General features: G+C 40.0%; 16 protein-coding genes and 4 long non-coding RNA genes across 33 annotated transcripts; 11 read left to right on the top strand and 9 right to left on the bottom strand.

Annotated features, from left to right (window-relative positions):
* Positions 1-81,639: 81,639 nt before the first annotated feature.
* Positions 81,640-84,101, bottom strand: LOC117817665 (homeodomain-interacting protein kinase 2-like). Its single transcript, XM_034690417.1, has 8 exons — positions 83,820-84,101; positions 83,527-83,718; positions 83,187-83,368; positions 82,944-83,067; positions 82,711-82,830; positions 82,506-82,589; positions 82,246-82,418; positions 81,640-82,143 (listed from the first exon to the last, which is right to left on the bottom strand). Exons 1-8 carry the CDS (start codon positions 84,015-84,017, stop codon positions 81,744-81,746), a joined length of 1,473 nt encoding a protein of 490 aa, XP_034546308.1. The 5' UTR covers positions 84,018-84,101; the 3' UTR covers positions 81,640-81,743.
* Positions 84,102-100,459: 16,358 nt separating this feature from the next.
* LOC117817784 lies at positions 100,460-110,969 on the bottom strand. Its single transcript, XR_004632211.1, has 3 exons — positions 110,841-110,969; positions 102,142-102,211; positions 100,460-102,033 (listed from the first exon to the last, which is right to left on the bottom strand). It is a non-coding gene; the product is annotated as an uncharacterized LOC117817784 (long non-coding RNA).
* A 26,043-nt stretch (positions 110,970-137,012) lies between these two features.
* On the top strand, positions 137,013-139,607 carry LOC117817885 (E3 ubiquitin-protein ligase TRIM21-like). Its single transcript, XM_034690684.1, has 2 exons — positions 137,013-137,126; positions 137,271-139,607. Exon 2 carries the CDS (start codon positions 137,273-137,275, stop codon positions 138,905-138,907), a length of 1,635 nt encoding a protein of 544 aa, XP_034546575.1. The 5' UTR covers positions 137,013-137,126; positions 137,271-137,272; the 3' UTR covers positions 138,908-139,607.
* A 4,048-nt stretch (positions 139,608-143,655) lies between these two features.
* Positions 143,656-146,118, top strand: LOC117817886 (homeodomain-interacting protein kinase 2-like). Its single transcript, XM_034690685.1, has 8 exons — positions 143,656-143,946; positions 144,048-144,239; positions 144,398-144,579; positions 144,699-144,822; positions 144,936-145,055; positions 145,177-145,260; positions 145,348-145,520; positions 145,623-146,118. Exons 1-8 carry the CDS (start codon positions 143,749-143,751, stop codon positions 146,020-146,022), a joined length of 1,473 nt encoding a protein of 490 aa, XP_034546576.1. The 5' UTR covers positions 143,656-143,748; the 3' UTR covers positions 146,023-146,118.
* A 9,107-nt stretch (positions 146,119-155,225) lies between these two features.
* LOC117817887 (homeodomain-interacting protein kinase 2-like) lies at positions 155,226-157,698 on the top strand. Its single transcript, XM_034690686.1, has 8 exons — positions 155,226-155,518; positions 155,620-155,811; positions 155,970-156,151; positions 156,271-156,394; positions 156,508-156,627; positions 156,748-156,831; positions 156,919-157,091; positions 157,194-157,698. The coding sequence occupies exons 1-8, from the start codon at positions 155,321-155,323 to the stop codon at positions 157,591-157,593; spliced, it is 1,473 nt and encodes a 490-aa protein (XP_034546577.1). The 5' UTR covers positions 155,226-155,320; the 3' UTR covers positions 157,594-157,698.
* Positions 155,813-156,524, bottom strand: LOC117817890. Its single transcript, XR_004632250.1, has 2 exons — positions 156,276-156,524; positions 155,813-156,200 (listed from the first exon to the last, which is right to left on the bottom strand). It is a non-coding gene; the product is annotated as an uncharacterized LOC117817890 (long non-coding RNA).
* Positions 157,699-169,353: 11,655 nt separating the features above from the next.
* LOC117817889 (homeodomain-interacting protein kinase 2-like) lies at positions 169,354-171,833 on the top strand. Its single transcript, XM_034690687.1, has 8 exons — positions 169,354-169,653; positions 169,755-169,946; positions 170,105-170,286; positions 170,406-170,529; positions 170,643-170,762; positions 170,884-170,967; positions 171,055-171,227; positions 171,330-171,833. The coding sequence occupies exons 1-8, from the start codon at positions 169,456-169,458 to the stop codon at positions 171,727-171,729; spliced, it is 1,473 nt and encodes a 490-aa protein (XP_034546578.1). The 5' UTR covers positions 169,354-169,455; the 3' UTR covers positions 171,730-171,833.
* Positions 171,834-267,240: 95,407 nt separating this feature from the next.
* On the top strand, positions 267,241-436,065 carry enox2 (ecto-NOX disulfide-thiol exchanger 2). Of its 8 annotated transcripts, none has more exons than XM_034689708.1 (17): positions 267,266-267,417; positions 284,525-284,623; positions 303,664-303,751; positions 348,025-348,171; positions 378,028-378,159; positions 392,970-393,125; positions 401,194-401,400; positions 405,166-405,399; positions 406,677-406,889; positions 411,291-411,397; positions 417,091-417,205; positions 420,249-420,436; positions 422,186-422,326; positions 428,445-428,501; positions 429,254-429,359; positions 431,705-431,790; positions 435,257-436,065. In XM_034689708.1, exons 3-17 carry the CDS (start codon positions 303,709-303,711, stop codon positions 435,386-435,388), a joined length of 2,064 nt encoding a protein of 687 aa, XP_034545599.1. In that variant the 5' UTR covers positions 267,266-267,417; positions 284,525-284,623; positions 303,664-303,708; the 3' UTR covers positions 435,389-436,065. The 8 variants fall into 8 exon arrangements, with proteins under 8 accessions (XP_034545594.1, XP_034545595.1, XP_034545599.1 ...); XM_034689709.1 differs by having other exon boundaries at positions 267,274-267,413; positions 435,257-436,064; XM_034689706.1 differs by lacking the exon at positions 267,266-267,417 and adding an exon at positions 284,203-284,214 and having other exon boundaries at positions 435,257-435,388.
* LOC117817188 lies at positions 407,362-408,701 on the bottom strand. The gene is made up of 2 exons (XR_004632102.1): positions 408,501-408,701; positions 407,362-408,300 (listed from the first exon to the last, which is right to left on the bottom strand). It is a non-coding gene; the product is annotated as an uncharacterized LOC117817188 (long non-coding RNA).
* Positions 436,066-448,198: 12,133 nt separating the features above from the next.
* On the top strand, positions 448,199-477,544 carry wu:fb13g09 (multidrug resistance-associated protein 5). Its single transcript, XM_034690112.1, has 29 exons — positions 448,199-448,638; positions 450,794-450,979; positions 451,474-451,629; positions 457,119-457,266; positions 459,011-459,244; positions 459,566-459,739; positions 460,438-460,585; positions 461,744-461,892; positions 462,128-462,235; positions 463,012-463,362; positions 463,468-463,539; positions 463,725-463,849; positions 463,959-464,031; positions 464,647-464,850; positions 465,022-465,147; positions 465,467-465,578; positions 465,683-465,867; positions 466,269-466,415; positions 467,360-467,489; positions 467,898-468,051; positions 470,743-470,871; positions 471,060-471,246; positions 471,877-471,966; positions 472,358-472,550; positions 472,663-472,822; positions 473,486-473,564; positions 473,662-473,775; positions 474,143-474,307; positions 476,308-477,544. Coding segments are annotated over exons 1-29 (4,194 nt in total). The 5' UTR covers positions 448,199-448,636; the 3' UTR covers positions 476,401-477,544.
* Positions 477,545-479,600: 2,056 nt separating this feature from the next.
* med12 (mediator complex subunit 12) lies at positions 479,601-507,014 on the top strand. 2 transcript variants are annotated; one of them, XM_034689679.1, is made up of 43 exons: positions 479,601-479,791; positions 481,569-481,673; positions 481,780-481,971; positions 484,440-484,599; positions 484,803-484,978; positions 485,133-485,243; positions 485,526-485,798; positions 485,912-486,058; positions 487,156-487,255; positions 487,488-487,624; positions 487,803-487,934; positions 490,540-490,666; positions 490,877-491,106; positions 491,200-491,259; positions 491,435-491,608; positions 492,969-493,113; positions 493,882-494,000; positions 494,565-494,708; positions 494,809-494,972; positions 496,075-496,206; positions 496,408-496,635; positions 496,737-496,881; positions 497,435-497,555; positions 498,427-498,537; positions 498,645-498,758; positions 498,962-499,098; positions 499,285-499,464; positions 499,718-499,789; positions 499,887-500,050; positions 500,138-500,299; positions 500,473-500,674; positions 500,854-500,963; positions 501,100-501,235; positions 501,732-501,881; positions 502,246-502,608; positions 502,712-502,850; positions 502,957-503,162; positions 503,366-503,440; positions 503,777-504,006; positions 504,117-504,312; positions 504,609-504,848; positions 506,414-506,495; positions 506,608-507,014. In XM_034689679.1, the coding sequence occupies exons 1-43, from the start codon at positions 479,690-479,692 to the stop codon at positions 506,643-506,645; spliced, it is 6,531 nt and encodes a 2,176-aa protein (XP_034545570.1). In that variant the 5' UTR covers positions 479,601-479,689; the 3' UTR covers positions 506,646-507,014. The 2 variants fall into 2 exon arrangements, with proteins under 2 accessions (XP_034545570.1, XP_034545569.1); XM_034689678.1 differs by having other exon boundaries at positions 502,957-503,171; positions 506,608-506,672.
* A 1,081-nt stretch (positions 507,015-508,095) lies between these two features.
* mars2 (methionyl-tRNA synthetase 2, mitochondrial) lies at positions 508,096-512,572 on the bottom strand. 3 transcript variants are annotated; one of them, XM_034689683.1, is made up of 4 exons: positions 512,506-512,570; positions 512,004-512,069; positions 511,309-511,643; positions 508,096-509,343 (listed from the first exon to the last, which is right to left on the bottom strand). In XM_034689683.1, the coding sequence occupies exons 1-4, from the start codon at positions 512,516-512,518 to the stop codon at positions 508,165-508,167; spliced, it is 1,593 nt and encodes a 530-aa protein (XP_034545574.1). In that variant the 5' UTR covers positions 512,519-512,570; the 3' UTR covers positions 508,096-508,164. The 3 variants fall into 3 exon arrangements, with proteins under 3 accessions (XP_034545574.1, XP_034545573.1, XP_034545571.1); XM_034689682.1 differs by having other exon boundaries at positions 512,004-512,337; positions 512,506-512,551; XM_034689680.1 differs by having other exon boundaries at positions 512,004-512,572.
* Positions 512,573-513,580: 1,008 nt separating this feature from the next.
* zgc:101583 (uncharacterized protein LOC494104 homolog) lies at positions 513,581-517,504 on the top strand. Its single transcript, XM_034689684.1, has 6 exons — positions 513,581-513,694; positions 513,972-514,104; positions 514,440-514,496; positions 514,819-514,909; positions 515,600-515,760; positions 515,879-517,504. Exons 2-6 carry the CDS (start codon positions 513,972-513,974, stop codon positions 516,511-516,513), a joined length of 1,077 nt encoding a protein of 358 aa, XP_034545575.1. The 5' UTR covers positions 513,581-513,694; the 3' UTR covers positions 516,514-517,504.
* A 22-nt stretch (positions 517,505-517,526) lies between these two features.
* timm8a (translocase of inner mitochondrial membrane 8 homolog A (yeast)) lies at positions 517,527-520,698 on the bottom strand. Its single transcript, XM_034689685.1, has 2 exons — positions 520,452-520,698; positions 517,527-518,205 (listed from the first exon to the last, which is right to left on the bottom strand). The coding sequence occupies exons 1-2, from the start codon at positions 520,566-520,568 to the stop codon at positions 518,044-518,046; spliced, it is 279 nt and encodes a 92-aa protein (XP_034545576.1). The 5' UTR covers positions 520,569-520,698; the 3' UTR covers positions 517,527-518,043.
* Positions 520,699-521,223: 525 nt separating this feature from the next.
* On the bottom strand, positions 521,224-531,498 carry btk (Bruton agammaglobulinemia tyrosine kinase). The gene is made up of 18 exons (XM_034689695.1): positions 531,317-531,498; positions 527,722-527,880; positions 527,479-527,583; positions 526,778-526,859; positions 526,453-526,578; positions 526,296-526,360; positions 526,027-526,214; positions 525,534-525,596; positions 525,342-525,396; positions 525,132-525,211; positions 524,686-524,813; positions 524,424-524,495; positions 523,407-523,578; positions 522,985-523,204; positions 522,743-522,807; positions 522,062-522,180; positions 521,818-521,975; positions 521,224-521,656 (listed from the first exon to the last, which is right to left on the bottom strand). Exons 2-18 carry the CDS (start codon positions 527,860-527,862, stop codon positions 521,585-521,587), a joined length of 1,911 nt encoding a protein of 636 aa, XP_034545586.1. The 5' UTR covers positions 527,863-527,880; positions 531,317-531,498; the 3' UTR covers positions 521,224-521,584.
* rpl36a (ribosomal protein L36A) lies at positions 523,527-535,824 on the top strand. 2 transcript variants are annotated; one of them, XM_034689699.1, is made up of 6 exons: positions 523,527-523,547; positions 531,800-531,913; positions 533,402-533,507; positions 533,589-533,656; positions 533,861-533,983; positions 535,747-535,824. In XM_034689699.1, the coding sequence occupies exons 1-6, from the start codon at positions 523,542-523,544 to the stop codon at positions 535,765-535,767; spliced, it is 438 nt and encodes a 145-aa protein (XP_034545590.1). In that variant the 5' UTR covers positions 523,527-523,541; the 3' UTR covers positions 535,768-535,824. The 2 variants fall into 2 exon arrangements, with proteins under 2 accessions (XP_034545590.1, XP_034545589.1); XM_034689698.1 differs by lacking the exon at positions 523,527-523,547 and adding an exon at positions 531,662-531,691.
* On the bottom strand, positions 535,606-543,236 carry gla (galactosidase, alpha). 2 transcript variants are annotated; one of them, XM_034689697.1, is made up of 7 exons: positions 542,787-543,236; positions 540,294-540,468; positions 539,331-539,505; positions 538,251-538,342; positions 537,636-537,797; positions 536,612-536,683; positions 535,606-536,390 (listed from the first exon to the last, which is right to left on the bottom strand). In XM_034689697.1, the coding sequence occupies exons 1-7, from the start codon at positions 543,017-543,019 to the stop codon at positions 536,076-536,078; spliced, it is 1,224 nt and encodes a 407-aa protein (XP_034545588.1). In that variant the 5' UTR covers positions 543,020-543,236; the 3' UTR covers positions 535,606-536,075. The 2 variants fall into 2 exon arrangements, with proteins under 2 accessions (XP_034545588.1, XP_034545587.1); XM_034689696.1 differs by having other exon boundaries at positions 536,612-536,809; positions 542,787-543,233.
* Positions 543,237-544,375: 1,139 nt separating this feature from the next.
* Positions 544,376-722,899, top strand: LOC117816771. 2 transcript variants are annotated; one of them, XR_004632010.1, is made up of 5 exons: positions 544,376-545,032; positions 703,366-703,416; positions 717,202-717,300; positions 722,088-722,183; positions 722,531-722,899. It is a non-coding gene; the product is annotated as an uncharacterized LOC117816771 (long non-coding RNA). The 2 variants fall into 2 exon arrangements; XR_004632011.1 differs by lacking the exon at positions 703,366-703,416.
* glra4a (glycine receptor, alpha 4a) lies at positions 564,187-624,113 on the bottom strand. The gene is made up of 9 exons (XM_034689090.1): positions 623,719-624,113; positions 587,256-587,386; positions 585,366-585,433; positions 582,892-583,115; positions 581,241-581,323; positions 576,316-576,453; positions 575,846-576,060; positions 572,600-572,749; positions 564,187-564,988 (listed from the first exon to the last, which is right to left on the bottom strand). Exons 1-9 carry the CDS (start codon positions 623,784-623,786, stop codon positions 564,686-564,688), a joined length of 1,380 nt encoding a protein of 459 aa, XP_034544981.1. The 5' UTR covers positions 623,787-624,113; the 3' UTR covers positions 564,187-564,685.
* A 2,488-nt stretch (positions 722,900-725,387) lies between the features above and the next one.
* diaph2 (diaphanous-related formin 2) lies at positions 725,388-1,101,859 on the top strand. The gene is made up of 29 exons (XM_034690901.1): positions 725,388-725,431; positions 726,600-726,752; positions 727,397-727,782; positions 747,927-747,959; positions 750,965-751,141; positions 758,171-758,275; positions 764,776-764,796; positions 844,561-844,700; positions 864,655-864,729; positions 864,824-864,893; positions 865,595-865,731; positions 869,477-869,585; positions 873,789-873,899; positions 875,617-875,729; positions 880,541-880,657; positions 886,687-886,805; positions 888,819-888,883; positions 889,729-889,833; positions 894,494-894,556; positions 897,882-898,259; positions 904,503-904,617; positions 975,381-975,482; positions 980,025-980,119; positions 999,562-999,663; positions 1,005,133-1,005,372; positions 1,014,239-1,014,368; positions 1,050,858-1,050,982; positions 1,096,300-1,096,464; positions 1,101,750-1,101,859. The coding sequence occupies exons 3-29, from the start codon at positions 727,699-727,701 to the stop codon at positions 1,101,849-1,101,851; spliced, it is 3,198 nt and encodes a 1,065-aa protein (XP_034546792.1). The 5' UTR covers positions 725,388-725,431; positions 726,600-726,752; positions 727,397-727,698; the 3' UTR covers positions 1,101,852-1,101,859.
* The last annotated feature ends 51,574 nt before the right edge of the window (positions 1,101,860-1,153,433 follow it).

The following is a 1,153,433-nucleotide window of genomic DNA, read 5'->3' as shown; positions in this document are numbered from 1 at the left end:
CACAACCCTTACCCTAATCCTAATCATGACCCTAACCCTAACCCTAATCATAACCCAAACCTAATCCTATCCCTAACCCTAATCCTAACCCTAATCACGACCCTAACCCTTACCCAAACCTTAACCCTAATCCTAACCTTAACCCTATCACAACCCTAAGAATGGTTTTGTAGCATTATTTTCTTTTACCTGTGCTCTATATCTGATGGTTTATTGTTGGTCTTTAAAAAAAAAAATCTATACTCTACCTTGAGGCCTAGTGTGCAAAGAAAGCTATAAGTTATTTACAGAGTTTGGTTTGTCTGTTTGTTTGTGTGTTTGTTTGTCAGTGTGTGTTTGTCCAGCGGGGGACAGTTTTTAAGCTCATAATATAGTTTGGTTTTTGAAATATTGCAACGAAACTTCAACTTCTATAAGAGTTATTCATAAGTATACATAAGATATGTGTATGCACTTTGCAGTCATATCATTAAGACACATCCTGAAGCTCAAATCTTTACTGCACTGTTCATGTATTGAAACAAACTGATAGAAAACTTTTATTTTGATGCGAACAGCTCCACGAGACAGGAGTTGTGTTTGAGTATGTATGTTCACCCTCTCATCACACCTGTTTCCACAAAGACAACTCTGCACTCTGGTTCTAGTCAATTTTATGATTGATTGCTCTCTGTTGGGATCACCCAAATTTTGTGCTGATGTAGTTTCACTTTCCTGGTTGTGCTGATGTCTGTAGGTGAGGAGGAAGTATAAACGCACCCTCACACACACACTCACACTCAGTAAGGTCAAAAAGCCATCCACTACTAGAGGGCAGTTTTGCAGTCTTTGCATTTTATTGTGCCTGCTGTGTGTTTTCATGATTAAGATGCACATATCCTAACAGCTTGAGAGGTTTGTGTTTGCATGTAAATGATCAGATGTCACCTTACATACATCACACCTAAATTAAATAAGACTGCATAGAGAGCTACAACCAATCTTAATTAATTTTTTCATGTTGTCCTCATATGAAAACCGTGTAGTGTCATCATAAAGTAATGTTCTTCTTGTTTTCGGGCACTATAGGTCGCTAATATACTATAACATGTAAATTCTAATATCCTGTTATCTTCTATGTATTATATGTTCCTTTTTACATTCTTCTCACATACCTGATCAGCTTCTTCTTTTCTTTCTCCACCAATCTCAGTCCAGCTTCACCCTCGCCTTTCCCTTCAGGCTGGTAGTTAGCTGTTGAGAGCTCACTCATTGTGAACAAAATGGTCCCATGCTTCTCTCTCAGCTGGGAGGTTTATAACCGATACGCCTCAAAATGGCTTCATTTCCCATCAGCCCCAGCACCCTGAGGGAGCATTTAGTGGAGCTAAAGGCCAATCAGGAGAGTCCAGGAGATCAGTAAAGCCTGGGTCTGAAATCAATCCTCAGAGTTCATGAGCTCATGACTGTGGGGCACAGGAGGAATCAACTTCCCATCGACAGACTCATTCTGACCAGAGAGTCCCTTTAGTAAAAGACCAAAAACCAGTCCGTTTTTGAAAGGGGAAAAGAAACCTTGTTTGAGACCTTGAAAGAGACAAAAACAAGAGAATCTTTAGTGTTTCTAAATGACTTACTGCTCTCAATTTATTAATTAAACAATATAAACTGTAAAATGATGACATTAGGATGAAATGCTGCTGATTTTTCTCAAAAGATCAATGAATGCAAGCAATTAGACTCACTCCAAGAGTTGTCATTTCACAATTTCTGACACAGCAGGAAGTGTTAGTTGTAAAGAACCCAAAGAAAATGACTCAAACTTGTCTGTGCTTAATTAAATTTGCAGCATTATTTGACACTACAGGCACATGTAGCTCCTCATTTATTATAAATATTGTGACATTCATTGAACAGAGCTGAAAGCACTGAATTGCTTTGTGCTGTGTCTCTGTGTTCATTTCCAGAGGGGGAGATGAACAATTGAGTCACTGCAGCAAAGGGAATGACGGTGAGAATGAAAAGTGGCTGATGGTATGTCATGGCATGCTCCATCGCAAAGCTCAGTAATAATAAGGTTTCAGCCCAACGGTCTCCATCAAGTGATTCCTTTATTTTTATTTTTTGGGGGGGCCACACTTGTATGTTTAGATTCATACACCAATAGGCGGATGGGCACTAGCAGGTGTGGTTAGCTTGAAAACTGGCTCAAGGGGACCAAAAAACACATCCATCATCACTCAAGAAACTTAAAATGTATGTACCTGACTGGTGGTCTTGTTTCTTCATTCTGTCAGTTATTCAAACATGTCCTTAACTTCAATCAATGGCTCTGTCACTCCTGCTGAGTTTAATATTCACAAATTAATTCCAGCTCTCCTAATGACCTGGTCATTGTCTAATCATGAACTACATTTGGACTCTACCCTTTAGGTCTCACAGGAATAATTGCATTGACCATCATGGTGCCACATGTTGAATTCTCCTTCGGACAAACCAAACTCAATCAGGGACAACCAGCTGAGATTAATCACATGAAATCTCCCTGAAGCTTTCTGACTCATACTCAGCAGTTCTGATACCAGGAAGCGGGTTAGCTGCGGAAAGGCTTGATTAGGTGAATTCAGACCACCAGCGTGAGTTATGTAACTTGCGTGTGTCTCATGTCCACACACTAAAACACTTGAGAACAGAAGGCTCAAGTATGTTTTCTGCAAGCCACGGATGGACCTCAGCCAAAATTAACTGAAAAATAATAAGTTGAGGGCTATATCCGCTCTGTATCAGCTATATGTCACAAGCATGACACATCTAAGATGCCAAATGCTTTTCAAATCAATTGCCAAATCTGTTCTTTCTGTGGAGAGACTCCACTGTTTTCACACAATGCAGTTATTTGGAAGCTGCGTCCAGGACAGTTATTCAGTAAATAAAGTGACATGCAAAGCTCTTCATTTGAGTCTCTTTTGAACTTATGTTGGCTGCACATAAGCTATGTCAATTACCAAATAATATCAGGTTACAGGGAATAATTCCTCCTGTGTGATCTCCCTCTCCTCTGCATGTATCTTTCTGCCCCTCTCTCTACTCAGCTGGTGTCTGTCGTTTTTAATGTAAATAAAACCAACCCTTAACACCTGTATAGCAGCCGAAACATCCCCTGACATGAAAAACAAACATAAAGAAAACTGAATCATGATTCACATGGGTATATGATTTTACCGACGTAATAACATCAAGTTACTAGGGTGTTATCTCCTCCTCCACCCTCTCCATCACTGTGTGTCTTTGTGTCGGTGGTTCTGCTTGAGGTTTCTGCCTGTTAAAAGGAAGTTTGTCTTTCCCGCTGTAACTTGCTAAATGCTGCAAAGTGCTCTACTCTCTGTGGGTTAAGATAAGATCAGACTGAGTCCTGTCTGTCAGAAGGGACTGGATCTTATCCTGTCTTGATGTTGGGTCTTTGTTTATAATGTAACATAGAGTATGGTCTAGACCTGCTCTGTTTGGAGAGCGTCTTGGGATAACATATGTTGTGATTTGGCGCTATACAAATAAAGAGTGATTGATTCTAATTTACAGTAAAAAACACTCTTCTTCACCCTTTCCTAGAAATAACTAATCTTGATGATAACTATATAGACAAGACATTTTAATAAAAGAGCCTTAATTTGATTAAACTTATGGGACAAACATAGTTGTCAGCGAGATTTCATACAGCCAACACAAAACGGCCCGTGCCATGGCCGCACAAGCCATAGCAGTCATGTCACACTTCCAAAACACGTCCTGTGTGAAGCGGGTGAAAGACTCTGTCTTAACTTTGACCTTGACAAAAAAAAATCTCCTCTTGAATTGCTTTAAAGGTGACATATCATGCATTTTTCATCAATATATATTGGTCTAAGAGGTCCCCAAAACATGTCTTTAAAGTTTATGCTCAAAAAAACACTTTGAAATCAGATTTTGGCATGCCTGAAAAGCCCTCTTCTTCAGTCCTCCTCAGAACACTCTGTTTTCCCTCTGACCCCGCCCCCTCAGGAAGTGGATGTGCCTCGGCTCTCCAGCACGTTGATCTAATGTTTACATGTTGGCTGAATATACAAGGCTGCTCAGAGATCGCGTTACTTCAACCCTCTGAATCTGATCCAGAATCTTATCCTGACGGAGAGGCGCCTGTTGCAGGACCTTTCTGAACGATTGGTCATAGATTTCGTGTTTCTTGTTGTTTTATTTATCAGTAAGTAGACGTGTGTCTTGGGACACAGCTACGAACATGTAGCTATGTAGCTATGCTAACTAGCGCTAGCACTTATCCATGATAAATAAAAATCATCCACTAGATCTTCAAATCTGCAGACGTGGGGAGTAAAACCGACCTTTGTGTTTATTAAGACAGCCTACAACTAGCATGCCTCCCTCCTAAGCTCCTTCTTAGCACACATTTGTGCAGGTAATGAAAAACGGGGGAGGGATTCAGTATTATTTTATACAGTCTATGGGTTGAACAAGCTCTAAGCTCTGACTCCGTGACAGACCGGATATTGTTGTTACGTAACAAAAACACGTCTGAAACGGCTCATTTCACACACATTTACAGAAAGGTGTAGAAATCAAAACAGGGGCAGAATGGATTTTTTTCATTCTTGGGGGGTTTGTAGACATGCCAGGGACACATATTTCAGGTAAAGAACCATTATAAAGTCAATTTTGCATGATATGTCACCTTTAATAATAGGCAGAGAGTGAGTATGTGAATGAGACAATCAGCTTTTGAGTGAAGGTGGCTCTTTAAAGAGAAGAACTTTCATTCAACTGTGGACGTCTATTGTTTATGACGGATGATGTGAGCGGGGTATGAGCATGATGAAATGAAAAGCAAAACTCTTTAAAGAGATAACCAAGCTGGTGCGATAAATTTGTTTGTAGTTGTATAGTTTAATGTCTGTGGTTACTGTTTTAGTTTTATCTTGGTGCAACGGCTTTTGTGCAATCTGTTCCAGCTTTGTTCTTTGTATTCACACAGAACTGCTGCTGTTCCTCATCAATAGTTCAACAAACATAAAGAGCTCCTTTAAAATTGCAGTAATTATCACTTCAGTGATGTGTAAAATTATTTTTTGACTTCAGCTGAAAGGCAAATATTCTTTGAATTATTGCAGAGCAGGGAACAGAATGAATCCGGTCTGTAACTGATGCTAATCCTTGCTTTGTAATTCAAAGTAGCTCCTCCCTCACAAACACACAACACTACTCTCTGACTTACTCTGAGCTGGCACACATCTGATTAGTTAAAAATAAGAAAATAAAGTGTAGAGTGGGCTGATCACAAGAACAATAACAGCATCACTGAGTGGGAAATAGCACTCAGGGTTTTATTTCTAGGCTCATTCCCAACTAGGCCGATTTCTGACCTCTTTTCTCGTCTAAATCAGCTTCTTTCTGCCAGCAGGACAGCAGGCCGTCTATTGTTCAACACTGAAATTGTCATAATGACTCTTGTGTTGTTAACCTGCTAATCACTGCTGTGTAGTAATCCTTTATTCCTCCTACTGAATCACCTCTCCTGTGAGTGTGCTGACAGTCAGCAGGACAGCTTACGTGGCTGTAAGCAGCAAACAGGCCTGTGAAGCTTTCGTCGGGAACATTAACACAGCAACAACTTGACAATGTGTGTGTTATCAGGCATCGCCTTGGCAACATTCAAACAGCTTTTAATAAGTGGGTCTGAGCAGGGAGACTTTTGTGTGCATTTTAAAAGAATATTAATTAACAAGATGAAAGAAAACAAGCTTGGCAGCAGGCTGGAAGGAAGGTTTCCTCTTTGACAAAGCCTGTTTACAAAATGAAAAGCCAGAGCAGCCTGAATATCTTCAGTTAAATGTTTAGAGTCAAGCTGTGAGCAGTCTGTATGAAATGTCTGAGGTTGAAATGTCATCATAATCATACATTTGATTTTAAAGTCATGTACAAAAAAGTGATAGCTGTACCTTAAAACTTATATTTAAAGCTCCAGTGAGGAACTTTTGCACCTCCTGTGGACAAAGAGGTATCTGTTGTCTCTTTGCAGATCTTGTCCTGTAAATCACTTTAGTGTCACAGTTGTTTCATGTCAAAAAACAAAAGAATACTGTTTATCTTGCACTTGTTCAAAGACGGGTCCTTGGACAAGACAAGAGACTGAACCCCAAATTGCTCCTGCTGTTGTTCAGCTGTGTGTGTGAATGTGTACAAATGAGATTCGCTAATACTGATGGTGCCTTACTATAGCAGCCTCTACCATCAGTGAGTGACTGCGATGTGAATGGGGGTCGTAACAAGCAGTGTAAAAGGGCTTTGAGTGGTCAAAAAGACTAGAAAACCGCTAAGTCCATTTTACCATTTTAGGGGATTAGCTTGATTCTTAAAGCATTTCATCAGTGCTCAAAGTCCACCTGGTTTTTGATGGAGCTATCCACAGAGGTTCCATTAAAATCAAAAAGTGAAAAAGTTGAGGTTAAATATCTACCTCTCATCAATGCTCTTCATGTCAGATTGGGAGGCAGCTAATGAAGCTGTTGCCAACATCCAAATAATACTGTTTTTACATTATTGTTCAACAATTTCTTCATCAATGAAGATAACAGAAGTGTCAGTTTCATGCCCTCTGTTTTGCTGCTCCTTTTTTGATCTTTCGTAGACTACATGCTCTGATATGCAAGCGGAAAACTAAAGTCTTACAAGCTGTCAGCACTATCTCTGCCTCTGATGGTCTGCTTGATCCATCTGTATTCGGTTAAATGACAAAAGTGTGTCATTGTTTTTGGCAAAGATGTTATCAATTCTCTATCAAAATTGTTTTAGGACCCATACCTAGCTCTTGTTGTTATGCAGACAATTAGAAACAGGCAGTGTGTCATGAACAGAAACAAACAAACACTACCAGGCACATTGTGAGAACGTCTAATCCTTAACCAACAAAGACATCTATTCAGAGTTAGGTACTGATACAGTTAAAAAGGAAGAGCAGGACAGGCTCGTGGCTCAGCCAGCAGCAGCTGCTTGGTAATATTCAGGTCTGCCAGTGAGCGCTCACACAGTAAGTGCTGTAAAAGCACTTACTGAAAAGCCTTGAAATGAACTCCAGATGAGGAGAATGAGCCTCTGGTGGATGTTATGATGTGTTCCTGTTGACTTTACTACAGGGGTTCTTCTAGGGGGATCTGAATGTGTTTGCTTTTCTTTGAAAGACTTAGGACTTGGCAGAGAACCTCAAGCAGCTGGAGGTTTTGTGTGGCAGCTGATGTGTGTGTGTTTGCAGTAGTTTCGAGGATCTTCAGTGTTTTATACTTCAGAAACAATGTGTGGATTTGTACTTTACTCTGAGGTAATGCTTTATGTGTACTGTTTTAAGACTTTATCAAGTTAAAGTTCAGGTCAGAGATAACATATCAAAGTTATGTGATCACATTACAGGAACAAAAATCTGATGTATTGCTCAACCTAACACATTTACCTTTGGACCAATAAAATTGAACAGATTTACTGGGAAGTTTGTCTCAGAGGATGTTTGCTTTCCTCTGGCTCTGCAACCTTCAATGATCTAATTTGAGGCAATTTAAGGAAACGCTGGTTTAGGCTGGAAACATTTACAGCTTTTGTTCTTAAATTTATGAACAGCCGAGTAGAAGCTTAGGGAGCTTTAACTTTCAGAAAGTGCAGATGCAGTATGAAGAGGTCAGGTTAAGGCCAGGAAATAATCAATTTTAATGTTCAATCAACATTTTGAGCTCCAATGATTATAAACACAAGAAAATCAAGTTACAAAATGATCAGTGGGACTTAGTCTTGTTTTATGAGCAGGTTTAGGGAAGGTGTAGAAGGGTAAGGATGCAGATCACAAAGCCGTCAGGTCACTAAGGCACACAGCTCTTGTCACAACAGGAAGCCCGAAATTTGACACCCATAGAAAATTATTCTGATTTTGATCTGGACTTTCTTTAACACATCCAAATACATATTTTGGCTGCACATGAATAACTACTGAAATATAGGGATTTAAAGTCTAACTCATTCCTCTTGTGTGTCTCTCTACAGACCTGAACCACTACATGACAGTGGCCTCTAACTCCATGACGATTTCCATGTCAGACCCCAGCACTGGGGCAGCAGCCATGAACAGCACAGGGATGCCTTTGATAAGCCTGAATGGACAGCTGCTCACGCCAGGTACCACTGAAAACATGCTACATGCTGCCAAACAGGTCCCACTGTGCCAAACAAAAGTGAACTGTATCATACTGTGAATATATTGATGTGGGAATTTCTATCCCACAGCTCATAAAAAAGCTTTATATGTTGTTCAGTTGAAGCTAAAGCTGCCTACATGTTCAGAGGTGGGAGAAACAGCTGTCGTGAGTTACAGAACCTTTCTCAGTTGTTGGCTTGAATTCACAGAGCGACTGGGAAACTGTGTAGGAGGAGCGATGAGTAACATTGTTTCCTCCCCCTCTGATGCCCCCAAAGTGCCCTTGAGCAAGTTGGTGAGCAATGAGCGTCAATACTGGAGCAGTTGTACTCATCTCACTGGGCACCTCCTGATGTGTCAGTGTTTGAATGTCTGAAGACCCCCCTCCTCTGCATCCTCTGCATCCACTCCCCCAGGCAGTTCTAATTAAGGAAATGCTGTTCGCTCATTTTCCTCAAGTAAAGGCTTAAAAACACCAAATGTGTCCACAGGATGATGACTTGTGTGTTTTCATACCTGTGTGAGTCTGTTGGGGCGATCAGTCATCCTTGTCTGACTGTACAATGTGCAGCTGGAGCTCAGAGTGTTTACAGTGTACTGAAGGATTTCCCTCATTGTTTGCCTTTTAACTGAAGAGTTAGTAATCCTCATCCAGCCCCTTTGTGGTTGATGAATTTAATCCTGACTGTCTGAGAACATACATGGAAGCTTCACTGTAGGTTTGAAGGTAAGCATTTTGGGACATATTTCATTACAACCAAACAGTTGGAGGAGGAAAATGACACCTCTCTTTGGTCTGAACTTTAAATTTGGTGCTAAAAGTCGTTAGCTAGTTTAGGATTAAACTGCTATAGGTGAGCAGTTAGCTAGTTGTATCCAACATCAACATAATACGGTACTCAACGGTACCAATTTTCGGTACTTTTGTGTGTGTTTATGTGGTAGTAAATGTTAATTTGTTTAATAATAAAATCTCAACCATTTTAAATTTAATATATTTATTTCATTTAACATGAAATGAACAGAAACAGGATTATATAGGTGAATAGATATATTAGCTGATACGTGCTCGTGGCACAGTTTATCAATTAACACACATGAATGCCTGCGGACGGGAAAAAGTCAGTTTTCCATCTCTTTATAATAACAGGACACACAACTTACTTGTTGGGCATTTACGCACACAGGAACGGTTATAAACAAGGCAGGTAGTCGGAGCGAGAGAGTCCGTCTCAATTTAAGCCTCCTGCAGCGCTGACTCGCGGTGAGTGCTCGCGCCCGTCAGCTGCAGGCTCCGTTTGGCGCGCTCCTGCGCAGATGCAGATGCAGATGCAGATGCAGAGAGCGGAGAGCAGAGACGTCCACCCGATCAGTCTCGAACTTTATAACAGGGCGAAAGTATGGAAGATCGCCTCTTCCACTCCCTCACAGTCACAAGGATGCGTTTAGGTACCGAAACATGGACGTTTGATTTTATCGTACTCAGTAGTACCGACAGAATACCGACAGAATGAAAGAGACCTTTGACAGTGATGAGCCTGTGTTTATAGAGTTTTGATTCATAGTGAGGGGTTGCTTTGTTTCGACCATGTTTGATCAGCAGCTGAAAATACGCCAGCATGTAGTGTTTGTGTGTTGGGATGTCAAATGTTCAAAGTTTACAGCATCAGGTTTTGGGGACGATAATATTTGTGTACACTGAACTTTTCTGTATGCTAAAGTCAAGATGTGTAAACACATCAACATCCATATAATCCCTGAGGCCTGCTTTCTTTGAGTGAGGTTCACAACCCCAGCTGAGGCATGAGCAGACTGCTGCTATTGAAAAGAGTGAGAGAGAGAGGAGACAGCTCTGCCCTGAAAACACAAATGCAATAATACAAATACATAAAAAATAAATGATCTTTACAACAACATAAACTTGATGTGGTGGGTGGTTTATGTTCATCATCTTAGACTGTGATACAGAAACAGCTTATAAAATAAAAATACAGTCCCTGTGTTTATGAAGAGACTGAAATGCTGTTTTCTATTAAAAGCTTGTTTTTTATTTTTCACTTTACTGAATTAATTTAAAGTTATTACATCTCCAGAGTGGTCTGTTTGTACAGACAGTCTCAGACTTAAAAAGGCAGTGAATGCAACACAGCAGAACTGGGTGTTGATTGGCACTCTATGCTAATAAAGTGCTGAATTCCTGTTAATGAGATGTTTTTACAGCGTTGAATTCAGAGGAGCTGACTGTTAAAAACTCCTGTGAGGAGTTTTTAGATGGTTATGAAACAAACTTTAAGTTAATGCTGATTGTTTTATATGACATACAAAATCAAACCAGACCATTAGGGACAACATCATTACAACCTCAGAAAGAATGTCACTGCTTGATATTGTGCATTAAGGAAGTTGAATTTAGTCTTTTATAACATAATGTTAGCCTCCACTGTTTCACCCTCCTTCAGGGAAAATTTGTTTCTCTCCTGGTCGATTTTGTTTCCCTTATTTATGGGACCAGTACATGCTTTTCATCTGAGTCTATGCATTCATGCATATGATTATCTGTAAGTCCATATTGAAGATAAATGCATGTGGTAGATGCTGCCCTTCATTAATGTAGTTCATCTATTGAATTTAATGTGTCGTGTTTACAGCTTTGCACCCTGAGCTGCCTCTGCCAGCTCTCCTTTCAAGAGCATCATAAACATCAGTGACAGAGTGTGAAGCTGTCCAGCATGATGGAGAGAGGGGGAAACTCTCTTTTATACACACTGAGAGGGGGAGGTGTGTGTGTGGAGTGGGTGATCTGTGTGGCTTATAATGTAAAATAAGGTTAAGGATGAGGTTTTTAAATGTAACTTAAACAAGCGGTTTGTGAATGGTGACGTAAAGATGTAAAGGGAGGAGAAAGAGGAGGAGAAGTGGGAGAGTCAGGTGAAAAGGACAGCTGTGTTTCCCCTCGTGGATCATCTGGAAAAGCAGCTGGTGTTTCCCTACCTTTTCCTCTTCCTTCCTCCCTTCCTCTCTCTCGCTCTCCCTTGTCACCCCAAATTAGCCAACATCTTCATTAATGTCTCATTACAGCTGAGTCAGCCACGCTAACACACAGTCACATTAGACACTTGCTGCTCATTTGGTTTTTAGAGCTGAATGTTTTCACAGCTTCAGCCTCTTCACAGTCAAAATCTCAAACAGTTCATGTGATAAAGTGCTGCTGCTGAAAACTGAGAGCAAATCAGTTCAAGAAATTAACAACAATTAAAGCATCAGTGTCATGCTCATGATCGTCAAGCTGTAAAATTAGGATCATGTGTTAAATGACAGACTGGAAATAAAATCTTCCTTTTAATGACTTCAGTCTAAACATCGGCCCATCTGTGTCAGCTAACATGATACTTTGAGATTAACAAGAGGAGAACTGTGGGTAACCTATAATACATCCTGAACCTTTAATAACACATGTAATTACACGGTAAAAAGGGTGTGAATAGAGTTTAATATTGAATTCCGCCTACACCTTTTGATTCACTCTGTAATACAGAGTAACAAAGAGGGTGACAAGAGGAAAATGGGATAACTACACGGACAGACTGGATCACATATCTAATGTTAATGAGGAGATAAGAGTGGATACTTTATTACACCTCCTGCCTTCTTAACATAAACACAGAATAAGATAAACTAGAGGAGATGGTGCTACTTGATAACACAGCCTGTGCCTCTCAGTACAGTATGTATTGACAGGATAGTAAACAGGATATAAAGGGTCGCACAATGGACTCTCCATGATACTTACTGACCTACTAGTATTATTATGTAAGTACATAGTAATAAAGGTAGACATATCGATGCATGATATAACAGCCTGCAACCCTCATAAAGCTTGTGTAATGGTAGGTTAAAAATACATGATGAGAGGAGGGGATCATTGTTTATATGGAGCAGGACATACTTGTGATATTACTGTGTAATACCATTAATATACAGGGTAACAAGAAAAAAACAATATATATTTAATAATACATTTGTGCCACTAATAGTGCTGTGTAATTATAAATTAAAATGCAGTGTAACAGGGGCAGAACAGGTGTTATAAAGCCTGCATCCCTCATAAAACTTGTGTAATAACAGGTTAATAGACATGCTAACTACAGGAGATTATTGGTTATTTGATGCAGCACATACCTCTGATAATAACTGGGGAGCAGAGAGAGGGCAGTGGGCCCTTTAGGATACAGCTCACACCCTTAATATCACTGAAAGGATCTCTATTAGTCTCTGTGCTCATCAGTGAATCAGTGAGGTACCTCAGTCTCTTCAGAGCGCAATGTTATCCACCTGCAGACAGACAGAGACTCTTTGTCAGACAGAATAAAGTACTTCTTTTTGAAGTCTTCCTACATGTTCATTTTCTCTGACTCCTACCGTCATGGTCTGTGTCTCCCCTCGTCCATTTAGAAAGAGGAGATCTCAGGTCAATCAGAGTTGACTGCTAAGTGCACTCTGAGTTATGACTGTGTGTCTACACTCTCTGTTCTGCCTGCACTCACACAGGCAGCTGAAAGGAGGCCTGCTCACAGTAAACCTGCCCTCTGCTGAACTCCTCATCTATAATCCACAGATCCAGTCGACTCTGAGACACATGCACACTCAGATTTCCAGTCTATCAGCTTTGACCCTACTGAACCATTAAGACGATCTGAACACAACACACACTAACACATTTCTTTCTCCTTAGCCCCTCACTTACAAACACAAAGCAGAGAGCACATGCTGTAAAACATGCAAACATACACTGGTCACATTATGTTGATTTTGTAACTAATTCATGCTCAAGGCCAAATAAACCTAAAAAAAGACAGCATGTATGAGACATACAATAACTGGAGATCCATCACAAAACAACAGGATCCTAACACTATTACACAAATTATAACTTGAGCCAGGCCTTCATACTGGTACAGTGTCCTAACAGTTAGGTCTAAAAACACCCACCTTGTTTCAAACCAAAGGTTTGAAAAGTTAAAATAGCACTATGTTAGACCTCCAGACTCCATCTATCCATAAGAGCTGATAAAGGTATAATTTGTCTCACCCCGGAGCCACAAAGCTTTTATGAGAGTGATGGAGGCGTCAGTCATAACAGTCTGTACCTGTATATATAGTCCTGAGAAAACATCTAATCAGACACAATAATCAACACCTGTGTGGGTGTACTGATGCAGAGATGGGGCTTTATGAATGCAGCAACATGTCTGAGAAGCAGCAGGCAACCAGGCAGTGAACGAAACACCTTCAGGACTCAGCTATCTGCACATTAAACTTTTTCACTTCTTCTGCTTATATGAAGGCATTAGAGCAAGTCAGACTGAACTCATGTTGAAAATGAATATTGATCTTTGCATTGTTCTGCTCACAAAGAGACAATGTGTTCCTAAAATCTTACTTTTTATCCTTAAACTCACAGTCCTTGTTTTTCAACCTCCATTATTGAACCAGCAATGTTCTGACAGCTGCACCAATAGACTATGAGACTCTCAGTTAATTACTCTGAATTACTTCTATTAAAGTGAAGGTGACTGTTTTTATTATTTAGCTATTGCTGGTGTTAACTGAAATGATGTAATGGAATAATGTGACAGAATGATTAAGAGCTTTGTCTCTTATTCCAAAAAAGAGGCATAATTTGATTCAAGTTGTACAGTTCCTGTAATTTTTCTGGTATCATTAATCATATTTAATATTTCAGAATGACACTGTTCTTGTTAATATGGCAGCAGACATGCACATGCATGGGATCAGTCTGTTTATGTGTAATGTATGTTTTTTTCTAGTCAATCACTTCAGTCGTCTTGATATGATGAAGAGTGATACTACTGAACGCCATGATGTTTGAATTGATTTTTGATTTTGTAAGCAGTTTCTGGTCACATCCTCAGCCTCATTTGTGCAGCTGATCAATCACTTCAGCTTCACAAAAGCCCAAATATTCACTACCAAACTTCCCTGTACACACAAAGACCAAATTACATCAACACTTTATTTTTCTCTGGAGTCATACAGCTATGTGCAAGCAACCATTATTCTGGAACTTGAAATGTTATTATTAATTCTGAAAGGGTGAAAGGGTAGTCAATATGGAGCTCCAGTCAAACCAAATTTTGCACAAAGGGATACAAGAAAAAAGGACAGGGAAGTGGATGATGAGAACAAAAAAAGGACAATAAAACTGACTGGGGCAATATTTTATTTTTTAACAATACACATTTTGCTTTTCTGAAATAGCCGTTGTATGAGTCCTGAAGTATTTTTTGTCAGCAGAGTTGACAATACCGAATTCAGGTCAACTTATATCGAGCTTGAGTGGTGCTAAGCATAAATATCTTTGAGGTCAGATTGGTGAATACAGGTTGTGTATGTTGCTGATGTTATTATCAGTGTGTTGAATGGGTGTTGTTATATCTCTGGGTCACACACACAATGTGATGACAACAGGACACTGTGGAATAGAAAAATGTCTACTTGATTTCTCCTCTGTCTCTTCCTCTCTATCAAATACTGTATGATAACATCTGTTTTCTGCTCTCTCTCTCTCTCTCTCTCTCTCTCTCTCTCTCTCTCTCTCTCTCTCTCTCTCTCTCTCTCTCTCTCTCTCTCTCTCTGACCTCACAACCAACCAAGCCACTATCACAGACATCCACCTCCACACACTCTCGTCTCTGATTCTGGTAGGATTTATTCACCCTGGCAGCTGTGTCTAAGACTCTCTGTCTCAGCGCTGAGTAAACGTTATTCAGATCAGTCCATTCATTTAATTATGGTAATGATTGCTATGACGGAGAAGGATGATGATTCTCTACCTTAGCATGGCCATATTTTAAGGTTTTTCAAATAAATAATGATGCGTATTGCTATAAATCTCTGATCTGTTTATCACAAAAACTTCATCACAGCCTACAAAAGGATTAGATTAACATTTTAAACCAAGTTGTCTGTGCTTGTTGTAACTTAGTCTGGTATACTTTTAAGAATCGAGGTAATGTTTTCTAGATAAACATAAGGCAGCAGAATGTACAACCATGCATTCTTGACTGCACTCATGCTTTGGACATTTTTTTGATATGCTTTTAAAAGTACGTTGAATACTTAAAGCTGGAGTAGGACATCCTGAGAGAAAGCCGCAGCAGTTAGCTTGATCTTGAAAGCACACAGCCGAACAGAGCCCTCCCCCTCCTTCAGGGCAGCCTGTAGGGAGAGGGGAGGGACACGCCTCCAAACACATGAACACGCTGTGGCAGACTACAGCTGGAGGATGACGTCACGATAGCTAGCTGTGGAGCGATTTACTTTATTTTCATGGAAGGAAAACATGTCTATCTCCCATGTAAGTAAACCGCTTATATTACCACATTAAAAAATAATGTAATTAGTTAGAATGCACAGCATAGCCTGCATGTTAGCTTTACTTGTGTGTTTTTATCATCTGAATACAGGGCTAATAACCCCCGGCTAGCCATGTTTATTTTGATTTAGCATCACATGTCATGATGTTTAGTTACTAGACGGCTACAGTGCCTATATATTTATTAGCATTCACCATAGTTGACATTCTTCATTTTCGTGTTGGAACTACAACATATTGACTGCTTTTTGTGCTTGCTAGAGCTCTCATGATGACTGCTGATTACGATCCTGAGCCAAGCACCTCAGGTCGGAGAGGACGAGGCCAGGGTCGAGTGCAAGGCAGAGCCAGACGAGCGAGAGGGAGAGCAACGACCGGGGACGAGCTCCAGATCCTGGGGACAGCAACAGAAAGTTCTGACATGCTGCATTGACAGGTTGTTGTCTGGCAGCATGGAGCACTTGGTGCAGGTCATAGAGCAGTAATACCTTGTTGCTGTATCTGGAAAATCTGTGACCCTTGCCCAGATCCACATGGACAGTATAAAGGTTTCAGTTGGGAGTGAATGAAACTATGACATGATTACATACAATACTTTTATGGTGACCCTTTAGTTCCTTTGTATATATTTTATATTTATCTTCATGTCAAAAAAATACTTTAGTGTGCTGTGTATTCATTTGTTAAATAAATCTTTAAATTTACACTGGCCTTCTCTCTTCAAATTGCAAAATAATTAAATCCATATCAAGTAACATACAACATTATAAACAAATAATTGCAATATCAAAGAGTTGCTTTACATTTACTTTTATTAGAAAATGTATTTACTACAGAAATAAAAATAATGGCTGTTGAAGGTAAACATGTTGGCGTGGATCATCCGGCCTCCTGGTTCTCTTCTTTGGCATCCCCCCAGCTCATGCAAGCCTCTGCGTGTGGACGTCGATGTTTCCCTTTCGTTGCTATGAAAACACAGACAAGACAGCATGTAGACTTTATACAACACCTCGTTCATGCTGATACAGAGCAACAGAAGAGCTACCAGCTATCAGACTGTACACAGGTCTGATAAAGAGCAACAGAAGAGCTAGCAGCTAACAGACTGTACACAGGTCTGATAAAGAGCAACAGAAGAGCTAGCAGCTAACAGACTGTATACAGGTCTCTATAAACAGAGCTACAAGCCGTTAGCTGGCCGCTAGCGTTAGCCGAAGTTATCGCTAGCTGTCTCATAGATGAACAAAACCATGAACACAAAGACAATGAAATGACATGATTACATGTCCAGTAGAAAATCAGCAACCATGGCGTCGCTTTAGAGACCCTTCAAATCATTCAGCTGTCTCAGAAATGCATCCCGAATATTGACTCGTGTTTGTATCTTCATCCAGCGTTTTTAAGTCGTCTCCTTTTCCATCACAGTCTTCCTCTTCTTGCTCTGCGTAGCGGAAGAACTTGAGGGCAGAAGTTGGGCTAAAATCGTCGGTTTCTCTCTCTCTTACATGTTTGTCAGGTGTTCTGTTAGTGAACAGCCTGTTGATGACGATCTCAGTCAGGTTACGCGCACTCCTGTAAACAGTAGGTGTGTCTTTCGGCAGGTCACAGGTCATCCGGCAGGTCAGCCAATCATTGCGCTCGGTGGCGAATGAATGATTGGAAGAAACTTATTGCAGTCTAGCTGCTGACACAGACAACTGAGATTTCTCATCTCAGTGTTAGATCACTTTGTGTATTACTCCCTATCGATGTATACATTGATTTTTGCTAGTGGTTGATAAAAATGTATCAAAATAACATGTCCTACTCCAGCTTTAAGTATTTTTAAAAGCAAGTACTCCAGAACTTAAACTCCAGAACAACTGAAAGCACAGTATGCATGCCAGACCAGTAGTTGGCAGTATAACCTTCTAAGGATATACGTACCAACGAAGATCACCACGCATCTGTTTATAAAGCGGATCTTCAACAGGGCGGTGTGGACAAACAAAAAGACTATGGGCGAATGCAGTCTGGAAAACCATTAACTTTGTCTGGAGAAGCATTAATAAACTCAGTCAGCTGAACAAACACAGCTCAGTAGTCTGCCATTGTTGTAATTGTCCTCCTACTTACACAACACACATGTGCAAATGGGGCTGTGACGCCACTGTTTAGGAAAGGTCAGTGGATAACAGCTTTCTTTGATCAATACTGAATCTGTGGAGACATCTTGTATTGTTAGCCAGCTGCTATCAAAGTAACCATTCCTCTCCCTGCATCCACCAAACCTTCACCTCAGGAGGAGAAGAATGATGAGCTATTAACCTTTCCTGAAATTAAATGAAAGGCCTGATATCCATCTCTCAGAGCCACCAGACTCCTGCCTCACTTGTTCTTTCAGGACCACCTTACAGGTGGATGAAAGATAGAGGGATGGATGGATGGAGAGTTCACTGCAGTCCTTCCAGATTGTTTGGAAGTGATCTACACAGGGTATAAGACTGAGAAACAAGAGTCTGAGAGCAAGAGAATGGCAGAATGGTTTTGTGATCATTTTTCACCAAGCAAACTGGAAACTGAACTGTCCCTGACATTAAATACACACTGCTGCAGTCTGCTCCTGGTGCATACATCCTCTGTTGTGTAAATGGAGTAGATTAACTGTGTTTTAACAGGTCAAAGTGTTTGTGCTCCCTCTATCATGTGTAAAAGATCCTCTACATAAGAGAGAAATCAGGCAGAGTTGTAAAAGTCAGAGCTGCATGATTGTAACTTAAACATCCCTGCCTCAATGAACATGAACACCAATGAAGTGAACAGTATGACTGGCTTAAACTTGACATCCAATTGATACAAGCTGTTAATCCCTCACCTGCAGTAGGAATTAAATACAAGACTAATGTAATGTTTAGGATGAGGCATCATGGCTTCATTATATACCATTGAGTAATTGTGTTTGTCCACTTACTAACACATCAGCGAGCAGCACATGTCGTTGAAACACATGTGTTATATTTAGGTTAGCTGTAATTAACCTCAGTCATTACGGATAGGTGGTTACAAGCATGAATTATGTGTCTACGTTCTTTTATTCACTTTTGTGGAGAGCAGTGTTTTTCATAGGAGTTTTTCTCTCATAGGCTACAGTTACTGGTCAAGGAGGCTTCTTTTCACTTTCATTTTTTTCACGGTTTGTATCCTGTTACCTGTCCAAAAGCATCTAAGCAATATTAAAACTTCTGGTTTGAAGTGAAATGCAGCTAACTCATGGCTGAAAATGTGAACAAGCTTCACAAACAGACAGAGGTTGTTTTATGCTAATACGAGACTTATTCCTGAGCCCAGTGAAAGCTGTGTTACAATGTTTATGTTTATATTCATTTATAGCATTTAGAAATAGAAAAGCAGAAATAACACCAGCATAATAAACAGCTTTGTTGCGTTAGCTCTGCAGCATCCAATACAGGCGTGACGCACATGATTAACTCTTTCTAACTTATGTACTTTCTGACTGTGTGATAAATTGGAGGATGTAAATATCCTCATGTTAAAAATGCATACACTTGCATACAGGTCTGTTACAATGCTGTAACAATGGAACAAAGTTAAATCCATCAGGAGAGCAAGCATCCAAATAGAATTTGATCAGTAGAACTAATATGCTGATTATACTGTTATTTGAGTTACTGGTGTAAACTGGTGTTTTCTGGCCTGCAAGATGACCATGTCTATTCACTTTTAGCAAATGTTAATTCAAATGTTTCAAATAATGTTTCAAAAGTTATAGAGCAACACAATGAATGTTTCATTCCATCGTTCTCCTCTTGATGTCAACATGGTCTGAATGTGTCTGTTAATTACTGGTCACTTCCTGAACTGGATCATTGCCACCAGGGGTTTGCTACCAACATATTATGAGATGTAGTAATGGTGGCAGAAGAAAGCTCTTCACCTGCTAGCTAATTAGCATTATTCCCTCTTGATGTACATGTTCATTAAGACAAATGGTTTGCTTGATGTTGTGCATGCTGCCAGCTTTAAAGCAAGCCTAATTTTGGTTTAATGCATCACTACACTTAATGTCTTTGTGCTTCTTGTTTTCTTCTGCAGCTCATTCACAGGTATCACTGTAGTCATTAGTCATGCTCATATCAGGAAAAGGCTTTGTTTACTGTGAGTTTAGCCTTAAGCTAAATAACATAAATCATTAAGAGGCCTTGAAAGGTGAGACGTGGTTTTCTGAAGTTTGTCAAACAAACTGTAATGCGTAGTTTGGTTTATAATATCCCTGTTAACTTTAGGTGAAACCACTTTTCCTGTTTACAGATGTTACGTTGATTCAAGAGGCGGGTTCAGCGCTCACCTGCTCTGCTGCACCGTGAGGTCAGTCTCAGCTGAAGCGGGATAAGTTTTATTCAGATCTTGATTCTGCTGCTGCACGTTCACACCAGCTGCCTTTTAGTAAATAATGATGTTAAATCAGTGCATCTCTACTTTATTATTCACTGCAAATGACAATCTGTTAACTCACAGCACTGCAGGACAACAAGGGCATTTATGATAGGTTCTCATCTGAGAAATAGATGTTTGTCTATTACGAGCAATAAGAGCATTGATTGGCTGGTTTGGACTCTGATTAGAAAGGTTATTGGATTGAGGCCACAGAGCCACTGCTGATAAGACTACAGAGGATATGTGGGGGAATTATCTCTGCATATCTCTTGCTGTTTAATGCATATAAACACATAGTTTTATAGTTTAATGAACAAAAATGTTCATAAGAGAATATTCTTCTCATTCACTCTGCTGTGTTAGCTTTACAAGCATACTAAAACATGAACATTCACACCAAAACATGACTTCACACTCTGGTTTAAGATTTATTGCAGTAATAATTGAGAGATTGTTTCAATTGGCTGAAGTTAATGTCCTGTACGGTACAGTGAGGGGGAAAAATGAAATGTGTAAAAACAGGTGCAGTCTGTGCAGGACAAAAGTGAAGTGATTCAAGTGATATTGGTCACAATAAAGAAAATGAGATAAAGAATGTTTCATGGATATTATAAATTGATTGACTCTGCAGAGATCTCTGCTGGACAAAAGGAGGGAAATGAAATGCAGATGAAAAGAGGGTTGGCAGGATGAGTAAAAAGTTTGCATTCATGGAGGTTTGGGCCTGTCTGTTCATCAGAAATTATTACCCATACTACCCAGCATGCCTCACAGCTGCTGTCAGTGTCCCCCTGACCCATGGCTGGCTCTGCTGTGAGGGAACATTTAGTGTGAAAATCACAGTTTGAGGATGAAGGAAGGGGAGGAGAGGTTGTGTCAAGGCGGAGAAGGTAGTAAAGCAGAGATAGCTGGGAGCTTTTCGTGGTTAAATTCATATTCTTGAATTAAAATGTAATGTCTCTGCTTCTCTGGAAAGCTTTCACAATCCCACAAATGATTTTACTGTAGAAATGAATCAACAACATGAGCTTCAGAGCAGTGTCATTAGCAGTATTGTAGGAAACAGATAAAGGCATTTTTGTTGCAGTGAGAGATACAAAAACTGGCGGGTGGGTGTGTGTGGGCAGGCGGAGAACTTGTAGGCTTCTCTTGGTGTTTTTGTTCGAGGGCATGTTTCCTGATCTTTGGGTCTCAGAGGAGTTTTTCACTAGACCTCTATTTTTACACTAAAACTACTCCATGTCACCGCAGCGTTGATAATGAAACATTAAAACCTGATTTCATGACTGGAACGACATTGTTGCAATGGCAATGAGAAGGTCAGTGCAGTGAAAATCCCCAGAGAAGAGATGGGAAATAATAACACACATGTTTCTGTGGCTGCTCTACATGATAGACTCTTACATGATAATCACACTGTGAACAAAAGGACCGTAGTTTCTGCTCAACACTTGGAAATGTATTTTTTGTCATGCAACAGCTGCATGTGGACACTTTATGAAATAGTTATCACTTATTGTGACATTTGGTGTCAAAGCAGGGGCGGTTCTAGGATCGGATGTTTAGGGGTGCTGAGCCGTGCAAGATCAATTTCACTGTTTTGTACATTTTAATGCAATTTCATTCCAACATTTGTGAAAGAAAAGTATAACACTTTTTGGGAAAGTCTGTGACTAAACCATCAAATCTGATAAAGGTTAATTAAATGCTGAGCCACAACAAAAGAAAAATTGATTGGAATCATAAAAGAAACATATGGTAATCCTAATTTCTGGGGAAAGACAACTCATTTTGATACAGCAGCTCCTCAACATATACATGAACAGTATGTATGTTTCTGGAGTAAACCAGCCCCCTATAGTGAGTGCCAAAAATACCAAAAATTGACATTGGAGTTATTTTTTTGGACTTTCATTTCAAATGCATGTAAAACGCGGTGGAACTGCTTTTTTTTGTTGTTAAAATATTATGTTTCAACCAAGTACTGTATGGTTTTGAAAGTTTTGTAGCTTGTTAAAATGGATATTGTAATATCAGCGGGGTATTTGCTATCAGGCGATGCTTAAGTGTCTATCTCAAAAAGAAAAAAAAGACTTACAGCTGTCAATCATGAGTCAGTGTATTTGTCTTGTTATTTTTTAAATGACAGCCAATGATTTCCCACTCTCACAAACCTCAGTGTCAGATCAAAAAAGCTCAAAATGGCATTTTACTGTCGAAGTGAAGAACACCCAGACCTACACCAAGTCATGACTAAATTAATTGTATGGAGAGACTTCCATCCGTCCATCCATCTATCCATCCATTCATCCAAATGTTCACCCATCCTTCCACCAATTGATCCATTTACAGTATCAGCATGGAAGCCTGTCCATCTATCATTCCACCCGTTTGTCCATCATTTTTTTCCTGTTTATTCAGGGTTGTGTTGTGTTGGAGGCCGGCTCAGCAAATTAGGCCAGACATCTCTCTCCACAGTAATATTTTGCAGTTTCTCCCCAGAGATCCCAGACTGTTCTCAGGCCAGATATGTTATTCCTCCAGCTAACTCTGGGTCAACCTTTGACTCTCCCCCAGGTGCCCAGGAGGCCTCCAGATCAGATTCAAGAACCATCTTGCCACCCTCAAGATTTCTAAGTCGTATGGCTGAGCCCAGACACCTTGTGAGTTAAACTAATTTCAGTGGCTATTACCAACGATTTTATCTTTCCATCACACTCCAAACTATGAAAAATCCTTTTTCCTAATAAAACTTCCACAGCAGACAGATCTCAAGAACTGTCACACTAAGTAATGGGTTCCTCTTGAGTTGTACTATTTCTATTTGGCGTTGTGATTAGTGGGAGTCGGTAAAAAGAGACAGTCCTTCGCCGTATATGAGTGGATGAAAGATGAACTCATGACATTTACTTTGACTTTATCTTCAGCAACAAGACAAACAATCATATCCACAAAACCACCCCCAGACATCTAATCTGCTTCACCCACACACATTTGATATTGATATTCTATTTTAATCATTTTGCTGTTTATTGTGCTTGTACTGTGTCCTGTTTATAACTATCATCCTGACCCATCAGTGACCTTTTGTTGTTTTTAAACCTGATAGAGGAAAGAATATTGAATATTTTTATGAAAACAAATATTGAATACAAACCCACAGGGTCTCATGTTAAGTGACACAGCCATGCTCCCATCAGATTATCTCCTGCTCTGAATACAAACTTAATTCACCCTCAATCAACATTTGCATTGTGAACACAACAGAAAAAATAAACAGGATTTCTGTTTGCACATGTAGAGGCATATTTGCTGGGTGTCTGATAGGATTACTGTGGCAGAGCAAATGAAGACAAACAGATAATCAAAGTAACGACATAGAGATGTGCAGGCGTAGAGGAGGCACAGGAGTAAGTGAGCCCTGAGCAGTCAGATCATGTCTGTCTAATGGTGCATTCACACCAAACGCGAACGATCGCGCTAAACGCGCGAAGATGGACGCGCAAATGATTTGTGTTTACTCGCGCGAATGACTCGCTCAATTTGCGCGTAAAAATCGCGTGTAAACGAACTGTGAATGAATTCGCTTCATACGCGCGAACGATACGCGCTGTACGCGCGATTCGCACAAATGATGCGCGTCGTTCACGCGAATGATGTATCAGTATTGGAGAGGGCTGAGGGACTCGTCATCCCCCTCAGAAAACTCACTCTCTCTGTGTTCCTGTTGAGTGTCAGCAGCCAAACATAAAATCTGGACTGTGACACACAGTCTCAGGACATGAATAATAAAGACGGTTCTGAATTCTTAAAAAGTCTCAGCCTCCGAAGAAGAATCTGGTGACTGACAGAAAAGTGACAAAATAATTATTTTATGAAATTCAGCTCGCTCAAACTGCACAGTCACTCTTACAGTCAAGAAGAACACCTTCACTCTACCCTTTGTTTTGAGTAATTGTAAGTTTGGCTCACTGTTTACGTGTATTACTGTGAAATTGGCTTAAGTGTTACTATAACTTTTAAGACTTTATAAGTGTTTCAGAACAATAACAGAAAAGGAAGCCTGCTGAAACAAAACAGTCATGAAATAGTTAAACTTCTGACTTCTGACTTCTAAATAAATTAGTTGTGTAACTGTGTGCAGACAGAGTCTTAAAGTTTTAACCATATGTTCTTTAGTTGAAAACTCCCTCTGCTACTCTTAACAATCTGACTCTCGCTCTCTCTGTCAGCTCGGTGCTTTGGGTTTTTATGACCCTGTTTCTCTGTTGATGCATCCCTCCTGCATCACTTCCATCTCTTCCTCAGCGTTATCCATCTCCCTCTCCTCCTCCTCACTAGAGGATGTCATTCATCGCTGCAGCAACCAAGCAGTGTTTTCATTATCACCTGCCACCTCTCCCTCTGTCACCTGGTTAATGGCGGGGTCGACAACAGGAGACAGAGAGAGCCAGAGGAACTATACGAATAACACTGTTCTTTATAGAGTTAGCTCATCTGCATCATGTCATGGTGAACTTTTTGATCCCTCCTAGTGCTCTACTAATGCTTACTAATTAGCTTTCTTACTAGTCACCCAGCTGTGTTAAATACTTGATTCTGATTGGTCAAAACTCCATAACAATGGTTATTTATTCTGAATTAGCCTTAATAGAGAATCTTTAGTTGGTAATAAGCATGAGCAACAAAGCGACAAAAGTGAGTACACCCCTAAGTGAAAATGTCCAAATTGGGCCCAAAGTGTCAATATTTTGTGTGGCCACCATTATTTACCAGCACTGCCTTAACCCTCTTAGACATGGAGTTCACCAGAGCTTCACAGGTTGCCACTGGAATCCTCTCCCACTCCTCTACGATGACATCATGGAGCTGGTGGATGTTAGAGACCTCGCACTCCTCCACCTTCCGTTTGAGGATGCCCCACGGATGCTCAATAGGGTTTAGGTCTGGAGACATGCTTGGCCACTCCATCACCTTCACCCTCAGATTCTTTAGCAAGGCAATGGCCTTCTTGTGGATGTGTTTGGGGTTGTTATCATGTTGGAATACTGCCCTGTGGCCCAGTTTCTGAAGGGAGGGGATCATGCTCTGCTTCAGCATGACACAGTACATGTTGACATTCATGATTCCCTCAATGAACTGTAGCTCCCCAGTGTCAGCAGCACTCATGCAGACCCAGACCATGACACTCCCACCACCATGCTTGACTGTAAGCAAGACACACATGTCTTTGTACTCCTCACCTGGTTGCCACCACACACGCTTGACACCATCTTAACCGAATAAGTTTATCTTGGTCTCATCAGACATGGTTCCAGTAATCCATGTCCTTAGTCTGCTGTCTTTAGCAAACTGTTTGCTGGCTTTCTTGTGCATCAGCTTTAGAAGAAATGTGAGGGGTGTACTCACTTTTGTGAGATACTGTAATTCCCAATTTACAGTTCAACAAACTAGATTGAATTAGATTAGATGTACTTTATTGTTCTGGGAATGAATTTGTCCAGGGCAACAGACAACTCAGTGCAACTTGATTTAACATAAAAAAAAACAATACAATACACAGAAATGTAGAACTTTTAATTAATTTCTCCATGTTTCTCTCTTGACTCCATTTGAGCCCCATCTCAAGCTGTTGACTGGCATTTCCCCCATAAATCCCATGATGCCTGGCTCATGAAATCCATTTGTTTTAAAGCAGGGAACGCTGCTTTAACTTTCCAGAAACACTGCAAGCTGACCTGTCATCAGACAGCCCAGGGCATGTTTTATTTATCAATGAGCATTGTGACTTATCTGTTACTCTCAGACACCTCTGCAGCAGATATTATGTGACAGTGAAGAAGAGGGTGAGAGCATTTCTTCCTTAATGTCACCTTTAATACCTCTCAGTACCTCTGCCCAGGAGAGAGGGACTAATTTACATTCATGTTTCATCAGGAGAGAAAGAAGTGAGGGAGGGAGGAATGAGAGGATGTGTAGTGCGTGTGTGTGCATTAAGGTGTGTACTTCTGTGATGTCTGTGAATGTTATAATTAGATGAGTGACCTCTGTGAACAATCAGCACAGTGCTGCTGTCTTCAATATGTCGGGCCAGAGAGGCGATGGACTCTGTCCTCCTTTGAGCTGCATTATCACTGAATCTTCTCTTAATGTGCCTCCTCCTGCTCGATCTTAGACATACATAAATCTCCCTCTCTCTTTTTCTCTCTATCATATACTGCATCTCATCTCCTCTCACCTCATGTTCCATTTAATTACCTGAGCACATCTGAGGCTTCCACGTACCAGTTCCAGGTCAAAAGGTCTCTGTCAGGCCCTTACTAATACATATGTATAGGTACAAACTGTTTCTCTCGTTTGCACTCAGTCACACCTGGAAGGTTATGTGGAGAAGGTTTGCACCCAAAATTTACACCGAATTAAGCTCCAAGTTTCTAGCAGCCACAACCTTGAATGTCCAGAAAAAGGTCTTTGAAATCAACCATCCCAAAATATAAAAATAAGTCGTACATTTCATGATCAATTGAAGATATTAAGAATAAATCAATGTTTTACTAAGTGATAAAGAAGAAAGATGTGAATCCATACATAGGCCTTCATAACCAGCTGTTCCTATAGTGCACATGCACAGATAGCAACTGCCCTTTAACTGAGCATAGATGTTATCAAATCAAGCAGCATCTATCAGCATTATAACGACACTTAATCAAACAAAGAAGCTTCATATTACACACAGATCAGAGGCATGTGTGCGTGTGTTTGAGACAAAGAAGGGAACAAAGGAAGCAGACTACATGGCGATGCTATCAGTGTGTGGTTATATGACGCCTTGCTTAAAATGCTGGATGCCTAGTTTGAACAAAGAACAAAGGGAGTGTGAGTGGCACTCGGCCTGGTGAACTCCACATGAAGGCATGGACCAATTTTAGCTTTGTACCCCACCATCTGTGCCTTGAAGGTGGGTGTGAGTTACAGGCGGGGGGATGTTTGTGTATGTACAGTATGTGCTCGTGTGAGAGGTAAGTTTGAGAGAGAGGGGAGAGAGATACTGTGAGGCAAACATAACAGCTCAAACTACTCAGTGACTGTAGCTTTATCACACAGAAATCTAGCCACTCTAAAATTAAACCGCAGTGATGCTGGTCTTTCTGGGGATTAGAACAGTTAACTGATCTTTAAAGCAACTTTATATTTTGTAGAAATATTCATCATGTTAAACATTTCTTAACCCAAAAAAATTAGCTTCACTTGAATGTTATGCTTTAATGCATTTTATTTTGTAACTTAGAAGTCTTTGGGTTTGAACTCACCTCTCTTGGGATCTGAAAATTATGATAAACATTTGTTAACTCTTGACTAGAGGTTTAAGTGATTGATCAGAAAAAAACATTAATGAATACATTAATTAACAGATTAATTAGTATTAGTCGCCAGATTGGCCCCAAGTGTGGGCCAGAAAGACCAAGAGCTAGAACTAGCAGGAGAGGAATACAGACTGAACACTCCATACACACTGTGCTGATTCTGAGAAGGCTCCTAAAGGTATTATCTCCTATAAGACAAGTCGAGTCTACCTTAAAGCCTCTATAAAATATCTCTGCAACTTCTTCCTGGCTGCAGCTGAAATATATGATTTTTATGTTTCAGTGTATCTGTCCCTACAGAGCATCTGTTTCTCCATACATTTATCCTGATGTATATCTGCCTGTAATATATCTGGTTGTATGGGGCCGTTGTGGATAATATAACAGAGTTATTATCAGGACTGTTTGATGATGGGGGTAATGGGATTTATAGTACTTAAATTTCCTTACATTAAACAGTAATAAAACCAAGGTTCTCCTCATTGGCACCAAATCCACTCTATCCAAATCCAACAGCTTCTCCCTCACCATTGATAATTCCTCCGTCTCACCCTCCCCCCAGGTTAAGAGTCTGGGTGTCATCCTTGACAGCACATTATCCTTTCAATCACACATCAATAACATCACCCGGACTGCCTACTTTCACCTTCGTAACATCAATCGTCTCCGCCCCTCCCTCACCCCCCACACTTCCGCCATCCTTGTCCACAGCCTTGTCACTTCCCATCTGGACTACTTCAACTCTCTCCTCTTCGGCCTCCCTCACAAATCCCTCCATAAACTCCAACTGGTCCAGAATTCAGCTGCCCGTATCATTACCCGAACCCCCTCCATCCACCACATCACTCCTGTCCTCCAACAGCTCCACTGGCTCCCTGTTCAGTTCTGTATTCAATTCAAAGTCCTCCTGTTAACATTCAAGACCATCCACAACCTCGCCCCCCCATATCTGTCCGACCTCCTCCATGTTCCCACTCCCTCCCGCTCCCTCAGATCCTCTTCCACCATACACCTGTCATTCCCCTCCGCCCGTCTCACCACTATGGAGAGCCGAGCATTCAGCCGCTCTGCTCCCTGTCTCTGGAACTCATTGCCACCTCAACTCAGAAACACAGATTATTTCCCCCATTTCAAATCACAACTCAAAACACATCTGTTCAAAACCGCCTACTCCTTCTGACTCCAATTGCACTGTCATTTTGTTATTGTTTCTATTTTTCCTTACCACTTTGTTAGTTTATATTGTTTTCATTTTGACATTGATTTCGTTTTCCTTTAATGTAAATTTGTGTATGTATATATATGTATATATATATATATCTGTGCGGTGTCCTTGAGTGCAGAGAAAGGCGCCGTTAAACACAATTTATTATTATTATTATTATTATTATTATTACTTGGCATCATAATGTTCCAGTCTTCTCTTTATAGAAGCTTAACTCCTGACAATAATGTATGAGAGACAATTCAAAGATCAAAGTATTTCAGATCAGTTTAGAGCCTGTGGTAAAACTTCCGCCTCTCTTATAGGTGGTCAAATGATTTGTTATGTTAAAGTAGAGTGATTTTATTCTGGTAAAAAAATATTTTTATGACACCACATCTTATTGTATCTGATTTGTTTTTAAATCAGAATCTTTAAAGGGATATTCCAGTTTTTTGAAGTGGGGTTGTATGAGTTTTATGTCACTAGTAAGTGTACTAGCAACAATGGATGCCGGTCAGCTCGGTCCTTTTAATGAGAAACTGCAGGGAGAAACAGCATGGAAGAACACCTCTGTGTTGTGTCCGCAGATAATGCAAAAACAAATAGGGTTTCTGGTGGCAAAGTGAAGTGCTGAAAAAATCCCAAGTAGAGCGTACACCTAAACCGAGATGAGTGTGTGGGTCGGAGTCTTTCAAAATTGGCTAAATTACGTGACAGAACTGACCCATCTAACTGTAGCCTAGCTTCCATGCTGTGTTTCCCTGCAGTAGCCCCAAGCTGAGTGGCATCCGTTGTGGCTAGTACACTTACTAGTGACATAAAACTCATACAACCCCACTTCAAAAACACTGAAATATCCTTTTAGTAAGTACCCAATGACTTTGGCTGTGAGATAAAGGACGTTGGGTATAAGGTTTGATATTATTTGCATAATTTCCTGGAATAAAGGGATGAAAATTAAAGCTAGGGTTGGTAGTCTCGGAAAACCAGCATGAATTTGAATGTAGCTTTTCCTCATGACTCCGTCTAACCCCTCCCCTCCTCCCTTGGAGCTCCTCCAAAACGACCCCCCCCCCCCACACACACATGCACGAGTGAGCGTGACTGATTCAAAACCGGTCCTCACCAAAACATTATCATAGTGAAAGTTAAAAACACAAACAAACATGGCTGCTGTTAGTACTCACAACTATCATGCTAGCATTATCCAGCTGTACCGGTGACACGATATCAGGAGAAAAGTTATAATACATATAATACTGTAACAGCTCTACTGTTTGTTAAACCTGTTCAGTGTAGATGTTCTTAATTCCTACAGTGTTGACGGTCAGTGAAGGCATCAGGAGAGGTGTAGAGTGTGCGAGTGGGAGAGAGGAGAGGAGAAGTTTTTCATTCATTCAAACATTGATTGTTGCTTTGTTGGTTGGCGTGATCACAGCCGACAGTGACCGGTTATTAAAGCTCAACGTGTTCACGAATCGGCTCGTCATCACTACAGCGTCGGGACGGACGCTACAGTAGATATATATTTTCTGTAGGACTTACTGAACGTCATTAATTATTCTGCTTGTTGGTGAGAGCTTTTTAGACTCTGATCCGGACTACAGTCCTGAGCAAAGCACCTCATCAGGTCAGAGGGGACAGGCCCGAGGACGAGCGAGAGGGGCAGTCAGTAGAGTCAGGGGAAGTAGAGGCAGGAGACGGGGACTCGGAGGAGTGCACGCCGGGGAAATGTACGCGCAGGAGGAGGGCAGAACGGCTGGACAGGATTTGATTGGTTTAGAATTTGGGGACCCGAAAAACGGTGATTGGTTAGTGTTTTCCCAGGTTTACTCCGGCTGTAGATAGCAGTTTTTTTTCACTCTTTTTTAGGAACACATCATGTATTGATTGCCATCAGGACATAAAGATCATTTTAACCAGTATGACAAAAAGTGTATCTAAATCTCATTACCAACCCCAGCTTTAAGATACTCTATTTCAAAATAGCTACAGTAAGTACTGTCCAAATATAGATGTTCTGCTCTTTTTCCAGATCATGTTTTCTTTATCCTAAGAAACCTCACAGCAGCTTGTTCAGTGGTTTACTGTAGTGATTTTTGTCTTTATTCTTGTAAAATATCCGATTTAAATTACATTTAATAAGGTCCAGAATATCTGCTCTCAATCTTAGATGTGGGAACTCGTTTTTTGATGTTATTCAGTTCATAAAAAGGCCGCTTTTCATAGCTATTAGTGTCATTTGATTGATTTTAATCTAATCTAAAAGTGGAATTAACTGCCATGTCAATTAATTTTCTGTTACTGTTTTAAGACATATCAACACCCAGAATTAAATAGAAAAAACAACCTGAAAATTATACATTTTCTTGCGAGTGTGGTCCGCACTCACACTCTCCTGTCACACTTTCTGTCTATAAATAATTAATCACAATCCTTCTGTTCACCTCCTCTGGGAGGAAAATTCTGTCTCCCCTCAAAGAATAAAAATCTGTGAGTGTCTGAAGGTTTTTCCAGCAGCCTCACACGTCAGACAGAAAACACATCAGATTCAGGTAGTCGACGAGTGAGAGCTCCTCATTACAACGACAGTCTTTGATACAGAGTGTGTTCCAGTTAGTGTTCAGCCTCAGTTTAACGCATCCTGCTGTGGTTTGATACAGACAGAAAATGTAACATGACTTAATTTGAGAATGTGTCCCCGCCTCACCTGAAGACCTCAACACGAGCTGTGTTAGTGACCATAGCACACAGAGAGGAGAAACAGTGAACCTTACTCAGAGTTCAGTCTGATCCTGAGGCTGTGTGAGGAGTCAGGCTGTTATCAGCTCAACATTACAACACAGGAATCTGTCATAAACTCTCAATGTATGACTCAAGGTTAGATTCTTTACCAGTTTGAACACTTTTTCACTCCTTTATCTTTTTAGCCTCACATATTCAAAGCCTGGGAGCTAACAAAATAGAGTTATTCTTTAATTCAAGCCTTCACTCTGACCTCAGAGCCCTCTTATTGTGTGTTTGACAAAAGACTGAAAATAAACAGCAAAGCAGCTTTGATGAGATCTGAAATAGAACAGACAGAGAGTCAATGGGCACAGATGGCACGTACAAGGCTGAGGTTAAGGACTCCATCTCCTGTGGGCCACTCATACACAAAATGTAAGCACTCAGGCTTCTTTTGCAGCACTTTAGATAAAAGCATACACCCTGAGATGTGTTAAGGTCCAATGCAAGATACACATTAAGACAAATCTCTCACTTCAACCCTTTCTCCTCATCATCTCTGCGAACATTTTGGGGATATTTTCTGCCACCATTTCATCCTCACTCACTTCTTCCTTTGCACCGTTCTTCTCCTGCCATTTATTTCCTTCCCTTCATGTCACCTTAAAGGAAAGAAGTGCACCACAGACAAGAGAGGGTTGAAAAGTTAGCTCTCAGACGAAGCCAATTTACTCCCAACATGACAGAGAAACACTTTTCCTACCTTTGAAAGAGGCTGCTGATGCTTATTACAATAGACCAAGAGGGTGTCAAACTGTCCTTTGAAACCAATATGAAGACTTTCCTCAGTAACAGACATTTGTTACAGGGGACAAAGGATAATAATGCTTTCTGAGTAACAGTATTTCAGGGCTGGAATTTAACACAGCACTTTATTTGAACAGATAGGAACACTTTCAGAGTCAATGCAGAATTTATTTTGGCCCCCTTTGTTAAGCTTGTGCTCTAACTTGAGCCTCTGGGCTTCATCTGAAGAGTCACAGCATGATAAAGCCACCACCACTGGGGACAACACAGGGGGTCAAGGTACTAGCTGAAAAGCACCTTTTTTATGAATGTGTGTGATAGAAATCAAAAGATGGGAAGAATATAGTAACATGCAGAGAAAAGCTGCTTTCAGCTGTGTCTTTATTTGCACTGAGCATGCTTATTGAGAGGTCAAAGGGTGATTGTGAGTCAGAGCTCTGTTTCCTAAGGGACTCTTTATGTTTTCCCCAGGTAATGGGGGGGATAGAGGTCAACAGATTACATATGGTGGCTCTCACAGGAAGCAGGACCTGCAGCTACTCCATCCAGCTCTAACATTATGCACAGCTTCCTCCTCACTGACCTTCAAATGAAAAGCGCTGAACCACATTTCTTTTCAGTTTTATGTGATTTATTAAAGATATGATAGAGATCAAACTGCTAAAGACTCAAGTGACTACATAATGGGGGGGGGGGGGGGGGGTGTTAAGAATATCAAATTTTAACAACGAAAAACTAAACAAAGGCACGTAGAGTTCAGGTCCATCAGATCTCTGTGGCCAAGTTTTGCTTCAAGCAAGCCACAAAATGCAATGGTAGCCTCTATTTGTGTATTTTCCCTGAACGTCCAACCACATCTCCTGCAGTTTATGGGACATTGATTGACTATTTTGGTGGTGTCTGTGGAATTGGCAGTTCTGGCAGTATTAGCAGCTTTGAAGGCAATGAGCGTTTTGACATTGGTGAAAATGGAAGTTTTGGCAGTTTAAGACGTTTTTTTTGGCAGCTATTTGTGGTTATTGGCGCTCTTAGAGCTGATATTGGTGGTATTGGTGATCTTGCTGGTATTGGTGGTATTGAGGATATTGGCAGTTCAGCCCTAATCTGTGTCCTCATATGCTTTGTAGATTAATAATTTACTAATTGAGGAATATGTATCACAAGCATTTCATTTAACATGGAAACACTGCCAACCTTCTCTTTTTATGCCTCTTCTATCATTATCATTTATATTGTAACATTTAACATTGGTTTATCTGTTTTGATGGTTACCAGTGTAAATAAAAGAATTACTGCAACAGCACACTGTTATTAATGAACACATCTGCCAAAAGCCACGGTTTCCCATAGAGCTTGACCTTCTTGTCTTTTCACAGAAATATTACAGACTTGATTAAACGTTATCTCCATCTTCTTCTGACTTTTTCACTATTTCCACCACTTCCATTCACACAGACAGACACACGAACACACCCATTTTTGTCTCTCGCCTTATAACACAGAGAAACTACATTTTATTTTAAGCTTGAGGGGGTTATTCTGTGAGTGTCTTTAATGGTCATCACTTCCTCTGGCTCATCTTTTCCCAACACCTTTTCATCCATGTCAGGCCTGTCTGTCTGTAATTACCCTCAAGTCAGAGACCTTCAGATCCTCCTCTCTACGTGCACGCATTTCTAAAGAGTCTCCAGTATGGATTTCATCCTCCTTTCAAAGCTAAACATTTGGTAATACAGTCACATCTCCAGTGTGTCTGGATAAAGAAAATGTTTTTTAAAGACAGGCTTTTATGAAGCAACAATGTCAGATTGTTACCTTGTTTTCCTTTGGTTTTGTCCTCTCAACTCGTCAGCAGACGTCTGTCAGAAACTGTAATTTAATGCTGAATGGTGCAATGAGCCGCTGCATGTTTTAGCTGACTGCAAAGCAAAGACAGGGGAGCTCTCACCTTGCTGCTGTCCTAGAGCTGGTGTGTCTCCATGTGTGTTTGTTTGTGTGTTTGTTTGTGTGTGTGTGTGTGTGTGTGTGTGTGTGTGTGTGTGTGTGTGTGTGTGTGTGTGTGTGTGTGTGTGTGTGTGTGTGTGTGTGACAGCAGCCATGAGTATGTGCCTGCTCTAGTTTTAATGCCCACATCATTACCAAGGTCGGCGGACGAAGGCATTTGGGCGGTGTGCCAGAGCGAGCTGTGACATGAGGAGGACGAAGCCATAAAGCAGCTTTGATGTGTTTTACCATAACTGTGCTTCAGGCTCTCCAACACGAGACACTGGATAATGGTTCCTCCTGGGCTCATCATTTAAAACCTTTTGAGCTCTGAGTGAAAATGTCACTATTTATTTATTTAATTATTTATGCCGAGGATGATTTATGGTAAGTCTTGTGATTTAGGCCTCATGGGAAAGTGGTTTAACTGCTAACAGTTAACATGACTGAGTCTGCTTGACATACATAACTGCTTGTCTATATACATGTCACTTTATGATGGCTGCTCTTAGAATATACTACACCATCTCTGGCTTTATATTGAGCCTGCAACATAATAGTAAAATGTATTTGAACATTAAATTAAATTATTTAGTTATTTTTCTATTTTAAGATCTACAAGTCCAAGTTACCGAACTAGTAATCAGTGATGATGTGGTTCATGAAAATCATGACGATAAATATTCATCAACCACCTCTTTTCAATGGCTAGGACGAGTAAATTATAATCTAAAACTACTAATAATAACTACTAATAATAAAAACTCTGATGAACATATGTTTAGTTTTTGTAACAAGACGGTCATGAGACTAAATTGTTAGTGGTAAGGCAGGCAAGGCAAGGCAAGGCAGCTTTATTTGTATAGCACATTTCATACACGAGGGCAACTCAATGTGCTTTACATTAAAACATTAAAAGCATTGGATACATTCAGACAAGCATAAAAGAACATAATTAAAATGACAAATATAATAAAACGGAAAAGAAAAGGAAAATTAGAAATATATTAAAAATGACATTAAAATTTTAATTTAAAGTGGGTTTAAATGAGGTTAGATAGGAAGGCAGTGGCAAATAAAAAAGTCATAATCTTTGATTTCAAAGAGGTGAGAGTTGGAGCAGACCTGCAGCTTTCAGGGAGTGTGTTCCAGATATGTGGTGCATAATGACTGAACGCTGCTTCACCATGTTTCGTTCTGACTCTAGGGACTGAAAGCAGACCAGTACCTGATGACCTCAGAGGTCGAGGTGGTTCATAAAGTAGCTGCAGATCAGCAATGTATTTTGGGCCTAAACCATTCAGTGCTTTATAAACCATCAGCAGGATTTTAAAGTCTATTCTCTGACAGACAGGAAGCCAGTGTAGAGATCTAAGAACTGGAGTGATGTGGTCTATTGTTTTGGTCCTTGTTAGGACTCGAGCAGCAGCATTCTGTATGAGCTGTAGTCATGTCTGCAGTGGTGTCTGACATTCAAATTTTATAATATTTTCCCCAACTGTGAGTCTATCATAATACTTGCAATGCATTCCTGTGACAGGCTGTGTTAGCTGCAAGGCGCTATCTTAATTCATTCACTCACCTTCAACAAGTGTGCAGGTGGTATAAATTCTCCCTGCCTCCATGCATCTTTCCCATTTGCATTGATGATTTTTTTTCTCCAGTTGGAAGTCAGTGACAAAACCACAACCTACTACAGGATGACACCAGTTTAATATTTGACATCTGCCATTTTTTTGCGACTATTATGAATTGCTCAGTGTCAAAACCTCCATTTATCCCAGTTTGGTGACACATTAGAGAGCATTTATAGTAAGATGTTTAAGAGTTTAGTATAACTTTTAATCATCAAACATAGAAAAGCAGGTCAGATTGCTGAGTTGACTGTCCAGCGTGTATCTGCAGGTATAGCCTGTTGTAAAAGTGCAATACAGCCCTTTATCATGAACACACCTGTGTTGGTTCAAAGCACTTTTATTTGAATTCAAGGCTTAAAGTAAAAAAAAATAATAATAATCCTGAGCCTGAAATTTTGTCTGGCTCTTTTTTGGCTTTTTCAATACGTTGCCTCTAGAATAATGTAGTCCAGATCTGACAAGTCAAGCTGCTGTGGTTCTGGATCGGGACCGGGTCCTGAAAATGCTGCCAGGTGGTGTTTTCTGGAAATTTAATTAAAAGAATAAAACGTTTGCGAATCTGAAACCATGTTAGGCACCGTCGGTTTCTAAGTCCTTTGTCGACTATTATGATACCTTCACCAGAGCCCAGCATAACATGCTACAACGTGGCTAAAACCAATACCTCCACCCCTGCCAAGACCCACTCTACTCTGTTTCTGACTGACTAGTAACATTTGTTAGGTTGAGAGCTAGAGCTGCACCACTGCATACCACTGGAAGGTGAAGTCCATTGACTGGAACAGGATAAACCGCATCCACAACAAAATGTTCTGTTCAATTCCCAAAATGATTTATTTGAAATGTGTTTATCTCCTCCCCTCACAGCCTAATGCTACCAGAATACTTTAAACCCATGATAAATGTTTAATCCCTAAATAAACAGAAATTAAATTAATGTCAGTGTTTGGCAAACATGATGAAACATTTCTCTTTTGGGTTAAATAAGAATGCCAACACTGAAGCTCTGATGGTTTAGCATGCATCAGTGTCCCAGTTTCCTCTGTGCAGACTGAACCAGTCACTCATGTCATCCATGGAAAGCTGATGTTACTGAGATTAGATCAGTCAACATTTATCTTTGTTCTCTCAGTAACGTCCTTCATGCTTCAAACTGTCAACACAAAAAGATCAAACTCTCTCTGTCCTGAAGGATTTGATTCCATGCAACTGATGGTGTGACAAACTAACTCTGTAATAAAAATGTCCCTTAAACTTTGATTTTCAAAGAGTTTATTTCGAACATGTAACGAAAGAAATACAAATAAACAAAAAGACATACCTCCCTGTCAAAAAAAGCAAATGTTACAAACTGTGTATGTGTTTTGAAATTTCTTTAGTAAAACCCCTCTTTTAAACATTTTCAGCTAAAGCGATAAATTGCTAATCAGACAGCTGTAATCTAAATGCTCTGGGTGGATTTCCTGGAGCTAAATAATGAACATACATTTCTCTTTTCTTTCCTTGTTAATATTTTGTTGGATCTCTTGCCTCTAGCCAGGAAAAGTTCCCCCCAGGGTTTAAGACCAGTTCATTGAAAAAAGTACCATTGAGCAGCTCATCATGGAGGTTGGGATATTGTTGCTGTCAGTAAAGAAAGACGAACTTATTTTGTCTCTGATCTGCAGTGAAGTTTAGATAAAGCTCTCCTTCCCTTTGGTGAGATATCTTGTTCATAAAACCACTTCAAACTGTTCTGAAAAAAATTGTGTTGATGTCTTGATTATGGTCATAAGGAAAGGAATGTTGTAGACCATCAAACATATTGTTCCTTGAGTTAATATCAAACCCTCCCTGCTGTGCAATGAAATCCCTAATAACCCCCCTGCCTTATTTTAGGTGCGTTTGAGCTTACACTGAGCTTAAAGGTCAGAGGATAACAGTTTTCTTCTTACTCCTTCTTGAACAATATAAAATATGTGGAGACTTCTTGTATTGTCAGCCAGCTGCTATCAAAGCAGATGTTTCTCTCAATGCAAACTAATCATCCACCTCAGGAGAAGAAGAATGATGAGCGGTTAACCTTTACTCTGATGGAAATAAAAGGCCTGATATTCATCTCTAAGAGCCCCCAGACTCCTGCCTCAGCCGTTCACACAGGACCATCTGACAGGTGGATAAAACGATAGAGGGATGGATGGAGAGTGTGCTGCAGTCTTTACATATTGTTTTGAAGTGAACTTGATTTAAGATTCAGAGTCAGGTCGGAGAGCCAGAGTGGAACAAAACGAATGCACTCCTGCACTTCTCACTAAGAGGTTGAATTCTCTAGCTCTTTAGCTATTGCATCCCTTTTAACCATGACAGCTGGCAACTAAATTAGCCTGACTGATATAATTTCACTCATTTAAATACACACAGCTGCAGCCTGCTCCCGGTGCAAAAAAAAATCCCCTGTTGTGTAAGTGGAGTAAATGCATTGTGCTTCCTTTATTTAAAGTTCCTCTTTCAGATGAGATGAATGATATGTGAGGACAGATGTAACTTTAAAGTCATGTAGAGTTATTGTAAAAGTTAGAGCTGCATAACTTAACCTGAAACAATAACTGCTTCAAACCTTTGCTTCATGAACACCAGGGAAGTGTGTTTTAGTAATCAATGTAAAAGTAAAAGCTTAGAATGTAAGGTGTTAATCCCTCACCTGCTGTAGGTATACAATACAATACAATACTCATGATGTTTATAATGATGAATCATGGTTTCATTACATTCCAGAAAGTGTTGTTTTTCACTTCCTTACTCGACAGGGCATAGCACATGTATTTTAAATACATGTGTTACATTCAGATTAGCTCTAATTAACCTGTTATAACGGATATAAAACCAAAGGCATGTAATTATGGGGTTTCTCCCGCTAGTATGGAGAGCAGTGCTCATAGAGTGAGTTGATTTTCTGTACATGTGTTACTGAGAAGAAAAACACTGCTGATCTTAGACCGTTTGACTAAATATATATCACATCACATTACCAACAATCCAATAAATTACCAAGAAACATATTACTTTGATGAAGTTAAAGAAATTGTTAGATAACTTTTTAAAATGGTATTTAGAGATCTGTTAACTATACAAATTTAAAAGTATCCTTTCCAACTCAACATTTTCATGGTGAGTCTCAGACAGTCTCTTTATAAGTCCAACAATTATTCCATTATTCTGTTATTTACTTGACTCACAGTGTCACCTGCTTCTACTCCAACAGCAGTGGCAGACAAAATAATTTTCTCACTCTTTTCAACCAATGAAACAACGTGAGAAAGACTGCTCATCATGCTGTCATGTGACACCAGTTTCTCCTGCACAGATGCTTCAAGCCTGGATCTCTGGCCATATATTCCCTCTTCACAAAGCTCATTTAAAACACCAGCCCTGGAATAATACCCTCTGCATTATTTAACGTGTGTGTGTGTGTGGTGAGGTGTGATTTCATCTTCCTCTTCCCTGCAGAAAGGGTGGAGCTATGAGTCCATATACTGTATTAGCCAGAGGACAGACCTCTGCAGCTTTTTCAAAAATGAGGCTTCTACCAAAACACCCACATGCACATTCACACAGAAACATGCACACACATACATGTTATGACAGTCTTTGCACACTAATATCTCCTTTAATGAGATATTGAAACAAATCAAGAGTCTTAAGAGGAAAACGCAAAATCAGGAGTCGATCTATAGCTCAGACTCATAACCCTTCTTATCTTCTGTTTCCTCTGATGAAAGCATGCAGTCGTTTGTTTGGAGTGAAGTCTGGCTGATGTTTTTCTGAACTTGTTTCCTGACCCGTCCTCTCACATATCTCTAAGACCAATTCACAAAACCAGTGTGACTGCTCTTCCATCCTTCACACAGGAAGTGTGATGAGCTTTGAGTGTCAGATGGAGGATGTGGAACTATCACTGTAATTAGTGGCTCACTCTCAGTGTGAAAGTGAAGTGAATGGCTCAGCGTTTGTCAGTGCATAAACTTGGACACATTGTGTGAACAAAGATGACGTGCAGATCAGGTCTTTCGCTCGTATCTAAAGGATACCGAAGACAAGCTGATAATTTCACCTTGTCAGGAATGTGTTAGTGTGGGTATGTTTCCTTTTGTCTCTTATCTGTGTACATCAGCCTGGCTGTGCTTATCGCTGTCTATCTGCTGTACGTCTGAATCAGAGCAGATGTTGATAGAAATTGATATTTCTCCCTGTCGTCCAACCAATGAAATGATTCAGCTATCTGTCACGTCCTCTTTTTTCTCTTCATTCCTACGGTCTGTCTCATCATCCCAAGTGCTTCCTCTTAATCTGCCCTTCTCCTCTGTCCAGGTCACCCTAGCTGTCTATACGTGGTCCTGGGAGACAACAAAGACAAAAAGATGTGAGTCATTCTGAGTGGACTCTGCCCAGCCACAGACGACCTCTGGGTGTCGAGCTGAAAGGTCTGTGGATAAACATGAAACATGCATACACTCTGAGGGAACTTTCAAACTACATGCTCACTTTGGCTGACTGAGCAAAAACACGGACTAGTGCTTATTAGTATTAACTAATCCAGTGTCTACAGTGTCTTGCACAAGGACACTTCTGCCTGTGAAGTGTGGGACCTGGGATCGAACCGCCAATCTCCCATTCAGGGACAGCCAACCCTTCGACTGAGCTTCATGACATTTATAAATGAGGATGTGCAATGAGTTTTTATTTTCATTTTGGGCTTCAGTGCCTTTATTCAGAGAGGACAGGACAGTAGATAGACAAGACACAGGGAGAGAATGGGAAGTGACATGCGGGAAGGGGGCCACAGGTTTGAAGAAACCTAGGCTGCATGCTTTCGGATGGCAGCCTCTGTACATAGGGTGCATGACTTAACCACAAGGCCAAACCGGCTCCCTGAAGTGGCAGATTTTAGCTACCTGATAACTTCTACCTTGAAATCCCCTTCAGGATGACTTATTACAGCCTCAATACTCACAAGAAAAAAAAGTGGAAAAAACATGTATGTTTATGTATGTTCCGTTGTTGCTGTGACCTTGTCAGCATTCAGACATTAGCATATAGCCAGAGGCCTGCTTACAATCACAGGTATGGAAACTGACAGATCAAGTACACTTATGTTTATGGTCTATCGACAGTCTTGGTTCAAGAGTCACCATTGGGACTTCAGATTTTGTCTTGCTACACAGGTGTATAACATCAAACATGTTAGCCCACTTCAACTACTCACTCCTCGTCACATTGATTGTGTGTTGGACTTTGAACATTGTCAGAACACAGAAGCATGAAGCTGCTGATGCTTTGCTTCAGGATTAATTTACATCAATGATTAATAGATGGTCAACTTTTTGTTTCTGTTGGTGGACTCATTGTACACTGAAATGACAAATTGTCAACTCATCAAATATAAAATATGAATAATAATAGAGAGCACTGAAACATAGATCCATGTAGGGTTCACAATGTGTTAAAGCTGGATCTAAATGTAAGTAGAGCCAGCAGTGACAGTCATTTAAACACACTTGACATTTCATTAATGTTTCCTCAGTGCCTGCAGACTTTTTCTCATCTGACTCTGACACTTCTTCCTCCAGAGGATTCAACGTGACTTTAAAACTTGTCAATCATTTCCTGACTGCGAGGAGTTGTAATTTAATGTGAAATATTTAAAAGCTTTGTGAGGCTGGGGGTAGAATCGATCAGTGCTCAGAGCACATGTAATGCACGGACAAGCTGCAGGGGCCTCTGGGATGTGAAAATATCTTGTTGAGCCATGTGGATTTTTAATGCAATCATACATCTGAGGCAGGAGATTCTTGTTGATCCCCAGGTTCGCTCCTTTCCTCTCCTTCACTCCTAAAGCTGGAAACACTCATCCTGAAATCCTCAGGGAGGCACCAAACCTACACTGTTGCTGATTTTCAGCAGGTGAAAGCTTCAAACCTTAATTCAAATAGATGATTTGCTGCTGTTTGACCACTAAACAACCCCCACTCCCATCTTTTTGTCAGATGTGCAGCACTAAGAACATATTTTCATGAACTTTCCCCTTATTCTGTTGACTGGACCAGATTTGATTTAATCGTTTTATTCAAAAAACAGCCTGACTGAACAAAATTAATTCAAACTCAGGCAGTGAAGGATGGAAGAATAAAGTTTTATTTTAGCATAAAGCACCAGCAGAGATATTTCTCAGATTTACAGCGAGTGTCTTTTCCTCCTGCTGCTGTTCAAATAGCTCCTTGGGCATCACTGTTTACGAAATGCCACTCTGCTGCCAGAAAGTTGGCTTTCATCTGCTAAAATTTATATTTTCTGGTTCATATCCTCCAAGTTTATATTGCCTATCCCATCTGTTCTTTGTCATAAAAGATCTGACTTTTGAATTAAAAGAAAAACACAGAAATTAAGAGGGAAAACAGTTCACACTGTGGTGTTTATTTCTCATAAACCAAGCTAATACATATTTAAACTTAAATTTGTGTATTTGTGTGCCAGTATCGCCTCAGCTGCAGCGCCATTAAATACGAATCTAGACATCTCCATCCTCCAGTCACTGTCAGTGATTGAATACAGCTAGTATCCCTCCAGATTGTCTTTTAATAATGTCACTGCAGGCCATAATGTATCATGAGACCTGAGTGTGCCTCTAAACAAACACAGCACGTCAGGTATTCATGAGGTAACACCTTGATTCAATATCTGTGGCTGCAATACATCATCATTAATGTGAGCTGTCTGATGGACCCTACCGTGTGTGTGTGTTGTCTAATGACGTCTGTGTGTGGGTGTGTGTTCTCCTCTGACTCTTAACACAGTGAGGTAGCAGAGGACAGGACAGCCACCACAGAATAACAACAATAGAGATCAATAAAGTCTCCAGACATCATCTGATTATTCAGCAGACAAAGCGGGAGCTCTGTTAACCACCCAGAGATTTGTAAACAGCAGCTACGTGACACCACGTTCACCTTTTTGAACACATTTAGTGAGAGTTGTTTACCACATGAAAGACTGAAGCTGATTGATTCTTCACAAACTGTTCTTATTTCACCTCCTGCCCTTTCTGTTCAGCCTATAGATATGATTAATTTATTTTATCCGTTCTGCTGTTTTCCTGCCAAGATGATGGTAAACTGGTGGAGTTATTTTCATCTCATCATCTTCACGTCCTCATTCTTTCCACCCAGAAGCTCCTGCATGTGACCTGGAGATAACCCAGCATGCAACTCAGGAGAGATCTGGTACAAACATTAGAGCAGATCAACTTTAATTTATACAGATACAAATACAGAGGTCAGATGAGCTGAGAGCTGAGATGATCTTTGCATCTTTCCTTCTACTGTGAAACTTTTATTGTGAAATGTTTTCATCATTTGAGTTGATGTTGAACTTTTTTTGGCTCCTGTGAGCCCCTGATCATCAAATACACTCAGAGAAGATTTGAAGATGCAGCTTTTTCTTTGCTTCTTTTGACCCTGAGTCTTTCCTTTGTCCCCTTTTGACAGACAAAACTTAAACTGGCAGAGATTGTTCTGTTATTGATTCTGGCTGCTTTACTTTCTCTCCTTGCCTCCTTTTATACTATCTATGTTTCTCCTATTCTAAAATGACTGAGAGTTTGTAAAGGTTAACCTTCCTCATATTGACTTTGTAAATATACAGTCCAGATGTCGGTAAATATACATAGGGAGAATTTCTTGTCTCCTATTTTCTTACTGACCCAGATTCTTGCTCCTCACATTTTCCTTAGACAGACAATTTCATGAAGCTGTGCATGGGCTCTTGATCCGGCTGGTACCATTTTAAGTCAAACTCAAACTTCCTCTCCATGATCCAACGGCCACATATGCTAGTTGATGATTCATAAGAGTCAGAAGAAGACGGAGATAAAAGAGGCCAATTTGACTACTGGACTTTGAAATTACAATAGTTACATGTAAAGATGCATATATGGAGCATTACATTCCCCTTAGCACTCCCAAACACATTTACAGCCGACAATCCATGTAGCATGTAACTTCTGTGCATCAAGCATTGTCTTCAAAATAAGATAGCAAACTAGTAAATCAAACAAAATAAAGTGTGGTGCTATTTCATATAAAAAATAACTTAAAGTCCCAGTAATACATTTCAAAGGTGTTAATGGATACAAGGTGATCACAGCCTTAGAAATTGTATTGACTAGGGATGCTTGGATCGATCGGCCACCGATCATTATCGGCCGATTTCTGTGAAAAAGTATGTGATCGGTGTATGCCAATCAATTCCTTTCATTGCCGATCACAAAAAACGATCATCTGTGGCTCATACTTTGCAGCCTGAAAAGGACCTGTGTGTAGTGTCCCCCCTCCCCCTTTCCTTCAGACTGCGCAGGCGCTCAGCGGCAAACCACAACAAACATGTCTGCCGTGTGGAACTTTTAGACAGTCTAAGAGTGATGTAAAGTTTGCATCCTGCAACACATGCAACGAAAAAATACCTCGCAGGGGAAGCACGTTAAAAAAGTTTCAACACAATCAATTTAATAAGACATTTAAAGAGCAAACACTTGGCGGAGTATGGTGAGTTTTTGAGGCTCACGGCAGTGAATGAAAAGAAGACAGCCAGAGCAGCATCAGTCAGACGGCAGCTAACACAGCCCACGGTGGCAACACCCGCCCGTATGAGCGTGACAGTCAGAAGGCTAAGCAAATAACCCGAAAAATAATTGAATTCATTGGGCTAGATGAGCCTTTCTCAGTGGTGGAAGACACCGGGTTCCGCCGACTGCTCTCTCACTTGGAGCCCCGCTACGTGCTACCGGGATGTAAATATTTCATAGACGTATCGCTGCCAGAGCTCCACCAGACAGTGTACTCTAACATCAAACGTCTCCCTAAAGAGGGAATCTCATTCTCTGTAAGTTTCACGAGTTTCAAACATGGCATATTCAGAAAGACAAACTTGAGATATATTGTCTTTCATTTATTAGACTTTGTGCACTATTTAGCCTATTGAGAGCCTTAATGTTTCCAATCTGTTAAAGATTGGGTTACTTATAGCAGGTAAATTGAAGTGTTTTTCAGTTGTCCTTTTGACTGAATAGTTGCTGCATTGTGCCTGCAAGGTTTTTGTATTGTTTCTCTTGAAGAAGTAAGAAAAACCATGTTTTTTTTCTCTAAATTAAGGTGATTTTATGGTTCCTTTTTCCCAGATCATGTAGCACTCGCATAACTAAATAGAAAAATTTACAGAAAGTCCATGTGATCGGTATCGGTGATCGGCAGTGATCGGCACTCATGGCTGATCGGTATAGGAATCGGCAGCATAAAACCTGATCGGAGCATCCCTAGTATTGACAGCATCAAAGTTTTATTTACAGCAGTCAGCTGTGGTTGTTCATGTATTATAACACTCAGACTTTTAGAAAGCAGTACATTTTATTGAAAGGTCATCAAAACAGAAAAAGGACCAGATACTTGCAATGAAACTGTTGCACCAGAACACTAGAAATCACATCAAGATTAAACAATAAGACTGAAAGCACAGCTTACATACTGAATATGAGTGACCAATGTGTGGAAATTTGATTTGAGCACACTGAGCTATTTTAGGAAGAGATAAAAAAATATCTGATTTCAACCAGTGCACCTGTTCTTCTTCACTCCACGATACAAGCTTATGAAGAAACTCTTTGACCAACATGAATGCTACAATGAGAATATAATCACAGGGGGTATAGTAAATATTTCCTCTATTTTCTCATGATTTCCCTAAATATGGGATTTTTCTTTCTTATCTTTCTTTGTCTTTCATCTAACTGCAGAAATATTACCTGTTGGCTGTGAAAATAATAATATTTTGATTTTAATAATATTGTTTCTTTTATTTCCACTACACTTGTGACAAAGACTTAACTTATTCCAACTATATCCTATGGTGGCCGATACTGACAGAGGGTCTGCAATGGCTCAAACCATCTTCACTGGGAGAAACGTGCCTCAGAAAGGCAGACATGATCCAAACTCCAGACTTTTATGGAAGTGCTCCAGGTCTGGTGCTGAATTGTTAGATTTCGTCCCCAGCCCCAGAAACAAGATATAACCTGAGACTTACAGGTGAAGGAGCATATGTCTCTATCAACAGCACATACATACATTCAGTTCTCATTTATCCTATGTCACATCACCCGGAGAATGTCACCATCCTTCAGAATTCAACACTCAGTTAGTGCCACACTTTGGTAGGAGGTGCAATTGACCACGCTACGCTGCAGTGATTCCCATGACCCTCTGCAGGCTGCAGTTTTATCACAGGTCACTGCTCTATACATGGCATATGAAATGCACAAATACCCATAGAGAAATAGCAGGACAGAAACACGCTCCAAACCACACATTTTCACACACACACACACACACACACACACACCCGAGGGCTTTCTCACTCTTTCTCTGTCACTCAAAAATTCAAGCATGAAGAATGCATTTTACTCAAGATCAATGATTGTTAAAGATTTTGTCACACACGACCTGTTAAGGGTAAGACCTCTTGACAAACACAAACGAATATTGCAGAATTCGATGCAGAATATTTTCCCTGATATACGATGGATTAGATTCTAAACACAGAAGAATGAGTGGACTGTACTGTTAAGAGCCTCACTGTCAACACTTTTATTTTCCCTGCTACTATAATCATAACCATAACAGAAAGTCTATCCAGCAATTTATGTATCATGAATTTACAGTAACTCTTCTACCGTAGTCTTACCTCATAATTACCGCCCACATATCAGTTCTATTCAGTGATTCATTTAGGGTTGGTGCTGTGCCCACTGACAGTTGTTTCCTGTTAACAATGGAGGTGTCATCTTCCCACAGGACTCACTGCTTGTTTACTACATTAATATAATAGCAGCAGAAAGTAGAAACAAGGTTTTTGGGATCACTGAAGCTTCATAAGTTGTTGTTAGTTAACTTATAGAAAAAAAAAACTGTCACAACTCAAATTCAAAAAAGTTGGGACGTTGTATAAAATCCAGACAAAATGTGATGCTTTGCAAACATTTGCAATCCTATCTTTAATTTAAGATAATGCAAAGACAACATATCAAAAGCTGAAACTAAAAAATGGAATTGTTTAATGGAAAAATATATGCTAATTTTCAATTTTTCAAAAAACTTGAGGCAAGGACAACAAAAATGGGAAAGGTTCAGCAGACTGTGAGAAACTGTGTTAGCAAACAGTTCAACATTTTCAGAACAATGTTCCTCAGACTATAAATGCATAGAATTTGAATTTCATCATCTACAGTATAATATCATTAAAAAAACAGATAATCTGAAAAAAAAAAAAAAAAAACACATGTGAGACAAGGCAAAAAAACAATACTTGATGGTCTTCAGGCCCTCAGCTGGTACTGCATTAAAAACAGACATGGCTGTAGTGGAAATCACTGCATGGGCTCAAAATCACATGCAATCACATTGTCTGAGAATTAAGTCTGTTGTCACTCCCTGCCTTTGGTTTATACGTTTGTTTGCTTTCACACTTCAAACAACATTAGAGTTAGTTTGGAAGTGAATCAAGACCTCAGTTTTTAGGCAGAGAGTTTGCTTGTTTGCAGAACATAATAAAATATCCATGTTGGTCAGCCAACCATTTAGCAGCTGATGGAAACTTGACATTTTTCCATCAGTGTTAAGAGCAGAAGTAAAATGTGCCAGAACTCCTCTGTGGATTGATTTGATATGATATGGTTGTTTGCTTATTTCTGGTGTTGCTCTTGTTATGCAGAATTAATTCCCCTTGTCAAGGAGGTTTGACGAACAGAATCAAGTATTTCACTCAGCCGGGTGATCAGTCAGAAACCTGGGTAATAAACTTATTGAAAAAATATCTAAAGAAATGAGAAAAAATCTACAGTTCTCTCTTACAATTGTTCCTATTTTTCTAACCAGATCTATTAATGTATTCAACATGTAGGACACGAAAAGAAGCCAAACAAGCTACTTCCAGCTGGCAGGAAACAATAATAGTGAGGATCACTGAAATAAGACCGTCTTTGTGCTGCTTTGTGTGATACATTTTTCATAAACAGGCTTACATTGATACAGAAATGTGTTGTGTTGCTTTCAAAAGGAAAGATTGAGGGAGATTACAGCCTCTGAGGACGTTTTCTTTCTGTGCCTCTCTCTCATTGTACATCTCTATATCACTTTGTCACTCAGCCTCTCTTTCTCTTTCTCTGTTTGTCTCTCATTAAAGGCCGTCCACATCCAACACAAAGATCCATACAAACACTTATTTCTATTCATGAGTTTGTCTTTGGCTCATCGTTTTACCACCCATGCAAATGTCAACATAGAGATTGGTCTCCCATGAGGCCGTTTTATACCTCTCATCTGAACAAAAAACACATCCATATTTACCAGGCTCTGCTTTTGTCACACACTGCTGTCCAAGAACACACCATTACAGGCATTCACAGCTCTGTCACGTTGAGCTGGATCACCTGCATTGAAAGGCTGAGAACATTGTGTTTTGTTTCTTTTAGTATATGGTGAATGTAGTTTATTGAATATCAAAGAGACACATCACTGACCTCTCACAGTTTTGAGTTTTGGTGTAGTCTGATGCATTTTTGTTGATGTGATATTGTTTCATAACCAGTTAAAAATCCCGTCATATAACTTTTCATTTTCATGTTTAGTTCCATACAACAACTTTTGTAGCTTTCAAATACCGAACATTAGAGGTTTCAAGCTCTCGTTTTGAATCCCTACTATTTCAATGAGTCGTGATATGTAAAGTATAACACTAGGAGACAGTTTAAAAAAACAAATTTATTATTTTGTGTATTTTTGTGTATCTTGCACTTTCATGTGGGACTACAGATGGAAATTAGCGACTTGCCAAATCTGGTGCAACAACCTTTTATTTTTCTTTGTATAAATGATTAATATCATTGCACACTGTTGCTGTTGAATACAAAAACAACTATTGGCCCCAATGACAAATTATTTTTCATAACCTTCTCAAATTTATGTTACCTTCTTACCTTCTTATTTTTTTATTTTGTGTTTAACCTTTATTTAACCAGATGAGACCCATTGAGATCAAGACCTCATTTACATGGGCGACCTGGCCAAGAGGTCAGCAGCACACGTCAAAATAAATAGCACAACTCAACAGCATGGAGCATAATATGATGTACAGACAGTATGTAGAAGCAATCAAAAATTTAAAAGTGCAACTTATTTTCAAATTAAATGCAATTTGTGATTACAAAACAGCATTTAGAAACACAGGCACTGTTCTGGGGTCTGTCTTTCATTTAAGATGGACCCAAAAGCGTCCAGTGAGATAAGATCTGACAGATTCAAATCCTTCTGGAGCGTATTCCAAGCAGTAGGAGCAGCAAAACCGAACGCTCTCTTACCGAACTCTGTCTGAACACGGGAAACACACATTTGTAAAGTGTTGCAGGAGCGCAAGGCATAGTGGCTTTGATCTTTGAAGATACACACATAAATACATTGGGACCAATCCAAGAAGACATTTATAAATTAGACCTAACCAATGTGTATGCCTGCACACACTCAGGGATGGCCAGTCAGCTTTGCTGTAAAGTTCACAGTGATGAGTGAGGCGTGTGCAACCCGTGACAAACCTCAGAGCACAGTGATACACACTATTTAAAGACAACACACATTTAGCCGATCCTCCCAAATACAACACATCACGATAATCTAAGAAACCCAGTTTCACCTTAAGTTTGGAGACCAGGCTGGCTATATGAGTTTTAAACGAAAGCTCCCGATTGAAAATAAAACTCAAATTATGTTTTGCCACTGTCTCCTCTTTGTTGTGGAGACTTGCCTTTTACTGGATTTGCAAACATTTTATTGATCTACATCCAAAGAAACAATGTTAACTGGAAGGCTAAGTTGAACTGCCACCATAACGTGTTCAGCTGACTACATGCCATGCCCCCAAATCCCAACAAGCATACCATCACTGGAACGTGATGTATGCCACAGCTCTGTAGACCTGCTGGGTCTTTTATGACATTTTCCCCCCATTTGGAAAAAGTGCTGACTTCTTTTTTTATGGCTGTTTCTGTTAACTGATCAGGGAATATGTGACCTTTTGTTTGTCTCCCTGTTAGCAGGAGAAAATGAAAAACCTGACTCCTACCACAGCTCTGTTGTGTTCCTAACCACAGCCAGTTTCTGACATGTCTTGATAAGCTTGACTGCCCTCCATCAAAAACACAGGGGGGATCTGCTGGGTGCTTTACTCTCACCAGAGGAAATGTTTCACCGTTCAGTGCTTCCAGAGAGGAGGAGGAGGAAAAAGTTCAGTCAGAGCATCCTCTTCCTCTGTTGTCTGAGACTTCTGTCCATTATCTGTCAGGGAAGAAAGTCTGTTCTATGTTCAGCCTGTATGACCTGTCTCCACTGAAGCAGAGACCAGGACTTCTCTCCTGGAGGCTTACATGTTGGTGTTGTATAAAAACTCTGTATATCTTCAGTTTCTGTAATTCAGTTGTTCTTTTTTTCCGTCAGTATTTTGGCCACTTAAACGTGTCAAATGAAGCTATTTATGTGTGTCTCCACCAGCTGACAGAGTGTTTTCAAACCTCTACAACCAGCCAAGAGTCATCAGCTCTTATTACTAAATGAAGCAATTTTCACAGCAAATTCTTATTTTGTTCTTTTACCATACTTGACAATTTATTTACTGTGGATTAGTCACAGGATTACATAAAAATGAGATGGCCTTACTGTCATTTTGTAGTGGTTTTGAAAGGATGAGAGTGACAAAGCCCTTCAGCTTGAGCATTACACACACATCTCGTATTGATATTTTCAATTTCAACTTAGCTTTGATATATTACACCTACACATCTGAATGTGTATTAGAGAGAAGACTGGCAGAAATTGTAGACACTAGGCGTTAGACTGCATACTTTCACACAGTCACAACGTTGTTCCCTTGCTCTATTCCTCATTTAGCAAAGAGACCGAAGTTATTCCTGAGAGCAGTTAATAATACAGAAACCCAAAATAGACACACATCTTTAAACACTCAACTTTTCCAAGTCTAAATGGATCCGCTCAAGATGAGACCTCTTCTGAACCTTGAACATATCAATAGTGTGTGAAGAGACACAGAGTTTTACTGTGTGCTTGTTGTTTTTGATGTTATTTCACAGAGTGATAGAGAGAATCTATCTGATGAAATGCTGAGCTCACTGTCCTCAGCTACAGTCCAGCGGGATTACTTTTAGAATACCATGACAGTCCCTGCAGAGAAGGAAGGACAGCAGCCAGTCAGCAAAAACACATGAAATAGTTTATCTTGGCACCTTGTGGATGATGAAGTATGTATGATTCTAAATGAATGCCTGCTGGCTTCAACCCAGCAGCCTTTACTAAAGTCTATATAGCAGATATAGCAGGATATGTAGAAAATAAAATGTCACGGTTCCTCCTCTGTGACCTCTGTGTGCCTTTTAAGTGTGTGTTTTTGTTTACTTTCAGATTTTTAGTGTGAGTGAGGAGTGCCTGGTGTATTTTTGTTTCCCCCTCCCCCCCCCTGCTCTTTCTCCTTCACTATCTGCTCACCTGCACTTGATCTGCAATCAACACTCCTGCAAGCCATAATCCAATCACCTACAAGAACCCTGCACTGACATCCACTCCCTGCCGGATCATTGTGCCCAAATGGTTTGAATGTCTAGTGGCCATGTACAGCTCTTATTAAGATCACTTTTTGCATAGGTTTTTGCCAGTTTTGTCTGTTTGTCTTCAACCCACCTTACACCTGTTTGTCATATCTCCAGGACACATCTGCATCCAGCTCTGCCACCTTTCTCACTCACCTGCCTGTTAACCACTGTCTTTAGGAAAAAAAAGACCTGTCTAAAGTCTGCTTTTTGGGTTAAGCTATAACACGTGACAAAATTATCAGATTTCCTCTGCAGTTGTATCTTTGCTGGTCTTATTTCATTATTTGAATAATTTAATAATTGTTATACATAATTATTATATATGTTTTAAATAATTGTATTTAAATAAAAATGTGTTGAGTTTAGTATGTCAAGTCTGAAAGATAACAAGAATTGGGAATCTTTATATAAGTAGACTGCATGGGTGACATGGACAACCCAGTGAAACATCTTGTTTCTGCTGTGTTTTAATATCTAACTCCTCCATAAATAATAACACTTCATAAAACTTTGAAGACACCAAAAGATAAATGCCACTTGCACTTTCTTCAAAACTAGATTTTTTTCATCATATACCTGTCGTTGAGAAAAGAAAACACGTCAAAACTGATGAAAAATAGAAAAAGAAAATACATATTTATGTATATGTATGTGCATTGTATATATGTATATATATATATATATGTGAAAATAAGGCAGTAGTTTTTATAAATCTGAATTAGGACTTAATTAAAATGAGAAACTATAAATGATGATTTTAATTGTGCTTTGCCTATCAACTTCAAATTTACTGAGTAAAAGAGTCTGCCCTGAGAAGGCCTTTACAGCAGGATAAAAATTAACAACAGGTTTCTCTTTGTGTGCTGTTTTGTCTTTGTTTCATATGAAGAGAAAAGTTCAAAGACTAAGTAGCGTGGTTCATTTACATTCACTGTGAGGAGGCAAAGAGGTTAAATCCTTTGCTTTCTGATGAAACTTCTACCTTGAACAGTCAAGTGCACTGTTTTTCCTGCAGTGTTTACCCTAAATCAGCATCAAGCTCAACATCAGAAGAAGTGATCATGACAGGAGAAGGTGGCAGTATTTTAAACTGTTGTCCATCTCCACCTCAAAGTGGGCATGAATGGAGGAAAACACCACTGACTACCTAACAACATTTAAACCATTACACAGCCCTCTTGAAGCCTTAGGTGCAGGTACTCCAGTTGAGGTGGAATCAGATATAAAGAACATTTTATGATTTCATAAATGCAACCACAATCTGCATTTCCTTTCTGCAGCATTCAGAAAGATTCATCTTCTATGCTTTAAGCTGAAAGAGGCGCTTGACAGTTGACAGGTTAAAATGCAGCGTGTTGGAAAACAAGACAGGAAATAGGACAAGGCTCTGTTTGTTCCTATAAATAATGTAGTTAATTGCACACCCGGGAGAAAGATGTTGGCCATATTCTCCATGGAGTCAAACTGTGTTATGATATTTAATGTACAAACAGGTTCTTTCCTTCCTCCTCTCTTGCTGTAAGGGGTTGCAGTTATGAATAGTTGTCATCAGAGCTAATAAAGCAAGTCAGAAAATTAAACTACAGTTGAGGTGTCTTCTGTAGTTCATGTTGACATACAAGAAGTAGAAATTAAATTTTTTTTTTTAAAAGGTCTGAAAAAACGACATATTGGAACCCAATACATTCAATTTGTTGGAAGAACTCACTGTGAAACTAATGATTACATTACTTTCCTGTTGAGATCCTTATCTGTAAGGTCAGGTTAGCACAGAATGGTTACTTGCACACTCCTGTTAATGTTTTGCTGGTGGCCCAATGCCAGAACAAACAGTCCTGTACTCGCATCATTTGCAAATACTTGTTAATATCTTACAATGCCATCATATACATGTATTAATTGCAAATTCATTTTGAGTCTGTACTGCTATGAACAATGCATGTGCATATGAGCTACATGCAAACGTCTGCAGCCTATAACATGAAGACATTAAACAATGAAGGTGTCCATGATGAGCAATTAATGTCCACAACCCCATCCTAGTTTAACATCATGGTATTATTATTATTCTAAATAGTCATCTTACTTATATTAATATTGCTATTGCTTCACATTGTAACATGGCAAAGACTACCACAGAGTAAATGACAACTTGTGGTTTTCTAAGGGGCTTGATAGCACCAGCTTGAGCTCAAAGTCTGAAACTGTGAATGAAAAGTGAATGAAAGATGAAAACTGTCAGGAAGATTATACTGCAGCTTTTCTCACACAGTCCTGACTGTTACATTAACCATGGGGCTACCTGACTGCACACTCAGCAATGATATTCATGTGTCCATCAACATGTATGTTTCCTTTCAAAAGAAACTCTAAAGGCTAAACCAGCTCAGCTTATCTGGACCACGTTGCATAGGTAGATCATTAAAGTGCATAAAGATGAAGTGTTTATGTTTTTTAAACATGATAATGTGGAAGAGGAGTAAAAACTCTTCCTCTTTCAAGTGAATATACCTGCATGTATTAGGAGTATATGAATCATTTTATGGAGTGGCAAACGGCCTTCATATTCTAACCCAGTTGTGTCAGGGTGATTTATTCAGTGACAAGCACAGTCCCTGTGAGGATTGGCTCTTTAATGATATGTCATGTCAGAGGAGGAGTTAAGAGAGAGGGGAAAAGGAGGAGAGGAAGGGAGGAGAAATAGCTTTGGGAACATTAGTGTGGAGCAGCGAGGTCTCTGATTTGTTCCTCTCTCACTCTGACTTGATTTTCTCTCTCTTCCCTTCCTCCTGCATCTCACTTTTACCTCTCCTGATTGAGTCAATCAGAAGAATTAGTGGCCAATGAGAGACAAGACAGCCACTATTATACTCAACATACACAGAATTATGAATGCATTATATAATGCAGCACTGACAGCAGCAATACAAGTACAGTGCATGAATGTCTGCATGGTTTTATCATTGACTTTATGAAACATAGACATGGTCTCGGCCACATCACATTGGTTTCTTAAGTGGAGCTCTTAACCCTATCGACAGTGGTCAACATGTTGGAAATACAAACTCAACCTAACTAATGGAGACTTGGCAGGCCATGATCCTTGTGGCTAACAGCTACATTATGCCTCCCTGTCAGTCAAGTCTGCCATGCCACGACTATGCAAAACTAATAACCTTAAGATCTTCAAAACTAGCCTCAAGTAGCCACTTGAGACTGGCTTCTGCACTGGCTTCATTTCTTAATGTTGGAAGATGCCACTTGGATTTTATATGTAATTGGCCACCCAATGTAATCACAGATCTATTCTGTCACATTGTATGAGCATGTGCTTATATAACTTGCTGTAGGTCTTATTGCATGTATAAAATAATGTTTTTCTCCACATGATGAATGCTAAAAGGATAAATAAAAGGACCTTTGGGGGATGATGATAAAATATGTTGACTATTACAGCCTCAGATACCTCACACACACTGACGTGACCATTATAACCACTTACCTTCAGGCTGTGGATTCAGGTCACTGAGATTGAAAAATTAGCGTGTCATGTCCGGCTTCCTGCCTGCTCTCGTCAGACTCATGAATGCCTGAGCTCACTTTGGTTCTTGACCCTGTTTAAGATGTTTTTGTGGACATTTTCAGGCTCACTTGCTCTTACTGGTGGACATCTTAACCTTAAACGTTGAACTTGAATCTTCACTACACTTTATTTTTTTGTTTGTTACCTGTCAAACTATTTGTTGTGTGAAACAATACAAAGTTCAAGTTGAATTCTGATGGAAAGAGTCACAATTTGAATGAGGTTTCAGTGGATAAATGCACACATGGATGGAAGGAAATATTTCAAGCTTTGTTTTAGCACTCATACTTATGCTATAAATCTCTGTCTAATTCAGAATGGGTTTTTTCCCTTTATTTTGATAGAAGAGCTTTAGAGAGACAGGAAACATGCTGAGAGAAAGAGGGGAGAATAACATGCACCAAATCATGGTGAGACAAGGAATCAATCCCACAATCAGTGGGATGAGGACTCTAGCCACTGCACACTGGGTGTCCACTCCACCAACAGAGCCAAAATGGCGCATCTGTTAAGTATGTTTACATGCTTTAACGTAAACTCTATGACAGCTATTCTTCCAGATTTAAAGCTTTAAACTGGCAAAGCATGGGCTAACGACTCAGCAAGGAAGGACATGAGTAAATAAAACTGCAACTAACAGTACAAAAGATGATGATATGGTATGAGAAAAATGACAGACCAACCTTTTCTTTTCACTCAGAGGAGTAATGCATTGTGTTTTTTCTCCACCTACTGCCTCAAACCAAACATGCTGTTTCCACAGTGGGTATGACCAAGTGGGACTCTAATATGAAGGAAACTAACTTAATTCCCAACCTTGACATGGTACTTTGATTTCAATCATATTGTCTCCTCTGTTATTGTGTTTTGTGAATCTCAGTCGTCTCTCTGTAAAATCACAACCAACACCAAAGATCATTGATTACTTTCTTATTATCAGTGTTGTTTATAACAAGGTATCTCATTCATTTAGTGCCTGTTAATCTCCTTCAGACACATATCTTCATAAAAATGTAAATGAGGTGTAATGAATAGTTTTCCCAACATGTACTGTGTTTCATTCTCTGAGTCTCATCGTGAAGCCATTCCTCACTTTTTAACAAGACTGGGTGTTTCACCAGGGGGGTAATTTTTCCCTTCTTCATCTGAGTAAATAGGTGAATCTGGTGCAGCGAAAGCATTAACTTTGCAGAGTCTCAAACATTAACTCTGGTAAACACAAAAGGTAGATTCTGGTTAAGAAAGTTCCATGACAATGAGTTCTCATTCGTCAGTTTTTTTTCTGTGGTGCTTAATAATTCCTGAGTTACAGCGGTGCTGTGCAGAGTCAAGAGAGGTGAAAGATGAGCTCTGTTCTGCAGACAGGGAGAGACTCAGCTGGTCAGTAAGGCAGACCTGAACATAATGAGCTCCTCTGCAAGTTTGGGACCTCATTCACAGCCAGCATTAATAATACATTTCCTGTATCTAGATAATGATGCATGTTATTCTTACATCAGTCATTGTTGAAGTCTGTGTTATGTCTATTTGTTGAATAATGTTTAGTGTTATTTGCACTACAGGTAAAACGAAGTGCTTGGTATACTGTACATCACCCGGTAACAGTGCAGTGAATTTTATGCAGCTCAGCACTACTTATGCAGATCAGAGTCAGTTTATGTATATATGCAGAACAACTCAAAGCCCAAGGCACTTTCAATGTGTTTTAGGTGTATTAAAAATAATTTTACAAAAAGAAATACTGAAATGTTAACTGAAGATCAATTCACAAAGTCTTGCATCAATGTCGTTAATAGGCAGCAAATGCTAATGAAGGAAATCTATGTGATCTGAAAAATCACACTTAATGATCGGATAAGGTACTAAAGCTTTATGTTACCTTCAGTAATTTTGATTCAAATGTATAATTGTATTCATATGAAATAAGGTTAGGTTGGCTCTGCTTAGCATGTAAGTGTGCCATCCTAAATAACAACAACAATAATAATAATAATAATAATAATAATAATAATAATAATAATAATAATAATAATAATAATAATAATAATGGAGGGTAATTTTTTTACTTTTTCAGACAGTTTTTTTTCTTTATTTTTTTTATCTGCACCTCTACCCCTTTGTTGCAAAGCTGTACAGAGAACAGTACAGAACACTGTGGGTAATTTATCAGTCACAGCATGTATTTAAGTGTGAGTTTACCCTATAGTTAAGAAAAAGAGTTAAAATGCCCATCTGATTTTTGCACTATCCACACAGCACATGTTCATCTGCATCTTGGGGCTTCAAAAGAGTCAAAAAGTATAACCCAAACTAAGACATGCTGTATTTTGACAGCGACAGTGACAAGAGGACACCTTTGGAAACCAGAGTGTGGAACAAAAGAGGGAGGGGAGAATGTGAATTGGTGTCCAAACTAATGGGCTTCTTGGACAATAAAGCAAAGCACTGAAAATGTCCTAGTGAAGCTTATACTTACGCCCGTTAGAAGCGGTTGATAGACTAGCCTTTACAGACGAGAGTTGGTTATCTGGCTCCTTTCTCAACCAAGGGGCTGAGCTAACCAGGATCCCCTGTGGGTAATACACTTACTATCGGCAAGTACCTAATACAACCCCACTTCAAAATCACTGAACTATTAATTTAATGTAAAAATGATGAGAATCATCAGTACATTAATCAAACCAACTTCTGTTTTTATTGGCAGAGTTTTGTTATTGAACCTTGATAATTAAGTGTTGATTGCATTCTGAATCTGAAAAAAGTGTTAATGATAAAATGCAGAAAAGTTTTCTGTGAGAGCTGCTTTCAACCTTCCCTGACTTCTTATCAGATCTCCCATCTTTGTGCAGACATTCTGAAGGTTACGACAAATACTTTATATGTATAGATGAGGTCATGACCTGATAATATCTTAATACTATAGAGATTTTATCTACAATGTCAGATGTAAATGAAACTTCACACCTTGGAAATATTCTCTCATTAGGGACCCAATCATTGACGTGTTGAGGTCACTGCAGACTGCTTCTAAGGTCATGCAATCCAATAGCTTATCAAGCTCAGGGTTTATGCCTTAGATTAATTGCTGCTTAATGCAGATAAGACACAGACTGAATCTCAGAACCTTGAGATGGTTTTGACTTTTAAAAGACAGAGTGCCGCACAGAGAACTGAAAGGTTAGAGTGGTATCAAGCTAGCCAAAAGAGGAAAGACTAGTTTGACTGAAACCATTTAAATCCGATATACTGTAAACATCAGTGTCTGACGCACTTTTAATACCTTTTTTTGTCATCTAAAACGTGACCTGCTTCCTATACACCAATACGACAAATGTACCAGACTGAAGTGCAGGGAGGGGTTCTATTGAGTTTGGGTTCTTTCCTCAGAAGATGGCTCTGGGAGAAGTAAGTGACCACTGCCCAAAGCAATCAACTTACATACTGAGGCAGACCAGTCTAGCAGCGCCCCGTTTTAACCCTTTCCTCTCCTCATTAGGTCATAATCATGCATTTGACGAAAACAGTAGTAAACTATTATGAACTATTAAGTAAATAAACCTTGTAGAGTGCTGGTTTAATTGAAAAGACTGTTGAAATGACAAGTAACCAGTCTTAGTGAATGGTCCGTCTGGACCTTACAGCTACCAATACCAACAGGAGCTGTGCTCGGCTGGCGTTCAGTTAGCTGGCATGGTGGTAATAACTACTAGATGGTACTGTGGTGTCTGTGAGACATATGTTTAACATGTTCCAACTCATATGGATGTTGTAAAACTATATGTCACTCATTTATCACTCATTTAAAGATTTATTGAATTAAAATAATTAGTGTAATTATGTTATTCATTGGAGCACCATTGTGTTAGTCATTAAAAGCTATAAAAAGCCTTAACCTGAACGCCATTGATCACAAAAACAGGGTTTCCTCTGACTGAAGGCGGACTCCATTAAAAAAGGATTTCTGAAAGGTATAATACATCTGGGACACCATTAAAATGTGATGTCCAAATGTGATGATACTAATTCGACATCATTAGAAACTGACACAACACAAGAAAATTAAGGTAAATGAGGGCAGAGGGAGGCATCTCTCTCTGCTCATTGCTTTATGACTCTGTGAAGAAGAATACAGCTCTATAATTGTACTTTGCTGGACTCCTTTGCTTTTCCTGAGGAGAGTCTGAAATTTACACCAAAAGACTCATCAGTACTTAGAAAGAGCTACATAGAAACTGCATACTGCTGAACAAACAGGAAGTTTTCATGCAGGAACATAGTTTAAACCTTTTCTTTTCTCTGGGAGCCCCCCAGAAACAGACTGCATTTTATACATCAGTGAGACTTATATTCTGGATTTAACATTAAGCTTTATACACTTTTTCTAACAACTATTACAGTGCTCTCTTGCAAATGAGCTAGCAATGCAAAAAGCGTGTCTTCCTTAACAGTAATATTTTCTTTGTCATCTCTTAAGAGAAAGTATCTGCAGGCTGGGTTATTTGAGCACACAGCAGGTGATCAATGAAGATGCCTGCCGCCTGAGGATGTTTGCTTTTTTAACAGGACTACAAAATGATCCTAAGGGTAATATTTTATTGAATTTGGCTTGAAGCATCTTCAGGATAGAAATAGTCTTTAGTTTCACTCTGCTCACTTCACTTTAAGGCTGTAATTTCTATTTCTGTCAGTTTCAACAAAAAAATGATTCACATCCTGTCTGCTTCCAAGATAGCTGTCTGCAGCTGTCAAACATTGGTTAGATTAGGTTAGAGTGATAAGCATTAAAAGGTGAAATACAGTCTTTTCAAGTACTTCATTTCCAGTTTGAAAAATATCCCTGACAGTAGAGTTGATTCATTTTGGTGTGGATGTAAATATATTATTCATGACTCTTAAAGTAGCAGAGGATTCAGAGAATCATCACACTGCATTTTACTGAAACAGCATGACTAGTTATGTAACACGACTGATATTAAAAGTAAATGAGTATGAATAAAACAAACCCTTGATCGAAGCTGCTTTGCAGTGATAAAACTACATGGTTCTGATTGGATCTACAGAAGAAGGCTCAGGAGTCTTGTCAGACTGTTTCAAAGAACCTCATGCGTGACAGGAACAGAGCTTTTGTTTTGCATCTTGATTCTCTGATCAGTGAATCATATCTGAGGGTGATTGAGGCAGGATAATGTCACCCGATTTCAAAGCAAAGCAACCAAGCAAAGCAAAGCAACCAAGAATTAAGTGCTAGCACATTACTCGAGCACTCCCTTTGTATTCTTTTAGCAGAAAACTCCTCAAGGAGGAAATGTTACACAAGACTGCTTTAAGAAAAAAAAACACTTAGTTGCAGATACTTTTTCTATTAGTAACATATTTACCAGTAATATACTATTTTTTTTACATCAGTCAAAGTCATCTGCTCAGTAGTCTGATGTAAATCAAACATATATATCATGAGATTATTGATAAAAGTTAATGCTTACTACAATATGTCATATTTTCAATTCCATCCAATTTTCAGAAGCATTTTTTACCCATGTACTCTGAAGTTAAAGCTGTGTGGTGTGTTTTGCAGTCCTTGTTGTATTCCCTCCATGGTTTGCTGCACCACTAAAACCTGATGTATGAGGTGTCATATCTTTAGTAGGTGTTTATGTTACATATCACCTTCTGCGTGCTCTGCAGAGTGTGCTGCAGGAAGCTGAGCTGCTAAGAGTGTGTTGTCCTCCTCACTTCTCATTGGTTGGTTCTTGCCCTGCTCCTTTTTCAGCAGCTCCTATTTGTTCCTGTAGACAGTGTAGGGACTCATTCTCCTCCTTTAAGACTTCTACAAGGAAAAAACCCATGAACTCACACTATATATGAAAGCAAGAGCACAAATGTAATCAGACTGCCTAGGAAACTGTTCAATATTTCTTCTTTTGGTTTTATATCTTCATTTCTTATGCTTTGTACAGTTGGAAATATGCTGCCCACGTAAATTTCAAGAAGAGCAACATTCATTTCAAATGTTTTGAAAAAAGCAGATTGCTGTGTCTATTTCCTGTAATTCCTCTGTGATCCTTTATTCAAAATCTCTTTCAAACAAAAACAAATTTCAGAGCTGTCTTTTCACAAATCAACTGCACTGCTATGTTGAAGCATCATTCAACATCACACACTTTGAACACCCCCCCTTTACACAGTAACTATGTCTGAAGTTGTTATCCTTTTCCTTTATGTTGTCACTTAAAGTATACAGTGACATTTTTCACAGATGCAAATGAATTCTGTTTCATCTGGAGAGGTGCACAGAAACCCCCAGCAGTTTTTAGACAAAAATTCATTCTCATCCTGTTACATTTTTGCAACAAACACAGAGTATGAGAGTCGCTAAAAAATGATGTTCCGACGTAAGGGCTGAAATGAAATCCTTTTTGAAAAATTATGAATGTGTCTTTTGTCTTAAAATTGGCCCTTGACTTCAATAGGATTCTTCTTTTCCTTTTCTTTTGTCCACCCATTAACTTATCTGATGATATTCAATAGACACTGACCTCAGTGAGACTGTCAGGAGAACAAAGCAGATTATTTGATATTAAGCTGAATTATGCTGCTAAATTGGTAGAAAGTGTCCACATTTACTTGGTTTTACAGTGAATTAACGTTACTCTGCAGATGTCCCCTTGTTCTGTGTTGCGTTTTGGAGCTCAAGTTGTCATTTGCTAACACTGGCTATAGCTCTGTGTTGGACTGACCAGCTCATGCAGCTCCTGCAGCCCTGTCGACACTGATTCACTTGCTAGCTCATTCTACTCCAGACTAAATAAATATTTAAAACTACCTCACATTTCAGCAAAAAGAAACAAAACATTTAATGCACAACAGACTGATTCTAAACCTGATTAGAATTTTTGATACATTTCTACTTTCAGGTACAGTTACCTCTCCACTTAATAGGCTATGTGATGACATTCAGAAGTTACATGTATTAACTAGGCTGTTTTCTGATAAGTATGTAGTGAGAGATGAGGATGAAACATTTTCAGGGGTAAAAAGAGAAAATCAAGAGTGTCACCCACAGTGCTCCCACAGGAATGGGACTTCATAACAATGAAAATAATCAATTCCAGGATTGTATGAATCGATACTGAACTGGGAACAATTATATTGCAATGCATTAAATGGTTTTTTTCTCAGCCCTCCTCAATTTCATACACGCTGAAAGGCAACACAATATATAGAAACACGCTTCAGAATCAGGCCTTTAGCAAAGACTGCCCATGTTATTTTTATCATTAGGACTTCAACCAATGCAAGAGCAATGTAAGAGTGCAGCTGCTCTTCAGGGACTACCATACTACCTGAGAGAAGATCCCTCTAATTTATAAGATCTTTGTTGTACTTGAAGAAATGAGCATGGATAGCCACTGTGCTATTACTATGCATATTTTAATCTACCAGTAATGAAATGACCATAATACAGTGGGCAGTAGTGACTTTGGTTGAGGTTGTGAACCTCACCTTTTTGACATCAAAATATAAACTATAAAAAGTTTTCTTCTTCACATTTCAAAGCTCCTATGCAATAAGCTTTACCTTCGAATTCCTCTGTGACTGAATCATCTCTCAGAATAAGATAGCAAAATGGAAAAAATAAATAAATAAAACGTAATGCAGTTAGATAAAAGGCAAAAGCAGTACATACAAAAAAAACCTAAAATGAAGCCACTCTTAGTCATATTTGAAGTCACCTAATACAGTTTATCTAAAAGGGAGAAACATGATCATAGCTCTTATTATATCTTAACAGTTTCACAGCTTCATTCACAGCAGCTGACTGATTGTTTAAGGATTACAACACTCACTGAAGCTGTGAAAAAGCAAATATCAAGTATCATTTAAAGGTCATCAAAACACAACATGTAAAATTGTCTCTGGCACTCTGCCACTAGCCCCAGAAACAGGATATTACCTGAGACTTACGGGTGAGGGAGTGTATGTGTCTCAATCAACAGCACACACACACACTCAGTAAACATGTATCCTATGTCACATCCCTTGGAGAATATCATCATCATTCAGAATTCAACACTCAGTTAGTGCTACACTTTGGTAACAGGTGCAATTGACCACGCTACGCTGCAGTGATTCCCATGACCCTCTGCAGGCTGCAGTTTTATCACAGGTCACTGCTCTATACACGGCATATCAAATGCACAAATACCCACAGAGAAATAGCAGGACAGAAACACGCTCCAGATCACACATTTTCACACACATACACACACTGGAGGGCTTTTTCACTTTCGTTCTCACTCACACAGATCGGCACAAAGATGTATTAAACTTGATACAATATTTTACTGAACCAAACGTGTTAAGATTGCAAACCTGATGGACCTGAATTCAGTGCAAAATATTTTACAGTGATAAGATGGATTCAATTCCTAACACTGAGGAATGAGTTGTCTGTTCGAGCTGCAGCTTCAGCACTGCTATTTTCCCTTCTGCTGTAACACAGGAAGTATATCCAGCAATTAAAGAATCATGAAATTATAAATAACTGTTCTTTCCTAGGTGCTGTGCCCTGACAGCTGTTTCCCATCAACAATGGGGGCGTTATCTTCCTGCAAGACTGACTGTTTGTTTACTACATGGCATTGATAGTGACAGAAAGTAGAAACAAGGTTGATGAGATCATAGCTGCACAAGCTGTTGTCAACTTATAGAATGAAACTCTAAAACTCTAATATATGTTTGCAGTAAGTTGGTTAATGCAAAAAAGAAACGTACAACAACAAAATAAGCACTCCACTTTGCATAAAACTGAAATGAACAGGAGGTCAGGCTGCATGAATATTTTTTGATAAACAGGCTGCATTTTACAGCATTAGCAGATGTGCAACATAAGACATCAAGCTCCTAACAGCCCTCCTTTATTTACTCTATCATCATTTATTCAATAGCCAGTCGTTTCACATTTTTCTTTATAGAAGAGAAAACAGAGACATAATGACCACAGATGAAGTGGGACTATTTAGGACTGTAAATTAGGCCGGTAGGGAGAATATGGCCACCATGGTGTATCGGTAAGAATGCCAAAATACTGAATGTTATATTTATTGATGAACCTTGGGTGTGGGTGCGTGGGTGGTAATACAAAAGGGAATCAGTAGTTTCAGCACGCTATAATAACAGCACTGATATGATGCAAACAGCATACTTTATGCTCTATAGTTAGCCTGCACACACAGGTAAGGTAAAGGATAATTAACAGATCACTTCACTCACAATAGAACCGGGCAAATGACACCATAAGCTCTGAGAAAGGTACTGTTCTAGTAGGCTCCCACGAACAACACTCAACAATTACATTCTGAACCCACAGTACACCTATACATGCACACACATTACTGTTGGCTTCTGATTAGAGTAAGCATGCAGCGGGCAGACTTTATGCTAACTGCAGTCCTGCTTGTCTCAACTCAAAATTTTACTATGGCAATATAAGGCACACTGAGGCACATCAACTATATCTGCTGACTACTTGTGTATTACCTAGCTGCTTCCACCGACTGTATGACAAAGCAGCTATGGTGTTAGGTCAGGGCAATAACAAGGGCCCTGATTTGCTGGTTTCAGCCACCAAAGACTCATGACAAAATACAATTACATACAAGTGCTTAAGTCTGTCATGACAAGGATAATACTCGGACTCAATATCTGAATTTAACTTCAATCATTGTGACAAAAAACTATAGGAAACCTTGGAAGTAAAAAAAAAACAAGGGAAATAGAAATGAAAGTTTATGTTAAAAATAGATGGGTAGAACTTTAACATTCTTAAATGCATCTGGATTTAGTTAACTGTTAATACGGGTCATGTTGATCTTTTAAATCTTTGATTTTAAATGTATTTAACTAGGAAGCTTCAGTAAGATTAAAATCTTTTACATGAGTTTGCAAGCCAAGATCAGCAGCAGCTCAATCCAACAAACTTACAGTCGTTCAACTTGTAACAGATTTAATCACACGCCAACAAATCCTGGTTCACATAACAGACAGTCCATCCAAAAGGTCATTTTAATCACATTTTAATCTTTACTTTTCATGAAATATACTTGGGGTTAATTTTAAAATATTTTCTATGTATCTGAATTTTCTCTTCAGGTTTTAATAAATTAAATAAATATGGACAGGAATTTGTGTCACAAAGCTTTCTGCACCACTTTAATTATTAGAAACATTTTAAGTGAAAATAAATAATTCAATACCATGTTGCATTTGTACTTAATTGGAAAGGTAACGACTACATATTTGTATCCTTGTGTCATGCTGCTTTTCTGTTCAACGTTCATATTTTTCCATTTGATCTGACGCATTAAAGTTTATTCAACATGCAAGATATAAAAAGAGGCCCAGCGAACGATGAATGTTTGGTTTAATGGCAGGAAACAACAATAGTGGGGATCACTGATATGAGACCGTCTTTGTGCTGCTTTGTGTGATACATTTTCATAAAAAGGCTCACATTGATACAGAAATGTGTTGTGTTGCTTTCAAAAGGAAAGATGGAAGGAGATTTCAGCCTCTGAGGACATTTTCTTTCTGTGCCTCTCTCTCATTGTACATCTCTATTTCACTTTGTCACTCAGCCTCTCTTTCTCTCCGTTTGTATCTCATTAAAGGCTGTCCAGATCCATCAAACACTTATTTCTATTCATGAGTTTGTCTTTGGCCTGCCGTATTACCACCAATGCAAATATCAATGTCATGCCCCAAAATCCAAACAAGCACACTATCAGTGCAATTCAATATATTGCCACAGCTCTGCAGAGCTGCTACGTCTTTTTAAGACATTTCCCCCCATTTGGAAAAAAGGCTGACTTCACATTTTGTATGACTGTTTCTGTTAACTGATCAGGGAATATGAGACATTCTGTTTGTCTCCCTGTTAGCAGGAGAAAATGAAAAACCTGACTTCTACCACAGCTCTGTTGTGTTCCTAACCACATCCAGTTTCTGACATGTCTTGATAAGCTTGACTGCCCTCCATCAAAAACACAGGGGAGATCTGTTGGGTGCTTTACTCTCACCAGAGGAAATGTTTCACCACTCAGTGCTTCCAGAGAGGAGGAGGAGGAGGAGGAGGAGGAGGAGGAGGAGGAGGAGGAAAAAGTTCAGTCAGAGCATCCTCTTCCTCTGTTGTCTGAGATTTCTCTCCATTATTCTGTCAGGGAGGAAAGTCTGTTCTATGTGTTCGGCTTGTATGACCTGTCTCCACTGAAGCAAAGACCAGGACTTCCCTTTCTTGGAGGCTTACTTAATGTTGTATAAATTGTGTGCGTGTTGTTTGTGATGTTATTTCACAGAGTGATGGAGAGAATCTATCTGATTAAATGCTGAGCTCACTGTCCTCAGCTACAGTCCAGCGGGATCACTTTTAAAATATCACGATAGTCTCTGCAGAGAAGGAAGGGGAGCAGCCAGTCAGCAAAAACACATGAAATAGTTTATCTTGGCACCTTGTGGATGATGAAGTATTTATGATTCTAAATGAATGCCTGCTGGCTTCAACCCAGCAGCCTTTACTAAAGTCTATATTGATATCTACCACAAATGAGCAGAATATGTAGAAAAAGAAAGTGTCATACATCTTCTGCTGTTGTGTCTTTGTTGTTGGTTGTTATTTGTTTTTGCAGAATTACTTTTATGAATTTCATTTTTTTACCACAAGATGCAGTATTGGTGTTAGTATGATTTGAACAAGTACTTTGAAAAAAGATTTATAACTTGCACATACAAAGTTTTATATTGTATCTGGTCAAATACATTCACTGTTTGCACTCTACGGACATTTTCCTCTGATGTCAGGCTGAGGCTTGGAAGCTCAAACACTGTAAAATGATGACAAATTGTAACTATCCTACAAACTCATGGGCATATTCACTGTCATAACGTATGCTTGTATGCTTCATGCTACACAAAGTTTTTTTGTTGTTGTTTTAAATGATGTCCTAATTTTACTCCCAAAATGCTCTACACTGCACATTTAGACAACATTTAAAATGCATTAAGGGAAGAGAAAATATGTTTCATGTTATATTTATGTTCTCGGTCTCTTTTAAAGTGAAAAAGGGTTGGTTGTACTTGCACATCACAGAGGTACAGGACAATTAAAAAAACATCAGCAGCACACTTTTTTATTTCATTTTTTTTTACAGTAAAAAAAAACAATAAAAAAAGAAGAAATATAGATAATATACAGCACAGGATATTACAGCACAGCAGATATAACAGACGTACATTAGATCTGTCTGTGCAGCTGTCATTAGGTGCTTTTTGGCAGCAGGAATATGGCCTTTCTGCGCATAAATGCAAATGAAGCTTTGTCCAAGTTGCTGAACTAATGTCTCTGTTGAATGAGAATGAGTCCTTATTCTTTGTGAATATTCATGTACAGTATCAAAAGAGAATAGTGTTCATCCCCTGCAGATCTACAGTATGAAAATGCTAATAACTCCCCAGAAATAGATCTATGACATTAACAAGCATTCATAGCCACTGCTCTGAGCAGTGGCTATGGATGAGCTGCTCTCACATCACACTGTTGTTACATTCATCACACTTTACACTCTTACCCTGGAGCATTAATCTGCTGTTTCGCAGAAGCCTCTTCACATTGTTGTTAACCCCTCAGGTTAACAGCAGCTGCCTTCACATCAGACATAGTAGCTCACAGGTTGAGTATGTATTTAGTTCTCCATGTTTGTTACTGCTCCTGTTGTTCAGCCTCGTGTTCAACATGAGTGTAAATAAGCTCCAGAATTGTCCTCAGACTGCATGTTGTAACACTGTATCTGTAATAAGACAAACTGCTTAACCATCTGTGTGCTAGACAGCACAGACTGCGCACAAAGTTACATAAAAGAAAAGATGAATATGAATTTGAACAACAGTGAGTGTTATAACATAAGGAGATGAGTTAATTGTATTCATGGTAGGAGGATGATGAAGAATCTGTCAAATTGCCATTCAACATATCACACCAGCAGCTATGGCAATGTGTCCAATACTTTGGTTTTGACTGAAATATCTTAAAAACTATTGGATCACTTGGCATGGAACTTGATGTTCTCAACCAATTACATGACATTCATGAGCTGTACCAGGAGTTTAACGCTAATTTCCAAAAACGCTAATACTTAAACTAAGATGATCATCAACATTTGAGCATTTGCTGATGATGTAAGCATTTTGTCCAAAACCCTGATATCCACCATAAGTCAACAGACATCAAAGTCAAGTTCAGTTTCAAGTTACAAGCTCTAGTTGCTGTAACGACTTTTACACGTTTTAAACTGGAGCAAAGCAAGATGTAGTCTGATGCTGAAATAGACCTATCAGACTTGGCAGTTCATTTCTTTCCTTTAACTGACTGTAAACTCTGGCCACTTTTATATATGATGATAAATGTTGTTCAGTGTTGGCAAAGTGTCACTTATCTCAAACTATGATTGTGTCTTACAATTTCTTAATTTTACAGTTTTAAGTGTTACACCAACACTTAAAGATATGTTACGTATTTGAAGTAGGACACTGTTGAAAGGGTTCATGAACTGAAGACCATGGAGATATAGTTGAAGTATTATATTACTGTGTAGATTTCTTCAGCTCAGTAAATCATCTGCAGGCATAATGTCACATCTTGCCTTTCTGTCTTTAAGGTGGACTTGATCCATCTCTGAAGGGACAGCAGCTTTTCCTCTTTGGTTATTGAAGTTATTGCACACCATTCATCTTGTTGTTTCATTATACGATTGAATTTGGTAAGAAAATCTCTGACTGTGACATATTTGTCCGTCTGTTCCTTTTCAAAAGACATCAGAAAAGTTGTATTTTCATGATGTATTGTACTCAAGTTCTCTGAAACATTTTAGGATGACATTTAAGTTAATTCTCATCATTTTAGTCTTGACATTCGATCCCGGAGGATTACAGTCCTCTTTGATCTTTAGTTCTTTAACATGCTCAGTTTCCTCTTTTAATCCCTGTCTTTTATCTGATCTATACTTTCACACTGCATTAACCAGAGGAGAGAGGCTGTGTGCCTTTTGATGTTATATTAGACCAGATGTCTGCTCTTTTCGATATGTGTGGGCTCTCTGGTATCAAAAGGAGGGTTAAAGTGTTTTCACACTTTTTGAAATGTTTTCAGATAAACCACACATTCACTGCAGGGGCTTATTTTTTTGTTACTGGTGGTTGAAATGTAACATAAGAGGTTGACATGTTACCTTCATCCCATTTATTTTCTCTTTAAATTGCAGGATAAGAAGGTATCCTTCATTCACACTGTCCTTCAGCCCACCTGGTCCAGATGTGTGTATATTTAGAGGATACAAGTCTGCATGCCTGGCATCTGGAAACCTTGAGCGAGACACCATCAAGAGACAGATGGCTGTTTGTTTCGAATGTGTGTTTCAAGGACGTTAGAAACTGCTTTGAATTGTGTTTTGTAATAAGCATTTTTTTTTAATGAGGTTTGGAGAATACATCTTAACCAGGTACTACATTTGTGTTGATGTTTTTTTTCAGATATCAGAAACAAACAGCTGATGGCGATCAGGGAAGAAGAGGAGATGATGCCTCATACGGACATGGAGGACTCCTCTGCTGCTGCCAGCAAACTTCAAGGATACATGTAAAAATATGTGGACACGCAGCGAGCAGAGTTTACCTTAGTGTTAGTGTGCTGACAGTAACAATATGACTAACAGCTCACCACACACCAACAGATTCCATTCAACAACAACCAGAGAACAGAGCGTCACAGCTGGAAATCTCACAGAGACCTCTCACGGTCACAGTACTTTTGTCAGTAGGGGAGAATTGGGCTCAAAATCGTCCCCATTAACTTGTAGTGTGTGCCCCGCCTCAATCTTTATTCAAATAGTGCCAAATAACAACAAACATTATCTCAAGATGCTTTACAAACAGAAAAGGTCTAGACCGTCTTCTATGTTAAATTATTAACAAAGACCCAACATAAAGACAGGATAAGGTTAAATCAATAAATAGTCTTATATAAGTTCCATTTTAAGTTACATTTCATGAAACTTGTGGCCAGCTCATACGCCAAACTCTCAACATGCAGTTAAAAAACACATTTTAATTCTGCAAAATGGTGGTTCTGCAAGTCCAGATCTGTCCCTGCTGTTGGCTCTCTGTTTTCAGCATCAATCTGTTTCAGCTTAATTTCCAGCTGAAGACTTCCAATAAACAAGTGCTGTCTTAGTCACAAATGATGTTGTGGTAATGAAGTTTGAGGGCATTGCTTTGGCCGGTCCATCCTTTAATCCTCTTCTCTGGAGCACAGTTTGGTTCCTTCGTGTTCAATAACACATGACCATAAAACTCTGGGAAATGTAGGAAACTGAGCAGTAAATTGAGATGAAATCTGCGCAATCATATTTATTGCACTAAAAGGGATTGTAACTCATTCAGCAAGGCATCTCTGGAAAGCATAAAAATCATTGAATCTTAAATCATACAAACACAGAGAGAGAGAGAGAGAGAGAGAGAGAGAGAGAGAGAGAGAGAGAGAGAGAGAGAGAGAGAGAGAGAGCACAGTAGGCCTGCAGTACCTCTGCAGAGAGCCTGTAATCTGATATTAGAGACGAGCAGCACAATAAGAGATAAGTCCGCTGAGCAGAACAGGAAATGGAGCTAATCTTTAGAAATCTCTTTCATGAAGGAAAAGCGCCCTTTAGGTTTTGTATTGGGAGATATTTTGTTATTATTAGTTCTACCGAGACTGCGCTGATAAAACTGATACAAAGCGGAAAAAAACACTGAAAAATAAACTCCAGTATTGCTAAAGCTTTCTCCAATAAAAATATGTCACATTAGGAGCATGCTTTGTGGATGTGATTAATGATGCAACAAGGTGTGCACAGTGTGCAAACAGACATATAAGCATGCCAGGGCCTGAAAAATAAATCTCTGGTCTCAGATTATAGCTGCAGGTTTGCACTGCACACGGATTAATGGCAAGAGAAACTGTTTGCTTTCTTTCCCGCAAGCAGGGTGCGTCTGTGTGTGCTTGTATGTCTGCCATTGTTGATAACATGTCTCAGAAAAAGAAGTCAGGGTAAATATACAGGGAGGTGGACCGAGTCTGGTGGAACTGTTTGCTTTCCTTGGGCGGCAAGTTAATAAGACTTTGTACAACAATCAATACTGTCCTCAGCTACTCTTTTCTCACTGAAAACTGCTGGGAGAAAACCCACAAAAGCACACCCACAAAAGCACAAAAATATACACACACACACACACACACACACACACACACACACACACACACACACACACAAACAAACATAATTTGGCAGATAGGCATACAAGCTAGGGTCTCCTTATCCAGCTTTATACAGCCACAAGTCAGTCATTTTATCATGTTCATCTTGCTCTATAGTGATGTGAAAACTAAGCACAACTACAGGAAACAAAACCATCCATCATAATTTAATCATCGTCAACAGAGTTTTCTGTAGAGACTATGGTGTTACTTAAGGCTGATTTATACTTCTGCGTCGCCCCTACGCAGCAGGGGCTGACGCGGACATGAGCCCCACATACTTCTGCGTCGATGTGTCCGTGTCGCGCAGCAATTCTGCTCCGAAACGCTTGAGGGCAGTGTGGTCTCTCTGATAGCCGGTTGCCTGCTTCCGGTCCTGCTACGATCTCTGTTTACTTTTCCACATCGATTCAGAGCGTGTTAAGTTAATCTACAGCTGATACATGTTGCTGTTTATCATACAGACATGATTACATGAAGAATAGAGAAGAGGAGATGAAATACACGGCCGATGTGTGGCCGATGTCCGGGATCCCGGAAGTGCTGTGAATGCGGGAAAGACAAAGCCGTCGAGCGGACCAATCACAGAGCTTGCGGTCCGCGTTGGCTCTACGCGTAGTTACATTTTGGAGGAGGTGCACGTCAGCTACGTGCGTAGGCCTCTGCGTAGGTACGGGAGCTATGCGGACCTACGGCGTAGGCTACGCCGTCGATTCGACGCAGAAGTATAAATCAGCCTTTAGTGTCATCATTCTACATTAAATACTGGAGGGTGGACTTAAGTCTACCCATCACAACTTTCTGCATTTTTGCAAAGTTTGGTGACGATGATGCAGCCAGGCTGAAGCAGTGAGTAAAAATCACCATTGAATATCTCCTTTTTATGTCTTACGGCAGGTTATATAACTTTGTACAAAGTATATAACATGATAGCAGTATCAAAGGTAAAGTGTATAATTAGACATTTAGCATTTGACTTTATTCCTTATTTATGCACTTTTTGACTGAGCACATGGGACTCACACTGAGGCAGTATGCCAGCCATATTGAGCTCATCTGTGGCCTCCTCCATTTCCTCTTTATGCTTCATCTTTTGTAAGTTAGCAGACATTGCTGTGCAAGGCCTAGATCATGGAGTAGAAGATGCTGTTTGACATTAATTTCGCCCAGCTAGGTCAAGAGCAAACACAGCGCTTCATAAAACATTCTGTCATCGAAGAAAGACATGAGGAGAGGGACAAGAGTCTGAGTCAGTAAGAAAACATTAGAATACAAATAAATCTTCCTCAGTGTATTTACTCTCATCTAGTCTGTTTATATACAGAGTTGAGGAGGGCTAACCTTTACAAACTCTGTCATTTGAAAATAGGATAAAGTAGAATAAGTTTGAAGGGTAAAAAGATAAGTACGAAGGGGGCCAAGGAGAGAAAGTAAAGCAGCCAGAATCAATAACAGAACAATCTCTGCCAGTTTAAGTTGTGTCTGTCAAAAGCGGACAAAGGAAGGATTCAGGGTCAAAAGAAGCAAAGAAAAAGCTGCTTCTTCAAATCTTCTCTGAGTGTATTTGATGATCAGGGGCTCACAGAAGCCAAAAAAAGTTCAACATCAACTGAAATGATGAAAACATTTCACAATAAAAGTTTCACAGAAAAAGGAGAGATGCAAAGATCATCTCAACTCTCAGCTCATCTGACCTCTCTATTTTTATCAGGATAAATTATAGTTGATGTGCTCTAATGTTTGTACCAGCTCTCTCCTGAGTTGCAAGCTGGGTTATCTCCAGGTCACATGCAGGAGCTTCTGGGTGGAAAGAATGAGGACGTGAGGATGATGAGATGAAAATAACTCCACCAGTTTACTATCTTCTTGGCAGGAAAACAGCAGAACGGATGAAATAAATAAATTAATCATATCTATAGGCTGAACAGAAAGGGCAGGAGGTGAATTAAGAACAGTTTGTGAAGAATCAATCAGCTCCAGTCTTTCCTGTGGTAAACAACTCTCACTAAATGTGTTCAAAAAGGTGAACGTGGTGTCACGTAGCTGCTGTTTACAAATCTCTGGGTGGTTAACAGAGCTCCCGCTTTGTCTGCTGAATAATCAGATGATGTCTGGAGACTTTATTGATCTCTATTGTTGTTATTCTGTGGTGGCTGTCCTGTCCTCTGCTACCTCACTGTGTTAAGAGTCAGAGGAGAACACACACCCACACACAGACGTAAAGAGCAAAGTGACGTACATAACTTTGAAATGCAAGGGAGGTTCATATTATTAAATCTGGTTGCTGAGGGTGCTGCCTATTTCTCTCTGTAAATCCAAATCACACACATGCACACTTTCGCACACACTGGCCCTTATTGATGAAATGTGCCTACGACTGAAAACTGGGTGTTAAGTCATTTTCATCCAAGATCGGCGTTTATAAATCTGGACATGGGCGGAGGATACGCTCAAATCCAACGTCAGGTCTCAGCTTATGTATGCAAGTTTTCATGTCAGTGTGGAGCACAGTGCAGGAAATAAATCTGTCTGTGGCTGAGTATTATTACATCACATCAGTGAAGTGCATTTTCAGAAAGAAAAACAGAGGTTCACAGATGCATATTTACATAGTTCAAATAGATATGACACCTAAAATGTATTTTACATTCCACTCCACCTCATTTAAGCCCTGTGGAATACACTGCTTTAGAATTATGCTGAGCAGCGTTAGCTTTCAGCTGAGTTCTTCCTATAAAAAATGCATTTTATCTTAATTGATTTCCATTAAAATTCAGAGAGACTGCTTTCAGTCGCCATATTATAATCATTCCAGTCAAATATCTGCAGAAAATGTGGGAGATTTAAGCAGAAAAACAAAAAATGGAAATTCACCAGAGGAAACTGAATTCAACATTTAGTGTATGAAGATTTGAAGAAGAATGTTTTTATTGTATGAACCTGGACTGTGTGTGTGTGTGTGTTTGGCAGTTGAGTATTTAAGAACATTCATTTACATGAGATCATAACCTGCTTTTCTGGAGGTATTAAAAAATGAACATAACATGCTGCTATGCCTTGTGCGCACAAGCGATACACTTCTAGGCCAGGCTACATGATGGGCCAAAATGAACACACTTGGAGTTAACTGAAAACAATGGGCAAGTTAACCAGGCTGCGGTCTGGGATATTGAATATTTACCATCATGCATCATGCAGGTTTGCCTGTGTCCCCTTGATACTTATGCATGAAATTGACATTGACCCACTAACTACTGCCACTCGCTCCTAAGTCTGACAATGTCAGGCTGGGGACTGGCCAGTATCCTCCAGTGCAGCTTCCTTTTAGAGTGTTTGGTGGTGATTTTAAGGTCTGATGACTTGTTTTTTTACAAGAATGTAAAGATTTAACTATGTAAAGGCCTTTAAAAGTTACATATCAGATGAATAAATCAATATCTAAAGACAGGTGTTTGAATTAAATACTTAAACCTTTTTTAGCACCCACGCTGTTGACTGCTGCAGTGATTTCCTTCCAGGCATGTTTTTCCTGACATCCTTTAATGCCACTTTTCAGGCTGGCAAACCAGATAATTGTATGTCTCTCTACCTCTGTTGCTATGGTGCTGACCTCCAGCTCAGAGAGGTTTCTCTGTTTTTACCTTAGAGCATCCCTCCATGTCATAAATTCTGTGGGTGATGCCAGCTGAACCGTGAATATTTAGTGGCGTGATATTAAAATGACGATTGTTTTCAGCAACCACATTTATCAATGTCTGATAATTATGGACGCTGAGATTGGCCTAGGTTCGCAGGTTTCATAGATCACACGTGAACGCTGTCGTCCGCTGATTTCTGCACCCAAATCTGCACTGAATTCTGCACCACTTTGATAAATGAGGGCCACTGTGAGGTCCATCAGACAGCTCATATGAGTGATAGTCTATCATAGCCACAGATATTGAATCAAGGTGTTCCCTCATGAATACAGAAGGTGCTGTGTTTGTTTATAGGCACACTCAGGTCTCATAAAACATTATGGCCTGCAGTGACATTATTAAAAGACAATCTGGAGGAGTATAAGCTGTATTCAATCACTGACAGTGACTGTAGGATAGAGATGTTGTGATTCATTTTTAACAGGTCTGCAGCTGAAGCATTACTGTAACGCTTGCAGGGGCGACTGGTCATTGGGGTCAGGTGGGGGCATAGACAAAAATGTATTATATCATTTATTTTAACCTCATCGGCAGTCATCGGGCACCTTAAGTAAACCCGTATCTTCTTCAGAGACCTGGGGAGGCTGGAGGGATTTTGGTAAATTTTGGATTTCCCGTTGACCCCCTGCTCAGTGGCCCAGATTACCCTATATTTTAATAAAGATTTTAGATAATTTTAAAGGGGAAATTTGAATATCCTTGCTGGATTTTCATTTAAGGGACCGTAGTGCTCCTCTGGGAGCGCTGCATCTTAACCCAAACCTAACCCCAACCCTAACCCTAGTGCTACTATAACCCTCACCCTAACCCTATCCCCAACCCTAACCTTAACCCTAGTGCTACCATAATCCTTACCCTAACCCCAACCCTAACCATAACCCTAGTGCTACCATAACCCTAACCCTAACTCAAACCCCAGCCATAACCCTAGTGCTACTATAACCCTAACTCCAACCCTAACCCCAACACCAAGCCCAACCAAAAACCTTGTGCTACCATAACCCTAACTCTCACCCCAACCCTAGTGATACCATAACCCTATCTCCAACCCCAATTATAACCCTAACCCCAATCATAACCCTAACCCTAATCATAACCTTAACCCTGATCCTAATCATAACCCTAACCTTTATTATAACCCTAACCCTTATTATAACCCTAACCCTAATCATAGCCCTAACCCTAATCATAATCCTAACCCTAATCATAACCCTAACCCTAACCTGAACCCTAACCCTAATCATAATCCTAACCCTAATCATAACCCTAACCCTAACCTGAACCCTAACCCCAATCATAACCCTAACCCTAATCATAACCTTAACCCTGATCCTAATCATAACCCTAACCTTTATTATAACCCTAACCCTTATTATAACCCTAACCCTAATCATAACACTAACCCCAATCATAACCCTAACCCTAACCTGAACCCTAACCCTAATCATAACCCTAACCGTATTCATAACACTAACCCAAATCATAACCCTACCTGAATCATAACTCTTACCATAATCATAACCCTATGAATCGATACTAACTACTATTAATTGTAACATCCCTGATAGGCACCTGAAAACACATTACAATCACAGTCGTAACATAGGATTCAATAATAATTCAATTCAATGCATTTCTAGGGCTGGATTTAGGACAAGAGCATTACTAGGATCAACAAATTCAACTTAATATGTTGGTTTATAAGAAATAAACACCACAGTCTGAAAAGCATTCTCTTTATTTCCATGCTTTTTTTTAATTCACAAGTCAGAGCTTTTTTGACAAAGAGCAGATGGGATAGGCAATATAAACTTGAAGGATATGAACCAGAAAATACAAATTTTAGCAGATGAAAGTCAACTTTCTGGCAGCAGAGTGGCATTTCGTAAACAGTGGTGCCCAAGAAGCTGTTTGAACAGCAGCAGGAGGAAAAGACACTAGCTGTAAATCTTAGAAATATCTCTGCTGGTGCTTTATGCTAAAATAAAACTTTATTCTTCCATCCTCCACTGCCTGAGTTTGAATTAATTTTGTTCAGTTAGGCTGTTTTTTCTTTGTTCAAAAGGGTCCAAAATGTGTGAATTAAATTAAAGTTGGTCCAATCACAAGAAACACAGGGAAGTTCATTTAAATGTGTTTGTTCTGCAAATCAATGAAAAAGATGAGTTGGGGTTGTTTAGTGGTCAAACAGCAGCAAATCATCTATTTGAATTAAGGTGTGAAGCTTTCATCTGCTGAAAATCAGCAACAGTGTACAGTAGGTTTGGTGCCTCCCTGGGGATTTCAGGATGAGTGTTTCCAGCTTAAGGAGTAAAGGAGAGGACAGGAGCGAACATGGGGATCAACAAGAATCTCCTGCCTCAGATGTACGATTGCATTAAAAATCCACATGGCTCAACAAGATATTTTCACATCCCAGAGGCCCCTGCAGCTTGTCCTTGCATTACATGTGCTCTGAGCACTGATTGATTCTACCCCCAGCCTCACAAAGCTTTTAAATATTTCACATTAAAGTACAACTCCTCGCAGTCAGGAAAAATGATTAACAAGTTTTAAAGTCACGTTGAATCCTCTGGAGGAAGAAGTGTCAGAGTCAGATGAGAAAAAGTCTGCAGGCACTGAGGAAACATTAATGAAATGTCAAGTGTGTTTAAATGACTGTCACTGCTGGCTCTGCTTACATTTAGATCCAGCTTTAACACATTGTGAACCCTGCATGGGTCTGCATGTTCTCTACCAGTTCATATTTACAGCAAAGTGCCAATTGTGCCTCTGAAATCAAGACTGTCAATAGACTTTGAACAGAAGTGTACTTGATATGTCAGGTTTCATACCTGCGATTGTAATCAGGCCCCAGGCTGTATGCTAAAGTCTGGATACTGAAAAAGGTCACAATGACAATGGATGGCAGTCATCGGTCTGTTAAAAGTTGCAACCATCAAGCTGTTATACTGGGCGGTAACAATAGCGATGGACAGTTGGATTGATGGATGGATGGATGGATGGATGGATGGATGGATGGATGGATGGATGGATGGATGGATGGATGGATGGATGGATGGATGGATGGACGGATGGACGGACGGACTGACGGAGGACGGATGGACAGACGGGTGAATGGACAATTGGATAGAAGGATGGATGGAATTATTGTCCCTTTACAAGTACATTTATTGCCACATTCTGTACAGAGCACACATTCATAGAAAACATAAACACATAACATGCATTACCTGAAAGCCAAACAGTACATATCTACACACATATCCCAGGTGAACCCACTTATATACACACACAGCAGCTACTGGGGTGTTTTGTTTAAGAGTGCAATGGCAGAGGGGACAAAGCTTTTGCCAAACCGAGCTCATTCCCAGGCCAGGGATCTCTATCTGTGGCCAGATGGGAGCAGTGTGAAAAATGAGTGGAGGGGGGTGACTGGGGTCAAGTGTAATGGTGTGTGCTCTGCGTGTGATGGCTCTCCTGTTGAGGTCGGACAGGTTGGGTGTTGGGAGGCCAATCATTTTGGGGGCACTGTTTGTGGAGCATGTGAGCTGTTTTTTATTGGAGGCAGTTACTGGAACGGTGGTAGCTGTGAAGAACCTAATGTTATCTGTGGGGATGAAGAGCTTCCACTTTATTTAAACTGCTGTCAAAACTGTGCTAGTCTGTACAGGTGAATGAGCCCTGCAGTTGTGTAGTAGCATGCTGCAACCACGGCCTAATGCTGTAGGTATGGGGCTTGTGACATTTTAGCAGCTGTGTATTTATGTTCTGTACTGGATGAAAATAAATGTAAGTCATGACTTTCATCTGAGACCGTTCAAGCTTTTTCATCTTTTGGGTTTGTCAGCCACAGTGAGCAAGCAGTTCTTCAGTTCTCCGTTCAGTGTATATGCATGTTTCATGTTTATCGACCAACCTTTGAGCTCAGCTCAGCTCTATCGAAGTATTGAACAATGAGACGAGGAGAGGGCAGCGGGAACTGAACATCTATATTGTAAAGTAAATTCTCCTCTCTTGCCAACACCTGCTGGTGACACATAGAGGTCATCTTTGGTTTCACAGAGGTCAAGTCTGACTCTGGCCGGGTCTATGTGGAAACAACCGTTTACTTTTTGTGTGGGTTTGAGATTCTGGTTAGAGGAAGGACAGGTTTGTGAAGAGAGTGAATAAATTTAGAAAAAGCTCAGGTCTTGTGTTGAAGAGACAGACTGTAGAAATGAAGAGAAAATAGAGGACGTGACAGATAGCTGAAGCTTTTCATTAATTGGACAACAGGGTGAAATATCAATTCCTATCAACATCTGCTCTGATTCAGATGTACAGCAGATAGACAGAGATAAGCACAGACGGGCTCATGTACACAGATAAGAGACAAAAGGAAACATTCATACATATGCTTGCATGTGAGGCAAGGTTAAATGATCAATTCGTCTTCTTGTACCCTTCAGATAGCAGATCTACTCATTGTCCAGTCCCTCCAGGATTTCGCTGGGTTTTTTGTGATTGTTGTGGCCCGAAAAGCCTGATTTTTGCAGAAAATTTTCGGTGGAAGTTGCGATTTTTTTCTTTTTTTTTTTTTTTCCCCCAGTAACATCTCATGGGGCAAGTAAATACGGTAAGTTATAGTTGTTTTTAGAAAACATTCTTGATGTTGCCACTGTGACTGTGTTTTGATTCTCTTGACTCATAGAAAAATGCCATGAAAGAGCTGTTTTGCACATTTACGACGGTCCTTGAATGCACCTGCAGTGACAGGCGCACTTGACACAGTACGTTCACGGCACTCTGAAATGCATCTTCATTTTCCAACAAGGAGTTGATCAACACTTACTAAATGTGTCTGATGTATCACCAAACTGGAATAAATCAAGCTGTAGGCGGCAAAAACGTCAAACCTCAAATAGTAAAAAGACGTCCCCCGGTTGTGTCTTTGTCACTAACGCACACCGAGGGTAAAAATCATCAATGAAGATGAGACAGATGCATGGAGGTGGAGAGAGCTGGTTCATAAAGCACACCTGCTGCAGGTAGGTGACCAAGCGAACACTGTGCCCCTCAAATAATAACTCTAGTATCTATAAATGACAATGTTGTCATCGTCACTTGTCCTGCCTGTTGTCCTCGCTTTTCACCTATTCTCCGTGCGTGTTTTGCTGTAGAAAAGTGCCCATCAAGTGAAGACTTACGTTTATGTTCCAAGGAAGTGAAATTGATGATGAAACCGATGACGTACAGGGGCTGAGATTAAGGTTATTGGTCAAATTTGCGGGGAAGTTGCGGGGATTGCATAAAATTGCAACTTCCTGGAGGGACTGATTGTCTTTGTTCTCAATATGTGTCCAGGTTTATACGCTGATACTTAGACAAAAAAGTGAGCCAGTCCCTTGAGCTTCTCACTCTGTATGAACACTAAGAGTGAGTCTCTAATTACATTGATAGCTCCCAATCCTCCATCTGACACTCAAAGCTCATCACACCCGGTGTGAGGGATTGAAGAGCAGTCACACTCATTTTGTTAATTGGTTTGAGAGATCTGTGAGATGATGGGTGTGTGTGGTAACATGTGCAGGTAAAAAAAAAATCAGGAAACAAGCTCAGAAAAACATCAATTAGACTTCACTCCAAACAAACGACTGCATGCTTTCATCAGAGGAAACAGAAGATAATAATACTGACACTTGTCTGAGTTTAAGATGAACTCTTTATTTAGCTTTTTCCTCTTAAGGCTCTTAATTTGCTTCAATAGTTTATAAAGGAAGATCACAGTGTGCAAAGGCTGTTATGACATGTATGTGTGTGCATGTTTCTGTGTGTGACTTTGTGTGTTTTGTGAGAAGAAGCTTCACTTTTGAAAAGCTGCAAAGGTCTGTCCTCTAATAAATGGACTCATAGCTCCAGACTTCCTGCAGGGAAGAGGTAGATGAAATCTTACACACACATGCATGTGGGCACACACGTTATATAATGCAGAGGGTATTATTGCAGGGCAGGTGTTTTAAATGTGCTTTGTGAAGAGGGAATATATGGCCAGAGATCCACACAGAGAGGCTTGAAGCATCTGTGCAGGAGAAGCTGCTGGAAAGAGTTAACGAGAATCATAAACTGGTGTAACGTGACAAACTAAGTCTTCCTCACTTTGTTCCATTGGCCACAGGGTTTTAACAGTGAGAGCTGTGGGAGGCACTGTTGAAGACTCACCTTGAAAATTTAATGTAGTGTTTGAAAGGATACTTTAAATTGTAATATTTACAGATAACTATCAAAACATACAATAAGTTGTTATTGTTAGTATTTCTAACTTCCTCAAAATAAAACCATTGAATATGTTTCATTTCTTCTCTTAAATTGTTTAATATAAATCATAAGTCCAAAAAACCCAACAAGCTTTACACTCAGCTTTAAATGTAAGAGGCTCTTATGTGCATCAGAGCACAAACATCACTTTATTACTCTTCACGTGAAAACTTTACACATCTGTTTTTGATATTGAGTTAATCAGTAAATCAAATGTCACACAAACAATTCAAGTCATTTTTTTTTATTGACTTCTTCAGCTTGAAATATAAAAGCTGTATTTCAGTAATGCTTAATAGAAGAAGAAGCAGAGGCTGTCGGAGGTGTTTGGTCTAGGATTTCTTCTTTATCCGAAACACAGTCCTTATGGCTCTGCTAAAGAACTTTCTTATCCTTCTCAGTGAGCTCTTCTTCACCTTTGCAGGTGCTTCTTCAACGGATGGCCCATCAGTAACCAACCTCAGCTCCTCCTCATTCTCCTCACTGTCCTCCTGTGCTGCACAGTGGTTTACAGCTGATATGTCATCAGCTGAGCCATCTTTAGTGCCATCAGATGTTTTTAAAATGTTAATGCTGACAAAAATGTTAGCTGGGGTGGATTCTTCAGGATCTGGATGAAAGAGGGATGGAGTTTCTCCAGCTTTCATCTCCTCTTCTATTTCTATCTGAATAGTCAGCTCCTCATCCGAGTCGTTGGTTTGGAGGATCATTTTATCAAATGAGTCTTCGGCGCTGAGAAAAACATGGAAGTTAGACAATGATTAGTATTCAGTGTCAAGTTCGTTACGGCAAGCATCTATGCAACCTGACTGGCACCATTACACAGTCACTTACTACATGCTGGTGTCCAGCTCCTCCTGTAGGTGCACCATGGATATAAATGGGTGCTTTAGGGCCTTGTCAGGACTGATTCTCTTTTCATGATCAGTATGAAGGAGACATTTTAAGAGGCTCAGGAAAGCTCTCAGATCCTCTAGCTGGATGTCCTCCTCTAAGGCAGGATAGAGCTACATTTGAAACCAAAATAGAAGTTTAGTTTATGCAGAGAAAATTATCAACAACTCTTTCTTTACTCGTTAAAATGTCTCACTTACTGTAACAAGCTCATCCAGATTATTGAGAGCCCTCTGGCATTCTTTAGGCTCAATACCAGTAGTCAGCCTGTACTCCATTGGAGTCTTCAGGAACAAAACATACTGTACATGTCAGACACTTTGTCCTTAAAGCTTATTCTTACAAAAAAAACTCTTGTTCAGTTACGGTTGAAATAATGTGATAGTGTAGGGACAAGCACAATACCTTAAGCCACCACTTTGGATAGTCATAGTGCCGGTTCAGCTTGAAGAATTTATAGGTGAAGCTGCCGGCATCGAGGAGGTGGTCGGCTGGCTGGCCGAGGACCTCAACTATGTTTCTCATCTAAGAAAGAACATAAACAATCGTGCTACATCAAGTCTGTGGTTGGGTTTTGAATTATCTGGGACAATATTTCACTATCTGTACATCAAATGACAGTGTAATGAGTGACTTACCTGCTGGTACTCACAACGTATCCCAAGCAGGTGATTGGAGAGGTAGAGCACTGAGAGGACACAACCCAGACCCCACATGTCGATCGCCTCTGTGAAGGGGAGACCCAGGATCACTTCAGGTGCTCTGTTTGAAAGAACATCATAACATACATGTGTCATAAAGTTTGAAATAACCTTGGCCTTGTCATCCACAGCTGGAACAAACATCTGTACAAACATGAAGTTTGCAGAATGTGTGCCTACCTGTACCCGGTAGCCTGTGTCATCAGACCCGGCCTCACTTCACTGGTGTGAAGTGACAGACCAAAATCTATGAGCTTGACTCTGAAGGGCTGGTTCTGATGGTTCACCAGCATGATGTTATCAGGCTTCAGGTCAGCGTGGATGACACCAATACCTTTGAGAGCATCAAAAGCTGTGAGCAGCTGCAGGAAGAAAGAGGAGGACATGAAGAGGGTTACATACACTATTCACAAGTGTGCAGGGGTTTTCAGGTTCATAGCACATATTATCTGTATCTGTATGAAGTACAAGTTTGTTTTACTTCATGATTTTATTAATCTGTTAGCCACACATTCTTTACCTGATGTGCGATTGGTCTGATTTCATTGAGCGACAGCGGCTTCCCCTGCCTGTCCATCAGAAGCTGGAAGAGGTTTCTGTCCAGATTCTCAAATGCCAGACAGGTTAGACCTCTGTGCTCAAAGGTTTCAAGGAAATGCACAACATTTGCCTTGACCGGGTCAAGAGCACTGATAGCCCGGAGCATTTTGAGCTGTTAAAGAAAAAGAAAACAACAGTACGTTAAATACAGCTGTTTAAAATATATCAAAAAGTCCAAAACATCATTCTCTAAAAGACTTGAAGGATCTGTACCTCTCTTTTTGAAGCTCTGTTGTCCTCAGATGTGACTATCTTTAGAGCCACGTCCTTTGCTGTGGCTATATTCACAGTTTTGACAACTTGGCCAAAGCTTCCTTTTCCAACATACTCCAGGACAAGGTAACAACTGGTGCTGCTGGAAATTGCTTCTTGCGGTTGCACCACACAATCTGAGGCTGGATTCTGAGACATTCTGTCAACTAAAAGGTTTTCCAAGCAACTGTACTACAATGAAGATCTTCAACTAACTAGGTCAGTGAATAGTTTTGCAGTGAAGGTTTAACTGATCAGTGGTCTTATTTATACCCCCCGGAATTCTGCATGTATTATGGTGTCATAATAGGCCCTATAACATCAGTTCCATTCCAAACAGCTCCTTTCTACAGCTAACATGATGATCACTAATGCTATACCACTTTATGCTAACAACCACTTTCTATCAAACAAAAGGAATACATATATAATTTAAGTGGTTATTATAACATTATCACATGACAAACATAACTCAGATTTGGAAGTTGTTAAGACAATTAAGCACAGGTTCAGAAATATAGGTCAAAACAAAGAAATCGTACCGGTACAAGTAATAAACTGGCTTGCAATGTGACGTTTTTAAAAACACAAAGGGCTTTTATTTTTTTATGGGGCTGTTCTGTTTCTTCTTGACATATGTAGAGCTGATTTAGTTCAACATCTTCTCCCATCTTATACTGATACACTGTGGGGCTGCAAAATTTGCAGTGTGAGACTCATAAAACCATACCTAAGAGAGTAAACTCAACACAGTGTCACTATATTGCTTCAAGGGCTTAAAAAACCTGTGCAGGGAATGATATCCTCTATCCTCTGGACCTCAGAGCGGAAACTGATGTCTCACAATCCCCTTAAACTCAGGAGGAGCGACTGAGGAGGGATTGCTCATCCAGGGTGCATAAAAACGTTGATGTCCCACAGCAAAGTGAAAGTTTGGACAAACATTTCAAGAACATTTTAGACTAACGTTAAATATGTACAAGGACAAATGATCCTGGGGTAAAGTTAGTTCAAGGTGAAACAAAACAGATCAGAGTCACACTTTTTCTGCTAACATGGCAGCTCCTGAAGTAACCAAATAAAATTAACAATCCTCTAAAAAGTGAAGGTGAAATACTTCATTGTGGATTTTAAAGTCCCTAAGAGTCAGCAGAAACAAAAGAGAAAATACTTCAATATGAACTGCCCTAAGGTAACAAAGAATGAGCCTTAGTCAAATGAAACAACTCGTTTGAACATTTTCTTAACCACACTGATAGTTTTGTTGCACAATCAGTAGCATGAAAATCAGATAAGAAGAGAGTTTGATCCTTTTCTGTTGATGATCTGAATCATGAAGAACATTACTGAGAGAACAAAGTTGAATGTTGACTGATCTAATCTCAGAAACATCAGCTTCCCATGGATGTCATGAGTGACTGGTTCAGTCTGCTCAGATGAAACTGGGGCACTGCTGCATGCTAAACCATCAAGGTACCTCATTTCTTCTCCGACCAAACAGAAATTTAAATTCAGAATAGCCAACCCGTTGAAAGGCGAGAAAACACAGAGAAAACAGCCAAAACTGAGCAGCTGTACATGACATGGCTGTGCTGGTTACATATGGCTCCGAGTTATTATTTCTATCATTTTGTATTATTTTCTTATTCATTATTATTTTAATAATTGCTTTAACATTTATTTATCTTATTTAATTATTTATTTATCTATTTATTTCTTGTATTCATCGGATCTTGTTAACACTACCTTATTTTAAACTTTTCTTTCCACTACTACATATTTTATTAATTTTACTGTATTGATTTTATTTTATTTTTAAGTATTTGGTTTATAATCCTGCCTTTTATAATTTTACCATTGCTGTTGTTTTCTGTCTCTCTGTTATTCTGTGAGGCACTTTGGGCTGCATGTTTTTATGTATGGAAGGTGCTATATAAATAAAGTTGAGTTGAGTTGTCATATGCCATTTTAACCAGACAGTTTTCCAGATCAAAATGCTGTGCCACACCATGACATACCATCTGTCATCCGTGCTTGTTTACATCCTGGTAGAAGAGCATTATAGTATTACAGCAGTAGCCATTTACTAGGGACAATGTGACAAATTGTGACTGAGTCAGCATTCTTATTTTCCTAGAAAATAATTAGTAAAAACATAACTAAAGTCTGGTTTTACCATGTTGGAATAATGTTTTCTTTGTTTATTGATTGATTTACTCAAAAAGTGCCAATATAGAGTTGAAGCTTTGAGTATGAACATTCACAGTCTTTGGTATGGCTAAGGACAATGCTGCTACTGTGCTGAAAGATATTACCTCTAATGTTTAGAGCAAAGGAAATAGTTGACCTAAAAGTTACTAAAAAGGACTTAAAATAAAATAATAACCATCGTGAAGCTTAAAATCTATTGCGTTTTATAAAAGCACACTGCTTTACTTTTTAAAGCTATGTAACCTGCAAGTGTATAAACTGGAAACTACAAATTATAAGATAAGATAAGATAAGATACTCCTTTATTAGTCCCGCAACGGGGAAATTCATGGAGTTACAGCAGCAAACAAAAAAGTGTACAGTATAAGAATTTCAACAAGAATATAAATATGTATATATATATATATATTTTTCAAAAATGTCCATCAGAGACAACAGCTTGGCCATAATTCATCTGTCAGCCACCACCTCCACAGGGTCCAGGACTGAGCTTGCCTTCTTCACCAGTTAGTTCAGTCTTGCTCTCCTGTATCCTGTCCGCCCACAGCAGGTGAAATCCTTCCAATGTGGCGTTCGTGTCCGGTGTTAGCTCTGTTAGCATAATGCTACTCTGGTGCTTGGTTAGTTCGCACACTTTATCGTAGATAGATCTTACATTCATCACAATGGTGGATGGAAGGACAGGTTGATGTTGTCTTTTTTAGCTTGCACCTCAATACCAGCACATCATCCTTACCTCTTTCTCCTCAGCTCACGGGGACACATCGGGCCTAGTATTGTTTAGCATCAACATGCTACGGGCTGCTAACAGCTGATCTCGTATGTAAACAATGTTACCATGGATACACGCAGGATCTCCGGACACATGCAGGAACAAAAATAGCAAAAACACCACTGCAAACTTAGCCAGTTTGGTGTCGATGGCCAACAAATGAGTCATTAAAAGTCATGACAGGCTCCAAATACAAAGATAACTAAACAGATATGAAAAAAGAACAATGAAGAGAGAGCTGCTGTAACACTCAAGCAGCTCTAAGCAACGGGAAAAAAAAAAAAAAGGCATGGGGATCTAAATAAATATATATAACACTCAAATTGTACAGCAGCCATTGTACAGAAAAGGGGAAAAGGGACATGTGCTGAGTGACACACAGAATAAATTAGATGAGCAGTTATATTAAAATGCATCAAAATGAGCAGAAAATTCAGAGTCATTCATGTCCACTGTGAGCAGCTCAACCACTTTCTAATGAGGCCAAAATCGTATGACCTTACATCAGTCATCCTCTGAATAAGAAAAAACACACTGCACTTTTCACTCAATGCTTGAAAGGTTAGACATGAGCTTTTAAATGATGAGCCCTGGAGGAGCCATTATCCAGTGTTGTAGCTTTAGTGCTGGAGAGCCTGAAGCAAAGTTATGGTAAAACACATCAAAGCTGCTTTATGGCTTCGTCCTCCTCATGTCACAGCTCACTCTGGCACACCGCCCAAATGCCTTTGTCCGCCGACCTTGGTAATGATGTGGGCATTAAAACTGGAGCAGGCACATACTCATGGCTGCTGTCCAACTCACATACCCAGAGATAGTAAACACACACACAGACACAGACACAGACACAGACACACACACACAGACACAGACACAGACACAGACACACACACACACACACACACACACACACACACACACACACACACACACACACACACACACATATATAGACACACCAGCTCTAGGACAGCAGCAAGGTGAGAGCTCCCCTGTCTTTGCTTTGCAGTCAGCTAAAACATGCAGCGGCTCATTGCACCATTCAGCATTAAATTACAGTTTCTGACAGATGTCTGCTGACGAGTTGAGAGGACAAAACCAAAGGACAACAAGGTAACAATCTGACATCGTTGCTTCATAAAAGCCTGCCTTTAAAAAACATTTATTTTATCCAGACACACTGGAGATGTGACTGTATTACCAAATGTTTAGCTTTGAAAGGAGGATGAAATCCATACTGGAGACTTTTTAGAAATGCGTGCACGTAGAGACGAGGATCTGAAGGGCATCTTTGGTCTTTGACTTGAGGGTAATTACAGACAGACGGGCCTGACATGGACGGAAAAAAGTGTTAGAAAAAAATGAGCTGTGTCAAGTGAGGACCATTAAAGGCAGTCTCAGAATAACTCTCTGAAGCAGGAAATGAAACGTAGGTCTTATATATTAAACAACCTGGGACAGAACTGGATTAGTGATTGTGTTTGTCTGTCTGTGCCAATAGGAGTCGTGGGGAAAGAATCAGAAGAAGTTGGAGAGAAGTTCAATTAAAACTCAAGTTTTTATGTTTAAAGAAGAAAAGAAGTCAAGACTTAACCAGGGAACAAGGGCTGTTTCTATGTGTGTTGTTCACAACCTAATTTGCAACGCTCCTATCACAGCCTTGCATCATAGATATAAGTACATAAGGACATTGAGATATGCTGTACTCCATCGTTCATTAATGCGTATAAAATATGTAATTTATATAATATATAATGAATATATATGTAATGAATATAATATGTAATGAATATAATATGTAATGAATATATATGTAATGTTATGTATGTGTGTGAATTTTAAGTGCTTTGGCAAAAACATGTCTCTGTTCATGCCAATAAAGCAAATTGAATTGAATTGAATTGAATTGAATTATAAGTAATAAATGATGACCATATTGGTCCGAATAAAACACAGCTTTTCTCTTGAAATACATGTCTGACTTTTGTTCACTTTCACCCAAGCGTCACATGTCAAATCAACATAGCGATGAAGAGAAAACTGTAGCACCTGGATGCTGTCTGGCTGTCAAATTTGCTCAACAAAAGCAGCGGGACTACACATGTCTGACGAAAAAGATGAGAGGAAACAGAGCTGAAATTAAACTTCAGTCAGAGAGAGATGGTAGAAAAGGTGACTCCTGTGTTGAAGGAGGAGGAATAACGATCAACAGGAGCGTAATATATGCGCATGATTCCACAGTGCACAAGCATGTCGTCAATTTTTCTAGTATAGCATCATGGATCAAAGCAATGTGAATGTTGTATTAGCAGGTGATGACATTATGTACAAGAGGTATACGCCTCGTTGTGCTCAAGCCCGGTTGGACCTGGATCAATGTGAGTGAAGGCCAGCAGGGGGCCGCTGAGGCTGGACAATCGTGCTTTGGCACAGTACAGGGCAGCTGGGCCTCCTGTGAGTACACCTTATTATCATTTTGACCACTTTTACTTTGATATCAATAAAGCAGAGTAAATTGAATTGTGTTGAGGTTCAGTGTTGTTCAGCTGAAGGTCAGCAAGGAGGAGGCTGTGTGTAATGTAAGAGGTTGAGTGGCTTCAGGTTCTGCTTCCTGTGAGAGCCACCATATGTAATCTGCTGACCTCTATTCCCATCACTTTACAAATACACACACACACACACACACACACACCTACACACACACACACACACACACACACACACACACACACACACAATGCTATTACCTTGGGAAACATAACTAGTCCCTCAGGAAACAGAGCTCTGAATCACAATCATCATTTGACCTCTTACACAGAACACTCAGTGCAAATAAGAACACGACTGAAAGCAGCTTTTTCTCTGTACATCTTACTATATTCCTCCCACTTATTTGTTCTCTAACACACATCATGTAGAATATTTCATAAATTGCGTGTCAGCTTGTACTGTGACCCCCGTGTTGTCCCCTATGGGGGTGGCTTTATCATGCTGTGACTCTTCAGAAGGAGCTCAGAGGCTTCAGTTAGAGCACAAACTCAACCAGAGAGCCAAAGGAAATTCTGCAAAGGCTCTGAAAGTGTTCCCATCTGTTCAAATAAAGTGCTGTGTTAAATTCCAGCCCTGAAATGTTACTCAGACAGTGTTATTATCCTTTCTCTCCTGTAACAAATGTCTGTTACTGAGGAAAGTCTTCATATTGGTTTCAAAGGACAGTTTGACACCCTCTTGGTCTATTGTAGAAAGCATCAGCAGCCTCTTTCAAAGGTAGGAAAAGTGTTTCTCTGTCATGTTGGGAGTAAATTGGCTTTGTCTGAGAGATAACTTTTCAACCCTCTCTTGTCTGTGGTGCACTTCTTGCCTTTAAGGTGACATGAAGGGAAGGAAATAAATGGCAGGAAAAGAACGGTGTAAAAGAGGAAGTGAGTGAGGATGAAGTGGTGGCAGAAAATATCACCAAAATGTTCGCAGATATGATGAGGAGAAAGGGTTGAAGTGAGAGATTTCTCTTAATGTGTATCTTGCATTGGATCTTAACACATCTCAGGGTGTATGCTTTTATCTAAAGTGCTGCACAAGAAGCCTGAGTGCTTAAATTTTGTGTATGAGTGGCCCACAGGAGATGGAGTCCTTAACCTCAGCCTTGTACGTGCCATCTGTGCCCATTGACTCTCTGTCTGTTCTATTTCAGATCTCATCAAAGCTGCTTTGCTGTTTATTTTCAGTCTTCTGTCAAACACACAATAAGAGGGCTCTGAGGTCAGAGTGAAGGCTTGAATTAAAGAATAATTCTATTTTGTTAGCTCCCAGGCTTTGAATATGTGAGGCTAAAAAGATAAAGCAGTGAAAAAGTGCTCACACTGGTAAATAATCTAACCTTGAGTCATTCATTGAGAGTTTATGACAGATTCCTGTGTTGTAATGTTGAGCTGATAACAGCCTGACTCCTCACACAGCCTCTGGATCAGACTGGACTCTGAGTAAGGCTCACTGTTTCTCCTCTCTGTGTGCTATGGTCACTAACACAGCTCGTGTGGAGGTCTTCAGGTGAGGCGGGGACACATTCTCAAATTAAGTCATGTTCAAGCGGCAACCTCCGGTCTAAAAATATGAGTCCAATGCGGAAGTGTTAAAAGCTGCAGTTCATCGAGGATCCGCTTGAGGCTGGCTCCGGAAGTACCGGAAGTCACATACACATGAATGGGGAAAAGATGATCTTTGCAGCATTAATAAACATGTTTACAGCCTGGTACAAAAGACGAGTGTAGTCTGAATAGCTAATTTCTCGATGTCCTCTCACTGTGAGGGGGGTGAATTTTTTTCTAATTCGGCAATTTCGAAGATATTGAGATTACCAGTCTTCCAATGAGAGGCACAGCTGCCTGTGGGAACACTGCAGCTGTTGGCTAGGAGGCTCAAAGCCCGCCTCTTTACGTCACACTGGCTCGACAGAAGCAATATGGCTGCCGCAGCCGATTGGTCTCAAAACAGCTCTTCAGAAACAGATGGGTGACGTCACGGATACTACGTCCATATTTTTTACAGTCTATGGTCATGTTACATTTTCTGTCTGTATCAAACCACAGCAGGATGCGTTAAACTGAGGCTGAACACCGACTGGAACACACTCTGTATCAAAGACTGCCGTTGTAATGAGGAGCTCTCACTCGTCGACTACCTGAATCTGATGTGTTTTCTGTCTGACGTGTGAGGCTGCTGGAAAAACCTTCAGACACTCACAGATTTTTATTCTTCGAGGGGAGACAGAATTTTCCTCCCAGAGGAGGTGAACAGAAGGATTGTGATTAATTATTTATAGACAGAAAGTGTGACAGAAGAGTGTGAGCGCGGACCACTCTTGCAAGAAAATGTGTAATTTTCAGCTTGTTGTTTCTCTTTATTTCTGGGTGTTTATATGTCTTAAAACAGAAAATGCATTGAGACCTCTGTTAGTTTCACTTTTAGATTAAATTAAAACCAATCAAATGACACGAATAGCTATGAAAAGTAGCCTGTTTATGAAAAAATGTGCTATAAATCTCACATTTTACAAGAAAATAAAAAAAAAATCACCACAAAAAAAACCCTCTCAAGATGTTTAGCAGGGTGTTTCTTATCTTTCTGAGCTTACCTGTAGCATCAATAATATAAAAGTGACTCTAATACTTGTGCACTGAAGTCATTCCACCACTAAGCTGAACACTATCATCTTTAAAATGTTCTAATACATTACTGTCAGGAGTTAAGTTCCTCTATAGAAAAGACAAAAACAGAGATGATGTCAATTTCTATAAATCCCATCATGTCATGAAATAGTCCTGATAATAACTATGTTATATTACCCACAATGGTCCCATACAACCAGAGATATTACAGGCAGATATGGAGCATATGGAGAAAGAGATGCTCTATAGGGACGAAAGCATTGGAATATGAAATCACACATTGGAGCGGTGTCATTTCACAGAGGCAATAGCACCTTTAGGAGCCATCTCAGAAGCAGCAGAGTATAAAGGTGTTCAGTCCTTATTGCACTCCTCTCTTAGTTTCATATCACACTGGCTGTTTAACTATTCACGATCCAAATATCACTTGCTACCAATCTGGCTACACCTAATGATTAGATTATTAATTGATTTATCTATAAGTTATTTTCATGAAAGAAAGAACATTTACAGACATAAGTGGCAACATATAAGAAGGTGAAAACTGGGGAATCAGTTTGGCTAGGTTGGGCAACCCTGTACCGGTACGATTTGGTCACCCCACACTGTACATTTTCCGTCTCTCTCAATCTAATAAGGGTTAAAAAAATAAGGCACCCCTCCCAAAAAAAGAAGAATTGAAAACCAGTCAAAGCTTTGTTTGAAAATTCACCAAAATGAATTATCTATCAAAAGATTCAGCAATTCAATTTTCCTTTGATTAGAATACTTGCTCAAAAAAGAAATCCATCTATATTTCATTCCTTTAAACTGCAAGTACAGTAATGACTCCATTACTACCCATTGACCTATCGAGGCACACAACTTTCCAGGTGTGCATGCTTGTGCTTGTGTGTGTGTGTGTGTGTGTGTGTGTGTGCGCAAAAGTTTGTACCTATACATATGTATTAGTAGGAGCCTGACAGAGACCTTTTGACCTGGAACTGGTAGGTGGAAGGCTCAGATGTGCTCAGGTAATTAAATGGAACATGAGGTGAGAGGAGATGAAATGTAGCATATGATAGAGAGAGAGAGAGAGAGAGAGAGAGAGAGAGAGAGAGTGATTTATGTATAGCTAAGAGCGAGCAGGAGGAGACACATTAAGAGAAGATTCAGCAATAATGCAGCTTAGAGGACAGAGTCCATCCCCTCGCTGGCCCACAAATTTGAAGACAGCAGCACTGTGCTCTTTGTTCACAGAGGTCACTCATCTAATTATAACATTCACAGACATCACACAAGTAAATACACACACATTCAAACACGCACAATACCTCCTCTAATTCCTCCCTCCCTCCCTCCCTCCCTCACTTCTCTCTCTCCTGATGAAACATGAATGTAAATTAGTCCCTCTCTCCTGGGCAGAGGTACTGAGAGGTATTAAAGGCGACAGTAAGGAAGAAATGCTCTCAGCCTCTTCTTCACTGTCACATAATATCTGCTGCAGAGGTGTCTGAGAGTAACAGATAAGTCACAATAATCATTGATAAATAAAACATGCGAGGGGCTGTCTGACGACAGGTCAGCTTGCAGTGTTTCTGGAAAGAAAAAGCAGCATTCATTGCTTTAAAACAAACTGCATTTCATTCAAAAGCATGCCGTTTTTTGAGTGGATGATCTCTCTGCAAACAGCCCCATGTGGGAAGGAGGGGGCAGTCTCAGGCCAGGCATCATGGGATTTATGGGGGCAATGACAGTCATCAGCTTGAGATAGGGGTCAAATTCTGGAGTCAGGAGGAATACAAATATCAAGTTCCACAGCAGCATCTGGGGCAAGCAGTGACATGGAAATGGTAGAAAAATTAGATCGCTACATTTTAATAACTCAATTTTAGCAGAGTAGCGTACAGACCAGCAACAGATACGTTTCAGCACAGAACCTTCCTCAGTGTTGCAGGTAATTAGCCCCTTGTAAACAGGAAGTCATTTACATATTTTCACAATAAAGCCTCGACAACTTTGTTTAAAGCTTGAATGTAAAATGTGAACAGGAGTACATACACATGCTGGATATATTTGTTTGAGCACTAAAATGTTTATTTATTTTTTAAATGTGTCTTTTTAAAATAAATGTGTAATATGTTACACAAGTTATAGATAAGTGCATTGATAAATACATTTATCCTGTTCTTTGCTTTTTTTAGGGGGATTTTATATTCTGTAGTTAATCAGATATGTTAATATACCATAATATGATTGTTATGTCACTTGACATTTCCCTGACCATCCTACTTTGATGAGCTATTATGCATTATTAGAGTCATGGGAAAGACAGTTAAAGTTATCATTAACATTGCAGCTGAGTTTAATGTGGTGGTTCACCTGTCTCTCTCTGTCTCCCCCTTGATAACCCTGACATCCATCTTTAAACAGGTGATGGAGGCAGAGGAGGCAGGTGATAATGAAAACACTGCTTGGTTGCCACATAGATGAATGACTCCCTCCGGTGAGGAGGAGGAGAGGAAGATGGATACAGTTGAGGAAGAAAGAGAAGCAATGCAGGAGTGAAGCAGCAACTAATAAACGGTCATAACATTTCAATAAAATTTAGGATAGCTCCATTAAATCTGTATTTCTGTACAAGTCTGAGGTGTTCACAGAGCTCACTTACTGTTTTGTTTATCTTCACGTCACTATCTAAAGAACAGTATCTTTTATGCTCTGTATGCTTGCCACAAAATCCATATTTTTTTCAGGGGCTGTTTTTCCGGGTGTGATGTTTTATGGCCAGCTCCCTCACACACCTCAGAACCAGAGGATCAATAGGACACAACTCTCCCAATACAATGCAGCAGGGGCAAGTTTTGTTTTTGTCAGACAAAGACAGCCTTAGCAGCGGCACTGGATTTCATTTACAAACAAACTGTACTGAAGTTGCCACAAAACAGAGGGAAGACAAAGAGGCAGCAGCAGAAGAAGACTCAGGAACCAGCTAGCTATCATGTGTCGCAGTGTGTGTCTTCTATAGCAGCGTAAAATATGTCGGAAGATATAACAGATAAAAGAACACACAATTTCAGGGCTGGTAGTGTGGATAAAACATTACTTTGAACTTCTTTAAAAATGGATGATGACATGAAAGTTTTGACACTTCTGTTAAATTTAGCTCCACTCTTGTCTTACCTTTCCTTAATTTGATTGAAGGCATCTTTTTTATATTGAATACTTTTTTCAATAAATATTGCATCAATACAAAAAGTAAGTCAACAAAATTAGACTTTCAGCAGTGTAAACACCAAACTGACTGTGAGAGCAAGGGTAAGGTCATTTAGAAAAGACTAATCTTCACACAGTTGCACAACTAATTTACATGAAATTTATCGGTTTCACTTTTTGGATAACTGTCTGTTTGCTTATTTGCAAACTTCACCCTGTCTTGAACTCGTACATTTCTGAAATATTCAAAAGGTTTTAAAAAGTTATGATTATATTAACAGTAATATAATTCCAAGCCATTAAACTGCAACAAGCCACCAGTATCATTAAATAATAATCTGTTTGGCTGTCAGTCATCAGATTTCCACTGAAGGAGGCTGAGGTTTATCAAGAATTTAGAAAACAGCTATATCATTCATGTCCCCTTCCCAATTACACAACAGTTCACAGCTCCTATATCCTTCATGTCCCCTTCCCAATTACACAACAGTTCACAGCTCCTATATACCAGACAACCCACTGAGAGTAAGCTCCTGTAACATCACACCTGTCAGGTGTCAGATTGGATCACAGTCCTAGAGAGAAAGTGTGTGTCAGAGTTCAGTTTTTCTGTTTCTGACACTTTGGACAGCAACAGAGAAAGGAAGAGCTGAGAACATCTGAAGAGAGACTGGGTGTAATAAAGATCCCCCAGCCTTCAGTCATATTCACTCACCTTCTTATTTTAAAGGTAGTTTAGTTTTTTTTTATTCAACAGTATGTGAATAGTGTTTTGAAGAGTTTGTGTGATGACACAGATTAGTTGTAGTACTTAAAACGTAAAAGGATCCCTGAAGAATATTCTACTCTTAACATTAAAACTGGATCTGGTAACACCGACCTTACCTGCTTTTTTATGACTTGTTTCTTCAGTCACACTGCCTAACCAAATGTCCAATTAATTTCCTCTCCTGTATGATACCATGTTTCCTAATAAACAAAAAATCTGTGCTGCATGGCCATAGTTCCAATGTAGCTCCCGAGAGTGACCTCTGTGCACACTTTCGACCTGATAGGACCCTTTAGGATTGCGCACCTCTTGCACTGGCTAAACCAAATGTGCCAAATGATACTGTCGAATTCATAAAGCATGTGCAATGACCCAAACTGCGCTGCAGAAGAAGAAAATAGCCCCACTGGGCATTGATGCTGTTTGCATACATTGAAATGAGTCATTCTGCATTCATTTCTACGCAAATGAGCTTCAATGCAAAACAACCCAAACTTAATTCTATGGGCGGCTGTGGCTCAGTGGGTAGAGTCGGTTGTCTTACAATCAGAAGGTTGGCGGTTTGATCCCAGCTCCGGCAGTCACATGCCGAAGAGCAAGACACTGAACCCCGAATTGCTCCCTCTGTTGTTCAGGGGTGTGTGAATGTGAACGAATGAGATTAGCCAATACTGATGGTCCCTCATTACATAGCAGCCTCTACCATCAGTGAGTGAATGGGTGTGAATGGGTGAATATGACGAGTAGTGTAAAAGCGCTTTGAGTGGTCAGACAGACCAGAAAAGCGCTATATTAGTACAAGTCCATTTACCATGTCATCAGTGGTTGCAGCCACCTGCAGTAAGAGTGAAATATTTAACGTCTGTTAAGAGTTGGTGGTAATTGCGCTGGAGTATTTATGAGCGCAGTCTCGCTCAACGTTTTCAGTAATCATGACAACAATTTCATGGCTTACCTGAAATAATATACTCAGACAATTGGTCTGTTGAAATTACTTTGAAATAACTATTGTTACATTAATCAGGAGCTGTCTGTAGATCAACCCCCACACATACAGGCTCTGGCTTTACGCAAACCAAAGTTTTTTTCATGAATCTTAACAAGCTGCTTTTTGCTAGCTCGCTCCAGGGAGAAAGCTGGAAATGTAGTTAAACTGCACAACTATGACACAGGTAAACTATGTCCCATCTGTTACAAATGGACTCCACAATGACCTGGTAAGAGGTGTCCCACTCCATCCATCTCATCATCTGTATGTGGATAGAATTTAGTGCTGTCAGGATGTGAGCGCACTGCACAGCAAAAGGTGGAGATGCTGACAGCTCATCTCAGTCACAATGAGATGCAAAACTGATGCAAACTACACAGAGATGCAAACTACACAGAGATGCAAACTACACAGAGATGCAAACTACACAGAGATGCAAACTACACAGAGATGCAAACTACACAGAGATGCAAACTACACAGAAATGCAAACTACACAGAAATGCAAACTCTGTGGGTGTTTTTGTGTTTGATTGTCATTCATGCAGTTTACATTTTGAATTGCACCTCAGATAGCAGGGATCATTTAACATTTGAAGTATGAGCAGCTTTATCCATTCACTGTCCACCTGCTGTGGATACACCTGTGTATTTATCATACATGTGATCATCCTTTTTTTCCGTCAAATTGTGATTCTGCCAGTGTCAGTGCGAGCTGTTTTCTGTTACATTTTGTCCTTTCTTTACAAAGGATTAAATAAGGCTCCATCTGACTCAGGAAACCATTAAGGCAAAAAGTCACCTGCTTCCAGCACTCTGAACTCAGATCAGCAGTGAATCCTTGGACGGACATGATCTGACTGCTCAGGGCTCAGTTACTCTGTGCCTCCTCTACGCCTGCACATCTCGATGTCATTACTTTGATTATGTGTTTGTCTTCATTTGCTCTGCCACAGTATTCCTACCAGACTCCCAGCAAATATTCCTCTAAGTACATTAAGTTTGTATTCAGAGCAGGAGATAATCTGATTAGGAACATGGCATATTTTCTACTTAATTTGATTAAAAAGATGTAAAGGTCAAAGATTTTTGATATTTATATTTGTATTTATATTTTTACATGTATTACTATGTCTTCCCTTAATTGTATGCTCTTTTTTTGGCTTAATGCGAGACCTGAGAAACGGAATTTCATTCCATATTATGCAACAGTTTGTATTGGTATGACAATAAAAAACCTTGAATCCTTGATTGGCGGTATTGAAAATTATAAACAGGAGATGTTATACATGCTATCAGTATAAGTGCAAAGGTATTCAAAATAACTCCAAATTTGTGTGAGTGAAGCAGATTGGATTTCTGGACATGGTAAATACAGTTGTTTTTGTTGATGTTTAAAAAGATGAAATCAAACACATAGTCCTCTTGTTCACTCATCTCCAGAAGAACAGCTGGGGTCCAAAAAAAGACAAAAGATAAAGCAGCATAAAAAAAATCAAAGTAAATGTCATGTGTTCATCTTTCATCCACTCATAGGTTAGAGGGTCTTCATTTTCACAAACATCAATCACATTGTCAAACGCCAAACTATCATATGGGACTATCACATAGTGTGAAAGTTCTTAAGACTTGGCTTCAGTAGAAGTTGTCATGGATTTTTACAATAAATTTATAGAGTGATTTAAAGATGAGACCGTTGATTCAAGCCACTGAAATGAGATTCATTCTAAATGTGTCTGGCCTCAGCCATGTGATTTATGGATGCAAAGATGGATGGATGGACGGTTGGATGGTCAAAGGATGGATAAAGTATGGATGATGCAAAGATGGATGGATGGACGGTTGGATGGTCAAAGGATGGATAAAGGATGGATGATGCAAAGATGTATTGATGGATATACAGTCAAAGGATGGATGATACAAAGATGGATGGTCAATGGATGGATGGATGGATGGATGCAAAGATTGATGGTCAATAGAGGATTGGTGCATAGATGGATGGTCAAAGGATGGATGGATGGATGGATGGATGGATGGATGGATGGATGGATGGATGGATGGATGGATGGATGGATGGATGGATGGATGGATGGATGGATGGATGGATGGATGGATGGATGGATGGATGGATGGATGGATGGATGGATGGATGGATGGATGGATGGAGTGTTTGTTGTTTGTGACCAGTTGAGTTCAGGGTCTGATTGGTGATAGTGTTGGATTAGAGCACTGATTGCCACTCATTGACACCTGATATAACATTTATCGTGCCAAGTCAACTGAAGTTGTTAGTAACATCATGTTTCAGGTCAACTCATTTTTTAATCATTGATTCCTCTTTTAGTAATATCAGACATTATCAGTAATGAGACCAAAATCTGTCAGTAAAATATCTCTATTTAAAAAGTAAGTATGCACATGTTGCTGTGATTGCCATGATAAAAATACATGTTACAACCTTGAGCAGAAACAACAGTCCGTTTTTTCCATTTGGTTATCCTCTAGAAATAGTCTTGAGTGATGTTATTATTTTTCTCTTTGCCCAGGGGATGTTCATCCATCCCAGCTCTCTCATTGCCATGGCAACAATGGCCCACTAGAAGCCATGATTTTATGTTTCATCACTTGCAATGTGATGACCCAGAGTTTGAGTGGTTTCAGTGTTGCAAAAAGGAAGAGGTTTATGGTGAGAAACTCTTCTGGGACCCAGAGATCAGGAAACGTGCCCTCAAACAAAAAAACCAAGAGAAACCTTCTAGTTCTCTGCCCACACACCACAGCAGTCTCAGTGTCAATTTGTCTCTGATCTCTTTTTTTATTCCTCACTGCAACAAAAATGCATTTCTCTGTTTCCTACACTACTGTACATGACACTGCTCTGAAGCTCATGATGCTTCATTATTTCTACTGTAAAATCCTTCCTGTAGGTTTGTGAAGGGTAATCAGATTTCATCCCTGTAAGTGCAGGAGAAGCAGAGACATAAAATTTAATACAAGATTATGAATTTAACCACAAAAAGCTCCCAGCTATCTCTGCTTTACTCCCTTCTCTGCCTTGACACAACCTCTCCTCCCCTTCCTTCATTGTCAGACTGCGATTTTCACACTAAATGTTCCCTCTCAGCAGAGCCAGCCATGGGTGGCGGTCAGGGGGACACTGACAGCAGCTGTGAGGCATGCTGGTAAATATGGGTAATAATTTCTGATGAACAGACAGGCCCAAACCTCTATGAATGCAACATTTTACTCATCCTGCCAACCCTCTTTTCATCTGCATTTCATTTCCCTACTTGTGTCCAGCAGAGATCTCTCTAGAGTCAATCAATTTATTATAACCATGGAAAACTATTTATCTCATTTCCTGTATTGTGGCCAATATCACGTGAATCACTACACATTTGTCCTGCATAGACTGCACCTGTTAAACTTTTATAAAGCACAATTTCCATCATTCATTTTTACACGTTTTATTTTTCCCCCTCACTTTACCGTACAGGACATTAACTTCAGTCAATTGAAACAATCTCTCAATTATTACTGCAATAAATCTTAAACCAGAGTGTGAAGTCATGTTTTGGTGTGAATGTTCATGTTTTAGTATGCTTGTAAAGCTAACACAGCAGAGTGAATGAGAAGAATATTCTCTTATGAACATTTTTGTCCATTAAACTATAAAATGATGTGTTTATATGCATTAAACAGCAAGAGCTATGCAGAGATAATTCCCCCACATATCCTCTGTAGTCTTATCAGCAGCTGCTCTGTGGCCTCAATCCAATAACCTTTCTAATCAGAGTCCAAACCAGCCAATCAATGCTCTTATTGCTTGTAATAGAAACATCAATTTCTCAAATGAGAACCTATCATAAATGCCCTTGTTGTCCTGCAGTGCTGTGAGTTAACAGAATCTCTCATTTGCAGTGAATAATAAAGTAGAGACAAACTGATTTAACGTAATTATTTACTAAATGGCAGCTGGTGTGAACGTGTAGCTTCAGAATCAAGATCTGATTCAAACTTAACCCGCTCCAGCTGAGCACCTCACAGTGCAGCAGAGCAGGTAAGTGCTGAACTCCACCTCTTGAATCAATACATTCTTTACATCTGTGAACAGGAAAAGTGGTTTCAACTAAGGTTAACAGGGATATTATAAACCAAACTACACATTACAGTTTGTCAAACTTCAGAAAACCACATCCAACCTTTCAAGGGCTCTCAATGATTTAATAATTTAGCTTAAGGCTAAGTTAAAGCTCACGGTACACAAGGCTGGAAAACTGTTCTATTCCTGATATGAGCATGACAAATGACTATAGTGATACATGTGAATGAGTTGCATAAGAAAACAAGAAGCACAAAGAAAATAAGTGTAATGATGCATGAAACCAAATTGAGGTTTGCTTTATAGCTGGCAGCATGCAGAACATTTAAATATCTTTCAAAATGAAAATACACTTTCTGGGGGGATTATTACTAATTAGCTGGCAGGTGAAGAGCTTTGTTCTGCCACCAATGCTACACTTCATTATGCTGCTTTTGGAAACACCTGGTGGAGATGATTTAGATCAGGAAGTGTCCATTTAAAGACAATGTAATTTTGTCTTTTTATGACCTGATACTGTATATGGCATTTTGAACTTCTAATCATGGATTGGATTTATAATAGGATGTGGTCTGTAATTGACATGGACATTCTCAAAGCCATAAATTAATAGTTAATAGAAGTAGATGACAATACAATGGTCTATTAGATGTGATTAAATGGGGCTTGATGGTTTCAGTTTGCTTTAATTGGTTTCCGGATAGGCAAGTACTTTAGTTTAAACTATGGCTGTATATAGAAAGGGCAAGGCGCGGGCATTGGCTTGGCCTAATGGTTAAGTTGCATGCCCATATAGCTAGCGGCCTGGAAATGATTCCAGCCTGCGTCCCCCTTCCCTTCATGCCAATCCCCCTCTCTCTCCCAGTTTCCTCCTCTATCCAGTGTCCTGTCCAGGAAAGTTCCATGACTCCTGTGTCAGTATTCATGTTTTCTCTGGCTGTTCCTTCTCTACTCTGCTAATTCAGTAAAGAGCGCTGCAAGAAAGAAGGAAGAAAATATTGAAGTGAAAATATAGAGCAAAAAGTTTGCACGACTAAAAATGAAAAACAATCTGTTACAGTTTCAGGGATGAAGTGTCTTACCCCGGCTTGTAGAGTGAATAAATCCTGCCAGATTCAGAGATGAGAGTGTGTCTGTATGCCTGAGATTGGGCTTCAGGGGTTGTGAGGTCACAGAGAAATAAAGTGAGAGAAGAAAACTTATAGATAGATGTTATCATATTTGACTGAGTGGGTAGAGATGGCAGACATTTTTCTAAACCATGGTATCCTGCTGTCATCATGTGTGTGACTGTGACTCAGAAATATACAACATCCATTCAATATACCAATAATAACAGCAGCAACTTACACAGCCTCTATTCAACAACCTTGACCATGAAGAAATCAATCATACATCCATCAATAGAGGTCTCATCCTTATGCTGAACACAGCTCAAACTGGATACAAGTTTTCCTGGATTTGAAATTGGGGCAATGTCCTGCATTTGATTGGTAAATGTTTCCAAAATTTAAGACGGTCACCCTCCTAAAATCTGGCTTTTATTCAGTGGCTGTGTAGAAAGCTTGAACAGCCCATCACCATTGCATAATGTATGTCATGTGACAATCAGTTAGCACACACTTGGGGTCAGCCATGTCAACATCTTGCCAGCATATCATCATCCTTGTTGCCCTTTTTTTCTACATCCCACTGGCACAAAACAAAGGTAGAAGCTACCAGAATGCACTTTTTTGGCAGAATGTGCTGGAGCCCACATCAAAGAAAATGAGATGCAGCTACAACAAAGTGTGTGAAATACTTACTGTTGGGTGAAGCTGGTGGAGGATGATTTCCAAGAAGTTGTTTGCAACATTTGCTTCATTCATTTTTTTAACTGCACAAGGAGGATGATAGGACTTGGAGTGACACAAGGTCATGAGACACATCAGGCTCATAAAGGGAAAAGCAGCAGCTATAGTTACATATGTGCTTCCACCTGCCTATCCCATAAGAACGTTGAAACTTCTGCTTCCTTTAATAACTGCATTTGCTTTGCAAAGGAGTTTAAGAAATGCATTAAAATGTATTTGTTAAATCCTTTCTATGCAAAAAAATGCCAAATGTGTGACCAAATCAACCTGTGGTAAAACATTGCTGTTGATATTCCGCCTGTTTTCCACATATATGTTTATCTTTTAGGGTTAGATGGACATTGTATCAAAATCAAAACTGCCTCTCTGCCAAGCGGCAAACTCCGGTCTCAAACGATGAAGCCAATGCGGAAGTGATATAAACTGCAATACATCGAAAATCCGCTTGAGGCTGGCTGCAGAAACACCGGAAACCACATAGATATGAATGGGAAAAAGACTATCTTTGCAGCATTAATAAACATGTTTGCAGCCTGGTTCAAAAAACGGCTTGGCCCTACAACGCTAATCTCTCTAATGGCACACACTGTACGGGGGGGTGAATTTTTTTCTAACATGACGGTTAAGAAGATATTAAGATTATGAGTTTTGCCCAAATAAGGACATGACTGACGTGACTCCCGGTCGGGAACACACAGCCATTGGCTAAGAGACTCACACTACGTCACACTCTGCCTAGTTGAGTTCCGCATTACCAATATGGCTGCTGCCGTCGATTTGCTTCAAAACAGCTCTCAGGAACAGATGGGTGACGTCACGGATACTACGTCCGTATTTTTTACAGTCTATGCTCTCTGCATTGGGGTAACATGTCTCACATTGTCCCTCACTTTTTGTCCCACTTCTTTTTTTGCTGGCTCCTAGTCACCATAGCACCAATAAGAGAAGCATATGTTTTGACCTTTACTTATTGTGCTACTTAGTTAAAATGATAACAGTGCTGAAATGTATCATTCTTTGTTAAATCCAAATGACTGATGTGATTGGCAGAAAAACCCAATTAAACAGAGTCTGATCCCACTGTCTGGCGCTTGTCTCCTTCTGCCACATTTAACACAAAACAATGTCTGCCTAAAAACAAAGATGGCTGCGTTAAATGACTAATGACATCTGTGAAATTACAGAATTTTGCAAATTAATCAAATAAAGGGATTCTTTTTGAGTTGACAATGAGATTACTCTTTTGCAGAAATAGTTCTTAATCAGTCTGTCATGAAATTGTTAAATTATATCAGTCAACACCAGTAATAGCTAAATAATTAAGAGTATCTGTAGCTATATGGCGCTTATCTATAGCAGAATTGATCAAGTGTACCACAGTCTGTTTGTGCAGCTGTCTGAACAGAATTGATTAAATAAGGAAAACATGAAATCTCAGGAAATGCAACTATTTTTGTAAAAGCAATTAGATCAAAAGATCAGTATAAATTCTGTTCAGCATTCATAAACGTCTAACATGATTTTAGTTTGCCTAAGTACTATACTTCGCTCTAACACTGTCCTTTACCCAGAGAAAATGACACATTGTGGTCTCATGTACCGGTCACTGAGAGTCTTGTAGGTGTTTAAGTCACCCACTGGTGACCTCCTGCTTCTCAGACATCCTGTCACTGTTGCAGCATTTGAAGGCCACAGCTCAGCCTCAGTACACCCACACAGGTGTTGATTATTGTGTCTGATTAGATGTTTTCTCAGGACTATATATACAGGTACAGACTGTTATGACTGACGCCTCCATCACTCTCATGAAAGCTTTGTGGCTCCAGGGTGAGACAAGTTATACCTTTATTAGCTCTTATAGATAGATTGAGTCTGGAGGTCTAACATAGTGCTACTTTAGCTTTTCAAACTTTTAGCCTGAAACAATGTAGGTGTTTAAAGAACAAACTGTTTTTGGGACAATCGTTAAAGCAAATTGTACATCATCTAACTGGGTCAGAATCCTGTTGTGCTGTGTGTTGACCTCAAGTTTTTGAATGCCTAATACCTGCCGTCTATCCTGGGTCTTATCTGGCCTCGAGCCAGGATTAGTTCAAAGACAACCAAACATAACATGTGACGTGTGTGTTTGCAAAGTCTATAGTTTGTGCCAAGGTATTGTCCAAGAAGAAAAACATGTATTTGTATGTGTTGTTTCAGATCGTCTTAAAGGTTCAGAAAGTTCAGAGCTCACAGACTGGAAATCTGAGTGTGCATGTGTCTCAGAGTCGACTGGATCTGTGGATTATTATTATAGATGAGGAGCTCAGCAGAGGGCAGGTTTACTGTGAGCAGGCCTCCTTTCAGCTGCCTGTGTGAGTGCAGGCAGAACAGAAAGTGTAGACACAGTCATAACTCAGAGTGCACTTAGCAGTCAACTCTGATTGACCTGAGATCTCCTCTTTCTAAATGGACGAGGGGAGACACAGACCATGACGGTAGGAGTCAGAGAAAATGAACATGTAGGAAGACTTCAAAAAGAAGTACTTTACTCTGTCTGACAAAGAGTCTCTGTCTGTCTGCAGGTGGAGAACATTGCGCTCTGAAGAGACTGAAGTACCTCACTGATTCACTGATGAGCACAGAGACTATATAATAGAGATTTTTTCAGTGATATTAAGGGTGTGAGCTGTATCCTAAAGGGCCCACTGCCCTCTCTCTGCTCCCCAGTTATTATCAGAGGTATGTGCTGCATCAATAACCAATAATCTCCTGTAGTTAGCATGTCTATTAATCTGTTATTACACAAGTTTTATGAGGGATGCAGGCTTTATAACACCTGTTCTGCCCCTGTTACACTGCATTTTAATTTATAATTACACAGCACTATGAGTGGCACAAATGTATTATTAAATATCTATTGTTTTTTTTCTTGTTACCCTGTATATTAATGTTATTACACAGTAATATCACAAGTATGTCCTGCTTCATATAAACAATGATCCACTCCTCTCATCATGTATGTTAACCTACAATTACACAAGCTTTATAAGGGTTGCAGGCTGTTATATCAAGCATCAATATACCTCCCTTTATTACTGTGCAATTACATAATAATTCTAGTAGGTCAGTAAGTATCATGGAGAGTCCACTGTGCTACCCTTTATATCCTGTTTACTATCCTGTCAATACATACTGTACTGAGAGGCACAGGCTGTGTTATCAAGTAGCACCATCTCCTCTAGTTTATCTTATTCTGTGTTTATGTTAAGAAGGCAGGAGGTGTAATAAAGTATCCACTATTATCTCCTCATTAACATTAGATATGTGATTCAGTCTATCCTTGTAATTATCCTATTTTCCTCTTGTCGCCCTCTTTGTTACTCTGTATTACAAAGTGAATCAAAAGGTGTAGGCAAAATTCAAAAGTAAACTCTATCCACGCCCTTGTTACCATGTAATTACATGTGTTATTAAAGGTTCAGGATGTATTATAGGATACCCACAGTTCTCCTCTTGTTAATCTCAAAGTATTATGTTAGCTGACACAGATGGGCTGATGTTTAGACTGAAGTCATTAAAAGGAAGATGTTATTTCCAGTCCGTCATTTAACACATGATCATAATTTTACAGCTTGACGATCATGAGCATGACACTGATGCTTTAATTGTTGTTAATTTCTTGAACTGATTTGCTCTCAGTTTGCAGCAGCAACACTTTATCACATGAACTGTTTGAGATTTTCATTGTGACTGTGAAGAGGCTGAAGCTGTGAAAACATTCAACTCTAAAAACCAAATGAGCAGCAAGTGTGTAATGTGACTGTGTGTTAGCGTGGCTGACTCAGCTGTAATGAGACATTAATGAAGATGTTGGCTAATTTGGGGTGACGAGGGAGAGCGAGAGAGAGGAAGGGAGGAAGGAAGAGGAAAAGGTAGGGAAACACCAGCTGCTTTTCCAGATGATCCACGAGGGGAAACACAGCTGTCCTTTTCACCTGACTCTCCCACCTCTCCTCATCTTTCTCCCCCCTTTACGTCACCAGTCACAAACTGCTTTTTAAGATAAATTATCAAAGCTCAGGCCTCTGACAATATACGTCACAGAGATCACCCACTCCACACACACACCTCTCCCTCTCAGTGTGTATAAAAGAGAGTTTCCCCCTCTCTCCATCATGCTGGACAGCTTCACACTCTGTCACTGATGTTTATGATGCTCTTGAAAGGAGAGCTGGCAGAGGCAGCTCAGGGTGCAAAGCTGTAAACACGACACATTAAATTCAATAGATGAACTACATTAATGAAGGGCAGCATCTACCACATGCATTTATCTTCAATATGGACTTACAGATCATCATATGCATGAATGCATAGACTCAGATGAAAAGCATGTGCTGGTCCCATAAATAAGGGAAACAAAATCGACCATGAGAGAAACGACTTTTCCCTGAAGGAGGGTGAAACAGTGGAGGCTAACATTATGTTATAAAAGACTGAATGCAATTTCCTCCATGCACAAAACCGAGCAATCACGTACTTTCTGCAGCAATAATGTTTGTGTGTTTATGTGTGTAGCCCTATAGCAACAAATTAATGGCACAAACTGATTGGTTTCAGGTTGCAGCCTCGTTTCTCAGTCTGTAGGGCAGTGGTGCCCAACTAGTTGATAGTAATTGACCGATCGATAGTAAAATATATCCATTTATTTATTTTTTAGTTTTCAATCTTCATTGTTAAACGTGTGTTATAGTTTCCCCATCAGCACTAGCTTCCTGTCATGTCCTGTCAGATACGCTTAAATGCATCACAGAAAAAAACTAACTAACTTTATAACAGTTTTCTATTGGCAGCTGTCTGCACTGTGGCTATTAAATAAACAGCCAGTTAGCTTGCTATACTTTCAAAACACCAAAATAGCTGATAGAACAATAGCAAAAAGTGGGAGAAATATATATTTATATTAGTATTAGTATTACATCTCATTAACAGGAATTCAGTACTTTATTAGCATAGAGTGCCAATCAACACCCAGTTCTGCTGTGTTGCATTCACTGCCTTTTTAAGTCTGAGACTGTCTGTAAAAACAGACCACTCTGGAGATGTAATAACTTTAAATTAATTCAATAAAGCAAAAAATAAAAAACAAGCTTTTAATAGAAAACAGCATTTCAGTCTCTTCATAAACACGGGGACTGTATTTTTATTTTTTAAGCTGTTTCTGTATGACATTCTAAGAAGATGAACATAACCCACCTACCACATCAAGTTTATGTTGTTATTATGTCATTTATATTTCTGTGTATTTGTATTATTGCATTTGTGTTTTCAGGGCAGAGCAGTCTCCTCTCTCTCTCACTCTCTTCAACAACAGCAGTCTGCTCATGGCTCAGCTGGGGTTGTGAACCTCACTCAAAGAAAGCAGGCCTCACAGGGATTATATGGATGTTGATGTGTTTACACATCTTGACTTTAGCATGGTAGGTTACACAGAAATGTTCAGCATGCACAAATATTATCATCCCCAAAACCTGATGCTATAAACATATCTGCGCAAAAAAACCAAAAACCTGATACTGTAAACTTTGAACATTTGACATCCTAACACACACAAACACTACTTGCTGGCGGATTTTCAGCTGCTGATCAAACATGGCCGAAACAAAGCAACCCCTCACTATGAATCAAAACAGAGGCTCAACACTGTCAAAGGTCTCTTTCATTCAGATAGTTTGGCATTTTGGTGACTTTTTTCCCATCAAAGATAGATTAGAAGATTGATAACATAAAGGGCTGTAACACAGGGAACTACAAACACTAAACATAGCTTAGCTTAGCATGAATGGAAACAGCGAGCAACGTTTTGTCAAAAAGTAACAAAAATGATCTTCAAGTGATGTGAAACTCGCAAAAATTCACTGCTATTTTTTTCCCAAATGAAACATCACACTTAAAACTTCACCTTGTAAACATAGCTTAGGACAACAAAAAGCTAATCTAGCCTTATCTTCAAGTCACATAATAAGCTTCCAAATGTTTCTAAAGTTTGTCAATTAAGATACTATTTCTGTTTGTGTTAACTACTAATATAGAAGGGTAAAAACAGATTGTGTGGCTTTACAGGATATCAAGAGCAAGATCATTTTACTTTTTAGATAGTGCTGTTATTACTGTGATATCCACAGGTAACAAACCCGACCTCATGAAATGAAGAAATACCAGACAAAAGTCCCACAGCGAGCCTCAGAGCTATTTAGAGAATTATGTTGATGTTGGATAAAACTAGCTAACTGCTCACCTATATCAGTCCTATGCTAAGCTAGCTCACAACTGCTAGCATCAAATTTAAAGTTCTTACTAGGGATGTACATTTTAAGTATTTTCCGTGATCGATTTTTGGAAATGTTAACGATCAATTATCGATTAATTAATAAAAAAAAAACATTATTATTCTTATGTCAAAAACAATGCCAAATAGGTTGTTTTACCCCTAAATTATATTTTCTACAGCAACAAAATGCATATCACTGATGGGATTGAATACGGGCACACGTTTGACACGCAGAATATCAACGATCAGGCTCATTAAAATATTCTCCGCGGACATAATCTTATAAAGTGAAGGTTCATAATACTAACAGAAAAGTACTTCAGACTCACAGTGTCCACTTTTCTGCCTACTTGTTCTTATTGAGAAAAATAAACATGTGTATTCGGTCAGGTGTCAGCCGGGAGCGCAACCGGGTCATAATCAGTCCCGCTGGAGAAAAGCCCAGACGGCTCTGATGTTGCTGGTCTGTAAACGTAGCGCACCAGATTTTCACACCTGTCTGTTGCCTTCGTATCTAAAGGTGGGAAATATCCTGTTTAAAGCTGTCAACCTTTGTGTCCGTCCAGCAGTTTTGTATAGATCCTCTTTTAAAAAGCGCACATGGAGACCTGACGCACAGCCGCCAGCTGAGCGTCTGCGCTGTGCACAACACCTTTAACAGCTGAATCACATCCAAACATGCTTTAGACCACATGATGTTTGTTCCACGTGATGGAAAATTGATAACAAAAATGTGTGTTTTGAATAATTTCTTATCAATCAATTAATCGATAATCGATTAATTGTGGTCATCCCTAGTTCAGACCAAAGAGAGGTGTCATTTTCCTCCTCCAACTGTTTGGTTGTAATGAAATATGTCCCAAAATGTTTACCTTCAAACCTACAGTGAAGCTTCCATGTATGTTCTCAGACAGTCAGGATCAAATTCATCAACCACAAAAGGGCTGGATGAGGATTACTAACTCTTCAGTTAAAATGCAAACAATGAGGGAAATCCTTCAGTACACTGTAAACACTCTGAGCTCCAGCTGCACATTGTACAGTCAGACAAGGATGACTGATCACCCCAACAGACCCACACAGGTATGAAAACACACAAGTCATCATCCTGTGGACACATTTGGTGTTTTTAAGCCTTTACTTGAGGAAAATGAGCGAACAGCATTTCCTTAATTAGAACTGCCTGGGGGAGTGGATGCAGAGGATGCAGAGGAGGGGGGTCTTCAGACATTCAAACACTGACACATCAGGAGGTGCCCAGTGAGATGAGTAAAACTGCTCCAGTATTGACGCTCATTGCTCACCAACTTGCCCAAGGGCACTTTGGGGGCATCAGAGGGGGAGGAAACAATGTTACTCATCGCTCCTCCTACACAGTTTCCCAGTCGCTCTGTGAATTCAAGCCAACAACTGAGAAAGGTTCTGTAACTCACGACAGCTGTTTCTCCCACCTCTGAACATGTAGGCAGCTTTAGCTTCAACTGAACAACATATAAAGCTTTTTTATGAGCTGTGGGATAGAAATTCCCACATCAATATATTCACAGTATGATACAGTTCACTTTTGTTTGGCACAGTGGGACCTGTTTGGCAGCATGTAGCATGTTTTCAGTGGTACCTGGCGTGAGCAGCTGTCCATTCAGGCTTATCAAAGGCATCCCTGTGCTGTTCATGGCTGCTGCCCCAGTGCTGGGGTCTGACATGGAAATCGTCATGGAGTTAGAGGCCACTGTCATGTAGTGGTTCAGGTCTGTAGAGAGACACACAAGAGGAATAAGTTAGACTTTAAATCCCTATATTTCAGTAGTTATTCATGTGCAGCCAAAATATGTATTTGGATGTGTTAAAGAAAGTCCAGATCAAAATCAGAATAATATTTTATGGGTGTCAAATTTTGGGCTTCCTGTTGTGACAAGAGCTGTGTGCCTTAGTGACCTGACGGCTTTGTGATCTCCCCCCTTACCCTCCTACACCTTCCCTAAACCTGCTCATAAAACAAGACTAAGTCCCACTGATCATTTTCTAACTTGATTTTCTTGTGTTCATAATCATTGGAGTTCAAAGTTTTGTTTAAAAATAATAAATGATTGTCGCCAGGTCCTTACCCGACCTCTTCAAACTACATTCGGACTCTCTGAATGTTTAAGATGGAAGTGAAACTCCTTAACTTTCTGTTCCATGGCTCATAAATTTAAGAACAAAAGCTGTAAATGTTTCCAGCCTAAACCAGCGTTTCCTTAAATTGCCTCAGATTAGATCATTGAAGGTTGAATAGCCAGAGGAGAGCAAACAACCTCTGAGACAAACTTCACAGTAAATCTTGTTAAAGGTAAATATTTTAGGCTACAATACATCATTTTTTTATTCCTGTAATGTTATCATATAACTTTGATATGTAATCCCTGACCTGATCGTTTAACTTGATAAAGTCATTACACATAAAACATTACCTCAGAGTAAAGTACAAATCCACACATTGTTTCTGAAGTATAAAACACTGAAGATCCTCTAAACTACTACAAACACACACACATCAGCTGACACACAAAACCTCAGGCTCGAGGTTCTCTGCCAAGTCCAAAGTGTTTCAAAGAAAAGCAAACAAATTCAGATCCCCACAGATAAACCCCTGCAGTAAAGTCAACAGGAACACATCATAACATCCACCAGAGGCTCATTCTCCTCATCTAGAGTTCATTTCAAGGCTTTTCAGTAAGTGCTTTTACAGCACTTACTGTGTGAGCTCTCTCTGGCAGACCTGGAAATTACCAAGCAGCTGCTGCTGGCTGAGCCAAGAGCATGTCCTGCTCCTCCTTGACAGTGTTTAACCGTAGCAATACCTTAGTGAATGCTTTATTTACCCAGCAATGTCTAGTTCAGATTTTGTCACTATGTGTCTGTTTTACAGTTGATTGTGTAAATACCAAAACACACTACCAAAACTTGAACCATTCAATACTGAGGATAAGAACTGTGCAATATACTAGGATCATGTAAAAATTATGTATTTTTTTCTTTGTAAAATCTCTCCTTCTATATTTGTAGTATGTATTAACTTATTCATACAGCTTTATGATGCTTGCACTTTACTCTTTGCACTTGATAGGATTGCACCCAATCTTCACCATACATGTATAATGACAAAATATTATATTCTCTATTCTATTCTAAAATAAAGATACACCTTAAAGCCACAGTGAGAACGTTTAACTGTCAAACTAAAATAAACACTGATGCCTCTGAATGACCTCCAAAAGCAAACAAGACCATCAGAGACCAGACTAATAAATCCTATAGTATATTATATAGTAAATTGTAAATTATGCCTGAAACTGCTGCCGGGGGTTAGGAGTCAGACATGCTTCATGTACAGACTCTATTTTTTACTTATGTCACAGTGAAGATTATTGGTACGGGATACATTTGATTCTTAGAGTAAAGTAGGATAAACAAAAATCTCAGGTATAGTACAAGATCTTCAAAGAGACAACAGATACCTCTTTGTCCACAGGGGGCACCAATTTCCTCACTAGATCTTTAAAGATGTTCAGTTACAGCTATCACTTTTTTGTACATGACTTTAAAATTAAATGTATGATTATGATGACATTTCAACCTCCGACATTTCATACAGACTGCTCACAGCTTGACTCTAAACATTTAACTGAAGATATTCAGGCTGCTCTGGCTTTTCATTTTGTAAACAGGCTTTGTCAAAGAGGAAACCTTCCTTCCAGCCTTCTGCCAAGCTTGTTTTCTTTCATCTTGTTAATTAATATTCTGTTAAAATGCACACAAAAGTCTCCCTGCTCAGACCCACTCATTAAAAGCTGTATGAATGTTGCCAAGGCGATGCCTGATAACACGCACATTGTCAAGTTGTTGCTGTGTTAATGTTCCCGACGAAAGCTTCACAGGCCTGTTTGCTGCTTACAGCCACGTCCGCTGTCCTGCTGACTGTCAGCACACTCACAGGAGAGGTGATTCAGTACGAGGAATAAAGGATTACTACACAGCAGTGATTAGAAGGTTAACAACACAAGAGTCATTATGACAATTTCAGTGCTGAACAATAGACGGCCTGCTGTCCTGCTGGCAGAAAGAAGCTGATTTAGACGAGAAAAGAGGTCAGAAATTGGCCTAGTTGGGAATGAGCCTGGAAATGAAACCCTGAGTGCTATTTCTCACTCAGTGATGCTGTTATTGTTCCTGTGATCAGCCCACTCTACACTTTATTTTCTTTGTTTTTTACAAATCAGATGTGTGCCAGCTCAGAGTAAGTCAGAGAGTAGTGTCTTTGTGAAGGTGGAGCTACTTTGAAATACCAAGTAAAATAAAGGAATCAGATTGATCAGTTTTAACAAGTTTTGTACAGTTTTTAGCAGTTCAGTGATCAGAGCTGACCAAGATTTTAGAAACACCAACATTCCTCACTTGCACATGATAAAAAATGCCACAAAGTTAAGAAAGAATAGTTATATGAGCAATTACAACAGTGATTAGTCATCTTAGTTGGCTCTTATCACACATCAAACCTTTACTCTAAAACGACTTATCCTTCATTTTTGTCTATTGCGTATAGGTCACAATATTATTTTCAAAGCTAAATACTAAGGATTCAAGTTTTCTTTATCATGTCTTGTTTTAAAACTCATCCTAAAGTGTCCTTAATGAAGTGCTGTTAAAGTTTATTCAGACTCAGTCAGATGTTACACGGCTGGACTGAGACGGGAAGAGGAAATTAAATGAGGAAGTTGATCACACAATTGAGAAGAATGAAAATGAATAACAATTAACACATACAAAAAAAGGGATGATTTGTAATTCACATGTGATAATGTATTGGCTAACTATAATCTATTTCCTATATTGGATTGGTGTATTTCAATGTGTTTGTGATTTTGTTGGACTACTATCTTCACCAGTTCTCTCTTGTAAAATATGTTACTAATCTCAATTAAACTTAAAATAGAGAAAAATAAAAAAAACTGACAAAAAATTTAAAATGAGGGCAAGTAAGTGAACAAACTTAGCCTTGAGAAGTAATGAGTGTACATTGAAGTGATATTATTTGCTTCTGTTCCCGGGACCTGAGGTGGACCTCCCACATAGACACAATCAGAAAAAAGGCCCAGCAGAGGATGTACTTCCTGCGTCAGCTCAGGAAGTTCAACCTGCCCCAGGAGCTGCTGATCATGTTTTACACCTCCATCATCCAGTCTGTTCTGTGCACCTCCATCACTGTCTGGTTTGGATCTGAAACCAAACTAGACAAACACAGACTGCAACAGACTATAAGGACTGCAGAAAAAATCATATGTCGACCTGCCCCCCATCCAGGACTTGTACCGATCCCGGGCCAGGAAACGGGTAGCATCACCACTGACCCCTCACACACTGGACACAAATTACTCAAACTCCTCCACTCCAGCAGGCGCTATAGATCACTGTGCGGCAAAACAACCCGCCATAAGAACAGTTTCTTCCCCCAGGCTGTCACTCTGATGAACACTAAACCATAACAGTGTCATACCTGTTGGATCAATACTCTCTGTAAATATACATGTAAATATACAATGCAACAATTATCCAAGCAGAATTCCATATTTCTATTTTTTGTATTATTTAACTACTATTTTTATAATGTAAAAACTACCTCTGCTTCTCACCACTGCACTTTATCATATTATTTTAGCCTGTACATATTCGTCATGCCTATTTGTTTTTCTTTTGTATTTATAGCTGTTATTGTTATTATTTTTATTTTATTTTTATGCCTTGCACAAAGAGAGCACAGTTTACCAAAGTCAAATTCCTTGTGTGTTCAAGCATACCTGGCCAATAAAGCTGATTCTGATTCTTCTGAACTACAATGATTTAAAAAATATCTGCCTTCCAGCTCAAGTCAACAAATGTTTAACACATCTGTAAAGTCATAACTGTAATTTTAAGAGCCTTCATTCTGATTGTTCAACTCTGGATGAAGAGCGGCAGCAGCTTTGTGTCAATAGAAACAGCAAAGCTTGTTAAATTGCACAGTTTGCATCAAAAGCCGGTGCTCCTCGATTAAACTGAGAGAAACAGCAACCACCAACAGACATAAACCTTTACAGTCCTACTAAAAGTTAAGTATCACACCAGCATGGTTATCTCCTTAAAGAGTTTATATGAATCTATTTGATGTTATTTGATCTGTAAGATGTTTTCTTTTCATTTCATCATGCTCATATCCTGCTCACATCATCTGTCAGAAACAATACAAATTCACAGTGCTTCTCTTTAATGAGCCACCTTCACTCTCTGAAGCCGTGTGTCTAATTCACAGACTCAGTGTCTGACTTTTTATCTGGAGATTCAAGAGGAGACTTTATAACAAGGACAAAGTTAAGACAGAGACTTAGAGCTGCTGATAACGAGTCAGAAAGCTTAAGAGAGAGACAATTCATGTGATTGATCTCAGCTGGTCGTCACTGGTAAAGTGACGTTTGTCCAAAGGTTAGTTCAACATGTAAGCATGTATGTACGTAGAACCATACAATTAGTCCTGTGAGTCTGGATTTAGTTCAAGATCAGAGAATGAGCGAGTCATTAAAAGAGCTGACATCAATTTGTGTGAATTAAACTCTGCAAGAGTAACACAGCAGCTGATTGAAGTTAAAACACTTTTGAATAACTGACAGATATCTAGCAACAAGAGCATCAGTCATGACTATGGATCATAGACTGTATAAAATATGGACGTAGTATCCGTGACGTCTCCCATCTGTTTCTGAAGAGCTGTTTTGAAGCCAATCGGCAGCGGCAGCCATATTGCTGCTGTTGAGCCAGTGTGACGTAAAGAGGCGGGCTTTGAGCCTCCTAGCCAACAGCTGCAGTGTTCCCACAGGCAGCTGTGCCTCTCATTGGAAGACTAGTAATCTCAATATCTTCGAAATTGCCGCGTTAGAAAAAATTTCACCCCCTCACAATGAGAGGACGTTGAGAAATTAGCTATTCAGACTACACACGTCTTTTGTACCAGGCTGTAAATATGTTTATTTCTGCTGTAAAGATCGTCTTTATCCCATTCACGTGTATGTGACTTCCAGTACTTCCAGAGCCAGCATCAAGCGGATCCTCGATGAACTGCAGCTTTTAACACTTCCGCATTGACTCATATTTTTAGACCGGAGGTTGCCGCTTGCTATGGATTTAAAGTTCTCGTAGCCTATGAGTGTGCAGATGTAGCCTCCATTAAAAAAAATATCCTGAAAATGAGCGTAGGGTTAAAACACTGAAACTTTTGCTGATGCAGTTACAACCACCCCTCTTCATTCAAAAAGTTCACCTTTAACAGAAAATGAACACAGAGACACAGCACAAAGCATTCAGTGCTTTCAGCTCTGTTCAATGAACATCACAATATTTATAATAAATGAGGAGCTACATGTGCCTGTAGTGTCAAATAACGCTGTAAATTTAATTAAGCAGATATATTTGTGTCATTTTCTTTGGGCTTTTCACAACTAACACTTCCTGCTGTGTCAGAAATTGTGAAATGACAACTCTTGGAGTGAGTCTAATTGCTTGTATTCACTGATCTTTTGAGAAAAATCTGCAGGATTTCAGCCTAATTTAATCTTTCACAGTTTATATTGTTTAATTAATAAATTGAGAGCAGTAAGTCATTTAGTACCACTAAAGATTCACTTGTTTTTGACTCTTTCACTCAAGGTTTATTTTCCCTTTTCAAAAACTGACTGGTTTTTGGTCTTTTACTAAAGGGACTCTGGTCAAAATGAGTCTGTCGATGGGAAGTTGATTCCTCCTGTGCCCCACAGTCATGAGCTCATGAACTCTGAGGATTGATTTCAGACCCAGGCTTTACTGATCTCCTGGACTCTCCTGATTGGCCTTTAGCTCCACTAAATGCTCCCTCAGGGGGCTGGGGCTGATGGGAAATGAAGCCATTTTGAGGCGTATCGGTTATAAACCTCCCAGCTGAGAGAGAAGCATGGGACCATTTTGTTCACAATGAGTGAGCTCTCAACAGCTAACTACCAGCCTGAAGGGAAAGGCAAGGGTGAAGCTGGACTGAGATTGGTGGAGAAAGAAAAGAAGAAGCTGATCAGGCATGTGAGAAGAATGTAAAAAGGAACATATAATACATAGAAGATAACAGAATATTTGGATTTACATGTTATAGTATATTAGCGACCTATAGTGCCTGAAAACATAAAGAACATTACTTTATGATGACACTACACGGTTTTCATATGAGGACAAAATTGACAATTTGTATCATACGGCCTTCTGAATGAACAGTTTGTAAAGTGTAGACTATATCTGCATGCCTGAATTAATTAAGATTGGTGGTAGCTCTATATGCAGTCTTATTTAATTTAGGTGTGATGTATGTAAGGTGACATCTGATCATTTACATGCAAACACAAACCTCTCAGGCTGTTAGGACATGTGCATCTTAATCATGAAAACACACAGCAGGCACAATGAAATGCAAAGACTGCAAAACTGCCCTCTAGTAGTGGATGGCTTTTGACCTTGCTGAGTGTGAGTGTGAGTGTGTGTCTTCAGAATGAGGCTGTAAATGCATATACATGAATCTCTAGCTGTGTTTCACAAACAAAAACAGGAGTAGGATTTGAAGTTGAAGTTTCACAGCAACTTTTCTGAAACCAAACTGTATTATGAGCTCAAAAAGTCTTCACTAGTGCACAAACACACAGCCAGACAAACATGATATCTTTCCTTTCTTATAAGGCTAAATTAGAGATAACAAGAGGTATTTTTTAAAAGACCAATGAATTCTTCATATATAGAGCATAGGTAATAGAAAAATAATGCCAAGAGAATCAGACAATGATTTTAATGGAATCTAACCCAGGACCTCATGGGGATACCCACCTCGGTTATTTCCATGCTGAAGTTACAGTATACTCGCACAAATGAGACCCCACATTGTAATTTAGTTGCATTAAGACTTACAGATTACTGATCGTGTCTGACTATCTGATGCAAAAAGCATAGGTATCACTGCAACCAGCATGCTTGCACATACAAAACAGGAATTGCATCTGGTGGCTCAACCTGCAAACAATTGTTTGACATCCATTTTGTACAAAACTAACAAAACACAATAACAGTCTGTGTGACAGATTGGGATCATTGTTGACTACTGACTGCTTTCTGTCAAAACTAAACTTCCACAGCAAGGAAATCTTGTTGGTGTCTGAGTTTTGTGCCACCTGGACACTTTTTTAAATGGGATTCAACCATTTTAAATACACTTTACAAATCTGAAGTCGGGCAAACTACAGACAACCCTGAAATATGTAATGTGTATTATCCATCAAACTTCAGGTCTGCAAGAGAGGAATCAACTGCTGAATAAATGTATATATCTATATCTATATATAGATATAGATATATATACTGTATATATTAACCCTTTTTGTGTCTGTCTGATCATCATCAGATTATTCAAACCCGCACTTTCTTTTTGCTTAGTGTTGTCATGGTGCATCATTTGTTCAAACACTAGCGGGGTCCCTTTGTCTCTCGGCCTGGAGAGGCTGAGAGGTTCAAGTATGTACATTAATTAAATGTGTGTGTTTATGTCTGTGTGTTGGTGAGAGACAGATAATAGAGACTTGAAGAGAAAAGACTGGGTTACATTCAAACCTCCTCCAGCTCTGTATGCTTCGAACAATCAGCAGTTCATTATGTGGTGTGAGATGAGCACAGCTGATTGATGCATTTTCTTCTACCTGTAAACATGTCTTCATCCTCTTCACTTAAACTACTCTGGACTTAAAAGCACTGAAGAAGCAGCATCCACAGGCAGCAGAAGTTTTACTGATGAATTATCAAACACAGGAAAATACCAGACAGCCTGCTGATCCAAACTAACCTCAAAGCCTCCACATCACTGATAATGTTTTCACCAGTTTTCTGTCAAAGGACCTTCAGCCTGTCAGAGTGTTATCTTCATCATCCACAGCCTTTAAAACAAACATAGCAGAGTGAACATGAAACTGTATTTGGCATCACCCTGACCATTTTTACAGCTGGACCTTTGGAAGATTTTAAAGTGGTCTTTGTTTTTGCTTTGCTAGCATCTTTGACTAACCATATCTTACTGCTGGTGTGACAAACTTCAACACAATCATGAGCTGTTGGCAAAACCAACATAAACCAGACTAATTTGATGTAACACTGTAAAACCTCTGACAACTTACCCATAGTAACCTATATTACCAGCAAACACTAACATCAACTTGTACAGCACTGTTGGCCTTATTTTCTCACACACAACAAGACTTAATCATTTGTCTTTGTCCCTCATTCCTTTTTTTGTGGTTTCAACATATGAAACATGCTTTCCAATCCCAAGTTATCACAAACAAAACAATTGCTTTATTTATATCGTTTCAGATTGTACACAAAAGAAATGTTGATATGAACAAGACAAATGTGGTATTCTCAACTTGTGCATAGCAGTTGTTTACATGTATTGCGCATGTGTCAAGATGAAGGGCCACTTGTGTATATTTTCAAGAAACCCTAGCTTTACCACATCATTACACAGTGACTGGAAGGCAAATACAAATATCACACTCAATAGTTGTTAATATCAAAGTTTGAAGAATTTTTTTTACAATTGGTCAACAAGATGCATGATGCACATAATGTCCTTCGATGGTGTCTGATGACAGACTGACCACACATTATCGCCACCTACTGGTTATGTACGCATTTTCAACCATTTCTGCGTTGTCGTGGGGAAAGAGAAATATTCATTAACACCACTTGTGTCGACTGGATTTTTTTTAAACTGTGAAAAAAATCTGGTTTTAGAAACATCTGTATATGTGTGGACATGGCCTCAGGAGTTCACAGTGTGATGAAGGTACTCTGTGATTTAGAAAAAAAATCTCTGAGCTACTTTACCGTAGAAGAAAAGGTTTAAAGCCTTTATTCAGCCTTTCTCAGGTTGTAGCAAAGTGCTGGTTATTACCAAGGTTGCTTTTTTCATGCACTCTCCATAGTTTCAGGATTTCGCTACCAAGTGGCAATCTAAGTCAAAGCTTTCATTGTTTTTCTTTAATGACTTGAATTTTCAAACACCTGAACTCACTGCTCTTTCTTTGTTTGAAACTAGATGAGCAGGTGAATGCAGGCGGACACTTTGAAACCTTTGTGATTCTGTGAATCATTTAAACCATGTAAGGATGATGAGATTGAGGATGTTTAAAGAAACTCTTGAACCTCTTGATAATTGAGACCTTGATGAAGCAAGACAGCGCAGTGCCATAGTGTAATGCAGTTAACATTGTGTTCACTTAAAACAAGTTGAGCTTATTGTTCTATTGTTACAAATTACACAGACAAACCAGTAAAACCTTTAAATGCTCTCATTATCGTGGCTCTATGAGAGCGAAAAGCTGTCGAGTAGAGGTCTGTAGACAGCCGTCTGTTCAGAGGCTTGAAAGTGATTCTGGGGTCACAGAGGTGTTTGGTAATTAAGACAAGGAGCTCAGAGGTCCTGGAGCTGGTCAGCATCCAGCCTGGCAGAATCATGACACCCAGCAGCAGAAAAAATAAGAACAGGCTGGATAGTAGAGACAGAGACTTCCTGCTCCGGTCTATCAGCGTTTAATGAAGCAATGAATCGGCATCCACACACACACTCACATATTTCCATGTTGTCCTCCAGATTTAGTTTGTTTGACTCGACTCAAATCCTCCAGGTGGGCTCTCTGTTTGTTTTCTTTTCATTTTCCTCACATAAAGATGATGGACAAGGGAGAATGAATTTATTTACAGCCAATGAAAAACTCCTTCAACTCATCTCTCAGCAGCCAACTCTAAGCATATGGTACATCAAATACTAATCAAATCCTGCAGAAGAGCAATAAAAGATGGTTTCACTATAGCTATTAAATATGTCACAGCTCAGTTTGAGGAGGTATCGGATGAACAATGATGGGCATTCAGTTAATTACTCCAGCATTGACTAGAGAGGCCTCCTCTGGAAAAAGTAATTGGAGAAAGTTCCTGTGGTGTTTCTATAATCAGGCCTGAAATATTCGGGAGTGTAATGGAGGAAGTACGCCTCACATTTGTCATTAATAAAGAAAAAAAAACAACTACATGTGAGCCAGGTCTCAAACCGTTCCGTGTGAAGTAAGGTTTCAGGTGACATGATGAATTAAGCAGCTTAAACAGTTTCCAGGTTATGACTGTGCCGGATGGTGCATTCAAAGACATTTAGCTATCCTGCACACCAGCCAGTCACTCATAAAGACTGGGTGGATTTCAGCAGAGATGATGACAGGGAGAAAAAGAAGGCTGAAAGGGAGAAAAACAAACTTAGAGACAGACACAATAAAGATAAAGTCAAATTATGTCAGTCAAAAAAATCTGCCACAGTTTTCTGTCAGTCAAAACAATCCCCAAATGACGTGTGAGAGGAAAAAATCTGCGTGTCACTCAGAAGTACAAGTCTTCAGAGATGAATAAGAAATAAACAAGCTGTTGTTGATTCTGTGTTCTGTTGGGAACAAAACAAAACAGCAGAACAGGCAGACAGATTGGTCAAAGGCTTACTTGTAAAACAATCTGGCAATAAAAGACGTAACAAGATGAAAATATGTTCCTCTGAAGGCAACTTTCAACAATGATTCCTTGTCGTTAGTCTAGGTTTTCAAACATTTGAAGGGGAGGCACTACCAAACTGATCAAAACTCCAATACCATGCCTCTAAACAGCATTATCACATTATTCCTGAAATGCTGTATTTTGAGATTTCAACAGATTAAAAACTTCATGTCTGCCAATTTCTCTATCAGTTTGTTTTATTCACATGGATTTCCAGGTTAAAAAAAACGAATACACATTATTCTAAAGGTTCCTGCAGCCAAGTTAAGAGATGGTAGAAAAACTCTGTTAGGTCAGTTTTGCTTAAAGGCCTAAGTCCACTAACACGGTTTTTTGTTGTTGTTCATCCCTACACTATTTGTGAAAAGTCCTTTTGAACACTGTGGGGCTTGTCAGTCTTGTTTCCCTCTTCCTAACAATAAGAATCTTGAAGGGGCAGGACTTGGGGTATCTACTTTGTCAACAACTATGGCAGAGGATCTGATGCATCCAGACTAGTTATATCAGGGTTTCAATTTCCTGGTCTAGAGATGCCCATTGTTTTTATGTATTCATTGTACAGTGCGCTTGAATAAAAGTAAATGCCAAGCAAACAGAGTAATAAAAACAGACCCAACTCTCTCAACTGGGGTGGGAGAAGAAATGGCGTGTGACATTTTTCATAAGCCAGTAAAACTGAGTGACAGTGAGAAGCTTTTAAACACAAGTCGTGGAAGCTGCAAGCTTAAAAAACACAGTCAGTGAACACAGCCCTTAAACAACATGTGTTTGAATTTTTGGCTCAAAATAAAAAAAATAATCGTTTTCGATATCAAAGTCAAAATTCTAATAAGCATTCGCTTAAATCTGAGTGAACATAAAGGTCAAGAACTTTAAGAAAAACAAGTTCAGGAACAGTTAGAAAACACATGCACCGCTATTTGCTCTCAACACTATGACATTCAATGCTCAATGACACATTCGTTGTTACCAAACTATTACAGTTTCAACACACATCTTCCACCAAAAATACAGCAGATCATCAACCAGGTCAATACTTAACAACTGCTCATGGCTTACCTTGGGTGTATGCAGCCGAGTGTGGCCTAAACTAACAAACAGGCTTCATGTTGACTAGAAAAGGTTTTGTCCTCTTTCTCAGTGTGTGTCTAAGGAGAGGAGCAGCCTATGAGAGGTGGGCATATGTTCAAACATATTTATCTCCTAGCCTCTTTGTTTCCCCTTGACTCCTCTTTTCCTGACTTCTCTTTGAACACATGAAGATGCTCTCCTCAAGTCAGACTTTATTTGATTCAGAAAAGGCCAGTGCTATCAAAGTCTGTAAACTATGGCTTCCTCGCTCATGTCTGAAAATTAACAGCAGGAAGTTTCACAGAGGATGAAAGAAGCATGCCTGTGATGTGTTACCTACATGTAGTGCATGCAGAGAAATAACACACCAAACACACACAGTGATGTTAACGTGGCAGTGTGCCTCCCAGTGCTGCAGATTCTCAGTGAGTGCATCATCAGTGCTTACTGAAGTGAAGTGTATCATTGCTAGAAAGCTTACTTTACTTTTCAGTGGTGAAATGAGTCTGTGGATTATTTATGCATGGCCTTCAGCTATGAACTCAGAGCTTGCTATCATTTTTAAAGAACCATTCAATCCAAAAACATGCACCACACTGCAGCAGGGGAAGCTAAACACACTACAACATGTGGGTGAAACTTAATATTAACTCTCATCTCTCATCCATCTCACTATCAGTGAAGCTAGTCTGAAGCTAAATACCAACTCCCTGCATTAGGTGTCATTGAGATGAATGGATGATATAATTACTATGGAACAAGTAGAGATAGAGGGACTGAGCAGCATTTGTTTTCTCTCCCTGCTCTCTCTACTTTAAATGATGTTTCATTAAACAGCACGGCTTTACTGTTAAAACAGAAGAGAGTGCTTCACAGAGAGAGGAAATAAAGGGGAGAGAGAGAGAGAGAGAGAGAAAGAGAGAGAACATTATACAATTGCATAAAAAAAATTAAGATATGACTTAAAATGATGAATAATTTCAAGATGCAAAGCTATTTAAAGAAACAGAGGTCACACTAAGTTTTAACAAAACATCAGAAAGATTCCAGGCTTCTAACACATATCAGAGATGGCTGTGTGACGCTTTCAGAGGCAACATTTTGTAAACAAATCTGATGTAATTTGTGCCCTCTTTTTAGTTTCTTACTTTCAGAGATATAAATGCTTTTCTAAGGCAAACAGAGGAAATTCCATAATTGATACATCTTCTTTAAAATAATCTTCATATCTCTCCATACGTGTCAGCTTTAAATTCATGCAGCGCTTCACTAGCTGTAGCAGAGCAGTTCAGGAACAAGATTCAGATTCTGAAGCTAATGAGACATCCAACTGTTACAGCTTTCACTTTGATTACTGCTGGTTTGATTTAAGAAGTCGCATTTCTAGAGCAAATGTGGAACTAAATACAAGATCACAAATCACTCAAATAATTTAATAAATCAATGGTATCCTCAGAAAGTGATAGAGAGCAATGAACTCATGTTTGTGTCTTCATCATCAATGCTGAGATTTTCACTTAGCTCTCTGAGGATACATTTGAGGAAGACGTGTCTTGGAAGATAAAGAAACCATTCAACAGTTTAATCAAACATGAAGCAGGCAGAGGGAACACAAAAAGTAATCATAGTTTCTGAAAAAGAGTGAAGCAGAGAGACAGAGCTTCGTTTCACTGGAAATGTAAGGTGGCAGCCCGAAATCATTTTAAGTCTCAAAGGAAGCAATGACTCATGTTTTTGTTGAAATGTAATAAAAAGATTGAATAAAAGTCAACAGGTGTGTGGGAAAGAGTCGCTAATTAATTAGTCTCATCCAAAATGAATAAAAAGAATAACAAAAGAATAAAAGTCCACCTAATGAGGTCACAGGATGGTTTATTACAGCCGCATTTGCTGTTTTCAGTTTTCAGTACTGCAGCACGAACCCATAAAGTGTTTTTATGAGTTAATGTCACTACAGTAATTGTCTGAATTTAAAGCAGCGGTCTATCACAGCTGTCTTTGCACATACGCCTGACAGGAGAGCATCTTTTCTTCAGTGTTCAATGAGTGATGTATGCCGATAAAGTAAGAACATAAAAATCAATGTTTATGACAACACACAGCGAACATCAGCCTCAAAGAAAAAATAAACTCATACACATGCTACAATAACTCTGTTACAGAAACAACTCTTCCTTCAAGGCTGAGAAGCTGTTATGAGGCTGCAGGCAGGTTCATGGTTCAGTGAGTGCTGATATGCTCTTGAAGGAGTCCAGCTGCAGAGAGGATGACCCTGTCTCTCTCAGATCGCCACCTCAAAGAACAGTTAAGGTCCACAAGTTATGGCTTCCCACACCAGGACAGAAAAGTTCAGACAATGTTCAATTAAAGGTCTGGAGAACCAGCTATTTTTGTTTTTGTTCAGTGAATCAGACTTGTGTTTCTTGTGACTGTAACCCTTTGTCAGCAGGACGACTCAGTGAGTAGAAACACTGTCCAACTGATAGGGGAACATGGCTCAAGACACAGTGTGAGCAAACAGCAATTCTTCAGTGCAGTAAAATAGTAATTCATCCACACAACGAGAAAAGTGAAATGGGTTTCACGATGTAGAACATGACCCAGCCTTAACTGAGCTTTGGGGAAGACGAGGCTTTGCCCTGACTGGTCAGACCATTCTGGTTGGATACAAGTTGGAACAGGGACTGGGAAAAAGAAACAAGTAAGCAAGTAAAGTGCATTTTATGAAGCTGCTGAAGCATGTTTTGAAAGTAAAAGAACTATGCTCATGCCAAAGCAACATCCATTTCATTGAACAAAACTTCACCAGGTATTGATATTTGGGGAATTTTTACACGGTTGTTGCATAATAAAAAAAAACAGAGACGGATGCAATCTCCTTTTAAAGATAGGTACTCAGTCTCACAATAACTAAGAGTACAAACAATATCCAGTCACTATAAGAGCAGTCTGTTTTTGTCTGACAAGCATAGAGAGTTATCTGACCCATTGCACATCCTCCACTCAGAGTATGAGCTCTTACCATCAGGCGGATGATACATGATCCCCCAGAGTAAACTGAACTGCTTTGAAAACTCCTTTGTGCCCACCTCGATCAAAGTTTTATACAATGTTACTCGAGGCAGTATTGCTTCTAGGGGTGCAACGGATCAAAAAACTCACGGTTCGGATCGTATCACGGATTTGAGTCACGGATCGGATCATTTTTCGGATCAACAAAAAAAAAAAAAAAGAAAGAAGACGACAAATACAACTTTGTCCCTCTATTTATTTTGTAAAACACTTTGCCCATTAAATAAAAACAACATTCAACAAAAATTTACTGCATGTGCAAAGCATCTGTGGGCCCAGTCCTGCCTCATTCACTGCATTTCATGGCATGGCAAGTGAAGGAGAAGAGGAACTTCAAAAGTTTCACTATTCTTCTTTCATTTGCTGATTTTCACCGTCCACTTTTCTTTGAGCAGCAAACTGTGAACAAACCATATTATTCTAGGGTCCTACAGTTGGCAAAGTTCAAACATGCGTACTGCTCCATAAACAAAAGTGAAAGTTAAAAATTGCACTCGCAGCATTGGACTCTAAGTGACCCATTAACAGCCTGTCTGCGTATCGTTGACATGGAGAAAAAAATCCCGGTAAACACGCGGTGACCCGACCAAAACACAGAGTGAAGGAGTAACGGTTCGGGGGCCACAAATAGGCGGCCGGATGCTCTCTGGTCTAGTGGGTGCGCGACGGAATTTCATAACGTGGCTCAAGCACATTCAGCATTCACTGTATTTCACAGGGAAACCAAAATGCTCCAATACATGTGACTTCCAAGATGCAGGAGGGTTATAATGTTCCTCTGCTCCTTCACTTGCCATGACTACCACTGCGCTTGACGAGTGACTTGACGCGCAACCTTTTTTTTTCATCAACCGATCCGTGGACCACGTCCGTGCCGAACCGTGGAGAGGCATCCGTACGGATCACGGATCAACGATGATCCGTTGCACCACTAATTGCTTCTGCAATGGAGTCATGATGTTCACATCTTCTTATGGGTAATGTCCAACATGTGTTTTTTGTGGTTTCCAGTGTTTCTCTGTTTGCATGGAGCTTGTTGTTGGTCTTAATATTGTTTTATGAATTGATACAATTGTGGAGGCAGTTAAGCATGTGCAGCACATGAGCCAAAGATACGTTTACGCGAGGGGACAAAGTGTATCGTATTGTTTCGTATCATTTGGTATTGAACATACCTTACAGTATTGAATCCTTTCATACCCTACCCTACTGTTTCGTAGTGATGGGAATTCCCGCTCTTTTAAGAGCGGGTTCTTTTGGCTCGGCTCACTACAAAGAGTCATCTCTTTCGGCTCTCAAGTGGCTCCTCAGATTTCTTCTTGTTTGCATGACTGTATTACCTAAAATAATGTTAAATTATATGTCAAATGTATTACTAATGTAAAAAACATACATAATATCAAATGTTTATCATTTAAAAGGCTTTATTTATATACTCAACATGGAGCAGAGTGCTACAGAAATGAAATTATAAAGTACAAAAAACAAGACTTTTCTCAGTTAGACAAAAAGGTCCAATCTCTGATGTCTGTATATTATTTATACACTTTCAAACACCTTACATTAACAGCAGGTTCCTTTCACTGTCTTTATTCTTCATATTGCACTGATGGATAAACAGTTCGAATGTCCATGACCTGGAGGACTGAGAACCTTCATAGACAGTTCTAATGTGCCTTTGCAGGTTTTTTGTGGAGCCTGATTGATAACATTTTCACCTTGCACAGTCTACACTCTGCCTTTAAACAGTCTCTGCCGTTTAAATGTGTCTAAAGCTTTCTGTGTTTCTTGCAGTCACTCGTTTTCTCACCTTTCCAGTGGGTTGTCTCTGTCGCACATGTTCTCCCTCTCGTCTCCCTCCTGTTGGTGTGCTCATTGTGTGTCTGGAACCCCTCCCCTCCCCGTTCTGCTCAATGTAGACACGTGATTGGTCGAGACGCCGCCATGTCTTGACCGATCACGTGAGGCTGTAACAGAAAAAGACGAGAGAAAAAAATGAATAAATAAAATACAGCTCCCTGTCAGGAGCCGGCTCCCATCAATCACTTCAGAGAGCCGGCTCTTAGACCCGGATTGTTCGCGACCGACACATCACTACTGTTTCATGTCAAATGGTACCATACCGTATCATATTGTACCCGTCTTTACTGTGCCCATCCGTTTGGTATCATATATTGTATTGTGTCCTGTTGCTTCATATTGTGTCGTATGGTATCCTACTGTATTGTATCCTATCATGTCATGTCGTGTCGTATCGTGTCATGTTGAGTCGTATCGTGTCGTGAGGTAACAATAAAAATGAGTGCAAGCAGAGCTAATCAAAGGACAAGCAGGGACAATCTAGGTGCAAAGGCAGGGCTTTCATAAGAAGCTTCACAAAATCTGTAACCATTGCTCTAAAAACTGAAACAACATACTCTTGAATAAAGACAAACTAAAACTATCCTGATTTAATGTAAGCAGGAAAGAAAGACAGAAAGACAGAAAGAAAGAAGGAATCTTTCTCACCAGAGTTTTGGTATCCCCACAGTCGGAGTCTGCACAGTAAAATGTAGAAAACTCTTTGTGAGAGGCCTCCATAAGTTTGGTGCGATATTGCCTCATCAAAGGTGAGAGCAGCATGAATCATCTTTTATCAGTAGTCAGTTGGATAAATGTGTGACACCTTGAAGAAGTGAAATCAGCAGGAGTATTCCCCATCTTTTAACGTCAGACATGAAGGTAACAATGCAGATTGATGCTGAAACCGTGTGTAAGACCTTGGGAAAAGTTACTTTCACTTTGGTGTTCATCATGTTTCACAGTGCAACTTCAGGAGGAAACACAGCAACAGTACAGACTGAATATCTGTTTGATACCATCCATCTCCAGGTTTTTCCAGTTCCCAGGAGTTTGCAGTGAAAGACGAAATCAGACGTGAGAAATGAGATCCTGCCTCAAATATTGATTCATTACGAAATACGAGTCCACTGGAGCCTAATAGAGGAGCTGGCATAGAGGGAGCCCCCACACACACTGTATATGTTAATACGCAATGGGCGGGTGTAAAGTTAGTAGTCAGGGAACATCTTTCATCTGTCACAGAAAGGCGGAGAAAGATAGATGTAGACATTTACACTGCAGAGGATGTCGTCATGTAATGGATCTGTCTCCTACATGATAGCTGCTCCTCAAACAACAGTTCTTTCACAATCTCAACTAACTATTTATCTGCTCATCGTATGCAACCAAAATGAGTTGGCAAAGTTTTTTATTTATTAAGAGATTAAAGTTCAATGAATAAAAGAGATGAAAACATGTCACAGAAACCCAACAGAGATACTCCCTCTGCAAGTCCAAAGTCATGAACTTTTGAGCTACTTTCATCGGCAAAAATATCTTTTAAATGTAGAAACTCAGAGTTGAAAACCAAAAGAATAGAATGGCTACTTAAAGGGATAAAGCCCTCTGGTTTCAGCAGGCAGCGACATGGAGAAACTCAAAATGGGTCATGGTAAATAACTGATTCTCTGGGGAGTAGCTGGTTGCCTCGGGGGCCACGATATACCACAATGTACCAGAATACAATGACACAGAGACGGAGGAATTAAGCAGCCGCATGAGGGCAAAAGTAAAGCAAGTAAGTAAGGTGTGCTGCAGCAAGCTCTCCTGCTCATTTATAACCTGAGGTACAAATGTGTTCCAGAAAACAAGAGCATTCAGAGGCTTTCATTTCCATTCAGGTCAGCTTTGATTATCCAACTCCATTGCTTCAGCACTTTCAGACAATTACAGCACAGGAGCCGACCTATCAGAGGAGGGTGGAGAGATGCTATGTGGGAAAATGTCAAGAGCTAGAGTGAACAAGCAGACCTTTTATCCTGCCACACCTCTTCTGGCAGATGTCATTCAATCCATCATAAGAGGAAGTGATGGGAAGTTGTGACTGGTAGGGTTGGAGCTGTCAAGAGTGATAAACTTACATATGACAAAATAAACTGCGAACATATAGAAATAAAGGGAAGACAAGGAGGGATCAGCTCTGAAACAACAGAAGTTTTTCAATGGATAACGGCAGATTTAAAAAACCTTTTTCTGCCTCTAAAATGTGAAGAAAACTTTATTAATATGAAAAAAGATGAATGTTTGAGGATTGGGTACAAGGTCAGGTCCCATTGCAGTCAAGCACAGCATCAAAGTCATTCTGGTCATATCATATCAAATTTGATTCTACTCAATAAATGGGAAAACAAAAAATTGAAATAGTTTTGAAGCCGCTGCCTGAGGTTTCCATTTCTCTTGCACGCTATGTTGACAAGCCAAGGTTGGACAGCCAGAGTGAGTGGCACTTTATGGTCCCTGAGGGCAGCATCGGCACACATGGTCACACACAAAGTGTCCATCAACAGAGACAGGCGTGTCACGGACTGTCAACAAAGCTGATGGAGGAACCCGACAGCCTGACCTGAACACAGAACTTATGTAGTCCTTACCTGTAGTTGGCCTTTAAGAGAGTACAGGACTACATATATCTCAGCAGTGCATCACTACCAACACAGTGATGGACTACTTGATTCCCATGAGGTAAGTTAAAGTCGCAAGGTATGTAGCCTGGATGAGCTCCTCTATCCATTAAACCCATCAGAAACAAGGTCCCTGTCTTTGTTTTAATGGCTGATCTTTCTTCTGGCGGCGGCATGGATGACTGGAGCTCTGACTGAAAGCTGGCAGAGACAAGGGGAAGACATTGATGGAGGGATAAGACAAGATCAGAGATAAAATATCACTAGAGTAAGGTTTAACACAGGACTAAGAAATGGTGGTCTGTGGGCTAAATCTAGGTTCAACAGCTGTGACCTTGTAACATCGAATACTGCTCCTACATGAATAAGGTCATACTTCTGTAACAATGAGTATGATGACATGGGTTCTTATACACTATGAAAACACTTTATAGTTTTAATAGTTTATTATGGCATTTTTCTTATGGTTAATTTAACATGACTGCAACCAGGAGATGATATGAAACATGGGGGAAGACTGGTCAGATATTAAAAAGGTCAAGGGTCAATCTTCACAGCATTTTTTTCATGGTAGAATAGTTTTTTTTAATGTATTTTGTGTTTTAGTGTAACTGTTCAGACATGTTCTTCATTCCTTCATTATGTTGAAAATGTAGCTTGTTAAAAATTAGCTGTAAACAACCAGTGTTTCTAGATAAAGAGGTAGATCTTCCTTTCTGATGATAGCTTTTACAGCCCTAGTTAATACTTCATCAGTACACCAGCACTCAGGAGTTAACCATCCAATCATTTGCTGTAGTGAGCTCAGATTAAATGAACACCCCCCTCTTAATTACACAAAGACCTGAGGGCAAAGGAAACCCATAAACTGTAGCGTGGGAATGTTAAAAGGAGCTTAACAAAGTGACTGCCGTGTTGATGCAAGCATGGTGATGCTACAATACCCCATGGCACTCACTATATACAGACTGACACTTCAAAAAGACAAGATTTGTTACCACTGCAGAGGAGCCCCTGAGATAAGATGATTAGTCGACTGTAAAATGTGACCACAAACCATCTACATGCAGTTTGTGTGCTGGTATATTACTTTATCAATTAGTCAACTCATCATTGAGGCTTATGGGAACCAGGCCACAAAACGTTCTTTCTGTGGTCCAGATGTATTTCTACCAAATCAAAATATTCACTTTCAGCAGATACTGTATGAGCTTTATCTCAAAGACAACCACATCCATATTGGTAATGCTTTCCAGCAAGCATGCATGAAACCTCTGATGAACTATCAATAATACATATGTATTAATGGTGTCTTCATAGATAACCTTCACCTCTACTCCTGTATAAAAATATTAGAAATGATAAAGGCATTATGCTGCAGTTTTACGGACGTCAACAGAAAAAGCAGCACAGAAAAAAATGCAAATATGTTTATTCCCAGCAGAGTGAGTCTTACTGCAATAATGAGAGGGGCTGGTAGACAAACGTAGAGCCACAGGCCAAGAGCTGGCTGGCAAACAACAATAAAAAGCACTTATGTGTGAAAGATCAAACTGTGAGAGGAAGACGAAGGGCAGGCCGGGTCAGAGAGATAGGAATCCTCTGTGATCTCCCCAATCTTTCACAAAGAGTGTCTGTGGCATTACAGGGGACACAGTGAGGAGACAGATGGCACAGAAGAGATATAGCATAAAGCAAGGAAAAAAAGAGGAAAATAAGAAAGAAACAGGGAAGAAAGGAAGCAGACGTGGATGCATTATGAGATGAAGGGCCCCTGGGTACAGACGTGTAAAACATGCCACAGCCTGCCTACATCAGAAATAACGTGTCTGCTTTGTTTTACATTTCTCTTTGTAGTCATGTTGTGTCTGTGTGGTTTGCTGTATTGTTTATCTTTCTAAACATATCTCACATCAAATATGAACAGTCACTTCTAAATGGGTCTCCTGTCTAATGACCCTTTTGGCTCATGTATGCTGTACATGTGCTCTGCAGGCCCATTTAGTCATTTTAACGCAGAACTAGAGGGTCTAACAGGACGTCTGGGAGATGCTAGTTGACCTCTCGAGCTTCTGCACAGCTGGCTGAACATTACAATACACAGCTGAACCCACTGAGGGAGGGACTGGAGGTGATGGGTGGGCCCACATGGGCAGGGTGGAGTCGCTCTGGTTTCGGCCTCTCTCACATTAATCATGGTCAGGTGGGACACTGAGTGAAGCTCAGGTGGGACACTGAGTGAAGCTCAGGAGTGGGCCGTCCTGCTCTTTACTGAAGATTAAATGGAGCACCAGAAAGCACTGAAGCTTTCAAGGAGAGCTCTGTCGGACAATATAGATTAGTAGACAAATATTGAGAGAAATGAACAAGAGCATTCAGACAAACATTCAAATACTAGAAAGTGTTTGTAACATCTCTTTAAGCGCTGGCTTTTTCCTCTTTCCAAAAATCAATCAAAGATCTGTTTTGCCAAACCAGGAGGCATCTGATGAGATACTCAGCCTCTCTGAGTGTCTCCTCTGCTATGGATCAACAATTCCTTTATACTGCCTATAACTGAAATGCAAGGGGCTTGAGGTGATTGATTCTAATTTAATTTCCTGGTTGGTTATGAATATAAATTCAAGCCCAAGGACATCAGATCTCCACTCATGTGTATAAACACAAACACATTCCTGCTATGCTGACTGAGATATACCTCATTGATATACATCCCAACAGTATCTATCTATAAACACATTAATGCTTTTAATCTGGAGTTTATCATCTATAACAACTTTTCCAAAAATCATGTTGATCATTAGTCATTGATTATTAGTGAAACCAAATCCAAAGTATTGGAAAGTTTAGTTTTTATTTAGGAATGACCTAATACCAAACGTTGTCTTTAAGTGCATGTCTGTTTGAAAAGCTCTCTGTACTGAGACCTGAAGGAGGATGAGGATTGTTCCAGGGTCCTGTTTGAGCTGAAAAAGGTACAGCCAGCCTCTCTCTACTTTAGTCAGGCATCTGTTCACTTTTCCCCTAGAGAAAGGTGAAATTACTGGGAGAAAGAGGGGAAAGTGGTGGCAGCATGGTAAAATGAGGAGGAAAGAGCGAAAAGAGTGCAGGACCTTGTTAAAATCCCCTCTGTGACAGCCATGGAAAGGCTGCAGCTCCCAGTCATTAAATGTGGCTGATGTTGGAGAGAGGGAGTGAGAAAAAGAGGGAGAGAGGCATCAGGAAGAGAAGGTTTCAGAGGTGATTGCTGAAAATGAGGAGAGGGTGCTGGTTTGGAAAAAAGAGATGAAGGAGCAGCTTGATAAGGCATATGATGTTGGGAAAGTGAAGATGAAATGAGAATGAGAGAGAGGAGAAGAGTCTATCATTATAAAGAAACTTCAACATTCACAATCAGGTTTGTTATTGGAGTGCCAAAAATAATTAGGATTATTCCGGCCTTAGTAAATAAATGACATTGTAGTGCTCTCCTAAAGATGAAGAACCAATATTGAACAGTATGCATTTTAAAATGTACTAAATTACCAAGATGATGGAACAATAAATCTGCTGTTTTTGGCTTTAAGCTACAGAAAAGTGAACTCATACTGTCAAAGCTTTTAGCCTCTGAAATATTCACGTATTTTACCTCACCAAGTCTTCAATCTTTTAATCTTTGTTGAAATGTTCCATCACAGACTCTGAGTCTTCCAAACAGCACAAATGAATGATTCAGCAGCTTTAGCAGCCTATCAGAGACACTAACTCCTCTAGTGTTCAGAGGCCATCTCAGACAGTAGTTTAAATCCAACAGTCACATCACCCTTAATGAATAACAGTGAAGATAAAAGAGCTTTAACAGCCTCTACATTTAGATATAAGCTCTGTGATCCTTTAAATCTACAGGCTCCACTCAGGGTTCAGCTAAAATGTCCAGTTTGATTTCACTGTGAGAAGGAAGCACCAATAAAACTCAATAAACACTCAGCTTCTAAAGAGTTACCTCACACATTGACATGATAAAATAAAACTTGATATATTCCTCCACTCACAGGCTTTTCCTGTTGTGTTACTCAGGTTGGAATTCAATATTTATGATACACTTTGTTTCTTAATGATCCTCCCAAAACTCCTCCACTGCTTGTGTCCCACATTTATCCTTTCCTCCTGAAATGACTTAACACTGAAAATCTTCCCCCTGCTGTCAAATTCTCAGAGACAAACAATAATAAAATAACAAAGAGAGGATGATACTTTACAGGTTCAATTTTAATGATGTAAACTTCCTCAAACTAGATGTGATCTGAATTGACTTGTAACTCAAACTCTGTGTTTCTACTTTACCTGTGAATTGATGATTTGGATGAAAAAGGACAGCCGTACCTGCGCTCTTTTTTCTGATGCTTAAAGCAGCTTTAAGAAAAAAACAAAAGAAGAAGAGAAAAGCTTTTAATCTTGCACACCTTGACAAAGATGGAGTCATCATTGCAAGTGTTTGAGTGTTTCAAAGTGGTCCTATAAAAGACGGAAATCTAAAGCTGAGTGTCTGGGGAACAAAAACACTGCAGGGAGAGTACTCTCATTTGGCAGCCCTCTTCCTCAGGCTGAGGGATGAAGAGAGGAACTCATCTCATGACTAATTATTTATCTTCCCTCCAGAACGGCTGTGTCTGGAGGCTGGAAATAACACAACTCTCCGCTCTGACCAGGCAGTAAACAAAGCAGGATGATAGAGGTGATAGAGGTGAGCGTCCTCTTCCTCCCTCACTACACTGTACCATATGGCTGATGCTCACAGCCCACAGACACTACCTGACATGTGTTGTTTTCTCTCTTTGGTTGTGCTCTTTGTTAAATCAGTTCTTTTAAAAAAGGAGGGATGATACCATGAGGTTGAACTTCAATGTAAGTTACAACAGATTTTTGCCATAATAAATACTTCTTTGAGTGAGTTTGTCTTTGTCTTATAATGGTGCCATTTGTATTTGTATCTTTATGCTGAATCATCCAAACGCTGATAATAATATCTGATGAAGCAGTTTATTATAGTCCAGATTGATAGCGTACAGTTTTAACATGTGGGCTCTAGGGTAGACCAGGCTTAACTCCAGACTTGTACTCCATTTAGAACTGAGCAGACACCTCGCAGGAGGCATTCAATTCCAAAAGAGGGAGATCAGTGTCCTCTAACACTTTGAGCTCCTCTAATCTCTTATTCATGTATTCAAGGTGAGAGGAGAGAGGAGCAGAAACAAGACAGAGCCCAGTGGGTCAGAGAACAGGGATGGGAGGAGAACGCACAGCTTGAAGGATGGAAGGAGTCAGGAGAAGAAGAGGGGAGGAGAAAAAGGCCTGACTCTCTCATCTTCTGATGAACCTATCAGTGGATCCTGCTGAGGAGAAGAAGGGTTCAGGTTATTCAGCTCCACATAGACCAGGATCAAAGGGAATCCCCTTCTGATCCAAAAGTCATTTGAATGTTTAATGGTAGCTGAGTCATTGAGGTGAGTTCTGAATGAGACGTGGCTCGACACTCTGATCATTTCAGATGAGAACGTCACACACAGGAGCTTTTTATTCAAAGTACATGAACAGTAAAGAACATTTATAATTCAACATGCTGAAGTAATATACATCTTGGTGTTATATAATTGAATTTACAAAGGCCCATTCCCTTTACATTATGTCTTGTCCAGTAATGGCTTTGAAGGTTGAACAAGCTTTTCACATTTACACAGATAAGACTTGAGCAAACACTGTTACATATCTGAGGACTGAGGAGCTGAGACATGATACATATGGCATACACTCACCTTAACATACAACGCTTATATCAGGTTTGACTGACATATTGAATTACATCTAATTGAATTGAGTCAGTAACGGGTTAAAAATATATCCATAAGCCAAATTCATCATGCTTTTTTTTTTATTTTTTTTTATTCAATTTATTTGTAAAGGGACCATGTACAATATTTAACATAAATGTCACCATCTGATGCACCCAGTCTGACTTAAATCTCTTGCAAATACAATTTGTCACATATGAACACTGCTGATGCACAGGAACCTACATGCAGCATTATTTCAGCCCTAACAAAGCCCTTCAAATATACAGGGGAGCTATTGTGTTCAAAGCTGTGTTTCCTCTAAGGATGGGTGTATTTATAGTTTATTTATTCAGATGCCATCACTAAGCACTCATTTAGCCTGTTTTGCTGTCTTACAGCTCTCTTTCCATAATACTGTGCATGAAAGAAGTTTCAAAATGTTGTGACTGCATCAACAAGCAGAAACTGACTGCAAAGCATTGCGTAAATAAAGCACACCTGAAAGAAGTCACTGCTCATGTGGCTGTTTAAAGCCTTTGATGAGAAGATTAGGGACACTTTTATTTCTCTAGCTGAGCTCTGAAGGACCAGAAAAAAAAAAAAAGATCAAACATGGGTCACAAGTGCATTGAGCTTGTGAAGGGTTAACTTGCTTCAGTCAGACGAGGAAGTGGGAGGGGACTCACACTGAGCTCAAAGGCTAAACAGGCACAAAATGAAACCAAAAAGAGTGCGAGCACTGTGTCCTTCAACTTCTCTTTTAGAGGTCTAAAGCTACAAAAACAGAAGGTAAAGTTGTCATTTATCATATCTGTGGGCTTGTTTTTAGTGTTTACTGACTGATTTAAGTGGTTTTAAACAAAGACAACCATGAGGCTCGATAAACTCTTAGCCACTCTAATTTTTTTTATTGTTCCACTTTGTGTTTTCTAGACATGGCTCATCGGAGAAGTCTGACAATAGTGGACAATTTCTCTTGCTCCATATGTTTGGATGTCTTCACTGAGCCTGTAGGGATTCCCTGTGGTCACACCTTCTGCAGTGCCTGCATCACAGGCCACTGGGACACCAGTAAACCTGTATTCCACTGTCCACTGTGTAAAAAGGAGTACTTGAAGATACCAGATCTCTGTGTAAACACGGTCATCGCTGATATGGTTGAAAAGGTGAAAAAGGTCAGTCAAGAAGAACCTCATGACACCCCTGATCAAGCAGGAAGTGGATACATGCTCTGTGGTATCTGTACAGAAAAGAAGCAGTTAGCCACCAAGTCTTGCTTAACATGTTTCATGTCTTACTGTAAAGCACATCTGGAGCCTCATCAGAGAGTTTTAACCTTAAAGAAACACAAGCTGATTAACCCTGTCGAGGACCTCGAGAGCAGGATCTGCAAGGAGCATGGTGAGCCTTTAGAGCTGTTTTGCAAGAAGGATTTCCTGCTTCTATGTGAGGCCTGTGTAGACAGTGACCATAAAAAACACAAGGTGGTGAATGTGGAGGTGGAGGCTGAAATGAGGAAGGACCAGCTGGGACTAGAAAAGAAGGACATAGATCAGATGTTCCAGGCGCATCAGCAGAAGCTCCAAGAGATCCAACACTCAGTGGAGGCCAGCAGGAAGAATAAAAAGAAAGCACTGGAATACAGCAACCCTGTAATGACTGAACTGGTGGACTACATCAGGAGAAGCCAAGCTGAGCTTAACGAGGTAATTCAGAGGAAGCAGAAAAAGATTGAAAAAGAGGGGGAGGGCTTCATTAAAGAACTGGAGGAAGAAATGGTCCAAATAAGGCAGAAAAACTCAGAGCTTGATCAGGTCTGTGGCATCGACGACCCCTTTGAATTCCTTGAGCATGCCCTTTCTCTTACTTTCACTCCACCACTGGTTAAGGACTGGTCTGAGGTGACTCTTAACAGTGACCAGTTCACTGTGCAGGAAACCTTGGTGAAGCTGGAGACAACAGTGATGAGAGAGATCAGGCTGCTGTGTGATCCTGACTTGAAGAGAATGCAGCATTATGCTGTGGATCTGACTCTGGATCCTGAGACAGCACACCCTGCCCTCATCATTTCTGAGGACGGGAAAGAGGTCAAGTGTGGAGACAAGAAGAGGAACGTCGGAGACAAGCCAGAGAGGTTCGATCATGTCCTTAACGTCCTTGCCAAAGAGAGTTTCAACTCTGGGAAGTTCTACTTTGAAGTCCAGGTACAAGGGAAAACACAGTGGGATCTAGGAGTGGTAAACGAGTCCATCAACAGGAAGGGTGATATCAGAGTGAGCCCCAAGAGTGGATACTGGACCATTTGGCTGAGAAAAGGAAATGAGTTCACAGCCAATGCTGGGCCTGCGATCAACCTCCATGTGAGGGACACACCTCAAAAGGTGGGGGTGTTTGTTGATTATGAAGAAGCACAAGTTTCTTTCTACGATGTTGACTCCAGGGCTCACATCTTCTCCTTCACTGGATGTAACTTCACTGAGAAACTTTATCCATACTTTGGCCCCTGTGCTATTGAGAGTGGCAAAAAATCAGCCCCACTGATCATCACTCCCGTCAATTGCAGCAGATGAGTTTTGTTTTTTTGTTTTTGTTTTTTTTTGGGGGGGGGGGAGGGGGGGGTCGTTGTAAAAGAAAGGGTGAGGACTCAGGGTTAGTGTGAGTAAGAGTAATGAAACTGCAGTGTGTCATTTTTTTTTCTCTCATCCATCAGTGTCAGCTGATGCTACTATGAGCCACCTGTCGTAAAGACAACCGTTTACAGAGCAGAGGAATGTCAAGGCTGCTTGTTTGCTTTATAGAACCTAGTGTCTTTAATTTTGAATGCTGTATGTATCTATGTCATACACATTTATGCTCAAACCTGACCGTTAGTAAATGTGTCCCTGTTCTCTTTTCTAATTTTTCTTTTTTCTTCTTGAATGTTAATGTGTCATGATAAAATCAGAGCTGAGAGAAACAGTGGACGTTTTGGGACTCAAATCTTGTACTGTATCTACATTAAGTTTTCATAATAAGCAACTTTTTTCCATTGATAATCATGTAAAGTTGTATTTGGAGACTTCAGTTGAGATCTGGGAGATTTCAGAGTTCTATTTTAGCTTTATTGCACAGCTTTTTTCAATGACTAGAGAAGTTTTGTTGTTACAAGAATGCAGCCACAGTATGTGCACTACACTCTTGTTTGGTACATTGCACAAAAAAGATGACTAGTCTCTAGTTTAACTGAACTGTTACTAGTGTGAAAAAAGAATAAAGGTGACTTATAAGGATGATTGTCTCTTTGATATCTTTTTCCAGACCACACATGCTAAACACCTACAGTAACTAAGAAATAAGCCAAAGGATAACTACACCTAACACCGAACACTTCTGCCTCTAAAATATAAACCAAAATTTAAGATTATTCAGAAAGCTTGAGATCCTCACAACATATACTTAGCACTTCGTAGCCACAGTTTGAAATTCATCCAAGTCAGTTATTTCCTGGTGTGAAAAAAAAATATCAAAAGTAATTTTCACAAACAGGGGAATTTGATTTAAATGATCGGACACAATAATTGCACACCATGTCTCATGTGAAAGCCAGTTATCTGCCAAGTGTGGGGACAAAAATGCAGAGGATGTCTCATTAAAAATGTAAGGTGCCTCACACTTAAACACAGATTTATTTGTGTACAATTCAACAAGTAGAAAAACTATGAAAAACACATTTTGATGAGTCTGTTCATTCTATACCAGTGTCGAAGTATTAACAGCAAAATGAGCTTTAAGAGCCAGGAGGAGAAACACTCATTGTGCAGCAGAGTGGATTCTCTCAGGGTTATATTAGCACAACACACTTTATTGCAGTGGGTTTTATATGTGTGCAGCCTTAAATTAATTATCACGTTTGGTAAAAAGATCCTGAATCTGCAAAGATACTGGAAACAATATCTGTCATAAAGGTAGTGGAGGTAAAAAACTCAACGTTTCTCAGCACAATGTAGAATAGTAAGAGTAAGGAGCAGCATAAAATTGAGGTAACCTACAATACAGTAGTCAATTACTAATAATATTAACAGACAGACAGACAGACAGACAGACAGACAGACAGATAAACGGACAGACAGACAGACCTTATAAATCTCAAATTATACACTTAAGCTCGGTAACCCTAAAAGTCCTTTCTTACAGTGGCTCTTCTAAACAGTGTTGTGCTTTAGTCAGTTTGTTCTGTTCTCTGTCTTTACATAACTTTCTATTTCAGTACAATAAATAACTTAAATTGTTTTTTTAATGGATGTTTCGAAGTGACTAATTTCACCATATAGTTTTTACAGAAATTTAAATTCATACCAACCGACTCTAAAATTGCAGAAACCACTCATAAAACAGTCAGAACTGAACACAATTTGTCTATCATGACTAAAAAGGGGATCACAGTCTGCATGTAAACAATGTCAACAATTGGTTTGCAGAGTGTGGCTAAAGTTAGCAGAGCTAGCACCACCAGCCTTTTGTCCTTTTTGCAGATTAACGTTCAAATGCTGCAAAGCTGTAGCTCCAGCTAAAGACAGGTGGACGGACGGCAGCTTTTATACAGTTAGTGACTGGTATTTTGGACCTATAGTGATAAAGATATTAATAAATTTAACCGACTACAAATTCTGGTGCTGAAGAGCAAAGGGGAAGATCATATGTTAAGTTGATTAAATGCACACATCACTTGTCTGTATTCATCCACCGCTGAATAAACTGAGGTTAAAACCTACTTATCATCATTTGCAGTTCAAATAGAGAACTCCATCTGTGAAATATGCTCCTGTTCATCACCAAATAATATATGGAAACTCATTACAATGCCTTTAACTTTGCACTCCTGGTTCTTCTGTCGTGCACAAATACGGGGGATGATTTTTTTTTTTCACTAACCAAGAACATGAACAAGAACATGTCAGATGTAACAGCTTTTGTTACAGCCAGCGAGAAAAATCATGCTCCTCAAACACCAGCAGCTTTTAAACGGCTCATTCTGCTCTTTTACTTTAGTGTAACCAGAACAGAGCTGCAAAGAAAAGCCCTCCTGTACTGCTGTGAAATCCTGATATCTATAGAAAAAGGACCATTTAAACAGCTTGAACGCGGCCCTCAGGCAGTCTGTGTTATGAACTGTCTGAAAGGAGACATTTGAGAGAAGAAGTGCAAAGCTACAGACAAAGGAAAAGTGTAACTCCTTTATTATAACATTCTTTGGGAGGTATATGTTGCCACAGAGCAGAGCTTGGTTCAAATGTTTGCATCTCACTTCTTATGATCTCATTGCTGATGTTTGTGAATTGACTTTATATTTCTTTTGAATGTTCAGATGATACTCAATGTTTTAAAATCTCAGAAGCACTGGAAACTCAAGTATATTATTGACATAATCTAAGTAATATCAATTTAGTTGTTTCACAGTATTGTTCAGGATAAGAGAGGGCCAAGTGACTGTAATAAGTACATCAAAGTGTGGCAGTGTTTGATTGATCCATGTCTCTACCTGCTGTCTGAGCTTAAAGAGACGGTTCACGATTCTTCACTTATGAATGTATCCTAACCCAGAGAGAATATTTTTTATTCAGGCTGAGGAGGTTTATAAGACACCTATTTGCACCGCAAGAAATTTAGTTCACTTCCCATCCGTGTAACAATCAATTTAAACTAAAAATGTGTGCTCATGTTTACATATGTGCATTCACCTGTGGATTTTAGACGTTTTTTTGTGTTTAATATTTCATGGCAATGTTCGATCACTTTAATTTGCTTGTTTACAGCAGTGTCTTTGATGCCAGTGGTGCATTTCACAAAAAGTGAGTTTGGTCAACTGCTCTTAAAGAGAATTGTTGCATGCTAATTTTGTTTCCTGTTGCGGTAATGATTGTTTTACAGTTTGACTAAGGTTGAAAACATGGTTAAAATATGAGCAGTTTTTATTGAAGTGGAGTGGATTTAAATCTGTATTGTCACTATCAAACTGATCTGGCAACATTGCTGTGAGTTGCACTGTGTCAAAGTGGTCTCTAAATACTTTGCATCTTTATATTCTGTCTCCAATCAATGCAAAGCAATCACCCAGACAAAATAAATAGTGTGGTGTGTGTGTGGGTGAGTGTTTTCCACAGTAGCATGTGCTTTTGTTCTACAGTATGTGCATCTAATGAAGTGCCAAATGTAATGGGATAAATCTATCCATTAGGGTCCCTGAACGCGGCTAAATCCACATGGCTGCTAATGAGTTGGTGCTCCATCAGTCGTCCTCAGAGAGCTGGAGGACTAAACTAGAGACGACCTGGAGCAAGACACACTCAGAGCCTCTAAGCCTCTAAATCCATGACTCCAGATGTTGAAGAGAGCAATCATTTAGCTACTGGTCCTTCAGGAGATGCCTTCAAGTTAGCAAGCAGCTACAGTAGACAGAAAGAAAAGACGTAGCCAGCACAGAGAAACACTAATCATCTGTAATCATTGATCTGCCATCACAGGGCCGTGCTCATTAGCGCTTTAACATTAATACTCTGTAGATCTCTGTTGTTAAAGCGCTAATGTTAGCTTTCAACCTGTTGCTGTGCTATACATGTGTTTTTTCCTCTCTGCACTTCATGCTGTGCAGCAATATGTGGCTAATGGAACAGCAAAGACTGAAGCTATCAGTGAAGAAACTGGAGTTATTCAAATGCAGAAAAACTTCAGTTCAAATTCTTCTCTTCAACGCTTTGTTTCATCCATGGAAGTGTTATACAGTGAACACGTTCATGGACATTTATCACTGTCGGACTACAAACAGATGTGCTTTACTGACTCTGCAGATAGACAATAAGGGAAGAGAGTAAGAAAATCAGACACAAAGCAGTTCCCAAGCAGATACCTATATACTGTATGTGGTGCATTTACTGTGAAGGCTGCTGTTGTCAATCAGCTCTACATATGTCAAGAAGAAACAGAACAGTCCCATAGAAAAAGAAAAGCCCTTTGTGTTTTTAAAAACTTAACATTGCAAGTCAGTTCATTACTTGTACCGGTATGATTTCTTTGTTTTGACCTATATTTCTGAACCTGTGCTTAATTGTCTTAACAACTTCCAAATCTGAGTTATGTTTGTCATGTGATAATATCATAACCTCTTAAGTATGCATCCCTTTTGTTTGATAGAAAGTGGTTGTTAGCATAAAGTGGTATAGCATTAGTGATCATCATGTTAGCTGTAGAAAGGAGCTGTTTGGAATGGAACTGATGTTATAGGGCCTATTATGACACCATAATACATGCAGAATTCCGAGGGGTATAAATAAGACCACTGATCAGTTAAACCTTCACTGCAAAACTATTCACTGACCTAGTTAGTTGAAGATCTTCATTGTAGTACAGTTGCTTGGAAAACCTTTTAGTTGACAGAATGTCTCAGAATCCAGCCTCAGATTGTGTGGTGCAACCGCACGAAGCAATTTCCAGCAGCACCAGTTGTTACCTTGTCCTGGAGTATGTTGGAAAAGGAAGCTTTGGCCAAGTTGTCAAAACTGTGAATATAGCCACAGCAAAGGACGTGGCTCTAAAGATAGTCACATCTGAGGACAACAGAGCTTCAAAAAGAGAGGTACAGATCCTTCAAGTCTTTTAGAGAATGATGTTTTGGACTTTTTGATATATTTTAAACAGCTGTATTTAACGTATTGTTGTTTTCTTTTTCTTTAACAGCTCAAAATGCTCCGGGCTATCAGTGCTCTTGACCCGGTCAAGGCAAATGTTGTGCATTTCCTTGAAACCTTTGAGCACAGAGGTCTAACCTGTCTGGCATTTGAGAATCTGGACAGAAACCTCTTCCAGCTTCTGATGGACAGGCAGGGGAAGCCGCTGACGCTCAATGAAATCAGACCAATCGCACATCAGGTAAAGAATGTGTGGCTAACAGATTAATAAAATCATGAAGTAAAACAGACTTGTACTTCATACAGATACAGATAATAAGTGCTATGAACCGGAAAACCCCTGCACACTTGTGAATAGTGTCTGTAACCCTCTTCATGTCCTCCTCTTTCTTCCTGCAGCTGCTCACAGCTTTTGATGCTCTCAAAGGTATTGGTGTCATCCACGCTGACCTGAAGCCTGATAACATCATGCTGGTGAACCATCAGAACCAGCCCTTCAGAGTCAAGCTCATAGATTTTGGTCTGTCACTTCACACCAGTGAAGTGAGGCCGGGTCTGATGGCACAGGCTACCGGGTACAGGTAGGCACACATTCTGCAAACTTCATGTTTGTACAGATGTTTGTTCCAGCTGTGGATGATAAGGCCAAGGTTATTTCAAACTTTATGACACATGTATGTTATGATGTTCTTTCAAACAGAGCACCTGAAGTGATCCTGGGTCTCCCCTTCACAGAGGCGATCGACATGTGGGGTCTGGGTTGTGTCCTCTCAGTGCTCTACCTCTCCCATCATCTGCTTGGGATACGTTGTGAGTACCAGCAGGTAAGTCACTCATTACACTGTCATTTGATGTACAGATAGTGAAATATTGTCCCAGATAATTCAAAACCCAACCACAGACTTGATGTAGCACGATTGTTTATGTTCTTTCTTAGATGAGAAACATAGTTGAGGTCCTCGGCCAGCCAGCCGACCACCTCCTCGATGCCGGCAGCTTCACCAATAAATTCTTCAAGCTGAACCGGCACTATGACTATCCAAAGTGGTGGCTTAAGGTATTGTGCTTGTCCCTACACTATCACATTATTTCAACCGTAACTGAACAAGAGTTTTTTTTGTAAGAATAAGCTTTAAGGACAAAGTATCTGACATGTACAGTATGTTTTGTTCCTGAAGACTCCAATGGAGTACAAGGTGACCACTGGCATTGAGCCTAAAGAATGTCAGAGGGCTCTCAATAATCTGGATGAGCTTGTTACAGTAAGTGAGAAATTTTAACGAGTAAAGAAAGAGTTGTTGATAATTTTCTCTGCAAAAACTAAACTTCTACTTTGGTTTCAAATGTAGCTCTATCCTGCCTTAGAGGAGGACATCCAGCTAGAGGATCTGAGAGCTTTCCTGAGCCTCTTAAAATGTCTCCTTCACACTGATCATGAACAGAGAATCAGTCCTGACAAGGCCCTAAAGCACCCATTTATATCCATGGTGCACCTACAGGAGGAGCTGGACACCAGCATGTAGTAAGTGACTGTGTAATGGTGCCAGTCAGGTTGCATAGATGCTTGCCTTGACCAACTTGACACTGAATACTAATCATTGTCTAACTTCCATGTTTTTCTCAGCGCTGAAGACTCATTTAATAAAATGATCCTCCAAACCAACGACTCGGATGAGGAGCTGACTATTCAGATAGAAATAGAAGAGGAGATGAAAGCTGGAGAAACTCCATCCCTCTTTCATCCAGATCCTGAAGAATCTGCCCCAGCTAACATTTTTGTCAGCATTAACATTTTTGAAACATCTGATGGCACTAAAGATGGCTCAGCTGAGGACATATCAGCTGTAAGCCACTGTGCAGCACAGGAGGACAGTGAGGAGAATGAGGAGGAGCTGAGGTTGGTTACTGATGGGCCATCCGTTGAAGGAGCACCTGCAAAGGTGAAGAGGAGCTCACTGAGAAGGATAAGAAAGTTCTTTAGCAGAGCCATAAGGACTGTGTTTCGGATAAAGAAGAAATCCTAGACCAAACACCTCCGACAGCCTCTGCTTCTATTAAGCATTACTGAAATACAGCTTTCATATTTCAAGCTGAAGTCAATAAAAAACAAAAGACTTGAATTGTTTGTGTGACATTTGATTTACTGATGAACTCAATATCAAAAACAGATGTGTAAAGTTTTCACGTGAAGAGTAATAAAGTGATGTTTGTGCTCTGATGCACATAAGAGCCTCATACATTTAAAGCTGAGTGTAAAGCTTGTTTGGTTTTTTGGACTTATGATTTATATTAAACAATTTAAGAGAAGAAATTAAACATATTTAATAGTTTTATTCTGAGGAAGTCAGAAATACTTAAACAACTAATTGTATGTTTTGATAGTTATCAGTAAATATTACAATTTAAAGTATCCTTTCAAACACTACATCAAATCTTCAAGGTGAGTCTTCAACAGTGCCTCCCACAGCTCTCACTGTCAAAACCCTGTGGCCAATGGAACAAGTGAGGAAGACTTAGTTTGTCACGTTACACCAGTTTATGATTCTCGTCAACTCTTTCTAGCAGCTTCTCCTGCACAGATGCTTCAAGCCTCTCTGTGTGGATCTCTGGCCATATATTCCCTCTTCACAAAGCTCATTTAAAACACCAGCCCTGCAATAATACCCTCTGCATTATTTAACGTGTGTGCCCACATGCGTGTATGTGTGTAAGATTTCATCTACCTCTGGAGCTATGAGTCCATTTTTTAGAGGACAGACCTTTGCAGCTTTTCAAAAGTGAAGCTTCTTCTCACAAAACACACAAAGTCACACACAGAAACATGCACACACATACATGTTATAACAGCCTTTGCACACTGTGATCTCCCTTTATAAACTATTGAAGCAAATCAAGAGCCTTAAGAGGAAAAAGCTAAATAAAGAGTTCATCTTAAACTCAGACACGTGTCAGTCTCCTTATCTTCTGTTTCCTCTGATGAAAGCATGCAGTCGTTTGTTTGGAGTGAAGTCTGATTGATGTTTTTCTGAGCTTGTTTCCTGATTTTTTTTAACTGCCAATGCTAATGTTAGCTTTCAACCTGCTGCTTTGCTATACATGCGTTTTCTCCTCTCTGCACTTCATGCTGTTCAGCAATATGTGGCTAATGGAACAGCAAAGACTGAAACTATCAGTGAAGAAACTGGAGTTATTCAAATGCAGAAAAACTTCAATTCAGATTCTTTTCTTCAACGCTTTGTTTCATCCATGGAAGTGTTATACAGTGAACATGTTCATGGACATTTATCACTGTCAGACTACAAACAGATGTGCTTTACTGACTCTGCAGGTCGAAAATAAGGGAAGAGAGTAAGAAAATCAGACACAAAACAGTCCCAAAGCAGATACCTATATACTGTATGTGGTGCATTTACTGTGAAGGCTGCTGTTGTATGTGACAGCAGAAATAGCAGTGTTAGCAAGGTGACACAGTGAGAAGAGATACTGTAAAAATAATCTTTCCTGCAAGGCAAACCAACAGTTTGATTGTGGTAAATGATGACTGCAATGACCTCATTTGGTCAGATTTGTTTTTGAGCAATATGAATCTAGTCCAATGTCGTGGACCAACTGACCAAATGAAAGGTAGTTAAAGCATCAGCAACAGAATGTTTGGTTCAATAAGGAATTAACTTTAAGTGCTGCCTTAAATCACATAAAGCACAAGATCATGGGCATGAAGAATCTTCTAAATCTGGATTTTAAGTTCAAAGTTTGAAAAGTGTTTTGTGCAGAGACCTTTGCAACCAACCCAGTCTCTGTTTAAAGCCGAAAGTTCTCATCATGTATAAGATTTAGTTCTGATGAAAAACCTCATGAGCTACACCCTTTTTGTGGTCAGAGGGTGCAGAACTGAGTGAGACAGAGGTCAGTGTTTTGTACTGTATGCTTTTAGCACACTTCACTAAGTAAACTAGGCATCAATGCATTTTATTCAACAAACATGAAATCCACCTGTGAGAAGTTTTGTTTCATAAAACTCTAATTTGATGGAACAATTTGGAAACATCTTAATTAACTAAAAAACTTGAACTCAAATACATCAAACCATATTTACATATAACTGGACCTTTTCATCCTGCTTTCCCTTAAAGCTGTGGATACATACAGATGAACTATGAAGAGAGATGTTCAGGTTAGAAATGCTCTATACTTTAACTGTACCTGTGTTATAGAAGCATTCATAACTTAAATAACAGTCTGAGAAAAGTAATGGATGAGTGACGGTGCTCTCTAACTGTAAATGGAAAAAAAAACTGTGTCTTTTCCAGTGACAGATCAGATTTGTGCTCCACGAAGGCTTTGATCTTAAGGCTTTATGACAGGCTTTAATCTGAGCACACCGTACACACACACACAAACACACACACCCCCACGCACGCACACACAAACACAGTGTGTCATTGAAGACACAACATAAAAAATGGACTTCATCTCTTTCCAGCCATCTGTTTGGGGATTTGAGAAGAGTCAGTACAGTACGGAAGTGAACACATCCAAAGGACACTGAGGCTGATGAATAAAAGAACGTCTTCAAAAGAGAAAATAAAAAGTGAAAACCATGCTAAGCTCATCTGTTTTCCTTTATGCATGAACTGTGGAGATTCACACTTTGGTTCTGTCACTCTGAGACTGTTTTCTCTTCACACTGAAGCTACTGCACAAAGGTCTTTTTCATAAATGTTCCCGTTACACCTTTTCAGTTTTGTCATTTTTATACTGGATCTGTGGCGGCAGGTGTACGTCTCCTCCAGATTCATACTTCTTTACAAAGGGAAATGGGAAGAAGCTGCTTTAAATCTTTTTAAAGAACCCTTGGCTGCATCATCAGCGCATGACTACAAAGAAAATACCAGAACCTGAAGTGAAGGCAGCAGCCTCTGATGTGAGACACAAGAAGGGATGAAAGACTAAGAGCAGCTGCAGACCTCCAAGATAATCATATTCTTTCATATTGTACTCAATGTTATTCTGCATCTCATCATTTTCTCATTTTGTACAGTTGTATTTACATCACAATGGCAAAAAAAATCCAAATGTCACCGTATTAAAATAGATTTTATAATAACATATTTGTTAAGTACAGTTTTAATATTTGCTATATTCTGGGGTTATTTTGCTCATTAATAGCATTTGGAGCACAAGGATGTATTTTAAAATTAAAAATAAGTTCAGCTTCCTATTGTTGTTCAGCTGAGAGAGTTATTATAGGCCCACAATAACACTAGCCAGCGGTGGCCCTAAAAGACAGCTGGGTGGTTTGGCGGGGCCTTAGTGTTTGGCTCGGCCCTACTCGTTGGGGGTCCATCGGGGTTGGGTGGGTGGCTGGTGTCCCTGGTGTCCCCTTGCTGTCCCCTCCCCTGCGGGGGCCTGGTCCACGGCTGCCCTCGGGGCCGGGTTTCCCGGGGGTTCCCTCGCGGTCCTCTTTGGGGGGGTGGGGTGGGATGGGGCGCAGCTGGGGGGGTGTTACAACAGCAGCCATTGGGGTGTCCCTCCATGCCCCCGCGGCCTGTTCCATCAGTCGCGGGTGGGGGGCGTGGCTGGGGGGAGTGGTCGGGCGGCTGGCGGGAGCGGGGGGATTGGCCCTGCCGCCTCCGCCCTCCCCCCGCTCTGGCGCGCCGGTTGGCGGGCTCTGGTCCTGGTCCTGCCCGGCTGCCTGGCTGTCTGCTCCTGGTGCTGGGCCCCCTCGGCCCTGGTGGCTCCTTTGGCTCTGTCTTGGGGGGCTGTGGGGGCGGTGTTGTGGAGGTGTTCCTTGGGGGGGCTGTGGGATCTCTCCCCCCTCGCCCCCCTTTCCTCCTGCTGGGTGACCTGGGGGTCACCCTGGGTGCCCCGGCGGTACCCGTTTGCTTCCGGTCTGGGTCCTTGGCTTGTCCCCTGGCCTGGGTCTCCCGCGGCGCGTTGGATCCTTCGGCCTGACTGCTCTCGCGGCCCGGGTGCTGGGCTGAACCGCTCGGCTGATCTGACCCAAGTGGTATCATCTGCACCAGTGGTGGTCTTGTTACACAAATAGAACACAACACGGCGGCAACCCTCTGCGACCCAAGCTTCAGTAATGATTGTGGACACTAAGGGTTGCTTAATCATTAGTATCACTGCACAGAGTTTTTTTTTTGGCGTCCTGGTGAGATGGTCCCTCTCCATCTAAGTGTCTTAGGTCTCTCTCTCCTTCTCTTTCCCTGTCCCTGTGTATATCCTTATTGTGATGGAATTCAGCAACAAACTGGACACTGGACACAGAAGACTCAGGAGACTCTGACGGCTTACGTTGAAATAGTTTATGTAGAACTTGGCCAAGGAGAAATAACATAACAGTACACAGGCAGGAGAGTGCAGTGCAATGCCAAGTCAGTTCTGACAGACAAAACCCTTGGCATGGTATTTATTCCCTCTGAAGACGACACTAAAGTTAGATAACCATGTTTGGAAAATAGGAACACAACAAGTGGGAAGAAGACCTGTGCTCTAGTTCTGGAGACAGTAAGTCGGCCATAACACATAGATAAAGACAGGAGCAGGGGGAGAGACCTTGACTACTACCCTGACACGATCTCGCCCGTAACAGATGACATAGGAAACAAGTTACTCTAAACATGACATTTAGACTGAAAGAATACAATAGTTAAACATTCTTATATACATATATATAAGACTATGAAAATTCCACGACACTTATGTAATCCTTCTTTCACTTTCTCTTATTTTATTTATTTTTTTGGGTCCACCTAGGTGTGCACGTCCTCTTTTACAGAACATGATATTAGCTGTCAATAAAAGATAGGCCAGAGTTCTAAGAGGGATGGTGATGGTTGCATGCACACAGTCACAAGCACAGAAGAAAAAGGTTTTCTTTCTTTTCTTTTGATGCAAGAATAAATTGCATTAATATATGACAGTTTGTGACAAACATGACACAAACCAGAAATATATATGCAGACAAGATAAAAGAAGAAAGAAAGAGAGAAAGAAGAAAAGAAGAAGAGAAGAAGAGAAAGAAAAAAAAGAAAAGAGAGAAAAAAAAGAAAGAGAAAAAAGAAGAAAAAAAATAAATAAATAAAAGACAGCTGGGTCATGGTGTGCAGATTCTCCTCAGGTGATCCACCTCACCTCCTCATCTGGAATTCAATCTGTAACAGCATCAAGAACACACAGTTATTCTGCCTTTGATAGAGTTGTTGCTAACTTTCTTTGCCAGGAGATAAATGACCCATTAAGCCGATCAGTGAGAGATTCCACAGACAAACTAAGAGTTCAACTGGGAGCTCCACCTGAGTTACCTCGGCCCAGTAAGTTCTGGTATCAGTTCATTTAGAGTCACTCTGAGTCTCTGCCAGATTGTTAATCCAGACCAATTAAGCAACACCTCTCTGTCTCCAGGGTCATCTTCATTCTACTGCTCGTAATGTGATTAATAAGTAAGCCCTCCTTTAATTAGACTGGGCACTGGCCCTGATTAAAACTAGACTAATTGGGTGAACGTTTCAACATCACATAAACACACAGGCAGAGACACTGCAGAGCATGAACGGTACATCACACACAGGCAGAGACACTGCAGTATTCTGTTAGAACAGGTCAGATTATGTTACAGAGGCGAGGGTATTTGAGTTTTTGATTGGCGGTACAGTTTTCATGCTTGAGAAGCAGACTGATGTAAAATATCTTCCATGCTGCTTCCTGGTTTCAGCCGTGTGACCTCCAAACAGTCCACACAGAGCCGCCTGCCACAGCGAGCTGATCAGAAACAGCTATGAGTGAACAAGGCATCTTCTTTTAGACCGTCTCAGAATAACAGGATTATAGTTTATCTCTCTCCAGCAGTTATTTGATGCTGGTCGCATTTAAATTACATTTCAACAGGAAACATCCAAACAGTCACAGTTGGGGACTGTAACACAAGGTTCACACAATGGTCCTGGAGTGCTTTTTTTTAGAACAAGACAGGAGCCTTTTCTAAAAGTATCAAAAGTGACATGTCGGTATTAAAAGGACATGAAGAGCTGGTTTAAGCTGAAAACTGGTCACTTATGCTGTGCTTTCAACACTACGAATGTGTCCCATTAGATTTTACGAGAACATCATATGAATGTTCTTTTACTCAGTTTGGCAATGGGCTCTGCTGGTCCTTTGCTCAAAAAGTCAGAGTTGAACCCTAAAAAAAAAATTTTTAAAAACATTGAAGTTAGATGAGATCACTCAGCCTTTTACAATAGAGGTAGAGTCAAACACTGCATTATGAGTCCAGAAGGTTCCAAAGGATTTTGCTTCCCCATGTAGAGTATTTTTAATATTGCTTTCACATTTAGGGATGAGCTGAAGCTACTTGATCTTACTGGCCATTTCCATTTTTAATATACTGAAAGATTTCTGTCTGAACCAAACGTAATCCCTTTCAATTAATGATAAACATACTTTTCCCCCCCATGAATACCTTTCTTCCTGTAACCTTTTAAAATAAAAGATGCTAAAACATCTTCAACATCAACAGATGGTGTCTAAAAAGCAAACTAAAATATCTGATGAGGTTTAAGTCATGAGATGAGAGATTGAGCATTTTTCTCCCAAAGGTATCCTTAAAAAGTCCTTTTAAAATAGAAACCCATAGATTCAGTAAACAACAACTGAGAAGATCTTGAAAAACATAAACACTGTAGTCACTCTGAATCCCAATCAAATATTTCTATCCTGAGACGCTTGGTTGAACTTCTTGATCTTACCTCTGATGAAGTATTAATGTGGACAGACCATCTGCACACACGAACATGACTCACCACCACAATATAAAAGATTCTGAGCTTTTACACAAATCAACTCAGTCTGCCTAAAGCCTTGAGCCTGTATTCTGATCTATATATAATCCAAACTTCACATGCTCTCTTTCTGATGTTCATCAAATGACTCAACAGTTCTGAACAGAAGAAGAGATGAGTTGATGAGTTATATCTTTAAATAATGGCTGTTGTTGCAGAAGTTATTTAAATAAATCTAAAGGAATAAGACGAAAAAACGGCCTAAATGTGTCACCTATTGTCCTTTCTAAGACAACTTAGGGAAACTAGTCTGTCTGCATACAGTTATTTTAAGGAGCATTCAGAAGACAACAGGCTATTATTACATATAATATATGTCAAGCTTCTTATTCATACGCGTGTCTGTGTTTTTAATGGGATATAACAGATCGAGATGATGGCGAGTGATTCATTCTCCTTCAGGCTGTATCACTTTTATTGATCACTCACAGACGGATAAACGCAATTTCAGGTATCTAACTCAGACATCGTCCTCCGCTTTATCTCTTCACATTCTTTTGTTTATTTTTCTGTCCTCTGCATTTAACAATAAGTTCTTCAGGTATGATTCTTGTCACTCACAGATTGCAGACACAGTTTAGATGTTTAATCTTTAAAGACTGGTTGTTTCTCTTATTTTTTTAGTCCTCCTCATCCTCTATTCATCAGTGTAAATACTTCCCATCAGAAGTCAATCAATAAACAAAGAAAACATTATCCCAACACGGTAAAACCAGACTTTACTTTAATTTTTAGGAAAACAAGAATACTGACTTAGTCACAATGTGTCACACTGTCCCTACTGGCAACTGCTGTGATACTATAATGCTCTTCTACCAGGATGTAAACAAGCACGAATGACAGATGGTATGTCATGGTGTGGCACAGCATTTTGATCTGAAAAACTGTCTGGTTGAAATGTCATATGACCACTCGGAGCAATATGTAACCAGCACAGGCATGTGGTTGATAACTTGCAAGGAGGACCGGAGGCCGGTGGTGCTAGCTTTGTAGACCTGGAGACTCTGTGATCCAATGTTTAGCCATGTCAAGTACAGCTGCTAAGTTTTGGCAGTTTTCTGTGTGTTTTCTCACCTTTCAACGGGTTGGCTATTCTGAATTTAAATTTCTGTTTGGTCGGAGAAGAAATGAGGTACCTTGATGGTTTAGCATGCAGCAGTGCCCCAGTTTCATCCGAGCAGACTGAACCAGTCACTCATGACATCCATGGGAAGCTGATGTTTCTGAGATTAGATCAGTCAACATTCAACTTTGTTCTCTCAGTAATGTTCTTCATGATTCAGATCATCAACAGAAAAGGATAAAACTCTCTTCTTATCTGATTTTCATGCTACTGATTGTGCAACAAAACTATCAGTGTGGTCAAGAAAATGTTCAAACAAGTTGTTTCATTTGACTAAGGCTCATTCTTTGTTACCTTCGGGCAGTTCATATTGAAGTCTTTTCTCTTTTGTTTCTGCTGACTCTTAGGGACTTTAAAATCCACAATGAAGTATTTCACCTTCACTTTTTAGAGGATTGTTAATTTTATTTGGTTACTTCAGGAGTTGTCATGTTAGCAGAAAAAGTGTGACTCTCATCTGTTTTGTTTCACCTTGAACTAACTTTACCTCAGGATCATTTGTCCTTGTACATATTTAACAATAGTCTAAAATGTTCTTGAAATGTTTGTCCAAACTTTCACTTTGCTGTGGGACATTAACGTTTTTGTGCACCCTGGATGAGCAATCCCTCCTCAGTCGCTCCTCCTGAGGTTTCTCCCATTTGTTTTATCAATTAAATGTTTAAGGGGATTGTGAGATATCAGTTTCCGCTCTGAGGTCCAGGGGATAGAGGATATCATTCCCTGCACAGGTTTTAAAGTCCTTGAAGCAATATAGTGACACTGTGTTGACTTTACTCTCTTAGGTATGGTTTTATGAGTCTCACACTGCAAATTTCGCAGCCCCACAGTGTATCAGTATAAGATGGGAGATGTTGAACTAAATCAGCTCTACATATGTCAAGAAGAAACAGAACAGCCCCATAAAAAAAGAAAAGCCCTTTGTGTTTTTAAAAACGTAACATTGCAAGCCAGTTTATTACTTGTACCGGTACGATTTCTTTGTTTTGAGCTATATTTCTGAACCTGTGCTTAATTGTCTTAACGACTTCCAAATCTGAGTTATGTTTGACATGTGATAATGTTATAATAACCTCTTAAGTTATATATGCATCCCTTTTGTTTGATAGAAAGTGGTTGTTAGCATAAAGTGGTATAGCATTAGTGATCATCATGTTAGCTGTAGAAAGGAGCTGTTTGGAATGGAACTGATGTTATAGGGCCTATTATGACACCATAATACATGCAGAATTCCGGGGGGTATAAATAAGACCACTGACCAGTTAAACCTTCACTGCAAAACTATTCACTGACCTAGTTAGTTGAAGATCTTCATTGTAGTACAGTTGCTTGGAAAACCTTTTAGTTGACAGAATGTCTCAGAATCCAGCCTCAGATTGTGTGGTGCAACCGCACGAAGCAATTTCCAGCAGCACCAGTTGTTACCTTGTCCTGGAGTATGTTGGAAAAGGAAGCTTTGGCCAAGTTGTCAAAACTGTGAATATAGCGACAGCAAAGGACGTGGCTCTAAAGATAGTCACATCTGAGGACAACAGAGCTTCAAAAAGAGAGGTACAGATCCTTCAAGTCTTTTAGAGAATGATGTTTTGGACTTTTTGATATATTTTAAACAGCTGTATTTAAAGTACTGTCGTTTTCTTTTTCTTTAACAGCTCAAAATGCTCCGGGCTATCAGTGCTCTTGACCCGGTCAAGACAAATGTTGTGCATTTCCTTGAAACCTTTGAGCACAGAGGTCTAACCTGTCTGGCATTTGAGAATCTAGACAGAAACCTCTTCCAGCTTCTGATGGACAGGCAGGGGAAGCCGCTGTCGCTCAATGAAATCAGACCAATCGCACATCAGGTAAAGAATGTGTGGCTAACAGATTAATAAAATCATGAAGTAAAACAGACTTGTACTTCATACAGATACAGATAATATGTGCTATGAACCTGAAAACCCCTGCACACTTGTGAATAGTGTCTGTAACCCTCTTCATGTCCTCCTCTTTCTTCCTGCAGCTGCTCACAGCTTTTGATGCTCTCAAAGGTATTGGTGTCATCCACGCTGACCTGAAGCCTGATAACATCATGCTGGTGAACCATCAGAACCAGCCCTTCAGAGTCAAGCTCATAGATTTTGGTCTGTCACTTCACACCAGTGAAGTGAGGCCGGGTCTGATGGCACAGGCTACCGGGTACAGGTAGGCACACATTCTGCAAACTTCATGTTTGTACAGATGTTTGTTCCAGCTGTGGATGATAAGGCCAAGGTTATTTCAAACTTTATGACACATGTATGTTATGATGTTCTTTCAAACAGAGCACCTGAAGTGATCCTGGGTCTCCCCTTCACAGAGGCGATCGACATGTGGGGTCTGGGTTGTGTCCTCTCAGTGCTCTACCTCTCCCATCACCTGCTTGGGATACGTTGTGAGTACCAGCAGGTAAGTCACTCATTACACTGTCATTTGATGTACAGATAGTGAAATATTGTCCCAGATAATTCAAAACCCAACCACAGACTTGATGTAGCACGATTGTTTATGTTCTTTCTTAGATGAGAAACATAGTTGAGGTCCTCGGCCAGCCAGCCGACCACCTCCTCGATGCCGGCAGCTTCACCAATAAATTCTTCAAGCTGAACCGGCACTATGACTATCCAAAGTGGTGGCTTAAGGTATTGTGCTTGTCCCTACACTATCACATTATTTCAACCGTAACTGAACAAGAGTTTTTTTGTAAGAATAAGCTTTAAGGACAAAGTGTCTGACATGTACAGTATGTTTTGTTCCTGAAGACTCCAATGGAGTACAGGCTGACTACTGGTATTGAGCCTAGAGAATGTCAGAGGGCTCTCAATAATCTGGATGAGCTTGTTACAGTAAGTGAGAAATTTTAACGAGTAAAGAAAGAGTTGTTGATAATTTTCTCTGCATAAACTAAACTTCTATTTTGGTTTCAAATGTAGCTCTATCCTGCCTTAGAGGAGGACATCCAGCTAGAGGATCTGAGAGCTTTCCTGAGCCTCTTAAAATGTCTCCTTCATACTGATCATGAACAGAGAATCAGTCCTGACAAGGCCCTAAAGCACCCATTTATATCCATGGTGCACCTACAGGAGGAGCTGGACACCAGCATGTAGTAAGTGACTGTGTAATGGTGCCAGTCAGGTTGCATAGATGCTTGCCTTGACCAACTTGACACTGAATACTAATCATTGTCTAACTTCCATGTTTTTCTCAGCGCTGAAGACTCATTTAATAAAATGATCCTCCAAACCAACGACTCGGATGAGGAGCTGACTATTCAGATAGAAATAGAAGAGGAGATGAAAGCTGGAGAAACTCCATCCCTCTTTCATCCAGATCCTGAAGAATCTGCCCCAGCTAACATTTTTGTCAGCATTAACATTTTTGAAACATCTGATGGCACTAAAGATGGCTCAGCTGAGGACATATCAGCTGTAAGCCACTGTGCAGCACAGGAGGACAGTGAGGAGAATGAGGAGGAGCTGAGGTTGGCCACTGATGGGCCATCCGTTGAAGAAGCACCTGCAAAGGTGAAGAGGAGCTCACTGAGAAGGATACGAAAGTTCTTTAGCAGAGCCATAAGGACTGTGTTTCGGATAAAGAAGAAATCCTAGACCAAACACCTCCGACAGCCTCTGCTTCTTCTTCTATTAAGCATTACTGAAATACAGCTTTCATATTTCAAGCTGAAGAAGTCAATAAAAAAAAAAAGACTTGAATTGTTTGTGTGACATTTGATTTACTGATTAACTCAATATCAAAAACAGATGTGTAACGTTTTCACGTGAAGAGTATAAAGTGATGTTTGTGCTCTGATGCACATAAGAGCCTCTTACATTTAAAGCTGAGTGTAAAGCTTGTTTGGTTTTTTGGAATTATGATTTATATTAAACAATTAAAGAGAAGAAATGAAACATATTCAATAGTTTTATTCTGAGGAAGTCAGAAATACTTAAACAACTAATTGTACGTTTTGATAGTTATCTGTAAATATTACAATTTAAAGTATCCTTTCAAACACTACATCAAATCTTCAAGGTGAGTCTTCAACAGTGCCTCCCACAGCTCCCACTGTTAAAACCCTTATGGCCAATGGAACAAAGTGAGGAAGACTTAGTTTGTCACGTTACACCAGTTTATGATTCTCGTCAACTCTTTCCAGCAGCTTCTCCTGCACAGATGCTTCAAGCATCTCTGTGTGGATCTCTGGCCATATATTCCCTCTTCACAAAGCTCATTTAAAACACCAGCCCTGCAATAATACCCTCTGCATTATTTAACATGTGTGCCCACATGCGTGTATGTGTGTAAGATTTCATCTACCTCTTCCCTGCAGGAAGACTGGAGCTATGAGTCCATTTATTAGAGGACAGACCTTTGCAGCTTTTCAAAAGTGAAGCTTCTTCTCACAAAACACACAAAGTCACACACAGAAACATGCACACACATACATGTTATAACAGCCTTTGCACACTGTGATCTCCCTTTATAAACTATTGAAGCAAATCAAGAGCCTTAAGAGGAAAAAGCTAAATAAAGAGTTCATCTTAAACTCAGACACGTGTCAGTCTCCTTATCTTCTGTTTCCTCTGATGAAAGCATGCAGTCGTTTGTTTGGAGTGAAGTCTGATTGATGTTTTTCTGAGCTTGTTTCCTGATTTTTTTTAACTGCAAATGCTAATGTTAGCTTTCAACCTGCTGCTTTGCTATACATGCGTTTTCTCCTCTCTGCACTTCATGCTGTGCAGCAATATGTGGCTAATGGAACAGCAAAGACTGAAACTATCAGTGAAGAAACTAGAGTTATTCAAATGCAGAAAAACTTCAATTCACATTCTTTTCTTCAACGCTTTATTTCATCCATGGAAGTGTTATACAGTGAACATGTTCATGGACATTTATCACTGTCAGACTACAAACAGATGTGCTTTACTGACTCTGCAGGTCGAAAATAAGGGAAGAGAGTAAGAAAATCAGACACAAAACAGTCCCAAAGCAGATACCTATATACTGTATGTGGTGCATTTACTGTGAAGGCTGCTGTTGTATGTGACAGCAGAAATAGCAGTGTTAGCAAGGTGACACAGTGAGAAGAGATACTGTAAAAATAAGCTTTCCTGCAAGGCAAACCAACAGTTTGATTGTGGTAAATGATGACTGCAATGACCTCATTTGGTCAGATTTGTTTTTGAGCAATATGAATCTAGTCCAATGTCGTGGACCAACTGACCAAATGAAAGGTAGTTAAAGCATCAGCAACAGAATGTTTGGTTCAATAAGGAATTAACTTTAAGTGCTGCCTTAAATCACATAAAGCACAAGATCATGGGCATGAAGAATCTTCTCAATCTGGATTTTAAGTTCAAAGTTTGAAAAGTGTTTTGTGCAGAGACCTTTGCAACCAACCCAGTCTCTGTTTAAAGCCGAAAGTTCTCATCATGTTTAAGATTCTGATGAAAAACCTCATGAGCTACACCCTTTTTGTGGTCAGAGGGTGCAGAACTGAGTGAGACTGAGGTCAGTGTTTTGTACTGTATGCTTTTAGCACACTTCACTAAGTAAACTAGGCATCAACGCATTTTATTCAACAAACATGAAATCCACCTGTGAGAAGTTTTGTTTCATAAAACTCTAATTTGATGGAACAATTTGGAAACATCTTAATTAACTAAAAAACTTGAACTCAAATACATCAAACCATATTTACATATAACTGGACCTTTTCATCCTGCTTTCCCTCAAAGCTGTGGATACATACAGATGAACTATGAAGAGAGATGTTCAGGTTAGAAATGCTCTATACTTTAACTGTACCTGTGTTATAGAAGCATTCATAACTTAAATAACAGTCTGAGAAAAGTAATGGATGAGTGACGGTGCTCTCTAACTGTAAATGGAAAAAAAACTGGGTGTCTTTTCCAGTGACAGATCAGATTTGTGCTCCACGAAGGCTTTGATCTTAAGGCTTTCTGACAGGCTTTAATCTGAGCACACCGTACACACACACACAAACACACACACCCCTAAGCACGCACACACAAACACAGTGTGTCATTGAAGACACAACATAAAAAATGGACTTCATCTCTTTCCAGCCATCTGTTTGGGGATTTGAGAAGAGTCAGTACAGTACAGAAGTGAACTCATCCAAAGGACACTGAGGCTGATGAAGAAAAGAACGTCTTCAAAAGAGAAAATAAATGCTAAGCTCATCTGTTTTCCTTTATGCATGAACTGTGGAGATTCACACTTTGGTTCTGTCACTCTGAGACTGTTTTCTCTTCACACTGAAGCTACTGCACAAAGGTCTTTTTCATAAATGTTCCCGTTACACCTTTTCAGTTTTGTCATTTTTATACTGGATCTGTGGCGGCAGGTGTACGTCTCCTCCAGATTCATACTTCTTTACAAAGGGAAATGGGAAGAAGCTGCTTTAAATCTTTTTAAAGAACCCTTGGCTGCATCATCAGCGCATGACTACAAAGAAAATACCAGAACCTGAAGTGAAGGCAGCAGCCTCTGATGTGAGACACAAGAAGGGATGAAAGACTAAGAGCAGCTGCAGACCTCCAAGATAATCATATTCTTTCATATTGTACTCAATGTTATTCTGCATCTCATCATTTTCTCATTTTGTACAGTTGTATTTACATCACAATGGCAAAAAAAATCCAAATGTCACCGTATTAATATAGATTTTATAATAACATATTTGTTAAGAACAGTTTTAATATTTGCTATATTCTGGGGTTATTTTGCTCATTAATAGCATTTGGAGCACAAGGATGTATTTTAAAATTAAAAATAAGTTCAGCTTCCTATTGTTGTTCAGCTGAGAGAGTTATTATAGGCCCACAATAACACTAGCCAGCGGTGGCCCTAAAAGACAGCTGGGTGGTTTGGCGGGGCCTTAGTGTTTGGCTCGGCCCTACTCGTTGGGGGTCCATCGGGGTTGGGTGGGTGGCTGGTGTCCCCTTGCTGTCCCCTCCCCTGCGGGGGCCTGGTCCACGGCTGCCCTCGGGGCCGGGTTTCCCGGGGGTTCCCTCGCGGTCCTCTTTGGGGGGGTGGGGTGGGATGGGGCGCAGCTGGGGGGGTGTTACAACAGCAGCCATTGGGGTGTCCCTCCATGCCCCCGCGGCCTGTTCCATCAGTCGCGGGTTGGGGGCGTGGCTGGGGGGAGTGGTCGGGCGGCTGGCGGGAGCGGGGGGATTGGCCCTGCCGCCTCCGCCCTCCCCCTGCTCTGGCGCGCCGGTTGGCGGGCTCTGGTCCTGGTCCTGCCCGGCTGCCTGGCTGTCTGCTCCTGGTGCTGGGCCCCCTCGGCCCTGGTGGCTCCTTTGGCTCTGTCTTGGGGGGCTGTGGGGGCGGTGTTGTGGTGGTGTTCCTTGGGGGGGCTGTGGGATCTCTCCCCCCTCGCCCCCCTTTCCTCCTGCTGGGTGACCTGGGGGTCACCCTGGGTGCCCCAGCAGTACCCGTTTGCTTCCGGTCTGGGTCCTTGGCTTGTCCCCTGGCCTGGGTCTCCCGCGGCGCGTTGGATCCTTCGGCCTGACTGCTCTCGCGGCGCGGGTGCTGGGCTGAACCGCTCGGCTGATCTGACCCAAGTGGTATCATCTGCACCAGTGGTGGTCTTGTTACACAAATAGAACACACCACGGCGGCAACCCTCTGCGACCCAAGCTTCAGTAATGATTGTGGACACTAAGGGTTGCTTAATCATTAATTTGAAGTGTTTATCAGAGGAACAAAAAGAGGAACTCAATAAAGAATTGACTTGGGCAGAGATTAAAGATGCTATTAAAACTTCCCCCTTAAAAAAAGCTCCAGGACCGGACGGCCTTCCAGTTGAATTTTATTCAACATTTTGGTCAAGTATAGACTCTCTGTTTATGGATATGGTAAACTCTGCCCAAACTAACCAAACACTCCCACAAACAATGTACTCTGCAATAATCTCAGTAATACCAAAACCTGGCAGAGAATGTGATACGCCTTCTGATTTCAGACCTATTAGCTTAATTAATTGTGATAAAAAAATTATTACCAAAGCTTTAAACAACAGACTAGCCCAGGTATTACCAGATGTTATCCATCATGATCAAACAGGTTTCATGAAAAACAGAGACTTAAAAACTAATGTCAGAACATGTATATCTTTGATACAGTATGCAAAAAAATTTAAGAAGGATCTAACACTAATGGCGATCGATGCAGAGAAAGCTTTCGACCGACTTGAACTGGATTATTTGTTTAAAGTACTAGAGGTGTACAACTTCCCCTTAAGATTTATTAATATGGTCAAAACAATTTACAAGTCTCCAAAGGCACAAGTATATACAAATGGAATTATTTCAGAGCCCTTTTCCTTAAGTAGAGGCACAGCTCAAGGATGCCCCCTCTCACCTTCTTTGTTTGCATTGGCAATAGAACCTTTAGCTCAAAAAATACGACAAACTGAACCAATAACTGGCATTACAATTGGTACAAAGGAGTATAAGCTTAATTTATTTGCAGATGATTTATTACTTTACTTAAGCAATGTTCACAGCTCTATCCCATATGTTATTGAAATCATGAAGGACTTCTCAAAGATATCAGGATATAAAATGAATGTAGGGAAAACAGAAGTTATGGTTCTAGATCACAACACAAAAGATTTGGGAAAGCTAAAGCAATTTAAAGTACAAACAAGGAATATTAAATATCTTGGTTGTTATATTAGTGCAGACAAGCTCCAGCTATACAAGGACAATTACCTCCCATTAGTTAAAGACCTGAAAAAAGACTTGGACAGGTGGTGTGATTTGAAGATAAATTTAATAGGTAGAATACATCTCTTTAAGATGATGTGGTTACCAAAATTTCTGTTCGTATTTCAGACATTACCTATTTCTCCTCCAAAAATTTTTTTCAAAGAAGTGAACTCTCTCCTGTCATCCTTTATTTGGGCTAAGAAAGCTTGCCGACTGAAGAGAAAAATATTGCACTACCCAAAAGAAGAAGGAGGCCTTGGTCTACCCGACTTAGAACTGTATCATAGTGCAGCTCAGATGTTTTATATTGATCAGGTAATAAACCACACAAACAAGGAGCCTTGGATACATATAGAAAATCAACAGTTACAGCCCAACAACTTACTTTTAGCTCTTTTTTCCAATCACAAAATGAAAACAGTAAATTTTGTAATTAACAGTACCATAAATGCTTGGAAAAAAATAAAAAAAAGAATAGGGGAAGAAATAGGAGTCCCGAAACACATTAAAATTTGGAATAACCCATTCATAACTATTCAAAACTCCCAGCTCCATTGGGAGACATGGATTAACTGTGGAATTCAGAATTTATCAGACATTATAAACCAAAATTGTGTTCTTTCCTTTCAAGAATTGAAGTCTAAATATCAACTAATAGACACTCAATTTTTTAAGTATTTACAATTGAAAAACTGGATAACAGGAAACCTCAACCTTGAAAATGGAATATCAACAGAATTAGAGGAAATTTTAAACAAAAAAAATAAAAAGAAAAGACTAGTAGGTGCTGTGTATAATATTCTTATCAGGGCCAAAAGCAACGAAGAACTGTTACAAAAGTTATATGATAAGTGGAATGAGGATCTCAACACTGTAGATGCAAAAACAAAATGGAAGGATTGCTTAAAACTAACATATAACATAAGCACTAATGAAAATCTGCGCCTAATCCAGTATAAGTTAATGACAAGAATGTATTATAGTAGAGATAAAATTCATAAATTTGACCCCAGCTGCTCAGATAGATGTTTAAAATGTAACTTCCACAGCGACTCCCTGATACATGCTTTTTGGTATTGTGCCAAAATTAGGAAAACTTGGAATGATATTGAAATATGGATGTCTAATATATATGATTACAAAGTTGAGTTCTCACCCGTTGTTTGTATTTTCCAAAACTGTGACAAAATGAGACACCCGTCTGGATGTCACATTCTGTTTTCATCATTAGTTTTTAAGAAACTTATTTTGAAAAATTGGAAAAATAAGGAAGCACCTACGCTTCAAATGTGGAAAACACTCATGAAATATTATTTGAGTATTGAAAGGACAATATCGGAGGACAGCAATAAAGGAAAACTATTTGACAGTATATGGAGCAAGATTTATGAAGCTCTGTAGACGAGAGAAGCCACAAAGTCACCCGAGTACCATAAACATTAAGGAACCCCCCTCAGACTTGTTGTATTAGCGCACGTGTGTGTGTGTGTGTGTGTGCGTGTGTGTGTGTGTGTGTGTATGTGTGTGGGTGTGGGTGTGGGTGTGTGTGTGTGTGTGTGTGGGTGTGTGTGTGTGTGTGGGTGTGTGGGTGGGTGTGTGGGTGGGTGTGAGGGTGGGTGGATGTGGGTGTTGGTATTAGTGTTGGTGTGAGTCTATATGTCGGTGAAGGTGTATGGTGGACAAGTGTAAACATGTCAGAGTGGGTGTAAGGGATACCCACTACCTGTGAGATCAAATTAATATAACTGTAATGTGAATGAACAACACAGAATCTATGAAATGAAATTTGATTTCTTTGTTTTGTTTCTGTCTTTTGCTTGTTTGTTGTGTTTTTATTTGTATTTTATTTTTTATTATTTGGAATCAAGACAACTAATTATTTGAATCACAGGATGTACTGATGTATTTGGACCTGTACACTCAATAAAATAAAATTATATAAAAAAATAAAAATTAAAAATTAAAAAAAAAAAAAAAAAAAAAAAAGGGTTGCTTAATCATTAGTATCACTGCACAGAGTTTTTTTTTTTGGCGTCCTGGTGAGATGGTCCCTCTCCATCTAAGTGTCTTAGGTCTCTCTCTCCTTCTCTTTCCCTGTCCCTTTTTATATCCTTATGTAATCTTTCTTTACTTTCTCTTATTTTATTTATTTTTTTGGGTCCACCTAGGTGTGCACGCCCTCTTTTAAAGAACATGATATTAGCTGTCAATAAAAGATAGGCCAGAGTTCTAAGAGGGATGGTGATGGTTGCATGCACACAGTCACAAGCACAGAAGAAAAAGGTTTTCTTTCTTTTCTTTTGCTGCAAGAATAAATTGCATTAATATATGACAGTTTGTGACAAACATGACACAAACCAGAAATATATATGCAGACAAGATAAAAGAAGAAAGAAAGAGAGAAAGAAGAAAAGAAGAAGAGAAAGAAAAAAAAGAAGAGAAAAAAAAAAGAAAGATAAAAAAGAAGAAAAAAAATAAATAAATAAAAGACAGCTGGGTCATGGTGTGCAGATTCTCCTCAGGTGATCCACCTCACCTCCTCATCTGGAATTCAATCTGTAACAGCATCAAGAACACACAGTTACTCTGTCTGATAGAGTTGTTGCTAACTTTCTTTGCCAGGAGATAAATGACCCATTAAGCCGATCAGTGAGAGATTCCACAGACAAACTAAGAGTTCAACTGGGAGCTCCACCTGAGTTACCTCGGCCCAGTAAGTTCTGGTATCAGTTCATTTAGAGTCACTCTGAGTCTCTGCCAGATTGTTAATCCAGACCAATTAAGCAACACCTCTCTGTCTCCAGTGTCATCTTCATTCTACTGCTCGTAATGTGATTAATAAGTAAGCCCTCCTTTAATTAGACTGGGCACTGGCCCTGATTAAAACTAGACTAATTGGGTGAACGTTTCAACATCACATAAACACACAGGCAGAGACACTGCAGAGCATGAACGGTACATCACACACAGGCAGAGACACTGCAGTATTCTGTTAGAACAGGTCAGATTATGTTACAGAGGCGAGGGTATTTGAGTTTTTGATTGGCGGTACAGTTTTCATGCTTGAGAAGCAGACTGATGTAAAATATCTTCCATGCTGCTTCCTGGTTTCAGCCGTGTGACCTCCAAACAGTCCACACAGAGCCGCCTGCCACAGCGAGCTGATCAGAAACAGCTATGAGTGAACAAGGCATCTTCTTTTAGACCGTCTCAGAATAACAGGATTATAGTTTATCTCTCTCCAGCAGGTATTTAATGCTGGTCGCATTTAAATTACATTTCAACAGGAAACATCCAAAAAGTCACAGTTGGGGACTGTAACACAAGGTTCACACAATGGTCCTGGAGTTCTTTTTTTTAGAACAAGACAGGAGCCTTTTCTAAAAGTATCAAAAGTGACATGTCGGTATTAAAAGGACATGAAGAGCTGGTTTAAGCTGAAAACTGGTCACTTATGCTGTGTTTTCGACACTACGAATGTGTCCCATTAGATTTTACAAGAACATCACATGAATGTTCTTTTACTCAGTTTGGCAATGGGCTCTGCTGGTCCTTTGCTCAAAAAGTCAGAGTTGAACCCTAAAAAAAAAATTTTAAAAACATTGAAGTTAGATGAGATCACTCAGCCTTTTACAATAGAGGTAGAGTCAAACACTGCATTATGAGTCCAGAAGGTTCCAAAGGATTTTGCTTCCCCATGTAGAGTATTTTCAATATTGCTTTCACATTTAGGGATGAGCTGAAGCTACTTGATCTTACTGAAACCGACTTTGTAATGAAGGGGTGGCCATTTCCATTTTTAATATACTGAAAGATTTCTGTCTGAACCAAACGTAATCCCTTTCAATTAATGATAAACATACTTTTTTCCCCCCATGAATACCTTTCTTCCTGTAACCTTTTAAAATAAAAGATGCTAAAAAATCTTGAACATCAACAGATGGTGTCTAAAAAGCAAACTAAAATATCTGATGAGGTTTAAGTCATGAGATGAGAGATTGAGCATTTTTCTCCCAAAGGTATCCTTAAAAAGTCCTTTTAAAATAGAAACCCATAGATTCAGTAAACAACAACTGAGAAGAAGAACTTGAAAAACATAAACACTGTAGTCACTCTGAATCCCAATCAAATATTTCTATCCTGAGACGCTTGGTTGAACTTCTTGATCTTACCTCTGATGAAGTATTAATGTGGACAGACCATCCGCACACACGAACATGACTCACCACAATATAAAAGATTCTGAGCTTTTACACAGATCAACTCAGTCTGCCTAAAGCCTTGAGCCTGTTTTCTGATCTATATATAATCCAAACTTCACATGCTCTCTTTCTGATGTTCATCAAATGACTCAACAGTTCTGAACAGAAGAAGAGGAGATGAGGTTATATCTTTAAATAATGGCTGTTGTTGCAGAAGTTATTTAAATAAATCTAAAGGAATAAGACGAAAAAACGGCCTAAATGTGTCACCTATTGTCCTTTCTAAGACAACTTAGGGAAACTAGTCTGTCTGCATACAGTTATTTTAAGGAGCATTCAGAAGACAACAGGCTATTATTACATATAATATATGTCAAGCTTCTTATTCATACGCGTGTCTGTGTTTTTAATGGGATATAACAGATCGAGATGATGGCGAGTGATTCATTCTCCTTCAGGCTGTATCACTTTTATTGATCACTCACAGACGGATAAACGCAATTTCAGGTATCTAACTCAGACATCGTCCTCCGCTTTATCTCTTCACATTCTTTTGTTTATTTTTCTGTCCTCTGCATTTAACAATAAGTTCTTCAGGTATGATTCTTGTCACTCACAGATTGCAGACACAGTTTAGATGTTTAATCTTTAAAGACTGGTTGTTTCTCTTATTTTTTTAGTCCTCCTCATCCTCTATTCATCAGTGTAAATACTTCCCATCAGAAGTCAATCAATAAACAAAGAAAACATTATCCCAACACGGTAAAACCAGACTTTACTTTAATTTTTAGGAAAACAAGAATACTGACTTAGTCACAATGTGTCACACTGTCCCTAATGGCTACTGCTGTGATACTATAATGCTCTTCTACCAGGATGTAAACAAGCACTAATGACAGATGGTATGTCATGGTGTGGCACAGCATTTTGATCTGAAAAACTGTCTGGTTGAAATGTCATATGACCACTCGGAGCAATATGTAACCAGTACGGGCATGTGGTTGATAACTTGCAAGGAGGACCGGAGGCCGGTGGTGCTAGCTTTGTAGACCTGGAGATTCTGTGATCCAATGTTTAGCCATGTCAAGTACAGCTGCTCAGTTTTGGCTGTTTTCTGTGTGTTTTCTCGCCTTCAACGGGTTGGCTATTCTGAATTTAAATTTCTGTTTGGTCGGAGAAGAAATGAGGTACCTTGATGGTTTAGCATGCAGCAGTGCCCCAGTTTCATCCGAGCAGACTGAACCAGTCATGACATCCATGGGAAGCTGATGTTTCTGAGATTAGATCAGTCAACATTCAACTTTGTTCTCTCAGTAATGTTCTTCATGATTCAGATCATCAACAGAAAAGGATAAAACTCTCTTCTTATCTGATTTTCATGCTACTGATTGTGCAACAAAACTATCAGTGTGGTCAAGAAAATGTTCAAACAAGTTGTTTCATTTGACTAAGGCTCATTCTTTGTTACCTTCGGGCAGTTCATATTGAAGTCTTTTCTCTTTTGTTTCTGCTGACTCTTAGGGACTTTAAAATCCACAATGAAGTATTTCACCTTCACTTTTTAGAGGATTGTTAATTTTATTTGGTTACTTCAGGAGTTGTCATGTTAGCAGAAAAAGTGTGATTCTGATCTGTTTTGTTTCACCTTGAACTAACTTTACCTCAGGATCATTTGTCCTTGTACATATTTAACAATAGTCTAAAATGTTCTTGAAATGTTTGTCCAAACTTTCACTTTGCTGTGGGACATTAACGTTTTTGTGCACCCTGGATGAGCAATCCCTCCTCAGTCGCTCCTCCTGAGGTTTCTCCCATTTGTTTTATCAATTAAATGTTTAAGGGGATTGTGAGATATCAGTTTCCGCTCTGAGGTCCAGGGGATAGAGGATATCATTCCCTGCACAGGTTTTAAAGTCCTTGAAGCAATATAGTGACACTGTGTTGACTTTACTCTCTTAGGTATGGTTTTATGAGTCTCACACTGCAAATTTCGCAGCCCCACAGTGTATCAGTATAAGATGGGAGATGTTGAACTAAATCAGCTCTACATATGTCAAGAAGAAACAGAACAGCCCCATAAAAAAAGAAAAGCCCTTTGTGTTTTTAAAAACGTAACATTGCAAGCCAGTTTATTACTTGTACCGGTACGATTTCTTTGTTTTGACCTATATTTCTGAACCTGTGCTTAATTGTCTTAACAACTTCCAAATCTGAGTTATGTTTGTCATGTGAAAATATTTTAATAACCTCTTAAGTTATATATGTATTCCTTTTGTTTGATAGAAAGTGGTTGTTAGCATAAAGTGGTATAGCATTAGTGATCATCATGTTAGCTGTAGAAAGGAGCTGTTTGGAATGGAACTGATGTTATAGGGCCTATTATGACACCATAATACATGCAGAATTCCGGGGGGTATAAATAAGACCACTGACCAGTTAAACCTTCACTGCAAAACTATTCACTGACCTAGTTAGTTGAAGATCTTCATTGTAGTACAGTTGCTTGGAAAACCTTTTAGTTGACAGAATGTCTCAGAATCCAGCCTCAGACTGTGTGGTGCAACCGCACGAAGCAATTTCCAGCAGCACCAGTTGTTACCTTGTCCTGGAGTATGTTGGAAAAGGAAGCTTTGGCCAAGTTGTCAAAACTGTGAATATAGCGACAGCAAAGGACGTGGCTCTAAAGATAGTCACATCTGAGGACAACAGAGCTTCAAAAAGAGAGGTACAGATCCTTCAAGTCTTTTAGAGAATGATGTTTTGGACTTTTTGATATATTTTAAACAGCTGTATTTAACGTACTGTTGTTTTCTTTTTCTTTAACAGCTCAAAATGCTCCGGGCTATTAGTGCTCTTGACCCGGTCAAGGCAAATGTTGTACATTTCCTTGAAACCTTTGAGCACAGAGGTCTAACCTGTCTGGCATTTGAGAATCTAGACAGAAACCTCTTCCAGCTTCTGATGGACAGGCAGGGGAAGCCGCTGTCGCTCAATGAAATCAGACCAATCGCACATCAGGTAAAGAATGTGTGGCTAATAGATTAATAAAATCATGAAGTAAAACAGACTTGTACTTCATACAGATACAGATAATATGTGCTACGAACCTGAAAACCCCTGCACACTTGTGAATAGTGTCTGTAACCCTCTTCATGTCCTCCTCTTTCTTCCTGCAGCTGCTCACAGCTTTTGATGCTCTCAAAGGTATTGGTGTCATCCACGCTGACCTGAAGCCTGATAACATCATGCTGGTGAACCATCAGAACCAGCCCTTCAGAGTCAAGCTCATAGATTTTGGTCTGTCACTTCACACCAGTGAAGTGAGGCCGGGTCTGATGGCACAGGCTACCGGGTACAGGTAGGCACACATTCTGCAAACTTCATGTTTGTACAGATGTTTGTTCCAGCTGTGGATGATAAGGCCAAGGTTATTTCAAACTTTATGACACATGTATGTTATGATGTTCTTTCAAACAGAGCGCCTGAAGTGATCCTGGGTCTCCCCTTCACAGAGGCGATCGACATGTGGGGTCTGGGTTGTGTCCTCTCAGTGCTCTACCTCTCCCATCACCTGCTTGGGATACGTTGTGAGTACCAGCAGGTAAGTCACTCATTACACTGTCATTTGATGTACAGATAGTGAAATATTGTCCCAGATAATTCAAAACCCAACCACAGACTTGATGTAGCACGATTGTTTATGTTCTTTCTTAGATGAGAAACATAGTTGAGGTCCTCGGCCAGCCAGCTGACCACCTCCTCGATGCCGGCAGCTTCACCAATAAATTCTTCAAGCTGAACCGGCACTATGACTATCCAAAGTGGTGGTTTAAGGTATTGTGCTTGTCCCTACACTATCACATTATTTCAACCGTAACTGAACAAGAGGTTTTTTTGTAAGAATAAGCTTTAAGGACAAAGTGTCTGACATGTACAGTATGTTTTGTTCCTGAAGACTCCAATGGAGTACAAGCTGACCACTGGCATTGAGCCTAAAGAATGTCAGAGGGCTCTCAATAATCTGGATGAGCTTGTTACAGTAAGTGAGAAATTTTAATGAGTAAAGAAAGAGTTGTTGATAATTTTCTCTGCAAAAACTAAACTTCTACTTTGGTTTCAAATGTAGCTCTATCCTGCCTTAGAGGAGGACATCCAGCTAGAGGATCTGAGAGCTTTCCTGAGCCTCTTAAAATGTCTCCTTCATACTGATCATGAACAGAGAATCAGTCCTGACAAGGCCCTAAAGCACCCATTTATATCAATGGTGCACCTACAGGAGGAGCTGGACACCAGCATGTAGTAAGTGACTGTGTAATGGTGCCAGTCAGGTTGCATAGATGCTTGCCTTGACCAACTTGACACTGAATACTAATCATTGTCTAACTTCCATGTTTTTCTCAGCGCTGAAGACTCATTTGATAAAATGATCATCCAAACCAACGACTCGGATGAGGAGCTGACTATTCAGATAGAAATAGAAGAGGAGATGAAAGCTGGAGAAACTCCATCCCTCTTTCATCCAGATCCTGAAGAATCTGCCCCAGCTAACATTTTTGTCAGCATTAACATTTTTGAAACATCTGATGGCACTAAAGATGGCTCAGCTGAGGACATATCAGCTGTAAGCCACTGTGCAGCACAGGAGGACAGTGAGGAGAATGAGGAGGAGCTGAGGTTGGTTACTGATGGGCCATCCGTTGAAGAAGCACCTGCAAAGGTGAAGAAGAGCTCACTGAGAAGGATACGAAAGTTCTTTAGCAGAGCCATAAGGACTGTGTTTCGGATAAAGAAGAAATCCTAGACCAAACACCTCCGACAGCCTCTGCTTCTTCTTCTATTAAGCATTACTGAAATACAGCTTTTATATTTCAAGCTGAAGTCAATTTAAAAAAAAAATGACTTGAATTGTTTGTGTGACATTTGATTTACTGATTAACTCAATATCAAAAACAGATGTGTTAAGTTTTTACGTGAAGAGTAATAAAGTAATGTTTGTGCTCTGATGCACATAAGAGCCTCTTACATTTAAAGCTGAGTGTAAAGCTTGTTTGGTTTTTTGGACTTATGATTTATATTAAACAATTAAAGAGAAGAAATGAAACATATTCAATAGTTTTATTCTGAGGAAGTCAGAAATACTTAAACAACTAATTGTACGTTTTGATAGTTATCTGTAAATATTACAATTTAAAGTATCCTTTCAAACACTACATCAAATCTTCAAGGTGAGTCTTCAACAGTGTCTCCCACAGCTCTCACTGTCAAAACCCTGTGGCCAATGGAACAAAGTGAGGAAGACTTAGTTTGTCACGTTACACCAGTTTATGATTCTCGTTAACTCTTTCCAGCAGCTTCTCCTGCACAGATGCTTCAAGCATCTCTGTGTGGATCTCTGGCCATATATTCCCTCTTCACAAAGCTCATTTAAAACACCAGCCCTGCAATAATACCCTCTGCATTATTTAACGTGTGTGCCCACATGCATGTGTGTGTAAGATTTCATCTACCTCTTCCCTGCAGGAAGACTGGAGCTATGAGTCCATTTTTTAGAGGACAGACCTTTGCAGCTTTTCAAAAGTGAAGCTTCTTCTCACAAAACACACAAAGTCACACACAGAAACATGCACACACATACATGTTATAACAGCCTTTGCACACTGTGATCTCCCTTTATAAACTATTGAAGCAAATCAAGAGCCTTAAGAGGAAAAAGCTAAATAAAGAGTTCATCTTAAACTCAGACACGTGTCAGTATTATTATCTTCTGTTTCCTCTGATGAAAGCATGCAGTCGTTTGTTTGGAGTGAAGTCTAATTGATGTTTTTCTGAGCTTGTTTCCTGATTTTTTTTAACTGCAAATGTTACAGTACACCGGCCCTCTCACAGATTTCTCAAACCAATTAACAAAATGAGTGTTACTGCTCTTCAATCCATCACATGGGGTGTGATGAGCTTTGAGTGTCAGAATGAGGATGGGGAGCTATCAATGTAATTAGAGCCTCACTCAGTGTTCATACAGAGTGAGAAGCTCAAGGGGCGGGCTCACTTTTTTTGGTCTAAGTGTCAGCATATAAACCTTGACACATATTGAGAACAAAGACAATCAGTCCCTCCAGGAAGTTGCGATTTTTCGCGATCGCAACTATCAACGCAAATTCAAGCAATCAGCGTGATTTTTGAGCGGCCTTGTAATTTTATGCAATCACCGCAACTTCCCCGCAAATTTGACCCTGTACATCATCGGTTTCGTCATCAATTTCATTCCTTGGAACATAAACGTAAGTCTTCTGTTGATCGGCACTTTTCTACAGCAAAACACGCACGGAGAACGGGTGAAAAGCAATTACAGCAGTCCTCAATCACCACAACTTCCCCGCAAATTTGCAAGTTTCTATATTCTTAGTATTTCATAGTTCTATCTTTACTATCATTAAAAAATAGATACATTTGGGGTTTTAATGGACTGTTGGCAATGTTGTCAATTTGAATATCTCCCTTTAGGCTCTATGAAATCACTTATTCTGACAAATAACTCAAAAATGAGTTAAGAAAACAAGAAATGATAATAAAAGGAGTAAGCAAGGTATTCCAAAATCAAAGTAATCATTATTTCAGCCCTTGTTTTAGTCACATCTTATCCAAACAACCTTCTGATCTGATATCCAGGATGAAGGACTGGAATGACATCACATATTCAACAAACCACAGCATGAATTTTTCATTACTGTGATGACTAATTTGAGAAGCAATATCCCACTGCAGTCATTTCAGGGCCCATTTTCTGGAAGCACTGGTTGCTTTATTACACTCTGTGGCGTCAAAACTGGGGACTGAGTGTTGGTTTTGATCACCAGACAAATCCAGTCAGCACTGCACATGTTCAAGGAACAAGTGCTGGTCTGTTGCAGCAGGTTCTCTTGCCTTGATGATGATGATGATGATGATGATGATGTTTGATGCTCACAGTCCACATTGCCCTCCCTTCTGCATAATTTTGTAGCTTGTTAAATCATTTCTCTTGGAGTAAATAAGCCGTGCAAATACAGAGATCATCTTGTTAGGAACATATGAGCATGCTCAACGGGAGAAAATTGGCCACATTAGCAGGTGAGCTCATGCATCTGGGAGTCCAGAAAGAGAGAGAGAGAGAGAGAAAGAAAGAGAGAGAGGTAAACATAATTGATTAAATTTGACCTTTTTTCACATATCTTCCTATAGAACCTCTGTGCTTATTTTCCCATGCAGCTAAGAGGATTGGTTTACTGAGACAATAAAGATATCGAGGACAGTGGGGAAATTTGAATTCATGCATGACTTCTTTGCTCTGCTGTTTGAAAATATGAAATGGAACATGCTTTATGCGCGCAGTGCTCATACATATACCATAAATCTATTAAATCCCACTTTAATGGCTACATACATTCTGATGGTAATGTGCGTCCACAGATAATTGCATGTTTGGCCATACTGGAGCCGTGCAGGGAGGAAAAGCTGTCAACACATATTTACTTCAACGCTCTTGAATGTTCCTTTTACAGTATTTCTGTAATGGAAATGTTGAATAATACACAGCAGAGATCCTCTTAACTGCTGAGTCAACCAAGCTATCTTCTGACACTTTTATTCTAAAGGGAGTCCTTTGTGTTTGCAAGGTTAAAGCTTATATTTGCCCTCAGTATTAACATTAATAAGCAACATTGTCTGTAAAGCCTGAAATCATGTCCTATACTTTGTTGAATATCATGAAAAAAAGTTCATTATGGAGCTTTGTCTTCTTGTTTAGAGAGCAGTAATGGAAACAGTTGAGTTCCTGGTAAACATACAACCATTTTAAGCACCTCAATAATGAGAAAACTTCAGAACTTCAATAAGAGATTGAAGTCTTTGGAAAAACCTCAAGTCGCCTACGGACTGTGTGATTCAAAGTCTTAATTACATAAAAGTAAGCATCTAAAAGTATTTAAACAAGTTTTATTTAAATTATGTGTCTGGGATTTGGTTTCAATTGGTCATTTTTCAGCCAAGGATTTTTATTATCAATCAATCAATCAATGCAATTATCTAATCATTACAACAGTCACAGGCCAGCTGTTTGCCCATTAACACCTAGATTTAGCATCTTCTACAATGACTATCATAGCCTCAGCTGTTTATTGATAGCTGTGGGTGTACATTTAGTGACAGGTGTTTTCTGGCACTCGAAGGGGTTAAATTCTGTAATAACATGGCACTACCTTACACTCGGTAGGCATCATTAACAATGCATACAATGCTATGACAACTGATGTTGTATTTGGGAAAACTGCTTTTGAAACAGTTATCTAAGCTTTATGCAACTTCCAGTCAGAGTCTAAATGAAATGCATCACTCTCAGAGCTTCAATGTCCTGCTCTGATTCTGACTCAGACAACTCAAATCCTCTATTTTAAAAGCTACAGAACACAGCAACAGTAACAAGCGTCAATGCAGTGCTTTAAAGCTGAGCAGATGTCAGTCAAAATAATCAGAACAGCAACATTTGCAGTTTTTCTAAATGTGTCTTTGTAACAGCTTAACCTTTTTCTTAACCATCATGTTTTTGAGGATAATCAAGAAGGTTCTCAAATATTACATATAGCATTTTCATTATTAAAAAAAATTCCTAAGTGGCTTTGTAGCAGACCGACTTGTACTGTCTTTGCTCATTTCATTAAGGTGGGCAATAACAGGATCTTACCTTCACATAACGTAATCACTGGGACATTAACTCCTTATTTTAGTGACATATTAGAAAAAAAAGCAAATAATTAGCTCCTCTCATGTCATCTTTAATGGGTAAATTTTCTGAATACTGTTTGCCCTACAGTCAACTCAGGGGTCACAACCTTTAATAGACAGGCTCAAATGAAACTCAGCCATCTATGACCTTTCTGTCATCAGTTGAATTAGCTGCTTCCTGCTCACTGAACAAAGATATCCAGGCAGATAGTGACAGCGCCAATGACAGACGTGCAAAATTACACCGGTCATACTGGCTGTAAGTCACACTTGGTCAGGTCCTCAGCGTAATGTAACCTCTCACATTAATCTGCTGGCTGATAACCCATTTCCAATGTAGGCTGCTATCGGTCATATTCAAGTGACACATTTCTGGTTGCGTCACATGTAGCACCGAGATTAGCTTCATGTCACCAGCAGCAGCAGTAATGTTCCCATATCTGGAAGTTTGCCCATGCATCTCATTTATAAGACCTCTGAAAAGTCTGGAGAAATCATGCTGATAGTTAAATCAACCACTGGAACAAGTCATTACTTAGTTTATAGATGGGAGTGTCCGGCTCAATGACACAACACCATCAAAGGTTATGAGTGCTTTGTTGTAAAACTAAAATGCTGGGGGATATATGAGATGAATAAACATGATGCCTGGTATGGATAAGCACAGCTGGTGCTGCACACTGAGCATGGGATCATCTTAACAAGGTTATAAACATATATGTTTATGTATGCAGAAATATTTCAGCAGCAAAATCTGTAGAAGTGGAATTTTAAACTAAAGTTGACTAACGTAAGACCTTCTTAATATCTCAGACTGCTTCCCGTAGATTTTCCCTTACCTTGAAAACCACAGCAATCCTGCAGAATGAAATATGCCATCTCTGAAATAAGTGTGTGTTATAAAAATGAATAATTTCATTGGTAAGTGTTGTCCCACCTCAAATTAATTAGTCAGTGTTTAAGCTTCAGATTTACAAACACAACCAGGTGGACAGTCTTCATCCTGTCTCTCAACACAGTGGGTTTCTATTTTGTGCCACAAACCAATGAGGACATGTGAGGGAGCATTCATCACTGGTTTCTCAGTCTGCCCACACAACATCTGCCTCGAGTGAGACATAGCCATATCACAGATAAACAAATCGGAGTCAAAGCTGTGCAGCAAAGGACAGTGAAATATGAAGCAATAGCTGAATACTATGTCTTTGTAGTTTTAGTAAGCACTCATCCCTGAATATGGAAAGGAAAATGAAGTTTCCTTCCGTACAAGCTGACTTTGACATTCTTAACACAGCCTTTCAAGGCAATTTCATCATTCCTGCTTTTACAGACTGTGCCCATAACAGTACCAATTAAACTATATAGTAAAAGGAGCTCATGGAAAATTCAGAAAATAATTATTTTAAGAATTTAGGGGTATTATCACCTTGAATGTAGTAAAATGGAGAAGTAGATAGAAAATGGGGGAAACAGAAGGGGCATAGCAGCTCCTGTGCTGTGTGAGTTTGGCTACCATGGTGCAGAAAATAATAATGAAAAAGTGATCTGATGAATGGCCATAATTTTTTAGAGCAGACGCTTGCCTTTAAAACTTCAAGCTGCTTGAATCGGCACTTAAATACAAACAACTATATTTTTGAATACTTACATGGATCACATTTCTGTATGTATAATGATAGGGGTCACATGTCACATGCTGCCAGATGACGTCAGTGTTAAAGCTCTAACGATGAACACACTGTACACCTACCAAATATCTGACAGATTTAGGAACTTGATGGTTAATCCACTGTAATATTTAGTTGATAAAGAATCCGGTGTTTCGTCCAGTTGGAGAGCAATACAGAGCTTAAAGGTTGAACTTAAGTTGAACCTATAACCATCATATTGTTCGGTTATTGGCTGTTCCAACATGACAAATTAGGAGGTGGTATTTATCAGCTTTGTGTTTGCAGCTTGTCTATGCTGCCTGCTACACAGAGAGACAACATCCTGTGCATTTAACACCATCAGCTTAAAGCATGGTTGTATTCAAGATACAATCAAATGATCTGTCCTCTGACAGACTTTAACCAGTACAAATTAAAACTTGCCATGAGGTCCTGAGAACTGGCTGCAGAGCAGGTCATCCGTGGTGACACTAACCCAAGGTGACAGGTATCTGTTGGTGATTGTAGCAGCTGCTGTTGTTCAGTCTGACCGTTTCTACAGAGATCTGAATGCAGCAAAAGTGAAGATCTCAGCTGCACCAGCTGTCAGCTCCATGTTGTACACACACAGTGAGGCTGCAGGAGAGGCATTACACACACAGTCACGCTGGTACACACAGACACACATTCGAGCATCATACAAAGCACTGAGCCATACAAGTGCACACAGGCGTACCTAAACACAAACACACGCCTACACACTCTCTTTGTTGTGACTGTATCACATTCAGCCACATGCACTTTCTCCTGAAACACTGAACACAGACGCTCAGCTTCAACGCCAGCAGAGCGGACTTATCAAAAGCACACCTCTCTGTGAAAATGGGCTTAAAGAGGACAGTGAAACCACTCGGCCTGCTTCTCTCCAAACGGAGCTTTGTGAGAAATGTTTGTTAACACTCTTGTTCAGAGAGAGCGGTCACAGATTTTATGTTATCAGGCCGTTTGTTGAGATAGCCGAGGCTGTGTGAATGAGATTGGTGGAGTGAGAACGCCTCATTTGTTCAGCTTTAGCAGAAGCAAAGAGAGAGAGAGAGAAGTAGAAAAGGCTGAAAAAGGCTTCTGTTTTCATTGACAATATTACATAAAGCTGCTGCTGCTCTGTGCTGTGGAGATATCCAACACAAAGAGGACAGAAAACACAGGATAGAGACTTTATCTCATCAGCAATCAGGTCAAATATGAAAGTTGAAGCTTTAAAGTAACACAAGAGGATCGTAATGACTCTTTCATCAGCTCATGAATTAATAATAATAAAAACATGAACAGATAAGAAAATGAAATCATAGTTTTGGTGCAAGGAATGGAACAAAGTATGTGACATTTGAAAATGAAGCTTTGTTCATTCAGTACCACAATGTGTCTTAGAGTCGTTCAAACTTTTACTACTACCAGGATAAAAAGTATTTTTGGTTGCGTGTTAGAGTGCTACCACATCCCCACTGACATTTCACACTTAGAAGGTCACTCTCTGATATTCTACATTAGTGCTTGGTTTTACTCAAGTCTCACTCTCTGGACACACTGTGCCGTCTCTTCACCTCTCTTTGTGAATTGACTCAAAGTCATCTCTAGAAAACGTCTGTATTCGTGACGCATTTCTTACTTTTTTTAAGGTTTTCGAAGTAATATAAAGTGCCAAAATCCCTTGTATGTATTTTCCACTGTCCCCTTCATCATAAGGTTTGTTTATGTCTCTCTGCACGTTACTTATTGGCAGAAAAAAAACAGAGCATCCAAGCCAGAATCAGGTCATCAGTATTCATAACGTTGGTGACAAGGAGAAAATTCCCTCTCCTTCGCCTTCAGTCGTTCCCTCAGGCCTCAGGGAATCCACTGAAGGTTAATTTATTTAAATCTCACACCCACTCATCTCTATTCCATTAAACTCTACTAATAAATCTTTACTTTGCCGTGAAATTTGTTTTCCTCTGTCAAAGACCAGAGCTGCAGTTGTATTTTAACTCATGCTGGTGGATGTGATTTTAAAGATAACATGGCAGCAGATAAGGTCATGTTGGAATCAGTAGATGTCTTGTTCTGTGTGAGTGTGTTTGAGTCTGCAGATATGTGTGTAAGTACGGATGTCTGCCCTTTAATGTGGTTAAAAGCCTGCTTTAATTAACCTAAGTGATGCTCATGGCAGGAGGCTTTAACATCAAGTGTCCTCACAAAGTCTCCAGAGTCCCAGAGGTCACATAAAGTCCGAACTTAGTTTCCCATCAGCCCTTTCTCCCGTTTTTATCCCGTTATAAACGGATGCGGTCACACCTCTCTGTCTCTAGTCATGATGACAACCGTTCGTCAGAGGTACAAGGGGACCTTGGTGATGTGGACCAGCACTGTGTCATTATTACAGCATGTTATGTCAGCGTAACACACATGGTGTTATGATAATGAGAGTCAAAAAGCTCAGCTGTTGGTTTAATAGAGGGTGAAGCAATTTGCAGTCTGTTAGAGGACACGTTTCAGTGAAGTCAGAGTGGTTTTGTGTTCATGAGGATTTACTCATCAGAGGCTTGAAAGGAGGAGTAACGTGTCCGTGTCACAATCTGATATATGCGTGTACATGTGTAATGGTACATTGAGCCTTCAAGATACCCTCTGTGTAACGTCCTGGTGTTGGATCCAGTGTAGAGTGTCATGGTGGAAGACAAAACGGTATTCCTATTCTTATTCATCCTAATGAAATGCTCTCTAGGAGCAAATACTGCTGCTTAATAAAGCTGCTCTACTGTTTGCTTTGGGCTATTCTTTTGTTTAAGTCTGTTAATATTAACAAAGCACAAGTATGGTAAAGAAAGGGACAAAATCCATGAGCTGTTCATGATGGAAAGCGATGGCACTCGAGTCCTACAGACACAAGCTTCATTTGCCAACAGACGTCCTGTCAGTTCATCAAGAGACAACACATTAGAGGGTCAATCTATTCCTCAGTACAACACTCTGTTTAAAATACAGTTATCATGAAATATGCTACACGCTTCTTTTTTTTTTGTCACCCAAACAAATCAAATATCTACTTTGGAACTTAACTCCAGGGATTGAATGATGCTAAGCTAGCACTTAATGCTGGAATTACCAGTATCTCTCATATTACCCATCATGCATGTAACACTACCTCTGAGATTTGTCTTTTTATATCTCTCTCTCTACCTCTGCTGCTGTGCTAGCTGTTTCTGACAGCTCCAGAGCAACAACACCATTTCCATTGTTAAAAAGACAATAAGTACCCCACACACACTGAGCCTGACCAGCCCACCCTGCAGCCTGCCACCAGCACAGCTGCTGTTGTTTGAGTTCTTCTTCATCAAAGTATTAATCCTCCTCTTTAGCAGCTCTCCCTCTCTGGACCCATCATTTCTCTTTAATCAGACAGGAATCACAATAAGCTTCAGTTCTTTTTTTCCCACATATGTGTGATGATTGCGTATGATGGAGTCTGAATCAAAGTGAATTCTAACCCCTGAGCGATGACACAAAGGGGAGTTTTAAAGCCCAAAGCTTTCTTTCACAAGGAGAGGTTTTCTCTTTTAAAGCTTATGTGGAGCTATTGAATCAGCCCAGGGAGAAGAGGAGCTAGATGGCTGCTTGTCATTCTCTATCAGTCCATGAGCTTTCACTTCTGCAAATCTACAGAGAGGCTGTGACATCAGAAATAGAAAGGTGTTCTAATTTTACATTTCCACTTGACCTTTGGTTGTATTGTAACTTAAAAAATAAGAACATTAGAGGAAATGAATGAGTTGTAAATCAACATGCAAACAATAAGCGAGTGTTGAAGACATTTCAAATTTTGTGAATTCATTGTTTGTTGGAGATTTCTTTGGAAGCTGCCAAAAAAGTTTGGAAATCCTGCAAGCTAAGCAGCATATTTATGGTTGCAATTGATGATGTGCAATAGGTAAAAAAAAAAAGTACTAAAATGCGCATATCAGCTATGACTATGGTTTCTGTGTACCCCTGTGTGTAACCCATGTCTATTCTGAATCAACAATAACTCTGAAAAGCATGTTATACATTTTAACACCAAAGTTTAATCAACAAACCACATTTCCTCTCTCTTCTCTCAGTGCTCTCACACAAAATTGGCCATCATTAAATTGACACCTCTGGGGTTTTATCTGGTGTGAGTCATGGTGTGAGTCATGGCCCATGTATCCCAAGCTGCACCTGTCACCTGCACCTATCACCATGCTGATGACAATGTTAGTTATTGTGCAGCTCTAGTTAAGATTATCTGTAACCCAAAGGTTGGTCCAGTATGCCAATATGTCCTTGGGCGAGACACAAAACACTAAATTGCTCACAGTGATATAATCAGCGGTGTGTGAATGTGTACCACTGGGATTAGGCAGTACTGATGGTACCCTATGATAACCTCTTCGGAATGAGGTGTGAATGTATAAAAAGTGCCTAAGTGGTCAGTAAGACCACAAATGCCCTTTAAAATAACAATTCCATTACCCATTGCATTATTTCAAAGGCTGAAGAATGATGAGTAAAACGTTCTGAACTAATAAGTGATTCAGTACCAACCCAGAGAGGAGTGCAGCTCAGTCCACGAGTAATCATGCACACACACTGAGATGCACAATCATTATTCTGATTATTCAGATGACCTACTTTTTGAAAAATAAGTGCTGAAGTGAAGCAGTGAGTCACTACATGACGACAAAAACAAAAGGCAGGCTGAATCATTATTTGAGTATTTCTGTAACAAAGAGAAACAAACTATGTGATGTGTTGAATAGTACTAATACCAACTGCTACTGCTGGATTAAAATAATTTCTGAATCGTTTTTCTCTGCATCCTCAGATATCCTATGATAAATTATTGATATTTCAAAAAAACGAGCAGAAAAACATCTACAGAAAATACCTTTTACAATAAATATTACAAAGTGGACACACAACGTATTTTCTTAGTCAATTTCAGAGTGTTTTTTGCATCGACAGTTAAAAGTAATCCTTATTTTTTGGACTTCAGTAAAATCCAAAGACCAATACAGCTACACTAGGGAACACTTTTCCCAAAAAATCCAGATGATCTCATTTATTTTTGTTGTCACTTTGACCTGTAAGAGAACAGCCAGTGCAGTAGGCTATCTCTCAAAAAACACCTGTTAAGACAACAAGACTTAGTGTTCTCAGCATTTTGCACCGTTTCTTGCCTTTGAATATGAGGAACAAGATAAATGCCAGGGGGAAGAAATTAAAACAGACCTTAGTGTGGAAATGCATTTTAAATTCAACACAGGCAAGACAAATGGTATTTAAATTGATGGCCACATTCGCAGGATGGCAAGAAGAGAATCAACCTTTCAAGGCAGGAAATGACCCGGTCACAGACACCATTACTGCGGTAAAGGAGACGGATAATCAGCCTGTCCAAAGATTATAATTTGACTGCTGAAGAAAAGACAACCAAGCCAGTCAGAGCTCATTTAGCTCACATTACAAAAGGACCCTGCAACACCAATATTTGGCACCTCCAATATCCTAGAGTGGATGGACGGGTTCACACCCACTGATGATAATAGCTGTCATCAGGGCCAGCCTGACATTTCTCACCTGCTTAATTTGATTCTTTGGAAACAACACTGGGCTTCAAACAGACCTATTATCAAGAACAAATTAGCATTATACTGGAGTGGGATTCCATTTAGATGTCAGCCCAAGGATATACTCATGAGTACGAGTTGTGGACAGTGACAAAAAAATAGCAGAACTTATAATCTACTCATGATAGAAACGTTAGCGCAATAGTGCCTCGTAAGCTTCACATGCTGGCCCCTCTGTGGAAAACAAAGGTTCTAATGAAAATAGTAGCCGATTGAATTAAACTGTACACAGATAACACTGTTGGACCCATGATGAACAGCTTTAATAAAAAAAAAAAGATCAAAATCAATACAGCAGTACCAGAGAAATTTTATTTTATTTTCTCATTGTGAAGACCTGGCACCATCATTACCCACAGATCAACTCAACTCACAACAGTGTTCAGTGCTGAAATCAAGGCTGGTTTATACTGATAGAAGTCCTGCAGAGCAGACTAACTGTATCATTGATTTTTCTCTCCGGAGGCAGGTTTTGAATAGATGACTGAGTACTCAATACAATACACCACTTGGCCCTGGATATTGTACTACGGTACAGCAATATATCAATACAGCCATACTTGTAATATTGTTAAACAATGATACATTGCGATATCTAATAAACTGAAGAAGACTAAGTGCCAGAAAAAAAGGAAGGTGCAGGTTTGATGAATGTATGTTCTGCACTCTGGATAGTTTGCACTAAGATTAAACAAGGTTTGTGTGTTTAGTCTTTAAATTAAGAGAGAAAGAGGGGGAGAGAATAATCTTTAAATGTTCTTTGTAAATCTTGATATACTAAACCAAGCTAGCTTGCCTTATTGCATGATCCAAATGTTTGTCAAAATCTGCCATGTTTTTGCCATTGGTCATGCAAGGACAGTGATTTCAGAAAAGGTGACAGAAAAACAGAGGAGCAGGAAAAAATGTATTTCTGTGACAAGCCGCAAACAGTAGGCCTTTCCAAAAAACAAATCCTATTGGTCAATAAAACAGCTCATATAGAGGCTGTTAAAACACAACCACTCTTGACGACCCATCTTCTTGTTTTAATTTAAAAACATACATTTACTGGCTCGAAACTGAAATTGCAAAAGTGAAAGCTTGTAACCATCCAGCACCACCCAAGTGTTTGAACAGAGCTGTCTCACATAAAACATAGTTCTACTAAAGCCATCTAAAAAGAGATTTATATGTAAAGTTCACTTTTAATCATGTCAGTATTTGTTCCAGTGCTAATCCTTTGAATCAGATCAGTGCCTCTCTGTTTGTCATATGATTAATCCCAACTCTGACATCACATAATAACCGTCTTCTAGAGAAAAGTATTCATGATTTATTAAAAGCTTTTCTGGGACATTGCCAAAAGCAAGCAAAGAAACATCCATACCACACTAAATGAAAATCCCCCCCAAATGTTTGGATTTAATCTGCAAAAATGCATTTCTTTTTAGAAATATAAATTGCCATCAAAAATAAATTACAGTAATGTTAATCAGGAAAATCCTGTGCTTGGTGTTTGGCAAAGAAAGGAAACTGAGATTAGCAGTGGTAATTATTATTGGGGTTACTTGAGGTTGGTTTCTCGTCTTATTTAAACTACATAATAGAAGTGTTGATGTAAAAAAAACAGGCTTAAGCAGCTTAACCTCTTTTCACTGGGAAAAGAGCAGCCAGGGAATAGTAAATTACACAAGATGGTCATGTTGGTTAAAGGAACATAAAGCAACACCAATTAAAAATACTTAAACAGTATTTCAGGATAATCATAATTATATTTGTGGAGAGTTAGTCAACCAACTTCAACACAGAGTTGATCTTCTGAGCTAAAACATAAAGAGCCTGCAAAACATTCCCTGCAGCAAACACTAAAATGGCTCTATGAGAGTTGTGAGGGTCAAATTAAATGAATGTAGCAGTGATTTATGGGGAAGCCCAACATGGCAGCTCCCAGTGCCATTTTCAGGCTGTGAAAACTAAAGACTTCAAAGCTTCACACCTTTAAACCAGACAAAACCAGATGTATACGAGGAAATATTAAGGACAAAAAATAATTAAAGCTGTTAAAAAGTGAAGGGACAGTTCAAAGATACCACCACAACACGTTTACCACCTAGGTACACTTTCCACACACGTTTTCAGATGACACCATGCTTTCTGTTACAAAGTGTATACAGTTTTATCGTGCTTCAAGCCTGTTTAGATTGAAGGTATAACGTTGCATTCCCAGTGTGAATGCAATATTACCCTGCATTTGTATTGTTTGCAGTTCTTATATGTTGGTATTCCTCTAAAATAATCTGACATGAATTGACCTAACAGATTTATTGACGGTGGGAAAGAAACACAATTTAAAAGAAATGAAAGGAAGACACTGAGTTAAATGATTCATGGCATGGCCTAATGAACCAGCAGTGTTTGAGAGTTTGTTTATTTTCAGATGGTTAATATCATCAAAATAAATGGGATGACTGAAAACTGAGGCAAAATCTGAATCTTTCTCACATTGCAAAACAAGATAATGATACTGTCTAATATAATTCTCACAGTACTGTTTATGGAAGAAAAGCTAAAAAGCAAACTATCACATTCCTTAATATGTCTGAACAGAGAGTAAAAATAACATCTCATTTCTGCTCCTTAGAGGCAGTCGTAGTACACTGACAAAAAACTGTTCATTTGGGTAACCACAGCAGGGACAAAAAGGAATTTGGGCCCTTCAGGCGGTTGTAGGCAAAGACAAGAAGAGCAGCATTTGGCATTGAACCCCTTTTTCTTTATTTTGTGCGGCATTGCAGCAAGAAAGCAAGATAATTAAGAGTGACAAAAAGCCATCTAAATAAGGAGATGACACGGAGGCTTGTCAGGTCTGAGCTCACTTGCCCGACAGCTTCTTTTTCTTTCAAAACACGCTCCTCCCTTGAGTCTGTCTAATCAAGCCAGAGGCAGAGCAGTGTGAGGTCCTGTGACTGCCACAAAGACATTTAAAATGAGTGAAAAAACAGGCGAATGCCCCAGCCAATTATAGAAGGGACTGATGGTGGATGTAGCAAGGCTACAACAAAGCAAAACATAGGAGGAAAAAGTGGCTTTATGTGCGACAGTCTGCTGAATATCATAAGGCTAGAGGACTTGAAGAAGAGCTAGTGTGCCAATTTGTCAAAGTAACAAGGTCCATCCTTTTTTTCCAACAAAAGCAATTGCTCTCTCCAATCACTCTCCTATAAAAGTCTGCTGAAGAAACACAAACAAATAACCTTCTCCTTGGTTTTTTTAGAGTGACCAATAAAAAAGCACAGGATTCATCGCTCCAGATATTTTACAAGTTGGTTACAGATTCTGACAGGCCTCATACTATGATTTAGCTGTATTCAGAGGCATACATGAGCCTTTACACCAAATTCTAAGCGCTTCCTTATGTAGTTTTCAAGATCTGTGCATTCTCCTGTCTTTCAGATGTGTAGGGGCTAATGTAAGGGTGTCAAAGTGTCTGACAGCTCATCTAATCGAGGGCTTTTGTCTGTCAGAAGGTCTGCAGGGGCATTTGACAGCAAGATTCCCACAGGAACAGGTCTGCCCTGGTCACATCTCTCATATCCACACTGGTTTGTTCACCTGCTGGCAGCATGTCAGACTAAAAGGAGTTCATGACATTGTGAAAGTAGCTTGAAATGAATGCTACCTTAAATAATAGTTAACTGAATGAATGAATCATGTCTGAATATTTATTGCCAGGTATTTACAGCCATCTGGGTGTAGTTCTGTAAAACAATGATAGTAACGAAGAACTATACAGTATATATGTTTTCATTCCCTAATTCTGTCACTTTGCAGCCTCCAGCCCACAGAGAGTCTGCCTGCATGTCATCATGTATACTTAATGATCATTATTCCTTTCCTCTCTGATGCCACAGCCCTGGTCCAGCCCAGGTCTTCTGACTTTTGTATTAGGTAGACTTTACTCATGATGCTACACATGACAAAATTGATCAGTTATACCTTTATTTAAGCTTTGAGCCTGTTATTTTTTCAAACATATTAATTCAACACTGTTGCACTCAATGTCACTTCCTGATCACCAACCAATCAAAATCAAGAAGGGTGGAAATTCTGATACCAACTTTGTCAACAGCAATTGCAGAGACGAAGAATGTACAGTGGCTCCAAACTATGAATCCTGAAGTGAACTTATGTCATGTGAGTGTCCTTTAGATAAGATAGTATGTCTCTACATCGTTGTAGTGAAAACTCCTTCCATCTTTCCACTGAGCAGAGGGTAATATAGGTGAACACAATATTTTATTAATCATAGTCAGATGTAATTCAACACATTTAATAACAAACACTGAGTATTTATCTGTTGTTGATAAAATCAATATGGAGGTGCATGCGTTTTGTAAAAGACCTTTTGCAAGACGACCTGAAAACGCAGCAAGCATATTTTATATCAACTAAATAATAAATCACTTCGGCCCTGTGGTCTCTAAACAATGCTGCCTTGGCAGGCCTCTGCCTTATTATGTACTGGTTCAATAGTTTCCTCCTTTGGAGCTCTGTTATTTTCTTGTTTCATTTTTCCTTGCAAAGTTTAGATAGGGTTCAGTTAAGGTAAGGTTAGATTATTTTTTCTCATATACTTTCAAAACTGTGTGTAATGTTCAGCAATAGTGAATAAATGACAGGGCAAAGAGGAATTAGATATGCTTGGAAATGACGGCTCATACATAACACATAGTTTCTTTATAATGACCCAAGCTTTACCTCAGGAATCCTATTTTCTGGCTCCACGGCAATCTACTGTGACGGCAATGAGAAAACTGATATGACCCAGGCAACCGACTATACACAGTTTTGACAATTTTGGCTGAACGAATTCTGTTTTCTTATCAAGACTTAGATAACATGAATGCCAGTCATGTTCTGATAGCAAATGTGGATCAGTTCTCGTAGCTCGGCACAAAGACTAGATACCCTAACCCAATTCTTTATCAACTTTAATGTATCAAAACAAGACAACAAACAACCAGGAATAAATTTAGCTAGCAGCAGCTATTTTAGATTCAGTTTTAGGATTTAGACAAAAATGCCAATTAGTTTTAATCACATTTTATTCTCTAATGCCCTCTATGGCTTTAGTCTAGTTTCATCTGACAAAAACTCAAAACATTTCAAAATAGTTTCATTCAATAAAAAGTCATTACATTTTAGTCATTAGTTTAGTAAAAACCTTTTTCTCTCTTAGATATTCAAATAATAGATACTCAATCAGGGTTTTACAAGATGTTTTAATCTGAGTTAATCTCTCTAAACTCTTTCGTTTGTATAATATCTTAGTTAAATAGACGAGACTAGACTGTCCCACCAGTGTAATGCTGCTGACCCTGCTCATGTACAAGGTCATTGCAGACAGATGAAAGTGGTAATATAGAGGAATGATACAAAAAAATCAAGTTTTCTGTGGACACTATGGCTATATTTTGTTTATTTTTCACTTCAAATAGAAGTGCTACCAACACACACCTGTTCATAAATGGCTGTATTGCACTTTTATGGCAGTCCCTAAATGAACCTGCAGTGACAGGCGCATTGGACAGACAGTAAATTCACAACCTTCTGAATTGCATCTTTATCTTTGATGATTAAGAGTTGATCAAAACTATGAAGGGTCTCGCTAAATATTCTGCGTAACATATCGCCATACTAAGATAAATCAAGGATTTTACACACAGTTGTTAATGTGGCAAAAACTGCAAACATCAAACAGTAAACTGATATCACCCAGTAGCTGGTTGTGTGTTGGACTGACTTTATGAATAAATAAAAGATGCATGGAGGCAGTGAGAACATGCACCCACAGCACACTTGAAGTGACCAAATTAACACTAACACCTTAGTCTTATCATCATCTTGATAATGAAAACAAAACATAAATTTGTCCAAGTTTTACTATCAGTAATGTATTTTAGCCCATAATTTTCACGTCTTCTCGTCATGAAAAAGGTCTTCAACTGGCATTTAGCGTCACAATTTTGAAAATGAACACTGCACACAACACAGCTATTACAGCATAAGTGTACGGTGAAGGTTGTCTGTATGTGTGCGTGTTTGTGTGCGTGTGCATGTGCGTGCATGTGCGTGTGTGTGTGTGTGTGGCAAACACAAATTTATTTGAATGTAAGGAGCTGTATGAATACTGATGTACCACAGGGAGTAACAGATGTGAGACTTCATTCCAAAGCTTCAGTGTGAAGCTGGGAGTGAAAACGTACTTTAATTGGAAGGATGGGTTCTGCCATATCCCGCTGACAATGAAGTCTGATGTTCTCGTTCTTCCTCTCTCTCTCTCTCACTTCTACAGACACACTGTGTTGGCTCAGCTTTGACGTTGTCATTCTTTAAAAAACTTGCATTGGAATTTAGTAAAGATCTATTAAACAAAGAAAAGTAGCTTTGTAGAGCAAGGGTATGAATGCTTTTGTCACATTCAAACAAAAGACAGAATACATTTTGCATGCACTTCTATTGCAGTGGAAGTTCTTACTAACATCTGTATGCTATAGAGCTGTTAACAGATATATATATTTTTAGGGACCCCTAAAGAGATTCCTATGCAACCGATGTCATGCAGAGATAAGAGGAGAATTTCATTAATGAGTTCTTTGATGTGAATAAAAAGGACAGCGTTACATGTTCAAGCTGAACTGAAACAATCTGCAGCTTTCAATATTTTAACGACTGGACATAAATGTTCATGAGCTTCAAACTGATCCAATAATGTTTTTACCATAAATTTAATTTATTTCCCATTTAGAATATGAATCGTCTGCTCTGAACCTCACCGAGATCTGAGTTAGTGTTGGCAGGGATACGTAAATAGTCAGCAAATGGAAGCAGGTTTTAAGCCTCCACTCAATGCTGTTAGAGAGCTGTTAAAGAGATATACGCATGCTGGGATCAGTATGAATGAGGAGAATGATTGACTCTGTTTCTGGAAGCTAAATGTTTTTGCTTGAATTGTAAATCCCACTGGAAGGGGAATTTGTTATTTGTATCTTCCTCTTTTTGCATTATCTTCAGACGCACTCCATCCAATCAGACGATCGCACACAGTGACATCAGTCCTCCATATCAGCCAGCAGCAATGGCAGATATCATTCTCAGACCCATCAGTAATGTAACTCCTCCACTCAAACTCTGTTTTGTCTTTAATAAATCATCCTGGCAACACCCACATATTCCTGCAGCCCTCAGAGAGGAGATTTATCATTCAGCTGTTGACCAAAGCTGGCACACACCAAGCTGTGCTGGCAAACAGCCGGGGAGGTTACACACATACTGTTGATTTATCGGCATGATATACAGGACAAAGCAAAATAAAATATGTTCCATAAGACATAGGCTATTTATCTCGCAACTGTCACAAACCAATCTTAAAGGCAAGGTCAAGCAGAAACTGAAAAGGGGAAACACAGTTGACCAAGTAAGCAAAGCAGGGGCCTCTCTGTATTCAAGAAAACAGATACCTTGAGCTGGAACTGCTGCAATACCATGTTCTTTACTGACTTAAAACTCAGTCTCCTTATAGCAAAAGATTCTCCTGAAGAAAAGATCAGACTTGCCACATGACAGAATGATGAATCACAGCCCAGTATTCCAAAATTCATCAATATGTTATTCAGATGTTTCACATTTGTTTAAGCCAAATAGATGGCATGATTCCTGTGATTGGACGCCTGTTCTTTCCTAGGATGCGAGCCAGACTGTGCTAGCCTAGAGCTCTTTTTCGATCTATGGTACAGACCAGCACACTGAAGTCCACTCATCGGGAGACAAGGAACAGATTTCACCCAGCATATGGAATCTCAATGGGGGCAGACTGCTAGGTTTGCCCTCTGTACCTGCAGATCCTCACTCCTCCCCGCCTGGGTGGAACCAATGACGGCAACTCAGAGAAACAGAGGGAAAAGCCTTGAAAAATGAAGCTGGACTCTTTGGTGGCTTCCCAGATCTAGGAATTTTCTTTTCTGATGACCCAGGAGAGGTATCATTGTTTCTCTAGCAGCAAAAAAAAAGCCTGTTCACTGTGCCATAAGAAAGAGCATGAGACAGAGATGGCAGTGACAAAGGGGTCGTCTCACACTGTGTCAGGCTATATCCTCTGACCTCTCTATCCAGTTCTTATCGCCTCAGCTTGAAGTACAAAAACTCTGCAGAATGCATCCATCTTGATCACATCCATCTTCTCAGCTCAGTCTTTTAAAACTGCCAAAGCTCAGTTTTGTTGTGCACTTTGAGGAAACTACCTTTACTTGCAAATTACTTATAAAATCTTGCCAACATTACTTATCAGATCTTGTGGCACTTTGTAATTAGATCCAAACAAATGAGTCAACTAATGCAGTTCTAAATGCTATTTCATTTGAAAAGGTTTAGTAAAAGCCATCAGAAATTACTCAGCCTGGGTTTCATTTAGGACAATAAATCAAAAGCTAAATTTCCTTTAAAAGCATACATCATTCTTGTCAACGATGCAGAGCTAAGTGGTTTAAGTGGCTCATTGCTCACCAGTGGTTGTCACTCAATAAAAGTTATACAAAACTGTAAAAAAAATAAATGACGATGCTCTCCCAGTGCACCTTTCTTGTGTTAGTTTCTTTCTACCTGCAAAACACCTCTGACAAACTGCCTAACACTACCTGAAATAAAAAGCCCTATGCCTCTGTAAACCAGACGCTGTCAGCTGATCTGTGAATCAAATTAATTTCCTCTCTGTCATGGGTTTGATCAGTGCAAAGGTGAAAATGAGCTGCTACTGAAACCTGTCAACAAAGATTCAGCTTGCAGAGACAACACGCAACACCTTGAGTTGATAGCTTGCTTTATTGTACTTGCCGGTCTGTACGTTACTTGGCCCAAGTTAAAAGCTGTTCAAGGACATTTAGTGTGCTCATTTATTTACCTTTTAAGTAGCCTCTGTGTAGTCACACATCTGAAGAAGTTTAGTTTGAGTGTGCTCCCTTTTTGCTCCTTTGAACACAGAAGGCAATGCAGTGAACCAACAAAGAATGGTGGAAACAGAGAGACTAAATACACACCAGGTAATCAGACTCAGGTGAAACTAATCAGGGTAATGAAAGTGGTGGAAAACACAAAAGAGCAGGAAGTAAAACTAAACCAGACACACAGGGAGCAAGAACTACAAAATAAAACAGGAAACACAATGAGAACACACACACACACAAACACACAAACACACACACACACACACACACACACACACACACACACACACACACACACACACACACACACACAAGTAATGCAACACAAACCAAAAGCAACTTATGACACTGGAAGTGCAGACTGAAGGTACACAACAGTTGACATTTGTGAGGAAGACAGGCTGCTGACAGGGAGATTATCTCCACCAGAGCTGCAGCACAGTGTGAGCTGTCCACCTTAACTGTGATGCTCCTTGGGGAGCTAGGACCCTGAAGTCTGCTTGGTGACACTTTTACAGACACACTGAAAATTACAGCGCAAAGTGTCTCATTGTATTCCACTCACTTCGTACTGATTGTCACACTGAAAGACACAAGAGAGGTGGAGAGCACATCCATCAAAGGGCTGGGGAGATGATATGCATGAGTGCTGCGATGATGACTCAGATCCCATGGGCATCTCTCACCTGTGGGAAGCCATAGGCAGGTTACTTTGATGTAAAAAGCTCAATGTGGTAAAATAAAACAGAGGAGCAGACTGACTGCAGGGGAGAGGAGAGGTGGGAAAAAAGGAGGGAAAGACACATTCCTACAGTGTTTGTGTCGTTGTTCGTTAGCGTTCCTCTCGCCTCTGGGATGTGCTGGATTATTTTAGCTATATCTAAGTCAGATATAATACACCTAATTAAATGCAAGCCGGATAGAGGTGTGTGATATTTTTATCATAGTTTGAGCTGTCATGAGCACCAAAAGTGAAACTTGACATGAGAGTTTTGAAGCTGCTGTTTCCTCCACCTTACTTCCTACTGAGCCAGTGGAGGTCTTGTCAAAAGGGCAAATGCATTGAGAGAGATATTGACAGTTTGTCCTTGTACAGTGAAATAATAATTCATCACACTGTTTTTATTATTGTTTTTGTTTTTTTATTATTATTTGAACAGTTTGAGGCCTGCACCCTAAAGAGGGATTCAGATTGGGCTGACCAGGTGGAGGTCTCCTCAGTGCACGGTCAAGGATAAATCAATGAGGGATGCAGTGGAATGCAGACAGCAAAACCCCACAGGAAGGGTGTTTGGATGCAGAGCCACAGGCAGAGGAGGAATGTGAATGAAGATGAGAGTCCTCATGGTGAGCAGGCTGCAAGGACTCACATGAGCATGAGAGGTGAATAAATGAGCCCTGGCAGAAACTTTTGGAGTCCGCATCCCTCACTGATTTTTTGTTGCTTACATCTTTGCTTTACTTTAAAAATATATTCAGTGTAAAATAATCTCAATGAATCACTTTGGGAGATGATCATAAACTTTTTGTTGTTCCAACAATAAGAGATGTTTCACAGCGAGCTGCTTGAAAATAATTGCGATCACATAACCAAGAAATGTCAATTTTTCTCCACTAATCAACATCTCTATTTCTCAACCCATAATTTATGCACAGCATAGACTCAATACATCATACAGCCACCTAATGATGAAACAAGAACTTGAACAATTATTAAAACTTTCTGCAACAAAGGGGGAAAAATTCTAATGAGTTAATTCATTTTTAGCTGTAGTGTTTCCTCATTCTTTTAGATTAAAACTGTGCAAAGATAGGACAAAACAAAAATGTCTCTTTTTAAAATATGACATTATAAATATTCATAAACACATCCTGGGCCACCACAGCTTGACTAACCACCGCCTCCCGCAGCTCCAGTGGTTCAAAGTAACACTAGCCCTTTTAAGGCATACTGTAGATCAAATGTCTACATGGCGGCATGCACACTGCAGGTCAGGATGGCGTTAGATTCATAAACACTGCAATGATGCAACAGTTTACTTGGTCTGTGATTCGTCGTTGTGCCTTGAAATGCACAGTTAGAATCATGGTTTAGCATGGCTTGGGGTTGATCCTAAAAATGTACCTAACTGAAAACTTGATCAGTGAACCAAACTGAACCATACGATTTGTGATTGGACTCTTGTTTTCTGCAACTCACACCATGTGACTGTTTTTCTGACATCCTGCTGACTTCAAAGTGCAGAGAAACAGAGAAATACATTATCGTCTCAAATGAAAGCTGTTTTGCTCTCCTCTTAAAACGTTGCACCAGTGATAAATCACTTTCCTGTAAATGCTGACCGCAGTTCAGTCAATGAGGCGACTTAAAAAAAAACGCAGCTGAACAAATTTTGGTCAGTTTGATGTGCTGAACGCACAAAAATGCACAAAGTTATCCAACCAGTAGAAGTCTGACTCGGGCCAAGTTTAGAGCGGCAAACACTCAGGTACAGAGTTTCTTTTGAGCTCACACAGTGGAGCCTTCTTCACTGCTATATATGACATATTAGATAGAGCTTCTTCTGTGTTTATGAAGGGGTTTCTGTACAGAAGAGATCTGTCAGAGAGCGAGGATGTTTACAGCAAACACAGGACGAATTCCAAAGTGATCCCCAGAAAAATCCTCTCAGGTAAATGGAAAATTACCCTGCTGCCTTTAGGTTCCTCCATATTTCAGTGATCTGAGCTTCTTATCTGGTGTAGCTCTGATTCAATAAACAACACCTCTACGCTGCATTCACTTCCCTCAGGAAAACAGAAATTCAATCTCATGCAGTGAAGCGTACAGGGATGTTCTTCATTCAGTGCTAGACGGCCCCTAAGGACATGGATAACCCCACCAACAGAGCTTTAGCCACATTATTCAGAGTATGTTTGGTTCAAAAGTCTGCATCCTCACCTTCGCCAATATGTTTCAGCTATTTATGTGTCATGCAAGTGTTTGTGTCCCTGTTAATCCTCAAGCTGACATCAGTGGCCCTGAAGGCCTTGGATGTCTATTAAGTTGGAGACATGGCTGCTTCAGACAAAACATCTCAGTGGAAGCTGCTTTTTTTTTAATCAGGCCAAACCATCGAACCATAGCGTCAGTGTTCCAGCAATGTCTCTGCAGGGAAGTGTTCAACATATCAATGTCTTCAGGAAAAGGTGTTTTAGATAAAAAAAATTAAAAAAAACGGTTGCAATGGAATAGATAGAAGGAGCAGTAGACTGATGAAAACATATCTTGGTGGCTCTTTATCTTTTCTTAAACAGACAAGTGCCTGTAAATTACAAAACATGATATGATGGTCTCTCTCCAAGAGAGAGAGGTCTTAATGTTTGACAAAAAGCCCCCCGACTGCTCTGACACCCTCATGGTGAAATAAAGAGACAAGAGAGGGAGACATCACAGAGGGAGTGACCCGACTTCATAAACTCTACAACGGCTATTGACTTCCTTACATGTGTCAGTAATTACTGACAAAGCTCTCAATCTGCGTCACAAGCCTCATGAGAGAACTTCTAATTAAAGAAAAACTCACTGTCTTCTCCTGCTGTGATCCTCACAACACTACACTGTCTGAAAATCTGTCTTGTTTATTGAGCTTTTGCCGGGATATTTGTGATGGCAGAAGCGTTTTATGCATGTTTGCACATTGGTCATTTCTCTGCATGTTCAAGTGAGATGCAGCATCAAAGTGATATGGATCAGTCATGGAAAATGAGAAACTAGTGACAGCACAATGTCTTTCAGGTCATATAACTATCGCTCATGCTCACATCACAATTGCAATGGTCCAACGAAATATTGTTCAGCCCAAGTATCAAATCCAGCTTCAATTTGCAACTTACAACAAAATGGTTAAGTGAATTTGACTTACATGCATTTTTATTTGCAGTCTAACGTAGATGCAATGCATTCCTACATATATAGAGTACAGTTTGTACATTTACAAAAGAAGCAGTGGAGACAGGCACCTTCTGATGTAGTGTACTTCATCCCTACAGTAATCCATCACAGCCCGTGTTGTGCTGTTGCACTGCTGGAAAGAGAAAAATGCCGGAAACAAGGCAAAATCTCAGCAACACTTTGTTTTTAGAAAGAGACCACTGTGCAGTGAAGGTGATAGTGGCAGTAATACTGCCTACAGCTGAGCTGCCTCCACTGCGACCACCGCACACCCTACGTTTTAAAAGGCAGAGAAACAGGGGGAGGGGAGAGGCTCTGAATTTTAGTCAGGGCTGTCACTTCTATTCAAAAGAGCAGAGTCAACAGGAGGCCTGATGTTTGGTGGGCACACAGCTGTCTTTATTCACAATTCAAGCTGAATATTTTCCTCCATCTCTGGCTCAGTCTGTCCTTCTTTCAGTCAGGAGCTTAAACTGTCAGGGTGGGGTGAAGCCTGATAATGTCATAGCAGGTTGAAGGCTTCATTCTTAAGGATGATGCGACAGAGAAGAAATAAAAAGTCTGGAGATGTAATCACAGAGCAGCTCTGTGGTGAACAGTATAATCCTGCTTCTTCAATCTAAACCTGTCCCTTCTGCTCATTCTTCTATTTCCACCTCTTCATTTCCATCAACATGTTCCTATCATGAGTTTGCTTTTTTTAATCCCCTCTTCTCTCACTGTTTTCATCTGCCTCCTTTACATGAATAGCGAGTGTTTGCATGCACAACATTTCTGCATGGGCAACTCTTTCTCATGTATTGATTCACCACTCAGGCTCTCTAACTGAACTGATACCAGCTTCACTATCATAGATTTTTGCGGGGAATTAGATCGGTTGCCAATCAAATCTGATTGTTCAGCTTTCCTGAACATCCAAAAGATCACAAAGCTGAACAATCAGATTATCCCAAACAAGGTTTCTGTCAAACACAGATACCTGGGCATGAGTGGCAGGCTAAAGTAACAGCCATTATTCATTAACAACACTGCACAGGGAGGGACAGTGTGAACTGAAAAGCCATGAAACTATCTGAAGTTATCACCTAAACTCTAGAGTAGCTCCTCCACATGCTGCTGCAGGGTCTCTGGATCAATTTTCAACAATCTTTGTATGGTGCTTTATCTCTGAAGTGATTAGGAACAAACAGCTCCATCAATCAAGTGCTGGAGCCTGATGAGCTCCCTGAATGATCCAAAAGCACCTCCAGGCTGCCAAGTTTGTTGCAGATACTGCTGATGCTCAGCGTTTCACCGCACTGCTCTTCAAATGAACTGATCCTGGTATTGGTGAAAATCTCACTTATCTGCTAAATGACTCACCTGGAAGACAGGGTGAGAAAACAAGAGCAATCTAACAGATACAAGCAGAAACTAAACTGACTGTGTATGTAGAGGGAAATATAATAAACATCCTTAACCATGATTCAGTGTGAAACATCAGCAATCATGACAAACACCTCTTGAACAGGGTTTAAAGATGAATAAAGATTAAACTATCACATTATCGCAGAGTGATATCAATATTAAATTACAGCTCAGGGTACCGTTGGCCTAGCGGTCTAAGTGCGCCCCATATCCAGAGACCAAAGCCCTCACCACAGAGGTTGCAGGTTCGATTCCAGCCCCTGCATGTCCTCCCCCAATCTCTGCTCCCCTCATATCCCTCTCTCTTCAGCTGTCCTGTCCATTAAAAGAGGCAAAAATGCACCCCCAAAAATAATATATATATTTATTACAAGACAGTTAGTAATTTACATTGCAGTGCACTTTGCATGGGCTTTTAGTTTTCTGGCCACATATTCTAATCTAGAAATACTCTGAGGTATGAGACAGTTTTAACATCATGCAATTAAGGGTTTACAATTCCAGTAAGGTAGCCAACACAGCCAGTAAAGCAGCACTTTCATTATATAAATTTAAACACAATATGAAGTGACAGCTGTAGTTATAATTTAAAGCCCCTGCGGCATCGGAAAACTTCCACTTTCATTATTGTATTCATTATTTACTTTACTTGTTTATTGGCTTCTTTGTCAAAGGATTTAGCAGCCTCTAAAAGAAAGGTTTCAAATTATCTGAGATGATGAAGACTTCCCAGTACGTCTAAATAAAAGCTATCTGACTTTTTTCCTGCCACTCCATAGCAATCTTTAGCTAAAATAGCAATCACAGCAGCATAATAAATTGCCTCAATTTATTTTATTGTCGCCATGTTTAATCTCATTTCCACTGGGAGAGCATGAAAATTGATGAAATGTAATTTTTTTTCATCACATTTTTCAAAGCACAGCTTTGGATGAAAAAAGAGACTTCCATCTGATTGACTAATTACAGTCAAAGCAGAAATCTTACTTAATTTTAATGAGCTCAATATTTAGACTTTTTAATGTTGTCCTTCATGCTGCTACTTTACAGCAGAAAACACACAAAACTCAGATTACTGGTAAAGTTCTCTCGTCCATTTAACCTCTCCTCACTTACGTAATCAGCAGATGCCTGACCTCACCTCCATTCTGTGGGGATTTGTTTTTTATTAGGTTGAATACAGTCCTTCGAAGCTGTCTGCTACCCTTTTATTTTTACTTCTAAAACTGAGAGACATTAGTAGTGTGGAAACTGTTGCCAAGTTGTCGCATCAGTAACTGAAAAATCTGAATATGATGGATAAATGCAGAAACCTACTACAAAGGATTTTTTAAAACCATTGAAACGTTTTGATGTACAGTTCTCTTTCAGAATTCTGTAGCTGCATGAAACCACCACATAGATGAAATCAAAGCCACTCACACCACCCACAGTCAGACAAGAAAAAACAAAGTTATCAGCAGAGGAGCCAGCAGTGTGTGTGCACAATGACAGCACTCAGCAGCACAGTGCTGGTAATTGTGGAAAACTAAATGTATGCACCAAATTCTGATGTAAAAATGTCTCTACAACTGTAACACAAACATTTCTTCATCCCTTCAGAAAAATGCAAAAAAACAAATAGATGTTTTGTGTATGTTTAAACATTATGCCAGATGTGCACAAGGTGCCAAAATCCAAGAGGGGCAGGGTGAAAATTAAAAACTTGTTTAGTGCCAAACAGAGTGTGAACATGCTTTCCTGCCTCATTCTAAATAAACATGTTTCTTTTCACCAATTTTTTTTGCAGGAAGTCACGCTAACATGAGGACTATTACAAGCATTAATGTCAAAATAAGACTTAACAAGATGAGATCTGTTTAGGGATTCGCTTCAGCTCCTTGTCAGGCCGCCCATTCAAGAGACATGTCGCAAATGAGATGCAAATGGTTTCAAAGTAAATCTATCAATACTGCCCTCACATGTAGGCAAGGCAAGGCAGCTTTATTTGTATAACGCATTTCATACACAATGGCAACTCAATGTGCTTTACATTAAAACATTAAAAGCATTGGAGACATTCAGACAGGCATAAAAGAACATAATTAAAATGACAAATAGAATAAAACAGAAAAAGAAAAGGAAAATTAGAATATATTAAAAATTACATTAAAATTGTAATTTAAAGTGGGTTAAAATGAGTTAAGATAGGAAAGCAGTGGCAAATAAAAAGTCTTAATCTTTGATTTAAAAGAGGTGAGAGTTGGAGGGGACCTACAGCTTTCAGGGAGTGTGTTCCAGATATGTGGTGCATAGTGACTAAACGCTGCTTCACCATGTTTCGTTCTGACTCTTGGGACTGAAAGCAGACCAGAACCTGATGACCTCAGAGGTCGAGGTGGTTCATAAAGTAGTGTATAAAATACATTATGAAAAAGCATCCTCAAGAAACAAATCTGAAGACGCCTCTGCAGTTTCCATGAGACTTTTTAGTTCTGAGATATTCCTAAGTGTCTGCTTAAAATAATTACCCTCTGCCTGGAGGGGGGAACCCACTAAGAGTTGAGGAGAAAATGTTCAGACACAATCAAAGAAAGTTTGAATGAGACTCAAGTGTGCAGTTAGAGTCATAAAGGCTGGGAGTTTCAATGTAGAGAGACTAATCTTTCATCACTCCCTCTTCTGACTTTTGTAAAACTTAAAATAAAATGTTGGATATTGGAACTTGTTACTTTGCCAGATGATGGCAATCACTGGTTTCTGAAGTGGAGTTTCAAAGCCCCATAACGATGGGCTATCTATTTTGCATGCGTGTGTATGTGGCTTCTGGTGCTTTTGGAGACAGCCTCAAGTGCACACTCTATGAACTGCAGTTTTTGCACTTCCACATCTCATTCATTTCTCAGCCCAGTCACTGTTTTAACAGGTTATGTTAATGTAATTATTATTAAAATTCTGCCAGTGTGAGAAGCAGAAATGGTATCTACCAAAGGCAAATCGTGTCAATATCTTAATTATGTAAGTCATTCCTTTCTGTGATTGTCAAGCACATGTCTACAGGCATAACTCTCAAAGATCTCAGTGGAAAATAACAGGTTTAAACTGGTTTGTGGCACACAGTTTATCAGCTTTATTTAATTAGCCTCACTCTTTGGCTCTTGATAACAGCCCAATAGCAAAAATCAAAGATAGGTCCATAATACGCACAGAGCTAACAGCTGAAGAAGTCAGCTTGGGAGTTAAACTGCCTGAAGACACATTTTGTCTTCCTGAAGCATCAATGATCCATAACCAGGTAACTGATGCTGAGCATCTCCATGTACTGAATCTTTCTGCATGACAGTTATACTGCTGGTAGTACTGACTTAACGTGAGCTCTCTTTATCTCTGACTCATGTTTTCACATTTAATTATCCTGCCTCCTCTCCCCATGGCCATTTTTACTTCTGAATTGTGAGGAAAAACTGAGCTTTCCTCATTTAAAAGGGAGATTTTTTTCCACAGCCTACAAATCTCTTCACACTCTACAATCTCATACCCTGCTTTTCTTTTTTGCTCTGATGTAGCTTTACTGTCATCGTTATCCACAGAGCCCCTGCAAACTCAAAACAAAGAAGACAGAGCAGTCTCTCCATTTTTCTACCAGTACTCTCTGATTGCCCCTGCCTCCTGATGGCAATCCAACAATGTCTGCTGCTCATTGATCAGAAAGAGCAGCAGGTCCTCATTGGTGCAAGTAAGGGTGGAGGTAAATGGCTGTCACAGGGAATGACAGACCTTAAGTGAACCATGACTGCTCTTGAGGCCACTGAGCTGCCAACTATTGTGATGGATGCAAGACTGTTGCCCGCCACACTTGGTCCCATCTCCAGAAGAGCAAGGAGACATTACACAGTACTCCTGCTGCGAGTCTCCTGTTGAGTGTATGGCTGGGTTAATGTTTAACAGAAGACTAACTTTTATGAGTATCTACTGTATTACATTCTAAAAAGGGCTTAAAGGTAAAGAATGTAGAAATTATAATATTTATGATCAGATTCTAGATTGAAAAGCTCCCCTGCTCACCCCTCCTGGAGCGACGGTGGCCTTTGATGCATGACAAGTATAATCCTCCATTTGTCAAGTTTTACTATCAAAAAGGTCTATTCATACAAATTCTTCTGTGCACAAGAAACACTCCCTTCATTTTCTTTGCCTTCAAACCAGCGCATTTCATATGACCTCTCACTAAATACAAATGTGCATATGTATCTGGTTTGTCCATTCTGTGCTACCGTAGAAAATGGTGGTGCAAAATGGAAACCTCCGTGGAAGGGGATCAATTCCTATGTTGATATAAAAGGCTCATTCTTCATTAACAAGATGATTTTCATATCTAAACGATTATGCACTAATTTAAACAAACTTACATTCATGTTGTTTCATTTCTACCAAGTTTGTTCTGCCAAATGCTGCTTATTACTATACACTAAACCTTTGAGAGATAAGTCAAACAATTACAGTGTCAAAATCAACAGGAGATTGATAGGCAACAAATTCAAATTTAAGTTATAATGGGTTCCCAAGCCAATATGATTACAGCTTCTAAATAGGAATGCTTCAATCCAACTTTTTGAGCTATAAAACAGTGCAAAGTGCCAAAGTTTAAGCAGCGTTTAACGACTGAGCTAAAGGAAGATATTGGGATCAATCTTTTGTATTAAAGGACAAAATTTGGATTGACTAGAAGGCGAAATTATTAGGACTTGTCACTGCTCTTTGTAACCTAACCAATAAAAGTTAGCCCCTGCTTCCTGGTTCAACAAGCAAATGTGACAGCAATGGACAGTGAGGACCATGGTGGTCAAGAAAGAGAGAGAGAGTGAATGCTAAGAGGGGAGTGAGTAGAACCTCACAGTAAGTTTGCTAAATACCACATCTGGATCTTGCGAAATAAGTACCCCAGTATGTATCACAGGTTGTCTAAATAAATCTAAAGCTTTAGCAGCAGAGAGCATACCATGCAAACTAAAATAATGTTAATAATAAGTGTCCTATGTCAAAATGCACTTTGCCAGCTGAATAACAACAGGTCACTCATGTGACCAAGACTGCACAGATGTGAGAAAAAAGCTTGTCGCTCCCATAATCTGTCCTGTTCTCATCACTCAGCTTACTAGTTACTGAAAGAACAAATCATCACATTATGAGCACTTATCCATCATTATGCTTTCCTTTGAGGGACCAGCCAGTTCGAAATAAATCACAGCAGTACAAAAGAGATGCAATAAAAACCAAGTACATTATGTTTCAATGAATTGATCAATTTAAATCTGTTTGTGTGTGGTTCTTTGAGTGCATAGTCCACCAATTGCTCAGTGTATGTGATGAACCTTTATCTTAACTACCGTTTAGAGATCATAATAAATACAAAGGCAGCTGCACTGAAAACGAGTTATCTGACTGTAAGTATAAAGCTGTCTGTTTAATTCATGTTTTCCTGTTCCCATTACAAAATACTATAGCGCTTCTCACTAGAGAAATGTCCGATGTAGATTGTTGTTATTTTGAAGTGTGGGCCTGCCTCCTCAAGAAAAAAAGTTGGCTTCTGATCCTCCAGCCATGCACACCTTCATCCAAAATATGGCTGGAGATTCCAATAAAGTGTTCATTCTGTTTATCCCTATCCACATCAAATGGTTTTTCAACAGTTCGGTCACACTTCCCACAAGTCGCCCATCACTCACAGGATGAGAGGAGGGATAAACCACATCATAAAGTCAAATGAGCAAGATGAATTTCATTACGCAGAGAGGTAAACTAATCCTGTAATGAAGTTTTAGAGGGACAGAAACTTTTATATAAAGTGCTGAAAATAGTTTAAATTATACAGATAGCGAGGAAAACCTTATAGCCTTTATTTACTCAGTTACAACTGAGTTACATCTCATACTGAAAAGCTCACAGCAATGAGTCAAGGGACAGAATTGTTTGAGAGAGAAGCTATAAAAAGTTTCCACAGTAAAGTTCTTTGAGTTCATTAGGAGACAGCATGTCCTGAAATTGAGCAAAGTCTTGAAAAGTATTTACACTTTTTACACTTCAAACAAATGTTGTTTTTACGTGGCCAAAGGAACTTCTAGTTCTGTGAAGTTAGTCAGACCAGCCTAGCTGTGTTCTACAGGTGAAACATTGCCCTCAGTTGCCGGTTTTTAGATTAAACGGTCCAACAGAATGTTCAAGTCTTACAGTGTGGAATAAGTCCTTTGAGTCATGGTGTTTCCTGACTGTGTGCACGTTTCTGTGTATTTGCTGGGAGATAGTTTGTCACCTGCATCATTGCACACGCTGTCCAATTCAATCTAAAACAACTTCCGTTTATGACTTCCAGAATGAATCCCACAGGGACGCTCAGGTATTCTACTGACACACCTGCTTAGATTTGTACAGCCAGGTAACAGCTGGGGGCCTGTAACAACTTGGGCACAAGCCGCACACATGTGGTACTTACTTCCCATTTTGTCATCAAAGAAATATTGTGATTTTATTTTTAAGGCAGTTGAAATGTTTTTTTCCACTTTAAAGTAAAGCACTTGCAGACACAATGTTCAATGAGCTAAAATGAAATGCAGAATGTTATCTTCCTCAACATTTTCCATAATAAGATGAGTTGAGAGGACGATAAGATAGCAAATGTTAAATTTAAGTTATGTATTTAGCCATATGCAGCAAAGTAACATAAAAACATAACAAGGCCTACAAAGTAATGCCTGGACTTAAAGGGAAATTTTTAATATACTTAATATACTTAATAAAAAAAAATGTCATTATACTCACTGCTAAAATTGCATTCCTCACAAGTAAATCCACCAAATTTCAAAGACTGCATAAATGTTGACACAGCAATTTTGGCTTGTGTCTATTCAAGCATACATCAAGTAAGTCCCATCAAGGGCAGAGCTTTTAGACGCATCCCAGTCTTCCTCAGCAGATCATGCAAAGGTGTTTGACAAACTTATTTAAAGGCCTTAAATAAGCTAGTGCTTGCTGAATGAAAATAAGAATGACAATCAAATAAGGGTAATTTGAATTTCTAAGGAATAATCATGTTAAATTTAAGAAATGTGTGTTTTTTCAAAGTGTGTGCTAGTGTCTATGCACTGTAATTTACAACAGCAGTCGATAACCCTGTTGTTTGTCCCAGTCGTAATTAGCATTGCTAATTTAGTCCAAGATTGGAGGAGAAGCAGTGATCTATTTTTGTGGCTTTGCATAAAGATTGAGGCCATAAAATCAGCATTTTCACTGTTTATTCAAATCTTTCCCTTTCTTGGGCCAGCTTGGTATTTTATTGTGTGATGTTTGAGTTTACAAGTATCTAAGTTAAAGAAATATGCATGTAGGAACAGGCTTGGCTTAGAGCAGAATTTGAGCAAACATTTCTATGTTATAGGATTAACATGTGCACTGTGAAGGTGGTCTCATCCTCCGCAGAAGCCAGATGCAAGCTGGTAGATGAACTCCTCCACCCAAGCTGTCCCTGTGCTCCACCACTAATGTCTGGTTGGCTCTGTGCCTAATAACACTGAGCTGTTTTCTACCCTGGGAAACATTTCTCTGAGCACCTCAACAACACATGTTAACTGAACGTGTTCTCCTCCCAAGTTAGGCTAACATCGTTTCCCCTCAGCGGCTCATTTCATGCTCTGGGTATTTGCTTGTAGCCAGTCTGCTCCTTTAGTTTAAGACACTTTTGTGGGTTCTTATATCAACATTAAAACCACACATGTTGTTGCAGCCAAACATTAACAGATCAAACTGTTGGTGATGATCATATTCAACTATCACTTTCTTTTGAAGTCAGACCTAAAGGCTGATTTATACTTCTGCGTTGAATCAACGGCGTACCCTACGCCGGGGGTCCGCGTAGCTCCCGTACCTACGCCGAGGCCTACACATGTAGCTGACATGCACCTCCTCCAAAATGTAACTCCCCGTAGAGCCGACGCGGACCGCAAGCTCTGTGATTGGTCCGCTTGGCGGCTTTGTCTTTCCCGCATTTACAACACTTCCGGGATCCCGGACATCGGCCGCACATCGGCCGTGTATTTCATCTCCTCCTCTCTATTCTTCATGCAATCATGTCTGTATGATAAACAGCAACATGTATCAGCTGTAGATTAACATAACATGCTCTGAAACTCTGTGGAAAAGTAAACAGAGATCGTAGCGGGACCGGAAGCAGGCGGCTGGCTATCAGAGAGACCGCACTGCCCTCAGGCGTTTCGGTGGAGAATTGCTGCGCGACACAGACACATCGACGCACAAGTATGTGGGGCTCATGTCCACATCAGCCCCTGCTGCGTAGGGGAGACGCAGAAGTATAAATCAGCCTTTAAGGATGATGCGACAGAGAAGAAATAAAAAGTCTGGAGATGTAATCACAGAGCAGCTCTGTGGTGAACAGTATAATCCTGCTTCTTCAATCCAAACCTGTCCCTTCTGCTCATTCTTCTATTTCCACCTCTTCATTTCCATCAACATGTTCCTATCCTGCTTGTTTCCAGACCGAATATCTGACAAGTTTGTCATCATTTCACTCTGTTGAGATTGATCGGCAACTGAAAAGACAGTGAGCATTAATATGGAGAAAAATCTGTCGATATTTCAAGTACATATCTAATGATACATTAATAACTCCTGACAACAGCTAATGCTAGCGGCCAGCCACTCACAAGCCATCATTGAAGTTAGCTTGGAAGTGGCCCAGAGCTTTCATGTTTGTGGGGTTGTATGTTACTAACTATTTGGTGCAAGTTTCTTGCTCCGTAATGTTAGCTAGGGAGTTGCTGAATGCTAACTTTAGCTATAGTCCTAACATAGAGATTGGGTTATCAATTTTGTTTACTTTGAAATATTGCAGGCTAAATGATGGCAGACTACTCAGATACTCTACATTTGTATATCTGACAAACTGGAACATACAAGTAACATAAGCTTAGAGACGTTTCCTGGCTAACAGTAATAATATCAAGTAGTAGGCTATAGCCAATTTATTATAAAAAGTGTTGTCTAAACATGAAATATAGCCTGATTATCGTCCAGATTTTCACTGTGGACTTTATTTTCAGCTGCTGATCAATCTTTAGACACAGTGAAGTTATAACCACTTGTCTGACAACCAAAAATCATTTTAATAGTACGGACTTCCCAGAGTAGAGGTATGAATGCAAACTAAAAGCCCTAACATGAACAGTGATATCAAACGAGAACAAAAGGGATGACTGATTCTCCGTGGGGGAAACTGAAAAAGGATCAGCTCACCTGTGCGCCGGTCCACCGGGATATACTGGTTGGCGTGGATTGTGTAGGGGGGGAGCCCAAACTTCTTTGAGGAGTTCAATAGTTAGTTTTGTTTGGTTGGGACAAGTTTAAAAGCGTTTTTGGTTCTCCAAGGGTTTTCGGACGTCTCTCTGGTTGAGGCTCATGTTGATCTGTTGGCGTCCTCTTCGCTTCCCAGGTGCAGCTCATCACCTCAATCAGGCGACGTCATACAAACAAGACCAAGCCCCTTTCATTGGTGGAACCTCAGGCACAGAATGCAAACTCAATCCCAATTTCCCACGAGAACCAGTCAACACAAAATAAAGAAAGAAAAGAAGAGGAAGTTTAAAGTACCCCTTTGTCCTAACAATAGAACTCAGTAGCATAATATTATATCTGAGCTCGGGGTGAGCATGGCGTCCGAGGAAAATGCCTGTTGTGCGAATGCGGTTATATTTTTACATAAAACCGACTTCCTGTTTACTACGAAAGGTAACCAGAGAACATGTACAAAGAGAGATTCAGCAGTTTAGCATAAAGACTACATTGATTCTCCTCTATACTATATTACTTCAGGGGTGGTTTATTTCAGTGATGGGGCAGTGTCGTTTTTTTTCTGCCTTGTGAAATTACACACCATTGACAAACACAACAGTGTTGGCAAAAAAAATTCCAAGGTCTTACAAAGTGAAAAGTCAGATAAATACCCGAGCAACAGTTGACCCTCAGTTTTCTCTTTTATTCCTTTTTCTGAAATGATGTTTTTTCCCAGGGTGATACCCTGCATTTACCAGCTGACACAAATGTCTCCTTTATAAATGATTTTGAATTGCCGTCCCTTAGCTCTGGAAAAAAAGGTCAGAGATAAACTAAATGTCAGACAAATCCTGAAGAGAAAAAGTATTGGGGACAAAGTGCATCCATCACTGTGTTCTCACCATGGATTTTTTTAAACAACTTTAGAGCACTCTGTGAAATAAATGAGGCGAACTCTGTCCATGGAGCACTTAAGTTGATTTCTGAATCCACAAAGCCATTTTGTCGAGATGTCAGCTGCATAATTACAGTCACACTCAGCAGTGACTATCAAAGCAACAGAGCATAGTAAATGCATTTAAGTAAGAAGCCTGATGTATGAATGAATTAGCAGCCAAAGTGCTCCAACTTATCTTGTTATGGAAACTGCAAGTCGTTTCTTTTAGTGCCATGGGACAATGTGAAATTGAAGAAGAGTGCAAAAAAGAATTTGAAAAGAGTTTTAGAGCCTAAATGGTATTTTTCTAAACTGTTTTATGAACCCTATGACCTTAAAATTTGGACCCATCTCTTTCAGGAACACCTACATACATAAGCTAGACCTCCTCTCTTCTCCTCTGAGGAGTACCTCTGCAGAGCCCAGTTCTACATTTCAGCAAGTTCTACACTCAGGTCTTTGTGAACAACTTCAGTCTTGGTGGTTTGGTGTTGGAGATGATGTTGATGATGATATGGAGGTTTCATAAAGATGATGATTATGTTGATGCTAATGTCCAAAAAAGATGTCCAACAAAAAGAACTGCTGCTAAACTCCCTGTGCATTGTCTCTAGAACTGCATGTCAGCAGCTATGTCTGACTAGACTTACTCATGTGGTTTCCCTCTGTTTAGATCCTTGCTTGTGTTTTACTTACTCTCAGATTTACGTCACTTTGGAAAAAAACTTCTGCTGGATAAAATTGTAACATTGTAATGATTGTAATGTTGACACAGAATGTCTTGGTGTCAAGCAGCTAACCAAGAGTTCTTGAAATCGACAGGAGAGCATGACTCACATGTTAGAGTTAAAGGCCTTTATCAAGAAATCTACCCTTGAGTATTTAACCTTAATTACTTTTTTCCTCAGTAGGCCTCTTACTCTGTGTGATCAGGTCTTTGCAGAAAACACTGTTTGGTTCTCAATGAGTTTTTAATGATTTAAATGGGTGCAACCAAGTGGGATAAAGGTGATGTCACATATTAGCATATAAGAATGAGTCAGTTCATGCATAATATCTGCACAAACTCGCATACGATTTTGAGTGATACATTTTGATACAAAGTTGCACCGCTACATACATAGGTGTAAGTCAGTTAATGTAATGCTGAACAATGGCGCCGATGAGTGTCATAAAAACCATTAAAGTATTGGATTTACATTTTTGAACAGGTGCGTTCATGTCTCAATGTATTTTATCTTTGTAGTTTTATGATGAAAAGCTACTTTTAAGATTTTTGAAAGCTTAGCATTAGGTTTGAGTGCACAATTATTCTTAACTTTTGAAGCAGTTTGTAGCCATAGCTTTTTTTAAGTAGCAAAGAGGAAAAAGTACAATTCAAAGAGAAGTTGAAAGTCCAAGAGTAAAAACTACTGAAATGGAAATACTTCACAAAGCATAAGTATTGCATATAATCTAGGTAATTGCAGTACTTGAGGATAAATTGCACCACTTTCCAGCACAGAATTTTTTTAGCGTAAAACTACAGGATAAATATGCTTAATTGAGTGAAAGTGTTAAGGAGGCCAAATTTAAACACCGGTATTGATCATGATGCTTTTGTCACTGAGCAAGGCCAGGTGGGATTTGGCTGTCTTGACAGAAAGGCAAATTGAAAGCAAGCACTAAGAAGATCAGAGCTTCCCTTTTTTCTGCATGATATTTTGAAGTCATAGACAATCTATTTTTACTCAAAAGAAAAGAAAAGGAGGTTTAAAATCTCCCACTGGGTGAGCTGGATGTGCTTCCTGCGTTGGCTGAGAAGGCCTTTGGTGGTTGTGAAGAAACGTACAGCTACACACTGGCCTTCTCTCTCTCTCTCTCTCTCTCTCTCTCTCTCTCTCTCTCTCTCTCTCTCTCTCTCTCTCTCTCTCTCTCTCTCTCTCTCTGTGTCACTGTTTGTGCTTCCACTGAAGAAAGGCAGTCATAAATAATTTGAATGTTTCTCCGACTGAATTCAATCACCTGCGTCACCAACACAAATGAATAAAAGCTGGTATGTGCTCTCTATTTGCATTTCCCTGAAGGATGATGTTTGCATTTCCTCAATTTTCATACAATAGTTTGCTTCTCATGGCTTGCTTAGTCAGAAAATTCATTTAGTTAGATGCTAATTTGACATAATACCTAACAGATGCAGGAGACCGTCTGTGGCTGTTCTAGATAGCACAGTGCTTTACAACACAACAGTCCTCAGTGGCAGAGGGAACTGGATGGTTTGAATGTGGGGGTGTTATAAATCAAAGTGATTCCCACCAGAATATTTCCTCTCCTTTTAGGAATGAGGCAACATTTTACCATCACAGATAAACTCACTGAAGCTGTTTCCTTGAAGAGGCATGAATTTGAACCAGCTTATTCCAATCCTAAATTTATGAATCGGCTGATCAGCTCTTTTATCTAACCCTCAGCGAGACTGATGAATAACTCTCTTCATCAAACCATCCTGGTGTGCTCTCATCGCTGATTGAAACATTTCTTCATGAGAGCCGACCTTATTCTAAAAATGGGAATATGTGATATAAAAGATGAAGATCCGGGATTCATACATATTCTCTTTGAATGTGGTGTAGCTCAAATGAAGCCACTTATTGTACCTGCACACATAAAATCTGCTTCAAAACACAGCTGGGTTCCACTCTCTCCTCAGGATCCCTACATCCTTTTTACACCCTTTTCTGAGTGGGGAACACACTCAGGATTTCTGTGCTGTTGTCATTCTGTGCTTCTGTATTTAGTAGACAATGTTTAACACCTCCCGTAGAGAAGTAGTTGCAAAGTGCAAAGTATGAAGAGGAAGAAGCCAGTATGTTAAAATTGTTGCTCTTCCCATCTAAATTAGAGGGTTTTATTAATCTAGCAGTCTGAAAATGTTTTATAAAACGTACACCATTTAAGGATTTTAACAGCCTCTTTAAAGCTCATTTATCAACACATTGGATTTATAAAGTGTGTAAATAAAACAAATCATAGTTTTATAAGGGATAACCTTTGCATAGTGCAAGCTCACCATGTCCAGTCTGCATGCTAAGCTCACTGACTATTAGCTGTAGCCTCATACCATGACAGGGGGATCAATCTTCTGAACAAAATCTTGGTGAAGAAATGAGCCAATTTCCCCAAATGTCAAACTGTTTTTTCACAAACTTTGGTGGTATTTGCATCTTAGATTTTCAAACTAATGATCAGTGCTATTGTTGCTCAGCCGGGAAGCATAAATGTCACACTTGACGCTTGATGATGTTTCATTAACTCCTCTTGACTCTGCTGATTATAAGACAGAGAGCAGATGTTTGTGAGTCCACACTGTTGTCTTTCTGTCTTTTATTTATTTTTTCTTGAATCTCTGGTGGTCGTCTTGTTCACTCTTTCCTCTTTTTCCCCCTAACTCTGTCTCTGTGCGATCTGTCCTTCATGCCTTGTCATTATTAATTCTCATTATTTCCCATCATCTGTTCTCCGACGCCTCTTCAGATCTTCCTGTCATGAGTAATTATTGAGTGAACATGTGGACGGGGAAGGTTGAGGCTTTTCTCCAGCCCATCAGAGCCACTCGTCATTAACCTACCACCACACTGTCACTCTGTACCACCACTATCTGACATTAACCAGTTTGACTGACGTGATGTGATGCAGGATAAGTTAAGAAATGAGGATAAGAAAGTGAAGAGTGGCTGTGAAATTTTGCTTCAGCAGTCTTGTGTTGAGGTCACTTATTTTGTCAGAGGGGGTGGAGAGAGATTGGCATTTTGTCACTGGCAGCGATCGGTAAATTGGATTAAATCCACACGGAAGCCTGCTGGTCTCTGAGGGTTTCCCCCAGCATGAATATTGATGTGAGGGTTTCACACAGAGAACATAATAAGAGCCTCTAACTTCCTTCTATCACTGAATCCCTCCAACCATCAGTCTGGGTCTGGAGGTCACTCAGACATAAAAGCTCATCAATATAGCGACAGAGGCAGGCTAAATGATTTCTTATTATCACAAGGCCATTACAATGCCACAAAGATCATTCTCTACAGTGCAGCAGGTCACTGGCCGTAGGTGATACTTTATCTATGTCGTGTAGCTAGCTGGTCATGATATCTGGCATTGTATGTGGTACCTGTGCAGACAGGATTTATAACTCATATAAATATATATACAATACATACAAAATTGATTTTTATCAACTTATTGAAGTCAGTTTATTGTCTTCCCTGCCAAGTCACAAAAACTGATATTGAATCAATCTGTCATGAGTTGATGCTTGGTTCGGTTTTTCCGTGTGTTTCATGCCTTGGTTTCTCCTGTGTTTAATCGGTATCAGTTATCCTTTGTGTCCCTTGTGTGTTTTGTGATCTATGTCTCTTTTTGTACTTTCTGGTGTTTCTTAGTTTTGTCTTGTGTTCTCTGTTTTGTAGTTCTGAATCCCTTGTGTTTCCAGGTTAGTTACTTTCTGCCGTTCTGTTTCCCTCCTTGTTGATTTACCTCGTTAGTTTCACCTGTGTCCTGTGCTTCACACCTGTGTTAATTGCTCTGTGTATTTCGTTCCTCTGTTTCCCCTGTCTTTTGTCAGATCATTGTATGCATAGACATAATATAGAGTAGACACCACATCGTTCGCTAGGACCTATTGGCGCTGACGAGCCGTGGGGCCACCATCTTGGTCTGGTCACCCGCTCCACTCAGTGTAATCTGTTTGGCAGGCGCATTTAAGTGTGAAAGCATTTAATCAATCATAACTCGCTGAATACTAAACTGATTTTCCTGCAGGGTTTTCTTCTGCAAACATCATATATGTCGGTATGATACAGAACGCATGGTTCGGTGTATTTTAATATTCATAGTGGGCTTAACGGTAATAGAATCTTCTGATATGTGATATATGTGATGTATGATAGGTATTTTGCCGCAGAGTGCTCTGGCATCTTGAAGTCTCTGCTGCTTAAGTTTACGTTTACAGGTAGGATCATGGGTAAGATGACCGGACCAAGATGGCGGCCGTATTTCTTGCGCCCCAGCAGCCAATGCGGCATCTACTCTTTATATGTCTATGATTGTATGTCTACCCTCCTATGTGTTCTCCTCATTTCTCCCCATACATGACACAATCAGCATTTTTTGTTCTGAGGCTTATTACCACCAAAATAGACAATGTTGCAATACAATTTCCACTTACAGGAATCAAGTGTGTGTTTGATTTCCGGGGCTTCTACAGCGAGCCTCGAGTGGATGCTCGATGAACAGCAGTTTTTAGCACTAAAGCTTCATATTTTAAGACCAGAGGTTGCAGCTTGGTTGCAACCCAACATTAAAGAGAAGAAGAAGATGACTACAAACAGCCAATCATGTCCCAGGGCATGTCTCATTTTGTGTTAACATGCTCATAGTCCTGATCAGGCTCTTAGTAGAATGACATCAAAGCTGCAAGACACCAAAAAGGAGATGGAGATCCACGTCAGTTATATAGATCAGAAGATTACTTCAACATGTGTAATCGAATTGCTTGTAATCAGATTACAGGGCAGAGTAGGCCTAATCGTATTACTGTATCATCAAGTAAATTTAATTAGAGTAATCAGATAAAATTAACTCCACAGGCTGGCTGGGAAGCAGAGTAATACCAATAGCATGCAGAGACATACTTTGAGAGATAAATCTAAGAAAAATCTTCTAATGTTGTTGAGGAAATGTTTATTAAAGTAGACCCAATTTCCTGCTAAATAAAGCTAATGCTGAAAATGTGCTGAAAATGCTTCACACCATGTTTATGATGTTATCATTACTGACAGAAATGATGACCAAATATAAAAACACAGGACCCAATTTTTAACAAGGCTGAAATATATTTTAAATGTGTGAAAATATCACCATCCTGATCCTGAATATCACATGAGCTTATTTAAACCCACATCATCTCTTTGCTTATGGCTCGGCATGCTTATTCTCTCGTCATTATGCATCAGACACACTGCGGCTTCATTACCATCACTTCCCTCCACATATATTGTTCAAGAGCAGACGCATTTGATCGAAGCAACCGCAGAGGCATTCAAATTCAACCAATCCTTCCCCTCTCTGAACTGCCCCCCACCTCCCACTCTCTCCAATTAGCAGGGTGTGGTTAGAAGCCCTGAACTTGATGCCTCCTGTCTCTCTGCTTTAATTATGTCTGAGTCCCTGAAGGCTACAGAGAGGACAGAGTCCAATTAGTCGGCAGAGACAGAGGGCAGGGGATGATGTCACACACATGCCAGAGGAGAGGAGGAGAGAATCAAAAGAAGGGTGAGGGCAAGGTGGGAAAAGGGTTATTTTGTAATGAAATTAATTCATGGAACATAGTATGTTTTATATACTTCTTGAGACAAAAATATGACTTTCATTTATGAGAAACTTGTCAAACTGGTCTGTTTTGTCCAGTGATGGTTTCACACCCCTGCGACTGTGCCTGTGCATGTAAAGTCTGTTATTTTTCAGGGGGCATATCATAAGTTTAAGCCAGGCATTAAGAAAATATGAGCACAGCAGCAGCAACATATAAGAGCTGTGTGAAGCTCTCCAAAATATAAAGCAGTGCAAAGAATTGTGGGAGAGATAGAGCTGCAGGGGTTAACACAGATGAAAAGCAGCTCTTCTCAGATCCAAAGGAAAGACCTCCTCATGGGGGGGACAATGACACCATTATCTGGAGTGTATAGCAGAAGTGTTGCCAGCAAAATCCTCTTTGTGTTCAAATCTGGACTATCCACCTGTAGCTGGGGAATGTGCCTCTGGTGAAGCGGGACCTTTCCTCCTAATCAGTGTACCAGAAACACACACACACGAAACCATATATACTTTACTCTTGAATCTCTTCAGCTTTCCCTTGATCCCCTGCTGTAAAATGTATGAACTGTGGATATTCAATTTATCTTTAGTGCTACCAGTCCAAGGACACAGAGATGTGTGGTTAATAAGGGTCATAGTTTTCTCTTTAGCATGTCAAAAAAACAAAAACAAAGGGGTTTTGTACGTTATCTGCTGAACTGTAAAGAACAACCTCTCTCCTGGGTGTTGCAGAACTAAGTGAGCCAGATTTAGCTTCAAGGCTTCAAGAGACTCTGGGACTTTAAAATGAGCAACGGAACAGAGAAAAATGACCTAGAATAGGTTTCAAAAGGCTTCCAGGAGCTGGTTAAAAGAGAGTAAAAAGAAAAAAGAGGGGCCATGGAGGTCTTTTGATGATGAGAATTATTGGATTTACAATGTTTTTTCAATCTGCATCACTATGTCACTGCTAACATATTCCAGCACAAAAAGAAAGGTCACAAGTAGAAGGCTCTCTCCTCTATCTTGTAACACAAATAATATCCGCCTTTGAAAATTACACTGCAGTGAATGAAAGCTGTCTTCAAAGAACCATACTGTGTCAGAAGTGCTTTTGTGTTTGCAGGAATCCTTCTTCAAAGCACTCCAATACTAGAGCGCAGCCTCAGCTAACTGCTAGCAAAGCCGTAGCCTTGGTTTGATCAGCGTTTAATGTCACGTTTTAGTTACAGCTCTGTTAACTGAATGAAAATCTTTTGTACAAATTGTTTAGGGAGTGGGCCTGCTCGGTGGTGTAGTGGTTAGTGCTGTTTCCTCACATCAAGGTTCTTGGTTCAAATTCCTGTATGTACGTCTCCCTGCACATGAGAGGGTTCTCTCTGGTTGCTCCAGATGCATTCTCCCACAGTTCGAAGATCTCCTTGTCAGGTTAACTGCTGACCCCAAATTGCCCTGACAACAATGTGCGTGTGTGTGAATAGTTGTTTGCCCTGTGGCAGACTGGTGACCTGTCACGGGTGTGACCAGCCTCTCACCCAATGACAGCTGGGATAAGCTCCAACCCCTTGTGACCCCGAATACGACAAGCGGCATAGTTAATGGATGTTTGAACAGTCTTTTAAGATTCAGGGCATGTGCTTCAATCTGACTCAAATGTAATGCTAAATCATGCTAGCTATTAACTGAAGGAAGCACATCTGCAGACTCCTCATCCTGCTTCTATTTACCTCTCCTTTGTCCCCCATGATGTGATGCTGCCTGCTTTGTGAAACCATCTTGATTGTGTGAACATAATTAACTTTGTGCTGCTGACCAGCAGACCTGTCCAATTTATCCTCACCGTCCTCGCCTTCCTTTCTTCTTGCATCCTCAGCATCCTGACCATCCTATCTGTCCCAAACCAGAAATCCAGGCAGAGCGTTAACAGTTTGGGAGCATTGATCAATAACCTTTATCTCAAATTAAGACAGGCCTAGCTCCAGACCAACACAAGAACAAAGTTGTTCATTACCTGTAGCTTCATTTTCCACAGTGAATAATAGCCCACAGGAGAGGAACACAAGCAGGGCTGTCAGGTCCTGACCCTACACAAAGAGGAGGTCAGAGGTACAAACTGAGAGACTGACAGTCTTTAAAGAGAGAAAATGTCAGGAGGAAACGCTGAATCATTTCACAGTTGTTGTTGTTAATGGTGATGATGCTCTGAGAGACTTACTGCACCAGAGCCTGTTTAACGTGATGAGAGGAAACTGCAAAAATAAGAGCATCATGGGAGAGGAGAGGACTTTAAAGCTTTTGTCTCAGTTAAGAGGAGGACCCAGGAGGATCTAATTATAAGAGATAAAATGTGAAACACTTCTCTAAACAGCAGGAAACATTTATAGTAAAACAGGATTTTATGTTTTGAATTTTCTGACTGCTGCTGTGTGCATGCAAAAAGAAAGTGATGTCTTGTTTGATGCTTGGTGTCCACAGATTCAACCATGTCTGTATTGTTATGCTCTAATCACCTTGTGACTTCTGACATGCACACTAACATGTCCTTCAGTTCTTCAACTGTTCTGATGGTGATTTATTGACATTTGCCAAAGAAACACATCTCTCCTGGTCAGTGAGAAGGGGTGCTGATCATGCTCTTTACAATTAATGAAGACCAGATTTTGAATCAGACCACAGTTAACATTATCATACTATTACCAAGACTGTATCTTGACACTCGCCTGTCTTTTTAACACAGGTTATGCATCAAAGTGCAGGACATTCACAGCCAGTGGGAGATGCTACAACATCCACATGGCTTTTCTTTTCTCCTCTAACAAAATATCCCTTTATGTTTACCTCTGATTACTTTTTATTTCAACCATTTAACCTCCTTTCCCAGGTCAGGGTCTACCCGCCACATCAGCCATGCCTGTGAGTGGTTTATACAAATACTTTCAACCCATGTTCTCATCTTCTCAAAATCCCACCTTCACTGCAAAGTGATGATTTGTTCCAGATACATTTATGTGCAAACATTTGTCATCATAAAATATAAACATGGATGTTAGCTGCTGAAGCAGTGAGGTCAACCTCTGCAGAAACACAAGGGGGAGTGATAGTATGATTAGTTCAGGCCTGGCAGGTTGTCTGCCAAGTCTTTTAGTCAAATCAGAACAAGGGTTTATGATCCCCTCATCTGATCCAGTGACCTGAGAACAGAGTCAACATATTATGTAAAGTCATCCTGACACAATTAAAACTACAGATATGTCAAATGTTCTGTATTCAGAGACCTTGCAGGTGTCTTGTAGAATTTTCTTGTAAGCAAATGAAAATTATGTTTAAATGCTTTATTAAACAAATCGTGTGTGTGTCCTTGTGGTCTGACAAACACACTCAAGGTATTCCTTTTATACAAGCATTTGAATAAGTTATTTTAATGTCATTGGACTACCTTCAATATTTGCATTCATTTGGCTATTTTTTTTTTATGTCATCTTTACTTTCATAGAAAGGGTATTGTGATCCTTTAGCTAGGATAGAGTGCAGCCAGTTGATTGGTCAGCTAAAGAAACTTCTCATTGCAAGGCTGTGTGCTCCTCAGTTTCATTCCTTATCAATATAACAATACGGGAGAAGAAAGCTTTGATTCCACCACTAATCTTAAACAGAATCTGTGTTATTATGAGGAATATGGAACTTACTGTGGCACTCACAAACATGGGGGCATTCTGTTTGACATTTTTTGCTTTAAATGAATAAAAGGTACAAAAAGTTTTGGCTCTGTTCTGATGTTTCCCCTCAAACAGAAGCTGTAAAATCGTATTCTTGCAGACATCAGTGCCTGATGAAAGTATGTCCATTAAAAGCGCCTGTTGTTCCACTGACAGACTCAGATTGTTAATCAGACTATTGATCGGAACATGAGTCAGAGCTGGCGAGGGGAGATCCTCTCCATAATGTTGTCAGACACTTAAAATAACAGTCTGAGCCTCTATGTGGCGACAACAAGCACTTAGAGCGGGCCGCTGTGATCTGATACAGTCGTCCACGGTCATGAGGTTAGCTAAGGTGATCCTCTCTCTCTGAAATATTTGATAATAGTTTTTTAAAACACCAGAATTTCACTTATAGTAGAACCACCATTCAGAAATCAATCACTCATAGCATCTGCCCTTTTCACTTAAAGCAGACACACAATGCGCTGTTTGAGTGAAGATGTTTCCATTAAACTCACAACTGTTCACAGCTTCTTATACAGTTTGGAAAAGAGGAGTGCCATACAATACCACATGGTAACGAAACCCTTTTGAAAATCACAGTTTTCACACGTTGAATAAGCACATGTAAAGCTCTATTATAAAGGCAGCAAAGGATGAAAGAAGCCCACACAAAACAACATCAGCAGCACCCATTCATCACCGCCAAAACAGCAATTTTCTCTGCACATATGCAGCTGAGATATTTCATCCCTTCTTCTATTACGAACATCCTTTTAAATGACTTCTAACAGGCCTGAAGTAACAAATGCGTGCTGATTATTAATGGTCTGGGATATAGGAAAAGAAAATTCCAGCATGGGGATGTGATTCTGTAATCTGTCTCTGACTGTCGAGTGCATGTTCAGGTTTAAGATTACACATGAAAGTGGAGCACATGCAGACTGAAGCTCCATTTACAATCCTCTAACAGCCTCCATTAAACGTGAAAATTAACCATGAGAAGAGGATATAACTTTACTCCTGAAACATAAAAACATCACATTTATTCTGCTTTGAAGATAAAAAGCTGTTACATAACTGCAGGATGTGTTTTTTGGGTTTCAGCTCTCTGGTTTAAATCTACTTAAAGTGCCAACACATGATTTGATTTTCAGAGTTTCCCAACAAATGTACAAGATGGAAAGTGGGTCACAATTCAACATACATTTAGGATTAAAGCTGTCAAGAGAGTTGCACAAAGCTTATAAAATGTAAGGAAGAGCTGTGGAGAATGCCCGACTTTTGGATCTTTGTACCTTTAATTCTTTAATGCAATCCAACAGGTGAGACAGAGATTGGTCCTGAATATTAAGTGCAGAGGCCAGAATTATCCTTCAAACACAGATCAGACAAACCCCCTACATACACAAAGAACAACCAAATACAATCAACACGTATAGAGAAAGGAGATTCAACCACTCAACACATCCGAGTCCATTCCTCTCGCCTGGTGGCACAGCAGGAAAACCGCAGCGCAACGAGGTGCAGACACACTGACTCCACACCGGTTCCCCAGCATTGGATTAATCATAGCAACTTTACCAGAACTAATCCATACTTCACAAGCAGCTCTCCGCTTCCTTTGCTTTCCTGTAGCCGAGCCTCAGTCTGCATTCTTATCTGTGTGATGAAGAACCTCATCTCTTTCACTGGCAGCTGGAGAGAACCTATTATTTACTTCATACTGAGACCAGAGGTTGGTATGGGGAGTGGAAACGCATGTTTGGACAAAATGTTCTTCTCTGGTTATCTTTGCTCTCAATGGGATTAATATGCATCAGGAGAAACAGTAGTTCTAGATAGATTCATACCAGGCACACTTTGGCATAGTGTGAAGGAAGGAACTGCAGTTTAAGTGTGTTTAAACTGAACCAAGCAGCTGTAGTGTAACAGGACTAAGTTTATGTTGTTGTCTGTTGACTCTCACAGGTATAACATCACACTTGGCCCAAATATGAAGGAATGAAAAGTTTTCAATCTATCTTAGTCGAGGGTTTGTTTGTTTGACCATTTCTTCCTTTGTTTACTCTCCTCTGCTTCTCTGGGGTTGGATCTCTCGTTGGACTGCACGCTGATGCCACAGATTTGTTTAGTTAATGAGTCCCCGCTGACACATTGAAGACATGACGGGCTCTGTCATGCTATCATTCGCTCAAGGCACCAACAACCCAGAGCCAGAAGCAGGCGTCTGCCTGAAAGCTGGCAAAGGCTCCATGCTGCAGAGCAGATGCCCAGACTTAACAAATGGATCCCATCAAACGTAGCATGACAAAGGCTGAAATGGTCTGAGGGATAAATTCATGCTTTGACAACAATTCAACTGTCTCCAGGTTTTAATGAGAATAAGGCTGATTGTTTGTGAGCAGAAAAACATTTCCAAATAAGAAGTGACTCCTTGTTTACATGCTGAATAATGCAGAGAGGACGGAACAAAGCCTAACTACAGCTGTTTAAATAACACTAATAATAAATCACAATGATTGATATCGAGCTAAAACAAACTTTGGGAGCAAGATTCAATGAATCAGTTGTTCAGACAAGAGCTGCTTCCTTTGGAGAGAGAATAACCAAACATGTGATGTTCATCTGTAACTCCTCAAACAAATTGTTTATGTTTGACAAACTCATCCTTTATGTTTTCCATTTTTAATATGGCTTTCATTGTGAACACTTCTTTTTAAAAAAGAGGACACCAATGACCCAGAGAAACAACCCTTCTTTGTGAAACCATCATCTGTGAGGGCCTTCATGAAAAACCAAGTGATCAATCATTTTCTGGTCAGCTCAGGTTCAGTCTCGAGTACCTGAACATCCAGAAGAATTTCATTAGGAATGTGGACAAACCTACAGTGGTGTTAAATCTGTGATGAAAATAATTAAAACTGTAGTAATGGATTGGTCACACAGACAGATGACAGTCCTTGCCTTGGCTGCAGGACTCGTCGTCCTCGGGGAAACAGCTCTCCTGAAGTGTGGCCCGGAAAATACTTTCTCCTCTGGTTATTTATGAGAGTGCTGGGAGCCAGTGCACCTTGTTTAACAGCCTGCAGCCACATGTTCTTTTTGCATCCAGGTAGTGAGACGAGGATTCATTCCAAACCTTCTCTCATTTTCACACATGCACACAAACATACATGAGGGAGCGCCACAGACACAGGGATGAAGTTTGGCAGCAAATGCCTGAAAATCTCTGAAAAGAAAAGACGGAGGTGAAATAGTGGAAATTATTCCTGACAACAGCTCTGAGGTAACAATGAGGAAAGAGAGAGGAGCAAAAGAAGGAGACTGAAAATGAAGCTGCGCTTGACAGCTTTAGTTTTCTGAAATAACCTCTGTGCAGAGTTTCAGTTTGATTACTCAGAAACAATAAAACAATGGCTCTTAATCCTTTGTGTGACATTCTGATGTTTCCCTGAAAACACACTTTGCATGTGATGAAGGACCGCTCTAGAGCGGTGACAGACCAATTCACAAAGGACAAGAAGTAAAGAACTTCTGTGTTCACTTCCAATTTTTAAGCATTGTTATTGATAGATGTCGACCAACATACGTCTAGAAGCTACCAACAGTCCATAACATGATTAAAGAGCCAACAGTTACCATTCGTATGCATCATAAGGAAACACCCAGTTTGTTTAATACTGAGCTGACTGCAGACGTCCAGTATAACTCTGAACTACAGGAGGACCTGAGGCATCTGTTTAATCACATAAAGCAGGAGCTGTCAAAATCAGTGTCACGTCTACCGGTGATTTCATCTGTTCTGTCATTCAAAGCTTCAACCTGAACATTTCTCTCAGCCTGACAGACAATCAGCCGTCTCTGTCACCAACTGTTCTCAACAAAGAATCTTCCCTAGCCTTCATTAAACTCAGATACCTTCTTCCCATCTCACTGAAGGTCTGAGCTAAGGTTTGTTTTGCAGCAGAGTTTTCTGCTGCATTGATAAATTGGCATGAACATCTGAGTGATTGTTTCCACAGGTTCCAGCACAATAGATGTTTCTTTGGGCAGAGGATAGCAGAGAGCTGTGAGCAGGTGGCTGTTCATACTGAATCACTTCGACTCCCCACACCTGTGCACAACCATTATGCCAGGTACTTTGGCACAAACAAACTCTGTCCTGAACCAAAAGATGACAATTGCAGGAAGGAATAATAGAGAAGAGGGGCAGGGAAATGCTAAAATTAACCACAACTGAATGTAGCTGGAATCACTGAAAACATTTTCTATGATTGAGTTCCTTTGTTACTGCAAATGAAGAATCTACTCAACATCAGGTTATTTAAAGCGCAGTAATAATGGAGGTGAAGGACTTCTTTCAAAGTTAATGCTAATCGACAAACGAACAAAAAGGAATCACTCCTTTCTCAGACTTTAACATAAAACTTACAGCTGATTTCAACACATTCATATCTGTTCACTCAGAGCTGGAGAACAATGAGCTGATGAAATATAACACAGTACATGTAAGAGCTCTCAGAGGAAACAACAGACCTTACATCACATCTATGTCACACCTAAGTATCAGCTCTCAGTGAGAACAGTGACAGTTTGTTCTTTCACTTTGAAGTTACACCTGTACTGAGCTAACCAGGAAGGCAGCGAGGTGAGAGGTGGACCTTAGTGTCAGTAACACTTTGTACGAGTCTCTTGAGATTTTTTGACAAAGCTCTTGTTGTTCTGCAGTCAAGGCTCAACAACAAAGTCAAAGACAAACTAAAGTTTTTCCAGAAATAAAGTCAAAGTACTGGAGCATCTGTAAAAGAAGGGAGTCAGTACAGTCAAACAAGATCCAGTTAAAGGTTATTGATCTTCTTGGGGAACTATACGTGTACACATAACAACTTATCTCAACATCCTACTTTTGCATGAGTTAAAGCTGAGGAACTACTTCTTCAAAGCTGGGGACAGTAAGTCTGTTAGTATGATGTTTTTATGATTATCTTACAGCTCAAGACATGCAGAAATTATTCAGGGAACTGATGCTGGATAATGTCTCATCTCTGATCTAGCATAAATCATTTAGTCACTAACTGCAGCTGAGCTGTGTCACCATTTATTCAACAGTCATAACTAGAAGACACCAGGCTTTCTCTTTCCTCTAACATCCTGTCTCTTCTCTCAGCCCCTCTCTCTCTTCTGAAGTCGTTCCTCTACACAGCAGACCAGCAGCAGCAGCAGCAGCTTCAAGCTAACCATACATTATTCATTGTTTGAAACCAACACAATGAATACAGATTCTCTCATATCACCCAGCACCATTATCAGGGCTGATTGATCAGCCTGAGGTCATCAGTGTTATTAGTGACAGTATGTCTGAAATATAAAGTGGTCCATTTGGACTGTTGACACCTGATCTGGAAGCAGTTTGCTCTTAAATGAAGTTAGCTCAGCTCTTTGAAACACTTTAAGTTATCCAATAAGAGTTACAAGATGAGTCTATGTGGAGTCAGTGTATCATTCCACCTGTCTGCTTCACGGCAGGTATGAAATCATTTACTGATGGTTACTTTTATTTAAACTGTGGGCTCGCTGCCAGAGGTGAATTTGAGATCAGTGACAAGATTAACATCATCCAGAGAAAACACAAAACAGACCTGGCATTGTGTTATACAAGACACAAGCTCAGAGCCATGTAACATTATTCACAGATGTTTAGTAGCAGCAAGGATCTACTGTAGCATTAAAACTGACATTAACACATCTCATAAGTCATTTAAGGGAAGGTTTTCACATCACAGATCCAAGTGACACAAAGAAACACGAGCTGTCAGAGCTGAGTTTGTATCTGTCTGATTTAGTTTCTCCAAGTCCTCAGGGAAATATCTGGCTCTAAAAGGTCCTTTTATAATTATCTTTGAAGATGTTGATTACATTCAGTCATCTGAACCAACATATCACTCATTGTATTGTTTTGGATTGGAGAAAGCTGAGTTCCTCTACATGCTGTCCGCAGAGCATCAACAAGCTGCAGCATTAGCATCGCACTGCTACATTTGGACTTTATTCAGGCTACCAACTACATTAAATGAAGACTTTGAAGCTCCTCTCCAGTAAACTCTCAATCTAGCCAAGCTCTCAGCCAGTGTGCACAACACAGCATGAGTAATGACTGATTCCTGCTGACTGACTTTCATGTTACTTATCTGAGACTCACTTTTGACTTTTTGTTTTCACGACATATGTAAAGTTTTTGTTGCAGTATTGGCACTTAAATATGTCTCTAAGTGTGCTTCAGTTGTAGACAGACCTTTATATTTCAATCTGGTTGTGCTTCGTTGTGGTGTCTATATTGACATTTCAATTTTACCCAGCAGATATGTTAAAGTTCATAGTTTTACAATATTATCTGTGCAAAACTATCATTACTGTCAGTGTTTAACAAAAAGACTGAAATGAGTTGTTTGGCATGTTATTTGTTGTTAGACACAAGTTCACACAGCAGTGTATTTCACAGTCCCAACATATTTTGTTTGTTTTTTCAGTCCTGTATGTCTCCATATCCAGACAAGATGATAACCTCTATTTGCAACATGTTGACATGACAGAATACTCAGACATCGCTCAATAACAGCAGGATACAATAACACACATTCTGCTTTTCCCTCTGCAATATGAATTTCTCTCTGCATCAGCTCCCGCAGAGACTGAAAGGGACTCACAAAAACACACACATACACACACATCCTCAGGCAAAAGCTCTGTCAGCTAAAAGAAACAACAGGTGTCCATGTGCCCGCAGAGCTGGAGCAGCTGGGGTTCGAGCAGCAGGTCAAAAGGTCATGGGACTTTTAAACTTTGAAGGACTTTATTTTGAAAGAAACTGCAAAATCTACCCTTCAGGATCTCAGAATTTCACTTATGGTTTAGTTTTTACAAACTCAGGAGAATCAAAACTTTGTTGAAGGCAAATGAACAAAAATCCAAATCTAAGCAGAGGTCTCAGTGGGTACAAAAATACCAAATACTGAATATTCATCACCTTTAGGTGAGGTACACCCAAAAAAACAGGGTCTTTGGGTGAAAATATGAACAGCTATTAATGCATTTATAGTTTTGAGACTAAAAGTACTAAAATCGTATCTATAAACAACTCAGATCAGCCTCTTTGTTGTGATTTCAAGCTGTGAGGTGTCAATAAAGCAACTATCACAAGCAGTTTAGGGCTAAATAAAAGACAGCATAAGGCCTGATTCATAATGAAGGAAATCATTTAACAGCTGATGTGCACCTTTATGAAACTCAACTTTACAGCATCTGCAAGAGTTATGACTTGTCCATTTGATATCTTTGCACAGAAACTTAAGTCACTGTTAATGGTGCTAGCCTGTAGCTGCTGCTAGCTAAAACTTTAGCAGTGATTGCAAGTCTTAATGTCCAAAGACGTGTTTTTCCATATTGTAGTAAATCTAGTAAAAGGAAGTACTGTTAAGGATTTAGTTGCTTCAGTTCTCCATCAATCCACTAACTTTTAGTCACCATTTTCAGCAGTACTCAAGAAAGCTAAACACACTAGCACTGAAACTCAGCAAAAATGCAGTGCTAATTTAGCATACAAAGCTTAATACACAGAGCACATTTCAGACTATACAAACTGGAAAAAAATGCTGCACCAATCCCTCATTCCAATGTGATAATAATTCAAAGTCTAAAGTCAGAGTTCTTGCTCATTATTTCAGTTTAATTACTTTATTTTAGTTTGTTGTCATAGTTTAATCCCAGAAATGTAATTCTAAGTTAGAGGTCTCGACCCTGAATGACCTAAACTCATGATGAGGCCAAGATCCAATGTTTCCTCACCCACTGCTTGTGAAGTTGAGCGTGCTGTTCATATCAGTCTGGCCCAGTTGACTGATGGATTTCCAAACTCTGCATCAGCCAAAGCTATTAAGAGGTCTGCTGGAGCGAAATGGTTTTACTGTTGCAGAGGTGCTGCAAATGGCTCAGCAATTCTTGCCTGCTATTGTCTCAGAGCTCTGTGACTAAGTTAATTTCTTGCCAGACAAGCACAAATGTGTGTGTGCTGACACACAACAAACTAGCAAAAAATACAGAGAAACCCATTCCCAGCAAGGTTCTTTGTTTCCCCTCATTATCAGGACTGAATTCAGATAGAGGAGTTGACCCAAACCGAATAAATCTCCCTCAGGGACGCTTTTCCCCCTCCTCTTATGCTGTAACAGCTTCTTTTATTATGAATCTGCTTCATGCCTCATCCATCATGTGTCTGAAATCTCCCAGCTCATGATGTTTTTTGTTGATTTGTGATTACTATATTCCACTTTCACTTTGAGATGATAGCAGTAAATAAGTGCCGCTGACTTAATTTAAAAGAGGCATGGAGTTGTAACGCTTCTTTGATTTCTCTTCAATACTTGCTCTACCTGCTTCTACATTATTCATGGTCATATTCAAGTCTTAGGAGACAAAGCTGGTCTTTACATTCATGGTGACAGGCTGGAAGGGCCCAGAGGGATTTAGGCTTTCAGTGATTTAAGTGCCTGACATGGTTGGTGAAACACAGGACTGGATTTCCCAGTGCAGACCTTACTGAATGCAGTCGTTTCCCATGAGACCCTGTGCTCACTCCAGGGACCTGCAGCAACAGTAAGGTGAAGAAGAGAAGGGACTGAGACAGATTTTTGTATAAATGGGGTGGAATGTTGGAATAGTTGTTTGTTCTGGTACCTCACAGTGGAAGGGTAGTAGTTCTTCCACGCCTCAACAGATAGGTTGAACATTTCAATGAACATCAGAGCCCAAATGGAGCTGGACTGATAGAGCTTTCTCCTACTCAAGTTTGATCAATTATCTTAAACATTCATAATGAATTGGGAAGTAAATATACTCTTCACCCTAAAGTTGGAAATTCTCACACTTTACAGATGTTATGACAGCTGCCTTTCGATCCAAGGGTTCTGGTTTCAAGACCCTGGCATGGATTTTTGGTGGAGATGGGGATGAAACACTTTCGCCACACTGCACACACTTTTGAACAACTTGAATGAACGCTGGAATGAAAAGACCAGAAAAAAGGCACACTGCCAAGCAGCTCTGTGGTGTGGTGCATAGGCCTGAAATGGCATGGAGGGAGAAGGAGAAAACAATGCAGACAATAATAGCAATAATAATAATAACAATGGACCCAAGGTATAAGGTGATGTATACTGCATTGAGAAAGAAGGCTGACTTTGCTGCAAAAGGACACAATGGTGGCGGTGAGAATGAATATGAATATATTCTTTCTCCCAGGGTACTACTGTGCTGTCGTAGGCATTACCTCGCCTGCTGAGTTGGATGAAAATCTGGAAGTTGTTGGCTATTTGACGTAAAGTAATGAAGAACAAGTAATTTTAAATTCCCACATGTTCCCACAGTGGTCCCAACAAATCAGGTATTATATCACTATTCAGTGGAACATGGGACAGCATTAGTAGTGTTGCATGTATTGTGATATCGATACATGCATCTTTGTAGTCATGCATGACCTTTACAATACTTCAACCGTCATATAAGAAGTAAAATGGCTCAAATTTTGGTTGATGGTGCTTCACAAGATTCATTCATACATACTACTGAAAGGAGCAGTTTAGCATCCTCTGTGCAGGCCTGGACATTTGCATAAAATAAAAGTTATGTGTCTTGTCCAGTGCCACTCCAGTATGAGTACAAGTGGGTGGTGATCACACCAACATTACTTTAATCAGAGGTGGACCAACTTTGAGCCACAGCAAAACAGCTCTTCAGCACTACAAGAGACCTTAATCCTGCTCGGACCTTTAAACAAGAAACCTGCCAAACTTGAAAACTACAAGAAAAGCTTGTGTTTTTTGGTTACCCTTTTTTGGTTAAACTGAAGACATTATTTATTGTATTTTGTCTGTGAGTATGCAGCTTCTTTGATCTTCATCCAAAAAGCACAAAACACCCACACTGACAAAAGTATCACAACACTTTGTCAGGTACTATGGGAAATAACATTTCCTTAAATGTGTCAGAGTTGAACAGAGGACAGAAGAAGGAGGAACTGTCAGAGTTGTTGGTCACATACGGTCTCTGTCCTGTCTCGTCCATTGTAGTGAGAGTGTGCTGTGTGTCTGGGGGTCTTATCACTCTGTGCTGCTGTCTCTGTTGGCATGGTGATAGAGCGAAGGCCTGCCTTCCCAGATAAACCTCCCTCTGCTCTCCCTGCAGGCCCGCCGAGCTCCCTGTTCGCTGCAGGAGTTGCAGAGAAACGCTCCCACAACCATCAGACATCAACACGTCTGCTGGTGACAAATAGGCCCCCATGACCAGTGAGGAGAAACAACGGGAGGGAGGAGAAATGTCAGCCTGCAAGAAAACAGGTTTGCAGAAGGCAAGGGGGAAAGGGAATAGAGAATTGATGAGCCCATAAGAATAAATCTGCATTTAACCAAGTTATTTAGCTTATTTAGAGTCAAAAATGTATTTGTTGTGACCAGGAGCTACTCTGAGGTAATTTGTTGGAATGTCCCTAAACTTTCTAAAAAAAATTCTGCACATAAGCCATCTGATTTACTTAAAGGTTACCTTATGAAGTTTTGCTGTGAATAAACAAGTTTTGTTGACATTCATCATTTCTGTGAAAACTGTGTTAAATCCCTAAACTTTGACAAGCCTAGTGGGTGCACTGTTACGCTGATGACTCACAGATTCAGGTCAGACCAAATAATCTACATCATCCCTGTTTCCCCCATGAAACTCAGCTGCCTCATCTATTCCATGGCAGAACTGAAATCCTTTAATTGGACCAGATGACTATACTACCAGCTGAGTTTTTGTCTGATGCCAATAAGTATCTAATGCACCACTCAGCGTCTTTGTAGTATTTTCTCCCAGCAGGCTAAATTAGTTTTGTAAACATGGCCCTCAGCATGCCTAGACCAATTTTTCTTCATCTTAGTAATATATTGAATATTGCAAAAATCAGTTGTTTCTAGTCCAGTATGACTAATTATTAATTATTTTGTGTTTGTCATGTTGTATTTTTTGCTCCATGTGTGTCTGGTTTGGTCTTACTTCATGCCTTTGTGTGTTTCCCTCCACTTGATTGCACCTCATTAGTTTCACCTGTGTCTTATGTCACACTTGTGTCTGATTACCTTATGTGTATTAAGTCTCTGTGTTTCCTCCCTTCTGTGTTGGTTCATTGAGTCTTCCCTGAGCCTTTTCTCTAGTGTCTTTTCCTTAGAATCTCTTGTTTTTCTTGTGTGGATTATCTTTTGTTGAATTTTAATTTGGATTTTGTTGAATGTACGTTTTTGTTTATCTCTTGTCTTTTCTTTAACAAACCCTTTTTATTATATCTCCTCCTTCTGTTTTCATCAAATGTGATAATATTTACCCCTCTATAGATCGTGGTGGTTTCCTTCCATTCATTCCTCACTCAAACTGATTTAATATTCAGTCATAGAATCAAGAGCCAGATATAGTAAGCTTGCAAACAAATGCCATCCCACATGTCGAAGATGCCCTAATCAGAGAGATTCTTCTTCCCTCTATTAAATGTCTTCCACGATTACTAAGCCACCACCAGTTTTGGGATTTCTTCACCTAAACACTGCAATAACAGGAGTTCCTTTAATTAAGACACACAGATGAGAAATATATTGATTGGTCAATTATTGGTTGCTAAAATCCTCACATATTAGCTATTTTCTCTTGTTCAGGGTACATCTAACACCAGACAGAGTTATTTATCAGCAGCACAATGTTGAACTTTTTTAGATTTTAACCACTTGACAGGATCGTCACAATCGGCAGGCTAATACCTTTAAATGTCAAGAGGAACAACAGCCACATGATTTCCTGCATAAATTATCTTAGGTAGGCAGAACCTTTCTTATTGATGCTGCTCATTCAAATTAGTTTGTTAAAATTAGAATCATAAAAACCAATGTCTTTGTGTGTTTATGTGTTTTAACTTGTTTCTGACATGACCCTTACGGTTAACCACCTTGTTACAAAAACATATGTGAGAGGGTTTGAAGTGTTTTTAAAGCCATCCATTCATTCAAAGAGCTGCATTGTTACACTTTTCCAGGAAACTGCATGGACGATCTGAGGTCATTATGAATGTGAGGAAAACAACCACTTCAGTGCCACAGCGCTGTGCCAGGCAGCCGGATCAGACAGCCCGGTCCTGCCAAACTGTCAGCTTATTTATACCCAGGACAATGATTTGCTCTGGGGCGGCTCAACACCATTGACAAGCAGATCCAGAGGGAGGGATGTTACCATGGAGATGTAGAAAGTGATCTAATACAGATTAAATTTGACCTTCAGCCATTATCCCTCTCTAAGTCTTTCCCAGAGGAGTGAACTGTGACAGTGTTTACCTCTTTGTCTTCTGTCACCTTCGCACCAAAGAGATAAGAGGGACATTAATGATGTTTAAACAAGATTTTCGAGACAACTAAACAAGGACACACAGGACTTTTGTCTCTACTCCCACATGTAGGCATGACCTCCTGGAGTCCATGATAATACCTTCAGATGTTATCCTGGTTGTCTGTGGCTGTCACCTTAGATTGATGATAATGTTTCATGTGCACTTAAAATAAAGGAACAAAAACTTTTCACAAGTCTTTGCATCTATGCGCTTTGTAGGAAAGCTATTCAGTACAACAGAAGCAAACAAAATTAACGCATAGTCTTTCATTTAGAATTTTTTTTCCCTCAGTTGTCCTTAACTTGCTTTTCTGTTATCAATTTGGTTATAAAATCCTATGGAATTGTGTGAAGTCAAATTGCACCAAATCACTTTAATAAAATTGTCCCTTGCTTAGATCATAGCTAGAGGTGTGAAAAAATATCGATACAGTAATATATCGCGATACTTTGACCTCCGATATAATATCAATATTTTAACTCTTAATATCGATTTTTTTGTCTCAAGAAAAATTCATATTTTAGCCGAGTTGGTACTAAAATACGACTTCAGTATTTCAAAAACAATAAAGTGGAAAAGTTGTTTTCAATCAAATAGTTTTGACTTAATTTGTCCTTTCAATTTTGAGTAATATTGTGTGATTTACATATAGCTGTGTGGAACTGTGTAGAATATCGCAATATATCTCAATATTGTGATATCGTGATATATCGTGATACTATCGTATCATGACCCAAGTATCGTGATGCGATGACTCACCCCTAATCATAGCCTTTCTGGGATGTTTTACTCAGGTGGACCGTAGAGTAATGCACAGACAGGCTGTAGGTGGTAATGGGGATTTATAACAAAAAAACAAGGTGACTTAACAGGGATCTCAAAGCAGAGCTTTTCCAAAATGCTGTGAGCCAGTGGAGGTGTTGAGGGTTATGTGGAGAGCACTGTGGAGGCAATGAAAGCAGAGTGAGCAAAAAAGACTGAGACACTGGGAACACTTAGAGAAAGCTTGAGCATGAGAGAGCCTTGATGCCACTAGTAGCTGACACAAACTGCCAGCTTGCAGGAAACAGATCTGGAGAAGTAGAGCAGTCACTGATTACCACTGATGATGGACAGCTATGAGTAATTAGTGACATCTCACACACCTCACCTCCAGCCACTAGGAAACAGAAAACTACACTCATACTAAGACATAAGAGTCCAAACCATGACACTATCAAGGTTCAAATTGGTTGTGCATTTTCTGAGCCACTTGTGGGTGCACTTGACTCTAAATCAAGTATTCTTAAAGGTATAAATAACAACTGATGAGTCACAATTTAATGGTCCAACAACATCGTAGGTGGATTTATTTTAAAAAAAAGCAATGTTGGCTGGTTGGACAGAAAATGCTAACTTAGATTTTTTTTAAATGCCCAACTACAAAAGCTAAATTCCTTCCAATAATGTTGAAGGGATTCAACATCATGTTAGTTTCCACTTTGTTTTCAGGAGACAATTCAATAAATTCTGTGGTACATACAGAGGCAGAAATTCTGAATAATAGCTAAATCATGACACAGAGTTTCAACAATAACTCTTTCAATTGTGTTAGTAAAAGAACAGTGCATGTCTAACAAGCTTAATATAATTGATGCCTCAGATCAAATACAATTGTGTCTGAACTGCAGGCCCACTTACTGTATGTGTCAGAGAGCAATTTTACGGGAGTGACTATTAGTCAGCCTTTTAATTAATCCACATCCTGTCCTCTGGCTCTGCTTTGAAAAGAGGAAAGGCTGCAGGTAGAGAGGAGGCTGAGGAGGCTAAACGCAATGTGATTAGTTATTTAGAGGGAGGGTCTGCTGTAGTTAAAATGTCAGCCAGTGTAACATGAGAGATTCACTGGGTTGGTGACATTAGTATGGTTGCTTTCTGTCTCCTCTGAAAACACCTGTGGCAGTTTGAGATAGTGTCAGGCTGTCTAGCTTTGGCCGTTCATCAAGAACAATCTCAGGGCTAAACAGAGAAAACAGTGCTTAACCTTCAGATCAATACAACCTTATACCTCTGTGATAATAAATCAATACTTCTCTGGTGGCAGAAGGAGACCTTTTGGATTTCACAGACCTCACAAACAAGACATAATAATCCCAAATATCTGTATGTCATGAGGTCTGAGAGCGAGGAGTTCAGAGTTCCTCACAGAGCTACAAAAGAGTGATGTCTAATAAACATGATTCCAGAGAAAGAGCAGCTTATGTTCAAACACATTCATGTAAATACCAGCAGTGTAACACAGAGCGTAATGTGCATACAGTGTGGGGACCTTTTGGCAGCCATGCGTGTGGAGCAGTGAGAACAAATGGGAGGCTTGTGTTCATGCATGCATGGATATATGTATAATGTGTGTGTGTGTGTGTGTGTGTGTGTGTGTGTGTGTGTGTGTGTGTGTGTGTGTGTGTGTGTGTGTGTGTGTGTGTGTGTGTGTGTGTGTGTGTATGTGTGTGTGTGTGTGTGTGTGTGTGTGTGTGTGTGTGTGTGCTCGAGCTTGTGTTTGTCTGAGGGGTCCCGGGGTGAAAAAGTGAAAAGGAGAGAGAGATGAAGTGTTGGAGGAGTGGATGTGACTAATGCCTGATACTTGGACTCTTGTAAAGTTTGTGTTTCCCTTCTGGCTCAGCGCTGAACAAAGCTCACAGAGAACAGCCGAGGCTTCAGGAGTATTACATTTGTTACAAAGCAGCTGCTGCATCAGCTATCTATGGACAAGCTATCTTTCTCTCACTCTTAAACACTTTTTAAGGTTTCCTCTCTTGACCAACAGCAGAGGCCTTCAAAGGGCATCTTATTTGAAAGTTCAAAAAGACTCTAGGTGTGAATCAGACCATGCACTCAGTTGTGTAATCCACTTTGACTGTAAGTGACTGTCTCTAGTTTTACTGTAACTAAATTCATCACGACTGTATGTCTCACAGCTGGTGAACCAAAAGTAAACCTTGATATATCACGCTGGATTTTTTTGATAACTTGTTAAAACATGTCTGCAGGTTTGTTGATTGAGTAAGAAGGATTTAAAGAAAAGGAAATGGAGACCTGCACAAAATCCCGATGACGTGAGGTGATCATTTTCTCTACAGAGCCACTCCTGTGTTCTGATTCAGACTAAATCAAAACCTTCTTCACTTGAAATTCTTTAAACCTCCATGATCTAACACTTTAATTTCAGGGGTTTACTCTAATCCTGTTCCAAAAACTCTCCCACCTGTGGAAGACATGTTGGTTTGGATTTTGCTGTGGGAGAGAGAGAGTCGGTCAGTGAGGGGAGCTCTAATTGAAACACACCATAAAGATCAGGCCGCAGGAGAAGTGTCGAGTTATTAACTGATGTGAAGATAGACTTGTTGGCGTTTAAATTGAGAAGTAAAGGAGCAGACCTGATGTTAGATAATCCATTGTTCCCTCTGGACACACGGCGGCCTGTCTGACTTCATCCACAGCTTGAATATAGCCAACAGGCCCCATTTCACCCAGATGAACCAGATAACAAGTTGGAATGAGAGCGAGGAAATGCTACCAGAAGTATTCAACAGCATTGACTTTCACAGCTTTAACAGATTAAAGACTGATGGCAACTCCTGCAGGGATCTCCAGAGTAAATTCCAACTGATAAGTTGACAGTAAATAAGGTCTACTCTGTAACAGATGAGGGTGTTTGTGTCCCTCTTTTCTAATGTATAATGAGATAAGTACCTTGCTGCTCTGTGCCAGAAATGTACCCATGTTGTTGTTTTTCCCAGGGGTGCAACAATCACACTGACTTATGTAGGGTTGAAGTATTTGAGCACACACATGTGAAAAAGTAGCATTCAAGGACCAATTCACAAGCTGTATGTCCAAAAGTCAAAGTAAAAAGTATCAAAAATAAAATGTGCCGCACTGAAATGCCCCAAAAGTTAATAGCTGTCTGCTGCAACAAAGCCTGAAATGTAGGTTTGAACTTGAGTCCCACCCTGACAGGATAAAAAGCAAGCTGTTTTTAGGATTAATGATTGGCTACTGGGCTGGCCAATCAGGAGGGAGGTATCCCTCAAGCCACCACTTGGAGAAAAAAACCCATGCTGCGCTACAGGATGTAGATGAGAGTGTATTTTGTTTTTGAGATATTACATCGACTCATGGTGACAGTTGAGCTACGGAGGCAGACTGGGAAATTTGAGCTCAGTGTGACACAGATGAGACTCCAGTTCCTTTAAGACAGGACCCATTCCCCCTTCAAATTCTCCCCAACAAGGGGATAAAAGGAGAAAAAGGAGAGTAAACAATTGCAAAACAACCCTCAGACCAGGATCCATGAGCGTAACTTACTCAAGCTCTAATTTCTCTCCCTGTAAAGCCATGAGTTTCAGGACATCACAGTTTAGTCAATATAATATTGAAATGTATCCAGGCTAAAATTGGAGTGTGGAATTTATCAGTAACAAGCCAATATGCAGCTCCCTGATTCTATTTTCTGTACATAAAGGAACATAAATCATCGTGAACCTCATTAAACGTCCAGCGATCGTGAGGTAATTTACCCAGGAGGCCGCTTGGCTCGAGACCCCTGAATCCACATGACTGTCTCTGGCCTCAGCAGTAACCTGGCAGTGCAGAGAGAGGGAGAAAGAGAGAGAGAGAGGTGGATACAGAGTGGATCAGATGGAGATGGAGGGAGGGAGAGATGGATGACTGAATCTTGAATGATAAGCTCTCCTCTATCTCTCTTCAGCGGCTGATAGTGACCGAGGGAGAGCTGAACTCCAGAGTGATCACACTCTGCTCCAGACTCATCTTACATCACAAACACTTCACACCATCAGCACAGTTTATACAGTCACATGCTTTGTTTCTTTTTTCTAAAGGCACATTTGGATATTACTGTGCTCAGTTTTATGCCAATTTCAGTGTGTGTCATTTTATTTGAAGGGTTTAAATGATTGTGAATATTTTGTTTCACAAATTGTGACTCATATCAGAACTATTCATTGTTCAACAACAAGAGCTACATCATGCTCTGATAGCATGCATGAAGTGTTTGAACAATAGATAAAGATGTTCTGCTGTCTCACTAGTGTTACTGAAAAAAGCTTTGGAACAAATCTGTAATCCTTTTTTTCATCATTGTGTGAATCTTGATTTGTGCTTGAATGTTTTTAATCTCCAGTATTTGTTTCTGACTAAATCCTGATTCCCTGCTGTGCAGCTGAAATGTGAAATGTATGTCTCACTACAGCTAAAACACAAATTTCTTACTAGATCTACTATCAGTCCTAAAATCCTCCTTTTTTAATGAAGCACTCCACAGCTCACACATTGTTGGTCAGACTTCAACAGAGTCTACTGAAGCAGTTTTAGAAGCATGAAAACTCTGAGAAAATTTGATCCAATCTAAAATAAAAACACAAATGTGCTTAGAGTTAACCAAAGATCAAAATATGATCAAAAAAAGACATCTTGGGAAATCACTGTATTTGAACATTTTTAGGGCACAGCAAGTCAAATAATGCCTCGCTCTGTTTCAGTTTCTGTTTCTGCCTCCTCTGTGATTCATCATTAAGCTTTGGCCGGCCCATTCTCACTGGATGTCAAAGGTCAGCTTTTTAGCCCACAGAAAAGAAATTGTAGCTTTCCCTCAAGAGCAGATTATTATTAGAGAATGCAAATACTGAACTCTCAGGTCATCTATTATTAATCTACATGTACTTTATATTTTCAATCCCTTTCTCGTCCATAGGGTGCTGTGTGCTTATGAAAATAACTGCTGAAACCTTGCACCTCTTATGTATAACCATTAACAAACGTCAAATTGCTGCAATAGATAAGAGAAACCATGCCATTAGGTGACAATTATTCATCACTGAATCTAAAAGCAGTTTCAATTCCACTGAGGCTTCATCAAAGAAACATCATTTCACAGCCGAGCTCAGTTAATGTCGGATTCCTGAACTGATTCACCACAAGGTTATATCAAGGATGTGTGTGCGGGTCTGTGTGTGTGTGTGTGTGTGTGTGTGTGTGTGTGTGTGTGTGTGTGTGTGTGTGTGTGTGTGTGTGTGTGTGTGTGTGTGTGTCAATTACCATGTGAGAGTGTGTTGGTAATAGGCTGCAGAATGGTCTCTAGAGATATTAGAGAGAACCAGTGTTCCCAAATGACTTTCAATAAGACAGAAATTCAAACTCCCACGTCTGCTCTATTTTTCCTCACTGTTCAATCACGCAGAGGTTCACTAGTATCGTTTCCTACAGTTTGGTACGGTAATCCTTAATCTTGCTTTCATTTCCACAGCGAACTGTACCCTTTGATGCTTCACAAAGGAAGCCTGTTAGCTGTGGGACAGTCCAGGAACAGCTTGATGGTCATTTTGCCGTGTATGTTAACGGACCGTTCACTCTGCTAGCGTGAACAGCAAATCTCACCTGTGTCTCAAACACTGAAAATCTAGACAAAATTTGTGATTTCTGTCTGTGAGCCGCATGTGGATCTCTGCCAAAAGACAGAACAACAATACATTGTAGTCTAATTTGGCTTGCTATAAGCTAAACTTACATCAAGAGCATGCATAATATAGCATGACAGCACTTCTGGAATGCTTTTCATAGCAAAAGCCTGATCTGTTTTTACTGTAGAGAGACTCCCCTTGATTTCACACAATGCTTTTATTTAGAAGTTGTGCACAGGACAGTCATTTTAAAAAGAAGTACCTTGCATTGTGCAGGTGTGATCTTCCTCTCTCTTTGCATCCATCACTGTGCCCCTCTCTCTGCTCAGCTGGTGTCTGTGTTCAGCATTATTTTTGTCTTAACAAGATCGTTTCCTCATTAGAGGATAGATTAAAAAAAAACATACCTAAAGTAAGGTAAATGCCTGCGGTAATGTTTGTGTTATTCTTTGGATTGTATGTAAGGTTAAACGCCTTGAAATTACCTTAATGTAGGGTTATAATTGTTTGGGAAAAATTATGTAATTTCCAGCGCCCAGTGGGAGGGGCTACACACTTTTTAAGAGGGCCAGTTTTGGCTCTCTTGGAACTTGAGCCAAGTCACTGAGCAGGTAACCTTGCTGTGTGTTTTTTTGATGAACAACTGCTGTTTTTAGTGATGGCAAGATGAAGCTTCGTGAAGCTTTGAGGCTTTCCATCCAATTGGTTCACTCATGGGCCGAAGCTTCATGGTGCTCCATTTGCTCTACTGCGCCATCAAGACAAGTGGACAATAAATATAAAATAAACGCAGTGATTATAATGACACCATCCCTTTGGTGTGTGAAGCTTTGAATTGAATAAATGAATGGATGATGTTTGTGATGCCAATACATAAATAATGAACTTCTAAATATGGTGTCTGTCTTTATGATACAATGGCCGGGTCAAAAGGGAAAGTGGAAACAAATTTGGGATAAGTTTGGGACTGTGCACTCCCCCTTTAATTTCGAAACGCGCACCAAACCCGCGAACCGGTTCCTGAATCAGTCATGTGGTACAGGCGGCTTCGAACGTCACCTCATACGTCATCAACACAAGCCTTGATACACACTTCACAGGAATCTTCCTGAATTACTCGGCACACACTTGGAAGCCTCAACACGTGAGGACACATCACTAGCTGTTTTCCTTTTTTGTCAAGTGAGTAACTGTGGTACTCAGACGACACTGACGAGAACAATTGTAAATTATCTTCGTTTTTTCACTTTTTTTAATATTTTCTTCCATTGCACTGGGAAGGCCTGCAGCCAATAAAACTATCAAAATCAAGTCTTCCGACTACGCCTGGGTTTTTCCCACATTATTTTGAGTCTGGAAGGAGAACCCCACAACAGTCTGGGTCAGTTTTGGAGTCAAGGGCTTGTTTTTACATTAAAAGTGATAAACAAACAATGTCAATTTGTAAATGTCATCATTGAACCAAAGAATTAGAGTATACAGTTCAAGGTTAGAACAACATGCTGATCGTTTGTGCTTGTTCAATGACATATGATTTAGTAATAAATCCACAGGTATCCACCTCATGCATTTCTTAAAGAGACTGAAATATAGAATTGAATTCCAGGTTGAACATTTCGCTCGATGTGAATTTTTCAGTGAATCAATACATTAGTGATTTTCAATAGGACAAAGGTGATTAGTACTTACATCAGCAGTCATCAGGACAGAGGGTGAATTATCAGCTTATTGATGAGAGTTTGGTGTAATGAGCACGGGTCATTGTGAAGACTGAGTACCCAACATCTGCAGCTAATAACAGAGCGAGAGCATAGAGAGGTAATAAGAGAGGGAATAAAGAAAAAGACCCGATCTCTGAGGTGATGAGACGATAATTGAAACAGGAATACAGTTAGCATAAATCTATTAACGTGAGGAAGATGGAAAACTAAATATTCCTATGGCAGGATGAAAGGTGATGCAGAGTTAAATGACACTGTTTGGCTCAGCGACCATCGTTCTCAGTGTGCTTCACAGGCACAGGGGAAATTAGTGGAGACAGTGCTGCCAGAGTTTCAGTGAAAATGCGTTACAGCAGCCTTAGAGGAAATCCCATCAACTCATGTACACGATGATATCCTGCGAGGTTGGCAGCAGCAGAATTCTAAACATTGTCAGTGGAGAACTTTTCTAGAGATGTACTGTGGTGAAAAACACAGCAAGCTATTAATTGAGTCAGAGATATAACTTGGTGTTTGAGTCCATCCTGTAAAGAAATGTCTGCTTTGTTTTGCACTGTAGCAGAATTAGAAAGAGGTTTATTATTGAGTTATGTCTTTTCAGAAGACAAGTGAGGGTCGTGTGAGCCTGTGAAAGGACATGCGTGTCACTTAGTGTGCCATTGATTATGTATTTTAGGTTCTATTATGAACCAAAAGAAAATGTATTATGAAGAGGACAGGAAAGGGTGAGGGAAGAAGTCTTGGCATGCCAAAGGGTTCAATTTAGAAGTGGCATAATTGCATACTGGAGCATTTTAGCCTGCTTAAAGCAGGGGTTCTCAAACTTTTTGGAGCCAGGGACCCCTGACAGGTGAGAAAATTGTCCAAGGACCCCCTCATAATTGTAACACAGATTAAACACATTAGTGATGTGTCATGATCAAAGGCTGCGGCTTGAGAGCCGATGCTTTATAGTGAATCAGAAGAGCTGGCTCCCAGTTTTTTCCTTTCCCTGCTTAGCTCTCTCAGTGCTCAGCCCCAGCTCTGCTCACGGCAGAACTTTGTTTTGATTGGTCAGCATGGCGGCCATGCGGCCAATCACGTGAGGATATAGGATACAGGTGATGGAGGGGAGGCTGTGTATCGTGGCTTCATCTGTTCCTTCTGAGAGGGTTAGCGTTAAATTTAGGGTTCTTCTCAAAGACCGGGCAAATTCTCACTGAGAGGAGAAATCGGATCAGCCCATCGAATCTGAGGCATCTGATTTTTCTCAATGCCAACCTGAGGACATTAATAATGTTTGCTCTAGTTTGGTTCTGGTTCTGTTCCCATGCGTTGTTTCTGGTTCTGTTGGCTTGAGTTTGGTTGTGGTTCTGTTTGCTTGAATTTGGTTCTGGTTCTGTTTACTTGAGTTTGGTTCTGGTTCTGTTTGCTTGAGTTTGGTTCTGGTTCTGTTTGCTTGAGTTTGGTTCTGGTTCTGTTCGGTTCTGGTTCGGTTCTGGTTCAGCTTTGGTTCGGTTCTTGTTCGGTTCGGTTCTGGTTCGGTTCTGGATCGGTTTGGTTCTGGTTCGGTTTTGGTTCTGGTTCGGTTCTGGTTCGGTTCGGTTCTGGTTCGGTTCTGGTTCGGTTCTGGTTCGGTTCTGGTTCTGGTTCAGTTTGGTTCTGGTTCGGGTTCGGTTTGGTTCTGGTTCGGTTTGGTTCTGGTTCGGTTTGGTTCTGGTTCAGTTTGGTTCTGGTTCGGGATCGGTTTGGTTCTGGTTCGGTTTGGTTCTGGTTCGATTTGGTTCTGGTTCGGTTTGGTTCTGGTTCGGTTTGGTTCTGGTTCGGTTTGGTTCTGGTTCGGTTTGGTTCTGGTTCGGTTTGCTTGGGTTTGGTTTGCTTGGGTTTGCTTGGGTTTGGTTCTGGTTCTGTTTGCTTGGGTTTGGTTCTGGTTCTGTTTGCTTGGGTTTGGTTCTGGTTCTGTTTGCTTAAGTTTAGTTCTTGTTCTAACCCTAACCCTAACCCTAACCCTAATCCTAACCCTAATCCTAATCCTAATCCTAATCCTAACCCTACTCCTAACCCAAATCCTAACCCTAACCCTAACCCTAATCCTAATCCTAACCCTAACCCTAATCCTAACCCTAACCCTAACCCTAACCCTAATCCTAACCCTACCCCTAACCCTAACCCTAATCCTAACCCTAACCCTAATCCTAACCCTAACCCTAACCCTAACCCTAATCCTAACCCTAACCCTAACCCTAATCCTAACCCTAACCCTAACCCTAATCCTAATCCTAACCCTAACCCTAATCCTAACCCTAACCCTAACCCTAATCCTAACCCTAACCCTAACCCTAATCCTTACCCTTACCCTAACCCTAATCCTAACCCTAACCCTAATCCTAACCCTAACCCTAATCCTAACCCTAACCCTAACCCTAATCCTAACCCTAACCCTAACCCTAACCCTAACCCTAATCCTAACCCTGCTCCTAACCCTAATCCTTACCCTTACCCTAACCCTAATCCTAACCCTGCTCCTAACCCTAATCCTTACCCTTACCCTAACCCTAATCCTAACCCTAACCCTAACCCTAATCCTAACCCTAACCCTAATCCTAATCCTAACCCTAACCCTAATCCTAACCCTAACCCTAACCCTAACCCTAACCCTAACCCTAATCCTAACCCTGCTCCTAACCCTAATCCTTACCCTTACCCTAACCCTAATCCTAACCCTGCTCCTAACCCTAATCCTTACCCTTACCCTAACCCTAATCCTAACCCTAACCCTAATCCTAACCCTAACCCTAATCCTAACCCTAACCCTAACCCTAATCCTAACCCTAACCCTAACCCTAACCCTGCTCCTAACCCTAATCCTTACCCTTACCCTAACCCTAATCCTAACCCTAACCCTAATCCTAACCCTAATCCTAATCCTAACCCTAACCCTAATCCTAACCCTAACCCTAACCCTAACCCTAACCCTAATCCTAACCCTAATCCTAACCCTAACCCTAATCCTAACCCTAACCCTAAACCTGAAGGAAATGTAATTTCTGACTCAATTATGTACTGTAAACTGAGAGTGTAGTGAAATGAGTGTAATGAAATGATTATAGTGTGGTTGAGTTAGAAAAACATTACTCTTGTTTTCACTCTAGAGAGAAGTGTTAGTGTTGAAGTTCAGAGATCAGGCAGACACATGAGAGGAAGAAGAATAGTCAGAATCATTGTGGCAGAGAGAGGGTTAATCTGACTTTAAGTCCTTCATATGCAATCAGTTAAGCTCCAGAGACACTGGATCCTCGTTCTTCAAAATGTGAGCACAATATTATCTTTCGTTGGACTAACACTGCTTGTTAAATGCCCACATATCTCAAACTTCATGCCCTGATTTATTACCATTATTTTTTAAAAACAGTGTGCAGACATTACTCTGATAGAGTTTAGATCACTCTCTTTTGAGGCATATAAGAAATTTAAAAAACGCTTTCTCAGTCTGGGAACAGAAGATGACAAATAAACCAAACTTCACGTGTAACATCCGTTTAGAGCAGCTTCAAATATTAACAAATAAAAACACTGTCTATGAGTCACAGTTTAATTAAGAGGACGGCCTTTTCTGAACCATCAAGGGGCTCCTCTGAGTTTCCAAAACAAGGCCTTAAAATGGAAGGAACATTTTTTAGTTGTGTAGGTCTGTTCATAACAAACAATTAACTTGTATTAGAAAACAGTATGCTAAATTCAGGAGGCAAGAATACAAAGAAAGTCTAAAGGTCAGACTCACAGGTGCACATCCAGACGAGACAGCTGGATCTTCAACAGCTCACAGACAGACGTGAGGACAGAGAGATCTGCTGCTTTGAAGACACATTTCTTCCCAGCACACATCAGGATCCTGTCACAAACAGAAACACACATCAACATATCAATCGAGCAGATCCTTTCAGTAAACACATCACTCATCAGAACAGTACAGCTGTGTCCTCACTGAGCAGATTTACAGCTTTAACCATGGGTACCATGATGGGCCGTGATGATGCTGTGATCCAGGACTCTGGATGTCCAGTAGTGATGCAGACCTCGGATTTTAACTCAGAAGCTAGATGCCACAACAGTAGCTGTTCCTCTCTCAGCGAGTCACAGACAAAGGGACGGATGTAACACTCAGCTTCACAGCTCAGTAAAATATGCACAGCTATTTATTACAATACAATCTGGCCAGAACAACAGCACCACAAATCACTGCAGAGGAGAGTACAGACTGTGGATTCAAAAGAGGGTGCTGCTCATTTTCATTTTCTTTTAGTTAGCATATCACTCTGGCAACAACTCTGAGGAGTGTGGTGAGGATTTGGTTTGATAATCCGGCAGAATTTCAAATATCCAGGCTGCTGTTGTTATTCTGAAAATGATTTTACTACTGCCACATATCTAGGATCTGGTCTGGAAGCCATTTCAAGTGGTCTCCAGAGGCATGACCTGTTGCATTATTGAGCTTTACAGTTTTACCTGACCAGTTCAGCTCTCCAAATCTCAGTTTGTACATCTGCCAACCTGTTCTGCACCGAAACATCAGCTTAAACTGAGCAGGGAGGAGAAATGATGTGATGTGAAATGCTCTGATAGTCCATCTCAGATGATCCTCTCTGTGCTCCCGGTCAGAGCCGGCTGAAGGAGCACAGGTCTAAACTGGCAGCTCCAAATGTCATGGAAACAAAGGTCAGACAAGACTGGATTAAATCATCTGAACATTCACTGTCTCCTCATGTTTAAACTGATACAGCTGTGTGTTATGCTATTACCCTCCTCTGCAGGGGAGCAGTCGTTGTGCTCCCCAGGCCGGTGGGACATTCATCCATCTAACACAGCAACAGCTTGTAGCCTGTGCTGTAGTATTCAGAGGTGAACATAGACAGTATCCTGCTCTGTCATGACAGCCACACATGCTTCACCTTCTCACAGGAGCTGACAGTCGGTGTGATGCGTCAATCTCTCTACTGTGGCTTCAACATTCCTCCATCGAGGAAAGAGGAAAACAGGTCTAAATCTTCAGCATATGAATCCAGATGGCTCGATGTAATTTCAAAAGGATTCATTGTCATTCTGTGACATTTCACAAACCCCCCTCTGTGCCTTTGCTTATCTGAGTCATGCTGACTGAAATGAAGACTGGAAAAATATGGAATTTAGAAGCTTTACTGATGATCAGCACTGACTCATTCTGCAAGCAGATCATTTTTCTCTGCTGATTGTTTTTAAATGCTCAGTGTTTCAAACATGAACAACGAGAAGCAAACCAACACACATGTGAACATGAGTTCTGCCTAATTTAACACAAACACTTTGATGTATTTACTAAAATATGCTAGGGCAGACTTCTAAGGACTGATTTCACCAATTCCTGTTTGAAATTCAGAGTCAGAGTCTAAATTAAGTTGAGTAATCACAGCTTTTGACATTTTGCCTTTGGTTCCCCGGTAACTAAACTCTGAGAGGTGCTTTTAACATTCATTCAGCAGGCTGAAGGACACATCACCTTTCAGATGCTCATAAAGAGAGGAGGATGCCTGTTGAAAATATTTGATCATCAGCAGGAACAAGCTTTTCTTTATATATTATTCAATTTTGGATTTTAAGTCAAGAGGTGTATAAAGGTCACATCATTAAAGTTAGCTGGGGTCCACATTCACAGCTGACATTCTGAGTTATGATTGGATGGATCACAGTGGATTCTGTCATTATTGACACAAAGTACAGCACACAGTGGACATGTTTGCATCTCATGGTCACATTCCTCTCATTAATACCCATTTGAGAGAACAAGTGTGGAGTTAGGAATGTTAAACTGTGTGTTACTTTAGGCACCTTTATCTAGAGCTGACAAAGCAGAAGTTATAGTGAATAAGTGAAGTTTGCTGGTAAACATTGTTTTGTGGTACTTCCTTATATTTTGGGAAACAGATTAAGTATACCTTTTTGTGCAGTTTGTGCAGATGCTTTTTTCCACTTTCTCACAGTAAAGAAAGCACCAATGTGCACACATCAGACCATAAGGGCATGAGGTGTCAAAACATGTATTTTCAAATGATTTAGCTTAATTTAGTAATTAAAAACCAGAAACCAGGTGTTTAATAAGTGAGAGAGGATGGGCACCATCTGCACCTCTTTACAAAAGGGCAGTGATCATCCCAGGAGACCTGAAGTGTTTCCAGGATGATCCAAAAAAATAAACCAAAACATTTTACACTATTAGACTGAGAGGATCACTCCAGTGTACCAGGAGTGACCTTGTAGTCATTCTTAGAGATTGGACAGATCTCCTCCCATGTGGCTTAGTTTGAGCTGAGACGATGTACTTCATATTATTTTCGAGCATTACGATTGACCAAGGTGAGATCCAGCAATGATCTCCTTGTCACTTTCACTGGTTTATATCAAATGGCTCATGCTTCATCACACAGCAACTGATGGCTTAATTCCAGCAGCAGAAATACAATCAGTGCAGCATTGACCAGCTGTCTGTGTGAAAAATACGCTGTTTATGAGAGTGAGGCCAGAAGTTCAGTTGAATGGTGAGGAGGAACTCTGTTAAATAGCTCACAGTGTTTAGGTTAACTTAGTAGAAGAGAAAAAATGGAACATCGTGAACATCTGAGTGCAGTGAATTCAACCATGTATGGGTGTGAATAACAACACAACAGGCCTTTTTGCAGTGCAGGATTAGCATACAGCACAGTTACCCACATGTCACCCTCCATCAGAGAGACTGCTCAGTCTGAACTGAGTTTTCAGGCTTACTGGTGTATGAAATGTATTTACTTCACACCTCTTCTCAGACTTCATCTTGAATCAGCGGCCATCCAGCTCTGATGGGAGGACTTACAGCATGTGGCTGCCTGCAGCAAATTCAACAAAGAACCTTGAGCTCCAGAGAGGAAATAATGGCAGAGCTGGATGTAAGGTTTGCAGAATCAGATGTGTCTGCTGCGTCGTCTTTGGAATAAAGATGCACAATGCTACTGAGAGTGTGCTGTGCTGATGCCAGCAGCAGAGGCAAAGAGGACAGGATGAAAAGAAACTCTAGTTTTAGTCTTGTCAGTGACATGTCCATGCCAAAATGTTTTTGCATTGGAAAGCATTTAACATAGTATTTTTATCTTCTTTGCTTGTTTCCAATTTACTGCCTCTCCTATGGGCTCTGAATGAGCCTATGTATTGTTCTGTGCTAAAAACAAACAAACTGGTAGGCCCTATAAACAATACTTTCTGCAACATACACAGGCACAACAACATTGAAGGGAAGAGAGGAAGATGACAGATTGGCTTATTTCAATGTGAAATTACTGTAAAAAATCCAAACAATGATTTTCTTGGTGTAAATATTTGAGTCCAGAAGATTTTGTCACTGCATGTTTGTTTTTATCAGATAGACCACTGCACACACATGAGACATAATTTGCTCTCAGTCATTACTATAAAACCTGGTTTATACTCACTGTAGTGGCATACGCTGTTGTGAGCTGTACATGCTGTGTGGCACTGGAGTGTCCACATCGCTGTGAAATACTCCGCCTAAATGCTATTGGATGGTTCAATTTCTATGCTCATCATATCTCCAAATCTGGGTTCCGCTATATTCTAAATGAATCCAAGTTCAGTTCTCTCTTGGTGGAATCAACTTGAGCCTTTAATGAGATGAAGCTGACCCAGAGTCACTGTTGGTACAGCCCAGAGACGAGATATCTGGGTACACCACAATGTCGCCTGCGTAAAGGTGCATTGTTGGAGTTTACATAAATATTTTGTTCTGCAAAAATAGGAAATAGAAGCTAAAATCAAACCCAGAGGGACACCTGGGAAATCTCTAATCTCAGCTCTGTCACTCAAGCCATGATCATTTAATATTTTGGGTTGTGTAGGTGTATGTAAGTGTGTGACAGACCTGGGGATGTGAAAAAGGTTTACAGGTTGTTGGTCGAATCCCCAGGAATCACTTTTTGTTTTATTCTGTCCACTGTTAAGCATTTACGCAGATTCACTTTGGTCTTTTGTCAGACTCAGCAGGTTCAGAGCTCTAGCTTCCAGCCAATGAGAAGGATACTAACATGAGTGAGATGCTCATATCTGCTACACCCTCCTACACTGAGGTCCAATGATAGAACTGAGTGGCTGCCACAGAGCAACATACTGCACTTCAAACTGGAATATATTTTGGAGGTATAAATATCAAACAGGATTTTGAAGTTACAGAACTGTAAACCTACGCTAGCTATCTGAGAGTACATCTAAGCGGTGAAAAGGTGCCTATAGTGTGATCCACACGTCATGCTATGATTCAGCTGTGTGTCAGTGATGTTTTTGTGAAGATAAAGATGCTGCACTTCTGACGGACATGCGCACCCTAAAAAAGACTGGAACAGACTGGTGCCCTTGAGGGTCAACACAGTGTCTAGGGTAATTAGAAATGCAGGCCAACCCTTACAGTGAAGGGCAAAAACAATTTTGGCCAGGATGGGTAATAAAAGGGACTAATGTCTGCGCCGCTGATGCTGTCTGCGGGGCTGAGTTTTGTGTTTACAGCCTGCGGCAGTGGAAGTGTTGGCCTCCTAAGTTCAGCTCTGACAAATCTCTAAAACCTGCCCAGTGTTAAACCTGGAGGCAAAATGAAACAGCGAGCAACAAATATAGAAATAGGCCCTTTGAAAGTAACTTATATCAATAACATTGACTAAAACGTGGAAACACACAAAATGTACATCTTCAAAAATATCAAACTGCACCATTTCTGTATCCATCTGAGAACAGCTCCAAAGAAAACACATCATGACCGTCACTGCTGAGCCGGATGGATTATGTACATACGTAATGCTGCTTTATGTTTGCGGCAACCCTTGAGACTCAATAAACCATATGATAATAAAAGACAGTGAGTGTGTCCCTGTATTTACAGGAGGTGGATTTAATCCTACAATCCAGAACAATCATGAGTAAACAGCCTGGTGATTGTCTCTATTTACTGCTGGTCATAAAATCCCATGACAGTACACAAACAAGGAATGAATGATTTTTTTAAAAGCCTGGCAAACACTGAAATATTTTTGAAATCGCAACAGATGTTGAAAATATGAGACACCCCACACATGGCGACCAATAATAATAGATCTAACAGTTTTCTTCTTATATAATTCAACTAATGAATCAATCTTTATTTGTATAGCGCTTAAGCACAACAAAAGTTATCCCAAGATGCTTTACAAACAGAGCAGGTCTAAACTGTACTCCATGTTAAATTATTAACTAAGACCAAACATCAAGACAGGATACGATCCAGTCCCATCTTACAGGAGGGACTCTGTCTTATCTCATCTTAATCCACCATGCACTGAGCATTTTGCAGCATTCAGCAATTTACAGCAGCAAAGAAAAACTTCCTTTCAACAGGCAGAAACCTCAAGCAGAACCAGACTCGTATTTAACAGCTATCTGCCTCAGAAGGATAGAGGGATATGAGGAGAGAGATGATAGCGGTGAGACAGATATTAGCTGTAGTATCTACAAGACAAGGGAGCTCAGGGACTCTACAAAGGTCTATGTTTAGTAACTTTATTGTGCGTGAAGTGCAGCTATATAACCAACACAGTACATCACAGACTGACAGAAAATTTGGAAAAATTGGAAATCTTGCAAAGTCTCTCACTGTAAAACTTTAAAGTACACAAACATGTAACACTGCTGTCCATGGTTCTGATCACTGGTTTGGATGAGAGTTGCACTCTTCTGCTTTGTTTTGAGTGGTTGTGTGTCGGTGCTTGTATATGCACATGAGCATACACTTCTGTTTAGGGCAAGATGGAGGGCCCAGAAAAAGACTTGCACTGTGGCCAATCATAGTTATGTTGACTTGCTATATGAACCCTTGTGTTTTTGCCTCAAATCAACAAATTGGTCACCCATTTTTGACATACATTAAACTTTGTGCTTCAAGTTCACTGTAGTCACTATGGCTGTGTTTGTTGTGCATAAAGGCTCTTCAGAAAGCTTGCTTCCTGATTGGCTATTGTTATGTTCTCAGTCCACAGTGCATGCTTAATGTACCTCACATCACAGAAAAATCAAGCAAGACAGCATTGGAAAGTTGGGCCCAAAAGCGTTTTCCCTGCTTTATAGGTTAATGCATGCCACTCCTTGTGTTACAGAGTGGGCACCATGGAAAGTGAAACATTTGACTTTATTACCCCAAACAAACATATTTGCTGTAAAGATAGATTGTACAGAGCATGCATACGCTCATAGAAAACATAAATAAATAACATCCACACTACATAACAGCCATACAGGACCACACATCTACCCTCACATCTCACATGAACCAAGTTGTGTATACAGTACACACAACAGCTACCAGGGTGAGTATGCAGGGAGGCAAGAGTCTGTGTCTTTAAAAAAGTCCCCCAAAACTAGACTGTTTAATTCAGTTTGAGATATTTTTGTTAGAATCGACAGTGTCTAAGTGTTGAGAAAACCTCTGAGACTTTAGGTCATGAATTTCTAGCCTTATTTTCAAAGAGATAAATGAAAGACCCTGTAGCCAAGGCTGAAGGACAGAGTCGATAAAATATTGTGAGACTAGCTAACTCTTGCTTTTGGTCTTTTAATGGATATTTTTGACTGAGATATAGTGTAGTGTTCTTTTCCAGCCTTATCTTGTAAGTGAATAGTGCTCACTTTTTGTTGAACTGGTATCACAGAAATGATTTCCACCCTACAGGGGCTTGTGTTGGTGTGCTTTTCTGGCAGTAGTTATTTATTTGCTTTCATTGCAAATTTGTATCCCGTACATCTCACCCAACTACACTTATCATGCACAGAATGAGCACCAACACCCTATAAAATCCCTGCTGAACAACTCACAATCCCCTATCCATCAATCCATGTCCAGGTACTTATTACTCTGGGCAGGATTGCAGTAGCAGCAGCAGGGCAAGAACAGCAGTTCAGGCCTCCTTCGCCCTCAGAGCTCTCTCCACCTCTCTCTAGGGGACCCCAAATAGAGACGTAACCCCTCCAGCATGTCCCAGTCTGCTCCCTGGCTGCTCTCCTCCCATTAATCTGCAGCTCCATACACGTCCAAGGGGAAATGTTCAGAAGGGGCAATACAACCTGGTGACTGAACTACCTCAGAGCCCTTTCTTGTAATGTTCAGTGTGTACACAGGTTGAAATTGAACCTTATGGTGCTACCTGATGGTCCTGTGTAAAGTCTACATGATTATATTGTGTCCAGGTTTAGACTTACAATACAGTTTTTAACAAGGGAAGCCAACCTGTCTGTTTGGCAGGCAAAAATCTGACATATTGGCGACAATTTAAAGTTCTCCTGCTGAGAGTTAGAAGGAAAGCTGAATTAAACAGGGACAGTGAAGCTACAGCCAACAGCCTGCTAGCTTAAATTAGCACAAAATCTGTCCTGAAGAAACACAACTCCTCTGATTATAGCACCAAACCTTGTTTGGGCTGAACAAAGAAACAACTTGTAAAAACGTATTTAAAAGAGGAGAGGGTCCCAATATTATCTCTTGGTCTGTATGTCACCAGCACAGGAAGTAAACAGCAGCTAACCAAGAAATGTAAAAATGAGTACAGCACTCAACGTTGTAAAAGCTCAACATACCGTGATAGCAAATAGATTGTAAACAAATTAATCCCTCTCACCCCCTGCATGAGACTGTGGGGTCCCTGAGCAGCTCCTTCAGCAGCAGACTGAGACTCCCACCCTGCAGGAGGGTACACTACCGCAGGTTCTTCATCCCATCTGAAATCAGACTGTTTAACACTAGCACTGCTGTGTCCCGTTAATCATATGTTCTCATCTTTCATTCCACTACATGGAAGTAACTATGTGACTTGCACATTTCACAAATAACTACTGTATCCATCTGAATCGCATTGTTCTTCATACTATGTATGTTTCTTTAAATAACCTGGTGCAATTTTATCCGTGCAATAACTTACCGTATGTATTTATAAGATAGAAGTGTACATACTGTGTATACATCTGAAATAGTTGCCATATTTTATTCTATTTTATTCTATTTCATTCTATTTTTACTTTATTTTACCTTTATCATTGCTATTATTATTGTTATTATATTTTAACTATGTTAGCACATTGTTGTATTCCCCTGCCCGTGTTGTAAGCTGCTGTAACAGAAGAATTTCCCCCAATTGAGGACCAATAAACTCTATCTATCTATCTATCTATCTATCTATCTATCTATCTATCTATCTATCTATCTATCTATCTATCTATCTATCTATCTATCTATCTATCTATCTATCTATCTATCTATCTATCTATCTATCTATCTATATTCTTCAAGGCATTATGCTAAGCAAGGCTCACAGCTTGGGGGTCACATCTATGGATCAGACATGCAGATGTCTCACTTGTCATGTACTACATTCAGCAATAAACTAAAAACTATACATGTAAATAATAGTAAAGAAGTCTGTATTTACATGGTCTATGATATTAGCACAGAGAGTTTCTGACATATCTATATAGAGGAAAAAGGCAAAAAGCTTAGCCTGAGACTGCAGTTTCAGGACCACATTTCTACAACTGCTACTGTTTTCTGTTGTGTTGTGATTAGGGTTAGGGTGAGACAGTAAAAGTGGTTCACACAAAAAACACACGGTTACACCCTAATAACTGTGCTCTCTGGCGAGCACCAGGTGGTGCCATCGCAAACAGGTCATAGAACTGTGGTCCCAGAAATGCAGTCCTGGATCTGCAGCCTCTGTGTCTGCAGACAATTGAAAAAAAGGATTAAAGTGATCCATGAAAATCAGGTGAGAACTGGATATCCACTAATACAACTTCAGTGTGGATGACATGTGACTGGTGTTTTTTCTCCTCACAGCCTCAATCTACAGCCTGAGCTGAGTGTCAGCTACAGAAAAACACAGGGCACAGCAGGTTATGCATTAGGAATGCAAAGAGTACATGTTCTATTGTATCAGTCTCTGTACTCCAATTTCCACTGAAAACCTGCTCTCTCAGACCCAGTAATACAGTTATCATGTTGCTGAATGTGTGCTCTGTTCTATTAGTGCCAGTATGTCATCATACAGCTTAATATAGATGAGAGAGGGGGTTTATCTGTAATCCAGAGGCAATGATTGTAAGATTAGATTGTTTATTCAGTCTCGCTGTGTTGGCTTATATTCTGGTTTTGCAGTGAGAGTGACTTTTGAAATTACTTTGACAGAAAACTAAGTTATCAGCTGTAGTGGAAGGTTTTTATCATTTCAAGAAAAAGCTTTGCAACTCTATTGTATTTCTGCAAGTAAGAGGTATGTTGAAATGCACTGCAAATTTTGAAACCCAAGATTACAAGAAATCTTTGACATCTTCTGACAGAGGCATTTAGAAAAGTAACTGTTTGGCTGAGGTTGATTTATAATATTTTATTTGTTATTTAGAAGTTTCAGACACATTTTCAGGCCATCAACTTTTATGTTTAGACACACTGCATTCCAGTTTGTAAAACTCATGCAGGTGTTGTCAATAAAAAGGCAGATCAGATGACAGAGATATGGATGCAGGTGTCAGAGCAGTGCAAGGTCATGGCATCACATATGGGGATCAGTCAGAGAGATTAATGAACCTCCGCCTGCTGACACGACAAATTTAGACACCACTGCTACATCACCGTTCTCTGATCATGGATAAATGGTTCAGTGACTAAAGCTACATCGACATTTTAAATAGTCAATTGATAAAGGCCTTTTTTTTTTAGATGATGCCTTTTAGTGAAAATATTTCCTCTATTTAGAACACAGAATCACTATTGCTGTGAGTCTTTGCTTTTCTCAACATCAACTGTCCTGCCTTAATTTCTGCATCCCTTATAATGACCAAATTGATCATCAGGACTCAGAAATAAACCTGCAAATACGTGTTTCTGCAGTATTGGGGACATCATAAAATTTCAAATCTTGCACCAAACTTCAGGCTGCATTAAACCATCTTTAGCACAATTCTCTTCAAAGTCATCGCGCTGTAGGTGGAACTCACCTCACCATGAGCCCACTTGTGTATTAAAGCGGGGGCTGCACAGGTAATGATCTGTCATGTTTTTGTCGAGGTGTGAGCTCTCAGCTTTGGTGTCCTCATCAAAGACTTTTCCTGAAGGAATTTGGGGGACGTTACATCTTAGAGCTCTCTGCTCTCAGGTTCTCATATTCCCATGTTAAGCTCCAGCACATTATTCATGATCCGTCACATAGCTTAACAACCCTGATATATTTATAATTGTGCTCTAGTGATTTATTGCAATACTGTACTTTTTACCACTCATTTTACAACATTGCTGAATCCATCTGCACCATTTAATTCTTTCAGGATTCATATGTAACACATCTAATGCATAAGATTGTTCATCAAGGATATTTATAGCTGCTTGTTTCCACTTTATGCTCTCTCATGTGGGCTCTGAATGGGAACAATTGTACTGTTCTGTACTAAAAAATAAAACTGGTGAGCCATTTAAACTATGCCTTCTGCAATTTACACATGAAAAACAACATTAAATGGAAAAGGGAAATAACAGGAAGTTCTTTGCCATCCTATCAACACTAGGAAGCACACATCACTATAAACAAAATGTTCTCACAGGATTTTCAATGTGTACTTTGAATGAAAACATCAAACTTTATCACATTTGGGACACATTTGGATTTTAGAGATGTGCCACCACGATATTGAGCGACAAAAAACGAAAAGTCATCAACTATGTTCCCAAGCATAAAGAGGTGGCATTATGTTTTGTTCACATTTAAAAAACAAAGGTAAAGTTGAAATGTTCAATGTCGATACTAAATGTGTGCAAACTTTTAAAATGTGAGACCATCATGTGTTTGAGTAATCCCAGGGTGAGACTACTGGCTGCTCTCAACGGCTTGCTTGAAAAGTCACAAGAATTATGTAAGAGGCACACAAGTTTTCCCTAATTCATGAAGTCACCAATTAGTGAACCCCCTTAAGAGAGCATAATAAACATAATACTTAGCGAACAGAAACGTCCTGCTCTGTTCAATATTGCTGGGGATTTTATTGTTGTCCCCTTTTCAAACTTTCTGAGTCAGATTCAGGGTCCAAAACATGTAGCAATATTTCAACACTGTTAACTGAATGAGGATGACTTTGGAGCTTGGAGCTTAAAAAGTGTCTCAGATAAATGATCTTGGGAAATCTGACTGTAGCTTTTGAAATATTACAGGATTAATTCAGCTGTTATCACAAGACAAGTAACTTCTATCTCTTGATACAGAAATAATCAACTCATGACTTCTGAATGACCTCATTTCAGAATAACTGCAACCACAGCAGGATCTGGCTTCAATACAGAAGCTTCAAATTGTGAGAACTGTTGTTCCAACTCTGATAGTATGAGGGCAGCTTAATCTGATGGAGCATCCACAGTGTCAGACTTTGATGACTCTGAGTTGACTGTATAACAGTGGGCAGAATATGTTTCTGTTCAGTTTTGTTCCAGTGAAATGATGCAGAAAATGCCTCCCCTAAAATTTAAAAATGCTTTGATTTTCAGAAGCCACAAATCTTTTATTCTGTCTGCTGTATGAGCATTGACCAGGATTCACTTTGGTCCTTTGTCAGACTCAGCAGGTTCAGAGCTCTAGCTTTCAAGTAATTAGCCAGCCAATACTTGATCAACCAATTAAAAGGCTTCAATAATAAACAGCAGGATACTAACACGAGTGAGATGCTCATATCTGCACCAGGTTTCACCCTCCTGTACTGAGGTACAATGATAGAATTGAGTGGCTGCCACAGAGCGGCATATTTCTCACTTTTAAACTTAAATTCATGTCAGAGGTTGAGCATAGGCTATGTATTCAGAGATAAACAAATGCTGTATTGTAATCCAAACACGTTATGCTATGATTCAGCCGTGTCTCAGTGATGTTTTTGTGAAGATAAAGATGCTCGTCTGATGGACATGCGCGCCCTATAAAAAAGCATATTGATTGAAAAGACTGGAACCTCCTCACATCTACATCTTTTCTCATCTCACTGGTGCCCTTGAGGGTCAACACAGTGTCTTCGGTAATTGGAAATGCAGGCCAACCCTCACAGTGAAGGGCAAAAAACAATTTTGGCCAGGATGGGTAATAAAAGGGACTATGTCTGCGCCGCTGATGCTGTCTGCGGGGCTGAGTTTTGTGTTTACAGCCTGCGGCAGTGGAAGTGTTGGCCTCCTAAGTTCAGCTCTGACAAATCTCTAAAACCTGCCCAGTGTTAAACCTGGAGGCAAAATGAAACAGCGAGCAGCATATATAGAAATAGGCCCTTTGAAAGTAACTTATATCAATAACATTGACTAAAACATGGAAACACACAAAATGTACATCTTCAAAAATATCAAACTGCACCATTTCTGTATCCATCTGAGAACAGCTCCAAAGAAAACACATCATGACCGTCACTGCTGAGCCGGATGGATTATGTACATACGTAATGCTGCTTTGTGTTTGCAGTAACCCTTGAGACTCAATAAACCATATGATAATAAAAGGCAGTGAGTGTGTCCCTATATTTACAGGAGGGGGATTTAAATCTACACACCAGAACAATCATGAGAAAACAGCCTGGTGATCGTCTCTATTTTATACTGATCAGAAACCCCAATTAAAGTTCTGTTATGGCTGTGAGGCACGTTTCCAGCTATTATAATGTAAAAGTGTGATATCATTTTGTTCAGCCTCCCTGCTCGCACACTAGCAGCCTGGGCCCAGCAGCTGGTGTGCTTTTCTAGTCAAATTTAACCAACTTTGAATAATTCCACTGAAGTGAGGGAGGCCAACAAACAAATGTATAATTTGCACATTGATTTGCAAAGACACTGAGTTTAAACAAGATGAGTTCAAGTTGATATTTCGTTTCCATTAATGAAATGTGTAAATATATAATATGTTCTGTATTTGTTTACTAAATAAATAAAAAAATAATCAAGAAGCTAAAGGAACAGCTGAAAGTTTGTAGCAGATCATATGTTATATCGTAGATAATATTTCAATACCTTGATGCTATAAGTAATACTTATACTTCTAATACCTCTGAGAACTTCCCCTTATAAAACCTGAGGATAACTAGAGGGGGTGTTGAGTTATTTCATGGACATCTAGTGCTGGTAAGTGTGTCTTCTTTTTAATCAGGGCCCAAGCACTAAAACGGTGCATTGTATTGGAGCAGGGTGCCTGGGCATGGAGCGGTGTGAGGCTCTATTGTACCTGGCCCATGCTCAGAAACAGTGTGAGCATCTTATCTGATGTGCTCCTTACATCAGGGACTCAGCGTCAAGCAGAGAAGTTATCAAAATCAGTGGATGATGAAATTCTCCATTTTTTGCAAACATATGCTGAGGGGCAACAACTTGAAACTGATGAAGCATACGTTTTAATTAAGAGTGATAACACTTCATGAGGTTTTGAACACTATGTCAATAAAAACTATTTTTATATATAAGGGATGAATCTGCAGAAATGTTACTGCACCATCATCATTTTCATTTAAACTTTTTATTATTATTATTTGAAATGTATTTGTTTTTACAAACATTCAAATAAAGACACACAAATAATGACAATACACTAAAACTAAAAAAAAAATACAAATAGAATAAAACAAAAGACAAAGCAGAACAGACAAACAACAAAAACAACAACAACAAAAACAGACAAAACAAATTCAGCCAAAAAACATAAATTGACGGATTATTTACAGCAAAAAACAGTGAACATAACAGCTCGTCCAATGGAGAGACATATCATACCATACACATACCGATATACCAATTTTCATTAAATCTTCAATCACACAACTTTGTGCGTAAAGAGTGTCTCAGGACTGAACTGTGTCGGTATCACAACAATGAGGGTGGATTGAATTTACCTACATTTGCTTATTATTTGTTTCAGTGGCACCAACACATAAAGTTCCTTCCGTACACTGACTTTCCAGTGAAGGGAGCACCACCATGATGGAAAGGATCTTGATGAGTCTCTTGTGTCTCTCAGGTTAGTGAACTCTCTCTTGTACTGGCAATGAATATAACAGAGTACCTATTTTTGGAAAGTGTCTTGAGCTTGCATTAAATAACTATATGTCACATTAACTGATCAGCGTGGCGGACAGGAATGCTGTCAGTTTGTTGGTCAACAAATCAGGATCATCATCAGAAAAAACATCATGTCCAAACATCCTCTAAGAGAACAAATACAGCTGAACTTCAACTTCTGTCTGAGCAAGTCCTTTTAAAAGCTAGTGTGAGTGGCAGTGATGCAGAAGGTAAACAGTCAGCTGGTGTTTTAAATGTTGAAGCAGGTTAGCCTAGATGTACTGCCTGTCAGAGTAAGATCAAATTATTGATTTGTTATTGGTATGTTGTTCAAAAGCCCTTTTTTTGTTTACAAGTATTTATTGTTTCTATAAACTACTAGTCGTAAAACATAATGTAAAAGATTTCAACCGGTTATGAAACTGAATTATCACTGATGCCTCTTTGTTACCTACAATATCAAAGATTGGCTAATTATATAAATAGAATACAATAAATCTGTGTTATCTGTATAGTCTAGTTTTTTTGAGTCAGCTTTGTTTCCTACGTAGCCCTCAGTAAAACTTCTGCGTATGAGCAGCAGACTAAGTCTTGTGCATCATTCTAGTTTGAAGCCCATGGGAATGCATACACTCGTTAACACCACAGTCCAAAAGGTTGGCAAAATGTTTGATACTTTGAGACAACATGCTTTACAAAGATACAATTGACATAATTTTATTTATAAATTATAATTGAAGAGTACCAAATATTATGAAAAATACAAATCATCAGTTGTATCTTCAGCCCAAAGCTGAGTCAAACTGGCATATAATGGCTTAATAATTGTATTACACTAGTCAGGATGATGATATATTGCTGTATCAGTATTTTGTCCCATCCCTAGAGGGAAACCAATAAGACACTGAAAAACATGCAAATGAGTAGGATGTGATCATCCCATCCACAAACTGAGACAGTCTTATGACATTGAAGAAAACAGATTACAGAACACAGTTTTGCAGCGCTATGAATTATGGGAAATCTTGGCTCTTCTCCTCACAGGCTGGAACATCTCCTTGTGCCTCTCCCGTCAATACCACTATGTTGCTGATCCTATGACTTGGACCGAAGCTCAGACCTACTGCAGAGAGAAATACACAGACCTGGCCACTATCGAAAACACAGAGGAAACAGACCAACTTCACGGCACAGTTTCACCTCTTCATAACTCTTACACCTGGATCGGCCTGTACAGTAAAATTGAGTGGAAATGGTCAGACGGCTACAACGGAAGTGGGGCTGATTACAGGAACTGGGATAATATTGACAACGACGACCCTGAATTTTATTCAGGTCAACATCTCTGTGTGGAGATGGAAGGAAATGGAAGATGGTATGATTATTACTGCCCTGAAAATTATACATTCATCTGCTACAGAGGTAAGAGGAGAAAAATAATCAGGGGTGTGTCTAGACATTTTTAACTGGGGTGGCGATGACTTGTGCAGCAAAAATATTTGACTTTGGCCCAAGTCCCTCCTTAGACAAAACTCAGATCAAGGGACTTGGTTGCACAAAGTGTGGCTTGTCAGATTTTGGAGGGAGAGGGGGTCATGCCACCCCTGGAAACCTATTGAGACACACCCCCAGCAAGAAATAATATGGTCCAAAAACAGGTTTGTTTACAAGTTTATAGTGGACTAAAAATTTGCAATTCCCTTTTCAAAATCTTAATGCAGGAACACAACAGGATCCTGAATTTGTTTTTGTCAATGAAAAAATGGATTGGTCCAGTGCACAGAGGTACTGCAGGGAGAATTACATAGACCTGGCCACTGCAAGGAATGACTCTGAGAACCAGGAGATCCATCAAGTCCATCCAAATCCAAACGAGTGGGTATGGATTGGTTTGCACAGAGATCCAAACATTTACTGGTCTGATGGGAGTAGCTCCTCTTTCCAGTTCTGGGCCAGCGGTCCAAATCCTTTGGGCTCCATGAGTGTGGTATGTGGCGTTGCAAACTTGGCAAGTTCAGGGAGATGGAGAGTACTGCCCTGTGACCGTAAATTCCCATTTGTGTGCTACAGCAGAACCCCGACTGGTAAGTGGTTAGTCTGAGAGAGATATTAAAGTGTTCATTGAGAAACTATACATAAACCTCTATGTAGTCACTGCTTCTTTATTTTGATAAGTAAGGTTCAAATTGTAATTCAGTCTGATTTGTTTCTCTCTGTCTGCACTCCAGAAAAGAGGCAGGTAATAAAGCTGAGGATGAAGCTTGAGGACTCCTCTGTGGATCTGAATGACCCTGCTGTGACAGCTAACATACTGAAAGAGGCAAGTCTTCATTAACATTAGAAACATGTTCATTAGTGGTGTGTTTCTTTTGTGTTTGATTTGTTTGACTGTGTTTCTATCTTGTTTCCTTGTAGATAGCAGGTCAAACTAATCCTTGGTTCTAATTAACAATGCAGATTTGTGTTAAGGCTAAGAAATGGTTTCCATTTTTGTTTCCCAGCTCCAGAGAAGATTAAAGGACAGTGGAGTAAGTGGAGTCACCATCAAGTGGAGAGAGCAGCCGGATGGGAAGGTGTTCCACAAGGAGCAAAAAACAGTCTTGGAGGAAAAACAGAGAAATCCATGTTAAGTCTGATTTGATCTGATGCATTTAATGATGATGATAGGGGAGAAAATGGTAAATGTTTTGTTACTGGTCCTTATTTCTAATGCAACTAGTTCTCAAACAAGGATCCAAAGCTAATGATATTAATTACAATAACTTTACTAGATCAGATAAAGAACTTCATACAGTCACAGTCTAAAATTACAGTTTAAATAAAGTACTTTGAGTAGCTTTGACTATTGCCATTTTGAAATCCTATCATCAGATATTAACACATTTTATTTGTAGGTCATCCAGAGGTGAGATTGCTGTTTTGATCACTAAAAAAAGTGAGCTTAAAATGCTTTTATAAACACTGCGGGGCAAACGGTAAATATTTCACTCTAACTGCGCAGGCTCAGTGTTAGTGAATTAGGTGCTATTTGAAATGAGACTCATTTTCATATATAAGGGCCTGATTTGCTCCAAATGAATGCCAAACCGCTCATTTAACAACGCTGGTGAGCAGTGACGCTGTTTGCTCTGCAGAGCAGTTTATTTAGAACCAAACCCTTTGCATATACTTTGGGAATTACACAATGTCTCTGTGGCTCATTTGCACAGGATTTGTGGGCCCAAAAGCTGTGCAATCCTTTAGTTAATCAGGCCCTCAGAGTGCTATATCCTTCCTTTTTGCACATATATTTCTATATATAAAAAATGACAATGGTTTAAACCAGTAGAATGCAGTGATTTATGTACATGTATAGTACTAAAATGTTAATCAAACTAGCATAATTTTAATTATTTGGGTCTTTATGTCGGTTTTCTGTAAACTAATCTTAACCTCTTTCCCACTTCTACCACACTTTGTTCAGTCCTGTGACGGTGTCTCTGACATGGAGAAGTATAGACAGCATGTAAAGAGAGATCAACAGGTGCCTTTATGAACATGGTTGGGACAAAATATTGATACAGTAATATATTGTTGTTGTGACAACTATACTATCGCTGGCTTCAAATATCAACATTTTACTTTATAAATAATACAGTGCTCTAAACAGATTTTCACTATTTCATGACAACTCACTTTGGCACAAATGACATTAATCCTGCGCTTTACCTTTTAGAGGAAATTTGTGTTCTTCAGTTAAAATGGTATCGTGATCTATCATCATATGATTGTCTTGTAATTCATCAGTTATCCTAGAATCGTTGTATAGTTGATAAACTGATACAGTTGCTGTGATGTATTTACAATGCTGTCTAGCAAAATTAAACTAAGCTTATTACAATGAATACACATGTTTACAGCCTTTCTATTTTCCTGTAGTCTAGCAGTACTGGCCCCCGATTAATCTGAGTACATTGTTATTGTTTTATCAAGTGCTTAACTTGTCATAGGAGAGTCAATTCCTCTTTGTCTTTATAACTGTGTGAAGTGTACCCATGAAATGTTGTAGTCTTCATAATAAAACATTTTAGGTTGTGGTGTTGGCTTCAAGGTGGCAGTTTTTGGATCTGATCAAAGCAACACAGAAGTTGCAGGTATGGTGGACTCTAGCAAAGTTGATGCTCTGAAAATGAGACTGCTTGAGGTGGACAATATGACCACTGACTCCCGTCAAAGGATAATTTCAACATTGTATTTAACCAACACTCTGCTGCTGGTACAGTCCTCGGCTTTCTTGTTTGTGTGTACGAGTGTTTGTTTATTTGTGGTCTGAAAGAAAGGGATGCAAATTAAGCATTAACTAAAGACAATGCTCATTATGTAATGAAACACAACACACAGGGTTAATATGGGTAATAGGCAACAACAAGCAAGAGGAATATGACAAAGTTGTTCTGTTAAACCCATGAACATTTTGGTGTTACCTGATGCTGCTGTGTAAAATCTACAGAGAACACAGCAGTTTATGCAGTACAGTAAGCAGTGCATGTTCAGGTAATATCTTCTACTGTATCAGTCGCTGTGTGCTCCAATTTTACACTGAAAACCTGCTCTCTCAGACCCATTAATACAGTTATCATGTTGCTGAATGTGTGCTCTGTTCTATTAGTGCCAGTATGTCATCATAGAGCTTAATATAGATGAGAGAGGGGGGTTTATCTGTAATCCAGAGGCAATGATTGTAAGATTAGATTGTTTATTCAGTCTTGCTGTGTTGGCTTATATTCTGGTTTTGCAGTGAGAGTGACTTTTGAAATTACTTTGACAGGAAAATAAGTTATCAGCTGTAGAGGAGGGGTTTTATCAGTTCAAGAAAAAGCTTTGCAACTCTATTGTATTTCTGCAAATGAGACCTATGTCCTGGCTTTATCTATCTTTTCCTCAAAATAACAAAACTAATGGTCAAGTTTCTGAATTAAACATAAATAATAACATGTTTTCAAAGACATGTAAGACTTCAAAATTTCCACCAAACTTCAGGCTGTATTAACCATCTTCAGCATCGGTGTAGACTTAGCCTAATGGTTAAGTTGCACTCCCATGTAGTGGGCAGCCCGGGCTTGATTCCAGCCTGCAGCGCCTTTCCCGCAGGTCATTCCCCCACTCTCTCCCATTTTATTACTCTATCCACTGTCCTCTCCACTATCAGTAAAATGTTTAAAAATATATATATATACATATATATATATATATATATATATATATATATATATATATATATATATATATATATATATATATATATAAAACTTAAAAAAATTAAATTAAAATAAACCTGCATCTTTAGCACGGATCTCTTCAAAGTCCTCATCAAGGACTTTTCCTGCAGGAGTTTGGGGGACGTTACATCTTAAAGCTCTCTGCTCTCAGGTTCTCATATTCCCATGTTTAGCTCTAGCACATTATCCACGATCCGTCACACAGCTTACGAACCCTGATACATTTATAATCGCGCTGTAGTGATTCAATACAACAACACTTCTTATCACTCATTTTCCAACATTGCTGCATCCGTCTGTATCATTCAATTCTTCTATGTAACACATCTAATCCACAAGACTGTTAATCAAGGACATTTATAGCTTCGACACTGATTTCCTGTAAATGCAATCCAATGCAATCACAGAAATGAACATTTAGCTAATTGAAAACAATCATGCACACTTTTAAGCTGAGCTGAGCGGAGCTGATTATCACATCAGAAGTACAAGGACAGAACATTTATTTTCTTCCTGCAGGATATAAGAGGAAGAAATAACGCTCTACTGTTTCATATGACTTCAAAAATCATGCACTAAGTTATTCTTACAGTTAGATTCCCTCATGTTGCATATAATAAGTAATTATTCCTATTCAACAAATGAACCAAACAATTGAGTCCCTAATAATGTTCAACCTTTTTGATCTCCAATTATTTCCATTACTTTGCTCTAATTGAATGCACGTCATGCATAACAAGTGCAAAGAGAAATGTGAATGTCTCTTGATAGCCAATTATACAATTATCTAAATCACAAGTCAAACTTGTGATGTGTTTGGTCATTTGAAAATGATTGCATCCAGGGTGGCAAATTACTGCTCCATGGTTTCAAATCATCCAGAGGAACATGAGTTCTTCTTCCAGTGTGTCAAATCAGTAAAGCAAAGAGGTGTGTGAAATCTACTGAGAGCTGTATGTCTGAAAAAAAGAGGGAAAGGGGAAAAATGTGAAGTTTTATGTAACCGGGTTTAATAATTCTCTTTAACAGAGATGAAGCATAACAAACTGACTCGAGTCTTTTCATATCCTCATGTTTTCTTTTGTTCTTCAAAGTTCTGATTCAAACATAATCTGTGAGGAATATGTTTTATTGTGATAAAACTGAAAAGGAAGAATTATAATTTCATCATTCTTGTCATTGAAGTGCTCTGACCTTAAAACAAATGTGTTAGGGGACGTTTAGTTGTGATGAACAGAAGATAACTTAAACAATCATGTGTTTCATGGTTACTTATTTCTTCTTATTTCAATTAATTAACTTTTAAATCTTTCAGACAGTTTCTTCTTTTTCATGTAAACAAGCAGAATTAATTTGTTCGAACATTTCAGGCTTCAAGAGTTTAAACAGATGGCATGGGACAATCTTCTTCCCAGCAAAATATTTGTGATCAAATCTGAGAAGGAAAGTTTAATTTCATGTAAAGAATCACACCAGGTGGAGATTAAAGTCAGAAAACTGAACAATCCAGAGCCAGCTTCCCTGAATGATAAAATGATCTCACTCTTTCTCTCTGAGGCTTGTTGCACACTTACAGCACAAACTTCTTTATGGCTTTTCCATGTAAAAGTTTTAGTCTCATGATAAATTAAGTGCTGGATGTGTGAAAATGATACAAATGGAAAGTGAAATGGTAAAATATGAATTCGGACTGAAGGAGTCTTCAGGGTTTGGTTCAGTAGTCTAGAGGGTGTGATAAATCCACAATGAGATACGCCATTTATTATGAAATCATTCTCACTCTGAACGCTGGTAATCAGTAACACACACTGAAACACAGCGAGGAGTGTGACCCTCCAGTGTGAAAGACAGTCGGATGGTTTGATTCAGCAATCACCTCCCTGCTCAAACACCTGATTGGGTCTGTTTTGTCTGCGCTCGTGTAAAAATCAGCCGCTTGGTAGGAAGGGATTACACGCTCTTCAGCTCACACTAACAAGAGAAACCCATTATTCGGTGTCACACACACTGCTGTGAATGATTAAAACAACCTTTGATTGCTTGTAAACACTTAAAAGCTCAAAGAGAGGCTATCCGGCGCACTCTTCAGTTAGGACGCCACATTCAAAGCCGTCTGTGATTGGCTGTTGCTAGGATTCCAAACTTCCCATATGTGAATCACCCTGGACATGATGAGATTGGTGCAGGCTTGACACTTGAATGCATTGCACCATTCCACACACTATGCACTTCAAAAATACTCAGGATGCAAAGAGGAGGAAATCTAATGAGAAAAGTTGAACAGACTGGCTGTGGGACCTCAGACAGCAGCTTGGAGGGAGATTGGATGCCTGCAGGAGGGCTGATATTGAATGCTCTCACATACACTGTGAAGAAAAACGACATGTTTTCTCTGGTCAACAGGAACATACACTGTGGAGGTAATCTCTTTTTTCTTGTCTCCACTGGGATATTTGCCCATCAAAGCTCCGTGGCTGACAGAGAAATCTTTTTAACAACAAACTGACAGCAGACTGTCCATCATTAGCTTAAATCAGTGTCCTAGAAACACCCTGCAGTTTGGGTAAACGCTTTCTACTACTTTCATTTCCTCGATGCAGAGTGAAACTACTCTTTACATAGCAAACAATATCCTTTCAACTGTGTGAGACATTTCTTATGGAAATGGAGTTCTGCATGTATTTCAGAGGATTGCCATATTATGAACCAAAGTTAACTTTGGACAAAGAAGGTATTTATGTATATTTAACATTTGCTTGAGCCACCCACAGTGAAAACAACACACAGCTGTTTTCATCACATAATAGACTCAGAACTTATGTTTAAGATGCATGTGACATATAATCAGGACTGGAGTGGACGGAATTGAGAGATGAATGAAGATCCATTCATTATACTGTATATCACATATCTGAGGTTCTTGGGGGCTGGAGTCTACCCCAGTGGCGGAGTAATCCCTGGACTGGTCGCTGCTGGTATATCACAGGGCTGACATGAAAAAAAACAGACACATTTACACTCCCACCTATGGGTATCAGAGTCACCAAATATCCTGACGAGCATCCCTTTGGACTGTGCGAGGAGGCTGGAGTCCCCGGAGTGAACCCGCACATGCAAAGGGAGAACATGTGAACCCAACAAAGAAAGGCTCTTATTCACCACAGGACATCATGATCAGGAACCTCGTTGCTGTGAGAAAACAGCTGTCACCACTGCACCCCAAGGCAGCCTGTAAATAAAAATAAGATGACATTTGATAGTTTAAAACTCTTTCTATTTGATACTGGTTTATATACAACATATTGGGAATAGGAACTGAATTCAATGTTCAAAGAGTTCTAACATTACTGCAAACAAAGATGTACTGGACCAGGTAAGCTCTACGTTTGGTGTTTGGTGGTATGGTGGTTATTACTGCTGCCTCAAAGCATGAGGGTTCAGAGAAGATAACATGGTTGTCCAATTCTAACCTGTGCAACAACAAAAGTCACATTTCCAGATCCAATATCAGTTGTGTCTGCTTTGTAAGAATTATGTAATAATAAAATACATTAAAAACTCTACATGGTCCCTTCATGCAGGGCGAGCACGTAGCTTAATGGATAAACATTACACTCCTGTGGTGTGCTGGTTCAGTTGAGATCTGTGCTGTAAGATCAATGACAATGCCCCTTGCATTACAATGACATTGTTGTTCTATCGCATAGACATAATGATTCTTCTAAACGGTGATAGTTTCAAAACCACACACTCGATTGAACAAGATTGAGCACTTCTGAGTCAAAGCCTGTGTCAGCCTGTGTGGAAGTAGTCAAACTGCCCACTCTAGGACAGTCATCATCCATTGCATCGTTGTTAAAATTATGCAAAACATGATAGTTTCAAATCACAAAATATTCCCTTTAAGGCAGGGAAGGTCAACGATTCACAGGGCAGGTGGCAAATCTGCGGCAAATGTCAATCAAACTGTAGATTTCAGAATCTTAACCAACATCAAAAACTCCAGCTGAAGGGCTGAGTGTGGAGCTGCATCCTAAGCAACAGTGGAATAGAAGACCTCAAATTACTGTAATGAACCAATCAGAACCAAGCGTTTAAGTAGTTGTGTACTAATGGCTCATTAGTTGATCCCTCAGATGAGTATTTACGTTGGACCACTTTCTCTGGGGTTTATGCAAGAACTGTAATAAGACAGATGTTTAGTCAGACGGAAGAAACAACATGTCTGCAACGGAGCAAACAGTGCATCCAAGTACTCTCATACAAACGCAAACAAGCCAAGGCAGATAAATTCGTGCTTAGTTGTCAGGATATGTCAAATATCAACAGAAGCCTGAGGGAGAGGGTGGGCACAAGAAAAAGCATTAGCAATGGTGTAATTGTCTGTAAATGGTCCAAAACACTTAATGATGTGGGAGTGGAATGCATGCTGGCACGATTGATAATCCCCTTGTAATGAGAATTCACCAGATATCATAGGCTTTGTTCATGGCCCTGCATCTTAAAGAGCTTAGCCACCAGAACAGTTACAATAAGCCAAAGAGCAGGAGATGGCACAGAGGGAAACTGAGAGAAGTTCAATCAGGCACAAAGATAAATTAAAATAATGTGATATAAGAGATTTCAAAATGTCTCTTGTATGATTTAATAACAATATCTCAGCCTTTAAGCTTGCAAGCCCTCAACAAGTTGTTCTTTAAGTGGTTAGAGCATGACAGAATCAGCTTTAGGTTCTAGCTGTTAAAACTTAATTTGAAGATAAACTAAATCTCACAAATCCCATGACTCTGGTGTGACAAAAACAAAATAATAAATCATTCTAACTCTCAATTTATGGGTGATAAACATCACAAATACAAAGAGGTTAACAGCAGGGCATGTTCAGACTTTTTAAACTGGGGTGGCTGTGGTATGATGCGTTTGCTCACGCACAAATTAACAACATTAACTTTTCTGTCTTCATATACAACTATCATAGAATCATTGGTGTTGTGGTACACATGTCTTCTCTGTATACTTCTTTGAGGACAGAAAAGAAAGACGCGTGTCTAAATTCACAATTTAAGAAATTGACAAAAGAAAATTGATTTGATTTATTTAAGCTGTGCTAAGGACTGCAGAACCAAGATGTAATAGGGGTGTCAATATTGGTCATGTCAGCAGGTTGTGCTTCATTGCACTGTAAACAAAGATAATACCAGCATTACACATCCCAAATAGTTGATTTTACCACAAGTTCTGCCACTGAGAAGGCAAAATAAACAATCATCATCTAGGTTATTTTGGTGGTACACGGATGGCCAAGAGGGACCAACCACCCCTTGCCACCCCTCTGGACACGCCCCTGGTTCACAGCCCAGCTTATTTAACTTGGAATTTCTTAATAAATACAGTACACTCTATTCTATTCTATCTCTCTATTCTACTTACAAGGTGAAGTAAAATCCCATATAAATATCTAAATGTATCTTCCACTACCTCTAAGTCTGTTTAACACTCTATTTCAGACAGTAATTTAGTGTTAGAATCTCAGCCAATAGAGACCACTTCAAATGTGTTGTGATTCGCTGAAAAAACGTCAACAAAAAGCACGTGTCGGCCTCTCGCTTGCCGTAGTTGGTTCCGCCATTATTTGACTGGTGCTAACCGGAGTTTCCTGGTCCCTCTGGTTATCCGCTCAGCGAACACGACAGAGAGAGGACTTCCAAGTGGCACCTGGACTACAGGGGATAGTTTTACCGACTGAAAGAGCATGAAGGGAAACAGACAGTGCAGGCAGGTACTTGCATTCTTCCTCTTCGCTTTCCTCTTTTTATTTACAACCTCATACAACTGTAGTTAGCATTAGCTTCACTGAACGTGTTTCATCTGCAGAAGTTTACTATGAGGAACACAGCATGGCGGTATATCAGAATCAGCTTTATTCGCCAAGTATGCTTGAACACACAAGGAATTTGACTTTAGTAAACTGTGCTCTCTTTGTACAAGGCGTAAGAATAGGAATAAGAATAAGAACTACAGTAAAAAATAAAATAAAAATATAATAACAATAACCTTAGCTATAAATACAAAGAAACAACAAATAGGCTTGACTAATAATATAATGAATCAGTACGATATATACAGCGTTTATTTGGAAACATATGGAGGGCCATGTTACCACGATTGTAGTTCTCCCACGTTTGACAAATATAATGCGTTTAGGGACTTTTAATGGTACAAGCAGAGTGCTCCTTTCAAATGTGTAAACAGAGCAGTGTGACAGGAAGAGGCGAGGAGGAGCGTCGAAAATGCAGAGCTGCAGAAGTTTCGATTTACACCAGGGGCGTCAAACTCATGTCGGTTCAGGGGCCACATACAGCCCAAGTTCATCTGAAGTGGGCCAGACCAGTAAAATAAAAATAAAAAAGATAATAACCTATGAATAACAACAACTCTACATTGTTCCCTTTGTTTTAGTGCAAAAAAGTACATTCTGAAAATGTTCACATTTAATGAACTATCTTTCTGCAAAAGCAGCTGTTGTATTTTTCACCATGATGAGTCTCATAGTGGGGCTGAATGTTTGACTCTTTAAGCCCTGAAACATGCTGCGAACACACCAAACACACAGGTTACCCATTCACCTGATGCAGAGTGTAATGTTGACTGCAAAATAACAGAGATTATAATAATGAGGAAGGTAAAGTTGATTATTTTGTACCCCTCAGCTCCAGCATGAACAGTTTGCTTTCTGGACAGTGTTGTATGCAGGGGTGTAGTTAGGGCTGGGAATTGATAAGATTTTATCAATGTCAATGCCATGTCGATTCTGCTTATTAATCCAGTTCCTTATCAATTCTCCTAACGATTCCTGAGTATTTTTTGCGGGGGGAAAAAAAGTAGTTTGAAACAGTCTTCCGCAACAAAAGGAACCATTTAATTTTTTCCAAAATGATGTCTGCACAAGACTGAACATGAACATATTCAACTTGAACATACTGAACAATAGGTTGACCTCATTCTCGGCCGCGTGAGTCCGGATGTGGCCCCCTTGAGCCTGAGGGGAGGCGTCCTGAATCTGAAAGGGGAGAGGTAGGCTGGGGTTTGCCTCCCTGATGCAAACATGTTCACATGGAACCCTTCTCCACTTCGGCCCGACGCAAAACCCAAGCTTCGAGGCCGAGTCGGCACATGCTTAAGCATATTTGAGGTATTTGCGCCTAGGAGTTCTGCGTTGCAGGGTGTGTGACGTACTGCAACGTGACGTCGTGCTGGGAAATGAATCGTTAAGAAAAATCGAAAACATTTGAGGTGTACAATTCCGATGGAATTGATCAATTGAAACTGGTTCTAAGTCGGATCTGGTTTTCGATTCCCACCCCTAGGTGTAGTAGTGGTAGTGTTAGTAGTTAATGGATCATCTTATAGTGCTCTAAAAAGTCTTTATGAATCTCAACCAGATTATGCAAACAGCAAGTCATCTATTTTCTCACTTTGAGAAAAAAAGTCCTGAAAAAAAGGGCCGTTCAGGTGCGCTCTGTCAGTGATATGATTATATGCGACCCCCAGAGGACTAATTTAAAATAGTGGTTACCTCTATTGCAAAATTGCAGTTAATGTCTTCCCTGTAATTTCTCACTTTGCAAAGTCATTCCGCGGGCCGGATCAGAACCTCTGGCAGGCCTGTTTTGGCCCGCGGGCTTTAGTTTGACACCCCTGAGCATTTTTAGTCATTTTTTTTAGCACAGCGGGCAGACGATAACCCCAAATACAGCAAATTTAAAGGCTACGTTTTGAAGACTCGTATAGGATGTAAGCAATGTTAATGCTGAGCTTAACAACTTAGTGTTTTAAGAGCCACCATTTTTGAGGAAGCCTTAATCTTGGCTGAGAGAGTTTGTTTGACATGTATAGAGGTTGAAATGTTTCACTGCTGAACCTTGACTGACCCTCTTATTTGGTAAAGCGGTGAGTAAAGCTGAGATCATATTGTTGTGGCCCTTGAATAGTCGTGCTGCTTTGGTAACCTGGTCCTGATCTGGACCACCAATGACCAGCCAGTACTTGCTGTAAGTTTCTCAAGGGAAAAGGAAGGTGATGTTGTTAGAAGAGGCACTTGTCTGCAGGAAATAGTCATAAAACTGCACCACTTGTGTATTAGGCATTAGCACTGAATAAGCAGCTGCATTTGAACAAATATTTCATACAGTTAAAATGTTGTACTTTTATTTGTTCATGCAGTTGTACAAACAAAAGGAAAATATGTATGAAAGAATGACAAATTTGTTTGTCATTGTTATAGTTTACCTGCCATATAAAGAACATAAATTCACTAAAGTGATTATATGACTAGAATAACTTGTTGTTTTTAAATGAACTGCATCATTATGTTGAGCAATGGGGGTCAAATTGTACACTGCTCCTGTTCAAATTATGCCTGCTATGAGAAATATGATAAACTCAGGTTTGCACTCTGCAGTTTGACAGTTTAATGAGCGCTGTGTGAGTGATAAAGAAATAATAAAAATCAAGATGGTGGTGTTTATCCGACTGCTCAGAGACCCAGCCTTTGATGAGGGCAAAAATGAGAGCTTACCTCTGAAAATGTAAAGGTCCATTACCGAAGACGCCCGGGAAATTAACTCATTTTGATGCTGCTTATGATGAGGTTCATTACTTTGCAGAGATTTGCAGGATTACTGAGTCACTAATGTTTACCTAATGTCCGTGATATATATGGTGGCCTTCAGGTCTAAGGATTAAAGTCCAATAATGTCCTAATGCATGTTTTCAGGGGTATTATCCTAAATCTTGACTGCACATTTTGCAGTAAGAGGCACTGCTGATGGCAAAGGTTAATCCTCCAATTCATTAAAAAGAGGAGATGCTATTTGTTCAGGTCATTGGTGTCAGGGATACAACCTGACTCTGGGCTGGATGATGTTTTAGGTGCTTTAAGCTGTAAAACGTCTGCAGTTATCTCTGTCTGCTGCAGGGCTGCTGTACAAATTGCATCATGTATTGTCAGATTTCAGAGGCATCACAACAATGGTAATCAGTTGGTGACATTTTTTTTGTTATTGTTATATTAACTAGTTGATTATTTTACCAGTTATGCAGCTCTAATTTGCTGAATTCATCTTCTCAAATCTGACAGTTTTCTGCTTTCCCCTGTTATTCTGATGTAAAGAAAGAGTTTAATCCAAGCGGCAACCTCCGACCGTGAGAATTGGAGCCAAGGCGGAAGTGTCAAAAACTGCAATTCCTCAAGTGCGGACTTGAAGCTGGCTCTGGAAGTACCGGAAACCACATACACAAATTCAAAAAAGACTATCTTTACAGCAGAAATGAACATGTTTACATTCTAGTACAAAAAACGAGTGTAGTCTGGATAGCTCATTTCTCTATCGCCACACACAGGGGAGTGAATTTTTTCATATCAAAGCAACTTGGAGGATATTTAGATTACGAGTTTTCCATTATGAGAGGCACAGCTGACTTGACTGACAGGCGGGAACACTGTAGCTGTTGGCGAGGAGGCTCAAAGCCCACCTGCTTTACCTCACACTAACTTGACAGAAGTTAGGTTGAGTCCAGCATATCCAATATGGCTCCCGTCAATGATTTGCCTCAAAACAGCGCTTCAGAAACAGACAGGTGACGTCACGGATACTACGTCCACTATTAATACAGTGTATGGTTTAAACGAAGTGTTTCACAGTTACAGCTGTTGAGATGATTTTTTAATTCTGAGACAGTTTGAGGTTCACTTCCAGGTAAAGCTCTGTCTCTGATATATTCACACTCCTCTTGTATTCTGTTTATGCTGTGAAGGATTAGGTTCAGGAGTTTACCTGCCTCATTCTTCTTGTGCCTGATTTATTTAAGCTGTGCTAAGGACTGCAGAACCAAGATGTAATAGGGGTGTCAATATTGGTCATGTCAGCAGGTTGTGCTTCATTAATCTGCCTGATTGATCCAGCATCCATGTTGTTCTGTGACCTTGCTTTGCACAAATAAGAACTGCAGCAGTGTCGGTGTTACCTGATCTACTGGCTGGCCTGGTTGATGGATCTGTGCTTGACTTATTGAAGGCTCAGGACAGAGACAAATGGACACTGATGCTGTGGGTGCTGAGGAGATGTTGGACGAAAGAAGAGGTGTGTCTACTTAGCATCACATTTCATAAGAATTAAATAAGTTGTATACTCAAAAACACAGACCCAGTTGTTAGTGAAGATTATTTAAAAGTACCATTGAACAACTTACATTGAGGTAGGCTTGTTATTATAGGCTGTCATTATTTCTCGAGGGCACTCCTTGTAGTTTTGTGTGCTTAATGCTCATTCTTGTCCACTCCCATTGGATTGTCTTGACATTTCTTGGAGAAGCTTGCCAAATTAGGAGCTGGAAATTCTGTTTTTATCAAATTATTGACTAAACTGTGTAGTGAAACCCACAGGAGACCTCACACCTAATGGTACCTTCAAACACCAAAGAGTTTGTATTTGTTTATGTCCATTGAAATACAAAAGTACACTTAGATTTCTCTTCTTTTCATTTTACTTCTTGCCTCGGTGGAACTGCAAGAAGACTTATTTTGATTATTTTGAAACATTTCTAAAGATCTTTTATTCCCTTTCTGTGGTTTTGAGTCCAGCACAGATCCCTGGTCTTGCCACCTTAGAGAGACTACAGTATGTTTCAAAGTGTTCTTTCATTCTCCATTCTCAAGCTTGCAGGGCTATTCTGAGGCCAGCGTTTATTTATTTATTTTTAATCTATATATTATATCTGCTCAGGCAAAACTTTGGTGTGCTTAAGTTGTCACTGACGATAGAGCTGGGGGATATTGAAAAATATGTTCACAATAACATATACAATAACAACATATATCACAATAACCTTTTTCATATCAGTCGATATCGATAATTATCACGAGAAATATCAATCATTATTTCTTTTTTTTTTTTACTTTATTTTCTTAAACAGGCACAGGTAGCTCAGTGAAACAGAAACAGTAGGTCATCTATACATCAATGTGTTATAATAGTGGAAATACAGTCAGTTCATACAGTGATGGCTTATTAATCCTTCAACGCTATGTACACAGTCCATTTTTCCCAGTAATGCAAACATTTTTCTGTTCCTAGGTTTAGTGAGTTAGTCATTCTCTCCGTATTTTCAATAGTAGACACAATGGGCCTCATTCACTAACAGTGCGTACGCACAAATACGTGCTTAAACTGTGCGTATGCACGTTTGAAGCACAAATCTGGGATTCATCAATATATTCTTACTAGAAGACATCTAATGACCCCTCATTTGTGTCTTGCAACCCCCACTTTGGGAACCCCTGCTCTAAGAAACTGATGGCTAGTTGGTGATGGCTAGTTGGTGATGGTTAGTTCAATGAGCATATTTTTTTGTTTTATTTAGATTAAGTCTCTAGTGTACCCTCCAAGAGGTGCGCTATAACAACATCCATGCCCACACACTGCTGAAGGCTCATTGGATGTGTTTGGGCACAGCTGGTGGCAAGTTACTCTACGCCCCTTAGGCGACGGTTGAATATCATCACTTTATCCCTCGTTTTGGGAACATATTCCTGATATGGAGGTGTCTCCTATAATCGCAGCCGTTCTTTAATCCTGAGCTGTCAGATCAGGTGGTCCTTGTCCTCCTCCAGTTTCCTTCCTCCTTTTCTGCTCTGCTAGTCTTTTATTTTATGTTTTTTGCGTCCACTTTAATATCAAACAATTATTTCTTAACCTGAGCCACGGTGGCAACCTCAAGAGACACAGTATTAACAGCCTCAGTACGAAACCCAGGCTTCATTTTTTTGGTCATGGTGACTCCTGCTCTGATACGCTTCGGAAAAGTGTTGATTTTCTTGCCTCGACCTCCAAAACAACAATCACCTCTATTTCTGCCGAGGTGAAATTCAGCGTCCTGATGCACCGAACAGATGTCCTTATATGGATGAATTGGGGCGTGGTAGTATGCTGATTGCAGGTTGCGGGCACGTGCCTGTCAATTTAGAATGATTCTGATTCACTAATATACGCACAGTGGTGAGAACATAATTGGCTGGTACGCACGTGTCAGGAATCCGACAGTGATTTTGCGTAAGCACTTATTTTATGCGCAGAGTAAGAACATCTCTACGCATTTATTAGTGAATGAGGCCCAATGTCTATCCACTCAGTCTCTGATCAATCATTAATCCCTTTTAAATTTAAAGGCAGATTTTTGGTCCTGAGTGAAAGCTGGAGAAACCAGACGGTTAGTAAGCTTGTGTCTGGATTCCATTCTCTGATAAGCTTTTTGAATCCATCATTTTTGACTTTGTTAATAGGAGGCAGGTCTTTTTTTTTTTTTTAATCTCTTTATTGGGTTTTTTTCTTTTTCCACATACAAATTGCAAAACTCTGACACATTATTATCCATGCCTCAAACTTAACATACAAAAAAACTAAATATTGTATTAATGAAAACCAAAGGAAATACAAAACACAAAATAAAAATAAAATAAAATACCAAAGCAACAACATAAAAATTTGATTTAAATAGTAATAATACACAACAATACAGCTTGACAGGAAGCAGGTCTTTTGTGTAAGATGAGATTTATGTCAAGTTTTAGTTTGTAGATTCTTATCTTTCTCAGATAATTTCCATAATTTGATTTAAATTTACAACAAATATATATCAAATGGTGTATAGTTTTGAGTAATGCACTCCACTGTAAGGTTACTGCGTGTTATGGGCGTAGTGATATTGTTTCCCACAGTGCAGTGAATGCATCATGGTTATTCACGATGGTCGCAGTGGACATTTGTTTTCTTCAGTGTTGATTTTGCTCGTTCCAGCTGTGTTTACACTCCAAATGCCTGTAAGCCTGCCTACCTCTTACCCTGCAACATGATTGGCTGTTCACTGACCTCTTCTTCTGTCTAGTGTTGGTGGCAACTAGCATTTAAGGCACGTTAGCGCCCCTCCATTTCTAGTGGTTGGGGGTGTAATGACAGGTTTAAATATATCTTAATATTAAAATATATATTCTTTTTTATCGAGCATTTGCTATATAAATATATTTATATTGTGAAAAAATACATCAGGAATTATCGCCCAGCCCTGACTTACAGATTTAAGTTTAAAATCGTACATTCTTTAGTCACTGTCTCATTTGTAGTGTAATGGACAGGCCATATCCATGCTACTTCCTCTCAGGGCGCAGTCTGCATTATTAATGAAAATACCTCTGCCTATAAACGTCCCATTTTTGTTCACAAAAGGAGAAATATGTGTCCTTCTGCAATGCCAAGTCAGTAAATGCATCAGCATAACAGCACACTCACTCTCCACCACCATATGGTCAACATTTTCATTACTTGAAATTAAAATGAGAGTGCTGGGCAGTTTGTCTGCTTTCAAAGCCCCAATGTACTGTGTGTGTGTGTTTGTATGTGTATGTGTGTGTGTGTTCTTCATTACCAGCGTCCAATGTTAGAGAGGCTGAAAGCTTGTTCAGGAATATTAATGAAGTATACAGGCTTAGATACACAGAGGCTGGATACATAGGATGCAATTAGAATGTTACATGTTAATGACTATTTTTCTACAGCACGTCTGTCATAAGCTAGAGAGACATTTCACAGGTGTGTCTTTTTAAATTGAGTTCAATAATGTGCTCGTGCTGAGAGAGGATGGAAGACTTTAAAAAAAAACATGATGCATAAGAGAGGAGCTGGTGGAAGTGGCCGGGGAGAGGAGTGTCTGGGCTTCCCTGCTGAGACTGCTACCCCCTTGCCACCCAGAGTCTGATAAGTGGAGGAAGATGGATGGATGGATGATGCATAAGAGAGCTATTTCTCAGCCGGTACTGATAACTAATGATTACCTTCATTTAAAAGCTGATAAGGGAACAAATCATTTCCTATTCCTTTATTTGTATATTAAAGTTATATACTTTTTTGGCTTTGACACCTTTATTGATAGAGGAAAGGAAGTGGATAGTGGAGGAAACCGGGAGAGAGTGGGGGAATGACATGCAGGAAAGGGACCACAGGCCGTAATCGAACCCAGGCCGCTCGCTATAATGGTGCGCAACTTACTCATTGGGTGAAGCCCCAATTCCTGTATTTTTAATATCTGCATAACCAGCAGTTTACATGAGAACCAAAAAATGTACTTTAATCAGACAAGCAAAGATAGATGCTGTGATATTCCTGTGGTCTTGAAACCTCTGAGGACCATGCATTACATATTTTAATCACGTTATCTTCTTTAGAAAATGTAAACATGACAGTGACCACTTATTATCACAATATAATTCACAATGACATCGTAGTGTGCAATGCAGGGTGAAATATGTCTCCCGGCTTGTTTAACAATGTATCAAGTATCTTCTGCAGTGTGGTGTATATAAAAGAAGAGGTACAAGGATACATCATATCATGCATCACTATAAATGATCATCAGTGCAGGCCGACTGTCAATCTGCCACAGGCTCATAATGCAGCTGTGTGATTTGGAAAGAACACATGTTTAATCTGGCGTTTAAACAAAGTAGATTGGGGCTTGTCTCTCAATCTGATCCCATACAGTTACTATGGTTTGGAGGTAAGGAGCTGAGGTTGTTTACATGTTGTTTAATGCTGTGAGTGCTGACATGTGTTATTGTTATAATGGGGTTAATGCCTATGACATAATTAGCCTCACTAATGCAGCTGAGTAATTGGCTGCACTCAGCGCTCTTTAATACATCAAGACACAATTTCAGGAGCTCAGAAGCTTTCAGATGACTGCTGAAGGAAGGTTTATATCTGCTAACAAGTACTGTTCAAACAGCGTAGGCCTGCTATGACATCAGCTCAATTATTAAAATGAGTCATCAGCTTATGACCTGGTTTTATAACCTGTCGTTTACTCTTGTTTTGAGTCAGTCTGAAAGCTTAAAGTAGCAGAAGTGTTCCCTTCTTCTTGAGGTCTAAGTCTACTGATAGGTTTTCAACACTCCTGGATATCCTTGCCAGATATTTGAATGCTGCCAAAGGTTTTTTATTACTGCAATCTATTAATAGGACATAATACTCGTCAGTCAATACAGCCCTTAACCGACCCTGTGCTTCTTGATATCAGTGTCATGTTTCTGTCCTCCTGAGTTATTTTCTGCTTGTTTGTTTTTCATTGAATGCTGGGTCTTTAACATTTGTCTTGTCTGCTGTAGAGGTGCCCCAGAACTATTTTGATTTTGTCTGCTAAATCTGTCTGACTAGCCAGAGGCCATCTTTCTAAACTTAGCTCAGTGGATGGCACCACGTTCAGAACATTTCCAGTGTTCTGCACTAAATAGTTTTTGTCCCTCTTGGGTTGAGGAAAGGTGATGTTTCTCATTATGAGCTGTTTCATCGGCCCTCAAGGGAGTTTGGGAAGAGGCAGGCGGTGAGAGGATGTCATCTCAACGAAGCAGTACGTTTTTTTTCAGGGTCAGCTTCTATAGAAGTTCATGACACAGAATAACACAAGTAAGAGAATAGAAAATTGAATTAGTGAGTGATAATGTGTTGTCAGCTGGTAGTTCTGCCAAATAGAGTCCTGATAGGGTGAGACAAGACCCCTCTGCTCTAATACACCCTGCAGGATATAATATTGGCATAACACACATTATACTGCTTATTACCCCGTCACAGACTAAATATATGAACCAGTTGACACTGAGTATTGATCTAAAGATGATTCAATTGACTTCAAATTATGATTTAATACAGCTAAAAAGATAGTCCCTTAGTTTTGAAAGTTGGTAGAACTTCCATTGTATTCTTATCAGCCAACTTACAGATCAAATTAACGTTGAATTAAACATTTTCATTTATGGCAACATAAAACCGTCAGTGATTTTACTTCACCTTAACAGATACAGAAAATAACGGCAGCACCAATAATAGGTCTCCTTCCTCTTAACTTTTAAAGTCTGTTGACATTTTCTTCTCTCCCACTTAACCAGTCCTGTAACACTACCAAACACCAAACCATGCTGCAGTTTGTTGTTGCTTCAAGTCTGTATCCTTTGGTTAATGTCTCTTTCACTCTGCAGCACCTTGTGTATTTTAGCATCCCTTTCTAAATTCAGTGCTGCTTTTCGTCTTCTCTTCTTCTTTTCTCCGCTGGAGACTGGTAAATCTAAAGTTTTGTTTTCTTTATGCAAATACATTGAAAGTTATATTAACAATACCCTCCATATTGTCTACTAGAACTCTGAAAAAGTCACATTTTTGCGTGTGATCAGGTTGTCTCCAGTGTCGCTTTAGCTATCTGGAGTTAATAACCGTTGCCAAGTGGTTTTGACCAAGCAGCATCCAAGCAGTGACAATCTAAAGTGCTTTATTGTGCAGGGAGAACAAGCGGGAACCTCCGGCCGTGAGAATCGAAGCGTGAAGAGTTAAAACTGCAGTTCATTGAGCGTCCACTTGAGGCTGGCTCCGGAAGTACCGGAAACCACATACACACTCATTCAAAAAAGCTGATCTTTACAACAGAAATAAACATGTTTACAGACTGGCACAAAAAACGAGTGTAGTCTGGCTAGCTCATTTCTCTATCGGCACACACTGTACGGGGGGTGAATTTTTTTCATAATGCAGCAATTTTGGATATATTTAGATTATGAGTTTTCCATTATGAGAGGCACAGCTGACTTGATTGACAGGCAGGAACACTGTAGCTGTTGGCTAGGAGGCTCAAAGCCCACCTCTTTACCTCACACTAGCTCGACAGCAGTTAGGTTGACCTCAGCATTTCTGATATGGCTCAACCGAAGGTTGGCTTCAAAACAGCGCCTCAGAAACAGATGGCGTGACGTCACTGATACTGCATCCATTATTTATACAATGTATGGTTTTGACCAATCAGAATGAAGTATTTAACACAGCCAATAAGTAATGGTAATAACGATGAAGGATGTCTATGAATTAGTGCACAAGTATTTTAGTAAATGAAGCACTTCACCCAAAAGTGATAGTTTCCTTACACTGAGACCCTTCCTGAAATGACAAGTTTGTCTTATTCGTAACTGTGGCTTCCACAGAGAAGAAAACATCCTCCAGCCAGCCAGTATAATACCTGTGGGCACATAAATGAGATCATTTCACATTTGCCTTTGATGGTACCAAAGGGACCTGATATTACTTTAATTGTATCTAATTTAATAATTATCTTTGAGTGTAATTAAAGATGAATTCCAATAGATACTTTCATAGATATTTATAGTAGTGCACAGTGATCCTGAAAGAGGCCTTGATTAAAAGAAAGGCACCTTGACATGATAATGACAGAAAATTGTGTTACTGAAGCGTAGCTGTGCAGCTTTATTGTGGCTAAATGAACCCCCAAATATGAACTCAATGTGAATTATGAAGCTTAGGTCAATTTAATAAGGTACAAATTTGTTTTTTTTAACCTTTCTGTGGTGATGTAAGGCACTCTTAATTGAATATTTTCACATAGCTTTAACATCACTCTAATGTGTTTACCATCATGTCAGTTGTTTTTAAATTCATTGTGCACTGCAGCGGTAGAAACCAAGACAAGTGTGCAGAACAAGGCATCAGACTGGCACTGTAACTTAATTATAGTAACCTCCCAAGTCGAGGTCTCATGTTGCCTCCTGCTTTGCTTCACTCAAACAGATGTTAAAAATAAATCTGTTTCTTAAGTTTTAACATCACATTCCTTTTTGGTGCTAAAATAAACTCTCTTAAATGACAGTATGGGAGCATACACTGTAGACTTCCCTGGAGGCTGAAAAAACAGAGCAATATACTCACTCGTACTCCAAGTGCCACATGGGATATGCTGTAGTTCTATATGTAACATATAATGACCATAGCCTCTACACACAGGGTAACATAGGCACATGTTTTACTTTCAGGACACAGCCTGGTGCTTGATAACAGGTTCCTCCTCATCACAAACATTAACCTTTTTATAAAAACACTGTGTTTACCTCCGGCAGACTGAATCGCTGTTAAAACCACCTCTCTACAATTTCCTCTATCTCCCCGCGGTCGGTCATTTGGGCTCTGTGGCTTTCAGCTTTGGGGTAAATCTCCTCATCTGATCTCCGTGGATGTTGATCTGATGTGAATTCCTCAAAAGGTGTGAAGTCAATTAATTTCATACTCCAGTAATTCAGGAGGCTGCAATGACTTTGACAAGTGGAGGAGTGGTGGATGTACTTTTATTATAATCCAGTGCATTAGTGCAGTGTTCATAACACCAAATGATTACTGTTTCTAATATGCATGACTTTTCTAAGACATAAGCTGATCAACAATGTGAGCTGTATTCTACTCTTTGTTTGGCATTAATTAGCTGATCATCTGAGGATGACATTGAAACGACTTCCAGGAATGCTCTATTTCTCTTAAAGACGAACACCTCGGTTTTTAATCAGGCAGTTCTGGTGATCGGTTTTAATTTGAGTGTTTGAACTAAATCTTCAGTTGTGGATAAGCTGAAAGGACTTTGTTTATGTTTTACCCTTGGCTATCTTGTCCTGTGAGAATTTTATCTACATACTTAAAGTGTATGGGAACTGGAATTAGATTTTGTGGTGGATTTCAAAGTCTTTGTGTCCCTGGTTTCTAAGGATTTTATGAGTTTCCATCTGTCTGTCCTACTTCACTGGTTTTATGTAGCTTTGCTTCTGTTTTAGGATTACAGGAGGAGTGACACATAAAATCAACTGTTCATTTAACTATTTTTATCCAGGAAAGCTGTTGTAGCAGGCTTGTTGTTAGATATATTCCTCACACTGAGTTGATTTAATTGCCCTCCAACCTTTCAGACTCCAAACTTGTGAATGATAGAATAAATACATGAATAAATGAAGACCTGTAACACAATCGTTCCCTGGTAGGTTCAGTAAAGAAAGGCCTGGCTCGTCTCTGTGACTTTTGGATGAAAGATAGCTGCTGATCAGCTGCCAGACACTTGAAATGTCTCCAGTTCTAAAGCCAGGATACAATTCTGTTAGAGCTCTGTGTCTGAATCAGCCAGGCATCTGGATTAATGTGTGAAAGGATTAGGCTGGATTTCCTCCCTTCAGAGAAAGTGATGGAATCAGAGGTAGCTGAACTCAACCTGCGTTTATCCTTTTGTTCTGGCCTGCGAACGTTTCACCTCTTCTATTAATGTGCCTTATTTTTCAAGTGAATGAAATGAAAATAACTGGCTTCTCTGCAAAGTTTAATACTGAACTGTTATAACAAACGGGTCATTTCTCTGAGTAAGTGTTAGTTATATAATTTAGCACACAAAAGTAAGAAATGTTGCCTTTGTGAGCTTTTTGTATGGAAGGGAAAAATCCTGTAATTCATAAGGTTATGGGGAAGAGTAAGTCTGTGTTCATTGTTCAACACAGTGATTAGAGCTAATGAGGGATTGCATTCATCCCCTCTGCCAGTTTACTGCACATGGAAGCTTAATGCTGTTGGTCCTAGATTCAGGAACTGACTGTGTTTGAATGATCTGTTAACATAGTGTTTATATATTCTTCAACTCTGAACAATCTATACAGTATTATAAAGTTACTTGTACATATTCGTACCTGCCTGTTCTGATACAGTACTATTGGTACATGCATATGCATAAATAGTACTTCGAATTCAACGTACCACATGGATGTGGATTTCAAGTGGATACAACAAATAAGGTGTGCCGCCATTGTTCAGTACCACTCAGTGCTCCCTATGGCGATGAAACTTCCTTTACTTGTAATTCTTAGAGAGCAAAGTGATACAAAAAAATGCTATTGGCATTTTCTTTGATTTATCACAACACTCAGTTGCTTAGAATACAGGATTTAAAAACAGGAGCCGCAATATACAATTCCGTCTGGTCCACATTTCAGCAGTAGAATCATACCAGCCCTTCATGAACGAGCAAAAGCTGGGACTGGGACTTGTCTAAGGCATCTGCTGTAACACTCATGACTGATGAATACACATCCAGAGCTACTCATGTTTTTGGGTTGAATCTCTGCTAAGAGGGCATTCTCTCAAAGAACCCAAAAGTGTCAGTGCCAGTCTCAGTCCTTTGGAAAGAACCCAAACATGATGATGCAGATAGAAATGAACACTGATGACTCTGTGACCTTAAAAACAAACAAGACCAGCAAGAGAGAGAGCGTGCTTTTTTCTTCTTTATGGAGTTGCTGAGTAGGTGTCAAAACAGGAGATTGCTGATGCTGCCTCTACTTATACATCTGACACTTGGAAGAAAGCCAGACAAAATTTATCTCAAGAAAACTATGTGCTGTGGGGGCCATTTGCAAGGACCTCTGTTGAGCTTGTGGTTGAAATAATATGTTGGGCTCCTCAGCAATCTGAAAATACAGTAAAGCAGCTTAAACATGCAGTATGTAAGGTATATATCATGTATTTTATATGTTGTGCAAGGCTCACTGTATAATGCTGACAGCACTCTAAGTAGTTAATTAACCATGAATGTGATTCCGACGGTTGGGCAGAGGAGTGTGATCTATGAGAATTAATCACTGAAAGGAGTCAGAATTTGTTGGAGGAAGGATCAGCCTAAGTGAGCAGTGGCCATATTGGAGAAATTTAAATATAAATGGATGGATTGATAAATGTGCTGGAAGTGATGAGAGAAATCTGAGGTGTGGAGCCTCTCAGCTGATTTGCTCTGATGTTAAAACATCCCGTCTGCTGTGTGAACTGTTTTCTGTCTGAATCTGAACCCTGCCTCCGAGTGATGGTGGCCTTGGTTTACCTGGGAGACTACTGACAGCTGCTGGACTGAGAATGAGGAGTGACACAGACAATTAAGGAGCTGGATTCAGCTCGGCCCGACCTTCTGATCAATATGGTCCTATTTGGAGGAGGCAGGCTAGAGACCGGCACTCTTTTTCTAGACTAATAAAGATGACACACAAAGAAGCCCCTGGGCTGGACTGCCAATACATCCAACACCTACATCGATTTTCATTACGGCTCACTTTTTTGTGTGTGTATGAGCCGGATGCTGAGGAGGGTTAGGGTACAAGGGTGTAGTGAGAGATTTGGCTCAGGAGACCGTCTCTACATTATGACAGACAAGGCTGTCCCTTCATCACAGCATCAATAGCCTGAAATAATCTGATCCACGTCTGGAGTAGCAGTTTTTGTGTTTGTGATTGTGTGATCGTTCAAAACACATCAGCTAAAGGCTTCATTCTTTCTAACATGTGCAGTGGGACGATGAAGAATCCACTGTGGTCATTTGAATCTCCCGAATAGATTCACCTCTTGCCGTTAATAACAGTGACCAGCTGTGTTTTATATTCTGTCTTAATGAGCAGTAATGTATCTTCAGGGTGTGTGATCCTTTTTCTGCTCATCTTCAGACAATCCCACATACAGTCGTCTGCTGTGGGAGGCTGCCTTTGAGTTTTCCTCCTCACTCAAATGTTCAGGGATTACAGAAACATGGTCTGCTCATCATTTTAGTATTCAGTGCTGCATTAGAGGTCTTCACACCAACAATAGCACGATGGAAAAACAATGAAAGGGGTCATGAAAGGGTTGGCATTTTGCCACAGGGTGTAGGTAAAGAAGATGAGATACAAACCAACAAGCTGAGGATGAAAGCTGTTAATGTGAACACAGCAGTTTGTGTCCTTGTACTCCTCTGAGCTTTGACTGTACAGCCTCAGAAAGTTAATTATAGCAGTAATAACTCTCTCCTCCATCTCAATGCTGGGCAGTAATTTGCTGCTGTATGTGGTGAAGATTCATGCTGCTGGTCTTTTACCTCATATGTGTGCTTGTATAGTAATTGACCAACACAGTAACATTTGCTGAATGCTAAACAGTGTGCTGTTGGAGAAGAGGGTCGGATGTGTGTTGTTTCTAGATTTTGTAGTGTCAATGGAAGCTAAGTTGTCATGTTGGATTTGTCTTAAGTCTGATTTGGGCATTACAACTTCATGTGGCTTATACCTATATGTGCTTTCCTTCTTTTCCCCTGGTGTGTTTGAGCAGCTCAGCGAGTAAACCAACAATAAGCTTGTTGATCATAAAGTTTCCTCGTCACCGAGTAGAGCTTTTTCCAAGTTTTTTGTCTGCTTAAGTCAGTGGTGACTGAAACTGAGCTGATTATGTTGAGCTGATAGTCGCTCTTGTTTAGTTATATATTTTCTTTGTTTTGTAATCTGTCTTTTATTTGCTGTTTTATTTTTATGTCTTGTTGCTCCTTGTGTTTATTAGTGATCCACGTCTTGTGTTGTATTCCTTGTGTGTGTATTTTCTCTTGTGTTTCTGAGTCAAGTTTTTTTATTTCCTGTTTTATTTTGTAGTTCTTGCTTCCTGTGTGTCTTTTTCGTTTTACTTCCTGCTCTTGTGATTCCCTCCACTTTGATTACCCTGATTACTTTCACCTGTGTCCACTCCTGTTGCTCGTTACCTAGTGTACTGTGTATTTAGTCTCTGTGTTTACCAGCTTCAGGTGTTATTCGTTATTCCTGTGCTCCTTGTGGTTCCCTAGTGTTATCTGTCAGACCTTTTTTGGATTCAGTTTTCTGGACATTTAAGTAAGTAATTATTTAATCTTTTGCATGTCTGTTCTTTTGTTCAGTAAACCATCATGTAACAGGAAGAGAATTTGCACACACTGCATGCCTTCAGATACAGAGACTGTCAGTCTACATCTGAGTTTTAAAGTAGTACATTTATATCACTAATGTAGATCAGCCTTGAGGTTGTGCTATGGCATCTGAAACAGAAATGTGTTCTCAAAATGGTTCTGGTTTAAGTGCCATAGCTCTTAATGTTACTGAGAATCATGAATGAAGAGGCATTTTATTGTTTTCACAATGTATAATCTACTTTTATGTTCTCCAGGTTTCAACATGAAGCTGAAGCATCACAACAACCTCTCTGCTGGAGTGAAGTGGCCTGGTGTTAAGAGGAACCTGCTTAATGACTGCAACAGCTTAAAAGGTACAATCTCATCGTCATCCAAGGTCCATCCAGTAAGACTTTCAACAGGACATTGATCCACCACGTCCATACTTAGTGTATTTTTTCCTTGGCCTCTTCAGGTTTAATCAGCATGTCTTTGACATTCTTGGTATTAACTTAGATACAACAACTCCCCAGTGAATAAATGTGTAACTGAAATACTTCCCATCATCTTGCCTTTTCATATAATGATCAGAAAATATAACCTTTTTCAGAAGTAAAGTTGTAGCTCAAGCTGAAAATCAGTGAAAGAGGAAAGTAAACTCTAAACCCTGCCTGTCAAAAGGGCCTTCACACACCTGTAATGTTCTTACAGTGAGATGTCTTTATGATTTGTGGTAGATTTGAAGAGGCTCAAAGTAAGTGAAGATGTCCTTCACTCCAGAGAAGCACTTAAAGTATTTCGCTAGCTGTTCTTTGTTGTCTCAGAGGCTCAGGTGCTGCTTCCTCTCAGGCTGTTAATGCTGGAGTCTGCCTTCAGATTTAGCTGCAGATAACAGCAGTGCTACCTCCTCTAATTGCCTGGTTGCCTTAGAACTACTAACATGGAGATGTGGGCTGCATGCCAAATACAGATCTCAGTCTACTTTCAGTGATGGGGCGAGTTCACAAATGAGAGTCCTACCTGTTTGCATATCCTGCAGTTTGCTTTTCTCATCAGAATAATGATCTGTAATATTTATATTTGGGCAACACCACCAGATCTCTTGCTTGGTCAGGATGGTTTGATGACATGTCTGCACAGAGCAAAGAGACACTTTGGCTTATTGGGAAGACTGTTTTCTCATGTAGTCAGCACATACAGCACACTTTCTCCCATACTGTCTCCACATGAAGGGCATTCCAGTTGTACCACATGTAGTGAGGCTCACATGGTTAACATTTGCATGTACTGACTGTACCGACTGCATTACTGTACATGGGCTGCAGTTCAAATACCATATGACAGTTGGATGAGGTGTTAGCTGAAAATCTAGCTGGATTGTCTGCTTATTTATTAAGATAATTTAGTACAAACAACACCCTACGTCAGTTTTCAGATGAATCATTTCCCTGTGATGCTATAAGGCAGAGTTTTGTTCATTTGTCTTACCATTGTCTCCCAAAACAACCAGCATGTCTATAGGAAAAAAACATGCTGCCAGCATTGCACAGTTAATTTGCAGCAGATCAAATGTTAATTCCCAAGTCTGTGTCCAAAACACAATCAAGCTAATATGCAGAGGAGAGGAGTCAACAAATCTTGTTGCTTCATGTGTCAAGCTGGACTCATTAGTATGAGTAGTTACTCTCAATCATAATCAGACTAAGTGGAACTTGACAGTGTTAAGTAGGGCTGGGTCTTGGCAACAATCTGGCAAATGATCCCAATCCTGATACAAGAGTGGTGATATGATATATTGTCATATGTTGGGATACTGTAAGCAATGCAATATATTGGGATTTCTTTTCCCCAAAATAGTCTATTTTTAGAACAACTCTCATTGTAGAAAGAACAAACAATGTTGCATGCATAAACAAAAACATTATTTTCACGAATTCTTTCAGAACAATTTGATCTGCATTTGTATTCCTCAGTTCTCACTATGATGCATGCAAAGCGACTCTCTCTGCTGAGCTGAAAGAGTCCAGTGCTCTCGCTTTAACTTCTGTATACAACTTAGGCAAATGTTTTCAGCATAGTACAGAGACTGTAATCCTCCACAACACGAAGAGAGTGCAAAACTTTGCAATTAAAATAAAGAATTGACTGTGTTGTTTTGGTTGCACTAGTTGAGGTATAAAACATACAAAACATTTCTTCTCCTTTTTTTAGGAATATGAAGTATCGACAGTTCGGACTCATAGGCCTGCTCAGATTTCTTGCTACACACACACACACACATACACACACACACATACACTCACACACACACACACACACACAAACACAAACACACACACACACACACTACCACATTCAGCTTTTTTCAGACTGAAGTCAGCTATAAGATGTGATAAGAGCTTTTCTGCCCGCTTTCATTAATATCATATTCAATGTACTGATGCTGTTGTCTCAGATTTTTGCTGAGAGCAGCTTGCTCATCTCACAGCACAGCAGCTGGACCACACAGAAACGCACACACTGAAACACACACACAGACACACACAGACACTGTAACACTGATGCTTGCCAGAGGAATGTTTGTCAGGCTCTTAGCGGTTATTACACAGAGCAGCTATTTGACATTTGAGAGCAGCTCAGACACATGTGCGTGTGTGTGTGTGTGTGTGTGTGTCTGTCTGACATGGAGAGGATATTACCTGTTATTCAGTTTCTAGTGCAGACATTTTACAGACCAGGACAATCACTGTCACTTAACAGCTAAACATACTGATGGAGCCATTTTCACTCTAGTGCTCTGTGCATTTTTGTCCTGCTATTTCTCATCTCTCGTCTGCTTTGAAAGGTCTACACTTCAGTACTGCACTGTAAGAGGGGAGGCATACATTTATCTGTGAAGGGGGAGTAAAAGTTGAGGTGTAAAGTTCTATGCTGCAAAAAATGGTATATTTTGTTTATGGGGAACCATTGACTGCAAGCACAAAGCAAATCGTCTCTCTGTTGCATCAAAAAACTATAACTGAACATTTTGCAACCCGTACAGGCTTGGAGCACTTTCTTTTATAGCTCTTGATGAGCAGCACTTTTTAATTTATGTAAATGTTTCCTAATTTTGTGTGCATCATTTGTGTATTTTGAGCGTGTTTACTATTTAATGCAGTTGTTGCCTTTTGTGGTACATTGCTTTCATTTGCAGCAAGTTATTCCTGATCGTTCCAGCTGTTGCAGATCGCTTGTGGGCCACGCTAACCTACTCGTGTACAGGAAAAACTCGCCACAGTTGTAAGAGGTACCGCTTTGTCTGGCGCGGGCACCAAAGATAAACACAAATGGAAAGTCACTCGCAACAGCTTTAAAGCTCAATCATGAATTTCAGAAGATGCAGAGAAAGAGGAAAAGCACTTTTTAGGACATGTTGGTTCATATTGTTAACCTCTGACCTGAACCAACATGTCATTCACAGCTGCATGCTAATATTAGAACTCACCTTTTCTCTGCATGTGAGGCTGTCTCGCTCTGTATTTCTCTGTGCCCAAAGCATGTGATACACACACCCACACCGACACGCACACACGCACAGCAGACACGGACAGTAAATTAGCTCTGCTTAGCTCCACCTGTTTTCCACACTCAGGACTAAACTCTCGCTCACCTTTCTGCCTTCAGAGAGGAGAACAGATGTGATTCTCTGAACACTCAGCTCCTTACGCATCAATAACGACTGTCACTCAACACTGACAAATAGGATAAACTGTTGGAGCTCACAGCATTGAATCAACTTTCAGCCCTATTTACAATAGTCTTAATCTAATCAGTTGACTCCATCATCATTAGAGCCTGCTGCCTACTCGGTGCCACTCACTGTTTTGTGTGGACTGCAGAAAATGACAAGTAAGTGGGCAAACTCTTACAGTCTAAAAAAGTGAAGCAGCCACCAGTTTGTTCAGTGAACTTATTTAAACCTGTAACGTCTTTATCTCTCTAACATTTTCCACAGCAGCAGTGTTCTGATGGTGGAAGCTAATTACAACATCTTGGACTCCTCTCTGCCTCCTGCCTCTTGTTTTCACAAAATTTGGATTTCTAGTAGGCTGAACCTGCTGTTGAAGCTCCTACACACACTCCAGCTCTCTCTTCCACTCCAACTCATACAAACACACACAGTGGTGATTTCAGTTGTTTGACTTAGTTTAGCAAAAGTTAGCAACACATAAAGCTCTTCTCTGATGCAGATAGAAATGACAGTCACAGATTTGACTGGAGTTTTAATTGAGAATTTGTCGAGCTGCTGTCCAGACAATGAATATGGAACACATGCTGAGCTTCTGATTTCTGTGGGATTCAAAACATGTGTGGTTGGTTGTCTGATCACTCAGGCCAGTCAGCAGAAATTGCATGACTACCATCCTTTTAAGCTCTTTAACTTGAGTGAGAACAACATGACTGTAAAAAGTTTACAAGATTTGTTTAATTGAAGTAAAATAACAGAAAACTAAACTGTCAGCGGAGTTGGCTGAACTCAGATAATTGGTCTGATATGTAATCTCTACATGATCTAAATGCTCTACTCCTATAGAAGTGGTTAAAGACAGTGACACATTAACAGTGACACATTAATTTCACTTGCTGACATGTTCATTATTGTGTGAAAGTTTCTGAAATGAAATACTGGTGCCACCAAATGACTTTGCTCTGCAGCTAATGGGAAAATGTCAGCTGCAGAAGAAGCAAACATTTGAGCTCTTTGGGGGTTTTAAGTTCAAACAGCTTGATGCCTGCTTTAATTGCAGCCTGGTTTACTTCAAAACTGTGAAGTCATACTTTTAGAATTCAGCAGCTCTTGCAGTGAACATATGACACAAAGCTTGTTTCAGTTCATGCATGTTTACTCAAAGTCATTCAACCAGAAGGGCTGCTGCTTGAAAGCTGCTGCTTTCAGTGAATCATGGGAAGTTGCCTCTGTTTGACACAGACCTTGATTGCATGACAAATCAAACTCTGACAGTGTAAACAAAGGCTTCATTACAGTCTTGTGTGGCATTGCAGAAAACTGGCCACAGTGTTATAGTCAGAGCACAGAGGGATAGTATAATGCCTTCAGGATCTTACTTCATCTACTGCTTACAAATCAGTTTACACATGTAAGACTGCAATGAACCACCATCAAGTATCTGCAGATTATTTGCACAATAAATTGTTTGAAAAATGAAATCTTCAAAATGTGAAACACTGTCATTACAACAGCCAAAAGTCTCTTCTTCATATTGCTTATTTTGTCCAGCAAACAATCAAATACTCTTCATTAGCTGTCATGAATGACAATGCAATTCTTCTCTTTAAGAAGATTGAAACAGCAAAAGTTTGACATCTTTCTTGAATTATGTCTGAGTAATAATCAAAATAGTGGCAAATTATTCTACTTCAATTATTATATCACATCCCTGAAGTAGTCCGTGTTGCAAAGCATGTTTATGTACTAGCTTTTTGAAAATGAACACAACCCAGGTCATGTTACCACAGTTGTTTGGTAACCATTAAGAAGTTTCCCTGGTGGGTGAAGGAGCAAATAACACAGAGAAGGTCATTTTACTTTTTTTACTTTCTCTCCACCATGTGAGCCTCACTGAGCTGCCTCCCTCTGGATGTCTGTTTCTCTGCTCCTGGTGTAAATTATGGCTCTGGGTATAAATAGGCTGACAGTCTGGCAGGGCCAGGTGGTCTAATCTGCCAGTTCAGTGTCCTGCTCCCCGCCTGGCAAGGTGGCAGGGACGTTGTTTGTCCGCACATTAACATCGGCCTCAGTGGACACAGATGGGCCAGTTCTTGTATCCTGATGAGACAGTGGAATTTTAAACACAGGAGACTCCTGATCTCTTAATAGTTGAGGACATAATACCAAATGTTATGAAGCAAGATATTTTAGGAGGACATCAAATGATCAATGAATTATTTGGGTAAATATTCTAAATAGAGAGAGATTAAGATCAGAATCAGTGGCTCCTGGTTTTCTTCAATGAATCTGCCTGAAAGTTTAATATAGTTGTATCTTTCCTGTATCCATTGTGATTCTGTGTTGTTGTAGATTAAAGTAACTGTTAGCAGATTTCATTATGTCTCCTTGTATTTGTCTCATCCCACCTGGAAACAGTTTGGCTGCTGAATATTCAACATAACACGGATTTCCCCTGGTGTTTGAGCAGCAGCTACAACAACCATCATTACTGTGAGCTCTCTACATCCTGTCCGCCTCAGACTTCCATTTTTTCTTTTGTTACATGTTTTTTTTTTATCTTGCCTCTTGTTGGAGTTCAGCTTCTCGTGCTTGGGTGGTTGGTACACATGAAGCTGCTTATTAAGCTAATAAAGCTGCAGTAGATCTCTCTTATTGAGTTTCACATCACTTTGGTGAAAATATCCAGCTTCTTGGTCATCACCTCTTCTCATCTCTTCACTTTCATCTTGCCTTGTCCCCATGTCGTCTGTCTCCACTTTCCCGTTATCACTCTCCTCCATCTTCAGTCACTTCCCGTCAGAGGTGCCAACGAGACACCAGCAGCGCTAAACTCTGATAGCTGTGGGGACATTTTCTGTGACACCTGCAGCAAACGTGAAGCCTGCTGGGCTGCAGGAAGAACAGAGGGAGGTTTATCTGGGATGGCAGGCCTTCCCTTCATCACTGTGCCAATAGAGACGGCAGCACAGAGCCCGGTGCTTCACAGCCAGATAAGGCCTGAAGACAAAGAGGCTCTGCAGCCGGACCACACTCGCTACAATAGAGGGGAGGAAAACAAGATATGTGACTAATGACCCTTGACAGTTTGCTCTAGTTAAACACTTTTCTTCTCGCTTCTGAAGAAGTTGTCAGTTTTGGTAGAATAACTTTTAGCATGAAAACCAAAGGTAGCAGCTGTGCAGATGTTTCTCACATTAATCTGGTTAAAGTCAACATCCAGTCGACCAAATCACCATCAAATCCACGACACCTTCTGCACTCAGTGTCTCCCCTTGATCTTCTCTCTGCAGTGTGCCAGGACTGTAATGCCCTGTATTAACTGTATATGTTAAAAGCTCTTATGGGATACATCCCGGCCAGAGCTCTGGACTCTGAGATCGGCACTTTGTTTGGCTCATCACGGCAGGCGTAAACTTGAATCTCAGTGGAACTAGATGTCAGGGCCTTCTAGTCCTTCACTGTGCACACACAGAGTGGATTTCTCTCCAAACACTCAGTTATGATCATGAATAATGTGGGGAGATAGTGGGTCTACATCTGTTCAGTCTTTTTTACATTTTCACACAAACACAGCGGCTGTTCTCTTTGGACTCGTTTTCTTTCCGTCATGGTTTGAACCAGGAAGATTTGGTTATCCAGTTATGTGTTTTACCAAGAGCTAAAGATGTTTATCACCACAGAGCATCCTCTGGACTGAGTTGAACACCCCTGATCAGCTCAAGCCTTGTATTAAGTACCATAAAAAGTGAATGGGGAATCAATATTTAGTAGTTATTGTATTACACGGTGGCCTCGGCACAATATTGGTTCATTACTTCTAAGCATGAACAGAGTCCAGCATTTACTCTGATCCCTCGAGAGAAGCTCACTTAGCATGGGTCACCACTTTATTCATTTGTTATGTATTTATTGTGTGTTGGCACAAGTGTTTTTGCGTGTCTGGCAAGAAATTAACTTTGTCACAGCGGCCCCGGACAATAGCAGGCAGGAACTGCTGAGCCTGATGTTGTGCTTTGGCAACAGGAAAGTCATTTCGCTCCAACAGACCACTTAATAGCTTTGGCTAATTCAGCGTTTGTAAATCCATCAGTCAATTGGATCAGTCAGAGAGCGGTCTACTGAGCGCCGGTATGTTAAGGATGTGAGGAAGAAAGGTAGCAGGACAATGAAGCAACTCTCATTATGAGCTCCACTCATTTAAATGCATGGACTGCTTTTACAAACTACATGGCCACAGAAAAATGTTACATTTGGCTCGACTTTGAGAGACACAAAACAAAAGAAGAGTGATGTTTGCCCAATTCTGTGTTTTCTGTCAGCACATCAGATGTATGCTGATATTAGACAGCATTTAGTTCATGTCTTTGGAGGGCTGCCTGCGTTGTCTGTGCTATCTTTTAACTTGGAGCAGGTCTGAAAATGTGTTCATGGTTCTGATTCCAGAGATAAGAAAATGAAAGCGTTGGCTGTTTGATTTAAGTAAATCAATTCTGACACTGCAACCTTCACATTCACAACTGAGTGCTTGTTGTCTCTTTAAGAAATAGCTGCTGTTTTTTGCAGCCTCTGTGATGTTAGACATCAGACCTGTGCTTTGTACAGGTCTGAGAAGTAACACTCCCCATAGGAGAAAATGCTGTATACAGCCTTTGTGGCTTCAGATGCAGCCGCATGATAATTCGTTATCTTCACTGAATTGAAGTGAGTCCATATTGGTTGTGGCTGAAATTAAAAAATAAAATTCTAGTTGGGAAGCACAAATAAATGAACTAAACAGATCTCTGTGATTCACTCCTCTTCTCTGCTCAAGGCAAGCTGCTAAAGGCTACCTCAGGTGATATTTGCATAGCACAACAGTAACTGCAACTGAACTATCCAAGGTCAAGTTGTACTGAATGAAAACAGAATATCTCTGATTCTCTTGCCCTGAATTTTTTTTATCTTTTTTTAATACTATTTTTTCTTTTGCTAGTTGTACAAAATTAGAAATTCCACTTTTATATGTACCTGATTCCCCTCGTGTTGTCATCAGTAGAAAGGAGCGCTCGCTGTCCCAGTCTGTAAGGTCTCGTCAGTCTACCGGCCTCTGAGCGAACCTCTGTGACTGCACTCTGATCTGACTGTTAGTAATGTGGGCACATCTTTACCAGTGAAGCAAATGTCCTTAGGTAGCTTAATGAGCCGTGATAATGATGCTGGGCCCGGGCAGTATGAAGGAATTGGTATTCACTCTATCCTGCATCTAATTATGCTCACTGTGCTTCAAGCTACAGCTCCATTTGATGAGGAGGAGGATTGACCACAGCAGAGGAACAATGCAATCTTTAAATCACTTACATGACAATTAAGTTGCATGGCTGTGTCCATTTTATCTTCAAGGTAATTACACTTATCAAAGGTAGGATGATATTTAGGATATGTAAGGTAGAGTTCAGAAAGTAGAACCTGGAATACCCTACACAGGTAGAAATATTAAAGGTTAAGCATAACAGATTCACTGGATACAAATACTGTATTTCTACTGAAATTAACCTTTTTTTTTTTTTTTTTTATACATACACACAAAATCCATCAATTTGACAATCAATTGAAATTCAATCAGTTTGTTTTTCTGATAATAATCACAGACCCCAGAGAGAATAGCTTCTAGCTTCTAGCTATGCTACAGCTAACAGGAAGCAAAACCAACAAACCAATGAAAAGGGATAACAAATTCAATGTTTTTATTTTGTGTTTAGATATTATTGATTTAATATTGACTTAAAGCTAGGGTTGGTAGCATGAATTTGAATGTAGCATTTCCTCAGGACTCCGTCTAACAACCCCCCCCCCCCCCCCCCCCCCCCCGGATCTCCTCCAAAACAATGCCCCTGCTCACATGCACGAGCGCTGCTGCTTTGCGACCATATGTAGGTTTTGAGTGGTTTCATAATTTGGCTCCTGATGGCAGGGATTGGTTGGTGTTTTCCCAGGTTTACTCCGGCTGTAGATGGTAGCTTTTTTTCGCTCTTTTTTAAGAACACATTATGTATTGATTGCCGTCTGGACATAAAGATCATTTTAACCAATATAACACAAAGTGTATCTAAATCCGACAACCAACCCCAGCTTTAATCCTTAACTTCATACTTATGATTGATTGGAAGTTTAGTCAGATTTGTAAACATCACATTAAGCCCTTCATAATTTACAGTAAGGTGAAAAAGTAAGGAAAAAGCTGCTCAGTTGATCCTGCATACTAAAACCCTCTGTGTTTCTGGTCTAATTGTGTCAGTATGCTGCAGACTCTCTCTTTACCTTTAAGCAGCTCATACCTCTTATCAGCAGCAGCTTCAGTGTTGAGACAAGCTAATTAGCTGTTAGGAGAGGAGTCCGCATTGGGGGGCAGAACAGACTCATCTGCTTTTCAATCAGAGGCTCTGTGCTCTCTGCTCAGGGCCTGCAGAGTGCACAGAGGAGAGGAGAGATGAGGAAGACTGTGCATTACCTTCATCAGGAGACTGGAGAGTATTACATTAAAACTATGACTGACAGAGAAGTGAGGATTATTTTTAAATGTGGATCCTTGCTACTTAAGTTACCTTCAAATATTCTTTAACTTGTCAGGCTCTCTTTCTTCTTTTATGCAGAGTATGAAAATATGGAGCAGTGCACACTCAGTCCAGGAGCTGGATCTGTAAAGAGTGAGACACCTGCATGCTCAGCTTTCACTGAAACACCAGTAATTTAGGACAAAGACTATTATACCTCTTTTAGCTGACTTTCATGCTAATTAGGCAAAGTATAACAGTTCTCACAGAAAACTGTAAAAGAGCTGTTTTATTCTGAACATTGTGTAATGAATCTACTGCCTGTGGTCACTGACTCACAGCAGCCCACACTCTACTCAAGGCAACAACCTTTGTGTGTTTTGGTTGACTTAAACTGATTCAGTCATGGAGGATTGGTGCTTCAAAAGGCGCCAGCTCATTTAGGAAAGATTGACAAAATCCTTGAGCAACTCTTTTTAAATCATTGACTGTCATTAGGCGTGGTTTGTGGTAGACATGGATGTAGTTTAATGTTAAAGTTGGAACAGAAAACCTGGAAACGAACTATGCTGTTGTAAGAGCATCTGAGCTTCCCACCCTGCCAGCGTGATGTGTGATCACCTCTTCTCTGTCTTCACCTGATAGTTTTTCCTCCCTCTCTGATATGGGTTAAATATTTTAGTACCCATGTCTCAGATCTCACAGTGACATTAGATATAAAGGTTGGTGGATCTGTTAGTTGCACCAGCATTGACCTCCCTGTCTCATCCTTTCTCCTCTCTTCACTCGCTTTAGCTGCTCGTCTACCTTTCTCCTCAGACTTAAGTCTTTGTGACAGCGAGAGCTGAGCCTCATCTACCCTTTCACAAGCAAGAGCGCTTTTTAAAACCTTTACTTACCAAAGGTTGTTTGACTCAACACCCCTGCTCCATTTCAGCCATGTTTTTTGACAGACTGCTGTGATGCAGAAACACACTTTAGAGAGTATTGCCTGAATTAAATGCCACCTGTGTTAGTTGTTTAACATCATAAAAACCTTGACCTTTACTGTTTGAAAGTAATTACAGACCCTTAAGAAAACACAGTGTTCTGCTTTATTGCTGTGTCCAGTAATCAGTCTTTATCCTCAATATTCTCATCAAGCCTCTTCTCTGTCTGTATTTTGCCCTGTGAAACTAATAAACTAACGGCACTCACTTGAGATCTTCTTTCTCTTTCTATCGTGGACTGAATAGATCTCGGTCAGTCTGATTTTCCCAAACCTCCCTGTTGGCCTCTAATGGAACAGCAACACGTGTCTACGTCTGTTAAGCCGCACACACTGGCTCCCCTCCCACTCGTGAACTACAGAGTGAAAGCCCGAGACTGCCTTTAGTGAAGCAGCACAATCAGAAAGTTGGTTTCCTGTAAGCAGCACCACGTCTGTCAGTGAACAGCTCAGAGAACAGGACCGTGTTTGTGAATGACGGAGCGGCTCAGGGAGGTTCATCTGTGTCTTTCTTTCCCATGTTTTGCAACGTGTAGTAGGATCTCCTCATGGTACTGTTATCTCAGAGACTCCAGAACAGTCTGTTCGACATCATGATGTTAATAATTCAGAGATGTAACAGAATGTAACATTTAGAGCTGCACTCAATGTTTTATGGTGCTCAAGATTAATTGAGAAATAAGCGTTAGTTTCAGTTCTAATGGTATCTGTTAATTAGTTCTATGTTTTAAATGAAAGATACTGGAGGATAAAGAGCACTCAGGGACGCACGACTTTCCCTTCAGACTTTCTTAAACAGCTTCCACACACCTGCGTGTTTTCAGTTTGAAGTGTGCACCTCTCGTAAAAACCTAAGCTGTTCTTTCTTTTGTTTTTTGGATGCACATTTTATTGTCTTCCTCACACTTTAGGACCTTGTTTCATTAGTTTCCTGTCTTGAGGTGATGGAGAATAGTGCTGTGTCGGTCAGTCTTCTGGCTCTGGTGCTAAACGTAGTAGAAAATTGTTTTCCTGCTCAGCATCAGAGTTTCAGCCTGAGACGAGGTCCAAACAAAGAAAGACGCTCCCCACATGTGAAGAGTTTCTCTCTCTTTGTTTTGAGGTGAAAAGTGAATGCTGTACTTTGTACTTTTATTCATTTTGTGTGATATTCGCCAAGTTGAATATTTTGTATTACTTCAGCATGACTACATGAGGAACTCATCAGTCGGCAGCTGATGGAATATCTTTGACCCCACATCCTTTTTGTGTTGCTCCTTTTTTATCCCTCACTGCTCAAACTGATCGTCGTACAGTTCTAAAATTGTTAAGATAAGCTGTTTCTGGATCACCTTACTAACTGAAGGAATATCTGCATCCATCTCAAACAAATGCTCCCTGTGGGCCCAGATGACTGAAGTTTCTATTAGTTTTTCTAAGTGTACTGTTTCCATACATGGTGGCCTCATACTGTATACTGCAGTGTTAGCGCTTCCCCCATCTCTCCAACACCTTTGCTTGACAACTTGACAGGCTGTCATCTTCTCAACACGTCAGCAGGGACTCATAATCAAACACTGAACATGATTACAGGTTTGTGATGTTGTGGGAGGAGATGTGGATGTAGTGTAAGCATACACCATGTACACAATCTGTATCATGTGCAGTATTAATTAGAGTGACAGTTTTAGACTGTAATTAGAATAAGAACCTCACTATAACACAACATCTGTTCAGTGAGATGTTTTTGTTTTCACGTCCTACAAGTGATATTCACTGAGTTCCATTTTTCCTTTCTCTTCTCATCACTCACAACCAACTGTGTTAAACTATAATGAGAATCTATTGTTGACTGTTTGTTGTCAAAAGATGTTGACATTTTTTCTTTTTGGTGACAGAAATCTTGTATTTTTTGTCTATTTTCCCTCTTTAGTGCACATCATTTTAAAAATGAACGACTAAACTACATGTTACACTTATGCCGGAGAAAAATAAGCTCCCACAAAGGGATCATAACATTTATAAAAGTCAATGAAATGTCATATTTATATGGTGCAGTTTTCATGTTGATAATAAGAAGTTCGAGAAGGGGTGGGTGGTCACAACTAATGCAGGACTTAATCCGTGTCTGTTCTTTCTTCGATCTGCTGCGGTCCAGCTCCGTGCTCTCTCGTCTGTCGACACCCACCGGTTGTGTTTTCAGAACAAAGCACAGAGCAGGACCGCCAGAAACATGGAGTCATGTGACCAAAGTTTCACTGTGGTAACTACTGAATCAAGGATTATCCTCCTCCTCCTCCGTTAAAAACGATCTGGTGATAGAATATTTTATTTTGAAAATTAACCAGATGTTTTAATTCTGACTTTGGTGCCTGACTTCCTGTCCTGCTCGATCAAAATCTGTTGAGATTGATACGTCGTGCTCTGGCATCCAGCAACAATATGACTGTTGCGTATCTGATCTGGATGGCTCTGACCTGCCAGATCAGAGACACAGTCGGAAGGCAACGGAGCGGATCCAGTGGAAGTTAACACATTGACTAGAATAGAAACCTATCAGATCCGATGCTGTAACGGATCTCCTGTTGATGCTAGGCATTTTTCAGGAAACTAAAGTGAAGGATTTTCCCACAGTGGACCCTTAAAAAATATCACGTCATAATGCGAGAAATACATATCAGCCCTATGAATAACTTTTTTAATGAGTCTGTTGTGTCAGAAAATATGGTTGGATAAAACAGTTACTTCTTCTAGGGTAGAAAAAAAACACAGTAGTGAAAGAGGTACTGCTCCACCCGACATCAAAAACACCTAAGATATCCAACTGTTGGATACAAAAAAAAACCTTTCGGCTGCTAAAAATAGGCTACAAGAGAAGATATCTTAGTTTGAAGCATGCTTTTGTAACCCCTCATACTGTCTCCTTGATCCCTCTTGAAGTACAGTAGATATGTTCACCTAGTTTCGCTGCCGCACTAAGCAACCTGTGCCTGTTACCTTTCCCGATGCTATAAACATATCATTGTGATTTTCAGTCAAATGTTAAAACGACCTCTGCTTCTCTTTGTTGGTCCTGTGTTTGTGGGGAGGTGTTTCATCGCAGAGATAAACACTCAGCCGAGGGGCAGCTACAGGAAAGAAAAGGGACACAAGAGCTGCTTTTGAAGTACCGATCTGAACTTGTAAAGTTTGTGTGATTTATCCCACGCTGCAAATACTTTCAGAGTGTGATTTGGTTTGTGTCTCTCCAGCTGCTGCTTCCTGCTGTGGAGACAAAAGATGAATGGACCTCTCAGGGATATTATGGGGTATCTTCCTCCTCCATCACTATCGAGGCCAGTTTACTCTGATAATCCTCCTCTGTGGGGATCCTCTAATCCCTCCTAGACTCAGGTGTCTGGCCTTGTGCGTTCCTCAGGATGACTAATGCACTGAGCTGTGTGTGACATATACATATGAAAATCTATACACACTTACACAAGGCTAAACACACTGTCTGAATGATGAATATCTGGAAGAGAGAGGGGATGCACAACAAACATCTTACGGCATTGTAATGCAGTAAACCTGACGTTGTTGCCCATCAGCTCTGATGATTTATACGATTAACATGAACAAGTGTAAAAACAGAATCACACAATGCAGCCTGGTTGTTTATCTTCATAATCATCGACTCATACAATTCAAATCTACGTGTTGCATCCAGCTCATTGTTTGAACCCTTCTTAAGGTAAAAAGTTTGGTTTCAGATTTATTCATGCTTAAAGAAAACAAGTATTGTCATCTTAATAATGTCCCTGGTTGACAAAAATCTCTGTTTAAATCTCACACATTAAGTTTGCTGATGTGAATCCACATTTCAGAATCTGTTTTTTAAGGCCAGTGTGGAACTAGTCTCCTCACAGCTCCTCTGATATATTTATTATGATTAATGAACACATTCAACATAATGCGTCAATTTACTACTCCGACATTTGATCAAACTCCAGAGGTAATTTCAAGCTGAGTGTTGGGAAATAAAAGACATATAGGTAATAACAGATATGAGGGGGTGTGGCTGCCTAACAGTAATAAATTACATTTGTTTTTGTTCTCACAAAGGTCCGAATAATTGTATTTTTTTTTTTATCCTTACGTCATTCATCATCCAGAGTTCAAATAACTGCTCTAATCCCTCTAAAGATTCATTCAGTGTTGTTCTGATGGTGACACATGTTCCCCTTTTCTCCTCACAGTGGGAATCTGTGCATTTTCTCCTTGGGCTTGATTTTGCTCGGTGGTTGACGTGTGCTTTTTTCACCAGCTCTTAGTTTCTTGACACTGATATGTCCATGAACATGCGAGTGCATTGTAGTCTTCTTTTTCCGAGTGAGCTGCTCTTTAACAACAACAATAACATCTACCTGACTTCCATACATCAACCTTTTACCTGCCTTGAATCGTTTCTTACAGACTACACTTCAAGTTGTGTTTTCAATAACAAGGCAGATGTATGTTTTTGCACTGTTGTGTGTTTTGGTCAATTAAGAAACAGTGTTTTTTCAGCTTCTGTTATTTTCTACAGTAAGAGGTTTCTTTCTTTCTTGTTTGTTATAGATTTTTAAACAATGTCATAACAAGCCATTCATATAAAACAAAGGTCTGCAGATGCTCTTGGTTTGGGGTTCTTAAAAATCACATACAGCCCTTTTTGAATTATTCATGCTTCAAGAGCTCCAATCTGAACACAAGCCAGCGTTCTGATCACTTCTCTCTTTCCCCCCATTTTTCTTAAAGCTCTGTGTTCCACTCTGCATTGTTTGTTTTTTAAAATGAAAACCATGTGGAAGAGAGGAAACAACTGTGCATTGACTCATAAACATCCTCTGTGTTTAGGGTTGAACTCAGATGGACTCTGTATTAGGATCTGTTGTCCATATGTCCGTTAGATAAAGAGACATGGAGGTCAGCAGAGTGAATAAAGACACCTCAGTGCTGGATTTGACGTTACTACAGACCTCTACATGATGTGACATGCTATAATGTTGATTCTGTTTTACTTTTATTGAAGAACTTGGACTTTGGGTCAGAACTGTTGTTTTGTTTTGTTGTTGTTTTCATCACAACAAAAAGAGTCACTGTGATTAAGAAAGCTCTGTGTTGCTGTTGCTTCAGGGAGTCAAAGAAGAGGATTTCATGTGTTTGAACCCGAGTGTCTGCCAGATTTTAAATAAGTAGCAGATGAATGTTAATCTTAAGGCTTATGTGATACTGGTAGAGGGGGGGTGTTGAGTTCATAACCATCATTGTGGTTTTAAGAAAAAGTGTAGCTATTTTATTATTCATTAGGTTCGTGTTTCTTTTAGTTTCAACTAAGGTTTCAGATGTATCACCCACTTACAGTCCACAGTACATTAAAGCCAAGGCTGTCAACAACAACACAGGCTTAAGGCCTTACCTGAACCCTGGTTAGCTCTCCTTCATATCTTCATATTTTCTGCAGCTTCTTGGTGGCTTCAGGTGAAGCTGAACCACCAACTTTGAGGATCAGTTGTTCTGTCATCAGCGGCACATCAGTCTCTACTCTCTGTTGTCTAAATAAACTCATATTTGGTAGACCCGCCCCTAAAGCGGCTGTGGCTCAGTGGGTAGAGTCAGTCGTCTATCAATTGGAAGGTTGGTGGTTGTGCCGGAGTGTTTATGTACAAGTCCATTTACCATTTAAAGCTTGGTAACCAATCAGAAATGTTCACTTATGAACTGTGAATGAACTAACACAACTTAAAGTTAGTTCAATCTGCTCAGTATCTTAGTAACAGTAACAGCTCAGTATAATTGTTTTTAATGAGTTCTGTTTATATGTTTGACCATTTTGTATTTGAGGTCTTTGTTGGTAAAATAATAACCCTAAGATTATATTTTTAACAGCATGGTGGAAAAACTTAACTATAAATTTCTGCTCCAATATCAAATTCTCGATATATTCTACATGAAGTTATTACAAGGTCATGTTGAATGTAACATCACTGACCGATATAAAACATCATGTTTCTCTGACATGTCTCTAATCTCTTGTGTCGGTTTTAAAAGAGCAGTTTGCAGAGACATGAATCTGGATCTCAGAGATGTCATGAAGATGTTATGTGTGTGCTAACAGATTATTATGCCTGTCGTGTGTGTCAGCATTAATGTACGTGCATGGCAGGTGTGGATGGGCGATAAAGTCTTATCACCACCTGACATGTTAGGAGGAGAATAACAGCTGATGCACTAAAACTCAACTAAACTGACATGAGATCTGCTGAATGACTTCTACTTTATGTAACATGAAGTGTGGTTATTGATTTTCACAGCTCATAGGTTTTTAGAAAATGTGAACAAAATGTTTTTTTTTATTATTTACAAAGGTGAAATGTTCAGGTTCATTTGATCAAACAACATCACAAATCACAAAATATAACTTATCCAATAAGATGAACCAAAAAAATCCTTCCAAATGAGCGGCTCAAACCAGAGACGTCTTCCTCCAGACATGACTTCAGTGAGAATAGGTGTTGTGGATGAATTTTCCTCATTTTGATCCTCTCATTTGGTTTATTAAAAAGCCTCAATATTAATAATACCTGCTGACAAACCACAGCACAGCGTGTAGGGATGAGTCATGATTTTTTAATATCGTTGTCATTAATTTAGAAAAAAACTGAGTTCATGGAGATGAGATGATTCTCTCATATCAAGAATATTGCTTTTGGACCCTGTTAGCAATGTACTAACTACTACTAAGTGTCTGTATCCAAAAGCTGTTAGCTAACCTCCATTAAATAACCAAAGAAGAAGAATAGGAGGATAGGTGTAATGCTTTAGGTGTGGTGCTGTTCTAATTTGAACTACACAGACTTCAGCAGCCAAAGAGTTCTGTGAGGAACTCCTTCAAAATGACTAAAAATGAGGTTGGGTGCAAGCTCTACCCACTCAGACTATCAGAAGTCTACAGGAACTGTGCTCAAACATTTGAAAGGGAAACACCCAGCAGGAGGTTCATCAACAGAAATCAGTCACTGCTCTGTCACCTTACAAAGTGTTCCTGCTGTAAGAGAAATAATCCAAGTAGTATACAGACAAGATAGACTGTGTGTTATACCTCATATATTTAGTCTTATTTGTTGTGCACACTTGAAAGACAGTAATGGAAACTAAGTGGGTCCCTCTGTGTGTGTGTGTATGTGCATGTGTGAAGGGGATGGTTGAGTGATTTGCTGATGGTTCTGTTTGACTATTGTGTAGAGTTGTGTTGTGTTTTTGCTCGAAGTGCTCATCCGAAATCCGGAATTCATTCAAACAGTCTCTGATGGCAAAACTTGAAAGCTCTTAGTGGCTGTATGTCCATGTTCTCTCCTTGTAGTCTGATTTTTATCCTTTACTATTTCAAAGGATAACTCTATCTCATCAGTCATTCAATCCTCATTTTGCTCATTACTTCAGCTCCTGTAGATGATACTGCATATAATAAATAGCTGTTTCAGTTAAACTACATATGGGATTCCCCAACAAAAGCCACACCTAGTAAAGTCCCTGAACTGCAGGTAAAATCCAGGTACAGTGGATAAATGTCTTTTCGATGTCCTTTTAATAGAAAGTCAGTCTCCTGTCAGCAGAGAGGAGCGAGGTTTGTGCATCACTGTGACCTTCTCAGTGGCCTGCCAGACTGTTGGCATGGCATGACTGATGCAGATTATCATAGCTGGAGAAAGCCAATTACTCTGGTCATCACGGCACCCTCAGGGCTCCTCTTGGTGGAGAGAAATGCATTACAGAATCCTCTGTAAATCCTTCTGGCAGGGTTTTGTATTTCCTCTATGCTGATCCACCCAGTTTGAGTGTTAATAGTGCAGTCAATGGGTCTGTCCCTCGCCTCAGAGCTCTCTCCGGCTCCAACGAGCTTCTGCTTCACAAAGCAGGGAGGTCGTGCCTCTCTGAAAGGCAGATGAATTACATTCTCTTCTGTTTTTGTCCTCCTTTTTTCAAGACTTAGCCCCTTTCATTTCAGTCCTGCTTTACCGGTCTCAGCGTCCTTGAGCCACTACAGTATGAAAATATGGTTTCACAGAGCTGTGGTGTAATGGACTCTTGTTTGTCATTTTAATGAGCTGAACACTCAGAGAACCATCTGACTTTTGTTACTTTTGGTTTTGTTTTCAAAAACAGATTTCTACCTAGACCAGAGAAGCTGAGATCTCTGACTGATTCTGCATGACTGAGATGTACCAAGACTACAGATCAGACCGAGTCACAGGTGAGACATCGCAGTGTGTGTTTATGGCTGTGTGTAGAGTTATATTTGCAAGTGCTTTATCTGAGATATAGGGCAGCAGAAATGGTCAGTCTGATGCAACTTAAGGTTTCATGTCACAAAGAGGATTTGCTGATCCGATCTTACAATCAGTTCTGCTTTAAAGGTCTTATTTTCTATTCCTCTGAGCAGATTTTCATCTCCCTACCTGCCTGAACCTTCAGACCCGTGTCACACTCTTTCCTAGATTTCAGTTATTCTCACGTAATCATGTTTATTTTTGTTGTGTACCTCTCGCCTTCTTTTTGTGCACACATCACTGTTTATTGACCTCTCAGTTATTGGTGTCAAGACCTCTGATTTCAAATGTTGGTCTCATTCAAGCTTGCACATGTGATTCATACAGGACTCTGACCTGGAGAACACACTGCAACACTCTAACACAGAAACATGAAGGAGGATCGTTTTATTCGTGAGCATAGATGTGTGGAAAGAATGAACCCATAGTCCGATATTAGAGCAGAACTAAAATATACAACCCAGTCAAACTGAGGAATCTGTTCCTGTGAGGATGGTACATTTATTTCAATATAAGTATATCTTGTTATTGCCTGCATGAATATTTGAGCAAACTGAGTAGTTTTTGGCCACCGATTGCACCAGTTAACTGCCCTTAACCAGATACTGAAAGCTTCTTTTAAAGTCAGACGCTGAGGACTCTGGGTAATTTGCACACTGTCCAAAAGAAACTGTGTCTCCAGTACCATCTCCAGAAAGTTTCATCTCAAAAGTCAAAACTTATCTATTTACTCAGAAAATAAAAACTCCAAACTTCTTTAGCAGCGTGAGGTATTTACCCTACTTAGACTTAAGTTTACATGAGAGATGTTGAGATGAAACTAGACTCTTCACGAGGACGTTTATGTGCCGAGCAGCGTTACTGAGGTCGTAATCATTGGTGAAGCTTCTGTGGATCCTTTGAGCCAACATACAGAAGTTAATTGCAGAGAGGACGGATCAGACAGAGGAGGGACACCATGGTGGAAGGTGTAGTTTACTTCAACCATAAACATCACTAACATGGACACTGGCCTTGATCATACTAATAACCTGATTCCCTGACTTCCTGTCTATCGCTGTAGTTATATAAAATACGAGCTAAAACACGATCTACCAGGTGACCATTGTATCTTTTAACATTGAAACGATAGTGTTGTTGTTAGATATGATTTTAATGTCCATTAGAAATCGTCTTACACTGCCACCTTACACTCTAAGTACACAATACAATAAAAAATACAATAATAAAAATAGTCATTACAAAGACATTATATCATAATCATGTGAAGAGAGCTGAGATATATGAGCTGTTCAATGTGCATTTCATCAGGCTTTCCATCACTCTGTCTGTACGAGCTGTTATTGTGTTTTTAACAAACAATAAGAGCCCACAGTACACTGTCTGAGGATAGAAATTGAACTGAGTAAGAAAGTGACAGATTGCTTAAGAAGGAGAAAAGAGAGGAGGAATGGAAGTCGCCTTTCTTTCTGGGCTTTGGCCGATGAGTGTGTCCTCTCCCATTACTCTCACACAGAGCAATATGCAGGTCAGTCAGCTGATAATGAATGCTCTGTCTGATACCCTGCTTGTCTGCTCTGCTCTCACTGTTGTTTCCTGTCTCTCTCTCTTTTCACCCTCAAACACTGCAGAGTTTTCTACACCATCTAGTAAATTATTTTCCTCCAGAGGGTTTAATTATCTCGCAATCTCCTCTCCTCCTATTCAGTGTTGTGGGGCTGCTTTAAGGTGTGAGACGGTAAAGATGTTGAGTTGTTCTGACTCTTCGTTAATTAAACTCTGACTTCAGGCTGAAGTCTCTGCACTGCTGGGCTGAAGTTTGAGGTTTGTATGAAGTAAAAGTAAAGAGAAAACACCTTTTGTTGGTGGATCATTTCTTTTAGTCTTCTCAGTGAACACAGGGTTGAAAGATGTAATCAAATTCTGAGCACACCAATCCCCACTGCACGGCCGTATGGGGAGGAAGAGATGTAATAATGAATTCAGCCAACATTGCACTGAAACACCAGGTACCAGCTTCAAGGTTGGATATGATGACATTTCTAAAATATGAATGAAATCAGTTACAACTGGAAAAAGTGTCAACATTTTATGTTACCTTTTTGTAGAAAATGAAAGAAACTACATTGAGGGTAAATGCAAGCCAGTCTATTTATTTTTATATTAAGACCAATTCAAATGTATTGATGAGGATATTTGGAAGGGATTCATTTTCAAGTCGTTCAATGGTAATTTGCAGTCCGACGAACTGACTAGTCTAAAAGTACCACTTGGACCAAGCACCGCAGAGGCTGTGGGTAATTGTTATGCAGAGCGTGGCTAACATTAGCAGAGCTAGCACCACCATCTTTAGGTCCTCCTTGTAGGTTAATGTCCACATGTATGTGCTGGTTATATATATGGCTTCAGTTGAATGGTCATAGGCCAGTTTATCAAGACAGCCTACATACAACAACTATCTCCATTTTCTAGATCAAAATACTATTGAACTGCAGCGTGCAACTAAATGCAAGCCATTATCTGTGCTTGTTTACATCCGGGTAGTAGAGCATTACAACACTACACAAGAGCAGCCATGGGGTGAACCAGTTGAATGGCTACCAAGCATATCAAACTATCTTATGAGGTGAATATTAAAGGAAGATTGCTTTCCACTTGTTTGTATTTCCTTAGCGTAAGCAGCAAATAAATGACTTATATTTGCTACAAAGTGTCTTATGTTAAAAATGAAAAATGTTGCTATACAGTTTATGAACAATCTTTACATAACTAGCCTGTCAAACCCAAACAATGGTTTCTGTCAAATACAGAGATCTACAGGAGCAGTTTGTATAGAGGCTTTAATAAAAAATGACTTCTGGGCTGACACATTGAGAGCTTGTATCCACAAAACATGAAAGATAACAGGAGATTCAAACTACAATGCCACATCTGTTACCACAAACTCACGACAAAACAATGTTCTGTACAAAAACAGTTACTTTCCTCTCTGGTATGATGAATGGGACCATGGTTTGAAGGAGACTTCTCTACATCAGATTCAACAAAAGTTTCTCTGCTCCTTTAAAGACAACTTTAATACTTCAAAGTCACTGTTTTCTCAACCCACATTTACAGTCACAGCTTGGAATCACAAAATTATTTTAGGTTTTATTTTAAGAGTCATCAGAAGAGAGATATTTGGCACAGAAAAAAATACTTGTTCATAAAAATAAAATTGTATGAAATATATAGTTTGAAGGAAAACTCTTACTTTGAAGGTTTGCAGCTGTTTGCATATCTGCAGGTAAAGGTGAACACTGATCTTTTTCAAACTTGGAGGGAATCAAACTTCTGATTTAAGCCCTCTGAAGTCTCTTTATCTCATCCTCTTACGCCTCTTTCTGTTTGTTGACCTCTCTTTGTCTTTGGGAGGAATAAAATCTGGAAACAAACTTTCTTTGTGTTAATGTTGACGTGGGAGCAGTCAGGTTTGATACCTGTGAGAGGCTGAGGGCTCGTTAGGTTCCCAACCAGCTCTCTGAACAACACAGCTGCTAAACCGCACCACAGTGCCCTCTCGCTCTCATAAACTGCCTCTGCTTGTATCAGAGTCCTCGCAGCATTTGAACGCAGCATGCTAATGTTGTAGAACAAACAGGATCTGTCATCACCTCTGCTTTTGGCTGAAAAGCTGCAAAGCATGAGTGGTGTTTGAACCAAGTGATTCTCTGGCTGTGAACGATGGAGGGGCAGCGAGGGCAGTTCAAAACATTTCAGCAGCGCAGAAGGGTTAACAGTTGATTAGCGCTTTCTTTGAGACCCATTTCCATCAATATTCATGCTGAGGGGGAATTCTCTAGTTACAGGCTTGTCCTCCTTTTAGAGCTTAATCCAGTTTCCAGAACAGATGCTGCCGTCACAGAGGCACCAACAGTAACTCCCTCCTCTCAGATCATCATGAAAACTGTGGCAAACATGGTTCAGCATCTCAGTACAGATCGGATCCAGCTCCTTTTATGAGACCTTATCACTCCCACTCAACTATTAAATTCATGCAAGTAGGAATAGACCAGTCCATGAACGGGGGCGGAGGGAGGCTCATTTAATGGGATGTGACTTTAGCTGGGGAGTCACCCCAACCTTTCCTGTCCAGATGATCATCTGCTAACCATCAGTCAGGGGGCATGAGTGCAAGTAAGGAGGGAGGAGGAGAAGGAGAGGTAATTAGAAAGGGAAGGATTAAGGAAGATGGAGGTCAAAGATAACCAGTGAGAAGCAAAAGACAGAGATGTGCCCCGACCTCAGGACACATTTCAGTGCTGGCTGTCTTCCTCTTCAGAGGGCAGCCGAGTTAATGACATTTTTTACTGCTGCATGAGCCACAAACACTTCATTCATTGATATCCAAATGGAAGACACCAAATACCACTGCAGTCACTTTAAAGTGATACGCTTTCTGCTGAGCAGAACCTTTTAGATATCATCTTCATCCCTCTCTGAGCAGCTACCTGAACCCTGTTGTTTGGCTGGAAAGGGCATATTGATAAGTGTGAAGCTGCTCGCTGACAAAGTGAAAACAGGAGTGTGTGATTGTGCAAATTACTGGATAGTGGCAAACAAACAGTGGCAACATCTCACAGGACAAATAGTCATAAATGCTGTTGAGCAGAGAAAGAGAAATCGACTGAAACAAATGCTGGTTAAGAGGACGGGATGTTTCTCACTGCTCCTGTTAAAATTTTACTGTGGTCGTTGTCAACGAGGCCCAGCTTTCATCAAAATGCAGTAATTGAATTTGAAATATTCATAATATAAGGCCTCTCCATGTTAACTAGACTAAAGTGTTGAACAGATTAGATTTAATAGTTCTATAAATTTCTGCTCTTACATGTGAAACTGAGGTGAGTGCGCTGTGATCTCATGTTTTATTGAACACTTCTCCTGGAAATTGTATCACTTTTTTTTTTCCTTAATGAAATAGTGAAATCTTGCAGATGGAATCACTTATTACCCCTCACATTGAATGCAGGCAGATTATTTGACTAAAGGCGGCTGTAATGTCACCAAACACACACTCTCTCATACCAACCCATGAAAGCAGAAGAGAGCTGCTTTCATCTGCTGAGCCACGGAGTCAAATTAAAGTTTAATTCAAATGTTTTGTTGCACCAAAACAGGCCACTAACAGAACATCATTGTTAGGAAAGAAAAAAAATCAAGACATCAGACAAACATCATTCCCAAAGGATGCTGAAATTGAATGAGAGCATGCACTGGCTGTGACTCATTACTACTGGCAGACAGGGGTAATTGAACTCTGCTGAGGGGAAAAAACAGTTTGTATATCATGAAGTCTTTCCTGGAGACAGATGGAGAGTGAAAGTAAACCATTTGTTGCTGGATTTGTTTTTTAGCTTTTCGTTTCTTGAAAGCAGATGATCAATAATGAACTCCTGGCTTTGAATGCATTGTGTCTGTTTATGAGTGACTATCTCTTTAAATACGACTGAATATGTGTGCATATTTACAACCAACCTACCTGCAAACAATGTGAGCACAACATTGTACATCCATTATTCTTAAAAGGCCATGGCAGCAGACCAACATTTAGAGGGCAAAGTTTCCCCTTATTTGTACTCTGCTATGAGAAATTAGCTTTATGGTACCAAGTGTTTGTGTGTCTGCAAAAGTAGAGGATAACAATTGGCCTGATTCCCAGTAAACTTTAGGCATGAACAGTAGCAATTTATTTTATTTTAAGATCCACAAATACAATCTTCTGTTTAGTTTTCTGAATTATATTTGGACCCATGCTGGTTGTTTTCCCAGATGTACAGATTAACACAGAAGACTAGACTAACGGCCTTGGTGAGGGTTTCTAATCTCTGCCTGCCTTTCTAGCTGTGTCGTGTTTCTCACACCTTTCCAAGAATCCTCTCTGTAACATAGACGGGCGCTCTAAGAGTGCTGCCCTCCATCAAGGCCAACAGTCCATACTCATATTGACTTAGAACAAAACTGCAGTTCTGACATACCTGCTGAATTTGTATCTATAGTCATGTTATGAGCGTCTGTTATGTCTCACAGTATGCTAATTACCCCCTCATTGACTTTGCAGTAGACACCAGAGTTAAACTTTGGTCTTTAATATTTAATGCTGCTATGTTTGTAAGTCAATCAAGATTATATCAAAATGTAGTGGGTTCTATCTCCTATGTGTCCACTAAGGATGTGCATTTCAAGCCAAAATACTATTCGATAATCATTGGCATCTATTCAGCGATTATTTGAATAATCCCCACACACACAGGCACACAGACCTGTCCTGTAACGGCCCATTTGTGTGGCAGTCCCGTTAACCAGCAGCAAGGCGAAGTGCTGCTAGTAGCGGACACTGACAGCGTCTGTCTCGCTCTTTATGTCTGTGTGTCTGTGACACTGAGTGGTGTGTGTGTTTACATTTTACAGCCATGTTCAGTCTCTGGAAATATGTGTGTGGTAGTGTGAGATTCAGAAACTGAGAAAATTGCCACGACTGTTGTTAATGTTTTCTTCTTTTTTTGATATTTAATGCAGTTAGCATTCTTCCTCTTCTGTTACTTAATGCGGTTAGCAAACAGCTTTAAGAGGATCTATAGCCACCGTCTGGCGGGAATACCGTATTACAACCAGGCAATGTAAAAACTGCTGAAAAATTGCACTTTTAAAATGAGAAAATATTTGCAGTAACCCTTCGATTTTTACAAGGTGAACGAATATTCGAAAATCATTGTCCATCCCTAGTGTCCACAGAGTCTTGAGACAACATATTGAAAGCTTTAAAATATTAGTTGAAAGGAAATTCTGACAGAGCAAGTTCTATTTTGAAAGTGTAGGGTTTGTATTCTTTCTTTCCATAGAATTAAAACTAAAACAACAAGTTTGCGTGTACGAAATCTGTCAGAAGAAAAGCTGTTCCTCAACAGTTGTTTTTGCAGTCATGATTCGTCTGCAGTTGTACCAATAGAGAGAGGCTGTCAGCTTATTTGAAATCTAATGTCTACAGTTATGTTGTCTGCATATCAGAATAATCTTTTAACAATGACTGACTTTAAACCTGCAGCTGCTGTTTAAGGAAATAACTGCTCATATTCACCCACCATGCTGTTCTTGAAGGAGTAACCTTGTCTGTAAGGTAGTGTTCCTCTGGCCTCATAATAGACTTGAACCTGGCTCTTATTTTTACTTTAGAAAAAAAAGGCAGCAGCACTCTGACCTTTGGTAAACACTTTTATTTACCTTTTGAAATCACTTTGTGGGGGCAGTGGAAGCAGATGTATAAGTGGGGCAGAGGAGGACATCATATGACCCAGCAACCATTTTCTAAACATTATCCAAGCCCTTGTAACCTGAACTCCAGACCCACAGATTGAGCTTGTGTTTGTGTGTTTGAGTATGATGAGGAAGCCTCTGCTCTTATAGCAACACAGTCAGTTTCCAGATCAGCTTCAAGGTGCACACGGCTTAGTTTATTAACACAACAGCTTTTCAGTAAATCCATTATGACCTTTATTGTGGTTACAGTGTTACAGTATAGTTACATTGTCTTTGTCGCAACAATGGAGGGAGTAAAAATAACAGTAGAGAAGGCTTTACAAGATCTGTGTGGATCAATGAGGAGTCTGTAATGTCACTCCAGTTCATACATCAAACCTATGTGCTGATGTGTCATGTTTTACACAATGTCATCCACTGTGCACTAATCATTTTGTGTGATTTAATCAAACAAGACTGATGAATCAACACCTAAAGCTGCTTATAGAAAATCACCCAACTCTTAATGTTAAAGGGGACATATCACGCTTTTTTCATCAATATATATTGGTCTAAGAGGTCCCCAAAACATGTCTTTAAAGTTTATGCTCAAAAAAACACTTTGAAATCAGATTTTGGCATGCCTGAAAATCCCTCTTCATCAGTCCTCTTCAGAACACTCTGTTTTCCCTCTGACCACGCCCCCTCCGGAAGTGGATGTGCCCTCGGCTCTCCAGCACGTTGATCTAATGTTTACATGTTGGCTGAATATACACGGCTGCTCAGAGATCGCGTTACTTCAACCCTCTGAATCTGATCCAGAATCTGATCCTGACGGAGAGGCGCCTGTAGCAGGACCTTTCTGAACGATTGGTCACAGATTTAGTGTTTCTTGTTGTTTTATTTATCAGTATGCAGACGTGTGTCTTGGTACACAGCTACGAACATGTAGCTATGTGGCTATGCTAACTAACGCTAGCACTTATCCATGATAAATAAAAATCATCCACTAGATCTTCAAATCTGCAGATGTGGGGAGTAAAACCAACCTCTACCAGAAAGGCAGCGGGACCTTTTATGAAGGATTGGTCACAGATTCTGTGTTTCTTGTTGTTTTATTTGTCAGTATGTCGACGTGTGTCTTGGTACACAGCTACAGCTACAGCTATGAACATGTAGCTATGTAGCTATGCTAACTAGCGCTAGCACTTATCCATGATAAATAAAAATCCTCCACTAGATCTTCAAATCTGCAGACGTGGGGAGTAAAACCGACCTTTGTGTTTATTAAGACAGCCTACAACTAGCATGCCTCCCTCCTAAGCTCCTTGTTAGCACACATTTGTGCAGGTAATGAAAAACGGGGGAGGGATTCAGTATTATTTTATACAGTCTATGGGCTGAACAAGCTCCGAGCTCTGACTCCGTGACAGACCGGATATTGTTGTTACGTAACAAAAACACGGAAGTCTGAAACGGCTCGTTTCACACACATTTACAGAATGGTGTAGAAATCAAAACAGGGGCAGAATGGATTTTTTTCATTCTTGGGGGGTTTGTAGACATGCCAGGGACACATATTTCAGGTAAAGAACCATTAAAAAGTAAATTTTGCATGATATGTCACCTTTAACATAACACTAGTGGATGGAAACACATAAGTCACCTTTTCTTTTTCCAATTTTCTGGAACTGTAGTTAAAATGTGCGCTTAATTTGCAAGTTAACCCGGCAAATCTCACCTCAAGGTCCATTAAGTTGCTGTTTTGAACCAAAAATGCATGGTCAGCTTAAACTGGCTGACTTTTCTCAATAGATAAGAAGTCTTTGTTTAATCCAAATCTTGGAAAACACAACAGCTTTATGGTAGTACACTGTGATATCAATTTTTTTTCAAGTTATTTTGGGGGGATTTTTTGCCTTTAATTGGATAGGACAGCTTAAGAGAGACAGCAATTGTAGGGAGTAGATAGTGAGGGGACAACATGCTGCAAATATCATGCCCTAGTGGATTAGTGGAAACAAATCTCAATGTTAGACCCCTTTACCCTACCCTACACTATAATATTCATGAATGTAGGATTTATTTTGATGTACTATTGCATTAGACTAGTTGTAACCAAGCACATCTGATAAACAGGTAACTAGTACATAACTATATGGTGACCTCAACTTCTGTTTTGACCTTATTTGTGTTTTTCTCAAATTCAGAGTTACATATTATACTCAATTGAGTGATCCTGGCATAAATTAACACACACTCCCACCACCACTATCAGAATGTGAAGTCAGGGTTCATGATATATCACTGAAATCAAAAACAGCAGTACAATCCTACCACCACTAGGTGAGTGCATATACATACATCTACACGGTCAAATACATGGACATACATGTGAAAATATACACCAATATACTAAATTGATTAAAACAATTGGAAGAAGAGGTCGCTTAACTTTTGCAGTGTCAACACAATATCACGAAAGATGAATGAAATGTAAGATGGTGACATCAACTTCTGCCACTCAGGGAAATATTTGAATTTTCATGGAAAACTTCTTAAGGCAGACTGCTTATATGAACTTAAATGAAAAGTTAACTTTTCTCGTCATGCTGTTAACATTACATGTTTGACTGAGTGTAAACATTGAACAGGTGATGTCAGGGTCTCCTCACACCAAACCAGACTGATGAGAGTTCATCAGATCAGGATTACACCGTATAAAGGACTCAGCTGACCACTGCAGCGATGCATCTATGATCCTTCTCATGCACATAATGTACTCAGGTGTCTGTACACAGCTTGTGTCTAATTACAGACACATAATCAATAATGTGATCTTTCTGTAATTAATCTTTCAGCTGTGTGTGGATCAAATCAAATCTGTTCACTCTCAATACATGTTTCATGAGTTAGCATGAGGCCAATGCATTTAAAAGTGAGGCTCAATGCTTATTTTACTGTAGAAATCCTGTTCAAGCATTCATGGATCCCTGTGAGTTGTGGGTGAAGGAAGAGACTTTTTTAAAGTGGGCAGACAAATAGTGGTCGCATGGTCTCCATCACAGCTCTTAAAACAGACTCCACTGCAGCTAAATGAGTGGAATGTCACTTACTTTGAACAAATTCCTACCATTTAAAGAAAAAGCTTTCTTAAGTTCTCTCTTTTATCAGAATATGAAAACGGAGAGCACACCAGTATTCTGGTGAAAGGCAGGAATTTCCTCTCACGACAGCCTGCCTGCTTAACTTTAGTATTGAACTGATATACTCAGAGTTCATACGGGTGCTTGAAATCCTTGAAAATGCTTGAAATTGTAATAATATATATTTCACAATAAACAGCAATCTGACTCAACAGATCGATTAAATGGAGAGAAATAAAATAGTCAAATAATAATAATAAAAAACTAACCACTCTCCCTGATGGACTTGCGTGTGACATGCTGTTGTCGTGTGATGTGACGTCGCCCCCAAGAGGACAGTGCGACACCACGTTAGCCTTACACGTTAATAAGCCTATTATTTGTTGATGCTAACCATATAACCTGTTGGTGGTGTGGTGATTCCCAGCAGCCGTATTGCTGTCACCCGTGGGGCAGGTTATTGCATGACTGTGGTCGGTCGCCGACAAGTCTTGTCTAAAAATAAAATACCGTATTGTGCCTGAGCTGGCAGCCGCAGTGTGGGAAGCGCTCCCGCTAGATACGAAGGCACGACACAGTGTTTCTCATCGAGATCCGTAACAGACCGACCGGTGATCATGCGGTGATTGGCCCCGCTGCTTGTGTCTGAACATTGAAGGCTTATTGAAAACAGTATCAATAACAATATCAATTTGAACAGAAGAAAAGATATGAAAAAATGAAACAATATCTCCTTAGAATAGCATTAGGCTGATGTGCTCTGTTAAGGTCTTACAATCACATGACTACAGCTGATATAATTTGGCTCACCCAGTGCAAATCTTCATCCCATCTTACTGTATGTCTTGAAAAGTACACTGTAAACCCGAACAGTACCAGAGGAGTTCCAGAGGGTGGGGGAGGCTACTGAGAAGGCTCTGTCCCCCCAGGTTCGGTGCTTGGTTCTGTGAGGTAGGTACAGGAGGTTGGCGTGTGAGGAACGCAGGTTACGGGAAGGAGTGTGATGATGGAGGAAGTCAGTGAGGTAGAAAGGGGCCTGGTGGTGGAGGGCTTTGTGGGTGAGGAGGAGGATTTTAAACTGTATGCGGTAGGGGAGGGGGAGCCAATGAGGATGTTGGAGGACAGGGGTGATGTGGTCACGGGAGTGGATGCAGGTGAGGAGGCGTGCAGCAGAGTTCTGAATGTATTGCAGTTTATGGAGGACTTTGGATGATGTGCCGTACAGGATGCTATTACAGTAAACTAAACAGGATGTGATGAATGCGTGGATAAGGAGGTGGCTCACCTGAAGCTCTGCACAAAAGCAACACCCTCACCTGTCAGTTCAGCAGCCTGCTTGTGTCCGCCTCCACTGTCCTTGAAGAGCAGCAGGAGTTTGCTCAGTGTCTGTAGTAGCACCTACCTACACAGCCAAAACAGTTCGCCTGCGCGCAACGTGCACGCGCGGCGAACTGTTTCTTTCGTGAAGCGCGTGCACGTCGTCGCGAGGGCGGGCTTGCCTGCCTCAGTTAAAAGGTCCCGCTTCTCCTCGCAGCTCTCATTGCAGTCCAGTCTGCTGAGCGGAGCGGGCTGACAGGGACCAGTCTCGGTGCTCCATACAAGGATTTTACCTACTTCGTACACTTCGTCCTACAGCAGAGGACCTGACAGGAAACGTACCTCGCCTTTAGTGGACAATGTTTCTCTTGCAGTACACAGGTAAGTGCTGCAAGTTTCACCTCGCCGCGCTGTCATCACACGGTCTCCTCTTTAAAGAGCAGAAATGTTCTTTTTCTGGTCCGTCACACACGCAGACTGTCGGCACTTGTGTTGCTGTAGGCTGCTATCTGTCACTGGACAACAATGTTTCATTTTAGCCACATTTTTGCAGCTTATTTCTCCGTTTACTGACATAAGTTACACAGCCAAATTAAGATATTCTGACCGGGTTCAGTCCGTTAATTGTCGTGCGTATACCAGCTGCTGAGACCGCATAAGGAGAGATGTGCTGCCTCTGTCTGCGGTGGGAGGCTTGTGTTCACGTTTGTGCTTCAGAATTTGATATGAAACGGTGTGCTTTGGGATGCTGTATGGAAATAGTAATGTAGCTCCACTAACATCAGCTCATCTGCCCTGTAGACACGAGCGGTTGCCGTTCTGTTGACTGGCAGCCTATACTGCAGCTGTTTGTGGATGAAGTTTTCAGACTGAATCCGGTGACGCTGGATCTCTGCTATTAAAATGCGTGATTTTCTCACGCTGCTCAGTCCGGGTTCTGTTATATATAGGCAGCAGCATCATCGACATCAGTGACTCAATGTGGGCCTATCATGCAGGGATGTGTGTTGTTTGTAGATTGAAGTCATGTCTGTCATGCAGCTGTGATATTTCTGATGCATTTATTCCCGAGTGACCACAGCGCAGAAACAGCGTGGATTTAAATGGGACATTCTCTCTGGGCTCACAGGATGTAATTAAGAGATGATGATGTTTGAACTCTTACATTAACCTGCTTACTCTGCTTTATTGTTGCACTCTGCACACCAGCTTCCTCTGTTTATAGTCATGTTTAAATTACCCAGATGTCCCACTGTTTTCTTTCCTGGTTTCTGTGTTCACCACCACTTTTCTGGAGCCCATAAAGCAACGACTTGTTAAAGATTAGTCCCATGGATGGCATAAATAAGCTGCAATAAGTATACTGACTACAAAACTACTCTCCTGTACTCCACTTCTCATGTGAGAACTTTATGAAACACCTTTTACATACTTTGGAGAGAAATGACTGCTTTGTAAATGATCCATTACTCAGAATGTAGTCTGATAAATAATGTAGTTTAAGATATAAAAAAGACTTACTCTGAAAACTAAAAAGTTTTTTTTCCTGTTAATGAAGATGTACTTCAGTTTCTTTTGTTCTCCCGTTACAGTGTTATTTTATTTCATACACACAGACTGGATCAGTCCCTTCTCGGTCTACCTGTCCTCCATCTCCTCTCCAAACATGCTTTGAATCAAACTGGCTCAATGGGGGTTTGAGGGCCTACCCATGACTTCTGCGAGCAAGAAAAGCTCCATCAGGCTTTGTGACAGCTATTTACCCCCACACTGCACTGGACCTCTCTGATCAATCGACAGGGCATCCTTAGATATCCTTTAATGGAGAGAGGGAGGAGGCACTTTGCTCCGATCTGCCAGAGAAGAAAGATTTAAAGGTTTTGTGTGTAGAGTGCTTGAGAAGGAGCTGAAATGTCTCAGCTCTCTTTGGCAAAGGATGGGTGAGCTGCAGAATAAATTATGATAGAATACAGAGCAAACTTCTATACAGTACTGGGAGGTAAGAGGGGACATTTGTGGTTACTTCAGATTTTTATAGCTGTGGCTGTTGAGGGAACAGAAAACATAGTGACGAAGACGAGCGTAAAAAGCCATAAAACAAAGTCACATTTTGTAAAACAAGCTAACTACCTCATTGAAAGTGTAACTGAGCAGAAATATATTGGTGAGACAAACCCTGAGAAGCAGCAGCAGCGAGGAGAATCCATCATCACTTGAAAGCTTGAGTGCTTCCCCCTGAAAAGAAAAAGGCAGTTGGCTCCTGTCTCATCCATGCTCGGGACAAACTCTTACTGCAACTCAATGACTCAGCCTCCTTATCGGTATTCTGCTCTAGTGCTGTCACCTGACTGCTCAAAGCTGAGCCGACAGACACCCAGGAGCTCTTTAGCTCACTGACAAGGGAAGTTTTACACATAAATGCAAATCTAAACTCCACATATACAGCTCTGGCAGTGGGTTAGTTGCTTGAGTCAGGGTCATCCTCATCACACTAGAACCAATAAAATGAAATATGCAAAAGAGGTATGTACTTTGAATTCTTGGATTGGTGTTGTTGCAGCCTGCAACAGCAACAATAGTAGAAGATGGTGGTCAAATTCACACTAATGATAAGTCCTGAGTGATTGACTTGACTTGAGGCTGGCGCTGTGAAAAACAAAGATTGATCCATACCTCTCCATCATTAAACAACAGCCATTCATTATGAACTCTTAACATAGCTCCTGCTGTAAAAGCAGCGTGTAGACACTTCCTCCAATCATTCTTTACAACACCCTTCTGCTTTTGTCCACTTATTCTCCTTCATGCGGCGCTACCACTGTGGCACACCATCTGCTGTTTAAAACTGTTGCTGCAATAACTTGATTGTTTCATTGCCTCACCGCTCATCCTGAATCTGTGTGGCAGCCTAATGTAGGGTAATGATTGCTGTTTATTCCTGTGTCTAATGCTCACTTGTATACGCGCCCTGCAGAAATCCCATTTAACTTGATGTAATTGTTCAGCGTTTGAGTAACTGTAGCATTAAAGCGAGTTTAAGATCTGTTCTGGTTGAAGAAAAGTATATTAGCTTGTGTGCGAGATCCCCATGAGGATCAGCGGAGTTGGCAGCGGCGGCAGTTCAACCAGCCATCTGGTATTGAGTAGCGAAGAGAAGTTGGCAGCCTGAAGGCAACCAACTCTGGAGCTCCAACAATATCACTGTCAGAGCTCTTCATTTCTAATCACTTTCATGATACGGAGCCACGCAGGGGACTTTGAAATTGAAGCTAAGGACTCAGAAACAGAACATTCAGGAGCTCCATGAAGGATGAAGAGAGCCATCAGCTTTATTCTGAATTAGCGGTGTGTGAGAGGTGTGTGAGACAGGATAGAGGCTGCAGTATGGTTGTATTAAACCCTGCTGACAGTCCTTTGAGCACTGGAGACTACAGAAAAAAAGTTTGAAGATTAAGCTGTTCATCAAGGAGTTGAACAACTTGTTCTTCCATTTACTTTCAATAGCATGGAGCAACAGTTTTAGTTGTTTTATACTGATCCCAATTTTCTACTAAATCTATAGCACCATGTTGAGGACACTGGAATATGTAGATTTTCTCCTCCTCAATGCTCTCAAGTCCACATTTATCCTTCTGTGACCAGCTTTAAATGTCACTTGTACTGAATCAGTTAAGCCCATTCATAGCAGATAATGAGAGTGCCATTCAGTTTCTACATAACATGTGAGTCACTGTTGGAATAAGTGCTGTGTCAGAACATAAACCAGAGTTTCAGTTCTTATTAGTTTTCATGAGAGAATAAAAAATCAGATTTTGTGTCCACAACTTTATTTTTCTTGGTAGATCCTCCGAAGGATACAGAGCCCATTGAATAGTGGGGATATATCATCTAAAAATAAGAGGTTTATAAATTGGACTGAACTGATATTATTTCAAATATAAATCGATTTTTTTTTCCAAGTTACTAAGCAATTACTTGGTTGGTCTCTGGCTCACAAGGCTAGAATGAATCATAAATGTATTGTAGATGTCTATTTCATTTGACATATTTTTTATTTTTTTTATTTTTTTCATTTAAAAGGACTATGCATATTAATTAACACTTCTGTAAATATGCCAGAATTAGCCAAAAGGCTAGTTTACATCTGTAGTTTTTTGCCAGATGTTAAAAAGATCAAGATAAAACAAAAAAAATAAAGTAAAATAAAATGAAACGAAAATAAGAAGGGAGAGAAGAAACCAAAACACAAAACACAAAAAAAGAAAAGACGTACGATGTCATAGTTGGTGCTAGAACAAATATCAGACTCATCTTGTCTGATAACCAGAGTCACTTGTCTGCCTCTCTGTTGCAGGTTTTGTCACTCATCCGTTTTTAATGTTACATTAAAAAAGTAAACAGTCAAACTTCTGAGAGACACATCATTCTGGATCTGTTTATCTTCTTCCAGATATCTAAAGCTAGGTGACTGTCAGTCATTGCAGACTCATACCGTCAGCATGACAGGTATATCTGACAGTCCGTCAGACCTTTACCTCTAATAAATGAAAGAGCAACAACCCGGCCGACCTGCTGTACTTGTGCTTATGTTTGTGTTTTAGTAATGAGGGACACCGCAGCTGTCACTTTAATGTGCAGACATAAGCAGAGCTGTATCTCTGTGTCTGTCCCACTTTAGTTTGCTGAGGAGAGGACATCCTCCTGAAACATTAACAATAACACTGCACCTGCCCTGCTATATGGGTCCCCCCTCCAGAAAGTCTTTATTATTTATTTATTTTTCTATGGTGGCACTTTTTCCCTCACCAGTCGTGCCAGGAGGAGAAATTAGAAGCAGCACAGCCCACGGTGTGATCGATCACCACTGGGATGTAGGACACTACTGTTGTTCATCTCTGGAGTTACCTGTGTCCACTGCTGCTTCCAGGATTGTATTACAATGAATTTTATGCTGTAGCTCTGGATGATGAATGAGCCACTGAATCAAACTTTTATTTAGAAGGTGCATTGTGTAAGGGTTTTCATGTTTTAATATCATAAGAATTGGCTATTGCATTTACTGCAGATGTATTTATGAGGGACCTGAAGTTATTGCAGGAAGCTTGGAGACATTTATTACACCTCTGCTGCCGTCCTGTGGAAATAGGCCTGTGCAGGAGGTGAAATCTGTTCTCCCAAACATTGGTATGTTGAACATTTCCCCCAAAGAGGAGAAGGCAGAGACTGTGGTTCAGTGGTTTTGACCAGAGAACCGGGCTGTCCACAGAGATTGCCTGTCTAGAAGGCAGCTATCGCTCCACTGTAATAGAGACTGAGAGCCAAGATTTATGTGGCTCTTACAGGGAAAGGCAAAACGGGGGGTAGAAGGAGAATGAAAACAAAATGGTACCAGAATGGATGGAGAGAATGTAAGCATGAATGCATTATTGATAGAGCTGCAGAGGTTCCCTGTATGCTCTGTCTTCCAGGGGCATTTTGCCTCTGAGTGAAAGAATGAAACAAAGTGCTTTCATGGGTTAGTGGGTGGAACATGTGCCAAACTAATGAGTTCATATTCTGAACCATGTCTAAATTATAGCTTCGCCCTCTGTGGCGAGAGATAGTGGAGAGAGGGGTGGTCATTACAGAATTTTCCATTTGCAAACAAATTTTTGGGTGAATTTTGGTTGGAGTGTCTTTCCATTTTACATCAACAACGTCAGACTCAAAGATCCCCACTGTGTAGGACTTTTCATCGCAGAGCAGAAAAAACACACAATCTCAAATGTCATTGGGACTGCTCTGAAAGGTTTGGTGTGTGAGCTCAAAGGAAGCCCTGTACTCGCATGTTTGCTGCATGAGCCCGGCTGAAGTCAGACCCCCACTGCTGGATAAATGCGAAGCTTTCTCTGCGCTCAGCACATCTCACTCGCCAATATTTGTTCTGTAGCTTTTTCCCTTGTCGATTTCTGAGGAATCAGAGGTCAGCATTTATAGGAGGATGGTAAAACACCAGTGTAACTTGTGGCCAAGGGTGTGAGGGGTGTAATTTTCAGTCGGGTTCTTTAAATTATGGCTCTGGCTATTTTGGACCAGGAATGCCAACTGAGGTCAGGCTTTGGGTTAACTTCAGAGCCCTCTCAGTGACACAGTCATGGCAGGTTGAAGTGAGGACATCCGAATAGAGGGCTGGAGTTCACAACAAGGCTTTTGACTTTCTTGGATTAGTATGAAGTTTGTTAAGAAAAGAAATCCTCAAAAAATATCTTTATGGTCTATTTGCTGATCATTTTAGGAAGTACGTTGCTCTTTGCCACAAACAATGTGGATATGTTATTGATGAATGGCCCTTCAATACACTGACTCAATCTATCCTATTTAGGCTTTAGCATCTAGTCGTCTACAGTGCAGAGAATAAAGCACTTGACATTGCAGGGGACTCATTACATCCCCTCCACACACCATGTGACCCTCTGCCCTCAGCCAGAAGGTCCCACTTCATGGGAATGAGGACCACAACACTGTTCAACAGCTTAATCCAACAGGCTGTGAGGCTTCTAAATGGACATTTCAACTGATACATTGGTTTACTATGCACCACCACCACCACCACCACGCATTATTGGACACTTAAAACATACAGACCACTTAAAACATTGGTCGCTTTTTTTGAGAGCTGTAAAACATTCTTCTTATTCATTAACTGCTGTTCAGGAAAGCACCATTAGTCGTTGCAGCTGAAGCTCAAATGACTCTGTCACCCCTCGGGCGAGTGTCGGTGAACTTTGGGGGATAATGTAAAACAGGAAAAAGAAATGATGTCTGTAAGTGAAGTCTCTGTGCTCTGGTGTGGCTGTGATTCTGTTTTCATGCTCCACATGAAACGTGTTTCAGCAAACATTGGGGAGCTGTGAGAGAGCACAGATCACAGAGAAGTCATTCAAGTTAAACACAACACATAAGTCTGGGTTACACTAGAGGCTCCTTGTTAGAAAATAAAGCCACGAGTTCCCCCTGAGGGTCAGACTTTGCAATAACTTAATGCTTCAACCATATATTGGCCTTTTCCGACAATACAAGCAATTTCTTGTTTCTTTTCTTCATATAAATGAACTAGTACCTGTCTGAGGATCAAGTGACTAGCTATTGGCCAAGCATATTTCTCTTTAGATGTTTGTTTATTGGACTTACTCGTACGTTGTAAGTGTTTAAGTTTCACAATTTGTGAGAAACAGTCTGTCAGTGGAGTTTTGGTTCAGCATCTTAAGAATAAATGAGCAGTAAAAATGTCTCCAAGATCAGTGCCCAGAAATCCAGACCCTCAGCTCCTCGTCCGCCATTATTTCTCAGGACTCTGCCAGAGAATCAGTGAACATCCATCCATCATAACACACTTTTTGACCAGTTTCTGCATGTTTGTGCCCGCAGACTAAACTTTCCTCTTTGGCTTCTAGAGCTCGTCCTGCTTCCTTCACTTCAATGCATCAACACGGTTATTGAGATGATCTGTAGATGCTGAGTGTGGCTCCTCAGGGAGGCTGTGGCCTTAAGGGCACATGCTGACAACAGCTGACTTAACATCATGGCACTGAACACAGCCATTACAGACAGGGAGGTAATTGGATTCACAAATCAGCCATGGCCCGGGGTTTATAGTGGCACCGGGCTTTATGGGTTATATTTCAAAGACTGGTGGGCAGTTTGTCAGAGTGAGGCTTAGTTTAATGTGAAACTGGTGCAGGAGAGAGTCGGAGGAGGTTCGGAGCTCTCCTTTGCTTCACAGAGGCAAGAGGAGAGAGAGTACTCAGTACCCTGTAACCTGGATTTCCCGAACAAGGTCTCATCAAATATTACAGCTCCAGGGTGAAATGGGCTGAAACACTCGGATCACTTTTTCGTTTCCAAGGCAGAAATTGTCCTCTTGACTGTCTTGACTTTACCATCTTACAACCACTCTCTTTCTCTTGTTTTACTTCAGTGTTTTATGTGAAAGCTTCTGCCTCTAAACACGTTATTCTTTACATATCCATCTCTTCCTGTGCGACAGTTCCTCCTGGGTAGACAAATAAAATATCCAGAGTCACAGAGAGGTCGATGATAAAGTGTGTGTGTGTGTTTTGAGATGTGGTGAGAGGAAAATCTGTGTGTCTTCTTTCCTCAGCTGAAATGTACTGCAGGTTCCCAGTCATGCCCTCTGTGCCTGTCTCAGCAGAAGTCAGGGAGGTGGATCAATATAAAGATTCATTATTGTGTATGAGTTGCGGTTGGCACCAACAACCAGCATTTTCTAGGCCTCCAGTGAGCATCCGCAATGCATCCCCTGACTGACGAGCATTGAGCTTTAGCTTGTTAGTGAGGTCTCTGGACCGAAGCTGTGCTGAGAGAAAATTGGTCCAGACTCCAGGGGACAGAGGCTCAATGTAGCTTAGCTCAGACGCACCAAAAGCCAAAGCCAGGGTCCCACAGCATTTTGGGGCTTTATAGCACCTCCTGGTTATTAGGTAATTTGTTCATTGTTCTCTGAGGTATCAGAAGAGGAGTGCGTTGGATCTGTTATATGTCTTCTCTTGTAACAACTCCAGGCTGAGATGATTTGTGGCTCAGAATATGAGCTCTAAATTAACATTGAAAGTTGAATTATTCATTATTTATGCTTCTTTGACCATTCAGTAAGCCTCTACAAAATTCATTATCAGTGTGTTTGAATCATATTGATCTACTGTCCCTTTAAAAGTCTAATATGTCATGGCGGTAAATCTCCAGCATGTGTTTGGTCGTGGGCCCAGATATCTTCAGCAGAGGGAAAATGTCCAACATGAGAATGATAGATTCTCCTCCTGAGGGCCAGTGGACAGTCTGAATGTGTTTCACAGTTAAGACATGTTTAAATCATCAGATTCACTGGATTCAGTCAGAGTCAAGTGTCATTGGCTGATGTCAGGTGTGATTACATGTCGCTCTGAAAGACCCTGAAAGAGTGAAAGAAGATGATGTTGAGGCTATCAGAGAGGCATTATTCTCTCATCACTTCATTGATTTGATACTGAAAATCACTTTATCCAGTACAGCTGCTAAGAACACGCTCAGATCAGATAACTGGTGTGACTAAATGACATCCTGGTGGGCCGGTCTATGATTTGAGTCTCTGGTCCACAAGTCTCTCATTTCAACACTGATTGGGTTTTTCAAGAGACGTCATTACAGAACTACCACTCAAAAACTCATCCAACCATTCACTGTGACTATAGAGGAATATGAAGCTTTAGTTGACTGTCCGTCAGAGAGATACTGCAGTAGAATAATCAGAGTCTGACAGATAGGTCACCTTCCACTGATCTGTTGGTAGTTTTTATTGAAATGTTTTGTCCATGCAGTGTTGGTTGCTGATAAAAGACGCCCTAAAAGTTTTCTGCCGTCTCTTGTGTAGCCTCAGTTCTCAAACTGTGAGCACAGCTGTAAATAGAGGGACATGTTGGTAACCAGACAGCAGCTCCAGGTGTAATATATCTGGTGAAGGTTACTGAAGAAAGTCAGGTAGCACCTCACAGTGTTATTTCATTTTTTAAAACCAGTCTGACATCGCCATCATGTTCCTGTCAGACCTTTTCTTTCCTTTTTCGTCCCTCATCACATTTCCCATTAATAACAGTGTGACTACAGTTCCCAGTGTGTCTGCTGTGATGACTGATGGATGGATGGATGCCATGAGGAAAGACCAGAGAGAGAACAAAGCGGGTCTGAGCCCGATCATAGCCTCTGGAGCTGTCACTTGAGATGATCTATGGGGCTTCATTTGTTTGTGCTGATTTGGTAATTAAACAGGGAAGGCCTCCTCAGTGGAGTCCGGCTGCTGGCTTACTTTCCCCTCCCTAATCTTCCCATAAGACCAGATAATTAATGGTGGAATAACCGGAGAGCCTGCAGTCCCTCTGTTAATGGAAGGGATTCATCTTGTTTACTCAACTTACTTCTTGTTTCTTTATTGGGAGCTGGGCCAGGGTGTCATCACTGTGGTGGTCGGAGGTATTTAGATGTGGCGTCTGTCCAGACGAATAATGGCAGATGATATCGTGACAAGTCCTGGAGCAGACATGAATATGCTCAGCAAGGATTTGTCCCTCATCCTAATAGTCTGACTGCATCATTATTTATTTTTGCCAAGTATTAAATGGATTATGAGACTGCCAACAGCTCAAGCATTAGAAACCCACTTTGTCACCTCATCATCATTCTCAATTAATGCAGGAGTACTTTAAATATTGTTGTTTCAATATGATATATTAGTGTGCACATTAAGGGATATGATGGGTCATGTTCCACGTCCATATAATCACATAAATCCATTAAAAAACGACCAAAACAAACAAAGTAAACAGTGTGTCTGAATACTCTGACCTCCTTTAACAGTCTGGAGCACTCAGCACTGAGGACATGGTCTTCTACTGGATACTTCCATCTTTCAAAATAGATCACAAATACATATACCTCAGTTTGAAAATATTGACCACATGACGTTTATAAACAGCTGGGCTCTGCAGTCTTTGGCAAACATTGCTCAAACAGAAGGATTTGTTGGGATTTGTTTGAGACTATTTTCAGCTTTGAGTTTGTTGCACTACTGAGTATTTACAGCAGCAGCCCCATGTTTGTGTCTATGTGGTGGTGTTAATTTAGAAGAAAGTAGAGTGCCAATCTTCACAATTGAATCTGTCGCCAAATGCTTCTAATTGTTTAAGTAACTGTTTAACACCAGTGAATGTCAATGGCATGGAGAAAGAAGCAGTTGTTTGTACAAACTGTCTGATGGGAGATGATTTGTCTTAGCATTCTTTACTTTGTCTGTGTCTGTTGGTCCATTTGTTATGCATTAATTCCCTGTTATTGATAACTGACAGGCTGAATGTGTCTTGTCACTCACAATAGTTGGACATGTAGCCTGCAGGTAAAAAGCCGAGTGGGGAAATGAGAGGTATACCTGTGGTAGAACTGTTCCTGTGGGCAGCTAGCTGCTCTAATCTCCCCCGGAGCAACATTTTGACACAAGCTTCTGATGGTCTGAGCTGTCTGCGTCAGCCTCCTGACCAGACCTTCATTAGCCAAAACCACTGTCATGAGATCAGACGGCATGGAGACCCCTCTCTGAAGCACTCTTGAGAAAAATGGCTCACTAATTGCAAGTGAGTTAAACAATAAGGGATTCAGCGGGAGAGAAGAAGGTGTGGAGTCTTTAGTGTTGTTTTCTGGAGTGGATTTGTATGTTTGAGTGACACAGCACACAGCGTCTCATTAATGTGGATCCCTGGGAGAACTTAATCCCCAGGAGCTGCTTAAAGGTAAACAGAGCAGTGTGGGGATGAAAGATATCCTCATGGTACTCTAGTTGTTTTTTGAGTCTTTGCGTTTTAATTGTCACAGCACTATAGCCTCTGTATTACAAAGAACATAAGTAACTTCTCACACAGCCGGCTCCAAAACCGTGATTAGCAAATGATAGATTTCTTAACAAGGGGCTCTGGAGGAAACTCTGCTCTGAAGATCTGATATGTTTGTGACTGGAGCTGGTAAACATCAAAGTAGGTACATCTGAAGTTGTCTTGATGTGACTCCAAGAGCTTTGAGTGAAGGATCTGAAGCAAACTCAGCTCAGGCATCACTGATATTATTCGTGGCTAATTAGAGCGACTAACTGGACCTTTAGCTGGAATGTTTTTATAAATTGCGATTTCAAAGATTAAGAATATTTTAGTTTTAAGTTTTGTTAAAGTTATTTAGTTGTGATGGGGAACTTTTCCAGTTTCAACCAAATTCTATATTTTTGATGTGGAGATATCATGAAAACATCCAGTCAAAACCAGCTTAACAAAAAAGTTTCAGTTTATCCTCGAGCTCAGCCCCTTTTGTCTTTGTGTCTTGAACTGATCCATGGTTTAGGAAGTGTGGTTTTAGAATATGATGAGCGTAGTCTGGACTTGTCCCCATGTGCATATTGGCTTTCTCTTAAGAGTAAAATCAAGTGTCTGTAGAACAGCTGTTTGATGTTTCCCTCTCCAAACATGCATTGCTGAGTCGCAGCAGTTTGCTGTGTAGCACCTCACCCTCTCCAGTAAAGTTGAAATGTCAACTGTAGTTTATAACCGTCATAAAACGATGACACAAATGCTGCTGGTGCAGTAAAAACCTGTAATTAAGTGTCAGACTCATTTGCACTGACAATCATAACTCCTCCAGAGCAACACAGCCATGGATGAACATGTTGTTAAAGTTAAGAGGGCATCCTCCTCTTCCCCTCTGAGGCCCTTAGAAACGTAGCTTCAGTCATATATCAGATGGAAATCTTGAACTTTTGATTGTTTACTGAAAAGATATTGGATGGTGTGTCAGTTTAATGTGAATCAAATGAGATGGTAGCTGTGTCAGCAGTTTCTAAGTCCTTCGATGGGACTACAGGCTACAGTCAAGGAAACAAAAACTGAGCAGCTGTTCATATTTAAACATCTCTGTGAGTTAACATCACATCATGGATATCCCAGACTTCAAGTGACATCCTGGCATTTGTAGTCGTTCATTAGTCATCTTTTTATGGTCCTCTCTGTTTTTTTGGGGGGGACGAGTTCTAGGAAACTGGGTCTTGTAGTACAACAGGATTAAAGTTCTGCTGTGGTCCATCATCCAGAAAAAGCACAATGCAGCTGACTGCTCTGAGACTGAGTAGCTACCCGAGGGCTTCAAGGTATTTAGAAGTCTGACTATGATTGAGTTTCACAAAGACTGGCTCTATATAATGAGAAGTCTTTGCTAATCTGTCTATAAGTCTTCCACAGATCACTAGTGCATCAGTAGATTATTTTGTCTATCCCTTAAAACCCATTTGTAGTACTCTGTCTTAAGGACCTGCATTTCATTAGTTTTGGACCACTGCACCTGTTTGACATGCTGAGGTTTGTGTCCAGTTTTAAACATGCAGTTGGTGAGGTGCAGGAACAGACACCTGCCAAACAGAACTACAAGGGAACACTACTAATGTAACACTGATATATCATATTGTTGTAGCATTAAGGAGCGATCAAGATTGAATGCAATGTTTTGTTCCTGGATCCTTGGAGCTGTATCCTTCCTCTCAGATACCAGAAAGCTTCTTCGTGCCAAGTATGTATTATTCATGAAATACATGCAGAGCATCAGACATGGGAAGTTTCTAAAAAAAAAAAAAGGGAGTACAGGGTGTACAGTGTGCCCGGCATCCGCTCCTCCTGTAAGACAAGAACTCTATTGATTGAGAAGGAGATTGAAATTGATTGTGAAGTCCTCTGAAATCACTGAATCACTCACTAAAATGATGTTCCTACTCCTCATTTCTATGATAATACATTATGCAATGCACATCTATTATTCTGTGGCAACTGGGTGTACTTTTTCCTTCAATCACTTTGATTATATTCAAGATTTAGATTTTTTCTTTGAATACTTGGAAGGAGAATATTACTTTGTCATGTTCAGAAAGCAACTAAAGAAGACTGATAGCTGTATATTTAAAGATGTGCCTCATTAAAACAATAGTGTACTGATGAGTTGGTGTTGAATATAGCAAAGGTTATGACTATTTTTGAGAATTCAGCCACTGACATGCCTTCATATAGAAACTCGCCCCTTCTACTTGCCACAGTTCTTGATCAACCCTTGAGTGTTTTTCCTTTTGTACTCAGAGCGTCACATCAAACCCGAAATAAAAGAACTGTACCAAATGCTCAGTGCAATCTTTAAAGTAGCTGTTCACATGTCATGAAATCAAATCAAGGAAGCACTGCGCTGTTAGCCTGGCCTCTGATATAAGAAAGCCTCTCACCACTCAGTGCATTAGATCTCTTAATGGCTGTATGGAAGTGGGACTCTTTATTCATTATATTGGTTGAATGGCCACTGCTGGGCTCGGTTGCATCCTCTACAGCCGGATAAGTGTGATCTATGGACAGACTAATTGTCTTTGTCCTGACGGCCTCTGTGACCGGCCATTCACTGTCTGCAAAGGTCGTTTCCTGTCCTGACTCTGTGGGATCCTTCAGGAGAACTACAGCACAGAGCAATACTGTCCATGATGTTATTGCTCTATGAATGTTTGCTTTATTCCTTAAATTATTGAAGCTAATCCCCGGATGGAATTTGGGAACAGCTGGGAATGTGTCTCTGAATTCAAAGAGGTCAGCAGATGGTTATCTGAGCGCTCAAAACTGTCGTCTTACAGTATGTCTGTCCCACACTGCCTCTGCATAAGGTCAGAGTGAGAGGAGAAACTGATAAGCTGGGGAAATGTGAAATACTTCAGTCTTTGTGAAACTGAAGTTTGGGAACTCATGGAGAAGGGACTGGTACTCGGCTGTCGTCCATTTTTTGTTGACGCAGTTCAATCCCAAAGCTGCTGTCAGAACAAACTGTGAGACTGACTCAACAAATTACATGAATGCAACGTGGACATATTTTTGTCCCCCTGCAGATTTGTCTCTCTGTTAAATATGTGACAGGATGTGACTGTCAACTCAATCTAACTTAATTGAATGCGTCATGTTGTCAACAAACAGTGACAAAGCAGATTTTTGCACACAGCTGAGGCTCTTCCATCAGGTTCTATAAGCTGAATTGTGTCTTGTTGTTTTGGTCCATTATAGGTTGGCGTAGATTACAGGAAATATTCTATTTGACCAGGAAGCTGAGGAAGTTCACACACACATAAAAAGTATCCCAGGTTGATTTCCTGCCAGTTTTACACTTAAGATCTCAATATTTCAAAAAGAGCTTTTGGCTGACACAGAAAGACACCAGAGTCTTAAATCTGTTTTCTCCTGGTGCTTGTTGACATGATAGAGAAGTATGAAGAGGAGAGATGTGACAGTAAAGCTGTGATTAAACATCAGAGGGTAGATGAGAAGCTTCTTGAGAGGCAGCCTGCAGATCTTGAATCTGATGCTGTGTTGTCACTCTACACATACACCTTTCTCTGTATTTGGAAGGTATATAGATAAAGTACAAGTGATATTTTGATTTCATTTGAATCAATTAATCATTCTTTCTGTAATATGCCAATACTTAGTGAAAAATGTCCGTCATAATTTCCTCTGGCTCAATGTAACCTCTTCAGATTTCTTGTCTTCACTCATAAGAGACGAATTATTCACTCTCAGAGCAAGTTTAAGTCAGGTACTGGATGTACTGCTCAACCCCAGTGCACCATGGGGCGTCTCTACTGTCAGGCTGATGACAGTGCTGTCAGCCGAACAATCAGTCACACACGACAGGACAGAAGTTTGCACCATGCGCTGAGTTCAAAAGTTGTTACGCTGACTTTAGTCAGCACAGAGAGTCGAGTCATGCTGTCTTCTGTTTCCATTACTCGTCTTTACTTCCTCCAGTAATAGGTTTGTGCTTTGTGGTTATTTTGGGACTTGTTTGGAGGAGTTTACAGCCAGTCTTGCCTGTTTCTCCATCATTGAGTTGTGTACAATGACTCAGCAAAAGGAAGTAGTGATCCAAGAGTCAGAGGTTCTTGACTTTAATCATGAACTCCTAGGAGGTTGTGCTACTGCTAATAGAAAGAGGGTTATTAGATATTGAGGGGTCGCCTTCATTTTCATATAATTCTATCACACCAGCATGATGCATGTGTTAAACCTCTTCTGTAATATATTATTCCACAGTAGCTTTTGTGTCGCATAAGCTAATAAACAATGAAGGTGCTTTTTTACATTTTTCAAAGAGCTGTTGAAGGATTAGCCAAAGAAGCGTTTGTTTTGGAGGATTTGTGAAACACCGTTGGCATTTTTCCCGCTATTACACACACTGTCAGACTCTTTAATTTCAAAACAACAGTAACTGACCTTCTTTGTGCTGTTTTGACTCATTAGTCAGAATTTCTGCATTGTTAATCTCCCTTCAATGGCACAGTGAAGTTTGCACCAGAGGGTCACGTTATATAGATGATTCACTTTCCCCTTTGTCCCTATGTTTCTGTCATTAAATGAGTCAGAGCTTAGCTTTAGCATGCATCAGTGGAAACCCAAGGCGTTTGAATTCATCAAATAAGTCATTGTGTTCTTAAGTGGATGTTTACTTGACTGAGTGCAACCTATTGTGGCCCCAAACGCCCCCAGCCTCCCTGAAGTAAAACAAAGATGTTTAGCACTCTTGGCTGCTCTTTAGCTGTTTTCTTCATTTATGCCTCAAAATGTAATAAAGCAGCTTCTGGTATTGATTTGTCCTGACTTGTTCCCTGGTCATTACAGGAGGAAGTTTCTTCGGCTTCACTGAGTAATTCCTACTGGCACACTAAAAACCCTGTTTGCCACAAAAACACGCTCCCTCCCATTTTCCTGTGACAAAACAACAACAGAGTCCAAACAACGAGGGCTGACATTCTGTGCCACAGGGTCAGCAATCTCATGTGTGACTAAATATTGCTTTCTGCACACGCAGCTCCAAATGTTGTCAGGTCTGCGCTTAGTGAGGGCAAAAAGGGACAAAAATCGTCATTATGGAGCACTTGATGCTAAACTGTGGTCCGGGATGTTTTTGAGTTATGTCACTTAAATGAACAGATGTAGCTTCATGGCATTGCAATGTACAGAAACTGATACTTTTTACACTTTACATTTATTATAAAATTATATTTAGAGATGTCCCGATCCTGATCTCATTTATTGAATTAGACCTGATAGGAGCATTGTTTAGCCAGCCAGAATTCAGCCACCTCTTTACGGCACCCTACGGTAAGTCTTCAGGGACACAATGTTAAAGTGTGGAAACATTTTAAACTAGAAAGGGAAAACACTCCAACAGATACTTAAAATACATGCATTACAATTGTTTTTTGAGGCGGGAGTACAAGAGCTGCGTTCAATACAACAAAAAAACGTAACATGCAATGGAATTACCAAAAGGAACAGAGCTGCATTGCTGAAGCAACAAACTCTGGACTTTAAAAGGAAGGTTAAATATCCTCGTGAGTAAACAGGACAAAAAGATTACAGCGAAGGTGGTTGAATCCATCGCTTTGGACAACCAGCCCATCTCTGTGGTAGAGAATGCAGTTTTTTTGCTGTCTTCTGGATCCATGTTATGTCCTGCCGTCCCAACCATAGACTGTATAAATAATGGACGTAGTATCCATAACGTTACCCGTCTGTTCCTGAGCGCTGTTTTTAAGCCAATCATTGGCAAGAGCCATATTGGAAAAGCTGAATGCAACCCAGCTTGTGTCGAGCTAGTGTGAGGTAAAGAGTCGGGCTTTGAACTGTCGCGTTATAAAAAAAACCACCCCTGTACAGTGTGTGCCGATCGTCTTTTTTGAATTGGTGTGTATGCGATTTCCGGTGTTTCTGCAGCCAGCCTCAAGTGGATGCTCAATGAACTGCAGTTAATGACTCTTCCGCATGGGCTTCATATTTTGAGACCGGAGGTTGCCGTTCGGTCCCAACACTGCCTTAACAAAGCTGTACAGCATAGTTCTTGACAACATATGGCCATAGAGCCTCACTTCACAATGGATTGATTCCTCCGCTTTCAAGTATAAGGTGATCCAGGTCAGCTGATATTGTTATTGGTTGGTGGAAAATAAAGATATCAATGTAAAGGGGGATAAAGCCATGCACTGCCTTTCTTGCACTGTGTCCTGAGAGTTGCTCATAGCAGCACTGCCTGGAGTTTTGCTGAGTAGTATTGCATGCACACCAGTTTCATGGGTCTCATACAGCAGAGCATGTTAAACAGATTATATGTGAGTTTTACAACAACGCTGGCTGGACTAAGTTAATAAGCTGAAGACATCTTTCATACATTTTTTACTTCAGTTGTTTTAGTGAGCACGAATGGTTACTCCTCTATTATACAGTCAGAGGCATTCATCGGATCAGGACTCTGAATTGGCAGATTTCAATAATAAAAAATCGGATTGGGATTGGTGACCACTCATTATCTGAAGAATGTTCAACTGATGTTTGTCATGAAGACTGGTCTTCTCATCATTATTATGATCTTGGTGATTTATCTTGGCTTGGGCTTGAGTTTCAGATCTTCACTTGTAGCCATTTCTACAAACAGAGAGTGAATGAGGTCAAAGTAAATGAGCCTTTCGACAGAACTGTTTTTTGTTGTGAGGAAAGACGTCATTTAAATGCGTCAGAAGAAGAGGTTCAAAAGCATTTTAAAAGACTGACCTACATTTGGGATTTAGGTCTGAATGTCTCCTCCTCACTAGCATTGATTTTAACCATACTCTTTGTATGCCTAAAAGTCCACTATTATTTTTCAAAGAACAGTATGTTCTTATACATTACAGCTGTGGTCTATTACCACTTCTTCTCATATTTCTTTAAGTTTATAATCATAAACACAAGATAAACCAACACTGCTCAGATTCAAACAGCAAGAAATAGAAGCTTTCAGACATTTGTAAAGGTTGCTGACAAGCTGAAAGTTAAGCAAATAGATATTAATCACTACATTTGGAGGTTAAATCTATTGTTAGCACATTGAACTTTCCTCTGCTTTTGGCAGGACGTGCTTGAAACAGGCTCAGAGCTATTTTGAGAACACTGATATAAAAAGTTCAGATGTAATCGAGGCAGAAGCGATAAGATCCATTGCATATAAATCCACACACACTCAAACAGTATTTCCAAGAACGCATTGATTGTGTTGCACTCTGTTATACACACAAATTGCACAAGCATGTCAGACTACTCTCATCAGCAGCCCAGTTGGATCTAGCTTAGAGCTGGCTCAGGCTTTGAACAGCTCTTAAGGCTGATTTATACTTCTGCGTTGAATCAACGGCGTAACCTACGCCGGGGGTCCGCATGGCTCCCGTACCTACGCGAGGCCTACGCACTTAACTGACGTGCACCTCCTCCAAAATGTAACTCCACGTAGAGCCGACGTGGACCGCAAGCCCTGTGATTGGTCCGCTCGGCGGCTTTGTCTTTCCCACATTTACAGCACTTCCGGGATCCCGGACATTGGCCGCACATCGGCCGTGTATTTCATCTCCTCCTCTCTATTCTTCATGTAATCATGTCTGTATGATAAACAGCAACATGTATCAGCTGTAGATTAACATGACACGCTCTGAATCGCTGTGGAAAAGTAAACAGAGATCGTAGCGGGACCGGAAGCAGGCGGCCGACTGCTACCCCAACCCCCCCACCATCACTTACTTTAGTGCTTCCTGTCCCACTGAAAGTTACCAACCATAGACCTTTCTGGAGTCACTGAGCTCCCTTGTCTCGTAGGTTCCTCTGAGTCGCTGCTGTAGACGTCCTCCTGCTGTGGACGTTCCAGACTCCAGCTGATACGGACGTGCTGGACTCCAGCGGCAACAGCAACTATTACTCGTCTCATCACTCTCTCCCTCTCTGTTCAAACCATAACTTGGTGAAGGCAGATGGCTGTCTAACATGAGTCTGGTTCTGCATGAGGTTTCTCCCTGTTGAAAGAAAGTTCTTTCTCGCCGCTGTAACTAGCTAAATACTGCGAGGTGCAATGCTCATGGTGGGTTAAGATGAGATGAGTCTTGTACTGTCTTGGTGTCTGGTCTTTGTCGATAATTTAACATAGAGTACGGTCTAGACCTTCTATGTTTGTAAAAGCGTCTTGAGATAACGTTTGTTTTGATTTGGCTCTATACGAATAAAGATTGATTAATTGATGGATTCAGATAGTTTTCACCAGAACTGTCTCTAAGTAAGAGCTTTGAAAACTGAAAAACAAAGCAACGTCACTCTCTACCAATCAGCACTTGTGTCAAAGCAGCGTCTGTGTCCCTCCTAGCAGCATTGATCGTGATCAACATCAGACCCACAGTGAGGACTTCAGCTTCCCTGTATAGATTTCAGACTCCTGGAGAATGACAAGTAGCCATCTGCTATTTTTTTTCTCCTTAGACCTGTACGACAGCTACATCCTAAAATAGCATCAAAGGAAAAGACTTGTCTTGTGAAAATGGACGTGCAGAGCAATCTCACTTGTACTGTCACTCAGAGGGTCTGATAACATTCTGATAAAACCTCAACCATGAGAGAGGAAGCTGTGTGCACAAGACAAACAATACAACCACCTCAGGAACACTCTTAATAAGTACTAATTGATGCACTGGGGAATAAGCTGTCTTATCTGATCTTGCTTAAAACTGAGCACATGGTCTCTGATGTTCTGAAGTGTGCTGAGACGTGGGCACACTTATATAAAATCAAACTAACATGGTCCACAAACACATTAGCAAATTTATGATTGAGGAAAATAAGTTCATTTGAAGGACTTTGCCTGGAACCCTGCTCCCTTTGTAACATCATTATATATTACTGCATGGACCAAACTATTCTCTGAAGGCGTAATGCTGTTCTGAGGTAATTAAACAGAGGGCTATGATCACAGATTCAGAAGAAATGCGGCCATCCCAAAGCCTTAGGTCAAGCAAACAGAATGAAAAGCATCCAAATATGCTGCAGAGTGATACAGTCATGTCATGCATGAGTAAAATCTGACACTTGAGGCAGAAAATGTGAAAGAATAAGGCCTGGTGCTTTGAGACACACTGTATATCGTGATGATGACTAGCTCTATAGCACTGTAACATTCAAACAATGTAGTCTGAAAGCAGATCATAGTCCTTGCTGGCCTTTTCCCCTCTATGTTTGGGAGCTTTTGAGTCTGTTTGATAAACAGTGACAATCCGGGATATCTAACTTCATGCTGATTTTGTACATGGTGAAACTGCTGCTGTTGAAATACAGGAGTCTGTAGTAATCAAAGACTTAAGAGCAGGATACATCTTGCTGCTTTAAAAAGCCTGTGTCAGTGATGACAGCTGCTCGTCATAAATCTCTTTCCTCCTCTGTTCCAGTCCATTATCTCTCTTGGATGAAATATAGGTGGTTTGAAGCAAATTATAGAGTGGTAAGGGTTTTAGAACAGGCAGAAAAGAAGACAAAAATGTGAAGGCAGTTAAGCATTGGAACGTAGAGTGAGGCATAATTAAGAGAATTTGAGGAGACAGATGGGAGGGAACAAGAGGTGGCGTAAAATGAGGAAGAGGTTTATAGACAGGCAGACGGAGCCAAAGGATGATGATATACATTTGAAGCCCTTGAAGAACAGTCAGTCCCCTCTGTGACCTAATCCCAGTTTAATTAGAAGGAATGACTCGCACCTCACTCTGCAGGAGCACTGTGTTTTCTTTAAATAGCAGCAGTCCCAGGATTGAGAGCTTCTTGGTCAGCCAAAGAGTTCATCCTCCTCCTCCTCAGGGAGAGACTCGCAGAAGTTTGAGCCACTTTGTCAGAAAGTTTTCAAGTGAATCTCCCGATGTGCTCATAATGGACGGACAGTGAAAATCAGCTCTGGAGCCAATTGTGATTTTAGAGATGACCATTCACAGCCGGTCACGGCCTCGCACAGACGCCCACATCTCTCACTGTGTCATTGTTGAGGCCTGTTGGAGCCAGCGAGCCTCTCATTAGCCGCTCCTCTGGAACCCCCAAACACATCCACATAGGCTGGATGTTTATCTAACAGACTGCAAATAGCTTCAGCAACTATTTAAGGTGAGGGCCAACACTCCCAGAGTCATTAACATATGTGCCAACCGTACTGCATGCCATGCTATAATGATGATACAGCTAGTGCCCACGTAGCCATGATATCCTTTGTACTGCAGCCTAATTATTGATATCTTGATCTGACCATACACTGCATGCATTATAGAGTCCTGTCCACTAAGTGGGGTCCAGATGGAGGGTCTTAAACTCTCCAGAGCCTTGAGGAGAGAAGAAAAGAACAGTTGTAGAAGAAACCTATATTTGTATTACATCTAACAATGGTTGTCTCAAAGACTTATTACCCCAATGTACAGAATCTCTCCCAGAGGACATTGCACATGCATGTGTAAGCTAACATGACCTTATCAGCTACAGTGTTGCCTTGTTAACACACACACACACACACACACACACACACACACACACACACACACACACACACACACACACACACATTCAGTTACTACATAGTAAAAAGGGTAGAGGCCTTTGACAGTAGAAGCGGATTAGACCTCAAACTAAAGGTTCTTAGTGATTTTAATGGAACAGAGACGAGTGGATGTGAGATTTGAATAAATTAACCTCCAGAGACCTGGGGGAACGACAGAGGGGGTCTGAGGAGGAATTTTCTTCATGTCACAGGTGTTATGAATAATCATAACACGATTATGGCGAATGAGTTCTCTAACCAAAGCATGTGTAGAAAGCTCACCGAAATGAACACCGAAAAGGAACAGACACTTAAAACTGCTTTGCATATTAACCCTTTTTTTTACTCTTCATGGGTCACTGAGTGTTTCAGCTCCATGTGTCAATGTCTTGGTAGAGTGTATGTCTCATGCAGAGATGAGGAAAAGTCATAAAATCTGCATAATGTATAAATTAGCATCATCTTGAAATGTCAACACAACAAGGGGGAATAGATTAACCTTACCCAAACTCCCAAAAGTAAGAACACGATTTTCCACAGACGTAACATAATTTGAACCCTGATTGGTGCCGCTGACATTAAGTCAAAGATATGAATTGCTCAGTATGCTCACATACTTATTGATTAGCAAATAATTATGCAACTTTAGAACTGACTAAACTTTGGGTGTTTGACCTGGGTTGTGTTCATTTTTGCAATCTTAAATTGTATTTTCTTCTGAAAGTGTACACCCTTAAACATTTTCTTCTAAGTGCTACGCATTTCTTTGATTGAATGATTATTAATGATTATTTAATGTGGACTTTGCACAATGTAAATCTACATTTGTGACTTAGATGTCCTCTTCCACATCTGCGGTAAGAACTGAGCTGAGAGTCTACAGAGATTTTGAGCTACAGTTAAAAAAAATGCCTCCCTCAGTTTCAATGTTAGGTAGTGTTTGTATGGCAATGGTACACTCAGCAGCATACTTAAAGGTCAAGTTAACTCTAAACTTAACATTTTCATTCACCATAATGTCTAAAAATCCGCATTTTTTCTAGTTGCATTCTTTACAGATGCAGAGAATAACAGCAGCATCTGCTTAAATTATTCCTCCTGGTTGGTGATTTATTTTCACTCATCCAGTCCTGTAACACCAAAGCCCATGCCATGCTGTGCTTTTTTGTAGCCTGATGTCTGTTTTCTTCAATTTGGTCAATGTCTCTCTCTCTTGGCTCCTTATTTGTTTTGACCTCCCTCACTAAATCCTTACTAATTTCTGCACTGCTTTTCCACTTCTCATCTTCTTTTCTCTGCTGGTTGTATGATTGGTCAGTCATTAACCACCACCAACCATTAAGCATAATCCTTCCTAATAAATTGAGAGCAATGCTAAAATATATCATCCATCATATGCTGTCGGAAAGTAACGTTTTTACCACATTGTCAACAGGAAGAGGTGAAATCGCACACTATAGGCCATGGCTCCTTCGCATGGATTGATTTGATATGTGAGAAATGTGATCAGTCTTTATCGTTGCCTTTGCTCCTCAGAATTAATAGCTGTTGTCAAATATTTGACCAATCAGAATCAAGCGTTTAATACAGCCAGGTGATAAGTACAAAATCTAGGTAATAATGCCAGGGTGCTAGTTCATCAACCTTTTGAAAAGATAGTGTTGCACTCTTCAATAATGGTAACAGTGTGTATCAGTAATGATAGCACAATACGTGGTTGGAAATGTAATTGGCTCCAAATGAAATGATTGTCGTAAGTGTCTCTGGTTTTAATCAACACAGAGGATTTGGTTCACCTGGCTGAAGTCTTGTCACTCCTGATCAAGAACATGAACAGATTGTGTCTAAACAACCACAAACATCTCACTGAATGATTCATTTCTTTGTGAATGCAAAACAAAAGAACAACACATTGTTTTAATCTTAAAACGCTGGTGCACTTGTTTTTTTTCAGAGTAAAAATTGTATTACAGCCCAGAAGGTGTTGGTGAGGCCACCTGGTGTTATCTTTTGAATGGGATAATTACACACATTCTGTACTGAAGACTTTAATGGCACTGTTTGTTGTAAGTGTGAGCCATTGTTTGTAGCAGCGTGTATGTGCTTCTATGAAAGTGTGAAGGTTGGCCCTATTCTTCACTGTAGGTACAAGTCTTAAATAAAGCAGGAAACCCTCACACATTAATGTTCTTTGATTTAATGAAGCCTCCAGGACAGAGCAGCTGAACATGAAACAGCTCTGTGTTCTGACTGTATGAACTGTGTGATGTTTTTAACAGCTCTTTGTCTTCGCTATAAATACACAGGAAGTGAAAAGCTCGGCTAATAGACCTCATGAGAATACCACAGCTGCTTGGCGTGCTTTGCCATCCACTGCTAAGCTGCATCAGTCAGACACCTTGTTTATACATCTGTTAAGGGCACTCAAACCTGACAGGCTGCATCCCTTTTTAGGAATCTGGGAGCTGGAGGTCGCAGTCACAGCCAGAACATGTTCTGTTGTTCTGATGGACTCTATGAATAGAGCAACATCTCACTTTATTGTGCTCCCTGATCTGTGTTGAAGGCTTTTTTAATGGAGGTCTTGTGACTTTATTTCATGGGTAACCTTTCAGGAGACTTAAAGCTAATTCAGGACCCGGTTTGAAACCCAGCAGCTGCCGGCCAACAGGACTCAGAGTGACAGCCTCTGATTGTCACTGTGCTTTGACTCGCAGCAGCCAACTTTCCACGAATAACAATGCAGCATGAATTATAACTATCCCAATGCAGCTTGTGACTTGCATTGCTAACATGTTGGTCACAGATAATGTGACCCATTTGAATTCCTTCCCTATCTAACCTCATGAGACCCACAATGCCCTTTCCCACTCGACCACGTCACCTATGTCCACGGTCTACCTTCCCATTGTTGAAATTAATGATGCTCTTTGTATATCTGTGCTGTGTGTGTGTACAGTTGTTAAAATAGTTCACTTTTGGTTCCAGACTCCCTTGAGTAAAAGAAGCAATTTTCAAAGACTGGAAATTTTGCCCGCAACTATTGTATTGCATCAGTCTGTTATTGCTGTACCAATTACAGAGTGTCACTTCAAGAGCTTTAAATAGTTTTTATGTGATCACATCCTCATAAAGAAAGCTGTTCTGTCCAGGCTGCACAGTGTTATCGTTCAAATGAAACTCATTGTTCAGTCCCAGCTTGTCTGCCGGTCCTCTGTGTTAATCAGTTTCTGTTCATGGTCTGAGAAAGGTTAAGCCCTTTTATAGAGTTGTATTGCATATTCAATCAATAAATCAATCAGTCAGACTATATTTATAAAGGGCTTTTCATACAATGACAGTGTAATACAAAGTGCTGCACATAAAAACAACTTAAAATATAATAAATTAAAATTATTTAAAAAATAAAATAAAATAAAAAGACCCTTCCCGACCCCAAACCCAGCCCACAATCCTAAGGTTAAGAACACAATATATGCATGAATATGAATAAAATATATCAATAAATGAAAAATAAAAAAATAACTGAAAAACGCTGTCATGATATATTAAGGAGGAAACACTGGAGGTAAAATAAGATGTTAAAATAAAATTACTTTGATAATAAAATACTAACATATTAAACCAGTAAAAGAAACTAAGATGCCATACTTGAACTAAATTTGAACTAGATAATAAATAAATAAATTGATTAATTAATAAATAAATGAATGAATGAATGAATAAATACATTAATAGATAAATGAATAAATAAATAAAGTAAGGTGAAATAAAACAGTTACAAGAATCAAGAATACAACTTTGTTAAAAGCGAGACTAAAAAGTATTGCACATAGGTTGGTTGGATTTTTTTGAACCGTAGTGCTTCCTTATGAGGTTTCTGCAGTTCACTGTCAAAATCTGATCCCATGCGCCCCCTTTTAGATTTCACTCTGAAAGGTAAATGTGTTCAGTCTGTAGCCTGTTTGATGAAAATCAATGGACCTGAGAGACTGTGTGTGGACAGGTTTTAGTGATATATTCATGTCGTGTGTCTCCATCTGATCCCTGCCCTAGTTCAGACAAATGAATACACAGTAGTTTCTGCAGCTTCTACATGTTTCTGATTTTATCTTAGATTAAAATCCTCAACCTGCATTGTCCCCTCACTTAGACACCACAATAATCCACTGATGCTCCTTTCCTCACGCTCTGCATTATTCATTCTGCACTGTTGTGTTTATTAAGGACAACAGGAGAACGTGTTACTGAGGGGATCATTGAAACAGAACACAGCAGTGATTAAAGATAGATCACAGGTTTGATCCCCACAGCTGCAGGACTGCCTTAAAGCCATTATTAAAAATAATCATAAACTTCATACTTCATTTGAGAATGTGGCAGCAGACTTGATTACCTCTGGATCTGTATTTACCTGACCTGGATTTGAACACTGACTAATTTTAGAAGACGTCTGCTGCAGTGTGTGTGAGTGCTGAGCCTTCTGGTGAAACAATTTAAAAGTATTATCAAAGACGTTAGGCATTACATAATATGATTTTTATATCTGTTTTTAGATGTAGATTGCACTTTTAAAGAAGACGTTTTTTTTTTATATATTTTGAGTTTATGTGTCAGAGTAGAGTCTTCATGAGATCCAAAGGCTGAAACTTCAGTTTGAATTCACTTGATTAATCCTCTGGGTATGTTAATGATCAATCATTTGCCTCTGTAAGCATATTACATAATGATGAAATAAGGGAACAACAACAAAAGGCCTGATGTCTGCTGTGACATTTATCATGTTGTATGACTACACCACCTCACTGTAAGTCACTGTTTCAATATAAGTGATAAAAACAACAAATATTTACATCTAAGAAGCTTCAGGAGTAAATTTTTCTCATGATGCATACTACATGTTTTACAAATATGATTTAAGGTTGATGCAAGGTTGTCAGCATCTAGTTAACCTTACAGGTCGTATGTTTTTATGCATATGATCAGATCAGTGACTCTAAAAAGCTGACATGACTCTTAAAGATTCAAACCATTACGGTCTGCCTTCAATCACTCAGTCTTACCTCATAGATTGAGTTATTGATCGGCTCTGTTACTGACCTCTCACCCATAAATCTGGACATCATAACAAACAGGCGGCTCCCCTCAGTCTCCAGGGAGAGGCTGCTCCTCTTGGTTTCACATCTGAAGCAGTTAAATGGAATTCTAATGACCCTCTGAGTTTCATTGTGTGCTCTGATGCTCCTCTCTCCTCCTGCTTCTCTATAACATTAATGGAGCATGTTGTTAATGCGTCCTCCATGTTACATCAGGTCACTCTCATTGTGATAATTGTAGTTCTGCTGTGTGAGGCTGCAGAGCGTGACGTTTGTCTCTCAGTTTAGCATTTCTGTTTCCTGTCATTAACTCTGCAGCCTCCACCTGTCTCCACCCGGCCTCCTGGTGTTTGTTTTCTCTAACACACCCCTTCAGGGAGCGATACTCACTGACATCACTCCTCCTTCTGTCCAGATGTTGAGACTTAAACACACCATCCATCAGCCGACAGAGAGACGAGTAGCACAGCAGACAGAGGCGATGACCCAGCAAAGACTGTCCTAATATAAAGCTTTACACACTCAGAAACACACTTATAAACTGTCAGGTTCTACGCTGTGTTCACACCCTTCACTTCTACATCAACGTATATTTCAGCTGAAGGCCACAACTGTCTGATTACTGGATCACAAAACTAACAACTGTTGCAGAGCTTGAACCCAGAGCAGCAGACATGTGATGTGATAAAAGAAAAGCTTAAAGCTGCAGCGTCGAGGCTGAATCTTTGAAATTCTTTTCTCTGCCTTTGCCTCACAGCTTTAGACTTTAACACTATCACTCAAGAGCACGATAAGACGACATTATTCGGATGAAATGCAGTCAGTCATGTTGCTCTACATCGGTGTTAAATCCCATTTGTTTGAGGGCAATCCTTTTACTGCCTCTGCAGTGTTCCCCTGTCTTATACCACGTTTACAGGTTGTGTTCTGGTTTATTATGCAGGAGACAAAGTTTATTTATTAGATAGGACTGCTGAGGAGAGGCAGGATGTGGGGAGTAGAGAGTGCGGGAAAGGGTTAGACTGGGAGCTGAACCAGGGACTGCTAGAACCAGGACTATAGCCTCTGTACGTGGCTCATCGGCACCCCTTGGCCCCTTATTTTGAACTGGAACAACACCCTCACTGCTGCAGCCGGCTGCTGTTTACAATTCAGCTGTTTGGTCTTGTTCCACCCCGTCCATCATTTTTCTTGCTTCATGTCATGGGAACGCTCACGCCTCTGACTTCAGTTCTGTTTCTCTTTGAATTTCATCTGCAGCTGTTTATTAGCAAGAGTTAGCATTACAAGCTAATCCATTTATTTCACCCTTAAGAGTACTGATGGGTGCTGATCAAAACAGATGGGGATTAAAACAAGTATAATAAGGACTATGAGCATGCACGCGCACGCACGCACACGCACGCACGCGAAGGGCCAGAATTCCATTTCTACTAGAAAGGCCACAAGAGGTCATTTTGACTGCCGGACTCCAAATTGTATGATCTGTTATGATAAATACCCAATATAGAGAATGATGTGTTTGTTTAAGGATATACTATATATTTATGAAAATATACATATATTTACAGCTAAAGACCGCTAAGAAGACAGCTAAAGACCCAGCTCTTTAGGAAGCACTATGCACTTAGCTAGACTGTTCTCCACTGTTGTCCCCAGTGGCAGACCATGTCGTCCAGCTACAGTTGACTCGCTCTGTCCTGCTCTACTCTGGGAATCTGTGTTCAGCTCTTGAGTGACCCAGCACTTGGTACTTTGGTCATTATTGTGGGGATGTTAATTGTTGATGATGATAACGGAAAGTCATAAATGGTTTGGTTGCTTCATTGTAGATGTTCCTTTTTTTACAAAAAAATAAAAAAAAATCCATATTTACTTATTTACTTTTGTGCATTGCCTTTACACTGCTTGGCAGTACCTGCACCCAAATGGACTTGAGGCACTTTGTTACTCTTACTGATCTTGTTTCCTCTTGTCTAGATCTTTGCTTGTGTTGTTCTTGTTCTCGTATGTACGTCGCTTTGGATAAAAGCGTCTGCTAAATGACATTGTAACATTGTAACATATTTATATGAATCTTTCCTCAGCGAGTAACTTTTATTCGCTTCTTATTCAGATAGATCGCTGATCTTCGCAGTCCAATTCCTGCAACAACTCTCAGGCGTCCTCGGCAGTCATCTCTCTCTTTGTGCTTCTCTTTTGCCAAAAATGAAGTTGTCTATTTTTCTCAGTTTCATTTCAAAACTTTTCAAATTGCTTTGCACACTACAATGATAGCTGCAAAGAAACCAAGAGGCATATGCCCAGCGTGAAAATGTATCAATCTAATCATAGCAGATATTATAACTGCCTGTGGCCAAAGTAGGTAAAACTAAACATGTAGGGCCTAGCGGGCCTGTAACATACTGGCCTAGCGGTCTAAGCGTCCCACATTCATAGGCTATAGTCCTGGTCGCAGAGGTCACTGGTTTGACTCCCGGACGGTCGACCATTTACTGCATGTCTTCCCCCGCTCTCTACTCCCCACGTTTCCTGTCTCTCTTCAGCTGTCCTATCCAATAAAGGCAAAAAGACCCAAAATATATCTTAAAAAAAATAAATTATAATAATCATATAATTGTTGCCTTTTGTGTAATTTGTAGAAATCACATTTTATATACGTAAACACACAACTTTAGGAAACACCAGGAACCGGCAGCTCTGTAATCTTTAATTAAACAAAGTTAAATGCCATGTACATTTGAAAACAGTCAAAATGACCCCCATGACCTTTCTGGTGTTAAATGTGCTTTCAGCCTTTATTTCATGAGGACTGTTGCGGTACCTTTGCCTGTTCCCTGAGACTCTCCTCTTTTATGCTATCTTTATCAAGTTTGTTTTTGCTTGCATGGAATACTGTTGGTACCTAAAGGCAGATAAATGCGAGTATGTGTGTGTGAGTCTGATAGAGCCTGAAAAGAAGAGTTTCTGTCAACATCAGTATTTGCATAAAACCACCATTATGTTTTTTTGTCTTCCACAGCAGATAACAATATAAGGAGAGTTTTTTATTCATTTTAATATTCTTGTTTTTCTTCTTCGTCTCAGGAATACTAGTTTTCTCTGAAAGCATAATGGTCAATTTCTGCCTTTCTTTAAATCAATTTGTCAGCAGCAAAGACGAACCTGACAGAGTCCTCATGAGATCAAGTCTTAAATGGAAGCAAACGAATGCATTCACACTTGATGATAGATTCTCTCTAAAGTGTCAGTGTCAAAACATGAATTCAGAGTCTCTGCTTTGTTTAGTGGATTTTAAAGTGCAGTAATCAGTTCTAATCCGTGCTGAAATTGTTGACGTTCAGAGCTGCGTCTGACTTTGATGCTAACTGATTCGTGTCCTGTGGACCTCTGATAGAGCAGCATTAATGTGCAGCTTCTGATCTGTTCTGTGCAACGGAGGGGGGGAACAAATCTGTGCACAAAGAAGTGTCATGAATCTTTCATGAATGTAGACGGATTCTCCCCAGCTCTCTGCTCTGAATCATAAACAAACACACAAACTGGGTAAGAGTGGAGAACAGAATACATGAAGCAGGAAACATAAGTTAAGTTATTTATCATTTATTGAGGACTCTGGAGGAGTCTCCACATCATTTCAGGTTTCATTACTCTGGATGGAGATGTTCCTTTGTTCTAGTATTCATGATGTGACTGTTCACTATGTAACAGTGAGATAACAGAGAGCAACATAGAAATCCTTCCCTCCACTCACTGTCTGATAAAAAGGCTTCATTATACATCAAACCTCAGCTGGAATTTCTTACTGTGCGGACATAACTTTTGCATTGGAGTTATTTTCATAGCTCACCTGTTTTGATTGCATTACGTCTAACACAGAACTTCCGCCAGATCTGTGTCCGGTCCGTCTCCGATCTTCTGCTCTCTCGTCTGTCAACACCCACCGGTTGCCTTTTGAGAACGCAGCATGGAGCAGGACTGCCGGACAGCTGGAGTCATGTGACCGAGGTTTTCCTGCGTTAATCACTGAATCAAAGATTATCCTCCTCCTCTCTTCATCCATGTTGTCTTCATCGGCCTCTGAAAATCTCTGACCTGTCGACTCCAGGCCTGGCTTCGCTCATTTTGAGAGTTTGTTGTTGTAGCTAAGTTAAAAACGATCTGATGATAACACAGAGTGTTTTATTCTGAAAATTAACATAATGTTTTAATTTTGTTTTGGTGCCTGACTTCCTGTCACGCTCGATCTACTCTGTTGAGATTGACGCGTCGGGATCCGGCATCAGGCAAAAATAGAAGTCTTGTGTATCTGATCCGGAGGGCTCCAGCGTGCCTGATCAGAGACGCAGCCGGAACGCAACGTAGCAGATCCAGTGCGATTTAACACATTGACTAGTAGAGAAACCAATCAGATCTGGTGCCGTGATGGATCAGAGACGGACCGGACACGGATCTGGTGGAATGTGGCCGTAAGAGTTATGAATGGTTTGACATTGGGAGCATCACTGACTTGAGTTGGAGTCAACATGCATATCCATAATAACATTCACCATGTTTGGGTGAATGGATGACGTCACTCAGGCTGTGTCGAGAGTTTTACGAAGTTGTTTGGGTTATTGTGCTGTCTTTTTTTATGGATTAATTTGATGGTTGTATTCTTGATTTTTTAACTACATTTTGATGTTCAAAGCTCAGCACCGAAAGCTGACATTTCTAAGTTTTATCTGATCAATAGTTAAAAACTCAAAGTTATTGAGTCATACTTCAATAATAAATCAGTTCATGTCTTTTTTTTTCAAGACTTTTGGCTCATGGATTAAACAATGAAACAACTAATCACCCAACATTCTCTGTGATTTCATAAATCATACTCCATAGATTCATTTTATTTCAGAACACAGTCTGATTTAGAGATACATTGATCACTGTTCTGGAGCTTTCTGTCATAGCACGTGATGTTCATGGACAGGTGGAGTACTTTTGTTGTCACAAGGCTGGAGATGTTAATGTTTCTAGTGCTGTTGGGCATGAACGTAAAGGTTGAAATTGAATCTCAACCTCACCGAATACACTCTTAAGTTAGTACTCTGGAGCTCCCCATCATGTCACAAGATCTTCAGATATGTGAATTCAAACATTCAAACAGATTGTTCTGAATCTCAGACATGGCTTGAGAGTCATTAAAATCAAAGTGTTTCTGATGTCCTCAGTGATGTGTGTGTGAATAAAGTCCACAGTGTTTGGCCATTAAAAGCTCAGTAGCACTCAGAGCTCCTGCTGCTTTCTCTTTTTGATGTTTCTGTGTTTTTTCCCTCTTTGGTCAGCGCCCATCACTTCATTCACTTTAATTAATTTTTCTGTGTTTGTGTCTTTCAGGACTCAACCCTCTGCCCTTTGATCCAGCCGTAAACAACGACCCCCTCCACTTCAACGGCTCCAGCGGGCCTCTTGTGACCGAGTGTCCTCCTCTGGAGAACAGTCCAGAGAACAACAAGAAGAGGAAGAGAGCCGGCCTGCCTCCAGGTACTGACAGCAGCTAACTCTCAAGTATTTCACCGGGGTCTCAAACCCTCACCGTTTTGCCCTGAGCCATGTCCAATTTTAAATACAAGCGCCTGTAATGCCAGCAGAACAGCTTTGATTCAACCTTGAGATAGCTCTTCATTTCCTCTGCCTACATGACCGTGTGTGTGTGTGTGTGTGTGTGTGTGTGTGTGTGTGTGTGTGTGTGTGTGTGTGTGTGTGTGTGTGTGTGTGTGTGTGTGTGTGTGTGTGTGTGTGTGTGTGTGTGTGTGTGTGTGTGTGTGTGTGTGTGTGTGTCATGGGAGTTTCTGCATTATCCTTTCTTTGGGTGTCAACATGGAGGAAAGAAGCAGCTTGTTTTAGTCTTTGGTGTTTCAGATTATCTTGCCATGTCCTGAGGCTCGGCTTGTCTGGCCTGTTTGGAGGTCAGACAGCTGCAGCAGGAGACTGTCTGTTACCGTGCCAACAGCACCTGCCAATCAATCCTGCATCAGCTACCTCAAACGCACAAACACGGACCAGCCACACAAAGATGGACACGTTGAGGGAAGTAGTGTGTAGGTGTGCATGCGGGATAGTTTGTGAGTTAGTGTGTGGTAACGAGTCAAATTGAAGAAGGACTGATTGAAGAATTGATAAAGAGCTGATTAATTGATTGATTGATTTATGAGGAATATAAATTCAAACATTATTTAGCCCTATCTGATTTTGTTTTTAAGAAGACTGTGTTTTGGAAATGCTGGAAACGTGCAGCTTCATCACTGCAAACTTCTAATTCAAATCAGAATGTGTTCCCACTTGTCAGATTTCCTCTCACAGCTCTGAAAGGGTAGTTTGCTACAGTCACATTACCTGGAGTGTTATAAACAATCACACTTGTCAAGTACACAAATGCAGATGTCTCTTTTTCACTGTCACGCAGCAAGATGTTAGAGGAGGCAGAAATATTTCAAAGTCAGAACAGACTGTGAAGGCAGCAGCAGCAGTGACAGTGAACACACTTCTATTGGTGTTTGTGTGCAGAGACCAAAGCCATCACAAAGCCTCAAGATAAAGCATTAGCATACTTATAGTTCAGTGACAGCTGGACACAATGTTATATTTTCTCTAGGCATCAACAACACGGCCAGACCGACTCCTCATCTCGCTCAATCTGGCCCAAGATATTTAGATCAGAAGAAGTTAATGACAAACGTTCCTCTTGTGAAGTAAAACAAAGCAGCTGGATGACATGACCTGTTGTATTAAGTCATGGTGATACTTGTCATACTACTTTGATGAGATTCAGTACTAAAACTTAGCAATAGGACCACCTGTTGGCAATGTTATCTCTTCTCAAAGCTCCTTCCTGACTTCTTATAGAACAGATTCATAGGTTCCTGTTTGGTTGTGTTAGTCAGCTCAGGTGAAACACTTCTTTGTCCTGAAGAAGCTAACCACAGTGACTGATCGTTATTCATTTGTGTTGAATTATGCTAATAGTGATAGTTGCTCCAGCTTAGGGTTTACTTTTACAGCTGTAACCTGCTTGTTTACTGTCTCTCAGTACATTAACACAAGCAAAGGTTACTCTGCTCTAACTGTGACACTGTGTAAACATGCAGGAGATCAGTGATCACATATCTCTCACTCCTCAACCTTAATATAGAAACATAACCTGGAGTGTTGGAGTGCAGTGAAGGAACAGACTCTGAGGGGAGAGTTTTTCTTTACAGAACAAAACTTTTAAAACACTTCTAATGTTTCTCCATGGATCCACCTTATGTCCTGTTCACAAAGGTTATCCGTGTTAGTGCAGTTTAAATCTGGTGGAAGGAGGCAGTTATGTGTAATGGTCTCCTCTTTCACTCAGATGTGCAGCTTTTACACCAACACCTTTCCTGTCAGAGGTGTTTGTTATGCACAGGAGAAACTGAAAACACAATTTAAATGAGCAGTACAGCCTCTAAAACAAGTCCTTCTTCGGGTCCTTCAAAAAGGATCGTTCTCTACTCCTCCAAGTCAGATGCTGAGAGCAGGTTTGCTGTTTAAATGTTGTGAATGAAACAAAAAGTTGTTCATAACTGTTTCACTCAAGTGCATTTATCCACTTCTGCTTGCTCGCTTGAACCCAGTGCCAAAGAATCAGCGACATAATGAAGACCTTTAGCCGCTGAACACAGTTGATCTGAGTCATGATCGTCTCCTTCGGATGCTGCAGCGACTCATTAGCAGCCGCGTCGATTGAGTCTCGTTAGAGGGATCCTAATGGATAGATTTTTCTCATTATAACTGACATTACATTTGATAATCCATCATGGAGGTGTGCAGTCATCCATAACAACACACACACACTCAGTTTGAACTTCACACAGCTCCGTTTTATTTCAATCACTGATGAAGAATTTCAGAAGACAAAAAACAAGCCGTGTGTTTGATGTGTCCTGAGAGGAGTCCCAGTCATTTCATACTTAATGCCGCCCTGCTGACTGATCATTTAATAATTATCTTTAATCCAACAAACCGAGACCCAAACAACACGCAGACAGGTCCATAAAGAGGAGCCCTCACCTCCTGTAAACAGTGACAGGAAACGTTTGAAGATGAATTCATATTCAGTTCACTCTGCCACATAAACAGACATTATTCATCAGAGTCCACTCACTTCACTTCACTCACACACACACTCCATGTTTTGATTTAGTGGAGTGTAAACCGCTCCAGAGAAATTAAATTCATTGAAAATCAAGTCCACTTGTGAGGAAGTTTCCACTTTGTTGTGACTCTTCTTCAGAGAATGATTGTTGTTCCTCACAGTTTTTGACAAACACTGCTGCTTCTGTTTATTCACCTCCTCCTAAAGTTAGACGGATGCACTCGGTCATCATACATACTCTTTATCTTTATAGTACTCTGTGTTCCTGTGCTCCCTCTGTATATGTCTGTCTTAAATAATCCAGAACAAGTGGTGCCTTTGGGCAGCAGACACACTGCAGCGATATTCCTTCTTCAGTTTTTATTTCATTTCTCCAACACAGCCAGAGACGGCCATTTCTCCTCGTGTCCTGCTGTGTTGAAGCTGCATGTGGTGAAGACAATGAGATTTTTAAATGCTGCTGTGTATTTAGAGGAGCAGGATATCCTCCCTTTCACATTATGTATGATAATGTCCCACAACTAGGTCGGATGCTACCTCGTATAAGCTGACTTTTGTTTTCATTGTTGACATTGTTTTCATGCAAGTGGTCTCTTTCTTCCTTGTCGCCATGTTTCAGTGCCAACAGAGTGTGTTACCACTGCCCTTAGATCAGCAGAATAGTGTGAAAACATTGAAGGAGGATTTATCCAGCCTGTTTATGTTTATCCTCTGCACTCAGCAAACACTCAGTGACCCACTCAGAGGAAAATGACTCCACGGAGCTACCAGAGGTCCAAAGCTCCACGGGGAACCTTTAAGGCTGATGGTGAGAGCGAGGCGGTCCACAGCTGTGGAAAGCAAAGGTCCTGTCAGCTTTGGTAATGAGGTTTGTTTTTACTCAGTGCACACGGCTCTGTGCCTGCAGCAATCCTTAACTAACATCCTACAACCTCTGCAGAGTAGAAATAACAGCCCAAAACAGCTTTTCAAATATAGATTTCTAGAAATTGTGGTACTTTTCCTAAAGCAGGCTAAATGAGGACATTAATCTGCCTCAATTCAACCAATTTTTACTTTTTCTACACTTACTTAAGAGCTGTCTGTGCAGTAAGAAGTTAGTAGAAAGAGAATACCTCACCTTTTGGCTGAAGGAGTTTTAAGCTCTTTTTAACAACCTAGTTTGAAAGGAGAAAGTATTGAGTAATGTTCAGTACTGAGACATAATTTCCAACCTGAAGCCAAGTGTATCGATTCATTCAAACACTTTCAATGTCAGGGTTAAAGAAATGCCCTCACTCATGTTTTTGTTGTGCAGGAAAATCAATTAATAAAATGTTGTCACAAAGGCCGGATTACTGTCGAAGTGTCGGAGAATAAAACAGCTGTACTCTCACCGATCCAATCTGCTGTGTAGTGACCTTTAGTGTGAGCTAAGAGAGAGGTGTTGAATAAAATGTGATTGATTCTTCAGGGGGAAGGTTAATGTTGCTGAGCATGGCAGAATAAAGATACATGTGGAACAGGTAATGAGATTTAGATCTATTTATTTCACATATCATGCTTTTATATCAGGGATCAAATGATGTTTCCTTCACTTTTTGTGACCAGAGAAAAAGTTGTTTTATAGTTCTGTCAGCTGTGTGAATATCACTGAACTTTTACAGTACATTACTTTGAAGTAAAGCGGTCTCTGTCAGTACAAGGTCTTCTCAGGTAGTTTCAGTCCACACTCTGTCTTCTCTCTCTTACGATGAGAGGATTTCAGTTTGACTGACGCTTCCTGTGTCAAACTCTGAACCCTCACTTCAGGACACTGAATGTGGTTTCTCTATGAGAAGGTTTGCATCAAAGCTTCTGATCCCACAAGTGTTTTTATGGTAATGGTTTTAAAAAAGAAAGAGTGATGTCACTGACGGACCACTGACTGAGCTGCTGGAAGGTAAATAATGTAATGGGCTTCTTAAACTGTCAGAGATGACAGTCCATTTAGATTTATGGCAGGGTTATTGTCCTGAAGAGGTGTGTGTGTGTGTGTGTGTGTGTGTGGTGTGGATGAAAAGATCTACAGCTTGGTGTCAGTCTCCATGACGCTGAGTTCACACAGCAGCAGAAGATGCAGAGCAGAGCTGATGGATGAGGTGCAGGATGACAGCGTGACGTTACAAATGATCTCATTGGCCCACAAAGAGGAAGAAAGCAGACATGTTTCAGGAGCACAAAGGTTAACGAGCTCTGAAGGAATGACTGCATATCTCTGCAGTGCTGTGTACATTAGGGCTGAGTACACAAGTCGATTCATCAGTGCATTGCAATTTATTTTTTCCCCATTCAAAATCCATTGAGATACTGGAATCAATTGTTGTTATGAAGTCACACTCCTCTGTGGTCACTGTGGATGCCGCTTAACTGTGATTCATGTTGTACAGAGACCCTTGTTGACTGAACAAGTTGACGCAGCAGACGGTAGCAACATTAAAAGTTGATGTTTGGATGCATTTCTGTCATCAGCATATTATTGAATCGATATCGTAGCAGATTTATCAAAATTGAATTGTGATGTTCCCCACAATACCCAGCCCGAGTACATGTGCTCAGTTTGTGTTTCAACTGGAGGAGAGGAGAGTGATTGAAATGCATGACAAGCTGTGAAGAAGCCCGCCTCTCCGCATTCATCTGGGATTCCTCAGGTTTCAGAACATAACAGTCCACTTGTTTCTACTGCTGCTCAGGGAGAGATAAAGACTCAGCACTGCCTCTGTGTCTGCTTCAACAATATGTGCTTACAGAGGCATATCCAACATTTGTGAGTTTGAGGGAAAATGCAGTCTAAGTGTGGCTGCTTTTGACGATGATTTCTCAGATAAATGGTTGATAAAATACAAGAATATAGTGACAAATCTGCATCATCGACTCAAGTTTCAGGAAGTGATTTCCTCAAATCTCTATTTTTGTCCAACCAACGGCCCTTAAACCGCTAACACTCACATTTGTATGTTGATTATTGGTCATTATTATATTCTTGGTACTGATGATCTTTGTCATACATGATTGTTTGTAATCGAGGCCAAAACAATGAGCCCAGACTCACATGAATCCAAGGTTCACCCTCTTTCTCAGTTTTTCCCCTTTTGGTTTTTGGTCATACTTTCTTTCTTCCAGTCACTCCTCTGTGTGCTGCAGTGGTCAGAGATTTAGTGTCACTCTCTCCGTCTTGCAAAGCCCACAAACACGTGAGCTCTAAATAATTCAGGGAGCCAGAAGGCGCTCTGCTCTGCTCTGTCTGTGGACTCACACTGAGGTTAATGGCAGAGCCTCAAGCAAGACTCAAACCTTGAAATGTTAAAAATAGGAAACCAAAAATCCTTTACTTGCTCCCAGTTTTGTGCTTTATCAAAACAAACAGGGCTTAGTTGTTTATCACCCCTCCCTCCTATTATTACCTTTAAACAGCATCAGTGTAGGAACATAAACAATTAGCCTTTAGATGAGCTTTTCTCCGCAGCCTCAGGGATGAATCTGCCCAAGGAAAACCCAAGCCGGAGTAAATGTCTTCCAGCAAAGTTTTTATTATTAAGATTGTTAAGTTCTAGTTGTTTACTCTTCCATTTTTCAAAGATGATTACTGATAAAGGACTGCCTGTGGGCATGAGGTTTAAAATATCAACAGCAATTTAAAACAAAAATCTTATTGTCTGTTCTTTTAAGCCTTCAATGAACAATAAAATAGGAAGTCAAACATTGAAAGGAAAAGACATTTGTCACATTTCATTTGTCAATTATTGTAAAAAAAAATGTGAGAATTTGATTTTTAAGTCTTTTTTTTTATTTAGCATTTTAACATTTTGGGGTTTGAGCTAATTGTGTGAACCATGACCTCCGTAATGATACAGACTCTCTGACATGTTCATTGATTAAATAAGAAAATAACTAACTAATAGACTAAATGTGAAAAAGTGACATTCTTACCATTAATAGACACCTGAAGCTACATTTCCCAAAAGTTACGCACAGGACACCTGAGGTTTAAATATTATGTAAGTCATTCTTCACATGTTATCTCTAAGACAGCCCTTTCAGTGAGTTTTGATAATCTCTTACCAGTGAGTCTCTAAAAGACTGCTGTAATCTCTACTGCTCTTCCTCTCCATGTCAGCCCTCTAACCTCCTCCTCTTTTTATTTGAAACAGAATCTGACATTTCCTCTTGTCGAGGTCGAGTTCTGTAACAGAGACGGCTGGTCGAAGACTTAAAGGCTCAGAGGGTTCAATTACAAATGTAAAATCTGTTACAGAGGTTTTATCTGCAGTGTTTTTCATAAAGGACCCAGAGACGGTCAGATATCCCGCCTGACTCGTCCACACCAGAGAATAACCGCTGCCTCTGATAGGTCGGATTACCTGATGAATTATTCATAGTGTCTAGGTGAGCGAGCTTTGTTTCTGCAATGAATGAAGCAATGTTTAGTTTCAGCTAACCTCTGGAGTGTTTTTTAAATCATTTTAAAGGGTCTGAGGAGTCTGTTGGACATATGTTACAATACCCTCTCTCTGATTTACCTGGAGATGGAGAGGCTGATATGATTTAGGGTGACCCTCAATCATAAAGGATCAGCTCATCTATACACAAAGTATTGAGTATTGAAATCCTTTAATAGGTAAGTCAACAAATAGACAGGAATCAACCACAGACAACTTTCATTCCTGTTCTCTCCTTTGTCTATCCTCCTCCACATTAGTTCACTCTCTCAGGAGCTGGAGGAATCTCCCTGTTTCTACCCGACGCTCTGCTCACAGCAGCGTGTTCATCACACAGACCCTGCAGCGATTCAATCAACACCTCTCCCTCCCTCCATCTCTCCCTCCTCTGTCTGTCTGTCTGTCTGTCTCCAGCTGGGTTAACTGCTCCTCACCAGCTGCCTCTCACTGCCTGACATCAGTGTGCTGAACATCTCCTCTGCCTCTGCTCTTTTCCATCCTGACACCTTTTTATTTTTTTACAACACCCTCATCACACTCTGCTCTGAGAGAGGCAGCATCACAAACACTGATGCAGAGGAAAATCAGTTTGGTATCAATTAACAAATTTGAATCCATCCTTATTTGGACCTGAAGAAGATGAGAGAGGAATGAATTAGCATCAGCAACTTTAATAGTGACGCAACCAACGATTGAATGTATGTCTATAAGATCTCACTGAAAAATGCCCATTTGAATTACTTTGAGCCAAAGGTTGAAGCTTGAATTCCAATCCAACATCCAAAATGATTCATGTTACCATCTGTAAAAGCAGAAAATTGTCAAAGCTGACAAATTGAAAATATTAGGAATTTGTGCTTCTGGAATCCCAATGAAATCGTGATCAGATCCAAAACCCCTTCTGTTACAATACACCAAATGTTGTTGACTGCATCTGTTTTGAAATCTGACTTAACTCTATCCATGTTTTTTGTTTTGATGAAGCATCTTTAAAAATCACCAGAGTCCAAAGAGCATCAACTGTTTGGTAACAGATATCAAAGTTTATGCAGAATAAGTGCAAAATAATCCATAAATGTACAAAAACACATGAATTATTTGACTTTATGGGTGAAAATGTTCCTACTCATGCTGCCCTCTCACCCACATAGACCATGCAGTGAAAGAACTTACATTAAACATCAAGGCCAGCCAAGTCAAGCCAAGTTTTTTTGCACCGCACATTTCAGCAACAAAGGGCTTCACAAAGGACATGAAGGCACCATGGAAGGGCAGAAGAACACATTAAAACACAACCTATCAAGAGCGTTCAAACAGATTGTGAACATTTAAAACAAAAACAGACTCTTAGATGGGATAAGACAGTTTTAAAATATACGCATAAAAGTTACAGTACTGTGTTATATAAGTAGACTGTCAGCATCTCAGATCTGCTCAAGTGTTATGAAGTCTTTTTGTTGTTTTTCTCCATCCAATTCAAACCCTCCTTCTTAGGCCCACAACCTTTCACTAAGGGCACGATTTCTAATACACAAAGTACTAGAACCTCTTTTTTAAGCACACTTGTCACTTATACCTTTCCTTTTTGTGGAAGAAGAGGACTCTAACCTTTATCTACTTTAATCGGTTGTTGGATTGACACCTGTCTTCCTCTTTATTCCTTTTTTTTGACCCATCAGAGAAGACCTAAACAAAACATTCAGATACAAAATAATGACAAAATATAAGATCAGTCAAAAGAGAAATAAATAAATAGCTTTTAAATTACAAGAAAAAAAGTATCAGTGATTAAAATTATTGGAAAGCAGCAGCGCAATCAGCCTTATCTGTGTTTTTGTGTGTTAAAGTTGCTGTGACCATTTGCAGATGATATAAGGTAACTTCAGCTCCAGTTGATGCAGGGTGTCGATCATACAGGCAGATGCTGTGAGACCACTCGGTTATGTAGTTAAACTTTGGGGGCTCAGCTGTGTGTGTACATATAGACAGGTGTTTGTACTCCTCACTGGGTGTCAGGAGGCCTGGTTACGTGTACTCGTACAGTGCCACCCAGCCATAATTAATGCATGATTATACCATGCTTGTTAATGTCAGAGCTGGTCAGTATAGGAGGAGTTTGACAGAAAAATAGTACCACCATACATTCTGACAGGCAAAACAAACCAGATCTTTGTTATGTTGTTCGAGGCTCTGAACCTCAGCATGTCATAGGACAGCTGCTCTGTGTCCGACCATGGGCTCTGACTCCTCCTGGAGAAACACATACAGCATGTAAGCAAGCAAGCACAACTTTATTTATACACCACGGATTTTGTCGAGGGAAATGTGGAACGCTTCAAGAAAAACAAGAGAAGATATATTCAAACTGGAGATGTGTACGAGTTTTTGGCCGTGTTTGTATGAAGGAGGGATGTGTGAAAGATGCACGCTTGGCTGCTTTGAATCTTGACACTATGAACAGAACAGAAAAGTTTTCTTCAAGGCTTAAGCTTGTGATATTTTTAGAGTTATACTTTTAACGGCTGTAGCCTCTCATAGTCTTCATCTTTTGCTCGGTTCTTTCAGCTGCTCACTGAAGGATTCCTCAGTCAAGTTTGTACTCTCTTGACAGCATTTTATTTCTTTTGCCTTGTTGATCCTATGAAAATATATTTAAAGAGTTTTATTCATGGTTATTTTCATTTTTTAGGGATTCCATTAAGTGGATTGGACTCTTGTTTTTGCAGCACCTTTACTTCCTTACAGCCATTTTCTCTTGAAACCTCCTTGTCTCAGTTTGTCTGCACTTTGAAGCCAGATGAATCAGAATCAAATCCTTCTATCTCTCCTCCAGTGGCACTCATATTTCTCTTTAAGTCTCCATTATGTGTTAGATAGACTGCCGTGTTAGAAGCCCCCTCTCTGAAAATGACATACCCTGCTTTTGATCGGCATGCTTCTGTTTGGAGCATATTGTCATCATGTGTGGATGGAGCAGTGAGATGACAGTGTTTCAGTCTCTACCTGGTTGGACTTGGTGCACAGGACTCAACTTTAGAAACACCCTGTTGAAACAGGGCTTACATTTAGTGTTGTTAATGGATGACCTGATTAGCACAGCCTGCAGTGATGAATCTGCACATAAAGAAGAAGAATGAAGAAGTCGATAATGACAGTGTTGCTACAGGAAATCTAGACTGGCATCAATAGAGAGAATCATGGCACAATGAAAGAGGAGGCTGATCCATTATTTAACAGAGCAGTGTTTTTAATATCGTCTGATCAGATTGATGAAATGAGGAATGCAGATGGTTGCTGATGAGACTACAGCTTCACAGACTGTATAGAGGGAACTCGGCTCTGCCTTCTGAACTGTCACTTCTCATATCGTGGGGACTACAGGGTTTTCTATGTGATGATGTTTGTATCAACACAGCTTAGGCTTTGTTAACAGACTGCCTGAGTTTCGCCCCAGGTGTTTGTGTTGTAGAAGCAGAGCTGGTAGATTTGGTATGAAGTTTTAGTCATGGTGTTGACCGTAACGGGGTGCATGCCCTCTCAGATTTGTTTCTACATTGGATCTCCTCCCTCTTTGCTACCTCAACGGTGCGATGATCTAAAGTCAAGACCATAGTAGCCAATGAAGGGGTTTGGCAGTAGGGCTGGTTTTCCTGATCTGACCTCTGTTGCTGTCACTGACAAGTTGGAGTCCTGACCTGGGACTTCCACCAGATCTGTGTCCAGTCGGTCTCCGATCCGCTCCGTGCTCTCTCATCCGTCAACACCCATTTGGTGCGTTTTCAAAACAGAGCTCGAAACAGGACCGTCAGACAGCTGGAGTCATGTGACCAAGGTTTTCCCACAGTAATTACTGCATTGATGATTATTTGACTCCTGTCCTCAACCATGTTGTCTTTATTGGCCTCTGAAAACCTCTGACCTGATGACCCTAAGCCTGGCTTCGCTCATTCTGAGAGTTTGTTGTTGTGGTTAAGTGAAATACGATCTGGCCATAACACAGTGTTTTGTTCTGAAAATTACCCAGATGTTTTAATTTTGTTTTGGTGCCTGACTTCCTGTCCTGCTAGATCTGCTCTGTGCAGATTGATGCGTCGTGCTGCGGCATCCGGCAAACACAGAAGTCTTGCATGTCTGATCCAGAGGGCGTGCCGGATCAGAGACGCAACTGGAACGCAATGTCGCAGATCCAGTGAGAGTTAACACATTGACTTGAACAGAAACCTATCAGATCCTGTGCCGTGACAGATCGGAGACCGGACGCGGATCTGGTGGAATATGGCCGTTGGTCTACCTCAACAGAAATGCAGTGGGGAAAATGTACTGGTTAGCTGCTTTCTGTGTCTTGCTAAATAGAGTTGAAGGAGGCTTTTGGTTTTGACTGTATTGGTGGACAAAAAAGACATTTATATTTATAAAGACAACTTGCATAATGAAAGTATTATAATGGCATTTTTTCTTTTATTTTCTTTCAAAGTGATCCTACCTTTGTCTAGTTTTATTTAAAAAAAAATGTGTTTACTCTTTATCCAACCTGCTACGATTGAGAGCGTCTTGTGAATGGAGCTGTAGAAAAGACCTGAGTGTGAAAAATGTGCCCTTAACAAACCCAGGCAATGGATAAAAACATAAAAAAATCAGTGTAGTACAATATTTTGGTAACACAATAAAATGTGTTAAAGGAGTTATGTAGAATTTGTAGTTGTTTCTTTGTCAAATGGTTTTCATGTTCCTGTTGCACTTTTCAAAGTAACTGGACCAAAAATTATGAAGGCTTTTGTTCCACCTCTGTAAACATGAAGTACAGATAAAGTTCAGTATGTTGCGATCTGAAAAAATAATGGCTGAAGGGTGCAGGATGTGAAATCCCTTTTGTAAGTTTGAGTTTCCCTGGAATGGCTTTTAGAAAAAGACTTGACGACGTGATAATACATTTTTTGGGCCCTGGTGGGTCATCCTGTCTGAATACAGGTAGTCTTTGTTTGGGTTTACTAACACAGATCACATTGGTGACCAGCAGATAAGCCTTTCAAACCATGCACACCAAACCACAGCACACTACCAATGAAATGTCCTCTGTGATGTGAAGCTTTTCATTTCAAACGAGTAAAAAGAAAGGTTTCAGAAGCTCGTTTGTCATCAGCTCTCTGTTGCTGCCACTGCAGGTATCTCTCAGAGCCCTATTCAACCACATCCCCATCAGTGAAAAGATGATCCATTAAAATATCAGCAGTGACCTCCATTCTGAGAGCTTTAAAGAAAAGAAAGAAACCATCAGACCATGATTCATTCAGTGGAGGTCACTGTCTGCAGCTATCTCAGATGTGCTCTCAAAGCCAGCCCAGACTGTAATGTCTCCTCCATTAACTTCATGAGCAGTGATGCAACTGATGATGATATTTGACAGAAACGGGCCTTTCTATACTTTCAGCCACTTGACTGACTGTGAAGGCATCATGCCGGGTTTGTGTCTCAATTTTTTATGGCTGCTCTTTAAGTGCATTTCATGTTGATAAGATTTGTAAGATATTACACAGTCCAAGCTTTTCCACAGGGATAGAAAGGGGGAAAACGTCCACATCAAGTGGCAACCTCAGGTCTAAAAATAAGAGTCCAATGCGGACGTGTTAAAAACTGCAGTTCATTAAGGATCTGCTTGAGGTTGGCTCCGGAAGTACCAGAAACCACATACACAGCAATTCAAGAAAGCCGATCTTTACAGCAGAAATAAACATGTTTACAACCTGGTACAAAAGACGAGTGTAGTCTGGATAGCTCATTTCTCGATCGGCACACACTGTACAGGGGGTGTTTTTTTTTCTATCACAGCAATTTTGAAGATTTTGAGATTCCGAGTCTTCCAATGAGAGGCACAGCTGACTGTGGGAACACTGTAGCTGTTGGCTAGGAGGCTCAAACTCCACCTCTTTACATCACAATCACTCGACAGCAGCAATATGGCTGCCGCCGACTATTGGACTCAAAACAGCTCTTCAGAAACAGATGGGTGACATCACGGATCCTACGTCCATATTTTATACAGTCAATGGTTCACATCAAGACTCATGAGGTAAAATATTGGACTTAGAAAATAAGAGACACAAGGAATCATTAGCTGAGTGTCTATCTCTCAAATGTAATATTTACTTCTTTACTTGGTTGTATGTCCTTATAAACAGAATATAACTGGGTGCTTTTTAAACCCTTTATTTTGATATACTATTTTTACATTTAGAGACCAAATATTCAGCATATTTATCAGCAAGGAACAGCCCTTAATTGTATCCAATATATGCAAATTTAAGTGAAATTGTATTCAAACACTATTCCTCTGTGCAGTAATATGATAATGGAGAGAAACATTGTATTAACAGTACCTCTGGGATCAAAATAGTTATACTGTAAGACTCACAGTCAGAAATAATGCATGTGTCTATGGCTGTTCACAGGTCTTCAGCAGCTCCAGATGAGAGATGCAGAATCACACCATAGTTTCATCTGTAGAGATATGTGAGCAGATGTTCATAAGCAGAAATAATCCATCTCACCTGTCATCCATGTCATGGGACAAGGAGAAATAATCTATCCTCTCTCACTGGAGCGAGTCTGAGGAGCCTGTCTTTTAAAATGCATTATATTCTGCAGTTCCCAGTTATGTTTGATTCAATTGTTTCTATCATATCTAAGCTCCTGCTTTCAGTCTGAACATGCTCAGCTGGGAACGAGTGAATAGTAGAAGGATTTTGTATGTTTCTTTTAAAAAAAAGTCCTAAAATATTAAGGATTCCAAGAAGCATGAAGCTTTCCTCCTGTGAGGTTTACTGTTTTTGAAGCCCTGCCGTACCTCCGGCCCTTCTTGTCACAACATTGCACTGGCAGTTGCTGATGTGACAGCAGACCCAGAAAAAGCAGCCTGGGTGAGGAGGCGTGGCCCGATAAGAGTCCTGCTAAGTTCACTGAGCTGTTGACATTTCCTCACAGAAACTCCTGTGGTTCTAATTGGCTGCTGCTGATAAGATTCCTGTGTTGTAATTGGCAGCTGCTGATAAGATGCTGTCAGCTGCTGCAGCAGTCAGCAGCAGGGTGAGGTGACAACAGCTTGGGGGTTGGTGGGCAGACGGAGCTAAATCCAGGGCCTGAACCTTGTTTACCAGAGATATTTCTCCAATGAGTGGCTGGTACACTGGCATAGAAAAGTTTTAGACAATGAAATGTCTAGTTAGTGACTCCCAAAGCATGTTTCCTCTAACAGTGTCTTTACTGTGAAAGGGGGACAAATTATATTTGGGAAAGTTGGATAAAAATGTTGTTTATTTTGCCAGCCTTGATTCTCTTTGCCTTTTATGTATATAATATAATAATGGTAAATATACAGTGTATTTTGTTGACTGTCATAGCAAGTTACTCAGCCAATGACAATCTAATCTTCTTCTTTTTTTAAGTTTTTACCTTTTTTTTTTTTTTTGCATTTTTACCTTCATTCGATAGGACAGCTGAAGAGAGACAGGAAATGTGGGGAGTAGAGAGTTGGGGGTAGGACATGCAGGAAATGGTCCAGGCTGGAATCGAACCTGCGACCTCTGCGACGAGGGCTACAGCCTCTGTACATGGGGCGCGCAACGTTGGCCTAGACCATTAGATCTGAAGAACCACCAGATTAGGGTTTTTCCCGAAAAAATGAGTGCTTTTTTTAAAAAACAACATTTAGATTACATTTTAAGTTGATATGGGGAGTAAATTAGCAGTATTTCTTTTTTAAGATAGCACTATTATTATTGATCTTGACTCATTTGGTGGCCTGCTCATGAATTCAGGCTAAATATGTATTTTCTTTTAGCTCTTTTTTTGGTCTCCACCACTGTCTGAGCCAAAATACCCTTCTGTTATAGCTGCTAAATCGTTGACCACTATTTGTTCACCAGTTACTTTCTAGATTTCTCTGTTTGGTTAAGAAAATCAAACTAAAATATATCTTGTGAACTGAAGGCTATCTTTAGATTTTATTCTGTGACTATGAACAAGATAGATGGGATTAGATCCATCCAGAACATTGAAGCGCAGGGCGAAACGACAAATGAGCAAGAAAAGCAGTGTGGCTCTAACTGGCTCCAAAGACTTGTTAAGATGTAGGTTATTCAGATGTTTTACAGTGTTATGTAATGTTGTTGTTGTAGAAATATCTATAAAGTATTACATAAAAAAACATTTTAGCACATGGAATAAAAAAATAAAAAAATCAGTTGGAGATGTTGGATATTGCGATTCAGGTTATCACCAGTTTTCCAAGCTTTAAGATTTAAAAGAGATCCACTAACCATTGTGATTAAGTGCAGTTTAACACCTTGAATCACATGAAGCCACTGAATGCAGCACTGGGGGATGCTGGGTTTCCCATTTGCCTAACATAAGCTAATGCCACATCTAGTAGTTCACTCTGCTGTAATCACAGGCTTCAAGAAAGAATCCACCCATCTCCTATTGATTTAAATTGCGTTCAGTCTTTTGTTAGCTGGCATTAAAAGGCATACGCTGATGTAAAGGACTGAATGGTAGCCATAGAAACAGGCCTCACAATCAGCTCCCAGCTATGTCTTGAATAAAGGAAAATGACTCCTGGTAAATGCCGTTAAAGGATAATTCCCATGAAAGACTCATTCTTTCATCAGCTACCTTCAGTATCTTTTATGTATATGTGGGCTCCCCACTGCTCATGTAATGAAAGCTAATTTTTCTTCCACACCTCCAGATTGTTACTCCAGTAATGTTCAGCTGACTCTGCTGAATCCCAGACCCTGTTTCTGTTGAGATACCAGGCCGGTTGGTCATGTTTGAGGACACATCATCTTCAAATCTTCAAAACTGTAATGGGCATTTTTCACTGTTTGATGGAGTACAGGTGTTAGTTGCAGGTGTTGTTTTGTGTGTCGGGGGATTGTAAGCCTGTCTCAGATCTTCTCGATCATTTACTCCTGTCTGATGATTTTCATTCGTGAAGAGTTTTTTGTGTGATTTCATTACGCCTATACTCTAAAGATAAAAGGCGTAGGAGCTGATTGTGCAAGACCACATGCTTCAGATTAAGTCACTTAAGTGTGATGTCAGAAAGACTGAGTGCCTCCCAATTTAAAGATGCAAAACTGACAAAAGTTTCAGGGTTACTCTGCGGACATTAAGAAGTTTTAAGACGCTGACTTGTGGAAAAAAGGCAGCGTCACTTCTACACTTGTAATTTCTGAAGAGTTTGCTGTAGGACCTCTCCAGCTGATTATGAACCATGACCATCAAAGATGTTTTCTCTGTAGCATGACATAAGAAACGAGCCATGAGCATATCCGGCTCTGCCACTAACACCAAAGCCTGACAGTCGCACAGCCTGTTGTTGTTTTTCTTCTTCTCCTGAGCCCCTGGTCTCTTGTTCTGACAGTTTAAACTTCAAAGAAGAGAGAAAGCAGATTTAAAGAAGCTCTCCAGCTTGTTTTTCCTTCTGGAGGGTGTCAAGCTGTCCTTCAGGCATCAATACACACATTCAATTTGTGTCTCTTTCTAAACAAGGGTTTGACTGTGTTGTGACTGCTTGTTAAACAGAAAACTCCTAACAGGCTACAAACTCGACTCAGGCTGTCTGGATAAAACAGAGTCCTAAAAACTCTGAGGAGCTTACATCAGGCAGCTCTGGTGTTGCCTAAGCAAGATTCAAGCATCCTGATCTAAACTTATTTTAAAAGACACTGCCATCATTTTTGACCTCACCCTTCAGCCAAGTAGTGGAAATCTCATTCAGGTCGTTTCATCTCAGATTTCCTTACATTTCAAAGATTTGTTTGTACTAGATGGATATTTACTTTGAGGTGATGCCTTCTCTCTTACATATGTTCCTGGGGGATCAAACATTTGAAGCTCACGTAATCAGAACTCCTCAGTTCCTCTTTGCAGAAGTTTCTTTTCAAGACTCTTCCGAGTAAATGCTGTGAATATATCCGTTACTGCATTTCTTTTAAGTCTGCTCTTACTTTTAGAGAAGATTTTGCCTTTAGAAGCTGAGGATTATCCTTCAAGCTCGAGCTGCTGTTACCCAACAACAAAAGGTAGGTCTTGGGTCAGCAGCTTATAGCTTGTGGATGTATTGAATATATATATTAAGACTTGGGCTGAGTTGCAAGGGTAAATTTACTCTCCAGAAGCCAAAAACCTCATCTTGTTTGGGGAGATGATTAATACAGTTTATATATAATGAAAAGGAAATGAAAGGTTATTGGAGGTAAATAGATGATTCAGGGCTTGTGATGTTTAATGAAGGCCTCAGCTGGTCATGAGGTAACTCAATGAATTGATTACAGCTCAGCAGAAGATGTTGCAATCACGACTCTTTCTGTAAATCAAGTCTTGATGATGAGGAAAGCTGCCGTGAGGATTGGAAGTTGATTTAATCTCTAAACGTGAAGATATCAGCTGGCTGGAAAGTGAACTCTTCCAATCTCACGTCCCTGCTGTGAGCCGTTTTGAGAGCCTCACTTCTCTTCAAGCTGAGCTCTTCTCAGACCAGAATCCCTCTCTGTGCTGCAAGCTCTCAACACATTTGGGATCAGTTATAGAGCACAGCTGTTCAGTTCCCATCTGACATAACCCACTCTATACAATAGTCTTTAGTACAGTTTGGATATGTTGCATGTTTTTCTTCTGAATCTGAAAGCTCTCATGTTACACTCCTCGTCCAACTCCCCATCTGATCCGTCCTCTGTTGGCAGGCAAAGCTTTCAGAGCTCATAACGATGTTCTTTCTTTGCTTTCTGTTGGTTTGGCTTCATGTTTTGTTCTTTTGAGTGTTTTCAGATTTTTTATAGGAAACTCAGCTCAACTAGAAAAGGAGTAGTATGACAATTTGCATGTACTAGAAGCATTGGTAACAGCTGTGATAATCATATCTAATAACAATGAGTGGTAGTTATTAGATATTTGACAGTGGAATCATTATGAACACCAGATAGAGATTTACACATGAGAGTGTTACGTTATTATAGCATTTATTTGAACCCTGCTGTCTGATTTCATTCACTTTCATGTCTCTAAAGCAGGGTTTACACTTCTGCTTTGACCCTACACAGCAGGGGTCTACGCAGACTTGAGCTCTACTCCTTCCGAAATGCTTGAGGGCAGTGTGGTACTCTCTGAAAGTCATTCTGAGCACATTTTGATGATAGAGCTCATGCATGTTGCTGTTTATCATACAGCATCGATTACAGGGAGGAATAGAGTGGAGACATCGGAGGAGATGAAATACACTGCAGATGTGAGGCCGATGTGCTGGATTCAGCTACGTGTGTAAGCCTCTGCATACGTACGGGGCTCAGCAGACCTACGCCGTGGGCTATGCCGTCCATTCGATGCAGAAGTATATCAGGGTTTAGTATTCACCAACATGACCCTGCACTATGTGTTTGAATTCTGACTCGTTGGGCTCAGATGAGACTTCTTCAATGTACTCTTTTGCCACTTACTTTCTATGGCAGACTCGATTTTAGTCTTAATTGTGTTTCCATCCATTATAACTTTAATTGAACTGCAAACTGCCTTGCATGAGAGCAGAATTTCTCAATAGAAAATCTGTTGTAGATTTGTTCTTATGTGTTTCATAGCTGTCTTTTAAAGGGTTTTGAAGTATCTAGTAAAAAATATTTTGGCCTTGTTTGCTCAGAAAAAAGTTTTTCTGCTGTGTGTAATGAAGCAGTTTGAACTTACAAACTCATAAATGTTCTCTGTTTCCAGCTAAAGAACTGAAAATAAAAGAAACAGCTGTTGTAGACTGGAGTTTGGAGCATCTCTGATCTGACCATTTGCCCCAGTTAGGAGACGGTGATCTGTGACTGCCCTGGTGTAGATGGGTGGCTTCAGCTTCTGAGCTAAAAGCAACAGGAACACTGTTGAGTTTCCCAGCAACAGCTTCAGTGTTTTTGTTCTTTTCAGTACAGATGTGTTATTGCTCTCACTCTTTTGTTATGTTGTGCTGTGAAGAAGAAACACCCTTCTAAGACTGCGTTGCAGTGCTTTATCGTGTAGAGCCCTGCAGTTAAGGATCACAATGTCTGACTTCCAGAATTAACACTGTCACTGTTACGGCCCCCACTCCGTGTGTGGTTTATGAATGGATCTTCGTTGGTGTCTTTGAACACGTGCGTGCATGTGTGTGTGTGTGTTTGTGTGTGTGTGTGTGTGTATGTGTGTATGTGTGTGTGTGTGTGTGTGTGTGTGTGTGTGTGTGTGTGTGTGTGTGTGTGTGTGTGTGTGTGTGTGTGTGTGTGTGTGTGTGTGCACATATACTCCTCCCCCAGGTCCTGCATGCCACAGGGTAGTTGGAAAACAGGCAGAACCTGCTCGGCCAATCAGAGGAGAGCACTCTGATTAAAGCGCGGGCCAGCTGGAAGGACGAGAGATCAGACAGACACTCGCAAATTGTTTGTGTGTTAGGATTGTCAGTGTTGTGAGAATTGATAATATGAGACCTGTTATTCTTGTACAGAGGCACTTGCCTGAACTGAGCCAGGGTTTAGCTTTTGATTACCCATTTACTTCAATTTACTCTTAGTTTCCCTAGGTTAGGGGTGCTGCTCACTTGTGATGTTTGGTTGAGCAGGTAAGATAGGTAGGTTATTGTTTTGACTTTATTTAGAAACAGCAGATTGCCCAAAAGTCTAGGTTAGAGTCCTCTTTTGGTTCTACTATTTTGTTCCTTTGGGCAGCACCAAGCGGCAACCTCTGGTCTCAAACTATGAAGCCCATGCGGAAGTGTTATAAACTGCAATTCATCGAGAATCCACTTGAGGCTGGCTGCAGAAACACCTGAAACCACCAATTCAAAAAAGACAATCTTTGCTGCCTGGTTCAGAAAACGTCTTGGCTCTATATAGCTAATTTCTCTATCGACACACACTTTCTAACGCATCGGTTCAGAAGATATTAAGATTACGAGTTTTTGCCCAAATAAGGACATGACTGACTTGACTCCCGGACGGGAACACATAGCCGTTGGTTAGGAGGCTCAAACTTCGCCTCTTTACTTCACACTATTCCTCGTTGAGTTCTGCAATACCAATATGGCTGCTGTTGCCGATTGGCTTCAAAACAGTGCTCAGGAACAGATGGGTGACGTCATGGATACTACATCCATGTTTTATACAGTCTATGATCAGCGCTCACCGGTCCTTTTCAGTTGCCTCATTGTCACATGCTCAATTTGTTCTTCTTTAGTAATAAATGGCTTTGTTTACCCTTAACATCTGGGTTTTATGATACCTCCATTTCCCCTCACGAGCTGGGTTGTAACAGTCACTAGAAATACAAGTGAGGAAAGCCTACACCTTTTAACAGTACATTTAAGATGCAAAATAGCCTTACTCATGCATGTGCGTGCACATTTCTAAAACAATGACCTTCTTTATGTTACCATTTTACAAGAACATGTTCACATTTTTGCACAGATTGATGTGAAGAGGTCTTGCTTTTAAAAAATGATGCCGCTCCCTGTGTTGGAGCTCATTTGGGACATGTGTATCCAATAAAAGTAGAAGGATGCTGCACTGATCCCTGGGTGTTACTGTAAATGCACGAAGGCTGAAGCATAGTTCATCTTAGCGCAGCTGTTTGTTTACACTACATAAATTCTTGGCTCATGTCCTGCAGCACTCAAAGGAAGGTTTCATCTTTTCCCGTGCAGCACTTCAAATGATTAAAATGCCAATCACCACTCTCCTCTTTAGATTGTAGGTCCTGTAATTGAGTCTGTTTCTTCCCATCTGGACCACACTGTGTATTAGATTACATCCACACAAGAACGTATTTCCTGATGTGACAGCTCAGCCGTCATGAGCAATGTCTCGGATTTGTTGCTGTCGCCGCTGTTGCTCATCCTCTCCTCCAGCACAGTGGAATAGATGCTGTGAATCATGTGCAGATTAAATGAGAAGCCATTCCTCCTGTGCAGTAATCAGATCTGCTGGACTCTTTTCACAGGTACATGTAAATGTAAGATGTTTGGAATTAAGTGCGCATCACAAACTTTGCTGACACAAATGTAGCATCAGGCTTGATACAGTTTGATGATGTGCTTCACTGATTCATTGTACAAGTTTGAATGAATCACCCAGAAAATAACAAAAGAGTTTTATATTACGTGACGCTTCAGCAATTCATCGTGCATGTTCGTATTAATAAACAGATGTGTGGATTTATCCTCCTCCTTCACGTGTGCTGCACAGATTCCCCATCTGTGTCACATCTTTCTCCTTGTGGTGACAGAAACACAGGTCAATAATCAGATTCTCTTTATTGAACAAATCTTCTCAGCGTGGACAGAAGAATATCAGCCGCCGTCTCACCAAACTCGATCATTAAAGGAACGTTCTGTCACTTTGCTCATTTTCACAGATTAGAAGCAGCTGTTGTTGCATCATTACGATCAATACAGCGATCAGTCTGCTCATGCGTCCTGTCATTCATGTGGTGATTTTCCTGCTGGTTCATGTCAGCTGTGATTTTCATTGAAGATGTTTTCATAATGTATGATCACATTAGAAATAATGAATCTGTCAGTTAAACCCAAAGAGTCAAATGGACCACACATGAGATGTTGTTGAGTTGATCAACCTCAGCAGATGTTTCCTCAACTGACATGTTATTTAAAATGTTACAGTAAACATTGTTGGATCACTTGAAGGGCTTCTCACGAGGAAGCTGTTGTAGATGTATCGTGTGGTAAAAGCTCCAGGGTGACAGATCAGCTGTTTTCAAAGTCAAGAAGGAAGTTTGGCTCCTTCTGAAGGGTCTTGTCTGAGTTCATATTCTCACACTAAGATGACTCCTGGGCAAGATGTTCATAGATATATGAATATGATATATATCTGACGAAACATGCTACCTGTATTTTAGAGGTAGTCTTTTATTCTGTTAGATATTTGCTACCTAACAGAGTTTGCTACCTTTCTCATCCCTTTATTAACACAATAGCAATGTGAGTATTCAAAAGTCACAATATCTACCTGACAGAGTGAGCTGCCCACTCTGATGAAATGAACCATCTATCTAACCCTCATTTTAGAGGTAGTACTATGTCAGTGTAAGTCTCAGGTTGGTGCATTGATTGATTGGCTTACAGAAAACCAGTAGACTACTGCATTTATGGCTGGATCAGGCATTCTGGTATCACTGGTATGTTGCTCTGATACACACTGGTATCAGAACAACTCCAGTATCCAGGAGGGATCCAGTGAAGAGGTTAGCTGTGTTTACATTTTGGAGATCATCGTGACAAACAGTGAAAAAATGGCATCTCCATATTTTCACTCAAGATTAGAACAGCCAGCCTCACAGTTGTTCTGCAGCAGGACTTAAAACTTGATCTTGTTTCTGCAGCACTTCAAGTTAAACCTCCTCCAAACGGAGATGAACTGGTCCTGCTTCCCTCCAACATTTCAGCTGTTTGAATCTAACATCTGTACGTCTGGGAACCAAGTTATGTATCACAAGAATCACCTCATCACTGCAGAGCACAGCACTGTACTTACACTTGAATGCCTCACTGGAGCTCTTTGAATGTGAGATGTCAGCAGTTCTTTTGTAGCTTTATTGATTTGTTTTTTAAATGTTAACTTCACCAACATGTGGTTCTTTATAGGCATGTCCTGTTTGCAGAATGACAGACTCCATGAACCTCCTCATTGTTTCATTAGAATACTCTCATTGTGTTGATGTGTTGAGGTTGCAGCTCTCCTCCAGATTGATCTTATTGTATCTTTATCTCCCATCCCTCTTCACCCCCAGATATCTGAGTAATCTGTTCCTGTCTGTCACCTCTCTGAGCCCACTCGATAAGGAAGCAAAGAGTCATGCTCCTGCCTGAAAACGGATGTTCCTCCTTGACAACATTGACACAAACACAAGTGCCTCTGCTCCGTCTGTACAGAAATAGCCTCTGATAAGGGAATAGAAATTGAAGTTATTTACCATAACTAATCTGCCTGAGGAAGTCTTCAGTACGCTGCTGTCCACAGTGCATCTGTTTCTTTTCTGCAATACTTCCTGTAAAACACTATTAATGAACCCATTATGAAAGCAGTTGTCATGTCGGGGATTTACGGCTCTGCAGCTCCTGATGGGCTCCAGTCTTTCATCAGCCTTCTCTTCAGAGCTGAGTCTAATCAAGATTTTTTTAGAGAGGCTTTTTCTGCTTGTGACCTTTTCAAATCAAGTGATGAATCACATTATGGGAATTTGAAAAAGGGGTTTAGTGGTTGCTGATGCAAAACTGTCATGACAGACTTGCTTTAATTAGTAAATTATGTCGGCAGCATATTTTAATCCCTCACAGTTTGGACTATTTCTGGGTTTGAATGCATATGAGGACGATTTTATTGTGTTTAATGCTCCTGAATGTTTACAGATTAAAAGATATGCGAACGCCGCCTCAGAGCTCAAACTCAAGCATTCATATTTGATGACATTTTGACCTGTTATGGGTTTACACATAAACAGGATTTAGAAGCGTTCTTGAATGTGATGTAATCTAACAGAAAGTCTGCTGGAGGCTGTCGATTCACAAGATTTCTAAACTCAGTGCTCTACTTCCTTTCTTTGTGGTGATGGACAGGTTATATTTTTCTTTCATTAGGCTGCTCTCATTGATCATGTAGGGAATATAATATCCTCTTCATTCAAATAAACCTGCTGTCTGCTGGTATGGATTTATCAATCAGGAAGTAAAATGTGAGGAATATAACGGATTGTAATCTGGTGAGGGTTCTTACGTGTTAGTGTGACTCAATCAATATTTTGTTCCTCTGGAGCAGGTTTGATTCAGAGCAAATAAATGCACAGTCACACTTTCATTAGTGAGGAAGCCTGTTTGGACTATAATAGGTGTTGGATTTGGCGTTGGTGCATATTGGTATTTTGTTGGAGTCAGAGTTCCATTCACCTCTTCTGGGGATTAGGTTCAGGTTAGTTTTTCTAATCCCATTTTCAAGGCGGTAATTTGATTTGACAACCTCCACTGCCACCACTTCACTGAAGCCACGGTCACCTGTTTGACACAAAGGAAGCACAGATTCACTCTCAGACATTAAATTGAAAGAGGTTTCTTTGCTGTGGATGTGAGGCTCTGCATTCATTTTCCAGCAGGTCTTGATGTACTCAGGATTGTGATCACATGTTTGATGCTGCATAGAATTGAAACAAAGCTGCGTCCCATTCAGATTGTCTGAACAGAATAATGCAGGGGGATCTCTCATACAGTTTAGGAGGGCAAAGACAGACATCGATCTTTTAGGTTCACTTAGAACAGTTCAGTTTGCTTTGTTTTACATCGTTTAGACCTGGTACTGTGATTTTTTTGTTAGCAAACAAGAAAAAAGTACCGCCAATTGTCTATCCTTGAGGCCTGAAAATGTGCTTTCTTGTTGATCTTAGAAAAAAATGCTCAAATATATTACTTTATATTGATCACATTTGTGCACAACTCTGCATGATTCCTTTTAGAAACTTTTCAATGTATTTCCAGTTTCACAAATTGCCCTCAAAGCAAAGTTTTCTTCTGCTGCATGCATCCTATCTTTGTGCTCTCTGGCTCTTCTCACATTGGGATGAGAATTATTTTCACCAGATCACCCCGAAGCTGCCCTCGTGACCCATCACCCTTCTCAGAAACACACATTCAAAAACTCACACAGACACCACACAGACCTTCTTTCAGGAGAAGATTAAGGTCAAAGAGTCATCCGCTCTCAGAGAACCATTGTACACTGGAGGCTTTTTTTACTACGCTGTGCTTTCCATGAAGAAGTGTGAACAGTTCACACATCGCTGCAGATGGAAAATGGCAGCACTCTCTCTTAAAAGTCTGTCTCTGAACAAAGCGAGAGAAACATCAGCACCAGTATTTGGACATTTATTTTTCCTTTGGTTAAAGATCATGTATTTAAACTTCATCAAGCTCAGCCACTTTGTAGTCAGCATTAATCTACAAGTCATATATTTACACCCTGACTCTAGGGGTGTGTCATCAGGTCTCTTAGCACCACGTACCTCTATGGAAAGCAACTTTCCTCCTCTTATTCTCTAAATGCCCATCATCCTTTTAGCTGCCTCTTGTGCTCACTCTACAGGGGCTGTGATAAACCTGTAGTTAGCTGTTAAATACTTCCATTTTACACTAAATGGCCTTCAGCGTCTCTCTGCCTGCTGTTGTGGCTCAGGGCCAATGGGCCTTAAAATGGCCTGATTCTCTTTCTGCCTCCTGGGGGAGCTTTAAAGGAAGCTAAAAGCTGGTCATAGCCTGCAGGGAGCAAGTACCAGGAAAGCTTTGGACTCTTGTGGACCTCAGCGGTATTAAGATTACTGTCAATTAATTACCAATAAGGGATATCCTCACTGAAATGTTTTTAAATGATACTGTTGCAGAATTGCAACTTATTAATTCTTAAAGGAATTCAATTAGTGTTCAGTTCTTTGTATTATTGTTTAGGATTATTGTCCATGTTGCGCTAGAATTGCCTTTGTGATTTCTGGTATTCATTTAGGGAATCCTCTCTGACTTAGTGGTAGGGTCTGTATGATTTACTCAATTACACTTATTCAGTTTTCTAGTAAAACCATAAAGGTATTCAATAAAGTATGAGTGTGAAAAGGAATCGTTAGTTAATCACATTTGAGGAGATTGAAACAACAAATACATTTTGTCATTTTGTTTCCAAAAAAACAACAATATCATTGATCATTTCTTGAAATGATTGCCAATTGATTGCCATCACATGGCTAATATCTCATTTAAAGCTGAAGTTGGTAGTCAGATTTAGATACACTTTTTAGTTATATTGGTTAAAATTATCTTTATGTCCCGATGGCAATCAATACATAATGTGTTCATAAAAAAGAGCAAAAAATAGCTGCTATCTACAGCCGGAATAAACCTAGGAAAACATCAACCAATCCCCGCAGGGGGAGGGCTTAGACGGAGTCCTGAGGAAATGCTACATTCAAATTCATGCTAGTTGTCCGTGACTTCCAACCCTAGCTTTAACATACCATGCTAACTAAAAATGACATTTGTTCATCAAGAGACAAGCTACATTAGCTTAACTATGGCAGAAAGACCAAGCAGCAAAGTTTTGTATCCACCCCAGAAATGAGTGAAGATGGCAGTGTGGGAGCATTTTTGGGTACACCAAAAGTGACCCAGGAGTTATTCCAAGTGATGGATTCCCCGTCAACAAAAAAGTTGCAGCTAAAGAGTCAAACACATCAAACTTGATGGGGCATCTGCCCCATCTGATCACCACTCAACATTATAGGGCTAAGTAAAGGTGATACTTAACCTTTACTTTGTTGATAGTTATCACTCACTAATAACTGAGTGATATTACCCTAGTGGGAAGTTACTTCATGAAACATTTTGTTGGTAGAGAATTAAATACAAACCTGTCAGTTTCAATCAGTGGCATAGGGGGGGAAGTTGGACTTCCAGTGCAAAGTAAACAAATGGAACACAGCAACAAAGCAGCATTATTTCTTTTATACATTAGTAATGTTGGGAATTTAATAAATGCATAACTGATTATTTATCCGGCTATAATCAGACCATTAAAATGTCTAACCCTTACATCCCCACTCCTCTGCTCTGTGCCCTTGCCTGGATTTGAGAATGCATGTCAGCCTTCTTCTGTTGATTTCTTTATCAGCTGTTTCTTATTCCTCCCTCGCCTTCTTATATCCATGTGATGCTGTTGAATGGTTTCTTTAAGGCAAGCCAAGGATGACTTCTGCCCTAAAGGTCACATTTTGCTGTACAGGAATCAAAAGCCCTGGATGACTGACGCACAGAGCTGCAAGTCTGACAGTATAATTGATTCACTGGGGGTGTGTGTGGGTGTGTGTGTGTGTGTGTGTGTGTGGGGTGTGTGTGGGTGTGTGTGTGTGTGTGTGTGTGTGTGTGTAAAATATGGGATCGTGGATGTCAAATGAGTCAATACAGGAAAAGCAACTGACAAAGAAGAAAAAACTGGAGATGTGTTTGGTAGAATGAAAATATGACACAGTAGTTGCTTGCATGGGATGAATGGTAGGAGCGAGCAGATAGATGAGCCAAAGGGTGTGAGACCCAAATGCAGACTTGTTTGCCAGCTGGGTCACAGGGCAGCTGCAGAGGTGTCAGCTTGACCCAGCACTTACAGTTCAGTTGAACTCTCAACAGTCACACAGTCAAACGCACAGGGCTCTGAAAGAGAGCCTCTCAATCAATAAACACTCTAGAGAGGGCCAGGAATGAATTCCACCTTAATGTCTTTAAATAAAAGCATACGAAGAGACTTTTAAGAAAAGGCTGTCGAATTTTTTAAAGTGTTCAATGTGTCAGTCTTCATTATATTGAACTCGTTCTCAGTAACACAACATAGAAAACCACTGTTGTCAAGCCGAAACCTTGTATCTCCCAAACTACAGCTTTTCAGGAAATAAAAAAAGTTTTTAAATAACAGTCCCAAGCTCTTTTCAATGTTTTTCGTTGGCTTAAATGCTTTAACATCCACTGATGGGCACTAAGGGTGACCAGAAATATGCGTTTTTGAAAAATAAAAATATGGAGATACAAGGTTTCTGCCTGACAGCAGTGGAATGCAAGATTTTGAAGGTCAAAATTAAGTTCATGTTGACATTATTTAATCATGATGTCATCTACATATTGATGTTCCTGCCTAGTTTTAATCATTTTTGGTCACCGAGCTGGCGTCCTCAAGGTTCTCCTCGGTGCAGCTGTGTGTGTTTTAAAACAGCCATTAAACAACTCACCACCACACCTCTCCCTCCTCATTTCTACTCCTGGAAAGTGTCCTCAGTTAACAGGGTTGTGTTCGTTAACACGCCTGTGAAGGGAGCAGCTTTATCACAGTGACGCACAGACACTGGTGCTTTTATCAGTCCGCTCTGTAGCAGCGACAGCAGGCTGCTCTGAAATTAGCCGCTCAGAGAGGAAGGCAAAGAGGCAAATAACATTATTACACACCGCCAGCTGTGTCTGAGCACCAGGAATACTAATGTAGCGCTTGTTGTGCAGGCTGACACACATGTTAGCCCATACAGAGCACAGTGTAGCCTCCACAGTGAGCTCTGCCACAGACCTTGTGAGGTGTGAAGTGTGTGCAGGGTGCAGTGCATCTCATTATTAACAGCAGTGTGGGCTTTGGCATCAGAAGAGAAGAGAGGGCAGCCCGGCTCAGCCAGCAGTCACAGCAGTTTACAGGTGTGTCACAGAGAAAGAGGTCCACTAGAGGAGAGAATTAAAGAGCGTTTAGAGGTGTGAAATTGACTGCAGACTGAGAGAACGAGCTGCTGCAGGAAATATGATGTGTTCCTGTTGACTTGACTTCAGGGTTTTTATTATGGGATCTAAATGTGTTAGCTTTGTTATGCAACATTTGGCAGGGAACCGTGAGTCTGAGTTTTTTGTCCTAAATTGTAGATTTTTCCAAGCTGTAGTTGCTGAGCTCTTGGCAAATGTTTGATATCTAAAATTGAGCCCCGTGCCATGATAACCTAGTTTTACATTGCTTTGTTTTCATACTCTTTCCTCTGTTTTGATTTGGAACACTCATTTTTTTCAATATTGTGGACATAATACTACAACTCTTTTATTTTCTGGTACGTTTAAAAAGCGAACCTCTCTGGTGACAATTCCACAAGTTCACTTAGACAGGAAGTGTCAAAAGGTCAGGCTGTTGGGCCTCAGTGCAGAAAGTGAGCCAAAAGCAGCATCAAGGTGAAGAGACTGTAAATGACAGTGTTGTTGAAATGACTGTGATGTTGGAGTTACTGCAGCCTCTCCTCTCCTGTCCACCTCTACTCCTACTCTCCTTTCCTCTCCTTTCCTTTTCTGTTCTCTCATCTAATCTCATTTAATTTCACCTTCTCACGCTCGATCTCCTCTCCTTCTCTCCTCCTCTCCCCCTCTTATCCCACTCCTATTCTCATTGCCTTTCCTTTCCTCAATCTCATCTCATCACATCTCATCTTCTAACTCTCCTTTCCTTTCCTTGCCTCTCCTTTCCTTTCATTTCATTTCATTTCCTTTCCTTTCCTTGCCTCTCTCATCATATCTCATCATATCTCATCTTCTAACTGCTCAACTCCTCCCCTACTCATACTCTCCTTTCCTATCCTTTCCCCTCATCTCATCTTCTCCTCTCCTCTCCTCTCTTCTCCTCTCCTCTCCTCTCCTCTCCTCTCTTCTCCTCTCCTCTCCTCTCCTCTCCTCTCCTCTCCTCTCCTCTCCTCTCCTCTCCTCTCCTCTCCTCTCCTCTCCTCTCCTCTCCTCTCCTCTCCTCTCTTCTCTTCTCTTCTCTTCTCCTCTACTCTCATCTCTTCTCTCCTTCTCTCTTATCATCTCCTCTCCTCTCATGTCATCTCATCTATTCTCATATCATCTTCTCACTCTCACTCTCCACTCCTCTCCTCGATTAACATAGTGTCTTTCTCTGCATTTCTCTGTATTATGATGAACAGTTCATATTCTTAGCTATACAGCCTTCTTCTTACAGAAGTGGTGACACAGTTCAGAAATATCTGTAAAGCTCCATTACCTCTCACAATAGACTTGCTTAAGGCCCATTTAGATCATTACACTGCTTTTATGAATGTATTCAGTCAAATCCTTTAATGTTGAACATTTATTAATTCACATCAAATAGTCATGAATCTAACAGAAGCTGTCTTCTGCACCTTTTTGTTTTGCAGAAGGGATCTGTAACATGACGATGGACTCCAACTCAATGACAATGCCCTTGTCGGACCCCAGCCCCTGGGCCACAGCCATGAACAACCTGGGGATGCCTCCAATAGGACTGACTGGACAGCAACTCATGCCAGGTAACACACCACTTACTATTCAGGACACAACGCCTACCCCTCAACCACAGATGCTTTAATGCTGAGAGGTTATTGTAGTATTTTCTGTTAGTGCTGGGGTATTATTTTTGTCATTCATTTACACCCACATTTCTTGTATTCCCTCTGATTGTAGCTGTGTGATCAATGCGAAGTGTAATTTCATCTACTTGGAGTTTACGTGCTTAAATCTGTTGTTGTTATTTTAAATGTTTGTTGGCTTTTTTTTATCCAATTTTGAATCAGCAGCAACACTTTACGTCCATCTCTTCACTTCAGAGCTGTAGCTCTTTCTTACTCTCCATTCCATTTTGATTAATTTAGCAGTAAAGATGCTGTTGTTTTTCCTTCAGGCTTTTTCTCTTTTAAACCTACTTGGTTTAGAAATGTTTTTAAAATAAGAACTGAGTATAATTAATAAAAACCTTCAGCTGGGATACATGTCTAAAGTTTGCTGTATTTACATCATTTTAATTCTGAAATTAACAACAAATTGAACAATGCTTTTTCCACAAGTTGTATGGGACTGTTTTATAAATTGGATAAGGGATTTTAGTTGTTACAACATTGTGTTTGATTGAATTAGTGCTCAGAAGTGTTGTATTTCTGCCACTGTGGCAGCTTTGGTCACTTCAAATCAGGATGCTTCTGTGAACAGGATGAGATGAGTCATGCATAGCAAGGCTTACCAGTCCAAGGATGTCATAAAAACTCATGGTTTCTGTGTGACAGAGGCTGAAATGACTCAAAAAGTCCTTAGGGAATCAGGGAAAGAGCAGCAGGTCTCCAGGGCCTTTAAGGTTGTAGCTCTCCGGTTGTTGTCATTGATAGATGTTCATCGTCATTTCCTCTGTCTCTCGCTTTAATTTCTCAGTTCTTTAACCTGGTCTACAGGCTCAAGGACAGGCAACAATGAGTTGATAAGAATGCAAATGGTTACAAATAACTGACACCTAGCATATGCAGTATTCTCTGTTATTACAAACTGGGTGACGAGTTGACAATCTGAAGCAGCACCCTCACCTTAAAGGGGGCTGGTCTGCCAGAAACAGGAGGAAGGAACACTGTATTGTTTTTTCCAGCTGCTCTGTGAGTCAAAAACAATACATTAACATTTCCCTTCTCCCTTTTATTTGCTCAAACATGTAATGGGCACACTAGAGCTTAGCTCAGCAATTAACAAGTCAATTGTCAGTAGTTTAGGAGCATGTTTGAAAGCAGAAATCTCATTCACTGGATTATTACTTGTGATATCATGCATCAGGGTCACCAGATGAGGACAAGGTTGAGCCATTTTTATTGTGATGTAGCACTTTAATGTTCTGCATTGCCACCTGATCACTCTGCTATCTATAACATTAAGGTTCAGCAGCATTATCTCACTCTCCACCTCTGAAGAGTTCTTCTGTCACATCTTTTCTCTCTCTTCAGCAGAAAGCCTTTCTTTAAAGCCTTTTATAAATCACTTTCAACTTCTTAACTGAAATGCACTTTCATTTTTGAAATATGCCAAGCTGTGTGTTTGAGTGCATGCATGTGTATACACTGTCAGAGATGAACACACACACACACACACACACACACACACACACACACACACACACACACACACACACACACACACACAAACACACAGTCATGCTCAGGCCTGGCATATTTCAAATATGATGAACTAAAACCTTACCGCTCAGGGCAGACAGAGGAGACAGCTTCCTTCTTTTAAACTATATGAGCAGTGTGTCCTCACAGCAGACTGTATACTGTATAATGTGAATAAAAGCACAGGTGTTACTAATATCATTAATGAGGCTCTGTTTGTGTTTAAACATGTCATTAAGCCGTGCCAGCAGTGATACAGCATGCACAGCATCAGAGCTTGAAACTGGCACACCTGAGAGGAATGCAGCAATCAGTGAAGTGATTAGCTGCACCTGTGTTTGTTAATATGTGCGCTGTAACAAAGGTCAGTTAAACAGCTCCTGTAATGAATCAGTCCCTCTGCCAGATTCAGCCTGCAGTCCTACTTCAAACCAGGTGCCAACACAAGCTGGTTTTGGACTGTGTTTGTAAAACTGAGTAAGAGACCTCTGACCGTGTGTGGGAGAGGATGGACTTTTTTCACAACAAACTTTGAAACTTGTCATAGCAGGAAATATAAAGGTCAAATGAATCTTGCTAATGGTGCCATAGTTCCATGAAATCCCTTGATGAGCCAGTTTGCAGTTGCAGTTGTGTTTCCATTAAAACATTTTTGCATATCCCTTATACAATTTAGAAGCTGTCAGATAAATGAAACTGGTGTTTTTTTCAACAGCACCAAACAAGTGATAAAGAAGGCTAATGTGTAATTTGTCCTGTTCTAACAGGAGCAACAAACTAATGACTGAGGTAGAGGTCAATTACACACGGTGTGGTGAGAAAAAGAGTCCTAATCAGGCTGAATAATGGAACTGTCCTGAGTGGGATTCCCATGAGAGATCAGGATCTTTCAGCCTACACTGAGGAAACACGTGAGGTATCAGGAGCAGTTTCTGTTTGCTGCTGTAGAGAGGACAGAAACAAGGAGACAGTGATGGAGAGGGAGGAGACCTGGGTTAATAGGACAGCTGTGTCTCCCCGAGTAGATCACCTGGAGTAACAGCTGGTATTACCCATCGTTTCCTCTCCTTCTTTCCTTTCCTAATATCCTGTTTCCGCTCCCTTCCTCATCGGCCTAAATTACCTACAGCTCATTTATATCTTATAACAGCTGAGTCAGCCTCTGTAACTGAGAGCTGCACTGAAACATGCACTGTTACTTTCTGAGCTCCTTCACACTCAGACTCCTCTGAGTCGAACTGAAACGCTCATCTGAGCCCAAACTGTAAAAAGATGGTGGAGCCACTCCAGCAGCTAATTATATTCTATATCCATAATGTAAAAGCTAAAAAAATCGAGTTATCCTCTCTTTCATAGGAAGAGAGAGAATACTTCTGATATGTAAATTCCAGAAATGTGCTGCTGTGTTATCATCTCTCTACACTCAGGAGTAATTCTACATATATTACTCACAGGCCTCCACTTTCCTCCCACCATGCATTTTTCATTTCACTCAGGCCAACAGAACTTTACTTGTTGAAGCCCGGAAGAAATATGTGAGTGGAGAAGATCCACTTAAAGCGCTCTGTCCTTGCTTGCTTCTGTTTTTTTCTCAGTTTACAGAGAATAATGAGGATGAACAAATCCAAGGTTAACAATAGAAAATGATAAATTAAGCATATTATAATGTTCTGTAATAGTGTTCAGGCCAAACTTATTACCTGCATTTGTTTTTTTTTTCTTTAGTTAAAAGTTCATGTTTCTAATGAAATCTCTAGGAACGATGCTTGAGAAGTTGTCTGATACTGTCATGTGGCACTTGTTTCCGGAGCACCTTGCAGCTCTGGTGGATAAGTTATTGATTCTGCATCACGACAGAACATGATCTTTGTCTCCTTTTTGTTTCACCTCTAAACATCAGGGGAGAATTCACCTCACTCTTTGTTCCTTCCTGTTTGATCTGGGGGTACACTCATGCTTGCAAGCGACTGGTCGTAAGCTTCCTTGCAGCTTTAACTGGGTTTTTATGCATCAGTTTGTCTCATTCATTAAAAGATAGTGCCTGTGCTGGACTGTTTTCATTAAACACTAAAGTTTGCCTCTGTTTCATCCACTGTGTGAGAATGTGTTTCTGCTCCAGCCAAGTGGATTTATGCAGACTGACAGCTGGATAAACAGACCACTGTGGGCAAGAGCATTCAACCCTCTGCAGCCAAGCATAGTCCAAAGCATGCATCCGGTGGTGACAGTTTTGTTTCTATAGATGGACTAGACAGTTACTGCGTTTGTTAGAAAGCTAGAGCTCTGTGTTTGTATTAGTGAAGTGTTTGGATAGAGGGAGGGGGGAAATCAGGCCACAGACCTGAGTCTAGTTAGTTAGAGCTGTATGATAAACAGAGCTGGAGGTGCAGAGGAGTGTAAGACCTATATTATATTTGTGTGTCTGTCTAGACTTTATTCATTTAAGACTGCTGTTGTGTTGACTCTGTCTAGTCTGCATGTATGACTTTGCTCCAAGAAGTGATTTGAGTGAGGATTTTCTCTCATTTTCTCTTTGTTTCAGGAGGTTGTCGTCATTTCAATGAAGGAAACTGGGTGTCGTCTTTTGGGAGAATTGTGAAGCCTCCTTGAGCAATCAATATTTATAAATAAAACTGACTTGACCTGTATAGCCTAATGTTTGCAGCAGTTTCTGACTCAGCCAAAACCAAGTCTGAGCCCACCCCTCTTCAAAGCACCAGGATAGAAAATCACAATAACTCAACATGAGAAGTTCAGAGCTTTGCAAGGAGTATTCACTAACTGTTGTTGCATTGCGTTGAAACCCTAGTCGAAAGGGTTTGAGGTGAAAGTACATCTCTACGCAGATGATGAGGTAAACTGTCATTAAACAAGTCTGGTGAAGGAGCATTTCTTGATATTGAGCAAGTGATGTCACTGCCACTTCAAGTACATCCCACAGGACACCAGCTCTATTTTTGTTGCACCACACTCAAGCCATGTCTCTTTTGCTTGTGAAATACTGTCATGCTGTGTAAAGTCTCACACTGGGATTGTAATAAGTAACCATTGTTGGGTTGAGTCAAAAGAAAAGTAAAGGATTCCTTTGTGCCGCTAACACAGAGTATCTCACACAGAGGTTGTTTTGGGGAAAAATAGAATATAATATGTGAGTTCAGACTTCAAGACTTCAACCAGAGAGATGTGTTGGAGGGATGGTTTGGCATATCTCCACAGGAACACTGTACTGTATTGATTGTTTATGTAGTTTTTGTAGCTGCAGCTGTAGTTTGAGATTTTTACTTTTATTGCCATGGTCATAGTGTGTATAATAAGCACCAGTTTTAGTATCAGCAGCTGCTCTGCTAACTGTGTGAGTCGACCTTATTAATTGACCCAGTAGTAAAAACAGGGGAGCAGTTATGAAGGTTTGCAAAACGTCAAGCTGTAAAAGTATAATGATCCAGGATTTTGAGGCCAAGGTTCAGAAAGACCTCAGAGTTTCAGTGGTTGTGGAAAACTTGATAGCTTCAGAATTTGACCATAGGGTTTTCCCCTCCGGTCAGAAAAAGGGCTGTAAAAGTGTGAAGCAATGTGTCTGGGTTCAAGTGGATGTACTTTATTTTGAGTGTGTGTCACCAGTGGCAACACCAAACTTGGAAAATAAAGACTCCCGAACACAAGAATATACAACTAAGAAATGTCTTTTGGTGAGGTAGCCAACCTGGTGAGAAGAGTCCCAGATACTTTGCAAACTGCATGAACAAAGCAGACATTGCAACAGCGACAGCTGGATTCAACATCTGGTTTAAACATCTAACAGAGACAGAGAGAGTGGATGTCTTTCCAGGAGAGTTCACCGTGTATTTCTCCGTCTTTCATCAGAACTTTCTCAAACACACCCGGACTATAAGCAGAACCAGATGGAGAGCTATAGAGTTCCTCCTCTACATTTCTGTCAAAATACAGACCTCACAAGATGGTTTTCATTAACAGACACTCTTCAGTATGTATTGTATCACTGTTCTTGTGCTTCCAGCCAGCTCCTCTGTACATTTACCTTTGAATGAAAGACTCCACCGTTAATCCTCAGCTGTTTTTTGGCTCAAACCTTTAACAAAAATCTTCTTGATGTGTGAAAGCACTTAGAAACATTTGTCAGGAGAACTGCTTTTAAAGCCGAGTGTGGAGAGGTTCAACCAAAGAGTGATGTCCTCTTTTTCAGCTTGTTTAATTGAATGATTTGAGGGATGTGAAGTGGTTCAAATATCCCAAATCCTACCAAAAGATGATGCAAAATCTCTGGAGCTGCAGAATACAAAAACCCTTAAGCCCCACGTGTTGTTATTTAAAGTTGGTGGCTTAATGATGTTTGACTAAAAGTGTTTCTCTGGAATTGTGAGCTTAAAGAGAAGCAATAGCCAGACGAGGAAAGATTTCACACAGATAGAGATGCAAAAACATACAGGTGTGTGTCTACAGAAGTATTTGGTGTGTTTCTTATCTCTCTTAGTCTTTGTCTTTCATCAACTTGAAATTTGTTTTTACCTCTTGCTTAGACTACACAACATTAAGAGCATTAAACACCAAACCACTTCACATAGAGACTTAATGAAAAGAAACACTTATGTAGTACCAGACATTATCATTCTTGTTTGTTCGACCTTGAAACTTAAGTGTATCTTTCCCTACCAATAACTATGCAGCAGCCCCGTGCCCACACGTCGTCTTTGTCTTGTCTTATCATATCTTTCCAAAAGGAAAGATGTGTTTTTTGAAAAAAGTCAAAGGACAAAATAAAACAGTTTGTGCCTAAAAAAAGATGCAGCTCAACCGTGCACACACTCTCCACCAAAAGCAGAAACATTTCGCCTTCCACATGTGTGTTTGTAAGTTAACATAATTACTTTTAGATGCTCATTCTTATGCATGGACACACAAACAAACTAAAACACCCTGGAGAATAGATAAGCCAGCTTGAGGGACACACAGCTCCTCCCTGAATAAACAACCACTGCTTTGTCTGCACCATCACACTCGTCCTCATCCCTCCCCCACAGTCGCCTCAAAACCTCCACTGCTGTACGAAAATAAGCACAAAAACCTAAAGTGGAATATATAAAAACTTAGTGTCATGCCTGATAACCAATCATTTAAGGGCTGCTCTAGGCGGACGTAGAGGGAGAATGAATGAATCAGGGTCCCCTCATTGTCACACATTAGCTCACCTGAATTAACATCAGGAAATATATCAGCTGACAGTCGCTCCTTCGCCCAAAGCCTTTTCGAATCCTCAGACTGAACGCTGTGTCCCTTTCTGCTGACTGCACTGGAGTTGCACTGGTTCAATGCCAGAGGATTTTGGCTGCGTGTAGGCGGACAGAGTCGATAGACTTTGGATATACAGTGTGTCTGAGGGGAAAGAAAATCGAGCAGGAGTTATAGGGCTGTCGTAATGAAACTTTCTGACAGCTCTTCCTTTCTGTGGCAGCTATATTAGATTAAAGTCTGGATATCATTAAAAGTTAGATCTGTTCAGGAGGTTTGACCATGGAGGTGCCACATTCAGAAGACTGATTTCTGAGAAAACAGAACCTTATTTAGGTGTAATGAAATAGGAGGATTGAATTACCTTGATAGACAGCACACTGTTTATATTTAATGTCTCTTCTGCAGGTTGCAGATAGGAAAAATGTTCCTGCAGGAGAAATGAAGTCTGAGATGTTCACATGAAAATGCAAAGCGTGTGACTCCTGGTAGAGATTGAGAGAAGCAGATTTCAGCCACTGGTAGGGTTCCAGGTGGTGTTGCTAGCTCGCCTCATTAGAGAATATTATCCAGCATGCCTCACAGGAACCATTCATGTCACCTCCTCCAATGTCCTGCCAGAAGGGACGTTTACCCTGGAAATCAAGGGAGGAGAAAGCCTGGAAGCAGGAGGAAGACATTAATAGTGAGGGGCTGCAGAGAATCAGATATATTTATTTTTACTTCTCACCTCCTGATTGATGGACAGCTCCAGATAAAGTTACCTTGACGAAAGGCCTCCAGGAAAAAGATTGTTTAATTTCAAAATAAAGATTGATGTTGAAGAAATAGACTCCTAAGCGAACACTATTTTATGAATAAATTCTGAGGTCAGTTTTGTGAGACTATTTTCATGTGCTCTGATGTGTGTTTACTGTACAAAGACACAAGCAGCTCCCAGCCTACTCGAGAAACAGGAGTTGTAAGACGAGCACAGAAAAAAGGATCAGACAGATGTGTGGCCATGTGTGGGTGGACCCAGTCCCAGGTTTCTTTTTGTTGTTCTCTTTAAAGAGGACCCTCATGATCTCTTAAGCTCTGTGTGAAGTCACTTCAGAGCAACAGAAGCAGACTCAATCTCTCTCATGAGTAGACCTCGCACTGGCTGGTAGTGCAAACTGTCTCTCAGTTCATACTGTGTGGTGAGCATCAGTTGCTACCTGACAGTGCTGCTTCTTTCAAATACACTGTTTATAGCGACTACGAAGAGCCAAAAGCCGCTGAGAGGCTGTGGTTGGGCCTAGTAAAATGTTGGACGCACTTAAAGCAAAAATCACTAATGCACAAAAAGTAAGTTTAACCTTTTATTAACGAAAAAGGATAATCAACTCAGGATGAAGTGCACTAAAGAAAATAGAAAAAATAAGTGGTTAACAAAAAGTACAGAGGCCCAGCTCACCCCCTCTCTCTACCTCCAAACAAAAGAAAACAGGTGGTTTAAAATGAACTGAATACCCCCGCCCCTAACACATGACCCGTAAATAACCTAATTAACTGACCCCACAATAAACCATATCGTAAACAAACAACAAAAATAACACCACAAAAATATACAAAAAATGAACTACCCTAAACAAAAATAGGATAGGCAAAATAGGATACAATAAACACTTGAATCCTTCAAGGCTCCTACACTGTTAAAAATCAAATTACAGTAGTTGCCCAGTATTATATATATCTTTATAAAGGTAAAAGTTCAAACTAAATACTTTTCTTCATCAACTAGATCGCCAGTTATTTTCTAAAGAACTTTTTAGTTGGTACAATTTTAGAAACACTAACAAATGCTTGTTGTCACTCATCAACAGTCTAAACCAGTAAAGGTTGACATGTAAACAAGAGACCCAGCACATGAAGTTGTTCTTACAGAGTGTGGTGTGATATGATAAGACCTACGCAGCTCAAAACACACTAACAGATTTCATTCGAAGACATTCCCAACTCTCAAAACTGGAAATCTTGCAAAATATCTCACGTCCTAACAAGACTTTTGAGTTAACAAGTATGGCAGAAAACGGGATGGTTGTCAAGCTAAAGTTGCTAGCTGCTAAGCTATCTGGTGCATCCATTGCAGTCATAATTTCAGTTCAGCTTAGCTCAGTTCAGACAACTTTATTAATCCCCGATGGGCAATTCGGTTTACAGATTACCCTGCCTTAAACAAACAAATGCAAAACATTCACAGCAGCATAAAGAAAACCACATTCACATTCACATGTCAGTGCCAACAGATCAGCAGTACCACTAAGTACATGAAATACAATGCATTAGGAAGTAAGACACACCACTTTACCTCTCAGCAATTAGCAGGCTGATAGCTGAAGGTATAAATGAGTTAGAGAAACTATTTATTTTCCTTGGGTGTGCAAGATAGCGCCACCCAGAGGGCATAAGAGAAAAATCTAATTTAATTTCAAAATCCTCCTCTTATCACTTTAAATTTGTTATGTTTTATGGCACTTGCTGTACAAATGTCTTGTTTCCACAAATGAACAAGTTGACCCTCTGTTTCTGATTTCCATCTAAGTTTATGCTTGGCGTATACTATTGTCACCATGGCCACATTTGTTGTGCTTTCTTCTTCGGCCAGCGAGCCACCTGAGTTAGCTATTTTTCGATTCCAAGTGGCCATCTATAGTATGTGCTCAGCCATCCTCTGGGTTCCTCCAATGCTAAAGGGTATCTGATCATAAATATTGAACATGTTTAATATTTACAATTTCAAATTGGGGATGACTGATTGTCGTCTGAATAGTTAGTGGAGGGTAAAATCACTCACCGCAAGAAAGCCAGTAAAATCCTCAAAAAAATCTGGCCTTTACTGACTTTGTTGGATAAAGGGAAATCAGGGCCATAGTCAGCTTGAATATCTTGTAGTATTTACCCTGCCTGAACCCTACTGTTCTTCTCTGATTCATCAGAGGTCGGACTCAGGTCGGACTCTAAATTAACATTCATCCAGTTTACCGGTTGTATCAATTAAACACAACAAATGGTCTCATAGAGCCATTTTATTTAATCATGTTTTTATTATCCTGTATGTGCTGTCCTTCAGAGTTTTCATTCACAATTAGGTATCATTCCATCAGAGGATAATAACACCTGAAGCTCATCCACAGTTCTTAGCTATTCAGAGCAGAACCTCTGTTCATGAAGTGAAGGAAACAGAAGATGAATTTCCATTCGGTAAGGTTTTTTGCCTGAAACCACAGCCCTTATTTTGTGTTCTCGCCCTTTTCATTTTAAGAGACCAAGGGCCAGATTGGAAGAACCTTTTCCCTACTGATCAGCGGTACCACTTCAGAACTACCTCATTCAATTCTACACCCACACAGCGCCATAAAGTCTTTTGTTTTTACGGGGCAGTCTCTTAGGTTTGCTGGAACCGATCCAAAGAGGTGCATCCTATCTTATTGTTGTTGGCTGGGCTGCTGACTGTTGTAATGTTCATTTTAATATTAATTAAGTTTCATGACAAATCAGTGTGAGTTTTGTTGTACAGAACTTTTACTTTTAAGATAAGATAAGAGATAGGATATACTTTATTTGTCCCCCGTTGGGGGAAATTCTTTTGTTACAACAGCTTACAACACAGGACAGGGGAATAAAACAATGTACTAACATAGTTAAAAAAATATAATAACAATAATAATAGCAATGGCAAGGGTAAAATATAATATAATATAATAAAATAAAGTAAAAATAAATTAAATTAAAATAAAATATGAAGGCTTTTTTTCGACTGCAGGTACTTTACCCCTGAACTATGTGCATTTCGACCGGAGGAACCATGGTCTAGATTTAGTTCAGGGGTAGACAATCTCCCCCCTGAAAAGCCCCTGCTTGGGGGGTAGTACTTTTCAAAGGTCCTGGGACTTTCGGTTGAACGTAACGGTGTTTGTGGAGTTAACACAGTTGTTGAAACACAGAGGGAGTTCCTGGGAATGCATACTAGTTTAGTTTTTATTAAGATTTCGAAAACATTATTTAATATTTTTTTCTCCATACGTCACTGGCCTGATTTGCACAATCTCCCCGGGACTTCAGCCCACAATCGAAAACGCAGACAACAATGAGGGCAGAGGAACCTTTTAGTTCAGGGTAAAGTAGTTCTGGGGGCTAAAAGACCCCAGAACTCTTGGTCGAAATGCACCTTTAGACTTTACCCCTTCTAAGTTGCAGTTGTGAACCCTCAGAAAACAACATAAATATTTAAACCAGATGATGTGTACCAGTATGATGAATGTTTTTATCTCTGTCTATGTAGAGTGTACTGTAATAAGTCATGATCAAGAAAAGAGGGCTTAATCGTCGAAAGTAATGAAACATATCCTCAAGCCACGCTGTGAAAACTGGAGATGAGAGAAGTCTGGTGGAGCTGAGACACCCTGGGGAGAAACAAATAATCTCCTTTATTACTCAAGCTCTGCTTCATGCTTGCTTCAGGTCTCGGGCCCGTAATGAAAAAAGATAAATATATAGGTGGGGAGACACACACACACACACACTCCCCACAATACACATCCCAGATGGAACATGAGCAACACTGCTGTGAGATTACACATGCCGTGATGACGTGATATAATCAGATAGTTTCCTCCATATGAGCTGAAATCTAGTTTGCCTTGGATCTATATTCAACATATCAACTCAACAGTATTCACTTTTTTTAAACAGTGGAACACAAGAGAGTTGACAGAACATGGAGTATGATTTCCATAGAGATTAGTCCCTCCAACAAAGCAAAATTTATTCTTGGTTTGTATACTCTGTCTAAAGCCATCCCTTCCACCCTCTCTTTCTTATCTTCCTTCCTGTTGTCTGTCATCTTTTCCTTCATCTCAATGAGCAGAAGAAAACAGTGTCTCGCAATCCATCCATTCTTAATCAATGTTTGCCCAGCGCATTTTTATCACTCTGTTTTCTGCTCTCCATCTGGCTTCTGCTCCTCTTTCCTCATTTTTGCCCTTCACTCGGTTTTATCGTCTCGCATCTTTATCGCACCCTCTTTGGCTCCAGGGACCTATTCTGAATCTTGAGCACTATGCATATTTCTTGAATCTCTTCTACTGTGTGTCATTCGATTAATTCATTTTCCCCATTTACAGTAGATATAGAGGCAATCACTTACAAAAATATGTGCTAAAGATTTCCAGTTAATGGGGTGTACTTCAGGATATTAGGTGTTAGTCCTCCTTTACTGGATTTATTGCAATTGAAAATAGATGGAATGAAAATTGAAAAGGTACTTTCACAGTGTTTGCTGAGCTATTCTCTGTTTGAGGATATTTAACAGTCAACTTCTAATGGATGGTATAACACAGGCATAACAATAGCATTTTAACATCTAGGGAAAGTTTAATTTGTTGTCCAAAGCGTCAATATTTATACGTCTTTGTCAACTCCTGTAGTCAGCATTCACACATTGAATAAACACTAAAGGTTCTGTATAATGACATATCATACCTTTTTCCTTGCCTACATATATATATATATATATATATATATATATATATATATATATATATATATATATATATATATATATACTGTACATACTTTAGTCATTCTACAGCTTAGCAACCCTGAGGATGTGGAAAACATTATTCCTGTAGACCACATACTGGGAAAACATAGCCTCTACCAGGCTGTTTGAATTGGCTCCTGTGGTGATTTGCTTAGGTATGCATGCAAAACCACTCCCACTCCAACTCTTCAAGCGTTTCTTCCTTTATGCTATGTGGTTTTGCTTCAGTGTTGCAGAGTCGAGATGTAAAAGGTCAGAACCAGGCCAATTGCACTGTTGTTGGTTGCAAAACCAACACACGTCTATTTTGTCCCACCACTGGAGGACCAAAGAAAACAGTGGCTTCTTTTTTATTTTTAACAATGCACCGACTACACTTTTGGCTAATTTGTGTCTCTGTCCAAACCACTTCACCCTGACTGCTTCAAAAACAAGCCCCGTTAAACACAGAAGGCAAGAAAGTAGGAGTAACACTCAAACTGTAATGTACCATTCAGAGACATGCTGTTGTAAATGCAGCTGCAACACCTCAACGGTTGCCTCCTCCTATCTGTATCATATGTGTAGTGTTCTGGCGCAGGTTCTTCTGGAGTGCTCGCCATGCTTGTTTTGGTGTTTTTCCGCCTCTGCATCTATCTTTTGGAGAAATAACTAAGGGATTACAAACCTCAAGATTTCATGAGTAAAGGAAATATAACGTTTTATAACTTGTGTGGGGAAAAAGAACTTCACATCACAGAAGCATAAATTAGATGTCAAATGATCTGATTGCACTTGATGCTATAGGAAGAAAGATGTTAGCATCAATGAAAGTTCAACATTGACTCCCTGTAACTAAATCTAACACAGTAACTTTTTTAAAACTGTATCTAAAACTAAACATACAACAAACACACTAGGTTAAAGAGAATTAACATCATCATTAACATCAGGTAACAACATATGTCCTAATAAATATTTAACAGTCACTTAGTATTATAATTAGCTTCACATATTTTTCCAGGGGCTAGAAAAGCAGGGGAATAGCTGCACTGAGACTCATCATGGATGCTGCTGCTGCCTGGAAATATGAAATATGCAACACTTAACCTACAGATAACCCTCCAACATAGTCATTTGAGGTAAAAATAAATAAAAAATACCGCCTGTCGATATTTGCTTGGCAGCAAATCAGACGTAATGGAGGATGTAACATTGTCAGTCAAACTGATAAAGAAGTGGGCCAGCAGTGGTTGCTATTAGCAACTGAATGTTCAGCTGATACCAACTGCAAAGACCATCTGACCCAAATTCAGGTTTTATTAAAAAGAATGATGAAATCCTTGAACATTAAACTGCTGAAAATTGGAAAATTGGAGAAGCAAGCTGGTGAAGGCTGAAGAAACATGTTAAACACATACTCCCTGGCCCTGGAATTAAGTTTACCCCCTCAAATTGGAACACAAACTTTCCAGAAGTAAGTCATTCAGTGATATGTTTTTGACTTAGGGTGTTTTTGTTGACCTTCCTTCCTCATGTTTTTAAATGGGGTATTTAAAACTAGGAAAACATGACTGCAAATTACAACTTCAGCAATAGCCATAGACATGCATAGTGTCAATCTGGAATGGGCATTTGTAATTTATGGCTGAGCTGTCTTCTGTACTTAAATCACTTGTCCATTTATGCATTTCATGACTCAAAAATCATTAATTTAGTCTTTCAGTCAGCAATAACACCTTCTGTAGAATCTGCTCCGGGCTTGTCAGATTGATTTTGTTACATGTCTGCTACATAACAGTGTATGTGTAATCTCCACTGAGGAATGTGTTTTTGGAAGCACTGCTCCTGCATGCATATAAGCAGGTGTAAAAACATTGCACACCCTGCAGCATAATTGCCAACTCCAAATCCTCTGTAGGTGACGTTGATGCACACACTGAAGAGGCGCCTCATTTCCATTTCAAAAAGCGTCCTCCTAGGATGCATGTGCTCATAATAGAACATGTGTATGAGGTTGCCAGAGCTGTAGCCTAAATCAGCATTACATATAAAGCTACTCTGTCGGCTCAGATCCAACTGCGACTATTATCTATAAGGTCATGATTCAAGCAACAGGAGTGACAGAGTAAGTGTCTCACTAAAAACTTCTTAAAATATGCATGTTGTTTACACCATGTTTTATTCATGAATGGCTGTTTTCCATTTTCTGCTGGCTGCTTGTGTGTCACTGGTGTTGACAGAGGAATCGCTCAGTGAATAAGTAAACAGAGGGAAATGATATTTGAAAGATTAAGTAAATGATGCCCCGCTGAAGTTTAGCTTCTGGAAAGAAGTTTTTACTGTGAGGTGTTACTTCTTTCATGTGATCTCATTTGTATTTCTCTCCTGCTTCCTCCAGACTTTGATCCCAACCTGGGTTTGATGGCTGGTCTCAGCCCTCTGAATCCCATGATGCCCGGCCTCGGTATGGTACCAGCTCCCCTCTCCCAAGACATCCCACTCATCAAAGAGATCATCCACTGCAAGAGCTGCACCCTGTTCCCTCCCAACCCCAGTAAGTCATAATATCATGCTAATCCTGCGCTAATCTCTATAAACAGATATCAGCATGTGGATCCAGAATATGCAGGAGTGGGACAAGATTTAGGGCAGTGGAAGTGTCTTGGGTTCTGTTCAGTGTCTGACTAGCGTTGACCAATCACATTGAAGCAGGATTGATTTCGAAACTGTCAGTGTGGAAATAAAAAAAAGGTAGAATATACAGGCTTTAAAACCATAACATCCTTTTAAACTCCACAAATGATGGTCTAATGATTGGGGCGCTGTTGGCCTAGCGGTCTAAGCGCCCCACGAATAGAGGCTATAGTCGTCTTTGCAGAGGTCGCCGGTTCTTTAGCTGTCCTGTCAATGAAGGCAAAAGGGCCAAAAATATAACTTAAAAAAAAGAATACTTTCTTTTTATTTACTGATCTGAAATCAACAGAAATGTCAGGTTAAAGAGTTACTCTATAGAGTTTCGTTCTGGCTCAATATTGAAAATAAGGTAACTGTCAATAACAATGTTTGAGCAAAAGTTTTGAATCTGTTCCTCCTTCATTTTTCTGTCCTCTTCCTCTTCCTACCAAATCATGAACCTCTTCCGTTTTACCACATCTACATCTTATAGCACATTAACACCATCACAACAACCAGGAAAACCTCAGGGCAAGTCACTTTGTGTAATCTGTCTGTGGTTGTGCTGCACACACTGTTGTTTATATTTATCTCACCTCCAACATCCAATTATCTAGAGTGCGAACAGAATCAGTGGGGGGCACGCTCTGATTGATCCCACCTTCACTTTTTCAGATTTCACGCAGCAGAAAAGTTTCAGCCTCAGGGACTCTATTCACACAAGTCTCACATGTCATCTTCAAGCAGGAAAGAAACAAAAGCTTCTCACTGCAGCAGCGTTTGGGAGTTTACGATCCTTTCACAAAACAAAACACACTCTGCATTTTCTAAGACAAATACTTTTACCACACCTATAAAACTATTCAAAAGTGATTGTGTTAAGCAATGGTACGCCCTGTGGCTCAGTATAAACCATCACTGTCACAATATGGTGCGGAGGGGAAAGCTGATTAAAAGTTTAACTTCACCTAGAAGAATCTCTCCAGCCTGGCGTCAGTCGAGAGAGACCAACTCAGTACTCTGTGCACATATAAACCCTGAGGCTGTGTGAGGGATCAGCTTGTCAAGATTTTACCCTCCAACTTTAGAGCCTGTCACAACCACTCCGTGCCACAAGCATAACTTTTCCCCTGAATGCACGTGGCTCAGTACAGCTTACTTGGGTTGGAAAATGTACCTCACTTTTTAAAACCCTCTCTAAGATTATATGTGCCTCAAAATATGAAGTTGTTTGGATCTTCAGTGTGAATGAGCACATGTCTGTCATCTTATTTACTTTACACATCTCTCAGCTCTTCCTTTTCACTCTTTCCTGGTAAGTCTTCACTCTTTTTGTGATCTCAATCTCTCCTTGAGATCTTACTTGTCACTTTTTCAGTGCCACACAAAAAAGTTAATCTTTAAGCCAAGTTTTTGCATGAGGCAGACATCTGAGGTAAAATGCTGTGCCTGATTTTTCTCATGAAAGTCAAGTCACTCCACAAGCTTCAGCTCTGCATCGTACACTTAAGCCACTAAACCCTGGGAGGGGTTTTGTCGGGACAAGCAGCTCCTGGGGGAGTCTCTAAAGAAGAATTGATCCCAGGTGACGCACTAAAATAAATCTGTGGGGCTTATTGTCCCATTTATGTCTACTAGATTTACATGAACAGCATTTCTAGATGTCTGTTACCTCAGGGTCTCATCTTTGCTTTGAGGGCAGTTATGTTGACCTAAAAAGGCCGTGACCACCGGTGTCTGCTGTGGATTGTTAGGGCTTACAATCCAGGCGGGACATTTTGCCTTCAGCTTTGTTTTCTGCAGCATAGCACCTCCCACTCAATCTAGATGGGGTTTGCAAAAGGCCCACATTTCCTCAGGGACACAGTCAAGAGTTTCGGTTTCCAGAGAGTGTGTTGTAGTAGAACTGCTGCCTCGTAACATGTAACGGAGCAAGGATCAAGCTTCTCCTCAGGATGTCTTCTGGACAGCTCTAAGTGGAGGGGTAGCAGGCTCATTCATCTTGAAGGAGAGACTCAAGCAGACTCAGAAAATGCTGCAGGAACCATATATCCCTCCAAGAATTACAATGCCTCAGGATTCCCCTCAAGGAGCTGCAGGACATGGCTAAAGAGAGGATTTCTGGAATCCGTCTCTTCACGTAGTTGAACCCAGACCTGCAGAAAGTGATGCTTTATGGATAGATAAAATACTTCTTCCTAGGTTTTTAACCATACCACAGATTTAGAAGAAACCCTACACAATCACGCCTTCAAATAGACACCTACAAAGGAGTTAGTGAGTTTTTGGTTGCACTAAGCTCCTGAGTTGAAAAAGTCTTCCAGGCCTTTCACATTAAAAAGGAAAAACTTGGTTGTGAAGTGATAAAGTATATTTCAGGATTGTTTTATCATCTGTCTCACTAAAGATGTGTCATATCACCGGAGGATAGAGCTGAGAGGAGATGAGATGAGAGGGGACATTAATGATTGAGGGAAATCATTATTTCATGCTGCATTCTGTCAAAAAGGCTTTTTGGATGCAAGACAGTGATGTTTGAAATAGAAGAAGAATCTTTTCAGAGAAGAAGAAAATGTTAGAAAATATCTGCAACTGAAGCATATGTTTGATATTTAATGTAAGGTTCATTTCCCTCATGATTAGACTGTTTATCCAAAGTAATTTAGCCATTTTTTTTTTTTGTTTTGTTTTTTTTTAAGTTTAACTAGTAATCTGTCACCCAATAGTTAGCTAATTCTCCGCATTTAGCCTCCCTCAACATAATTGCCAGTGTGGGATGGAGAAGATATTCAGGATTTCTTCTCTGTTGAGCCACAATGTTGTGATATAAGAGGTAGGGGTGGGAATTGAAAACCGGATCCGACTTAGAACCGGTTCCAATTGATCAATTTCATTGGAATTGTACACCTCAAATGTTATCGATTCTTCTTAACGATTCAGTTCCAAGCATGACATCACGTCACGTCACGTTGCATCACATCACACAATCGGCAACGCAGAACTCCTAGGTGCAAATACCTCAAATATGCTGAAGCATTTGTCGACTCGGCCTCAAAGCTTGGGGTTCGCGTCGGGCCGAAGTGGAGAAGGGTTCCATGTGAACATGTTCGCGTCGGGGAGGCGAACCTCCGCCTACCTCTCCCCTGTCGGAGTCGGGACACTTTCCCTCAGGCTCGAGGGTCCATGTCTGGACTCACGTGGCTGGAAATGAGGCACAGAGAGCGGGTAAAATACCTCTGCGATGACCCCCTGAGGAAAACCGTTTTTCCTCTTCAAATTCAAAGTCTTTTCTTTCAGGCTTGAGGGGCCACGTCCGGACTCACGCAGCCGAGAATGAGGTCAACCTATTATTCAGTGTGTTCAAGTTGAATATGTTAATGTTCAGTTTTGTGCAGACATAATTTTGGAAAAAATAAAATGGTTCCTTTTGGTGCGGAAGACTGTGTAGAACAACTTTTTTTCTCCTCAAAAAAATACTCAGGCACGTTAGGAGAATTGATAAGGAATTGGATTGATAAGCAGAATCAACAATAGCATTGACATTGATAAAATCGTATCAATTTACACCCCTAATCAGAGGTACAATCCTCCATTGCTTTGACTTAGCGGTATTTGGGGGTACAGATGGTTTTGAGACTAGTGCTGTAAAAGGGTTTCTGGCAAAGCATTTGCAGCGAGGTAGTGAGGTTGTCTATCACAAGCAGACCTCACCTTCAAGCTGCTCTCACTGATCCTGACGCCACATGCATCATCCCCTCTCACTGACCTGTAACTGAGCAACCCTGCAGCTCTGAGGCTCTCCTCCTCTTCCTTCATCTTCTCACTCAGAATAACCATTACAGTCAGGGTACATCTTCATCAGGCACTTTTCATGTTGCTTCACTTATCCCCTCTTTGCCATTTTACCCTCTTCGATGCCTTCCTGAGCGCTTAAGTGGTGTACAAACTTTTTTTATTGCTAATGATTTGCAAGACTTTCGCTCAACATTTGGTCCTTTCATAATCAAACTCTGTTGCGTCTTCCTCTCTTACATAAATACAAACTGGGTCAAATGATGAAGGATGCTAATATGCACATTAATGGAATATTCCTAGCTGGTGATTATTATTTTTTTGATTGAAATGTGTTTATACCTGACAAAGTTATCGCCATGTTCCTCCATGTATTAATCAGTGTGTCCATGAAAGAGGTGAATGATCCAAGCATGTTCACTCCAGTGTGCGTAAATGTAGTTAATCTTTTTTTATAACAGAAGCCTCTGCCCTGTGGCGTCCCATCGAACAATAAAAAAAGTGTTTATCCATTCAGAGTGATGGATGGTGATGACCTGTGGGAACAGGTGGCCACACAGGAAGTTCCCCTGGGACACAGCTGGACTGAGAATCAGCCTGTGTGTTTTCTGTACAGAGGCCTCCATGTCAGACCAAGGAACATGTCAGAACAAGGCTTGTGAGCAACGTTATTATACAATCAATGAATCAACTATCAAATGGTTTTCATTTCATGTTTCTATCTGCTCTAGAGGCTGAGACATAAAGGTTTTAGTGAAATTTGACAGCTCAGATTTTTTCCCAGAAAATCTTCAGGTTTTCAGAGGTTGTGTAAAATTTATGCTTAGGTTTTTAAAGGCGTTTTTAGCAGGCGTTTTAGATCTTAATGGGTTAACAAAACCTTTAAGTAGAGAGAATAGGACAGTGGATAGAGCAGGAAACTGGGAGAGAGAGTTGGAGAGGGACATGAGAGAAAGGGGCCGCAGGCTGGAATCACGCCCAACCTTAGCTTCTTTTAAATTATCTCTCAAAACCCTCTTATGTTGGAAAGCTTTTCTGAATCCTTAATCCATGGCTTTTTTTCTTTCTTCTGATGTCCTTTTTTCTCATCTTTACTAACATAACTATTTTTATCTGTTTTTTTATTATTCTGCATTTTTGTTTTGAAGCACTTTGTAACTTAATTAAGAAAAGTGCTATATAAAAAAGTTATTATTAGTAGTAGTAGTAGTCATAGAAGTAGTAGTAGTAATATAATTATTATTATTATTATTATCATTGTCATTATTATAATTACTAATATTATTATTATTGTTGTAGTAATAGTAGTAGTAGTACTGGTAGTAGTAGTATTATCATTATTATTATTATTATTATTATTATTATTTATATATTGTAGTAGTAGTAGTACTATTATTATTATCATTAATATGAATGTTAGTATTATTAATATAATTATTACAATTATCATTATTATTATTATTTTTTGGGTTGTTTGTTTGTTTTATTGTTATTATTGGATCCAACTTTGTTAGCTTTTAAACACATGCAACTTTTTTCATTACCTGCCACTATCTGGTGCCATTTTCCTCCATGAATCATGCTCACCCTCATCTACCTCTCTCTCCTCTCAGCTTCCCTGTCTGCATTTTAAAATGATCACCCTTGAGGTATCCGTCCAGGACGCACGCACGCACGCACGCATGCAGACACACACAGACACACACAGACACACACAGACACACACACGCAGACACACACAGACACACACAGACACGCACAGACACACACCAAGTCCAAATTTGGTAAAAAAAAATTACTTTCTAAAATTTGAGTCTCTGCAGCACTCACATGTTCTGTGGAGATATTCCTGCTGTTCCCTCTGCTTCAGACTCACCTGCTCTTATTAACATGAAGTAATAAAACCTTTTCACATTTTCTTTTATGCATGATGTCATTACATGTATTCAATGTAATTCAATCATGAAATTTAAGATTACTTGGATCATAGTGCATTTGGATAATTCTGATGAATAACATGTTAATCTGCTTACCATAAGCATGGCAGACATCTGAGCATATAGCAAACGGTCTCCAGCTACGAAACAATTTACCTAACTGAAGCCAAATATATCCAAAACTTTATTTTCCAAAGGTGTGACCATTTTCATCCAATTTACAGCTTGACACCTCATGTATCTCCTGCTGCTGCTGCACTGCACTGCACCCATTCTCCTTTCTCTGTCCTCACAGTCACCACCATCTCCCACTCATGGACCGAAAAGGTCAGATAATTTGGGACTCTTTGTTGGATCTGCCAACAAAGCGCTTTCTTGCTGTTGCAAGCTTTTTCTGCTCTCACCTATTTCAGTTTTTCTGCCCATCTCAACTCAAAGCTTGTTTAATCCGCCGGCTCGAAGGGTCATGGAATGAAATGCCAGTCAATATTTTGCTCTAGCAGGCACATTTAAAGAGGAGAAGATGAGGGCCAGGAGGGGTATACAGTGGTGGACTCTGTGAGAGAAAGTTTAAAGAAAGAGACAGAGCTGGCTTGGACTCAGATTGGAGGTTGTTGTAAGTTTTCAGAGTATGAGAGTGTGAGGAGCTCTGACAGCAGAAGGATTAAGAGTTGATTGGCTGCATATTTTAAGTCTTAGGAAAACTCTGAGCCTGGCTTTTTATTTCTTCACTGTCTGACATCCCACCAAATATTTAGTTTTTGAGACATATGTAGTTCAAGTTGATGGTTTATTTATTACCACATTATCAGGAGTTCTTTATGAAGTATATGACTGCTGGCACCAAATGTACAGACGTGATACCTCATCATTTTTCCTTTCTGTCTTTTTCTGCTTGTCCATTATAATGAGACCAGCTACCCTGCTGAGAAACCTCAAGTCACATGTTTGTACTATCGTCATATTCTCTCTCACTGCTTAGAAACTTTAATTTCTAAAGACATTGGAGGGTTGAAGGGCAGAAAGAGTCCAAATATAGGACAAGTTTGATCTTACTTAGATACTTGAAATAAAGAGAGATATTTTTTCCTCACAGAGAGAAGTTCAGAGATGTCAGAGGATATTAAGAGTTCTTAGTTAGTTTTTGACGATATAAATGCATTCAAAGGATAAGAGCTGTCACAACGTGTGGACTGTCTTTGCTCGAACAGAACATCCAATACCAGATATTTTACTTTCCTATTTAACACAGAGAGAATGTCTTAACATCGTTTTGATCTCTCTGAAATGAGAACCTGAGATGTCAGATTGACTCCACTCTCAGCTGATCAAACAGGCCCTCCTGACTCACCTCAGGTATCAAACCAGGTTCACCCTCAGCTCAGTATTGATATCTGTAAGGTCGTAAAGTGTATCAGTAAGGCCTTTCTAGCAGACATCTGGACGTACAGCATCCTCAGCGCTCCACTGATTAGCTGTTCACTCCATATAGACCTGACTCATCACATTCATCATGGCTGAAAGGTCTGATCTGTTGGAGATTAGATCAATCCATACTCATCTGTGTTAAAGAAGTGATTTCTGCAGAGCAAGAGATCTTCCATGTGAGAGGAGTCACACTCACTTTACAGCCAGAAAGGATTTTATTCTCATGCATGAAACAATTTGATATGACCAGTTATCTAACAAAAAACACAATCTGAGCATATTGCTCATAGTGATCATTATTCATGCATTAGGCTTTATCATTTTTAGGTCAAAAGCACCGTGACATAAAACATTACTTATATGGATTTTGCAGCTCCAAACTCCAGAATGTGCTTGTTTTTTCTCAAAAAATAAAACAATATATACAATAAAATTCTTATTTTTATGACTCAAATGTTGCAGGCCTTTATTGTTCCTAGCCTGATTATGAAGTTTGACCTTATATCCTTGTTGAGATATAAATATTTCATATTTTCTCTCTAGATATTATGTAATTGTTGTTGTTCCCTCCTTCATTTTGTGTATTATAAATGCTTCATCATGGTGTTCTCCTTCATCTTCCTTGTTAACACTCTTTCTTTTACTGGTCTTTCACTGGTCATGCACTTCTTTGTATTTCAGCTGTCTCATCTCTACCTGAATGCAACTGCAGGCTGTGTTCTCAAAGAGTGATTTTCATTTTTTTTGCAAATAAAAATATAAATAAGATTCTATTTTTCTACTTTTTGACAGACCTTCCTCCTCCCGCCACAAGAGATCGCCCCCCAGGGTGCAAGACCGTGTTTGTCGGCGGTCTCCCAGAGAATGCCACAGAGCAGCTCATTGTGGAGGTCTTTGGACAGTGTGGAGAAATCACAGCCATACGGAAAAGCAAGAAGAACTTCTGCCATATCAGATTTGCTGAAGTGTTTACTGTGGACAAGGCTATGTTCCTGTCAGGTAAGATATCACTTTAAATCCTCCAGCTCTGTTTATGAATCTGAGTTATCCCGCATGCATCAAAACATGAGGCTCCTTGATAGAAAGTTTGAAATCTGTGGACACAAAAACTCTAAAGAAAGAACGATTAGAGTTCAAAATATTAACAATGGGAAAAACAATATCCTTATGTGATATTACTGCAGCTCTGAATGTGTGATGAGTTTTGTGAGTTTTGCAAAGAAAAAAAAAAGGAAACTGCAATTTAATACCTAATTTTGCAAAGTCACACAATGTCCCAAAAGGCAGAATTTGGAACATCTGGTTTAACTTAGAAGAACTGAATAACTTTAAGGCACAATTTTATTGTCAGGCGGATGGACAAACTAACACCATTCATAATTTCATTTCCTTCCACCTATCCGTAGTCGGGTCACGGTGGCAGCAGGCAATCCCTCTCCACAGCAATGTTTTCCAGCTCCTCCTTGGGGATTCTGAGGCGCTCCCAGGCCAGATGGGTTATATTACCCCTCCAGTGAGCTCTGGGCCTACCCCGAGGTCTCCTCCCAGTCGGATGTGCCTGGAAAACCTCCAGACTGAGCCACCCAGTAGACATGATAATCAGACGCCCTAGAACACCTCAACTGGCTCTTTTGGATGCGAAGGAGTAGCAGCTCTACTCATAGTTCCCTCCAGATGTCTGAGCCTCTCACTCTGTGTGTAAGGCTGAAGTTCATGTCAGCCATTTGTATCTGTTATCTTATTCAGCCAGTCACTAAAGCAAGGTCACGAACGTAGATGAGGGTTTAAACAGAGAGGGATTGGTAACCTGAAAGCTCACCATGAAAACAAAACAACACTTTCTCTATAAAGTATTCTAAGTCTTCAAATACATGATAGTTTGAACTTAACCATCCACAGAGTGTTAATCAAAGGAGTTCAAACATATGTGCACTGCTGTACCACTGCAGGTCTTATAAGTGTGCTTTTACGAAAATGTTTCTCAGCCTCTTTATTACCTTGAAACTGAGACCTGTAAGAATGATGTCTTCTTACTTTGACCTCTGCTGACTTCACCAAAAAAGAAAAAAGAAACGCACAGCCCCGACCAAAAGAAATGCTTTTGGCTTTCTATAAACAATTCAAATCTTTGCACATTTTGAAAGACCTCAGCATCAGTCATGCCCACACTTGACCGAATCTTCAAAACTGAACATGCTGAATTCACAACTGTTCAGTATCCTTTCCATAGCAACAAGGGCAGAGGCTCATGGGTATTATATTATTTAGAGTCGTCCAGCACGCCGAACAAAAAAGATGTGAGAAGGATTGTTAAATTATTAAAGAAGCGTTCATTTCTTTTTTATAAACATCACATTTTGAAAAAAAGAACTGAATATGGGCGAAAATAACCTCCATGTTTCACCTCTTCATCAGGCTGAGTTTTCCAGAGTAAACACGGTGAGGTTGAAATGAATGAGATCCACTACGGACTATTAAAGGCTTTGACTGCAGAATATATAAACAACCATCTTATTTACTGTCCATGTGAAAACAGCTTATTATTTCTTCATTTCACAGCCGCTCCTTCTGCATATCTTCAGTTTATTCCTGCTTGAAAAAGCTGTTTAACTTAGCAGCTAATTTAGAAGCATTTCTGTTGTTATTAAGTAAGTGTGTTCATGCATGTGCAATTAGGTTAAAGCAAGCTGTCAGACCAGAGGCCATTTATTAAGTAGATGATTTAACACGCACACACACACACATGCACACTCCACCTCCGCCAGCACACAGGGATGAAATGTTGAAGCAAAGTTGTAGATTCAGAGCCAGAAGCAGAGGGAGCAGACTGAAATAGAGAGCCCGCAGCTTGCACTCATTTCTTTTCCTGTTTGCACTGGCATGGACTGTAAGTCTGCCTCTCCCTGTAATAACAGTGTGCTTTCTCTCCCATTGAATCACATTGGGCACCATTATTATGACTGAAGAGAGCCCACACTCAACATGGGTACCCCAAACACTTGCACTGAACAGACTGTGCTATCATTGCGGACCAATTAAACCATAAAATGGGCCTGATTTCACTTCACGTCAACAACCAGCCATTAGTGAAAACTGAGTGAAGAGGAAAGTGGGAGGTTAAGAGGGAAGAAGTAGGGAGGAGAGGGGTAATGAGGGATATGGTAGTCCTTCAGTACCATAAGAGAAGTAATTGGCCCCCGTTAGTGCCTCCAGTGTATTGACAAAGAATTCATGCTCTCTGGACTCTACTGTACAAATCTACAGCTACTGTACAGAGATCCACAAAGCACAGTAGATAATGACCTGGTTAGGAGAAAGGTGGTCAACAGGTAGAGTGGGAATAAAAACCTTTATTAGTGGTTTGTGTTGCATGTGGTCTGAATACAGTTACCCACAAAGAATGTATGAAGAGAAGCTCATGTCCTTTTTTTCAAAGTCTATTAAGTTTACAAATTAAAACAAATTAAAATCTCCAGGTTTGTTTTTATTAGCATCTAAAATATGTAAAGTCTCTCTCATGCAACTGTTTGTCTCATTTTCTTAATTAGTGGTCTGGAAGATCTTTGACTTTGTTGGTAGTCATAGAGTGGAGAAAGTAGTCTATATGAATAAACCAGTGACATCACATTTTGTTGTTTTATTTATTTATCTAGGGGCTCTGAAAAACAGTCAACATAAATATTGCACTGTGCCAGAGTTAGCTTAAAGCTCATTTATATCTGCAGTCCCATGGCAGGTGTTCTTCACAGATGCTTTGTGCAGCTATACTTTGACACAGCTACGGCTTAAAGCTGCTGTTGGTACGAATAGTGTATAAAACGTTACTTTTTTTCTGCTGGGTTTGGAGAAAAGGTCATAATACCCATCGGTACTCATCTGTAAGTGGAGTAATATGAGACTATTGCAAAATCTCTGCGTTTTCCAATGCCTTTGTATCAAGCAATGTTATTATTCCCCTCGTTCCCGTTATGAAGGACCAATCATAGCTAATCTCCAATCATCTGTCCTGATTGGTTAAGGGGCGGCCCCTACCGCGTCCTCCAATTGGTTATGAGTCCGGCACTATGATGACTGCACACTCCGATCTGTGTTGGGGGGCTAAGAGGAAATCTGGTTGCGAGGGATAATGTTGACATTGAAGTCCCTCTCTCTGAACAGAAGTTTACTCTGTGACTACCAACAGCAGCTTTAAGCTAATGCTAACATCAGTATGCTTGTATCTTTAGAATGACAAGGCAGAGTTTTAGATTCTCTTTTAGATCGTACGCTAGCATTTGCTATTTAGCCCTAAAGACAAAAAGCAGTTGAAGCTGATGGGAACGTCACAAATTTTAGGTTTGTTTCTTTGGAATTCAAACTAGGACAAAAATGACAAGACTGTGTGAATCCACCAGTACGTTCAAGGACAGTGGACTGATAATCAAAAATGTACACCCTCCGATTGTGCAAGAGAAAAGTCAGAAGGCATTGGAAAAAAAGCAATCAAAGTTAGTTGGATTCATCCTTTGAGCACCATTAATGTCTGTTCAAAATTGAATTGCAATCAACCAATAATTGTTGAAATATTTCAACAGACGGGAGTCATCCTTAGAGCCGTTCAAATAAAGAACCTTTGATTCAAGAGAATTTATTGTTTGGAGTACAGGACATCCGCTGCCTGCAGAACATGCAGCGTGTAAAGGACACAGAACTCACCGAGCAGACAGATAATTTTCTACCTCTGTAAGTATAAACATCCTTTATCTACACCTTTGTCTCACGTAGGTTATCGTGTCCGCTTGGGCTCCAGCACGGACAAAAAGGACACGGGTCGTCTCCACGTGGACTTCGCCCAGGCCAGAGACGACCTCTATGAGTGGGAGTGTCATCAGCGCATGATGGCCCGAGAGGAGAGACACCGACGGAAGATGGAGGAGGATCGACTCCGGCCGCCGTCCCCTCCCCCTATCGTTCACTACTCAGAGCACGAGTGTGGGCAGCTGGCAGACAAAATCAAAGGTAAGTAGACCTGATAAAATAAAAGACGTAGGCAATGTAATGTATGCTTGAAGTGATGGTGCAAATAGCTTTGACTTGTGGTCTTATACTCCTGGACTTTATTATGAAGGCATTAAATGAGTTCTGGAGGGAACAAGGGGAGAAGTATTCTTTCAATCATCCCTACGACATTCACAATAACAAACATGTTACATTTAGAGTACTCATGCAAACTACAATGTGAGGGCATAAGGAAAGACTAGTGCTGTTTGTGTAATGGCAGGAGACACAATACAACCGAGGCATCATGGGAATGGTCTTAAAATGCAGCAGGTAAAACTAACAAAGCTGTTCTCTGATGTTTGAACAAATTCAGGGATTTGTTTATCAGAGAGGTTACACAGGCTGTTAAACACTCTGTATCAGTTTACTCTTCCCTCAGCACACGCTCTCTCTTATCTTCTACTTTTTTCCCCCTCTTCCCAGCTTTCCCTCAGGTTTCTGGCTGAATGAACGTGTTCCACTAATGAGCAATGACACTTCCAGGTCTCAGTCACTGCTGCCCGTTAACAAAATGGCTCTGACTTTCAGCCTCTCCTCCATCTGCTCCAGTCTTTCTCAGCTCTTTCTTCCTTGGCCCGGGTATAAAGAGCCGACACCATGTTGTGGTAGCCAAGGGTTTGTTTCTAATGACTTTGAGCTGCTGTGAAAATTCACATCCTGGCTATTTGCTGCAAATGTAGGGTTTACTCTTCCCTCCATCTTTCCCCAAGAGGGGAAAAGGGGGTTCAGCCCTTATCATTGCCTGTTGTGTTCCCACCCTTAACTGCGTCCTTCAGATGACAGGAGCTGAATAGTTTACCCTGACCACTCCTTGAGGGTTCTTATCCCCTCTTTGTCCTCCTCTCTCCATCTCTCTGATGTGTCATTGAGCTCTATGAAGTTTTTCTTTGCTGTCAAGATAATGACACTTCACTTATTTCCTTTTATCCAGTGTGTTTTTGTTCTCTTGTCCTTCTTCCCTTTGGACCCCTGTGTTCTAAGATGTAATCATTTTGAAGTGTCACCTTGCTTACATAAACCCTGAGTCAGCGTTTTTTGCCTTCATACAATTTAAAATGTTATATAACAGGATTCTGTCTTATCAACAGCACTGGCTCCCCCACCCCTGACACATTTTTAGTCCAGCCTTTTTCTTTTTTCACCCTCCTTACTTTACCGGGAATGTTGAGGATTGATTTATTTAACTTGTATGGAACTTGACTCTTCCTTTCTCTGTGCTCACACCTCTTAAACAGATGACGGCAAGTTTCCTGAAGCCGTCCGTGTGCTCTTGACCTGGTTGGAACGAGGCGAAGTCAACCGCAGGAACGCCAACAACTTCTACTCCATGATCCAGTCGTCCAACGGCCACATCCGCCGGCTGAGCGGCGAGAAGAGTCAGCACGAGAAGGAGATGGAGGAGGCCAAAGACAAGTTCAAGACCGCTCTGGCTGGCATACTGGGTCAATGTGAGTCATATGTTCTCAATCACACACACTGGGAATGGGTAACTTGTTGAAAAGTTGCTCTAGAATATGTTTTTGTGAAGTTAATGTGCAGGAGGATTAAATGCTGTTGGCTAGGTCTGAAGTCCATGTCAAAGGACCAGACAAACATAGACATACTGTAGGTTGGAAGACAGGAAACAGCCGAGCATTCACAACTACAGTTTAGATTCTGGTCAAGACTTTTCATATCCGGAGAACTTGTTGCTGAACAAAGGTAAGTATAACATCATGCACAGAGCATATGATCCTTGTTTGTAAAATCACTCTGGATAACACATTATATATGCATAGGTTTCATGCTTTGTAAATGTTTTGAGTGGGGGTCCTAAAGGTAAGTTTATTTTCTTCTTATCATGATTTTCCTATCGCTAGTTTTTTTTTCTCTACTGCGATACAGTTATCTTATACATCAAAGCGAAAATGATGCCAGAGATTTCTGTGGAGTATTTTTATTTTGTCTGCAATAAAAATAGTAAGCAGCCAAACACATTTATCGCAGGAACACACTGGAGGGCAGACATGTACAGTAAAATGCATGCTTTAAGTTAGGGTACGTCCAAAGGCAAAACATGCAGCTTTCTTTGCAGCTTCTGGTTTCCACAGATGCCTGAGGCCCTTTGTCTCCACATATCACACCATATGCAATGCTAAACACAATGTAAACACCCTCCAGCACAAAGTTGAAGACCTTGTCTCTGCGGTTTATTACTAAAGAGGTAAATGTTACATGGAGAAGACATACAAGGTGAATATAGAAGGTTGTAAGTGTTTGCAGAGAGAGGGAGGGAGGGAGGGAGGGATGAAGGGAGAGAGAGAGCAAGAGCTGCTGTCCTCGTGTTTGCCATCCTCCATCATTTCAACCTATGCAAACACTTTCCTATTCCTAACTTTGCTTCCTCTTGCTACATTGCTCATCATATTTATGACGTCACTCAGACTGGCCTCCTGGAGGAGAAGGTTCAACAAGTTTACTCCCTGTCCAGACCAAATCAATTCATTCTGTCTACCCTTTAAGTTTCTATTCACACAGGTCTGTCCCTGATGGGACATGTCGCCTTGAAGGTCAATTCACCAACATCACAAAAAGTTTCTTGCTTATAGATAGATTGAAATGTAATGGAAAGATGAATTGATAGATGGGTAGAAGAAGTCCTGCAGGTCTGTCTGTGCCCTTTCCTCTCTTCTCTGACTCCTCCATCGATCTGCTCTGTCAAATCACAGGGTGCTGGTAAGGGGCTATCGATCCCCACGCTGGTCTGTCTGTCAGCACTCTGAAAACACACACACTTAGCTGGTGGTCATATCAACTCCAGCCTGTGTTCATTAGGGACCTCTGGGATACACAGACCACCATACACTTCTCCATGGCCACCTACATGTCAACACATAAAGAGATTTTAGGGGAGGGGGAGTTTTATCAATACAATGAAGGTGAGTTGAAATTTGTGTTACAGACTTCTCAGAGTAGAGGTATGGATGCAATTAAAAGCCCTAACATTAACAGTGGCATTAAACAAGAACGAAGGGGATGACTGGTTCTCAGTTGGGGAAACTGAAAAAGGATCAGCTCACCTGTGCGCCGGTCCGCCTGGATATACTGGTCGGCATGGGATGCGTGGGGTGAGCCCAAAGTTCTTCGTTGAGTTCAATAGTTATTTTTAGTTAGTTGGGCAAGTTTAAAAACATTGTCGGTTCTCCAAGGGTCTTCGGACGTCTCTCTGGTTGAGCCTCGTGTTGATCTGTTGGCCTCCTCTTTGCTTCCCAGCTGCAGCTCATCACCTCAATCAGGTGACGTCATACTAACAAGACGAAGCCCCTTTCATGGGTGGCAACTCAGGCACAGGATGCGTATAAGATTGTCAGACAAAACCAGTTACAACCGAACCCAATCCCAATTTCCCACAGGAGAACCAGTCAACACAAAATAAAGAAAAGAAAAGAAGAGGAGGTTTAAGGTACCCCTTTATCCTAATATTTGAAACTAACTAAAAAGACCTTGGCTTGCTGAGGTGTTTTTTAAGAGGACAATCTTGTGTTACCTTTCTATAATGTTACAGCTGCTGGGGCGTGAAACTTAAAGTTATTCCCTTTTAAAATAAAAAAGATCCACATCAGGAAAGTACATCAGGAACTGGGACTGGATGTCACCACTAATTGCTTGAATCCATTTGATTCTGATTCACATGGTCCCGATGAAATTTTAATTAATTGCTGATTTGATTCGATCCGATTCGATATCGATTCATTTAGGGACATTTCAGTTACTAGATCAATATGTTACAATATGAAATACGTTCTCGGGGCACTGATGCTTTTAATTGTGCAAGAAGTCTTCTAACTGAGTGCATTATTAACATTGGTTTACTTTCAGGGTTGACCACAAAGCAGTAACATGAAAGTACTTTGTATTCAATTTGATGACCAACACACTACAGTTGTCAAAATTAGTCATTTTTTTCCAACAACCTCATGTAGACTGTTCTGTCTAACTGAGAAAACGTATGAGACTGCTTCAGACTGCATGTAACATGTTAAAAACACAATACTAAATATCATGCTGTTCTTTTTGCTATGCACTTGCATTCCTACGTTCACTGTGTTGTTCACTGGCCAGATGTTGATAATGTTACACCCCAGCTATTTATGTTGGCATCTATACTGCATTGTAGAACAGTAAAGCATAGATATCCAGTATATCTCTCTTGTGAATGTAAACATTCACTGGTCTTCATGTCAGTTAATCCTTTTAAGTTCTGGTGCAAATGATTAATTCATCATTTAACATTTATGCACAATGCACTGTCAGAACAAGCCTTAGGCTTTGTAGTTGCGAGTTGTGTTTCACCTCTGCTCAGTTTTTGGGATGGCAACTTAACTCAAATGTTTATGTGGTTTGGGGTATAATAATGAGGCTTTGAATGCCAGCATTTTTAAAAACGCTGTAAGGTTCTTTCTCCTTGCACATGAAAGTTGCAGCAGCCCCACTTATTTTTTGGGCACGCAGAGAGCTGGATGGTAACTTCAATGTTAATGCCTTCGCCAGTCAGGTCTGCCTCAGGTGGTATGTTTATGCAGATTGTGTATCTTGGTGATGCTTTGTTATACTGTTTCATAGATCTGAAGTTTTCCACAGTGTTTTACCTCCATGTTGCACATCTTGCATGTGGTGTTTCTGTCGTCCAGCTCTTCTTTGTGTTTAAGGTTTGTACTTTTAAGTTTGCCGGCGTCTTCAGTGGAGCAGCTCTGCATCCCGCCATGTTTGTTTTTAAGTACCGGCCTCTCACGTGGCCAGATCTTGTTGCTTAAAGGCTTGGGGCCACCAATAGGAAGTATATTAAAAGACTGATCTTGGGATTGTATGAATCAATATCTTATCATTAAAGTAAAAAACAATAAGAATCAGATTTTGTTAACCTCAGTCCTATGAGGATCACTGTGCTACTTTTAAAAAGGTGTCCTTGGGCTTTTTTCCCTCTGCTGCTGTGGAACTGCTGAGCGGTCAACAGTGGCACACTTCAAGTGGGTTATTTGTGGAAGCTGCCAGTTGCTTAGCAAAATGTCCTTTTTCAACAAATATTTAACTAAACAAAGCTGCAGCCATGCTGGCAGCTCTGTGAGTCTGTACTGACTGTATACACAGCACACGTATAAGTGATTATTTGCTACAAAAAGTTCACATGAGGCTAATTAGAATGACATAAGTATGGCTTACAATTTGTTTTACAAGAAAGCATTAAAAGAAGCGTCAGGTCAATACAAATAACACAAGGGTTTGAGGTTTAAAGAGATTGTGAGGCTACATTATTTATCCTGACAAGGACATTTGTCAAGTTTATAGGCAATCCATACAAAAGCTGTAAGAACATTTTAAAACACAAGTGACAGCTTCATGGTTGTGCTAGGTCATGTCTTTAGGATTCCTCCTCTGAGGAGCCTTTATGTCCGTACCAAGTTCCATCACAGTCTGTCCTCAAGTTGTTGATTTTTTGTGTGTTTATCACTTCAGCAGAGCCAACTGCAAAAAGTGTCAGTACAAGCAAAGCTTCATTTATAAAGGACTTTACTCCGTTCTAAACATTTCATCATTTCTAAGTTATGTGCTTCAGGAGACGTATGTTAGTTTTAGTTTTATACATCTGAATTGTCACGGGATGATGTGATCAGGTAAGTAGATCACACGCACGGGAACATATAAACAGGTGCGCACACACACACACACACACACACACACACACACACACACACACACAGTTCTTTACATCCGTAGTTGACTCCACTTTCTCACTCCTGCTCCTTCCCACCTGTCCTCTCTCTCTCTCTGTCTCTGAATGGTCTCTGGTCCCTCCCTGCATCCCGCCACAGTCGAACAGATTGTGTCTGTATTCCAAGCTGCTTCCAAACAAAAGGCATGGGACCATTTCTCCAAAGCTCAGCGCAAGAACCTGGACATGTGGCGCAAACAAGCAGAGGTTAGTAGACCTTGATTTCATTCGGATGTCCAAGTGATTTATGGCAAATCAAACTTCCCTCAGTCTTCTTCAATGCCTATCTCCCTCTATACTGATTGTTGGGTTTTTAGTATTTGGTGAAATAAAGTCTCCAGAGCAGATTTCTTGCTACAGTAAGTACTTCAAATGATGGCAGGAAGCGGAAGAGCTCCAAAGTGTGAGATACAGACACACTGGTCCAAACCTCTGCCCCTACCTCCTTCCCTTCCTCCATTACTGCCTCTCAGTGAGTTGGATACAAGATGCTGGGTGAGTTTTCAATCTTAACAGGTGTCCAGAACACATTCGTACAAACCTTCTCCCCTTGCACAAACCAACTAAAGAAGAACATTTAGAAACTAAAAGCAAGTTCTATCTAAACCCAGAAGCGGTTTTGTTTTCAGATGTATTCTTACTTTTTTTTTTCTATTTGTAAAATGAATAGTAGTTATCGAAATGATTATTTGTTGTTTGTAATGGAGAGTCTAGAGTGAAGCGCAGTCCTGAGTCTAGTGGACCATGTATGATCAGACCTGATTGGTAAGTTTCTTTGTACTTCAGTATAAAAACAAAAGGTTAGAGGCATACTGTTTAAGAAACGTCAGACATGCACACAGTTTTATGACTGAATCTCACAGCATGAGCAGAACCATCATGCACAAAAACATCATGTTAAAGGTAGGTGTTGCTGACTAAAACCAATGCACTAATGTTTGAATCTACTGCAGAATCATGAAAATAATGATCCATCTTTTCAGCCGCTGTGTATTTGAATGTATAATGCTCTTATTAGCTTGTGTTGAGGTTTTTAACATGTACTTGATGAGTAAGAAGGAGGCTGAGTGATGCATGTTCGTGAGCAGTGCTTGAGTACATGCTGGGTTGTGTGACGTCAGCAGAGACCCTTTTTGTATTGTTGTCTCCCTCACTTAGACCTCGAGGGTCTCTTAAGGATCATGTGGGAAACACTCTGGTCTATTTGTACACTGCAGTGGGAAGTATTAAGATCTATTATGTGGATTAGAGAGTGTTTCCATCAGACCTCTGGGATTTGTCCATTCTCTCTCATGCTTCTTTTATAGAGTGTTATATACACACTGCATGCATCAGGGAGTATAGCATGAGCATAGATGTAAGTGAGAGAGAGCTCTGTGGGTGGACTGTTCTAGAGAATGTTTCATTCAGAAAGAAAGTGATTACATTTACTGGAAAAATTCAGGATACTTAACTTTCTTCCAGTGACTTTCAACTCTATCTACCGTGAGAAGAGACTTACTTGACATCAGAGTGACACCACATGCACAATGTGAGGGGCAGTGATACAGTGGTGGTCACTCAATCGTAAGGTCTGGGATTCGACAAAGCGGCAACTTCCGGTCTCAAACTATGAAGCCCATGCGGAAGTGTTATAAACTGCAATTCATCAAGAATCCGCTTGAGGCTAGCTGCAGAAACACCGGAAACCACATAGACATGAATGGGAAAAAGATGATCTTTGCAGGATTAATAAACATGTTTACAGCCTGGTTCAAAAAACGGCTTGGCCCTACGAAGCTAATTTCTCTATCATCACACACTGTACGGGAGGTGAATTTTTTTCTAACATGACGGTTCAGAAGATATTAAGATTACGAGTTTTTGACCAAATAAGGACATGACTGATGTGACTCCCTGTCGGGAACACATAGCTATTGGCTAGGAGGCTCAAACTCCTCCCCTTTACGTCACACTATGCCTGGTTGAGTTCCGCATTTCCAATATGGCTGCCTCCGTCGATTGGCTTCAAAACAGCGTTCAGGAACAGATGGGTGACGTCACCAATTCTACATCCATATTTTATACAATCTATGGATTCGACCCCAGCTCCCCCTGTCCCCATGCTGAAGCACCTTTGGACAAGACACTTAACCTCAAAACTGCCCCTAATAGCTGTGCCAGCAGTCAGTGGGATTAGTTAATACTAAAGCCTCTCCCTTCAGTGTATGAATGTGGAGTGAATGGGTGAATGTGACATGTAATGTAAAAGCAAGTCAGAAAGTGGTCAGAAAAGAAAGCTCTATATAAACACAGTCCATTTATGTGTTCATGTATAATAAATATAAATGTTTTTCTTAGTTCAGTATGTCTACCAACCATCTACCATTATCAATACTGTTATTTTGGCAGCAGATATAATGGCAGCATACATTTGAAGAGTTTTTACATTAGTGACAATTGCCTCTCTCTGCAATCCTCCTCAGTTCTGTTGTGTCCTTTTCTGTTCATTATTTTGTTTCCACTCTCACTTGCTCAGCATCACGTCTTGCAGAAGCTGAAGCACAGGCAGCTGTTTTGCTAAAAAGCCCTGAAATGAAGCTGTAGGCCACACACACCGGCAGTCAAAATATAAGATATGAAACTACTGAAAAGAGTGCAGCACTTAGCAGTGAAAGAACCAGAAACAAGACTCCATTTAAATGTTAATGTGGTCTTATGACTACTGGATGGGTGAAAAAAATAACTGTTTCTGTCTATGTTGTGTTTTCTGCTTGTTTCAGATGCTAATTCTATAAGAGGCTAGTCGACGTCAATAAATGCAAGTTCAAACTTAAAATTTGACCCTCTACCAGGTCGTCCTCAAAGAGAGCAGCCTTGATACACCGTGTCATGATTTATGCTGTTTGGCTAGCCTGATAGCAGTCTGCCTGCTTGCTCATCAAACAATCAGAGAAGAAGACGATCTTACTGTTTGAGTCATGTTTTTGGTAACTTGATGCAAAAGTTGCCAGAAAGCTTCGCTTTGATCACCAGCAACCACTGAGTAAATATTTGGAAGTCTTGGCTTGCTCGATGCTCAAATTTCATCACCAATGACATGTTTACTTCGGCTCTCTGGCCCGTTAAAGCACACTGAGCTTATTTAGCTGGAGATGCTGCCTTTGAGTTTTATGTAATTTTTTTTTTTTTTAAATGAAAGCTGTGAAGGTGAAACCATACAATCAGTGTGCGGGTCAGAATGAAAAAAATAATGAGCTAAATGTTGCAGAGCTGGGTGCTAGTATAAGAAACTTCATCACATTTAGTGATTATTTTAGTGATTTGATTCAAAATCCAGCCTCTTGTTTTTCTTATGAAGGGTTATTTTTACATTGATCATTAAGTAGACCTGTAGTGAGTAGTGCAGACAGTCAGTGGTCAGTGAGAAAAGTGGAATTGCTCGGGGGTTGTTTACCATCAAACAGGCAGCCAATCTCAGTCATTATAAATTCAGTTTGATTCTTCAGCCTGCAGCTGAAATACGGAGCGGTGCCGAGCTGTGTTGAGAAGCTGCAGCTCGCAGGCAGAGTCCAACAACAGCTGCCTCCCTCTATCACTGCTTTGTGTGCAGTGTGTGTGTACTGTATGTGTGCCCCCTCAGCTCCAGACACACCAGATGGTTGTGTGTGTTTGTCTTGTGTAGAGTACCTGTTTGACCTCTGCCGTGGGCTCAGTCTGATAATGTCAGCTGACAGATGGTTTCAAGTTTATTTACTCTTTGGCTGCTTTTTGCTCACTTTGGCTTTTCTGAGAGTCATTTTCAGCCCATTTACGTACATTTTTCATTGACAGGACACCTGTATCCACTGGCATTATTACAACATGTGCTTGTTTAAATCATGGAATAAGAACACTCTCCATCTGTTTGTGTTCTTTCACATTGTAGATGAGGGATTTTAATACACCCTCTTTACACCTGGTGACCTTGTGTTTCTAATTGTATGACATAAATAACAGAGAAGTTAGTTTTAACACAGCTGTGTTTGGTAAATTAAAGATACAGTGTGCAGAATTTAGCACCTGAATATAAAAACAGTTTGGTTTCTGTCGACATAGAATGAGCCTTTCATATTCTCATAGGAGCTGTTGCCCTTCCATGGAGGCCGCCTACTTGCACCGTCATATTTCTACTGTAGCACAGAACTGACAAACTAAAAGCCATGCATGTTTTTTTATTTAGCCAGAAATGGCTTTAAGAGAAGGAAGAAGAAGATGGCGCTTGTTGTTTGGCGCTATAAGAATTTGAACTGATACACATTTTGAAAAATGGAGGATCGTACATATCATACATCACAGGAGCTCTATTCCTCGACAGCCACTGCTGGCAAGAGAGGTGAGCAATGTCGCTATATATTCCCATTTGTTACCCACTGTACCTTTAAGTTGAGATGCATGGTAGTTATGATACAAATTTAAACTTTTTTTTTATTGAAACAGTGTTTTGTGGAACGACCTTCAGCAAAGCCCTTTAAAAAATAATGACTCTCAATGAGCCAGGTTAGAGTGGCAACTTCTAAAAGTGATATTGATAATTTCCTTGAACTTATCCTGAATTGTCTGGAGATAACTGGATTAAGACTACAAGAAACAACTTACTACTTATTCAACCCAAAGCTTGATCCGTAAGGCAACTGGACTGGTAGAAATTCTTGAGGCGTTTCACCTTTCCTCCGAAAGGCTTCTTCAGTTAAACGTCTTCAAGAATTTCTACCAGTCCAGTTGCCTTACGAATCAGGCTTTGGATTACCCTGACCTGGATGACTGAGAACCTTCACAGACATACTTATTCAACTTCCTTTCATTATCTTTTGATCCAACATTTACATCTGAAACACAGGACATCTCTATTTATGTTTTCTGAGTGTTTCACCCACTTCTGATTCTGCCTATGTTTGCCTGCTTTCTGACCCTGACCCCAAGGAAGGTTGTTTTGTGATGCTGAAAACACTTTTTTCTGTGACATTTAACCCTCTTCAGCTCTTTCAGTTTGTGTCTCTTCACAGTCTAAATAGCTGGCCTCTATTCTGCTGCTCCATTTGCATTAAATCTCTCTCAGCTGTCACTCAAACATCCTTTCACAACAGAGAATAAAAGCTGAAATGATTTCAGGGACTCGTCCACGCTCAGATTCACAGCCCAGTGGGACAGTGTTTTCATGGATGTTCAAAGCATGGACTGTCTAATGTGTGACATTTTTCAAAAGGATTTTCTTTGTTTGTTTTGCTTTTCTCTTCGTACACACCCGGAAGGTCAGGTTAGAGACAGTTAGATTCACTGGATTGACCTGAAGCTTTTAGCCATTTTAAAAGCTGCTTCTGGATACTGGTCTCCAGATGGATGTATTGATTACAGGTTCAATCTGTGAGGCTGAAATGAAGCAGAGGAAGCTACTGTTTTGAAGTCTGTGGCTAGGTCAAATAGAACACATGAGTGTAACATCGAAAGTGAGCACTAAGGCTCATTTCATGCTTGGTCGGGCTACATCAGCGTCTTCTCAAGTTGCGGTGACAGGAACTGTGGTTGTCAAAGTGTCACACACTTCCTTATGTATTGAAGCTTCACGAGTGTGCTGCTTTCTCAGAGTAACAAGTACGATCAAATGAAAAACTGGGATCTGTCTGTATTTGTGCCACAATCTGCTCAGTCACTCTGCCAGAGGAGGAGTTTAATCACAGCTCTGAGACTAAACTCTTCATCTTTATTCATCTACACTCCTTTGTTCTGATCTGATCTGTTCTAAGGGTTCCCCACAGCTAACGCTCAGCATTAACAGTGATATCAAATCGGTGCTCTTTCTCCTGATAGCGCCTGCTAAAAGATGCATTACCCATGATTCTTTGCAGCTCTGACACGCCCCTCTTTTCTATTGTGTTTTTCAGGAGGTCAGAAACATGCACAACGAGCAGCTGATGGGCATCAGGAGAGAGGAGGAGATGGAGATGTCTGACGATGACATGGAGGACATGCCTGACAGCAAAGACTCAGAGGACTCAGGTATTCACATGAGGCTTTATTCACAGATCAGCATTTCTGTCAACATGAAAGGATGAAGGGATGATCAAAGTCTCCAGATGAACGCAGAGAGAGAGAGACAGCTAAACTGACAGTAATCATCCTTTAACCGTCCAACAACCAACGACAACTCTCCATGAATAAGAAACACATGAAAGAACATCAACATGCTGACAACATACATGCTCCACTGAGTGGATGAAGAACACAACTACAACATGACATCAACACCAGCCTCTAGTGGATGTACACAATACTCATTAAGTGTGTGTACATGTGTGTTAATGTGTCCACACTTACTTGCCTAATCTCTGCTCCTGGTAGAACTAGAGTACCATAATCTGGAGTTTTCTCCTGAAGAAGCGTTTCTGTGTTTGCTGAAGCAACAAAAACTAACTGCTGCTGCTAATCTCTGCACCCCCATTACAATTACCCAGAAGTCTAAAGTAGTCACCGGGGCAACATAACGCAACATGACCGCCACATGTTGGGTCATCCCTCTTCCTGTGTTTGTTTGTTGTTTTGCTCCTCTCATGTTCCCTTTCTTACTGCATTTAAATCGTTCTGATTCCTGCAACTTGCTGATATGACAGTTTCTCTCATCAGCATGTAAGTGTATGTAAATGCTGTTAATCCCCACCCCTGCCTAAATTGGCAACCTTGATATTTAGCTGTCAGTAATTAGCACTGCTTTCGAAGACCTGTCATTTTACTCACTGCAGGATCACTGATGAGTTGACAGGTGTTAATCTGACACATCATGGTATCAGTGTTAACAGGCTGACTGTTACTCCGTCTTTACTCACTAACCTTTAAGCAGCACGATATTTACACACCAACTTTTCCTCTCCAAATACCGGTGTTATGACTGCAGCTTCTTAAAGAGGTGAATCGATGCTCCACGTCTGACTCATGTACAGAACAGAGTACAAAAAGAATGCCTGTGTGCATGACTGTATGTGTGTAGGTGTGTAGGTGTGTGTGAGGGTCTGTGTGTGCGTGCAGGCTGGAGTATATCTTGGGGTCGATAGCTCTACCTGTGATGTAAGAGAAGGGGAATTACTCAGAATCTGGCCAAGTGGTCAACATCTCCTCACACTGAGCTGATGAGGCTCTTAGATCAATATTCCTCTCACCTCAAACTTTCATTTTGCTGGCAGAGAAGTACACACAAATACAACGTCAACACACACACACACACTGAGTAAGAGTTCATTAACACAGCCAATGGTCCTTCATGATAGACTGCATGCAGCACTTGTGAACACCCACACAAATACTTACCAGACGCACACACTCACAGAGTCGCACAGGATGGGGCTTATCTTCCCCGTCCAGTCAGTGTAGTAAACTTTCCCCAAAGAGCTTCCTCTCAGGCCACAGGAGGAGGGCTGAGCTGATAACTGGACATGTCTGCAGCTTAGCGGCTCTCATACAGTAATAACTCCCTCTGTCTCCTCTCTGTGCTCGATAGGTCAGGTCAAATGTCCAGAACAGAAGCACTCTAGGATTATCACAGCACTCTATTAATATACTCTAGGTGGCTGGTTATTGGACATGGCTTATATACTCACATCAAACCCTCTAGTTAGGGAACAACATTGTGCATGCTCCCTTTTGAGTAAGTTAAATATGTTTGAATATTTCCTTTTAAAGGCATCAACTTCTCGCTAAAAGTGACACTATTTTTTTACCTAAGTAAGACAGGTTTTTGTTGCACATATCGACATATTTGTGTTTTGCTAAGTATATATACAGAATCAATAATGCAAGTAAGAAATATGCACAGACTAATTATATAGGTAAAACATATACAAACTTATAAGATGGGTAAAGACGTAAAGCTCATGTTGAGGAGTGAGATGAAGTGAAGTTATAATTGCACACTAATAAATATAAAATAATTATTGCACATTTAGATGACGGAGAGTTGCAGCACTCTTAACAGGGATAATTATTGCACTTTGTGTTCGTTTTGGGGAGAGTGTTTACCGCTGGTTATAGCGTCTTACCATGGCAGGAAGAAAAGACCTGCGGTAACTCCCCGCAAAACACCAGGGGTGAAGGAGCCTGTCACTGAACAAGCATCCTAGTTTCATGTTTACTCCAGTTGAAAGCTGTGTTATTACTCAACAGCATACGTCCACTTCAATTATTTATTCTAAGCTTTGCTGGAGTGTCACAGGACTCTCTACTGGTCTATTCTGTATTGATTTGGCATGAACTTATTGCCATCAACACTGCGTCTCCTGTCAAAGCAGTTTAGTTCAGTTTGTGATCAAATGACTGTTATATACATCCAGTATGTTACCTGGAATGGGAACATCAATCAGTCTAAGCTAACATGTTTTCTTGAGCCTCCAGAGAGTTCAAGCTTGATGACAATATGTTTCCAAAAATTAACATAGATAATCAAATAGGCTTCTCATATCTTGCATGTCTATCATCATATAATACAGGACCCATGTAGTTCTATGAGACGTATTAGATTAGTTTTTTGAGTGTTTACCTCTTCAAAAAATGAAATCATATTTCTAAATAATATATAACTGCTTTACAAAATAGAATATGAAGATCTGACAAGACAAGACAAGAATCCTTGGGCTCTTTGTTGTGTCTGAAAATCTATAAAGAAGACATTTCCTATCATGTGTTTCAAGCATCCTGAACTGTGAATTCGATCTGAGTACTCCTATTCTTCCAATGTTTTAGATTTTCACCATCCTGAAACCCTCAATATTTCTGTCTTTTCATATTCAAATGAACAATGAGCGGTTCAGTCAGGATTTCCATCATCATGCTGTAACAGATATACATTTAAACAAAGTGAAATATTGAAGTTGATTATGTTCCCACTAAAAGACAGATCAGTGATAACAATCCAATCAAACTCAAAAGCCGTGCTGTGAAAGTGACTCAGCTCAATGATCATTTGCAGCAATGAGGTATAAATTGAACAACAGTGCAGTGTTATACATAATCACCATATTAAATACTGCTCTCTGCACTTTGTTTAATCCTGCAGCTGTTTCTCAAATAGAAGCCTTAAAGGAGGAGAACGACTCCCTGCGCTGTCAGCTGGACGCCTACAGGAACGAGGTGGAGCTGCTCAAACAGGAGCAGGGCAAGAACCAACCAATGAGGAGCGAGGAGGACAACACACACTCTCAGCAGCTCAGCTTCCTGCAGCAGGCTCTGCAGGGCATGCAGAAGGTATTTTATATGAAGCGTACAGTCACTCTTTTCCTCTCCTGTGTCCAACAAAAACTTTAATATCCTTAATCTCCTTTTGGTTACTGTTCTGTTCTGCTCCGGGTTCTTTCTAAGAACAAGGTCGTTCAGGTTAAACCATTGATTTCTCTCTTGGACTGTCTTTTATTCATGACCCAGCGCTCTCAAACAGAGCTTAATGGGAACAAATAGGAGAGTCCACCTGTCTGCAGCAGCTGTTATCTCTTCTGAAGAGCTGCTAAAAAAAACTTTATCCTGAGGTTTTCTCTTGTTGAAGGACGGCTGATTCAATGAAAAAGGTTTTCCATGGTGCACTTGTATTTCTGGGAACACATCCAAGGCTCTTAACACAAGATAAGACAAAACTTTTTCAATTAGATATGTTTAAATTATTGGATTTTACACCTTGTCAGGCAAAGTGTCTTGCATATCTTACAGTACATTTGCTCCTGAGTGTGGTTGTGCTGCATCTTCAGTGTTAGGTAATCCAAATGAGATCCATCTCAGTTGTTAGTTGTGAAAGCTTGCAGAATTTCTTAAAGGGCTCTGGTGTAGAACAATGATTCATTAAGTACTCCAATGACATTTCTTTTACCATTTTTCCAGTATTTACAAAATTCACCACAAGGATCATGACTGTGTCGATTTGCAGCTTTTAATCAAACCAAGGGAGGCTCAAAGTGTCCATTGCTTGATTGATTAATTCATTGGTTTGTTGACTGGTTATTTATTTTACAAAGAAAACCAAAAATACACTGACTCTATCTTCTTAAATGTAGGTATTATTTGGCCTGAACCACTCCTCTGTGATTTTAAACTCAATATCATGAAGATAAATCCACTGTTATTATACATTTTAAAATAACCACTTATTTACTTCTAGACATTAAAACACTAAAGACTGTGAACACGATCCTTAGACACAGCCTAAAACGCATCAACTTCAACAGCAGACAAGAAGAAAATGTCACCAAATTCTATTTCTCGAACTAACTTAAACTTTTCAGACCACAGATTTCTTTTCTACTTCTTCAACTACTTAACTCACCCTTGTTCTTGTAAAGCTCTTCACTCAGCTAGCTGTCACAAGTAATAGAAATGATGATGGATTCATCTTTAGAGGAGGAGAATCCATTAAGTCCCTGCAGTTAATTTCTGCTGAGTAATTACCTCTCCACCTGACGTCACATGATGTGTTTATGAAAAGATGGGCTGAATGGATTCAGGTAATTGGAAACTTCTACTCGTGAGGGTCCATGTGTTTTATCACGCAGGGACACACTGAAAACTTACAGATCTTTGGACTCAAAGTGAATTGAAACATTATCAATATGTAATAGTAGCCTGTTTCTCCTCTGTGAATTGTATTGCACTTGAAATGTGCAAAATAAGAAGCTTTGCAGTTAAACTGCTCAGTCTGTAAAGACCTCCTACATCTCAAGGACTCTCTATTTTTAAGATTCACACAGCAGGAGGGTAATCTTCTCAAACTTCAGAGGACAAGTTTGAGATTAACCGATGAAACTATCAAAGCTTTCTCTGCTTTTATCACTAGAATGAGTGTTTTCTCTTTACATAATTTATGTTTTGAGTGTTTACAAGCAAAACATTCAGCAAACTAGCCCTCATGGACATGTACTGATTGTCTTTAAGGAATAACATGTAAATTATTATTAGCTATTAGTGAAACAAATGTGTGATTGTGTGACTGTTCTCCTTTTTTCTGTGCAGCAACTGTTAAAAATGAGAGAAGAAATGAAGCAGCGAGAGGCCGAACTGGAGAAAAGTCTGGAGGACAAACAGCTGCTGGAGAAGCAAGTCCAGACCCTGAAGGAGGGACTCCAGAATCTGCAAGACACACAAGAAATGCAGGTTAGTGTGACAGAGAGCACACATCTGTCAAGTGTTGATGAAACGAGGGAGAGAATCTGCCAGGTTTCTGTTGTTTATTTTTCTATGAAAGTTCATTTCTGAGTTGCTCTCTTTGTTTGTGTGAACACTGCCATCTAATTTGCATTTTAATAAGAAAGAAATGACTTCAAGCTGAGTTCTTACTCATGAAATATATTGAGAAATGTATCATCAGCAAACAAAAAGAAAAAATGTGATATCTTTAAAGTGAGATTTTGGGTTAAGATGATGATTAAGAAGTTTGAACTACTTTAAAACTAATTTATAAGCTCTTTGAATATCCTAAAGTAGCTGTTAAGGGTGCTTCAGTACAGTATCAACACTGCAGGGAGGAGGTCACCACAGTGAGGACAATTTCTGACTTCAATCAGTGTCCTAGTATTCTCATTTTCCTCACAGGGAGCTTCATTCTCTCTTCTTCATTGTATTATAATCTACTCTTTAATTTTGAATTTCCCCTTGAAAAAGTTAATAATGGAGCTTTTAAGCCTTTAAAAGGGTTCAGTAATGACTCTCTTGATGAACATATTCCACCAACTCTAGTTTGAAGGACTATTTGTCATCGTCTGTACAAAACTGTGTTCAATGGTTTCTAGTGTCCTTCAAAGTTTGTCTCATAGAAGAGCAAAAGACATGAGAAAAACTGTCCAACGTTTCACATCAGGCCTCTGAAAACTGATGTTCAATGTGACTATGAGGAGTTTTTAACTGTTTTTGAAAAGACTGGAAACATTCATTGTAGTTGCGGCTTTTAGAAAAAATCTTTATGACTTGTGCATTGTAAGACAGGTTTACTCAAAAATTAAATGGATGGTGTATAATATTAAACAAACTGAGAATTTATTGTAAATATCAACAAACAAAAATCACTTCTTTAGGCGATATTAACTTATATTTCCACAAAAGCAACAAAACTATAAAAAACAAAAACAAAGCTACAGTTAAAAAATATGTTGCTCCCCGTCCTGCTCAGATGAAAGCACACATTGCATCGCACATGCTCAGTTGCTTCCACTTAGCAGCACCAATTACCTGCAGCATGACAATTAAAGGCACATACAGTCATGGCCAAAAGTTTTGAGAATGACACAACTATTAATTTTCACAAAGTCTGCTGTTTCAGTTTTTATAATGGCAATTTGCATATACTCCAGAATGTTATGAGGAGTGATCAGCTCAACTGCAATTAATTGCAAAGTCCCTCTTTGCCTTGAAAATGAACTTTATCACCAAAAACACATTTCCACTGCATTTCAGCCCTGCCACAAAAGGACCAGCTATCATAATTTCAATGACACACAGGTGTCACACACATTAACACAGGTGTGGATGTTGATGAGGACAAGGCTGGCGATCAATCTGTCATGATTGAGTGACTGGACACTTTAAAAGGAAGATGGTGCATGACACCATTGTTCCTCATCTGTTAGCCATGGTTACCTGCAAGGAAACACGTGCAGCCATCATTGCATTGCACAAAAAGGGCCTAACAGGGAAGTTTATAGCAGCGAGTAAGATTGCACCTCAGTCAACCGTCTATCGAATTATCAAGAACTTCAAGGAGAGAGGTTCAATTGTTGCCAAACAGGCTCCAGGGCGCCCAAGAAAGTCCAGCAAGCGCCAGGACCGTCTCCTGAAGGTGTTACAGCTGCGGGATCGGGCCACCACCAGTGCAGAGCTTGCTCAGGAATGGCAGCAGGCAGGTGTGAGTGCATCTGCACGCACAGTGAGGCGAAGACTTTTGGAGGAAGGCCTGGTGTCAAGGAGGGCAGCAAAGAAGCCACTTCTCTCCAGTAAAAACATCAGGGACAGACTGATATTCTGCAGAAGGTACAGGGACTGGACTGCTGAGGACTGGGGTAAAGTCATTTTCTCTGATGAATCCCCTTTCCGATTGTTTGGGGCATCTGGAGGAAGGCTTGTTCGGAGAAGACGAGGTGAGCGCTACCATCAGTCCTGTCTCTTGCCAACAGTGAAGCATCCTGAGACCATTCATGTGTGGGGTTGCTTTCGGTCAAGGGAGTGGGCTCTCTCACAATCTTGCCTAAAAACACAGCCATGAATAAAGAATGGTACCAGAACGTCCTCCGAGAGCAACTTCTCCCAACCATCCAAGGGCAGTTTGGTGATGAAGAATGCCTTTTCCAGCATGATGGAGCACCTTGCCATAAAGCAAAAGTCATAACAAAATGGCTCGGGGAACAAAACATTAAGATTTTGGGCCCTTGGCCAGGAAAGTCCCCAGATCTTAATCCCATTGAGAACTTGTGGTCAATCCTCAAGAGGCGGGTGGACAATCAAAAACCCACAAATTCTGACAAACTCCAAGCATTGATTATGCAAGAATGGACTGCCAGGATTTGGTCCAGAAGTGGATTGACAGCATGCCAGGGAGAATTGCAGAGGTCTTGAAAAAGAAGGATCAACACTGCAAATATTGACTTATTGCATGAATTCTGTGTAATTCTCAATAAAAGCTTTTGATACTTATGAAATGCTTCTAATTGTATTTCATTATACCATAGAAACATCTGACAAAAACACCTAAAAACCCTGAAGCAGCAGACTTTGGGAAAATGTAATATTTGTGTCATTCTCAAAACTTTTGGCCATGACTGTACACTCAAATTACTCTATGGCTCTAACGTTTATGTTAACCCAAATGATCTACTTAAGAGAACCTGACCATCAGCAATCATTTTAATCCCTGTAATCACTGCCATCGAGTGCCATACAAGGTGATTAACACCACGTAACAGCCTTTAGTTTTCCTTATCACAGAGAAGATTCCCAGTACATGATACCAGTACTTTCACATGTGCAGTGCAGGATCAATAGAGATAAGAGGTACTGCTTTGTCCAAGGGGAACACAAAGATAGACGCACAGTGAATGTTTTTCATTTATTCTTCTTTATCAATGATCATAATCTGGGTTTGTTGCATGTGTTATCTGATAATAGAATCCATCTTTGATTAGTCCACTGTGGGGCCTAAAGCATATTTTAACAATAGCTTATATTTCACAACTCCCTCAGTTTAACCTGTAGTGTTGTAGTCAAGACCACATTAACTGAGACCAAGAAATGTCCGAGACCAGAGTGCACCGAGACCAAGACAAGACCAAGACATTTAGGGATCAAGACCTAGTAAAGACCAAGACCAAGACAAGACAAAGACCATATCAATGAAAAGTCATAATGAGAGTTACCAAAATAAAAGACTTCTGTTTATTTTATTTAAGTTTGCTTTAAATACAATTGAAAGCAACAAACAAGGTTTGGTTTTGTCTTTTTTTGCCTTTCTTTTGACGTGCTGTGAGAGACTTTTGACTCCTTCGTTTAATTTTGGTCGTAATTTTAACTTTCGCTTTAGATTAGAGGTAAAACTGTGTTTTCTGTTGCCTCTCTTATTACAGTAATGACAGAGGGACACAGAGTGCATCAGTGGTGGTCTCGGCGTGTCTTGATATAAAATACGGAGTCCGCCGAGACCAAGACAAGACCAAGTACAAATGCTTTTTGACGAGACAGAGAACTTAAATAAGCAGTCTGGAGACCTAGACCGGTCTCGAGTACTACAACACTATTAACCTGGTCTACATTTTCACGTTTATGTGCTCCTCTACCAGACATGATGTTGTTTCTTCCACTCATCAGTTACTGCATGTTCTCACTTTAAAACCACAAATCAAACACCCAGAACAAACCGGTTCATTTCCAAACTGACAACATATTAAACATGTTGCAACTTGCACCACAGTTTTCTGTTTTTTGGAGCCACTGAGATTTGATGTGAGATGGACCACAGGCAAAGCTTAATCTACATTAGAATAACACTGAGCGACCATTTTATCATTGTGTTTGAATAGACTAACAGTGCATTATTAACAGAGAGATCAAATTGCTATCAGCATGTACACAGAGTGATAATGACACCTTTAGGGCTACCCTGTGAAAACAGAAACATATCTGAAGTATTGCCACATGTCCACCACTGATCATTAGTTTAATTCACTCCTGATGCATTATGTTCCCATTACAGTGTCACATTTATTACTTGAGTTAATGAGTTGTTTATATTACGTCATGTTCTTCCAAAGAAACTCAAATCTTATATTTAATTAAGGGTGATTTTTTTTTTACTTTAAGAGACACTTCACCTATGTTTAGCTGTATCTACAACATCATCAAACACTTAAAAGGTCTGTTTTTCTTTCACATGTCATGTTCACTAATGTTTCAGGTGCTGTCCCGTACTCCCAGTGTTCACACTCTAATGTTTGTTAATGTTTCCTCTAGCTCGTTAAGATGACAGGGTGGGCTTTCATTAAAAAGAGCCTGAGGTTTATCCTCTTACGAAATTGTATAATAACACAAAGCAGAAGCTCTCAGTCCACACAGAGAGCTGTTCAGGTGTCGTCTGTCTGCTCTGAGATTACCATGTTGATTTCCACATAACACAGAGGTGAATAAGTAATTATAACATGTGTTGTCGTTCTAGATCTGCTGCGGTAACAGTGTCGTTGATAGCAAGTTAATGGCGATGAGTGTGATAAGAAATGTGTCCCTGTGACTGGGAGCTGAGGGGGAAATGCTAATTAAATCTGTCCATGTGGGCGAACATGAATCATGAGAGGCAGTCTCATTAAAGGGAGAGAGAGGAATCAATGTTTGGGTGTTGGTTTCTCTGAAGATTGGTCGTCTCTGTGAGTGGTTTGTCATGTTAAGGACTTCTTTGTGTCATCAGTTCTCCACACACATAACTGGATTAACATCAGAGTGGGTGACTGAGGCTGTTAACCTTACTACTTACCACGTAATGATAACGACACCTTGTTAGTTTACTTTAAATATGCATAGGAAGAATGCCACTGATGAGTGTGTTCATTTTTGAGGTGTGTGTGTGTTGACTATTTCTCGGATTCAGTGATGCTCAGGTTTTCAGTTTTCAAGCTTAATTTTAAGAAAATGTTTAAAAGCCTGTAACTTAAACTAAAAATAACTTTAATGACAACACCAGGGTTATTTCTCTCAGACTGTAAACACTATCAATGATGAATGGTTAGCTCTATTACAAGTTAAAAGGTGTCCATGTGAAACCCTCTTTTATTGTCCTTTTAATGCTTTTATTTACTTATCCATTTTTTTTTTTTTTTTAATATATATTTATTTTATTTATTTATCCTTGAAAAACCTCTCAACACTGATTTACTGGTCTACTGTCCCACCACTTCATTCTGTTTAATTGACGTGTATTCCTCTTAACCTCTTGCGTTGCATTTTGTTTTGCATTGTTTAAGTTCCTCCTCCCTGTCGTTCGAAATCTTTGCTATATTATTTGAACCATGCTTAGTTTGTCAAAGCGCTTTGTAAAAAATGTTTTTAAAGATGCTATATAGATAAAGTTGTCATTTTTATTATTATTATTATGTGTGCCCCTTAAACTGACCAAGCATCAAGGCTCATTAAATGTTAGAAAGAAGTTCGAAATGTCCATTGTTGGTTCAAATCTGACTTAATTTGAGTCTCACCTTGGATCCAACAACAAACCGTCTTCAGTGTTGGTGATCAGATGGCATTTATCAGGTCTTATTTTTTGCTGCAGCTGATAAAATGAACCACCTGCTTTTCTCGTGAGCACAGCAGTTGAATGAATAACGTGGTAGTTTGTAAATATTTCATTGATACATCGAGGTTCTGTGAGCAATAACTGTAACTGAAAAAAAAACATGAAACATTTACAATTTCATGATCAATAAGTCTTATGAATTCACCGCCATAGATCATTTTTTTGAGGTGGAGAGTTTGCAAACTATTCCAAAAAGTCATGCTGTCTAAAGAGGAGGCAAAACGAAGAGGAGACCGGGGTACTTATTTTGGATCAGTGAGAGTTTACTTCAGGGTTTGGCGTCTCTTCTTCCTTTGTTTTCTGAATCAGCACATGTCTCAACTTGAATCTAAAAATACTCCACACTTGTAGTCATCTATTTCTGCCCACCAAGCTGTGCCCATCTGTCTACATTAGCACTTAGCTTGTTTCTCTTCTGTTCTCTCTTCACATGTTTCCAACACGCCGCAGCTAGAGAAGTCGAAGCAGGATGACGGAGGAATCGAGGAAAGCGCTAATCAAGCCAGTGTAAGTGGAAACAAAACAGATCTAACCCTCCACACTCCTCTCTACCTTTTGTTCTGTGTCCTCATTCCTCCCTCATTTCCTCTCCTTCCTCCTCTGACTTCCCTCTCTAACCTCTTCAGTGACATGACAGATCATTACAGGCCAATTCAATTCTCTGCCACCACATTCGTCATCGAGTAAATCACCACTGACACAACTAGGCTAGGAAATAAAGGAGTCATAAAATCACAATGGCTCGCACATGTGCGAATGTCTACACACCCACACACCCTGACCCACACTGGCAGGGTGTAATTGATAGATTAAAAACAGAAGAAGGCCACCAGGCTTCAAACAATATAAGAGGAAGAAGAAACACACAACTCCACGCAGGACGACACACAGACAAAAACTCTTCTGCCAACTGTCAAAGATCTGAAACCAACAGCTTTAACATTTCTCTTTCTCTCTCCCTTCATTTCTTCTTCCTTGTATGTCTGGGTGTGTGTCTGTGTGTTACACACATCATTCCTTTATCAGATCTATAGCTGCCGGCTGTAAATTCTCCCTCACCTCATTATCCTCAACCTCATTGTCTCTGCGTATCAATGTGTGGGTGATGAAACCGTCTGATGTGTTTGTTCTCACTCGTGTCTTTTATGTTGTTTCATGCAGGAGCTTACGTTTGAGCTGGTTTACTTCTCATCAAAAGAAGTGACAGGAAGCAGGTGCTTTTAAAGTAATTTATGTGTGTGTTTATTTGTGTGTTTTAGGAAGCCACAGTCTGCACAGTGGTATCCTGCAGTCAGGAGAAAGAAGGTCCTACAGAGAAGAGTCCACAGAGTCCTGTCCAGTCTGAGAGAGAAGCTCTGCTCGTTGGTACGCTTATGAAAATCTTTTACTTTGCTGAAATCAGTTTGATGAAAACTTTGTATTTGCTGTATTTCAACTTTTGAACTGTTCATTGTTATTTGAAGCTGCATACAGGGAAGCATGAATGTGTACGCTTATTCTGCATTTATTTGGGATACAAATGTTTTGAGGTTTGTGTGGTAGTTAGTTTGTGACGTGTGCAATTGGGTGTCTGTTCTGACTTATGTACCAACAATATGGTCCTGAAAACTAAATCCAACATTTTCAGAACTCCCCCAGTCAACCACTAACCTGACCTCAGCACGCTGCCTCCCTCATCTCTCTGAGAATTAAAGCACTTTCTGACAGTGAGCTGTTGCAAAGTCAGTGTTGTCTATCTGAATCAGCAGCATGATGCATGATGCAGCCGCTGTAGCCCCAAGCCCCCTTAAATCCTATCAGTCTGGTCTCCCCAGGCCTCGGCTATCAACTATTCAACTTGCAAAGTAACTGCAATGTACAACTCTTAAAAGTAAGTTAGAACTTCCAGACAGATCTACTGACTTTGAAGTTGTTGCTCTGTTATTTCTCTACACTGATTCCTCTGTTCACCACTGTTAGAGGAAATTCAAATATCAGTAAAATCAGCTCCTGGATCATTTCCCTCGCTGTGGTTTCTGTGGTTGCCTTTGTTGCTCAGCAACCCACTGCAGCAGGTTGGTAAAAGTTGTACCGTCACTAACTCAATCCCTCCTGTTCCTTGCTGCAGCAGCTATGTTTATATGGAAATGAGAGAAAGTGACAACTGCTCACTCACTGACTGAAAGAACCTTAATCTGCCTCTTTTTGCAGCTGCTTATACAATAAAGGCAGCTACTCTTTGTTCATTCAATCAGTAGAGTACATGATTATAGTAGTTGTGCAAAGAAGGAAAAAGGAAAGCTATTAACTTGGCCTACTTACAAATATTTGCGATCCTGAAAAATGGCTGCATAAACTGTATGTCGGCCTTCTTGCAGACCACAAAAATGTCCCCTCATTCTAATTATACAGGGGGCTCAAGGTTGATCCTGCTGGAAGCTATAGGTTCAAAATCTGGTTTATGTGGACCTGTATTGTTTCGGGTTATCGTGTATTGTGCTTACGTAGTAACTTAGGGTCAATGTAAGGTAAGGTAGTTGAAATCTGACAATTGTTGCACCACTGTTGACTGGTTTCTGTGGCTGCAGGCACTGTGCTCAATGGATACTTTGAAAGGCCATGATTATTTAAAATTCAGAAAAGGGTTGAAAAGTTGTGTCAGAGGGGACCCTCAGCTCAGTTTCGCCCTGGGCAGTCTGACAGGTTAGTGATGGCAGGTGTTGATGCTGCAAAAACCAAAGCAACCAATCAAGTTTAAAGCTGAAAGTTTGGGGAAATACTAAAACCAGAAGGGGGACAGACTCAAAGCTGATGTTACTCCAGCTGTATTTTTAATGAAATTTGTGTGACAGTTTAAAGCAGACCATTGTGTTTCCATCAGATGCAGAGTTCATCTTGTCGTTGCAGTGTGCATCAGGAGTTGTGTGAGACTCCATTCATCAAAAAGTTGAAGACTCCAGAAAAGTTTAACTACCACTGTTTGAAACGTTCCATGATAATAACTCTGAGTCTCACAAACAAGCTCTGACAGGCACTTTTATCTGCACATGCACCGAGTGGGCGCATGTTGTTACAGCAAACATCTGCTCTGTCAGTAGGAGATGTTCAGTGGCCTTTTTAAGGTGAATGAACAGACAGCAAATTCACTCCAGTGGGCGATTTTATGCTAATAACAGGATCAAATGCTGGATGTGTATCTCAATGCGCCAAAAGTCTTAGTCTCTTATTTGTTGCCAATGGAGCAGCTCAGGGCGAGCATGTTGTTTGTGTTCAAGCATCAACCGACCCCCTGCAGGTGACATAATATAAAGTCATGGAGTTGTGACTTTCCTGTAAAAGTTTAGTCATTCTGGTGTCTTCTGGAGAGTTTGAGATAATCAGAATCTTTGTGTGTTACTACAATGTTTCTGTTTCAGCTGTTGGTCTCCTCTGGTATCCTCTAAAGTTAGCAGAGGTAGAGGATTGTCTCCTTCCCCTCCTGTGAGCTGGTAGCAGATGCTTTGTGTGAGCCGAGCTTTGACGAGAGGCAACAGCATCAAAAGCTGTCATTAAACACTCCCTGTAATCTAGAGTCTGAATATACAAGAGGCTCTTAACAGCACGGGGACTCTGGGAGAAGCCACTCACAGCTCGTGTTCAACTGTAGGAGAGGGAGCTCTTGTCAGTGTTTGACGGGTGACACAAACTCTGTCTTAACTCTATCTTTGCATGACTTCTTTTTTCCTCTTCAGGGATCATCTCCACGTTCCTGCACGTCCACCCGTTCGGAGCCAGCATTGAGTACATCTGTTCCTACCTGCAGCGCTTGGACACAAAGGTAACAGACAGCAGACTTCACAGTGGAGGAGATCAGCAGCTTTTAGTATCACTTTAGATTACATGATGCAGCCACACACACTCTGTGCCAGTCTCCAACAGAGCTGACATATTAGCTTACTGTATGCCAGTAAATGATACAATGCCTCTCAATGCTTTTCAACCCTTCACATAGATATAGATGCATTTGGACCTGACACTTAAAGGTGCAGCCTAAGCCCTTAAAGTGGATAATTTAACATTTTATAAACAAGTGCTGATTTTTCATTAGCTTTTCTATCAAAGTGTTACAGCAGCCCTCCAAACAACCAGGAGCTGGTTCAGCAGTTAAGATCTCTTTTGCAAGAGAGGCCTGAAAGGGGATTTATACAACAAAACAAGCATCCTTGTAAAGTTTTAGCACTCAAGCAATGAATTTCTGGCTACTCTTTTTTATGTTTCCTCCTAAAGTTTCGAACAAAGAGAATTGGAAAACTTATTAGAAAGCCTTTTCTGTTCCGGGGGTAGCAGATTATCACCTAATTGGCTTAAATGAAAAGTTTTATTTAGAGTGAGGGGTTAAGTTTAGTAGGATACAGCTAATAATTGAATCTTGATTTGTAATCTTTAATCTTTTGAGGAAAGAAAACGTGTTTAAGCAAAGGAATCTTATTTGAAAAGTGGATTTTAAAACCTCATTTGAAATCCGTATTTGCTATTAAACCATGTCTAAGGACAGGAGAGCAGCAGGGAAAACATTTACAGATACAAATATACAAATATTGAAAGTTATCATTACGTTAAATCCTGGTTCTCCAGTAATTTTCTCAAACTGAACAGAAATAAAACAGAGATTATTCTCATTAGGCGTTTTTCGACCTCAGGAACTTTACCCCTGAACTACGTGCGTTTCGACCGGAGGAACCAGGGTCTAAATTTAGTTCAGGGGTAGATAATCTCCCCCCTGAAAAGCCCCTGCTTGAGGGGGTAGTAATTTCCAAAGGTCCTGGGACTTTCAGTTGAACGTGTCAGTGTTTGTGGAGTTAACACAGTTGTTGAAACACAGATAGAGTTCCTGGGTATGCATACTGGTTTAGTTTTTTATTAAGATTTCAAAATATTATTTAATATAATTTTTTTCTCCATACATCACTGGCCTGAATTGCACAATCTACCCCAGACTTAAGCCTGCGGTCAAAACGCAGACTACAATGGGGGCACAGGAACCTTTTAGTTCCGGTGAAAGTAGTTCTGGGGGCTAAAAGACCCCGGAACTCTTGGTCGAAATGCACCTATTGGTTCCAAATCCACTCTAGCCAAAACTAACAGCTTCACCCTCACCATCGACAACTCCACAGTCCCTCTCTCCCACGAAGTCAAGAGTCTGAGTGTCATCCTGGACAGAACACTTTCCTTCAGAGCCCATATCAATAATGTCACCCGGTCTGCTTATTTTCACCTGCGCAATATCAACCACCTCCTCCCGTCCCTCACACCTAACAACACCGCTATTCTCTTCAAATCCCTGGTGACCTCCTGTTTTCACTATTGTAACTCCCTCCTCTTCGGTCTTCCCCACAAACTTCCCCATAAACTTCAACTGGTCCAGAATTCAGCTGCCTGGATCATAACCAGAACCCCTTCCATCGAACACATCACCCCTGTCCTACAACAACTCCACTGGCTGCCTGTCAAATACCGTGTAGACTTTAAGATCCTTCTGCTCACATTCAAAGCTCTCCATAACCGATTACCTCCATACCTCTCCGATCTCCTTCAAACATACACACCTACCCGCACTGTCAGATCTTCTTCCTCCATGCTCCTCACTGTACCCCATGCTCGCCTAACTACTATTGGATCTTGAGCTTTCAGCCGTGCAGCCTGTAATCTCTGGAAGTCCCTACCACTAACCATCCATAACTCAGACTCACTTCCAAATTTAAAATCCCGCCTCAAAACCCACCTTTTTAGATCAGCATATTCTCTGCAAACTCCTCACATGTACCTTTGTATTGCATTTCACCCTTCATTCATTGTGTTCTTTTCATATTGTACCATTGTTTTGTCCTAAAAGGCGCCCAAAAATAAAATGTCATTATTATTTATTATTATTATCAGGTAAAAGTTGAACACAACAGGTTCTACCCTGAAATTTCAGACCTACACGTCTGTCCACATCCTTCTAGTTATGTGATTTCCCTGGATGCTGAAACATAGTAAAACCAGATCCCTCATTCTGACACTAACTGCCAAACCCTGAAGCACAGACAGTTCATCCTCATCTTCCTGCAGAGGTGGTTCGGTCATATTATCCCTCTTCACTGCTGCTTATACAAGGCTGTAAAAATGCCAACTTTCAATGTCACCTCCAAATCATAAAACTGTCCATCACTGCTGTCCGCCTAGACAAGAAGACCTTCAGGAAAAAACGACAGGTGTCACCACCTCCTTCATAGTCACAGCCAAAAACCAAATAGAAGAATTTTTTTCTCACAGCATCAGGTTTTTTTCAAAGTTGCCACTTGTTTAGACAAATTGATTTGTCATTTTTCAAAATCTTTGTCATTACATACGCAAAACAAGAAAATATCTTTCCACAGTAGCCCCTCCTTGAATATTCTCCTCAGCACCCTGACTCATCCTGACACATGCAAAGAAAAGATTGTGACTGTAATCTCTCATGCCTTTTGGCTCTTTTGTCTACTTTGTGTGTTAATGTGTTGCTTTTTTGTTGTGTGTACGTAAGCAAACACCCACACTTAGTTGTCTGTGTGCGTACAAGTTTGAATGCGTTGTGTATAGCTCCACATGGAGTCTCTGGGCTACACACATCAAGCAGCCCACAGAGTTTAAGTCAATAACACAGACTAGACTCCCCAACAAGAAGAAGTGATCCTCTCTGCTTATCTGGAGGCTCCACACACACACAGATACACAGCTCTATTGTGTGTGTAATGACACACCAGTCCTATCCCCATCATGGACCTTAATGCATCCTGACATCAACACAGGCCTGAACAATCTACTTTAAATGTGAGACAGCATCAACAACAGCTTGTACAGTGGATTTTGTCTGCGTCAGCTCAGAATTTTAATAACTCAGGATCTTCAGCCCACCCGAGTGGTGTGAGCCAGATTACGCTTAGTCAAGTGGCTGCTGTACCACCACACACTCGCTTTGAATTTGTATTGATCCTATGTGACGATGTTTAAGAGTGACTTTTTGAAGCTGAAAGTCATGACTTAGCATTTCCACAGCTTCATACCTTCTTTACTATTCCTCTTGTGTATTCATTTAAAGATAAAGTAGGTCACTGGTTCAACGCATCCCACGCAGCAAGGCCAGGATAATAAAAACTGGATGAAACAGAAGCATATTTCAGATCTAATGTCAGTATTTTTCAGGGTTTATATCACAGGGCTGTAAATATCTGTGGGTGTAAAGATATGTGCAGCTTCTTTGTCTCATGTATGTGTCTCTTCAGATTAACACCAGTGAGGTGGAGGCTCTTCTTTCTCGGCTGCCCTGCACCTTCAAACAGGAGCTCACCGGCGTCGGGGCCAGTTTGGAGAAACGCTGGAACTTCTGCGGCTTTCAGGGCATCAAGAGCACGTAGAGTCTGCTGGAGACACTTCTGGAACACAGAGGAGCCGACTGGAAGACCAGACTCAACATCAGGGACACCGCAACGATGTGAAGGACAGAGTACGAAGCCCGCGAATATCAAAGACTGTGGACTGTACCTGATAGTCGAGGACACGGAAGACTGAGCAGGAGAGATGTTACATTAGCGTTTCAGGGACTCTGTGCAGGTGGCAGAGACTTACCAAGCAGCATTGCTATGGTTACAGGGATGTTAAAAACCAAATCACAGAGACAGTCACACGAGCAAGGACTCTCTAAGCGTCTGCAAAATACTGTGGCTCTTTAAGAGTCAAAGAAGTGCACCCATTTCTTCAGTCACTGGATTGTAATGTAGTTATGCCCACATGGGCCGGGCATTGTACTCTCTGAGCCTGCAGGCGGCTCTGTATGGTGTCATTGTGGGCCAGGACTACAGGGCTAACCAAAGGAGGCTAAATCAGCGTCTAACTTGAACACTTGAAACCTCTGAACCCTTGGGCCTCCCTCCCTTCTCTTTTTTGCTGTTCCTGGTTTGTAACGTAGATCAAAAATTGATATATTTCTTCATTTTCTGTAAAGGCTGTTAACAGTTGCATAGAATCATTTCTTGTAATACACTGTACATGCTTGGATGATATTTTTAATTATAAAAAGAAGTTTTCTGAACATAAAAAATGCTTGAGTTTATTTGAATACACCTGATACAACTTTTAATACACCTAAACTTGTTTATATTTGAAGTCAAAGCTTGGAGCCAGCTTTTTCAAACCTTACATAAGGTGCACTTGTGTCTCTCCAAAGCTAATTAGTCCTGGCTCTGAGCCTGGCTAGAGGCAAAGCACCGCAACATCCCGCTTAACTTTGAAACACACCTGAGGGATCATGTTAATGATGTTTAATTGAGGCGGTCTCTGTGTGTGTGCTGTTGCTTTGCATACTGTGTCCACAGAATGTTTGTGTGTGTGTTTGTGTGCCACTTGCCTGGATCCATATATTAAGTGGTTACACAACACTCTACGGAGGAGCGTTTTCTCCTCCATCTTTGCCCGATATAGAGCTCTCGCCGCCAGGACTGAAGGTTCCTCCCAGAAGTCCAGTCATGCATCCTTAATGTGCCTCGACTGGGCTGTTTGGCGGCATGCTTCCTCCTCCCCCCTCGCTCTGAGAAACAAAGGTATATTGTTACACATGATTTGCTCTCAACATCCTCCTACAGGCGCTGCATTTGAAAAATTAGCGTCCAAGCACTTGTCAGCATAGCAGTCCTTGTACTGGAATTAATAATGGAGTATGAGTATGTTCTGCCTACGAGCTACTACAAGAATTTCCTTCCTTTTGCGTGTGTATCTATTATTAACAGAACAGGAAAGAGGATTTCATGAGTAAAAAGTTATCTGACATGGGAGTGGGGATGTTTGCATGTTATATACAGTATGTAACCCCAGACCACGGAGGTTGTAGACTCCAGTGAAGCATGATTAATAGAGAGTAAAGACTGGTACATGATTCTTTTATACTTTGTCACAGCAGTGTAAGAGCAAGGATCAGGTCTTCCTTCTAAGGGGGCATGTCCTCCCATGTGCAGTGGTGGACAAAGTACACAGCTTCATTACTTAAGTCAAAGTATAGATCCACTTGGTCAAATATTACTCCAATACAAGTGAAAGTTGCTCTGTCAGATTATTACTTGAGTTAAAGTACTGAAGTACTTGCTTTTAAAAATACTAATGTGTTCAAAGTACTTCTTAAAAAATCTTGAAACATTGTATTTTCACAATACATAAATGCAGTCAAGAACACATAGGAGTACATTCTGTTACATTATGTTTATTTAGAAACCATTTCTTGAAATCTCTAAAAACCATACCATGGAATAAAAACAGAAACTAAGTTACTCCAATCACAGACATCTTAGTTTGAAATGTTCATCTGGAATGAAACAAATGTTATGTAGCTCAACACGCTTTCTCAGGATGGACTGTGACTTTTTGTATGTATGGGCAGAGTGGGAAACAGGGAGAACATTTCAAACGATACGTATCATTCTTCATTTCGAAAACCTCTAACACGGGCCGAAGATATGGACATGAGTGAAATCTGCTCTGTGTTTGCTCCACGTTCAACCTTGGAGACGCACGATATACAGGTACGGCTAAACCACAGAGACAAACAGAACTACACAAACACATTTTACTGTCTTAGGGATCAGATTTCAGAAAAGAGAAGGAAATTCATGAGCTGACTTTAAAGCAAAAGTAGTGAGTAACTAGAGCATTGATAGAAATGTAGTGGAGTAAAAGTAAATACGTTTCCCCAAAAAATAATACTCAAGTAAAGTGCAGATACTCAAAAAATGTACTTAAGTACATTTACTCTGTTTCTGTCCAGCACTGCCCATGTGCTGCATGAAGATGACATTTAAAGAGGAAGAACTACAGATCCATACTTCTCAGCCTCTCTTTGCTTGATTGTGCAGAGGATTCAGAGCAGTGCAGCCTTATCACAGTTGTGCATCACTACTCTCCCTCCCCATGCTGTAAGACTTGATCTCAGGAGAACATCCATGATGACAAACTCCAACCTCTCCTCCAGCTCTCATTAGGTCTCTCTCCTGCTCTCCCTGACATAAACAAAACACTAATACAGTGCATTCTTCCCTTTCAGACGCTGCTCTCTATCTCGCATCTCCTCCCAATTGAGCTTCCATTCCTTCGCACTGATTGACCAGAGGCGCTCGCAATTCATCTCTTTCACTGCCGCTTGTGTGTGAGCGAGCGTGCTTGTGATTGTGCATCAGGTTCCCAGGCATCACATGAGGAGGTAAACATTAATTAAATCCAGCAGCAGTCCCCTGCCACTTCCACACACCGTTGTCTTCTTGTTGCTGGGACACAGCGTGGAGCCTCATTAATTCAATTCAAGGTGTGTGCGACGGAAAAGCTATTCAAAAGTGGGATTTACCTCACAGGCTGCTGCCGTAGGATGACACCGACACTGGTGGAGATGTTTGAAGATGTCCTTAGGCGTCAGCAAATACTGAGCTTGAATTTTAATGGCATTAATATCATTCCTCTTCAAATTTTTTGTTCTTAAATCCATCCATACACACTCTGATCACGTTTCAGAGAAGTATAATTGGACCCAAGAAGATAACTGGGTTCTTCTGGGTGATATCACGATGCTCCAGATATCCTTAATTACCTTTCCCTCTCATGCTGCCTCCTTAAGTCCTCCTCATCTGCTTCATTATGACTATGGCCTCCCCTGAGCGAGCAGGTGAGAGGAGGCCGGCTGTGTGTGCTGCAGTTGTGGTCAGAAATAAGATAACAGGTTTGAGGGTGTAGACTTACGACACTCAGGGCAGATAAATCATTAAATATCTTTAGATCTTAAGTACATGAAGCTGAAAGTACTCATTGAAATGACCAGGTGAGCCAACAGCTCCTCCTGTTGAGCACAAAAGCAGCTGCATGTCACACTTGTTTCTGTTTTCCAGCCTGCTCCTGCGGTGATTTGCATTGACAGCGGGTATATGCCCACAGCACTCGGGGAGATGTTCGTGAAGGTTTCTTTCTAAGTAAAAGCTTGGCGGTCCTCATTAATTTATGTCTGCATAAAAGCTCCATGAATTGACTCTGTTTCCAGGGTGCCAACACTGCAGCACAGAGATGTAGCAAATCTCCAGAAACACTCGCCTGCAGGTGTTTGGAATGACATCTTAGGAAACAAAAACTATGGAAATATTAAAAGTAGAACTAAAGGGATTCCTTTTTCTGTGTCAAGTATTAGTTTGGTAGGTAGCAAACCATGTTTTGTACAATGTTTTTGTTTACAGCGTTTCGGCATGCTGGGAAAATTGTATGCACTTTCAGCCTGAATGAGTGGCAAGTGCCGGAATAATTGCTCTACACTGCTCTCCGGGGTGTCTGGGCGCAGGATATTAAGCTGCGAGTTCCAGCGGAGTGTGACACACAATGCATCTCACTGTTTCTACCAAATCTCTCTGCCTCTGTGTCTCTCCCTTACACAGCATCTCACAAAGAAGGGGAACACAGCATAGAGGTGTTTGCATGCTCTGGGGCATACGAAAGGGAAGTCTCTCATGAGGGAAAACTCTCCTTAAAATCAGTTGACTACGCTTCACATTTCTCAGCCAAAGATCCTCCTGCTGTGGGGTCAAGCAGTGATATTTCAGGCCAATTAGATGGAGAAAGCAACTGGCCTGATCACTGTGTTTGATGTAAAATGCCAGGTTAGGCAGGAAAGTGATACTCCCTCCTAATGAGAGATGGCCACTAGTATAAATTGAATGACCTTTACCGAAGAAGAACCACTTTGCACGGACAGCAATTATCTCCACAGAGGAAAACTTGTTTGAAGATTATTTTTAGACTTCACTTCTTCCACTTTTTCTCTACAACAAAAGTTCTCAGCTTCGACAGTGACGTTAAATATTTATCATGTTTGGTACCAAAGTTAGAAAGGCATTCCCATGTGGTTTTCTCATTTAAGTGGTTGAAGGATTTTCATTAAGTTTTGTTTAACTGCAAACGCCTGAATGCCTGCAGGGACGTCTGGTACCTTCAGAGATACTGTGTGCCTGAGCCTGAAGGGACGACACTTTCATTATTGCAAAAGCAGTTTTGTATCTATAAAGTAGATAAGAGGATATAAAAGGATTAGGAAATAAGAATACAGGCTCTTCTTATCTACAGTATCTCACAAAAGTTAGTACACCCCTCACATTTCTGCAAATCTTTTCATGGGACAACACTGAAGAAATGACACTTCGATACAATGTAAAGTAGTCAGTGTACAGCTTGTATAACAGTGTAAATGTACTGTCCCCTCAAAACAACTCAACACACAGCCATTAATGTCTAAACAACCGGCAACAAAAGTGAGTACACCCCTAAGTGAAAATGTCCAAATTGGGCCCAAAGTGTCAATATTTTGTGTGGCCACCATTATTTTCCAGCACTGCCTTAACTCTCTTGTGCATGGAGTTCACCAGAGCTTCACAGGTTGCCACTGGAATCCTCTTCCACTCCTCCATGACGACATCAAGGAGCTGGTGGATGTTAAAGAACTTGCGCTCCTCCACCTTCCGTTTGAGGATGCCCCACAGATGCTCAATAGGGTTTAGGTATGGAGACATGCTTGGCCACTCCATTACCTTTACCTTCAGCTCCTTTGGCAAGGCAGTGACCTTCTTGTGGATGTGTTTGGGGTCGTTATCATGTTGAAGTACTGCCCTGTGGCCCAGTTTTTGAATGGAGGGGATCATGCTCTGCTTCAGTATGTCACAGTACATGTTGGCATTCATGGTTCCCTCAATGAACTGTAGCTCCCCAGTGTCAGCAGCACTCACGCAGCCCTTGCCCCCCCAATACCTGGCTGACCTCTTCCACCAACACACTCCATCCCAGAAACCTACAGTCCTCGGACCTGGGTCTCCTCTCCATCTCCCGGACTAAGCTGCAGACTTTTGGATACAGAGCCTTCAGTGTGGAAGCCCCTACTCTGTGGAACTCTCTCCCTCCCGACATCCGCAGCGCCCCAACCCTGGACAGTCAAAACGCACCTTTTCCTCAAGGGATTTCCCCATTAGCTAGTGTTGTCCCCACCTACCCCCTAGACCCCCTACCTGACCCTGTGAAGCGACCTTGAGTTTCTTGAAAGGCGCTATACAAATCCCAGTTATTATTATTATTATTATTTTTGTTATTATTATTGATTGGTTTGATTTTACAGCATTACATGATCACATAGTAGCTGTGTAAAGAGGTAAAAGAAGAACAAAAATGCATTCACATCAACCAATGTAGAAATAGAAATCCAGGTGACGGCTGTGCGATGACAACTCCTCCTGGACTGATGGATGAGACATGAGGCTTGAATATGAAATGGAGACATTCTCCATCTCAGGTGTTTCCTCGACAATATCAAATGTTTCCGTGACCACCTCAGGTGATGTCTAGATGGTGTCAGATGTCCCCTGGACCATGTTTGGAGTGCCTTCCTCACCATTGACCTGGATATTATCTAATGTAAGGAAGGGCTCTTCCTTTTCCTCACAAATTAAGGCCCTTATGTCCTCACGGAGCTCCTCCTGATCCTTTAGTTTGGAGGCCAGCTCAAGGCAGTTTCTGGTCTTTTCTTGCAGCTGGTTCTTTAAGTCTTCCAGCTGCTCTCCGCTTAACCTCTCCCTTCTAAGGGTCTCACTTAGCTGGTCCATGAGCTCCTGCTCCAGGGAGTCTTGTTTTCTCTTCAACCTCTCAATCAGCTTCAGGTCTTTGTTGGACATTTCATGGAGCTCATGCCTAGCCTGATCCAGTTGTCTGCAAGTTGTTAGCCCTTGGCATCTCAGCATGCAGCTGGTTGTTTTGAAATGCAACAAGGTCCAGGAGCTCTTGCCTCTTCTTGTTATTACCTATTTTCCCTGATACTCTGCTCAAGAGCTCTTCCTGCTCCAGAGAAAGTTTCTCTGCCTCAAGCATCTCAACTTGTGTCTGGTCTTGACTGGCTTTCTCTTGAAGTATACGCTTAAATTCCTCCTGTTCATTTTGGAGGGTTTCAGCCCTCAGCTTTTCAGCAAGCAGCTGGTTGTCTTGAGATGCAACAAGATCTTAGAGCTCTTGAATCGTGTTGGTATTATTTGTTTCCTTTGATACTCTGCTCAAGAACTCTTCCAGCAGGACCTTCACCTTCTGCTCCAGGGATTGTTTCTCTGCCTCAACGATCTAACCTGCTTCAGGTCTTGGCTGGCCTTCTCTTGAAGCTTACACTTAAGTTCCTCCTGTTCTTTTTGGAGGGTGTCAGCCCTAAAACTATGTATTATTCTTTTTTATTTTTTTCATCATTTTACAAGAACAAAAAAAAGTAAAATAAAGTTCTCCTCTTTGATGCACTTGGATTTTTTTGGCCCTTTTCCAACCGCTAAAATTTCTTTTTATAAAATATATTTCCAGGTAAATGTATGGTGGCCCTCTAACTACAGGACCCCTTTATGAGCCGTAGATTGAGGTCTGTCAGTGTCATTAAAACCACATCAGGCTTCCGTCATCGTCTTTTCATTTCTTGCTGTACAAATCGATCAAGACCCCAGAGACTCATTCTGTCAAAATCCACAGTGACAGCCCCGGAGCTCTCACTCACTGCATGACTGATCCTTAATTAATCCTGATTGATTGTCAAATCCTGAGCTCTGGTCCCCAAGTGTCAGGAATTTTGTAGTTCATCCAATTAAGCAGCAGGGTCTCAGAGATGAAGTGCAAAGCTAACAAATACACTGAAAATAAACTGTGTGTATGAAGCCTCAAGCTGGGCAAGAACACATTTTTAGTTTTCATAAGATGTGACTGTGACATACAAACTTTGGTTCAAAATTACTGAGCCAATTTATTTATTTTTTTAATTCTATATTATTCACTTATTATTTTCATGTACATCACTTTGTGTTACAATATCATTGTATGAGAAATTCTTTACAAATAAAGTCTGACTGATTGATTTATTGCACATACAGTAGCTGTTGGCTTCAGCTTACTTTCTTTACAAACGTATATACACAGGTCAGCTCATGCTTCAAGACGTGCTCAAAATAGAAAAACATATGAATTGACCCAACTACTGTATACAGAAGAAAGGGGGGTAAAAGTTAGGACATCTAATCTTGAATTTAACATAAGAGTTACTTGAGCACCTCATTCAGACTGATTACATGCTGAGTTAACATTTTAAAAACTGCATGATTTATTCGTGTCTCCGTGTGAGAGACCTCATTCAAATCAATTTCCTTGCACATTCAAAGCCTGCAACATGTACCCCTAGTTTCTTCAGCTGCATTATGTAAATAACAAGAACCTTGCATCCTAATAAATGCCAAGTAATTAGAATGTGCAATGCTACTGACTGATTTATGAATATTAATGGGATTTAACAACTCTCCACAAAGAAACAAAAACAAGCTCAGCTCTGCATTTTCGGCTGGAACACTGAAGGTGTCATTAAGGGAATAAGGATTTGCACAGAACAGCAAGCTTTACTCTAAAAAACTGACAGATTTGGCATAAAACTTGTATATTTTTTGCAAACAGCCAATCAAAATATTTGTGGTTAATCTAAAGCTTTATTTTGTCTTTCAAAAATTGAGCAGTTATTTTTCTTGGCTCACCGCAATGTTCAAAAATTATAAAAGAGGCAGAGAAACCATGTCATTGCAGTAAGTACTCTCAATAAGCCATATGGAGTAGACATATCTACCTTACAGCAAAGTTCACAGCATGATGAAAGAATTACTCAGGACTTCTGCAAAGGTGGCCATCAACCAATGTCGCAGTAAAAGGACAGAGTCAAAAAAGTATTAGTGACAAAATCTCTGATTCAAGCCTTAGATGGCTTTTCTCTGACAACATAGCCTTTCTGAAATGTTAAGAGTCATTATATATTTATTTCACATTTTCATCCCAAAATTTGAAATAAAAATGATGAGCTACGATCTTAAAAACATAGCAGACATACCCTGATATCAAAACAAACAGCTCGAGCTAAAAGAAGTAAAAATCATTTTAATGTGCAGCTGAAGCAACAAAGAGAATTCAACCACTGATGAAGCTTTCCCTCAATGGTGATGTCAAGGAAGATGGACTGCATGAGCAAGCATTGACATTGTATACGTAATTACTTTCACAGCCAGTAGGGGGAGACAAAAGCTCCACACTGCAGGCTTGAATGAAGCTGCTTCTCATTGATCTATGCTTGATATGCTAAATATTGAAAACAGCTTATGCTTTTTTTTTTTTTTTAAACAGATTACTAATATATTACAAACATGAACTACTACTGAAAAATGTAGTTTGAAATGAACCATCCCTGATATATAGGTTTCTATATTTATTGCACTTACTGTCTTGTTGTTGAGCACCGGTGCTCCAATCACCACGTCAAATTCCTTATGTGTGCGAGGCCGCTTGGCAATAAAGCTTTCTTAAATCTTAAATGTTGAATATTACATTGACTTAGCATTTCAGTCCCTTTACAACAAGATGATGCATTTTCTTTTTATTTCCATATACGTGTAATCTCATACAGGATGAGATACAGATGTTTTCTTTCCTTTTATTCCAACATTTAACTAGATAATGTGTTTTGAAATACTGTGAGTCATTTCAAATTATGCCCAATAATTCTAATAAAAATGTTAATGCCCTTGTTGCCCTCTTCTTCCATCTTGTAATCTTATTTTATGTCAGTGTTCGTTTCTATATTTTATTTTATGAAATAATGTATTTTTTTTCCTTCAGTCTTTTGCTGAGGCTTATTTCCATTACTTTTTGCCGTTGTTGTGTTGCACGCCATGACAGGACAATTCTAGTGATGTGTGTATTAAAAAGCATGATGTGGGATATACGTCTTTTTAATTAATTACTATCTACAATGATTAATTTGTTCTGTCTTAACCGTAATTGAGGCCTTTTTTACTTTCTTATCAATTTGAGTTGACAATCAGTTTAAACAAGTGATGACCTTCATCATCCTCATAGCACTCCTCGACCAGCCCTCTCCACTACATCTTTGAATCATGAAATACTTTCTGGGATCAAACTGTACCCTGGACTGGCACTTATCAAAAATGCCCCCAGGAGGTTGGTAGTGGAGTCCAGATTCAGAGCATCGATTGCAGGAGTTCAGCAAATTTCCCAGCTCAGTAAAGTGAAACCCTGACAATGATTTTCTTCACCATTTCATGAATTGCTATTTCTGACTGTCAGCAGAGCAGAGAAGGCTGTCAGTGAGATTACATCACTGCATGGAGTCACAGAGAAAAAAAAGATACTGCAGGAAATGTGCTCAGATGGGGTGTATAAACGGTTGAAACTGCCCTTATATTTGCTGACAGCAACTCAGCAGAAAACTGTTGGATAAAACTTAATTAGTCTTGTGTTTCTTATCAAATGATGGAATAAAGCCTGTACTCAGCAGCATGCATTATCGTATTAATACGAGTTTTCCCCTATCAATGCATCTTCGAAATTGTATTTTGTTTCATTGCATTAGGGCTGGAGTAGAGATATGAACTCAGCAGATTTTTGCATAACATGCTTTAAACAAAGTGAGTTTGTTGGATAGTATATCCCAGGAGGTATGATTGAACTGAATTACAAACCTTCCAAAACTGGCGTGACATTTTCCAGAACTTGAAAACTGCAGGATATCTAAACTAAAAATCCCCTCCTTAAGTTCAAGTCAGAGTCTTTGCTGTATTTATTTAGTGAATTTAGAACCCGAACACCCTCTGGTTTGACCTCTGCAGAGGTGAGACAGTACCAAGTGTTGCAGGAAAAAGACCGACAACCCAGTTTCGAGTTGGCTTTCTTCCACTAGTGTTCACTTCAGTGTGAATTTTGGAGCTTATTTTAAAAATGTATACTCTGACTAACAAATAGCTAAATGACTTCCGAAAAGTTGTGTGGAACATTGAATGCATCACACCAAGTCCAAACAACTTGGAAGCTTTATATAATCTCTTATGCTTGATTTAATCTCTATATTGGCTGCCATTTTTCTTTACTGGTTTTGTGAGCATTTGTGAAGATTCTTACAGAATAGAATGACCAGATGTGTACTGACAAATTCTTAACATTTTTTTGCAATAATATGCAATAATCAGTAATGCCAAAATCTCATCACACAATGCAATAATACCACCCCCTTTATATGCATTAAAGCATTACTTTTCAATAAAAGTATAATCAATCATCCTGGAAATGAGGGAAAATGTAAGCTCATCCATATGAAAGTATTTTGATGCCAAAGATACAAAGTCTGTTTATCTGTATTTTTATACGGTTATGATCATATTTCACAAGAGATGATCAAGTCATCATTGCACCATAAAGCACGTTGCTCCAAAACAATCCAGTGCCACCACCAGGTCAGACCTGTTTCACTCTGTAAAACTTTTTTTGCTACCTAAAGCACATTTAAAGAGTTTAGACCCCTGCTTTTGTTAAATTATACCGTATGTCTGGGGCTAACAAAAGGGAATACATGTGGTTTGGGGTGTTGAAACATGCTCCAATATATTCACATTTTTACAACTCTGGGATTATATGCAGTGAAAAAACAGCATTGTTGTCAAAGTTCACATTCAATGGATGTCAAAATGTATGTTCTGAGTGACACAATGCCAGTTTATGTGATACACCCCAAATTGTGCAACCGACCTTCAATAAGTTTTGTATAGAAGTAGTGAATATAAGCAGCAACCAGGAGGGAGCAGCCACATCCAGGTCCCCTTTTGGAGAAGCTTCCCCCAAAGCCTCTGATGCTCGGAAGACAAACTGAGCGCTCCATGTTTTCATTGCAGCTGCACACCTTCCTGTGTTTTCAGAATTACTTTATTGTTGCTGTGTAAAAACCCTGGGACCCCATAATGTGCATTATAATCGGTCTTGCTTGTGAATCACAACAAGCTCTTAAAAAAGTTTCATATAGCTGTGAGAAAGGCTCACATTACCCCAATTCTCTCTCTGAATACTGAGAAGTTGCTGAATGTAAACAAGCCTCTCTTTACGTGAGCTGGGTACTAAAGTAGACTCATTTTCTCTTCCTGTCAAGTTGCAGAGGTATGGTTGTTAGGTATTAGCTTTATGTCCGACACTGTTGTGTTGTGTACAGCGGAGACTTATAAATTGCCTTAGTTTGACTGCTGTGGGCCATTAGGAGGTCTCAGCGTGGCTGTTACTTGTAGAGCCAGCTGAGCTTAAGGTCTTTATCATTTAAGTGAGGACAGCCTGAGTCACTGTGGAGAGGTTTTACTAGTCATTAGCTGGGCAGTTATTTCTAAGTCTAAGTCCTCCGTGCTCTTGTCAAGAGAATGACAAAGCAGCTCTCAAATGTCAGGCTTTCACAACTGCTGCTACAATAAATGAGTTGATCACTTAATCCCCCAAAAATTATTATATAGTGACAATAATTTTTCAAGCAAAAGTACCAATTTGGTATTGGCCCTGAAATATAAGTGTGTTCTTTTTATTGTTGTTTATGCAAGGGGAACGTGACAAGTGTAAAAAAAATAAAAAAAATAAATAAATAAAAAGTTGCAAAAGAAATCTGATTAAAGATAACTTCATCAACAGCATTTAATTTGTATTTCAATGCAACATCGAATAGGGCACTATTTATGCGCAAAACCCCTTGGACCAGACAGCCTCCGTCACCCCCCAGGGAGGGGTATGTTGTTGGCTAAATGGGAAGACATAAGGAGAGGAAAAGAAATGCACAGAAAAAAGGAAATGTGTTTTCACACTTGTAATTGTGATACATCTTGATGCTTCTTGTTTGACAGAAATAAATCAGTGTGCTCCTTAGGCCATCAAAGGTACTAGCTGCCTCAATCTTTAATTAGTTCTGAAAAATATTGCACTACAAAAGTATAGGATTTGTGTCATCTTTCATTTCAATGTTACACTGTAAACCTACATGCATACATTTATTTATGTTATTTTCCCATATTATTTCCTGGACATTTTTTTTTCAGCAAATAAGGGGGAAATTGTTTTTGAAAGGAGGTACACAAGCCAAAAAAGTTTGAGAACCCCTGGTTTATGGTAGCAAATGGATAGTCTTTTTTTGGATTTGGATGGTTGGTTAAAAAAAACAATATATTTAATAAATATTTAATGAAAAATAGTCATTATACCTTTTTTTTTTACATGGAATTATTTTGTCTGGTTGCCCTCAGAGAGATGCACCGTCATCCCAGCTCGTGGAAGCGCATTACTCTTCTGATGAGTGCATTTCTCTTCTCCATGGACACCACGGTGGACACGCCCCTGTGGTCTGAAACGTGTACTTCCTCGTTTTTCTCCCGTTACTACAGTGACCACTCAGCACCGTCTCCGGTTGGCAGAGCCGTCATGACGTCAGGGCGGTATCGGGAATTCCTCTCCCTGTAGGGTCTCGTTGGTGTGACGGCGAACCGGAGCCTCTCAGACACCGCCGCGAGGAAGCATCACGTACTGTGTACACGTGAGCCGAGAAGTTTACCGAGCTTCCTGCCCCATGTTTTCATTTGAGCCCCGGTCAGCGGCTCGAGGAGTGGTGTGTCCGCGTGGTTATAAGGTTTGATGACAACATTTAGACGCGAGACAACATGGTCAGCTGCATCTTCATCTGCATTTCCTGCTCATAATCACAACATCAGAGAGCTGTGCTGCCACTAAGGGCCGACTGAATGTAAGTGTACTGTGAATGAAAGTCATCCTACACTTACACAACACTAGAGCTCATACTTTATGTGCAGTAGTTTGTATTTAGTTGGTTTTCAATCAAGTTCATGTTCATTCTTTAACTTAGGAGGTAGTCTGCAAGTTATATTAATGCTGTTAAAATTGTCATTATAGCACAAATATGACAAAAGGTAAACAACCTTGCAAATAAGGTGAAAGTTGCATTTGTTTTTTGGGGTTAAATTCCTTGTACCCCATTCCATGCTGAAAAATAATGTGTAAACATGTTCAATGGCCTTCTCTGAACTGGAGTGTTTACTGGGGCAGTATAGATTATGCTTTATCTTTGCAGTAGTACTTAGTTTATATTTAGTTTGGTTATCAATCAAGTTCATGTTTATTCTGAGGTACTCTGAAAGTTATTTATATGCTGTTAAAATTGTCATTATAGTACAAATATGACAACAGGTAAACAAACTTGCAAATAAGGTAAAAGTTGCATTTGTTTTTTGGGGTTAAATTCCTTGTACCCCATTCCATGTCAAGATAGAAATGCTGAAAAATAATGTGTTTTGGCCTTCTGTGAACTGGAGTGTTTACTGCGGCAGTATAGATTATGCTTTATCTTTGCAGTAGTACTTAGTTTGTGTATAGTTTGGTTATCAATCAAGTTCATGTTTATTCTTTAACTTAGGAGGTACTCTGAAAGTTATTTACATGGGAAATGCTGAAAAATAATGTGTTCTGGCCTTCTCTGAACTGGAGTGCTTACTGGGGCAGTATAGATTATGCTTTATCTTTGCGGAAACACTGATATGTGACCTCAAAGCACCTGTGATTTCTTTGCTTTAAAGTTTACCATTGCTCACCAGGGTTAGTTTTTTCTGTGTACTATAAATACATATTTTTGTCTGCTTTAAAAGGTCTCAGTTGTAAACACTGAACTGCTTCATGTGATGTTGAATTTTTTGCAACATGTCCAAACCTGCCAAGCAAAAGTTTAAACTCCAGTGTGTCAGCTTTAAATAGGAATTGTTTAACATTTCTTGCATTGCAACCCGATTGCATCTCTGTAAGATTTTGTCTGCAATGTCTGGTGAGCAGTCTGCAGAGTTCACAGCTGAATGACAAACTTCACATGATATAGGCATTGCGCGTTGTAGAGGGAGCACAAAACCTCTTTCATGTTTTTTTTTTTTATAAACCTGGTATTTGGCTCCTATCACACTGTGACATACACATACACAGTCTGTTTGTTTGTTGTGGTATATGTACTTGCAGAACTTATCGTGCACATTCCTGTTATGTGACTCTGTTTGTGCCCCTGCTGTGTCACTGCCTCATCTGTATTGAATCTCATTATTGACCACTCTTTGGACAGTCAATCTGCACCCCGTGCAGAGTCCTGGTCGACCTTGTCACAGGGCTTTGCTTTAACAGGGATCAGTGACAGTGTACGAACACACAGGCGGCTCAAATGTCTGCTCTCTAGCTCCTGGGGCTGCTGGCAGGTAGTCTTTAAATAGATAAGTACTTTAGTTGTGTGCCAGCGAGGGACCGTGACCTCTAAACAAGGTGATTCCTCAAGTCTATCTGCTTCTCAGAGGGTGATTCAGCAAAACATGGTCCTTCCCCTTTAGTTCTCGGGTTGAGGGAAGATGAAAAGGCTGATTGTGATTTATTCTTCCTTTTTCCTGATGACACTATCTTAAATGTGTCAGATTGTGAGTGTTTTTTGAGATTCTTTAGAACACATTTTACATGTTCTAGCTCCTAATGTGTGAATATTAGTTTGTTTTACAACAGAAAAATAAAATAGTTTGAAAAGGAATTTAACCCTAAGTGCTAGGAAATCATCACAATAAAATAGCGGTGAGTATTTTTCACTTTTCTGTCAATGTACAGATCAGATTAACAACTTATCTTGTAAGAAAAACTTCTAAAAACTTAATTTTTTCATAACTAAAATACTAGTTAATTGCAGCATGAGTTTGAAGGACATCAATTGCCAAGTTCAATACAGATCTAGGTTCAGACTGTGCCATCAGAGGTTGATCAACAGACGACAGCTGCAGCACTACCAGGAAGTTATATATCTGCAGGAAGTGTCGAGATAAGATTAGTAAAAGATATTTTTCTTCTTCTTGTTCTCCCAACACAAGGTCTACCATGTTTCCTGATGCCCTCGAAGCAGCAGGGCGGGTTGAGGGCCTGCCCCTGTCTTCCCCACAACCACTTCCAGAGCTTGAAGAAGAGGACGCAGAAGCATCGGCACAGAGTGGGCAAAAGAGAAGAGGCCGCTACCGCAAGAGTCTGCAGCTTCTAAAGCCCTTCAGGATAACACACAAGTAAACAAAACTGTGTTTAACTTTTAATGAAGTCTCTCTTACTGTGAGCCAGATATAGGAGGACATGAGGATAGACAAACAGCTTTAGGCTATCATAGCAACGGACCAATGCCAGTTTCAACACATATAAACACCAAAGTTCCCATTTGTTGTGTTTGCTGTGTGCTATTGGTAAGAGACTAGCAGGAGGTTATGATAAGGGCTGGGAAGTTATCCCCGAGCAACAGACGGTACCGTGTTTGAACATTAGCCAACTGATAAACTGCACCTTTTTTTTTTTCTTTTTCGCTGCTCTCTCAGATTTCTGTTAAGAGCGTGCAAATAACTGTCCAAACACTGCGGGCATGATTCACCTTTCATTGACTCTGACAAGTCAAAGCGGCATGTCTTTCTCAGACGCCTTTGTGGGCTTTCTCCCTCAACATAGCACCTCTGTGTATGCCTGCCCTTTTAGACATCTTACCCATTCTCACACCATATTCTCTCTATTCCAGGCATCAGCACCCAGTCGATAATGCCGGCCTCTTCTCATTTATGACCCTTCACTGGCTTTCCCCCCTGGCATGGAAGGCCTACAAGATGTCCAGCTTGACTATAGATGATGTGTGGGGACTGTCTTGCCATGAAGCCTCTGAATTCAACTGCCAAAGGTGAGGCAACTGTGGCATTTTTGAAGTCGAACTGATGAAAGCAACCATGGCACTGAGTGTGAGACGTGACATGAAAACTGTTTCAAACAGGTTCAACCCGGTTCAACCACATTGACTGTTTTATTAAGTGTCTGTTGTGCTACAATAACTTGGTCTGTAAAACCTGTTTATGAGGTTTCAAGTTGTATAAAAGTTAAAATATGTCAAAAAATGATAAGCTAAATGAGTCCATATGGATATCAATAAACCCCTTAAGTGACAAGACATTTTATAAAGCTGTTAGCAAGCCATAGACAAGAGCTAACATCAGCAGTTATCCTGACAGACAGCCCAAGTCAGGACTTTTATAGCATCATTTTTTTTTTAAACAGAGTTTTATTGTTTTTTGTTTTTCCACAAACAGAAGAGAATTAAATCAGATTATACATCTTGCCTTCAAACCACATTACACATTTAAAATAAAATATTAAGAGTCGATTATATAAAGACATTTACATTAGAAAGAGAAGGAAGAAAAAAAAGAAAGAAAAATAATAAAGCATAATTTTAATAAAATAAAATATACGTCATTAGTGTTAAATCATGTTAGCTAGAAAGCTAGCTATTATCTATTGATTGCACATCAAGCTTTTTTTTAAAGTAAAGTGTGTTGTTTTAGTTTTTGATTAATCCAGATGTATCACTATCTATTGTACATGTTGTAGAATATTAAAATATCTTATGTGTAATGATTAATTATTTTCTATACAGGGTGTTGTTTTAGTTTTATATATGGCTTAGGTCCAGCTCATCCTTTTGAGATTCTAATCTGCATAGCCACCTGCTCACTATGCATTGATGCTAACATAACGTCAGCCAGTGTTGTAGTTCAGTCACCAAACCTCGAGTCCGTGTTGAGTCCTCAAGTTCAAGTTCCAGTCGAGCCAAAGAAGAATCTGAGTAATATCAATCAGAATTTAACAAACCAAACGTCTTGGACCCTGTAGCTGAATCATAACATTACTGCTAAAAAGATCAAATGTTTGGAAGCCATACGTATAATTTATCGAACCTCCTTGGTCATCCTGGAGAACCTATAGCTCAACAACACTTGAGGAGTATGTGAACGCGCATGTAGGGGAAAACACGTGTCAGCTGCTGTAAACTGAATAAGTTGTTAGGGCCTAAAAAAATCCTACATAAACAGGAAAACAGTCTATAAATAAATAAGTCCAGCTCTTATCAATTTTCCGAGTCCTAATGCAGTCAATGCTCAAGTCTGGGTACAAGTACAGGTCACAGTGCTCGAGTCCAAGTGGAGTCATAAGCCCTGAAAATCAGGAGTATTACAACTCTTACGTCAGCTAGTGAGAGGTTAAAGCCTTACATTAGCTGTTGACTAACAGTAGTTTGTTTTTATTTATATGTGAAATTTATGTTGCCTTACCTTGACATAGGGTCAGATTCAGTATCAATACTTTTATCAGTTCACAATCAATTGTGAGGCAGGGGATGTGTGAAACAATTTAGTTAGAATCCCAACCTTTACACCACTCTCACAACCTTCAACACAGAGGGTCACATTTATAATTTGAAAACAACTATGAAGCTTTCCTCCTACCAGTGTTAAGTTGATGGACTTTTTAGATATGTTGATGCAACTGGGGATGACTAAAAAAAAGGCAAAAATACGCTGAAATGCCCCTTTTGATCCAAACTAGCCCCATCTTCATAAAGAGTCACTTTCCCTAAAATTCAATCTGAAACCTCTCCTTAAAAATGCAAAAAAGGGGAGGGAGAGCTTACGTTGTAGGAGAGATTAACTTGTACTTTATTAAGTGTGATGCTGCAGCTCACAGGATACATGTGACACTGAAACACTGGCTTCATATGGAAAATAGAGAACAGCGTGTCAGTCAGAGTTAACCAAGCATGGGAAGCAACTTTGGTGTGCTTTTTACTGGAAAGATACAGACAGTCTGGTGTAGCTTTGACAGTCATGAGTAGCACTCTTAAGGCCCGAGAGCCACTTCATGTTGTCACCTTTAATTGTGGCTGAGCTCAAGATCTGTTAAAAGAGGTGATTGTGGGCAAGTGTTGGCATAATGTTCTGATGCTGGGTTCAAGTGCGAATCAAGAGGATGGGATGTTGAATGTCCAACTTCTAATCTCCAAGTGTTCCAGGTGCAGAGGGGCAAGTGTAAACCAAATGTGTCATCAGCAGGTGTTGCTCTGCAAAGTAACAAGGTCACTGAAAAACTAAACACTGAAAATACGACTTTCAGTTTGTTCAACAGCCTGCTTATATTTCAGTGGATTAGTTTCTCATTTACGATGTGTGCTGCCATTTTAATGTGGTGTCAGATAACTGCTTCCTTCTGTAGTCTGGGCAGATGGACTCACAGCAAGTTTACAAATGAAAACTCTGCCTTTTTAAGTGTGGTTGTTTTGAAGATAGCAGCTCATATATTTTCAAGTTTAAAGGTGTTTAGATCATAGGAATAGACCCTCAGTCTTTTTTTTAATCAGCCACAGTCATTGGCAGGCCCGTGTGTTGAGCTTGTCTTGTCTGTTTGTTGACAGACAAACAAATAATTTAAATTTACAACATTTTGCTGAGAGATTTTCACTGTAGGAAGTGCTAGTACATCACCAGTGCTGCTATAAGCCAGTGATGTTTTTTAGCCTAGAGCAGACATGATAATTATGAGCTGAATAAAAAAATGAAGACTCTCCATTAGTAACATCATCCCAACAAGGATGTCTCCGTTTCTGCCTTTTTAATCCCACTTTCAAGACCCATCCGTTCAAGGCAGATGGCTCTTAACCATTAATTCTGGTTCTGCTTGAGGTTTCCGTCCATTAAAAGAAACTTCTTCCTTCCAGAAGTTGCAAAGTGCTGAATAAAAAGGGATCTATGCGGAGTCTCTCTGAGAAATAAGACAAAGAGTACAGCCACACACACCTTTTTCTAAACTTTTCTGAGACAACTTTTTTTACGACTTGTATCTTCAGGTTTGTGTGAATAGGGAAGATCAAAGAGCATTTGGTTGTTCTTCAAAGAACAGGTTTGGTGATACTCTGAGTTGTTTCTTACTGCAAACAAAAAGAGGAACACTTAAGTGAATGATGTAGTCACCAGTTAATACTTTCTAGTATAAAAAAACAGTGTTTTCACATTTATTCTTGTGGCCCCTTTTAAGATGAGAAAGCTGTGTTGTCAGTGGATGAATAATGTGTATTCTTTCACACACAGTGGGAATACATCGCCGAGCAATTCTCAGTAGTGTACTATTTCATGTGCTAGCTCCTTTTCATCTTGATAGAAAGTGTTATCCTTTAAATTGGATACTTCTGTTATGCCATGTGGAAACACTTAAAGAAAACAAAAACTGATCCACTGAGGTGAAAAGTCCAGTTTTTTGTTTCAGGCACCCAGTGGAGCTTGTTGTTTTAGCACGTGTTCAGGTGCGCTGATCTGGACAGAGTGCTTCACTCTCACACTGCAGGGGCACTGGGATTGTTTCTTTTTAAATTTAAAAACCTTCTCTGCTGTGCGGTACACGTAGAGAAGATAAATGTAGTGATTGTCAAGCATGCTGCAGACATTAGTCGGAAAACAGGTGAAAGTAGGAAACGTGTCTTCCCCTGTCATGTAAACAACCGTCTTAGGATTTATATATGTTGTGGTGAGGTAAGACTTCATCGATGAACATCCAGTCTCTCTTTTTCCCAACCCAGGAACATTGTGCCTGGATGGGAGGCTGCTAAGAATAGTAGGGATTAGAGATTACAGTGAGTGCCTGACTTGGGTGGTTATGTCATTAACTCCTCTACCTGGGATACCCTGTGTCTGCTGTCGAATTCATTAGCTGTCACGGGCTGCAGCAGACTGACTGTGTGATAGAAGTCATTGCTTCTTGCCAAACACAGCTTGAGAAATGCCCTGCAGTTATGCACTAAGTCTATGAATGAACAATAGACTTACAATAAGGATATTAGAGGGTATTTAGCTTCTACCATGTGCTGACAAAGGAAAACAATGTTATTCCCATTACTTACATGCTGCCGAGTCATGCGCAATGACTCGGCAATAAAGGGGAGGGTCACTATTTGAGGAAGGTCACTATTATCTTGTGACAGCTGTGCGGGTTGTAAATGACCTGTTCTTTTTAAAAAGCTCTCGCCCTGGGCCTGGCAGTTTGGTGCTTCTGCTTTGTGTGTGCTAAATAGCTTGCTTAAGGGGAAAGCATAGAGGCACAAAGCTATCAAGTTGGCACGGGTGGGTGATGGTGTGTGCATGAGGGCTGCAGAGTCTCTGGAGACGGGAGGTCTTTATTTTGTGTTTACATAGCAAGAACAGTTATGCAACCGGCATGCAAAGCAGAGATGACGGCGAGAGGGGGAATGGGAAAAGCACCCTGGGAGAGTTGACACTTGTTAGTGCTCAGTGAGGTGCGAACCTTGAATGCAAAGTCCTAGCCAGCACACTCTCAAAACCTCAGCTTCGCTTGCCATTTGGCAGACTGAAATGATGGTTGGTAGGAACATTTTTAGCTGTGTTTCAAAGCAAATTATTCCTCCTTCGATCCCACACTGTTGCCCAGTTGCTTTTATTTTTCTTAATCTGTGCAATCCTGCACAGATTAAGAGATCTGCTGTTATATCGGGGTCTTAAAAACTGTCTTAAATGTAATTTAGAGAGTTATAAATACAATGTGTGTTGGAAGTTAATTGTTTTGATACTCTGGCCAAACAAAACTCAACACGTGCTTGGAAGTCTCATTCCCATTAGCCAAAGCTGGGCCCTGTCTTGTGTTGGGGTTGCAGTTTATTGTACTTTCTAAGATTTCAAAGTAGTAATCATCAGTCTGTGGGAGAGTCTGGATGGTTTAATGTTCTATCTGTCCTCTCTGATATGTTTTTCAATAAAGTCATTAGGGTGTAAATTACTTTCTGCAGCTGCTCTGCTGCTGCATTATAGACTCATTAGCATTGATGCATTCGGCCAAGTGATATTTTACTGTCTTTCATGGGTATTATACAATAATAAAGGACATTACAACATCCTTTATACATGTGTGGTAACACCTTCCTCAGCCTAATGACATAATACATCATTCATGAGGTTTACTGTAGGTCACCTTTACAATATTATCAGCCTTAATTTTTCTCCTGTGTATTTCAGCTGCTAGACTTTACAAATATAACTCCTGTTATTCGTTTTGGCAGCCTGATGAATCTGGAGAGCAGCTCTGTTGTTCTAAGAATAATAATACAAGTTATGATAATTTTGCCCTTCTAAAATGCCAACTTTTACATACTCTTAATTGGAACTAAAACTACACTTTGCATAGCATTTAATGTGGTGTGGTGGAAACTGGAAAATCAGTTTGAGTTTTCAAATGTTTGGGTGTATCTTTCAGCAAATTAAAGCTCAATAAAAGTGTAATGATATGAACTTATATGGCTCGTCATGGTTTTTTAAAGCTCTGGCTTTCTGCCTACAGGCTCGAAACCTTGTGGCACGACGAACTGAAAAGACGGGGGCGAGAGGGAGCGTCCCTGACCAGAGTCTTCTGGAGGTTCTGCCAAACCCGCATGTTGGTGGCCGTCTTTTCTCTCCTCCTGACAATGGTGGCAGGCTTCGTTGGGCCTGTGAGTACCATCCAAATCCTCTGCTCCCTTTATTATGATCCTAATTCAGCTGATAATGCTATGCCTCTGTGTTTGATCACTGGCTATGAGTCCAAAGTCCCTGTATACTCTCTGGAAATCGTTTAATCCAGTTTCACGCTGGTCTGGAATTGAAATAAAACCAAACTGGGAGATTACAAAGCCTTTGGTTGGTGGAGCAGATATTAATACTGTAGATTATCTGGTTTGTACCCAGTCATGCTTTTCTCAAAAATGTGCTGCTACGATATAGTCTGCCAAGAATTTCCCAGATTAGGGATGCAGATTGGAAATACATTCTGTAATCAATATTTTTAAACATTAACCATCATAGATTACTAATACTTTCCTTTGACAAAAACAATACTTTTCCCCTAATTCATACATTTTCCACAGCAGCATGATTCAGATGTCTGACAGTGTTGCGTAACTACAGAACTTAAAGAAGCATACAAATTGTTTATCACGCTAATTATCAATATCTTGGGAAGCCTCAAAAAATAATCTCTGCAGACATGTAGTCACATAGAGCAAGGCTTAAACTACTAAATGTCGAATTGCTGCAACAAGAGAGATGAACAAAAACATATTTGAGACTTGCTCTACTTGTTCTTGCTGAGATAAATAAGCATGTCAACATGGTCCGGTGTCAGTGGGGAGTGCAACCGGACACTTAATCCAGCAACAGGACACACACGCTCAGAAAGCACTTGTGTCGCTGGTATGCAGTCTGGGAAATTTCTATGCAGTGACTTTCCACCAGGCTTTCGGTTTTGCATCCAAAGAGAAGAGGAAATGTTCCATAAAAAGTTCACAACATTCATGTTAGTTTTGATAGTGGTGTGTCCTCCAGAAATTAAAGTGATCGTGAACACCTGGCGCTCTTCTGCAGCCTCCAGCTGAGCGCCTCTACTGGGTGCTGATAGCTGAATGTAATATTAGACCACATTCGGTTTGTCTCTACCTGATAGAAAATCAAAACGCATGTTGAAGCATGTTTTCAACAATCAGTTACTCGATATACCCAATGTCCCAGAAAGTTTTATGTCTGAGGTAACACAGTTAAGAATATTCAGTCTATGTATCTTCCTGATGCCGTCCATGTGCTGAGCTGTTTATTTTCACGTGATGTTACATAGCGACTATGTGCTCGCTACTAACCACAGCTAATAGCATTAACTGGATTTAGTTCTTACACAAGGACGCATGTGTCTGACATTTCCAACTCATTGAGAACTTTCTGTGAGAAAGTTGTTCTGTACATTTTCTCACTGGAGTTTATCTTCTTTGACATGTTTGAGTCATTGCAAAATAATGCTAGTCTTTCATTTCATCCCCATCGGGCCTATGTAGCACTTTGGGATTTGTTCTGAGTGTAAAGTGTGTTATAAATAAAATATATTATCATTATTTTGTACATTATCACTCCTTTCTTACTACACTATTTTCTCATATCATCCTGAGTCTAGTGACTTCAGATATTCTCTTCCTCTTCCTGGTATTTTTCTTCTTTGTCATATGTTTTCCCTGTTTTCAAATTGTCTCCGCCCTTTTTATCTACACCATTGGCATTTCCTTTATGATATCCTCTCCCCTCCATCATCTCCTTTGTGTCCTTGCCCACTTTATTTCGACCATAATCCTGCTTATGTTACCTCTGTTTGTTTTTGTTCTGTTACCATTCCTCCTCTGTTTCCTTATCCTTCTTTCCCCCCCTGTTCCTCAGGCTCTCATGGTACGCGCCCTGCTGGAGTATTCCCAGAGCGCACAGAGCAACGTGCTGTACGGCCTGTCCCTCGTAGTCGGGATCTTCCTCATGGAGTTGATGCGCTCCTGGTCTCTGGCGCTCATGTGGGCCGTCAACTACCGCACTGCTGCACGCCTCAGAGGGGCAGCTCTCACTTTTGCCTTTAATAAGATCCTCAGACTACGCAGCACTAAAGACATCAGCCCGGGAGAGGTAAATGATGTAACCCCTTTGAGGACTCAACACAAAATTAACTAAATCATCCCTCACCACAGGGAACCACATACAGATGATTGAGCTGGATTTGATTTATGATGTTACACCACTTCTGCTCAGATCTTGGCAAATCCTATTGCCTGAGGGAGGGAGGCTGTTAGATTAGTTATCACACAGATTAACATGAATTATTATCCAGCAGGTAAACATCTGAATGAGGACAAATGTTATTCAAATGTGCTTTCATAGATGAAGAAGTGAGGTTTCAGTATATTTTGTATCCTTGATTAAAGCATAAACCCTGTTCTCTCTTCCTAGCTGATCAACATATGCACTAGTGACGGCCAGCGGCTGTATGAAGCTGTGTCGATGGGCTGCCTGCTGGCCGGGGGCCCCTTGGTGGGAATACTGGGTCTCTCCTACACTGCGTTCTTCCTGGGCCCAACTGCGCTGATGGGTTCGACTGTTTTCATCCTGTTCTACCCTGTCATGGTGAGTCTTCAGCAGCAACATCTGAAACAGTTTAATTTGACAGGCGCGCTGATATTAACAATAACATTACACATGCATTACAGGATGACAAACTGTGTCAGTTAAAAAAAACATACACACACAAAGACACTCACCTGTCAGTGTTCCAATATCTTATAGTGACAACTGCTGTCAACAACAATGCATGGTTTAATTGCAGTTATAAACCAAGTAATAATCATAGTCTTTATAGCAGTGACAAGCAATTACATACTGATAATTGTTAAAAGTTTTACCAGATGTTATGCAGCTGTGCTGAGCAATTTATTAGGACATTTCTGAAAGTTTTGCCAAAAGTTTATAATTGTATAATTTTCTTTGTTGTCTAAGTCAAAACTTTTTTTTATTTAGTTAGAAGAAGACACACGTTTTTATTGGCTTAGTATATTTAAAGAATAAAACCAGCACTTTTTAAAAGCATCATAACTCTTAAGCTATCAATCTCCTGTCAAATATGTTGTTGTTATTTTCAAAATTACACTCTGTCTAACTCAGAGCTTGACAGCCGGAGACCCTGCGGTTGATCTTAGAGACATTTATCACTCTGCACCCTCGGACTGCTCTGCACCACAGCTAACGTTATTGTGTCTGCTTTCATTTCCTCCCGTGCCACTTATTTCTCTTGTCATCATTTCCTCTCTGTCTTCTCGTCTGGACAGATGCTCGCATCCAGGCTGACAGCATATTTCCGAAAGAAGTGTGTGTTTGTGACTGACCGGCGCGTGAGGCTCATGAACGAGATACTGGGCTGCATAAAGTTCATCAAGATGTATTGTTGGGAGGATGCATTTGCGCAGAATATTCACAGTGAGTGGCTGCTAAGTAGCTATTACCATAAAACCGGTCATGTCATGTTGATGCCCAAGGCAGAACACATTTCATGAGATGCTAACTTCATGCAGTAAATGCTTTTATTAAGTTTTTCATCCACAGCTCATTTGGAGTACAGGGTCACCTCATTTTCACACCTGTCACTGCTGCAAATGAGCTCTTAATTGGTCAGTTTATCACCAGACATTAGACTTATCCTTTTCTGAACTGGCAAGATAACCCCGACCTCAAATCCATTTTCATTAGCTCACTGCATTAAATTATTTCTGTGTGCCATCCTATATAATCAAGGCCAGTTTGAATCCCTCAACGTCAAGGTTAATTTGCCAGGGATTTGGGCCCTTATGATACCTTGAATGCCTGTCAAGGCTGCTCTACTTATCCATGAATTAGTGATGGCTTTTTCTCACGAGGGCCTATCTGTAGGTTGTGGGTAAGGATCATTTTCCCCTTCTAATCATGCTTTTAATTAGCCAGGCGGGGCTCGTTCTCACTGCTACCCCTTTGATTACCTATTATAATGATAATTCATTGGCATTCAACTCGATGTCCAATGAGTCCTGAGAGTTACAGTGTCATTCCCTTCAATTACCATTCTTGTTTAATTGCAGCCACAGGGTTTTTTGCCCTGAAGCATGCAACTTTAGCTTTGTAATCCATGCATAAACACACACACCATCCAGAGGATAGTCCCATAGAGAATAACATGTTCAAGGAGGTTTTTATGTTTCAAACACAGTGCTGCTGGGGCAAAATTAAACATGCACAAGCCTGTTTGTTCCACTACATGCACCCAATGAACTTTGTGAACAAAGCAGCTAGCATGTGCGCTCAGGAGATACAAATGTGGAAGGGTTAAGGGGGGGGATGTTGGTGCATTACACTTGGACAGTTATCAAGGTTCAGCAGGTTTTGAAGCCTCTTTCATACCATGTATGGACGTGGGGCCCCTTGTGCTGCCTCTGGTATCTATTTCTGTCCGCTCTCTGGGTGTTGGTTACGGACTCTTATGGTGTTGTTGATTGGATGTTCAGTGGAGGACTCTCTGTGAACCCTTTACTTTATTTTCTCTGTGCATGTCTGCATGTCTTTACCTCTTTCATCATGTCTCCCTCTCTCTTATCTCCTCAACAGAGGTGCGATCAGAAGAGAGGGGGATATTGGAGAAGGCTGGAGTCGTTCAGAGTCTCACAGTGGGCGTGGCTCCCATTGTTGTGGTGATAGCAAGCGCGTGCACTTTCACCCTACATATGGCTCTTGGTTATGACCTAACTGCAGCTGAGGTATTTAGATAAGTGAACCTGCACCAAATATGTTCAATTATCTGTGATCACTTGAAACACATGTCAATATGCTGATATATTCTTCTAAAATAACAAAGACATTTTATAGAAACACATTAAATTAATTGGGTGTATCATTTTTTAGTTGGCTACTATTAAAGTTGTTGTGATAAGTCTGTTGCCATTTGGAGATTTGAAATTTCACTGACTGTCTCACTTTCACATCCTACCTCAGGCTTTCACCGTGGTTGCAGTTTTCAACTCCATGACCTTTGCCCTCAAAGTCACACCATTGGCAGTGAGGTCACTGTCAGAGGGTGCTGTGGCAGTGAAAAGATTTCAGGTGAGAACCAGTCATAAATCTCTCTATCACATCTACCGCAGAGCCACCTCCACTGAACAAAATGTAATGCGACCACACTGAAACAACTAGGCGAATGTTAAACATTTTCTATAGTTAGATTATCCCAAATGTTCCAGACAATGTTCAAACTCAGAGAGTAACAACTCAGTTCAATTCGTCACCATCTTCTTGAGAAAAGAAGGGAACACCAGCTTAATGAGAGAGGGAATTCACCTGTAGAACGAAATAACATACCGTTAGCAGAGCATCACAAAAATGATATTGACGTAATTGTACCCTTCACATAATTTACATTATATACACTGTATATGTTATGGCCATGGTCCTGCATTTTTTTCAGGCCCTAAAGAAAATTAAAATGTGCTCCTGTTGCTTCTTAAAGCAGACCCACCCAAACCACATACTGACATTATCCACATACTGTATTTCACAAACATGGTAGAAGTCTCATGTTAGTGAGAGGTGTTTGTACTGAGCCAGCAGGAGTTAAGTAAGCAAGGATGCACCAAAAGGTTTGAAATACTCTTCAGTTTTTGCAGCCTTATGTAAGACTGGAACATACTGTACCTTAAGCACAGCTGCAAATATCTTAAGGCGGTCAACAACTGCAGGTGTGTTTGGACAGCCTTCAAAGAAAGAGACTTAGAGATTCTTGTCATACATGTTTTTTAGACCTGCACAGAAGAGTTGGTCATCACTGTGAATATTTCAAAGTAAATCTTGCACTCTCTGACCCATGATGCCTGTGTCCACAGAGGCTCTTTATGATGGAGGACAGAGAGGTCGTTTTGGTCAAAATGGACGACCCCAGCAATGCACTGGAATTTCAGGACGCCACGCTAGCTTGGGAAAAAGCTCGTACCCCAGCTGCAAAGCCCAACCAGCCCCACAAGAAGGGCAGAGGAATGAGACGTGTGCTGCGCAGGGAAAAGCTCAGCCTTTATATCAACACCGATGATAACAAAGGAAACAAGGAGAGTCCCACTGCGCAAAGTCTCCTCACGAATATGGAGCAGGAGAGTCCTCAAAGCACCATCTCCTCCACTCAGAGCATACGACCTCCATTGCACAAGACCCTGCACCGCATTGACCTGCGAGTCAAGACGGTAACTACAGACACACGTGCATTAAGTGGATCAGAGAGATTTTTATTCAAGGTGTTGCCTGCTTTATGTAATCCTCATAATGCCTCTGTTTTATATCCTCGCTAGGGTTCACTGGTTGGAATCTGCGGAGGTGTTGGTAGTGGAAAAAGCTCTCTTCTGTCTGCTCTGCTGGGTCAGGTGAGATTTAACTCAGTTTAAGTTGTCTCTTCATGCAACACAAACATGACTTGTAGCAACAAGGATAACTTCAGTCCTTTCTTGATCTATCATTCACACATAAAACCGTGCAGCAACCTGTGGTTTAAGAAAAGGAGTAACTCAAGTCTTTTCTCTTCTTCTTACCTCTTGTTTTTGTGTTGCAGATGACCCTGTTAGAGGGAAATGTTGCTGCTAGCGGCGGATTTGCTTATGTGTCACAACAAGCCTGGATCCTTAATCACTCGCTGAAGGAGAACATCGTTTTTGGAAATGAGTTCGACCGAGACAGGTAAGATCAAACACTGCATAATTAAGAACACAAGCCATTATGGTTGATTCATTGGATGTAAATTTAGCCCCAGTTTAACAACCCTCTCCTCTTATCATTTCCTCAACAGATATAATGCTGTCCTGGAGGCCTGCTGTCTTCTTCCAGATCTTGCAGAGCTCCCATATGGAGACATGACCGAGGTACCTGTTGTAATAAACACATTTATATTACAGTCTTCTGCACAGAACCTCACATGAATACACCATAAATTTACATCAAAACATGCCTACATGGAAGACATCAGATGCACTCGTGTTATTATACACATAATTGGCTCTGCTTTGAAGGTTTGTGTTAGGGAGGCAAATAGTTTCGGGGGACAGTTTGTGTGATATGAGTACATTTATTCCTAATGGAGGCAGTCAACATGGTGCAGAAACAGATGAAAGAAAGATAAGAACGGACTAAATTACCAGCATTATTAAACAGAAAATCTAGGTCAGACTGCTTCTCAGTAATATTTTTCTTTTCTTTAAAAAGTTTATGTAGTGGCACTGGTGGCCGAGCAGCCTAAGCGCCCCATGTACAGAGGCTAGAGTCCTCATCGCAGGGGTCGACGGTTCAAATCCTGGTCGTCGGACCATTTCCTGCATGTCCTCCCCCACTCTCTACTCCCCACATTTCCTGTCTCTCTTCAGCTGTCCTATCAAATAAAGGCAAAAAGGGCCAAAAATATAACTTAAAAAAAAAAAAAAGAAGTTTATGTAACCGATGGTTTGCTGATTAGTGTTAACAATATTACTATATGTCTTCAGATAGGAGAGAGAGGTGCCAATCTAAGTGGAGGGCAGCGTCAGAGAGTGAGCCTGGCTCGTGCTCTCTACAGTGATCGGCCCATACTTCTCCTGGACGATCCTCTCAGCGCTGTTGATGCTTGCGTGGGCTCCCATGTCTTCCACAAAGCTATCAAGGGTGTCCCCAAAGTCAAGACCGTGCTCTTTGTAACCCACCAGCTCCAGGTATGGTACCATAGTAGAACTTGTTGTTTTTGCATAGTGAGCCTTTTTTGTTCTAATCCGTGTTTTTGCCTCTTTAATGACCAGAGGAGAGTTGCTCTTAAAGCAACAGGACCAAAGTTTAAAGTGTCTGGAAACTATTTTGACTCTGTTATTTGTCTTTTTTCTTTTCAGTATCTGTCTGAGTGCGACAACATCATTCTCATGAAGGATGGGCAGATTTCCGAGTGCGGCACCCATTCTCAGTTAATGGCCAAAGAGCGTGACTATGCCACCCTGTTCACCAGCATGCAACAGGAGGTAAGCTGGGGGCACACAAGGCACCGGGCCAGCTTATTTGAATAAAGCATCTTTAACCCCTCTACACAATAGCAGTGAGCTTTACAAGCTGAATAATTCATCAGCACGGGTAGGAAGGCCCAGTGGCTCGGAAATGTTAATGCATACAAGGCCTTTCATTATTTATGCATGCATTGATTTACTGGTGGGCTGCTGAAGACCCTGTCACAGATATCTCTGTTTAAATGCCTTGAATGGTGTTGGTGCAGCTGCTGTAAGATGTGGTGTTGGCAAGTAACAAACTTTCTCTCTCTTTCTCTGTCCTCACCTTTTTGTTTAGAATCAAGTTAAAGAGAACTTAAAAAACAAACAGAAGACCGTAGCTGTAGAAAAGGCTGACAGTGCTGTTGATGTCGCCAAGGTTGGACTAAAGGTGGAGATCCCTAAAGGAAGTGAGTGACTCTAACACTTTTTGTGCTCCACTTCTTAAGTAAATGCTTTGTTTTTCTGAGAAAAGTTCAGAAGTAACTTTTTATTTGTCTCATCTTTTATTCAGAACAAATGATGAAAGCTGAGGAGAAGGGCTCGGGTGCAGTCGCCTGGTCTGTGTACGGTGCCTACATCAAAGCAGCAGGAGGTCCAATAATCTTCGTCATCAACATCTTCCTCTTCTTAGCCACCACCGGCAGCATAGCCTTTAGTAACTGGTGGCTGAGCTACTGGATCAGACAGGGCAGTGGGGTGAGTTAAGAGATGATCCTCCTTTATGATAATAGACAGCTCTTTTTAGTGCGTGTTTGACTCTGGGCAGAAATATAACTGCTATTCTTCAGTGAGTTGTTGGAGCTGGCTGAGCATTAATTTAAATGTGCATGATTAAAAAAGTAACGGCACCACGGCAAAGTTAATTAAAAACAAGCACGAGCAGTGAAGAAACAGATGTGCAGTAAAGGAGGCGCTGGCTGCTACTGAAAAATGTGCCTGGAATAGTAAACACCATCGAGCTGACTGATTTTTGTGTGCTCTTTGTGAGCCAACGTGTGCTTTTCTCAGTTTCATTAGAGGCAAAATTCATCTGCATCAGGGGAAAGATTAGATTTTTCTCTCAGTGTTTGTAATTTGTGTGCTCCATCTGCCCTCAGAACACATCATTAATCTCGGTGAATGAAACAATGGCGAGCAACAGCATGAGACTCAACCCAAACATTCAGTATTATTCTGCTGTTTACATCGGATCCATGGGAGTGGCATTACTGCTGAAGACGATGAGAGGCCTGGTGTTCGTTAAGGTAAGCCTCCCTTACTCCTTACCTCAGAAAACCCTGCTCTCTCACATGTTCTGGACTCTTAATCTTAATGCACTTTAAAAGCAGTCACAGTGTTTTGTAGGAATATAAAAACTTGATATATAAGTGCTGTACAGTTGAGCAGTGACCCTGCCTAATTGTCTTTATTGTCATTTCTTCATGCTCTCATGGTTTTTGTGCTATAATTGAAAATGCCTGTGGGCCAAATCCATTTATCTGTCCTCAGCCGTGTCTCGTAGCTTTTAAACCACTGCACGTGTGTGTGTTTTGTGTGTGTGTCTCTGTGTGTGTGTGTGTCTGCAGCGAAAACAAAGAAAAGAAGCGAAAGGGACATTTTTGTGTGTGCGAGTGCGTGTGTGTGTGCATGTCAGTGCCCCTTTGGCTCCTCATTTTTTAAAGCTAACCCATCCTGACACTGCATTGCAGAGGTCAGGTCCCCACGTGAATCTGTGCCACTTGAAATTGCTAATTTTTCAAAGATGGCTTATCTTTTTTTACCCCTTGCTGTGAGGAGATCTCTGGGAGTGTTGAATATTACATTAATAGAATTAATTTGTCCTCTGCTGCCACATGTAATTTCTGTTCAATTTGAGAAATGTCGCTTGCTCATTAGGTCATAACCTTTATGTCAGCCTTCCAGAAACTCATTACAAAATGGAGTTTTGACAGCTTGCCTCTTGTGTGTGAAAAAAAACTACCCTCAGCTTGGCATATGGTGAAGCAGCATTTATAGCTCTTCAGGCAACCTTTAAGTGCCACACTTTTTGTCCATTGTGTGTATTTCTGCTTTTAGTCTGAACACACTGACAGACGATTTCCTCGACTGTGTTTATCCGAGCTTTGACTCTTTCCGTATGTTTCTCCAAGTTGTTTGTTTACATGTGTCAGGTCTCATGTTCAAACACGGCTGTTGTTTGTGTTGACAGTCCACCGTGAAGGCTGCCTCCGTGCTCCACGACAAGCTGTTCCACCGGCTCCTGCTCAGCCCAATGCACTTCTTTGATACAACACCTCTGGGCCGCATCCTGACCCGCTTCTCCAGAGACATGGATGAGGGTGAGGCTTGATTTGTGTTGACTGAGAATCTCTCCCCCCCCCCCCCCCCCCAAGAGAGCTCTCAGTCAGTGAAGTCACCACGCTTGACAAAGTGTAGTGCTGAGAAACGGAGAAACGGAGTGGTTTCCCATGGAGTTTTTTGCCTGAGGGAGTGGCCCTGTGTTATCCACTTCAATAGCGTCTTTCCTTGACAAGTTGATTTGTGGCATGCTGTTTCTTTTTTTCTGGATGGTTGCTTTTTGCTTCTTGGAGTACTATTTTTGGTATGCTGCGTTGTGGCTCCTTCTCTCTTTATTTGGGAAAAACAACACTTAGGGGGGCACAAAGAGAAAGTTTTCTCTACAAATAGAGTTAGACAGATCTAAACCATACCATACATCTGATTCAAATTATGTCTTCTCTCTACAGTTGATGTGCGACTCACCATGCAAGCTGAAATGCTGCTACAGAACCTGACTCTGGTGCTGTTTTGCTTGGGGATGGTGGGCATCGTCTTCCCCTGGTTTCTGATTTCCATCTTTCCACTGGGAGCCTTCCTCTGCGTTGTCAACCATGTCTCAAGGTCAGACTTTCCTCACTCCTTCAGCTTTGAAAGGACTGTTTGCACATTACACTTCACCTCCCAAACTACAAATAAGCAACAAGTGCTAAAGTCACTGAAGGAAACTTGTAAAGTTTAGCTAACTACATTAGTTAGGTTTTGCGGGGACAAAAAACAACATCCAGTAAACTGAGAGATACACACAGGCTTTTAATTAAACAAAGATATCATGTCAGTTAACAATTACCTGCAGACACAAACCACTAACCTGAAAACTGCAAACAGCAAAGTAAACATTTAGATTGCTTTAGTTTGTATTCAAGTCTTCAGGATCTCTGTCTTGTTATGAAAACACTCAAAGCACGAAAAAACAGACACAAAAAAATGTATGGACTAAAGTGTAGATACAGACACAGTAAACAGTAAATGTGGTGCCAGATATCTCGGAAGAGCTGCCAAGATTGGGGAGGTTGTAAAGTACGAGGAGGATTTTGATTAAATGTTTAAGCTAAAAAGGGTAGCAACAAAAAGTGCATCAAAAATACTCCCTTGTCCTGAATTTGACTGGCTTGTATATTAAAGCTACAGTGAGGGATTTTTGACTGGTTATGAAACAGACTGGAATTTACAGGGATGCCTTTTTAAGACCTACTATAGCATCAAACCATCAGAAACAAGACTTACATGTTCTATAGAGTTCATTTCAATGCCTGTAGCCACTGCAAGGGGGTAGATGTCCCACCAGATGATTGACATCACTCATATTTTCTTCATGCCAAAGATGTACAGTGAGTGATGCATTTGGCTGTTAAAAGAAGCACGATGAGATTTTTGGGAGAAAGCATTATTTTAAATGTTCATAATAGGAAAGAGAAGAGGTATTACTTTGTCCACATGGGGTGCCAAATTTAACACAAACCAAAAGTTCCTCAGAGGAGCTTTGAAGTAGAATAATGGCTCTCTTTGACACTTTGATAAAAACACATATTGGCACACATGGCACCACAACCCACTGAGTGATATAACTGGAGAATAATACAGGTAATTAATAATAAAAAAAGATCAGGGATGATCTTTATCTGCAACTGTGTGTGGTGTTATCAGTCACTGACTTCATTTTTATCACCTTACGTTCTGCAGTGAATCTTTGAGGTCCACTCTGCTTGAGCTCATGGCCCTGCAAACGTGGATCAACTGAAAAGAAAAACAGCTTGCTGGTGTTCTGGGAAATAACCACAGTATCTTGTAATTTCCTCTATCTGAGAGAAAACAACGAACTTAAATCTCTGTTCTTGTTTCTGCTGGTGTTGATCAGAAAGTACAAATACAAAACACATTGACAGAACATGAGATTTGTAGCTTTGGATTAGAGGCAAATCTAAAATGATGTGGATGAAAATTGTGATTTAAAAACATACTGTATATGGCAAAGCTGATGATTTTTGAGGGGAAATGAAAGTGGGGCTTAGCTGAAGAGTCTCCCTGGATCCCCTCACTGTCTGTGGATATGAATCACTTCATTACTGTCTCTCGATAAACCTATAGTTTTTGATGTCTTTAATAAGTTCTGATTACAGTTTTTCTCTAGAGGGATCATTTTAACTACAAATATCTACATGTCCTTTTTCAGAGACTCTTGATCTGCTGCAGTTTAAGTTGAATTCATGTTGAAGTCTTAAGCACTAAAGAAAACCGAGGGGGATAGATGGCCCTCATCTGTAGTGTTCACCCTTAGCAACACTTTGAAAGATTAAAAAACTGTATCTTTCAAAGTCATGACATCCCAGAATATATATTTTACATCAAACTGGATCTCCCATTGAAATTACCAGCTTCCAAAGCCATCTTTATTGAAGTCCAAAATGAAACGCCCAGGGCATAAACATGTTTGTCTGGATCACAGCCCTGAAGCGGGGAAGTGTCATGTTCTCTTTGTCTCTCTCTCTCTCTCTCTATCTCTCTCTCTCATGGGCTTTTTATGAGAAAACCAAATGATTCATGGGAGACTTGTAATTCACAGGCACCATCCATTTCAGTCTGCTGTCTGAAAGTAGAAAGATACCGAAACCTTTGTCAATAAACCTCTCTCACTCACACTGCCACGTGGTTGGCGGGTCTGGTTCCTCTCAGACGTCAGGTTGTCTGGTTCTCAGTGTGTGAGCATGCACAATATGAATCAGATACAGAGAGACAGAGCTGGTGCTCTGTTGGGAAACCATCACATGTCTGCCCTTATTGTTATTTTGAAATGTGAAATTCAAACTGTGGTTTCTTAAAGAAAAGCAAAATACTTATAGAGACTTGAGTGTGGTGTCATCCAGGATTTAAGATACTTTGGCCCATTATAGGGGTAAACTGTTCTTCATTATGTTTTCCAATTCAATGTAAAATATTTAAAATCTGTTCTCATATGCTGGAATGGGTTTGCACAAATTTCCTGCCATTTTCTTTCAAATGAGGCACATCAAATTGTAGGTTTTCCATTTCTGAGGTGCTGAAACACATATAATTAGAACTTTCCTAACCATTTTGGATTATATTAGTGTGTAAAAAAACTATCACATTTTTGGGTCATGTCCCTTTCGGCCCCTCCTTCATAAAAAAAGTCCTGAATTACAAATGCTATTAACATTTTGTACCATATTAGCAAAATGTAGATTTTTAATCAAATACAATGCTAATTGTAACGTCAAACATTATCTCTGTTTCCAGGGTTCTTATTCGTGAGCTGAAGCGCCTGGAGAACATCAGCCAATCACCATTCACCTCTCATATCACCAGCAGTCTGCAGGGACTCTCCACAATCCACGCCTATGGCAGAGGGCAAGATTTCCTCCAAAGGTGAGCGGGAGGATGTCTGTCAGGAGAATGAGATCATTAAAGATTAATTTCACCCTATCTCCTGTTATACTTTTTCAGTGCACTCCAAGGTTGGTAAATAAACCAATCCTCATATACCGCAGCATTTCCCCTGGTGGTGCTCTTATTTCTGCTTTGGCTGAAACAGGTTCATCTCTCTCTTCTTCTAGATATCAGGAATTACTCGACACCAACCAGGCCACCAACTACCTCTTCAGTTGTGCCATGCGCTGGATGGCTGTCCGTCTGGACCTCATCAGCATCTCGCTTATCACTGCTGTAGCACTCCTTATCGTCCTCATGCACAATCAGATACCTCCAGCCTACGCAGGCCTGGCCATATCATATGCAGTGCAGGTTTGTAAACAACATTAACACAGAATGTAAGGTGACACCTGAGGCCTCGTGGCTATAATACAAAGATAGGACAGGAAATGTGAAATCAGGATCTAACAGCTACCTCAAACATGGGTAATGCCATTCATGTCAAGTTGGCTATACACATACTAGGTTTTCTGTACATGGCTCATAACCTCTTGTGCAGCTGTTACAACAATCCTGGCACCCATACACTTTCATCTGACAACATTATAAGCTTTGGGAGCTAGGGGGGACTTTTCTGGGTGTCCACCTTAGCCAGCAGTTAGCAATGAAGGACTAATGGACAACACTTCAGTCCAGTTCCCTGTATTGCAATTGTTTACACTATAACTAGAAGCATGAGAAGTATCCTAACTGTCTATGAGCAGATATTCAGCTACACTTGTATGCACATTTTTGTTCATATAGATTAATTAGAGCTAAATCATTGACTGGTGACTACAGAGGGGTTCAGGATGCTAATGCTTGATTGGTCATTTTCCTTTTGTGTAACTGCATTTGTTGAAGGGGAGCTGCGCAAGTGAATATCAAGTGATTCTTAATGGTGCGTGTGAAAGTATAAATAACTTGACCTTCTAACTGTCTTTACTTTTCTTTTACCTCCAGCTGACTGGCTTGTTCCAGTTCACGGTGCGGCTCCTCACAGAGACTGAAGCTCGGTTTACATCAGTGGAGAGGATCAATCATTACATAAAGGTAAGTTTATCGATTAGCACTGCGAGGGATGTGGATTATGTGCCACTCAGACACATTGTTCATGGTCCTGTAGACTGTGATAGAGAGCAGAAGATTTAGGGCAGCTGGCATGTACATATGCATGTGATTGTATATGTGTGATGAACACAGCAGGAAGTAGACAGAAACCAAGGGTGGGGTCCCTTCACACTTCAGAGCACATGACAGGGTTTGTTTCACACAACAGCCATCAAACTGCAAAGATGGGAATATAGACTCAACTTTTTCTGTTCAGTTTCAAGTTCAAAGAAAAGCTCATGCAGTGAAAATCACTACAAATCAGTCAGGGGGCTTGCACCTCTACAGAGATTAAGAGAATATTACCTGATACCATCACCTTGTCTAATCTCAGACTCTGGAGAAAGAAGCACCCAGACAGAGTCCTGAGGGAGGCGCTCCTGCCCCCTCCTGGCCCCAGCAGGGTAAAATCACCTTCAAGGATGTGGATATGCGTTATCGTGACGATCTGCCGCTTGTGCTGAAGAATCTGTCCTTCACCATCCTGCCTGGAGAGACCATCGGCATTGTGGGCCGCACAGGATCAGGTAGATAATTGACCCTCTTTGTTCCTCTTACCTGCAGCAATATCAGCATGCATCAACATCCCCTTTCAACATGCACACACATTTCTTCATGCAGTATCTTTTCTGTCTGCAGGAAAGTCTACTTTGGGTGTCGCTCTGTTCAGACTGGTGGAGCTCACTGGAGGATCTATTGTCATTGACGGGATCAATATCTCACAGATTGGTCTGAATGACCTGCGGAGCAAGCTAGCCATCATTCCTCAGGAGCCGGTGCTGTTCATCGGGACAGTCAGGTACTAAAACAGAGACTTTTTATAATGTATGCATTTTCCAGACTAGCAAAATTTTAAAAGCAGGTCTGAGGTAATGAGTGAGAATCACATACACCTCAACAGTTACTTTGAGCTTGAACAGCTAAGTGGAAAATCCCTGAGTGTCCAGTGCTACAACAATGTGGCATCTGTCACAAGACTTACACACTTTTAACACTTCCTTCCTATATAGTTTACTGCTTGCTGCAGCAAACAGTCATGTGTCTTCAGTCAACTTGTTGTGCAAAACTGGAGTTCATGTTTTTGTAGTAAATCTCAGCAGAATTTATTCTATGCTTGTTTCAGTGATCATGTTAATTTAACAATCAATATCACGGCATTAATGTGCAAAGCAACACTAAAGGGAAATCTAAACAGGTATGAAAATGCAGCTGGACAAAAAGAAATAAAAAAAAACAGATATCCTACAGTCCACAGGCGAGATTTAATCAGAAATTGAATAGATTTAAAGTAACCAGTCAATTGTTTTATGTATGCTGATTGCCTTAGGTGAGAATTGACCTTGGTCAATAGAGAGGAAGGAGGATAGGTTCAGTAGAATACTATAACTCTAATCTTAATGTGGTATGGCGATGACATTTAATCCAGTTAATGGATATTACATTTCTATCTTCTCTCCAACAGGACTAATTTAGACCCGTGGGATCAATACTCGGATTCTCAGATATGGGAAGCTCTGGAGGAGACACATATTAAAGAAATGGTGAGTGACAAGATGATTACAAACTATCAGGTTGTTTCAAAAATGCATTTCTGGAATGGAAGAGAACACCCAGTGTGTGTCCTTATTCCTTTTTCAGGTCAGCCAGCTGCCTCATTCGCTGCAATCAGAGGTGACAGAGAATGGGGAGAACTTCTCAGTGGGAGAACGACAGCTTCTCTGTGTGGCCAGAGCACTTCTGCGAAGCAGCAAGGTGCTGATTGTATAATCCTGCTACTTCAAATGTACATGTGTAACACTGTAAGGCATGGGTGATGACAGCAGAGAGTAAGATATTTTGCTCAGTTTTATCAAAGGAAAACAGAACCTTCCCATATCACAGCACTGTCAGTGTGCATGTGGCTCTGCATGAGATAACACTGCCACCTAGTGGAGTGCATCTGAATGGCATTTCAAAACTGTTACAGCATACGCAAGACAGATGGTGTTTTTCTTCATATATTTTATAAGTGACGTTTATTTTACAGCAATAAGAGAATCAAACCCAGTTCTTTGTTTGGATATGATCATGCCCTGCCGCACATCTTGTTTATTTTGGGTGTTTTTTTAATTTCTTTTAGATTCTGATATTAGATGAAGCAACTGCAGCCATCGACACTGAGACAGATCGCCTCATCCAGGAGACTATTAGCACCGCGTTTGGCTGCTGCACCACCCTCATCATCGCCCACCGTCTCAACACGGTGATGAGCTGCAGCAGGGTCATGGTCCTGGACAACGGACAGGTGTGTATAGAGACAACATGTATTGACTGCATGAATGCACGATTCAGCCGTGTGGTAAAAAACTCAATCTCAAGATGAAACACCTCAGATCCACAGTGTAAATTGGTGTCTTTGAGGTGATAGATTGGATACAGCACGTTTGACTTAAGCGGTTTCGTGATCAAGGTGACATGTGACGCAAGTAGTGAACATGAAACACACAAGCATGATTACAGGTTTTCGTCTCGCCTTTAATCTCTGCTCAAAAGTAAAGTTGATCCTTCTACCCAGTGATTCATCAGTGTGCAGAGTTTTTGGGGAAGGATCAAGGCATCAGCATAGACAAGACTCATGTTGAGATCTTACTTCCAGTTCAGTCAGGACCACACTCGTCAAAGAGAATTAAATATTTGCAGTTATTTATGGCGATTTGGCTCTGTACTGGGAGCACCCTGCCCTTCCATGTGCCTTGGTGGAATACCAAAGCCTGAGGTGGGGAGACCACACCTCCCTCTCTTTCATGTGCTTACATGAAAAGCCAAGGCACGGAGGGCAGCAGCAGCAAAGACCCCCCCGGGGTACAGAACAGAGCTGCATCAGTAACAATACATAGGACACTGGTAAAATCAGATGCAGCATAAAAGAAGGTGCTGGGGTGGAGGAGGGTTGCAAAGCGGTTTGCAGGGGAAGCAGCAAGAGTAGGCAGGGTAAGCAGTTTGAATAGAACAAAGAGGAGCTGATGTACTGTGGGCAGAGCTTTACTTCGTTACCTGCCTGAACTAACGCTTCACTCAATTTTGTTTCCAGTGACCACATAAGCGTGCCCTTTGACCTCCCTACACTAGGGTGCAAGTGGAAAGGCAGTTTTTTTACAAACATTAATGAAGTCTTTTCATTATAATTATGTTACTCCTAATCATCTGGCACTCTCTGAAGATTAAGTAACAAAAAGACAATTTGCTGTGGTGTTTACAATGAAGCGAGACAGTTTAGCTTTTAATTCAAAATTTTAATTTGTCGGATATGACACTCAATAAATGTAACCAGTTCGGTACCTCAGTCCTGCAATTTTTTTGTCCAAATATTCAGTAGGTGGAGACAAAAAAGTAAGCTGAAAAAAGTCTACGTAGAATAACTTTTCTTCTTACTTCAATAAACATATTTTCCCATGCCTAGTGACATGGCTACTTGTGATGTAGTGGCAGTGGAAACCTGTCAGTCAGGATAGATTAATCGCATTCATAGACATTAAAGATAAAACTGGATGTGTCACCTTATTGGCAAAAGTGAGGACAATGAGGATGAGTCCCAAACTTGCACTCTTACTGTTGGCCAGCAGAGGGCGAGGACACTGGTTGCCAGAGAAGTGAGATCGTACAGATGTCTATGAAAAATTGGTGATACTTTTCACTTGACTATTCCCTCTGTAAAGTTTATCCAAAAGGTTTTAAGGTCTCAATTTCAAGTCTCAATGGGCCTCAATATAGCTTGGTCTGCATTTTTTAAATTATTGTCCCAAGAGAATAAAAAACAAGCAACATATCCAATTATCTTGTGATGCCAAGGCAACCCGTCAATGAGGAGGATAGAGTTGTAGTCATGCCTTACCACTCTTTCTGCAAACTGTGGTACATTTTAGCTCTAAAAAACAAGGGCCGAAAGGTCAAACTCATCGCTGTTAGACATTCAGCAGAGCAGAAATTACAAAACAAGTCTTATATTTTGAGACACAACATGATTTGAATACCAACAGCTGAGTGTAAAGCACCCTCAGGGATCAATTAGCATTGGTTACAGAAACTTGTGTCATCCACCAAAGCGTAACAAGACTGTCTGAGGAAATCATTTTCCAGACATCAAATCTTTTCATAAGCTGCCTGCAAGAGATGGCTGAGGTTATTATATTTATAGAGAAAATGATATGCTCCTTTTTTTATTCTCTCTTCACAAGTTTGTGGAATGAGCTGCCTCTGATTTAAAATGCTGGTATTGATCACTGTTCTGTCCTTTCCATTTCATAGGTTTTGGAGTTTGACACCCCTGCTGCCTTGCTGGCAGATGAAAAATCAAGATTCAGAGCCATGATCGAAGCCTCAGAAAACCAAAGCAGATAAAAGACACTGGAGCTGAACTCTGGAAGTGAGCACTGACACCACATAATATTCAGGGGAAACACCTCAAGTGCACAAAAAAACATTAAAATCCATCCTTCCATGATGTGAAAGTGTTGAGAAATGCTGGCTCCGCTCTGTGTAACCATGTCTATTTTCAAACCAAAGAACAAGGGACCACACTTCCACACATAAAACCTAACTATGCAAACACAGACGTAACAGCCTCCTGCTCTTGTGACACAACAGTTAGTCTAAGGAGGCATAATGGCTTAGCTGTACAGGACCAAGAGCAATGACTCTGACAATAGCACTTTATGTTTCATGTGGACACATGGAAAGACGTGATACTTCCTCTTAATATGGAGGTCAGTGAGCCTCAGAGCTAGTTTAAGTTATTTTATTTCTTTATCTAAGACCTCACAGTGCAGGCCTTTACTGTAATAACTGTCGAGTTACAACTTCTTATTGATTACTCAACATAGTTTTTCTGAAAACCTCACCTATTAATCATTCCTAGTGTGGGAGATACTGTCTAACGCTAGCTAAAAATATTTCACTGTTTCTATGTTTTATGCACGTAGCTCAATGTTATAATGCAGTAATTTCAGGAAATTATTGCTGATGCAATATGTGCCTAGAGCTGTAAACCTTTCAGGTCGTTTAATGGAGTTAGCCATGTACGCATGCTTTGTTTTGTTTTTTTAGACTGCATGCAGGTACTGTGTTTTGGAGTAAGCTAATGTTTCCTCTTGATCCAAATGCTGGAGTTTAAAATCTGCACATTTTACACTGATGGCAATGTTTGTACCGACAAAGTATTGCCAGTGTGAAAAAAAATTAAAGCTGCAGTGAAGGTTGAAAAAACCATGGTACATATTATGTGATGTGCAACAAAGCTAAAAATGAGCAACATCAGGATGTGTCTTCAATGTTGTGTTTTTTCATAAAGCTGGGGATTGTAAACTTCTGCCTTATAATCAAGTATGTGCTGAACAATCATTAAGAGTGCAATATCTTTTTATTGCATCAATATATTTTTTTCAAGATTGCCTTTGTACACTTGAGATTTTAATGTTGCAATTTTGTTCTTTTTTAATGTTTAATGTTTTGTCTGTTTTTATTTTCAATAAAAATGTTTTCTATACCCTCTGATGTCCAGTATTTATTATTTTACAAATTGACAGGGCACTACACATAATTTACTCATTTGTTTATTGTTTAGAAGACGTTGGGAGTACTACTCTACATGTGAAAACAAGCAGTTTAAGATTTTTTGTGGCTCAAGGAACTTAATTTATTTCACACACCTGTTCAGCAGCTGCCAGTGTGCTCGAAGCAGCCCATACTGTGCTAACTGGTCATCTGTTAACAAACAATACAAATTCCTTAACAAGGTGGGAAGATAGCTTGAATTCTTGGAGCAACGTAGGAATGAGTAGATTGTATATTTCATTTGTTTACTTGAGGGTATAAAAACACAAAAGTCACACCATACCCTGTTTGCTGAAGTCTGTGTGAGTATATGTGTGTGTTTAACAGAGAGAAAACTACTGTACCTACAAAGAACTGGACCCAGTAACAATACTCCTACCGATAAGGATTTCATATCAGATAGCAAACAGCTCAAAGTCAGTCTTTTCCTGTCTAGGGTTTATCTCCTTAACAGTGCTGCAACATAACTTTTTACTTGACAGCCATCAAGACTGTAAGTTCCTTGCATTTACAGCATGCCTGTGAAATGCTTGACTCTGACAAATTGCTCAATACATTTGCACAATCTGGTTGGCAATCAGTAAACATTTAGCTTAAAAAAATAGAAAAATTAAAATAAAACACAAGGATGCCAGGCGACAGGACAAAAACTAGTGAAAAGAGCTGGCACTGTGATTGGAACCAGATTGGACTCACTGGGGGCTGTGGTAGAGATATGCACACAGAACAAGATAGAGGCCATTCTGAATTACACAGATCATCCACTTCACAACTGCTTTGAGGACCAGAGAAACAGCGGCCATGGACGGCTCATCTCTCTGCGCTGCAGGACTGAGAGATACAGAAAATCATTCATCCCTGCAGCCATTAGGCTTCATAACTCTCTAGCCAATGGGAGATGAGCTGACAGACACCTGAATTACTTGTTGTATGTGATTTTTATAATTGTATCTGCCAGACACATTAATTTGCCCCTTCTGTGATTAATAAAGTACATTCTACTCTATTCTACTCTAGCTTCAAGAACTGCTGTGGATTTAAGGCAATCCCAGAGCTAGGTTTGCAGTTTGCACAAATCCCCCTTGTCCTTGCTGGCTTGTAGTAGAAGTCAATAAGGTTATGGCTTTTAATAGGATAAAAACTCTCATGTCACATGATGACAAAGGCAGTGTATTTGTACCCAACTAATTGCAACATGTATCAACCAATTTTATTACAATTGTATTACAAATTTGTCATATCACTATACATATTTCCCACAAAAACACATACTGTGACTTAATTCCTTGAATTATATTAATTTGTGACACTGGTAATGAATGTTTATAAAGAGCCCAAGCCCAGGCTTTTGTTTTTTGTATTGTCCTAAATAAAATTCAACTTTTTTTGTGTGAAATCACAGGTATTGATGGTTTTGTTATGATAATATAAAATATTGGAGTCAAAGGACGGCTCAGCAACTCAACTCAACTCAACCTTATTTATATAGCACGTTTCATACCTAAAACATGCAGCCCAAAGTGCTTCACAGAATAGTAGAGAGACAGAAAACAACAGCAATGGTAAAATTATAAAAGGCAGGATTATAAATAAAATACTTAAAAATAAAATAAAATCAATACAGAAATGTAATCAAATAAATAATTGTGGAAAGAAAAGTTACAAAATAAGGTAGCGTTAACAAGATCAGATGGATACAAGAAATAAATAGATACATGAATAATTAAATAAGATAAATAAATGTTAAAGCAATGATTAAATATATAATAATTCAAATAATAATAAAAATAATGATGCAGTCTAGGGCTAAAAATAAATTACTATTACTAAAACACCCAGGGAGCTCGCCGTTTTAATGTCCAGAGGCAGAGTTAATATTTAAAGTGCAATGTTTTACCCACGGCTTTTATTTCGCAGTGGGGGGTTGTAGTCTCGCGGGAAGTGGCTTTCCTCGAAGTAGTTCTGTTCAGGCTGCAGGAGGAGGAGTTGCAGTAGTCTCGCGAGAAGTGGCTCCACTGGTTGTAGTTCTGTTCAGGCTGCAGGAGGAGGAGGAAAGCTCTGGCTGTGATGCCGCTGGATGATGGCTGCTTTCGGGATCTTAAGTTACGAACACCGGCCTTTAAAACGGCCCCGGCTCGGCCCTCCGGACGTGTATCCTCAAGACCCAAAGCAGAAAGAGGTCAGATTTTAACACGTGTAATCAAAGAGCCTGGAAATCTCGTTTTCAGAAGGATTCTTTCAACCCAAGGAGCTGTGCAAGCTAACAGCAGCTAGCCTGTTTAGCTAGCCCTGGAGATGATTTGGGCCTAGCAATAACAATGAACTGCACCTAGTTGTCAGTGTGTTAGCTAGCTGTCCAGATTACTTGGAAAACAACCGGTTCTTAGAAACCAAAGTTTTCCAAGATAAAGTAGCTGATCGTGTGGTGTGTGATATAAACTGCTGCTTCGAGATGGGGAACATTATGCGTTGCTTTATTGAATTGTGCGTGACTGGTAATTGTTTGCTAGCTTGATGTTTTGGTCCAACGAGTTAACGGTGGCTAAACCTGTAGGGCTAACCTTCACGTCCTGCAGGCTGAAATTAATGCTTGATTGTGTGTTAAAAAGCATGCAGACTGCTGGTCCCGCTGGCTGTTAACGCTGTTGGCTCCTGATCTGTTATTTACCTGAGGTAATCTCTTGGAGGATTGAAAAGCTGGCTGCTGTACCTGTAGGGTTATTGTCTGTGCGAAGGATCCCAAAATGAGACACAGGTTTTATTGCCAATAATGTTTGCACATATAAGGCATTTGTTTCGGCGTTTTGATGCTAGAGTAATGGACTCAGAAGAATCATTTAAAGTGAAAAGCTGTGCAAGGTGATGATGGGTGTGAAAAACCTCGAATACAAACTCTGAGATATTCAAATTTTTTTTTACCATGGTTCAGCCAACAATAGTGGTAAAATCAGCCTATTTGTTGACTTAGTAAGAGTCCTGTGTAGTTGACAATTTCGTCGGTAGTACCAGTATCTAATAAGCAGTAATCTGCGCTACCAAAGACCATCCTTGAAGACCCTCATCATCCTCTTCATACAGAGTTTTGCCAACAGGGAGGAGGTTCACTTATGCTAGGAGGGCCAGATCAAACCGATATCTAAGATCATTTTGGCCATCAGCTGTTTGGTTCTCAAGCTGTGGAGTTGCTGACATTGCACAAAGGAATTGGACTAAGGATCGTGGGAGCTTGTGCCTCTTATCTCAACTCAACTTTATTTATATAGCACCTTTCATACCGAAAAACATGCAGCCCAAAGTGCTTCACAGAATAACAGAGAGACATAAAACAACAGCAATGGTAAAATTATAAAAGGCAGGATTATACTTATGATTAAAATAAAATCAATACAGTAAAACTAATAAAATAAGTAATAGTGGAAAGAAAAGTTAATAATAAGGTATCGTTAAAAAGATTAGATGAAGACAAAAAATATATAAATGAATAATTAAATAAGATAAATATATGTTAAAGCAATGATTCAGATAATAATGATTACAAAAATAATAATAATGATGCAGTCCAGGGCTAAAAAATAAATTACTCCAAATTAAAAGCTAGATTAAAAGGGTACGTCTTAAGTTTACTTTTAAAAACACGCTGAGAGCTCGCTGTTTTAAAATCCAGAGGCAGAGAGTTCCATAGCTTATCTCATAGATAAATAATGTGATCCATGGGAGTTATGTATTTACATTATATGTATGAAATGTTTGTTTATTGTGTGTATTGCCTGTGTTGTATATGATGCTTATGGGAACTATTGCTGCAAACCAAATAACCCCTTGGGGACAATAAAGATTTTCCAAATCTAATACTTTGCCCTTGGTGAGGTATTTTGGAACAGTTTTGATCACAAGTTGTTTTACATGAATGCTTTCAAGTCACTTTAATAAGCGTTGAAATATGTTTGTTCTTTCAGGATGAGTTGACCGCACTGAATGTGAAGCAAGGATTTAATAACCAGCCAGCTGTTTCTGGTGATGAACATGGCAGTGCAAAAAATGTCAACTTTAACCCTTCAAAGGTAACAACTCTAGGTTCCTCCCTGGCATGCTTCCTTGTTGTAATTGTGTCTAAGTGGGTTTTAAACATATGCAGCCATTTTACACGTGTCCCTTTTTTATCTCCAGATTAGCTCAAACTTCAGCAGCATCATTGCAGAGAAGCTGCGTTACAACACGTTTCAAGACACAGGGAAACGTAAGCCACAGGTCAACCAGAAGGATAATTTCTGGCTCGTCACAGCGAGGTCACAGAGCTCCATCAATAATTGGTTCACAGACTTGGCCGGGACTAAACCTCTCACACAACTGGCTAAAAAGGTAAGACCTTGGTGTGAGACTCTGTAAGCCCTCTTAACTGAGTATTATTTCCTTCATGCTGGTAAAACTGGTAGTACGTTTCCAAGAGGAACTTTTGAAGAGACAGTTGATTGGTTTTTGATTTTTGTTCTGCTGTTTCCTTTTTTTTTACATTTGAAAAAAGAACAGGTATTGATACATTAAGCAGTGATCAAAACCCAACATTTTTCACCAGTATCCACAAGAATGGACATTGATTTCCGCAATAGAGGAAGTCATTTTGCTCTGTAGACAGACAAAAAGTATCAAACAGGTTGCAACTACCCTTCATCAGGCCCAACCATTTCCCCTCCCACATTAACTATCACTGCTATCACATACATCTCTGTGTGTCCCTTGTCTTATCTTAGAAACACTAATGAAAACAGGCTTTTCAGTTTTGTCTGTCATGATGTATTCAAGTGGCAGTCAGAACAGCATTTCTGCTTCTGTGTTCAAAGTTCGCTGTTGAATTCACAGCTAAATGTTAGCATTTCACACTTTCTGTCTATCACTGATGTTACTTCAGGGTGCCACAGCGCCCAACCTGCTAACATTAAGAGGCAGAGCTGTGCTTTGAATTGAATTGCCAAAACTAAATCAAATCCCACTTGATGCTAACAAAGTGATCATGAGCATGAACAGCACATCTTAGATTTGCCAAATCTGAAGATGTATCCCTGAAATAGGCTAGCTGGTGTAAGGATTCTTATCCTGGTCGTGGTTGCAGCTTCACAGTGCAGCTAGTGTTGCTATAAAGCGGCTGGGCATAGGCTGTATAAAATGAGTGTACATAGCCATGTGATGTTGGCACCGGTTGGTGGACCACGGTTATGAAACAAAGTGATCAAAATTCTAGCTGGCAGTCACAAGAAGAAGTTAAATCAGGGGAATACATAATTACTGATTAATGAACATGTGGAGTTAATGCTTGCAGTCTCTCCAGTTTGATTATTTGAATGAATTAATTGTAGCAGACTCAGATTTATGAGGCTTGTCCTTTCATAATTAATCCAATCCATTTTATTTATCTAGCATATTTTAAAAACAACACAGTTACCAAAGTGCTGCACAACAAATACAAACAGTATAAATAAATAATAGTGAAATTTAAAATACAGTAAATTAGAAGACAGAGACCAACATGAACTCTCATGCTGTATGAAAAGCCAAGGAGTAAAAATGAATTTTAAGCATAGACTGTATAAAATATGGACGTAGTATCCGTGACGTCACCCATCTGTTCCTGAGCGCTGTGTTGAAGCCATTTAACGGCGGTAGCCATATTGAAAATGTGGAAGTCAACCTGGCAGGGTGTGCCGTAAAGGGGCGGAGTTTGAGCCTCCTAGCCAACAGCTATGTGTTCCTGACCGGGAGTCAAGTCGGACATGTCCTTATTTGGACAAAAACTGGTAATCTTAATATTATCTGAAGCGTCACATTAGAAAAAAATTCACCCCCGTACAGTGTGTGCCGATAGAGAAATTAGCTACATAGAGCCAAGCCGTTTTTTGAACCATGCTGTAAACATGGTTATTAATGCTGCAAAGATCGTCTTTTTTGAATTGGTGTCTATGTGGTTTCCGGTGTTTCTGCAGCCAGCCTCAAGCGGATTCTCAATGAATTGCAGTTTATAACACTTCCGCATGGGCTTCATAGTTTAAGACCGTGATTTAAAAGTATCCAGGGTGGGGGCCATTTTGACTTGGGTGGGTAGCTCATTTCACAGTTTAGGAGCTACCACTGAAAAAGCTTGGTCATGCTTTTTGGCACGACGACATGCATCTGATCAGCAGACCTCAGTGCTCTGGAGGGGGCGTAGATGTGTATGAGGTAAGAGATGTACTGAGGCGCTAGACAATTTAGTGACTTAAAAACAAACATTAGGATCTTAAAATGAATTTTAAAATGGACAGGGAGCCAGTGGAGGGAGGCGAGAACGGGACCGATATGTTCATGTTTGCTGGTTCCTGTTAGAAGGCGAGCAGCCGCGTTTTGGACTAACTGTAAGCGAGCAAGGGAGGCCTGGTTAATGCCAGTGTAAAGTGCATTACAGTAGTCCAAAGGGTCGAGATAAAAGAATGAATCAAGCACTCAAAATCATTAAAAGATACAACAGATTTAATTTTGGATAAAAGCCTCAGATGATAAAAGGTTTGTTACTATGGGTTTTACATAAGTCTGCAGGGAACCCAGGTCTATAGGAGAGACACCACTGGCTCAACTGGGTCCAAACACCATGACCTCAGTTTTAATAATTAAGAAATTATACACAGTGCAATCTAAGCTTATAAGCACTTCCTTTGTCATTGTTTTAATAACATTGTAGTTACTACTTGGACTTGCCAAAGCTACTCTTCTAATTGGTGCTGTTTTGAGAAATTATCTGGTTTTTGTTGCAAAGTATCAACTAACATCACTGACACACATGAAATGTCCGTTTGTCCCAGGTTCCTATCTTCAGTAAAAAAGAGGAGGTTTTTGGGTACCTGGCCAAGTACTCTGTCCCCGTCATGCGTTCAGCATGGATGATCAAAATGACCTGTGCATATCACGCAGCCATCACAGAAACTAAAGTCAAGAAGAGACATGTGATTGATCCCTGTATAGGTAAGTAAAGCAGTGTGTGGGTATTGTTACTAAATTTTTGAAGCTCCATGTTTTGTGTCACATTTAATGAGGTGGAGATTATTATAACTGACATACTCTGCTCTGTGGGGTGATATCTTTAAGTAGAATATATTACGTCATAAATTACATTTCTGTTGCTTTGGGATTAATTTGCGCTTGTGTGTGTATGTGTGTGTGCATAGAATGGACTCAGATTATTACGAAGTACCTGTGGGAGCAGCTTCAGAAGGTGGCCGAGTTTTACAGACAGTGTCCCAGTCAAGGCTGCAGCTCTCCACTGCCAGCCACTCCTGCTGATGTGGAGACGGCCATGAAGCAGTGGGAGTACAATGAGAAGCTCGCCATGTTCATGTTTCAGGTCGGTTTATTGTCTTAACTAGTCTACTGCTGAACTGTTTTGGGATTGACGTGATAATCATTTTCAGCTTTTTATGTTCCTCAATCTTCCAAGCTGATTTCTTGAAGTAGCCACACAACGTTTAGACGCACTTGTGTTTGTTTTCTGTATTCAGGACGGTATGTTAGACAGACACGAGTTCCTGACGTGGGTGCTGGAGTGTTTCGAGAAGGTCCGCCCTGGTGAAGATGAGCTTCTCAGACTTCTCCTGCCCCTCTTACTTCAGGTATGTGAGTCTATCTGTCTACCATCACCAGCTGATCACCAAAGCGGTGACTAATGCTTTTGGAATAAATCCGTCCACACTTCCACTCATCGGTTAACGATGAGACTCACGAGCTGTCTGGCTTCTACAGCTGTCCACACATTTTTCATGTCCAGATTTCGTGTCTTTGTCCAAAGCACTCTCCTGGTGTTGACCTTTGCAGACAGATGCTCACTGGGGCATTTCTGTTAATGGACGCTGAGTGCTATGGCTAATGCTGTGAATCTCTCCTCCGTCCTGCAGTACTCAGGGGAATTTGTACAGTCGGCTTACTTGTCACGGAGACTGGCTTACTTCTGTACACGGCGCCTCAACCTGTTGCTAAGCGACGGGAGTCTGGGCCCCAGCACAGGAGGGCATCCGGCCCATGGCATGTTGGCACAGCAAGGAAACGCCCTACCCCCTACCCCAACCTCACAGCCAGCAGGCGGGAACCAGCTTCAGACACCTTTCACAGACTTTTACATCTGCCCCCAGCACAGGCCTCTGGTGTTCGGTCTCAGCTGCATGTTACAGGTACCCTGTTCATCCTGAGGGGTGTAGAATTATTTATAAATGTACGACAAGACTTAAAACCCCCTTACCAACGCTTTCTGGTGTCTTTCTCTACCTCGTTCTTGTTCCATCAGAGCATAGTGCTGTGTTGTCCCAGTGCTCTGGTGTGGCATTACTCTCTAACAGACAGTAGAAACAAAACTGGTTCACCTCTGGACCTCCTGCCGCTTGCTCCGTCCAGCTTACCAATGCCTGGAGGAAACACTGCCTTCACACAACAGGTACTCACTCCTCTTCACGCTGATTTTTTTCTTTTAAAGTACGCGTCACAAAAGCAGTTCTTTTCTCATCACATTATGACTCATGCCATTGAAGCCAGGGAGTGAAAGGAAAGAAAATCCTACATTCACAGACCTGAAAGTATATGCACATGTGCACTTTCATACACGCTAACATTTTCAGATTCTATACCTACTTTCATATACCTATACTTTGTTGTTTTTTTTAAAGTTATATTTTTAGGCTTTTCACGCCTTTATTAAGAGAGGACAGGACAATGGCTCGAGCAGGAAACAGGGAGAGAGTGGGGAGTGACATGCAGGAAAGGGGCGACAGGTTGGAATTGAACCTGGGTCAACCGCCTGAGGACTACAGCCTCGGCTCATAGGGCGTGCGACTTAACCACTAAGCTCAACCCCGAAATTTAAAAATCAGTTTGAAGCTAGAAAATGGATGAGAGGAAAAGAACAGAGATCAACCTTCAACATGAATGTTACATTTCCTCAAAGCTTTCATTTACAGTAACTCAGGCAAAAATTAAGAACAGCTAAATTATGCCAGAGCAAAGATATTTGGTTTATGTCGTTTTGAGTTTATCTATCTCTCTTTTTTTTTTTTTTAATTATTTATTTTTGTTATTGGACAGCAGTTTGTATACAGAGCATTGACATATAAAAGAGAGAATAATGTTCATTTCCTCTGCAGTCCTCCGTTTTGAAGATTATTAGAACTAAATACAACATGGGGAGACGATATGTAAACACTCAAGTGAGCCAGAAACATTTCAGGGAGAGAAGGGACAGAAAATCACACACAAAAATCAAAATCTTTTTATGTCTGACTTTGTTGAGTTAGTCTTTCCTTAGCTTCTTAGCTGCTTTTACACTCTTCGTTGATTTCTCTACTCTTACAACACATGTTTTAGACAAAAACTCAAAAGACAGCTGTAATTAATGAAGGATTTTTACCCTTTTTAAAGAGTTTATGTTTCTGCCAATGCATTCAAAGAAGTCATGTATATATTGGTTGCACTTCAGCCTTGTGTTGTTGATTTTGTTTTTTTCTGAAGATAATCTTTCATTCCTTTCTTTCTCCACAGGTCCGTACTAAGTTAAGAGAAATCGAGGAACAGGTGAAGGAGCGAGGACAGGCAGTGGAGTTCAGGTGGTCATTTGACAAGTGTCAGGAGACCACAGCAGGTCAGAGAGCTCTTCCTTTACCATCTCTTTATACATTTGTTTACACTTCAGGGGGTTTTGTGTGTGTGTGTGTGTGTGTGTGTGTGTGTGTGTGTGTGTGTGTGTGTGTGTGTGTGTGTGTGTGTGTGTGTGTGTGTGTGTGTGTGTGTGTGTGTGTGTGTGTGTGTGTGTGTGTGTGTGGGGAATAATCAGGCCTGTGTTTGATTGGGGGATTTCTATGACTTGTTTCCAGGGTTCACAATTGGAAGAGTTCTTCACACGCTGGAGGTTTTGGACAACCACAGCTTTGAGAAGTCCGACTTTAACAACTCACTGGATTTTTTGTACAACCGGATATTCGGGTCAGGACAGACTAAAGATGGTCACGAGGTAAAGATAGACTCCTTTTATCTCTCTTTTTTTCCATCCTGCATGAAACATGAAACAATAGTGAGTGCGATGTTACATGAAGCATCTCTGCAGATACCATGTGATTACTAGATTATAAAATGTGACAAGCTCTTCTATTTTTAGCCGTATTGTCTCACAAGGCATGTTTTGTGTGCAGATGTCACCAGACGATGATGCGGTGGTGACCTTGCTTTGTGAATGGGCAGTGTGCTGTAAGCGCTCTGGCAGACACAGAGCCATGGTGGTGGCCAAGCTGCTGGAGAAGAGACAGGCTGAAATAGAAGCAGAGGTAAGAGACATGCACACAGCCCCCTCCGTCAGTTACTGAATGTTTGTGTCCCCATCACAGCTTCAAATAGCTGTTTTAATATTGCTCTAATTAATTACGCCTCCTCAGCTCTGGTGTCCAGTTACTAAGTCCTTACTGGTGTGCCGTCATGCCTGACAGTATAAACTGGCAGACTATAAGACTTCTTGTTATTACTGTGTTCTTGTTTTGGCAGTCACCCTCCTCCCTCTTTTGTTCCACCCTGTAAGAAGTGTCACAACACTTACTGCTATAATCAGAATGTGTAACAGCAACATAATTCATGTTGGGGGAACTACAAACCTTGCTTTTACACAAACAAGAATACATGAGCACTGACGATACCTGAAAGAGCAGTCTGCCTGAGTCAAGGTGTGCACGTTTTAGCAGCTACTGAACCATGTAAAGCACAAAGGAAACAAAAAAGGACACTTATTTCTTATACTCCTTATTGTCTTATGAACTTGATTGACTAATTGACTAATGCAATTTTGTATGCTAGTGTATCATATTGCAACTCATTAGTCTGTACTTTTTTGCTTTTTATTGTGAACTGTCTGTACATCATGTGTGTCCATATACAACATGTATGAAGTATCTACAGATAAGATACACACAGTTAGGGGTCGACTGAGTGTTGGCCTTGGATTGTTAGCCAAGTAACACTATCTAGTTGGCTAGACATCATAACTGTTTGACATCACTTTACAGTAAAGCCTGATTATACTTCTGCGTTGATCCTAAACTGTAGTGGCAGATGCAGTCGATAGCACTACATACTTGTGCATCGATATGTCCACGTCACTCTCCAACACCCAGCCCAAGTGCTTGTTGGCAATGTAGTCTCGGGTAGGGATGTAACGATTCACTCAACCCACGATACGATTCACTCACGATTCTCTAACGATTTCAAGAAAACTGGATTGAACTCAAAATTGAAATAACTATGATTTTATTTCAATTCTCAGATATGGTCAGTTGCGATATATATTTTTCTCTTATATTTCTTTGTAAATAAAGTAATCTTTTTTCATTTTTAAGGTGTGTTGTAGCTCAAATAAAACCACTGCACACTAAAATCACCGTACAAAATACCTTGTTGGAAAATTTCAGAACAATTATAGAGAAGTGGAAAGTGAACAATTCCCAAATTAAAGTATTAAATATTAAAGCAAATAAGGTAAATCTCTCTAAATTAGGGATGTTAATTTCAAGTTTTTTTCCGTGATCGATCTTTGGAAATGTTAACGATCAATTAATCTTTTAATCATTTAAAAAGCTTGGACGTTTTCCAGGTCAAAAGTAATGCCAAAACGGTTTTTCCCCCTAAATCAAATTTTCCTACATGTCACAAAATATATTACTGACGGTATTAAACAGCTACGGATCATATTGGGGAGTTCAAAATGTTAAACACACTGATTATCAACGTGAGGAGCAGGCTTATATATAATCTCCGTGGACGCATGGTCATAGAGTGAAGACTCGGACTACAACATGTGGATTTACTGCAACAGGACAACTGAACAGATTCATATTTTGGACTCACAGTGTCCAGTTTTCTTGTACTTAATGAGAAATAAAAGAATAATGATAATAATACGCAGACCTACACCATAGGCTATGGTGCTGATTTGATGCAGAAGTACAAACCAAGCTGAACTGGTTAACTGTTAACTCCTGAATATGATGTTGACAGTTTCAGTTTTGATTAAACATTTCTAAAGCCATTTAAACAAGACTTAGTTAGGAGGAGTTTGTAATATTCCAGATTATCAATTTTGACAGAAAGTTTTCATTTCTACTGTAAAGGCAAATCAGTTCCAAAAATCATCCGTCCGTCCATGAGCTACTATTAATTGGTATTGGCTCTGGAAAACCAATATCGGATATCAACACACAGATTTTTTTACCTTTATATACCTGCTCTACCTTGCTTAAATACAGTAATTTCCCTCTAAACTATTTGTTTCAGTGGTTTAATCATGTTGTTTGCACATTATTTTACATTGTGATCATTTTAGTGCAGAACATAATACAGTTAGAAAAAATCCCGGAGGCATTTATTGGATTTTATGTGGTTTTAACTTCAAGGATTTTGAGTTTTTTCATGGATATTGCCAAATACTCCTAGTAAGTAAATAAGTGCTGTGACCCTGAAAAAATGACCCAAGCTGCAGCCGTGAGTTCACACAGCCAGTGCAACGATTTCATGGCTGATATACAAGGTTAAAGGGAACTAGAATAGAGTGGTCTTGACAACAGCCCTGAATGTTCACCTCATTTAGTTAGTGCTTGACAGTTTGTGTTGTACAAGTCAACAGACAACCCAGGCCAGAACTGTCTGTACTTGTGTTACATGTAAATGGATTGACTCACTTTTTTTTTTAAACATTGCATTCTCTCAGCTTGACTCCAAACATTCATAAACATGTAAAATACTGCTTCTTTTAAAGTGTGGTATCTGTTAAAGTTCAGATTTGTTGTGGATGTGTAAGGTAAGGAAAGCTTCTCAATGGGTGTTCTACATTTCACACTCACAAAGAGTCTCTTGCGTGTTGTCTGTCTGGTGTGTGTTTGTTTTCAGAGGTGTGGTGAGTCGGAGGTGGTGGATGAGAAGGGCTCTGTGTCATCCGGCTCCCTCTCGGCTGCTACACTTCCAGTCTTTCAGGATGTGCTGCTGCAGTTCCTCGACACTCAGTCCCCCACGCTGAGTAAGCCTCTACGTCTCCTGTGTTTCGTTTTGTAACATTTCCTGCGGTTATGATTCTCAAAGCTGTCAATCTGTTTGATATTAAAAAAAAACATCATATCCTTTTGACTTTGCCTCTCGTTTCATCACCCAGCGCATATTTATTATAAATGATCTAGCAACAGAAACTTGTTAATAAATTATTCAAACCCTCTTTTTTTCCCTTTCACAGCGGAGCCTGGAAATGAAAGTGAACGCGTGGAGTTCTCCAACCTTGTCCTGCTCTTCTGTGAGCTCATTCGTCACGACGTCTTTTCCCACAACATCTACATGTGCACTCTCATCTCCCGCGGCGACTTGGCCTCTGACTCCCACCTGCCGCGTCCGCGCTCCCCAAGTGATGAGCCCTCTGATGAGTCAGAGCGCAAGGAGCAGGAGGGAGGCAGTGGTGGCAAGATGGAGGCACGTTGAAAGCTTCTGTTGTGGAGTGTGATGAGTCATTTGTGCTCCAGTGTGGCGTTAAAGACTGACCTGAGGTTGTTTTCTGTTTAACAGGATACCGGACTGTCAGAGTCAATGGAAATCGATAACAACTCCAGTGCTAATTTTGACGAGGTACACTCAATATTCAACACTTTATATTTCCTTCCATGGAAAGGTTTATTATGATGAGGAATATCGTAACCTTTCTTGTAAATTTCCTTCATTTTTAAACTGCTGCCCCTTTGAAACATTGTGAATTCTCCATGCACCCTTTTGAGAGTTATTTCAATCTCTTCCTGCCCTGCAGATGTTCTCACCTCCAATGCACTGCGAGTCTAAAGGGAGTCCTTCTCCTGAGAAGTCAGCTCCAGACCAGGACAGCAAGGCCGGCTGTAAGGACAAGGGCATGGACCCGGCTTTCCCTCAGCTGTATGAGCAACCTCGCCACATCCAGTATGCCACTCACTTCCCAATCCCTCAGGTGAGTGAACCCAGAGCTTGACATTTAGAGGAAATCATATGAAACTACATTACTAAGTAATTTCCAATCAGTACAGATTACCATATAGCATTTCAGTGTACAGAGAAAACATTTCAGCTATTTTTACCTCTCCACAAGCCACGTACACCTCTCTATAATAGATGGTATATATTTGTGTAACCATGGCCTAACACATTTAACTGCAGTGATTATGATTTTGACTCAGAGTGCTGTAAAACACTGAACTGCACTCAAACCTGTACCTGAATGCATTATGACACTGATGCTGCTGCTGCTTCTCTGCTCTGTGCTGATTAGAAAGCTGGGCAGGCATTGACTTTCACATTAAGCAGTATGATGACACATAAGCAGACTAGATGGAGTCAAAAAATGTTTTTTGGACTGAATAGACATTAACTCTGAATAATTAAGATCTGGCAACAATTCTGAAATGTTGCTTCTGTAACAATTTATTTATTTCATAATCAGAGATATAAATAATCACCTGTTCAATTTGCTGAATGATAATTAATTTTCATTTTCCCTTCTCTGCCTTTTTGGAACGAGGCCCAGGTGATGATTAGCAATCGGAGACACCATTATCGAGTTGTTGAAATTGTGATGCAGCTGCTCTTGAATATTCTTAAGTTATATAAATATATATAAAAAAGGGATTTGAATGACCATACATTTTGTTGTTGTTGTTGTTGTTGTTATTAATATTAATATTATTACTATTCATGTATTCTTCAATGTATTTATTTATTTTCATTTATTTATAATAACAATAATAATAATTATTACTATTACTATTCATTTTAATGTATTTATTTATTTCTTTGTATTTATTATATTATTATTATTGTTAATAATAATTTATTTTAATTTAATTAGTTCATTTTGTTTTATTTTATGCAGTGTGCAAGAATCTAAATAAATCAGTTCATTCAGTGTTTCAACAACAATAATAATAGTTAGTTCAAATAAAGGATAAAACATAATAACATTTCATTCATTGATCCTGTTTGTGTTATTCACAATCAAAAACAAACAAAAAAATTGTTATGTATTATTTTGCATTATGAAAAAACCTAACCCTAATCTCTTATCCCTTTGAAAATAACCTTCATCATATTTAACTTTAAGCTGATCCTTTAAAACTGTTCTCCATTTCTTCTCATAGCACCTGTCAGTTTTCTCAGTGTGGTTAGATGGTTGCTTAGTTAAAAAACCCTGAACTTACATTTATAACAGATGTTCAACAAAGTGTCTTGTTTCCAGCCTTGGTTGTCTTAGTTCTCAGGTTATCAGGTGCAAACAGTTTCAAAGGATCCTTTTGTGTCTCTGCCATTGCTTTTAGGAGGAGAGTGCCAGCCATGAGTGCAACCAGCGATTAGTGGTCCTGTATGGAGTGGGCAAACTGAGAGATGAGGCACGACACACCATCAAGAAAATTACCAAAGACATCTTGAAGGTGCTCAACCGCAAAAGCACAGCAGAGACAGGTAAATGTGCCCCTTTTTTATCAGGCTTCTGCTGATAGCATGCTGTCCTGTATTTCATATTTTTCTCTGTGTTGCATTATGACAGCTGCAGGCATTCAGTTTGACTGAAGGATAAAAACAGTCTGTGAAATTGCTTAGAAGTTTTGATGAGTTTTGCAATACATTGCCTTATGTTTCCTGCACTTCTCTATGCTTGGGTTTTGTAAACCTTCTGTTTACATGCAGGCTGATTTCTCACAATTGAAGCTGTTTTCCCTGTAATGACTCTGGCTCTTTAAATACATTTCATTTGTATTCTCTTTCCTGCGCCTCAAAGAGAACAGGCCCTATTTTTCTCTTATCGACCCTCAGGGTGTTGCATTGCTCAATTTTCCTCCATCCTATTTCTATGCTAATAGCTCTCATCTGTTCGCAGCCACTTTATCTCTGATACATGTGACCTTATTAAGGTGATTTAAGCTTTTCAAAGTTAATATGGCCTTGATTAGATCTTTAAGTGTCACCTTATCACGTTCCTTTTAGCTGATGGTGACCTTCAGCAGGAAATTATGTTTATTTTAATAAAAAGAACAATTTCTTTCCCATTAAGTGTCCGTGTAGCAGCGTCTTTAGCACTCAAGCTTTAAATCAAAGAAGGAAATGAGATAGCTGGCCATTGGTTTCACTCAATTTCACGGCTGGTCTGTTCAGCAGACTGGGATGAATACTGCTGACCGGTTCTGAGTTGTTGCACCCTCTCTTATTTTCCCCTTTTTCTTTCCCACATAGGTGGAGAGGAAGGACAGAAGAGAAAGAGGAGTAAGACAGAGGCCTTTCCCACTGCTGAAGACATCTTCTCAAAATTCCAGCACCTCTCCCACTTTGACCAGCACCAAGTCACCTCCCAGGTTAGACCAAACGAACCCCAATCTTTGGTGTCCTCATGTCTCCCATGTTACAGTGTATGCAGGACTCACTTGAGTGTTTGTGGACCAGACACAAGATTTCTAAATGCTAATACCTCCGCAGGCTGAAACAGAAGACCCCGAGGGCGACTCATTTCAGTTCACAATTAAATTTGAATTGATTTCGATTCCCCATGGGAGGATGGGGGAATACCATTTAAATAGATAATGCAATCAGGAGACTTAACACAGCTACACATAATGTACCCAGATATCTCTTTGATTAGTATCAGAGAATGGAGTTGATTTTGGACACAGCCTAGCCTGTAGTTTCTACCTGTTTTCATTCTGTGCCTGTGGACTGCTGCATTAACTCACATGAAAGCAAGAAGATAATATTTTTTTGGCAATACCTGCGTACTTTCTTTGATCTCAAATGTAGACTGTCATACCACGAGCTCTGCTGAACAGCTTGTTGTTGTGCAGCAGCTCAGAGTTGGAGCCAAAGCCATACAATCTTTATCCCTGCATGTTAATGATGTGTGATGTTTTTGTTTTTTTGTACAGGTGTCCAGAAATGTGATGGAACAGATCACCAGCTTTGCCTCAGGGATGTCTTATCACCTGCCTCTCGTCCAGCACATTCAGTTCATCTTTGACCTCATGGAGTACTCCCTCAACATTAGTGGCCTCATAGATTTTGCTATTCAGGTACAGACATCATCTTTACTTCTGCCGTTTGACTCGGGCAAATCCAGATGTAACTTTTTGGTAATTGTTTGATAATAACCCATGACATTTTGATTTGTAGCTTCTGAATGAGTTGACTCTAGTGGAAGCCGAGCTGCTGCTGAAGTCGTCCAGCCTTGTGGGCAGCTATACCACTAGCCTGTGTCTGTGTATCGTAGCTGTACTGAGGAGGTACCACTCCTGCCTCATTCTCAACCCTGAGCAGACAGCACAAGTTTTTGATGGGTACGTCACTTACAAGCTTCAATGTTTTTTTAACAAGATCTCTTTAAAATTGTCCGTCTGATGTCTTTTTATATTTAAGGGATTTAGATAAAAAGATCCAAACCTGGGTCTGCTGTGGCTGGGACTTGTAGTCCTACAGTGAATAACGCACAGGGTTTGTTTGCAGCGTTACAAACTGATAATTAAAGCAATAAAAAGAACGTTTCAGGTCGTTAAAGCAGGTTAAAGAATTGTTATTGCTTTTGTCACTCACAGCCTTATTCTACCGTCTATAATGAGATTTTTTTTTTTCTTGTCACAGCGTGCACAGTACACCTCCTATGCAGCACACTATTAGCAGTTGTTTGTGATGCTTTTAATTTCACATTTTCAGCTGATTCTGCTGTTGCAGTGGTTGAAAGTCATTTTGGATTAAAGCATTAGCTCAATGCCTCAAGTGTTGAAGATAAGTAAAGCTTAAAGATGGCTTATATAAAGCCTCTAATTAAGAGAAACCTAATTAAATAGAAGAGTAGTGCCTCTTCAGAAAATACTGTTAAAGGAACAGATCAGCAGTTTGGAGAATATGCTTATTCACTGCGATGCCAAGATGGGAAAATCGATACCGCTAACATGTCAGTATGAAGCTAACACACTTCAGCACTAAGTCTCTGTCTGAAGGTAACAAAAGCTGCCCAGATGTGCTTCTAAAGCTCTCACTTATGAAGACGGCATAACTTCTTTCAAAAGCAGATCATTGTAGTTTTAAGGAAGATTACGTGCCAGACTACTCTCTCAGGATGTTATTGCCCCTGGCAGAAAAGTAGTCCAGTTTTTTTATATTGTTTAAACATATAAGATAAGAGTCAATAAGCTTTAAATGTACTGGTACAGTGACTCTGCATAGAGGGAAGTGTCCGGCTCCCTGTGTTTCAAGTTTAAAGATAAAAGATGAAATTCAGTGGCTGCTCAGTTAAAGCGTAAAACCAGGACAGCGATATCAATCTTCCCTCAAACTGTCAGTGTAAAGCATCAAACCTTTTGTCAGAAAGTCTGACTCTGTTTTTTGAATATGAAGCTGGGGGGAGACGCTGTGGAATCATGTGTGTAATTGTACCCTCAGGTTGCGGTACGTGGTGAAATCAGGTGTGAACCCGGCAGACTGTTCCTCGGCTGAGCGCTGTATCTTGGCGTACCTGTATGACCTCTACACATCTTGCAGTCACCTCAAGAACAAGTTTGGAGAGATTTTCAGGTAGAAATAAACGTCTCAAAAGTTGGCAGTTTGACACTTTACATGTGTGCATATTTATAACATATGGATCCAGATCTGTTTATAATTTCAGTCTCATCCTTAGCTGCTTTTTATCAATCAGAAAATGTAAACAATCATGAACACCATATATGATTTCCCCACCATGCTCCACTGAATGTAACTTTAACTTCTCTCTCTCAGTGAGTTCTGCTCCAAAGTGAAAAACTCCATCTACTGTAACATCGACCCCTCTGACTCCAACATGCTTTGGGATCCTGTCTTCATGATGGAGGCCATAGCCAACCCCTTGGCCCACAACTTCAACCACTCAATGGTGGGCAAAATCCTCAACGACAGCCCGGCCAACCGCTACAGCTTTGTGTGTAACGTGCTCATGGATGTGTGTGTAGATCACCGAGACCCAGAAAGGTGTGTTAACTTCTCTAAACCATTATCTTGTATGTTTTTATGTCTCATGCAGTTTTATGTTCTTCACTCTTCTGTTGTTTCATTCTATGATGTGCTTTCAGGGTGAATGACATCGGGATCCTGTGTGCTGAGCTGACAGCGTACTGTCGCTCCCTGAGTGCCGAGTGGCTCGGCATCCTGAAAGCTCTCTGCTGCTCCTCTAACAATGGCAACTGTGGCTTCAATGATTTGCTGTGTAATGTTGATGTAAGTTGTCATTGCATGGCTCTTTAGCTGGATGTATACTGAACTTAAGGGGTTAACCAGACTCCTACTGTTGGATGCTATTTGGTAGGCTTTGATTATTGGCTTAGAGTTGTATTATTAGATCCCTAATTCGAGAGGCATGTGTTGTATACTGTCATTTTCAGTGAGCCACACGTGCAGATTTATTGAACCAGAGGTAAATTCAGGAAACTTAAATTCAAAAGGGCTTTCTTGAACGCCCTAAATGTTATCCAATCACAGTTCTTGCAGTTCCTGTGTTGAATCACCTCGAACTCTTCAGGGCCTACATGTAGTTCTATTTTAAAGGGAATGCATGTCAGCAAACTTAGCTGTTTCACCAACAGTTCAGCCCCTTTAAATATATAAATCCCGCTTTAGTAGGACTTCAAAAGCACTTTCCTTGTTCTTAGCGGGGGAGTTGTTGAAAATATCCTCAAAAAATAGGTTTCTTTTTCTGAGTGCTTTAGTGCTTTAGTGCTTTAGCGTCTTACAGCAGTTATTCTAACATTATTTCTCCACTCTTATCCTTCAGGTTAGCGATCTGTCCTTCCATGATTCCCTGGCCACCTTTGTAGCCATCCTCATTGCTAGACAGTGCCTACTTTTGGAAGACCTGGTCCGCTGTGTGGCCATTCCTTCCCTCCTGAATGCAGGTAAGGATTGTTTCATCTCAGACACCTTAGTAGACAAAAATACACCCTGCCAAATCAGAGCAAAATGAAGGAAGGATTATTAAAACATAATTATTTATAATTCAACAACATTTATTTTAAAAGGGAAACAGTTCTTTCAGGCAAATTTGAAGTTAGTTGATTTTATGTTTATATTCCTACCTTTTGTTATGACAGAAGCTCGACGTCAGTCTTTTATACTTGATCTTTTCCCCCAGACTTAAAGCTTTTTGCTACAACCATTAATTATTATTTTCTAGTAACTGTTAAGAAAACTTGGTCGACTTATAAATTGTTTCTGTCTGTGATACAGCTTCACCAGACTTCCCAGTGCCAACCTCCTTTCAAGCATCTACATGTTTACTAATACTCCTGCCATTAGGCTTTCTACTAATGAGTAAACAGTACACAGCAGTCTACCCTGCAGGAAGGAACACCATGCTTTATAATGCATTATTTCTATCAGAGAGGAGAGTACACACACCGTGTTTGATGTGGGTCCATATTGCCTTGGTGCACTTTGTTCTCTTCCTCTCTCCCCCTGTTTGAATCATTTTTTTCCTCCTAGCTTGGAGACAATGCTCCATTCAGCCAGGCTGTTTGCTTGGGTCTGGCTCACTTTATAACAGAGCCAATCATGCCAAATGCCAGCAGCCCTGGTTTGTTGTTACTGCTTTGTTCTCACCGCCCCTCGTTTGCGACAGCAGCTCTGTGAGAATTCTCTCAGCCTGATCGATCAAGGGGTGGACAGGGTTTAATTTTAAATGGGTGTCTTGGAGTTGGGAGGATGCGAAGCCTGGAAATATGATGTGAAGATACTTAACTCTGTACAATTCTTTCTCTAAATCCTCAGCCTGCAGTGAGCAAGACTCTGAGCCAGGAGCCAGACTCACATGCAGGATTCTGTTGCACCTTTTCAAGACGCCACAGCGCAACCCTGTACCCCAAGACGGTGTGAAGTCAGGTAGCAAACATAACCACAGATCCTCTTTGCATTTGTTTCAGCACATTTATGTTTATTAAACTATGAGTCTTCCTGCCCTAACACTGGTGACTGTTTGGATTTTGCAGATAAATCTCCTGTTGGTATCCGGTCGTCTTGTGATCGCCATCTTCTTGCTGCTTCTCAGAACAGCATAGTTGTTGGAGCAGTTTTTGCTGTCCTCAAAGCTGTTTTTATGCTCGGTAAGAGTCTTTGCAGGAAGCTGAACATCTGAACTTGACTCATAATAAATTGGATCAGTGATTTAAAGTAGAAAATGATGATAATTGAGTTTAAATGAGATCAATTTGTCTAGTTAAAACTACATCAGGTTAGCCTCAATTGTGTCATTAAAGGGGATGATGCAGATGTCACTGATGCTTTTAATGGTCTGTGTTATTTTTAGGTGATGCAGAGCTAAGAGGCTCAGGACTGTCGCACCCTGCTGGCCTAGATGACATATCTGAGGGCCGGAATGTCTCCATAGAAACAGCCAGTTTGGATGTGTATGCAAAGTATGTTCTGAAGACGATCTGCCAGCAGGTGAGGATATGAGCTGACATGAGGGGGAATGATGTAAAATCAGTGAAATCCACAACTAAAGTTGACATGCAGAGCTGGGCATACAGGCTTTATTTTCTTCTTACTGTTGCATTATACTTGAGGATCACTGAAGTTCCTCATTGCTGCCTTACTTCTCATCCTTTCACCTCATCCTCCGTCTTGCAGGAATGGGTTGGAGAGCGCTGCCTGAAGTCTTTATCTGAGGACAGCAGCGCCCTTCAGGACCCGGTTCTGGTAAACATTCAGGCCCAGCGCCTCCTGCAGCTTATTTGCTACCCACACCGCCAGCTGGACAGTGATGATGGGGACAACCCACAGAGGCAGCGAATCAAACGCATCCTACAGGTAGACAATGCACAGAAACATGTGTAATAATCAAATATACTGTCTTTTGTCTAAATCATCTCAAAATAATTTACATAAATCTGCTTTGAAGTAGTCTGTATTTAATAAGAACTGTGAGGTCTTACTGCCCTCTACTGGCTAAATGAGAGACTGTATAACTGCTGCTAGGAACTGTGCAAACCCTTCACAGGCTTTTTGCAAGCCAAAGACAAAAATGCATACAACAGACAATAGTGTTTTTTTCCCTCTGTAGAACATGGACCAGTGGACGATGAGACAGTCATCCCTGGAGCTGCAGCTGATGATCAAACAGAGCTCTAATAATGTAAGTTCTCAGTGCATCTGAACCCTTGTTAACACAGATTATGAATGTGTTGTCTTTGTCAAATTAACCTGAACACTCCTCATTTACTTTCCAACAGGAGCTCTACTCGCTCTTGGAGAACATAGCCAAGGCAACCATAGAAGTGTTTCAGAAATCAGCTGAGATGAACTCCAATAACCCCTCAGGGAACGGGGCAGCGACCCAAGGCGGCTCTGCATCCAACAACAACAGCGCCAACAGCAAGATAAAGCCAATTTTAAGGTGTGTGCCTGTCCCTGTCTTCTAAATATAGTTTTGATCTGAGCTGTGTTGATGTCTTACATATTGTGTTTGCACTGTGTTCTGCAGCTCATCAGAGCGGTCAGGCGTGTGGCTGGTGGCTCCGTTGATAGCCAAGCTGCCCACCACAGTTCAGGGCCATGTACTGAAGGCAGCAGGAGAGGAGCTGGAGAAAGGACAGCACCTGGGTTCCTCCTCACGTAAAGAGAGGGACCGGCAAAAACAGAAAAGGTAAAAGGCGTTGTCTGGTTCATGATCACATTTCATCTCTAAGATCTACGAGCATAAAACCCTTTTGTAGTACCTCTGATGGTTTTTATTATGCGGCAAAAACATTTAAATTTAATCGCTATCAAACAAGATTTTTTTATTCACTCAATTCTTCTTTGTTCCCCTCTCCTCAGCATGTCTCTGCTAAGCCAGCAGCCATTCTTGTCTCTGGTGCTGACATGCCTGAAGGGACAGGATGAACAGAGGGAAGGCCTCCTCACCTCTCTCTACAGCCAAGTGCAGCAGATTGTTACTAACTGGAGGGAAGACCAGTACCAGGACGACTGCAAAGCGAAACAAATGATGCATGAGGCTCTGAAACTACGACTCAATCTTGTAAGAACTTCTTCATCTCTGCTAACAGCATCCCTTTCCATTTTCTGAACTTAATTTATCATTAGTTTTGTACATGTGAAGGTCCGAGCTTTGCATAGTGACATGTAGATCAGGATATCCATTCAGGATATTTTACATGTTCCTGAGAGACTAATACATTTTCTTCTTCTCCTAACAAGGTGGGTGGCATGTTTGACACCGTGCAACGCAGCACCCAGCAGACCACTGAATGGGCCGTACTTCTCCTTGACATCATCAGCAGTGGCACAGTGGACATGCAGTCCAATAAGTGAGTTCTGGCTTAGAGACTCCCCCGTGATTTCTCTAATGGGATACTCCAGCTTTTGTATTCAAAATGTAAATTCTGTCCTCCATTTCAATCGTCCGCCTCTTAATCTGCTTTTATGTTTGCCTTTCTCCAACAGTGAGCTCTTCACTACAGTGTTGGACATGTTGAGTGTGCTGATTAACGGCACGCTGGCTGCTGACATGTCCAGTATCTCTCAGGGCAGCATGGAGGAGAATAAAAGAGCCTATATGAACCTGGTGAAGAAACTCAGGGTAAGATCAGAACACGTTACTTATCCACAGCCAAACCTTGACGATGTGTTTGAAGACGTAAAATGATACCTCTGTTCATACAGTGGGTGTAAACCTGGTTTGGACGTATTTAAAGTCTCGGATCTTTGTTTTTTTGAATCATCTTCTGGTACATAAGAAAGTGACATTGAAGATAAGAACCCCCCAGAAGAACAGCCAGAAATACAAACAAAAAAGGTCAAATCTCTTCTGCAGAAGATGTGAGACTCCAGCAGTATCACTGCCTTGAAAATCAAGCACTGGCTCTGTCATCATGTGCAAAATACTGTGTCGCTTTAAAAAGAGTAGTCAAGATTAATTTTAACTTCATATGTTGTAATAAACTGATAACTGCATCTAAGCAATATATTTTGAATGGTGTACTAGAAAAGAAGCAAAAGGTCTGCAGTGGTTATTGAAAAAGTCCTTATTTTCCTAACTTCCTAATTTCTAAAGTGTACACATTTTGCGTCCACAGAAAGAGCTTGGAGATCGGCAGTCAGAAAGTTTGGAAAAGGTTCGCCAGCTGCTGCCGCTGCCCAAGCAGACCCGTGATGTCATAACCTGTGAACCTCAGGGTTCGTTAATAGACACAAAGGGTAACAAGATCGCTGGATTTGAGAAGGAGGTAAGTGCTGTCATCACAATTTGATTCAACTTGACCTCAACCTGCAAAGTTTGTCGCTGAGGTAATATAATGAAAACTGTCTTGGCACTCATGTTACTCGACCAATAGAAGTATATTAATGAAGCTTACTTTTCAAATTTCAAAAGTTGAAAGCACTGTACATCAATGTGCTTAAAAGTAATGTTAGGTAATCAGCAAGAGGAAATGATGCACCTGTAATGAGGTTGTAGCAACTGTTAACATTCAGTCATGGGTGGGAAAACAGTAAGCAATCAATAGCTGTTAAATATCAGGAGAATTGAAGGTAGTTTTGGATCTTCCTAATCCTAAAATAGATAACACTAATGTCTCTCTTTTCCACCAGGGCCTTCAAGTGTCAACCAAACAGAAGATCTCTCCCTGGGATGTCTTTGAGGGTCTTAAACACTCGGCGCCCCTCTCCTGGGGCTGGTTCGGTACGGTGCGCGTGGACCGAAAGGTTACTAAGTTTGAGGAGCAGCAGCGATTCCTGCTCTACCACACCCACCTGAAGCCCAAACCTCGCAGCTATTACCTGGAGCCACTCCCGCTGCCCCCTGAAGAAGAAGAGCCCTTGACCCCTGTCTCCCAGGAGTCAGAGAAAAAGATGATGGAGCCGGTGAAGCCAGAGAAGAGTGTTCCTGCTGTGACCTCTGACACGAAGAAGAAGTCAAGCAAGAAGAAGAAAACGCCTGCACCCAAGGCAGAGGTCAGTTATGGTCAAGGTTTAAGATTTCAGATAATAGAGTATTACTGAAGGGCATTATCAAGTCTTTTAGTTTTAATCAATTGTATCCCTTTTTTATCATTAGGATTATGTGAACCGCACACCAGGTGGCGTGACCTATGGGACCAGTATGCCCCCTGAGCTGATGCAGAACCATCCATACGGCAGGCTATACAGTCAGCAGGCCATGGGAATGTACACACAGAACCAGCCTCTACCCCCAGGTCAGTCAAAGGCACAATCTCTCTTCATCATCACTTCACAAGCACCAACAGCAACATTGAATTAAATCAAACACCATCTAAGGTTGTGATTTTTGTTGTCCCACAGGTGGTCCAGGTTTAGACCCTCCATACAGACCACCCCGCAACCCACAAATGAATAAAATGATGCCCACTCGGCCCAACTACCAAGGCATGATGCCTGGTATGCAGGGAAACATGCCTGGCATGATGGGACTGGATAAGCAGTACCCCATGGGCTATAAGCCCCAGCCTACCATGCCTCAGGGCCAGATGCTACGACAGCAACTACAGGTCAGACTGGTGAGTCAGCCCTCAGACAGGTCAGGCTCCTTCTAATTATCAAGTGCTATAAAAAGGAGGTCCAGTGCTGCTTGAGATCAGTTACAATTGACTCATGTAGAAAAGGTTTCCTTATTAACTTTACTACAGCTCTCTCCCTCCTGGTGAAAGACATTGAATTTGATGTTTTGCTGACTTGTTGTCTCTTTTTCCAGAATCAGAGCATGATCGGGCAGCAAATCAGACAAATAACACCCAACCAACCATATACTTCAATGCAGGCTTCTCAGGTAAGGCTGTCTTTGTGTTTTTAATTGTTTAGCTTACAAATGCATGAAACATCTAACACCTCCATTCATACAGGAAATGTCCTCATCCACCTTTATTTATACTTACAATGATCAGAGAACATCTGTTAATACAGAATCCACTTCACCATGACAACATTTTCAGATTGTTAAGTAAAAAATTAACAAGAAATACCATAAGCTGTATATAGTCACATGCATCACCTGTCCTGACCTTGTTTGGGTACACATGAATAAACCTGACTATGCCAGTCATATGAGTCTATAATGTCCTCCTCTGTCTTGTTTTTAACTATCAGCATTACTTTGTCTGTTCAGAACATATCTCAGGGCTATACCTCATACGCATCACACATGGGGATGCAGCCGCATCTGTCCCAAGGTGGTGGTATAGTTCCTCCCTCCTACGGGAACCAAAACTTCCAGGGCAGCCATCCTGGAGGTAACCCAGCTGTGGTGGATCCTCTGAGGCAAATGCAGCAGAGGCCCAGTGGTTACGTTCACCAGCAGGCTCCAGGCTATGCACACAATATGCAGAACACACAGAGGTAAGTGATGCTTCTTCTTTGTTTGTAGCTGTACTTTTATGGGACTACTGTCAGTTCTCTGCAAGACTACCCTGCCCTCACATTTCTACCTTGTGTCCTACGTATCTCAGGTTTGCCCACCAGCCAATTCAGCAGAACCCCATCATGCATGGCCTCAGTCATATGGGAGGCCAGGGCGTCCATTCGGGCATGAGGCCCAATCAGATGATGGCAGAACAACAACAGCAGCAGCAACAGCAGCAGCAACAAGCAGCACAGCAACAACAACAGCAACAGCAGCAGTACCTCAGACAACAAGCACTCAGAGTAAGTCAATAAAGAACGATTTATTTACCCAGAACTTAAAGTATACGCTATCATCTCATACAGAGTATGCATTGGATATAAGTGTTAATTTTTTATGTACTAAGTTTCTGAGTGCTGTAGAATTGCTTAAGGATTAAGTGCTGTTGGACTGCAAACAATCCCTTATATTGAATAAAATGCCTGCCCTAGGCTCTACAAAGCTACTGTGTCCAAGCTTATTGAAAAACTGTGATTATTCTTTTGGTGTGAGATCAGGCTTGACTTTAACTTTCTGACTTTGCTTTCCGAACTCTAAGATATCACAACAGCAGCAGCAGGCCCAACAGGTTCAACAACAGCAACAGCAACAGCAGCAGCAGCAGCAGCAGCAGCAGCAGCAACAACAGGTCCAACCCCAGCAGGTTCCCCCTCAACAGCAGGTTGCTCAGCAGCAGCAGCAGCAACAACAGCAGCAGCAGGTGTCAGCTGTTGCTCCACCTGGCCAGGCTCAGAACCAGGGCCTGGGCATGCAGCCACTGCCGCCTCAGCAACCCCTGGTAGGTCCAATCTAGGAAGTACAGTTGTTAGTTGGTTAATAGTGTAACAGGAGACATGTTTTCACTAAGTTTTTGTATGACTATCCATCCATCTATCCATTAACTTGACCGCTTATCCCGTTCGGGGTTGCGGGGGGCTGGAGCCTATCCCAGCTGACTTCGGACGGGAGGCAGGGTACACCCTGGACGGGTCGCCAACCTATCACAGGGCTTGATGGATTATGATCCATTATGCATTACTTCATTTGTCACCATATTTAGAGTACATGACTGTCCATCATACTCTTAAGGTGCATATCAACCAAGAGTTCCAGGGTCTTTTAGCCCCCAGAACTACTTTACCCTGAACTAAAAAGGTTCCTGTGCCCTCATTGTTGTCTGCATTTTGACCGTGGGCTGAAGTCCTGGGTAGATTGTGCAAATCAGGCCAGTGACGTATGGAGGAAAAAAATTATATTAAATAATATTTTGAAATCTTAATAAAAAACTAAACTAGTATGCATTCCCAGGAACTCCCTCTGTGTTTCAACAACTGTGTAAACTCCACAAACACCGTTACGTTCAACCGAAAGTCCCAGAACCTTTGAAAAGTACTACCCCCCAAGCAGGGGCTTTTCAGGGGGAGATTATCTACCCCTGAACTAAATTTAGACCCTGGTTCATCCGTTCGAAACGCACATAGTTCAGGGGTAAAGTCCCTAGTTCCGGGGTAAAGTTCCTGCGGTCTAAAAACGCCTATACTTGTCCTCTAGTTGCGTATGTTCAGGGATTTTGAAATTAAGTATATCACCTGACATCTGAACTAATATCCAAGGTTGATTTTTAGTTTTTTGCACACTTAGTAATGTGGCAAGAATTCTGTTTTTAACCAATGAGATTTCATTTCAGCTACGATCTAAAAATACATAGACCCCATATATAACTTCTAAATGAAGTTAATTTTGCTTCCCAAGAATTGAAATGCTGCCTCCTCCATGTTTCACAAAGAGTGTGGTGCAATAATCGTTGACCTTGGTGTGTTTTCTCAAAATTTGCCCTTGTGTTAATGAAAATCATATTTTTGTTTCTTTTTATAAAAATGATGCGACTACTTGAAAAAGTTTTAAAATGAACTGAAGCAGAGAACTGTTTGGAGATCATTTCATCGTCACAAGCTTTGTGATTATAAGTTTATCAAGCTGTTATCTGCATACAACAGCTGCTTATCACGAGTCAGTAGGTGGCACCTTGCTAACTGTTACCACTGACAGTGATCTTGCCGGCTTCTATTTGGTGTTATCAAATAAAACACTTATCTGCAAAAAAGAGGCCTAGCCAGTTATCTTGACATAATTAACCAAGAGACACAATGAAAGAGTCTTTGTAAGCTCAGGAAGTACAAATAAATAACTTGTTATACAACTGCTGGCGCCTGTACCAATGAGAAGAAATCAAACTGATCTACTTTGTGTGTGTGTGTGTGTGTGTGTGTGTGTGTGTGTGTGTGTGTGTGTGTGTGTGTGTGTGTGTGTGTGTGTGTGTGTGTGTGTGTGTGTGTGTGTGTGTGTGTGTGTGTGTGTGTCTAGTTCCAGCGGCAGGGAATGCAGCAGACTCAACAGCAGCAGCAGACTGCAGCTCTTGTCAGACAGCTGCAACAGCAACTTTCAAGTAAGTCAGACGCTTGAAAACCTTTAACTAACACAAGCCTGCATTTTCAATTTTCAGTGTTTAAATGAAAACAGATTCTGTGTCTATATTAAAACTCTTCTTCTCTTTTCAGATTCACAACCAGGACAGGGCACCAGTTCATATTACTGATTGTTCGTGTCCATAGTAGTGTGCAGACAAAAAAGGCTCTAATTATGTGGAAAGTTCCAGCTCTACAGATGAGATGTGTTCAGTCTGTTTGCTGTTGAAGGCACAAAGGACCACCACATGCAGATGAATCATGTCTCATCTCGGTCACCGAGGCAACGATCAGAAATGTCTTGACTTCAGTCGTGTAATTATGGATTTTCAGATGAGGGATCCTGCTCTGAAGTAAACAGATAATGGTTAATAATGGAAAAGTCTATGTAAAAAAGTACCAGAAATTATAAGAATAATGCAATTTTTTTTATTTTATTTCAATTTGTACAATTTTTTCAGTTTCGTGTATTTCTCATTAAAAAATCATGTCAGTTTTTATGTGTTGTGCTTGTGTTAGCTGTCTGTGTACTTTGTTTTTTAACCATCGGTGAAATACTTCATGATTAAGAGGGAACTGATTTGTTCTACAAAACAAAAGCTGCTTTCATCAGAAAAAAAACCCTGACATCAGTTTAAGCGGCATGGCTGGAGTCGTCTTATGCTATATCAGCTGCTGTTGTCCTTTACTACTGAAACTTCTTCTGTTGAAATTGAACCATCTGCCATTGGTGAATCAATCCAACATTAAAAGCCAAAATAGGGCGATCAAATAAAAACTTAGTATGGAGAAAAACAACATATTGGCTGTGAGAATTTTGATCTCAAACGTCTGATATGTTAACATGATGCATGACAACACAGGCCATGTTTGTTTCAACATGATAACTCAAGATTTAAGGCCAGTCTTAATAATGTATATGCCATTTCCTTAAATACTGTAGTGATTAGAAGCAGATAGACTCAGTGTCTCAATCTAAAGAGGCAGTTCAACTGATTAATAACAAAACTGTTACAGACCTCTTTCAATGCAGACATATTTTGTTATATTAAAACCACAAGTAATGCCATTAGTCATTGCCATGTTATTTGTAACTGTTCAAGTGAGCCACTGGGAATGCATATAACACTCAAAGGGAGTAAGGGACTAAAAGTTAGGTAACTAGCCAGCCATCATTCATCTTATTATTACCCACCAAAACAAGTCCAAAAAAGTTCCACTCAATAACCCTAATCCTGAAAAAGGTGTCACCAGCTGCATTTCAAGTCACTGCCCAGGTGTTTTCACTTGATCTGCTTGATTAGACACCAAGAATAAAAAAGAATAGAATAGAAAGTACTTTATTAATCCCAAAGCGAAATTCAGTAAATCATCTATCCAAGTATCTAAAGGAAGCAGAGCCATCATGAAGAGCAGGAGCACTTTCTCGGCTTTAAAGGTCATTGTTTGTAGTGAAAAGCTTATAAATTAATGTGAACATGCTCAAACTTGACACATTTTTAAAGGAGCAAGTTGTCAGGCACAACTGTTAACAAAAAAACATGGAAAGGTGAAGAGGAATTCAAAAAAGTCATGAGAATATCAACAGAAATGGTCAGGATTTTTATTTTATATCAACGGCATTAGTGTACAGGAAATGGAAAACATTCCTTATTTAGATTTTGTTGCTTTTTTTGTTGTCTTTGGTTTTTGTTTATCTGCATTCAGACTTTCCAAGCGACTAAAAAGTACTCCAGAGTCAGGTCCTAGCATTCTTCCTTCAAATGGACAGTCTTTTCCCTGATACCTTGGCAGGAAGTTCACATTTGCCCAGCTCCTCTCTGCTGGTTGCATCCCGAGTCTGGACAGCAGTTTGTTAGAAATCTCAGGCACCACTGGCTGGAGGAGCGTGCCATACATTCTCAGGCATTCAAATGTGACATGGATGACAGTGTCCAGCCAGCGCTGGTCTTTGCCGTCTCTCCGATCCAGCTTCCAGGGTTTGTGGCGTTGAACGAATCCGTTGGTCTGCCTCACACAGGCACTGATGGCTTCCAGAGCTTTGTACACATGCATGCTCTCATAGTGCTGCTCAACCACAGCTGGGAGATTTTTCACAGCATCCAACATGTAGTAGTCTTCAGCCACAGCCCTCCCTCCCTCATCACATGGGAGGGACAGAGAGCAGAAAGAAGGGTAGACCTGAGCAGGGTTAAGAGCCGGAGCTGTGCAGCGGTTAAGCAGACCGCCAAGAGAGTCAGCAAGCTCTGAATTAAGAAGCTTAAGAACTTTATCATCGGTGTAATCACAGTCTGCATCTGGGACTCCCTGGCGCAGGAGAAAGTACCTCATACCATCAGTTGTGAACATCTGTGAGCGTTCAAGAGGATCCACCACATTACCCAGACTTTTAGACATTTTCTTTCCTCCGACTGTCCAGTGAGAGTGCACATATATCGTCTGAGGCAGCGGCAGCCCAGCCCCAAGAAGAAAAGACGGCCAGTAGATGGCATGAAACTTTAAAATGTCTTTGCCGACAACGTGGTGGGCCACGTTCCACCATCTGTTGTGTTGTTCTGGATAGCCAGCTACAGTGAGGTAGTTTACCAGGGCGTCCAGCCACACGTAGATGGTTTGTCCTGGGTCACCTGGGACTGGGATGCCCCATTGGAGGCGGCTTCTCTGACGGGACACGGATAGGTCAGGAAGGTCCTCCTGCAGCCACTGGAGGACAGCATGGTAGAAACGCTCAGGCTGGACAGCACCAGGATTTCCTCTGAGCCAGTTGAGGAGCTGAGACCGAAATGCAGACAGACGGAACATGTAGTTCTCTTCTTTCATCCACTCCACCTGTAAGAAGATTGAAGAGAGGAAGCTGGGGTTTTCATGTACTAAAAATATACACAATTTGTACATGTGATTAGATTTCTATCAACATTTTTTGTTAAACATTGTGGAAAAAAACTTATTCATTGTCCAACCTAGGGATATAGGATATAAAAAAAATCAATGCTACCAGATCAGGGGCCGAGCAAGACTCTCAGCGCAAAGGGGGCTTAGCATCCTCAAGGGGCCCTTCTGATAGTCAAATTCACAAATGTAAAACAGCTGATATATTTTCTCCCCTACTTATCAATCAAAAACACAAATTATCACTTATTGATCCAAGAAAGCCCATAAAAGGCAACAGGTTGCGTGTCAAGTTCCAATGTTTCATCTGCACCAAGGACAGCACACAGCACTCTACTGCATTGATTGAACCTGAACCTGTTGGAGCGAGAGTGACGCAGTAACATGCAGGCAACCCGAACCCTAACAGTAACCCTTACGCTAATCCTAACCCTAATCATAACCCTTACCCTAATCCTTACCCTAATCATAACCCTAATCATAACCCTAACTCTAACCCCAATCATAACCCTAACCCTAACCATAACCCTAACCCCAATCGATAGATGATTAATTTTTGACATTCCTAATAGGCACCTGAAAACACATTACCACAACAGTCGTAACTAGGGATGTCAACATTAATTGAGTATCGATTAATTGATTGTTAAAAACGTACTGGAGTACATTTTTTGTTTTGATTTTCTATCACGTGGAACAAACATCATGTGGTCTCATATTTGGTTCAGTTATCAGGGAGGTGTTTTAAGTTTAAAGCATGTTTTGATGTGAATCAGCTGACTAAAGGTGTTGAGCACAGCGGAGACGCTGAGCTGGGGGCTGCGGCTGAGTGACAGGTCTCCACAAGTGCTTTTTTTCTCCGCCTGCAGACTGAGTATGACCTGGTTGAGCTCCCGGCTGACACCTGACCGTGTTCACATGCTTATCTTTCTCAATAAGAACGAGTAGACAAAAAAATGGACACTGTGAGTCTGAAACTTCTTTCTGTTCAGTTCCCAAGTTGAAGTCTGAGTCTTCACTTTTATGGCTGTATGTCCGCAGAGAATTTATGTCCCACATTTTGTACGGCTCAATACAACCCATAGCTATTCAATGCTGTCAGTTATATACATTGTGTCGTGAATGAATATTTGATTTAGGGGAAAAATACGCATTTGGCATTGTTTTTGACATGGAAAACTTTAACTTTTTTTTTTTATGAATAATCGATAATTGATCGCTAACATTTCCAAAGATTGATCACGGAAAATACTTGAAATTTGCATCCCTAGTCGTAACATAGGATTCAATAATAATCATGGCCGAATGATATAGCTAATGGAACTTGGGCTACCTATAGTGGTAAGATGTAGAAAAAGTGCGCAGTCCATTTGTAGCCTCCAAGGCAATTATTATTGATTTTTTTGGAAACCTTTGAATTATTTAGCAGTGTACCTTCACGTGGGCATACGTTGAGCATGGTTGTGGTTTGCAGGCCTAAGCTTAAAGCATTTCATGGACCCATCTTGAAACATAAGATAAATAATCTTGAATGGTCATGCCATATGCGTTTGCGGTTGTGTTAGTGTGTATATGGATTTCTGGGGATTATTAACTGAAAGACAACGGGAGGTTCCTTTAAATTGAAAATAGATGTGTGTGTGAATGTTTTTTAATTACAACACCGACTGTGGACAGGGACAGACATCGGCTGTTCCGGTCCTGTCAAAAAAGTAGTTCAGTAGGGGGCCCCTGCTGAGTGTGGGCCCTGAGGTGGCCGCACCCTCTGCCCCTGCGGTTGCTCTGCTTATGTGGCAAATGCATACCTGTCAATTCTACAGGAAAAGTGCAGTAAAAATTAGCATGGACCTAGAAATACCTTGAATCCCCACAATAACATTCTATTTTACAATTTCTTCAAATTACCTTGTGTCCACTCTCCAATGACACCTTGATCTCCTCGCCCGATGAGTCCAAAGCATCAACCACCTGTGATGGTGTGAGGAAACTTTCATCTTGGGTGGAGTACCAGCCTTCATAGCTCCCCTTGTAGATGAGCCCTTTGTTCCAGAGCACTGACCAGAAATGCTCCACTGCCTCTCGGTGTCTCTGCTCTGTGGTTCTTATGTAGTCTGTATACGATATGTTGCAGGTGCTGAAGAGGTGTTGGAATCTCTGGGAGACATCAGTGCAGAACGTCAGGGGATCTTTTCCTGCCGCCTCTGCAGCTTGTTGGATTTTCAAGCCATGTTCATCTGTACCTGGAATGTGGTAAGAGGGAGTGTTATTATTTTAATCTCCTTGATTAAACAATTGAATCAATCAAAAATTAAAAAAAGAGCCAATTCAACTTTCTCATAGCCCTCAATTATGTCTTAAATTCCTTATTTTGTCTGTTCTTCAACATAAAGAAGCTTTCAACTGAATGTCTGACACCCTGAAACAATGTTTCTTGTTTTTTTTGCTTGAAAATAACTGAAAATGTATTTCCCGTTATGTTAAATTAGATAAAGGAGTTTAATGCTGTAGCTAAACTTAATTACTGCATCCTCGACATCACATTAAACCCATATTAAGATCAATTCCACACCAATTCAAGTAACCATAAATGGAATAATTACCGGTTGCAAACTTTGAGTTGAAGCCCTTCAGTAGTTTATATCTGTGTAAGCAGTCAGCCATCACAGCTGAATACAGGTGTCCCAGGTGAGGAGAGGCATTGACATAGAAGATAGGAGTTGTTATGTAGTAATTTCTGTCGTCTTTGCAGGCATATGAGCTCATACATCTTATCACGGCGATATTTCTTTTTGTAAACTGTGCTGAAACTACAGAGAAGATTGGGCTCTGTTGAAGTCTTTGCACAGCTTTATAGCTTCTGGCGACGGACAGAAAAGGGTTCCTCATCTTTAGAGAGCAGTCGATGGCAACATGTATTCCAAGCGTTAGTTTATGCTGCAGAAATGTGTAAAGTGCAAGCCATTCATTTGGCCAGTTTTAGAAAAAATAAACGGATAGGAGGAACGAAGCAACCATCCCAGAATACATTAAAAAACGTAAAACAATCCTGGTGAATTACTCCAATTTAACAGATCAGAACCGTCCATTTGTATACATTTTTACCTGAAGCTCCCATGTGTTATGCTCACTTGTCAAGGTTAGCTCTACTTCCGGATTCAGCAAACCAATCAAAATGGGGTATAAATGCGCGTCGGATACTTCCAACCAATCAGATTGTGAGGACTCTTCTCTGTGTCGTGAACGTTCAGAGCAGAAGAACCAAGAATCAAGAAATCTGTATTGCCAAGTGAGCTTGCACAAGGAATTTGACGTGGTGAATGTAACATTAGTACTTAACAACAAGACAGTAAGGACAATATATATATATATATAAAAAATATATAAACCTAAAACCTAACCTTAAAAATTCAAAATAAAAATACTATCTGTACAAAGAAAGGTGTAGAAGTAGTTTTCAGACACAAATAAATGAATTAACCTGAGCCAGAGTGCAAATTTTATTGGATGAATATAAAAATAAAATATGTTATAGAATAAATTACAATATTGCACTTGGTTGTTGAGATATTGCACTGGAAATCAAGGATTGCACATGCATCATGTCTCATCCTTATCCCATGAGTTAACCTCTTTTACAAATAAACAGAGATTCTAATAACCACTTCAGGGTGATATCCTTGAGAGCGTTTGTTTCTCTTTGTTTGTACTTTTTTTCACTGTACTGTATTTTATACTTTTCATTTTATGTATTTACACTGTCTCATGTCTTGTTGATTTTATCAGCTAATTATTTTAGATTTTTTTTTTATTTTAAAATTCTGGCCTGTAAGGGGACCTTGAGTGCTTTGAAAGGTGCCTTTAAATCAAATGTATATGAAAGAGGATTGGAGCCACTGAAATTTTTTTTTTTAAATGAAGGTCACATTTTTTTTTGTCATTATTATTCTGAGAAAAAAGTCACAATTATGAGATTAAAGTAAGAATTCTGACTTTTTTCTCAGAATTCTGACTTTAGTCTTAGAATCCTGACTTTTTTCTCAGAATAATAACTTTAAAAAAAATGTACCTTATTTTTTTTCAGTGGCCCTAATCCTCTTCCGTAAATGTATTATTATTATTATTATTATTTTTATTATTATTATTATTAAAAAAAATAAACCGTACATTTATGGTACAGCCTCCTCCCTCCAAGGAAACGACCAGGAAGTACCACACTGACAGCTAACCAATCAGCTGTTCCACTTCCTGCAGTCTGTAAGCGTCGGCGAATGGGGTTGACGTGACAAGGGAGGTAAGATATTTTATAAACTCTCTTTATTTGCGGTATTTTTAAGCATACTAGACCTAACTTTATCGTAAAGAAGTCCCAGAGAGCGTTTATTATAATTTTCCTATCACGTCTTGTCTCAAAAGCTAGTTTAAACTTCGCAGCGGTAGACGGAGTCAGCCTATCATGTGATGTTAAACATGGGGTGCCTGTTCTTTGACTCCTCCTGAAACTTACCATAAAGTTAATCTATTCTTTTAGCACATGTGGGAATGTGATACCGTTTTGTCTGCTATTTCAGATGGAAGTGAACCGGACGGACTTCTACATTGGTCTCACTCTGGCTGTGAGCTCCAGTGCTTTTATCGGTAGTAGTTTCATCCTGAAGAAGAAAGGCTTGCTGCGATTGGCCAGCAAGGGTTCAATGCGAGCAGGTAGCTTACTGTGAAGAATACTTTATTTACACTGAACAAACTTTCTTTAAAAGGAAAGAAAACTTATGTGTGGTAATAAGTATGAAACAATTTCACAAGGTAAAATATCCAAATAAAATAATCAAAATGCACTAATGAGTATTAAAGTGAAAGTTCCATAGTAGTATGCAGCAGAGTTGTTAGTGAAACTGAAGTTATAAAACTGACTGTCTTGCAATTATCAGTTTGTTTGTTAATTGATTGTTTGTCAAGAAACATACAAACAACAACAACAGCAACAACAACAACAAACGAAGTGAGCTATCTGTAACAGTTTTGTTTTGTGCACCTCACAGGTCAAGGGGGGTATGCTTACCTGAAGGAATGGCTGTGGTGGGCAGGTCTAATATCAAGTAAGCAGATTATTTACTGACTTCCTCAACTGTTGCCACGTACAGCTGTTTATATTATACTTGGAAATGCTGCTCACTGGCCATACCAGGAAACATTGTGGTCTTTGTTTTCAAGAAAGCAATAGGGCTCTTGTGGGTTCGGTATTTGTGCTAGTGACATTGCAGTAGGTCCCGCTCCCACACCATCTCTTTGAAGTACACATTCCTACAAAGAGCACATTTGCACACAAGCGTTGAGAGAGAGAGAGGATAATTTTCTTCTGTTTAATCAGCTGCAAAACAAATGAATATTTGCACACTGATGGTCATGATTTTATTGCAGTGGGAGCTGGAGAGGCGGCTAACTTCGCTGCATATGCATTTGCACCAGCCACATTGGTGACTCCTCTTGGAGCACTGAGTGTGCTTGTGAGGTATTGTCTTTTTTTTTTTAATTTATATTTCACTTTTTAAAAATTTGCTTATGTTGTCACAACATTCAATTAAATGTTGAATTAATGATCACATTTGCCTTGGGTGATACAGATATACTTGCCTTTTCAGAATCATAGCGTGATTCCATCCAATTTTTTGTATTTATTTACAGTTTATATAACAGTTAGTTCTATACAAATATTTTCATTGGCAAGGAGCATTTGATTAGTGTCAACATAGAGGACAGCAGCACTTAGATGTTTGACAGTACGTATCACTCTGCTTAGTTATTAAATAAAATAAAAGTAGCAATGTTGCCTAATTCCCATCTCAATGCTTGCTTGAGTAATGAAAACCCTACATATAAATGTACATGATACAGAGTAGATAAAACTGCAGTAACAATAATACATACACATGCATCCATGAGTGCAGGAACTGTTTGTGTTACTTATCAACAGTCAAGTGTTGGGAGAGCAAGATGAAATCTTAAATAGCAAAAAACAACCTGTTGTTGCTTGCTAAAGTATACCATTGTTTAAACTGTTGAATAAAAGTAATGGCACATTTGGGATTGCGTTTTAGACCTCACTTATAATCCCAAAACATACAACTGAGCCACATTATGGCCCTGCAAGATATTTAACATTAAAAAGACCAGAGTAAACTGACAATTTTTCTCTTTCCAGTGCCGTGCTGTCCTCTTACTTTCTGAATGAGAGGCTGAATGTTCACGGGAAGATTGGATGTCTGCTCTGCGTCATGGGCTCCACAGTGATGGTGATTCATGCCCCGCAGGAGGAGGAGGTCGCGTCCCTCACTGCCATGGCTGAGAAGCTCAAAGACCCAGGTAGGACTGGTCCTTCATCAGTCTGATCAGATTAACCATGCTGTAGAAGCTGAATCCCAGACAAGGGTTGGATGGATATTTATCAGGGTACTAACTCCTTCTTGAATGCTCCCATTAGGTTTCATTGTGTATGCTGTGTGCGTTGTGGGAAGCAGCCTGGTTCTTATCTTTGCTGTGGCTCCGAGGTTTGGACAGAAGAATGTGCTGGTCTACATCCTGATCTGCTCTGTGATTGGCTCCCTCTCTGTGTCTTGTGTCAAGGGCCTGGGCATTGGTATTAAGGAGCTGTTTGCTGGAACAGCAGTGCTGAAGGAACCCTTGTTCTGGTCCTTAGTCATCTGCCTGGTAATCTGCGTAAGTGTTCAAATCAGTTACCTGAACAAAGCCCTCGACATCTACAACACCTCGTTAGTAACTCCCATCTACTACGTCTTCTTCACTACTTCTGTCATGGCCTGCTCAGCCATCCTCTTCAAGGAATGGTTGAGTATGACCACTGATGGAATAGTGGGGACAATAAGTGGGTTCCTCACCATCATTTTGGGGATCTTCCTCCTCCACGCCTTCAAGGACATAACATTTAGCTGGGATTCCCTCCCACTCTACCTGAGGAAGGGTCCCCAAGGTTTTCCTTGGGGGAGCCAGCCTTTCATGGCTCTCCCCACCTTTGACACCCAAGCAGAGGATGAGACAAAGCTACCCCGAGAAGGAGGCTCAAAAGGGGGTAGGGGTACGCACCAGAGATCTTCTTAGGGAGGACAAACTGTCTCATCACCAATTAGAAAAATGTGTCACAGCAGTTTTGTAGCTTTAACAACATCCTAGCTTTACAAGTTAATGTACTAAATGTGAGTTTTGATAGTGTCTTACATCATGCAGTATGTAGATCAAAAAAGTTGCCAAAGTGGGTGAATTGTCCCTTTTCAATACACTGGATTTAAATGGATATAGTTTAGAGAGGACAAAAATCTAATCTGAAAGCAACTGAGGAACTTTCACTTTGAGTGTTTTAACCACATCCGTGGACAAAGTGCTACGTCTTAAACCTTTGCTGATTTTGTCCTGTATACAAGTTTTTTTTTACAAAAAGTCTCATTCTGTTGTATCCTAACCAGCTAATAACATAGTTACTTACTGTGGAAAATGGAGACAAAGGCTTTCAGTCTGCCCGCTGTAGATTGCTTTGTGGATTTAAGACCCAGTGACAGCGGCGACAGGCATAGGAAGTAACCATAAAGACATAGGAACTCCCCCTGAGGGTCTGGATTGATTCTTTTAGTGCAGGTATAAAGCACAAGTGAACCAGTTTCAAAACCACTTAAAACTCCTCACAGTAGTTTGAAGAATAAAATTCATTTGTAGTGAGTTGCACTGTTGTGTATATTTTTTACAGCATTTCAAGTCTCAAAATAAGATTGCAAGTGGAATATTATCTTGCATAAACCAGATTGTGCCTTCTGTTACTAAACAATGACCTCACTCATGGGTTTGCACTTTAAACATAACGTATGAAGGACAAAATGTTTACTCTTAATGCATTTCAATCATTTGTTCCTTATGGATACATTCCAATAACTTTTGTGATGAGTTTCTGTGATACCTCAGTATTATATAAAAACAGCACCAAAGAATGTTCTTTCTCTGAATACATTTATTTCTAACATGCCAAGCTGTAACTTGTCTCTGATGTTAACTGTTCCTTTTTGTGTTTGAAAATGCTCATTAAAATGTGAGTAAATGACAATTTTCCAAAAGGATGGACAGCATTATTTGGCATTTTGTTTATTGCATATATACAGTCCTTAATCTTACACCTCCTCTGTTGCGACATGACCATTTGCTCACTGAAGTTATGGCAGAGGAGATGGTGAAGTCTTTGTGGTTGTCAGAAACTGATGGTCAGCTGAATGTCCATGGTGCATCCATCTTTCTGTAGTCTGCCACACTTGACCCTTAAGTCAAAGCAGTTGATGTTTCAAGCTTCAGGTGTGACCTCAGCAGATTTGATTTCCATGTCTCAATGACAAAACACAACAGAAGACTACACTAAAAGCATTTTAACACTGATATCCTGCTACATGGAGGACAAACAGACCTTTTCTTTACTCTACATGATGTTTATCTCAGGCACTTGTATCAAAAGCAACACTTCATGATGTTCCTTTTTTTCCAGTTGAAGGGACAGTCCAGTGACATACTGTCCGCTGCGTCAGAACCAAAAAGCATCCATCCAGAGCCGGTGCTGTGTGCTCTGCGTATTGACAGTCTTTTCTGAGACAATACTTAGTCTGACATGGATTCAGAGAAAGAGCCCTTGCCCCTCTGAGTCTGTTCCAGTCTGTTTAGGATGAATTGGCTTGAGTCAATGAACCTCTCCACGCAGTTAACAAAGCACATTTCTGTCCTTGAGTCCATCTTTGGGCCAGGTTTATCCATGCATTTCTCCTACGGACAGAGACGGAAATGTGAGGATGGTAAAACATGTAGTACATCAAACTCTGCACAAAATTTGGACTGTTGAAGGCAGAGGAATGTGTACTTAAGAAAATGTATTACAAAAGTGTGCATCTTGTCTTCTTGGTTAAAATTGCATTTTAGATTCCACAGACATTCTTACTATTCACAATTATCATTGTAGATATCCAATCTCCAATATGAAACTTCATTCTTCACAGGTTCAGTAAAGTCAGTGTGTGGTTCATGTGCATTGTGCTCTCAATTTGACATAATGTCATTCTGGATATCTGCAATAGAATTCCTCTAAGGAAAAACTCCCCATTTCAGATTTATTCAGTTTTTACTAGTTAGGAATTTAATATGTGGCCAAGTTAAATCATTCCAGAGATCCATAATGTAATGTGATATTTCCAGAATACATTATGACTAGTAGAAAATGTGATGACGGATATCATGCTGTATATAAAGACAAGTAATATTCATTTTTAGACACCAATAATAAGAATTTTGATTCTTATTATCAAGAGAATAAAGTCGTGGATATCTAAAGTTGAGGGCCAATACATATGAATGGCAGCAGTGGCGTCATTTTTTCTATGAACAACAATGTTGTGGATGTTAAACATGATAAAAGTACGGTGGCCCTGAAGGACAAAACAAATTTACAAAAGATGAAACACTTTTACAAAGTTGGAGACGAATTTACATTTTGGGAAACATTTTTACATTTTATAAAACAAAATTACATCAGCAAAGCACTTTTACAAAGGCCAAAACAAATTTACATTTAAGGAAACAGATTCACAAAAGATGAAACACTTTTACAAAGCTGGAGACAATTTTACAAACGACGGAACACTTTTACCATTAAGTCTGACTCATTTCAGCCTGACTCCTATTAGCCTGAGGCGATGTGGTCTGAGGCCGTTTCATCTGAATTCTGACACCTGATGAAGGTTTTTCCGAAAACATGATGCTTTTTCATCTTTTTTTTTTTTTTTCGATTTATTTGTAAAGGGAACATGTACAATATTTAACATAAATGTCACCATTTGATGCATTGTACCAGAGTTAACTAAGCTAATTTACATCTGCAGTCCCTCTGCAGGTCACAATTAAACATCACATTGTTAAAACACACACACACACATACAGTAGTGTGTGTGTGTGTGTGTGTGTGTGTGTGTGTCAAGTTAAAAGTATCAAATCAGTGGTTAGAGTGTTGAGTGTCCTTTAGCAGACTTTTCAGTTTGGTTTTGAAGCTGCTGAGAGATTCACAGTTCTTAATACCCTCCGGTAAGGTGTTCCACTGAGTTGTGACTTTCACAGAAAAAGCTGACTGCCCAAAGGCAGTACTGCGAAAGGGTACATTGCAATTTCTAAATGATGATATTCTTGTGGATTTAATGGAGTCCACTGAGCGAAAGTTGATAAACTGACGCAGTGGAGGCGGTCTGACACCTCTCTCTGAGACCCGAGGATGTCCTAATATGTAAACCATGTCCATCTCTGTTTGGTTTCTCGCCATCAAAACAAACTAAATAACCCCTCACTCGATCACTTCTGGATCACATCCGGTATTTGGTACATTGCCTTTACGTAAAAAAATGAAATGTTAATTTGTTTCAGAAATAGTAAAAGTGTTCCGTGGTTTGTAAAATTGTCTCCAACTTTGTAAAAGTGTTTCATCTTTTGTAAATTTGTTTCCTTAAATGTAAATTTGTTTTGACCTTTGTGAAAGTGTTTTGCTGATGTAATTTTGTTTTATAAAATGTTAAAATGTTTCCCAAAATGTAAATTTGTCTCCAACTTTGTAAAAGAGTTTCATCTTCTGTAAATTGTATTTGTCCTTCAGGGCCACCGTATAAAAGTGAACAGTATGTTATTGTGGATATCTGAATTTTACATCATCACAGGAAGAACTGAATTACAGATAACTCAAATACATATCTAACCTGGCCATTATATGTTGAAAGGGCCACTTGCACGTTTTAAGAATTTAGAAACATCTAACCCTGAAGTTCAGCCCCTCCGATGACAGAAGAAACAATTGCTCATGCGAATAATTCGTGATGATACTTCAGACAAGTTAATGTAAGCATCTGAACACAGTTAATTAACAACAGCAAATGAATAGTAGGCCTATATCTGACTTTTACAGACACACTTGCTGCCAGCTGGAGCTGGAGCTGAAAGTCAATTCAACGTTAGCTTTAGCTTCAAGCTGATCTTACCCAGCAAACCTCAGTCATCTGGTGCACGAGCTGCTGGAATCTCTGTTTCTGAGACTCGACTTCGATGAACTGCTGAAGCTGAGGGTCGGCTGTCGCTCCCTGACCATTCATTGTCATCTAAAAAGTGTTGTTATATGCTATATGTTCTAAAAATGAGTCCCGTAAAGCTCTATTGCTGACCTTCACGTGCATGTATCGTAGTATGTATGAACGACGGGAAACAGGAAGTAGACCGACCAATCACAGGAAGCGTTCTTCTGACGGCATCCGTCATCAAATGAAACGTCACTTTCCAACATATTGTGTCAAACTGTTCATTAATAACATTATTAACAGAAGAAAACATTAATCCGAACACACTTCTGTAAAATATTAAATTCAAATCCCCTTGATAGATTACTACTCAAACCTTTTTTTTCATTATTAAAAGTATTTGAAACATTCTTCTTTGCTTGGATTGCAATTCAGAAGATCAAAAACTGTGTTTCTATTGGTGAAATGTCAGTTCAAAATATCTTTAATCCTTAAAAACATGCAGGGTAATTGTCAAAAATTTCATTTGTATTTAGTAACAAATGGATCATCTGACATTCAAAGAGCCGACTTCATCAAGTGTGCAGCTATTACATGTTAAAATGGTTTGCCATACATGACCAGCTCTAATGAAATTCAGGCCTAATCAAGCAAATGAAATGGATCCTGACCAATGAAAACTATTGACACACAAAAAAGTTCACATTTGATTAGGAGGTAGAAAAAAGGTTTAAAAAGATTAATAAACAAGCCCTTTTATTTCACATCAGTCTCTTCAACGCTTGACACACTTGGATTTTATTTGTGAAACAGATATTTTCTCACACAGCTCATTTACTCTACATTTTACAATTATAACACAACACAATCAAGACATATACAATTTATTTAAATCCAACAACCATTAATAAAATATACACATTTTAATATGCTATTCTATTGGACTGTAACCAAACCAATGTTAAAGGAGAGTTATTATTATCAGTGACTTTTACATTACACATAGCCACATAACAAAGAACCCCACCCAAAGTGGCTCTGCAATCCCCTGTTTAATCTGATCAGGGTGAACTGTGCATGTCCGTGGATTATTTTGAGATCTATTGCAGCTCATACAGCAAATCCTGAACAATAACAACCAGCTCCTCAAAGGTGGGTCTCTCATCAGCTTTCTAAAAAACATGATAAAGAGAAGCTGTAAATTTGATGTTATATCTTCTTTCATCCACCTCTAACACACACGCACGCACGCACGTACACACACACACACACACACACACACACACACACACACACACACACACACACACACACAAACAAACAATGTACTTACTTCAAGCCAACATCTTGTCATAATGCTGTAGACCTTTTCATTGGCCAGCTGAGGGCGGTAGAGGCGCAGGCCTCGGGACACCTGATCCACTATTTCCGTGTTGTTGAGGCGTTCATACGGAAGCCGTCCCAAAGTGTACACCTCCCACATAAGGACCCCTGTGTATTTACAGAAGTAGATCAACTCTCGTGATAATTTGATAAAGTACATGAAGTCTGTGAAAACATAAATCTGGTTTACCCACCATATGCCCATATGTCTGACTTGCTGCTGAACTTGCAGTAGAGAAGGACTTCTGGAGGAGACCATCGTACAGGAAACTTTGAACCTGCTGAGCTTGTGTACTCATCATCTAAGACATACCTGAGAATGTGGAAAAATGAAGTATTTAAATACTTAACTAAATTTGAACAAAATAATGCTACAATATGAAAAAGCTGTTGAATCATACAAAGTTATATGAATCACAAAAAAGTATTGCACTTGTAGTATCATATTCATGTGAAGAACAAATGCCCAATGTGAGTGTAATACTACCACATGTCATGTAATTGGATCATTTATACTCCGATTGAGTTGATTGAAGTGGAACTATTTCTAACAACTTCATTACTTTTATATCAAATCTGACATTCAGGCCATCTTTGTCTGTAGGAGGCAACTTAAACTGTAAACTGAAGAGGGCAGAGTTGGAAATAAATACAATATTTTTCCACTAGAATCTAGTTGCGTTAAATAAAAAAGATTTAAAAAAGGAAATACCCAAGTCATGTTCCAAAAAACGTACCTATGAAATTTGTCAAGCGAAACGCACCGAGTTAATTACCACCATAACATTGAGAAAGAGCAAAAGGGATATCAGTATCATACTTATTAGAAATGATGCGCCTTGGGATGTTGCTAATAAATGCATAAATTATCTTACCTTGATAGTCCAAAGTCAGTCACTTTGATGGTGCCATTGCCGTCTACCAAACAGTTCCTTGCAGCCTAAAGGAAAAAAAACAATACCCCTAATGTAAGTGTAATGATTTAACACCAACCAATACCTTCAAATGCATAATCCAGGTACATCACAACATTGATTTCATAGTGATCTAGAGATGTACAGGGAGATTTGTTGCACAGTTGTGTATACTATAATATATCTATCTAAAAGTCTCCCACCAGGTCTCTGTGGATGTACTGCTGGGACTCGAGGTAGGCCATGCCCTCAGAGATGTCTTTACACATCTCCAGGAGCTGGACGGCTGTCGGATGCTGCTTCAGGCCCTCCCTGAGGTACGTCAACAAGCAGCCATTGGAGAGGAATTCAGTCACTATATAAATGGGTCTTTGTTTGGTGCACACGCCGTATAGCTGGACCAGGTTCTCGTGACGAAGCTTCCTAATATAACAAAAGGAGAAGAAAGCTATTATAAGTATTATGAGTTGGGTTTTTTTCAGAGGAGTTACAGAAATTATTGTGTAACTCATTAACCCTTTTGACCGCACACATAATATCCATATCAAAATTTTAACTACTATAATTTTAAGTTGTAGCTAAAATGGAATAGTTTGGACACACAGACTTATTTAGTTTTGCTCACATCATGATTTTGGCTTCTTCTATGAAATCATCTTCCGACATGGATCCTTCTTTGATCATCTTTATGGCGACGTCGTGCTGGCCCTGCCACTTTCCATACTTTACCACGCCAAACTGACCGGTGCCCAGCTCCTTGATGAAGGTGAGGTAACGTGGGTCGATCTCCCAAATACCTGGTGAAAGAAACAAAAATAGACAAGCACTTCTTACATGCAATCTCTAATTAAAAAAACTGCTTAACATTTAGGTTTCTTGTCAACATGTTGATGGGAAGACTTGCTACTTTAATCTATATGATGCTTTGGGAAGCTGCTGTTTAAGCTTTGCAAAAACAACTGGAGACAGCTAATCAGACTGTATCAATTGTAATCTAACTACCACCACCTCTACAGCTCTTACATTAGCAATTTTACATACCTTGTCTAAAGAAAAAGTAACCATACAAAATGAAAACAGTTTTTCGAAAAGCTAGACCATCTTGTTAATCAGACAAGGTGACATTTGCTGGTGGAGTAGTGCAGTGCATAACTTCCTGTACAGTCATGAGGCATTTGCACATGTTAAGTTGGTTTCCTTACTAATTAAATAGAAGATACGACGTGTTTGTTGGTGTCCGTGTTATATCTGAACCCTTAATGGAGCCACACTATCTGTTTTTTGCACGCCTCCAGTCTTTTTGCTCAGCTAAGCTAACTTTTTGCTAGCTCCAGCTGCATATCAATGGTCCATGGCATGGGATTCTCAATAAGCAATCAATGTAATGTAACCAAAACCAATTGGCTCATGCCACAATGCAAACAGGTGTTTATTTCACAATATTCAAATGACTGCTGACAATAAACATTGTGCTAATGATGCATGCAGTTTAAATACAAAGTCCGGGAATAGGTGTCTTTTAAGTTGCACTCAGAGAAACTTCTTATCAGCCATCAGAGGCTCATCATCAAACGTTTTGATTAAAAGGAGAATAAAGCAGGTGTATTTTAGCTCTGATGAAGTTATACTCAGTTACTCTTACCATAGCCAAGCCCTGCTGTTGATGGAGGCCGTGCCCGGTTGGTTACAATGTATTTCAGCCTGCTCACCATACCTAGAGAGGGACATAAGAAAAACCTTTGATGCTAACACGCGTCATGTACCTCGCTGTTGCTGAATCACACAGAGCAGAATTTACTGCTATCACAGCTCCAATCAACTGTAATTTTATTGCATCTTAGAGAATTAGAATCTAATGAATTCACTTGAAGAGTCTTCTATTTATTAACGGCTGCTGTATTAACCTGCTGCATTGTGCTGGTGGTAGTTGATGAGCTCTGGGATGCCGCTGAAGTTATGCTTCTCTGCTAGGTAAACCTGGCCCTGTGAGGTGGTGCAGATGTTGTAATGTCTGCAGCTTCCCCCAGTTTCTCTGTGGAGAGTATGAAAAGTGACTTAGAATAGATTAAGTGGTTAATCAACAAAGGAAGCCATCAGGGAATATCCGCTCAGGGTTATCCACAATGCAGTTCAGTCTCCGAGCCCTCTGATGAAAAACTTCTGCAGGCAGATTAGTCCATGTTTTGCATGATTAATTTACATCTTTCTCCCTCTGTGGCCCACTGTTTCCGCTTTCATTACAAACAGTTCTGCTTTTCATATGTTCACACATGACTGGAGTCTGTGGATAGAGGATATACTGTAAATGGTGCACCACAAAGCTGGGTTTAACACCACAAAGCTTACTCACCCTCCACCCTTACTGAACAAAGATACTGTGTATTTCCCGGCCTTGCTTGAGTCCCGTACCAAGAAGCCTCCATCTTTGTTCTAGGGGGGAAACACACAAGCATACATTTGATTGAGCTTTGTTATAAACAGTTTGGTGTATTTCTAGCAGCAGAAATATGTCAAAGTTGTCCTTCTATACAATATTGTGTGCATAAGTCATGGAGTTTACCTCAGTTCTTAACAGCTTTTCTGCTTGGCTACGGTTCATATTCTTGCAATACCAGCTGTGAAGATAAAGATGAACATCCTGTTGTCCTTGCTTTGACAACCAAGTCACATTTATACAAAAACAAGAACTTTTACTAAATTTGCAAACTATTCTTATCGCGTTTGGCAGCAGTTTAAAAGCTTGCATACTCACTCAAATCTTTCTAGTCCACTTTGTGCTTCCACGACATAATTACTTGGTATATACCCTTCATTCCTGCAAAAAAAACAACAAAAACAAACATTAAACATATGCTAACAGGTTTTTATCTTTTTTGAATATGTACAGAGACAAGAAAAGAAAAGATTGTGTGAAGCTGAGTTTGATCAAGTTATTTACACAGAAATGTTCCCTATTTTTGACACTGAGTAGATATTATAGCTGTTGAAAAGTAGATACAGGTAGGAAAATTTAAGTCTAAATATCATCCCAATCTCTCGGGACAAGTATGCTTTGTGCTGAATATGGCAGCTGATTTATCGTTTACATTCCTAATTTTTATTGCTTCCCTTGTTTAGTTATTTATCTAGTCTTACTTCATTGACATGGTCAAAGTCAGTCAGTCTTGGCTACTTACAAACACTTTTAGCATCATATGAACAAGAATGTGCACCTGGAGACAAGACATTACTTAATTTTTTTGTACCCATATTTGTCTTTTGCTCTCCACCAGTTGGCATCAGACATTTCAAGGATAGTGTACTCTTCGTCCTTTGTCAGCTCCAGGTCCTGAGGTGACTTTGTTGTGTAGCTGTACTCGGCTATAACAGTCATACCCACAGAGGGGCCTGTTGGTTCTGGAGGCTGCGGAGGTAAGGGCCGACTGGGCTTCTCCTGCAACAACATACACGATTGTAGGATGGATTATTTGAAAAATTTAATCAGTAAAGCTTGTTTAAAGAAACATGCATGTACCTCTGTTGGGGTAGGAGGAAGAGGTTTCCTGGATCCTCTTCGCCGAGATTGTTTCGATGTAAAGCCTGTTGATGATATAATCTAACTGATGAATATAAAGTGAATAAGAGTCATTAGTAAAGCTAGATTGTCAGTTTCACACCAAAATGACCCTCACCGTTTTTGTTATCCAGCACCTTGCAGCCCATGGCTTGCTTAACTTCCTGATGGCAGCACAGCCACACCCCATCCATCCAGGAACAAGGATGATACTTCTGCATGAGGTCCTTGTTGAAGCGCACCACTTTGCACAAGCAAAGACGCACACACACAAACAAATACGCAGGACATTTACATTGAATCAACCCTGGCATTTGCATGGACACCGGCTCTTTCGGGTTGGTGTTAAGATATGGTCAAATACTTTAGATTCAATATGAGATCTGAGACTGACAGGACACACAAACAGGAACATGGATACATTCATGTGCATGTATACTAACTTTCTTTCAGCTTCTTTATCCATTGAGCTCGAATATCCTCATTCTTTGCAAAGATGTACAGCGGCCCCTCATCGTAGACGATCTATGGTCAAAGTGAAAAGAGAAAAAACAATAAGCCGTTTGTGTCAGTTTTCTACTTCCCAAGTTTCTACCTTCACCAGATTAAACAGAGCTACTGAGTAGGACAAAACTGAAGTAAAGCTTTCCAAATGCTAGAATCTCATCATTTTAAATGTAGACCAGGAAAGAAACTTTTAAATCTTGAGGACTTTTTAATCCATGGCAAGTGCCAGGCAAACACCTTTTTCGTGCTTCGTTGTTGTATGAGTTTACTTGAGTGTAAAGGCAGCAGCTGCACAGTCACTGAAAGCCCCTAGTTCACTTAAGGGTTAGAGATGGTTTCACTTCTTTACACCGAACTTTCACATTTTCAAATGTTTGAGGATTTGAGATCTTTTGTCTGCCAAGAAGAAAAATCTTGGCTTTGTATTGAAGCCTCCTGTTAATCATCTCTAATCGCTGATGTGAAATTCAACACATAGAATCAGGCCAGTTTTCCTCCATCATAATACCAGCGTTGATATAAGAGTGAAAGAGAAGACTTAGAAGACCTAGAATCTAAAACTGTCAGAGCTTTGTCTGTAACCTTTGCTCATGTCGTTGGGTGGTTTTATGCAGTGTATTGATAAAAGAAAGTCTACCTGGAATGCATACATGCGCTCTTGCGGGGCGTTGGGCTCTGGCTGAACAGTCTCGACACACTTGATCTTTTCAAGGTCAACTGATCCTCTCAGACCTTTTCGCTTCTGCTTAACAGATGAGGAAACAGTCAAGTAACTGAGGGAATTACCGACAGATGTAGCTGTGAAGTTATCCGAAGCAAAGAAAAAAACTCTGGCACAAATGTGATGTTTTGTCATTTATTGGTGTACAGCCATACGTACCGCTTTTTCAGAATCAAAATCATAGTAGGCTATTTTTTCCGGAGTGAGAACAAACCATCTCTCCTTGTAATTCAAAGGTGAGGTCTTCTTCTTCTGCTGAGAGCGTTTAATGAAGATTTCTTCCATTATACTTTCTGACATGATTCAGTCAGGATTGGTCTGCGGGAAACAAGAGATAAAGACAATGACAGTTACTTTTTAAAGCCTTGTAGGAGCACAACACTTTGCTTTTCCTTTGCAGCAGAAATACACTACATTCACACTTCGGCTCAGGCGCTGATCACTCCACTGAGAGCTGTGACTGACTCACCCATTATCAATCTGCTTAGCTGGACCTTTAGCTTCATGTTGCACTTCACACCTACTTGTTCACTGCTGCAATCCATTTATAAAGTGTAAACTAAATGTAAGCTTATTTCACCCACTCCCTATAGATTCAGAGCAACACCACTATGACAGCTATAGTAAAGATATGGACAGATATGAGGAGACATGAGAGCCTGCACATATCAGTTTGTGATTAGCTGTAGTTTGCATAAGCCTGCTTTTACTGCCAGCAACATCCTCTGTTTCTAAAATCCCCCACCTGATCATCACATCACCTCTGTGCCACACATACATTTGTGATAGGAAGATGTGAAAGGAGATATTGGATGAGTCCATCCACTAAATCCCTGTGTGTACTCCTAATACCATTTAGTTGAGGTTTTCTTCCACTTGATATCCTTTTCTGGGATTGTTTTGATGTGAGATGCTGTTGTATCCCAAAGTTTTTCATGTTACCTATATGTTTGACTGGCTGGTATGCAAGCTCAGTTTGCAGGCTCAAACATACACATATGATTACTTTTTAAAACTTGAAAACAAATTAACAGTGCTTGGCACATTTATATGTCTATATAACATGTTAAAAAGTGTGTTTTTTTTCATCAAATATCTAATACATGACCCAATGACCCAGTATCGAATAACTTTGGCTACATACATTAATTCACCTAAAACCAGCTTCCTTATGAACTTATACTCATACCTAAACATGATATACTTCCCTTATAGTCTACATTTATTTGGTAAAACTAAAACAACCAGTTAATGTCTGACTTTACCCTCATGTCACCCACACACATGTACTCACACACAAAGCATTGTACCTGCATTATAAGATAAGCAGACAAAGAGGCTTACTCTGTCTCTCTTTTGTTTATGACTATTATTGTGTTTCATTTTAACATTTGCTGACCACCTGTGCTAAATTGAAACTTGCACCTCAAAGACAAGCCAAAGTGACCAAAACTAGATGAGAGGGTAGTGGGGTAAAGTTGCACTGATGTTTTTTCATAGACGAGGATAGACACTGTTAGTATGTTTTTGGAAAAAACATCTGAGCTGAATAAAAAACACAACAAATAGATTAATAAGTAGGAAGTAGAATATATGTATTCCCATATATGCTAATGAAATTAAAAGTTAAACTGAATTAACTTTAATGTCAATAGTTACATCAAGTTACCATCCAGTGTTTAGACTTTCTTACAGGCAAATTAAGACCAGGTTAAGCTACAGATAGATTAAGAACTTAAACCACATGAAACTCACACTTTTAGTGAAATGCACAATGTATTTTTAACCTGTAGAACACAGCTTTTAATGCCGAAAAATGCTGTCATTATAAAGTACAGCAAAATACAAGTTCAACAACATAGGTGAAAAGCCACAGTATGTCTTTGTTGAGTGAAAAACAAGACTATAAGTTACTCAAACTCACCCTTCATGCTTTACAGCTGAGTGCTCATTGTCTCTTAGTTTCTGTCAAACTGTGTTTGCACTTGAGCTCAGCCTATTTTCAGCCTGAGAGCACTTCCTTCTATCATCTGAACTGTAACTGTGACATGACCAGAAGCTTCTGTGACTGCCTGCTGTTAACCAGGAGTGTAACATTTCTTCACCTCAGTCTGACAGTACCTATAAGTTTGTGTTTGTGCTAGTCTGAGCAGAAAGTATTGTTCCCTATTCCACATAACATTGTTTGTTCATCCCTCATCCGTCACAACCTTACATCATTAACTTTATTTGAGGAAGACAATCGAAACACAGATGCACCTCTTCTCTGTTCCTCCGTATCGATTGGAGCTACCTGGCCAAAACTGTACGCCCATATTTCCCTGTATACAATATATAGATATTTTCTTGTCTTTTTTAAGGGAGTTGACTCATGGTTGGCTGACGCAGACAAACTCATAAGGAAGTTGCATCAGTGTTGTACTGCAACATGAAGGCAGAAAGAGCTCTGTCCTGCAGCTCCTAAACCTGACATTGTCTTTTATTTAAATGTTGATATCTGACATTTGATCTTTAAAGTGTATGTTACATATTTGTGATGTATTACTTTATGACTTACATGCTGAAAACTACATATGCAGCAGTCTCTTTTTTTTCTCTCTCTTTTAAACTGCACAACGTGACATTTTAACACTTTGCAGAGAAGTGGTTTCTTTTTATCTCACTGTCCTCCCAGTATCTTGTCTGATCACAGCGTGTGAAACAAATACTGTATCTACCCATTTGAAATCATATTTTTTTAAATTAGGTGCACAACATTTGTAAAACTTTACTTACTACTGAAAAAAAACAACTTTTAAGTCCTAGAGATCTCTAATCACAAGATTTTGAAAAATATTTTCTTTATTTCCAACTTTATTCTCTCTCAAATAAGAAAGTAACAGATATTTAAAGACGACCCCCTTGTTTACAATTATGTACTTCCAAAGCAATTCAACATGCCTTATATATAATGCATTATTCAGTTGTATTGCGCGATGGCCCTTTGGTATGACACAGCAAACACAACCATGCAATGTTGTTTTAACAGGAACCTGCCATGATGCTGCCTTTCCTGATGTTTCCTGACTGATAAGTGACAAGTGCAAGAACATGTGTTTGTATGTGTGTGTGCATGAAGGTGTAAAAGACAGAGATCGAGAGAGACAAAGTTAGTGACAAGTTCAAGACCTGTCAGTTAAGCTAACCACTTAAATAGCTTTCCCACAAATCTTGAAATAACATTTAAATGTTACCCTGTAGTGTCCTGTAGAGGTCAGTTTTTTTTAAACTTACACATTTCCGTTTATGTATGTTAAAAGGGTGCTGAATACATTTTCCTGTAAAAGAGCTCTTGCATTTTCATACATAGATTATCAAGGTAACCACATGAGACTTGACCCTAAATTGATGATAATCTAACCATATGTCGGAACCACTTGAGTGCTGCTAGATGTGGTAAATTGACTATATTTACAAAGCATCATGTTGAAAGTACAGCAGTATACACCAGACATCCAGAAGCAACTGCATTTTAGAACATGTCCATGACATTTAAACACGAAATCAGCATTTTGCAAGTAGTCACCACTTTTAGCATTTTGCATAAGAAAATGAACATTAGGTTTCAGACGGCACTTGTTTTAATCATTTACATGACATACCATCTGTTTGTCCATATGCATGACATTAATTAGCGGCTTTAAAGGAAAACATATAAAATACATGAAAGTACTCAACGACTTAACAGCTTAAATTGGAAATCTTTGTTACTCACCCAGACATAAGAGAAAATCAAGCATCAGGCACTCGACTACAGATGCTCAGGCTTGAAGCAGTGACATGAACCTTTGCCTCAGTTGCTTGCCTCTCATTTAATGTGTGTTAGTTTGTGATGCAAGAAACTCAAACACACCCACAGAGAGGAATCAGCTCTGCTTACTTCCCCTTTTTCTTCCTGCTTATTTTCATATCAGCTCTCTGGACAGTTTTGATGATAAGTAAAAGCAGGCTAAACATTAACACAGGACTATGTCTGTGTTGTGTAGTTCAACTTTTATTTAAGTGTGTTTTTTCTCCAACACATTGCAAATTTCTCCCAGGGACATGAAGTACACAAACTCCATGCTGATGACTTATGCGGACATATATAGTGTGGAAACAGATTTTATTTTTTTGAAACACTTTATTTCTAACCCTGATTTTACTCCTAATTGGAACTCTTTCGAGTTTTGTTTGATTGCTTTTCGTGTCCTCCCAGGGCGTACCACCGCTAGGGGGCAGACTATCCGTTCTCAGCGCAGCTCAGGCCTACATTAAGGAGTGCTTCCGCCCTCGATCTCTCTCTATTTGCCTGCATCGGGACGCAGCCATGGTATGAAATGATTCCAGGAAACCACTTTACAGAATCTAACTTAATCTGACCAATTAAAGAGTCATTTTTGTATCTTTTTACATCACATTAGTCAATAAGTGTTTGATGCATGCATTGGTGTCAGTATTAGAAATGTTGTGTTTGTTTTGGGCTTTTAGATTGTCCTCAAGTTAAACCTGATGTGTTAGCACTGAAATGCTATTGCTAGCCACTCCAGCCGGCCTCTTTTTTTAATGAGGAGTTGTGACACTGAAATCTTCGTGACCTTAATGTTTCACTGCAGAATATTTTATTTTCTAATATGTCACACAATCCTGTATTTAAGCCTCTTATCACATCGAAGTAACATTTTGAGTTACAATGCTAACATGGTAGCTGTGTAGCTGTGCTTCAACACTTCCCATGTTGTCGTCGCGGCACAGCGAAAACGATTATTCCCAGCGTCCAGTCAGCATTGGACAAGTTACGAATTAAGATTGTGTGATGGGACAAATACAATTTAATTAAACTGACTGTGGCATTATATATATGTATGTCACATAGTCCTGCATGTCAGTGGAAGGGTGAAGATCAGTTTTCACTTGCAGCAGTGACACGCGTTGATCGTGGCTAGTCATGTACTATCTAACAAGCCATCAGCTGAGTTATTCAGTGTTGTCAAGTTGGTTGGATTTGTAGTAGAGATGGGATTTATGGCTCTTTTTGAAGGGAACCGGATCTTGAGGATCTTCAAAGAGCCGTTTAAAAGACTGGCTCTTTGGCTCAATGTTATATGCATTTATTTATTAAGAAGTCAACCAGGGGTAACTCGTTTTTATCAAGGTAACGATCACTGGTAGCAGTAATATAAGATTTGGATCAGAATAATTCGAACTCGCACATCCCACCTATATATCCTCTATTGGTGGGTATTCAGAAATATTGATTGTAATATCATTTGGGATTGTAAACTTTCCATCAGATGTTGCCATATCCCCATGCTTCAACAGTGAGATCACTATTACGAATTTTCCCTCACCTGAAAAACTTTGTGGAACTATTCAAAATTATGCTGGCCTCACATAACTTCCATGCAGAACAACTTAACTGTACAGTTTTCCACACAAGAACATTTTAACAATATAGAAAAACATGTAAATAAGAACAAATGTGTATTTAAAAGATGGAAACTAAACTAGAATAAAAATTAGGACATTTAAAAATGTGAATGCAAAATTGTACTACCCCCACTTGGTGTTTCTGCACCTTAACTACTTTACAAACAGGAGCTCAGCTCCTTGACTCGAATCCACATCAAAACAATGTCCTGCATGTTAGTGGCAGGGTCAATTTTCACTCGCAGCAATGAAACTTGTAGATGGTGGCTGGACATGTAGTCTCTATCCTAGGCCATCAGCTGGGTTATTCATAGACTTGTCAGGTTGATTGTACATGGTATGTCTAAGAGTTTGAGTTTTTGTTCACTGTGCAATTTCCTTTATTTTTAAGGTGAACGTCCCGAAGACCCGCAGGACTTACTGCAAGAAGTGCAAGAAGCACCAACCCCACAAAGTTACCCAGTACAAGAAGGGAAAGGATTCCCTCTATGCCCAGGGTACACAGTCTTTTATGGATAAAGTAGTTATACCCTTGTGTGCTAAATGAGATGTAACTTAATCATATATTTATATTGCAGGTAAGAGGAGATACGACAGAAAGCAGTCCGGGTATGGTGGTCAGACAAAGCCCATCTTCAGAAAGAAGGTATGACCAGCTTTCTGCTGTTTGATTCATTAAACCAAGTATGTCAATATTGGTGTCTGTGAAGGTTCAGTCACCCAGGTCATGGCAATTGAAAGCTTGATCTGTATGGCATAGAACTTCAAGAATTCCACCACGTCCAGTTGCCTAAATGATCAAGCTTTGAGTTAATACTGTTGTGTAAGTGGACTTGCATTCTGTTTATAGGCTAAGACAACAAAGAAGATTGTGTTGAGGCTGGAGTGCGTAGAGCAAAACTGCAGGTCCAAGAGAATGCTGGCCATCAAGAGGTGCAAGCACTTCGAGTTGGGTGGTGACAAGAAGAGAAAGGTAAGCGTTATTGCTGTTCTGTTTCTCCTCTCTCCTGTGTGCATTTCAGAGTTCACTGGATTGAGTGTAAATGATTTGACAAGTGTCCCAATAGGTTCTTACCTCAGTCAATGCAGTGAAACATTATACCACTCACTCTACCTATTGTTGCAAATCACCTGTAACTTTCAAGTAATTTATCTGTTTGAAGACACCAGGCTGTTCACCAGAACATCTTTAAACTTTGAAAGTGGTCACAAACCATATAGACAAAACATTGATTTGATTATTTCAAACTCATTCTTGCTAATGTTGATACCAATATGTATCCACCTTTTTTTGTTTTTCATTGTGAATGGCATCTGTACTGGAATTTACCTGAGGGCCAACAATTACAAATGATATAGCTTAAATAAATGGGCAGTGTTAAAGGGTAACCAGGGATGAGGAATAGAAGTCTAAATAGAGAGGTTTGTACATCCTAAAACTCAAATGAAGGCACCCTTATGGTTAAATTTCAAGACGAAGATGATTCAAACCTATGGATTTTTCAGTCTAATATATTGCACTTCACATGTTTTGTTTATCAGCGCTCAATAGCACAGACTCTCTCAGATCAGCTGGCCTCTTTTGGTGTGGGTTAAAATGCATTGATTAATGCATGATTAAAGTCGGGCCATTGTAGTAGAGAAACTTGGTGTAAATACAGTTGTGAACACTCCTTACAGCTCATTAAGAGACAAAGAAATGCAAATAAATGTAAATTAAGAAAAAATAAATGTAGTCTTCAGTAAATTTGCCCTAATTATTCCCCCATTCAGTTATTTATTTAGTATATAGCTGTCTGTCAACCCTCTGTGTATTGAGAAATAAAAATTAATACATTTTTCTAGTAGTTAAATCCAATATACATAATGTATACTTTTAAATCAATAGCATATTTACATGAAGTCTTTCCTCAAACCTTTCTAGCTCTGTTAAATTGTTCATCATTGTGGCTTGAAGATAACTTAAGATTGTAATCTTTTGAGTGAAAACAAAACTTATCAGCACCCATAGTTTTAGTTTTCACTCGGTGTATAAAGTTAAAAGGGGTCAATTTGCTTGGAGCAGCTTGTATTTAAAAAAACAAAAAAAATCAAACAAATACAGACATAAGGACAACAATAAATTTTACACAGGAGCAACAGTACACTTCTGTTATCAGCAGTAAAAATAAAACAAGTAGAATATTATGCAAACATCTCTACTGTTCTCGTCATGGAAATGATTCTAATTAAATTCATGTCTTCATGACTTCTTTTTTGTAATACATCAACGAACAAATCAAGACCACTGCTAAGCCATTAGTTCAACCCCAAAGTACCGCATATATCTGAAGAGGAAAAAGGGTCACTTTTGTTTTCGATGAAATGTTACTTCAGAAAAACTAGCTCTTAGTGTCGTTTGTCATTAGGATATGTAAATGGTATGTTTCTAGCATCGTAGCACTTATCTAACTTGATTTAAACGACTTCCTCTTCATCCAACCTGTAGTGCATTGTACCTTTTTTATAGTAAATGACAGTGTGATGCTAATGTTACTAAAGGACTGTCTGATGTTGCATTTGAAGTGGGGCCAAGTTAAAAAATGCAAAGGAAAATAATCTTTAAAATCTGTCTTTATTTGAATGATAAACAAATTCATAAACATCATGGATCATGCATTTCTTATTTCAAGCCAGCTCTAAAGTGAAACTTGTATCAACATAATTTTAACCTGCTTTTTTATCTGTCTCTTACAGGGCCAGGTCATCCAGTTTTAAACTGTGGCTCAGTCTTCTGGAGGTTGTCACAGTTTTCAATAAATGTTTCAAAATATACTTTGAGTTTGGTCCTTCTTTCACTAAAACTGTTGACTGTGCAGGACCCAAAGTTTGGCTTTGAAAATAATTAGAACCTTTGTCATTCCAGCCTGTAGTGCAAAAACATCTTCCAGTGACTTATTCAACATGAGTATTTACCTCCAGTGTATCCCAGATCATTCAAACTGTATGTAAAGGAAATACTTGTTACCTTTTCCATTTAAAAGAATGAATAGTGCAGGACAGTGACGTGCGTAACCATCGTCCGACTATAAACCCATTCGCTTGACTGGCATGTTCTGCCAGGGCAGCTGGTTGAAGTCTTTGCTGATTTGAGTGACAGTCAGTAGAGCAGTTCCCGAAGGATTGACGGATACAGCCAAGTTGCTTTTTGGAGTCTGAACACCTATCTCCTTGTACTGGGGCAGAATCTGCGTGACATTACACAGGGGGCTGCAGAATTTCCAGCCAGGGGCCACGCTGATGGAAAAGTCTCTCGGACCTCCGATCTCTTGTTTGTTCAGCACAGCAATAGCTAGTTGGTTCTTAAACAGAGGCCTCTCCCACACTTCAAAGCTGGCCACCTGTAAAAGGGGATATTTTTTTATGTTTTGGTAATTGACAAAACCTTTTCACACAACTGCAGTCTTGCCTACATTTGATATAACTCATTAAAATTGTTTCAAAACACATTGCTTTGTGTGTACAAGACCCTGCCTGAGTGACCACAAAACCATGAATGTTTCTATGTACACAAATGCTTTCAGCAGTCTTCTCAGGAGGTAATCATTCATATGTCACCCACCTTGACTGTGCAGTATCCCTGTTTGCCCAGAGGATCCTGGCTGATGGCAATGATGTGTCTGTTCTGCAGCAGCTTCTTGGAGCAAGGACAGATATCTCTCAGATCATTAGACATGAACAGAGGGGCTGCCATGATGGCCCATAATGCCATCTGAGACTCCTGCTGGTCATGACTTAGGCCAAAGTTTCCAATCACGAGCTACAGAAATGGACCAATGTCATTAATATGGAAATAAATGGGTGATGTAGGTGTTTTGACAGCATGTTGTACAACATCCTAGTGTGTGATGCTTTTACTTCTTACTTCCTTTATACTGAGCTGTTTAAACACTTGAAAGGCAGAATAAACTGATTGTGGTTGCAGCACTAAAACCACTGCTGTACTCAGCATTTATATTTATGAGCTGAGTAGAGGAGCCTTGACAAAGGGAAATTTGAAAGCAGTGCACAGTACTTATGCTAGTCTGCTTTGTTGTTCAAAGTTAGATGAAAAGATTATACTTTGCATACAAACATTGCACTTTTTCTTTTAAAATGTTAATGTGAAGTTGTAGCCAGATGACTGCAAGTGTAGCAAAAATTGAGGGGAGACAGCAAGCATAGCTCTGTCAAAAGGTAACAAGCATTCCCTTCAAGTTCTCTTAAACGTCTTTGTGTCATAAGTCCTCATTTAATTCCTTTACTTTACAAAGGTTAATGGTTAATGTTGTTTCTGGACTCAGTAAGCAAAGGTGTGTCTGGGTATTGTGCAAAGCGATTCAGCTAACTACTGACTAGCCTCACTATATTAATTTGCACAGACTTTTCATAGTTGTGCTTATTTTCCAATTTATCCACTCAGCAAGACAGAAAACAAGTTAATTTCACACAAAGTGAAACTATTTCTAAAAATTAACAGTTTTGAAAATACAGCAAGTAATGCACTAAGGATTTAAACAGCTGCAATAAAACTTATTCCTTGAGGACCAACAGTTCTGTGCTCAGTTTTGAGGTCAAAAATAGTAATAAAGACTAGAGCAGAGTACCATATCAGGGTCATTCCAGCCCCCAGGTCCAGCTGAGGGGACAATGATGTCTTGATGAGATGACGTCCAGTCTAAGATGGACTTGACCGAGTTCCACGAGTCATACACATCAGCGTAATTACGCCAGTGGTTACACGTCTCACGGATGGCTGTGTAGTTGGGCTGCAGGCACAGAGGGGTTTGTTTAATGCAGTATAACACATGGAGTACTGAGGGATCATGCTGTTGATAGCTAAGAACAATAACTCAGATGTTTGTTTTTAATGTTGAGTGGATAGAAACTGGAAAAATACATTAGGTATAATCCAAAGTAAGGCTGCTGTACTTATTTTGTTAATCATAGACTCTGAATTGAGTTGTATTGATCTATAAAGTAATATTTTAATCAAGAAAACTGAACAAAATACATTGTATTTTCTATAAGGATACATCTTGTAGCTAGCTCCTTGAACCTACGTGGTTTAAATGCTCTTATTAGAGATGTAGTAGATAGTAGATACAGTAGATGGAGACAAAAACAGTTGCACAGACATCGTTGATTGGTTTGAGAAGTTAAACAAGTTTACTTTTTGTGGCACTTGTCTAAAGTGAGATAAAAGAAGCACATGCTCTCACCTGTCTAAAAGGCCACTCGTACAAAGGCCACTCACAGGAGTACAGGATACTTGCTCCAGTTTTGTTCAGTGCTTTTGACATATTCACATAACCTGGATGAAACAAAACATTAAGAGGAGAACATTTAGAAACACTGTACAAAAACTCTGCTAGAGATTTAATAATTATAGGCTTACGTAACAAACACTTAAAGTGAAGTGTATGACAGTAATAGCGGACTAGCTTATGTGGGAGCAGCATTCACAATCCTTATCATGTAATCCACACGTCAGGATCAGAAGGCGTTTTTCGACCGCAGGAACTTTACCCCTGAACTACGTGCGTTTCGACTGGAGGAACCAGGGTCTAAATTTAATTCAGCATATATCTCCCCTCTGAAAACCCCCTGCTTGGGGGGTAGTACTTTTCTCAGGGGGGCAGGGCCTGCAATGCTGAATGTGCTTGATTGGTAGATTACCTGCAGTGTTTTTATTCCGCCCGCCGTCGACAATAACATCACACACACACACATCTCTGATTCACGTGATATCTCTTTCTTTAATTTGTTTTATTTGCTCTATCTTTTTTGTATGTGTGTGAACTTTAAAAAAAAAGAAGCTGTGATTCCCTTGATTTAACAGCTTTATAACAGCATTCTTCCCTAAACCCACTGCAAATGCGTCTCTCCCCGGTGTTACGGTTTTAAAAGTGACCCTGTATATTGGAGAGCTTCAGCTGAACGTGTCAGTGTTTGCGGAGTTGTTGAAACAGAGGGAGTTCCTGGGAATGCATACTAGTTTAGTTTTTTATTAAGATTTCAAAATATCCTCTTCAGATAAGTACTTAATGATCATCTTAAGATGTTTATGAGGGATGCATCCGGCTGAAAGTCAGCAGTTAACGGGGTCGTGGTTTAAACCAAAACACTGGCTGATCTCTGCCACGGCTTTTTGAGTTAAAAACGATTTCAAAGCTGTGTCGAAATGGCTTTGCTACTCGCGCTTATCTCCTCTAAAGTGTGTAAAAGCTGAGTCTCCTCCGTGCTAACAGGCTAACTGTTGTGTTACTCATAATGATACCTGCCTGTCCTTCGAAGCTTACCTTCTCCCAGCAGTTTCCAGCCCATGTAGCAGCCGTCAAACTTGAGCAGATCCACACCCCAGTCAGCAAAGGTCTGAGCGTCAATCTCATAGTAACCAAGACTACCAGGGTATCCAGCACAGGTTTTTTCCCCCACGTCTGCATAGATGCCCAGCTTCAGTCCTTTAGAATGGACCTTTAAATAGAGAATACATGAATTCACTTTTGAACTGTATGTCTGCTCTTGTATGCAGTGAATACCAGTAGGTGGCGATGTTGCACAACTTAAACACTTGACTCCTCATTTACAGGGCATAGCACTTCTAGGTTGGCTTGAATGTATCCTGTTTTTCTGGTGAACATCTTTTTAGCTGCCTGTCATAGTGGTCTTCAAATGAACGGTTTCTCTCCATAGTGAGTGAGAGAGGCTGAACCTCCTCATCCTCCTACCTACTGTAACACAATGTATGCTCACATACTGAATCTCCCTCTACTCCAGGTGCTGAATTTCCACTGGTCTGAAATATGAGGCTTGGTTTTCACATCTGGTCTTTTCCCCTTCATTATGTAAATAATTGCAGGACTACTCAGATGGAAGTATAATGAATATGTAATGTGACTGTGTAATCACTTTTCCTTAAGAGTTATTTAACAAGGGATTTCCAAACTTTTTATTTTACAAAGATTTGTAGACGCAATGCTCCACTGATTCTCAAACACAGCACCCAGTGGAATCACATCGGCACACGTATGTGTTAAATCAGACATGGCTTAATGTCAATGACCTTGTTTTCTATTCATAATGCTGCCAAAAAGCTGAAAACTGTCATAAAAGCAGTCATATGCAAGTACAAACTTTCCACCCAGATAGTAAAACACCAAAAATAGTCAAAATATATCTGAATCTCTCTCTTTGAAGTCTATGAAGGAATTATGGCATTTAGTAGTATACACCTATGCCCTCCTCTTACACCTGCCACTCACATAGTCTGCTAGTTTCTTGATGCCTCCCGGGAATCTTTTGGGGTCTGCCTGCAGGCGGCCCTGGGCATCGCGCTGGTGGGAGGGCCAGCAGTCATCGATGCAGACGTACTCGTAACCGGCCTCCTTCCAGCCCTCCTTCACCATCACATCTGCCATCTGCATGAACAAACGCTCACTGCAAAGAGAGGCAACAAGCGGAGGCAGGCAGAACTCATAGTATCAGTTGGATGAGTGTGTGCAATGTCATGTTCAAGAGCAACATAGCAGACACACACACCCATGACAGTTTTTTTCTGTAGATCCTTGTCAACTGTTACACAACAAAAACACTTCAAACAACAGACTGGCATTTGGGGCTTTGAATGCTTTGTTGGCTATTTCAAAGCAATTTGCTCTGAATGGATACGCTTTAAAATTGTGATATGATGTAGTGTCCACCAAACATATTTCCTTACATCTGGTAAACAAAATTAATAGGCCAGGGTATGTCTGTGCCACTACAGTACTTAAAAGTTTGTGTCACTAATTTTACTTAATCAAAAAACTGCATACTCCAGGATTTGTTTTGCCTTTTTGGCCATACTGCAATTTTATTAATATTTGGTTTCACTGTGCAGCCTCAGTTTAGATATCTGTATGGGATAAAGTAATTTTGGGGGATAAAAGAGTCAGGTGTTTGCTGGCTCCAGCTCCCAAAAACCAGAGAACATGCTGCATTTGCTTTTTATTAAATTGAATATGCTCAAGTGATGGGGTTTCATCAAACAAAACAATACTTGGAAAGGCATCCCATTGGGTTTTAAAAAATATCAACAGGCTGCACTTCATTAATATGTTTTGGTCTATCCATTTGATGATTTATCAGGAACGTAATGTGAAGATGTAAAATCAATGTATTTTCTCTTGATTTGTGTAGCTTGTTCTCTGTTGAAACCTGTCTCCTGCTATGAATTACATTTTCTGATTGAGTCCATATCGGTACAGCAATGTGATGCAATTTAATAAATATATTACACACTAACATCCATATCCCCCAGTGCCTAAAGACCACTTTTTAAAATCTGGTAGTCTCATTATGGTTCTGTCTTACAGACTGTGTTTCAATCTTACATAAAGATACAGTCAGGGGCGTCACCAGGAATTCTGGGCCCCCTGAGAAGGACTTGAAACTGACACATCTTGTAACTCTGGGGGAATTCAAGTCACTCATAAAAGACAGAGAAACAAGCTCCATTGGATCTTGTGATTGCACTGTGCAATCATGTAACCATGTGAAACTGTGACCATATTCTATTTGTGTTGTTTTGTGTGCTTGTGTGTTGTAACCTATTTTGTGCTGCTGTCTTGGCCAGGTCACTCTTGAAAAAGAGGTTTTAAATCTCAATGAGTCTCATACCTGGTTAAATAAATAAAGAAGAAGAAAGAAGAAAAGATATCTCAGTGGGCCCCATCACCACAGCCAACCCTACAAAATATAACATTGCTGCTATTATACTGGTTTATTTGAATTAAACACAAATATATGCTTAAAACTATCCTGGTTTACCGACTCAAATATAAGCTACATATCAATATGATTTTTTATTTATTTTTTTACAATTTCTCCAAATGTAACTGCACAATATTGGCCTTCAGACTGTCCACCTCTGTAAACAACATTATTTGAAGACAAGTTGACTTGTTGAATAACAACAAGGAGGTATTATTTGGTACAATCTAACTTCATGAACTAAAATAAAACTCTAAAAACCTACAGTTTACTTTCAATCAGATTCAGCCACACTTGATGCTATGAAAATATGACAATTCCCCACTTTAGGCATGAGATGCGCATCTCATGGAGCTGATCATCTAGTCAACAGGAAGAGTCTCACATTTTTTTCCAGAGAGGAATTCTGAATGTTTGTTTATTTATTCAGACAACTCTAGTTATCTTATTGCAGTTATAACAAAACAAAAGAAAAGTGTAGTAGAAAACACTTTTTATTTCAGGCCCATTAAGGCCCCCCCTCCCGACTTGGGCCCTAGGTAGTCAGTCCAACTTTTCCCCCCACTACGACGCCCCTGGCCTGGATACAGTAATCACATTATAATTATTTTGAAGTTGTTACATGAGACAGTCAAAAGTTTGACGCAATAACACCTGACCATACTTTGTGTCTGTGGTTATAGTTTAAGTCACAATGTTGATGAATCACTCTGCTTTTAAAGGCAGATAAGCCTTAAAAGCCTTTTCTGTTTTATCCACGTTGTATTATATGATTTATATCAGAACCTGTTCAGCATAGGATCCCACGTGACTCGTTTATAACAACACTTTATAGACTAGCAGAGGATTCACTTATGTGTAACATTTTGAACCGACATTATTGAGAATAATTTTAATGAAGAGTCGACAAACATCCTATTTCATAGACATTTTCATTGTGTTATTGTTCACCAACATGTTACACTGTGCAGCTGGATCTTCATCGCTTGGCAGAGATCTCTTACCTGATACAGTTATTGGGGTCCTTGTCACAGTCGGTATTACACATGAATCTCTCCCAGTGCAGCCAGCCCATTGTAGGTGTCAGTGCCAGACCATTGTCCAGCGCCTCAGCAGCACGAGGAACAAAAACTGCGAGCGCGAGGAGAAACACCCCTCTGTATATTTTCACATTCAACATCTGCACTTGTGTCGCTACAATAACAATACTGCTACACCATTTCCTCGTGTAAAACATTTAAAGCCCGCCCAACTAAATTAATGACTTCATTCTGGACCAATGAATTGGATATCTGCCTGTGACTGCCCAATAGCAATCCGTCCTGACATCCGTGTTTGACAAGGAAGCGCCGATTTTCACTTCTGCTGGAGTCGGATGAAATTATGAGGCACTATCAGGACTGCACACGCCGATCTGTGTTTGGGGGCTAAGAGGAAATCTGGTTGGGAGGGATAGTGTTGACATTCAAAGTCCCTCTCCTTGAACAGATGTTTACTCTGTGACTACCAACAGCAGCTCTAAGTCTCCTCTTCTATATGCCTGTAGTAGATAAAACATTATAAAATTCCCCCACTGAATAGCTTTCTAGTAGATATAACATAATGAAGTACCCTCCACTAGATAAAGTGCCTTATTAGTAATTTCAGTTAATTATTTTTGTTTGGGTGTCATGCAGCATTTCATGTGTTGAGTTTTCTCTAGAAAGTCTTTTGTATTTCAGACTAAAATCAGTTAATATAATTCGTAAATTTGATTATGAATTTAAATTAAAATTAAGCGAACCCTGTTTTAAAATGAAAAAATAAAACAGATGTCATCTTACTATAATGTGAGCTTCATGCAGGAATTAGCATTATTTTTTTGTATTGAAAAATATGTTTCACCTTTAATGATTAATTGAAACTGCAAATCCTCGCATAAATATTATTACATTACAGGGAATCAAGTGTTAGACGCTAAAATGTCCTTTACTATCTTAGCTCATTTTAACCCACTTTAAATTAAAATTTTAATGTAATTTTTAATATATTTCTAATTTTCCTTTTCTTTTCTGTTTAATTATATTTGTCATTTTAACTGTGTTCTTTTATGCCTGTCTGAATGTTTCCAATGCTTTTAATGTTTTAATGTAAAGCACATTGAGTTGTCCTCGTGTATGAAATGCGCTATACAAATAAAGTTGCCTTGCCTGCCTTGCCTTGCCTTAAGTGGGGTGTGCAAATGTTAACCCCATGTCTTTTCATTTGACCCACTTTCCCCTACAGCAGAGTGATTAGGCTAAGTGAGGCCACCTGTGCCTGGCTGGCCAGTATGGGACTCTTGATTAGTCTATTGATTGTGTCATCACAAACAGGGGTAAATCTTACAGGTTTATTATGATTGTTTTCTGTATTTCAATTGGTCATGATGTGTTTCGATTGCCCATTTAAAATATAATAACTTTTTGGTGTTTGAGTTTTGTTTCAGTAGGATTAAACTCTGTGGTATCCCCTACTCCCAATGGTTTATTCCAATTAGGGCGTGGCCAAGGTGTGTATAAAAAAGCAGGTATTATGTGGGGGGAAAAGTTGTTGCTGGTAACAGTCTGGGGTTTTTCCTTTTTTGCTTAATTCTTTTATGTTTTTTTTGTGTGTTATTTTTTGGTTATTTGAACACTTGTTAATAAAACCACCACCTCACTTTGAAATGGCTGCTGCCTTTTGAGACATTTCTTCAGCCTACAACTTTTTGCTCAAACCAGTGACTTACAAAGACACCCAAATCACTGTTTTGGTTGAAGTTGTAACTCTAAATTTGGTGGCAGTGATGGGATTTCTTTTGTCACTGACACTGGAGAGCCAGAAGAAGCTTGGAAGCCCCAACACCAGAAATGCACAGAGAGAAATGTAGCATGAACAAAGCCAAGCACTCCCATATGGCAGGGATGCTCCAAACTGACCAGGGGTCAAGGGAGGACCAGGGGGGCAGGTGAATGAATCATTGGATTATGATAAGGTCAAAGAGGCCCTTCTAGCCAAGTATGAGCTAAATGGGTGAAACTGCCATGAAAAACAGGGGAAGAAGTAGGAGAGGTGCTGATTCTGGAGCAGTTTCTAAACATCCTGTTACTTGAAGTTGGAGTGTCGATGAAGGAGTTTAATCCAGAGAATTTCCAGAGAGCTGCTCAACTAGTGGAGGCTTTCATGGCTGCGAGGAGAGGGCCAAAAGTCTTCTGATACGGCAAGATCCACCGACCGACCACACCAAACGGTAAGTCTGCGGGGTTTGGTGGGGGTGGTCAAAACTGTACAAAAGAGAGTAAAGGCGTAGGTGTGATAGCTCTGGTGATTACAGCAGGCCTGCTTTTGTTATTGTGGAAAGGAAGGTTACATAAAACCTGAATGTCAAGCACTAAATGTCAAAGGGTCCCACACCATGTGTTGCGTTCCCAGACCTGATATACAAAAAGCAGAGGTACAAGAAGTCAGGGGTTAAATTCAAACCGCAACTGTTATTGTTAATGGGACTCCTGCCACTACATTGTTAGACTCAGTCACTACCCAAACTTTGTCATGCTGTACTTTATTCAGCAGCAGTAGAAGTGTGGTGTGTTAATAAAACCACCATCTTACTTTGAAATGACAGCTGTCAGTCGTAACTCTACAAATACAACTGTAACTTTCAAAATCATTCCCCTACACACTGATTCACTGAGGTCTCTAACCTGCAAGTCACACTTAGAGGCAGGTCTCTGTGAAAGATCCTCTACTCTAAGTTAAAAAAACATAATATACCAGAAATCTATTTGTATTCTCTTTTCAACAAACACAAAGAATGGAAGAAAATTGCCCAATTTAGCTCAGCGTTCCCTGAGGAGTCTGGCCAATCAAAAATGCCACACACACCATCAGCAATAATGTACCACCATGTACATATCGACAAAGCTTCAAGCTGTTTATTAGCTGCAGATCCAAGACACTAATTTGCCTGGTTCAGACACTAAATGAATTACAGATAGATTTATAATTCAGCCGTAAGCGGACACCCTGCTACAGAAACAAATTAATCCTAAATGTTTTTCCACCTGAAACTGTCAGAGATGCTCTCACATGCAGAGAGAGTGATGAGTTTTGCTTTTATTGTAATACTCTGCCATTTTGCTGAAATTTAAGAAGGCAGCAAAAGGTTGACAATTTTGGAATCAATTTAGCCTTGTATGAGTTTATACTGAGGAACAAACGATTTAAAGCCTTACAAGGGGACACGTTGTCTGAATCAGTTTTCAATAAAGGCTTCCTGATATCTAGGTCTTTCTCATAGAGAGGAGTGGAAACAATGAGACAGCATTCCTAAATTGGCAGCACCCCAGATTATGACAGTAATCCTCATCTCCACTGCTGGCTGTATGTAGAAAGAGAGCATTAATGAATACAAAACCTGACCTTTCTGAAAAATGTCAAGGGTGCCTATTTCAACCCTAAACATTATCAGAAGCTTCACCGAGGGACAAGCCTGATACAAACAATTTGTCACTTGCTATAGTTCATATCAGTGCCAGTGAGCAACGGCGCCCAGGCTCTAAATGTCAGATTTCAATTTGACTCACCCCCCCTGCTGATGGATGGACCAGTCCTGTTCCCTTAAATACATAGTTTTCTCTTTGTAAAAATGGAACGTGGCCCATCAGGGTGATAGAGACGCTTGTTGTTGATGTATAAAAGAGCGGTGAGCCTGTATGTGTACAGTGGTTAATTGAGATTGTTGACAGATGGGTGACCTGTGCTTTCTGTCTGGTTTATGGCTCACCAGAGCTTTGACAAAGATCCATCATGTCTCTTTCTTCCCACAGTGTCACGTAATTGAAGAGGCTGTCATTGCTGACTTATGTCGGCAACTTTGTTATGGAGTGTGCGGGGGTAAAATGAAAGCAGTGTTGTTGTGTTCCTCCTTGCCAAGCAGTACATTATTGTATTGATCTATAGGGACAGGTGGCAGCAAGAGCAAGTGTCATCAAAAAGTTGTGCCACCATAAATACAACAAACAGAGCTATATGGCTCTCATAGTGACAGTGGAAATTCATTTATTGTCTTCTAATTAGCCTCTTAAGTCATTTATATGACTGTCAAAGCGTGGGCTGATGTTGCTTTAATTCAGTCTTTGTTGAACTGAGAAAATGTTTCAGGCAATAAGCAAACTGTAGGGGCTTTCTGTTCAGTCAAAGCTATGAATTGAAGATGGTTTTAACGCTTATAATTCCCCAATGTCACACCAAAAATACTAAATCTGGATATTGAAGACAACCATTAATAATTTCCAGTTGACATTTTTTCACCATGAGGTGTATAAATACTGAATGCAGTTAGGCAGTTTACAAGCTAACTGCCTGGGTGTGGTGAGAGCAGACATCAATACCTGATAAGTTGTGCTAACCTCTAAGTAGTATAATACATGATATATGCTCTAAATGTCGCACAGACTTTGCTAGGAAAATAAACTGTACACAGATATAACATTTGTATTATGTATTTGCATTTTTTTAGAACTTAAAATGGGGCTTTTTAAAGAATTTATATTCCTTGTTCAGGCCTTAGAGAGTTAAGATTTATAAGATTTATATGTTACATATGTTATATTTTCTTCATTATAGGTTGTTAGTAGTTAAGTAGGTGTGCAAAAGGTCGTTCTGAATTGCATCTGCAACCCTTTATTTTGAAGGAAGTAAAGGATGTTTCAAATTGTAGCTGCAAAGGACTTTTATTTTGAAGGGAAAAAAACAGGATGCACAGAGGCCCACCTGCACACCCCTCAGTCAGTGATGCAGCCGATCGGAGGAGACGTCTCTTTTCCCCTCATACTCATCCTATTCCCATCCCATCCCTTTTCACAGTTTTTAGTGCGTCCATAAGATTGTGAGTAGTTTTAATTATAGTTTAGTCAAGTTTGCATTAGTAGTTCATAATCATCATTTATGTTCATATATTATGTTGTATAGAGAAAGTTTATAGTTAATTGATTGGTGCCACTATGTCTGACATGCAGCATGAGCATGCAGGGTCCACTTAGGGACCGACAGCATTTTATTGTGTTCTATGTCTATGTGTGTGTATGTGAGATAGAGGTAGTGGCTGTCATTATGGTAATTTGTTGATTGTCCCCAGAAAGTTGGAGTGTATTTTAGCTTTGTTCATTGTATTTCATAGTTTATAATCATATAGAGTTTCTAATTAAGTTATCATTTGTACAGACTACATGTTTATATATATTTTATTCTTTCCTTCAGAAACCACAAACACCAATGTTCACACGCCTTCATTTTCATATTCACCATCAAGAGTAAAGATCACTGTCAAAGACAATGAAAGGAGTGGAAATCAAAAGAGAGTGTGTCACCTCGAATATCTTTCATCCACAACATCCATGTTCTGACCGGACAAACTGTGACGATTGCAACCCTACAGTTAAAAATCACCAGCAGGTAGTTCATTTCCCTGAGGTCTCAAGTGTGGCATCTAGTACATCACCGCCTCTTTTACAGTAGGCATGATTTGTGGAGACAGAAAGGGTAAATGAAAGCTGACTTACCTCATGTCACCCCTGCATAAAGCAGTGCCCTAACAGGTACATCCTAGTCAAAAAAGTCTGGATAAGCTCCTGGTAACACACTGAAAGCATTTTTCATTAAGCTGTAAACGTTGGCATTGGGATATAAGACCTAAAGGTGATTCTCTCACTTTTAAAGGTAGCTCCAAGTGGCCACTCCAGGAACTGCAGCTCTTGACACTTGTGCATCAGCATTATTTTCCAACCCTGAAAGTTAGTTGAAAACATTAGTGCTTGGGTTTTCTTTGACTTCCATTAATTACATTTCCTAAAATCTGCAAATACAGTTTAAAATTTCACCAGCCAGGCATCCTGAAGATGTCAGCTTGAAGTCAATAATTCAGACATCTTCAAAACAGCTCTAATAAGTCAGTCTTATTTAGAAATTATTTCTCACTCATTACCATGTGACTAATAAAAAGTTCATATTTTTTATGTTTTTTTATGGTTAGTTTTTGTCTTATCTAACAGCCCAGGGAATTAGACAAGTGCAGAGAGAGATGATGATTGACATATAACCAAAGTCTGTGTTCTGGATCTAAACCAGAGATGTTGCAGTCATATTGGTATGCAACTTAAACACCAGCAGACACTCTCACATAGACTTGAGTATTTAGTCCAACTTTTAATTTAAGATATGTGTAATTACATTGTGACTGGTAAGAATGAACCATTAAGTTGTGTGATGATTCAAAGCGTATCTTTAATTAAATTCTCAGCGGTTCATTCTTACTAGTCAAAATGTAATTAGAAAGTCATAAATGTATTGTGCATAGCTTTAACGTGAATACCTTCAATCTTATACGCTACATTAAAGCCAATTGTTGTAGATGCCATGTCATGGAAGCGTTTCTTTTTTCCATTTTATTTTAATAGATGCGCACAGCTGGAGAGCATTTAGAGCAAAGGATTTAGTTTTTTGTGAGTCAGATGAATTCTCTGTGGCCCCACAGAAGGGAGCAGTATGGGATTTATAATACATGCGCTGTATAATGACAGATTCAGAGCAATGTGGAGGATTTACATGCATTATTTGCTCGCCCAGTTCATCTGAGGCTCCTTATTGATGCTCTATCCGCCTCTGATTAATTATTTCACACATCATTTGACAAGAAAAAAAACTTCAATACTTAACAACAAATACTTAACATGGCTTCATATCTAGAAATTTTCTCAACTATGTTTCTGCTTCTCCTTCGCTCCCCTGCAGATGTTTTGACACCTTACTGTTGGGGCCAGCCTTTTTAAAAAAAATTTTTTATCAATTAACCTTCATGGTAAATTATTCACCAAATGCATTATTCACTGTCTTAAAGCAGAGGGGTTAAATTGAAGAAGCCCCCGTGTTCCTTCTGTTCATTCTTCTCAAATTGATTAAGTATTAAAGCAATGATATGTGGTTGGGAGAGAAACCTGTGATATGTTCTCAAGCCCAGACAGTGCATTAAAACATTTGTGGCTGAAAATTATGTACCTAATTATGATTTTACTCCCTTGCCAATGAGCAAACAATGTTCAATAATTGCCTTAGATTAATTATATCTTAATAGTTATCACCAATGATCTTATAGGAGCAGGTACCACAACAGAGAGTTACAGAGCCTCAGCAGCGGGGGGATACTCAAGTGTTATTTGTAGAAAATCAATGTTAACGGTGTAATCGACACATGAGTCAGTTTGTAGATCTGAAGAAGTCAGGGGTACACAAAGGCTGACCTTCGCTGCGGCTGCAGTCACAAAAGCAGCTGGAACCTGCCAGGACTAATCCTTGCTTTGAGGAGACCTCATGATACACGTTCTCTACTGTAATTAGATAGAACTGTGTATTGTGTGCTTTAGCAGGTAAACAGAGTGCATTACAAAATCAATAGTGAGCATACAGTAGAGGCAGCACATGCCAGATAAAATCAGGGATTTGTTCCGCTCAGTATGCGGGACATTTACTCAAGGATATTTTGAGGTTGTCTACTTGGCGTCTGGTCTAGTGACATTTATCATGTCTTTGTCTGTTTGTGTCAGAGCAGATGGACAAAGAACATTTCAGATACCATTTTGCTGGATGTCTTATAAAAAGCGGCTCCTTTGAATCTTGCTGCCTGGAGCCATAATTAGAACTGGACAAGCTCACTTATTTTAGTAGATTCATATGAACTAGGTCAACAAGTTATGTTTTCATTTTCTATGTATTTAATTGACTAGCAGAGTCTCATTAAGATTAAAATGAATCAGAGACCAAAAGAGGAAAACAAAAGAAGATATAATACAACATAAAAAGCATTCTTACACCTGAAAAATAATGACACATGAGAACTGATACAAGTCTGTATAATTTAGTTTTGATTGAGCAGTTATTGAATCTTAAGGTCGATGCTCTTGGATATCATGTCCCTGTTTGATCTATAATTTCTGTCTTTACTGACATCGAAACAATTCTTGGTAAAAACCTTCAAAATGATGTATGACTTGAGTGATTCCATGGCATTTCCTGTAGCTCCAATATAATGTTGACATTTTGGGGCCTGGGTAAGAGACTGCCAAAAATTTGGGGCGGATATTCATAATTCCAAACATGTTGAACTGTAATAAATGATGATCCCTTTACTTTGAATGTAGCTCCATCACCAGGTCATAGTTTCAATTTGTCAGCTACTTAAGCTGCAACATCAATGACATGCCCATTAGTCTAAGCTTAAGTGTCTGTTAAGTGCTGAATAACAACTGTTAGCATGCTAGCAGATTCAACTAGAGCTATCACCAATATGCTAAACAGACTTAAAATAGGCCCAAAATCCTTTTAATGATACTGGAATTTTAAAATTTGTTATTTAAAAAAAACCCAGCCACAATTGGTGGCATCTCATTTATTGTAGGCTGTTGTAAGAGGTTAACGCCTCCTCTTAATGCAATGATTTGTGAGGAATTATCATTCATGGAACACTTCAAAATGACCGTGAATAGTTTTTAAACTTTCGGTTCAGTTTTTTCCATCACATTTATTTTAACACTGCAAACTAAAAACCTGCTCATGATCAACATAGTTTGTGGCACAGTTTAATAATGGCAGAATTGTGTCCATGTAAATGTGCTAAACATCATCAAGCAAGAATTGTGAGCCAGTTAGCATTTGCAGTTAATCACAGCTTTCAAAAGCAGTGACACATGAGGACTGCTAATACTCACTTTGATAGACACACTCTTATTGACTGATTGTAATACATATTTTCTAGAGTTAACACAAAACCTTTGCATTCCCAACTTTACACCAAATGCTGTTTCTTGGTAATGTTTTTTGATGAATGGCTGAACAGTGGCGGACACCCACCGCCAGTTTTTCTTTGTAATGTCCAGAAAAAGTGACCTCTGTTTTGGGGTTTTCTCACTTATTGAGTAAATCATATCAGCTGGTTAATTCTTACTTTATGTCCCATTTAAGAATGAAACTAGTAATTATTTACAGCTAGGGTTGGTAGTCACGGAAAACTAGCATGAATTTGAATGTAGCATTTCCTCAGGACTCCGTCTAACCCCTCCCCCCCTCACCTCCCCAAAACGACGCCCCTGCTCACATGCATGAGCCCCTCTGCTTTGCGACCATATGATTCTGACCGATTCAAAACCGGTCTCAGCACGTCGTTTGTGTTTGCACTACGTCAACTCGTGTCTCACTCAGCGGTAAGAAAACACCAAAACATTATCATAGTAGTAAAAGTTGAAAAACACAAACAAACATGAAATGTACGCGCAGGAGGAGGGCAGAACAGCAGGACGGGATTTGATTGGTTTCATAATTTGACTCCTGATGGCAGGGATTGGTTGGTGTTTTCCCAGGTTTACTCCGGCTGTAGATAGCAGCTTTTTTTCACTCTTTTTTAAGAACACATTATGTATTGATTGTCATCAGGACATAAAGATCATTTTAACCAGTATAACAAAAAGTGTATCTAAATCTGACTACCAGCCCCAGCTTTAATAGACTTCTTGCCATACGCAAAGTGAGGATGAATTCAACCCTATTACCACCCTGAACTTTTCTTTCATGGTTCTATTGTTACTTCTGTGTAGGAGATGAAGGCCTGGCCTTTTCATTTAGAGATCAACTCTGATGCTAGGACTTACTCCCTTTGTGCTTGGAGAAGCCAAATCAACCATGTATTGACCAATTTGCAACTTAAAAGCTTACATTTGAACCTTTTAGAGGCTTTTAGAATTTATCTGAAAGTAAAGACCTTTAAGTTTTAATGACCTCCATTTTGATTCTGAAAGACAAGAATCAATTTTCTGTCTTCCTAGTGGGGCTGCACCCTCTCTTTAATTTTTCATTCCAGGTTGAAAAATTCAGTGTGTGTTTTCTTTGAGACACTGCCTCTGTATTACCTGAAGAAATTATTCTGTGCAGGAGTTCAATATGTCTCAGGTTACCACGGACCTGGAAATTGATTCCTGGAGTTGGGTTTGCAGCCTGAAGCTCATTTTTTTTATTCTCTTTGCTCTGAGAAGAAAAACAAATGGCTTCACACACATCATTATTTGTTATCGCAGTAAATGTATTGTTATATTGGTCTATTTGGCAGCAAGAATAAGCAATAGCTGAAGGGGAGTGTGTTCTAGTCATATTATTCCACCTGGTCATGCCGATGTCTCTGAGATAAATAGAAAAGGTTTGAAATAAGGAAGCAAGGTTGTATTTTGCCCTTATTTAAACTAGAAACAATATTGTTTTTGATGGCAAAAGGTCATATGCGGCTTAAATACACAGAAATACAGATTTAAAAAAGTCTATATTTCATCTCTGTGAGTTTCTTGAAAGTCTAGAGTAAACAATATCACTGGGATGCAGGATTCAGGACTTTATGAACAGCATCACCATGGTAACAAGACAAGATCACTATCCTTGTGCATTCAAGAGATCCCCTGATTGCAGTTCTATATTCACGTTCCCGTGCTCCAAATACACCCCCATTGTTTACACACACTCATGAAATCTGTAACATGATAAAAATGAAGGCTTAGGCTCATTACCCCCCGTGACACTCCTCTGCTAAGCTTTTCAACACTTGAATCAAATGGCAAATGCATAATTGGATTCAAATGGGATTTTAACCTATTAGAATAATTTTCTGTGTGCTGGAAGATGCTTAAAATTTTAATGCTTAGTTCTTTTTATATTAAATGCTAATGAGGAGTTGGTAGGTCAAAGCAAAGTGTATTCACAGCTTTCTAATTGTCTGTCATGGAGATTAAAGGTTGTGGCGGCTATTGTTTTAAGATCAATGTGCTTTTAAATGGAGTGAGTGAGTTTTTAAGAAATTCTTTCAGGGTACAACATGGATGTGAAGATAAGAAGCCCCCTTTATTATTCAGCATCATAATTCAATTATTTAAAACAACCAAAACAAAGCAGATAGTAAGACCTTTTATTTACTGTTTGAACTTGAATAACCCCAGTCTGCTTTATGTCACATCTCAGGTCATAACAGCAACTCCAGACACTGAAGTTTTAGGTTACCCCTGGGACAGAGAAAGTTGTAACAATGATTTTATTATGGATACGTGTGACACTACTGTCAGAGATCAGTTTGTCTGTAATGACAGGAAGTTTTTAAGAAAACTTAGGTTTAAGGTTTTAGCTTCAGGTCAGAAATTAAAGGAAACCCTTTCGCTGATGTCAGTATCAAACCTCAGCATAGTTTCATAACATGAAATACATGGATGGATGGGTGGATGGATGGATGGATGGATGGATGGATGTTGGCATAATCCCTGGACAGGTTATCTGGATTATCTAAACAGCTCATTTTAAGAACTTCCCAAGTCTCATGCCGTCGTATTAGGACAATATTGAAGGACACGCCCACCCTGAAGCTCTGTCAAATATTCCCTCATTTGGAAAGTCAATTTCAATCCTTGGCTTCTTCCTCCACTCTGCACATCATTGATTCAGTATGTCTCAGAAAGTTACTTGTATTGTTCTTGTGGTTGTGAAAGAAAATTATTCTCTCTTCCCAAAGATAAAGGCACCAGAGAACAGTGGAAAGTTTTTATGTTTTAGGGACAATCAATGTAGCTGTTTGTGCTCGCCACTTTACTTATGACTGCTTTGTAAACAAAGTCCAGTGAAACTTGGGGCTGTACCATCTGTAAAGACCTTCATGGAGCCTTAAAACCACAAGCTGTAAGTCACATAATAACAGCAGGCAATGTATCAATAGCTAACGTATAATGGGGAGCTAGCGTGGGCACGCACGGCTAGACAGAGGTTTTCTGTAAAAGCATAGCTTGCGGGTCGTTTCATGACTATAAAGCAGTGTGAAAAGTTACACCCACAAGCTAACTTTATATCACTAGAAAAGAAGACAACACGAAAGCGTTCAGAGGCTGAACAGTGCTGAAATTAGGGTTTTTATGGATGCCAGTACAAGAGAAATAAGGAGATTTTTTAGCTGCAAATAATGCCAAGCTACTCCATAGGTGTCCCAGACTGACATAATGAGAGGGGAAAATTAGTATGATAGATCTCCTTTAAGCAATAATAAATAATTCAATGAAAAAAAACCTAGACCTTTCAGAACCTGAACATGTTTTAGTTGCAAGAGTTTAATCAATCTTTTCTTTGATGGTTTTGCCATGATAGCCATGTACTCTCAGGCATCTGGAGGATTTCGTTCTGCTGAGTGATGGATGGTGCTTGCAATTTTTCCCAGGAATATTTGTTATTGTTAGTAAAACCAAATACTGCTTTCATCAGTATACAAGTACAATCGTGTCAACTTGTCTGGCGCCTATATACCCGCCATATAGTCGAAAGCTGTCTCCAATACACCAACTAACATTAGGCAGTTTACCTACCAAAGAAACAAGTCTTGGGTTGACTTGAAGTAGCAAGGAGGTTGAATGCCTCGACGACAATTGGGTAGATAATTGTCAAATGTTGGACACCACTCGTAAAAATACATACAGTTAAGAACTTTGTGAGTCAGTGCATGAACTCGAGGAACTTTCACCACTCCCATGTTCCAGTGATTAGAAGAACAAATTCCATTGGCTCAGCAAGCTGGACAAATCTCTCAAAACTGAACCAATTGTTGAGCCAGTAGATGCTGTTGATGTTGCTACTATGCCTAGCACCAGGTTTTCTGCCTATGTTAAACTGTGATAAAGACAGTAACGTTAGCTGATCCCTTTTTTTGTGCTAATTACCTCACCTATAGCTGGAGTTTGATGAGTCAAGCAGCGAATTGTTCTTGTTCCTGGGTTGATTGCGTTCTCACTGCAATCAAACCACTCCAACATTCGATTGTGACTGAACTAAAACCACGTTTTATAAGTGATGTCTGCTTACTTGTTTTGTTCAGCATCTGAGTGCGATTGCCGTGTTCACATATGTCCAAACCAACCAGGCTAAGAAGGGAAATGCCTTTTTGTTTCAGAAAACTTCTTCAGGTATGAAGGCACCCTCGGCTAATAGAGTCCTCATGCTTCAAGTATTTTTGCTGGTTGAAGTAATAAACCACCATTTAAGCAGATTATAAACCCCACTCTTGTATAGCTACTTTGTCAATCAAATAACTACTCACTCACTCTCCTGTCAGGCTCCTGAAGCTGGCAGAGTAATTTTCCCTGACAGTTAGCATTTCTCAGTCCAGTCTGTTTGTCTGTTTGAGCTCCTCATCAGCTGTGATAGTGCTTATTTTTCGCTTCTTGACAGATGAGTCAGACCATGCTCCATTTCTGCAATAAATAAATTGATCTCACTTGTCAAGAGTTTATTTCCTCTCTGGCAGCAAAAACATGTCATATAAGAAACTCCTGTAGATTAAAATGAGACAGGATATGTGCTTACTGGTGCTAACAGACCTTTAAAAGTCTTTGTTCTTATAGCAATGTTCAGGCTTCTATTAATTCATGACACAGAGTTTTGTCTTTTATTATCTAGTGTCTTAACAGCCCGTGATGTGCAGATGCAGAGTGAACTTCGTGACACTGGCCAGCTTGGATAATAATTAGATTTATTACAACAAACAGCATCAACATCAGTAACAAGCATCGCGACTGCTTGGAGGACGACCTGGCCAGATGAAGTCGCCTGTCCTCTGTCTCCAAAGTTAGTCTTATAAAGGGTGTAGGTGTCGTCACAACACACACATATATGGACGTCTCAACACCAGTACAACAATGTTATTTTGGACTCCAACTCTGAAGACCTTAAAGTGACAACAGTCTAGTGACCATTGGTCAATGATGCCAACTGTCACAGTCAATCACATTTATGGCGAGATGCTCTTTTCTTAGAAATTCTTGAGGCCTCCTGGAGCCATTCTACAGGTTCTTGAAACCTCCTGAAGTTATATTAAACAACACAGACTAACGACATATACTTAATCTTATGTGGTTGAATATCAGATACTTCAATAACAAGATTAGCCCCAATTTTACTAACATGATATTGATAAAGACATGAGTAGAGCAGCTTTAAATTCTAACAAATCCATCATTATTGTGGAGGGAGGCTGTTAAATTGGATAATTTATCTTCAGAACGTGTCTCAATTTAAAAAAAATGCATAGCTATCTGTTTCAAACAACTTGAAAGAGTAAATCTTGTTGACTCAGTGGAAAAAATTGTAAGCAGTCACAGCAGGGCTCATAATTAGACAAATGGCCCTTGGTAAGGACATTTTATGACTTATTTCTATATTATATGACATATTTGGGATATCTATGTATCATGAAAGAAAGCAGAGAACAAAAAAATGCAAGTCACACTGAGAATCCAGTCACACTGTACATTTGATGAGGTGTGTAAGTAGATGGGACGGACCATTACTCAGCATGAAGTGGACAGTAAATAAAGAGTTCGGTAGCACCTGCTGAGCACCTCCTGCTGATTCTGCTCTTTCACGTCTGGAGTTGTAACAAAGAAAGATGTGATGTTTATTTTTGAAGCCCTTGCAGAGACCGCACATAGCAACGACGGCGGGAGTTTTAAAGCAGATAGGGAGAAAAGTGAGTGAGAGAAGAGAGCGCACAAACTCCTTCTTCTTCAGACACCAAAAATCCCATCACTCCAGCACTCAGGCACAAGTAAAACACACTGTGAATCATGTATGCTCACACTAACATGCACTCATACTTGCACACCTTCGTGCTTCAGCCCCAGCAGACTGGTTGCCTCCCCTCTGGTAGCATCCCCACATCTCACAGAATAATTCAGTCCATGCTTCTCTGCAGGCCCTTTGTTTCCAAGGCAACAAGACTTGGTGGATGTGTTGAGTTTGCTGTAGTCTAGACAATAAGTAAGAGAAAGATTTGGTTCCCAAGATGTAAATGCTGGTAAGAATATGTGTAAGTATTTACTCATTTTTTACACATGTACAAGTATTCATTATGTATGCACGTGTATACTTCAATAAGTGTAAACATGTATGTGTTTTCATATCTTTAGGAATGACCTCAACTGTGTATTCAAAGTGCATACTCCTCTGGGGGGACTGATCTTGTCATAAGATGTTTTATAAACTGTACTTGGATCTAGCTACAGTGTAAACCTAATGAAAGACATGGGAACTGATAAGTGCAGCCTTTTGAAAAGCACTGAGGCCATTCTGAGGACATCTTATGAGCAGAGATATGTTATAATGGTTTTCAAGTGTGACTAAGGCTACAGCCTCTTGTAAATCCAGATGCACTACAGTAAGATTGATTGAACTCAGTACAGAGATAAGAGTGGTTTTGAGTTGAAGAATTGAAGAAGCTGAAACAAGTCCTTCACAGGATGCTCTCCTTTCAGCAGCCTGTGTGAGGAATATTTTCTATTAATAACAGAAATAGGCAGCATGTCTATTAAAAGACATCCTCAAGAAGTAATTTAAAAGTGACTTCAAACTGTCATTTCTTTGCATGCCTGCTGTGCTTCAGCCTGTCCAGACACAGTAATGAACTGAGACATCGAAGCAGCAAAGTGTCTGTTGTGTTATGGTCTGACTGTGAGACATAGAGGTTGAAGTAATGAATGGTCACTCTTTGATAACAGTGACATATTTTGTTTGTTGCTGTATTTTCTCTCTCTCCCTGTGGTGGGAAGCCATACAGACATTTAGCTTCCTCAACTTCACCCTCACCCACAGACACACACACACACACACACACACACACACACACACACACACACACACACACACACACACACACACACACACACACACACACACACACACCAGTTCCCATACACGCTCGGCCTCCCTGGGAAATAATTATTTTCCCTCTTGGCTCACCTCTCCCCAGCCAACCTGCAGCACAGAATCTGTGTCAGAGCAGCAGAGGGAAAAGGCTGCTAGCTGTCTCCCTCTCTCGCTCTCTTGGGCATCAACTCAAGTGTGAGTCGGGTCTGATGGACAGGGCAGGAGGGGAGGAAGAGAAAATCCTCCGTTTACTTAAATAGCAGCAAGAGCAGAGCAGCAGTAGAGGCCTGCGAGCAGAGGGGGTGAGGGATAGACACAGAGTTGAGGGAGGCAGCGAGGCAGCAGACATGTACATCCATAAAGACGTACACTATGCTTTAGCTCATGTCAGTCCCTATAGGATCATACTTACCTGGAGATGTTTTTCACAGCAGTTTGTCTGGGCAAAGAGGATAAATGGTATGAAGTATAAAGAGGCTCTGGGAGGGGGAGAAGTGTGCATATGTTTTGTGAAGTAGATCAAAAGATGAGTTAAGTCAATTTTGATTTAGGAAAACTACCAGGAAAGGCACAATTGCAAGTTAAGGTCATGCATTTAAATTACTTAGAAGTGAAGTTCCAAGGTGAAAATTGGTTGTCATATCAAAGTATTACAAAAAAACCTATTAATTTACTGCAGCATACATCTGCATCTGTATGTAAGAAGCAGATGTATGCTGCAGTTGATCTACTATTAAAAACAACATGAAGGAAACCAAAACTAGGCCAAAACTAATATTGATATTTGAGAAACATTGAAGAAACCTTACTTATCAAAAAATATTGATGCAGATGTTTCATGGGAAATATGACCCAGATACAGAGTAGAGTGCAGTGCAGAGGCTTTTATTGCTCTTTGAAAATGTGCTTTCACAACTTCTTTGTGTAAATGCCCCGTTATTGCTAATTATTGGGATTTTTATTGCTAAATATGAACTTTCTTTCTTTCTTTAAAAATTCAATCACTGTTTTTTTCCCTCAAAATACAATGAAGACTCTGGTAGTCCCATAAATAATATATCGTCCTCTACTGCTGACTTAAAGCCATAAAAAGAGATCCCTTACAAAATGTATTGCATCTTGTATAAAAAAACATCTACTGTCACACCTAATTCAATTTTTAAGCAACAGCCCCTCCCCCCTTAGAAATTCAGAATACTTTCTAAAGCGACAGAATTTTGAAAAGAGGTTTGACACAATTCTGACGAGTGCTTATTCTCTCTACAGAGGGATTGGGAAGAGGCTAATTCCTTGTTTCTCCTGTTTGCACACAATAGAAACAAGCAGCATATGTATGTCTATAACCATTATCCATGAAAAACCCCTGAGCTGCAGTCTTCCCAGCTGTAGGGCTCTGCTCAGATGTTGGAATTACAGAAATGTAGAAGCGCAGTGAGGGATTAGAGGAAATTAATCCACACAGGATTTCTTAAGTATACAAGGAGCAGTTTTCCGAGAGCTGCTTGAAACGTAGGTTTTCCCAGTAGTCTTCTTGAAAGCATGTCCGTTGAAGAAACATGTTTCTGATTACATTATTCAAATAAGACAAAAAGGAAAAAAACATGATGGTTCTATGACTTGTATATTTAAGTCGAGTTAGGAAAAGATTATACATTAAACGGCCTGGGAGCATATATCTGACCTTGTTTGGGGAGTGGTGCATCAACCATCTTGACTCATGCAGAGATGGTGGACAAAGAGGGACTTGTCATGTCTTCTCAGCATCATGTTTCCTTACATCTGCCTTTACATTCACTGTGAATCTGGTGCTAAAAGGTTTTGTGTTGGATGTGTTTCATTTGTGTTAAAACCATACACAGAGCTGAATTTAAGAGAGTTGCTGTAGATGCAACATTTGTTGGTGACTGTAGCCTTTACATATCCCACTTTAACCAAAGCATCTCGTCAACACTTTCTGGCTATACACAGCAGTTGGCTTCAATTGATTTGTTTATTATGTTGTGATTATAACTATGCAAAACATTAATCTTGACCCATTTGAGAATACCTTCACTTTGCCAAAGATTTTTGTTTCAAGCTTTCATTTTTGGATTCAATGAGCTGCATGTGACGACATACGCTACTAATAGCTTAATAAGTGTGTTTTTTGTTAAGTTATTGACCTGAGCCCCTGCCAGAACATTCTGTGATGAATACTGAGTGTGTTATTTGTGTATTTCTTTCAGTCTTTGCCTCAGGCTTAGGGTGAGGGATTTGTATCTTTTGGCCTTCTCCCTCCCCTGCACAAGCATTTTTTTATAATTTTGTTTTGATGTGAAAAGTCATAAATAAAATAATTGTTGCACTCCTGATGTACCAAAAACCAGACCAACACAAGGAAACTGTTTATATGTGTCCATCATTACAGCATCAGACCATTTAGCATCGGAGAGACAGGATATTTGCATTAGACCTTTACGCCACCCATGCAGCTGTCAGTCCCAAAAGGCTTTAGAGAAAAAAAGGTGTATTTACACAGCAAAGACATCTATTTCCACATGCTGGGTGACATTCACAAGGTGTGCATCCATAATGGTGTGTGGAGCAAGCGCTTTCTTGTGTTTACACCCATATATTTAAAGGTGACATGTGTAGCATTGTCTCATTAATACATCACTGTCAGAAGAAACCAATATTTTCCCTAGGGCTGCTATTTCTTATTCCACCAGGCGTCGACCAGGCGAGAGCATCCTAGGGATGCAGACATATTGCTGAATTTTGGCTTTGAAGATCACTATGATTTTAATATTCTCACAGCTACACCTTGTGTTGACGGTTTGAAGCAGTCAGGCAAAAAATGCTATCCAGTGTTTCTTGTCTTCAATACTCAAACGACTTAATTTACACAGTAAAGAACAACATTTCATGTTTAAAAAAGATCAACTCTCGGCCTTAGAACCTACTCCAAAATGAATTTAAAAAGCAAACTTAAAGAACAGGAAGGCCCTGAATGTTAACTTGTTATAAAATGTCTTTTATAGTCAAAAATCTTGCACATCTAAGCATCTCCACGTTTGTGTTTCTGTTTTATGTGCGTGAAATGGGTGAGATGCTGCTGCTCTAAGGGACAGCAGTATTGATCGCAGGTCTTAGGCTGCTTTCTCTATGCTCAACCATCGGTTTTAGCTGTGGCACCATTGACATTCATCTGAAAACGAGGAGGGGGAAAGCATGTTGATTAGCCCCGAGGGAGAAGGCAAGGGCATGCTGTGGCCTTGATGACCAACATTAGATGTGCATCCGTCTCTTTTTTTCTGCTCTATGTATGATCATTTATGCACAACACATGGCTTTGATATATATGTGTGATCCATCAAGACAGCAGTCTTTAGGAAAGATCTTTAAAAGAGCAGCTTTACATAGCATAGTGTTGAAGCCTGTGGAATAATTCATATTTCCAGCCTTCTATTGGGGAATCATTTTGATAAGAACTTTTCATCAATGGGGTTAAGGTTTTTGTGCATAAAGAAAATTGTCTGATGAATTAAGCCCACCAGGTAAAGGTTTTATTTTACAGAAATCTACCAGCCTCCCATGATGTTGAAATATTACACACACCTCATTCTGTGCCAGATCAGATGTTTAGTCAGTGTTTGTGGATTTTGAAAGGCTTCTGTTGCCACAACTGCGTTTCAGTGAGTTTCATCTACACTTGTAAGCAAAGTAACTGATTGTTGTGGCTCTTATATTTTTTTTATATATGTGTTATATCTGACTTTGAATTGAATAAGAAGCAAAGCTCTGGGCACTTTTAAAACAAATGTGAGAAATTAGAAATCATCTGCTTCCAGTTTCAAATGTGAATTATCTTTTATGTTTGCATGTTCAGTGAACTGAAGATTTTAGGCGGCTTGCTGAACTAACATACCGTCTAAAGTCATCATGAGCTCACTGGGATTGTAATGAGTGTTATCCAGGATTTTTGATGACAAAAAATAAAGGATTTTAGTGGTATGACTTCTTATGAAAGGGTAAACCTGATTTAATAAATTGTAAAATCATTTACTTACATACATTAGTTGATCCTGTCACTTATAAGTACCCACAAAGGCAGCTTGTCAGAAGCATCACTTTTTTTTCACAGGGGGCACCCAAATTGACAGAATCAACACCTCTGGCACTTCAACTTGAAACTGCTGTTTCCTCCAGATCTTAGCGTGTGTTGCACTTACTCTTATGTTTCTCACAGGAACTGAAAATCTCATCCTACCTAGTGTTGGTTTTATTACGGTTAATCGCTTGATCATCATAACTAAGACCAGTGTCTGTATTATTAGGCATTCAAAATACCTGGTCTGGTTTGCTTTTGTGAGTCACAAAGAGGCATCAGTATTGAATTTAGACTGTTTCAGAATCTCTTAAATAACTCTTTTTAAGAGAGATTGAAACAAATATTTCAAATTCCCTCTTTGGCTGTATTCACATCCAAATGAATACCTTTTCAAACATCTGTTCAAAACTATCCATGACAATGGATGGCTTCAGTCCAAGGTTTTTCTATTTTGGAGTTGTTTTGTTTTCATAAAAGGGTCTTCGCTGACAAGCAACAGCCAGTCTTATTGACATCTGCATAGCCTCAAAATCTGTTTTCTAAATCTTCTGAAAGCTGTCAGAAGGACGTGACGAATTTTTCAAGCCACACTGTCCTTACTCAGCAAACCATCAGCTCTCTGTGGATAAAACCAGCTCCTCTATTTGTCTTTATTTATGCTGTGAAGGTATGAAGTCCCTCTAAAATATTGGCTTAAAGCCTTTTCCTCCAGTTCAGTGGGCGTACTCTGCACGATAATATAAAACACTGGATATATTTAAGAAAAATCGTTATCTATTTAACAAGAGAGTGAGGGTAAAATAGAAACATAGGCATGCTTTAAAACACATTCACCTTTAAACACACACTCACACTTTTTCATTACCTGGGGAACTGTACAATACAAAGCGTTTGATTAGGACTGCCGACAAACGGACAGTAGGCTCCAGCTGCCTCTCTGAATTTCATTGTCATTAGCGTTGGAACACCAAGCCCTTTTCAAACTCATTAGTTGATAAAACAACCCTCTGATTTCCCATTAAAAAACCCATTCGTCCTCCCTCACTGGCTGCCCCCCAACCCCCCCCATCCCCTCCTCACTGCAGCCCAGCATTACCACACCTTCCTTCAAAACTACTCCTGAGACTGGGGAGGAAATAGCAGAAAAAAGAAATACAAAGACCCAGAACTACTGATGCAAACTGATTAGTCATTTTGCATCTACAGCATTTACTATTTACCATACTCTTGCATTTCATATCAACATTTGGTTTGAGCTTCATCCCAATTTGGAGCTGATTGGAGGCTACTAAAAGGCTGAAACAGAAAAGTTTTGGTGTGATTGGTTATTTGAGACGGATTTTTTTCAACACTGCATATTTTTACAGAGTAATCGGCAAAATCTTTAGCTTAAAGAGGGACGAATCACTTCTGGTTTCCTGGCAGAATAACAATTTATTTAAATTTAGACAAAAGGAAATACATATTTGTGCTTTGTGCAGTTTAATGAAGAGCTTTGCATATGTACACTTTATACACTGTTATATATAATCTAAATTGAATTAACACCACTTGTTGAATAATAATAAATATCAAAGACCCATTCCCCCCCCCCCCATTGCACCCTTCTATATCCCTTTTATAATCTAAAGGTGTAAAAAACCTATTATCTTTTGAATTTTCAAAAACATTCATTCAAAGATGCTTAGTGTCAAAATTCAAGTCAGTATATCTCATCCAGCCAGGATCAACACCAACTCATCTGAACTCTCAAACACAGGTCATAAACCTACAAAGTACCAGCAGTGTTTTGTTTCTGTTGTAATCCACACGAATCAAAGCCAAGGCAGAAACGAATAAACAACACCAGCCTGAATCCAGGCAGCTTAACCTCGTTTTCCGGCTTAATCACCCCTCGACTGAAATCCTGAAGACGCACCTGAGCACAAAGTTTTAAGCAGTTGTTTTAAGAAGCAGATAACGCCTCTTGACACATTTCTTCACTGTATTAGTAGATCTGACAGGCAGTTTTGGTTCTGAGGAGAAAAAAACCCTAAAATGTAGCAGAAAGCGTTTTTACAAATTGGCGTGGATGTCTTCGTGTCGCAGCACTTTGTAGGTGATCCAGTAGAAGATGTTGAATATGAGAAAGCTCAGGGGAAACACGGCTCTGGAGATGGTGTCGATGCGTTTGGCGCGGTCCACAAAGCGCTTGTGAAGCATCTCCCCGTCATGCACGGGGAAGGGGGGAGGAGGAGGAGGTGGAGGGGTGAACACGGTGGCTGGCTCCACAGCAGTACCATCCTTGGTCTGCAGGCAGTGACCAAGTCCATAACCCCGGAAGTAAAAACCGCGGCTCTCCCTCACCAGTTCCTCCTCCTGTGGAGTCAAGCAGAGGGAAAAGAGATTGGCCTCTTGCTGTCAGCATGAATTAGCTTACAGCTTTTTACATTTCCTCGCAGTGGCTGATTCCCAAATGCATTGGGTTGTAGAGGCACAAAAGGTCAGTAGAGTGCAACATCCAGCAGGAAAAACATTTTTTACATTAGCATTCAGAGAAGACACGCATTTGTACTGATTGTGTTTAGAAGAAGAAAGGGAACCAGCTGTAGTTTTTGCTTCTCATGGATTACTTCATTACAGCAGCATTGGTTTCTATGAAAAACAAACATTGACAAAGGATGCACAAATCATAGATGGTGATCCAACAACATTTACAACTGCTCTTAAGGTATTAATGAAACCCTATTAGACAGCTAAGTCAGATGCAAATCACGAAATTTTTGAACCATTGTCAGAGTTGTGACTAGGTTTTTTTTCTCCAGATATCTGGAAATAACACAATTCCCAAGACTTTTTAGAACATTTTTTCATTAGATGGAAAAAGAAAGCGAAAAGTTGTTTTTTATTTTTATTTTTCAACATCTTGCTTCATGCAAAAATTGATTCATGGGTAGAATAAGAAAAGACATTTTACCAAATTGGAGCATGTCCTCATCCAATTTCTAAGTACTAGCTTGCATTTCTATTGTGCATTCAGCAGTCTCTAGAATCTGTTATCAGTGTTTTTGGTGTTGTTTTAGAGTTTCAAAAAATCCTAAAACATGAGGGGCATGAGTCTAGGCTACAGAGGGCAAAAACCTAAACTTTTAGAGCGGAATCACAGGCAGTCCCTCCAGGATTTCGCGGGATTTTTTGTGATTGTTGCGGCCCAAAGAGCCTGAATTTGCGACAGCTTTTTGAAAAAATTGCGGTGAAAGTTGCGATTATTTTTTTTTTGCTTTTTTCCTCCAATAACATCTCAGGAGCAAGTAAATACGCTATGTGGCCACTGACTGTATTTTGATTGTCTTGATTCACAGAAAAATGCCATGAAAGGACTGTATTGCACATTTACGACGGTCCCTGAATGCACCTCACAGCGACTGAGGCACAGACAGTCAGTTCACGGCACTCTGAAATGAATCTGCATCTTTGATGGCTATGAGTTGATCAAAACTTACTAAATGTGTCTGATGTATCACCAAACTGGATTAAATCAAGCTGTAGACGGGAGCTTTTTATGGTAAGAGTGGCAACAACGTCAAACCTCAAATAATAAACAGACAACCCCCGGTTGTGTCTTTGTCACTAATGCACACCGGGGGGAAAAATCATCAATGAAGATGAGACAGATGCATGTAGGGGGGAGAGCTGGTTCAGCACACCTGCTGCAGGTAGGTGACCAAGCGAACACTGTGCCCCTCAATCTATAAATAACAACGTTGTCATCGTCACTTGTCCTGCCCGCTGTCCTCGCTTTTCACCCGTTCTCCGTGCGTGTTTTTTTCTGTTGAAAAGTGCCCATCAAGTGAAGACTTCTGTTTATGTTCCAAGGAAGTGAAATTGATGACAAAACCGATGACGTACAGGGGCTGAGGTTAAGGTAATTGGTCAAATTTGCGGGAAAGTTGCGGTGATTGTATAAAATTGCAAGGCCGCGAAAAAATCGCGCTGATTGGTTGAATTTGCGTTGATAGTTGCGATTGCGAAATTGCAACTTCCTGGAGGTACTGCACAGGGCATCGCTATGAGAGTGAAAAAAAACTATAATTATGAAGTTGCTCAAAATAATTAACCTCCACCTCTCCTTCCCAGCCCTTTTCAATAAGTTTCTGAATGACAGCCTTTTTTAAAATGCCTATTAATAAAAAGTCATGATCTGAACTGCACCAAAAAACCCTTGCACTTGGCATCATGCTTTGATGAATGGCAGGGTGGTGGGGTACGTTTTTTTCAACACTGAATGAGACACCGTCTCCGCCCTCTGAAGAGAATATTAATAGACATGCAGCTTAAGTCTGACAGCCGCTCTGACACTTTGAGAGATTCACTTTAGCAGGGGGAAGTGAAGATGTGGGATCTAAATTGGATGATTAGTAGTCAAAGTGACGTGTCCTGAAAGCTCTGTTTCTCTCTTTCTCTGACCCTGACAGTTCTGTGGTACTCCACTGGCCTTGGCATCAGGATGAGACACCACCAACCAGAACCCCTAATGTCTTTCACGCTTGTCTCTTACTGTTAAATTTGTCCTGCACAGTTTTTCATGTAGTCTAACAGCCTGGTTGTGAATAACTTTGTGTTTGCTAACTAGTTTCCCCCCAATGACAGATTGCACCAAACAACAGAAGGGTTGGAGAGTTGTAGCTCTTCCAGCACAGCTTAATTATCACTCCCACGCCTTCCTAAGCGACACAGTACATCATGTGCTAAAGGCTAATGGTGCCTTTCTCTAAAGATAATAGGTGCTCATCGTTTATGCTCTCATCAGCAGCTACACTTTGTGATGTGTTGGAATATGATCAGTTAAGACTTCTCTTGATATCACAATCGGGCTCTGTGGAGAAAAAAGTTAATGCCCACATGGATGTTTTTTTTAAAGAGGACATACCTCCATACATTTTATTTCCTCAGTTTTAATTTTGTTACTGTGTCATTTCAGGTTGTTTTCTTGAGATCTTGACTTATTTTTCTCATTCTCTCTGCACAAAAAACTTGTTTTCATGTGATATCAGGGCCATGGTAATCTAAAACAAAACAATAAGGTGCTCACTATGCCAGACCACAACATGCCATGCTGCTATTGCTCACACCAATGAGGCAATATAAGCCTCCTCTCCAAACAATTGAAATGAACAGAATACCACAAGTAACCAACAGTCATGAAATGATACATGTTGGCTTGGCCGTCTGTTGTTTTTAGGGAAAGAGTGAGAAATACATATCCTAATGCTAACACTTAGCTCAAAGAACTTAAAGGTAGTGGAGATTTCTATCGGAACTATTTCCTATCTGTTGTGTAAATATGTAGCTACAGCCAACAGCGCAGTTAGCTTAACTTAGCTTAACTTAGCTAATAGAATAGAAATGGAGGTAACAGCGAGCCGGATTTTATTTACACTTTGTCTCTCTCGACAGATGAAACAAACAAATCATAAATGAACTGCTCTCCTTTTAGAGTGGATGCCAACCAGATTTACTAACCTGATAGAGCCAGATAAGCTGTTTCCCCTGTTTCTTTCTTTATGATAAACTAAGCTAAGCTTCATATTTGTCCATCCTCTCATGTAAAACAAGTCAGGAAATCATTTGAGCTCAATTCTTAACATACTAAACAATTTTCTCACTTTCGAAAAAATATTTTAGAACATTTCATGACAAACTCAAAAAACTGCTTTTTTTCTTCTTTTGCAAAAAAACTCTGAGTAGTGCCCTGGAAAAAGGGAAGGTTAAAATCTAGACGGGGAGCCAACAGACGAAGGAAATGCACAAAGAATTTCAATTAGCCTTAAAAACTGGTTTCACACAGGAGAAGATTTTGAGGGCAGTAATTCAAAGTTAGTAGCGTTAGTTTAAAGGAGCAGTAGGTCAGAGAGACAGGGTTATAGTGACAGGACATGATAGTGGGTTTAGTTGCAGGAGAGTTGCCAGGAAACATTCAGGTCTGATGCAAAAGTTGCACGGCAAAAATTGGATTTCAAGGACAGGGTTGCACGGGGTTCAACATCTTTTTGTTACCCTAGCACAGGCGCTGCAGTTTTCACTCAGATTCTTGATGGCTGAGTTGTTCTCAGGGACTTCATTCTCTTTCCTCATCGACTCAACACTCCCAGGTTGAGTGGCATACACCTCCCGTGGGAAGGAAGGTAGACAGAACAGAATCAGAGTTACTACTCTTTATATCATCCTCTGTTATCTCAAGAGTTTGGTATTAATTCAATGGTAGTTTAAAGAATAATTTCTGCTGAACTTGTGATTAGTTTTGGAAATGTGCCCTCACATTTGGCTGAGAAAAAAGTCCTTCCTGCGTAATTTAAAATAAAAACCTACCTTGCCAAGAATAAAGTAATTAAAGGTGCAAACTTGAAATTCACACAACAAACTCAGGCAGGCGTTCTCAGCTTTTAATTAGAGTGGCACTGCCAGTGTGATAATATAGGACATTATCTGTGTCTGTTAGTATAGGGAGCTGGCTTTGAAGACAAATTTAGCATCCTCAAGGTGCCAGTTGGAGTTATTTCTGCAAAGACGGAGGCTGTGTTTCGTCTACTTGTACTTTTGAAGGCAGTGTGGATGCACTTGCTGTAGCTGGTTTGGCTTACAAAACACCAGAGCGGAGTTGAAGAGGAGAATTGATTGAATTGGTCAGGCTGGGATTTGTTCACTCCATCAGACTCCCAATTTCACATCAGTACAACAGATCAGGTCATGCATCAATACCTCTCAGATGGATAGTTTGTGATGTGAAACTCCACAGTGGGAGTAATTGTGCAACTGATGTGGACAGGGGAAGTCCTCTCCTCGACAGACAATCATTTCTCTCTCTCTCCTGTAACAAGGCAGGAGGGCAGACTGCCCAGTAAATCTGTTGGACTCTTCTGCTTTCACAGGGAACTTTGCCATGAGTCTGGGAAGCTGCACACTCGGTGAGCTGTTTAATGGGATTTTCAAGATGTTCCGACTGCTTCTCTTGAGGAGAAGGTTTCAGTGCCATAAAAGGCCTCTCACCTCTCTGTAAAGCCTTTATAGTTGTCAACCCATAAGCTGCATCCCTAGAGGATCATGGATTTACAAAGAAAGGGAGAAAAAAACAAAATAAAGAAATTAAAACTGTGACTATTTTGTGTTAAGGCACAGTTTTTTAAGGTTTCATCCATGTAAAGTCAGCCTTATTTCACAAATTTCCTTCAGGTTCATATTGTGTGTGGCAAAAAAACAGTATTGACAGTAAGGATATCAATAATATAGATTAGGTAGGTTGTGGACTTACAAAGGAATATGGATCTGAGATGACATTAGGCAACTTCCAGGTAGCACCAATCAAAACAGGACCTGAGCCATATAACCACATCTTCAGTATAATAATGCTCTTAATTCTTATACAGTCCTAATACATATTGAACAAATGCGTTAAGCTCATTAATAACACCTGTATAACCTTTATTGGAGTAGGTATGAGGAAAACTATTCTTGGTTGTTGTATTTCTTCTTTCAGGATGACCAGCTTTGTGGCTTTTAAGTCATTTTCATACATGATATACCTAACATATCTAACTATTTTTTGACTGTTGAAGTGACTTTTTTAAAATTGGACATAAGCCTCTTCACATATGTATGTATGCAAATTGTCCAGAGGGGGCTGCTTGTGTGAATACAACCGGGTAAATCTATTCAGCCTGACTTTATGCAGACTTCTCCTCATAACCCCGTGGTAAAATGTCCATGTAAAGTAAAGGTGAGCTGATGTGTTGTCTGGAACATTCACTGCGAGTGAGTGGGAAATTTGCTGCTTTATATTCTTTACCGTATGCCTTAGTTGCCAGTATTATTGTATGTTTTCCCCAGTTATGTTTGTCATACTGAAACAACCCAGTACTTATTGTGGTGATATTAACTGCAGAAGGTCCCTCCTCTTTCTGCATGTGCTACCCAGCTGCCTTCTCTACCATCTAGTCCAAGCTTTTCACCAGGTGTTTACAGTCGTGTGAGCACCTCTTAAAACAGGTTATTCTCCACTGTTAAGTGCATGTGTGAAAGGCAAGTTCCTGAAATTATGTTGAAAATGTCAAGAGTTCATGTGTGAAAAAGAGCTATGGGGAACGTATGTGTTAAAGTTTCAAATAGCTTAATATAGAAATGACAGCACATATTCTGGAAGAGCACTGTATATGAATTTGGCACCTGTTATGTGAGAGAGTACAGTCTGAGACATACAGGCTGCATTACTGAGTGATGTTTGTGTTATGATAGAGGTGATGGGCTCTTAAATGACAGCACAGTTAGATGTGTAATGAATCACCCAAGATTTTGCTAATGATGTTTGAGTTTTGTAACAGTTGTGGGCTTATTTGCTTATTTTTTCAGACCACTTTCAATATTGTCTGAATAAACCATATCAACAATGATCCTGGAGAGGCATAAAAGCTGTGAGCAACGAGATTAAAAACTTGATGGGACTGACTTGTAATGGGAGATTGGTGCCTCTTTAATTCCACCTCCTCGCACTGAACACCTGTTCCTTCCCTATATGTAACTTCATCTGAACAGATACAATGTCCTGAGAGAACTATGTAGCGCTTACACAGCTTTATGATTCTTTCTGGCAGAGGCACTTGGAGGCAAACTTCTCTGGTTACTGATCTTAGTTTAGTATTCTCAGTATGGACATCATGGCCGAGGAGAGGAGATGGGAGACGATGTACAGAGAAGAGAATAAGAAAGTGAGAGAGCAAGAGGTTGAACAAAAGTAAAGCCTGAAACTTGGTTTCAGTTGTAGATTGAACTCTATAGGGGCAGGAGAAGGCAAAGCCTCAAATGCGGGCTCCATTTGCAGAGTGCACGTCTCATGTACAGAGGTTACAGTCTTTACTGTAGTAGTCCTTAATTCAACTCCAACCTCTTCCCTTTCCGTTTATCAGTTTTGCCAGTGTACTACGACGAACAAACAATTTCACTTTGAATGGAATTTATTTTTGTGCACAAAACATTTTTTACTTTGCATTAAAAATTATCCTTTGTGCAATATTATTCTTCTATATTCATTCATCATTTACTGTGCAATATACATTATCTCCTGTGCAGAATATATTATCTCCTGTGCAAAACACATTATCATTTGTAAATAAACATTATCTCCTGTGCAAAATTCATCATCTACTTTGAGATGGACATTATCTTCTGTGAAAATCACATTTGCTACTGTCCGATATACATTCACTTCTGTGCAATGCACAATGTCTTCCCTGCTATGTTCTTTGTCTTCTGTGCAAAATACATTATCTATGATACAATATATTGTACATTTTGTTACATATATTTTTTGCTTTGAATAAATGTTTGCAAGTGTAGATCCTTGTATTTGTATTGAAGGTAACTAGAAAACCCTGCACTAGCCTTTCTTTATTTCACTGTACATTGTAAAATAATGATAAAGGTGATTCATTCAACTTGAAAAAAACAATCTAACTAGTTCTTGTGAGCCTTACATCTAAACTCATGAAAACATGATGTGGTGATGATATGTTTTCGGTAAGTTATATGTAAATAAACAGCAGTAAAAAAATATTACGTCAGATTAACACGTAAATATCAAAGTGTAAATATTGAGCAAACATATCTCAGTGCCTTAGGGTTGTAGCTTTAGGCTGTTGATCTATGTAACATGCTGTGATAGAGGGAAAGAAGACAAAGGCTCCTCATGGATGACCATGTTTGCAAACTGAACTGAAATGAGTAGATCTTGTTTGTGTTGTATGACAGCCAGCTTTAGCGTGTTGATGCTGTCAGTTCCTGAATATACAGCATGCCACAATAACAAGAGGCGTAAGTCAATGTTATAGAGGCTGACAAGGACTCCATTGTGTTTGTGTGTGCCTGTGTGTGTGCTGTTTGTTTGTGCTTTAAAGAACCCAGCACAATATGTGTGTGTTCGTGTGTGAGATTTACACTTACTATTCTTTGCTGCCGCTGCTTTTTCCTCAGCCTGATGAACTCCTTGTGTTGCCTTGAGACAAAGTTAACTGCAGCGTACTCCAGCAGGGCAGCAAACACAAAGAGAAGGCACACCGCCATCCAAATGTCAATGGCCTTCACATAAGACACCTGGGTGAAAAACAAGACAAGGCCACAGTGTCACAGACAGCCAATCAATGAGGATAATGTATAACCCGTGGGGTTTTCCACAGTCTACACATCCCTCAGCTATGGCCCATAATGACACATATTCTCTTAGCCGTGGCACGTAATGACACACATCTTCAGGGAGAATTGTAATGAGTCAGAGCGATGTGGGCAGCTGACACATAGCCATGAGACAGGTCACTGCTCTGCCCGAGTTGCTCATGAAGAAAAGTCATGTCACAACAAATCAGCAACGCCCACTAAGCCAGCTTTGTGTAGGAACTTCAGTCAATTGAGCAGTTTGCAAACTGTCAGATACACATGCAACCAAGTGGGAAAAATAACAGGAGCCAACACATCAGTATAAGGTGCAATCCATGAACTTCTTTTAACTCTGAAAACACATCGACCATGTTTTAATCAGCACCTTTACTGTATTAGTCACTACTCCAGCTGTCACATATAAATGTGTTAACATGTCACTTATCACCCTCTGATTTGGTTTTAATTAGTCTTGATAAGGATATTTTAACAAACTTCAAAATTAAATATTCCTTTTGCTGCGGCCGTCCTTTAAGGAAAACTTTCTTTGTCAAATTTCAGGCTGTTACATCAGATTCGGTCACCGTTTTTTCAAGCACAAGAGAAATAGCCACTGGAAAGATGTAAGCAGAAGCAGAAAAATATCTAAAGAAAATAAAATACCAAAGAATATGCCTGAATGTTATATGTGGTAAAGATTTTTGAAGGGGTTTCTCATAAAGAAAAATGGAACTGCATCATGTGTCAAACCAAGATGTTTATGGTCATATTAGGCTGTAGTTTATGGTATTATCAAAAATCTAAAAGCATTCACATAGACCTCGGCCTCAAGATACTTAACACAGTATATTTAATAATATTTAATAATATTTAATAATAATAATGATTGATCGGATTTGTATAGCGCTTTTCTTGGTCGCTTGATATCTCCACATTGAAGAGCTGTTCCTTTCTGTATTCTATATTAATTTGTTGTGACTTTAAAACAACTTTCTGCACATCAGTGACAAATGTAAACACCAAAGCGGGAAAGGCATATATTTTGATATAAGATATCAACATCCAATGCAAAAGACAGAAATTAGATTATTAAATGTAGAATATGATATAAACTCCAACAGAAAAATAAAAGTTACTGCAATAAAAAGCAATATGTATTTACAGTGCACTGAGAGGAGGACTATAGCCTCTGTATATGGGGCGCATGCTTAGACATAGGCTAACGGTGCCCCAAGCGGTTTTAAGCTGTTCTCTATAGAAATGATTCCAGACATTGAGTGTCAATAGCTTAGAAAAGTACAAGAGACATGTTAGTACTCTGGAATAAACACATTTTTTCAGGAAATCCAGAACACTGACAGATTGATTGTAAAAAAACAGGATTATTTTCTCTGTTCAGAGCATTTTTCAGCTTGTTTAAAAGATCATTATTTTCAAGGACATCGGTCAGTAAAGAATGACTTCTTTGATTCTAAAGAGTTTTTTTTACTTACTTAGTGATTACCAACTGACTGTAGGTGCAACTCATGTCCTCGACCATTTGCTGCAAGTCTTCCCCCTTTGCTCTACTCCCCACATTTCCTGTCTCTCTTCAGCTGTCCTGTCCATTAAAGCTAAAAATGCTCCAAAATATAACCTGTCACAACACTTGCTAATTCCCTCCCTTGTTTTAACACACTCACAGTGAAAGTACTCTATCAAAACTTTTATGTCTCATGATAAAATGACTCCAAAACATGTGCAAATGAAACTAAAAAGCCTAAAAAGAAACCCAAGAAGGCCAAGCACACTTTCTCACTGAGACAAAAATCAGTGAGGCTTTTCCTGTTGCCTTTTTTCATGAAAGGGATCACCAGTCATAAAGTTTATTGAACTCATAATAATTGTCATAAAAAGGTTAATTTGTAGCACTTATCAAAACCTACATTACAAAATGTTTTACGAAACATAAAATCCCAACATTAAAACACACAATAATGCAGAGGTAAAACAGGAGGACACAATAAAAGAGGAAAATCTTTGAACAACGGTCGACTAAGAGACGAATAAAACACCATGGACTAAATCATAAAATATATAGGTGTTTAAAAGCAGTTTCCCCTCCCTCATTACCACCATTTAGTGCCTTTTTACTGCTCAGTGGGAGGCAAATAATACTGTGGTTGTTCAGTGCAGCTTCATTTAGTGAATGTGTGTCTGTGAGAATGTGAACAGGAGCTCTGGGTCACAGTGATTATTCCATGGTTAGATAAAATAACACAACAAAACTTCTCCAGGGTCAAAATGCACAGGAAATGCAGTCAAACTCAACAACCACCATAAGCATTAACTGGCAGTGCAGAACCAGCCCAAAGTGCTGTTGCTATGGTTACCGGTGATCTAATACACCTTGTGCACTGATTCAGAACGTCTCCTACACTGTTGGCTGGAAGTGAGGTATTATAAAACAGTTTTTCTGATTGGCTGGCTGTTGTCCATTAAAAATGTATTTACTGTGGTGTCAGTACAATGCAGGCTGTCCCTCTAACCTTCTCTGCGGGTACAGTGTGCCCTGACCTGTGTGCCTTTCACATGCCAGAGGGCAGCGCCCTCACCTCACCTGGCCCTCTAATGTCTGCTCTCTAGTGGGTGTCTGTCCTTACTCAGGACGTGCCTCATGCAAAGTCAGCATTTCATGACTAAATACGCTGTAATAAGTCATCCCATTCTAAAACCCACCTTCAAATATGTCTTTCCCAGATCTCCAAATATCCACTGTGTCACTTGTTCATGGAGCATTTGTGCTGACCATAGACTGTATAACATGATGGATGACATGATAGCATCCCAAAAGTGAGATCAAAACATTTGAAGTAACCTCTACTGGCTGCAGTAAAGGTCATAAACCTCTCCTCCTTCATTATAAAAGCATCCATCTCTGCCTCACTCATCTCATGTTTGGCTCTTTGCCCATTTAAAAATCCACCCTCTGTATATGATCCACCTTCTGCTGCAAACAAACCATCATACATCCTGCTACCTTGTCACAAAACCCACCTTAGGCAGCGAGGCTCTTGAACCAGAGCTCTGTGTGGTCATCGTCAGCACTGTAGTGATGCCCAGTCCCACTCTGGCTGGTGCGGCATCCATGTTTATCCAGAAGGACACCCAGGAGAGGATGACGATGAGGAGCGAGGGGATGTACATCTGGATTAGGTAATAGCCCATTTGACGTTCTAGGTGGAACTTCACCTCAATGCACGTGAATTTACCTGCAGACAGATCATATATTTGATCAAAGGAAATATTATCTGATAACACTGTAACAATAGAGAAATAGAGTGAAGATATACTGTATGTTAAAGGTGGTAGAGTGGAGGATTTTTAAAAGTAACTGTTTCTTGCAGCAAGTTTTAAGATGCATCTGGAAAACAAAAGATCAGCTGAAGCACTCAACTACAATTCACATTTTCAGTTTGAGTATGCTCGCTGATTTCTAGACACTTCCAATAGAATTAATTCAGTACCTGTGTTGTAATACTTTGTGCAGTAGCCCAAATCCTTCTCCTCCTTTAGCACAAACTGGGGGAGGGTGAGATCATCAGCCACCTGTACAGGGTTATCAGACAGCCACTCAAAGATCAAGTCGTTCATGGTGTAACCAACTGTGTAAAGGGAACAGAGAGGATAAAGAGATGAGGAAAATTCATAGAAATAGAAGAAAGTAAGAATGTGTCATTTTGTGTAATTTTAGCTCAGTTACATTAAACAGAGTAGATGGTTAATAATGACTCTTGTCACTTCTTTTCATGCATTTCTCAAATAATTTCTGATAAATTTAGTCAGATGATGCTTCTCATTATTTCAAATTTGTAATGACTTTCTGAAGAGGGAAACATGATGCTGTATTGCTCATTATTCTACCAAAAGTCTCAGAGTAAGAGGTTGGCTAATTTATAGTGAATGGGTCATCACGCAAATTAGAATCCTGACGAGGTGAGAAGGACTCTGACACAAAGCCTGAGCTATTGTTATAGAGTTTTGACCACTAGAATAAGGTACTAAACACAGCCAGGTAATGACTAGCACTTTTACCTGTATGTGTGTGTTAAATATTTGATTCTGATTAATCAAAACTCCATAACAATGGGGATTACATCTCAACAGCGAAAGCAACGCCAGGGCCAACCTGATCACACAGGTCATATCACATCAATCTGCTGTGAAGAGTCCGGTGTATTTCCACCTGTTGACACTGGCAAAAATATTTTTTTCCCATTAGCACACTAAATCAGAAAAAAATAAGAATAATGGCAGCAAAATTTTTTGTTTCCATCTCATGCTGGTCTTGAGGGTCAGGAAATAATGATTGTTTCCAGGGATAGGTAAGAGAGCAGCCCAAGTAGCATCTCTGATAGGGAAATCCAGGCAACAGCAGCAGAGCTGCTGAGTGCACCTCTAAGTGGATGATCACTGTCAAGTAACTTAAGCAATGAATGGTTTGGATAATGACATCAATGTTAAAGGTTGTGACATTTGCCTCATTTATGTCCTAAGGTGTGTCAACTGCAAAGCTGTGAGAGAAGAAGCTGCCAAATTGGGACAGAAACGTCAACATTAATATTCAAGCAGAAGTCCTGTTCCCCATGTCTAAAGTTGCCTTTAATGGGAATATTCAGTTATACAAGTGAATTACAGCAAATAAGCAGGCTAAGATATTATTACTTCACAATGAATTGAAATAGTTATTTTCGGTCAACTGGTCTAACAAGGAGGCTGAATAGAATTTATTACCATGAAAGTGTTAACAACTGCAGAATTGGAGGGACTACTTTTTTGTTGTTCAAATTGATTATTTCTAAATCAATCAATCAAAAACCATCTTTCAATAAATATTGTGTTGACTCAAACTAAAGTTTTGGTGATTATAGATTTACTTATCTTTAAAATAAAATGGTTTTCAGTAAAGCTTCTTAACATTGACAGTAAAACAAGGCTGTTTATAGGTTGACAGGAAAGATCATGACAGAAGATCATGACTGGTCCATCTTTTGAAGCTGCTTTAAGAACTACAGAACAAATGCTGTCAAATACATTGATAACAACATTGCACTAGCTGTTAAACATTATCATTATCACTCTTGCTAATCCTCATTCCTTTCCTCCTTTACCTAATTTAATTCCTGCTCCAAACTTCAGGTAGCCTCTTGTTACCATGGTAAAAAATCTATGCACAAGAAACATTAAGAACATCGACTAATGAGACCCAAAAAAAGAGAGAGAGGAGGAAACTCAGAAGGCTGTGTTCACTTTTGCCCATCTGCCCAGCTACCAGCTTCCCTCTGCCATCATGTTTGTCACAGAAAAGGTCATCGCCACTGCTACAGTCATGTTGTCAGGATTGTTTGAAGGTTACAGAATAAGGGGGGACATGAGGAGAATATCTGTCTATGACCAAGGGAGACTAGAGTTAATGTTTACTGGGCTGATAAGGTATACACAATATTATCACGAGTAGTAATGAACAAACTGTACCGTAATGGAATCTATATTTATTTTTGCAAGTTAATTATTTTGCACACAGAACACATTGTTGCCTGCCCTCTTTTGAGGCTTGCACTCTTTGACATATCCACCTGATTATAAGTACATTAAAAATGCATGCCACACGCAACAACAAAGCAGGAGTCCTCCCACATCAGAATAATACTGATGTCTCCTGGGACCCTTTGGGGCCTGAGTTACAAAGGCATCAATTATTCAAGATGTTATACCCTATCCCACACCACATGCCTGAAAAACAACACAGCTAAAACACACTTATCTTGTTCATGAGGAGAATTCACTGTCATCCACACATCCTGCTGTGACAAGCAAGGGGAATGCCAATGCTTCCCTAAGATAATAAAGCCGTCTTCTTTCCTTCCTCTAGCTAAAGCTCAGAGGCGTTAAACCATGATTGACAAAGGTGGAATAAAATAAATGAATTTCATGGGGCAGATTGTCTGGACTATCCTGGTAGACTAGAGTAATGACAGTAAATGTTAAAAAGCAGCCCATATAATGAAAGCCACTATCTTAATTCACCCATGGTTATGCTTCCAATTTGCTTTCATGCTTTTCACTTACAGATTTGAGGTTACTGGACATTGTTGGCTCAAGGCAAAGTGGAGTGGTATAAGCTGCATATACAGGACTTTGATGTGTCAGAATAAGGCAGAATCTTATGGTTGGTTCTATTTTTATAAATCTATATAAACCCTTGGCATGAAGGGCCAGAAAATAAGATTGGCCTTGGCCCTCTTAAACCTTTAAGATAACTCCTTTTTTTCTCCACCACTTCTTCTTCCTCACACTGAACAGACTGTTTCCACAGCTCTGACAGTGGCAGTAGAACCGATGAAGTCCTCCTTAACATCAAGCTCTAGTCAAGGTGATCACACCCTTGGGTGGTGTGCTAGCACTCTTGTCATCACAAGGCCAAGTATCCTCACTAGGACTTTAATAAGAACTGATGCATCTCCTTTAATGGCACTGTGATGTGATATACACACTAAAGACAAAATCACACACACTGCTGCTTTAAGCACACGTTTGTCTCCCCTCCCTTATACTGAAAGGGTAAAGCGTCTTTAAATTTTGTTTTTAATGCTGCATGGCTCCCCGGGACACTAAATCTATAGGATTTTTATCTTTTTGTCCCTGGGTCAATTTGCAGAAATAAATCATGCTTCCTCCCGTAAAAAAAACAGTAACTAGTTCCATACCAAACAATGCCTTTTGTTCTTATTAAATCAGATAAAGACAAAAGTAGAGATACCAGCATTCGTCTTGACTAAAGGTGCAGTGTCTTCAGGGTACAATACTCAGGCAGTTTCTTCCTTTTATATTTGGCTTAAATCCTTTTGTCCCTGAGACGGGAAATTAGGTCACCTGTAGGCACAGGGGGTGGGCCACATATAATAAAGGGACCCAAAATTAAAGTTTTATTATTTATATCCTGGAAATTGGTTTCATGAGGGCAGATGCTATCTCTGCTAAAGGCAGGGGAAGAAAAGGGGAGAGTTGCTATCCGCCTATGTTTGGATTACAATTTTAAAGGTTTCAAATGTATTACTTTTGTTTCTGCAAAGCTCTTATAATGCTACATGAAGGTTACAAAGAAAATGGGGGCACATATCCCATTTAAAAAGTAATTTATCATTTCAAGAAATTGATCCTGACTCCAGACTCTGGTGGACAAAATAAAGGCCCTCATTAACATCCTCCAAGTGGCTACTTTGCCAGCCAGTTGTAGCTATCGAGCTTGGAAATTAAGCTAGGTAGAGCCATTTTGTTGATTAGCAGAGAACACTTTTGGATGGAGTTGATGTTAACAGCAAGGGCCACCAGTGTCGGCATACATTCAGACCAGGGCTTGACATTGGGCAGACTAGAGGGTCACTTTAAGTCGAAACACCAGTTGCTTTGAAATGGTTGTGATTTTGTCTGAGTTCCGTTGAAACTGTGTGTTGTGTGCTCTCCATGTTTTGTTACACCTTTAATATGCCACCATACAGCTCTTCCAGCTCACATCTCCACCATGCTCTACAGTGTTGTCGCTCACCAGTACACAAAAGCAAGGCAACAGGCTGCAGGCATAGACTAATGAGCTAACAACTGTGTGCAGGTAGTGCTCATGAGAGTTGTAGTGTCATAGTGTCACATTGCAATTAGTTTATTATTTCAGATGCCTTTCAGAAGATTACAATTAAAATTTCAACCTGCCAAAGTGGCTAGTGGGAGTGACAGAGTTACACACCCCTAGCAGTTGATAATGTCAAGCCCTGACTCTGACCTGATAGTAGGTTAGCATCCATGAATTGCTGTGCAACTAGGAAATACTGCACTGTGGATATTAATAAGTCATTTACCTTGCTTCTCCACAAAATGATGGTTGATGACGGTTGATATCCCTGTCATAAAAAGTCATACTGGCTAACAAAAGATGAGCTACTTTGTCTGGCAAGCTAACCCTCTTAGCTTACAGACTCTTGCAGGTTTCTCACTAGGTTTCTAGGAGTGCTGTGTATTTTCTGCCATTGCCGTTTATGACATAATGTTGGCACCAAATGTGTTGACATTTTTTACTGGAACCAGATAAATGAAGTGAGGATGTTGTGGCCATTTCCGCACTGCACTCTGCTTGAGAACATGTAGGCAGAGCTAAAGATTGACAGGTCTGCTGGTTGCTATAACTGGACGGTTGGTATGCTGTGAAAATGTTAGGAATATAAACGATGAAAAAACAACACAAAAATTAAATGACTATAGTTTTGATACAGTTCTTCTCACTTGGAGTATATAAAGGCTAAACACATTACGAGTTTGGCAAAAGGTCAAAAACAGGAAGAGAAGCAGAGATATAGAGAGCAAAGAGAGACAAAAGGAGGAACAAGAGAAGAAGACTCACAGCTTTCAAGCTGCATGGTACAGGTCTGAATGTCCATGGGGAAATTCTTCAAGTCCATAGGGCAAGACAGGGTGAGAGTCAGCCTGAGATAGAAAATAAGATTGGAAGATAGAAAAGAGGCTGTCAAAAGGCATGAAAGGGCTCAGGGAGAAGATATCAAAACACAAGGTGAAGTAAAGGTGAAGAGATTTAGAGATTAAGAGAATACTTAAGTATATTAATGCCAAGCTGCTTAATTTAGCAGATTATTACACAGAAGTCAGTATGACTCCCCACACAACAAAACTACAAACTGAAAAAGGGGATATTCCTTTGAAAACAGTAAATTGGAAAACATATTGATTTAGCTACTCTGCCATTTCATGACTTGTCGCACCACAGTAATTGCAAATTAATTGGGTTAGGGCTCCCTTCTTTTATTTGTTGTGCTGTTGATGCATTAAGCCTTCAAGAACCCTCAAAGAGGGGAAAGCGAGGGGAGCTATTTGGGACTCTGTCTGGAGGAAAGCTGTGTAATTTACCGCTGTAATGCATCGCCCCGAGGCAAAACGAGAGACGCTATAGCAGCATACACACAGGCACCCGTTTGCTACTGTGTTATGATGACACAATATCTTTTTCACCCGCCATAGAACAGCCTGCAAACACCCAAGTGATTGACTCTGCAAACATTAACACATTACGTCATGTCTGAAGAGCACTCTGAGTTGTTTGATCTATAATTATAAAACACAGTTAGTAAGCAAGTCTAGAGGATGCAGCAGATCAGTGGGGTGAGGTGGTGATTAGCTGTATTTGCAGACTTATGAGTCAGAGTACAACAGAGGATTTATGTTGTGTGTCTCCCTCATTTCACACAGCTGCTGATGCTGCATTTAGTCGGGGAAACACAGAAAAATAACCAAATCCTATTGAAATGTCAAAATAGAAACTTGAACAGAGAAATGACTCAAGAGAGGGCTTCCTAATTGCAGGGCGTTGTTTTCTTACACACATTTGCAAGCTTCAAATCAAGACTGTGTTGATCTAACATTCCTCCCTGGAATGAGCAATAACTTGGTTACTACATTTTTGATATATTTAGTCCATTGTGAGGTAAAATGTCCAAAATGAATTAATTTATAAGTGCAAAATGTCAATTATTGACATAATAAAAGGGTTTAAAAATATGAATGTTTATGTATAAAACAAACTGCTTATTTTCCAACCAGTAGACACCAAACATTTAGATTTCAATGATGCACATTTGCTGTGTGACATTTTTGTGTATTTTTCCCACCTGCAACCATTTAATATTTCAGTGACCTCCCTGTGTCACTAAGTGGGCTGAAAGGTTCAGTCTGGGGTTTATGTGATTGCCAATTCAGCAATCTGCTGCAGTTGTGGTCAAGAGGTCATATATGGAAGGAATTCAGTCGCAGTCTGATTTTTTTTGGCAGACCTAGTTGTGCTTAACTTTCCTCACTTTCTATGGCTGTACCATCCCTGTGATGAAGTGAATTGTACAGACAACACTGTTAATTGTGCATAAATTAACTGATCATTACCAGTAGCCTCTGAGGGTATAAAAACAATAAATTCATCACATCAAGTAGTCATGTAAAGGACTTTACACAGCACACTGTAGCTACTGAATATTATCTTCAGTTACCTGATGCTGTACAGAACGCTGCCATCTTGGAAAATCCGTAGCAGCTTGTTATCAGTGGTGACCTCGTGGAAATTGGCTCCTTTCTCGTTTGCAAAGAATAAATCAGGTTTCCAGATAGAGTCCAACATGGATGGATCCAGATCTAAGGAGTCATCGGGGTATTCACTGTAGGCCAGACGGGGGTCATTCCATTTCTGCCGTAGAAATACATTGAGCCGGTAGTCCTGGAGAAGATTAAATGGAAAATAAAGCATCAGTGAAGGTTACTCAAATGGAAACCTTAGAAGTAGATGAGTCTGTAGTAGTGATTAGGTGAGGGGTCTGTGCATGTTGTTTTGGTCACCAATGTGGACCATTTGAACTAATTATGAACTGAAGCTGACCAAAACAGTTGGATCATTTAAAGTTAACTTCTACATCGCTGACATTTCAAAAATGTAAAACTCTTTCATTCATGCATTGATACAAATTGTTCACAAAACAATACACAATAATGTTTGCGTGCTTTATTTTCATCCAGTTTTTGACAAAATCATATAATCACACAGCTTATTTAAGCTGGGCATTATGATAGGGAGTATTGTGTTCCCAGTGAACAATTAGTCTCAGTTGATTTGAAATGGCCAAGATGTTGATTATAATCAGAACCAAAAAGGCACTGTGTTGAATAAAGACTGCTGATCTTTGTGTAAGTCTCCCTCAGTCAACTACATGTTTGGATATATTTCTAAATAAGAATTCAGTTTGGTATTTGGTTTTCTAATGCATTGTTCTACAGTCAAGTTTAAGTTAATCTGGTAGTATAACAGGCTCTTCCTTGACCAAAGCAACACTCATCCACCAATTTTGTATAATTGTAGCTTATAGTTAAGATAGTATTTGTCTGTAATCCTGCTGACAAATAGGTTTCAAGCATTGTCAAAATAACCACCCCAGTGGTGGTAAAAGCAGCATGTTGTCCGTAAACAAGTTATGTGTTAGAAATAAAGACGGTTTCAAATATGGGCGTACAATCAGTGGCATCACCAAGGTGTTTAGAAGCGCAACAATGGTTCAGTGGCCAAATTGGAGATATTGACTCAAATTAACTGAGTGGTGGAGTTGACACAGGCCTTCAGCCTCTTGGCTAACAGCTGCAACACACCCACCTGTCAGTAAAATCAGCCAAGCCCCTAATTATGCCTTATTATACAAAACTTTTAACCTTATTATCTCCAAAACAGATTAAAAAAATCACCCCCCATACAGTGTGTGCACATGGAGAAATAGGCTTTTCAGACAGGCACCTAAAATGAGCCTTTTATCATGGGTGATTATAACATTAATAGTTATTATAATCCATTATATCTATAGGCCCCTTTCAAAACACGCAAGGTCACCTTACAAGGCAGAATTTAAAAAGAACAGATTGATGAATTTAATAAGACAAGATATAGTGGAAAAAAATAATGGGACAAGAAACGGTGCATAAAGAAAGATCAAATTAACAAGATAAGATACAATGCAGTGCAAAGGATTCTGTGATCAAAGTGAATATGCCAGTTTAAAAAAAACACAAAAAAGTAATTGAGACAGGATTTGACCGTGGACAGAGAGTCATTGTTACGGATGTCTGGTGGTGTTAATAGGGCTCCTTTACTAAAGTCAGTCACTTGAGGCTGGCTGCAGTTTTATGCACTTAAATGTCTTAACACCACCACCATCAGATTTGACTATAGTTTGTGTTTGATAGACCAAGATGGTGTACTGTTTGTTCATATGTTGCAGCCATATGCTGCTGGCAAGCAGTGGGTTGGCAACACAAGCCAGGCCAAGGACAAGTACTGACAATCATTACTGCCTGCAGCCATCATATACAGTAGAGTGATTAAATTAGAATTCTAATCGGTGCAATTAATTCAGAATCATCTTTTGGCCATGTGGATTTCTCCATTTGTGCATCGTTCCTTTCTTTTTCACAGTAAAAAAGCAGACCTCTTCTTGCAAACAATTATATCATAAGTGCTTTCGTTGGAGGTCTGATCCTCTAGGCCTCTCTGGAGCACCCTTAAAAAGTACTCTGCTGTATTGTGCTGACCCTGCAGGTATAAAACTGTAAATGCAAACTTGAGGACAGCCATTTTTCCCCCCCTGAACCCCTTGTCCTCTCTCTCCCATACCTCTTTTCATTCACTTTCTCAATTTTTCATTTTAATTGCAGAGTGGACAGTTCATTATCAGCATGTCAGTGACCCATTGGTCTCTGAAGGTTGCACTGTTATGCTCCAGGAAACACAGAAATGAGGGAACCGCTTAGCAAAGAAGGTAGTAGGGAAGGAAAAGGATGGAGTGTATCGGGATTTCTAGCTTTGTAAATACTGCAGAAAAACATGTAACTTCAAACAAACCATAATCCATTCTTATGCAAGGAAAAAGGGAGTATTGTCAAGCCTCTTGTATATGTAAAACATTTGAAATCTCCTAGCAGTTCTTACCATTGTGGTTTCTGTGATGGACCCAAATGAGTTGATGAAAATATTGCAGGTGACATTCACAGGTGGGCCTGAGGGGAGAAAAAGTAGGAATAATTTGACACACCATCCCTTTGTTATGGGATTCATGAGGGTCACACCTGTGAAAAAGCATGTTATATGTCTACTTATTATGCTAATTACAAAACTAATGACACATTATATGTTAAGACTGATTTTCATGGTGCTTGCAGACACTTAGCATACTGTATGTCAAAATGGTCATAAAAAGCTGCACACTATAACATAGCATGCAAAACTAATTGCTCATTAAATGCATATCTGAAGAGCAGAGATTTGGTGGTGAAGCAGCAAACAAATGTACAGTGATTCTGCTGTGGTCTTTTAACAGTCACAGCCCATTATAAATCCACATACAGTCATTGTGTCCAATGTTGCTTTAGTCATGCCAGCTCCAGTTCTGCTGTGGATGAACTCGCTCTTTTAATGAACTAGAAGAAAGTATGTGTTATTTTCCAGCTATCACTTGAAGTTTAATTACAGCCAAAACAAAATCTAATTTCCTGAAACCAGCTGAAAGAAAGTTTCCAAAAAAAACAGCTGGGGTTGTTAAAAGTAAGAGCAGAAAGGTCAGAGAGAAGCGTCTCAAGACATTTTGCTGTCTGAGAACCACAATGAAAAATATATGCAGCTGCTTAGACTTACTTACAGATACATTTGAACTTTGGGACATTTTATTAATTACATTCTTATCAACACTCCACAGAAAGTGTTGATAAGTGATAAATTTAATTCTATTCTCTGCAGTATTCTAGTGGTAACTCTCATAATACAACACCCTCCAACTCCAACATGTCTTATATTTTCACACAGCAATTTAAGTTTTGAAGGTTTCCATGCCAGTAATATGTTTTTTTAATCATATACTGTATACCTAGCAATAACTGTGTTATATATACTTGTATGAGTTATATGAGTTTTTAATTTCCTGAAAAACATTCAAAATTATCATTGATTGACCTTTCAGTCAGAAAATGCTCTGTTTTTTTTTTCTGGTGAGTAGATTTGACCTTTTCCTCAAATTTGAAGTCCATCAAGCCTGGCTAACAATGTTACTAGTCACTGTTAGACAGCGTATCACTGTGTTTTGGATGGCTTTTGCCAAATTAAGTACTTTTTGGACAGTTATGAAATGTTCCTTACAGCAACACATGAACACAGACTCTCAGGCAGGCAGGTAGGCAAAGAATGACAGATGACTAGAAAGATCAGTGCGAGCTCATGTTTTTGGATCAAAGCTGAGGAGCAAAATTGCTTATTGACTAAAACATTTCCCAGTGAATCAAGATTCTAGAAGTTACGGTAGCCTTCTTTGACCTTATTGCTTCTGCCTGGCAGTATGGATCATCCCTGTGTTTCTGTTGGGGTGGCAATTTGGTGGTATGGTAAATTATTTGTAGCTGTTGATGTCGTTCAATATCACTGACAAGTCCCTCTATTATGTTCTGTTTTTAAAAATATCTGAAGTCAAATAGCTCTCTGCTAGCTTTTAAATAGTGAAATGATGCCCGATTGCTGTAATATACACACATTATATATATAATGTGTGTGTATACTTAAAAAGTATACTTTTTAAGTCATACCTCATCTACCATGATGCACATATAGATATAGATTCAGTATGACTCTCTGCAATCATGCAATCAAATCCATGGATTTGCTTAGAAGTTGTAGAAAAAGGACCACAGTATAATCTGAAACAATACAATACAATAGTCAGCTGTTTAGCTTTCATGGCAGAGAACCACTGGTCTCTGTTTTTTCTTCATTGTGCTTGTGCAGCTGGATTTTCTCAAGGGCTTTTGTGATGGCCTGCTTTCACACATACTATACCTTTGAAGTTGGGTCTGATGCGGGCATCATATCCCGACGTTTTTCCCATGAGCTTGTCCAGGAAGTCAGAAGGCGACAGCTGTGGTCCTGCCCTGCCGGGGGGCTTTATCTCCTCCTTACAGGAGCTCAGTCTGATATTACCCAGGGAGAGGGGAGGGAGGGGAGAGAGAGGGAACAAATACAAAGGGAAAGAAAAAGAGAGAAGGTATTGGAAAACAGCGGAGGAGGAGTGTGTTTATGTATGAGATGTAGCAGCGGTGGTGGTGCGAAAAAAATAATGAGAATCCAACAGAATGAGAAGCCAACAGCTATCACCAAGTCAGTCATCAGCAAAAAATCCCCAGCGGTGGATGGGGAAATGAGGGTGAAAAACGATGCAACAGCATGCCTCAGCTGGCAACTAAAAGCTTATCCATTTCCCATCATGTCTGAGACTTATTGTGCTTGTTAGGCCATAACTATACAGAAGCAAAGCAGATGCTGAGGTAAACTTGTCCCTCTCCTGTGCATCCCACCGGTCGTGGCTTAGCGGGGGTAAAGCTTGACAGATTGATGGCTCAATTGTAATGCTATGAATGTCACACCAGGGAGAGGAAGGATTTGATACAAGCTCCAGCGAGGCTCAGACAGCCTCTGACAGGAATAACCAACAGGGGAGAGAGAAAGAAAAGAAACAAAGGGAAAAGGAAACATAAGAAAGCAAGAAAACCACGCTCAAAGCTAGAAAACCCTGGTTCATAACAGATTAGATTTCTCACCGACCCCTGCTGTAGCACAGCTGATTGCACCCCATGCTTCTGATACAATTGTTAACAGTTCATGATCTGTCATGATCTGAAACTCCGCAGTACAGATGGTGTGTTCAATCCCCTCCAAGGCACAGCTTTGCTTGATGCGCTGTGTTCTCAAGAGTGTGTGTAGCCAGTCACTGATGCACCAACTTTACGGCTTCTTAGCTGTATTTAGAGTTGAATAAACTGCACTGTCAGGGGCTGCAGGATCGAGGAATTTGTGGAGGATATTTTTGGAACTTGAAGAGTAAAGCTGAGCTGATCCTGAGAGATCTTCAACTGTTATGAAGTTGGAACTGTATGAGAATCAAGCTTTAATAATCCTCTTTACTCATGATAGTTTACTTTCAAAAGATATTCAAAGCCTCCGTCATTGACATTAACACGGGTTGCTCTCTGACACACCCACGTTTTGAGTGTCCTTGCTCACTTATAATTTGTCAATATTTCAGTCTTTAGACAGAAACCAGCAAGCCACTAACTCCCCAGTGATCTGAATTGACAGAACGTGCCCTTCGGTGTCTAGATTTCAATGAATTCAGCCAGGAGATTGAATCGATTAAGGAATAGCAAAATGTCTTGGTCGCCATATTCATGTTGTAAGACAATCCATAAAATGCAAAACTCTGCCCAAAGCAAGCAACTCTGATGTACACCCTGCATTGCTGGATGTTGAATCAGAGACACTTACAATTTCTCAGATGGCCATGCCTCTCAATTATGAAAACATAAATGATCCATATGCCTGTTTTTTCATCTGCTAATGTTAAAATGTACTCTGGTTGAGGAACAAAATCTGCAATATTTAGGGGAAAAATTGTGATCATGGTTTAAAGAAAACCTTGTTAAATGTTGGCATTAAGCAAGATTTCTACAACCAAACACCTGATTCCTTCATAGGAGTTTTGTTGCAGGACTAAAACAATACCAGAAAAGAGGGCGTTGCTGCTGCAACGACAACAACAAGGAACATACCATTTTTACTGATGCAGCATTCAGCACTGATTCAGATTTGCTTCAGTTTAGCCACACACTTTGTTTGTAATGTACTCTACAGCTTTCTTAATGCTTTATTGTCTGTCCACACAGTTTTTTTTAAGTAATTAGATAGTATTTGGTAATGGACTGGACTTGTACTTATATAGCCCTTTTCTAGTCTGTCTGACTACTCAAAGCACTTTTACACACTCCTTGTCGTATTCACCCATTCATACCCATTCATCCCCATTCACTCACTGATGGTAGAGGCTGCTAATGTAAGGGACCATCAGTATTAGCTAATCTCATTCGTACACATTTACACACCGCTGAACAACAGCAGGAGCAATTTGGGGTTCAGTGTCTTGCTCAAGGACACTTCAGCATGTCACCGCAGGAGCTTGGATCGAACCGCCAACCTTCCGATTTTTTAGACGACCTACTCTACCCACTGAGCCACAGCCGCCCCATTTGTGTGTATAGACATCAGAAGCCTCTCTGCAGTGGTAACTATATCAATGACATAGGCATGGGTAGCTTGTTACACTGACAGCCACTGCTCTGATCTGATGCACTTCTATTGCTGGTGCTGTTTGTTACCTGTTACTCAGGTACAAAACAAAAATACATTTATATATGTAATTCAAGCTGCCATAACATCCAGTCTGACACAGATGTAACTTGCTAAAAAAGTGGCTTGGATAATTGGTTACAATCTCGATTCACTGAAAAACCTTATTCAAGTTTCCCAGTAGTCTAGAATTGTTGTAGCTCAGCTGCTAAAATATACTGAATTATTCAGGGATGATTGGTGATTTGGTATAGTTGGTTTACTTACAAGATTTTGTCAGAGCACCCCTACCCCTTGGGTATCCTTTAGTCCACATAAACACTATATTTGCATAACTATCTTGTAGTTTTAATCCTTGGAGCAACACCTTTCTTAACGATAGATTAATAAAAAATGAATAAAATCCAAGGGCCCAACACCTTTGTTGATTTTTCCAGTCGTCCTGTGCACCTATCTCAGTCATTCTTACATTATAAAGCTCAATGCACACTGGTTCCCTAACTCCACTCCAGTGCCTCTGGCTACAGTCCACTCTGTAGTGTTGCTGATTTTACAGTACGTTGGTGCCACTTTCATCCATCGCTCTCTCTTACACACACTCACACAGGTACACAGGAAGATGGATTTTCAGCCTCTTGCACTAAGCCATTGATAACAAATAGTCTGTCTGGGGTTTTCGCTTGTTTTGCGGATCTACACGGAAGAACAAAATATCCTGTTTGGTCTCAAGTGCGATTTTCTCTGACAGGTGTTCTCAGGCATTCACAGACAAATAATTTGGATGATAAACTTTGTAGTTTTCAAGAAGTACTAATGGATGTCTAACACAACAGTATATTCTAGCAGAGATTTGAGAGTCTTTTCGATACAGCTGGCTGAAGTGCAATGACAGAGTTCCTTTATTTCACATTTCTGGGGAGGAAACCTTAAAGCAGTTCATATGTGTTAAAGAACTCAGTCTTACAGAGGCATTGGACATAAGACATGGTTCATTTCTTAGCTGTGTGGGTCATATCTTCTTGTTGATGGTAATAAACAGTGATGAAACAACACTGAGGATCCTCAGCTGTAAAAGGGCTGTTATTTTTTTACCCTTCTTCATACTGATCACACACAATGGTCTACAAATGGCTTGCATTTACAGTAGATATTATCTTGAAATGTATTAAAGAACTGTCCTAGGCATGGCACTGGCATTGTGTTGACATTGCTTAAACTACAGGTGACAAAACATTTCACATCTTCAGTATTTTCTGTTTTGTAGTTTTACTGCATTCTTAGATTTAAACTGGCTTTTAAGGATGACTCAAAAGCAGAGTTACAGTACTCAGGTCGAGGACTCTGAGTCAAGTCCAACATGAGTCTGGACTTTCAGGACTTATGAGTCGAAAAAGACTTGAGCACTGATGCCTGGGAATGGGTCTAGAGCATTGACTGCATTTGGACTTGAAATATAGCAAGGAGGACTGTCTTATCTATTGATAAAGGCTGTTATTTGTTTCTTTTTCTTTAAGTTTTAAACATAAGTGAGATGCAATAGTTTGCCTTCTTGGATTGTTGATTATGTTACTGTTAGCAGGCTAACACTATTGCTAGCAACTAAGGTGACCCAACCCCTTGGTCCAAGATGTTTGGTCAGTAGGGATGTAATGGCATCGTCAATTTCACGATATTGAAAGAACAGGAGTGTCTCGATACAGTTGTGAACCTGTAATTATACGAAACAATAGGTCTACAGTGACCATTGTCCAATGCGGGAACAGCGAAAAATGACAGACACCAACGTTAGAGGTGAGAGAGAACAGAGAGACAATTTTGATATTGTAAATGCTGCGGCTTTTAAATCTGATGCGTGGAAGCATTTTGGTTTTCTGTGTCAATAAATGGGAAAGGATAAAGGGTGACAGACTAATAAAAAACAATGTGACACTGTCAGACTGCGGCGGCCTACAAGTCTGGGAATATGAGTCATATGAGCAGCCACTTGGGGAATTGTCACCCTGAAAATTATTCAATTTTCTAGGAAAAAAAATCCAGCCAGGCCAAAAGACTTTAAAGGAAGCGTTTACATCCTCACTTCCCCATAACAATGCGAGAGCTCAAGAGATCGTCACAAGATGTTTAATTAAATATATAGCCAAAGACCTACTGATGTTTTCTGTGGTCAACAACGAAACATTCAGAAGGTCAGTAAACTCACCAGGGACCTCACAGGCTGAAAACAGTCATATAAATTACATTTTTACCAAATTTTCATCTGTCTTTATATTTTTTAATATTGCAATAAATATCGTACCATGGACTTGTTATCAAGGTGTCATGTATTGTGACATTCTGATATTGTTACACCCTTAATGGTCAGTTAAAATTCTGATTAATAGCAGGTGGGTTGAAGGTATTTTTGAGTTTATTGGACTCTTGCAGCTAACCCACCAAAACAGAATCAATGAGTGTATCTGCTCTTTAAGAAAGGCATGGTGCACATTTTTCCATGATGCACAGTGCTATAACCTCTGTGTTAGCCTATATCTGCAGACATGCTGTCAGAATCTAATGTTAATAAATGAATCGTGCTTTCTACACATCCAAAAGGTCCCACACAGCCAGACAAGGTATAAACAGTGAGCAGTTGGGATATAAACAGCCGTCCTCCTCACAGTAAATTAAATAATAATGAGGACTCTGACTCTTCTTTGGTGACTTGGATTTGAATTGGACTGAGGACTAGAAAATTAACTTGAACTCAAGATGTGGTGACTAGACTACAGCACTTACAGATATGACCACTGTGCAGTACTTGCCAAGTCTTGGCTTTTGCATATTAAAACTTGCAGAAATTCAGCATTAATTTAATGCAAACTTAAAGAGCAGAACAGATAATTCATGTAAACTCTGTGGTGAGGTTTGCAGCTGAACTTTCCCTCCTGAGCTGTCCATTATGCCTTCCCTCAGGGCTTCCATCACCTCTTGAAAACCCCTCATGCATTTCTAATTGGACTCCTTATGTGCATTGTGTCATCAGTGCTTTAATATTCTGGGTATTAAAGAAAGGGTAAAGGAGGAAACAGCCTCAGTCTGTTTACAAGCATGTCAAATGATTGGCTCAGTCGGTTTTTGGCTCAAATTAATCTGTTGGAAGTTGAAACTCTCGACAGAGATTCTAAAGGCAGTAAGGCAGGAATGAACAAAAACTGGACGGCATCCAAAAATAAATGTCTTTATTGGCGAGCAGTATACTGTGAATACGAAAACATTTCTATAAGGCAGGAAGTCTTGTGAGGCTAAAGTACTGTAGAACTCAACTTGATATTGGACAAGATTCTCACGACTGTAAAACTACTAGTGCAGCTTCTAGTGGCTCATCAGTTATATTCTGCGCTTCTTTTGTCTGAGTGATTCAATTATTAATATGGTCTTCTTTGCTGACATTTAATGAGCCTGACCTTTAGACTCCCTTTCATCTGAGCATTCATGCCAGACTGCTGTCGAGAATACGCAACGGCTCTTTATCCTCCCATTACACAGCCAGTTTCTGCTGTCACTCTCTTGTTAGTGAGTGACTTTATTTGGCTTAGAAAGCAAAGCTGAATCAAAGCTGAATCAAAGCAGTGTACAAACACTCTTAAGCACCGGAAAAATAAAGATACTTCTACAAATGAAGAATTTCAACAGCTGCTCAGAAATGATTTAGAGCCTGTCTTTGAAATATCTATCTGCAAGACAACTCTTCTGTAGTAGTGTGTGTTTATGTCATCTCTCTCTCAGAGGGAGGATAAATAGACAAGGGTACAAAACATGCTTTTAATCTTTCCAGAAATAGACTGGCTGCATGATCACATAGACTGACATATAGTTAGATTTATACTGGTGCACCTTTCAACTTTGAGAGAGAAACACTGTTTTGACAAACCTGTCAGAACTGTGTCAGCAGATTAACCACAGGAAGCAAGAGTGTGTGCAACTCATCCGAATAGCTACTCTGAATTTGATTACTGTTCAACCCCACCTGTCGTTAAGCAGAAGTTTCACTCAGCCTTTGATTCTAATCAGTGTATGTGAACACATGACTGATTGTTAAGAAAAAGCATGTGATAATTATCTACCAACATGAATGCATGGGCCTTGTTGGTTACAGTTGCCTTATTTTCCAATCTTCAGGAAATGCTCTGACTGTTTTAATCACTGTCCTCCATAACAATGGAAACCAACATTTTTCACAATATATGATTTGAAATGATTAGTCCTGACCAAGAAATCTGATTGGACAACAGGCATTTCATTAGTGCTGATAAAGAGAACAATATCACGTAGACTTATAAACATGTGTATTTCTCCGCTCAAAATGTTATTCATTCTGTCACACAAAGATAAATGATCATTTTCCGAAGTAGCTGCTCTGTGGTTAAGTGTATTCATACGCAAAGAAGCAAGAATCAAGCAAATGTTTGTGTCACTTGGCAACAGTCCAGCTTCAGCCAAGTTGCAGAACTCATTTTGACACAGCCAAATGGATGACAAATCTATTGTTGCTCAATGCTGTTTACTCCCGTACATTGCTCAGAGTACTGTTGTACAAAGGATGTTGTTGTATGTGATTATCTTCATTATAGGCTTGGGGACTAATTTGTGACAGAATCACAGCCATGCTGACAGTCATTACAAAAGCACTTCCTCTCTTCTTTTAATCCAAAATCATTAATTAAAGATTTGGTATAACAGAGGATAAAGGCGCAGTGTGTTTGCCCCTTCATATCACCAGAATACAACTCAATGATTCAAGGCACTCGGCAAGGTTTGTACAAAAATAGAATATCTACATATTCTAAATGTCACTGTGTATCTAGAATAACCAACAATGCTCAGCAATCATTAGGTCTTTGTTAACAAGAGGTTACCCCCCCTACATTGTTACACAAATTACTCAACTAGGAAACACCAAATGAAACAACATCAACAGAAAGGAGAAGGAAGAGGAGTAAAAGACAGTTTAGTTTGAAAACTACTTTAAAAAAATGAAATGGATACGTAGCTACCAAGTTATAGGGATGTAATAGTTCTACCTTAAGGTGACTTCTAATCAGAGAATTGCTGATGATTAGCTGTTTCTGACTGAGAGTCAATGTTGACTTTGGTAAAGCTCCTGTGAAGATTGTTTTCGCTGATTACGAAACCGACTCTTATTAATATTGATGCCTCTTTATGATATACAAGAGCAAACAAGATCAGGGACAGGGTTGAGAATTTCTGTATTGTCATTTGTAATGCCTGGAACTGAAGCTTGGGCTGGGGGCTTGATGTCAGTTGAGCAGCTGAAAAAATATCCCGTTTATTTTCCTTGTCCACATGAAAAATTCAGGATTGTAAGAAATATTTGACCATCAAAAGACAGCAGGTGAGATTCTTTCGTATGTAACAAGACATTACTCCATTGGCACAAGATATCCAGCCATGATTTATGCATAGAATAATTCAGTTTAAATATATTTCCTACTTCCAATTTAATGTGCAAACTGTATTCAAGCACTTAGTATTTACAAGGTCCGATGAATTTTAGCAACCGTTGCAAGATATCAATGGAAATGTTGCCCTTTTCCAGTGTACTGCATCATTTAGTTCCAAAAGCGGACATATACCCACACGGTAAAAGCAAAGAAACTGGAGCTGTCATTCTGTATCGAGTCCATAAAGCTCAAATGTATGAGGACATAAATGGACTGAGGAGAGGGGCGTAGGGAGGCAAGGTCAGCAAGAGACCAATGTCTCCTTATAGCTACAAAATTCCCTGCTTCCTCCTTTTTTTTCTCCTACAACATAAAGCCTCTGCATGTCCTACAGACACGACACAGATGTTGAGAAATATGCCTTGAAATATACAGTATATTTACACACAGAAACAAACACCAAAAGAGTGGCTCGCTGATTTTTACATAGAAACAAATAAGCATATCTCACTGTTACCTTATCACTTGTGTAGCATCCCTGTATCCCTCTAAGATTTGGAATTGGAAATGACCAATCACATGTTAGTTGCTTTATCATTAAGGAGCTGGTGATCTGAAGATCAAATTATAAAGCAGTTGGACTGTTCCCAGAGTTCAAATAATAAAGCCCTGAGGAATTTCAAGGAGATATATCATTAGGCATCCATGCATGATCGTATGAACTTGTTGGTGGTTTTTATTTTCCACCATGTCGAAACACATTGCTCTAACTTCCCACTTGTTTATTTGCCCTTGACTTCCACTTCCCTCTTGGCTACTGCTCTTAAAGAAGAGCTACTTCGAGATTAAATGCAAAACAGGCGACACGATTTTGCATCAGGCCCTCAAAACAATACATGCCTTTAATTAAAACACATCCAACCACAGCATGCTTTATGTTAATACCGTGTCATGCCCTTTTCTGTCTTAATGACCTGTGTAAATCCTGTCTTCACACTACTGTATATGATGGCCCATGGCTACATCTGTCTACCCTTTTGATCAATACACTCAGTGGGGAATGGGTTTTGGAGCACATTGCAATTTACCCTTGCACATTTATCTTCAATGACATGACCACTGCCACTCCTGCACAGTGACATCTCTCCATATAGAAACGTAGATATAAACATAAACTGACCTTTATCCCTGAGCATGGCAAGCATTATAGAATAATCTACATCTGCATGTTCAGTGAAGACAACCAAATTAATTTAAAACTTGACGCAGATCACTAGAAAACAGTTGCACTGGGTTTATGATGTCATCAGAGAAACCCACAGGGCATGCATGAATATTCTCTCTACAGGACATAAAATTTAAGATGAATAGGTTTGAAATTACTAATGAATTTTTCAAACAGGTCATTGTTGCACATGACCTCCATGTGTAGATTAAATATCTGCCATCTTGTGGGAGGAGACTGATGAAATAAGACTGTCCCCATATTAGTGTCTCCAAATCAAAAAGATGGGAGATCTCATTCTGTTCTTCTTTTGATGAATGAAGAAGCAAAGCAGATTTTTGTTTTTGTTAATAAACGAAACAAGAAGCCCCAAACCAAGAATGCAAAGACCTCGCTTATTTTTGGACTTATGCAAATGTTATAAACCATTGGAAATTTGTCTTCAAAAGGAAAGTATATGACATTCAAGAGGAGATTTTGTTTTGATGGCTCTGTAGCTATAGTGCTGTGTTATCCCTGAGCTAAAGCCTCCAACCAGTTCTGAACACATGTTAACAGATCATCAAGGGCTTGCACTCATCTTCTGCTGCAGAAAAACTCCAATTGCAATGCTGACCTTGTCTGTTAATAGCCTAAAAGATATTATCTAATTATTGTTCAGAATAAATATCTTTGTTTTTGAAATAAACACCAATTACAACCAATTCGAACCCAACATCAGGAAAATTTAAGGAACTTAAAGGGATTTTCGGAAGTTTTCATGTTGGGTTGGAAATGCTTTTTGGGTTTAAGGATGCATTTCCCATAAGCACCATCACCCAGTGTTGTAAAGATATAGCTCTTGTCAAAGTGTAGATTTGTTTTGGAAGCGTATGAAATGGAATATAGATCTTCTCTAAGAAAACACATTTTCTTTTTTTCAAAACAACTTTTGCAGGGTGATGAGGTGATTAAAAATTAACTGTAATGATTGGTTAAATGGTTGAATTCTGTTATCCTCATAGAGCAGTGCAGCATTCACATGCCAGAAAGAAACAATGTTTATGGGCCTTTTGCACTTTCACCAAGCAACACCCTGGTCACCCAAAATCAGTTAAAAAGTCCTCCTAATGCCTTTAAACAACAAGTTTTCATCCATATCAACAATAATGTCTATTGTGGAGTCTGGAAACGTTCATCATAAATATTTACTCAAATGCAAAAAGGCTGAAACAGCTAAGTGCTGCAGTTTTAACCCATTTCCCAATTATAAATATTGTCATTTTGGAGGCCTGTTACCAGCAGCAGACTCTGTGTGCTTGGAAGCTTCTATGGAAGTAGACAAGTCCTGTCTGAAACTGAAAACTCAAATTTAATCACAGCACCCATTTTCCACATAATGGAAACACATGCTGAACTAATGCGGCACCATGTCTTGTGCTTGTATTTTGAAAAGTACTTTGGCAACAGTGGAGGTCCAAAGTCAACTGTATGATCACATCAATGTTGGTTTGGGCTTTTTTGTGAGCTCTTAAGGCATGAGAGAAACTCAAAATCTCACTTTTATTTTTGTACACTTTGATGTAAAGAGAAAAAAGCTGAAAGAACAGACAACAGTTAGCAGATTACGCATACATTAAAGTGTAGCAGGGGATTTACTCCCTTTAGATATCTTCGTGTTAACAGGGTTTTCTTTCAACTCAATACAATCTTTGAACTATTTCTATTTTCCAGTGTATTATCTTTGATCTTTTGTTTTGTTGTGAAGCAAAAATAGTCCAGCCATGAGCCAATTCAGCTGGTAGAATCTGCTTTTTGTTGAAGTATACTGATCTGCCTCAATGCCAACCCCAGGGTTTAACGATTCAGATTATTCTGTGCTAACCAAGAGTAAATCGTGGCTCATTGCAATGGCTCATGCGTACTAATTTGTAATGTAATCTTTAATCTTGTGGGAGTGAAGCTCGACAACTCTGGAGTACCCCGCAGAAATTATGTTTCCAGGCTTGTAGCACAGTAATGACAAAGGCACAATGAGCTCCAGCTTGATGACAGATTTATGTTCTTGATGCCCCGTTTCTACTACACTGAATCCAACTACCACCCCAGGCTTTTTATATGCAGCCTTAACTAATCTTCACCACTTTAAAATATTCTGGTCTAGGGATTCAACACTCCTTTTTTGTGTGAAATATACAGTCATATCCTTCTCTTTGTGATTTATCTCTTGTATCTGCTGAGGTTCTGAAGACTGAGGAAAATGGTCCAATGCGCTCTCCAACTCCTAATTGCTACACCGGCTGTCAAAGTGTCACGACAGAATTTACTGTTCAGCCTACACATATTATCCTGCAGATGTTCTTTTTTTCAGCTCAATCTAAGAAAATATCCCATAATGTGAAACATGGGAAAGAGAGGCCCTGCATTTCAATTTCACATTCAAAAAAAGAGCTGCAAGTCACTTCAGTATTTTCTTTAAACTTATCATTAGTAAATGCAAAAAATTAAGTAGTTCTGGCAACTTTGTAATGTTTATTTACTTTTCTAGTTGTGTATTTTCAGGGGAAATTTACAGATGGTTTAATTCCAGTGCTATTAAGAATGCTATCAGAAACATTTTGCATCATTATAGAGAAATACATAAGTGAAAAGGAGCCAACAAGTTCAAGTCTACAGTTTATCAAAAGTGCAAGCCGCTTACTAATGACACAAAACTGCTGACAAATAAAGACGGTGACATTAATAACTCTAAATGTGTTTGAGAAAAAGAAGCACAGAGATTTAATTACACAGTTGTCCCATTACTGCATTCACCCTCTGAAAAGTAGTTTCTTCTCTTGGATTAACCAGAATGTAGCTCAATAGGATTAATGCTGACTGAACTGAACTGTAACATAACCCATGGAAAGCCTGCTATACAGTGTCCTTGGTCCATCCGCCCACATTTTTTTTAACTCAGAGGAAGGAAAGACATCAGATAGCAACACATAAGTATTACCTACAAAGCCACCTTTTCTCAAGGGAAATGTTTTACTCAGAAGACAAACAAGGCATGGCTCCTGGATCAATTTGGAGGTTGTTATTTCTGCCACCAATTGACACAAGAAAAAACATTGTCAAACAAGCCAAGGGTCAAGTATTTTTTACCAGGGACCATATGTATACTCATGGCTAAAACCTAGAGGCATTTCTGACATTTGAATTAATGAAGACTTAACTGCAGCTGTCCCTTCTCCAGCTCACTATTAGCATCAACACAAAGAAAAATATGCATCTGCCTGAAGTGTTCAGTATTTAATGCCTGTCAGCTCTCCCCGGAGCTAAATCAAATAAACACAAGATTTCCAGCAGCGGCAGTTTAAATGGCAATCTTTGTGATAAACCTGCGGAACTGACCTTTCCCCTTGAGGGAGATGAATCAATCATAGAGCTTTCTCAGACCTACCCATCCTCCATATGTCTCTCCAAGCCTTTTGTATTCCAGCCATCTTCTCAGTGTCTAAGATCTGATATCAGCTCAGATTGCCTCCTGTCAGTCACTATAAGAAACACAGATAGTTTGGTTTCTGATAGAGCAAAGGAACTATACTGACTGCAAAAGATTGCTTTGATGTGTCTGCTATGGAGCTTTTAGATGAAATGCAGCTTCATCCTCGTACAGTGGTCAGCTCCACATAACTTTAGGTTCAATTTGTCATATTTACGGGCAACGTAAGGACTTACAACGTTTTGTTCTCTTAGGTAAAACACAACATGTAGCATAATAAGATTCATGCAACTTTTGCCTATACACTAGTCAGGGTGATATGTTAGCTCGTATCTAACTGCTTTTCACCAGTAACACATGTAGTTTTCCAGCAGATAAGGATAGCAACCATCGCAATGAACAGCGCCAAATGGAAAAAAAGCCAAATAAAAATAAGAAGACTGAAATAAATCTGAAAAAGTAGTATCATCTTAAATTCCCAGTCTACAATTGTACATGCCAACTCATGTTCACGACAGTGTATTGAAACACCTGATTGCACCTAAAGGCCACATGTCAAATTCACTGATCAACAAAGCGGCACAGAGAAAACAGTAGGATTGCTGGATGCTGTCAGGCTGTCAACTCTGTTCAACAAAAGCAGGAAAACTCTTCTTTGTTCATTTTAAGACTGCAAGAACACATAGCCGAACTTCAACTTCTGTTCCAGAAGAAGGGTAAATAAGGTGACCCCATACAAGTTAATCAGGATGAAGTCTGGAGAAATTTACACCACACTGAGCGACAGAAGGGACGGGGAGGACTCTGCTGCTTGTGCTGGCTTTATAGAAGCAAATACAATTTGAAACAAAAATGAGAACCAACAGCGTTTTCCACACAAGCATCATACTATATAACATACAATCTAAGAACACATAAAACAGACAGTGACATGTTTAGACATATCCATAGCCTTACATGTCTGGAAACACTGGCAAATGATTATATTAACAGGGGTCTGTCTCCCCACTCCTCCCTCTCAGGGCAGCAGGTTGGCACTGGCAAAAAAGGGCTACTCTAAACTCTGTGCTGGGTTTGACTTGGCTTCTGTTAAAAACAGGAAAGACAGGTGACTGATGAATACTAACCTTAAAGCACAGTGCCTGCAAACCAGCTGAGCTAACTTTATTGGCTTCAGGCCTTGTAGCACCTTCAGACCAGTTGTGTCTGATGAAAGCATGTAGAAACACAGATTTTTAACATGACACTGCTTCGTGAATTGTAGACCTGACCTAAGTCCCCCATAGTCGAAGTGCAGTGCTGCTTGCTGGGTTGGCTACTGTTTTGCATGCCAATTAATGCTGTTGCTGTAAGCTGCATGTCTTTGTTGACATTTTTACGGTATGACCATCACGATCACAGGAGGATATTTGTTTCTTTTATCCTCTACAGGTACTGGAAGCAAGGTTATGGAGTGATTAGAGAAGTAAGATTACATTTCCTGATGCCACCACACCGGAATGGTAATTGCATGACATAATGAAGCACTCAGGCATATGTGCCTGTGCATCTTCTGTGTGTCTTTAATGAGATCCTCACCAACTCTGAACTTCAACACGTTGGGCTCTGCATCCCCCAATCATCTATCCAGCTTCAATTTTAAATGCCACAGGGAAATCACCCCAGCTCCTTTCTTACAGAGCTAGACAACAGTCTGTGTACAGTGAACATGTAATTAGACGCCATATCCTGGTCTACTTTGATGATTAATGTCCTCAATTTGCAGCATGCACCCATACAAATATGGATAGAGGTGTCAACCCCCATTGAGGAAATTCCATCCTCTAATGGCATATACTTATTTTCGTGTCACCAACAGGTCATTTCTCGATATCATTATTAAATTTCCTCATTTTTTTTTTTTTTTTCATTTGCGTGCGGTACTTGGCTCTTGATTTCTCTTACAAAGACCTTACTGTTCTCTGTCTTCTTCCTCTTGGTTATTGAAAGCTAAACATGGCTTCTTTTTGAGGAAGTAAGCTTTGGTGCTTTGCCCATTTTGGCCTAAAGGACTATAGCATCATCGTAGATACTGCATTACAGCAAGAGACCCGAGAAAGCCAAAGGCCAGCAGTGAGTCAGTGTGCCCTTGGTCCAAAATATGGTCCACCTGTGCCTTAAACCAACGTATAAAAAGCTACAGGGGTTTTGCTGTCAGTCTTTACAATAAAAGTGAGCTTTTAGCCCTGGAGAAGCAAAGCAGACATCCATACATAAAACATTTTCCACAACAACACACACACAAAAAAGCTTCTGAACTCTGCATGACCCATATTTTGACCAGGATGAGGACAAAAGGAAGTTGCAGGGATCGCCTCTGGCCGGTTTTGCTTGATCAAGCTGCTGGATGCAGCCGACAGCATCATGAAAAGGCAGCATGAAACTGGGTCTGAAGGATTTTATGGATCACTTCAGTACAGGAGGAAACCTTCAAAGCTTTCTGAAATGCAAACTTTTTCATTTTAATCGTGCTCTTTATGTGTAACTTCATCATGTCTGAAGAAAGAACTTTGCCTGCACTGTTGAAGGACATTGTGGGTTGTAATTATTCTAGTATATTTAATGGAAACATCTTCAAATAAAGACTTTACTGCAACAGTTTTTAAAGCAAATGTGAATTCTTCTAACTTAAGGTCACTGTCAAGAACATTCCTGTAAAAAAAACTTTAACAAGAAGCCTTTACAATGACAGATTTTGATTTCCTACTGTGTAACCCCACGCTGGCTTTGGCACTTTTCCTGTTTCTGAAATATTAAGTCTTAAATATTCAAGTTTCATCCAGTTAATAGTTTGGAGTCAAACAGTGGTCCACCTTATTTCAAATAACAGCATAAATAATGATTCTTCGGTGACTCGGACTCGCCTCAGACTTGAACACTTAGGACTTGAGACTGGACTTTAACTCAAGGTTTGGTGACTCCACTACAACAATGATTCTTCCCACTAATATTAGCCTTCTTTTGATTTGATATTAGCGGTGCTCTGACTTCACTGGATCAGTGTCAATGTAAAACATAACATAAATTTAACGTTAGGATTTTATCCACAATTTTATGGTTTACATTTAATGCTGTGTCAATGGACGTTATTTGTTGTGCTCTCACTTCAAACACTGTCAAACATTTGATGCAAAAAGCCAACTAGATAAGTTTATTTTGTAAAATAAACAGATTTCTGACAGGATGTAACACTGTGAATTGTTGACAACTCTAACTGCAGCCTCCGTGTTCACATTGTGTTGAAGTTTAACACCTGCTTGAGTTGGCCTTTCAAAGAAACAGCTGTGACTCATTTCCAAGGACAGGTTTAAATATAGGGACAGGTGTAAATATAGGCATACTTCAAGCCTGTAAGACTTGTTTCTGCTTTCATGTATTCTAAATCTGTGCTGAAAACCAATAGTAGCTATAAAAGGATACCATTAAAAGGCCATTTACATTGAGTTGAATTATTTTCTTTCTTTTGTACGCATGATTGTGTGCACATTGAGAAATCAAGAGCATGCATTTGCAGATCCTAGTACACTTGACAACAATGCCACTCATTTACTGAAGAGGAAACATTTCTCATCCAGACAACCCAAGGATTTGTCCCTCTATATCAGGAAACAATGTGGGTGTCATGTGGGGACATTCAGACAAACACAGGGAGTCTCTGTAGTCAAGCACCAAACTGAGAGAATACATTCTGGACTCTCACAGTGTCTGTTCAACATGATAAAGAGATGTGTCTGCAGTGCTGTTATGGACGATTTGGAAGCTCTGTACTGCACGAGATAATCGTGAACAAAGTATGGCCATGCATGACTAACGGTGTGAGCCACTTGCAACCAAAACACCCATAAAATCATGTCCTTTGGATATCAAGCCAGACGGTCGTGTTGTGTCCGGGTGTCAGGACACATTTTACTTGATCGGGACATCTGCAATATAAACTCAATGTCAATGTGACTCCAAAAACTGACGTCATTAAGCTTTGAATTATTAGGTGGATTACCTTGAAATGACCGTTTCAGCCTTTTAGCCAACAAAAGCTTTAAATTTAACTTTGAACTTATCACATAATTTGCAGTTAGGTTTAGTTTCTTTCATAGTTCTTGTGCATGGCAGAAAAAATGTCAAAAAGCAGCTGGGCTGTCCCCCTGAGTATTTTAAAGTTTCATACTATCAACAGAAGAGTGTAGAGTATCAAAGAGTAATAGGAGAAGATCATAGACGACAGGTATTATGAAGCCCATATTAGAATGCTGAGTTTCAAAGGGGCCAAATCAGCCATGTATGACTTTTGGACATAATATAATTTACATGGATGAGTTATAAAAACAACATTAAATTCATTCCAATTTTTAAAAAATGAGCTATGAAGCCCCAACAGTTGACTGCATCTCTTTAGAATCTAATTTATGTTGTCCTGTCCTTCGTACACACTGGTGATTGTTTTTTTTTTTTAATCAATAATCACTAACATTTAATTTCAAAGACTCCATATTCATTTATAGAATGGTAAAGTTGATGATTATCAGCTTATCCCAACCAACATTTCAACAGCTAATTTCTGACTGCCATCAAGGGAAGGAGACAAATGCCAGTCAGGCTTTTGACTGAATCAAGAAAATAAGGAAGAGTTAATTAAAGGCTCAGGATACAATCTAAAAGACTCACGCTCTTAAAAATAGTCGGAACCATGTTGATCAGATAGTGAAATCTGCCTTGTTCTTTTTCTGCAGTGTAAGACTATGCTTTGTCTCACCCATCAGTACATGTGATAATATGTTTTAATGGCTGTGAACAACTGTTATGAAGAAAAGAGCACAAAGAGTGAACTAATACTCTGTTTATTCGTCATTTAACTAGAGTTCCAAAACATAGACTGCATAAAACATGGTCATAGTCTCATATTTGTTTTTGAAGCCAGTCATAGGTGGTTGCCATATTAGAAATGGCGGCTCAAGCTAGCCTTCAGTCAACCTAGAAACAGACAAAGAGGTGGATCTGAGGCAGGCTCTTGCCAAATGGTTCACATTGCACTCAAAAGTCAACTCTACCACAACCCTTATTATGCCAACCTGTTAAACAAATATTTAAAAAACTATGGAAATGAATGAATGAACAAATAAGCTATTAGACCAAAAGTAAACATATTTATTTTTGCTGTAAAAAAAATAGCACTTAAAATGGGTGTTAGTGAGGATTCAGGGGTTTTTGCAGCCAGCCTCAAGTGGACACTCAAGGACAGAATTTACACTAACACAATGGCTTCATATTTTGCTGCAAAATTACTCTTACTTTCATTTCCTAATTCTATGAATACACTAGCAGTAGTTTTTCTGTGCCAATGACAATTTGTGCAATAATAAGAAAAAATAATAAGACTGAGAGGGGTCAAAATGCCTCAACTCTCACATCTTAGTAATGTTATTTTAACGCAGTTGTGCATAGTTCAAGTATAAGATGGTAATTATGGTAGAGTTTAAGTCAAAGCTGCATTTTTCAAAATCATCCTCTCTATAAATCTGTCCCCTACTGCAACCTTAAATGTCCATCGTCTTGGCAACAACACCTTGCAAAGCTCATATTTTTCTTTCTGATCAAAATGAACCCAGCTACTGTAAAGGGTTATTCTTATGTACACAATCTCACTCTGATATCATTAAAACTGTACCTCACCTGACAAGGACAGCTAGTCATCTCACTAATGTGGGGATAAAAGTATGCCCATGATCCCAGGGTCAGAGGGGAGGGATTTGTGCAAGAACGTGATCTGTGGTGTTTTACCCTTGAAACAGATTTGAACTGTGTACAATCGACCGTTACCTGCAAACCACTTAGAGCAAACATCCCTCTTATATCAAAACATGTCTGACAACTGCAGTATACTGATCAATACACAGCTATTTCATTGTAAATTGATTATTAAAGAGAATATGAATCTCTTGCTGATACAATAAAGTATTATACACATCAATGCCTGTACCTGTGTACGTACTGGTGTTAAAGTGGGATTAGGTTTTGGACATGCAATTTGGTTCTTTCTGTAGTGAGTGACAGTTGTGTGTTCAAACATCTGGCACTAATTCATTTGGTGTGTAAGGGAATTAAACAGGTTCCTGCATTGTATCCCATCATGGACCCATGTTCATTTAATGCTGCTGGAGAAAAGAGACCTTCCTAAAGCCATTGTGTTCTTTTTACAAACACAAATGTAATCTTCCTCAACGGCCCTCTGTGCACCCTTTACTATACTCGACAAATTCTGCTTCACTGATCATGTGTGATCAGATAGAGTCAAATGGAGGGAAAGGGGCAATTTGTTGGTTGTTTTGGACTTTCATTTTACTGCAGATAAGCCTCTGTGGTTTTTTATGAGTAATCTGGGTGTTACTATGTGGCATCTTTATGAGGATCACAGTGTTTACATTAACCACAGCCGGGCTGTCTTATCAAGTGAGTCAGCACATTACAGTGCACTAAAGCAAAATATCCCAACAGTCTGAGGACTCATCTTCCTAATTCAACTTCTATGCAATTTTTCTTGAACTCCCCTATGAACATGCGATATATGAACTTAAGACAAGACTCTTTTACTTGTTTGTAGTTGTAAGGCAAATATCCCATCATGAAATATTGCAAATATCACACTTCTCGTCTGTGTTTAGGGCCTGTGCCAAACTATTTTGTTTTTGATGGCAAGGCCATGACCTCAGAGTCCTTCTTGTTGGCGCTTACTGTTGCTAATTGCACAAGTTGTCGCACAGTACTTCCACTTTGCTTTGTTGTGAACACTAAGACTGAGCGCCGTTGGCCTAGCAGTTGCGTGCCCCATACGCGGAGGCTATAGTCCTATATAGTGGTTGCTGGTTCAACTCCCAGCCTTGACCATTTGCTACATATCTTCCACCCACTCTCTACTCCCCACATTTCCTGTCTCTCTTCAGCTGTCACCACCCCGAAAAAAAGAGAATAAAAATAAATGTGTCATAACAGTATATCAGAAGTCCTGCCCCTTCTCGATTTTGAATAATCGGTGATGGAGAAGTGGCAATGACAAATACTATAGTGTCAAAAAATGTTGAACTACTTTCAGTTTAGAGTGCTGTGAGTGCAACAAAAAAAACCCCACAGCTGACACAGAAGGAATTACTTCACTTCGGATGCTGAACTGAATTGGTTTTGTGTAGAAAATAGGTGTTCCCAGAGCAAAAATCACTGTTAGTGGACACAGGCCCTTAAAATGTCTCCCCATATGTACCCTCATTATGGTGAAACATTACAATCAGGGAGAGAAATAAATCCTTAAAAATGTAAAGCGCAAGGTCTAAAATGTAAAAATAGTCAATTTAAACGACATTCTTAAAAGAAAAGGGGTGTAAAGAGTTAGAACTGGCTTCTTGGTTAATTTAACAATTCAGTTTCACTTTGAGTCTTAATAAATACCCATACATGACATTTCCCCATCAAATATTTCTCTTTACTTTTTCTCTCTCTTTTTACCTTTACTTAATCATCTTTAGTCAGTGCATCATATCAACCTTCTTTTACCATACATACAGTATGATCTGCATTTCAATAATATACAGAATCATTCACTTGTCATGTCCCTCACAGGCAATTTTTTTTCACAGGCTTCGTGAAATGATCAACATAAAGCCAGGGGTCTGATTTGGGTGTAATTTGAATTTCTAGTTAATTATTCATAAGCAGAATATGTTCTATTACTGTTAGCTTTAGCCTGCAGCATTTGGCTGATAAATTATCGGCCTGTGTAATTACTGATTGATTGCAGCACAGTTCTCTTTAATGGTTGATTTAATGTGGTTTTGATTCAATTACATAGCTGAACCTCAGTTTGACTCCACTGCACATTGTTTCTTTTTGTCCAACCATACATTATGAGGTCAGTTTTTTTGTAAGCCAGACTTTTCCCTCTAACCCTGAAAGTGGAGTTTAATCAGCATGGACTGTATAGGCAGACATAATGACATGATGGAGGGCTTCATAATGTCCTCCACTTCATGTTCCTAATTGCAGAGAACATAATGACCTACAGCAGTGAACCTCTGCGCCAGAGTGCTTCTCTCGTCAATAAGTGGCCATTTTAATCTGCCAGGGCCAGTGAAGAAGAGTGGAGAGGTCCAGATAATTGCATTACCCTACGACTGTGTCACACATTTAGTCACCTGGATAATGATGAGACTAGCATAGTATGCTGTGGTAGTTTTGTCCTGTTGAAACAACCAAGCTAATATTTTTACAGACATAGCAGTGATTTTATAATCCCTGTGATGGGAATCTAAACCTCCCAAATCTTCAGTGCCCTAAACTCAGCTATGTGCCTGGTCTTTTCCCAACAATGTGACAATATTTGGTGCTAATCTTTTTAAATGTACTTTTGGTGATTCAATTAGCGCTAGGCATTACCACAAGGTACACTGTGTACAGACTTGTGTTGGTTTAGTTGAAGCTCCTGTGAGGAACTTTTGGTTAATGTTGATTTGGGCACCCACTGTGGAAATGTGGTGCATCTAATCTTGTCAATACCTTTGTCTTGTACAAGTTTAAGTAATGATTTTCGTACATAAAATCTCTTGCTGTTTTCGTTTGAGTCAATTCTATTCCTCAATGCCAATCTCTGGTGTGGAAGATGTGCCTCCCATCAATTTCCAAGACAGCCAACGACCCTGCAGTAGCATTTGAGGCATTCCAAATGACTATATAGATAAAGGTAATCTTCATGCTGATGGTTCGGTTTGTATCAGTGTTCATTTTCAGCCTTTCAGAACTGGCTAAAAACTTCTCCCAGTAGCTTTAAACATCATAAGAAACAAGATTTGCATTGGGCATGCATTAAGGTTTTAATTAGATAAGTGTACAGTCATCCACATAGTGCAATAGTATTTTACCTAAATGATCAAGTGTATTTTTTTCTGTTACAACTATTAACATAACGTAACATAAAGTTTGGCCATGTGTTGAATGTATTTTTAAACTGGTTGATATTTTGTATATTTGTTGGAGGCCCAGCAAGATGTCAATCTCAACAGCAATCAAAGTCACCTTGCAGCTAATATGGAGAATGCATCAACAAAAGCACTAATTAACATGTCTCCAACACAGAGCAACATGGGCATTTATCAAGAGTGGTGTCTGAGATAAGAACTTCATTACTTTCTAGCTTTGTTTTGGTCACCACCACCTCCTGCAGCAAACACATAGCCTTAAATCTGATCCATTTGCCATTATGGTCACCAGTCAGGTACTACTTGGTTTTGCCAGGCGAATGGCCCATAGTGAGTTTACACGATCCCTTAAAGAAGCTGACTATCTGAAAACGTTGCTGGTAAGAGTAGGGAAAAAGTTAGCTACAGTCACTTACAAAACCTTGGAGCTATAGAACAAATCAGACAAAAGCTCTACATAGCTTAGGAAGACAACTGAATCAGGTTGTAGTTAACGTGGGTGTGTAACTATGAAACACCCCTTTGACGTTATATCTAGAAATGTATCTATTATGAATCATAAAATAAATGAACAAAGGTTACATTGGAGTGGTTTTACCCATGCCAAAGACATGACTACCTCCCCCCTCACCACCTTCCTTTAGTTTCGCTTGGATTTAATATTAATAAACTGCTTTTTTCATACTGCAACATTTTGTAGCCACGAGTCATGGCTTGCTTTTACCTGTGGCATCCCTTTCTATCCTGCATGTGAGTGAGGGGATTGATGTGCAGGAAGCATAAAAACACATTTGATCTGAACCTGTGTGAATGCACGCTTCAGTGGCTGTGGCAGTTCCCTGGATGAACTCATGGACATTGTTGCATTTTAATGCTCTTCAAGCTCAGCATTAGCTGTCCACACAGCTGCAGAGATTACAAGTTTACCCTGAGCCGATGCTCATCAGTTACACTTCATGATGCATTTATTATGAAGCAGCTTGGAAGTTCTGATTTTGGCTGGCGGCAGAGGCACATCACAAAAGCATGGTTTAGTAAGGGTGACAATAGACAGAGAGGGACAACCATTTCTCTTTCCGAATGTCAAATAACATTTTTGTGAAATGTCTGTGATTATAGCCTTTAAACTCAAGCTTTTAACCTTGATATGAGATAGTGAAATGGGATGTTTTGCTTTATATCGCTGTTTTCATCTTAGAGCATCATATTATAAGAGAAAATGACTACGTCCAAAGGCAGTAGAAGGGGTTGTTTTGCACATTTCATACAACAGAAATAGAGAAAGGTCATTCATGGTTTGATTGAAATGAGCAGAAAACCATTGGTCACATCTTTCAGCTCGAGGTGTCAGCTGAATACTGAAGTTGCTGGCTTAAGCTGGAGACCATCAGTAAGCTGTCACCTCCACCATACATCCAAACACAAATCTATATCCAGCTGAAGCTCTGTGACTGATGCTACTTATTTGTCAAGGATTTAACATTGTGTGGCCAGTATTATATTTCCTCTAAAACTTATTTTTTCATAAAAGTGGACCACAATAAAATATTATTATTGAGAACAAGGTTATTTTGGTTAAGCTCAGACTGTTAATCTTAAAGCCTAAAATATTTAAAAGCAGGTTAAAGCTCCTTTGAGGATATTTGAGTTGGTCATGAAACAGACAATGAGTAATGAATTTGACTGAAAAAAGAGAGCAGGATGAGCTTTTTTGTCAAGAAAAATGAATTCCACATGTACAAGACAAAATCAGCAAACAGCACTTTGTTCACAGGGGGCGCCAAAATGAACGCAGATTGAAATTTGAAATTTTAAGTTACACGCTTAAGAAACTACTTGATAATTTCACACAAGATATAAAATAGTTGCACATGACACACTACAGGTTAATAGCAAGATCATCAAATGTGCCAGATGTTATGCACTCCGCCTCGTGTCATCTCATCTTACATGGAAACAGATTTGAAAATAAAGGAGACCACAACCCACTGTAATAATTTTTATAGGTTACCACATCTATTTTTGAGAACTTGAGGTGAGATTCTTTCTGCTTCTTTTCTGTTAAAAGTAGCCTGCTAGCCAGAGAGCCTTTGGCTAGTTCATTTTACTTTTAAAGTAGGGCTTTTTCAGAGAGTATAATCCTCAAGGTTTAAAAATCCCAGTTTAATAATGTTCCCATGACAGAAAAGTGGAGAGGTTTTTAAGCAGACACATTCTTCTGAATAAACTCTATTTGCCTACCAAAGACTTGAGTTTTTAAGAATTGAGTATTGAGTTTACTTGTAGTATTTTCTGTTAACAGTAGCATGCTAGCTAAAGTTTGCCTGGAGACTATTATATTTATGTTCACTTGAAAACACTGACAGAGACTCCATCTCCTTCTTTTAATGTGTCAATGTCATCATCTAGACTTCAAATCGCAAGTGATATGAATGTTCTCACTATAAAAGGGTGGGAAAAGGTACAAAGCTTGTCTGTATTAGAACCTAATTAAAGAGGTTCAAAACGTTTTTCTGTTCATGAGAACTTGCCGTCTTTCAGCAAAAGCTGCCTCTTTTCGATTTGAATTGGCTCAAGTTTAACAGCTGGTTTCCATTATACCCCTTTTATTGTCATTTAATACACAACAGAATGAATGGACAATCTTCTCCATAACACAACCTGTTCAATAAACATGAGGACGGATTCTTGATGGTATAATGTGTTTATACATTAAATCATGTAAAATAGTGTTTTTTGGGGAATGATCCTGGTTGTTAGAATTACAATGATTATTTTACAGAAAACACATGCTCACACTCGGGTTGCTGCACACTTTTTAAAAATCTAACTTAAGACTTTTAAACCCAAAAAGAGAAAAAATATTCAATTTTTGTACATCAGAAGAAATTGCAACTGACACAAATGCAAATTCTACGTACAAATTATTCAGTTTAAAAGTATTTGTGCATATCTTGAAAATTGCTTAATGTTTACCTTGTTACTCCTGTTGGTTATTAATTCCCTGTATTTTTCATCTGGAAGCCAAATTTCCTTAAATTTGCATCTTCTCATTTTCCTTCTTGGTGGTTTGGGAATATTAAGCTGAAAGCTGACAATGCTGTATTTGTCATGTAAAATAAAATGCCATCACAACAGTGTAACTTTGATTAAGCATTCAGACTTGTCTCACATATGTCCCATCTATAATTCAATAACTCTCACAAGTAAATGTAATACTTTCTAAGACTTTTCAGGAGCTGTATGAACTCTGACATAGTGGTACAATAAAAGGCGATTTGGGTTCAGAAAGAGCTGGCTTTTATTGCTAACCTGAGCCAAATGTTTTGGATTACGAGAAAGAGCCCATTGAATTCCCATCACTAGTGAGAACGAGAGGTGGAATTTTACTCATTTGATTTATCTCATTTGTATCATCCGAGCTAACGTCAACCTTAAAGTGAGAACACTTACGAATACTTGAAAAATACCACTAGCTCCATTATTGTGGTCTCTTAAAATACTCCATATTTCAAATCCCAATTTACAGTATTGGCTAAATTCATGGACATGGCCTGATGAGTTCACAAGTCATTCAGCAGGTTCGAGACTTCATCAGTAAACCCCTCGTATCACGTGATAATCTGGGAAAAATATGGTGCACAACTATGTCTAGACCAGGTTCCTCCTCCACTTGTTTGGGGAGCAAAATCAGGGATACATTTGCCAAAAACTTATTTTGTTGTCGTCAACCAAATTAAGTTTTCCTTCGAGTGTTTCAGTGACTTTTTCTGGCTGCAGAGATAGTTACAATGCAATATTAAACCATGTGTAGAAAATGTAGAAAAAATCCAGAAGGTCCTCTGAGAGCCAGCAGAATTAATAATTACTTGTTTTGAAGGTTTTTTGACAGGCTGAAATTAAATCTTCCACATATCCTCGATGGAATCCAAAGCTCCCCAGAACAAAATACAAATCCTTTGTTTGTCTTTTGATGAATGCTCTTTGTATCTGCAGTCTTCATATTTCATTGATAAGTACTACCACTGTTCACGCTGCTGCTGGCTGTGGAGAGCTAACCGTCTGTTCGGCTCCTGTCTCCAGCTTGGCGCTCATTTTTTAGTCATTAACTCACGTAAACATCCCATCTGTTCTCTTTTCACGCTTCTTTTTTGTCAGCACTCTTCAGCACTTTAGGCCGTGTATCAGCCCAAGTGTGTGGGGATTTCCTGTGTTTTTGGAAAGGATCAGAAAGCTCTAAAATTGTCTGTGATAGCCCAAGCCGAGGTGAAATCAAAGTAGCAGTCAGTTGATACAATTTTCACCCTGCTCTTTCTCCCACAAAGCAAATTAACAAATGAAACCCTGGATTGAATGCTTGTTTGTTTTTCGTCAATGGAAGTAGCAGTCTCTGATTCTCAAGTTTTCACATTTACATTTGTTTAGTCCTGAGCCATGATTTCAACTCCTTGTGGGATGTGAAATGTTTAAATTAAAGCACAAAATATTTGCTTTCCTCTTCCCTCCACTGTTTACTAGCCTGCAGATATTACTTTGCAGTTGCAGATACTTCAATTCCAGCCGGGCCTGGGCAACCATCAGAATTTAATTAAAAGCTATCACAGAAAGATTGTGTCCTCGCCCAACAACAGAGCGTTTGAAGTTTGGACTGGCTAAATTGTGTTTACTTCTTCAAGTGTTCTGCGAGGAACAGCATATTTCTGTTGTTTTAACTGAAGACGGTCTCTAAAGACAAGAAAAAGTTTTAAAACAAGCTTTAAAATGGGACATATTAAGCTTATGTTTGCTCAGTGAAAAGTTTTTTTCTATCTCTTAACTCTTTGCTGACTCTCTGTTATCTTGATACACTTCTAACACATGCAACATCATCATAAGCTGTAGATGAACAACCTTAAGGCCAGTCACACCAGAGTGGAGCACAGTATGCACAGTAATGAGCCCCCCATTTCCAGAGTTGGGAGATAATTTGTCTCAGTTGTGTTCATAAGCTCTGTATTATTATGTGGAGACAACATGCTACAGAGTACGGCTGCAACTCACAACTATTTTGATAGCTGACTAGTCATTAGTATTCAAAATGATGAAGTGACTTATCCAATAATGAACTGCACAATTACTTAATGGCTGTCATTTAATACTCAGCTGTTCAATTTGACATTGCTCCTTTAAACTCCATACATGTCGACAACAATTTTAATTCAGCCATAGTTTTGTCTTTGCCTTAAACAAAACTGATTAATAAGGGACAGATGATTAACGTAGTGTCTGGTATGATTACAGCATGGTAAGCGTTTGCTCCACTGTTTAATGGTTGGAGAGGAGGAAGAAAAGGGAAAAGACTTTCAGGTAGGACACAGAAAATGTAGAACTCACACAGTGTGGCTCTAACTTTGAAATATAAAGTTGAATGTCACAGTTGATGTTTAAAAGTTGATGCCTTCTCTTCACTAACTCCAGCATAAGTGATATGCTTGCATGATGAATAAGGTCAATTTTTCAAATTTTGCAGGCAGCTCTTTTCTCAATTTCTGGAGTTCCATTGACCACTACTATGTTGCTATGTTTATTTTCCATTCACCACTTTCAGCAGAGCTAGTATGAATGTGAGTTGTCTCACTCCTCAGTTATATAACCCTGGTAAACAATCTTATGTCTGGTCACAGCAAAAGAAAGCATGTGACGACATCCCTGACAAGTAATTGACAACTAAATTTATAGTCTCTAACTTATTTTGTCATTGATTTTTGTCAACCATGTCAATGAAACTAAACAGAAAATGCTGTTGTGTTAATTTAAATGTAAAAACGCAGTTTCCCATATAGTGGATGGCCTGGGTTCGATTCCAGCCTGCAGCCACTTCCCCTCATGTCATTCCCCCACTCTCTCACGGTTTCTTACACTATCAGGGTTCCCACTCTTTTCCAGAGATCATTTTCCAGGACATTTCCAGGACATTTTCATTGATGATCAAGCTTGTATGACAGTCTAAATTTAGTTCCTAATTTAGTTCCTAAATAGTCTCATATGTTCCTCTCAGTGGAAGTCTACATTGAAAGTCTATGGCTATCAATGAAATCATTTCTTACATACTTAAAAATTATGGCAAATTGATAATAGAATAATGCAACCACAGATGTACAGCACTTCACTTTATTAGTGCAACCTAGTAACAATGATGGGTAACGCTCATCTCAGCTTTCTCTTTTCTCAAAAAATATAAAATGAGCTAAGAAAAAACGAAAGAGCCTGCAAAGGAATCAGGAAGCTGCCTTACTGAAATAATCAAATAATAATAATGATCAGAGGATCAGTGCATAAATGACCTAAATAGATCTGAATGACAAAAATGGCCACAAATGTTTCTCAACTCAACTCAAACTCAAAATATACCTGCTTAATCATGATATTCATCCTGCTAAGTGGTCGATATAAAACAAAGCAAATGTCACGTTTTTTTATTTGAGTTACCGTAAACTCTGAAAAAATCGCACCGGTGTAAAGACGCACTCTGTATTTGAAGATCTCTCAGAGGTTTAAAAAAATGTAAACTGTCTTCCTGCATGGCGATATCTATTATGATCAGCGATGTCTACAACGTGGAGTTTCTGTGCAGCTGTGTCGCTCTTTTTGTTCCGTTTGTTTTCACTATCGGGAGATCGCACTCCTACTAGCTAGAGCAGGGGTTCTCAAAGTTCTCAAAGTCCCCTGACAGGTGAGAAAATTGTCCAAGGACCCCCCTCATAATTGTAACACAGATTAAGCACATTAGTGATGTGTCATGATCAAAAGCTGCGGCTCTGAGAGCCGATGCTTTATAGTGAATCAGAAGAGCCGGCTCCCAGTTTTTTCCTTTCGCTGCTTAGCTCTCTCAGTGCTCAGCCCCAGCTCTGCTCACAGCAGAACCTTGTTTTGATTGGTCAGCATGGCGGCCATGCGGCCAATCACATGTGAGGATATAGGATACAGGTGATGGAGGGGAAGCTGTGTATCTCGGCTTCATCTGTTCCTTCAGAGAGGGTTAGGGTTCTTCTCGAAGACCAGGCAAATTCTCACTGAGAGGAGAAACCGGATCAGCCCATCCAAGCTGACGCATCGGATTTTTCTCAATGCCAACCTGAGGACATTAATAATGTTTGCTCCAGTTTGATTCTGGTTCTGTTTGCTTGAGTTGGTTCTGGTTCTGTTTACTTGAGTTGGTTCTGGTTCTGTTTGCTGGAGTTGGTTCTGGGTCTGTTTGCTTGAGTTTGGTTCTGGTTCTGTTTGCTTGAGTTCGGATCTGGTTCGGTTCGGATCTGTTAAAGTTCTGGTTCTGTTCTGTTCTGGTTCTGTTCTGGTTCGGTTCTGGTTCGGTTCTGGTTCGGTTCTGGTTCGGTTCTTGTACGGTTCTGGTTCGGTTCTGGTATGGTTCTGGTTCGGTTCTGGTACGGTTTTGGTTCAGTTCTGGTACGGTTCTGGTATTGTTCGGTTCTGGTTCGGTTCTGGTTCGGTTCTGGTTCGGTTCTGGTTCGGTTCTGGTTCGGTTCTGGTTTGGTTTGATTGGGTTTGGTTCTGGTTCTGTTTGCTTAAGTTTGGTTCTGGTTCTGGTTCTGGTTCTGTTTGCTCGAGTTTGGTTCTGGTTCTGTTTACTTGAGTCTGGTTCTGGTTCTGTTTGCTTGAGTCTGGTTCTGGTTCTGTTTGCTTAAGTTTGGTTCTGGTTCTGGTTCTGTTTGCTCGAGTTTGGTTCTGGTTCTGTTTGCTTGAGTTTGGTTCTGGTTCTGTTTGCTTGAGTTCGGATCTGGTTCAGTTCGGTTCTGTTACAGTTCTGGTACGGTTATGGTTCTGTTCTGGATCTGTTCTGGTTCGGTTCTGGTTTGGTTCTGGTTTGGTTCTGGCACGGTTTTGGTTCAGTTCGGGTACGTATCTGGTTCAGTTCTGGTTCGGGTCTGGTTCGTTTATGGTTGGGTTTGATTGGGTTTGTTCTAGTTCTGTTTGCTTGAGTTTGGTTCTGGTTCTGTTTGCTTAGGTTTAGTTCTGGTTCTAACCCTAACCCTAACCCTAATCCTAACCCTAACCCTAATCCTAACCCTAACCCTAACCCTAATCCTAACCCTAACCCTAACCCTAACCCTAACCCTAATCACAACCCTAACCCTAATCAAAACCCTAACCCTAATCCTAACCCTAACCCTAACCCTAACCCTAATCCTAACCCTAACCAAAACCCTAACCCTAACCCTAATCCTAACCCTAACCCTAATCACAACCCTAACCCTAATCAAAACCCTAACCCTAACCCTAATCCTAACCCTAACCCCAACCCTAACCCTAATCAAAACCCTAATCCTAACCCTAACCCTAATCCTAACCCTAACCCTAACCCTAATCCTAACCCTAACCCTAATCCTAACCCTAACCCTAACCCTAACCCTAACCCTAATCACAACCCTAACCCTAATCAAAACCCTAACCCTAATCCTAACCCTAACCCTAACCCTAACCCTAATCCTAACCCTAACCAAAACCCTAACCCTAACCCTAATCCTAACCCTAACCCTAATCACAACCCTAACCCTAATCAAAACCCTAACCCTAACCCTAATCCTAACCCTAACCCCAACCCTAACCCTAATCAAAACCCTAATCCTAACCCTAACCCTAATCCTAACCCTAACCCTAACCCCAACCCTAACCAAAACCCTAACCCTAATCCTAGTCCTAATCCTAACCCTAATCCTAACCCTAACCCTAACCGTAACCCCAACCCTAACCCTAATCACAACCCTAACCGTAACCCCAACCCTAACCCTAATCACAACCCTAACCCTAATCCTAACCCTAATCCTAACCCTAACCCTAACCCTAATCCTAACCCTAACCCTAACCCTAATCACAACCCTAACCCTAACCCTAACCCTAACCCTAATCATAACCCTAACCCTAACCCTAACCCTAACCCTAACCCTAGCCCTAGCCCTAGCCCTAGCCCTAGCCCTAACCCTAACTCTAACCCTAATCCTAACCCTAACCTATCCCTAATCCTAGCCCTAACCCTAATCCTAGCCCTAATCATAACCCTAATCACAACCCTAACCCTAATCACAACCCTAACCCTAACCCCAACCCTAACCCTAACCCTAATAACAACCCTAACACTAACCCGAACCCTAACCCTAATCACAACCCTAACCCTAACCCTAATAACAACCCTAACCCTAACCCTAATCACAACCCTAACCATAACCCTAACCCTAATCACAACCTTAACCCTAATAACAACCCTAACCCAATTTTGTAATTTATTAGAAATGTATTCAAATTATTTCACGGACCCCCACGCTATGGTTCGCGGACCCCCAGGGGTCCCAAGACCCCACTTTGAGAACAACTGAGCTAGAGTACGGTAATTGAGCTCTTAGCCTGCAGAGAAAGTTGTGAGGCACAGACCCCCGAGCTCTCTGCCCGACTCCACTGGTCACACTATAACTTAAATATAAGACTCTTTGAATCAATAGTGCACTCTACAAGGTTAATGTACCATAAAACTAAACAATATACCCCCGTTTTCTGTGAATGCATGATTATGAAGTGAAGGAGAAAAGATGTGAAAAAAGTTGCGCAGTGTCGCTTTCTTTTCCAGCACAGCGTGCGCTCAACTTTCAATGAATGGGGATGTGTTTTGTTAATCGGGTCAGGTCGCACGCAGCCATGTTGGAATAATTTTCCAGGACTATATGTGATTTTCCAGGACATTTTACTTTTCCTCCCATTTTCCAGGTGTTTTCCAGTACTGGAAAACTGGTCAACTGGTTTCCAGGTTTTCCAGGTTTTCCAGGACGCGTGGGAACCCTGCACTATCCACTATCTTCTCCACTATCATTAAAGGTGTTAAAGCCCAAAAATATAACTTAAAAAAAACAAGCTGCATCTAGTGTAAGCAAAAATTCTAATTAATGGACCTAAATAACAAAACTTTAATCAGCCAAAATGTTTCTATTGCACCTAATGTTTCTGAGTACTTTGAGGTCAGCTTGGCAAGTCACATAGCAAGTTTTTGCTGCCCTTTTGAGTGATTGTTCCACCTTTTGAGGACTTCTCATGAATTTTAACACCACATGAATGCAACAGTTGACTTCTCTCAGGGGAAACGATAGCTGGGGAGCTGACAGGGAGCATGCAAGCCAGCTAACAACTTTCAAGTGATATGAGCGCTTTCTGTTCCCTGGTAAAACTGTTGCAGAGGACATAAAACCAGTTAAATTGTCTCCTAATGATTCATATTGTGAACATATGAGCAGAGTAATACAGTATACTGGGAACCCAAAGAAGACTGATATGACCAGTATGCATCCTCCCTTTTTGATGCTTTGGTTCTTGGTTTGGTATAGTTTTTCTGAGAAGATGAGAAACAAATTGCTGCTGCATCTGACTCGGCCATGAACCACTCATTGCTTTGAATGAAAGGTTAGTGCTCAAGACAAAAGAGACCTCTGCTCAAGCACAGTTGTCCTAAGGGCTTCATTTGGTACAAAATGTGTTCACCCAATCCTCTTCACACAGGGCAGACCCAATTCCAAACTTTTCACCCTTCTGCACTTCACACCTTCTGACTTCAAATTTTCAAGCTGTGGAGTATCTCCAGTAAAGCTTAACCTTTGACCTGTGAGACAGTTGCAGTCACATTGTATGATACTACAGATATAAGGCTTTATATACGTTATAGACAGATGCTTTGGACCATAAGGGCCCAAAGTGAGGCTCATTATTAAAACTTTTCCAAACTTTTATCGAAAGACAAAAATGCATTAAAGGTTTTAAAGCTGCCTGCTGCAATGAGACACTGCTCAACACAGTTTCTGTGGAACATGGGAATAGAAAATAATGAGCACTCAGCCTTTAACACAGATTTTGAAGATTGGTATAACAAAGTTTGGGAAGCTCTTTTCCACAATTCAAAGTTAGACATTTAAAAATGATCATTTACCCAGTAGAAGAGTTCTCTGTTGAGCGCTTGAAGTATCCAGGGGTGTACACTTCATCATAATTGGGCATTCACTGGGACACAAGAAACCTGCCACCAAGCAACTTTTTCCTCAACAGTGTAGTGTCAGTACACTAAAGCAGTAACCACATATTAAAAACTGAATATGAGAAAATAACATGTGAACAAAACAAAAAAATGAGGGTTACTTCAGTGAAGTAAAAAAAAACTTTCCTTGTTATATCCAGAACTTGATTCAGGCATGTACTTTTCTACTTAAAAGTTTCAGCTAAATCAGTCACTAATCCAGCTGATTCAGCTGCAGCACACTTCCTGGAGATGAGATGAGATGACTTCACTGTAATGAATTTATCCAAGTAAATAATGGCCTTAATTTAGAAGTGAAAGCACCAGACCTCCTCCAAATGTATCCCTCACAAACACACACAAACACACTCTATCAAGTTGACACCCAATAACCCAGCCCATGATGACCCAGCTCCATCAGATGATAAGACTTACCCTCTGATATTTCCACATCTGACTCATGGATCTTTCACTGACCGGAGGCAAGGACAGTGGGGATCCTTGGTGTGATTCTCTGCCCTTCACTTCAATCCTGCTTCAATGCACTATACGCTTCACTCTCAATTTGCAGATGTACAGCCACACATCAGTAACTCAAGGGTGTGAGTACATTAGCACAACTTCTGTGACGTCAATACTCTGGTGAGGTCGATGGTTTGAGATCATTATAAGCAGGGAACATTATCTCTCAATCCAGTTAACGTAATTAGTTCCACATAGAGTTTGGTGAAGACCCCACTGGGAAAGATGCATCACAACTTGATTTTAGCTTGATAATGACGTTCGACACCAAATGATGGAGACTGTAAATAAGATTCAATCATGAGATGTGTCAAATGTTCTCAAATAATGCTAAAAACTTCATTTGTGCTGGTCTAGCTAAATATATCTCAAATATTTTATCTGAAACTGTGAGAAGAATTCCTAAAAACATACTGTGAATATGATTACTGTTTAATTTTTCCTTATTGGTTATTTTAAAACTCTTATGAGGCACTTTCAATTTGTGTTGATTTTGGCACCCCCTCTGGACAAAGTGATATATCTTCTCTCTTTACTGATCTTTCTCTGTGCATGTGTTAATGTTGTCTAACAAAATATTCCATCCTGTTCTCTTTGAACAGACATGTGTATCACTCACTGTCCATCTCTGCTGAGAAAAAGAAAAAAGGCTTTGTTCCAGTTTATTGTTTATCATCTGCTGTGATATCTACATCCTCACAGTGGTGACAGGCATTAGGAACCGCAATATAGAAATCATCAATCTTGTTTCTGATGGTCTTGATTTCTTTTGTAGATCATAAAAAGGCAGCCACCTCAAAAGTCCTTACAGCAACTTTAACTTCAACTTCAACTCATTTTTGCTGAGGTGAACTGTTACTCAAACCTCTTATGGCTGATTCTTTCCAGACAAAGAAACTCTGCAAAAACCTCCACTGTAAATGTGTATGTGTTGTTTTTGTCCCAGCTGTCATTCAGAATTGTCAGGGAGAAAGTACAGGTGTAACAAAGGTTTAAAGCTTTGGCAACAAACAGTCCAACAGTTTAGCAGCAAAACAATCCAACTGGCTCTTGATGGATTTAAGTATGATCTGAAATGTTATTTACCAGAAAACATTAACATGAAGCAGACAATTACATGTTGGTGTAATGTATGACTTTTAACTCAGTCTTGCTTGGATTATGGCATGTTGTTTTTTAAAAAGAGCAAGTTATTGAATATAATGTTATGTAATAGGCAGTGGCCCCTCTCTCACTTCCTGTAGCCTCCTATTGGCTAAAGTAAAACAGATGAACACAATACGTGCTCCAACAGAGTGGCAATCAGTCTGCATAGAAAAGATCTCATGCTTTCAGTCAAAATATGAATGTATTAACATACGTCATACTGCATCAATCAGCATTTATACTTCACCCAACCCTTTTTTCCACATGTGAGGCTTCAAACCAGTTAATATTGTAAAGAAATAATATGAAAATCTGCCAAATGACACTCATGTAAAATGCAACAAGGATGCCAAATTTTGAGCAGATGTAGGCAATTGTGAACTGATCATTACACTAAGTTCAACAGATAATCCTGTTCACACTGCTTCACTAAAAGCCAATCCACCATTGCTTTGGCTCTAAAATAACCATTTTCCTGTGCAGGTGCTCTGAATATTTTCAATGCATTCCTTGCTTAAAAGGGCCTGTATTGAAACCTGCAGAGGGAACCAACATGGAACTAAACGTGGTGGCAGAAAAGCTTCAGTGAACCAGATTCTGGATTTCAAACAGACCTGAAGTATTACAACAATACAAGATACACTTCCTCTTTTTCCTCTCTCTCACACAGAATCTCAGCTGTCCCCGTTTCTGTCTGCAATATGAACTTTATTCTTTACACCTTTCTTTCCTCTTTTTCATTTCCTCTGTTGGACAAACATTCAATTCAAAACCTATCTCCCCAATCCAGCTGGCCACTATTCTACATGACAATCTCCTTTTTGAATCTTTGCCAACACCTCCAGTCTCTTACACTTCTCTCTCTCATATTCTCTCTCCTATCTGAACACATTTCCCAACATCTCTCCTCCACTTTACTAATCTCCCCCTCTGCCTCAAGTTAAATGAATCACCCTCTACATTTCTCATTCGCGTTTCGTTTGCTCCTCTCCCAATTTTCACCCTCCATGTCTCCCCCACGCCCTCATCAGATTCTGTCTTTTACACCTGCCCCCTTCACTCCCTTCCTTTTCCCCTCACACCCCTCCCCTTCAAGGAGCAGATAGAGCTGGCAGGAGAGCATATAATTTCTCAGAGGAGGCGCTGTCAGTTGACTGCTCTCCAGGCTAAGAGCTGCTCTCCTCGCCCCTGGGTTCACGGAGTCACGGTTCTGTTCCGCTCCTGGATTATGCAGATCCTAATTCCCTCCCGCTCACACCTGAGGGTGGCAGGGCATGAAATAAGGAAAGTGTTCACTGCAAATAAAAGTTTCCGCCACCAAGAAAGAAGAGCAGGAGAGAAAGAAGGAAGAGATAAAAGAAGGCTTGGCTGCTGGTCTGAGTGAGAGAACAAGGGAAGGGGGAGAGAAAGAAGGGGAAAACAGAAGGAAAGAGGGAGGTGTGTTTGTTTTGCCTGTCCCCAGACACACCTAACACGCTTTGACTGGAGCTTGTCCCCATTTCCTGACAATAATGAACCCACTCTGCACATGTGCCAAGCACTTTTACCAAAAACATCAAAGAAACACAATTCCTTGTGCACATTCTCAAGATCTGTCAGGTTTGGAATGAACGAGACGTTTCCCAGTGTACTTTACGTTCATATGTTGTTGCTAAATTAATAATCACCTTATGAATAAAGTCACACACTATATAGGCTACTCTTGATTTTACACTCAAACTCCAATTCAACAATTCTTTAAGAGGAGCGTGAATTCCACAGGTAGTTTTCTACCAGGTTGTCGCTGCGCACTGAAACAACACGATTTGATATCCACTGCTCTCCCCATAATAATTGCCCAATTAAAGCATACATACATTTACTGAGGTTATATTTGCTGCCAGTTTCTAAACTGTTATTAAAAATGTATGAATTTCACGGGTCTTATAACGAGATCATGTGCGTAAAATGTTGGATATCCTTGGTTAAATCATGCCTGCGTTCGCTGAGGTTGCGCTCGCATGTGCTGCTTTAACTGTTCTTTTCCTCGTTCACATACGTTGCATTAGCTTCAAGGCAGCAACATCTGACAAATGGATATTGACGGCATGCCGAACCGTTACATCGTCTCTACAATAAAATGTTTTAAAAGCAATGGATTTATGTAAAGAGCTGCGTAAAAGTCTACGAAATGGCGACTGGATGAATTTTAAATCATCAAAAAGTTCATTTAGTGCAGCTCATGAGAGAAAACAAGTCCCATTAACACAGGAAGAAGAATAATCAAATGTTTTTGCGCCCTACCTGATAAAGCCTCCTTGGAAAAAGCAGAACGACAAGACATACAGAATCCAAATGACCTGTGGGAGCATCCTCTGGCTCAAAATCTCTCCACAGTTCCGTTGAATAACTTGCAGAAAAAAAATAATTCGGGAAATCAGCAAATCCACTGAGCAGCTTGTGAGACAGGGCTGGAGGAGGAAGGCATCGTTTCTCTCTCTCAGTGATCCAAGCGCGTCTTTGGGGAAACTTCTCCCCCTCCCACCAAGTCCAGGGGGCTGCACACATCCAAACAGCAGGCGCTCTGCTTCAGGCAGCTGGACTCCAGTAGTCGGTCAGTCACTCAAAGTGCTGGTTGGTGCTTGTTATGAAGGGGAGTTTCGGGTTGCGTTTCAGTGTTTTTTTTTTTCTTGTGACAGTATGATTTTGCCTGCTGGAGTTTTTTTCTCCTCGTGTATCAACCTCTCTCGTTCCAAAAATTAAAAGGAGGTGACGAATTAAAGGAACAGTGGCTTTTGTTTTGATTGCTGCCTTGTGTGTAATCAGGCTTAATTAGGGTGGAGGGAGTGTTGTACTGATGAGTTAAATTGCAGTGTTAAATATATTGTTGATGACCAATCTGAAGGGACACTCTATTAAAGATTATTTTAAAAGGGAGATGAGATGGTATTGGAGGAGGTATTGTACAGGAGGATAAGTAGCTCTTGAGTGTCTAGCAGATGCAGGTTGAAGTACATTTTGTTGTAATAGGCTAACAGCTTCTGCAATGTTGGGGGGTTGTTTTCTGATATGATACACACAAAGTCAGTATTTCTTGACCGATGCTTTTAATGGTGAAGGCAGTGTAGACCTAACTTCATTTTATTTGGGTGGATGGTAAGTTAAATTGCCTATCTTTAACTTTTTGGTTAAAGATTACTCCTATCGCTTCTTAAACAAGCCTGAGTAAGATTTGTATGTAGAAGGAATCTTGTTTGCTTGCTTGCATAGTAATACGTTTATTACAAGAATCAAAAACCAGTATCGAACAAGCACCCGCAATGCTTGGCAGAACAGCTCTGCAAATCTGCTGACTCCCCGAATGCTGTTGACCAACACCCTTTATAGGTTTGGGAGCCAGTGACATAGCCTACTACAGAGCACAAACTTGTCTTAACATCTGGTCTTTTATTGTACTGTCCTTCGGCTCTGCTGACTTAAGGGTCGAAAAATCTTGTCCCTACAAGTCACAAAACAGGATGGGGGTCTCTATCTAAATGTCCCTGAGAGTCTGAAACAACATAGATTTCTCCTTGACTTGTTTTATGTCAGATACTTCAAAGTTGCTCACGGCATAGTCATAGATTGACCCAACTCTCCTCGACTGTACAGTCTGTTAGCTGTATCGGCTTTAAGGCTAAATCCTCTCCTATCAACCTTTTCTCACAGCAAGAAACTACTCTCCTTTTTTATTCAAAGAACCTCAAAGATATGCTACTTGCCCAGCACCAAATGGCAAATGAAAAAAGTTAGCAACTAGGTTTTGATCACAGCGTATACAAAAGTTGTCTCACGTCATACCTGCTTTTACTGAACAGCCTTTTATAAAGAAAGGTTAAAAACAATGTGATGTAATTTACATTAGCAGAAGCTGTAGACCTGGAAATTGTACCCAAGATTATGCTAGGATTAGTTTCTCCGAAAGTCAACAACATTGTCTTAGTTGATACTGGAGGTCCTGCTCATTCTTGATTTTGAATTTTTGATGAGGGAGAAGAGTCATTGACAACTCCAGTGGCATGCCAAAGGTTGAAGCATTTTAAGCTGAAAGCACTGTTAGCACAGTAAAAAAAAACAGCTGGTGTTCTTGTGCTTGCATATGATGCTGTCAGTGGACACAGGCCCTTATGGTAACATCTTTAAGGATTACAATGGTTTCTTAAAGCATAGGGATGTCAGTAACAGTATGCACATCACTCTGATGGTAGCAACAGATTCTGTCTTTCCCATCGGTGATAAATCTCTGTGTCCATCAGACACCTACTGGCTGTCGCTCAGATGTGCTGTTTCTCAGGTCATAGATCAGTGTATCCACATCTTCAGGACCCATTAAAGCCTCTGTGTATTACAGATCACAGGGCAGTGGTACAATGTGACACATCCCTCACAGAGTCTGAACATCAAATTGCTCCTGTTGCACCCATTCGTCTCCCTGAAGAGGTTCCACCCAACAGATCCAGTGTTCCCTAAGGAGGAGGAGGAGTTGTCACTCTTTTCTGTTCTCTTAATGTGAGAAAACACAGCAGATTAACCTTTAGTCTTATGCTATTACTCAATCTCCTTGTCCCTCCTTCACTGAAGCATGGGCATTAAAGATGCATTGAATTTCTCTGTTCTTATCCAGGGATGAAAAACCATGAGTCTCTCTCTCTCTCTCTCTCTCTCTCTCTCTCTCTCTCTCTCTCTCTCTCTCTCTCTCTCTCTCTCTCTCTCTCTCTCAATCTCTCTCTCTCAATCCTATAATTAATTTACTACACCAGTTGTTATTAATACCATTCAAAAAGCCGCTTCTGTGTTTGACTCTACTAGCTGGCAGGCCAACTTTCATCACTGTAGTGGAAGTCAAGACATTTGAAATATTATATTTATTGAAACAGCTGTCTCCCTTAGTTTCTCATCGCTGAAATGCCAAAAGTGAATTCTGACACTGAGGTAACCTTCTGCTTCTTCCCTGCCATCATGCATTTTTATTTATTTTCATGCCGGCAGCAGAAACCTGAGAGGCCAGCTGGATAGTGTAGCAACACATGAGGAAAGTGAAGATGGGGTTAGTAGATGTGGAAGTGACGGTGGAGAAACAGAGAATGAAAACCTGAGGGCCTGTGTTGTTGGCAGTAAAAGCATTGGTGCTGCTGTCCTCGACAGCAGGCTAGCAGTGTTGCTTTTGCGCGAGTGCTGACATTTGAGACCTGAAGATTCTTCTTCAACAAACCATCTGTGCCCACTGGATGTTCATCAAAGGAAGCATTTTTTACCACGAGTCTTAATGTTGCAAGATAAAACTGGCAAGTTAAAGTCTGGCCAAAAAAGGCACACATTTGAGTAAACTGAGCTTATTCAGAAAGCCCATTCAGGAATTAGCACCCCAATAACAGCAATATCGATTGTCAACAGAGCTGAATGGAATGACATCGCACAACCCTAATCCAGGTCCTGGTCTGTTGAACAAAGTGTTGTAATCTAGTGATGTGTTTGAACAACCCATGTTATCAACAAGGCAATAAATTGATGGTTGCGGAGTTGAAGGAGTCCAGTGACATAAATACCAACGTAGCCGGGTGGTTAGTCCTAGTAGACCAAAATACCTCTCTCTTTGAAACAAAAGTAATTTTAATGAATATAAATAATGAATAGTTAGTAACACGACATCAATTGCTTTTATGTTGCCTATTTAGCACCACATTTAAAACCAAACCACATTTTTTTATGGTCTCCATCAAGTTGTTTGGTACCTAAACCTAGCCAAACTGTAATTATTTTACAACATTTGACATTTATAGATGATTGTTGGTGTCGTTGGTCCAGGCTGTCAAGAATAATTCTGCTGCAATATGAGGATGTGTCACCCATTTACTTTGTATGTTATCTCATTTGTTTGAACAATTTTGATCTTAACACAGCTTTGGCAGGGTTCAACCATAGACTGTATTAAACATGGACATAATCTCTATGACAACACCTATTGGTTTCTTAAGAGACATTTTGACTCTAAACAATGGCGGTCGCCATATTGGAAATGTTGACCCAATTAAACTTTAAGAGACACAGTCAAAGAGGTGAAGCTGAGTCTAGCTTTTAGCCTCCTGGCAAACTGCTTCAAAGTGCTTACCTGTTCGGTAACTCAGTGGTGCCCCAATTATACAAATTGATGTATAACTCCTAGCCTTTAGATTAGCTTAGCGTATGTGTTGTAAAACAATTTCAGCTATTGTAAAGTTTGTAACCACAAAAATACCCCAAACCTTTTTGAATCAAATATGTTTAATTTTGCTGTAAAACTGATATTTTAACAGGAAACCCAATGAGTATTACTTAGCTTTTGCAGCCAGCCTCAATTGGACACTCAATTTTTTGCACTTGTACATTGGCTTCATTTTTAAACGTTGGAGGCACTGCTTGGGAACAAATTAACATCAGCCATTTTCTTCTCATCAGGGCAAAAAAAAATCTTCTAGGAAGTAAACAGAAGAGAGCAATCTGATGACAGCCTCTTGGCCAAAAACAAAAAGTCAATGCAACTATTTGGCACTACTAAAACCAAACTCATGTTCTTACAGGTTTTATTTGTTCAAAATATGAGTAGTTATCAACTCTGCCCAAAGTGAATAAGCTGATTATAGGTAACCTTAGAATCAGGAGTGCATGCTGAAAATGTCAGCCCTTTCATCATGTCTGCTGCCCTGTAACCTCTAACCCTGCCTGAATCTCAGCTTTCTATTTTGATCATGGCTTGTCAATGAAAGGTCAGATTTCAGCTGTGGTGATCACTCTGGTCTTTTCCCTTTCAAACATGCAACTGCATGCAAAGTGTTCTTTGGCCAACACTTCCTTAATATAACTGTGAGCCATGCATCAATTTTATTCGTAGACGCATACGAAACCTGACCCTTTACAACAGGAACCTAAAGAGAGACAGCCTTAGATGACATGGTGTGCTTGTTTTCTTAGCTGCAGACTGTGGAGAAAAGAATACTCTCACTATGGTTCAAACTAGCAATGTACACGTAAAATGAAAAATTCCAACATTTCTGTTCAATTCTCTTACAATAACCTAACCATTATTTTGCCATGTTGTTCAGCATCCTTGTGTATGCTGGGAAAGTGTTTTTTAGCTGCCCAAGTTGTACTTCAGAGGGTATTTTTTATATTCTTTAGACCCCAACAAAAAGGCTGCTCAGCCTGGCACAAAATCCTTATCTCAAGCCCTCCCCTGAGGGATTGACCTGTGGCTGGCATTGCCTGTTTTTGGTCGAACCTCTTCCTTATCCTCAGCTGCAGAGTAAATAACTCCATGGCTGTTGGTGTGGGTGAATACTAACAGCTTTGTGCAGTAGTCCATGCTGTTTACGGCCTAAAGAGGTGATTATTCTCCAAATGTTCACAGAAACTTGCATGGAGACGAGGTTAAGGTGCCATATTTGGTCGTATCTCAGCTGTTAGGATTTGATTGGACTTTGGTAGCATATGTCCTCTTCTGGAGTGAACGTTGAATCTAAACTTTCTGCAGACACATTTCTGTTTTTGTCTGTAGGTTAGCTTTGATATTATACAGAAGAAGGTTCCTCATGATACCAGAATTACTATAACTCTATTACTAAAACAATATCAATACCTATTTAAATACCACAGCAACAACACGGGCTCCCAAAATTGGGTAACTTTATTTTACTGTAGTAAATCTACATCCTAGATTTTTTAAAGGTATGTTAAATAAATGTTTTACTAGTTAAGTTTGGTGAAAAAAAAAAAATAAATAAAAACATCCTTGCACTAGGGTGCTGGTGGCCTAGCGGTCTAAGCGCCCCACATACAGAGGCTATAGTCCTTGTCGCAGAGGTTGTCGGTTCGACTCCCAACCGCCACCATGTACTGCATGTCTTCCCCCCTCTCTACTCCCCACACCTCCAGTCTCTCTTCAGCTGTCCTGTCATAAAGGCAAAAAGCCCCCCAAAAATCCTCAAATTTACTACAAAGACACTGTCAGTCTTTTTTTTTTTTAAAGTTATATTTTTGGCCTTTTTGCCTTTATTATATAGTACAGCTGAAGAGTGACAGGAAATGTGGGGAGTAGAGAGTGGGGGAAGACATGCAGGAAATGGTCGACCGGCCGGGAATCGAGCCGGCGACCCCTGCGATGAGGACTGTAGCCTCTGTATGTGGGGCGCTTAGACCGCTAGGCCACCAGTGCCCCAAGACACTGTCAGTCTTGATGCTGATTTTATGGTTTGCATAGGTAGATCAAAACGGCATCACTTTTCAGTCTGTTCCATAAACAGTGAAAAACTCCTCAGAGAGACTCTGAGTAACCATCTGGCACAACAAAGAAAAAAACAATCTAAAAAATGCAACAGAAATGCATAATAAATATTGTTCAATAAGGTGATGGGAACAACAAAAGAAAAAGGTGCAGAAACAAGATCAACCAAAAACACAAACATCAAGACCCTTACAAGTCATACACACTGGAGACATTTTTTATCACCCAAAGCAAAATTTAAAGAACTGTTTTTCAATTTGTCTGTTTTTAAAAAGTATTTTATTGTGTTTTTCTTGTCTGGTTTTGCCTTTCTTTTAACGTTGTTGCTCTGCGTTTTATTCAATTTGTCCACTGAGACTTTGTTTTGTTTGCTATCTGTGTTGTTCTGCTTTCCCATTTGTCAATGCCTGAACCTTTAAAGAAACACTTTGGTTATTTTTTTTAAACATTTTCCTTTATCAATGAGTATCAAAAAAATCTTTTCTAGATTTTTTAGGTAACAAAATGTGAATCAACAACACCTTCTGATAAGAATTAAAGGTACAAGGGTAAACTTATTCAAGAGGAACCCACCTTTCAATGAGGAACGTGCTTGGTCATATCTAACCTCCTCATACATAAATATGGGACTAAACCCATTTCAGCCTAATCCTCGTGGCCTTTGCTGTTTGCACAGTCATGGTTTCAGCTCCAAAGCTTGACTTCAGACTAACTTTATCTGAAGGGAAAGTATGCTTTGAAACAGCTTTATTACATGTATATATCACATAGGAGGGAATCCCCCCTGTTTGGACATAAATGTGTAAAGATAACCCGTGAATGTAAAGTAAAGGAATAATCCGGAGAGACATGTCCTTCAGTCTGCATACTTAAGCACCCATTCAATTTATATAACCAGTAGACAGCCAATTCCACAGAAAGCTGCAGGCTTCGAGAGACAGACATGGTGCCTATGTAAGAAATGACAGTGCTGTGCAGAGAGAGCCAGAGTCAGTCAGCCAAATTATTGGAAGATTAGAACACCAGAGTAAGTTTTACACAGTAAAGCCTCTATATGTTACTCATATTAGAGGTGGTCAAAGACAGTTTTGAGGTTTCAGAGCACAAAGTTCACATCAACCTTTCATTCACACGCAAAATCCCTAAGGTCATCTGAGTGTTGGGCAAACTATATAACAGGATATTTCACCAATATTATAAGAAGGTTTATTATGTGTTTGTTTTTAGGCATTAAAGCCCCTGTGAGGAGTTTTTAACTAGCTATTGAACTGACTTAAATAAATACAGATAGCCCTTTTTGACTTACAAAAGCAAACAAAAACATGAGTAACAAGAATGATAATTTCAGTATAGCATATAAATTATTGCCATTTACGTTTTATACAGCAAAGAGTGATACAATACATGTGACACAATCAACCGTTCAAAGACAACAGGGTGAGATATTTCTTTGAAGATAACACATGTATGGGACATAATCGCTAAGTAGATTAGAGGTACCACTTTGTCCACAGGGGGCGCCAGACACAAAGCAAACCAAAAGTTATTTTAAATGAATGTGATACGTTGATAAACAAGGTAAAATTAAGAGAGATTGACCCTAAACTGTTAACTAAAAAGCCTTGCACTTTTTAAAATCTGTCAAGGTTATATTGTGTTGCGTTGTTTCCTTATTTGCTCCTTCTATTTCCCCTGTTATATCCCCTACTGTGACCCTGTCATGAGAGCACGGCATCCCCTGATACTGCCCAACAACTGCACACAGCTATACAGGGGCTCACCAATGCTTAACTGAGTGCCTGTAATATTTAACACTGGCATAAATAGCGACAGACTGAAATGGAAGCAAAGGTCAAACTTTATGACTGATGTAAACATGCAGACACAGGCTAGGTAGGCCACTGAGGGAAAGGCCACTCGCGAGTGTCATGGGGGTCTGATCAAAGAGATTCTGGATCATCTTTCCGTGTTTTGCATTCCTGTGCTGTGCATCCTGCATGCTATAGCATTCATTTAGAAACCTCTGATTTGATTTATCGTTGTTTTACTCATGTACAACATAGCCTGCTGTTTACTTCAACAACCCTGCAAGTGCTTTGTGGAACATTTCCTGAAAGTGGTGCTTTGCTCTTGCATACAATTGTGAGGGGAGCACTTTGCTCAGTTCCAGATAAGAGCTTCAAACCTAAGCAGAGCTGCTTGCCGCTCTGTTCGGTGTCTCAAAGAAGAAAAGGCCACCCCTGCACCTTTTTACACTCTCCCAGCCTTATTTCAAGGTGCAGGAGGAGACTATCTCTGCTGCTGATAAAAGCCTTTCTTTATCCAGCTCCATATGTGGCAGGACTTAGAGACAAACTGGACCTCATGTAACCCTTTACACCTGCATTCAAATTACATCTAACTGGCAGCACCAAACAACACACCAATAGGAGCAACAGGCATTGTGACTACAGAAACAGCCTGACCTTTTGGTTTGTTTTTGACGAGGTTTGTATCCATTTATGATTGAAAAACAGTGTTTCTGCCCATAATGTGAACTCAGATGCATGTCGGTAAAAATAGTATACTTGTGTTCATGTATACCAGCACTCTTGTTTATTCCACATGCACAACAAAGCCACCATTCTCCACAGATCAGTAATGATTTTTACACTGAGCAGATTGGTAGTGTTGTGCTTTGAATCATGTTACAAGTATGCTTTAATTGCAGTGTCTTTTTATGACGCACAAACTGCCTTAACAAAGAGTTGTATCCATGAAATAAAACTGTGTGTCAACTTGAATGTGCAGCTTTGTAAGGCATAAACGTGAAGCACCAGCAGTAAACAAGGTGCCCCGATCTATCTTTGTTCTCTGTTTCAATGCTCTGTAATCTGCGATGAAACCATTTCAAAAACCAGGAAAGTATTTAGAGCTTGTGTTACTGAATATCAGACAGCTGATAAAAGAAGTTCTGAAGATATCGGTTCTGAATAGCATCTGCGTGACTCACTTCTGTTAGACTGGGTCTGAAGAAGCATTCAATGGTTGTCCTATTTTCAGTGTTCTGCCTGTGACACTCGCAGGCCTAGCTGAGAGAAAACAATACTGTACCCCGTGGCTTCTTTTATGTTGCTGTTGAGAGTATATGACGGAAATGCATAGAATGCAGAACACTGGTAAAGCATTAAATATTAATTGGCTTAGATGCATTGAAGATATCTGCCTCTAGGTTGTAGTCTACTTTCTCAAAGAGGAATCTTTAGGTCGATGAAAACTGCAGAACATTATTCTCTGTGTAAAATCTTTAGTCTTATATTAACCTGTGCTCTGGACCTTTTTGAATTAATTATGGTTTTATGATCAATCACAAATGCTCAGATATTCAGTCTCTAAAGAATGATTCATTCCGACATGAAACAGAAACACTTCAATACATATCAATTTTTAATGTACACCTACGTCAATAATACTATAAACCAACTGCATTAATTTCTTTGGTGCTCTGTTTTAGACTACTAGCTGACGTAGATAAGACTTAACACGACCTGCATAGTGTCATTCTTGATCAACTCTGTCTTGATGCCTCTGCACTGTCAAAAACTAAATAACTCCTGAACAGCTTTGTTCCCTTTTCATTTATATGGCTTCAAAAAAGTTTTTTTTGAAATCATGGCAGATCTCTAACTCCAATGAAAGACCATCTGTGAGAATTTGAGATGCTGAGAAAATATTTTGAGTTTGTAGTAAAAACACTTATAAAGTAAGCTCAAGGCAGCTTTCAGTGGACGATGGATGGGTCAAAAAAACACAGCTTGAAGCCAGTAGACTTGTTTCTAAAGATCTAACCATGGAATTTTGTGCCTAACCCAACCAAGCAGACCATTTGAAGATCAATATGTTTGGAAGGAAGGGCAAGCACATTATCTATGGTGTCTGTGCTTCACCAAAAAGGCTACTTTGTGTGTCTTCATAAGACATTACACATATGAGACCTTGTGTCTGTACGGCCTCTTTCACACACGCAATCCCGAAAATATCTGAAGGCAGGACATCAAAAGCATGCTGCGTGAGCCACAGGGTAATGTTCACAACATGATAATGGTTGAAGAAACAGAAACCTACGCTATAATGACAGCGTTTGCATTTAAATGCTATGTGTAAATGTTATATGTTCCCCATCCAAGTTTACACTTGTTGCATGATTTAAACATCATCACCCAGCTTGCTTGCTCATTATGAATATTAAGTGCTGTGGTTTCGAATTAGCTTACCCCACCTTCTTGCAGAAGTTTATCGAGCTGGCTGGAAAAAGTCGGGAGCAGTCTGCGTGAAAAACTCTGTGTTCACATATGCAGTTTTCATTCATGCATCTCACCTGGGAAAATTTAGAAAATGCAATGGTAATGGCAGGTCAAAGAAAAATGTCTTCTTTGTCTTAACCAACAAGATTCAATATAAATTTCAAGGTCAGCTACCCTTTGTAAGATCCTGCAGCTCAAATAACTTAATGAGGTTACTACCCTGACCTAACGCAAACAAATGTTCACATTTCGCTTCTGCTTGAATGACTGATTCAGGTTTGGTCTCAGAGTTTCCTTTGGTGGACAGGGTTTTAGTGCTGTTACATATTGATGGAATAATCTTGCACAGTCTGATTGAACAGCTGTCCTGGACAGTGAGTGGGCTGTGATGTTTGAACATGAATAATGATTCTGCTTGGCCATGTAAACCTGCACAGATACAAAAAGCAGCTTCTGACGTTGCAGCTGAAATGGGTCTGGTTCCATATCCTCAGTGTCTGGGACTGATGTACAAGGATATGAGTACCACTCAAAGGAGTTATCTTTCTGTGCAGTGACCAGAGAACAACAACAGACCCAACAAAGGGCATTTGAAATGAATAAACCTGTTAAAATGTAAATTATTAATTGTTATTCACTTTGGATAAGCCCCTCTTTATTCATATTCTGCCAGGGTTGAAAAGTGCATTTGAGTGCATGCACACTGAAAACGTTTTCATAACTGATCAGTGGCTCTAAGCTGCAATACAAATTAGGTGCAAAATTACTCAGGGTGAAAATAGAGCCAATTAACATACAGCTGATTGACCCCATCAGGTCAGACTCCTTGAATCTTAACAGGGTCATTTGTCTGCTCTCAATTGTTATTGATGCGATGTGATGTGGAAATGTTTCTCCGACTTAATGGGTCTGAGAGGGATTTGAGGTGCGTTACATAAGGTAAACAAGGCCGCAGCTCATCTCAGCTGCCAGAGGTGTCCAGGGGAAGACAAGCGAACCTGCAGAGTTCAACAAGAATTTCTCAGACACGAGGAATGACGAAACCTGGAGCAACTGCATATTATCTTTCTATAATGAAACAAGGTTGACAGAGTAGTCTTTCACACAGGCAGGTAACAGACCTCAGAGGTTAACTTTTCCCTGAAATCCTCTGCGCTGCACATTATATAGCAGCTGCTCAAGGGTAAAGCAGATTTTCAGAGAGAAAAGAGGCTGTTAACTAATGCGTCTTGTTTCAGAAAAGTCCAGAGGAAAAAGGGAACATCCAACGAATGTGCTCGCAACAAGAGAAAATGAAGAGTAGTAAGAAGGTAGAGGAAGATTTATGGTGCAGGATCAGGAATGTGCTTACGTGAGGTGGCTCGGGATGTACGAGGCCCCCTATGAAGGTTGTAGATAGATTAAAAAAGATGTTACATAGCATTTAGAAGATTCATTACATTTCCAGTGGACCACTACAGAGGAGAGCTTTATGTTTCCCTCCTTGTCTTTTTTAAACAGATCTGCTAACTTTACAAATCCTGTGTCATTAAAATAAATCTGTACCTATATGCTATCATAGGAAGTGATATGGATCTTTTAAGTAATACAACAACAGCAAATATTTAATTTAACATTACTTTGGTAGGAAGTGAAACAGCCAATATGGTTACACCAGGCTGACATCTTGGGTGCTGACAACTAACGCCAGCCTCCAGTGTCCACTTGAGGCTGGCTGCAAAAGCAAAGGAAGCTCCATCAGAGCTGAGATTTAAATGCCTAATTTTGCAGCAGAATTAAACATGTTCACTGGCTGGCACAGGAACCAGTTTGGTCTCTGCACCTAATTTCTTATTTGTAACATTTGTATGGGGGTGGATTTTTTTTATAACTCATCCATCTTGATTTTATCAAGGCTAACAGTTATGCATAATTAGCGTCATGGCTGATTTGACTCACAGGTGGTCACGCTTCTGCATTGTTTGCCAGGAGGCTATAATCCTGCCTCATCTCCAGCTCTTTGCCAGTTTCTTGATACACCAGAAAATATATGGCATTTTTCCAATATGGCGCCTGTCCTTGTGGGCTTAATAAGGCCTCTTCTAAAGAACGAAGTCACTGAGCCTCCAGCCATGTTTTGCACAGTGAACTCACAATCGGATTGAGAATAAACAACTATTTTTTCTTTGCCATTTTGTACTTTGTAGAAATGTGTGTAGATATAATGTCAAGCTTTACCAATAATTGTGCAATATCATTTCTGTAAAGTAAAATCACTTTGTTGTATATGAGGCATTGAGTATGCACAAAGGAGACTGCCATAGATAAGACATGAAATACAGAGGTGAGGTTAAATAAACCCTTTGATTTATTTTTAAATGGACTGAACCTCCATGACTATCATCCAGCATAGGAATCAAACTTTAGAAAGTGAAGGTGGGGAAAAGATGGTGTTCTTTTATTCCCTCAGTGATGAAGAGAAGAGCATCTGCTGAAAACATGTCTTGAATATTCTTTAACTATTGGAGGGCCTGACCTTCACCTCTCTAAGCAGCAAAGCAGTTCTCACACTGGTATCAAAATAAGCCCACAGCTGAAAAACAGCAGGCGATGCAACAGCACAGCAAACACAAGTTTGAGGTCTTTTATACTCCTACCCTCTGGTACTTTAACACAATAGAAAATAAAATAAATAACTGCAAGAACATTTCAGGATTTCTGCCCCTTTGACAGAGGTGTTTCCCATTATACCAGTGCTATGAGTAACTGTATGTATCCAAAGTATCAAGAAACAAGTGAAAAAGAGCTTACTGGAGAGCAGGAGTGAGTATAAGACAGTCTCGTGATGTGTTGGTGTTTTTTTGGCCAGTTACAAGTCACTCTCTCTAACACCAGTGTTCTACGGAGTATAGCTTCCTATCAATATGTGCTCTACGCATACCAGCCATGTGCATTCACACATGCAGCTCAACACGATAATTTTGGGAAGTTTTCATGAGTTTTGTTTGAATGAGGCAACAGAAATTGGGTTGAGATAGTAGCCTTTCACCAAGCACGTCATTGGTGTCACAGGATCACATTCATTCATTTTTATGCACCATGTACTATTAAGCAGAGTCTGACACCAAAGCTTTGGCTTTGCCAGCTTTTTTAGTCAGTAGTTGTCTGCTGCTTGATAGATGTGAAAGTTCATCTGTCCCTCTGTCCAACTCAGGTTTTGATTTGATGTTTCTTCAGATTTTTATTTCCTCACTGAACAAAATCAATAGATAAAGTCAGTGAAGGTGGCTCAAAGAAATCTGGTCCAATTCCTTCTTTTAAGCTTTTGAAAGGCATAGCCTCTGACACAGCTGACAGTTTTTACTAGTCGGAAGCCTGAAATGGAAGGTTTTGACTCCTAGTGACTATTGAGGGAGTTTATGTTAAGAAGTTAATTAATTGTGGTCTTGCTGACATGTTGAATGGCTTAATAAAGATGAATTTAATTCATGGAAACTAGGACATGTGATGTTTCCCTGAAGCATGAGGCCAGAATTTGCATTTTGAAGTAATCTGGCTTTGGTTTGTGGTCTTAGTATCATCGTCCGCTAGCATTTCTGCAGACAATGCAGAAGAAAAGTCTGCAAGTGTCTATAAACAGATATCCTTGAGAAAATGCAGTTAATAATACCTGGTTTTCAATAAAAGGCATTGTTTCTTAACAACCATCCCCTCTCGCTTCTAAAGTTGTGAGTTATACTGTGAATAATGGTAACACATAGTCAAGTAAGTCGTTACCAGTTGTCCATTATCGCTAACCAGTAGCATCTCCAGAACCCTTGGCCATCACTTTAAGGGGCTACAATGCCATCAGATGGTAACCAATGGATTCTGACATTGAAGTCCCAGCAACAGTGTTTTATACTTGTATGGTTCTGTTAGTGTGTGTACTTCTTTGCCCTCCTCATCAGTTTCTCCCCTCTCCCTGGTTATGAATATTTGAGAGAGCTTCAGACCAACAGCCGCAGGCGCATGAGGGAGAGGATAAGGGTGAGAGAGGGAACCATAAAGTTAGTTTTGGACAATGGTAAAAGCTTTATAAGTGAGGGGAGTGAGAGAGTGGGAGAGTAAGAGATTTGATGGGTAGGATGAGGATCAATGCCATATTTTTATCCCCTCAGTGGGCTGCAGCAGACAGATATGATGGGGTTTAACTAACAACAGGGCTGGTTCAATAGGTCAGCTGAACATACTGTAGTGTTTCTTCATGCAGCTCACCAACTGCTGCAACAAGTTGCAGTTCAAAGTTTGACATGTGTTTGCAATATTTGCAATTAAATAAAGACATGTTTGTCTGTTATTATCATCGTTTTACCCAGCTTTACAACTTTCTTAAAACATGGGTTGTAAGACAACAGGATGGGAGTTCAAAAGAACAGCTGCTAAGGGCTTTGCTTCAACACCCACTGAGATCAGAGAGATTCAAACACAAATACTTTAAAGCCAGCAAGTACAAATTGTACATTGGAGGCCTAAACACTCGCTGACCATGAGACAATGAAAAAAAAGGAGATATCAGGGTAACTTTTTATAAAACAGGGTTTTTCTTCAAGAAAAGCAACACATTTTTCTTCCTGTTCCCTTCAATGCAACAGAGAAGCAGACGGACTATATGAACTGTTAAATTTCATCACCTGCATCTTTGCACGGCAGCAGTTTTGACTGCACCAACTCTTGGACAATGTAAGCAGACACTCATTCTCTTCTTCTCACATGGAGCTAAGGAGCTGGAGGGGTATGGCTGGTAATTGGTTTGACTGGAGGTTCAGTTGATGGGAGGGAAGGCTAAACCAGTAGTGTCTACCAAATCTCTGTCTCTTGCAACTTTGCTTTCATACATCACTAAGTCAAATTTGAATAATTCATCAGCATGTCGTGGGTTTATTTTGTCAAAGCATCTCCAGACATGATGGAAGACAGGGGTTTTAGGTGTGGGAGGAAATGGAAGCAGCAAACTCTTGGGGAGTGATCAACACAATTATTAGTTCTTGTCAGAAACTTGTCTAACATCCATCACGGGTAATTAGGTTTGTGACAAGCAGAGGCACAACATCTTATTTTGGAAATTAATGAGGGAAGCCAAATGTAGAGCAACTTCTGGAAATGAGAAGTGGTTTCCCAGACATTGAAATGATCTCTGCATCACATTTCGGCTTCTCTTTTTGAACTTCAGCTGCAGTCTCTAGGTCATATAATTCAACCTGTTATGTAATTTGTATAAGACTGATGGTGAAAAAAAAACTGTTTTTTGTGAGGCAGACAAAATATGATGCTTATATTTATCCGTGAATCCTTTTAAAACCACCACAAATCCCTACATGAACATTTAGGTCACCCCTTTCTTTAGTAAAGATGGCGCCCTGCAGCTAGTGTCCGTAATGTAGGAAACACCACCCACTTAAAAGGACCACAGAAATTTGGCACACTTGTCTCCTTTGCTTTATTTTTATGTGCTTCTTAAAATTCAGGGGTGCTCATTCTTGTACTTTTGCCTTCTTGCATAAATGTCACTACTATTTAAAATCACACCCACCTGCCTGCCATGTATGGTTGCTATATTTTGTGCATCTACATTGTAAGTTTATTTTTCTTTATTTTAACTCCTCATAAAGTGGTTTTCATGCCTCAAAAGATCCTTTGTGTTTTTTTATATCCTATAAATGGCAGCTACCCTCTGGGAATTGTCTGGCTGCAGCCGCTTTTCAAATTCAAGAAACATTTCCTACTTTAAAGTTCCACTAAGTTGCATCTTTTAATTAATGTTGCTCCTTCGACAAGTCTGATTCCTAGCGGAAATATCCATCTCTCTTTAATTTCTCATTTCTTTTTACTTCTATGTCGGCTTCAATTTCAGTAAGGCCCAGAACAACTCCTCTGCACTCTCCTTTCAAACCACACGCTCACTGAATGCCCTACCTAGATACAGTTTTCTTTTTCTAATGTGTTCTGAACTGTCTCTGAGGCCATATTTAAGCAGTGTCCTGCTAAGACACCTGCAGGGTCTTCTTTTCAGAGACACTGACATTCAGTCTCGTCTCTCAGGCTCATGGCTTGCTCTCCAGGGAGGCTGAAGAGACAAAAGCCCGCTGTGCCATGGATCCTCAAAAAAACAGCCGCTGCAGATTGGCTCCAGCCACCCTGCTGAGATTCACTGATAAGGCCATGGAGCTAACTGACACTGTCCTCTTTCAGGGAAAATGTTTGTCTTGTCTCTTCAATCCATTTTGTAGGAAATGAGGGCGATTAAGTAAAAAATGTGGATGAATTTCAACTTGTACCTGTGGGCAGGAATGTAAATGACTAATACCTGTCATCTTTTGGCGCATACATGATGTAAAGTGAAAATACCACACAATTTTTTTCCTTTTTACAAATACAAACGTGTTGTCTGTTAGTTTTAGGTAAGTTCCATCACATAAGCAGAAAAGGCTCTTACCAGTTTAAACAGATCCCAACCCTTTAATTTTGGTGATCTCCCCTTCGTAGTAGCTTCAGGGTTCGAAATACATTCTATTTAGAATGTCAAAATGGTATGTGCAGGGCGTGGATTTAGCCTGATGGTTAAGTATCGGGCCAATATAGTGCAGGGCCCAGGTTTGATTCCAACCACGTCCCTTTGCTGCATGTCATTCCCCAGTTTTGTCCCCCATTTTACTAAAAATCAGCTTAAAATATTTGGTATTAATAGAAACTAAAATTTAAAGGCACTGTGAAGAGTTTTCATTTTATTATGATTTGACCCCTCTGGATTTTTTTAGTGTTTTCTGGGATGAGGACTGCATTTCCCATAAACACTGTCACCCATTGTCGGTGAGATGTTGCTCTTGCTAGCGTGTGCATTAGCACCTGCACATGCAAATCTTTTGAATAAAACTTCTCTGTGCTCAAGTTAACTTTTTGCAGTATGCAGAGTGAGGGAGAAGTTCATGGTGAAGCAATAGATTTCTCCTTAACTAGAGTGAGTTCCAGTCTAAAAGTCATTTGCACTCTGAAATATTCAGGAGCTCTGTCGAAGTTTCCGTTCCTCCTAGCCGTGAGGTCTTCCCAAAATGAGCTGGGTGGTGGTTGAGGGGGAAAATAAGTCTCTGGAGGTGGAACATGATATCAAAAGACAATGGGACAATCACAGTGTATGTTTGCATGATGATAGACAAAGCAACAGACAGTCAGAGAAGATGCTTCAATGAATACATTTTAATTATCACAATAAAATGAAAATAGAATTAAAACTAAAAATGACAAGCAAATTGATTAATTAAAGAAAATCATCCCTAGATATGTTTCTGCATTTCTACAAATCCTAAAAATTAAATGACTGATTATGTTTATTTATTTATTGCATTGGCAGTCTACATTGTTTTTCAGAGTCATAGATGACAAAGAAGTGTTCATGCTATTCTAAGATACTGATAAATGGAAATTTCCTGAAGAGAATAATGTCTCAGTTCAGACACATAATAATTTCAAAAATAACTCCATCACATTTTTCATGAATCATTTTGGTCAAACAGCTACCTGATGACCTCTGACCCCGTAGCCAATGCAGATAACAAAATAAAACAGAATCTTTTCAACACACTACAGACGCAGGGTCCTGGATGTCTTCCAAGCCTCCGCTGATGGAGAAGGAGTGAGGAACATTTGGATGTTAATGCAGGCAGATACTTTCCGATCAATGCTTAGGCAGAGATACTTAAACTCTGCGTGGCGTCGTTTAGGATGCCCACAGACTCTCTCTGCTGCAGGGTAATGAGTACAAACTGCAGGAGAAAATTGAATAAAACAAACAAAGCAAAAGAAAAGCCAATAAAAGGGAATGAATGAGGCTTTTCTACAAGACCAGGGGAGTGTATCTAATCCCTTAATCAGACAGAATGTCCACCAATTGTTTGTTTTTCCTTTTTTCATGATGGCAAGATACTGTAGATGTAGGGGAGACAGACAGAGAGAGGAATAAAGTAAGTCAAAGAGAATAAAGTAGAACAGCTCAGGTGCTTCATATTTGTCAGTCAGAACAGAGACACTTTTTATAGACATTTATTTCCCTCTCTGATTAATACAACTAGAAATTCAGTGTTTTGTTGTCTATTTTGCGTCAGCTGTTTTTTCAAAATAAAAGCCCAGCTTTTCTGTTTTTCTCCCATCGTCAAGTCTTTGTAAGCAATAAAAAATAAATACAAATCTGACATTATTCACAGGTCTGACAAAAATGAATGGATGCGGGGAAAGGGGAGGGATTAACAAATGGTTTCATGCTTGCAACTTTGTATTACATTTCAATGAAATCAGTCAACACTAATGGAATGACACCAAATTACACCACAGACCAAAATACAGCTTGCTCTGTCTTAAAAGTGAGGAATGACACCAATAAATATGGTAAACAGACGTGCCAGTCGGCACACATGGAAGGGGTTACATGTCAGTGGAGTTGTACGTGAAGTGTAAAATCGTGGTGTGAGAACATTTGGAGATACATGGTGGATGTTTCTGACTCCAGGATCTCCGAACAGGCCGACAATGAAGGAGGAGAGGGAACATATTGGAACAATAACTACACAAACAGCGGTGATGTCTCCCTCAGCGCCTGTTCCACCCATAATTCTCTGTGCTCGTCTCTATGGCAACCGCTGGCTTTCGGAGCCCACCTTTACACACACGAGCACACGCACACACACACACACACACCAGCTACACATGGATACAAACTGGTATTGTTTTCAGGACTGGGAGGTGATTTATGCTGAGGGGAGAGACGCATTTTATAATTAGTTTGTTTTTCTGACAGATATCTACAGAATGTTCAGAAAGGTCTTTTGTTTCAGTTCATTTATTTACCCACTCAGGTTCTTTGTCTTTTAGTCTCTGTGGAATTTATTCTTTTGATGTCGTAGATTAAATCTGAGTGACTTTCTATCACAAATGATCACTTCTCTTCTTCCAGATGCAAAAAAAATATCCTTTTTATCTAACTTTTTGACACGAGAGAAGATATCATATGTGCAAACTCTCTTTTAAATTTCTACATGAAAACGAATCAGAACTTTTGTTGGCCTTACTCTTAAAAGTGGAAAGTGCTCCAGTTTCTGCATGAAGTATGTTTGTCCCAGTGTTGTGGGATGCTGTATTTTTCTTTTGACATCCCAAAACAGAAAATCTCTGAAGCATTTGCACTGTGGTATCAGTGGAAGGTAAACCAACAGTTGTGCGCGTGCTAATATGTAGCTAGTTAATTTAACTAGTGCTTTAGTGAGAAGACTGAGCAGTCACCGTTTACTTTGTGGAATTAATACAAATTTGGGTTTCGTAGTCCAGAGTAGATTTGACCAATCACGTCAACAGTTTTTGGTGTATGCAGGAGAAACATTTTGTATAGACAGCAATTTTAGCGTCCCTCGTAGTGACATCTCAGCTTGCATGGTATGGTCATCTGAACATGATTCATTATTCTCAATATACAAATATCTGCTGCAAGTGTGGCTGAGAACCATTTGTGTGGATCTAAATGTCAATTTCAGGGGGGGGGGGGGGTTCGACAACGTGTCATGAAATCCAATTAGTGCCCAGATTTCCTGACTTCTTGGATGGCATCAGAAATAATTGGTCTGACCTCCATTCAACAAACAAACAATCATTTTAAAAGTTGATTGCCATTCCTCGTCTGGACAGAGCCGACATAACTGTTTACTTTACACATCTGCTTCATAATGATGTTATTTTGGCAAACACACACAAGTTAGTTCTATTTTGGTTTAGGGTTTACACTGTTGTAGTAACCAGAGTAAGTTGCCATTTACAGTGAAACTGAGACCCAGCAGAAGCGATGAATAAATGCTACTCCACTGGATGTAATGAACCTAGAAATGACTTTACAGGCATTACTTGAGGGTCATGTTTTGCTATTGATCTAAACACACAGTTGCTTCTTCAGTTACTAATTGGACTGTCAAAATGCACCATATTTTTAGGCTATACTGTAAATAACGGAAGGTTGGCCATCATTCTCAGAAGCATATAACCGCCAGATGAAAGTGGATAGGTTCTGAGAATGGAATGCCTTCTTGCCATTTCATCTCCAAAGTATAACCTACATAATGTTGGACAAGCATGTTCTAGCTTTCTTGTATGATGCAGTGTTGTTGACTTGAATTGCATGTATTGTGAAATCTCAAGTGGATCTCTGGTCTTTGGATTTATTAGCTGGCTATTGTAGGTAGCATGTGGGACACCACCTCAGAGTATCATTCCCTGCCACGTGGGGGAAATAAAAAAAAAATAGCAGGAGCAAGATGTAATCAAGCAATAATTTGGTTTCCTTCATCCTTGTGCCATTCATGGCAGTCATGATGAAAACGCCCTGAAGAGGGACACCCAATAAAGCTCTCATCCTCAACTGTCATGTGAGAGACCTGTGAGATAACAAGGTTATCAGATATGATCACCCCAGAGGCGATGCTGACCCTGGAGGGTTCTTGTTTTATGATTTTTGTGTCTTACATTTGCTTGTACAGTTAAATCTGATTCATGGTTTTGCTTAAAAGCTGCAGTAATAAAGGGTTGGAAAAATGTTGTTTCAAAAAGGGCAACTTAAGGTAAGGATGGTAAGGATAAAGAGGAAGCTGTAACACACTAAACAGAAAAGGCTTTCCCCTTTTAACTCGTGTTTATTACCCCTTTGGGACACGGGCTCTGGTGTTACAATAATCATCTTGCTGACAGCTTTATTGCATTATAATTTAACTACTAAGGCCTTTATTATGAATCAGACTTTCTGCCTTTGGCATACACAACAATGAAAGCACACTCAAGCCAAGATCAGCACCAAAGCAATTTCAGGTGTTCTTGTTTATGAAGCAACAACTACTATTTTCTTTATGTGAAATTCATCCATATTTTCATCTTTGCTTTTGCAATATAAACCTGATGTGCTTTATGCACCTTTGAATTACCTTAATAGCTGCTTTACAACCATTGCAATGCACCATAAAGCCACATACAAGGTTAAAACTGTCACATTTTAGAGGGATATCGAACCTATACGTTGCCCCTTTTTTTCATGGGGTGGAAGGGATGCACTACACATACTATTAATACACCATTTCTAATAAATCACAGACAGGCTCCCATAAAGTAAAATGTATACAATGTGTGTTAGAGGGAGGGGAAAAATAGGTTTATAGGAGGCCTTGTAAATATGGTGAAGGAGAGGCTCAAGGTTGTGTATGAGAGCTTCTGTTGAATACAGTATTTATGTGGAGGTGTGTGGTTGTTGTGCACCTGCTGTGTATGTTTGGGAATTTAAGAAACATCAATATCACTGATGTTTTCAGGCTCTCTCTCCCTGCTCACACTGATGGTATCATGAGTGTTTCTGTGCAAACATTATGATAACCATGAGAACAGACTGCAGAGATTTTACTCCACAGTTTACATTTGGAGATGGCCTGCAGCAAAAGTAAGAGTATCCACAAAAAGACCAAATGAGGAATGACACTACTGAAAACACAGCACAATCACACACCAGCACACCACAACAAAAGCAAACATCCCATTTTTTCCTGTGTGTGTCTCCAGCTCGGCGGCATGTCTCCAAACCATAATTCAGCACCAGCAGTCATTGAAAGTGACAATAGTGACCAAACAGATTAAATACAAAAGCAGTCAAATGTGTGCTGCATCCAATTTAACATGAACCTACAGCAAATGTGCCAAGGCTGGTGCACACAATTAAAACACAACAAAGTTTCCCCATTCCCGCTGCCCATTAACTCAGCACTTACTTGCATAGATGAGCGAGCAGCCAGTTTTCCTCTTTCTGTCACCTTAATTGTCACCTGGAACAACACTCAGGCTCGCAGACTCCAGGCAAAGTCTGCAGCGCTGCCATGTGTGTCTGAGCCAAGTGCACTGCAAATACACAGCCTGTAAAACACTCATATTGTTTGCAGAAGTTCCATTAAGAGAGAGCTCGCAGAGTTTACCAGGTTTTGTTTTGGTAACTCTGTGCTTGACACAGAAAAATAATCTGTTTTTGGGAGATTACATGTTTGAATAATGAAGATGTGAAAACACTGAACTTTATTTGAACTCCATGAAATATTTCACAACTTGAAATTTTGTTTGATGGTTTATTTTTATCTTTTGGAGATTCAATTTTAGAATATTTCAGGACACACTGAACAATCTGAAAAAAAAAAAACAGTTTTAAGATAATTTTATACTGTATTATTTGTATGTTGGCCAACAAGAGCAGATGATCTGCAACAACAGGGACGATCTTCATTAGGAAAAAAAATGCTCCACTCTCAATTGGAAGGCCGGGGGCTCGATCCCAGCTCCACTACATGCCGAAATGTCCTTAGGCAAGACACTGAACCTCAAATTGCTACTGCTGTTGTTCAGCGGTGTGAATGTGGATGAATATGTGTATGAATAACATTAGCTAAAAACTGATGGTCCCTTTATTAAATAGCAGCCTCTGCCACCAGTGAGTGAATGGGTGACGAGTAGTGTAAAAGTGCTTTGAGTGGTCAGAAAGGTTAGAAAAGTGCTATATAAGTACAAGTAAAGAGCAAACACAACTAGTAGAAAAACACTGCTTTTTATTGTATGCATAATTTAAGCACATTTGCTGTTAATGCAGCTGTTTCAGCTTTTACAGCATGTTCCCTACATTTGAAGTTCATCTCTGCTGTTGCGTTTAATTATGGACTTTTTCATGTTATTTTGAAATTGCATAGTTCAAGCATTTGCAGCACGTCTCTCCCAATGAAGATCATTCAGGCAATAATTGGATGCAATAAATAACAATGTGATTGGGAGGATTTGGCATGTGTATTGGCTTTTCCAATCAAGTAAATCCTCCTTACCAATGAATGATAAAGACCTGTCAGGCTGACTAGTTACTCATTTGGGATGGTCCTAGCTACATTATTCGTGTTGCTGATAGTGAGTGATAACAGCACTTTAAAGGTCTGTTTACACCAAAGTTGAATATGAGACTGTACTTTTGATGATTTCTAGGAACTTGAACAATTTATCTGATTCAATCTGATTAATGCACTTCAAACATCATATAACTGAGGACATTATTCAAGTGCACACTGTTTGTTTATCTTGGTTTTAATACAAATATAAATAACCCATCCTACAGTAGTAGAAATATAATCCATCATGTTAGATGGTGCATTCTGACTCCTTTTTGTCAAGCTTTAAAAACAAGGGTCAAGAGCTGATCCTTCAGTCAAAGTGTATTTTAAGACAGGGCCCCAGTACAGCTATTTTTGTAGCATTTGCACTCTCTCATCACCTCACACAACAAATCATCTGCTTCTCTCCTTGTTGAAACAAATGATGAATGATTCAACCTTGTCATTCTTCCTCTTATTAAGATGTCTGAAGTCCCTCTGACTCACACTCTGGCATCAAATGAGTTAATTGCCTCTCCAGGCAATGTGCAGCTGTGAATAAATATCTACTAATTGAGTCATTTTCTTAATTCCAACTCATCTGAAAACATATATCGGCTTTTACTGTCTCCTGCAGACGCCCAGCCGCGCTGATGAGAAAATTCTATTTGACCAGACGAGTCAAACCCACAGAGTATGAATGACACGGACGTCCAATTAAACTGGATCTTAATCTGGCATGCCTACGCCCTCACCACGATACATACATTATCGAGATTGGTGTGCTTTAATTCTCCCATACGGTCACAAAGCCAATAGAAATGGGTCTTATCACCAAGTGAGCTGTAACCTTGAAAGCTTGATAAGTAATTTTATTTTGCCCTCATGGAAACACCTCCAAAAGTCCTTCCACCTTAAAGCAGTAACACTGATTTAGCTTTAAATGCACAATAGTCACTCGAGGGGCAGGGAAACTAGAGCTATACAAATATATTAAGGATGTTGCATAATTGTATTAACTGATGTCCTTTTGAAAAAAAAAAAGTGCAACTATTCCTTCTTTCATCACAGGGGTGTGTCCAAAGAGGTGGTCAGGGATGGACTGGGCCCTCCTCTGGTTGGCCACCCCTGTTACCAGACTAAAGTCCTGATCTATGATTTGCTAGTTTCCTTGACAGAGGCAGAATTTATGCATAAACCTACTATTTAGGCTGTGTTGGAACCAAGCAGCAACCTCTGGTGTTGAAAAATTAAGTTAATGTGAATGTGCAAAAACACTGCAGTTCCTTGAGTGTCCACTTGAGACTGGCTTCTGAAAATGCCCAGGTACATTTTAGAATACACATTATTACAGCACAATAAAACAATGTCTGGGAAGGTTCTCAGTCATCCAGGTCATGGTAATCCAAAGCTTGATCCGTAAGGCAACTGGACTGGTAGAAATTCTTGAAGACGTTTCACCTCTCCTCCGAAAGGCTTCTTCAGTTCTGACCAGACTGGGGAAGAGCTCGAAGATATAAGAAACAAACACAACGTCCCTGTTCATTTCAAGCCATCCAACACACTGAGACAAAAGCGGGTTCATCCTATGGACAAAACACCTCAGCACAAACGGAGTAATGTGGTTTATGCCATACAGTGTAACGAAGATAGCAGGGAATGGTACATTGGTGAATCTAAACAACCTCTCCACAGATGCATGGCCTAACACAGAAGAGCCAGCTCCTCAGGCCAGGACTCAGCTGTACATCTGCACCTCAAGGACAAGGGACACTCCTTTGAGGACAGCAAGGTTCAGATCCTGGACAGAGAAGAGCGTTGGTATGAAAGAGGGGTGAAGGAAGCTATCTATGTTAAGCTTGCACACCCTTCTCTTAACAGAGGTGGTGGACTTTGACACAATTTGTCTTCTACATACAATGCTGTTTTGAATTGTCAGGAGGTACAGAACGCCTGTCAGAAACTAGACTAACGAACCCATTTAGGACCCTTTGTGACTCCTGGATACACCCACGACTGTTAGTGGCTTATATCTTCGAGCTCTTCCCCAGTCTGGTCAGAACTGAAAAAGCCTTTCGGAGGAGAGGTGAAACGTCTTCAAGAATTTGTACCTCTCCAGTTGCCTTACGGATCAAGCCTTGGAGAATAAAACTATGTTTACAGCCAGGTACAAAATATGGTGTGGGGTGTGAACATTTTGAACTTATCAGTTTTGTTTGGAGTAAGGCTAAATGTTATGCATTCAGCTTTTCTTTGCATTTCAATGTTGCACACTGCCTTTTGAATATTTATTTTCTTTTTAAGTCCTTAAATAATTTAGCAAAGAAGATTTAAATGTTGCCACAGTTAACTAGAAAAACTACAGACAGGAATAAAGCATCAGCTTAACAGTTTATGTAGTAGCAGCAGTAGTTGGTAGTGGATATGCTTAACAGAGGAGGTAACAGTAAATTACTTCTAATTATTAATATGTGTATGTATGCAATCATACTTCATTACATCTCTGTAAAGTCAGTGCCCAAACTTCAGTTAAAAAGTCCAGACATGCCCCTGTTTTTTTTATAGGAAAGGATTTCATTTCACAACCAACAAAACAAAGCTCCTACATTTAAAAAAGAACAGAGGAACTCAGTATTGCCCTTACATAAATGAATGCATCGTTTTCCTACTACAGCAGCCCCCAGGGCATCAGGTGATCATGCCCTAAGGCAAGAGTCGTTCTTTGGCTAATCAGAACGTCTACATTTTTTCAGACAGCGTACAAAACATTTCCTTTCTCTTTGGTATTTATCAGAAACCCTTTAAACGGCTGCCCTTTCAGAGAAGCATTTAGCATAATTCTGCTATATGTAAGTGTGACCTGGAGTGCCTGCAATTCAGCGCTGGAATGGCAGGCAAAAAAAGAGGTTTGCTCGGGGGCAGACAGTGATGGATGGGGAGTGTCTGCAGCCATCGGCTTAGTGTTAAGCATACGCTGCATCTCTCTCGCTGCCCTTTAAGGAGCATCAGCAGGCGCTCCATAACTCAGTGGTGTATTAGACGGGGAGGACGGTGGGACACACAGCACTGGTCAGCCCTGATAAAGGTCTGTGTCCTTGAGAGGTTAAGAAAAACAGAGCAAACAGCACGCAACAATCCTCACCTTTGTCATGTGGATATAAAAGCATTTGTTCATGTTGCTGTTGGTTTCATGTGTTTGCGTGTGTGTGTGTGTGACAGGAAGAGGAAGTGTCAGCTAAGGCTAATCAGGCTGCCACTCAAGTTAGAACAGATAGATTAGATCGAGGTGGGAGGAAATTCTCGACTTGACTGACACTTTTCTTCTGTAACTTTTAATAGATTTCCATTTTACCACGGGCGCAAGTTGAGATCTTTTTTGTGATTGTGAATAATACAAAATTCCCCACATTCTAAAGAGTCAAAACAATCTTTTTGATTTTTTTTTTGCACAAAGCAGAAATATATGTGATTGGACAGCAGGGAGCAGCTGAACCTGGGGGTAATCGTCCAAGAAATGTTTCATCAACTTGTGCGCGCTCCCTTCCTCAGCAGATTTGCATCTCCTCCTGTTCGCCTCATCTTTCCAACTTTTTCTCCCACTCCATCATTTGATGAATGACCCTAAACAGCTGTCAGTGTAGCGACTTTTAATGACTTCTGCAATCACCGTGCAGTAAACAGAGACCCCTCCATGTCTCTGTGTCACAAGGAGAAAAACAACCACAAAAAATGTGGGTGCTTCACTTACTCTATGAAAGGCCTGCAAATCTGGAAGACAAAACATGTCACCTTATTACAAAAAGTAAGGATTCAAAAATACTAACTCGTGAAATATTGTTCAAACTTAATCATGGCCTTAACTGTGTTTAAACTTTCTGTTGGATCTTGCCCCCAACAAGTATCCCATGTTACCAAAAACTAAAAACTAACACTTAAACTACTAACAACTCAACTAAAACCAAACACTTTCAAAACATAAGAAGAAATAATAAATCATTTTTAAAAAAGTAATGAAAATTTCAAAAGTTCAAAACAAGTACTACCTCCTAGTGGCTGGTTGCAGAGTAGGTCATAGAGCCCACTTCCTCAGAATTCTTCTACCCAGTTAACTTATAATTAATCATTTGATGCTAAAAAGACAGGATATGATGTCATGACTGGCAGCTCTGTTGATAAAAGCTTTACCATCTTTACCAGATTACCAGAGTAGAGGAACAGAAGGGAAAAGCATGTGGATTGCTGTTTTAAAAGTAATTAAAATTTCCATAAACATGAAGAATCTGTTCCACTGTGGACTCGACGGACCTGAGGGATTTTTGTTGTTTTATCTGTATGCTAAATGCAAGGGGAACAATGTCAATCTTACAGCTCCATCAGCTATGTCATTTGCCTCTGTGCCTCTCTTGGCTTCAAAATGTGTCACCAGCACAATGTCATTGCCCATCATGATGAGATTTTGGCTTCACTTTTACAATGCAGGGACATTTAGGCACATGGTCCATTTTTATATATACTAATGACGTGAACAAACATGAGTTTCTCATTTTAGATAAAAGAACTATAACATGATACACTTTGGCTTTAACTGAAAGTAAAGATCAGCAAAGTGATACTGTTTATGACAGTGAAGTTATGTATTGTTGTTGTTCTACAGTGAAACAGATATCTAATAAGTCCCAGAAACATAACAGAAAATATCCCCATGTTCTTGCTTTACTCTCATTCTCATTCTCAGAATCAGCTTTATTGGCCAAGTATGCTTGAACACACAAGGAATTTGACATAGGTAAACTGTGCTCTCTTTGTACAAGGCATAAGAATAAGACATACAAATAAAAATAAAATAAAAATAATAACAATAACATCAGCTATAAATACAAAAGATCAACAAATAGGCATGACTAATATGTACAGGCTAAAATAATATGATAAAAGTGCAGTGGTGAGTAGCACCACTACAGCACGGTATATTTAGTTAAGTATGTTAAGTTAGTCACAAGACTATAGTGTTAGACTTATATTAATATTACACAAATGTCATCGTTACAATAATGAAAGGATTGGAAACTAGATGTGGGAATTTGGACTTCACTACAAGTAATTTTTTTTGTTTTTGTCTTATTTGTATTGTCCTTTTTGTGTTTGGCAAATAAATGCTTACAGCTGAGTCTGCCTCATTAACCTGGACAGTACCTTCCCTGAAGTGGGAGCTTAAAAAGTTGTTACAGGAACAATAGGGTCCTACCAAGTTCTTGCAAAAACTAGTAAAGGTCGGCTGAAGTTTTTCTCAAAACTAAAGAGTTCCTCAGGTCCAAAAAAACATCTTTTTACTATTCCCCCAAAACACATTTCTCTTTACCCATACAGATGAAGATGTAGACAAGGGCTGAAAATGTTCTCTTTTTTTGGCTGCTGCTCAACATTAAAAAAGCATAACTTTGAGAGTGCAAACATTTGTCTGCTTTGATTCAGTTTACATCCTAAACTTGAGACAACAACACCGCTGTATCTCAGACTAATGAGCAACACTGGGGGTGGCTTCAAGCAGTAACTGAGCTTTGATTCCTGAGTGTTTACCTGCTTGGAATTCACCTGGTACACATCCCTAATATGGAAGATGTTGTTACATAAAATGAAGAAAAGTGATTAAACAAAGATACTGCAAGATTTTCTGGGTTTTGTTCAAATGGATAGTTTGCATTTGCAGGGGAAAAACACTGCTGAAGTGTCATGTTTCCACACAGTGAAAAGAAAAATCAATGCTCAGCTTGCAGAGTATGATGAAATCATGACAGCACATATAGATCTTTTGGATGCCTCAAGGCTTTCTGCAAAGCTAATAAAATTCTTTTTCATTTCAGCACTGTTTTAATACCATGTAGTGTATTTCTCTTGACGGGAGTCCTGGTGCGCTTTCACACTGAAAAACTGCACACAACATTAAAGAGCATCAGTCAAGTTGTCAGGCTACTTTTGTTTTCGCTTCTGTTAATAATGTTAGAAATGAATATGTTGTTGTCTTATGCCTTGACTACTGTCATGTACTGAGCTTTATCCTAACTGCTTCTGATGAGAATTGCAAAACGCAAAACATGGACAAAGAATTTATCCCAAAAAAGGGCTGTGTATATTTCTGCTGCTAAAAGAGACATTTAGCTGTTTCTTTTTAAAGTGGGGTTGTATGGAACACTTGTCAATTCTGAGTGTATTAGCCACAGGGAATGCTGGTCAGCTCAGCCCCTTTTGTCACGAAACCAGCCTGGAAATCTGAACAGAAGCTAGACTATCAACTCCTTTAGACAGGTCCAGGTCCACGTATCTAGCTAATCTAGCAACCTTCAACAAAAACTATATTCAAAGTGTCAGTGTACGCTTTATTTTTAAATTGATCAGCACTTTACTCTGCCATCAGAAAGCCCATTCATTTTTGCACTATTCTCTGTGACACACACTTGTTTCGACGCCTGCAGCACAATGATCAGCTGATGAACTTTTAAAACTTTTAGCTTTAAGCAACAAACTGAATGTGCTGCTGAAAATTATGATTATCTTTATTTAAACTCGAAAATCATTAAGAGCAAGCTCTCATTTACAATGACGAGCATATAAAAGAAACATTAAAATGCATGACAAGCAAATAAAATATATAACCCTAAAAGATTGATGATCAAATAAAAACAGACAACAATTAAAAGTAATGTTACAACCATTGAAATATAATGTTACACTAAGTCAGTTAAAACGGGTACAATCAGAGGTTAACATTTTTAAAACTGATGATTTAAAATGATTAAAAGAAACCAGTGCATTCATTTTTAAAGTGCTTTGAAGTGAGTTCCATGCAGATGGTGCAAAAACGCACTAGTTGTCTTAAGTTTGTAAAAGTAGATACCCACTAAATTTCTCAACATCTCATGTAATAATTTTAAAATAGTTTTACAACATTTGTACGTTTATTTGGCAAATATTAATTCAGTAAATTGTCAACATTTTTGCTCAAGTGTTTGTTTTATTTCATTTAGTTAAATCTGCTGTGAGGTGTTTTTTAAACCAGCATGAAGAGGTCTGATTTTGATACAGTAGCATCTATAAAACCTTTAAGCAAAACATATAATCAGACAGAAAATTGTTGATTACCACACAACATTTTCAATGCCACAAGGTCTGCTTCAGACAAAAGCGATTTTTCTGAAGTCTGCCAGGTGAAGTATTACGTTAAGCAGGACATTAAGGACACAAGAGGACAGTTGTAGAACTTCCTTTGGAGGATAATTTTGCTGCATGTACAGGACAAGATAAGCAAAGGGATTAGTTGTGATTCTGTCCACAGGCGTCACCAAAACCTCTACAAAATCATGAATGTCACTGCTGCTTTAAAAATTGAGTCAACTTTTGGATCAAGAGGAGACATCACCTGCAGAAATGCAGCCTAGAAGCAAATGACACCTTGTTGAGACTACTCTTTTTCACTTGACTATCAGCATCCACCTCATGGTATAAAGTGCATGTGGCAAAAAGCAATGATTCATAACAGCTTCAGTTAATGATGTCCTGGAGTTCTGCAGATATAGATACCTGTCTCAGCTGGTCAATGAGCCACAGGTCCACCGGTGTGTGTCTACTCAGTGTGATGGATTGAGCTGTGACATCTGTGTGTGAACGTTTGCTGTGCCACTCTGTCCCTCAGCGTGCGGCTCATTGCTCAGTGGAGATGTGGACTCTGGATGGGCAGCAGTACTGGAGCACCATCTGAGGCGATCAGGCCTCAGGGGCAAAGGGGGGCATGTGGGAATCTGTTTGGGGTACATCTGGGCAGCAGGCTGCTCGCTATATGTGAGAGCCAAAGTCAGCTGAAAGTCCAGCTGTCACTCCTGCTGCAGAGAATAATGGCTTCTCTTCTGTAAGTTGCAACTTCTGGAATATAAGGGAGTCATTTGAGCAATTTAAAACCAATCAAACCTCATCATATCTGTACTATGTGAGATATTATTTACATTTTAATGTTTGTCTGCATGTCTTTTCGCTGTTTTGGAAGCATTTACAATGCTGTTGCTTGTGTTCCAGAAATGTGTGGAATGAGCTAAAATCCCCTTTTGCATGATTGCTCCATATTTGAAATAATAGACTCGTCAAACACCCAAATAACACCAAATTACTTATATCCTGTTTCTCATCGCAAGCACAATTTCATCACTCCACAGATTTTTATGTATCAAAATGTATTCAACCCCCGGTTCCTTGTCCTCACCGGAGTCAGGCAAATTACGAATAAACATTCATAAGATGTAATTGTGTCTGAATATTTAGAAGTGGCTGGGTTAGAGAAACTGCTGTTGCTTTCTCTCGAGGGCGGCACATAATCTACTGTGTGTGTTTCCAAACATATCCAGAGGCCATGGCGCTTTTATGAAACATCCTTCAACATAACAGACTTTTATTTGACCAAATGCACATCACTTTTTGGTTTCTTATTGTATTTTCTTTTACCATAAAGTGTAGAATATCTATCCCATCGGTGGCGTAAGATGCACTCTGTTTTTAAGATTCTCATAGGGAGAAGGAAACAGAAGCTTCTTGTTCTTTCTGTCTGACGATTTCCATCAGGAAAGTTCACAATGTGCAGTTTCTGGACAGTTCTCTCTGCTACCATTTCTTTTCCCTGTGTGGAGTTTGCAGACCTGCGATCTACAGAGTTGAGCTCAGCCTACAATAACTTAAGTTGCTACCTTTTTACTGACACATTGAAGACTGGAGCCTGTAATGGTGTAATATTGGTGTGATTTCACAGTGCGTTACAGTGCGTTACAGTGCTGCTGAACCCTGGGAAGCACAGCATTTATGCAAAGGGTGTCTCCACAAACACACATACTCGGAACGCTGTTCCGCCATGCCACCTATAGGACTATACATTGCCACCATCATCCCATCATTATGCCTCCATTACTACCTCTGAAAACGCATGAGTGGTGGAACGACGACACCACCGAACCACCTCCGCCTTGAATTTGCAATATGATAGACCTTCAGATATACAGACCCACTGCCTGTGACCAATTCAACATGGAGTTGCACCACCCACATCCTTTGGTCACTTGTTTTAAATTTGGGAGTCTCTGCAATCAAAACTGCACATCACAAAATGAATACACCAAATAGTAAACCACAGTTTTCTTAAAATAAAGGGGGGCAGGGAGACGCTGTTAAAAAGTGGCGCCACTAGCCTGGTCAGCGTTCCTGTTTATCGTAGCTAGCTCTGCACAGCAAAGCAGTTACTTGCAATACATTCAGGGGTAACACTCAACAATAATGGTACACTTTTTTTTTTTTTACCAAATTAATTCTTACTTCATGTTGAAGTAATGCATGACATAAGTGTCTGTTGGAATTCAGGTAGGATGCACCAATAGTTCCTGTTGCTCATTATGAACTAATAATCAAGTTACTGTGGCTTCAGGTAAAGACCACATGTTTAATTGTGACTAAGATGAAACATGTAGTCTTTACCTTAATTCATATCATGAGTCATGCATTACTTTGACATGTAAGCATTAATTCACTTAAAATGTGTCCCATTATTGTTAAGTGTTGCCCTTTTTGGGGCTACACTGGCAGTCCTGATGGAGCATGTCTGTAAAATGTGCAGCGCCATCTAAAAAAGGCATTCATTTACAGTATTTACTCTGTTGCCTTTCTTATGATTTAAATTTAATAACACATTTAGCTTTTTTAATAATATTTCAGTCAGGAACACTCGTCATAGATTTAACCATTTATTGTGACAAAGGCTGCCTGTTGCCTGTCACTTTAAGAGGGTGGAGAGCGATCAGCCAATCTGTGGACGGCAGAGGGAGCTGCACAGACATTTCACACACACCAGCCTGCCTGCTGCATGGAAGATAGACTTTATTCAGTAGTTCTCCTCAGTTGATAAGATTGATAGTTTAGAGTGTTCCTTATTTCAGATTTGTGCGTCCATTGAAAGTAAGTTGTTTTAATTGTCCTAATTGTCTTAGGTTATAGTATTGTCTTCGTACATTTCTGTTTCACACTTGTAGAATAGTACGTTTGACATGTTGTTTATGTTTGCAGAAACACACACACTCACAATTCAACGAATAAAGGACACTTTTCCTGAAACTCAGCCTGGTCATTGGAAGTACCTCTGATGCCAGAGTTCTTACCGGACTCTCCACAGCGATCCGAATTATCCTACCACCATACACTAGTCGCACTATTTTTCAACAGTTATGCTTGGTGCCATGGACTCTGTTTTCATGTTCCCTGGATTAGCCAAGTAGCCGGCTTTGGCTTTCTGGGGAGTGCACTGCAAAGTCCCCTGCAAGGGTAAAACAGACATTTTGATAGACAGTAGGAGGCAAAGTTTAACCAAGTGCAGCAAAGTATGGGCAGCATAGGTGTTGCAGAGATCTGTGAGAGGGAAGACGTGTTTTAAATTGACCGCCTTATCAATAGAAGGTCATTGGTTGTGTGGGATTGGAAACAATGGTTCAAACTGCTGCCTGACAGTGTTTGACTTCTATGTCGTGCATGAACAAATGCAAAGCTTCATAGAGATGAAAAAAACAAACTTTAGAAAGTACTGACAGCTTTCTTGAGACTTCTAATCAAACAGAGTCTGAAAGGGTTTGATGCTCAAAAGGTTTGATGCTTTTCTTACAGAACATTGGCAAATAGGACACAGTTCATTATAAGAAATTCATTGTAAGTCTTCTCTCCATGGGAGCTACTCTCAATTAAAACAGGTCTTGTCTGGATCCAAATTCTACTTTTTTTTCATCTCTTTTTGCCAAAGAACATGAATCCCTCACATGTTTCCTATCTTCAGTCTATGCATTATCATAAAATCCTTCTTTTTACTTTGTACAATAATTGAAAGGTGTATCCTTTCCCATTAACAAGAGGCCTGTAGTTGGTTAAAGCCAAACTCCTGGTACAGAGAACAGCTGACTTTCACACTGCAAGTTTAACTTTCCCTTTCAAAGCCATCACAGCACCTCAGGTCCAGAATTCCAATTAATGAATCCACACTTCCTGCTGTCTCCCTCATGAGTGAGCAGTCAGAGAGAAGCTGTGCATCCTGTGTAGAGAGACAAGGACTTCTGACCCCTCTGATCTCTACAAGTGACAGAATAATTCTGCCCTGTCTTCAGGGATGGACAAATGTAAATGTGATAGCGTGCACCTTTATCCTCTGACCATCCCCCTTCTCCTCGCTCTGTTTGCTCTCATCAGTGGAGCAAAGAGAGAATAGATAACCTTGTGTAACTGGATCCACTTTGAGGTCATGATGCTGTTTATTTCAATGCACAAGGGCCCTGTGTTTAATTATAAAGTATAATGTAAAGACAAAAAAATGCATACAATAATGCTTTAGTCGAAGAGTTGCACTTAGGGCAAGTTCAAGCAGGAAAATAAGTTATCATTTCTAAACTCATTGAGGTAACTTACATTTGCACTGCACTCCTGAAATGATCTGACATATCCTTGATGGGGTACATGTGTAAACACAAACAGAAGAATCTCTTCTCTCAAATTTTACCAAAGGTTTTCCATAAAGCCTTTTGGCAAAAGTTTGTAAGACCAGGTTGAGCCAGTGTTGAAGCTCAGCAGGTGACAGTCTGGGACATTAAACTTGAGTAATTGGCTGTTGTTTCCGAAAAATAGAGTGTTTGAGTCGTCAGAAGAATCTCTCTCAAGCTGCGTAAACAAATTTGAAGCCCTGATTGGGTTTAAATTTTCCAGTAAATTAGTTTATATGTGAAAGAAGCCTGTGATTCCTTTTGGACTGTTTCCATCAGTCAGTAATTATGCAGGCATCTGAACTACTTTAAATTAAATTTTTGAAAAAATTTGACAGGCTCCACATCACTGATCAATCAAATAATCAAAGTATGTGTATTATTAGCATCTTAATTTAGTGTCCTTTGTAGCGTTATGGTCAAACCTGGTGTCCAAATCAAGTCATGAGTCCACAGTGTCCAAGTCTGGGTCGAGTCGGAGGAACCAGAGAAGAAACCAATTCAAGTCCCCATTATCTGAGACCTGTTAACTTCTCATTATTTTTAACACAATGAGAGCTGCTGTTTCATTCCAAATGATTCACTGTCTAAACCTGGGCCGACTATGTAGGACCTTTTGAATGTGTGGAAAACATATTTCATTGATGAACGTCAGATTCATATTGATCCTGTCAGCATGTCTGGAGATTTAAATTATCAATGCTGTGCTGTTGTGCGTAACTGTGCACTATGCCACTCTTCATGGGAAGAAGCACTCATCTATTCTGCTGCAGCGATCACTACAGGTGTCCAATAAACTCAAAAATACCTGCAGCCCATCTGCTATCACTCAGAATTTGAACCAACCAAACATCTTGGACCGTGTGGTTGAGTTGCTTTCATTGCTGACATTACCGTTAGCTTGTCAACAATAACAAAATCAGTACCTCACTGTTCTGGGTGCATTCTGGACATATGTCTGTTAAAGTTAGATCTTGTCCCTGCCTTCTTCTTCTAAGTCTTGACAGCTAAACTCAAGGTTTGTGGCACCTCTTTCAGCATTGGCAGGAACTGTTGCTGAGCAAGACAGCACGTGAACGTGTATGCAGGTACACACATGCCAGCCCTTGCTCTCATAAGAATAAAATATCAAAGACTTATAGAAAATCCAGCATAAACAGTATAACAGTCTTTATCAGTAAAGAAGTCTGAGTCCCCCTCTCAATCTTCCCAGTCACAATGCAGTCAATGTTTGAGTCCTAGTACAAGTCTGAGTCATCAGTCACAGGTCACAGGTTATGAGAATCAGGACTCCAGTCAGTCTCAAGTCCAAGTTCTGGTCTTCAGTGCTACATCACTGGTCCTTTGGGAATCCAAGGATACTCCACAGTCTGAGAAGTGTTTTTAAAGCCTTAGAAGATTTAACTCTGAATTCCTTTTACTCACTTTATTGTACAAAATGCTGTAGGTTGTACATAAACATAAATCCAACAGAATTCATCTGGAGCAGTTGTGGTGTAGTCTTGCTCAGAGTCAACACTGAAGGTAATCTCTTTGGCTGCTGTAAACAATGGAGAAAATTCGATCTACCATTCTTGTTTGAGTCAGCATTTCAAACACTACAACAGAGGTGTCCAGTAAAATAAAATCCCAATTAACAGTCAAAATGTTCACCTAAAAATGAAGGATTCCCCCCTTTAACAAAAATGATGGATAGTTTCACTTTGACATGGGAACTTTAAGTCTGATGTGTTGGCTATCTAAAGCAATTATTTTTCTTCATCTCTTTAAATATAGGCATACTGTAGCAGACTTAATCGAATGGATACTTTGGCCAGCCACTGCTGCAAACTTAATAAATCTCTATCAAAGGGAACAGCCTTTTTAATGAGCACAAACAAAGACAGAAACCAACAGGGAGCTCTGTCCGAATTTTACATTTAACTGGTCTCATAATTCATTCATTATCACCCCTTCTTGTCACTTAACAGCACAAATATAAAACTGTTTGGGGAACAGTTTAAAGTTCTTTCTCTGCATACTCAATACACATATTATAATATAGAGTCACACTTTTATTATTAACGACAGAGTGATTATATGCAGAAAACCCCAGTGAAAATGTAGATGAGCTGATTAATTAACCAGCCTGCATTGTGCTCGGTGTCTTCTTCATGGTCACAGTTTAGGGGACGGGGAGATAGGTGCTGCACCGGGGGGAGAGTGGAAATCAATATCTCCCCATTTCAGGTCTCCCTGGGCTTTTTTTAGTATCTCCATGCACAGGTGTTAATCACCAAGTCAATTGTTTCATTAATCAAGTGAGGAGTCCCTGAAGGTGGAGACAGGTAGAACAGCGCTCTCTCTCTCTCTGTCCTCCTCCTGACAGGTAGATAACTATCCTTTAAAGAGAGACGGGATAGAGGTGACTGTGCCACAGCCGAGCCAAATCTCTCTGGGAGGCTGTCGGGCTGAGTTCCAACGCTCACAGAAAGTCTCCCATCCATGATCCCCTTATTTCCTCGGCTAGTTGTTTTTGGGCTGATGGGACAGGTTGTGTTTTGACAGGTGCTGTCACGTTGTCGGTGTGCTGAGGTCTTATGTAACAGAGACGATAAGCAGACAAAGGATGCACTGACAGAGGATGCAATACATTAGAGATTCTGTTTTGGGGTTGCTTTTAGCTTTGGATATTTTCAGAAATGTGGAAAACAAAATGTGTGGAAACAGAAAAGTAGCGTTCATTTTTCTGTTGTTTTGACCAGTTGTTGTAGCTTGATCAGTAAAGCTTCTGCTGGTCAATAACATGCAATTAGCTGCCAAATCAAAGCTGCTTATTCAATGAGTAATGTAATTGCAATCATAAACAAATCACAAGTAGATGCATCTGGCCCCTTATTCTTTTTCTTTGAGGAATATCTGTCTACATCACGATTTAAGACATAAAATTTCATGTCATGTCAACCAAAGTACTTGCACCAAAAAAGAGGCTCAAATTCTGCAGTTGCCAACAAGGCCAAAGCATCTCCAATAACCCAAATGATCTTAATGAGGAGAAATGTGCTGCAAGTCGAGAAACGATGCAAATTATTTTAGAACTTCAAAACAAATCCAACTGCAGAAAATTGCAGCAAATTAAAAAAATAAATTGCTGCAAATGATAAACAATGCAAATCCAATCAGAGCTGGAAAAAAAAAAGAAATGAGCTGCAAATCCAGACATGACAACAGTAGTGCTCCAGGCCTCGAGGGGTGCTCAGTGAATCTGTTAATTTGCGACCAGAACAATTTTTCCCCCAGTTGTTTGGTTTTGACAAGATTTCCTTGTTTTGATGAGAAAGTGGTATAATATAGTAACAGAAGGCAACGTTAAAATTACAGTAGCTTCAGGGCTCATTTAGCTCCATAGCTAATGTACACTTTGTATTTATACTCTGACAGCTGGCAGAGACAGCTAACAGTACAGCTATAGCTACATGACTGAGAGCCATACTTAACTTTAGCCACATTTAGAAGTGGGAACTGCAGTATGTCTAGATGTCCATCTGCAATAATCTCTAAATAATGGTGGTGTGAGTTTCTTTTTACAGGTCATAGTGTTATTCCACAATAGTCAGTGAGGCCTGCCTCTTGCAGACACTAAGACTAGCAGAGCCTGTTATGTGATCTAATAATAGGTTTACTGTCTGGTCTCTCTGACTCTCTTCTGCCAGTCAATAATAAAATCTTATAAACAGCTCTACTGAGCGCCCCCACAGGCCTGGAGCACTTTATATTCTCATGTCCCAATTTGCAGCATTTATCTTCTAGAGTTGTTTTCTGTGTTCATGGTTTTCTGGATCTGTATTGTATTTACTGTCAATAAAGTTTTTCTGTCCTGTTATGTCCCACTTTTTCTCACATGTAGTGGATTCCTGCCGTTGCATTTGTTTGAGAGTGTTGCATGTATTTATGGATTTGCATTGTTTCTGGATTGCAGCACGTATCTCCTAGAGAAGATCGTTTGGGTCATTGCAGATCGTTTGGTGTTTTCACACACCGTGATGTCCTCATGTAGACACCTTCACAGGTATATAAATACCCTGCTATGAAAAATGAACGTGGATGACAGGCAAGTTTAGCATGATCTTTATCCACATTCTTAAAAAAAACATTAGCTCCTCTGTCCATTTCTCATCAGCGTTCATCTGCATTTACAGCTGTATTTAAAATGCATGCTGGTCAACACCAGATGTGTTCTATAAACACTACATTTTCAGTGTATGGGATAGAGGCTACACTCATACACTGTTTAAAACATGGATGTGACCACAGTGGCATCACTCAATGGTCTCTGAAGAGGTTTTATGAAGAAGCTGTAAGATGGTCAGATGAATGAATGTGTGACCAGCCTTTCAGTGTCAGGGTTCAGTGAAGATGCAAACATGCACTTTTTAAGGTGATGATTTAAATTTGAAGTTAAGCCGATTTCAGCAGAAAAGAGGAGCAAAGCAACAATGAGATATCACAACTAGATCCAAATGGTTGTTTCTACAGCAGGGTGAGAAAATGTCTCAAGAGAGTTGTTTGTCAGATGTAGCTTTTTTGATTGGTGATGAGGATTCTGGTAAAAGATCTTATCCTAATCCACAATCACTAAACATTGATGAATGGGGCTTGTTATTGACCTCAGGGGAAAGAATAGCATCAATAATATTTCCCCTTCCTCATTAAACCAACGGTTAGTTTGATCTAAACTTGAAGCAGTGTCCACCAATAAGAAACCAAGTGCATTTTACTGTACTGACACATCCTGGATACTCTGCTGTTACATTAAATGTTCATCTGCTTTTATTCAACACACTGAGTGTCATAATGTACTGTAAGAAAAATATCTTATACATGAAGCTGAGCCACAACAGCAGATGTGGAGGAGTCCTATTTTACACTTCAGAGCTCATTGTTTCTCGGAAGCATTGAAAAACTAAATAATGAGGGAAGCATTTATAATGGATGCTGGCGTGTACAGAAGTAACGACAGACTTCAATGAAAAGTTTACACGTCCTTGAAATAGAAAGGAAAGATGTGTCTGTTCAAAGATGGATAATTAGTAGATTTCTCTATGTTTCTATATTATGATGGTTTTGATGTTTCAATTGATTTAACACTTCTCAACATTAGAGGAAACTTTAGGTCTCAAAGAGTGCTTAATAGAGTGATACAGTTCCTCTTTTTCGATAAGATAAGACAAGGTAAAATCAACTTTATTGTCCTTTGATGGATATTTTGCAGGCGAAAAAAGGATATTTTTGATCAGATATATTCTGGGAAATGTTTATGAGTACTTATTATGCAGATAGTAAAATTGTATTCAATAAAAACAACCAATAAAAGTCGTTCGCATTTAGCCTACACTCTTCAAAATGGCGGTGGTTAGTCATTTGCATGCAGAGAAGAATAAGCGTCGCCTTGTGTATACTGTATATAATACATACTGTTGGATCCAGATTTAAAGATTGTTTTTAGGACAGAAATTTGTCAAAATAATATTTGAGTTTAATTGATTATGTTTCAGAATATGAAGTGTCAATGTAAAATAAGTTGTGGTTCCTTACCTTGGTTTGATAATGAAGATATTTGAACCAATACCTGTATGGTTGCGTGTATGTGACTTGTGCGCTCTTCCTTGAGCCTGTGACCATGAGAGAGCTGATAGGCAGCCTTAAACAGTGCTGTGATTTGTTCTGTTCAACGAGTTAAATGGTGGAGAGGAACAGTTTTCCAACCATATCTTAAATCATTAATCTAACTTTTGCATTTGAGTTTGATTTGTTTTTTCGTGCTGGAAATGTCAACCACACAGGAATACATTATTTCAGTTATGGCAGACAATATCTCTGTGCATGCTTTTTTGAAAGGTGTCAGTTTCTCCTCAACTAACCTCAAGTGGCTAAATGAAGAAGGTTGGATTAGCCATATCAAATAAGATGCATCTTTACTAGTTGTTGCCTTTTATGCCCTCAAGTGTGCATTAACCACACATTTTAAAATACTAAAATGTAAAAACAAATGTATCTGCAATCTTATCACTACCTGGAGCAGGTTATTATATGATATCAGTTTTGGCTCAAAAATATGCTAGATAAAATAAGATGCACAATAGTCTCAAACACAACAAAGACAGTATAAAAAGACTAAAAGGCTTTTTAAAAAAAAGGACACGGAAAACGGAGGGGTAAAAAAGGTCTCCAAATGACTATATGCTCAAAAGCAGTGACCTTCCACTCTTGACCCCTCATGTAAAATGTATAAAGAGTGTATGTATAGTATAAAATCTGCCATGACACAGTGATGATCCACCAGTAAAAGTATCAGCAGTGTGGTACTCTATCTGATTCCCTCTGGCGCACACTGTACTTCCAGAAAGCCTGAGACAGGATGATTTTGATCAGCCATAAGGAAGCGCTCCGATCGCTGACAGAAATTCTGCAACGAAGGCGTGCAGTTATTAACATCCTCAGTGGGACCTAGATAAGAGATGAGAAAGCTATAGTGCGTATGAGAGACAAATAAAGGTGAGATGTGAGATTACTCCTCACACAGTGATAATCATGTGAGCAGATGAGCCTGCCTTGGACTGGACTCTGAGGCTCACTAGAGAAACAGAACTGACAAATACAGAGGCCGAGAGATGAAGGGGGAGATTATGAAAGAGGCCTTGGCGTGGTGAAATCTCTTAATGTTCTTGAAGGAAGATGGTTGGTCACGCTCTGGAACTTCATGAGTGTGTGTGGTTTTGTGTGTGTGTGTGTGTGTGTGTGCGTGTGTGCGTGTGTGTGTGTCTGCAGCTAAGAGGCCTAGTGGAGTGTCACCTCGGTCTTATCGGTCTGACACTCATCCTGGAATCATGCATGTGTTGTGTGTTCAGGCATACATGTTGAAGCATTTATATGCATGTGTATGCACCCATGTGTAAACTCTCACATTGGTTTTATGAAGCTTGATTTGGATTAGATTTGTAAAATTGTACACAAAATCTCAAAATTGAAACAGAAACTTCAATTTTTTTTTAATCTTAATCCATAATAAAATACTACAATGTATTCAAACTAGTGTTAGCTTCAAAGCTGATGTAAAATGTAAAATATGTTTTTCAGATTTCAAATCCACACGGTTGTTCTGAATTGTAGTATATTTACATGTTTAATAAGTAGTTTGTGCAGCATCTTGTAACCATGACCGAAATACGTTGAATCTGCCCTGGTGTTTTTCTTTTATGTTTACCATTTGCATAGTCATCCCGACCTCTGATTGGTTGGTTTGGTGACGTATGATGAGTAATGAGGAAGTAATGTTGCTGGGAAGCCATTAGCAGTTGTGCCAAATCCTAATGTCTGCGCCAAAGCCCATGAAGCACTGAGCCCTAATTGACTTTAATGATGTCAGGCAGGCATTGCGTGAGTATGTGAGTCCATGAGGACTACAGCAGCTATAATATAGTATACTACAATATAGTATGCTATAATGTGTTAATCTCCATATCAAACAAGAACACACAAAAGCAGAACACAACTGCAAAAGTGAGATGCTGAAATTTCATACATTTTAACAGAGATGTGGGGGCGCTAAGTGACACAGGATTATTGTTGATGGGACAGAGAGAAAGACCACATGGTGAACTTGTTTTTAAGATATGAAAGTAGCATGGTTTGATGTCAGAGAATAACGTTTAAATGACTGTAGCCAGGAAAGTCTGATCTGCACTGATGAAGACAGTGGTTATTGGAAGGCACTAAATGAGATGTCAAGAGTAATTTGTCTTTGCCTAGCAGGGGTTCCGTGAGACAGCTCCAGGAAGCTAACCGCAGAGTTTGGGACCTTTGCAAGTCCAAAACAAAAGTTTGTGTGTTTTTAAATTAGCATCATTCGAGCATCCTTCTCGTGAAGATCGTTCGGGCCATTGCAGAGCCTTTGCCCTTATTGGTCACCATTGGTGAGGGGTGGGGAGTATCACCTCAGAGGGGATTGAGACTGTGAATGACTGCAAAGAAGGATGATGAGCTTCAGTCACGTTGCTTTAAGGAAGCTTAGGTAATGTGAGGAGTAGGAGTCAGCACTTTCTTTTCAAATGTTCATGTATCTTACAGTGAAAATAAAAACTGACGCAGGCAAAAAGTTCTTTCAGCAAGAATCATCATGAATATAACTTAGACTTTTTTAATTAGTGCTTTTTCAGTTTCCACCCTCCTCGGCACATGAGGTACTCTTCCTCCTCAGGAGCTCAGTGAGACATATTAATGGCACTACCGCCTACACAAACAACAAATATGTGCACACGTTTTCTACATGTCTACCACTTATACCTTCTTCATTTTTGCTGCTTTTTCCTTTGTTTTGCTTTTTCTTTAAAACTCAAATCTCTATTCCTAGACTCTTCTTACATCACCCATTTATTAGTGTAACTTTTACCATCTGAACCTTTGCCACTCATCTCATTGTCAAGCTTTTTGTGAAAATCTAGTTCTTTTATGAGGAGGTTCAAGGCGCAGGGGGAGACAGTCTGGCAGTTTTCTTCAGGTAGGAGCAGGAAAAAAAGTTCACATGCTTGGTTTCTTTTTCATGCCTGATGACTTTGTGCTGAATAGGTGTTTCACTCTAATGACGACTGAGCCTCAAATCCTGTAGAGATTGTCATCGTGGTATCCAGTGTTCCTAACATGGAAGGGTTTTGTTCTGAGAAGAAATAGAGATGTAAAAGAGAGAGGGCAAAAGAGGGATAACTGAAGTAACACCTGTCGTGTGTAAAAGAGAATTCTTAACCAAGGTTTCCTACTCATCATCTTTTTTTCTTCATCTTCCATGCTCTGTAGGTCATTTAATAACCCTAAATTAGACATTCAGTTTAAATCAAAGTGACAGTGAATGGAGTGTGCCCAGACGCAGATTACCTCTCAATGTGGAAAGCCTGTCTGATGGTAACACTGATTTGATTGAACAGCTTTGTTTACAGCACAAAAGCACATCCATTTATTGAAGTTTCAAGCCTCAGCTGGCCCCAAAACGTCCAGAAGGTTTACTTTTATTACATAGGAAACAGAATACGTTCTGAATGATACCACTGTTGTAGATATGATCGACTTCTATTAGTTTTATCATTTATTTTTCTTCCTACAGCTTCCAAATTAGTCTTCTTTGTGTGTTCACCCTCCTCGCTCTAGTTTGAGATGGATTAATAAAAATGAAATGTAAGCTGTGCTCCGCCACCTTTCTGCAGAATTGGCAGAATGGAAAAAGGCTCCCCTTTCATTAAGTGTGCAAATGGTTTCTTTGACAGCCGATGTCAAAAACATGCACGAGGCCTATTAATAAACGATTGGAGGAGCACACTGGAGGGGTAACCTCAGCCAGACTTTAACCTTAATGGTCATCTCTTTCATGAATTTTTCAATTCCTCATTACGGTTTAAGCCATTAAATGTGCATTTGTTTCAACTCTACCCTGTCACACAAATGACAAATATGTTGAAGTAATGAAACTGCTGCATATCCATAGAGCACATTTACATAGAGAGCTAGAGGCAGATGAGGAATTTGATAAATGCAGCCTCGAGCAAAACTAGCAGGCATTTGTTGTTGCCTGGAGCCATGACTGGATAAAAAAATAACTTCATACTCAGCGCTAGTGTTAGCACACCAGTGGGGAGACTGACTGAAATGCTACATTTTTATCATGTTCTTTAAAGGAGCAAAGGATTACAGCAGAAGCACAACACAACAAACGATGTCAATATGTTCTGCTTAACATTGTGCCTGGCAATGCTTCTCTCAATGTGAGGGGGAGAAAAAAAAACAGCTTTTCCATCTCTCCAGGGTAGAAATTAAGTGACCTTATTTTTCCCCTTCACTTGTGCCTCAGCCTAAATGTTGTCTCTCCTGTGCATGAGGTATTGTGATGTAAATGAGATGCATATTTGGCTCATCTTGCTCTGCTGAAGTGGAAAGGTAAATATTTGCATTATGCTGGCAGGCTGGAGTGAGCCCCACATTGCATTATTCCATTAACCCACGTCTTCATGCACAACAACACAGTAGATGGTCTAATCAGCCTGTAGCTCCCTGCATACCAAAGCTCTGAGTACTTATCAGGCATATGTGTGTCAAACTGTTCAGTTATTCCAAAGTTACTCTTATTAACATACACTTAAACGGATGGATGGATGGATGGATGGATGGATGGATGGATGGATGGATGGGTGGATAGGTGGAAGGATGGACGGACGGATGGATGTATAAAGGTGGATTAAAGAATAAATGGATAAATGGATAAGAGTAAGTGATAGTTAGATGTGTGGATGCACAGACAGACAGACAGACAGACAGACAGACAGACAGACAGACAGACAGACAGACAGACGGATGGCAAGATGGATGTATCAATGATAGATAGATGGATGGTTTTATAGATGGATGAGAGTGAAATTGATGGATGGATGGAAGGACAAATTAATGGATGGATGGATGGATGGGTGATGGATAGACAGATAAATGGACAGATTGTTGAATGAATGAACTATGGTTTGATGGTAAGATGGATGAATATAAGAATGGATGGATAGGAAGGAAGGAAGGAAGGAAGGAAGGAAGGAAGGAAGGAAGGAAGGAAGGAAGGAAGGAAGGAAGGAAGGAAGGAAGGAAGGAAGGAAGGAAGGAAGGAAGGAAGGAAGGAAGGAAGGAAGGAAGGAAGGAAGGAAGGAAGGAAGGAAGGAAGGATATGGAAGGAAGGAAGGAAGGATACGGAAGGATATGGAAGGAAGGAAGGAAGGAAGGAAGGAAGGATATGGAAGGAAGGAAGGAAGGAAGGAAGGAAGGAAGGAAGGAAGGAAGGAAGGAAGGAAGGAAGGAAGGAAGGAAGGAAGGAAGGAAGGAAGGAAGGAAGGAAGGATGGATATGGAAGGATGGATATGGAAGGAAGGAAGGATGGATATGGAAGGAAGGAAGGATGGATATGGAAGGAAGGAAGGATGGATATGGAAGGAAGGATATGGATGGATGAACAGATGGATGAACAGATGGATGAACAGATGGATGAACAGATGGATGGACGGATGGATGGATGGACGGATGGATGGATGGACGGATGGATGGATAGATTGAATGAGTGAATAGATGGGGGGGAAAATGATAAATTATGTATGGATTGATGATAAATGGGTATATGGAAGTAATGTCAGGAAATATTTACAGTGCAGAAGGTTTAACAAATTAAAAACGGCTGAATTGCTGAATCAATTTATTTTCTCTTATGTTTGGTTGACCGGCATTGTTTTATTTCCTCTGATTTTCTTGTCCACAAAAATCACTTAAGGCCAATCAGACAAAATGAATGAGCTCATTGTGTTCCCTTGTCCCTGTTTGAGCGCTATTGATTTGGTTGCATTGAACTACAAGATGAAATTTTACCCTCCTATTTGTTCCGCACCATTGTATCACCAACACCGGACTGTTTTGTTTTTCAGGATAGATAATTAACCCTTTGTCAGGGCCCGTGTTTCAGCACAATGTTTCCGGGTTACAATGGCAGTGGTTATTGACTCATCCCTTTAGGAGCATCCTCAGCTAAATGACAGAATGAACACTGCACTACACAGCACTTCTTACGTGTTAAATCAGGCATATGTTTCTTCAATGAGAACATAAATCTTGATGCTGAAATGAACACATCAGCAGGCGGATATAGATCTAATGAAGACCTATTTGACTTTAAAGGCAATCTAGTACAATATGAGACATGCTGTGATGGGGAATGCTTTGTATTAATAGAGTACATCTCAGTTTGTGTAAACGCAGTGCGCCTCAAGGCACTTACATGGTAAATGAGTAACAGCTTTACACTGTCACAGTAAACCAGCTACATTCCAATGCATATAGGCCATGTCAAGTGTGTTTTATTCTATTTCTAAGCATCACAACTTCTCATTTCCTCATGATATTTATGGTGATAACTGTCATTGCTTACATAAGTAGACTGGGAGGCAGATAAGTGTAAATTGCTGGTTTCATACTTTTAACAGCCTGTTATGAAACTGATGAGGTTTACAGCTAACAGTGTTTTATCGCTATCATTCATGAAACTGGTTTGTGTATTGGGAAACCAACATGAATTTGACATTAAAAATGTTTTTTAAATCTGAAAATAATTTAGAAACCTAAATCTAATTACAAGCAAAACTTAGATAAACATGGACATGGCTCTCTTATAATAATGTACTTACAGTCAGACTTTATCTGTAGGTACTATTTCAGTTTCTAAAGCCCCTTTTACACATGGACTCTTGGAATTGTTGAGATAATTTCAGAAATGTTTAGGCCCTGATATTGATGCATAAAACCTCACAATAGGAGATGTTCTGTCTGACACTCTCACAAATTTTTAGCTGTATTCAGACGTGCACTGAAAAAACTTTCCAGGAAAATTCTGGAAGTTTGACCTCCAAGTTCTGCTGAGTTGAATGTTCACACGTCCTCTCACTGTGTCAAGTTTTCGCTATTGGACGGGAGTGAAAAAGTCCAAGCGTGGAGATCTCAGGAGGCTAGACATGACGGCAAACAGATGCTGTGGGTGTCCCAATCCAAGGTTATTACAGCGGATACTTTGATTTTACTCTTCCATCGATTTTTAGTTTAACTTATCATTTATTCTGGTTATTCATTTTTTTTGTTTTCTAAATTCCTGGCATGTGTTCATTCATTACATTCACACCTTTTACAAAGTCAGCATACAAAGCAACAAAGTACACTGATAACAGTTCTTACCTTCATATCAATATAAGGAATAACTGAACATTATCACGTGTGGAAAAATATGTACTGAGGAAGAAAAGTGAGTATCCTGAGTCTTCTGTAATAATCACTCTTGCTGTGTTTATATCACTACAGCATGTACAATGATGTTTCCACGAGTAAAACTCAACACTGGAAGGTATAATACAGATAAATAAAGGGTATCAAGTTGGATGTAAATACAGAGCATAAGTGAGGACATTATAAAAGCCCTGTATCAGTACATGACAGCTTCATTAGAACTGCATTGTTGCCCCTCTTTGACAGAAGCAGGCTTTGTTCCTTGTTTAGTTGCAACCACTTGACAACTGTTTTAGAAGGTCAGACATTCACACAGTGACAGTTTGTCAGTCTATTTATATTTACAAGTTCTGAGAAGCAATAATCTGCAGACTGTGTTGAAGGACTCAGTGGACACTGAATAGATGCAGCATCATGGCCGCTGCAGGCTGCACATCAAGGACAGGCTCATACTCTTTCAAACGTCATTGGTGCTCTGTGCTTCCTTGAAGTTTCTGACTTTCTGTTTGAAATACAAGGATGAAAACAAATAATCAGAGCCAAGAAGAGATAAAAGTAGTTCTTTAGTTGGCACCTGATGAAGCTGAACCAGACACACAAATCCTACCTTTATTTGCACTTTATTTTATATGCACTCTAACCTAGAACTGGAAGGCATCAAGCAAAGAGAAACTGCAGGGAATATAGGTTTGGACTTCGCTAGAACATGGCTGCTGAGGTGGCTAGTTTGCCTCGAGCAGTGTGAGGCTGCTCTCTGGCTCTACCGTCTTCTGAATTCAAGCCAAGGCCTCCTGCCTGCTACACTGAGGTACAGCAAGGTTGCAGCAGCGCAGCACTTTAAAGGGAATATTTAAATGGCTGCTTATAAATTGGACCCTGTGGTGTACTGTGTCTGTTTGTTCATCTCATGTGTTTTGGTGTCCTTGTCAAATGATCTTGCAGTTTGCACAGTCAGCCAGTTTCAGTTTCTACTTGTCTGTGGTTCTTCAACTTCTGCCAAGGAATATGTAATTGTTGGACTTATTCTGCATATATTCTGCCTCCAAATTGGATTGACCCGAAGGCACAATCAACCCACGGAAGAGGCCAGCAGATAATGGTCATATTGATAGCGTAATTATTTGCTCAGCTTGATAGGCCAATTAATGCCTTTACATAAGGATTGTGGAGGCGAGGCTTTGTAATTGAGCCCCACCACATGCAGTGTTGAACACAGATTAGTGTATAAGCAGAAAGTAGGGAAGCCAAGCTGAAGGAAAGCTCTCACTTTTCGTAGGGCGCACAAATGAGGTTGGGGTTGCATCTAGAACGAATAACACAGTAATCCACATCAAATCCTCGAGGATCAATTGCTGTTGAAGGATTCTGCGCCTAGCTATGATTTTCCACACCGGTGAGCCTGGGGTTTTTTATAGAGGATATATTATTCAGATCAGCTTTGTAGAAGTATGACACTGCCTTGCCAGCACTGCATGTGTCTTGTAGTTAGCATTGGAATAATGTGCCAGTCAGAATCAGATTTGAGGTGCTTAACTCGCACAATATTTTTCAGATTCTTCTCCAATCCTCTTTTACACATGATTCTCAAACTGAGTCTCAATACATCTGCCAATAACAGTAAATAATTAATGATCAACATATTACTTTAGACTTGCAGCATGCCCTCATTACTCCTTTCTGCTCCTTTCATTAATGCTGTAGACTAACTCATGAGGGAGCAATGAAAGGGTTCCTCCGTCCCCTCTAGCCCAGTTTCCCATAAGCACAGGCTTCTCCCTCTGCCGTATTCACAGGAAAATGTGCAGCACGAGCACATTCACTTAAAGCTAGCTAATCTTGAGTTCAGACTGGTTTCCAAGCAGAAACCCAGTGTAAAGGCCAGGGGCGGGAGGGAAGCATGAGTCAGTGGTATATCTGAACAAAAGAGGCGAAGTAGATGTCAGAGTGACAAAAATGATGGTGAATATTCTTGGTAGAAGTCTGAACTTTAAGCAGCCTAATACGCCAAACCTCTGAAGTACCACGCTAACCCCATTTAGTAGAAAAAGAGCAAATGGGTGTACCATGAAGCTGCCCGTTGAGTCTTAATTGAAATTCTAGCACAGGATGGAGGTAGAGTTGAAAGAGTTTCTGAGTCTGGATGAGCCAATATGCTGTCACTCCCAACTTGTGTAAGACACTTTGGTTGATGGCAATATGCTTTATAGTATGACAGTACTCAGGTCTGTCTTCACCTGTGTATTTTAACGCCTCAGGTCACTGCCCAGCTAGCAGGGAATGTTCTCACCACATTGGCTAACATTCCCTATAAATTCTGATTACGTTTCAAGACAAGGTTCTGGGTGTAATGTTCAAAGAACATCTTAAGGATGTTATCGATTTAATAATGTTCCTTTTTTGTTAACTATCAATGAAAGAAGAACACTTTGTCTTTAACATTCAAGATGATGTTCGGATAATATTCTTTAGGTAACAGATTATTGAATGTTTTCTATAAAATGTTCCCATAATGTTACTTAATAACAAAGAAGTAACATCCTCAAAGCAACATGTAAAACATGTTTTCAGGATGTTTCTGATGCCTCTGATCACTAAATGTTTTATTTAAGAATATTTTGGTGATATTTAATTAGCACAAACACAATGTTTTATCTTTAAAATTCAAATGATGTTTTGATAACATTCTTTGGGTCACAGATTATTGAATGTTTATACAGTACGTTATCTGAGAACAAATTGTGAACATTTGAGAATGTTTCAAGAACATTAGGGCACTTCACATTTTATGAATGTTTACTAAACATTCTATTAATGTCTTTAGAGAATATTACTGGAGAACATTCTTTGAACATAAAGCAAACTTCCCGTTGAAAACATTACAGTAACATTCTCTGTAACATTAACAGAATGTTTTTAGAACAGAACATTACTAGCTGGGTGACCAATCTGCTGTCTTTGAAGACTTACGTAGGTAAGAGAGGAGTTTATGGAGCACTCTCAGAATATTTTGCAACTTAAAGGGAAAAATCCATCATAAAATCCCTATATATTGTCTTTTAGACAATCAAAAGCTATTATATCATCCCTAATTGGTCTCTGAATAAGGAGATAAAACAGCAAGAAAAGCTCTTATGTGAGCTGAAGTAACTTAAAATCTGAAACTCAAGCTGTGTCTGCTGAGTTTAATGACAGATGCAATGTGGGGAGTAGAAGGAGAAGAAGAAGAAGAGAGTTCTGTCTCAACCTTGATAGTTATCACAGTTATCACACAACCAAAGGATTAAAAGGAAACTGTATTTTCTGTCCAACAAGCCTGATCTGAAAGCCTTGATAAAAATTCCCCACGGCATACAGATCTGAGCTTTATGATACACTGCTGATCATCACAGCTTGATAGACGTCAAATAGATGCCTCTGGTCTTTCTTAGAGTCAGTTGTGAGTATGAGTCATGAACGAATAAATGTTTTAATAGTTAGAGCGAATGTTTTCTTGAAAGTTAGTCAATGGTTCTGCTGCAATTGCAACTAGTATTTCAAGTGAAATGTAAATCATAAAGTGTCAGATGATCACAGACTGTGTGAAAACTTGGACAAAAGAGATTTTTTTTTGCTTGTTGTGGATTGCAAAAACAAATAAAGAACAAACATTAGTGACATATTCACCCATTCAATTTTTATGACTTCAATATTTACATCCCCTTTGGCTCTGCTTTGGTCTCCACCAAAAATATCTGTCTTTTCATCTCCTGAAGCCTTCAGGTTTATCAGCAACTCTGACATTTGGTGCCAGGCAGAAAGGGTACAGCGAGTTTATCTGAGTGTTTCACTGAATACAGCTCATATGCTGATAAAGAAAGGCAGATCAAATCAGTGTCAGACTGTAAAACTAAAAAACACTGAGCTGAAAGGCATAGTGGAGCTCAGAGGGGCTGCTGAGTCTGGTGATAATTCTGAGCTGGTTTCTTAAAGCCGGCCTTTTTATCGCAGAAATTAGCAATGGTTACTTACATGTGGAACTTTCTCAAAAAATATAACTTTGAAAGAAACATCAAACTCATGGGGATTGATTCTAACATTAAAATATTAAAACAAAACTGTTAAAACCTACTGACTGCTTAAAAACCTTTTGAATGTTGAAATATATACGACATGGTGTAGGACAGGCATGTCCAAAGTACGGCCCGGGGGCCAATTGCGGCCCCAGGTCCATTTATTTATGGCCCCAAGCTTCCATCTTAAAATGTGTTATTTATAGCACAGATCTTAATCACATTCTGAATCACAAAGCTTCATATGGACTACCTGTCCAAAGCCAAAGCTCTGTATATTCTGCAAGAATATAATTAGCAGGAAACACAAGAACTATTAAAGCTGACAGGTTTTCAAATTAATGATTTTATCATGATGTGAAAATGTTCTTGATGAACACTAAAAGTTCAGAAGACACAACCGAGGACACAAGACAGGATCAAAATTATAAAATTGTGCAGAAAAGGCAAAATTTGGTGCATAAAAATAGTTCAAAATTCAGGACAAGAATTATTTAGTTCTTAATTTTTTTGTCTGCTGGTCATAAAAGTCATAAAAACAACATGAAATAGAAGTGTGATGAAATCCAGATCGTGATCCTGCCATAGAAAAATAATGGTACAATATTTTTCCCACATTGCCCGACCCTAATGAAAACATTTTCCTCCAGAAGAAGATACAGTTTGCAAATGTTTACGTGGCTTGTTGAGAACTGAGGACTACCTAGTTACTGATTTATAGAGAAAAATGTAAAATAGTTGTTATTAAATAGAGATTTCATATGTAACTTTTATGATTCCTAAGTCTCAGTAGGAGTCACTGGCCCTGAGGTATTCTGACAACATCAAATGTGGCCCTCCTTAAAACAAGTTTGGACACCACTGGTGTAGGATATTATTTGTTACTCAATTTAAACTGTAATAGAATTAATATTATTATTTCATATTTTGTAGGTATTGTGTCTTCCTGAACCCAATGATTTAGTGTGTACAACTTCCTTTAATTGTGTTGAGGTGGGAAATATGTTCTCTCTACTATAACTTTTTTTTTTTTTTTTTTTTTGAACATTTTATTTTTCATATTTTTATAACAAGAGTAGTGTTGCCAACACCTGGCATTAAACATAGATCAACTGTGTATAGACATATAGATATGTATATACATATTCATACAAATAAACTAACGGAAAAAAAAAAGAAAAAAAAAACAAACAAGGAAAAAAAAAAACTGAAACAAGACACTTCAGCTGTAAAGGTACAACAGGGTACATATTCACTTGTATTAGATTTAAAGGAGGTCAGGAAAACACAGGTCAGTAAGAAAACAGGGACATTTACATTCTATCACATGATCATGTCTGAAAAAAATAAATAAAACGTCTCACAGACATATGTTGCTTTAAGTTGCCGGTAATGACAGTTTCTCTACACATTCAATAAATGGCATCCACGTGCGGTTATATCTACCAAGTGAACCCTTCAACATAAATCTTAACTTTTCTATTTGAAGGCACATCATGACTTCTTTGATCCACTGTATGAAGGAGGGAGGACCAGCAGCTTTCCATTTAACAAGGATTAGTCTCCGTGCTATAAGGGATGTAAACGCAATTACATTAGAATGTTCGGAGGTTATTCCCTGCCTGTTTGCCGGAACACCAAACAGTACTATAAAAGGTTCCGGGTATATTGGTCTCTTGCAGATATCTGAATATACTTTGAAAATAGACGTCCACAAGTTGCTCAGTGTGTTACACGACCAGAACATGTACTATGATAACTTAATCAAGCTTTTAATTGGTTGGTTGTAGTTGGTGTTGTTTAAGTAATTGTGAAGGGTTGGCTTGAGTTTTTGAAGTCGGGCCCAATGTGATAACTTTTCATAGGGCCCAGTATTCAGAACACATCAGAAGGAAGATATAAGCCCCTGTCTGTTCCAGCCTTCTGAATGTCACCCCCATCTCTTTCCTCTCAACATTTCCTGTCAAATATCTTCTCAAATAAAGGCAAAACATGGCCTGAAAAATACATAAATACAAGAAATAGTCATGAAATCCTTCATAAATTTGAAAAATAATGAGTAAAGTTACATTACCCAAGCAAATAAAAAGAGTTTATTTCAGTTTTCAAACCTACAACCTCAATTTAGAACATCATTGTCTGGATTTAGAGTTGAGGGAGTCTTTACTTTGCACTTTAGCTCAATTTGTCACATCTTTGTGGTTTGAATTAGTCTGTGTTTTAAAAACCTTCACTCACTATGTCCTGAGAGCACCCTCTTTGACACTTATGGTAATTTTATGAAGACAAAGCAGTGGAATAAAATGGGTTTAATAACCAACTTTCTGCTAATATTTGCACAAAAAGATGGAATGATACAATAAAACGTGTCTTTGTGTTAAAGTGCACCTGCTGTGTTTTCTTTTGGGGCAAACAACATTTCTTGAATAATTTAGTGAAATTAAACTATAGAAAAGATAGTCAGCTTAGCTCTTGGGTTAAGATGAACTAAGGTCAGTCTTCATTACTCTATCTAAATGTCTCCTGCCCCTCTTCACTGATAATATATTGCTAAAAGTGAGCCCAAAATAAATAAACCAATTATTGTCAAACAGTTTTGTATTTTGTTCCTGTAAACAGCTTCAAGGCTACACCATGTAAACCCTGAATGCTCTTTTTTTCCCTCTCTGTAAGCATAAAGCAAAGCTTGCACTTTCTTTAGAGAGCTGATAAATATAAAAAATTGCCCCACTACCTGGAAGCGCTCAGGTTGCTCTGCATGGCTGCACTTTGTATCTCCGCTCATGACTGAAAGGATGTCTTACATCGACTAAGGCCCAGAGCGACCCTGAGCTTATCTGCATGGGGAGAGAAACAGAAAGCAAATTCAAGATTTCTGCTCTGGCCAGGCATAATGCTGTTTGTACGTCTCAGACAAGTGAGAATGCAGCATCTTGGGGTGCTGATGCTGTACAGTTGTGCCAGTTGCTGTCAGACAAAGTCGCTTCGTAGATCTGCCAACATGTGCCAAGACACAGAGCTCTGCCAGGTCATTTGCCAGACTAATCTAGCACAGACAGGCATGGACAGGGTGCAGTTTTTTTTACTCATTTTCTAACATCCTGTGCAATACCTGCTGCTGATTGTTGTTGCTGACTCACATTAACATTTCAGGGTCTAAAAACACCCAGTCAGAGCTGTTTTCCACTGATAATATGCACATGTAGATTATCATTAAGTAGCCCTGAAGAAAAAGATGTCATTCATCTGAGTTCAAGCTGACTTAAATTAACATTTTGAGGAGAACCAAAACAAATCAGGATCCAAATGAGAGGAAACAAATGATAGACTCTTCAAATATGACACGTCTGACAGTGTATCACTCCGTAAATCTCCTCTCTTCATGGTTTATCAAAACACTTCAACTGTAACCATCAGGGCTCTGCACAGACTGCCAAGAGCCTCAATCTGACATGTGCTGTCGGAAAAACCAATGGGTGCTATGTTCGTAACCCCGGCCAAAAGGCTCAGCTGGGCTTTACGCTGGGAAATAGACTGGACCCTGCCAAAAAGCCCTCAAAGTCATTTCTCCCAACTGTAGTCTTGGGGTTTCTCGTTAATCCAGCGTGCCCATCGTCTATAAATAAGTGGCACACTTGTGTGAAAGAGCCGTTTGTAAATAGTGGTTTGAGGCTGGACACTTACAAAGCCAATCATTCTTCATTTCCACTCCGCTGAGCAAAGCAAATTGGAGGAGGCTGGCAGGAACAGGTATAGAGACAGAAAGTGCGTATGTCAGGTGTTGTTAAATAGACATCCATTACACTTTACGACAAGTCAAAGTATGTAAGTTCACAGTAATAGAGTAAATAAAATCCAATATGAGAATGCATTTAGGGGTAGAATTGCCATGTTTTGCAGAGAAAGCTTTTTCCTTCTTCTTTTTCTTTATTATTTTTATTAAGTTGGAGTCAACTTCAGTATTAAATGCTGCAAATTTTACCCAAAGTATTTGTTTCTCCTCTTAACTTTAAGATGCCTGAGGTGGTTTGACTCCCCGGTCAAACCCCAGCTTTGATAAGCAAAGACTTGTTTGTTTCACGTTACTGCTTTGCCAGATATTTGTTTAATAAATTGCTGAGGGGTAAGGCGATTATGCAACCTAATTCTCGTCGTGGCATTAATTGCCGAGCAGTTAATTAAAATGCACAGTGATTGGAGAGCACGCTGTCCTGCAGGATGTAATAAAGCTAATATTATAAACACTTGATTGCGAGACTGATACTGTAACATGCACCAACTCATCCATCAGCATTAATGAGGCCTTGAAATTACACCTCCTGTCACCTTTTATTACCAGGAATCATCTCAAAAAACAATTTCTGCCACTCTCATTTCCCGCCACTAATAACACATTAACGGACCAACCTCCTCAGAGGAAAAAGGATGAACCATGTTTAGCTGTTTGAAACTAGTTATTAGGCTTTTATTGCTGAAGGTAATAGGGTCAAATGGGCAGGATTAGCAGACTGATTGAAAATATTACACCCCTAAATCGAAACAGGGGAATGAGCTGAAGCAAATGACTATATTTTCTGTTTAGTGTTTTGTTTAATTTCTCTGATGTGTATTTGTTATTGTCTCATTACATTCTTTAAAGCAATCTGGCAAAAGCTTAGTCTCTCTTTAGTACCCCTGAGGATGTTATTGCCTTAAACTTGTAAAAAAAAAAAATGCATTAATTTATCTGCAGTTGTAACAGAGTTGCAAACTTTTTTTATTTTTATGCAGAATATGTAGAAAACTTACTGCTGGACCTAAATATTATCTTTTTCTTTTTTAACTACTGCAAAATCTGGAAAGTTTCACCAGTATATAAGATGCAGTCTGTTTTTTGGAGGCTCCCAAAGGGAAAAAGGTTACGTTACAGTAATGTGCAGATTATATGCAGCTGTGCAGCTCTTTCTAGTACCATTTGTTATCGCCATGCAGCAAGGCACCTGTACATTAGCTGAGCTCAGTATTTCTGATAGTTGTGAGGTACAAAAAGACCCACTGTCTGCAACCAATTTGTTGAGACTCGTGCTACCCCCGCTGTCTGCTGGTTACTAATTGAGGAGTCTTTTCAAACAGACCAGTATTCCACAAGGTTCATTTATTTTGAAGTTTGAAGCACAAAATCAAATGAGACATGCACATCCACCAGTCAGTGCTGGATCCAAAATAATCGATCATTACAAATACATAACGATCTTCACACGAGACAGCTCCTGTTGAAGGGCCTATATAGCACAGAGTGATGCTTCAAGCCAATATGCTCTTCCTCAGACTTGCAAAAACATATGTGAGTCGCCATCTTATGTACATACAGACATCCAAGGGATCAAGCGCAGCTGAAATCCATGAGTAACTGATTAGATATTATTAGCAAAGGTGCTGCAAATACACAAACAATGCAAAGTCAAAAGCAAACAAGACCTGAAAACAACTGCTACCGAAAAACACAGCAAGTGAAGACTCTGTCATGGAAGTGCTGTCGATCTGTTGGGATGCCAATTGTCAGATCGCAGCACAATAAATGCCGCCAGAGCAGAGAGCGTCCAACGACCATACCCTGATGTTTACTGCGTCAAAGCTGCCCCTGTCAGCCACCGTATGTGTCAACATTTTGACATTTGTACACAGTAAAGTCACTCACCTTTTCTAAAAGTGAACTTCATAGTGATTAATGCTAAATTCTGAATCTTTGTTTAATTAGCAGCTTTACTTTTGCATTCCTCATAATAGCTTCAATTCGGTTTTTATGGCGTTCAAAAGGCTCTGACCAGCTGTCCTGCTCTCTGGCCCTCAGAGCTTCGCAGCACTTTTCAGTCCGCTGACAGTTGTTACATGTCTGTCCCATTAGCAAGACTCTGCAGATAATATTCAATAGCTGTAAAAAAGATGTGCCCCAAATGTTAACTCAACACATATGGGGGAGTTTATGATCCAAATGTGCTGAATGAAGGACAGTGCATGTCCTGAAAAGTATGGTAGCACTATAAATTCAGATGGAGAGATAAATATTCGGTAGGCAGCAGTGTGGTGATGTCAGTGTGTAACTCACTGCCAGTCATCTGTTCCTAGGAGACAATAATGTTTTATGTTTTGTTTTCAGATCATTTCAACTCCAAGTTTGTTTTGTTCAGACTGAAAGTACAGTATAAAAGATAAATGAAAAAATAAATGAAAAACAAGAATATAAGGAAGGATGGGATGGGATGAATTGTAGTATTTATACATAAAAATAAAAACAAATTCAAATCAGTTGTATGGAAAGTACTCAGAGCATCACTTATCAGTATTTTGTACAGTAATGACATAATAACACGTAGAGGGAAACCGCAGAAAATCCTTATCCAATTAGCAGTTCTTCCTCTTTCTTTCGAGCATTTTAGTCTCTTTATAGCTCAGTTGGAAGAGCAGACCCCCTATAGAAGCCATAGACCAAAATACATTGGCGACGAGTTTGATTCTTGGCCTCAGCCTTTGATGGATGTCTTTCCACTTTCTTTTCCCCACATCAACTGTCCCTCTTAAGCTCTCCTGTCAAATAAAGGCAAGAAGCCCAAAAATGAAAACCAAAAGAGAAAAACGGCAATGTAGCCCTCCATCCCAACATCAAACATTTGATTTTAAATGTAAAGAGGTTGGTGGAGACTAAACTTGAGCCAAAAGTGGTGTGAATATTGAGATTAAACAAGTCAGAATAACAAAAACAGAGTTTTTCTCACCCTCTTTGTGAGCCCATGGGTACCTACTTCGCTGTCTTGTTCAAGGACATTCCTTCACACAGAATGTTGTAGTAGTTGATTTAATTGACAACCAATGAAAAAAGTTGGACTCATATTAGACCTTTAGCCACAGACAGCTCCACACACTCTCCTGTTTGACACAATCATTGTAAACACATTTTTTATAAGACATGTCTTTTTTCCCTACTACTGTCTACATTATTTTCTTTTAATCATGAAAATTAAATTTATTTAATATACATTTTTTGTAATTGATGCTTTAGATATCATGATTTTAAACAGTATCGCTATTTTAAGCCACAGTAAACAAAAAAGTCAAAGACCCTCACTACAAATTTGTATTTGCAAAAATAAAAAACTTTTTTTGTACCAAAACATTTATAAAGCATGTAAATCCTGTACAAGATTTTGGTACCGTAGTACAAACATATTGTTTATACGGGCATTAATCTAACCATTTAAAAAAACACAAAGAAGAAGACAATATAAAGGTCTCACTTTTGCTAAATATCTCACTGGATCTTCCAATTTAAAGACTCATAATCTAACTAGAAAAAAATATGCTCTCGAAGCACATCTTCATTCGTTCTATATTTCACGAAGGTTTACTTCTTCAGTCCATGGCTGTCACATAGCTGAGATGTAACTGGAACTATCTCTGCCACACTAAATATAAACCCAGAATCAAAGAGCCTATGGTTGCTGTTATTTCCCCATATTGGGGTATGCCACGGGTGTCAAAGCAATCAGGAGAGCTTGGAGGCATAAAGTCCACTGCTACCCCTCTCAATGTCAGCCTTCAAGCCCACCACGCTGGAGCTTTGATCCAACCTGACACATGTAGCTGCACAGTGTGTCCTCCAGTACCTTTAGAGTCCTTTTTTTCCCTTTAAAGGCATAATTATCTTGCTTTCTCTGGACTCAAAGATTGTTTTTGATTTTCTTGCCACTGGCAACCGCTGTGCAGTTTTTACAGCATGCAGTATTTGTTTATGAACTTATAAGCTCATCAACTCAGAATCAAGCGGTTGCCACACATTCTAGAGTTTAAATCAGTGTAAAATAAACCCCTCCTGTTAAATAAGACTTTTTTTTTTGATGTAGCTACGTGTAGAATTGAATAGTGAGAATAAAAAAAGACCTCCCAGCAGCTCAGATGCTAAATAATTAACCACCATGGACCTAAGTCATCCATAAAATCTTACATTTGTAGATAGGTTTTATGAGGGGTTGTGTGTCAACTGCTGCATAGTTCTAACATTCAAACTTTAGAACCAATCCAAGCACGTCACCCTTTAGCAACCATTTGAAAAACTATGTAGCCTTTTAGATAAGATAAGATAAGATATTACTTTATTGATTTGGAGCTATGGCTAATTTTTCAAGACTTCCTTTGTAGCTAGAAGTGAGCAATAGAGGGTAGCTGGTCAAGATTTCCTTTACCATGCATTGGAAATTAGTAACTTGAAATGAGAATCAGGTAGGAGATAAGAACACATTGTTGGCTGCATTTGCATGCAGTTTTTATTTCCAGAGTTGAAAAAAAAAAGCTAAACTGTCATCCGAAGATAGCCAGTGGGTTCCATGTTTGCATTCAACAAATGTGTTTCTCCTGTTTTAGAAAGCCTGCCAAAAGGCAATTGGACAATATTACCTCGACGACAAACAGAAACAAGAAAGCTTCCATTTATGAAATTCTTGTCAACACAAAGGTTAGTCTAAGCTAGCCTAGCTTAAATATCTCTAATCATTTTTGAGATTTGAATAAGTCGAGCTAGCTTTTCCTCCTGTTTCCATTTTTGTGCTATGCTAAGCTAAGCTAAGGATGTTGCTTAATATTTATCTCACAGTCATGACAGCGGGGAGAAACAGATTCTCACCAAGAAAGCAAATACATGTCAAGATATTGCTTCAAAGTCATGCTAATTTATACCATGAATGGACATGCTATGATTGTATCAATATAACATGAAGATAAATAACCCAAGATTAATTCACTACTACGAAAAATGGTTTCATCCCACAAGGGAATACAGTTCATACTGCTGCGTTGTGAATATTGTACAACAGAACCTTTAATGTGTAAATGGAGCTCCCCTCTGGCTCTCCAGGGTCACAGAGACATCAGGGCTCAGTGTGCTCATGGTTTAAGCATGTCAGCAGTGACTACATGATCACTTGTGCATGCTGCTTTAATGGCACAACCCATGTCACACTAATGGCTCATGTTCTTTGCCCTCCTCCCTACTTACTTAACAAATGGACCATCAGCTGTATTGGAAAGGGATTTCCCCTTCCAACCCCTTTGCGACCAATTTCTGCAGATCCATTTTTTGCTTCCTTAGCTTTCCGCCTCATTGGTTGATGCATCGTGGTCAATCTCACAGTAAATGTTTTCTTGCTCCAAGCCCATAAACAATGATGATGCCGCAAAATGCATTAAAGAAGATCTAAAATAGGTTTGCCACATTTTTTCCTCAGAAGCTCACATTTGAATATGAAATGTCAGAATGAGCATTGTTGTGAATTTCTCATCGGGCTCAACGTGACAAGTTGTGTTTTCTCCTGGTTTCCATTTAATTTTGTGTCTGGAAGATCAATAGAGTCACACACTCTGAATGTAATGGTCCGTGAATTGCTGTAGATACACCTCCCTGGCTTTACAGCAGTAGGAAATGGATTACAAATACATAAATGCTCAAAATATTTATGGGCAATAATAAATTGCCTTAGCTGTTGCAGTTGCTGACAGCAGTCATTGCTCTATAATGGTCCCTCTATTGTACATCTGAAATGACTCATTCACTTGATTCATGGCTTCCTGATGACACTGTAAACAAGTTTGCACGTTGCACAGTCCTGTGAATGAATAAATAAAAATGAGGTCATGTAAAATTCAGTTTCGGCCAATTACCATCATGTATTTTCCCCACATAGATCTCGATGTATGCCCAATATATTTCTTGTATGCATACAGCGTCATATATACCTTGTTGTACAGTACTTTTTTTGTACGCTGGCATGTTGAGATAAGCAGAGAAAGACAGCAGCATAATGATGACCATTTGTGTGCGCCTCTTTTGGAAATAAAGAATGACTGCGTCCTGTTTTCTCCTTCCTCTCATTATGATGCCCCACTCCATTCAATCGGCAGCCGGCTCTTCTATTTCCAATTGTCATGTTTAATGAACACACAGTTTGTTCATTCACAGGCAGAGAAGGGAGGGAAGAAGGGAGGGTAGCGGGAAGTGCAAGACTGGCAGAGAGGAAATCAGAAGAAATGAGGGAAGAAAGACTAAATTATGGTGGAGTGGGAGAATCAAAGGAGAAGAAATTGAGTAAAAAGAAGGTGGGGGGTGGGGGGGGGGGTAAAAGGCGCTCAGTGCTGTTAGGTTCTGTCTACTCATGTGGGTCCTCAGGCTGGAGTCACTGCATTCAAACTTACAAATGAGAGAATCAGAGCTTATCCAACGATTCTTCTCACAGGAACCCCAGGGTGGGACTTGTCTTATTGTGTTTGAAAGGGCTTTGACAAATGTTTTTTCCCCTTGTCTGAACATTCCCAACACCCCCACTGTTTCTGCAGAAGCATGACAATGGACAGTGAACATGAGAAATGCATTTGCTGTCATGTAGTGCCCATACATTGAAGCGGCTATCTTCAGACATGCCCATTAAAGATAAAACTGCAAACATCCACACAGACATGGATTCAATACTGACATATAACACCATATTGTGTGTGCAATTTGCAGGGGTATTTCCAGCGCAGACCATTAACACCAACTGTTTATCTTACTGCAGCCTTTTGTAACATAGTATTTAGATGTCTACCTTATTCTTGCTGTTTATGACTTCAAACGTAACTCATGTCAGTGTATGATCCATTATTAACAAGCAATTGTTTACATACTGAACAAGTGGCAACCTCCGGTCTAAAAATATGAGTCCAATGTAGAAGTGCTAAAAGCTGCAGTTCATCGAGAATCCGCTTGAGGCTGGCTCCGGAAGTCACATACACATGAATGGGAAAAAGACGATCTTTACAGCAGAAATAAACATATTTACAGCCTGGTACAAAAGACGAGTGTAGTCTGAATAGCTCATTTCTCTATCGGCACACACGGTGAGGGGGGGGGGATTTTTTTCTAACATGGTACTTTCAAAGATATTAAGATTACGAGTCTTTCAATGAGAGGCGCAGACTCTCACTTACTGTGGTAGCTGTTGGCTAGGAGGCTCAAACTCCGCCTCTTTACGTCACACTGGCTCCACAGCAGCAATATGGCTGCCGCCAACAATTGGCCTCAAAACAGCTCTTCAGAAACAGATGGGTGACGTCACGAATACTACGTCCATATTTTAAACAGTCTATGATACTAACCCATAGCTTCACGCTGACTGCGGGACAATTCATAGAGGTTTTGTTTTCAGCTGTTACACTAGTAGCTCTGTAAGGAATAACTGTGAGCTTAACTGTGGAACATATGAATGAGTGAGAGTGAAAGAGGAGGTGACGTCTGTGTTTGTGAAGTGACGGTGTGCGTGTTGACAGAGAGAAAGAGAACAAGAGAGAGAGTTTTATAGTGTATAAATGAAATTCATGAGTGCAGTTTGTAGGCCGTCAATAAAGCCAAGACTCCTTGAGACCAAGCTGGACTCACGTGCAATCTGCAGCATAGAAATTAAAGTGTACAGGGTTAGCCCTGAAGTTACACTAACTTCGTACCTGAGCAGACCCGCAAGTCTCCCCTGTGCGGGGTCTGGAAACTGAAGCAGAGAAAGGTTAACACAGTGGTTGAAGAATGTTACTGAAATTATCAATGTCTCTCGTCTCCTCTTCGCGTTCCATCACATGGATATCTAATGAACGTCTTTGAAGACTGATCTGTTAAAAACAGTGATGAACACAGCACTACAGTACACTAAAAAAACAATACACCATAGCATCTTTGACCTGGAAACAGTTCTATGCATAAGTGTCACCACTTAGCAACTGCTTTTCCTCATAGTTGTATTTTGACTTTTATTTTGTGAAAAAAGTGTATAATGAAAAACTGTCCTCTCATTTTTGGTTCTCATCCGTGGCTCTGTTACTCTTCTGTAGCTTCAAACAAGACACATTAATAATCAAAGTATTTGCAGATCATTATTTTAATTGTTGTTGTTGTTGTCGTTGTTGTTGTTCATTGTTTTAACCCTGTTGCGAAGAATTCAGGCCTGAGGGAAGTTACATTTCCAACCTTTGATTCTTTCATTCCAACATCATTTTCTGAGGACAACAGCAATACTTTCAAGGTAAAGAAGAGAATCCCTGAGCTGAAAAGAGCCAAGTCAACAATCCCTTTGGAATGCATTAGAGACTCATCAACGTAACCCTGCCTTAAAATCATAGGGTCAGCTCTTTCTTTCGCCCGTCCCTCGTGGCAAACACATTCTCATTAAATAACTTCATAACAAAGGTGCAACAGAAGAACAGGTGATGGGGGATTTTTAGTGGCCCCAAGGGGTTTGTAAAGCCACAAAGAGAAGCCTGCACGTATTGATCCGGCACAGGTTGAAGAAGAACGATTCAATATTGGTGCTTCAACACAGAAAATGTTGGGCAATTGTGCTACAATATCGGTAAAATACAATTTCTCAGTATCTTGGAAGTGGAATCAGTGTTTTTTGAACCAGATAGCTTTTCAGCAGCTTAGATCTGTCAAGTAGTGCAAAAGGGTCCATGTGAGCTACGTATTCCACAACAAGGCTGAGGCGCAGCAAGGGTCCTGCTGGGTTCTGAAATCATAAAACAAAAGATGAGAAGATGACGCCAGCTGATACACAGGGATGTTTGGGGTGAATCTTGCATAATATACAATATGACAGTGACATCACTGTCTAATCTTTAATTTCACACTAATTGAAATGTTAGACAACACAAGGAGTTGCTTGGTATATAAATATATTTTGAACACTGAACACAAGGAGGAAATGTTGGACACCAAATTCTTAATAGAAACCATTATGCAGAACTGTTACTAAAGGATTTGAACTCAGGGCATTGGTAATCCTATAACAGCACTGTGCCATTTCTCATCTGCTTTTCAGCCCCATGAAATTGTCCATGCGCTTCAGCCTTGAGGCCGAGAGGGCAAAAAGAGTGAGATTATTTAAACTCACTGAAGGTCATCAGTTTAGCGGTTGATGTCATTTAAAGCACATACCCTGCAGTGTTTTATTTCCCCTGTCTCTCTCTCGCTCTCTGCGTTCACCTCTCCTCTTTCTTGTCTGCTCTATCTTTTAATTCCCATCTTCCCTTTCTTTTCCCCTTTCTCATCTTTATTTCCATTTTCCACTCTTCTCCCTGCTTTTCCGTGCACTTTATTTTTCTTTCAGCTGTGAATATTTCCCTATTTCTAAAGCCAAACTGTGGTATCTTAAAATGCTGTGTGTGGGCATGGGAAGGGAATCCAGCAGGACACAGCTGGGAAGGTTTTAGAGATAAGATAGCAGTGAAGGAAAAGAAGAAAAAGGAGACCACAGCAAACTTACACCAATGAACATAGATACACACAAACACACAGTTGGCATCTGTATTGATTTCACAACAGTAAATCCTTGAAGCAGAAGACAGGGAGATGGAGATAACAAGTCACCTGCACTTCTCCAAACTACTGGAGCTGCTCTTTATTCCCCCGTTCACAAATTTCCCCCAAAACGCTCAGTGGAATCCTTTTTAGTATGCACAGCATGAAGCAGAAGAGTGTGACTTTGCTTTAAATTTAGTATTTTCACATGTTTTTTTCAATCATGGATTTCTGTCTGAGAGTCCCATGGGGCTCGTATTTCAGCTTACCTATTTGACTCACATTTCTGTTTCACTCTTCTGCCAACGGGGAATCTCAGTCTGCTCCTGGCAACCGAAAATTCTGATAACTTCAGATGTGAGCTTGGTTTGGTATTCACCTTGGAGTTCATAAAGGAAGGTTATTTGAGTTGAGTTTTGACCATTATTGATAGTGTACTGTAGGTGAGAGAGGCTATGCAAGTTTTGTTCCACACATTTTGCCAGCATACTGTCTTATAAAATCAGACGGTTTTATTTCTACTTAATTGACGAGCAGAAGGATCGATTCAATGGGTTGTCCTGCAATGATTGTTTAGCCACTAGGGGTAGCAGAAACAGTGTTTTGAATTTACTGTTTATCTTTTTTTTTTCATTGGACTGGGAAAAAGAAATCGAGCCATAGGTGTAAAAAGTCTTAAGCCTGGTTTATACTTCTGCGTTTAATCGACGGCATAGCCTAAGAGTGTAGGTCTGCGTAGCCCCTGTACACAGAGGCCTATGCACGTAGCCGATGCACACCTCCTCCAAAATGTAACTATGCCCCAAATTGATGCGGACCGCAATTTTGGGCCTGGCGGGTGCGCCCCCGATATAACGGCAGGGAAACACTGTCCGGTATCAGGCTGAAGTCTTACACAGCATGCCGTATAAGACCACAAGTAATGCATATACGCACTTTAAAACCATATCACCCAGTCTAGCATCACTACAGGACCACAGAACAACCCTGCTCTGCAACCAAAGAGGACACTCGTGCTTCACTCTTGTGCGGGCGGGTGCTCACACACACATATGTGAACATTTGAACCCAGCAGACCGTCATATGGCGAAATACACTATTTCCAGATGAAGCGCAGTTAAAACAAACGTGACCAGCTTGGACTGAATGAATGTGGGAGGAGCGTGCAGTTCAGTGGACCTGCGCTCGACTCCTCCGGGCTGCATTGTTGATCCACTGAACTTTCAGCATAGAGCGCCTTGTCAGAAGTTGATCAATTAAATATAAAATTGCGTATTGTTCGGTTCATAGGGCGTACCGTACCGTGACCACTGTATCGAACGGTTCGATACAGATACAGTATTGTTGCACCCCTAACAAGTACGTAGTGCTCACGTCAGTGTCGTCTACTGCTGCGTAGGGTCAACGCAGAAGTATAAACCAGCCTTTAGATGCTACGTCTAGCCATAGTAATGCAACAAAAAACAGCAAGAAAGGAAAGAGTGACCAACACATTTTCATTTGCGCCTGCATCACTGCAGCAGAAGTGCAATCACTGCTGCATGCACACAGACACCAAATTAAGCCCAGGTCAAGATCATGCTTTACTTATTACCTCCATCGTCTTATTTAAAGTTAATCCAGAAAAGGACATGGATAATAAATCTGCAACTGTCCTACTAGCAGTAACACCACAACAGGAAATGGCTAGTTGGCTAGACTAGCAGCCTTTCAGTTGTGACTCCTGCACCCGATAGTGAGCAAAATTTGTCATTTATTTACGCATTCCATTTCTATTACTTGGCCCTCTGTAAGTAAGTTTATAGCTTACAGCAAAGGTGGAACAATTGTGTTGGGTGATGAAGGGTTAAATGAAAGCCAATTCATTAACCAATCACAAACTAAAAAGGATGGTTTTAGGGTTTTATTTTCTCAGACACATATTGTCTATTATGCTGAATGTCAAATTGTGAATTGATAAACTTAAAAAAGGACAAATGACTTGCATTGTGATGGTGGGACTCTGTTGTCAATGTGTGAGAGGCTGTCGTGTCACAGCCAATGAAAGGTGGACATTTTTGTAAATATGTTGTTCCTTCAGGTTTGTGTCAACATGCACATGGATGCAAATGTACAGTAGTTTTCTGAAACACATGTCTGTGGACAACAGATGGTGACAGTAGGCTGGAGAAGGTGCCAAATTGCCAATTGTAGGATGTAAACAGTTAAAATAATAATAAAACTATGATGGAGAGGTTTCCTGGGGTGGCTTTCCTGTCAAGCTGTAACATTCACACCATGTGTTTTGGTGAGAAATCTGGAATACACTATAATATATGACTACATCATGATGATGGATTGTGTGACTGTGTGGGGATCTGGCAGGTGTCATTCCAAGAAGACCACTTTGAGGCTTTGGATGGCCAAGTGGGGAAATTAAATAGTGCAGAGTAAGCTGCCTCTTAACAATTTACCAGGGATGCTATTGGAAGGATTAGCCAGCATAGCTCCAGTGCAGCTAATAGCAGTCTAACTATCTGCTGACTTGTTCAGAGTAATGAATAGGATCTGCAGTCTCTCGTTGTTTGAAGTCTAAGATTCTAGGTCAGTCATCATGCTGTTATGATGTTTCTTTAGAGATGGAGATGCTTTTGATTTTTTATACCTCTGTTGTGTTTTCTCCCCAAAGCCTCGATTATGCAACTGTTTATGAAAATGGGCCACTAGTAACTAAAAAGGAAGAAAAATTGTGTTACTCATAGCTGTGAACACTTGAACTGTGAAGTCAATCTCGTCAATCTCTGTATTTTCTTTCCCAAAGTTCAGTGACCCACAGGACATCTAAATACTGGTTGCTCTACATGAGTTTATTTCTTGTCATCAGCTACAAAAAATATAGCTGAGAAATATAAAGCAGGAAAATTAAGTATATTGTAGCTCAATTTCAAATATTCACATCAGCTTCAAGTTTGCTTCTAACTAAACTGCAGTATGAAATGTATATCTTTTTTTAATAGAGGTTATAAAAGCTTTGAAAAGTGTATTTTAAGTAAGGGATAATGTACCGTGAACAGGTGGTTATGTAAATTAGAATCGAGACAGGGTAAAAGGACACAATAACAGATTGTTATCTGCTGTACAAATTGACGTTATTGTTAAGCTCTCCTTCCAGTGGCTTTGGAGTTGACACACCTTTCAACCTTGAATTTGGCAAATGTCATAACTTTTAACTACTCTAGCTACTATTACTGCCACTTATGCTTCAGATTACTTAGCAATCTGCATTCAGACATGCACTCCTCGGCTCTGCTGTCATTGTCTGGATTGCAGGACAGGATCTTGCTCCACTTTCCTCCAGATGGTTTGGGTATAGTAGTATGGAAGCATATATGTAACAAAATGAAAATGAAAAAGCAAATTTGAAAAATAAATTGCATTAACAGAAATGTTTTTATTTTCTAAATATGTGCGCATTATTTGACTCATAAATAACATTAATATTCAATAATCCTATTTGCATCATTTTATTTTTGAGTAAAAAAATGCGTATTCATTCTGAAAATGAAAAAGGATTTCTGAGAATACATTTTAATTTTCAAATTTTCTTTTTAATTTGAATTATGATACTAATTTAGGAGGTGTATTTTTTGGAAATTAAAAAGCAAATATAATTTTCTTTTTTCATTTTAATTGTGTAACATAATTTGCATTATTGAAGATGAAAATTAAAATGCAAATAAGATTATAAAATATTAATTTTATTTGAGTCAAATAATGCGCACATATTTAGAAAATGAGAAGGTGATGGTCGCATGCACACAGTCACAAGCACAGAAGAAAAAGGTTTTCTTTCTTTTCTTTTGCTGCAAGAATAAATTGCATTAATATTTGACAGTTTGTGACAAACATGACACAAACCAGAAATATATATGCAGACAAGAGGGAAAAAAAGAAAAGAAAATGAGAAGGCTTTTCTGTTAATGCAATTACATTTTCAAATTTGCTTTTTCATTTTAATTTTGTTGCATATATGCTTCCATATAGTAGTTCCTGAGGCTGCTTTCACATCAGTACCTGGTAACAGTCATTATTTCCCAACTCTCAGGCCTAAGAGGATGAAACCAACGTTTCTGCCACAGTGTCAACAGGCAGAGGTGAAATGTGCCATGCTTCTTCCTTCAGATTGATTTGATATAATGTGTGATCAGATTGTCCTCAGTGTTGCTTTTGCTGTTGAGGATTAATTGCTAGGGTTTTGACCAATCAGGATCAAGTACTTCACACAGCTGGCTAATATACTTTTCAAATTTTTTATCCAGAAATGGTAGAGATGCCTTCCGTTTTGTCACTGATGTTATGATCTGCACAAATGATTGACCACTCAATGTATAAGCTTTTAAATCAAACCTTTATAGTGAATTACAACACAAAAGCATCCTTTGATAGAGATTGAGGGTCCATTTATAATCAAAATACTTTTAATAAAGCAGAACTATGATGTCTCCAACTCATTAAACTGTTTCTCTCTGTGTGTAACCCTGGCCTGACTGAGATGACTGATCACTGAAAAAACAGTTCAGTTGATTTTTCTTTAAAGGGATATCTACAATACAGATCCTGAGTTCTTTGAAAATGTGCTGTGAAGATAAGGGAAATAGACATGTCAAAGAGTTCCTCTCTATCAAGAAGCAAGACACATGGGACATTTTATAGAGAATAAGTAGGACAGCCTGAATTCTAATCAACAGTCTCCTCTGATGCTTACTCTCAGATTATACAGGAAAAAGAGTAAAAGCAAAAACAGAGAGACTTGAATCATGTACTATTTATGCACACTGATTGCACAGTGTGAGCGAAGTCCACTTCAAGACAACAGTCTTTAAATCTCAGCTGTTTCCTGCATTCCTCTGTGTGAGTTTGCATGTATTTGCTGTTGTATAAGTCATTCTAAGTTGAATAAATCTTGCTTGAATCTCTTAATGAATCCTTTTTGGGGAGCCAGTCCGAGTGTCCCCTGTCCAATGCATTTATGAGCCAGTCCCATTTTCAGCCTCTCCACATGTTTTTCTGGCCATCACTATGTTATTCCTCAGCAGACTGATTGAGGCAGCAGGAGAGCAATAAAAAAAAGCTTTTTATCTGCTGTTTGAAGCCTTGATTTCACAGGTGGAAGGAACCCCACTTCCAGCCCTGAATACATTAACAGCAGGCACAGATGGATGCCATGCAGCTTAGAGTGTGACAGTCAACGCTGTCATCCCACATTCAAAACCCTGTTTGACAGTTAAGGGAAAACATGGGTCGATTCTCCGCCAACGATGCAGCATTTAGCCTGCTCATTAGACGCCAGTTATCACAACAGGTTGGGGAGTATCAAGTTCTCTGCATATATCAATATTCATACTGCAGCTGATTATTCCAGTCTGAAAAAGTTCCTGGCTGTGCAAGTATTGAATTCGTTCTTTCTTTGCAAAACTATGTTAGAGATTTTCTTATGGCACATGTATTCTATTATGATATATGCTCATTAACTTGTCTATAACTAGGAGTGAATCATATTCTGCACAAATCCTTCAGGGACAATGACCAACCACTGCAGCAAAGATGTAGATCCCAATCCCGAGAATGTCAATTTCTTTTCTGTAGTCTTTTCATCCTTTTATTATTCATTTTATTTGCATTCTCAGTTTACATTCTCTTTTGTGGTTTCACACAGACAACACAGAAGTCCTGCATTCTTTCATCATCCCCCCAATTTTAACTGGAGCTGCTGGGTTGTTTCTACCAGCTATGGTTGTGTTTTGTTTTGTGGGTATGTTTCTGTTTCTTGTTCAAGGGCATCTAGATGATGCTGTGAAGGAAAATGCTACAGAGACTGTTTGTCTTTGTGTTAGCCTGTCTGGTAATTTACTTAATAGCCATACAAATTCATCAGAAACCTCTTAAATATCAGCTCAATCTCATCTTTTAGATATACTTTTTAAATAACATAGCTTCCTTTGACTATGATTTTGCTTGCTTTCTACCAATAAGTGACAGCCCTGAGAATAGCGTTAGTAGGACTACTCTGCCCCCAAGTGGTAGGCACAGGTTCTTACAAATAAGACAATAAGAGAGCCTGTTCAAGTCAAATGTTCAACATGCTGCTCATCACTTTAACATCATAATGGTACTTTGAAGATTGTGTTGCAATTGCTTTTTCTCCATCATTGATGTATAGTAGGGACAGTTGTTGGTGGCAGCCAATCAGAATATAGGTCTGATGCTTTGCAGCATTGCAGTGTCAAATGTTTGCCCACAGAGCTACAATAACCCACCAGCAGCTCCCCAGAGTTCAGATCTCTGCCTCCAACTTTCACCTAACTTTGGCATGTGATAGTAAATCTTGATGCCTTTTCAGTTATAAGGTTTTGATTTTAGGAACATTTTTTTGAACATCTTTGCATTATTGTATATACGCTTTCTGCTTGTCTGGTTCTACTAAAAGACATACACAGATCTAAAACTGTATGTTTGTAATGTTGCGTTTATTAAATGATAGTGTACATTTTAACATACCGTTTAAAATGGATTACGCAGAGTTTTTCAGACTCAAAAATCCCTTTTTCTTAGGCTGATTTAACTTTTAAGTTTTGTTTTAATGAATAGATTAAAAACACAATAATATTCAATTTGTGGTAAAATAAATAAATAATGAGTTTCAATGGGTTTAAGAATATATCTCTGATGTATTGATTAATTTGTCTTAGATTCCCGTGAAACAAAAGCCTGTCTTAATATTTTGGTTGTCTTGATTGGACAAAAGTTGAATACTCTTACTAAACTGTTCATTTCTGAATCTGCTTTTTGTGCACAATTTAAGCATTCTGCTCATTTGTGGACTGATTTTAATGTGCATTTTAAAAGAGGTCTGTCGACCAATAAATGTATAAAGAATTCTGGACTGTTTTTCCAATTTGTATATTACTTCGCCAGTTAGTGTCACAGAGCAACTAGCTCCAGATTCACCTAGTTTAGCTCAGCTAGCAAGCTATCTTTGGCTTTTTGTTTGCTGATGTTATACCTGTAGTAAATAGTTGTCTAACTTGTCAATGAAGTCCACATGCAGCACAATCCCTTAACTAACCTATGTATTATAGAATTTACTTCTATCTTATTACATTACTGGCCCGAATATAGTGCAACCCTGGTTCTAAGACTACCAATCCTTTTCAAGACTAACTTTTGGAAAAAGGCTTTTGGAAAACCATCTCTGTTTTATACCTTTTTTTCATTATATGGTATCTTACACACGCAATGGGATATAACTAGAGTTTATTTTGACAACCACCAATGTTATCAGTTACAACAGTATTCTGGAAATCCCTTTGAAATGGTCCATCTTTAGGTCCATAGTACTGAGCCTATGGACCATGGTTACTTGGTGAAATGACAGATTCTAATGTATGAGTATGAATGCTAAAACATCTGATCATAAATGGTGGTTGCACTGTTTGAAATGTAGCGTGTGACTTTGTTATGCAGGCAGTATATGAGCTAGTTGTGTTTAGATGTGCCCACTCCCTTTTGAGTCAAGCATTTTAGTGGGTCATGGGTCGGTTCAGTGGGTTAATTAGTCAGATTTGTCACACTGCCAACATCCCTGAGGACCATGTACCAACTGCCACTGTTTACATTCTAATCATTTTCCAACCCATTAATCACAAGGCTCGACATATTCTGCAGAAAGGAACTGGTGATTTGTTATATTAACATTCTCCTTGCTTTCTTTTGGCGGTCTGGTAAGTGCTTTATAGTCATAAAAGAAGATTTACAGATCAAGGGCAAAGTAAAGTAAGAGTTTGAAAACATTCAAAGGCAACATTTTCTTCACGTACAACAAATTTCAGGAAGACTGCAAGACGATTAAAAAAAAGGTACGTGGAACATTCAACCTTACTTAAATGAAGAACTTTAAAATCCTGTTTTTTAAAAATGTGTGTAAGAACATGACCAAACAGCTAAGTGCACTGAAATGGATCTTAATTTGAACTGTTGAAGTGTAACCCTGTCAAACTTCTCTGTAACTCTTCTCAGTCATGTTCTGTCATTATATCTCTCTCTGGATGTAGCATATTTTCATAAGTTTCTCAGCCATCCAGGTCATGGTGATCCAAAGCTTTATCCGTAAGGCAACTGGCATTACTGGCATTTCTACCAGTCCAGTTGCCTTACGGATCAAGCTTTTCACATTTTCATAAGCACTCATCTTTACACCTCTTAAAGAGGAATGTAATATCTGAAATCTACTATTGTCACTAAGAAAGGCAATAATCACTGTCAATCCATGCATCTTCATGTACATATCTTATATCCTTATGACACAGGGGAAGATGATAGTCAATCACAAGGTTGACACAAAGAGACAGATAACTGATCACGCTCACAGTCACACCTACAGGCAAGTTAGAGTCACCAATTAATCTAATGATGTGAATGATGAGAATCCATGCATGCACAGAGAGAGCATGCAAACTTCACACTGAAAGGACCCCGCTGAGATCCAGACCAGGAGCCTTCTTGCTCTGAGGCAACAGAACCAACCACATCGTACAGCCCTTTGTATAATATTATAATAGCAGCAAACTGGTATTAAAAGTGCTTTCCTAAACACAAGAATCCATAAAAAATGCATATAATATTTTTTCTACAACAGGAATACATAAGAAATAAATAACCCAAACATTAGGCAAAATTTTCAAATATAAGCCTTCTTTCATAGCCAACACATAATAATTAATTCAGAGGGCTACTCCACAAATTCATTGCATGTTCTGCATGGCATAGCATAGCCAAGGGTTTATATTCAGGAGGCAAACTATGGATATTTAATTGGAGGTCCCATTAGTGAACTTTTATTAAGAAATGCACCCAGGAAACATATAAAACAACACAATATGAACAAAACGAGTACTAACATTAGGACACTAAAAGTAACAAGTCTCTTCAGCATCAATATTTGTGTTTGTTCACATCCCTTTCTCCCTGGCTTTCCACACTTAACTGCTGTGTGGTGAGACAACCATCAATAATTACCAGAACTTGGCCCAGACCATCTTCTCCACAGGGTTTGGCACCTAAATTATTTTATTTAACCTTTATTTAACCAGATAAAAGACCCATTGAGATCGAAACCTCTTTCGCAAGGGTGACCTGGCCAAGAGAGGCAGCAACATACATCATAGTAAACAAAACAGACAGATAACAACGACAACAAACATTAAAATATAAAATACAAGCAATTTGATAAAATAAAGTGCAGAAGTTATTTTACAGTTACAATTTAAGAACACAGGCACTGCTCGAAGGATTTCCGTTGTCGTTTTCTTAAGATAGAGCGGAAAGCTTCCAATGAAACAAATGCTGACAGTTTCAGTTCAGATTGGAGGGCATTCCAAGCAGAGGGGGCAGAGAAACTGAATGCTTTTTTTCCCGTTTCAGTTCGAACACGAGGAGTAGAAAGATGCAAAATGTCATTTGATCGTAGGGCATAACGGCTTCCAGTTCTCTGAAGAAAAGTGCATAAATAAGTAGGAGCCAAGCCAAGAAGAGCCTTATAAACCAGAGCCATCCAGTGTGTATATCTCCTTACATTTAAGGAAGGCATGCCAGCTTTAGCGTACAATTCACAGTGGTGGGTGAGGCGGCTACAACCAGTGATAAACCTCAGAGCACATATTATAAAACGGGGGGAAAAAAGACACAGAAAACAGTTTCACTAAGTTGTCAAATTTTCGACGGTACTTCTACGCACCACAACATGCACTTCACTAGCCGTTTCAATCACATATAAGGTAAGTATTCATACTGTCAGCAGTGTCCCCTCTGAAATGGTAGCAACCACTACGCTGATGACGTCAATGAATAGGCGGGAGAAAGTGGTGCAAACTTTAAAATAAACTACCATTAAAAATAAGTAAAATAGCAATTAAATGTGTATGTCATTACAGTTACAACCTGTATTCATACAGGGTGTGATCAACAAACAATAACACAAAACACAAACAGCCCCAGGCTAGTAAGGAGCTCCAGGTTGGCTGTCTAGCAGGATGGGGTGCGGTGTCGTCATTTCATGTCAAGTCTTTGCTTTAAAAAAAAAGACCAAAAAGAAATGAGCATGGCATCAGGCCAGACACAAAACATTAAGGTGAGAAAGAGCTTTGTGATTTTTAAGAATTAAATTGTTTTTTCATCTAGAGGTTATTTTTGTATTTTAGGTTTCAAGGTGAGTATTGATTATAAATTCAAAAAGTGTAGGTTAATAGCTTAGACTTGACCTTAGTCTCAGACAGTGAGCTGAAGCCATGTGGTAGCTAGCATAAAATCTTTGTCAAAAGGGACAGGAGGGGACGGCTGTCTCACTTCACTAGGGGCTGGTTGTCACACTTACTCAAGTAAGGCTATTTGTTCGAAAAAGTTGTAGGTATGTTGGCTACCTTTAAGGATGTCTTTATTACTGAGGTTACTGCTGGTATTTTTTTGTTTTTTGTTAAATTAGTTACACACACACACACACACACACACACTCCCACAAATACATGTTTTGATCAATATACAAATCCTTAATTTTACAACCTTTTCTTTTTACACCATGTAGAGAACTGTATACAACGGAAGCATATTTCTTGACTTTAAGTCCCTCAGAGGGATCACTGGTTCCTACATTACCCATAATGCAATTATATCACCTACCAGTTTGCTGATTTCCTTGTGGATGCTCTGGAATCATTTGATATTTATATTACAGTTAAACCTATAAACTCTTTCATGGCAAGGTGGATTTTGGATTGTTGAGGCTGAGAGGTAAAATATGACAGATTAACCACAAGAGGGCGTAGTGATCCATGAAATAATCACTGCAGCTCCTCCTGAGTGCTTCTTCCCTGACCTTCACTCCCCCTTAGAATGTTGTTTTAAGGGTCTATTTGTGCCTAGCCAGTTAAATAAAGCTGTTAGTTTGAAAGGGAATCATCAAGTGAGAAGAAGTGAATGCCAAACATCAGGTGTCCTTCTTTGAGCTTAACAGCAACTGCATTCTTAACAACTCCTGCAACTCAAAACAAATAAGTCCTTATTCTCAAATAATTTCAAAGGCTCAAAAGTTAACAGCTCTACACATAACTCTGAGTTTTCAAGGATGCACAGCTGCTGCCTATTTCTTTGGGCTTTGGGTGAAATGTTGTGCTTGTGGATCGATGAATAACTGGTGGAGCAACATTAAGGCATAGTATATTGTTTTTTAAATTGCACCATGCAACTGATTTGACTTGTGATTACAATTTCATATCCACAGCTAAGGGTTGTAATAAATGAGGAGAGGGAGTAGTTTGTCCTTTACGTATCACCAACCTTAATGTTTTTGGTTTTGTATACACGATTATTTTTATCTTTATATAAGGGCAATATTTCATCCTCTGTATATGGTACCTGTGGACTACCCAGTACCACCATACTGATGGTCACAGGAGCATTGTAGGTTTCTACCATACTTTAACATGAAAAAATGATTCAAGAGATTTTATGACACTTTCTCACTATTCATCTTGTTTGACACACACACACACGTTTGAATATTTGAATAATCTCACATACAGATATATTTCAAAGGAATTGTCCAATTGTCGTGTTTATTTCTGTTCAAACTAAAGAAAACAGGAGACTTCCAACTAACAACAGGAGAGCAATTTTTCATTGTTTTATTACACCTAGGAGCGGACAAACAAAGCAAGGACGAGCAGTGCTCTGCTCTCGTCCCCAAACTCACAGTGACACTTTTAAATTGTACATTACTTTTTTCAGACACATTTACCCTCTGTGAATATAGTCATCTAAAAGTAGATCCCTTAATCCTGTTTATATGAGAAACTAAGACAAGTGACTTGAGACTCAGATGGCCTTGGAAATGTTCAGAATGTCTGTTGCATCTGGTCTATTGTGTACTGAGTTGTTTTTTGCTATATTATTCCATAACATAAAAAAACTACCTTTGTGCTAATGGTATTCCATGTAAAGTAAGTTAAAAGACTGATGACACTTGAAGGTTTATTCTTATAAATATAGCTATAGTTAAGCTTTTGAATAGCGGACAAATATTGCTGAAAGACATACAGAAAGAAACTAATCGTTTGGCTTTTGATTAGCCAACCCGGTCTCATGGGACATTGTGAAACTGCCACATTAATGAATCTATTGTTTTGTGCATGCCAACATAATTTCCTCATTTTTTTTTCACGCTACCCAGAACGTATTTCAAAATAATGTATTTCAATTGGAAGTTAATTTCGTGCGTACTGTACAAGCACGACAGTAATGCCATGGCGCACAGGGGGGGTTTGATTTTAATAATTGTTGAACCTTGACAACAACTGAATACATAATTTTAATCATCAGACATTCCTTGTATATTATATAACATATCATATATCTAACTGAGACCGGGTTGGATTAGCACAATGACTCAGCTTCTTCGGTCCTTAACAGTTCCCTATATTTTACCTTTGTTATATGTGTTAATATTGTTCAAATTCAGTTTTAGCTTGGGATTTGTTACAGTTTAACAGTGATAAAGTGAAGATTACTTAAAACATATGTTTACTGGAGGACTCAACAGTTAGCTTACAGTCTAGCTTGGCAAACTAACAAGGTAGTATACAGCTACCGGCCAAGATTTAGAGAACCCAATAGTGATGTGTCATGATCAAAAGCTACGGCTCTGAAAGCTGATGCTTTATAGTGAATCGGAAGAGCCGGCTCGCATTGAGAGAGAGCCGGCTCCCAGTTTTTTCCTTTTGCTGTTTAGCTCTCTCAGTGCTCAGCCCCAGCTCTGCTCACAGCAGAACTTTGTTTTGATTGGTCAGCATGGCGGCCATGCGGTCAACCACATGTGAGGATATCGGATACAGGTGATGGAGGGGAGGCCGGGTATCGTGGCTTCATCTGTTCCTTCCTAGAGAGTCTTCTCAAAGACAGGGAACATACTCACTGAGAGAAGAAATTGGATCAGCCCATCCAAGCTGAGGCATCTGATTTTTCTCAATGCCAACCTGCACTGAGGACATTAATGATGTTTGCTTGATTTTGATTTTGGTTCTGGTTCTGTTTGCTTGAGTTGGTTCTGGTTCTGTTTGGTTGAGTTTAGTTCTGGTTCTGTTTGCATGAGTTCAGTTGTGGTTCTGTTCTGGTTCGGTTCTGGTTCTGTTTGGTTGAGTTTGGTTCTGGTTCTGATTGCATGAGTTCAGTTGTGGTTCTGTTTGCTTGATTTTGGTTCTGGTTCTGTTTGCTTGAGTTGGTTCTGGTTCTGTTTGGTTGAGTTTGGTTCTGGGTCTGTTTGCATGAGTTCAGTTGTGGTTCTGTTCTGGTTCGGTTCTGGTTCTGTTTGGTTGAGTTTGGTTCTGGTTCTGTTTGCTTGAGTTGGTTCTGGTTCTGTTTGCTTGATTTTGGTTCTGGTTCTGGTTCTGATTGCTTGAGTTTAGTTCTGGTTCTGTTTGCTTGATTTTGGTTCTGGTTCTGGTTCTGTTTGCTTGAGTTTGGATCTGGTTCTGTTTGCTTGAATAGGTTCTGGTTCTGTTTGCTTGAGTTTGGTTCTGTTCTGTGGATATGTTTGCAGTTTTTTGGTAAATTTTGTAATAAAAACGTTTGATTAAAATACTTTACAAAGGTAACAGAATAAACGCACAAACTTGGGCAATTATAAGGCTTCTCATAAAAACACTGTAGGTAAAAGGGTTTTCAACACACAAACCATTTGTTTTTGCAAAGTTAAGGTAAGTCGGGGGTCGAAAGAGCTGGTTCTTCTTTGGGAGCCGAGTCAAAAGCCGGCTGTCTGAAAAGAGCCAAACTTCACATCACTAGAACCCAATGAGAAACTAATGTCAATTTTAAGAAATTAGTTAACACAACAGATCAAATATTCCATTGTGTGAGGTTAAGTGTTGGTTGTAGGTACAGTATGTATTATACCTTTGAACAGAGCCAGGGTAGCTCTTGCTCCTGTTACACTTAGTTAAGCTAGTTGGCAACTAACCGTAGCTTCCTATTTATCAACAGACATGGGAGTGGAAGCAATTTTCTCATCTATCTTTCAGCACAAAGGGGAATGAGAGTATTTGGACCAAACAGCTCTTCATCAGGCTGAACCGAGCGCAGTAAATAATGTTTTCAGGGACACATGCAAAAAGTGTGCACTGTTACAACATTGAATTAATTGCTGGGGTTATTGTGTTCGTGAAAATTTAATCTTTTTCAGTAAATGGGTTGTTGGGTGAAATCATCAGAAGTGAACTGAAGAGCTGACAGGTGGGTTATAATGGATTTTGTGTCCAAAGTGGACGTGTGTCTCCTCTACAATGTCCTCATTCACTCCCTCTCTCTTTGTGTGTGTGTATGAGTGTGTAAATGTGTTGCTTTCCTCCCATTCCTCCAGAGTTCTTAAGCGAATTGAACGAGGCAGAATAAATCACAGTGTGATCAAGATGTCATCTTCATGATAATGAAAACATGATGCCTCATAATAAGTTTCCTGATCAAAGGGAACTGTTGGAGCTTAATAACTCATTGCCAAGTGGTCAAAAAGTGTGGGGTGAAGTAGATGAATTCTGCAGACAATGGTGCCAGTAATAATCTATTATCCTCAGAATATATTGTACATTCAGAGGCGCTTGTGTTTTGTATTTCAGAATACTGAGAGGGATTTTATGAGCCCATTGCATCAAGGATAGCAGCTGTGTGTGAGTATATTATGAAGCATTATTTTTGAATGCTCTGTCTCAATCAAAGTGTTATATTCTTCACAAAATACATTTATTATACCATGAAATTCCCTACTGGGTGTTTTAAGTCTTTTATAGTTTTTCAAAAGCCTGAATATCCTTTTGAAATAGCTACCATTTAAAAAAGATATTTCTTTAAATTGCGATTTATTCTTGATCACATTTCAAATTCCATTATTTTGCATTTCACTGCAGTTTTAAGTCCATATTAACAATGTAAAACAATTGTTAGTGATGCATGCTTTGCGTGTCATACAGGTCCTGTATGCATGAAACTATTCCCTAGGATGGAAAGGTATATGACTGGTCACCTAGGGCGTCCCATACACCCTAGTCTTCAACAAAGTCAGATGTCAGCATTCTAGTTTACTTCTTTGATTTAGTTTCCTGGGCTGTGACAATTTGCACACTCCAAAATTGTGCTCTGCTGGGTCTTGTGATGCGGTTCAGTCTAAATAGCTTCACCTGTATACTTATACTTAGCGGGGCGCTGGTGGCCTAAGCGCCCCACATACAGAGGCTACAGTCCTCGTCGCAGGGGTTGCCGGTTCGATTCCAAGCCGGTCGACCATTTCCTGCATGTCTTCCCCCGCTCTCTACTCCCCACATTTCCTGTTTCTCTTCAGCTGTCCTATGCAATAAAGGTGAAAAGGCCAAAAATATAACTTAAAAAAAAAAAGCACAAAGGTAGTTATTTTCTGTTTTATTGTTAGCAGGAAGCAGAAAAAATTATGTTAAACTTTGACTTTAATCACATTACAATTCATGCATTGAGGCTAACAGCCCTGTTTTTGTAATCATTTATTTTTGACATTAGCTACTTTGTGTGTTGTATTATGCATCCCTTTTATGTTTTATTTATAACCCACATTTGAAATTCTTGTAAAACCTTGTATGCTTTCTGATGCCATGCTGAATTTTCTTTCTCTTTTGTTAAGGTGCCATGATTATTGTTAGAACTGGTAATAGCATGTGTAATTGCATGTATCAGTATCAGAGTTGATTTCCCAAGTGTGAAAAAACAGACACGCTCTTTTCCAAGACTTGAAATATATGTGATATATCTTTCAAACAACAACAGCATGCAGCACATCTTAAAGGTCAGAAATAGCAAAACCTCTTCCATAGGCTCCTCTCTACACTTGGCATGAAAAACAACAACAAAACAATGCTACATTTCATAAAGACTCCATGACAAAAGGACAGAAGAGGGGAAAGAAAACAGCAGACAACATACATCTAGTAAATAAATAAGTTCAGACCCTATTTTTTGACATTTCAAGAAAGTTTTACAGTGTGTTGTTACTTCTATAAATCCGAGTTTATGGCTTCAGCCTCTTTATCAATTATTCAACAAAGAAGTTGTGTGCAGATTTCCAATGCAGCTTTGTATTTATAAGACTCCTTTGACGATAAAAAATGAGGGTGTTGCCTGCTGGGTATGGCAATGTTCAACAACAGTTTTCCACCCTGCAATTTATGTTATCTGTTTCATTTGATGCAAGATGACATTCATCATTTCAGGACGATGCCTCCATCACTTTGATTTCTGGGATTTAATGATTCATGAGATGGCAAGACAAACCTGGGAGGGGTAGAAATGGTTTAGTATTTTGGGAAGTCAGAGATGTGCTTTTCTGTGGGCTTCGTGCAGAATAACAATAGCTGGAATATGACACAGAATATATCAGTTTCAATGCAACACTCACTGACTTACAACACTGGATAAGTGAAGGAAACTTCAAATGACTAACATCAAATTGGCGTGTATTTACTGTGAGTCTTTTAAAGAGCTTTGTCTGCTACATAGATATGTAATATTGCATATCATGCAAAAAGGTGTCTCCTGATTTTTTCTTCCAGGGTGTCAAGCAGGGCTAATGTTCAGATAGTAAAAAGTTAAAATGGGGCCTTTGAATTTACCCATGCTCCTCAACCAGATGTGTGTTAAAGCAATTGGGTCATAAACCAGTGATTCTTTTTTATGTAACTTTCTTGTTTCTGCCTGAAAATACTGTATATTTTGACAGCCTAATGAGCTTTCAATTGGCCCATTTGTTTTCACCGTTGCTTTACCTGAACTAAAAAGCTCCCCAGACATGCTGGGGTGTAGTGATGTCCCTCAATTTGCGCCTTAATGAAAGCTTTGTCCCACCGCTGTGAAGCTGTTCCTTGACAACACTTCACATTCTCCCCGTTCTAAGAAAAGTGCCAAACAAGACGCACCCGGCCTGAAACGAGCCCCCCTTCTGTGATGAAAAATGCAGCCTGTCTCGTTGCTTATTGCTGTGGCATTTAGGTGGCTCAGTGTGGTGATTTGAAGAGCCCGTAGTGTCAAAGCTATTTCTCCTGCTTGTGGCTTAATGCTGCGACTCAACAAACCTGACCATTGTCATCTTCCCCCCATCGGGGTTCATGGTTACCCGTGACGAAAAAGCAGAGAAGTGTGGGTAATAACCTTCAAGGAAAGGGCTGTGATTGCACATCCATTTCACACTGAGGATCTCTCCCTTGCTTCCCCTCAAAACAGTAAAATGCTATATAGGGAGAGGAGTGAGAGTGGCAGTAAGGCAGACAGTGTTTTGTTAGAGGGAGGGGATAAAAAAAAGGAAGAGAGCAGTGTGTGGGAGAGGCTGCTGGAGCTAGTGTTTGTCTTAAAACGCAAGTTCCCTCACAGCTGGGCCTGTACAACTACCGCGCCTTCTCAGGAATAGCACAGGTGTGATAGTGCTGGCAGGGGACACACAGTCTAATCCTAATAGGCTGCTGGGGGCTCAGTGTGCCCCTTAAACAGCGACCGCTCTACCTGCTGGGATCACTGACTAGAAGCAACAATTCACCAATCTCAGTCCCCCAGACTGAACCTACACCAAATAGAGGATAAGATATTTGAGTGCCATCCTTGGCCTGCTGTAGGGAAAGTGGAAAAATGAGCCAGGTTTATGGAGTAAGAAGTTTTGAGACTTTTAAGAGATGATGCAGCCTCTTGAATCTGAGTGATTTAGAAACCCTCAAGAACGCACTGCGGAAAAAAATATTTTAAAGTGCTCGTGCCTTGGTAGACTTTTAGCTTATCTCTCAAGAGATGCCCCACACTTTCCCCAAAAAAAATCATTCACTCAGTTTTATATATCTGAATCCCTCTCTTTTCTTTTTCTCCCACAATGTGTGATGAGTCATACTGAACCTCAGGGGCTTTACGTAAAATCTTCAACAAAATGCAGACTGAGGGTCACAGGCCAACCCTGCTCATTATTTTTTGTGTGTAATTCCTAAGTAAATAGATAGTAAGAAAAGTTGGATTTGAAGTAGCACCTTTCATAAAGCAAGGTCGCTCTGTGCTTAATTAATTATTTGGGCAAAATCAAAGAGACAAAACACTGCAGAAAAGCAATAAAAGTAGCAAAAATGAACCACAAAAAGAGGTGTTTGTTTGCTTTTCCAGGGAATTACTGAGGTTAGATTTATTCATTTCTATCTCATTCATACCAGATGAATATTTCTGCAAGCATGTATTAATCAGTGGTATCAAAAACTTTACGTTTAGTCCAAACTTTCACCAGACTCCCCTCCCCTGTCTCTGTATGTCTGCACGGTAGCTTTAAAGTCTTGCTCTGCAGCTACCCACATAAATGCTGTTGACCTTGCAGAGCAAAGTAATTTGATGGTAAATCGCTGTCATTTGGTCTGCCATGCCTCATGAAGCCATCTATGTTGTTATATCTTGCCTTCGAGCTCCCACTGATCACCATATTACACTGGTGCATGACTAATTGGATGGCTGCATGCAGCCAAGAGCAAAATTAATGCAACTGGATTGTCCATGCAGAGTTTCAGATAGAGCAGTATTTTTAAACCCATCTATTTTTTTACCTGTTCCTGTCTCTTGAGTGCATTTTAGAGGTTATATTTTAAAATACGGTATGCACCGTAGTTATAAGGTGCATAATCAAATGGCTAAGTGCTGTTCTGGATGTAGGTATGCAGTTCTGCCTGCAGCCGCTAGATGCCACTGTTGATTAACCACAGCTTTGTCTCCATCCACTCTTGTGTTTGTATGTATAACACAACTTCTACATCAGCAGATGGTGCTCATCATCATGACTTGCATCATATTTATTCTTCTTTGTTACTCCTTGTAAAATACCAGCCTCCAGATAAATAAACAGCACAATTGACGATACGTGTTAGCTCTATGCAATTATTCCTAATTAAACAAAATAAGATCTGGGTACTTCAGCTGACAGTCTGAACCTGCAATTAAGATGAAACAATTCAGGTGTGTGGTCTTACATCTGGCCCTTGAGGGAGACTTGGAAAAACCGCAAACAGACAGGAGAGTCCATTTTCCTCCGTCCTCATTCTTCAAACGCCTCCTCACGCTGCATCAAGACAGATTTTTTCTTCATCTCGTCGCAAGACAATTAGTCGGTAACTAGAGGAAAGCACTTCATCTTAATGCGGTATCCCATGGAAATGAGAAAATCATGCTTTGGTGGTGTCCACACTCTGCTGGAGAGATTGTTATCCGTGATCCATCCAGTGTGTTCACTTTCCCTGGCCTGATTAAAGGATCTCAGGAATGAGAGACAGTGATCACTGATAATTGCACACACTACATCACGGGCCTCCGGGTGTGAAATATCCCTCCCTTTTCTCTCTTTCTTTCTCAATTTCTCTCGTTCTCTCTCTTGATCAAGATGAGAAAAGCAAATATCCGACATCCAGCATAATGAAATGTAAAATGGGGTGCCTTGTTGACTGATTACCTCTTTAAACACAGAGCACCATACCCTATATCTTCACAGAAAGAGATAGGGAAGCATCCATTACTCTATTAATAACTTATCTACAGTATACAGTAATGTTTTCAGAGTGAGCCATAATTTTCCCTCGTCAGATCCAACCCAATATGAGAAAGTCGGGGTCAGAGTGTGCTGTAACACTGTTTTGTTTGCCCGGAAAAACCCACTGGGACCTCGGCATGGTATTGAAGCCAATCAGCACTGTGTAATTGAAATGGAGCAGCTGCAAATGACTGCAGATAGGTGCTGTAAGCCCCCACTCCCACAGTAGGATAAGATCAGATAGCCAGGGCAATGATGTCTGTTGAAAAAACAACACACATAGAGTCCCACTGGACCTTGCAGAGATAGGCTGGCATAGAACTGTGCTAAATGTAGGCAGGAAGTGTGGTGAATGTGGGAGGAAACCGACAGAGATGATATGAAATGTAAGGGTTGGGGAGTTGACGAGGAAATAATGGAGTTTGGGCCACAGTTGGGTCATGTTGTTGCTTCTATATGTCAATAATCCACTGTGTAAATCATAAATCTCTTCTTTAGGTGAGTCATTGAATAAAAATCAAGAATATAATCTGTTCACATTCATTTGCTAACATTACTTGTATTAAGAGATGTTGTCTTTGATGATATTTGGATCTGAGGTGTTGGATAAAACCATTTAAAGCTCCTATGAGGAAGTTTTGTCTATGTTGATAAATATATATAAAATATACTGTATTTTGCAACTGGCTGTATACATGTTAAATTTAGCTATAAAGATGGGCATTTTAACATGGGGCTTAATGGGGCTTCCTGGGCTTTTGGAGACAGCCTCTAGTGGACACATTGGAACTGCACTCCAGCTTTGACTTTATCTTTCAACACCAGAGGTTACTGTTTGTACTGTACACACTGAAAGCTTGTTCTGTACACATTGAATCTAATCCTACTGTCACTGTCTAAATAACAAAAACATGTTTAACTATCATCTTAGACTGTTTGATTTAGCAATTTGCACTTCATCAATTGTCTTATTGTAAAGTTTAAATTTGTCTTGGGTGAAATTCATTCAGTATTTAAGCTTTCACTGTTTATCTGCAAATCATCAGATAAACTTCCACTGATTTTATGTGTAATCTTGAAAATATTGGTGTTAAAATCTATTTTATTATTTATGTATTTATTGTATTGCATTTTAGCTGCCCTTTATATCAAATGTGACAGATGAATAAGGTGCTGAAAAAATGCCTTTAGCCTGCAATCTGCATATTCACTCACATTATATAGGTTACATTAACCCAGTTTACTTTCTGCATATTATTGTTCACATATTAGTTTTTTTCTCTATTATACTTACTAAAATCAAGTTGGTATATATTTCAGCTGAGCTAAATTTAGATGCTATGTGTTTATGGCTGTCAGGTGTAAATACTGACATTATTACACCATGCCGGTGGGATCTTCAGTGTGGAGTTCAGCTGTGTCTCAGCGGCCTCCATTGTGTTTTTTCCTCTGTAAAACTATGACAGACTAATAGTTCTACCCACCAGGGAAATCTGCTTGTGTTTCCTGTCCCAGCGCTGCCCTCTTCCTCTCTCAGTAAAAACTCACAGCCTGCCTCTCCTCCACAGAGGAGCAGCAGAGGTGGAGTTCGCTGCTTCTCTGTTTGAAGATCCAGAAATAGACCACAGTATCAGGCCTAATCTGTTGAATTTGACACAACAGGGGCGGAGGGTGGCATTCTGCAATTACTTAACCTACACACTGGCACACAGAGAAGAAATTCCTGCTGACATGAGGACAAATTAATCCTAAGAAGACATTTGTTTTACTTTGTATAAAAGGCCAGGGGAACTTTTGCCAGCATGAGTGTCTAAGGTGTGAAAGTGATGTGTCTCTGCACGTGTATAAGATAAACCTGCTCTGGGCTTGTTATGATACTTTTCTAGGTTACCCTCTAAACTACTTGTACTTTTTAAGTCATCAAACCAACATTTGTGTACCTTAAGGTTTTTTTTCACAAGCTATAAACTTGAATTACAGACATTCTTCTACTCTGGGTTGTCAATTGGGCCTATTCCCTTGAAATTGTAGTTGGAAAAACCTTTTGTAATAGCTCCACCTTGGAGTGCAGCCTCAAACCTTCACTGTGCTTCCCTCAAGCCCAATATTAAGGAGACCCAGAGATGCAGACGGGACCCTGCAGCACTTGCTGCTAAGCCTAAAGCTGGAGTGAACAAGCTAAATTATTTAGCCCTTGTTAAACCCTCCACTGCCTTTCCTCACAGTCCTCCAGAATATGTGGCTTCATCCCCGACTAGAAGCTTGCTGTCTGTAGCTTAAAGCACTGAATTTCATTGCACACCCTCCTTATGCAGGAGGAGTGTAATTAGTACTCTTGAGGTGAGACGCTCTGTGATGTCTGCTTTTGCTTGACATTTCAAGAACTTTGTCAGCTTGTCATTATATTGGTTGAGAGGGATGTTTGGCAGAGCCTGAAGAAATGTGTGTAGGTGGATTAAGCTTTGGAAAAGTTTGCCCAATTACATACACACTTAAATTAGTTCCTAAGAAGACCCCATTTGTGTATTATCCCGGCTGCTCCTGGTCACCAGCTTACCCCAGTGGGATGCTCCCAAGTCATTCTTGGGCTAAACATGCAGGTATTTTATTTTTGGCCGGCCAAAATGATCTCCCTTAACTGACTGTCTGCTTTTCATGTCAAAAAGTTGGCAGCATTCAATTTTGTTTGTGACAGAGGAGGGCCTGTCATGGCACTGAAGACATCTGTAGAGGCGACAGCTACCTTCCGAGTGACTGACAGCTTCTTAATTTGCTGAGAAGAACGAGGGTCAGAAGAGTGGCACATCCTCCTAGATTTGACTTTACATATACTTCTGAACAGCGGGAGTGTCCTGCGATTTGGCATTTTAAATGATATCGTGTTTGATGGATGGTACAGCGAGGGCATCACTGTTCATCTGTTCCTGTTTCTACTGACTTAATGTTGCTGCTCCACACGCAGTCTTTGCAGCAGACTCGTTATTAACCGTAACCTCAATAAGGCACGCACTGCTTAAGCACCACCTTCAGTCTTGTGCTGACATCAGGGCTACATCAGCCCTGGTTATAGATATTGGCTTTGTGTTTTTTACGACCTGACCTTGGATTGTTCGGCACAGACATTCCCATTTGCGAAGCAATCACTCTGATTGACCTCAATGAACAACAGTTGTTAAAATCATTGCATATTTAATTTGCTCGATTAAATTCAATTAATTAATGAACAGTAAAGCTGGACAAACTAAAAATGATTGCAAAACCAGATAATTTCATTATGAGACATTCTTCAAAAATTAAAACTTTTACTATGATTCTTTGTTACTTCAATTAAAGTTAAGAGTCTAAGTCATGCAGTGCAAAAAGACAGGGATCATGAAAATCCTTGTAAGATTTTATTGTATTCTGTCTATTGTTGTTGTATATTTGTTGCCACTTGTGATTAAATGTGGCTCAAGAGAAATACATGATATCTTTCATCATGCTGTCTGTCTAATCTGTAATTCCCTTTGGAAAACATGATTTATCCTCATATGCATTTGGAAGAGCCGAACTGAGAGTCGGTTCAACACCTTCACATTCAAAAATATGACTGAATCTGTATTTCATTTCCAGGATATTAACCCAACCCTCAGCATCTGGAACAGTGTGGCTATATATTATTTTACATGGATGAATTTGTCTGGCATAAACAACAAATATGCTCATAGGTCATCCTGATCCTCAGAGCAAAATCCCACCCTTGGAACTTCCCTAAACCTCTCTTCCCACAAGGAAAGCCCTGTGGAATTATAATGTGGGAAAAAGGTTCAGCTGGAATCCTTATATCTGTTTCTAGGCCCTGTATCTACTTTATGCCACAATGTCCCTGCTTTTTAAAGTTATCTTTCTATGGAGATAGTATGGTGAAAACCATCAGACCTTATACATTCTTTTGTACAATGTTCATTCTTTCTTTTTTAACTATAAGCTTTTTTTTAAAGAATGAAAGGAGGAGCTGACTGAATACACAACAGTAGCTAACATTGTACAGGTGAGCCAAGGGGATATACGAAATGTGCATCAAGATGTTTTGTTTGAAGTTAAATGTCATTGGCAATATATCATTAGCAATACATTTTCAATCAATTTTCCCCAGTTTCTTATAAATTGGTCAAACTCAAGTCTGATAGAAAAACTGAATATTTTCATGTAAATATATTGTGAATAACAGCATGCCAGTCCTCAACCAATCCTCTTCCTTTTACAGTTCTTCCAGTTCAGATCTGCATGTTTATTTTCTAACTTATGTCATCTCCCTGAAGATTTCATGATGAATGTTCATTTACAGGATGCTTGACTTTTCTACAGGTAACTGAGCAGCACACAGCACTTACATACATAATGATATGTAATTTCTATGTTGGCATTCCTTTTATACATCTGAATATGAAATATATTTTACATTACGGTAATATCTGTTGCTTTAAATCTTTGAAAAATGTACCCAACCGACCACCACATGGTATGACTTTGAGTATAAAAGCTGTAAACTCACATTTTGGTTTAAATGTATCTATGTAAAGCTCTGATTCAAAGAGATTTAGTGAAGTGTCAGCGTAGTATACCTTATCACAAATTCCATCCTGTTACTTAAGGTTTTCAGTCCCACTCCTTCTAACTCAAATGTCAGCTCTGACTGTACAACCAGCTTCGTCTCTTGACAGGAAGTGTTTTTGAGGGCTTTTTGCTGTGGTCGGGGACACATCGGCACCCTGTTTGAATGAATGAAGAGCTGTGTGGAGCCGCAGTGTGCATACCAAGTGAACACATGCAAATGACAGAGAATGGAAAGAAAAGCGTTGATGCTAATTGGCTAATGTAGATATAAACGCTCTCAGTTTGTGTGCTGAATGTAAGAGGGTTTTAAGGAATGAAGTCTATGCTCTGTGCTTGTAATGTGACTTTCTGCATGATGCAGTCTATATATGAAAAATGTAATTCCTCTTGTATTTTGGACTCAGTCCCTTCCACTTTCTGAATTGGATGTTGCCGCTAATGTATTTTTGCTGTCATCTTGGGGATTCCAGGTTTCCTTGCAACAATTACATCCTGAGTGAATTAGCATTTTAATTACAAGGTGATTTGGGCAACAGTGCTGAGCATTGAACGATTTCTAATTAAGGAGACTTGAGAAAATGATTCCTGAAATGTATGACTAGAGCAATTTTCAGGAACATAACTCTCCCTTCACATTGAATTTCAAATTGGGGGCCTGGTCAGACATGTTGTAGAAGTCAACCTAAATCACGGGCGTAAAAGAAGTCTAAGCCACCTACAGGGATAATAAAAATTAACATGGATACCTTATGAGAAGTGGTGAGCAGTAAGCAAGTGTGCCTGTTGTTATCTTGATTAAGGTCATGGTCACCTGTAGGGAATGTCGAGACAGAAATGAGTAATTACCAGACTTTTTAAGCCCCTACAAAGTTCTGCTAAGCTCAAGCATTGCACGGTGTTGTGCCTTCATGTGGCTCCCTTGTAGGCAATTACAGCATAATATCTGTCTGCACCCTTTTATAGGAAACTGCAGAGTATGTCCTGTACTGTATTCATTTGCTGCCCGGCCTGAACAATGGGTTTCCCTCGTGGTGTGGCCGATTACAGTCAGAGAGGCAAGTTGTTTACTGCATGGTTTGTGCAAGTTAATTTCCATCCGCTTAAGCCTGTTTAAACTGAACATCCTGAACCCAGAGCTGGAAAAAAAAACTGATTGTCCTTTTGCTTACTCATCCTTGGAAAGTTCTGTCAGGTTTATTATGGTTATGATATTTTGTCAGTCTTTGACATGATCATGGTAGGATTTGGTTTTCCTACTCCCTAGCACTTTGCTTTTTGAATCTGGTCACTTGAATCCTGTTGCTTAAAGCTCCTTTGAGCTTTTGTTTGCCTTTATTGGATAAGAAAGCTGGAGAGAGATAAGAATTGTGAAGAATAGAGAGTGGAGGTAGACATGCAGCAAATGGTCTGGGCCAGAAGTCAGACCTGTGACACCTGCGACAATGACTGTAGTAGCCTCTGTATATTGGGCGTGCGCTTAGACCAAGCAGCAACCTCCGGTCTAAAAATATGAGTCCAATGCGGAAGTGCTAAAAGCTGCAGTTCATCAAGGATCCACTTGAGGCTGGCTCCGGAAGAACTGGAAGTCACATACACGTGAATGGGAAAAAGACAATATTTACAGCAGAAATAAACATGTTTACAGCCTGGTACAAAAGACGAGTGTAGTCTGGATAGCTCATTTCTCTATCGGCACACACTGTAGGGGGGTGAATTTTTTTCTAACTTGGTACTTTCAAAGATAATGAGATTACGAGTCTTCCAATGAGAGGCACAGCTCACTTTATTGACAGGCGGGAACCATAGACTGTAAATAAAAATGGACAGCGTTGCTCCGCCTCTTCCCGTTGTACAGTTCTGAAGCCAAAAAATCCCTCTCCTGGGCGCAGCCATTGTGCAGCCAGAGCCTGTGAAGCCTTTGTAATAAGCTCCGCCCTACAGCGTAACGTCACAAGACGCTGTGTGCCCTTTGAAGTTTTGTTCTACGGCGGCTGTGAATCAAAGGAAACCCAGAAGTAAAACCCTGTTTTTAAACTCTAATAACTAACGAAAAATAAACTTTTCAGAAAAAAGAGGCCTTGGACACTAAACAGTCAAATACTAACTACATATCACTACAGCATACGGATGTGAGAAACATTCGTACGACGTGTATTTATTTTTTAAAGTTTGACTGCTCCACCATTCAAATGAATGGGGGAGACAGATTTTTTTACCTATACTGCAGCCAGCCACCAGGGGGCAGTCACACTGCTGAAAGCCTCACCACCAGGGCCGTATCTGGCACGCTTGGCGGGAACACTGTAGCTGTTGGCTAGGAGGCTCAAAGCCCACCTCTTTACGTCACACTCGCTCGACAGCAGCAATATCGCTGCTGCTGCTGATTGGCCTCAAAACAGCCCTACAGAAACAGATGGGTGACGTCATGGATCCTACGTCCATATTTTATGGCTTAGACCACTAGGCCAACGCTGCCCCCTGTGTTGAGTTTTTGACTATCTAAGATACAGACTAAAATGAGCAGTGATGCCTCTCCATGACAAAAGCAAACAAGACCATTAGCAAAAAGACTGGCTGTTTTTCTACTGTAATTTTTAACGCCTGTAACCGCTGCAAGGCAAACATTCATGACGAGTGATACAATCGAGTGTTGGAACTAAGCAGGATGAGATTGTTTTGCCAAATAACACGACTTACACATGTACAGGGAAAGATAAGCATAGAGATAAGGGGTATCATTTTTTCCACAGGGGCGCCAATAGCAATACAAGCAAAGTTCCTAACTGTGGCTTTAAAGTAGCAACAGCATGAACATTCCAGTGGGATAAGCCTCCCAGCTATCTTCTGTTACCTTATATCACCCTAAGTCTCCCCCCCCCCCCCCCCCCCCCCCCCCCCCCCCCCCCCCCCCCCCCAAATGACGCATCAATCTGCATGTCAGCAGTAATTATGTCAGACTCAGAGGACAGGAAGACTGACAGCTGATCTACATGCACATAACATGAAAAAGTTTAATATTTTCTGTCAGTTATTTAAGAAAGTGAAACATTAACATATTCATTACACCTAAAGTAAAATGTTTCAAGCAGTTTTCCTATTTTAATTTTGATAATTATGACCCACTGTAAAAAATAACTATAAGACAAAGGCTTATCTCAGGAAATTTGAATTCTTCATTTTAAGTTTGAGTAAATAACAGAATGAACACATTTTAGTTCAGCACACATAACCACAACCATGAGAAAGGCTGCTGACCTGACAGTTGTCCAGAAGACGACCATCAACACCCTCCACAAGGACAGTGAGCCACAGAAGGTCATTGCTGAAAAGGCTGGCTGTTCACCGAGTGCTGCATTAAAGCACATTAATGAGAAGTTTGCCAACAATATCAAAAACAACTGATCCAGTATGTTGTCTCTACAATGGCTATACACTTTTGAAATTTGGTTAGGTATATACAAACAAATCCACACCTTGCATGTCCATGAGCCTCAGGACATGCTCTGAATGCTTCATATCAGGATGTGTGCCATATGTTAAACATCTGGGAAATGTATGTTTCTGCAGTTTGTCATAAAACATCCTACAGTTCTTTTTTAACAAAAGTTTGCTCATGGCAAAGTTTGATGAATTGTGTTTTTAGGCTGTGCTTTGGTACGAACACCTGGTAAAAGCTTCAGGAGTCAGTTTACATCCGGGCTGAGTAAGGCTGTCTGTTGCATTTAGATCAGTACCTCTATTGACCAATCAGATGTTATGTGGTTTCAAAGGTTCTTTTATTCTTTAAACTGTCGTGTAGAAGTCTATTTGTATGTTTTAAAGGTTGAAATCAGCCTGCTTACAACTTTTAAGTCCTTAATTGTTAGTTTCTCCTTCTGCTGTATCTCGCTGCTGTCAGTTTTCTTGAAGTGCCATTGTCAACATGTGATACTAGTCATTTCCAATGATTATATCATTGCTCCACATTTATACATAATGTGAAGTTTGTTGTTATTGTTAAGGTTTTTTAACAGAGATTTTTTTTGTTCAGCGTCTTTAGTTTATTTTGGAATTGATTTATTCTAGATTATTACTTTCTTATTAACTGGCACCTGAATACATACCTTCGTTCCCTGTCATGTACTCAAATGCTCTGGAATGATAACAAACCTCCTTGAATTCTTGAACCCTTGTCCTTAATAACTGAGGCTTCCATTTAAATTTCCCTGCCCACTTATAAGTATCTATTTTAATATTTATTCAAACACTTCAGAGGCTTCAGTTTTTGTAAGAAGTTTGTGTTTCTGTGTCTTCCCTGCAGAAACACTGACGTGCAGACTTGAGGAATGGGGGAACCGCCAAGCTTCTCATGAATGGACAACCCGCTGTACATTCATGAACCACCTGAACCTCTGTCAAAGTAAGAGAACAATCGGCAACATGTGACACTTTTGTGAATTTTATGATTGCCAGAGCTGGAAAACTCACAAGTGCTTTCCCTGTTGAACATTGATCGTCCTGCAGAACACTGCAAAATGCTAAAGCTTCAAATCAATCATTAATAGAGTCTTTCACACAAACTCCTGACAGTTTCCTGATGTTTTGGAGGACATTCAGGTCCTGCTTATTCGCTGGACTTGCCTCTCATGTGTGTCCCATGTAGCAGGAGATCATCAGTGCTGAACTCACTTATAAACAAAATTCCTGAAAAGTTCCCAAAATTTTCAGGATGGGCTGAAAGTATGAATGCAAACAGACACAAATTTACAATACATTTTCAGAAGTTACCAGAAAAAAATCTTTAAACTTTGAGCAATTGCTAAATTTTTTTCTAGATTTTTTTAGCAGTGAATGTAAGTGAAGGCTTCAGAACTTTCTTACAACTTTAAAAGCTCCAGTTCAGGAGTGGGTGGGGCCCTCAGTGGGGTTGTGGGATAAGGGGGGGAGGTCCAGGAAAAGGAGTAGTTTTTTGCAGTGGTTTCTGGACAAGGTCAGGTAGATGGATTTGACCTTTTGCCCTAATGCATGCACACTATTAGTAAAGGTGATGCATGAATGATAGAGGTTTATTTTTGACAGTGAAATAACAGCTTTCTTTAAAGATTTTCAAAAGCTGCTATTTCACTTTGGATGTTGACTCTTACTTGTTGAAAGAAAGCTCATATAATATTACTACCTTTACTGATATGTCAACATGTAATATCCTACATTTATGCCACATATCTGATTGTCATTTCTACAATCCATACCAAATACTCCCCATTATCAGTTGTCAGCATGTGAAATTGCAAACTCTGAGCACTTAGCAGAGCACAGGTAGAAGTCAATCAAAGTTCTTCATGCTTCTCCAGGCTGACATCAACAGGATATTGTTCACAGACTCTGCTGCCACTTCATCTGATGCGCTGCACAGCAAATAAATTACACAGAGGCAAACTCTGGGTTTCTATTGAATTTGCATAACATTGACATGCTCCTTTCAGGCGCATCTTTGTGTTTTCCTCTCTGTTGTCACATGAGCAATGTTTTCAAGAGGTCCTTCAGTGGCACGTTCATGTAACTGGCTGCCATGGTAACAGGTAAACCAACCTTCAGGGGGAAGATATGGTATACAAATGTCTTTCTATGGTTTTTGAATGTGATGACATTTTAATTTGATTAGAATGCAAGGACAACATTTTCATTGAGCCTGCAATAATAACTTTTCTTGCAATGAGTTTGTGAGGATATCAGACTATGTAATCACTGAAAACAGCTACACATAAAAAGTGATGCTGTTGAAAGGGTTTAAGCCCCATGTATAGAGACTGTGGACCTCATTGCAGCAGTCTCTGGTTTGACTCCCGGCACAACACTTGGCAGCCTCAGTCTTCACTGCCCACATTTCCTATCTCTCTACTGCTGTCCTATCAATAAAGGCAGAAATGCACCCCTGAAAAAAGTCACAGTCACTTACACTTATTAATGAACCTTTCTATAATAATGAAGTTCTGCTCTTGACTGTACTAACCTGAGGTGCCTTTGATATCTTATCTGTAAGTTGAAAGCACGTTTTGGTTAGCAGTAGGAGTGACACAGGTCACATAACCCAAAAGGCCAGATCGCTTCTGGGCATGCCTTGTCTCTAAAATACGTGACCAGCGCAATATGTTTGAGAACAAATATATTGTTCTGTCATTATAATTAGTTCTCATCATGCTGATTCATATTCATTTTCTGCGATGTCAAGTTTTACTTACTTATTTGATGCCAAACGTGAATTGTAACACCATAATTGAGAGCTCTGTTGACAAATGTTGCTCCTGCAAAACTGTGTGCACGGCATCAGCAGTATTGGGGAAGAGCAGTGAGAGGAAATGTAAAAAACAACAATTACACAAGGGACATTTCACTTTCATAACTGTGAGTGTCTGCTTACAACTGGCTCTAGAAGCTGTCACACTGTAAGTTAATTTATTCCCAAGGTACATGTGTGTTTTGGTTAGTGGGAGAGGAGGGACATCAATACCTCATGTCCAACAGCCAATCCCTACTACTTATGTAGACTTTGGCTCCATGCGCACAATATGTTAGCACCTGTTGGGTGGTGGAGTACTTTAGGTTCGCTTTTGAACATGAAGAAAACATTGTCTGCTTTTATATAGTTGGTGTTACTAAGCAAATAATAAGAGATATTAAAAATAATATTGCTAACTGAGGTTTGGCAGTGTGAAAGAGACTAAATGGAGTTTACTCTGAGTTGGTCTTAAGCTCTGCCAGACTGGAGGAGACTGTGGTGCTGCCTTGTCGTACAGTGGGGGGGCAATGAATAATTTACAAGTCATTTCTCTTTCATCTCTCAGGTCTAAACACAGAGCTCTTTGCCATTGCTGCTGACAACAGCCTCATATCTCCTTGAGTCTTGCACTTCTGTAATGGGAGGGGAATGGCTCCGCATAACAAGTGCAAAGCATGCTGGGAGGCTCAGTTGGGACCTTTTGGCACAAGTGCCCAATAGGATGTGAATAGTAAATATGGAGAACAGTTGGCAGAATTAAAGATTTACATAACTACGTGACTCAAACGTGTACAGTCCCTAAAAGTGATAATTTCTATCACAACATAGTGTGTTTGGAATCAACTATGTTTAACATCGGCTTCTAGATGCATACTGGAACAGTCTCAGACTTTTAGAGCTGTGGTTGGGGACACTACGGATATCCATGGGAAAGAATTCAGAAACATATTTAAAAAGGAAACACAATTCAAACTTTATTTTTATCTGAAGCTGTTTTGAAGGCCATGTCCAGTCATGGCAGGATGGCCAAATGACTCGTGGAAAATGTTATGCCCTACATCCAGAGCAGCTGCATAAATTGAATCATAGGGCTTAAAAGTGTGTGTTGCTGCCAGTTTATGCTAGCATAGAAAAAGTAGAATTACCAGGGTCATTTTAGGTATAATAGGTGCATTAGATTAGCATTGGATTAGCAACAAACAGCACATTATGTTATCGCTGAGCTGCAGAATTAGCTATTGCTCCATTACAGCATGCTATTTTTGTTTGTTGTTGTTGTTGTTGTTGTTTCTTGACCCGATTAATGAAACATTTTTGACACGGTTCATATCACAAATGAAAAATCTGTGATATTTTGTAATGTATGGTAGACTATGGCAAGTAGTTTTGATATTCAGAGCAGACTCCGCTCAGGAATTATAGTTTAGACATTCAAAACAGCAGTTCTCCTTGACAAAACTTTTCTCTTACTCATAAGAATGATTAATATATTCTTTATAGCATTTACATTGACCGAAATTGTATTACAAAATGTCTAAAACGTCTTTTCTCTCAGTCAAAATTTGATTTGAAATGTATTTAAATACTTAAATAATATAAGTTCAATAGTAGCTATTTTTGAATCAAATATCATGACTTGGTATAAATTTCAGATATTCATTATTGTTGTCCTCCTTGTCAAAATTAACATTTCAGATATCCACAATGACATTCTTATAATCAACAGTAGTCATTCCTTAGTGGAGTCTCTCAGGAAAAATGACATCACTATAACCATTTGACATTTTGACCAGTAAAATGCAGGTTCAGATCATTATGACCATCTGACCATGGGGAGTCTACAAAATTCCATGGACTGACATGGACTGCACTACACCTCTGAAGGTGTACTGGTATCCAGCACCAAGCCATTAGCAGCAGATCCCTTTAAGCCCTTGAAGTTGTGAGGTTGGGCCTCACCTCATCAACAACTATTTATTGTGATCCTCCAGCCCCATACACAACAAACTGTGATACACTATGACACCTTTCTATCAGAACCAACCATAACTTTTTCAGCAGTTTGAGCTTCAATACATCTTCTGCTTGGTCGGACCACACAGGCCAGCCTCCACTGTGTGCACAAGACAGTGAATTTTGGCTCAATTCTTTCCATGGACCACTTTTGGTAGGTACTGACCACTGCAGACCAGGAACACCCCACAAGCGCTGCAGTTTTGGAGATTCTTTGACCCAGTTGTCAGGCCAATATAGTTTGGTTCTTGTCAAAGTTGCTCAAATCACTTGCCTATTTTTCCTGCTTCCAACACAACAACTGTGAATGTTCACATGCTGCCTGAAGGATTCCACCCACTGACACGTGCCATACAAGATAACCAGAGTTATTCACTTCATAATGTTGTGAGTTTTCTCTGTTTCTGGAATGACATAATTACCAGTAACAATTGTATCTCAAGATGGATAAATGTTTACCACTCCAAATCAAATTTACTTACCACAGATAAACTCATTTACATTTGTGGATGTTGCAGTTGAACTTTTTCTTGTCAAAATTGTTAGATATCTAGTTATAATGCTAGTTGTAGATATCCATAATAAATAAATTCTGAATATCACTAGTGCTTATTTCAATATTGAGAATTACATTATGAACAGAATGTTGGGGGAAAAAATCGTATTTTGCATACGGACATACATTTTGATTAAGTTGTTAAAATCTGAAATGCTCATTTTGAGTAAGAAGAATTGAAATATAGATATCTGTAATGTATCTAGTTTACCTATAAGTAAGGGAAATGTATTGTTATTGGATGGTTATGCAAATTAAAATTCCAACAGGGTGAGCAGGACCCCACTGCAATGTTGGAAACATTATTTTTCACACTGTTGATCAATTTAGAATGTTAACAAAAGCTAACTTTTTGCTTCAGTGTCAACAGGTGGAGGAGAAATGTGCCGGGCTCCTTACCAGCGATTGATTTCATATGAAGTCTGCGATCAGGTTGTCCCTGGTGTTGCTTTTTCAGGTGAGAATCAATTACCATTGTTTTTTTTGTTTGTTTTTATTTTGTTTTTGCAAAATCATTCCATGACAGCCATTACAGTATAATAGTTTACAGTATTTTTCTTTTTGTAACAAACACACACATCTACCAATTTTGGTCTTAGTTTTGCTCGCTCCCCGCATCCCAGTCAGATGCATCAACTACCATTGTTGCATGGTTTTGATCGATACAGTTGGGTAATTAAATATTATAATGGTTTGCCATATTAGCTCTATTGTGGTGATCTGTTAATATAGATTTCTGCTCTGGTCCTCATGCTCTTTCTTTCCTAAAACGCTGAACTGCTCTGCTGCAATTTCTTGCAAAAGATCCAACAGGCCCAACCCAATCATGGGTGACATGAGTCCAAAATGCACAGATGGAAAGCTGAATGACCCAATTAAATGGTTGGAGCTGCTTGCAAGCAGCTGGACTCAGACATAACAACTGAAACTGAAATACAAGGACTGACAAGCTTAGCAAGGTTTTAGTGGAGTGTTTGCCGGAATTGGATTTTTATGGACCTTTTCAAAGTGATCAGGCAAAATAAGTACGTCAACAACTTGGGCTGAACTACTATGAGTCCACTTTTAACATATATTTAATTCTCAGTCTGTGAAAGTTAGTATGACAGTTCATTAAAGATGAACATTCCTTTCATCTCAAATCATAATTACTGCTTTCTGTATGTGCTTACACTTGGTAACACCTGTTCTGTAACGAACAATTAAAGCTAAAGAAAAAAATGTCATTAAGCGTGTGAGTTACTCATTGCATGCACTCTTATTGTACTGTTAATAAAATTATTATTATATCCAGTACTGGGGGACGAAAGTTAAGAGAACAAAAATACAGATCCTGATTCAATTGACTATCAATCATTTTCTACTATATGGTTCATGTCAAGATTTGATTCATTCATATTTAACTGTGATTTAACTGTGGGGTATTTTGTACAGTTAACCTGCATACTATAATTAAACTGCAACTATTCAGGAGAAGAAATTAGATCTTATCACTGACAAGTCTCCCAAACAAGATTTGCAATACAGGCTTTGAGAAATTTCTTTTCTGGAGTTAATGGTTTAAAACTATTTTGACTTCTGTCTGACTGTCATCAGTCTAGTATAATTTGATTGCTAAAGATAAGAAAATGTTTTCAACTAAGATTTACTGTGTGTTCAAATTTTGGATTTAGCCTGTTTTCATGTTTAACTTGTTCATTGTTCCAAAGTTCTGCTGTAAAATGTTCTCAGCCTGCTGTCATCTTCCATTCTGTACCAAACCTGCAGTTGGTGAGTTGTTTGGTTGCATGTGTTTGTGGGTGTTCAGTTATGAGCTAACATGAGTTAGGCATGAGTTAACTTCCATGTGAATTGAAAATTCATTTTTGTATCCATTGCATACGGCGCTGAATTTTACAATTCTTTTGGTGCACTGGGCTGTAGATTTTCTTGTGTCATTTCAACAGGTGGCCATTTGTTGTCATGTGTGTTGCAATAGAGCCCTATCTATATTCTCTTTCTTTCTATGCAAGTGGTTTGGCTCTAAAGACGGCACTGTTTGAGGAGAGAATAGGTCACAACCATGTTGACACAAATTGCCATTCAACATTTTGTGTTGAGTCATACTTTTCCACTAGAGCCAGCTCAGTTTTGGATTTGTCCAAGTGTACAAAACACAACACAGAGAGGAGCCATGTGATCTTTCTCCAAAATTGGTTGACCTCGAGGTTCATAATCTTTCCCAGTATTTTCTCCTATCTTAGAGTCTCTCTCTCTCTAACACTGTGTCTCTAGGCTCAATATTCTTATGTATAATCAGGGAAATGATCCAAAAAGAGATGAAATGCCTCATTTTTATAAGCTGCTTGCACATGGTCACATGTCAGTGAAGGACATGTGAGTGAGAGAGAAGTCTTATTCATAGACCAAAATCTTCCAGTAATGTGTTTGGTCATGTTGTGGTGGAATCAATATTGTGTTTGTTCCCATGACATGTAATATTTTCATTATGGTGTTGTTTTTTCTTGAAATAGAGAAGTGAAATTTGTGATGGGAAGAAACTGTTGCAAGACTGCGACTGTCACTAGATGTAAGATAAATGTCTTCAGTAAGAACTGTTGATTTACTTGCTAGCAGGCAATATTTTTCAATGTTGTCCAAGTTATATGTTCAGTTCTTGAATGTGAAGGATGTCATGACTCCTCTTGGGGATGAAATGAATGAAAAAACTTTTTTTGACAGTGTAGAGTTCAACAGTGGTCAGAATTGATCTGAACACAACATGAAGGTGAAGTCATCACTTTTCTGCTGTCTGTGGAGCAATCAGACCACTGGACACAAACTCTACAACCAGTCAACAAATCACTCTGTCACTGCCTTCCTAACAAAAAGTCATGCTTCATGTTTTTGGTTGTTTATTACCTGGTTGACAACAGAAGAAGCTCTTTTACTCCTGTCAGTGGGGATATTGTGCACCATTAGACATTAGAGAGAGTCAGAGTGAGTGATGCTGAAGCCCAAACAGTGTCCCCAAACTCACACTTGCTGAGGACTCATTCTAAAGACTCGCACCCTGGCCCTTATAAAGCCTTGTTTGCTGAAACATTTGAACATAAAATATGAAACTGTAAACTAAGGCAATGGTTTCTTAATTGTAAATGTCTGCTACAATACAAAATTATGACTCATTAAATGGTAATGTGCCCAGTTTAAGATTTTGCCCACACTGGTGTACAAGAACATTTATTATCTGGATCAGATAATGTCTGTTTCGGTGATGAGGAGACATATAAATATAAACCTGGAAAATGATTGTCTTTAAAGAATGAGTCATACTCTCTAATCACTAGTTTGATGAGACTGTGCCTCCATACTGTGTCTTTAAAAAGACTTTCTCAACCAGGTTTCTTGATCCCTTCATGGGATTATTTTCACCTCCCGTTTCTGCTTATATAGAACAAGACATTTTACATGACCTGGAAAACAGTAACTAATTACCCTCACAATCAACTAAAATTTGACTTTGGTCATTTTCAAGACTACAAAAAGTCAGAGTATTACAAAAGCTGATTGTTTTGTTGTAACAGTGTGTCAAATTGATCAATAAATATCAATGAAAAATATCTATATTCCAGGTAATATGCCGTATTCCTTTCTTGTTCAAAGCATGGGTGTGTCCAGATATTTGACCAGGGTGGCCCAACTTGGGCACTGACTCATGCAAAGGTGACATTAAGTCTTTGCACATGCACACACACTGTCTCCAATAATCATATCTACTTTCACTATGAACTCGTAAGTTTAATACAGATATTGTATTCCTGTGTATACTATTTCTTAAGCACCACAACAGAGGGGCCACATTCTAATCTTGCAGGCTGAATTAAAAAAAGAAGACTTGTGTCCAATAATAACAATTTAAAATACTTTACATTGTTTAACATTGCAAATAGATTTCTTGGCACTTATTGATTGACTGATTCCTCTCCTTGCACTTCTCTTATGAAAAAGATGAGCAGAGTATTGTTTCACAATTTTAAGTCTGAACCAAAAAAATGTGCTCGGTCTGAATGCAGAGAAAACTACTAGCAGTCTGTTGCAACACATTCCAAATTGTTGTCTTTAACATACATCTCTTCTCTGATAAAGCACATAGCCAATGACTGGGGTGGCCAATCTGCTCCGAAAGGGGCCCATGCGATCCAAATAACAGCTCTTGACACGCCTGTGGTTAGAGGGTAGGCATATGTCAGGTATTATAGTGGAAACCTTCTTCATATATTAAGACATGAATTTAGACTGAGAATATGTGTAGAGATGCCACTAACACAAAAAAATACAGCACTTATGTCCTACATTCATAAACATATAATATCTCATATGCTTCAGCCATATTCAATGTTAATAAATCAAAAAGATGTGTCCAAGAATCCTGTCATGTTCTCTTTAATTAACAATTGATAATCAATTATTTTGGTTACGATGCAATTCTTAATCTCATGAAGACAATTTAGTCATTTTACTTATGTGCACAATAAATATAAAGTGAACTCTATACCCCTAACATTCATATTTATTTTGAAGAAACAGACATCATATCCGTCTTTTATGCAGAAACAGCCGTCATGGTGTGCACTATTATGTAACTAGGTAACAAGCCTAACAATAACATCAAGCTGCAATTATCACACACGGACACAATACGGCTGTGTATTTAGAGTAATAATACACAAAGACAAATACACACGCCCAGGGTGTGTGTTGAGTTGACGAATTCCCGCCCTGCTTCTCATCCGCAATGAGCCCTTCATAATTCACTCATGTATCTATTCTTACAATTGACTGAGTCCTATCCGCCTGCTGTGAAATCAAACTGACCTCTCCGTATACACAGACTCCTCCCCATCGACGCCACGCCGACCTTATGAGTGACAGCGAATGCGACCAATAGCGATAGGAATTCCCACTTCTTACGCATCTCACGGGTCAATCAGAACACGGGTAGGCGGAATCACCGTGGGCCTGGCATTCATGCTTGGTTGCAAAGGTAAGCTCTGGCTGGGGTTTTTGTGAGTTTTCTTTGACATTTTATTATTTTTTCACCCTGTAATTCATCACAGAACGGTGTGAGAGCTCGTGTGTTGCTTTTTCTGCGTAATTACGCTGCGTAAAGGTTGTCCAGTAATGCTAGCCTGGCTAAGTGTTTAGCACTGCAAAGTATTCCAAGCTGAGAGAACAACGGTGATTTCCCATTATTAAGGTTACAACTACACCTTATTGATTCTGGTTAATGGCACGACTGTCAGGTTTATAGCGGGTTTGTTAGTGCACGTAGAAAACTGTCAGAGCATCCCAAATGTAATACAGCGGTATGTCTTCTACGTTTAATACTAAGTTACACGGTTTGAAGTTTGCTTTCTCCACCAATGTAGCCCATTGCCCAGCACAGGGCTTTGTCTGTAGATGTTAAACGTGTTGGTTTTATATTTTACCTAGATGTCTCAAGCTTCCTCGGACGTGTTTGTTTACATCTGTTTTACCGTTCATATTGCTTTCACTGTCTGCACTTCGCACCCCAACAAAACCGAGTAGACTCACACGTGTTAAACCACATATCTGTGCAACTTAACACCAAAGATGTTGTGATTACAAATATGAAATGTTGTTCACATGATAATTTGCTCATTTCAGAAAGCCGGTGTAAACAGGGCGACTGACAGCTAGCCACAGAGACGGATACCATACCCTACTACCACACCTCTCCCTCCTCAAGCTGCATCCTCGACTCTTTTGGATACTTTCTGGGAACTATCTGGAAACTCTCAACTTGATTTCATTCTTTTACTTCCTTAACGGAATGGATTTTGAGAAGACCTAACCTGGATGTTTTGCTGCACGAGTTGTTGTTGAGAACCAGCCTGTGGAGTTTGCTAACTTTTTGAAGAGTTCACATTTAAGTCTGTCTGGAGGGGGGGGACTAACCCGAAGCCAAGATGGATCAAGCTAGCGGTGGTGAGGACCCGAATAAACCCTCTAAAAAGAAGTCCAATGAGGATGAGGGTAAAAACAAAAAGCTGGTAGGTACTCAGAAAGTGCAGTTGCATGGAAGTGATGTGCACTGCAGTGAACTGTCACATCCTGTAATCTAAACAGGGGTACATGTTGCTCTCAAACTCACTTAGACTGAGAAAAGTGCACAACTCAAAGTGTCTAAACCTTGCATTACCACACAATCATACTCTGTAACAGCTATACAAACAAATTGATTAACATTGTAGTCCTCCTAACAGTTTGATAGTACATTGATGGACACATAACTTCTGCACAGTTTGTAAAAATCATGTTGTCAATGCAGCATATATCTGTTTACTGCAGGATGAGGCTCAAACAGTTATTGATGCGTTGTTATCACTATTTAATGTAGCCCAATACAGAGCAGCTAATGTCTGTTATAGCTGTTAGAGTTGAGCAAGAGAGATAGTGTTTCACTGAGTGCTTTACCTTTTAAAGCACTCAGCATCATGTGATTTTTCCCGTCAATACACCTCCTAAAGGTTCTTTTAAGAGCATTCTTGTTGTGACAGTTTGGCTGCAATATACAGTTTATTTCTAATGCATACACAAAGGAAAAGTTCAGTGATGACTCATCATACAGCGTGTGTTTTACATGTGGGTGGTTTTATGGACTGTTTGAGTGTTTGTTATTGATTAAATAGTATTATCAGAACAATAAGTCATGGCTTCAGTAGAGGTCTGTGCCGGGTAGATAACAACTGAATGCTTCATCAACATTCATTTCATTCATAGCTTTAATATTGGGAAGGCTTTTTTTAGAAGCTGGGCCACCCTGGGTCTGCATCATTAGAGCTCTGGTGTCATGAAGCTCTTCCTGCATGTTGCTCAATGCCAGGAAATGAGATCAGACGATTTGGGGGGGAACAGTGTTCGTGTTTGTAGTTGTTTTAGGGGGGAAGGCATGTATTGTGCAGTCTGTATGAAGTCTACATCAACCACTTCTGACAACTTAGGCTTTTCTGTGACACGTGCACAAAGAAGACGTTGCTGTAATTGTGTAAACAGTGCTTCTGCGACTAGAATTTATGACCTTATTGGGTAAATTGTAGCCACACTGTTGCATTTGCGGACAGTAAAGCAGTAAATCTAAACTATATTAGAATGTGTTAAGTGCATGTGTTGTGCACACTGTGTCAGCAGCTGTAGAAAGTGTCTGGGAGTAATTTTCCGTGACCAAAGACAAAAAACTTTGGCAGTGGTATCATCATTTTGGACTCCCTACAGTTGTCAGCGTGGAAAGCTTGGCTGGCTGCGGTTGAACTCTCTGGATGATGTTGTCCCTTGAACACTGGTTGTGTTGCTTTATAGTGTGCTTTTCAGGGATCTGTGGTTGTTTGCTTATCAGTGGGGATGGTGAACAGTTTTTCCACTATCAATGATAAGCAAACAAGGAAAGGAAAAGGGTCCAATTTGGTAGACTAGCGCTTCTATTTTGGTATAAAGTGACCAATGTGCCAAATTGGAGTGTTTACAGTCACAAAGACAGACTGCTGATGACTTCATTCACACCTTCGTTGTTTGCTAAGGAGGTGTTTCTTGGCCCTCGTATGCAGGCAGCTGTCCTAAAAACTGCCCCATGTGGAGAAAAACAGCCCTGCTGCTTCAGTGTGTGATTTGAGGGGAAACAGCCTCAAACAAGTAATCACTGGTTGTGTTTCAGCAAAGTTAAGGTAAGGGAAAGTGGACCCATAATAACTGCTAGACAGGAAATCCCAAAGTGGGCTGAAATGCTCTCACAGAGCTACCAAAGGGTGTTGTCCTGAGAAATCCTACCAACTGCCTGCAACTCTTGTATATCCTGCCTCCCAAGTCTAATATTGTTCACGAGGTGAACTCAGCAAATCACTTTTTGTTCCTTAAAGTGGTCTCTCAGCCAGGAGCGTTCCCTGTTGCTCAATCCTCCGAGCTGAGCTGTCAGAGGCAAAGGAAGTCTCAAGTAAGGCTGTAGCAAGAAACCTCAACAAGAGCTCAACACAGAGTTTGAGAGAGGAAGTAATCTATCATACTTGGGCGGAGCCATGATCTGTCCTCTTTTGTTTATCCTCACTTTTTAGCTTTCCAAATGTATAGTGTAGTTCCAAAATGGGTAGGACACTGTAGATAAGTTGGTAAATGAAGGTAAATAAGAAAAATCTTCTTATTTGGAACCTTTAAATTATTTAATAATTGTCACAGAGATCAACACACATTAGCAGAGGTCAACTCCTATTGTTAAAGCTTTGTCCCCACTTAATTTCAGAGATTTAATATGATTTATTTCAGTATTTCCAATATATAAGGTGCTATCAGATCCCATTTTATCATGCAGGGCAGGTTGTGTGAAGTTCAAACTCAAGGATGGAGCTATGAGGAGGATTAAATAAGGATTGTGACTGCCTTTTTTCATTCAGGCCTGCACCATCTACTAAGTACTATTTGCATGGCTAATGAGCAAAGTGGCTAACACAGGCACAGTATGGTCTCCGCAAAGTCAAATCAGCAGAGGAGAAACTCTGAAAGCTGTATGTTTGTTTTACAAGTCAACTGGGCAGGATTACATCACAGCAACACCATGTAGGCTTTGGGCCCAGAAACTAGATACTCAACACAGCCAAGGACATGAGAATGATACACAGTGTTCAGAGACAGAGATCATTCAGAACTTCTGTGTTGTTTTGTGGCTAAAGTATGGGATTTATATATATATATATATTTTTTTTTTTTTCAGTGTTGTAGAAACACGACATTCCATGAAAACAGGCGGACGGTAAGAGGTGAGAGGAATTCAGGGGAGCCGGTTTGACAGATAGGGAGATAAGTTACCCCTTTACATACCAGAGTAAAACATGACCTCACACACAACAGAATGAGGGGAAAGTCATCCCAGTACAGCTACATAGTAACTATGTCACTTCACATCGCACACTCAATTTTTAAAAGGTAGAGTTTGGAGGTAAAGTTGAATCTGAATAGTGATTTTTTATTTATGTATCAGTTTACTTGACATGGACAGCAATAGCAATTTTATTTATAAAGCACATTTCATGACACATAAGTTCAATGTGCTTTACATGGAGAATTAAAAATAAAATAAAATGTTTTTTTCCAAATAGAATAAATAAAAACAATAGATACACCCAACATACATCAGACACAGTAATCAAACAAACAGCAATTGTTGCTGCACATGCATCCAGTCACAACAGTCATTATATCATTCATAAGGTTTAGAAAATAAATATGTTTTGAGTCTTTTTTTAAAAGTGGAGACAGTTGTTATGGACTTGAGGTCAGCAGGGAGTTTGTTCCAAAAAGATGGACCACAGTAACTAAAGGCCCCTTCACCGGACCTTGATTTGACTCTGGGTACATTTAAAAGACAGTACATGTAAGCATTGTTACATCTACTTAAAGTGCATCTGATGCAGTGTCGTGTCTATAGGTCTTCTAGTCGTGGCTAATATGCAGTTCTTGTCCCGGGTTAGGCTTTTGGGAAATGAGGCACATGATTAAACACTGTGAAACAGACATAAAACAGACATAGACAAGCAGCCACAGAGATGCACAAACGACAACAATTAAGACAGACACAGACAAGCAGCCACATAGAAATAATCTGAGCCGTGTAGATCTGAGAGAAAGTAACTCGGAAGAGATAAACTGAAGTATTCGTTCTATTTACCAAAGGCTTTAGCTGCACTTCATTCAGATTGTAAATGTCTGTTTGAAGTAATGGATGTTTGATGATCAAATTTGTGATTCATGCCTTCAAAGCAAAGTACCAATTGTCAATAGCTGCATTGTGTTTGGCAGGTATCTTCATTGTGCAATAGTCAATCACCAGACTGACTTGTTTGTTTGCTTCTACAGTCTGTGCTCATCTGCTTTGATCCCTATATTGAACAAGGAAGGGAATAGAGTGAGATGTGTCCCATGTGTAATTTGTCTGTGCAATGGAGATAGTTGGAAAAGTGACTTTCCTCTCCTTCAAGAGGGATCTTGAAAATATGTATTCTTCACATTTATAACAAACAGGTGGAATAGTTGGGAAAACCATTGGTGGTTTTGGTCTGATTGAAGAGCTTTGTCAAAATCAACAACTTGTTTAAGGTGTGAGAAGGCAAAAAAGTGAACAGTACAAGCACTGAAAAAAAGCTGAGTGTACCACAATTGTGCTGTTAGTTAAAAAAGGCTGTTTTTTATTATGTAAACCAGTCTCTGGCTGTTTAGATGACCTGAGTCATGGATGCATCGCACTTGCAAAATAGTGTTGAAATAAAACTTGATTTGGGGGAACTTTTGCATTTGGGGAAGTGAGCCTTGACTTTAGAGCAGGGGTGTCCAAAGTACGGCCCGGGGGCCAATTGCGGCCCAAGGTCCATTTATTTATGGCCCCAAGCTTCCATCTTAAATTGTGTTATTTATAGCAAAGAAATTAATCAGTTTCTTTCTACAAACAAAACTAAAGTCAATCCAGAAACGTCTCAAACAGCTTCATATGGACTACCTGTCTAAAGCCAAAGCTCTGGGAATTCTGCAAGACGGCAATAAAGAAGAAACACAAGGACTCTTAAAGCTGACAGGTTTTCAAATTAATGTTTTTATCATGATGTGAAAATGTTCTTGATGATCACTAAAACGTCAGAAGACACAAAAGAGGACACAAGACACAAGAAATTGTGCAGAAAAGGCAAAATTCGGTGCATCAAAAATGTTCAGAACTCTGGAAAATATTTATTTTGTTCTTAAAATGTTGTCTGCTTGTCAGAAAGGTCTTAAAAACCACATAAAAAAGAAGTATGATGAAATCCAGATCATGATCCTGCCATAGGAAAATAATGATACAATACTTTTTCCCACATTGCCCGACCAGATAAAGTTTGCTCATGTGTACATGGCTTGTGGAGAACTGAGGACTTCCTAGTTACTGATTTATTGAGACAAAATTTAAAATGATTGTTATTAAATAGAGATTTCATATATAACTTTTGGGATTCCTAATTCTCAGTAGGAGCCACTGGCCCTGAGGTATTCTGACAACATCATATGTGGCCCTCTTTGAAAAAAGTTTGGACACCCCTGCTTTAGAGTGACTACATCCCCACGAAATGACACCCACGTAAAACATTAGAAGGTTTTAAAACACCCAGTGTATAACATTATGATAGAAGTTGTAATGCCTGCTTAATGCACAATTCAATTTGTGCTCAAAACTTGCCAAATTAGTGTCTCTGTTATCATATTGATCGCTAACTGGGAAGTTTTATCCATAGACATATTCACATATTCGTAGAAACAAGCTCTGAAGCAAGCATTTAAATTGAAATTCCAACTCAACGACAAGTCTCAAGATAAGAGCACATGTGTAAACATGTCACATTGGTTTGCCCTCAGTTCCCCTCGCAGGTTATCGTCTCCATGCTTGTGTTGGTTATGGAGTGCTCTGGTTGAGTTGTCAGTCAAGGTTCAAGGTTACTGTATTCGTACCTGTAGATAGATTTTGTTTGCAGTGAGTCAGCCTCCAGCACAGGACAATACATAACAAACAAAGTGACAAAGTGCTTAGTACTAAAAAGATAACCCTCAATAAAAACAGGAAATGAGCAATACATAAGAACAAAGTCAAGAAAAACAAGTTAGAAGAAATCCAACCGGACAGCCTGCATACGAATATATCTCCACTTCACTAAATCAAAATACTACCAAACCATCCTGCTTTTCAAGATGCAATCTGTCATCTGTGCTTGTTTAGCTCCAAGTAGTTGAGCATTATAGCAGTGGCAGTGGATTTGGGTACAGTTTCAACAATATTTAATGATCAGTTTAAAGTTGAAAGGTTGGCAATGCTTAATTTTATAGTCAACTAAGCGCACACATCCCTTCTTCTAACCTTACCGTTTTGATTACTGCATCCAAAAATCTCATGTAATATCAAGGAAAAACACGTCTCCTGTTACATAAATGGGCTTCTGTACTCGAATGTTGGAACTTGAACATATTTCATAACTCCAGCAGGATCATTTCCAGGAACTAGTAAGCTTGATCCAGTTATTACATTAGGTTAATACGGACTTTAATGCTTTAGCAATTCTGGAGAATAGAGTGCTTCCTGAAATTGGGTTTTAGGAAAAACAACTATACAGTTTGGTAAAGACTGTTACATCAGAACAAGACTCAAGGAAGCCTCAGCTGTCACAGTCTCCAGATTGGCAGGTTGGCAGCGTCCTCTGCTTTGAGTGTTTGCACTTTGTAATTAAAGCTTATTGATGAATTGTGACTTAACGATTGTAATCATGCTCGTCATTTAGGTGATCATTAAAGTAATTAAGGGTTCAGTAATGAATGGACAATGAAGCACAATAACCAGGGGGTCTTAAAAATGAGAATGTGGACGTTAGTGAGTGAAGTGACAAAGCCACAAAATACCTCTCATTCCATTGGCTGTAGAGAAAATATATAGAGTACACTATTAAACTTTTGGTAAGTTTAAACGCACAGTGTGTAATATTTTTCAGAACAGACTTGGTAGAAATTGAACATAAAGTGTGTTTAAATGAGTGTAGAATCACCTGGTACAAATATTGTTTTGTTTTTAAGAACTTAGAAAGAGTCTTTTAAATCTACATTGTGTAGGTCCCCTTCCTTGGAGGCCGCTATTTTGCACCGCCATTTTTCTACAGCAACTCAGAACGACAAACTAGTAGCATAAACGTTTTTCTATTTAGTGAGTCGCTGTGTAAAATGCACTGTTGGAAGATGATGAAGAAGAAGAAGAGCAGTTAAATAAATTGTATCAATAGACTATTTTAAGGTAAAAACTAGGGGTGTAACAATGCTTTTTAACAACGATCCGATTCGTATAATGATTCTTGGTTGCCGATACGATTAAAGGGGACATATCACGCTTTTTTCATCAATATATATTGGTCTAAGAGGTCCCCAAAACATGTCTTTAAAGTTTATGCTCAAAAAAACACTTTGAAATCAGATTTTGGCCTGCCTGAAAAGTCCCTCTTCTTATTCCTCATCAGAACACTCTGTTTTCCCTCTGACCACGCCCCCTCCGGAAGTGGATGTGCCTCGGCTCTCCAGCACGTTGATCTAATGTTTACATGTTGGCTGAATATACACGGCTGCTCAGAGATCGCGTTACTTCAACCCTCTGAATCTGATCCTGACGGAGAGGCGCCTGTAGCAGGACCTTTCTGAACGATTGGTCATAGATTTAGTGTTTCTTGTTGTTTTATTTATCAGTATGTAGACGTGTGTCTTGGTACACAGCTACGAACATGTAGCTATGTGGCTATGCTAACTAGCGCTAGCACTTATCCATGATCAATAAAAATCATCCACTAGATCTTCAAATCTGCAGACGTGGGGAGTAAAACCGACCTCTGCCAGAAAGGCAGCAGGACCTTTTCTGAAGGATTGGTCACAGATTCTGTGTTTCTTGTTATTTTATTTGTCAGTATGTCGACGTGTGTCTTGGTACACAGCTACAGCTAGGACATGTAGCTATGTAGCTATGCTAACTAGCGCTAGCACTTATCCATGATAAATAAAAATCATCCACTAGATCTTCAAATCTGCAGACGTGGGGAGTAAAACCGACCTTTGTGTTTATTAAGACAGCCTACAACTAGCATGCCTCCCTCCTAAGCTCCTTGTTAGCACACATTTGTGCAGGTAATGAAAAACGGGGGAGGGATTCAGTATTATTTTATACAGTCTATGGGCTGAACAAGCTCCGAGCTCTGACTCCGTGACAGACCGGATATTGTTGTTACGTAACAAAAACACGGAAGTCTGAAACGGCTCGTTTCACACACATTTACAGAAAGGTGTAGAAATCAAAACAGGGGCAGAATGGATTTTTTTCATTCTCGGGGGGTTTGTAGACATGCCAGGGACACATATTTCAGGTAAAGAACCATTAGAAAGTCAATTTGCATGATATGTCACCTTTAAAGGACGATATTGGTTCATTTAGAACGATACGATCCGAAATGATTTAGTGACTTGAAATTGATTCAGTAACTTTTTAGCCAAAAATTCAAACAATGTGACTGTGAAATAAATACCTTGATACTGGACAGTCCTAGCTTCCTGTTGTTGCCGTGATGTTTTTTGCCTGAACCGAGTTTTGGCCTAGTCTTTGACTAAACATTGCGGGAACGCTGCAAGAGGTGCCTGGGATCTTGAAAATATGTATTCTTCACATTTATAACAAACAGGTGTGAAATCCCATGGCGCCTTAGTGGGTGATTGGATAGATTTGTCGTGTTGCAGTGGTACTTTACTTGACCTTTACATATCTTTATCATTAAAAGTGCAAAAAAAACACATCCATATAAAGTGTGCCGTGCTTAAATCCAATGCGTTATTTCCTAGTATCAATACAATCAATTTCTTACCCTTTAAAACGATGTTAGAATGATATATGTCATCCAGAAGTCCAACTTGCCGAGCACTGATCGATGTAGTCGGATCATAGGAATATAAATTGATGTAGTAGATGAATCGTTACACCCCTAGTAAAAACCTGACAAATGGAGGATCATATTAATCCTGCATCACAGGAGCTTTTTGTCCTTGAAGGCCACCGTCGCTTCACTGACAGGAGGGGTGAGCAAGGGAGTGTTTCAAGGTAGAATATGACCGCTAAACATTCTAATTTCTACACAATGCACCTTTAACTATTATGATTTTTTTAAATGTGGAAAGTTTTACTGCATAGAATAACATATTGGTAATTCTGAATATTGCAGTTCTTGTTGTGTCTTAGCTTAAAAAAATCTAGATTGCCATGGGCATTAACTAAACAAGTCATTCAGTGTTTCCTAAACCATAAAGGGAAACCGACTTCTCTCCACATTACTGCCCCATAACACAGAGACCATTTTTGAAAATGGTCTGAATCGTTTATGCTTCGAGGTGACAGTGTTGTTAACATTTGTGCTTTTGACATTTTTGACAGTATCACATTGTGAATCAGATTTAATAGCTCACTGTGACTCTGTTGTTCGAAGCTGTGGCATTTGAAACTTCAGTCGCTTTGATTCATGAGCTTTAGGGCTGCCTCGGGGATCATTTCAGGTCATGTTAGCGTGTGGTTAGTACAGGTTTTTACAGCACTGCTCTCAAATGAAGCTGGTATGAATTACCTTCCTCATGTGTGGTCTATCTCAACACATTTCTGCTGTGTAGTTCTAGTTTGTTTTTCCACCTGTGCTGCATAATGTGTTTCCCTCTTTTAAACTGAGTGAATAACTGTGATTGTGATAAGCAGACGTGTGAGAAATGGCAGGAAACAGACCACATGTGAGTGTTTAATGGAATTCAGGAAGTTTGAGAGGAAGTGGTGAAGAATGCTCTAGTCACACAGTAGACAGTGGACTCATTGCTCTAAGTCACCCTCTGAGATAAGGCCTCTGCATATGCATTGATGAAACAGAGGAAACATAAGCATGACACTTTTTTTATTTAATGTGAAAAGTAGGTGAAATGTGCTGAATTTCCTGTAATTAAGAGTGCATGAATCAGCTTTGAGTAAAGTCATAGCAGCACACATGAGTTAGATGAATCATGAAGTGGCTGTATTTTGACTGGTTCAGCTGCAGAGGCTGGTCTCGGCTGGGCTGAAGGGGTTTCCCAGCCCTGATATCATTATATAGCAAACAGTTGCACAGGGTATACGCTTCATCTAGCTTAATTTGCTGACAATAGTTTTTTCTAATTGTTATTTGTCAAGATGAAATAGGAAAATTAGATTTCATTGGGTTTTTAGATTGTTGGCACTCTTTTTAAAGCTACAGTATGCAACATTTTTTGTGTGCAGTATACTAAAGCGGCAACCTCCAGTCTCAAAATATGAAGCCCATATGGCAAATTCAGATCTTCTGAATTTGGCAAATCAGCCCTCTCTATTAGAGCAACAACTGCTTGGAACTCATTACTGAGTAAAATCAGAGAGTGCTGCAGCTTTGATGAATTTAAGTCCAGGATGAAATCATGGCTAAAATCAACCCAATCACGCACTCATCACTAGGGGTGAGCCCGACTAAGGATTTGCTTAGTGGAATCTGATTAATCAGATTTTGCCCATAGTCGACGAATAGTCGAATGTTTGTTGTTTTTCCTTATTGACACAAAGTCTGCATGATGGTGACCGCATGACAATATTACGCATAACCCTTTACAATGAAGAGACTCGTAGCTTAAAGTAAAAGGGACAACAGAATATTATAAGCATAGAACTTAAATTGTTTAAATCTATATTGCACGCAAAAACAACGAGGTGATGAAGGAGAGAAAACTCAAATAAGGCCACCATCCGTTAAACATGGAACAACGCGCTGTTACAGAATAAGGAATCAGGAGATAGTTAAACAGTGTTCACACAGCGGAGAGCAGCGCTGCGGAGGGTAGTTTGTCCAACTTTAGGCTAAACATTTGTATAATGTTCAAAATCAAACCTGAACCAGCTAGATGGTTTTTAAATCTCTTAGCAGAACCTTTTAAAACAGTCTTTCATCTCGTCTTTGTCCGCGTGAGTCTTTTCAAATTGTACGTGAGGAAAACCATCATGTTTATGGGCAGAAGTGCGCTCCTTGCTTTGTTGACTGTAAATCCTGTCTTTGAGAATATCCTCTCTGATGGCGTGGAGGTGGATGGGATGCTGTGGATTGTTTTTGAGGCTTCGGACAGCTTTGGGTATCCCTCCTCGTTCGTTTGGCCCCGTACAGTTTTTGTGTGGTCCGGTAATCCTTGATCTCACAGCTCTCTTCATGAAGCTGCTCCTCATCTTCATCACTATTTTTAGGATCAACTGAAGTTTTATTTTCTGACATTTTGAGCTGCTATGAACGTAGAAAGATTTAAAGGCCAGCTGAGGTACGTCTGCTCCACAGGTCCCCGCTAAATGGTCCACCTTTAATTACCAGGGGAGATTTAATTACCACTTTAAGGAGATTTAACATTTCAAGAGCTGTTCTCAGAATTACATTAAGTAAGTCTATATTTATATCAAAATAAGATATATGAGACACTATTTTTACGGGAAACAGGAAAATAACGTAAAATTAGACATTGAGCACCCCCATGGTTTGAATGGAATGATCCACATTTCATATGCAAATATTCGACTATGAGAGTGGCAGTCGACTAAGGCTCGTTAGAACGAATCGTCGAATATTTGACTATTTGGGGTCACCCCTACTCATAACACTTAAATATAATGACCTTCATAGTGTAGTGCTTTTAGCTATTTATATTTTATTATTGTGTTGGTAGTTTTGATGTAAATGTATCCCTGTTGTTTTATAGTAGTTATGTATTATTGTGTAGCTGTTTAAATTATGTACTATTTGCTTTTAACAGAGGCATCTCCTGCCCTGGGACTACAGATGTAAATTAGCTGCTAGCTAACTCTGGTACAACTAAATGGCTGTACACTGTCCCTGTTAAAATAAACAAACAAATAAACAAATAAATAAATGTTATGAACTGCAATTCATAGACCAACAAATTCCAAAAAGACAATCTTTGCAGCAGAAATAAACATGTTGACTGCCTAGTTCAAAACAGTTGATGTCTGAAGAGCTAGTTTCTCTATCAGCACACAGTGTACGGGGGGGAATTTTTTTTGTAACGCGACGGTTCAGAAGATATTAGCATTATGAGTTTTACCCATTTAAGGATATGACTGGCTTGACTGAAAGGTGGGAAAACTGTAGCTGTTGGCTAGGAGGCTCTAAGCCCGCCTCTTTAGTAGGGATGCACTGAAAATTCGGCCACCGAAAATTTTCCACCGAAAATGGCTCAAAAATGTCGGTATTCAGCTGAAAGACTTTTGTCACGCAAGCAAAAACTGCGGCCAGTACACGCTTGTCTGGATAAGGGCCAACATATCTGCATCCGTTATTCCTTTAATTGCAGCACTAAAGCGTCTTCTAAGCAAAGAGGTTGAGACGGACCACGGAGTGAAAACAATGAAAAGTACACTCTTAGAGTCTGTCAGCACACATTTCACTGAGATCTATTCGGGTCCTCTGCACTCTATCGCAACTGTACTTGATCCGCGTTACAAAGATCATTACTTGGATGTGGGAATAAAGCAGCGCACATGAGAAATGATCCAGGCTGTGATGGATGCGGAGAACCCGCTTGGAGACGGATAAGGGCACAGCGCATGAGAAGGAGAACAGAGCGCAGAAAAAAGGACAAAGAGATCCTTGATTTTAGTGAGGTTAGTACACAGTCATAGCCTTAAATGCACTGGTAGGGGAGACCGGGGACAGTTGTGACATTTTTGACATTTCTGTCTATAACTTTGAGCTCTTTTAACCCAGTGTGTTCAAACTGCTATACAAACTAGCTTCAAGTGTCTGCTAATACATGGCCTATAAATGCCTGTACAACACAAACAGAAAATGCATGGCCTAATCTCAAATCCAAGGAGTGAAATGTTACAACTGTCCCAGCTCTCCCTACTAATAATTGGCATAATAATTTATTTCAGTGTTTCGGTTTTCGGCCTTGGTTTCCTCATTTTCAGTTTTCTGTTTCAGCCAACAATTTTCATTTCGGTGCATTCCTACCCTTTACCTCACACTAGCTTGACAGAAGTCAGGTTGAGTTCAGCATTTCAAATATGGTCCCGCCAATGATTGGCTTCAAAACAGCGCTCAGGAACAGATGGGTGACATCACGGATACTCCGCTATTTATACTGTCCATGAGTATATTTCATGATTAAAATAATGCCTAAGTTGAATTCTTCTGAGTGCATTTTGCAAAAATTAAAGCAAGCTATATGTTCTTTTTCAATCAATCACTCAATTATAAAAATTGATTTGTTGAGTTAAACTGCTCATGTGATGTGGGGCACTGTGGAAATGGGTCATAGGGATAGGACTGCTGACCAGGCTTGATATATGCATCTTATTTTAACATTAAAAAGACACTCATATTAGCAGTGGTGAATTAATACAAGGATGAATTTGCTACATGTGTTATTATCATATAGTTTCTTTCTGGCTAGAGCTCTGGAGTTTATCATTAGCCAGCGCTATAACAGGCAACAACAAGGCCATGAGTTCACATGTTGTTTGCATGTGAGCAGCATAAGGCTGGTTTAATAGAGGTGTTTTATGTAATAGCAATAATTATGCAGGATAAAAACGGTGGGAGCTATAATAAGTCAAAAATAACAGCTGTGATGTTATTTTGGCTGCAGCTGTAGTAGTCTTAATTAGAATAAAATAGTCTGTATCACACAAATAACATTTCTCTCTGATGTCATGAACGATTAAAGGAGATCTCCACTTACTCAAACTCCTTATCTCTCTTACTAACCCCTTGCTTTTGTGCTGGCTGCGTATCATGCCAACCCTCGAGCTCGGAGTACTAGAGATTTGCCTTCAACACAGACAGAGATAACCTGAGGGCAGCGCTGTGCTAGTCTGCAGTCACATGGTCAGACCATTCAAATCTCAGCTCCACTGGCCTTTGTGTGCTCTCTCGATTCAATAGTTGCTGTTTTAGGAAACAGAAAACAGAACCAGCCCTCTCCTGAAATAATAAGGCCACACAGTATCATGCCCTTTTAAAGACACTTAAGCTCTCTGGGAGAAATCAACTGCATTACTGATTGTTTATTTTCCCTGTTTTCCTTTTTAATGTAATTACATATCATGATATCTTTGTTGGGTACTCTTGGGATTAATAATACAAGTAAACCAGTCAGTTCTGCATGTGTCAAACTTTGATTTGATTGCTTAGAGAATAAGTTGACATTCTGTGCTTGATTTAGATAGCTCCTAATCCAGTTTGCCGGGAGGACAAGTGTGCTATTATGGTGTGTGTGAGTGTGTGTGAGCACAATAGATTCAGGCTGTGTCGGCTGTTGTTAGTGGGTTAGCTGTGCTTGTGGCACTGCCTACAGTCACATCAGTCTGTACCCCTGTATGCTTTTTTAGCTCTCAGAATCAACTCACAATTCACTCTTTACTTCTTCTCTCTCAGTTTGGCTCGTTTGTGTTGACGTCCTCTCAGACTGAAGGTGGTTTTGTCGTGTCTCAAACGTCTCTGTTACCTCTCTCTCTTATTTTTAAATTACAGTTTGCTCAGAAAAATAGTCATTAAATATGACATTATCAGGTTTTATTTTTAATGTATTATTTCTCTTTTATTCTTATTGGAGTGGTGGTAATAAAACCTCTCAGGTGTTTTATATTTAACATAATATAAAAATGTATTCTGTAATTAAATGGATAAATAATTGCTTTTGAAATGTATGATAGTGTTTATGATGATTGATTTGTGTCTCTCAAAAGGGGACTTTGGTTTGTATTAGTTGTGTGTTGTTCAAGGAAACCTGTTTACTAAGTTACCCCAATGTGCTCAGTGAAGTTAGAATCCAGCCAAACCTGAATACAAAAAAACAACCGGTGTAAACAGACCTGTTGTGGATTTTACTTTGCAAAGTTATTCAGATAACTCAGTCCTTCTTGAAAAAGGCCCTCGAGCTGAGGAAATAAAAACATCAAACAAAGTTTGAATAAAGATGAGTCTCAAGGCTGTTGTGCAAATGAAACCAGATGTTTACTGTCATTTAACGTTCAGGAAGAATTATTTGCATAGAGTGAGAGAAAACACCAGGAGAGAGAATTTGCACCTCTACCTGACTGCAGAAGTCAGTTTTAGTAAATATATTCCAACGGGATGGATGCTCTCCACACATCCAGGTGGATATGAGCTGAATGAAACGACAGGTGGGGACAGGGTCGTAGTTTGTTTCCCTCTTTGTTATACTCTCACTGAAAGGTTAAGCTGTTGCAGCACAGAAACGAAGAAAAAACAAGCATAGTTTATAAAGAGGGATAAATGTTACTTTCATTCATGCATTCATAAATCCAGAGCAGTGATGGCTGTGCCGTGCACAACCTCTCTGAGATTACAATTACAGCCATTGAGAAGTCTTTGTAACAGGATTAATTTGAACAAATTGATTGGTCTAGACTCTAAAACAGTCACTCAATTGGTATTTGGTGCTGTCTGATACCGCTGCCTCTCAAAACTGAGCGTGATAAAAATAGTGCCGCAGCAGCCAATGTGACGATGTGTTCAAAGACAGGCGGTGTATTATCATTTTTACTGTTTATGGTAAGGCAAGTAAACATTACTCTCTGATGTAGCAACAAAAGGTAATGTAATGTTAGTCATCTCTGAATGAGAAGGTTGGCAGGTCGCTTAAAGTACAGTCTATTTGTCTGGCATTGTTGAAGTTGGGTAGAGCATAATTTTCCAGCAGAAAACAACATTTTTATTTACTTATTTTACAAAAAGTAAACATGTATTATGTATTTAGGCTTTCAAATCAAATTCAACACTGAGTCATTGCGAAATATTCACTTGAAAGGGGGATTTGTGCAGATATAATGGTGTTGTTGTTATTTCTATTTATTTTTTAAGTTAGATGTTGGGCATTGTTTGCCTCCACTTGATATGATAGCTGAAGAGAGGCAGGAAAGGTGGGGATTAGAGAGAGGGGGAAGACATGCAGCAAAAGGATCGCGGCCGGGAGTCGAACCAGGACATGGGGCGCCTAGACCACTAGGCCACCAGCGCCCTGCTTATTTCTATATTAAATGTATTACTGGCATTTGATTTTCTTAGTCACCCTCAATGACTCCTCCACACTCTCATAGCTGTGCATCGGGCTTCTCCTGAATGTCTTCAAGCTGTGCTTAAATTTTCCTGAATCACACTTTAACATTAAAGCAAGCTCTTTTTTTTTTCACTCTGTTTTTTCTGCTGACTGGAGGATGTCTGGCTCAAACAAAAAAGCTTGAGGGTTTTAGGTTGTCTCGCCTTCAGTGCATGTGTCTATGCATCTTTTATGTTTTATACGGTTACTGTGCTCCAGGGTGCTTTTATATTTATAAGCTGTGACGAATCGGCAAACTGAGTTTTCCATACAACTGCTAAGGCAAAAACACATAGTCTCCCATGGTGCCGTTGTGAGCTCCATACTGTAGACTCTCGCATGTTTGACTCATTCTGGTGATATAAGACACATTTTGTTCAGTCACTTATTAAAACATGAGCTGATTTAACAGCAAATGCATCTAAACAGACTAAAGCCTACTCTGCAAAGTGCTATTGTCAGAGTTACAATATGAATCATCCAGACCACTGTTCACTGCTGATGTAGGGGCTTCTGAATGAACTTCTTTTTAAGGTCATCAGTCCTGACTGAGGCAGCAGAGTTCAGTTTCAGCATCAACTACATAATCTTTCTTCATGATTTGAATAAGCACGGTGTCATCTGTATAAATGCAGAGTTTATAGCCAATTAACAACATGCACATTTTACACATTGACATTTTCACTGACGAATCATGTAGATTTCTATAAAAGTGACATAATTTTTTACACGCTTTTAATTGAAAAGTCTTGTCTCTTTTTTCTCCCCCAGCTCTTCATTACATTCATTGTTGGGTGATAAATTTAAGCACAGTTAGCTTCACTTATGTGTTAAAAAATCTCTGAGCTGTCAATCATTCTTCAAATTAGTTAATAATTGTAAATTACCTGATGTTTCTAAGCAGTGTAAGATGTCAACATTGCAGCTTTTGTTCTCTTGCTTTGAATATTTAATATTTCCAATGGAAATAAAGTAGTTGCACAGATTTTCTACTTTCAAAGAGCAACTTGATTTTAACTACCTAACATGGTTACAGATGTTCAAAGGTAATTTTTTTTTTACAATTTTCAAAAATATGGGGCAGTTCTTTCATCAGCATGAAAGTTTTTTTTCTGAAGTGAACAAGATTTTTTTTAATTTTTAGGTCTACTTTTTCCCTGAGTGCTGCTAACACTTACTAGCCTGGAGCTTCATCGAGCTGTTGATTTAATAGGGACACAAGGTAGATTCATGCAGTCGCCAAGAACCGTCATCAACAGCACATAGCATTACAGTCCTCACTGCCAACCATGGCAGGCTCCCAGTAATCCTCTGTTATTATTAGAACTAATTAAAGTAAAAGCTAATTTCCTTCTAAACTCGTTTTACAGAGGAATCGTGGCCACTGATTTTATAGCGATAGTTCCAGCGAGTGTGTTAAAATGACATCTTACAGATGGTGTAGTTAAATTAGTTGGGAATAACAGGCAATGCTGTTGCAAAGCGGTAGCCAAATGGAAACAAAGCTGGCCCTTTGTCCATCTTGGATGAAAACTTGGAGAGGCTGTGTCTCTACAGGGGCTAATATAACACTAACATTAATTGTATTTAATAATATTAATTTAGGAAGTTACTGCGTAAAATGTGCACACGGGTTTAGTTTTTGTGTCCCCAAATTGACTCAAGATGTGGGATATTGCTTTGTGTTTTCATTTTTAAAGATCTGCATGGAGTCATAATCATATTTGATTAAGGAGGGACCCAGAGCTAATTTGATTAGGTTATTTAGAGGAATACGCGCTCGGTAATAAACATTTATTATGATGAAAAAGTTTACTTTAATAAGCAGGAGAAGCCCAGAGGACATGAGAGCTTAATTGTTAGATGTTAAATTGCGTTGTTGCGATGTTGCCAAGATAATGGGCAAGGAAAGGCCCTCAAGTCAAGGCAATTAACCAAACAGTGGTTTGATTGTTGTTAAATTGATTAGAAAATGTTTCAGCACTCCTTTTGAAAATTAGCTATTGTTTCATGCAGTTTTAGGCTGCAAGAGAACGCTGGGCTTAATGATACATGAGCTCTGAGTGAGAAATGGGGAAAGTTGTTCAGGTTTGATTTTCACTTTGCACATTTGAACCTCTTCTGAAGCTTTGTTACACGCTTTAACTACCAGAAACTGACACCTGCAGACTTCAGGCTGAGTGACTATGACATGTTTGTTATCTTGACTTCAAACCACAGCTTGGACATCACATGAAGCCTGCACACAGAGAACTTCATTGTCTTTTGTTCATAGTTTTATCCCCCAACTGTTGATCGGTTGTTGCAGTCAATACTAGTGATAGATATCTCAGTTCGAGTGTCTGCTCCTTGTTGCCCACAGCGACAGCTGATGAAGATGCATGCAGGGAGGTGCAGGTTAGAGCCAGTCTGTTCGCTAGCCGCAGCATCAGGAGCTTCCTGATTAGACTAGTGGAGATATCTGCGGCTGGAGGCAGGCTTTATGGCCATCACCACCCCACATCTCCTCACTCATTACTACTTCACAGCCTCGCGCCACAGCATATGGCAGCGTTGCTACTGCTTCCCATTTGAGGTGTGTTTGAAATGGCTGTCCCTCGCTGAGCCACAAGCCTTTGGCAGAAGTCTGTCTCATTGTGTGTGAGATGAAGATAAACAACTGTTGTAAAGTGGATCTGGGGTTTTAATTTGGTTTTGTGGGCTGTTGTAGCGTTTTGTGAGGATGCTAAGGTTTGATTTGCAAGCCAACTCGTGATAGAAAAGCTGAAAAGTAGCTGAACTGGATTTTGGAATGAAAGCAAACAAAGACAAAATGGTTTGTCAACTGTCACTTCAAGGTATGCTCTTAACAACACACCATATAAGAAAAAATAAACTTTTTATGTTTTTTAATACCAGGTGGATACATATTACCTTGTTGAATTGTACTATCTTTGGGATGCACAGGGCTAAATCAAAACAGAACTAACTTGCATGTATTCAAAGGGTGATGAGAACATATCCTCATTAAGTCTGTGGCTGTGGGATTTTTGATGTTCTCATTTTATGTATTTTTTGGTGGTTTGTGTCTTTAAGTGTGTGTTCTTTGGATGTCTACTGTTGAACACACACTTATATTTACATTCGGACAACTTTATTTAAAAAAAAGTATTTCAAATCACATCCTACACATGTACGTATAGCATCCAGGATATGCTCATGAACCCATGGGAAAAATGATACAAGAACCTTCCAGGGCTGAATTACTTGTCCAACTGACTTTAGATTTATCCACAACCATAATACAAAAGATGAAAGCCTTGAACGCTGCTTACCCAGGTAAACTGTGCTCACATTGGATACGATGTTACACTTAGAGCTTAGAATGACCACGAGAGACTGACGATGAAAAATCTTCCGTTATAGCACAAATGAGACAGGAATAAGCTAGCTACTGTCCTAGTTAGCGATGTTCTAAAGTGATAATTTTCTCGTCATTTAAAAAAGAAATTTAAATTGTGACTATAGCCAACTAGTCTACAGGTAAGAAAAAACGTAGAAATAGAGTCAAAACGTAGACCGATATATTTAAAACGACTAAATAAAGGGTCAAAATATCGGCGTGTTTACAAAGTGTGGCTCCCTTCAGGTTAATGTCAACATGCCCACATATGATACGCATCATTCGGGTCGAGTTAACCCGACACAGCCTAAATACATGCTGTGTTACAAGATGCCTTCTGCTTGTTTACAACCAGGTAATAGTCGTCATCTTCCAAAGCTACAGTTACGGCTAGTGGCGAGTGGCAGCACTACAGCTTAGACGCAACAAATTACACGCTTTTCGTGCTAACATCAAAATGTACCATGAGCTCCTTATATAGCTTGTTATAACAGGCCTGAGACACTATTTTGTAGTAATGGTAACTTCATCATGTGTAGCTAACTCAGCTGTGGAAGTGGCAGGACATTAAATAAAGCCTCTGTGCGTCTTTCTTTAAAATTAACTTTTTCTCCACACTGCCGTGTGAAAAATTTAAATAAAAAAGGTAGACGCATTCAACCACGTGATTCTTGTTCCATTTGTAGTGAGATCAACATCATCTTCTTCGAATTCAATGCTCCATTTTTGCTAACATCAAGGGTAATGTAGCTGTCAAATTTCGCGGGACCCACGTGAGTGCCGTTTCCATTGGAATGCGTCCTTCAAGGCTCCAAGTCATGAGTACAACAAATGAACTTTCATGTAAAGTAGGATTGAAAAATATAGAAGATGACTAATGCGGCTCTGACGTTCATTTGGTGTCTTCAAGTATTTGTTCAGTTTGCACTTAATTTGGCTCCCGAGAGGAAAATGAGGCAGTATCCAGAGAAAGCACACTTCCAATGGGATACATACTGTCTTTGCGGTGTTGTCATTTATACTCTTTATTTTTTTTTGTTGGATCTTGTTTTTCACTCTGTGCCCTCCCTCCAACAGAATATACACATAAAAACATTGGCTGATGATATGGTAAGGTGCTTGGTTTCATTTCGGTGTGTTTTACATCATCTCATGTTTTGTCATGGCTGCATGAGACTCAACTGAAAATATGCAGATGGATCAAATGTTCCTCAAAGAATGTTGTTACAGTAGTATTTTAAAACAACATGCACATACAGTACAACAGATTTCAGCGTCCTTATAATAACACAAAGACTAAGCTTCAACCTATCTCAATTACATGACCTGGTAGTCCTCTATAGTGTTATGTTTTAACAGATGATAGTTCATGGTGCCATTATTCAGCACTCGAACCTTCTAAATTCTTCATAATGAGCAAAATTTAGCCCAAAGCCTCTCGACTTCTACAAGCAGTTCATAGATCATTTAGTTTGCAATTATCAGTAGCACTTACGATTAGATGTTTCTGCCCGGGGCTTTTTTAATACCCTTAGTTAACAAATAGCCTAACTTTGACACTGGAAGCTCATGCTGTATTAAAGTCATTTAAGATGTAGAATGCAATGTCAACATGCAGCCACAGTCCCCGGGATAAATCCTCTATTTTAAATTTTAGTACGTTTGATCCATCCAGCCATATTTCAGCTAACTGACACCATTGACATCATGTATGTCATCATCTTATGTTTGTCTTCATTTATTTATGCTCATTCATCCCAGCATGTCCTCTCCATCCCATTTCACTAAATATGACTAACATAGACCCATTGCATGCACTTCATCTACTCCTTCTGCTTTCATTCTTCATTTTTTAAGTCATTCATCAGAAAAGTATCAGCTGATGAATATAACACAGAAACTCACAGATGTTATCACACAGAGCTAACACTGTTCTAAAACACATGAGCACAAACCAGGTAACACATTATGAAAGGTGGTAAGTAAGTCATGAAATGTCACGTTTCTTTCAGTACACTTACACTGCAAAAACTCAGGTCTTACCAAGTTTATTCTACAAAGTCAGAATATCTCATTACACTTAAAAGCCTCACTCACCTGGCCTATCCTTATAGTACGTCATATTGTCTTGAAATTAGATACCCTATCTTCTTTTTGATTGAATACATCATCAAGATTTCAACATCTTATTTCAAGAAACAACTAAAGGTGCATTTCGACCAAGAGTTCCAGGGTATTTTAGCCCCCAGAACTAATTTACCCTGTTAACTGCCGACTTTCAGTCTGATGCGTCCTTCATAAACGTATTTAGACGTTCATTAAATACTTATCTGATGAGGATATTTTGAATCTCAATAAACAAAAAAACTAGTTTGCATTCGAAGTAACTCCCGCTGTGTTTCAACAGCTGTGTGAACTCCACAAACAGTGTTACGTTCAGCTGAATGTCTCCATTTTACAGGGTCACTTTTAAAACCGTAACACCGGGAGAGACGTATTTGCTGTGGGCTGAGAGAAGACTACTGTTACAAGCTGCTAAATCAAGGAAATCACAGCGTCTTCTTTTTTTGAAAAGTACACACACACATACAAAACAGATAGAACAAATTAAAGAAAGGGAAATCAAGTGAATCACAGATGTGTGTGTGATGTTATTGTGGATGGCGGGCGGAATAAAAACACTGAAGGTAATCTACCAATCAGACACGTTCAGCATTGCTGGCCCTGCCCCCTGAAACCCCTGGGACCTTTGCAAAGTACTACCCCCCTAGCAGGGGCTTTTTGGGGGGAGATTATCTACCCCTGAACTAAATTTAGACTCTGGGTCCACCGTTCAAAGGGCACGTAGTTACGGGGTAAAGTCCCTCTGGTCGAAAAATGCCTTAACTATTTATTTCATTTTAAATTGGCAGCTATTTTCACTCAACTCAAGAAAACCAGGCATTATTTATTCATGCAGATATCTTGAAATATGACGAAACAGCTCGGCTTATCAGGTGAAAGTGTCTCATGTTGAGTGTAATGAGATATTTTGACTCAAATTAGATGAAACATTTGATAAGAATTGAATATTTTGTAGTGTAATCCAGGTTCCTTGTTCTTAGTATGTTGAAAACTTTATCTCTCTATGTTGTGAATACTTCAAAATCCCCCAAAATATATAAAAACATATATATTTCATTCAGACAATATGTTCTATTTAGCTTAATATTGAACACCAGTGATGCTGATGGTGGTCTGTGAGTCCATCAGCCTCGGTTGACTTGCCATGCCAGTGGTGTAAACTTGGTCACCACACTACCACAAAATATCCCAGGACTTCAACAGTGGTGCACCACAGCAAGTGTTTGTCTCCCACCACCCAAGTGAATCAAATAACCTCCATTCTTCATACCAAGAAGTGAAACCTTGTAATATAGGCAACATTGTGGTCTGAACTCTTACGCCCCCCTCAGGACAAAATATTACTTATATTTTTACCCAACTAGATTTTAAAATCACCAAATTTTTCACCACACTTTTCATCACTGATAGATCGGTGGTCTATGGAGTGCAATAAGCATTACCTCATTGTAGTCCCACCCTTAAATTTATGCACAGACCTTGCTTTTACTATCTTACTAAGACTGTGTTGGTAGGTCTTTGTTCTGTCCTCACCCAGTGATATACAGCCCCTCACTAAGTAATACTGTCTTAAGCCTTGATTTAGTCATTGCTTTGGCATGATGGGTGGTTAGTTGGGCGTGCTCACAGATCACAGCAGCAATAATTTGCTTCTGTTGAAAATAAAGTCAGGAAAAGCTCTGAAAGACTGATCTAAAAGGACATCAGAAGCTCTTCAACATTTTATTCCTCTCTATAGTTAATTAGATAAGACTGTTCCCTTTATTGAAATTCAGGTGAACAGTTTCATTAAAGCAGGAAACCAAAAAGTTTCCAATGTGTGGATTGGAAATATAATATTCAATATGAGCAGTTTAACAAATCCTCTCTCCTATTATCTTTCAGTATCAATGAGGAACAACAAAAGACAACGAGTCCAGCACTTAACCTTTTCTAAGTAGGAACGTCAGCCTAACTATTAAAACATCTCAACCCTTTCTGTTTTCTTCCAGCGTGATCGTATCACCAGTTTTAGGAAAGCAGGGATGAAGAAGGAAAAGCCCCTCATACAGCACCCGACAGATCCCCTCTCTATCCAGACTGAGCTGCCTGTTCCTCAGCCCCTCTTCGACGACCGCTCAATGAACCTCTCGGAAAAGGAGATCATCGACCTCTTTGAGAAGATGATGGTAAGCTTTGTATTTTGCTCTCGCTGTGTTTCCCTTCCTTTAAGGTCATCTGGTAGCACTTCACAACACTTCTTTTTTCTTATTTTACAAAGAAGCGCACGGTAAGGGAAACAGAGCTGCTGTTGAAAATGTGAGGGGTGAAGAGAAGTCTGAAGAGAAGGAAAGTTTAGAAAGCATTTTTTATTTCAATGTCTGACTACCCGCTGATCTCCGTACGTCATCGTTTTACTGCTGATGAGATTTTTTTGTGAACAAGGCTTTGCTAGGCATATAAAAACAGATGATAATGACATTACTGCCTTTCAAAACTCCCCTCCTTTTATACAGCTTCTTTATATTGTTTTATCATTCACTATATAATCTGTCTGCATGTAAAAGTCTCCAGCCCAGCTATCATCATTTATGGTTTGTGTGACTAAGCAAACCAGTGAAATTTGACCAATATTAATCAAAGCCTTAGCCTTGTGTCTGTTTACTCAGACCAAAGACCCCATAATAGTAATGTGCATACAAGCATGTACAACCACAAGCAGAGCTCTGGCAGTTCTTAATGATATCACACTTTTAGAGATCTGATCAGAGATGGAGCTGAATTTTATCTTTAGATTCAAAGGGATAAATGTTCAAAAATTGTAAATTCCCCCATCCTACTGAGACATGAGTTGAAAAAATATCACCGCCTGGACTTAAAAACCAGAGACATGCTGTATGTGCAGAGCTCTGTTAGTGTTTGAAAGAAGTTGTGCCGCTCAAAGTCCCTGCAAAAAACACCATCTATTCATACACAGCTCCAAGTGTGTTTAAATTTACAAATTATTTTGTTGTCACATACAATAATATATTTAATAGTATTATTATTATTATTATTATCATCATCATCAGGCAGCTGTTTTTTTCTTATAAAATGTTTAATATTTTTACATTTAGATTTGAGTAAAAATATAAAGACAAAAAAGTGACAAAAAATTGACACAAACTCAACCCACCAAAAAAAGATAGACACAACAAAATAGCTATTAAAGAGAAAGAGGAAAAAAAGGTATAGCAAAAGTAGAAGGTGGGGAGGAAGTGCTTTAAGTGGGCTGGCTCACTCAAGTATACAGTGTCACCTCTTCTGAATTGTACCCTTTGGCAAACCAGGATTTCATATCCTGTCCCTGTATTTCTTTGTGATTTATGTACCCTTTGTGTAACAGCACCTGAAACACATTACCAATGGTAGGTTACATGATGCTCACTTGTCTGTCTTTGCTGGGGAGTAATGCCAAGCTTAGGGCAAACTCACAAGTCTATAAAGAGTTGTGTAAATTAGGAAAATGTGAGTAAAAAGTAAACAACAGCAAAGTTGGCCTCACTTAAAAAGAGCAGAAGCAGGGCTTGATGCTGACACATGTCTTCTTTTATCTTTTTATCTTTTATTAAATGTTGAAATTTAAAAACATGATACTAATGATTGTACCGGCACTTATTTTTCCCCTGTGGAGAGCAGAGGTGGGAACAGTTAATCAATCTTTAACTACATTAACCGTTAATCTGTTAACTCCGATAACCGTTAGTCTCTTAATTCTGTTCAAAATCAACAGAAGTAACCATTAACGCTAACTTTAAAACCTGTTGAATGTCCGATGGTCCGCCCCCCTCCTGCTGCAACAGAAAGAGTCCCCGTGTTCCAAGTCCAGTAAATTACTTCAGGTCCAAAAAGGTAGTATGCTCATGCTCAAGTGGTCTGTAATCAATTTTACCACGAGAGAGCAAAGTTTGGATCTTTCCTGTTTTTCAGGTTTGCTGCAAGTTAGGGTAGATCTTAATAACTTGTGTCATTTCTAATTTTAAGCAGTAATTTTTCTATTTAAAAAATGTTCTATTAGCTTCAGTTGAGGTGGATTTTGTTCTTCACATGTCTTTGTTGCTGCTTCATGGTTGTCATGTTAGAAAGTTACACATTAGCTTAGTTTATTGTCCCCAGTAAGTTGATTCATAAGTAGTTTTTCTGGGTTCAGAAGTTAATTTAACTTGAAGATAATCACTGAAGCTTGGTAGACCTCATGTCTTAATGATATTAAAGGTGACATATCATGCAAAATTTACTTTTTAATGGTTCTTTACCTGAAATATGTGTCCCTGGCATGTCTACAAACCCCCCGAGAATGAAAAAAATCCATTCTGCCCCTGTTTTGATTTCTCCACCTTTCTGTAAATGTGTGTGAAACGAGCCGTTTCAGACTTCCGTGATTTTGTTACGTAACAACAATATCAGGTCTGTCACGGAGTCAGAGCTCGGAGCTTGTTCAGCCCATAGACTGTATAAAATAATACTGAATCCCTCCCCCGTTTTTCATTACCTGCACAAATGTGTGCTAACAAGGAGCTTAGGAGGGAGGCATGCTAGTTGTAGGCTGTCTTAATAAACACAAAGGTCGGTTTTACTCCCCACGTCTGCAGATTTGAAGATATAGTGGATGATTTTTATTTGTCATGGATAAGTGCTAGCGCTAATTAGCATAGCCACATAGCTATATGTTCATAGCTGTAGCTGTAGCTGTAGCTGTAGCTGTGTACCAAGACACACGTCGACATACTGACAAATAAAACAACAAGAAACACTAAATCTGTGACCAATCCTTCATAAAAGGTCCTGCTGCCTTTCTGGCAGAAGTCGGTTTTACTCCCCACGTCTGCAGATTTGAAGATCTAGTGGATGATTTTTATTTATCATGGATAAGTGCTAGCGCTAGTTAGCATAGACACATAGCTACATGTTCGTAGCTGTGTACCAAGACACACGTCTACATACTGATAAATAAAACAACAAGAAACACTAAATCTATGACCAATCGTTCAGAAAGGTCCTGCTACAGGCGCCTCTCCGTCAGGATCAGATTCAGAGGGTTGAAGTAACGCGATCTCTGAGCAGCCGTGTATATTCAGCCAACATGTAAACATTAGATCAACGTGCTGGAGAGCCGAGGCACATCCACTTCCGGAGGGGGCGTGGTCAGAGGGAAAACAGAGTGTTCTGATGAGGAATGAAGAAGAGGACTTTTCAGGCATGCCAAAATCTGATTTCAAAGTGTTTTTTTGAGCATAAACTTTAAAGACATGTTTTGGGGACCTCTTAGACCAATATATATTGATGAAAAAAGCGTGATATGTCACCTTTAATACTGAACACAGAAAAAAGTTTGTGTTTAATTCACATTTTTTCATGATGTACTGTTTTAGATCTGTAGTGTATACAAAACAGCAGTATAACATTATGTGTGTCATAAATTAAATTGATCTAGGTCAGACTTTAAAATCCTCAAGTATTGGTAGTAAAGATGAATACATTTTACACTGAGAGGTTAGGCCTTTGTGAAGAAGAGCTCCATCTGCGTATTCCCCCGGCCTCAGTCTGAAGCAGACCAAACTTTGAAATCCACTCCGCACTCATCTGTGGGGTCAAACCTCTGTCACACTTGTGATTTTCTCCATTGAAATGCATTTTTGGCCTTATGTACTGCAGGATTGAAATTTAACAAAAAGCTTTCAGCCCATCTCTTTGAAGTGAAGAGCTGAATTACTCTGGCTTCATTGCATAGGTCTTGTGTACTATTGTGAGTAATGTCTGAGCGTGCATGTGTGTGTGCGTGGTACCCTGCCTGCCTTTCCTTTTTTCTCATACAATGGTCTTTATTGCCAGGGCCAGAGAAATGCGACCGGTGCTCCTGGGTTTTCATCAGGCTTGCGCTCAGTGTGTTTTTTTTGCCTGGGTGCTCATCCCTGTCACTCAGTTCACCTCTCAATTACTATGTTTGTGCTCACAGCGGCGTGACATTAAACCCAGGCTTCAATTTGCTCGGTGACAGACGACACAGAAGGCATTTTTGCTGGTCTGACACTTGACAGGTCTCGACTCCTTGGCTTGGGAAGTGTAATTACAGTAATGAAATCAAAAAGAAAAGGTTTATTTACTTAGGTGCTTTTGAAGCCACCACTAGTTGCTCACACAGCCTGTAAACTTTTTTTCACTTTGATGTAGCAAACACCAGTGGTGGTGAGCTCCTCTATCTTCTCTTAAGTATCTTTCCGTCTTTGTTGCGTGTTTTTATGTCATACACACACACACTTTGTAGTCGCTTTTCTTCTAATTACACCCATTCTGTTATTGATTTGTTTTCATGGCGCTACATGCTGCAGCCTTAGAAGTCCAACCTGCTTCAAATGAAGCGATGACCCATGCCATATTATTGAGACCCCCTACTGTGCATTAATGACTAGGAGAAAGTGGAAATATTTTCTCTCTGCAAAGTGGTTTACACTGTGTTCCTCAATGCTTAAAAAGCACATAGCCTATTACTGAGAGGTCATCAAAGGGAGCAGGAAAATTTGGGGAGAAACACTCCACAGCCAGTTTGGAGGGAAACCAAATGAGCTCTTTGCTGAGTTTTTGAAGCCAGCCATTCAGAGCAGAACTATATTCACAAAACTACAGGCAGAGTTAAAAGGCATAAAAACACATTTACTTTCAGAGCTGCTGAAGGAGGGTGTAGTGTGTGTCTTTGGTCTGTGTGTCCGCTGTCTTTGGATTTTTCCAGAGGTATGCACAGCTGGAATTCTTAACCCTCTCATCAGAATGCACAGGAATAAATCCGCACATGAAATATCTGGTATTTACATCTCACTAAGGAGCTAGACGTGTAGAGGAAAAAGACTTTAATCTATGAAGTTCAACTTGGGAGCACTTTTGCACATAAAATAACATGAAAACCCCCCCCAAAAATGGGGTTACTTTGTGTCTAGAGTTGCCACATTTCAGAGCTTAAAGTCAACTTAAAGTCATCTAGCTGATTTGGCTTGAACACTGTATCTGAAATGATGCTTATACTCGTCCGTCAGAATGTAAACCTCTAAGATCCTTCCTTTTAAATTGGTGGAGTTTGTTTGTCTCTACAATTTTTGAATAGTGTTTTTGCAGACAGTGTCGAGCGCCTTCAGAGAAACAGGACCGGTAAAAAGAAGAATGTGACATCGCAGTGCAGCTGCGGCCAGTCTGAGGTTTTTATGTGCCTCTCTCTGTGCTTTTGTCAGGATGAACACTCCTAGTAATAAGCTCCTATGTGATCCCTCAGCAGTTACACTCTGCACCAGGACATTAAAACCAGCCCACAGGAGAGTTGCCATGTCTGCCCTTGCGCACACACACGCACACACACATACACGCACGCGCACACGGATCAGAACTTGAGGCTAGTGGACAAAATAATCGATTCGTCACAGTTGAATCGAAACATTTTTATATTTCTTCTACTTTTCTTAGATCCCCTTTCCCCACTGCTTGTCTGCTTTTCATATCTCTTTCAGCTTCATACACATTTGATTGTTGCATTTAATTGCTCTTTTCTTTGATTGGAAGCCTGTGGATTGTGCTGTTTGTCTTGCAGCCACATTGCACCAAAAGTTAACTAATTAACCTCAGCGCTGTGATCCATTTCAAATCCAGCGTTTCAAAAAACAAGGTCCCGTCCATGATGCTTGATTGGCCGAGTGTTGCAGAATGGCTTTACGTGGCATGAGTGATAGAAGTGATTAGCATTTAAACATTTTCAGAGGTTTACCAGACCAACACGAACAGACTAGTTTCTCAGCTATTTCACCGCCACTGATACGAGCTCAAATTTCATCATTTTAGTCACACCAGCAGCGTCGTGAAAGATATCCTGGGACTCTTTTCATGTAGCCTGTGAGGATATATTAATAAAAGAGCATTAATCATTTTGGAGACTGATCGCGGAGGACTAATTCCTCCTGTTTGCCCCCTGACAAGCACCTCGCAGATCCCACCACTCCCTCCCCTCCTACAGCACACTCACCCCGCCACTTTTCGTCTCATTTATTGAATGCCAATTAAGCAGATAAATTAGCGGGGTTCAGAGATTAATTAAAAAACCTGCTGGTTTCCTTGGGTGAAAAAAAAAACCCTGGCAATTGTGAAACTTTTCGTCACATTTTTTTTCCCTCTCTCCGTCCCATAAGAAGAATGTTAATGGTTTTTTAGCTCTGAGGATATTTACCAGAGGAAATGTAGTCAAAGGAATGTAGGTCACAGTGCCCCTGGATGGGATTCCTGTCCGTGCTTCACTGACAAATGAAGCAGAGTTGTTGGAATTAGATTACCTGTGGAATGGTATTCAAAGCGTTGTAACACAGTGCTCCTACATGGAAGGGACTAGCTTGATTTATTAGACAAATTTTGCAATAAATCAGAAGGAGGGGAATCACTGCAAAATTTGATCAACTGAACGCACTGGTTTCCCGCGCTTTCCAGCAGAGGGCAGCATGGCTCCACAACTTTTCCCAACTTCTCCCTCCTGAAACCCTGAGGAGGATGTTTTTTCTCTCTGTTCATTCTAGCCATCTCTTTGTGAGAGAGTGCTTCTGATAAACATCCCCCTCCATTCTAATCATCATGTCATTCCCTAGCTTTTAGTGCTCTGTCCGGCCTTCGCTCCATCCCCCTGATGTGTCTCACATGAAAGACCTCTTTTGTGATGCAGAATTAAAGTAGCACGAAGATAATACTCCCAATAACACTCAGATACAGCCTATCCAGCCTATCTGATGTGATTGCATGGCCTCAATAGAAGCACCGTTGTTTGATTTTGCTCTCTTGCTTGGAGTAGGGGTGTGTGGATTTTTATTGCTTTAGCCTTGCTGCATTCGTTTCAAGGACTAATTATTGCTGCTATTATTTCCTGTTGCGTTACCTCGTGACTTTGACAAAGAAATAGAGATGGAAGAGAAATGCATTCAACTGCAGAAGGACAGGATCTGATATGAGAGGGTGATAATGAGAATGAAGGTGTAATTTTCGGTAGGTCTAAGGTATTGCTCTCACTTAAATGTTTTGCTGTAAAGGACATGTTTAAAGTGTACATTTTAAGTTTGAATTGCAATCACAGGTTTCTTCTCTGAAATGTACCTGCATTCAAATGTAAACCCACTCAGTGTCTACATTCACTCTCCCCTCTCTCCTCTGTGTGTATCCAGGAGGACATGAACCTGAACGAGGATCGCAAAGCCCCCCTGCGCGGGAAGGACTTGAGCACCAAACGCGAGATGGTGGTCCAGTACATCTCAGCCACAGCCAAATCTGTAAGTGAGAGCGTAAACCCAAGTGCTCTTTCTTCCCAGACTGAAGAGTGTGTACTGTATAATTGTAGTGGATGAGCTGAAGTATGATGACACTCCCCACGACTCTTCAGAATGAGTTTAACCTGATACTCTGCTTTCACAGCTTGCTTTGTCATCCGTTCTTGCACAGTCTCACTTCCCTCTCTCTCTCTCTCTCTCTCTCACTCCACTCTTCATGCTTGAGCCCCACATCTTTGATTGCAATTATGATTCATGTTTTTCACTTTATTTCCCTCTAATCAGCAGTTGTAAGCTCTAGGAATTGAGTTGATGTCACTTAACTCACTCAATGCCAGGTGGATGGTCATGTGCTTTTATGCAGATTGTTGGTTAACAGGTTGTGGACTTGCATGGGAGTTTGTGTTTTTCTCCAGGGTGGCGGTGCATTGTGTGTTTTTTTTGTACTCTGTGTATAAAAATTAAGTTCAGATAATCTTTGACTTAAGAGAAGAATACGTGTTAAAAGTAAACTACATTCAAAGATGAAGAAATCAGGAGTTATAACCTATATTTGATGAGTGGCACTGTCAAATCTGAATACTGTAAAGACCACGTTACAGCCAGATGCTTCATACATTTCATCTCTCTTGTAAATGCTTCTCAAAACAACTGAGATATTAAATTTAAATGATAGATAAAGGGCCATTTCCCCTGTTTATGCACAACATGATCACACTTAATCCAGATCCAGTCATAAAAGTAAGAAACTCCAGTTGTGATCCATTTATTTCTTAAGAATTCTCAACTCCTTTTCAAGTTATGACCACCCGAGTGAGGAGACATTCACATCAGCAGCGCTGAAGTACAGAAAGTGATTCCTGCCCCCGTCGCTCCCCGAACCTGGTAGCTCTCTCTTGACATCATCATTTATTACCTTCCTCATTGTTATGGTAATTAACTGGCATTATTGATAATGATGATTATCCGAGATGATTGAATTCCTCACAGGGCCCATTATGCTTTGTGAGCACTGATATTTTATTCAAATGAACAACGTAATCTGCGTAGTCAAAGGACAGAGGACTAAATGTGATGTCTGTCAGCACCCTGCTATCACATTTAATAGGACTGAAGGAGGGGGAAGGCTGGGTGTCAGGGATGATGTATCTGTGCAGACACAGATTCATGCAAGTGCTCATGCAGTTACACTAGAGTACCTTTACTTGCACAGAGTCTGTCAAACATGGGAAATAAATGAGTGACCTACAACTGGGTTGAATTTAATAGTACAGTCTGCACTCATGTATGATTCTGATGATATTCTGACCGTGCTACAAAATCTCCTCAGCAGTTTGAGACGCTATAAACTTAGCTACTTGTGTTATCCAGACCTTTTTATAGTCATCTAAAAGTATATCAAAGGAGTACGAGTCAAACATATTATAAAACAAATTAAAGACCAAGGAGTAAAAGCTCTGCTGAGTCTATAAATGAATCAAATATAGGCACTCTTTGGATACTTCAGGTTCGCTCTGCTTAATTCTTGTTTTAAAGGGGTTGGTTGCACAGGTAAAAAGTCAACCATTCCAAGGCATGCTGTAGTTTTTGTGTAGAGGTAAAAAGAGCAACATATCTTTAAGATTGCAAACATGGAGTGACCTCCTTAGGCCTTCCATCCACTTTCTCCGTCTTCCCTTTTCTTTGTATCGATAAAGTATCACTTGTTGATTTTAAGCCAGTAGGCCTCCATATTCAAGGCGAATGATCCTCCCTGATCAACTGATCATACACCCCAACATAGATGTGTAAAACACAGCTGACAGTAACCCCGATGAAGACCTGAGAAGGTTTCAAGTTTTAAGAAATAGAATAATTGTCATTATACACATAACTACAGTGTGCCCTGGAGTGTTTGTTGAAGGACAGTAATAATTGTCTTTATTTAGACTTGAAAATCATTGAGAGCGAAATTAATATATACATATAAAAGAAACATTAAAATGCATGATAAGCAAATAAAGTAGCAGTTTTTCATTTTTAACTGAGTTTCCTTTTTACCCTTGCAACCATTCCTTTATTGGAATAATGTATAAGATGATTATTATTATTACTATTATTACTATTATTATTATTACTATTATTATTTTTTTTAAGTTATAAATTTGGGATATATGAGTAAAGGGGTTGAATATAGCTGACCTGCTTGATGACTATAGTCTCTGTAAATGGGGTGCATGGCTTAACCCAAGGCCAAACCAGCCTTTCTTAAATTTAGTGTTTGATAGAAACTTCAGTGCACCTTATAGTTGTTCAAAAGTCTGCATGCCTTATAGTGACACTATGCTCTGGAATCTTTATGACTAAATAAGCCAAACAGCCCTTAGATTTAACAAGGAGCACAAAAAAATCTGACTTTCCACCCAGTTTTATACCTAAGTTAATCTTGTTATCAGGCTCAGCCTTTGCCCTTTTAAACACAGATGCATGTTTCTATTTCTTTTGAAGAATCCCACCTCTAAACTGTATTTCTTTTCTCTTAGGGCTAATTATTGTGGTTGCTAATGGGCATGCCGTGTGTGCTTACATGAGAATATATTGAATTGTAAATATAAATGGTGATGAATGTAGTGGTGGTGCATTTCTGACATGTTTGGGTGTCTTTACTTATGTGGAGCCTTCAGTATTAATGCAACATTTTCTTCTAGCAAATATTTCTTGCTGGGACTGCAGTTTTGGGGCTTTGGAAGGGCTTCACACACATATATCTCAATTTCATGTGTGCTGCTTTTCCAGACGGCATTATACAGCTTAAATGGAACATTTGTCAAGATAGTCATTTTTGATGTTTGTCTCGGTAGACTGTTTTAAACATATATTCAATTGCTGCTATGGGAATATAACACATACTTTCACATTAGTGTAATTAAATTTTGACAGCCTGCTTTCTTTCTTAACCTGTGGTTGATGCATAGTATGCAGGCGTAGAGCATTTGGAGCTGGGTGTCTGAATCACTAAATGTTGATGGAGCAAGAAACTTCCCACAGTTTTCCTCTGCCTTTGTGCTTGTCAGCCTCTCCAGACTCAATTGGGCAACAAAACAAATTAGTTTTGTCTTTAAAATAAATGTGAAAATGATACCATCTTGACATTAAGATCCAGATCCTTTACAATGTACAACTTCTGTTTCGTCTCATAAATTCACACTGAAATACCACAGAGGCTTTTTCTATGAGACTTTAAAAGATCTCTGAGAGCAGAAAAAGATAATGATTTATTTGTTTACTCTTATGAAACATGTCTGTCAAGGAAGGTCAAAGCTGTCCTTTCATTGGAGAATAGTGCATTGGCAATGTTCATTTGAATATGAACTGTTTCAATGGACTCCAGCTTTGCTTTTGCAGGAGTGTGTCTGTGGATGTCCTTGACCATCAGCTTTGCATGAACATGTGCCTTCTCTCTCTCACCTCATTCCTTGCCCTTTCTTTTTTCTTTTAATATGTGCCAACATCATTACAAATTCCAAACCTCTTTTAACACAATACAATGACCTTTATATGTATCAGCAATAGACTCTGCCTACTGCCAGTGAAGTTTTTTGTTTTACTTTGTTCGTGCTTTGTCTCATATGTAGGGTGTGATGGCAGGGTCTTGGAGGGGGGATTTGTTCAGTGTCAATGTTTTACAGTTTAATTCAAATCTGGGTTTATTTGGTTGATGTGACATACAATGTGACACCTTTTTTTCTTTAAATGGGGCCATACATCTACTTATTTCATCCAGGTATCTTCTAATTAACATGGCAATGTGTGTTTAAGCAAAATGTGATATTATTCTCCCAATTTGAAAAAGGCTTGTATTGACACTGGTTCTCTTACTAACACTAGTATCCATATTGGCTGCAGCCTCCAGCCCGATATCCTTTATTGAGTATTGGCGGGTACACCAATCAATGCACCAGTCTGATAACCTAATCAATAAACCACCAAATCAACCAGTTCCAGCAAAGTAAACTTTCATCTGTCAATAAAAAACAACAACAGTGTGGAGCTAGCTGTGAGTTCAAAGCTACCAAAATATCAGCAGCAACAACCAATACAATTGTTCAACCCCACTCGTAACAGAGAGGTGCTTGGTATCTGCCAGTTTTATAGACTTGACAGAAAAACTAAGTGACGTCACTCATCGGTTACCGAAGAGGTGAATGAAGCATTAAAATGGCGGTCACCACGTTGTAAATGTTGACTCCAACTAACTTTTGGTTAACCTAAAAACATGCAGAAAGGTAGAATTAGGAACTATAGCCTAGGATGTCATCTGACAGTCAAAGCAGCCCCACCCCTGATACAGGTTCAAATGGGGTTTCCTTGGCTTTTAAAGCCAATCTCAAACTAAGGTGTTCCAAAGGCATATAAATGGACATTTTAATTATAACTAACTTTAGATTAGTTTAAAGGTGAGAAAACACTCAGAGTCCAAATTGAGCACATTTTATTTAACGCGCCTGAACACAGGATCACAGTCTGCAGGTAAAAAATTGTCAAATTGGTTTTCGACATGCCTGTGCTGGTTGCACATTGCTCAGGTCAAGTGGTTAATCTGACAAACCCCACATACAACTTTATCTCCATGGTGTAGATCAAATATTGCCAAACCAGGCTGGGCTATGAGATGCCATCCATCACCTGTTCTTGTTTATCTATTATAGTATTATGGTACTAACAGTTAACGGGAGATAAAGCCCTCGCTAGTGGCTGGTGGCTGTGCTACAGCTAAGACATGATGTGTGGTTAGCATTTCTAAAACAATAAAAGTATAATTTAACCTAGAAGTCATTTTGGTGCCAACCAATGAGGGTGGCAATGTTTAATCATTTAGCCTAGCAAACATGTACAGTACCTCAACCCAAGTGGACCTTCGAGAAACTGTACTTCAGAGGTTTCTAAGGTTTCTGATTGGCTACAACTGTTTGTAATTTACTTTGATTGAAAGTGTTCTAAATAAAATACGTATTATTGTTATTATTACTACTATTAATCGATATCCATATGTATAAGATACATTGGTATTTGAACATAGATATATGTACTGTTAACAGCTGTATTTCTATGAAGAAGAGGTACTTATTCTTTATTTAGTTTAGTTATACTAAATTTCTACCAAACTTTATTGGGATTCCAACTGTTAAGGAGTTTTGTCTGTATATAAGTGAGAAAAAGGTGTCACATTGTATCAAAAGCAAAAAATGTGTTGTTGGTAAAACCAAATTTTCCCCCCTCAAGCTCCTCCCTGACTGTTGTCTGTGCACACTCAAGATGGTGTCTGTTTACTTTGGTCAAGCTCCTCTGAAACCAGTTTCAAAAATAGGAATCACTGTTGTAAGCATCAACATCTGTGGAAAATACCCAAGCTCCGAGTTAAGTCATTGTGACTCATTTCAAGGTGCCTAGCCTGAAGTTTTCAGATGAAATATTCCTCTAGTGTTTGACGATGACACGCCGCATTCACTGGAGTGCAAAGAGAAATGCGAATACACCGTAAGATTAGAAAGTAGTATGTGTGTGATCAGGTGGCGGCACACGTAAAACAGACTTTATGGCTGTCATAAACTCTTGGTGGAGGGATGGAGAGAGGAAATCAAGCATCAAATGGCCACAGACTTGGAGAGTTTGAAAGTGACAATAAAAGAAATGGAAAGGGAGATTAGAAGAGTAGAAAGGAGAGGGCGGGGGCAGGAGTTAGAGAGAACAGCGGGGAGACAAAGAGGTACCAGACAAGAAGCATAGTGAGTCCTGTAACTTCTTGCAATCAAAATGCATTTCCCCGAAAACATGTTGCAGAGAAACAAGAGCTCAGCCACAGTATAGAATTCATTTACTCGGCTGACAGACACCCTCCTACTGTGAAACAAGCCCCACAGTTGCAGTAATAAAAAACACTTCTGCTGCCTGCCACAATTGACAGATAACAAGGTTAAACTCCAAGAATGGTGCTGACTGCATGCGCTCAAGGTAGCTCCGCCACACAAAGTTGACACCTGAAGCCCAACGATAATGGCAGCTGATTGATATCTTCCCAGGTGAGGGAGACCCTCTACAACCTGTTTGTCCACACAGCCACTGTTCCTTTTTTTGTCCTGTAGCAGTCAGTCATATCACATTTCCCCTGTGAGTCATTTAATAAATCCTTCACTTGGAATACAGCATGCTTTCAGTCGGTGTTTACTTCCACAGTTGCTGTTATAAACATTACAAATGTTCATGTACATGTCATCATTACAAATGTAAAATCAGAGCTGCCAAACAGACACTATCTTCAGTATGTGCTCTTAATTTTAAGGTTCTCTTGTTAGTGAATTATGGGTCATAAAGTGTGTGCTGTAATTGTGTATAGGATGTTTGTTATGTCACCCAAGTTACGCTAATGCCTCAACTTGTAATGGAGAGGATTCTCTGGCCTACTAATGATTGTGCTGTTTGTGTCTTTTTGCACATTAACCTTCTCCGCTGATCGCTGCATGCAGATAACTGGGAGCAAAGTTGCGGTAAGTGTACCCATTACTTATTTGGCTTGTGTATTTCGTACCTCCTGTGTATCTGTCTTCATTCACCCCCCTGTACACACACACACACACACACACACACACACACACACATGCACACATATCCTCAAACACACACAAACCCAGGCACAAATTTGTCTTTTTACTTGGAAGGACGACCAGGAGCACGTTCAAAACTGTGCAAGTGAGGCCGTTTTTATAGCCTGGATTTTTATTTTCAGCCTTTACATTGCTAATGGCCTGTAATTTGGAAAGGCTATAAATTGCTAACACAATCCCTGCATGTAAATGCTAGCACTTTCAAATGAGGGATTTTTACATTATGCCGCCTGAAAATGAACTGGGAGGCCTTTTTGTTGGTTTATGCTGTTCCTCTTTCAAGAGAGATTGCAGTATAACACCTATTAGCATTTAAATATAATAGCGACCACGAGCGACAGCTTTTACAAAAAGTACTTATCATCTGCAATGTGAACTGTTTATCAGAACATGTTGCATCTAAATGGTTTTAACTGTGTTTATGTGTTGATTCAGCCTCTCAGCGACAACACACACTGAGAATATCACTTAATAAGGTTATTAGCAAACACATTTATGCACACATTCAGAAACATGCTGTAAATACAAACAATGGAGCTGGTGAACCATGGAAAAGATATCAAGTATTTTCTTCTGCATTGAAGAGACATATTGGATCATACTTTAAGAGGAAGTATTTATAGATACATGTTTGAATTTGCTGTCAAAAACTGTGTTTGTTTGAAGGAAACTTTATTACATGACTGTTCTCTACTCTCTTGTTTTCATTGTTGTTTCACTTCACCTCCTTATACTCTACAAAAGGCCCACAGCAAATTCAGCCTACATCAATACACAGTATAGGATGTGTTTTCTTGGTATTATGCTTATTTTCCCCCATAGATCCCATACGTGGGAGCCTGTTCCCTTTTTTAAGATTGGGTATTTTTTTTTAGTAAAGAACCCTCACTCTGTTATTGGTTCAGCAAGTGCTGAATTGCCACTCTAAATGGTGTTCTGTTGCCTTTTGAGAGCTGCGTAAGGATTAAGAGAACTGTAAAGCTTAACAGGAGCGCAGGCAAGGTAAAGCATCACAGTGTGACATGGCCTCTGCTCTGCCTGTGCTCTCAGACAAACCTCGCTCTTTGAGGCGTTTTACACAGCCGTTTTATATCGATTGAGTTTCTCTCCTTCTTTGTCAAACTGTTCTTTTGTGCCTGGTTATTTCTGTGGGAAGAGTGGGCTTTTTTGCGTCTTGGCCTGTGCAGACGTGGATGGAGGAGCTCTCGATCAGGAGCAGTGGCCACATTGTGTTCAGTAAATGGAATATGACAGAATTACCCCAGCTTGTATTAGGACCACTCATGCAAGATGTGGAGGCCTACTTTCACAAGTTCTGCAAATCGTATGAAAAGATGCCCCAGACCTTGGTTATCAAGAAGTTTCTTCAAACTCAAGAGCATACTGAAGCATTTGACCTGACCTTTGTAAATTCCTCAGCATCAGCCTACAGTTAGAGCTAACATACTGAAAGCTACAAGCTGCAGTCCTTACAAACGTCACTAAAAGAAGAAAAACAAAGCATTTAGCCTGGTTAGCCAGTCATAGGCAGCAGTTAGCTCTCTGCTTTGCTGGCAGATTCCCATTTTCACGCTGTCAGAGGGATGGAGGGCCCTCAGATGTGCTGGAAGCAGAGTGTTGGTTAGGATTGTCTATAGGGAACATGCTACTGTAACTCCTCTGTCTCAGGCATGAAATCACTTTGGCACTTCCCACTCTCACAGTATAGGATGAGGTGGGAATTGAGGACTGTGTGAATTGGCTCTAATCCAGTCTGACCAGCGTGTAAGTGTGCAACACAGCTAAGTCCTATATGCTCTCCCCACTTCCTTAAGTAAGATTGAGGGGAAAATGAGCAGAACACACACCTGGGTAACAGCAAGCCTGCAGGTGGACAGGAGACATCCAGTTGGGATCAGATGCCTTTTTCTTTTGCAGGATGTTCTCTGACTAGTATGCTGGCATAATATCATCAGTCTCTGTGAAGATTGGCCTAATTTACGTCACAAGTCAAGGGCCACGTTGTAACAATCCATCACAGAGTGCTGCAGTGTTACTGTGTGAGCAGACTTCCATCTTTGTGCAGTGCCATCGACAGGCTGTACAGCCCAGAGGAAAACACCACTGAGACTAGCAGAGTGAGGGCACACAGAAAGAAAGATGTACACGGAAGAGCAGCAATCTCCAGACCACAGGAAGGTGATCAATATCTGTATGACTGGACAGATGACTGCTTATTTCCATGGTAACATGCCGGTCAGCCCTGAGGTGTCAGACTGGGATGGTTAGCGTGTTTGTGTAAACAAGTCTATCACTGTGGATGTTTGTCACTGAGTGGATCTCACCACACAAATCAGACAAGGATGCTTTTGCTGAACTACAGATGAACTAGCTTTATTCAAGACGAGTTTCAGTCTTCAGGAGGATTGTGTCTTTTAATTTGAAAGATTCAAAAGGTGTAAGGTTCTGTGGGGGATGTTGCATCCAGATTTGAAACCACACAGATCAGTTCAGGGTTCAACTTTGAAATGCAACAGTGATCATGAAAAAAATAGTCATTAACGGATATCTCCTAAACTCTAGCATTCGTGTTTCATTGAATGCAGCTTACAACAATTACAAGGCCGTTCATTTTCACAGCGTGAACCTAAGTGAAAGGGCTCCGTGCGGTTCTATATTTTACATTTCAAATTAAAAGATGCTTTTGAGGGTTTTTTTTTACAAGCAAAGCATTTGGACAAACCTTGAACATTGAATGTTTTTCTCATTATCAAGTTAAGATGAAGAATTTTATTTACCTGCTATCAATGTGAGGTATTTGTGTTCCCTTTTTTTTCTTTGTGCTATTCATTTTTACTCAAGTTTATAATTTGAAGAAGATCCGCTCAAGTTTTTACTCTCAAATTGCTTTGTTTTTGTGTGAAAACAACACTTGACCAAATATGAGAAATGCTCATCCAAAGCGGTCGGCGAATAACAGATTTCTGCAAATTGCATATTTGGTTTGACCAGCAGACAAAAAGCAAAAGTTAATCAATTTTTGTAACACAAAACAGAATGCAGGAAGAAAACATTAGTGACTACAATCTAAATTTTTAAATAACCCTAAATGAAAGAATGGCCTTCATACCGTTTGTTTCTTTTAGTTTAATTGGTTGATTTTGTCTGTAGCCAACTTTAATTACCTGTGCTCTTGTTCTCCTTTATTTCTAACTGAAGACTTTACCGAATGAAGGATAGCCAGTAAACTTGTATTTAAGGATAAGGCCAGAGGGCTGTAGAGCATCCAGATGGAAAACAAGAGTGACAGAAAGAGACACTTGCATGGATATGAGGATTTGCAGACATCTGGCTCCTCTTTAACTCCAATCAAGTACTTGTTCACTGTGCCAGGAGTGCTTACAAAGGCTTCTTTTTTTTTTAAAAAAGGAAAGAAAATATGGTGAGTCTGAAAGGAAATCTAGGCGCCCTTCCGCCTCCATTCACTCTTTACCTTTTAAAACCACATGCCTCAAAAGACTGTTTTGTTTCTAGCAAGCTATTAAGCTGGGTGCTGAGGGTTGAGCAGATTTGATGTGGCACATGTCCTTGGTGTTTTAAAAGAGCGGCAATGAAAAATTAATCAATAGTGTGTGCCTTCCATGCCCTGAGCCAATGTTCACCATGTATTCTATCTTAAATTAAGATCAAGGAAACATGCTCTGGAGGGGGCTGTTTGAATAAGACGTTTCTTTGATTGATTGAAAGCTTCTTTTAGGGTCCATCTGATGGACCTAAAAAGTTGTTGGGGGGCGGGATGAGGGGAGATTTATTTGACAAACTGCTGTTGAATAGCTCATCTGCAAAATCTGTAATCAGGCGTTATTCTGTGAATGTTTGCCACTTTGTTGACTCAAGTGCCTTTTCATAGTGTCAAGAAATTTTAATAAGCATTCACCATTTCCCTTTGGGAGGTTTGGCAGCATGGTCAAGGGTAAGGGACCATTCCCTTGCTCTTTTTGAAACAATATGTATCACCCAAGAACATGTACATACAAATGTATCTGCACTGTTCCAGTCATAGACCAAAACTCTGCAGGGTCACATAATATTTTATACCACCTCAATTTCAAAGACTTAAAAAACACTGCCTTTGGTGGAACTAAAACACAAGTGGATGAGATGATACATGTTGAGTCTTTTAATGCTTGTGTCAACCGGCATTCCTTAGTCAATTTGATGTAGTTTTTCTAAAACTAGCAATGTAAATTACAGCACAGGTAGACATACACATGTTTGTGTGCTTGTTTTCATACAAATCTATTACGTGACTCAAGCCACTTAACAAATTCAGACTATGGTAATATTAAAATTGCAGTGGCATTAGTTCAAGAAAGAAAAATTAACTGATACCTTTTATAACTGGAAATGTTCTTAAACTTAAGTTCCCATACCAATCTAAGCTTAAGTTAAATATATCTAAGGAGGGCAAAAAGGGGTATGAATAAGGACTTTTTTAATCTTCATAAGACCTGATATCAGATCTAGCAGTACCGAGATACAGCTAAAAAAATAGTATAATGTGAATAAGTTCTTTTTTTTTTCTTAATTTCATTTAAAAAAGCAAACTTTCAAATAGTCCATAGTCATTGAATGTGTTTCAAATGAAATATTTGAGGCCTTTTCTGTTTAAATTTTGATGATGGTGGTTTAAAATGAATGAAAATCAGAAATCCAGTATCTTAAATTATTATAATATATCCTAAGGACAATGAAAAATAATAATAATTCAACAAGATATGAAAGTGTCCAACTTCTACAAAGTAAATTCATCAAAACACTCAATGGGTTCTGAACCGATGCAGCATGGCACAGAGGCGAGTAAGTAACTCAAACTCAAAATGAAATATTCACTATTTTATTTTTATTTTTGAACATTTTTTTAAGCCAGAGGCTAATTATCAAAATGAAAATTAAATAAGAAATTGAAAAATAATTTAGTTTGCATTTAATGATTTCAGAATATGTAAAATTTTCAATTTGTGACTGATGGAAAATAGTTAGTTTAAAATTTTTGAGCTGCAATTGAAGGCAGAAGTAATGTGTTACCTAGTAGTAAATGTTGGAACTTGACATTTAATTTATTATGACTTCATTTTTTGTGTTGTGAGGACCATCAGTCATAATTTAGCTATTTTTCATGTAGGATGATCACACTGGTCTGTAAGCATTGGCAGGCATTGTGTGCCCCCCTATTGGATGGAAGCTTACAGTCTAGAATAAGTGAACATCCTAATTAAATAAAGCTGTAATGTTGTCTCGTGTTTGTCTCACAAAGTAGTAAAAATACTTGATATTAATCATGATGTGTACCAGGTAAAATATAGATTTATCAGAACAGTTTGTTGGTAGCCTTTGTCATGTCAAACTTCACAGCCTACATATAGTTTCAGCCAGATGATGTGTTTGAGGGTGTTCATGTTTAGACTGACCTTTGTAGGTCATGAAAGAAGCAAAGGTTCAGCTGTGACAGAGGGTGGGCTTGGAAGGATTAAGGCGGCACCAGCTCTCTCTCTCTCTCTCACAGAGGTTTCATTTCCATCAGCATTTTTTGTCTTCTGCAAGTATTTTTTAAATCTTTCCTTTCCTTCTTTGCTACCTTCCCTCCTTCTTCCTTCACACATCCCCTCTCAATCCAACATATGTATTTTCAAAGGCAGAAACAATCATTCCTCTTCAATCAGAAGGGGAGAGCTGGATCTCGTTATTTTGAAGGGAACATGAAAGGCTGAAGTGGTCACAGTATGCTGATATTGGATTGAGCAGTAGCTGTGGCAGTGCTTTAAAGTCTCCCTGTGTTTGTGTTGGTGTGTGCACATGCTTGTACATGTGTGATAAGTAGCACTGTTTTGTGCATGCTGTTCCAATATAACTGCTTGGATTTAGACGTTGCACAGAAGAGAGAGTACGACAGAGTATTTTAGGAAGGGGGAGGGAAAACAAAATTGGATTCTTAGTTCTGTTGATTGCATTTCCACAAATTTTATGTACTGTATGCACATCCCCACACCAGTGATGGAGCTTGTGAATACTGGCTATGCTCTCAGTTGTACATCTCTCCCCCACAGCTCTGTCACACACTCAATGGCGCTGTCGGCATGCTCAGCTCGGCAGGAGGCCCCTGCAGGGCCGCATTAGGCTCCATAAACTTTATAGCATATTTTTACAACCCGCCTCTCTGTATGCATCCACCATCACATCCAACCGCATCTGCTTTAACTGTTCACACAGCTGTGAAATTCCGTGTATCCCCATGTTTTATGGCTGCTTGCTCCTCCAGTCACTACCGATTTCTTTATTTGCTTCTTTTGCCTTTTGATATCCCTCTCTACATCTGTGTATATTCAGTGTGTTTGCGTTTTGCTCTGGCTGATGGAGTCATGTGCTTTTTTTCTCAATGTGATCACGGAGGATGTTTGCAGTCTGTGATCATGCCCTTCTGTGTATAACCTTGACAGGCTGTCTCCTCTTGTGCGTTTCTTGTCATTTCAAATGCAGATTTCTGGGTGATAATAAGTGGACTTGAATTCTGATGTGGGCAGTGTCCTCTAGAGTTGTTTGATACAGATACCATTCTAAGTAATGGTATTGGCCTCCAATACAGCCAGTAAGGAGTATTGGTAAGCTTGAAAGTCACTGCATAGACCCAGTAACATTACCAATTAACCCCCAAAACAACATAATTCCAATGAATAATTTTGGCACAACTAGCACCACTACACTGCAGGCAAACACTTTGATGTTTGTTAAAGCTAGAAAAATCATGTATGTTTCTATCAATCAATAATACAATATTTAATGTCTACCCATACTCAAGTTCAAGTGTTGGAGTTGGTGGCTGGCTTAGTGGTGTACTTGGTCGTCTCTCTATCAGAAGGTTGGTGATTTAGTTCCAACCAAAATTGTCACATTGGCATGGCCAGCTGTGTGTGAATGGGATTGGTTAATACTGCTGGGCACCTAACCCAGCAGCCTCTCCAATCAGCGTATGAATATGGCTTGAATGGGTGAATGAGACATGGAGTGTAAAAGCAATGAGAGTGGTCCAAAGACCAGAGAAAGCACTAAATAAGTACAAGTCTGCAGAAAAATGTGTTGGAATATCCCAGTATCTAGTGTCTTCAAAGCATATGCACAGACACGGTTAAATCTGTTTCACAACCCATGAAATGCAAGGTTCCAGTACAATAAATACAAAGAGGTCCAGCTATTGACAAGGACCTGTGCTTAACCAAAGTTGTTGTAGCTGTTGGGCTTGGACAGAGTCACATTGATGGCCTGTTTATAATCCCCCCAACTCCTGCAGTAAGCCCTCTGAGCCCTGCGGGAGCGCCTTACTGCTCAGCCAACTAGTCCACTCAGCACAACAGAGTGCTAACAAGGTATCATCTCTGCCCATCAGCTACTGTGCTCTCATAGCACTGTCATACTTGGACGCACCAGAGAAAAGCCACATAATCGCCTCATCAACAGCCAGGTTCCACCCCGATTCCCCGGACAGCTCTCCGCTGTAATGATTGGTGACATGATCAAGGCCAGATCACTTGCTGTGTTATTGTCTGGCTTGCAGTTTCTTTACTAAGGGTGCTCAGGAGACATGGGCAACTGTTTTAAAATTCCTGCCTTCAAGCTGTGTCACTCTTTTGCTTTTTACCGAGAGCAGGCGTCTGATTCGTCCCTAAATGAATGAATGAACAAAAATGAAATAATGCATTAGAATAAACAAGCCATGCCCTACATTTAAGGACTGCTGTGACATAAGCCCGCTTGGTAAAGCATAGGTTAGCCCTGCCAAGGAATGAAGGTTTTATCCTGACAGAGTTGGCACCACCTCTTCTTCATGCATGCTGGCTAGCTCAGGCTTAAACTGCCAAACTGGACGCAGCTTTTCGCAAATTACATGCTCTCTCCTTCCCTCTCTGCCTTCGCTTTCCACTGTAGCCCAGCCAATCTTTGGAGCCGTGTATTAAAAGGAAAAGAACAGTATTGAGTGGGTCTTTAGGGATGTTTCACTACAGTGCTGATGGCATTGGATCTTAGTTCTGTTTGGCTTGCTGAAAGTGTATCATTCTCACCGTCATGGTCACAGAATCTGGTCATGCATTGTCATCGTTGGCCTCTATTCAGACAGAGGCGGCAACAGCTGCAGTTCACCAGCAAGCGTTGCAGTACCAAAGGCCAGCACTTGGGGGCAGTGGGTGCCCATGGAATCGGCCAACGCACGGCTGTTGAAAAGCCACACTGTTGCAAAGGAACTGACCTAATGGGTTTTCTCTCAGCCCACATAACGCACGGCTATGTGTGCCACTAATGCCATTTTTTAGACGTCTGATCTTTAGAGGGGGAGAAAAAGTGTGAAGAAGCTGAATGGCATTCAAATTGGTCTGTCCTCTCTGATCAATACTTTCACCCTCCCACTGTAGACAGAGCGGGGGAAAAAAAGAAGGATAAAGAACAGATTCATCATTATTATCTTTCCTGTGTGTGGACACAGAAGTGGGACTGCCTCTGACACGGTGGAAGCCTGCCAGCCTTTACTTGTACCCTGATTTTACGCTTCAAATGCACCACCAGGGCCCGCACCGTACCTGCTATCGACAAGACCTGTTGTATTGACTGCTCTGCTATTCAATCATATCTGAATTATTTATTACACCGGCTCCATACTGATGAACAGGTGTAGCCCCCTACCAACAACACATCAGCTATTCTTACAGATCCACAGCGTTGATATAACTGTCTTTTCCTGTGGTTCTTTCTATACTCGTCTGATGTATCATGCCGGCAGCCTGACACCTCATCACTGTCTTGCACTTTTTTGTATATTCCATCATTCTTCAGAGATGTAAACATCAAATCTCCATTTCCTCTCTGACCCCACTTCTACACATGTGCTACATTTGCTTATTGACACCCTGAGCTCTTGACATGACACAGATTTGTGGCCACATGCGCTCTGCCGCACCCTCCTCTTGATTGGGTACGGCTTTCATATGTCTCATGTTGTTTTCCGGCATAGAAACCGGTGACAGATAGTAGCAGAAAATGCTCTATAACACATGCTGTGCTGACTATTTCCACTCTTTCCACCTTGTCATTCGGCTCAGGTGCCCTCACTAACATACCACATCAATTTTTAATGCACAGCCATATGGTGGTCTTGTTTTTCTTCAGGTACACTGCCAGATAAATATGAGTAAAATAAAGCCGAAAAAAATGCCCATGCCTGCTGGTGTTTTCACACATGTTGTCGAGGCTTAGGCTTTTCCATCAAAAGGTGGTCAAAATGCATCCAGCTCTTCTTTACAATGGGGCCAATTACCTGTTATTGACCCAAGGCTGATTTGATGGCAGATGTATGGTGTTAAAAATGGTGATGGCCTTGATGTTGGCAATAGACCCAGCATGTGAGGTGACATCCAATCATGTTGAGATGGCTGACCTGTCTCTTTATGTCCTGAGTGGTCTTGAGAGATGATCTTTTTTAATGCTGATTAGTCGGATGTCTTCTTCACACCTGAGATCCCAGCCTTGGATCAAACACACCCTGCCTGTGGATGTGAAAACATAGAACCCGTCCTCTGCAAACTCCTGATGTTTATAATTACTCAGATATTTAATAAGACAAGCAGCAAATTCAATGTCATGTGTGAGGTGTTTTTCCTCTTCCCTGTCAACATTTCCCATGTTAGCTTTCACTTGGGCTGTCTCTCTGCCGCCAACGGGCGTTGTTTGCTAGATTGTTTGTGTGTCACCTCGCATGTCTCTGTGTGAGCAGGAGGAATTTGCTACCACAAAAGAATGAAATTGAGAGGGAAAAAGTTCCCTTCCCAGCCCTGTAAGTAGAACAAAAGAACAGGGAAAAAAAATCTTGATGTTATTATGCCAGCAACATCTTCTGAGCTTCTGATATAAATGAACTAAGGCTTCTAAAATTGTCATTTGAATTATGCCTTTCATCTCCCCATGGTTTTTAGTGAAGCAGTTCAGCCTAAGTCTCAAGTGAATGTTTTTTCTTCCCCTGTTTGCATTTCTGAACAAGCGCCATAACTGTAATGAATTCTATTATTTTAAAACCAATTACTGTTAGTTGGGAGCTTTTTTCACTGCGGTTGTCATGCTCTCTGAGGAATAGTGCTGCTGCAGTGTTGACTGCACTAAGAACCTGATGGTATTTCTTTCTATTTCCCTAACCACCCATACTAATGTAGTTTTCTGGAGTGGCTATACGACACCTCCCTCATACAACGATCATATGAACAAGAATGGAAAGTATTACAGCAATAAAGGTTTTTTTTTTCCAGTGTTAGCTGATACATACTTTTGATTGGTTTTGATATTTGGTTGAAAAAATAATTTAATCTTGACACCTTTGATGGTTTATAAACAAACACAGGTGACAAGTAGCATCTTGTAGCGTGACCCGCTTTTGCAGTATTTTGATTCTGAAAATTAGAATGAAGTTGGTAAATTGTAAATGGACTTGTACTTATATGGTGCTTTTCTTGTCTTTCTGAGCACTAGAAGCATTTCCAAACTACTGCTGTATTTAGTAATGGGCCATCAGTATTAGCCAAGCAGCAACCTCCGGTCTAAAAGTCCAATGCAGAAGTGCTAAAAACTGCAGTTCATCAAGGATCCGCTTGAGGCTGGCTCTCGGAAGTACCGGAAGTCATATACACATGAATGGGAAGAAGACGATCTTTATAGCAGAAATAAACATGTTTACAGCCTGGTACAAAAGACGAGTGTAGTCTGGATAGCTCATTTCTCGATCGGCACACACTGTGAGGGGGGTGAATTATTTTCTAATGCAGCAATTTCGAAGCTATTGAGATTACGAGTCTTCCGTTATGAGAGGCACAGCTGACTTGATTGACGGGCGGGAACACTGTAGCTATTGGCTAGGAGGCTCAAACTCCGCCTCTTTACGTCGCACTGGCTCGACAGCAGCAATATGGCTGCCGCCGATGATTGGCCTCAAACAGCTCTTCAGAAACAGATGGGTGACGTCACGGATCCTACGTCCATATTTTATACAGTCTATGGTATTAGCTCATCTTAACCCTAACCCTAAATATTTACACACCGCTGAACAGTAGGTTCAGTGTCTTGCCCAAGGACACGTCGGCCCTTCAACAGTGCAGGGGCTGGTATCGAACCGCCAACATTCGACTGATAGATGACCAATTCTGTCCACTGAGGCCTAGCCGCCCCAGCTGTTTTTAGACTGTATCTGGTTGAACTGGCATGTAACCATCTGATTGGACCAATGTGTAACCAGCACAAGCTTGTGGACATTGACTTGCAAGGAGGACCAAATGCTATTGGTGCTACTTTTGCTAACGTTGGCCACTCTTGGTGAGGAATCGGAGTCAAGAACTAGTTCCGACTAGTTTGAGCCATCGATATGATTTGCCATCATTCTCAATGGTTCCCTTATCCTTATGTTCCACTTGTTTCTGCATACCATGACTTGAAAACACACCTAACAGAGATTTACTTCCACAAACACCAATTGCAACATGGTGGCAGGTAAAAAAAGTAGCGTAACGTACTGATTCGTGACAGACTACAACACACTCTGAATCTGCTTTTTTCAACACAGCGGGTCATATTCGAAGGGCACCACCTCCTCCTCACGTCAGAGCAGGTGTCAGTTTTTACACTGAAAGTTAATTCTTGCACAGCAATCAGCTAAGCTTGTGCTTTTTTCTCTGCAAGTTTGATGCCGGCAAGTAACAGCGCTGCTATGATATGTCGGATTCAACTAATGACTTGATTGTTTCGAGCCTAAGGTGATTAAAAGCTGTGGCTTTCACTTGTAATCAAAGTAGCGATTGAAAATCTTTACGATAAGCGTTATAAAAATACATTTCATTAAAACACATTTAATTTCAGACATATTCCACACATTTAATGTCCCCTGTTGTCAATTTGTTGAAACACCTTTACTCTGAAACACAATGTGAGGGAATGGCTTTATTTCAGATGTCGTTACTTTACATTTGAATTAAGTAGATGTAAAATATGAATAGTGAAGCATGAGATAAAAGAAAATTCAGATCATACAGATTCAGTTAGAAAATACAATGTACCAAGAATTGAAGACACAGTGAAATCATTCTGTTGTCTCAGTCAAACACATGAGTTGAGTTTGGGGTTGCGAACATAGGGAGTGAACATGCATGATAACTTCATTTTGTATTACTGCATTATAATACAGTTACCACAAAACACACTAGAAATACAGTGATATTCATTTTTGGTCATATCTCCCACCCCCTGCTGCATAGGCCTACTTTTTCACACCGAATATCCACAGGAATTGATAAGGGAATCGATAAAGATAAGCAGAATCGATAACTGCATCGGTTTAAACAAGATCTTCAATCTTAAAATTCCCATTCCTACTCTTGTTAACTCCATGTTATCCCATTTTGAGCCACACTATAAATAAAGTGTGCAAAATTCTGGCTACTTTCAGAGTATTTTCTTAGCGTTAGACTATTCTTTTAGTTGGAATTCAAATTTCCGTTTAAAATTACTTGATATTAGTTGCTTTGAAACATACCTAGTTTTAAAACCAAACTTTCTTCACAAATGCATGTTCAAACTAATCAAACTATATGTATAAGTCGTGTCTTTATAATGCTTTACATTTCCAAACAAAAGCTGTAGGCGAAAGTAATCCCAGAACCTGGTTTGAATGACGCCTTTAGTTTCAAGTGTTATAGTAAAAAAGGAGAGTGTGCGTAACACGTGGGTGGTCGCATACACAGGATAAAGAGCTGTGCTGATTGGAATATCTGAAAGGATTTGTATTCTTTCCCCTTTCCCTTATTATATCTAATTAATGCTTCTTGGTCGAACAATGGAGTGTCGTTTAAATCATGTTAGACCACACAGTGTTCTTTGTTCACGGTAATTATATTTATTCCTGATCACATAGGACTTGTACAGACACTTTTACAGACGTTATTACAAAGTTTCTTAGCGACGCTGCCTTCCATTATTTTCTCTTTCTAGGCGCTGGACTAATTGGATCCTGCTCCCGTTCCTAGCCAGTGTCTGGAGGTGGACTGTTTTGTCCTCCCTTTTTTTTGTTCCAAACGTATGCCCTCTAATAGAGCCGATAACATCCAGTTACTTGCATCACCAGCGTGCAGCTTTAGGTTACATACATGGAAGTTGTGCTGCATTCTGTGGAAATGCGGTGCACTGCTACCATGTCTCCATAACTTTACCTTAATAAGCATACATTTCTGATTCCCATGTGCTCACAAACACACACACGCACTGGAAGAGAGACAGAGAGAGTAAAAGAGAAAGATTAGACACGTTCACTCATTAAAAGCCAGCCAGTCACTCTGCCCTAAAGATTGATTTATAGCTTATTTAATAAGCTGAAAGGTTACCTCAAAACAGATTTTCTCCATAATTGACCAATTTAGTGCCGCTCGATAAGCATTCATGTCAAGCTGAGATGTTGTGGTATTTCTGTCTCTCACCCTCCCCGGCTCTCTCCCTCTCATGCGTTACCACTGATATTACAGTGTCATGATTAGTTATTACAGGGAGTATGAAATATTCAACATGTTGTATTTTGGATGTTAACAGGGTGGGGTCCGAAAACCTGGGGCCCACTGGCTGCGGCATTAGTTAGCATCGCTGAATGTTCTCCTAATTAGCTCACTTTGCCCAGCAGCTGTCTGCTATTAGGGCCCTTTGTTCCAGATGTTATCTCATTAGAACGGCATTGATCATCCTAATGACTGCGGGAGAGATTATTGGTCCACATTAGTGTGACCCGTTTGCTCCCTGTTTCCCTGAGGTCAAACCACAATGGCTTCTCTCATCCATATGTTCTGTTGACACTTTAAGTATGGCCGCCATTTCTCGAAGTCCAAATTGGTTCAGTGAAGACTGCAAGCTTAAAGAATGCAGGAAGGACTTGGGATATTTCAACATGTTCGTCACATGTTAGCTCCTTTGGTGGACACAGAGAGAACCTTTAGTGTTTATCATAAGCCTGATAATTTATGCGCATAGTTCTTTATCTTTAAATTTGGCCTTGTATCATTGCATAAATGGCTTTCCTTTCCAAAGTGATGGGCAGGGCTTAACCACGTACGTTTCTTTTGGTCCACTTTGAAAGACTGCCAGTTCATCTACTAGTTACCTAGCCTGTGAAAGCAGCAGGGATTTTTGCCATTGTTTTCTTTTATATTCAAAATATCTAATAGAATGTTTCAGTATTCAGAGTCGCTGGTGATATTGAATGGTCTTATTCATATGATTATACATGTAAGGCGTTCATTTTCGGCATATGCATCTATTTTATAGTGCTACTTACGGATGTGTGTGCATGTCCCTGTGCACAGATGAGTGGGTTTGTCTTTTTTTTGTGAATGCCAGGCTGTGATAGGAGGAGAAAAGGGGGGGGTGGGGATGGGGGTTTGGAGCTTTGGTCTTGGTGGCTTTGTAGCTTTGCGGGCAGACACTGCTTTGCCAGGGCAACGCTGACAGCTAAGAAGCAAGCAGTTCCCTCCCCTGCCACAGCAAGCACAGAAGTACACAGAAATCTGCGCTTCTCATCCCTTTGTTTCCCCCCTCGAAGCAGACCATCTCTGAATTGTGCAAAGCCATCGAGGCATTTCAGAGAAAGAGAGAAAGAGAGAGGGCGTAAAGATTGTGTGCAGAAAAAAAGAGTGAAAAAAGAGGTGGAAGGTTGAGAGTAGGATTGGGCAGAGAGAAAGAAACAGTGTTCAGGCAAAGTGATGGGGGAATAGAGTTCAAGACAGGAAGAGGCAAAATGTCTTATTACTCTCTCCAGCCTGTCCCTCCCTCTCACTAGTGAGCACTGTAACTAATCCCGACTTGACCAATTCCCTCAGACTGCAGTGTAAACCTGTCTTCTGCAGCAGAGTGTGCCTCTGGGGTCAGCTCCCTACAAGACTTTTAGATCTCTGTGTTTCCCTACTGCACACATACCTTGTGTATTAACTTGGGGCTTCTGCTTTATACTTTAGACTCAAATGTGCAGTAAAACAATCACGCTTAATTGCATCCATCTTAGCGGTTCTGTTTTCAGGTTTTCAGGCTCCACGGCCTAATGAAAACAGAGAGGCATCAGTTTAATTATAATGTACCTCGCCTCTTATCGAGGAGAGATTGTTTTTATTTGGAGCCCTAATGAATTTCTCATCAGTTTGTTATTAACATTGTGCTATCAGGGGCTCAAGTGGGGAAGCAGCCAATTACATGGCTTTGTTCTCCCTGATGGACAAGTATTTGCGCCTCTGCTGAGGGAGAAATAACTCGTGAAAATGCTGCGGGAAGAAAAACACAGCAACATCTTCCTGCCATCTACCGCCAGACAATTTTCTGCATCAGGTAAAGTGTAATGTCTGTGCGCGATTCCTTGTAAGGCCCCTTTCTACTTACGCCAGTTAGGCAGGCTTTTTCTTGTAACAACTGGCTTATCAGTCGCTCAAGCTTTTTTTTTTTTGAAGAGGTGATGGTTGGCAGCTGTAATAATAGCTTAATCTGAAAGAGCATCAAAGCAGAAGTTTGGGCTAGACACTGCGTAGTCAGCCGTATGCAAGATGACACTTGCAAATTTGACCATTGTTTTTTTTCTCCTGCCCATTTGAAATTGGGCTGTTGAGGTAGTGGGTGCATTGATTGTGTTTAGACATGGCAGGAATAGGAGTATTCAGGACATGTAATCATAATCTGACATTTTCGCCCTGTCTGTTTGTGGCGTGGCTTCCTTAACCTAAAACCCATTTGGAACTCATCTAATGGGATATGAAGGGAACATAATGATGTGTGGGGCCTTGTTATTTGCCTTTGTTCACAAAACACTTCCCTAGTTTATTGCATTTTACGGTTGAAGGGCTTGATCACTAGTATTATGGCTTTGTAAATGGGAGTCAATAAATTACCCTCTGATTAAAGACGATGCCCTCACTTTAGGTGTGAGAGCCGTTTGCTATGCATGGTTAGCACCAGTCTTTTTGTGTATACTAGTTTAATCACTTTAATTTCTCTTTCATTTCAGCTCCCTTCACCTCCATAACTCTCCTATATCCCTGTCAGTTCAACATGGCACAAAAGGGGAGAGCTTCTGAAAGTCTTTTTTCTTTGAAGAAATGTATGACAGTTTCAAGGCCTTGGCAGTCCCAAATGTGTGTCTCCTTTTTAGTTGCAGATGCTAACTTTAAAAATGAAGCTTGCTGTTCACCTTCATTTTTTTGATCTTTTTTTGTAAGCAAATTCTTAACAAATAAGTTTGCACAACAAGTGTGATTTTATGAGAAATAAATTGAGGAATTTTTCATGGATAAACATACAAACTCCCTTGAAATTGGAGGTTAAAAGCAAGTAAGCGACTTTGAGTATTAAGAAAAGTGCTATATAAATCCTATGAATTATTATTATTATTATTATTATTATTATTATTATTATTATTATTAGAAAAAACCCAAACCATTATGGTTGCCAGTTGTTCTGTTCCATTTAGTGAAAGTAAAAATCTATTTGGTCATATTAGTTTTGTTGAAAAATGTTATGTCAATGAGATGGGCTTTTGGTAAGATTTAAAGGGACATCATTCACGTAGTAACCTAGTGGTATTTTCTAAAAAGATAAAAAGAAGTTGATTTTTAACTGAAATGAAATTAAAAAAAAACATCACTGTATTAAGCCTAAGCTCAAACTTCTACATCATCATACAGTGTAGTCCCTATGCTGGCTAAATATGCTGTAAGTTAATCACCTCTCTCCAAGATCACCAATTTATTCTGCATGATTCATGTCTTAAAAGAATAAGCATTTAAAAACAATTTTAAACAGTTTTAAAATGATTCACATTTGTCTAAAATGATAAACAAGTAAGAGTTAGTAAATATTTAATTGTGTGATTTTTTTGAGACTGCGTCTTTGAGTTTACCATCTTTGCAGTGCGCCGCGTACTGTATGTGTAATCGTACACCCTTAGAGAGACAGTATCTGCTGCTCCACTAATTAGGGGATACACTGCTTATTACAAAACACTGAGAACTCACAGTACAACTGTTAAAATGTAATGGTGTCACACTCAACATGCACAGCTTAGTTATATAGTGGATTCATTGGATGTGGTGGAGGTGCTGCCCCTGTGTAGTTATAGAATCGCAACAGATAGAATGTACTAACACAATCATCTCTCAGGATTTGCAGATCATGTACACAAAAAGTGTGTAGGTGGACACAGCCCCTTAGTTGACTAAAAAACCCACTCCCAGTTTTCACCATTCAGACTGCAAGCGTTTTTTTTCCTTTTGACATGTGGCCACTCTTTCTCCTGGTTGCACAAATTAACGTCTTCTTAATTACCTGTTTTCCCAACTTTTTTATCCCCTTGTAGTGGAGAGATTTGCTTCTGCAAAAAAATGCAAATGTGGTAAGGTCCAGAAAGCTGCACAAAGTTTTCTTCTTTTGCATGGTGATTCAAACTGTGCCTCTTAATTACTAGTGGTCTCTTTATTTTATTCATAAATTCAGCTCTTCACGGGAAACATGAAATGAGCTTTGGGTTGTGAAAAAAAAAAAAAAAATGAGGATGTGGTAAATAACCAGACAGATGGTCCAGGTCTGTTGACAGAAGCTTCATGCATGGCAACAAGGGAAGAGAATTGCACTGCATTTCTGCTGACCAGTTTACTCTGGGAGAAAAAAAACAACAACAACACAGCGCTAACCCACCCCCCTACCAGCTCCCCTTCCCACTGGTATGTTTCATGCATCTTCAAACCTCAGTGATTGATACTCTGTGGAACAGCCTCTCGCCTCATTTTCACTTGAAAAAAGCCCACAACTTTCCAAAAGCACAAAAGAGACGCGGGCCATTATGGGACTGGAAAAACCACAAGCCATGCAAAATAATCATCTGTTGCACCCCCCCCTCCATCGCCGCCAGCCCCTTTCCTTATTCTCTATGTTCCATTAATGAATGAGAAAACATGATATCAAAGCAAAAAACAAATTCAGTGTCATATGGCAGGCATCATTCATTGATTCTATCAGGGTTTGGTTTGGGATTATGTCATAAGGTAGTAATGGCTGCAGAAATAGTTTGATGCTGCTTATTAAAATGCAGAAGAATACATTATGCTTGTAAAGAAATAATGGACTGGATTTGAAGACAGAAATATAACTAGTAAGATGTGTAGAGTGTCTTACTGTGCATACTAAAACTGGTCTGGTTCATCAATTACCAAAGATAATTAACAACCTGAGGTTTTTAGCTGCCGCAGCTTTACAGAAGACTGGTTTTGACACTTTACAGATTGTTTACTGCTTTGTTGTCCCAGCTGCTGCAACGCTACGTGTCTGTGTGCAATGCAGGTGCGTATTCTCAGTCGAGACACCTCCACCAGGTTTAGGTCCTACCCCACCAGTCTGGATTAGTCCCACCACTGGAGGAGGATGAGTGGAGGGAGTCAGGAGGATAATGAGGGCATAGGGTGGGCCCAGGGGCAGCCAGCAGGGCCCAGCTAGGTGGATCAGCCCATGGTGCTAAGCCTCTTAACTCACTCCTTCCTCACTGGCATGCAACAACTCGTATAACACCACACAGCACCTGTGTTACAATGAGTGTAAAGCAGCATAGGTCCTACCCCAGACACACCTGTAATTCAAGTCTTGCATTGTGATCAACAGTCAAGTCGGAGTGGATTAAAGCTTAAGGGAGCTGTTTGATGAGGCAGCATATTTCATTTCTTTTCATTAAGTAGTATAAGCATGTTACCCCAAAACACTTGTGGAAGTCCTGAGTCTACAGAAAAATGAAAAACGGCCTAATTTGAATTTCATATAAGCCAAAAGATACCTTTAAAAAATTATCTCTTCAGTAGCAGACTTATTCAGCACCATGGAGAGCGATAAAAACAGAGCATCGTCTGCCTGTGCCTCTTTTTTCCTCCACACACTCCTCTTTTCTCCTTGCCAAGTTCTGCCTTGTTTTTCTCTAATAGATGCTTCTGTCGTTTTCTATGGGCCATATTTTACACTTAGTCAATTAAAAAGCACACAATCGCTTTTTGGTTTTTGACTACCTTGATTTTTTGCTTGGTAAACATCTTCTGCTACAGTACAGCACAATGGATGTTCATTAATGAATGGATATGCTGCTCATTCAGGAAAATAATTTGTGGTTTGGGAGGAGACTTTGGCCTGTGACTCAGCATGAATAAAAGATGTCATTTTTGCAGAGTCAAGATTGTTGGCAAAGAGAGACTTGAGCATTAATAAAGTATTGATGTATAACAATGAGCATGCATGGTAGAGGCAGCCAGCCATGGAAAGCATGTGTCTATAACATCAAAACTAATGTGTCAAAAGTCATTAAGTGAAACCGTGCTTCATCATGGTTTCACATTACACCTTAATGACCAAAGGCTGCCGTCCATCTCTTGGCTCTTGGCCACAAGTCTACCGGTACTAAATTAGGCCGGGAGACTTCTTCATTAATGCATCTGCGGCTAAAAAATAGCACCTCTGACTCGTATCAAACAGTTGTCAGGCGTAATTGCCACCTCAGATGGCTGAGTATGCAGTCTCAAACTTCTAGTTAATAAGTGGCCCAAGTTGTGCCGGCGCAACGACTTCACTTTCAACTTGTTGGGGAGGTACCGTGGAATTCATTAAGCAGGAAGCGAAGGTACAAGCGGCAGAGTCGTCTCCGCATTGCGTTGCAACCAGCTTGTGATGCTGTGATGGATGTCAAAGGACAGACTGATGCTCCATATAAACGCTTTTATAAGTTACAGCAGCAGTAGAGATGTTAGTTGTCATTCGCTGCTGTGCCTCCCCTCAGAAAAAGTATACACCTAATGTTGTTTATTTGCTGTCAACAGTTTCCGCCTCGCACTCGACTTTTTGTTAACAGATATAGATTGAACTTGTTCGTTCTCCTCCCAACAGACAACCACACCTTTCTGTCCCCTTTATCTCTCTCTCTCTGTCTCTTTTTCTTGCTGCCTCCTGGTCTCACTACACTTTGAGAAATGTAACTTTGCTCGGGGGGATTTTTTGACCATATTTTTGAAGTGTACAAGGTAGGAAAGGAAGAAAGAAAATTGCGTTTTCAGAAAGGCAATTGGGAAATTGGTTCCAAAAGTGTATCGATATGCATGCGTCTTGAATATGTTTGTTTGTGTAACTGTTAGCGCAGTGTTGCTCCAGGTACAGGGTGGATGCCTGTCATTCTCCTGCTCTAGTCCCGCCTCTATAAATAGAAGTCTCTGTGTGCTGCAATTCCTCAGGGGCTTTGTACTCCTCTCCCTCTTTTTTCTCTCCTCTTCATCCTTATCTCCCGCTTTTCTCCTTCACTCCCTCCCGTGACTCTGTTAGACTGTCTTTACATCCATCAAACAGCCATATTAAGATACAGCATCATTACTTAAGATGAATTCACTTTGATGTCGATCAGCCAACGTACAGAACACATAAATGGTTATTGCTGGGTGGCATCTCATTAGTCATCCCACTTCTCTGCGTTCAAATGTGGTGATTCATGCTGTTTTATGGAACACCCTCTCCTGCATCATTTTATTTTTTCATCTTTTGTTTTCAACAATATATATATATATATATATATATATATATATATATATATATATATATATATATATATATATATATATATATATATATATATATGGAAGTTCTTGTTAGATTAATCAGTAGTCAATCGCAGTCACTTGTAAGACTGTGGTAAATCTTTACAATTCAACAGACCTGATTTGATGACGTCATACAGGTTATGTTTGATTAATAGTGTTGATTTCAATGATCTTATCGAAAATCCTAATGCGAGCTTGGCATATGATTACACAATAATTAAATAAAAACTTCAAACTTCAAATAAAAATCAGGGCCTTTATTTCTTTACACTGCAGAATGTACCAGGCATAGACTGTATAAAATATGGACGTAGTATCCGTGACGTCACCCATCTGTTCCTGAGCGCTGTTTTGAAGCCGATCGACGGCGGCAGCCATATTGGAAATGCGTAACTCAACCAGGCAGAGTGTGACATAAAGGGGCGGAGTTTGAGCCTCTTAGCCAACAGCTATGTGTTCCTGTCCGGGAGTCAAGTCAGTCATGTCCTTATTTGGGCAAAAACTCGTAATCTTAATATCTTCTGAACTGTCACCTTAGAAAAAAATTTGCCCCCAGTACAGTGTGTGATGATAGAGAAATTAGCAACCAGGCTGTAAACATGTTTATTAATGCTGCAGAGATCGTCTTTTTCCCATTCATGTCTATGTGGTTTCTGGTGTTTCTGCAGCCAGCCTCAAGCGGATTGTCAATGTTTTGCAGTTTATAACACTTCCGCATGGGCCTCATAGTTTGAGCCCGGAGGTTGCTGCTTGGTACCAGGCCTTTGTTTGAGGCAGGCTTGTATAAGAGGCATACCTTGACATCAATGTATGTCCGAGAAGTATGATTATTCATATTTAGTGATGATTCACTAACTCCCAAAAGGAATGCACAGCTTTTGTGCGTGCTTAACTTGTGAAAACAAACCAAAATGCAAGAGTCTGTGTTATCACATTCAAAGTCATCAGTGATCATGACAACAATTCAACCTCTGGATCATCTAAAAATCATTCATAATACATGCATCCATAACATGTGTTAATGTTACTCTGACATAACCGTTTTTATAATAATCAGGGCTTAACTCAGTCTGGGCTCTCTGTGGCTCAAACCTTGCACATACAGGCTATGTCGTTACACATGCAGAGTGTTTTTTAATCTGAATGAGCAGCTCTTTGCTAGCTAGCTGGTTATAAACTGTGAAATTTGTGTCACATGTGTAATGAATAGACTCCACAATAAAATGGTAAGCACAGCCCCAGTCAGTAATTGGAAGCCAGCCTTTCACAAGTGAAGTTCATGTTCCCGGCTGTAATAGAGAGACAGGTCTCAAACTAAATACCAATGTTTATTTGAGAATTTATTGTAAATGAAATCAAGTAAGTCCTGAAATGAGCAAAGATCTTAATCAGAAATACTTTGGCCTTTTTAAACTTCCTGTATGTCAAATTGATCCTCTAATTGATCAGCACTAACACTTTTGGCAATGTTTCAGAGTCACAGATTACAGCAAACATTCAAGCAGCCAGAGTAAGGAATTTTTCAACCTTCCCTGCTTATTTATAGGCTGTACAGGCATGAGTGAGAGGAAAGAGTGGCAGCTTTTACTTGTAAGTGTCACTCAGTCAGACAGCATCTGGTATTAAGCTTCCACAGCACATCACTGCACAGGGTGACAGTTTGAGGGTACATGATGGCTTTTTACATTCTGAATTATGTAGAAACAAAGGAAATCAGATGGAGGCAACCAAGGTCTCTGTTGTAAGTGCAGCACGAGGTGTCTGCCACTTTCGACATGCTTTCCTTTGACAGCTTGACACGCCATATGGTGTGAGGTTGTGTAGGTTAACAGTAGTAAGAGTGTGAAGCTAATGTCTTAACAGGAACTGAGGCTTTTTTGTTCAAATATATGGTCGAGTGAGATCTTCAGGGTTGAGTTTGCTGCATCTTGAAGACACTTTTTAAATATTAGAAATGCAATAACGTTTGAACATTTGTGTTGGATGAGAATTGGTATGACCTCTGAATTGCTGACAACTTATTAGCACCAATTAGATCATGAATTTATATCAAGGAGGAGCTTGTTAAATTTCAGGACTATTAGTTTAGGGGCCATGCTAATGAGAAAGAGAGAGAGTAAAATGTTCAACTTTTGCCTCTGTATGTGACAATTTCCATAATGAAGGTCTTTACTTAAGTGCCTTTAAACAGTGTTTAAGTCCCAGAGACCAACACCACAGTAATGGCATTTTGATTTTAAGTTACTTTTTTGGGCATTTTTGCCTTTATTTGATAGGACAGCTGCAGAGAGATGGGAAATGTAGGAGGTAGAAAGCAATGAAAAAGCGCAATGGGAGTTTAACCAGTGACCCTACAACAAGAACGTAGTCTCTGTACATGGGGTGCACCCTTTAACCGCCAAGTCAAACCACCCCAGTGCCATTTTTCAGCTTTTAAGATGCTTCTTAATTCAAAACAAGCTTTCAACAGGTCTCTCTTAACTCTGTATGTCTTGTGATATTTTCACAGCCAACAGCAGGTCAATATACTTGTGTTATAATTGAAGCAGGTTTCTGCAAAAAAAAACACATCCCAAACAGCTCAGCATCAGGTCTTAATTAGCAAAAATGTGCATAAATTAGCTAAACTATAGTTATGCTTATTTACAACCTCGGTATTAAATAACTGGCTAAATTGAAAACATGTGGCGACGCAGAATTTTGCGGCCATGACGGCAATTTGCGGCGGGCTCAGTAAATCAACCCCAAATCTAAATAATGACATTAGCAGAGTGCTTGCCTTCCGAATAATTACCGTCAAGTGGGACGTGACGGCAGGGGGCTGCAAAGGGGCTGATGGGAGCTCATCAGGGAGGCCAGCCGTTTACTCCAATCGACACAACGACAGTCTGCTCTCCCTCAGGTCCTCCTACCCACACCCTGAGATGCTGACTGTGGGGTGTTGCTAATTAACTCAAATGAAGATGAGGTTTATGCCACAGTTGTCTTAAGCAGTGCTCAGGTGTGCCTGCAGTCTAATCTGGCTTGATGCCAGCTTGGCTGATTTCTTTGCCGCCATTTTTTTCTTAGTGTCTGGAATGCTTCTTCGCTTGGGCTTTCCTCAATACATTTTCTTTTAATTACCTTGTTGTGCACTAAAATAAAAAGAAGTACTTACAAAAACTACTTACCCTCAAAAAAACTTTGAGTGATTCATTTTATTGCATAGACCTGCAGCTGCCTGTGTCTCAGGCATCTCTATGATAATATATCACTCACTCTATTGCTACTTGCTCTACAGAAACTTGTTGCAATACTTTTTTTTTCTTCTTTTGAGAGGATTGCATTTGCGAGGACTAAAAGTAGCTGTGACTTGACCATGAAAGAGAGCGCCACAGAAGGTAATTACTGAACGGAGTGTTTTTTTTTCCAATGAGAAAAAGACAATGGAGACGCCATCAATAAGGACAAACCCCCCCACCCCCCCACCCAACCACACACGCTGTAATGAAGACCTTTGCTATTGGCTTAGATGGATGAGGGCAGCTCTGTGAAGGCGAGCGAGCAAGAGGCAGGTAGATGTTTGTTTAGGGCCAGCTTCATAGAGGATATATTGGAATGGGAGTGGGCCTGTCGGGGAGAAAGGCCATTAAGGCCGGGGTGATTAAGGAACAGAGTTGATGGAAAACGAAGCACTATTGACAAGGCTTTGTCTTCCCCCGGCTCTCCCTTGTGCCCACATTGATGCCCCTGTCTAGTCTCCTCCAGGCTAAGCTACCCGACTGGATTCACAAAACTTAAGAGGGATTGATTGTTCTGCAGCAATTTTCTATGCAAGCCCAGGCCAACAGATCGATTTTTGCAGGTTTTCAGGAGTGGTGGTCTTATGTTTATATTACTGTTAATCATTACTCCCTTGGCATTTTATATCAGGCGCTGATGAGTTGGACCATGGTGTGCAATTACTACCCTGGGTGAAAACTAGCAAATGTTTAATGTCTTTTTATGTTTGAGTACCACCGTGTCATATCCAGCTACACACACTCCTCATTGCTAGTCCTTTCAGACTTCTCAAACAGACATCCAGCCTCCTCCCTCTGCATTTCCTCTCCTTTTTAGCATATACAACCATAACAACTGTTACTCCTTCATGCCTATACTCATCATGTGCTTTATCAAACACACATTTAGACACACACTCATGCACATACATGCACAAACCATAAAATTCACCCAGAGAGAGGCTCCTGTGTGGAATACAGAGCCAATGCTCCTCACTTGAAAGCCTCTCCAGCGCCTCAGATGTGACATCAGCTCGTTCTGTCTCTTGCTCTCCCCTCCTCCTCCTCCTGCCCCCCACTACTCCCTTCTTCTTTCCTACCCTCTTTCATCAGCTGAGCCCATCTTTTGACACTTCAGAAGGTGTTCCTCACATGCCTGTCACCTCTCCCCTCCTCCACCGGCGCTTTCTTCCCAGCTCTCTATCGAGAGCATGCATCTCTGTCTGAAACTTATGTACTTTGTAGAGTTAACGCTTTGGCGTTTGCATCACCTTGAAGTTGGTAAGTGGTACTGAGCGGAGAGACCGATCTTTAGTGTTTAAAGAGAGAAGAGCTCTGCAACGTTGTGTGTTAGTGTGGCATGGCGAGCCGGCAAACATCACACTCGAGAAAGGGGGAAGGGAGGAGCGGTTTCACCTTGTACCTGTACTTCCTTACAACTTTAAACAACAGACTGTGCAGAAGGTAGAAGGTTAGGGACTTCAGTTCTCCTTTTGTGTAAAAAAAATACTCTTTACTATTCTCTGCAAGTCTCAACGTAGCCTTTTTGCAGCCACATTTTTACATTTATGTATGAAGCCGCCTTCAAATGTCGTTTTTTCAGATGTTGTATTATCATTTGTCCTTTTTACAGATTGTGAGCAAACAGTATTACAAGCAAAGAAATCTCATCCCAAAGATTTGTGCCAAGTAGCGTTGCATCAGCTATACTTAAATACATTGATTAATAATGTATATTTCTGTGCTTGAACTGTGATTTTTTCCCTGCTGAGACTGAGTGTAGCACTATGTAAACACGTTGTGTGGGCTGAGCTGTGTTGACTCCCACATGCCTGCTTAGGAGCAGCTTGGCTCCGGCTCAGAGGGGAGCATGTTACCTACGTATGGCTGGAGGTTGTCTCTGGCACTGGGAAATGTATTCAGTTTGTTGATGCTGTGCGGTGCATGTGAAACACTTGGATGTGTGTGGGCTTTCCTGACATGTGGTCATATGGAACGAGAGTTTTGTTGTATGTATGTATGTATGGGAGTGTTCTTGTAAATGTTCTGTAAGCATGTAGTTGTGTGTGTGTTTTGTGTGTGGATGTTAAACTGGTGTAGTTTGTGAGAACAGACCCTCAGGTTGAGATTTAGTCGAGCTCCACATGAACTTGTTGTTTTGTGACTTGGCTTTAAGGATGAATACCTCAGTCCTATCTGCTGTTTTACAGCCTTTATTAGTTGCTACTCAGTTTGAACACTGTTGAGCATGTTCTGCTGTTTCCCATGTGGATTGACAACACTTGAAGGAATAACATATTTTCACACCCACGTTTTAACATACATAAGCTTCCCAAGCATCGACTAGTCAACAGGCATGGACAAGTCTCTCACACACTTGGTAATCAAATCCTTATTACCTGTCTTTCTTATTGATATTCAGGTGTAAGATGCATGATTCTGATTAGTCAAAACCCCTAGAGAACCCGGGAAACGCTGGTTTTGGTTAGCATGCTTAATCGGCAGGCTTAACAACATTTTTTTTAATAACGAATGATGTTAGTATCACATGCATACTCTCACACCCACATTTGACTTTGTAATATACAAGCTTCTCTTGAAGTGTGTGATAATAAAAGTTAATAAGCACTGAAAAGTCCACGAGACGCTTCAGCCTTTTTCACACACGCACTGTTAAAGACAGGATGTACAAAGACAGGGTGGTATTCACCGTGCAATGCAAACAAAATATCTGCAATCAATGATTTACACAAGTTCAACAAGTTCATGTGGATGCTACACCTGCAACAGAGGATAGGGGGCTCTATTGAAAAATCTCAAATCCTTAACCCTATTTAGTAGGGATGATTGGACCCCGATCTCCACTGTCAGGTCAGAACTGATCAGAGCATTATTTTAATTGATCAGTGATCAGCTCTTTAGACGATCATCTCACCCCTATCATTTACATCAGCTGTCACTGTGCACAATTTGCAGCAGAATCAAACATGCAAGTAACTTAGTAACCAAGTGTACTTGCTTTACCTGACTGTGTATACTTAATAAGGAACCAATAAGATAATAAAATGGACTTTCAAGTGCAACTCTAGCCAGAGCTTAAACTATATTGGAAGAACACACAGGGGCTGAACAGTGGTGCAGTGGGTAGTGCTGTTGCCTCACAGCAAGAAGGTTCCTGGTTTGAGTCCCTGGTCGGGCAGGTACCTTTCTGTGTGGCGTTTGCATGTTCTCCCCGTGCACGCATGGCCTCCCACAGTCCAAAAACATGCTTACCAGGTTCATTGGTCACGTAGGTGTGATTGTGTGCGTGAATGGTTGTCTGTCTCTACATGTTAGCCACGTGATAGGTTGGTGACCTGTCCAGGGTGTACCCTGCCTTCCGCCCGAAGTCAGCTGGGATAGGCTCCAGCCCCCCGTGATCCCGAACGGGATAAGGGGTCAAGAGCATAATGGATGGAAGAACATACATGTGCACATCCAGCCAGATTACAGCAACAACAACCGGATTACAGTACCCGATTAGCCTTTTATAGGTAAATAAAAGACTTTGATCACAACTTGGTATTAGTTGATACTTAATTAAAAAAAAAAAAAAACGGGCCAGGATCGGGGGCCAACAAAAGCTGATCTGGACAGCTATTTAGGCAACATGCATAATGTCATCATCACAAACCCATTTAGTTTGAGCAAGTCGTTTTTCCCAGTTCTGCCATCACCCCACTCATACACACCACACCTACAGCTTACCTCTCTTTATACACAGCTGTGTGTCATGCCCCGCCTCCTACTGTTTCTCTTTTCTGTGTGTGTCTCATCTTTTGACTTTATTCAGCAGCAGCAGCAGCACACTTAATAGAAACGACCAACTATCACAACTCGCGTTTTAAAACTTTTCACTCGATGTGACCTTGTGACAATAGGTGATCCGTATGCAGACCAGACCTCTTAATGACATAACATTTGTCACAGTCCAAAACTAAAGGCTGATTTATACTTCTGCGTCTCCCCTACGCAGCAGGGGCTGACGCGGACATGAGCCCCACATACTTGTGCGTCGGTGTGTCCGTGTCGCGCAGCAATTCTCCGCCGCAACGCCTGAGGGCAGTGTGGTCCCTCTGTTAGCCGGTCGCCTGCTTCCGGTCCCGCTACGATTTCTGTTTACTTTTCCACAGAGTTTCAGAGAGTGTCATGTTAATCTACAGCTGATACATGTTGCTGTTTATCATACAGACATGATTACATGAAGAATAGAGAGGAGGAGGTGAAATCCACGGCCGATGTGCGGCCGATGTCCGGGATCCCGGAAGTGTTGTAAATGCGGGAAAGACAAAGCCGCCGAGCGGACCAATCACAGAGCTTGCAGTCCGCGTCGGCTCTACGGGGAGTTACATTTTGGAGGAGGTGCACGTCAGCTACGTGCGTAGGCCTCTGCGTAGGTACGGGAGCTACGCGGACCCCTGGCGTAGGGTACGCCGTTGATTCAACGCAGAAGTATAAATCAGCCTTAAGAGTGCAGAATTACATCGGCAGCAACCAGCTGCACTAAACTCTAAAACAGCAGAATGAGTAGGTTCATATTTAACATGAGATGTTGCATTTCAATCTGCTCATTAACAGGAGGGCGGTATTGAAGGACCCCCCCCCCCCTCTTCTCTCTCTGATCACCTGCAGCAGACCATGTGCAAAGCCCTGCAAGATACCAGACGTGAGGGCCAGAGTGTGATGAGAGATTGTCCATTTCACCATTTCACTGATGGAGGATAAAAAATCAGAAATGGAAAAATGGTCGGCATTATGCTCGAGCAGCTGAGTGTAATTGGACAAATTCACAGTATCAACACAGGTGGACATGCTTGTGAGCAGAAAAGAGCCTGAAGCATCGTCATTACGTGACTGATGACTGCACTAGTCGTCGCACAGCGGTCACATGATATACACATCATCACGCCCGCCCACCTGCTTGGGAATTTTCCTGAATGTTACAGCACAAGGAATTTTTATTGGGGGAAAAAAATTCTTTGCACTCACACATGCAGCCTGTGGTTAACATTTGAGGAGATTTTCAGGAGTTAAGTGTGTGTGTGACTGTGAACACGGCTTCTGTTATCAGCTTATTGTTATGATAGAGGATGGCAGGAGGAATAAAGCTAACAAAAGTCCCTCAGAACCACTTTCCCTCTGAGTGTTAGTGCGCATTCCTGACCTAAAGAGACATCAGTTGCTGTAGTAGCCTTTCAGCACTGTTTCCCCCATAGTCAGTCTCCATGTAGCAGAAGCAGGGTTCCATTTCCATGGTATTATCCTCTCCCCATGTAAAACCACAGCTCCTATCGAGGTCTAATCCCCAGCATGGAGAGAGAAGGGCAGGCATTCCAGATTTATATGTGTTTTTTCTCCCACAAAGCTAAAGAAAGCCCTAGGAATGCAGTTCATGCCACGCTGAGATCAGTATGTGCGCAATGCACACAGACAAAATGGGATTTCAGCTGGTCGAGTAAGAGAGCAAGGATAGAGAAGGGGGAAAGTAAGGCTGAGACTCCAAAAGCATTCCATTCTGGAAAGCTTTACTTCATTATCAAGTGAATTTATTATTCCCTGGAGTAATGCTAGCATTAAATGAGGCTTTTTTAATATGCCGGTCAGACATGCTGCTTCTGGCCATTTGAGCTTTGGAGGAAATAGACACAGAGGAGTAAGCAAAGCAGCTCAAAATGTAGCTTGGGATTTTCTGCCCCTCTGGATTCAGTTATTTGTCAGAGAAGGAGGGAGCTGTGTTTGCTGTTTTTCTGTTTTATGATTATTGTCTGTTAGTTTTTTTGTTTTGCGCTGTGACCAATGGCCCAGTGCCATCTCTCCGAGTTCAATAAACACTTCCATGAATGACATTATTCTTAGGCATCAAGCCAGAGCCAAGCTGGGGAATCAGGCTTTTATTAGAAAACATGAATCTTGTCACTGGGATGCCTAAGGAATATTGATGGTCGTCGCAGTCTGGATGGCATTTGCAGATAAAGTGGAGCTTAATATTCAAAATTATCATAAGGGTATCTATGTCATTCTTCAAGTAGCGCCTAGTCTGTATCGATCGGGTGCTGGTTTCAGAAAACGAAAGAATTAATTAAAGCTACAGATCGATTTTAAAGATAACACATTTCGTGCCGCCTCTCTGATGCCACTTCTTCTTGGATATGATGGATGTTAAAAGGATTATTGTAAGAATATTTAGGGCCTCACAGATCGGTTAGTTAGGACAAAAGTTTTCTTCCTGAAAGTTGTTTTTTGTTTCCTTTTCTGAGCTTGGCACTGGGCTAAACTCTCATGGAAATCCAACAGCTCCTTTCACAAATTAGATTCAGAGTACTTTGAATAATGAATGGTTCCCCCTAAACTGAAGCCATATTGAGTGCCATTATTTTGAATATATCAGGCAGGAGAGAGTGCTCCTGTCGCTCATTGTCATTTCCTCGATTTTCACCCCGGCAGTTGAACTTGTTATTAAAGTATTCTCTTCTGGAAACATCTTCTTTTTTCTTTTTAATCTGTCATTGATGGGTTTCGGTTTTTGTCCTTTCATGTGCTCTAACTGATAAACCACGCTTTTGAACACCCCTTAATCTCTCTTTGATGAATTAGTTTGTCTTCTCCTTCTGCCCTAATAGACACGTCAAGTTCTTCAACAAAAAGCAGTTTTTCCTGCCTCCGTTTTCCACAATGGAGTCAGTTAAATAGTCATCATTTCCCTCTGACAAGTTAATGCTTTGTTTTCCTGTTTATGGGGCGTCATGTGGGCACAACGAGTAAATTACTGTCGCTGCTGTCAGAGGTATTAAATTTCCAAAAGTTATCTGTTAGCAGCATTTGCCTAATTTGGTTGCTAGCTTGGCCTGTCTGTAGGGTCTGATATTGCCAGCTCTTGTTTATGGCACCGCTCTCCAGAATTAGAACAAATTAAGATCCTCATTATTTTATTTGCTGGATGCAGGCTTTTTAATGGTCTTTCGACAAATTAAATAACCTCCGGGCATGAGCAGGATTAATTAGATAAAAAGAATCACATCTCTTTTCATCTTTTTTAAAATAGATTATGTCTTGATGGTTCCAGGGACGAGATGGCCCTTTGTTTTAACTGTGGAGTGTCGAATCAGTGCGGCAGAAAATCTACTAATTATTTACAGAGAACAAGGAGAACAATGTTTTAATGTGAAACTATTAGGTAGTGGCCACCTGGTCGCATCCTTAAATTAGCTCCTGGTAATGTAGTTTGTAAACATTAAGCAGAAATATTTCAAATAAGAAGTCATTGTATTTTTTTTGTTTAATGGGATATATCAGACAATCAGATATTTTCTCGGAGTAAAATGAGTATCATTAAGACTGAAGTATCTTTTCCTTGCCTGAGCCAAATACGAAATGAAAATGCTAGGCAAACATTAAATATAGAATGATACACATTTCCAACAGCTCTTCTGCATTTCTTCAGTATCAAGTGTGATTGCCTCTTTGCCACCATGGCTTGATTTCTGTTACACAGTTTCATAAAAACCCTTATGTTGGCATTTATATTTATGCCTGCTGAATGGCCTGATAAAGTTCCTAACATCAGACTTCCACCAGATCTGTGTCTGGTCCGTCTCTGATCCGCTGCGGTCCGGAGCAGGATCGGCGACAGCTGGAGTCATGTGACCGAGGTTTTCTCGTGGTAATCACTGAATCAATGATTATCCTCTTCATCCGTGTTGTCTTTCTGGTCCTCTGATATTAACCTCTGACCTGTTGACTCCAGGCCTGGCTTACTCATCATGACGGTTTGTTGTTGTAGTTAAGTGAAAAACGATCTGGTGAGAACATGGAATGTTTTAGTCCTGCCTGATCTTCTCTGTTGAGATTGATGAAACGTACTCCGGCATTGGGCAAAAATAAAGTCTTGCAAATCTGATCCAGGGGGCTCCAGCGTACCGGATCAGAGACGCAGCCCTAATGCAACAGAGTGGATCCAGTGGATGTTGACACATTAACTTGAATACAAACCTATCAACTCCGGTGATGGTGTTTCCTAGTAGCCAAGAACTCCTTCTCACCAGTTCTAGAATCAGCTTCACAAAAAGAAAGTAAATCCAAAAATAGCCCCTTGGTCCATATTACATACTTAAATCAACTTATTTATTCACTGTAATATTTATTCCACGCACTAACCGTGCACTTACTTTTATCAGGTCATGACCGCTGTACTGACTCCCATGTTTCTTGACTCCCATTGTTTCATCACTTAGTCTCCACAAATATGACAACATCAATCATTCAATCAATCAATCAATCAATCAACCAATCAATCAATCAATCAATCAATCAATCAATCAATCAATCAATCAATCAATCAATCAATCAATCAATCAATCAATCAATCAATCAATCAATCAATCTTTATTGATATCACCAAATCACAACAAACGTTATCTGAAGACACTTTTACAAATAGAGCAGGTCTAGACCACACTCTATGTTTAATTATTAACAGAGACTCAACACCAAGACAGGATCATTTCCAGTTCCATTTACTGACAGGACTAGGTCATATCTCATCTTAATCCACCATGAGCATTGCACCTTGCAGTATTTAGCTAGTTACAACTTCCTTTTAACAGGCAGAAACCTTGAGAAGAACCTCATGTTAAACAGACATCTGCTTTAAAACAAGACACAGATGCACAACTCAACCTATAGTGGATGTAGTAGCCTAGCTGATTTCTCCCTCGTTCTCCATCTTTTACATTTTCATTTTTTCATACTTTTTTCCTTCGTTTAAAAAATTCTACATGTTCCTAATCAGCGAGACAACGTTGATTTCTTTCATTAAATCTCTTGATGAGGCGGGCCTTGGATGCTAAGAACCGTACATAAAACCTACCTCGGTTCTCAGTACAAAAAAAACCCCACTGCACCTGGGCCAGCCCTCAGACACCTTTGAAGGTCTGTTAACTGATTCATTATTCATTTTTCATCCTGCAGCAAAGGAAAAAACTATTTTTTTCCTCATTACTAAATGATGCAGAATTCTGCAGAATTTTATAACAAGTAATGTAGAGATTTCTCCTCTTTGATTTTATCATCAACATGATGACACGTGTCAGAGTATCGGTCTGGTAATGCTATTACAAATTGAACAACATGCCTGTATTTATAATAATCTTCCACATATAGAGTATGAATCATTTAGGAGCCATAATTGGACATGCAAGTTTTAAACGCTTGGTAGACTGATCTCTCTGCCGGGGAAGACGATTAACAGACATAGTGTTGTGTCTGCTTCCATTACAAAATTATGCTTCTTTTCCTGCTGCAGCAGAAACATCCCCTCCTTTGTCTCCATACCCCTGTCATTTTGTTTTTCTCTGCGACATTTCTCCTTCTCTATATTTGTCCCTGCCCTTTAACTCCAAACCCAATCTGTTTCATCTCAATTTTCTCCTCTCATATCTCTCTCTTCTTTTGCTTCCTTTATCTTTCTCATCCCGTTCCTTGTCCTGTGTCACTCTGCTCATTTCCTGTCATTCCTTTTTGTCTTGCTCCAAGCAAAACTACCACCAAAGGGCCCTGTTCATCAACAGTTATCTCGCTTTTGTTGATTGTGAGATAACCAGGAGGGGGAGACTGGGGGGAGGGGCTTCAGGGGGATCACTGGTGATTTGATTTGAGGAGAAGTCAGAGAGATAGGGTGGCTTTTACAGTGTCCTTACATGAAAATAGTCTTTATGTTTAACACCGAGGTCTGACCCAAAAAATAGTCCCTTCACAAAGGCCTCTAACTCATTTTTTGGGTTCCCATTAGAGCTGGGCATATTGAAAAAAATGTTATCATAACATTTTTCATATAGGTCAATACTGATAATTATCACAATAAATATTAAATCATTATTTCATTTGAATTTAAAGGCAAATGTATGCATCTGAGTGAAAGTTGAAGAAACCAGACGGTTTGTTAGCTTGTATCTGGGATTTCTGATAAGCTTCTTGAATCCATCATTTTTGTAGGTGCTAACAGGAAGCAGGTCTTTAGTGTAAGATACGATTTTAGCGAAGTTTTAGTTTGTAGATTCTTATTTTTCTCAGGTTGAGATAATTTGCATGATTTGATTGGAATTTACGATTTAAAACATATCAAACTGTATACTGTGCATCAGTTTACAGAGTATCGTTTTGAGTAGTTCAAACCAAGGTTACCAAGTGTTACGGTTGGAGTGATATCCAGAGACACATTCAGCACAAGACTGATCCCCCCTAAATGCACCACGGAACGCCACAGGAAGTCATTCCTGCCTGTGGCCATCAGACTGTACAACTCCTCCCTCTGATGACTGAACTATATCATGTGCAATAACGTGCAATACACTGTGCAATACACTGTGCAATATCCCTGCTACATCCTGTATACAATACCTTTATTCCCAGTGATTTTTTTGTACATAGCGAACTGTAACTATTCTGCGTTTCTGTACATAGTCATTATTAATCCAATTTATATTATTTCGTTCGTATTTATATCTTATTTTATTCCTTCTTTCTATTAATATTTTGACTTTTTCATACTGTGTATAAGAGCATTCTGTAACAACTGAATTTCCCCCGGGATGAATAAAGTATTTCTGATTCTGATATGTTGGGTGGCAACTTGCGTTTAAGGAACATTAGCTCCTCTCCCTTTCCAGTGGTTAGGGGGTGTAATTACAGGTTTAAATATATCAATTTTTTAAATTAGCATTTGTTTTATTTATATTGAGAAAATTATATCGCAATGATTATCATTATTGAATTATTGCCCAGCCATAGTTCCCATCGTCCACTTGAACCGAAGATTAGAGTAGTCCTGATTTTCTGGATGTCTGAGCAATCTGAACCAAGACTTTCTCTCCTCTATCTAAAGAAAAGGCATCAATTTTAGGACCATGCAAATTATTTTACACCAAGAAACATCTCCTTTCATATAACTGTCCCACAGTTATCATGTGACCTTCTGTGGATTCAGAAAGCCTGCAGAGAAAGTGGCGAAACATTTAAAAGTCTCGTCAATTTTGCCTTTATACTTTCCAGACCTTTTACTACCTTGGAAAAAATTAAACGACTTTGCATACACACTGCTCCACGCCGAGTCTGGAGGCACTCTTTAAGGCTCTGTTTGATTTGAGGACATTGTATGGAAGAAATTAAGACGACTTTATTTCTTCTTTATATGCTAGTATATTTCCTTTGACTGCCTAATGGAGTGAAGGCATATCAAAGCCTCATCAAAGCCGGGAGAGTGAGCGCTGCATTTATGGGGCGTTAAAGCGCTTCAAGAGGCATGATTTAGCATGATCTAATGACTGGAATGATGCTCACTCAAAGTCATCGTATGGCCTCTCAAGTTTGCCAAACACTTCACATCAGAACGAAAGATGGTTGATTCATGCGGATGAGTGCTCCGAGCGGGAGCGAGTGGAGTGCATGTATGCATGTGTGTGCCGGTCGAACCAGGGCGAGGTAAACAGGGAAGCTTGTGCAGGAGAACTCTTCCTCTGAGGGGCCTGTAACTCTGGCAGATGAGAAAAGAAAGCAGTCGTGCAACTCTTGTTAATGGCCTCTTCACTGAGAGGACTTTTTTATTAATTGCATCACAGTAAAATGCACCCTTTTCATCTCTTCTCTCTTTTATGTGGTTACGGGTGCAAGGAGTAGGACTCTGTCAGGGTGTGAGTGGATCAATAGAGATAAGGTTAGCGATCGCCTTTGACAGGGAAGAGAACATATAGTGCGAGGTCATTGCGACACTTTATACGCTTACATTCTGCGCTAGGTGTTCTGCAATCATCTCACATATTACCACATTCTTAGAGTAAAAACTCAGCAGGCCTCGAAACTGAATTGTGCCACGTACTCGCTGCGGTCTTTCCTGCTATTGATCATTCATTTAAGATGATGAATACGCTCTCAAAGCTACATCTGTTCTACATCTTAATGTTACAGCTGGGAAAATGAAATGATTGCAAAAAAAATGTTTTGTTCATTTGTTGCCATCTCTTCTACAGAGCACCGAAACACACAGCAAGCTTTGCCTCGCTGCAGACAGCGCTAGCACCGGTGGCTACGCATTGACATGCAGTTCATTTCAGCTCGGAGGAATGCTGCAGGCAACAGTTAATTTCTTAAAATTAAACTAAGCATATTGGTACAGAGGTTTATGCTAATCTGACCAGTATGTCTCAGAGGCATTACAGAAATTTCTCAGCGCTTGTGGGGGAATATTAAATAGCTGGTTGTTTGTTATTAACTGGATTACTTTGCCGTATGATGGAGGAACAGTGGGTGGATTCGGCAAGGGTTAGAGGGGGGCTGCTCTGCTAAAGTTGCTTTAAGTTTTTATCTATCAACCTCACGGAGAGCGTAATGACTATATCAAAGAGCTTTGAGCTGAGCTCCGCACCGGCATGTCACAATCTTGACAAATCACCTAGGATACATTTTGCGTGCATGTTTTTCTCTCACTTTGTGGTGCTTCCTCTTAATTAGATACAGTTCAAAAGTGACAAATGTAGGAGGGAAGAGAGGGTGACATTAGATAAAGGTTGCGAACTGCTCGCACACCCTCAGCGGGGCACGTGTAATTCTCACCCTAATTCACAGAACCTTTGAGATGTAGCAGTGTCAGATCGTTTTTTCTCCTCTCTGTAATATATTATCAATAAGACACCAAGGTGGGGACTACAAATGGTGTTCTTTTTCATTGCCACCAGTGTGTGTTAAAGGTTCATCCTCTGATGTGCTTATCCAGCACATAAAGTTAGCATATTAAGTCTTAACTATGTGAAATGGCCTTTCTGGAAGTTAAAAAGTCCAGCTGTAACCGTGAAGTCTTTAAAAAGTAAGGCAGTGTCTTCCTGACGTGGTGCCTTGGAAGGCGACTCGTGGCACGTGGCCTAATGACACGGCCCAAGTCTTTGTGCAGGACGGGGGGGGGGGGGCAGCTGAAGATGAGAATTAATGGCAGAGCTGAAATGACGACCTTTTATTCCTCCATTATAATTTCTCCCCTGGCAGCACTGAATGAAAGGTGGCTCAGCACAAGGTGAGATACCTCTTAAAAGGTGAGACTCTTTTTTTTTTTTCTTTAAGAGCAAAGCAGAGTCGCACACTCACTTGTTCCCCTTTGCTGTATTTAGTCATGTCCTTGTTCCATTCACTGCTGGACAAATAAGAAGCTCTTCTTTATATTCCAACCTCTTCCAAGCTTGTTGATTCTGATTGGAGAGGCTCTTGGTTGCCCACAATAGAGAACCGCCGCCGCTATATTTAAAATAACATACAAATGGTTTCTATTAAAGCTACACCTGTAAGTAGAGGACCTCTGGGAAACCATCCTTACGTCTCTCTCCACACAAACCATGCTGAGTGGTCTACCGGGCATTAAAATATTCATCATCTTCTCTTCACAGATCCCTTGCTTTTTTAATGTTAAAAGGCCTGGAAATAGCACATCCATCTCCCCCCCTCCTTTCTGTGCACATATCTCTACCTCTCCCCTGCAAAAGTGAACTGAGGCAGAAGCACAGCAAGCCACAAAGTGTTTGTCGATAAGAGACGAATATTTTGTTGACACAAACAAGTTGCCAAGCATGTTAGCCAAGAGAAGGCCTGATTCATTTGTCTGTCCGTCCGCATGCGTATTTCATTTTTGCAGGACAAATTGCAAGATTTCAAAGAGCTCCATTTTTGTGTTTACACTCACCGGGCTTCTCCACTCATCGGAATTACGGCTTTATGTGTCCTGCCCGACACAGATTGAGGGAAAGGAGCGGAAAGGAATAAATAATAGATAAAGAAACAAAGTTGTTTTTCCCTTCTACCCTTGTTCGGTGGAAGTCATGAGTTGTACAAATACATTTTCTTGTCAGCCTTGTATCAGAGAAGGAGACAGGGGAGAGCAGAGGGAGAAGATTCAACCTTCATGTGTAACTGATGCACTGTTTTATCAACAAGCAAGGGTGCGGACGCACCTTGTTATCAGGCAGAAACTGCAGAAACCATGTTGAGTCTTTTGTCTCCCTGTTCTCCCTCCTACCTTAGGCTACATAAGAATGGCGGCCTTAATTGATTTAATGATTGTTTACTCCCACATGTATAAACTGGAGCAACAACAAGCGTTGCTGGAGGTGTGCAGGTTGAGGATGAAGGAGGGCAAAGAAAGGAATCACAGAAGAGGCACCAAATTAGAGTGATCCCAGGTGATACCGCGGCCACTAAGGAATGAAAACAGCGTGGGTGTGTGTACAAGAGTGGGATCGGGGGGGGGGGGTTTGATTTGATCTCGTACGCCATGAAAGGTTGCTGGGAGAAAGCAGTGCGGGGCCATGTAGCCAGGTCGAGATTTATTCCCATTCAGAGGACCATTATTGTTGACCTTGCCTTGCCTGGGAAAGCCAGAGTAAACAGAGGCCTAATAAATCAACTTTAACAAGCCCGGTAGTTCCTGGCTGGTGGAGCAGCCATGCAGCTCCGACACGCAGGGCTGGATTAATCCACACTACCTGCTCTCCACAGAGGATACCTGTAGAGTCTGATTTGGCTGATAGTCTGTATGCAGACGCACAGGGACGCTTAATTGCTCCACTGAATGCATCTCCCCAGCCAGTGTGTTTGTATTCACACTCTGGGCTGTGTTTGCGCGAGAGATACAGAGCAGTCAAAAGAGAGCATGCATAATCACACTCTTGTGCAGGATTTTGAGACTGCACTAGAAATTTCATTACATGCTTACCTGGTGTTCCAGTGCAGGCAATATTTGTCGAGCAGATTGACTTGGCTGACTATTTGATTCCTCATCAATTTCATATCCCCTCCACGTCAGGGGAGATCATCAATGATTCATACTTTATACTGCAGCTCCCTGCAATGTAAATGCACTCATAAAAAGTCCCTAATATCCTCACGTTATGGCAAAGTAATAAAAACTGTTTACCAGTCACTGTTGTGCTTTTGTCTGGATCTTCTGATGATTGTTTTATTGCAGCGTTGTTTCTTTTTCTTTCGCAAATGACAGATAAAAATTACAGTAATTAAATCGCAACATGGTGTTTATGTACAGCTTCCCCCCCCACACACACTCTTGCGAACACAAACACACATGCATTCATATATATATATATATATAAACATATGCACACACACCCTGTTTCTTCCACCCTCCTTCACCCCAGCGCTCCTGTTCCTTGCCTCAGGGGTGTCAAAGTGAGTGGGTCCTGAATAGTAATTTTTTTGAGTGTAGCTTTCAGGATGGGTTTAGGGGGAATATATGCAGAATTGGCACCGTCAGTCTGTCAATAAATCAGTCTGTCATCGGGGGTGACAGGTGGTTGAGGGAGAAACCCTGGTGCCACACACACACAGAGACACTGGGAGCTTCTCTTTTTGTGCAAAAGAACGCACAAAAGATTTGTAAAACTAGAGAAGACATAAATGAATTTGTTTGAAACGTAACCAGCAGAGTCTCACCTCATTGTTTCTGTGTGGTTAGTCGCCTGCTCCTCTCATACATTAGGTTAGAATGGCATGCATGCACACATCATGTATGTGACAGTCGGAGCGGGTGCACGTGAGATTGTGCTTGTGCTTGTGTGTGTGTGTGTAGGCAAGTAAATGCAGAAGAGTTATTCTTCCAGTGTCATATTTTTGGCATGGTTGTGTTGTGTCCCAGGCTGCCGCACAGTTGGTGAATATCAATGCAGTGTGGCGTAGTGACGGGGACTGGAGCTGACATGTTGTCACACTGTGATGAAAAGCACTCTGAGATGATGTGGCGGGAGTGTTCCTCCTGTCCGCAGAGAGATGGCAAGCTGGCTGTGGCATTTGTGTATTCGTTTGTGCTTCCATGCCTGTGTGAAAGCACTCGTGTGTATGTATGTGTGTGCGTGTGTGTGTGTGGTTGGTTTTTCTCTGGCTGCACTCGTGATTGTTTGGGCCTTTTGCTCTGCATTCAAACCCCGTATCGCTGAACGTGAAGTGTGCAGTTTTGATGTGATGATAAAACATTCAAGATTGGTCATGTTACGTGAACACCTGGGCAGTAAACCAACCAAAGCGCAGACAGAATTGGTTGTCGAGTCCATGTCAGCGAGCACAGTCATGTGTTTAAGAGTAACTTGTCATATTTCTGGAGCTGCAAAAGTTTCAAGGCTTTATTGGGGTTGTTCTTATGCGAGTTCAGCCTCCATGTTTTTGACTTCACCTTTAAGGTACTCATGTAAAAGTAACTGCCCAGCATCTTAGAACATTATACTCTCTCCAGTCATGAAAATCTGGACATCTTGTACAAGTGTATATGTTAAAAATTCCACATTCCCATTTGGGTAGCATTTGAATTCCTGCAGCAGAGAGAGTGTGACATTTGCAGCAGAAGCAGAGGTACATGCTTTGTGCATCACATGATGCGTTCCTTTTCTTCCTCACTGTCCCTCGCCATCACTACTTGGATTTCACAAGCACTCCAACACGTCCCGGTGAACTCGGCCTGCTCTCCAGTCCCTCCACCCTCAGGGGGCTGACATGTGAAGGGAAAAGGGTCACTCCTCCCGGCTGCAGAGGTGTGTGCAAACTCTAAAGGGGGCCCCGTTCAGGCCTCTTGTTTCCTGCTTTGGGCAAAGGTTCAATTCTCACTTGGGTTGTGGCCTTGTTAAAAGCTTTGTTAATGCACATGTCGTAGTCTCAATGGACCTGCATAGTTAGATAAATAAGAGACAGGCCCAACCTGGTCACTGCCCAAACTCTGTCATTTGAATTATTGAGCAGAGGTGCATGGAGAACAAGAGCGCAGAAGGGCCTGTGTGGCACAAAACTGTCAAAGTCAGTGCCCCCCCTATGAAACCTTCATACCCCCCCCCCTAACTATAAACACAGACCACTCAGCGGTGCAGAGAGAAAATATCATACATTCCTTCATTTCCCAGAGGGATGCATAGGTTTGATGATGTGATTCAAAGGGCAGAAGTACCCAAGATAACTGACAAAACAGACACCTGAATGTAATCCTATCATATACCCATCCTTATGTTACTGCAGAAGTCAAGCACAGAGGGAAGTGTTGGACTTAATACTCGACTTGTGAGATTTTTATAACATGTAACCTTGAGGATGGTGTGGTATAAGAGTAGCGATAGTAGAAATGCACTCTAGAATCCACCTTATTCAGTCTCCTGGTGTGTATATCTCTGTTCTGTGGTGTTAAGTGCTTGAAAGTAATTGCTTCAGTAAAGTTGTGGAAGTGACTGAGATTGAGTTTCTGGTGTCCTACGTGCACATCTGCGTTTGAGTGTATTTGCTTGTATTTTCATGTGCTGCGTGGCCCCTCCACAGCGGCCTGTCCTCCCGTGTTAGCGCTGTGTTGCTGAATATGCATCACCATCAATCAGGGACTCGTCTGCTGTCTCCTCTGTCCTAATTGCACCCCTAACCCCCGTCCCTCCTCTCCTGCAGCCTTTGGGTTGTGGCGCAGCATTTCATTTCCACGAGGAGTCCCTTTTTGATACAATAGTCTCATTGAAGTACTCCTCTCCAGATGTTCTCTCCATAGATAAATCTGCTATTCAGATCTCTATAATTGATTGTAATATGCAGAATTAATGCCTAGGGTTATAAAGAGAATTCTTGGAAACGTTTTTTTCTCCTCACTTTCCTTTTGAAATTCAAAACAAGAAAGCACCACAATGCACTTTTTTCTTCTGCCCAGGCTTCAGCACACAAGTGCGGTGCAGCGGCGCCTATTTGCATATTCGTCTTGCTGATTCTGTGCAAAACAACTTGGGTATTGTTACAGACGTAATTAGGAAGATGATCAAACAGGCTTTTTTCGCGACGTTCACTCCCTCAGCCTCTTCCTCCCCGTCGCTCGGAGTAACACACACCACTGCCGGGTTTTCCACTTCCAGTTAAAATTTTCATCGCAAAGAGTCGCTGCTAATGACGATTTTCCTGCACGGCCTTAATAAATGCGTATGATGAATTAAGGAGTGTGTGCTGTCGTGAAGTTCAAGACAGGGGAAGAGTCCCAGAGTCAGACGTAGAGAGTGATAGAGACAGACTGATAGAGTGACACAGAGCGAGGGTGAGTAGCGGGCTCATTTGGAATTCCAGTGTGTTGGTAATAATAAGGGAACCTCAGCAGCCCTTGTTGAATTATAGATCACACCAGCGTGATTGGATGAGGTTAGGCCATTGTAACACCAGCTAAATAATTTACAGTTTGTATTACTACAGTAATAATTGCATGGGGAGGTGTGCATATCTTCCTGTTTATATGACAAAAGTACATGGCTGTATGCATTATTGCATGTAGAAGAGACAAACCTGTACGAATCATCCTCTCCGTCTGCTGCAACGCTACAGCCTTTCACAGTGATGTGATTTCACGCGAAGGCCACGATATTCCAGGTTTTGGCGTGGTTCAGTGGATGATTTGAGTTTTGTTCACTTGCTTGATTTGGAGTGATTTGCAGCAAGGAGTGAAATGACACAGTGTGTTCTTGGATTGCACCTTCTGCTCCCAAATGTCAAACTCCCCAATGTCCTCATCTCAACCTCGTGAGAAAGTGGGCACAGGGGTCAATCGTCGTCAGCGTCAGCCTCAATGAGTCTGCGTCCTCGGCTCAATCCACGTCAGCTCACTCGCTGGCAGATTAATTTTCACAGACTTCTGCTCACGCGCACATATTCATGATCATTAACTCACATCTGCTGCTTGTTCTTATCATTCCCAAATTTGTCTTCCACTCTTTCCACATGCCTTGGTCATGATTGGATATGCGACTTGGTGACACATTGCCCGTGCATGCGCGCCATGTCGCTGCGACTTCACGCGGCCACGCTTCGGCCCATTCTGTCTTCACTGCCTGGTTTTACGAACACAAGATGCCCAAGCTTTAAGGGTTGATTGTTTTTTTTGGGGGGGGTAGGAAAAAACATGCCGAGGAGCAGGCTTCATGATGACGGCGAAGGAAATGAGAATATATAGAGTGTTAGAGGACACAGGGGTTGGAAGTGATGGGACCACGGAACAACCTCATTAACTTCACCCCCTGTTGTTGGCAGTAGGTGAAAATCAAGTCAGGCAGGCACACATATCTCCTAGTCGGCCACTTTTTTCTCTCCCCCCCTCGACACACTGCTTTTTCTTTCACCCTAATACAAGCTGACAGACAGTTAAGTACCCTTGCGGCACATCTGTGTGCGTGCATGCACGCCTGCGTCCATATGCTGGTTTGGTTTGCCTGGAGATTGCAGAGGCAGGACTTCCTCAGGAGATGGTGAAGTTACAGATAAAGCAGGATGATTGTGGCTGTGTTGCGTCAGTTGGAACGCGATGGTTTAACAGCACACATTTACCACCTCTGTGCTGATATGGAGTTCATGTGGTGTCAGAGAACAGATGGTCCTTCTGTCTTTTAAGTCATTTATTGCACATCAAGTGTTCTTATTAAAGCTTTTACATGATGGGGTCTTTGATGAAATGGTTTCTTGTCTTACAATGGGAAATGTCACCCCTTACAACTTTTATAACACCAAAAAGCTGATTCTTTTTTGTTTTTTTGGGGCTTTTTCTTCCTCTTATGTCTTTAAAACTTAAGACCTGTGTGATTTTTAGGTCTAGTGTTGTAGCTGTTGTCCCGTTTTTACATTATTATTAGAGTTTTTTTTCTTCCTGTCTCATATTCAGAGTCTGTATTGAATTGTCATCACTTGTAAAAATAGATGGCACCACTTATCTGTAAAACAAGTGTACCCCTCACGATTGAGGCTAGCTGTCACTCGCAACTATGGTGCCAGAAGGATAAAATATGAAGAGACACAGTCACTCCAAAGTTGCACCAAAGTACGACATGTTAACCCAAAGCTGAGGCAGAGTTTTGATGCTTTGTTAAGGAAACAGTTATCAACACAGCAGAGACATTAACCAACGGTGAAACAGCAAAGAAACATGGTTTCACAGAGTGTAATGTCCAAGATGGCGAGCCTGAAAAGATCTCCTTAAAATGCATGCTAGTACGTTCCTGAAACACTGATCGAAGGTATCCCTAGACCCATCATCCATCCTTTAGCATTTCAACATTTTATCACCATAAGTGCTTCATTCACATACAGCATCACATTTTAATGCAGTTAAATGTGACAATTTAATTTAAAAATACATTCAGTGTGTTTGTTTTATCAATAGTGCCAAATCAAAACCATTTCCTTAGTTAAAATAAGTCTTTTTTTTCAGAATGTTTTTAAAATGGAGAGTGGTTGTAAAATTAGAGTCATCCTTTATTACAGCCATTACGGTAATATAGTAGAATACTATAAAAGTGGTCATGCATTTGCAAAATTAACCAATATGACATGCTGGAAATGTTGCAGGGGTATTAAATTATCTTTTGATGGCAGCATTTTTTTGCTACTGTCTTGTTTTTGTAACAAAATTCATGCAGTTGTAACCACATTATTTGATTTCTTATTGCTGCTTATCATAAAAAACAGTAGTTTTTACGACTTTTCTTCATAAAACAGATATTTGTTGCAGTGTAAAAGGGATTTACGTTGCCTTGATGTGACCCTTTGTCAGCAGAATCTCCTGCGCCTCTTTGTTTGTAAAGTCTGCAGTCGGATCGAGAAACACCACTCCAGGCTACTGTTTTTAATGTCTCCATTTATGCTCATCAGTGACGGCAGAATGAAAACAATAGGCTTTTTAAAGCAGCATCTTTCCCGGGCCCACCGGTTATACAGCCTATTTGTGACTGTCTGTTTCATTAGTTTTTAAGGACGGAAAAGCCAGTAACGAAGTAATGAGTGCTCCTTTTGCAGATGACTACAAATAAGAAGAGGCAGAAAAAAAATCAAAACAGTGTAATTGCCATGAAGGAACGCCGTAATTGGCCAGTCAGGTTTGGGGGAAGTAATGGAGGCAAAACTAAATAGATTCTGTTTTAAGGGAGTGTTCTTTTTCTGTCACATCCTTTTTGTGGAAAGAGGGGAATTATCAGCGAGTGTACTTTGTGACAATGAACACACGCAGGAACACAAAATATACACCCAGTGAAAGAAAAAACATTCATTTAACTTCTATGTGGCTTTTTTTTTGTAACCACAACTATCAATAAGCTTTATTATTGAGCTTTAGAAAAACAACATCCCACATTTCTCCATTGTTAGAGTGAGATGCCAAACTTACTCACACTTACTGTTTTTGTTACAATGAAGAAAACATTTTCCTGATGACTGGAAATAGCATAATTATTGTGAATCATATGTAAAGATACAATGCGCCCGTATTGACAGGAGGAAAAGTTACGTTCCCGAAAAAAAGGGCTAAACTGGCAATGATGCTTTTCTTCTGTTTGGGAAATGACTCTGAAAATCATTTAAATCTGAGCAATCCTCCCCCACGTCCCTCTCAGCCACTTTTTCTTCCATCCTCGCAGAGAAACCTCTTCTGCCCGGCAACTCTTTTAATTGGGACGCTACGGTACAGAAATTGGAGTGGCTGGGACCCACAGGGACTCCTATTTCTATCTCACGCCGCACACTTTCAACTTGCAAGTTAACGAACAGGCCACACTGTACTGTTTAGACTCTCAGCATGACTCAAACACCAAATATCTGAAGCTTAACACTTTCACCTCCCTTTTTCTTAAAATAACCCTCACATTTCAACAGGCACTGCTTTAAAAAAAAAAGTTTATTTGTTGAAATGCAAGGTGCAGCAGGTTTTGGTTTCGGTGCTTCTATTAAATAGCACTTGTACAGCTGTGGTGTTATTATCACATGTGTGAACCCCTAAATACCGTACTCATGCTCTCACTTCCCGAGTGAGAGCTGTGCTGTCTCAAAGGAATATTGGGTTCGCTGGAAAGTTCAAAATTGTAAATTAAAGGAAAGCTGGAGGTTGATTTCTGCAAAATATGTTGACATATAAACAGAAAATGAATACTCTGCTTTTGGAATGTTATTTTCTTACATTTTGCCACTATTTTAACATCCTAAATCTGCAGCCTGCTCCTTAATAGCACATAAAACAAAGCTTGAGTCATCAGGCAATGAACCCTTCCCTCGCTTTATGCCCACTCATTTCTGCCTTGTCCGGCTTTTGTAGCAATTATTCTCTTTTGCACTGTCTCCTCCTGTCTTTGTAACTTCAGCACACACACACACTGAATGATAATTACACAGCCTCATTTAGCATTTGCCAATTTCTTCTCCCTTCACTCTTTTTTCAGTTTCACTCCACCTTTTTAATCACGCCACTGTAGAGGATCTCGGAGCACTAACTTTCCCTCACTGCAGGACAGAATATCATTTCTCCTCAGATGTGTGTGGGGGAGGCGTTTCTGTGCTACCAGTCTCAGCATCTCGGCAGCACCTTTAAAGCTCTGTCGGTCCCTGAGAGTGCTCAGAAAAAGAGGAGATGTTGGCAAGCTCAGGCATCCTGCCAGCTTGTCTATCTTTCTCTACATGAGCTGCTGCTGCTAGGGGTCAGCGTTCAGGTCAGGTTTAGAATCTGTCAGCGGGACGAGTTTTTCTTTCACTGTCGGGCACGCACACACATAGGCAGACTGTGGGAAATATAACAAACACCGACAGCATAAGAATATCTATAGATATAAAGGCGTGGGTCTACATCATACTTTAAGGGAAGTTTTTTTCTTGTAAAGCTGTCATTCAGCTCCTGAGATCTTTGTGGATAGAAGTACGGACAACTGGAATACATCAGATTGTTTCACCCAAGCTTTGAGTGATGATCGGTAACATGATAATCTGCAAACCAAAACCTTCAAAAAGACAATACAGTGCTCACCTGAGTTTGTCATTGAATTTGAGATGCACGATTATAATAAAGTCAGGATTCTAATTTGCATAACCACCTGATCACTACTGCTTGTGGTTTAAGTTACCTTGTAGTGATCAGCATTTCCAGCATGATCTCGCCAGCTCTGCAACTGCTGACTGGATTGCAGGATCCTGCTCCACTTTTTCCTCCCGTCAGGGATGGTTTGGGGTCCAGTGGCTCCTCAGGCTGCTCTCACATCTGTACCCAGTAACTGTCATTATTTCCCGACTGCCAACACCAGCCTGAGACAGAAACCAATATTTTTGTCGGTGTCAACAGGCAGAGGTGAAGTGTGTCGGACTTGTGTGAAGGTTTTGGTTATAGACTTTGGGTCGTAACAAATAAAATAAAATAAAATATAATAGAATAAAATAAATGAAAAAAAAATAATAAAAAAATAAAATAAATAAAATAAATACAAAATAAATACAGAAAAAGAAAAATTTCAGGGCCCTGGGAACTTTTGAAATGATTTTTCACACTTTAAAAATAATAATAACTCTGATCCTATGAGATAAACTGATTACCAAAAAACTCCTAGTCTTCCCCCTCTACAGAACCTGTCAACACATGCCTGATGCTTGACTGCTCTTCACAGATAACGTCGCTGGCCAACCACCTTCAGTTTTCTCTGAATCTAATCCACAAGAGGGAGAATGATTTAGATTTTAGCCTCCTTGTCATTTCCCCAAACACCCCATGTGAGAGGGATTGAAACTGGTTAAAAGTAAGAGTTACAAAGGTGTTGATTAACGCGGAGGTTGTTCTTTTGTTGTTCTTTTTGCATGTTTGAACCAACATTTGCTGCACTCAGTTTTTCTAATCGAAAAAATACATTGCAGTAACTTTCACAGCAGATTTTCTTGCCTTTTAGGGGGTGTCTAGTTCTTCTGTGTGTTAAGATGTGCGAGTGTTAGTGTGTGAGTGACTGATGTGTGTGAGCCTGCTGTTCAGGTAATGACTTTTACCTCATGTTGCTTATAATCCACTTATTGGAGTTGTTATTATCAGAACTATTGTCAGACTGTTGACACCAAAAGTAACACAAACTTATGCTACATGATATGGCCTGGATGAATACTTTCTCTTCTGACACAGTGTTTCATTAGTCTGTGCACTAAAAGCCACACCTCTACACATACAGCACATGTATAAACCCACACTGTCATGATAATAGTAATTTTTTGCACTTCTGCTCCGGTTAAACTCCCTCTAAATTCCACTGCTCAGGGAGTCTCTACCTCCTCTGTGGTCCCTCGTTTTCTCCCCACTCACTCTGCTCTGTCTCCCCTACTTACCCTTTACCTTAGAGGCAAGTTTCTGACATGAGATGGAGCTGCAGCTACCCTCCTTTCCTTCCTCCGTTTGATAGAGGTGTGGGGTCTAATGAAAGTGAAGCGATGGGGACTGGGAAGAAGTGGAGGGACTGTGTAGAACACGGGGGTCTGGGCCTGGAATTGGATAGTTAGAAGGTTGCCACAGTGCATTAGTGCGAAGGACTCGGAGTGGGAATGTCGGGAATGGCTTTTTTCACCAGTGATTGGGTCCCCCGTCACAAAGCTGGCTGGTTTAAATGATGCCTGATTAATTGAATGAGCCACACTTCACATTGACTCCGCTGATAAGGACTCCACCATGTCCCATGTATTATTTTTTCCCCCAACATTTACAACATGAATTTGTTCAAGACAGTTCAGATTTTCCGACGGGCCAATTTACCCACAGTGCAACAGTTTGTGTATAAAGGGTCTCAAGTCAGTCTCCAGTAATTGGCTCGGAAATTGTAAAAAGACATCCACATCTGGTTGTGCCTTCCAGAGATTTTCACTTGTGTCGCTCAGCGGGTCAATCAAGAGCTCTTACTGTGCTTTATATGCTTGACATATCAGTATGATGAAACAGGATGTCAACACAGTAGGCAAGCCTCCAGCACTACAGTAGACTGAAGTACATCTGAGAGATTAACCAGGTATTCAGATGTATTAGAAACTATTTCAAGGATTAAAATGTTCCAGCCTCACCTGAAGTGTGACATCAAATACAGTCTCTTCACTCAGGGAGGGTAAGCCGATTTGGGCTCTCTCCTTTCATTATGTCTCGAAATGCTGTTGAAACGGCCCGGGACGAGCTGGCGTCAAGACGTGCAGAAAGGAATCGATTCCTCCTCTTTAGAAGCCGACAAACGCCGGGGCCTCCCTCGCCTTTATGCCGATGCATTAGGAGATTAAAAGTAATGTCTGAATGTGGCAGTCGCTTCCTAATTGATCCTTACACACACACACACACACACGCAGGAATACGCACACACATCTCCACTTCCCTCTCAGCCATCAGATGAGGTGCTGCACTGTATCGATCCCCCCGACGCCAATTTCTTGATTGCAAATTCTGATGTGAAGAATCCGGCCTAATGCCATAATCATACACTTGTGATTATGGGGGAGTCTCTACTAATCAAAGATCTAGACTTGTTGTGCCAGAAGGCAGTGCGGGTACGCAATCAGTAAGCGATCGTTTAAGGCGACACACTCTGAAAATATCCTGCAAACTCCGATTCCATTTTCTCACTTCTTTGGTCCTAGCAGAGGCGAAGTCTTCAAGTGATTGTAGCTAACTAGAGGGATGAGAAGCGAGGGCTGTTGAATGTCAATCGAAGCGAGTCTGCAGTAATTGCTCTTTGCATGTCAAATCATTGTACCCATCAGCGTGAGATGGGATCTTTCAGTGACAGGATCAAGGCAGTTGAAGCTCGTATTTGACACTCTGAAGCTCACTTTAGCGTCGAGCAGGGAGAGTGGGAGAGTTCATTGCTGCTCACAAGAAAACAACTTAGTACAGAGGCATAACTATACCAGCAAAACAGCTCACCTTATTTTGAAAGGGCTGTACACTAATTGATGACACTGGCTGGTAGTTATTTATAAAGACGGGCTGATTTGGCCAGGCAGCGTTGACATCTCCCAGCCCCCGACTTTAATAGTGTATCAAAAGTTCAGCCGAGGTCACCGGCAAAAGCTGACAGGGTGAAATATGTTGTTTCCCCATTGACACCAGCTTCTGGCCCAAGTAGCTAATTAGCTTAGTTAAGAGGTTGTGTGCTGAGGGAGGTGGAGCATGGACGCTTCCTCCAGCACTCACTTTTTAATAAGCTGATTCTTCTTTTTTTTAACAGAAGAGAGAGACCTCTAACATCCAGCTGACCCCTGTTCTTAACATGTGTTAAAAGCCAGGTCACTGGACTGGAAAGCCAGCATTTGTAAAAGCATCGGGAGAGAGAGAGAGAGAGAGAGAGAGAGAGAGAGAGAGAGAGAGAGAGAGAGAGAGAGAGAGAGAGAGAGAGAGAGAGAGAGAGAGAGAGAGAGAGAGAGAGAGAGAGAGAGAGAGAGAGAGAGAGAGAGAGAGAGAGAGAGAGAGAATGTGTGCGTGATTGTGAGAGGAAGGGGAGAAGAAAATTACAAGATGCCCCATAGGATACACAACACCCCCTTAAATGATCATGTTTTGGTCCCCTCCCCCAAGAAAACAATTTTCTTTTTACACTTTGCACCCAGTGAGAAAATCAAGATGCAGCGCCACGCCAAGCAAGGCAATATATTTTCACCTTTTAAATGCAATCTTCAAGTACTTATTGTTCCTCCACACTTCTCTCTGCAGTGTGTCAGCGCAGTAAATAATGCTAATAATTTCAGGATGTTCACCTTGACAGAAAACTGGCTGTTTTCTTTCAACAGCTCATTCAAAGACTCACGCGGTGCATTGTTTTTTTGATATGCAGCAATGAGGTACTTCAACAGCTATTGCTTAACCTATGGGGAATAGAGCTTGATGTACCTCCCATCTTCACAGAGATGGAAATGAAATCGGTGTAGATGTGCACCTACCTTACGATGGCATTGATCGGTTAGCTCTTCCCTTGTTGTTTTTCATGTAGTTGTATCTGAAAATTGATTATTCCTTTAATAGTACGAGCTGAAAGACAGGCAATGTTCTGAAATGTTCACACTGAGCAATCAGACAGCTGTGATTTTAGTTATCATTGAGAGAAGACTTGGTTTTGTTACCTCACTTGTTTTTGCTCCCTGAAATTTGAAATATATTGCCATAAAGGCCATTATTACCATCACTGAACCTTTGACAATTTCCATTCAGCAGTGTAGAATTGACTTGAATGAAGAATATCATCATTTGTCAGAGATTTATATCATGTTCTGAAGGTGCTAACATTTACATCAGAATGTGCTGAAAGTGAAAAATGCCCTAAATGAGCTGTACTTGAGACACAGATTGCCACAGGAAAGCAATTTTCCCTTTAACAACATAAATGTGTACGCAAGAGCTACAATGAAAATATATTCCCCCTTTGATAATGTGCTTGTCATCTGCGATGGCTCATTTTGAATAATGGTTTTGGGTAAGTAGTCTAAAAGCAGTCAGAAGATCATCAATTGGGGCTGATGTCTCTAAAAATGTGTCCTTTTGAAAATAAAACAAGCAGCCATGCGGCATCGCAGTAAGCACTCTTGATGAATGACTGTTAATAATCAAAACTAAACTGAAAACAATCATATACCAAATGTTTATTTTTCTTATTTGGTTTATGAGCGCACATTAACATTTAAATCAGCACTGCACTATCCTAGCCTCATAAATTCTGTCCTCCCGCTCCCTCTGTGTCTCCCCCAGCCAGCCTGATGTTCAGTCGACCCGCCTGCAGAGGGTAGTCACTGACTGCATTAGCAACCACACGCCAACATCCTCATTTCATGTAATAGCCAAGCCCAGGCTTACATATTGAACACATCTATGCAGGTGCACAACCAAAGCTCGAGCAAACCCCGCAACACAGGAACAAAACCGCCTCTGTCATTACACCATATTTTGGAGCAAATCTAAGCATTACATCTGTATCTGATTAGGCATTAGGTGAGTGGGAGAGGAATGGAAATCAACAGATGTGGACTTTGTGTTGGGGTTTTTTTTCAAACCAGATAAACCCCAGTCCCAGACAGGTGAAGCTGGTGTAGACTGATGCCAGGTTGCAACAAACCCATACACTTACTATGGTGTGCTGAGATGAAACGAAAGGGATTTTATGTAAACTGCTTGTCAGCTGAGATACACACTGATCCTTTTTTCCACGGGGCTGGGGGGTTTTGAGAGTTGCTACACTATGGTGTGTTGTTTGTGTGTGTGTTTTTATATCAGTGTGTGTGTATTTACGTCTATTTATTTGGTTTTCCCCAACTAGATTTGGGGGAAGACAGGCATAAATTCAAGCCTACACATGCTTGTCATTTGAACACTCTCATTCTCTTTTGAATATGATGTGGAAGCTTTAATAATGGATGTGAGCAGCAGCTGGAAAGGTAGAAAGGCATTGATTTATACCCACAGGTTTCCTGGGATTTTTATAGGATTGGCTAAATGTCATTACACTGCAGGTGGGGAGGTGATGAACTGTAATAAACTTTGATGTGGATGGGTGTGTGTTTGCTGTCATTGGCTCATAAACTGGAACACTGTGACAAGTCTCAAAAGATCTACTACGCTCCCACCACCTGTCATCTTTTCAAATGCATACAGTTGAAAAGAAACACGCTTGTGAACAGAAATCTGAATGTGTTGCAGGTACAAACACATCCACACATGTGCACACATACACAGATACGGCAACAAGAGTAAGTGAAAGAAAAGAATACAGCTGTTTGTGCTCTCTTCATGGCTTAGTGTGTAAACTATAAAGTAAACAGTAGTGAGTAGAAATCTTGAACCTACAACATCCTTTCACATGTCAGGGATTATTGATTTACCTCCCACTGCCCATGTGTGTGTTCAAACATACAGTATTGCTGAGCACAGGAGATGCAACAGATTGATCCCTCATATTAATGTGCAGGCATTTTGAAGGTTTCATTTTCACTCATTGCTGGCAGGAAAATCAATGACCCACAAAAAATGAGATTTCAATATCTTTCAAGGTTAATAAGAATTCTTCAAAACATTCATTTTTGGAAAAGATTTTCACCTTTGGTGTCACAATTGCACTATAAAACCGAGGTATGATACTTTAATAAGCTACTCCTACCTTTAAGGAGAAAAAAAAAAAAGCACAGCAACATAATTAAATAATTTACTGATGATGGTCTGTTGACTTTTTTTAAACTTTAAAATGTAGGAACACATTGTCTTTTAATATTTTTTTTACATTTTATTAATTTTGTGGAAGCTTCATTTCTGGACCATGGTGAATTTTTCAAAAATATATGTGCTAGTGAATAGGTAGCATATTGGCAACTGCAGTGGATGCACCTTGAAGGTCAAGTCCCGTTCTCTAATTAATTGGCCTGGATGTTTCTGATAGTGTTACCAGAGCAGAGATCTTACTCACTGCGTCCATAATATTCACATACTTGTTTATCTGCCATTGTGTTGCTGTTTTTTTTCTCTCCTCCGGTTGTTATTATTATCAGATTCAAAGAGAGCCAAAGCTGAAAAGCTTTGTAGAATAGTTGTCAATTATGTCATTGTTCCAGTGTGGGTGTCTCCATTAAGAAGTCCAGGTGCATTCTCAGAGTGCCACTTGGGAAGCAGCATCTACTTCAGTCATGCCGGTACTGATCCCGCACCAGGGGAAATAGAGTAAAGCTCTCTCAGATCATAGTATTCAAGGAAATCTTTGTTTAAAATGCCAAATGTTGTTGATACCAAGCACAAAGAGCACAGAGAGGGTGGCTGGGTTCTTCACTTTTGATTGAGGTTTGCACTTGATGATAAATCACTCAAGCTTTTGAAATCATCTTGCATCTTGGATAATGATGGCTTTTTACCGAACGCACACATCAACATCCTGCAGTTCTTAGAGGCGCTTTAAGAGGTTCACACCCCAGTGCCCTTGTGCATTTGTCGTATTTTACCAAACAGGGCCAATTGTGTGCATTTACAATGCGATAAACCTCATTATGTCGGCCCACTAACCAGTTGCGCATTATCTGAAATGGTTTATGGGGCTTATACAGGCCAATTTACCACAGCACTTGGTTCCATTGTTGGTCCATGAATGTGATGCTTGTCTTAGCCTGACTGAGCTAATGTTACTCCTGCTCAGAATGAGGATGCACTCTTCCTTCGGAGTCTTTGTATTGAGGTGATTAAACCCCGGGGATTTCGCGTCCACGGTTGGACATTATTGCTGTCACTGGTGCATAGCAAGTTGAATGCCTCCTTTTGCATGTTAATCATGCAAGTCTTGCGCTTGTGTTACAAGGAGAAAATACTTGGGTGAGGAAGTTGGAAAAAACAAGAGCAATGCTATAATGCTTTCAAATCCATATTTCTTATGATTACACAGTGATTAAACGATCAATATGAAGTGTTATATAAGTTGAAATTAAATATGGATAACGCTTGGAAATAGACACAGCTCAGAGGTTACAGCAGCTGCTTCCATTCCCTGGTTCTCCTGTGCATGTTGAGTGGTGACGAATTGATTCTGGTATTGGATTTATGGCAATTGTATTAAGAGTGGGTTCAAACAGCAATATATCCTGTGAGGTTGAGCCAGATAAAACCTGTAAAATTTAGCTTTTATAATCACCTGCTGATCATGACACCCAGCACAAATTGCTGTACTGATGTTTTTCTGCTGATTTAGAGCTAGATTTGATAATGTGGACTCCCATTTCACATCTGCTCTGACAGCTGAGTCTATATTCTTGTTTATCTCTGTGCTCTGTTCCTACTGCTACCACTATCCCTCCAAACAAAATTCCATTATTGTGACAACTCTCTGAGGTGTTTGTAGATGCAGTGACAGGCAAGTCATACTCACTCACCGCATTTCACTTGAAACCTAATCTCCAGCATGGCCTTGCTCACCCACTGATAAGCAGATAGTGGTGGGGAAGGCTGCTGATACACTCCCTGTCACCAGCTCCACTCGGAATATGTCTCCTCTCATTAGTATTGACTCTGTGCCTTGGTTTTATAGTAGCTCACTGGTGACCTGTGAAAAATATAGTTACGGCAGGTCCATGATGCTCAGTAGCACTTGATTGCATCAGGAACACGTCTGTCATCCCCACACCAGCTAATGCTAGCACTAAGTGGTGTTTCTCCACATAAAGCCATGTATTCAGGCAGAAGGACTCAGAGGCTATTTAATATTTGTGGTTATTGATCGCGGCCCCTGTAATATAATTTCACCATCCTTTTTCCTCTTAGCAAATATTGGGGTTAAAAGGAGACCGTCACCCATCGTAAATCCTCTTCCTTTTCCCATCTGTTTCCTCTTCATAGCTCTCTCCCCTCCTTTCTCTCTCTCCCTGTCTACCGTTGCCCATTGGGCAAGGGCCCGGAGCAGTAAAGTCCTCTGGCTGATGGAATTTTATGGTTGGCATCTTGGCAGACTCCTTCATTCCACTTTTTTCCTTGTCAGTCTTCAGGCAGCCTCGGAAACTGTCTGTATGGGAAAAGAAAATCATAAAATTCTTTTGCTGTCAACAGGCAAATTTAGATAACTAATTTTCAGATCAAATTATAAATCTTTAAACTTGGCTGGCTGAGCGGCTGGCTGCCTGGCTGCCTGGCAGAGTGTAGCCTACTGAGGAGAAGTTTGCCTACTCATCATCAGTCTCTTGGAGGAGGCATATCAGTCTGTAGTGGCTGGCAGAGGCAGTGGAACCAGACAGGGTTATGGTCAGCTAAACCAAATGGAATAAGATGAAACGCTGAGTGATTCTAGGGCAAGTAATATGTTCATGTTCTATTACACTCTGGCATGATTGTCAGGCAGATACCAGGAGCTTGGGCTGCTCATCTGGATTTTTTTATTTGAAGAGATGCAGTGCTTGGTTCAAGGGACACTTCTGGAAAAATATGCTTCAACCTTACCTCATATGCAACCAAATCACACACCTCACATACAAGATAACAGATGGTGTTAGACTCCCAGTATTTCCAAAAATAAATCCATGTGTGTGCTATTAAGGGGGGGCGATATCACCTAGAATTCATATCACTTTATGGCTTTTTGCAGAAAAATTATTATATCACGGTGTTATAAATTGAAAGGGGATCCACACAGAAACACTTGTTCACTCACTATGACCTCCCCCTCTTCAAACAAACCTGTGATTGGATACTTAACTCATTTCTGCCCCCAAAACCTGAGAAAGATTACTTTATAAGTCACTGTTTTTTTATTTTCTCATTAAATCTGCATGATCGGATTTTTCCTTTCTCTTCTACTTTTTTGAAGTCTACTTTTCTTACTACCTGATTGGTGCTAAGTTACTGTTGAAATAATTCCATTTCCCAACATAGCTTTTCAGAGTAAAGGTATTTCCACAACACAGCTACAGGGGACTTTTATATGGAGAATCTGTTGGAAAGACATGCGTTTATTAGCAGATTAACTGAGCTTCAGTGGAGCTACAGTTAGCGGTGAGGGTCAGGACTTACAGTACTTACAGTTGTTCCTTTGACCACGAGATATAGCCACAGCCTGCTTCTTTTAATCATTTTGGACTTAAGGCAACTGAGTCATCAGTTGAAACACACCTTAAAGCAGGTGGGGATGCAACAGAGACGGAAATCCCTGCAGCCCTGCATCAAACTTGGAGAGAAAAGAGCACAAGCTTATCTGATTCTCTGCCACAATTCACTTCATTGCAAACGCTGACACATGCTTTGACGTGAGGGGGAGGGGATGCCCTTTGGCCAGTAGGCGTGGATCTGCTCTGAAGTATTAGAGTAGAGCAGGGATTACCCGGGATTCAATCTACGCTGTTCAATCATTCTTTTACGCTACTTTCTTAAACCGGCCATCAAGGCTGCATCAGGGAAGTGAATCTCCCTTCTAAACTCATTTTTGAACTGGTGTTTATGGTAAAGCAAAATCAATGTAATGACAAAATGTGACACCAATCATGGTATTGCCACCAGTACACTGCCCACCCCTTATCATTCAATGTTCTCCTTTCAACATAAGTATACTGTGGGTAAGTCGTGCTAAAAAGACTGACACGTTCTTAGTTGATACCTAAAGGGAAATCAATTTTTTTCACTGTTAATGAATATTTACACACACATATGCCAGAAATACTCATGCACAAACAGGATCCTATGGACATGCATAACGGAGAGATGTCAGAGTGCGGATGTTGCACTAAGCACCCCAAGGAGTTGGGAGTTCAGTGCCTCACTTAGGGCACCTAAATAGCGCCAAAGGAGTAACTGGCACCTCTCCAGCAACCAGTCTCAATTTCCAAACTTTGGTCCAAGCCAAGACTTGAACCAGCAAGCTCTCCAGCTCACAAGCTAAGTCCCTATAAGCTGAGCTTCTGCTGCCACCAAATAGCTCAATCCTTCATCATTTGTTGTGACATTACATTTTGTACATTAATGATAAGCTGTCATATATTTTAATTAAGAGACTGAATCTGAATTGGAAAAATTACCAGCTCATGAAAACTGGAGATGAGCTTTCAGTCACTCACCCCAAAGGTGCCTGACCTAGTCATAGCACCCGATTCACCCTCATTGCCCTCAGACTCCTGCTCTGCTGTCTGGTTTCCTTATCTGACATACATTTTGTAATATTAGAAATCATCCAAGCATGTTTTTTCCCCTTGCGATGCTGTGTGCTGCGTGCTGAGGTAACTAACATGGGAAGCCTTTGAAATGAACTTCCTTCCAAGCGACGGTGGGTTTATCCATGAGGGAACACTGAGAACGCACACGCAACTGTGCACACAATCCAATGAACACACACATGTGCAGATGGAATTTCCGCCTGCCTCTGCTTTGAAGCATCCATGCCAGGGCTGCCTGTGTGTCACTAAATCCCATTCTCAAAGAACGTTTTACCCCCCACGTCTGAGAGGCCTTTGGCATTGGCAGGGAATGCACACACAAAGGCACATCCGCAAACACTATCTACATGCCTGATGCAATGTTCAGTCACTCGCACAAACAAACACACATGGGTACACGAAACAGTAATGCAGTGTGTCTGCTCTTATTAGTGCAACAGTACTTTGACACTTGTGCAGTTCCTCTTCATTGGATGTTTGCTCTCCAACAATAGGGGGGATGCCTTTACTTTAGAATTGTTGCACCTCTGAACTATTGTTAGAGGATTGCCTCATTTTTTGCTCTTCCAAGAACTATGTATGACAGCAGGAGCTCTCGCACTGAAGGCCCAACTAAACCCAAGGTTCTGAGAGAGAAAAGGCGAGGATCAGAGAGACAGGGATATGGGTGAGGGGATGGAGGGATGAAGGGAAGCAGGGGCCCATGAGTCACCTGGAGCTGTGGTGTTACTAAAAAATATGGTGAGTGTGCATCTGAAATCCTGCCGGCTAGCCTTTGGCGCAGTCTGCTGTGTTTGTTATGTACAGGCTCTGTGTGAAAAATCTTCTTCACACACTGAAAGAAGCCCATTCTTTTGGGTCATTGCTTGTCGACATAGCTTTTTGAACCCTTTACTTCCAGTCCCTGAGAAGGCTGCAATTCAAGTTTTAGATTGATAAGGCAATCTGAAGTTTTGACTGGTATATGTATGAAGGAATAATACACATATTGCATGAGATTAGGTTTGCATTATATTATTTTCCCTTTCTCAATGTGTGAACCATGTTTGTGAGCGGTCTACAATCCTTGCTCCACAAGTTTTCTCTCGTTACCATGTCTTCCAAGAAATCCCATGGTACAGAACCTTTAGGCTTTGATATTTTCAATAGCTGCCCCCTGCCTGTATCGGGCTAACCCCTTGTTGGTAGAGTGGAATTTGAATAAGCTAGGGGAAAGTGGTCTGTCCCAGTGGCCCGTTATAGTTTGGCAAAAATGCACACTGGGCTGCATCCTCCACCATAGCCCTCCTCTGTGACCCGCCAGGATCAACAGCAGTGAATGCAGAGATAGAGCCCAGACATGGAGGAAGAGATGTCATTACCAAGCTGTACTCCAGGGTTTAGCAGTTCACTGCAGAGGTTAACTGGTCTGGCTGCTCGGCGCCAGTTGGCATGGCTACCATTTCCCAGGGTATTTTTTAGCCCCTTCCTCATATCCTCAGTGGTCTTCATGTAATTGTCATTCAAACAGTGGCCATAGATGCACCCCACTGTGCTGAATCGAGTGGTGAAGAAGCTCCATGAGCATTCATGTGTAGATGGTTTTCTCATGAGACTGTGATATCCTTATTTCCTTCTGAACATGAGAGATCACTTCACACATGAGAATGGTTGTAAAAAAGCAAGGGACTCTTTTAGGGGGAAAGGGTCTAGAGATAATAATACTTTCTTACAGCAATAATAATAAAACTCCCCATCTCTCTTTTATGACTCTCCAATAAGTGAGTTGTTTCTGCATCTCAGTACTGAATGGAGAATAAGGAGGGGAGGCAGCACACAAAGCAAGCAGGCAGGGGCCCTGGTCTTTGATGAATGTCTCTATCTCCAGGCATTAGGTGTTCTATTTTTCATAGCAGGCCCTTTGGCCATGCTGGAGAGAGCTTGGGCCTCACATGCGCATTGGTGCAAGGCGCCACAATACTCAGAGATGGTGACTAATCCAGGCCTACTATCTGGGGGCGAGAGTGGCTGCTACCAGCGCTGCCGAAAGGTCACACCTGTCAGAGGTTGGGGAGGAAGAAAAAATCCAAGACAAAGAAGCCAGATCTGCAGTGGCTTGTGCTGGAAGTGGTACGGCTTATTTAAGTAGAAACTTTAGCTCATGGACACATGAGGACATCAGGAGTGGGAATGTAGGGTAGCTTAGGTTAGGATAAGTTAGGTTAGGATACGATACAAAACGATACAATGCTATACCATACTATACAATCGGTAACAATAGGATACGATACAATACAGTACCATATAATAAGTTGGTCAGATACCAAAGGATACAATATGATATGATACAATACGGTACGATAGGTTACGATGCAATACAATACGATATGACACGACGCAATACGTTATGATACGATATGATACGATACAATACAATACCATGTGATACCATACCATACAATACAATGTTATACGATATGATACATTGCGATACAATGCCAAAACATACCACACCATATGATACAATACAATACAATACGATGTGATATAAGATTATACAATATTATATAGTACCTTACCATCCTTTACCATAGCACACCACAGGGTTTTTATGCAATAGGATATCATATGATAATACATAACACAATACCTATGCTGGTTAGGGATGGGTACCGAATTCGGTACTTTTATAGGTACCGACCGAATTCCGTCGGTACTACCGAGTACCGACTCACGTAAAATCAAACGGTACCATGTTTCGGTACCTGAACGCATCCCTGTGACTATGAGGGAGTAGAAGAGTAGGATGTTTTCCATACTTTCACCCTGTAATAAAGTCAGAGACTGATCGAGTGGACGTCTCTGCTCTCTGCTTTCTGCATCTGTGCGGGAGCGCGCCAAACGGAGCCTGCAGCTGACGGGCGCGCGCACTCACTGCGATGCAGAACTTCATGAGGATTAAGTTTATTTTCTACAGTCTATGGTTGAGACGGACCCTCTCGCTCCGACTACCTGCCCTGTTCATAACCGTTCCTGTGTGCGTGAATGCCCAACAAGTAAGTTGTGTGTCCTGTTCTTATGAAGAGACGGAGAACTGACTTTTTCCCGTCCGCAGGCATTCATGTGTTCATTGATAAACTCCCGAAAGAGCAATTAGACGCCACGAGCACGTGTCAGCTAATATATCTAATCACCTATATAATCCTGTTTCTGTTCATTTCATGTTAAATTGAATAAAAATGTTAAATTAAACAAATCTGAGATTTTTTTTTTTATTAATATTTATTACTACATAAAAACACAAAAGTACCGAAAATTGGTACCGTTGAGTACCGGTACCGATTCCCAGGTACCGGGTATCGGTACCGTATCGGTTCAAATGTGAAAGGTACCCATCCCTAATGCTGGTATCAGTTACAATACCAATGCTGGTACCTATAATGAATCCAATACTTGTCCTGATAACAATATTGATACACATATTGATACATTGCTCAGGGTGATGATAATATCACAATAAAGAGAGACAATCATACAATGTTACATCACACTATCTGATCAACTAAAGACAAGGAAATGCTCTGAAAAGTAAAAATACAAGAATTATGTAAACATTGGCACCGTGAGATTTCATGAAGTAATGATGAAGTGAGACACATTGGAAGGGAAAAACCAGTTTATTTCTAAACTTGAAAATCAATATTTGGACCAGGGAGGATGACATATTGGTGTATTAGTATTTTGAACCACAACTAGTGGAAATGGATTCAAATGAACATGCTTTATTTGGAGATGAGTAATGAAATAATCTCATTTTCACTTCCTTTTTGAACAACTCTTCCATCACAAAGAAGAACCTCGGTGGCTACATCCTAATTTCATATTTTGCCCAGGATGTAGTATTTAATTAATTCACCCAAGGTCACATATTATGTCCCCTTTATTCCCTAATTTTTCTGTGTTGAATTGGAAAACCATTTTATTGGTTATGTTAATATTGATACAGTTCAGGGATATTATATTTGCAATATCTCTTTAATTAATCTTTTGCTAATGGACTGTACCATAGTCCACTTAATAATAATAATCTTCTTTTACTCCATGCAATCTAAATTGCCCCCTGTGCTCTGGTACATGAACAGAGCTGTAACTGCATTAGTTTTTATTATTCTTAATATTTGTGTGAGTTTGGTTCTGTTTTCAAACTGCTTTTGTATTACTATGTGAGTCTGGCTGTATGTCTCTAGTGATCCCTCTCTTCCACTGTGCATTCATCTTTGCAGTAAATGTATGTTGGGTCTGTGCTGGGAACAAAATATCTTTGGATAAAAAAATGAATCTTCTCATTAAACCAGTGGAGGCCAGTTTCTGCTTCTCCCTTTATGCTGCACTGTTGACATTATACCAATGTTCCTGGTGCACGGGAGGCACTGCTGCAGCCTCGTCTCAGCTAGGCAGCATGCCACGGCTGGGGCATCGGCCTCAATTCAACAGGCAAATTAATCTTGCTTTGTTGGAGTAGTCAAGCCCAACCTGGGAGGGAGTTCGTTTAGCTGTTGCTCTGCTGATGCAAGTGCTTTCTCTCAAGTTTGGAGCCTTCATTTATGGGCCGTTAAAGATCTCTCCATCTGTTATTAGGCAGGGCCCGGACACAGACGCTTTGATGAATAGGTATTTCTACTGCTATTGAGTGGACAGCAGCCTCTTGATGGAGACAAAGTAATAGTGTGGATATTGGATATTAGAAGAAACACTTTTTGTTTCCTGAGACCTCAATGTGAATGCATCCAATAATGTTTGATTGGACAGATAGCCCCTATAGGATTAAGACAAACACATAAACGGCTGGAATCACAGCAGTACTGCATCGCTCCTACTTTCTCTCTGAATCTGTTTTGTAATTTCTTTTACTTACCCGCAAACAAACACCTAAAAAAAGGCAACTATGCAGATTCATTCACTTTTTTATCCTCCTTCACACAAACCCGATATGTCTCTCTTTCAGTACACGTCACCTCATTCACCCTTATCTGTTAGCTGTGCTGTCTGTGTGATGAGAAGATAATCTCTCAGTATGGCTTTTTCATGGGAAGATATTTCATAGATCATGTTTTTCTTCTGATGGGGTTGCAGCAGACAATTTGAAATCCTATTTATCTGGCTAACAGGGAAGAGGAGAGGAAATATATCTGTGGTTATTAGAGATGAGACGACCCCAATACAGACATGAGAAGGAGATCAAAGCTGACCGCCCTGGAAATAATAACTAAATCCAATGTACCCAGCCCCACTGCTTTGAGGTTCAAGAAATGCAGCGCTTTTTTCTTTGCGATTTTGTACATGCCTGTGTGTTTATGTGTGGGAGATTCATGTGCACACCAGTGTGTGTAAATCTGGTCTGAGCTCAGTCTACTCCCATTTACAATTCTGTCCAAGTTGAGGGTCTGTACAGCAAACACAAACATGAACACAGATACAAACACACTCACATACCAGCCATTCGGCTTCTGGCAAAGCCCATCACTATTCTCCCAGGCCTTCCATTGTCGTAAATCATGCTTGTCCCCTCCATCAGAATCTGCCCACAGAACCTGTGTAGGGATTGGACATCATTAATGTCCCCGCCAAAGCATGTTTACCTGAGCCCAGTTTTCGTCCTGCAGATTTTTCCCTCCTTTGTTATTTATTGCACATTGTTAGCAGTTTGTTTCTGGGGTTGGAGAGGATTACCGTGGAATGATGGGTAGTGCGTTTTGTGTGTTGTACTGATAAGGGTGCACACCATTTCAAGAGCAGAGGTCAAGTAGGGAGGGTAACAAATTGTGCTGTTTCACCTATGAGCACACACTTCTCTCTGTCTGGCTACATTGACTTACTATAAGCTGTGAGGTAGTGTGTTGAAAATTGCATGCTTGTGTGAAGTGAATCTGGATAGAATCATTAGCTTTTTCCTGATATACGCTTGACAAACAGACAGGATGCTCTAATTCTGCATTCATGAAGTCAAGAAGCTTTAGAGAGGTTCAGAAGGCTTTGGCTGCGCATGGAGAAACAGGGTTATATTGTCTGACCTTTTTTAAGGTTTACTTCTCTACCAAGCTGTACAGGTGAAACCGGATGCTGCCCCCTGTGACACCAACACAACAACAAACCTGTGACCTTTGGTCATGCAAGGTTTTGGGTGAACACAACAGCACCCTTCCAGAGCAGGACATAGGGTCATGGTCAGGCCAAAAGTAAGTAACCTCTCAGTACCACAAGCAGACCAACAACAAGCATTACAATGGAGGTTGAAAGCAAAACTGCATTCAGTAGAGGAAAGAAACATGGCTGGACTCAACTCTGCACTCATATTAGAACCATACGCCTGAAAAACAAATGTTTGATAACTTTGGATAGAGCTTTTTGCGGCAGTGAATTTGAGATTGTAACTACTAAGATTCATCTCAAGGGATGGCTTTAAATTGACTTTATAAGATGATAAATATATCAGTCAATCAAACAATCTTTATTTGTACAGCGCCAAATCACAACGAACGTTATCTCAAGACAAATTTACAAACATCGCAAGTCTATGCCGTACTCTGTGTTACATTATCAACAAAGACCCAACATCAAGACATGATAAGATACAGTCCCATCTTACAGGCAGGACTCAGTCTTATCTCATCTTAATCCACCATGAGCAAAGCATAGATACATAGGCAAGGAAAAACTTCATTTTAACAGGCCTAAATCTCGAGCAGAACCAGACTTATGTTAGACAGCCATCTGAGTCAACTGAGTTAGGGTTGGAAATAGAGAGAGAGAGATGCTAGTGGTGAAACGGATAGTATGTATTAGTGGAAGCCTCTGGAGTCCATGACATTTGGTTGTCTAGATATGTCTTAAACAAGCATAGTCTGAAAGAAACATGGATGTAGTTGCTTTGACATCAACCATTGGTTCGTGAAGAGGTGTTATGAAGTGGTCGCCACCTTGGAAAATGACTCCAGATGACTTTTGGCTAAGCTAGAAACCCGCAAAGAGGTATAGTTGAGCTTGTAGCCATGATGCCTGGCAAACAGCTCCAATGCAGCAACTCAGTCAAATCATCCATGCCCTGTAATGATGCACTATTTAAATAACTCTTAGCCACAGTATATGAAAAAAGGCAGAGATACCAACACCAATTTTGTACTAGGCTGTAAGCATGCTTAATTCTACTGTATAAATGGACATTAAATATGTGCTAATCAGGATACCTTAACTTTAGGAGGCAGCCTGAAGTGGACACATTTCCCCATTGGCTTCATTTTCCAATTCTGGGGTCAAAGGTGTCATAAATGCGATGGTTAGAGTGAACTCCCGTTATCCTCCAAAGATGTGGACATTTCTAACGAAAAATACAAAATACTTAAATTTCAAGGACAACAGTTGCAACACTCTAAACATCTTGTGTCCAATGAACCAAGTCCTGCAAGTTCAAGTTGTCTGGAAAGCATTGGTTTAGTGAAAGTGGCAGATACAGGAGAAGAAGCTTGCTTCAGTTGTTCCAAATTCTGGCAGCACTATAGTATAGAGTATAGGAGTCAAAGACAGAGATCAACCAGCTAACCAGGGAAGACTTGGGTGTGGTATGGGCAGCATTTCATCAAGAGGGGTAAACAAACCAATGTTAAATCACCATTTAGATTCCTGCTTCTCTGCTTTGCCACCATTTTTGATTTTTGGGGGATTAGTATAAACTAGTCTGAAAAATAAGAAGCATTTGAGGTTAAAATCCTACCTCTTCATATCACTTTAAGTCCCTTTCTAGCTCTTAATGAGTCTCCAGGTTTAGTAATGCATTCATGAAATGTCTAGACAAACTTTAACTCACTTCTCTCATTGGTTGAGCGTCCTCCTGTTGCCTCACATTGTCCCAGCACTCTTTTGCAACTTTTTAAGTTAACACAAAGTAATTGAAGTCTTATTTATTCTATGTGTTATTCAGCTGCATCACTGGGGAAAAAGAAGCAGAGAAGAAGAATATCAGACTAACCTGGACCTTTAGCCTTACAGCGTATTCGCCCAATGTATGATTTATCAAGGTTAGTCCCTTATGTGGAGGGGTGCCGAGCAAGGATAAAGAAACAGAAAACAGAATAGGACCTTGTGTTGGTAGTCTACCTCATTTATTCATGGTTTCAGCGTTGTATCACTATTTCCAAACCTATTTGTAACTTTGAGTCAGTTGTTGCAGCTCACAGATTTACACCCGTGTTCGCAAAGTTGGAAACAAGGGCACAGAGTACTGTGTTCATTAGGCTTTCACATTGGAATCAATGGTGTAGAAACCACAGTGAAAACCTAAATTAGATCCTTGGTGACTTTACCTGCTTAACAGCTTCCTTGTTCAGCCCATCTGCTGTGATACCGGGAGTACATGAGGGGGGAACAAGTGTCAAAAGAACTGACAAGCTTTCCTCTGTCTTCGTTTGTCACTTTCTCATAACTGTTGAAATTTGACATAATTTTTCACCTCGCCTGCACATGTCTTCGAGAACTTTAGGGACAATATCTGGGCACCCATGCTGACCTTGAATTGATTGGTGAGTGGTTGAAGTGGAGAACATAATCTTAAAAGCAGTGCTGGTGAGTCATAGCAGGGGCTTTTTTTGGATTAGAGTTATTGGAGGACAAAAAAGACGATAAGTCTCTGTAATGATCTTATTGTCAGAACTTTGACCCACAAAACCCTGCCCATCTGCCCACTCTCAAGTCTGTTGCAGTGATTTTTTTGTCTTACACGTCACAAGACATCTCCTTTTATGTTATATCTTCACGGCACATGGTGGCTGTTTCTCCCATTACACATCTGCAAATAGATACATAACTCAAGACTTCTCTCTGCAGCAAGAGCACACTCAATTTTACTCACTCTACTTTTCTCACTCTCTTCTACCTGACTTTCAGCAAGCAGGCTGACATCTGCGCCTATCTTTATAGAGGTGTCATTGAAATTCAGAGCAGACATGAGTCCTGCGAAGCACAGGGAGAAGTGCTTAGAGGAATATTCTGCACCACACACAAACATAACCCCAAAACAGTACATGTACAAACACAGGCACACAAGCGTGCACATACAAACGTGGGAGACATAACAATATCGATACACAAACACACACTCGCTCACATTTTTCAGGCATATCAGGTATCAATAATTTGTCGCACTTAAGCCCTTTAGCTCAATATGCACAAGAAATGCACCGTATTATTAAAAAGAGTGATAAGAGGCTCAGTGAGGAGATTCAGAAACACTTTTAACACCCACTGAGTGTGTAGCTGTGTACATGCATGCTGTTGGTGTGTGTGCAAGTGTTAACTTGCATTAGGATACGAAAAAGTCTTCTGGGTTTTTTCCAAGTTGCTACAGCTCTCTAAAAAATCAATAGGGCATGGCTCAAGCACTGACCTACAAACATTAAGGTTCCAGGGCCTAAATTCTCCTTTATTCAAGCAGCAGATCATGTGAAGCTCAAAAACTGGGCACATTAGTCTCCAAATTCTTGAGCCCTTGTGTTTTAGGCTTTTTATTACCCCACCATAAACACTACAACCCTCTTTTACCTGACAACACTTCACGTAATAGAAAGATCAACTTCATACTTTTCTGAACTCTTTTATATGCTTATAATAGACTGTCTCAACACTTAACTGTGATATAAGTGATTATACACCTACATCATAACTTAAAGCATTTAAGCGAAGCCACCACAGTGATGAAAATCAGGTTTTTAACACCTATAATCTCAGTTTCTCACTTTGAGAATGTACACACATTCAGGTGCAGACCACTGTGAGGTTCACAGTCTATCAAAATTGGAACACGTCAAACATCGCCCTTCACAGATGCTTTATCCAGGGAAAGAAGCATCAGAACCAAAGTTCAAATTCTTGCCAGATGACACTGAAAAACTCACTTCATACAAATGCATCTAGTAAGTAAGCGAACCATTTAAATAACTCAGCTGAATAGAGAAGACTTGAAGATGGATTTTGATTCATTGATATTATTTTCTTTTTGACACTCTGGCATTTAAAAATCCATCATGGTCTTCTCTGTTGAAAAGGTGTACAAAGGTCCGGCTACTTGGCTCTATTTATGAAGACTTTGAGTGAGTGGCTTTTGGAGTTTTACTTTCACTTAGCCGAGAAGCAGACTTTGCTTTTGATTTTATCCTCTCTTCACTGACAGTGACTGCTGTACCCCTGGGGTCAAGCGATGATAAGGAATCCAGCTCATCCTGACTGAATTTCTCTATCCTTGTAGACACCTTTCAGCTACCATTTGAAACACTGATGATGGTATTCTGCAGGTCGACTTTCAGTGGGATTAAAGCCAGGGGACTTTGCTGACGATGCCTGTTGGCCTGCCCTCCCCTTGTCCACATCTGGGGCACAGCCAGGAGGACGCACATGCCTGGTGTGTTTGTGTGTGTGTGTGTGTGTGTGTGTGTGTGTGTGTGTGTGTGGGTCAGGCTAGAGTTAAAAGTGTGAAAGAGAAAGGAGAAGGTGTGGGGCATTTTGGTGAGGTGAAAACAGTAACCCTTTGCTGTAAGGGGAGTAAGGATCAAGGTTGAAATATCATAAACATGTTCACATTGAAGTGACTTTTACCTTGACATTGGCAGGATTTAATTGGTTGAAGGTTAAAAAAAAGTGGGCAATGTGAGAGACATTTTTGTTTCCTATTGCCGCTTTCAAACTGCAAGGTCAAGGCGAGACTTTTACACCGCTGTAATGTCTCGCCTTCAGCGTAAATGTCATAGAGGTGTAAAGGTTGGACAAAGTCATTTCGTTGCTGAGCCTACATGGGGATAGTCATAGAGGCGTAGCAGGGACAAGGCAGAATCAGTGAAAAAGATTGTAACTGGCTGGACAGAATTGGTTGTGTGACGTCTAATGATGCCATCATCATCATCATCATTGACTGACACTTGCCTTGAGTACATGTGTCTCCTTTCTTGGTCATTGGAGGCTTTAGGATGGGTGTAGTGGCCAATTCTGGACCCATATTCTTTAGCAGTGCAAATATCTCGATGGAGAATGCCTGCACATTATATTTTTTAATGGTTGGAAGCTCATGTGCCTGCAGCCACCACACGGTACTTGGCAGAGGTACTTGCCAAGTTCCAATGGCATTAGTCTACGATGGCTGGAGATCACCCTCTGCAGCAGCCTTCATCTGCTTTTGTTGGAATTGGGACTGTCATCATCCCCTTGCGATTGGGATCGAACTTTGTCCTTAACCGCCCAGATAAAGGAACTTGACCTTACCTCCATTAGTGACCCTACAGATGCATGGCTTCAGACGGCATTGCTCCTGGGCTCATTTGCACACTCAAGCTTCTCAACCACGACATAGTGGACTCCAAGAAGAAGGTCTGGTGATGTCTTATTCGACCAACAACTAAAGTAGAACATCACTCAAGTCTGCCGTAGTTCGTGCCATGTTGATCAAAATGCCGAGCTTTGCTTGAGATTGCGAAATCTGTATGATGAGACAAAGTACAATGGGCTGGTCATCTGCCACCATTACTTGGAAGTTGATGCTCATTGAGGGAGTCTCCATAGATGATGACACCACTAGATGATGACGCCACTCTGTTACATGCCACTGCATCTGCCTCCCATTGGGTACCATAACGCTGTAACTCCTTGAAAGTCATACACTAGGACACTAATACTCTGCTGTGGAAACTGATGTAAAAGCACAAATATGCTTCATTGAAGAATGGCTTATGACAAATCAGTTGCATTACAACAGTAAGGAATTTCTTTGTTGAACGTATGTAATAATAATAATACTTTGGTGTGAAACGTTCTGATGTATTACTTGTATTTTCTACAGAGCTGTCCTTATGGGGCTGAGAGAATGCATTTTACATCTTTTATTCTTATTGAATATGTTTGTCTGAAGTCATGTTAAGGCTCTGCCTGTAAACACAGAGGCATCCTTTATTCATTATTGCACAGATAATTCCAGACAAAAACAGGGAGGCATAGCTGTTCCTCTGTGTTTTGTTTAAAAGTTTAAAGCCCATTTATAAGAACATGGCCTTTCTTTAATAAAAAATATATTCCTTTATAAATTCTAGTTCTGAATAAATAAATCTCATCTATTCAAACTCATGGTTGAGCTGCCCCATATTTTTTTTATATGCAACCTTTTAATATATTTTGTATACACACACACAGGCTCAGCACACATGAATACAGAAGCAGTATACCCTTGCTGTAATTGATTTACTTTTACAAACTATTGTGGGCATTTTTGTGTTGAAATAAAAAGGAATGGGATAGCAGAATATAATCCTCAGGTTTTGTGGTTGCTGTTGTCATTTGGTTTGCTTCCCCCAGACCTTGGGGATCAACACACACATACAAACACACACACACACACACACACACACACACACACACACACACACACACACACACACACACACACACACACACACACACACACATACAAAAACACCATGGCGCCTTGGCCACTGCCCAGTGTTTCTTACAAAGTGAACCCTGCAGAGTTATTTTCATGCTGCTTCCAGCCTAATGCCTCATTGTGTCTGTTTTGTGTTTACTTCTCAGTCCGCCTCGCTGTTGCCGGAGCTTGTTTAGACCGGACCCATGATATAATGCCACCAACCTCATCATTGGAGGAACGTTGGAGGCCTAATTGTGTCTCTGTTATCAGCAAGTTGCTGTTGCACGCCGTCTGTGATTTATTTCTGACCAAAAAGGGCAGAAGATGGAGGAAGAAAATAAATACAACAGAAAAAAAAAAGAAAAGGCGAGCCCCAAGTGTGTGCAGTCATATTCACTTTTTTGTGGCTGTCACCTAGGGTTCAAAAACACCTTGCTGTGGACAGAGTGAGAGACAGCGACAGACAGATAGGAAGAAAGAAAAAAAAAGACTGGGGAAGAGAAAAGGGTGAAATGCTTGGCCACATGGTCTGGTGGGAAATCCCCCACTGAGCTGGGAGCCCTGCGCCCTGGTGGCGAGATGAAATGTCTTATCAGCCGGCGGCAGGACTCTGTCCTTTAAGTAGGGCTTGGGAAAACTCATTGTCAAGCCAGGCAGCATCTCAACTGATCCGTGTTCCATTTGACCTTTACCACTGCTGCCACCGACACATGCCAAACTTTAGATTGTGTTAAATGCAACATTCCTCATTTATATAACACCTCTCAGTTTGTCATTGTTGCGTACAATCCTTATTTCCTGGCACAGTGGTGTTGACAGGATTGCTCATAGGTCATGTGTGTATAATATGGGAAATGGTGAGACGTGTGACATTTGCAGCTACCTGTCTGCAGACTGTCTTTTACCCATTCTTGTGGCATCTTTCCCCCTCAACTAATCTAGCAGCCTCTAATGAGCAGGAAATTAAGCTGTAACGTGGCTATCATACAGCATGATATGCACTAATTGCACAGATTGTATCTGTTTTATTTTTACAGAGAGCAGTAGGGTGCTCTAGTAATTTTCATTAATTACCCACAAAGAAAGAGTAATTAGATTTTTCATTATTCCATAACTTTTTGTCTGCACACTTTTTTTGTGCGAGTGTGGAGGCTGCTGGGGTTTGTGTCTGGGTGTGATGTTTTTTTCTCTACCTCCCAGGAACATGTTGTATAGACACATTATTTGAAATGTTATATTTTTACTTTGGTATTCCCTCTAGTTCTGCCCTGCAAGGCCGCAGTTCTGTCAACACTATCACAATCTCAACATCAAAATGTTTTCCTACATACACTCTTCCTCCACATATAGTTATTTCTGTTCGTCCAACCTGCAGGGTAATGGTCACATGTTCACCTGTCTGTCGCCTTAAGTTCCAGGGCAAGAAGAAGGAGTTATGTGAATTCAAAAGCCTTTTCAGTGCTTGGTTTAAATAGCACTGTTACACATCTGTTTTGCCTTGTCCATTATGGGAAATGCACTTTAAAAGATGTGCAAAATAGTGGGGTGAAGTTGTTCTGCTGCTGATCCAGAACTGGAGGTAGTTGGCTGTATGACCTTGTTCATTCTATGCAATTGCATGAATGCTGGGGTGGAACGCCAACTACCACTCTACAAGAGAATCATTTACAATGCACAACCAGAGGTCACCAAGTACGTGCTCACATGGAATGGTTTGATTTTCAAGCACGACCTGACCGGCACGGTCTGCACATTAAAAATCAAGACGGAGCTTTGAGAATTGTCAGTAGAGTTCCTTTTGAAAACACCCACACATGGAAGATGAAGTCAGAGAATACAACTTAATAAAATAAAGAGTATTTATCACCTTTCAGTAGGGGTGTAACAGTGTCATGGATTGAGGGTCATGGTATAACTTTTCTATTTCTTGCTAAGCCATGATTCTAACTGTGCAATTTAAGGCCATGAAAGGCCCAATGCCACTCCATACTTCTGAATAAGAGAGCTCTCTATTCAACAAAGGCCTTATTCAACAAAAATGAGGTTATTTTAAATTGACTAGTTCTTTGCATTAAATCATGAAAAAGCATACTCTTAACAGAATAGGTAGATAACTTGACTCAAATCAGGAATAACTTAACTTCAAGCCAACTTTTGTGCATGTGTGTGTCAGTTCTCCACCTATGTGCACTGCTGGTCATGTGAAGAGTTCCTGTTCTCATATTGTTATCTTTCAGCAAATTAAAAGAAGTTCAAATAGCTCTCCGCTCAAGTTTTGAGACTTGTACCATGAGTAGTTATTGTTCCTGCTCTCACTGCGACTGCAGTTTTTTGCAAGACTGTGTAGAGTTGCTTTGTCTCTGACTTGCTAAGAGGAAGAGAGGGCCAACACGGTGCAGTGTATGTTGACGTCAGTGAAGCTCTCTGATTATTTTTCTCATCCATAAACGTCTGCATGGGGTCTAAGGAAAACTTTTTTAACACCGACTGTGAAGGGGTCATGTTGCTGCCACTGGTGTTTCAGGTGTTTTTCTGAGTGAGCTTATAATGACAATCAGCCCTCCTGGTGCAGCAAAGTGCAGTTATTCCTCATGTTTTTAATTGTTTTGCTAATCGAACTCTGACGCCTGCGCCCCTGCCTACCCCCGCTCACTCCCAAACTTAGAGCGTGTGTGGGCGGGGCTAACACACAGACAGTAAGACGCGGTAAAAGCAAGTTGCAGCTATGATGAAACATTTCCATCAATTAGTAGATCACACATGGTCTGAACGCATCTTAGACCAACCGTTGCACCACTACCTCTCTGACCTGCCAACAAAAACTTAAAATGTCACAGGTGGTCATGATTTGACTGATTGGTGTATATCTATGTGTATATCAGTAGTACACCAGAATACCATTTTGTGCAGGTGCCATCCAAAAAAAGATGCACCTACATTGGGGAATGGGCTCGTGGCTCTGCTTCTACTATGTGAGAGTATTCTGTCCCTTGACTCAAATTTCTAACATGCCAGAAATGTAACCATCCGTTCATTTGAGAGTAGCTGGTCGGGCAGTCTACTGCAGAGCAGACAATGCATGATGAATCCAAAAGTTATCCTGACTTCATTATCAGTGAAGTGACTCAAAATTGGGTCAGAATCAGCTCCAGTTCACACAGAGTATGTCCGGCTTTAGTTCATATGTCGCTTGTGGAACCTCATTTGCCTCTGCCATGTCATAACGCAACGTATAATCACAACTATAAATATGTGCCACATTACAGGGTCCATATTGAAGAAAAAGGAGTAGTGATGTGGGATATTAATGTAAAAGGGCCATTGGTTGTGGACAGACCTGTTTGATTTAGAGCAGTAAAAGAGGCAGGGTTTTGCTGTTCCCTTTCCTTCAAAGTAAGAGGAAAGTCAGGTCACATAATTAAACCAGCCAATAGATAGAGTTTCACAGTTCTATTCTAGTCATGCTTGTTTTTCCATTCCTTAAAAATAGGACTTCAGAATTAGCTGATAGAAACATCTGTGCCCTCATTCAAATGGCATGCAGCGCTGTAACGAGCCACATCATTCAAAGTGACTGCACTTTGTGTCCGGATTTTGGGACTCAGTAAGGTTAGAGTACACCCAAACACAAAGCTTGGGATAACTTTCTTACCAATCATCTCCCCAAAAATCATGCTAAATTCAAGCTGTGATGAATTACAAAGACACCAGTGCATTACTGTTCTCCTGTTCCTCAGACACTTTCTAATTGCACCTCTTCATCACTGTGCACCGTGAGAGGTAGGAGAGTTAGGAATATATTGTTTAGTTGATGGCGTATGTGCAACATTTGTCTCAGGGACTGAGAGCGAGAGAGAGAGAGAGAGGTTGCCGGGCAGGCTGAATAGAAGAAGCTGGTGACAATCAGGTTTCTCTCCGCTCTAGCTTCCAGGCCAGACACGCTGCAGCCATGCGCTTTTCCAGTAAGCTGACAAAGAAGCTGAATAATGTATCTATCAGTCTGCCTGAGTGCGCCGAGCACCGGGCACTGAGTCTGCTGCCAGCTTGTTATAGGCTCATTACAGGTGAAGATGACATGTGGAGGTGCAGCCGCCTTGGCATTGTCTCCCTGCCCTGCCCTCGATAGAAAGGCACAGCACTCTGTCACTCCCCCTCTCGGCACAGAGAGAAGGCAGACAGAGGTGATGGAGAGAGGGAAGGGAATGAGCCTCAATGCTCCCCTAACCCCCCAAAATGAAATTGACAGGCCCGCTGAAGTAATTGCTCCCAGCACTATTTTCTTTGGCAGGAAATACTGTTATCGACAAATAGGGGATTCAATAAGCGGCAGGAGATGAGGCTCGAGGCAGTGGTCAAAAGGCGGTGTCTGTCCTCTATAGCTGAGGTTACAGTGTCTCCTGATGTTCTATCTCTGCGCCCTGCCTTTTCTCGCCCATATTCTTTCTCTCTCTTTGTATCCAAACCCTACTTCTTATATCTCCCATATATTTACTCTGCTTCTTTTTTACACCTTCCTCCCTCACAATATCTCTCCCTCATCCCTCCAACTTTACTTTCTCAAGGGGCTTTTTTGACCATTTTCTTCTGTTGACCATTTTTTGCAAGCCTGAAGGGGAAAACTCTATCACCCAGTACCCGACAGGTAATACCCTCCGCCCCCGCCTCCTCCCTCCCTTCCCCACCCCTCCTCTAATCTTCAGATTGTTTCTCTGCTGCCAGTGTGGTGCTGTAATGTTGATATTATCCCAAAGGATTTCATTGATTTGGGGCAGGGTCATGAAAAAGCAGTTTATGGTCAGTGTCTTTGGTTTCCAGAGGTCAGAGCATGCGGTGAAACCAGAGCTCTAGCTTTTCTGGACATAGTGGTGTGCCTGCTGGGAACTACTGAGAGGGAAGAAGATAAATAAAAAGTGCCTGATGTGTTTTCCTCTCACTGCTTTCTGTATTGTGGAGGAAGTAATGTTCTGGAAATGTAGATGCTGAATGATCTATTCCTAAAAATGGAAACACATTAGATAGCGTGCTGGGTTAGAATTTTGGAGTGTTTCATTTATTCTCTCTTCATATTCGGGACATCATTTATGTAATGTTATTTAGAGAAGAGATTTGGATGCCATTTTCCTTCTTGAATCTGCACTACTAAGACTTGAGTACTGATAAAGAAGGACCAAGTACCCAATTCAATACTATAGTCATTAAAAATGTTGGTATTGTATTGTTGTTTTTTATTGTCACATGAGAACATATCTGAAAATAGTTGGATTCTTGTGGTTCAGTGGTAACGGTATCAACTTTTTTAAATGGACTTGTATATTTGCCCATACCCAATACCCCAGACCTAATACTCAATACCTGATAACCCCATACCTAATACCTGATAAACCATACCCCACACCTAATACCTAGTATGCCATACCTAATACCTGGTACCCAAGATAACTGATATTCCATACCCCATACTCTATGCCCTAAACCCCTTACCATATACCTGATACCCCTGACCCGATACCCCATACCCCATACCATATATCTGACACCCCATACCATATACCTGATACCCCATACCTTATACATTACCTGTTACCCAAGACCCAGTACCTGATACCATATTCCCATTACCACATATCTGATACCTCTTACCCTATATCTGATACTCCATACCAATACCTGATACCCCATACCCCACTTAATACCCTTACCCCTTACCCTTTACCCCATACGTTATACCTAATACCTGATACCCCATACCTCATACCCCATATATGATACCTGAGCCCCCCTACCCCATACCTTAAACCCCAATATTCTATACCTATCCCCCACTCCTCCTACCTTATGCCCATACCCCAAAATACGAGATACCCATTACTGGATACAAAATACATGATACCCTATGCCCAATGCCCCATACTTATTACCTGCCACTGATTACCCATTATCCTTTATTTCCCAAAAGTGCCAATTTGTATTGTTGGAAATCATAATTTTTCATTAATTTGAGCTTTAACCTACTCAGTATATTTTATGAGGCTCTGAAGCCCCTTAAGATGAGCCTCTGCCAGATGGCAGGTGATTGGTCTTCACACTTGTATGAAACCCACCACTGTGGCTTTAATACATCTCACCTGCCATTATTTTTCAACCCTTTTCCAGCTCAGTGCTGACAGATCCTTTCTCCACTGTCTACCCAGCTTGGTTGTTTTAGCATTTGTTATTCATCTATACCGATTCACTGTGGACAGCAGTGTGTTTTCAAAACCCTCAGCAGTCTCTTCAGCCGGAGTTTGACTGCTGTGATGAGTGCAACAATCAACAATGATATTTTCAGGGAGAAACAGCATATTACACTGCCCTCCGATCAGTGTTCAGCCTTTGAATGTATACTGTAATAAATAATTTCCTCCTATTGTTTGTGCAATAAAAAAAACAAAAACAACCCCCCCCCCCAAACTTGTATATACCACCATATATTTGTATTGCTCCATCCCTTCATGGTCGGATAACACACACAGTTTAAATCAGCTTTTTAGCTGAATCTGTTCCCAATAAGTTGGTACAGGTCCAGGTAATATTGGCCTTATTGGATAATGAAGACCCTAGTTTCAGTCTCCTATATATGAAAGGATCTCCCTCAGGGATCTATGAGCCCATTTCCTTAAAGTGTTTTAAATAATGAGCATGGTAAGAGACATCTGTGCAGCTGCTTAATGATCCAGATACAGTTTGATAGTAGTTCACATATGACCAGGGGCTTTCATGAACTTTTCTTCCACAACATGCATTGTTTTGTAATTGACATATTGACTCTGAATCACACTATTGAATAATTATTCATCATGTTTGGCACTCAGCATATCACTCCTTTCCTTCTACTTTTTACTGTAAAGAGAGGTTTGTTACATTAAATCTCCAGCTTTGGTTCCGGCCTTGTGGTAGGGAAGTACTGGCCTTGACTCACTGCATAAAGCAATGTTACGTTTCATATTGTTGGCTTTATTTTATTACTAAAACCCTATTACTGTAACATAATTAGTCTGGACGGAAGTGCATTAACACAGTCTTTATCTATTTTATCAGTCAATTTAAATGGAGTTGTGTTCATGGAACAATTTTAAGTTTGCCTGAAATGCTAATGTTTTTCCGCTGCCCTTGGGCATGTAATAAAAAGCCAACCCAAAAGCAGATCCAGATAACTGGTGAGTCCAAACAACAATGTCGTCATGCCCTGATCGGCTGATTATCCCATCGTGATCACAACTCAGATAATTGTCATACATCTTTTCTAAGACTTTTCCATAGTAACTCTTTGAGGCAAACCTTTTTGGCACACAAACTATTCAAGAGCCTCTTGTACAGGATTATGTGCTGTGACTGAAAATGCTAATTACTTGACCTCTGTACTTATTAGAGTTAATAAAGTAGGTTTTGGCTCCACAGTTGAAGGTCTAGAGAAAAAAAAAGATCAGTGTTTTGTTAGATCCAGGGACACAGTCACAGTTCATTGAATACAAAGGATGTAATTCCTAGGTAGATGTTTCAAAAGTGAGCCAGAACAAATAGCACAACATTTTCTTTGAGCACTGATTTTTAAGAGTCTGTTCAAAAATAAGCTCTGCCACTCAGGGATTCAGAGCACAACGATATTTTTCAGGTACTTGTACAAGCAGTGAAATATAATTGTAAAGGCTGTAGCTGCTAAAAAGAAAGTTCTACATCACCGTCTTAGTTGAAACCTGCATATTCAATTCTCACATTTCACCTCTGGGGTTTTTGTCAGTGTCTGGAGTATTTATTTTCTCTATCTTCTCTTTTTTGTCTAATTGTGCTTTCCACAAACGGTATTATCTGTTTCATTTCATGTTTGAGTGTAGCAGTTAATAGTCAATACCAAAAAAAAAAAGGCTGTAAAAATTGTGTTAGGCAGACATCTGCAACAAAGACTCTCGTGGTAGCTAATAGTTGAAAACATAGATAGTAATGAGGCGGATTCTTCTCTCTCCCAAAGGCTTAATAACTACCTTCAGTCAGATAAAAGCTAAGACAGTCACTCCCACTCATTCACCCACCGGTATTTGAAAAAAGAGATGAATGGCCTAAGTGTTTGTGTAGATCAAGTAGAGAAAGAGGGAAAATAGCACCGAAAATTGATTTCTCACAAAAAAATCAAACTGCAGTTTTGAGAACTAGACAATTATCTGAAAGTACACTCTCAGGTTTCAGATTTGCTTTGAGATTTTACTATTTTCTTTGCCAGTGTCAGTGCTGGTATCACAAAAGCAGACGAGATAAAAAATGTCTAAAGCCATGCCAGAAAATAACTGAAAAAAAGAAACAAATTGTTTCGTCTGGGCAAAAGAATAAGAATGGTGAAATTCAATCTCACTCTGGGAATAATAGATCCTTGTTTACACTTCTTTTGGTGTTACTTGAGAACAAGGCATTGTGTGCTTACATTTCCACTCTGAATAATTAAAGTAATCTCAACACTGTTTTTTTCAGGACTGCTTCTACCTGGCTTTGGCAGATATAACCCCTATCAGCCTCTATCAAACAAATACTTTTTTATCATTATGAAAACCAGTCACACAATGAGCTTTGTTTACACGTACAGCACAGCATTATTGGCAGCTTGCTGTTGTCACACTGCTTCTGCTTTTTCCAACACACAAAAAGCCGGTTCTTTCATGTTCACTGTACATTGCAACGGAGCAGCAGGCCTCTCTTTTCTCCAGATAAATGAGCTGGCTTATTACTTCCCAAACTGCCTATTAGCACAGCACACTTTGTGGGGAACCAAACAGTCTGGGATGAACACAGTGACAATGACTTGGCCCAGGAGTCTGGTTCGGGCATATGTGATGCTGCGTCTGTAGTGTGTTTTTACATGTTGTCTTGTATCTTTTACCTAACCCTCACCTGGAATCTTGCTCATTCTGACAACGAAACCTAAAAATGACTAATTTAACACAGCTTTGTTGCTGGATACAGAAAGCAAAGTGGAATGTATTAATTTACAATCAAAGCCTCTTTATTTCCTCAAAAGTGTCTGTACTGTGGAAACAATGTCAGGCCTGCAATAGATCAATCTTTCCACAACTCTGGAATCAAGCTGCAGCTCAATGTATCGTACAACTTCACTGTGTGCTTGCAGAGTCGGTGTGTAAATGTGTGCTTCCCCCGCTGTGGTGTGAGTGTGTGTATCGATGCCAATAGGTAGTCTCATTGTGTAAGCATCAGTGTAGCAACACGTCCCAAGGGCCCTCTGTGGAGATTATACACAAGAATCCATTTACTTGAAGCGGGAGCAGCCGTAGATAGCGCGCAGAGCCGGTGTTTGGCTCTCTGCGAGTACAGTCCATCATTAGAGTATTGGCAGATTGAGCAAAGCAGAAATTGGCCGACACATTTCTAGACCCTCGCTCATCTTTTATGTAAAACACAGAAGATTTGGGCAGCTTTTATCACAAGCAGCTTTGTGGGAATCAAGTCTCAACAACAACACCTACTGAGAACACAAGATACTTCACAAACTCACCATCACTACTTCACATCACAACTTATTTCCTTTTATTTTATGGGTGTTTTTCATTCCTCTGCCTGTAATCGTCATTATACTTTTTGCAGAATGTATTCAGGGCAATGCTTACTGTGCAAATGTTCCACAGTGGCATTCACAACAGCTTTTTTTTGCCATTGGTTACCATTTCATGTTGTTTTTAATCAGGTTTTTGATGTAATAGAGTATGATGATGACCTAATAAATATCCTGTTGGTGTTTTGTTTGCAGGGAGGACTGAGAAACAGCAAGCATGAGTGTACGCTTTCATCCCAAGAATATGTCCACGAGCTGCGATCTGGCATCACAGAAGAGAAGCTGCTCAACTGCCTGGAGTCTCTCAGAGTTTCTCTCACAAGTAATCCTGTCAGGTGAGTAACTCAAGCTTGGTGTACGCTCTTATAACTGTGTCTTTGTAGGAGAAATAATGGCATAAAAATCACAACTGTCACAGCCAACAACAAGAGTGTCATACCCATAGCACACCAGGTTTTTCTTCAAAATCCGTCACCTTTCTTGTGAATTGGACCTTGTTTTTCTCTAGAGTCTAACATTGGGCTGCAACTCACTATTAGTTTCACTTTTGATTATTCTGTTGCAGTTTGTTTAGATTTATTTTTTTAAATGTCAAACAGCTGTTAAAAGTGTATCTTAAAGGTGACATATCATGCAAAATTGACTTTTTAATGGTTCTTTACCTGAAATATGTGTCCCTGGCATGTCTACAAACCCCCCGAGAATGAAAAAAAAAAATCCATTCTGCCCCTGTTTTGATTTCTCCACCTTTCTGTAAATGTGTGTGAAACGAGCCGTTTCAGACTTCTGTGTTTTTGTTACGTAACAACAATATCCGGTCTGTCACGGAGTCAGAGCTCGGAGCTTGTTCAGCCCATAGACTGTATAAAATAATACTGAATCCCCCCTTCGTTTTTCATTACCTGCACAAATGTGTGCTAACAAGGAGCTTAGGATGGAGGCATGCTAGTTGTAGGCTGTCTTAATAAACACAAAGGTCGGTTTTACTCCCCACGTCTGCAGATTTGAAGATATAGTGGATGATTTTTATTTGTCATGGATAAGTGCTAGCGCTAATTAGCATAGCCACATAGCTATATGTTCATAGCTGTAGCTGTAGCTGTAGCTGTAGCTGCAGCTGTGTACCAAGACACACGTCGACATACTGACAAATAAAACAACAAGAAACACTAAATCTGTGACCAATCCTTCATAAAAGGTCCTGCTGCCTTTCTGGCAGAGGTCGGTTTTACTCCCCACGTCTGCAGATTTGAAGATCTAGTGGATGAGTTTTATTTATCATGGATAAGTGCTAGCGCTAGTTAGCATAGCCACATAGCTACATGTTCGTAGCTGTGTACCAAGACACACGTCTACATACAGATAAATAAAACAACAAGAAACACTAAATCTATGACCAATCCTTCAGAAAGGTCCTGCTACAGGCGCCTCTCCGTCAGGATCAGATTCAGAGGGTTGAAGTAACGCGATCTCTGAGCAGCCGTGTATATTCAGCCAACATGTAAACATTAGATCAAAGTGCTGGAGAGCCGAGGCACATCCACTTCCGGAGGGGGCGTGGTCAGAGGGAAAACAGAGTGTTCTGATGAGGAATGAAGAAGAGGACTTTTCAGGCATGCCAAAATCTGATTTCAAAGTGTTTTTTTGAGCATAAACTTTAAAGACATGTTTTGGGGACCTCTTAGACCAATATATATTGATGAAAAAAGCGTGATATGTCCCCTTTAATAGTTTTTCCAGGACCAGGGGGCTTCCTACAATTACTTGTTTTATCAAACTTTGGGCCCTAGCCCCAACACTCCTCATTATCCAGTATAAAGAGCAAAGTATAACAAAAAACATTCAATTTAAAAATTTGCAGCCAGTTAATGTTTGCCATTTTTTATTTAACAAATTATTGATTATATCAAATGTGGAATTTATGGCAAGACTGTAAATATATCTCAAATTGTTGCTGCTGTTTAAATAACATTAACTGATATTCTCCTTTAACTATTCATACACCTTTCTCTTGAACTGTCTATTTTTGTCTGCATAGAAGGTACAATTTGGCTTTTCGAGGGGATGCTCCTCTATACTTTATCTACATAAGGGTTTTTCCTGCATAGAAAAGTCAGAGGCTGAGCCTAATTGTCATACTGCCTCAGGCCCCTGTCTGCATCGACAGGTCTCTTCATTAGGACCACAGATTTCCAAGGACAACACTTTGAGAATTCGTCATGTTTTACTGATATTATGACACTAAGTCGATGTAAAGGTGGCGACGTTTCGTAATCAGTCCAGTGCATCAGAGAGGACGCTGTCAAAACTGCCTCAGAGGAAAAAGTTGATACGTTTTCTGCAGAGTGTGTCCGTGTTTTTTCACTACAGATGAAGGCATCCCGTCCTATAAATATGTCCACAATGTTTATATTATATGCACGCCTGCACTGATTTTCACATTCACTTTTATCTGTTTGTCCGTCGTATTCTCTTTGCCTCACTCTCCCTCTTTGCCAACGTCAGAGTGTATTACACCTTCTCGTCTCATTATTAGAGAGCTCTGACATGCACATGTACTGCAGAAGAACACAGATTGGTTATTAAAGTGTAAAACTAAGTGAAAACTTCTTATGGCCTTAAATGTTCACTGGGGAAAGAAAGAGAGAAATAGGTAGAGGAGAGGAGTTGTTCACAGTGGTGAATAGGCTACAGTCAGGCCATGTAAACAGCTCAGCATATCAGTACCTGTATTCGAGACCTGAAATAGGCAGACATTTATGGTGCATCATGAACATCAAACATATTTTTTTTCAAACGTAATAAAAATATAGAAAGTGTAAATGTGATAAATCATAATTCAGAAAGAAGAGCAAGTACAGCTTAGGAGAAGAAGTGGATGTCTCTTTGTCTTTAATGAGCATCATCAGACCAACATGTGAATGAAGACGGTCTAAATCTTCCACAGGGAGAAATTTGACAGACGTACAGGAAGAACATACACACATAACACATAACATTTAAAAATAATACAAAATATATTATAATATATAATATATGATATAATATACATATAATAATAATTATAATAGTAACAATACATTATTATTGATTATTATTTATTATTTAGATAAAACACGTTTTGATATGATAATTTCATGACAAACCTGTGCATAAAAAATATACCAACGTACAAGAAATAACGTGTCAAATAACGTTTTGTACCCCCCCACAGAAAAAAATATATTTTTAACAATTTTGCGTTTAACTGTAAATTCACATATTAGTTTTTTATTGTATTGAATTTGATTTTACAATTTTTTAGTAGTTAGTATAAATAATTCTTTATAGGGATTTTCCTTTCTTGGATTTTATAGTCATTAAAGTTCCTATACTATCTCACCCCCATTTTTAACCACAAAAACCCTGTATATAGACCAGAACATGGGGGAGTCTGCTCAAGTCTGTGTATTTTAATTGATATGTAAAGACAAGCCATCGGACCCACACTTTGCGGACTGATCAGATATATATATATGTATATATATATATATATATATATATATGCACACATAGTATAATAACTATAATAGTAACAATACAAATACATGTATATTATAATAATAACATTCATACTGATCAGCTATGTTTGACAAAAAGGCTCACAGTGTTAACTTTTAGACAGGCTTTGAGAATGACCAAACGAGCTCACAGTCACTGGGAGTCATTCCAGACCCCTCCGTCCATTAAGCTCTAATAGATAGGAAGTTCAGTTTTCCACATCAGAAAGCTGCCCATTTCTTGGGGCCTTAATAAGCACAGGGCTTTGTGTCACGTGAACAACCTGCCTCCATTCTACCAAATAAAATTACCAGCCTGTATTTTCTCTTGTTGAATTTTAATGATTACGGCTGAATACATTTCTATATCTCATCAATATTACTCTGTGGTTGTGGTTCGCTGTCCTCATGAGCATTGACTGGCTTTTGAGCCATTCACTCCTTGGCCTTTGTGATTTTGTAGCCTTGTCTGTACTCGTTACCAAAAACCTCTGCCTGCTCTTTTGTAAATGGGATCTTCGGTTTTAATTTGGTCCCTGCAGTGCAACAGAACCCTTAGTGACAGAGGATCCTTTAAATTATTTACCAGCCCACTATTGAGGGGATGTTTCTTAATGTGAATCAATGAATGCTGCATTTTAAATGGTCATTGGATAAGTGGAATGCTTTTTTTATGTTCACCCCGAATACAAAAAAGGGACCTGCCTGCATGGCCTCAAAGGGGCTTTTGTTTAATCTTTGTACTCCCACAAGCATTACCACTACATCCCCGTGTTAACAAGCTGGAGAGAAAGGGAACAAAGCTGTTTGCTCTGCACATCAGAACAAAAACAAACACTGACTCCCCATCTATGGCTCCATGACACTATTCTTCCTTATCATCATAAAGAGACAAATTCATCCCACATAGTACAAGAAGACATTCTGTAGGCTAAAAAGATGACATTAGCTTGTGATACTCATCCAGAAAAAAATCATACATGGATTTATAACCTTCTTGGCTTCACCCATCTGCACATTTAATGTTATGTAAGTATGTACAGCACAGTATAGCCGAGCAGTTAAATAATCATACCTCGAGTGATCGCAGAGCTGTGAAGTCAGTCTCCACAGTCTCCAGCAAGCCGTGGGGAGTCAAGTCAGCCTTGCCACTCAGAAAGGCCAACTGGTGCTGAGGGGATGTAAGCAAGGCCAGTCTTGCCTTCTGGCTGTTTTCAAATAGTTGAACCTTTGACCGGCATGTAAGGGACCAGTGCTTTAAAGAGTCGCTCCAACAGAGGGCCACGTCCATACAGGGAGGGAAAACCACCTGTGGGTGTGAGCTGAGGAAGACTGTTTGAGTGCTACAAGCAGCCGTCCACCTGCCCATTGAATCCCTCCTTCTTTCTCTCCTGAGGGGAAGGGAGTGATTGTTTTCTTGGAGCATGGATAAGGTTACACCTGATTAATATGAATGCACTTAATTGTCATGGATCACGACACACAGAACATGCACACTTGGTTTGCTACTTTTTTGACTCTTATATGTTAATGTAACCTTTGTGAGGTATGTTATCATAAAGAGAAAATAACCATGAAGTCAATGACAGCCATGCATTCATGCTTGTTTCAATTTTCATCAAAGGACAATGACACATCAGTCCTCTTTTTTCCTTGTTTTTTTTTTTTTACAGACTTTACTTTTAGAAAGTAAAAAAACAACAACAACCCACCACTGTCTAGCCAGCAGCTGATTATTTTCTAGGTTCCCTAGTTAAAAGGAGCCGACAAACTCTGTCAAAGATTGTCTTGCCTGTATTTGGAAAAAAAATATGTGACAAAGAGCAGAATTTCAAAGTCTGTGGAATAACCAACCATTAAAATGTCAACATAAATGGGCCAACATACTGCACAGCTGATTTCCATTATGCACTTTTAATATTTATGATCTATATTAAAAGAAAATGTCAAAATGTATTGTTATGATAGGAAATCTGAATCTTTTAAGCAGGTTACAGACACGATTAAATACCATTTGCATACACTTGCAATGATGACAGAAATATTATTGAATTTAAAAAGCAATACTAGCTTCAAGTAAAAAAGTATAGTTGTTTTTTTAAAGATTATTTTTGGGCTTTTTGCCTTTTTTTGATAGGGCAGCTTGAGAAAGTCAGTGAATTTGGAGGGAGAGAGGGATATGACATACACCAAGGACTGTAGCCCCTGAACATGGGCCACCTGCTCCCCCAACTGAGCTAATCTGGTGCCCAAAAGTTAGATTTTTTAAATGTATGTCAACAACTGCCTTGTCTATTATTACAAAACAATATTTAAAAATGGGATTATCTGAAGACCTTTTTTTGTTACAGCTGCATCAGTTCATCATGTAATTCTCAATACCGTTGTAGGAATCTGGAGCTACAAGACGATTGTACACCAACCAATCATTCAGTCAATCGTCAAACTAGTTGGTATTTGTATTACACCAAATCATAACCAGAGTTAACTCGAGACACTTTACAACAATAGCAGTTCTAGATCATACTCACAATTTAGTGTCAGGCCCTCCCTGCAAGTCTAATGTTGGGATCACACCAGACACGATTACAATTATTTACTCCCTTAATTTGCACTTATTTGAACGTGTCGCCCGGCAAGAATTTGAACACATCTAGTCTAGTATATTGACTTTATATGTAATTCACTTGCGAGAATGCAAATGATAATTTTCTGGTGTGAACAAAACATAAGCCTATAGCAGCATAACTAAAGCCTGAGCCAGCCTGAACAAAATTATCTATCGGAAAATAAAGTTTTCAGCCTTCTTTTTAAAGTAGAGTAGTAGAGTGGGTGTCTGCCTCCCAGAGTCTGACTGGTAGATGATTTCAAAGGAGAAGGGCCTCATAACTAACGGCTATACCTCCCCTACTAATGAGACTAAAGGAACCCCAAGCAGACCTTTATTCTATGAGTGTAAAATTCTCAAGGGGTAATAGAGACCTTCACATGTATCATGTTTTGATGACTCAAGAATATTTGTAATATTGAAATATATAAGCTAAATGTAGCTCTGACATCTTATATACTTTAAGTAACTTTTTATTCTCACATGTAAGGTAAATAAGAGATCCTTATTTTCTGTCTATATCAACAGAGACATTTCAACATTTCTACTATGATTGAATCAAAGCCGACACTTTGTTTGTTGAAAGATTCAAACTTTTTTTTCAACAGAGGGAAATAAAAGTCTCACCATCAAAGAGTTGTGGTTCTTCACAGTGAGTGCTTACCACTGCTTTTTGTTTTTCCCTCTGATGTTTGGGCAGCCGGCTAATTTGCTCCCGGAGGCCTGTGTTTGTCTAATAGTTTAATTGGCTAGGCTGTGCACCTGTTTGGCAGCACAGGTGGCCACGGGGCCATTGTGCTGAGGGCCTTATCTCCCAGGCAGTTCCACACAGGTGTGTGGCATGCAGCCTTTGCAGATCCACCCACAGATGGCATCGCCTGGAGCGTCCGCTACTCACTCTGTTTCCACTCTCCTCTCCTCAGCTGCCATGATTTCCACTTCTCTCTCTGTCAAAAATTTCCCCAGCCAATTATTTATCCACTACTTCATCCTCCCCCTTTTAATTTTGTCATTTGGATACTCTCCTCTTAATTTAGAAGTGTCACAGTAACTAGCCACTTTTCATTAATTCTTAATCCACTGACAAGAAGTGAGACGCCAACTTACAGAAAATTACAACCCTCTTATTTTTTCCTTTTAGTGGAGGAGAAATCCTGCTGTGTCCCTCTATTTCTTCTCGTCCAACGAATTTCTTCATTTTCTGTCTCAAACATTTTGAAAATTGTAATAAAATTCATTTAAATAGCTATTAAGGAGTTTAATATCTGGGTAGGAAAAGTACATCATTAGTCACTAAAGCAAAATACTTCCATTTTTAACATTATGTCTTTTAAAAATCAGGCGAACCCTACTGTTACACATCATTTTATAACATCAGTGTAAAGCAGTGGGGTTAAAGCTCACTTCTTCTAATCTAACTCCGCTGCTACACCATCAATAGACTTCCCAGTGAAAAAAAATAGCAGAGTGGTTTAAGTGGTTTTGGGCAGCAGAGCACACACGCATGGCTCCAGCCTCTACGTCCTCGATGTTTAGCCCTCAGCGCTACACTATGACTCTGTCAAATCCCGACAGTGACTTCCGTATTAGATCTGCTAGCTCTCAGATCCCTAAGACGTATTTAAGCAAAATTGAACCGGGGCTCCTAACTTTTCATTATGTGAAATCTTCACGGTACAAGTCAGACATTTTCTCGGGGGGCATTTTCTTGTGGGGTCTTTTTGTGTGTGTGTGTAGGCGGGAGACATTTGCTGACGCCAGAGTTTCTCACTCAGGGCTTGGATACTCGAGGTGTGGGTTGTTGTGATGATCTTGCTGCTCTGCCACACAGGGTGTCTGTGAGTCTGAATCAGTCTCACCAGCTTTTTCTCAGCTGAATGCTTGTATCTCAGCTCTGAGGGCTGCACGGAACACTAGTAATGGGCTTTTTACGAGCTTTGAAGTTACTATGCCTGCTAACATAAAGCTGCTCATCCTATTGACTGTCGGTCCTGATGCCCAGCTTGATAAAGCATTGAACAGGGTGCTGGGAAACCCTGCTATTTCTGCAGAGAATAGTACTGGAGCTCTCAAGTAATGCCTGAGCAAAGAACTCATATTCCCTTATCTTATTATCTATATGTATTATTTGTTACAATTAAATACGCTCTGCTCTGATCAGACGGATCCTTGCCAGATAGTTCAACTAGATTATTATCATACAAAAGTTGAAAAGTAGAATCCTTTGTGGGAGGTGAAGTCTACTTGGTAGTCATTGCATTTTATGTGTATCATACCCACTCATACAATTAAAACCAAGACAATTAAAAGGTGTCAAAAAAGCCTCTCCAGTGGCACAAATATTTTTTTATTGTTAGCATTTACTGGGACTCATACATCCCAGTCTCGTCCACCCTCTGCTTCTCCTGCCCACTGTGTGAACAACAGCCAATCAACACCATCTCAAAGCAGCGTATCCATCTGTCCATCTGCTGTTGTGACTGTTTGAACAATTATTGTCTGAATGTCTCACAGGCTGTATGAAACCCACCGACAGCTCTGGCCAGAAATCTCGAGGGGCAGAAAGTGTGAATAGCGACTGTTGATTTGACTATGCAATATGCACCAATCTGCAGGCTCTGATTCTTTGCAGGGATTAATAAATGTTTCACCTCTGTCAATGCTCATGTGGAAATATCTCCCTATCTCAGTAAGTTGTCCTTAATGAATCCTCTGTATTCACTCTGATGGCGCTTAAGCCCGATCAGACTTTACGTCAGTTTGAAAATTTAAAATCAAGTAGTACAAATCTTGGTGTCCTTGGTTGAGTTCAGGCAGGACAGGCTACCTGAGGACGCTTTGATGCCCGCTTGATGCCTTTGAAATTTCAAGATCAAGCGACATTTTTTCCTTCATATCACCTTGTAGAGTAATGGAAATATAGCAATTTGATTTCCAACCATAACGATCAAGATTTAACATCCTCCAGGATGGGATGAAGAGAGATGCCACATATCCAGAAATCTAACCTGTTCGGGCCACAAAATATGTTCTGGCTGATGCCACTGCAGAGAAGTAAAGTGGGAGTGGAGGCTTCCCAGTGAGGTGATTTTCTTTGAACTGTGCTGTTGGACTTCTCTCTCTAGACTTGTGCTATTACAGACCGGTGTCACCATCCAGGCCTCAGATAAGGTGTATCTGGCTCTTGTCAAGGAAAACAAGACAGGAGATATTTGAAAATAATAAAAATATCAAGCAGAAGTCTCGTCAAAGAACTCTCAGGTCTCTTGTTTTTCAGAAGTAACAGAAGGATTTCACTCATTAGGGAATCCACGCTTATTTTGCCTTCAACTTTCTGCACGGTATAATTATTCAGATTTTATAGCTTCCAAGGAGTTTTTATTGCCTGTAAAATTTGGCACAAATGTTATGACACTGTCTTCAAGAGACGTGATGAGCAGTCAGAAATGAGCGAGTTAACTAGTTTTTACCCTTGCGGCTGACTTCAGAGTTCGCCCTTCTTCCTCAGAGGCAGTGAAAATGATTTTGGAGACATAAATGTCCCCAGTGTCTGGATATATTTTAAGAGTGATGCCTATTTCATTTTATGACACCATCTGTTAACCTCCAAGATACTCATATCTGTTATAGCCCCAATGTGATACATACAAAGTGAGACATGCATAATTCAGAAATGATGGTTTTTAACCTGGTTTGACCCAGGCTGTACATCTGAGGATGGGATGCATTTGATTGACACAACAAAATATGTTATCATTGTTTAGTTTACATGTAGAAAGTTTACATTCATAAATACACCACAACTAAAAAAAAAAAATAAGATTTTGCAAAACACAGGATTCCGCTTAAAGCTCCAGCGAGAAGCTTTCAGTTTGTACGCATTTTAGCTTCCCAGTGAAAATTATGGTCTTTGCTGATTTGTCCTGCAGATGTCAAATGAACGTTTCCTAAGAAAAAAAAAAGTCACCCTGCTCCTTTTCACTGGGATTTTATCACTTATCAAGAATCTTCGCTTCGGAGCATTTTAAAAAAAAATTAGCACACAGTGTATCTCTTGGTCTGACACTTACCTCCTGGCAGTGGTTTCAGACATTAAAAAACTCTATAGAAACAGTTACTCTTGTTGTTAATGGTCTTGTTTGTTTTTTTAGGTCATAAAGAGACATCAGTATTAGTTTCAGTCTGTTTCCTAACAGCCTCAAAACTCCTCACAGGAGCTTTAAACAAACATTAAAGCATTACATTTGTTCAATGTAGTTCAAAATGTAACACTGTGAATTCAACTCATCATTGTCTTTGGGCTTTAAAGTAGAAACGTATCTTCAGTTATCTCTCTGTTCTTTGGGTTTCAGATAGCTGCACAGCTGTCCTAACCTTTTAGTAGTCCCCGGAAGAAATAATAGTACCAACGTACACACAATGATGTGGGAGGTGCACACTGACACTTTGCAAAGAGTTTTATACGCCAACTGTATAAGATGGCAGCAACAAAAGCTGGAACAAAACAGCAGCTTTATGGCTTTGAAAATAGAAACTGTTCTTTCAAAGAAGTGCTTACCACTGCAGTTTCCTCTCTTCCCAGAAAGATGACACCCATCCCTGCAGAATTCCAAAGACATTGTATCTACATCACATCAAATCTTTTCCCTCATCTTCCATAACATGTACAGATTTATAGTTTACCCCACAATTACTGTTAATTGCTCTCACCAGCCTGTACTCTGCCAGTATCACTCCTGGTTTCTGCTTACCTTCACCTAGCAGTGAGGACTGTTGTCTAGGAATCCTTGGTGGTGTTCTGGGGATAATTAGAAATTTCAAGAGTGGTTTGCACTCTGCAGGGAGTCAATTCAAAGTAACTGGGGAACATGTTGTGCTCTGAGCCTTCTGTGCTTAGCTGTTTGCACTTGATTCAATTCAGATAGAAACTCATGCTCCTCAATCCTTCACAGCCCTTTGTGCAGCTATAGTCGCACACTACTGCTGCTTTCATTGAGGTTTTTGCATTTGTGTTCCTTGGGCACACAAATGCTCAAACACACACCCATTCAACCGTAATTTGCAGTTTCAATGAAAAAAAATAGCAAAGCATACATAAATGTCTTACTTCTGAGTTTTATTTGTATTGAAGCAACATTTTTTAAGTGGCTAAGAGAAAAACACCATTTAAATTCCAAAGTTAGCTTATTCCCTACGTCAGAAGTCACAACGCTGATGAAAGAGAGACTGCATAATATGCTTTAAGTGCATACTTATCAATATATACCTATTGGATTCTTTAAGCTTCTACTTTGAAGTGTATTGAAAAAAAGTGGACTATCAGTCAAAAAGACACCATGTTTCAAATATTATCTATGCAGTAAAAGGAAAAGATGATGTGTTACAATACATATCGGCTAGCGATGGCTGAGAATGACATGTTCTCTGCTGCAATGCAATATATATTTCACATTGTGCCAGGAGCAGATATATACCTTAGATGATATCAGGGCAGTTAAGTGGAGTGACATAGCACCTGTCACTTAGATGGAGAGAGTGAATGTTACCTGGAGTTACATGTGAAAGATCTCAGCTGCTCTTTGTTCTCTTTCAAGGACAGCACAGGTCAATGGGTTTAGCTCTAGGCACGTGTAAATTTAGGGCATAGAGGGTGTCTGTTAAACTCAGTGGGAAGGAACCAAGAAAAGCATAATAAGCTCTTTATTTTTAGTCCTCTCAAACTTTTTTTTAGTCTGTAAAGAGAATTGAAGTCTTGTGGGGCTCATTGGGCTTTGAACCATAAGCATTACTTCTGTTTAATTAACACCAAACTTGATAAAATTTGAATCCACATATGTGTGTGAGTTACTTACCTTGGGCTGGATTTTGGGTGGCAGCATATTGAGCAAATTAGTCCGGACAACAGAAATGACTGCTGCCTCCTCTGTGTGATACTGAGGTGTTCCCAGGCCAGATTAGCTTTGTAACTTGTCAATTCTGATTATGGTCAACTTTCATGTTTCATATCAGCCCTCCAAGGAAGGTTGCTAGAGAGGCATCCTAATCAGGTGCTCCAATCACCTTAGCTGGCTCCTTTTGATGGGAAGGAACACTGCCTCTACGATGAGCTTACCCTACCTTATCTCCAAGGCTAAGCCCAAACACCCTATTGAGTTAACCAATTCTAGCTGCTTACATCAGCCAAATCAGTGTTGCAGTCACTACCCCAATATCATGACTTCAGGTGTGGGTTGGAACGTAGTTTGACTAGTAAATATCTGAGGCGTCTTGTACCCTCACTTTGCCGTAATGGTTGGCCATAGACTGTATAGAACAGGGACGTAGTCTCCTTGGCGTCAACCATTGGTATCTGATGCAAAGTTTTGAAGTCTATAGAAGGCGGTGGCCATATTGGAAATGCCGACTCAGCCTGACTTTCAGTCGACCTAACATAAAGTAAAGAGGTAGAGCTCAGCCTCCTGGCAACAGCTGTAGCTGCCGCCAGCTTATGCAAAAATTGTTACCTTTTCGTCTTAAAAATAACAAGTTATAAAAAAATGCACCCCATGTTCAATGTGCGCAGATGGACCAATTAGCTATTCAGATCAACATTGTTTTGTTTAGCAGGCTGGTAACATGTTTATTTTTGCTGTACATATGGCCTTTTTTAAACGGTTGGGTATGTGACTTCCTGTACCTCCAAAGCCAGCCTCAAATGGACACTCAATGAACTGCAGTTTTTAGCACTTCCACATTGGCCTCTTATTTCAAAACCTGAGGTTGCCTCTTGGGTTTGGCATGTGGCCTTCACTATTGGTAACACTGGACCACAAAGATTCTGTTGATCTCACAACCCATTTTACCCTCACTTTGAAATTACTTCAAGATACTTTAATTCTCTACACAAGGCAGTAACACTTCAAACTCTGAAGGTGCATCCCACTGTTTTTTAGGCACAGAACCATGGCCTCATACTTTGAGGGGCTGACTCTCATTCCAACCACTGAGACCCCAAAACCAGACACTCTCCTACCCTGGCTTTAACTTGAGATACTGTCCAAGGAAATCACATACAGATTTGTTAATGATGGACAACCCCGGAGGAGGCTAACATTCACTAAAAGCTTGTCTAGCTGAAGGGATACAGACCGCATTCACTTTGGTGAGGATTGAATAGATTGACACATTAGCTCCAAAAAGAGAATCTCTGGGTTACATGGTCATTGATCAAATTTAGACTGGGCTAGCAAGCTATAATGTCCTCTCTTGTGAGACTGCAAGGGCAAAGAGTTGGTTCAATACTACACCATCAGGAAGGAATCTGCATTTTTCCTCCTGTATCAGAGTTTCGACCAGAGCCACCTTTCAACACCCTTGAATAAACCCACCCTGGGAGGGTAGCAGTGTGGTGACCTGATAATTGGAGGAAACCCTCAGGTCCCAATTTTTAGAAATGGAAACTATTTCTGTCTACCAATCCAAAGGCTATCCAGCTGCCCCAGACCTTCAAAATATACTGAAAGGGCTTGTCAGCTGAGACAGCCCAACAATACCCAATGTCATATGGAATTTTCACAATTCTTGACTTACATTAAAACATGATAGTTTTGTCTACAAACAGATTTCCTTATTCAATTTTTCTAACCATATCTGAACCATTCATATTTATTAAAATACTACCATTGTTACTTTTGCTACTGTATATTTTTTTATTCTATCCAAATGGCTTACAGTAAAAAAATTTAAAAAACCCTAATAATTAAATTGTAGGTGGTCAGTTTGCAGTCAGTTCAATATATAAAAAGCATTAAGTCCACATTATCAGAAGAAATAAAATATGTAGTCTTTGCAAGTTCCCAATAATGGTCTTTTTTTTTCTCAATGAAATGAAGAGTAAAGTTAATATTTTGTATCCAATATCTGTCATCCGATATGCATGGTGCATTATAGTTATTTCAGCTGACTATTAAATTGATCAGAGTATAATGTAGCTCCATGTTTGGCATGGCAAATCACTAAGCAGACACTGGTGGTGCTTGGTTTCATGCTGTAATGTACAGAGCTACTGCATTTGTTGCACCAAGCTTTGAACCTCCATCAGAATGCTGTAGCACTCAATAGCTCAGTAGCACACAGGGACATTTATACAGTGTTGTCTGTAATACAAGATGAAAGTTATTGCACTTTCACAAAGGCTTTCAATAACATTGTTCTCCACCCAGCCAGGATAGAATAATACAACTGGCCTATAGACTGAAATCAATGCTCGTACAAGCCATCTAAGCACGAGAACAGAGATCCGTCAAACAGAGTGTGAGCGGGTGTCTACCTCGTTGTTGCCGTCGCTGTTGAGCCACTTACTGTGGCTTTTGATGGGCAGTAATCTCTTCATCATGTATCAACATTTCCCTTGCCAAGTATTTTCAGAACTCTTTACACTTTCCACACTTTGTTTTCCACACTCTTTGCTTTGGTATACAGGCCGCATTTCCAGGAAGTTACCAGGCTAGCAGTGTAACTTCTTGTATTCCTTTAAGCACTTATTGTGACAGCCTTGAAAGCAACCAAAGCTGCTGTAGGCAAGTACCACTCCATTCTGGCAAAATGTATACAAGTGTGGCCTTGTGTCTTTACAGATGAAAAAAGAAAAGGCAGGTGTTGTTCTCATCGTTCGTCTAGAGTTGTGGTTCAGATTTTGTGGGAAAAAAGTTAGTGAGAGGTGTTGAGTAGGCAGCGACATCTGCTGTAATGCTAACGCTGTTTATTCATAAGGTGGCCGGCCAGGATTGCCGTGTTTCCTGTGCATTTCAGCTCTTTGTGAATTGTTAGCATACCGCATGTGTTTTGTCTGTTGACCTGTCCTCTCTCCAAAATCCTAAATATTTCCTCACATCTGGTTTGTTCCAGAGAGGGGAGTACATTTCTTCTTCGTCCTCATGATTCCGACTGTTTGCCTCTAGCCTAATTTGTTCAGGGTGAGTGGGCAAGTTTAAAACAGGCAAGCATAGATTCATTTCAAAATAAAAGCACATCTAAAAGATGACGATGTGGATCAAAGTTTGGACTTTGCATTGATTTGACTGAGTCATAGATCAACCAACTGATGGATCAATCCAGATAGATGGATTGGTGCCCCTCTAGTCATAACAGAGGTGAAACCATCACTGTTTAAAAGTCATGCCTTGTCTTAATGCAACACTTTGTAAAATCACCCATTATGCCACCAACATTACGCTCTTGTGGTGTTCCATGTAAAGCACAAAGACTAAGTGACGGCAGAGCTTCATCATTACGCTGGGATGGGATCTGAATATAAAAAAGGCTTATGGCCTGGTTTGCTTTAGCGAGTAATATAGAGGCATCTTTATCAGTCTGCTTCATGACCAGTTTAAAAAGTCCTTACAGCAGCTTTAAGGCAGCAGCTCCCTAATGTACAACATTAAAAAACTGCAAGCGTATATCGATATAGATATAGGACACGCTCTAATAGAAATGCAGTTATTCTATCATGGTGGATCAGCTTTAAAAATTAACTCATATCTCGATGACTGAATATTTTAGCCATCTCGGGGATCTCTGTGTGGACTTAACATGTTCTAGGGTCCCCCCTACGTACCCGTCTTCGTGTGCTTACCCTGTGCTGGACTGTTGACCTATCCAGGGAGCGTGATGCCTTTCAAGAAATGAAAATGAGATAGACTCCAGTCCCCACTGTGACCCCGAGTGTGAGACGCTGTATAGAAATTGAATGTATGCATGAATATTTGCTCATGCATAACTACATCTGCTGCGGCAGCATAAGTCTCAAAGTTAGTGCAGTCTTTCGGGGACTGAATGTCATTTGACTGGAGGACAGATGGTCATTTTGTTACAAGGCATTTTGACTTTGTTGCATTAAGTTTTCTAGTTTTCCACATTATTATAGGCTTTAAATAAGGCCCACATTGCTGGTGCACATCTCATTAATATCAAAACATTTGTGTTTGGCCTAAATTCTGCTGTAAAATGCAAACATTTCACAGCAGTAATAGTGACTACAAAAAATCTGAAAATGCTTCGCTAACACTGACCATGAATTTTTCATTTTGCCTGCGGGATTTACATGATTGTGGAAAGTAACACAATTTGGTGGCACTTAACTAGAGGATTATAGCCATCAATATTAGATGAACAAGTTCTCCCCCAAGTTAATGAAATCCTTCAATGTATGCCTACATTAGGAGGAAAGACTGATAAGGTCTAATGCTACATTGCCCTGAAGAAACAAGAACATCTTGTTTGACTGAAAAGTTGAGGTTACCAGTGCTGCAAAGTGCTAACTGGGTACATTGGTAGCTTTCAAACTCTATATTTATGTGTATCCTAATATATGAGGTAGAAACAGACAGGTGATCCAGCAGCTTTTCAAAGTCCTTAAATGTTTTTATTACCTCAAATGGAGGAGGCCTAGCAGTGGTGATGTTAATACACGCATTGTTCTAAGTGTTTGTAGTTGAAAAAGCATGTTGTCCACTGAGGCAGTTTCTCTGATGAACAGAGATAGGGTTCTTTATTGCCTCAGGACAAGCACTCTAGAAGTACCATATCTCATTTTCTTTGTGGTAACTTTGGGGACTTTTAGAAGGCAAGCTGCAGAGGGCCTAAGGGTGTACGTGAGGGGACAGAAAATGATCGACGGTCTGGGATGCAGGGAGGAGTCAAAACATTTAGTGCCTTAAAAACCTTGAAGGAGGACCGCATTATGTTGCAACCTGCAGCAACACATACATTTTTGATGAAAAATTTTCTGCACCGACAATTCCCTCCCCTCCTTTCCGTTTATGCCTATTCATTTTTCCTTCCAACACCATTAGAGAGAGGGTAAACACGGAGCAGACAGCAGACATGTTCCACAAACATCTGTTGCAAAGTTTCTAATTTGCATTCTGTTTAAATGAGTGCACCTTCTCTGTTGAAGTTATTTATTATTAAAGCCTCCTGCCTTGTTTTGTGAGCTGACTTTTTTCTGCTTTGTTTATGAGCTCATGCTTTTATTCTAGTTATCAAGCTTTTCTCTAACTAGAATGTGTAGTGTTCAATTAAGTGTTCAAAATCAAGACATACTACCAGTGGGTGTCTTAAACTGCTACTAGTGTGACAATGAAGCAGGTTAGTTTTAAAGAATGCAAGAGTTCTCCTTTAAACTTTAAACATTAATTCAATTTTAAATAACCCTTCTGTGTCGAGTATGATTTATTTGGCTTTTCGTCTTCAAGGTGAAACATGGGTCACAGAACATTGCAGCATTTGTTAACATTTTGGCTCTTGAATTACTGAAGTGTTTATCAGTCTGTAAGTCACTCAGTCAGTCAATGAACTAGACTTGTGAATTGTAGTTTTGTGACATCTCTGTGTGTATTATGTGAAAAAAAAAAACAGTTTTTAAGTTCATGTTAACTATGTAAAACAACTCTCACCAGTGTAGAGGATTTTGATTTCTCACTGATGTCCAGTGATCCTAGTTTAATGCAACAAGGTTTGCACTTTTCAGGAGTTCCAGTCTGGTTGCTTTGTGTATTTCATTCATGTCCTGTATGCTTGAAATTATTGTTACCCATGACAGAAAGGCATATGAATGGTCACAACATGATATGACCTGAGTCTTCCCTGTTGTTGTCCATCCTGCAGTCAGTTGCCACCCATTTAGCAAGCACTAATGACCTCCTCCATTCAGTTTCATCCACAGGTTCTCTGGCTTTTGTGGTTGCCTACCGAGATCAGTCTGATTAGCTTCACCTGTTTGTTTGCTCAAAGGTGGTAGCTCAGACTCAAAGTACTTATGTGATATTTTAATTTTGTTTGTCACAAAGTGTATTTTCACTTTCAACTTGTCAACTGAACCATCTTAGAGTTTGTCAAAGTGAAATGTGCCGTTCAAAAGGGCACTGGTGTCGTTATTTTCAATCATAGTGGCAGCACCAGGAGGAAGCAGGAAGACACTGCGGTAGTTTGACTACTGTGTACCAGAAGTGACAAAATTATATCAATAATAACATTGCAAATTTCAAGCCTGTCCTAACTACAGTCCTAAAAAGACTTTTTAAGAAAAACATACTTATTTGTCTTTGGAATATATCGGACAATCTTTAATGTCCAGAAGTGGTTGGTTTGTAACAGATGTCCACACAACCAATACACACTGAAAAAAGAACATTAATACATACTGTATACATAATCTGATCTGACAGTGAGGCATGAGACACCAAGTCCAACAATACTTGGTAGGTAAAGAATCATCATTAAGACATTTTCAATCATATATCTTATCTTTTATGTATGTTCAAGTAAACCTAGTTGAGATAAAGTCCTTTAAAACAAGACAGTTCTGTTTTTAATTCAAAAGACATGGTTTTTGGCATTTCATACCCAAAATACAGTGGAATAAAAACTTGGAAGAAGTTTTTTAGTAAGGAAACTATTGCTGGTAAGAAAAACTTAAAGCTGTTTAAATTTAAGCAGCACGGCCTCCGCAAAGCACACAGTGTACATTTCTCAGATAAGCATTTAATCACAATTATTGTGATAATAGATTTACATTTTACAATATTTTTCACTTGAGTTTAAAGCAGTCAAATTTTAGTTAATTAGTTAAAGAGTTACAAATGTAATGAAAGCATAATTACACACTCTGTGAAGATTGGGTGCAAACATGTTATGAAAGTAGTGGTTCTGCTTCTCATCTACACTTTCTTTGCTGCATGACATGATAATTATTAGTCACCTCAACTTCTCCAAACTGCAGAGAACAAAGCTGGAGCCTTTTTTCTTTTTTTTCGCAGTGCATTTCTCACACACCTTATTGAGGTCTCACAGCATTCCCAGGATCTCATATAGCAGTTACGCCATTTAATCAACTGAATTTCTCCTCACAAATATTGGTTCCATTTCCAGCTCTCTGAAGGCTGGCATTACCATCATAACCAGGGAGAATAAACAAAGACTTTGGATTTACTCAATTGTGCTCCCTCAGCCATGTCGCCTCCTTTTCCTCTTTGTTGTTTTCGTCTCTCATTTACTCCTACCTCCTCTGTATCACACATACATACAACTGCTTTGTTATTCTGCAGAAAACTGAGACACTTTGTTCTTTCTCTTTTAATGGCCTTAAATATGGGCAAAGCACATGCGGGAAGGGAACAGTCAAACTGACATTTATGAATACACAACATTAAAATGCTTTGTTTCTTAACAAGAAAACAGATCGTCCACGCTAGAAAACAATAACTTATAAATGCATTAGGTCTGTCTGCTAATGAAATTTGAGTAATGGTAAGTGGGGGATTGCAGCGGGCTCTAATTTAGTCACAGATCAAAGAAATACCTTGCCTCAACTTTGCCAGGTGCCTCAGGCTAATGCATCTCATCCCTAATCGAGGGTCTCTTCCGACTCACTGAGTCAATACGAATGACTTTAATACTCAGACCATTATTATTTCAAATCATTGTCAAAAGAGTGGGATAAATCCTTGACTTATGCCCCGCTAATGTCTGAAAATTGCCCCATGCATTCTGCATTATTGACAGTCAGGAGCCTGAAAACAAGTAATGCTAATGACATAATCTGGCCATGACCACACCACCCCTCTAGCTCTCCCCCCTTTGCTTCCTTCTCTTCCTCCAGCTCAGACAAACGGGCTCATCTGTACTGGATCATTTGCCGTCTCCTGATACGCTGCGGTTTATAGCCAATTATCTCCCGCGATCCATTATCGATTACGGCCTTATCTTTCTTGCATTGCTTAATCTTTTGGCACAGGAACACAGCAGCTCACTGAGGGGGGGCTGGATACAAACTGCTCAGCACTGGGAACAGTAGTGAAGATGGATGAGTGTTCATTTTCTCGTAGATGTGTACAGTTAAATTCAAACTCATTCAGACTGTCTTCAGTACCGGGGAGGGCAGGGTGTTTTTTTTTGTAGATGCAGCGCTCACTGTTTGGAATTAAAAACTACCACAGTCAATTTATCCAAGTGAGCGTTAAACCTCTGATATTAGCCTGAGTGAGTGATTTTCTTTCAGCCTAATGTGATATACTTTGTGTTTTCTTCCTTCTGTGAATCAACATGGCTCACAATAAAAAGAAGCCGAGCAATAACTGATTTTTGTGTGTCTCTTTGTTCTAGTTGGGTGAACAACTTTGGTCATGAAGGTCTTGGACTTCTTCTGGATGCTCTGGAGAAGCATTTGGACAAGAAACAGTGAGTGATCTAATAAAACATCTTCTTCCTTTCTGTAATTTTTAAAGGCCTGGCTCCTGTTTCTCACAATAACTCTCATTTTCATATTTTTCAGGCAAGAGATTATTGATAAGAGGAACCAACATAAACTCATCCAGTGTTTGAAAGCCTTCATGAACAACAAGGTTTGTACGACAATGAAAAATCCACACATGAAAATATCATTTATTTGATGCAATTTTAAACAACCTGACTTCAAAGTTGTAACTCTGATATTTTAATCAAGTATATATTCACTAGTGCAGAGGTAAAGGTAATGTCTCTAGTGTGGACCACCGCACCATTAAGCATAGAAGTTTCTAATAACGGCTCAGGTGATCAGGATTCCAAACCTTATTTGAATCTCGACTCTGACGAACCTGTACTAATGGGACATGAAGATGAAGCTAATTTTACCATTGCAAGCCCACAGTCTCAGGTCTTTTAATTATCCTTTTTTGGAAGGGCTGCCTCATTTCTCAAAAGTGGCACACATTTCAAGGATAGATGAACTATTGATATTGCTTCTCTCTGAATAATCCCCACACGTGGTCATCTCTGCCCATTCCTTAAGACTAAAAAGTACAGGAGACTATATGCATTTGTCCCTATAGTGCTGTCCTGAATTAAATTAATTCATCATCCTCTCCATTTACTCCCATGGCCTCATTGTCCCTACTTAAAAGCGAATTAAGCCTAACTATAACTCACGTAGCTTCTTTGTATAATTCTTTTTTTTTTTCTTTTCTTTTTTTAAGTGAATGTTCTCCATGAATGCAAATGCTCTCATTATTTATACCCAATGGACTTCTACCCCATCCTACCTCCTTCCTTTCACATCTTACAGTATGGACTGCAAAGGATCCTGGGAGATGAGCGGAGCCTGTTGCTGCTGGCACGAGCAATTGACCCCAAACAGACCGGCATGATGACGGAGATTGTCAAAATCCTCTCTGCTTTTTGCATTATTGGGGAGGAAAATATGTAAGCTTCTCACATGTTCTCACACACACATCTCATCATCGCTTGTATGCTATTAAAAGAGATGCCTCTACAGATATCCTTTAAGAGCTGTTTTGAGAACAGACTTCTGCCTATCTCCAAAAACCGTAACAAATGAAACCGAAACTAGGTTTACATACACAGATTTGTTCTTACCTCAAAATATACAGTACATAACAGTGCAATACTGACCACACAGTGCAATACAAATTATACAATATGGCACTGAACAGCACATTACTGTGTGATACAATGCCACATTTCAATACTGTACAGTAGAATAAAATGCAATATGAAACGATACGTTCCCTTACAATTCAATACATTACAATACACCATTTTACAATGCGATAAAATACAATACGTAGAGTACAGTACGATACTAGCTATACAATGCACTGTATAATAAGGTATGTTACAATATTTGCTATGTAATCTGATATGAAACGATATGACACAATGTAATATGTTACTATACAATACGATACAGTACAACACGATACAATACAATACTAGCTATACGATGCACTGTACGATACTGTATGGTACAATGTTTTACTATGTTATCTGATATGAAACGATATGATACAATATAATACAGTAATAGTCCTACAGTAGGTAGGGTACGACACAATGCAATACGCTACGTTACGATACCATACGATACAATATGATACAGTACAATACGAAACAATACAATACTAGCTATACAATGCATTGCACAATACTGTATGGTACAATATATTACTATGATATCTGATATAAAATAATATGACACAATATAATACATTACTAATGATTCGGAATTGTAAGATACATCCCAATTTGATTTGATACAATAAAATCTAGTATTGTAATCCTGTAATCTAGTATCTACACAATACAATAAACACACTTTTTTTTTATCCAGGGAAATGTGTCTTAGAATTCAATGCTGCATACAATAAGCTGCCTCTATGGTTGTTTCACTAAATAGGAAAATAAAAACAAACAACATGTTAACAGAGTAACTCTGACTAATGCCAACTATAAAAAGCATGTATCACACATTGCCCTGATTGCTAATAAAACAACGAGAGGCAGAAGAGCAGCAGCACACAATGAGGCAGAGTAGCTTGTATAGGTCACTTAATAATTAGGTTGTAACATTGATGAAGGGACCTGTATGGACTTTGCCCTCCCCTTCTTCAAAGTTGTATGAAAGTTTTCAGTATTCACAGTTCAATTTGGATCTTTTTTTTTCTTTCTAAATCACAGCCGTTGTTGAAACAGCACAACACAATTTCAGAAGTCCTGACAGCAAAAATGCACTGATCATCGAGATATGGTCCATCTCTGCTCTGTTTACACACTCTGTAATGTTTCTGAAACAGCAAGAGGGAAGGAGACGGCAGCTTCTCGTAAACACTGAAATATCACTATTGCTCCAATCTTTTCCCACTGGGTGGCTTGTATTCAGACAGAGATTGGAGCGCATGCATACATGCTTACCCACTGAGAGCATAAAATGCATTTACTGTTGACTGCAGACAGTACAGTTCACATGGTCAGATGATGAAGTTTAGTCCCGTTTATGTGTTGAACTAGTCAGTGCAGTTTGCCATGGACACACAACCTGGCTGGCAGTTTATAAATTGGATTTAGGAGAGTGTTTTTTATTGTTTCCCACAGGGTCGGACCAGAATAACAATGGCACTTCAAAGTCAGTCTGTATGCAGGGGTGGAGATAAACAAACCCACAAATTCTGTTGGAGAAGCTGAAGTCAGCAGTGTGTCTCACGTCTCTGACCACCCAAATAGGCCTTTATCTCTTTTATGTTTTGACTGCGTGATTTTGGAGATAATATTTTGGTCACAAAATATTTGTAAAAACAGCAGCAGTTTGTTTGGTGAACTTTAAGATGGACATTAGATTATTTTAACCCATTTTAATTCAGATAACCCACTCTCTGACCTTTTTTCCCCTTAATCAACTTGAATGATATATTACATTTCTTTAGATTATCTTTATATTCAATAACAGCCTCCTAAAATACATGTTTATTAAAATAAGTTTACTTTAATGTATGAATACTCCAGTGCAGAAACAGCCTGAAATTAAAATTTAATTGCAACATAATCTTAACTCAGTGCAGTTAATGTTGCTTAAACATGTTATTAATGGCAACACACAATGTGTATCAAACCCCTCGGCAGCCTTTTAGCTCTTTTAATAGGTGATTTTAGTTCTATTAATAGATATATTATTGATGGATTGATAAAGTTAGATGTAAGCAGTTTAATCCATGAGAAACTAATTAGAGTGATGCATACACAGAGTCTATTACAGTCTCTAATTTAACACTCATAAACAGACTTGATGCTTGAATGCAAACACACTCTCCCCATTTTCAAAGTGTTCAAGAATAGGATGCAGTAAACATGGAAATCTATTCCATGATCAGAGCCCTGCATTAAAATGTACGCATCCTGTAGGAAGTGACAGCCAAAGGAGCTGAGGCGTCACTTTTCTTGCTCAGAAAAAGAAAAAAAAACTCTGTCAAACCGATGTTGTGACGCTGGCTCGTGTTCAACACCCCCCTTCAGCTGACAGCTTCAAAAGAGGAACACGACAAGTTAAGCAGATCTATCTCGCCTGTTTTGAAGCGTCGTCTGAACTGGCTTTAAAGCTCCTCTGTATGCAGCTCCCCGTGTCTGTCTGTGACTTTGTAACCCCTATCACAGAGCATGGCCATTTCATTTATCTCTGTGTCAGGCTTATTCCACACATACAGTGCTTTTGGTCAGACACATGATCTCCCCCCAGCTCACAAAGGAACCCTGCTCTCACTTTGTCATCCTGGATTTTCTTTCTGAGGTGATATTAGGTAATAAAAACGGCCACAGTGAGCCTGTGGGTGAACACACATGTTGGTACATGCATAAATTGGCTGATCCCTGACACTTTAACATTTGGCCTTGTATGACTTTTATTTATAACTGAGCAGATTTATAGGAGAACTTGTATATCAGACTGAGAGCTTTTTTTTACGCTCATAGGAGTAATAAGGTGAGGGACAGGATATTAAGCTGTTCAGTTTCTCAACTGATGAAGGCAAAATAGTAAAGTGGCCTTGCAGTGACAGAAAGACCACCTGTTGCCTATTATTATGTACGCACGTTGTAAATCACTGTTTGCATAAGTGCTCGTGAGACATCAATTTGCCTCCTTTGCAATCCTCTTAGTGTGTTTGTGTTTGCAGCACAGAATTTGTCTTTCATTCACAATCTGAAGACTGAAATTGTTCAATGCACTATTAAGCTGAGCTGCCTTTAGCCCTTGTAAGTACTCTAATTTGCTTACCTTCTCAATAGGTGTTTTTGCACATTAGTCTTCTAGCCTCAACAATAAATTGCCCTCCTCTCCCCAATTGCAGAGAACTGAAAACATTTGCAGTAAAAAGCTGTTTTTTTCTCGAACATCAGCTTAGTAACAAGCTAAATAAAGTCAAATTAGAAAGCACAGCAATAACGGACCAGATGGCACACAAAGAAATGGAAAGCAGTTGCTTTTGTCAGGGTGACCAAAGACCGACTGAGCTAATGTCCACACCATCACACAAGGGGAGATAAGATACATGGTGTTTGAGCTGAAAATTGTGAGTAAATGTCCTGTCAGCGGGGTGATAAAAGTGTTTGTTGACTTTTGTGTTGTGCTTCTCTCCCTGTTTCCCCTGTCTTCTCCCAGCCTGGATAAGATTCTAGCGGCCATGACAATCGCCGCAGAGAGGAACAATAAAGAAAGGTTCGCTCCGATCGTGGAAGGACTGGAGAATCATGAAGCCCAGCAGCTACAGGTTTGGACTCACACATTGAATCACACAATTTCTCATAGTTTCAGGCATTCACGTGTATTCTTTTATCAGATTATTTTATTTTGAAGGATAGCAGTGACTTCAATAGTTCAGGCACTGACATAATAAACAACTCAGGATACCTTGAATATTACCTTACACTGATATGTATCACTAGTGCATCAATCACGCTTCACAGCCTCCACACAGAAATGTAGAATCCATAGGCAGGGGCCTTGAAGTATGGGTATGGGAAGTGTTCTGGTTTCCTGGAAGTCTCAGTTACATTGAGCCAGTAAACATTAGCAAGTCTCTTCAGTGTGAAGAGTAAAAACATGCAGAACACAACCCTCCATAGCAACATCCCCACAAACAGATGCAAACAATAGACTGTTAATAAAAATGGACAGCGTTGCTCCGCCTTTTCCCGTTGTACGGTTCTGAAGCCAAAAACCCCGCTCCAGGGCGCAGCCATTGTGCAACCAAGGCCTGCGAAGCCACAGAATTTCTGTGGTTGCCACGGTATTTTCTATGTCGGACTGGTAACGAGCTCCATCCTACAGTGTAGCATCACAAGATCCTTTGGAGTTTCCCTCTACGGCAGCTGTCAATCAAAGCAAACCCGGAAGTAAAACCCCGTAGTAAAACCCAGACAGAGTTTTTGACCTATACTGCAGCCAGCCACCAGGGGGCAGACGCTTTGCTGGAAGCTTCACTTTCAGAGATGCACCCCTGATGCAAACAAGCGCAACTAACAGTTCAATGTAGATCAAAAATTTCAACATGAGCAACAAATCTTCTGGACACTGCGACATGACTTCCTTGAATACATCAGAAGTAGTAAATCACACCTCCACTAACGAACAAGTAATTTAAAAGTTGTTTTTTTTCTCTTCTTTAAGACAGACCTTGCAGCTTGGCCTGCGCTTTGACTGATTATGATATGTAAGATAATAACTGTGAGAACCGGGCATGGCTTTACGCCACACTGTTCTCATTAACACAGTAAACACATGCAGGTGATGAAGATGTGATCAGTGTGTGAGGCAGCCGTCACTGTGTCTCTGCGCTCCGCGTGCGTCGTACAGCAGTCTTTATTTAAAGTATAACTACACTCAGTGACACTGCACAGCTTTAGAAACTTTGAAAACATGACTGTCACTTTGCTCCGCGGCTGATGTACGTCTTCTGATGTTACTTTGGTTTTACCTCCCGACGAACACGTTAGGATACAGCCTGTGTGTTTCCTCTACACTTGGAGAAACTGGAGAAATGTGACGGTGAGACAAAGCTGATTAAATATTTGATGAACTTTAAGTCACGCTTTTATCTTTTAATGACAGTTTATTGGAAACGACTCACCACAGACACACAAACAAATAGAATATGTAGATTTTAATGATGATGGTGACGCGGGTCTGTTAATGTTGTTATCCAATGAAGGAAATGTGTAAAAGGCATCTAAATATAAGCTGACTTCAGTTCTCCCTCTCACCAGCTGCGTCGCCAATTTTCCCCTGCCTCTAAAATGTACGTACGCCTAGGTCAGAGTTTGCTTACCGGTAGTCACGTTTTCACGTCAAGTTTGTTTTTTATAAATCACAAACTTGGCGTGAGAACTGGCGTACACCAATTTCAGGCCCCGTTTTGTGCGTAAGCAACCTTTATAAATGAGACCCCAGGTCTCCCTTGGAAAAAAAGATCTTTGATCTCAATAAGAACCTGGTTAAATAAAGGTTAGATATATATATATTTCAGGTTTAAACTGTTATGTAATAATTAAGCCTCTGAGCCTTTGTCTAACCTACTATTTACAGCGAAACTGAGACTCAGCAGAAACAGATGAAAAGGGTATTAATAAACTAAGACAGTACAGTGTTTTTCACTGAAACAAATGTCTTTGCTGGAAGTTGTTCAATGCTTCTGGCTTGCTACACTACCAGAGGCCATATTGTAGTCAGTCAATTGCCAAATTAAAGCAAAGGCAGCGACTTAAGAACAAAAAAGAAAAAATGTTGCTTTTTAAAGTGGATAGAAAAATGACACATTCCAGTTTTATTCACATAAAGTTTAATATTCAGACTGGACTTAATTTTTCTGTTATGCCACTCTGGGCCCGAGGATGCTCAGCTTTTTTCACTCATGTGATTTTCTTCTCTTCCTTTCTTGAAATCGTTTGTCAAACCTACTGCTCTTCCTGGACATGATAGGGTGGGATTGCAGGCTATTAAAATGCACCCGCTGCTACTTCAATCAAAAACGCCTGCGTTAGTGATCACCTCAACTGAACCAGCCCCTATTTTTATTTTGCAAACAGCAGAAAATAATATGAGGAAAAAGTAGCGATGTTGGGTTCCTATAAGCTTTATGTATTCCTACTCTTTATCTCACATTTTCCTCCACCTCTTGCTACCTTGCACATTTTTTCTCACATCTTACAAGTGCTCCCCTTTGCTTCTTCTTTTTTTTTTATCCCTGCTGCTGTCAAATTTGGTCTCTGGGGAGTTGGTGTGAAAGGGCAACTGAAGCACCTTACCTGTCTTAATTTCCTCTTGTTCTCTTCAGCAGCAGGAATAACTATACAAGAGCAGCGGAAACTCTCCTTAAAACATGCCTTTGTGAAACCAGGAGAGGGGGAATTACTTAAGGAATTACTTTTTTAACTGCAGGGATTTGGAAGTCATGAAGAAAAAGTCATGAAGGAAACTGATGAGGCGGGCGGTGGAAGCGAAAGTAGATATTCTTTTATTAGGAGGCTGTTGTTTTTCCTTTAAATTTTGCCATTAATGAAATGAAGCCCCGCTAATTGTGAAGTAAATTAAAATGCTTTGCTGATGCAGGGGGTTCGAGGAAATTAATAGACTTTTTATCCAAAACCTGTGATGGGCTCTTGAAGTAGACTTTGCTAATGTGATTAAAATGTGTTTTGCTGTTGTTTAGGCTAAACTCGTCTGCTGAGCACGAGAGAAATTCTGCATTTCAACTTTAAAACCGTCCCAGCGGTAGCACTTTTAATTATGATGTTTGGAAGCCCCCTATGGCACCGCTGCAGCTCTCTAAACCTAACACAGATAATACCCCTTCCCGAATCCTTTGTCCTCAACTCAAGTGTTCCCACTCCAAAAAATATGGCCAAAGTGTGTTTGAGGTGCTTGGCGTAAGTATCAATCTGTATGCAAGAGAAGAAACAGAATATTTCATGATCTCCATGGCTTTCTGCACTCACATGGATTCTGTGAAGATTTGGGGGAGTTCCTTTCATGTGCTTGGCCTCTGGTGGGTATAGTAAAATACGAGGTTTCAATGCACAGATCTTGCTTTGGAAACCCTCAAGGTTTTCAGGGGACATGGAGGAGTCTTCTATGTTTCTTGTTTCGCATAGTCATTGGTGGTAAATCTTAACTGCTACAAGTTTTAGCTCCCTTAAGAGAACATCTTGTATCAGTGTTTCCCACGAACATGCATTTTTCTCCCAAAGACTGGGCTAACAAATCACGTTTTGTGAAGATAACACACTACTGTTCATACCTTTCATTAAACAAAAGTACAAATCAAAATTAAAGCTAAGTTATAGAGTGAAAATAACTGTTTATCTAAGCATAACTGCAGGGATTTGTAGATCTGACTTCTGGAACAAGAATTGGAAACTACCAAAAACTAAATCAAGCACCAGCACAGGAATCACTGTTGTTGTGGCTCCTATTAATAACACATACAAGCCAACAGCTTTGGGTCAAGGTTTCAGAAGACAATGTTTCACATCGTCCATGGGAATCCTTCAGCCTGCTATCGATTGTCTGTCCAAGGAAAGCTGTCTTATCCATTGCTCGCTCCCTTGAAACACCTTACTGCTCATTATAATTCATCAGCGATTTCCTCTTAACCCCCCTACTCCACCAGACACACACTCAGACACAGACACACACACACTACAAGGCTTTTCCTCACCAATAAATCCATTAATAATGCACGTCCAGTCGATACACCTTTACTTCTACTTGCTCTCTCTCCTGCAATGTCTTTTTCTGAAGTTTTGATTTTTGGAAAGAAATGGCAAGAGTAAAAATTATCCCAAAACACATTTTTATATTGAAGAGACTTCAACCATAAAATCTGACACTGCTATGTTTTGCCAAAAATACTTTTTTTTCCTGACTTTTCATTAAATCTTTTCACTGCCTTTAATTGTGTTTCTCTACTCCACAGGTTGCTTGCATGCAGCTTATCAACGCCCTGGTCACCTCCCCTGATGACCTGGACTTTCGGATACATCTGCGCAATGAGTTCTTAAGATGCGGCCTGAAGAAGATCCTGCCTGTGAGTTCGAAAAACATCCAACAGCACGTGTTTAGATTCAACAACCTATCGCTCTTTAAATATAAACTTTAGCACTTTACATATTGTTAGCTTCACAGTTTAACACCTTGAGTGAATTCTATTTAAATGTATAACCCTGATTCAACTCGAAATAACAGAATCCCAACTTCAAAATGTGTCTGATACGAATGCTTTAGTCATAGTGTGCTAATGTAAATCAATCATTTGTAACAAGTGAAGGTGTAAAGTTAAACCCTCTTCACAGGATTTGTGAGGTGTGAATGGTAGTTGACGGCTTGAATAAGAATGCTTTATCATCAACAGAATCATCAGCAGTAGTTGTAGGGCAACTCGTACTAGTTGTAGCACAATGTGTCAAATGTGACGCTGTGCCAACACCTCGCCGCACAGGTCGTCCTGGCATCATCATCGGCAAGCCTCCACATCCTCGCACGGGGTGAAGGCGAACGAGCTCCAACTCATCACTCATGGCCTCGTTTGTAGCGAGCGGGGTGAACGTGTCACAGAGCCAGTTGTTAATAAGTCATCCCAGCTGCTCCTGTTGATTATTACTGTCATTACTTTAATTATCTCCAATTCTGCCCCCCGATATGAAAGAGCCTCGGTGTACAGTCATTTATGAACGCCACGTTCACAGCTTTTTAATGCCGACATTCAAACTGACAGCCTTTCATCTAATTATGAGTTATGCTCAGGAGTCGGCGTAGCTGTTGGGAAAGAAAAAGTGAACTCCGCTAACAAAGAAAGCCCAATTTGTTTTGTTCTTATAGTCCTTGACACTTGGATTTGGCTCTCCTCCTCCTGGCCCCCTCCACCCTTTTTTTTTGTGGCATTGTGCACCTCCCTCCGAACCAGTGCTGCTTAAGACAGATGGTGCACCTGAAAAACAGCGCAGGGTGATTGATACCTGCAGAAATTGGGTTACATTTGGCCCTGTCTCCGTGTGTAAACTCCACTGCCAGTGATTCATAGAGAAGTGGTAAAGAGCATCGCTGTAGCCTCTCGTGGCTGGAACAGGTGTGCAGGAATAAGTACTGTCTGGAATACCTAGTGAGAGGGTTCAGGGCAATCAGTTTGCTGTACAGCTGCTGCCCTGGAACTAATTTTGCTAGTTTATATTTTCATTTTTTTATATTTTTGTTAAGTTTATTCTGACATTTACCTATGGACAACATTTATATAAGGGTATGAGTCACACATAAATTAATACTCTCTATATAAATAGATAAAGAACAAGAGAATCAAGGCCATCAGGATGAATATTGCCTATTCTTTGTGTATTTATTTTCAATGTCTGTCACTGCTGCCACCAGGTCATTGTTAGATGGGGCAAGTTGATGCATGCTGCAGATAAAGCCTTTCTTTATTACACTTTCCAAGACATATAGATTCACTGTGAGTGATACATTGGATGGTGAAAATATAGCAGAATGACACCTTTTGTCACCAAGATTGACATAAATGAGAACTTCCTTACAGTAACTGTAAGGGAAATCCTGATACAAAGTGTCAAAAGTCCACTTTCGATATAGTTTTTATTTTATGGAGAGCCTGCCATACAAATACTAATACTTCAAATTGTATCTGAATTATCCCTTGCACGTTCTGCAATGGTTTATCTCATCTATGCTGCACAATGACCTTTTGTATAACTCCCATCTTTTCATCCATCTGCTGTATGTCTTGCTTAATCTAGGAGCTAAAAGAGACGGAGGAGCTCGACATTCAGCTGAAAGTATTCAATGAGAACAAGGAGGAGGACTCTATCGAACTCTCCCACCGCCTGGATGACATCCGCGCAGAGATGGAATATCCTTTTGTCCTCCCACTGTGTGAATTTACTGATGAATAGGTCTGTAGAACTAGCATGTGGAGATGAGTGCGTACCATGGGTGAGTGTATACTCACGAGCTAAAGCCCTTTATAGTTTGGTTCATTGGACAAGGATATGAAGAGCCGTAGCATATTATACAGCCCCTTTCCTGACCAGGCATACTCGGTAAATAACCTTGTCACCATGGCCTTCAACCTTTTCACTCCTCTTATAATTACCTTCCTCCTCTGCTCTTCTCTTTCCTCTTTTTTTTTCGCAGGTTAAGTAGAACTGTTGTAAGACTCAAGAGAGAGATTTCAAAAGGACAGATGCTCTCCTCTTCTTAACATTTACAATGCACAGTAGACACTTAAACATTTTTATGCAGAGTCATATTACATTATATGACCAAGGTTCCTTCTCTTCAAGTCTAATCACTCCTTGTCTTTTGGTGCCGTTACAGAAATGTGAACTCTCCCCTTCAGCTCTCTCCTCCAATGTCCATTTAACTCCAGACATGTGGAGTGGAAGTTAATAAGAAGGGCAGTAATTTAGTCTCTAGAAACTTCTTCAAGCCTCCAGAAGAAGAAGCCTTTAATAATTCACAAATCTTCTCTGAGGCTATGTGTGAATGGCTGACATTGTGGAACCAGACGCTGACATTGTTATGCAGATGTTCATTCCTGCAACCTTTTTCTTCCGCCGAGTCCCACAGTTCTCGTACTGACAGGGAGCGCTGCTGTGACTGACAGTTTCTGTTGACACATGGAGGTGAGGGGAGGAGGTTGTGAGTTTGTGTGTGTGTGTGTGTGTGTGTGTGTGTGTGTGTGTGTGTGTGTGTGTGTGTGTGTGTGTGTGTGTGTGTGTGTGTGTGTGTGTGTGTGTGTGTGTGTGTGTGTGTGTGTGTGTGGGGAGAGGGGGTGAAAAAATAAAAGTGCACCTGGATTAATGATGTGCTTGAGCAGGTTCACAAATGAGAAGGCCCACTGTTTGTTTCCAAGGACAATGTGGTATTGATCTGCAAGCTTGGAGCATGATTCGAATGCCTAGGCTACCCTTTGTCCCTTTACCTGCATAGAACACACACACACACACACACACACACACACACACACATATATATACAGACATCTGTGTGCATGCTATAGCACAGCCAGGACTTCTGCTACCTGAGCATCACACGTGTGTCTTGTTTCCCCCTGCAGTTTCATGAATATTAACCTGAAGAGGCTCATCTCCTCTGTGTCCGGCCCAGGTCCATGTGCCGAGGAGGTGACTCCAGGCCACTAATAAATATTAATGAGCTGTGGAATGGTGATTGATTGACCCCACCACTGACTGGCCTACGTCACACTTGACTGCCGCTCATGTTTATTCATTATTTGGAGAGGGAGTGTAAAGAATGAAAGACAGAGAGAGAGAGAGGGAGACGGTAAAGGATCGCAGAGGAGGGGGGGTTGTCATCGAACGGATTGGCATTCTACATTAGGTTTATGTCTGCAGCTTAGTGATAGATGAAGCTAGTTGGATACCTTCCCAGTCTGAGCTCCTTCTCATGTCCTCTCAAACGCTGCTGTGGCGAGACTATAATTGAATCTCACAGGATTGGTTATTCTCCCAGGCTTCATACTCGGCTAATACAAGGGAGGGAAATGATCCTGTAAAGGAGAGCCTGTATTCCCATCCCTCTCCCTCTAAAAAATTGATATGGGATAGGAGTTTAATTACAGACATTGTTGAAATTAATAGGAAAAGTGTCACACAGTATTTAAAAGAATTGATCTCCTCCTGTTGCAGCGACTGCAGATTGTTTCTGTGGATGAGAGCATGGGAGATTGAGGATAGAGTCACGTGCTGTTTTTTTTTAATAGAGGAAATACATCATCTGAATTATTGATAGTCTATTAAAAAGTCATCTTCCTTTAACAGTTGATTAAACATGACAAATAATAGTAAGAAGCAATAAATGCATTCCAATTCCAAGGATTAACCTTTGACCTCTTTATGAGACCTCTCTAATCTCTCAGAAAGTTTGGTGCCATAGCATTTGTATATCCAGAAACACAGCTATCACAACATGCTAGTAGTTGCAGAAGTGTTACTGTTGCTGTGGTGCACTTTTGGTCTTAATTTCACTTTAATTCTGTCTGAGTCCTTCGGCTTAGTCACCTAAAAATCATGTATTAAACTAATATTTCCTCTCCCCAAAGCAGAAGGGAGGGGATTCACAACACATGCTGCCACAGTGCGGAAGATTGTTATTGCTTTGCGGCCGGTATGTCGCGCTATGTAAATATTTTAGCAGACTTCATGTTATGATGGCAATCAGGTTTCTATCTCTGCAAGCTTAACAGGGCACTGTCTCTTCAGTTTTTCTCTTTTTTTTCTGCATGTGTGCACATATCTGAGAGGCTTATTTCACTTTTCCAAACAAGTCGAGTCTCCTTGGGGAAATCCTCCTTTCTCAAGCAAACAAATTAAATCGGCCCCAAATCACTCATTTTCCCGGGTTCTTTACTTCTTAGAGCTGCACTTTTAGGAAGCTATTAGAAGTTTGAGAAACACAGATTTAATTACTTCTTAATGAACCTTTTACTGCAAATCAGCTGTTAAAAGACGGGAGTTGAATTTTGTAATATGATTCAATCAGGGGCGTATCCATATGGATGGTGTGGGCCCCCCTTGATTTCTCAGTGGCCACCCTAAAACCCTGAAGCATGATTGGCTCTTTGCCTTGTCTGAGGTATGACTTTTGTGAAAATCAAATATTCTAGCTGTGTTGTAGCAGGCTGCTGGTAGCTTTCTTAGCATTTAAATATAGCATTTTATTTTTTTTTGTGCTTAAGATGATAGAAAAATACTTAACTGATCTACATCGAAAGACAGGCGCTGAAAGGCATCAGTCCATTAGAAATCACAAGCATAGTAGGGTTTGGCATCTCAGGTGTGATCTATATGTATCACAATACATTTTCAACGATTGGATACATTAAAGATATATATGCAGACATGCAATACAATCACACCTGAATCACGATGCAGTGCGATTCAACATGATCTGATTCAACAGTGTGATAACAAGGTTCAGGAATGATGCAGCACACCACTCCTGAGGCGAGTAGCCGTTGATACATTCGAAACTTGAGGCGTGGGTCGCCAGGGCACTTGCAGACACCTCCACAGTCACACTGTGTCAGTCTTACTGCTGGTGTACTCTAGAGCAGCACAGCACATTTTGCATATTGTATCTGAATTGTCAAGTTGCCCGTCTCTCCTGTATTACCTTTATTATTCCCAAACCTTCTGATTTGAAAGCCTCTGTCTGCTTGTTTGTTTGGCACAACTCCTACGCTGTTCTCCTTTACAATAGAATACATACAATACTGTTTGGGTCTGTATATCAATATGAATCTCCCAGTTGCTATAGCAAACTGCCCCTGTCTTACTGTCAAACATATGTTTTCTTGGCTATGTTTAATACTTGCTAATTAATTTAATCAATCAATCAATCTTAATCAATCTTTATTTGTATAGCACCAAATCCCAACGAACGTTCTCTCAAGACGCTTTTACAAACAGAGCAGGTCTAGACCATACTCTGTTAAATTATTAACAACGACCCAACATCAAGACATGATAAGACTCAGTCTTGATATGATAAGATCTCATCCTAATTCCACATGAGTGGAGTACTTTGCAGCATTTGGCAAGTTACAGTGGCCAGGAAAAACTTCTTTTTAACAGGCAGAATCCTTGAGCAGTACCAGACTCATGTTAGACAGCCATCTGCCTTAACTGAGTTGGGGTTGGTATGAGAAATAGAGTTGATTTATTGAATGCTGCTAGCAATTTTTTTTAAGTTCTGTGTATTTTGACATATATCTTAATCCTTAAAGATTGAGAGTAATATAAAAAATAACCTCTGTGTTGTCTTCTGATGCTGTCAGATTGTGGACAGGATGAGGTGAAATAATAAACAGTTCACTCGATGGGCTGTGACTCAACATTTCCATGGATTGATTTGATGTTCGACTCTTGACCAGGTTGTCATCTAGCATCCTTCTTGTCATTCAGAATTAATAACCGTTGTCAAGGTGTCTTGACCAATCAGCATCAAGTGGTTAACACAGCCGGGTGATTGGTAAGAAAGCCAGGTGATAAGTATATGTAGTGTTTGATCTTTGATTATGGAAGAATAAAACAAAAAGACTCAGGTGTAACAACTGTTTTCAATGTCAAAACCATCATGTCTTCCTCTTGGGGAAAGCAAACACTAGACACATAATCAATACCTTTTGCAAATTTAATAACATGAATTTTCGCTCCTGAGTGCACGTCAGCTTTAATCAGAGAGTTGAATCTCAGACAGACTTTTGCCCCGAGAATCGTCCCCCCATCATTCCTGCCTTGAACATTCAAACCAGTGAGTTTTTCATGTAATTAATTTCCCTCTACTCTGAAAGGTTCAGAGTGACAGGTAAACCAGAGGGAGCATTCTTTATTGCCAATCCCCCTCCTCTTATTCGCCGTTTTAGCTCCCCCGAGAGCAAATGGATAAGAGGAATCACGTCTCCTTTTGCTTTTGCTCCTTGATGCCTGTCAGAAAACCTGAGGTGAGGAACTGGGGAAAATAAACAAGTTGTTTTAAAGAAAAGCACAAACTAACACTTTTAGATGTTTACAAGGATTTGAAGACACCTGAGTATGAACCCTTATTGGTAGTTTTCTCAAGAAGTTAGCCAAACTTTATTGAATTAGCAAAAATATAACTGTCATGAAGCTGTTTTCTTTAACCATTCTGCTGCACTGATATGAATGAGGTGTACCATCTCCTGTCCAACATGGTGAAAGATACCGGATCTGAGGCGTACTTCCTGTCAGTCCTTCAACACCTATTGCTCATCAGGAACGACTATTACATCAGGTAAGTTCTCTTTGATTTCACTGATAACCTCGTGATGAACTGCAGCACTTCACTTGAGCTTTGGAATGTTGTGTGTTTTCTCTACTGTAGATTTGTAGCACACAATGACTTTAGTTATTTGTTCAATATTATATTATATATATTATTTGTTCAATATGAGTTGTGTACATTACTCTACATTGTGTATAACTTACCTGGAACATGTGATGCCAACATCTATTTGCTTGCCTCTGTACACTTATAGTTCCACTGCAAAATGTATAGACTGAGCAAGATATGATTCTTGAGACATTGCATAAACTAAATGTACATAAGATGTACACCTGTATGTAAAACGGTTTACTTAATTAAACTAAGTTGCAACGATAGACTATACTATATGGACGTAGTATCCGTGATGTCACCCATCTGTTTCTGAAGAGCTGTTTTGAGACCAATATTGCTGCTGTCGAGTGATGGTGAGGTAAAGACGCGGGCTTTGAGCCTCCGAGCCAGCAGCTACAGTGTTCCCGCCTGTCAATCAAGTCATCTGTGCCTCTCATTGGAAGACTCATAATCTTAATATGTTCAAAATTGCAGTGTTAGAAAAAAATTCACCCCACGTACAGTGTGTGTCGATCGAGAAATGAGCTATCCAGACTACACTCATTTTTTGCACCAGGCTGTAAAGATGTTTATTTCTGCTGTAAAGATCGTCTTTTTTGAATTGGTGTGTATGTGGTTTCCGGTACTTCCAGAGCCAGCCTCAAGCGGATCCTTGATGAACTGCAGTTTTTAAACACTTCTGCATTGGACTCATATTTTTAGACAGGAGGTTGCCGCTTGGTTGCAACCCCAGGTGGTATACAAAGAAGCCAGTGCTGAGGTTTTAAAAACTGCAGTTCCCTGAGTGTCCACTTGGGGCTGGTTCCAAAAGCCAAAGAGACTCTTATCAGAGCCAAGCAACAACCTTGAAGATATTAAGGTTGAGTTTTGCATAATTAAGGACACGGCTGACTAAACAAACAGGCGGGCACACTGTAGCTGTTAGCAAGGACGCTAGAGGCCCGCCTCAACTCCGCCTATTTACCTCTTGCTGTGCAGGCCAAAAGTTAGGTTGAGTCAGCATTTCCAGTATGGCAACTAGGGGTGGGAATTGATAAGATTTTATCAATGTCAATTCCATTGTCGATCCTGCTTATCAATCCAATTCCTTATCAGTTCTCCTAATGATTCCTGAGTTTTTCTTTGAGGGGAAAAAAAGTAGTTCTACACAGTCTTCCGCACCAAAGGAACCATTTTATTTTTTCCAAAATTATGTCTGCACAAGACTGAACATTAACATATTCAACTTGAACATCGAGCCTGGAGGAAAATACTTTGCATTTGGAGAGGAAAAAAGGCTTTTCCTCTCCATGTTTCCTCGTAGTTGAAGGACTTCTGCGTCGCAGAGTGTGTGGCGTAATGCAGCGTACAGCGACGTGACGTGATGTCGTGCTGGAAAATAAATCGCTAATAAGAATCGATAACATTTGAGTTGTACAATTCCGATGGAATTGATCAATTGGAACCGGTTCTAAGTCGGACCCAGTTTACGATTCCCATCCCTAATGGCGACCACGGTTCATAGGCTTAAAAAAGTCTGTCTGAACAACCAATAGGTGAAGTCAATGAGCTACGTCCTAGTTTTATGCAGCCTATAACTAAAACTCATATTAAAAATGCCCATTTTTTACTTCAGATTAAAGCATGTCTCTTGCCTGGTATCAAAAAAACACATTTTCTTTTTTTGAGGGTGTGTGGCCAATTTGACGGACAGGTGAGCAAGTTGTAGGTGTTTGCCAGGCAGCATGGCTATGACCTCAACTCCACCTTTTTTACTGGTTTCTTGAGTAGTTGGAAGTTAGTTGGAGTCAGCGCTTACAAAATGGCCACCACCATCATTTTGCTTCATGATGCCTTAAGATCTTAAGAAAGCATTGGGTGACGTCACTGAGACTACCCAACACACTAAACAATGTACATCAGATAGAAGCAAAACACAAAACCTGAAGTACATGGAAACTTAGCATGATTTAATAAGATATCATTCCCCAAAACCTCTGAGTAAGACTTAGCTTATTACCCTTGTGGTAACCAGTTGGATGTAACATACTTTATGGAGATGAAACTCCAAACTAAAAGCCCCTTTTTGTCTGGAAAACACAAGTTATTACAGTTGGCATAATATTCTGTTCTTTGAAATAATTTAGTAGTTTTAAACTGTTGGGTTAGCATTCTACTTTGCCATGAGGAGCAAATATGTCAGCCGCTGGGCAGGGAACCCACTGCTCCTCTGCATGGAGTGACACTGATGAATTCACTGCTGTGTCAGACTTTTTTTGCCGATATAAGACGAAAAAAAAAAGAGAAGATGAAGTGAAGATGAGAGGAGGAAGATGAATTTACCATAGACAAGTTGCTATTCCCTTGGCGTTATGAATAATGTATCCCTCATCTATTTGTGGGAAGTGAGAAATAGAATTCGCATTAACCAGCAACACCCATGTCCATCTTTGCTCCAGTGTCCATGTGCTCCTCTGTTAGCCAGCAATGTGGAGGGATCAGTGACAGTGATCATCAAGAAATCTGATGGAGTTTTAAAAGATGTGTTTTTCTATGTAGAAAAATCGCAGCAGTACGGGTCAAGAAAAACGATTTATCTTGTTCAGTATTGACCCTTAGAGTAACACTCTTTTGATGTTATAGGCTAAATAAAACATATGAAATAGTATGTATAGAGGATTTTGTCGACTTGATACATAAATAAAACTGTTAGGTCAGAGAGTGCTGGTAGAAAAGCATGGATTAAGTTGAATCATCAATTATTGGCAGCCTATGGTTGGGTATAAGGCATTAAAGTGTGACAGATATTGGCTATATGATCAAAGAAGTACCTGTGTGCCCAAAATATTCCATCTAAACTAAAGGATTAAGCTATGTTTTGGAAATAATTGCACACTTGGCATCTTAATTTGTGAGTTAAGTAATATTCTAGATTTGATTCTAATTAATTAATTAATTGAATTATTTAATTTATTTCATCTTCTAATAAGTCTGAGGAGGTCGACAGTGTGGGTAAACTGTTGCAGTGCTCTGCCTGCCGTCGTTCCTCCCAACACAACATCAGTTGTTGCTCTGCCCTCCGGGGCTTGGTTTATTTTTGATAATTAATCTCTCGCTGCAGCCCTAATGAATAGGAGCACATCAAACCCACCCAGTAAATATAGAGCAGATCTGCTCTTTTGGAGCCGGGTGATATGGGGATTACTCTGGCTATGTGGAGCAGAGCTGGATCAAGTGGCTGTGGCTGCGCTGAACTGCGAGCTATCATTGGAAGAAATGAAGGTGCCAGAGTAAAAGAAGAGGTGGGGAATGATGCAGGGGACATATGCTGGCTTTTGGAGCCCGGCCCTGCCCACTGTGGAGGGGCCTGACAGTTCTGGGTCACTCTCTGCGTCTCTAGTTATCTCCACCCAGCCCCTATCTGCCTGGTGGTGGCGGAGGATGGAGGACGGAGGGAAAATAGGGCGGCTTATTGAGATAATAATGTGGCATACACTGGTGACAGTTGTAAGCCGAGTGCCACAGTGCTTAAGCCATGCAGGGCGATGTGTGAGCTTTCACTAGCTTGTTCCAATCACGAGTGGGCGCATCCGCCAGCTCCAGCTTCATGCTTTCAAAACAGTGCACCTAAACGCTGATTTATTCCTATTTGCTTTGGCTCTGAATTTTGTGTTCTTTCATATTTCTGTTCAGAGCACGATACAGCCTGTCCACCCACAAGTTACCAGCACTACCTTTGAAATCATGGGCAATAGAGTCAAAACCTTGAAAATAAACTCCATTACATGTCTTTGTGATGATTTAATAAAATACATACTGTAAGCTTATTTTTAGACCAAGCTCCTTTAATTTCTAAAAGTTTCTAAAATAATGAATGGGATTTTTTGGTACAACACATAATCAACCAACCTAGTTGCTCACTTTTTGGTCAAAACTCTGCCGAATCATTCATTTTTAGCACTTTTTCCTCTTATTGCTTTTCATGTAGAGACATCGCACAGAATTTTACACTTTTTTACTCCTTGTAAGCATCAAAGTTGACACAAAATCTTCTCAGATTTTTAAAATTTTTAGTAATTATCTTTTTAAAATATAGAAGCTAACATTTAACTATAACACCGTTGCCTGAAAGAGGTTTAAATATCTTCCTGTGTAGACTTAAATATATGCAGAAAGTAAGAACTTTTGAACTAAAACAACCAAACTTAGGCTACTTAAATGAGCTCAATATGAAGTATATTTGTGTGTCTACTCCCTGCCCACAAGTGCACTGTATCATATCCGAAACAAGATGAAAGAGCCAATGTTATTATAGGATCAGAGGGCTGTCCCTCTTCAAGCTGCTGATCCTCCTTGTCATATTTTGTCTTGTTCAACCCGGTGTCCAGATCTCAAAACTCTGGGACAGATTGATTTTTTTTCTTTCTTGGACTGTACATAAATAAATGTTAGAGGATTAACAGACAGAGGACTCTACAGTGTTACTTTACAACAGTATAAAACTACAACACACGCAAGATTTAGAAAACAAATGAACAAGAAGGCCAGTTGAGTTTAACTTTGCGCCCCATGTATAGCGGCATAGTCCTCAAGGTAGGCAGCCAGATTGGATTCCAACTTGGGACCCTTCACTGAATGTCACTCCCCACTTCTGCTTCCCAGTTTCCTACACTATCAATTACCCCATGTATATACAAAGCTAAGACAAAAAGGCCCAAAAAAAGACTAAAACAAACAAACAAACAAAAAAATATTGGAGGCAGGTTTTTGGTGTATTGTTCCTTTATTCCTCTATACAGATTCCCTTTAACATTACATGACATCACATCAAATTACAATCAATCACAGTTATTCACTTAAGTTCAACCATGTCAGGGTTATTCTTAAAGTGTTCAGTTTAAAAGTGGCCTTACTGGGTTGTTGAAACTGTCAAAGTCACTTCACATTTGTTGAAATTATACCTTTTAACTTTATGTTGGATTGTCTGGATGAAAAATTGTCCCTTGAAAAAAAAAGTAATTCCACTGGTACTAAGTTTTGTTTCATTTTGTCTTGTCTCCTGAATTGTGATCGCTCAGCCAAGTACACTTGAACTATTACTCAGTAAGCAAGTGCTTGAACATGGATTTTCTAGTACTTCTAAGTTGGAGGAGTTGTTCTTTTATTGCGACTTTGGGGCATTATTGATTGGAATCATTATAGATCAATTTTCCACACCTTGTGACTCAGCTCAAATCCTATGTCCCGTTTTAAAACAAATGCGGCCCGAGTCCTTGGAGGAATAAAAACTAAGGTGTTTCTGTTGCAAATTTAAACATCAACTTCTGTTCAATGTCATGTCTAGAAAATCATTATTTCTCAGTCTGGGGCTCGGCTTAAGCTGGCATTGTATTTGCTAAATGTCACTTGCAATTAAAGTTGATAATGTTACCGAGGAAAAGGTCACATACCAACCTGTGCGGCGAAACGGGACTCTGGGGCTGATTCAACACACCCCGCTTGATAACGCCGAACGCTTAGTCACACTCCTAACCGGCCGACATGTTTTCCTGGTCATTGTGCTTTTCAATTACACACATTACGCTGATTAGATTTACATTTCACTTTTTATGGTCGCTCTAATTGGCTAAGATGATTGCAAATTAGGCGAGAGGGCAAGCGTAGCGTGGGCCACCGTCTGTCACCTTGAAATGGACAGACTTACTCAGACTTTAGGTTTTTGTTCGCCCATTAATCTGCTAATTTCATGATCGGGGTGAGGCAAGTTATCAAATTTAATAGGGTGCCTATTTTCTGCTGCAGCGCCCTTTTTGACATGGCATTTTGTGACCTCTAGCTCAGATAGGGGAATCATTTGTGGTTAATTAGCCTTGTAGAGTTTGCTTCACTCTCATCTTTTTTGTGGTGTGTCTAATTGTTCTGCTTTATGTTTTGTGACCTCTCAGGCCTCAGTATTACAAGGTGATAGAGGAATGTGTGTCCCAGGTGGTTCTGCATCGCAACGGGATGGACCCCGACTTTGGCTACAGTAAACGACTGGACGTGGACTTCACCCATCTGATTGGTACTTTTTGCGTTGCTAAAGATGAACTCAGTTGTTAAACAGTGTTATAAATGCAATCTTCACATAGATTGGAGTTTACCCAAATCCTCCTCCAAATCATGATCATCAGTTCTTTTCCTTTGAAACTCTCCGCCGCAGGAGGTGTATCACCACTGTGCCGAAAACTGTTTTGAAACCTTGCAGTCATTCTCATTATCTTTCCAGATCTTCCTGAGATTTCCCTGCCAAACACAACACCTGCAGTGGCTTGACATATAAGATCGGGTCATCTAATTGTTTATGAATAATGCATTATGTCTGGCAAAATGGATGCTGTTACATCAGAATTGCTTTAAATGTCGATTTTCTGCAGTAAAAGTATTTATCTGCAGTGTTCCTCGCATCATAGAGACAACATCTATTTACGCTGCATTACTAATGGGTATATATATATATTTTTTCAAACAGTCAAAAGAAAGAAATAACACCGCTTTGTCTTGCTCTATTATGTCACTAGCAGTTCTGTTACTTGCCAACAAAGGGTCATTAAAAGTTTCTAAACCTATCCACAGAAAACTGATGCAATAGTTAACAAGTTTTCTCACTCACTTTACTTCAGTGTTATCAGTTTGTCATTAAAAGAAGAAAAAGTCCTATGGGTTTGTTATATTCACACAAAAAATACATCTCCTGATGCCAAATCCAAATATGCATTTGAAAGATGCCATTCCACCTTCTCTGTGTTTTATTTTCCACTTTTTTTTCACATTCACATCAGGGTGTCTGTTCCCAACAGTAATTGTGTCTCTGAGTTAAAATGTGTTGCATGACGTGTGATCTAACAACAATTAACACTTGAGACTTGTGTTGTGCAGATAATTCATCTACAGGGTAACTGGATAATATGGGTATGTGTGCATGCTAAAATGAAACAAGAAGACGTTTAGGAAGCATTCAATTTAAAGTTTAATGTTGAGTCTAGATGTGACAACTTAATGACACAGCTGGAACATGTTCAGGTGATAAATGCTCCTGTTGAGGGAACTTTTGTTTGTGAGAGTAGTATGAAGAGAAGAGGAGTGGAAAAAAAAAGTAGCACTACTGCATGAGCCAATGATTTCACACTATGACTGATTTCACCATATGTGTGGAAGTCATTGAACACATCACGAAAACAGTTTTTCTGTACTTGTCCCCTCTTCACAAGGTTAACACAGCAGTTGCATCAGTCGCCTATGCTGCCCATTTTTGTACTTTGTCTGCTTCTCTCCAAGGGCGGACGTATCTTACACTTCCCATTTATTTCATTCTTCCCTTAGTTTTGCCTTTCATCAGAATCTAATTTATACCACTTTTAATGGGAGACACGTGAAGGTCCATTTAAACATTAAGCATGTAATCCATGAGGTGTTTCTTTTTAATTCATCTCTCCGGTATTATGAATTGCTTATATAATTTGACAGCTTTTATCAATTTAGGTTTTAATTTTAGATAGCAACTATTTTTTCAAAGGTCCATACATGGAAACATAAAAATTAAATATGCACAAATTGCAACAGGCAAAATGCAAGACCAAAATTAACCTATTAAAGATCATAGAAGTGATCTGTCAAGTGCCCACAGTATCCAATCAGTTTAATGCACTGTTTGACAAATCTTTAAATGACTGTTAAACATCCCACTGACCGGGCCGCTGGTGGCCTTGCGGTCTGAGCGCCCCACATACAGATGCCACAGTCCTCGTCGCAGGGGTCGCCGGTTCGATTCCCGGCCGGTCGACCATTTCCTGCATGTCATTCCCCACTCTCTACTCCCCACATTTCCTGTCTCTCTTCAGCTGTCCTATCAAATAAAGGCAAAAAGGCCAAAAATATAACTTAAAAATCCCACTGACCAAACAAAGTTTCAGGGAAAGATTTCAAATCATATGAGCTCTATTATGCTTTATAAATAGATCCACTTGAACTTATCCTGCACATCCCACCCAGAGATGCCTCTGGACTCTCTCATCCCCGCTGCTGTCTTGTCTTGCAGATCAGTGTGTGGACAAAGCCAAAGTCGAAGAGAGCGAGCAGAAGGCTGCAGAGTACTCCAAAAAGGTGAGACATTAATCACTCCCAACAGCCCCTCCTTTGGTTGGCCGACTCCCATCAGGAAAGTTTTTTTCTTCCTCAGAGCTCCCAGACAAGCTATTGATTTTCCATGCCCTGATCAATAGCTGGCTGTGACGCTACATGATCCGTATCAGCATTACAAGAATCGATGCCGATGTTCTGATGTATACTTATTTGTGCAGGGTGCCAGGGCAGAGTTAAGTTATGTGAAGGCGCTTTTTTTTTTTTTGTACAGCTCTGCATTTTAAGCTGGCCCTTTAAGGATTTCTCTCTTCATCTGACATGTCCTTTGCAATGCTATGAAATTTGTAACTTCTGTATTTATGTATTGCCTTTTTATTCATGGCAAATAAAATAGCCCCTCCCTTACAGTTAAACCTCGCCTGGAGCATATTATGTATGATATTTAAATGTATCTTCTTGCGTCACTGCCGCTGTCTGGCGACACTGAGGGGGTCCAGGGTCTGTTTTTTTCCTTAAGAATCTTGTCCCACCAGCCCAGCAAGTACCCTGCTGGGCCGTTGAAGTCATTGTAGTGACAGGGCTTGGTTTCTCCAAAGGTTAGATCCATCAACATACATGAAAGCCAGGCCTGAAACAAAGACAAAGGACAGCAGGGCTCTAGGGCCATGAAGGCTAAGAATAGAAATCGGCCAGAGAGTGTAAGACGCCGTGTTTTGGTGTCTGTTGATGTGCCCCGTGGCTGTTTTCCTGAGACACCGCGCAGCTCACCAACCTTGCGCGCATGTGTGTGTATGTGTGTGTGTTTAAATCTTTGTACACATATTTGTTATGTGCACACAGACATGCTTGTGCCTCTTTTCTTTCAGTTTGATGAGGAGTTCAGTGCACGGCAGGAGGCCCAGGCTGAATCTCAAAAGAAGGAAGAGAAAATCAAAGAGCTGGAGGGGAAGATCCAGGCCCTGGAGTCCCAGGTAAAATCTGTAAAGAGAAATCCCACCACTCTGCAAAAACAGTGTTACATTCCCCCAAAGAGCTTTCTTGTTGTATGGTTTCCCAAAAAAGGCACGGAAAAGAGACAGCGGACCAAATATGTCAAGAAAGTCTTTTAATCAGTCTTTGAAGTAAAAAGTATCTCATACAATCTTAAACAGAAGAAAAAGTTTGCCTTACGCTCAAAGTAACAAGAAGTAATAGCAGCACTTGAAAAGGGCTGATTTGGTCAGAAGGATACCTTTCAAACCCACTTACAGATGAGCTGCGGCTGTAAGTGGAAGTTATCATCCATGCAGGAACATTTGATTTAATAAAGGGTCAATCTCCTTCCTAAGTTGTAGCTCTTTTTATGCGCCAATTGCTCTATTGAAGCTTTTCCTATGTAATTCTATCATCACGGAGATGGATTGCGTTTCCTCTCCTGGCCTCCACATCATTTCTTCACAGGCAAAACCTTCCATTTTAAGCGCAGAAAATGACTGCTATTTCCCCCTTAACCCAATTTCAAACACTTCAGTATTGTCTTGAGACAAAAGGGCAGTTTGCCTCTCTGCTTAGGGAATTTAATATAAACCAGCATTGAAAGATGGTATAGCTACATTTGTTACATTTATATTGGAGATTGCTCTTTCTCTCAAACATTCATCTCTTGTTGCCTATATTGGCACTCCCTGTCTGACAAACTGCACCTGCATCGCTGCTAGTTCTCTCAGTTGTAACATACTGCAACTTGAGTGCTTTTGCTATGATTCTTAGGCCCGCAACAAATGCTGTGTTATGGCACAAGCGCTTGGCTGTTGTCCCGGTCAGTTGCACATAGTTTTTCTTCATAAAACTGAATGTGTGTATAGGTCTCACCGCTGCGCTTTATATGCCTGAGTGCTGCGTCACCATTTTTTTTAAACCTGCATTTGTACCCAAACTCATCATCCCTCATATCCCACAGACTCCCCTCCTATTTTAATGACACTGCAATGCTCTGCATCTACTCTTCTCCAACTGCTGTGCTTCCTCGCCCCTTTTCCTTTCCTACCCTTGCTCTCTCCTTTATCCACCTTCTGTCAGAGCCGAATGCATCAGGCTGTGTTACCTTAGCGTGCCCTCTTTCCCTTGTTGGAGCTTTTTATGTTGTGTTTCCAAGTGTTTTCTTCCCCATAACACACCTCCTCCTCGCCCTTCCCCTGACAGGCCTTCTGTCTTTTGAAGACTGACTGACTGCGGTGCATTAACAGGTAGTGCAGAGCTGAGGAGCCCTGGAGAGTCAAGCCCTCTCTTCCTCTGTTTGTCTGAATGCTCCTTCAAAGAGCGGTGACTGCTTGAGAGCGGCACATCAGCAGATATTAACCTCAGAAGGGAAACATGTCATTTGTTTGGCACAAACCTGCACGAATATAGCCATAAGTTTCATATTATATCCCCTATGTATCTTCACAGAACATACACTCGGTATCTAAAGCACAGTTTGGGGTTTGAAGACCTTATCCGTAAATATGAAATCATATTCTGTTGTCATGGTAATGGTGGCACCAAGTGGACATGCATCCGTACATATTGCTTACTCTCTTATCCTGTGGCAACAAGTCATTTCCTGTAGATTTCTTGACTTATTTATCTCATTATTTAAGACAATGAAGCTGTTTTTTCTGTCAAAACAAGTTAATTTCACTTGTTTTTGAGATTTAAACTTATTTTCTCGTAATCTCAGGATTACTAAATAGTTTTTTTTACCATTTTATCAGATTAATTTGTCTTGTTTCAAGATTGTTTTCTCATGATAACAGAGTAATATCCTGGCAATCTGGAAAGCAAAACAATGGGCTGGTTACTGTGATAGGCCAGACCACAATATGTCATGCTGCCATTTCCCAATTTATGAGGTAAGGTAAGGCTATTTCTATTAAAGAATTATGATCAGTCAGCTACAGTGGTACCCTTGGTTCTTTGAGTAAATAGACTGTCTCTCCACCAAGTTACATATTCCATATGTTCGGTGACTGACCTCCATAGGCAGTGGACTATGTAGTGATTGAACAGGTGTGTTGGTGCGTGTTTGAGAAAGGTCACCACATTACTTTCACCAATTCAGTTAGTTATGGTTGTGGGCTATACCACAGCACTAGTTGCTGGCTAGTATCCTTCTTCATATGTTGGAGAAAGGACACCAACGTTACTTTCACCAACTTAGTCAGCTATGATGTGGGGGCTACACCTAAGCACAATAGCAGAGATGTGCAATAGCCTGTCAGGTGCCTCTTCCAAACCACCAAGCCAAAGAAGCCAACCCTACTTTCCTCAACTTGACACCCAAGAATGTGTGAGTAGAAATGTGAAATACTCTGTCAGATGCCCTTTTATTGCCCAAAGTAGCCTCAGAGAGTTACCAGTCTATCTTCTCAAACAGCTTCAAAGAAGACCCAGCAATCTTTTAAGAAGCTGAAAGACCAGCTCTCCTTCCAAAAATCTTTGTGGATTATACGCTGCAGTCTCCTGTTGGCATGTCTGCTACTAAGTCCATGCGCACCTTGGCCATGTAGGATATTACCTTCAAGAAATAGCAACATCAACTGCCCTGTAGGGGTCAGTACCAGAAGGTCTATATGAGAGAGAATATCTCATGTCCAGATATGATCACCAGAAAACAGCTGAAGTTAACCCGGTATGGGAACAGAGTAAAATGTGTGGATTCGTGTCACCTCAGGGCTTCTGTACATGATATAGAAAATGCTGCTTATTTGAACAGACATCACAGATACGTTCACTTTTATTCAGATTCTATTGTTTGGCTGTTATGGTTTAAGTTTCAAAAGTATAAAAAAATTCAGCCCGCTTTGTCTGTTCACAAACACAACTCGTCTGCTTCCTCAAACAACCCAACAGTGCCATCCCCTCAGACAGTTGCGAGTTTGTTTTTCCAAGAAGACAGCTCCGCAAAAGTATCTTTTCCCAACCTAATCCACATTTGACACAGTGCTGCAGAAAGCCATTAACTGTAAGAGCACCGACCCTTTAAATCGTTGTGTGGACACGCATTCAGTTTGTCCATCAAAGCTGCTATGCCTGCCGTTCAGCAGAATATGAATGAAGTGGGAGTTGACCCTCACCTTTCATCTCCTAGACAGAATTCCTGTCAGATATGAAAACACACGCATGCCTGAGTCGCTTCCCTTCACCTTGTTTGTGAAGCGACACATTTAATGAGACTCTTTCTGGGGGAACTTTGCCATTGTAACAAGCTGCCCGTTTGATGTGTCTGTTTGATTATCCCTCAATTGAGTTGAGTGGAGCTTGTAAACATCAGCACAGGGCACAAATCAGAACAAGTGGAAATCACCCACCCTTCCCCAAAACTTTGCTTGAGACCACTCAAGGTGAAAAAAAAGGAAGCTTTTCATTGAATTGGCTCTGGATGTGATGAATAATGTAGCACACTGCAGTGGTACACTGGAGTACTCTGCGCCATCCCATTAATAGGTTTTAACAACCTGGCGGTGTAGTAGCTGACCCAGCTGTGCCCCAAGAGAGGCTGGAGGTGTACTGGACCATTTTCTCTCTCTTTTACTGCCAGGATAGCTTCAGCCCTGGATGATTACAGAATTTGACTCAACTGAGAATGACAGCACCACTCACAATGGATAGATAGAGCCAGAAATGTACTGTTTAAATCACTGACTCACATTCAAATTTCATAAACGTGTCCTTGCATTACTTTCTTTTTTTTAATTGCTGGTCGAAAGCAGGGCATACTTTACTGTACCTGCTGAGGAAATTCCTGGCCTGCTCTTAAAAGCCTTAAACTTGAAATCCCTACGGATGAAAGATAAAGTGAAACTTCTCTTTGCTTTAAATATTGCACTGTACTTCCATTTTCTGGAATTCTTGCAAAATGAAAGTTCCTTTTAACCCACCCCTCTAAAGTTTCCCATCTCCTTTTTTCCATTACGCACATCAAATATTTAGCTCCCTACAGTCTATAGAAAGAGTTACTCTGTAGGAACTACTCCCCAAAAATATAACATTTCTGTTACTGTGGAATATTTTCCCATCCTTCTTCTCTTGGCAAGGTCGCAGAGAGGGAGAAATATCAAAGCAAAATTGGTAAATTTCTGAAACAAAGACTGCAGCATGAAATCAATGCCCATCACACATCTAAGAGTGTTAAGTTGAAATGTATTTTGCAATGCCAAAAAAAAAGGAAAAAAGAAGAAAGGTTCTGAAGGTGCACCGACTGTCAGTGATGCTGTGCCTTGTTCCTTTCATGCCTCAGTCAGTGCTCTACATTGATGCTCTTTTGAAGATAGATTACATCTTGTTTTAGGTGTAAAAGTACAGTACACTCTGCCTTTTGCACATCAAAAAGCTCATTCAGACAAAATGGGAATATAACATTGTGCTTCCATTGTCATTAACTGTGTAAGGGACGTCCTCTTTCCCCTGCTCGCCTTTTTTCTCTGCCTTCTTTGTGTTTGCTGTGCGTACCGTACCTGTTCTGGTGTACTAGTGTTCTTCTTCTTCTTCTGTCTATCTAACCCACCCCCATTTGTGCCTCTTTGTTGCCTTCTTTTGTGACTTGTGTGTTCCCCATGGTGTGTGTATCTGTGAATGTGTGTGTGTGTGTGCGTGTGTGTTGTATCTGCACAGTTAACTATTGAAAAAGACAACCTCAAAGAGGCTCAGACACTCAACAGGGAATATGAAGCCAAGGTGGGTGTCCTCTTTGCATGTGTGGCCCTTGACATAATCTCACAGTTAATTAACATCAAATCCAAGTTTTGTGATAAATGATTGGGATTGCAGTGCCTCAAATCTTCTTTGTAAATGATCCTCAAAGTGATTCTTGGACTGGTTTTGTTAGCTTTGTTCTTCTCTTTGCATGTGTGCCCCACACTGTGTTATACAGAAATTTGCAAAGTATGTTTGAATTTCACAGAAAATCAACTCATTTCTGACATGAATTCATCTGCAATACCTCATATTGTAGAGGGATCTCAATTTGCCATACTGAATCAGTTTTAGAGGCATCTCTGCAGGTTTGACAGCATACTTGATGAAGCACTTTCCCTTTAGAAATTAATAATCCACAGGAAAAAATAACCTCTACATTTTAAAGACTTTTCTCTGTTGTTAGCAGCTGCAGTCTATTGTAAACCCTGTTGGGGTTTTTTACCCACACACACATTTCCTGCCCCTTAAATGCAATTTTCATAAGTAAACACTTGGTGATTGAATTCCTCTATCAGAGATGAGATTGGGGCATAGATTTAATCACATTGCATTCAGAGTTAATTACCTGCCATACTGACCTCCCCATTGACTTCAGGAGACTATGAATTCAAATTGGATGGGTTGTATTAAATCTGACTTCTGCTTAAAAACTGAGATCCAGATGGGCCTCACAAAGGCAGAAGCCATCTAAAAAATATTCAAAAGCTGGTGAGAAACAATAACCTATAAAATGCTTGATGCATTGATGCCTGATAAAATACAGATTGGCAATCAACACCTAATGTAAGAAAATATATGAGAAGATGATCTTTTTGGATTCATTTATGATGACAGTTTGATTATTTTTCACGTGTCAATAAATGACAGAGAACATTAACCAAAGTGGACATTCTCCAATAATGAAAAAAGACACCAATATAAATAAATACATAAACAATGGAATAAAAATTACACAAATAAATAGAGTACAGTTGAAATTAATATACAAATCAATTGCAGAATAAGTTTTGTTGTGTGCTGTTTATAGCCTTATACCAACTTCAAACTAAACTTTTAGGATTATGAAAATTCATGATTAATTCCATCTTGTAAAACATACAACATATTTTTCCCTGTCTATGTGGATAGACATGTCTGTGTATTTTGTCCCACATACTCATTGGAGCTTACATATTTATATTCATACATTAATCAGCACAAATAAACAATATGTTTGCTAGTTCAGACCTGACACATGCACATGTATTGGGCACTTTATTACAATGCAGAACATACAATCTGATATTTTCCAATGGGAATCCAGTATAAACCTGCCACTCTGATTAAAGTCACTATGCACAATTGTTACATGATTTATGTTTTACGATTGTTTCACACTTCATGGATCTTTTTTATACCGTTATCGGAGCAGAGAGAAGCAGTGGTATGGGCTCCCAAGGGTTTGGTGAAACACTAGGCTTATTACCATTGAGTAAATCAGCAGGCGGAGCGAGAGAGGTAGAGAGCAAGAGAAAAGACAAGGAGGGCTCTTGCATATGGAAACAACTGCACCCTCATTTAGCAGCTAATTTGCCTCCATTTTCTCATATTAATCTTAAAAGAGGAAACGGGCCACAGAGGGCTCTAGATTGACAGACATGTAATCATTGGATGTGGATTCTCACTGAAGGCCTCTGGGCCATGTGTGTATGAGGCTCCTTGCAGAACACCTCTTTAATTCCAGCCTCAATAAACAATTTGCCAATGCCATTATGTAATGAAACTCAACTTAATGTCTTTAAATATGAAGCCAATCACATCGCCCTCACACAATCAAGTGACTGGGAAAAACCCCATCGTGTGGAATTGGTTATAGAAATGAGAAGTGGAAGTGGAAATGCTTTTTTGGTAAGAGCCGACATCTAATCAGCTTTACAGATCTATACCTGTCTAATCTTGCATGTCTGTGAATTTTCTTATTTGCATAACTTTCTTCCTTCCACGTTTTTCAATTGGCATAATCGCTGACTACCTGTGTATATGGTATGTGTGATAGAGCAGACATGTCACAGGACTAAAAGACTTTTTTCTTATCAGTCTGAGGTCTAATTACTTCCCCGTCTACTGTTTAATAGCCTGCCATTGTGAGGAGTCATGACAAAGACTTAATGGGAAAGCAATGTTCTAATCTTTTGTACATTACAACAGGAGTAGATCATAGGTTTGACAACATTGTTCTTAGTGTTTACATTAAAATCTACTCAGATAAGATATCATAGTATGTAAACCTTTCAGCCAATTAATGACGCTCCTTGAGAAACAGCGTCTTTGCATTATTACAAATCAAATGAAGGGTTCAAATGATTTGCAAACCATCACACTCAGTGTCCCAACTTTTTTTGACTAAGAGTTTAATATCTGAAAAACTCAATGATTTAATAGAACTATTGCAACAAGTTTTAAAAAAGTTGCCATGTTGCAATTCTAACCAGGAGATATAATACAATAAAAAAAGAAGAGAATAGAAAGTGAAAAACAAAACATCCACAATACTTTGCATACTGTTGCAAACTGTACATAACCATATTCTCAACATCATCTTATAATTTGGATGTCAAGATATAGTTAACACAAGTATGTGGATCATTTTGAACTGTTTTATATTTTGACTTAAATTTAAAATGTGAATCAACTCTAAAAGTCCCACTTGGTTTTTCCAGTACATGCATAATGCCAACTTGTGGAAGTGTTACAGAGTGATTATAACGTCACTGATCTGTGCATTGAACACTTTATTTTCATTCAACAAGGAAAATAGTGTTGTTATCCAAAAGTTCAGAAGGACAGACCCAAAATACTTCTTCAACAAAATAAATAAACACTATTGAAAGACATATTTGGTTGAGAAATAAAATATAGATATACAGTTTTCTATGCAAAAGTGGTTAATCTTGCTTTTACTGCTTAAATGACTCACAGCCAGGAGAACTTGGCAAACAAAACCAAAACGTTGCAAATATCCGATCATGTTCTTTTTGGCTTCAAAGCTATAAAAACAGCATAGAAAAAGACTGCCTTGTCCTTTGAACCTTCGAATCATTGCCATAGAACAGTCTCATGATCTGGTTTACTTTTTTTTTTTCATATATTCTTGCCCACAATCAAAACTCATGGCACGTAATTACACACCAAATCCCGCAGGCTGTTAAATCATGACATTAAACATAAAACCTGCTCCTTGACTGGTCTGACAAAAAATGATTTTTTAGATTGTTATTACATTATATTGTTGCTGTTTGGGCCAATGTGTCACTTCTATTTGCAGATTGCAGCTGGTCCACCTGCAGCTGGAGCACCTCAGGGGCCCGTACCAACGGGTGCAGCTGCTCCACCCCCTCCTCCACCGCCACCTCCCCCACCTCCACCTGGTGGCGGTCCTCCACCACCTCCACCTCCTCCTCCACTTCCTGGCCATGCCGGTATGCCACCACCACCACCGCCACCACCTCCGCCCCCTGGTGGGGGTCCTCCACCTCCACCACCTCCTCCTGGTTGTGGGCCTCCCCCGCCTCCACCTTTCTTCGGGGGTCCGGGTGGACCTCCGCCGCCTCCTGCAATGCCTGTAATTAAGCTGCCTTATGGACTGGAGCCCAAGAAGACCTACAAGCCTGAAACAGTGATGAAGAGGGTCAACTGGACCAAGGTATGCTAATCTGAGCTATACACCTTTATTCTATGTATACATCATGTATAGTGAGCAGGTTAGATCTCAGGGTAAGGAGAACCCAGGTGAGAATTGAGGGGTCTTGTCTCATCCTGAAGGGGTTCCATGTTGGAAATAATGTATAGTGAGCGGTTGTTATCCAATTAGAATCCCGACAGGGTGAGCAAGACCTGACGCAAAGCTGAAGGGCATTCACCCTGAATGTGAGACCTGAGACATAAAACTGAGTCATTTACCTCAGTGTTTTCCAATTTGGAGTGCTAACAGAAACTAACATTTTTGCCACAGTGTCAACAGGCAGAGGTGCTGCACTGCTTTCTGCAGGTTAATTAACCTACGGTCATGTTGTCCCTGGTGTCACTTTTGCTACTGAGAATGTCATAATCACCGTTGTTGTGGGGTTTTAACCAATCAGAACCAAGCACTTAACACAGCTGTGTAATAACTGATACAATCTTAGATATTTTTGTAACAGAAACATGATCATCATGCACACATACAACTGAATGCAATCTCCTTACAATCAAGCTAATGTTTTGTTGCTTAAGAGGATTCTTGAAGTAACTCCTCACTAAATGTAAATGCAAAGTTGAAGATCCAAATCAAAGTTTTCTCCATTCAGACTCCTTCTAATTAAAGTCAACAGCCATTTAGGCTTGGTCACACTGTTCCACACTTAGCACCCATCTTAAAGTATACAACAGTAAACAATTTTAATGCTTAAAAGTCCTTGAATGTGCACATTCTGAGCATAATTGAATGAAGGCTGGGTTGGGCAATGTACCATCACATTTAAATACAGTTTCAATAGGACATTTTCCTGCGTGTGGGCCATGGATAATTTATCCATCACCTCAGGACTTCTTGGAATTAATTTAATGGCTCTCTCTTTGCCTAAGCTTGAGTGACCTTGCGTTGAAGCCCTCAATTACTGACAACAACCAAAACATAAGACTAGTGCTTTTGACATCATCTTAGAATTGCACATTACATTTAATGGTTTGAGTAGAATGAAGCTATGCTAAAAATGAATTTTGAATTGGATTTTCTCAATGTGTTAGGGTGATGTAGTTATGTCCTCATATTTTTGTAATTTTCTCCAGCAAAACAAAAAGTAAACAAATAAAGGAATGATGTGTATTCTGCACTCAATTATGTATTCAACAACAGGCCACTGCATTACACACATAAATGATAGAGAGACATCTCAATATGCAAGTCTATGTTGACGATTGCATTATAAGCACCACATTACAGGTCGAATCTCTGTCACCTCAAGGACTCTTTAAAATGCCAGTATGCAAATGCATGACTCTGTGTGGGAGTTTCTTGAGCAGTAAGGAGAGATATTAATAGCGTCATGTGGCAGTATGAAATACCAATCCTGTTGTGCACATCGGATTGTGCAACAAATTTTGTGCTGTGATACTCCACAACATAATTTGTCATTTTTCTGTGCAATATGCACGTGCTTCCGCATGGATAATTTGTGTGCGTGCAGTCAATTGCATATCGCTGTGTATGGAAAGCATACAGAAACGAGCTAATGTGCAGGAGAATTAACCTTGCCTCCACGGGAGTTGTAGTTTGGTGATGCAAATGAAATTCATAACCACCTGAGGAAAAACAATCTGTGTCTCTTGTGCCGATTAAGTGGGACAAGAGTCGTCTGTCTCCTTTCTGTGCAGCAGATGGAAGTAGGGGACATCCAGGAACAGCGATGAATTGGCTGCATAAAGGAGTTGTGAATGTAGCGATGCTTGATATTTTACATACCTACATTTCCTCTATCCAAGATCCCATACATATATGACAAGAGAACAAATCAAACAGATTTCAAAGAGAGGAAGATGACTTACAGTCAGTTTCATATGAAGCCAAAAGGCCAACTGATATTTCTCGCTCCATCATCTGCAAACATTTGATGTATACTTACATACTTACAAACATACTGTCACTCATACACTGCATATCATATCACAAGTAGGACTATTTGTACATTTCTAACTGCAGTATGAGTTCTCCAGTCATGCCGGGGATGTGATAGCAGAGCATTCTCAGTCAGAAACGGCAATACAAGGCACTCACAAGGGAGAAGATCAGCTCAGGCACACACTGGGAAATGTCAGCTTTGTTTAAGTGCTAAATGCATTTTAAATCAGCTTGAGTTATTTCTTCCCTGAGTGTACTTGCACATTTGTATCAGTTATTCCCACTGAAAATTATTAGTGAAGATTAAGCATGGGACTGTCCAAATGCCAAAATAAACAATGGGCATGCATTTTTGTCTTCTTTATATGCATTACCCATGAAAAATTAGATTCATATAGTCTTACCCGGCTAATTAAGGATATCTGTGAACATGTGGGAATGGCAGAACAAAGCTGGGATGCAGAGGGATTAAGAAAATAACTTCTGCAGCATTAAAAAGGCTCATTATTAAGCTCAAAATTAGCTTGTTATATACAGTTGCTACAAATTCCTGCACTGACATATAGAGATGACATTTTTTGTGTTTTATTTTTGGCAGAAAACCCAACTTAACATTTGTTTATTTGAAGTATGTCCCTACATCACTTTCAGATCAACGTTACAGTTGTTGGGAACAATGATGTTTTATTGTGCTGCGCATTTTTTTCAATTTTTAGAGAAGCTAAATGGAAAGGTCCCCATTACTTATCATGGTGTCAAACTGTAGAGTTGAAATGTACGCCTTCTAATCTCTTTTTGACTGTTTGAATACACCATTTTTGCACTGGTTATTCAGTGCTTTGGATTGTCAGTAATCTTTCACATACTCAGATAACAAGGCTGGGGTTGTCTGTTACTAGTACATTTGGAAAAAAAACCCTATGATTTTAATCTGAAAACTTGATTTGCCTCCTTTAAACGCTATACATTTAACCTGTCATACATCACTGACTCATATTCAAATTCATTCTGTATGGGTATCTGAAAATAAATATGTCGAACAAATATCCTGGTGCACCACAGGGCACCTTTCTTAGCCACCTTTATATGTCATTATACATGCTGTTGTTTGCCATTTTTCTTAGATAGTCTAATGTAGCATAACCACTTTGTGTTAATGTTTCATATTATCAGATAATCACTACACTACACAATAACACATTTCTTGAAAACTAGAATCTTCCTGTGAACATGTGTGTTGTGCCCTCGGTCATCAGAAATACATTTAGACAGAGCCTTGGGAAAAAGTATGACTCATCCTCATGTTGATTCCTTCCTTCCTTGTGACTTGTTTTTCTTTGTTTAAAATGCATTCAAGACCTCAGTCATTAAGATATGTGAATTGGACTGTGACTACCAGCAGGTTTGACTGTTTTGTGCTATTATCCTGGCGAAGCATGAAGCTGAGGAAAGATGTTACTGCTAAAAATGTCCTTGACTTGGGTGCTTTTACATTGTTATGTCGTGTCACTGGAAACAAGCTCACCCACAATGGCCAAAGATGGTTAATATTTGTTTTGTTTGGTGTCAGCTTAGACTGTTTTGTAGAGGTAAAACAAGATGTGTCTGCCATGATGTAGGAGAAGGAAGTCTTAAAGAGACACATGATGATACTATGCACAAAAGACACAACTACAAGATTTAACATTCAACACATTCCAAGTATTAATGCTTGAATCTGAGTGTTTTCACTTTTAAAATTGATCAGAGTTCAAGTTTTTTCTCAACTTGAATTTTTATTTTGAACGTTTATTTGCCAACCAAAACACAGTTCTCAGATTCTGAATACATCGTGGGAATTTATAGAGAATTGCCACCCTGTGATCTGGGAATTTAGCCAATATGGTAACAGGGGCCAAGTCGAATATGTAACCCGAGTTCAGCTCACTGAGTGTGTGGTACGCCAGAAGCTAAACCTAATAGCCGCTCCTATATTGAAGGTTGCCAGTTTTGGTTTTTGAGAAGTAGGGTGATTTGGTTCAGTGTTTGGACTCCAGGCAGATCTTAATCTTTAAAAGGTTTTAGAGGAAGTATTTTGGGCCATTTTTTGTTTTAATCTGTAACTCACAGATCAAATTCTGTTGTCTTCATTGTGTCTCACTTTTATAGCAGTCCAGTTTTAATTGGCAACATTTCTTCATTGAACTCTTTTTTCCCCAGAAAACATTCAAGTTCTCAGATGTGCAGCTGAGAACTTGAATATGTTGACCACAATTTCTCGAATATTGTGGTTAAAAGCAGAACACGATCATCACAGCAAGGATTAGAGAATGATGATGAAGTTTGTGGCACAAAACAGAAATGGTGTTGAATATTTTAGTGTAGTTGTCACTAAAGTGCTGTTTTCCAGCAACTGTACTTGAAACAGCACTTTTGGTGTTGCATAATAATGATCTGAAGTAGCAAGAAAAGAATAACAGCGACTCTGACAGCAGTTTCCAGGGAGTGGCATGGGGACATTAGAGATTTTGAATTAGTCAAATTAGGTTATTTAATTGCTCAGTTAAAGACAATGAAGATGATCTGAATACACCAAATGTATCCTGCCTGACAGCAATATTATTTCAAGAGAAAGGCACTACATGCATTTCACCTCTGTGTAGTAAAGGTCTGACGGAAACTTTTAATAGTGGAAAAGTTTTATTGTTTTATTATTTATCTTTCGGTTTTTTTTACATATTCATTTTTTCCCCCATATTCCTTCCTTTTCTTTTTCTTTCCTTCCTATTTTCCTTCCCCCTAATGTTCTTATTTTCTGTATCATTCTTCTTTTCCTTCTATTCCTTTCTCCTCTTCTCACCTACTTATTTTCATTTTTTCCTTTCAATGCTTCTCCGTTTTCCTCCTTATTCTTTACTACTTCCTCTTTTCTTTTCCTTTTTCTCTTTCTTTATTTTCCTCCTTGATTTCCCATGTCTCCTTCTTCTTTGCCTTCATTACCTTCTTTTCCTATTCCTGCTTCCTCTTCTTCAACTCCTTCTTTTGTCTTTTTCTCTTCCTTTTCCTCTTTTTCTAATTTCCTGCATCTTTTCATCTGTTCCTTTTAATTAATCTTCTCCTTTGTCTTTACCTTCTCTCCTTCTTCTATATTTTTTCTTGTTTCTTTCCTTACTTCCTCCCTTTATCATTATCATTAACAGCAGTATATATATGTCTTTTATGAATTTTGATAGTTGCCCATGTTTCAATGTATGCTTGTCATTTTGCTGCATCATATTTCTGCCACTCTCCTGAGTGAGGCCATCACACACACACGTCACAGACAGCATTTTTGGTCTTTGAGTGGGTTGTATGTGAGCAAACAAGAGCACAGAGGCACTTTGTTATCTGCACTCAACACCAACACCTCTTACGTTGAAAGTTTAATAAACCTTCCATTAAGGCACCTATTACTGCCATTATAGGACCCTGCAACACTGTCACACTCATTGCCGTTACTATAGGGCCCTGGAAATGATTGCCCAGCTTTAGCTGGATCTCTCTTGTCTGTGTTGCATGAGTGTTGCACTTAAACCTCTATGTTTATGCGATTCCTGTGTATTTCAGCGAGGTTAACGGTGTTGGTGTGATAGGCCAAGTATGAGTCCAGGTCTTGATAAAACACTACAATGATAAGAGCTCTCATAATGACACTTCAGCCAATGTACAGAAGACATATTGTTGTGTCACATGCATTATAAGCTTATAATAACAGCGACAGAATAGGTGTTTAGGTGTCTGTAAACTCCTCTACCTCTCTTCTCAACTGAGTGTCGAGGAAATTAAAAAAGGGAGGAGGGAGAAAGCGTCCTCATGGTTTGCTTTCACCTCTGTGTGCATGTGTGTGCTTGGCTGCTTCTTCAAGCTTTTGAAGTTTTCAGACGCGTCTAAGCAGGAGTTATGTACGAGCAGAGCTGCTGATGTGTAGTGCTGCAAATTGAAAGTCAAATATTTCATTCATCTTAGGAGGGATCAACATGAGTTTAGATGGTTAAGGTTAGGTGAGGATCACTCCACACATCATCACCTTTGCCACGTAATCATTTGATTTGCTATCACATGAAAGTTTTTGTTGTTGTGTTTGCTACTCTGATGCCAAGGATGCACACAAGGGCATCTGTGTGTCCAAACATAGAAAATAAAATTTAAAAAAAGGGAAAACACACACACACACGCAAACACTATCTCCAGTGAGAAGAACTTTTTGAGTGGCAGCTTGGTGGAATGGCGGTCTCTGATTGTGGTGATAATGGAATCCTTGTGTCATTGCAGATAGTGCCTCAGGAAATGGCAGAGAATTGCTTCTGGATCAAAGTCAAAGAAGAGAAGTTTGAGAATCCTGACCTATTTGCTCAGCTCTCCCTCTGCTTCTCGTCACAGAGCAAAGGTAAGAAGGCATCATCTCTCTCCTCCACCCCCCCTTCTCTCCCTTAATTAATCTCCACACCAAGCTTCATTTAGCCTCTTGGCAACAGACGCCAAGCCACTTTCATCTTGTGACACTTTAAGGAACAATTTTTCTCACTGAAATGTTAATTATCCCAAAAAACCAAGAACTTTATTTTCCACTGCATTTGAACACCATCTATGTCTGCTCTCAAGTCAAATCTCTGTGCCAATTAGGGGAACCAATGCTCTCACTGCAGTGTTTGTTTGTGTCTTTGAGAAAGCTTGAAACACACTGTGGCTGCTTCTTGTTTTCGCTCTTTGTACCCATTGAGTAGTTTCAAATCAGTGATTTTGCGAGGCACGTGGGTGTGCAGAAAACTTGAACTTGCACATATATGTGTGAACTGAGAGCAGTTATGCTTGGTTTGCTTCTTGCCTTTTCCAGTCCAATAGACCAGTCTTGCATCGGGGAGGTGGGGATGCTTTTGTGATGGAAGCTCTGGGAGTTTTCTTGTCCCGGCCAGTTTGTTTCTCAGACACACAACCAGGCTACCTAACTTGCTGATGAATAACACAAGCAGTAGAGAACAAGTTTGTTTTGTTTTCATAGATGGAGGAGGTTGTGTGAAGGCACTTGATGTATTCCTCCCCATGACAATTTGAGTGTTTTTCCACTTCTTTGACAGTGTGCGTGAGTGTGGTACAGTCCTCTTATTCTAGCAACAGTGGGAGGGGAGAAGTCAGAGGCCTGTCAAGCGCTGAACAGTCAAATCTGAGCTCTGGCAGGGTGTGTGGACATAACTATACAGAGTCCTCTAACTTTTCCCCATATACCCTCCCTCTGTTTGGATACCAGGCAGGCTGCCTGCAGCTTCTTACTCCGTCTTTCTCACTGCCTGCAGGTCTGCAAACTCTGCTCATCTCCTTTTTTGTTCTGTGAAATAAATAGCAATTTTGCCTCTGCTGCCGCAAGGTGATTTTCCAGCATAATACAGACGGAGGGAGAATATGGGAAGAAGAAAAAAAAAAAAACTGTATTAGGGAGGTTTAATGAAGTGGCAGGGATAGGCCTCTCTTCTTATTCTAGAGGATTTCTGCCACAGGAGAGTTTTGTAGCATGTCCTAATAGCAATAGCAATTTAGTTATAAAGCACATTTCATTACAGGTGAGCCCAGTGTGCTTTGTGCTCGTGGTAGAAACGAAGAAAAACAAGAATTAACAGTCACTACAATCATGGATACAGAAAGAGATAAAGCATGCATTTACATCAGTCCAACACAGAGCAAACACTGAAAAGCAAAATCAGGGAATAACAACAGAGAAAACGTACCTGCACATTCAACCAGCTACGCAAGTGATCACATTTACACACCTGCACAGAGACACAGAGACAATTCGTAGTGCAGGACATTTTACATTAAACTGAACATTTCATTTAATGGTCAAGTTAAAACATTAGCATGCGTATTTGTCTTTATTCACATTAAACAGAACATTTCCAGTGAAGGTATTTTTACACAAGGTGGTCAAAGCTTCAGCAGGAATATTGATGTCCATTTTTTTTTTACATAAATGTTATTATTATCACTTACTACTTATGGTTTAACTTAGTGATCTGCAACTTAAAAATGCTCTCTCCAGCTCTGCTGCTGTTGCCTTGATTGCAGGACATGATCTTGCCCTACTTCTTCCTATCAGAGATGGTTTGGGCACAGTAGCTCCTGAGGCTGCTCTTACCTCTGTGCCTGCAAATGTCTGTGCACACAGTTGCTAGTAGTTTATATGTAAATGAAGGACATGTTTTTTAAATGTCGATGTGATCGTTGTCTCAAAGTTTAACCCCTGAAACCACTCCTTTGCAGGTATGGCAAACAGCCTCTTAAGGAAAAAATGACAATTATATATTTCATGTACATGTATTGATCACCTGCTTCATCACCTTTTCCTGTGAGAAATAGTAACTTCTGATGACTTCTGACCTTTAAATTATAGGCAGTTTATGGCCTTACTTTGGGTAAAAATGATGTGGGAGACTAGGCTGACAGCAGCATCTCACACAGCCAACATGCTTCCTGTGGGAAGCAAATGTAACTGTCATCATTTCCTCCACTCTCAAGACCAAGACCTTGAAACAAAGATTTTTGCCACAGTGTCAACAGGCAGATGTGAAATGTGACAAACTCTTTTCTGCGGGTTGATTTGATATAACGTGTGATCAGGTTGTCCCTTGTATCAGTTTTGTTGCTCAGAATAAATCATCATGGTTATGGGGTTTTGACCAATCAGAATCAAATATTTAACACAGCTGTGGAAAATATTTGTAGCGTTTTACTTTTAGACACTTTTGACATCTTTCCCATTTTTATTCAAATGTATTTTCTCTGACTTGATTCATATATTCTCTCAGGCGGAGATAAATGTAACATTTTGTGTTAGTAAATCATCAGTATGTTTGCAGAGGCCTGCTGCTATAAAATACATTTCCACATGGATTCCTAGCATGAAATACAACTTAGTATTTGGAGTTTCACAGACTGGTTTTAATTCAGCTTTAAATGTCCTTTTAAATCATTTATTAAATTCACTTTCTCACCCACTGGGGACTTTAAAAAAAGCTCTATAGATAGTCCATGTTCCTGCTGGCAGGGTAGGAATTCATGATCCAGCATTTCCCCCGGGAGTTACCTTTGCTGGATCCCTATCAATTACCCCTGCAGCGACTGCACTGAATCAGCTCTTTTCCTTCTATTGTTGAAACAGAACATGATTTGCTCATGAATGAAAAATGCTGTTTAATGTTTGATATCCGCCCCCCCCCTACTCAAACTCTCACATGCACACACTCCCACCCCCCGTCAGTGGAGTTGAAAGTCAATGAGAGAGGCTTTGATGTAGATGGTATTGCAAAAAAAGGTGCTAGATGGGATCTTCCTAAAATAAGATAGTTGTACATTTGTTTTTCCTCTATTTCATCATTCATGCACAATCTTTCAAACACATTTAGTCTGGAAATATTCTACTGTGAATGTGCTTGAACATCACACTCTTTGCCTGCCTTTCTTTCTACAGGGATCTGACCTGTTGGGAGGTAGGTCTCCTCATATTCAGGTCAACTTGGTTAGCTGGTGTCAGGGATTGAATGCAGTTTTAGAGGTTCAGATGGGGGGACAAGACTTGGAAGATTAATTCCTGAGGTTCTCTACTCTCATTGTAACCTCTCAGTGTAACCACGGACCATAAATCTTTTGTGCTGATTTGACAAACCAGTCACTGGTGAACACCGACTTCATTTGTCTGTGATATTGCCGCCGTGGCTTATATCACACTCACACACAAAACACACAAACAAGCACACTTGTTGGTATTGTCTTCGGCTTCATTGGGGCACCTCCATCTTAACCGCATGTGAGACGTGGATATTTATAAGTAGAGCACACTTCGGGGGGGTGGACTAGTGTATCGTGAAAGATGAGGCAAGCAGGTGTAAATGCCTTCCCTGCAGAGCTGCCCTCAGAAAATGGTGCGAAAAGGCTTCTGTTAACTTGGCGTTCCCTGGGATTCTTGCTTGTTACTTGCATTGTTGAGGAACAACACTTAGGCAGTAAAAAAAAAAAAGAAAGAATCACTTTAACAGCCCCCAATTTTCAGATGCTTATTGCGCTCAGAGGCCTCTAAAACAACTGAGAATGCAGGGCTGTCATCTCCCCCGCTGCTTTTATGAGTCTCACTGTTTAATGAGTTTCTCCAAGAAAAGGAAATGATAATCAAGAGGGACTTCAAGCTCAGCTTCAATCCTCTAAAAGTGGCTTTTTTTCTCTCTGTCATTTATTATAAAAAGGCGCTTTGGCCTGATTGCAAATTCAACACGTGTCAGTTATTACGTACTCTGAAGCCCATGGACATGTCACTGATTAAGTCATTTTGGAGACATCACATGCCTCACTTAGGTACAGCTCAGGCAGCCAATTATTATAGAGAAAAGATACCAATTTATTTACATAGAATAAATCATTCACAAACTGTCCAATAAACCACAGTATGAAACCAGCAGTATCTGTTGCATTACATTCAGGTCAAAGTGACTTTTCAAAGTAAAGGTAATTCACAAAAGGGACTTCACTGATCTCCTGTGATCCCATAACTCAGAAGTTAAGCTAAATAAATAATTACACTATATGAATAACAAATACATTTGTTTGTATTCAATAGATGTGTGTAAGAAGTGTATTCAAAAGTGTGCATTATTAATTTGAAATTTATCGAAATGAATTATGGCCACATCTCTGCAAATGAAGCCAACATTGTAAAGGAACAAAACAGTCACACAATGTTTTTATTTATTTTTGTCCCGCCTTTGTAAAACCTGTGATGAATTTTTAGCTCCTTATGAAACACACTGAAATTTAAAGCGATGGCTTTTCATGACCTGCAACAAAAAGAAGACTGACACTTTCTATATATTGTACATCTTAATGCCTGTAACTGCTGTGAGGGGGTAGGTGTCAGACCAGATGATTGACAGCACACTGGAAAAACAGACTTTTTTTTTTTACCTTCCACAGCAACTAATTACAATGAGTGGTACTTTTACACAGTTAAATATGGTGTGATTTTGTAGCCGGAAAACACTGCTTACACGTGTACATAAGAGGTATCACTTTGTCAACAGGCGGCGCCACAATCAAAACAAGCAGAAAGTTCCTTACAGGAGCTTTAAACTAATGTAGCAAATGCAGACATGTATGGCTTGATGTCACTTAAATGTTCATAAAGCACCTTTGTAATTAGATACCAATGATGTTGGTGTCAGAAGGCCTATATCCTGGTACGCTCAGCACACTGATTCATCCTTCAAATTTCTGCTGCCAAATTCTTGAAACATTTGCTGTCAAAATAAAGCTCAATCTTTTGTTAATAACTATTCTATAACTTCTCTTATCTTAAATTTTATCTTCATATTCATTCGGGGGAAATACATGATATTTTTCTGTTGGTGGAATATATGCTGCACTTACAGTTACACGTCAGTCACTGCTGTCAAAGCAGGTGTTTCACCTTTGAGGCCTTCAAGTGCTTTTGATTGGAAAATTGTTACCGCCCACGCAAGAATAGCTGATGTGTTACCAAGCCACACACATCTCTGTTTGATCTTGCTCACCAGCCCGGTTTATTCACCTCTTTTGAAGTTGTGTACAAAACGTTAAATGAACAACCCGGCCACGTCACAGTTTTTTATTCACTTTTAAATCATTTTTTTCCCCTCATGCCCTCTCTCTGTTGTCCTCTTCTCTATCTTCACTTGGCTGTATCAGTTTTTCCCTCTTTCTTCACCGTCTTCTCCATTGACTTGGCTTTCTCTTTCTCTTTCTCTCTTTTTCTTTTTTGGTTCTTTTACCCTCATCTCCCCTCAGTTCGCTTTATCAATCAGTGGGTTGCGCCTTTGTACGGCTCTTTGGGATCAAATCAGATTCACTTCGGGATTGAATGTGTGTAGCCATGGCCTGCTGCATTTGAAAGGCAATTCATTCAGCTGGAACTTTGCAGTTCAATTTGAAACAAGATTGATGTTGGCAAACTTCACACCCCCTTTCTTCCAAAATGTTTCCTCCATTGAACACACCAATTGCTGATGGACAAAGGGCATATGCCACTTTGTAATGGTGTATGTGGGCTCCTCAACAGAAACAACACAACAAGAGAGGGGCTGTTTTTCAGCCTCTGAAATTCCTGGATATACTGTATATTTCAAAACACTATATGTACAAAACAGGAAGCAATAAATGGTAACTTAAGAGTATTCTGCAAAAAACAATCCTCCACTAGGGATTTTTGTGTTTTAAATTTAAAGGCTTATTTATGGTTCACTTCCAAGTTGTAGACATGAATACCTTCAAACTTTTTAAAAGTTACCTCCAGGGAGATGTTTGTTTTTGTGTAGTCTCAAAATACACGTTATGGTGTGAAAGTTAATGACACTCACACGTCCATATGGACACACAGAGGCCTAATGAAGATCTATGTGCATCCTGAAGGGGCGATCAAAGGCTCTGGTCCATCCCTCTGAGGCAGCTCTCAGCAGCTCCCATACTTGCCTGCTTTAACGTGATCACCTCGTCCCCCCCTCTCCCTGGCACGCCCCTGCTCGCAGCATGAGGCTGCTTGCCTTGTCCACCCTCTGTGGTCTGCGTCTCTCTTTCCTTATCAGCAGAATGAGTAAGACGTGGCAAAGTTGGATTTTTTTTCTCCTCACAGATCAATTTTCACAGCATGTGAGACGTATTTTCATTGCTTTTCAGTGCTTGAGTCATGTGTCATTGTTGATGACATACTGTTACTTACGGATGAAAACAGTATGGTTCTGAATACATCAGAACTTTGTGGAAACTTCACACAGTGACAGGCGTAGATTTATATATAATTGGAAAGCATGCATGTAGAGTTAAGATGCCAGCACGTTAGTGTGTGTGGGTACAGGGGGAGTAGAGATCAGGGGGTGTCTTGTACTTAATTGATGGTCGTTCAATGCTTGCATTCTAATGTTGTGTTTTCAAGGTTTGAAAAATGCTTGAATTTGGGGTCTAAGTGCTTATAGATGCTTGAAATTGTAATCATATGTATTTCACAATTAACAGCAATCTGACTCTTAAAATGACACGACTACAGCTGATATAATTTGGCCCATCCAGTACAAATATTCATGCCTCTCTTACTGTATGTCTTGAAAAGTAGCATTTGAAAAGTTTGAAAATTGACCTTAAAAGTCCTTTAAAAGTACTTGAATTTGACCATGAAAAAAGTGTATGAACCCTGATCATAGCATAATTTATATTGAACATTAGCCAGCAACTGCTTTAGATGTAATATGCTGTCATTTAAGATGAGTAAATCAAGTAATTATTAAGGCAGAGATGTTGTTGGACAGCAACCACAATGACAAGGCTGCCTGCAGTGACTGTAGACATTATTTGTTTATTTTATTATTATTGTTTTTTTTTTTTAAAAAGGCCTCATGTGCACAAGCATTGGCATAAGCTGAATATTTCAATCGGCCATATTAATTGGCAGTCTTTCGCTATCGACTTCATTGAAACTAATGCGTTATTTGACAGCCCTCATTTACTGTATGATGTACTATTTAAATTTTTAAACGTCTTATTTTGTTTTTCATGCTCTCAAAAATGTTTAGCCTTCATCCTCTTAAAAAAAAAAAATAATTTGCCTGTTTGTGCTCACAGGCAAGCCCTGAAATGGTACCTTGGTGAACCCCCCATCTCAGAAGATTTTATCAGATCCTTTGAGTTCCCCTCACTCTGACACCCATTTTCCTTTACCTCTGTTCCTCCAATTCTACCCGTAATACACACACACACACACACACACACACACACATTTTCCCCGCTGACACTGTCGTGTGCACACCAGCGAATTCTGAATCCCAGCTACAAAGCCCCGGCAGCAGGGCGGTAATGACCCTGCCACAACGGCAGTAATGATGGAATCAGTGGGGGGTTTAGCTGCCTCTCTGACTCTCTCTAATAAGTCCCCTAATAACTCTGTTAACATCAGGGCTGACCCGGCCACCAGATCAAACACACTCACGCATGGCCAGCCACCCCACACACTCGGCCAGTTCTCAGTCAGTCAAGAAAACTGTTGCTGACCAACTTATTGTGTTTGCTTTTTGCCTCACAGCTGCATTTTCCATCTGTTGACACAAGTTTTGGCTTGGAGAACACAACAGCAGCAACAATAAATGCCACTCACATTTTTTTAATCCTGTTAAGCTGAATTCATTCAATAACAATGTGTCTAGTTGATTGGAACCTTTGAAAAGCTTGTTGCTCTTGAAATATAAATATCCCGGGACTGCTTTTGAAGCTCTGCCTCCTCTGATAGTCGCAATGTAATAAAGGCTTTTGTCTAATGAGTTTAAGCTCAATTCAAGACCCTCAGCCCTCTGCGGAATAGTCTGCCTTGTATTAGTAGCTTGTATACAACGATAAGCTTCTGATATGTTCTATGTGAGAGTATTGGGGAAGTCAGGCTTGATGGTTCTCTATGGTTCCCTGGAGAACAAGCCTGTTTATTACTGATTCTGTTAATTGAGAGGAGGGAGCATCATCCGCCAAGGCAGCTTCCTCTGCATCTTTACCCTCAGCTTTTTTTCTCTCGACACCGCTCCCTTTCTCTCCTCTTATCTCGGGTTTCTCCGCTCGGTTCAGAAATCATCTCTTTGGACAGAGCAGCGTCCATCTGGTGCCTTTTAAATTTAAAAACATAACACCCACTCTCGCTTTCTATCAGGCTCATTGTTTAGCAGCTGCAGTCTCCCACAAACAAGATCACAATTGGCCTTTCACCACATACTCATTTTGTAAATTGTCATCAGTGCCTGTGAGTGGAGACATGCCACCCCGTTTGGTGAATTGTTTTGATGACCCAAAGACCTATCGTCCAACCAGTAAATCACGCATTCTGGATTAAATGTCCATTATTACTCCAACCAAAACCAAAGAGGATATTATCCCATTTTGAAAAAGAAAGGCCTCAAATGGTATCATTTTCCTCATTTTAGAATAGGGAGGCCATTAATTCCTGGCACGGGCAGGACACATTTGTCTCAATAAAACACAAAACACCCTAATGTTTATTTCTCTCTGTTTGGGACAGCCAGCTCGCTGTGAATATCACAGGGTCAGCCCTTTTTCTGCGTGTTTTTTAATATATTGCATATGAATGGAAATTAGGGCCTTAAATATTAATGACAAGTAATTGGTTTATTGTAGGAGACTATATTATGTGTGTGTGCATCTGTGTCTCCGAGAGATAGAGTAAGCGGGTGAGCGAGTGAGAGAGAGATAACCACTCATTCCTACTTCATATTGCCTTGCTGTGATGTCCCACTGATTTTAATCTTCTCTTCTCAGATGAGAGCCATTCTGACTATCGCGGTGCACTTTAACTTTAGCCCTCTGAATATTAGCTTTCTTTGATACCTGCCGCTCGCTGCCTCCCAGGTCTGCACTCTGCTAACTTTTATGTGCCTTCAGGTACGCCATTATGAATCTGTAAATCTGTCTCCTCAAAAATAAATAACCCCTGTGCATCTAAATCTGCTTTATTTCTTTTACCTCTTGCTCACCCTGGCTGAAACATGTTTGGAATATGTCAATCTTTTTTTTTTTGTTGTTGCTTTCTAATCGTGTTCTCTAGTTATGAATGGTAAATGTACTGCACTTATACACTGTAACATTTGGTGTATAATATGCCCTTTTAATACCTGTTTGCCCATCTTAAAAGGGAATGTGTCCTATACAATGGTGCAACCAGTACACCGGTATCAAATGCAGGGGGACATATTTTAGTCTAGTTCAGGACAAGCTGTTTGAAGAGGCAAGCCAACACTTTGGCTGGGATGTTTGCTGGAATGCATAGCAAGCCAGATCAGTCTAGCGGTGCCACCTTCATCTTTCCTCCCTCACTGGGTCATATTAAGATAAGATAAGATATTACTTTATTGATACCCGGTGGAGGGGGGGTGATTCAGTTGTTGCAGCAACCCAGATATACAATGTTACAAATGGAATTTAGATATATACAAATGTTACAAATGGTTAAATAGTAGTAATTACAAGCAATATTAAAAATGTTTCAGTAGTGACAGGTTGACATGGTGAGATTATGGCTGGTAATGACAGATTAAGCATTACAATAAATAAATATGGGTATATAGTATGACCGTAAATTGTAGAAAACAATAATAATACAATATAACATAATATGATAAATCAAGATAATTATGTAATATAATGATTATTATATAGCCTCGATATGTGGGGCGCTTTAGACCAGGCCACCAGTGACCCTAATTTTCTCAATTATAAACAATCACTTCCAAATCCAAGTGATCAAATACATTCAAAGCTCCTGTGAGGAACCTTAGTTTTGTGATGATTTTGGCGCCCCCTGTGGACAAAGCAGTACCTGTTGTATCTTTAGGTAGTGTATTTTCTTTTTTAAATCTCACCCTGCCAAATGTATGAATCATTTGAAATATGTGCTGTGGAAATGTTTTTAAAAAAAAGGCTGTTTTCAGGAACATACAGTTAATCAGCGTGACTGCCACCTACCTCCTACCAGCAGGTTCAGACTTTTAAATTTAGAGTATATAATAATCAATCTGTATGCTGATGGTCTTGTTAGCTTTTGTAGGTCATAAAGAGTCATTGCTTTGAATTTTAAGCCGTGTTCATAAACAGCTGAAAACTTCTCACATGAGCTTTAACCTTTTTAGTTTTAGATATACTCCTGTAGAAGTAGTTTGTACAACTTCCTGGTTCAAGTTTGCTCCGAGTAGAACTGTGCTGTCAACAATACTAAGACACCCCATATACCTCGGTACAACTGTGCACACACACTGAATACTGATAAGTTTTGAACACAGACAAAACAATCTGTGGAGTTGCTTTACTCAAACAAATGCACACGGAGTGCCTGAGATAAGTTTGACGTTTCTGAACTTCCCTCTGAATGTATTCTTTAACGATACTATTCATTTTGACAGCTGAATGTTACACCTCTATTTATTTTGGGGCTTGTGTATTGTGTTTGTTACTCCTCATCAGGACTCAGATGTACTCACAACATTTACATTACATGACATTTAGCGGTATGACAGTGTTTGTTATATCACGCATAATAACAACCATACCCCTCCTGCAACCCCAGGAAATATAAACCGTGTATTAAACCGTGTATTATCACTTTAATGTATTCAATAGTGATATTTAGATTGAAAACAAAAGGAAAGACGTGCTCAGATTGTGCGTCCTCTACTCGTTATTTTTTAATGTATTTGTGTGTGTGTGTTCTCTAGAAGTAAGAGTTCAGTGCCAGCCTAATTGAGTGATCGCAAGCCTATTAACAATGGGACTTGCGTATAAAAAGAGGACAATGTCAGTACTGTCACTAGAGCTTTTCACATGGAACAGCCCTGGTGGAGCTTCATTAACTCGCCCCCATGATCCCAGACTGCAGACTATGGAGTGCATATCTAATCCAGCTCAGAAGTATGAGTACAGAGCAGTGAGTTTTATTGGGAATATTTGATGTGTGGTGGCGTACTGTTCAAATATACAGCTAGACTGGATTTGATGTTTTTCACTGAGGCATATAAGGAAAGTCACCTTTTACTTGTTTTACTCTTTTAAAATGAGAAAATACTTAAATTGTAGACATTAGCACATTATTTTTCTTCAAGAAATGAAATAACTTTTCTTCTTGCTCAGATTTCTGAATGCGTTAGTAATGCAGCAATCTATTTAAAGTGATCCAGTGACACTGATCCATTAACAACTTTGTTTGACTCTTCTTGGCGGGTATTATTAATTTCAGGGGTGAATAGTTTTACTCCACTTGAGCTCTAGTAGGTATTCTTTCCCTCATAGGCCTGTCGACAAAGTTTGTTTTTCAAGCTGTTGCAATCCAACCACCTGCTGTATTTCATAATCTCCTCCTAAATGAGATGGAATGCAAATTCTGTCGGCCGAGTAGTTAACAGAATTCACTTGTAATTGCAAACGTTTTATTGCCATCTTAATTTTCCTCTCGTTGTCTCACTCCGACCTCTCCAAATGTGCTTTTTGATCCGCCTCCATGTTGACTCATGACACCCCAACACACAAAGTCCCGTTTCTCCACAATGCCTGGCAGTGCACCGAAGCCTGCTGAGTTTGTTACATGGCATTAAGTTTAATTTGTCTTCCAACATCTTTGCTGGAATTGCTTTGCGACTGCAAGTGGGCCAGGGGGGTGACACTCCACAGACAATCTGGCTGGAAAAGGGACAGAGAGGAGACAGAGGAGCACCAGGGAGGGTAGAGACAGCAGCGGTGATGTCACGAGCAGGATGGGTAAACAATCAGAGTCCTTCGTGTTCAAGATGGTACCTCCTTGAATATAAACAATCATGACTTCTCACAACACAGCCAGGTAGATTACTGCACAGACACAAAAGGTTGAGATGAGGGAGAGGTAGAGTAAAGGAGACAAGGTAGACAGGACAGATTATAGATTGTGATACAAAGTCACAGGAAAAAGAGAGAAACCCAAACCAGAGTGAAACTTGGAGCAGAGGCCTCTGACATTCAAAACTCAATGACTTCTTCACCTTCTGTTCTGCATTTGAACACTTCTGATTTGTTTCTGTTTTGTGCTAAACTGTCAAATTCTGATTGAAAATATTACTCTTGTTCTTTCACAAGCAGCTGCTAATAAATTTATTTTTTAAAATTCATTAGTCACGATCATTTCAACAGTTATCTTAAATTAGCATCTATGAACAAAACAAACAGAGGCAGTTTTTTTTTTCTTTTTTGGATCAAATGTAACATTTCACTTGCGACACAATCCTGTAAATTGTGGATGAGTTACGCAAAACAGGAGCAAGGATTTTTTTAGAAACAAAAGTGATGCACATCACCGCCGGAAAATTCAATGAGAAAGGAAGTGTGACGTCTGCAATTGTAGGATAAAATGAACACTGAGTTAAGACATGGGTATCCAAAATGACAGAGAGCTTTTCAAAGCCATTTTCTGTCCCTGCAGAGGAGTGAGCACCACCTCTCTAGGCACAGACACATCAACTGTCCTTCGCACTGTTCTCAGTTTCCCTCTAGGATACACATATTGGAACAGCTAGCCTCTGCTTTTTTAACTTTTATTCATTTCCTCTTTCTTGTGCTCGCTTTCCCATCATCCCACCCTGTGCCTTTCTGTGCTTTTCACCCACTCCTTTTCATGTCACTTGAACTTAAATTCAGGTTCTTCTTCTTTTTTTTCCCTTATCAAAGTCTCGCTACAGTATCCACAGCATTCATTTTTAACATTGGTTGGTATTTCAATGTCTGTATAGTAGAAAGGGATTTCTCTTTTTTCCTTTTCTGTCTCAGTCCTTGAATCATTTTTTTCCCCTAAAAAGTAAATGGCATTAGTGTTGTTCTTTTCTTCTTGCTCCTTTGTCTGGCATTCTGTTCTTATAAAAACATAAAGTGCAGCGTTAAGAAAACAACAGATTTCTGAACAGCTTTGTTTTTATTTTCCATATGTGAAAGTTCCTTTTGTCTGACATCTCGAGGCTTCCCCCAACAAAGATGAATAGTGACAGGATAATTTAAAATCTGATGTGTTAAATGGAGAGAACAAGGCTTACAGGTACTGTTATGGACAGGTAAAATTATAGGTAAATCACATGGATGTGTTTTTATTGTTCTGGTGCAAACGCTCTGAGTTGAAACATTCTCTGAATTTTAAATATGTTCTGTTCTTTAATCTCTCCTTTCAACCAGACTTGTTACGCAGAGTTTACTGCTGAAACAAGCAGACAAATCTGAACAACAGCATTGCTATGATAAGAGTGGAGCATTATTTGAATGTTGTTGGGTTTTTTTTTCAAGCAGAAGCAGAAAATTCAAGAACTCTACGTTTTTTTTGGGGGCCTGCAATAGCTGCACTCACATTTAGCCATGTTCAGCTCGAGGTCTTTTGATGGTGTTGCACAGTTATTGCACTTTTGCTCCACCCACACAAGCAAGTAAATGGAAACTACATCAGTAACACTTTAAGGTCATGGGAGTTTAGCTTTGGCTTTTACTGTATACATAAGCGCACACGAAGCCAGCAGTATGACTACACCAAATAATTCACATTACCCTAAAAAAATAGAGTCAGTGGAGATTAAAATCCAATGTGGGCTGGCAGAACACAGCATAGTGTAATCCAGCAGGTATTTCATCATCTCCACATATGGCCCTGACCTTTGGCCCCTGTTGCTCATCGCAAATCGCGCGCAGACAGATGTCAAGTCCGAACACAAATGTTTCCCTGCATGGAAAGTACAGGTCCAGCTGTGGTTGGAGACTGTTAAGTAGGGGGGGGCATACAGTTTTAAAGACTCCCCAGATTACTTTGACTGTGTGGATTTGCATTAAGGTGTTTCTGCTCTCCTGGCCTTTTCTCTTCACCTTTCCAACTCTCTTCCAATCCATCTCTCGCTGAGGTAAAAAAGCTTATTAACCTTTCTGAGGCCACAGGCATCCCCAGGATGGAAAAAAAAAAACACCAATGTACTGTGTAAGACAAATTAACCTCAGAGGATTGATACGCCTTGATTTTAATTTTAATCACACTAGGCAGTGAACGCACTTGATATTTTATGTCTGATGGAAATGTGAAGAACGCATTACACTTATTAAAGTTCAGCTGCGATGAAATGGAGACTTAAGCAGGAAGAATGAAATGTGATTCTTCTTTCATGTCAATTCAAACTCCCTGTGTAAGGGTTCCATCAAAAACTAGGCCTGTGTGATATGACAGATATATGCATCACACAATTATGAAAATGTGGTGGATATACAAATAGTAAAGAGTGCATATTGGCCCTAATTAAATTTTTACTATTGGATATATCATGGGTAAAATATTGCACTATACCCATCTTAACTCGTAGTTGTAATGTATCAGATCAATTCATATTGTTTAGTTTGTGACGTATCCTGTCCTGTCACATCGTATCGTGTCCTGTTACATTGTATCATGTCCTGTTGTGTTGTATCTTGTTGCATTATTTCCCATCGTATCCCATCGTATTGTATCGTATTTAATCATATATATTCATTTTGCATTATAGCGTATCGAATCCCATCGTATCAGTTACTATTGTTTTGTTCATGTCGTATCATGTCGTACCGTGTAGTGTCTTGCCGCATCGTGTCTTGTCCTGTTGTATTGTATCCTGTTTTGTTGTGTCGTATCTTATCGTGTCGAATTGTGTTGTATCGGGTCGTTTTGTATTGTATCGTATCCAACCTTGTTGTGTCGTGTCGTGTCGTTTCGTGTCTTGTCGTGGCATTTAGTGTCCGATCCGATTGTAGCGTATTGAATCCCATCTTATCAATTAATATTGTTTCGTTCATGTCTTATCATGTTGTACTGTGTCGTGTCTTGTTGCATCGTATCGTGTATTGTCCTGTTGTATTGTATCCTGTTTTGTTGTGCCATGTCTTATCATATCGTATCTTATCGTGTCGAATTGTGTCGAATCGTGTTGTATCGTATCGTATCGTATCGTTTCGTATCCAACCGTGTTGTGTTGTGTCGTGTCGTGGCATTTAGTGTCCGATCCTTTACTCGCCGTCTCAGCCTCTTATTTAGTTTTGTATGTTATGGTATGGTACCTTTTTCATGACTCACTCTTTGATTATCACCCCTAGTTTTTGTGTCTACCTGATTTTTTTCCTCTTCCACGCATTATCTATGTTTGCCCTTCCGGTTCCAAACTACATTTCTTAAAAGCAGAAACTTTTCAAAACTAAATCTGCACCACTTAATCTGCAGGTAGCTCACAGCCAGCCTCAGGGTGATGTGGCAGCATTAGAATAGTATGAAAGCGGGGCTATTACACCCAGTCATCCTTTCAAAGGTAAAATTAATTGCGAGTGATAAAGAAAAATTGAAAAAATAAATAAAAATAATAATAGAAATAAGACATTAAGATATATTTTACAGGAACAAAAAAAAGTACTGTTGATTTGTGAGTATTGCAGAAGAGAAGTGAAAAATTCAGACTTGCAAAGTGTATTGTTAATACTCGTGTTTAGATAACAGCAACAGTTTATTTTGTATCCCAACTTTTTTAATGAGATTTACATTCTTCATAGTTTATTTTACACATCATACGGACTTAATTAAAACTTAGACTGCTTGAGCTCCTTTTTTAACATTACCTGTGCTGTTTGCTCACTTAAGCAAACTTCTCCTGCAAGTCATGCCCCCTCTTACCACCCAATACACAAAAAAACAAATACAGAGTTTCCAAAAAGTGCACAGAGTGGGAAGTTTTAGCAAACAGACCAGACCTGATTTAGCAGTTCTACATGCTTTCTCCCTCATTTCCATACTGATTGCTGCGTGTGACCTGGTATTTAATTTTGAAGATAGTCCCCTCTCTTATTGATTTCCCGTCTCCATGATCCGGGCCAATTTCTCCCAAGGAAATGCTATACATCTTTTACAAACCTCCTACAGCTGTATCTATAATTGACTATCTATAATTGGTTGTATGAGTGCCCCCCTCTCTGCGATGCAATTAGAAATCCCGCAGTGAGGTGAAAGCGAGGGAACGACAGGTGCAGGAGGGTCACCTTGTAGCCCATTACTCTGGACCTGACAGGCGTGGTCCATCCTTTCGGAGGGTTCCTCACTGGGCAGAAAAGGTAACAGCCTCACATACTCTCTTTTTAGTCCCCGGAGTTGTTTGAAATGAGTGAGACGAACAAATTGTAACACTATTTCTTTAGCTTACTTAGTTTTAATGGGTGCAGTGAGCAGCAGACTGTAATGAGCACTGATAGCAGGCAGACAAGAGGGCCGGTGAAAATACTCAGGGGTTAATTGTCTGTGTGTCATGCTTGGTGTTTGCTTTACTCCCGCTGGCGTTAGCCAAAGCTAGCACTAGCGGCGGGAGCAAAGGCTTGTGCCAGGATCTGATGAGCAAGCGGTGTAGTGGATGACTAAGCAGGGCATGGCAGCCACTCCGGCCCATGAATCCCTCTCTACAGCGGTGGCTGGCTTTGTTCATTAAAGGTGTGGGAGACTGTTTGACCCCAGGCGAGTCTCAAATGACCCCCCACTCTGTAAATGCTTCATTAGCTCTGTTTTCCCCATGCTGGACTGCCTGACTCCGTCTATGCTTCCACTCTTGCCACCTAAGTTGTGTACATTTTGTGTTTGCATGTGTGCTGGTGCGTGCACGTATTTATATGTGCGTTAATGAGGGCTCCTGGTGGTGTGTAATTAACACAACAGCAAATGTCCCCAAAGGGTAAGATTAACGTTGAACACATTAGACACAATGGAGCCCGGGAGAGACTTTTTTTTTTTTTTGGCAATTAAATGTTTTGTGTGTGTGTCTGTGTAAGTCAGACCATAACTCATGTTGGCATAACTGTTTTGCTGCCACTTCTTCTGTCTCTCCAACACACACACATACGCACTCATGCACACACACACACACACACATGAACGTACGCTCACACAAAGCCAGCAGTCCCTCTGGATTTGTGGGCTCCTCACACGAAGGCTGGCAGGATTCTGTCTGCTTTCCTCTCCCGTCCGCCTCCTCCACACAACCTGGTCCAACAAAGATAAACACATGCTGGGTAGATTATTAGAGAAGTACCAAGGGCCCCGCAGCAGAGCAGCCAGTGCACCATTGTGCCGCGAACGTGGCGGTGCCTTGTAGAATCCGATGCAGTCACCCCCAGGGTGTTCTGATACATACTTAGACACAGGTGGGCGCTGATACCAGCATGGGAGCTACAACAGAATCCAATGACATTTCATTGTCAAAAGAAACTCCCGGCGCATTGTTTTCACTAATGGCGTGGCTGGTGGTTCAGATGCTCGAGCAGCTTGAAAACCAGACAGGGAAAATTGACAGTTGTGCACAGATATACAGCACATATATTCGTTTATTCATTACTTTGTGATGCTGCTGACATAAAGGGAAAAAAAAGTGTATGCTCTGGGAATACTGCCGTGTTGAGTAAGCTAGTTTAAGGTTTATATTACAGGTATTAACCACCAATTTCCTACATAATCCTGAGTGATTAAATAGCCTCAACCTACTCCATGCATAATAGAGTTCCTCTCCTCTCTGCATCTTGAGATGTTTTTCACCCAACAGTGACCCTGTTAGGCCAAAGAGCTTCTACAAGTTGCTGAAAGAAGTGCTGCACGCTTCCTTATTGCACCAGCAGTTCATGCATTCATGCATACGTTCATTCCATGTCTGTTGCATGCATCTCTACATGCTTGTGTGTGTTTATCTTTGTTAGGTGCTGCTGTGGAGTGCAACTGTTGAAGTAATAGCATGAGATAACCGTTTTAGGTTTATCCTGTGCTGTGTGACACTGTGTGTTAGTGTCGTTATGAGTGACATAATGCTTCTCAGAGATAGAGAGGATTTGGTTAAAGGGGGAGGTTTAACTCCTTGTCAGGAAGCAAGACAAGCTCTCATGGAGTTTTTTCTTGTAACTTAACACAGTACATCTTGTTTCCTTCCTCTTCTCTGAAAATGTCCCCCTTCTTTCTATCATTAATCATAAAATACTTGCTACTTAATGCATCCTTTCTGGAGATCATTTTCTTTATTTTAGCATACATGCTAGATTACAAACGCTATTTACTTTCAAATAAAGAGAAAGATAGAGAATGTGTGAAGGAGGGAGGAGTGTGTGAGCAAGTGAGCACAAGAGGAGAAAAAAAATGATACAGGGGTGTGAAGACAGTCAGGCGAGAGCACGCAGGAAAGAGATGTTTTAAGAAGTAGTATTATTTGAGATGAAGGGAGTGATAGAGGGAGAAGGATGTGATAAGTACACCGGTGGAGGCTGTTATTGCTGCTAAGGAAAATGATAACATTTCTCAGCAGAGGATTTGTGCATACAGCACCACACTTCCATCCACTTTATTGGACCAGGAGTAAGCTGTGAGATTTCCAAATTATCTTCCTTTGCTTGCAAGAGCCCGTTACAACCTTATTACTTTGTTTTCTTTCCTTTTATAGAGGCGAGGCTCCGAAAAACAGCTCGGCTTGTTTTCTTCTAAATTAGCTAAAAGGTTAACAGACAGTGTGGGCTCATAAAGACATGTATGGACATGTAGGCACTCTGGACAATTTTGTTTCAATGTGACACATGTTGAGCAGAAATACACGCTGGAGGATACACAGTGGCCTTGACAGCCGGCCTGCACTATTATTATTGTTCTGTCTGTTATAATTAAGAAAAACAAGGCGTCAAACCAACAGTCAACATTGGTTCTGTGGCGTCTGAATTTTCTCCTCTGAATATGGCTTGATGTCAGTGTCCTCCAGCACAGCGAAAAATAAGCCCCAATTAATTTGTGACACATTCTCCCCAGAAAATATGAATAGCTCTTTTGCTTACAGTACCCCAATTCAAGGTCTCTAAAGCGGGTAATCACTAATCCGAGCTGGCAGGTCAAGGGTACATTGTTACCTTCCAACAATCATCACTGAACAAGCTGCCAAACCTGGAGGAGAGCTATTCCTGCTCTCTGGTGCTAGACAACGTCAGCACAGGCAATCTGTCACCTGCACCGTGATCTTTGGGAACAGAGGACCGAAAACATGCGAAGGGGATGTGTTGATGTTGATTTAGCACAGCAGGAAAAGTGTTACAGTGTTAGCTATTTTCATCAAAATGATTAAAAATAAGGGTAGATACCTGTCACAGGTATCACATGTTTTTTTTCTTTTTTATCACAAATCTTCTGAAATTCAGTGGAGGAATCCGAAATATTAAATTAGTGAGAGATTGAAACAGAAAGTTGAGGCAGCTTTTGTGAAGCTAACTTCTTTTTTTATTTCACAATTTACTCTTCTGTGTTTCTAAAATGTGAAGCAGTTTATTTTCTGAAAGCAATTTAATTCTTTGGATATCCAGCACAACACTAATTTATAAAGACAGTGGAATGATGACAAAACTATGAGACTCTGACACGACTCACAGAAAATGCAGTTTCATTTTCTGAAAATATACTTTGTTAAGATGTGAGTCGGGTAAACAACCATACAATTTTATTTACTGCAATTTATCTTTGGATTTAACTTTTGTTAAAACTTTGTGAAACCTTCAAAGACAGTTACTATTGAGGACGAATTACATTGAATAAAACTAAATCTGTGTCCTCAGTCTCTGTTGCTACTTCCTCAGTCTTTAGTCTGCATAGTGATTGTCTATTCTCAAGAAACTGGGGGTTGCCCACTGATATGTGGTGATTTTTCCTCGGATATGAACTAGATGGACTGATAAGATGACAACTCATTAGTTAAGAGTGAAAAACTGTAGCTCAAACCAAAAAATGTAGGCTGTAATGTGTAATCTTTGGCCTTGATATTAAAGCATGATGTCACACACTTTATTTTAAATAAAGCCTGTCACTCATTTGTATTCCATAGCCCTTGCATTGTTTTTAAGAATAATTTAATCACATCCTCAACCTGACATCACTCCACATCAGCTGCCGCTCTGCTCTCAGGTGCTTTTACTGCCATTAGGGGGCACTGTGATACAAGCCAACAGCTGAAGCCTCCCTGAGGTTTGACTCTGTGGCTTGTGGAGGGAAGAAAACATCCCCTCACTGCCTCATTGGGAGTTTTGAAAATCATAGACATACCTAATACAAGTCAACACAACATATCCAGCATCAGAATTTCATCAGATCACACAGCGAGGCCTTTCTATATGCTGTGACAGGGAGCCATCTGAATGCTTGAACTGTACTGACCCACAATCGATGTGAACTCGTTTTCTGAAGGAATGAATGAAAGTATTAACTTTCATATGTTTCATTTCCCAGAAGGAGAGTGTATCTCAGTGCCACGGTCAGTCCTTTCTTCTTTTTTTTTAAATCAGGTAATGCTTTGTGTCAAAACCAGTTGAACCTTTTCTCTCAGGAGCTGGCGTCCTCAGGAGCGTGAGTTTAGTGTTGGATGTCAGCGAGAAGATTAAATGTGTTTGGCAAAGGAATGTTCTCTGCTTTGCTTTATGTGAGGAGACAGCTCAGAAAAACAGTTAGCTGACGGAAAGGCCAAACTGTTCCTTAAAACTGTGCTGTTTGGATCTGGAGATGTTGAAAGGTTATGTGATACATAAAGCTGTGCTAAGAAAAAAAGTATTTTATCAGGGACACAGGGGAGAAAGATCCAGGAACAGAATAGTTTCAAACATTTTACATAATCTTTTGTGGACTTATTTTTTTCCTCCTAACACATGATTGACTGATCCATACTGTTAGCTTAGAGGTAGCCATATTGAACACTTTGAGTACTGGACTGTGTATTGATCGCCACTTTGAATCAATGAAGCCCATGTGTGACTGAACCCCAATGGAAAGACAGTCCTTGAATATTTTATAACAAGCTGTGTGAAAATATATAGTCATAGGAACAGCTGATGCCATCCAAACAGTCACCTCTTCTTAAAACCAAAATGCCTTCTCACTAATCTTCAGACTTTTGGAATCAGAAATCACAGTGTACGTCCTCCATAATGTCACCTGTGCTCTTTTAATTACTATCACTATCTGACTCTTGATTTTTGCACTTCTTTTTGGTGTGAAATGCAACATGCTGATTTTCCATTTGCTTCACTTTTTCACAAGTCGAATGCTCTGACCTCACCTGACTGCTCAAAGTCATTACCCTCACTCTTATTTTTCCAGTGCACATCTTCACATGTAATTAGCCTCAGTTACCACGGTCTAATAATCGATAATTAACAGTCTTGTTATCGATGATAGTTATTGTTGATTTAGCACAATCAATTAAAATAAACCTCACATGAAGCATATGGAGACAGCCTTGTGTTAGATTTGTAATAGTAGGAATATTAACAAACACAGTGATTCAGTTTCATTGTCAAATGTGTGCAAAACATTCGGTTTTTTTGTATTAAATTGAAATCAGCTTACAAAAATTAACTTTAATTTTTAAACAACTTGTTGATATCTCAAAGACACGCTCCTTATAGGCCGGTGCTTGAAACCTAATAACAATAAGTATGTTGCTGTGCCAAGCCTTCAATTCAGCAGAACAAAATTTCCCATGCTGCAGAAATTATGTGTTATATATTAATATGAAATAAATGATCCTGATGTGGACTGATGGAGCAGGTGTTTTTTTTTCATCACAGATTAAATTCAAACATTCATTTGTGGTCAACTTCTTAACTATGACTAATTTCTAAGAGAGCTTTTGCCTGGTCAATTACAAGTCAACTTTAATTATACAGCAAATTTAAAAAGATAATTTTTGATCTGAAGAAGTTTTAATTTTGTTTTTTTAACCACGTTATTGGAGCTTCTCGTTGATAATGCTCCTCAGTTGAATGTGACAAACTTCTGATTGGTAGCTGACTAGTAAGGAATGAAGGGTACCCCCATAGACTTTCACCTCCCTTCATGGTGTGTTTTCATTTCTTCCTCTGCTCTGTTGTTAACACAACATAAAACTGTATTTCTCCCTCTTCCATCGTCTCTTTCTTTCTCACCTTTATCTCTCTCCACAAATCATGAAGGTAACATCAGCTGTGCTCAACACAATTTATAATACTGTCTTTGTCTCAGTGAACACTTGTGATGCATCAGGCAGGCCTTGTTGACCAGAACACACCTTGTTTGTAAAAAGTAACATATGCCATTGCTTCATTTGCACCTGCATGTAACACGAACACAGACTGGTGGGAAGATTTCCCTGTGGTAACATGTTACTTTGTTCTGGAGGCGCTAGTGCACCTTCTGCTTTACTGCACATTCACGCATATTAACTAAGTTTTTCAAGCGGCATCTCGGAGCAGATAAATGATTGTACCAGTAAGCAGTGAATCACAAAACGGCATCATTCTATCATTTATGAATTGGGACTGGAACCCACAAACCCTGCAGCCATCTACCTCAGGGTATCTGTGAATCAGCTGGACCTGAGTATTAATTCCTGTCCACAGAGGATCAAAATCTTTTTCTTGTAATTACTGGATCATTTTCTCAAAATCTTGAGAACTGGATCTTTTAACTATGAGAAAGATCTTGTAATGACAAGAAGAGGGGTCAAAATATGTTTTTTATTTTTGAATGCAAAAAAAGACGTGCTATTTAGTGATCAAGAAGAGCATAAATGATAAAACAACACATTGTTCACATAGCATTGCGTCATTACTTGATCATCTTGTCTCTGATGAGTCATGGTACCTAGTAAAGCCTTTGAATCAAATTAAATTAAAAGCAAACAATGAATCTTAGTCACATTCTAAAAGATGAAGCTTGAACGCTTCCTTGGCCTTTAACATTTAATACGCTGTTGCTGCACCTTGCCTCTGCAGTCTTATGAAACCAGATAAATTGATTTGTTTGAGTTTGGCTGCTGTTATCTTGGGATATCATTGCAATCTTCATCTGCCACCTGTTCTGACAACATTCTTCAAATTAAGATCTTAGTGGAATTTCATATGGCTAATAGATGCTCAGATATTTTTCGAGCAGATGGGAATGAATTGCAGTTGTCTGCAGTCGGTGTTGCACAAATATCTTCACTCGTAAGCTTGTGTTTGTAAAGTGTATTAAATTCAAAAAGTCTTCATGAGAAACTCTTAACTTTAAGGGAACTTAAAAGGAAACTAGGGAACAGTTATGTTTGCTAAGAATAGTGATGCATATGTATTGTTAAGAATAGTTTTATATTAATGTTGATGACTTTATATTTCTCGACCTATCATCTTTTAAGGGCCCAGGGTGACACATTACTTTGAGACATGGGATATCTCTTTCTTAATGAAATAAGTACATGCAATGACAAGATCTCTATGAGGCAGGTGATTTCAGTTTAATTTTCATAAGACCTTCTCTCCCCTAACCTGTTACCATAGGCAAAGCACCCTGGGAAATGACAAACTCCAAAGGTGTGGATCATTTTACAATATGGTTACCGAGGCTTCTGGTGGGATTTCCAATTAAGATGCAATCTGTTATCTGTTCAGACGACTAATAAGCACAACAAAGCCATGGAGGGGACCCCCTGGAATTCATATCAGACCACTCGAAATAACCATCAAGCCTTTCCTATCAGATGCACTGCCAATACCTGCTCACTTCCCCCAATTAAAACCCCAGGCAGGTTGTTCTCCTGTTAATAAGGAATGTATTCAGGGCTACTGTCACTGTGACATATAATTGCTGGACGCCAACTAACTGTGTGGGCTGAGAGTATTTCATGTTGTTTGTAGGCTTCTTTTTTTTAAAAACCTGAAATGAATGCATGTGTGTGTGCGTGTTGTCTGTTTGTGTGTGCCTTCATACATGTGCGCACAAGCACCACTGCATGCCATGAGAGGCTATTGTGGGTCATCGCTGATGTGTTCTTCTTCTGTGATAATTAGGACTCTGCCGCTGCTGCTGCTACTGCGCCCAATCAGACGTAGGGACTGTCGCTGAAAGAACAGCATTGATAACCTTCATTTCTTAATAAAACCAATTACAGCATGAAAAAGAGAGGAGAAAGAGTGAAACAAAGATGGAAATGAGTTGTAAAGACAGGAAGAAAGGGACTTCTTTTTCTGCTGTTTAACAAATTAATACTTTCTTTTTAGCATGTTTTGGCCTTGTGACTCAATGTGACAAGCCTTTTGATGCATACTGACATGTGTGCACCCCTGTTTGTGCAATGAAAAACAAAAGCAGTCCAGTTGCTTAGCAATATGTTACATCTATTTTAATCTTACAATGTTGATTTTTTTTCTTGGTGTTGTGTCATAGATGATGAACTGATTATAACTTTAGTGGTATAAACTGTTATTGTAATTGATTTATTTAAACCCTGAGGGATTGAGAAAAAAAGAAGTGATTCACCAAAGTGTCACAGTCTCATCACTGTCATCATGTTCTGTGTCGAAGTTAGTAATTGATATTTTTCATTGGATCAATATATTTCAAAATGGTCCAAGAGAGGTCACGTGTCTGTGAAGGTTCTCAGTCTTCCAGGTCAAGGTAATTCAAAGCTTGATCTGAAAAAGGCAACTTGCTTGGTAACATTTTTGAAGACATTCACCTCTACTCAGAAAGGCTTCTTCATTTCTAAACAGACTGGTGGACTGAGCTACACAATGTAAGCCTCTAAGGGGTAGCCAAACTTTTCAGACCATGACCCCCAAAATAGTGGTGCTGGAGACAGGTGACCCTCACTGTCCTTTAAGATGGTTAAACGGTCCTCACAGCAGTGGGTATACACTAATTGGCATATCCAAAAACGAACACAATACAACCCCCCCCCCCAAAAAAAAAATCCCAAGATACTTAATTTAGCTGACTGGTAGAAAATTTGACTGTGTGCACATATTGCAATGTTTCATTGTGTTATTTAAAATGTAACAGCTATCTTTGTTTATATTTGTAAAATTAAAGACACAAATTGCAATTTTAAATAGTTTTTGTTTTGGAAGCCATTTTGCGACCCCTGTATCACTGCTTTGCGACCCACCAGGGGGTTCCGACCCCTACTTTGGGAACTACTGCTCCAAGGGTCGTCCGTATTCTAACAGTTGTCACATGGGGTCTTTAACAGAGTCGTTGACCTAGTTCCCGAGAGTCATAAAGGTCTTTGGTCCTCTGTGGGTTGTTGGGGTCACATGATCCCCGGTGTGAGTGTCGCCTTACTTGTTTGGATAGAGAACTCAAAACTGCATTACATGTTGGAAATAAGTGGTGTAATAAGGCCACCACCTCTGTTAAGGGCAGGTTGTTCAAGCGTAACATAGATGGCTTCCTCGACACTTCTGTATTAGTGTTTGATGAGCCACGCCTACGCTACGACTAAAACACTGTTCAGTTGAAGGGGCTGGTGTCACCACTCCAGGGAACCAATCCTATACTAGATGGGTCAGCTTGTCACCCGTGGTAACCGAGAAAGCAGATACTTGTCAGACTATCATCACAGCGACAGAATGGTACATTTGTGGGAGCAGATCATCGATACGTTGTGATGGATGGTTGAGGATAACAAATGCATATTAGAAAAGCAAAAGCGTGCTGACTGACATGTGTGGACTTTGTTTTTAGATATTAATTATGATATTGCAATGTCTCTACTCCTGTATGATTGAACTCTTCACAATAATCAGGTATATTGAATTGCAGTATTCGGTTTATTGCAATGCTTACAATATAAATCGAATCAGCACTCGAGTATCCTGATGAAACCCAAATTTGACAAAAGCTTATCGTCCCAACCTCTAATAACCTCATGCTTTGTCATAATGAGATGCACTTTATAACAACAAATATAGCAGCACTGTTTGATAAGTTAGCTTAAAAAAAGGGTCACTTTCATTACGTTTTCTCCCTCTGCTGTGGTGTACCTGCGTGTTTTTGTGCATGTGAGTGGCACACGTGCCAATTTCTCCTCCACCAGGGGAACTTGCTGGCTCGGCAGGGGGAAGATATGAGAATTTCCAGCTCTGTTGAAAGTTGATAGGCCCCCACGTACACACATACCCGCAGAGATTAAGCACCACGAGCAAACCTCTCCTCCTCCTCGGGGCAAATTGGAGTGGGTGGAAAAATAAGTCTCCTTCAGACTTTGCTTCTGTCTCTACTTTTTATACAGGCCCGACGTGCACAAAGGCACATGCACCCATTAGGGTGTGCACGCATATAATTGTGTACGCACACTCTCAGACAGACAAGGGAGTCTGGATCCAGACTTTTTTTTTTTGCTACAAGGCAAAGAAAGAAAGAGAGAGAGTGGGGGGCTAAAGTAGATGCTGTAGTTTAATTAGGCTCTGCCAGCACCCGCTGAGAATTGCTCCTGAATTTGACACTGTTTTTCAAATGTCACCGGCAAGTGCTTTACTTCAGTGAAATGCGAGTCATTATTCACAATGTGTCACAATCATGCTGTTTTATTTTTCTTCTGTGGTTTCTTTGGAATGGCAGTGAAATTAATGATAATTTAATAACTGTGTCTTGCATGATGACTAGAAACACTTCAGAATGACCTGTCAGCTGACAAAAGACAAAACACTCAGTCAGCAAATGTGGAGAAAAATGACAAAATGGCTGGTATCCACTGATGGCCAACCAAAATGCTATGCAGAAAATGTCTCACGTTTGCTGTACAACATTTCATTTCCAACCTGTAGGGATTTGTGAAGGAGATGTTTCCTTTGCTCTTTTCATTCTGAAACAAAGAGCCAAGCGGCATGCCATCAAGGAAAACAGGAAATACTTTGTTCTTATTTTTTAGGTAGTTATGCACTTATTCCCATTGCCTTGTTGTTAGTTTTCTGTCTTCTGCTCTCTATTTCCTCCTCAAGACATTTCAACAATCATATCAAAATGCATTTTGCACCAAGCCTGGACACTGTTCAAGACAGCAAATATTAATTTCAAAAATGTTAAGTGCCAAACAAATAGCAAAACTAAACTGTTAACCGAGCTTAATTTATTCCTCAGTGGGTGATCGTCCCCTGTCTTGAACATCCGTCCCTACCGAGTTTTACAACCCAGTTTGTTGTTGTTGTGGCCTCAAAGCATGATTTCTGTATCAGGTTTTTCAAAAAAATTGCAATGCAAGCTGTGATGTTTGAAGGCTTTTTTTTCTGCAATAAAAGCCATCCATTAGCTGAGAGAGCGTCTTGTCTTATGACATCACTTTCAGTCAATTTTTGTGTCAAGATGCCAAATCAGATGTGTTAAATTTGAATGACACCAACATAAATAACCATGACATGCTTTTTTTTTTTTTTTTACAGTGCATGTCGTCAGGAACACAATGAGAATCATCATGTTATTTATGATGCTTACACTGTGTTAGTCATTAGTCGTTGTGCTGTACTCGTATAAAACCAGTGATAAGAGATAGGGCTTCTGGTTGGTGGAAAGTTATGGATACAACCTTTGATTTGTCAACAGACTTATCACAAGGCTTCAGAAAGTGTTCGAAGATTTACTTCATAACTCAAGCAGTGATATATCATAGATGAGGTGACATCCCGAAACAGCAAGGTTGAGACATAGACACAAATGTATCTCTATATACTACAATTCTGCAATTTCATTTAGCAGACGCTTTTGTCCAAAGCGACGAACAACACATGCAAGAATTTAGACTGGAGGGAAAAACCTGTAGTAAGTGCGACAAAGTGCTTCAAGTTGATTGGCCACGGGTTCTGCCATCTAGTGCCAGAAGAAGTGCCAGTTTTTGGTTTTTCTTTTGTTTTCTTTTTTTTCTAAAGGTAATGTAGCAACAGCTAATCACAACAAATAATTCACGTCAACAATATCGTTCAACATTCAACAGCATTCAATATTCAGTGTTAAAGATTCAATAAGAGCTGATTTTGAGACCTTCTGATTCATTCTACCTCTGAGGGCAAAGAGGAGAAGGGTCAGGTTAAGTGCCTAAGTGTTCCCTGAACAGTTGAATCTATATACTGCTTGTTTACATCTGGATAGAGAGCATTATAGCATTATGAAAGTTGCCACTGACTGAAACTACAGCTTGGACACAGCATATGACTGACACCTCAGGCCTAGCATAATAAATATATTAATACACCGTTTACTTGACTAGTAATTCTGGTACTCACTAGCGAGGGTAATGATGTTTAAATGTTTAGTCGACTAAACGCACACATCCCATTCATGACCATGTAAAAAAAACGTGTCCTATCTTTAATTACTGTATGTGTATTTGAAAGGTGCCAACTTGCGGGCATTTCTTTTTTTTTTTTTTTTTTTTTTAAGTTACATTTTTGGGCTTTTTTGCCTTTATTGACAGCACAGCTGAAGAGAGACAGGAAATGTGGGGAGTAGAGAGTGGGGGAAGACATGCAACTAAATGGTTGACCGACCGGGAGTCGAACCGGCGACCTCTGCAAAGAGGACTATAGCCTCTATACATGGGGTGCTTAGATCACTAGGCCACCAGTGCCTCCTTGTGGGCATTTCTTGTGTTGTGGCTGTTCCGATGATGTAAATAATTACACAAATCATTATCGTTCAATTGAGCCAATTTGTTTTCCAAATTGTCAAGAAAAGAGAAAAAAAAAACAAGGTTAATTTTTTGATCAAGTGGTGATATAATCCTGTATCTCCAACCTTGGGTATGTGTGTTAGCAATCTGCTTTCCCTGCATACACAATGAGAAAAATTGCATTGGCAGTTGACCTTGGCCCCGTTAATGTCTAAAAATAATGCAAACCCTCCACAAACCATCCTTGAATTACTCAACCAGAAAATAGTCCTCTTTAATTGAATATTTTCCAAACGTCTTCTAAGTTTTGTCAGTCTTGATTATTCTGTAACATCCAAACTGCAGGAGCCCATTCACTTAGATGTTAGACACAAAGTTGTAGCTTCTAGCTAAATAACACCAGCCTGTTCATGGTGCTCACATGTGTTCCACCAAAGCCTGTTTCTCTCTCTCTGCATGCGCTTGTGTGTTTTCATCCTCTTCCTGCGTCTTCATTTCACTCACTGTTTGATTTCCCTCATGTCCAGTGAGTTTGGATACTTGCTCTGTCTGTGCCTTCAGCCCTCATCTCTGAACACAGAAGACTCCACTGTGATCAGTAGAGTCCACCGAGGATAATTGATCAACTTTTATGGCGCTCTCTACCAGATACAATCCTCTGGCAGAGTGAGAAATGGTAGGATTTTACTAGAGGGGCATTCCCACTGTGGGATCAAAAGTAACACCCTGTGTGTAAAACTCCAACACAGTAGCGATATCATGTGTATCTCTGATAGAGAGTCTCTCTGGCCTTTTACAAGTATAGCCCTTTATGCAGTTTCAACAATGGTGATTTACTTGAAAGTCAATTGTGTGAGGCTTTGAAGAATATCTTAGAAGCTCTGTCTTTTTGCAGAATCAATAAGCAAGGGGTCTTATCTGTAGTAAAATTCAAGTCAATCCCTTGACCTTAAGTCTTAAAAGGAGTTCTTTTTCTGGAAAGTTTGTTCTCATTTCTGAATTATTTTGATGTGAAATTGCACATTTTCTCCCTGTTTACTTGGAACACACTGTGCATTGCTGTTTAGACATTTTCTATAGCAGTACATCTGTTTATTTCGAGAATATTATGTTCTCAGTGTTGTTGTTTTGCAAAAGAAAGAAAAAAGAACAAACCTCAAAAGACAGACGCTCATTACAAATGAAGAGTTCTATTGTTTAAATTGCAGGTATTGATTTTATTTTTCCTTTAGGCTCTTATCCATTATAAACTCTCTTTTGTGCTTGTGTGCTTGCTCTTTTCTCTACGTGTTTGTTTTGTCTTTCAGCAGCACTGTTGATGAAATTATAATTCCTGGTTGCATGTCAATGAAAACCCTTTTTTGCTCTGAGGTTACTCTTGTGCAATCATGAGATGTTTTCAATGATTTTTTTTATGAATATAAATACAATAATGTAAGAAAGGTTGACCTCTTTAATACAACCAAACTTGAGTTCATTTTTCAGTTTTTATAATTCTAAATGGGATGTAGAGGGATTTGCAAGAGCAGGCATGCAGCTGCTGGTGAGGCGGTCATTTTTTCTGTCCTTGTGACTTGGACTCAGCACCGGCAGCTATGCGACACTGTCATGACCTATACTCAGCCAGAGGTTGGTGTGTGTTGCTGTGGTTTTGTGAGTGGGCAGGGATTTGGACATTTTTTGGCAATAGTGTGTTCGGGAGGATCGGTGGGGCTGCTGGTGTCACTTGCACAAACAAATTCAGACGGACAGTAAGACATTCCTGTTTGTACATGTGTAGTGATCTTTTGTGAAAGTAGGTAGGTGTTTTTAGACTTTGATAGCAAGGGCAATGGAAAAAGTTGAGCTCTGTTGTCACACTTAGGGTTATGCTTTTTGGAGATATTATAGTTTGGGATTGTGCTGAGAATTCAGGATAAGGTTAGAGGATACAGAATCTTGGGGTGTGGGTGTATGTGTGTGTTTCTGTGTGTGCTGGCTACTGTCCAAGCTGGCTTTGTAGTGATGGCCACCGAGGAAGGTATCGCGCAGCCCTATGGGCATTCCCCATCCGTTTGAATTGTTTTCATTGCACCTCCATGGCAGAGCAAAGGACTTTGTTGAAATTTTAATGGATCTTTGACCTAGTTTCTGTGTGTGCGTCTGATGTATGTCAGTCTTACTCCTGCCAGCTGAAGAAACACATTCACTACCACTATGGGGGAGGGGAGCTGAGTAGAAATGAAGCACCAGAAGAGTTTCTGCCACACAGGCTTCTTGTCTGATTGAGACTGTATATTCACTCCTGAAAGAGATAATGAAGTCAGAAGAAAAACCCAGTTGATGAACATGTATGCACTTTCAAAATTTAGCTCTTTGCCATGTGCAATCATTTCCTCCTGATTTATGCATTTATAAAAGAATCACCCATGAGGGGGGGGGTTTGGATGTGCGGCGAAAGCTGCTTTGTCTGTAGACGCAACGAGCTGAAAGTCAGACAGACAGAGGCAGAAAAATGGAGGACTCATCACTGACAATCATTTCATAGCTTAGTGTATGCACTGACAGGGTAAAAACTGAATTATAGCTTTCTTCGTTTCAATTTGGCAGCTTGGTGTTCTGCCCCAGCCACTTTGTTTTGTTGCTGCTCGAGCAAAGACACCTCTTAAGCAAAGTGAAGCCTCTTCTGAAATGAAAGAATGAATGGCCCACTCGACTGTAATCATCTTCCTATGACATAGAAAAAAAATCTGCCATCATGCTTCTTTTTCGTGGCGTGATTCGGAAACCTAAGATTGAGGTTATTTTAGCTTCTATTGAAACTTCTTGATTGCACACTTTAGCACCACCTCAATGTGACAGGTCTGTAATATTTAAAGAAACATGTTTGTAAAACTAGGCAGAGTGGTAGGGATGTAAATCTTCACCTTAAGTTATCATTTCCACAGCAGCAAATCAGATTTTAATCATCATTATTAACATCCAATCATAAGTTTTGTATAAACTTTATCTTCAGCCAAAAACAAGCTTTTTAAAATATTTAATCTGAGCATTATTTCTGCTTTGTAACTTAATATGTGCCCTGGTTTTACATTCCCAGCCTCAGTGAAAGTCACTTCTTTGTAGCATCACACAACATGTCAAAGGTCAAAATCCTTCTGTAGCAAACAAACCCACAACTTAATTAGCAGAGTTGCCTGCTGCCAGATCCGCCGCTGCATTGGTGGATGTGGACCCCTGACTGGAACTGTGAGGGAAATTAAACCAGGAATGGGGCTGGGAGACGAGGATTCCTCATTGGGTGATTAAAAGTAACCTTTCGAGCTATGGAGAAGCTGTTAGCCATGCCCTTTCTTTCCCTGCAAATGCCATCTTAGAACTCTGGTCTAATGATGCTACAATAGTTTCAAGGCAATTACACTGCCTCTAAATTGATCCCAAAGCACTGGACTTGTGAGTGGGAGAAATAAAGATAGTGAGAGAGAGGGAGAGAGGGAGAGAGGGAGAGAGAGAGAGAGAGAGAGAGAGAGAGAGTTAAGGTGGATGCCACTCCAACAATCAAGTAGGCAAGGGAGACAGAAAGAGACCTGAATGATGTACCATTAGTATTAGAAGCTTGTTTTCTTTCCCCGTCAATTTCAACCATAGAAGAAGGCATGCCTTAACTATATCTATATTAGCTTTTCTCATAGCAACACAGTAGATCAGTCTTGCTAGCAGGGGAGATCTTATGCCCCAGCCCCCTTCCTCCTTCCCTCCCATTCGTGGATGTGGACAGGACAGCTTCCATGGCGCCTCTAGGTTACAGCATCAACAGGGGGATTCTGCACCCAGCGTGAACCTTGTTTTGCCACAGCCCAGGTCCTTGTAACCAAGGGAATTCTGCAAGGCGCTGCCAATCATTTTGTTAGGGCGTGTGTGGGAGGAAAATAATACACAGACAGACTGGAACAGAGAAAAAAAGCAACAACATATGTATATTTAGGATTGCGTAGACATCCTCAAAGAATCACTGTGATGCTGCCCATATTTTTGCAATACAACTATTTTTTTGTCTTTCTTTAAATTTCTTTCTCAGTCATGCCCATAATTCATTTAAAACCATTTAACCCTCTCACATATAATCAGGGTGCTTTAGGAAAAGAAGTATTATAATCCCATCAACAGTTTTTACAGATTTAGAAAATGCTTAGCTGCGTTCCCCAAGGATCTCAGTGGGAAATGTTTTGAGGATGTAGAATGTGAGGCCATTTCTGCAAGCCGTTTGGTCCTCATATCAACTATAGCAGCCCATTGTTAGGATACATTAATTGCTGTGGATTCAGGCATGAAACAGCATGATTTCATGCATGTAATACCTCTTGAATTATCTGGATTGTACAAGAATTAAAAATAACTCATGCATACCTAAAGTACAATACATAAATTAGTTCATGTACTGATGGATTTCCATCATCGTGGTTCCTGAGTTGTTAAGCATGTTCACGTTTGCTGGTGAGTTGTCTGACGAGCTAATAACTGGAGCACACACATGCAGCTGCACTGGAAATATTGAAATTGTTGCCACAAAGTTCCAATGTGTTTGTCTCATCATTATTTTAGATTAAAGCTGTTTTCTCTGTAAAAACAACACTTGGTCTTCAGTAGGTCCCTTTAAAGATTGGTCCTAAAAATTGGGGGTCGTCTTATGGTCGGAGTTGTTATATTGGAGCCAATTCAGTAATTTGCATCTAAAAAATTTAACACGAGGCCCAGTAGTTTATTTTTTCATCACCAAAGTATCAAGTGGAACTTGCCAACAGCCGTGACATTCATTCATTGTTTGAGATTTTCAGGGTTGTTCATTAATTCCAATGAACAGATCTTTTCGCCCTTTAATGACACATTTTTCTTCTTACTTTCAAATTATGGAATAAAAAAACACATGAATGCTCAAAGTTTTTCAAGGATATGTTTTCACAAGGGGTAGCTAACTCGTGACATTGTTCATCATTAACACTTCAACAATATATCAAGCCACTGGCTTGTGCTGATTAAAACATTGTGGTGAATAAGTTAATTGCTTTATTTTTTCTTTATTTTTTTTCTTAAACATTGGGGATATTTCTACCAGCTGTAGATTACTGAAATTTTTACAAAATGTATTCTTGCACCATCTGTGTGCGAGTACATGCCCATCCTCAAATGCAGATGAACAAACAACATGGGGAGCTGCTGGTAAAAACATTTTCTCAAAGCACAACAAGCTCCACAAAACATCTGCAGGGTACCTTTTCATATACCAGCTTCATATGAAGACAAATCCTAATTAATACACTTGTGCTTTGGCTTTGGTTATGAATGCAAAGCTCATTTAGACTTGTTTTGCTTCTGCTAAAATGAGGGAAGAGGGATAAAAAACAGGGTAAAGGTTTGCTTAAGAGACTTTCTGATATAGAAAGGTGCGTGTGTTAGGAGGGAGGGGAAAATGATGTTACTCGAGGCAATCTTCTGATGATTTGTACTGGATTGTTCATCGTGGAATTAAAAATAATTAATTTTAATAGATTTTCATTATTACAATTATAAGAAAATCTATCTCTGAAGAGTGTTTTTCATTAATCTTGGTAAAGAAATTTCAGTTGCAGTCTTACATAAGATACTTTTTCAGCTCAGTGTAGACCCAAAGCTAGCAATTACATATGTATTACAACATCATAAAACAGCTACTTCATCTGCCTGCTAACATCTTTTATTCATTTGTATTAATGCAGGTTCTGTGCAAATCCAAGAACTTAATGCAGGCGAAGTTGATGACAATGCAGTGTGTTTAGAACTCATAAAGTAGGGCAACATAGCAGAGAGAAATAAAAGGACAAACGGGCCAAAGTACGTGTGAAATTCACTCCAGGAGACAGCAGGCTATAGAGTGAACTGCCTGTGTTCCCTCCTCCTCACCTTAGGGAGTCCTAAGGCTTATAATCACAGTCCAGCATGAGTAGGCAGATGGCCTCCAGATATACTGTGACCTCACCAAATCTGCCATGCATCAACTGTCTCTGTCTTCTGCCGAAGAGACGGGAAAAGTTTTTGGATACGGTGGTCTGGGATCAGCTTCCACTCAGAGTCTGAAGTTGAGGCTTAAGCGTTCGAGAAAGTAATTTCCCCTTTTCACGTCTTCTTCAAATCTCCCCGTCTGTCTTACAAGTGAAGTTTGAAAGTGAGGAAGATGGAGAGCAGGTGTACGGTGATTGGGATCAGTGTAGCAGAAAGCTGTGGGATTCCGGGGACCTGGCCTGACGGTTACAGTGTGCTCCTCTCCTCTCGACTCCCTGCCAGGCTCCAGCTGAGGCCATCTGTTTGGGTGACACTGCCTGCCCAGATATACAGTATGTTAGAGAGATTATGTGACTGCCAGCAGGGAAACTGTTTTTCCAGAACAAAATAAATGTAGTAATGATAAACCTGAAATGGAGGTATTGCATACTTTGATATGTTAGTTGAATCAAGACATAAAATTCCTCTTGTAGAGTGTGGATTTTTGAGGTTTATAAAGATGGTTTTTCATGGTTGGTTTAAAGCAGGGAGGCTTCCTGCCATAACTTAGACTTTTCTTTTCTTTTTTTAACTTGTAATTGGAGCCCTGGTGTGAACATAATGAAAAGATAATGATATTACTAAAGTTATACAGATTGTATCATTTCAAGTGGAGTTATCCATGAGTGGTTTGCAAGAACAAAAAAAAAAGTTTGCCATTCCAAGTGTTTTTCTGGCTAAAACTAAAACATTAGCAAATTATGCTTTTGATATATATTGGTCTGATAAATTATAGATTTTTGTCATTATTATCTGTTATACTGATAAAACAATTGCATAAAAAAACACTTGATAGATTTGTTTTCATCTATTGATTACCAAGACTACATATCCAGACACAGTTCAATCAGGAGAGACAACGTTTGAAGATCAATGGTTATTTATTACACCTTAATGAATAATGACACTTGACAGAAATCTTTTGCGTAAGGACTCTATGGGGTGAATTTTGTGAGCGCTGATGTGTGAATTTGGCAGCAGAAGACATCTCACTAGAGTCCAGCCAATGGTGGTGGTGGTTGATGAATTCTAGGAATTGAAGACTTGCGGAGACCAGATGGAGATGGGGAGGTGGAAGGGTGTGCACCATCAATGAGAGAAGGAAGTAGCTGGAGAGAGAGAGACACACATTTAAAAAGACAGCAGAAAGTTGATAGGCTGACGATAAGGGCGTGCCACTGAGCTATTGGATGACAGCCACCGCTGATTAACCAATAACAGCTCCGGAGCATGCAACTGGAAGCTGGTGAGTTATTGAACGAGGGAAAGGAGAGTTAAACAACTGCTGTGATTGCTTTTATAGTCTTCCTTTCTGAACTTTCGCTAGAGCTGCATTAGATGAGGTATGTGATCTGACGTTACATACAAAATCAAGCGCAGCCACGAACTGACAAGAGAGAAAACGGTGCCACCTGTGTGTATGCTTTTCATTCTTTATGAGGAGGATAACACGATGAAATTTTGTAATTTTTTTTAAGTTACATTTTTGGCCTTTTTGCCTTTATTTGATAGGACAGCTGTAGAGAGACAGGAAATGTGGGGGAGTAGAGACTGGGGGAAGAAATTCAGGAAATGGTCGACTGGCCGGGAATCGAACCAGCGACCCCTGCGACGAGGACTGTAGCCTCTGTATGTGGGGCGCTAAGACCGCTAGGCCACCAGGGCCCCCAGCACGATTACAACTTACTGCAAGTACTCCCATAAGAAGAAAAATACATGTTTAGTTTTACGCAAATAATCTTACATCACACAGAAAGTTGTCCAATATGTGTTCAAGAGATACAAAGCAACAGTAGCCATAGCAAGCAATAGCATTAAAAAGCTGAATTCCTTAGTGGTGATTCAACAAGTATATAAAAGACTTATAAAGACCCATTTTTTTCTAATGTAGAAGACCAAGGGTTTCACCAGCTGATATTGTATTTGAGACAGTATCACAAGTCGCTGCTACTTATCAGAAATATCCCTGTTTGAAGTGATCTCTACACATGATCACAGTCTGATCAACATCAATGATAAAAATTTTACCTCATGTTTCACTGTACATGCACTCTAAAGGCTGATTTATACTTCTGCGTTGAATCAACGGCGTACCCTACGCCGGGGGTCCGCGTAGCTCCCGTACCTACGCCGAGGCCTACGCACGTAGCTGACGTGCACCTCCTCCAAAATGTAACTACGCGTAGAGCCGACGCGGACCGCAAGCTCTGTGATTGGTCCACTCGGCGGCTTTGTCTTTCCCGCATTTACAACACTTCCGGGATCCCGGACATTGGCCGCACATCGGCCGCGTATTTCATCTCCTCCTCTCTATTCTTCATGTAATCATGTCTGTATGATAAACAGCAACATGTATCAGCTGTAGATTAACATAACACGCTCTGAAACTCTGTGGAAAAGTAAACAGAGATCGTAGCGGGACCGGAAGCAGGCGGCCGGCTATCAGAGAGACCGCACTGCCCTCAGGCGTTTCGGCGGAGAATTGCTGCGCGACACAGACACACCGACGCACAAGTATGTGGGGCTCATGTCTGCGTCAGCCCCTGCTGCGTAGGGGAGACGCAGAAGTATAAATCAGCCTTAACAGAGAGGGTATAGTCACCTTTGTCTTTATCCTGGACTGTGGAATAATTAATAGGGTCTTGCATGAGGGCCTTAAACTGGTGCTCTGATCATTTCTAGTAATAATGTTGCTATATGCATTTCAACCTAAGGAATATGAAATGTGTATGAGCTTTATATTACCAAAATGCTTTAGCAGCACGTTGCTCATTTGCCTTTCCTCCAAACAGACACATGTATTCAAGTTAGGCAATCACAGTATGGTATATAACTATATAGATCTAATGTATAAACAAAGCACCAGTTGCTCCATTTGCCTTAGACATCAGTAATCCCCCGCTCTGAGCATGACAATCTGAGCTTGTAAGATTTGCTCATGCCAGTCACTGCCCCCTGTTGCCTGTCACTGCTCGACGGTGTCATGTAATTGGTTGTGGGTTGCTCATTTTGGGTTGTTTCTACAGTATGTTTACTGCTTGTTTTGAGGAACTTGAAAGTCGTGTCTGCTCCCACTGTCACTTGCAAGCTCCATCTGCTGTGGATGCCATTAAATGAACAAACCCAGTGTGGCCACGAGTAGATTGTTGTTGTTTTTACCAAGCAGCAGTCAAAAAACTGTCAGAAAAACAACTAAGTGTTGATTTATTCACTCACTTTTTAATTTATTTATTAACTTATTCTATTTTGTTTTTACTTTTTGTTTGTTTGTTTGTTTGTTTGTTTTGTTGGGGGGCGGGTGTATTTTTTTTTCCCATTTGAGTAAATCATCAACTGATTTAGATTTTTGAGTCAGGGAGGGAACCTTACTGGAAGATAAATAAATAAATACATAATTTTGCATCTGTTATCATTTTTTTCTTGAAACAGTTTCCCATATTTCTTCTCCCCTACCCAAGGAAGCACCTGGTTCTTGCAGCCCTCTGTCACAGTCAATGAGATTGTCAGATATTACTTTATTATCATGCACTCCTGCACTGCGGATATTCATGCATAATTACCAAGACATGCAACAAAGTAGCTTTTTGCGTACTGATGCAACATATGCAATCTATATGGACTGCAAGATCAAAACAAGTAAAAAGAAATGCAGGATACACATGTTTTTGATTATATGGCAGATTGTATTCTTCCACAAATTCATTTGAGTGTAGCATCATGTAAACCAAGTGACATATGTGTGTCTGTAAGCATATATGTGTTGTGTTTGGAAAGCAACTGTCAAAGATATGTTTATATTTAGGCCAGCTCGGAAGCGTTTTTATTTATAAGTCTTTTAAAAAGGCTGGAAACTCATTTGTTTGCTATTCATACATGAAAGCAGATGCCCAATTTGCTCGAGCCAACGTGAAACTCAATTACTGCAACCCGCACTTCCTTTTTGCTTGATCAATCAAAGGCTACCCCCCTGATATACTGTAGTTTGTACAGACCTGCAAGCCTGCCAACATTTAAGCGTTCACGTCTGTACACTGACACACATGCCGATACACAACCGCACCCCATCCCATCTTATTTTCTTTTGACATCAAAAGGAAGTTGTTGATCAAACCATATATTTGAAACACATTTACATAAATTCAGAGTGCTTTGATAATTGGTGTTCCTCTCACAACATAGTTCTCAGCAGCTTTCCCTCTTTGCCATTATCTCCTCCCTTGTATTGTTATTTATTGTAAAGAGACTGTTGTCTTAGCTCAGCCTTTTGACACAGGGGGAGCTTCTGGCGGCCTCTGAACACAAGAGAAACATTCCTCGTCTTCATCTGCGGGTTGGGGGGTGGCAGGGAGCGGCTTGGACATTGCAGAGCCTCCTCAGCACATTATATGACCCAGATTGCTTCATTCTTATCCCCACTCCCTATCTAACCTCCTACGTGTACACTCTCTTTCTCTCACACAAACACACAGCCACTTTTCACCACCTTTTCCACCACTCTCCTCTCCCAGTTCAATCTCCAGAGGAAATATTTATTCATGGTCTCTCGTCATTGCTTCCCTTGGATGTGCTGAAGAAGTTGTATCTTTATCTGCACTGTCCTCAAGGTGAACTATTTGGTCTGAGGGGGAGGTTTCTGCTGGAGATGTACTTTATAAAGCATAATCACACAGTGCCGTTAAATGCTGGGATGGTGAAATGTTTTTTCATTGTTCTGGCTGTACTCCAGCATACTGGATTTCAAATAAAAGCAACACTAGGATTTTTGCTTACTTTTAGCTGCAGGGTGTTTGGGGTTGTTCACATCTGTAGTGGTTGAACAATATAGGTTTCTTGCTCTTGTTTAACTCTCAGGGGTATGAAGTGCTACATTTTCTGCACGGAACATCAGGTCTACATGCACAGAACACACACTCTAAAGGTGAAAGACTAATCATGGACACCACTACCTCATCACTGTGTCAATGCAAGCACTGTAACACAAATGAAATCATGCGTTTTCATTTTTTTACAGCCATAAAACCAAAGTAATCATTTGAAGTTGTGCTCAGTATGCTTCTTGTATGATTCTACCATAGACTGTATAAAAAACATGGAGAACACAGCAGCTCCTCTGAAGTGAAGCCAAAACCTTAAGCTTCGTCTGCTCACTTGCTGCAGTACAGATCAAAAAGTCTGCCTCGTCCATTATAACAGATGGAACATGGGTCAAACAAGATTCATATACACATCAAATACACTTTTCTCACACATACTTTCTCTCATATCAGTTATCTGTAGGAGTCTTTATTTTTCAGAAATTCTGCTGCACTGATTTGATGTTAAAAAGGCAGGATGTGAAGTCATGTTTGACAGCTCCTCTGACAAACGCAGACTCCTGCAGCATTCTTTACCAGATTAGAAGAGCTGAGAAGAAACAGAGCAGCAACCACAGGGTTCAAGGTTCAAGGTTCAGACGCAAGAGTCTCTGAACTTTCCATAATCACGAGTGTCCGCTTTAGCTTAGCACAATATTCTGTTCTGCTGTGGACTACTACAACTTGAGAGACCTTCAAGTTCTATTGATAAGTGAAAAATGTGTCGAATCTTCAGCTCCAACAGCCAGATGGCTTCTGTGCATGGCTTGGCTCAAAAGAACATGACTATCAACACAATATCAACACTTTTCAAGGTCACTTTCTCACAATGGGAGGAGATGGAGTCCATATTGGCATATATTCAGTGACTTCTACACTTAGAAATTTAACAAATCTAATTTACTATAGTGAGGCATACACATGTGTGAAGCATGGTTTTGTCTGTAACATGATATATTATTAGAAACTGAGTGTCAGGTTGGTTTGTTCCCTCTAATATCTCAAGCTAGCTACACTAACTTAGCTAAAAGTTTAACATATGTCTTGGTATGTGCCACCCTTTGCTCATCATGCTCCTGTAAAGTTTTAACAAAGCTGAATCTTCCTCGCCTCTAAAGCGCATCAGCTGCTGTAAATATTTTATTCAAAACAGAAGCGGCCCTTAAATTTAGTTATTTGTTTCCACAATAAACTAATTCCACCGTTTATTCATCTTATTCATCAATTTCAGCTTGCCTGATTGTGCTGTCAAAGCTTTGTTCATTAGATTGTATTTCACGTTCATGCTCTTTGTTGTTACACTGCCTCTGTTTCTTTTTTTAACCAATCAGGTAGTTTGAATTCAACCCCGCAGCTCAGGTATAAATCAGTCCCTTGTTTGATGGATGTAGCGAACATCATCAATATATTTATTGTTCAAACCTCTTGCTCTCCAAATCTTCTCTAAAATTGAGGAATCTCATGTTTTCCCCCGCTTTAGAAGTGCAGTTCCTGCAACTGGGACAAAAGTTGTGGATTTCAAACACCGCCTTTTGCTGTTTTTAATCCCATGAATAAGTATGCCTAGAGCAGCACTGTCACATTCATAGCAGCATTTTAAAGAGATCTGCCCCAGTGTGCTCTGTGATCAGCGCTGCATTGTGCATACCCGACATGTCCTTAAAGTGTTTGAGGCGTTGCGATCTGACTTATTTCCTTGAGTGACTTCTCCCCCATCAAAATCGTCTTACTCTAGTAACATGCTTAGTGTTGCTTGCCCACAGAAATAGCATCCGAAACAAGGTCGCTGCCAAATGCTTAAGTCTTTTTAGAGGCTTGAAATGACATTCTCGTTTTCAAAGTCAATCCACTGTCATATAGCAGATTTGTGGGGGGGGGGGGAGCTGAATTTCAGTACCATAAACACAATTTATAGATTTAAAAACACATTTGTTAAGCTCCTGGAGGTAGCACTCATAAACAAGTTTGATATTGATCTTACAGAGGTCTTAAATTGTCCATGAATCAAGCTATTTATGTATGTCAGTTGAAGGATAGATGGAGATGCCCTGTATTAGTTCTGCTGGAGGTAATGCACAAATAAGCCCTGTATAAAAGCCTCTCTTCTAGCAAGCACAGAAATACTTAGCACAAAGCCTTATCAACATCTGAGCTCTATCTTTCAGGAGAAATTGAGGGTTATGTACTTAAACTAAACCTTTTGTTTTCACTGCGCAAGCACACAAATAGCGAAGACATGGCACTGATGCAATGTGTGTGCTATCAGTTTCAAACTCCTTCCACCTTTATAGTGATGCAGGGATGTCTGTGAAGCACTCACACTTGCCTCTTTAAAATCCAACCCCAATTTATCAGGCCTCACCGGGATGTGTCAAACTTCATTCAGTTTTGCTGCAAAATGAAAACTCATCATTCACCAATCAATAAACTGCACGGCTGAAGTCTGATGTAGGGATGATGAAATATGAATTATGAGTTTGCTGAGGCCTTCCTTTTTTTGCATGCATCCATCATTGTCAACAAAATGAGTCCGGCAAATATTCAATTAAGACCTCAGGGCTCCGTTCCTCATTCATTATTCCGGGGTTAATTTGCAACTGTAGATTTTTCTTTTGTCACTTTGAGGCTCAGAAAGGATGGCTAAGAAATTACTCCCACTCCTCATCTTCTCGCAGTCATCGGCAAGGGTCTTTCATTAGTTTTTTATCAAGTTCTGGTGAAATTTCTAGCACCTGAGTTCCTGTTATTATGATGGATCTGCATAGTGCTTAGCACCATCACATCACCTGAGGCTTCTCACAGCCTACATCATGTCGATTTGACTTTGCTCTAGGTTCTACATCTTTCTCACACATTTCAAACAGTTCTGCTTAGACTAATGAAATTGTGTGTTAATGTGTGACTGTGTTCAAACAACCCCACTTAAATTGTCAAACTTCAAAAATTAAGATTCAATGTGTTTTATAGTAACTGAAACAGCAGGACAAAGCTGTCATGACCGAATCAGTCCTGAATGTAAGTGGAAATGCTTTGGATAATCACCATTGTGCAGTTTCACTCCTGAATAGCAGGGGAATAAACCATTTAAGGCACTGTATCTAGCTATTGAAAAATTTGATTTAGACAATATTAATATTATTGTAAAATATTACTGTACCGTCTGTTTTGGTGGTCCCTCACAGGGAAAAAGGTAAAAACTGTCTTTGTGCGAAGCAATTTCAATTGTGTTCATCATTATCTACAATGTGCAGTTTCTGTGCAGCTGTTCAGCTCCTCCTGGTACCACCTGTTTTCGTTATGTGAAGTTTGCAATCCTGCTGGCTATCAGTTTAATTTAATTTAATTTAAGTTTATTTGATTAGGACAATGCACATTAATCAACATTTCAACAGTATGCCTCAATGTAAATATGCCGGAGTTAGCACAATAGCTAAATTCCGTCCGTAGTCCTAATGCAGGTACTCACATAAAACATAAAACAACAAGTATTTAAAAAATAATAATAATTTGAGTTTATCAGTAGGGTAATGAAGATCAGTTAATGATAAATGTGATAGTTGGGGTCAGCTATATGGGGGATTTAGGTGATTCAGCTGCTCTGGCAGTCGTGACAACACATAGCAATGGCCAAGCTTGGGCTAGCATAGCTCCATCTTCTTGGCAAAACACTATAACACTGGTTGATGGAAGATATTTGGAGTGTGTCCTATTAGCTTTTTATGGTACTTTCTTTCTGTTGCTGCTTGCCACATTGGTAATAGAACTGTGTTAACTCCAGGTTATTGCTCACCATCTGAGACCAATTGTAGCATAAGCTTCATATTGGAAGCCATTGGCAATAGTCAGAGGAAGCCATAGCCCGTGAGAGTGATGGCCAATTTTTTGGAACTCCCAGTGTAGTGATTAAGAACTTCCAGCCAGGACTGTAGTTTTAGTTTACAGTCCAACTTGAGAAGCAGAAATGGTGTTGGTGTTAAGAGAATATGTCCTAGAGCGGATGGCAAGCTTAAACCATAAAACTGGAATTGTCAATTGATTATCACTGATCGGTTCTGGGATTGCATTATGGTAGAATTGCATTCTGGCTCCTCTACTCTCCACACAGACTGATTTTCTGTAAATGGACAAAGCCTGCTGAAACATTAATAGAAATGCTAGTCATACAACAACTGAAAACCAGGACACGTCCAATACCAAATGTCAGTATGTCCTGTTACAAATTGTCCTTGTTTGTTCAGTTTTTATGCACATACAAATCCTTAAAAGAAGGATAAGTTTGTAGTCCATATTTATGGTGTCATTACATCAGCTTTTAAATGCTTGCTTTTAAAAGCAAGATTACTATCGAAGGCGAACAAGGAAGGTGAGGTAACAAACTGGCAACCTTTTTTTCTTTATTTATATTTATTTATGTTAAAATGGTGTAGAAATAAGGATATAGGTCCATCCATCCATCCATCCATCCATGTTTTGTTACAACTATAGTAAATATCCGATTGCAGATGGTATTGAATTGTCAAATTTAAGTTTAAATGATTGCGATCTTCATCCATCCACATGTTTTCTTTGTCTATGAACATGGGTCTTTTGATATTTTCTGGTAAGTTCTCAGCTGTTACAGGCAGAAGAAGTGGTAGCAGTATTACCTTTTTTCAACCAAGTATGCAATTTCTAACCCACAGTGCCATCTTACACAGAAAACTCTTGACTGCAGAATTTTTAGTCTCAGCCTCCGGCTACCATGCAGGCTGGTCCAGCTCATTGATTGCCTTTCATCAAGGGGGAGGGGGCGTGTGGTAAGGAAGAGGTGAATGTCGCGCTGAGTGGCAAGTGGTAAGGGAGCCGTGGGAGAGCCATTGGCTGACAGGATAAAAGTTAAACACTGGCCCACGGTCTTGTCTCACAGCAGGAGTCAGCATGTTGCCTTGGGGCAGGGGCCCAGTTTATTGACCAAGCTGGTACCCCTCACCTGTCCAATCCCTGGCTGCTTCACATGGATTTTCCTTGGGCCCGGCCAACTCTTAAGAGATGTCCATGTGTTATTGATTTAAATGTTCACCCTTGTAACCAGCGTGCAACTGTATTCTGCTTTTCAAACTTACCATGTGGTGTTCAGCGATGGCTTAAAGGTTTCTGAAAGCTGAAGCTGCCAATTTCCAGTATCTTTTTTTTTTTTTTTCCCTGAGCCAGAGGGACCTTGAGTCACACTGATCCTCATTCTGCTATTAGTCCTACTAGGATCCACATCAATCCCATGTCCAGCCATGAGGAAAGGTCACCCCCAATTGAGTCTCTGACTGCAGATATGTCAACAGCTCTCACAGGCCATCTGGAGATGTTAAAATGGACTTCTTTTATGTCTTACCCATAGTGTGATATTACCATCTTCCATTTCCAGCACATTCACTCCTGATGTGGATATCATCTCCACTAATGGCTGGATTTACCTCTTAGCCCAGGCACCAAGTAAAGGTTCATTAAACCACAGATAGACCCCGAGAGAATCAGTGCTTTCTTGGCCTCAGCCTCTCAAAAGGCTCCTAGTTGCTAATACATGTTATTACTCGGATAACATGAATAGAGAAGGATCAAGGGTTAAATTCTAAAACGAATCTTAATTCATTCATCCAGCAAGCAATCCAAACACATACAGTATATTCATGCATGAGATGAGTTGTTCAACTGTATGTGTGATTCTAGTACATCAACGCATCAGTGCAACAAACAGGCACATACACTCACATTCAATCATATAGAATGGTTTTTGTGTCAAGTCCATCTAACTTTATGTCTCCCATGTTGACTGTTGCAAGGAAATCCACAAGAAGGGCTATTTTGTTAAAATGATGAATTGGTTAATCACATTATTCTCCATAGTTAACTTGTGAATAATTGCAAAGTAATTAGACATGTTTTATTGGTTGTAAATGTAACTTAAAGCGATATTTTCCAAATTTGTAATATTCTTAGCAACATGGGATTGGACAAATATTCTTGCTTTATGGAAATGTATGATTGTCTCTTTTATAACAGTCCTAAAAAAACAAAAATAATCTAGTAGCTTTTGTGCATATTGATGAGTAACATTACCAAGTCATACTAACACAATGTAGTGTTCACTTTTTAAATGAAATAATTTGTTCATTTTAAGCAGCTCCACAGATAATCATGTACCACAACAGCATACACATTGCACAATAAGTAGCCTACATTGGTCAATTCTAATTTCCATCACTCAAATATCATTCCCTGGATCCTTCACATATAAAGCAAATAATCCCATACAGTTTAATAGTGTCTCCCCTCACATGGGGAAAATAAGACCATGCTGGATCGTTTGCAACAGAAAAGCCTGGACAACTTTGGTGAGGCTTATAAAGGCTTTAAATCAACAATGAAAGGAGGCTTCACCCAGTGGTGCTATTTGGTACTGCAGTTATATCACATCTAGACTTTGACTATTACAGCAGGCTATGGGTCTTATCACAGGCTTTGACTGTATATTAAATATTATAGAATGAGGATGTATTAACGAGGTATCCAAAAATTTGTGGAGTTTGACAGCCCTAGTTTTAAAGTATATGTTTATAGATTGGAGCATTTTGTGATCCTGAAAATGTTGGAAATATTCAGAGAGTGGAAAGTAGCATCATTCTGTTATAAGTTGCAAAACGGATAGCTTATGTTGATTATTGATCTCTATCTATGCTAATAGATATATAGACCACTATAGGTTAGAATGTACAAACACTGATTTATGTCTGTTAAAATATTTGGAATGTTGTACTTCTTAAAGTTTGGATTGCCAACACTGAAGTGTTGTGTATGTATCTGTCTTGTCATTACTTTAGGATATGTGGACAGAGTCGACACAATCGGAAATGTATTTGTGCATGCGTTTGTTGAACTTCTTTCTAAAGATTACAAACTTTTACCTGTGTTTCTGCAGAATTTGTGTTTCTTGGATAGATGGGTAGATTGAAACAGAATCTTAGAAGTTTCACCAGTCTGCCGGTGTGACTTTTATTTATTACCTCTGGCCCAGCAGTGATAGAACAACAGTCTGGTCCTCTTGATGAATCTGCATTGTCATCTTATTAATACCCCCACACTGCCAGGGCGGCTGCCATGGATTTTCCATCTAAATGGATTAAGGTTTCATTTCTTATGCCTAACCACCAAAAAGAGGTTTGGAATGAAGAAAACTCGATAAAGGGCTTTGCCTACACACAATCACTCAGTTACTTCTCAGCTCTCTTGAGATTGACCCCTACCTTTTTGGGGGGCACTTGACATACACAGATCAGTTTGTTTTCAGTAGGTATAAGCATATATAAAGGTGCCGTTTGAATTATATATCCTTCAAACTTATTATAAGTATTTATTTTGGTGGTTAGTCCTACAAGCTAATTTCTTCTGAAACCCTTTGGCTAGAATTACAGTTTGGTTGTTTTGCTCATTTGGACACAGGCCATTCTAATGGCCATGTTCTGCTTTAAATACCTTTAATTTGTTGAATTGTGTTGTTTTAGGGACTTAAGATTTTATGATCTGAACTTATGTTTTAAGTAGTCTGTTGTATGTTTAGACAATCAATTTGGCCACAGACCCAACAAAAGAAACACTCCTTCATTCATCACAGCTAAAGTGTGACTGAGACTGAAGTGTGGCCATCCATGCGTCTGGCACACTGCAGGTGGGAGATAGTGTATACACACATGCACACTCCACAGTCACACAACAGCTCCCAGCTTGACCTCTAGAATGTCACATGTTGCCAAGATGCATCTTGGCAATTGTCCTGCAGGGAAGGGATTTGCAGGGAAGACAGAAGGGATGAGGGTGGGGGGATATGGATAGGTTCGTGGAGTCAGTCCTGGATTTATGTGTTTGCAACAGAGCCATTTATGAGGAGGCAGTTGCCCCCTTTTCTTCAGGGGGTAGTTGCTTGTTTGCCACAGAAGCTGCTGTGCAAATATTAGCTGTCCCGTCGCACCTGCTGCCATTGTGAGATCGCCACCCTCCCTTTTGGTTTCCCACCCTGTATTGCTATACACTTCATTTGTCAAACACACAAAGGAAGACAGACACACAATGGAGGAACATTTTAGCATTGCTTTGGCTTAGCTTTGGTGTCTTGACACAGAGTAAACAGTGAGACGACCTCCCCTCCCCCAGGGAGGGTACTACTCTTCTTGAATCCCTTGAGCGGTGGGCTTCATACTGAAGATCGGTCAGTCACAGGCCAAAGTGTTCACAAGGAGCCAACCGCAGCACCTTCATCTGCATATTTATAGTTCGTAAAAGACACACCAGTGTCACAGAGTGCAGGAGTAGATGATGGCAGTATGTATTTATGTTGATGGAAGTCTTAATCCCATTGTCCTCTTATCCAAAGAGTTTTGTGTTCACCCTCAATCAACTTTAAATCCTCTTAATTCCCCCGTTTCTCATTAATATTTATCCTCCCCTGTTGCATAAATTACTTCTTGTTTTCCTCTACTGAACTACTCCTACTACCTTCAAACATATTTTTTCGTTACAGCCTCAATTTACTTTGGATATGATCTGAATCAATTGCAAGAAAATTACTTTGTAAGGAAGGTATTGTTCTAGCTTTAAAAGTGCTCCAGCCAGCTGCTAAATTAAGAGGTATATCTGTTGTTTTGTCATTCTCACTTTGTTCCTTTTATCTCCACTGTATTTGAGCATTATAATTTACTGTCTCTCCTTTGAGAATAGTAGCTGTTAATTAATATGGAAAATTGAGCTACATGCCTTTCTGTAGTCTGGGATAAAAAAAAAACAGATACATTTTCAATTTAACTTATTTATTATAACATCTCTGGCCACCCTGGGGAGTCAAAACACCATTGTTTTATTATAGTTCAAAGCATCAATATTTCATGAAAAGTGGCACTGTTTTGTCATGACTGTCTGAATGGATTAAAAAACATTAATATAAATTCAAATAAGCCTGTATAAAATAACTTCAAATAAATGTTTGGAATTATTGTTTAAATTCAATGATAACTTGTGTTTCTTTGGTTATTAAGCCAGCACAAAATCCACCAATTGCCCAATCATGAATACAAATACAACTTTCAAAATAAGAGTTGTTTTTAAAACAGTTGATTATTTTGGGCTTTTGGTTAAAATATTAGAGGGATTAAACTGTTTGCAGTCTTTATGATAATCCAATCTTTTCTAGCAATTTTGAGTGTTAAATTTGTTGACGGCAAATATTGCATGAAAACAGACTTTTTAAGAGGTTAATAGCAGTTGGGGAAGGTACTTGAAAGCTGAAACCACTGTTGTCACTCTGTAAACCTGATAATACAATTTTAAGATAGAATAATTATCAATCAGACTTTCCCATTTATTAATAACAAGATGACATTTTTGGAGAAACAAGTACTGACAGTTATAATGAAAGGACTCTGGTCGTATACGCCATGATGTCATACTTTGAATCCTCAAATCGCAGGCACAGAATTTGACATGCGCGTTCTTTCAGCTATTGTACTTTCACAACTTTGTCTTTGGCTTTTTCAGCATTTCTAAACGTTTCCCCCAAATGTTGTTCCTCCTGTTGTTTTAGCCTTGTGTTGCCAAGTGCCTTAAAATATTTTATGCAATCAGCATGCAGCACAAAGTGTTTATAGCCCTCTTTGTTCCCTTCAGTCTCACTCTGTGTGGCTGCCCCCAGCGTGCCCTCTCTTCTTTAACTTATTGTTTTCTGCATGTGTCTGAGCTGTGTGTACCCGTGTTTGTGTTTGTGTGCGCCTACACACACAAACACAGATATCGTCACAACCACGCACAGAGGGGGGTCCCTGGAGTTGGCCACAATTACTGTGTGTATCGTTGCTTACTCATTATGTCTGACAGGCCACACCACTTGTGCTTTCCTGCTGTCTCCCACACATTGCCTCCTACATCATCGCATTTCCAAACAAACACATGCACATACACACAAACACCAAGACACACACAAACATACACATTAAGGGGGTCATAGTTGTGTCCAGTCATGCAGGGCTTCAGAAAACCTTCACAGGATGTCAGTTTTTGTCCTCATACATAGCAGATTTTCCTGCTCAAAGCATGTATCTGATAATCACACACAATATACCTGCCCTTTGTTTATAGTGCAAACAAACAGGTGAACTGTCTAAATTATATTTTATATTAAATGTAACTCAACAAAGAGTAGTCTGAAAAAACTCTTTCAAAAAAGTGTTGCACTGTGACTTTGCTTATGATTTAGCTATACAAAAATATCACTTGATGGCCTTAACTACAAACCTCACATCAAACAGATTTTGTGTGATCTTTTTATGGAAGTGCTGGGACACCAAGGACAAAAAGTTCCTCCCAAAAGCATCAGTCTAGATACGCATCTAGACAATTAAATTCCTAACCGAGTTCACATAGCTCATAAAGATATGGATAAACTCTTACAAACTACCAAACAGGAACAAAACTGCCATCCACATTGATCACATCTGGAGTTTTTACACTGCAAAACTCCAAACTATCTAAATGTGGAATAAAACAAATCCAGAGTCCAGATAAACATCTTGTTTAAATATATTACAAGCCATAAACAAGGCCTTAATAATTGCTTTTAAAGAGTGAAAATAAATCTGTCAATTGGGTCAGCAAAATGTACTTGAAGTTTATTTAATTTAGACATTATTCTAATTTTAAAAAACTAAACAAATATATCTTAATTCAAGAAATCCCCAAAATACATTTTTCTTACCACATTAGCAGATTGTTTTATACTCATCACAAGCATATAGGTCTTATTTTTGCAGTATCTTAAAGTATGATGTGTACCTGGACTTGTCAGGTGAATATAGTTTATGTTAAGACTAACAATATATTTATTTTTACTAGAAATAAGACAAAAACTTGCTTGGGTTTGAGTTTTTGCAGTGTAGCGTTTACTTTGTCTGCAGCACAAGAAAATAGAAAACTTTTAACACACATAGGAAAAAGGAAATGTGCATTAAGGTAGTGTACTTGCCCATGTTAGAGGCCCAATTATCACTGAAAACTATCCACATACATTGTTGTTGTTGTTGCGAGAACTTGATGCTCTTTTGTGATCTTGTGGAGTTGTCTCATGATGAACTCCATGTCCAGCTGCTGTGACTTGCGCCCTGCTGTGCTATGGTTCAGACACACGCTCCCAGCGAGGACGTGTGTGCTCCGTCAGACACAGCAAAAACTGTGGTGCAGACGGAACACAGCGCACATACTTGAAAGACCGTTAACTTGCTTTTATTTCCTAAAACATGCTGACAAAGAACTCCTTTATGGGACTTCATTTGCATATTTAAAAAGTAATATTGTGCAGTACATTTAATTGTAATAAAGTAAATAATAAAAAATAAATTAATAAATAAAAAAGTTTTCTCAGGTGCCACTAAACTGTTCCAACATTATTGCATTGTGAGTTCTAAATGATTCCCATTCCTGTTACTTCTTGTTGTATTTATGCCGTAAACACTGTGGCTGGGTTTACGTACCCTTTATTTTCATAACATTTTGACATTTGTTTCAGTTCCATTTGAAACAGTATTTTGCAGATATTTAACAGCATTCAGGCACCTAAATAACGCCTTCAACTCGCTAATGCAATTGCTAAAGTCAACCCTCTGATAAATTAGGATTACAATGCAGTATTGCTGCTGCTTGCAACATGCCGCCCGCAGCTATCCCAACACGTTTTTGTCAAACAAGGGAAAAATGCAAATGGGGACGCAAGCCTCCAATTAATTGGCCATAGATATGCAGCTACATGAAACCATTAATGTGGAGCAAATAGCTTTAACTTTGTTTCTAATGTAATATAAACTTTAATTAATAAAGTGTGTGATGAAGTGGAGACTTATCAAACAAGCCCTGTGTCCATTAAAGGCCCTAAACCCTCACAAGGCAGCTTTATTAAACCCAGTTTCAAAACGTGTTTATGAGCCCCATGGAGGAAAACAGGGAGAAATGCCGAGACATGAAGAAAAAGAAATGAGTTTGTGTAATTAGTGAAAATTAAGAGCTTTTAATCCAGGAGGAGAGATGGTATGAAGGGGAAGCAGGAAGGGAGAGGGTGTTAAGAGGGAGGTATTGGCATGGTGAGATGGGTGGGAGGGACTGTGGATCCAGCGCTTAGCTTACTTTTGTTTGCCCCTGAAGAAATGAGCAAGGACCCAAAAGCACACACCTAATAAAGCTACTCATAATAAAAATGTGTTTATTTTTGTAAAGGGCTTTGAAGCACAGACTCCTTCACCTACAGGACCTCTTTAAAAAAATAAGATAAATAAAGCCATAAAAAACATGGGGTGTTGTCACATGTTTGCACTGTCTCATGTGTGCAGATGCAAGTTATGCTTAACATTAAATCTGAACTTACAGTGGACCCTGGTTTTAATTTTACTAGCTTCTTAAAAGCGTCCAACCGATGGACAAAACCTTTGTTGTGCTGCAAAAATAAATACATTTGAGTTTCCTATTTTGTACAGACGTAACCCAGCTGACCATCTATCGCTCCTTTATCTCAGCGGAACGATTCTCAGGCTTCACATTATCAACAGAAATGTTATTTCCTCCTCTATCTGAGGGTGGCATTTCCTTGCTCCATTTCATGACACACATCAAGACAACTTCCACTGACAGTTTCTGCTTCACCGGCGCTGACCTTCTAAAATGAATCCAGATGTTTTAAGTGATGGACAGCAAGAGAGGAGATGGAGGGAGCGGTCATGTTTGGAGACAGACCGGGTGATGGTACAGCATAGGACAGGAAAAGTACCCTAACGCCCCCAGTTGAACGATAACACAGACCCGTACTGCAACCCTTACATACACTGCTGAAATGCCCTCTTTATGTTCATGGCTGTAAGTCCATTTCAGCTTTAAGTGTTGCGAATCAGTTTTTACACCAAGCCGAAAAACGTTAAGTAATTTCCGAACATTGTCTCAGGTAAGGACCCCCTATTGTTTACAACAGAGGCATGAGCCATTTTCTTGTTCTCCTCTTACTGCCAGGAGCCCCGCGAGTGATTGTTCATGCCTGTGAGCTCACTTAACCTCTCCCTCCTGTGGAGCTTTTCTGGCACCAGACTGCTCTTAATGGATGTCCAAAGTTCTTCTGCGAGCAATGCCTTTGTCTTTGTGGAGGAATTACAGTGCTCATTAAAAAGCTGTTTTTTCATGATCAGCTTTACTTTAAACAACTTTACTGAAAAATGCAATCTTACATGGCCTACTTCTTTATTGCCTCAACCCCCCCCTACACGGAACAGGGAGCCTCCCTTCCTTAATTTTTGCTTTGATGCTCACTGAACAAATATCCACACCCGCCTTTTATGTCTCTTTCAGTCCGGCATACAGCAACAGACAGATGGTAAACACAGAGCTGACTGCTGACAATTATTTCATCCAGCATCAGAGGAGCACAGCCAGCACATCTTCCTGTTGAATTCCTGCCCGGGCTTCTAAAGTGCAGAGCGGTTTGATTGACATGTTATGATGGTCCCGCCCTTTAAGCTACCGAATGCACACAGCGGGATCGGCATGTTGGTTTTAAACGAGGACAGGGAGAGAGAGGTCAATCAACATGAATCACAATGAGGCCTGTACGTGTGTTAGAGGAATTATTATTATTATTATTATTATTATTATTATTATTATTATTATTATTATTATTATTATTATTATTATTATTATATTTTACTTTTTGTCTTCTTTTTTGCAGAGTGCCAAAATTACAATTTTATTTTTACATCTTTATTTTTAGGTTTCATTTTGTATTTGTTTGTTTGTTTATCTTGTTTGTTAACTAGTTGTTGATATTTTTTTAAAAGCAATTAAATTAAGTTTTTAATACACAACTCAGCTTAATATAATAAAATGCAGCTGGATGACTGATCATTTTTTTATTGTTTTGATCTGGCCCTGCCTCCTAAAGACAAGGGTTTAAAATTATAGAACTCTGGTGTGATTAAAAAATATAATACGATCAAACAAACAAACAAACAAAAAACATATTACAAAATAAAAACAAAAACAAATTAACAAATGAAAAACTAAGAAAAAAAGAAAACAGAGGGTAAAATAACTAAAATGTAAATTTCCACATCTTCTTTATTTACACTTAATCAATGTATCTGTATTACAGTTGTTGTCACAGAAAAGCAAAAAATACATAAATAAAACTAAGACCTGCCGGTGACCAAGGCTGATGTTGTGGAGAGCTGGGCCCATGCAACATACATCAGAGATTGTTTTGACTCCAGGCTCTCTGACTTTGTAAGTGACAGAGATGCGGGTACATGTAATGGATCCACTACCTTCCACTATGTGCTTTGTTCTCCCGGGAAATGAAGTCCGGGCGGGCTTCCTGTCCTGCTTTTAAATCTGTGAGCTCCCATAAGGCTGGAACCCATGAACGGCCTCTGGGAATACTCCCAGCTCTGATAAGAAGACAGCTACCTACACCTGAGGTAGAGGATGGACAGAGACGATGAAGTTGGGAGAGAAAGATTTAAGGTTCCTCCTTGTTGGGCTTTATTTCAGGGCTGACTGATTACATTTGTTGCTATGTTTTGCACAGTTGAGTAGCTAATTGAAATAAGGATAGCATGTATGATAGTTAAACACAAACATGAACATTAACTAGGCTTTCTTTTTTGATGTGTTCACACAAGCATACACAGGCAAACACTTTAAACCTGAGGGGATTTTGAGACTACTCATCTTCCATCTGATAAAATTGGTATGCAGAAAAGCTGCTCTGTCCTTCACTGGTGGCCTACTTTGAAAGTAAAATAGCAACTATTGGAAAAATAGAATGCCAATACAGTACTTAATATGCGTGCATATCAGGTCTGTGCAACACTGCGGAGGCACACCTGAGAGGAATATGAAACTCCGGGCCAGGTGCTCAGTTCCCCGAGAGAGTGGGGACCGGAGGGTTTGGAGAACAGAGGGAGTGTTTGAAGTCCTGGAGGACGCTGCTGATTGTGGGTGGTATGGGAAGTCATAAGCCTCAAAAACACACGCTGCCACCTGGTTGTCTGAAATAGGCTGCCATGTAATTATCTGGGCCCTGAAGTAGATCTGCAATTTGGAAGTTTTGCAGAATCATTTTCTGAGTGTATGTTTCTTGTTAACTCTTCTTGTTTGAAGATCCTGCAGAAAAAGAGGTTGACTTGGATATTTCATGGATTGAACACTTGGCAAAATTGCCGCTTTTCACAGCTCTCATCTTACAATGGAGATCTTATTTTATGCTCTTCTGTTTATCTTTTTTTTTTTTTGACACAGCTAAGTTAACATGTTTAGATGGCACTCCATCTCACACCTGGCTGAGCTCACGCCAAAGGGCACAATTACCACATTTTGCTCTCCTGTTTGCAAATTTTTTGACTCACAACCACTCCTTTGACATTCTTTAAATTGTAAATTATATGTAAACAATGTTTCTAATCTATTTTACTTCATACAGATCTATTTCTAGAAATAAAAGGAGCACATTCAAAGGTATTGAAAAGTCAGAGACAAGGTTGATGTTTGGAGAGATCATGTGCCCTGATAGATTCTGAACTCTTGAGTGTTTGAGATCTGATGACAGAGGATTAAGCCTTCCTTGTCAATTTTTTTTAAATTCATTTCTTTTCTAATTAAATTTGGACAGATTTTCCCTCGTGATTGTCTAGGTTATTTTTGTCCCCCTTTTTTGTTGCTTTTGCCTTTGACTGACACAGTGGAGGGATGGTCCCCCAGTGTTTCTTTGTGCATCTCGACCCACCAGACTCAACTGCTTTTACAGATAACAGTTCCAGGGTTGAAAAAGAAGCTGACAACAGAGACGCTTTCTTTTTCTTTTTATCAGAATGAGCAACAAACCTGCTTTTCCCAGCACGTATATCTTATAGAATGCGTACATAAGGGTTTCGTGGAAACACCTCTTCATTTCCATGCACATAAACAAACACACACACACACACAGGCAGTTTTGCATTACACTAGCTACAAATGACCAGCGGGAAACAGCTGTATATCCCTTTCAAGATGATCCCTGCTGCTTTCCTGCAGCTCTTCCAATGGAAGGCTTATCCTGTGCTGTAGGATCTGTGAACCTCCCCTCCTCTGTAGTTCCAGTGCTGCTGCATGGATCAGTGTAACTCAGGTGAATTTATGGTTGGAAGGAGAAAAAGGGAGAAAGGAACCAAATCATAATAGCGGTACACTTTCTTTTCACATGAGCCTGGATCAGCAGCATTTCCAACTTCGTAAGAGCGTTTATCCTTTTGTCCATGTAACTTCAAAAATATCTCCAAATTCATGTTTTTCGACATTGCCTTTTTATACGAATGTGTCGTGGCAGATAGCACTGAAATGAAAATGCAAAACTCAATGAATGTAACCCATTCATTCGACCCCGGCACTGTGAAAGCACTTGCTTTAGTGTATATTTTGCCACAGTGCGTGTTGATTCACGTCGGCACATTTCTGAGGTGGGGCCCATCCGTTCAGGCTGGTGCTTAAGAGAATGGCTGCAATAACCATTCAGAGCTCTAAATTGCTTAAGTGATGTACTTACATGTCAAAGCAGCACAAACTCTGCCTTTTTGGGGTTGTAATGCCAGTATTTCAACTATTGTGGTTTCACAGGAGTGGTATCTTAAAAGCATATCAAATGTAGGTAGAGTACAGTCAAGTACAACGCAGTGCAGGTTATAAAATTGCCTGGCATCTTTCCCCAGTGCTTTTGTAGCAAAGTCTGATGCTTTGCCCTCATGTACTACTCACAATTCAGTTTCTTTTGCAGCTTAGTGAATGCTACAACTTCTCCTCCATGTACAGTAAGGCGTTTAAAACACGCACCGTGGAATAAACAGATCGCGCGTATTAGTGTGCATCATCTTTTTGCATGCATTTCCCTTACATTTTCTAAGATTTAAACCCACTGCTCTTGTCACAGCACCTGGAGAAATGCCACCATGACTTTATTTTTTCTCTTCTGGGATATGTCTTGGCAGGATTTGGCAATTTCACTTCAACATGTGTGCACTTAATGCTTTCATATGTCACGGACAAATCGGAACATCCATAAAATCAGCCTGAGGAGTGACACTTGGGTGGAGATGAACATCTGGTGCTAGCACAACCTGTGTTTATTGTTGTTTATGGCTATTAAGGGTGAAATGGCAGTGGGGATGGAACACTTTCAGGATTCACATTGGTCTCTTTTTCTGTTGCACACTCCATGAGTGACATTGTAGGCACTTTCATGTGTATGTGCACTCTTATTTAGACTTGTTCACATTTGTATTTGAGCTTTTTTTTCTTTTGTAGACATTGTTTCAATATACCAGCAAGAAAGATTTACCAAGGAGTCAGAAAGTCTATCTGCTCATGTCAAGATCAAGGCCAGTTTGTGTGTTTGTTTGTGCAAGATTGCAGCAGAGAAGGCTTACCAGGCCAAATAAACTAGAGAGAGAACACACATTCCAGAGATCTTCTTCTTATGCCATTGGACATGTATCTGCCCTCATGCAGTTACCCTTCATGCAGCACTACCTACTGTACTGAAAGGCCTGGAGCAGCAGAGACTGTGTACTCGCTTTTGATCAGTGGATCACAGTAACTCCTCACAACCACATGCTTTCCTTTATGCAATTATCACAAGGCCTAAGAGGATGCTGGACCCACTTTCTGGACTACAGGCACTGAATTCACTTTTTTTATTTTGCATTTGTTTTAATATGTTTCAACTACAATTCATTTTAGGCTTTTTCCATGATGCAGAAAGAATGCCATATTTACATTGAAAAAATATTTCTTGCAAAAACTATTTAAAATATGAATTAATAAGAGCATACATATAAAATTATGTGGCGCTGTTGGCCTAGCAGTCTAAGCGCCCCACATACAGAGGCTACAGTCCTCGTCGCAGGGATGGTGGACCGGCTGGTTCGATTCCCGTCCGGTCGACCATTTCCTGCATGTCTTCCCCCGCTCTCTACTCCCCACTTTTCCTCTCTCTCTTCAGCTGTCCTATACACTAGAGGCAAAAAAAGGCCAAAAATCTAACTTGAAAAAATAAAGAATAAATAAATAAATATAAAATTATTTTCAAATTTAATAAAAATAAATACAACTAATTACAATAAATTATATTATTATTAAAAACATACATGTATATGTATACTAACATGTAAACATGTACTTACTGTATTCATATAGGATACATAAATACAGTGTGAGGTATACAGACAGAAAGACAGACTCAGGAGAAATGTGTTCCACACAATGGCTGATATATCCACACATGCACAAGCAGCATCCTGTGAACATGCAATGATGGAGATATCACAGTGAAGAGGCTGCCATCGGACAGGTGCCCTGAGCAATTGGGGGTTTGCTGCTTTGCTCAAGGGCACTTTCCTTGAGCAAGTGCCAGGAAATGAGCTAGCACCTCTTCAGCTGCCAGCCCAACTTCTGAACTTGGTCCATACCGGGACACTAACCAAAGACCCTCTGGTCCCCAAACCAAGTCTCTATGGACTCCTACCTTCCCCCCAACTCAAGTGCAGGGGAAGTCAGTGTAGATTTGATGGACGTTTTCCTTAACAAGAGTTAATAAAGGAGGCATATATAACATGCTTTGCATTCACACTGCTTCCTGGTGTTAGATTGTGGATCTGTATTATGAAAGACAGTGGGTGTTTCATGATTCTTATTCCCATAAATCCCATATGGTAGCCGTATATCATGGGAAATACATTATTTTAAGCTTGGCCTTTAAAGTCTGCTTGTATTTCTATCTTTATGCCATAACTATTTGCAGTTAAGTATATTAAAATCAATGAAGCCTGCAAAAAGTAGTTATGTTGTGTAATTGAGGTGATATGCTGTGATGTCATTATTTCAGGGGGTATGGGGAAAAAATGGGTAATACCTAACAGTCCAGGTTAGCAGTTATTGCCTTTATTGAATCCCTCCACTCACTCTCTTGCTTCACTTTACAAGCGAAACTTCACTAAGTGACTGACTCAGTGCCTCAGCATCCCTTATCCTGCCAGCAGGTTAATACAGAACCCCATCCAAGTCATCCAGAAAGCAGGGTAGCAGCAGGACTCATAAACACGGCATCATCAGCCCACCAAGAGTTGCTTGCACTTTTACAGTCTGTGGCCCTCAGACACCATGGATACCCCTAATTCCACTGTAGTACGAGTCAAGAATCCAATTACCCTACCGCTACTAGAGTCATGGGGTGTGCCGTGTCAGAAACAAAAGCCTGCTTTACATACTGTGTTCTGACCTCCCACCTTCTTCTCCAGCACCGAGCCAGTCTATCATTACCGCTGATTAAGTCTGACTAACCTGTTTTTATTCTCGCTGACTAAACAAAGGATAATTGTAATCAAGATTTGGACTCTGTGCTGTACAACATGGGAAGTCACAGGCTGCACTCCAGCAATTCAAATTTAAAATAATTACAGCTCGACTGCTTTTCCTGTCACAAAAGTATAATTGGGATATTTTAACAGCATATGAGAGGTGTCAATTTTCATAACTTGTACGTGGGTTTGACTACATTTAGTTTTAATACCTACTCATCAAGCTGCCTTCGTCTTTCTTAAGGTATTCTTAAAGTTTTTGTAGTATCTCTCCCAAAAATTATGCCTCCCACATCCCTTATTTTGGGTCTATTAGTGGCCACTGGAAAACAGTCATTTCCTCACGGGTGGCTATTTCATAGGAAATGGCTACTCTGTACTACAGGACCACTGTGTTTGTGTTTGAGAAAGTTGTGATGCACTCACCCTGTGTAACATGAACAGAATTTCTTGATACAAAAGGTGTTCTTGTTCTGTCTTTATTTCTGTTTAGCCAGTAACTCTCATCTCCCTGTTTCTTTCCGCTCGCATATCTTTTCTTTACCATCCCTAACCACATGGCCACTACACCCACACAAACCATCAGTACCTAATCCCTTTTATCTCTTATAAATCAACATGCATTTGTGTTCAATGAGGCTACTGGGCATCCGTACCCCACACTCTATGGGACAGTATTCTTTGTCTGTCGAAGGTAAACACAGTTTTTAACATTGAAGCAATATAATAGCTTTTAGGCTGCCATTACTCTCTATACAGCGGGGAACATATTTAGTTTGAACTTATGTTGGTGAAAGCGCTTGCTGCGACACACGATTTTGACATGCTAATAGCGACTGATTGTAGCTGCAGGGCAGCATGGTATTGTGGTCACAATGCAGCTTTTTGCAGTGAAGAGGCTGCTGGGTGTCAACAGAATGGTTGGAAACAGCCATTATGCCTGTATATAAAGAAAAAGGCAGCAAGAGAGAGACAGAGAGAGAGAGAGAAAGTCCTTGTAAACATTGAGGCAGGTGAGGAGCTCACCAACTACTGTGGTACTGGGATTTAAATGCAGTTCACGACTGAGTGCCTCTCTTAACGCTCATATTCTCCCTGCCTTGCTTTTAACTCTATCCCCAGGTGCCGCATGTTGCATCTTTAATCAGGGCATGTCTGCCTTGACACCATCGTGTCACCAGAACATACTTCTCTGTAGCTGTGTGAAGAATAGTCATCAGGAGGTGACACGGTGGAAGCTGTTACAGCCTCAATCACATCCTGGGACCAAACCCAGCTTTTTATTTTATGTGCGTGTTTGTCTATGTGTGTTTGCTCGTGTTCGGGGGGGGCAAGGCATGCATTTTTAGAGGCAGACACAGCACCAACTGCCTTTTATGTGATTGGGGACTTCCAACTTCACTGTATATGTCTGTCCCCAAGTTGATTGCCAAGGATAAACCTATTGCTGCTAACAAGCATGGAGACATGCTGCCAGAATGAGAAAAAGTCATCTCTCCCTCCTCTTGTTCTCATCACTCGGCAAACCTTGACATTTTCCAGCACAGAAATGTGGAGTATTTCTTAAGTCCTTTCACGCCTCAGTTGACAAATTGGATCAACCTATCGGTTAACCTTCACAAGAAGAAGAGATAATACTTGAGCACATTTCTTAAAAATAAAACATAAGCATGGTCGTCTTTTCCTTGTTTGACAAGCTTTCACGCGTCATTCTTCTTAGCTGTTTGCTTTGACACACCTGCATGTTTAATTCTTCTCAAGAGCAATGGTGGCTACACTGAAAGCAAAAAAAAAGACACGAGAAAGATGCATTACTCCTATTCCCTATCTTCAAGTGTTTATGGCCCATAACAGAGACAGATTACAAATCAAATCAAACTACTTCTCCTTGCTTGTTTAGCATCCTATTTTTCATCCTGAAATAATGGAGAACATCACAACAACAACAAAAAAAGAACTGGGCTACACATGAAAGGAAGAGAAAGGGTAAAGAGAAATAACTGTGCTTTACAAAAGATAGAGAGAGGGCAGATAATGTTTTGTCAGCTGACAAATGTACAAAATGCAACCCTGTCGAAAACACTCTAAAGTAGGACAATCACTGTACACAATCAGAGCAGCTCTTCTGTAGAAAACAGTGCAAATGGCACCAAGAACATGCTCTGTCCTATTTTATCTAGATGTAGACGGAACAAACACTTGGAAAAAAAAGTTGTCATTAGAACTTGTTTGCTTTCTTATCAGACGTTTGAAGTGAGTTATTTAACAAATTTCATAAGTGCTGTGTTGAGATTGAGCCACGACCTCTTCTAACTTATCTGAGTACAAAGTCTGTAAGAACTGGAGAACAGCTAGCCTCAACTGAAAGACACACACACACACACACACACACACACACACACACACACACACACACACACACACACACACACACACACACACACACACACACACACATTTCGAATTTGTATTTTGTTTGTCTGCACATATAGAGTGAATTAGAGTCTACATGTGAAGATGATTGCTTGTCTTTCTGAAAAGCTTTGTTGTCATGTGGTACCAGTCTTTCAATGCTAAACAAGTTCAGCCACGTCTTCCACCGATCTCTATCTAAGGCTGCAGTAGTTAAACTGAAATCAGTATTCTCCTGAAGCTCCTAACTCAGACAGCACACATATTTCCTAATTTCTTCTTTTAGAGGTTCAGGTGCAAACCATAACATTTCCTCTGTTTCAGCATCTTACAGTCCCTTCATTGGGCTCCTGTGTAGCACAATGCTGGGAGAGGTAATAGAGACTGTGGGGGCATCAGTAATCCTGTCAGCTGTCCGAGGAACAGCCTCAGCTTCAAATCTCTGTTCTTCATCCCCACATAGTGACACGGCCCCAGCTCCAGCATTGTCTACTGAATGCTAAAGGTTGGACAGCACGGCGGGGTCTTAACAGACACCAGGGGCAGCCGTTTGGACCATCAGCCCAGTGCCTTCCCACCAGCACTCAGGCGCGGTGGGTCACATCGAGCAGTCTCGGCAACCACCAGAGAATGGTTTCCTCGAACTGATTGGCTGTCAGGCTCAATCCATTCGCTGCCCCCAGGAGCATGTCTCCATGACCAATTTAAGAGGCAGAGTCAGAGCCTTCCCACACTCCCTGCCTCTGAAAGGGAGAACAACAGTCATGTGTAGATGTGGGCAGATTTAATATACACTTGTTAAAAGGCTGTACCGAACCCTAGGTCATGGAAAAAGCTCAGTTATTGATTTGAGGGATTTTTTTTACTTGCTCAGCACTGTTGTGTTTTCGCTTTTAGGTTCCATTTTCACAGTCTGGTTTTGAACACATTTGCTCCAGGTTGGTGTGAAAATCAACTTTTGGACTTCAACCTTTAAAAGCGATATTTCTTATGTTGTGTCTCTTGGTATACATATAAACAAATCCAAAACGAAAATCCTAAATCTAAATCTAATATTAAAAAAAAAAATTAAATATATATATATATATATATATATATATATATATATATATATATATATATATATATATATTAGGGATGTACATTTTAAGTATTTTCCGTAATCGATTTTTGGAAATGTTAACGATCAATTATCGATTAATTGATTAAAAAAAACGTTATTATTCTTACGTCAAAAACAATGCCAAATACGTTGTTTTCCCCCTAAATTATATTTTCTATAGCAACAAAATGCATATAATTGACGGGATTGAATACGGGTACATGTTTGACACGCAGATTATCAACGATCAGACTCATTGAAATATTCTATGCGGACATAATCTTATAAAGGGAAGCCTGAGACTACTAACAGAAAAGTACTTCAGACTAGCAGTGTCCAGTTTGCTGCCTACTCGTTCTTATTGAGAAAAATAAACATGTGTATTCGGTCAGGTGTCAGCCGAGAGCGCAACCGTGTCACTATCCAGCTGCAGAAACGCCCAGACGGCTCTAATGTTGCTGGTCTGCAAACATAGCGTACCTGAATTTCCCACCTGTCTGTTGCCTTCGTATCAAAAGGAGGGAAATGTCCCGTTTAAAGTTGTCAACCTTTGTGTCCGTGTCGTTGTTGGCAGCAGTTTTGTATTGATCCTCTTTTAAAAAGCGCACGTGGAGACCTGACGCACAGCCGCAGACACCAGCTGAGCGTCTCTGCTGTGCGGAAGACCTTTAACAGCTGATTCACATCAAAACATGCTTTAAACTTAAAACACTTCCATGATAGATGATTGTAATATAAGACCACATGATGTTTGTTCCACGTGACGGAGAATTGATAACAAAAATGCGTGTTTCGAGTAAGTTCTTAACAATCAATTAATCGATAATCGATTAATTGTGGTCATCCCTAATATATATATATATATATATGTACATTCACAGTACAATACAAAACACTGCTGTACATAATAATGTGATATGATGTGTCATGGTGTGATACAATATCATCAAATATGATAGAGTACAAAGTACAATTTAAAACATTAAAATACAAAACAATACATAATGATATAATATGAAACATTACAGTATAACTGGTGGCAGTACAATACAAAACAATACAAAAATGTAGGATATTGTACAACAGGATCGGATCTAATACAGTACAAGAAACATTACATTCATATCTATTATGATAAAATACCGTGTAACACAATAATGTAATATGATACATTACAATACAAGCACTACAATTCAGTATAATAAGGAATGATACAATATAGTAATATACAATACAGTATTATACAGTATAATACAATGATGTAATCCAATATGATACAATAAGGTACAATTACAATATGATACCATATGATAAGATGCAATATGATACAATAGGATACGATGCAATGTGATACGATATAATACGATACTATTACAATACAATGTGATACAATACAATATGATACAATATGATATGATGTGATGCCAAACGATATGATTATGATACGATACGATGTGATACAATACAATATGATTGCAATATGAATACAATGCGATACAATTGTGATATGATATGATAAAATGTAATTTGACACAATACAATTTGGTACAGTATGATATAATTTGATTCACTACCATACCATTTATTGTGTTTTAAGGGTTTTCGACTTCAACTTTATGCCTGCATACATTCTATAACCACCTCAAATGCAATGATACATACTGTAAAAACATTTAAAACAAACAGCAATCCTCATGGAAACAGAGAGGCAAATATTGATGAAAACCTTGAATAACGTTCAATGCACATTACCCATATGGTACATGTTCAATGTATTTTTAATCCTAAAATTCTGACAGTTTAATGTTTGACAAGAGTCTCCTAATGACATTCACAAAGTAAGCAAGTCATATAAGATATAATATTCTTGATATTACTGCTCTGATTCTGCTCCGATTCCACACTCTTAATAGAAAATGAACTTTTCCATGGGAAACATAAATGGATTGCAGAGACCTCCTCCTCTGCTCTTGGAATAGAAACAGGGAATGGGGTCACTGAGGGAGATCTGTGTTGTCTCAATTAGAAGAGGAGGCGTTTCTCTCCCTGGGCCCCGATCCAGGCCCAGCTGTGTACCTTCCATCGTGGGCTGAGCCTCTCCCTGCATACTGAAAACATTACTGGCCACAGGTCAGAGTCCAGCACCCACCCCCAACCACCCACACACACACGCACACACACACTATCTGTTTTATTTGGGTATCTCACGTAACCAGAACCAGATGGTTAAAGATGGGACGACAGATAACTCCTAAACACTAGTTAGTCCAAAAACTCACACTTTCAAAGGATACTTTTATGTTTTTGAAAGTGTGGTTTGACACAGTTAAGTGCATGCAATCACACTTAACTCACTAACCACAGTTTTCATCATCATTATCATTATCAGGCACTTCCCCCACTCCCTGTTGTTATTAAGCCCGGTGATGATTGCATGGTTGAGAGCCCCCGCAGCCCAACTACAGCTCCACCGTTAAGTTTCACCTTGAACTGAGAAATATTTCTAAAAAAAAATCCCTGAAAGTGTTTTTTCTGTCGAACTAAAGCTTAAAGGTTGGACTACTAAAACACTGTGTTGAGTTACTCATTCATTTCACAACAATTTTATTGTTATTATAACAAATGGAATCCACGAGAAGATGTATGTCCACTCAAACTGTGTTGATAAGTGTTGGTACCAGACACTGATCTTCTTTTCAACAAAGTTTTTCAGCATTTTTTTTGTATTCTGCTTTAGCTTACACAATCAATGCCGGTCTGCCTTGCTGAAAGCCAACTAAATGATTTAAAGTCTCTGAGTCAAAAGGAGAGGCATTGCCTTTTTGCAAAAGGGAGCACGCTTTCTTTGAGATTCAAGGTAGCGGGGAAGGAGTTGAGAGAAAGGTGTGTATCCGCACTGCAAATTGGTTTTGCGTTCAGCAGAGACACCTCTGTTTAGCCTTCGTCAGTGGGAGAAATTGGTCACAGCTGGATTTCACTGGTCAATTGGTACGTTCAGATCTTGAGCGTGCTCTCTTTTTGAAAAGTCTCACTCATTATTCCAGCTATGCCTGGGCCGGGCACCCTTTTTACTTCAACACAAATCTTTATCTTACTCGTGGACATTCAGCAACACCTCTGCTCACTGTGTTTTACCCCTCAGCACCTTTATATTTTTATATATATATATGTAAAGATAAATATCTCTTGTTTTCTTTCACTCTTGGTGCCCTGTCTGTTTTGTTTTTGTTGTTCTTCTCTGGCTTTCATTGGGTTTGATGGGTGTTTTAAGTTCAGTATCTATAAAGTAGCAGATATACTGAACTTTGAAAGGGTATTTCACTGGTCAATTTGTGCGCTTTTATACACACACTCTCTTTGGGAATTGGTATTTCTGTGGATCTGTGGCACGGCCGAGGCCACTGACTCTTCCTCAGAATTCATCTCTTTTAGACAGGCTGGCAGCTCTCCAGCAGCTCAATCCACAGTGTGAGTCCCTGAGATGGAGGACAGGGCACACGTCTGCAGGCAGATTGCACATTTGAGGGAATAAATTGCCTCGTAGAGGACCAGACTCCACATTGTCTTTTCCTCTCTATTCCTTTGCCTTTACTGTAAATATGTTTGTCAAAGACCTGTCATCTGCAGTTTCTTTTATTTCTTTTCAAGGCCCCGCTTATTTTATGTTTTCTGGTGTAGGAGCTCAGTTGGACGGTCTGTGTCCGGAAGTGAACATGTGGTAGTGTTTAGCTTTGTAATGCCCTGGGTTTTATGGACGTCTTGAGGGAGATATCGCATGGACGGCGACCAGGATGGGGATTCTGGGCCAGCAAACAGTCTGGATGTCCAAGTGTTGGAGAACTCTTGTTATCACAGAGCCTCCCAAGAGTATACCTCAGTCCAAGGCCCACAGAGAAGGCTTAACATGGCTGCCAAGTCATCTTTAATAAGCCAAATCTGTTTTTTTTTCTCTTATTTTGCTCAAACATTCATGTGTTTTTTCAGTGGAAGCTCGATCTGTTTGGTGACTCCTTTTGGCTCAGAGCGAGCTTGAACTCCCCCTCAGTTAATGGAATGTGTAACAGATATACTCACCAGAGACTTTTCCTCACATGGTTATGTTGGCTTCAGTGAATCTTTCATGTGCTTTGTTAAAACATGATTTTAAAACACTTTTTTCCTTGATATGCTTCTCAAAACTTTTCACCCCTATACGTTTTCAGCCTAAAAAAAAAAAATCAAAGTTAAATTTTATTATTTTTTATTCATTGGTACATTTCTCTTCTCATTCTTGGCTGGGCAATATCAAGTCAAAGTATCTTGACTGAATGATTTCTCTTAGAAGACCATCTCAGGGAAAACTCAGCCATGCCAAAGTTGGGATCTGAATAATACAGATGGTGCAAATCTTAGACAATATTGATACTATCTAAAACAAACAATCTCTCCAGTCTCTCATTGACTGACTCTCCAAGAAATAGACCCATTCCGTCAGTCAGTCATCCTTTTCAACCCATGTCAGTCAATGGATTGCACTACGTCATACGGCTTTATGTCAGCATGTACGCAAAGGGACATTTAGCTGCCAAAACGTGCCTCTTTACCAAGGGATTTCTTAGGGGATTCCAGTTACAAATATAAAACAAATGAAGGATTGTATTGTTGTCAGAGAATTACACGTCAGCCACTGGGCAACGAGGAAGACACGTATAATTGTTGGCAATGACTTTGATCAGCTGTTATAGACCTACAACGTCAGACAGCTTAAGCTCTCGGCAGGGAGAGAACAAATGGAAACACTTCTATATTTCAAAAAGGCAAACACACAACTTTCGTCCAAGTTTCACTCAGTGACTGTGGAGTTTGTGATAATAACTGTCAGGTAACTTTTTTTTTTGTTTTGGAGACATTAATAAAACTTGTTTTATTATTGTAGCCCACCATCTGGTTGAAATATGCCACCTATAGTCATCCTCTCCACACACCTGGGACTCCAACTAGTGTGGCAGCTCGGAAATGTGCGCAAGCCCTCCAGGGCCCATCATTCCACATGCAGCGCTCAGAGGAAACATGTGACATGTGGCATAATTGAGTCAGCCAACAAATACTGTCGCAGGAATCAGCTAACCAACGCCACTACTCAGCGCCCAGTGGGAGAGCTCAGAGGTGTATAGGACGGCATCAGATAGAAATGTGCCTGTTTGAGATTATTAAAGACACTGTGTTTCTGTTTAATTTAAGATAGCATAGGACCCTCGGGCGAGGGCGAAGACAGCTGAGGCTCAGACGAATGGGCCGAGAGACCCCGCTGAGCGTGTGAGGTACTCTAGTAAGAGATTCAAGTGGCTGTAGAGAAAAGAGAATGGGGGTTTAAGAGAACAATTTAGTACGAAAAGCGGCCAGATTTCCCTCCTCAGTTTGATTTGCCCTCTGTCTGTGGGCCACACTCTGAGGGAGATCATTGTTTCCTCATGTTTTATTTTTGCTGGCTCTCCAGTTTCTTTGTCCAAGGCTCTTACCGCATGAGAAATCCAGCATGACTCCGAGGGCCTCTCTGCGAACTGCCTCAGTGTACTTGAGTGAGGATATTGTGGCTGTAATAGTGTGGTCATGGGATTTATTTATGAAGTGAACAATATTTATTTTGAGGCCGCCTCATTTGGCGGTTGTGTAGAGATTGCTTTATGAAATTGCTGACTCTCATAGCTTGGAAATAAATAAATGTGGCAACCTTGCAATAGCAAAGACATTGAAAAAGTTCAATCCTCTGATTAGTTTTTCTTTTCACTTGAAAGCAGAGAATTACATCCAAATTACAACAGTACACTGCTGAGGAGCTCTTTTGACATCAGAGTATAAACCTCTCTTCAACTCCACTGTTTTGCAAGAGTATCTTGAAAAGTTGCATGCTCTCTTAAATCTGATTTTTAAATTCAACCAGAATAAGATGTATCCATTAACTATAATATCTCGGTGGTCACAAACTGCTAACCCTGTGTTGTGTAGATCTGATAAATAAAGAACTTGTTTTATTTGGAAAGAGAGGATTTCAGAAAACAAAGAGGGTAATGAAGTCCCTAGTTTGTGACAGTTTGAAGGGGAAAAAAAACTTTTTGAAGAGAGTGTTCTGGCAAAATTAGAGTCAGTTAAAAAAAAAAAAAAAAAAAAAGGGATACGTCATGATGTTCAAATGCTCATATGTGCATTCTCGTATTAAAAATCAAAGATTTAATGTGAAGTTTACCTCATTTTAAAAGAACAATTTTCATCTTTTCACCAGTGCTTGCTTTACGGTATTCCGACCAGACGGTGGCTATAGAGCGTCTTGGAGCTGTTTGTTAACCACATTATGTAACAGAGGAAGAAGAATGCTATTTGCATTAAGTCGCAAAATAAAAAGAAGACATTAACTGCTGTCACTAGAAATATGAGTGTAGTGGTGTGAGATTCAGAAACAGAGAAAATTTCAGTGATTACGATGCTTATGACTTTCAGATAGTATTGCAATTAAATGCCCATCGCTAAACAATAATTATGATAAGCAAAATTGAATTAAGGTTTCAGTTATACATCCTGCTTTGCACAGGGCCAGAGTCTTTTTTCAGCTGGAATACCAGTGCTTGTAACCCTCTACAGACCACATCCTCCAATGAAAAAAAAAAACCACATACCACTGTTTGTCACACAGATGCACACTTACACCCTTTTAAAGCACTACTTAATATAGTAAACAACTGCATCCCTGATGTCATTTGTTGACAGTGAGCTCTGGAGTAAATCAGGTGCCTTCAGCATTCCTTCTTCTGGTCCGCCCAGGAGATGTTGCCTCTTTGATTGTTTCTTCAAATATGCAAGGCAGCGCTGAGGGAGCAGATTGTTTGTTCTAGATTTCCTGGGAGACTCCCACCTTGGGCCTAAACAGAGCAGTTGTGATGATTAGCAACAAAGTGTGCTGCTTTTCCCATAAGCCATTGAGAGAAGAGGGGAGGGGCTAAGGAAGGTTCTTTCTCATAATATTTGCTGCTTCTCATCTCATTTACCTCTCATGTAGTTACAGCTTCAAAGGGTGACTTCTGTTGTATGGATGGGCATCTGTATGTTAGAGCCTGATGCTCTTGAAAGATAAGTGAGGACTAACACATGCTGACATGTGTGTCCCCAGAGTGCAGACTCAATAATGTCTACATTATGAAAACCAAGTTCTCTTCATTCTCAGACCAATTTGTCTTTTGTGCTCAGTCATGTAACAGAGACTTAATGCCATTTTCTAGTATTGTGGGGGGTAACACAATTATCTTCTTGGCTCTTGCAAGTTGACAGCCAAGGCCTGAGGGAGAGAGCGCTGCTTATCAACCATCTACCCACTGTCACAATGACAGAAATTTTGCACACGCAAACAAATGAAGAGCAGGGGAGACCTCAGACTGGCTGTGCTCTGAAGCTACAGCTGATGATTGCACATTATGTAGTTCCAGAGTTATGTTAAAGTAGGCTGTCATCCATCACATACACCTTTTAGAAAAGAACATGCTTCACAGTGCAGTGGTTGGAAGAATTTAAACGGCTGTGCACCGAGACAGCAGACAGAAGAGCGGATCTTCTATCAGTTGTAAAGCTGGCGGTTAGATCCCTGGTTCCTGCAGTCTACTGGTTGAAGCGCCCTTGGGTGAAACACTGAATGCAAAGTCGCCCCCAAATGCAAAGGCATGGTTTGAATGTGTATCTCTGATTAGTACAGTACTGAACAGGCATGTTGCCACTCACATAGAAGCCTCTGCCACCAATGTATGTATGAAAACCTACATTTGACATTTCATATAAAAGTTGTCAGTCATTGGAAGTTTGGAAAAGCGTAATATAAGGGTCGTCTAACATGTTTAAGCTAGCTTAGCTGCAATCTTGACATGACACCCCTTACATATACTTTGCAGTTTGTTGTTCCAGTATTACTAACCCCCTTTCACCTTTGAAAATCAATGTAAGTGTGAATAGTATGGAACCAAACTGCTGAAGTTTTCTACTATGGAAAATATGCTTTAATTATTCTTTAATGCCATCTGTTGCTGTCCTGCTCTTCTTGGCCTGTCAGCTTACGTCTCAATATGCATAAATGTATTTGCATACTAACACTTGTAAATTATTCATTTCACTGTACAAAAGAGAATGTTGAGAGAAAATGAACATTCTGGATATCATGTAATTATTGCTTTTACACCCTGTCGAGAGCAGTCAGTGTCTAATTTTGAGTAAATGGCATCTTGGTACATTGTATATAATTTCTGAGATGTTGACGAGGTGTCTTTAAAAACACTATGTTTTGCTTCCTGCAGTGAAAAAAGACGTCAAAGATGAGACTGACGACAGAATGCAGCAATTCAAGAAGAAGGCCAAAGAGCTGCGCATCTTGGACTCCAAGACGGCACAGAATCTCTGTGAGTATAACAACTTTAACTGTTGAGCTGATCGAGTGCTAAGTTATTTCTAACCATTACTTTTTTTACACCAGAAATTTCAGCGTGTTTCCTCTCAAACAGCATTGTACAGCAGAAAACAAACAGCAGAAAGCCCTCGACAGTGATAGTGTTTTACTGAGCCCTATGGGGAAATATTTTCTTGGCAGTTGTTAAGCGGTCACCAAAAGTGCATATAGATTGTGCCTGAGCTCCCTTACTGTAATCATGTGTTAAACAAATTCCTATCACCACTGAGCTCTGTAGCTTTGCGTAGGCAGTCTGAATACCCAGGAGTCCATGTTGACTAATGTTTAGTTGATACAGCATTTACGTCAACCTCATTGCATACCTTTATTTTGGCGAGGAGGATGTACATGTTTTTTTTTATACAGGTGTCATTTCAGGTTAGATGCAAATTGTCTCTAAGAACACTCCTCCTGCCTTAGAATTTCACTAACAACCTGACTCCTCCACCTTGTCCCCCCATATGAACCTCCTTGATCCCGAATCCATAAAGCATGCGCGTGAATTCATTGCACAAACAAATCGAGCGACTGCGGTGTTGGCAATGCTGTGTTGATTGGAGAAGAGGGGGAGAGAGAGAGAGAGAGAGAGAGAGAGAGAGAGAGAGAGAGAGAGAGAGAGAGAGAGAGAGAGAGAGAGAGAGAGAGAGAGAGAGAGAGAGAGAGAGAGAGAGAGAGAGAGAGAGAGAGAGAGAAAGAGAGAGAGAGAGAGAGAGAGAGAGAGAGAGAGAGAGTCTGCAGCCTTGGTATCCCTTGCCTCTGAGACATAATGTAGATGATAGCACCTCATGAAATAAACATGTCAAATGCTACGATTACATGTCGGCCCAGTTGCATTTTCTTATCTTTCTTCTTCAAAGGAGGAGAAGATGGGTTTGCAAAGGTATGCTGCACAGTAGTATGAGTGTATTTTAAGATGGAAAATAAATCTTCCATATATTTTAAAAAAGGACAGGAAGCCAACTGGAGTGTCAAATAAGCAAAGGTGCGCGTGTACGTCAAAGAAGAAGTAATGTTTTATTTCCTGTGTTGTGCATGGTGATATCTTTCAATGATGCAGCGATGCTTCATACTCATGTTTCATGAACAGAGGCCAGACGGGTTCACCAGGCAAGATATTAGGGTCTTATGTCAAGAAGGGGGCATCTGGCAGGAACATAAGGATAACACATTGAAGTGTCTGCAGTGTGCTGGTGGTGTTTGGGGTATGTATGTGTGCACTCTTGAGTGTGTGCCAGCGCGCTCATGTCATTGCACTCGTGTGTGGACTGTGACATTGTTGATAGGTGTCACTGCCATCTTTGATTACAGCACCAGCAGATGGGCTTTGGAATTTGGCAGGAAGCAGAAATAGCTAAGTGTAGAAGATCTCACCTCCAGAATTGCAATGGGGTGGGAGGCATGTGGTCCTACAGTGCCACACCGCTCCCCTGAGTCACCCTGACAACATCCTACAGTGTTACGGATCACATTCGCTTGCCTGCTGCAGAACCCTCTAAGCTCCTTCTTTCAGTTCTGATGTGTGCGGGTATTGAAGGTGCAGCGACAGGGACGAAATGTGTTCCACTGTCATGATTACGCATAACACTATCTGATTAAACGTGCCGTCTGAAAGCCTACCGGCAGCCTTTACAATAAACCGCAGGTTAGTGTTTGACTCCTGAATACAGAGAATTACAGTTGTGGAAAGAGATAAGATACAAGCTCTGACTGCTTTTGAAGTGAATAAATGAAATACATTGTGACTATGATCCGTCTTTGGAGATGACTGTATTAACACAGTCACTTGGTTATCAAAGCAGAGGTTGAACAGAAACATTAAACAGATATCGTTGGCAGTTTTCTTTATATCACTGGACAAACCATTAAGTGCTGAGTGGGAAAAAAAGAAGAGCAAGTAGACTCAGTAAAAGAAAAGACTCTCAAAGAAGGTAAAAATCCTAACATTCAGCTCTTAAAAGCCTGAAAGACACCAGACATGATTCTCTTTAGATGACATTCACTGCTCAGGAGCCTATAGCTGGACACAGACACAAGAGCACAGTTTTTCCCCATAATCTATTTTTCAATACATGGTCAAAATAGCTGTTTTTTATTCAGCTATTTTTCAATTGACACAAACAGCAGCTTTCCACTTACATGTGCTTGCCTTTATATACTTATTCAAAATTATTTAATAAATGTCCATGTTTTTCACACCTCTTCAATCCACGGTACTGTATTAAAGGCACTGTGAGGATTTTTCATGCTCTATTGATTCTGGTGACCTCACAAGTATAGATTGCATTTCCCATGAGCACCATCACCCATGGTCAAAGCATGCATTTGTTCTGAAAGCAAATGAGTCCAAAACAGATCTTCTTTTTGATACTACTTTTCTTTGTTCAAGACGACTTACTGCTGGATGCAGAGTGAGGAGTTTATGGACTGATTCGCAGCTTCGTAAAACTATAAACTGGAATGTAACAGCAACTACATTTGAAAACTCTGATTTAATTGTTAACTTACAAAAGGTGATCAGAGGTACCAGTTTAATGTTACCAGTCACAGCCCCGGTGTCATAATGTGTGCTCTAGTGTTCCAGTAAATGTCCAAATAATGTACAACGTTTTACTCAGAGAATGTAGAGTATGTCATTTTGCTAATCCAATACCAGCTATGAGAGCAAAACATTATGTACGAAGAAAATGATCCAAAGGAAAAAAAAATCAAATCCCTTTGGAGGTTTAGATTCTATATCAGGTGAAGAAAGCTGTTAGGACCATTTGAGAATTTTACATTTTATGAGCTATCCTTTTTTTTTTTTGTCTGCTTCCTTAAAAAATCACTTTGAAATACTGTAAAATATTAAAAAAACCTGTAAGTTCAGAAAAGGAGGAAATTATACTTCACGAAAGTTCAGGCAGAAGCATGAAGTCCTGTGAGAGGAAGCCCGACCAAAAGTTATTTAAAACAGGAAGAGAACAAGCTGGTAGTAAGATGTCAAAAAAAAAGCTCACACTCTCAGATAGCTTATATCAAGCACTGCGGCTTCCCAAGGCAACACACTACAACTTATTTAAACTTAAGTTTATTCTGTTATTTGAAACATGTTTAATAATAAAATTGCTCTCACCACATTTATGTAACAAAGAAACAACACAATCTAACTTTGTTCATAGTTAATACATGACTGTCCTTCTGCACAAGTCAACTGACTTCAGCCAGAAATGTAGGTCACCACACCTGAGGAAAATCTCAGAAATCATCTGGGCTTGTGGAAATTAATTGTGCTGCATTAGCACACCTGCTCCACTTCACTCATTTGGTCTCATTCAGGTTTGTTTGCAACCAGGAACTAACCAAACAGGTGCACATTTGACCACATCTATTACTGACAAAGCCCTAACAGCAAGGGGGGAAAACAACTCCTGGTAGTACTCCTGGCAAGAAAAGTTTCACTCTCAGCTTGTCAGTGGGAAGTATTGTGTATCAGTATCAGTTTGTACTTTTCTATACATCCCAGGATTACTTATGACAGCCCAACCCCAGGAGGAGCTTGTAGCCAGCTGTTGCTTTCATATGAGGAGGATATGTAGGGCTTATTGAAAACACAATAACAAATGTATGGCGTTGATGGAACACATTAGGATGACAGGAGCCCTGTCATTAAAATGCATCACAAAATGTGGTAATTTGATGAGATTGAGGGTGAAAAAAGCCATAAAATAGACATCAAAAATGGGATTTCAAAATGAGAGAATACTATATGGTACAACTTTCCGTTTACTTCAACAAATTTAGTCTGACAGAGTGATGCAAGAAGGAGGAATACTCAGTGATATACGTACAAGACATGTCATGTATATAGTAAATAAACGCAGTTAAGTGTAATAAATAATGATGGACTGAAGACAAGAAAAAAAAACATGACGCACTTCCTGCGTTTGAAGCGTATCAAATACAGACATCAGGTCCCACTGCTGCAGCAGTATAGCAGCTGTTGAGTCACTCTCCTCCAACTCATTACCAAACATCCACCTGTGACTTCCACCTGGATACACCATCAGCTCCAATTTCACTGTGGGCACCCCAACTGGAGAGTGAAACACCCACTAGCTGTCCCCTGAGGCTTGTTCAGTGTACTTCTTTGTATCCACCCAAACAAAACAGTGTAGCCCTCCAATATGGCACAATTACCGCTACCAAAAGTAAAACTGATACAACTTTTATTATCAAGTCTATAAGCTTCATTCAGAAGAGATGATGTGAGTTGGCATTGTTTTACAGTTCCCAGTAAGTTTTGAGGTTTCCTTTCCCTGTTTTTGTCAGGGGTGACACGCACTATCCCGTTGAAGGGCAGAAAGAGTATTAGTTTTCCAAGTGACAAGTTAGGTCTGTGGTCATTTTGTCTGAGGAGCGATGAGTGCTGAAATGTCTCTTTGAACCCTGCGGTCTAATAAAAAAATAGAAAAAAAAATGCAGAGGAAATGACTCTCTTCTCTCTCCATCACAACAGCAATTTTCTTGGGCTCGTTCCGCCTGCCTTATGAAGAGATCCGGGACATTGTGCTGGAGGTAGACGAGGAAAGACTGAGCGAATCGCTCATCCAGGTAAGACTGATGTTCCGTGTAGTGTGTTAGTTGTTTTCACCAGCACACAAACACACACTCACACACATACTTATTTTTGCCCTCTGAAAACCATGTGCACTTACATGTTTGTGTCAGGGAGGGCCAGGCTTTCTCTGCATGTTCACATTGTTAAAAGGCAGTTTTTAAATTCCACTGTCTGGCAGATAGCTTAGCGACCCCATTCTCAACCAGGTACAGTCTGTTTTTGGCACAAGTCCGTCTCCTCATTCTCATACGGACCACAGAGACCCCTCATTCATCTTCCTGTAATGGATTATGAAGGACAAGGCTTGGCAAAGTCTCCACAACTCCACCCCTTTTTCCTCTTGCCTTTGTCTTAAACCATAATTGATGAGCTTTCTAAAGGCTACTTGTTTTTTTGTTTTCATTTTATTCCATTCTTTCTTCTCTCTGAAAGCACTAATTGAAAGGAGGGCGGGGGGCATCTGAGGTGAAAATGCATCACTAGGCAGCATGAGCCTCAATTGCACCACCTTTCTGTTTTTTCCACACCGTCCTTGTGTGAAGCACTAAAACAGTCCTGCTGTTTATTGTCTCTGCTTTATCTCCAAAGTAGGAGGTGTAAACAACAGATGAAAGATTTGATTTCAGTATAATATTGAAGTGATGAGGTGTGTTGTGTGCCTTAATGAGTGCAGGAAGAGGCAGCATTCAAATATAGTTTCCAAGCCGAAGTCATGAGCTCTTTCCCTCCTTGGAAAAAAAGAATACTAATAAAAAAATACCACCCCAGCACTGATATATATGTCCTTTCCCACATGGCTTATCAACAAACTCCCGTGCAGAAGCTAGTCTGCTTCCTCCTCACTGCTTGGATCCCAGACACTAGTAAAAGGTGGTGAGGCAATATATATTTAGATGGGGCCTATCTAGAGAGCTTCCCTGCAGGACTATTATTTTGAGCTCTGATAACCTTTAATTGGCTGGCAATCTGGCTGAAATTACAGAGTGTGCCTTATGAGATGGCAGACTCCCTCTGCCTCAGTGAAGGAGAAAGGAAGTTAAGGTGTTGACCTTTTCCTACCTTCAGCCCTTCTCTGCAGCAAAGCAGAAACAGTGTATAACTGCCAGCGGGGCAGCTGCGTCCCCAATACATTCCCACCAGGGCCCTTTATACACACATCACCAGACACACTGCCGGACTGGTTTACAATCGTCTGGTTGTGTTGCAGGAAAAATAACTACTTCATCCACCATCAAACAGCTGAAATTGTCCTTGACAAGCTAGTTTGGAGGCTTTTCAATAGTCAACAATGGATGGATAAAACTCCCCTGTCCTGTATGTCGAGGTTTCTCATCTTCATGTGAATAGCGCCAAAATAGTGTACTTACAGAGACAATAATCAGAAATAAAGGCTGTACCAAGAAACAAACACTGAATAACAAAGCAACATCAAGCCTTACATTCTCATTTAGATTCTGTTTGTTCACTCTTTAGAAACCACACATGGATTAGAGTTAGTAGTTACATGACAGGTGGTCAGGTTGCGTGTCAAGCACCTGTTTGTAAGGATGTCAGTTTTCCACCACACCTCCTTGGTTCAGCTCGTAATCAAATCTAATGCAGGACAATAAGGCTGCTCCAAAAAATAAGAGAAGGGCTCAACAAGGCTCATGAGAGCAAGTGTTTGAGTCAGCATAAGCATCAGGGCGCAGAGCTAATGTCACCAAATCCAGGGGGAGGCTGGAGGACCAACCGAGTTAACTTATCGGGGCAGAAGGCACAAACATCTGGCCAGTATGTCACTGCTGGTTTGTTAACGATGCTGAAACCAGTGTGAGGCCCTGGACTGGACAATTAGGACAACACCCTCAAGACAGATGTTGGTTTACCTCCGATATATTAGCTTTCCCCTTCCTATGTATGTGGTGTCTCTGTGTGTGTATAGAAGCTAACATTCTCCATTATGATCCATTATTCTGCACAGTTATTTAAATACATATTTAAGTATTCAATGTGAAACAAATTGAATAACGGATCTCAAAAAAAGGAACATGTTTGATTCATGCACCTTTTGTTGTAAATATACTCTAGTTTTGCTCTTTACAGTGTTTGACCATAGTACTTTGTAGTCAGTATGGTTGATGGATTGAAACAGAGCAAAAACATGTTTTTCCTAAGATTTGGGAAGATATAAGTGATGCACTTCTTTATGCTTTGTTTTTTTTTAAGTGTATTTTATATATGCTACATCCTTGGGCTTCATTTTAGCATCCATTTTGGTATGTTAGTACTTACAATGACTTATAATCTAAGTCATAAACATGAAAGCACATGCATGCAGGTATTTATAGAAAATGTGGTGCCAATTATGTAATGCTACAAGGGTTACTTTGCGAGTTGATAGGATTTCCACGAGAACATCTAACTGAGTTTGGGCTTTATCTTTAATGGGGTCAGTTTCTCTTTGTTAAAGCATGTTTGCCTTCACTCTCCGCAAATTCAGTCCGAGCCATTTTCTACTCCCCTTATTACTTCTCTGGGTGAAATGTTATCTTTCAAAGGAACTGATCTCATGTCAAACATATGCCCCACAGTTGTTAGACTTTTACTTCTCATGAAAGGAAACTGAAAACTCTTTTCTTGTGTTTTGTGTTTGATGGACAGCCCAATTTACCTCAGGGTCTGAAACAACATAAAGGTTTTCTAACTCTAAACATTTTTATGTGAGGAACAGAAGAAAAAGTTTGAAAAAAAAAAGCACAAAGGATACTGTTTTCCTTGAATGAGAGTTTAACTGGTTGTAGTCCCAGCTAGTGTCTTTATTGATAAAAGAGTTGGGTGATTATTGAGCAAAATGGTGCGGAAATGAGAGCACAGGCCAAACACCAGAGCAAGTGACATGCCTGAGAAATACTGCTCGAGCCGTACAGAGGCAGCAAAGGGAAGCAAAGAGACTCCCTGCTGGGTGACACAGTCCTGAGTGTGGGCTCCATCTGCACAGTGCTCATCTACACTCATTATGCTGATTAATCACTCTACACCACCCACTTTTAGCTACACGCCAATCACCATTTATCCACATGGACAACTGCACACACGTTCACACATACACATGGAGTGAGGAGATGTGTCTGGATGACTTGGCCATTGCAAAGAGATAGTGCATTTACCATCTTGGTGATGTTAGAGGGAGTGTGTGATTGTGTGTGCTAAAAATAAATAAACAAGGCAACTGACAGCAGAAAGAAAAAATAAAGAACAAAGGATAATTTTAGTTGAACAAAAAACTTAAACCCCATTGTTGTTTATCAACTGTTTAACTGTGATTCTGTTTTTTACTTTGCACAGTTTTGATAACTTGTTGCCACCTGATCTATTTGCACTATATTAAAACATATAAAATTTGCTTTACAACGGAAGATAGAAAATCAATGTTAAAGCTTATAAAGTTTATGGTTTGGTGTGATATACCATACCATACAGTGCTGTGCCTTACTATTAATTATTCCCTGGACATTATTTTGCAAAATCCAGTGAGAAGAAGGCAAGCGTGGAGGAGTTGACAAATGGAAGGAATAGTTAAAATAGAAGGAATCAAGGAAGCGAGAGGTGTTCATAATGCATCTAAAACTCTGTAACTCAATCTTATTATCTGCCGTCTCCGTTGACATGTCTAATGTAATGATTTGTCAGCAGAATGTGGCAGTGTGCTGGCCTTGAAGCACCCTTACAATGTGTCACCCTGGCAGAGCGGATAGATAGGAGTTGATTGGCTCTCCTTATTCTGCATTAAGGCCCATCAACGCCTCGGAGATGATGTACACATTCTTGAATGCTAGCAGACAGACCCTGCTCCCACCATTCATCCAGACTACATATGAATCCTTGCAATTCCACGCCAGTGTGCAAACATCCATACAGTACATGGAAACGGAGACAATGTCAGTTGTCCTCTGTCTTCTGGTGCTTGCACAATTTTGTCATTTATCATCCAACCAGCACATTTATGCACGGTCCAAACACACATATACACACACATACACACACACACACACACACACACACACACACACACACACACACACACATGCAATCTGTCCCTCACTCTCTTAATCTCTCTATCTCATTTGCCCACATTATTCATTGTGCTGGTGGACAGAGGTCACTTTTGTATATCAGGTCAGCCTCATCAAATTCAAAAAGACATCAGAGCCACCCCACAACCTTACCCTGTATAATAATGAGATAAAGAAGACAATGAAAGACAATAATGAACGCTGGCTCGCAGAAAACAGATTGCGCCTCAGAGAGCTTGGCAAAGGTCTGCTTTTAAGGGGGCTGACAGCCTGACAAAGATATTCATTGCTTTTGTTGGCTGGCAACAGAAGAAGCAAGGGCTCATAGTGTAGACATTGTTTGTGCATGAAAGAGTCGGGCACGTGCTCTTTGGGCTTCAGGGCCGTGGTTGCGTTGTGTTTGCATTTAGTTCGGCTCCACAGGACGTCCATCACCTCCAGTTCTTCTTATTGGCACCCTTGTGAAACGCATATTCTCCCTCACTCCCATTGTTTAAATCATGACGTGGCTTTGCACCATGAAGCTTTTGTTATTGACTCTAGTACGATCTCCTCTGGTGTTTTAATTTCTCCAAAATGTCCCTCACAGCCTGGTCACCTCAGGGAGCAGGCTTAAATGACATAATGATGATAGTTGGTCCCATGCCCTTACAGCTCCCGCCAGTGGAACGGAAGGAGGCCAAACAATGGCTAGATTATTAATAAGCACTTGTAAACTTGAATAGTTTATGGTGTAATCAGTTGGTAGAAATGCAGGGGGTTGCCCACAATAGTTTATTTGCAAGGTTGCCATCATAAACAAGCCGAGAGGACACTTACAGAGAGTCTCTGCATTTTTTAATTACTATATAACTTCTGTTATTTTGTTGGTACATGTCATTCCAAGATTTAAATGGTGGGACCCATGGTTGTATTATTTTATTAGGTTGTGGATAAACCAATGCTTTGTGTTTGTCAGCGTTTCACATGCAGTTGAGAAGCAGCGTTTGTTCAGCTGAATGTATTGAAGAGACAAATTTTATCATCAGTTAAAAGATGAGAGCAGTAATGTCAGTGACAATGGGAAAAAAGATCAAATAACATTATATATACCCTTATTGTATTATCAAATATTAACATGTCATTCATCTTTCAAGTGATAGATTATTTGTGGTGTCTTTGCTTATTCAAGGCGTTCTCAGTTAGACTGGTTTTCCTCTGTGATTATCTTTTGTTTACACTGGGCCTTTCTAGCTATTTATTGGAGGACTGCAAATAATACATTACTGTTTGTTTAACATCTGTAAGGACACTTAACACAGGATGACTCCCATCGGTTAAATGCAAACATATTTCTATGGTATTTATGATTCAAAGCAATTTAAAACTCATAGTACGCTGGCCTACAAGAACTACAAAGCATTGCAGGGAAGCCTTTTTTTCTGCTGTGGCAGTGGTCCCTTGAAAATAGTAAATAAGTTCAAGTGGCTGACAATATTGTCATTGTTGTATTACACATACTCTACAATCTCTTAGAGGAATGAGTCCAAAGGCGTTGTTAGGAAGATTTCTCACTTGCAGTAGGAGGGATTAAGTGGTATTGGTTTCCAGGAATTTAGATTAATGCTCAGCGAGTGTACTCACCAAGCTGCAAGCTCTCCAAGCTTCTTCTTTTTCTTTTGTTGAGCCACTTTGTCTTTTTTTGTATGCTTTTCTTGTACAAAATTTTGGCTGAACTGTGATGGTTCCCCAGTTGCTTAATTGGCGCATCTTTGGAAATTGTTCTTTGTGATTACAGTTGACAAAACCTCATATTTCCAACAATACACATATTCTCTTGTAGTGCCCCCAGGCAAATTTAAGTTGTTTTATTTTTAGGTCTAATAAGCTTTTCTACCTCCATCGTGCAAATACAGGCCATGGTAGCTCATGCAGTGTATATATAGTGTAGCAGTTTGCAGAGGCCCTTAGATGTCTAAATGTTGCCCATTTCTTTTTTTAACCAATGTCACATCAAAGCTCATCACTATGGTGACCTAAGTAGATCAGAGCTTAAGTACAACCACACAGGGCTGTATTTAGTGTTGGCAGCCTCAGTTGGCTGCTGAAATTAAAAATTTACATCAAAACACATTTAGTAAACTTAATACAATTCTACTGCAAAGGGTTGCAAATATGTTTCAGATAACTCACATCCAGTCGCTGCCTTCAGGCTCGTCAGAACTTTTCTAGGATTGAGCTGTTTGCAAACAAGGTTTTCCATTTACCCTAATGCATCTATACTAGACATTTATTGTGTTTGATAGCTAATAAATTGTGTGACAGAATAGCTGTGTATTAAAACTATACACATACATTGAACTGAAATTATCTAAATGTGCCCCATGTATCTAAAGTCATTGTGTGATTCATGTGTATTAGGCCTCAATACCAATTCTGGTCCTGCTTCTTGAAAACCTGAATTTAACAAATCATTTGGTATCGATTGTTTGAATGTTTAACATCACATGTTTTAGTATGCAGTGTGAAACCTGGACCTGTGTGATCATGACCTTGATCTGGTCTTAATCCTTTAAAGTCTCGGCCTCGTCTAAGCATGAACTTGTTCTAGTCTTGGTCTTGATTTGATCTCAGGTTGCTTTGTCTCAACCACAACTCCATTAGTTATCCATAACATTGAAAATTTGACTTGGTTCTAATTCAGGACTGTAAGCAGAAGTTGGCTTGAACCACTTCCTTTAAGGTGAAGAGAGACTAAGAGAGAGAATTCCCATAGATAGACGTAGATTGAATATTAATTTCATGCAAAAGACAAGAACTGTTATGTAGGCTGCTGCAGATCAGCTCTTTCTTTATCCCCAACCTTACCCAGCACACACCATGTGATCTAGCTCCTTGAAATAAGGGAGTCATCACTAAATGTTTAAACACGCCCAGTTTTTTTGGCGTGTGTGGTAAGCTAACTCTCGTCAGCAGATGATATGGCCCTTGGGGCTTGTTTTGCGGAATATCAGAGTGGCTTCTTAATGTTTAATGTCTGCCAATGTATTTTATATTACCCCATCTCCTTTTCAAAAGGAAATGCTAATGACTAACACTGCACCACCACTATTCATTTGTAATTAATATTGCCCTATGTTGTGTGCAAATGGACTGGTAAGAATATCAAAGAAGCATAGGGAAGTGTCCGGTGTCTTTTGTATTCAAACACAGCGGGTTTAATGAGTAAGTGTCTGACATGATCTTGAACACTCATTAGATGACATGCCAGGCCTTTTGAGTTAACAGTGGGGAACATTTGTTTTCATTTCTATGATTCAGGATGAGCAGAGGAATATTATTCCTTTAATACATAAAACACAGTTTTGCATATTCTGAGTCAGCACTGAATACATCTCGGTGTCAAATTGATGTAATGTGGTGAAAGAAATATGGTGAAACAGGAACGAGTGTCACAGCTTGTGTCACATTTTTACAGTGAAATTATATCATGTGTGAGAAATATATTTATGTTTCATGTCACCACCTGCTTGAAATTATTTCATCTTCTAAGTCCTTGAGATTTTCATTTCAATATTAATGAAGTGCTGATATACATGTAGAGGAGAAAATAATGCCTTTTATTTTACAGTCCCTCTTCAATCTCTGCAGTGATCTCTGTGCACTTGAGGTGACAAATCTTTGTAAAGACAGTTATACTAAATCATTTTAAATTGTCTTTCTATATATTGTTTTTTTTTTTTTTTTTTTTAGTGTTGCACCCTCGACAAAATTAGTATTTAAGTGTACTTTTTTGTGTGAATGTGTCTCCATTCACTATCATAGTAATACAATTTGTTGACTTAGTACTCTCTTTGTGAAAAAAACAACTGATATTTCAATTCAATATTATGATTAAGATCCCAAGATGATCATTGTGTTTATTTTACATGAGTCGTTCTGACAGCCTATGCAGTAGCTGTCATCGTAAAGCTTAGAGGATTTTTACTTTTTGCCTGTTATGAAACACACTGTAATTTATAGTGATGCCTCTATATGACCTACAAAATCAATCAAGACCACGAGCTACAAGAGTTATCATTTCTATGTTGTTATATATCTGCTTGCAACCACTAGCACTGTGTTCTATTTTATATTGTATTAGTATTATTATGTTCTATATCAGTAAACACTACTCACACATCTACAGGTCAAATTCAGCAGAGTCAAGAGGCACTGTTTGGTCCTCAGTAGTCACCAAAGTCAGCATAAACAGAAAAAAAATTCCTCCTCAGAGCTTTATAGTTGAAGAAAATCCAAGGACATGACAGAACATGCATTTCTGCAGTAGGGATGGGAAGTGTCGGACAATATGTTACAATACAATATGACACAATGTAATTTGATACAATACAAAAAAATAAAAATACAATCTGATATAATATGACACAATACAATACATTACCTTATATGATATCCGCTAAACAACAATATAAAAATACAGTGATTCTGTGATAGTGTATGGGTTGTACGTCAATCATGCAATGACATATTATTTGAATCCTACATCACTGAATTACGGAAGAACACAAAATGTCTCTAAAAAGTGAAGTCCAGGATTCATGTCATTAGTGTCACTGAGTAGTGACGTGGTAAGTCATATTTGAAGGGAAGTCTGTTTTTTATATTTAAATTGAATTATCCATTTGTGGTGCCTGAGAGATGATTATTAAATGAAATGTGTCAAGATTTAGTTAGTCATACCATATTTATCTGAGTGGGCAGATACCAAGGCCAAGAAGGCGAGTCTCAGCCTTTGAACTCCTGCTATATTTACCCTTTCTTCAAATGTGGGAATCTTAATTTGCCTCATTTTTGGCAGTAGGGGACTTGGTTTGCAAGCTCCCCCTGAATGTATGTATGTATTAATGTGTTTGTTTGTATGTTTATTCTACAGTCGCTCATTCTCTAAAGACTTAGGTTGGGAACAGAAAGAGCACCACTTCAAGTCCCATTATGGACTAAGTTTTGAAATCAGGCTGGTAGCTTGGGAGGTGCCATTGATGAGATGCCCCTTGAGCAAGGCACCAAACCCCTAGAAGCCTGGGGCACTCATCACTCACAGCCCTCTCACAGATCCTCACTCTGACATCTCTTGGTGCTTGATCATAAGGTCCTGTTTGTACACCTTTGAGTGTATTTTGGTCTCTCTGTGTGCATGTGGCATGTTTCATCAGAGTGAAAGAAATAATTATCCTCTCAGGGATTAATTAGGTATATGAATTAAAATAATTGAAAAGGGTATATGGCTGTATCCATATTCTGCACTCCTATCATCCTGCAGTCACTACTTTTGTGATAAATGTTTTAGTCACATGCACACACAAATGATACAGCAAAGACACATAACACACCACACCAGTCACATAAAAATGATACTGATCTTCAAACAGCATCTGCCCAAGTGGCTATAACACATTTATAAATGAAGCTTTATGTGATCTGGACAGCAAATCATATACAGCAGTGTGTCAAGAAAAAACTGTGTTACACTGACTCGGTGGTCTCAGAGTAAACAGCATCAGTGTCAGCTTTCGGCTTTGCACCACTTCTCTTCACCTCGCCATGGCAACAACCTTTCCACCAGGTCTCACAGGATTCCTTCGTGCTAGCCTTGCTTGTTATTATTGTTTATCTCTCTTGTCAATCACCCAGATCACCACCGTTCTCATCCATATGCATGGGCCCATCATTACACGTGGTGGCCCATTGGCTGCGGGGTCTAGCAGTGCCCGTGCCAGCCTTTGTTCTCTGCTGTAACAACAGGTGATTGTAGCAGCCTGGCACATCGCTGGGCATCATTTGCATGGTGTAAAAGTGCACATGTGGGGCAAGGCGATAAGTATGGCTGTGCACCGGGCCTGTTGGATTAGAGCTTAAGCAGGAGAAGCGGGGTCTCCCTTGGGCTTAATTGTGGTGTGTTTTGGCACAAGGCACATAACTCTCTTCCCCATCAAATGCTAATTTAACAATGAAATGTGAAATGCATTATGCTGATTTGGTTGGGCTGGGAAAATAAGACAGAGGGGAGGAGAAGTATTGAATAAACAAAGTAAAGGCAGGCAGGGGGAAGACAGTCTCGGCTCTACTTGGTGCAATATCAAATGCGCTTCACAAATTGATGGCTTGGACCCAAGGTGCTACATGTACTTTTCACTGATCATCACTACGCAGCTGATCTCTAGCCACAAGGTCCGGGCCAGGTACTCTGTCCTCAGGTTGAATATTGATTAAAAGCACACACACTCACTCCACACACAAAGACACACACACCCACACACACACGTAGGCAAGTTCATGCACAATACAGCATGAACAGTTAAATTTTTATTAGGTGGAGTCCATGCAGCTTCTCCTCAGGCACACTGGGTGCTATATTTTCTTAACTAAGTTAAAATGTGTTTTCTGTTTTCGCTCTCCAATTCAGCTTCTTTGTTTTCGTGACAGATGGCACATCACTCACAGAGACGCTCTCAGACAGCATCCTCCACAAACAAATTAATTTCTATTACTGTTTTGCATGCTAGCCCTCTCCTTATTTGATTGACAGTCTCATCTTATGCAGATAATGTATGAGGGTGACTGTACTAGACATCGTAAAAGAAGGATATTGGAGAATTTCAACGCAGGAGGGTTTATCACCTTTTTTAACATCTTATCAAGACTGATTTTTAGTGCATTGATGTACATTGATATTGAATAGTCATGTATTTTCCCCTTTAAGTTATTATTTACAAGTTTGGATTTACTCACAAGACTTAGGTATTCCAGCTTTCTGATCCTTTGTTTTGTTTTTCTGCCTTTGTTTCTTTCCTTTGTGTTCGTCTCCATCGAACCAAATTCCCTCTCCCTGCTTATCAGTTTCCTCTTTCTACATGAGCCCTCTATTTGCCTTGTTAATATCCCTCTTAATCCTGCTTCACACCCATCATGCTGAATGTAAGTGCTCAGGTGTGCACACTTAAGAATTCCTCCATATTTCCCTCTAACAGACACATTTAATGTCACAGTAAGTCTGTCAGGTTTACCAGCCCCAACCCTCAAATTAATCCCTCCCCCATCCTCGGTATCTCTCTCCACCTTTCTTCCCCCCTCTCCTTCTCTCTCTGTTTGTGTCCTTCCCTCAGACTGCATTTCTCATTTACTTTAATACGATTTTAGAACCTGTCACACTCAGTTTGTTGCCTGTCAGCCTGTCACTGCAGCTTTTCTCATGGTGCGATTTGAGGTGTTTGTGTGGTTTGGCAAGATGTAGATTGTGTAAGACTACGACAGGCTGTATGACGGATGTTTCATTGTTTCACGTGTTTACCTGTGCGTCGAGATGAGCTGTTTGTTGTCATTCTTTGTTCTTGTGAGTTTTTCTCTAATTACTGAGGTCATGTGTTGAAGAAAACATCTGCTTAAAGTACCTTGAGGAACATTTTTCAGGCTTAAACATGTATCTAAAAATTAAGTGTCTTACATGTTGTGTTAAATAAAACCAACTGGATTTCAAATGATGTTTGTGTGAATTTAAAGATGCAAGAAAAAGATAATCTGTGATGTAGTGTGTTCCTCTCACTACTTTTGCCAACAATAACACAAATAGTCAGCCTTACTTCCACATATTCAGTTTCCTGTTCTGTGGTAGTAACCTTTTTTGAGATGGGTGCCATCTACACCCACAAACTATTGTGCAAAGTTACTTTTCTTCCCTTTTGACTCTTAAGCTTAGTTTGAAAAAGAAACCCTTTTCTTAAAATTCAACATTATGTCTTTTTTGGAGCTGTCAAGTGCTGGTTTCGGGAAGTAAGGCTTGCAGAATGTTGAGCAGTCTCTCTCTCATTTTGTTATTGATTCAAACTGAAGTCTTCACTGATTCACTATGAGCCAGGTAGGGAGCCTGCTGAGGTGTCGTGGCAGGGAGATGGCAGTCCCATGTTGCTCTTCATCACACACAAAACCAAACCAAAACAAAACCAAAAAAAAAACACACCACATGTTTCTCTGTCTCCCAAAATTGAGGAGAAAATCAATTAAAAGGGAGAAAATCACATCTGTCAAGCACATGGCAGACATGGCTCCTTGTCTGCCTTTGTTGTAGTCCTCCCATAGGCCTTGTAGAGAGGAGCACAGTTTACACAGATAATCTTTCAGACGTCGGGTTATTCTCCCCCTCTCCTCCTTTATTTAACCCAGCTTAATAAAGACTTTATTGCTCTGAGGAATGCTGTATCGATTATCGTGTCTGTCTAAGGTTTCTGGCTTTTCTCTATCATTCGAACATTGCTGTTGGGAATATGCTTCACAATGTAGGGGTCATAAAGTGTGTGTGGCATGTTTCATCTGCCTCGAAACAGGCTATTATTCAGCTTGGATGACATCTTTTCCACTCTGCACATCATATCTCTACACACACATACATCACGGTCTTATACTTTCCATAAATCATCCTCAATATGCGAAATACCCCTCACTTTTAAACCTTGAGTATTTTTACCTATACTACATTAGCCCCTGCTGATTTAACAGCATGCATGCTGTAAACTGTACAGTTATTTGTATGCCTAATACCTGCCAAATCTCCCCGTTTTAAAATGTATTAACTTTGCATGGGGAAGCGGGTGCTGCAAAACTGTGAACTTGAATCACTGGAAGCTAACTGACAGCAGCAGAGATCAAAGTATGGAAGTGAAAGCCCTACAGATACTGTCATTCTCTAAAAATGTTAAGTGAACCGTAACTCGCATCTCGTATCACTTTACACTCCACACTTACTTCACATGGGCTTCCAGGTCTTTAGTTATAACAAGTTTATTTAAGGCTATGTAGCTGTAGGCAAATATGTATTATCACCATTTCCTAATAACTTTGTGTGTGTGTGTGTGTGTGTGTGAGAGAGTGTGTGAGAGAGTGTGTGAGTGCGTGCGTGTGTGCGTTCGTGCGTTATGAGGCAGTTTCAGGTTAACATGAGGTGAAAAATAGTGTTAAGTTCTCAGAGTCTTTGAATGGGTCATTCTATACTGAACAGTTGGTTATGCAAATTTGAATTCCAACAAGGTGAAACAAGACCCCTCAGCGACTTCATGATGCACTCATCAGCTTTGCTGTCATTACCCACATTGCAGGACAGGATCTTGCTGCACTGTTCCCTGTCAGAGATGGTTGTGGCCCAATAGGTCCTCAGGCTGCTCTCACACCTGTGCCTCCTAACTGTCATTACTTGTCAACTCTTTAGACTATCCTGAGTTAGATACTGATGGTTTTGCCGCAATTTTGAATGATGACGAAAAATGTGATCTTTGCCACTGTGTCAATAGGCAGATGCGAAATGTCCACTGATTGATTGTATATGATGTCTGTGATCATATTGCCCCGATGTCCCTGTTTTTTGTTGAGATTGAATCACCATTGTTATAGTGTTTGGACCAATCACTTTCAAATATTTAACACAGCCTGGTAATACATTAAAAAGTCAGATCATCAGGTCAATTAATTAAGCACAGTTGACAGTGGTGTCCTAATCTGTCTCAGAATAGAATAGCAACCAGCACTTTTTTCTTCTGTCATGACTATCCTTTAAATTGAAACATTACACATTTTGACAGGCAGGCATGGATTTAGCATTCACTTAAATTGTGTTCCTGCATGTGTTATTGGACCCTCGTTGTCTCTGCTGAGCATTAATTGATTCAGATTTGTCAGACTTAGCTTGTGGTTGATTGACAGTTGAAACACATATTTAATGATCACATCTAGGATTTTCAAAAATACAGCAGTTCTTGGGAGCAAAAAAGAAAAAAAAAAAAAATTTGCATAAAAATATACACTACTGGAACTTTGAAAAGCTTTTGAACTGCTAAAGCGTAGGAATAATAAATGTAGATGTGAAATGACATGTTGGGGCCACTGAAATACAAAGACCCTGGTCTCATTTATAAAATAAAAGGAAAAATAGTTACAGTCGAGGCAAATAGTCACAGTTAAAGAACATAAAGCAGACTGTTTCTGATAATGCTTTTAATCATGACATATTTGCCGATTAACATAAATGCATTAGCTTTAGATACAATAATGTCGATCAATGGTACTACAGTGTGATCATTTAACACCCACAAACAGTGTTGTGCTCTAAATTTACCATGGCATAGGTCTTTTTTAATTAGTCATTTCTAGGGGTGCATTAGTACACAAAAACAATGGTTCGGTATGTACCTGGGTTTTGAAGTCCAGAAATGGAAACAGGTGCAACGCATACAATATATTTTCCTTTACAGGGACTTACAAAGTCTTCCCTTTTGCTCATTGTCCTAAGTGCAGCTTTGACAATTCAGGCTTGTAGAGCTGGTTAGATGTATCCTTTGTAACATTTTAAATGAAGCTTAATAAACAAATATACAAATAAAATACATGGGACCAAAACTTAATTAAAAAATAGAATAATTTTGCAACCTATAATACCACAAGTATCCCCTAAATAAAAATAAATACATAAATAAATTACACAAAATATATGTATTATTTGTTCATCCGTCAGTCTTGAGCAGATGCCTCTGAAAGTGATGCACAGAAGTTGCATTCGCTGGTTTACAAAGGGCTGATAGGACTTTATTGCTGAAATGCAGACAAGAAGGAATTTTATGTCGCGGCTCAATCAACTTTAACGTGAGTTTAAATCCTGTGTTCTGCTGCTATAAAAGCCCCACTGGCATTTGTTGTGGTTCTGGCCTGCTCAGAATTACCAGCTAAAGGCTGTTTGTATTTCAAAAGGAGCTGCATTTCCACTGCAGTGTTGTTGTTTTTTTTCCAATGTTGAAGTAATATTTTCGTTCATGTGGTGGCGTTTAAAATGCGTTAACAAGTTAGATGTGTTGTCAGAAAATTACCCAATCACTACTGAACAACTTTGGCACAAAACTATTGTCTTATTTACTTGTCTTTGTCTATTGATGTATTTTACTTGGAAACTAAAGTGTTCCTAAACAGGATACCTAAATAATAGCAGGAGATCCTCAAACCCTTTCCTCTCGTTAGCCACAAGGGGCTAAGCATGCTGTGTGCGGTGTGCTCCTATCTCTGAGGCAGTGGGATGTCAAGTTTAAAGTACCTTTTGTTGAGACCAGTATGCATCAAAAAGTTCTATACTGAACCTGTGTGGTACAAATACATGTACCTTTACATTCCAAGTCATTCATTCCTTTCACAAATTTGACTTTCAGCATCTGTTTTGCTTGTAGTCCTCGGTTAGGAGAGACTAAACACAATTTCTGACATTTCAGCCTGAATAATCAAATCTTCTTTTGGGTTTTTGGTAGATTTTTATGTCTTGACAAGAGTTCTGATACATAGCTCCTCCATATCCTTCCCGCTCTGTAAATGAATGTGTGCTGTTGTAAGCATACTTCCAGTAATCTCTCCTGACTGCTGTGTGTGTCTGGTGGCCTGCGGTGAGGAGTCTGGCCCAGCATCATCACAAAGTCTCCCACATTGCCTCACATATGGTGCAGCCTTTGTGTCAATTGGACTCTGTGGGGTTTCTAATAATTAACAAGATGACAGACGAATGAAATGACAAGCTCAAGGTGGATTGGATTCTTTATTATCTAGCCGACTGGGTTGTGTGTTCAATGGTATTCAAATGTAGCATTTAGACACATTAAATCTACTCCTGATGATTTCTACAAAAGCCTGCACTTTGGAAATGGTCAGCCCAATGAAAAAGTATTGGTTTGTAGTGTGTATGTCTATTAAATTCAGCATGTTTACGTCTCCAACTAGTATTAAGAGCTTTTAATAGGATGATAGAGAGGGGGACATACAGTACTGGAACTGAGCTGAAAGATATTCACCAACAAAGACACAGACAAGGCCAAACCAAACTCATTCAAATAAGAAATGATACTTTTTTAATGTCTGCACTTAATTTTCAGTTTTATTTAGACAGTTATTCAGCCTCTGAGATTTATTTTCTAACTTTGCAAAGCAGATTAATTGGCCAGATCCCATGTCTGTCATCAGCCTGATCCATCTTACACAGCTTCAGGTTGATACACTTGTCACCAGTAAGAGGGAGACAGAACCATTCAACACTTATTAGGAGAAAGAGGGAGTAGCTATGGGCGTGGTTTGGTGGAGAAGCGACCTCATGCCTGTAAACGATGGCAGCCTGTGAAGAGAGTAGTGTGGATGCAGGTGTAGTGCAGGCAATTTTATTGGAACTTGACAACATTTATTTATTACAAGAAGAGCAAAAGCCCTTAATTTGTACATTTTCCTTGCAAGAATGGCAATAATCTAATTTTGACAATCGTGTTCTGTCATTCCAAAACACCATCGACATGGTGTAACCCAGATGGATGTGAAATTCATCTCATGCCATGGGTGTGTGAAGTAGTCTGTGGTGTCAGGTTACATATTTTTCTGTTAGAATAAAATTATCAACAAGTCTGCCAAGGTTTTTAAGAAGCTATGTGACCACATAAGTCAACAGTTGACCTATATTAATGTGCAAAAAAGTTAAAAAAGCCTTTTTTGTTCAGTGTTCGGTCAGATTTTTTGTTTTCTTTAGAAAGAGCCATAAAGTACACAAACAGCATAAAGCAGGAGTTTCTCTATGAAATGCCAGGAGTGGTTTGTTAGCAGTATTAGCCGTGTGTTGAATACAGTATGTATTGCTTTAAACTAAAAGAGGACAAAAAAGGAAAACCATGTGCACAGTCATCATTTAACTCCAATATAAATCCTTTCTTACGAATCCAATTACACAAATGTTTCTTATATCATCAACAATCCCCTCTTCTTCTGCTGATATGATCAAAAGGCTTCATTATCATGGCACCACTCCTTGCCGCAGAACCCTAATTGGAGCTTCAGCAAAAGCAAGCAACATTTGATATAATGGCTCTTTCCAAAACAGGAAAGCCAGGCGTGGACGATGGCTTACTTTTTATACTGCTGAAATCCCCAAGAGAAGGACAGAGATGTCATCATTAGAGGGCAGAAGATGCTGGCTGAGATCCCTGTTGTAGGTCTCTATGTTGGTCAGAATGCAAGTGGCCCAGTAGCAGTGTTTCCTCCCTGTGTTCACCGTGTAGTTTTCCATTTGTCCACGTGACTCTGCGCCAGTCTGCTCCCGATGAATACATTTGGGGAGCTAATGAGGAAAGAAGCTTTGTGAAGAAAGTGGAAAAGGGCACCTCTTCTTCTTCTTCTCCTCTGAGAAAAAGACGGAAAAGTCGCTGTGGTCAATTTTATTAACTTGCCTGACCTTCACACAAACAATTAACATTTACACAAAACACAGCCCCTCCCATTATTGCCCTCATCTCCATCTTAATCTTCAACCCCAACACCAGCAGCACATTTTTTTTCTTTAAAATCTAACTAGAAAAATAGCAAATTAATTGCAATCCCTTTGCATGTACTTTCTAGACAACTGCAAGGTGATGTGTATTATATGCAGTAGAAGGTCAGTTATCTGAAGGTCCCTGACACATCGGGTAATTGGCCGAGGGCCACCACTGTCACTGTAAAAAGCCAACAATGAGCAGTGATTATGTGACCTTATCTGCTTATCCTCCCACCGGACAAATGACTAACCTATATGCATTCACATAGGAATCTAGTCTAATTAAGATACGTGAGTTATGACATGTTTTCTTTGTCAGTGTTAATTCTTCCATTAGACTGTACAATAAGATGGATAACAAAACAGCTGCCCAAAAGTGAAACTAAAGATTTGGAATTCACAATACTGTCTGGCTGCAGTATAGGTCATAAAGTCTAATTCCTCCAAAGTAACACATGGGACATGGGTCAAATCATAAATTGACATATCATAGCATCTTGTAGCATATCCTAGTGTGGCAGAGGAACAGTTGGATGAAGGCTGTGTCTGGTTAACTTAACTGGAAACCATTTGACATTTACTCACAGACTCTGTGATACGGTGTCAATCTGTGTGAAACACATTTTTTGCGATTGTTACTATTTTTTTTTCCTACCTGAAGACTAGTCGGCTAGTCAGAATTTGAATTGATTTTTAAACAATGATCAAACTAGTGGCTTCTGAATTTCTCTTATGATTACTATCATTAAGTTTAGCATTCATCCTGCTGATACAAGTCAGTGCATCTAAGTGATAAGTCTGAAGTAGTCTTTTCAATGCTAAAAATGGGGTATAACGCCATGATAAACAGCTCGTTACCAGTTGCGGTTCTAGACCAATTTTACTGGGGTGGGGGCCAAGCGGCAACCTCCAGTCTAAAAATATGAGTCAATGCGGAAGTGTTAAAAGCTGCAGTTCATCGAGGATCTGCTTGAGGCTGGCTCCGGAAGTACCAGAAGTCACATACACATGAATGGGAAAAGACGATCTTTGCAGCATTAATAAACATGTTTACAGCCTGGTACAAAAGACGAGTGTAGTCTGAATAGCTAATTTCTCGACGTCCTCTCACTGTGAGGGGGGTGAATTTTTTTCTAATTCGGCAGTTTCGAAGATATTGAGATTACCAGTTTTCCAATGAGAGGCACAGCTGCCTGTGGGAACACTGCAGCTGTTGGCTAGGAGGCTCAAAGCCCACCTCTATACGTCACACTGGCTCGACAGAAGCAATATGGCTGCCGCAGCCGATTGGTCTCAAAACAGCTCTTCAGAAACAGATGGGTGACGTCACGGATACTACGTCCATATTTTTTACAGTCTATGGTGGGGGCGCACAGGGGGGTCCAGGTTCAGTTTTACAGGGGCACTGGCCCCTGTTGGCCCCTCCCCAGAACCGCCACTGCTTGTTTCGTTCTGTGCACCGGAGTAGCAAAGTCTAGGAAGAACAGTGAGAGGAAATGTGAAAAATAACATCTAACGCTGCTCAAAGACAATTCCTACTGTCAAACTCTTGCTCCAAATGTGCAATATGCCAGTGCCCATCATGAGAGGTATTTTGGCATCACTTTTGTACAGTGGGAGGAGGTGGAGATGAGGTGTCCTTCTTTATTTACACTCTTTTTTCCAACAAATTCATTAGTATGCTAATGTATAACAGGCCTTATATGCTGTTCTTGTTTATTCCATAGCAAAATAATTTTATATCTGAACTGTCTCAAAGAGATAAACTGTGTTAAAAGAAAAAAAAGTTTTTAAATAAAAGCGAGTGTGTGAAGAACAGGAGCACACACAGCAGCTCTGCTTGTATGAACTGTATTGTCTCCCCTCTGTGTGAACTACCCTGTCTTCCTTGTCTGTGAGGTGATTTTTATCCTGACATTGACAGAAAATGAGATTTGCATTAACACTCGCCCTGTGTCTGTTTGTGTGGGTGTGTGTGTGTGTGTTTGTCTTCTGTGTGCCTCCGTGTTTGTGTGTGCTCTCTCGTTTGTAGAACCTGATAAAGAACCTGCCAGAGCAGAAAGAGCTGAGTGCGCTGGCGGAACTAAAGGGTGAATATGAGGAGCTGGTGGAGTCGGAGCAGTTTGGCATTGTGGTGAGTATAATTTCCTGGTGACTACTGAATCGCCCCGAGAGAACACACAGTATGCACAATCATACTCCCAGCCTGCTGCAGTCAAACACTTGCAAGCATGCACAGTTGAGAAATTCAATTTTTTATTCATTACTCACTCTTTGTGTCCCAGTGTAGCTCACGCACTCTCTCTCTCTCACACACACACACACATACACACACACACACACACACACACACACACACACACACACACTCTGTACTTTAACACTTGTGTCTGACTTTCTCCTGCATTGTTTCATGCACATTTTTAGTGGGGTCTGATTTGGACAGTCTTTTAGCAAGGGACAAAAAAAATGTACTATTTAGATGGTTACTTCCCAAGTGTGACAGTTATATTAAATTAAAAACATCTAACAATATAAAGGGCATATTAAATTTAAAAAAAAGTCAATATTTTGTAAGTCAACTTCCAAATGACAGAGGCAATGATTTTTAAAAGCAGCGTTGACTTGATTGAAGAACGGCTCAGGCATTTTTGATTAGGAGTCAGCATCAAGAATTCACTGAATGCCATTTTCTGACATCGACTGTCAATGATGTCTCATGATAAAATCATACCCTAAGGCTATGAATCCTGTCTGTAATAAAGTTCTTTGAAAAGTTCTATATTTTTCCAGCAATAGAATAAATGATGCTGTGGATAACATAGCTGGAGGATGGTTTTCAGAAGTTCTTATTTTTTAAAGACCTCTGAAAAACCAAGTCGTACAAAAAAAAAAGATCACCAATGTTGAGCAAATAATACATCGGTATATAAGGAAGTAATCATCCAAACCGGGTGTTTAATCTGGTTCTTTTTCATTTACATGATTAAGTTTTGAAAATAATATCAACCATTCACCAATCATGTTTTAGTCCTCAACTTAACTCTTTATACCCAGCACTCTTTTTCTCATGTACGGCCAGACAATGATATATATATGTGTAAATGATGCCCAGATAGTGTGACCTATTTCTTGGTTAAAATAAGTTAATAGTTATTGAAATATTGTACATATACACTGAGATGTTAAATGCTTGATGTTTTGTACAAGACTTAAGAGGAGTCAAAATGTACATTTATTTTTAGTTTTTTAGCTGGAAGTATTGCCTTTATTTGACCTATCATTGATCTGAGTTGCCAGCCCTTAAAGACTTTTGCTGCTTTTTCCTTAATTGACATGATTCCCACCCTTGCCTCCCTAGTATAATTAATATACTGTCCTTGTGATGTGTTGCTCATATTCAAAGGAAGAGAGTTTGTGACAGAAGTAAGTTCTCCAAAAAGCACACTAACTGAAATGCATTTAATTTAACTTCCTTTTTCCACTCATGGTACAAAGTTTTTATCATAGTATTTATTAACAAAATTCTGTTTCTGGAAAGGAGCAGAGACGAAAAATCTTAAAATGAAAACAGCTGAATTTGACACAGTAAAACTGAGACACAACACAAAACTGAGCATGAGATTATAAACCAGCAAATACAAACAATAAGGCACAATGTAGGACCACGATGCGACGATACGACTGAAAATGCTAAGTCATACCAAGTGGCTAGCTTACAGCTGGGCTAGCTAACGACTGACTATTTTCAAAGTTTTTAAACAAACCTTTTTGTGCCTGTGCCTCTTACATCAAATAAGTCTCAACCAATAGTATTACACACAAATAGTGTCTAAGGCAACTGTTGGAAGATATTTTAAAAGAAGCAGTGGCAGTCTGTTGTATTTGACACTCCGGAGATTCAGTGTTATGGCACAGTTGGGGCGGGGCATCCCTGTGGGGGAAACAGTCCTTTCCTACAGCCTACAATTCTGTGAATTCACAGATTTTAACCTCTACTGCTAACGAGCTTTCATTCCCTATGTTTAGATACTGTCAATTGAAAAGGAAATACAGAGAAATAAACTAAACAGAATATGATCAGATTGTTGTCCATATATATAAAAGATTGGACAAACGATCCAACTCAATGGGCCGAAGTGTCATTCCCAGATAACCTTTTCTACCAGGTTAAATCACCTGGTTAAAGACAGTATTACATTTGCTACAGATATGATGAATTCAATTTGTTGTTGGAAGATGGTAACTGTAGCTATTGGCTCTAAAGGAAATTACTCCCTCTAAAACTAATGCTAGTAAATAACCAATGGGAGGTAGTATTATAAACAAAGCTCAACTAACCAATTTAGAATACGCCTTACAAAGGATGGAACAAAGCCTGCCACTGGAACGTGATTCAGTGTAGGAAGCTGTTACATAGCTGGCCTTTTCACCTGTTCCACAGCACCCTCTGTTCTTCCTGAATCCCTTCATGGTATAGAAGGTGACTGCGAATGCTGAGCTTTACTGTACATCAATTGAACGAGAAGGGGAGCAGATCATCAAGCTGTTCTGACCTTTCCACTTAGTTACAGCTGTAATTACTTTTTAATTAAGTGCTCTTGCCATCCATTTACCAAGTGAATACCCAGCACTTATTCAACTGTACAAGGAGCCGTTATCTTTAAAACTTAACTTTAACACCAGATCACAGACTAACATTACGCAGTTTTATAAAAGAAATGTTCAATTAGACCCAAGGGTCGCAGATGTGCTCCATCTCCCCAGCTATTCTTTTTATCCGTTGAAAGCTTTTCTGTGCCTGTGTCTTTTAGGAGATGTAATGAAGCAGGGGGTGGCAGTTTCCCTTGTGATCTCACCAACTTTGTGATCATATACCTCCCCACTGATGAAGTAGCTCCTCAATGCAGAGCTATTTAGCTCCCCTGGGAAATAAGCCATGTTCAAGCTTTTCTCTGCCAGAGCTGTCACTAACGTGCTGGCATTCATTGTGATATCTCCTTATTGTATACAAATCAATTCAAGTGAGGGAGAAGTGTTTGTGCCAATATGTGTATGTGTGTGTGTGTGTGTGTGTGTGTGTGTGTGTGTATGTGTGTGTGTGTGTGTGTGTGTGTGTGTGTGTGTGTGTGTGTGTGTGTGTGTGTGTGAGTGTGAGTGTGCGCGTGCGTGCGTGCGTGCGTGCGTGCGTGCGTGCGTGAGTACGTGTCTATGCATATGCGTGTGTGCAAGGACTTAAAGTGGGTGGGATTGTTGGTGTGGGAGAAGAGGAGGGTTGTTTGACAGACAACTTGCCCATACACATGAATAAATTTGAGCAGTAATGAAACATTATGGGCTGGATCTGAAGATTGCCTTCAAGCACCGGATTATGCAGCAATCTGCAGAATTTGTCTGTGGTTGCTGTTTTGCCACATATCTTACAGCCAAAACTCTATTTGTTTTAACTCCCTCCCTTTTCATTGCTCTCATTTTTGTCGGCCTTCTGTAATTCCACTCCCAGGCCCGCAAGTATTGATTGAGACTGTTATATTATTTATGACAAATCTGTTAAATGGGGTATTCCTTTTCTCCATATGAAAGTCACGAGGGAGGCTGGAAAGAGGTTAGTCCCATTTGTGAAAGAGGCTAGTTGATAAGTGCATTTAAACTAGTTGCAGCGCCGCGGTAATTACACTGGAGAGTCAACAAAACAGTGATGGCAAGGCTGTGTATTCATGTAGCATCTCTTTTCTGTGTCTGTTTTCTAATCCATTACGGAGTGATTTAGAAAGCACATTCTGTGCAAACATAAACTCAATGATCTTTGTAGAGGGACCCATTTTAACCCATTGTGAACGAGCACTTTTAAAGCAAAATTTGTTTTAACAGGCAGAGTGCTTTAGTAGGACCAGAGCTGTTGGAAACCAGCCGTCTACCTCGACTTGATTTGCCAAGATGAAGATGTATCACTTAATAATAATAATAATAATAATAATAATAATAATAATAATAATAATAAGCAAAATAAAGTTTATTGATATAACATTTTCTCAAAACAGGTGTTACAAAGTGCTTTACATCATTAAAACATTACAGTAATGAATAAATCAAGCCAGGGAGACTTATTGCGCCTACGAAGAACAACTTTAAGCAACAGCCGAGTAAAACAGTAAAACAGGAACAACTGTTTTTAATTAAGTAAAACATAAAAAAAAGAAAAACAACAACAACAGTAGGCTAATAACATTAAAAACAGCAAAACAATTAATAACAATGTTGAATAAAATGTCCAGGCTGGTAGGGTCACAGTAATCAAGATACATTTTCTAGATATATATCCATACCTATACCTGAAACTCAAATTCTGAAATATTTTAGACATATAGCAGAGATTTGAAAAGCAGAATGCCTGTAATGAGCGCCATTATATGCACATGTACAGAGCTTTGTTGTGCCTTAATGCATTAGAAATAATCACACCTAATTTTCATCCAAAATAGCTTTTTTATTTAATTTGCACAGTTTAAGTGGTTTCTTTAGATAATGGACTGATGTACTTTCAGCATTAAGGCATAGTTTATTGGTAAGAATAAAGTTTCAGTAGAAGTTATGCATGGGGACATTGTGAGCCGCTCAAAAAATAATTTGAAGGTCTTTGTAAGTACAAAAACAACAAAAGAGAAGTAGCACACTGCTTTTGTTCTTCATTGTCATTAATTAACCAGCAGCTGTTTCCTTGTTAATTTAAGTAGTGGCTACAAACGTGGCCATGTTGGCCCTTTGCCAAGAGAGTGCTGAGGACTACTAAATTAATTTCCAAAACTATCCTAAGTGAAAAACAAGGAAAGGGAAATTATATTCACCCTGAACAAAATCACAAGGCCTTTCCAGAACTGACCTCTACACCCTCTCCCTATACACTTCCCCGCAGAGTCTGCACCAATGCTGGTCTACCGACCCGGTGTAACACAGTTTATCGTTCTCCCTTAGATTATAGTTCCATGTTGTAACACACACTGACGTAAACTGCTTTCACCAACATTAAACAATACAATCATACAGATATAAAAAATGAAGAGTTTACAACACATCCAGGATCTAATTAACCCCTTTCCAGTCTTGAAAATAGCCTGTTGTTTTAATTGTTGAGTGTTTAATATTTACAAGTTGGCTACTCACAAAATAATAAGCATCAGGTTACAAATAAGCCTATGAAAAAAGACATGCCATCTAAGATGATGGGGAGTGTTAATCATGCTGCGGAGATATTTTTGTTAGTATGCCAAATACTATTAATATTTATGTTAACTACTCGTTATTTTTGTGATATGTAACCATGGTTACAAAAAGTCCCTGCTTCTGCTAGAGTGAGGTGAGTTTGTCTCAAAGCTTTATGCTGTATCCGCCTATCTCCACCTTGATGAAGGGTGCTCCATTCAGCTGTGGCCGTTACTTCAAACGGCGTGCACTCCATATCAGTGTGGAAGGGGGGAGGGACATGTTCAATAAAGGGCCACCATGTTTCACTGGTTGCAATACAGTCTCTATTTTGTGCTTATTTCCAACATTAACTCACATTTCAGCTTTTTCCTTTCTTTTGTTTTCCCAAATGTTCTTTCAGATGAGCTCTGTAAAACTCCTACGAGCACGTCTCAACGGCATCCTGTTCAAGCTGACGTTTGAGGAGCAGGTGAACAACATCCGTCCTGATATCATGAATGTGACATTCGCTTGCGAGGAAGTGAAGAAGAGCGAAAGCTTCAGCAAACTCCTGGAGCTGGTGCTGCTGGTTGGCAATTACATGAACGCTGGTTCGAGGAACGCCCAGACGTTTGGATTCAACATTAGCTTCCTCTGCAAGGTAAGACAACACCACAGAATGACAACGTACGGGTGAGATTCATCAGAAAAGAATACACAGAAAATAACACTTGGTTCTGTGCTGGAAGGACTGAAGTGCTTTCTCAGCTGTATGAAAGTTTGTCAGTTTAACAGATTTTCACAAATGTTATTAAATTTAGACCTTTGGGAATCATGCCGCAAAGAACTTAACAGCACCAACAAATTCTAAGATCCACACTTCAATATCGACAATCAAACGACAAATGTTTTACATAACAAATAACAGAATTCTGACGCGCTGTGAAGCTGAAAGGAGCTGGAGCCAGAAAAAGGCAGCATTTGTGTCCACTGCCAGATAAAATCACAGCATGCAGAGGTGTGAAAGAGAGGACTGGCAGCCATGCACTCATACACAGTATAAGCACAACCAAGCTCTTGAAGCAGACCTGTTTGAGTACGCCACATAGACATACACGCGTACACATACATCAGGCGGGCAGTGAGAAAAGAGGCTTTTGGAAGAAGAGTCCTCAAGCAAAGGCAGAAAGGAGATTGTCAGTCCAAGACGAAGCAGGAGATATTTCTTGCCTTTAAGGTTGAATTCAAAATGTGTCCTTATACCAGAAGAGTTTTGAAAACCAGAAATCTGTGGTGGCCAAGTTGGTTTTTTTCTGTATTATCTATGTACATAAAATAGAATGATGTCTTTTCAGTCAGAATTATTTAAGTTTCTTTTTCTTTGTTGAACTGAAGTTTTGCAGTTATTCTGATGTGTTTTTTAGGATTTCAGATAAAGTCACAATACATTGAATATATTCATTTTATACCATACATCACAATGTGTTGCAATAGGATAGGATAGGATAGGCACTTTATTGTCATTGCATAGGGATACAACAAAACTTTGTTTGGCAGCAGTTTTCAATCTATCAATCAATAAATACAATTAAAAAAAGGTGCTACAAATAGATATTTACCTATATAGAAATATAAAAATAAATATGTGCATTTGTCACTTTAAGTAAGTAAGTAACTGACAGTTATGTGCAGTGCACTGTCAGCAAAGTGACTATAGTCAATAAAAACTGTTTTTTGGGTGTAGGGCTCGGTCACGTGTTCTGCAGTATGTCCACCGCTTTGGGGAAGAAGCTGTTCTTAAATCTGTTCGTCCATGTGCGGATTGTTCTGAGTCTGCCTGAGGGTAAGGTGGTGAACATGGGATGTCAGGGGTGCGTTGAGTCCCTCATAATGAATGAGGCTTGTTTTTGCAGTCGGGTTGGGTAGGTGTTCCTGAGTGATGGTAGTGGGGTACCTACAATCCGCTGTGCCGTTTTGATCATCCGCTGAAGCTCCTTTTTTTCTGCTGCAGTGCAAAACTATAAATTCTGATATAATTCAATGGGGATATGGTATAATACACTAGTTATGACATGCTAGGTATGATACGTCAGGTACAATATGCCAGGCATGATTCGTCAGGTAGGTACGATACGTTAGGTGCGATACACCAGGTACAATACGCCAGGTATGATAGCACAACCAAGTATGATACACCAGGTACGATACAACAGGTACAATAGGCCAGGCATGATACTCCAGGTACGATGCAATGTGTCTGGGACTCAAGTGCTGCATACATTTGACTGTCTCTACTGTAGTGATTATAGATAAAATCAATGTAAACAAACATATGTAACCTTACATATTATGTAGCAAATAAGAAAATATTTAGGAAAACCCTTCAAAATCAAAACATAGCCACATGCATAACCCTTAAGTAAAAATCTAAAGAATATCTAATATTCAACCATCTTTCATCTCAACTTTTCACATGATAAATATGTTTAATACTAAAGTTATATACTAATCAGCCTCTTTTTTGCTGAGAGGCTACATCCACCTTGCTGTCCATCCCTTCAAAGCTCTTTTGGCACTCTGATGCTGAGTGGCATAGTCAGCTATTCATTGTCTTATTCAACAGCTGATAAAACGTATCAGGATATTTATTGGACAGACTATGGAGTGCTTTCATGTACTAAAAGGTTGGCAACGGAGCCATTTGTGGCCAAATATCCAAAAGGAGTTGCATCTGTTGGGCAGCCCTTTTTCTTGAAGTGTGAATATGTTTTACCTTGCAGCTGTTCTAATTCAATGAGATGCTAAGAAAAACTGATCCGTCTTAAAAAATCACATCAAATTGACCAGTGATAACATGTGAGAAGTCTCAAAATAGATTTTTTCCATATGCGAGATCTACGTGTGAATAGGCAGTTGTGGAAAGAACATCAGTATGGAATCAAGCATGTCTTTAGTATCCTTGCAGGCGGGCTGAATCAGTGTGTAGTGTCAGTGTAGAGCCTGGTAATGCCTCAGGGGGCTGATTGGGCCATTATAGATGGACAAGAAAAAAAGTCTGCTTTCTCACTTTAGTCAATCAAGTAAATGGCCCCCTGGGTGGCAGGTCTAGGGTACCTAATGGGCTCATCAGAGAGGAGGAGGTTGATGATAGCAATAAGCACAAGGCAGAAGGGCATTGGCTGACCCACCTTTGCCTTCCACCTTCAGCCCTCTATGACAGCCTCTCGTCCTACCAAGGACACACACATCCCCTAGGAGCTAAACCTGTCTCATGTATTCAACAAGAGGAGCATTCCCTCTGGCTTTACAAGAACAGCAGTTGAAATGTTGATTGTCATTTTTAGTGTGAAAAACCAATGTCAGGACCCTCTGGCTACTGTCTCACAATTTTATATTGGCTCTGGACAATGGTCAGTGCAATCAACAATTACTCCAGACTTATAGCCATAACTACCTTTTCTGTGCACTGTATTGTTTACCGTCCACATAGCAACTTAGTAAGCGACTGTGTGCTCAGATCAAAAGCAAAGCAAAATTTGCTCCACCAGGCATGTCCGAAAGGAAAATGCCAGCATTTCTTGGCTCATTACATCCCCATAGGAACATTAATCTAATTCTGGTAGGTCTCAGTTTCACTGTAAATAGTGAGTTATACAGAGGATTGATTTTAGCTTGCTTCAGGGGTATTAGCCCGAAAAAAAGAATGTTCCTGCAATGTATGGGTCTTGCCAAAGTAACATTATCATGGAGCTGTTTGGGAAAAAAAAATAAAGATGCACACTTTTTCAGATGAGTCCTCATGAGGTGAAGTAAACAACATTTGAAATTTTTGTTTTTTTGATAGAGAGCAGATCAATCATTTTTGATGCATTCCAGGAAAGAGGGGATCCAAGTTCTGAATCCAAATGGGAGTTATGAATTTATTACAGTAGATTGCCTGTTTTTGCTCCCTATACAGACTGTTTTTCCTGCCCAGTGTGTTCTCCTCCGACCACAAGTGAACTGCTGACACAATCCAGAAAAGTACTGTACTACTGAAAATCAAAACCCCCAGTAGGCTATAGATTATACAATGTTATATGTAATGTGTAAATAGAGATGAGGTTAAAACATTTTTTAAACAAAATACATATTGGGAAACGTTTTAAACTGTATTTTTGAGGGGCAAAAAAGTTTAAACTTTGTATGATAATAAAAAAAATATAGAGGGCTCAGTCTCCATAATGAAACCTATTGGGTAAATGGGTAAAACCATCTGTTCTGAGACTAAAAAACAAAGAAATATTGTCTCTCATGGGTTTCATCCTGATCTTCCTGAAGGGGAAAACACTATCACAGACTCTGCTCAATTATTAAAGACCACACGGCTATAATTTGTGTTCAATTAAGTGTGAAGAATACAAGCTATCTATTAGGAACTTGACTTGGTATCCTGGCAACATCTACACCACATCAGTGTGACCTTCTGGATTATTTTCTGCAACAATTACAAGTGGTAGAGTCACCATGGTCCTTGTGCTGACTATCTCTGAGCAGTGTCCTTGTGTGCTCTTTTGTGTTCAAATACCCTATGTACTTTTCTTTAATCATATGTTCTAAGATGTAGTCATATGAGCAAGGATACACTGTGTGTTTGTCCTGTACTGCTGCTTCATCTGACAATTTTAAATTTATATATTCCGGGACCAATAAGCATATTCCTGTTTCACATTCCCATTGCCGCTTCTGTAACAAGTCATTTTATCATTTTTCTATCGTAATTAAGATGTTTAAGTTTGCACCTAATGTACATCTATAAATATAAACTGGAAATGTTATGGAAATGTTGGTTTAACTAGTGTGGGCTTTGAAATACATTCCCCCTCAAAGCTATTTATGTTATGAAAGATTTTTATTTCCATTTAGATCATATTCAATTTGTTTTCAGCAAAACAGTTACTGAGCTTGCCATATACTTGATATCGAACGATTTCTTTGGAACAGTAGCATCCATACACACTTCGTTCAGTCACACCATTTAAATATACTCAGAAAAGACAAGCAGCAAGTGTATAAAAACGGCAGTTCTATGAAGCAGGCTTTTTATTTAGGTGCTGTCAAAGAAAAGATTTGAGGTAAAATCCTCAGGTAGTTTTCCAAAGAGAGAATTCCAGAGCTTAGGATTTCCGACAGTAAAATCCTTTTTTACTTTTAGCTTTCAGCACAATCTTTGAAATGGCCAGGACAAGAGGTGGACTATGATTAAAAAATGCCCTCAGGCTTTGACATGGAGCAGATCACTACAGCCTGTGCGAAATACTCCACAGCCTCGCTCGGAGTTCTCACGATACCTGAAAGCTGCACTGACTGAAGCACCTGATGTAAAATGTTGTGAAAGTAACATCATCACCCCCGGCTTTATGCAGTATTCCCACTGCTAGTACAGAGGCCCTACAGAGTGCCTTACCTCTATCAAATAAGCTCTTTTTTTTAACCTTCTCTCTCAAATACTATATATCTGCCATACAAACTAGTCTTATTGTAAGTTTTGTAATGTTATTCATACTTTTTTTTAATGATAATCTCATGTGCAGCAGCAGCACAAATGTAAATCTAATTTAGTATTGGATAGAAACAGTCAGATATTTACTATGAACAACTTTAAATCTAAAACCAAAAATCCCAATATCAAGCCACTAAAACCTGTTCATGAACTCTTCTGCAATGTTGTTAAAACAGCATAATGACTATAGATACACTGTTATTTTGGTCATCCAATTTTATGAAAAATATATTTCAAATAGCATTTAGATATGACAACAGTTTACTTTTCTAGGTCCTACTGCGGCAGGCTCTAATCAGGGAATGCCCTGTTAGTACAAAGTAGGGAAAATACAATGAGTTACTGTTCAGGTGAGTCCTGCTGCTTATATCATAAGAAAATATATATTTTTTCCAATACTCTTGTAAATAAACCTTTAACATCTAAATTGAAATCATTAATCTTTGATAAAACTACATAGTTTATTGGGCCCAGGGTTTTGTAAAGGAGTGATGGTGGTCTTTTCCAGAGTTAGTGAATATACAAATTCTGTGGATCTGGCCTGTATTATTATATCAATGATATTCACCTCACAAACCTAACATGACCCCAGTTTTCATTATGTAATTGTAATGGCTTTATTACCTGAAACCTCACCGTATACATTTAAACTCACAGCACTTAAAAAAATGCACACTTTCCCATTACTCTGTCCTGTAAGGGCATTGGATTAGCCTGGGTTAAATATACTTATCTGAATCCTTAAAGGGATAGTCCCCTTTTCTTCTCTTTTTTTAAATGGGGTTGTGTGAGGTACCTGTCAAAACTAAGAGTAAAGTCCACAGGGGATGCCGGTCAGCTCAGCCCCTTTGTTGAAAAATACCTGTTCATTGCGCTGCAGGTGGAGTAAGACATTAATATTGGGTCTATGAATAGCACTGTAACAAATGGACTTTCTGATGCCAAGTAAAGCTCTGAAACATTTCTCAATGTAGCATACACGAACACAGAAACTGTCGTTTAGGTCGGGCTTTCTAAAAAGTAGTTAAACTGTGTGGTGAAATGAGCCACATCTGCAACAACTGATAGCCAAGCAGATTCTCTACCCAGTTTCTCAGTAAAGGGGCCGAGCTGACTGGTAGAGTCCAAAGATATACTCACTAAAATCTAGAGATGCCTAAAGTAAAATCTGACAACATTATTTGAAATTATTGTTCCAGCCTGTTTGTTATCATTCACAGCTCCCTCTTTGCTGTTTTTACCTCTCCCAGTTTACCCTCTCTTTATTACACATTACTAATATTAGTTAGCAGATGAAATCAGCATACCAGAGATGCACCTTCTTGTGCAGTAATGACAGTTCGGGGGATAACAATAAACAAATTAAAATTTAAAATCCATGAAATTAAATTGTGATTACCCGACGAGAGCAAATGATAGATCCTCATCTAACAAAATTATGCGTGTGCCTCTTTGTGTGTGTGTGTGTGTGTGTGTGTGTGTGTGTGTTTGTGTATGTGTTGATGCACAAGGGTATGATTCTGGCTGCCTTTATTTGTTTCAATTCACTTTTGTCTAAATGTGTGTGCGTGTTAGAGCATGTAGACGTATGTGTTTGTGTGTGCACATGTGTGGGCATGTCCAACTGCAGGCTGTTTACTGCTCGGATATTATCAGTATGAGTACACAGAGGTGGGTTGTGCTAATTAGTTTTCCCAGCATGCTATTCGAACAGCATGGCAATCACGGTGGGGAATGAATATGGAACAAGTTCCCTATGCACTGATGTGGAGACTTCGGCTTTTGTGTATGAGCACAGGCACAGACACATACACAGACAAACACACACACTACATCCTTGGCAAACACAGTGGAGAAGTTTCATACTAACTTTCCTGCCTGTGTGTTTTATTCTGAAGGGTCTGGTGCCATTCTTAATGTGCTATACGTTTATGTTTGTTTAGTTTTTAGCCATCAGTAATTGGATGCTAAAGCTAGTTAGGTCACATTTTGATTCTATCTCTTCCCCATGTGTTTTGACGATATCCAGTTATTATTTCCTAATAGAGAGTGACCGTTTCCTGAACTGACACCCATACCATGCAATTCCTTGCGAACTTTATGACCATGTTTTGGAGCCTTACGATGGCATAAATACACATTGGACTTGCTTCTCTGCTTAGTTACAGCCAAGGCTGTTGACATTATATCACCACAAATGGCTTTAAGAGTGTGGTAAAAACAGTTAAGGCAGACAAACAAGCCAAGAATGATTTTAACAACCCCAATTCCGAAAAGTTGGGACACTGTGTAAATTGTTACAAAAACAGAGTTATATGGTTTGCAAATAATGTAAACTCAGTATTTCATTATAATAGTGCAAAGACAACATATCAAATGTTGACACTGAGTTTATTTTTGTTTCATGAAAAATTATGCTCTTCTATTCCTCTACTCATCTACTATGGAGCCATGCTGTTGTCATATGTGCAGAATGTGATTTGGCATTGTCTTGCTTAAATATGCAAGGTCTTTTCTGAAAAGGGCATTGTATGGGTGGCAGTATGTTGCTCTAAAACCTGTATATATTTTCCAGCATTAATGGTGCCCTCCCAGAATTGTAAGCTTACAAGGCCATTGGCACTTATGCAGCCCTTCACCATTAGGGATGATGGCTATTGAACTGTGTTCTTAAAACAAGCTGGATGGTCCCTCTCTTCTTTAGAGCAGAGGACACAGTGTCCATGATTTCCAAAACGAATGTCAAATTTTGATTCATGAGACCAGAGGGCAGTTTTACATTGCACTCAGTCCATCTTGAATGGGCTTAGGCATAGCGAAGTCATCGGTATATTCTTTTTGCATTGTACTGTTTTAAACTGTATTTGTGGTTGCAGCAATAAACCATGTTCACAGACAACAATTTTTGGAAGTGATTTTGTGCCCATGCAGAGATTTCCACAACAGAGTCATTTCTGTTTTGTAATGCAAATAATGAAGATCACCATAATCCGGAATGTATTTTCTGGTTTTCCCTTTTAGACAGTGATTTTATCATCTTTAAATTATATTATGTACTGTAGACGATATAATCCCCAATTTCTTTGAAATGTTATACTGAGGAACATTCTAAAGAAATTGTTCAGCTGTTTGCTCACACAGTCTCTCACAGAGTGGTAAACCTCTTCCCAACTTTACCTCTGAGAGACTCAGCCTCTCTGGAATGCCATTTGTACATGCAGTCATGCAACTTTTTCAGTTTATTTTTTTCTTCCCTGACCCAACTTTTTTAAATTTGTTGCCGACTTCAAATTTATAATCTCCAAATGTTTTTTTTAATAGAACTGTTTTCACATTTGAGATATTGTCTATGTATTATACCAATTAAACCAATTGATTAAATGATTCGCAAAAAATCAAAAGCTATTTTCTAAAAGTGTTGCACAGAGTTTCAACATTTTTTGAACTTTTGGTTTTATATGAAATTCAACATATAAAGAGTGGAATTTGATGGATGTGGGTCGGTAACCAACAACAAAGTTGGCAGCTCCTCTCTGGATCAACAGAACCACTAGCGTCCCCCTGAAAGCTTGCTTACAATCTCTCACCTGGTTGCCACATTTTTATAGAGCCCCCGTCCTCAATCCTGAACCCGTTTTTTGGCTAAGGGCTACACACGCAGTGTCCAAATGTTAAAGCCCAGAACTGTCCCAAACACAGCCAAATAAAAGAATTAAGGCAGAGGGCAGGACCTCTGTAGATACACACACTGTCGCTTTCCTTTAGGCGTTCATAATGGATGATTGACAGGGATTCATCTTGTTTGTTTGTACTTGGGATTTTTACCTTTATTCTTAAAGCCAGTGTAAAGATACAAACAGGAAATACAAAAAAGAGTGTTATGACAGATTGTGACTGTTACCTGGAATGAAAATGTGGACATTGCTGTGTATTGCACCTTAAAATCTGGGTTGACCATTTCAATTCTACCTTTTTCTTGTCCTAGCTTCGAGACACCAAATCCATCGGTCAGAACACAACACTTCTTCATTTCCTGGCTGACAAGTGTGAAGAGAACCACAATGCCATTCTAACGTTTCCAGATGAACTGGAGCACGTGGAGAGTGCCAGCAGAGGTATGTCTCAATATCTTTACCGAAGACCACATTTCCAAATGCAAAGCCAACAACACCTGGTAATGAATACAAGCTGGGGGGAGAACATTGGCCTTCACTTGTGCGGATGAAACTACAAAAGTGCATCCTTAAATGTTTTGTTTAGTTTTTATACTTTTCTTTTGTTCCTTCACTATTTGTTTTGGTGTCCACATGTTCACCCTTTGCTTCTCTGCTGCATCCCCTGACAACAGCCAGCGTTCTGTCTTTGTGACAGGAATAGAGCTGTTTGTCTGACCACACTGTCATTCAGCCTGTCAATAAACTAATTCCACTCTAATTCTATTCTCAAGCTTTCGGTGAAGTCCCTGCAGGCTTATTTACTTTGTTAGTCTGGTAATTGGTTATTTAATCTAATTCCACTAATTATGCACTTGACTGAGGCTGCCAGCCATTGTGTAAGTGGACTGAATAGTCTTCATGCGCTGTATATATTTAGATGTCTATTTTTCACAAATTTTGAATTATATCAACTTTGTCATTTTGGGGAAATGTAGGAGATAGCAGTTAATTGGCTGAGACCAGTAAATAAATATCTCTTTCGCAAAACCCTCAGAAACTATTAAAAGAGCAGGGTTATGAAAAAAGCAATCTGGGCACCTATTACTTCTCGTTTCATTGATCACCACATCTAATTAAACAAGGGTTTCAATGACGACTGTAACAATTAAAGAGACTTCATGATTACGCTCTAAGACATCAACAACATGAACATGCCTACAGGTCTTCAGCTATATATTAGAGGCACTGTTACCATTTTTAAAGGGCTGTTTAAAAAAACAACACAATGTTTCAAACACTCTAATTTCCCTGTTTGTAGTATTAAGAGAATATTTTCACACTGCCATCCTTAAGTTTTATTCCATTGATTTGTCTCAGTCCTTAGCATGTTAAACTCTGCTGTTGTGTCTTTTGGAGTCAATTTTATTAGATTTACTTTGAAGCAGAGAGAAAAACAGTGATCAGAGGCCATGCACTAGCCAGCTCCATGTCTTTGGAAACTCTTTATTGCCTGTTGAACAGCAGAACACCACTAAATAATTTAACACTATCTCCAAATCCTTTACAAGCTTTTGGTCTGTTTTCAGGGAAACTGAAGGAAATTGGATAAAGCCACCTTTTAACCTTAATACACTGTACAGTCTTTCGTAAAGTTAAAAACAACTTCTCCACAATTGCCTTTTCTGATGACCGTCGTTTATTGAATTTCCATTCATAAAACGTGCCCTTTTTGGACCCACTCTTTCATTGCTTTCACTCACATTTAATTGAACACTCCTCCAACTGACCTGTGTGTCCAATTTTGTATTTTTATTTTTATTTTCCAAATCAAATCAAACCAGGTTTATTTTGTCAGTAGTATATTAAGAATGTTTTTGTATTATTGCTCCTAACAAACAACTACTCTAAGACTTTTGGAAACCTCTTCAAATTCACCACTGGATATTAAATACATAATAATAATTTGAAAAGTCAGCCTCTATGTAAATCATATACCAACAATGGCTTTTAGAATGAACACGACACCATATGATTAAGGCCAACAATGAATGTGTTATTATTTTTTTAAATTCCCATGCTACTTTGTCTCTTTCTGCACGCCGTAGTAAAGCCACCGCAGTGTCTTCCTGCTTCCCACTGCTATAGGGAAGCCAAATGACTTCTCTCTTCTTGTAAATGGCACATTTTACTTAAACAAAAAAAAAACTTCACAGACTTAGTTGACAAGTCAAAAGTAATGAACACTGTTCAGCATTTATTTGAATACTAACTCTCAAAGTCATTATCTTGAAGTAAATTTCATAGCATTCATTCAAATCCAGCATCAATAAACTGGCAGTGATTGCTTTACCTAGCATGGTCTTTTTGAAATTCAGCTATTAAAAAATGTTGTTTGTAAGCCCTGATATGAACGCAAAAATAGTACATAAATACCCAATATTTCACATCATTGACAGTGCAAACAGTTAAACCATGTTTATGTTCTTGGATTATAAATCTAATGTGGGGAAAAGAAAAGTGTTCAGACTTTTCACTGAAGCCTGGGATTCTTGATTGTTGATTGTCAGAGGCTTGTGGGGGAGTAGTTAACTTGTAGGTAAACTGACATTAATGTGGAGGGATTCTAATGCAATCAAATGGCCATCCACAATGCCTGGAAGTAGTACATCTAATGCACATCATTGATAAGTGCAATCAGGGATAATTGCTGTGGGAAATCATAAATTTCACTGTCTTGATTGGCTGCTTCAGACTTTCTCTCCTCTACTGCACAAATGGTCTTAGAAATACATCTGGCACCTTCCTGGTATTGGACACAGTTTATTTTGACATTTTCACCACTTGTCAAATTGTACAATTTGTTAGCATCGACCTTCAATAATCAACATTGTGATGCGTTTAACACCGGGCCTTTCAATGCTTAAATATAGGTTGATTCATGAACATTGTTTTATCATGGATTTACCTAGAAACTTAAACTATTTTGATACTGCTGGCTTTATGCAGGTACTGTATGAAGACCTGGAACTGGAAATTATAACTTAGCTGTTCAACAAGGAGTACTCTAGGTCATTACATTTTAGAGACATTGTGTCATTAGCACTAAATTATATTACCTCTGAACTTTCTACCGCCCACTCTCTCTCATCTTGCAGGCCAGGGAGCTTCATACCTGCTGCTCAAGTATTGAAGACATCCATTTTTATCATAGTTATTCATTTATATATTTTTGAAAGCACAGTCTTTCCCAAAAAAGATGATTACAAGTTGTTTCAAATAAGAAACCATCATGCAAACCCAAAGAATAGCCTGGGACCGGTCTGGGAGCAGAGGAGAATGGATGTCCTAACAGGACCAAGAGGCTAACTTTAAGTAAGACAAGTCCGGCACAGGAACACTCTCCCGTAGGAGACTCTCCCTGTGGATGCAGCCATTATCAAAGGCTGCCTGTATCAAGGTCAGTTTTGATTAGAATTCAGATGATTATGTAAGGAGACAGGGCCAGCAGGCAGCAGATGTTTTAGATATAACCTGGACGGCGGAAAGGGCTGTGATTCAACAGTGAGCTGGGGACACTTAACTGAACATAATTGTGTACATATTATAAGTATAAAAGTGGAGAAACAGGCAAATCAACACTAAAGCAGGCAGGTGCTGAGTCGAGTGACAGTTTAGTTCACCAGGGTAGTGATGTTTCAAGCCGAGTTGATCTTCATCAGACTCATGAAGTGGAAACTTTGCAGGCCGCAGAGCATCTTTATCAAATCCCATAATAATAGTAATAATAATAATAATAATAATAATAATAATAATAATAATAATAATAATAATAATAATACTGATAATAATAATAATAATAATAATAATAATAATGATAATGATAATAATAATAATAATAATGATGATAATAATAATAATAATAATAATAATAATAATAATAACAATAATAATAATAATAATAATAATAATAATAATAATAATAATAATAATAATAATAACAACTTAATAACGACAGCTGAAGAGAGACATAAAATGTGAGCAGCAGAGAGTGTTGAAAAACATGCCGCAAATGGCAGAGGCCCGAAGTCCAACCCGCAACTGCTGGGAAGAGATATTAGCCTCTGTACATGGGGCGCGCCTTACACAAGCCAAAGTATGCATATAAGAACACAAGAACTCATCAACATAACACGAGACCAATATATGAATATGGTGTTTTGCAATGACATTGGATGATATTGCTTTTGCTGTTGATATGCTGTCCGAGTAAAAAAAACGAAAAAACAGTATTAAGTGGGTAGTTACTTCTGTCTTGCTCTTGGATTTGCATTTCCTAGTTAGTCCCCAGTATGCATCTTTACTTAGTTTAAGTACATTTTCTTGGAAACCCTGGACATGGGAAAAATGAACAAATAAGAACTAAAGCAACTGGCTGGAATATTAAAATTAATTTCCTTTAAAACCACATCTTGCTGCTGTCATATAATGCATGAAGTATGATAGTGGATGCTTTTATATGGTTAAATGCTGAAGTGAATTTCAGTGCTAACCTTAGGTCACAGAGCGTCCATCAGACCCATATATAAAGCAAGGTTCAGCATGCTTCCATCTAGAGCAATTATGTAGTTATTTCATTGTAGAATTTATTGCACTCTGTTCAGTTAGTTTCAATCTCCATAAAAATAAATATCCGGCATGAAAATGGCTGGTCCTTCTTGCCCTTAGGTCAGTGAAAAATATGCTTTATTTATTTTTTTTACCTTACAGTAGCATTGATTGCTTAGAGCTGGTAAAATCATTACAACCTGAATAGGAAGCAAGGACAAGACCGTGACAGTGCTTTTCACTAGCATCTAACACTTTTCTTCATGCAGTGAAGGAGACACCTCTGTTATTCAGAAAGTCAGAATCTGTAGAAAGTGATAAAACTTGAGGGGAAATATATCTCTGGGGTTTATGGAATGCTGTGCTCTCACTGTCAAATTTTTGTACTTGATACTAAATGTTATGTCAAGTTCAGACTGGACATTGTTGGAATTGAGATGCAAAAAAAGAGATGCAAACCATATCTTATTTTCTTGTTTCAAAAACAAAGTGTGATATATATCGGAGTGTATTTCTAATTTCTTGTTTAATTAGGTTTAACTGCTTCCTTCTGTACGAGACCAGTCCTGCCTAATGTATTGACTCTAGACCCCCAACACCCGTAATTCACTGTGAGCTACACCTCTGTCTGATCAGAGGATTGGTAGCCTCTCCTGCCACCATGTCATCTTGGATCTGTACTGATAAATCACTCAGAGGAATGAAGAATTTGAAGGAGGTCTAGGTAGCTCAAAGGGGCTTAGACCTCCTGATTGAAATTGCCCCCCCTGTAAACGACTGGCCACCTTCTGTAACAGGCCATCACCACTGGCAACTTGGGTTGATAGAGATATACAGAGCACCTTTAACTCATGTAATTACCTTATTATAGTGTCTCAAAAAGAGAACATGTTGCTATTCCTTCTTACTATTCAGCAAACATTTTTTTTTTAACTCTTTTTTTGTCACAAAGTAACAGGTTTAGTAAAAAAGAAAAAAAAACAGTTTAAAACTTGAACTTTTTAAGCAACTAGCCGAGTTGTGCTCTGTTTAATGGCCCCTGCTATAATCCCAATTTCCTTTACTTACCCGGGTGTAAACAAGCATAGATGAGAGATGGCATCTTGTATCAGTGAACAGTGCACCCTTTTTTTCGCTCTGGAAAAGAAGATAAAATTGGAAGTCACCATTTTAGGTAAAACCACTCAACCAAAGCAATGCATAACCAGCCCCAACATGAAGGCATGAACCTGCAAGAATGACTGAAGGTTGGCGATGCTAGTTCTCCTAACGTTAGCTCCAATACATTTGACATTGTTCACCCATAGACTTGTGGTCCGGTGTTAAGACGTGTTACATAAATTGTGATCATTTTCTTAGTATTTTCCTCTCCTTAGACTTTACAGTTACAATATAGATTTATATTTAAACGACTAAGAAATGTAAATTCAAAAGAATATCTCATGAGCCTGGCTCTCCTCATTTAAAGTCTTGTACATTGACATTATTTCTCATCGTGTACTGCTTATTATAGCAGGCAGCACTGATTTCTAGTGTGATCATCACATAATAGATCCACATAACATGTACTGTATTCATTTAAATTGTATAGTGAGTATGTTCTTCCAAGTGTACTTGTGGATATTGAAACTATAATCATTTCAAATGTAGTCAAAGGATCCACTGTTTTCATACCCCTGACCCTGTCTTAATGGCAGCTGCAAATCCCTGAGAGAAGTGTCATTGGACAATTTGCCTTGTTTAACCCCCCCCCCCCCCCCCCCCCCCCCAACCCCCAGAGATGAATATGTGGGGGCTTGACAATGGGAACTAAGTCTGTGTGGTGATTCCACTCAATCAGTGGCACACTGACAATCTGTCTTGACAATCCGGGAAAGAGGAAATATGACACAAATGTTCTCATAAATCTATTTAGTGTAAGGCATAGCCAAGGGCAAAGTACTTTGGAGGCTGTGAGAGAGAAAATGGAGAATAAGGGGAGGAGGAAAAAAAAGATGAACTCAGAGGATATTAATACCGCTGTGAATATATCTATTATCCACATTCATTTGAAGGCACTGCAGCATAATAAAGCAGTGCCCATTTCCCATTTAAACTCCTTGCAGTACTTTGCTCTGTATTACGTAGACCAAATGCCTTTCTGGATGGGGCATAACACAGAAGAGATCATTTGTCTTTGGGTTTCAATAGTGTTGCAGGGAATCATGGGGTTGGGAGTTATTCTCTCATGCCAGTCCAAGGAGGGTATCTTACTAGAGTCTGCTGCAGAGGCTAAAGGAAGCAGGAACATAATATACGCAAAGTACTTAAGTATTCTGGCAATGGTAGACCACGACTCAGTTTTAGTTACAGAAACGTGTTTGTCTTCAGAAAAGCATGAAATCACGTACACTTGATATTCACTGCTATTCTGTAATGCGTGTCACAGCAAACTAACGAGACCAATAAGATAAGTGAAAAAGGAAAAATTGTTTTGTAGCGCAAAACTCCAGCAGTTTTCTAAGAATCACCACTAACATGTAGCAAAGTAAAACTCTGCTTTATCTATTGTTCTTAAAAAATCATTTCACTTTTTGCTTTTCAGTGTTACACTAAAAAAAATAATGTCAAATTGTATGTAACATAATTTTGATTCCCTGAATATATGTTTTCTAAATTTGCTCTTCAAGATTGTGTGGATGCCGAGGTTTCATAATCTTTACGGTCCTAGGGCGCTATTGGCCTAGCGGTCTAAGCGCACACCCCATATTTAGACTTTATAGTCCTCATGTGGTTTAATTCAATTTCGGTGCCCCCTGTAAACAAAGCAGATCTTTTTAGTTTTTATCACCTACATTTGAAGGTAATATTTTCTGGTACAAAAGTTAATACATTAGAAATTAAAACCTACTGAGCCCCTGACCCATTCTAAGATAATACATTTTATCTTGTCTACACAAGTGTACAAGATTTGTTCTTTCTTATGGGAAAAAGTTAACATATTGTTTGCAAGTTATCATTAAGTGCAAAATAGTGTGTGCAAAAGATAAGAAATGATCATCTTATGGGACTTCAGGGGCTTTGTAGACTGTTAAAGGAAAGACAGATTACATTTGTTGGTGTTAATAACGTGAGCGCCCCAGAAAAATATTTTCACCATGGCTTCACTTTAGGGCTTTGTAATCAGACCTATCACACACTGTGCATGTTTTCAGTGGAATATGGAATGGCAGCATTCACAGGTGTTAAATATTACAGTATAGAAGTGATCAGTCTTGCCGCTCATGATAGCTTATTTTGTGGCTCATGAAGGGACATCAAATTAATTTTTGACGTTTTTCATGACCAGCTTTAAATTCCGTCCTGTAGCTTTAAGGCCAATCTAAGGGCTTTAAATGCAGATAAACAAAAAGTTTGCTTTGCACTTGTTAGATACAAATGTGTCTGTTTCTTTTACTACCCATGTCCCCTGGCCACAGTTGTAATCTTTTCCCAGTGTGCAGTTACATAGTTTGGTATCATTTAATTTGACATGTGGTGACTTCTTTTAAATGTCAGCGGCGGTTTGCTTGCTAGATTAGTACCTCTACTTACTGCTGGGATAAACAGCTTCTTCAAAAACAATAATACCAACCAGAGACTATTTTAACCTTTAGGTGAGAAAAAATAATAATAATGATCTATCTCATGCTCAGCGAAGCTCCCGTTCTTAAAATGTGTAGCCCAACTTTCCAGTCTTCTGTAGAAGTAATTGAATGACAATCTGATTTAGGCACATCTTAATTTTCATAATGAGAATTTTATTTGCCATTTAATTTCAGGAGTTAATAGGGCATGGTATAAGACTCTCAAATGTGTAGTATTTCAAATTTATTGCAATTTGCAAACTCAGAAATTTCAGGAGGGTTAACCTGGAGACAGCGTTGTAAATTGTGATACTTTTAAAGAGTGCAGCATTAACTCAGTTTTACACTTAAAGAGGCCAAAAGAGATGGTATGATTCCAGGAATTTTGGACCAAGAAAACTACAGCTGCACCCCCTCCTTATATGATGAAGCACTTGTGGCAGTGTCTGTCTAGGTAAAGGGCTATGATTCTCTCTAGAGGTGCGAGAAATACCAGGGTTCTGTCCCCATTTATGTTAACTCCCTTTTCTCTTAAAGACCTGTTATAAACCCTTTGTTGAGCATGCTCATACTTTAGAACTTAGTGGAAATTCACCTACCAGCGGTACATTGAAGAGGTCACACATCCAAGACAGCAGCACAGTGGCTTTGCCTCTGTATGCACTTGAGAAGCCTAGACAAAGCCTGCATTTAAACTCCTTTGAAAATCTGTGGAGAGATCTCAAGATCGCAGCTCACTGATGCTTCCCATCCAGTTGGACTGAGATTAGGAGGGTCTGCAAGGAGGGGAGAAAAAGCCACAATCCAAGATGCCTTGAAATAAAGTCCCTAGTTTCAAATCCCCGAATACACTTCCCCTAAAACAAATATGTAAAAACAAATAACAAAAAAAAACATGTTAGAAACAACCTTAATCTATCATATAGTTGAACCTGTACTCAATATTTATTCTTAATAAATAGTAGATATTTGATGTCTTTTTAATGAAATGTGTTTCTCAAGGTTTAAAACCTAACTCCAAAGAAATGAAAAGTTAAACAAAAAGTCATGTATTGCTCAATGAGAGTTTAAAGAAATCACATAAATCACACCCTTGGGTAGAGAAGGGTATTTTGAGGAGAAATGTTTTATTTAGGCTAACATATGTTTTGATTAAGTTATCACCACCTGAAAATGCTTTTTTATTTATTGTTTCCAGTGATTTAGCACCAAGTAAACTCATCCGAAAAATGTAATGTTAAACACAACATCATTTAAAAATTCAAATTATCGGTCAAAGGATACTTTTGTTAACAACACATGGTACTGGGTAACTAATATTTTGAGCTCTGATGCCCAGATTTACATGTTATGTATATATTTATTTACTTATCTATTTATTCTGTCATTCAGTCATTTATATATTCATTTATTTACTTACCTACTTATTTCCTTACTATTTTTTTTGAACATATGACAATCTTTGGAGCCCTGAGGTCTAGATTTACATGTAATTAGACTTGTTTTTTTCTCATTTTATTTTATTCTATTTCATTTTATTCTGGTTGTGGGCGGTGGGTCTGTCATTAACATTCAACTATGAGCAGTACCATAGGTAGATTCTCAACTAATGTACAGGTAGCTGGCAGGTGGACAGTTGATTCTTCAAGGAGATACACATTTGCATCCAAGCTGCACATTGCTGCAACTAATGGAATTGCAGGAACACAATTTAAACAATTTCTCTCTCCGAGCAACCTTCAAAAACAGACTGTCTCATATACAGGTGCAACTCATATTTCAGATTTTAAAGTACTTATGTTGTATTATGTTTTCTTGAAAATATAATCTTCCGGCTTGTATAACATTAACAACCTACAACCATTAGCTCTGACTGTGGTTAGAAACAGATAAGTTCCTCACTGGTTGTTTAAGCTATCCACGTCCCTACCTCCTGAAAGTGATACAGCAGGATCAGTGAGGCCAGCAGTTTAAATGGACAGTCTGTCATGAAGAATATTAGGAACAGGAAACAGACCTGTCTTGCTCCTCCAGCTCGGGATGAGTGATGAGCTCTAGAGAGTTTTCTTTTTTCTATTTTTTTCTTCTTTTTTTTTTCTCTTTACTCACTTCACGCTGGATGAGCAGTTCATTGTGAGACCAAAACAACTATTCTGTCTCTCTTTCTTCTATTTTTTCTCTCTTTCCCTCTGTCCATCTCTCTTTCCATCCACCTCTGATTTCTTACATCACCACTTTGGCCAGGCAGTATGAGTGTAGACAGAGATAGACACATGCAGGGAGGCTAGCAGCCCTGCTTAGCATCAGGCTCCAGTCCGTGACAGCAGATTTCAATGAGGGCTGACAATGGGACCAGGAATGAGAATAATGCTGTTTGCCAGCCTAGAAATTCAGCCTGTCACAGAGGACCATTTGCCATGCTGGGAGTGTTCCATGAGCTGAGGTGAACAAGGAAGCTCCATTTTCAAATGCAGCTCACTTTTACAGCACTCAATCATAACTAGAACCCATCCATCACAGTGGATTAGAATAGCTGTAGTGTTTGCAGAGATTCTTTCAAACAATGCCATGTATACAATCCTGTTTAATGATATACGTTGTTGAACTTTGGACCCGGAAGAAGCAAATCCCAAGGCCCTGTAAGTAGCTGGGCAGTGTGTGCTGAAGACGCCTGCTGCACCAGAGGCACAAGGGAGAGCAGATGATTTACTTTGAAGGTCATTTCCAATAACTGGTCCTGTCTCCCCTAAAATTCACATGACCATGGATCATTAAAATACCCAGGGTCTGGTAATTTCCAGTGTGAAAGTGTGAACACTTAAAAAATGGTTCACCTGCTTTCATTGGAAGTCTACAAACTTCCAAAACTATACTTCCCAGTTGGAAATTTTCTATCAGAAAGAGGTTATTCTTCATTATTGACCACTGCCCTTTATAAAGGCTAGGTACTCCAATTTTTTCCCAACAGTTCTGCCATACATAATCCATAATGCATAATTTCCATTCAAGTCACATTTTAGAGCTCCTTTGAGGAACACCCTGTATTGATTTTTGCGCCCCTTTTGGATAAAGCAGTGACTCTTGCTTCTTTGCTGATATTTTCTATATATGTGAAAAAGTGGTCCCCTGAAAAATAAACTACTGCTTTATTTTTACCCGTCAATTGTATCACCCATGCAAATATTTGCTGTGTAAAAAGTAACGTGCTGAAACTCACTTAGTCTGATGCTTACCCCTGACGGCTGTGATGACAGGCACATGAAATACCTTCACAGAATTAATCCATCATGTCGTAATGATCTTGTTTGCTTCTTCGGCTCATAAAGGAGCATCAGTATGAATTCGCCAAAATACTGCTCACAGGAGCTTCAACTATATCTAAAACTAGAAATTAACTTGAATACTCCCCTGCGAAAACTTTTAAACTGGGCACCCGCTGACCTAGAGGTTGATGTGTGCACCCCATGTACGGAGGCTACAAACCTTGTCCCACATCATCCCCACTCTCTATTCCCCATGTTTCCTTATTTTCTTAAGCTGTTCTATCCAATGAAGGCAAATTCTCCCCAAAATGCCCTTAAAAACTAACTTAAACATTAGCTGTATTTACATGGAGCAAAAAATTATGATTATGACTAGTTTAAAAGTCCAAATAGAATAAAAATGCTCCCTAAAAGCACCTCAATAAAAAACAGAAACCCAAACCCAATGGAATTCAATTTAGTTGCAGAGTGGTAGTTTAAACCAACATCTTGATTCGCATACGTAGTGACATAAGGTTATTCAGGAGGAGAGAGGTGCCAGGCAGAATGACATCTCTTGTGCACGTCACACAGCTGTTCTGATTAAATCTGTAGGTGCATGTAAACACCAGACCAGATGAAATCATATGCCATGTAAACACTTGAACTTACATCTTCAATCAGAATGATTTTAATCAAATGAAGACATCGAGTCGTCCATGTACACATGAGTAGCCCAGAGCTACGTCAAATTGTATCAAAACGTCACATAAAGTTTTTGAAGAACTGCTCCACTCCCAAAGCAAAGTTTTGGAGCTGCAAGGCAATAGCACAACACAGAACTAATAAATGTATCTACACTGAAGAGAAACTATGAGTGCCTCTCTGCTAACCACCTGCCTCACATAGCAGTGTTCAGAGGAGGCAGCTGGTACTTTGATCAAAAAGAAAATTACGGTCATATCTATTTTTACCCCCACAAATGTTAATGACATATTTATAGCCAACAGATGTTTTTACATTTTAATTAGACTCGTTTTGAACCATTATACATCATAGTGGAATGTATTTATTTTTTTGGAGCTATGTTTGAGTTGTGTAAAATCATCCAGAGTAAAACTTTACTACTACATCATAAGGCCAAACTAATACCTGTTCCCAGTGTGGCCCTGCAGCTTTACACATTATGTGAACATGAAGCTGGAAACATGCTGTAAAAACTCCTTCTATATGGATGTTTGACAGATAGGTATCGAGGTAGTGAACTTCTCAGGGTTCTATACTGTATCTCCGTTGCACCCTGCTTACATCCACTTAGGACATGATCACAAAACCTGATTTTCAATTTGCATTTACAAAAGCTTGCAACATGATTTCAGCTCAATGCAGTGCTGTTGATCCCTCATACCAATTGTTGAGCAACACTACTACTGTATCCTTTACCTGCAGCTGTATTGCTAGAACAAAAAAAGAAAATACACATGTGGGGGCTCTGCTGTTGTTTTCATGTAGAAACTCAATAGCGAAGCTGACAGCGGATTCTAATAAGTCACACAATGATCAGGATTGATGTACAAATGAGCAGGAAATTGAGTTTTCTCTGAGGTGATCCTCGTGCCCACCAGATAAGACCCCTTTTGAGATGTAACAATAACAGATTCAGGGATTTTTAATATTGACTGACCGGAGGAGCAGAATCAAAAGTAAAACACACCCAGCCTTTTCTGGGATCTTTTTGTTATTACTGGTGTGACAGCTCAGTGGTGAGATATTTATTAACAAAACTAAGCTCCCCAAATAGGTTTCATACAATTTAGTGCATTATCATTTGAGCATTAACCCTGAAGTGCTTTTTCCTTTTGAAATTTTTCCTCAACAGGCTACTTGTAATTTCTCTTTGAAACCTAGCAGCAGTGGCAAATGAAATGTTATTATACAACAACACAATCCAGTTGTGACTGACTTAATTTTGTCTGTCTGTTAATATTGTCAGGAAGGACCAAAGACTGAAAAATAGGCATACTTGATTTATCATATATCCCTATTTTTAAAAGTCATGATTTAAATGTTTTTGAATTGTTTCTTGTAGTCAAAACGTGAATTTAAATGTTATTTTTGTCAACCTACGCATGAGAAATGTAATTATATTGTTGTAATATGCCTCACATTAGTCTTCAAAATAATACCAAACAAAAAAGCTTTGTTTTAATTTATTTACATGTATACACAAGGCTCATATTATATTCATTATCTAAGTTTACCAAAAAAATTGTGGGAATAAAGGCAGAATAATTTCACCCCCTTGATTTAAAAAAATATATGTATATATATTTATTTTTTTCTCAAAGTACATTTGGGTGTAGAGTGGTGAAAAACTCTGGGGCATTGACTTTGTAGGAGTGAAGTAAAATATTCAAACCATTTCTGAGTTTGTGTGATCCCCTCCACTGCTTTGAAAGTGAGAACTTAATGCTCTTGTCTCAGCATCATGTAGGCAGAGATGTGCTTTAAGTGCCGCTCAAAGATTTGGCATAGTGTGCCCGTGTGTTGGTGTTTCTGTACATTTTGGGTGTTATCCTCTTAAGGAATTATTCCTTTAAGAGTGAAGCCTCCTGCATAACTGGGTCTAAGCAACACTAGCAAGCAACTTTGCTATGTTAAGTTTTTTTTTTTTTTTTCGTGGCATGTTTCAAATCAGCAGCAAGACAGTTCAGAGCCGTTACCTTATGTGCCAATCATAGTTGTGTTGATCCTTCCTCTGTGCACACAAATCACACCATGAAGGGGAAAATACACATCAAATCAAGACATGCTATTTACTCAGAAAGGCAACAGATCATTGACAGACTAGGTGGTCATTGCAGTAAAGTACCTCTGTCTTTCTCTTCCATTCCTTCCCACACTCTCTGCTTCTATTGACCATACTTTAAGAAAACGTGCCTGTGGCTTGAATGCTGTCATAAGAAAATCTGGGCAGCGTTGGCCAACCCCTGCGCGACAGCGGGGGTGGGGATTGATTTTAGATACCCGATTGGGTCATTTTTATCATGGGCTGTCATCAATATATAATTTAAAAGCTCAGCCTGAAGCGAGCAGTGCAAGGCTGCTCATTGGAGTTTTACTAGACTCCTGGGATTAGGCTCCCCTGTGCCCCCATTCAGTAATGCATGCCAAAGTATGTGAAGATTCCTCCATCACTCGTGATTTATACCTCCCAGAGGAGCAAAGACATTGCAGTACATAGGTATTCACAGCCTGCATTGCAACATTTATATGGCACACATTGGATTTTTGAACGGTCTGCCTGGACCATGCTTATCTGTATCTATCATGAAAACCCTCTCCCAGGTATTTTTCCTTAACATGACACATGGGTCTATTTCTCATGCCATTTTAAAAAAACCTTACACTGATAAATCCCTGAAACAATCTACATTGTTGTGATCGAGTAATAAAAGTATAGCATCTAAAGTCATTCAGTCTCAGGATAGAAACATGGAAAAAAGGGTACCCTGTCTAAGTCAACAGCACCCAAACCAACCTCCAGAAACTGCTTCCTTTTAGTATTACAGGCCATATTGTGTTTGTTTTCCTCTTCGATGTAAATCATACTGATCTCCTCTAATTTTGTCCTCGGGCTTTATGCAATGAGTTTAATTTAGCAGCCAGCGCTTTATTTCCAAAATAAATCTAACAGGTCCTGACTATGACCTTTCTATTACATGTTTATGATTTGCATTTTTCACCCTCTTTTTTCCCCCCCCCCACTCTGTGATATGGAGTCACACTGTGTGATCCATATTCAAATATTATTTAAATCAGTATGCACCACATTTGCATGTGAAATTGAGGATTTGAAGCCAGGTCGCCTGCATACTGATCAGAGGGACAACCTTCATTGGAGTCAGGTTATGATATTGGAAGAAAATGGAACAGGGTATTAATAATTGCCATAGAAGAAGTCTTCTATATTGCATACTACAATAACAGTGTTTTTCCTCTCATCTAATGAATCAGATATCATTCTCAGCCCTTATGCTGTCAGCTCAGGCAATCATTACTCATTCTTGAGATGGAAGGACCAAGCTAAAGTATCACATTTGAGAACAAAATCCCCCCAAATGATGACAGCTTTTTCACATTTTAAGAATGATTTCATGTGTATTGCTTTGGAATAAAACAAGCATACACAACTAATGCGACTTTACCATGGGTTAGCTCATCTACTCATTGCAGTTCACATGTTTAATAAAAAAACTATGAAACACTTTTATGAAACCACAACTTATGGAGAATTGGACCAGTTGCTGTCCTGTAATAAGGGCTCGTGTGCACTCATTATTTTCTTTGCAGAACCACTACAGTTTGAGGTTTTCTGTGCACCTAACTTAAAACAGACTTAATGGTAATAAAAGTTGCAGTGCTGTGAGACAACTGTCATAACATAGCAACAATAAGCACAAGTGAGAGGTGCTGTAGAAGAATGCTATCAGTGGACACAAGCCCTAATGTTTGTTACACAGCCCTAGTGCACATCCTTACGAATCAGTCAAACTAATTGTTAATAATTGTACAGCTGTAGGAAATGCTGGAATGCTGGTAATATATTGCATCAGAAGTAATATTTTTGTGTGTATACAGTATGATTATTAATCATTGTATATGATAAATTATACCAGGAATGTGTATAAATGAAAAAAAAAAGACTTGCTGAAAAGTAAAATAATGAAATAGTTTTTGAATATACATGAAATACCAACTCTTAGGTAAAAAAAACTAGGTTTACGATACAAAATGACCACCAAAAACTTCACCACTCTGCACATCGAATCACACATTTTGCAGCTGTTCCCTACAAACATCAAAAGCAACTGCAAGTGTTTCTATTACTAGGACCATGATTTAAAAAGCTAATAATAAGGTTGAAACCTCTAGACAGTCCCTTACATTTGAATAAAAAATAGTGGCTGGATTCCTCTTTGATTGGCTGTCTTTGTACCTTGTTAAAACATTTCTATTGAATGAAGATTTTTTTATTCATCATTTTTCAATTTATTAAGAACATTTCAAAGACTAAAATGAAAATGTTCTTCATTGACCATGATTAAAATATGCCAATGAAAATATGTCTGCCAGTTTGACGGTCAACCACAATCCGGGTGTCTCAGAGTCCTTAGTTTTCCTATCTTCTGCCTTGACATGGCATACCAGCTGAGACCTGCTCCTTACAGAAAGGTCTGTTTTTATTCCGCCAACTGAAGCAGAGGAAGGGAGGGACAGAATCGATTGTTGCGGGCCAAATTGAACCTGTGTCGAGCTGCAGGCAGCCACGAGATAAAGCCTCTGACGCTGTCTGCTGTGTTTATCATCAGGTGGCCTTTTCTGTGTGTGCTATGCTGCGATTTTGATGTGTTAAGTCATAATAGGGGAGCCACCATTCTTTGGAGGGGCTGCCAATAAAATCGCAGACAGAGGGGATTATGTTTCATGTCAGCCCATTATTGTTTCCAGCTTCCCCTGCACACTTTTTTTTTACCTGGAGAGGCCTCTGACTCAATTTGTTGCTTTGTATTCTGCTTTTTCTAGCTCCAATTTTTTGTTCAGGTTTGAGAGGTGAAGTTTTGAGTGTGAAGCCTTTACATGGAAATATTTTATTTCACTTTGGGCTTCCACTTGTCCTCGAAAGTCTCCCTGCCGCATCAACCATGAAACAGGTGCGGTGAAGAGGCCCAGATAAAAGAAAGAGAAAGTCTCTTTATTTGCATTTTGAAGTTATAGCCACACCAGAGTTCAATTTATAATGGTCTATTTTCTCAGTGTAGCTGCATCCATCTCATCTCTCTTTTACTGTGGTTGCTAGCTAGTATTTTGATCTGCGACTTGTCAATGTACTTTTTGCAGAATTCACTCAGATAAAAGGTCATCGTTGACACAAATGCATAGTTAGATACAGTATACTGTCACATGCTGTGGATATACTTCATAATTTGACTGCTGCTGACTTTGTGAGCTGACTAGCTGCCTTCTTTGACCAACAGACAGTTTTGCATTGTGCTTTTTTTGGTGTGAAATTTGGCAGAGGACATTCCTAAATAATGTTTGTTCTGTCCTTTACATGAAAATGGTCTTTGCAGTGCATTCTCACCCACCTTGTTTGACCCATGGTAATGCTTAGGACTTGAAAATGTCTTGTCCAGAGAAGTCTTTCCTACATTCACCTCATGTGGTGCACTAACCACCATGTACTCAGTGGAGTGTGCTATCTCTGTTAACACCAGTCGTTACCTGGGATAGCCAGCTAAACACTGCCCACCTGCTCCTGGAAAAGGCGGGCAATAGCCTCTCGGCTAATCAGGCAGGCTATTAGCAGGAAATGACAACGACTCCAGTAATTTTATGAGCACATTTAAAGCTTCCTTCTTTGAGGAAGACAATGTTAATCCTCTATTTACGCCCTTGGGCTATGTTTCCAAGCTGACTTAATCAAGTGCAGAAAAGAATCACAGCAGCACTTCTCAAGCATGGTGCATAGATTTCCTGGACGTGTTTAAAAGTTGTGTTTTTGTCTCTGCTGCGTTGAAATGAGACTCTTAAAATCTCCAGACCCCAATGGCAAGATATGTGGTTATGGCTAAGCTTTTATAGTTTGGCAGTTGTGGTGGAAATGTCTTGCTTTCATTTATGAACGCTCAAGAAACACAAATTTGTTAAAGCCGGTCTGAGATGAACAATACAACTAACATTTTATACCACAAGTGTGAGACAAGTTTAAAGATGCACTTTATCTTTGCAAAGACAGGTAAAAATGTTGTTAAGTTTGGTGGCCTTGAATCACCATGACCAATAGGATAGAGTTTTCACAACAGTCTAAGAGTTTCAAGATGTACGAAAATAAGTCCTCCTTTAACAAGCTGTACATCGTGTCCAAACAACATGTGAGCTTCAGATATCACAACATCACATAGCAACGGACACTTGCTGTCCACACTGCATTGTGTCGGAAACACAATTCTGTTACATTATTTAAACAAGCGACATTGCTGTCAGCTGTGCACTGGAGAGCTGCTGAAGACTTCCAAGACTGCAGAGCATGTTCTTCCTTCCTTTCATCTGTCCGTCCTTCCATCCTTCCTATGCATGTTTACTTCCCAATGTTAGCACAAGTCAAGTCACAACACGTATATCATAGAGATGGATATAATCTATACACAACTGTCTCTATCCTGTTAAACAAGGTAGCAACCTACTTCTGTTTTTGTAGTGAAACAAGGGGGTATCTTACAGGTCAGTCCCCATCTGAACTTGTATGATTTAACCACTCTTTGTCCTATGTCTCCACGAGCTACAGGGATGGATATAAAAGCATGGTGTCAGGGTCAAAAGGCCACATTGCGTTGTGTTGCCCAATGCTACATGGCTACATGGCTCACGGCCAGTTAAGACACTCCATGCTTTAGGACATTGTGTTACATTCATAACTAGACAGAGCTTGTTTTAATGTGTTACCTAGAAACGTCCCTCACACAAATAGAGGGAGCATTATCTTCAACTATCCTTGTGGTAGTGACATAAAGATAAGACTAAGGTGGGCCATAGCTACCTTATATATAAAGACCAGGGAGAGAATATTTACTACTATATACATTTTCCTAAAGGTCGACCACATCTACTGCTACTCATTTCAGATCGGCAATCCTTAGAAACTCTGTCTGGATGAGGTATCAAACCAGGCACGAGTTAAATCTGCCTCAAGAAAGAAACCATTTCTCCTGTGACTGAAATCATTTTGTAATAATGATCCCCCAGAGCATGTTTTGCAAATACATTTCTGCTACTTTGAAGGTTAAAATTTCATTTTCTTGGTGACCTATATTCGTAGAGTAGTACTGTACATTCAGGGCAACAGCAGCTTTCAGCAAAGCCTAAAGCTGTTGGTTATTACAATAGGCTGATTGGCTGCAAGCTACAAACCCCCTTAAGTGATGGCTAAATGGGAGCACACAGTGAGGCTGCCTTAGGCTACGAGATAACAGCACAAACACCCTGGTACTGTATGTATTTCGCAGCTACTTCCATAATGTTTTTGCCAGCCCTATGGCACTTAGAACCTGAACCAGTCCAATCTTAACTGGCTTCAGTCTCTGGGGTCTTCTCTGTGTCTATAACGCTGAGAGTTTGCTGACATTTTTGCTTTTCTGTTTGTTAAACCTTTCTTTTAATGGGGCATCTTGGGTTCAACTCTTTCCACTTAAGGATTTAGAAGAAAAATACATTTGGAATCCAAAAAACGGATTTTCAATTGACCTTGAGGATTGTAACACCTCCAAAACATCTGAAATATCAGTGACAGCATGAATATGAAAGACTTCTTGAACCTGGCGGATGCATAGATTCCATAGATTCCATACCAAGTTTCCGGCCAAGGGTTTGGATTTTGACTTTGTTCCTTAAAGGTTCAGTGGCTTCGGTGGTTGAGGTAGAACATGGATGCATGCATCCATTTGCTAAGTCATGTTGAAAATACCATGAAAAGCTTGTAGATGTCTATGTTGTTGGCTTGTGCAACTAAATGTCCCATATGTTGTTTCATAAAGGTTTAAAGCAGACAGTCTGGTCTGCATTATATCTTCAGTTTACCTTATGTGTAGCCCTAAACCTTGATACATTGTATTACCCTATAAATGGTAAATGGATTTGTACTTAAATAGCGCTTTTCTAGTCTTTGTGAACACTCAAAGCATTATATTCACTCATTTGCACCACATTCACTCACTGATGGCAGAGACTGCTATATATTAATGAACCATCAGTATCAGCTAACCTAATGCAAACACATTCACACACTGCTCAACAACTGCAGGAGCAATTTGGGGTTCAGTGTTTTGCCCAACGACACTCCAGCATGCGACTGCAGGAGCTTGGATCGAACCTCCAACCTTCCAATTGATAGATGAGCGTCTCTACCCACTGAGCCACAGTGGGTAGAGTGGGTTGGATTTATTTTAAATTATATTTACACACTCTGTTTTCCAATGATACATGTTACATCACTTTCAAAACAACAAGAAGGTATGTAAGAGCATTCATTGTGAAAGACGTTTAAGTACTATTTAATTTACTCTACCAAATCAATGCATGGCTTTAACTTGTGAGTAACTTTTGGTTTATAAGGATTTTGGTGTCTCCTTTTTGTGAAGAAAAGTCTGATCCGTCTTTCTTTGAACGGTCAAAAGCATCACTCAATGTGAATCTTTGCCCTGGAAATATGCATGAAAGCTGTTTTTTGGCATTACACTCTCTCTGACATCTACCCTGCCACAGTGTTTACAGGCATTTATATTTACATTGTATGAATGATTAGTCTTCTTCATGATGTTTTCTATTGCTTATGTCATATGAAGCATCAGTATTATTTTTTTAGTCTCTTTTATAACCAGCTAAAAACTCCTCACAGGAGCTTTAAATCTGGTTATTTAAAACACTTCACTGAATTAGAGAACTCTTAAAGCTCAATGAGATCATAGAATTTCCAAAGCCACCTAATTCATCACCTCTGCTCAATACAAACCCTTTCTATCTGCCTCAGGAAGGTGTAGGCTGCCATGCTTTCTTTCCAGTTTACATTGAGTCACTAGCTGCTGCATTTCCCCAGTCAGTGAGAAGTCATTAAAAGGCTGCACTATATACCATAAGAGAAGAACCCCCTAACAATTTGTCCCCTATCCAAACACTAATCAAGCCCAACCCTGCTTCTGCAGAGACTGCAGAGACACCTGACCAACCAGTAGAAGTGGCCAGGGCAGGACTGAAAACATATACCCTCACTGTCTCCACACCCACGATTCTGCAAGTGCATGTTGTGGAAAACAATGGCAGTCTTGAAGCACTAGACAGAAATACTTAAGTATTGAGCTTCAATCTTGTTTTGTTATTGAGTCATTTCCCTGCAGTGAGGGACAAGTGTTTTCTTCTGTGCCACCTAAGCGCACATGAACATTGTTTGAAGGCAAAGATGTTTTTATACATGGTTGGTATGTGGTATTTGTGTGTGTGTACACTTATATGTCATAGCTTTCCATTTTCCATTGGAGTGCTTTTCACTGAGTATTTGTATCCACTGATAAAAGATTTCTCAATTTCTCGCTCATATATGTTCCAAGGTGTGTATGACACTCAAATCACAGCCCTGCATAGCTTTCAATGCTACATTCATCTACTCTGTATTGGTGGTGGGGTTGGGGTGTGTGAAGGGGATAAAACAAAAAAGCAAGCCAGTTAATTCATCTCCCAGCTCGCAAGTCTCATTACACTGCCGATGAGTTTAAGGATTGCCCGAGGTGGAAAGGGGCTGTGTTTACGGCTCGGCAATCGCGCTCTGAGTCTCCTTGTCTCATGTTGATGGCAAACAAAAGACATGCCGGCACTCTAGCCAAATTAATACTGAACAGATCCCAGCTTAAATACTGCATGATTGTACATTTATTTAAACATATGTTTCCAAAGAGCTGTTATGTCCTATAAAGTCTTTATGTGGCAGCTGCTAAACCAAGACAGATAGGGTTGGTGGGAGAATTGATCTGACCTTTGTCGCGTGTAAGGGATATGAATCTCTCTCCACCTACTATATAAGTGTGATATAGGGACGCAGGGAATCCTAATTTAGGCAGTTACATCTAGGTCACAGCACAGCCACAAGCAGAGCGGTTAATGCAACCTGTATGCCTGTTCTATAGCGCTTTTTCCAACAAGCAAGTGGTCTATTTTAGGAGGTGGTTAAAACATGAACTGAACAGTTTTCCCTTTGATGAAATGTAATCTTACTTGACTTGAGCTTTTTTTTTCTGTTTTGTTCATTAATATGTTGCTGCTGCTCACATACAAATCACAAAAGATAAAAAAGAGTATTATTCACAAAACATGGAGGACATTCTTGTTCCAGATCTCTTCAAAATTGCAGTACACAGAGATATTTAAATACAAGTAAAATATTAAAACATAATGTGTAGAATATAATCTAAAGCAACTGAAGATTAAGCTTAACAGAAATGTAATGACATTACATTTTCAGGAGAGCCTTTATTGAGAGGTAATAAAGTGCTAAACTGCACCAGATAATAAACCTAAAATCACCTTTTTTGTGAGCTTTGTGATCATTCTTGTACCTGAATGCACTAGAATGCACTAAAATGAACGTTTTCATTGAAAATTGCTCATATTTTGGTGAATGGTGAACTGAACGACTCCATTTGGAACATTCTGGAATGAACGCCAGCTCACATTATTGGAGGATCCAAGATCCAAAGTATGGAGAGTTGCAGAGAGTTATCAAGCACTGTGTTTTACGTCATATCGTGTCAGGTTTACGGCACCTAGCAGGCATTCAGCATGGCTTATGCTGCTAGTAGATCTAGTTTATGTTCCTGATGAATCCATCTATTGGGAAAAAAATATTTAGCGAATCCGGATTTTAGCGGGCTAAAAACTTGTATGGTTTTAGAGGTGAAGCTTTTTGAAAATGTAGAATAATTCCCCCTTAGCCCTTTTATTTTAGGGAATGTTAACACCATCTGACCCACATTGTCTGTTGAAAAGAAGGTTTTCCCTGTGAATTATGGTGTTTAAGTCCAAACTTTTAACCAAATATTCAGCCAGCAAATTATAAATGTAAGTGGGTTTGTAAGTATTCAAAACTGTACTTTTTTGGGGGAGTGTGTGGGGGGAGGGCTGTTCTTGGATTTCAAACCCAATATATGTCTATGACTCAGTTGTAAAGTACAGTACAGATATTAATTTAATTTAAGAATTGTCAGTGATTAAGGGCTCAGGATTGAAGCATAGGATACTTTGCTGAAAAGAAGGTAGGTGCAGCTAAAATAAATTAACATGAACCAGCCAATTTTTTCAAACCATGAACTTAGTTCAAAATGTAAAATAATGATTATGAACTAGTTCGTGTTGGTCTGTGTGAACTGGACTTTGAGCTTGCTCAGTTTGAGAGTGAACATGCATAGCACTGTTTGTAATATAGCTGTCAATAACAGGACTGTGCACTTGACACATTCCCAGGTCTGGTGGGTGTGTTAGGCACCAGATGTGTAAAATTGGGTTTGAATCACAGGGTCTCAGGTACACTTGAGTTGATTAGTGTGAAAGCTGCTGCATGGATCCCACCTGTAGGGTAACAGGGAATGTTTGACAGGCTACGTTATGAGACATGTACCATAAAGAGTTTTATGAAATGTGGAGGAAAAAAAAGGTACTGAAAACATCGCATTTTCTAACACATTCTCTGGATGCAGGTTTCTCTTGCTTTGGTTAATGACCACAAAATACCTGGCAAATTATCAAAGTACTTTATAACAGGATCCTGGTGGAAAATTACAATTAATGTAAGCATTTTTATTTTGTCACTGTTAAAAGAAAAATAGTTTGTAAACATCACTCATTTCTTGCTGTTTCAAATACATATCATCACTGCTGGGCAGAAACATTGCATCTCCAAAATTACTACTTTCCAGGAAGTAAAAAATAACTTGTGATTTTCACAGAACCAAACACTGCATGAGATTCAACCCCAAGCTTTTAAAAATACTTTTCATCTATTGAATTTTTGAAAGCTTGCTGATGCATATCATCACTGTCAAGCAGAAACCTTGTATCTCCATATTTGATCAGTTAAATTTTTTGGGGGAATCATTGCTATTGACCTCCATTTACCAAAGATATATGTGGTTGCTGTAGTCCAATATTGATATCTGATTGTTACCTTAGATGCATATTTATAAAATGCAAATATTTGTCCCATACCATGGCTTTAAACAATTAGTGCCAACTTCCTTCTACCTACAAACACCAAGTTCCTCGAAGCCAGTCCCACATCTTCCCCATCATCCACACAGTGAGCTCATTTAAACTATGCAGTTACCTTCCCTTCCCTTGCTCAGTTCCTGTTGAGAAACCATGCACAATAACCAGTCATCTGCGCTGGAGGATAAAACCAATATGCTGAAGGGATGTGACCTACCATCTGACAGATGCCTCTTCAGTATGACTGCTTGGTTTGAAGCCAATCAAGAAGAAGCCTGGCTGTCTTTCCTCATCCAGTGAATGCATAATTTTCATCTAAATCTCATCAATAATCAGAGATGGGGATGGCAGCAATTGGCATGATTGGTAGAGTTCACAGAACAATACTTTAAAAATTGCAGATGATTTCTGTCTCTGAGGATGGATGGTGGAAATCAAACACAGTGTGATTAAGGGTCAACATTCCTCATTGTTGAAGCACTGGACTGCTGGGTAGGATGGTCGCTCGGGGCCTGTGACGTGAGATGTAACATCAGTGAAATGGACAGGAATTTGAATTTTTATGAAATGTAAGAAAGACCAAACAAGTTCATGCCATTTCTTTGAAGTCATATCATATTAGCAGTGAGGGGCTTTTTGGTTTTACTACTGGAGCCCTATTGTCTATAATTGATCATGTGTTTAAAGGAACAGTCTGGGAATCTAGCAAACATGCTTATTCGCCGGTTACAAAGATTTAGGTGAGAAGACCAACATCAATCTTGTGTCTGTGTATACTTTCCAAGAAAAGTCAGAGACCAGTCCAATTGTATTCCAGTTTATGTTGAATTTCAACACAGGCTCCCACGAGATGCATAGATCGGCGTGCTGGTGACCAGAATCAGACAATTTCCCGCCTGTTAGCCTGATTTACACTCACAAGCTGCATGTTTCATGCTATATGCACAGAGATACAAACACTAACGTGACAGCTACACACAGACACAAGCTACCATGTCGGCAGTGTAGATGTGAGGTGCCCATCAGCAGCTGGGCAAAAAGCATAGACCTACTGGAGGATAAACATAGACCGTTTCCTATTACAGTTTTTTTTTTTACAGTCATTAATTATGCATGGATCTACCAAAACACTCTGAGCATTAGGAGAAGTTGTTCATATGAGATAACTGCCACTCATGTGTACAGTAGTTTAAAATACCATTCAATTATTGTGTTAAGGTGATAAACTTTAATGATAAAACCTCAGCATGTGGGCATAGAATAAAATGTTTGATATGCCGTAAAATCCACTTTGCTGGGAATATTATAGATTAATGTGTATCGAAAATTAACAGATATAAAACAAGATGCAAACGCTTTACTGCCACATATTGTGTTCTCAGAGGGAGAGAGGGGCAAACAGGTGAGGGACTATGAGCTACAGCTTGATGAAATGGTAACTAGTGGCAGTCTTTGTGTAAATATTAATTCATTCAGGAGTTAGTGAGAATGTTGCTGAAGAGAGTGAAGATTGTACCTTCCTTGCTTTTCTTATTTGATCTAGTAATGAGTTAAATTGAACAACTAGAGATAAAGAGTGTTAATAGTGACTCTCTCTTTAAGCAGATGATTAAATTACTTAGACAGATAACTTAATAAATACTTTTGTTTGAAATTGATGAATACACTTTCATCATAAATCATGGCTTTGAATACACAAGAATACAGGATATTAAGGGTTTGATGCTCAAAATGTTCTGGGTAAGACCGTATGTGACATGAAATTGGATCTCCGCTAACAACAATATTATTAATGTATTCCTTTTTGATAAGACTACTGTGATGATACTGTGACATAACCTAAGAAAAACCAAAGAGGCATGTTCCTGCCATGTGTATCTATGACTACCACTGAGTAAGATGCTGCATGCTGTTTTTCTCTGGACAAAAGCATGAATAATTATCCATATGTAGGCTTCATTAGAATCATAAATATATCCAGTCTGCTTCATCAACAAAAGGAAGCCACGGATACAAACACAGTCCTTGAGTCATCACCCACCCTCACACTCTACTCATGACTCATGCACAGCCACACATGTGCAGACGGTTAAGCATGGGAAATCTCATCTGTGAAATATGCTCAGAGATCCAAGTGATAATATGAAGAGACACACATTTTAGTACATTAACTGATTAGAGAAAAGAGTGTACATTTTTTTTCAATGCGTTTGTGGGAGCTGGATGAAATGTATGTCATACTCCCTTATGCGGCAGTTTCCCTTTAGTATATTCCAGTGCTGAGACCATGTTCAGTATTTAGTGTGTCCTAATTGGAACTAACAACATTTGTGGACACATTTTAGTGCGATTACAGGAAGTAGTAACCTCTGTAAGTGTCATAATCCAATTATGATATATATGTTGATTGATTTACATCAGACCACAGTATTCAAGATGCTATGTCAAAATGTATTCCCCTTCATCATGAGAAAACAAATTGCCAAACAAACCATCCCATTGTTGATTTACTGAAGCTGAAGTCTTTGTTTTATCTCTGCAGTCCTGGTAAAGCAGCCTTATTATGGAACTGTACAGAAAGATGTAAACTTAAATGTCTCAGCTTGAAAAAAAAAAATGTTTGAATGAATTAGCTTTACTTTACACGGCACACATAAGGAGTTCCCTGTCTGGAAACAGCTTCTCTCACAGAGGGAGCTCTTGAGCTACAAATGGAAACCAACAGACACCCAAATAATAAGAGGAGGAAGAAAGTGAGAGAGAGAGAAAAGAGAACCAAGAGTTACTGAAATGAGGATAAAGATGAGGGGGCGATAGACACAGATAGAGGATAGAAGTCAGTGTGTGACTTCAAGTAGGATACAAACTTACAGTGAGGCATCTGCTGTACCTGGTTTAGAACCAGTGAGCGTAACTTGATGCTTTTGTACATGAACACCCACTAATTCCAACTTTGCTTGCACAAAAACAAAACCATAGTAGATAATTTATATTAGGAATCTAAAGGTTCAAATCCAGTATTTCAGGGATTGTTTCAGAATGTAGCGAGTCTAAGCTAAGTCTCACAGGATGATTTATTACTAATGCTAATCATGAGGAGACTGTAACTAAGGAAATCGGCATTATCATAAACTGCTTTAAGTTAAGCTCTATAATGTCATACTCAATTACCCTTAACTTATATTTTTTAAACTCTTTTAATTCAGATGTGCTGGATTACTCTTCTAGTGCTGCATTAGTTACAGACTTATATTTTAAAGGTTCTCACTCAGAGAGATACAGCATGAATGATTGCTTTGGTGGCTGGTTCACAAGTGTATAAACACTGTCTGCACATACTTTTGCTTTGTAACAAGGTTTGAGTGGGAGTTTTCACTGAAACAAAAGGTAACCCACAACTATTATCATGCAACTCTTTTGCTCTCTCCAATACCTTTTATTTGAACCTTTTTTTCTCTAAATGTCTTTCCTGCATCACAATATTTACTGTAGATTTGTTTGTTTAGCCTAAAAGTTACTTAACCAACCTTATACAGCCTTCCCTGCACCAGATATCCTCCAATCGCTGGTAAACTCATGCATCCTTCAGCTAAACTGCCTTGTGCTTTCTCCAAATTTTGTCGAGACCACAGCAGAACTAAAAAGAGATTTTTAGACTTACTTTCATCAGGAGGCCATAAAAAACACTCTAATGTTGGTGTGTGTTTGCGAGAGGCAGACATTGCTAATCATTTGCTACTTAGATAGTCAGAGTGTCTGAACAAGGTTGATAATTATAACGTGAGATGCCGGAGTAACAGCTTTTTTCTGCAGCTAACCTTATGTGACAATACAAATCAGTTAATTTGGTGTTACTTAAACCATTTTTTTATAACACCGATGTTAATACACTCTCAGATTCAACTTTGTACATGTGTAATATCATATATAAGTCAAAGCAGGTTGTATATGTATTTGATCTTAAAGCAAACAGCATAGCATTTATTATTTATGAGTTTGTAAATATTGACTCTCAACAGTGCGCCTCATATGTGCATTACAAAGTGAAGTTTCTTAAATCCTTGCTAAAACTTTGAAGTAAATGTACCTTATTTCTTTTTTTTCTTTTTTTAACACAAAGCTTACTTTTATGTTTCTTAATTTGCTTGGTAATGTTGCTGAGTGTTTGGCTATTATATGGTTAAGCTTGCATAAAATTATGAATTTTTATGCAACATGACGTGAAGTTTACTTTGAAATATTGTTTCAATGTTTTTTTTTTCCCAATTATTATATATATATATATATACTTTTTTTTCTCAATTAAATCCATGTTGTAAATGTTTGTACTGCAGAATTGCAAAGTGTAAGTGCTCTCCTAGTAATGGGTTTGTGTGTGTGTGTGTGTGTGTGTGTGTGTGTGTGTGTGTGTGTGTGTGTGTGTGTGTGTGTGTGTGTGTGTGTGTGTGTGTGTGTGTGTGTGTGTGTGTGTGTCCTTGCTTACACCCTGGTAATGGCTGCATGTGGCTACTGCATTTTAATGAAAGTTGTTATACTTGATTTTAAATATTTAAACACCTTTATATTGTTTAAGCTCCATCAAGCAGGTTCTTCTATAGTGGTAAGTGATTCTACCATTGCTTCAAGTGTAGACAAATGTTGTCAGACACCATATCTCAACAATGCAGCACTTTGTATTTTATGTTTGTCCCTTCAGCTCTGCATTTTGCAGATCTCAGAGCTGTCGATAAGTCAACACTCTTTTTGGTGTCTTGGATCTAGAAATTTCAAGTGGAGTGTGTCTCTCCAAGGTGTCAGGTGAAACAGCCTCTGCAATGTGATAAGATACGACTTTGAAGTTGTGAATGAGGTTAGCGGCGTGAGTCAACCTCTGCGTGATGTTGTGACCACTGCACCCCAGTCACTGAGTATCTTCCTCTGCCTCTGAAATCCACAACAGCTCTGAATCATAATGTTAGAATTATCTCTGTTTGGATTGATTCACTTATTCAACATTAAAGACTGTGGACATATTGTACCCACTGTACAGTGGAATAATGAATTAGTATTAAAAATATGCAGTTTTCAGTCATCTAGTCACAGTGCAGCCATTAATTAGCACACAGTAATTAATTAGTTGTTGTACCAGCAAGTTTGGCTTCCACAAAGACATCAGACATTGTGCATCTGATCATTTACCTTGATGAGGACAAAGCTGAGTTTTCACTTCAAAAACATCCATCTACTCCTCTCCACAGCTCACTCATTTCAGCAAGCCTCCAAGCACTGACAAATGTACACATGAACATCCATGATATCACATCAGGCTATGGTTACTCATCATTATTTAATATTTTTCATGCCAAACTGTTGTTGTTGTTGTTGTTGTTTTGGAATTGTCAATGCAACCTCCCATTTGTGTACTCCACAAATGTACCTTTGTGTTGTTTGTGTGACTCTAGATCATATCGGTGTCGCAAAAAAAATATGTCTAGGCAAAGAGAAATGACCATCTTCAAGCTAGTGCATGACAATCAATTCAATGTGTGGTTGTCAGGAGAGAAGAGGTAAAACATTACACCCCTGTGAGTTCCTTATTCCTTTTATTGCAGAGGGCAGAGACTCACACATAGCAGCAGCACAACACACTGACTGATACCCTCAGCACTTCCCAGGGAATTGTCATCACCCCAGGTCAATGTCTAAACTTTCCCATGCATCAAAATATATTGTAATTGACTCCATTTGTAATTCCTCCAGAGATCTGGCACTGGCCTGTAGCTCTGATGGCTGCCGAAAGCAATAAAGTCTCACAGACATGACCCCCATTGTAAACAAGGCTTGCTTCCAGAGTGTGAGGTACAGTGCAGTGTGGTTTTTCTGGGGCTGGCTTTACTTTTTGCTCTTTGGCTGCAGCCCATACTTTCATTCAAATGTTGTAATTTCAAAATGATGTAGTTCCCATGTCATGTTTTATTCTTCTTGGGTTGAAGCCCATGTGCTGGACTCCTTTATTATAGATCTTGAGGTTTTGGAATATAAGCTGACCAGAAAATAGATTTTTTTTTTCATAGTTTTTTATTGATAGCAGTGTTGGCCTGGAATGAGATATATTAAATAATACAGTTTACCTTCAACTATATTATAGATATGCACTAATGCACTGCCCTGTAGCAGTAATAATTAATGTCATAGTAATTAATATAATGGTGCCGCTGATATGCTTTAAGTAATCATGGTATTCTGTTTTGGAATGAAATAATAACATTAAGGGAATTCATCAAATGTCACCCCACTCTCATCCCCCCACTTTTTTTTTTTTTTTTTTTTTTTTTTTTTGCAACAGCATTCAGTGACACGTTTTTCAATTTTCAAAATTAACAATGCATCCTGTTTGGACAGAATTGTATCCTTAATGTTAATTGTACATTGATTTATGCAAAATACTTCAGCCAGTGATCAAAGCTGCAGCAGGAATTTACAGATTAACCATTACATATTTTAACCGTATGGTTTTCTCTCTTTGGGGAGCCATCAGTTTTAATCACAAAACAAATCCTCCATGATGATAACGGTTGTGCAACATGCAGGGTTTAAGGCAAATGCAAATTAAAAGAGGAAATAGAGCAAAGGTAAAATGGATTTCCCCTTTTATGTGCATGCAATTAGTGCGACATTGATGTGAAATTATAATTGTTATTGTTTGTGCAGAGTGTGAATGCGTAGTGTCCTCTGAGTTAAATTAATGACATTGTCAAGCAATGACATTGTTTATTTTCTAAAATGGTGCAACATATTATTCCATATGTGTGGAATTATTAATAAGAGGACATAACTTGTTATTTTAATTATTGATAAATAGAAATGTTACTTGAATGATTTTTACTATCAAGGAACTGCAGATCAAAACAGGAGATCAAAACAAGCTGGTTGAATGTGCTTGTTGGTGGATAAAAGAAAACTGCACCACCATATTTACAGTTAATACTGTGCCACAAGCTTCCCTCCATATCCTTTGTTTTCGCTGTCCATTAAATTTCCTCTTTCTCCTTGCCTGCTGTTTTTAACATCACATGTCGTGAGGTAATCAGAGAAAACAATGTGACTGTTTTTTCCACAGGAACAATATCACTTTCACTCCCGCGACTGGAGCTGCTTTGATTCCTGCTGAAAGGGGAACACATAGAGTCGTGTTTATCCTTTTGTCTCTTTTTCTCAGCTGTACTCTCGTCTGCCTCCCACTTCATCTCCAATTCATTCAGGTGACACCAACAGATAAATGAAAGAAGACAAATGACACTTTTTTTTTCTAATGGGGAAAACTATAATTATCTGCTTTTTTAAGAGAGTGGGGATATGAAATAGGTAATTATCCCAAACAGACCTGAGATTACTCATTTTCTTGGTATCACTCTGCTGATCAATAGCTGGTTTTACCCTGATGTGATGTATGTGCCTTTAGGCGGACATTACATGTGTCTGGCCATGTGTGAAATCCCTCCAAGGTTGTCCTCTATTTACACTCTGTGTTGTATGTGCAGAGAAGCAGTGAGAGTGGAACCAAGTGAAAGATAACAAGAAAGGCTGAGATTACCTTCACTCTTTTGACTCATGACAGGTTTAACATATATTATATCTAATGAATAACAGACATTCTTTTTTATATATATGACGGTAAAGGACGATAAACAAGGGTGTCTCTGGGATTTTTTGACTGGGGTGCTCTAAACAAGAAGATGACTGCTTCAGGGATTGCATGCATGAATAACACGTGTTTACCCTTTTATTAACACTTCCTGTCAGCACTTATCACGACTACTTCAACTTCTAACATTAAACGATCATATGTTATTATATTGCTGGGAATATATGTGTTTGAAATTAAAAGCAACACAACACCAGGCAACATTTTAAACTTCTATGCTTATTTTTTTAAACAGGAAGTATAAAGTTTAAGTTTAAATTACAAATATCCCAAATATTTGATTTTAACATAAGTTATTTTGGCAACAGAGCTGGTAGCCAATCAGAGTCGTGTATTTTTGGCTGGCACCAGATGTGGCCACTTAGATCTTAAGGGGCCCATTCCCCCTCTGGACAAATGTCTGGACATGCCTCTGCTCATTATAATCATGGCTGAACTAGACGCCCAAAAATAGTCATGTGACAGACACTAATAGATGTTGTATGGACTTGTGTATTGATGTTTGTCCTTACTTCTGGTGCCCCCTTTTAGCCTCTAAAGTGCTTCAGCTTTAAGTCATGAAATAAAAATCAGGATTGTGATTGATTGTGCCAGCTGGGTTAACTGCAGTCATTATGGCATCAATTTCCAGCCATGAATCTACATCCAAATAATTCATCTTACCCACAGATATGTTATTCAACCATGCTGAATGATAATGCTTAAATATTTATGCATTTATATAAAGCATATTTCTTCCATCTCCGTTTATGCATCTCTTCTTTGTTGCATCAGTTTGTCTTCCTGTCCTCCTCATTTCCCTCCCTCAACACCCACAAACCTACTCTTTACTTGGCTGTTGTGATGAATGCATTTATGAACGACCTTCTCCTCTGGTTTTATGTTGCATTCGTCTTTGTTTTCACAAGTGTTTAGATTATTTAAAACTTGATCTTTTATTCGTCGTTGGCAGCAACGTTCAAAATAAATCTCAATTTTCTTCGTAACCTTTGGCGGCATTGCAAGAGCACTCGATGAAAGATTGGTATTATTTGTCTATAAATCAAAATGAAAATTGCCCCCTTCTACAAATGACTGAATATAAAATTGACATCTTCCCATTATAGAGGTTGATTTGGTGTTGCGAACTCCACAGTATTTTTCCCTGGCAGTTTATTTGAAGGAAACAGGGCAAAGCTTAAGGAAATGCTTTTTGTCTGTCTTTTGTTCATGGGAATGAGTGATGCATTATGGGAGCTATTATATGGCTTATATAAAGAACTAAGATGATGACCACAGAGGATGTTTTTATGCCGTCCTTTATTCATGCAAGTTAACTTCTCGTCTTTGAATGGGTTTTGTCTTTCTTGTACCTTTTCATGTCCCCAATGCATCACTCAACTTCTGCAGTTATTTCTCTTGCCTGACAAGAAGGTAGCCAAGTAAAGCATACAGCAGATCACTTAAAGGAATGACATGTTTTTTCTTGCATCAGGAGTTACCTTGTGTGCTTAGAAACCTGCAGGCAGAGATATATTCCTCTTGTTTTTGTAAAAGACGCTGACAGGTTTTGCTGACAGCAGTCATTAGAATAACTTCACAGGTTTTAGAGATCTCTGTGTGTTTGGACGGACTGAATATACAACCAGCTCTCTCCCCTCTTTTTCTCCTATCATCCACTTGTAATGTATATTTGGGTGAAACCTCTGTGGCCATGTTTGTACCCTGGAAAAAAAAGAGTGTTGCTTGCATGCTAATTTTCCTAATGATATCCCTGAAGAATTTGCTCAAAGACGTCTTGACGCTTTATTTTTAGGGCAAAGAAGGTTTGTCACATTCATGCATGCATTTCTTAAAAGCATACACATACACACAGAATAAACATGTGCATAGATTAAGCTCAAAGTAGAAACCTCTTTAATGTGTGTCAGTTTGTCTGAGCGATAAGTAACTCCCATGAAAACAATAGTCTGTATTGTAGTCCCATGGCTTCACTCTGATCCTGTTAATGGCTCCCCTGGCTAGCTTGAGCTACTGTTTCTTGGCTGTCATGGTTACTGTGATCCTTGTTGCAGCCAAATTATTACTCAATACTACCACTCACGCCACAAGCGACTATCAAAAAAACTCAATGAATGACACACACAAAAAAAAAAACTCTTTCTCATAGCTCGATACAATCATGCGAATGTAATTGTTTGCTGTCTTGCATCCATCTGTCCAATACCACTGCACTGTTCATTTTCCTTTTTCACCATTAGTGAGGATGAGATCACTGTGACAAGAGCGTGTGGATCTCAGAGGCCTCATCAGTGGAGAGACGGGCTATGTGATAGTGTGGTTTTCTCACTGTCATCCCAGGAGTCAGCTCTGTGAGAATTGAGGAGGAGGGGGAGGGATTGTGAAACTCCCAGTGACTGGATCCATCCAGCCACTCAGCTCACTGCAAAAGTCTGATAATGACAGTGACCTCACCCCTCACTCTTATTCTGTTGCTTCTGGACTGATCACAGTGGACAGAGTGTGTGCATCTCCGTGTGTTTGTGTGTGTACCTTGAGTGTTTGTGCGAAGGGATTGTATCCTTGTGCCAGGAGTAGATGTGATCCACAATCTCGCCATCCAATTTTATTGTCTGAAAATGAGAAAAAGAGCAAATCCAGGCTATGGCATTGATGTAAAGCAAGACAAGGTTGACCCTTGTGTCACCAAGGCCACAATTCTTGACAGCTTGTCTATTACCCCGCTCCTCTCTCCTTCCACACTTCAATTACCGTCAAGTGGATGGGCTAACCTTGTAGATGTGAGGGCGGTGTAGGTTAAATGTTGTAAGTTGTTGAGGAGGGCTGTCCTTAGTGGTGTTTATTTTGGTAATCAATCAGTTTTGGAAGCAAATCATGTTTACTAGCTGCAGAATAAGAAAGAGCAGTTACTGTCCGTGGTACACACTTCTGCCTTTTCATGATTGGAAAGGGGGGCATTCACTGCCTTTTCAAATAGTCATAATGTTTGTCACTTGCAGATGCATTTGCACTTATCCCTCTCAGCATAAAACATAAAGAATCTGTAGACATGTTACCAGTTTGTAGTATCCAAAGTGGTAGGTTTCTGTTATTAGCTGGCAGGAAAGTAGTCCATGTGGTGAGCAAAAGAGATGGACCGCAATCACCCAAATGCAGCCATCCAACAGCACTACAGCATTTATTATGTTATCTTAACTAATTAGCTAATTATAACTATTTTGCCCTTCTGTATACTTTGTTATTATTATTTTATTTTTCATTTTTATTTTACTCATATCTTATTTTTTCCTTCTTTCTATTTATATTTTAACTTTCTTACATACGGTGTATGAGAGCATACAGCAATTTTAGCTAGCAAACGTTCTTCCACAGTATTTATCACTACAAATGTCGTTCTCTCTTCTGAAGTAAACAGGCTGTAAACAAAGGAAATTCTGGACGACGTTTATCCTTAACTGCTGGCTACACTGGAAGCCCTGAAAAGTTAGCTGTGGCTTTAAAATACTATGATATAATCAGTTAAAAGCTGGTGGGTCCTGAGCTTTTAGATTTTTTATTGTGAAGCGCTTTATTAAGTCTGTTCTTGAACAGTGCTGTACAAATAAATTTCACTTACTTAGTTACTGCTTAGCAAGTTGAAACTCAGAAATAAATACTGATAAGGTTTGAGGGGCACAGGCTCTTAAGAGGAGCGATCCTAATGGTTTTTCTATTCTGTTGTAAAAAGAAGAGGCCCAACCTTCACGTGTGAAATAAACAAACTATTGTATAATTCTTAGGACTGAAAGTTTGTCTTTGGGGAAAAAAAAACAATTTTCTTTACCAAATTAGCGATAATAATTAAAATCTTATCTTTGCAAGAGAAAGGAAAATGATCTGAAAAAGTTCAAAATGTTGTCTATACAAATTATTTTTGCAGTAACTTTTTTTTTAATCAATCATCCACTTATCATCAGCATCACCTTGACCCTAGATTCATAACCTTATATGGTTATACACTACAACTAAACTCACCAGTGCAGTACAGTGCTGGCTTTGAACATTAGAGTTGTACAATGAGTTGTGTTAAGCTTTGGTTAGTCTTTGTCTGGTTCCCATCTTTTGTCTATATTGCCTTTGTGCATCAAGGGCAAAGATGCAGTTTAAATAGAAATAAATAGCATTTTATAGTTAAAATAAAAGGCTTTTGATGAAGCAATCATTCCTTGATTTTGAAGTGTGTTGGCGAGGCTTGTAAAATTAAATAAAATGTATGGATGCTATTGAAAAACCTGTAAATGAAGGTATATCTCAAAAGAGATCAAGGGATGTGTTTGTGTGAGTGTTTTTCTGTGTATAACTTTTCTTGAATTTAATGTTTTTGTCCTCTCAGTTGTTTTGATAACCTATATATGGTGAGTGGTTGTGTAAGTGTTTGTGTCAATAAAACTAAACCCTGAACAGAGACCTAAACATGGCACTGCATCTATGCTCCTGTCCTGCTTGATCCCCTAAGACTCTTCCTCCTTTTGAAGTCTCCACTTTAGAGGCCTCATCTGAATACTGTGGATTTCACAGCCACTCTGCAAACAGTGATTACAGACTGATTAATGAGCGACAAACAAACACACACACATGCACGCACGCACGCACGCACACACACTCACACACACACACACACACACACACACACACACACACACACACACACACACACACACACACACACACACACACACACACACACACACACACACACACACACACAATGTACACACACTTAAATGAACCTGCTTGCTTTCTGAGCCTTTAAAAAAAATAAATAAGCAAGATGCAGACAAATGTATGTCTCAATGTAAAGTATATCCTATTAAGCTGTTTTTATTTCAACTTCACAAAAGCTTACAGGGCTCTGGGTTGTTTTTTTGAACACGTCCTGTTACTCGTAATCTATCGGCGTCAGTCTTAAATGTATTTTTTAATCACTTTTGTGTTATTCTGTTTGTTTATTTTTTTTTTCCTACAGTTTCAGCTGAGATCCTAAAAAGCAGTTTGACCACCATGGAACGACAAATTCAGAGGTTGGAGAACGACATCGAGAACTTCCCGAAAACAGACGACCAGCAAGATAAGTTTGTGGAAAAGATGTCGATATCCTTTTTTACAGTGGTCACTTTCCTCGCTTTGGTTTATGGGTGAATTTGCTCCTTGAAAAAAATATGTATTCCACCAGCATATTAAGAGATTGTGTGAACCATTTTGTTGACAGCAGAGGCAAAAGGTGTTTGCTGCTCTGCTTGGCATTGGTAAGCAGTTTAAGTCACTTGGTGTGATAGGTGGCACCCAAGGGAACTCGGGGAATGGATCTGGCTGCCTTGCCTGCCGTGAGATGTTGATCAGATCTCCCTCTTCACTCCTCCCTGGGTCCCAGGAGTGAAATCATGCCTGTGGCTATTTTTACCGCTCTCTGCCAATGCCGCCTTTCCCCTGGGGGACTCTAATAGGGGCTCTAGCCCCTCACACCAACTTATCGCCTATCCCTGATTTCATCTCCTGACCGGCCACAAGCCTCTCCTCACAACCATCCGCGCACTATCTCCTCTCATGGCACCTCTCCTGTTCCGATAACAGAGTGTTTCACTTAAAGCCGAGCATCTCTACTCCCAAATTGAATTAGCTATGTCTCTGCACTTTCTTGAATGCCCTTTCTGAGAGGAGAGGTCCTCGCTCCATAGGTTTGATCAATGGTAGAAATCAAGCCCGCTGTCAATAGCCTGAGGCCAGGGTTCCTTTCATGTGAAAAAGAAACAGTAAAGCAGTCATCGGGATCTTCTTTGTATCTTCCAGCTTATTAAGAAAAGAGAAGAACTACTCAAGCATAGTTTAACGATTGAGTAGTTGTTTCCATATGCTAGGCACTCACACATAAGACGGCATTTAACCTAATTTTTGCTGCAGATTTATTAAGGCTGACTTTGCACGTTGGGTGGTACAAGAGTAATCGCCCTCAAACACATTCACAATCTTCTCAAAGTCGAATAAGTGCGCTTAAATTTGTATAATTAAAAAAACTGAAGCAGAGGCTTCCCTGGCGGCAGGAGTTCGGAGGCAGAACAGGCAGGCAAGAAAGCTACTCGGCCCCCAGATGTCAGTATCGATTCCCGGGCTCCTGCGGGAACTAAAGGCTTGAGTGAGAGGAAATGGAGAAGTGTAGATATACTGCAGCATGGCGCTCCCTCACTGTCTGGAGTTCCTCCCCTGAGTGTGGCAGAGGGGAGCTGCTGTCCGTGACCTGCCAACACCCCACATCCTCTTCTCTTCCCCCTCTTTTCTTCATCTCACCTGATCAAGTTTTTCATCCCAGGAAGGAGGCCCAGCAGGATTTAATAAGCTCTATTTTTGCTCCAGCCGTATATAAAGAAGTGGGAAAGCAGTGACAGGCATATATATTTCATTCTCCATCTGTGTTGTGCCCCATTTTGGGCTGTTGTCGTTATGCTTAATGATACAGTAGTTTCCCTTCCCTTGATTTTACGAGTGGCAGAATTACTCTGGTTACACATCTTTTTTTAATCATAATTTTCACTGTTTTAATTTCTTTTGGGATGCCGACACACGGAGTCAGATGATGAAAAATGCATGCACGTTTGTTCTCCTTGTTAGCTCCCTGCAGTGTTGTTCTGCATTTAATCGCATGTGTATAATAAGTGATAAAACTGGTGATAATCTAATCATCATGACACTATTCCGGGGAAACTTTTACTCTGTGGCAGTGATTTCTGAGTTTCATTCAAATTCAAAATTGTTTGCTCCTTCCATATTTTCTTATGAGAGCAGATAATTGTGCGTACTGCCTGAAAATGATTGGTTTCTAACTGTCAGATATTTGTGAATGTGTGAATTAACATGTGAATTTCACTTTCACCTGCTGTCTGAAGTCTCCCAGGACAATATTTCCACCACTTGAAACCTTGTAGGATAATAGTTTCGGGGCTTTTTTTTTCATTCAGGAGATAGAGAGAACAGGCTGTGCATGATTTGCTGAGGTTTTTAGTACATTTAGTAGCTTAGGTAGCACTCTAATCTGAGTTGCAAAGCTAAGTGTTGGAACAATGACAGCATGAAATACAGTGCTGTATTTTTGGGGGTTAACATTTCCTTTGGTACACATAAGATAGCAGAGGCAAGGCACACATACCTTTTTAAACTTTTTCCCTGGATTAAAAAAAGGATGTTGGCTCCTTGAAGCATGACAGATGGAAGAACAACAACAGCTAAAAGTCGAGCATTTGATGCTTGAGCAACCCTGGAAAAGTTAAGTGAAGCTCTGTTGTCTTGACTGTTGGGCACTGTGATGAATGAGTCAGTCTGCTTTGCTGTGTGTGTGCATGCTTATGTGTGTGTGCTACAAAGAAATAGAGAGAGAGAAAGTAATTTGCAGTGTGTGTGTAGCTGAGTACATGTGCCTCTGTTTCACCGCGACTCTTGTCAGCTTTTTCCTGTGATAAATTTGGGGAGGCCATGGTCACTTCAAGGTATTCTTAATGTAAAATGTGCCCTAAAGCGGCTTAGTTTTAATTAAACACTCAACATTAGGTTATGTTTTTTTAAATGATGAGTGTTCCTAATTTGTTTAGACTTTAGAAGTTTCAGGTTTTACCTGAAGAAGTTTGATCATTTTCTGGCAAACACAGAAAGTGAAATCCTGCAGTAACTTATGATAATCGGATGTTTTTACTTTTCAGAGGAAATCAGTCCAACAAATGCCAAGACAAGAAAGTCGCGCCAACAGATCAGTGGTAGTTAAGAAATACCAAACCAAAGCCATGCATACAGAAAAGAAAAATGAAGTGTGCAATGAAAGAAATGCATGAGAAAGAAGGAAAGGAAGAGAGAAAGTGGAGCTTAGCGGAAGCACTTCATTTGGCTTTATTGATACATTTTTCTCTTTCCATTACTGTAATGTATGCAAATGACTGAATGGGGTGTTTGTTCAGCAGTTTAGTGATCTCTATCTGTCAGAAGTAATGGGAGCCCACAAAGGCTGTAGAGTTGAGGCACAAGCCCCCAGAGAGCCTTATTTCACCAGAGAGGCTGTGACCATCAAACACACACACACACACACACACACACACACACACACACACACACACACACACACACACACACACACACACACACACACACACACACACTCATGCTCACACACTCTCATACTCATTTCCAGTTCCTGCTGGATATGATCGAGTAGAGCTGGAGGCTCAGAGCCGGACTCTGCATACTGGAATATTAATAGTGGAGAGGTGGCTCGATGAGCGTGATGAGAGAGCGGACTGAACCTTGATGGGTGTCTGGACATGTCCAATACATCTCCGCCCTCCGTACTTAATGCCTTAACCCAACCAACTGATAAGTAGCTTAACCTTTTATTTCCCATGAGGCCAGAGTCAGAGCACATCATTCTCTCCCATCTCCACACATTGAGTGACAAGGAGCTGTCCTCAGGGGCCAGTTTCAATAAGATATGTTAGACCGGGCTAATAAATTTATCCCAGTCTTAATTTCTCTCTCGGAAAAGGGCTTTTTCGAGAAGGACAGTTTCGCAGAAATTGAGATTTACAATAGAGGTCAGGCACTTTATTGCTCCTTGATGAACCTAACGTTTTATAGTTTTTTATCTTGTTCCTTTTTGAGTTTTAATTTTAGATTTAGAAATCTTTAATGGGCCCTTTTTCAATGTCTGCTGATGCTGTGTTCATATATAAATGTGTGAGTATAGATAAAAAATGAGCATTTTTAATTTTTACAGATAGCTGCAGATACACTGAAAATATTGCCAGGGAAAAAAACTTCAGAGAATAAAATATGATTCCAAATAGTGTTATAAAAATGTTCCTTTTAATTTCCCTTTTAAAGGAACAACAATAATGGGTAAACATCAGAGGCTTATATTTCATTTAAAAGTGCATGTTTTTCAACCTTTGCATTGGATAGTGTCAGCCCTGTCATGGCTGATTATTGTTATAATTCTAGTTTTTTTTGTTTTGTTTTGTTTGTTTTTTTAAGTTATGTTTTTTGGGCATTTTGCCTTTATTGAAAGACAGCTGAAGAGAAACTGGAAATGTGGGGAGCAGAGTTTGAGGGAAGACATGCAGCAATTGGTCAAGGCCGGGAGTCGAACCAGCAATCTCTGCGACGAAGACTATAGCCTCTGTGTGTGTTGCATGCTTAGACCATTAGACCACTGGCGCCCCCCATAATTCTAGTTTTGAGGTCTGTAATCAATACATATGCGAGAAGTTCTACAACCTCAGATTACTAACAATCATAGATAGTCAGTTGGACACCTGTGACGAAAACTACAGCTCATGTTTGGAAAGCCGCTGCACCCCCTCAATTTCTTTCAACCCTACGCTGAAATGATTCTCAGTTCTCTTGCAGGGTTCTTTAATCAAATATTGTGCAGGAAGTATTTCATTCAGACTGCTTGCTCAAGTATAATGTAACTAACCTCTGTGGTGCAATGCTAAAATAGCCACCCTTATTCAATAAGTGCAAATGTTGCAAAGGTGAACACCAGGTCCAATCAAGAATTTTGGATTATAATTGACGGTTATACTTACCACGCTGACACAAGAGTGCAGAAATGAGTACGTGCAATATTAAATGTGCAATCAACTTGCAGTCTTTGTGGGCACCTGACCTCATTCATTTTAATTTTTTAACTATATGTTTACTTGCATCTGTGGAGTGGATTGTGCTCGTTCAGGACACCAAGTTATGTAGCATGCACACTGAGTTTTGTCAGAAAAATGCTCCTGTTTCCGATTATTCTTCGACAAGGCTGAGTGAATGGAGCTGAGTGGCTTGAAGATAATACTCATGGCCATGTTTTCAGATTGAATATAATCCTACTGAAAATTCAGAACAAATATGTCCTTCTCCACACAGTTAACAACCAGGCAGAATCGTCGAACTGATGAGGTTGAATATTGATCTAAGTCCTTTTTTAGATCTCTTCATAAGACCAGCTACAGTAGCAATAGGAGAGTTGAACCTGTAGTTATGTGCTTAGCTAGTATGATTCAGATCTCCAGTTTGTCTGTCATATCAATATCTGCACTTATAATGATGCTTTTTTTGGTGAATAAGAAGCCCAAAGTCCTGCAAAGCCCACACACCTAGCTGTACCAGATTCTCACACCAACTTAGTCACCCACACGGGGTCAGGACAAACACACTTTGTCGCAGCCCCCAGGCTAACCTGTAATAACACCTTTATGGCTTAAAAATCGACGGATGCATTTTCACAGGTACCACCTTTTTGTTGTTCTCAGAGCCTTCAGCCTGATTTAGTTCACACATCAAAGGAGGAGGTGCACAACAACGTGTTTATGGCTGGCCTTTGTCGAAAAGCAACAGTTGGAGGCTCTCTTTGCTTCAGGCGAGGTTTGTGTACAGGTTTGTGTAGCACAGCATTCTCTTGTATCGGCACCAAGCACTTAAGGTTAAATAAATGGTGTTAGTGAAACAATTGTTCTATTTAGCAGGCTGCTGAGTCTAAACCGCAGAAACATCCCCTGTTAAAGGCTTGTTTTGTCTGCAGGAGCACAGACTTGTTTGCAGAAACTATCCCTCTTAAGTACACCTTTATGTGTGTGAATGAGAGGTAAGTCAGATTATTTACAGAATCCTGTTTATTTCTGCATGTTTGTATAGAAGAAAACTGGGTTAAAACATGCTGGTGGCACTCTGAGCAGCTCCTTATAATTTTAAAAGCTGAAATACACAAACAACCACCCCCCTCTCCTTGTCACACATACACACATAAGCTTTCTTTCTTAATCACCACCTTCCTCTGAGGGCGCCCCCCCCCCTCCACACACACACACACACACACACACACACACACAGACACACACACACACTCCCAGCCTGAGCGTTTTCCTCCACTAATGAAATTCACTGTAAACTGTGTGGCCAATTAACTGAAGCACAGATAAACCACAGAGCCTTTTAATTATCCAAAATTCAGAGGAAACCAGTGTAAATAAAGGAGAGGTGCTTTAACCTTCCTTTTTTTTTCTGGCAGAGTTCTGTTTGCATCTCTCACCTCAATGTGAATGTCCACATCCAAATAAAGCAACTGAAATTTTCAATCAACAAAACAAAAAGCTATTTTTTATGTTGCATTGTGCTATACTTTAATTAACACATTCAAAAAGGTATTTCTCTAAAACATGCTAAAATCAACATCCTTATGACAATTATAGGGAAGAAAAAGCCCAAAATATTAATCCTTTCCAAGGATTCTCTTTGTTGTTATTTCCTCATTTCTGTCTAAATAACTCCAATAACATATGTTAAAATGCAACATATTTATATTCAATATTTTTTAATGACCTAAATTGAATCCTTAACTGGTATTGTTGCAGAATGACTCAATTAAATAGACTTTCAGAAGTCAAAATATTAGCACTTAGCATTTATATTTGCAGCTTTAGAATCCTTTGAGTAACCCATTGTATCAGCAGTATGCTGGCATGCTACATTATGTTCATATAGTAGAACACACACACTGCTCCACAGCCTTGCTGTACCATTCAAAAAGCATTGATTGTTTTAGACGTACTGTTGTAATAAAGTCAGTAAACAGTAATTTCTATAATAAGTTGTTTGTTTTTCCATTTTTAGACATTTCTAATCCTATAATTTGTCCCGTCTTTGAATACACTTTTTGGATCTACCTTTTTGGGGTCAATTTTTAAGCTTCCAGAAAAAGGTTAAAAAACCTCACCATGATATCTGAGAGTTTAACATGACATGTTCCATGTTCATGCTATTGTTGTACCTCTCTTTGTATGTATTGTATGCACTGCTTATATAGTTTTGAAGTTTTGTAATGCTAGTACTGGTTGTGTGCAGTGACGGGAATTTAAATATAACAAGTAATCTACACATTAAAGTAGGTGGGGTTATCTTATTTGTGTGAATTTTACCTGCTAAGTCCCTTGAAAGTCAAATTCAGCCCAAAAAGTTATTTGTAAACAGTTATATTCAGTTCAATACAATTCAAGTTAAAAATAAGTCAACTGACTTTAGGAGCCAGTAGTAATTCAAGATGAAATGTATAGGCTTTGTAATGTGAACACTTGGCGTTAAGGATATGATAATGATACATCATGTTGCAACTGACAGTTCTGCCCGTAGGAGTACATTGCTGCCACATCAGACATATAACAGTCATATATCAAACTCTAATGAAGCCAAAAACCAAGTGATAAAGTTATCCTGATATACTGTACATGGGGTGATTTCTGCCATGAAAAAAAAAGAAGAAGAAATAAAGTCCCCAATGACTTGTGTGTTTTCCAATGTGTTCCCTACCAGACAGACAACCATCTCTTTACCCTCTGGTCATATGAGTGAATTCCCCCTGAAGTTTCCCAATCAGTATCTTGTTAGGCGGTGACACTCGGCCTGATATGGCAGCTCCATTAACCAGTAGAGTAAGCTTGCTGACAGGCAGTCTGGACTGGTGCTCCCAGGGGCAGGAGGGGGGCTGTGGCGTTGGAGTACAGGAGGTACACCCATGATGTAAACTCAATCTGCCCCTTTTGCTTCTGACTGAACAACTGTCATATTCCTATGATAAACTATCCATGCCCTGCCAGTCCTAAAGGTTTCCTTTGGGATCCACTGTGTCCTGTAGGGATTTAGAGCTGCTCCCTTAAAATGAAAATAGCTTCCTTACACGTCTGCTGTACACTTTTGTATCCGTCTGTCAGGGTTAAGTACTTAAGTGATGTACATAAAGGCAGGGGCGTGTCCAGACATTCTTGACTGGGATGGAGGATGCAAGAGTAGCAAAAAGGATGTTCCCACAAACATTTCTGAAATACATATGTTCACATTTCTCCCCACATCCTACTTGAGTCAAGGATAGTATAAGAACATGGGGTGAAACTTGGTGGTAGCCAATCAGAGGCCCATGCTACCCGAGGCCACCCCTTGGTCACGCCCCTGCCTGGGTGGAAAAGAGCCTGTGTAAATAACAGGCTATAGTGCCCTGAATAAAAAATGATTTGTTTGATTGATCTTATTATCCTGTCTCCAAGTGTTGCTCAGCTGCTGAAAAGCTTTTCCCCCATTGGCCCAGGTCTCCACTGATTATTTCTGCTCTACAGAAAAGTCGGGCTAAGGACCCGGTGGCAGCAGCACCAATCTGCACCTCATTACTTCCCCAAAAGGCCTGAGCTTAGTGCAGGGTAATAGACAGAAGCCCAGCCGCCCTCATTTGTCATGGGCTCCTGGGTTTGATGCAAAGCCCCCCTTGAGCACTTGTTGCTGAGCTCTAATCCTGCAGTAGACACCAGCCACGCTTCTCTGCTTAGCCATCCCCACTCTCCACCGTCATGGCTCATGATTTCACTTTCATTTGATGTTTTAATGAAATCCCTGAGACTCTGTTGAATGGCAGGCCCATTGTTGGCAAATTATTCTATCAAATGCAAGTGGAGGGGAAACGTGACTGGAGTTATTTGTCTCGTAAATATGAGCTACCAAGGGTATACACTGTTATTCAGAATGCGAATCCACAATAGAAGATTGCTGGACTTAAATGACGCAAGTTGGCTCAGAGGTGAATGCATTTAGACACATAAGATGATTTTTTTTTGTCCTTGATAGTCTGCTATATCCATTCATACAGTTTCTTGAATAAATAAGAATATTTTTACTGCTGTAGCAGAAGTTAATTATAAAAAGAGTGTGTTGAGATGTACTTAATGCTTGTAGATAGTGTGCAGAGCAGACATTTATACAATGGCTGACATTTATTTCTGTGAAGACCAGTATATTACCCAGTAGCACCATTTGTTGTGCCTTATTGCAAATAAGTGGTATGGGGCAGCACCCGAAAGGCTTGGGAACGCTCCTTGATGAAAAGACTATCATTAGCTGAAGTTGCTGTGTGTGCCGGTTGAAAGCCTCTCTAAAATGTAAATCAAACTAATGCCCAAACACTTCGCCTCCTTTCCACACTGTAATGCTATTTCTTTCTGCTGATGCTGTCGAGGGAATACGCGGTTGTTCTGCTGTTTGTTACAGAGCCTCTGTTGATTTCTAACTTCTCTGCACTGTGGCTATCTTTCCTCTCTCCTGACAGGACCGAGGGATCGCTGTGTCTGCATGACTGCAGGCCATCTCTCGCTCATACAGTATACGCGGCCCCACAAGCGATTAGCCGAACTTATTGACTGCGTTCGCACTCTTTGGAGCAATTAGGCGCTTCATTATGCAAATAAAGTGCACTAATTGCCTCACGTTTGCTAATTGATTAAAAGATACGGTATATGGTAGACATTAGGGTCGACTCCATCAAACAGATTTGGCCTTCGACAGTGTGAGCCGCGCACTTTGTGAATAAATTAATAACAGCAAATACTGCTGTGGGCCATTTCCCCGGAATGTCACAGCGTGCTCAGCTCTGCAAATTTGAGGCACAATAGAGAAGTCGGAGGAGAAAGAGATCTCTAATTAAAATGAATCTGTGACAGTCAGGAACACTAACAGTTACAAACGGCAATCTGATGGTAGTCAACAGGGGATTCTCCATTAATTGGCAAAATGAGGCTCATCAATCACACAGAGGGGGAACGCTGCACAGACAGTATCCTGTCAGAGTCACCCACTGTGGGGGGAGCAGCGTGACATGTGTCTCAGGGACAGAGTCATGTAGAGAAGGAACAGTCTCCCCCTCTCTCTCCATCTCTTCCTCTCTCTATCCCTCCCCCCTGACTCTGTTTCTCGCCACATGTGGCTCTCAGTAGACATCTCCCCAACTCATTCTGACAGGCTTTGTTTTTCCTTGTCGCATTTCAAATTGGGATTGGCTGGCATTCTCTGCCAGTCAAGGCAGAGACAGGATTGTCAAAACACACTGTTGAATTTCAGCTTTCTGAGGATATTCTTCGCTGATGACATGTGCTGAGAGGCTTGTAATTCCATACTCCCTCTCTTCGTTCGAGCGCTCATGAAATATTGCAACTGCTGATATCCTATTCAGGAAACCTTGATAATTTTATTGGATTAGAAATAACTTATTTTCTTCCCACTGCTGACATCTATTTCTGAAGTCTTAATTGGAAGAGACTTTTGACTGTTTCTCTGTGAAAAATCAGCAAGGAACAGAAGCAACGTGTGAACTTTGTATGAACCCAACGCTGATAGTAATATCCTTGTTTTTCATGGAGAGAAATGCGCTACCATGATCGAGCAAGCCAACAAATGCAGGGACACAGAGCATACCTCCTCTGCCTTCAGGTCAATAAATACACCGCGACAATAATTGACTGTTCAATCAATTGAACCAATTAATGGCATGCTCCCACTCTCTGTGACTCGATAGGTTTAGAGCAATCACCAGCAAAGCGAGGCTTGAAATACTTATTGCTTTATATTGCTCCTCTGCTGCATAGGATGTCATTACATCATGTAACTACAGATGACTACATATGTCTGACTTGGCACAGAGGCTATAATGTTGTTTGATGTTCGCACACATTTGCACATGCACTGTTGTTGATTATTGTCTTTCTCCTATACATTAAAGCAGTGGTATGTCAAGCATGCCACAGCAAATGAACAATTTAGTACATATTTGTATTGCTATCACCGGCAGGGCTAATGTAATGCGACTCAAAACAACAGTCATGCCTGTGTGGGTGTTTATTGACAATTAACCTCCAATTAACAGCATGGATGGATAAGGTGACCTCTAGAAGTGCTCTTGCTTGTGTTTATCATGGCTCCTCCATGAGCATGATTACATGAGATGAGGCAGTTTGCTGTGAAGGGAAACCCCTGGCTGCCGCACTGGCACTCACAATGACAGATAGAGAAGCGTTTAACACGTAGCTGTTAGCTGTTAAAGCGGGGACATGGAAATAAAAACAGATTAGTAACAAAAATGTTCCAAATCCATTTTTTGTCCATCCCTTTCTATCTCCCTGTTCTTTCTCTTCCTGTCATACACACATTCAGGCTGTATACAGTCAGTGAGTCTAAGCCCTGTCATTTAACAGCAACAGGGATGTGTGAGACACATCTGCTACCTAAGCCAGCACCTGACCTTGAATTGACTTTCTGTGATGAAGACTTATGGTTGATCCCCGGGCTTTTTGCCTCCAAGCCTAGCAGCTTTCCATCCTCTCTTAAGAACATAGGTAGGAACCGGAGACACATATATCTCTTTCTCTGCTCTGCTCCTTCGATCTCTTTTCCTTTTTTTATTTTTCTTTGCCATAACTTTTCAAGGGTACAGAGGAGGTAGAACGGATGAAGATGTATTGCAAAAAAACATGTTTGAACACTCCTTAAATTATTGCACACGTTTCTGCTCTTAGAAAATGACTACATAACAAGATTTGAAATACATTAGTGAAATTTGCTTTTCATTTAAATCTTTCACAGTGAGGTTTTCTTTGTAAAAGGCTGAAATTTGAAAAACAGCTTTTTTTCATGCTGAACTATAGCCTACTTCTCACTTTGGATGTAATCTTCAGAGGCTTTTTATTCCACCCAAAAACATCTTTATGCTACCTTTTTTTTATAAATAAAAATTAACCTTGACATTAATTTTCTTGACTTGCACCAAAAGCCTGGCCCACACACGAGACCGTATAATGACAAATTCAACAGTGTTGTTCTTATAGTGTGGGGAGTGAAACAACATGGCCAGCACATCACACACCGGCCAAACGTGACATACGAGTGAGCAAACATGGCAGACAAAGACATGGTTGTCAAGTTTAAGCATTACTAGCTGCTCATAGCTACCTGATGCATCTTATTCAATAGCAATTTCTGCTCAATCCCTCTCCTTTTCAGTTCCATTATGGTAAGTCTTACAAGACCCTGTGTGTAAACAATCATGTTGCTGCAACCCATCTTCAAGTTGGTCCTCCACATCTAACGTCCGTCTAAGTTTATGTTTTGCATTCACTATTGTGGCCATGGCTACATTTGTTGTGCTTCCCTCTTCAGTCAGCTTGCTGCTCGATTGGGTATTGTTTTGTTCCACGAGACTATCCTAAGAGTGCGTGCTTGGCTGTCCTCAAGTTTCCACCTCACAACACGATATCTGATTAAAACATTGAACATAGTTAATATTTATGATCTCAAAGCAAGTAAAGTCACTCCAAACACACCTCACACCACAAGGAAACCTTGCATACTATTATCTAGAACCATCAAAAATCCAGCCTTTAATGACTTCTGACAGAAGGGAGGAATCTAAATTGTCTTGATTATTTTTTGGATTGTACCCTGCTTAACGGCCATTCTGATTTAGATCACACCCTTATATTCCTGTTAAAATACTCCATTTATAGCAGATTTTATTAAGAATAATTAAGTTTAGGATTTCAACATGATGTCACCTTACTTATATTCTTTAAGGAGTACATTCAAAATGATTGAAAATGGAGAATTCCCTTTTATTGTGTATTTTTCTCTTTGTCTATAACATGACACCTGGTAAAAATCAACAAAACACTTTTTATTATGTATCAAGACACTGGTAGAAAATAACATCCAGCCTGTGAGCTAAACATCCTGCTGTATAGTTAGTGGCCACTAGCAGTAAACTGAAGCTGCTGATTGCTTTTTAAAAAAAAACCTGATAATACATTTTAATCAATTCTCTTCAATATTAGATGATTTCAGCAACTATGGTTTAGTGTTTTGTTCCCAATAGCAACAACAAAGAAATTATCTGAATAAGTTACAGCTCTTATTTGCACCTCTGGCTAAGATCCTCTCCATGGCAACAGCTGCTGAGGCTGATGGGCATCATAGTATTAAGAGCCATCTCACCAAGCTGAAGGAGAAAAAAAACACAAGATCTCAGAAATAAAGTTTGAATATGTATAACAGACGGCCATAACATAATCATGTACGGCCTAGGAGAGCCGCATCCTGCTGCTGCTACTCTTTCTTGAGGAAATATTTAAGATTTATGTCGTAAAGACTTCAACAGTGGTTGTAAAATGCTTACACAACCAGCAGCTCTTTTTTTTTTCTTTGCAACTCCACACTTGAAGTGCTGGGTGATAATTAGATTTTACCTTCAAAAATTTGTTTGTTTTTTTTGTCTGTTTTTTGTTTATTTAGAGCCACCTCCTTCCGTGCAGAGAGGTTTTAGCACACCAACAACTGTGCCAACAGAAATACAGATTCATGCAAATTTCTGTCCAACTGAGTCCTGATGTTGCAAGCCACAGTGCAGGCACAGGTGTGAAAACACATATCCAGAGGTGTAGGTAGGAACAGGCGTTAACTGGAGGGACATGTCGGTTTGGTGCTTAGGTACCTTGTTGGTGATGAGGTGTTGCTGCACAGCAACACTCTTTGGTTTCCATCATCAAAGCACTAACCTCCTGGAGAAGTGCACGTTGTTTGTTGAAAAATATAGTCAAATGAGATCTCTGGTGGAGTAAATATATCATGGTACTGATAGCAGTGATTGGTCAGGAGGGTTTCCAAATTGTTTCCAGGGGTGATGTAGCAAAATAAAGAACAACTTGAGCAATTTGAATGACTGACTGCAGTTTTTATGCGCTCTGTGGGCTGAATGCGCTCTTGGGGCATGTTTGTGATGGATAGTACAGCAAGGGTTACGATGCCTCGGGCTTGTTTGATCCAGTGGTCACATTCTTAAACCTCTGTGAGCAAGGTCAGGATGCCTCATCTGAAATATAATTCCATTTGCATGCGCTTCGGTGCCCTACTCCTACAGTTTGTATGTACAAATCAGTTTAAAAAGACTGGTTAAAATCAAATTGCAAGTATTCTGTTTTATTTTTTCAGATTTTTTCACTGTGCATCCGTGTAATGCCATACTTACAAGTTACTATGAGTCAAAGTGGAGATCTTCTTCTGGTTTGCATCCATTTTTTTAAGCAGTTTTCATCTTTAATGCAATTAAGGGGTGACAGAGGTGGAGACTTCTATGTCACTGAAGGGGACCCTTTAATTTGAACTTATCTGCAAGAGCTTTTTACTGCTGTCACCACATCCATGTATGATCATCTTTCAGCCAATGGTCACTAATACCAGTACTCACTGTACTGCATACAATGCAAAACATTGTGATGCTACTGTGCTGTTGAAGGGAAGCCTTCAATTACCCCACTTGAACCTTTGAACCACCTTATCAAGCCTTGGCTTCGCTCTGCAGCATCTGTTCTATTTCTGCATCCGTCACTGAAAGCATCATCAAATCTGTTTATAGCATTACGTTCATTAACAGAAACGGATTGTGCCATTATCCTTTTATCCATGCCATGGAGTCGAGGGAGCACCTGGAAAAGACATTAAAAATAATCATAATTTGAATTTTGTGTATTACCTTTTGCGTCAATGTAGCTTGGATTGCCATGGCAACAAATAAGGCTTGAAGCATTCAGGTCAAACCTTTTTTAAGCCTCTCGGCCATATTAACGTGATTGACAATAATCACAAGCTTGAGTGTAGCTGTTGGGGGTCGGTCCTATGTAGACTCTTTTGTTTTGTTTGTTGGGGGTTTTATATTGTATGTCTTCTGGATGTGGTTTCCATGTAAGCTATGCATAGGTTTCTGCCACAATCAAACATATGTTTTCTCTGTGTCTTCATATTTCTCAGTGTTATTCTTTATGAAAGTGAAGAAAGGGCTTTTTACATCTACTTTAATGGACAAGTGCGATGAGAATTTCAGAAAAATACGAAACCCTGCACAATGTACAACTTGCAAAAGTATTAAATAGCAAAGTTACTGTACTAGACCTTCATCAGGCAAACAGTTAGTAGAGATGGGCAGAACAACTTAAAAAGGGTGTGGCTGGCAGTCTGCACCTGATCAGTATCATAGCATCAGGTGTGGGTAAATAAACTAAATTAAAAATGCAAAACAACAACCTTCCAACTAAATACAAAAATAACAACAAAAAAACAAGCAATCAAGGAAATGAATCAATTTAAATGAACAAAAACAGAAGTTTGACAGTAAAAGTATAACATTTCCAAGTGATAACTTTTCACCTCCAACCCCCTGAAACATAAGAAAATATGTTCTGTACATGTAGACAGGGTATAAATGACATTTTTTTAATTTAACCTCTATTTTACCAGGAATAGTCCCATTGATATACAAAGTCTCTATTACAAGGGAGTCCTGGCCAAGACAGCAGCATAAAAAGTTTTACATTGAGAACAAGACAAAACATACAGTAACAAGTAACTAGTACATTGATTTATAAATTAGCTGTGTTAAGCTCTAAGACATATGCACAAGCTGATCAGTTGATCCTTTATCCTAGTTTTAAAATCCTCCAATCAAATTAAACAATCCAGTTGTAGGTGACAATGAAGTGACTTTGATGTTAAATGTATCTGAAAGATAATGATTATCTAGATAGAAAGAGTCATATCAGTTGGCTATCACTGCACATAGATAGACATAAGAAGCAGGTCAATTCAATGTATCAAATTAACCTGGTCATAAATGTGTATACTTAATAAGTAACGTGGACTCTCTGGGGTTCAAAATAAGGGTCCATAACAATTCAAGAGAAATGTAAGACAGTAAGGTTGAAAAGTCTCATTTTTTTCATATTGTTTATTATCTTTACTTTGACTGTTTAACAATTCCACAGTCGCAATTTCTATGACTTAGAGTCCAACCATACATCTCAGAATTAGCTATTTAGTTAGCTTCATTTATACATTTTACGTTCCTCCATACTTAAAGCTCCTATGGAGTTTATGACTGCTCACTAAACAATATGAAATTAATACTGAAGCCTCTCTGTGTGACCTCCAAAACATACAAAACCATCAGCTACAAGAAAGATAATGTTCGGACAGTCATTTTGAAAGCTTGCCACTGTATTTTATAATTACTTGCACATGTACAGGACAAGATCTAGCTAAGATGTATAGCTTAGTCCACAGGGGGTACCAAAATCAACACAAAGTCAGAGTCCTTCTCATTAGCATTAAATGTATGTATTAATCAAATTGAATCAATCATATATTTTCATATATAATCTCAAAAGATAATAAAAAGCATCTAGCAAAGTTATATCTTTATAGCAGATCAGTAATTCACAAGCAATGTTACTGTTGGCCATTATAACAAGAGTTTGCATTATCAGGGTGACTGTGGCCGTGTTTGTGTATGTGTGTGTGTTGTAGAGAATAGAGCCCCGCGTATACACAAGATAGCCGCAAGGCAGTACAGAATGATAGCCCTGAATGAGACGTTTTCCATTGAAGTGATTAAAATGATTGAGGACAGTGGAGAACTCATTCATCTTTGAGCAAGGTGACGAGGGACACTGTGTATGTGCGAGAAAAGTGCCTCGGTGCGTTCATGTATGTGTGAGGATCTGTGCGTGCATGTGTGTGTGTGTGTGTGTGTGTTTGTTTGTGTCACAGATGTAGAACGAGTTGTGAAATGGGACTGGCGTGGAGGCGGCCAGAAAGATCTGGAGCGATGCCCACAGGAGGTCTATGTCTTTTCACTGCGTCAGTGTACATCTGAACAGACAGCTAAATATTTATCGCCACCCCACCAGAGTCTACATTCTACGATTCAATTCGACCTTCATCAGAACAAAGTAAACAATTCCTCATTGCCAACATCAGAGCCATTTGTTCGTTTATTGTTATGTTTCATTTTTATGTCTTCTTTTTTTGGCTCTGAAATGGTCACACAGAAACAAGAGCGGCTCTAGTCGAGTGGAAGTTCCTTGAGGGTTCAGTGGATGTGATTAAGCTGGACTGTAATCAGTTTGTCTCCTCTGTTCAGCAGATTCTCTTTAATTACCTCAGTGAGGGGAGAGAGTGGGTGGCACAGGTTGTCTGGTGTGTGTGCTTGGCTGCGTGCATGTGTGTGTGTTTCTTACCCGGAGCTTGGTGATATGTGCTCGGTAGAGTAGTTATTTTTGGTACCAATACCATCCGTGTTCTCACTCTACTTGACACAAAGGTTAAACCACACCCTGTACTCTGAATGGAAGTAGAGCTGGCCTCGATGGCCTTGTTGGCTACACATAACCGCTCTTGAGCACATTAAGTGTTTGTCTAAACCCACTTAGCATTGGCAGCCTTGTGAAAGTGTTGATTTGAGGTCTATGGGTTCATTTTTCTTCTCCTCTGTCTGTCTGTCTCTCTCTCTTTTGCTCTGCTTCTCCCATCAACCGCTCTAATCTCCCGAACCCCATCCACACTCAGCGTTCATCCCCTGCCTTTAGGATTGGTTTCACACAGTGATCCCCTCACTGACCAGACAGACGACTCAACAATTAACCTCCAAGGCTGACCTGAAATATCTCAGACCTTCTCCCTGCAGCTTCCTTATTGGCCTCTAATAGATTTCTACCAGGTAGAAAAAGTGGATTGAATTCCGCACGTCCAACCCTTAGGCTCTGTGCAAGGAGCTCCGTTCAGTTTGTCGTCACTTTTTCCACCCTTTTCTCAATCCCACAGTCGGGACTGAGGTAAAGGTTGCTGCCTGAATGTTGTTATTCCTATAACTAGAGCCAGGCTGCTGATACAGATTCCCAAAACATGTAAAATGGCATTAGTTGTTGAATACTACAGAATTATCCTTACTAATTGCATCTCTATTTCCATCCTGTTCAAGCCCTGCATTTTGGTTATTGTGCTGATAGCCGAAAGCTCTCTGCTGAACTCCTGTTCTCCACGTAGAAGATTAGTCCCCGTTATTGAATGTCACTTTAACAGTCGGGGAGAATTTACAGCTGATGCAGCGTCTCTCCCGACCTTTGTGGCTGTCACGGCTGTAGATATACCCTGCTGTGTTGTAGACACACGTTGGTTATACACTGATTTCTGCCTCCCTGTCCATTTACTGAAGTTGAATGATTCCCTAAATAGTCTCTTGTGGAATCAGCAATGTTGAGATCAACAATCATTGCAAATACAACCAAACCCATCTTGCATTTTTTTTGTCTGGTCACTACAATTTTTCAGACGCTCATGTCTAATATTTATGGGCATCAAAACTTTGTAATTTGCATTGCAACTTAATACAAAGCTGCCCAAAAAAATTGCAATTTTCTGAAGCAACAATTCTAAAAACAGGCCAGTGAAATTATTGAAGGAGTAACAGATTTTCCCATGCACCATGTTGGCGTTGTATGTTGGGATCCTTTGTCATTATGTCTTCAAAATGCATCAGCCTGCAAGTCATGTACAATGGTTTGACTCAAATTGTGTCCTTTGCTTGCCTGTTTATGCTTGTGTGTTTATGGTCATTGTGTCAGTGGTAGAGGGGAAGCACGTGCAGATCAGATTGTAACCAGTAAGGTAATGATTCATAAGACAGCCAGTAAGACTTATCCACTAATAGATCTCCTGGGAGATAACCTAATCCCCCAACAATATCTTCTTATCATATTACAAATGAACTATGTACAGAAAGGGCTTCTCTATCCACAAATGAATACTAAGCCCCTATACTTACCTTTAAGCTTATTAGATTTGATCTGAAACAGAATCAGTATCAAGTATTCTCTCAGATGCAAGGCTGATCACGGATAATAATCCTTCCTGAGCTTAGTTTTACAGCCTACCGATTACCATGACTTCAGACAAAGCAATACATATGTTTTTTACAAAGCCAAAGTATTTAAAAACCCTCGTAAAAACAACTCAAATTTTGTTCATCACAATCAAGGAGGGAGCTCCGCACTGGAGATTTGCTGCATACTGTCGAACAGTAAATACACTGTGTAATCTGCTCATTGGGTGCTTTTGTCATCCTCAGAGATCACAAGAGGGAGCTTGTCAGTGGCAAAATGAAAGTTAGACTTCTTTTCAAGGTGCGGATTGGAGATTAGTCGTAATGCTCATCTCTATCTTTCTGTCCGCTTTCACAGAGATGATACGATTTGCAAAGAGATGAGTCCCCTCTTTTCTCTCTCCCTCAGTCTCACACTCTCTCATCTATTACCTCCTTCTCCTCACTTTCTCGTGTTACCCATCTCTTTTCTTCTCTTTATCCCTTTTTTTTTTTAAAGATTGACTAAGCTCAGAAGTGGTTGCTAACTCTTTTCAGGATTCAAAGTGGTAGGGATTGTAAGAGTGAGCAGTTATTCTGAACAGAGCCCCATGTGGCTTTTTGTTGCCACAGGCTCCAGGCATTTGGAGGCTTTGTTGCCGTCAATTTCATAGACAGTGTGAAACCTTGACGCATTGTCATTGACGTCACCAATTGGCTTCTGCCATATTGGAAAATGCTGATTTCAACTAGCTGTTGGCTTATGTAGAAACCAGCAAAGAGGTAGAGTTGAGGCCATAGCCTTGCCCCCCAGCAACACGCCCGTCTGTCAGTCAAACCTGCAACAACCCTATTTATGCTAATTAAAACAGATTAATTTATCAACCTCCCATCCCTCTAAGACCTAAACTATTTTGTACCAGGCTGTTAACATGTCAATCTCTACTGTAAAGTGGACATCCCCCCTCCCCCCCGGCTTCAATGAAGGTTGCTATTGGTAGTTGCTGGCTGTTTTACTTCCTAAATTCAAACCAACTCAAGCAAACTTCAAAACCAGAGGAAGTAGTTTCAGAAGAGTAGATTTACCATTGACTCTTTTTGCCAAATCTAACCAATAATACATTTATAGTAAAGAAAGAAAGAACATTTTAAAAAGAACACTCAGAAAGAAATGTTTGTACTGATGTCTGCATCCCAAGGTTTCTCACTCTCGTCTAGGTGTTATTGTAGCTGTAATTCTTCTTCTTCCATTCAAGTATCTACCGTCTCATCCACACACTACCTTCTCTAATTGGCCCTGTGTAGAGGGAGGGACCGAACTTTCCTCTGCTCCTCTGTGCTCATCTGGAGTTTATTTATTTAGCGTTGCTCGATAGTTCTCCACACGCTCACAGATCACTAGCCAATGGGGGGAGGGAGACATCACGGTCAATTAGGTGCTTAATGAGATATCACAGATGAATTAAGGCATTTTCCCCAAGAATGACTTTTTTGTCTGTTCATCATAATGGCATATTATAGTTCAGACACTAGATATCCTTCAAAGATTGAGTGGTTTGCTGTAGCCTTGAGAGATGACGTAGGTTGAAAAAAGGTTTCTTTTTTCAGACACATTAAAACAACCATTTTTGGAGAAGCTTCAAGCTCATAGTGTTTTTTCATGAACAAACTGTATGTATATTTCAGAAAGATTAAAAAGTAATTTTTCATTTTTAAAGACTGAGATATTTCAGTCAAATCAGCTATGGTGCAATGGTGCAACACTCCCTTATGAGGTCGGGAACTCGGAGTGGGTTGCAAAATAAATCTGAGTCATCATGAAATGTTAAAGCCTGACAGTTGAAAGAAGCATGCAACACTGTTTGTGCAACACTTCTTTTTTCTTCTCCATCTTCCAGATTTGTTCTTGTGAATGCTGCATAGTTTTAGCTTTCCAGGCCTCTGAAATAACCCAAACAAACAGTGTAAAAGAGCAAGTTTCACCTTTATTTAAATGCTCAAACTTACAAACACACTTTAAGACATCTTTGGGGTTAAAGGCCAAAAAGGGCCATCGGGTTAGAGATGAGTCTTTAAATTATACGTGTGTCCACATTTAACACCTTGTGCATTATTATCTGTGTGCCTTACTTGACACAGACAGCAGGGGAACCCATCATGGTGCTACCTGCAAAATCTATCCAGCTGCATTGGATTAAAATGTATAAACAGGTGCTGTGCTCTCAGTCATGTTTATTTACAGATCATCCCAGCATTTCATCTTTTTTCCTCACTTGCAATAGTCTTTAATTTAGGGCACGGAATGTGGGTTTTCCTTTTGGAACGCAGCTCTGGCGTCGTGCCAGCGTCATCTCGTGCTGCTTAATGCTCTGTTCCAGGTTCTCAGATAACGACAGGATTTTGTATTGACTGTCGAAACTGCTCTTATTTCAGCTCTTGTTTCATTACACGGCGTCGGCGTGCGTTCAATAGGTCGCTACACAAGTTTGATTCACGATTGTTCCCCCACTGCTTGTTATTAGTGCGGCATCAAAGCCAGACTTGGTAAACACATTTGCATTTTAATGACTGATATAGATTGTTCTCCCGCTCAATACCACCATCAACCCACCATCCGCTGCTGCCTGCATAAATAGAAGGTGGGCTGCATTTAGTCTAGTTAAATCCACCCCACAAACACACGTGGTGCCTCACACACACAATACTGTAAGTGACAATTAGAATGCAGATGTAGCATGATCATAGGAAGCTGCATTATTTTTAAGTGGCTGCACAGTGACCTGTAAACTCTGCAGAGAATCAGGTGACAGCAGGCAGAGGATAAAACAGCCCGGATGTGGTGATAAAGAAAATAAGTGGGTTAATGTCTCCACATTGTCGAATAGTGCCGTTAATGTTAATGAAGAGAGATTGAGCGGTTGAAAATGATATTGCAAAGCACAAATGGATGTCATCAGAGCAGCAATCGGCCAATGACGAGTGACTTTTTGAGGATGCAGATCATTTTTGTGTCCCCAGCTTGTTGTTTTCTCTCCTCAACGCCACCTGCAGAGGATGATGCTACCCATTAAGGAGAGTTTGTCTCTGTAGGCATGTAATCGGATGCAAATTAGAGCAACAGACTGCCAAATGAGTGCAGTTAAGGTGCTATGGAGCGTTTGTAGCAGGTAACACAGCCAAGGCACATACCTGTAGTGCTGCATTGTGTTTGAGTGGCTTCTTTTTTGACAAAGATTCTGTGAAAACGGTGATCTTAGTGCCTTTGTCTGCCTCTTGCAAAGACATTCTGCACACTGCAGCAATGGATGAATGTTCCTTTTTGTAAAGGAAGTGTTCTAGCCTTGATATTTGGTGTTTCACCGACAACACTATCACTGTCAACTGTTTGGACGTGCCCAAATCCAGGGGCTCTCCTACGATGTGCTCAGAGAAAGTCAATGAAAGCTTCTTCCTTGAGGTGAAAGACAAAACAATAAGTTTGATTTCTATTTACTCAACTAACAACATGCTTTTCTTTCCCTTCCAACACTGCGTCCTCACTCCCCCATTGTTCGTGTTGCTGTATTTCTATCAGTATTCTCTGGGGAGAGCAATTTATGTATCCGAGCCGAGATAATGTGAGCAAATGTTTTCAGTGGCGGTCCAGTCACTGCTAAGATCCTGTTCTTGTATGTGCACAAAGCCTCCAAAACCTTTTTCTACTATGTCACCCATTGACAAGCAATCAAGCCAATAACAATGATTTTCACAGATAGTGCCACGTTTTTGTCGATGGAAGAAAATATAATTGGCTGAAGAGAGTGAAGTTTAAATGCAGGGGTTCTTGTTTCATAAAAGATTTGGGTTTTTTTTCCTCTGTTTTTTTTTTTTCTTATCACTGACAGTACTGTTGTCACTTCACAATAGCAGGCAGGCTGGAGGCTCTAATTTATCTGTTTGTCTGTGTTTTCTTCCACACACTGGAAGGGGAAGGAGGCTGTAACAGGGCCCAGCTCCACAGGGGAGAGTTGTGTTTAGTGGTGGCATTGATTTTATAAAAGGTTGCACAACAGGGAGTCTAGGTAAGGCTGTCAACTTTTGCTCTCACCAAAACACATCACACCGTCAAGCTAATTGTGCCCCCTCTGTAATCCTGAAAAATGTAAAAAGACACAGTATGGAAACATATGTCTTCTTTATGAATGCATGACTGTTATCTTTTCACATGAAACAGGCTGCTTTCTTCCAACAAATGCTTGAATTATTGGTGGTTCAAATGAAAGCAGCACCAGTCTGCTTGTGTTCAGCTACTCTACATGCCTCTCCCCCATGTTTTTTTTCTCCCTGCATCCCTAAACAGGTAGAGTTGTTTGTAATTAGACTCACCATGGAGATAAAAGTCAGAGAAGCCACTAAAATAACACAGATGACAGAGAGGGAGAGATGGATTGACAGATTTGCATACTTAGCTTGACAGCTATTTTTATCCAATTCCATGCTGGAGGACTGAGCAAGTAATGGGATAGAGAGCAGAAATAAAACATGAGAGTGTCAGAGAGATGAAGACAAGAAGAGAGAGGAAAGAATTGGTAAGAAGGAGATGAAGTGGCAATGGAGGTACTTTTATTTTTACAGGTTGGAGGACACACATATATAGCCAGAGGCAGTTCATCAACTGCTTGTCACGGCTCTCTTGCTCATCTTCGGCTCTCTTTGGGGGGAATGTTGTCAGGGTCAGAATGTGGAGCAACCCAACTTGGACAAAAACTTTCACCACTCTGTTCAACTTAAACCACTTAACGCTTTAGTGAGGAGGTTGTGAACCTTACTGAAATTTTTACTGATGTCTCTAAATGTCCTTAAAAAGTAAACAAGACCATTAGGGATGAGATCAATAGTTTCGTTACAGTCATTTTCAATGCTGTAACTGCTTCCACAAGTAGGTGTCACATATGGACTATCTATAAAGGTGGACGGCTCGCCTCCCCATTGTAAAAAAAAAAAAGAAAAGTGAAGTCAAAATACTCAGTGCTTTGAGTGCTTTGTGCTGTATCCTGCCACTTATTGCCTGTGACTGCAGTAATTCTACCTACCATTAGGAGTTTCCTCACCTCAGTGCGTGGACTCACAGGCACACACAAAAAGGGTCAATACAGAGTTAACTATAAAGCACAGAAGCTAGTTATAGCAAAGCAGGAGAAAAAACACAATTTACAAGCACATGTTTAACAGTGCCAAGCACTTCCATATTACTCTGATTAAAAGTGAACTTCTCTGAAATAAACACTTGCACATAAATCAGCACGATAAGGTGTCACGCTAAGTGTCAGGACGAACAGGATGTTTGAGAAAAAAAGGTTGCTGCGAGTTTTAATTTTGTAGTTAGACACATCATCCATGTATTTTAATGGTGGAGGGGGGCTTTATGACCAAGCAGAAAACCTCAGGTCTCAAACTATGAAGCCCATGCGGAAGAGTTATAAACTGCAATTCATTGAGAATCCGTTTGAGGCTGGCTGCAGAAACACCGGAAACCACATAGACACCAATTCAAAAAAGACGATCTTTGAAGCACTAATAAACATGTTTACAGCCTGGTTCAAAAAACAGCTTGGCTCTATGTAGCTAATTTTTTTTGTTGGCACACACTGTATGGGGGTGAATTTTTTTCTAAGGCGACGGTTCAGAAGATACTAAGATTACCAGTTTTTGCCCAAATAAGGACATGACTGGCTTGACTCCTGGACGGGAACACATAGCTGTTGGCTAGGAGGCTCAAACTCTGTTTCTTTAAGTCACACTATGCCTGGTTGAGTTCTGCATTTCCAATATGGCTGCTGCCGTCGATTGGCTTCAAAACAGCGCTCAGGAACAGATGGGTGACGTCACGGATACTACGTTCATTATCTATACAGTCTATGTTAATGATCTGTACTGCACCCAGTCACTGAGAGCTATTTTGGCTGCACTTTCGGGGAGCTGTTGTGCCATATATCTTTATGTACAGTTTATGGTGTCAAATGTGAAGTGCAATGAAGAACCTGCCTTAAAACAGATTCACAATGAGTGATACATTTGACTGTTTTAAGAAAGCAGGAGAATGTTTGTCAGAAAACAATGTGGACAGACATAATCATCAAAGAGATTAGATGTATCATTTTGTCCACAGGGGGCGCCAAAACAGACAAAAAAAAGTTCCTCACCAGAGTTTGAATCACATTTTAGCTCAGTCACACCATCAGGAGAAATTGTCATAACTCTGTTAGGATTAAAGATGAATGATGGATTTGAAATCATTGCAGTTTGGTGCATTTTGCAAGCTCACGTTTCAATTTGCATGTCATTTTTGCTCTTCGAGGCTGTTTATATTTACACGGGGATGTGTGTGTGCGCGCAACAAATGTGCGACAAGCACATGAAAGACAGCTGCTACACACATCTATTATTCTGCAGACAAATGGCTTGTAAGTGCCAGTTTTCTGTCACTCATTAGGCACTAATCATTGGCAAATCCACTTGCCTTCCAGCGAGCACATCTTACTGTATTCCCTCTGTCAATTTCTTTTCCTCCCTCTCCCTCTCTCTCTCCGTCTCTCTATCCCTCTCTCTCTCTCTTTGCATCGTGACTGGCGACTCACACGCAGAGCTCCTCCGTCTGCCCGCTGAGCTTCATGACAAAAAAAATCTCTGGGAGATCATTTTATCTTACTCTTGATTGCCAGATAATTATCAGTTAATTATTTAGAGCCTTAAATTAATTTGCTAAAAATAGTCTCTGTGCCTGTGCGTTGCCAATGGAGACGGCTCCATTATTCCTTCCCCCTCCTGGTCTGCGTCTCTCCTTCTCCAGCTCCTTGTCTTTGACAGCTACTTCTGCCACTCATGTCTGACTGTAATTTAATAAAGAAGGAGGTTGTCTTTTTATATGTAAAGCAACCCAATTTCAGCCTAATTCTTCAGCAATGATGGTTTCAATTTCTCTGTGCTGGGTTTGTCATGCCTTTCTCAACCAGTCCTGAAAGTAAGGAGCAATTTACTGCATGTCAGTCTGAGAGAACTCTGGGACAGCTCCAAAAAATAGACTTATGATTTCAGTAAAATATACCAAATCCTCCTGAGGCCACAAGTTTAGATTCAAAGGAAAAACTTTGTTCAGAAACATTGTGGTTTTGTCCTACAATAACTTTACCTCTGCTGTATAACACTCTTAGCTTGATAGCATCTCCTTTTAACTTCTAACTCTTAGGACACTTCATTAGCCTGAAAGTGTTCTGAACAAAGAAATGTGCTGTAAGTGCTCTTATAATGGGATTCATTGGCTCAAGGAATCGAAATTTACCCCCTCCATTTTTTCCTCCCTTCCCACTGCATGCTCCCATGCACACATACACACACCGCGTGAACACAGGCAAACACAAACACACGCACTGAACCAGGGGCCAAATAGGCCGACCTGCTGAATGGGTTTGTGCTGTGGTAATGATAAGGCTATTGAATGGAGCTGTACTCTGTCACGCTAGCCGCTGGGCCAGTGGTCCTACCAAAGGAATCTGATCAATATACACTCTCTCTCCCTTCTCTTGCTTTCTTTTTTTCATTCTGTCTGTTTCTCTCTATACTCCTGCTCTTTCCTTCACAATCCATTTTTTATCATTCTTTTCATCCCTCCTCCTTCATGTACTGAAAACTTGACCAACTGTTGACTATTTGCACTCTAGAATGTATCTCATGCTTGACCTTTTGGCTCAGAAGCGTGTTTACACAGAACACTATGAGCTCAACCATCCACCTTGTTATCATTTCCCATAGGCAATTGAAAGCTGGTGATATCAAACAGTATGAGCTGTTGCCTTAAACGGCCTTACCTCTGATGAAAAGTCTGATTATAATATTTTTAGAATAATTGAGACATTGATTTTAATTCCGTTTGATAAGTGCACAAACTGTTCTTGTGGACCTCGCCTGGGGTCAGATTTGTCTCTTCCTCACACACACATACACTCTCATATATTACTGATCTGAATTAATCAGTCTGCGTTGTGGATTTTAGAAACAAAATTATCCCCATCCAGCAGCTAACCCTTGCTCTCACACTCATCTCAGAGCAGAACAATGCTTAATTTCATCAAGTTATTTACAAAGTACCATTGCCATTTGCATTCGACCCAAAATTCAGCTTCATGCCACGTTTTGCTCATTTGGGCTGCACAGAAGATTGAAACAGTCCAACACGAAGGCAGAAGAACTCCATTGACATTTAAAACATTCCCCAGCAGTCTGGAGGCACACATCAAAGGCAGCCCAACATGATGTCCATTTGCAAGGCGCGCTGCCTGCCTTGATTACTGCTCTGTTCACAAGGCATGCATTAAGTGGCCACCTAAGAGGCACCATTTCCAGCTTTATGCACTGTGAACACACGCATAAGATGTAATCTGAACCTGCTGTGAGCTAACTGGGGTCAGATGGCACATTTTTAAAAATATATTTCTTCATTTGTATGAAAGCTGTGAGGAGTGATAGATTGCGCAGAAAGTAACACACATAGTTATGAGGCACTTGTCATTTGCTCTTGACAGACATGATGTAGCTTCTATCTTGAAACCAGAGAAATAAAATGGAAAGAGTGCTGTTACATGTAGTACTTGTAGATTTTATATATGTTTTTTTTTCCCTCACAAAAGTGGATTATAAGAAGAAGACTCCACTATAGCACTTGACTGGCTCCTAATATCTTGCCTCAAAGAAACATAGCAGCAGGTTCATGCAATGTTTCAAAGGGCCTTTCATGCTCCTTTACCCTGCACATGATAAGACATGCTTTGAATTTAGACTATGTATAGTCTGATTAAACACCACACAACTGTTGAGAAACACAGCTAAGCACTGTGAGATTTTTTCTTCTTCGTTAACTTTTCAAAATGTTACAAATGCATGCACAAACTAAATGTTACCATGCATATTACAAATTCAAGAATAATCCTAAAACACCAACAGTCTGGACAATGTGTGTGTTAGTCTGTGTGATGTGAGTTTGCAAAAAGCTTGTTAGAGGCAGCTGAAAGAAAAAGCGCAGGGACAGGCACAGCATGACACAAAAAGTGCCGACCAGCGATTGTGATTCATCACTGTCATGGTTGCATAGAGCTACACAGACTTATGGCATGTGCAGGGAAACAAATCTATACAGTATGTCACACACATTCTTTGTACTCCTTTAGTAGCAAAGCCAGACAAGGCTTTCCAATTGATCACACTGCACAGTAAAAATATTCATCTTTACTCCCTCACAGGAAGCTGCAGGCATAGTGTGTTGGTATTATAATATCTAAGAATAAGGTGAGCCAGGTCAAACAGGGTGCCAGTGTAAATGGTGCGCGATTGTATCGGCAAAAGGCAAAATGATGGTGTCAAAAAGGGCTAAATGATTGACCCATGTTCATTAGGAGAAACATGTCGCAAATCAGAAAGTGATGCAAATTCAAAAAACACATGTCCACACAGTCCAAAACAAATGCTATGGTGGAAACATGCTGCAAGATGTCCGGACACTGCATTGACAGCAAATGTGCTGCCATATATAAAATCAAAAAAACATGTGTCCATGTAGTCTAAAACAAATGCTTCCGCAGAAACATGCAACGAAGGAAAAAAAAAAAACATGCCGCGTCATGGCAAAACAAATGCATCAACAGCAAACATGCTGAAAATACGAATACAAAAACACAAACACAAATGCTGCAAATCAAGACATGACAAACAAATGATCCAGTCGAACAATTAATAAAAAAATGTATACTGAGAGGGGAACGTTAGGAAGACATGGCAGTGAAATTGTTTTTATTTATTTTCAACAACTTTAGACATACAGTGGTTAACATTCATACACATATCATCACATATATGTGCATAAATACAATACTGAACACACACACAAAAATCCCAGGTGCATTAAGAGAGGAAATAGAGGACTAAACACATCTTACATTCACACATAAAAATAAAATAAATAATAATAAAACAATATTTATATATATATACACATACATACATACACATACATACATAACATACACATTATTTACATACACATGTACCCACATACATCAACAAATAAATAAAATAAAAAATAACCATAAATAAATACAAGTACATAATAAAAAAAATAAGATTGTATAAAATAGAAAGAAAATAGAATAAATGAATAAGAAGAAAACAGTTCTTGTATTATGTCAGTAGTTAGAGTTGGGGAGTGTTGAAGGAGATATATCTCAGTCTAGTATTGAGTGTTTGATATTAACATGGGTATCGCAGAGGGCCATCTATTCATCCCCAGGTTCTTCCATCAGGTGTGCGATGTCTGTCTCTAGATAGTTTACAAAGGGATCCCAGATGTTATTAAAGAGTGACACCTTTCCCCTCAAAGTGTATGTGATCTTTTCTAAAGGCAGTGTTGTTGACAATTCAGAAAACCGTTTGCTTAAACTTGGTGTACCAACTTTTTTCCACGATAAAGCAATTATTCTTTTGGCTGATACTATAGCCAGTTCCAGAAAGATCTGTTGTCTCTTTTCAATGTTATAATTTACTGGGTATAAACAGTGTAAAAAAAGTTTAGCATCCAGAGGGACTTGTATTTTCATTATGTCTTGGATACATCTCCTCACAGCATCCCAAAACCTTTGTATTGGATCACATTGCCAAAGACAGTGAAAAAGTGTCCCCTTTTCCTTCCCACATTTGATACAGGTGTCAGGGACAACGCTGTTGTATTTATTGAGTTTTTCTGGAAAAATGTATGTTCTCATCAGCCAATTATACTGCAGTAATTTGAGACGTGTGTTGATTGTCTGTGATTGTGCTTTGGTACATGCCCTCTCCCAGTCACTGATGGTTATGTCATCATGTAGATCCTCCCTCCACGCCTCAAGCCTCTTTACCGATGACTCCGAGGACTCAGCCACTAGAAGGTTATATATTTTGGAGATTATGCCCTTCCCCAAACAATCTCCAGTCATTGCCTTCTCTACTTTTGATAAGGGGGGGCTAGAAAGTGACTGATCTTGTTGCGTCCTGATGAATTTCCGCACTTGTAAGAATTTGAAAAAATGATTAGAGTCTAAGTTATATTTATCAGATATTTCTTTAAATGATCTAAGATGTTTTGTGACAGGATTATAAAGGTCTCCTATTTTTTGTATACCTTTTCCAGCCCACAGTTTAAATCCCACATCTGATTTTCCTGGGGGAAAGGAATTGTTTCCCCATATTGGGCTAAAGAGTGAGAGAGAAGCAGTCTCCCCCAGATGCCTTTTAGCTTGGTGCCAAACACTAATCATGTTTTTAACAATGGGATTTTTAATGTTTTTTTGAAGCTGTTTAATACTGGACGAGTACAGGAAGATGGGAAGAGGCAGGCTTAAGGCTGATTTATACTTCTGCGTTGAATCAATGGCGTACCCTACGCCGGGGGTCCGCGTAGCTCCCGTACCTTTGCCGTGGCCTACGCACGTAGCTGACGTGGACCTCCTCCAAAATGTAACTCCCCGTAGAGCCGACGCGGACCGCAAGCTCTGTGATTGGTCCGCTCGGCGGCTTTGTCTTTCCCGCATTTACAACACTTCCGGGATCCCGGACATCGGCCGCACATCGGCCGTGTATTTCACCTCCTCCTCTCTATTCTTCATGTAATCATGTCTGTTTGATAAACAGCAACATGCATCAGCTGTAGATTAACATAACACGCTCTGAAACTCTATGGAAAAGTAAACAGAGATCGTAGCGGGACCGGAAGCAGGCGGCCGGCTATCAGAGAGACCGCACTGCCCTCAGGCGTTTCGGCGGAGAATTGCTGCGCGACACGGACACACCGACGCACAAGTATGTGGGGCTCATGTCCACGTCAGCCCCTGCTGCGTAGGGGAGACGCAGAATTATAAATCAGCCTTTAGCCCCAGCCCCTCCATCTCCCTCCATAGAGAGCTTTCTTTCTCTGAAAAATAAAACATCAGCGTTCTCAACTGTACCACCCAATAATACCAGAGTGGGTTGGGGCACTTGAGTCCCCCTCTATCATAAGGCAAGTACAGCAGTGACAGACGCAACCTGGATCGTCTATTGTTCCATAAGAATCTAATGAACAGTTTCTTAAGAGGAGAGAATAGGTTACTCGGAGGTGGCAGTGGTATACTTTGAAATAGATATAGCAATTTAGACAAAACATTCATTTTAAGGACATTTATCTTCCCTATTAGCGGCATTGGTATGGATGACCATCTATCTATTGAATTTTGGACTTCATGCATTAGTGGTCCATAATTAACATCAACAATGTTCTCCAGACCGGGTACGATTTGAATACCCAAATATGTGAAACAATCAACAACTTTAAATTGAGAAGCTTCTTTAGGTGGCGTTTTTCTTTCTGAATTATTAAGGATCATTATTGAAGTTTTAGATTTGTTTATCTTGTAACCTGATATACTTCCAAATGTCAATATCAGCGCTAGTAAAGCAGGGATAGATTTCCCCATATTTTTAAGGAAGACAATTACGTCATCTGCGTATAATGCCAGACGGTGTTCCCGCTCCCCTATGGTTATTCCAGAGATAGATCTATGAGTTCTCACTGCAATAGCTAGTGGTTCAATTGATAAAATAAACAATAAAGGGGATAGAGGATCTCCTTGCCTGCATCCTCGTTGTATTTTTATAGGTTTAGAGATATTACTGTTAGTCACAATTTCTGCATAGGGTTCTGTGTACAGCATCTTAATCCATTTTCCAAAATTTCCCCCTAGGCCAAATCGATTCAAAATCTCAAAAAGGTATGGCCACTCCACCCGGTCAAACGCTTTTTCTGCATCTAATGACAGAAAAGCAGTATCTGGCGCCCCCCTTTGGCTATGGAGAATATTTAAGATCCTTCTAACGAAGGAAGCCCTGTCTGCCTCGAATAAAACTACACTGATCATTTCCAACTATCCTTGGTATTATGTCCTCAACCCTTTTTGCTAAAATTGTACACAGTACTTTCAAATCAGCATTAAGAAGGCTGATTGGCCTCATATTCTCACATTTATTGTTTGGTTTACCAGGTTTCGGGAGTAGGGTAATCAAGGCTCTCCTCAATGAGAGTGGCAGGATTCCATTGTTAAATGATTCCTTAAACATTTCCAAAAGTGGAACTTTCAACCTATTTTAAATTTTTTATAAATTTCAATAGGTAGACCATCTGGCCCTGGTGCCTTTCCCGACCTAATACTGTTAATTGCACTGGATATTTCCTCTAAAGTTATGTCTTGTCCTAAATTGATCCTGTCTGTTTCTGAAGCCTTGGGTATACAGATTCCATCTAAAAATGTATCCAACTTTACTTTGTCATGGATTACCTCTGAGCTGTAAAGTTTCTCATAAAATGTCCTTAAAGCTGTATTTATTTCAGTTGGTTCTACAATGATATGTCCTTGTTCATTTTGAAGTGAAGAAATAAGTCGCTCACTCTGCAGCTTTTTAATGCGCCATGCAAGTACCTTGCCTGATTTTTCACCCTGATCATAGAATGATTGTCTAAGACGGAGCAAATTCGCTGCTGCTCTAGAGGCAGATGTCTCATTGTATTTTGTTCTTAACAAAAGTAGTCGTTGATGAGTTTCAGCGGAGCCTGATCGGAAATAGTCATTCTCAAGTACTTTTATTTCTGTTTCAAGCATTTTCGTCTTCTGATATGTTTGCCTAGCTTTCTCACTAGTAATTTGAATTATTTGGCCTTGGAAAGTGTAAGAAACAGGTTTTGAAAAAAGTTCGGGTCATCAATATTTGGAGCATAAATATTTGCCAAAATTACTTTTTCCCTTAGAAGATTCCCCTCAATGATAAGGTATCTACCCCCTTTGTCCTTAATAATATTATTTACCTGTAAAGGAATAGATTCATGTATCATAGTAATGACTCCTCTTGCTTGGGAAGTAAAGGGGGCGGAATATACACTGCCTCTCCACCTTCTCCTAACCCTCAACTCATCTTTATGCATCAGATGTGTTTCTTGAAGAAACACTATATTAGACCGTATCTCTTTAATTCTATTCATTACTTGTTTAACTTTCTTTAGTTTTTGTAACCCTCTGCAGTTCCACAATGTAATTTTAATTTTTAACTCACTAGACATTTTATCTAACTGTTATTAATTCTCCCCAACATTTTGAAGTTACAAGAACCAAACATAGACAAGCACATGTACACCTGAGAAAAACAACCCCTGAACATAGAACATACACATACCTTAACCATATCAGGTTCTATGACCTGACTTCCCTCCCCCTTTAAATCTTATAACTTCCGGATAGCTTAACTGAACCACACTAAGTGAGGATCAGCGTAGCTGTGCTTTTTAACCTATCAACTCCAACCTTGTCCCCTGTGCTACCAAATGCAATAAAACTCTCTCTTGAACATTAACTCAGAGGACTGCATTAAGCCTTATACTTATACATATCAAGAACACTGGTAATGAGGTAGACAAAAAATAAGTAAATAAAAGGAAACGTGTAATCTGTTTCTCTACCTATGAGGCCTGCAAGTGCATAAAGTTTCACCTCTGTAAACAAAAAATATATATTTATCCGTCAGTTCGTTAACGAGGAAGAGGTTTGACTTAGCGGATTACTTTAATAACAAACTCAAATTAACAGGGCTCATGCCTCGAGGGATACAGTGTCTCATACTCTTTTTAGAGCCGCGAGGGATTTACCTTCAGCTTGTGTCGCTTGTGACCTTAGCCTTCATAGGGCATACATTTAGTCCTTCTCGGCCTCTGCCTTGATCCGTCTGATGAAGTCCTCCGCCTCCTTTGGGCTGTTAAAGATGTGAGATCGTCCGTCATGTGTCACGATCAGTCGGGCTGGTGGAATGATGCCGTAGCGCAGTCCCATCGATCGGAGCTGCTGCTCCACCTCGTTGAACTCCTTTTGCTTCTTATGCACGCCCGCCGCCACGTCCTGGTAAAGCCTCATGTGCAGTTTTTTGTAAAGGATTTGTTTTTTCGACCTGGCTGCTCTTGCCACTACTTCTTTATCTCTATAGTTCAGAAACTTCATGATGAGCGTTCTGGGTGAGTCGGTGGTATCCCTTCTCGGACCGATCCTGTGCGCCCTCTCCATGGTGAGTTTAGCGCGTAAAGGCGCCAGCTCCAGCGTCTCCGGTAGCCAGTTTTCCAGGAAACTACACGCGTCTTCGCCTTCTGCTCCCTCCGGTAAGTTAACCAGCCTGAAGTTAGAGCGTCTTGATCTGGCTTCCAAGTCCAGTATTTTCTCTTCCAGGTCTTTATTTACACCCTCTAGAGATTGCACTTTTGTTTCCAGTGTAGTCACGTTGTCTTCGGTGGTGGAAATCCTGGTCTCTGCCTGCGTCACTTGCTCTACACAGTCGGATATGTCCTTCCTTACGCTCTCGAACGCAGTCATTAGGCCGTCAAATCTGATAGCAAACTCAGCTTTCATAGTATTAATAGCTGCCAATATGGTGCCAAACTCGCCCGTTGTAGCCTGGCCCGGTGTCATGTCCTCATCACCTGCTGCGTCAACGTCACCAGCTTCGTCTGTCTCCATAGCTAGCGCCTGGCGATGTGAAGTCGGAGAGTTTTGGTTGAAGTGTTTTACTTCGGACTTGGTTCACTTTTCTTTGTGAGAGAGGCATTACCGCAAGTTACTCGCATTGAAGTGGCCTCACTACAGTCCAAGAAAAGAGGTTTTTTTTAAAGGATTTAGACAATGAGGTAGCAGAGCGGGTTAATGCACGTCTACTCAGCACGCCACCATAACCGGAAGTCCACTTTAACATCTTCTCATCCAAAAATAACTTCCACTCAGTTTAAATCAAGTTTATCTGGGGAAAAGACAGTTCACACACCACCTCTACAGGCCTGAACCACATTCATTGTCATTTCTCAACTTGGCAGCAATTTTCGTTTGCATGTGTTTTCTGTGGTTATGTTTTTCATTTTGCATTGTCGATAGATTTGCTGTTAGAGTGATTGCTGTTAATGCAGTTGCATGTCTTTTTCAAGCACATTTTATAACTTTTGGGGTATTCTTTATGGAACTTCTGCATGTGTTTATGAAGTTGTATTGTATTTAGATATGCAGTTTATTTGTCTTCATGAAGTGTGTTGCGGGCCGTTGCAGATGGAATGGCCTTGTCAGCCACCATACACACTATGATGGAAAACACCCCTTTGTGCAACCAGAATGGTCTCATTGAGAGGCCACTGCTATTATTAGAATGACAAACATATATTTGAATGAATAAATCATTGAAAAAATAACGTCTATGGACGCAATATATTACATTTATCATGTCACAAACATTCTTGGTTAAAAATCAGTCATGGTTTGAATGCTTTTCTGAATTGACACATTGGAAGGAGAGCATCAAGTTTCAAAGAATGCACTTCAAAAGTTTTGTGCAAAACAATCCAAAAGCAGCCTTTCAGTCAGTTTTAAAGGTGACATATTGGGCTCTTTTTCATCAAAATATATTGGTCTAAGAGGTCCCCAAAACATGTCTTTAAAGTTTATTGCTCAAAAAAAACACTTTTAAATCAGATTTTGGCATGCCTGTAAACCCCTCTTTTTCAGCCCTGCTCAGAACAGGCTGTTTTCTGTGTCTGTGCCTTTAAATGTGAATGAGCTCTCTGACCACGCCCCCTCAGGAAGTGGATGTGGCCTCTGCTCTCCAGCACTTTGATTTAATGTTTACATGTTGGCTGCATAGACATGGGTGCTCACAGACCCGCGTTACTTCAACCCTCTGAATTTGATCCAGAATCTGATCCTGATAGAGAGGCGCCTGCAGCAGGACCTTTCTGAACGATTGGTCACAGATTTAGTGTTTCTTGTTGTTTTATTTGTCAGTATGTCGACGTGTGTCTTGGTACACAGCGACAAACATGTGGCTATGAGGCTATGCTAACTAGCGCTAGCACTTTTCCATGAAAAATCATCCACTAGATCTTCAAATCTGCAGACGTGGGGAGTACAACAGACCTTTGTCCACAGCCTACAACCAGCAAGCCAAAAAAAACCCACTGAAAACTGAAATGGCTCGTTTTAGCACACATTTACAGAAAGGTGGAGAAATCAGAACAGGGGCAGAATGGATTTTTTTCATTTTCGGGGGGTTTGCAGACATGCCAGGGACACATATTTCAGGTAGAGAACCATTAAAAAGTTGATTTTGCATAATATGGGACCTTTTATGTATGCAGTGCACTACAAAAACACACACTGTATTGCGTGATAGATTAACCTGATTTTAAATTCCAAAAACATGTAGCACTAGCCAACTCAGATACATTTGTGATGAATTTTAACCATCCAAGTAATTCGGGGATGGTGTTGGAGAAACCTTCATAAATACCATAAAGCAAATGGATTCCAACAACAGAAGGCTAACGTCTTTTCAATAAAATATTCAGTGATGAATGCCATAAATGTCTCCAGTTATGAATCTAAAGGCTGAACGGTTAACAGAGTTTAGGAACCTGTGAGTGGGAAGCTATGTCATGTCTGTTTATCTGTTAAAAAGAAAGCGTGCGTTACTATGAGATTAAAAGCTTGTATTCATTTTCCTACCAGCAGCTCTATTTGTGCTGAAGGACAGAAGGTGGTGGTTGGATTCATTGAAGACAAAATCAATGAGAGTGCAACCCTGGTAATGACTGGCATCTCAAAGATTACTCGTGGGTGTTTTTCTGAATAATAAATACTGAATCCTGCACTTATCTACGTTCTGCATCATATCAAAATACCCAGTTGGGCTTTCTGTGGATGCTTAGCTCTGTAATATTGTTTACCAGCTTGCTTGTGTGTATGAAATGACATGCCTGATGTCTGTGTTTTTCCACGTACTCGTCTATTCAAGGGGCATCTTGTGAGCCATTGTAACGTAGAGGAAGGGATTGATGTTTGATGATTACATCAGTGTTAGGGGAGGAAAGAGAGAGACTTGACCTTTTACAGTTTGACAAGTATGAACATTGTAAACACGGTGGATTTGCATTGCCATGTTTCCACTCTGAAAATTACACAGAAAGGCACCGGTCTTGGGCATCAATGTGACATGAGATTGCTTTGAATGTGGATGAAAGGCTGACAACAATCATAAAAGGTTATCAAAAATAACATTTTGTAGGTGCATGTGTGTGTTTGCCAGTACCCCTAATGCGACTGTGCTGTTTTCTCAAACACTCACTCACTAGAACCATTATACTGGACACCAAATTATTTTTTTTCCTGCACTCTGTCCCCTTTTTTAATAGCCTATCCATGATTCAACAGGTCATTCCCATGGACCTAATCCTCTCATATCTAATTTATATCGTCTCTTTTCCTTTATCAGATGTAGTCATTACACCCACCAGCCTCCCTCGTCATTGAGTTGTTCCAACACCAGCTGGGTGCTGTAGTGAAGAGCTTTGAATGTTTAAGCAGAGGCAACCTTCCTCTCTACAGGTATAAATATTTCAGCGAAGAGACGGGCAGAATAAATTGACAGGAAAATTGACATCAAATCTGGCTTTTAATTTTCAAGAGGAAAACGGAGGCAGGGAGCTGCAGGGGAGATGATGGAGAAGAGTGTAAGGGAGAGGAAAGGTCACGACCCTGATGTCAGAGTGGTAATATAATTCACTGAGCCTCTGATCCATGCAAAATACATCCCTCATGGTAATGAAAAATACATGTAAATGCCCTGTATGTATGGATATATTTACACCTAAGACAAGAAAGATACAGACAGTACATAAAGTCACCTAAAGGGCTGAAGACATGGTTGATATTTTGACTTCTATGAGATGTAAGGAAGCATGTGAGGTTTTTTGGAGACACTGGGAACATCGAAGGTTAAGAGGTGAAGCTAGAGTCTGATCACTGCTGCGGCATACTGAAGTATTACATTAATTACATTCTGTGAAGGGGAGGGAGAGGGCATCGAATAATCACCACCCTGTTGGCACCTTCTGTAATCCAACAGAGAGACAGCAAGAGAGGGAGAAGGGAGGAAAAAGAGTGATACAGTTTGATGCCTTTGTGTGTGTGTGTGTGTGTGTGTGGGCGTGGGTGTGGGTGTGCATGTGTGCAATGACAAAGATGGATCAACAGGATAGAGTTTCTCGATGGCACACCCTTGATTTTCATCCAAGATGCCGTTTTGATTACTTTGGACAAAGTCCAGCAATTTTCAGAGAGTATTGTTTCAGCACGGCATTCAGTTTGCTACAGATTTAATTATTTTCTCCATGTGAAATGAACCTGACTTGAATTTTTATTCTTGTGCACGAACAGACTTCCATTTCACATGAGCTGACATTGAAGGAGCCCGGAAACTTTTGTCCTTTGTTGTATTTTATCATCACATTTCTATTTTTATTTTTTTTAAATCTAGATTAGTTTCATCATCAACCAAATGCAGGTCTGCTGCCTTATTCAGAGACACAAGACTGACTGCTACAGTTTTCAATAGCTACTGACTCTTGGAATGACAGTTTTGGCTGGTCAGTCTGTCAGTCTGTGCACCAATCTGATCCATATTTGTTGAAATTTCTCAGCAAATATTGGACTGTTTGAGGGGGAAATTCTGTGCAGACAATTGCCTTTTCAACAAAATGTGACTCAAACAGACAAACTTCCCTGATGTTGTTTTCTGTGGACTTTGGTGTTTTTCTGACTCCTCTATGGTGCCACATTGAGGATGACAGTTTGGGGTTGATCTGAAATGTCTTGATGAATGTTGAAAAGGCTGCCTTGATATTTGACGGAGACATTCATATTATGTAGATTACTGATTTAAAACTTTGCAATGCTCATACTTTGTGAATATAATATTCAGCCTGAAAAATGCTAGCATGGGAAATACAATTCTGGACATTGGTTTGCATTTCAAAGCATTGTATGAATTGCATCAATCTATAGCTTGATAGAACAGTAATAGAGATCACAGAGATCAGATAAGGTACATTCTGTTATGTGCCTGATGAATTCCTTTTAAACATACAGTATTTGACCTCTTTTAAATTTTGCCAACTCGTCCCTCCTCTCTGCCCTTCCTCTTTCCACTAAGCCCTCCCTCCCTTTTCTACAGTCCCCCCTCACTCCCTCCTCCTCCCCCTCTTCTCTCCACACCTCAGCACCGGGTCACATCCCATTTTCCCGGAACTAGCTGCTCTGCTAATTCCCTCTGAGAGCCCCAGAGTCTATGTGCCCCAGCCCAGCTCAGGATGCTGTCAGCCTCTTTCCTGCTCGCCCTGCGGACCTCCCTCTGCTTGTATCACCTCACATAACAGAATGGTCCTGTCCTCTTCACTTAAGAACCTCACATGGAGGGCAGAGAGGAATAATGCCGGAAAAAAACTTAAGGAAAACACTGCTCCTCACGTAAACATTGTATGGCATTGATATAGTTTGGCCTTTTTACTCCTCTCACCCGCTTTTGTTTTCTCAGTTTTTCGTTTTAAAGTTACAAATTGCTATACTAGCCAAAATGAAAATAAAAGTAGCAGACCGCAGACACCAAGAATTTTTGATTTTCATTGAAAAATTTCACGCTGCTAGATTCAAATATAGTGCCGAAGAGTAGCTAGAATTACTTTTTACATCTATTATTCTGTGCTCTCTCCCTCCGCCTGACTCTCACTCTGTGCCCTGCTGCTGCACTCCATTCCTTCATCCCTCTCTCATCCCCCTCTCACTCTCAACATGATGGGTTGTGTCCAGTCAGTGGGCAGCTTTGGTGTAATTTGGCCCACAGGGGCTGTTGGCAGTAGGTGTGGGGATAAAGGGAGCAGGGATGGTGGGGTTTGGAGAAAAGCAGGCTTAGTGTGGGGCCTTGGATGCTAGGGCCAGCGAGCACATAGGAAAAGCATTAAATAAACATTAATGCAACTAGGTTACAGGAGATTTATTAAGGAGGCTTTTCAGGCCCCACTGTAGTTTTTTTTTGCAGCACTTTAATAACTCTCTCATGCACACAGGTAAACAACTTGGTAATTTATTGCCATCCTCATAGGTGGCCATTGTGAAAAGCGTTTTAACTTGGTTTTGGCCCTTAAATGGGTTTTTCTCCTCTTTCCTGGGTTATATCATAAAACTGAATGGAGTCTAGCTCCAGAAAAGCTTCTCTTTTTTTCTACATCGAGGGTAAGTCAGACTTGGACATGATTTTGATGTCACTTTGTGGTGTTAAAAAATGAGCGCCCTTAATCGCGGCTTACTGATGTTAAATGTACCCTTTCTGGCACGTCAAGCATGTAGATAAAAAAGTGACTGATTAAACAAAGAAATGAGGACACTGACAGGACAAAAAAGTAACTCTAGATTTTAAAAAAGGATGATTTGAGAGAGGGAATTATAAAAAACATGAACTAGCAGAGCGCTGCCGTTGACATCACATCTCACTTGTGACATTGTCTTTGAAAATCGACAATGTTTGATATGATGCTGTCAGAAACTGCCATTGTGTGAGTAGTTGATATTCCTTATGCCCTGTTTTTGACCTATAATTGTTTATCCCACAGTTTAACAGGCTTAAAATAGTATTAAGAACACCACGCGATGCAGGAATGTAAAACAAGGCACAAGCTTTAAATCAAGCTTATATGAATGATAAGGTCTTCTTCTCTGACTGGTAGTATAAAGAAGTGTTGGGAATCCATGCGTTTCTTTGGTAGCATCCATGCTCATAAGACAGCCCTCCAGTCCTGGAGCGATTGTCCTGCCCTGCGTTGGTGAGCTTCAGCGCACATAAAGTGCAGGCGGTAGTACTCCTCTGAGGACGGCTACAGGAGGAGGGCAGAGACTGACAAACAGAGTCGGGGCAAGCAAAGGCGGCATGATGCTCTACCTCTAGACCCTTGCTTCGCTTCTGCTTTGCTTTGAGCCCAACTGAGACACAGCTCAGACAGCATACTTCTGAAAGTTCACTCTGAGTAGGAGAGAAAGGAGGGAGTTCTTGTTAGAGTGAGAGAATTTAATGGAGAGAATATCAAGGGGAAATGTAGAAAGAGAATTATAAAGGCAACGTGTTTGAAAGAGACAGCGGTGGACAGGAAGAAAGGGGAAAGAAATAGAAAAAGATTTATCTTCGGAAAGGAGAGACAATAAAGGCTGCAATGAGAGTGAGAAACTGTGGGAATGAAAGAGTAACGGACAACCTGACAGAGAGGCATTCAAAAAGTGGGTGTGCAACTGTGCACGCGCCTGTTCACTCTCTCTCCGCATGTGTGTTTGATGAAGACTCCACCGAACCGGTTGTGTTGCTGCAGGACAATGTGTGTCAGGCTCCATCAATATGACATGTCTTTGATGTGGAAATACAAGGAGCCAATGCACAGCCAGCCTCAGTCCAGTCCCCAGCGGGGCACAGCTACCGCTGTGCACGTGCATACATGTGTATCTCAGAGTGTTTGAGGGAGACCAAGTCCGGGCAACACCGCCTACTTCTACCTGTCGCGTGACAGTTGCCTTGCTGAACCACTGCAGCTTGCACGTGGCTCTGCTGCTCCTGCTAGCTCCATCTTTCTACTTCAAGTTTGCCTTTGATAACAAGCATCAATAATGGAATGTTTTATTTCACCCCAGCATAAATTGAGTTTATAGAAGAGGTGGTCAAATATATATTTTATGTCTGTACCCTCAAAGATACCTGGGCTTAAGTATCAATCTACTAAGTGTTTCAGTTTTTCGCACTCCAGGTTATGTTCTAGTTATAAACAGATATAGGTAATCAGACACAAGTGAAAGCTTCAATGTTATTTATATATTTGTGTGAATATAGCAAGTAATCAAAGCTGGCAACAGTGTAAAAAACTGCTTGAGCATGTAGTGAACTCTTCTTTGGAATTGATTTGTTCTATACACATCCGAACACGTTTACAAAGCTTGCCATTATCAGATTATTATCAACGTATCTTTTTCCCATCTCACTGACATGCTGCTAATTTGCTTGCTTCAGAGTCATCTTCCCATTCTGAGCAATAAGGCCTTATTTAGAATGAGTATTTAAAGCTGCCAATCTGACTCCTGCTGTATTTTTTAGGTGAAGTATTTAAGTCAGTTCTGCTAATAAATAGCACTGCGCCATATGGTGTTCTCCTTGGCTGATTGGTCCCTAGACAGAAATTGTTCTTTACCTGTCTTATTTCAAGATAACCAAACAAATACGTCTCGAGTACACCATAACTCTATCAGGAGTTTGGATGTTCAAAAGATAGCTGTCTTTGGCAAAGTTTTGCTTTTACATCTCTCCGTCGGGCCCCTGAGTTTTCAACACAAGTAGAGCGAGGGGGGAGGTGGACAAAAGAAGAGATAAAGACAGTCTGACAGAAGCATGGGGGATAAATCAGGACCAGGCAGCCGGCGAGGTGGAGACAGGTGAGGGGAAAGACATAAAGATGAGTCCATCAGTGTGGCCCTCGAATAGGCTGGAGGCTAACCCGGACTGTGCCAATGCTTCTGTGTTGTGGTTCACACCATCTTGCAGGGAGTTAACCATCTACCTTGTCTGTGATTTTATACCCCAGGGCGCCACAAAGGCCCTTCCTCACATCCATGCTAACGTGAGCATATGTACTGTACGCGTAATGCATCAAATACACACACACACACACACACACACACACACACACACACACACACACACACACACACACACACACACACACACACACACACACACACACACACACACACACATACAGGCACATGTGCATGCTTTATTTATAGCCGCCAAAACTGCGAGTTAATAACTTGCCCAGGGACCCAGATATTCCCTGGACTTCAAGATGGATGTCTACTAAAATGACAGAACAAACAAGCAACCAGCGTAGTGGAGCAACACTGGCTTTCACATCATAATGGCAGCCTGCTTACAAAAAAGACTATCTAGATATAGTGACTGTTTAGCCCTGACAATCACAGACCACATGCTGTATCACCAGTCTGCTAATGTTGCCAAGGCGACTGCACATGTGGGCTAATTGCCCTTAACTGTACCAATGATGCAGTGAGGAAGAAGCTGCTTCCCTTAGTGGGAAAGCGTAACATGTGAAAGCACTGTACGGCCTGACTCATGCTTCTTTTTTCCACTCTGCAGCATCTGTGTTGATGCATTCATTATCAGTCAGATTAAAGTCGGTGAAATGCCAGTTGTACGGATCAAACCTTTGATGTGTGTATTCCCACTTATTATTATTTTTGTTATTATTAATATGAAAACTTCTATCTACAATGCGAGGTTCCTGTCTATCATGCTCAACATCTTTATAAACTGTATTCACACAGAACTCAGGTTCCTTTGAAGCGATAGGAGTGAAGGACGTTTACTATAAAGGCCTACACAGATATATTGGCATCCGAAACATATAGTTTGAATATCAAAGGAAAACTACACTTTGACACAGCTCTGGTTTATTTATTTAGCAAGTGCAAGTTCTACCTGTTGTGATTACATTGCACGCAACAAAGTGTGCACTTGTGGATGAAGGATGCAAACAAACCAACTTAGTCTTAAGGTTTTGTAGCAGCTCTCACGACCACTAGTTTTTCAAAATGAATAATTTTGTCATTTTTTCAAGGTTTCTGTTATTCTTAAGGTCCGATACAAGGCTTGAAAATTCCAGATTTCCAGTGATATTTTGTTATTTTAGCGACACAAACACATTTTTCACACAAAAAAATATTTGAAAAGGTCTATTTCCTGTCTCCATATTCCTCTGTTTTCTCATAGTATTCATCACAAGCTGGAAAAGGATAAGACCACAGCTTCAATGAATGACATTGAGGAATAACATTACTACAGTCCACACTATCCTTGTGATCTTTTCTCACAATGTGCACATGCCTTGTGTATGCATGGGATTTGCCTTGTAGCACCCATATTTTTGTACCCAAACTGTATTTTTATTGTAGAATGAAATTCTGCCTTTCTTAACGGGCCTGAAAAGTGACTGGTTTCTGCTATTTGGCATTGTTTCTGTGCCAGACTGTGATGATGTCATATACATGTATGCCTCAAAGCTTACATGCTCTGGACTCTGTGTGCCATGGAGCACTGAGGTTCATCACTAATTCCTAAGTCCTCACTCATCACTGTTTGCTCTACGCGTTTGTTTGTTTCAACTCATCCTAACACACTATTCTTATTTACAAGCCTATATTAGGTCTTCTTCTGTCATACTTATGTCAAACCTACGTCAAACAGAAGAGTACAGGAATGAACACTCCTCTGTCCCAGGATTTTTTTGTACTGCTTATTCCAAAGGAGAAAGAGGTTAAAGTTAGCTGCTCCCTTTTCTCAGAAGAAATTACAAAAAGAACTGGAACTTAAGGAACACGTCTCTCTGGAGGCATTTGAATAACACATGTTGTTGGTGTTCTATCTATTATATTTATGACTATAGTTTACGGTTTAACCTGTTGTTATATGTCATATTATAACCACCTCTTGTAATACGTTTGTATGTATGGCTGCTTTTTGTTTGTTGGAAATGTTGTACACTGTGCTGCTGTCTGTCTTGGACAGGGCACTCTTCATATAGAGATTTTCAATCTGAATGAGTTTTTCTTGGGTAATTAAGTTCAAATTACAAAAAAAAAAGATGGTCCAATTGGATTAATCTTTTAAATCCTGACTAATAGATAAATCACACATTTCTTGGTTTCTTTGTTTGGTTTGTTTATAATATTTTTGAAGTAAAATAGATTGTACTCTCATGTGTAATTTATATTTTAAATAACTCTGGTAAAACAAATACCTCCTTCAAAAGGTTGTACTTTTTTTTTAAGGTTTAAATTAAGAATTTCAAGCGACACTACAAATGTGCTCCTTTTGAGTTTTGCTAATCTTCGAAAACCTCTCTTTTGTTTCTAGCTTTTCTTATCATTTGACTCCTTGTGTTTGTTGCTGAATTTAGGTCTTTTTTACACATATTAAGTTCTAAGATCTTAGCAATTACTTTTAAGTGCTATGACATCGTACTCAGCAGGACTCATGGCAAGACCTATCAAAATAAAGCCAAATTTGTGATAAATAATCCCACATCATAATGATACGCTTTGAGCTATTTGGGGTTTTAAAGCTGTAATGACTATAGCCTCTTAAGAGGAAAGATGAAAATGATTGAAGACACAGCAGGTGTTGGACACTTTTACTGATGCTGTGGAACTACTGAGAGCTGAGTGTTTCGTGTGCGGTTATTTCCGTGTGTTTGTTAACTTGTCAATGCACGTGTCCCCAAATAGGTGACCATGTGTTTGTGTTACATGAGGTTGTGTCATCCTCATCCCTCCCAGGATGTGTGAGTCTTGGAGTGTCCAAGTGCAGTCTCCATGAGGTCAGTGGCTGCTGTGATAATGCTTAACTGATGCCGGCTGTCAATAGCCATTCACCGGGAGAAAAGTGCTCCGCCTGTTCAGTAAATTACACAGTGCGACGTGAGCTGTGAGGTTCAAAACAACCTGACCCCACTGTTGTTGGGAGAAACAATAGAACAATGACTGCAATCAGCTTTTTGCAGCAACCATCTGTGTCATGCTGCTGACTACAAAACACCTTTCCATTACTCCAGGGCTGCAGCTATTAGCTCACTGTGCCATTGACTCCAAAGTGAGTTGAAGAGGTTATTGTAATGGCACATTAGATTGTCTCTGACCCTTCTTTATCCAGCATTTTGTTTTGCTGACCTTGACATAGCAGGGCTTTTTGAATGCTGTAAAGCTTCTAGGGTGATCATCTCTCACAATGGCTTGTTTTTTCACAGCTGGATATATTCGGTGGTGTTGCTGTATTGCTGATTACAGTAGCTTTTTTATGTGTTTGTCTGAGTTTGAGATGTTTATTCCTGCTTTTCCCTTAACTCAGTCTTTCTCACGGCTTCTGCAAGCATGCCCGGGAGCAGTACGAGAAACTGTCCACGATGCACAAGAACATGCAAAAGCTCTACGAGAGCATCGGCAGCTACTTTGCCTTTGACCCCCACGTGGTCAGTGTGGAGGATTTCTTCGGAGAACTGGCCAACTTCCGCATCCTCTTCATTGTGAGTATATTGTTTTTGTCTTTGTGCATGTGTATGAATAGCATTACTTTACTTTCCCTTTAAGACAAACAGACAAACACGGACTTAAAGCTGCCACCCACACTGGCACACTCTTTAGCACACACTTTCACTTGCCTCCACACATTGGGTGTCATTGAACACCCAATGTGTGACAAATGAGAACAGAATTTCCATGTTCAACGCGCACACAGTTTCATCAAACTTTCAGAAGGACATGACTGATGATAAAAACATGTGTAAACATTGCAGTGTTATACTTATATGGATGAAAGTCAAGCGCATAGGAATATATTTTCAGCAGGGGCTCTGTTATGGATACGTGTATGTTCCAAAAGCCTCTGTGTCACACATATTAATATGTTGAATAAACAACACTACAGTGTTGCATTTTTTAAAGGTGAACCCCAAACTTTCAAAGAAATATTACAGTAGAGTAAATAATATGACCCATGCACCATATATCCTTATTTGATCAAAAATTACATACATTATAGTTGTGGTGTTTTTAATAACTAAGGTCAATCACGCCCACAACTTTCATCCCCATAATCACATCATAATCCACAGATAGTTAGGAGCTTTAAGGAGGGTAATTGCTGTTGTCTGGTATCTGCTGAGCTTTATGTTCAAAAAGTCACATCCTAAGTGCTTTTTCTGTGAACAGATGGTGACTCTTTTCAGTAGAGATCACTTTGTAGAAATGTTTAAGATCAGATGGCACCATGTAATCTGCATAATGTCACATTTCTATGGTCTTGTTAGCATTCCTCAATCAAATGAGGGTTTTACAAATAGCTTTTAAGTTTGTTTCTAGGACTCCTGTTGAAAAACTAAATGAGGAAAAACTATGTACATGATTTCCATCACATCCACATGTCTTTTGGTTGTGTAATTGACATTTTTTGCTCCTTGTGACACTTAGTCTAAAATCGTTGAATGAAAAGTGACCCTATCCTTGTTACCGTGTTTTGAATTGAGATGCTGGGTGAAGTTTAGTTGAGGGAGTTTTTCAATGGTGATGAGACATAATGAAATTAACAACGATAACTCCCTATGAGCTAGAAAAAAAATAGATAAATAAATAAATAAATAAATAAATAAATAAAAACATAAATAAAAACATAATAATAATAATAATAAAGAAAATAATAATAATAACAACAACAACAACGACAACAACAACGATAATGATAATGATAATAATAATAATAATAATAATAATAATAATAATAATTTTATTTGTAGAGCACCTTTCAAAACCAGGTTACAAAATGCTTTACATGGGCAGCAAAATAAGACAGGCAGATCATAAAAACACACAAGTCAAGATAAAGAAATAAAACATATTTAAAAAACATAAAATTCCCCTAAAAGAACTCTAAAGGAATAAAATGATTTTAAAATATATTTCCTAAGATGGTTAAAATAAAATAAAGGCAAATAAAATCCGGGAAGGCTCTGCGATAAAAGTATGTTTTAAGAAGGGATTTAAAAGAGTTCACTGACTCAGCAGACCTGATCTCCTTGAGCAGATGGTTCCAGAGTGTCGGACCCCTAACTGTGAACGCCCTGTCCCCTTTAGTTATCATAAAATGAGACCACCAATGACATGACCAAGAATTTATAAATGGTTATTATTAATGTCTATAACTGAGGTATCAGACCAAGTGATTAACTTAACGCCACAAAAATAGCCTTTGTTTTTCATTTTTCACATAGAAATAAAAAGACAACAGGACATATGTACCCTGGCGGCGCCAAAATCGTCCAAAAATGAGTCCAAGTTCTTCACTGGAACTCTAATCCATCCGGAGAAAACCTGGAACTTAATGAAGTTTTTTTCCATGTCACTGTCCACAACATGCATGTTGTTTTGCAGTAGACTGGGCCAAGTAATTAATCAAATCAAGTGTCATGCAAACTTAACCATGAAACGTCTCTGCTCCAATAACAACAGCCTCGTGCTGGAATTACAGTATCCAATCAGAGGATCTGCTGTTCATAATTGCTTAGCTAAAATGAGAATAATGGGTTTAAAGGAAAGACTACTCACCGTCTTGGACCACAGAGTCGCTAAAAATTGCTCATTAATCTTCGTTCTGCCTTGCTGGCATAAACGCAGTAATAACATGATGCCCTAACTTGTGTAATCACATGTCAGTAGCTTGGGGAGCACAAAATAGTGACTTTATGTGAGCAGTTACATGGTCAGAAAATTTTCCGACATGGAAGTAAGGCAGAGTAGTTTGAGCTGCTCTGAGTGTGCAGGCAGAAGACAAAATTGTAGCAGAGAACTAAAGTTGCAAGGCCACAGCCTCTGCATTGCTCTGTAGTGCTGCTCTCCTCCCAATGTGATGTACAAGGTCAGTGAGACACCAAACTGGTGCAGACAAGGGTATAACCTCTGTAAGCCCCAGACAAAACAGAAGTGTACTCCTGATGTTCAGCTTCAACAAAATACAAAACATACTTGATTTACAGAAAGCAAAAGTATGAAAACAAGAAACATCAAATTCAAAGAAAAGGAAGAGATTTCCCCTCCCTGCCTTGTAAATATTCCAACATTTTTTAAGCTCCACACCCCAAGTTTTGCAAGCCAGGCTTCCTGCTACAACTACAACAGCCAGTTTTTAGAGCTAAAATTACTCACATGATGTCACTATGCCATCATCAGGGTTATTTCCAGATCTCCTCCACAGCCATGTAAAAAATAAATATACAACTGCAATCTGGAAGAGATCAACAAGAGCAGAAACATTTCCCCTCCCCATGATCTGATTGTCCATAAAGACGTTGGATTTTTTTTTTTTTTGCCCAATCAGCTGCTAGTTTCAGCTCTTGGAAAGATGTCAATTTCCTCATCTAGAAATGCTTGAAAGTTTTTGGTGTGGGAGAGTGCACCGTTTTTTCCGGCCCTCCTGTTTTTCAGTCTTTGTATTCCCTTGGCCGGACCTGACATGCTTTTTGGTCTTTCTTTCAAGTCCTTTCACTGTTTTTTGCAAGAGTGTAACCACACTCACCTGCTGTGGGATTTCCTTCCATGTCATATTTTAGTAGGTCATAAAGCAACTGTGTCTACCAGCAGTGTTTTCTCTCTCGCATCACTAGTGTAACCTCCTTTACTTTACTGTTCTATTTTTTTTTAACCTTCTTCCATTTTAGGCCATAAGGTTATAGGTCTCTTCAAGATTACTTTAGGTCTTATATTTGAATGTGTGATGAATAATTAAATAAATATATGATTAAAAATGCAATAATTGGTTCATGACAAAACATTATTTTGTATTATTTATAGTTCTAAACACCTCTTTTTATATCTGTTAACAACTAAAAGTCTATGGGCACCAATGTATTGATGCTGCTGTATAATTATATTAAACATAGAAAAACGAGTAACAATTTAGAATACATCTTTAGAGGAGATGCTTAAAGCGATGATACTATTTTGTTCATAAATAATTACTAGAGCTGTTGGTTAATTTTCCCTGTAGCGCTATTTTGCATGTCCCACACTCAGCAGGGATAGTATGGATATGGGATGTCTCACTCTTCAGCATTTGAAATTGGTAAATGTGTGCTCTGTCTACACACAGCATGAAAACACGTGATAACATCACTGACTAATTATGGACCGTTACATTTTGTTGGCAACCAATTGAGTCATCAATTTTGTTAAAACGTCAAAGAGATCTTTAAAAATATACTCATAACTGCCACGGCAATATCATAGGTCTTTTAAACTACTAAAAGAACATTTAAGTTTTGTGTTCAACAAAGGGACTTCAAGGAAAGTGTCCTCTTGTTTTCAAAATTAAAAGAAACAAAGGAAAGAGTAATTCCTGGACTCAAAAAGTCTAGGGTAGATTTGCTCTTTAGAAATGGGCACATGAAGTCAAATTAAAGAAGAAAAATGTGAAGTCACTTTCCTTTAAACACTTAAAATGCATGTATTTTCATGGCATGGTCATTAGCAGCATCAAACACAGTGTGACAGGTTCCCACATCAATCCTTCATCAGGAAGTTAAAAAAAAAGCAGCGTTTTAATTTTTGAAAAAGACTAAGCCTTGATGTTTTTCTCCTACTCTTCTTTTGCCAAATACTATGTTTTATGGGAATATTTTCCTAGACATCTACTTAGGATAAATTTAGTCTTATCAACAAAGCAGATGTGTGAATGTGTTTTTGCATATCTGAATAGTTATATGCAATTACATTAACAAGATAAGGACAAATAAGGTCTTGTTTATGAACCAAACGTGTGAATCCAGACGTAAGGAAATGTGTGAATCATTCTATATGTGATATAAAAAGAAGCTCACAGTGAATACTTTCCTCCTACATGCGTCGCTCTCTATATCCTAATAGCATTGACCTGAGTGTAATGAGTGGCACTTCCTTAAACCTTAAGAGAAAACTTATTTTCTTAGATACTCTTGAAGATTGTCTTGCAACTAGTTCTGATTAAGAAATGTCTCCTGACTGACACTGGAGCTGTAATAAAAAGTTATGACAGATTAGAATATATTATTTTAAAGTAGAACTGAGCAGAGTGTATAATGTCAGAGTCTGGCTGATAAAGAGTCTTGGCCAAGCTTCTTAACCTGTTAAACATAGTTTCATTACTTTGCAGCTCCACGTGTGTGTACGTGCGTGCATGTGCTGTCACTGCGGGGCATTGCAGATCTTCCTGGATTTTGTGAGGGGTAATGAGTCTGGAGAGGAGGTTAAGATGTTCAAGTCCCAAAGTAGATGAAATTGCATTTTACTCTCCACCTGAGGGCTTAAAATATTTCTCTGGGTTGCTGGGAAAAAGTTCCGGTATAAATGTATCAAATTTCCCTCGATTAAAGTTAGAGGTATCGGACATGTTCACTCCACTGTGTGATGCTTATTTCATCCAATGAACTTAAACACTCCTTGTCAGGTATATAACACTTTCAAATACTAATAATGTCTAATGTAAATGTACAAAAGAGACTACACAAGTGAGAGTAGTTTGCAGCTAAGGTCAAGTGGAATATGACTTGCTCCTGAATGAAAATAGAAGTAAAGAAATCCCTTCTGCTTTTTGCCGGTGTTAAAGAAAAAATGGTGACTGAGAGAAATGCACATAGGGCAGAGCAGCCTCATTTTTCAAAAGGTAATATTAAGATAATGTTGAGGTAAACACCACATCATCCCAGAGCATGGAGAGTGGCCCTTTTTTCCTGAGTAAACAAGTTAAACATATACTTAATAGTCTTTGCTTTGCTATAACCTACAGTCTATCCATCCCTCCTGGCACCGCCCTGAAAATTCCCCGTGTCAGGATGATGACATGGTGTCTAAAAGGCAAGCTCTCAGTCTTCACAATCCATTAATGTGAATGGCAAGGTCCCCTTGTCTGAATCCTTCTCCTCTCTCTCCTCTGATCCCCATCTGAAACCAGCGTTTCATTCCTGCTGATCAAAGTGCTCCAGCACAAAACACAGCGCTCCCTCAAGGATTCCAGAGTTGCATATCTCCAAAAGAGGCATCCACCCAAGAAAATAAATTATTCTCTCAAGCAAATAGCTGCATATGAATATTTTATTACTGATTTAAACTTTCTTGCTATGGATAAGGGGAGGGGAGTGAGTGGGATAAAGTGTTGTGGTGTGCTTGAAAATGGGGGGGCTGGTTATAAGTTAATGTATTCATATAAAAACAATCCTTTAATCACCACATTCTTCAGATATTATTTATAGTTTTTGGCTCCTCAGCTCTGCTGACAGAAAGGCTAATCCCATCTGCTTGCAGAGCACAAGAAATCAATGCTTGTTTCTACTTGGAGGTTGTTTTTATTTTCTTACCCTGTGAAAACAACTGAGCTAGCGTCTTTGCCAGCTTCCTCCTCAGCTTTTTTCTTTGTCAGTGAAATAATTTTTTTGGGGGGGGAAAGTCTGCTAGTTATTTATCTTTGACAAAGTCGACCTACATCAACCATTACTGATTTGTTCCAAATGGCAAATCTAATGAATAGTGGGACTTCTTGGCAGCTAATGATTAAAAGAAAGAGCCCTGAATTTAACTTCTTGATATTCCTGGAATGCCTCAGACTTTTATTTCAATATTGAGACATTGAATTGTAAGACTCAGACAAAACATCTTCGCTCGCTTCCTTCTGTTGCTTCAGGCCTGTGTAATGCATTCACAGCACAAAGCGTCTGCACTATTAAAGAATTCCATTGCAATACAGTCACCCTAAATTGCTTTTACTAAAAAGCAAGGTCTTAATGCATCCGACCGACATGAGGCATTTGAGTAAACGCACTGACAGACAGTCCTCACAGAACTGAATGTAACTGATAAGAGAATCCATTAACTCTATTTTCCTTCTGTTTTATTCTCCTTCTCTCTCTCCCATCCCATTCTCCTATTTTTTTCCCGTGGCCAATGAAATATTATTTGATTTCAGCACATGGAGTCAGTATTGGAAGAGTCCAACAAATTTGTTAATTTAATGCTGCTGCCATATTCTGAAATAGAGTATGAGTGAAATGCAATCGCAGGCTCTGTATGTGTAATCCTGACCAGGAGCATTGGGGATGAGGATTTTTTTCCATTAATGAGTTATCAAAGCGCAGCAGATGGGCTGGGATGAGCTAACAGTCTTCCTTGTTAATTGAGTGACTTTCTAATAAGACCAGAAGACCCAGACCGGGTCTGAAAGTAGCAAGATAGAGCATCTAAGAGATTAAAATCATGATCTGTGTGTGTGGGGAGGGATGCATCCGTCCACTTTTCAGCCCATTTGAAATTTCTAGAGCTTGCTAATTCCTTCACAATATGACAATAATTATAATAATCAGGCTGATAACGCTGAAAATGACGCTCTGACAGTGCCACTCTCTCCAACTTCTTGCTGAATGTTTACATGTTTCCTCAGTGTTTGTGCTTAACACGTGTGACATCGGCATAAGTAAATCAATGCACCAGATTGTTTAGATCACCTATCAATGCAGGACTACATCCATACCACAGAGCAGAAGTCTCACAATCTGTAACCTATAACTTCTCAAAGCCATTCCCCCCCCTCCGCATCCTGGCACACAGTGTATCAGATGGCTAATAAACACATTTGCTGCTTAAAGCCCAGGCGCTGTAGTGTTTGTAAAATTCAAATGAGATAAAGCAGTGACACTCTCTGTGTGAGATCACTGGTGCAACGGAGCAGTTGGAAATACTCATTGCTCCCTCATCGGACCGGCAAACTTGTATGCAAGGGAGGGGAGCCGTGCTGTGGGAGATGTATTGTGCTGTGCAGGGTCAAGGAAGAACAGCAAACACATTTCATGAATTATTGAAAGAACAGACCTGGAGAGGGAGAATGCTGCATGGCCCCTGTGCATAGATTGGACCTGTAGGTTGCACAGCATTCCATTTTCCGGCCAGGTAGAGATCGAGGAGTACTTCTAATCTCCATCTTAGACACACCGGAGGCCACCAGTGTGACACGCACTCACTCCATCTTGTGCCCTCTAAGAGCTTAAAGCGAAGCTGGGCCACATCCCTTGTTGTTGACAGGCCCATCTGGCATTAGGGTGCTAATATATGAAAAACACATTTTCTTTTGTCTCTGCATATTCTACCTTTAAATGTACATACTGCACTGAGTAAACTGAGCACTGTAGCTGCATTGCATTGCTTGTCTTTTCACCAGGGGGGGATCAGGGCTCAGTGCCAGCTGTAAACATTGACTGTGGGCTACACAGTTTCAGTGCTTTACTAAAGGAGAGGAATATTTTGACATGTTTAGTTACTTACAAGTGCTGAACTACACTTACATTGTGTCTGCACTCTACAGCTATGAGACCATGCTTGAATTCAATCAATCACTCAATCAATATGTATTTATATAGCGCCAATTCACAACAAATGTGACCTGAAGATGCTAAACAAACAGAGCAGGTCTAGAGCATACTCTGTTATATTATTCACAAAGACCCAACATCAAGACAGGATAAGATCCAGTACCATCTCACAGGCAAGACTCAGATTAATCTACCATGAGCAGAGCACTTTGCAGAATATAGCAAGTTTCAGTGGCAAGGAAAACGTAACTTTTTAACAGGCAGAAACCTTGAGCAGAACCAGACTCATGTTAGTCAGCCATCTGTCTCGACTGTGTTGGTGTTGTGGCGGGATTTCATCTGGACTTGAACGTGAAGATCATTGTTGACAGGGAGGTTAGGATTTTGATGTTCTTAGCCTAATGGTTTAAAAATTCACCTGTTCTTTTGTGAAACTTGATGGAAGGGGATCGAACATGAGCCAAGAACCCATCAAAGTTTAGAACATTGAACCAATCAATAACTTTGGTGTTAAAAGAGAACCTTTATGGAAGGTGAAAGTGAAAGTAAGGCACTGCAAATCCTGGAGTTTCCAAAAGCCAAGGAATCCCCATTAGGGTCTCTTTACAGCAGAAATGAATGTTTGCAGCCTGGTTTAGAAAATGGTGCTCATTTATTTATTCTTACACACTGTACTGGGGGTGAATTTTTCATAACACATCTTATGAGATAATAAAAAGGCTTGGAGTTAGACATAAATTTGCATAATTAGGGGCAGGGCTGAGTTTACTTACAGTTGGATGCATTGAAGATGTTTGCCAGTTGGCTAAAAGCCCGCCTCAGCTCCACCTCTTTTCCTGTTTCTAAGTTGACCTAAAAGTAGGCTGAGTCAGCAGGTCCCATATGACGACTGCCATTGTTGGGCTTCAAGACGTCTCTTCAGAAATAAATGGGTGATGTCACAGAGACTCTGTCTACGTCGGTTCATGGGACTCAGGACTTGGCAATCCTATGACCAAATTGGTTCCTTATAGATTTTGGAAACATTCCCAGTATGGAAAGTGGTTGCGCTTGCAGTTTGTGTATCTTTAAGAACTGCTTTATTGACCATGGATGGCTGCATCCTCAGAGGTCCACTCAAGTTTGTACATTATTTTAGATTTCATAGTTTGCTAACTTAACCTCCCTTATTCAGCTTTAGTGCTTCATAGTAATTGGCTGCCTAAGTTTCTCCATTTTCCCAACATCTGTTTGACTTTGAGGACAAAAAATATCTGTGTTACTAAATTCTTCATGTAATTAGAAAAAAATGATAACACAACTTACTGTTATGACATGCCTAATGTAATGTTCATAAGACACAATAAAAAGCTCCACTCCTTGAAGAACACCATGAGACATTGAAACCTCTGGGTAAGCTTGAATTTCATGAAAGAACATTCAAATCAATAAAGATTAAACTTGACACTTGCCTTAAGTAATAGTAATGCTTTATTAACTTATGTGATATTTTTAATTTTCTTGAAAACTTTTGTTCATGCTTCAAAACCATAGAAGCTCCTTCATTTGGAAATAATGTCTTTGATATATTTCGACACTGTTCAGCCAAAGTGGGGAACAAAATTACAGTCGACATTGTATAGCTGATAATTATAATTAAGCTCACATTGGGTGGCACTATAACTATGGTTATACTTCTCACTCCTGGACAGATGACTTCAGTGTGGAAGCCAGAAATATCTGGTTTCCATGGTCACCTGAAATCATACGGTAAATATTGCACAGAACAAATACGGTTAAAGAGGAACAAGATCTTTTGTCTCATGCACTGATGAGATTTATGTCACGTTCCCCGCACTGGAGATTAGTTTTGAAAACACATCTCAAGAGTATTGTTTATCTCTTGTAAGTCCTCCTACAATATACAGAGCTGGCACGAAAATGAGTTTGAAACAATCAGTTGTTGCCAATGGCAAAATGGGGACCGTCAAAGTGAAAAAAGAGAGCTGTGAAACATATTTGTTGCTATGGTAATTAGTGGTGCTGTGTGATCAGAGCTACATAATTACATTGCATAATCATGTTTACAGTCAGAATTAGTTGTTTGTTTAAAATAAGTTTTGCCGGCAGGATTTTATTTGTAATCTGCATAATTTATTTCCCAACTCGTGCTTTAGATGTTCAGCATTACGGTGCTATTAGTTCCAAAATGAAATGAGTCCTGTCTCTGAGAGAGGACAGAAATCACTGTAACCTGTGCTGCGCATCACTTAAACAGGATGCACAGGTTAACTCTTTCATTGCTGAATATTTAGCATACTTGTCATCTACTGTAATTGAAAGCATAAAGCAGCGAAGTGCACACAGTCAATAGCCCTTAAGGGGCAGAGCACTGTCATTCATACAAGTGGTTCTAACACATAGCAAGGTATTTCAGTATGCAAGGGAACCATCTTGTATTATTATACCCCTCATGATATATATAAACATTCACATTATATTTCTCTCTCTCTCTCCATCTGTCTCTCTCTCTTTCTCTCCCTCATTGCCCTTGTCATCCAACAGGATACAGTGACAATGAGGCCCTGTGTCTTTGCACATGGAGCAAAGCTCTACTATTGACTGGCATGATGAGCTTCTCTTTCCTTGTTCCTTCCTTACAATCCCTGTAATTCCTCTGTCCTGGCTGCCAACACGGCACGCACACGCACACCCGCACACACACAAGCATCAGGACCACAGGGGCATTAGAATGGGGGTTGGAAGGTGGTGGCGGTGGTGGAGGGGCTACTGTCACCACTAATTATATCAGCGCAATGAAAGGGCCATGCCTTCACTTACTGACACACATTCACACATATGCACACATAAAAGGGGTTGGACATCACAGATGAGCAGAAGAACAAAGGTGCCCATAGATGCCCACAAAGGCTTGTATGCATGTACGCACATACAGTATGACCTCTAACACACATACACTATCACCTATGATGGGTCCTGTCAAGAGCCGGGCCACAGGCCCGGGTTGAGAAGAATATTTTGTTGTCTCCAAAGGTCACTCAGTTGCATCTTACTCTCTGTTGGCACAAGAACAAACTGACACATTTGTAAAGGCTGTATCCGTACCGTTGATTATCTCTCTTTCTCTGACTCCTTCCTGACATTTCAGCTGGTCACGAAGGACGAGGAGGATGATATCTCTGTCTTCCTCCTCTGGGATGGACACACTTGCTTCTACACGTTCCTTTCCTCATGCAATAGCAAAGGAAATATACTAGCACTGCACATATGTGTGAGGATTATAGCCCTTTCTTATCCATGCATGAAGTGTGATATTGATGTATTATTGACAACACATCAGCTTTGTGATATTGAAAATATGTAAAGCAGTGCAGATGCCTTACAGACAGATAGGCTTGTATTAAAAAAAGCCCATAAACATGCCATGATATATTGTTTATCCCAAGAGCTTATCTTTAAATATCAAACCCTCACTGAATGAGAATTTGCTGTTGGCATGCTGCTGCTTTTGAACGCTATACAGTAGTGAAGACACTAAAAGAGAGATGGTGGCAGACACTGAATTCTGATTTTTATCTCTCTATATATATGTGTGTGTGTCTGTGTGTGCCTCATCAGGAAGCAGTGAAGGAGAACCACAAGAAGAGGGAGATGGAGGAGAAGATCAAGAGAGCCAAGCTGGCGAAGGAGAAAGCAGAGCGCGAGAAGCTGGAGCGCCAGCAGAAGAAGAAGCAGCTGATTGACATGAACAAAGGTATGCCACTTCTTGCCATGCCACCGCAGAGAAGACAGAGGTGGGGAGGAAGAGGAGGATGGGAAGTGGGGGTTTTACGGAATTGTGCTTCACAGAGTTCAGATTTGAACTCTAAAGGGGGAGGATAATGTGCAAAAGTGAGAGGGAGTCTTCTTTTTCAGCTGTGCAGAGTTTTTCTCCCATGGCCTTTGCTCTGCAAACAGGAGGAAGATTGTTCTTCTTTTAGTCTTTGTTTTTACTGGATGCATTTGCGAACATAAACACATTTTAAGTGCAGATATCAAGTAGTAATAACAAGCACAAAAAGGTTTAAAGAATTTGTTTGAGTCTGTAGAGAAGCAGCATTTTCATGAAAGACGATAGTCAAATGTAAGGATAGCACTCTGAGGCTGACTTAAAATAGAGGCTGCATGTGGCTCTATAGATCCCAATGCCATCCTGATTGTGCTGTGGTTATCCATTTATCACTGTTCATGTGCAAGCAATATGACAGAAAATAATTATTCCTCCAGTCTTAGCCTGTTTGCGAGCAGCGTTCTATATTTATTGTTGTGAATCATTGGAATCACTCTATTGTCCTCCAGCATTGCCAGTAAACTGGGTATTGATTAGTATAAGTTGCAGTTGTTCAGACATGAAAAATTAGAGCGACAGTGCTGGGTGCCTGTGTCTAGTTATGCCAATGACATTGTGAAGGAATTTCAAGCCCGAAGGGGTTTGTGCAAGCAGTCAGTGTGGTCTTTTGTCCATTTTTTTTGACAAACAGACTGGGATTTCCACAATTCACCAGCTTCTAAATGTCAGCGTCAGCCAAGGACCCCTCTGTAGCTCAGCCATTGTGGGAAATGTGACAAGACAGTCTTCAGTATGCCACAAACTCTCCAAGATAATTGATGCGTGCTACAGTTTTTTTTCCCTTTCTTTTTTTGTCTGAGCAGTGACCTCTTTGAAAGCTTCACTTTTAATAATCCAACATGGCTGAGCTGCAGGAGTCTGTCTACTCCTCGCTCTCATTCTGGCTAACCAGATGGAGAAGGGGAGAGAAGTAGGTATGATATTAAATATTTCTGCCAGGGCAGATTTTGATCTGGGTTTCTGAATGCCATAATATGACTTTCATGAATAAAACATGAGGATGACATGGGCAACGTCGCCTGCAGCCTTGGAGATAGCGGGGATTGTCCTCTACACCAACACCTCGCTAGTCGGACTGTCGCGATCACACTGACCTTGGCAGTTATGAAATGCATACTTTTAAATTTAGGATGTGCTAAACCCAGGCTGCCCCCCCCCCCCCCCCCCCCCCTTGTCAAGGTTCCTACCTGCATTGACTACACGTTTTCATTAAACCTTGAATAGTTCCTTTTTGTGTACTAACTTGTCTCTCTTTGAAATGCAATCAGAGCAAGGACAATCAAATGCTAGGCACTTTAAATGGATGCAGTGAATGGAAATGAATTTGAGCCAGAAGCAGGTTGAAGGTTACAGCAGCTTGGTGTTCTGCGCTTGTGTTCTCTCTCTGTTTCTCTTTCTTTAAGCTGTTTGGTTGGAACACACATTGCAGGATATTCAGGCTTTTCCTTGTTGCACATCTTTCTTTTCTCTGCCTCCACTCCTCTCCAGTTGACAGCCTTGGCTTGAGAGTCTTGGCTCTTCTCTCCCATTCTGTTCTAAAATTCTATGTGTGTTTCAGATATTTTGAGGAGTTAGTTATTTGTGGAGACTTCTCGCATCAATTTTTCATGCTGAGCAGCGACCATGTTTCCCATGAAGGTTGGTGGAAAATAATGCAGTATAAAATGAAGGACTTTTTTTTTAATTACTCTTAGCTTTTATTTATAAAGCCTAAATATTTCTGTCAATATTTTGTAAGGTAAAAATGCTAAAGCACAGCAATAGAGCTTTTTATTCAGTACATCTGTTCATAGATAGATAGATGGATGGATGAAGGTTTGGTAGATAGGTGTGATGCTGATCTTAATAGTAGGTTTTTATGTTTACAATACTATTAGCATGAACAGATGGAGTAGACATATGGCTGTGGCATTATAGGAATTATCTACAGGTCAATATCTTCTCTGTTTTATGGGTTTACTCATTTATTGCTTAAAGGACCATTTGATGGATCATACTATTGTGTTTAATGCCATTTCAAGAGGCTATTTTTGAGAAGGGATAGATTTTATGTCATTCCACAAATTGCAACCTAATCCTCTCCGCTTGCAAATGATTAACAATGAAATGCATATTTAATGAGAGTTTAATTCATTTAGCTTTTGCCAGGATGGCACCAGGGTGGGAGTGGGGGAGGGGGAAACAGACAAATGCTCTTAGGAAACTGCTGGAAAAAAAAAAATCAGTGTCCCTCTTATTTCCCATTTGATGGAAGTTGGGTTAGTCTCTCTGCCAGTGATATAAACTTCTTCAATATTCATGATTGATAGATGAGACAAGTGCAGAGCTAAACGTGTTTTCCTTGTGAAGTATTAGAAACCCTAATGTAGGAAATTGCTTATGAAATCATTACCCCGTTACCCCATTTGTTTTAATTTGCTCTAAGTGGATTTCCATACTCTCTTCAACTGACCAGATGTTCAACATTTACCAAATCACTTTACTTCACTGGAAATAACTGTTGAACACTGCAGAATAAACCCACACTAATGCTTTTGTTTGAAACTGAAGAAGATGGTTCATCACAGCAGGGTGTTTTTTATTGCAGCTCATGAAAAAAACAAAACACACAGGCAGCATGCCGGGTGCGTCAAGAGCCAACGCATGGTAGAGCATCTGGACTTTGTTTCTCCAAGGCATTAGTGAGGAGTAGCATGCCCCTCTGGCCGCCTGCTCGGCTGGCATCACCGGGGTCAGTGCCCCCGTCTGGGGCGAGTGTCTGCACCCACATGTCAACTGTGTACCCCAGTCAAATCCACTAAGCTTTGAACAGAGCCGCAAAGCGCACTTGCTGCTCTGAGCACAATGCAGCGTGGCATAAGGCACAAACAAACAACCAGGAAAAGCAAAGTTATTTGAACATTTTCTTTGGTCCAGGCATTTCTCCCTGGTATCAAAGAGAAGTGGGGAGGAACTTTGTCTTTAACATGTTTTTTACCTCCTCAGACCTACATTATACAGTATGCTTGTCGGTATCTGAACAGTTGTTGTAGCTTGTGCAGCAGGCCCCTTCACCATATGAACCTCTGAAAAACATGTTTATTGCCAACTGGAGGAATATCAAGTTTAGAAGCATATTGGTTGTAGCCTGTGAGTTTTACAACACATTTTATGACTGTACCAACTGTCTGCCATCGTACTTGACTACACACATAAATGTAACCCAGCTGGACTTATGTTGTATAAGATGAAAGATTAACTTTTCTCAGGTCTCAAATGGATAAAAATAATTACTATAAAAACAAACTTTTAAAAAAATGAATTATTTAAATGACCGAAGACGGTACTGGAAAACCCAAAAACACAAGTAGAGGCTCCACAGATGCTGTTTTTATGATTAAGTTTTACCTCCAATGTGATCATTTTTTTATCGTATAAATTAGAGCCCACTGAGCCGCTTCAATCCACCGTTGCAACAGCTTGCAGACACCAGCACCAATACACTGGATCACTCTGTGGGAATAATATAGTGGAAAAAATGCTTTTGAGGTGTTTGGGTTAATAAAACTATTGAGCATAATCTGAAATGTGGTTATCTTTGATAGTACAACAGATGATAGTTGTGTATAGCTCAAACTTTGTGACTACTTAAAAAAAATATAGAACCCATTGATACAAATATGTTAAACTTCTCCAAGAGACAAATAGGTAAAACAATGTTAGAAAAAAATACAGACCTGCTTTAAATTTGGGTTCAGCTTTTATAAGAAAGGGCCTGTGTCCATTATCAGCTTTTTCGGGGATGGCAGCATCTTGTCGCAACATAAACAACAGCTTTAGAGCTGGAGATTGTTGCTCAAAGAACATGTTTAGTTCTTCCTCCATATGGACATACACTATTGTTGTTGACAAAATTGATATCAGAAGTCCCACCCCTTCTTCATTTTCACTGGTCAGTTATGTAGAAGTGACATTGTGGAGATTTTTACTGAGAGCAGTGTGACCACAGAGTCAAACAACCTCCAACACTAAGCACTTAAAATGCTGAACTTCATGGGTTTTGTATAGACAGTAGGCACTGCCAGCACAAGAACGATGTCGATGGACACAGGCCCTTACTCCTTGAATAGCATTTCCATCATATTCTTCTCTTAAAATAATCCAACAACTGAAGCCCCTCTTTTCCTCCTCTCCGATGGCTTTTTTTTCTCATGAGCTGCTGATGGTGGTGTTTCCTCCTGCTCAGCAAAGCCTGCTGCAAGGAGGTCTTCATGTCTCTATGACTTTCTGCAAAGAGCAGTTGGCATGTTGACACTGATGGGCCTACAGCGTCTACTTATGCATCCTGCTTGTCAACCTTTCACACTTTGAGGGTGAACTGGAGTGTGTTTACATAAATACAAGTTTTGAAAAATCATCCATTCTGCTCAAATCAAGCAAAATAAACTAGTATTAATTTAACAGCTTTTACTCAACCAGAGTTTGTAAAAGATTTTTTTTGCATGCTAGTATTATCCCGATGCTTAAAGCTAATACAGATTGACTGTTACATTTAAATACATGTAATTTCACATTTCACATATGTTTACACAAAGTAAAATTAAATTGTTATGTATGGGATAATGTATAGTGAATGGGTGTTTATGCAAATTAGAGTCCCAACAGGGGGAACAGGGCACTGACATTAAGTAAAGGGGTCTTGGTTGCCAATTAAGACTATTTTTGTTCCTTTGGCAATAGCAGAGGTGAAATGTCTCATTGTGATATGACTGGTATGATATGACGTGATCAGGTTGTCCCTGGTGTTGCTTTTGCAGTTGAGAGTTAATAACTGTGGTAAGGTGGTTTTGACCAATCAGAATACAGTATTTAACACAGCTGGGTAATAACAGAGGCTGATTGAGTTTGTTAAGAGCACTTGCTTTGAAGCTGACATGCCCTCATGTCCCTTCCCTGTGTTTTTACTTGTTTTTGCACTCCCTGAAAGACAATGTGCATTTTTTTCTCCTCCTGTTTACCAAAACACATTTTCCAAATTCAAGTGTCTATTACTGTGGCATGCTTAAACTAAACTGACATATTTGTGTGCAGCTGGCTGACTGCTTGTGGCTGGCGGAGAGCACTGTCAGGAATGACAGGGGCAGAGATGTGGATTGATGGCTTTGTGTGACACTGACAGCTGCCGGTAGGCCGGTGCATACCTGCGCCGCAGCAATGCCAGCGAGGTGATCATAGACAAGCAGTGACAGGCAGCAGTGGGGTGGACAGGTTAGCTCTCTAAGTTTGCATAGTGTCTCCACAGCACCGCTGACATGGCAAACAATATTACCGGGGGAGATAGCTTGTAGAGACGTGAAGGTCAGAAGCCCCGGCAGATAAAAGAAATGTTTCTGAGAGAGAGTCTGACTATTCCTCGGCTTAGCTTGGCAAGTGAAGCCAGTATTAGAGTGCTGTGGAATAAAACGACACAGGACAAACCTTTCTAGGATTAAATTGTAATATATTACAAAATGCTCCTGATTTGCAGCCTGTTTATTCCCTAAAGTCTAATTTCTTTGTCATGTCTGTGACGGCCTCCATGTCTTGTTATGTATTTGTAGCTTCAGACGCGGTATAAAAATGAAGGATCTTTCCTTACATCTGCATATGGATGTCACTGCAGTGTAATACCAAACTTTGAGCAAATTGCTTTTCTTCTTCGTCCTTGCCTTTGAGCTGAGTCGATCCAGAGCGCAGGAATTGCAAGGCATGCTCTGAAACTCCTGAGTATGGATTGCTGAATTCCATCATTACCTTGAAAGACGGGAACAAGGGCACAGGGATTATCTGCTGTCATACACCCATTCTAATAAATAACAGCATATTAGATTGTGCTATATCTCCGGTGGAAATCAGAATCTGCCTCAAGGCGATGATGGCACACAGAGTGTGGCTCACTGCATCCAAGTTGATGTCCATGAGAGCAGGCAGCATGAATAGAACCATGCAGTGAAGGAGAATTATGACTACATAAATGATAAATAAGGATTTAATTCAGCTGATTGACTGCAAAATTACATTTTATAGGTGTATGTGATACAACAAAATACACATCCAACACTCAGACTTCCAGATTATAACATTTCTAGTGCATTTCCATAAATAAATGTCAGCAGGAGTAAAATGAGCCAGGCTTCATGGGAAGCTGTTTAATATTCTATGATAAATACCATAGTTCATTAGCAATTAAAGGCAACACAAGGGAATAGCCTGTCCCACATTGGTGTATGTCAGCTTTGTGCTATAAATTATCAAGCTGAATATACGTTTATAGATTTATTTTTTAAGTTTGTAACATCCTCTTCTGTTTCCAGAGATAGATAAAGAACCCTAATTAGACTGCACTTTAAAGCTTTTAATCACTTTTATCTGTAACTTAATTTAGTAAGGTTAAATCAAGGAAGGGAGACATGCATCTCTGTCTTCCCTGTTTTCTCTCTCTAATTCCCTCTGAGTCTGTCACTCTCTCTCTCTCTCTCTCTCTCTCTCTCTCTCTCTCTCTCTCTCTCTCTCTCTCTCTCTCTCTCTCTCTCTCTCTCTGCCACACACACAGATATACAATCATCCCACAAGTTTCTTTCCCCTCTGCCATTGCTTTTGTAAATGTTCTTCTTCTCCTTGGTGAAATCAGCTCAGGCACAGTTGAATCTCATTAATTTGTGGGTGGATCAAGTGTCTGATCATTTCCCCTCCCAGTTCTGGACCTCACTAGTCACTTTACAGTCAATCAAACCTAATTACCCTCACTACAAAGACCATCAAATCCCATTGTCAAATCCATTTAGCTTCCCCAGACAGCACTGCCTTTCACTGATGCAAACAGCCCATGTGTGGTTTGGTTCAGATTTTATCTTGATCTGGATTCCAAAACCCAGCACCCACCATCCAAATGAGCAAATGTGCAATGGAGTAAAATGGCTAATCTATGCTGCCTGGAATAATTGCAAACCAAATTTCTCTGGCAACTCAAGATACGTCTACAAGCCTGGTCCTTTTCAGAAGTGTACTTTATTTTTGTAACGTAACATGATTCATCAAATGTCCCAGATTTGGACAGCTATTAAGGAGGTTTACACAGTTTTAGGCATATGCAAAAGCAACCATAATCAGAGCATGTGACGTTGGATAAAGCCTGCAGGCAAAGTGGCATTAGTTTGTTCATGCGTTAGAGACAAGCCGTTTTCTGACTTCTCTGTTTAGCCAGCTCACTTGACAACAACCTCTTTGATACTTCACCTATGAAGAGTCACCAAACCCAAAGTCCTCTGTCCTCAGATGTTAAGTCTGAGTTCAGTTACCGAAGAAGAATCCAAGTTGAGTCCCCATTACCTGAGTCTAAGTCTGGGTCAAGTCCTCTTTATAAATATTTCTATTTATTATAAGAGGGAGTTCTGTTTCACTCGAAACCCTTCACTGCATGAACCTCAACTGACTTTGTGAGACCTTTTGGATGTGCAGAAAACATATTTCTTTTATTAACTTCAGATTCCGACTGATCCTGTTGGCGTGTCTGGAGATTTAAATTATCAATAAGGTTACAGCGCAGTGCATCATGAGTAAATGTGCACCATACTACTCTTAATGGGGAGACACACTCATTGATTCTGTCTGCGGTGGAATCTCTGCAGGTGTCTCATAGCTCGAAAACACCTGCAGCCCACCAGCTATTATCCAGAAATTCAACTGACCAAACATCCTGAACCTGGTGGTTGAGTCACTTCAGTTGCTAACATTCTAGTTTGCTTTCTAACAGCAACAAAATTAACAGTCCAAGCAGGCTAACTTCAGTATTTCACTTAGTTTTCAGGGTGCATCCTGGACAGATGTCTGTTAAATCTTGAAGTTGTCCCCATCTTCTCCTCATTGGTTCTTTGACATATCAAACATGTGCAAACAATGCAATGCAACAAGCAAAACATTTTGCTTGCATTTTCTATAAGATCTTTGGAAGTAAGATACACTTTCCATGGCACTTCTTTAAGACATCCTGGTAGGATGTGTAGCAAGGCAGAATATGAATGTGCATAGAGGTGAACACATGCCAATCCTTGCTCTAAACTAAATATACTATTTCAGCCTTGTGCTATAAAACTAAGAAAGAAAATGTTATCAATAAAATAATTAAGAGTCCTCCTCTCCATTTTCTGAGTCATGCAGTCAAAGCTCGAATCTAAGTCGAGTTGCATGTCCTGAAAACCAAGATGCAATTCAGACTTGAAGTACAATAGGGCTATAATACTACAATATTACTTCCTTAACCTATAATATGTTATATTAGATATATTTATATATATTTGAAATAAAAAAAGGACTGAAGTTGTCCTTGAGGAATTCATAACAGTCAGTCACTTGCCTGTGAGTTAAAGCTGCTCCTCTTGCCGCTGCTTACAGTGTGAAGCATTTGAGAACATGTTAATATTTCATTAGTAGTATGTTAATGTAAATATCCCTATGTAAAAAAAAAAAAAAGTGGATTTCTGGCAGCAGTGACTCCCAGTGGATTTATTAATACACTACTACAGCATACACTGTGACAGAACTCTTCTCTCTTCAGAGGTTTTCAGCTAGAGGAAACTAGAATGAAAGTGAAAAGCATCATCACAAAGTACATCAAATTTCACTGGGATTATTTTGCTTGTCTCTCTTTATGTTTTTTTTTTCTCAAACTAAAATGTAATGTATGTCAGTTAGAAGCATTTGAAAGATGCTGTAAACACCATACAAATTGCACATTTTCTACCAGCAAAACTCTGATATCATGAGGGAAGAGGGGTAAACTCTATCACTAGAGCTGATTGCATTCCGTTAAACAAGGTGAAACTATGAATGAAAGTCAGTTCCAAATATAAAGCCTGTACACTACAAACATGGTACTGATAGAGAAGCATAGTGAGGAATATAAAAACTGCCTTTTATTTTATTTTGTCACCACACACTTTGATAATTTGAGGTCTAGATCACAGATAAGAAGCAGTGGGTTCATGGTCTGCCATATTGGAATTACATTTAGCAGCACTCAGTCTGATACAAAAGCAGCAATAGTGGTCTACTCCGCTGTGAGGACAGACTCCCTCGGCCCTGCTGGCACCCTGACATGCTGACCCCATGTGGCTCAGAGAAAGTGTGTCAACTTAACATCTGTCAGTGCTGGGTTTGAGATCTCCCTTGTGTGTTGGTGGTGTTACTGGGCAAACTAGCCGAAAGCAGTAGATAGATGGTGATAGCAATATGGCATCTGGGGGGGGGCCCGCAGGCGGTTGAAGTAAATTATAGCAGAGGAAGCTGAGTGTGGTGACTGCTACGTTGCGAGCATCTTTCTCCCCCTCCACTCCTGCCCGCCTTCCCCTCTCTCCAAACCTCCCCTCCCCACTGTTTCCCACTTGGGGCCTGGCAGCATCCATCCAGATGGAGGGTTTATTTTTGTTTTTGTTTGTTGACTTATTCATGCATCCAGCTATTCGGGGCATCGCAGGGGCTTTCGTTCCACCACAGAATGCAAATCGCCACGGCGGCTAATCCACTTTCATCTCTCCCTTGTCGACATCCAACTTCTCTCCACGTTTCCTCCCAGTCTCTTGCAGTCAGGACATCTCTCTCTTTTTTTCAGAGCGCAGGATCAGGGCCTGCTGCGACCAGGGCCAGCCTAACCCAAACACTTGTCTCTACTTGGTGCATGTCAAACACAATGCACCTCTCACCTACCATCCAACCTTCGCTGTCCTCGAGACACTCTGCCCTGGCTCCACATTTTCCCTCCCCCCCTGACCCTGGCGCCACACATGGGCTCAAAACAAGGAAAGTAGTCTCTGCAATGCAATTCCCTTTGGAATGGAGGGTTGTGGAAGCATCCCTAACCGAGTTAGGAAGGACATGAGTGGATTCACTCATCAAGTTGTTACAGTAAAACAATCTGGAGTAATCAGCAGGCAAATCTGTCTCTTTTATTACCCTACCCTTAGATTCCCCTTTCCCGTGCCTATCCTTCTTCACTCCAGTAGACTTGTGTGCACACACACTCACACAAACAAATTAAAGACTGGGGCCTGTCTGAAAAGTTTCTCCGGTCATTGTGTCAACGCTTTTGTCAGAGTTGGGTGGCTGCACTGCATGGAGATGGAGAAAAAAGGGAGTGAGAGGAAAAACAAAGGAAAGACATCTAACAGGTGCATGACTGCTGTCCTTCGGGCACTTGTGTTCTCTGTGGCGGTAATGGTCGCTGTCTGCTCAAGTCTTAGGAGCTGCTGGGACTTCAGGGAAGAAGGTCGAAGGGAGGGGCGGACTCCACTCAAACCTAGACAGTAGGAGAGTCGACAGCTGAGCAGTAAAAGGAGGAGGGAGGGAGGAGGGGAGGGAGTTGAGTAATGCAGGTGGTTGTGTATGTCTAGGTGGCTGAGCTGGAATTCAGATGTGAACGTATCACAGAAACCAGGTGCACAGAGGCGAGAGAAGAGAGTAGATGAGATTAAAAGAAAGTGTGGTTGTTGTCTCTCCACCTGGCCATAAAGCAACACTCCCCCTCCCTCCACTGAGGCCTTTGTTTCACGGCTAATGGTCCAGGTTAATTGCACGGGTGACTCTCTGTGGGGGAACAGATGGGCTCAAATGTGTTCAAAAACAATCCGTAGCAAGCAAAAAAAAAAAAAAAAACTAGGTACGACTTGTTCCTCTCCTCTTCATGCTGCTTTGTTTTTCTCATCCTCTCTACCGGAGTCATGGAAGGTGACTCAGGTGAGGTCAAACACTCACCGTTGTTCCCCACTCTCTGTGATTTCACTTCATCGAGCACACAGCCTGTAAGCTCTCATTAGATCTCATTACAGAGCAAATTAGACTCAGGTTCTGGCCACTAGAAGGACAGTGGATAATAATGGATAATAGGCATCACCCCTATGCCTGATTTTCATCATGCCATTTAATCTGGTTGTGTAGGTGATGTTCTGATATGAATGTGACTCATAGAGTGAGAACAAACAGAGCTAAAATTGACAACTGATGACATTTTTAACAAACTGTAAAAACAACAAAATGCAGTTATCAACAAAGAAAATTAGAACTGTAGTTCAGTCAGGACTACTGATATTTCTCACTATTTGGCGGTATGGTTCTGTTCTGGGTGCTCCCTGCCCTTCCAGGTGCCTACGTGGAATTCCAAAGCCTGAGGCAGGGAGAGCACACCTCCCCTGTTTTTCATTGGTTAACTCTCCATGCAACAGGGCTCCGAGCAGCTGCAAACAAATGGAGCTGAAAATAAACGGATCACTGCAAACCTCACTGGATTTAATGAGCCATTCAAAAGTGAATGAAATGCAAGAGTGTGGCAGAGAAGATCATCTGCAGCAGGTGGTAAAATAACCATCTCTAACCAATGGACACACTCACCTTCATAATGGTGCCTTAAAGCCAGAGGACCTGTCCTCTGTTACAGGTCCAACCTCTGTTGATATGGAGCTGCCCGAATATAGAGCCAAGACTCCTCCAGGACAGTTTCAGACCAAACCTGACCCCTATGAGTTCCCCCACAGTCCTCCAAAGCAATCCGACCTTTCTCTCAATCTTTTGGAGTTATCCCTGTCACCCGAAGAGGATGAGCAGAGAACTAAACGCCTCCTGCCTTGGCTTCATATATGAGAAGCCACGGCAGGGAGAGCAGCAGCAGCAGCAAAGACCCACAGGAGTACAGAACAGAGAAGGCATCAGTAAAAATACATACGACGAGGGTCAAATTAGACACAGCATAAAAGGAGACTTTGGCATGGAGGTGGGTTGCAAAGCGATTTGCAGAGGAAGCAGCAAGAGCAGTCAGGGTACAGCAGTTTAAATAGAATGCCCACTTTGCTGTTTGTCCATTGGATGCGCAGATGAAATCAGCTGAGCTGTCAGATGATAGGGGCTGGCTTAGGAGCAGCTGATGCTCTGTGGGCCAAGCTTGACTTCATGGCCTGCCTGATCTAATAATATGCTCAATTGTTAGGCAAAAATAATACCAGAGAACAAAGCTATTAGGAACTTTGACCAAGGCCACAAAATGACTCTGAAATGTGTCATATATGAAGCTAAAGACATGTCGATATGTGGCAAAGATTTGTTCAATTCTGAGACTGTGATGAATGTTATTTTGTTTGCCTATACTTGTATTTATCTTTAAAACGATCATGCTGCTGTTACTCCATTTTTGATTCACTCGTGGCATATGCTGTCATAATTTGCCGCTATATCAGAAACCAACACGTACCAGACAGTAGCTTCTCAGAATTGTAACAACTATTTGTGTCTCTTTTCCCCCATGAATCACGGAGGCTGCATGTGAGCCATCAGAAATTGAGTTCTCAATCGATCTGCCGTGTTCTTTCTCCCCAGCACTACATGCATGAGATGACAGATAGCAAATTGAATTTATATACAGGCTTTGTCGACACAGCTGCATAATTATAGGAATGCCATGCCTTTGGTGTTTAAAAAAGAGAAGCCCGGCATTTCAAATAGGCACAAGGTTTTCTGCTTGGTTGATTGAGTGAAAAGCTTTGTCATGTTTTTGAAGGCGACAGCTGTTCTTTCACATAAGTATATACACATTTTGAATGCTGTAGATGGCTGATTTTAATTGGCAGAAATAAACAAATGAGATGTCATGTTTTGCATAATGTTGGCTTGTGTGTTTGGTTCCTAATTGGTCCTTGATTGAGGATTAAGAGTTTGCACAGAGGCTTCGGTGATGCATTGGTTTTCTGGAAGATTCAGATGGATACATGTCTCCTCTAACTGATCTTGCCACGAGCGGCCATGAGTTTAGGTCATGCTGCTGACATTAGCTGGAGTGAGCTCTCTGTCTGCCTCCCTTTAACTCTCTATCCATCCCTCAATGTCTTAGTCTGTCAAGCTTGCACTCACTTGCCAGCTGAGAAATCTGCAGCACTAATATAGATTAGTTAACAGGAGCCACTATTCTGGAAAATGTAGACCATGCGCTTTTATCTCTTGCAGAAAGCATTTTTCTTTTTTCTTTTGTGTAGGTGAGAGTCTTGGTGTCTGTGTGCCTGTGTGCATACTGCAGTGTATGTTTTAGAAATAATTAAATGTCACAGGGCTCAGGCCGTCAAGTAGCCAGGAAGGTGTTTTACGACCTTGTGTCCTGCCTCGCTCCACTACTCCCTCTCAATAACCCACTCCAACGCACGCACTACGAAACCCACAGGGACCCTCTTCACTTTTTCTCCATGCTCTTTCTCTTTCTCTCCTCTGACTCCATGTATCCACTTTTTCTCAATTGTACCTTTACAATCAAAACCAGAACTGGAACCAACTTGAATCAAAGGTTAACACATACAAGGCATTTGTCTTAGTATTTGGTGTTAAACAAAATAAACACAGACTAAAAAGCACAGAGGTAATATTGAAATATTCTTCTCAATGATTAAAACAAAGAATAAAAAGCACGGTATGATACAAAGTAGGCACATGAAATGTAAGAGTAAGAGCTGTACGGTTGTGCAGGAATGTTCAAGGTGATTGAGAGACAGTGTGCAGTCTAAACAGGCAATACTCAAGTCCTGTGTGCATTAGTGTAACACATTAAGGCTGCTTAAAGGCTTTAAAATAATGTTATTATCCACCTCCTTCCTCATTCTTAGATTACACTTTACAGTATAACTTGCTTCTTCCCAATCTCTTCTTTTCCATCATCACCAGGGGTGTGTCCACAAATCAGGGGTGGCATGAGTCTCCCTTGAAATCTCATCCTAAACTATGATTGGCTATATACCTTCTTGGAGGCGGGGCTTATCATAAAATCAACTGTTTGAGCTGAGTTGTAAGAGGCTGCTAGTAGCATTTAAGTTTAACGCATTCTGTACTTTTGGCACTAACAATCGTAAAGAATTGTAAAATACTGAAAACAACATTTTGAAGAAGTGAGTTAGAGAGGGGTTTACTACATGTAATGAATACTTGTATTTAAAATGTATTTTAAGTACATAGTTAAGTACAAACTTTTAAATGATCCTTAAAAAGCAGGATTTGTATGCTGCCGCTCTGTTACTTTTCAAAATTTGTAAAATATACAGAGTGTCACGGCAACACAACCCTGGCACGAGCTCAGTCTAGGGAATCCAAGCGTTGGCTGCCTGTGCCATAATAAAGGAAGGAATCAGGTGGCTGTCGAGCAAAAGGCAAAGGGAAAATGTGGACCTTACCTGTAGCGACTTCTTTCCAGGACACCATGCACGGCTCCGGGACCAGCTCACGCTGCTTCCTTCTTGTTACCCCTCAGGGTTTCAGATGACAGTTCATTTTTAAGGTGACATATATAACACACGACAAAACTCAAGGGGAAAAAGGGAAGAACTTCTCAACAATGTCTTTCACAGCTTCCGACAACGGCGTCTCTTTTCTTCTCGCCTCCCCAGCAGGTGTCTGCCTGAGCTAATCAAGACCACTGCATTACCGTCTCATTGGTCAATTGGTCACGTGACCAGGAAGGTCCGCCCACCTGTAGCTCGACAGCCATCACCCATGCTCTGGACAGTATGGCCGTAACAAGAGCGATAACATCAGTATGCTACTGAAACTTTAGTTAAAGTGGATGTGATTATTAAACAGAAAAAGTGTATACATGCTATTCAGTCATGGGTGTCTGATACTTAATGCCACCCCTGAAGAAGTCAGCGTTCAAGTTGGGCCACCAAGGTCAAATAATCTATACACACCTCTGTCCATCTCAACTGCTTAAACCTGAGCCAGTGTTCTACTCTTTGGATTGGTAAATCCTGCAGCTTTCTTCTGCTGTTACTGTTGGTACTTTCTTCTTTCTAAAAACTAATCTGGTTTGTGACGTCTTTTATGTCACTCCTGCTGAGAGCACATTATTCTTCTTATCCTGGCTAATTAGGAAAATGTGATAGTGCTGCTTGTAAATATATTTCAGACTAAGCCAGTCCCCAGGGCTCACTGTTACATTTGGCACTGCCTCTGGATCCAGGTTCCTCCTGATATGCAGGTGAAGGGGGATAAAGTGTGTGTGTGTGGGGGGGGAATCAAAGGGAAAGATATGGAACAGGTACATGGTCTCTCCCTGGGTGGTAGAGTTTCACAGAGCTTTATTTCTGCTCTTAAAGGTTTAACTGGTTAAGAAAGTACCTAAAAGTGCAAAAGCCGCAACCATGTTCCACACTTCCACAAGCTTTAATAAGATCATTAAAGGACCCGGGGCTGTCTGTTGAGGTGCCCACCAAGGTGTTTCATCACTGGAAGGGGTTTGTCAATGTCTTGGGTCTTAGCCCATCTTAACCCATTTAGAAAGCAATTTCCTGTGAGCAGAGGGGATCTTTCCTCTTGAGAAAGATCTTTGGGCATAAAAGGTTAGCTTTTCTGTAATTCCCCAGCATGCAATCTACCACTGCTGCTAATGAGAGGCAGATGAATATTTGCCCTGGGTTTAACAGCTCAAAATAAGACAAGAGTGAATTGCAGGAATGAGGCAGAACTGTCTGCTAAAGTGGGCAATGTTATAATAAGTTATGCCCAAAGTTTGCTCTGAGGATTAGATGAATAAGTGAAGTCAAATAACATTCAGTTTTATTAGATTTTTGTTCTAAATGCTAACCTTGTATTTCAGATTTATTGAATACATATACATGCATACCAACATGTTAATAAGGCTTTAGTCTGAGGGCTAACTTGTGACATTTTCCTACTGAGAACAAGCCCTGCTCAAGTTTAAGCCATGGCCCAATAGGACAGAGTTAATTGAGCACTGCGGGGTGACTTGGGAGTACGCTTCCCATTTTAGTCATTTGGGCTCTTTGTGTCTGCAACCCTCCCCTCTGTAACCCAGTCTACTACAGCTCCCAAGTCATGGCCATTACAAATGATGAATTGTGCTACAGTTAAGCTAGAAGTAGGACAAATTGATCAAAGTGTCAGGTGCCCCCTGTGATGTCTAGGTCTCCATGAAGAAGCCAGAGAAGAAGGAGCTGTCAAAAAGTTTCTTGTGCCAAGGTGGTTGTAGATAAATGTTTACCTGCCACTTAACACTTTTTGCCTTTTGTCAGACTTCCACTGTGTCCTTGCTAGCCTACATAAAACGAAGGAGTCGCTCAAGATCCTGGGAATTGATACAGTTATGGCTGCTGCAAGTTGTTCACCATATTGTTCCTCTGGACCACAGCAGACAAAACCCATGCTTCCCCTTTTAAACCAACGAGCCTGCTATCTGAGGTGTAGTGCTGCAATTTGAGATAAGCACTACTTGGCTCAGCTTTGGTTTTGTTCTGATAAAGCTGGTCTAATTAAGCTTGATTTAATCGGGATTGCTTTTAAGCACAGCACACAGCCAGAACAGATACTTTGATTTCAAAGTAGCCCTTGGGAAGGACTTGAGGAAGAAAGAGAGGGAATAAGATAGAGAGCAAAATTAGTTTGAGTACAAGTGAGGAGTTGCTTTTAAAAAATTTGCATAAGGCGTGTTACTATTCTTAGTTGCACTGTCGTCTTTTACTTGCATGAATGATTACAGGTTGGGTCGTTTGTTGCTGCAGGAGAGGAGGGAAAAAAATCCTGTGCAGCCCTGATTCTCCCTGATAATGGCAAAATATTGCTGTTTCTGTAAATTAACCATGTAGCACTCATTGTCTACATGTTATGTTCATGAAATCAATTTGCCAGACTGTTGTGTCTCCGAGCACATGATAGTAAGAAGAGATTGATCACCACTGTGTCTGGGAAAGTGCTGTGAGCTTGAGAGTAGCTGTTGTCTCTGCTTATTTCTGAATGTGTCCCTTCTGTAACAGCTGTAAGCACAGTACAAAAACAAGACACCTGAACCCTGATGGTAAACACTGGGAAAGAGCTAGTTCACTCATGTAAGCTAAAGAATTGATAGTCAAGTCTCTAGCTGTACAATAAGTCACACTAATGATCCTGCTTTAAAATGATGTCTTTTCTAGACCAGAATGATAAAAAGGGTGCCCCTCTGACTCATTAGTATTGGGGTTTAAAGATAGATGACCCAGATAGAGAACCTAGGCTTATTTCTGAACCCTGTTTCCATTGAGCAGCTTGCTGCATCTGCACAGTGTGGGCACAACTTTTCATGCTGTTGGCCTCATGGCACATTAAGTGTCTCTTACCTGTCTCTTCAGTAATGCCAACTACCTCCATTTCTCTGGTTTCATGGATCCACACTGCAGCTGAAACGGTGGGCAAGGGGAATGTTTTTCGAAGGCCGGTCCCGGTGTCATTGACTGAACAATGATAGAGGGCCTGGGTATCGAGCGGCTCCACACTAAATCTTTGTAAAGAGCACTTAGCTCCCCTGCGTTAGCCACAGAAAGAATATCTGTCAATGACCATCAGTGGATGCTTTCATCCTGAGGCTCCTCTGCCTGTATTAGTTGCTAAGCTCTAAGTGTATTTTCCTCCTCCCTGGCTATTTACTGAGAAAAAAGACCGGGGTGAGTGACAGGCCTCTGTCTCAACACTCAAACCCACTATGAAAAGCTTGTTTTCACGTGTTCATTTCGCTGGAGGACATCCACTGTTCCCATCTAAACTACGACCTTCACACGATCATGTAGATGGGTTTTTTTGTTTCTTCTTTATTGTGTGCGTTATGTGTACTTCAGTCTTGGCTGTGTCACTATGATGTGTTAATGTATATATGACGTTGTTAACATCTTTGCCTCATTGATCTGTTTCCTCACAGAGGGAGATGAAACCGGAGTGATGGATAGCCTAATGGAGGCGCTACAGTCTGGAGCAGCCTTCCGTGATCGGCGAAAACGGACGCCGCGTAATGGTAACGTAACCCTTAAAATACCCTAGCTTTATGTTACATATTTTCATATTCCTGTCAGTCTCACCTGCCTGCTGAAAAAAAAACAGCTCTTCATTTTGAGCTTGTTTACAAGAAGTACTCTTGGCTCTTGTCTATCCCATTAATAAAGCAGTGCTCTCTATAATTGCTGTGTGAGCACTGTGCATGCGTCCTTTTGATTTTCGTGAATAGCCATGACTCCATTCAGACACATATAGGAACATATGCACACGTATAGAAGTGTCATAGAAACAAGTACACGTGGCATCTTGCAGATCATTAGGCATGTATTGTCCCTTAGTCTCTTATAAAGCACTAATTAGAATGTGGCCATGCAGGCGGCTGTTGGGCAGACTCTGAGTAAGTGTAATTCTGCTGTTAACACATTCAGCTTGACCATGATGAATGGCCCTTTGCCCAGGGGAGTACCACCTCATAGGGGTGCCAGGGTCAATTGATATTCAAGTCAGGGTTCTGCAGAAGAACCACAGGTGCTGCCATCTCCACTCTGGAAATCATGGTGGAGGGAAGAGGGGGGAAAACAGAAATAATTAGAGGGAAGAAGCGTCACAAGAGCACATTTTTTTAAAGAATTGAATGTACATTTCTACTGAAGCCAAATATATTAATTTATATTTTAGCAAAGTAATATTTACATAAGGAGATCTTGTATAGTTTAAATATATATATTTTACCTCATGGACTAAAATTAGCTCAGTGCCTGCTTGAGTAAAATGGAGTTCCTTGATGAAAAAAGGAGGCAACTTTATTTGGTGTCAAAGGTGAAAAAGTACCTGCCTGTTGAAAGTGCCAGGTCATACTGGTCAGGCCTTTTATTATCCTAGAAAGAAATGGGTTTCGACTAATTTTGCAGTACTTGTATCAACAGAATGCATACAGGTACATCTTAACAAATTATAATATTGTGAAAAGATTAAATATTTTCCATCAGTAACTTAAGCAAGTGAAAATGTAATATATTCTGGACTCATTGGATGTAAAGTAAAAGGTTTTAAATGTACTTCAATTTTAATTTTGATAATCATGGCCTTCAGCTCAAAAAAATGAATAATAATAATAATAATAATAATAATAATAATAATAATAATAATAATAATAATAATAATAATAATAAATACAAGTAATTCATAATATAACAATTATTTTTAAGTCACTAATCAAGCAAGATTAACACAATGTATTGCTTAGTCAAGTACAAGCCATGCAACCATAAGGAACACTGTTGACTTGACAGTTGTTTAGAAGACGGTCATCGACATCCTCCACAAGGGCTGTAAGCCACAGAAGGTCATTGCTGAAAAGAGACTGGTTATTTGCAGAGTGCTGTGTCAAAGAATATTAGTGGAAAGTTGATCCAAAGTGAAAAGTGTGGTGGGAAAAGGTGTGCAAACAACAGGGTTGACTGCAGCCTTGGGAGGACTGTAAAGAAAAGTCTACAAGGCGTGGACTGGTGCCAATACATTAAGAGCCACCAGGCACAGATGTCTGAAGGACTGGTTCACAAAAGGGGCTGCAACTGTTGCAGTGTTCATTTTAAGCCACTCCTGAACCAGAGGCAATGTCAGAAGGGTCTTACCTTTGTAATTTGAATCCTTTTTTTGATTGATCTTCAGAAATGTTCTAATCATTTGAGATAGTAGACTTTACATTTTCATGAGCTATGAGCCAGAATTGTCAAAATTAAAACAAAAAAAAGGCTTGGATGTCGTATCTGCACCACACTGACTCCCACTACTATGAATCATCTCAACTGATTAAATTAGAACGGTTTCAGGATTTAAAATACTGGCAGTATCATCTCTTTCTGATTTGATATCAAAATTCTATCTAACTTTAAGTTTTCTGGTGATTGTTTAGAGAAAAAAAAACATACAAGTGAAAAAAGACAACTGCCCAACACACATACTTTGCTCTCCATTCAACATCTTTAATCCTGTTCATCATTACAAATAACCAGCTCCACTCTTTACTCACACCTTGTTCATTCTATGGGCCTATGTTTGGGTTAATATAAGTTTGCAGGTGTCATGGTGTTTTTTTTTTGCCATATATCTGGGATATCTCACTTTTGATGCACTTTTCTCTTCCTTTTTCTCCATCTTTCTCTTCTCCATTTTCGTTCTTCCTCTTTATTTATTTTACTTTTTATTTTTATTTTTTTCATTACCGACCTTGTTACAGGTGATCAAAGCCCCTCCAGTCCTGCCTCTCGGTGGCCGGGTGCTAACTATGGTAACAGAACTCTAGGTGTGTGCATTTCAGTATCTTTTTAACCCAGACCAAGCACCACCCCTGCACTTCTCCTGGAAGCCGAACTCACATGTCCTTCCTGTCAGAACACTCAAGCTGAGCTGGTCTACAACATAAGGAGTACAGAGCTGAGTTATTACATTTGACTTTGCAAAGAATTGCATTTTATCAGGTATAATATGTAAGATTACTGTTTGGGGAAAAAAGCATCATGAATGCTTTTCATGAGTAATGATACAAAGAACAAGCTTCTCCTTGCTGTTTTCAAAATGAATCAAATTCATTTTCAAAGATTTAGATTTCAACTTGCAGTAGTCATCCAGAGAGAATTCTGATTTCCACAGTAATTTCATCAGAAACATGTTTTAGTGTGCAACGTGGATGAAATCAAACTGGGGACCATTGCTGTTTTTACTTGAGCTAACATTTGCAGTGACACATCAAAAGAACTCATTTATAATGTGAAAGAGCTTATGATTGATGTTGTTCTCTCCCTTAAGTTTAAATATTCACAGTACACAAGGCAAAAGGAAAAAAATTCAGCAGTTCAAGTACTTTAGCTTTTGTTTAATGACCATTAGAACGGAAATTCACTGACAACAACACTGACTGAACAGCTTTTATCACAAGCAGAGTAAGTGGAGTGGAGTGAAGTCAGTATTAGTGGAAGTGTACTAAACATAGAAACATGTACTTAAATAGGATCATGTGAAAAATCAAGCAGTAGATATAAAGACTCTATTCAGACGACTGAGAGACATGAGGTAAATCTTACACTGAATACCTTTTCAGTCAAACACAGAAAAGCACACTGGTATTGGAGTTGCCCTTGTTCTGGCTCCGTGAACTCAAATATTCAATATTGTGACACAAAGAAACACAAAAGGTGTCACACCACTTCATGAAACTACTTTTGGTTTCTCTCAGCATTACTCCTGTCATGTAGAACAGCTCCAGTTAGCGTCTAACTGTCATGCTCTTCCTGTTAACCTATGCTGTCACAGCATGTCACTTCCTGTCTTGTGGCTGTGTTTACAAAGTGTTCTGCTGGAGATGTTTGTGGACACAAATGCTTTGGCTACTCACAGTGGTTTATAATCTACCCTTTCATTTCTCTTATATGTGTGGTATATGTAAATATCAGACTGATGTCTAAAAGCACATTACCCTGCTTCTGAAGGAGTCTTGCTTTTATGCTACACGCATGCCTTCTTTGAGGCAATTTAAAAATGAATGGCCCTTTACACTAATATGATGGTTGTCTGTGTGTTGCAAGAGTCCCTATCTTGCTATATGTAGTATTGGCTTTGGCTGAATGTCGTGGTACATGAAATTATGCCGATTTGTCAATTAAGGAGTGCTTATGTGAACAGTATGTTTAATGTGATGCTATTTTTTATTTATTTTGTTCATCTGGAAAGTAGCGTTCTCGTCAGAAGTATTTTTTTCTGCTGTATCTCTAAACAAGCCTTCAGTGTAGCTTAAAAAGAAAGGCTTTACCTCTGTAAAAAACATAAATATTTAATTAATGGAAAGCTTTTGAAGTATTTTTTTAAGTCAAGTCAAGGAGATGTTCTTGGCAAGCTGACATCTGGCAAAGAAAACTGTCTATTAGGACACGGACTATTACTCCTATGGTTGGAAGAAGCTTTTGCTGGTTTGCAACGCATGGAGGAACCAATTAAATATACTTAGACTCACCTCTTTGCTCAACTTAAGTTCTTAAACCAAACTACTGAACAGCGACCAGAGACTTGTTCGGAATAAATGTACAGAGTTAAATACATTTGGATGTTGTAGGAACCGCCCAATTTCCATGCTTGCTATGCTTAATTTTTTCGATAAAAATGAGAACCAAGAAAGACCCTGTGCCTCTGTGCAGAGCGGCAGTTTGGATCTTCAGGTCCTCTATGTTAGGGCGGCCCTTTAGAGAGTACCAACATGAAAATCAATAAGAAGGGGAGGACTATGTTGGTGGATTAATGGGAAGGATGCTTAAGGGGGCAAGGTTCTGACACTAAGAAGAAGTCTTGTTCATTTTCTGGTGGGGTCATCAAGATACACAAAGCAAGGCAGAGGTTCAATGTCTCTATGGTAGATATCTCTCACTAATCGATTGTTTTTTTTTTTACCTGAATTTTAAGTTAAGGGTTGACCAAATGGAGAACAACTATTTTGCTAGGACTTGGTCTATGCACCCTCTTTGCAGATGATTCAGTCTTGTTTGCTACAAGCAGCAATTGCCTCTACTGAGAAATTTCTGGCTTGCAGCCAATTGTGAAATAGGTAGGACAAGAGTCAGCAAGAGGCCATGATACTCACAAATGATGTGGTGCCTCCTGTTGGATGGAAGCAAGAGGTTGTACCTTGGGAAAGAGGGAAAATATATTGAGGTATGTTAATGGCAAAGGGTTGAATGCAGCTTGAAGCTGGCAGATGGGTTATGGTGGCTCCAGGAGTGTTCACGGCTAGCACTGCTGCACTGTTGTGGTTAAGATTGGGGAAAACTTGGAAGTAAAGTCCTGAAATACTCATCTGCCTTCATCTCTGAACATTAAGTCTTGGTAGATCTAAAACAGATTGGTTTTGTTTGTTCTTTGGTTGGTGGCCATACCTTGGTAGAACACATTTTTTTTGTGTTGAAGAAGTCATTTGAGTTGACTGGGGCAGTAAATGCTAATGATCACATTCCTGATTAGTTGATGCATTAATTAGATCTGAGATATGTTAGTAGAATCCACCCTGACCTCTGCATGTGAGGCTCAATGCCAGCTAGATGCTGCTTAGTTTTTGCCAGCATGAAAAATGGTATTCCACCCAGACTTTATATGACGTCTTATGGGAGTGATTGTATAATTTAATATCCTCTGTCTTTCTTTGCGTTCATTTCTGATATTGGAATTAAAATTCTATATTCCTGTGACCACTTTTCCTATTCTTGCTTTCTCTCCTTGGTTGCAGTTTTCACCAGCACACCTCTGCTATGCCACCAGAATGTATTATGCAGTGACTACTCCCTGTTTATTGACATGAAACCCGGACTGTAGTTTGATAAACAGCTTCTTGGATTCTCTACTCAAGAGGTGATGAGAGAGGAAAATCCTTTTGACATGCTGGCTCCATGGATTTTTTATAAATGGAATCAGGAAATGAGTTCAGCTGCCATAGAGCATTGGGGGAATTTGTCTCGTCTCATGAGGGGGACACAGAAATCTTTACGCACTGTTTGAGGGAAAGTATTCTCTTTAAAAGGAAATAATTAAGTTCCCCAGTGATGGACAATTTGGTAACAAAAGATTTCTCAGTCATGGAACGCTGTCTCTGGGTTGTTTCTTCTTAGTGCACTGTGGGAACTGTCAACATTTTAGTCAGTGGAGTGATGTTGTAATTTTTGGGTCAGTATTGCAGCATTAATGTTTATGTACTTCTGCTGTGTACATATTTGCTTTCTCTCTGAGTCTAGGAATGACAGCATTTTCAGTCTCAGAGTTTACTGGTTGCGAAGGTTTCTCTGAGCAGTTGTATCAGACTGTGTGCGAAATCTATTCACTCCTGCTTGTCATGTCTGTTGTAATCTCATGCTTTAAAGCTTGATTAACCTCCTGTCATCCTCAAACGAGCAGCGTATACCGGAGAGAGTCTCTCAGAGTCGCACAAGAATCTTCACCGACGTCAAAGGAGTTCATTTAAACCCAGCATGTAGAGTTTTCTTCTTTTTTTCTTTGTGGTCCTCCAGGCTTAACTATACTTCACCAGACTACCTCAAGTGTCAGGCTGAACACAATTCTAGCTGCCGCCAGTCACAATTACACCCAATTCCACAAGCATTTCCTATTTCCTTGTCTCCACTTTGTGCAAAATGGAAAAGCTAACCCGAGAGGCCATACTCATGTGTTATGCAATTACACGAGTCAGTTCTAATTCAACACACAGAAGTGGATGGATTGATGGAGATGAGGAAAAGTATGTTTTTGTTGTGGGTTTAGTTTAAATTCAGGAAGATTATATAGCGTTGTATTGTTGAATTAATCAATCTTTTTTTGCAGACAGTCTTACATTTTGCCAGACCAAGGATTTTAATAGATGTGAGATTGTTTCTTTTATATTTGCTAGTCATTCTCTGGTGAGACAGTTACCTGGGTATCTGGCAGGAGGTTGGTTGGTGGAGAAAAGGAGCTTCTCATACATCCTGGCTCATCGATTTATGGTCAGGGATGAAATCCACAGACTCAGTAGGTCTTTCATACTGGGGGGCATCCCAAAAGACACATCAATCAGATTTCAAAGAGAATCTAGCCAATTGTATGTATTTGCTCCCTTTTCAACGTCATTACAATCCCAAACCAGGACGTCTCTCCTTTCCTCTTCCTGCCCCACTCTCTCATTTCACCTTCACAGGTCAGTCCATCAAAAGTTCCCTCCTGTGTTCTATATTGTAAGCTTCTTAAAGACTTATTTGACATTGAAGCGGGAGGGATCATCTCATGCCCATTAAAATAGAGATGCAGTGATATAAAGCTTGTCAGGGTTACGGAGTTTCAACCCAACTATCTAATCCCCCCAAAGCCCTGCAGTTAATTCAACTGCTCAGGTCAGAGAGCAGGCCCCTTGTATGTTTAATGAAGATTAAATTACCTATTTTCTCTCATGAAAATTTAAGAGAAAAAAGAAGAAGATGAATCTGCAAAGGTGTCGTTGAAGAAGCCAAAGGGCGGCATCTTTTAGAGATGCTGGCTAAAAGAGGATGAATTTCCTCTTGTGCTTTTATACCCCTCAAACTCATCAGTGGCATTGATGGCCTGTGAACACTGACACTACTTATTCACAGCATCCATATTTTGACAACCACAATGTGTACAGCCAAGCCGCTATTTTCCAATTTTCCCCCTGATCTGGGGAAAGTCACCCATTTCCTCCATAAATTACATCACAGGAAGTGATTGTGATCTTAATTCCCTTAGCAATTAATTTGCTCACACATATGTTGTACCCATCGTTTTATCTCCCTCTTGTTGTCCCTCAACCTCTCTAGCAGTTGTTCTGTTCTGTTTCACATGCACATGTGCATGCTTGTGTCGTATTATCAGATAGGGGCTGTTGCTGCGGGGTGTCTCTGGGTTGAGGGCTGAGGCCCTTTTGCCTCCATAAGCTCCTGGCCTGCACTTCAGTTGATAGATGTTATTCATTGGGGCAGCCCTAGAGGCCATCCTACAGGAAAAGGAGCTAACATGATTTGGGGCGAAGAGACCCAGAGGGTGTCGATACCTCTTGCTATAGCTTGGATGGCTTAGTAGATGTGAGATATCAATAGAGTAGATGAGAGTAAAGCTCTGTAGAGACGTGCTGGTTGAAATCTATCACCTGCTTCTCATAGATAAGGATATTTATCAACAGCCAAAGGGAAAGGCAGATGGGAAGGAACTGAGGCATGGACAGCCAGTCCATTTGAGATTTGATATCCGAGGGAAGAGACAAAGTCTTTGTCCCTCCCATTGACCCATTGAGCCTTTTTCTGGACCTGATAATTCTTCATCCATAGTAGAAAACCCATCATGGAAATATAGATGAAGATTTTATGTACCATTTGAGTACCCTTGGCGCATAACTGATCTGTTGCTTGACTCTGCCAAGAGAGGACGTAAAGTAAGTGAAGTGTGACATGGTGCCATTTTGAGAGGATAAATCAAGTCTTAATAAAAGGCAGTCTCTCTGAGTGGACACCAGGGGTCTCTCGCCCCTGCCCAAGCTGCTAAGTACCCCCTAAACCCTTAGCAGTTTAAATGATGCTGAAGTTATCTACTTCAGCACAGGGCATCAACAGGGGGCCGTCTGCATGCCCTTTTGATGTCATAATGCCCTTTTACAACTCCCTGTCTGAGAAGACTTATCATGTGGAGCTTTGCTCCCTGTGGAACTACTTTCTTTTCTTTTTTCAAAGTACAGTCAATGACCTAGTGTTATAATGGACTCAGAGCCGTCAACACCTTTGTCCAATATTGTCTTACTTTATTGGCAACGGGCCTCATTGATGTAAAAAGTACTCAGCCTTCCCACCTAGTGGACCACAGGCGAACAACTGCATGGGAAAAACGTCTGCTAATTTATCATATTCAATAAAATCCTAGAGTGTTTTCAGTGGGCTGTGTTTTTCTTCTTGCTCCCTCTCCAAACAATATTGGCTTTCAAGTATGTGGGCAGTTATGAAAGGTCACCCAAAGTGTAAATTGTCAATAGTGGATCAATTTTGGAGGGCAAATATGTTTTGGAGGCCCCATAATGGATGGTTTCATCTTATTTTTTACCCAGGGCACATTCCCACAATATGATTGATATGGTTCATTGCTTGATGAATTCCTAATAGACCTATAAACTTGCAGAGCTTAACGCCAAAGGAATGCCTGTGAAAGCCAAACATAGGGTAGACAGTCGGACCATCCCACTTGCTGAAAAATTGCCCTCATATAATTCCAATGGAATCTCGCCCAGGCCATCATGCTTAGTGCTGAAGGATGGGCAACTTGTGTCTGTTGAATTAAACCTTATTTATCGCTCATTAGGCATACAGCGGGGCCAAGTGATGATGGGCTGGAGAACAAATAATGTGTGGTGGAATAGGAGGCCATCATGTATGGTTATGTGTTCCACTGACAATGAGAGGCCTGGCTAGAATCAAATACTTCTTCCTCTGCTGTCGTGTTTTTTCTAACCTCCTTAATATGATGCAGCTATTATTAAAGTAGAAAATGGAGTGTCCAGAGGGATGTTTGCATTTGGAGTGCCAACCACTATATGCAATCTGTCAACCACAATGAAATGGAGTTAGTATTTTACTTCCACACTAGACCGGTGTGATGTCTGTTATAGGGAGGTATTTAAAAAGGAAGACGGACAGGGCCATGAGTGAGAAGCATTATACAGATAATTGAGAATGTATCAAAGACTTTAAAGTGTTAAATTCAATAGGACATGTTAGAAAAGGTGATCCTAGGCTCAATGATGTGAAATAAATAATGCATTTGAGACCCTTGGCTGGTAATAGCTGAACATTTAACATTGTTTTCATAACTTTCTTCAGACTAAGCCAGTAGTGATTCAAGGTGAAGGAAATACTTTCAGAGGTTTTCATTAAGTCATATCTTCCTTTTTCTGGAGTGCAATAATGTTGAACTCTCATCATATAGTTTCCTAAGGTAAGTTATCTTAAAAATGGACGAAATAGAAGAACTGACATTCTTCCTGTGTTTCAAAAAAGTATCAGGATCTCCACTGTGGTGGCGTGGCCCTGCGTGAGGCGATCGTCCAGCGGAGCAGTGACCAGAAATGAGGCTTCGAACTCAATATAAAAGTTTACACACAACATTTATTCATGCATCATGAGAGAGAAGTTACAGCGTACTCAAGGAGCATCCGAAGTTCTCTGTCCGATTAGAGAAGCATTCAGTTATTTATACATCTCTTCGTGCACTGGGGAGGAGGGAAGCGTGTGGTTTGCAATTAAGGGTAAAAGGTGTCGATTAGAGTAATAGCACACGGAAACAATAGAGACATACATCAGTCTTGTGACCTATAAGCCACAATGCATAGAAGACTCTAAATGTGCACACATCAGCACATGTGGTTATTCATTTAGCATAAAACGCGTGGCATTGGTAGCCAGAAATCCCCTAAGCTTACGTATGACTGTAATTAAAAGCACAAGCTAACATTTCCTGTGCTTGCAAAGCAACTCAGCAAAGATGAACTACCACATCCTGGCTGGCTGACCTTGTGATACAGAGGTGAATAGATCTGACCTCGGTCAAACATGTTTTCTAGGACCTGCACAGATCGCTGGTCTTATACCCTACTATTAGCTTGTTACTTGATAAGTCATACAAAGAGAAAACATATGAATATAACTATTAAGAGAGAATATATGAATATAACAAGAAAAATACATGAGTATAATAAGGAAATTAAGCGAGATTCCACACCACATTACGACTAACTCCCACAACATCCATGTTCGGTCCGTCTCTGCTCTGCCACGACAACAGAGCTGAAAGGTTTCATGCGAGTCAATGTGTTTGCTTCCACTGGCTCTGCTGCACTATGTCTGCTCCGTCTCAGCTTCGGCAATCCAGAGCCCTCCACAGCAGATATGTAAGCCTACTATTTTTGCTGAATGCTTGGTATAGGTGCATCAATACAGCACAGAGCAGAACTACGAGACAGGAAGTCAGGCACAGAAACAACAATAAAACGTCTAGTTAGATTACCCCAGGTCGTATTTCACTTAACTACATCAACAAACCGTCATAATGGGTGCAGGCCTGGAGTCAACAGGTCAGAGGTTTTCAGAGGCTAACAACGACAGAACAGATTTTGAGAAGCTCATCATGGAGGTAGAAATCCATTGATTCTGTAATAACTGAACTGATTCTGAAACTCCTGCTGTCTGTGGCCTTGTGCTTCTGTAAAGCCTTAATGCAATAGGAGTTCTTGGGCTTGGAAAACAATGTTAAGCCGTTGCGGGATCAATATAAAAGTACATGAAAGTGGTTGTAATGACAGTAGAGCTGTTTTGTTGCTGACTCGCATATTTTGAGGGCTAATGTTTTTGGAAAAGGGGAAATCTTCTGTAGTTTTAGAATGAAAATGCAAAACCAAAAAGATCTAAGATTCATATCAGTGAATGCAGAACAAAATACTGCCTATAAGACTAAACCATGATACTGAAGGCGACACGTTACAGGAGGCATTGAAGTGTCGGCTTTTGTGACTCATAGTTTTGGATAGCACATGCACTTTTACATATGAAGTGCAAACAAATCTCCAACTTTTTCTGCTTTTTCATGCACCTTTGCCTCAAAGCTTGACTGATGTTTTCTGCCTTGTTTGAAGAGCTTATGAACGAAAATAAAGGTAAATGGTTCATTGGTTTCGAAACTATGAATACTAATAGACAACTTGCATCAGTTTGCACACCCTTCAATTAACACTAAGAAAAATAATGTTTTTCAATTTTAAAAGCAGCGGTTAGCCTCCTACACCCCTATCAGCATGTGCACACTTTTAAAAACAAGGTGTTTTGTTAACTGATTTCATGCAGTAAACCATTTTTTTGGTTCTCTGAAAAAAGACAAGACTAATGGTAATAAGTATTTAATGGTTCAGGGGAAAAGATTGACTTTTGTGCTCAACTGAAAATATGTACTTTTCTTACAAATGGACACTGTTTCATCTGAGAAAACAAAACATGCAGTAGATGCTCAAAGTCAGGATATAGCAAGGTCCCCATCATAATGCATGCCAAAGGACACATGCAGTTAACTAATTTGTCATCTGAGCTATAATATAGGAAATTAAATTTCAAATTGATATAGCAGTCAAATTCTTTGTGCGATGCAAAGCCAAAGAGACAGATGACAAAGCCGTTGGCAAGCTAAAAGGAAGAGACTGGTTCATTCTTTTTACTCAGTTGACATGGTCAAGGACAGAGAGAAATGGAAGCTGAGATTTCATATAGGTCATGGTAGAAAGAGGAGCATACGTGACAGGGAGAAGGCAGAACAGAAAGGCGTAGGATTGGATGAAATGGAGTGAGTAGGTGCATTGTGCACTGATGGAAAGATATCTTGTCAGTGATAGCACCAAATAGTTAAAGAGGGCAGGAGAGACAGTGAGGGTTAAAAGAAGGTGAAAAGCAGAATACCTTTCTTCTCACACATACACACACACACTGGGTGTGCAATCAGTCAGAACTCTCCCCACACTCAGGCACTCCCCCTCCAGTCAAGCATGATTGTGCTTGACATGGTTCCATCGCTAATGCTGACTGATGCCCATTTGCAAGGCTCTTCACTTTTATTTATTTATCTGTTTATTTGCGTCAAGTTTATTTATTGATGGGCCTCAAGGATATGATGGCGCATCTCCATTTGCTCATACAGGGAAGTATGAAATGGAGGGCTGCATGGCATTTACACACCAATGAACAAAAGACAGAGGGAAGGACAGAGTTCACCTATTTTATTTAGATTCCAGCAGCTGAAATAGCTATTCCTCTCTGGTAATGGAAAAGTGATATGGCCCATTTAGTTACTTAGCACTAATCCCAGTGGTTTAGCCGCTTCTCTATTTTTTCATCCCTTTCATCTCTTTGTCTTTCTTCATTCGTTCTTTTGACTTCTATTTGGTTTGTGCCTGATGGAAGGATTTGAGAGGGGTCGAATTACTCCCTTGCCTGTATGGGTTTTCCCAAGCTTCAGCAGCACTCCCGGCTACATTAAGTGCATGCAACACGTTGATGTTGTAGTTCACCACCAAATACTCATGAGAATTTTAAATGCATGCTCTGATTAATGCTTTGTGATGGCATGACCTCCTCTTTGTGTATAAATGGAATAGTATATTTGATATAGTCCTCTAATTACAAAGACTTTGCTGATTTTTTTTCCTATGACTTTTAATAAGATGTCCCCTTCTTGTGATTGTTATATAGGATGATGCAATTAGAGGGTAATGAGTGTAAGTGTAATTGTTGTTTATTTTCACAATGACATATTTGCTGTTGTAAGCTAGTAAGGGAACAATGGTGCTTAATTACCCACAAGTGTATAATTTGAGATCATTAGCTGTTGAAGCCAATATCTCCGGCCAGAGGTCTGCCAGAGGACCTTTGGTCCACTCTTGTACTTTGGAGCACAATAGACTGCCAAGTTAAAAAGTGCTGAAAGGTTAGGGCTTTACTATTCTTAACTTACTGTGCAGATACTCGTCCAAGTGAAATTTCTAGAATGCTTCGCATAGGTGTTTTTTAATCACACTGTGCATTGGTGAATCTTGAGTCAGCTGCAGTGAAAGTAATATTAAGAGATTTTTTTTTTGTTGATCTAAATGGATACTGACTTAAATGTTGGGTTAAGCGGAACTAAATACAGCAGGGGAACTTTTCTAAAGAGGGATCAGTGTTCTGATTTGTGACTGACTTCTCAGCAGAATTAATGAGAGAGGATGGAAAAGACAGAGAAACCAAAAGACCAAGATTTGCTCTTACACCTGAACAATTTCATCCCTCCATCAAGTCTGAAGAGGGCATAAATCAGAAATATACCCGACACTAAGAAAGGTGACAGGAGCTTGCATACTCCTTGTTCAGATGGAAACTGACTGGCATTTATAGAGACATATATTCTACCCAACTGCATCTGTAAGTTTTATTTAAAACCATTCAAAACAGCTATACTGTGCTGAGAAGAAGAGGGGAGACATAAACAAGAGGGGTATACAACAGCTTGGTATTCATGAATTCTGAAAACGACAATGTTACTCCCCCTAAGAGATGACTAATATGTCAAGTTTAAAAATAGACAGTTTGCCACAGTTCAGACCCTCTGCCTCCAGTGGATGAGGAAGAAGCAGCAAGATGGCAAAGGGGAGAGATCTGTGATTTGGCGTGTGCATGCATGATTAGGTCTGACTCAACTGTATAGAACATGTAGAGATATAATTGCACAAGATTGATGGGTGTACACTGTGTACATTGTCTGCATGCGTTTTCCTGTGTCTCCTGTGTGTAGTTTTACTGTCTGGAAAAAAAACCTTAGTTTCCAGGTTAACCTGAAGTTAATGGCGGCAGGATGAAGGCCTCAGAAGTAGCTGAACAGCGGGGGTCATGCATTAGTGGAAAGCCAGTGGAGGTTGCTGAGTTTGTAACATCTCCAGCCTAAAGGCACTGCCAGCTAAGTAAAGGATGAGGCTGCACACTGCATTACCTCAACTATTATTTTTTTCCCCTTCCACTCTAGATGAGTTTCTTTCAGTGGCTCAGGTCACCGTTGCCCCGGGGGCGGATTATGGCAGATGGGAGCTGTGATGTTCTGTAAGATTTCTGACAAGTGAGAGAGGGAGTGTGTGTCCATACTTTTGATCTTTTCTTTTTATACGTATGGATGTTGTGTGATTGTGTGTGCTGTTTATTTGTGGGAATGTTTACTGAAGCTTAGCTTTCCTTGGCAGGCCAGCGGTTGGCCTGATTTTCATGTCACAGTGGGACTCGCACAGGTTTCAGCTTTTTAAGGAGACAGTGAGGTCAGCGTGAAAACTAAAGCCACAGATATGCCACCGTAATCTCAATCCGTACGCACAGCATGTCTAAGAAATTGTTCTTAGCTAAATATAGCATTCACTTGTAAATATTCAGCCATCATACATTATGATTAGTGAAAGAGCATGTAAAATCATTTATGGTCTGCATTATTAAAGTCTCCTACATGGTAAAGCTCTTTTCTTCACTCCTGATCCCACCGCGAATATGTTTACAGTGGTGGCTGCAGTCTGTGTGAGGAATTGATTTTTCTTTTGCCAATTGTAAAAGTTTTATGACAGTCAATATGGCTGAAGAAGCAGCCCCTCCATTATTTTACTGGATCTGCCGCTCACTGAATGGATGGTCCCTGCTTATAAACCTTGAATAATTGAACAGGGAAATCATTCAATGAGAGGGGGAGAGGCACAAGGTCTTGATGGCTTGATGGCTAAGATGACAGCTTGTGAAAGAAAGAAGACAGCAGACTGATTAGCCAATGTGTCATGTTGTTCCCTCACTGTCTGTACTCTATGCTCTCTCATCCCCTTTCCCGCCCTCTTTCTCCCACTCATCCCCTCACTTAGTCTATTACACTCCTTACTTTTCATTTCTGTTCCACTCCTACCGCCTCTATTCACTCATATTAGTCTAATTTCTTCCTTATCAGCCTGCCCCCCCCTCCCTCTCCTCAACCTAATGCCCTGTTATCTTTAAATGTTTTATTTTTACTCACATCCTGTCTCCATCCATCCCAATGACCCTGTGTCACTCCAGGCAGAATTATTACTCTTGGACAGAACATCGGCTCAGTGGCGCCGTGCTCTGCTCTCTCCGCATTATCCATTTATGGACTATCCCCTTTTGTGGTGAGCCATCTTCCTATAGCCCAGTAATGATAGGAGTCTTGGCGACCCTGTGCATTTGCACTGTAATATAAGACATTCTCATTAGGCCATGGATTGTGCTCTCTCCATGGATTGTGCTCTCTCCCATGTCCATTACATTAATTGCTACACATCAGTGCCTGCCATGCCCCTCAGTATTTTGTTACACTGCTGGCATTCTCTGCCCTGCATCAGATCGCTGACTGTGACCGACAACTGCTCTGCCCAGGAAGGTGAGGAAGGTAATTGAAAAGTGTTACGGGAAGAACCTGATAACATGTGTCCAGTCAAAAATCTCAAGGAGATAATCGTGCTGGTTTGTTTGTGTTTTATTGCGTAAGTGGATGCCAACGAACAAAAAAAAAATGTTTTCAGATCAAATAAATTGAAACCAAGTGCCCTTCCACCCCCGCACCATCCTGGTGTTGTCAGTCATCTCTCCTCATAATAGAGAAGCAGGCCGCTGCCATAATTGCTTTGATGGTCCAGCCTGAACAAATCACTTCTGGGCATAAAAAGAAGCCTTGGAGATGGCAGCCAGAGAGAAAAGGTGCGAATGAATTAAAGCACTTTGCGTTCCTCTGGGGCATGTGGCCCAGATTTTCTTCAAAAAAATATAAGGAGAGGAAGGAGTGTGGGGGTGGGGTGTGCCTCTTTCCTACCAAGAATAAATGGCAGTAAAAGCAATAATACACATCCAGCCTCCATTATGCCAAAATGGAGAGCTTTTTCAGGGAAGACACAATGGCGCTGACATAGTTAACTGGCAGGTGGAGAAAGGAGGATTTCACTGGAAATAATCTGATTTTGAACGGGGCTCCCATCTATGGGAGAACCTCTGGTCAGGCCTTTTGTGAAGGAACAAAAGTTTGGCCCTTTGCAAGCAAAGCTTTGAATGTTTCAGTAGAGCTGGGTGAATGGGCCATGTGAATGTCCCAAGGCCCCCGGTGATGAGGACTGCAACAGGGAGACGTCAGACAGGGCCTTGCAGAATCACTCAGCTTCCTTAGGAAGTGACAGTGTCAGAGCCAGCTCCAGTTTTTTTTTTATCTTGCTTTATCTTCCTCAACCCTGAACCCAGCAGAAAGGTTTAACTTCTTTACTCGTCTTAGCCCCTTGTCCAATTACAACTGTATTCATGAGGCTTTGGAATCTGAGTTATCTGCAGATACACACTGAATGAAGTAGCATGAACTCAAGATAATATGTCTACCACTTGGCTGTAGTAATCTGTCTGTATAAAGACTCAGTTTTTTAAACTCTGGCTCCTGGTTTGATCTTCAGAACAGCTGTGATGTCAGCAAGTCAGAGATATGGCTGAAATGGCTAGAAAGGCTGATATTCAGTTTGCTTCAGACTTTGCATTGTGATGCCAAACAGAACTCTCAGCCTCCTGTTGCTTACTGATGCACCCACAACTCAGATTTTTTCATTATTCAATTCTGAAGCAGAGGGGGGAGGGTGGAAAGATGGTAGCTTCAGCTGGTGGGACCGAAGGGAATCTGCTGTTTTCACTGAAAGTTCAATGATGACTGCAAGCTGCACCAGTTCAGTTGTCATGACTATGGCACAAACACAGAGAGGCCATTTGACTAATCCATCTTGAACTCCACAAAACCTACAGAGGTCACAAGCCCCTAAAACAAGCCTCCATGGGTGTCTGGAACATCACTCTTTCCCAATGGCCCTGTCTTTTTTCTTATGCGACGGAAGGCACGCCCCTTGTTAGTTCCACTCTGAACCATTCGCTACTCTTGAGGTCGCCACACACACCAGGCTGCATCCCTCAATTGGTTGTTATCCGACCAAATCTTTGACCCTGTTTTCAGAGGGTTGGGTCTTTGTTTGTGGTTGACAGCCCGTTGAATCCTTCAGAGCTCCAGGTGCAGCTCTCACGCAAGGGAATCGTGTCAAAATAAATGCAAAGAGTTGAGTGCATCAAATAGATAACACTTAAAGCTTCAGACTTAAGAAAGAGATAAATATTAAACCTGTCAAATAACTGTGTCATCTGCCAAAAAGTACATTTTAAAACAAAGATAATGAAAGTGGTATATTTTCCCCAAAAAGGAAACTTTTGACAGAAGTCAACTTCAATGCCTTTTCTCTCCTTTCATGGGTTTCTTTCATGTCTGTCTCGACTATCGCTCCCCGCATCACCCTATAAGCTTGAGCGGTGACAATAATTGCTTTTCATATAATCATTTTGCCGCTTTATTGTCGTCAAGAGCACAGTTTTCCTTGTCAACTCGAGTTAAGCACATTCGCCTCATGCACTCATTTGAAGAGTCTACTTTAGCAGAAATGAGGTTGAATACATCCACACGCAACAAAGACCAACCATTATCACTCCCGACTAGCTAATTAAGGAGTCTCTCTGACTTCCTACTTGCCAAGGAGTGTGCAGTGGGTCCTCAGCCATGTATCCAACCATGTGTTTCAGGGAAATGTCTAAGGCATTACTTCTGCCCTCCCTCCATCCATAATTAACCTTCCTCCATTCATAATTCAGAAGTGTTCTTCACACATCTTCTGGTGATATGACATTATTTTGCACTGGCTAAACAGACATTGTGACGCCCCTGATGCACCAGCATGTGTGCGTCTGCGTGACACACTTTTGGCTCTCAAGGCTCCACCCCAGCCACAAGTAAAAGGCTGAAAACAACAATGGCACTACTAAATTCTTTGTCACTTTGTTGAAACTTCAGATGTAGTATATTACTTTATTCTTTTATGAGAAAATGTACATTTCAAGTTTTAAATTCTTCATGATATGAAGACACCTGTACTGTGCCATCAAGCTGTCCTTGATGAAAATATTCCCATTTGTGGCTAGTAGCACAGCCAACTAGTGCAAATATGTGAGGCATGACTGCTGAAGAGAAAATCTATTAATTTCATACACTGGGATGCCTCATGACATGCTTTTCTTATCTTACTATTAGTCATATGCTGACTTTACCAAGCACAAGAGTGTACGACATAGAGCCACAGAGATGAGAAATGAAAAAGAAAGTGATCGAGGAAAGAAGACAGATATACAGATGATGGCATCAGACGACGTCAAGATGTCACAAGACAGAAGAGCAAAGATTTAAAAAGAGAAGGATGAGGAAGAGGAGCAAGCACCCCTTTGCCAAAGCAGCGCTCAATACTGTGTCCAGTCCTGAAGGATGTGACATATTTCTCCCGTCTTTGTTGGCTGTTTTAATCAGCTTACATATGTCCTGGACCAAAATTGAATTTGTCTGGAAGAGAGGAGGATACTATTGGCTCGACCACTGCCTCTTGATTGTGTGTGTTTGCGTGTGTTCGTCTGCACAATTGCTTTTGAGTGTTTGTGTGTATCCTTTCGAGCTTTGTCCGCACCAGAGCCAACCAATTCATAACAGCGATGGATTGTGTTTCTCCCATATATCATTGTCAATGCAGCTCACCTCTGCGGTGCCAGCTTATTTAATGGCCAAGACCTAAACTCAGAGCGCACAAAAGACCCTCACTCCCCTTTTCTGCACATTTGCCCTCTGGCATTTGGTGTGTTTTGGTTGTTTTCTTGTGTTTGTGTGTGTCTTTTTGTTCGTTTTTGCTTGTGTGAATGGTATAAAGGGAAAGGGGTTTCACAGTATTGTTGGATTGTTAACAGTCAAGAGTATCGGTTAACACGTTGAAGGGAGCCACATGTGATTCAACACTTCACTCATATCTCACCATATGTTTCCATACTGTGCTGTAAAGACAGATGAGGATTGCACTCAACTTCATCTGGTCTCTAAGACGACTACTGTATACAAGGGCACACTTCATTAATCTGTTGGTCTAAGTTTGGGGGGGGGCAATGTTGAACAGTCTGTCTGGCACAGCTGTATTTTTCTCAGAGGAGTTCATCCTTCAGCAGACCGCCACTTTATGGATAGCATCTTTTTTTTATTATTTTGAGCGAGTGCAATCTTTTTTTCTGGAGTTATGATTGATCACAAATATCACACAGTATGTTCCTGACTCAGAGCAGAGATTTTAAATAAGAAAGTCTGGCGCCTTTGAACTGTGGAGTGTAGTCGAGTGCGTCAAGCGTTCTCTGAAGAAAGCGAGGCCAAGATTATTCACTGTTTTCTACAATGCTCTCTTGCCCTGTCTTCTGTCTGTAGAAGTAGGGCACGCCAGAGGGAAAAGGGCAGCACAAGATACAGTACTGATACATGCTTCAAGATGAAAACTTTACAAGGAAAAAAAGAATAAAGAGCTCATTTACTAAAGAATATCTCAATATACCATATTGAACTGAATATAAGATCTTTTTTTCTCTTAAAGTATATCTAAAAAAAAGTGGTATCCTCATATTTCCAGGTTCTGGTAGTATTCCTTACAACAATGGTGCCGATCCCTTATGACTGAGACCAGCAGTCATTCATGCCTACAGCATCATGGGGTGAAAGGTCAGGGACACGGTGACTGGGACAAAGTTGCACAACAATAGGAGAAGTCAACCAAACACTGTGATGCTGATTTTAAGAAAACAGTGATAAATGCAGCAGAAACATTAAGCAAAGCAGCAAAGAAATATGGTGGTCTGAAAACGGGGAGTTCAAAAAGATTGTATTAAAATGCAGGGTGGAGTTTGTTACTGAAAAAAGGTTGAAGATATCAACCTAACAATCAATCAGTCTTTATTTATATAGTGCCAATTCACAGCAAATGTTAGACTGTACTGTATGCTTTATTATTAACAAAGACCCAACATCAAGACAGGATAAGATCCAGTCACATTGGACAGGCAACACACAGTCTCGTCTCATCTTAGTAAGGAAAAACTTCCTTTCAACAGGCAGAAAACAACCACCTGCCTCGACTAAAGGGTACACCCATTGCCAGAGCATCATCCATTCAGTAGACTGCAGGTTATTCTAATTTTTATGGTATTTATTTGGGAATACTAGAGTTGCTTCATTTACATTTACATTTGTTCGTATTCTATTTCATTTACAGCTACTGTGAGGAGTTATTTGATGATTATGAGAAAGACTGGAAACAATGCTGATGCCTCTGCAGGACCCAGAAAAGCCAACAAGACCTTTGGCGACAAGATTTAATCGCTGTAGATTATTATTTTTAACTTCTGTGACCACTGCCAGGGGGTAGGTGTCAGATGAGGCAAATAACAGCAGCCACAAGAAACAGCCTTTGTTTATATTTAACTGTTAGAAGAGAGCAGGAGGAGATTATTTGGTGAAAACACCCCTCAGGATAAGGTCAGCAAAGAGACAAGATGTACCACGTTGTCTATGGGGAGGGCCAAAATCACACAATCCAAAAGTTTTTCACTGGAGCTTTAAAGTTGATGGTTTAAGGTGTCTTGATACTGCCCACACAGAGTTTCCAGTTACTGTAGGCCCAATCAAAATGACCAAATCTCCAGACTAGGTCACAGTTGCACACAATGGCTAAATACAGTACCTGCTCTTTTTAGGTCACTTCATTTGCATGGGGGGTGGTGCATTAGTGGGCTAGGTTATAAGGCATTCTTGATTCAGATGCAAATGGGACAGTTATCAGCAGCCAGGACCTGATGAATAATGGGATGTACAAAACGCACGGCCCTGCATAAGGAAATGAAAGAGCGCCTCTTTTCTGCCCCACTGATTTCATTATAGACACTATTATTGGCTTAGAATGGCAACATCTATTATCTGGAGTCAGAATGTGACCACTTTTTTTTCTTCCTTTTTGATGCGAGCAGTCTTTTACTACTGTCAAACCTCATCAAATATTGCTGCCCCAGATAGGGCAATTGGGCACAATGTGCAGAGTGGGAGCCTCCAAGCCATGGTCACGTATAGAAACTGTTAATGTGTCTTTAGCCTGAAGAAAGAGCTCTGCACTGGAGACTGGAACCTATCTGTGCTCTGAAGTTTACTTTTCCTCATTTTAAATCTCAGTGCCACAACCTTGTTAAACACTTTAGTGCTTCGCTTTATTTACGAGACCTCTAGCTATGCATACACTCGAATGATTTCAGCAGGTTTTCTGTTTACTTCTATCCAGTATTTGGTTATTATTGCAGCAGCTGTATGAAGGACATTTTGGTTTGTCTCTTTTGCCACTGAAAGCAGATTATTTCAATGAAATCTGTAATTATTTTTTCTGTGTGGGGAGTTTGAATGGTAAGAATTTGGTTACATGCAGAAATGGGAATGCAAATATTCATCAGGGTATAATTAGGCTCTACTTTTTTTGCAGAGTATATAGAGTCAAGGCATTTTTTCAAGCTTCCTACTTGGTGGAAGACATTTCATTCTTTTTGACAGCTCTACTATGACAGGATACAAGATGTCATTACATTCATTGTTCAATACATATATCCTCTTTGAAGTGCAGTCTTGTACCTGCCAAACTGAATTGCTCCTGAATTGCCTGTAATACAGGGACAAAGAAGTGAAAAGTAGATCATTTGGAGGATCTAAGAATAGAAGAGAGCCTGTGGCAAAGGGCAGAGGGAGCAGAAAGGCAGAGGGAATGACTGTGAATAAGACTCACTGACAATGTGATAACACTGTAACTAACCTCATGGGAGGTCTAATGTGTTTCCGTACCTTAGATAATGCTACCCTCTGACTTTCCAACTGAATTCTCAGGTATTTTCACCATGCCCTCGTTTTTGAGGCATGTTGTACTGAATAACATCAAATTAGCTTTGGTGGTTTACTGAATGCTGATAAATGAGTTTTGTGAGAATATTTGCTCATGCCCATACAGCTGGTTTTATCACACTATAGCCAGAATTTCAACTTTGTCACCCTATTAAAATAATGGCCTAAGTCATATTTTGACGAAAATGAGTTTTTGGCCTAAATCATCTCTTGATGATTCTGGCCACCTCTGGTAAAATCACTTTAATCCTTATTTGAGTATTATGCTCTTTATGCCTTATAGGACAATGGTCTATGTCAAGAGGGTGACTTAGGCCATTTTGTCTCGTCCTAAGTCAAAATTTTTGATTCTTTAGGATACACCCATCGAGTGTCATCAATTCTTTGACAATTTACCACATAGTTAGGCAAATCAAGATAACCTAGAATGAAGATTCAGGGGATAATCTGAATAGTACTGGGATAGGTACAAAAACCCAGCAAAGTAGAGCTGGATAAGTGAGGAGAGGAACATGCCTCCTCAGAATTTGATTGACCTGACATTTGTTCAATTTAGGTTAGAGTTATTGACGTTTTGAGTTTGCTTTATGGAATTAAAGGACAGTTAATAGTCAGGTTTCAAAAAGTTTTCAAAACTGGATGTTGGAAATGGGTTAGGTTCAATAAAAACACAGCAAAGAAGACCTGGAGAAGTGAGGAAAGGGACTGCCTCCTGACCAATTTGATTTACCTGACATTTGTTTAATTTAACTCAGGGTAATTTCAGTTTTGAGTTTGCACTATGGAATGAAAGGGCAGTTTAAGCCAGGTTTAAAGTTGCTTTAGTCACACTAGAATGTTCGAAAATTGGCCTAAGTCACTTTATTCTTTAATGTTACATAATTGACACACAACGTTCTATGTATGTCAACAGTCATCCACTGTCAAGGCCATTTTGATTGAAATGATTAATGAATATCATATGCTTAGCATTTGGTAAGGTTTTTTGTGTTTTCCCAAAAACTTAAAAGGTAGAAACACCCTTTATTTGCTTCATATGTTACAACATATTTACCACCGATATCAGTGGTTGACAGTAATGAAACCTTGTGCTTGGGCTTTCATGTTGATGTAATATTTTCAGTTCCAGGTTGTGCATACAAGTGACTGTGATACACTGCTCACCCTCATAATCACCATGGCTACTATGTTTATGAAATATGATTTGGAAATAGCCATTGAAAGTGTGTGAATGTGCGATGTATCTTGTCACAGAAGCTGATTACTCTGTGAAATATGTTCTATACTTAGATGTTGAATCAATGTCTACAAGATGTTGGGCAAACTTCTGCTTTTGAACCATTTTTGACTGTCTTACAGTGTTGATACCTGTTATTTAAGCGTTGTTTCGACAAAAAAAGTGCTCACTGTAAGAGAATGTATTTCCATTTTACTCTACGTTATGTAATTGCAGTATTTATGTCCTGGTCTTTGGAAATATTATTCTCAAACATGTAAATATGACATAAGCAGAACCAAAAGGGTAGCCTCTGTGAATTCATAGGCTGCTGCAAATTCTGAAGACATTTCTAGTCTGCCTGCTTACATAATTTATCCTGGATGAGAAAAGGCTTGAATGTGCTGGTACTATAAAAAATCCATCACTTAATTTAGGTGTTGGTCTGAGGATTTCCAAGACCCATTGTTGAAGATAAAAGACAATAAAAGGCAGACCTTGGACAGTCTTGCATCACTTTATACCAAATGACTGTCTTGCTACCTCAGAATCATGTGATTACAATACACCTCCAGTCTAATCCCTGAAATTACCCCACCACGATGGCTATCTGTCTTGCAAAAATTGACTAAGCTGGCGAGGTGGCACAGGAACAAAGTGGATAACAATATCTTTGCCAGCCGCAGCACAGGACCGACACTTTTATCGGAGGGGCCCTGCATGTTGTGAAGTTAAGCAAATTGGTTCTGCTTTCAGTGAAGCACAGTGTAGTTTAGGTACCTTATAAAAGGCTTTACGACGCCTCTTGCCAACCGCGCAGAAACATTCTTTTCTTCACAGAAATATCTGGCTCTGCTTAGATTATGTCTGTTTCTATTCCTGCGCTTGGTGTGTTGGGGCTCAATTCGCCAGGCCCTTCACCTCTCAGAGCTTAGCCTTAATCTGCATTTAACGGAGGCCCAGAAAAAGACAGGAGTGATTATCACAACGTTAAATGCTCAGAAGCTTTTATTTAATAATTTGTTTGAATGTCTGCTTTTTCAATGTGTCATCTGGATGACGGAGTCAGAGGTGAGCTTATTTTTCTTAAGAGGATAAACAAATAATCTGAGAGTATGGGCAGACAACAGCTAATTTTAATATCTGAGACTTCCCATTTAATTGTGTTGGTGTTTCTTTTTTACTGTGAAGTTGCCGGCTGAATTGGTCGGGTTTCTAGGACAAGATTTTGATGTAAATGGGATATTATTCAGGAAAAAAGCTGTTAATAGGATCACCAGAGGGGAGCCAAAAAGAGGGTTCAATTAACATTCATTTTTTATAATTCAAAACAAATCATGCACCGGCCATGTTTTATAATGCAGCTCCTTGTTCCCTGTGACATTTATGCCTCTTTTTTATGTTCAAAAGTATTGAGCTTTGAGTAGATTAATTACATTCCTTCTAGTTGCCTTGTTCTTCTCACTTCCTCTTTCATTTACTGTCATCCTGAGGAAACCTTCAGGCACCTTTTCCTCTACACACACACACACACACACACACACACACACACACACACACACACACACACACACACACACACACACACACACACACTCTCTCTCTCTTTGTCTCTCTCTCTCACACACACACACACCCACACACCATCCTCTCTCCTCCTCTGGTCTTGTATGTAGTCCAAGTGATTGGATGAATAAGTTGTGCCATCCCATATGGTGGGCTGTCCTGCTGGATCTGATCACAGCAGTGAATGAAGGAGCCCATGAGTCACCACCGGTTTGTTCTGCCGCACTTGTCACGCTCTGCTGTCGCATACTTCCCTCTCTCCCTCCGTCCATCCTGCCAGCCAACAGACGCCGTGCCTTTTAAACTCTCTTGCGCTGTCGTTCACTGTCTCCCTCCCTCATGCACATTGCAACTGCAATCTCCTGGATGCCCCCATGTGCACTTCCTCCTCCTTTTCTCCTTCCCCTTTCCTCTCTTCCTCTCCGACTCCCTTGATGAGGTAAAGTCAGCGCCCTGTTCCCTGACAGGCTAAACGTCACCGTGGCTCCCAAAGCTCTGCACTTCCTTCACAGTCAGTGCCAACATCATTGTCATTTATAAACATTTTATGCCAGCTCTGTAGGGTAATGGCTAATTTCTCCCACCACACGGCTCTTCATTAAAAGTGTATCTTCTGTCAAAATGCATCCCTATCAAATTAGCTGCAGCTACTTGGACAACTTCGTTGTACCTCGGCATGTGTCTAAGTTGCTCACTCTGATGCATCCATGGCTATATTTTTAATCAGCGCAGATGTTCATGTATTTGCTTGAAAAAGCCCATTTGATTTAAGTAAACATTATCTGGTTAAATAAGCGATAAAGCACTGAGAGATGTCTTTATTTGAGAAAGTTTTATATTCGAGACTGGGTGATGGTATCCCAACACATAATGAAATTTCCTCCGTTACATGGTTTATATTTGAACAGATCAAGACACCTCACAGGTCATTATAGTGACTTATGTTCTACCATTTCTCCAAGAAACAGGATTAAAAAAAGAGACGGTCGTGTTTAATCAACTGACTAGTTGTAAAACATTCAAAGGTGATATTTACAAAAGTCTGTGTCTGTCAGATACAGATACAGCTTGATAACCTCCTCATCCCACAAAGACTCAGATGAATAGCCCACTGACGAGGGCAACACCAGACTTTAAATTTTCAGACAACTTCAAAAAGTTTGAAGGCAATTTAGACACTGAACTTGACCTTTAACCTCATGCCTCTTCATTGTTAAGCCGTATGTGTCCATGTGCCAACTTCAAGCACCAGCAGACCATGCTGTGCTTTGTCTTGTATCCGCTCAAGTGAAGCTTTACACCACAAAATTGCTCATATACACACAAACAAACTCTCATTCCTGGGCAGAAAATGATTGATGGCACATGGATGAGCACCAGGAAACCCTGGTGGGATTCATCAATTTGGGTATTGGGTGTGTGTGATGGTCAGCTCCAGGGGGGCCAGCACTCCAGCTACTTAGATGCTACTTGTGTTGTTCAATATTGGGGGAATCGATGCCTATCAAACTCACCCTGCCATACATGTTCGTTTGTGAAATGCTGCATGTAAAAATAGCCCCTTGTTCAAGCTTCTATTCCCTGTCATCTCCCATCAACATTAAAAAGCCTTTTCATTTTTTGGCAGTTTCATCTCTTCCTTTATGCCTTTCAATCTCCTCTTCTCCATAACATTTTCCTGTTGTCTTGCTTTTATTTATGTTCCTTTCTGTTTTTTTTTATCTGGAAAGCAAAATCGATACTCTGCCTTTCTCTAGCCATGAGAGAAAGCTGAGAAAGTACACAATAACAATAAGGCCAGAGTGATGTTTTCTGAGAGGTTTCCAAGTTTATTGTCATCATCTGAGATAGTGAACATGTTTGTGGACTCACAGTCTTTGTGTAATTATCTGCCTTTGTCATGACAACGCAAACAGTGGATGCTGGAGTGGCTGATATGAGGAGCATCTCATCACTGTGGATTGACTGCACTGGTGTTAGCAGTGTCTGAATTACTACTCTCTGAGGTACTGGCTGCTTTAGCATCATTAGCGCAGCCATTACATAGATTGGTGAAGGAAGGGTGCTGAGACTCTGGCAGGAGACCAGCTGAGCGTTCCTCAGGCTGGCAGGGTCATTGAGGGGGTGAAGGCTGCTTCCGCCACACACTCATACACACTCCTCTCAGTGTGTCGCCAGTGAGACCTGGCTGCAGTTGGCAGACGGGCGGAAGATTTGGTAGGTGTGTAAATGTGTGTTCAAGAAATTGAGCTATCATTGTGACCAACAACCGCCCTGATAATAAGAGCAGGGACAATATATTTTAGGCCAGGTATTCCAAAACCTAACAATGCTACAGCCCAAAACAAATTTTAAAATACTGTGGGGCTCACAAACACCTGTGATCACACCACTCAGATCAACACTAGAGATGAAGTATTCTCTGTGTGTTATTATGTCAGAAAGGGAAAAATTCTACATGAAAGTAGACCTGAGGCAGTGCAGTGCAACGAGAACAAACCGTCTTTACAAGACATTTTTAAGGAAACAAATTCACAGAAGTAATTACATTCTGCACACTTTTTTCGACATGTTGTCCTCTGGTCTTTCTCTAGTACCTTTAGAGCCCACCAGGGGGGAACTGCCAACACATGGGAGTCACAGTTTTTTGGCCATGGCTTCTACTGTGTTGATGTGTTCAGTTTTAGAAGAGTTGGAAGCTATGAAACCTTAAAAGTGGACTCCAATACACATTTTGTTCCCCAC

The sequence above is a fragment of the Notolabrus celidotus genome, chromosome 8, assembly GCF_009762535.1.
Source record: "Notolabrus celidotus isolate fNotCel1 chromosome 8, fNotCel1.pri, whole genome shotgun sequence".
Lineage (NCBI taxonomy): Eukaryota > Metazoa > Chordata > Actinopteri > Labriformes > Labridae > Notolabrus > Notolabrus celidotus.
Note: the sequence above shows the minus strand (reverse complement) of the source record. Positions and strands in the feature narration are given on the sequence as shown.

What these genes read in the sequence shown, in the direction of transcription:
- diaph2 (XM_034690901.1), top strand. Translation starts at nt 727,699, where the DNA reads ATGGATCAAGCTAGCGGTGGTGAGGACCCGAATAAACCCTCTAAAAAG. An exon ending in AAACATTGGCTGATGATATG is followed by an intron (nt 747,960 to 750,964) that starts GTAAGGTGCTTG and finishes GTTTTCTTCCAG; the next exon opens with CGTGATCGTATCACCAGTTT. An exon ending in TCTCAGCCACAGCCAAATCT is followed by an intron (nt 758,276 to 764,775) that starts GTAAGTGAGAGC and finishes CGCTGCATGCAG; the next exon opens with ATAACTGGGAGCAAAGTTGC.
- glra4a (XM_034689090.1), bottom strand. Translation starts at nt 623,786, where the DNA reads ATGCTCCCACAGGTCATTTGGATTCTGTATGTCTTGTCGTTCTGCTTT. An exon ending in TTCCAAGGAGGCTTTATCAG is followed by an intron (nt 587,387 to 623,718) that starts GTAGGGCGCAAA and finishes GGGTAATATCAG; the next exon opens with ACTGAGCTCCTGTAAGGAGG. An exon ending in TACCATGCAGCTTGAAAGCT is followed by an intron (nt 576,454 to 581,240) that starts GTGAGTCTTCTT and finishes CCCTTTACACAG; the next exon opens with TTGGTTACACCATGAACGAC.
- LOC117817886 (XM_034690685.1), top strand. Translation starts at nt 143,749, where the DNA reads ATGTCTCAGAATCCAGCCTCAGATTGTGTGGTGCAACCGCACGAAGCA. An exon ending in ATCCAAAGTGGTGGCTTAAG is followed by an intron (nt 145,056 to 145,176) that starts GTATTGTGCTTG and finishes TTGTTCCTGAAG; the next exon opens with ACTCCAATGGAGTACAAGGT. An exon ending in GAGCTGGACACCAGCATGTA is followed by an intron (nt 145,521 to 145,622) that starts GTAAGTGACTGT and finishes TGTTTTTCTCAG; the next exon opens with CGCTGAAGACTCATTTAATA.
- LOC117817889 (XM_034690687.1), top strand. Translation starts at nt 169,456, where the DNA reads ATGTCTCAGAATCCAGCCTCAGACTGTGTGGTGCAACCGCACGAAGCA. An exon ending in TCAGACCAATCGCACATCAG is followed by an intron (nt 169,947 to 170,104) that starts GTAAAGAATGTG and finishes TTCTTCCTGCAG; the next exon opens with CTGCTCACAGCTTTTGATGC. An exon ending in GCACAGGCTACCGGGTACAG is followed by an intron (nt 170,287 to 170,405) that starts GTAGGCACACAT and finishes TCTTTCAAACAG; the next exon opens with AGCGCCTGAAGTGATCCTGG.
- gla (XM_034689696.1), bottom strand. Translation starts at nt 543,019, where the DNA reads ATGTTTTACACGAGGAAATGGTGTAGCAGTATTGTTATTGTAGCGACA. An exon ending in GACCCCAATAACTGTATCAG is followed by an intron (nt 540,469 to 542,786) that starts GTAAGAGATCTC and finishes CTCTCTTTGCAG; the next exon opens with TGAGCGTTTGTTCATGCAGA. An exon ending in CTGGAAACTGCTGGGAGAAG is followed by an intron (nt 538,343 to 539,330) that starts GTAAGCTTCGAA and finishes TGTTTCATCCAG; the next exon opens with GTTATGTGAATATGTCAAAA.
- med12 (XM_034689678.1), top strand. Translation starts at nt 479,690, where the DNA reads ATGATGGCTGCTTTCGGGATCTTAAGTTACGAACACCGGCCTTTAAAA. An exon ending in TGTGATTGATCCCTGTATAG is followed by an intron (nt 484,600 to 484,802) that starts GTAAGTAAAGCA and finishes GTGTGTGCATAG; the next exon opens with AATGGACTCAGATTATTACG. An exon ending in AGACTAAAGATGGTCACGAG is followed by an intron (nt 487,625 to 487,802) that starts GTAAAGATAGAC and finishes TTTTGTGTGCAG; the next exon opens with ATGTCACCAGACGATGATGC.
- LOC117817887 (XM_034690686.1), top strand. Translation starts at nt 155,321, where the DNA reads ATGTCTCAGAATCCAGCCTCAGATTGTGTGGTGCAACCGCACGAAGCA. An exon ending in ACAGAGCTTCAAAAAGAGAG is followed by an intron (nt 155,519 to 155,619) that starts GTACAGATCCTT and finishes TTTCTTTAACAG; the next exon opens with CTCAAAATGCTCCGGGCTAT. An exon ending in GAGCTGGACACCAGCATGTA is followed by an intron (nt 157,092 to 157,193) that starts GTAAGTGACTGT and finishes TGTTTTTCTCAG; the next exon opens with CGCTGAAGACTCATTTAATA.
- mars2 (XM_034689680.1), bottom strand. Translation starts at nt 512,289, where the DNA reads ATGAGGAACCCTTTTCTGTCCGTCGCCAGAAGCTATAAAGCTGTGCAA. An exon ending in CAACTCAAAGTTTGCAACCG is followed by an intron (nt 511,644 to 512,003) that starts GTAATTATTCCA and finishes ACCACATTCCAG; the next exon opens with GTACAGATGAACATGGCTTG. An exon ending in CATTGGAGAGTGGACACAAG is followed by an intron (nt 509,344 to 511,308) that starts GTAATTTGAAGA and finishes ATCTTCTTACAG; the next exon opens with GTGGAGTGGATGAAAGAAGA.
- zgc:101583 (XM_034689684.1), top strand. Translation starts at nt 513,972, where the DNA reads ATGGAAGTGAACCGGACGGACTTCTACATTGGTCTCACTCTGGCTGTG. An exon ending in CAAGGGTTCAATGCGAGCAG is followed by an intron (nt 514,105 to 514,439) that starts GTAGCTTACTGT and finishes TGCACCTCACAG; the next exon opens with GTCAAGGGGGGTATGCTTAC. An exon ending in GCACTGAGTGTGCTTGTGAG is followed by an intron (nt 514,910 to 515,599) that starts GTATTGTCTTTT and finishes TTCTCTTTCCAG; the next exon opens with TGCCGTGCTGTCCTCTTACT.
- LOC117817885 (XM_034690684.1), top strand. Translation starts at nt 137,273, where the DNA reads ATGGCTCATCGGAGAAGTCTGACAATAGTGGACAATTTCTCTTGCTCC.
- enox2 (XM_034689705.1), top strand. Translation starts at nt 284,533, where the DNA reads ATGAAGCTGAAGCATCACAACAACCTCTCTGCTGGAGTGAAGTGGCCT. An exon ending in CCTGTTCCCTCCCAACCCCA is followed by an intron (nt 393,126 to 401,193) that starts GTAAGTCATAAT and finishes ACTTTTTGACAG; the next exon opens with ACCTTCCTCCTCCCGCCACA. An exon ending in AAGACACACAAGAAATGCAG is followed by an intron (nt 422,327 to 428,444) that starts GTTAGTGTGACA and finishes AACACGCCGCAG; the next exon opens with CTAGAGAAGTCGAAGCAGGA.
- timm8a (XM_034689685.1), bottom strand. Translation starts at nt 520,568, where the DNA reads ATGACAATGAATGGTCAGGGAGCGACAGCCGACCCTCAGCTTCAGCAG. An exon ending in AGATGACTGAGGTTTGCTGG is followed by an intron (nt 518,206 to 520,451) that starts GTAAGATCAGCT and finishes CTCTGTCCGTAG; the next exon opens with GAGAAATGCATGGATAAACC.
- rpl36a (XM_034689698.1), top strand. An exon ending in TGCATCGGGACGCAGCCATG is followed by an intron (nt 531,914 to 533,401) that starts GTATGAAATGAT and finishes TTTATTTTTAAG; the next exon opens with GTGAACGTCCCGAAGACCCG. An exon ending in GGATTCCCTCTATGCCCAGG is followed by an intron (nt 533,508 to 533,588) that starts GTACACAGTCTT and finishes TTTATATTGCAG; the next exon opens with GTAAGAGGAGATACGACAGA.
- wu:fb13g09 (XM_034690112.1), top strand. An exon ending in TGGCAGTGAAAAGATTTCAG is followed by an intron (nt 462,236 to 463,011) that starts GTGAGAACCAGT and finishes CTGTGTCCACAG; the next exon opens with AGGCTCTTTATGATGGAGGA. An exon ending in AGACACATATTAAAGAAATG is followed by an intron (nt 473,565 to 473,661) that starts GTGAGTGACAAG and finishes TTCCTTTTTCAG; the next exon opens with GTCAGCCAGCTGCCTCATTC.
- btk (XM_034689695.1), bottom strand. Translation starts at nt 527,862, where the DNA reads ATGTCAGAAAGTATAATGGAAGAAATCTTCATTAAACGCTCTCAGCAG. An exon ending in AAAAGCTGTTAAGAACTGAG is followed by an intron (nt 525,212 to 525,341) that starts GTAAACTCCATG and finishes TTTCCCCCCTAG; the next exon opens with AACAAAGATGGAGGCTTCTT. An exon ending in AGTACATCCACAGAGACCTG is followed by an intron (nt 522,808 to 522,984) that starts GTGGGAGACTTT and finishes TTTTTCCTTTAG; the next exon opens with GCTGCAAGGAACTGTTTGGT.
- LOC117817665 (XM_034690417.1), bottom strand. Translation starts at nt 84,017, where the DNA reads ATGTCTCAGAATCCAGCCTCAGATTGTGTGGTGCAACCGCAAGAAGCA. An exon ending in TCAGACCAATCGCACATCAG is followed by an intron (nt 83,369 to 83,526) that starts GTAAAGAATGTG and finishes TTCTTCCTGCAG; the next exon opens with CTGCTCACAGCTTTTGATGC. An exon ending in ATCTGGATGAGCTTGTTACA is followed by an intron (nt 82,419 to 82,505) that starts GTAAGTGAGACA and finishes TTTCAAATGTAG; the next exon opens with CTCTATCCTGCCTTAGAGGA.